The sequence below is a fragment of the Mirounga angustirostris genome, unplaced genomic scaffold, assembly GCF_029215605.1.
Source record: "Mirounga angustirostris isolate CCGP_5_RB_7025 unplaced genomic scaffold, mMirAng1.0.hap1 SCAF_2, whole genome shotgun sequence".
Lineage (NCBI taxonomy): Eukaryota > Metazoa > Chordata > Mammalia > Carnivora > Phocidae > Mirounga > Mirounga angustirostris.
In genome coordinates, this window is record NW_026991710.1 from 76,877,727 (window position 1) to 78,031,159 (window position 1,153,433).

Below are 1,153,433 nucleotides of genomic sequence, written 5' to 3' on the forward strand. Positions count from 1 at the left end.
GGGGGTTTCATTGTCTTGTTCCATTCCAAGCACCTTGAAAGGAAGGATTCCCTAGGATCAAAGTTTCATTACTTTCTTGGGGTATTTGTGGGAGCCATGGAGCCATGACAGGTGGTAGGAGAAGCAGGCAATCATGTGGGGATGGTTAAATGACAATATGTAAAAGCACAGGGATTGAATGAGGTCTTCAGTCCCTGACATTCTAAAATATAATCCGTTAATTCCAACCAAGTAAATTTTACACATAATCCTTTGACTTTATGTGTACATGAGAGAGCCTCAGTCTTACCTATGCTTCTGTTTCCCTCTTTTATTTTTTGTTAGAAATTTAAGAAAGACAAAAGTGCACAAGAATATATTGTTTCACATTTTTACCATCCAGGATTAACAAATCTTCAAAGATACCCTTCTTTCTTTCATTCCGATTTTTCTTCCTTCGTCTTCATCACTCTTTAAAAAAAAAAAAATTCATAATTCATTATAAAGAACTTGAATGATGCAGAAAAGTATAAAAGTGAAAGGGAGAAAATCCAAACCCCACACCCAGAAACACATCATCAATATTAGGTGAACATCAGTTGCGATATATTCCTATGCATGTGGATATGTAGAAGTCCTTTTATAAAATCAGAATCATTCTAAAGATGCTGTTTTTAACATAAAAGCATTGAATTTTACTTGAATGTGAAGAGAAAAAGAAAAGCTGAAATGGAAGGGTATGAACTGTTCAATACACACACCTCAGGAGATCTTATTTTCTAAATTATGCTAAGTCTGAAAAATAACTTGCAAATAACTTTTTAAAAGTTGACATGGTCATGATTTTTTAAAAATCCTTTTTAAATAGTGGGAACGGATCCTTGGTTATGAAAGATGGAACATGAGTGCCCCCACAAGACCTCTTTTTCTCTCCTTCACATCCTGGTATTTGTTATTTATTATTTTTATATTGCCCGGTTTCTAATGTTAACATTGTGTTCTATAGAACAGATGTCTATTCTTTTTTTTAATACCTGACTATTCATATATTCTATGTTTACATTGACCTGGTGCTATCATCTCTGATCACAACTTTCTTATTTCTATATTCTGTATTTTGAATCAATCCTTAAAAAGCTGATTTCATTGTCAAGTAATTTTTTTCAGAAGGGCACATTTGGCTGTATTCTTCAATTCCTGTCTTTATCTTTGAGAATTCTGCCTGCTGCGTTTCTATTTGAATATCTTGACTGGCTATAATAATTATGTCATGTTTTCTTTTCCTCAGAACTTGCCAAACATTGCTTCATTGACTTGTAACATTGAACTTTGTTGTAAATTAGACTGGGTCTAGACTGATTTTCTCAGAAGATCTGTGTGTGTGTGTGTGTGTGTGTTTTTGCGGGGCTGGTATGTAACCTGAAGCTCCATTACTTAACTGGGGTGTGGATCAGGCTGCATATTTCTGTATCAAACTTTCCTGAAATACAGTCTGTATCCTGCAAATACCCTTTCCCCTTCTTTATTCTGGAGAAATTTTCTTGTATTATATTACCATTGAATAGATGTTCTATTCTTTTCCTGGGTCCTGCTTCAGAGACCTCAATCATCCTTATTTTGAAACTGGCTTCATTTTCCCAAGATATTAACTTTGTTTCAGTTCAGCTGCCATGATCATTTTCATCTCACTTTGCTGTATAATTCCATCCTTGAGCTTTTTTATTATTGTTCTGACATTCTTATTAAGATAGACAATGCAAGAGCTTGGGAGGAATCTTTTGGGTTGTGTGTGTGTGTGTGTGTGTGTGTGTTTGAATCTTGTGTATTAAATTTTTTTTTCTGGGGCGCCTGGCAGGCTCAGTAGGAATAGCATGTGACTCTTGATCTCAGGGTCATGAGTTTGAGCCCCAAGTTGGGTCTATGTAGAGATTACTCAAACTTTAAAAAAAGAAAAGAGAAGAAATACTATCTGAATTTTTTTTTTTTTTTTGGCTGAGTGTTTTGTTTCTTTGTTTTGTTTCTTTTTTTTTTTTCCTTTGGGTGGTTTGTTCCTTTCCTTTTCCTTCATTTTGTTGGTGTTTTGGTTTTTTCTTCCATTTTCATGTTGCATGTTGCAGAGTTACTGTGCTGTTTCTTTTTTTATTGTTTGTGCCTCAGTGAGCTCTCCACTCTATTTGCTCTGATAATGCATGAGTAACTTCCTACCTATTTCCACAATATCTGAAGGTGGCTTTTTTTCACATCCCACCTACAGCTTGGGGTTCTATATGTTCTTCCCTTTTCTTCTGTACCCTACAGGGATGGTGGGAGAGAGGAGAAGTATGAGGGCTGTGTTCGATGATCTGAGGTCCTGAGATTTCATTATATCTCCTCATCTCCTGTACAAGAGTTCACTCCAACTCATCAGGACTCAATACCATTCACTCCTGCGCTTTGAATTGTTTTCTGTTTCACCCGTTCCTCCTTTTCTACTGTTCCTCAGTCAGAAAGAAGGAGAGGAATTAGATAATAAAACCAACTCAGTTTCCTTTCTTCCATATTTGGAAGTTTTTGTGGGAATTCTCAGATTTTTGTGAACCTACCATCATGGTTTCTGGAAAGCTGAGGGCTGGATTCTGAGCCAAGCTACGTCTTTTATTATTGCTTCATTCCCAAATCAGCTGTTCCTTATTGCAATAGATTATGCCTCCTCCCTTATTTGGTGGTTTGATGAATTTTTCTTTTTGTTGACTTTTTACATTTGTGTTAAACTACAAAGGCAGATTGAGCAGAATGGATAAAGGCATGAACTCCTGAGCCACACTGCTTGGCTTCAAGTGTCCGCCATCTGTTCGCTCTGAGATTTGGGGTTGGATGTTTGCCTCAGTGATATTGGTTTCCCAGTCTGTCAAGTACCTTTCTAAAAGGGTTGTTATTCAGTTTAATCAGTTAATACATGTCACGCTTGTAGACGAGTCTCTGGCATGTGGCAAACGAGTAATGACTGTCAGGTAATCTTTTTATTTGTATGATGGCTAACTTTATTGAGGACTCAGCAGTGGAAAATTCTTTTCAATCTGCCACCTTCAACCAGAAGTTTCTGATTCTATTCTTTAGGTCAACATTTCCTAATATTTTTGAATCTCTGATACACATGTAGCCTGACTGAACCACTCAGTGAGGTTACTGAGATTGCACCCATTGGTCCAAATTTTTTATTTTACAAACTCAAATCATATAAACATGCCCATTTTTTCTTCATCTTGTCCTTTTCTCAAAAACTTTGTCAAATGTTAAGAGTGAAGAAATCTATGATTTTCGGGAGTTTACTAAGCACTTACAAAATCTGAGGTGTAGTGGGCACCAATCAATGTCTGATGAATAAAGATATCTAAGAATTGCCTCACACTGGGGTGTTTTATGCACCTCTAAGTGTCATTTGAGACTCCTTGCCCTTTTTTCTGCATCATGCATACTGAAAAGAACCAGTTTAACTAGTCATCTAGACATCATCTTTTATTGTTGCATAAGTTAACATGATATATTTTAAAATATTTATTTTGGCTCTATATTTCAAAATACCTGACCTCTGCCAATGGTTCCTAAATAGTAGGCCCTACAAGTGTGCCACCGACCATTTACACACAGGCAGTAATACTGATTCCTCCTAGCATCTGGGCCAAGTCTGGAAAGCTAAAACAACCTGCTCTCTGGCCTTCTCTGCTTAGCACTGCAACAATGATCATTTTCTGTGTATGCCATGATACTGAATAAGTTGGGAAGAATGAATCTATGCAGTCAAAAAGTAAATTATGGTGAAGAGTAGGAACCCCTAAATAAACCAATGCACCCATCAGCCCGGAAGACAAATGATAGTTTCAAAAAATCCACGAAGCCCTTAAAATTATGTGCAAAGTTTGTGAATGTGTATTTGAGGCAAGGCTCTATAACGTCTATAAAAGCCTCAAAAACAGTGTTTTCTAAAGTGCAATTTGAGATTCGGAATCATCCTAAAAAGGTGTTATTAACAGTATAGATTCCCAGGACCCAGCTTACTGAATATTAAATCTTTTAAAATGACCAAAGTAAAATCCTTTCCTGTGTACAAAATATTTGAATTGCTTTTCCGCACACACGCGAATTATTTTTAAGGTGAGCTTAGGGACAGTGCTTGTGGCAAAATTGGGAAGACTTTATGGCTGGTATTTGACAGTAAGCTCTGAATGTATTGATAATGTAAGGAGTTGACCAGAAGTTAATAAGGTCTTATGCTTCACTGATAAGTTTAAATGTAAAATAAGAGATATAAATTTCCTTTCATTCTTCACAAATTATATCACACAGAGGGTGTGTTCCCTCTCAGAAACTTTGAATGGAAGTTATAGAAAAACTAATTTCAGATCATATAAAGAATAATATTCTCTCAAAGCTGCTTAATAATGGAACAGGTCACTTTGGAGAAGGGTAAGTTTGCATCTCGCTAGAGGGGTTGAGCATAAGGGGCAGACTCACTTCTAGGAAGATTGTAGAGGGGATCCAAACATCAGAAGTATTGGTAGTCCACGGTTGTAATCATTTAACTTGCCCCTCCACCCCGATTTTTTAAAATGTCTTTATTTGACAAAAGTAACACAGGCTTATTGCAGAAAACTTGAAAAATATAGACCCGCAGGGGAAAGGAAAGAATAGAACAACTTTAATTCTAGGTACTTGTAGATTATTGCTACTAACATTCTATTTGAGTCTTCCAGGCTTTCTTATAGAGATATAAACATATAGAAATTTTTTTACAAAAGAGAATTATGTTGTGCCTAATAGCCTATAAATGACCTTTTCACCTCATATTAGTAAAAATATCCAATGTTAGTAAGTCTTAAAAAATATAATTTTAATGTCTACCTCTCATTTTGTCTTATGGGTAGGCATATGACAATAGTCTAATCATTCTCTGATAGTAAACGTTTAAATTTTTTCATACTCTGTTATTACAGACAATATTGCACCACACATTCATGTAGTTGAGCTTTGTATATATCTGTATTGTCTATTGCTGCATTAACAAATTACTCCACACTTAATGCCTTTAAACAACAGTAAATACTTATTAACCCTCACATTTTCTATGGGTAAAGATATTAGAGGCACAGCTGGATGGTTTTGGCTGAGGGTCTCACACAGGTTGCAGTCAAGATGTCAGCCGGAGCTGTAGTCATGTGAAGTCTTCTATTATTATTATATAATACAGTATGAACTATAGTCACTACACTGTACATTAGATCTCCAGAACTTATTCATCTTATACCCGGAAGTCTGTACTCTTTGACAAACATCTCCCTGTTTCCCCTATACCTCTAACCCCGGGTAACCCCCCTTTTAGTCTGTTTTTCTGAGTTTGGCTTTTTAAAATTTCACATATAAGTGTGATCATATGGTATTTGTCTTTCTCTGTTTGACTTCACTTAGCATACTGTCCTCAAGGTCCATCCATGTTGTCACAAATGTCAAAATGTCCATCTTTCTCATGGTTAAATAATACTTCATTGTATATGCATATACATTTTCTTTACTCATTCATCCATTGATGGACACTGAAGTTGCTTCTAGCATTTGTGAACAATGCTGCAATAAACATGGAAGGGCAGATATCTCTTTGTGATCCTTTGGATAGTACCCAGAAGTGGGATTGCTGAATCATATGGTAGCTCTATTTTTAAATTTTTGAGGAAACTCTATACTGTCTTCTATAAGGGCTGTACCCTATGGTGAGTTACATTCTCATCAACAGTGCACAAGCATTACCTTTTTTTCCCATTTGTTTTTTTTAAGCTTTCTTTTTTAATTTATTTAAGTAATCTTTACACCCAACATGGGGCTTGAACTCACAACCCCGAGATCAAGAGTCGCAAAGCATTGCCTTTTCTCTACATCCTCACTAACACTCCTTGTCTTTTGATGATAACCATTCTAATAGGTGTGTGGTGATAGCTCTTTATGGTTTTGATTTGCATTTCCCTGATGATTAGTAATGCTGAACACCTTTTTATGTAGCTGTTGGCCATTTGTCTTCTTTAGAAAAATGTCTATTCAGATCCTCTGCCCATTTTTAAATTAGAGTGTTTGGTTTTTGATATTGAGTTTTATGAGTTCTTGCTATATTTTGAAAATTAACCCCTTATCAGATATATCCTGGCAAGTATTTTCTCATACTTGGTAGGTTATTTTCTTGACTATTTACTTTGTGCAGAAGCTTTTTAGTTTAATACGTTCCCACTTGTTTCTTTTCTCTTTTCTTGCCTTTGCTTTGAATGTCAATCCAAAAAATCATCACCAAGACTGATGTCAAGGAGCTACCTCCTATGTTTTCTTCTAGGTTTACGGTTTCAGCTCTTACGTTCAAGTCTTTAACCCATTTTGAATTGACTATTGTGTGTGGTGTCAGATAGTTACTTTTTTTTTTTTTTTTTTTTTTGGCATGTGGCTGTCCAGTTTTCCCAACACTGTTTATTGAAGCATTAGCTGAAGTTTTGTCAGAGGCTGAAGGCTTGACTTCAATGACTGGCAAGTTTTAGTGTTGGAATTTGGCCATAGACCTCAGTTCTTCCTCATGCAGCCCCCTCTGCAGGCTGCTTGAGTGTTCTTACAACATGGCCACTGGCTTCCACCCCAGAACAATAGAGAGAGAAAGCCAGACAGAAGCTGTTCTTCTTAGGGTTTAGCCTGAGAATTCATATAGCAGTTCTTCTGCCACATTGTGTCTGTGAGAAGTGAGTCCTCACTAAATCTGGTTCACGTTCGAGGTGAGGAATTCCATCCTTTGAAGGGAGGAGGGTTAAAAGTTTCTGTGGACACATTTTAAAAACCACCACAATGAACCTTAAAATAAATTCTTAAAGATGGGACTTGAAGGATCAAGGGATATGGAACATGTTCAGGCTTCTACATATTCCTGAATTTCCCTTTAGGCAATTTGCACTAATTTTACTCCTATAGCAGTATATGTGATTTTTATTTTCCTGAGCCTACAAAACACTGAGCATTTTCCTTAAAGCAGGGCTTCAGTTTGTCCAAAGGTTGCCTTCGTCAGAACTAGAAAAAGGTGCCCCTTTTCTGAGCAGGCACAGACTCCTACCAATGTAATATGGTGAGACAAGAGGAGTACCAGCTGGATTTCAGCTCACCCTGGCCTCCAGGGCTAGATGCCCTTGTGCAAGCACACCTGCACAAACACACTCCCCGGCCCTGTTTTGTTGTGTTTTGTTGTATTGTGCTTTGTTTCCTGAACTGAATTACAGATCTTTTTCTACTCACTTAGGCAGATTTGGTTTTCCTTCTCATTCTAATCATTAAAGAATGGCCCTAATCTTCCGTTTAAATTTATTATGTATAGCTGAGAATTAAAAACCTTACTTCCTTAATGTTTCTATACACATTTTGTTAAATTGGGCTGGGCTTCTCATCCCTGCTTGTCCTGTTTCTAGCCACCCTCCTAAATAAGGACAGGCCTGTGTCACCATATTATGACAAACGTCTCTGTGGAAGTGATTTCTCAGTTTGTTTTGATGCAGGCAAGATTGTAAAATGCCAGCCAGGAAAGTTAAGTATGTACTTATAAGCATCAATTGCCCTTGACCATATTGAGTTTCTGCCCCACACCCCCCACCCCATTTTCATTTCCTGTGAGGGGAGATGTGATGAACCACAAAACTGGCTGTGAATCCTACACCTGCTACAATTTGCTATTTGGTTCCTGGTAGTTACCTTTCATAAAATATACAAGAATATTTATGTCAGTTTATATAAAAATACAGTCTATTCACATGTTTTCTATTAAAAATATTCAAGCTCGGGCACCTGGGTGGCTCAGTTGGTTAAGCGACTGTCTTCGGCTCAGGTCATGATCCTGGAGTCCCAGGTTCGAGTCCCACATTGGGCTCCCTGCTCGGCGGGGGGTCTGCTTCTCCCTCTGACCCTCTCCCCTCTCGTGCTCTCTGTCTCTCATTCTCTCTCTCAAATAAATAAATAAAATCTTTTAAAAAAATATTCAAGCTATGTTTTTTATGCTGCTTAAATCAGACCATAACATATCACCCATTGTGATGTAACCTCCTCTGTTCTTACACAACATCAAGCATCAATGTCTCAGTTTTTTGCTGTTACTTTCAATTATTGCTCATTTCAAGTCTTGTTAAGATTGAAAAGTTTGTTCATGAACTGGTTAAAGAAAGATTTTAAAGTTAGTGTTTTGGGAACCTTAATTAATATAAATGTAGATGATATTGTTAAACAGTGGGACTATTTTAAGTGCTCTGACCACAGTTGTTTTTTATATTAAATTGACCATTCAGTTTAATCATAAACAGTAAAACAATTTATGTGGGTAGCATGGTTGAAGCCAGAAATTTGGTTGCTCTTTTTCACCTCCAGTATTTGGGCACAATATTATCATATTCAGTTCTTCACTAAATCTATGTTGGTGGTAGGTGTTAAGAAGCAAGAAGAGTTCAGATATACTTCCATGGGAATCATGGAAAGTGTAATTGAAATATTACTTAAGATGTAATTGCTTTTCCATCAGAAAATTTAAAATTGAGGGTTCACTTTTCCAGGTGTCAAATAAGCATTGAAGTTTTTGAAAAAGGTGGCAGAGTCACAAACATATCAAAATACATTCTTTATGTCAAACATACAAATGACTTCCACTATCTCAAAAGCATGCTAGCTCACTCATAAAAAATGATTACCTCAAATGGTTATGGTTACCACCAACAGATACATGAATTAAGTAGTTTTCATGAAGGTGAATAAGTTCTCAAATGACTAAAACAGAAAGCCTACTAATAGTTAGAATCCATTCTGAAATAGTCCATTTGATCGTTAGATCAAGCAAATCTATTTTAATTTTAGTGGAAATCTCAATTCTCATGATCAGCTTATAGCAAGAAGTATTTTTGCCTCTAAGATGTCTCTGTCCTCTGTTGTAAACCTGGCCTTTGCATCAGTAGAGAGAAGGGTGTGAGCAAAAGCTTTAAGTGGGCCAAGAGTTCTGCTTAAATCAATTTCTGGTAAAGTGCTTTCTCATTTATCACCTCTGAAAGGACATTTAACAAAGGCCCTCTGATGTAACTTTTGTCAGAGTACCAGGTAAACTGCTGCTTAAACATTAGCTTAGTCTAGAGGCTGAGACTTGGTTGGGGAGGGAGGGGCAGTCTTCAAACTTTCATCTGTATGAGGAAATGAATTTATTTTGTTAAGCAGTGAGCTGTTTTTTCTTAAATAAAAATCCGTCACTTAGAGCTTAACAGTTTCATGTCCAGAGTGAGAACTACAATGTGAAGCATGATCCAAGGGATTAAGATATTTAAAGGTTAAAAAAAATCGATGGGTGGATCGCTGGAAATATCCTTTCCAATGCAAGAGTATGAAAGGTTTTATGTGTGCTGTGAACCTGGAATATTTGGATCTTGTCAGGGAAGTTGACTCGGCTGGCAGACTTTCCTGGGGTTTTTTCCTTGTTTTTGTGTTGTGTTGGTTTGTAGCACTGAGACTGGACATCAAAGTCAAGTGGAGATTTTATATATGTGGAGAGTAAATTGTTTCTAGGAGGCCTTTTCCCAGGCTTAGTTATATTCATGCAAGAGAGCAAAGTCCAAGGGCAAAACAAGATCATTTAAGGGGAGATGACACTTTATTAAATGATCTCAATATTTAGGGTGAAGTTATATTGAGGGCAAAATGTATCTGAATTAGTTCCTCCACTCTCAACACCACCTTTCTGGCCGTGACTTTCTGTGGGTAGACCAAATTAGAGGGAGGCAATAAATTGGAACACAAAAGGAAAGATCATGCCTCCACCAAACCTGGCCACACAACCAATGTTTATGGGAACTTTTTCTTTTTTAATACCACTTGGAATTTGGAAGGGAAGAGAGAAAATCTTTTCTGTTTTATCACTTGTGCTGAATGTCGTCAGGAAAAAAGAGAGCACCCCTGAGGATTTTAGTATTTCTGTTTAAATTAAAACATGAATAGAGCAAGAAAAACCTGAATGTATATCTCTGTGTGTGTGAACAGTCTCCTCAACCCTTCAGAAGTGGCTGCATTACAGAATGAGGGAAGCAAGTATGGGATGCTGTATAGAGGGAAATCTATGATTACAAAGTTTCAGGGTGAACCGTATTGACTTTTTGTCTCACCCAGTGATCTCTGGGAGTTTGAAAGGGATGTCTTATTTGAGCTGAAGAGTAAGTCTGTCATGTTCTCTACTCCAGCCCCCTTCTTGATTTCTGCAGATTAGAAACTGCTTGAGGGGCTCAAAATGGCAATGCTAATAGTTTTGCTAAGCTTTAGCCTACTGATCTTCTGAACAGGGCTGCCCATGGGTCCACGTAGGACCATGAAGACGATGCCCAGCACAACCTGAGGGAGCACTATTTCCATACCTCAGTGTGAATGGCACTTGTTGGAATTGTGCTACAAGGTGGCTTTTCTGACACAGCTTTTGGGTGTGAAAAAAATGGTGCTGTATTCCCTGGAGTCCAAGATGTGCCAATGGCGAGTGTGTTAATGCAGAAATGGGGAAAAGGCTCTTTCCCACTGTGCTCTGACTCACTGGGACACCTGACACTGAAGTAAGCACTGCTTGCATCCTGTGCCTTCCCCAAACAGCTTCAACTTCTGCACATGGCCTCTCTATGCACCAGCCCATTCAAGGACAGTGGGACTAAGAGAGCAGAAGGGTAGGTTGCTGACCTCTTTTCCTAATTCTAACTCCATGTGCCCATGAAAAACTTTCACGCAACTCTTAAGGACCCTAACACATCAATTTATTAGGCAAGCTTGTCATGTTCAATTTCTTATTTGGGACCAAGCTCGGACCCTTGCTAGAATTTGAGTAAGTGAAAAAATGAATGAGTGACTGGGTTTTGGTATCTATCTCTTCATGTATATCTCAATTTAGTTATTAAACTTGGTTTGTAATGGAATATAATAAAGCCTATATGTAGTGGTAGTTGCTATAGTGGAGTTTGAACGTCAGATCTCTCATTAATGTCTGTTGGAAAGATAAGTTCATTATTCCTGTGTTTTCTATTTATTTAGTCCTTCTCTATATGATTGAGTGGAAAAAGTTTTGAGTTTGATATAGAATCCTCACAAGTTTCTAACAAACAGGCCATTAAATGGACAATAGGAGACAACCAAACATAGTCTATAGAGGAATTCTAATAATTTCAGTGTTCTGTTTGGTTTGCTTTCAGTGATGGATACCTAAGAGTCTTTAGGGCATCTTTAGCATAAGTAATTCTTTTTTTTCTTTAAAGATTTTATTTGTTTATTTGACAGAGAGAGACGCATCGAGAGAGGAAACACAAGCAGGGGGAGTGGGAGAGGGAAAAGCAGGCCTCCCGCCCAGCAGGGAGCCCGATGCAGGGCTTAATCCCAGGACCCTGGGATCATGACCTGAGCCGAAGGCAGAAGCTTAACGACTGAGCCACCCAGGTGCCCCTAGCATAAGTAATTCACTTCTAATTTTAAAACAAAACTTTGATTACCTTCAAGCCACAGGGCGAATTGTGGGGTTTTTTTTGTTTGTTTTGTTTTGTTTTTTAAGATTTTTTTTTAAAGTAATGTCTATACCCAAGGTGGGACTCGAACTTACAACCCTGAGATCAAGAGTTGCAAGCTCCACTGACTGAGCCAGCCAGGCTTCCCTGTGGTTTTTTATTTCGGGGTGAATTAACAGTTCAAAACACCATTTCCAGGGGCTATAACTCCCTGATGGGAAGTATCAGAGCTTGAAGCCAGAACACAGTGATCTACAAGCACACACGTATTCAGCGTGAGGTCTTGCGTCCAGGAAGCCTATGGATGTAGGTTATGGAGGATATGAAGGTATTTTGCTCTCTAACGTAGTCTCTCTTTTGAGCATAGTGGTTCTAACCAGTCAGCCATTTCTTTAATGTCTCCCAGTTTACTGTGGGATACACTGAGTTGATTGAAAGTTTTTGAAAAGTACTGTTTCTCGGATAAGTCTAACCTCCTTAACCTGTTAACAAGGCCTTTAATAATGTGGTCCCAGCCTACCATTCCCACTGTTTTCGGACCTCTCAGGCTGTGGTGGCCCACGCCCCAGCCAACATTAAACTTCATGTTGTTGCTCACATACATCAAACAGCACACTTCTGTGACATCATGTCTACCATTCCTTCTGTCTAGAACTATCTGCCTTCTCTTCTCCATGTAAGATAATCTCATTCATCCTTAATAATTGACAATCTTTAGGGCTATTTATAGATGATCCTTTCACCTGCTTTCAGGCATTTGGTAGAACTGCTCTTCCTCCATCCCAGTTTAGATGAGGTCATGCGACTTGCTTTTTCCAAGATGTGTGAGCAGATGTGCTATGGATCAGGCAGAAATTCCCTGACAGAGTTATTGAGAGGGATGAGCCTTCCCTTGTTCCCTCTGCTGCTTCATCTATCAAGAAGACATGTATTGAGATGCAGTCTCTCACCTGATCACCAGTTCCCTGCTAACGGAACTAGATGTTGAATGCAAGTAAGATAGAAACGTTTGTGTCGGGTTGCTTGGGTGGCTCAGTCGTTAAGCGTCTGCCTTCAGCTCAGGTCACGATCCCAGGGTCCTGGGATGGAGCCCTGCACCAGGCTCCCTGCTCAGCGGGGAGTCTGCTTCTCCCTCTCCCACTGTCCCTCACCCCTGCTCGTGCTCTCACTCTCTCACTCGCTCTGCTCTGTCTCAAATAAAAAATTAAAACAAAACAAAACAAAACACCTTTGTGTCTGTGTTAAATCAACAGAAATTTTGGGGGAGTTTGTTACCATGGCTTAACCTCACCTACCCTGACTGATAAAGTGACATTTGAACTGGGTTCAGTTATTGTATCTAGAACCTGTTCCACATGCGTCCTCCAAAGGCTCATTAACTACAGCTCTGCAGTGCTTCTGTAATGCTTTGTCCCTAACTTGGTTGTTACACTTGCCACAGCGCAGGTGGTTTTGTTTATGTGACTTTCATATTTTGAACACCCCAAGGGAAAGACCATATCTTCATCCCCATTATTATCTTCTCCGGCCTTCCGCCTTTTCCCATTTTCTGGCATGTTGCTTGGCATATGGTTGATACTTAATGAGTATTTTTAAATGAGAGAAAGGATAGTAAGAAACCCACTTGCCTCTTATGATTAAAAGAGGATTTTTGGTTTTGGTTTTGTTTTTTTAACAGCTCCTTATTCAGAGAAAATAAACTTATCAAGTTAACAGTCCATGCATTTTTTTTGTTCATTTAAAGTCAACAACATATTAAGTTTAAATGTCCATTTTGTCCAAAAATAATTCCAAAGGATAAAAATCATTTTATTAATAATTCTTGAAGATCAGTACCAAAATCTGCATCTGATATAATCAAGTTATTTCTTATTTTACTCTCATTAAGTTAATCATCAATATTATGGTCGCATATGAATATTTCATTCATTCAGCACATATTTATTGACTGTCTAAACACCGGGGAACACAGAGATAAAGAAAACACAATCCCTAACACCAGGGATCTTATAGCTTAATTAAAACACAGTGTAGTTGAGGCCATGATTGAGTTACACACAGGGCATTATTTATAAGCAAAAAAGCATTAGTTCAGCCCGAAGAGTATAAATCAGGAGAATGGCATGTCACAGTCACATCCCAGCTATTTCACTCTGGTTGTAAGATGGCTGTTTCTTTATGATGAGGATGGACCTTGTGCGATGAACATAGAATAGAAAGGAGAAAAAATTGGAGGGTCTTAGTGATGGGACTGATGTAGGAGTAAGGGAAGGGAAGAGTCAGAGATGACCCCCAGATGCTAGTTTGTGTGATTGGATATATGCTAGTTCCACAGACTAAGACCACAGAAATAGCAATACATTTATATGAAAGTTAACAGAATGATTTGGACGTGTGGAGTTTGAGACATAGGGAGGATATTCAGGGGTCTACAGAGATATGGGCGAGATATCCTGTGTCTATATCCTACAGAAGTGTAGTTGAATTGAAATATTTACACAGTGAAATATGTACTAACTTATTAAAAATTACTCATCTCTCATATTAGAATATTTTACTGAATATTTTGAGCACATGTGTTGTGAAGATACATTACCAATTAATTTAACCTCAGGTTCCTAAATGGGGCATCAGTTGATACATGTTATAAGAAGGCACTGGGGCTGAGAGAGTTGACAAGCCATCTCCAAATTTTGAAAAGGCCTAAAAAGCACTATGCTTCTTTCTCATTGGTGGCAGATATGAGATGCAACAATTTGTCCTTTATTTTTTAGCAGATTTCTCTGCATGCTGTAGAAAATGTCCCTAATGTTGCAGACTCCTGAACCTTCATAGGGACCACCTCCCACCTTCTGCAGCATATGTTTCTTGCATGGCAGAGGCTTCTGTGTCATCTTTAAGAAAGGTTAGGAGTGTGGCAGAATCTGGGATTTCAAAGTCCTTGAGTCCACTGACTGAGATGTTTCTACCCCAAGTCTCAGGGCTTTCCCTATCAGGGTGCTAAAATCAAGCTGACTTGTCTAGACCTGAGGATGCAAGCTTCTGGACTTCACTCTCTAGGTCTAAAGCCTGATCCTTAGTTTTTTCTGCCCTCCAGCTTCAGGAACTGAATCTTTTCACATGCTGCCATGGATGGTCTCTAGCTCATACTTTTATTTATTTATTTATTTATTTATTTATTTATTTATTTATTTATTTATAGATTTATTTATTTGAAAGAGGGAAAGAGGGGGTAGGGAGGGGTAGAGGGAGAGGGAACGAGAGTCTTCAGACTTCGAGCTGAATGTGGAGTCCCACAGGGCTTGAGATCATGACCTGAGCCGAAACCAAGAGTCTGATGCTTAACCGACTGAGCCACCCAGGCGCCCCTCTAACTCATACTTTTAAACGGGTGATCGGCCACCACGGTCTTCCTTGTTTTCCTAATGCATTGATAATACCTAGCAGCAGCCATCTAATTCCGTGATCCTTATAATCCCTGCTTCCCCGGTCCTTCGCCAATGCCCGAGATAACAGCACCCTTCGGTGCATTCCCTTCAGCCAGCCCCCTGCACTGTTCACCGCTGCTCAACAATTACACAGCTACACTATGCTGGGGGCTTTCATATTCCTCCTCTGATACCCCTCCCACGCCCATCTGTAGAGTCGCTTCCTAGGACTGCTTCTAGTCCCCAGTCCTAGGTCAGATTTCCTGGAAACAGACTATGAGATGGAGGTTTGGGGGTAGCAGGTGCACTGGAGAGTGCTGCTGGAGTAGGGCCTGTGGGGAAGTGAGGAAGGCGTGGTTGGGGAGACAAGTCAGCTACAGCAGAGGCCTCAGCTGATCTCACAGAGAATTCTGCAAGCGGGATGGCTCTCCAGAGTTGTCCGAAATTGAAGCAAGGAGGCTTCGGGGACTTTAAAACCCCACATTAACTAATGATTAAGTGCGAGCAGTTCCTGAGGCTAAGCCAGGACCTTGGGGGAGGCAGCCTTGGCCAAAAAAAAAAAAAAATTCCAGAGAGGAATGCAGGTGTGACTTATAAGCAGAAAAATTATTAAATTAAGTCCAGAATTGGGGGGGTGGGGAGAGCTAGATGCCTTCATCCTTAAGGGGAGGGATCTGGTGGTACACCGCATTGCTGCAGTTAGGAATCACTATTTTTTTTTTTAAAGATTTTATTTATTTGACAGAGAGAGACACAGCGAGAGAGGGAACACAAGCAGGGGGAGTGGAAGAGGGAGAAGCAGGCTCCCCGCCGAGCAGGAAGCCCCATGTGGGGCTCGATCCCAGGACCCTGGGACCATGACCCGAGCCGAAGGCAGACGCTTAACGACTGAGCCACCCAGGCGCCCCAGGAATCACTATTTTTGAGGTACGGGACAGAAAATGGTACAAGACGATTGCAAGGAAAACGGAAAGATGAATGGATTCATGTCCCTCCTTGCCCTCTTTTTACTGCCTACTTTCTAATTCACCAGATATAGTGGAGAAAGCATGAACTTTGGAGTCAGACCTGCCTTTAAATTATGGTCTGGAACTTGCTAGCTGTGTGCCCCTAGACATGATATTTCAACTTCATTTCAGTATTTTCATCAGTAAAATGAGGCTAAGAATACTTCTCATGGGATTATCATAAAGATTGATTAACAGTTTATTGAGTTTTTACTATGCACTAGGTACTGTTCTCAGTGACTCACATGTACAAACTCATTTACATGAACTAACCCTGTGAGGGAGGGATTATTACTAGACATTTCACAGAGGACAAAACGGAAATGCAACGATGTTCAATACCTTGGCCCAGACTTCAAAGCCAATAAGGGACAGCGTTGGGGATTTGAACCCCACACAGTTGTGGCCACAACATTGGCCTTTAACTGTTACTCTGGATTGCCTTTATTTCTTAAGTAAAATATTTTATTAAAAGAACTCAAGGATGGGGCACTTGGGTGGCTCAGTCGGCTGGGCATTCTGCCTTCAGCTCAGGTCATGATCTCAGGGTCCTGGGATTGAGCCCCACAGCAGGCTCCCTGCTCAGTGGGGAGTCTGCTTCTCCTTTTCCCTCTGTACCTCCCCCACCTCCTGCTGGTGTGCATGCTCTCTCTCCTTCAAATCAATCAATCAATCAATCAATCAACCAATCTTTAAAAAAAATAAAAGAACTCAGGGATGTAGAGTGCCTACCACAAAGTAGGCATTCAATAAGCTGCTAATTTCTTTCCAGTTTCCTCATGGATGGATTTCTGAAATCGTCTTATCTAGATTGGTCCTCTGGTCCCATTCTCAAAGGCTTCATATGATATGTTACCTTGAGTACTTGAGACCAGAGCCCATGTGTTTTATTCATGCACTGTATTCCTCAATTGCACTCATACTGCAACATACATGCTCAAAAACATGTATTAAAAAGTGAAAGAATAAATACAATGGATATTTTTGATAGTTCCTGGAAATATTCTATAACATGATTGTGATAGTGGTCACACTACTATACATATTTGTCAAAAACTTATGGCATTATGTATTTAAATAGGTACATTTTATTGTATGTAAATTCTTCAATAAAGCTGATTTAAAAATAGGTAATTGTGTAAGAGTGATGAATCAGACCTGTACCTCTGAAACAAATAATACATTATATGTTAAAAAAAAGAAGAAGAAGAAGAAGATAGCAGGAAGGGAAAAATGAAGGGGGGGGGAATTGGAGGGGCAGATGAACCATGAGAGACTATGGACTCTGAGAAACAAAAACAAAACAAAACAAAACAAAAATAGCTTCACCTCTTAGAGAAACGAAAAAAAAGCTCCCTATAATACATTTAATCACAATGGGATGCTGAGATGACTTTTCTATCACTAGAAAGGGAATCCCGTAGTACAATTAGGCCCTCCATTGCAGAAAGATTAAGCTTCTGGTTCAACCAAGATAATATAACAACTTGGGTTCAATGTTTCTTTAATTGATTTACTGTTTCCTCCCTGTTGCTTCTGTTATTTTGAGAATACTTTGAGTAAATTTTAATATTAATTTTAAACATGACTTACAAAATTTTCTAGGAATTTGAACTCCAATAGCACTCTCAAATGGTCCGTATCCATAAAGCATAATGGACAGGAAACAGCGTATTGTTTTAGAGTCCCAAATAATCACATATGGTGATCTCAATCAGCCACGTTCGCACAGGAAGAAATTCTGCATTAATGATATGAAGTCTGGGGTGAGAAGACTCCGTCATATGCTATTATTTTTTATTTTCTGAAGATTGGAGGGGGGGTGATTTCAATAAGTAAATTTGTAAGTTTATTTTCTTAAGTCGTCAAATCCTAAATATGAACTTTATGTTATAGCCACAGATAATATCACTTAAAATCATGTCATTTGGGGGGCACCTGGGTGGCTCAGTCGTTACGCGTCTGCCTTCGGCTCAGGTCATGATCCCAGGGTCCTGGCATCGAGCCCTGCATCGGGCTCCCTGCTCTGTGGGAAGCCTGCTTCTCCCTCTCCCACTCCCCCTGCTTGTGTTCCCTCTCTCGCTGTCTCTCTCTGTCAAATAAATACATAAAATCTTTTTTAAAAATTCCACATAGGAGTGAAATCATATGATATTTGTCTTTCTCAGACTTAACGTCACTTAGCATAATACACTCTGGCTCCATCCATGTCCTTGCAAACGGCAAGATTTTTAAGGGTGGGAGCAGGAAGCTTCCTAAGGATGGGTAAATGGCCAAGGGCACTCAGCTCCTTTGGTGTCCTGCCCAGAGGGTGCAAGTCTCAGGTCAGCACCAGGCACCTGTGTGGGGAAGAGGGATGGTGGTCTCTGCCACCAACTGTCCTCTGCCTTCCATCCAGAGACCCTGTGTGTTTGTTCTTTCCCCAGAGCAAATTACCATTTTGGTTTTTAGTTTAGTTTTTTGTTTGTTTGTTTGTTTGTTTTTGCAAGGTGAGGAAAGAACAGTTACCTAAACAGGGGGTGCAGGGGATGGAAACTGGGGAAACTTGTTTGTTTTTGCAAGGTGAGGAAAGAACAGTTACCTAAACAGGGGGTGCAGGGGATGGAAACTCCTGAGCAGACTCCCAGCCAAGGCTTCACTGAGCCTGCGGCCCTTCATGCCCACCACCCCAGATAACGGGGTGTGTGTGAGCCATGGTGGTCACTGCAGGTAAACATTGGCTGTGTCTGGTTTTTTATTACTAGAAAATCAAGTTTCCCAGAGGTACAGGTTTATTTATGGATTCTTGCATTATGTTCCACAGGTTGGTTGGTCTACATTTGTACCAGTACCAGACAATGCTAGTTATCGTGACTCTAGTAATTCTACCTGCTAGACCAACCCCCACGCCCCACTCTTCCACTTACTCTTTTTTGTAGTGACTTGGGGCCTTTTTCACGGTCCATATAAATTTAGAAATGGCATGCCAAGTTCCATATGCCCTATAATAGTTTAAGTTTTGATTAGATTTGTATTTAATCTATAGATCAGCTTGGGAGAAATTAACGTCTTTATGGTACTGAAGCCATCCATGATCATAGTATTATTTTAAAATCTTTTTTGGGGAAACTTTATAGTATACTTTGTAAAGATTTTTTAAAGATTTATTTCTAGGTACTTTATTTTCCTGATGGTATTGTAATTGGCTTCTTTCAACAGTGGCATTTCTATTTGTTGCTGGCATATAGAAATATAATTGACTTTTATATATTTGCTTTCTAGCCACCAGCCTCACTAATCTAAAACTTCTAATATCTGAAGATTCTTTCGCAATTTTTAAATGTGAGTAATCATAGCATCTATGAGTAACTACGTTTTTCTTTCTTTCCAATACTCATCTTTTTAATCTTTTCTCTTGCTTTATTCTGTTGGCTTGGACCTCCTCCAAGTGTGCAAAAATTTTTTTAATTTTAAAAATTAAAAAATTTTACCTTTCACATAAATACCTAAAAGTAAGGGTGTGATTACATGAAATCATTGAACTGTGATTTCTGATTTCTGATATGACTGATTCAGAATTATCTTATAATTTGGAGGTCCCTATCTAAAGAGAACATGGTAAATCAAATCAGACACAACGTGACAAAACCACACAAACTCTTATCTTTTGCAAATTTAGAAAAGTTGACATAATTCAAAGTTCACTTCTAATGAAATTCACTTGAGTAAAATATGTTTTTAATGTATTTTTAAAAATGAATATGTTCCTTGAATTGTCCTGTTCTTCCCTATTCTGTGATTTTTCAATTGCTCTTTCTTCCAAGACGGCTCTTCTCCCTCGCTTCCCAGTATCGCTTCTTATCACCTGTTCATTTAGAACTTTATGTATCCCAGAGGTAGGTATGTGCTTAACCATCGCTTCATATGAGAAACTTTCACTGGTCTCTGGATTGTAGGCAACCATGGAATTCCGTTCTCCAGAGTTAGCTCAAATCCTTATTGAGGAATGACTGTGTGCTGTTCTAGGCACATATGTTTTGGAAGTAAATACCTATTTGTGTAATTCTTTAATTACTGGCTTCTCTAACAAACCTGAAGCTCCTTGAGTGGCCAGGATTTCTGTTCTGTTCATCATTGTCTTCTCCAGAGTTTAGCATATACCTGGCACATAATAAACCTCCAATAAATATTCATTAAATGGATAAAGTAATGTATGCAAGAAGTCATTTTTGAGGTTGATAATTAGACTTTTGGCTTTGTGGCCTACATTAATGCCATAGATTTATTCTACAGGTTTTTTATTTTATTTATTTATTTTTGTTTTTTAAAGATTTTATTTATTTGACAGAGAGAGACACAGCGAGAGAGGGAACACAAGCAGGGGGAGTGGGGGAGGGAGAAGCAGGCCTCCTGCAGAGCAGGGAGCCCGATGCGGGGCTTGATCCCAGGACCCTGGGACCATGACCCGAGCCGAAGGCAGACGCTTAATCAGCTGAGCCACCCAGGCGCCCCAGTTCTACACTGTTTTTATCCGTGCTTCTCAAAATGAAGTCTCTGGGTCAGCAGTATCACCACCATCTTGGAGCTTGTTAGAAATGCAGAATCTCAAGAACTCAGAACTACTGAATTTGCATTTTAACAAGACTCTTCCTCAGCGGATGTATGTGCACATTCGGGTGGCGAGCCTCGCTCTCCATGATGCCTGCAGAGTTAAGGCCTTTTAGGCTGTGCCTGATTGTAAAAGGCCTGAAAATCCTGCTGTGTCCAGTCACTTTGCTGTCTGTAGTACTTGCTGAACGTGCTGGGAGTCAGGTAAAAGCGTTTGTTTTCCTACTCTATGGACAAGGATTTCCTTCTCCTGTCAATCCAGGATGTAGGTGATCTTTTAGAGAGGTCTGAAAACGTTCCCTTCTTTTTTTCACCAAGAAAATGCTGGGAATATTTAGCAGACGTTGTGTTCAAACTCATCATGGTTTGTGTGATACCAATCCTTTGAAGTTAATTCATATTTGCATTAAGTGGTAGAATGTTGGCAATCTTTTCCATGTGCTTGGAAAGAACGTATATACTACATTTGTTGAGTGCGAAGTTCCATATATGCCTATCTGATCATGCTTTCAAGCGGTCACGTATTCCAGGAGCGGTGAGGAGGAAAGGGAAAAAAGGATTTCTCCAAACTGAGCTGCTTTTATGAGGTCTCTCTAGCCTCACACAGCACTTCCCTTTATATCTCAGTAGCCAGGAATGAGTCACATCTTTTTTTCTTTTTTAAAATTTTGTTATTGTTATGTTAATCCCCATACATTACATCATTAGTTTTAGATGTAGTGTTCCATGATTCATTGTTTGTGCATAACACCCAGTGCTCCATGCAGAACGTGCCCTCCTCAATACCCATCATCAGGCTAACCCAACCTCCCACCCTCCTCCCCTCTAGAACCCTCAGTTTGTTTTTCAGAGTCCATTGTCTCTCATGGTTCGTCTACCCCTCTGATTTCCCCCCCTTCATTCTTCCCCTCCTGCTATCTTCTTCTTCTTCTTCTTCTTTTTTAACATATATTGCATTATTTGTTTCAGAGGTACAGATCTGAGATTCAACAGTCTTGCACAATTCACAGCGCTTACCAGAGCACATACCCTCCCCAGTGTCTATCACCCAGTCACCCCATCCCTCCCACCCCACCCCCCACTCCAGCAACCCTCAGTTTGTTTCCTGAGATTAAGAATTCCTCATATCAGTGAGATCATATGATACATGTCTTTCTCTGTTTGACTTATTTCACTCAGCATAATACCCTCCAGTTCCATCCACGTCGTTGCAAATGGCAAGATAGGAATGAGTCACATCTTATGGGAAGATGGAAGATATAGGATTTGTCTGGGTGGCAGTATGCCCAGTTAGGAATTGGGATTTTTGTTTTGGAGGAAGAAAGAGAGATTGGATACTTGTAGGCAACTACTAGCACTTGTTACATGTAGTACAGAAATTCCCTCCTCTCATTAACATAACATTTATGTTTCTAGTACTTGTTAGCTAAAACTTGGCTCTTCGAGGAGACACTGCTTCCCCAACAATCTTCTCACATAAATGCTGCTTTCTCTCCCCAGTACCACCCACTGAGGTAGTGGAGAGGTGTGACCTGAATGGCTCCCATTTCCCAAAACTATTTCAAGACCATTCATTAATTCTCCCTTTTTTCCTAAGACCCCTTGTCCACTTGAGCCATGCCATGCACTATTCAGCTACGTCATACTTCCTCTCTGTCACTGTCACCTGCCAACCTCCTAATCCCCTTTCTCCCCTGAGGACTTGAGTTTCTAGGTCTTCCTCTCCACTCCCATTCTGAGCATCATACCTTCTGACTTAATGTTCACAACAAAGAGTGGTTTTAGCAGTGTGGTCCGGGGTTCCTAAAGTTCTCAGAGACTTAACTTTTCCAGGGCCCATGAAGTCAAAATTACTTCTGTAATAATTCTAAGATGTTATTTTTCCTTTTCACTATCATTCACTCACAAGTATGCAGTAGAGCTTTCCAGAGGCTACATGATGTGTGATATCTCAACAGATTGAATGTAGCAGCAGATGAGACTCCAGCTGTTTCCTATTAAGCCAGACATTAGAGATTCATAAAAAGTAAATGATGGTGCTTTTTTTTTTTAAAGATTTATTTATTTATTTATTTGAGAGAGAGAGAACGAGAAGAGCGGCAGAGGGAAAGAATCTCGAGCAGCCTCCCTGCTGAGCTCGACCCCACGGACCCTGAGATCATGACCTGACCCCGGAAACCGAGAGTTGGACATTTAACAGACTGAGCCACCCAGGCGCCCTAATGATAGTACTTTTATTTCTAATTTTTTTGTTTTAGAAAAGTTATTTTTCATAAGGATATGTTCTTTATGCTAACATGTAATGGTTTATTATTTTGAAATGAATTAGTATATTTTTTAATTTAAAATTTCTGAGTTTAAACTTCTCACCCACTAAATATACATGAACAAAATCTTTTTAGGGACCTCAGAGTTTAAGAGTGTCAAGGTTTCCTGAGACCAAAAGGCTTTAGAAATGCTGAGGGAGGGGTGCCTGGGTGGTTCAGTCGTTAACCGTCTGCCTTCTGCTCAGGTCGTGATCCCAGGGTCCTGGGAGGAAGTCCTGCACTGGGCTCCCTGCTCAGCGGGGAACCTGCTTCTCCCTCTGCCTCTCCCCCTGCTTGTGCTCTCTCTCTCCCCCTGACAAATAAATAAATAAAATCTTAAAAAAAAAAAAAAGAAAGAAATACTGAGGGAGACAAAAACAAAAATCCAATACCTCAGCCTCTAGTTCCTTGCCTTTATGAAAGGCACATTTGCTCTGTAAGTATAGTAGACGAATGGGGGCCACAATTCATGTCTGATCTCCATGTTCAACTGTCCAGCATAAGCAACTTCCTTGTTTTTTTTCTGTACATACATATATATATAAATTTAAAAAATTGAAGTAGAGATGACATACAATGTACATTTGTTTTAGATGTATGACATAGTGCTTGAACAACTCTGTACGTCTTGCTATGCGTGCCACAAGGGTGTTTACAAAGGTACAGCATGGGCAAAACAGTCACTGGTATTGTGATAGCCTTGTATGGTGACAGACGGGAGCAACTTCCTTCTTAATATTTCCGATTAGATGTGTCATGGGCCCTTTAGGTTTATCATGTCAAAGCAAAATCTCATCACTTCCTCATCAAACAAGCTTTTCCTCCACTTTTACTGTTTCACAAAAATGGTATCATGATGCACCCAAGGTCTTAAGCTGGAAGCTTGAAAGTAATCCATCATGCCTTTCTTTCCTCTGTTCCCATTTTAATAATTTAACAAGTTTTGCCATTCGATACATGTTCATGTATCTTGTTTCTTGGTGTTCACCTTTATTCAGTTTGAAATTTTTATTTTAAGTATTTTTGATATGTACTATTGTGTAAGTTTAAGGTATACGGCAGGTTGATTTGACTTATATAATGTGATGTGACTGCCCTTGTAGCATTAGCTAACAACTCCTGTCAGAGAATTAGCATTTCCTTTTTTGTGGTGGGAATAATTAAGATCTAGTCTCTTAGCAAGTTTGATGTTTACAATACAATATTGCTGTCTATAATCACTGTGCTGTATATGAACTCTCTAGGACTTCTCTACTAGTTGCAAGTTTATACCCTAAAGAGCATCTCTCCTGTTCCCCTTCCCCCATCTCAGCCCCTGGTAACCACCATTTTACTGTTTTTTATGGGTTCAGTTTTTTTAGATTCTATGTATAAGTGATGTCATATGGTAGAAATCTTGCCATTTGTGTCGAAGTGAATGGGGCTTGGGGATATTATGCTAGTAAATAAGCCAGAGAAAGACATTTCTAGTTTCTTGGTGGCTCTCGAATCTGTCCACTGATCTCCAATCCCAGTGTCACTACCTTAATTAAGACCAGCCAACGTCTCAAACTCTGACTACTGTACCAGACTTCCAAGTGTCTCTTTGCTCCCCTCAAATCTCTATTACAAATCTCACCCAGATTGAATGTTCTGAAACAAGTCTGGTCATGTCACTTCCTCACCAAAAATCTTTTACTGACTTTCCACTTACCTCAAAGAAAGTATAAACTGCTTAAGGTAACTATCGTTTAGTGAGCATACATTATTTCCTCAAGACAACCCCAGAAAGCAAATAGTATTCTAACCAATATCATCCTTTTTAAAGGTAAACTGAGGTGTGGAGAGGTTATATAACATGTCCAGTGTACTAGGGAAACAGAGCCACTGTGAGTTACGGGGTTTATTATAGTACGAGTATATATATATACACATACATATATATATGTATATATATATGTATATGTATATATATAATATTATGAGATATGGGAAAGGAAGGTCATAAAGGAGAAACTGGAAGGTCAGAGGAATCACGACCTAGTGAATAAGAAAAGCCAAGCACATCCAGCTACCCAGGTGAGACTGTGAGGGCGGCTGGCAGATAAGTCTGTGGGAGGTATTGTCTTTGTGAGTCTGTACTCTAGCCTCCTGGTGCTGGTCCTACAGCTGCTCTTGGTCAGGGGAACCAAAGTTGAGGGGGAGAAGAGCTGGATGTGGACAAAGGGGAGTGAGGACAAGCTGAGTCCCTCCGGGAACCTCTAGGTCTTTCCATCACCTTCTACCAAGGTGTGACTGTCAGAGACTAAAGGCTGCTGCTTTGCTTCCAGCTACTAAATCTTGTCCAATTTCCTTATCTGGCCAATGCTAATAGAACAATCCAGGGAAAGAGAATAGGAAATATGATTCTCAAGTTAATCAAGTTGCTTAATAGAATGATTCAGCACACCCAAAGTCATCAAGACCCGGCTTGTAAGTGCCCAAACCAGGATTTGAACCTGAGCAGGCTGCCTCCGATTCTATAATGGTCGACCTTACTATGCCTTCATGATTTCGTTCCTGGTTACTTTGCTTACCTCTGCTTTCTCAGATCTCTGTGCCGCATCCTCAACCTCAGCCGTCCTGCACTCCCTCTAGTGCTCTGGCCCAGAGCTGACAGCTCGGATGGTTGTGCATGTGTACTAGAACACTCTGCCTTCCCTCGCTCTTAGTCTGGCTGAGTGTTATTTACCTTTTCGGTCTCAGCTAAGCTGTCACTGCCTCCAGAATGACTTCTTTATCCTCGAAAGACAGGGTTAAGTACTCCCCGTGTGATAGGATCTGATGTTTGGTGCTATCTTAGAACTCAACACGCACCCTCTGTCTGTCTTGCTCACTGCTGTATAACTAACACCTAGCACAGTAGCTAATAAATCATAAATAACCACAATGTTCAGTAATTTGTTTTAACTTCTTCTTGGGACTGTAAACTCAACAGAGACAGGGATTTTTGTCTTGCCTAAAGCATCCTCAGTATATAGCATAATGTCTATTTATGTAATATGTGCTGAATTAATGAGGCCAAAAATAATTGGGAAAAGCTTAGCATTTAGATAATCAGCTGAATATGTTCTTTACCTGGTAAATTAGGTAGACAAATGCCTTGTGAGAATTAACTTGGAAATGAATGTTCTTCTGCTTCATTCATTAGTTGCATTAGTAACTCTTCTCTGTTCATCTTTTCAGGCACAGTTACTAAAGTAAATTCGTACCATGAAATTCTAGGTTATTCTTTCTGGTTTTAGCGACACCACAGTAAAACTGCAACTTCTTTAAAAGATTCAGAGGTAAAGCCAATAATAAAGGATATGAATAAATTATCATTATTAGAGAATGAGAAAAACACTCTGACTTCCCTTAAAAATTCTTGCTGATTATCCTATTGGGCTTGATTACCGGGAGAGCTGCTTCTAACAGTTCTGCTTGCTCATGAATTCTGATGAAGTCCAGGGAATGAAGTAATTATGGTGCTTATTCAGAAAGAGGCTGCATTCCAGATGTAGCGCATAGCAAGGTAGAGTTACTAATGTGTTTTCTATGAAAATACACTGGTTTCAATAGGAAAACCAAAGTGAAAGAATATGCCGTACATTAAAGTGAATCCTAAATCTTATAAATCCCTTTGAGAAAAAAAAACAGGGAGGAGGAAATTACATGAACCAGAATATGATCTAGGAAAAGATATGTAATGTATACTAAACAGCTGTATTGGGCACGCCACAGGTGAGGGACATGAACATTTTTTAAATATAAAATCAGTAGTATCAGCCACCTAAGCTAACCATGAAAGATAATACTTTGAGAGATAAAGGAGAAAGTTGTAAATGATCCCCATGTCACGAAGTTTTACTGATTTTAGCAGAAATGTTAGTTAATACATGCAACTAAAAGTGTTAATTAGTGAATTAATGAACCAGGGTTCTGTTTACATTCTTTTATGATGAATAATTATTTGTTAGTACAAGATTTTCTTTCTTCATGAGCATCAACACATTCAAGTGTTGGCTGAGCCCAGATGAAAGACGAGATGTTTATAATATGCACACAACTGTTGGAAGTTCAAATGCAGAACTTTTTGTTTAAACAAATGATTATGGTTAAAGTAGGGGTGTAAACAGGGCCTTAATTCATGACACATCAGTTCTTTCTCCTGATGCAAGTCATTAGTTTTTCACCTTTACAGTAACACCCGTATGACTGCAATGAAATAGCCCGTGACTAACGGATTTGGTTAGCCCTTGCTTTACAGGAAAACAAAAACAGATAAGATGCTATGAAAGGCCTGTGAATTGCTGTTTAATGAGTTCCTATACTTACAGAGCTACATTGCTAGGCTATGGGGATGTCAGCTATCCCAATATTCTTTCAATTCCAGATCTGTTATATTTATATGGATATATTCTAGTTCTACATGACATGATTACTCAGACAAAGGACCTAAATACTATCCTGGGAGTTAACTTTAAAGAAGTGGAAATCTTGGTATCAGGCTGTTCCATCTGCCACTGTATCACGACCTAGATTATACGTACAGAATAGGGTTGAATACAATCCAGCCTGCTCATAGATATAAATGAATGCTGCTTTTTAATAACTGAGCAGAACTTAGGAATCTTCAATTCAGAACTCGATTCACTCATGGGTACACTGAAATAAAGGCTTCAAACTGTTATTCATGAATTGGGAAGTAAAGTGATAATAGAATGGCAAGGAATTCTGAGGTTCATGTCCTTTCAGTGTAGTAGATGGTAAAGCTTGTAGGTACGTGGATTACTAACCTTGTCAGCTCCCCGTGAGCACCACACGTACATTACTCTATCACACTCCCAAGGGGACGTCATCCTGGCAAGTAAAGGTCATTAAAACAACAGCAATAGCCAGAAAAACAGTATCTTGGTTGATACCTTGGACACAGCGATATCAATTTTATGTATATTATACACTTACCTCTTTTCACAAGCACTGTGTTCTAAACACAAAATTGTTAGGTTGCTAAATGTAAAAATACAATTAATCCGTAATTTTGAAATTGAGTAGCAGATACAGTGACAATTCATGTGAAATGTTCTATCGAATGATTTGAAAGTCAATGAAAGCCCTCACAGTCATTAACTTTTTGGTCAGTTGTCTCAGTCGCTCTCCCCTCAAAAGAGTACAGTGACGTGGGCAGCACGAGACAGGAACTTTGTTAATGAGGGTTCAAACGCAAAAGGTGCCTTTCTCTAAGTGGATTTCTTGCTGGCCAGAGAAGATTCTTCATGTTTGATCAGTGTCCTTTGGCTTGTCAGCAGCATTCAAAACACTGCCTCTGGTTTTTGTATCATGTACAAGTAGACTATAGTCACCAAGGTACCAGGCTTCGTGTGGCTTTGAGACCTCTCTCTTCTTAATGGGGCTGATACTTGGAATCTGAAGAATGATCTGCCCCTCTTTCAGGACTCATGTTAAGAGTAGCAACATGGTTTAATTTCATTTATTCCTTAATTCTGACATCCATTTCTAATACATATAGTTCAGAATAACATAATATGAGTCAAAATGGGATGAGAATCACACGATTTATCTATCTATTCATTAAACAGGTATTAATGTCAATTAATATGCTACAGAGTTATGCTAAATGCTGGGGAAACAAAAAATGCAAATATGTAGTTTCAACTTAAAGACGTTTAGCAGCAAGCAGAGGAGAAAGATTAAATAAAAACTTAAAATTCAATATAGTTTCAATGCTTTTTTTGTTTTAAAGATTTTATTTTATTTTTTAAATTTATTTGACAGAGAGAGACACAGTGAGAGAGGAAACACAAGCAGGGGGGCGGGGGGGGGGGTGGGAGAGGGAGAAGCAGGCTTCCCACCGAGCAGGGAGCCCGATGTGGGGCTCCATCCCAGGACCCTGGGATCATGACCTGAGCCGAAGGCAGGCGCAACAGAAGGAGAGGGTGATGCTAAGTTAAAATATTTCCTCACTCCTTGTTAATGTTGGAATTTCAATCAAGCATAAACATTTTATCTTTAACATCAAGTGATATTGAAAGTTGACTGTGGTATCTGAGTGATAGCTTTGTCATTAACATTTCGGTCTGTGGCATTATGTACATAGGTAGAGGCGATGAAGTAACTTGAAGGCAGTGAAGCAAATAGTAAAGTATCTTTAGTCATTAACTGTTTATCTCTTTTTGTTTCACAAAAGAACAACCGTCTAAGGTAAGTCCATGGTTCTAGAAAGATCTAACAAAATGATAAATTCGATTAGAAGTACCTAAGTTAATTCATGCGTTAGCTTACACTTTTAACTATAGATAAACATATGGTAGTATTCAGAAGATCTAGGGGGATGTTCTGGTTAAGAATGTGAGCTAATATCCTGGGCTTAACTACCTACTCCATCATGTACTAGCTCGGTACCTTAGCAAGTTAATTAATTTCTCAAAACCTCGTTTTTTTCATCTGTAAAATGATGGTGTTAATAGTATCCAGGATTAAATTAGATACCAAAGTAAATGCTATGGTATCTGGTACATAGTAAACAATGAACAATTAACAGCCATCATTTCTAGCATTTTATTATTCTTGTTATTTCAGTTCAGCCTAAATTTTATTTAATTTGATCTATAATAGGAGTGTATGTGAGAAGAATCAATCTGTCCTTATTTTGCTTTAAGACGACTTGGTAGGTGAAACAGTAATGCTATAAAATTGGTACACAGGGATGCCTGGTGGCTCAGTTGGTTGAATGTCTGCCTTCGGCTCAGGTCATGATCTGGGATTCTGGGATCGAACCCCATGTTGGGCTCTCTGCTCAGCGGGGAGCTGTTTCTCCCTCTTCCTCCCTGTTCCCCCTGCTTGTGTTCCTGTGCGCCCTCTCTCGCTCTCTCTCTCTGTGTCAAATAAATAAATGAAATCTTTGAAAAAATAAAATAAAATAAAATTGATACACAGAGTCACATTACATTATTCATTCATTCCTCATAGGTTTATCAAATCCTTAGTAAGCGCCAGGTGCCAGATTATTAATTTTGTGTTTGTTCTCAAGAAGCTTTCTTTGCATCAGAAACACATCTTGAAATACTCTGTATTCAGATATAGGATGCCCTGAAAATCTGACTGGTAATCTTAGCAGTATATAATTGAAGATCCTTTTCTACCATTTAGAGATGATAGTTGTCATGGACTGGATGTTTGTGTCTACCCCCTGCACCACCCAGCCCAAATTCAGACATTGAAATCCTAACCCCTCGAGGGATAGTATCAAACAGTTGGGCCTTTGGGAGATAATTAGGTCATGAATGGGATCAGCGCCCTTATAAGGGGACGAAGTAATCAGAGCTTGCTTTTTCTGCCATGTGAGGGTAGAATGAGCTGTCAGTCATCTGCAACCTGGAAGAGGGTCCTCACCAGAACTGGATCATGCGGGCACCCTGATCTCTGACTCCTGGCCTCTAGAAGTAGGAGAAATAAATATATTCTTTAAGCTACCCAGTCTATGGTACTTTTGTTAGAACAGCCTACATGGGCTAAGAGAATAGCCTTTCGAAATTCATGAGCCAGTTACGAAGCCATTTTACCCTTGAGACAGTAATTCCCATGCCTGACTGAACTTCTGTCCTTCTGGACCCTCCCCATCCCATACCCAGCTGAAACTACTACTCAGGTTGGTCTGGCCATTTTGTGCTAGGCTCTTGCTCTCCCTGACCTGATAGTAAATAAACTTGTGTGGATTTTTCCTTCATTTAAAAATTTTTTCTCTTTTTTATTTCTTTGTTTTTATAAATTTTAAACAAAACCCCTTGTCTCCTACTGCCTATACATTGTATTTGCAGGATGTTAATTGTTGTTTCAAGAGACCTTTTTTGAATGGTCAATACAGTTGGGAATTTAGGGATGGTTCTAAAATTAGCCTCATGATTCTAACATAATGGTGAAGTTTTATACTTCTATCCTCCAACAGCAAAGATATATTGAGTACTTATTATGTGCCAGGCACTGTGTTATGTGTTAAGAATATTAAAAATTATAAAATAGAGTGGTAATGCAGAAGTGTGAGAAGGAGTGACTAATATGCCTAGAGAAATGAAATATTTTATGAAAGAAAAGACATTTGACTAGGGTCTAGAAGATGAATGTCAGATGATGAAGGGATATTGGTCAGGGGGCCAGAGGGTATACTAGCCAGGAGAAATTGTCAAGATGTTTGGCAAGCAATCTGTTGGTCTGGAGTGTTTGGCAGATTGGCTGGAAAGGGATGTTGAGGCCAGATTATCATGGGCCCCTAAGGTCCCACTGGGATGCATGGATTTATCTTGTAGGCAAATGAAAGCCTTACAATTTTTTAGGCAGATGAGTTATAATTAGATCTTCAACATTTCGTGTATTCTGACTTACTATATAAACATCCAGCTCAATTTAATGAATAGCGTTACTTAACAAAATCACAAATCTGATCTGTGTGTTAAACAATTCTGCTGGCAGAAGTAAAAAATATATTTTAGAATGTAACTTCCTTAAATTTCCTCCTTGATCTTTTGTTTCCTCATTCCTGCTATTTTTTGTTACTTGGAGGACTTGTTTCTCTTCTGGTTCTTTCCTCCTTAGACTTCAATTCTGTCCTTTCCTTTCCATTAATAGTAATGTGAAATTTGCAGGCTTTGTTGAATATTGCCAAGGAGGACTGTGGCTTTATCCTGTACTATGTCCCAGAGATCATCAATTTGGCTACTTTGTAGTATGGAAATTTATATAGCTTTCAATGTTCTAGTATGAATATTTTCTCAGTATCGTTTCAATACATATGATATTTTTAAATTAGAAATGTCAAGAAGAAATTCCTAAAATGTCTTCTTTTAGTTATAGTCAATATTATTTCTAGCACTAACAGTGTTAATCTTTATAATTTATATAAGGCACAATCTCTGAATTCATGGAACAGAAGTTAAATTCCTTTTCTCCACTAGCTTAAAACAATTCTATAATTTAAGAATATATGATAGAAAGAACTGGCTTTTAGTAAGAGTCAGAACCCATTTTTTTTCCAGGTAGTTTAATTGCGGATTTGTTCTTCATGTGTTTTTGCTCTTTTAACTTTTCTGTTCTTTTTTCTAGTTCAGAGAAAAATAGTTGCTGTATATTTCTTGCTGAGGCACACACTGTAAATATACCGTGAGTCAGGAAAACACAGAAAAGTTCCAAAGTTGGCAAATCATTTTAGAAGGAAAAGTCATCAGGAACACGAGACTCCAAAGAAACAGATGTAAGAATTGCTTTTTATAAGTTGTGTTGCAAAATTTTTTCCTTATTTTGCAGTTTTAGAAAATATGTAGGGGGCACCTGGGTGGCTCAGTCATTAAGCATCTGCCTTTGGCTCAGGTTATAGTCCCAGGGTCCTGGGATCGAGCCCCGCATCGGGCTCCCTGCTCTGCGGGAAGCCTGCTTCTCCCTCTCCCACTCCCCCTGCTTGTGTTCCCTCTCTCGCTGTGTCTCTCTCTGTCAAATAAATAAATAAAATCTTAAAAAAAAAAAAAAAAGAAAATATGTAGGTGTATGGATCAGGATGGTTTGGAAAAAAAGATGCTTGAACTTTAGAAATCTAGAAAAAAATGTTAAATATTGAAGTGAAATGACATTGCCTTCAAATCCAATTTCAAAGGGATTAATTTATGTCAGAACCTGGATAATTTGGCAGTTTTTTAATAGGTAGATATTAATATCTTCTTAATATCTGTTTTTATTAAGAAAAACTAGAATATGGACACCTGGGTGGCTCAGTCGGCTAAGTGTTTGCCTTTGGATCAGGTCATGATCCCAGGGTCCTGGGATCGAATCCCACATTGGGCTCCTTGCTCAACAGGGAGCCTGCTTCTTCCTCTCCCGGTCCCCCTACTTGTGCTCTCTCACTCTGACAAATAAATAAAATAAAATATTGAAAAAAAAAAAAGAAAAACTGGAACAGTGTTGACAGCACAAGAAAGCAAAATCATTTTAGCATTTTTACTTCAGTTTTTTTCATGGCTTGTTTCCATTTCAGTTGAGGAATTCTGTTTTTCTTGAACTTTCATACTGAACAACATTAATTTGTTATTGAACTAGAATCTGTGTTATTTTTTCCTGTTTACAATCACAGTTGTTTTGTATAAAACAGAGAACACCAGAAAATAGAGTAGAAGTTTTAGGCCATGAGTTTGGTGGTAATTTGAAGTGTATTTTAATTGTGAGATTATGACTGACATGTTATGTACCAGAGTGAATTGCTAGAAATATATTAATTTGCATTAGTTTATTAAATGTATTTAATTATATATATTAATATTTATAATTAAATAAATTATATTAATGTTGATATTTGTGTTAATATTTTGAGTTATTCACATTAACGATGTTAAATATAGACTCAGAAAGTAGAAAGGACTCTTAGAGGTTTTTGGTCTGCCCTCTCACCCACTGTAGGAACACCTTCCACAATAGTCAATCTTTACCTCTGCTTGAATACTTGTGATGGGAATCTCACTACTTTATGATGCAATCCACTATACAACATGAAAAAAATCTGATTTTTGAGCTAAACTCACTCATTTCTATCTAATGAAAGTGGTGTGTTTAAAAGAAAAAGTAGTTGGGGGAAGTAGTAAAAGACAGGGAAGGGATTCTCAGGGAGTTCACAACTTGGCAGAGGGCCTAGCCAAGGGCACTCTGTTGACAAGAGAGGGAAATTTTAAAAGCCATGAACCCTATTGCTTCCCATGTTCCTGGCATCACCAGATTTCCCCCAGCTGTTACCTTTCCAAGGAGCTCAGGAAACCACATAACAAAATATAAAGGACTCAAGTATTTTGCCTTTTCATACTTTCTAGGATCAGGCTCATAGGTTCTTTTTTTTTTTTTTAAGATTCATTTACTTATTTTAGAGAGGGGGGTAGGAACAGAGGAAGAGGGAGAGAGAATCCTGATGCAGGGCTCCATCCCAGGACCCTGATATCATGACCTGGGCCGAAATCAAGAGTTAGCTGCTTAACCGACTGAGCCACCCAGGCACCCCTAGATTCAAGGTATTTTTGTCTAGTGTCTGTTCATTGGGTACTTAAAACTGTTCTTACTCCTATAGAGTAGTGTAGTACCGGCTGAGGTGAGTAGCCATACTGCCTAAGTTCATATCCTGCCTCTTCTATTTCATAGCATGGCCTTCAACATGTTACCTAACTTCTCTGTTCTTCAGTTTCCTCATCTGTAAAATGGGAATAAAATGGTACCTATTTTATTATGAGACCTCAGTATGTTAATATGTATGGAGTACTTAGTAGTGTGCCTAGCACATGATGATCGCTCAATATGGCTTTTATTATAGAAGCTACATATTTCACCAATACTTATACATTCTTATATTAACAAGTGAGGATTTAAGTATTCCTGTTGTTGAGAGATTTAATCTCTTTTCTTGAGTATGCAAAGTCAACACATTAGCAGTGGGTCAAACGACAGCCACAGCTGTATCAATTGTGGAGAAAGAAAGATTTCTTGCTTCTGCTGAAATATTTCTTTAATCTGATTCCCAAAAGATCTCAAAAATGAGACAACATTTTATTCCACATTTAGAGAAAGCAATTTAAAAGCACGTGCTCTAGAATGTTACTTAACATAGTATGCATTAATTAATGATAATAAATTAATGGTTGTCAGATCCTTTATAGTTTTCAAAGAGAGGAGATGGAAAAGGGAAACATGTGGGAGTAAGGATACCAATGAAGAGGAAACAGTTGGAGAAGGGAAGCTGAAAACACAGAAGCAAGCTCCCTGCATTACTTTGTTTCTCAGGTCTGTCCTATTTAGCTGCATATAAATTCCCCAAGTAGTCTGAGCCTAGCAGAGCTGAGCAAATGCCTTCCTTTTTTTTTTTTTTTTTTTTTTAAAGATTTTATTTATTTATTTGAGACAGAGAGAATGAGAGAGAGAGAGAGCACATGAGAGGGGGGAGGGTCAGAGGGAGAAGCAGACTCCCTGCCAAGCAGGGAGCCCGATGCGGGACTCGATCCCTGGACTCCAGGATCATGACCTGAGCCGAAGGCTGTTGCTTAACCAACTGAGCCACCCAGGCACCCAGCAAATGCCTTCCTTAATGGGAAATAAGCTTGCGAATTCTTTGAGAGTCCTTACCTTTGCCGTCCTGCTGTTCTCTCCTGAGATACCTGGAACTTTTATATGATTTACTTTTACAATTAGATGAAAAAAGAAATTGTGTTTTTGTTCAAAATTATCATTCCACCAAACTAACCCTCCCTCCTCTTCTTTTCAATAGCTTCTCCTACCCTGTGGTCCCTCTTGCCTTTAAAAGCACCATCATCCCAGGCTGCAACACAGGGGATCAGTTTCTATAACTCTACCTGAACTGTCTTTCAAGTCTGCTTTTGATCTTGGTAGCCATGTCACTGTCTTGGTTCAGATCTTCACTCTTTACATAATAGACTCCTAACTGGATCTGGGCTTCCATTTCTCCCTCTCTAGGTACCTCTAACTTTAGTATATGTGCTGCCGAAGCAAGCACCCTCTCTAGGTACCTCTAAATGATCTTCTGAAAATTCTATTCTAGCACTTAACTCTTTACTTTAAGATCTCTAATGTTTTCCTATCACCTAACAAGGAAGCATCAGTTTTGTTACCATTTCTGACAAGGTCATTCCTGAACCCTCCTTAGCCTGAGATTCATTGGCTGCACCTTTTCCCCACAACTTGGGTAGCAGCACTGAGCTACCAGCTGTTCCCTAAATGCACTGTGCTTTTTTTCATACTGTTCCCTCTGCTTAAAATGCTTATTCTCTTTCCAACTGTGCTTTAGTCTCTACAGATCCTTCAGGACCCTGATAAGATGCGACCACTCTGTGCAGTTTTTCCTGACATTCCCAGGCAGAATAGTTGCTTTTTCTGTGCTCCAGTAGTTGTGTGTTCATGTATTGATTACTGTGCTTCTTACAGAATGTTCTAATTAAAAAAAATATATATATATACATAGAGAGAAAGTATATATAATATATATATGGTCTCTTCTGTGAGTTTCAAGAAGGAATGGGCAGGGTTTGAATCTCAAACACCAGTCTGTGGCATGCCATAGGTACTCAATAAATGTTGATTGTTGAATGGCTTAAACCTCAGATTCCCCATCCCAAGCCTATTTAAATGCTACTTTCTAAGGCCCACTTCAAACACAGTTTCCTTGATGGCGTTCTCTCTGATTCTCTCAGAGTGCTTTTTTTCTTTAATGAAAAACTATAGAAATTTCTTTATTCCTGTTGATTTGGAATTTTTTGGTATCTTATAATTTAAAAACATCCGCTTATTTATAAGTCAACTGAAATGGAATTTGTGTCTTCCCTATCCAGAGATGCTATATTCCCTGGATCACTGTCTTATGTCCAGTAGATGCTTAGGTTATTTGCTGAATAGAGTTAAGCCAAGGAAAGACAATCCTTAGCACAGCTTTCAAAAAGATACATATACCCAAACACTGTCTGCTCCCATAATGTCTGCTATTTCATTGCCATGTGTGAGGACAGAAATTCTAAGAGAAAAGAAATCCCTTTGCCAAATAAAAGTTATCAGTAATTCACCCAATACAGGGGACTGATTAAATGAGATTTCTTTTCTGTTTAAACCTGGTTAATATCAGTGTGGAGATAATAGGAAATAGGACTGAGGACCAGGAGTGAAAGAATTTAGGAGCAGAGAGGACTGGAGGTGAGGGTCAATTGAATGGGCACCAGGGACTAGATACGAAGGTTGAGTAAGGAAGGCAAACTGATGCTAATGACAAAGGCTGCCTGTTGTGAACATTTTTTAGTGTTACATTAGGCAGAACTTTCTCCTTCCAGTCTGGCACCAGGCACCAGAATTCAGTTTAGTCGTGATAATATTATGGTTCAGGTACATTATGGGGCAAATATACTTTCTTGGGGATCCTAATATTTCTTTGGAAGAAATGTGCCCACATTAGACAAGCTCCTCAACAAATGCCTGGAGTGTCACCTGTTCCTCAGTGGGAGCTTTGTAAGAGAAATTTATACACAATTCAATTATTGATGAGTTCAGAGGATTATATTTAATGCCTAACATAAAAAAGGTAATGGGAATAATTTTAGAAAAGGGAGGAGTTGAAAGAAAAAGACTTACCAAGAATTAAATAGAGAATAGAGACAGAGGTGAAGAAAATTGGAAAAAAGCGAGGTCAGAATGCAATTGTATTAAGTTATTCAAATCACACATTTGGTGACTAGGGAGGAGTTATAAGTTTATTTAGAAAATGGAAAAATTTTCAAAGAAAGGAAATTAATTCTGAGAATAGGCAGCTGAAAGGCATCGGGAAAAAAAAATGGAAGTCAGGAAATATCCCCCTGGGAGACAGAGTTGGCAAAACAGCTAATTTTACTTCTCCCCAAATCTCCTGAAAGACTGCAGACTAACTTAATTTATATTTACTCCCTTAGAAAATATTTCAACCCTGAAAGTTTTAGCAAGGAGACCACAAAGTAAAGAGGTTACATACTTTTCCAAAATAACTGTAAAATTTCATCAAATATAAACGGAAGGCGTTTTATTTTATTTTATTTTTTTTACCAGTTTAAAAATATTTGAGGAAAGGAAATATTTCATTTCCCTAGGAGGTCCAACTGTCTGTTTCAGAGTTCCTAAAGCCCCGCCCAGAAGAGCAGACATAATCTGATGTGTATGTGTATTTTTTACGAGGTGCGTCAACATTTTATCGACTTCTCAAAAGTGTCAGTGGCCCCGAGTTTAAAATCCACTGCGCGGGATCATCTTCGGGAGCCCCTTTCAGCTCTCGATGCCCAGTAATTCCACGAATCTTCGTTCTTCAAACCTAGCCTTTTTTTCAGACTCCTTCTTATCCATGACCAAGAAGGCACCTCGCACTGCAAGGCAGTGATGCTCGCGCCGCGGGCGAAGCTGTGGCCGTTCCCCCCCCATCCAGGGCTGTGGAAGGGCGTGAACGGCGCAGCTCCCCGAGTCCGCTCACCACTCCTCGCACAGGCAGCCGAGCTGGGGCAGCTCCAAGGGCGTCGAGAAGTGTAATCCCTCCGCTAAGTACTTGGCTCTCAGTCTCCAATCACTAGTGGGAGCTGGAGAGGGCAAGTGAAAAAAAAAAAAAAAAAAAAAAAAAATCCAGAGGCAGCCGAGGAGCGAGAGGGGAAAAAAAAAAAAAAAAAAAAAAAGTCCCGCGGCGGCGGCAGACCGGCCGCGACGGCCAGAAGTTGACGGTGCGGCCCGGCGCGGGGCGCGGAGTTGGCGTGGGGCCTGCGCGGGGCGCCCGGACAGGTCGCGGGAGCGCGGGGACAGCGGCGCTCAGGACGCCGGGGCCGGGAGCTCAGCGGCGGGTAAGGCGCGGGCGCGCGGGCGGGCGCGCGGGGCTCCGTGCCTGCGAGCGAGCGGGGGGCAGCCGGGCCGGCGTGGGCAGAGGGGCGGCGCGGAGCCGGTGGCGGCGCCCCGAACGGGACCCAGCGCGCAGGGAGAGGAGGAGAACGTGCAGCGCGGCCGTGGGGCGGCGGCGGGGAGCGGGGCAGGGGGTGGCTCCCGGCCTTTGTGCGCGAGCGGCGCCGCCGGGACCCCGAAACCTCGTGCCGGTGCCGGCCGGGAGTTGGGGGAGCGGCGGCTGCGGGCGGGACACGTGCTCCGGGGTTGGGGACGGAGGGACGCGCCGAGGCGGGGAGTCGGGACCTGCGTGCGCCCCGAGGGATGGGGCGGGAGGGCGAGCGAAGGGCAGCCCCCGAATGGGGGAAATGGGAGGGAGCCCGGCGGCCGCGGAGGCAGGACCCGCAGGCACCCAGCTCCGCGGAGCCACCTGCCTCGGAAGCCTCCAGAGACTAAGCTTTGCTGCGGGAGAAAGTGCGCGGCGGGCTGCTCCGGTGTTCCGGACTCGGCGGTGCGTTTCTGCCGCTACTGCCGGTCTCTTTTCCTCTGTCTCTTGCTGTCTGTGTTAATGTTCTCCGGTGTTGCTCTCCTTCCCATTCTCTATTCGTCTCTCCCCCGCTCCCCACCTCCTCTGTTTCTCCCTCGGTCTGTGTGTGTGTCTCCCTCTCCCCACCCCCTTCTCTGTCTCGCGTCCCTCCCTCTCTGTCTCCTCATCTTCTTCCCTCTCTGTCTCCTGCACTCTTTCCGTGACTCTCTTTTGCAGGCTGACTTTCTGGGGCTTGCCTCCGCTGCCTCTCCTTTTCTCGGTCTCTCGCTCTCAGCGCCCATCAGTCTACTCGCGACTGTGTCTGTCGGGGCTCCATGTTTCTGTCTGTCCCTTGCGGTGTTAGGGTTGCAGACAGGAGAGAAGATCCTCCGGAAGTTGTCCAGTGTGGTGTCTTATTCCTTTGAGCTGCACCACTCCAGCTGGATTCTGGGTCCTTCGTATTTGTTCTCCGTAGAATGGGAACTCTGTGGTTTCCTTGAGTTAGTGGGAATTGCTCTTTTCTTAGTCACCTTTCCACCAAGGTGAGGTCAGCGACTGAGCAGCCACAGAGGTGCCAATGAAAGGAAACAGAAGAAGAGAGCTGCTTAATTGCCTCCAACATATAAAGAGAATGTACCAAACATATCTGCAGCGAAGCAGAACCACCTGAGAAAGGTTTCTGAATTGTGGAAAGAAACACGAAAGCCTCCAATAATGAGAGGAGTCAGCTGCAAAGTATTTGCAAATAGTTTGAAGAAGCATTTATGAAAATTTCTTGCTATCCTAAACTGATGCCAACTAATATCTGTGTTTCTTACATATATTTTTTAGGATCCTAGTGACAGCTCTCCTAATTATTGTTTTGAGAAAATTATGAGGAATGTCCTGTGTCAACTGGGACATTTGTTTTTAAGAAAATATTTGGTCTTTGTACTCTTATACCTCTTTACACTCCAGTGATCACGAAGAATTATTTTTAAGTGCAAAGAAAATAGGAAAGGATTTGTCGGTAATTTTAAAACATGAGACGTTCCAGAGATCAATAGTTTCCTTGGAAAACTTTCACTATAAGGACATTTTGAAGGATATTACATCTTAGTGAAATATGCAAGTTATTACACACTTAGATCATTGTGTGATGCAAAAAAAAAGGTTGTGTGCTGTAAGCAAATCATAGTAGTGATGGTTTTTTATGGGAAACATAGCCGGGAAATTAATTGCTCTGATTTTCACTGTTTTCTTTAGTCATGCATAATGTACCTTTGTTTTTAGCAAAATATGGCCTAGGGCTACAAAACTTGATACAGTGTGTTATTTGTCCAATCTCAAATACCATTTAGAAAACCACCTTTTCCTTTTGGTCAGGAGATATAAGTTGATATGATCTCATTACTCATGTGCTAGGGTCTCCTGATGAATTTTAATGGCACTGATTTGGTATTTTAAATCAAAATGTTAGCTTTTGGTGAGTTAAAATCCTGATTTATGTCACCTTAGTGAATCATCACTATTTATAGGGGCTTTGCCACCTTGTCTGCCAGGTGCTGCACGGTATTTAGCCTGGGCAGGGTTTTCTGAATTCCCTGGTAGATTATTGTCCCTGAGTGACGTGCTGCCTCTACTCATGGTGTGTTCATATATGTCCCTCAAAATGTTCCAGTCGTTAAATAATATTTATTAAGAGGAAATTGACTTAATTTTTTCCTCATAAACTTTGAAAACCGTGTGAGATGGCCTGATAAAACATTTTTATTACAGTAAATGCTGATTTTTGTTATTTAAAACTGTAAGGTAACTTAGAATGTGATATCTTTTGGTATATATAGGACACTCCAGTGTTCAACTCAGATTTATCATCCAAATCTAAAGTTTGTTGTCACCCACTCCAACCTGGCAGAGCCTTGCCTCGTTTTCTTTTTTTTTTTTTTAAGATTTTATTTATTTATTTGAGAGCGAGAATGAGAGACAGCACGAGAGGGAAGAGGGTCAGAGGGAGAAGCAGACCCCCCCAACCCCCTCCACCCCCCCCACCGCTCCCCGCTGAGCAGGGAGCCCGATGTGGGACTCGATCAGGGGACTCGATCAGGGGACTCTATCCGGGGACTCGATCCCGGGACTCGATCAGGGGACTCGATCAGGGGACTCTATCCGGGGACTCGATCAGGGGACTCTATCCGGGGACTCGATCCCGGGACTCCAGGATCATGACCTGAGCCGAAGGCAGTCGCTTAACCAACTGAGCCACCCAGGCGCCCCTCCTTGCCTAGTTTTCGTAAGCCTCCTCATGTCTGCTTCTCCGGCTTCTGTGCACACCTCTCTCTCTGTGTTTACCTCTGCTGTCTGGTTACTTGCTTGACTTCCTCACCGGGCTGTCTTTTCATTGAGGTAAAACAGTGTCGCTTTTCTTTCCTTCTCTGAATTTCAGATGCCCAGTGCAATACCTGCCGTATGATAGATGGTCAGAAAATTCTGGAAGGATGATTTGTCTGTAACTTGTGATGCTAATTCTCTGTGGGTGCAGTAGCTCAAGGGAAATACTACAGTCTAGTTGAAAAGAGCACAGACTGAGGGATGGAAGAGGCTTAGAAAGCATCTCCTCACACATATTACTATTAAAGATGAAGAGTATGAGGCCTAAACCATTTGAAAACCTTGTTCAGCAATAGACAATGAAGCCACAGTCCTTTTTCCTGGACTTTCCCTGCTTGCCTTCTTTCACTAGATATGGAGAAATCTATTACCAGGAGCTAACCATTACTGTCTAAACTCTGAAGATTTCTTCTCATGCTTACCAATGAAAGTCACGCATGAAACTTACCATTTTGCAATAACTGGTAATCACTGGTCATACATAGTCATGGAGGTCATCTTTGTGTTTTAGAACACTGATTTCTAAGTGCTCTTACACTGAGCATCGTGTTGGGGCTGTGTCATCTCGGGCAGATTGTTTATTTCTACCTGAAAAGAAGATTCAGAGTCTCTGGATTAAATTTTCTTCTCTATAAATTTCTGTGCATGTGTTGAATGGGGGGTAGGGAAAAAAGAAAGGAAGTTTGGACCAGATTAGGGGAGCTTTTTGAAGTTTTTGTTCAGAGACCACCGGTTAACTCCCAGAACAACTGCATATTCATCTGTTTTACATATCAGACTTCCCTGTGAGCTTTTGTTTGAAAAAAGGCTAACACAGTTTAAAAAAAAGCTTCAAGACCACTTACTCTTCCAGTCTCCCTTACAGTTGTTGAATTTCATAATCAAGATAATTTCTAGCTTTTAAATCCGGGCATCTGGAGGATGGTTGAGAAAGTTCTCAGGATAGAAGGAGAAGCTGATTTTGCCTGAGAGATACTCATTTCAGATTTTCATATGCTAAATGTGAGATGATGGCAGAAATTGAAGTAGAAGTGTTCGAATACATAGTGAGGCACCTAGAATTCAGAGGAAGGAGGGGACATCCGGGCTAGAAATAATGTATTTAAAAGGCATTCACTCTGAATTAATAATTAAAATTGAAGAAAAGTAAAACTTAATTAGAGATAGAGTCTGGAGAGAGAAATAAATGAAGATTTGGGAGTGGGCAAGAGGGACAAAATTTGTCGCTTCTGAGTATTAAGTTCCTCTATACTGTTAAGATTAAAGAAAGGGTATTATATAATGTACATCGGGCAGTAATCTGTTTTCATGATTTTTCGAACATCTACCTTACAGGCCAGTGAACTTAATTACATTCATTTTACTTAAATGTTTGAGAGCCTACTCTTTGCCTGGCATTATTATATACCTCAGGGACACTGTAGCTATAAGAGACACAAGGTTCTCAGTGTCCTAGAACTTGCGTTCTAGAGAGTGAAAACAACCATGAACAAGCACATGAGTAAGATCATTTCTAATGGTGAAGATTGATATTAGGAAAATATGACAGGGTAGTGTGATAGCAAGTGACTGGGGCTATTCTTCTTATGGGGTGGTTGAGGAAGGCCTACCCTGAGGATGTCCCTGAACACCCAGAAGTCCAGCCCAGTGAAAATCCAAGAGAGCTTCCTGGCAGAGGGAACATCAAAGCTGTCTCTAAAGTAGCAGCAAGTTGGACACACACTGGTCAGTGCGATTGGATCTGGGCAAGTAGAGGAAATGGTAAGAATGAGGTCAGAGAGGTAGCCAGGCCCATGTAATGAAGTATGCATTTTATTCAGACTATCTTATTGAACCACCCTGGAGGATTTTATACAGAGAAGTATGACTTAGCACGTCTGTAGTGTGAGCAAGAAAGTCTGAAGTAAGACAGTGAGGGAGACTATGAGAAGGATCTAGCTGATAGTTTGGTGGTTTGGCCAAGGGTGGAACCCAGAGAAACTGATCAGACATTGTTCTTATTACTGAATAAGAGTCACTGAGTTGAATCATTCTCCCTGTATCCCCCCCCCCCCCCCCCCCCCCGCCTCCCTTGACCTACATTGCAGCAATCCCCTGGCTCAGTAGTTGCTTTTACTTTTACATTGTAGACCTTGGCACTTCAGTTCCCTCACCTCCTTAACCTTCCTCCAAATATCTCCTGGGCTACAAGCATTTTGACTTAGGGGTTGCAGAATATCCTGAGAATTGTTGTGGCCAAGTTCTTTAGGGCTCAGGGTGATCTTTGGACTACCCAGGGAGTCTTGACTCTTTCAACTAACACCATTTCATTTTGCATACAATTTGTGTTCTGCTTACAAAGGAAAGGAAGCAAGTCAGAATTCCTCTAATCAGGTTTCAGTGGCATTTTACTCTACCCCTCAGCTTTGAAAACTACACGCTTCTCTAAGAACTTCACTGTAAAGTCTGCATTGTTAGATGTGGATCTCACCCATCCTGTATCCCAGCCCTTTGCAAAGGGCTAGTATATAGAAGGCATTCAGTGAATATTTGTGGAATGTTGTTGGATGCAGTCTACTAGAGGACGTGTAGTTTTGATTCAGCCATCTTTATTTCTCTCGTCTTTCAGCAAATATATGACTGCATGTGCCTTCAGCTTCAGAAGATACTAAGTAGCAAGTTTGGAGATGATTTTTCTGAAGGTTGTATTTTCTTATTGACTAAAGGAAGAAAGATACAATCCAGTATATCTCTTCATAACCTTTCTTGCCTGGCTGTCTTGAGATAAACATTTTCGTCATTTTTGTAGCAGTTACATAGACATGGACTTAAACAAGGACAGACACATCTGTCACTAGTTAATTTGTTGATTTATGAATCTAAAATTATTCCAAGGAAGTCTATAGTGATGGTGCCTTTGTCTAAATTAATATCTTGATAGAAATCAGTGAGTTTTATCTAACTAATGTATTTGACAATCATCTATAAAAGATACTAAATTACCTGTTCTTCTTCTGGGAATAAGCTACTATTCTGTTGTCCAATAAGCATTGAGCCATAATAGTGCACAGAATGAGGGATTATCCCTAAATCCTTCCTCTTATTACTGAATGTACTGCTCTACTCGAATGGGGTTGCAAACAACTTGGTATCACCTTATTTTTTAATGTACTTAGCAGTTCTTTCAATGTTTTAGTCCTTTTCAATTAGTCAGGAGTCCCTTCTGTATCTGAATGGTCTTCTCTTCTTGTCTAACTCCTTTTTGTTAAAAACCTCCTGCATTATGCCCATTGCCTTCTATGTCAGAAGTGTTTTGTTTGCCTCTTCAGATCCACTCTCAACCCTTCTACCTTATGCTCTCTGCCCAAGACAATACCTGGGTGAACTGTTCTCATTTCCAGCCGGCTTAGGTCACTGGGGAGCCGGAGCAGGAGATTAGAGGGAGGGTAGAGAAGAGGGTATTCTCTTGGCTGCTTCTCTGCTACATCAACTGGCTGCCTGTGTCCCTGCACTGAAAGGCACTGCTTCTCATAAAGTAGGCTTCCTTCTATCATTCTGTCCTTCCAGTAATGTCTGGAATAGCCCCTCTGCTTTTACTACCCCACTTTACTGCACTACCCTTCAAGGTTCTTTTACACTCCTGTCTATATCTTATTAAATTGTTTGCTTATAAATAAATCCTCTTCAACTTATCAGAAGTTGTAACAGTTAGGATCTCATTTTCTGTTGATTCGGCTTCTGAAAGCCTTGGCCACTCTTACCTCTATTGGGCATCTGCTTTTCACTCCACCTTTTATGCTTCTATTCATGCAATGGTGACATAGAAAACCTAAAATGTTATATAAATAATTCTGTCAACAAATTTATTGGTTTAAACACTGAAATTAGGAGCGCCTGGATGGCTCAGTCGGTTAAGTGTCTGCCTTCGGGCTCAGTTCATGATCCCAGCGTCCTGGGATGGAGTCCCGCATCTGGCTCCCTGCTCAGTCAGGAGCCTGCTTCTCCCTCTCCCTCTGCCTGTTGCTTCCCCTGCTTGTGTGCTCTCTTTCTCTCTCTCTCTGTCAAATAAATAAATAAAACCTTAAAAAAAAAAAACACACTTAAATTGAGTCATCCATATACCTCCTATATATACGCAATTTGATTGTTTCATTGACTCTTATTCATTCACTAATGCAGTGCATATATGCAGAGTTAGTATTTGGGGCCAGGCATTGTGCAAGGCATCGTGGATACAAAAGGGCAGATGTTTACCCTTATTTGGGATGAGGATTGGAAGGGGCAGGAAATAAAAAACTAAACAGTATTTACAAATCAAGTTTGTGATTAGGGCTGTGAAGGAGATAAACAGGGAATAGTGGGAGAGAGTAATAGGAAGGATTCTCGTTTGCTTGATATCGTAAGCACCTGAATGGGGCGTTTCTAAGTGGCATTTGTTGACCTGTATCTGTTTTCCAGGCTCTTTATGTGTGAATTTTTAATTTATTTTTAAATTTTTATTTATTTTTTAAACATTTTTAAAAAATATTTTTATTTAGGGGCACCTGGGTGGCTCAGTCGTTAAGCATCTGCCTTCGGCTCAGGTCATGATTCCAGGGTCCTGGGATAGAGCCCCACATCGGGCTCCCTGCTCCGCGGGAAGCCTGCTTCTCCCTCTTCCACTCCCCCTGCTTGTGTTCCCTCTCTCGCTGTGTCTGTCTCTGTCAGATGAATAAGTGAAATCTTTAAAAAAAAAAAGATATTTATTTATTTGACAGAGAGAGAGTGCACAAGCAGGGGGTGTAGCATCAGAGAGCCTGATTCAGGGCTCGATCCTAGGACCCTGGGATCACGACCTGAGCCGAAGGCAGATGCCTAACGACTGAGCCACCCAGGTGCCCCTCTTTATCTGTGAATTTTAAAAGCTTTTCATAAATGCCACAACTAATAAATCTTGGTGGGAGAAGTAGAAATTGCAGGTAATTCTACAGTTACCTTAGATCATTACCTTAAAGTAGTATTTTGATATACATGTATATGCCCTTTAAGAGTTTTCTTGTGTGTTTTTATGTATTTTTAAACAAAAGTAAGGTACCATAGATTGTTACTTGCATTTTTCACTTAGCCATACATTGACAACACCATTGTACATCAGTCTATTCGTTTTAAAACATAACATTTAACGTATAACCTGATCCCTAATGATCACTGGTGGTTATATTTATTAGGATTTTTAAAAAAAAATTTTTTTTTTTGAAGATTTTCTTTATTTATTTGAGAGAGAGGATGAGAGGAGAGAGAGAGCACATGAGAGGGGGGAGGGTCAGAGGGAGAAGCAGACTCCCTGCTGAGCAGGGAGCCCGATGCGGGACTCGATCCTGGGACTCCAGGATCATGACCTGAGTTGAAGGCAGTCGCTTAACCAACTGAGCCACCCAGGCGCCCATTTATTAGGATTTTTAAAACTTTTTTTTAAGATTTTATTTATTTATTTATTTGAGAGAGAGAGAATGAGAGACAGAGAACATGAGAGAGAGGAGGGTCAGAGGGAGAAGCAGACTCCCCGCTGAGCAGGGAGCCCGATGCGGGACTCGATCCCGGGACTCCAGGATCATGACCTGAGCCGAAGGCAGTCGCTTAACCAACTGAGCCACCCAGGCGCCCCAGGATTTTTAAAAAGTTAGATAGGCCTGAAGAAAATGGCCAATAATGCTACCACATAAATAACCTCTGGAAATTATGAGTTTCTTGGAACTTGAAAGTATAGAAATGACTTAAGTTCTGTGGATTTTTATTTCATCAAAACTCGTTTGAATTATGTCTGATAAAACTAAATGACAACAGAGAGGAAAAATTTGATCAAACTTCTTTTGTTTAGTAGTTATACTCCAGAAATTTTTAGGCCTAACAGTGGTTTTGTGAATGTCAGGTGTGTAACCCAAGAAGGATCCCATGGGCAGCAGCATTGCCGGCTGGTTAACTGGGGGGACTCTGGGGTCTGACCGGCTTTGAATCTTGGCTCTCTTGCTTGTTAGCTGTTTGACTTTGGGCAAGTGACTGAATCTTGTCTGTCTCTGCATCATCCGTAAAATGGGGATGACAATAACAGTGATTACTTAATACGTTTACTTGAGGCTTAGAAGAGTATTTGTAAAGGGTCTAGAACAATGCCAAGCAGGTAGTAAACACCACAGAAGCATTTGATAAATAAATAAATGCGCAAAGATATCGGGGAATTGCCGACATTTTCAAACTGCAATCCTTCTGTGAGCCTGTGTTATGTTAGTGTGCATTGTGGCAATCCCCCAAGGGGGATTTGATCATGGGACTTGTATTTTTCTCTGCATATATTCCATGCTAGCATTAAACTAGTATTCCTCAGAACATACTTCGGGAAAAGTTGATATAAATAATTGACTAAACATTTCACCAGTTTATTGTCTCCTGAAAGAAAGGGACCATTCTTGTGGCCGGGATTTTTTCCTCTACGTGTCACACCTATCCTGGAGTAGGGATGGAGTTCTTGGGGTTTTTTTCTTTCCCTTTTTCTTTTTAAAAGTAAAATGAATATTTTTCTTACCCAGAGAAAGACTTTTTGCCAGTATAGATGTAAGTATACCTTGGACCTCTGGGGCTTATTGAACCCAAACTTTATAGTGTATGATATTTTCTAAAAAGCTACTTTTATTTTTTTCTAATAGTGAAGAATGTGTATTCATTGACATGAACTTGGGGAATACAGGAAACTGTAACAAAATACAAATCACTCACTCTTCCACTACCCAGAAATAGCCACTATTAACATTTCAGGTCTTTTTTTTTTTTCCTTTACAAAATTGGGAGCATAATATAAGACGGTTTTGTGTCCTGCCTTTCTTTTTTTCACTTGACTTTATTTATATAATATTTTTAATCCAAGAAATGTAGTGATTTCTGGCTTTCAGATGATTAGTAATCTACATTTCAAAAGAGCTTCCTTCCTTACTCCCCAAATTCTGTAGCCAGAGACAATATGAAAATAAAATGGTGTATCTAGAATGAGTTTCTCTCTCATTCGGAAATTGGAACCACCTGGTAAGCAGTTGGCAGTTCTTTTTAAAAGACCTGGAGTAGGTGACCTCAGGTTGCTTCATTTTTATGAGTCATTCCAGTGTTCTAGCCAGCAGCCAGATGGACGCAGAAGAATCCATGACCAGGCTGCTTTGGAGGCATTTCTTACTCATCCTGAGAGACTGTGAGTGAACTTATATAATCTTGAGATTAACTAGGAAATGTTACCCAGGGAAACCTGAATTATCCAAAATAAATTTAACTATTCAATTTTTAAATGATAAATCTGTTTCTTCATTGCATGTTGGAGGTAGGGCTCTAATAATGTACTAATACGGGGGATAAGCAGTGTCTCTAATTATTTTGTCTTATAATTTTGAGTGGGAAATAATATTGTATTTATATGGCAGGATGTAAAAAAATTCTAATTGTAAGTTTTACTCTGTGTACTTCATAAATGATGGATTTATGCTGTAGTGATTAAAATGTATCTGCTCACGAAGTCCTTTTTCGTTCAGAGGTCCTTCAACAATTTTGAATCCTCATCTCACTCAAGATTAAATCAGTCCCTCTTTAAAACACTTATCTTTAATATCTTTAGCAAATGAAAATATTTAAACTCTTTTTTAAAGAGGAAAACCATGCTACACTGTTTAATTGAGTAAATTAGCTTTTTATGGAAATTTACCTAGGAGTTGTTTCTGGAACCAATTTGGAAAATGATCTTTGTATTCTGTGGCATTTATGTCTGATTATGTTTTTCTTAGTAATTCTCAATGGACCTGATTCACTCCTTGCTTCAGTCATCAAACCCTTGTGATTTTTGTAGGTAAATTAGTCATTTCCTACCCCATAATTATGTATATTTATGAATAATGTATACTTCTTCTTTAAATACAGATGGTGTAAGAAGTTGTTAATTCTATAACTTAAACTTAGTTAAATTTTATCATTTTAGTATTCTGTAGATAATGTTGACTAAGATAAGTCGTATATAAATTAACTTCTCCTGAAAAATGTTTTGTAGAATTTAAGTTTTGACTCCTTTACTAATAAAAGCAGGTGCTGTTATTTGTAAAAATGGCAGGTGATCCAAGAGTTCTTAAAAAATATATTGCCTTGAAACCTTCTCCATTTCAGGTACATCAAAGATTTTGTGCACTACATTTTCTGCATTCTCTTACATTGTAATCTGTTGTTTTCCAGAGCTATGAAGAAATTGAAAACTGCTTAGGAAAACTTAGTTTTCAAGTTTTTAGTTGGGAAATTTATACTTTATGATCAACAGCATGGGGACATGTTTTATATGCTTTGGCTCAAGGACTATAACGTAATGCCTTTATTTCTTGTTACTTCATGTTTAGCAGTTTAAAAATATTTAAAACATATTTAGCTTTTAAAAAAAATTTGCTTTATCTGCCACAATCTGGATGTTAGAATTGCAGCTATTTTGTTAATACATGAATGCTCATTTGTATTCTTTTTACTCTCCACACCATTCTACTTTTCCTTCCCTCTCCCCTTCTGTTTTTCTCTCAATTTTGCACTTGATTTGAAAACATCATTTCTTCTGACTATTTTTTCTGAGCCAGAGGGGTTAAAACACGCTCATTTCTAGGATTCTGAACCTGTAGAGTATTCCCAAGGTCCTTACTAGCTTTATATCCTTTGACTGATTGGAGTTTTAACTAAGTTAGCATAATTGAAATGATTTGATAATCTGTAGACATAATCTTAAAATACTTTAATAATGTCATAGACTGGTAATAACAGCAAGATAAATTTCTATTTTGTTATGAAATCACTTATTTAACTATAATTCTCAATATTTTTATGAAATGTCCATGTTTTAAACATTTAAGAAATGCATTCTTATAGCTAAAACTAAAAATGACCTGGAGCACCTGACTGGCTCAGGTCCTGGCTTTGGGTCCTGGGATGGAGCCCCACATTGGGCTCCCTGCTCAGCAGGGAGTCTGCTTATCGTTCTCCCTCTGCCCCTCCCCCCACTTGTGCTCACTCTCTCTCTGTTTCTCAAATAAGTAAATAAAAAAATCTTTAAAAAAATTTCATAAATGGCATGGACATATTATATAAAATATATTGTAGATATTATTTGGATCTAGATAATTTTTATTCCTTTATACAGTCTCTTTGGTATACAAAAATCTGTAGTTGCATTTTATAGGTTGTCTCCAAACACTCTGTAGCCCCTATTTTATTTGAAATCTCATGTCTTTATAATTGTGGTTTGAAAGCTATTATTTTATGTGAAACATTTTTCTTAAAACTCAACGAGTATGCAGCCTGACTTATCATGAGCCTGTAACTTCCTTTTTTGGCTCATCTCTCCTAAACCAGGAAGGTGTAATGCAGTTTAACAATAATATTTTATATCTTTAGTTTGTGAATAATGTCTTTCTTACAAATGGAATTATTAAATATTTATGCAATATGAATGAACTTGATGCTGTACGTGTCAAAAAGAGAACTGAGTCTTGCTCTAAGGGGAAAGATGTTTAAAATTACAGATGCTACACTATCAAAAAATAAATGCAGAGCACAAATAGACTGAGTATGGGGAAGACAAAATGAGAAGTTGATGAGAGTATTATTAAGTGCCAGGTTGATTCAGTCTATTATTCTTTCTTTAGGCAGTGCCATCAGGGAATGTGTTTAGGGAAGGCTGGGATTGGTGTTCCATGCTTTCAGGTTTAAGGTTCGGTCTTCTCTCCTCCAATTACCTTCGTTTTTCTCTATATACACCACCCTCTTTTTGAAACTGATTAGAATTTTTTATGTTTAACTTCTTAGATTTATATTTATATTTCATGTCTCAACCAGATTGTGAATTCTTGTTGAAGTATAGCAGCAGTTCTTTAGTTCTGTATTTGCCTTGTTCATACTTTCTGTCATTGTATGGAGCCCATGAGTCTTGATATCTGTAATGTTTCGTTGTCTTCACCTTCCTAGGCTGACAGAATGCTCATCTTTCTTGTTTTCCTTCAGAAGACTCTCCTGTGGTCAACTTGATCATCTATTTTTATTTGCTTGGATTTTCCTTAGCTTTTTTTTTTTTTTTAAGAGTTATTTATTTGAGAGAGAGAGAGTGCGTGCGCGTGCACAAGCAAGGGGAGGGGCAGAGGAAGAGGAAGAAGCAGTCTCCCCGCTGAGCAGGGAGCCTGATTTGGGGCTTGATCCCAGGACCCTGAGATCATGACCTGAGCTGAAGGCAGATGCTTAACCCACTGAGCCACCCAGGTGCCCTGGATTTTCCTTAGCTTCCAAATATTTTTTTCCTTTTCTCTTTTTTGGTGAAATTAAACTTAAAATTTCTTCATTTGACAACAGATATTTTTGGAGTGCTAGGCTGTGGTAGAACTAGAACTGCATGTAGTATTTCAAGTAAAGATGAACTGTGGGTTTAAATAGGATGAAAACTGTGTTTTTTGTTCTTGAGTAATGTTGGTGCCATTGTTAGCTTTGCTGGCCATGGGAACACGTTAATGCAGTGACTTTTTAAACTCCTTTTTATGATAACTAAGGCCCATTATTCTGAGAAGTATAGACTGTAACTTCCTTCCCTACATGCATAACCCTATAGTTTTCCACTTTGAATCTTATTTGATGTTTTCCTCCTAGTAACTCATAAAGTTTTGGACATCTTGTAGGCTATCCCATTGACTTGGCACTTCATGTACTGGAAAAAGTATCTTTTGCAGACCTGGAAAATTTAATCTACATTTCCTCTTCTACATCATTTATAAAGATGTTAAGTAAGACCACTTCCAGCACCTTCCCTATTTATAGTTTTCCTGCCAAAGCAGTGCCATTTTTGTTTTTTTTCCCCCACTGTCTTTGTTTCTCCAGCAAAAGTTCTTGTAATTCTCTGGTGACACTTTTCATTTGAATAACTTTCGTGGTAGTACCTTGTCAAGGGGCTTTCAAAAAATAGATGTAGTATATTCACTGGTTTTTCCCTTGAGGTTCTACCCATCTTTTAATTTGCCAAGACATGATTACCCCTGAAAAAATTCAAAGCTAGTGCCCCCCACCTCCCCTTATTTGCTAAATTCTTCAGTGACCTTATGCTTTAGCATATGTAAACCTCACAACTTTGCCAAGTTACCAAGAAATGTAACACTAAATTAGAGAAATTTGAAAGACAGTGGATAAAACAGATGAAACTTAGCATCAGTGCGGATGGTTGAAATGCAATTTTATGTAAGCAAGCAAAAAAAAGAGGTTACTGTGTTTGAGTCTTTCTTATGTTGCAGGCAATGTGCTAAATAATTTTGGTAGTAGTGATTGTCATCTCCATTTAACAGATGAAGAAATTTAAGGCACAGTGAACTCAGCAGGTGGTAGGACCTAATCTGAACCCTAATCTGTATCTAACATAGGACCTTCTGATTCTCAATCCTTGCTTAAATGTTGAAGGCCTGTTATGGCCAGATGTTGTGGTAGTTATTGAGAATGTAAAATGACCAGCACTCAGCTTTGGTAGCCTGAGAGCTTGGAAAGATTGCTGAAAGCGGGAAGAAACCTACGCATAACAACTGTATGGAGCAGTAGTGCATGGGGAAGGCTCTGTGAGAGCCCAGAGAAAGGCTGACTGTTAAAGAGTTTTCAAGGTAGAGACTTGGGGGTTATCGATCATGTTTTGAGAGGAGAGATTGATAAAGAGAGAAGATGTTGAAAATCTTTGGAAAAACATTTTGAACCTTAAACGGTATAGTCTCCTTTTTTACCCCATTCAGTTACGGAACATTTCTATACAGAGAGTACTGGCACTGTTCTTTAGAGCAAAGTTACTACCTCTTTAGTAAAATTGATTTGATCCACATGTTTATGTGTGTGTGTGAGAGAGAGAGAGAGAGCGTGGGCGTGAGAGGAGTGGGGGAGAGAGAAAGAGAAATAGATGAAGGGCATTCAACATGGGTTAAAGGTAGTGACATTTTAGTGATTTTGGGAAATCAGATACCTCAGATAATTTGCTAAGGATATAGAGATGCAAATGATGAAAAATCATTTAAAAACGATCAATTTATCTGAAATGATGTGGTTAAATTTAAAACCTTATTTCGAAGGAGGCACCATAATGTATATACCTAATAGTAAACTGGACTGTGGGGTTTGGCAAAAGTTCAGTTGTTGGGAGGGACCAGAAGGTATATACTATAAACACAATAAAAATTTCCAGGTAGAGTTTGATATTGAAATTCATATAAATCATTTTTTAAAATACTGAAATGGACTCTAGATCATCATCTGTAAAGAGATACCACCCATATTTTCTCTCTTCTATTAATTTGTCAGCAGGTTGTGGAGCGAAAGGAAATCCCTGCGGTCGTGCTCCAGGCTAGTTTCCAGCCTGCCCAGGTGGGCATTGTCTACCAGCCGGACACTTTGCTCTGTATCTCCACACACATCTTCTCTAGAAAGAATCCTAAAACCTTCTTTGTTTGAAGCATAATACTGTGTGTTTTGCAGGGCAAAATACAACGTGGTCTCTTGGCTGTGGCCAGGGAGTTTCGATGAGGCAGTTTTTAAAATAAAAAAGAAATCTTTAGTGTTCAGAATAACCAGATGAAACATGTATTTTACTTGAAGCTTAAGTGCTATGAGGAAAGCAAAATCTGAAATCGATTTAGGTCTTATAAGTAAAAGGGTAAATTTAAAAATTTTAATATTACAAATACCAAATATGTGTTAAATGAATACATTTTGCTAGTCCAATAATCACCATTTGATTTTTCAAGGGAGTATGGAGTATAAATATCACAAAGACATACTAGCTATAGTATAATTTGTAACAAATAGAAAGCTTCCTTAGTGACTCCTTATATTCTAAAATACAATTTTCCCATTATGGAAAATTATATTTATGTTGAACATAAATAATCAGATATTTGCTTCACTAATGACCCAGATTATTTTAAAATCATGTTACTGGATTTAACGACGCGACCTCTGTTCTGTGACCTTGTGTATTTCTGGAGGCTTGTTACGCATGTCAAGGGTATTTCCTTTTATTTGTTTTAATTTTACCTGCCATTTAAATCATTGAATGACCCTTCATAATTTTATTATGAAACCATATAATAAGGAAGGACTAGTTGATTATTTTTTACTTTAACTTTCATAATCTCATATAATTCCAGTCTTCTTTGTGTTCTCATTTCTCAGGTCAAATAATTCTTGTTTCGCAATTTCTCATCACGGTAATGGATGAGATAGACTAATATGTTTCAGTACATTTATTGTTCTCATTTTAGCATTTTTACATCTGTTCTCTCTTTCAGGGGAGGAAAGCAAGTAGTATGTTGAAAAGAGCATGCGATTGGGAGGCAGGAAAGGCCATAATTAGTTTTGGAACCTCAGACTGATCACTTAAATAAAAGATTGGTCAAGCTCTGTAAAGTCTTCTGGCTCTGAAATGCTGTGATTCTGTAACCCAAATGGGCAAATCTTATCATAGTTAATAATTGTAGTATGGCATTAGTTTCTTTAGAGCAAGGCACCATAACTGTTGCATTTTGTCTTTTTTTTTTTTCTCCTCAGGTGGTTTTTGGAATTTTAGGGACAAAAGAGAATGTTCACAAATTAAGTCCCTTCCAAACATTATCACCTCTGAGATTTTATAATTCTTTGCATGAGAGACTGTTATTTAAAAATCATATAATTATACTATGCACCATTTTACATGCTTCTATAAATCCTTTCCTTGGGGGTTGCAAAGAATTTTGGTGAGTAGGAGGTAATTCTGCTGCAATCAGTATTATGCTCTTTTTTTAAAAAAATTATTTTCTAGGAGCTTTAAGGCATTTGTTAAAAAGGTTTTGAAGTACGATTCAGTTTCCTGTTGGACTGTGTTGGATTATAATGGCTAATTTTGCTAGAGATAAAATATGCAGCGCATGCCAGCAATATAAGTTAGTTTTTTTGATTTTAACTTTTCACTAATCAGTGAGATGATTTGTGTGCTTTATTGGTTACCTTTGTTTCTGTGACTCCCTGTACTAAGTATTGTCATTTAAAATGATTTGTAATAGAAATGTAGAGACTGAACTAGGTTGAGATGTTGTGCAGTTATGCTGGTTCTTTCCATGAGAAGTTACTCCCATTCTGTTCTTAAAATATCCTTTTTTTCATACTGTTCTAGGATTGATTTAATGTTCAGATTCCTTTAGGACATTCAGGCAACTTACATAGTACTATTTTCAAGTTGATTAGTAATTTCCTTTTAAGAATTATATTTTCATCAGCAATCAACTCTATTACTTTTATATGTTTTAAGGTTTCAGCGGTATTTTCTAGATTATCATAGCAAACTTTTAATCCCTGTAGGCTTCTGTGCAGCCTTTCCCTATCGTATGTCAGTATGTATTGAAAGAATCTATACTATCAAGCTAAGTAAAATAAAATTGAGAAAACAAATAATCAAAGACCCTAAAAATTCATCCTGGAGCGTTTGCTGTTAACATAAAGCAAGAAGCCTCTGCTGGAAACCATAGAGTTGATTGTTTTATATGAATTATTTGTTCTTATGAGAAGGGAAACAAGATAAGGAAAAAAAATTGAAGTTCTTAAGAAATGCTGAAAATGGTCTTGTCCATAGTGAATGAGTTCATGATACTAAAACTTTTGAATCAGAAATGAGAATGAATATGTGACAGAGAAGGCAGATCCCCTTCATATGGACTTTTTTCTTAGAAGTTGGGTTGAAAAAAATCTAATTACCTTTATGCCCAGCATGGATCACTTCATTTATCAATTTCTCATACTGATGGTAGTCTTGTGCTTCTTTTGAAACCTAATTCATAGTTGATTTTCAGGAAATATTCTATTAATCCCATTCAACTGGACTCATTTTCTTTCTTCTCTCTGCTTGTAGCCTCTTTCATTCATATGCACTCAGCATTGTATCTGTTGGTAATTACTAATTCCCTGAATTGTTAGTGTAATTAGCATCCTCACCATTTTTACTGTACTGACTGCTAAGAACTGTGTTCTGTTCCTCTATTTCCTCCATATTTCATAATATGGAATATAACACCCAAAAGTCACATGGTTAGTGTCAATTGACTTTTCTATTTTGTATGGCTCTAGTCTTTACTTCTTCATGATTGTGAAAAATTTCACTTTGAGAATATGTGAGAAGCCTTAGGATTTTTTAAAAAAGTCATCTGTTGTATTTGTTTTAAAAATACATTCTGAGACATGAAATAGGGAAAGATTCTCTGTTTTGACTAAAGCCAATGAGTATTTTCTATGCTGAATTTTGGAGGTAGGTACCTGGGTTTGTATCCTGGCTCTCCCATTCAATGTCCTCATCTCTAAAATGCGGGTAGTAAGAGTACCTACTAAAAAAGGATCTTGTGGGAAGTAAATGAAGTACCTGAAGCTCTGCCTGGCAGTAAGTCTTCATTCTTCTCCTTTATTTTAGAGGTTTTTTTAAGTAGCATTGGTTCTCAGGCTTACTTTATGAGGTATCTATATGAGATTATTCCACTAAAATAGAACGAAGACAATTTACAAAGTTAATTGATCAGTATTTAAGAGAAAGCTTTCTTAAAAAGTGTTTCCAAATGCGAAATTTTTTAGTTCACAGATATTCATATTAAAATGCAAGTATCTAGTTAGAAACAAAAAACTCTTAGAAACAAAGTTATTTCCTTTCCTTTTTATGCAATTTGGGATTCTTCCATTTCTATTTCAAATGTTTGCTTCTAAAAAAAAGTTTATATAATGAAATAAGAGGATAAATTGTATGTTTTTATTAATTTGAATGATATTTTCCCTTGGATGAATTATGAAAAGTCTGGTTAAGTTTAGCTTTAGTGAAGCTTGAAGAGATGTTAATATTAAGCAAGTGTTTAGTTGTATGACATGATCAGCTTACGTTGATCCAGAACTTTAATTAAAGTTTTATTAAACTGTGTAAACCATGATCCAGTTTGGATTTGAAAGGAGATAGACATCTGTTTCAAATATTATTACTACAGTTAGAAATTAATAGCTTTTTTCTCTGAAAGTCTGAATGTTTCCTTTTTGAAACTTTTGTTTCTGTCTTCTCACTATTCTCCCTATACACATATTTTTGAGATGTTAAGGTTATTTTAAAAATGACTTTCATCGTCTTCTTAATATCTGTACTAAAGAAAAGCAGAAAAGTGTTTGGAAGTATTTTATCAAAGAACAATAAAACAAGACTCGTCTTTGTTTTTTGTTAAAAGCAATTTCTATAGTGATGCATTAGGAGCATTTAAGACAGCTTTCTTGATTGAGGACCTTTGTGCTCTTTCCCTCCTCTCTTGCTTTTGTTCTTTATGAAGTGAGAGCTAATTCTAGGTAAATTTTGGTGTCATTTTGCTCACCTAAGTAATAAGCATAAAGTACCCTCATTTTCTTTTTTTCTTTCTTTGCTTCAATGACAGTAGAAAATTCTTCAGCAAATGCATATCTTCAGCTAATTGTATATATGTTTTACTCTTAGTTCTGGAAAGAAATCTTAAAATTGTATTTCACTCAGACAACATTTAACGCTATTTTGAGAAAGAACATCAAAATTTAATTTTCTATTAAGCTGTGCTCACCAAAATGGTAGGAAACAAAGCTTGTGATATCCCAAAGTTCAGAATTCATTCATTTACTATATTGCTATGTCTTGGTTCTGCAAGAACTGATTATTATATGAATGCATGTTTGACAGAAACTTTGTAAAACATAGGAAGAGGTCAAAAAGGAAATTGTACTACTTGGAGTCTATTTTTTTTTTTTTTTTGCCATTTTAACATACTTTCTTTGATCTTTCTCATATATTTTTAGATTGCAAAAAACTGAGAAATTACCATCTTCATTTTGTATTTTGTTTTATTTTTGCTTGAAATTATGCTATGGATGTTTTCTGATGTTATTAAATATGCTTCCAAATATTTTAATGCCTAGAAAATATTCATTTGCTTACTTTTTAATTTTTTATCATAATGCTGCAATGAACATCTTTATGAATAGATATTTGAATATTTATATGAGAGCTTTTATGTATAACACCAAATTGCTTTCCAGTGAAGTCATTCTTATTTATAATCTTACCAGAAGGGTATTTAATTTTACTCATATTTTTAGATAGGTTAATAAATAATATCTCAATTATATCTATGAACTCTCCACAAGGTTCAGAAAAAGTCAAAACAAGATGTGAAAGACCCAAATAGTAAAGTAGTTTTGGATATGTGGGAACATGTTTCATGTTTTTTTTATTAAAAAGAGAAAAAGCACGAGTTTTTCTACATACTAATACCAACCATTACTTCTGATACATAATGTCAAAAAATTTATTAGAGAAATGCAAATTAACTCCAATTATTTTTGTTACTATATTTGAGCGTTAATTTGTAACAATAGCAATGACTTTAAGGAAAAAGCTATTAGTTCATACACAAATACTTGAAGTCAAAGGCAGCAGTTATCTCAGGAAAAAAACCTAGTCCCAATTCTGATTTGATAGGCAAAATAAAATTTAAGATGGTTTTGTGCTTTGTGGAAATGCCTTCATATTATAGCAGAGCTACAGAAACCAAGTTGTCTGAGTCCTGCTGTTTTCTTGCTTTAAAAAAATGTCAGTTTTTAAATGAAACATTATATCCTTACTAAAGGATATAAACATTGATGTACATTTTAAGGAATATGACTAAATGCTTTTACATCTACTAGTCAGCTTTTTTTTTTTTTAAGATTTTATTTATTTGAGAGAGAGAGAGAGAGCCTGAGCAGGGCAGAGAGGGACAAGCAGACTCCCCTCTGAGCAGGAAGCCTGATGTGGGACTTGATCCCAGGACTCTGGGATCATGACCTGAGCCGAAGGCAGATGCTTAACCGACTGAGTCACCCAGGTGCCCTACTAGTCAGCTTTTAAAGGAAAGTAATCCCAGTATCTTTTAAGCCTCCTGTATAGTCCTTAATTACATCTTGTTCTTTTCTTTCCCATCTGAATAAACACTAACTTGAGCTTTGTCTTTATTATTTATTTTTCAAAAGTAATTTTACCATATGCATGTGTATTCTCAAACAGTATATTTTTGAGCTTTATAATAATATTCTGTAATTAGCATCCTATGTTTTTACTTTTCCCTTCTCAAATTTATGTTTCTAAGATACATCTGTGTTGCCCGAAGCTGCATTTCACTTATTTTTATCATGTTGTATTATTCTGTTGGTGAATAGACCACAATTTAGTTCTTACTTGCTTTTTGATGGGTTGTTTCTGGATTTTTGCTATTATAAGGAATGAGTTTCTTGTGTTGTCTCTTGGTGCATAGCTATAAGGTACTTGGTGATTGCTTGGTCACAGAAAAGTCACATTTCAAATTTATGAGATCATGCCATATTGTTTTCCAAAGTAGTTGATGCTCCTACCATCAGCATATGCTGTTTCCTATTGTGCTACCTCCTAACATATGCTTGATGTTGTTAATTTATTAAATATTTACTAATATCCATGTTTAACATGGTATCTTATTGGGATTGTAATTTATATTTTTTAATTGATAATGATGAGCATATTTTCATGCATTTTCTTTGTCTATTTGTTCCCTCCTTCCCACCTGACTGCCAGCAGTGTGACTTGCCTATTGATGGTTTTTGCTGATTATCTGTTAGGTTGCTTGCTGTTTTTTAGTGATTTGCATTGATTTTATTGTTATTGTTTATTGTGAATACTAATCTGTTAATCAGTTAAATGAATTGCAGACATCTTCTGACTGGTAGTTTGTTTTATCTTTTTTTGGTGGCTTTTAAGGACAGAGTTTTCGATTTTAATGTGGTCAACATTTTCAGTTTTTTTCCTGTATGGTTTGTATTTTTAGTCTTTTGTTTAAATCACCCTTGCCCACCTGAAGGTCATAATGATACTCTCTTATACCCTTAATCCATCTGCACTTGAATTTTCTTTATGAGGTGTGAGTTAAGGTCCAATATAATTTTATTTTCATGTGTTTAAACTGTTATTCATTCCAGAGTGGTTATCAATTTATGTCAGTTCTGTTATGTATACACATAGAAGTATATATGTATATATTCATTTCTCAGCTTTAAAATTTTGTTCCATTGGTCTGTTTTTCTATTCTGGTGATAATACTATTCTGCCTTAGTTATGAAAGTTTATTGTGAGTCTTGATACCTCTTTGATCGTGTCCTTTCTTCATTTTCTTCTTCTTTAGGAGAATCTTTGCTGTTCTTGTGCTTTTGCTCTTCTGTATAAATTTTATAATAAGTTCACAAACTTTTAATTGAAATTGCAGGTAATTTAGGTATGAATTTGGGGAGAATTGTCATCTTCATTGATAGTCTTTTTTACTGAGAGATATGGAATATTTCTCTATTTTTTAGGTAGTTTTTTTAATAGCATCTCACTTAGGATATGATATATTCTTCATAGAGATCTGGCACATATTTTGTTAGGTTTGTTCCTAGGTACCTTATTTTTTTTGCTACTGTAAAAAGTATTAATTTTTAATTATATTTTCTAATTTTTGAATAAAAATTTATTTTCTTTCTCTACGGTGATCTTATATCCAGCAACCTTGTGAAACTTATTAATTATAGTATTTTTTTAGATTTTGAGGCGTTTTCTGCACAGAAAATTATATTCCTTATGAATTATTATAGTTTTGTTTCTTGCTTTCCAGTTTTAGATATTTGATTTCTTTTTCTTGTCTTAGTGTACTGGCGAGGAACTCTAACACAATATAGAATAGTAGTGGTAGTGATTGTATTTCTCTTTTTCTTATGAGGCCTAACTCTGTCACCATTAAGAATAATTAATTTAGGTTTTATATGTATATTTACCATGTTAAATTCTCTTAAATTTCTGATACACTAAGTATTTTGTTTCTATATTCATCATAGATCAGTATTAAATTTTATCAGATTATTTTTCTATATCCTTGAGATTGTGATAATTTTCCTCCCTTCCTTTAATCTTTTTATATGATGGACTACATTTATTATATAATGTTAAACTGCTCTTATGTTCTTAGGATAGACTCAGTTTCATCATGATATATAATTATCTTCTTAATAAATTGCTAGATTTGTTTTGCTAATATCCCATTTATGATTTTTGCATAAATTTTCATTAATAAGATTAGTTTTTTTCTCAAATCAGCTTTTTTATTCCCTCTAATACTCTCATTCCCAAGCAGCTACTAATCTAATTTCTGTCTCTCTGGTTTTCCTTTTTAGGCATTCTATATAAATGCAGTTATGCAATATATGATCTTTTGTGACTGGCTTCTTTCACTTGGCATAATATTTTCAAGGTTCATCCATATAGTGGCATTATCAGTACTTAGTTTTGCTAAACTAAGCATTGCTAGATAATATTCCATTGTATGGATATACCAAATATTTATCCATTTAGTAGTTGATGGACATTTGGGTTATTTACTCTTTTAGGCTAATATTCATAATACTGCTATTAACATGCATGTGCAAGGTCTTGTGTGGGCATGTATTTTTATGCTTCTTGAGTATATACATAGGAGCGGAATTGCGGGTCATAGGTAATGCTATGTTTAACATTTTGAGGAACTTCCAGAGTGTTTTTCCAAAATGGACCCAGCATTTTACATTCCCAGTAGAAGTGTATGAGTATTCAAGTTTCTCCACATCTTCATCAACATTTATTATCTTTTTGGTCATAACCATCCTAGTGGGTGTGAAGTGGTATCTCATTTTGGTTTTGTTTGACATCTTCCTGATGGCTAATTATGTCAAGCATCTTTTCATGCACTTATCTGGTATTTGTACATCTTATTTGGAGAAATGTCTGTTCAGATCCTATGCCTATTTTTTAAATTGGGTTATTTATCTTTTTATTATGGAATTGTGTTATTTATATATTCTAAATACGTGTCTCTTCTATGATTTGCAAATATTTTCTCCCAGTCTCTGGGTTGTTTTTTTCACTTTCTTGATGGTGTCCTTGGAAGAAGTGTTTTACATTTTGGTGATATCCAATTTATCTATTTTTTCTTTTGTTTGTGTTTTTTGGTGTCATTTTAAGAGACCACTGCCTAATCCATGATCATAAATGTTTTACACCTCTGTTTTCTTATCAGAGTTTTCACCCTCAATATGTAAGATAGTTTTGATGGTTATGAGATTCATGGTTGACATTTTTTTTAAGAGCACATCACATGGCTATTATCTTTCCAGTGCCTTTTGCCCTCCATTTGTTTCTGATGAGAAGTTAATCTTAGTGCAGTTTTCTTGTGCATGCTAAGTCATTCTTGTTTATCTGCTTTCAGAATAGTCTTTGTCTTTAATTATGATGTGTCTGGGTGTAGACCTCTTTATGTTTATTCTACTTGGAATTTGAGTTTTTTTGATTATTGTTTTTAATTAGTTTAAGTGTTTCTCATCAAATTTGGTAAATTTTCAGTCAGCTTTTTCAAAAAAAATTTCCCCTTTCTCTCTTTTTCCTCTCTTTTTGGTAGTCCAGTTACACATGGACTTAATAGTGGCTTAATAGTGTCCCACATTTCTCTAAAGCTCTACTTATTTTTCTTTTTTTAACCTGTTTTTCCGGTTTTGTAAACCTTGCTGATCTTTTAGTTTGCTTACCCTTTCTTCTGCCAGTTCAAGTCTGTTGAGCCCCTGTATTCAGTTTTCTACAGCAATTACTGTACTACTTATCTCCATAACTTCCATTAGGAAAGTAATTTCACTTTATCAATGCATTTATTCATCCCTGTTTGATAAGACTGTTCTCATACTGTGCTTTACTTCTTTAAGCGTGATTTCCTTTAGTCTTTTGAGCATATTTATAATGACAATTTTGAAAGTTGTATTTGTTACATTATTATTTGTTAAATCCAACACCTGGACCCTCTCACAGATAGTATGGGTGCCTGCTTTTTTTCCCCTATGTTTGGGTCACTTTCTTGTTTCTTTGTATGTCCTGTAATTTTTTGTTAATAACTGGACATTTCAGGTAATATATTGTAGCAACTTTAAAATCTGATTCCCATCTTCCCCTGGCACTTGTTTTTGTCGTTATTTGCTTATTTCTCTAGTGACTTGACTGTTTTAATTATTTCCCCCTGTAATGTGAAGTCTCTGATATCTGTCCTCAGAAGGTGCAAGCTTCTTAGGCATCTGCACTGTCACCCTGGGATTACAGTGGTTTTGGCAGGTCTTTCTTTACTGCCTCTTTCTTAGATTAATTTGTCTGCCTCTGTCATCATACCTAGTTGTTAGGCTCTACTAATTATTGATTGATTGATAATTCTGTTGTTTGTGATAGTGCTCTGGAGCATAAATTCCTTCACAGCTTGGTGTAATAAATTTCAGACTACTTTTTAGGTTTTTTTTTTTTAAGAGATTTTATTTATTTGAGAGAGAGTGAGAGCTAGAGATAAAAGAGAGAGCACACACAGAGGGAGAGGAGAGAGAGAGAGTAGCAGACTCCCCGCTGAGTAGGGAGCCTGATGCGGGGCTCAGTCCCAGGATCCTGGGATCATGACCTGAGCCGAAGGCAGACACTTAACTGACTGAGCCACCCAGGTGCCCCTCAGGATATTTTTTAGTTTTTTAGGCGTAGTTTTTGAGGCCAGTGTTTGAGGTTTGATCTGACTCTAGAAGGGCTCTTAGTTCTTTCCCTGGTTCTCTTTGATAAACTAGCTGGCCAATAGTTTGGCTTATCTCTCTCATGAAGCTACCAGCCTCTTCTTAATAGGTTACCACCAAAATCTCTTATGTTTTAAAGAGTCTTTAGGCTTGAACTTTCCTACACTCTGTGGTTTCATCTAAAGTTCTTCTGTTTGGTAAGAGTTTTGAAGGCCTGTTCTTATGGACTGCTTCTCCCCCTGGGCAGAATCTCTGAGCTGCTGATCTGGAGTGTGGGAGTGGACAGTGGTCCGCTTCTCTTGGTGGGACACCACTATTTTGCAAGCATGATGCTGGGCTGAGGTGGTAACCTCTGTTCTTCTCATCTTGCCTCTCCTGGTATAGAACCTTTGCACTGTGAGTGAGCTGGGGTGAGGGCCTTCAGAGCCCCAACATTCTCTGCCTTCCATGCTCAGTATAGAGCCTTCACCCTATGAGTGGGGCTGGTGGAGTAAGGAAGCACCAAGCTCTTAGCTGCTTTCACCAGGAATTTAGATTGCAACTGAGAGCTGGGAGAATGACAAATGCTCCCTTCCAGTGAGATGGTATCCCTTGACTGGGAGCTGGGGGGACAGAGATCCCTATTTTCTTGGTCACATCCACATGGAGTAGAGCTTCCCTCACATTGAGCTGGGAGTGAAGGAAGAGGGGGCAGATTGTGGCTTTGGTGCCATGGATTCTCAGTGTTCTTACCAAGACTTAGTATGTTTTCTTGAATAAATGTTTCCTGTTTTGCATTATGCCCTTTTGATAATTTCCAGAAACTTTAAATGGTTTTTATAATTTTTAAATTTTTAAGTAATTTTCACTGGTTACAGTTTTTTGACAGGGGATAGGGCTGCAGAGCTGCTTATGCTACTGTTCTGAAAGTGGGTTATTATGAGATTAGTTTTTAATTTTTTTATTTTCTATTGTCCATGAGAGATTTAGGGATCAAAGGTATACTAGCCTAATGTATAGATAATGTAACTTATTTTTCTGTTATTTGGATGAACTTACTGGTATGGACTGAATATATCCCCCTGAAATTCATATGTTGGAACCCCACCCCCTGGTGTGATGGTATTAGTAGGGTAGGGCCTTCGGGAGGTGATTAGGATTACATGAGGTCCTGAGGAAGAGCCCTTGTGAATGGAGTTAAACCTCACAAGAGAGTTTGCTTCCTCTCTCTCTGCAGTGTGAGACTATAGTTTGCAGCCTGAAAGAGGGCTTTTAACCAGAACTCAACAATGCTAGACCTTCCAGCCACCAGCACTGTGAGAGACAAATTTCTGTTGTTTGTAAGACACCTAGTCTATGGTACTTCGTTAAATTAGCCTGAACAAAGACATTTGTATAAGGTAAGAATCTTATGTTTCTTGAAAGTTTTATAGGACTGTATGAATCATCTGAACCTGTGGGATTAATTTTAATCTACTGGTTGTATTTGTGGTAGGAGTTTTCAGGCTTTCTATTTCACTTTGAGTCAGTTTTTCAAACATATATATATAAATTTGCTGTTTTGTCTAAATTTTAATATATATTGGCATAAACTTTGTAGAGTTATTGTAGGTTCTTTTCCAGACCACTGCGTACCTTTGTAGGCATACCTTGGAGTTATTGCAGGTTCTTTTCCAGACCACTGCAATGAAACAAATATAGTAAAGCAAGTCAGATAAAGTTTTTGGTTTCCCAGCACATATAAAGATCTATTTATACAGTAGTCTATTAACAACAGCAGTAAGTCTAAAAAAAAAATCATTGCATATACCTTAATTAAAAATATGTTATTGCTAACCACCATCTGAGCTTTCAGAGTCATAATTATTGATCACAGATCACTGTAACAAATATAATAATAATGAGAAAGCTTGAAATATTGTGAGATTTACCAGAATGTGACACAGACATGAAGTGAGAAAATGTTGGAAAAATGACACTGATACACTTGCTTAATGTAGGGTTGCCACAAACCTTCTATTTGTAAAAAACACAACGGTCTGTGAAGCCCGATAAAGCAAGGTATGCCCGTGTTGGCTTTAGTTTGTGTCTCCCCAGATTCATTGGGTTCTGTGAACACCTCAGGCCTCAGCTGTTTGCCCTACTTTGATTTTAGAGTGATCACAGTAGCAGCTCATGCTGTTCCCATGATTGTGAGCTGCTCCTATGATTGTAAAGCTCTGGACATTTTCATCATAACTTCATCCTTGACGTCATAGGTCATCCTAGCCTCCTCTTCTGTGCTTTGGTGTAGACTCTGTATGATTTTGGAGGTGGGAGCCACAGCAAATGCCAGGCAAGGTCTAGGTGTACAGAGCCTCAGGCTTCCCCAGCAGCTGCTTCGGAGGGGGCAGATAACATAGCCTGGATACACAGGGGAATTATCATGCAGTGTAACAGATGCTGACCAGTGAGCGATGGGAGAGAGGAAGAACATGGGAGATAAAATGCTTTCATTTGGCCTCTGGAGTTGTTTGAAGTGACATTTGGCCGACTGTGATTTCTTACGAAGATTTGGTCAGTTTGTTAATGTATCACCTTAGAGTTATTTTCCCTTGTGTCCTGTCTTATTTCTTCTTTACCCTTACTCTTTCTTTCCTCCAATCACTAAAAAAAAAAAAAAAAAAAAATCATTGGTTTGTAAGCTTAGTCTTAAACTCTGATTTTCAGGGAACAGAAATGGAAGTAGGTGCTTGGAAGGGGGTTTACAGTTTGATCGCCTACCTCTCGGATGGCTGTGAGGACTGCCGCTTGGAAGGCGGCTGAAAAAGACCCCCAGCATGCAGTGGCCTCACAGGGACTACAGTTTTCAACTGTGACTGTTTGGTGTGAGGTGTGTGCGAAAGGAAAACTATGTGGTTGCTGCACTTGACAGATGGCCGTGGATAACTATAGGGATTTTGATGTTTTGGCAGCATTAGAGCCCTTTAAAAGGAAAAGGATAGGCCCAGGGCACCTGAAAGTGAATTTAAGGCATACTGTGAAAGCCAGAGGGCCTCTACAATTGGTTTAAGAGACTCATTTCTACATGCACAGAGAATACTGTGTTGAAAACCAGGCTCAGGATAGAATTATAAGGGTGGCAGGGCTACTAAGTAGACTAAATTTATAATTTTGATAGGCTATCTATGTCAAATTCAGGACTTTGGTAGAGACACAGTAGAGCTCTGTGACAGACCAGGAATGGAGACATTGAGTGGATGTGTCTGACAGTATTGAACCCTCAAATTTCCCTGTATTTCTTAGGGGGAAATATCCCTCCCCTTTGCTAGCATCTGTGCAGTGACCTTACCTGAAGTTAATGCTTTGTAAGTCGATGCTTGTGCTCCTCAAGATCTATCTAGACTACCCCTCCTTACTTCCGGGTTGAATAGTCTGAGTAGGGTCTCAGCCCAACTAGGGGATTAGGATCGCTAATCCAAGAAGAAATATACTGTATGTCAAACTAATTGCAAGATAGTGTGTACTTTCAGGGATTATGTGAACATTTGTGGGAGTAGGTCTTGAGGATGTTAAATGATGATAGGACATGGATTATAAGGCACTATTAGGTGAAATTTCATTATTATATGGGCACTTAACTGTGACTTAGGAATAAATGTTCTGACTAGGATCTGTGGAAATATCAAATTTTCCTTGGCATGTGATTGAAGAAGGGGTCAAAGTCTTAGAGTGCAGGAATATTAGAAAAGATTTGCTTTGTAAGACTTAAAAATCCACCATTTGTATTCTCTGGCACATTCCCTTCACCAAGGCAGCAAGGAATGCATTGTTGAATTTTCTCCTGAATGCCTAACCTGCTGTAAGTAGAGTTAGGCACTGAGCTCTTGAAATGGCACTGTCCAGATAACCATTGGTGGCAGATGGATCATCATGGATAACTTTGAAATTGGAAAAGGTAGCAAATTGTTCTTCACAGAATTTATTTACACACACACACACACACACACACACCAGATAGAGGTTTTTTTTATTTTGCTGCCTGCAGAGACTTGCCAGTATCACCATCTGAGTGTTCAATCCACTGACTGAATGCCTGTTAAATCAGCATGGTATCCCTTGCTACATTTCTTTGGCCTAAGGGACCTATTTTATATGAGCCCATGTTCACAGGATTCATTAGTCTTTACCATGTTCTCCAACACCCAAAAGCTTCTGGATAGAAGGATGGAATGGCCTGTGGAATGGAAGAAAGGTTCAATGAAGACAGCAGCTTGTGGACAGCTCTGGGGTTGGACGTACCTTATATGGTGCTGATTTGATAGTGCGGAGTTGGTAACAAATGAAAATAATCTGCAAGTGAAGGAGTAGAAGTTAGAGTTCCCTTTTACTTTCAGTCACAATGACCTACCTGCAGACTTTGTGTCTTCTGTACCTGCAATTTTAGGCTCTGCTGGGTAATAGGTTCTGATTCCTGGAGGATGGGATGAGGAACACTTTAGCTAGAGGACACAATAAGAATTTCATTGACGGGAAGCTGAGACTACCCTGTTAACTTTGGGCTTATGACGGTGTACCAGTGGGCATAAAAATAATTATCAGCTAGACCAGTCAATTTTGAACACAAGGGGACATTAAGATTACTACTACATAGTGGGTACAGGGAAGGAACCCTGGGCCTAAGGAATACTCTGGGTCATCTTCTGGTGTTTCCATGCCTTGTGGTAACGGTAAGTGGACAATTTAAACAGCCACTGCCTCAGAAGGCAGTGATAGGCTCAGGTCCTTTGGGAATAAATGCATGGGCCACCCAGACTATTCTGAGCACTGGTCAGGGGTGAAGAGAAACTAAAATGGGAAGAGGAGGAGGGATGATAAATATAACCTTACAGAACCAGCTGCAAATAGCATAGACTATAACTTGGTTTATTAAGAACTCTTCTTCCGTGATTGCAAGTCACTTCATGAAGAATTGGACTTGCAGGTCGTAAGAAGAGGTAATGACAACCTTCCTCTCATATGAGATCTGTTGTATCTTAAGAGAGTGCAAGTCCCCTGAGAGGCAGAAGGGGGGTGGGATTGTACTACACCCAATTTATGTGCCTTCCAGGTCTTCTGGGTCCCACCTGCGCATGTGTCATCAGCTTGCTGTTCTTCCTCTGCAGAGCAGCCCCGAGATCTCTCCTGTCATAACTGTGGTGGCCTGCCTCTGCCTTTATCACTTCCGTCAGAGCCACCTCTGAGGAGACAAGGGCCTGGTCATGCCCACCTCCATCACTCCCAAGGGGGCAAGAGTGTCAGTAGCTCCATGCCAAGGTGCCCCCTGAATGCAGAGGCTGTGGCTGCCGAGGAAGCTGCCCAGAGGGGCCAGGAAGCACATCCTGGAAACGTGAAGGAGATCACACCGGGGAGGCAAGCTGCCTAATGAGAGATGGGAGGTGGGAAGGAGACAAACAATTGCTCATCTTTTTTTCCTTAAACACATGGTTCTAAGATGCAGTGGTCCCACCAGCCTTTCTATGTTGTGAAAGATGAATCTGAATTCAACAGGTAACTGAGGAGGGAGGAGAGGTCCCTGCTGTTCCAAATAGAGGATGGCAGTCTCTATGGTGTTGTTAAGAAGACTGGAAAAGGCATCCCATGATTGAAGAACTGAAATTGGGCTTTAATCTGAAGCCAAGAGATTCTGTCATGAGTCAAATACCTAAATCTCATTGTGCTTATCATCTGGTATCTCTGTTAACTGGTTAGTGGTATTGTTTGTTTTTCAGTCTTGACTAGGTTAGAGAGTTGAATTTTCTAATTAAACATGACTTTAGTTGAGATGCTAATGTAAAAATATAACTTTTAGATGGTTCCATAAAAATTTTGAAGCAGAATTGGTTATGGAAGCATATCCAAGGATATACAACTGTCTGCAAGTGGGTTCTGCTTTTACAGTTTAGAAAATTACTGATCATTATTTGATATATCTTCTCTAATTTTACCTCATTTCAGAGATGAGGAAACCAACACTGAGCATTGTGACTTAACTAGGGTCCAGTTGAGTAAGTAGGGGACGTACAGTTTAAACCCAGGCAGTTCATTGCCAGAGTTGGTATTCTTAACCAAAGTCTAGATACATCGTCTGCTTCAGTTCCTTTTTGCTTTGATAAGAGTCCGCAATTCCAAGATTCTCCACTGCAGCATCCCTGTAATAAGAAAGCATTCTGGTAAGAATCAGTCTTGGCTATTGGGAGTTTTGTGAGGGGACTGTTGCCATTCCCAATCAGCTGTGTCCCACAGCTCTCAAGAAATGCTTGTAGTATAGAGACAGATGCAAGTAGCCTGACATGGTGCTAGAGTGTCCCCCAGTCTTAGGTATAAGTCCTCAAATAACAGCTGAGAGTTGCACGTAAAACCACCACACCAGCCCCCAAAAGAATCCAATATCCAGCCTCCCACATCTGCATTTTCTTGAAGCCAGACAGCAGAATCCTTCACATGTGTTTTAAATTACTGACAGATCTTTAGCAGGTTTTGGTGCGTCGGTCCTAAGTGATAACTTCTACAGTGACATCTGCTTGTCACAGCTGCAGAGTGGAGACTTGAATCGGGGTGCTGATAATCTGAGGTGTTGACTGTGGGGGAGGGTGAGAGTTGCGGAGTTTAGGTTACCCTTGGAGTCCTCATGATGATAGCTACTGAAGGTTTCTCTTCTCCCCCTTCCTACCCACTCTTCATGTTTTAAAGCAGCATCATGTAGATAAGCTGGTGGAAGCACTGTGTTGTACACCTGAAACTAATGTAACATTGTGTGTTAACTATACTAAAAAAGGCAGATTGATTCACCTTAGTTATGAGAATCCGTTCACTCCAGATCTCTGGAAGCATCCAGAGAGGAAGAGAGAAGATAGGTGGTATCCTCTGTAAGATACTTGGCTTATGTGAATCACTGCGGTTTTCATCTAAAATTACCCATCAAGTATCCCAGGTGTGTTTTAGTGTAGTTTCTCAGGAGACCCCTATAAAGGTTTTCTCCAATCCAGGTTGAAACAAAAGAAAAACAATGGATAGCACTCGTAATACATCGCTAGGACACAATTTTTCAATGCAGCCTCCCCTTCATTCATACGGGGTGAGAACTTGTTCTTGATTGTTCTCTTGATGACTGAAAAGATCTCTGTGAGATGCCATGTTGAATAGAATTGACAGTGACTACACTGGATAGTAATTCTGACCCAACCTTTTGTCTCCAAGGAGAGAAGACTTTGGAATATTCCTTCAGACCTTTTAGACAAAGGGGAAATTGAAAGCCAAATTAAAAAAAAAAAAATTTCACTTTTATGTGATTTAAAATGAAAGTTTTTAAATTTGTGATTTCTTTCCTCTGTTCTCTTTAGTCCATTTGATTCAATGGGTGTCACCTTTTCTAAGTGGAATTCAATTAGAATAGTATCCTTGAGGAACTTCTAATTTATATGAATAACATTTTGTATAGAACAAACATTTATAGAGTAGTAGACTTTGTGGTAAATGTAGGAATTTGAGCTGAACTTTGAGAGATGGTAGGGTTTAATTAGGTGTGTTGCACAGAGCACATGAGCATAGACCTAGAACTGACACCATATTGATGGTCTTAGTGGAAGTTTTGATAAGCTTAGAGGAAAATGTTCATGGGGTCATAAAATTCACTTCTTTTTTTTTTTAAGGTATATTTATTTTAGAGAGAGAGAGAGAGCAGGGGGAGGGGCAAACGGAGAGGGAGAGGCAGAGAATCTTGAACAGATTTTGCGCCTAGTGTGGAGCCCGATGTGGGGCTCGATCTCATGACCCTGAGATCATGACCTGAGCCAAAATCAAGCGTTGGATGCTTAAGGACTGAGCCACCCAGGTGCTCCCCAAAATTCACTTCTGTTGCAACTTGTTTGTATGGAGAAATTGGTACTTGTAAAATTGATCTGGATTGTCTAGTTTGGCTCATTTACTCATTGCTTAAGAGGGGCAAAAACTCTTAAGCTAATCTAGATTAAAAGTAGTTTGAGTCTATAATTTGAAGTCTCCTTGGGTAATAATACTTCTCTTTAGGAAACATTGCTCATCTCTCAGATCTTTCATCCTTTTTCCTAGCACTTTCCCAAGATGGTCTGGGATCTGTGAGATGTACAGGGTAGCAGGGCAGAGTTTTTGACCTCGTGTCCATTGTTCACTGCTTTTGTCTCTGGGACAACATCTCTGCTTCCTGATTGCTCAATGTCCTACCGACCTCCAGTGCTCATGCTTGTGACTGATGAACTCCATGGTCCATTCGTTTTCATTTTTCTTACTGAGTACTTCCTGGCTAACTCCAGACTTCTGCTTGACTCTTGCTGAACCATGAAACTCTTGGCGGTCTGGTTGTGACATCCATTTGGTCATGTCCCGAGCAGTCCACCCTGCAGACCTTTTTCCAGAGCTACCTCAGTTTATGGCAGTGATCTTCCTCTGAGAAGTTTCTCGGCCAGATTCTTAGCTGGTCTGGGTCTGGTCTACCCCACACGATAATCTAGCGCTTTCAGGAAAGCTAAACCTCTGTGACTCCCGTGCCTGCCTGTGAACTGTAGTTTCCTTGGATATGGCTCCACCTCAGGAGGAGTATCCTAAGACTCTCAAATGGAGCAATGAGCTTGTGATCAGAGTGTGCCTGTGAGAAGTTAAGCAGAATTGACGTGTGTCTACTCTCTGTTTCCTACCTCTTCCCTCTTTCGTTCCCACGGTTCTTCCAATGTCAGAAGTAGGCAGAATTCCTCCTTCCTTTTCCTCTCAGATCTTCCTCCTATAGGATTCTGTGGTTTAGCTCAGCAAAGATGGTGAAGGAAAGATAAAGGGCTTTATGAAATCTTCTCTCAAGATAACAATTTAATTTACAAAACTCCTGTCTTGATACAAAATCTTATTATCTGAATGTTAGAATATTTCTTCTGTCTTGATCCTTGCATTAGCAGTTCTTCTATGATAAATCTTAATCTATCCAAGATGGAAGTTTGATGCAGATACGGGAAAAGATCAAGTCAAAAGGTAAAAAAAAACAACATTAATGTTAAAGCGTATGTTTGCTGGAAGTGGTAAAAAGTGACTCAGAAAGTTGACCTAGGCCCTTTAAATTAGATTTTCCAAACTGAATACTGTTGATTAGTTAATAGCATACTTAAAATGATTCCTTCCAAAAGGGATGCATGGCTAATAGGATAATGGCCTCTTGGAGAGTCATAAGAAATACTAGCTTATTAAAAGGTTCTGAAAAGTCCTGTATAAAAACAAAATATCTTAAGGTGAAGGGGGTTAAGAGTACACTTATCATGATGAGCACTGTGTAATGTGTAGAATTGTTGAATCACCATATTGTACACCTAAAACTAATATAATACTGCATATTAATTATGCTGGAATTAAAATAATAAAAAAAAGAAATAAGTATCTCAAATTTTGACCATGAGGCTTAAAAAATGTGAACTACCTACCAGTTCTTAGTGGAAAACAGTTTTTAGCCACAGCTGACCTAAATACAGGGCAAGATCCATAGTCATGCCAGTTAGATCCTAAAACCAAAGAGAAATCAGAGATTTGAATGGCTGTTCATATAACTTGCTTTATAATGACTTTTTTTTTTTTTTTTTTTTTTGCCAAGGACCATTACTGAGAGAGCTGTTAATGAAGGTATTTTTCAAAGTAGACATATAGTTCAAACCTGTTTACTTAGTGTTTACTTTGAACTGAACTCCAGGTAGAAATCATTTTCTTTGGGGCTTTTTTTTTTTTGTAAAGTAGTTTATATGGTGTGGAAACTATTTTGTAACATCTGATTCATTGTGAGGCTCTGAAATGTTTCACTTGGCTGTAGGCAAACAGATTCACTTGGGACCTCTTCTACGTCAGCTTTCTGCAGACCAAGAGCTTAATATTAATGATATTTATGTTTACGAAGTTCTATAATTCATTATAGACAGAAATAGCCAGGATATACAGTTGTTTGAAGTAATATACCAACTAATAGTACTTTTTTAAGTGTTTCTATAATCTACAAAATGAAGAAATAAACATGTGCCTGTTAAAGGAATAGGTTGACTTAGAAATCTGGAATTAAAGATGCACAGAATTTTGGAGCTGCGAGAAACTAAGCCAGTTTTTCTCTGTACTGTATATCAAGGCACAGAAATGAGGCTCAGAGAAGTTAAACAACAATTTTAAGATTCTGTAGTGAGCACTAAAATATATTACCTTTGTTGGTAAACTGAATGATGATTTAACATCTAGGTAACTTTATTTTCGGAAAAAATATTAAACTTAAGGAATTGGATTCTTTTTAAGATCTTTTTTTTTTTTTTTGAAAAGATTTTATTTATTTGAGAGAGAGAGAGAACGAGCAGAGGGGAGAGAGAGAGAACCAGGTTCCCCACTAAGCAGGGACCCTGATGTGGGTCTCGATCCCAGACCCTGGGATCATGACCTGAGCTGGAGGCAGACGCTTAACTGACTGAGCCACCCAGGGGCCCCTCCTTTTAAGATCTTAAACCAAATGCACATTATGGATGTTAAATCTCCCATTGTCTTTATGTATTTTATTTACTGCAAGGAAGTGTATTTGCAAAAATTTATAAATATGTGAAGAAACAACCTTGAATTTTAATTTATTTTGAAAATGAGACTATTTTGTTGATGGTGAATGAAAGATGCAACTTTGTTGTAGAAGATTTTTGTTCCTCAATTGGAATGGTTTGTATTCATGAGCCACAGTGGAATGAATTTATAGGGTAGTTCTAAATCAGATTTATGCTGTTGTTCCCAACAGTTGAAATGGGTTTTAAACAGAAAAGTCACAGACTAATTATATTGTTCTGATGGGGTTAGGAGAATTACTATGGGGAGTAGTGTGAAAAGTGGGAAAACAGTGAGGAGTAGGTGGAGATTCTGGCAAAAGCTGGCTTTTCACCTAAAATATCCTGGGAATGAATAAATCTGTTATATTTTGTCCTAAACTTTTGTTCTTCATTTTGAAATTTCCCTATTCTAATACATAGTAACAGCTGAAAGTTATACATAGAATGAATAAAAAAAAGAATGAATAAAAATAGAACTAGAAAATTGTAGCCAAAAATAGTGTAATAGAAGATTTTCCATACAATTAAGATACTCCGTTTCCTCACAGTACATTTATCTGATATTTTCATTGTGCAGATGCAGTGGAAAACCATATATATTGGAATCCACTGCAAGTCAACAGATATTTTCCCAAGCAATACATTTTTTTTCACTTTTATAACTTTTAAAAAATATTAAAAAAAAATTTTAGTTCCAGGATAGTTAGCATACAGTGTTACATTAGTTTCAGGTGTGCAATATAGTGATTCAGCAATTCTATATGTTATAGTACTTTTTTAAGTGTTTCTATAATCTACAAAGTGCTCATCACGATAAATGCACTCTTAATAACCTTCACCTATTTCACTCATCCCCCCACCCACCTCCCCTCTGGTAACCCTCATTTCTTCTTTAGAGTTAAGAGTCTCTTTTTTGGTTTGTCTCTTTTTTCCTTTGTTTGTTTTGTTTCTTAAATTCCACATATGAGTGAAATCATATGGTGTTTGTCTTTATCTGACTGACTTATTTCACTTAACATTATACCCCCTAGATCCAAACATGTTGCAAATGGCAAGATTCCATTCTTTTTTTATGGCTGAGTAATTTTCCATTGAATATGTGCATGTATGCAGTGCGCACGCACACACACCCACCCACACCCAAACCCCCCCCACTACATCTTTAGCCATTCATCTGTCAGTGGATACCTGGGTTGCTTCCATAATTTGGCTATTGTAAATAATGCTGCAATAAACATGAAGGTGCATATTATCTTTTTGAATTGGTATTTCTGTATTTTTTGGGTAAATACCCAGTAGTGGAATTACTGGCTCTTATGGTAGTTCTATTTTTAGTTTTTTTGAGGAATCTCCATACTGTTTTCCACAGTGACTGCACCAGTTTGCATTCCCACCAACAGTGTAAGAGGGTTCCTCTTTTTCCACATCCTCGCCAACCTCTGTTGTTTCTTTTTTATTTTAGCCATTCTGATAGGTGTGAAGTGATATCTCTTTGTGGTTTTGATTTGCATTTCCCAGATGATCAGTGATGTTGAGCATCCTTTCATATGTCTGTTGGCCATTTGTATGTCTTCTTTGGAGAAACTTTCTGTTCATGTCTTCTGCCCATTTTTAATTGGATTATATGTTTTTTTGGTGCTGAGTTGTTTAAGTTCTTTATATATTTTGGATACTAGCCCTTTATTAGCTATGTCATTTGCAAATATTTTCTCCCATTCAGGAGGTTGTCTTTTAGTTTTGTTGATTGTTTCTTTTGCTGTGCTGAAACTTTTTATTTTGATGTAGTCCCAGTAGTTTATTTTTGCTTTTGTTTCCCTTGCCTCAGGAGACATGTGCAGAAAAATGGTGCTACATCTGATGTCAGAGAAATTATTGCCTGTGCTCTCTTATAGGATTTTTATGGTTTTAGATCTCACATTTAGGTCTTTAATCTATTTTGAGTTTATCTTTGTGTATGGTGTAAGAAAGTGGTCCAGTTTTATCTTTTTGCATGTAGCTGTTCAATTTTCCCAACACCATTTGTTGAAGAGACTGTCTTTTCCCCATTGCATTTTCTTGCCTCCATTGTCAAAGTTCATAATCATGGGTTGGTATCTGGGCTCTCTGTTCTGTTCAGTTGATCTGTTCGTCTATTTTTGTGCCAGTACCATACTCTTTTGATTACTACAGCTTTGTAATATATCCTGATATCTGGGATTGTGATACTTCCATTTTCATTCTTCTTTTTCAAGATTGTTTTGGCTATTCAGGGTCTTTTGTGGTTCCATACAAAATTTTAGGATTACTTGTTCTAGTTCTGTGAAAAATGCTGTTTGATAGGGATTGAATTAAATCAGTAGATTGCTTTGGGAAGTATGGATGTTTTAACAATATTTGTTCTTCCAGGCCATGAACATGGAATATCTTCCCATTTGTTTGTGTCATCTTCAATTTCTTTCATCATTGTTTTATGGTTTTCAGAGTACAGGCCTTTCACCTCCTTGGTAAAGTTTATTCCTAGGTATTTTATTATTTTGGGTGCAATTGTAAATGAGATTGTTTTCTTAATTTCTCTTTCTGCTCCTTCATTATTAGTGTATAGAAATGCAGTGGATTTCTAGATATTGATTTTGTATCCTACAACCTTACTGAATTCATTTATCAGTTCTAGTAGTTTTTTGGTGGAGTTCTTAGGGTTTTCCCTATATAGTATCATGCTATCTGCAAATAATGAAAATTTTACTTCTTCCTACCAATTTGGATGCCTTTTATTTATTTTTCTTGCCTGATTGCTGTGGCTAGGACCTCTAATACTATGTTGAGTAAAAGTGGTGGTGAGAGTGGACATCCTTGTCTTGTTCCTGATTTTAGGAGAAAAGCTCTCAGTTTTTCGCCACTGAGTATGATGTTAGCTGTGGGTTTTTCATTTATGGCCTTTATTATGTTGAAATATGTTCCCTCTTAACCTACTTTGTTGAGGGTTTTTATTATGAATAGATGTTGTACTCTGTGTCTATTGAAATGATCATGTGTTTTTTATCCTTTTTCTTGTTGATGTGATGTATCATGTTGATTATTTTACAAATATTGAACCACCCTTGCATCTCAGGAATAAATCCACTGGATCATGGTGAATGAATTTTTTAAAAGATATTGTTGGGTTCAGTATGCTAGAATTTTTTGAGGATTTTTGCATCTACGTTCATTAGAAATATTGGCCTGTAGTTCTCTTTTTTTGTAGTGTATTTGGTTTTGGTATCAGGGTAATGCTGGCCTCATACAATGAATTTGTAAGCTTTCCTTCCTCTCCTACTTTTCCAAGCAATACATTTTTTGAGGTTACTTATAAGTGTAATTCAATTTAGCTTTATTCAAGAAAACCAATCTCTTATTATATAAATAAAACATTCTCCTTATTGTGTCAAGTTGATCTTAAGAGAGTCTATGTAAAACTTAAGCTCAGGCTAAGTTATAGCACTTTTAACAATATTCAGTAAATTCAGTCAGTGTTGACAGTGAGTTTGTACAAGTCAGGTCCAGAGTTAACATTCTTCTTCCTCATAACTGGAAGGCTGAACAGAATTAATTAGTTGGCTCATTCATTCACTTTGGCTCTAGTCTCCATTGTTTGTAGCAAACTGTTAGTTGCTGGTCATTAAACTAGTTACTTAAGCTCATAGAGATTCTCCTTTTTTAATAGTAAAATGAGGGTAATACCTGTCTTAACAGGGTTTTGATGATCATCAAAATGGATCATTTGATATGTTACCTGCCTAGCACAGTTCCTGAGGAAGTTATTGGGCCAGTAACTAGTAATGGACCAGTATTGGACCAGTAACTAGTAATTCCTTCTTCACTTATCTTCTTTTCTGTTGTTACTACGTTGTAGGACAAAATGTGAATAACTGAGTTAGTTATGCCTCCAGTGCTTTAATACTCCCTTTATTACTTCCAGGGCTGCCAGATAAGATATAGGACAACCAGTTAAACTTGAATCTCTGATTAAAAAATGAATACGTTTTTAGTATAGGTTTATCCCAAATATTGCATGGGACATATTTACACTAAAAACTATGTGTATTTTCCTGAAATTCAGATTTTTAAAGATTTTTTTAAAAAAAGATTTTATTTATTTGAGAGACAGTGAACATGAATGGGGGGGTGGGCGGGGGGAAGCAGGTTCCCTGTTGAGTGGGGAGCCCAACATGGGGCTCGATGCCAGAACCCTGAGATCATGACCTGAGCTGAAGTCAGACACTTAAACGACTGAGCCACCCAGGTGCCCCTGAAATTCAGATTTAACTGAGTATCTTGTATTTTTATTTGCTGTATCTGGCAACTTGATTACTACATGCTGAATTTTACATTACTAGCAATTGCTGTTCCTTTTCTTTGTTACATTAAAGACATTACTATTGATCCGAAGGGGCACCTGCACCCCAATGTTTATAGCAACAATGTCCACAATAGCCAAACTATGGAAAGAGCCAAACTCTTAGTCTTAGGAAACAAACTGAGGGTTGTTGGGGGTGGGTGGTGGAGGGATGTGGTAACTGGGTGATGGACATTAAGGAGGGCATGTGGTGTAATGAGCACTGAGTATTATATAAGACTGATGAATCACAGACTTGTACCCCTGAAACAAATAATGTATTACATGTTAATTAAAAAAAATAAAGACATTACTGTTAAAAAAAGTTCATAATGAGGGGCGCCTGGATGGCTCAGTTGGTTGGGTGACTGCCTTCTGCTCAGGTCATGATCCTGGAGTCCCTGGAAGGAGTCCTGCATCAGGCTCCCTGCTCGGCGGGGAGTCTGCTTCTCCCTCTGACCCTCCCCCCTCTTATGTGCTCTCTCTCTCTCTCTCATTCTCTCTCTCTCAAATAAATAAAATCTTTAAAAAAAAAAGTTCATAATAAATAGTATTGAGTTGCTAGTTATTTGTGCATTACAGTGTTATATATTATATGCCATATACATTAAAATAATTAGATTTGATATAAAAATTTGGTATGCATTGTATTATAAATTCCTGTGTCTTAATTCTGAATTAAAAAACCACTTAGAGAAAGAGAAAGGTGAGAATCCAATAGAGGGGAAATTGTGAATGTACTTTTGGTCATAAATAAATTAAATAATGAAACAAATCACACTTATGTAATTAAGAATAATTTAATTTAACTTCAAAGAGTGAAATGTAGTAACAGAAAATCCCTTGAACATGTTAGCTATACCTGGGACATTGTGACCAGAGAGAATAACATATGATGTTTTCTAATCTGTGGAGAACAGAAAGTATATTCAATCTATATCTAACATTGTGTTTAATGGAACTTCTTTTATATTACTTCAGCATTTAAATAGTAAATAATAAGGAAAACTTAAATTTTTTCATTGCAATATTGTGATTTTCCATTTTGTGCTTATTTGTAATTGTTGCTTTATAGAATTTCAAAACTTAAGTGAACATCATGTTCTTTCCTAATGCTATTTTAAAGAGTTTTGTATTTTCTTTCCAATACAAGCATTATATACCCAATATAAAAAATTTGGAATTCACAGAAAACTAGATAAAAAAGTTACTGATGGCTCCATTACCCAAAGAAAACTCTTGGTATCCTTTGGTATTTTAGTCTTTACCTTTTTCTCTATACATACATATTTTAGATGGGTCATGGTTATTGTATTATTTTATAATATGGCAACATAAAATAATTATAATTTTAATGGCGACTTAATGTTATATTCTGCTGGGTACAATAATTTACTCAGCCAGTCCAATACTGTTAGACATTTACTTTAGTTGCAACCTTTTCTTGGAAGTAATGTTGAGATGAGCAGTTTTGGCATATGGCTTTTTATATGGTCATGATTTCGCTTTAGCCTAGTTACCAAAGGTGGAATTTTAATAATCCAAAGAAATACAAACATTATAAGGTTCTAGAGAGACACTTCTGAAATTACTCTCTGAAAGCATTGTGCTTATTTTTGTTGACACTGGCACTGGGTGAGAGTTCCTGTTTTATTCCACCATTTAAGATGGACCTTGTATTTTCAGAAGTTTTCGCTGATTTGATAATTTTAAAAACCTAAAATTTTTACATTTCTTTGATTACTACTATGGTTGAAACTTTACAAATGCATTTGACCACTGATTTTTTTAGTTCATTTTACTTTTTTTTTTTTTAAGATTTTATTTATTTATTTGAGACAGAGAGAATGAGAAAGAGCACATGAGAGGGGGAGGGTCAGAGGCAGAAGCAGGCTCCCTGCCGAGCAGGGAGCCCGATGCGGGACTCGATCCCGGGACTCCAGGACCATGACCTGAGCCGAAGGCAGTCGCTTAACCAACTGAGCCACCCAGGTGCCCAAGTTCATTTTACTTTTTATAAATTTTAATCACATTTTAGAGTAGCAATATGCTGTAGGCTCATGAGAAGAGTTTAATAAATGCTTGTTGCTTGAGTGTTTTATGTAGGTAGAACATTATATAAAACTGTCCTTGCTAAACACTTTCTGGTTTCCCCTTCACACCATTAGAATTCTAAGAAATCCCATAAGTTTGCATGTAATGAGGTTACTATTATTCTGTGAAATGTACAGCCCGTCAGTTCTTTCATAATGGATAAGCTTCAAATGGTATCACTATCAAGTCTAAGGATCATGCTAACTGTAAGTCACAGTGCAGGCAGCAAATACCCTACACATCTGTTTTCTTCTCTAGTACTAAATATTCTTGAGGGCTTTCTTCCATTCGTGTATTTCCCCTCCCCTTTGTGTACAGTTCCTCCCTGCCAACTTGTAGAAAAGGGAAACAGTATTTTGCATGAATAATTTTACCCTTCTCTCTCTAAAACAAATTTGTTTTACTCTTCAGAAACCTGGCCACAAATCTGAAGGACTCAAGAATACTAGTGGAAGTGAGCTTTTGCATAAAGCTAAATATCCATCTGGTCTTTGCCAGTATCCAAGATTTGAGGCAAAAGTACAGCTGAACGTTTACCCATAAAGACAGGGAGAGACTCAGGTAGCAGTTGCTTATTTTACACTAGAACATGAATTTTTGAATTATGTGTGTCAATGCCACCTCTCAGTTATTTTGCAATTGTCAAACCACAGAGGGGCAGGTGAATTTATAGATTTTTTGACCCCAAGACAGATTGGCAATGGACTGAGATCCAAATGGCACAGTTTTTTCTGTCTTCTGTGCTTTAAAATAAAACTCTCAAGGAATAAGGTGAGAGAATTACGTAGGCTATTGCTATCTATTGACTCCCACGAAATACAGCTTTTTGAGCCATGTTTCCTTGTCATTCTGCGTGTTGGCATTTATTTGCTTCCAAGCCACTCAAAGTATTTTTACTGTTTTGTATTAAAGAACTGCTACAATTTGTTCAACAGTTGTTGGGCACATACTGTCTTTAATGAGTACCATATTAATTTGATTATACTCAGAATGCTAAGCAGTACATGGAAATTTGAAAAACATGTTAACTTACAATATCATATATACATATATAACCAAATACTGTCAATAGTTGAATAAGTCATTTTGTTCCTCTCTCTTGGAGTAGCATCTAGTTCCAGGATTAGAAAATCAGTGCAAGGGGAGAAGGTATAAATTTGGTATGTGAATGGGAACTGGCAGTAAATTGTGGTGTTTATTGTCTCAAAGTCAGGAATATAGCAAGATTGGGATGTAAACCTACATCAAACACTTCATCATGGAGACATACAATTTGACTTGTATTTTATATGTGATGTACAGCCAAATTAAAAAGCCTGTTCTCAAAATGTATATAATACACTGCATACCTAAATTTCTTCTATAAAGATAAGATCTAAACTGTGTTTCTTGAAGCTGTTGATTACAAGTAAAGCCAGAGAAGAAATATGCCAAGTATGCTGTCCTACTGGGTGCATGTGTCCTTTTCTCCCTTGTGTGTTGAGTGACTACCTCAGTGCCAGGCACATAGTAGGGTAGTTAATTGATGCTAATTGAGTTAGTTTGGCATGATTCTTTAAAGCAGGGATCAAATTATATATATTAATATATAAAATTTTATTTTATAAATTATATATAAGTTATATTTTCCAAACTTTATATATTTTTATATGATTTACCTCTTTATATATAAAGCAGGGATCAAATATCTCATGTATAATACGTAATTTGTATATGTGAAATCCTTTTAGAGTGCAAACATTGTGTTAGGAAGATTGGGTAGATTATGGTTTCAAGGAAAAATCAGATGTTTATATGATTTTCTATGAAATGAGAAAAAGGTAGCATAATAAAATGGTTGAATACTTATTAAAGTTCTCAAACTGTTAATTTTCAGACTCAGTGAGTATATTTAGATACGATAATGCTAACTCTTCCATAACCAGGATATCTCAAAATGTGTAGTACTTAACCTTTAGAAGAGATGTAAGTTTTTCTTACTCACCAAAGTCCAAAACAGGTTTTCTGGCCAATGGCTGCCTCTTTGACTAATGTTTCAAGGACCCAAGCTAATCTCATTTTATGACTCCATCATTTTCCATGTATGGCTTCCATGGTGCTTCCGTGGAAGGGAAGGAGCAGGGAAATTATTGCACATTGGAGGATCTTATAGGTCAGGTCCAGAGGTGCTGCACATCCCATTGGTTAGAACTCATGCATAGGTCCTCACCTAACTGCAGGGGACGAGGAATACTCCAGCTAGATCGTGCTAGACTACAGATAATTACCTGCAGCCTTGTGTTCTTAACTCACTATTTCTTTTCATTTGTGAATAAAATGACTCCAGTATGATTATTTTACTCCATTCCAGGCTGATTATTAAGAGAATTGGTGGCTTTAAAAAAAATCAAGCTTTGGGCGCCTGGGTGGCTCAGCTGGTTAAGCGACTGCCTTCAGCTCAGGTCATGATCCCAGGGTCCTGGGATCGAGTCCCGCATCGGGCTCCCTGCTCTGAGGGGAGCCTGCTTCTCCCTCTCCCACTCCCCCTGCTTGTGTTCCCTCTCTCGCTGTGTCTCTCTCTGTCAAATAAATAAATAAAATCTTTAAAAAAAAAAATCAAGCTTTTACTGAATGTTGAAGTACAAAATTCCTAAATTCAAGATCTGCTAAGCTTCGGTACGTTGGTCATGACAACTTTCTTCAGAGCCAAGGAGGGAACCTTTGAATCCAAATATTTTTTCTGTGTAAAAGGCCCACCCACAATAACATTCATTTGCAGAAGGAAATGATTTATTGCTCCCTGTGAATGAGTGCCAAAAAAAGTTTTCGACTGAAACATGGTGCCAGTGTTTCCATATAAACACAATTTTACCATATTCAGAGATGTGGAAATTTATTTTTTTTCATCAAAATTTATAGGTTTTGAGATGTAAAGAGTCCTCATAAAGTCCTTGTGTAGCTTGAAATCTTGGAAATATTTAATTTTTAAAGTTCAAAAATTTATGTTGTAGAAATGATAGAAACACTATCTAGAGGACATTTAGAGCTTTTTTTCTTCTAGTTTACATGTTCATAATCACAATATTCGCTTGCCTGGGGATATTATATTCTCATTCATTAAACATTGATTGGGCACCAGCTATGTGCTGTGTGAAGTACATAGACTTAGTCCTTAGTCCTTGAGAATTTAAAGTCAATTAGGGGAGAGAAGCTCTTAATCTACAAACTCTAACAGATAATCCAGTCTGTTATAGAGGAAATGGTGCAGGAGGAAGAGACTAATGTTGAGGAGAGTTTGTAAAGTTTTCACAGAGAAGGTATCATCTTGGCTTTGGGTAATCAAATTGGTATTTGCTTGGAAAGAAAGGAGTTAGAGTATTCAAGACAAAGAACAGCATGGGCAAAATGATGGGAGTTTTGAAAATTCATGACATGATTAGGACCCTAGAATTAGTTCTGAAATGTTAGAAATGAGGCAGTTTGGGGAGGGATTCTGGGGTGTATGACTTTCCCAATAGGTTGGACTGGTATTACAGATCGTACTGAGGCTTTTGTTTTTTTCCTGTGGTATTGGGTCAGTATTTTAATTTGGGCAATAATATAATCAGATGTCTGTTTTAGAAAGATAATATAATCAGATCTCTATTATTTTGGGCAATAATATAATCAGATCCCTGTTAGCTCTGCAAATGATGTGTTAACGTTAAAAAGACCAGAGGCAGTCTCATTAAAAAGAGAGAGGATGAGGGCAGTCACTGGGAGTGGAGAGCTCAACATGGTCAGGTAGCTTGTCAACAGTTATTTCTGAAAGTGGTTTTTTGGTTGGTCATGAGAAAATGAAAAGATAATGATAAGTAAAATTGAGTAGCATATTTAACCCAAACTTTAACTTATTTTAAATGCAGTTTATAGACGTTGCATCATATATCACATCCAGGGAAACAAAAGTATACAGGAAGTTGAAGACGACCTTTATTGCTTCTTATCGGGACAATATCTGATAATTTACTCTAAGGCTTCATCTCACATAAGGATTTTAACCATTGTTATAATTTTATTAACTGATTTGTTAATTACATAAATATTTAGGGAGTACCTCCATATGCTCAGAGATGATCTAGGTTGTGAAGATAAATTATAAAACTCTTGCCTTCATGGGGTTTAACATTGTGTTAAGGGAGACAGATAATATATCAAACAAGAAAATCTGTACAATGGCAGGTGATCATTAAGAGCAATTGAGCAAAATAAAGCAGGGGAAGGGACATGGTAAGAGTTGAAGGGTCTCTTATTTACCCAAAGTGGTCAAGGAGGGCCACTCAGAGAAGGTAATGTGAGGAAACAAGTGATCTGAATTCCTAGGGGAAGGATTTCCAAGTCGAGGGAGAAGCCAGTGCCAAGACTGAGCTAAACACCCACCAGGTTTACATGTGGGAAACACCGGGCATGGCAATGTGGCTGCAGGAGTTTGACAAGGGGAAGGAGATGAGGTCTGAGAGGGAAGCGGAGGCCAGATCCCTGGAAACTGTAGGCTCTTGGTGGGATTTTGGCATTTTCTCAGAATTAAACGGGATGGAGACTTTTGAGTAGAGATGTGACATCATCTGCCTCAAGTTTTAAAGGGATAGTGCATTGGCGGTTGTGTTGACAGTAGAGGGCAGTGGGCCAAGGTGGGGAGGCAGTGAGGAGCTCTCTCCACAGTACAGTTAGGAGAGAAAGCAGTGGCTTAGACTAAGGGTGCTGGAGGAGGAGGTGAAATGTCGCTTTCAGAGCATGCACGCTGACAGGTTGCATATGTGCAATGAGAGAGAGGAGTCAAAGGGGACACCAGCATTTTTGGCCTTTACAACTGGAAGAATGGAGCTTGTGATGTCAAGATGAGGAAAGCAGAACGTGGGGTGGGAATATCAGGAGTTCTGTTTGGGAGATCTTTAAGTTGCTGTGTCCATATGTAATACATGCAGGTGGAAATGCCAGGAAGGGGCAGTTGCCAAGCACAGACTACCCCGGGAGTCTGCAGGTCAGGATAGAAGTATGGGTAGAATATGTTGTGATTATATCTGGAGAAAAAAATAGAGTTAATTTAAAACTGTTGCAAATAACTCAAATATCTGTTCATAAATATTTAAAAAGATTACAGCATTCAAAAATGAGTATGTTTTGACATGAAAAAATAGATTGTTTTTATAAAAATGTATTTCTCAGTGACCTTTTTCTATTTTATTCATATTATCTTAAAATTATTTTTTAACAGATTTTCACTTTTATAAATCCAGAATTTGGTAAAAGAGAACTTAAGAGATGGTTTATTTTTAATTTGGGTTCAGAAAGTAAGCTTTCTGAAATCCACAGCATGTTACTGCCATACATAAACATTATGCTTACTAATTGTTTACCTATGTCCTTATTCTGCTTTCCAGTAATAAGAGTTTTTGACAGGATCACATAGTGAGTGCCAAAGAGCAGAATTGCTTAGTTGTTAAAGAGTGTGGGATCTGGAACACATTTTGGCTCTGCAGTTTATTAGCTGGGTGAACTTAGGCAAATTACTTGCTATCCCTCTGCCTTGTTAGTAAACTAGAGAGAATACAAGTAAAGGATTATTGTGAGGATTAAAGATGTGAATACATATAAAGTCCTTAGTGTGGGGCATATAGTAAGTGCATTAATGTTAGCTGTTATTATCTGCTATTAATTAAATGATTACTATATGTCAAAATTTATACTGGGAATTTTCCATATATTGCATTGTATAATTTTAAGCTATATTTTCCGCACGGAGTATATTTACTGAACAAAATAATAATAATAATAATAGGAAACTAAATTTTGAAAAATTCATGTGAACTCTACCACCTCTGATTAATGAGGTGTCTTCATTTCTGTTTTACTTCCTTTCAGATATGTCTACCTTGCCTACTTACCCTATTCTTTTGTCAGTTTTCTGTGTTGTAATATATGGTCATAATGATACATTTTAATGTAACAAAATTATTTGGTTATACTTCTATTGATGGATATTTAGACTATTATAATTATAAATACTGCTTTTAAGTAATTTGAATTTTGCACATTTTCCAGCAAATAATTCTCCTTAATTTGACTTATGTCACTTAATTTTATGTATTTCCTGAAGTTATATTCCTAAAAATCGTATTGCTAGGAAAAGGAATATATGCTTTCTTCTCTAGAAACATGTTGCTAAATTTCTTTCAAAACTGCATCATCTCCTATTAATGATGACTAGTCAATATTGCTAATAGTTTTTATTTTGTTAATTGGTAGTTATTGGTAACATTGGCAAAGCAGCTTTGGCAATATTATTTTTCATTTTGCTAATTTGAGGGGACATTGTGATAAAGAACATGGGTGCTGTAATTGGGCCATCTAGGTTCAAATCCCAGAATCATACCTGACTAGATATGAGAACTTGGCAAGTTACTTATCTGTTCTAAGCATCGATTTACTGGTCTGTAAAGTGTGAATAATGCCTGTTTTAATGTGCTTATTGTAAAGACTAAGTTAGATGATATGTATAAAAAGAGCATTTTATAAGGTTATTAATATTACACTGAATTTTCTTCTTGCAGTGCTTTGGCTACTGGCATGATCAGTTAGGTTAAACAGTTTTAATGTTTGTTTACGTGTGTGTGTGTGTATTGTCTTTTTGGAGACCTTGGCCTATTTTCTCCTAAACCATTAGTATGCTTTTCATAGAATATAGTATATATGTTGACATTTTGTCTTTTCTTTTGGCGTTGTATAATTTCTTCGGGGTATTGGTTTTCTTTTCTTTTACTTATATTTTATTTAAAAAGTAAATGTGTCTTCTCAACTCCTCATATATGTATGTGATAAATAGTTCTAGTTGATGATAGTATTTATATAATTTGAACTGTTGAATATAACTCTTGTTTCTGTTAGGAATTTGGTATAAAATATGAAACACGGATCTAAATTAATATTCCTAAATTTTTGGCCATTATTCTTTGCTTTGCCATTGTTTTTCAGTAGCTCAAGCTATTTTCTTTTTTTTTTTTAAAGATTTTATTTATTTATTTGAGAGAGAGAATGAGATAGAGAGAGAGAGCATGAGAGGGGGGAGGGTCGAGGGCGAAGCAGGCTCCCCGCTGAGCAGGGAGCCCGATGCGGGACTCGATCCCGGGACTCCAGGATCATGACCTGAGCTGAAGACAGTGGCTTAACCAACTGAGCCATGCAGGCGCCCATCTCAAGCTCTTTTCTATGGCAGTAAGAAAAGATGATATGAAATGTCTCTCAATAAAAATCTAGCTCCTTATTTGCAATACAATCTATCTTCTAAACGAATTTTGCGGAAGTTACAGTCACATAACTTAGAAGGCCGTTATCAAGGAAAACAAAGTGGTTCAGGCTCCTTCCATTCTTAAAGTCTTTAGTTGGAAGAGAAAAGTGCAAGTAATTTTCCTCTCCGTGTGTGCATCTCCATAAAGATAGTGATTTCATACCCATAAAGCCTTCTGCGAGTTCCTGACTGATATGGAAGACAATAGTGTAATTCTAAGAATGTACCACAAAATCCCTACAAAATGTGTTTTCAGGTACTGAACTTTTCAAATATCATATGTCACTTTTCTTTCATAGTTTCAGAAATTTCCTCTTTTCTTTTTTTGATTAGCTCAGATTTTGGCTCCACTGCTTTTTCAGTTTGCGACCTTTGAGATATGGAACTTCAAGGCCTCAGTTTCTGTTCCTGGTCTGCAAAATGGGAATACTAATGTCTCCCTTGTAGGCAGGGCTGATAGTTAGCCATAAACTTCTGTTGCATTCAGCTGGTGTTCATTCTGATTTATCAGTGCCTAATTGGTTGCTATTATTTGCAAAATGTCTCCGCTTTCTAGGGTTACTGTGAGGATGAGAGATTGTGTCTGCTGTATGTGCCAGGTTCAGCGGGGAGGGTGATGGGAGATAGATACCCCTCAAGAGAAGCTATCAGAATCATACAGAAGAACTTCTCTGATGGAGCCACCCTTTTCCCTCTTCCAACCCCTTCCATGGGGGAGCCTCTCATACTGATGGAATGTGTTCTATGCCCCAAACGCATTGAGATGGAAAAGACTAGAAGCCATAATTCTAGGTAGGTGGTTTTTAATTCTTCTCAGGATCACCTGAGAAACTTTAAAAATTAAGTCGGAAACTGAAGTGGGCCCCAGGCTTTAGCTTTTTCAACAGCCCCTCTGATGATTCTGTTGCTTCCCTAGGTTTGAGGACAAATATTCTGGATTATTTTTCTGTAATAAAAGCAGTACTGTTCTTTGTATTCTCACTCTTTCTATTTATTAGGACTTTTATATGCATATCCCTGTGGTCAACTCATGATAGTACCTTTGTCTTGTGTTTTTATTTATAGTCTTAATATTTTAGGTTAGCCTTCTAGGTATCCTCATTTACTCAAGTAGTAATATCTAATACTTACATACTGCTAACCTGTGCCAGGCACTACTGTAAATACTTTACATTTTTAACTCATTTAATTCCCTTGACAGCTACATAGGATAGGTCCTGTTATCACCCCCATTTTACTCATGAGGATCTGGAGGCACAAAGGTGCTGAATATTTTCCCCAGTGTCTTACAGCTAGTTAGAGGGAGAGTTGGATTTTACTGATCGAGTCTAAATTTCTAGCTTCGAGGCTATCCTCTGTCTGTAGCTGAATACTTGCTCTGTACCAGAGACATTCTGTGTTCTGGGTGCTGAGATTAAAGCAGTGAACAGAACAGATAGAAATCCTGTTCTTGGTAGAACATATAGCCTAGTGGAAATTTGTAAATGTGTTACTGATTTTAGGCAAGATCTTGTTTTAGTAAATGCTTTACTGCTAAACTGTTGCCCTTATCTTATCTAATTACTGATAACTGTATAGTTGTTGAAATAATTAAAATACATAGTTGGAGTACATAGCATAATTGAAAATGCATAGTATCTTTACTTCAAGAAATGTTTTATTAATCTGGACTGATTTTTTTTTTTTGTGGGGGGGAGATGAATAAGTGGACATTTATTTAAAAAAATCCCACAGCCCTTTCTCTAGACTTTAAGTCTGTTTAATTTTTTCTGGTTTCCTCTTATAGAGTTAGCCTTGGGCTAGAGGGTAAAATTTTATACTTTTGAACTTGCTGAGTTCTCTCAGAGTAGAGGGCCTTCATGTATTTTTGCCTCTTTTTTCCCTCACTAGAAAATCTCGGGAATCCAGACCTTTATCAACACTCATTCACCTTTACAGCTTCTCACTGTGGCATCTCATTCTCTCCAAGCCCTGTGAAATGATCCACGTGGCTGCAGAGTGAAGCTAAGTTGAGCTGAAGTATTACTGACTGCTGATAGCTTCAGGAGCTACCCGTTCCGATACGGGTTGCGTTTTAGCGGGAGTTTCCGAGTGAGCGGCACAGGGGGAGTGGTGTGGGCCTCGCTGACGCAGCCGCTGGAACTATTTTTAGCCCAGGGGCCCTTTCCTCACCCCCTCCAGTCACGCCACTTAAACAGCTGCTTACTCCCTGCGTGTGTAAACAAGTTCTTCTCCCTCCTCCCCAAGGACCTAGGCTTGAGACCCTTATTCGGTCCTTCACAAATATAGCATGAGTTGTGACCTTTTTCTCTAATCTGGATGCTCTTGAGATTTTCAAGTACATGCTGACAGAGATTTTATGGGAATGTGTAAGTATCTGCTTCATGGTGAGAAACAAACCTTCTAACAAGGAGCTCACCCACACCCAGTACCGTTCCTTTGCTCACAGTTGGTGATACCTTAATAGCGCAGCAGAATTCACCCAATGAAATTGTGTCTTTTGAAAGGTTGTTTTGAAAACGTCTTATTCAGTTGTACTTAGAAGAGTGCTTTTCTGCCAAGAGGAACAATTCCTGAAACAGTCTGTCTTCCTGAGCTTTTATTCTCTCCAGCTCATTCTCCTTAGCCCCATCCGGTTTGCCTCGTAACTAGTGAGAGGCTAAACACGTCAAGATTGCCTGCATGTGGTCTTTACTACAAAACTGTAAGATCCTTGAAGCCAGGGAAGACATCCTGTTCAATGTGTTTTCCCAGTACTTCCCACGGTGTGGTCCATCAAGACCCTCGTTGCATACCTGTGGAAAGGTAAGGGAAGCAGGAAGGGATTTTCCTGGGGTGTTAGACCTTGACTGTGGGGAATAGGAATTTTTAACCTAGGTGGTCCGAGTCCAAAGTTTACAGTTCAACTTTATCAAAAAATCAGACTTTTTATAATGATTCAGTAATTCTCTTCATAAGTCAGTGCTCATCATGGTAAGTGTATTGTTAATCCCGGGGTTTCACCTATTTCACCCATCCCCTCTATCTACCCTCCCTCTGGTAACCATCAGGTTGTCTTCTCTAGTTAAGAGTCCATTTTTTGGTTGGTCTCCTTTTTTTCTTTTGTCATTTGTTTTGTTTCTTAAATTGCACCTAGGAATGATACCATGTGACATTTGTTTTTCTTTGACTTATTTCATTTAGCATTATACCTCCTAGATCCATCCATGTTGTTGCAAATGGCAAGATTTCATTCTTTTCTATGGCTGAGTAATATTCCGTTGTGTGTGTGTGTGTGTGTGTGTGTGTACACATATACACATCTTCTTTATCTACCAAAGATCAATTATTAAATGAATTAACAGCCACTGGAGTATATATCACCCACAAAAACCCTTTGTTATCTTGGGGAGCATTGTAGAGCTCATGAGCTATGAGGGATTTACCAGTTGATGCAACCTGATTGCTTTCTTTCCAGTGGGACTATAAGCACCTCAGGGGCAGGGAGAGTGCTTTGTTTATTCATTCTCAGGACTATGGAGAGTACTCCATGAACAAATGTTTTAAATTAATTAATGCCTTATGGTTAAAACATTTTTCTTATAAAGATACGGTAATGATTTGTATCAACAACAGAAGCCTTTTCTCTCAGTACTTGAAATGAGATCCAAAGCTTTGGGAAGGATACCAACTCACTCTTACAGAGCAGTGGTACATACGATTCTTAACTGAGGTTGTAAAATAATAAATAACAGTCACAAATCTAGTAGATGTATTTTCAGTTCTTATAGGTATTGACAAAATCACAGAAATACCTAACCTAAGTTATACTCAGAAACTTTAGGAATTAAAAGAGTTACATTTGAACAGATTAGAAAAAGGAACCTGATTAATTCACTTTTAGCACTAACTTCAATCAAATAACATATGCTGCTAAAATTGGAGTTTTTAAAAAATGCGGTATTCACAATAATTAGAATAATGGATTCTAAGAGAGATCATTAGAGCTCACAATGTGCTTTAACTCTTACCAGCTGTGATAGGGCAAGCCATTGCTGTTCCTCAGATTTTGCCTAGAAGCTTTAAAAGAATCTGTTTATAAACTGGAACCAATACTTAAGTGTTACTGGATTAACACTTCAGAATTTCATGTTTACACATATATTTCACAACTCTCTTTAATATGCTTTAAAGCTGTCTGAGACTTATTTATGTGTTACACAGCTATAGTGGGTTCCATAATCTATAGCTACTTTCTTTTGAAATTAAATTTATTGCCACAGAAAATTGTGGCGAAAATAAAGCTAAAAGGTGTTGCAGCCTACTAATTGAAAACATGTATTCTATAACTAGTAAGCATTAGTAAGCACTTAAGAGGTAAGTCTTATTTAGCTTTTTTGAAGTTTAATACAAAAAAGATTTAAAATATTAATAGTAAAGTTTTCTCAGAATAATTTTAGCTAGAATATCTACATATATATGACATAATTTTTTTGACTTAAAACAATACTAAGCTCTAATCCCAAACAGAATTCATGCAAAAGAGTTAAAATTTGGCTGAAGATAATGTGGGAAGGGGTTCCTCCCCATAAAGATCTTAATCAAAACTAATAAGAATTCAGTAAAATAGCAGTATACATAAGCTGTTGAAGTCAATTATGTAAAACATTTGAGTACTTACTATTTGCGAGGCATTGTGCTGGGGTAGGCATTATGGATATAGGAATGAACAAAATATATGTGCTAAACTGTATGGATTTAATTAGAAGTGTAGTAAGGACAAGGCCCATAAATGTTTTCTTCTTATGGCCTGGGTGGAGCTGTGTATCACCAGCTAGTTAAAAAAACAAACAAACAAAAAACAAACCAACTACATCTGGGGTGTTTTTGGTAGATTCATGTCACATGCATCTGTTCAGGTGGTAGGTAAGTGAATCTTCAACCACCTGCCTCCCTCTCTCCAGTTGATGAGATACTCCTTTCTGCATGCTGGTACAAAGCTCTGTGGTAGCACCCACTTTATTGTGTGGTGATTATTTATCTGTCTGAAGTTTTTACTGGACTGTGAGCTTCTGGAAAGCAGAGACCAATTTTGTGTTTCCAGTCTATAGCTTCCCAGCACATTGGGCATATTTAACTGTGGTTGGATAGATGGGTAAATTAATAAGTTGGAAGGAAAGGGGGAAATGGGAAAAGAGAGAGGAAAGAATAAGAAGGAAAATGGACAGGGTGGAAGGGAATGAGAAGAGGAAATATAAGAGAGAATAGGAGATGGCTGGCCACCTTTCTCCCCTGTCCTCTTCAGACGAAACTAGCTGTGACTTTCTGTCCCTGGGCCTCAGGGGACGGCATGATGGTGGTGGCATTAGAGCTTGGTTTGGGCTGAGGTGAATCTCTGAGACTTATAGGAGCATCACTTATGTAGGTTAGTACCTAGATGACTAGTTTGGGTGCATTTCAGGAATGCACTCCAAGCTAGGCAGCTGGGGGACCTGTTTGCCTTTACTTTTAATCTCCTGGACAACAGCATTACCTCATCAGCTGCTGAGCCAGTGTGAAGGATACTAAGACTTTTTTAGTGTAATGCTCTTCAGACCAGTGTCCTTCCCACAATGCGATGACAACTTCCCTGTCAGCTCAGCTTTGAATGATGATTGCATTTGATTGGATATGTGTGCTTTAGATAAAATTATATTTTTGCCTCCTAGTTAAAAAGCATTTATGTCAAGAAAGAAATGTTTTCAAGATAATGTTTGGTATCAGTGTTTGGCAAATATTTCCATGGGCAGCCACTGTTTACACCATACCACAGGCTTTCCTGTTAACCAGGAACTGTTCGAAATGCTTAGATCAAATATTTTGAAGTCATTTGTTATTGAGGTTGTGGTGCCCTTTCTCACTCAGCTCACATCCTAAATTCACCTCACTGAAGAGCAATATAAGGTCTTAAAGAATTCTGAGACAAAGCTACTTTTCAAAATTTGGTTAGAACTAGAGCGGAGTGGGCAAAGGGAAGGGGTCCTTTGCTGCTGAGGGGCTGGTGGGAGAACTGCCATAATGAAAGATCAGCTTTGGTTCCCCTCACGTCTGAGCTTCTCTCCTGATGGGCTGCTGGGTTCTGGGGTGGGTATGTGTGTGAGCTATAGGGAAAAGCTGGGGCAGAGCTCTTTTTAGATCTGTGCTTTGGGGAGCCAGTGGCTGGAAATTGATTCCTGGAGGCAACTAGTAGAGGAGAAAGAAACAGTGGTCACAGATTATGAAGAAAAAATAAAAAGTGGATAAAGAAGGTGTGGTATATATATATACAATGGAATATTATGCAGCCATCAAAAGGAATGAGATCTTGCCATTTGCAACGACGTGGATGGAACTGGAGGGAATTATGCTGAGCGAAATAAGTCAAACAGAGAAAGACATGTATCATATGACCTCACTGATATGAGGAATTCTTAATCTCAGGAAACAAACTGAGGGTTTCTGGAGTGGGGGGTGGGGAGGGAGGGATGGGGTGACTGGGTGATAGACACTGGGGAGGGTATGTGCTCTGGTAAGCACTGTGAATTGTGCAAGACTGTTGAATCTCAGATCTGTACCTCTGAAACAAATAATGCAATATATGTTAAGAAAAAAAAAAAGAAGATAGCAGGAGGGGAAGAATGAAGGGGGGGAAATCGGAGGGGGAGACGAACCATGAGAGACGATGGACTCTGAAAAACAAACTGAGGGTTCTAGAGGGGAGGGGGGTGGGAGGTTGGGTTAGCCTGGTGATGGGTATTGAGGAGGGCACGTTCTGCATGGAGCACTGGGTGTTATGCACAAACAATGAATCATGGAACACTTCATCTAAAACTAATGATGTAATGTATGGGGATTAACATAACAATAAAAAATTTAAAAAAAATGAGACAATGATAAAAAAAAATAAAAAGGCCTGAGTTTACATACTGAGAGCCCTTGACTGCACACGCAGCCCCACCTTTCTTCATGGCAAAGTACTGGGCCTACATTTATTTCCCACGGCTGGTTTCTGCCTCAGATACAGAATAGAGAAAAGAAGGTTAGATGTGCATATCTGAGCAGGCTACCGAATAGTGTATCTTAGTGTCCTTTCAGTTTTTAAAGTCTCATTTGGTGTTTAAATTTCTTTCAAAATTATAGTGAAGTGAAATCAAATGTATAATTGAGCTATGAATCCAAGGGTTTAACAGTTTAAACCAAAACAAAGATGTTTGGATTTTGATGCATTAATTTAGCACATAATTAGCCTGATCCTTGCCAGCACTTTGCCATGCATCCATTATTCAGGAAGAAGATGAGGAAACCTTTTTCACTATAACTTTTTCCTTCTTCATGAACTCCTCAGTTAGATTACCTCTTCTTTGTAGTAGGGACTAGCACGTACTTTATTATGTGAAATGTTAAAATTCTGTCCAGTTTGTTTTCTACAAAATTTTAGTTATGGAATGTTGTAGATAGGAGTCCTTGAGTCAGTTTAACTAATTTAAATTGGCATTTTATTTCATTGGTTTATCAGTTAGAATAATTTTGCATACAAACAGAAAATTCCAATTCAAACTATCTTAAGAAAGGAGTTTATAATCTCTCTCTCTCTCTCTCTTTTTTTTTTACCAGCAAAAATGAGTTTATTTAGGAATTACAGAGAATTACAATCCAGGATAAGCAGACTTGGCAAAATTCTAGGCAAGTCTCGAGTTTATAATCTCTGAAGTGGATGGATGTCCAGGTAGGGTGGTGTCATAGCTAATTGATTCGGACTAGGGGCTCAGTACTGCCATTGCAAGGTTGTTTTTTTGTTGTTGTTCATCTGTAGTCTGACATTCTGTGTTGGCCTCATTCTCTGACTGTTAGCACCTCACACCACCTTCAGATACGAGAACGTTTCCAGAAGAATAGATACCATCTTTTATTATGTCTCTTTCCTAGTATGAAAGAAACCTTCCCCAGAGGCCCCACAGGAGATTTGCCCTGTCTTCTCATTGGCAAGAATTAGACCACTTGCCTATTCTTAAACCATTATCAACAAGGGAAATGGATGATAATTACTGGTTTAGATTTACTTGTGTTGAAATCAGAGCGGCTCCTATAATAGCGAAGTCTCTACTGCCTATGTACAAATGTTAAAAGTGCTTTGCTGAATATGAGAGCAAAATGGATTTCATTACACGTGAATGAAAATAATTTTATGAGAAAATAAAAACAAATGTCATAAATACACATTACATTTGTAGGGAATTAAAAAAAATACCACAACAAAGGAATTTTTTTCTAGTTTTCTAAACTTTGAAGCCAGGCATGCAATAATATTTCTTATTTATTTCAGGCCTTTGCATTAAGGATATTTTTTTTCCCCATGTCATTAGTTACTGGGACAAGATTTAAAAGTCTATTTTTATTTGTATAAAACAAGTTTTAAAAATAATTACATAAAAAAATGAAATCATATTTTACTTCTTATTTTCTTAAATGAATTGACAGAATGGTACTGAATGTAGAACTTAGGTTTTTGAAGGTACATCGTGAAGCATAAATGAAACATCAGTTAGTTAAATACTTACGGACTAACTAGAAGTCTTACATGAGATTTTTGGCTGCAGTCTACTGATGGTAGAGTTTATGGCTTGGGAGGAATGTTAAGGTTAAATAAGGGCTGAAGGGATAGTGCAGATGTTATTCCTCTGTCAAGTGCAGTCATTTGCACACCTGCAGCACTGGGGTCTTCTTTCAACATGCGTAAAAGCTCACTAGGGGCCAGGCTGCTTCCAGATTTACTTCCTGCTGACTTTGTTCTCTTTCCCACTGTACTTTTCTGCTGTGTCCTTGCTCTCATTTGTTTAAGCCTTTTTTGGAGGGAAAGTTGTTCTTGCAGATTTCAGATTTTCTCGTTATATAAAAATTATGGAATTACTGAGATTCCTATTAAAATGTTTTTTCTTTTTCCATTCAGTTACTGTTACCATTAGCAAGGTGATTATAAAGGGAGCCTAGTAAATGTATTCTTTGGGGAATTACCAACGAAGGAGGAACATCTGGAAAGTTCTGTACAATAATAAAAATGGAAACAGATGCATAATTGCTACCCTGACTTCTGTCAGAAGTCTCTGTTATTAGTAATTCAGGAAAAATTTTATTCTGCCTACCCACAAGGAAAGGTAAATATATGCTCATAATATTGTTGAAACTGAAATGAATAGTTTTATTTAGTCTTAGAGATTTCAGTGAAAAATCTTATATTTCCAAGAGTAATAATTTTGCTAATAAAATAGAATTAAAATATAGTAACTTTGATATGACTTGCCAAACAGATGTAAATTCTTTAACTAAAATAGTTTATGTGATTAATAATGTGGCATATTACTGTTTTGAAAATTATATAATTATAAAAATAAGCCCAAAATATTGAATTCTAAAGAAATCTGTGAGTTTTTAAGGAAGTAATTTTTCTGATATGAAATATGATCTAACTTGGCTCATTAAATGCATACTGTTCCCTCTGATGGCATTCTGCGTAATAGGTGGTCTCTCTACCCCATCCCTGATCCCCTGCTGTGTTTCTCTGATGGAGTTCATGGACACTCGAGTAGCAAAAGCACCTTCTTTTGTAGGGAAAGTTTGAAGTCGTAGATCCTCTGTCCTTGCTGTTAGACATTATGATTATGTTATATAAGGTTTATATTGCCCTTTGGGAATAGAAGTGATCCTTTTAAATTAAAGTTTGTATAAAGGATTAAACTCTTTTAAACATACTATTTGTTTCTGTGCTGTTTTCAAATTACCGCCTCTCAGTCATTGACTCACAAGGTCAGTAAATACATTTGGGGCAACCTACAGGCTGCCAAGCACTGGGTTAGGTACCAGACCTGACAAAAACCTTTTTCCTCATGGAGCTTAAATTCTTTAAATCCTCTTAAAGATTCACTGATACCTTAATTTAGAATTGACTCTTTTCTGCCTTTTTATTTTCCTAATAATTCATTTTTGCAGTTCTTGTGGTAGCCAGCAGTGCTTAGCTTCTAATATAGCAGTATTTGAATGTATCTTTTGGTACTGTAAGGTGAAAGATTTTAAATATGTTTCACATGCAGTTTTTTTTTTTTTAAGATTTTATTTATTTATTTGACAGAGACAGAGATAGCGAGAGCAGGAACACAAGCAGCGGGAGTGGGAGAGGGAGAGCAGGCTTCCCGTGGAGCAGGGAGCCCGATGCGGGGCTCGATCCCAGGACCCTGGGATCATGACCTGAGCGGAAGGCAGAAGCTTAACGACTGAGCCACCCAGGCGGCCCTCACATTTTTGTGCTTAAAAGGAGAAAGAGAAAAGTTGTGGATAAAATGAACAGGATGAGTGTGAAGGTTACAGCAAGGCGGTGCACTGTAATGAGAGATGACTGGAACGTTAGTCAAAAGACATGTCATCACTTAGTTCCATGAATAGGTGACTCACTTTGCTGCTCCTTTTCTCAGTAAGCCAAAGGGGTAATAGAATGAAATGCCTGCCATATCAGCTTCACTCAGGGTGTTTCTAAACACCAGATAAGATCACGTGTAAGAGAATATTTTGACCTGAACAAACTTAGGTTCTTATATTCCATTGTTTTCAGCATTTTATTAGTAAATGTGAACAAATAAGGTGGATTTGTGGCTTTCAGTAATTCAAATGCAAAATGATATTAAATTATGCATGATTACTAATTAATTAATTGGATTAATGGTTGAAGCATTGTGTGATCCTACTTAACACCAAGAGCTACAAAAGCAGCACCGCACGAAATGGGGTACACGATTGGGTGAACTGTGCCTGACCTGAGAATGAGATGCTATTTTATATGGACAGGAATCATACATGGTATGAAGTTGGATCATTTCCAAGGACAGAATTATTTTCTGCTAAAATACATTTTAAGGAAGCAGTTCTAAAGAGTCAAATGTAGATTGTTTTCAAAGTGTATTCTACAGAGCATGGTAAGATGTTAATGATTGCTCTTGGATTAAAAGATTCCAGAGTTAAATAATTTTTTGATAAACAGTGTAAAACTTAATTTACTGTGGAACGTTTCAGAGCTTTTATTTGCTAATGTGTATAGTGAAATCTTAAGAGGCATACAGAATATGTAGCATTTTCTAACGGTATTTGAGAATGGATATTTTCCTCTCACAAAACATCTCTTCACAGCACACTTTGTGTGGTCCCAAGAGCAGCAGCGTCACCATCACCTGGGGCCTACCCCAAACCCTGTGGAATCAGATTCTCTGTATTTTCACAAACCCTCCAGGTGAATCTGAGGCATGTTAGGACCACTGAACTGGGTTGGTTTCCTGGAACGTACTTTGGAAAATAAAGGCTAATGAACTTAAAATACTCATACCTTTAAAAGAAAGTCGCTATTCTGTCCGGGGTAGTGGTATCTACGTCTCCAGTTTTCTCAGGCAGGTGTGTGTGTGTGTGTGTGTGAGAGAGAGAGAAATCATCAAAGAAAAAAAAGCAAATGCATTTTTGCCAAGTAGAATAGGTGTGGTAGAATGTAAAAGGTTGTTGAAAGTTTATGATTCAGGATTTAGTAAAAGTGGAGTTGGATTAGCTTTAGATTATGTATCTGACTTTATATACCACACCCCGAGTATTTCAGATTTATACTTCTGTAAATTGAAGAAGTGCATACTTGCATATCATGGATTAAAAAGTGGAATTGCTCAGGATTTTAATTTTCATAAGGAGCTATGCCTTTATGTTTTTTAAAGTATCCTATTTCTCTCAATTAATTCTAGCAGGTCATTCTAGCAGGTTCTTTAAGATTTCCTTGTGATTCTGCTCTTAGGAAATTTTCAACAATTACATAACTGGTTGCATGGTAGGGGCTTGGTCGGCACTGTGCTAAGTGCTCTACATACTTAGGTAAATACAGTGTTGACCATCACAGAGCTTACAGTGTATGGGAAAGTAGAGGCAAAGAAATGGGTATTGCCTAAGGAGTGATGTGCTCTGGTAAGGAAGTCCAAGATGTCAAGGAAAATGAGGGGCACGTATACTGGACCTTGGGAATTAGGGAAAGTGTTTCCAGAAGAAATGTAGAATAAAACACTGTGATATGGTCCATAGTTTATTATATTGCACGGTGAGTAACTTGGAAAATAGTACAGGGATATTCTATCACAATTCTAAATTTGGGAAGGAAAAACAGTACTCAGTTTGGAAGCATCTCTTTAAGTTGTGGGCAGTTTATCATGTCGCAAAAAATTCAGTGCATCTGTCTTTTGTAGGTTGAATTGTAGAAAAAACAAAACCATAATTATCCTGAATTTAAAAATGATAGGAAATGAAACAGTTAAATTAAGTATGTGATCATGGAGTTATCCAAGCCTGTTCTGATAAGTAATATGTTTAGGCTATTGTGAGAACATATTTCTATTAATAAATATTGCATATTTTTGAGTTACAGTGAATTTCCTTAGAAACAAATAATAAATCATATATTTGGATATCTTTAAAAGGGAAAATTCCAGATTTAGGGAAAATAATATTTATAAATATTTATGACTTAAAACCTTTTTCAGAAATGTTAATGTGTAAAACCATGTGTGACTATGGACTTCTACCCATATATGTGTTTACATTTATATGCTTCAGTGTATTTGGTATTTGTGAATATACTTATGTCTCTTTTGATGAAGAACCTATTCATACTGTGTCAAAAAAGCTAGACTTAATTTTAAAGTTCTAATGTTTAAAATATTTTTGAGTCATTAGTTTTCATTAATTACCTATTAATTGTCAGCATCATAGGTAAGATTTGATTCTGTGTAGTTTATAATTTTAGATTCCTCCTCCCTTTCCTTTTTTTTTTTTGAGAGAGAGAGAGCGAGAGCACAAGCGTGAATGGGGGGAGGGGCTGAGGGGGAGATTGAGAGAGAGAGAGAGAGAGAGAGAGAGAATCTTAAGTAGGTTCCACGCCCAGCGCAGAACCCAACTCGGGGCTTGGTCTCCTGAACCTGATCATGACCCGAGCCAAAATCAATAGTCAGATGCTTAACAGACTGAGCCACTCGGGCACCCCTCCCTTTCCTTTTAAAAACTGTTTCAGGTACTGTTATTTCTGGGGCCTTCTTTTGGAAAATTTACCTCTATATAGATATTGCCATGATGTCTGAAATAGTAGAGGTAGATGTTAATAGTGTTAATTTAAATATGTATTAACTCTTTTTTTTTTTTTTTTTTTGGATTTACTGCTGAAGGCAAATGATTATCTACTCCAGGCACTATTATTATTCCAGTTAACTGGAGTCCCTAAGGGTCAATAGAGGAAGATTAATTTGCACCATGGAGCAGATGATTTATTTATTTGATCGGCTTGGTCTCAAAAATAAAGGAAGTATAAAAGTCATACTGCATGGGTCAGATCCTACTCTGCAGTTACCCTGAGCCTATCATTTAAATTTTCTGAGCATCATAGAGGATCCTCTTCTTTAAATGTAGGTGTAAGTAGTACCTGCTTCATAGAGTTGTTATGAGGATTAAAAAAGTTAATTAATATGAAGTACTTAAAATAGTCCCTGGCACATAGTAGATGATCAGTAAATATTAGTAATTATCATGCTTCATTTGACCTTCAGTAACCTTTCATTAGTCTCAGGCTATAGAAAATATCTTTAACAAGGTTCATAAGACAGCCCTGTTGTCTTGCCACTATCCCTTCTCCACACTTTTTTCCCCTGGACCTTCCAGGCTCCTTACCATCTTCGGGGTATTTTGTACCTGCTGTTATTTTCTCTCCTGAAACGCTCTTTTCTTCATCTTCCCTTGGCCAACTGATTTTTCTCATGCCTCAGATTTGAGCTCAAAAGGCATATCCTTAGCCTGACCGTTGCTGATATTCCCCCCAGCCCTCCACACCCCAAACTACACACTGCCCTCCCCATTACTAGCTGTGTCCCATATAGAATTTTACAGTTTATAATGATACAACCGGGTTATTTGTTGTCTTTTCACTCCATAGCGTATTATGGGCCCAGAACTATTTCTTAGCACATAGGCACAAACAAAATATTTGTAGAGTGTGTGTGTGAGGGAGTGAGTGAATTATGAATGAATACATTGCCCTATATACACTTGTGAACTGTGCATACTTGGGTATTATAAACACACGTGTACTACATAATCCTGATACATGAGATTAGACATTTTTCATTTTCTTGAAAGTTGAGAAGGTAAATACTTCAGTGTGTGCAAGTGAACTACCCATACAGAGTATAATGTTTCGGTTTTGTTGATTAAATGAAAAACATTTTTTTTTTTTTTGATACTTGCGAATTGTGCAAAACACAGAAGTATATACTTGAAATATGCTAATCACAGTTTGAACCTTGCTAATCGTTTTCCATTATCCCGGGGAATTTAAATCTCACGGGCTTGAGCAGCTATCCTGGGCTGCTCTGGGGTTGCAGGAAGCAGAGTTGTGTCCCCCCGTGTGCATCTGCAGGTGATCACCCTGAGGCAGTTGGCTGCACAAAGTCATTGAGAATCAGAACAAGTTGGACACCTAGGCTCCTGCGTGAGTCTTACAAGTACAGATTTGTTTTAGTGGACAGATCAGTTCATGATCTGTGTTGATCTTCCTTTTCTCCTGTCCCTGTTTTTTTCCTTATACTTGTCCTCCTATCTCTCTACCCTTGGTATGTTTGTTCTTTCTTTTCCTTGCCTTCCTGCAACTTTGCACGCTTGAAAACTTTTCTTTTTTCTCACCTTCACCTCCTCTTTGAAAAGCTGAGGGTGGTTTTCTCCCCCCTTTGAAACTCTAAGATTTTTATGTGAATCTCTGAAGACCTCTACAACTTTGAACATTGGCAGTGAAAACCTGATCAAAATTAAACCCATTTAAAGACATTAGACTTCCATTTCACCTGGAGATTAAGGTTTAGTGTATGATATGAAATTCTATAGTGTAGAACCTTATGAACCAGAACCAATAAAATGGCTCAGCAGAATGGGTGTGTTTTATACTCTCCAGATCACTGATTACCCGGCACAGAACCTTCAGCCTCAGCAATGAGCAGCCCTTCTATGTCTTACTCAGAAAGGGAAGTGGCAGTGCCTATTTTAGATATTTTGAGGATAAAAGGAGTATATCCCTCCCCCCAATTGAAACCAACAGTTCTTAAGAATGAGGCTGTCATTAAAATCACAGAGGACCCTGTGCCGTTTGTTAGTTTTTCTTTGATTTGAAAATATCCTTCAAAGATAGGGAATAGCTTCTTCTCACCTTGATGAGGCGTTATCTACTTGACAACCATTCACTTTTGCAGTTTCTGGGCCTGTTTTGGAAGATATGTAGATTTTATTGGTTGTCTGAGTCCGCTTTGATTATGTAGACAGTTGTAAAGGTTTTTTCTGTAGAGCGTTTTAATGTTCTATAGAACAGTAGGGGTTATCTTTACAGCAATTTTTAAAAATGTAAGACATGTTTTGTTGACACTTTTTGGCAGCAGTATGCACATAAGATGTTCAACGACAGAGTTATTCCCTCTGCATGCTAACACTTTGCCTGAAATTATTTTCTAAAAGAAATGACTTTTAAAAGTGGAGTAATCTAGTAATATTAACAAGTTTTCAGAAATGCAATAAATTTTATCAGTTGGCAAAATATTTTCCGTTGTCATAGTGATAATGTCTTTGGTGATAAGCAAATGTGGTCAGAAAGATGCAATAATATTCTTTTAGATGCCAATTTATATTGAAAATATTCAAATATAAGTTTTATAAAACTCTGCTGTTTAAAGATTTTTATCTCCTAATACCTGCTAATTGTTACTAAAAAGCGAGATTACCAACCACTTAAAAGCTATCATGTTTCGTGCTCGCTTCGGCAGCACATATACGAAAAGCTATCATGTTTCCTATTGTTGGTAGTTAATTGGGTAATGATGAGAATAGCTGTAAATGAAGTAATTTTCAGTAATGTTTTTTGGTATACATTCTAACCTTTGTGGAAATCTTCTCTAGTGAGTCACTTAAAGGAGAAGACTGCTGGAAAAAATGAAGGATATTATCACCTACATTCCTACATGTGGTCCTTGAGCATGGATACATGCTTTGTTAGGGGCTTGGTACAGCAGGATAAAAAGTGCTTAGAAACTTTTAAATTCTAATTTACTGGGTGACTAGGTTGTTTGGTACATGGTACAAAACGAAAAGCTGCAAAAGTAAGCTTTCTCCTTGTTCCTGTCTCCCATCCACGCGAATGTCCTTCCTAGAGACAATTGCTGTGACCACATTCTTGTTATTCTTCCAGAGGGTGTGTGCATGTATATATGTATATTATATATGTAAATGCATATATACATATACGTGATACACAATAGTGTATATAGCATACATATTATATACAACACGTATGTCTTTTAAATCCTTTTTTTAATTAAAGATTTTATTTATTTATTTGTCAGAGAGAGCAGAAGCGGGGGCATGGCAGGCAGAGGGAGAAGCAGGCCTGAGAAGAGTGTGTTATGAGCATCCTATGTCACGTACTGATGTGATCACCCAATGATTATCTGGTTATCCCAACTGAATGAGGTTCTCCTTAGCTTCTTCCACCTCTCTCTCTCTCTTTTTTTAAAAGATTTTACTTATTTGAGAGAGAGACAGACCGAGTTGGTGAGAGCAAGCACAAGCAGGGAGTAGAGGGAGAAGCAGGCTCCGCGCTGAGCCGGGAGCCCGATGAGGGCTCGATCCCAGGACCCCGGGATCATGACCTGAGCCGAAGGCAGACGCTTAACCGACTGAGCCACCCAGGCGTCCCCATATATGTCTTTTAAATACAAATTAGAGTAGCCGTATACACTGATCTGTATCTTGCTTTCAATTGACAATAAATGTCAGGCATTTCATATTAATACATATAAAACTGCGTCATTCCTTTAAAGGCTACACACAGTGCTTCTAAATGCACTGTATGGGTATAAAGTGTTGGGTTTTTTAATTTATTTTTACTTAGTCATTTTTTATTTATATATGTGTGTGCATAGATCTGCAAGAACGTTTCCTAGAGCATAGAGGGTTTGAACACCACAGGGCTTGTGCCAGTTTCCATACCCACAACAGTGTGTACGTTGAGTGTCATCCTTAGATGCTACCAGTGACTCTGTATCCAGCTCCTGAACTTTTGCAAAACTGGTAAAGAAAGAATTCTCTCTCTTTGATGTGTTACTTTTCATTTTTCTTATGAAAGTTCGGTATCTTTTCATATACTTAGAAGCTACTTAGGTTTGATTTTTTTGGTAAAATCCTCCATTTGTGTTGATTGACTAGTTTTCATCAGTTGTTGGTCTTTGTTCTTGCTTATTGTTTAGGAGCTTCTTATATTCAAGGAAAAAATAGCTCTTTGTGAGGATTTGGAAATATTTATTCAGTTTGTATTTAACTTGATATATGAGGGGATTTTTTGCAGCATTTTTTTTTTTTTTTTTTTTTACCTAGGAGAAGGTAATTCTTCCTACAAGAAATTTTTACCTAGAAGCATACCTAGAATTTTTTCTTTTTGCCATTTACTCTGTGCCACTCTTTAAAACCTTTTAATTTGTTCTCATAAATTCATTGAATCCTCAAAAAATAAAAACCATGAGGAGTTAAGTGCCTAAAATCTCACAGCTAAGTTGAACTTAGTCTGATCCCAAGGCCTACTCTCTTAGCTACTATACTGCTTAAACCTGTTTTCCTTAAAGAGCGAAAATGTAATATTTCTGATAATTTTTCAAAAAATTCTAGTTCGCAGGATTTTTTTCTTCTTGAAGTGGGACACTGATACTTAGCAGGTATCCATTTTAATTATAATTTTTTTCCAAATAGAAATACTGATTGAATACTCAAAGTAAAATGAGCAATTATTTGTTCTTATGGTTAGAAAAACATTTTATACTCAGATTTATATATTTGATGAAAGAAATATTAGGCATGGAAGAAACAGACATCTGAAAAGGTGATATTTATAAATAGTACATTTTGATTTATCTTTTTCCATCTGAAAAAAATAAGAATACTTATTTACTGTGATCGGGGGTTTTAGGTGAAGTGTGTTAGACTAATAGGAACATTTTTGGCATAGCAGAACCCTAAGGCAGGGTGCAACACATAGATGTGGAGTCATGTTTTATGGGGTTCCCAACTTCAGAAAGATGGGCAAAAGGCCAGAGACTATTTAAATACCTTAGATCTCTATTACTCTTTTCTGGGTAAGCCTATTATTGACCAAGACCTTCTGTGAATAGTTGATTGTTTTCTGTCTTAAATGTAAAAAAATAAACTTTGTTTTAAAAAAACAAAAGATACTGCTTTTTTACATGCATGCTCTTAAAAAAATATGCTGTCTTAAAACCAGTATAATTTGCTCTTAGTCAAGTTTTATGAGTCTACAATAGAAATCGATAAGTTGTATGGTGAGTCACAGGGGCAGGTAGGAAAAGGCTTTGTGGGTGAAATGGTCCCTGTATTAGATCTTGAAAGAAGAGGAAGTGGCATTACAGAAATAGGGATGTCCTCACTGCTTCACATCTTCATGCCATGTTGTCCGGAGTAACAGCCATGGGCTTTCCCTCCAGAAAGTCTAGAGAGAATGCTGAGACTCACTCTGATTGGACTGCAGCTGGAGTACACATTCCATCCCTGGTCCCAGGATTACATGCATCCCCATTGGAAGGTAGGGCTTCTTGGGAAGTAGGAAAATAGACTGATGATACAGTCAGGAGTTCCCGTAGGGCCAGTGGGAAGGGAGAGTGAGCACACACACCAGGGACCTGGTGCAAGTACTGTGAAGCATAACTTCTAATGTCTCCTGTTTTATGTTAAATATTAATTATAATTTTATATTACCTTCCACAGTACACTTAAGTATAAATCAAAAAGTCTCTTAAAATCCTTGAGTAAAAGGAGTGATTCAAAGCTATTGTTTAACCTGTGTTCCAACATCCCTCGGTACCAGTAGGTATTTGTAGACAAGTCTTACATATTCCTAAGCCAACACTCTTGAATGTAAACACACATTTGATGTGTAAAGAGAACACTGAAAGATATTAAAGACTATGTCCTAGATATAGTCTAAGCCATGAAAATACTGTCCATTTTAAGGGTAAGTTTTCCACAATTCATTTTGATGTACAACTGCATATAACCACTGGAATTAACTACTTCTTGGGTATTAATAACCGTAGTAAAAATATCTGAGGATACTTATTTTCAAAACATGCTTTGTATCCTGGGTCATTAAACTTAGTCTGTGAATGTGTTTAGAAGCTGTAATTGTGCTGCAGGACATTTTAAAAACCAGAATTGAACTCTTCACCCCAGTTTTCTCTGAGGTAATTATAGGATGAAAAATAAGGAAAAAAATCTATTTATCTCCATTAATGAAAGTGTCTCACAGTACTGTTCAATACCTTTTAAATTTAATGATATTTTCATTTTACACGTGCACACACAACACACTTAGGCTTATCTGTCTGTTTTTAGGAAATAGAGTTATCCATTTACTCTGATACCCAGATCTCATACGAGACTTGGAGAGTAAAGAGAAACTCTAAATCATTTTCAAGCAGGAATAGGACTTACTATGTGCGAGCCACCGTTTTAATGTTTAAAATATGATCATTTGACCCTTACATCAACCTTGAGAAAGTCAGGTTCTAGTGGGATTAAATAACTTCTCCAGAGTTACCCATGTAGCTAGGGTCCATGATCTTAACTGTACAGTGTAAAATTCCAGTTTTCTATTAAGTAAAAAGGAAACCCTTGCCAGGTAAATCTAGGGAAGTTTATTGTGAAAGCAATTTGTGGTGCTACCATTCAGAGTCTTTTCTAATTTGAAAGTGAGCAGCCAACCCTATGTTTGAGTCCTGGCTTCGGAGCAGGCTGTTTGCTGGAAGCTCACATCTGTGCTGTGCCTTTTGAAGTCATGCTTTGCTGGATCTTTGATGTGTTTCTTCTGTCCAGGTTGCTTTCAGGTGTCTAACTTCAAATGAATGGTAATGGTGCCATTTTTTTTTTTACCAATAAAATAGAACTTGGATTCTTTTATCCTTGTTGTTATGTTGGTTATAATATGCTGGATTGTTAGAGAAGTTTATTTTAACTAATCAGAATATTGAATTATAAGGTTCATTTTTTGGTTGTTATTCTACGTACTTGTTCATTCAGTGATAAATTAGAAACTAAAAAAAATAATTTTGGAAGCACCAGCCGTTCTTCAAAAGAAGTGTGGTGAATGAATTTCATTTTTGTTTTGGTAAGCAACAACTGGGTGGAAAGCCTTAAGAATGATTTGCTCTCTGAGCCTCGCTGAGATGCATGCAGCTTACCTTCACCTTCTTTATTTTGGGTACTCACCTCAGGCTGCTGTCAGTTCCATGATGCTTTCCAGTTTTGTTGGAATAGTGAAGAATGAGCTGGGACTGTAAACCCTAAGACCAGAACCTCTGAAGAAATATTAAATGTAAACACATACTTCTATTTTGAATCATCAATATGATTTGAATAATCATAATTTATTTGAATAATTATTTGCATAATTTTATTTTGGGTTCTTTACTTTCACTCATCTTCCTTTGTGGCTTTTTCTTGTCCTGTCTTGCCACCCCACCCCAGCCACCTGTTACAGGAAAGAGAAGCTGATCATAAGGAAAATAGGTTTATTGGGAGGATTCAGAGTGGCCCAAAGAAAGAACTGAACAACAAAGCTTTATAATTGAAGCCAATTGCCAGTTGACCTGTGTCTAGACATCCTTCAAGTGGATGAGTTCTTTCTGGTCCCATTCTCTGTTCAAGATTATGGTGTCTGGCAGAAAGTTTGGGAGGACCCAGGTTAGGTAGTTCTCCACTTGACCCCATCTCCGGGCCAAAGAGATGGGGTCTATGTACTGTGTTGAGAAGCTTGCTGCAAAAGACTGTGCAGATGGGATGTTGGCCACTCTCTCCCTCTCTGCTGCCCCCTCTGTCTCTCTCCCTCTGGATTACCTGCACACTCCCAGACATAGGCAGGCTAATTTGATACAGGATTTTGCTCTGGGGAAGAAGGATGTGCTGAAAAAAGAAAGAAGTAATGGCTCTGGATTCCAAATCAATTTCATATTGATCGCTGGATAATTCTTGGTGAGACATGTTTTTCACTAATCAGGAGTGCAAATTGATAAGATTAATGTATATGGCTGAGATAGTAGTGGGCCAGAACTTAGAAATAGTGTATTTCCACCTATGCCCCTCTTCAGGGAAAATCAAGAGAGGAAGAAAGAGGAAGAATTAGATTAGTAATTGTACTGTTCTTCTGGTTTAGCTTCTTGCAAGACTTCTCTGCTGTCACCAGTTAGAATATAGCAGAACAGAATTAACACTAAGGGACAAGAGAAAGAAAATCATTGCAGAATATTGATAATTAGAATTTTGTAAAATAATATGTCACAGATGACATATTTTTAGAGGAATTAAAATTAATGTAATTTAAGGAGTAGATGGGTAGAAAGTTATGAGGGAATATTTTTTCTAGGAAATACATACTTTTTTGTTTATTTGTTTCTTCCCTGAGTGGTTACATGGATTAACTGATATAGTTTATGTGTCCTGCCCTACTCAGTGCCCGGCACATGATAGTATGAGACAAATTTTGGTCCCTTTCCTTTCCTTTTAATTCCTGGCTAGATTATAAAATCTTGGAGGACAGAGAATTGCTTCAGGTAACTTTGTATCATGCTCAGTATTTGGAGGTAATGAATACTTACCAAGTACTTGTGTATCGATTTTTATTGAAGTATTATTAACATACAGTGTTATATTAGTTTCAGGTGTACAATATAATGACTCAGTAATTCTATACATTTACTCAGTGCTCATCACGATAACTGTACTCTTAATCCCCTTTGTCTATTTCACCCATCCCCCCCACCCAGCTGCCCTTTGGCAACCACCAGTTTGCTCTCTCTATTTAAAAGTCTGTTTTTCTCTTTGCCTCTTTTTTCCTTTGTTTGCCCATTTGCTTTGTTTCTTAAATCCTGCACATGAGTGAAATTATATGGTATTTGTCTTTCTCTGACTGACTTACTTCACTTAGCATGATATCCTCTAGTTCTAATCCATTTTGTTGCACATGAGAAGATCTGATGTTTTTTTATGGCTCAGTAATATTTCAGGTATATTTACCACATCTCTTTATTCATATCACCACATTCATCTAATTGAGGGACCCTTGAGTAGCATGTTCTTGCATCTTGGCTATTTAATATATTTAAATTTATATTTTTTAATAATTTCAATTTGTTAGAAAGTTGTTGAGTTTTAAGGCAGTTCAAAGTAAATAGTTAGGTTAGAAAAGGTGAGACTGAAAATAACTAGGAAATTCTTATTTTAAGGAAGGCCATTTCAAAACTTAAGGAGACTCCTATTTGTTTCAATCACAGTCTAAAGTTTCTACTTCATATTCTCTATTTAAACTTTATAAAACCAATTTTTATTTAAAATTCTACTTAGGTATAAGCAAAATGTTGGGATCTAGTCCATTTACATGAAATTGCAAGAAGAAATACTAAGCAAGTATTATTATCGGGACTTAATGAAGGATCAGGTGAAGAATTTGGAAGAATGATTTCCCTTTAGGAATCTGTGTTTAATCTTTCCTATTTTAGGAAGCACATTAGAAAGATTCTTGCAAATTCAGGGGAAGTAAGAATAAAAATATCAGCTTAATATAATGAGGTAAAAAAGTACATATTTATATAGTTGAAATATTTGGTAAATAAATGCAGTTCTAGTCTACGTGTCCAAACCTTTGTATTCAGTCAGGAATTCAAAGAAAGGTGAAGCTAAATTTCAGTTAAATTCTTTCATTTTTGAATCTATGAAAGCCGTTTTAAGAGGGGAATTAAAATTAATTGAAGTGCTGTATATAACAGTTCTTCATAATTAATCCCCCAAAGTACTCAATGGGGATATTTTTCAGTAGCAGAAGTATTAAAAAGGGGGAAAATGTTATTTTAAAGAAATAATCACCGTAATGATTTTCATCTATTAAGAGTGAGGTACATTTCATATTGGGGGCAGGCGGCCCTGACAGAGGGAAGAGCAAGTGTGGATAACTCCAGGCAGCGATGTGACCAATGTGCTTGAAGACCAGCGAGGAAGCCAGGGAGCCTGGAGCGCACCGAGCCAAGGGGAGAGTCCTGAGAGGGTGTTTGGAGAGGTAACAGATCATGTTCGGACTTGTAGGCATTCGTGAGGACTTTAGCTTGTATTTTTAGTGATATGGAAAGTCATTGGAATGTTTTAATCAAATAAGAAACATGAGTTGTCATTGGCTTTAAAAAGGTCATTCTCGCTGCTGCCTGGAGAGTAATGTTAGGACAAAGGATGGGGGAAAAGAGAGACTTGGGGAGTCTACGGCCACAGTCCCGGGTGAGCCAGGGTGGCAGCGCTGGAGCTGATGAGAAAAAGTAAATTCAGAATGTATGATAAAGAAGGAAGTAAAAGAATTTGAGCTGTACATGGGAGGTAAATGGAGAGACATCAGGAACAAGTACGGAGATTTCCCCAGGTTAGCGGATCAAGTTCCCATTTATGGGGCTGAGGGAGACTGAGATGTGAAGGTGTGGGTAAAATCAGAAGTTCATTTTTGGGCATGTTGAGATATCAAATAAAATGGGTATGTGAGGTGGGAGTTGAGGGAAGGGCCTGGCTGGAGACAGAAATTTTGAGTTCTGTTGGCATATAGATCATGCCTCAAGCTACTAGACTGAATGATTCATTTAGAGATTGAGTATAGACAGAAAAGAAGCTTGAAGACTGATCCTAGAGCACTCTGTTGTTTGGAAGTTGGGGAGATGAAGAGGAACCAGCAAACGGGGATGGGAACTAGTGAGGGAGGTAGAAGGGCATTCAGGAGATCATGTATATCTAGGCAGCCATGTGATGAAAGTATTTCAAGGAGAAGGAGTTGATAACCTTATTAAATCTTGTTTAAAGTTCAGCATCAAGGGGGTGGTGGTGGTGGTCAACTGATGACCTTGATGAAGCAGACTGGAGTTGATGGAAAACCTGAAGGCTTGGAATTACAGGTAGCAAGTGTAGACAGTTCTCTTGAGGGAAAAATGAGCTGAGAAATGAATGGTATTTGGAGTAGGAAATGAGGCCAAGAGAAGTTTTTGATTTTTTTTTTAAATGAAAGCAATTCAAGCATGGGAATGATCTAGTGGAGAGATACAAAGTGGGGGCCAGGGCGGGGTGGGGTGGGGAACTGCTGTAGTGCTGTTACCGAGTTAGCCAGACAAGATGGGATCTAGTGCAAAGATGGGCCTGTGGGGTGGGGGGAGAGAGGGGTCTTTTTTTTTTTTTTTTTAAGATTATTTATTTATTTATTTGACAGAGAGAGACACAGTGAGAGAGAGAACACAAGCAGGGGGAGTGGGAGAGGGAGAAGCAGGCTTCCCGCAGAGCAGGGAGCCTGATGCGGGGCTCGATCCCAGGACCCTGGGATTATGACCTCTGCCGAAGGCAGCCGCTTAACGACTGAGCCACCCAGGCGCCCTGAGAGGGGTCTTACATAGGTGCACAGACTATTCAGTTAGGAGGAAAGTTGTTTTTTTTTTTTTTTTAAAGATTTTTTTTTTTAATTTATTTATTTGACAGAGATACAGCGAGAGAGGGAACACAAGCAGGGGGAGCGGCAGAGGGAGAAGCAGGCTCTCCACGGAGCAGGGAGCCCGATGCGGGGCTCGATCCCAGGACCCCGGGATCACGACCTGAGCCAAAGGCAGACGCTTAACAACTGAGCCACCCAGGCGCCCCAGGAGGAAAGTTTTTATACTTAAGTGTATGGGCACAGTTGGGCGTGGGCAGTTAGGTGTGGTGGGGCAAGATAAAGTCAGAGGGGATTTTTTTTTGGTGTGTGTTTTTTACTTTTTTTTTTTTTTTAAAGAGTGTTGTGGGATTTTTTTTTTAAGATTTTATTTATTTATTTGAGAGAGAGAATGAGATAGAGAGAGCATGAGAGGGGGGAGGGTCAGAGGGAGAAGCAGACTCCCTGCCGAGCAGGGAGCCCAGTGTGGGACTCGATCCCGGGACTCCAGGATCATGACCTGAGCCGAAGGCGGTCGCTTAACCAACTGAGCCACCCAGGCGCCCCTTTTTTTTTTTTTTTTTTTTTTTTTAGTTATTTCATTTCTCTGGGCTGTCCTAGATAAAGGATTGTAGGGTATGGGAATGAGGAGTAAGGAAGGGCTGGAGAGAGAAAGCAGTCCTAGAGACAAAGTAAAAGGTCTTTGGTCAGTGGATTTTTACAACAGCTATTGTGTTTGTTCTCTTTCTGTTTGTTCCAGCCTTTCAGTCAAAACCTATAGCACAGAGATGATTGTCCCCTGGCTTGCTTCTTTTCCTTCCTCTTAGTGCTTGATCCTGTCCCTTCAGTCTCCCACAGCGCCATGAACACAAGGGCTCTTGTGTGCAGCCCACTTTGATCGAGGAGTTGAGGTGATGGAGGGAGATGACACTGTAATCCTTCCTGCCTTAATTTTTCCTCTCATGCTTCAGAGTGGTAGTTCTTCATTTCTTGTGCCATGGATCCCTTTGGCCGATCAGGGAAGCCTATGGACCATCTCCTCAAGATAATTTTTAAATTAAAAAAAAAACCATAGTATTATAGAGGATAGTTTTCAAAATATAACACACTTGTGATATGATATGTGAATCTTTATTGTGCATTAAATAAGCTCTAGTGACAGGTCGTGTGACTACCTTAATTTCAAAGTAGTTAGAAATGTAAACAGTGTTTTGAGATAGCTGTTAACAGCTGAGATATGATATAAAAATGTGGTGATTTCCACTGGTGACAAGGTTACTGGTATTGGCACTGTGATTTGTTGCCTGCCTTCATACTGAAAGCAAAGGTTCAATTTCCTTTTGCTAAAGGTTTACAGACACAGAGATGAAATCTTTTCCCCATCCATGTTTGATCCTGCATTCTGTGTATGCACCCTTTGCAGGTCGGTGGTCGTCAGGTGAACCACCCCTGCCTCAGAGGAGGTCGTGTTCCTCTTCTGTCCAAGGCTGACCCCGCCGTTAAGGATCTAGCCTTCTACTCCCATTTTCTCTGAGACTTACTCCGAACAGATAGCCCAGATTGCTTTTACGTCCTGATCTCTTTTTCTATTCATGGGTTTTTTCCCTTTTTTTCTTGGAATATTCTTGGCCTTTCCTTTTTCATTTCCCATGTGGGCAATAAATAGCCTTACTTCCCTGGGTGTGGCCAGCCCTGTGACTGGCATCCGCTCTTTAAATGTTAACTGCTTGTAGAAGGTGCTCACTAAATGTTTATTAAATGAATAAATAGATGCTTCTGTTTCTAATAGAAATGCACAGGCTTTTGTATTAGCAAATATTACACCTGTCTTCCTGCTGGTGAAAGGATGATCCTCACAGGACTAACGAACATCATGCAAGCCCCATTGGTAAATGCAGTAGAGTAAGTAACTTCATCAGGCAGTCCATGGAAAAGTTAACATCCTCATAGAGGGATATGCTAGATTTCCATATTTATTTTATTTTATTTTTTAAAAATTTTATTTATTTGATAAAGAGAGAGCAAGAGCAAGGAGGAGAGGCAGAGGGAGAGGGAGAAGCAGACTCCCCACTGAGCGGGGAGCCTGACACGGGGCTCCATCCCAGGACCCTGGGATCATGACCTGAGCTGAAGGCAGACGCTTAACCGACTGAGCCACCCAGGCTCTAGATTTCCATACTTAGATACTTTTGATAAGACAGTTCAGAGTGACTCATTGGTTTCCATGAAAGTCTGATAAGGAAGATAATTTAAAATGATTTATAACTTGCTGGACTTGACGATTTAGAAATATGGTTAACCTAAATTTCTTTAAGTTGCATGTTTAAAAAAATATAGTTCTGGTTTGAATTTTGTTATTACACTAATAGGGACACGAGGTATTTTAGATTAAAAGGAGAGAACTCAGAGACAATAGAATTTAGTTTTGGGGAAGTATTCAATATTAGTATTAGAACATGTTTTTTTTTTAAAGATTTTATTTATTTGACAGAGAGAGACACAGTGAGAGAGGGAACACAAGCAGGGGCAGAGGGAGAGGGAGAACAGGCTTCCCGTGGAGCAGGGAGCCCGATGCGGGACTCGATCCCAGGACCCTGGGATCATGACCTGAGCCGAAGGCAGACGCTTAACGACTGAGCCACCCAGGCGCCCAGAACATGTTTTTTATACTTAATATGAATTTACTTTTTTCCTATCATAATTTTCCTGAATTAATTTATCTTCTTTATACAATAACCCGATATTTGAGCACATACCTCTAATTTATATAGCTATTCATATTTTATCTTATAATATTTATTCTTTTATTTTCTTTTAATTATTAATTGTTACTTGAATTTTTATGTGTGTATTTGTGCGAACATTTGTGAGTCAGTTGAGGTAATAATGTAAGGCTGTCACATTAGTGCTTGGCATATAATCACTATACAATAAAATAAGGAGCCACAAACATACATATACACAAACATTTATTTTTTCTCCAACTAGATTATAAACTTTGTGTTAACTCTGTGAACATGGGATCTTGTCTGTGTTGTACATCTTCTTCTCCCCAGTGCCTCACACCGTGTCTGGCCCATAGTAGGTTATTGATAAATATTTGTTGCATGAATGTAAGCCCATAAAGAGTGGTGGATCATATAGTTTAGGGACAGAGATGGAGAAAGTAGAGATTATTTTGGTAATTTGTGCTAAGAGTGAACACATTTCCCCCTCTTACCCATTTATACTCTGTGAAATTAGCATTCTTACAAATACGAAAGAGTATGGTTATTGCAGGTGGATGAAGTATAGGGACACACCGGCCACACTGGCATGACTGTCTTGGTTCTTTTTGGCCATTTCCATTCTTACTGGATGTATACGGGCCACATCAGTTGGACAGCATTTTGAATGTCATCCGTGGTCTTCAGGGAATATTTGGAAAAAAAATTATTCAATTAAGCTGTTTAGTCAAAAATATTGTATATATACACATACATATATGAACATTACTATGTGTAATTTTAAGCAGTGATAGAAATCTTAGCATATATTCAATATAAACCATTTATATGTTAAAGAACTTACATAAATTAGTTAGCTATGTCTTAATATTACTAAAAATAAAATACCTTAACATTTAAGATGTTGCTTTTTCTAGTTCTACAGGACAGGTATGGTAATGAAAGTACATTATTTGGTTTTATGATATTTATGTACTTGCCAATTTAGTTGGTAATTCAAATATTTTACAGGGTCATGAAAATCAGTAGTATTTTCTTCTTGTAATGATAAGCAGCCACATTGAAATTATCACATTCCATGTACCTTATTTCTCGATCATTGTTGTATTTGTCCTCCTTAAAAAAAAAGGCAGAGCAGCTGCTACACTATATATAGGTAATTTTATACTTGCCAATTGATCTTCCCTTGGGGGCTACCGTAGTTTCTATAAATAGCTCGCTGACTTCGAAGAAACAGTTCTGTTCTTAGGAACTCATCTGGAAAGGGCATTTCTTTGAGGATATGGAGACCATGTGTGGAATTTCAGCTACAAGGAAAATTCTAGGATTGAGACAAAGAAATACTGGGTGGTTTAAAATTGAGAGTCCATTTGTGAAAAATTGGTTTGCTTTTAATAGTCATATTTTGTTTTTAGAACTAAATATATTGCAGACTCATGGTCCCCAGTCTGGAGTTTTCTGACTCCCAGGGACCTGAAAATGCAGATTGGTACCACTGGCCATATTATCCTGGTCAAAAGTACTGATTTAAAGTAGTATATCATTGATTTACTAAAAATGAATAAATGTTGTTTATTACTTAAAAAGGGCAGTTTGTTTAGTTTACTAAATTTTTCATCACGTGGAGTTCGTGGAGTAAAACTAACAAAAAGTTCTCTTAGGAGAGATTCATGCCAATTTGAAGCCTGGCCTATACAATGGTCATAGATGTGAGATTGTTCAATCCAGAGGTTCTTACTGATTGAATTAATAAATTCAGTTGTAAATCTAAGAACTCAGACTGTTTAACTGAATTTTATTTCAGTGAATATCAGAGTTTGGTGAACTACTTTTTACCCCAAATTAAATTTTTTGATGCAAAATGCAAGTGGTTTTATGATATCTCTGTGATGAGAATATTTGTGGGGGGTGGTCTATCTTATATATATTACCATCCTTAATGCAGTGGATGTGTGATACCGAATCCATATTTTTTAAAGTAACTTTTATTTTACTTGGATGAAGAGATACCCAAAATAAGCTTTGCTGTTTTCAATGTCAGTGTTATTTTCTCTTTCTCTCATCCCCCAACCCCCGCCCCACTGGGCAGGGAGGTTGGGGAGGTCATGGTTAGACTTTAGCAGCACATGCCACCATCAAGCTTCAGATGTTCTGAACGGATAGCACACTCCACCCCTAATTTTTTTTAAATCATTGTCAGAGCTCTAAAGCTGTTACTTGAAAACTGAATTTTATATAAACTCCTTATGAAACATTTTAAAACAAGAAATGAATCATGATAGAATAGCCATGGTTTATGGTACAGCCTAATTTTTAAGAAAGCTTTGCTTATCACATTTTTTTTTAAGATTTTTTATTTACTTTTTGACAGAGAGACAGTGAGAGAGGGAACACAGGCAGGGGGAGTGGGAGAGGGAGAAGCAGGCTTCCCGCGGAGCAGGGAGCCCGATGCGGGGCTCGATCCCAGGACCCTGGGATCATGACCTGAGCCGAAGGCAGCCACTTAACCAACTGAGCCACCCAGGCGCCGCTGCTTATCACATTCATAAATGGCTTAAATATGCTGATAAGAAATTCTCATTGTGGTGATTTACAGTCCTTTTCTTCAGGATGGTGTTTAAAATACCTAAGCTAAATCCTTCTTACTTCAAGTTCAAGTTACTCTTTCCTATTCAATGTGTAGTTGAAGGAAAGTAACTCTTTGAGTTACTTGCATTTCCTGTGGGCTGTCTTCCTGTGTTTGAGAACCTCTGTGAAACTCTTCCTCTACCGCTCTCTTCTCTTCCTTCAAAACCCCATGCTGCCTCATTTATAACAGTCCGTTAGTATCCTAATGATAAAAAAAATATTGTTATATTCTACTGTAATCCTTTTGTAATAAAAAGGAGAAATTACATGAAAATATATTTGTTACAAAAGACTTTAACAAGTACAAAAGACTTTAACATTCAAAAATAACATGAATTTCAGTATGGAAATGCTTGGACATGACTGGATCAGGAATAATGAAATAGTTAGATTCTTGTACATATGTGTGGCATCTCTAGGAAGATCACAGCTACAAATCCAACTACCCGTTAAAAAAATTTGTATTAGTGACTCAGAATGAGTGGTTTTGAGATTGTGGGTGTGACTTTTCTTAATATGTTGAATCACTTTTGTCAAAGCTCTGAGTGAAACAAATCACTTGATGTAGTTGTGTTCTTGAAAAATTCAGTGCATATTAAAATTTTTTCCTTAAATACCATGTGTTTATATAAAATGGTGTAAGGTTCTAGACTCAGATAATTATAAACATATTTTTCACCCTCATGAGTCTCTAGTCATTCATTCAGAAGACGTGAGGGACCCAAGGAAATTCTTTGTTTGGGACTCTTCTTTGAGTTGCAGTAAATGTAGCAAGCTTCTCAGCCCATGTAAAGCAGTTAATATTCCCTAGCCATTGTGTAAGCCAAAAATATGATCACTTATTTTCAAAAAAAGTCCAGTCCTAAGTGATTTTCTTGAGAACCTTTGCTCCAGACTAAGCTGCTAAGTTTAGGGCCTATTTTCTGAAGCATCAGTAGTTTTTTTTTTTTTTTTTTTTTTTTTAATTTATTTGACAGAGAGAGAGACAGTGAGAGAGGGAACACAAGCAGGGGGAGTGGGAGAGGGAGAAGTAGGCTCTCCTCTGAGCAGGGAGCCCGATGCAGGGCTAGATCCCAGGACTCTGGGATCATGACCTGAGCCGAAGGCAGCCGCTTAACGACTGAGCTATCCAGGTGCCCTGCATCAGTAGTTTGTTTGTTTTTTTTTGTTGTTGTTTTTGTCCTCAGGTGTCTATCTAATTTTTCTTATACTTTAATGTAATTGATAAGGACAAGCGATTTATATTTGTTTCTCAGAATCTACCTAAGGTGTCTTGAATGGTGCAAACTAAAATCATCTAGGTGTGGAAATCTAGCAAATTACTAGTTGCTAGCAAATCATTGTGGGTGACTACTGAAGACATCCTTTCACCTTCTTTAAGGTGGAATCCCACTTTGTGTAAAGATTGTTTATTTTAGAATATGTGGGGGGCGATCATACCAAACATTTCTAGAGCACTTATCTAACAGTGATATTGCTTGCCTTACCTTTTATTCTTAAGTCTGCTAACCATCTGATGAAGCAGGCATTATTATTATTTTTTTTTTAAAGATTTTATTTATTTGACAGAGAGAGACACAGTGAGAGAGGGAACACAAGCAGAGGGAGTGGGAGAGGGAGAAGCAAGCTTCCCACTGAGCAGGGAGCCCGATGCGGGGCTCGATCCCAGGACCCTGGGATCATGACCTGAGCCGAAGGCAGATGCTTAATGACTGAGCCACCCAGGCACCCCGAAGCAGGCATTATTAATATCTTTATTTTACAAAAGAGAAATCAGAGCCATAGAGAGGTTAATTACCTTGCTCAAGGTCACACAACTATTAAGGAGTAGAGCTCGGATATTATCTCAGGTTTCTTTGACTTTACAGTAATTACTCTTAAGTTTCAGTGGTGTTCACATGAACTTTTCAAAGGTAGATCATCACTGTTAAAATATGTCTAGCACAGACCTTCAGAGAAGCTCTCCCTGTCTCTCTTCTAATAACATATTTATCTGCAATTCCTCTTATTTTCCATTCTTTTGAGTTAGCTAGATGTGTGGGATATAAACGTGAACTATACACAGAAATTCTACTTCTTGGTATTTGTCAACATGGCAGTTAGAAATTGATGCAGCCAAGTACTTCAAACTTGCCAGCATCATGATGGTCATCAGTAATCAGCAAGTGAGCTTAGTTAGCCTGTGTGGTCTAGAGTGATAGAAAATATGAAAACACTGCCATATACTTAACAAAACCGTATGAATAATAAAACCCAGAAAGCAGAGGATCATGTTTATTTTTTTGTTCACCACTCTCAACTTCAACTAGTGGGGAAAGTCTGCTTTTTATTCTTCTGATGCTGTTACCAGTGCAGAAAAGTAGTCTGCATTTCTGCACTGGTGATATTTGTGATTTCTAGATAAACAGTGCCTTCTAGTCTCCTGTGTGTTGTTCTTTTCAGCATTAATAAACTTATTAAAATAAAGTTATATTAGTGGATCAAATGAGTTCTTGTAATTGACAGTGAAATCATCAGATTCTAACATATTTAAAACTTAGAGAGGCTTCCCATTAAAAATAGCATTTGGTTGCGGTTGCTGACAGCCTCTTCCAATTTTCTGCTAAGAGATTAATGAAGACCTAGAAACAGACTCACAGTAATGGGGAAAAAAGAGACTGATACTCGGTTGATAGAAATTTTTATACATTTCTTCCATCTACAAGGAACTGGATTAGGAAAAACAGGAAATCTGATGAAACAATTCAGTGTAAGGTTGGAAATGTAGTTTGCTTCTTTTGTAACATCATCTGCTTGCTCAGACACCCATGATCTTGAAACGTTGAGGAGACGGGGCAGCTCTCCATCTGCTGCAGGGGTGCTGTTTTTTTGGGGAAGCTATAGTATCACCATCACTTATGCCTCCAGTCTCTTAGTTTTTCTGTCTGTCCAGCAGCTTGAAGAACATAGAAAAGAGCAAGGACATTAAAGATGAGGAGTTGGAGCTGCAGACCACTGCATCCTGAAAGGAAGAGGCCTCCCCAGGTAGAGGGCTCGAGGTGGGAATGGAGACCTGAATGGGAGGCATTTTAGACTTCAGGTGATTCTTTTTCAGACCAGCAGTATGTGAGGACAAGGGTCCTTTGGCATCCAGAAGGCAAGCTTTAGGTTAATGCCTGACGGCCACTGAGAATTGGACTTTTAACTCTTTGTATCTACTACATTCCTGCTAGAGCACTGAAAAGGGATTTCTCTAGGCATTTGAGAACACAGTGAGCCAGGCCAAGCTTTCTGTTGGATGGTGGACACCGTCACCATCATGGGCAGAGGCAGTAGCAGACCCGAACAACTTTTGACTTGTTAACTAATACTGTACTTCAGGGAAAGGGACTATCATCCTGAAGATGCAAGAGAAAAGCACATTTTGGAGAGTATTTACAAAAACTAGAAGAACATTTAGAAAGCAGTTTAACATAGCATCAGGTAGAAGGCAGGGTATCTGTGAGCCTGCAGCAGAGAGCTGCAAGGAGAGAACTAACTCATGTTTCTGTAAAGGTAAGGGGTGACTGCAGGAAACGGTAAAACCATGCAAGTGGAATTCAAGACTTAGAGGAAGCAAGAAAGAAGAATTAATGTTTTGAAAAACTAAATCGGTGATGAGAAGAACAAACTTGAGGAACTTTGGTTTCAGAGAAAGATCAAGAAGTAAAAACAGTGAGATAAAAGATAATAAATATGGGGAGAGAGAACTCCAGTCCAATCTAGGAAGGATAAATACAAGTGGCTGATAAACATAGGAAAAAAAAAATCAGCCTTACTATTTTGCAAAGAAATGAAAATAAAAATGAGTTTTCACTTTGGGCTAATCAAATTAATAAATATTAAATGGGCGCCTGGGTGGCTCAGTCGTTAAGCATCTGCCTTCAGGTCAGGTCATGATCCCAGGGTCCTGGGATCGAGCCCTGCGTTGGGCTCCCCGCTTGGCGGGAAGCCTGCTTCTCCCTCCCCCACTCCCCCTGCTTGTGTTCCCTCTCTCGCTGTGTCTCTCTCTCTGTCAAATAAATAAATAAAATCTTTGGAAAAAAAACCCAAATATTAAACAAGTAAAATGCCCTTTTGATACAAGCTCAGTGAAAAAGTGCTGTTTGAAATGTATAGTCATTTAGACATTTTGGTAACATTTTCTTAAAAAGCCTAGCACTTTATCTAAAGGTTGTAATCATGCATATGTAATAAGATTACTATATAAGGATAACAAATTGGAAAAATTCTAGTAAACTATGAGACACTTAAATGTAGTGATAATTTATAGCCCCCAAATCATGGTTTGAAACTATTTAACAATATGGAAATGTCCTTCCAATATGTAGTTTCAGTGTTTCCCAAGCTGGAAGCTAATAGATGAACAAGGAAGATATGTTTAGTGGGGAATAAATTTGGGAATCTGCTTGCTCCTCAAGTTTGTGACGACTTGTTTCCCAAGTCATTTATTATGAATTAAGTCATAATAAATGTTAGTACCTTATAGGCTCTGAGAAAGCTGCAGTGGACATCTCACTTTGCTTAAACCTTTTTATACCATTTTAAATACCATAGACCATTGTTTTTAGTGGAACAGATACTAACCTTATATTAACATCTTCCACAAAAATGTTATTTAAATACCAGTTTGGGAAACAATATGTTAAATGAAAAAAAATTATATGAAATCAAAGTAAATACAGCAAATAATTTAAAATTGTCTCTGAATGGTGAAATTGTTTTGTCCTTATATGTAACTCAATTTTTCTTCCACAGGAATTTCTTCAATAAGAATGCTTTTTTTAAATAATAAGAATAAACAACAACTGTATTTAAAAAGAGAAATTTGAAGAACTCTGGCTATAAAATTAATAGTCATTAGAGGGCATAAAATAGAATCATTCTGATGGAATTCATGTCATGATTATTTGCTGTTACAAAGTTTTAGATTAGGCATTTATTTTTAAGTGTGTAGGGAGATATTTTGACCAAATATTTAATTATACACAGAATTTGTTTCTCCTTAATTGTGAATGAGTTTCAATAGACCAAAAAATTAAGAGTTATCCTGAATCAAAATAGAGTGAAAATAGTTGTTTTTTGTTTCTTTATTTTGTTTTAATCAAAGAACTGAATACAGCCTTTATCTTACTTGTTGGTTGGGGTTAATCCCCAACCTTATGAAAAATGGGACAGGGAGGTTAGTTGCTGTGATGGTTGAGAGTGTGCATGCGCACACATGTATGTGTGTCTGATCTTTTTTCTTCCTCATTTTCTTCATTTTTAATTCATCAAAGTGAAAGACACTGTAATCTTATCACCTCAGAATCTTTCCTCTACCTCTTCCAAATCAACTTAAATTCTTCTAATTATTCACAGATGAGATTAAGTCCAAAAGAATTTTTGTTCATAATATTGTTCTATTTCTCTTATTTGTTTTTCTTATAGAGATGACTGCCTTTCTTTTTGCAGCTATGTTAATAGATAAGCATGTCCATATAGTTTGCTATTGCCATAATCATATTATTTTGTTAACGCAAGAATTTTAGACTCACAGAGGCAAATCTGGAAGTGATTTAGATCATGGCCTTTTTGAAGAATTTGAATTGTGCCCCCATCAGACTGTCTAGAGCAAGTTACATTGGGAGGTGTGAGAAGTAAGCATCAAGAGGCTACACATTTTTGGAATCGGTAGTATTCACTGTAAATTGTGAAGTTGAAAGAAATGCATGTTCTGGTTAATCTTTTTTTTTTTTAACAGCTTTTAATTTTCTCAATTATTCAAGTTCATTTTTTGTGATTTAAACTGAAGACTACAGAACACAACATTAATACCCTTCCCATGAGGGATGCTTTTATACCGAAGAGTCCATAAACCAGTCTTATTTTATGTACTGCAGTGTATATAAGGGCACTCCCACATTAATTTGCTAGGTAAGTCATAACTTCAGAATACCTTGTACACATTTATTTTTAGAACATTCAAAGGTAGAAAGTACTGGAATACTCATATGGTCAACTCCTGCATTCTTGATTTGGTGAACACTTTGATCAGTGTAGTGTGGCAGTTTTGCAGCCAAAGCTCAGACCAGGTGGCATAAAGATGATGAGCCTTAAAACAACTGGGTTCAGTGACAAGTTATTTTTTTAAGAGTTAATATGCAGTAATAACTCAGTACTAATACTTGAGAAACCTGTGAAAATAACAAAACATTTTTCAGTTATTTCGGCTCAGTCTGAGCAAATTAAATTACTTAATTGTATATAAATAACTAAAGGGTGTTGTGGTTAGGATTTCAAAAGTAATTCATTTCCATTTTATCATGAAAAATCCTTCTCTTCCTGGGTCTCCAGGAGCTCAGTTAATGATTTGCATTGTGATCAGGGTGGTTTTGGGAATTTTCATCTGTAACTAATTAGAACTAGGTTTTTTGATTTGAAATTCCACCTCCTTGGTTAAACTTCCTAATTGGAATAAGAGAAGCACATTTTTTCTGCCCCTATTCTCTCTTCACAAATGATTCCCTAATACTTCCTATACTGGGTGGAAGTACTTTTGATGAGGGGAGAAATTGAAGGTTAAAAGAATTTAATTAACAAGGCTGTTATTTTATTTTGTATCCAGATGTTTTTCACAAGGGGAAATCTTTGGTCTCTTTTGGGTAGGGACAAAATAAAATAAGGTCTGAGAATTAGCTGATATATGCTACAAACTTGAAGAGCAATAATTGTGTATTTAGAAACATTTGGAGATCCAGAAATATTAAGATGATGAGCAAATATTATTTCCAAAATAGTTATCAGATGTTATAGAATGAGATATACATAATCTCAGGGCAGCTCATGAAGACAAGGGCCGTTTCTTATTTATTTTTTAATTCCTAGGTCTTAAATAGCAGGTTCACGTAATAGGTTTGCTTTAATATCCATCAAGAAAATTTCAAGATTGAGATACAGGTATTCAGTCGATTAATTGAATTCTTTGTATCTGTCGGTCCCTGTAGCCAGGCATATTCCTTTTTTTTTCTTTAAGAAGTTGTCTGCTACATATAGATATTTTATTTTTTTTCAGTTTTCATAGGAGTTTGCTTTTCTTCCTATTAATCATTGAGGTTATAGTAAGTTCAGTTTTATAATATTTCAAACCAACTTTGGAGTTTGGCAGACCTGGGTTGCTTGGTTCTAGGCATTTCTGCTGCTGATCCATCCTACAAGAAGTTTTTAGACTAAGTCTACCTTAAAGTCCAATTGCATATGTCTGTCTCTTTCACAGATCCCATTCCATTTCATTCCATCTGTTCTTTATTTCTTCACATACGTATATATGTTTTTCACTTCCGGCTTGAGAGTTATAGGTAGTATGGTGCAGTTATTATGGGAAAGAGTGCTGCAAATAAATTGGATTCAAATCCCAGTTCTGCTCCTTACGAACTGGATGTTATTTGATCCCTGTCTGTCTGTTTCCTGATGTATAAAATTGGGATAAGAATATCTTATCTTTCAGAGGTGTTAGAAAATTAAATATGCTAATACATATGAAGCGCTTAGAACAATGTATAGTGCAGAACTAAATTCTTTGTCTATCTTTGAAGGCTGATTTGAACTTGGTATTTCCTGTTTCATCCCAGAGTATTTTCTGACCAGGTTTGGTATTCGTATTTCACTTTAACCAAGATTGAACTTTTCCTTTGGTATGTTCCATCTATGCCCTTTGAAGTCCTGGAACACTCTCCACACAGCTACCCGAATTCTGTTTATCTGGGAGGGTCCATGTCAAGCCTCCTGTCCTACTTTTTTATTACCAAACTAAAGATGAGGTACCAGAACTCACAGAACACATATCCCCAACCTGGACTGCAGACTTTGTGAATGTAGACAAATAGTGATTTTTGATATTTCATAAATATTCTTTATTACAACATTGAACAGAAAAGTTACCCAATAAACCCATGCTGATTATAAAATTGCTGCTAATCTATTTTCTAAAGGAGAAATTTAGAAATGATATGTGTTGATATATGTGAACAGACTCATGCTATTTACAGTTTCATTTGTGCATTAGGAATAATCAGAGGTTGTTTCATATTGTGTATTCTCTTGAATCGACTGTTTGAATAAAATAGGATTATCTTACACTGAATGTCATCCAGGTAGGTAAGTAGTTTGTATTTACTGCGTATTAGACTTTGGTTATGAGGAAACTCTACATAGCGGCATCTGACGATACAGTGTTTACTATGTAGTGCTTATGGACCACATAGTGCCTGCCTACTGATACTTAATCTTGACTGAAGAGCCTTAAAAAAAAAAGATAAGATGACTTAGAAAATTATAAATTTTGGAAACTTTTTTTTTAATGAAAGATTAGAGAGTTTTGTGTTCAGTAGAAATGGTGCTTCTAGATAGTTTACCAGTCTCTACCTGTCTCTAGAGGATATTGTTTGGTGGTGGTCACCCCAAGAAGTCAAGTGGGACAGTGAAGTACACTGTTCTTGGCAATATGGAATGGTGAATAACAGTGTTAGGATTTTCTTTTCCACTAAAATTCTAAGACCTTCAGGCTATTCAAAGTGAAAGGTGAAGAAAATAGTAGTACTCAGTATTTATTTTGCAGTTGCTATTTGGTTTCTAATTTAGGTTGTGTATTTTCCTTTAATGTTTCATTTTGACATAATATATTTTAACATGGACTTTTCTAGTGGATAAACATTTTATGATATAATTTTTCTCAAGTTCTAGGAGACAATGTGGCTGTGTTTTATTTACTTGAATCATTTGTGATGAGAACCAGACTCAAACCTATTTCAGAAATATTGTTAATTATACAACCGAAAGAGGCAGATATCTTTTTGATTCATTTACACATTTCAGAGTTGCTCTATAGTGCATTCCTAAAACCATATCTAAATAATCATACAACATCTTCTAATGTTGGTAGATATTTCATACTTGACCATTGGAAATTATCTTTCATTAAATGACTACACAGTAATGTGTGGTTGTCAGGCAGAGTGAGATTCAGTAAATGGGTAGTTAGCACATGGTAAGGTAACAAAGTTAATGGTAATGGAAGATGGATTAAAAAATACGTGATGAATTGTATATTTAAATTGTTGCTTTAATTATTGTAGATTTTAGTCAATATCCTACTGTTATTTATAAAACAAAGAAAAGTAAAAAAGATGATAGGTCAGATTACGTTTTCAGTTATTAACATTTTTAGTGGGCAGAATTCAAGGAATATGTGTTGCAATAGCAATACTGCAAAGAAAGTTGTCTGTGGCTTGAGTGTCCACCATTGTAATTACTGGCATCCAGTTTTCAGAAGACCTTCTGAGTAGATTTCAACCTCTCCCATTCTGCATCTCTTTTATTTTATTTTATTTTTAATTTTATTTTTAAAGATTTTATTTATTTATTTGACAGAGACAGACACAGCGAGAGAGGGAACACAAGCAGGGGGATTGGGAGAGGGAGAAGCAGGCTTCCCGCTGAGCAGGGAGCCCAATGTGGGGCTTGATCCCAGGACCCCGGGATTATGACGTGAGCCGAAGGCAGACACTTAACCGACTGAGCCACTCAGGCGCCCCCAATTCTGCATCTCTTTATGGCAGGTGGACAGTAAGTAGTGGCAGGTGGGAGGATGTCAGGATAAAAGTCAGAATTAAGAAAAACTCTCAACTTTAAAAAAATCAACATTAAGGTACCATTTAGAAGTTTTGAGGTGTGGGGAGGAATATAAGTAGAGGGAGGATTGGGAAATCATTTTGGGTATTAGGGTGACCTGAATCCCATTGGAAGGAAGTGCTTATTAGCTACTATTTCTAAGCCATGTAGCTTTGTTTTATATTTCTTTTCTTCTCTCTTTTTTTTTTTTTTTTTTTTGAGAGAGAGAGCCAGAGAGAGTGGGGGAAGGGCAGAGGGAGAGAGAGAATCTTAAGCAGGCTTCACACCCAGTGTGGAGTCCGATTAGGGCTCGATCTCATGATCCTGAGCTGAAATCAAGAGTCATATGCTTTACCAACTGAGCCACTTAGGTACCCCTGTTTTGTATCTTTAGAAATGGATCCTTTAATAAGAGTCAAAGACTTACTAAAGGATTTAAATTGCATTTAAGCAGGTAATTTCTTAGAATTTTTTTATTTAAAAATTTTTTTTTTTAATTTTTAAATTTTGGGTGGGGGGAGGGACAGAGGGAGAGGAAGGGGAAGAGAGAGAATATTAAGCAAGCCCCCCACCCGGCGTGGAGCCTGACATGGGACTAAGTCTTACAACCCTGAGATCATGACCTGAGCTGAAATCAAGAGTTGGATGCTTAACTAACTGAGTCACCCAGGTGCCCCTCTTAGAATTTCTTCATGGTAGATTAAGGACTTATATTATCATTTGGGTACAAGCTCAAGGTGCTTTTTTTATGTTTTAGAAATATTAGTACAGAGCTTATTAATAATGTCACAAAAAGTCATACTTGGCCTGATTGCCTTTTTTTTTTTTTTTTTAAAGATTTTATTTTGAGAGAGCACAAGCAGGGGGAGTGGCAGAGGGAGAGGGATGAGCAGGCTCCCCACTGAACAGGGAGCCTGATGTGGGACTCGATCCCAGGACCCTGGGATCATGACCTGAGCTGAAGGAAAACAACCAACAGAGCCACCCAGGCGCCCCCTGATTGCCTTTTAATGAAGTTTATTTGCATGATACTTAACAATTGTAAATAAGGTCAACATTCAAAAAATCAACTTAGTGCCTTTTTCTATTTATATATTTTTACATTATACATAAGAAAATTTTTTTTTTAATAAATCAGCGCTAACAGCTACAGTAGTGGATTTTTTTTTGATTTGAAAATGTTTTTAATAGTTTAGTGGTATATCGAGGTTTGTTTTATAATTTACAAATGGTACACTTCAATACAATATGGAATTTTAAGAATTTTCAGGTTTTATGAGTATATTCTAGATCAGTTCAGAAAAATAAAGATTTTTATTTATTAAAACTAGTATAAACATGTAGCATATAGTTAAAAATACGAAACTGCTCATGCTGTTTCTTAAAATCTTCCAGTGGTTCCCATTGCCTTCAAGATGAAGTCCAGTATCTCTGTCATGGAAGCCTCATCTTCTTCATTCAGTTGCAGAGCTTCTGTTTGTCCCCAGTTGCTTCCGCTCCCATTCCTAAGGATTATGTCACCATTCATCTACTCATGCGCTCCACGTCAGCACATCCTTGTAGCTTTTCAGAGGCTGACCATTTCTTTTCTCTAATTGAGAGACTACATGTCATGAGAGCTCTCCAGCAGCTTTCTGCCTAGTACCAGCATCCACCTCTATTCCCATATATTCATACTGCCTTCCCTCCTTTCTGAGTATAAGCTTCCTTTCCACACTGAAATAATATTCTTGTTCAGTCCTTTTGTCTCCTTTCACTCTCCCCTTCTGTCATTCTCTGTTAACTCCTTTTTCATAAATTCTCTTCTCTTAGCAAAACCCTTCTTTGAACCATTGCTAGCCTCTAACTGCGGCTCTGACTCTCCTGGAAAGAACCTGTGTGTGTTCCTGACCACCCATTCATTGTTTATTTCACTGTCTGAAGCTGGAATTGCTTTTGCCAAATCACTAATGACCACTGATTTGCCAAATTCCCCCAGACACTTGTTTTAGGCCCTGGCATATTCCCTGTATCCAATGAAAATGACACTTTTCGCTAATATTATCTTCTCATCTTATTTATGTGGCTTCCCCTTCGCTAAGTTCTTTTACTGGCTTTTCCATATCCCTTGTAAATACATGTTCTCTGAGGTTCTGAGAAACTGCTTTATCTCTCCAGCATGATTTAGTCTTTGGATAGATGCCCCATTCACAAGCATGACTCAGTAATCTCACCTTAAGTCTTGACCCTCATTAAAAGGCTTCAATCTTTCTGTGTATTCCATAATACCTCAAACTCAATATGCCTAATTTTGAACTCATGATCAGTCTCATAAAATTTAGTCCTTTTACGTTATATATTACCTATGAGTGACATCCCTATACAAGACTCCAGATACACAAACACTGAAACCGGGAATCTAGGAACAAATCTCTAATTCTTCCTGCCTGTAGTATCTTAATCTTGAGTCTTCATCTTCTCTTTATTCCTACATCTTATGATCCTCGTTAAATACCATCTTAGTTTTCACCTAGAATAGTCTTAATTTAGTCTCCTTGCCTGCCTCTCAGGCTTTGGCTATCTATGTTTTGTTATTTTTTTCTTCTCTTTTTAACTTTCTTTTAACTTAAAACTTTTTAGTTTTCTGATGCATGAAATTTTGTTTTGTTTTGGAGCAAATTGAAAATACTTGTATGTGAACCCTTCAGAAAATAGAATTTTTCATAACCTTCAAAAAGTGATCAACACATAGCTCAATACATGTTTATGGCTTAGGTATAATTATTGTATTTTTGAAGATTAGTGTTAGCTGCACATTGAGATCATAATTTAACAGGATCATGATCTAACAGGATCACATTTCCTTTGAAGGGACCAAGAAATATCCTTTGTTTTCAGTGTTGAAGGATCAACATGACTTTAACAGTTATATCTGACAGAAAGGCCATTCTAGGCAGAAGGAATACAAAACCAATGCTTACTGCCCTGAAAAGGGTAAAAATATTCTTGGAACATGAGAGTAATGTTTCAATTTATAAGAATGCATCTGACTTATTATTAATCAAAATTATTGAAAAGAAGATGGGTATTTATGTTCAACTAGTGACTTTATAATTTATTTAGACAAATATTTCATCTTAGGGATTCCCAGTTTGGTAGACTGGACATGATGGATTGAATGTTGCACTTTAATTTATTCTGTAATTTCTAATTTCTTGTTAGCACTGCTTATTTACATAGTAGTAGGAGTCTCCATGGAGTAATTATTTAAAAGTTAAATGTTAGAGCACTTTGAGGACAGACACAGAGACTGTATCTTAAATTTCTCTAAAACCTCTTTTAATTAAGAAAGCTGTGATTTGTCTAAGTTAATTTCTTACCATCTTATACACACACACAAAGTTGGAATGATAATTTGTGAGTTTCATTTTATTTTTTCATAATGTAAAAGATAAAACCTCCATAGCTTTTCTTTTAAAGTCTAGATTCATTATTCACATATTGTATGAAAACAATTTTACACTTTTTTTTCCCCTCAAACCTTTTTCCTTTATATAACTAAGCACCAGAAGAAAGTCAAACTTTTCCTCTGATGCTAAAATTTCTTCCAGATCACATGTTGACATACCCTTTCCTTTTTTCTTTTAGGCCTTTCTTAAATGATCAGATGTAGACTTTTAAGTATATATGGCCAGCTCTTTAATCTGAACTACTTTGTCTAAATTTATGCTATTCAGATAGCATGTATCTTCAGTGTTCAGCTTTGCATCTGGGTTATGCTTTAACCAGGTAGTATCTATTTTTCTTCTTCTTTTAGATTTAACTGAAATTATTCCATCCATATTGTGTGGGTTCAAAAGGCCTGTTTGATTTTGAAAGACTCACTTTTACTCATTATAAAATAAAATATGACTGTGTTTTTAAGTACAAAAACTTTTCCTAACTGATGACATTTTAATTGTCATTTTCCTTGACATCACCTAAGCATTTCTTTTAAAAGTTTAGTTTTTATAAAATGGTACATGTTTTATATATGCTTGGCCTTTATTTTTTCTAAAGATGCAAAGCTGAATGAATGGTTGTAAAGAACAGTGGCACCTCTTTCCTGTTTGAGCTCTGGTCAATATTTGTGTAAAGCATAACTCGTATCTTTCAGATTGAACAAATTTTCAGTAGTGCTTTTAAGTGATATTTAACAAACCTATGGGCAGTAGGGTTGAAAATGTGCATTGTGCGTTTAAAAATTTACGTTACTTATAGAAGCTGCAGAGAAATTTAGATTTTAAGGAAAAGAAATTTATCTTGTTGTCCTTAACAGCCTTTTAAAATTCTATTTTTATCAACTATGACCAGTCTTAACTAAATTTTTCTTTTAAACCTTTGGATAAAAATTCATTACAGTCTTCCTGCCGTGTGAACTTAGTGCCGTATTTGGACTTGTTTTTGTGATTTTCTTCCACTAAACTTGGAATGCAGTCCCGAAGAATAGGTTTTTGGCTCTCAAGGGCCATCATAGTCACATGCTAGTTCTTAATCACTGTGTCTGTGTAGTGTCTTGCTAATGTAGCTCTCAGTGTATTGACTTCCCTTTCTCTCTATTTCCAGCTAAGATTTTTTGAAATGTTTCAACCAAACAAAAAACTCCAGTTTTACCACTTGTGATAGAGAACACCTTTACTTGGTTATGCTGTTTGCTGTATGGTGATTATGGAATTACTATTATAAAAGAAACTGTCAGCTTTCAGTTCCGTGCATATTTGGGATTAATAGCATCCTTAGCTTTTTTTTTTTTTTTTTTCTCTTCTCAGTCTTTTGGCTTGTTTTGTTATACCTCAGAGAATGGAGAATTGGGAAGAAAAAGAAATGATATAATGTTTCTTCATTTAATTAAGCGTTCTTGAGTACGTGAGAGTAAATTTAAAAGTTTCTGTTACCACAATGAGACTTTTGCATTATCTTTGCACTTGATATTCTTCCGGCAAAAATTACCCTCTATTAGCACAGCAAGTTGATAATTGCTCCAACATAACTGAAAGTCTTGCTTTGGATTCTGGCCTTACCCTGGGAGCTTTTTTCTCTAAAACTGAGATGATACAAAGAAGGTTAACTTGACTCGGTTTGGGATTTCCCATGTCAGCATTGGAAGGTATCTTGTGGTAGCCTCTTGACGAGCAGTTATGGAAAATGGAAATAGCCTACACTAGGGGATGAATAAGCACCTTTGTCAAGTAGACTCTGTAGTTTATAAGGACGCTTATCTGTTAACAGTGATGATTGCGTGTGTGTGTGTCTGTGTGTATATGTGATAGAAGGATTATGTCATGTGCTGCATGTGCATTTTCTTCTTTAACTATTACAGTACATGTGAGCTAGGCATTATTATCCCCATTAACAAGTGAGGACACCAAGGCTTGGAGAAGTTAAGCATCTTGCCCAAGATCATACAGCTAGTAATACCAGAGCTGGTATTCATACCCAGGGACTGTTTGATTCCAAGACTTGGCTCGTCACTGCTCTGCATTGTGTTCTATGTTAAGTACTGTGTGCTTGTTGTGAAGATTAAATAAGCTAATGTGTATACCTTTGTAAAGCTATTATTCTTGATATAGTAAAATATGGATGTATTTGGAAGTTGGAACTGTTAATCCTTTCTGCTCTTTTAAGGATTGGCATTTACTTCATAATTTTATATATAAATATTTTAACCTTCAGGATTATTACTACTTTGTCAATGTCCTGTTTGATTTATGAAGTGTGTATACATACATATATATACTTCATATAAGTATTCACATATATATATACACTTCACATAAATATTCATGTATAGGTATATATATACACATACCTACACATATATATACTTCTAAAATGGAAGGGAATCTGTGATGTTTTTCCCTCTGTCCCTCTGTAGTCTGTGGATTAATTTTATTCTGAAAAATATTTTAATAGCTTTACCTCAGAATCTCCTTTTTAGGATTTTCTGGACTTCAGGATTTAATAATGTATTATATATTCACTTATAATTTTATGCTGGAGAAAAAGATCTTTAACACTCCACTGTTTTAATGAATCATACAAGGTAAACACATATAAAAAAGGATTGATTGCTTCAGTAAGGATACTGAATAGTCAACAATTTTTAAACAACTTAGTTTATTACATACACAAGCTATTTTGAATGTTGGGCATTACTAAAATACTTTAAGGCCTTCTTTAGTTTGTATTCATTGCTGAAATACCCTAAGGTTTGATTCTGGAATGCTTGAAAAACTTTAAATTGCAAGAAGAAAACCAATGAGTACTTACTCATGTTGTAACACTTTTCTGTAATTTCCCTCAATTTCTGAGGTTGTCCTCTGGTACATTTTATTCAGGTTAAAGATAGATTTTAAGTACTCTTGATTCCAAGTAATTTGTTTAATTGTCTTAATGCTATCTTTCTAATGATTTTAAGCTGTGGCATTCTGTGAGCAAGTGCCCAGGGGCTGGATAATTGACATTTAGACAGTGAGGTCTGCTTTCCCTTACTGGCCTCTTGGCAGCCTCTGTGACCTCACAAGGGCATTTAAAAAAATCTTTTAACCTCTAGTAGCTGAAGGCAAAACTCTAGATTATGGTTTGGGAATTCAAAAATGATAAGTAAAATGACATGTAAATATTTGTAGACAAAGCCTTCAAGTTTAAACTGTAGTTAAATATCTTCTAAAAGTATAAAATTTTTTTTCAAAATTATTTTTTATAGTATGAAAAGTCCCTATCAATATCACATATTTAGTAATGCTGACAAGTATTTATTTGAAATATACATTTTGAAATTCTGGTTTTTGATTAAGGTAGAAGTATGAAATTATTAACCTTACTTTTCAGGTGGGAAATAATAGAAATTTCTCCTTTGTCTTTCATAGTTAGTATGATTTTATGAATCTACTGCTTTTTGTGATATTTAGGATTTATCTTTTATTCATAGTTTTGAGTGTTTAGCATAGCCATGTAAACATTCAGCAATAAACGATGATCATTTCTTGCCCAATTACTTATATATGTCTCCTGTGAGCATAAAACTGAACTCTGGATGAAGGATATAAGAGATAATTCCTCTTCGTAAAGCATTTGGTGTGAGGAAAGTTTTACCTTGATACAATTCAAAGGTAATGTAAGTCCATACCAGCTTTGAAAGGTTTTCTAGGATATGTCTTCATTTATGGGAAGCTCACCTGATTTGGTTTCCTGTGGAGTCCCATCTCACATGTGCCTACACTGTGTTAGAAATAATCTATCTGAATTTTATTTGCCATAAGCCAGATTTCTCTGGTCAGCACTGAACAATCTTGTAAGTTGTTCCTGATGACATTGCTCTCTCTGCTCTGTCTGGCCAGAGCTTTATTTTTCTGTCACCTCAGAGACTCTCTCTTGAGTACTGACCACCTTACCAAATGATCTTCAATCTACTTTTCTAGTTTCATCTGGGCCACTCTGCTCTTCTTTGCCTTGTCACCTGAATTTTTGCTATTCTCCAAATACCTTTGAATAGGTTGGGTCTTCTACCTGGAATTTCCTCTCTCCTCTTCTGAATCTTGTCCGTACTTCAAGACTTTGAATGCTGACTTCATAAACTCGTGTATGTCACTTACTGCCTATGCCTTGTTGCCTTAAAAAACTGTGATAGGAAACACAGCATAAAATTTACCATTGTAACCACTTCTAAGTGTACAGTTCAGTAGTGTTAGGTATATTTACATTGTTGTGGAGCATTTTGTCACAACTTTGTCATCAAGCACAACTGACACTGTGCTTATTAAACAATTCCCAGCTCCTCCCCACCTAGCAACTGGCAACCACCATTCGAGTTTATGAGTTTGACTACTTTAGATACCTCATGTAAGTGGAATCATACAGGATTTGCTTTTATTTTAAGATTTTATTTATTTGAGAGAGAGAGAGCATGAGCAGGGGAGGGGCAGAGGGAGAGGGAGAAGCAGGCTCCCCACTGAGCAGGGAGCCCGATGCGGGGCTCGATCCCAGGACCCTGGGGTCATGACCTGAGCCAAAGGCAGATGCTTAACTGACTAAGCCACCCAGGTGCCCCAGGATTTATGCTGCTGTGAACATGGATGTGCAGATATTTCTTTGAGATCCTGCTTCAGTTTACTGATACATACCCAAAAGTGGGATTGCTGGATCACATGGTAATTCTATTTTTAATTTTTTGAGGAACTGCCATACTGTTTTCTATAGTGGCTGTACATTTTATATTCCTACCAGTGTTGTACAGGTGTTCAAATGTCTTCACATCCTCTCTAACATTTATTTCCTGTTTTTTTTTAATTGATGTATAACTGATATATTGCATTATATTAGTTTCAGGTGTACAACATGATGATTTGATATTTGTATACACTGTGAAATAATCACAATAAATCTAGTTATCATCCACTACCATACAAAGTTCAAAAATTTTTTTTTCTTGTGATGAGGACTTTTATGATTTATTCTTTTTGCAACTTTCAAAAATACACTATGATATTACTGACTAGCGTCACCATGCTATATATTACACCCCCATGACTTACTTATTTTAGACCTGGAAGTTTGTACCTCTTCACCTCTTTACCCATTTCATCTACCCCCCAACTGTACTTCCTGCTGGCAACTGCCATTCTATTATCAGTATCAGTGAGTTTTGTTTTTTTTTTTTTAGATTCTCCATATAAGTGAAATCATATGGTCTTTGACTTTCTTTGTCTTATTTCTCTTAGCATAATATCCTCAAGGTCCATCCATCTTGCTCTAAATGGCAAGATTTCATTCTTTTTTAAGGCTGAGTAGTATTTCACTGTGTGAATATATATATATGTATATATATGAATATATATATTTCACTGTGTGAATATATATATGTGTGTGTATGTGTGTGTATATATATACACACACATACACACACATATATATACACACATATATACATATATATTTATAATATATAATATGTATATCATTATATAATATATAATATTTATCCATAGATGGACACTTAAGTTGCTTCCGTATCTTGGCTATTATAGATAATGCTGCAGGGAACATAGGGACATATACATCTTTTCTAATTAGTGTTTTTGTTTTCTTTGTGTATATATCCAAGAGTGGAATTTGCTGGATCATATGATAGTTCTATTTTTAATTTTTGAAGAACCCCCATACTGTTTTGTATAAACAAAACAGTTTATGATGTACTCTCTTGGCAAAAAATGGCTGTACCAATTTACATTCCATTTTTTGGTGGAGTCTTTAGGGTTTTCTATATATAAAACCATGCTGTTCACAAATAGTGATAGGTTTACTTCTTCCTTTTTAGTTTCGATGCCTTTTATTTCTTTTTCCTGCCTAATTGCTTTGACTAGGACTTCCAGTACTATGTTGAATAATAGTGGTGAGAGTGGGCATCCTTGTCTTGTTTCTGATCTTAGAGGAAAAACTTTTCACTGATGTTAGCTGTGTCGTTATATGGCTTTTATTATGTTAAGATCTGTGCTCTCTATACCCACTTTGATGAGAGTTTTATCATGAATGGGTACTGGATTTTGTCAATGCTTTTTCTGTATCTATTGACATGATCATGTGATTTTTAAACCTTTGTTAATGTAATGTATCATTTGTATAGTATATATAGTTGATGTAGTGATAGATTTGCAGATTTTGAACCATCCTTGTATCCCTGGAATGAATCCCACTAGATCATTGTGTGTTGCTGAATTGTTTTAATGTATTTTTGCATTTGGTTTGCTGATATTTTGATATTTTGTTAGGAATTCTTTGCATCTTCGTTTATCAGGTATATTGGTTTTTTTTTTTGCAATGTCCTTGTCTTGTTTTGGTACTAGGGTAATCCTAGTCTCATAACATGAGTTTGGAAGCATTCTCTATTCCCCCCTCTTCTTTTTTGGAGAAGAGTTTGAGAAGGATGGGTTTTAAATGTTCTTCGAATGTTTGGTAGAATTCACCAGTGAATTGTCGGGTCCTGGACTTCTGTATTTTGGGAGGTTGGGAGGTTTTTGATTATTGATTCAGCCTCCTTACTAGTCTCTATTCCATTTAGTTATATGCCAGTCTTTGTTATTTCCTTCCTTCTACTAACTTTTGACTTCATTTGGTCTTTTTTGTTTCCTTAGGTGGAAAGGTAGTTGTTTATTTGAGATGTTTGTTTCTTTTTTTTTTTTTTTAAGATTTTATTTATTTGCGAGAGAGAGAATGAGAGACAGCATGAGAGGGAGGAGGGTCAGAGGGAGAAGCAGACTCCCTGCTGAGCAGGGAGCCTGATGTGGGACTCGATCCCGGAACTCCAGGATCATGACCCGAGCCGAAGGCAGTCGCTTAACCAACTGAGCCACCCAGGCGCCCTGAGATGTTTGTTTCTTAATATAGGCTTGTCTTGCTATGAACTTCCCTCTCAGGACTGTTTTTACTCCCTCCTATATGTTTTGGGATATTGTATTTCCATTTTCATCTGTCTCAAGGTATTTTTAAATTTTTCCTTCAATTTCTTTGTTGACTCTTTGGTTGTTCAGTAGTATGTTTAATCTCCACATATTTTCTATTTTTCATTTTTCTTCTCGTAATTTATTTCTGGTTTCACAGCACTATGGTTGGAAAAGATGCTTGATATAATTTGTCTTCTTAAATTTATTAAGACTTGTTTTGTGGCCTAATATAGGATCTGTCTTGGAGAATGTTCCATGTGCACTTGAGAAGAATGTGTATTCTGTTACTTTTGGTTGAAATGTTCTGTAAGTATTAAGTTCATCTGGTCTATTGTGTTGTTTAAGGCCAATGTTCCCTTACTAATTTTCTGTCTGGAGGATTTATTCAGTGATTTAAATGGGTGTTAACACCCTTACTATTGTTGTATGGCTCTCAGTTTCTTCCTTTAGGTCTGTTAATATTTGCTTTATATATTTAGGTACTTATATGTTGGGTGCATAAATATTTACAAATGTTATATTCTCTTGTGGGATATGCCCCTTTATCATTAAGTAAGGCCCTTCTTTGTCTTTCATTACAGTCTTTGTATTAAAGTCTATTTTGTCTGATATAAGTAAGCTACCCCAGCTCTCTTTTGGTTTCCATTTGTATGAAGCATTATTTTTAGTTGCTTCACTTTCAGTCTGTGTATATCCTTACCTCTGAAGTGAGTCTCTTATAGGCAGCATGTAGATGGGTCATTTTTTTTTTTCAATCCATTCAGCCACTGTCTTTTGATTGAAGAATTTAGTCCATTTACATTTAATGTGATTATTGATAGGTATGCATTTATTGCCATTTTGTTAATAGTTTTCTGGTTGTCTTGTAGTTTCTCTTTGTTCCTTTCTCTCTTCCCTTGTGGTTTAGTAACTTTCTTTAGTGTTATGTTTAGATTCCTTTCTCATTATCTTTTGTACTATCTATTTTAAGTTTTTGCTTAGTGGTTACCATGAGGCTCACATATAATAGCTATTTATATAGCAGTCTATTTAAGTTGATAGCAACTTAAGTTTGAATGCATTCTAAAACTGCATCTTTATCCCCCCCACCACATTTTATGTTTTTGATGTCACATTTTACATTTTTTGATTTTGTGTATCCCTTAACAAACCTTTGAAGTTATAGTTATTTTTACCACTTTCATCTTTTAACCTTCATACTGGTTTTTATAAGTGGTTAATCTACCTTTACTATATATTTGTCTTTACTAGTGAGGATTATACTTTCATATGGTTTCTGGTTACTAATTAATGCCCTTTTTTCCAGCTTACAGAAGTCCCTTTAACATTTCTTGTAAGGCTAGTTCAGTGGTGATGAACTCTATCTTCTGCTTATCTGGAAAACTTTTTATCTCTCCTTTAAATCTGAATGATAACCTTATCAGGTAGAGTATTCTTGTTTGGAAGTTTTTTCCTTTCTGTACTTTGAATACACCATGCCACTCTCTTCTGGACTGTAAAATTTCTGCTCAAAAATCTGCCCATAGTCTTACCAGGGTTCCCTTGTATATAACAAGTTATTTTTCTCTTGCTGCTTTTAGGATTCTTTCTGTAACATTTGACAATTATAATATGTCTTGGTGTGGATCTCTTTGGGTTCATCTTTTTTGGAATTTTCTGGGATTTCTGGATCTGGATGTCTCTTCCCTTCCTCAGGATAGGAAAGTTTTCAGCCATTATTTTTTCAAATAAGTTTTCTGTTCTTTTTCCATTCTCATTCTTGGACCCCTATAATGCAAATGTTATTCTGTTTAATGCTGTTCCATAGGTCCACTTTTTTTTTTTTAAGAGGTTTTTCTTTCTTTTTTTTTTTTTTTAAAGATTTTTTATTTATTTATTTGACAGAGAGAGACATAGCGAGAGCAGGAACACAAGCAGGGGGAGTGGGAGAGGGAGAAGCAGGCTTCCCGCTGAGCAGGGAGCCCGATGTGGGACTCGATCCCAGGACCCCGGGATCATGACCTGAGCCGAAGGCAGACACTTAACGACTGAGCCACCCAGGCACCCCTCTTTTTTTTTTTGATGTAGTGTTCCGTGATTCATTGTTTGCGTATGACACCCATTTCTCCATTCAATACGTGCCCTCCTTAATACCCATCACCAGGCTAACCCATCCCCCCCTCCCCTCTATAACCCTCAGTTTGTTTCTCAGAGTCCATTGCCTCTCATGGTTCATCTCCCCCTCCGATTCCCCTCCCCTTCATTTTTCCCTTCCTACTATCTTTTTTTTAACATCTAATGTATTATTTGTTTCAGAGGTACAGGTCTGTGATTCATCAGTCTTACACAATTCACAGCGCTCACCATAGCACATACCCTCCCCAGGGTCTATCACCCAGCCACCCCATCCCTTCCACCCCCCACCACTCCAGCAACCCTGTTTGTTTCCTGAGATTAAGAATTCCTCATATCAGTGAGATCATATGATACATGTCTTTCTCTGATTGACTTATTTCGCTTAGCATAATACCCTCTAGTTCCGTCCACATCATTGTAAGTGGCAAGATTTCATTTTTTGATGGCTGCATAATATTCCATTGCATATATATGTCACATCTTCTTTATCCATTCATCTGTTGATGAATATCTAGGCTCTTTCCATAGTTTGGCTGTGTGGACATTGCTGCTGTAAACATCGAGGTACACATACCCCTTCGGTTCACTACATTTGTATTGTTGGGGTAAATATCCAGCAGTGCAATTGCTGGGTCATAGGGTAGCTCTATTTTCAACTATTTGAGGAACCTCCATACTGTTTTCCAGAGTCGCTGCACCAGCTTGCATTCCCACCAACAGTGTAGGAGGGTTCCGCTTTCTCCTCATCCTCACCAACATCTGTAGTTTCCTGATTTGTTAATTTTAGCCATTCTGACTAGTGTGAGGTGGTATCTCATTGAGGTTTTGATTTGGATTTCCTTGATGCCGAGCAATGCTGAGCACTTTTTCATGTGTCTGTTGGCCATTTGGATGTCTTCTTTGGAAAAAATGTCTGTTCATGTCTTCTGCCCATTTCTTGATTGGATTCTTTGTTCTTTGGGTGTTGAGTTTGAAAAGTTCTTTATAGATTTTGGATACTAGCCCTTTATCTGATATGTCATTTGCAAATATCTTCTCCCATTCTGTCGGCTGTCTTTTGGTTTTGTTGACTGTTTCCTTTGCTGTGCAAAAGCTTTTTATCTTGATGAAGTCCCAATAGTTCATTTTTGCCCTTGCTTCCTTTGCCTTTGGTGATGTTTCTAGGAAGAAATTGCTGCAGCTGAGGTGGAAGAGGTTGCTGCCTGTGTTCTCCTCTAGGATTTTGATGTACTCCTGTCTCACATTTAGGTCTTCCATCCATTTTGAGTCTATTTTTGTGTGGCGTAAGGAAATGGTCCAGTTTCATTCTTCTGCATGTGGCTGTCCCATTTCCCCAACACCATTTGTTGAAGAGACTCTTTTTTCCATTGGACATTCTTTCCTGCTTTGTCGAAGATTAGTTGACCATAGAGTTGAGGGTCCATTTCTGGGCTCTCTCTTCTGTTCCATTGATTTATGTGTCTGTTTTTGTGCCAGTACCATACTGTCTTGATGATTACAGCTGAGAAAAATAGAGATAAACAACTACTGGATCATAAGGGGAGAAATCGAGAGATAAGTGATACCATAAGACGAAACAATATTAGAATAATTGGGATCCCATAAGAAGAAGAAAGAGAGAGAGGGACAGAAGGTATATTGGAGCAAATTATAGCAGAGAACTTCCCTAATTTGGGGAAGGAAACAGGTGTCAAACTCCAGGAGGCACAGAGAACCCCCCTCAAAATCAATAAAAATAGGTCAACACCCCGACATCTAATAGTAAAATTTATGAGTCTCAGAGACAAAGAGAAAATCCTGAAAGCAGCTAAGGACAAGAGATCTGTAACCTACAATGGTAGAAACATTACACTGGCAACAGACCTATCCACAGAGATGTGGCAGGCCAGAAAGGACAGGCATCATATATTCAGAGCACTAAATGAGAAAAATATGCAGCCAAGGATACTATATCCAGCTAGGCTGTCACTGAAAATAGAAGGAGAGATAAAAATCTTCCAGGACAAACAAAAACTAAAAGAATTTGCAAACACGAAACCATCTTCACAAGAAATATTGAAAGGGGTCCTCTAAGCAAGGAGAGAGCCTAAAAGTAACATAGACCAGAAAGGAACAGAGACGATATACAGTAACAGTCACCTTACAGGCAATACAATGGCACTAAATTCATATCTTTCAGTAGTCACCCTGAATGTAAATGGTCTAAATGCCCCAATCAAAAGACACAGGGTATCAGGTTGGATAAAAAAACAAGACACATCGATATGCTGTCTGTAAGAGACTCATTTCAAAAAGAGAGTCATGTCAAAAAGACAACTCCAGATTGAAAGTGAGGGGGTGAAAAACCATTTACCATGCTAATGGACATCAAAAGAAAGCTGGGGTGGCAAACCTTAGACAAATTAGATTTTAAGCCAAAGACTATAATAAGAGATGAGGAAGGGCACTGTATCATACTTAAAGGGTCTATCCAACAAGAAGATCTAACAATTGTAAATATCTATGCCCCTAAAATGGGAGCAGCCAATTATATAAGCCATTGACAACAATACAATAATAGTAGGGGACTTTAACACCCCCCTCACTGAAATGGACAGATCATCTAAGCAAAAGATCAACAAGGAAATAAAGACTTTAAATGACACACTGGACCAAATGGACTTCACAGGTATATTCGGAATATTCCATCCCAAAGCCACAGAATACACATTCTTCTCTAGTGCCCATGGAACATTCTCCAGAATAGGTCACATCCTAGGTCACAAATCAGGTCTCAACCGGTACCAAAAGATTGGGATCATTCCCTGCATATTTTTGGACCACAATGCTTTGAAACTAGAACTCAATCACAAGAGGAAAGTCGTAAAGAACTCAGATACAGAGGCTAAAGAGCATCCTACTAAAGAATGAGTGGGTCAACCAGGAAACTAAAGAAAAATTAAAATATTTATGGAAACAAATGAAAATGAAAATACAACTGTTCAAAATCTTTGGGATGCAGCAAAGGTGGTCCTAAGAGTCAAGTATATAGCAATACAAGCCTTTCTCAAGAAACAGGAAAGGTCTCAAATACACAACCTAACCAAAGGAGATGGAGAAAGAACAGCAAATAAAGCCTAAACCCAGCAGGAGAAGAGAAATAGTAAAGATCAGAGAGAAATCAATGAAATAGAAACCAAAAGAACAGTAGAACAGATCAAGGAAACTAGGTGCTTGTTCTTTGAAAGAATTAATAAGATTGATAAACCCCTGGCCAGACTTCTCAAAAAGAAAAGAGAAAGGACCCAAATAAATAAATTCAGGAATGAAAGAGGAGAGATCACAACCAACACCAAAGAGATACAAACAATTTTAAGAACATATTATGAGCAACTATATGCCAGCAAATTAGATAATCTGGAAGAAATGGATGCATTCCTAGAGATGTATAAATTACCAAAACTGAACCAGGAAGAAATAGAAAACCTAAACAGACCCATAACCACTAAGGAAATTGAAGCAGTAATCAAAAATCTCCCAACAAACAAGAGCCCAGGGCCAGATGGCTTCCCAGTGGAATTCGACCAAACATTTATTTATTTATTTATTAAAAGATTTTATTTATTTATTTATTTGACAGACACAGTGAGAGAGGGAACACAAGGAGGGGGAGTGGGAGAGGGAGAAGCAGGCTTCCCACTGAGCAGGGAGCCCGATGCGGGGCTCGATCCCAGGACCCCAGGATCATGACCTGAGCCGAAGGCAGACGCTTAATGACTGAGCTACCCAGGCGCCCCTATCTACCAAACATTTAAAGAAGAATTAATACCTGCTCTTCTGAAACTGTTCCAAAAAATAGAAATGGAAGGAAAACTTCCAAACTCATTTTATGAGGCCAGCATTACCTTGATCCCCAAATCAGACAAAGACCCCATCAAAAAGGAGAATTACAGACCAATATCCCTGATGAACATGGATGCAAAAATTCTGACCAAAATACTATCCAATAGGATCTAACAGTAAAGAGGATTATTCACCATGACCAAGTGGGATTTATTCCTGGGCTGCAAGGTTGGTTCAACATCCGCAAATCAATGTGATACAATACATTAATAAAGAACAAGAACCATATGATCCTCTCAATAGATGCAGAAAAAGCATTTGATAAAGTACAGCCTCCTTTCTTGATTAAAACTTCAGAGTGTAGGGATAGAGGGTACATACCTCAATATCATAAAGGCCATCTCTGAAAAACCCACAGCAAATATCATTCTCCATGGGGAAAAACTGAGAGGTTTCCGCCTAAGGTCAGGAACACAGCAGGGATGTCCACTATCACCACTGCTATTCAACATAGTACTAGAAGTCCTAGCCATAGCAATCAAACAATAAAAAGAAATAAAAGGCATCTGAACTAGCAAAGAAGTCAAACTCTCACTCTTTGCAGATGATATGATCCTTTATGTGGAAAACCCAAAAGACTCCACCCCAAAACTGCTAGACCTCATACAAGAATTCAATAAAGTGGCAGGATATAAAATCAATGCACAGAAATCAGTTGCATTCCTATATACCAACAACAAGACAGAAAAAAGAGAAATTAAGGAGTTGATCCCATTTATAATTTCACCCAAAACCATAAGATACCTAGGAATAAGTCTAACCAAAGATGCAAAGAATCTGTACTCAGGAAACTATAAAATATTCATGAAAGAAATTGAGGAAGACACAAAGAAATGGAAAAATATTCCATGCTCCTGGATTGGAAGAACAAATACTGTGAAGATGTTAATGCTACCTAGAGCAATCTACACATACAATGCAATCCCTATCAAAATACCATCCACTTTTTTCAAAGAAATGGAACAAATAATCCTAAAATTTGTATGGAACCAGGAAGGACCCCGAATAGCCAGAGGAATGTTGAAAAAGAAAAGCAAAGCTGGTGGCATCACAATTCCGGACTTCAAGGATACCTGAGAAAAAGAAGGATAGCTCTACTTTTTAAGTTCTTTTTCTTTTTGTTGCTCTGTTTGCGTGAGTTCTACTGCCCTGTCTTCTAGATCACTGATCCTTTTCTCTGCTTCATCCACTCTGATGTTGAACCCCTCTAGTGTATGTTTCATTTCAGTTACTGTATTCTTTAGCTCTGTGATTTTGATATGGTACTTCCTTTTATTTTTCTCTCTTTAAATTCTCACTGCATTCATCTGTTCTCCTCCCTCCCCGCCCCCAGTTAGGTGAGCATCTTTTATGGTCTTTAATTAGAACTTTTAATCATATAAATTACTTATGTCTGTTTGTTGAGGTTTTCTTCTGAGGCTTTAACTTGTTCTTTTGTTTGGAAATATTTCTCAGTTTCCTCATTTTGCTTTACCCTCTGTGTTTGCTTTTTGTATTAAGTGAAATACCTACCTCTCCCAGTTTTGAAGGAGTTGCCTTGTGTAGAAGATGAGTGTTATTGTTTGACCTTGCCCTAACTTTAGATAGCATCTTGAATCTTTGTGATTGTCAAAGCAGCTAGATTTATTCTTGATAGGTCCCAGTTGTTGAGGTTGTGCCAAGACCTGTCAGTTTTCCAAAGGGCAGGATCTCAGTCAGCACCTACTTGTCGGCTGATTAGAAGCCGGACTCTAAGGCAGCCACTTTTAAAGTGTGCAAATACACTCACTGTTGTGGGGCCACAATTGTGAACCCCACTATCTTCCAGACCAGGTGGTCTGGAGGTGTCTCCTGAGCAACAACTGAAGAAATCAGGGCTCCAGGTGAGTGTATAAACTCCTTTCTGGGATATACTGACAAGGGATAGTGAGCTAAAGGGAGAATGCAAATTGTGTCCCCCCAGCCTGTTTTCCCTGAGAGCATTGTTATAGTCTCCAAGTGTATGGCAAAAGTGAGGCCTGCCCATCAGGCTGAAGTTCCAGGACAAGTAAATAGTCCTTTTTCACAGATAGACTGGGGAGGTGTTTCAGTCTGCCATCCGTGCACTGCCCTGGGGGTGGTAGCCTGTGAAGAACTGTCTCTGATTGTTACTGTCCCAGGGAACGCAGGAACACAAGCTCCCCTGGCCACTAGAGCCAGGGAATCAAGGAGTGCCCCCTATATGGACTATGTGTGCCTGCTGGCTTTAGCAAGGCAGAGGAAGAGCACTAGGTTGAAATGTACCAGCTGGCTTAACAGGGCAATGGAAGAGTGTAGGAACCACGTGTGCACCCCCCCCCCCAGCACTAACAAGGTAGAGGGAGAGAGAAAAAATGGCACCCACCAGTGCCTCCATCTTTACGGAGAGGCCCAAGAGACCTCTTGCCCTCTGCCAGATGCTTTGAGAATAGCAAGTGAATGTTCTTCAGGTATGTCTAGGTTACTTTCAAACTGCTGCCTCTGTGCAGGGCCCCGGAGCAAGTGAGTCTTTGTGTGAGCCTTTTAAGAGCAGTATCTCAGTTCACTACAGCCTTCTGGACATAAAACTCATTGATTTTCAAAGAGAGACGTTTTGGGAGCTGATATCCCCAGTTCAGTCCCAAGAGTTGGGGTGCCTGAGGTGGAGCACAAACCCCTTGCTCCTCAGGGAGAAGCTCTGGATATGTGAGATCCTTCCCAATTGTGGGTTGCTGTGCTGGCATTGGGGTTTTTGGTCAGACTGCATCTCTGCTTCTCCTACCTTTCTCAGGGTGGCCCTTTTATTGTTTGTTGAAGGAGCTGTTTAGCTAGTTTTCAGGTCTTTTTCAGAGGGAATTTTTCCATATATAGCTGTAGGTTCAGTGTGTCCATGGGAGGAGGTAAGTTTTCAGGATCTTCCTATGCCTCCATCTTGGGGCACCCCCACTTTGTTTTAATAGCAGCCATCCTAATGGGCGTGAGGTGATATATCATTGTGGTTTCAAGTTGCATTTCCCTAATGATTAGTGATGTTGAACATCTTTTCATCTGCTTGCTGGCCTTTTTTATTATCTCGGCAGAAATGTCTATTCAAGTCCTTTGCCCATCTTTTAATTGGGTTGTTTTTTCATTGTTGATATGGAGGAGGTTTTTTTTTTTTTAGTATTCTGGATATTAAATCCTTCCCAGATAAATAATTTGCAAATATTCCTCCCGTTTCATTGTGCCTTTACACTCTGTTGATTGTGTTACATGCTGTGCAAGAGATCTTTAAGTTTGGTGTGGTTCCTTTTGTCTATGTAGGTTTTTGTTGCCTGTGCTTTTCGTGTCATATCGAAAAATTTATTGCCAAATCCAGTGTCATGAAGCTTTACTCCTGTATCTTCTTGGAGCAACTTTAGTTTAAGTCTTACATTTAAGTCTTTAATCCATTTTGAGTTAATTATTGTGTAAAGGTCCCACTTCATTCTTTCACATGCAGATATCCAGTTGCCCCAGCACTATTTGCTGAAGACTGTCCTTTCCTTAATGAGTAGTGTTGGATCCTTTGTCAAAGATCGTTTGATTTCTGAGCTCTTTGTTCTGTTCCATTAGTTGATATCTCTTTTTGCCTATACAACACTTTTTTTTTTTTTTTTTAACTGTAGCTTTGTAATATGTTTTGAAATCAGGAAGTGTGAGACCTATTTTTTTTTTTTTCTTTTTCAGGATTGTTTTGGCTATCTGGGTTATTGTCTTTTAAAAAAAACAATACCATGTGTAGCTTATTTTTTTTTTTAATTTTATTTATTTATTTGCGAGAGAGAACGAGAGACAGAGAGCACGAGAGGGAGGAGGGTCAGAGGGAGAAGGAGACCCCCCGCTGAGCAGGGAGCCCGATGCGGGACTCGATCCCGGGACTCCAGGATCATGACCTGAGCCGAAGGCAGTCGCTTAACCGACTGAGCCACCCAGGCGCCCCCATGTGTAGCTTATTGATGTTTGTGTCTCCTGGACTTAATTACACTGTCTGGTACACAATATTAATTTAGAAAATACTAGTTGAATTATTGCTATAAGCCACTTTTGCACTGAATTTGTTTGAGTTGGATTATTAGGTTAAGTGGCAAGCAAGTACAGTTGACTCTTGAAAAATGTGATGTTTAGGGACACTGATCCCCTGTATGGTTGAAAATCCGTATAATTATTAACTTTCCCAAAAAATCTTAACTTTATAGCCTACTGTTGACCAGGAAGTTTTACTGATAAACAGTTGATTAACACATGTTTTGTGTGTTTTATTTATTATATACTGTATTCTTATGATAAAGTAAGCTAGAGAAAAGAGAATGTTAAGAAAATCCTAGGGAAGAAAAGGTACATTTAAAGTATTGTACTGTATTTATAAAAAAAAATCACATATAAGTGGACCCACATAGTTCAAACCTGTGTTGTTCAAAGATCAATTGTACTCATTATCCCAGAGACTCAGCTGGCTGATATTCTGGGATAGTCGAATTCTGTACAATCTATATTCTATCTGTGTTGGAATTAAAGGAATATAGCTGAATAGTGAAAAGGAATTTTCACTACCAAATAAGCAAGTGAAGAAAACTATTATTCAAGCAAGTCAGAAAACTTGTCATAATAAAAATACATACAATTTTAAAGATTTTTCTCTAAGAGTATAATAATTCCTTGAAGAGAATAAAACATATTCTGGTATGGTATGAGTTAAGATGCCTAATCAGTTTCACACAAGCTTTTCTTTGGTGATTTTTTTTTTTTTTTTAATTAGTGATCTAGATTCTAAGAAGTAAGAACATAGCATATTTTTAAGGGCTTCCTTAATAAAAGATGTGCTTTCAACATTTATGAAAACCTTGCTGAATGAAAGGAAATATGAATATTTTATAGGTTTTTGCTGTCTGTGAATTCAGTTCTTTAACAAGGAGAATGTTTCCTATTTTAAATCATTTCAACATGAATAGGTAAGTTAATGAATGAACAGCTGATGTTCACCTTTCTTCAAATTGCATACCTGTGGTGCTCCTTGTCATTAGTTGTCAAACCCAGATCATCAGTGTTGTAAAATGATTTCAAACTCCTGAAATTAACATTGGTTCCTGTTAGGTATATTCTTATGATGTGGTCATAGATATTTCTACAGAAATTCCCTGGAGACTTGATTTTTGTTCTAGTGTCTGTCACTGGGTCATGTGCATTCTGTCCCTAGAGAGTCAAGGCAGATTACATTTGGGACCAAGGCATGGATTTTCTCTGAAGACAGTGCTGATGGTGAGAGCTGTTACCCCAGCAGATAACCCAAATTAAAAAGATTCCTGGGATCAAGCAAGCAGTCTTAGCCTAACAGTTTTGTTTTATCAGCACTGCTATCCTTTTGATTTACTGTCACAAACCAAACTTTTACCTTCATGCTTTGATGAGTTTGGGTTTATAGGAAAATGACTGGAAGAGAGTGGGGGTCCTGATCAAAGCCATTGTTCTTTTACTCCTCTCAATATCAGGGGAGGTTATTCATTTCTCACAAAGTTCATTTTTTCCTGGATTCTCTTTTTGGAGAGAGGGGGCAAAAAAAAAAAAAAAAAAAAAAGCCATCTTATGAGTTAGATATTTGTGCTTGATTTTAAGGCTTTCGCAAATTAGATATACTATTTGTGTTCTTTGACAGTCACGAGGGACCCACTCTTTAGGAAAAGAGATTATTATGGGAAGATACAAAAGAAAGAAAAAAATAAATATTTTGCTTTTTGAAAGTTGTAATAATGGGTGATCTACTCTAAATCGAAATTCCTGGTAGAGAGTAGGCACTTCATATTTATTTGTTTAATGAACAAGTACATTTTTAATGTAAATTAGACCTTGAGAATTACCTAATCCACTTTATTAATCACACTGAAGCTAGTAATTATCATTGAGCATTAGGCAGTTTTGAAACACCCTAATTTTTACAGGTGAGGGGGTTGAAGCACAGAGGGAAGTTCAGTAACTCATCTAAGGCCAGGTTTTGAGACATATGTATCAATTCATCAATTACCAGTTACTTATCAAATTTACTGTGTACTAAGCATATGTTTCTAGGTGAATTGGTATCATGTAAGCATTTCAGGCAAGACTGCCAATTGTATTTAAATGTTTCAATTTGATGTTCTTTCTAGAGTCAGGGAATTTATGTTGATTGTGCCATTTATTGATGCTTTTTTTCTTCAGATTTTTAAAAAAATGTATTTATTTGTCAGAGATAGAGAGCCCAAGCAGGGGGAACGGCAGGCAGAGGGAGAAGCAGGCTCCCTGCTGAGCAAGGAGCCAGATGCCAGACTTGATCCCAGGACTCTGGGATCGTGACCTGAGCGGAAGGCAGATGCTTAACCAACTGAGCCACTCAGGAGTCCCTTATTAATACTTTTTTGTGTAATTTGAATGCTCTTAAGATTGCAATAACTTTAAAACATCGGGTTAATAAAATCAACTAATTTCATATTTGGCATCACCATCTCATATAATTTTGTTTTCAGACTATTAAAATGTTCTGTTTTATGAATCCAAATCAAGGTGTCTCTTGATTTGGGCCTAAATATAATTATATTGTAATAAAATTCTATGGGACATTTCTATATGAAATGGGTTTTATTTTGCTTTGGGATTATGGAAATCTTATTACACTAATTCTGGCCATCAAATCATTTTGTCAGTTTATATATTAATTTGTTTGCCTACTTAATCTGATAACATTAGAGTGGAAAATATTGTTATTTTTGACCTTATTTGACCATGCAGGCATTTTGTCTCTAGCCATCTTTCTTGTTCTCTCTCTTGTTTATGTGCTTTAGCTGAAAAAGCATATTTCATACCTAATTAAGGTCTAATTGTGGTTTATACAAATTTTACTAGAATAGTATATTGGTGACATAAATACAAAGAGCTATGAAAATCTGACTATTCTTCTTTCTTTTAGAAAATAAATTTGGTTAGGAAAATAATAAAGGTGAAAATCTAGTTTATTATTTACTCTGGAAAAATTTGTGGCTATCCTTTTGTTAAAGTAAAATTTTTGCTTTAAATAATATCCCCAAACTACAAGACTATTTATAGTTAATATTTGTTTCTGTCAGAACAAACTTCATATGCTGTCTGTAATTCTCTTAGATAGAGTACTATATTTTCTCATGTTTATAAGCTAAGAACTCCAAAGTTAGAGTTTTAAGATGCTACAGTACAAATACACTTCCCCTCCACCCCCAATTTTGTTATGTGTTATCATTGGCTCTGCATTTGAATTGGTAAAAGATCACTTACACTTTTCTCACTTTTCTCAAGCCAGTAGATTAAAACAAAGAGCAACTCAGTTTTTTCCCCCTTTGTTAACAGGGTGGACTTCAACTAACTCTTTCTTAGATGTGAAAGGAAGGGAAGGTCATTTCATGCTTTGTTGATAAGAGTAAGGTCATAGTAATTATTAAAGAGTTTGGGATGTTTGTTAGGGATCAGTTTTGCTTTTGAGTTTCTGACTTTGTGGTATGCTGAAGTCAACAGAAAGATAATATATTTTATACAATGAATGGAATGTACAATTGTTCTTTTAATTATCAGTAAAAACATATAAGATAAGGAAACTGGTGTAAATAACATGACAAAGTGGATGTGGATTTGTTATATAGTGAGAAAGTAACTTGTGCCTTTCATTTGAAATGTTGGCTTACACACTTAGTCTTTTCATCAAACATGTACACATTTGCTAATAACCTTTCTCCAAATATTGCTAATATCATCATGATAACATTTTTCAGGTTAATACAAACTAGATTATAAAATTATGCTGTTTTCTAGCAAATCCAATCCATTATACTTTGGGGCTGATAGTTCTAGTTGGCTTCACTCATTTGAGAGGATAAATGTGAAACAGGTGGTGTGAACTTCAGAGGCTCAACCCTGAGTAGATTGCCATAGACCTTGGTGACTGTTCAGTTGGAAACTCTTTTCTAACCAGTTTGTCCCTGTGTGTAGCTACTTCATATGGTGGGTGCTACAGTGTTGAAGCAGTGTTACGAATGCTTCAGATACATTCAGTTTACGCTTTACAATAATTCTTTGAGGACTACTTTGTTAATATTTCCATTTTATAGATGATAAAACTGAGCACCAGAAGGTTAAGAAAGCTATCCAAGATTATATGGCTAGTAAATGGTAGAACTGGGATTAAATAATGACCCCATGGTCTTTATTGATCCACTATACTGAAGACATATGACACTATTTGAACAAATATTCTGTAGCAGACCCTTAGTTATCACACATCAACTTACAGCTCCATCTACAAATCCACATTGGTGGTCAGATCCTGCCTTTATGTAAAATTTTGTATTTCATAAATATCTCACAATTCTTGGCAAACCTTTTCAGTCAAAGGCAAATATATAAAAATTATTTCTATGGGAATATCAACGTAATGACTCTACTCCAATTTAATGTCTACAGTTCTTTTCATGTTTGTAAAGATTTAAATTGTTGTAATGAAAGACAAAGATAATATTCAGTAAGAGAATATAATTTTCACCTTTTGATGAATGATCATATTTCTTTTTTTTCTTTTAAAAAATTGTTCTGGAGGGATGCCTGGGTGGCTCAGTCAGTTAAGCATCTGTCTTTGGCTCAGGTCATGATCCCAGAGTCCTGGGATGAAGTCTCACATCGGACTCCTTGCTCAGTGGGGAGCCTGCTTCTCCCTCTGCCTGCAGCTCTCCCTGCTTGTGCTCACTCTCTCCCCCCGACAAATAAATAAATAAAATCTTTAAAAATAAAATAAAATATTGTTCTGGAAAATATTTGCATCATTACTTCATGTTTCCTAGAATGTTTGCTCAATGTTATAAGATTAATGGCAAATTCTATGAGGGGAAATCACTGCATATTTCTTTGAAAGTGAAATATTTAATATATATTATTAATATTTAATATATAAATATATATTATACATATTATTTAATATATATATTATATAATATTAAATAAAATACTTGTTGGAGTGATAAAGTTCATTTTCACAATATGACTGGTTATAGAGGCAGGAAATGTTGATCCAGACAGTCTTCTGAGTGGGGAATATAGGAGGCCAAAGAGATCTGAAAACCTGCATGTAAGGGCTTTGTCGTTTTCAAGGGTGTTTTATATTATACTCTATTTAAATGCTCAGGGATGCCAGTAATTGTTTATTTGTTATGTTTTTATAGTTTTCTATAAAATTATACTCTACTAAAGTTATGCTCCCTTCTTTCTGCTCTTTCTTTAACCAAAGATAATATCATCCATCTGGTGGCACTAACTGAATGATAGACCCAGGCCAGGGAGGAAAGAAGCCTCTAAAAGCTAGACCTCTCACCAAAGACACCTAAGGTGAAGCAACACCTCTCAGATGTGGGACAAAGAGTTAGATGAAGAAAAAGAACAGTTAAGTGTGAATTAACAACTGAAGGATCAGGATGTCAGAAAATTTACAAGTTAATGTAGAGAAGTGCTTAATTTGTTCTTTGTAGTTAGAGAATAAGTGATATCTTAATGCAGCTTGGAAAGAGGATAAGGATTCTCACCAGGTACCATAGTGACAATGAGCCAGTTTATTTTCCATAGGAAGGAAATAAGGAAAAGTTAGATCAGAAAGAGTTGATTGTTCCGTGTGAACATTGCAGGATAAACTGGTTCACGATAACAATGGAAAGGTGTACTGTATTTTTCTTATATATTTTTTTAATAACAAATGAGTTGATGGAATAAAAGTTACACTTCTTAATGTGTTTGACTTTATCAACATTTTTAATTCCTAAATCATTACTCAATATCTCAGTAAAGTTTTCAGAAAGTTACTTATTTTATATTTATATGATTCCATTGCTTGCTTGAAAATGATCCTTTTAAAAGATATAATTTTAAGTAAGAATGTAGAAATAATGCAGTTGAGAAGTTATCAAATTATCAAAGTTAACAAATTATCACTTGTTTCTTGGGGTATTGATACAACTTAAATTTTTCCCCTGGGTTAAGTGTTTTAAGGTTAAATTTTCAACATGGTAAAGTCTAGAACTATATACATAATTGCCCCTGTACTTCACAACATACATTGACTTGGGTATCTGAGTCATGGGATTTTCCTCATGGAGAGAGATAGTGGGTAAGGAAGTCAGAAACCAGGTCTAGATCTGGTAGCTGTCTCTTTCCAAAGGATAGTATCAGGGGCCTGGGGCAGGGCATCATAAATCTGTAGTCTCAGAGTGAAGCATTTGGAAAAGGTTTCATCCATTTTTTGATTTGTGCCTACAGTTGTTGATGGATTCAGATTTCAATCCCAAAGGAAGAAGGTTCTTTTACCAGGACTTGGGATGAGATCAGAGAACTAGTCAGATGGACCGGCTTCAGGGCTGGAATTTCCTGCTAGTCAATGAACCAGAATAAATTAGAAAAGCAGGCAGAACCTCAGCCTGTGGGACTAGGTCCTCATAATTCTGCTGGCAGAGAGGGTGCCTGTAGGCTTCTTGCCCTAGAAATAAAATACAGGATTAATCTAGATCCTACCCTGCAGTATGGAAGGTTGCTAACTGTGTCTGGCTTTGTAAAGAGTTGCCAGAACAGTGAGAGTGGCTTAGCCTGTAAATTAAAGTTTTCGCTACATTCATGAAACAGACCAAGGAAAGCAGAAACTGAAATGTAGGTATATTTCCAGAGATAGCAACTATCTGATATATTGTATTTCATATATTTTCTAAAAATATAGTGTTTAATAGGATAATTAAAACAATATTTTATTAATGAAAACAATTCATGTTTATTGTAGAGTTAGCAGAAGGTAAAAAGAATTCTACCACCTCAATGTTAGCATCTTTCTTTCCCTCCTGCCTCTTTTTGTATTTCCCTTGGAATCATATTGCCTTTATTCTTGAATGGTCTTTTAAAACACCATTTTAATGGCTGTATGATCTTTCTGTTGTATTGTTTCAGATTATATCTCTAGAAAATTTTTGTGACAGTAAAATAACTACATCAAGAAATGGGAACTTTTTTTAGGGCTCTTGAAACATACTGCAAAATATTTTCCAGGAATGCTATATGATTTATATTTGTTTTAAATGGAATGTATGAGGGGACTGGTTTCACAGAGTATTAGGATTATGAAAATATTTGCCAATTAGATAAAGGGAAATTTGTGTTTCATTGTTTTAATATACTATTCGTTGATCCCTTCTGAGATTCTACTTTTTTTTACTTCCAATATATTTTTTAGACATTTGTATTTCATCTTTTGTGGGTTTTCTATTCACGTTGGCATATTTAAAAATTTTTCAAATTTATTTATTTATTTATTTATTAAGAGGAGGGAGAGAGAATCTTAAGCAGGATCTGTACCCAGAGCAGAGCCCAATGTAGGGCTCGATCTCACAACTCTGAAATTATGACCTGAGCTGATATTAAGAGTTGGACACTTAACCAACTGAGCCACCTAGGTCCCCCCACATGTTTGCACCTTTATATGTTGCAGCTTGATTAATTTGTATGAGATCCTTTTGAAATTAAGATTAATAATGTTTTGGCTATCAAATATTTTTATAGTTATCTATTTTAATGGATTTATTAAAATATAGAGGTTTCCCATTGTATGTTTAGGTCTAAAGGATTATTCCTTATTTCTTCTAGTATCCATATTTAGAAAGCAAAATCTGAGTACTTAGATGGTAATAATAGTTAATAGATGGAACATGTACTTTATTGTGGGGCCTGTTTTGTCATTCACTTCTCATAATAATTGTAGGAAGTAATTGCTTCTAGTACCTTTATCTGTGGATGGTGAAACTAAAGTGCAGAAAGATCGCTACCTCTCGAGTTAAGTCAGCAAGTACATGGTAAACTGGCCTTGGAACTGGTCTTTCGACTACAGACTCCCAAGTTTTTCACGACTCCCGCACATCTGGTGGAACAGAGCAGACTAGTGTCATCCTAAAATGAGTAAGATGGTAATGGAAAGCATCATGGAAGACACTTGATTTAATATTTGAATTTGATTTTAATTTTTCTAATATTAAGTATTTTCTGTTGATCCAGAAGATTTTTTTTTTAAATTTACATTACAGAGTTAGAACAGTATCTTAGGAAAATATTTTGTCTAACCATAGCTTGATGTGTATTTCAGTGTCATAAATCAGTGTGTGTGTGGACAAGACTTAATTAGACAATGAAAAATTCATTTTTTTTTTAAAGATTTTATTTATTTATTTGAGAGAGCGAGAATGAGAGAGAGTACACGAGAGGGGGGAGGGTCAGAGGGAGAAGCAGGCTCCTCGCTGAGCAGGGAGCCCGATGCGGGACTCGATCCCGGGACTCCAGGACCATGACCTGAGCCGAAGGCAGCTGCGTAACCAACTGAGCCACCCAGGCGCCCTGAAAAATTCATTTTTATTTATTTATTTATTTATTTTTATTTATTTATATATTTTTAAAGATTTTATTCATTTATTTGAGAGAGAGAATGAGAGACAGCACGAGAGGGAAGAGGGTCAGAGGGAGAAGCAGACCCCCTGCTGAGCAGGGAGCCCAACGCGGGACTCGATCCTGGGACTCCAGGATCATGACCCGAGCCGAAGGCAGTCGCTTAACCAACTGAGCCACCCAGGTGCCCGAAAAATTCATTTTTAATACAAAGTTTGGTCTATTTTAAAAAACTTTGTATGTTGAAAATGCTGCAGTTATACCAACTATATGCATTATTTATATTTCCTAGATTAAATTAGAATTTAAGTAATTACAGATTTATTTGTGTTTTTCATCCAGTATCTAAGAGAAATGATAATCACACCAACAAAATAATTTTTTATTGAAATTCTTCTTATATAAAATGGCAAGACAATAGCAAAAAAACCCCTCTAACTTTGTTAGTATTTTAAAACTTTTTTTTAAAAAACATGCCAGATGTCGTTGAAGTATGTGTATTTGTCATTTACTCAAAAGTAGAATTTTCCTAGAAGGAAAGTCCTTTAACACAGATGAACTCTGCATATCTATGATGGGTTCTCATTCAATGACTGGCAGAATTTCAGAAACTACTTTTTAAATCATGGTTATTTCTGTATAGGCATACCTTGTTTTACTCTATTTTCTGATATTACATTTTTAGAAATTGAAGGTTTGTGGCAACCCTGAGTGGAGCAAGTCAGTCAGTGGCATTTTTTCAATAGCATTTATTCACTTTGTGTCTGGGTCACAGATTGGTAATTTTTGCAATATTTCCAACTTTTTCACTATTTGTCATGCTCATCTGTGATTGGTGATTTTGTTGTTACTGTTGTAATTGTATTGGGGTGCCACGAGCTACACCCATATAAGATAGTGAACTTAATCTATAAGTGTTGTGTGTGTTCTCTCTGTTCTACCTATCAGCCATTTCCTATCTCTCTCGCTCTCCTTGGACCTTCCTATTCCCTGAGACACAGCAATATACAAATTAGGCGAATTAATAACCCTACAAAGGCTTTTAAGTGTTTAGGTGAAAGGAAGAGTCACAGGTTTCTCACTTTAAATCAAAAGCTAGAAATGATTAAGTTTAGTGAGGAAGGCATGGCGAAAGCCAAGATAGGCTGAAAACTAAGCCTCTTGCATCAAAGTTAGTCAAGTTGTGAATGCAAAGGTAAAGTGCTTGAAGGGAATTAAAAGTGCTACTCCAGTGAACGCACAAATAGAAAGCGCTGAAATGGAGAAAGTTTTAGTGGTTTGGATAGAAGATCAGACTAGCCCCAACATTCCCTTAAAAACTAAGGCCTGATCCATGGCAACATCCTAACTTCCTTCAATTCTCGGTAGCCTGGGAGAGGTAGGGAGCTGCAGAAGAAAAGTTGGAAGCTAGCAGAGGTTGGTCCATGAAGTTTAAGGAAAGAAGCCATCTCCGTAACATCAAAGTGCAAGGTGAAGCAGCAAGTGCTGATGTAGAAGCTGGTGCAAGTTATCCTGAAGATCTAGCTAAGTAATTCATGAAGGTGGCTACACTAAATAATAGATTTTCAGTGTCTACAAAACAGCCTTCTATTTGAAGAAGATACCATCTAGAATTTTCATAGCTAGAGAAAAGTCAGTGCCTGGCTTTAAAGCTTCAAAGAACAGGCTGGCCCTTGTTAGGGGCTAATGCAGCTGGTGACTTCAAGTTGAAGCCAGTGTTCACTTAACATTCTGAAGATTTTAGGGCCCTTAAGAATTATATTAAATCTACTCTACTTATGCTCTGTAAATGGAACAACAAAACCTGGATGACAGCACATCTGTTTACAACATGGTTTACTGAATATTTTAAGGCTACTGAGATCTACTCTTCAGAAAAAAGATTCCGTTCAAAATATTACTACTCATTGATAATGTAACCGGTTGTTCAAGAGCTCTGATGGAGATGTACAATGAGATGGATGTAGTTTTCATGCCTGTTAACGCAACATCCATTCTGTAGCCTGTGGATCAAGGAGTCATTTTGACTTTCAAGTCTTACTACTTAGGAAATACATTTCACATTTCATAAGGCTCTAGTTGTCATAGATAGTGATTCCTTTGATGGATCTGAGCAAAGCCCACAGTTTTATCTGGAAGGGATTCACTCTTCTAGGAGTCATTATGAACATTCATGGTTCATGGGAAGAGGTAAAAATATCAACATTAAGAGGAGTTTGGAAGAAGCTTATTCTAACCCTCATGAATGATTCTGGGGTGGGGGGTGGGAGCGGGTTCAGTACTTGAGTGAAGGAAGTAACTGCCAATGTGGTGGAAATAGCAAGAGAACTAGGATTAGTAGGGGAGCCTAAAGATAACGACTGAATTGCTGCAATCTCATTTTAAGACTTGAACAGATGAGGAGTTGCCTTTCATAGTTGAGCACAGAAAGTAGTTTTTTGAGATGGAACCTACTCCTGGTAAGGATGTCCTGAAGATTGTTGAAAGACAACAAAGGATTTAATATATTACATAAACTTAGTTGATAAAGCAGCAGCAGGGTTTGAGGGGATTGATTATAGTTTTGAAAGAAGTTCTGCTGTAGGTAAAATGCTATCAAATAGCATCACATGCTACAGAGAAGTTGTTCATGAAAGGAAGGGTCATTTTATGCAGCACACTTTTTTTGTCATCTTATCTTTTATTATTATTTATTTGAGAGAGCGAGAGCATGAGCCAGGGTGAGGGGCAGAGGGAGAAGCAGACTCCCTGCTGAGCAGGGAGCCCAGTGTGGGGCTGGATCCCGGGATCCTGAAATCCTGACCTGAACCGAAGGCAGATGCTTAACTGACTGAGCCACTCAGTCGCCCTCTTGTCATCTTAAGAAACTTCCACAGCCACCCCAGCCTTCAGCAACGACCACTCTGATCAGTCAGCATCTATCAACATCGAGGCAAGACCTTCCACCAGCAAAAAGATTACAACTCACTGAAAGCTCAGATGATGGCTCACATTTTTTAACAGTAAAGTAGTTTAAAGGTATGTACATTTTTTAGAAATGTACACTTTTACATTGCACACTTAATAGACTACAGTGTTGTGTAAACATAACTTTTCTATGCACTTTGAAACCAAATTCATTTGACTTGCTTTATTGCAGTGGTCTGGAACTGAATCTGCGATATCTCTGAGATATGCCTATAAATTCAAGGTAGAACAGCTAATTTGCCCTAAGTACAATGAATCAAAATGGTTTGAAGGTAGAAAACCATCCTTTCTTTTTTTCAGAGGCTTATGGGTGAAAAAGATGCAGCACAAGAATTTGGCAATGAAAGGGGTTGGGTTCCAGTTCTAGGCTTGGGCAAATATTTGCATCTCTCTAGGCCTCCTTCTCTTTAGCAATAAAATAAGGCCATTGATTTCACCTCAGCAATGGCTGAGAACCCTTCCAGCTCTAAAAATAATCTTTGTAAAATAGACTGATACACCCTGGAGTGGCTTGTAAGTGCAATGAAAGACTGTGAAGGGGAAGAAAGTGTCTCGACTTGGCTGTGCACCTGACCAAATTTGTGAGGCTTTGAAAAATGCTGTTCCCTTCTCTAAAAGATTATAGTTCAGAACTCTGGATATTCCAGACTCAGGACTGTGTATTTTTAAAAAGTTGTCATGTGAAGCCATTGGATAGTCAGGTTTGGAACTACTGGCAAGAAAAAGGGTCCTATGTTGCTGTCTGTCACTGTTCTTTCTCCATTGGAGGATTGAGGAGGAGGAGGATACCTTCCATGGAGTGTTTCATCTTTTAAAATTTTTTTCATAAAGGAAATTTTCTTAATAGCATGCTGAGGGACGTGTGATAGTCTTTTGTGTCTTTTCTATTCCAGGAAGCAAGAACTATTCCACCATCAGATACATGCTTTCATATGAGCACACATATAGCTCTGCCTCACCTTGGAAATAAGAAACATTATTGTCTTCATCAGAGTTTAGTTTGAGGGTGGAGAATGGGAGTGGAGCTTTGTAAAATTTTGGCTGGAGCTTTGCCGTTTGCCTTTCCCCTTTATTGTTGTTGTTTGTCATAGTTTGCCTTCTACATGTTAGGGTAGTGCACACTTAGCATACATTGTTTCATTTCATCTTGTCAATAACTCTTTAAAGAAGGGGAGATATTTTAATATATTCTTTTTACAGATGGGGAATATCAGAATCAGAGACTATTTACCTGGCCCAGGATCACTTTGCTAGAATCAGAGTGGAGATTTGAATTTAGGTCATTTTGACTCAGAGTACTCTTAAAAGATACCGTGTCTGTGTGTTGTTGTTTTTTTTTTTTTTAAAGATTTTATTTTTTATTTATTTGACAGAGACAGAGAGAGAAGGAACACAAGCAGGGGGAGTGGGAGAGGGAGAAGCAGGCTTCCCGCTGATCAGGGAGCCTATGCAGGGCTCGATCCTAGGACCTTGGGATCATGACCTGAGCCGAAAGCAGACGCTTAACGACTGAGCCACCCGGATGCCCCGTGTCTATGGTTTTCAAATAGGGTTTTTCAGACCTCAAGCATCATGGGTTAGAAGTAAAATGAACTGGTTTTTGTAAAGAGCACTTATCGGAAATCATAATAAATATAGGAATTCATAAGTTTAAAATGTTACCATTTTTGCTCTGATTTGGTTCGCAATGCAGATTGAATGGATAGCTCCTCACCTTCAGATTTGCTTTACAGGTGGAATCAGAACTGGCACCAGGCAAAATTATGAGCCACAGTGGGCTCTTTCCTCTTTTTCTTTGACCTCTTTGGCCTCCTTGTCATCTGTCCTTTCTCCCTCTGTTTCTCCTTTCCTTTTCCCTTCTTTCTCTTCTCACTCCTCTTCTTCCTCCTTTCTCCTTCTCTTAGCCTTCCTGTTCCCTCCTTTCTCTTTCCCGTTCTTCTGGTTTCCTTGGATTTTTAGGCAGCACCCAGTTCTCAGTGCAGGGTTCTGTCTACTGATCTGCCCTTCCTAGAAGTGTCCCACAGAGACTTTGAAAAACTTGGAAAGGGGACTTGGGTCCCCTTAGAGAACCCCCTTAGAAAAGTGAGTTCTAGTTCACCTCCCTTCTTCCACTGAAGAAGAAGATAACTGTATCAGCTGTGTTCCAGTCCAGAGCTCTTTCTTTCATAAGGTAATTGTGAATTTGAGGTAGCTTTGTAGGAGACAGTGTCTATGAATTCTGAAACCATATGCCAAATTTATATGTATGTTTTCTGATCCATAACTTCATCAGAGTCTCCAAGGAGTCTGTGTTCAAAAACAAGACAGAACAAAGTATTTGCATTCCATCACGTTGACATTCTAGGTAGCCTTATCTCATACTTTCTATCTCTGCTACTAATCAAATAATACTGTGACAGCTCATTCCCTAAGGGTTTCTTATTCATACTGATACACATGCTCATTTATTTGTTGACACCCTTCCTCTATTTTCACAAGGTATTTGGGATTGTTCATGTAAAACATCCACATATTAATAACTTAATTTGATTTTTTATCCAAGGGGAATACATTTCCTAATGTAATATACATAATATATTCCTTAATTCACTTCATAAGCATTTCATTCAATATGCTTAAAAATGGTTTCCAGATGTAGGATTCTTCATTCTAGTCAGTATATATAAAATACAGAAAATTTAAGGTACAGAATATAGAATGCCTGTTCACACTGTATTTATTTTATTTATAAATTGTTTTTGCTTCATTGTCACGATTGTGCCAAGTTTTAATTTGTTACTATTTTTCTAATCCAGAGGTTAAAAACTTGAATATCTTGACAGTTGATGGGAGTTGAGTGGGTTGGGGGTAAGACAGTAAGGACTAGGAGGAACTATGACAAAATCGAGAGTAATTGCACTGCTAAAGTATTTACATTCATGTTGTAGGAAAAACACCGATAAACAAATATGGGCAAGGACAGGTATATGCGACCCCTGTGCTCCTGTCTTTGTAGGATTAAATGTGTGTCAATAAATTGGATACATTTGCATTTAAACTATGGCAGGAGAAAGCAAGTGATTTTTCAGTCATACTTTGAGAAGCATGTGCTTTTTGATCCATATCTCTGTTCTTCATTGAACTGAGAGTGCCATGAGTAGATGGACTTTTGAATCCCCAGAATCTATCAGGATATTTGACACATAGCAGGTGTGTTGAAAACACATTTACCAGTATAATCAGTTCCACCCTGTAATTATTCCTCACGTCTGTGCACTGTTGTGTATCTCTACCATTAATACCCAGATCTAGGGCATTATCTTTCCTACACCAGCGCAATAATTTAGAACCTAACAGATTTTTTTCTGATTCTAGTCTTGGCCATGTCCATCTACTGCCCACAATGAAGCCAGAGTGATCCGTCAAGGATTCAAAACTAGTGATCTAACTCCCCCAATTAAAAGCCTTTAATAGATTTCCAGTGCCCTTGAGTAGAGTCTTAACTAGCTGCTTACTATTCTAGCCTCATATAAAAAACTGACCTCAAGCCAGCTAAATAGAGGATCCCCTCAAAACAGGTAAGAGTTGTGGCCACTCCAAGGGGGTGTCAGAAATTTTTCATAACCTTATTCAGGTGTAACAGAATTTTTAGACACTAATAATATCTCATGAAATATCAACCACAAACTTAAGTTTTATATGTACAGATTGGGACTCATGGATGGCAAAAATGGTTCTGATTCTTCCCTTATCCTTGTATATGTGTCCTCTGCAATGTGACTTACAGTTCTTCTTGTTAAGAAGGTAGAGTCTTTCCCCACCTCTTGAACCTGGGCTGGCCTTGTGATTTGCCTTAGCTAATAGATTGTGGCAGAAATATGGGTGTGCCAATTCCCAGACTAAGCCTCAAGAGCCCTTGCTTGCTTTTGTTCTCTTTTGGAACTCTGCCACTGCTGTGAAAGCAGGACCTGGGCTGGTGGAAGATGAGCAGCCATGTGGAACACAGCCAGATTGTTAAATATGAGGCCAGTCATTCTAGACTAGCCACCAGCCAGCTGACCCTGAAGTGTGTAAGAGAGCCCTGATAGGAGCCAAGCAGAGCCACCTACCCAACCTGTCCCTAACGACACGTGCTTGAGTGAGTCCAGTAGAGACCTGAAGAGCCTCCCAGCTGACCTATAGACTCATGAGCAATAATTAATGTTTGGAGTCCCTGAGTTTTAGGGTAGTTTATTTTTGTAGTGATAACTATACACAGATACAGATATTTGAGTGCCTTTTCTATCTAGTCACTGAAAAGACTCAGTAAAAAGAAACAAATTGAAAACATTGCATCTTTTTTAAAGAAAATCACCATTACTGATGTTTAGAAGAATCTGACAAATGCATCTACCTGTTCTTAAGAATTTGTGTAAAATGGTGGAGTTTGAACATTTTTCTATTCTGCTTTTTTTTTTAACCACAAGAAGGGAATACAGAGTATCTTTGTTTTTTAAACTGGAGCTATTGGAGCTAACAAATCTATTACCAGAGAAGAAACTTGTATAGAGAAATTTGCAAAAATGTCTGTTCTATAGTTTTTGAAGGAAATGTTAAATTTATATAAAAAAGGAACACTTCCTTTTTGGACAGAATAAATATTTTGAAAAATCAGGATTCTTAAATATGTAGAAAGCACAAACTAATGTTAAATATGATTTTTAAATGTGTTGCTGAGCTGGCGAGATACAAAAGGAAATCTTCAGAGGCCAAAAATAAGAAAACATGAATCCAGAAAAATAACAGAGCTCTGTATCTGACAGCCCTGGTGACTGGACTCTGGAAGAAGAAATAATACTTGAAGATGAAACAGCATTACTACAGATAAAACAAGGTCACTGCATTTCTGTAAGAGAGTCAAATATCCTGAAAGATACAATAATTCCTAACTTGTGTGTATCTAAATGCATGGCTTAATTTTTTTTAAAGATAAATTAACTGAGCAGCAGGTAGAAGTTGATAAATGCAACTGTTCAGAGAGAGATTTGAATGTAATGCTCTTTGTTATCCATTGACCAAAGCAGGTCCCAAATCAGTGGGCATCTAAGAGAGTGGAGCCACACAAATACTACATTTGAATAGAATGGCTCTTGAGGCGCTTGGGTGGCTCAGTCGGTTAAGCATCGTGCTCTTGATCTCAGCTCAGGTCTTGATCTCAAGGTTGTGAGCTCAAGCCCCACATTGGGCTCCATGCTGGGCATGGAGCTTACTTAAGAAAAAATTTATAATGACTCTATACTATATATAACACAACAAAGTTGTTGAATCCATATTCTTTTCAAAGTCATGGAAGGCATTTTGAAAATGACTGTAGACCTTCCAGGTAGCTGAGCACAAGGGAGGGTAGTGTGGTAAATAACCTCCCCAAATTTCCTCTCCAAATGATTTAAATTCACAATTAAGTCTCAATGCAGAAGTATACCCTCAATATTCCTTGAGGTCAGAGAATGCTGAGACTGTGAAGTAACCCTGCTCCTGGCAGCCCTGCAAGGCGCCATTCCTCCCCTGTCATGCTCTTGCTGCAGGTTTGCAGAGTACAAATGCAGACTGAGTAAAGCGGCAGGGAGCAGGAAACAGGGTGTTGGTTTGGTCCATGAGGAAGAGTTAGAGAGACCATTGCCAGAGAGATTAAACATAGCCCAAATCCAAGAACACTAAAAAAGAAATGGGGCAGAGCAGAGCAAGACTGAAGGAAAAGGATTTTAAAGAATATTATAAAGGACCAGACCAACAATTTGTTGGGACAAGCTTCCAAATGCATAGCTTTGCAGGGAGGAAAAAGTAAAAAGAAAAGAATTCTTTGCGGGGGGCACCTGGTTGGCTCAGTTGGTTAAGCATCTGACTCTTGATTTTGGTTTAGGTCATGATCTCAGGGTCATGAGATTGAGTGCCACGTTGGGCTGCGTGCTGGGTGTGGAGCCTGCTTAAGATTCTCTCTCACCCTCTCCCACTGCCCCTCCCTACTCCCTCTCTAAAGAAAAAAAAAAAAAGAATCTTTGGTAATTAGATGGTGAAGGAGAAAAGAAAGGAAGGGGATAAATTTGGGGCTCTAGAAAGCAAAAGATAAACAGAGTCTTGGAGAATTCAGCACTTTCCCCCATCACCAAATCAAATAAACAAATGACCAAGCAAAACAGCGAAAGAACCTGAACTTTGCCAGACTGACAGAAAAGAGAACCAAAAATATTCCAGTATCAAAAAGTGAACAAAAGGAAAATAATAGATCGTTACAGATCTATTGAAGAAAATCAGGAAATGAATTTTCATATACATGACTAATAAAATCAGGTGGAATACCACCCCTGTTCTGAAAAACAACCAGGAAGCAGAAAAAAACCCTATGTCTACCCTCCAAACAAAATTAAATGTATTTAGCAAGTATTTAAGTATATGAAAGCCCACCTTTAATCAGAAATTTAGGAACTAAAAGCAGAAATGAAAAAAAAGAAAAATAGCATATGTATCAAATTTAGGAAATAAATGGAAGGAAAAGACACAGTTATGTCAAAAATAAAGATAAATTGCAAGGCACCCAAGGGAAAGTGGACTCAAGTGAAAGTTAATAAGAGGCAACAGAGCAATACAGGGGAAAATGCCAAGAGAATACAAATGACACAAAGCAGCAAAGTGGATCAGAGAGGAAGTAGCGGAAGTGGAAGACCGGCAATGAAGGAAAAATATTTGCATTGTCTGCTGAAGAAGAAAAACAAAATAATGTACAGAACCACTATTTAAAACCGTAATCCAAGAAAACCTTCCAGAAATAGAAAATGACTTGCACATTAAAAAGCTTGCATGGGAAAATTAACCCCAAAAAATCTGCTCTGAGGTTTAGCCAGTTTCAGAGATGATACAATTCTTGAGGCCAGTAGGCAAAAAGAACAAGTAATCTACAAAGGCAAAGTAATTAGACTGGCATCAGATTTTTCAAAACCAGCATATGAAGAAAGCAAGGCAGCCATGGAGCAGTTTTTATTGTGATACTAAACTAACTGAAAGTATGAACCAAGAATTTTAGAGCCAAACTATCCTTCAAATAGCAAGGCCTTAGAAAAGCAGTGGGGAATTTGTACCCATCAGCTTTCCTGAGGAATCTGCTGGAGAATGAACTGTGTCCAACCAAATGACTAGGAAAGCTTGAGCAAAAGGACTGATAGTGATTATTTTAAAATAAGTAAGTATACATGTAAGACTGAAAGGTAGAGGTGAGATATCACAGTTAAAAAAAAATTAGAGGAAAGGAAAAGAGGATGCGAGTAAAAGTTCTTTTTCATTTGGATTATATGTGGTATTAAAGGATAGTGAGAAAACTCCACAGATCGTAAAGATTAAACAACAACAACAACAAAAAACAAGACTTAAGGACATTGAAATCGTTTAAGTACAAAGGTAACCAGTATATCAAAAATAGAGTGCTTCATAAATACTACAGTCTTTTAAAATAAAAGAGCAAACAGCACATATAATAAAATACACATAACTACCCAAGATTGTGACACATTTGAGACCAAATATATCAGCGACAATGATAGATGTGAGTGGGGGGTTAACTCACCTAGTAAAAGAAAAAGATTTTTATTTTGACATCTAAAACAAAACCCAACAATATACTATTTTATTAGAGACACACTTAAAACAAGGTGATTTAAAAGGCCAAAAATAAAGAATGGACGAAAGTACATCAAGCATAGGGACACAGGAAGAGAGCAGGCCTCTTGATAACAGATAAAACAGAATTCAAGACCCACCACATTAGGTTTCACAAAGGACACTTTTCAGTGCTAACAGCCACAATCCTCAACAAAGTATTTTCCAAATAACCCAGCAATAGCCTTTATGAAACAAAACCCACAAAAGATGCAGGAAAACAGATAGAATCCATTGCTAATAGGTGACTTCTACGCACTCCACTCAGCATAAGACAGATCAAGTAGACAAAAGATTCATTAGTGGGGCGCCTGGGTGGCTCAGTCGTTAAGCGGCTGCCTCCGGCTCAGGTCATGATCCCAGGGTCCTGGGATGGAGCCCCACATCAGGCTCCCTGCTCAGCGGGAAGCCTGCTTCTCCTTCTCCCACTCCCCCTGCTTGTGTTCCCTCTCTCGTGTCTCTCTCTGTCAAATAAATAAATAAAATCTTTAAAAAAAAAAAGATTCATTAGTAGGAGATAGAAGATCTAAACAGCATAACCAGGGTGGGACTCATGGAGATATATCTTTATATACTATATACCCTGACAATAGAGATGACACATTCTTCTCAAGGGCCTGTCACACATTCATAAAAATTGATCACCTACCAGTCAGAAAGAAAACATGAGTTGCTTTCATAAAATAGAAATATGGCAAATATCATTTCCTGCTCACTATGCATTAAAACTAGAATTTGCTAAAACAAAACCAAGAACACATTAGGAGCTTTGAAGGAAATAGAAATGTTCAGTTTACAGAGAGAAGGCCAAGTGTGTATGCACAAAGTTTGTAGAATGATGGGGGCAGAATCTTCAGGGCTGTTGAGGAGAGAGTGTAGTTGGGTTAAAAAAGAAAAGTATCATATCACATTAGAAGGAATAAAAAATTTAATTTACCAGTCCTAATGCTAAATTCAACTGAATTTCTATTTTTCCTACTATGTGCCAAACGGTGGGTGTTTGGAAGTGAAACTCCTCCTTGCCTTGGAGAAACTCCCAGTGGAGGTGGGTAATTATGACATTATTACAGTGGCAGAATTGATGAAGAAAATGCTTGCCATTTAAATTAATATTTTTACCATTTTTTTTTTTTGCTTGTGAAGGAGCTGGGGCTTCGTAGTAGGACAAAGCCCTCCAGACCCTGTGCTGTTTTTCTTCTATATCTTATGGCTTAGATGATGCAAATCCTGTTTTATAGACTACATAGTAGGCATTCAGCACAGTTAAAACCCAACTAACGATTTTCATTGGTCCTGTTTTTATAGTTTATAAGTACTTCTTTATTATTTTATTATTTATACTTTACAACAATCCTTTAAATAAAGAACAGATTGGAACCTAACCTCATAGAGTTGGGTGAAGACCTTCACCTGAACAGATCTTTTCTAGATGCTTCCTGCATTGGGATCCCTTCTTATATTCATTTTGGGCTAGCAGTGAGGTGGTCAATTAAGCCTTGTTTTTGTTTATCAGTAGTAACTTCCACTTCTTTTAATTACATAAGTTAGACTTGTTTATTTTAGACCACTTTGAAAGTATAAGATAAAAAAGAAGAAAATAAATATTTCCATTAATTCTGTCACCCAGATGAGCCCTTGTCGTACTTTGGTGTATATTCTTCCTGTTCTTTTCTCTTCTTCCCATCTCCCCAGCCCTCCTTAGCTCCTTTCTCACCCTCTCCTCTTTGATTTGCACCCTGTATATGTGTATAGTTAAAAATAGTTTATGTACCTACTTTTCTTTTACAAAATGTGATGGTGGTGCCCAAAGTGATGGTAAATTATGGGTGGGAGGATTAAGGAAGGCCTTCTTGGAGATGTGGCTTCTGAGCTGGGCCTCAGAGGACAGGAGAGGATTTTTGACAGGCAAAAATGGGGAAGAAGATGATGGCAGGAAAACATAGGCTGTGTTTGGCTGATGCAAGTAGTTGTGACTATATGATTGTTCGTCATCATAACAGTGAAAATACCAGTAATGATACTAAGTGCTTTTTATGGACCAGGCACTGTTCTAGGAACCTTGTAAACATTTAACTTTACACATTGCATACGGTAGGTGCCATTTTTAATCATGTTACAGATAAAGAAACTAAAACATAGATTAGTGGTGAGTTGGTCCAAAACTTTAAGAGATAAAGCTGTGATCAAGACTGAGGAGGACTGACTATAAGTTTGTGTCCCTAAGTAAAGTGACAGTGACCTAGCATTTCTAGTCTAGTCCCAATTTCAGATATTTTGTTGTAAGTTTATTTACATGGGATTGAATTGTTCTTATTGGATTTTATTATTAGAAAAGCTATTAATGATAGATGTTTAAGGAAACCACTTACTCCAATGTTTATTACACTGAAAACCCAACATCTTACCAGTATTAAATATCATACACAGTACAATATTGAAATAGGATTAGTTTTAAAAACATAAAATATAGGCTTCAGGAGCCTTTTTTTTTTTTTTTTTTTGTTATTTCAAGCGTATACTGGAGCCTCAGTGAATGAGAAAGAAATTTATAATGAAGTCCTTTTATTATGTCAGGACCAGAAGTACTTGTGAGGGATCCAAGAGAGACCTCCCTCCTAATGAATTTTTATTGTAAATAGTACAATGCTGATGTTCCAAATGTGTTATCCAAAAGGGAACTTAATAGAGCTTTAATAAAGATATTTTATCCCTTGCCTTCTCATATTTTTATCTTAATTTGACTGTGGTTAAAATTTTTAAAATAATATATCATTATATATCTAGAATTTATCAAGTATTTTTTTAAAAGATTTTATTCATTTGCTTATTTGAGAGAGTCGGGGGAGAGAGACAGAATCTCAAACAGACTCCAAGCTGAGCATGGAGCCTGACATGGGGCTCAGTCTCACAATCCTGAGATCACGACCTGAGCCAAAATCAAGAGACTAATGCTTAACCAACTGATTCCCCCAGGCACCCCAAGAACTTATCGAGTATCGTATACATGATAGGTATTTTGTGACCCAAACATGTCTAAGCCTTATGACAACTCTTCATTATCTCCATTTCCCAGATGAAGAAACTGAGACTCAAATTAGTGAAGTGAAACCAAGTTACGACTGAAATTCAGGCTTGTGCAGCTCCGAAGCCCATCATACATGTTCTGCTCTGCAGTGAGAAAGTTCTGGTTCTCTCAGTGCAAGAAGTGGTTATTGAAAAACAAAGGGTTTTTACTCTTTGTCCCAAAAGGAACAGAGGATAGTCGTGAGCCTCCCCCATTTTTTTCACTGATGCCGCTGTCCTGCAGGGAGCTTTCCCATACAGAATAACCGTAATGTACCACAGCTTTCTTGTTCCCAAACGGGAAGCCTGAGTGGGAGCCACAGTCTTCCTGTAAGCAACAGATGGTTACTGTTTAAATGAGGGTAAACTCTGGATCTCATCTGTGGAGTGACTTTAGGTTTTTGTGGGGTGGGTGGGTTTGGAGGGTTAGTCAAGGGAACAAGCTGGTAACAAGATTTAGGAGGAGGAGGACAAAGAAGTGAACAAACCAAATTTGATGTAGCATTTTTCACTCCTATATACCCTTTAACCATAGTCCTATGGCAGGTTGTATTTCTCTGCCCCCTCCTCCACCCCAGACAGAAGGGGAGGAATGAAGGGAGGCCATGGCAGGCTGTTGAAATTTGTAGTGTGTTGGCATCCAGCAAGTGAGTTTTGCTGTGGGTTAAGTCCTGTGGCTTGTTTTCTGCCTTCGTGAATAGAGCCTTTCCATCTTTGCCAAGCCTGCAGTTAATGTGGTCAAGGGATTTATTATGAAATGTACTAAATCTTGGCATGGAGCTAATTGCATATAACAAGAAGCGTGCTAGAGGCTTGGACCTGAGGAGTGACACATGCAAAAAGCATTCTCTTTCTGATGCTGCTGAAAGAGGTTTTGTGTAGGGGAATGTCTGCATGTCTGCGCTTATTGCTAATGAGGTAACCCCTCACCCAAAGCATATTTCTGAGTTACTTGTTAAAATAAATGCAGAGTTCTCTCTCCCTCTCTCTCTTGCTCTCTCTCACTCTCTCTTTCTGTCTGAACAATTAGCAGTTGAAGAATGAATATTTATTAACCCCAACTCCACTTCTGAAACTCTTAGTATATCATAAAAAACACATCTGTGGCATTTTGATTACCTAATTATGACCTAGAATAATTCTTATGTAAAGGTATAAAATAATTCTTATAAAAAGGAATAAAGGTATAAAAACAACCAGAGAAGTTGTATCAGCTCAGTCCACCATAACAAGATACCATAGAGTTGGTGGCTCAAACAACAGAAATTTATTTTTCTCATAGTTCTGGAGACTGGAAGCCTGAGATCAGGGTGTCAGCATGATTAGTCTCATGAGGGCTTTCTTTCTGGCTTGCAAATGGCTGATTTTTTTACTGTATCCTAATTTTGGTGGTTGAGGTGGGCAGCAAGCGGGGAAGATTGAAGGAAAGGGAGTTGGGAGAATTCTTCTGGTGCCCCTTCTTATAAGAGTATTAATCCCATCATAGGGGGCCCCCACTTATGACCTCATCTAAACATAATTACCTCCCCAAAGCTCCATCTCCAAATACTATCACATTGAGGGTTAGGGGTCCAATATAAATTTTGGGGAGGGGGCACATTTCCATCCATAGCAGACATATTTAAAGGAAAAGACAAATATTGTATCTTTTTAAGCCCAGTGTAGGTCTTTAAAACTTTACTTATTTTTACATTTAGTTTAAAAGTAATATTTGAATAATGTAGAAGTACAAATTACATATTTTTTATCCTTTTCTATTTTCATGAAGTTTTGTTATATGAATTTTTTTTGAGATATTTATATTCCATTGAGATATTTATATTCCTCACAGCACCCTAATGTATGCATTATGTATAGTAGGTGCTTCGTACTTGTTTGGCACATTAAACAGTTAAATAATTTTAGCATTTTCCCATAGCACATAACATCTACATCTTAATTTACTGAAATATACAAAGAGAAACCAATGAAAGCTGGTTCAATCCAACCATCACATCCTCTTGAATGTTACGAGAAACATTTTTCTGCAGATAACCCTCTTCCCTTTTGATAACAGAAACTAGTTAACAAGGTACATTTAGAAGATAAATGTAAAGTTTTATTCATATCTTCCTAGAATATAGTAATTTGTGTGCACATGTAAAGCTAAGACCCTGATACTTAAAAAGTAAAAGGAGAGAATGATTGGAAAGGCTTCCAGCACATGGCTAACACTAATCTTTTAGGTCCTAGTGGTTTTTGAAGTGGCAGTAATCCTGAGTTTAAAACAAAACAGTAGTGGCCACAAATTTCAGTCCTGGCGCAGCAAAAAGGAAATGTTGGGGGAAAAAGGTAACATTCAAAAATAGAACAGCAAAGAGATCATTTGTATGATCCCTGTAACACTGCAAATTCATTAATATCCAGGGCTTACCAGATCAGTTTGAATTTTTATCAAGTGCCAGAAGTTGGCATTGATCAGGGTGATAAAAGCCTGATGATTTACAGAGAGGGAATGGTTTGTTTGCTTGTTCATTCATTCATTCAACATTGATTTACTGAGGTTCTCCTGTGTTTGAGGCACCATGCCAAGCACTGTGACAGAGGATAGACAAACCACTGATAGCTTTTACTCTCGAGTACTTAATTTTGTATTTACTTAACTAATATGAAACTGAGTCCCTCCTACATATACAGTACTGTCCTGCCTCTTGGGACTGAAAAAACACACCTCATTAAGAATGGTCCTTTTCAAAAAAGCTGGTGTCTCATCTAGGGAAATACACATAAACACATAATTGCTTTTAGTTATTAAGTTTAATAACTTGAGGTTTGGAGCCAGGTCTAAATAGAGGTTAACGTTCAAGAGGAATAGATGGCTTTCTGAACCATTCACTAAGTCTGGTGTGTGTTGTCCCAGTAGTTTTGGCACTTGCTGTCCATGGGGTGGTCTGAGAAACAGCAGCCATGTCATTACCTGAGAGAGATTCCTAGAAACACGGGATCTCAGGCTCCACTCCACACCTGCTGAATCTTAACTTACATTTTAATAAGCTGTCCACATGACCCATGTACCTCTTGAAGTTTGGGAATCTTTAATGCAAGGTTTGACTCATAGTCATAATTATGTGAGATTTTATCTGGTCTCAAAGCTGAGCACTTATATTTGTGCATTCTTTGAACAATCATTTATTGAATGTAAGGATTTATTGAACATGTACCAGGTACTGCACTGGGAGCTGAGGACAAAAAAAAAAAAGTAATTTTTAACTGCATTTAATAGTTAAATAAATTATATGACCTATTAAAGAAGTAGTTTTATCAGTATGGAGAGCAAGGAAACTTTAGATAAGACATGATGTCTGGGGTGCCTGGGTGGCTCAGTTGGTTAAGTGTCCACCTTCGGCTCAGGTTATGATCCCAGGGTCCTGGGATCAAGTCCCGCTTCAGGATCCCTGCTCCACAGGAAGTCTGCTTCTCCCTCTGTTGCTCCCCACACTCATTCTCTCTCTCTCTGTCAAATAAATAAGTAAGTAAGTAAGTAAGTAAATTAAAAAAAAAAAAAAAAAGACATGATATCCGAACTGGATCTTAAAAGATATGCAAGAATTAGTCCAAGAGGAGAGGTAGATTCTTCTCTCAGATTTCATTTATCTGTTGACTTTGAATAGGTGAATTAGTAGAGATAAGTTGTTGAAAGTCTTTTAAAAATTATTAGGTAAACTTGTAAGTTAAGATTTGTATATTTTGGTGTATTTTGTCAATGTGATGAGTGTACTCTTTCTTAAGAAGATATGATATAATGAGCGTTGGAGTTCAGTGTGAGTAATTTTACATTCTGAGTCTCAGCTTTTCTATCTGCCAAGTGGGAATATCAGTTCTGCAAGGTTTTGATGAAGGTTACAGACATAAAGAAGTTAGCACTATGGGGTCCAATAGATTGTATTAATGATGACAAGAACAGTTTATTTTTTTCTTGATGTATGTTGCTTATTTATGTTGGCAAAGGGAAAATACAGCAATGTGATATGTTTAAAATAAAAATATTCCTCTATAAGAAATAATAATCTTCCTTTATCATCTAAGACATGAAAAGATTAAAAGATTAAGAAATATAAGAGTCATAATGTCAAAAAACTGAAAAAAATTTTCACCTTCTCAAAAAGGACACTTACAAACTTCACATTCTTTGGCTTTAGACTCTGTACTTGGGTGTTTATAATCAATCCCAACATAGGCCCTCTCTGTCTATAGTAGTGGACCATTTCAGTCCTTAATGAAGCTTTACCCTGATGCTTTTTCAGTATTTGAATAGTAAATTTGTGTGAAGTGGACTCTTCACCGTGTTTTGTGTGGGCTTCCCAAGAAGAAATACATGCCTATATTCTTAGAGAAAATATGACTTCTTTTCTTCTTTTTTTTATTTCACAAATTTGGGAAACACATTTAAGTACCAAGCTAATAAAGAGCAGCTGAGACTTTCTCACATAAACAGAAATTGAAATTGGGTTTCTCTAATTGGTAAGAAAGAGGTGTTCTTTATTCAGTGCTCAGGAACTGGGTTCACTTGCTGTTCTCTAGCTGGAGTCTCGCACGACTTCAGGCAAAATTTCTTGGTGCCCTTCCATTCCTGTAAAATGGCCATCTGAGAACCACCAGTAGAAGGCAAAATGTAAATGGAAGGTATTAATCTGAAGAAAGGCGAGAATGGGGGAGAGAACCTACTGCTGTGTGGCATAGTCAGGAATGGATAACAGCAGAAAGTGGGCTGAGGTACAACATTTGAGTCCCTCAGTGAAATGTGCTACTCAAGGTAAACAGTCCATTTTTGTTGTCTTTGGCAGTTCTTGAGAACCTTGTCATGTTAATGTAGTTATTGAAATTGAATTTGGAAATTGTAATGTTACTCTCATATTTCACTTTAAAACAGTGCTGCTAACTCCCACCATGAAAGGGCTCACATATATCTCATAAGCAGGGCACTGCTAATATTTTACTAACCCCACAAGAAGGATAGTGAAATGAAATACTGTAAAAGCACAACCGACCTGCGTTTTCTTTTCCCAACTTGCTTGCAGTGAGATGCATAATATAAAAATAGCCTACTACCCAGTTCTCTTTACAAATGTGCAAATGGTGTTCCTGTGCGTCAGAGATCACCCTGGGTCTTTGTGACCTTGGCAACACTTCAGGGATCACGTTTTCACATGGATCAACTGTTTTTGAATAGTTTCTCCAATGTATTGGCACAGACCAGCTTTTCTTAAACAGCAAGCATTTATACCTCTTTTCCTACCTATTTTCCCCTCACCAGATATAGCCATTATGGCCTTTATAAAAGAGAGAGGAGGAGAGAGAGAAAGAGAGGGAGAGAAACTTTACCACTTATGTAGAAATTTCCACATATAGTCACAGGGCAATGTTGTGATACCTGATTTTGGTTCACATTTGTCCCTTTTTTTATTTTAAAGGGTTGGCTCTTTTAAGATTTCCTCTTGGGAATAGTTTATATTGCTTATTGCCCCCAATAGAACAGTCTAAAAGATATTTATAAAACAGGACGTGTATTTTCCTTGACATATCTTTTTATCATTTTTCTAATAGGGAGGCATTGTTGTTTGACTTTTGGTTATTTGGAAATTATTTGAAGAAAGTAAACTTGTCCTATTTATTCAAACTGGGTAATCTTAGGCACTGAATACTGAGAGAGGCTGCTGGGTCTTGTTCTCTTTTGTACTTAGACATTTTAGCATACTTCTTGAAATGGCTGTGTAAAAAAGTGAGTCTTTTGATCATTACTGGTCTTTAAAAATTATGTTAAATCCATGATGAAACTACTGATTTCCAACTCTTGGCTCTCTAAGGATTAGGCAGAATGGTTATTTTGTAAGTGCCATGATACAGAAGAATAATAATTAAAAATAGTATTGATATCTTATGTCCTTTAATGTGACTTCTCATTGGAGAGATTTGGCAGCATCATGTTCAACTTTGAATGTAAATAAGCATCGCAAAATTCTTTTTTTCTCTTGGTTTTACAGTTGTATAGTCCAAAGTTGAAAATGTGTTTGTTCTTGAAAGAAAAATATCCCTCATAGCTTAGATTAATGGTGCTTCAGGACGTGTTTATTCAAAGATGGCAGCAAAGAGGTGAGTAGGCTAAATGCTCCACATTAGAGATCATTGTGTCGTATACAACAGATGTAGCCAGTGGACTGTTTATGTAGCTGCCTTCAATTTTTCTTTGATTTATAATCTATGAGAAAACTGAAATGTTTGTCTCTATTTTTCTTCTTTTTAACAAAAATAGGTTTTAGACAAACACTGTTAATTTAAAAAATCAATTCGTGAAGGTTTAGCCTGCTCTAGTTCAGCTTTGATGTTAAATTATATATTCATGTTCTTTCAAGAGGTGCTCCATTAGGCAGCTGGATCAAGCAAGGGAAATTATCTTGATTTTGGTATCTTATAGGCAGTTTGTAGGTATATACGTATATATAATCCATTGGTTAAATTTGAACATAGGGCACTTCAAAGTAATCATGAAAAAATAGCTTGGTATTTATGAGGTATATGACTTTTGTCTTTTTGAAGGGTATCAAAAATATCCTGTATATAGCATTTAAGTTTTAAAGAAAGCAGTCAGAATTTTTCCTAAACTTTTGTTTCTTTTGTGTTCAGTTACTGGAAATCATCATATGAACATTCTAAAATAGGTAAAAGTGGGATGCCTGGGTGGCTCAGTTGGTTAAGCGACTGTCTTCGGCTCAGGTCATGATCCTGGAGTCCCTGGATTGAGTCCCGCATCGGGCTCCCTGCTCAGCAGGGGGTCTGCTTCTCCCTCTGACCCTCTTCCCTCTCGGGCTCTCTGTCTCTCATTCTCTCTCTCTCAAATAAATAAAATAGGTAAAAGTGATTGCATTATATGCTTTGTTTAATGCTAAAATGTGATACAGACATACCAATCATAAAAGGAAAGGAAATTAACCTGTCTGTGGTAATCTGTAGGGTTTCTCAAGAGTGCTTCTGGTTGGCATTTGAGTTGAATTCTGTTGGTAACCTAAATGTATTTTTCAGCTTGTGTTTTTGTGACCACTCTCACTAGTATGACTTTTTAGATGTAACTAGCAGTCTTTTAAGAGGGATAGCAGTAAAGACTTTCTACTTCTAGACTAGACTTTTTATTTAATGATGTCCTGGTTAAAAGCTCTTTGGGGATTTGTAAAAAATATATTTTCACTAATATTAAAAGATGAAAATGAATAATACTCCTCTTTAGAGGTTTGAAAAAATGTTTATCCTCTTGTTATGTTGAAGTTGATATAACTTTTCAAATTAGTGACATATATCTGTGCATGTATATATAGCCAATCAGTGCAGTATTCCTGACAGTTAAATCTAGACTTGATAAACAAAACATCTGTTCTAGTAGAGAAAGAGAAAAGTTGGGGAATGGTGTTTTTTTAATTGACATCTGATAGTTGGTTTTATGTAATTGATCTTTTGATGCTCTGAGTTTGCTGTATCTAAATCTGAAAGTTCAAAATTAGCTCTAATTTGAGCATGATCTTTTTTTTTTTTTTACCAATTAATTGTGATTATCATTTCTTTGATTATATTCTACTGTTAGGAATTTATCAAGCTCAAAACTGCTATAAAAAAAAAGCTCTGTAGAGTGTATTTACAAATATAAAATGCCTATGAATTGATTCTGCAATCTAAATGAGAGTGTAAACATATTGAAAAAAACCCCCATAAGTATGTAACTATAATACACTTTCTGGCATACTTTAGGTTATGTTGTCTTCAGAGTTTTGCCAGGGTTATTTTTTCATTTGTCCTAATAAGTGAAATTATAGCTATAAACAAATACTTGGCAAAAAGTGTTGGCTTTTAGAATATTAGAGTATATTATGAAATAGTTTAACACCAAAACTAAGACATTATTTTATGAAGATGCTTGGGCCAGTAAATGGATATCAACTATTTACAGAATCAAAAGTAAGTGAAATGAAGAGATGGCACTGATTTGAAAGATCAGGTATCTCTTGCGTATTTTTGGTTATGCATAGTTGGCAATATTTATAAAAGTGTGATTTATTTATACCTTGGCTTACTCATGAATCTGAAAAGGTTAAGGGAAACCTGAGATGTTTTGTCTGATAGGATTTCCGTACTTAACTATCAGCCAGTCAGAACAGGTTTTGAGGCCTCTGCCTTGTTTTTAAAGCTTTCTGATAAGGAGGGCTGTGCACTCCCCATGGCGAAGCCTGGCTCTGCTGCTGCACCATCATGGAGTGGGGGGAAGGGGGCAACTCAGCCCAGTCTAAAAGGGCATGATGTGGCTTTTGTCCCAGCTCTTCCTTCTTATGTAGGATGACCTTGAGTGGACTCAAAAACTTGTGCTTCCAGTGTAAACAAGTGATAGTAATATCTTTGCCAGCATGACTCACAGAGATTCAAAGTCATTGTAGATGATGCGATACATTTGAAGGCATTTGGGAGTTTTGGCTGGTAAGGTATTATTCTTATGTCTTCTAAACATCCAGAAAACGAACATTTTTGTGCCTGCCAACTACCCCTTTTTCAGCAGCCCCTGCCTTCAGAGTGTCTTGTGTATTTTAGTAAAACTGTTTAACAAAATTGTTCTTTCAATTTTAAATAGAAAAAGGAAAAAAAAAGGAAAAGTCTGCTACAATCCTGTATATTTTGTCTGGTCTTTTTTCTATGCATTTTAGGTAAGAAAAGCAGTAGTGTATAGTAGTGAACTATTTTGTATGTTGCTTTTTACATGTATTACTATACATTTTTTTCCAGATTCTTTCAGATCATTATTTTGGATGGATGTATAAGATATTCAGCCAAGGTGATATACTGTGGTTTACGTAACTCTTCTTCTATATTTGGATATTTAGTTGCTTCTAGTTTTTTACATTATAGATAAATGCTATAAGGAACATCTTAATCTATAAAATTTGATCTGATTTTGGCATGTGTTCTTAATTCTCATTCTTAGTAGTGGAGTTCCTGAATTTAGGGGTAAGAGTACTTTAATGCTCTTCATAATTACTGAGAAGTTATTTTTTGGAAGACTTTAAATATAGATTAAATTTGCCCCTGGGCTAGGCTTCCTCTTGGCTTTTCACACTTGTAACACTCTTCCTTTTTCTAGGCTTAGTTCTTTCAAAACCCTTTCCTAGATTCCCCCCAGGACACTTGAAGAGGGTCTCTCATTTTCCCCAAGTGGTGGGGGACCCCTCATCCCTGTTTTATTAATTTAAATTGAAAATTCAATATATTACTCTGAGATAATAGCAAAAATAGTTGTATAGTTTCCTGAGGTTGCTGTAGTAAATTACCACATCCTGGGAGCTTCAAACAACAGAAAGTTGTTTTCTCCCAGGTCTGGAGACCAGAAATCCAAAATCAGTCTCCCTAAGTTGAAATCAAGGTAGCAGCAGGGCTGCATTTCTCCAGATGTTCCAGGAGAGAATCTTTTCTTTGCTCTTCCAGCTTCCAGTATCTGCCGGCGTTCCTGGACTTGTGGCTGCATCATTCTGATGTCTGCCTCCATGGTCATATTACCTCCTCCTCTTCTGTGTGTGTGAAGTCTCCCTCTCCCTGTCTTATAATGATACTTGTGATGGTATTTAGGGTCTGCCTGGATAATCTGGGATAATCTCCCTATCACAAGATCCTTAATATAATCACATCTGCAAAGATCTTACCATGTAAGGTAACAATCACAGGTTCTGGGTAATAGGACCTGATACCTCCAGTGGGGCTTGGGGGGGGGGGGAGGGCACCGATTAAGCCCCTAGGGTAATTTATTGCTAAGATAGGTAAGGTATTTTGAATAATTACTTAGGCTTTTCTTTAAATCTTATATATTGTTTAGAGCAAAACAGCTGATACTGCTGGGAAATAATATAGTTGGATATGAAGTGTGATTATGAATGTAATGATGCGAAGAGCTCTAGTAGTGTTATCTCTCAGTAGTATTATGTGACCTACTAGCAAAGGTGGTATATTTATATTTATTGAATAAAATAAGGGTTGATATTTTATGACTAGTATTCAGCAAACTTTTTATTTGAAATGTGGGAATTTCCTAATTCAAATTTATAAAAAATTGAGAAAATTTATTATGGTCACTGTCAAAGTTAATAAAGATATTAAAACTTTTCCTTTTGAAATGGGAATATCTGTGTTGGAATTAAATTGGGTATTTTTTTTTTTCTTATCAGTACCTTTGATGTCAACTAAGTTCTTCTGTTTATCTATACGTGGCACAGTTAAAAGTTTCAGCTATATATTTCTGATGATCTGTAGCAGGCACAGAGCTTGCTATTCAAATTGCTACTGTGCAGTTCCAGAAAAGAGCAGGTTGTCACTTGTAGACTCCCAGTATGAGAGAGAAGCTCAGGGAAAGTGGGAGAAAAGGCAAGGCTTAGAAATAACCTGCCAGTCCTAATCTTTAGAACCTTTGCATAAACAAGATTGGAATGAAAACAGTTTTTTTTTTTTTTTTAATTTGGAAACCTGTAACATATCCAATCATAACATTCCATGCTGAGTACATGTACACTTTTAGAAAGCCACCACACTGTAATGCACTAGGTCCCCAAATCTGCTTCAGTACTGGCTTTGTGTGTAACCTAAACTTCAGACGTCAATTGGCTAGATGGTGTATTTTTATATTGCATCCAGTAAAATGGAAAGAAAAGGTAAAATAGCCAGCAAAATATAGTCAGCATAGCAGTAGTAAGTTTTAAGAACATTTTACATGTTAACCAGAATGTTGGGTCCTATATTTATAATATTGAATCATAAAAGCACAATTTAAGTTTTCATATGTATATACAGATATTTAGATATTTTCAGTGCTTAGTATCAGCTAAATATAATGAACATGTGTTAAAAAAATAAGGGCAGAGTTCTGAGAAAAAGAAATTTAACAACACAAAAAGCAATTTAAAATAAGCCCAACATCCTCAACCTGATTATTTTGTTCAAGAATGCAAATGTCTATATTATTGAGGCAGTAGTTAGGATAGCAAAGAAGCTATTTGTATTATTTGAATAGTAAAAGTATTAACTAATAAGTTATTTGATTCTTTCCTAAGGGATAGAAACAATTTTGTTTTATTGTTATGGTAAATCTTGAGATTCAGTTTAAAAAAGTAGAGAATGCTTCTAGGCAATTTAAAACATGCTCCTGGTCCACATCTCTGGAATCTGAAAGATAATTTACAAAGAAACAAACAAAAAAAGCCCAGAATAGTTAAAGTAGCCCTTAAAGATAGGTTCTAAGGCTGTCACCAGCCCCCCCACCCATGATCCTATCCTGTGCACACCCACATGAAAAGAAGCATGGGATCATACAACACCAAGGGGCTGAGCGCCTGGAAATCCTTGGGCTGAAGGCCAGTTAGGTATACTTTGCTATCAGTGTCTGTGTGGAGTGGTTAAGCTCATTATAACTTGAAACTCACAAGAGTATTCTCTTCTTCCTAGGTACATTGGGCATAGAAAAGATCTGATGTTTTTTAAATTGAGGGCTGTGGCCTATTAACATGGTTATGACATCAATTTAATGGGTCTCAAGTAACCAGTTAAGATAGAAAAATATCAGTGCTTCACCTGTAAGGATAAGCAGTGTTTTGTGGATTTTGTGTTTGTATTCTGTAACCTAATACATAGAGCTTCTAATACACTGTTCTTAGATTTCGCTCATTGGTGGGGTTGGAGTGTGTAATATACCACCAGATTTTGTGTTCAGATACTGGGAGGGGTGGAGACTGGATGGCACTTATTGCTGCTCATGGATAAATGGGGTGGGGGCAGATACAGATCAGAAGTGGTACCCTGTATTTAACATGACTAGGAGATTTTTCCTTATATTTTTGACCAGTTTCACTCTCCTGAAATCGTGGGCTTCGTCAGCTCAAAAAGTTGTCCATAATCTAAGAAGTAGAATTTAGAACAGGAATGGAATACCACTTTATACCATCAAATGGACAAAAAATAGTATCTGATATTTCTAACATTGGCCTGAGTATGGCAAGGGAATTATTTTCTATTACTTTGGAAAGCAAGGTGACAAATCTTGGTCAAGTTGAAGATGTGTGTATCCTTTGACCCAGCACTTGCATGACTCTGTGTCTACCCTGGAGGAAGGAACTTTCCTGTCTGTGCATAAGCACACTTGTGCCAGCACATTCATTGTACCATTTGGGTGGATGGATGGATGGATGGACGGACGGACGGATGGACGGACCGATACCGGCAGACTTCGATCTAGATCTAGCTAGGTACATATATATGAATATAATATATATATATATGATCTCTGCTTTATTCTGTTTCATTTTAACAATGGGATGGTTAAGAGGGTAACCTGAAATTCTTTGCTATTTTTTTCTTATTCTCAATCCATTCTCTGCAAACTGGATGTGCATGCATGTGTTGTGTGTAAAGAAAACAACCTGACCACTCCCCTGTTGAGGAACAAATAACAAACTGAGATTTATTTATGTGATATACACTCTATAGCAGTTGGAGTGTTTGAGTTAGATCTTCCTGTACCAATGGGATACACACACCATCCCCCCCAGCAAAAAAAAAAAAAAAAAAAAAAAAAAAGAAAAGAAAACCCAGAGGGAAGATAGGGAAAAAACAAACTGCAAAGAATTTGTATAGTTTAATGCTATTTATGTAAATCTTTGACCCACAAAATACAATAGTATCTATTCTATCCAGGCATCCATACATACTAAAATAAAAAAACCTAAATGGAAATAATACTCTGAAGACTGATTATTTTTGGAGAGAGAGAGAAGGGATGATGGTGGTATGTAGGGGTGTTTTAGCTATTATCTGTAACATTCTATTTCTTGAAAAAAAAAGATTCTGAAGCAAAAAGTGGAAAATGTTAATATTTGGTAAATGTGGCTAGTAAGCAAATGGGTGTTATATATTTTCTCAGATTTTATCTTTGAAATATTAACTTAAAATGTCTATCTTATCTAGAAAAAGTAGGATTCTTTAATCTTTGAGTTGTAGATTAATTTGTTGGAATTCTGTACCTCTTTGAATACATTCACTTGTAATTTAACATATTGAAGAAAATGTAAACTGTTTATATCTCCGTGGTCTCATTCGGTGATCTTTGCTATCCCAGGCTTCATTGCAGTGAAGAAATGGTTAAGAGTACCCTGAAATGCTTTGATTTTTTGTTCTTGCTTACTATTAATGCGTTCTCTGCAAACTGTTTAATTCAACCTTTGCTTTCTCGTTGTATGTTCACTAGAACAGAAGCTCTGTGAGGGCTGGGATTTTGCTATCTGGCTCTTGAGCATCTGGAGTAATTAATGTCTGGCGCACAGTAGGTTTCAGTAATATTTGGTGCACGAATGAATGAAAGGATAAATAGTGAATCTCCAGCTGGGAATGCCTTTCACAGCCTGTTAGTTTATGCATGTAACATGACTAGTGCATATTATGTGCCAAGTGAATTTACTATAAAAGACATTATGAGATGCTTCTATGCTAATTTATTCTTTACTTGTTTCCTAGAACTTGGCAGTTTCTTTCTCAGGGCCAACTTGTCAGCTATCCTTCTGTGAAAGATGAGAACCCAATTACTCCCACTCTTACTCCCTTATTATATCTTTTACCCCTTTTAGATACCTTTGTTATGCCTTTCTGATTAATTCTGAGTTAAACTTAGTATCCGTCTGGACACAGTAGGATGTTTATTTGTACCTGTTTCTCTAAAGTCTCTTATGAATTTCCACTTTCTGTGTTTGCTTTTTTGGTGCTTGCTGTTCTATTACCATCTTTCGTATAGTCTTCACAATGTAAACTGCCTCAAAGTTTTTTTGAAAAAATTCGGGTGACATTTTATTTCCATAGAAAATGATATTCTTTTTTTTTTTTTTTTTTAAGATTTTATTTATTTATTTGAGAGAGAGAGAATGAGAGAGAGAGAACACCTGAGAGGGGATAGGGTCAGAGGACGAAGCAGACTCCCTACTGAGCAGGAAGCCCGATGCGGGACTCCATCCAGGGACTCCAGGATCATGACCTGAGCCGAAGGCAGTTGCTTAACCAACTGAGCCACCCAGGTGCCCGAAAATGATATTCTTGAAAAGTGGTAGATTGGTCACTCTTTTTTTTTTTTTTTTTTAAATGTAGTTATTTAAAATGTACCTGGGATCCAGTGTTTTTAACAGAATTCAGTTGTGAATTTTATGAAGCAAATGGTTATTTAGTGTTATGGGATGAATTGTATCCTCCCAAAATTCATATTTTCAAGCACTCACTCCTAGTATCTCAGAAGGTGGCTCTATTTGGAGATAAGGTCTTTAAAGGGGTGTTTAAGTTAAAATAAAGTCATAAGGGTGAGCCTTAATCCATTATGGCTATCCTTCTAAGAAGAGATTAACATGCAGTACAGAAGGAATACCACAATGTGAAGACACAGGGAGAGGACAGGCACCTGCAAGCCAAGGAGAGCGGCCTCAGAAGAAATCAACTCTGCCAACACCTTGATCTTGGACCCTTGGCATCTAATTGTGAGAGAATAAATTTTTGTTGTGGGAGCCACCCAGTCTGTAGTATTTGTTATGGCAGAAAACTTGAAAACTAATTGTACTTGGTAAAGTACACAAATATATGTACATTTATCTTTTATTTTGTAAACCTAAATTTTAATACACAATAACCTGCCTTATATATCTTATGGAAATATGGAATCTTATAGTAAGGAAGTTAAAGAATGTCATATGTGTATTCTGTACACTAATACTTTGTTTACATAGTTCTTTATACTTTAAATACAGTGTCATACATTATCTCATTAGATAGTAATCTGACATTAGTGACTTTCCTTAAAATACGTTCCAGTGCATGACAGTATTTCAGTATATATGTGGCCATAGGACTGAGTGATATATTCTTCTATTATAATTAGTGTCTATAATGGTGACTTTGAATGACTAGTACTTTTCAAAGGCACTTTGCTTCCTCAGATTTCATGTTAAGTTTATTCTCATATTCTAGGAAGTGGTAAACAATGTATATTAATATGGTAGCAAACAGGAATTCAGAATATGAAATTAGCTCAGATTTCTCATTCCTTGCTTCAGTTAACTGGTAAATAGTATTTACTGCACTGACTCTGTAGTAAGTAGTCATGCTGGTTTCAGTTTAACCACCCCAGGTGATTTGTGAATTGCTAGTAAGAGACATCAACGATTATAAAATTTTGATCAGTGGTGAGCATCTTTTGCCTCTAAAATGGAAGATGTGATAATTAATAGTGTAGTCATTATTTTCTCTGGTAGCAAGCAGGGAGGTCAGTTCTATGACGTTTTAAGATAGATCCTGAAACTTCAGTATGAAAAAGATTGGTTTTGAACCTACTCACTTTTTTAGCATTGGTTTGCTTTTATTTTGCAACATGGCAAATATCAAGAAAAAACAGCTCAGATTATTGCATTCCTCTCTTATTTGTTTTTCTTCATCATCCCTCAAAATTCTGTATCTATTTCAAATGCTACAAGAAAATAAAAGGGAGTAACTTGTATAAAATAGTCTACACTCAGTTTTGGGTATTCTTATTTTTAATAACTCTGGGCTTTAAAAGTCTTGGAATTTTAATCCCTATTTTCAGCAGACACCATAAGAATTATTTTGGATAAATTATTTTAAAACAGACTGTAAACTATAGTTTATAGTTTAAAAACAACTCTCAATAACTACAAATGTTGTTTATACAGATTAATCAGTGAAAATGAAGTATATTTTCTCTTGACTTGGACTTTATGTAAAGCAGGTCTCTTGTAACTAATCAGATCTTATATTTACATAGCCTTCCTTCAGTATTCCCCCTTTAATTACCTCCATTATATATGTACCCAGCAGGTAGTTGGTGTGATGGTGTTGCACGTTCTGCATTCCTTTGCATTCCCGGCAGCTGTGATGCCAAGGGCTACCTGCACGAATGCCTACCCACCTCTGGCTGCTACAGCTTATTACCTAAGGGCCAAATTTATCACAGCCTAGCATGGGCACAGGGCAGGAGGGCAGGGCAGTAATGTCTCTCTGATTTTCTTTGCATTTACTTTCCTGTCACGATGGAAAATTTGGAACTTTTATATTTACTAAGAGAATGATGATACATTTTACAATTTAAGTAGTAGAGTTCATTTAATTCTTTTTTTTCCCCTATCCATCCCTGTTTTTTCACTAATAAATTTATTTCCCTTTGGGAAAGTATTAAGCTACAAAGGAATACTTGATGGATAGTAAAATTAACAAAGTAATTTTGGTGGTTTCAGAGAAGGGTTTCACAGTTAAGATTTGTTTTTGACAAGGATACTTAGTTTCTGCTCGGCCAAGATTTTTCTGTTCTGAATAGTATTTGGATGTAATTCACTTTATCTCCAGTGACCATACTTTTTCCTGGCTGCTAAAGCTGAGTAACCCTTCAGATTGATATTTTCTTTCTGTAGATATTTTGATAAATCAATCAGTTTTGAGTCAAGTCTAGTTGATTTGGGAACCCACGTGGGTAAATGCCTTGAAAATGCCTCTGGGGACCAAATTAAAATTGAGACTTTTTTTGTTTTGTTTTGTTTGGTATTTGTTATTTTTCTTATGTCAAAAAGCCCAGTTCAAATGCCAGTGCATTTCAGACCAGACATTTGTGTTTTATATGGGCAAAAATCACATAAAATACACTTGAGGGGCAACAGCCAAAAGCAAAACATTTCATGACTCACTATTAGTATTCCTGACTGTTCATCCAAGAAAGACACATCCTTTCATTTTACATCTCTCTGGCCTGGATCCATTCATGCTGAATTGAATACTTGAGGACAATCCTATATCTTTTATTTTCAGTTTTTAGAGAATAGTTCACAGTTTGGCTTCTTAATACAGACAGGGTCTTTTGTGTTATAATTTAGTCACTTTTTATGGGTTTTACAGAATGGCTTTTGAATTAAAATCTCTGCCAGGATTATCCCAGCCGTAAGCAAGTAGGTATCTCAGTGTTTCACCTGCTGTCACCTGTGACATAATGTTCACATCATAGCCCTTCGTTTCCAATCAGTATCTCTGGGATGTGTGATAGAATCAATCACACTGGGGAGGTTTTTCGGAATGCACATGCCTGTGTCCTACCCTAGATGTTTTGCTTTAGAATGTTGGAAGTGGTAGCTGGGCATGTGCAACTTGGAAAACCTCTCAGTGTATTGTGATGTACTCCATGGTGAGGAGACTTTGACTAGGCCATGTGACTGTACTCAAAATGCTGAATGTGTGCCTCTGGCAGTACTCCAGGGAAATTTCACCTGTCAACCATGAACCAGAGATAAGATATTTTTAGTAAAAATTGCATTTTTATTGACAGTATTTGGAATTTCCACATTTTGTAAGGGTAAATCTATCATACTCTGTAGTGTGTCTTGAATTTTAAACACTGTATTTGAATTTGGCTTTTTGGTCACTTGTTAATTCATGCAACAGCATCATTTCAATCTTCTTAAAACATTACTATCTTGGGGGTGCGTGGGTGGCTCAGTCGGTTGAGCATCTGCCTCCTGCTCAGGTCATGATCCCACAGTCCCGGGATCGAGTCCCACATCGGGTTCCCCTGCTCAGTGGGGAGGTTGCTTCTCCCTCTGCCCTTCACCCCACTCTCGTGCTCTCTCTCTCACTCTCTCTCTCTCTCTCTCTCTCTCAAATAAGTAAAATCTTAAAAAAAAAATTATTCTCTGGGGTGCCTGGGTGGCTCAGTCGTTAAGTGTCTGCTTTCGGCTTGGGTCATGATCCCAGGATCCTGGGATCGGGTCCCACATTGGGCTCCCTGCTCAGCGGGAAGCCTGCTTCTCCCTCTCCCACTCCCCCTGCTTGTGTTCCTTCTCTTGCTGTGTCTCTGTCAAATAAATAAATAAAATCTTTAAAAAAATTATTATCTTGTGTCCTCTAATGTTCCTCTCTTGTGGTCATCTTTCTGTTCTCAGCTGTTCAGGCTCTCTTGCTTGCTTCTCATCCTGAAACGCCATAAGATTTGTTCAGATCAAAAACTTTTTTTTTTTTTCCCTACACCATTATCTGTAATGATCTCACCCTTCTTCAAGGCTCTCTCTCTATCATCTGTATGTCAATGATCCCCAAATTTTATCCTCAGCTTTAATCTTCTTATTGTAGGTGGTAATTCATTTCAGTGGTTCAGTCATGAGTAAAGGGTAGACTGATGGCTATTGCAGATGAAGATAGGACTTTTCATCATATTCAGTAGTGCCTTATTAATGCATTCATGTCAGCTATCTTCTCTAAAAGAATTAGGAAAAACCCATACTTGCTTTATCAATTTTTCTGTGTTTATAGTTCTTATCTTCTCATAATCTTATTCTGTGTATGTTTTCTAGGACTGCTTATAAGAAATTACCACTAAGTTGGTGGCTTAAACAACAACAACAAAATTTTTTTTAATATAGTTCTGGATGCTGGAAGTCTGAAATCAAGATGTTGTTAGGGCCATTGCTCCCTTTGAAGGTCTAGGAAAAAATCCTTCAGTGCCTTTTCCTAGCTCCTGCTGGCTCCTCATAATCTGTGGCATATTTTTGGATTATAGCTGCAGCACTCCAGTCTCTGCCTCCATCTACATGTGGTCTTTTTCTCTGTGACTCTCTGTGTGTTCTCTCTTCTTTCTTTTTTTTTTTTTTTTAAAGATTTTATTTATTTTTTTGACAGAGAGAGACATAGCGAGAGCAGGAACACAAGCAGGGGGAGTGGGAGAGGGAGAAGCAGGCTTCCTACTGAGCAGGGAGCCCGATGCGGGGCTCGATCCCAGGACCCTGGGACCATGACCTGAGCCGAAGGCAGACGCTTAACGACTGAGCCACCCAAGCGCCCCTCTCTTCTTCTTATAAGGATACACACCATTGAATTCAGGCCCACTGTAATCCACTATGACCTCATCTTAATTATTTCTGCAAAAGACCCTATTTCTAATGTCCTGAGTGGACATGAAGTTTTGGGGAAAAAAAATTTGGACACTAACCCACTCACTACAGGCTTACCCGTACCAAATATCCAACACAAGAGACAGCTGTGACATAGAGCTAGAGGGAAAAATCTAGCCAATGCTTCTTACGTGTGTGTGGCTTTGCTTTGTGCCTCAACTTCCTCATGTATAAAATGAAACACTAGTGCTCACCTCATGAAACTGTTGTAGAGGTTAAAATACTCCGTGTATGTAAGGTGCCTAGAATAATGTCTAGCATGTCTGAGCCGTAACTACTCTCAAGTTTTCTTGTGTAATTGGCCTGTGAAGGTGCTTCCCAGAAAACTTTCTTACAGCTTCATTCCTCCTTCACCCTCTTCCTGATCTTAGCTCATATTTAGTTGTTGCTCCTTCTCACCGTAGTCACTTGCGAGGTGTTGCCAGAGGGATACAATAGAGGAGAGCCTTTGCACACCTTCAGGGTCAGATGTGGATCACCCCAGTCAGAAGCCCCTGCACGGCTGAATGGCTAGAGATTATGGGGCCCATTGTGCCTCCAGATGCCTGTGGTTGCGTGGGATCCCTGGAATGTTAATGAATTTTCATATTTCCCTTTAAGTTACTTCTGTAGCTGGAACAAAGCATTTCTGAGCTGGGTCCCAAAGTGGCATTCTTGTTCACTAACACCCTCATAGGCAACTGTACTTGAGGCTTTCTCGTCAGTTTTAAGAGCCTATAAAAGGCATTCTAGGTTCACAAAGCTAGTTTAAAATCTGCTCCCAGGTCTAGCACTGGAGCTTTGGTGACACAGTTACACTAAAGATTCTGGGGTTACTTAAACTGCATGCCTTACAAGGCTGAGATAGATGTATGGCAACTAAGTAGGGACTCTGAGATAAGGGAAGGTACTCTCATCTTTCCTCTTGAGAACCTTCTGGCCTCAGTAGAAGTGATTTCACTTCAAAGCATGCTTCATTTCATATTACTCTTTGCAGTATTTTTTCTCTTAAAATTAAACATACCAGGTATGTCAGGTGGTCTCAGTGCTCCGAGATTACATTGGAACTGCAGATACATTCACTGAAGGAAATTAGAGTCCTTTGAATTCTTTTCTGCCGTTAGAGACCAGTGGCAAAAAAAGAGACATAATCAAGCCAAGTAATTTATATATGTAAGCTTGGGTATTCAGTATAATTTATAAATTTTTGTTGTTTAGATGTAAGTGCTAATTTCTGTTGAAATTAGAGTATTTAAAATTTCAGATAATTCAGTTAAAAAGTTTGTTGATGAAGACAACTTATTAAACTGACTCATCGAGTACTTTGGCAATCACATAGGCTGTTCCCTTTTTTTTTACCTCATTGACTTGTTTTTGGATATTTGATACATACTAATTTATTCAAAACAGACTAGTTTCTTTGTACAGTGGGATGAGCTGAGAAAAGTGTTCATTCATTCATCAATGTTTATTTAGAGTGTGAATTTCACTGACTTGGTGCCAGCCTCTGAGACTTGAACTTTTGCTTAGTGAATCTAGAAGAGAGAATTGATGTGTAAACCATTAAATTACAATATAGTGTGAAAAGGGCAAGAGATGACAATGATTAACTCTAACTAGGAATGAGGGTGGGGAGAAGTTTGCTAAGAGGAGGTTACACCTGAGCTGTGTTTTGAAACATGAAGCTTGTTGGCTGATATGCACAAAGAAAGTGCCATTCATCGTAAAATCTCATGATGTGTTTAAGAACTATAGGCAATTTGGTTTTGCTAGAGTTTACAGTGCATGGTTCAGTTTCTAGTAACTGTAGTCTTTGATGTACTTTGTAGAAATTCAGAAAATTTTATTGATCTCATGATATTTACCAAAGCATTTGTAGAGATAACGTAATATTGAATTATTTAATACTTGCATAAGTGATTGTAGATTAAGCCCTGATAACTGATATCCCAATATTAAGAGATTTGAAAGGTATTAGGTAATACTATAGTCATACCATTTTCATCTTCCCTTCAGTCCTCCAGTATATCTACATACTACCGCATTCCCATTAATAATGGTGGCTTACCATGTCAATAACTCTTGATCTTGGGCAGTGGTAGGAGGGTATGCCCACATGGAGGGATGTATTTGCCAGAGTTGTCCTGGTTCTTTTAACAAGATCTCCAAAGACAAATGGATTAACACTCTAGGTATTTATTTCTTGCCTAAGTACAGAGTGAGAGTTTTTGACTGGTAACAAGGTATTGGTTGGGAGGTTAGGTGGGAGGGAGTGGGCTTGGCTCAGTATAGTTGCTCAGGGATCTAGGCTGACAGATGCCTTGAATCTTTTCAGCATGTGACTTCCAAATTGATGTTGGATTCTCCAGCCAAGTGCCATGTGGGAGAAGTGAGAATATGGAGAAACTCTATCAGATTTTTATCTACCTAAGCCCTGAAGTGATATACATGTCACATAAGTGACACTCTGTTCATGTTCCCTTGGTGAGAATTAACCATAGGGCCCCACCTGCATGCACAGGAGGATGGGGAATGTGGTCACCTGCTGGACCACTGCTTCTCAACAACTCAGTGTTATTGAAGATAACCACAAATCTTTCGTAGATAACCAATGGTCTCTGCGGCCAGGATGTATTAAAATTTCTAAGGGGTGTAAGAGGGTTTGGGAAGAATATATAGCTTGAGAAAGCCTGGAGATGATTCTGGTAAGTCCTATAAAGGCATTTTTCTCTTCTCACCTTATTCCAGTACCAGCCAAGCAAACATTTTCCTATGCAGATGAGGATCGTGAAATTCAGGGAGGTTAAGTATTAGAGTTGAATGTTAAATTTTGATTTAGTATTTCATGCACGTCATTCTGATTTTGATTATTCTTTTTCTTTGGATTTTTCATTATGTGCATGCTTAATTATTTATTTTATTTTCCAGCCAGTTTTCAAAGTCAATTTTCCTTAAAGTTGTTCAGAAGTTTTACAAGTCTTGGAAAAAAATACTTTTAAATACATTCAAAAGTATATATGGCTTTTGGGAGAGGTGCAAATCCTTGGATTCATGAGGATTTGATTCAATTTTTTTATTTGAACATAATTTTAGTTACAGTTAGTAAAGATTCCATTAGGTTATAATTTCCAAGTGGACAGTATACACGTATTATTTAGCTCATAAGCAGAGTTTGAGTGTGCTTTCTGTCCATTTCAACAACAGATGCTTTACATTATTAAATTATAAGCTTACTTATCTAAGAGGCAGTGATGACTCTTAAGATTAATAACAGCAATAACAAAAAACTCTTGGAATGAGATGCAGAATTTCTGTCACTGCTGATAATTTTTTATTTTGAAAAAGTCACTTCCTTTTCTTAGTCCTTATGAGGACTGGGACTAAAGCAGTAAATGAGATTCATAGTACGACAGGTGTGAACCACAAGCTTCCAGTCCTCTTAGAACCATTTGATTTCAGTATGTAAACTTTGCTTTCTTAGGAAGTTCTGTTGTCTTACATTCATTCTCACTAATTAGTTCACTCCGTGTGTGTGTGTGTGTGTGTGTGTGTGTGTTTATAGCTAACTATGTTTCAGGGTCTGTGACGGGGGTAGATCGTGGGTACAAAGTGCTCTTATGGAGTTTATGTTTTAGTGTAGCACCTTCAATAGGATTTTCTGTGATTTTGGAAGTGTGTATCTATACTGTTCACTAGGCACATGTGGCTCCTGAGTATTTGAAATGCAGCTAGTGTAACTGAGGAACTGAATTCTTAATTTTACTTAATTATAATTAATCTAAGTTTAAATAGCTACATGTGCTGGTTACTGGCTATCTTATCGCACAGTGCAAATTTAGGGGAAGGTATATATTATTCAAATAATCACACCATAAAATGTAAAATTGCAATACTAGTAAGTGTTGTGAAGTAGACACGTATGATGCTTTCAGAGCTGTGGAGGTTTAGTTGACTTATACAGGCAGGTCATTAAAGGCTTAAGTTTGGGTTATAGAGATGGAGAGAAGTGGACCAATTTGAAGGATGAGTAGGGTATAAAATGGGCAGGATCTGGTGGTTGGAAAAATGGTTTCTAGATTTCTTGCTTATACAATGGAAGGTACGGAACTTATTCACTAAGAGAGAGAATGCCGAAAAAGGACCAGGTTTGTGGGTGAAGCAAATGATCTTAGTTGTGTAATATTGGGTTGAATATATAGGCCTGAAACACAGAATAGAGGTTTGGGCTGGATGTATACATTTGATAATTGAAGCTATGAGCTTAGTGGTAGGTAAGCATGTAAGGAAGAAGGATGGATGATGGATTCTGAGAGAACGGAAGAGTTAATGAACTTGAGGTTCCAATGAAGTCTAAGAAGGGTCTTCCTGGATACCGTTGAATAGTAGGCTTAGAGGAAAGAAGCTGATGGTTTCTTTAAGACGTTTGAATAAGTGACTCTTGAGATAAAACATTTGGGGATGTTGATAATATTCAAGATCTGCCAATGGAAATGGATGACCAAACCAAGAGGTGGTAGTCATGAGGATTAAGGGAAAAAGAGACCATACAGATTATTTAAAGTGAAAATATATTTAATACCATTTTGACTAAAAAAGCTGTCTAAAACTCTTATTAGAATTGTAAGGTGTTAACATGTATTTCATAATGTGCATATATTTAAGTGGTAATACATACACTATATGAAACTCATTTGTTATGGTACATAATAGAGCTAATGATCACATAATATCTCTTAGGGAGGTTTTGATCATTTCAATTGGAAGGTTTACTGTTGAAGGTAACTTCAGGATGATTAGAGATAATTTAGTCCATTATTTAAAAAATTTATGTGACCTCCTTAACCTTGGCAGGTACCAATAATGAAATGCCTTGAATTTTACATCTGTAGCTTTGAAGGTATTATTGTAAATTAAGTCACCTGTCCATGCTTTGAAATCTTTAAAACTGAGTATTTGATCATCCGTCTTTCCATTGGCATTTACTGTTTTTAGCTGCCCTTTACTTTTTTCCTTCCATTTTATAATTAATTAAAACCACAACCTGGAAAGAACGTGAGTTATTTGAATCCTGCTTTGAAAAAAACCACTGAAGTTTTAGTACCTTCAGGGAAATTGATAGTTATCAAAACCATTTTGAATCACTCTCTGAACCAATTCTTACCCCTTCTCCCATACTTGAAAAAAGTACACTGAAGTTGACCTTTCTAGCTTGGGCTAAGTTGTAAAATATAACTCTAAGGTTATTTTTAAAATAATTTGAGTATAATTGTCTAGTTTGACAAAAGTTACATCTTCTCTTGACTCTAAATAAATATTTTTGAAATCAAGGCACATTTAATTAACATAATAAACGTATTAGTAGAAAGAAATGATGTAAATGATAGTATAAAGGAAAATACCAACTTTCAGTTATGATTTTATTTGATTATTTCTGTTATTTCATAGTTGCCACTTGTTTGTGTATAGGCACAGTTACACTTTATCATCTTATCAACTCCACAAATAATAACAAAAAGGGGTTTTTTCAATTAAAATTATTCTAGAATGAAAGATACTATTCTTTAATTTTGCTCAGATCTGTGTTGAGACAATTCTATTAAAATTATACAAATATGTATGTATCACAGTGCATTAGTAAGAAAGTATGTTCTTTATTCTTATGTGTAGCCTCATCTTAAATGGTGGTTGTAGCAAGAGGGTAGTTTTATTCAGTATTATTCACAAAGAAATGCAACTTGTATCTTTAATGTATTTAAACTTCTTCATGAGCTTACTCTGCCAGGTACCAGGCTACTAAAAATATATCCTTGCCAGTTAGTAGTATTTTAGCCTCTACTGGATTAGGCCACTTCTGGTTGACTGATTCTGTTTGGTGTAAAATACTCAATATTTTATTTTCTCTTAACCCTTCCCATGTTACTGAGTAAATTGGCATCTGTACCTGTCACAGGGAACTTGCTTCTCCTGTGACAGTGATTCCATTCAGTATTCTCTCTGTCATTGTGAGTTCTTTGCTATTGGGAGCCTGATTTGATTTGAGTCTAGACGTGGGTCTGTTGAGGGGTGACTGGTTCTTTCTGGGCTTCTGGGTTGACATGTAGGTATGTACCCCTGAAGCAACTCAGGAACTAAATTCTTAATTTTTTCTTTGCTATTGACTTTTGGTTTTGAAGACCTCATTTAAAGCAACCCTTTATCCTGATCCTAGGCCTCTGCCAGCCCACCAGCCCTCTCAGCTGGATGGTGTACCTCTCAGTAGGATCTGTGGGAAGTTCTGAATCCCTATAAGCCATGCCCAAACCATGGATACCCAGAAGCACTGTCTCAGGCTTATGTAACTGTCACTACCCTCTTCCAAGCTGCATAAATATTCCCATGTCATGTAGGGTTTGGAGTTGACATGACAGTTGGTCTTCTAGGGCAATTCCTTTCACACTGCTATGCTACTAAGTGTAATGAGAAATGAATTGAAAACTAGTCCAGCATTGGGATGTCTGGGTGGCTCAGTCGGTTAAACGTCTGCCTTCGGCTCAGGTCATGATTTCAGGGTCCTGGGATTGAGCCCCGCATTGGGCTCCCTGCTTGGCAGGGAGTCTGTTTCTCCCTCTCTCCCTGCCTGCCACTCCCTCTGCTTGTGTTCTCTCTCTCTCTGTTAAATAAATAAATAAATAAATAAATAAATAAATAAATAAATAAGATCTTAAAAAAAACAAAAACAAAACAAAACTAGTCCAGCATGATAGCAAACCAGTACTTACCCTTTCTACTTGAGACACAACTTACTCTTTTCTATATTATTCTAATAAATTTTTTAAAATGCTACTTGTGACATGGTTAATGGATTTGTGACCTACTAATAGGTCTTCATCTGATGTTTAATAAACATTTGAGAGGCCTGCAATCTTACCCAGGTACATGAGATGTGAGTCTCCAGGGAAGATTGCCTTATAACTAACTGGATGTTTTAAGAGACACTTCTTTACTTACCCACCACCAGTGTCCCCACCCAGAGGCTTAGGCCAGACAGTCTGATTTTGTGGGGGTCACTTAAATATGATCTTCTTACTCTCCATCTGTCTTTCCTTCCCATACTCTCCTGTGGCCAAAAGGGGCAGCCTCCTTCCTTCTGTATGTTGGGGACTTCTTTTGTATCATAGGCTGAGCCATTTCTGTATTTCAATTAAAATCTATGATCCTGTCATCCCACCCTTCATATGGGAATGGAGATTATTAATAAAAATAGGTTACTTTAATGTGACCCCTAGACCATGATTAAGATCATATTATTATTCTAGGAGATACTTTGAGTCATTTTTTTTTTTCTGCTATGGAAAAAGGTGGTGAATAAATGTGGGTACGGTACTGTTATTTTGCTGTCATATTCTTTATTCTTTGAAACTATCTTTCTTTTTTTTTTTTTTAAAGATTTTATTTATTTACTTGAGACAGAGAGAATGAGAGAGAGCACATGAGAGGGGGGAGGGCCAGAGGGAGAAGCAGACTCCCTGCCGAGCAGGGAGCCTGATGCGGGACTTGATCCCGGGACTCCAGGATCATGACCTGAGCCGAAGGCAGTCGCTTAACCAGCTGAGCCACCCAGGCGCCCGAAACTAATTATCTTTCAATTGTTTATAAATATTAATGATTCTTTAAACTCTGTATTGGATTATTGTGCCACTAGGGGAAAAAGTAGGTTCTTGCAAATTTTCATGTCATTGGGTTCAGAATTTCCAGAAGATTCTTCAAATACAATTTTATATGAGGTTTAAAAACAGATATAGTAGACTTATGTATCTTATAACTGAAAGTTTGTACCTTTTGACTTCCTTTGCCCACTCCCAATTCCCTGCCTCTGGCAATCACCAATATATTTTCTGCATCTATGAGTTTGGATTTTATGTCTGGGATGTAATGTATAGCAGAGTGACTATAGTTAACAATATTATATATTTGAAAGTTGGTAAGAGAGTAGATCTTAAAAGTTCTCATGACAAGAAAAAAATTTGTAACTATCTGGTGGTCCATGTTAACTAAATTGTGATAGTCATTTTGCAATATATACATATATTAGATCATTATGTTGTATATCTAAAACTACTACATTGTATGTCAATTATATCTCCATTAAAAAACGGAATCATAAAACAAAACAAAACCAGATGTGGTAGATACAGTGAAAAAGGAGGAAAAAAAGATGTTAATTGTATTTTCTATGTTAGTTAAAAGGCATTCTGACAAATTCTTCTAAATGTGACAATGAACTCCTCTTTCTAAAGAGCAGTTGTTTCAACTTCTTTTATAAATGTAAAATATGACCCAGAGTTTTAAAATTTTTTATTGCTTTTTGATTATTTTTATTGAAATCCTTCTTGTCTCTTGTTACATAACTACATTAATTATATGGCTAGGGCCTAGATTCTCAACCGTTTCCAGAAGAAGCCCCTAGTTTCCATTAAAGGGTTTTATGGGGGCTCCCCATATGTCAAATTTCACAGAGCTGGCTGCACTGGCTTTTTATAAAAGTTTTGGATGCAATGCCAAGGCCTCCCACTAATTATTTTATGGGCTCAGTGTGAGATTTGCATCCCTAACTGGGGAAGCCCCATGTTAAAGGGCTGTGGGAGTAAGGAGTTGTCAAACATACCCAGAAAGGGCACTAAAAAAAATTCTGGTTAGCTATACTGTTGTTGCCAAGGAGCATAAGCAGAACACAAAACATGCCAAATGCTGACTGATTTTAAACAGTGACCCCTATTTCAGAGAATACTCACTTCATTACATTTTTGGGAGAAAAACAAATCACAAATAGCTCCATAATTAATTCAAGTGCCCATTTCAGTTTGGCACTGGTAAATTATTGTTTTCCAAGTGGTAAAAAAAAATACAACTAATTATTTTTATGTGTTCTTTGAGGGGAGATAACTCATCATGGTTATCTGTGAACATTTAGTTTTGGAATAATGTGTTTAGAGTTGTGTGCTTCATTATCTTTTTTCCCCTAAAAGGGTTAAGGAATTGTGTTTTACCCCTGTTAACCATTAATTTGCATATATCTACACTAAAAAAAAGTAACTTCTAAATTTTAAAGAATTGTAGTGGCAGCATTGAAATTCTTACTTCTTCACCAGGCCCTGACATTGTTTTTTCTCAGTCTCAAGCAATCTGCTTGGCATTCTGAACCTGTCTTTCCTCTAGAGGCTGAAACAAGATATTTTTGAAGTGCAGTATGACCTCAGAGAGTGCTGTTAGCTTATTTAACGTTGACATGTGAACAGAATTATTAGAGCCACACTTCAATAGGCCTAGAGTAGAAATACAGTATTCTGTAGGAAGATAAATATTACCAGTCTCCTTGCAGATTGATAGTGTTAAAACTAAATGATATATTGAGATTTTTGTGAACTTTGAAATATCTTTTGGAAGTTGGTGAAGGAGAAAAATAGAGCTCCTTTTTAGTAACCAAAATATACTCATCTTAAAAAAAAGGATTCCTATATTTCAAATAAATAATCTTAGATTAGAAATTCTTCATGAAAAACATTTATAATTTTCCTTTGATAAACATGTTTCTTCTATGTACCTCTAACATAGGTATTTCTTCTGTGTGTGGAGTGTGTGTGTATGTAATACTTACATCCTATTCTGTCTTCATATAGGAGGAGTGTGTAATATATTCAGCAAACCACAAGGGAAACATGATGTATATTAAGAGCAAAATTAGTTCATTTCTGCAAACTACAAAAAGTAATTTCAGTAGTCTGTTAATAGTCCTTTTTTGTACAACTGTTATTTTTGTTTTTTCAAAGTTGGTGGTAAGATTGAACATCTGAAGCAGAGAGGAACCCTTAATGGTAATTTCCTCATCACTGTGACTCCAAGACATTTTTATCTCAACTTTAATACCTGATTACCTTTCTATGTAAAATAATTTTAGTCAACCCACCATTACTTTGTGAAAAATTATTCCTTAAAACCAGATTTTATCTCTGGATGGCTCCTTGTTATGTTTTTATTTTGAATAAGAATCAACTTAATATTGGGGCGCCTGGGTGGCTCAGTCGTTAAGCGTCTGCCTTCAGCTCGGGTCATGATTCCAGGTCCTGGGATCGAGCCCTGCATCAGGCTCCCTGCTCCGCGGGAAGCCTGCTTCTCCCTCTTGCACTCCCCCTGCTGTGTTCCCTCTCTTGCTGTGTCTCTCTCTCTGTCAAATAAATAAATAAAATCTTTAAAAAAAAAAGAATCAACTTAATATTAATGATCTATAAAACCAACCTTAAACTACTATAAATGTTAAGCTGCCCCTACAACTTCTTCTCATAAGCTCAAAATTGTCATTTGTTAATTAGACACCAAATTATGTAATCTTTTAGTCATTGCCCACATTTTTTCTCTAGGTTGTACTAAAAGTTTCCCTTTATTTTGCATTCTGGAGGGCCAGTTGCATAGAGTACTTGTCACTGCTTCTGTGCTGCCATTGGATTCTTACATTCCAATGGAACTCACATCAGAAGTGCTCTTTGACTCCTTTTCTAATGTGCATCTCAACTGCTTATAACCATGCAAGATAGCCTTGTGTATAAATCCATTTTACACAGCTTTTCTTCATCAGACACATTAGTTATAATTATTCTATCAAATATCCTTCTCTGCATTTATTATGTATGTGGTGGTAAAATTTTAAAATGAAAAAACAAAAAAAAATAATGCCAACTCAGTATTAGAATACGTAATAGTGTTCTGAGTTATTTTTAATTAATATTAGTATTTAGCATATTTTTAATATTTTCTCAGTTCCAAATGCACGTCATATTTTTTATCTGAATCCTTTAGCATTTGTGTTGTTATTCCTATTTGCAGATGAGAATATTAAGTCTTAGGGGAGTTAAGAAACTATCCCATTCTGGGCGCCTGGGTGGCTCAGTTGGTTAAGCGACTGCCTTCGGCTCAGGTCATGATCCTGGAGTCCCTGGATCGAGTCCCGCATCGGGCTCCCTGCTCGGCGGGGGGTCTGCTTCTCCCTCTGCCCTCTTCCCTCTCATGCTCTCTGTCTCTCATTCTCTCTCTCTCAAATAAATAAACAAAATCTTTAAAAAAAAAAAAAAAGAAAGAAACTATCCCATTGTATGAATCATGGAACACTACATCAAAAACTAATGATGTAATGTATGGTGATTAACATAACATAATAATAAAAAAACCTATCCCATTGTATTAGCAATGAAATTGAATTAATAAACAAAAAAACTTCCAACAAACAAAAACCCAGGACAGATGGCTTCACAGGTGAATTCTACCAAACAGTAAAGAAGAGTTAATACATATTCTTTTCAAACTATTCCAAAAAAGAGAAGAGGAAGGAAAGATTCCAAATTCATTCTATAAGGCCAGCATTACCCATATTAAACCCAGATAAAGACACTAGGAAAAAAGAGAACTATGAAGCAATATCTCTGTTGACTATAGATGCAAAAATCCTCAACAAAGTATCAGCAAACTGAATCCAACAATACATTAAAAGATCATTCACCACAACCGAGTGGGATTTTTTTCTAGGGGTGCAAGAGTGGTTCAGTATTTGCAAATCAAATGGTATTATACATCACATTAACAATAAAAAGGATAGAAAACATATGATCATCTCAATAGATGCAGAAAAAGCATTTGACAAAGTACAACATCCATTCATGATAAAAATTCTCAACAGGGGTGCCTCGGTGGCTCAGTCAGTTAAGCGTCTGCCTCTGGCTTAGGTCATGATCCCAGGGTCTGGGGATTGAGCCCCACATTGGGCTTCCTGCTCAGTGGAGAGCCTGCTTTTCCTCTCCTTCTGCTGCTCCCTCTCTCTCTTTCTGTCAAATAAATAAAAAAAAATAAAATCTTAAAAAAAAAAACACCTCTCAACAAAGTAGGCTTAGAGGGGAGCATACCTCAACAAAATAAAGGCTGTATATGGAAAAACCCACAGCTAACAACATAGTGGTGAAAAACTGAGGTCCTCACCACAACAATCAGACAAGAAAAAGAAATAAAAGGCAACCTGATTGTCAAGGAAGAAGTAAAACTTTCACTGTGCAGGTAACATCATTCTCTATATAGAAAACCCTGAAGACTCCACTAAAAAACTATTAGAACTTATAAATGAATTCAGTAAAGTCATAGGATACAAAGTCAATATACAGAAATTTGTGCAATTCTATACGCTAATAAGTAGCAGAAAGAGAAATTAAGAAAATAATGCCATTTACAGTTACACTAAAAATAAAATACCTAGTAATAAACTAACCATGGAGGTGAAAGACCTGTACTCTGAAACTATAAACCACTGATGAAAGAAATTGGAGATGACACAAACAACTGGAATGATATTCCATGCTAATGGATTGGAAGAACCAATATTGTTAAACATGACCATACTTTCTAAGACAATGTATAGACTTACTGCAATCCCTATCAAAATACCAACAACATTTTTCACAGAACTAGAGCAAATAATCCTAAAATTTGTGTGGAACCACAAAAGACCCTGAATAGCTAAAGCAGTCTTGAGATAGAAGAACAAAACTGGAAGTGTCACAATCCCAGATTTCAGGATATACCCCAAAACTGTAATAATCAAAACATTATGGCACTGGTACAAAAATAGTCCCATAGATCAGTGGAACAGAATAGAGAGCCCAGAAATAAACTTCTTCATATATGGTCAATAGATCTATGACAAAAGAGGTAAGAATATACAATGGATAAAGAGTCTCTTCAACAAATTGTCGTGGGAAAACTGGAGAGCTACATGAAAAAGAATGAAACTGGACCACTTTCTTATACCATATACAAAAATAAACCCCAAATGGATTAAGGACCTAAATCTGAGATCTGAAATCATAAAATTCCTAGAAGAAAACATAGGCAGTAATTTTTTTGACATTAGGCATAGAAACATTTTTCTTCCTCAGGCAAGGGAAACAAGCAAAATTAAACTGTTGGGACTAGTTGTTCTTGATATTCTGTCCTTAGTCACATTTATTTTGCAAATATATTCTCCCAGTCTGTGTCTTGCCTTTTATTTTCTTAACTGTGTCTTTCAGAAAAAGAAGTTACTTATCTTGATGAGATCCAATTTAATCATTTTTAAAATTCCATGCTTGGAACTCTTGGTCACCTAAGAAATTTTTTTCTATCCTAAGGTCACACAATTATTTTCCTATATTTTCTCCAAGAAATTCTCCTTGGGGCCAGATAAATAAGTAATTGACTTTCACTAAAAAAACAAAAAACAAAAAAACAAAAACCCTGGTGGGACTACACCAAGAGGGAAAAAAAAAAAACCTTTTGCACAACAAAAGAAACCACCAACAAATCAAAAAGGCAACCTACTAGATGGGAGAAGATATTTTAAAATGATATATCTGACAATATCCAAAATATATAAAGAACCTATACAACTCAACACCAAAAATATCTGATTAAAAAATGGGCGTAGGACCTGAATCGACATTTTTCCAAAGAAGACCTACAGATGACCAACAGACACATGAACGAATGCTCAACATTACTAATCATCAGGGAAATGCAAATCAAAACCACAGTAAGATATCACCTTCTACTTGTGAAAATGGCTAAAATAAAAAAGACAAGAAATAACAAGTGTTGGTGAAGATGTGGAGAAAAAGGAGTCCTCATCCATGAAAAAGGAACCCACCATGCAAATTGGTGCAGCCACTGGGGAGAAACTATGGAGGTTCCTTAGAATATTAAAAATAGAAATACTATAAGATCCAGTAATTCTACTACTGGGTATTTACCCAAAGAAAATGAAAACACTAATTTGAAAAGATATATTCTCCCCTGTTTACTACAGCATTATTTACATAACCAAGATGTGGAAGCAACCCACGTGTTCATCCACAGATGAATGAGTAAAGAAGATCTGGTACTTATATACAATGGACTATTACTCAGCCATCAAAAAGAGTGAGATCCTGCCATTTGCAAAACATGGATGGACCTGGAAGGTATAATGCTAAGTGAAATAAGTCTACTTGAGAAAGAGAGATACCATATTATTTCACTCATATGTGGAATTTAAGAAACAAAACAAAAAAGACATACATAAACTTTTAAATACAGAGAACTGGTGGTTGTCAAAGGGGAGGTGGGTAGAGGGATGGGTGAAGTAGATAAAGGGAATTAAGATTATACTTATCTTGAGTACTGAGTGATGTATAGAATTATTAAATCTTTATATTGCATACCTGAAACTAATATAACACTGTATGTTAATTATACTTCAATAAATAGTTGGCTAGTATTGAAAAATAAAATTATATTAAAGGAACTATTCTGTAGTTACATAGCAAGTAAGCAGAGTTGGGATATGGATGCAATAGGTTTATGTACTCTGAAATTTTATGTTTATGAAGGGAAGTCTTGAAATAGAAGGGATTTGTTTCAGAGGTACAGATTATATGTTAAAAAAAAAGCAGGAGGGGAAGAATGAAGGGGGGGAAATTGGAGGGGGAGATGAACCATGAGAGATGATGGGCTCTGAAAAACAAACAGGGTTCTAGAGGGGAGGCGGGGGAGGATGGATTAGCCTGGTGATGGGTATTAAAGAGGGCACGTTCTGCATGGAGCACTGGGTGTTATACGCAAACAATCATGGAACACTACATCAAAAACTAATGATGTAATGTATGGTGATTAACATAACATAATAAAAAAAAAGAAATAGAAGGGATTGTTTAGATATTCCAATTCACCTTTTGGTAATTGGTATCTGCTTTGCAGATACTACTCTAGGTAACTAATAGTACATGCACAATAATACAATAATTGTTGAATGGATTCGAAAGCCCTCAATTCAAGTTCTGGCATTTCCACTGGATACTGGTAAATGATTGAAACTTCTTGGACTTAAGTTTTTCTCATATAAAAATAATGAATTTTGGGGTGCCTGGGTGGCTCATTTGGTTGGGTGTCCAACTCTTGATTTCAGCTCAGGTCGTGATCTTGGGGTCGTGAGATCTAGCCCTGTGTCGGGATCCATGCTCAGCGGGGAGTCTGCTCGAGATTCTCTCCTCCTCCCTCTGCTCCAACCCCCGCTCACACAAGCTCTCTCAAATAAACAAATCTTTAAAAAAGAAAAGGAATGAATTTAGGTGTTGGAAAAACTGGATATCCACATGTGTAGAAGAATGAAATTGGACCCTTATCTTACACCATACACAATGGATTAAAGACTTATAACCCTGAAACTTTAAAACTCCTAGAAGAAAACATTGGGGAAAATCTTCATGACATTAATCCTGACTGATTTCATGGATATGACACAAAATGCACAGGCAGCCAAAAACAAAAATAAACAAGTGAGACTACATCAAACACAAAGGTTTCTGCACAGCAAAGGAAACATCAGAGGTAAAAGGTAACCTACAGAATGAGAGAAAATATGTGCAAACTATGTAACTGATAAGAGTTAATCTCCAAAGTATATAAAAACTTCTACAGCTCAATATCAAAAAACCCAATAACCCAATCAAAAAATGAGCTAAAGACTTGAAGAGACATATCTCTAAAGAACACATATAAATGGCCCAACAGGTATATGAAAAAATGCTCAATGTCATTAGTCATGAGGGAAATGCAAATCAAGGATGTGGAGAAATTGGAAGCCTTGTGTACTGTTGGTGGGAATGCAAAATGGTGCAGCTGCTGTGGAAAACCGTATGGAAGCTTCTCAAAAATTAAAAATAGAACTACCATATGATCCAGCCATCTGACCTCTCAATTGAAAGGAGGTTCTCAAAGAGATATGAGCACTCTCATGTTCATTGCAGCACTACTCATAATTACCAAGATGTGGGAACAACCTGAATATCCATCAACAGATGAAAAGATAAAGAAAATGTGGTTTATACATATACCAGAATACTTTTCAGCCCTAAAAAGAAAGGCAGTTCTGTAGTATGTGACACCATGGATGAACCTTGAGGACCTTATACTAAGTGAAATAAGCGACTCACAGAAAGACGAATACTGCATTATTCCACTGGCAGGGGATATCTGAAATAGTTAAATTCATAGAATCAAAGATTGGAATGGTGGCTGCCAGAGCTTGAGTAAAGGGAAATGGGGAGTTACCAATCAGCAGGCATGAAGTTTCAGGTAAGCAAGGTGAATAAGCCCTGGAGATCTCCTGTATAACATTGTTCCTGTAGTCAGCAATACTGTAGTATACATTTAAAATATAAGAGGGCAGGTCTCACGTTAAGTGTTTTTACCACAATAACTTACATTAAAAAAGAAAAAGAATATGAACAAAAGAAGAATAACACATTTAGGTTAACTACTCTTTCAGACACAAAGCTGTTTGTTCAAATAAAGTCTTTTTCCAGAAGCTCTTTTTATAGAATAGATAACATCAGACATATTCTTCTTAGAGATGTAACAGTGGGAGGAGGGAGTGGCTATAAAACTTACTTGGCTCTGGGGGCATCTGGGTGCCTCGGTTGGTTGAGTCTCAGATTCTTGATCTCAGCTCAGGTCCTGATCTCAGGGTGGTGAGTTCAAGCCCTGCGTTGGGCTCCACACCGGGCGTGGAGCCTACTTAAAAAAAAAAAAAAAAACACACAAAAACTTCCTTGGCTCTGTTTGCCCCTGCCCCTGGGCAGTTTGAAATGCACTAGATTAGATGATCTTTCAGCTCAAAGATAATTTGGGTTCTAAATCTCTCTTTTTTTTAAATGATTTTAGCAAGTGAGAGAGACCTCGTGCGTGCACGTGTGGGGATGCAGGGAGCAGAGGGAGAGGGACAAGCAGACTCCCTGCTGATGTGGATGTGGATGCAGGTGCCAGGGCTGGATCCCAGGGCCCTGAGATCATGACTTGAACTGAAATCAGACGCTTAACCTACTTGAGCCACCCAGGCGCCTCGGGTTCTAAATCTCTTTGACCATGATCTTCTGAAAAGTCTGGCCCACACTTGGACTGGTCCACACTTGGACTGAAGCTAAAAAACGTGAGGAATAAACTACTCCTGAGGGGGTTGCCATCAGCACTCAGTTGTTTCCAATTATTGTAGGATCCGTTTTAAAGATGTTATGTCTTTTCTAGTGTATGTCATTTGGGGGACTCTTCCATTTTTGGAAGAAATTCCTCTTCTGAGAATGATTTTCCTTTTCTACCCTGCCCTTAGGCTTTTAGAACACTTACTTGGCACATCTGCATTACTCCTATTTGGAATGGTAGTTACTTGTTCCTTCTGGGACAAGGCAGGAAAGTTGGATTTTATTTTATTCCATTTATTTTATTTTATTTTTTAAAGATTTTATTTATTTGACACAGAGAGACATTGAGAGAGGGAACACAAGCAGGGGGAGTGGGAGAGGGAGAAGCAGGCTCCCTGCTGACCAGGGAGCCCGAAGTGGGGCTCCATACCAGGACCTTAGGATTATTACCTGAGCTGAAGGCAGATGCTTAACAACTGAGCCACCCAGGTGCCCCAGAAAGTTGGATTTTAAAATTGCTGAAATCACCCTATCATTTGAACCATGTCAGCTGATAATGTATAATGACTTCTTGTTCTTATAATTCTAGGCAAAACTTCCTGTACTCATAAATTGGAGAAAAATAATAATTTTTTTTTTGCTTTACATTTTGCTTCTCAACATTATGAAATTTGGAGGAGGTGGGGGCAGTATAAGAGCCTGTTGGGGGTCATATGCCTCCACTGCCTTAATTTGGAATAGGTGTACTTTGTGGCATTTTGCTTCTTTTCATGATAAGCATGTTCTTGTTTTCCACACCGTAATCTCTCAGAACAGGGCCTATAAAACAGGGCAGAGGCAAAAGTCTGAGATACAGAATCACAATGTGTCTCAGTCTTGGTTGGTGGGGTGGACTATTTGGCTACCTCCTTGGTATTCATTTGCCACTTCTCCCGACAGCCCATGGTTTCCTTCTGAGTATCTGTGAGTTTCCAGGGAAGCTGACTCCACTTCCTATATGTAGTTACAGTCAAGACAATCCGTGCATTTCATCCTTCTGGCTCTAGTGATGTGTTCAGGTTGGGCATGTGACCTAAGCCAATGTAATTGAAGTGAATCACAGAGCTGTGGTTGAGCATTTTTGAACAACAGTGCTTTCTTTCTTGGTGATCTTGAGCAATGGGAGTATTTAGCCTCAGTAATTGTTGCCCCCTGTTTTGGAATAATGAGCTAAAATGGTAGCATGGAGAAATGGGTGTTTGGTTATTTTATGGAACCATTGGATCAAGCCTGACTTGAAGACTATACTACTTCTTAACTTCTCAGTTATGGGAGCAAGTCTCCTTTATGTGTAGGTTAGTTTGAATAGATCATCACCAGTGCATGAGTTTGCCTGATATAGCAAACCCTTTGGTACTTTTACCTGGACCTTCCTAATTTAGTTTACTTTCTTAGAACTAAAATCTCCTGCCTGCTTAGATCTTAGATTCTTAACCTATTAAGTGAAGAGTTATATTGGACAATACAAAATATCCGTTGGATAACCTTTTCTCTCTGCTTCCAAGAAGTGTAACTCATGTCTGTTATATCAGAAATTTGTTGACCTCTCTCTTCCCTATTTAGCAAGACTTATTCCACTACCATCCAGATGTCAGGAATGTGGATCTTCTTCTTTTTTTTTTTTTTTTTTAAAGATTTTATTTATTTATTTGAGCCAGAGAGAATGAGAGAGAGAGAGAGAGCACATGAGAGGGGGGAGGGTCAGAGGCAGAAGCAGGCTCCCTGCCGAGCAGGGAGCCCGATGTGGGACTCGATCCAGGGACTCCAGGATCATGACCTGAGCCGAAGGCAGTCGCTTAACCAACTGAGCCACCCAGGCGCCCCTAGGAATGTGGATCTTCTAATACCATACACACAACAGCATAAATGGCATACTTTTAGTCAGTTTCAAAGTCTGATTACCTCTCTCCTTTTTCACCCCAGAAACATTTTTTTTTAGAGATGCAAGTTTTTGAGAAAGAGAGGGACATAAGACTAATGAAGAGTGATTATTTTCCTACGAATTTTTCCATTAAAACTGTTAATTAAGAAATAACACATGACTATAGGGAACTGATAATTAATGATGCCAAAGATAAGTAGTCTGTCTCAATATAAACCAGCTAATTTTGTTGTTCTTTTTAAAATAACATGCTGGCTTCCTAACCTTAGTTGTCAGTAGTTAAAATAATTATTTGAAAATAGTTTCACAGATCAGTTCAAATCTTTGACCTAGTGTTAGAAAAACAACTCGGAGCAGATTCCTTAAAGGTATGCTAAGTCCATGTCAAGTTCACATGTTAAAGATAAACACAGAAGTGTTTCAAAACATGGGCATGATAGTGGGGGATTTTTAATGGGAGTTTGGATATTCATAAGGACTTTAACCATCGATTCAAAAAGATAAGCTAAAGAACCATGTGGATTTTTCAAGCTGAATGGGTGCTGATGGTGGTTGGTTGGGGGTATGGTGGTGGTGGTAAATAAATTTTACTGGATTGTGCCAAACGGTGACATGCAGCAATCAGGGCTTTATAAAAATTCAGTGAATGGTAATTTGCAGCAATCCAATTTCATGCAGCAAAGATTACCTGCAAGGCACAAATTTCTTTTTCTTCATTTCTTTGTTTCTTTGTTTGTTTGTTTGTTTCTTTTTCTTTTTTTTAAAATGACAACTTTGATATGTGTGACTCAGTGATGAATGACTTCGTGAAATACTATTTATAAAAAATAAATGTGCTCCCTCAAATTGCACTGTGGGAAATTTAATGCTTTTTTTTTCTGAACAGATGTTTTACAGATTTTGCAAATTTTCTATCAAACTCTGGTCTTCTCTGTAAAGAAAAATTACATGTTATATTTAGGTCTTATTTATATTGCCCTAATTTTTATGTTATACTTGCGAGTGAGACTTGAGCAACAAATTTTCCTGCATTCTGAAGTATTACTTAAATTCAAGATATTTAAATTTTATAATTTTTATTTAAGGCCAACCATAATATTAGCCTAGAGGAGTTTGCCCTGGAGTTCAGATGCATCTGCCATTTTGAATGGATGCTCGGGGGACCTGTCTTATTTTGTTTCTCTCAAGAACACCTTGTTAAATTTGGTGATCATGTCCAAAGTCAGCAATGCATGCTGAGTTTCATGAGTTATTTGGCTATACATTGGGTTGCATTTTTTTTAAAGCTGTCACTATTTTCATTGAATCTTACAGTGTTATATTGATTTATAGTTTGTGTGTGTATATGTGTGTGTGTTGTGGCTACATTTGCTTTTTGCAGTTAAAAAATAGTTTAAAATAGTACCTCTGAATGGTGTTCATAAGGTGAAAATCTAGTAGATAAAATTCAGAAAACAGATGACCTCAAATTAACTTATGTGTTGGCTTTTAAAAAACATGTTTAATTTAAAGCATTTCATTTTATTTTCAAACTTAAAAAGGCAATTTTCCCTGTGGTAGAATAATAGGAGTATTTTTAAAAAGAAATTTCCTGTCTCAAAGTTGACCTAATATTTACTTTCTTTGCTTGAGAGTTATTTGCGTGTAATACATTCATTTAAAGTTCTTTAAGTTTCACTGACAATAACTGGTAAACTTGGATGATCTGCACCCAATCAACCCAAGTCACAGACTTCATGCACAAAAAAAGGACGGTAGGAGTTCTAGTGGACAGACCAGTTTGTTCATTTCTCGTGGGTCACTGATGAATTAATTGGCAATTAATTAAATAATAATTATGTCTTTTTAAGCATTTTTATGTACCAGTGTTCTTTGAAAATGATAACATGCAATTCTTTGATTTTTATAAGCCCCTAGAATTCATTAAAATATCTAATGGGTGATGCAAGGAGATAGTAGAACTCATAATAAATTTTCCCTTTACTGCAGTTAGTATTTAATAATAATCAATTGAACAATGAATTGATGTATCTTTACTAAGTCACACAAAATCTATGGCATAATCTGGTTTGGTATTGTATTTGTATTTTATAAGGTTTATACTTGACGTATTTTCCAAGTATTTAGATAGGGATAAAAATTCTATTTATTCCCTTTAGATTCATTAAAAAACAAAATGACTTACGACATAACTCATTGAATAGTTTTTATAACACATACACTTAAAACCAACCAAAGCCAGTGCTGCTTAATAATTCCTTAGACCGAGGAACATGAAACTTGGCTAAGATAATGGTTTAACAGATTCCGAAATACTTTACTAGAGTGAGTGTCCCAGAGTACTTACCTTACTTCCCATGGAGGTTTCAGTTGTAGTCAAAGCCATCATTAAACATTTAATTAGTATTGCTTTGGTGGTACTGTGGCATATTTTAAAAACTTGGACAGGGTGCCATGCAGTAGAGAAAAGCAAATTAGAAGCAGTTGGAATGTTGAATACATGCCAGGAGCTATGCTAGAACTCTTTTCTCTGTTCTCACATCATGTTTGCTCCTCAGTAACCTCTGTATCACATTGTTATCTCACTGCTGAAACTGTCTTTGCGAAGGTCATGAACCAGCTCTTTTCCACAGATCTGTTGACCTCTTTTTAGTACTTTTGCTGTGTCTCAGGGTCATTTGACATGGCGCTGTTCCCTTTTCAGAACTGTTCTCTGCACTCTCCTAACCCACTGCTTGCCCGCTGTGCTGTTTCTCCTCAGTTTTTTTTTGCAGGTTTCTGTACTTCCTCGGTCTCACCTGTGGATGCACTCAGGAGGTTAGTCCGGGGCGTTCTTCTCTGCCTCTCTTCTGATTCATTGCATCCAGTTTCATGACTTCATTGAGCAGTCCTGAAATACTGATTGTTCTCGTAGCTAGTATCCCCCGAACCAGTCTCTCCTCACCATACCAGACCCTCTTGTGGGATTTCTACACATCTCCACTTGGAATGTAAACAGGAGCTCTGAGTTGACCTGCCCCAGGTCCTAAACCAAACACATCTTCTCTTCCCCTACCAGATTGGCTTCTCTTTCTGTGTTCTCTATATTAGTAAACTTCACCATTATTCTCCCTGTTGCCAAAACTAGAAGCCGAGGAATTGTCCATGATTTATCTCAACTGCTGTCTGTTTTCTCAACTCAGTTTTTTTTTTTTTTTTTTAAGATTTTATTTATTTATTTGAGAGAGACACAGCGAGAGAGGGAACATAAGCAGGGGGGAGTGGGAGAGGGAGAAGCAGGCTTCCCGCTGAGCAGGGAGCTCGATGTGGGGCTCGATCCCAGGATCCTGGGATCATGACCTGAGCCGAAGGCAGAAGCTTAACGACTGAGCCACCCAGGCGCCCCTCAACTCAGTTTTTAAATCCTGCCAGTGCTTTCTCCTTGATACTTCTCAAGTATGTTCACCAGTCTTTTTTTTTTTTTTTTTTTTAAGATTTTATTTATTTTAGAGAGAGAGAGAGGGAGAGCGTGGTTGTGCACATGGTGGAGTGGGAGAGGAGCAGAGAGAGAGGGAGAGAATCCCAAGAAGACTGTGCTCAGTGCAGAGCCGGACGGTGGTGGGGGCGGGGTTCCATCCCAGGACCCTGAGATCATTACCTGAGTAGAAATCAGGAGTCAGGCTCTTAACCACCTGAGCCTCCCAGGATCCCCAAGGATGTTCCCCATTCTTTATTTTGATTACTATAGCCTTAGTTTAGGACCTGAATCACCATATGATCTCTTAACTGGTCTCCCTGCAACCAGTTTTGCTCCTTCCATTCTAGGCTCTGTTTATGGTCAATCAAAGTGACTTTTCCAAAATTCAATTTTTTTAAATGGTTCCTCAGAATAAAGTGCAAAATCCTTAGTATGGTATATGAGACTTTTCAATACATGGTACTGCTTAAATCCTCAGATCTTCTATTTCATTACATGTTTTGTGACTAACGCCCAATGGTCTTTAAAACCTAGCTGAAGCTTCCATAAAGCACAGCTCTACCCTTTTCCCTGCTCTTCTAGGTGAGCTCTGTCACTTCTTTGTGCTCCTGTGGCTCACTGTGTTGAACTCTAAGGCAATGCATTGCAATAATTTGTTTTCTCGTTCTTTGTTATTTTACTTTTAGTATTTATGGATAAGGAGCTATGACATTTTTCCGTATGTACTTTTACTTATAAGCTTACTTATAAGTATTTAGCATATAGCTAGCATACAGTGGGAATGTTGAATTAATTAATGAGTAACCAAACTAAGATCAATAAAACCTCCATTCTACTCTCACGTGGGTCACTATACAGTGAGAAGATTTACAAGTACCAATAATTTTAAAAAGCCATCAACAAACAATAATACTATAGTGTGGTATGAGCTATTAAAATTCATGTTTTCAAGTAGGAAGTGGTTAAATGGTAATATCTCAAGGGACTGTCTCTTGAGGATATGTAATAGAATTACAGAGAAATTTTCATGGCATTTAATTGTGTTTCTTTGACATGAAGTCTTACTGTAACACTTGAGGCACTCAGAGTACTTTAAAAAACATTTTTATTGACTCTTTAAAACTTTACCCTGTCTTTTGTTTTGTCAGTTGTATGAGGACTCAACAAAAGTGAGGCAGGATGTATTAAATTTCTGGACATCCATTTGGCTAGCTAGGAGGTATGAGGATCATTGCATATTTTTTTCCCTTTCTGAAATTACTACAGTTTATATTATCTAATAAGATTGCACATGATTCTGGCCTCTGGCTTTATGCTTTATAATTAATTCACTAATTACAAGGAATGTAATGTTTTTTTCTCTAAAACAATTTAAGAGGACTTAGTACGTTTTTAAGAACTCGGGTCTATTACTTTTATGAACACTCAGATTTTAAAAAGCCACTGTGACATAATTTGCCTCATAATAATGGAGCAAAATGTTGTTGAAAAAAAAATCAGTGACCCCTTCTGACTTTTAAAGTTATAAATGACTGCATGTCAGAGACTTTTATATTGCTTGGAGGAGTCAACACTGTGAAAATTAACTGTGATTGCAAGGACAGGTTCTTTTTTTTTTTTTTTTTTTAAAGATTTTATTTATTTGACAGAGAGAGACACAGCGAGAGAGGGAACACAAGCAGGGGGAGTGGAAGAGGGAGAAGCAGGCTTCCTGCAGAGTAAGGAGCCCGATGCGGGGCTTGATCCTGGGACCCTGAGATCATGACTTGAGCTGAAGGCAGACACTTAATGACTGAGCCACCCAGGCGTCCCACAAGGACAGGTTCTATTTAATTTGTGTTCGAATCATGTTTCTTGGGGTTCTAGAATTCTGAAGGTTGTCTAAAGAGCTGTGTGGAGAAGCTGAGGAGTAGCTGGGGAGGCTGTTGGGGAAGCTCTGCAGCCCTTTCTTGCATCTTCCATACTCCTGTCACATCATCTGCTTTGATCTGTTACCTGTTGGAGTATTTTTAAAAGGATATTACCTAAGGGAGAAAAAAAAAAATATATTTTTTTATTTTAAGATTTTATTTATTTATTTGACAGAGAGATAGTGAGAGCAGGAACACAAGCAGGGGGAGTGGGAAAGGGAGAAGCGAGCTTCCCTCTGAGCAGGGAGCCTGATGTGGGGCTTGATTCCAGGACCCTGGGATCATGTCATGAGCCGAAGGCAGATGCTTGACTGAGCCACCCAGGCACCCCATGGGAGAAAATATTTCTAAAATACTTGAACATTCTTGGTTCACTTGAGGCAGATGTTCAAGGAAGTCACCTTGTTGACAATTGAGAAAACCCAAGAAAATAGAAAATGTATGGCATTTCTTTACTAATGACTCTTTCCATGTGTTACCTGCTCAAAGACATGGGGGGAAGGCTGTACATTTAAAAGCTTGACAAGCAGAGTGTTCTGTGTCATCTGTTTTCCGTCAAAGACTTTCAGTCACCACATGGTATTTCCATTGTGTGGTCATAAGAACCCGTGAACCAGGGCCTGACTCGGTCTGGGGGGAGTGTGAGGTGGAAATTTGGGGGATGTAGGAAACAGAATTGCAGTGCTTCTTAAGAGCAGGGAAAGGGTTGCTGATCTTGCCAGTGTCATGGTGTTCACATCATAATGCTAAGTACTTTCATGCCAGGAAACTGGAGGATCAGGTCAGAGTTTTATAGATTTTGGCCAACGTCTGTTCCAAGAGAAAAGTAAATGTTTAAAGGTGTTGACCATTGACCTAACTTACTCTTTCATTCTTTTGGTCCCTTATTTCTCTCCCCTGCCCCAAAGAGGGTTATCCTAGGTGCGAAATCCAGGTCACTACCATAGTAACCACACAAATAGAGCACAAAGGAGTGCTATTTGCTTTAATTTTGTGGTGGTAGAAGGAAAACTATTCATGGAGGTGCTTATAGGTGGCAGAGACAATGGTACAAAAACATGTCTGTAAGAGATGGGCTGGAATGGACTTTGCCCATAAAACAATCTGTGTCATAAAGGAGCAGAATCTAGGGAGTAACTGCATCTTTTTAAACACTTAAAAAGTTGGCAGTGTTGATTCAAAATGCTATTTAAAAACTTTCAAAATGACATTTTTGGGGGAAACTGTAACTGTCAATTTGAAGGATGAGATTCTTTTCAGCAGAGTTTGTAAAAATATCCATTGCCATATGTGATGGTTAGGGCAGTTTATCATAAATAGGTGAGTTTGTCAAATATATACATACACACCCTCTTTTGGGCCTCAGAGGAGAAATTCCAGGGCCATCAATAAAGAAATATTGTGCATTTTTACAACACATTTTACAGATAAGTAGACATTTTATTAATACCTGTATTAGGAGGAAACAGAGCAGAGATTAATCAGAACTGGGGCAAAAAAAGTTTTGGAGGTTATCATGATTTGCTGGGCTTGTTTAGGGTTGGGGGTCTTAGCAAGTGGTTGATGGGAACATCGCTCATAAGGGTCTGACTCATCCTTTCTTCTGCTGATGATTATACAAGGAGCATTATCTCCAATAGTGAAAACCTCACTTGGCTCAAACTATTATAGTAGCTACAATAGCTTCATTTCTAGTTATAAAAGCAGTATGTGTTCACAATTAGAATTGTGTTTAGTTCTACGACCCAAAGATAAGCTCTTTGGACACTTTGGTGTATCTTTTTATTTTTTTTATATGAGTGTGCATATTATATATAAAAGATGCCTATATGATACATTTTTATATAATGCACACACATATATAAATTGGAATCAAACTATACAAATGGTTTTGTAACTGCATTTTTATTTCATCCATTTAACAATTCTTCATTGTGTGTCTGACGTAATCTAGGGATTTTCTATCCTGTTATATATGCCTTGAAAGCATGACATTTAATGACTTAATATTCCATTATATCATAATTTATTTAACTGTCTCCTTATTGGACATCTTTACTGTTTTCTTTTTTTTTGGCTATTATAAATAATATTATAAATAATATTAAATCATTATCTTTTTACCTCTTTTGTTTCAATATATCTGATTATTTCCTGAAGAAAAAGTCCAAGAAATATAATTGTATTTTAATAATCCTCAATTTAGGGACACCTGGGTGGCTCAGTCGGTTAAGCATCTGCCTTCAGCTCAGGTCATGATCCTAGTGTCCTGGGATGGAGCCCCACATTGGGCTCCATGCTCAGCAGGCAGACTGCTTCTTCCTCTCTCTCTCTCTCTCTCTCCCCCTCCCCCTGCTCATGCTCTCTCTCCCCCTCTCTCTCAAATAAATAAAATCTTTAAAAAAATAAAAAAATCCTCAATTTGGTGGCACTGTATTTGGGGAAAATTTGATGAACTTAAACTTTTATAGAGCCCAACAATAGGATATTCAGGAGAACCTATAAGACAAGTCACTGTGATTGCCTTTTCAGTAATCCAGCATCCTGGATGGATTTTAAATGGCCTAGACTTTAACATCACTTCAGTGTAGGTATATCAAGGTTCAAGGTTCTAACCTGGTGCAGTTGCCAATGTGTAGCAGATGTTTGTTACGACAGATAATGTCGTTGTAAACCAAGTTATTCATTCCTCATTACTGTTCTCAGAGATATCTAAGACAATCTCAATACCCAATACTTATGCATTAAACAGCTTTTAGAGCCTCAAATCTTACACACTTCTGGGTCATTGATGCTGTAAAAACATTCCACTGTGCCCTGATCTTACTGAACAAAAGAAAAGGAAAAATTTCGGAGAAAAGAAAATTCCTACACAGCGCATAGGGATTCTGTTGTTCTGTATGATCAACTGATTTTGCTTTTACGGAATTTAAAACTATGTATGGTATGTAGCCCTTTTAGATACACCTTGCAGTAGCTAATGGTTACAAGGTGAAAAAAAAAACAGATAGTTCTCCTTCTCCTCTCGCCCTTTCCTTCCCCCGCCTCTATGTATGCACATGAACACACATACTCCCATGTTTGTGTTTTCAGATATGGAATTTGGTTCATTTCAATCATTTGTAGCATCCACACGTGTTTAGTCGTGTTTAATCTTCCCATGAAATGCTTCGGAGATTCGTCATATGAAATCACTGGTTTCTCTTTAGTGCTAAGTCATAGCAAATTATCATCTTTGTAGGTTGATTTTGTAGAGTGTTAAACGCTATTTAAGTTTCCCTAGATATGAAGCCATTTATTTTTCTCCTAATCACTTAAAATAGCAAGAACTAATCAACTGGAGTTTTTCTCCTTTTTATGAATACACCAATCTACTCCTGACTCACGTGCATGTTTCTGCCTTTAGGTCAGTAGGAACTTTTCCCAGCATGTTTTCTTTTTCCCTTTCATTCCTAATTTCTCTCAGGAACAAATGGCCGCATAGTTAGGCATTAGAAACTTGTTGCTGAAGGTGCTAACCTAAACATTAGTGCCAGGATACGACGGAGACTTAATAGACTAATTAATTTGTCTCCTGCACCCCTGACCTGTGAATTATATACAATGGGCTATACTTGTGGAACCAAGAGTCTGGGATCCAAAGTAGAGAAAATGCAAGTTTTGTTGCTTTATATGTCAACATGCAATTAGTACAGCATTATTTTAGAAAATAGATTTTGAAAATGGAACTTTATCACATGTTTTGCAAGTAGGATACTGCAAGATTCTGTATGCCTTTTTGTTTCAGTTTTCTTCTTTTACATTTTATAGTAGTACTAAACACAACCCTCACAATTATTTGATCCAAATATGCCACTGACCTTCAGAGGAGCCCAATTATGTATAGAAGACCATAGTTTCTGTATTATCTATTCTAATGTAGTATGTTCTCATAACAACCACAGTGACTTTTAGAAAAAAAATATGAACTTGAAGCTTGAATGACATTTTAAAGGGTGTTTGTATTATGAATTCCTGACTATGGTAGTCATTCTCCTTTCAGATTAGTTTTATTTCTTCTTATATTCCTTTTCTCACTTCTCCTTCATTTTAAAGACAGTTGAAATGTATTTCAAGAGCAGTTAACATTTGACTGTTAGTGAATTCATGGCAGTAGATAGAAGTTGAATTGAATCTGCTCATATTTGCTTGTCAGTTCATGGGTTATGCATCTCCCTGGATCTTGGGAGCTCACAGAGATATCCTGTTAGGATTTTATTTAGAACAGAGTTTTCATATTTTGGTAGTTTGTGGATTTGGAAGCATTCACTAGACCACCAAATGTCAGTTGAGCACATGGCAGGCAGTCTTCTGGGCACTACTGAAGACGTGGTCAACGGGACTCATGGCTCCTGGATCTATGGAGGCTTCTCATCCAGTAGCGGAAGTCACCCCACAAAGTAAACACAAAGGGTAATAATACAACCCAAGGCAAGGCTCCTTGTTATGCACACAGTGGAACAAGGTAAGAGGCTAGAGAGTGAGTGTGGAAGGTGAATGAGACGCTATATTAGCCAGAGTATTTAGGGACTGGCTTTCAGGGAGGCTGTCTTCCAGCTGAGCACTAAATGGTGAGATGGTAGCCTCTGGGTAGATGCTCTTCTCATTCAGTTATTGGCAGTCATTTCCCTGAATGGATATGCAAGATTTCTTAGTCTTCTCAGTATCGGCAAAATGTGTGGGCACAGAAGATCCTCAGAGGATATTACCAGGATGAAGAGAATAAATAGATATTGGCATATGATTTAGGAGGAAAATGCTTTACCCTTCTAAAACTACGTTGCGTCCAGGAGTGGAGTGAAAGATTTAGGTTTTATATACTTTTTTTCTGTTTTTAAAATGTAATGTGCGCCCCACGTTGAATTTTTTTCTTGCAGTTATTTATTATTTCTTTCATTTTGTAAGTATCAAAGTGGTCAAGTGAGTGAATGTATCTGGAATGGAGGTACCTTGTATAAATCATCAGGGGCATTGTAAGCTACAAGTGTCAGCAGCGTATTTATCTGGTTGGTATTCTAAAGCAGGTCAGATTTGCCGTGATGGTATACCTCGTAGAAATTAAATCATTGATATTAAGGGGAAGACCGTAAAATGATTTTGTGTGTCAAGTTACATTGAGGCAATTCACCGTATGTCTAACCAGGTCACATAAAGGTTAATTTGAATGTCTGGAGGGGATGGAGGGGATGGTACCAGTGAAGGCATGGAGTCAAATTGCGTAGAGGCCAAAGAGAAAGAAGTGAATGCAGACTTTATTTAATTCCTTTAAGTGAATTTTATTTGTACCCATTTTCAAAGGAAAACCTGACGAACAGGTATGTTTGCAGCCCCTTCACTTTGACAGGTTGGGGGTGGCAGGGCAGATGGAATTCTGTTATCTCTGAACACATAGTGTTTGAAAGACATTCCAAGATCAGTAGGTAGATAAACATGGTTTCCAGTTTAGGCTTTAAAATATTAATCTTGACCTGTTTCTTCTTGTTTACACATTGAGAACTGCTGTTTTAAAGATAGAGGAAATATTTAATTTATTCCTGAACTAAGAAAGGATTTGACTTTCAGTAGAGTCATGTTAAGTATTGATGTTGCTCAGAGTCCTATCCATGGTCCTCGTCTCCTCTCATTCCCTTTGTTTTCATCTATACCTATGCTTTCAGTTGTCATGATCCCATTCCCTACATCCCTTAGCTCAAATCCTCATCATTTCCCAGTTATGCTCTAAAATAGCTTCCTAACATCTGTGCATTGTTTCTCCTTTCCAGACTGTCCACCATTTCATTAGCAGAAGGGATATCTGATCCTACCATTCTCTCTTCAGTGGCCCCCAGTACCTCCAGGATTATGTCTGGAGCGTACTGGGCCATTCTAGCTTTGTCACTAGTCACTACCCTTTCTCTACCTACACTTAGAGCCTATGAGTTTCCTATAGCTCCCCAGTTCATCTGATTGCTCATTCATTCATGATTCCGTTCCTTTGTATTTGCTGTTCCTTCTTTCTTTTTAAAATTTTTTTTATTGTTATGTTAATCACCATACATTACATCATTAGTTTTTGATATAGTGTTCCATGATTCATTGTTTGTGCATAACACCTAGTGCTCCATGCAGAACGTGCCCTCTTTAATACCCATCACCAGGCTAACCCATCCTCCCACCCCCTCCCCTCTAGAACCCTCAATTTGTTTCTCAGAGTCCATCGTCTCTCATGGTTCCCTCTTTCTTGAATGCCATTCCTACCTCTTCTCTTGTTTAATAGGCAAATTTTTATCTAGCTTTGTGATTCTATTTAAAGGAAATATTTCTTTTTCTGTGCTACTTACCCTGGGAGAGTTACGTATTTCCTTTCTGTCCTTTCTATAAAACCTTGACTACGTCTCTGATTTAATTCTCAGTTTACGCCTTAAAATATTTTTATGGCTCTCTCATAATGCTCTGTAAACCTATCATACACAGATAATGTCTTCTGTTTTCCTTTATCCCCAGCCTTCATCATATTCACTGGTAGGGATTAAATTGTCATGCGGTGAATGAATAAGTAAGTTGATACCTGCTCAGTGTTTTAGCACTATACTATTTATAGTAGAAAACAATTAAAAAATATGATTTAGTTCCTGTGCTCAGTAAGGTCATTGTTACTTTATTTGGTAGACAAAGACTTAATAAATACATTACATAATTAGGGAACACAAGAGAAAGCTTTTGAAAGTTTAATATATATACGTGTGTGTATATATATATATATACACACACATATACACACATACACATATACATATTGTGAGTGGGCGAAGGGCAAGGATGGAGTTTAAGTTATGGGATAGGCTTCTCGGACTAGATAAGAGTTTCATGGGGCAGTGAGCGAGCTGAGGTTGGAAATGACATCATGGTCTGAGGCATGAGCAACATTGTGGCTATTGGATTGGTGAGTCCTTCTGTGCATGTTTTGCCTTGTTTAATTTTAAGAAGTCTTAATTTGTATAGGTTTAGTATAAAGGCAAATGATCATTTTTGTTTGTAAAGTGCCAAATATCAAATAGGAGAAATGAGAACAAGGAATGAAAGCTGAGGTGGATACTGGGTATGTATTGGAAAGAGATAAATCCATATACAGTGAAATCTGGACTGAATAATTAAATCTTAAGTACCGACGCCCGGAAATAAAGTGGGATGATTGATGGTTAGAAGAATCTTACTGTGAGAGTAAGGGAAGACCTCTCTTTGGCTGGGCTTGAAACAGTAGTTGTAAACAGTATTTACTGGGATCAGAGATGTTATGGCTAATACCCTGTTCACCCTCATGAGAGAAATGAAAAGAAAACCAGAAATAAAAACAAAACCAAACAAACCAAGATTCACTAGTTTTCAGAGCAACAGTAAGAAAAGGTTTAAATTGCAGTGGACAGGACCGTTTGGTAGTAGAGAAAGCCAGTGGGAATATGCAGAAGCATGTGACTAGTAAGTCTACAAAGGCTGGATCGATAGCAAAAATAGGCAGCTCTACATTTCTCCCTTGCATATCAGTTCCCTGAGTGCACTGAAGATAGTGCTGACTCCTTCTAGGATAGGTGAGGCAGAAAGAGAACGTAGGGAACTCAAAGTCATGTCACTCCCCTCAGGTCTTGAGATCCCTTGCTGGTCTGCTTCTCTGCAGTTTCCATAGTCATCTTATGTGTGTTCTATAGATGATGTCCAGAGTTTTTACCTGTACTAGCCGGACACATAGGAAGAAGTACTTATATGCTCCATCTTGGTCCACAATCACTTAGATTTTTAAAAGTCCCTCTCAGGTCCTTGGAATTTAGGATTAGAGCATGGGGAGTTGATAGCTTTTCAAATTCAGGGAGATAGTAACTTGAAGATGCTGTGGATTCTGAGACACCAAAGAAAATAATGGTAATAATCACTACATTTTTCAAATACCAAACCCTCTCTAAAAGCATATTGTAGGGGGCGGAGCAAGATGGCGGAGGAGTAGGAGACCTGGATTTTGTCTCCTCTCAGGAATTCAGCTGGATAGGGATCAAACCATTCTGAACACCTACAAACTCAACAGGAGATTGAAAAAAGAAGAGCAACAACTCACTCATCAGAAAAGCGACCACTTTCTGGAAGGTAGGACGAGCGGAGAAGTGAATCCGAGGCGATATTCTGGGGCATAGACGGCGGGGGAGGGGCCTCCGTCGGCCGCTTCTGGCAAGTGATAGAACCAGGGAGCACAAAATCGGAACTTTTAAAAGTCGGCTCCGCCGAGGGACGTCACTCTGGTGGCTCAGCGGGGGGTGGAACCCTCCGGGACAGTGTGGTCTCAGGACCCTCGGGGTCACAGAAGGACCGGGGGTGCCTGAGGGCGGCAGAGCTCCCAGGTATCGGAGCAGGGAAGCCGGTTGCAGAGGCGGAGCCCAGGCGCGGGCTCTCAGCTCGGGGTGGCCATAAACCGTGATCCGCGGCACAGTCGGGCCCCTGCTCCTCCAGCAGGGACCCAACAAGCGGCAGATCCGGGGAGACTCACCTTCCTCCCCCGGGAGGAGCCGCGCGGGAGTGCACAGCAGGGATCTGCTGGGTTTGGAGACTCCAGACCGGGTCGGGTACCGGAGATAGAAACGCGTGGTCACAGGCCGGTTGAGCACGGAGTGCAGCTGCAGACCGGGGAGACGGGAGTGACTGGCGGCTTTTCTCTGGGGGCTCACTGAGGAGCAGGGCCCCGAGTTCTCAGCTCCTCCGGGGCGGAGATTGGGAGGCCGCCATCTTCACTCTCCGCCTCCAAAGCTGTACGGAAAGCTCGCAGGGAACAAAAGCCCCGGAGAGCAAACCTGAGCAGATGACTTAGCCGGGAGGGGGCAAGGACGGGGCAATTCCGCCTCCGGCAGAGACATTTGGAAACCACGGCAACAGGCCCCTCCCCAGAAGACCAGCGAGAACAGCCAGCCAAGACCAAGTTTACCGATCAATGAGAACAGCAGAACTCCAGCGCTAGGGGAATACTGCACATAGAATTCATGGCTTTTTTACCATGATTCCTTAGTCTTTTAAAGTTAATTTTTTTTTTAACTGTCTTTTTGTCTTTTTATTTCTTTTTGAATTTTTCTTTTTCCCTTTTTCAAACAACATCTTATCAATCCCTTTTTTAAAAAAAAAACATTTCTATTTTTCATTTTTAGAGTCATATTCTATCCCTTCATAGTAGTTTCCCGTATTTTTGGCTTATATATATAAGTTGTTCTCTCTTTAAAATTTTGAGATAGTTTCTTCTAACAGATTAAAATATACCCTAAATCTCTAGTATATGGTGTTTTCTATTCCCCTGCCTGATCCATCCTCTCCCTTTTTTTTTCTTTTTCTTTTTTCTTTTTTTAAATCCTCTTCTTTCTTTTTTCAAACAACTTCTTATCAATTCCTTTTATAAAATTTTTTATAATTTCCATTTTTACAGTCATTTTCCATCCCTTCATCATATCAACCCTTATTTTTGTACATATGTAAGTTTTTCTTTCTTTAAAATTTTGGGAGACACTTTCTTCTAAAAGACCAAAATACACCCCAAATCTAGTGTGTGGCACTGATCTATATACCATATAGATCATATTTGATCACATTCTGGTTTTTCTTTTGTTGTTGTTGTTTTGTTTTGTTTGTTTTTGTTTTTATCTTTATCTTTTTCTTTTTTTTTCTTTTTCTTTTTTCTCTCTTTCCCCTTCTTATCCCACTGCTTCAGGTCTTTTCTGATTTGTTTAGAGTATATTTTCTGGGGACGTGGTTACTCTGCTAGCATTTTGTTCTCTCATTAATCTATTCTCCTCTGCACAAAATGACGAGACGGAAAAAATCACCTCAACAAAAAGAACAAGAGGCAGTACCGACTGCCAGGGACCTACTCAATACGGACATTAGTACGATGTCAGATCTAGAGTTCAGAATCATCACTTTAAAGATACTAGCTGGGCTTGAAAAAAATATGGAAGTTATTAGAGAAACTCTTTCTGGAGAAGTAAAAGAGCTAAAATCCAACCAAGTAGAAATCAAAAAGGCTATTAATGAGGTGCAATCAAAAATGGGGGCGCTAACTGCTAGAATAAATGAGGCAGAAGAGAGAATCAGTAATATAGAAGATGAAATGATGGAAAATAAAGAAGCTGAGAAAAAGAGAGATAAACAACTACTGGATCATGAGGGCAGAATTCGAGAGATAAGCGATACCATAAGACGAAACAACATTAGAATAATTGGGATCCCAGAAGAAGAAGAAAGAGAGAAAGGGGCAGAAGGTATAATGGAGCAAATTATAGCAGAGAACTTCCCTAATTTGGGGAAAGAAACAGGCATGAAAATCCAGGAAGCACAGAGAACCCCTCTCAAAATCAATAAAAATAGGTCAACTCCCCGACATCTAATAGTAAAACTTACGAGTCTCATAGACAAAGAGAAAATCCTGAAAGCAGCTCGGGAGAAGAGATATGTAACCTACAATGGTAGAAACATTAGATTGGCAACAGACCTATCCACAGAGACCTGGCAGGCCAGAAAGGACTGGCAGGATATATTCAGAGCACTAAATGAGAAAAATATGCAGCCAAGAATACTCTATCCAGCTAGGCTGTCATTGAAAATTGAAGGAGAGATAAAAAGCTTCCAGGACAAACAAAAACTAAAGGAATTTGCAAACACAAAACCAGCCCTACAGGAAATCTTGAAAGGGGTCCTCTAAGCAAAGAGAGACCCTAAAAGCAACATAGACCAGAAAGGAACAAAGACAATATACGGTAACAGTCACCTTACAGGCAATACAATGGCACTAAATTCCTATCTTTCAATAGTTACCTTGAATGTAAATGGGCTAAATGCCCCAATCAAAAGACACAGGCTAACAGACTGGATTAAAAAACAAGATCCATCGATATGCTGTCTGCAAGAGACTCATTTTAGACCCAAAGACACCCCCAGATTGAAAGTGAGGGGGTGGAAAACCATTTACCATGCTAATGGACACCAAAAGAAAGCTGGGGTGGCAATCCTTATATCAGACAAATTAGATTTTAAACCAAAGACTGTAATAAGAGATGAGGAAGGACACTATATCCTACTTAAAGGATCTATCCAACAAGAAGATCTAACAATTGTAAATATCTATGCCCCTAACATGGGAGCAGCCAATTATATAAGGCAATTAATAACAAAAGCAAAGAAACACATCGACAACAATACAATAATAGTGGGGGACTTTAACATCCCCCTCACTGAAATGGACAGATCATCTAAGCAAAAGATCAACAAGGAAATAAAGACTTTAAATGACACACTGGACCAAATGGACTTCACAGACATATTCAGAACATTCCACCCCAAAGCAACGGAATACACATTCTTCTCTAGTTCCCATGGAACATTCTCCAGAATCGATCACATCCTAGGTCATAAATCAGGTCTCAACCGGTACCAAAAGATTGGGATCATTCCCTGCCTATTTTCAGACCACAATGCTTTGAAACTAGAACTCAATCACAAGAGGAAAGTCGGAAAGAACTCAAATACATGGAGGCTAAAGAGCATCCTACTGAAGAATGAATGGGTCAACCAGAAAATTAAAGAAGAATTAAAAAAATACATGGAAACCAATGAAAATGAAAACACAACTGTTCAAAATCTTTGGGATGCAGCAAAGGCAGTCCTAAGAGGAAAGTATATAGCAATACAAGCCTTTCTCAAGAAACAAGAAAGGTCTCAAGTACACAACCTAACCCTACACCTAAAGGAGCTGGAGAAAGAACAGCAAATAAAGCCTAAACCCAGCAGGAGAAGAGAAATCATAAAGATCAGAGCAGAAATCAATGAAATAGAAACTAAAAGAACAGTAGAACAGATCAACGAAACTAGGAGCTGGTTCTTTGAAAGAATTAACAAGATTGATAAACCCCTGGCCAGACTTATCAAAAAGAGAAGAGAAATGACCCAAATCAACAAAATCATGAATGAAAGAGGAGAGATCACAACCAACACCAAAGAAATACAAACAATTATAAGAACATATTATGAGCAACTCTATGCCAGCAAATTAGATAACCTGGAAGAGATGGATGCATTCCTAGAGATGTATCAACTACCAAAACTGAACCAGGAAGAAATAGAAAACCTGAACAGACCTATAACCACTAAGGAAATGGAAGCAGTCATCAAAAATCTCCCAAAAAACAAAAGCCCAGGGCCAGATGGCTTCCCAGGGGAATTCTACCAAACATTTCAAGAAGAATTAATACCTATTCTTCTGAAACTGTTCCAAAAAATAGAAATGGAAGGAAAACTTCCAAACTCATTTTATGAGGCCAGCATTACCTTGATCCCAAAACCAGACAAAGACCCCATCAAAAAGGAGAATTACAGACCAATATCCCTGATGAACATGGATGCAAAAATTCTCACCAAAATACTAGCCAATAGGATCCAACAGTACATTAAAAGGATTATTCACCATGACCAAGTGGGATTTATCCCTGGGCTGCAAGGTTGGTTCAACATCCGCAAATCAATCAATGTGATACAGTACATTAACAAAGGAAAGAACAAGAATCATATGATCCTCTCAATAGATGCAGAAAAAGCATTTGACAAAGTACAGCATCCTTTCTTGATCAAAACTCTTCAGAGTATAGGGATAGAGGGTACATACCTCAATATCATAAAAGCCATCTATGAAAAACCTACAGCAAATATTATTCTCAATGGGGAAAAACTGAGAGCTTTCCCCCTAAGGTCAGGAACGCGGCAGGGATGTCCACTATCACCACTGCTATTCAACATAGTATTGGAAGTCCTAGCCACAGCAATCAGACAACAAAAAGAAATCAAAGGCATCCAAATTGGAAAAGAAGAAGTCAAACTCTCACTCTTTGCAGATGATATGATACTTTATGTGGAAAACCCAAAAGACTCCACCCCAAAACTGCTAGAACTCATACAGGAATTCAGTCAAGTGGCAGGATATAAAATCAATGCACAGAAGTCAGTGGCATTCCTATACACCAACAACAAGACAGAAGAAAGAGAAATTAAGGAGTCGATCCCATTTACAATTGCACCCAAAACCATAAGATACCTAGGAATAAATCTAACCAAAGAGACAAAGGATCTGTACTCAGAAAACTATAAAATACTCATGAAAGAAATGGAGGAAGACACAAAGAAATGGAAAAACGTTCCATGCTCATGGATTGGAAGAACAAATATTGTGAAGATGTCAATGCTACCTAGAGCAATCTACACATTCAATGCAATCCCCATCAAAATACCATCCACTTTTTTCAAAGAAATGGAACAAATAATCCTAAAATTTGTATGGAACCAGAAAAGACCCCGCATAGCCAGAGGAATATTGAAAAAGAAAAGCAAAGCCGGTGGCATCACAATTCCGGACTTCAAGCTCTATTACAAAGCTGTCATCATCAAGACAGCATGGTACTGGCACAAAAACAGACACATAGATCAATGGAACAGAATAGAGAGCCCAGAAATGGACCCTCAACTCTATGGTCAACTAATCTTCGACAAAGCAGGAAAGAATTTCCAATGGAACAAAGACAGTCTCTTCAACAAATGGTGTTGGGAAAATTGGACAGCCACATGCAGAAGAATGAAACTGGACCACTTCCTTACACCACACACAAAAATAGACTCCAAATGGTTGAAAGACCTCAATGTGAGACAGGAGTCCATCAAAATCCTAAAGGAGAACACAGGCAGCAACCTCTTTGACCTCAGCCGAAGCAACTTCTTCCTAGAAACATCGCCAAAGGCAAGGGAAGCAAGGGCAAAAATGAACTATTGGGACTTCATCAAGATAAAAAGCTTTTGGAAAGCAAAGGAAACAGTTAACAAAACCAAAAGACAACCGACAGAATGGGAGAAGATATTTGCAAATGACATATCAGATAAAGGGCTAGTATCCAAAATCTATAAAGAACTCATCAAACTCAACACCCAAAGAACAAAGAATCCAATCAAGAAATGGGCAGAAGACATGAACAGACATTTTTCCAAAGAAGACATCCAAATGGCCAACAGACACATGAAAAAGTGCTCAATATCGCTCGGCATCAGGGAAATCCAAATCAAAACCTCCATGAGATACCACCTCACACCAGTCAGAATGGCTAAAATGGACAAGTCAGGAAACGACAGATGTTGGCGGGGATGCGGAGAAAGGGGAACCCTCCTACACTGTTGGTGGGAATGCAAACTGGTGCAGCCACTCTGGAAAACTGTATGGAGGTTCCTCAAAAAGTTGAAAATAGAGCTACCATATGATCCAGCAATTGCACTACTGGGTATTTACCCCAAAGATACAAAAGTAGGGATCCGAAGGGGTACGTGCACCCCGATGTTTATAGCAGCAATGTCCACAATAGCCAAACTGTGGAAAGAGCCAAGATGTCCATCGACAGATGAATGGATAAAGAAGATGTGGTATATATACACAATGGAATATTATGCAGCCATCAAAAGGAATGAGATCTTGCCATTTGCAACGACGTGGATGGAACTGGAGGGTATTATGTTGAGTGAAATAAGTCAAACAGAGAAAGACATGTATCATATGATCTCACTGATATGAGGAATTCTTAATCGCAGGAAACAAACTGAGTATTGTTGGAGTGGGGGTTGGGGTGGGAGGGATGGGGGGACTGGGTGATAGACACTGGGGAGGGTATGTGCTCTGTTAAGCGCTGTGAATTGTGCAAGACTGTTGAATCTCAGATCTGTACCTCTGAAACAAATAATGCAATATATGTTAAGGAAAAAAAAAAGAAGAAGAAGAAGGTAGCGGGAGGGGAAGAATGAAGCGGGGGAAATAGGAGGGGTAGACGAACCATGAGAGACGATGGACTCTGAAAAACAAACAGGGTTCTAGAGGGGAGGGGGGTGGGAGGATGGGTTAGCCTGGTGGTGGGTATTGAGGAGGGCACATTCTGCATGGAGCACTGGGTGTTATGCACAAACAATGAATCATGGAACACTTCATCTAAAACTAATGTTGTAATGTATGGGGATTAACATAAGAATAAAAAAATGAAAAAAAAAAAAAAAAAAAAAAAAAAAAAAAAAAAAAAAAAAGCATATTGTAATTTCAGTGATACCCAATTTCTGTGACAACCCTCTGTAGAAGGGAAACTAGGGCAAAGAGAGGCTTGTGAGCTTTGCCCAAGATACCAGACAATCTGATTACATAATCCGAACTTTCAATGACTGTGTCCCTTCTGCTGCTTGACAAATACAATGTTTTTTAGGGCTTTGACACTACACGTTGGGAATCACCAGCTTTCAGCAAAGGATTAAGGAAATTGGTGATGGAACTGAATGTTTGAAGTGATAGATTCTTATGGGAATTCTGTATGTGAGCCAAAAAGAACTACAACTAGAAATTTAAATTTTTCCCACATTGCTGTTTTTACTCTAGAATTAATTTTACAGCTTCTGTAATTATGGAGTAACCCAACACTATGAGTTAACACCAGGGTAATAACTAAACTCTTCAACATAAATCTAATAGTTCTTGACCTTAAAGTGGTCTGTGATGTCATTAGGTTGTCATGAAAACTTAAAAACTACAATTTGAAATTGGGCTTGAGTGCCCATTGTACTTGCATATTTGGAAATTTTCCTAGACGAATGCAGTATGAGTTTGTGCTTGATTTTGTCAAGTTTGTAAAATTCATAAACCTTGTTACTTCAAGTATGGCCCAAAGCAAACCAGTAACTAAAATTTGGTATCTAGTTAGAGTTCTCTTATTTTCTCTTAATTCCTTGATAGAAAGAATTACGTAGAAGTGGCATATCACCAACACAATTTGGTAATATGTAGCAGAAAATCTCATTTGTTATTTTAGAGTTTTTAGGCCAGTGGTTATATTTTCTGATTTTCATAGTTTGATGTAACTTTTTCCAAATATTACCTAGCAAAATGTCTTGTTTCGGTTTGACACATTTTAAAGCCAAAGCCATTTTAGGATATCTTTGCCTTAGTTGAAGGAAGCCAACAATCATGAAGGTACCTGGCGAATTTCAACAGTATTCAAGTCAGTCAATGTGGTCAATGCTTTAACTTGAATTATTTGTTTTGAATCAGATACTATTACAAATTAATCTAATATTACCCTCCCCCCCCTTTTTGGGTCTAGGAACTAGGCCAATAATACTAATACATTTGGGTGTTATTATGATGATGATGTAAAAATCAAACATTTATGAAATAACAGAGCAAGAATTGTTCAAGATACAATAAGACACTTGGTCTGGTTAATTTTTCCAATCTGATTTTTGTAAGTTCAGACTTTTACAATATTACCTGTGGGATTTTTAACTTGTCCTAGTCTCTGGGGATAAAAAAAAAATGCTGTAGTCTTACTAGAGTTTTAACTTCTTAAAGAGTTTATTGTTTTTATCATGATTGTTGAACATGTGAAGAAATAGTATTTACTGAGTAGTACAATACACACAGTCTGTCTTATTGGGCGGCTGGATGGCTAGTTAATTTAGATGATTACTCACTTCATTCAGCCTTTTTTTTTTTTTTTTAAGATTTTATTTTTTTGACAGAGAGACACAGCAAGAGAGGGAACATAAGCAGGGGGAGTGGGAGAGGGAGAAGCAGGCTTCCCGCCGAGTGGGGAGCCCGACGCGGGGCTTGATCCCAGGACCCTGGGACCATGACCTGAGCCGAAGGCAGATGCTTAACGACTGAGTCACTCAGGCGCCCCCATTCAGCCTTTCTTTATCATATTGTCAGCTGTGCACTAAGGCCACTGTCACTGGACTGAATTTGTCCCTCTCTTTTATGCTGAACTGACGATGATAGCAAACACTGTGACTTACTTCATCCTCTGTTGTCGCCACAGTTCACCCCTAAAGTTCATTCTCACTTTTACAGCCCTTTTCAAGGCTTTCATCCTTCAGTGACTAGATTTTGGTATAGACTCTGAACTGATTTCTCTGCTTCAGGTATTTTTCAACCCCCTGCAGGAAATTTGCTCTGAATTTTGAGGTACACGCTAGTAGGTACAGTATAAGGATGTAGTAAATGTTTATTGATCGGTTGAAAATGAATGCTCAGAGGTAGAAAGTCAGATACTGCATTTGAATTTGGGACTTTTAATGATGAAATCCTACTTTTTTTTTTTTTGGTGGAAAATCTTAGGAAATTTAACTAGGTTCCTTCTTCATGCACTTTCTACATTTTAGTTGTAAAACTTGCACTGTGGTTTTCCCACAAGTGATAAAAGAAAGAAAAAGGGCCTGGTTACTTACCTTAAGTGAGTAATACTTGGTAGTTCAAAATAATGAAGCCAAAATTATTGTTTTCTTTATAGATATTTTCCGATTTTAATTACACAATATATTTAGATATTTAGAAAGATAAAATTGTAAAAGTTAGCAAGTGTTGTGGGCAACATAAACAAAAGGAAAAAAAAATAGCATTTCGTAGGACTTTTCACGTTATCTATGAGATTGTTGAATTGGTAACAATTCATTTTGGGGGGGCATATTCCGTGGATTGCTCTGCATTTTCAAGAAGCAAAATAAAATGCTAATCTAGTTTCTAGTCTGTTGCCTTTTCACCAAAGTCTATCAGTAAACTTCACATTGTTGATGTGGAAAAGTGTGCTTAGTGCAAGTTATGTGAACAGCCCCTTGCTTCTCTTGGTGTGTGTTTAAACATCACTCATCCATTTCCAACAGGTGTTCTGCCAGCTGTGTCCAGAACGTTTCAAATGATTTAGAGTCTATTTCCACACTTACCTTGTGGTGTGGCTATTTAGTGTAAAAGGGGTTCTCTGATTACATAGTTCCAGGCTCAAGCAGAAGACCAAAAGACGGAAAGGCAAGTCTAACTAGAGGTCTACCTGCACGTGGTCATTGCTTCAGAAGAAGCAACAAGTGGGAGGACTGGCATATTGTTTTGTGTGTAGCCCTGATGCTGATAAATGGATTTTTCTTTTAGTCTTGTATATTTTGACATGCATTTTTACATTGTGGCAAGAAAATGTAAATGGCGTCAGAATATTTTTATTTTCGCAGCTGTGTGAAGATACAATGAAAGAGCTTGACTTCTCAGAAATTTTAGAGCTATGTGGCCTTATTAAAGGGAGGTAGAAATCTCTAGATTTTGCCTTTTCATTGAAGAAGTAAAAAATACGTAAGGTCTTTTCCAGCTGTAAAATTATCTGGTTAGTGATCATAAATGCCTGGGAACATGTAGGACATTTCATGAGTATACCACAGTTGTATTAAGATACTAAACAAACTTAGATATTAATTAAGATATTAATTAATATATTAATTAAATAATTAAGATATTAAACAAACTTAGAACTGCATATTTATGTGCTTCATGCTGAGATTAAACTATTTTTTTGTTTACTTATTATTAATCAACCATATAAATAGGTCTCAATAGGCAGTAAATTAAACAAAGCCATTTCCCATGCTGATGAGTAGGGTTTGCTTTCAGCTATAAATAGTCGTGTTTGAAATATCTCATTTTCAAATTCTAGTTATATGTAACTGATACTGTTTAAACGTCATAGCTGATATCAGATTTAACTGCCGCTGTCCCTGTGTGGCGTACCATGACTGGACTGAATTCTAGCTTTAGAGCACAACTTCAGATATAAACAGGTGTTACGAAATGTTGCCTTAAAGTTGCAGGCATAGGCTAGACTATATCCATGCAGATAAAATGGTCTTCTTTGTAATGTTAAGAACATATTTGCATTCTGTGGGCAAGATAAAGCAGATCACAAGCTGCAGAAATATCCGATACTTTGTTTGCATCAACATGGTACTATATCGTTGAGGCCCTGCAGTGTCCTCAGTCATCAGACCTTCCACTCCTAAATTCTGACATTTCTCTTTTACAAGAAAATTTAAACAACCAGACCTCTCCATCCTGAGTAGCCCCGTAGATGCAGTCCGGTGTGGTGGTGAGATGTGAATGGATGGGAATTCTTGTTCTTCATTCACTTCCTGTGTGACATTGGCTAAACTACTCGTCCGTTTGTCCATGTCTTCACCTCTAAGTGAGGATAATAAGAGTACCTACTGCACGGGTTTCGTTAAAGGTTAGATGAATGAGTATGTTGACAGCACTTAGGACAGGGCCCTGCACTGAGCAAGGATGGCTTAGCTGTCGTCCTTGGACCTTAGTTCTCTCATTATCAGATGACTGCCGTTGAGAAATGCTGTGGTGGGAAAGTGGAGCTTCCTTGTCTTTTCTGCTGGCCCTATTTTTAAAGTTAAGGAAACTGAAAGTGAGCACTGTTCAGTGACCGGTTCAAGATGAAACAACTGCTGAGTGGCAGATTTGGGACTAAAATTTAGGTCTTTTTCAGGGTTCTGCATCTGCTCTGCTTTCTTCTGCAGAGTATTCAAATAGGGGCGCCTGGGTGGCTCCATTGGTTAAGCATCTGCCTTCCGCTCAGGTCCCTGCCCAGTGGGGGGCCTGCTTCTCCCTCTCCCTCTGTGCACTCCCTCCCCTCCCTCATGCTCTCTCTCTCTCAAATAAATCTTTAAAAAAAATGAGTATTCAGATAATTTTAATAGTTGTAATTTACATATCTGATGTTCACAATTTCTTTCATTTGGAATTTCACTGAGATAGTTAAAATGCTGCAAATGTATGGCTTAGAAACTATTTAATATTCACATATTTCTTTTTTTTCTTAAAGATTTTATTTATTTGAGAGAGAGAGAGAGTTAGCAGAGGGAGAAGGACAAGCAGATTCCACACTGAGTGGGGAGCCGGACTCGGGGCTCAATCCCAGGACCCTGAGATCATGACCTGGGCTGAAATCAAGAGTCAGACGCTTAAACGACTGAGCCCCGCTGGTGCCCTAATATTCATATATTTCTAAAACCCCTTTAAAAACTCTCGCTTGGGAAATGGTTGGTATGTTTTGTTATACAAGAAAACCAGAACAAGGAAACCAGACTCCTCTTGCATATCTGCCCACATGTGAAACACCCTCACGTTCTGTGCCCTAACAAGTGATAGCAGTTTCTTAATATATAGATAAGCTCGGAAAGTTAGTAATGCATTATTGCTTTGCATTTTTCTGGAGACCAAGATTGAATCCATCATGCTTTTTATGCAGATATGTATGATAACTGAAGAGATATTGTGTTGTTTGGAAGCCCTCATATAGTTTCCTTCAAGGGCCTGATGATTTATATTGTAACTTCTGCAAAGCTTTGTGGTTCACAGTGGAGTATTAGACAGTGAGATGGTGATGTCTATACTTTTTGGGTAGTTACAGTGGCAAGTGATGCTTCCTGAAAGCAGAACTAGAAAGAGCCCCTAATTCCCTACCCTCAATGGTTATTTTGTCTTAATGAACTTTTTGCCTTATTGTACTGCTACCATGATGTTTATGGTGCAATGTGTATACCTGCATTGACTGGAGAGATTGAATGGCGTGGCTGTCTGGACATGTAATAGATTCCAGCTTTTTTCCGTGACATCATTATTATAACAGACTTCTTTGAGAATATGAACAGCAGCTGTGCACTTTTGTGAGTTTTATACTATGAACCATAACAACCTTTTCAGCTCTATACAAGTGATAGTGCAGCTCGATGCTTAACAAATGAAGCCGAACTCTGAGCTGTGAAACTGTTAACAGATCTAGTAATGACATGGGCCCCATGTATGGAACATTTCATAACACAACAGGGGAAAACCAGGGTGACCGTCATTTAGCACATTGGCTAAAAGGTTTTTCCTTACCTCTTGTTCAGTATAACTTCACAGAATCTATATGGAATTGCAGTTTGGGTCAGGAGAGGTAGCATATACTCAGTTCAGTTTTATTTTGAAACTTTTTCAGATATACCATCATATGAGTATTCCATCTTCCAGCCTTTACAGAGAAAAATAAGAATTCTTGGTCCTTAAAGATCCAAAATAAAAATGCTTATTTTTACCATAATGAAATGTATGAATCTAATGTAATAGGAGGGGGAAAAAATCTCTTGATTAAACATTTATGGATTGTTTATGTGTAGGAAAATAGATACATCTCTTTCTAATCTGCATAATATTAAAGCAAAAATAAATGATTTTAGCAGAGAAGTTTACTTAAAGCCTACCTGAAAAATTCTTTACATACTATGCCTTGTCAGACTTTTTCTTCTTTAATAATTCATTATTGTGATTTGTAGTGACAGACTATATGCCTTCCATGTGTCTGTTTTCTGTAGTAAAAAATACTAATAACTTTGAAATAATGTATTTTCCTGGGATATTGAAAATTCTGCTGGGTATTTTAAACAAGAGAGATAAAAAGTCCAGAGATGGGAACATTTTTAGGAGAATATGTTTTATAATTCCGTTTCATTATAAATCTAGACTCAGAATAACAGTACCTCACAAATATTCACGTGCAGTCCTTGCTAAACATAGTACTGCCATGGAATATTAGTGAGTATATTTAGTTTTTGCTTAAATTAGAGCAACGAACTAATTTCTCATACTATTGTCATCACTACTTTTTTTTTTTTTTGAGTGGGGATTAGTTGCTTCTTGTTTAGCAGTGTAAGAATATAAAATGTTTATTTTTCCTTTTTAGATTCCTAGTGAAAACAAAGGGAAAATTGTGGCTTGTAAAAATATCAGATCTGGAATTTGTCAGGGAATAGTAATTCTAGTATTTAAGCACAAAACCAGTTTTCTATCAATTTTGCCATTGTTTTCACATATCACTTAGTTTGAAGTGAGGAGCATCTCATACACAGAGGGAAAAAATGGCTGTGTAACAAGCTCTTATAATATAGCTTGTTACAGAAGGCACCAGAGCAAATTTGAAATGAGCTACATGTTATTGATTTTTCAGTGGCAAGAATTGAACTTATGGTATGTATTAATAGCCTAAAATTATGAATTATAGAGATTTATAAATTTACAGTTTTAGGTTCATTCACTAAATTGCCTTAGCCAGCCCAAGCAAAAAAGCCAACATTACATAAATATGCTTTTCCGTTTCAAGGGCTAGAACTCATTTCAAAATTAGAACTCATAGTTTATGTCATGATATTCAAAAAGGCAAATTTAGGGGAAATACCTGACTTTGTGGTAGAAAAGATGTGGGGTCATCATTCTTACGATTATATTGATTACTGTCACTCAGAGATGAGAGATTTAATGATATGTATATTGAATAAGTCTGGAAAGAAATTCCAAACACAGCCATTTTGTGAATTCCCTTAACAATTGATAAACTTTAGTTAAGAAAATTTTAGCTGTAACTACTAGATTGACTTAACACTGTGTACATACCTTGTACCGAAGGTAGCTTTAACAAATTGGGTAAGAAAATGATTTGCTAGTGTAAGGTTGCTTAGAAGTACTGATATGGAATAAGCCCACCTTAAAAAATAGTCATAATTCTTCCCAGATGCCTGCTTCTTTGATCTGATTAGTGACTATCATTCATGTGTATTAATGTTTTTCCTGTTAGATTGTAAGGTCCTTGAGACTAGAGCATTTCTTTACTTGTAGCCCTCTATGATTGGGAGCAGAGTAGGTGTGTTTAATACAAATGTGTTAACTGAAGGAATGCCCTTGCTAGCCAGTCAAGGTTATGGAGTCAGGTTACATACCTTTGTGTGATAGGACCAAGTGGACAGGTAGCCAAGGGTGGTGATAAGACTTAATTTTCTGGCCTGTATTGGCTCCTTTAGAACAAAGTCATCGTCATCGTCCTCCTCCTCCTCCTTCTAAGATTTATTTATTTATTTGAGAGAGAGAGCACGAGAATGAGCATGGGTTGGGGAGGGGCAGAAGGAGTGGGAGAGAGAATCCTCAAGCAGACTCCCTGCTGAGCACGGAGCCTGCCGTGGGGCTCGATCCCAGGGCCCTGAGATCATGACCTGAGTTGAAATCAAGAGTCAGTCGCTCAACTGACTGAGACATCCAGGCACCCCAGCATCAGTCCTTCTTGTAATTTCACCTTTTCTTGGAAAAGATGCCTCCTCCAACCTTGCCCCTCTGGCTATTCATGGCCTTCTCCTGAAACATACTTGCCCTTCACAGGCTTCACTTTATTCTTCTAGTACTTAAAATTCAGATTATACTACTGCAACTATTATGACTGCTTATTACTACCACTAGCTGCAGTTTATCAGCTGCCATTATGTATTAAGTCCTTTACATGTGCAGATTCTTTAAGTCTCACAATCTTATGAGATAAGCATTTTACATGTGGGAACAAGTAACAAGTCCAGTGGTGCACACCAGACAGGGTAGAGCCAGGATGTTCACCCAAGGCTTTCTGACTCCAGACTTCTGCTCTTAGCCTCTTCTTGGTCATAGCTTGTTTCCCCCACCAAACCAGGTACTTGCACTTCTTTCACTGTAGCTGTGTGCCTACAGTTCAAACCCTTCTAAAGTGCCTTTGTGTGCACAAAGTGGTAACTTCCACAGTAACAGCACCAGAATCACTCTGAGAGGTCCTAGAGAACTTGCATGTTGAGAAGCATGAAGGACACCTGAAATGAGGAATATGGAAGAAAGGCCAGAGCAATGCTAGAGAGAAAGCAAAAGGAGGCCATTCACCATTCCCTCAGTCTCTGACCAGTTCTCAGATTTCCAAGTCAAATAGTGTGTTTACGAACAAAACCAGTTTTCCTGCCTGAAACTAAATGAGGAAGTAGGGCTTTTGAGGTATCATGTCCTTCTCACTTAGAAGCTAAAAACAAAAAGGAAAAGAACAAGGAGTGTAAAGAAGAGATGTGGCTTTGCAGTTCCTTTCCTTGAGGAGCTCCCATCCTTTATTTTAAGAGTTCAATGGTCCATATAGCCTGAGTTCATTCTTAGCTAACTCTGTGGCATTGGGCAACTTCTAGAACTTTCTGAGCTTAAATTATATCATTTGTAAATTGGAGATTTACAGAATCCAAGCTGCACAACAGAATCTCCTGAATACCCCCACCCCCTTCTTTTCTTCCTTCTACATGTGTCTAGTTTTCAGCTTAACTTGGCTAACTCACAGCCCCTGTCTAGGCTTGTGTAGAGATAGGTAGATGAGATCGGTGGGGAGGTCATGCAGGAGACCTTGCTAAGGATACAGGCATTGCTTTGTAGCCCGTAGGGATGCAGTGAAAGTTTTCAAGCAGTTTGTTAGTGTTCTCTGACAACAGTGAATGAACATAGGCAAAAGGTATGCCATCAAACAGGTAATTAAACCTGTCTTTTTTCCCTGAATAATCTAAATGTATTTGTAAATAAATTGTATTCTGAAAAGAATGAAAGCTGAAGTCAATTAAGAGACTAGCCTTTCTTTTCAAGGATGGATTTATATTTCTCATTTGTCTGCAAATGAAGATTCATTCGTTCAGGAATATGAATTGTGTGCCAGACACAAATTATATTACTTCCTCAGAGAAAATAATTTAATTTTACTGAGGTGCTGCCTCTGTGTAGAATAATCGAAGTAGGTTATTTTGAATCAGGCAAAAAAGGCTAGCTACCTTAGGACCTTTTAACTGATAGAAAAGAAGTATGTGTTAATTATCTCTGTCTCTCATTTATACATTCCTCATATACTGGCATTTAAAAAGAACTGTAATTCTTCTCAAAATCAAAATTATATTAACATTTTAAAAGAGAAATATTTGAGGGGTGCCTGCGTTGCTCAGTTGGTTGGGCGTCTGCCTTCTGCTCAGGTCAGGATCTTGGGGTCCTGGGGTCAGGCCCTGCATTGGGCTCCCTGTTTGGTGGGGAGTCTGTTTCTCCCTCTCCCTCTGCTCCTCCACACTCCCGACTGTGCTCTCTCTCTCTTCTCTCGGTTAAGTAAAATCTTAAAAAAAAAAAAAAAGAGAGTGAAACATTTGGTTTCATTATCAAGTGCAGAAGAATGTGCCGCAGACTGCTTAATATCACTTTTGCAGTTTTTTGGTCTGGTCTCCCAATTCCTGCTGTGTGTGAATATTTGGAACAGGTTGCATTTCTTTTCCAGAAATCTTATTATGGACAACAAACAAGTCTCATTTAGACTGTGGTTTTAGTATTTGCCATTACATTCCTTTTCTCATTGCTAAAATATTAGTTGGGATTCCCATTATGGAACATATTTTTACAGTAAGGTAGAGGCATCTGAAGCTAGTTTGGCTTTTACTAGCAGGTGATAGAAAAGAGTGTCTGCTGTAGATTTTCAGTTAATTGCCTTTCATAAGAACGAGAGATCAAAAGGGTAAACCTACTCAGATTTATGAAATTTTTACTGAATTGATGGATACCTACAGGTTTGAGACAGGATGGTTTAGTGGAAAGAAAAGCCATTTTTGGATTTGTAATCATGTCTCCAAGAGCCTTACAAATTACCAGACCTTAACCTTAACAGTTTCCTTAAGTAAAATTCTTAACCAAGACACAATTTTCTCATCTACAAAATGGATGTTTTAATTGCTATCTGTTGGAGTTACAGAGGAGAATGTGACTTCTGACAAATAAGTGTCAGACTTAATATTGATTCTTAATAAATGTTACTTTTCCCCCAAGCTTTCCAGCCTATATAGAGGAGCATAAATGAGCAAATATATCACATGTGCATATTTAGTGAAGCCAAAAAGTTCTTGTAGGTTTTATTTATTTTTATTATAACTTTATTTTATTTTATTTTTTTAAGAGTTTATTTATTTATTTGACAGAGAGAGACACAGCAAGAGAGGGAACAGCAGGGGGAGTGGGAGAGGGAGAAGCAGGCTTCCCACGGAGTAGGGAGCCCAATGCGGGGCTCAATCCCAGGACCTTGGGATCATGACCCTGAGCCGAAGGCAGACGCTTAGCGACTGAGCCACCCAGGCGCCCCACGACTTTATTTTTTAAGAGCAGTTTTAGGTTCACAGTGAAATTGAAGGAAAAGTACAGAGATTTCCCTTATATACCTGCTCCTACACATGCATAGCACCCCCATTATCAACACCACCAACAGAGTGGTACATTTGTTACAACTGATGAATCTACATTGACACATTATAATCATCAAAGTCCATAGTTCACATTACAGTTTACTCTAGGTGTTGTACTTCTATGGGTTTGGGACAAATGCATAATGACATGTACCCATCATTATGGTATCATACTGAGTATTTTCACGGCCCTAAAAATCCTCTGTGCTCTGCCTATTTATCCCTCCCTCTCCATTGTCTTTGCTCCCCAGTATCTGAAAATCACTAATCTTTTTTACCGTCTCCATAGTTTTGTCTTTTCTGGTATATCACAGACTTGAAATCATGTAGTCTTAAACCTTTTCAAATTAGTTTCTTTCACTTAATAGGCACTTAAGTTTTCTCCATGTCTTTTCCTGGCTTAAGAGTTCTTTTCCTTTTTTAGCAGTGAGTAATATTCCATTGTCTGGATGTATCACAGTTTATCTATCTACCTACTGAAGGACAACTTGATTCTTTTTTTCCTAGTCATTTAGGAGGGATTTAAATAGCACAAATATAACAGTGATTAATACAGTCAATTGCATTTTATTTCATTTACTTAATTCATTGTTTTCATATTTTTCTAAATGTTATTCAGGGAATTTACAATATTACAAATGCAAAAGTGAAACCACATTGTTTAAAATGGATTCCAAGTGACCTAGAAAACTATACTGCATTCTTATCCCACCCTTTATTCAACATTCTTTGCTTCCCCACAATTATAGGCTGTAACATTTTGCATTTGTAAGAGATTTTCATTTGTAGAATATTTTTATTTTTTTATTTTTTTTTTTAAATTCTACAATTTTTATTATAACTCATGTACTTCATAGAAACAGGAATGTAGCAGACGGGTCAGGTAGTACGAAAAATGTTTTAAAACTGCAGGTGTGTATTTACATCAGGCTCAGGCTCCCCCGCATCAGGCACAGCAACTGCACTTGTCCGATGCGCCTTTGCAGATGCAGCCCTGGGCACACTTGGCACAGCCCGCGGGACAGCGGGAGCAGCAGCTCTTCTTGCAGGAGGTGCATTTGCACTCCTTGCATTTGCAGGAGCCGGCGCACGTGCAGGAGCCACCGGTGGAGCAAGAGCAGTTGGGGTCCATTTCGAGTCGCGTCGAGGACGGAGGTCCAAAGCAGGCGACACGGAGAGACATGGCTGCGGGCTGGAGGCGTGGTCTGTAGAATATTTTTATATCCATTAATGCATTTCGTTCCTTGACAATTCTATTTTAGGCACTTCGGCATGTGGTTTAGACCCCATCCATTCCTGCCACCTCTCTGATGTTGAGCCTTCCATGTTCTCTTTGCTACTTCTTTAATTTTTCTTTCCTGGAGAAGAGGTTCCTTTTTCCTTGTAATATACTGTTGGTAGGCTCAGCTCTTTGAAATAAAGTTTTATATGCTCTGCTTGTCAGGAACATCCAATGGCTTTTTCTCCCCCTCCAGAGCATGGAAATTAGTTGGAAAATGAACTAAGATGAACTAAGTGCCTTCATCCTTTCTCTTATCAAATCAAACTGGTTTACTCCTTGGATTTCAGAACAAATCTTGCTTATTACATATCTTGCCTTTGCTGATTCCATGTCTAAGTGAAAAGAGACTGTATTTCATATTTTGACTATACAGACTGTGTAGTTTGGGCTCAGTTACTACACTTTCTACCTATATAATGCAGCTTATATGGCTGCCAAGTATGACTGCTCAGACTACGCACTGCACAACTGCAGGAACCCTGTTCACATAGGTTACAATATGTGGAATGTGTGTATGTCTTCCTTTGCAGGATTGTTATGAGAATTATATGATCTCATAGAGAGCGTAGTTTAACAGTGATAAAGAGAGCCCAAGTTCCTGGTTATGAGAATTATATGATCTCATAGAGAGCGTAGTTTAACAGTGATAAAGAGAGCCCAAGTTCCTGGAATTATAACGCAGCCCTTCCACTTCTTAGCTGTATGATCTTGAGCAAATCACTTAAATTTTACCAAGCTTCACTTTCCTTATCTTTACAATAGAAACAACAGTGTTGGCCTCCTAGGGATATTCTGAAGATCAAACGTGTCAATATTTATAAAGCACTTAGAATAGTTCCCAGCATATACTGAACACCCAGCATATGTTAACAATTTTTCTTTTTGTCTAAAAGTTATTTACGATGATGTTGATGTTCTTTGGTAGTTTTCAATCATCATGCAAGGCTTATTCTTCACACTTGTGGCCTTTCTCCATTAGGCCTCTCCTAACCTCCTTTATCCTTACTTTTCTTTCTTTAGAATTTCATACAGAAGGAATTATATTAGGTATGTGATTTAGCTTGGAACTCATGCTACTTTATAGTGTGCATATTTCTCTTTCCAGTCTAAGCGGAAGATACCTGAGGACCAAGACCCTGACCTGTACCTTTCAGGTGTTCTCAGTTTTTCTGCCTTGCCTGTGACTGGTGTCAGTGAAGATCTTCCACTGTCTGTCCTCTTCTGGGAAGTTAGTTGCTCTCCTCAGAGCTTGAGGCTTGAGAACCAGACAGCAGAATTGGTGTACTCATGGTCTCGTCTTTGATTATAGAAGATTAACATACACAACAGTAAACGGTTGAAAATGTAATTAAATTCTAGGATGGAAGGTCAGACTAACAGAAGGCAGCAGGAGTTGAGAAGAGAGCCATGTCTGTAAGAGCTAGGTTAGGGAGAAGAGGCCTTCCATGGGGTGCAGCGTCAGCAGAGTTGTCTGGGAGTACATAAAACTGGACTGGGCCCCCAGATAATGCTTGTAATATTAATACTTATGTTAATACTAAGAACTAATACTAACATTAATCCCAAGAGCAAGCACTAACACAGCCCGCTTGCTGGGCATTGCTCTTACCGCTTTACGTGTGTTAACACATTTAATTCTTACAGTAAGTCTGTAAGGCAGGAGATACTATTATCCCCATGTTAAAAGTAAGGAATTTGATGTTGCCAATAGATTTTGTTTAATTGTGATCATGATTACAACTTTTTTACATTATTTCACAATAAATGAAAGCCTTTACATTCCTTGAGATCCAATATTTTGCAATTACGTTCTGTCATATTTTCTTTAATCTTGCCTTATAATCTTTCTTTTTAAATAAAAGTCACTTTTATGTAGCCCCTCCCCATAAAGACATAATTATCAACAACAACACAAACAGATAAAAGGCTTTTATGTTTTGGAATGTGGGGTGGCTTATTTTATAGTTTTATAGCTACTTCTGTAATTTAGTTTGGGACATCAGATTTTAATGGTTTCTTATTTGTCTGATTAAAAACAACTGGTGAAGATCATCATCTCCAGTGAGAAAAAGAGCAGAGTATTGAGTTTGCAAAATATTTATGGAGGTAGAGTTCTGGATTTAATTTCTAGCTACTTGGATGCCAGTAACAGACTAGAATTTGTGTTTTAGCAACTTTGATAGACTTACTGTGGTCTTGTCAAACTTTATAACATAAATAGTAGATCATTGGCAAATCTCATCAGTTGTTTTTTGGCAACCCTTTGATGGAAATAGACTTTAATTTGTGTGCGTGTGTGTGTTGTTTAAAGGAAAAAAATTGTTTAAAAGGAAAAAAATTAATCTATCATTTTTTTCACTCATCAAAGGGACTCTCTTTCAATTTGATTTGTTTGTACCTACTTCTTTTTCTAAGGGATATAGGCCGTATTCCTTGTGACATCACAGAAAATCATTTGGTGTCTAATAGAAATAGAAATTATTTAAGAGGTAGCTAAAGATGAACAGACTTGATTGTGACAAAAAGTCTTACAAATTGTGGATTACTGTGTTGATGCACACAGCATTACATGATTACTCTTGGTTTATTCATTTGCCAAAATAACAGATAAACAATCAGTAGGGCAAGTGTTGTTGAGTCTTCTAATTGGGGTCATATTTCATGTGGGTATTTACCTATCTTTCTTTCTTCTCGTTCGCAGATCTTGCTGTGGATTAGTGTTAACAATCCTGTGTTTGAGCATGGCTGTGAAACTCGATGCCTCACCTAGGAGGCCTGCCTTCCATGGCGGTATATGAGGTGTGATTATAAAGTGTGAGACTGGTTTCCACTTTATGGACACACTGTGCACATGGAGTCTGCCTCCATTGGGTGTTTTTTTTTTTTTTTTCCTTTCCCTTTTGCAGTGTGTGTGTGGGAGAATTCATTTAGGAATTCTTCTGGCTCTTCTTTTTTGTCTTTTTTCTTACAAGACTGTAGGATGTTTGAAATGAGCTCTAGTACCTGCCCTGCTAAGCTTGCTATTTCATTTGCTCTCCCCACCCCCCATTGTCTGCACTGAAACTTGATATGAGAAATGTTTCTCTTTGGCCTACTTTTCCTATATTTTTAGCTCATCCCAGAGATGCTTCATGATGATGATCTTGTGATCATTTTTTACTTAAGTCTAGGAGATACGATATAACTTCAATTGGTGAATTAATGTCATCAACTCTAAGATAAAAGATGTGTTCTAATTTCAGAGATACAAGTGTGAAAACATACCTGTAGTGATGTTAAAGTGTTACTATTGTAAGATGCGTTTTTTTCAAGTATGTTAAAATGTAAAGAAAAAAAAGGCAGGTTTTTGCTTCATTGAATATTGGGTCCTGGCTACTGTGGGTTATCACTCACATTTAATATGAAGTAAGAAGTATATCATGGATGGAGCCAAGATAAACATGTGTGCCAGAATCCATTCTTTGAGCATTTCTGAAAACGACCCTTTTAAATACGCCATTATTAATTATGGAACCTGACTACTACATGTGTTCTTAAAATATGTATGAAAGTAAAGGAAAAAGACAAGAAAAAAAAAGAAGCTTTGACTTCTCAGTCCATCAGTTCATTATCCATCAGCATTCTACTGAAAAAGTAGTAGGGTAGTAATAATGTTATCTTTGGATCATTCACACATGGTCAGTAAAACATGGTGTTTAATATCACGAGCCTTAGAGGAAAGTAGGCCTGGGCTCAAGTTTGTGCTAGGTTCTACTTTGAGACTTTGAGCAAATTACTTCATTTTTTAAAGCTGTGCTGATGATTAAATTATTAATATAAGGAAGATACTTTGCACCCTGTCTGGGCATATGGCAGATACATTAGTTTGCTAGGGCCGCTGTAACAACATAACACGGTATGGCTTAAAAACAGGAATTGATTTTCTCACCGTTTTAGAGCCCCAAATCCAAGATCAAGGTGCTGGCTGGGAGGTGTTTATGTGAGGCCTCACAGACGGCCACCCTCTGCTCCTTCTTCACGTGGTCATCCCTTTGTGGGCAGGCATGCTTGAAGTCTCTGTCTGTGTGCTAACCTCTCCGTGTAAGAACAGTAGTCATTGGATTAGGGACCACCCTGAGAGCCTTCTTTGAACTTGGTTACCTCATTGAAGGCCCTGTCTCCAAATGTAGTTACATTCTGAGGTACTTAGGGCTTTGACCTATTCGTTTGTGGGGGAATGCAATTCATACCGTAACAGCAGGTCCACATATTAATTGTTACTCAGAAATGTTTATTGCTTACGTAAGGATTCTCAGGTGGTGTCTGGTGTCCAACTGAGCAGTATTAGTGTAGTGAAGTAAGAGGACTTGGCTCAGGTTCTCATGGTTAGGATAGGTCACATGAGAACATTAGAGTTTTAACTAGACGGTGAGGATGGTAGTATGATTTTCAGCAAAGGGTCAGATGTTATAAATAACGTTTCAAATATTGAGTTTGGAATGAGCATGGTATGGTTGGAAAAATGTGAGAAAGCTGATTTGGCAGGAAAAGAGCTTCACATTTGGAAGTCATGAGAGGTTAAGTGCTGATAAGATAAGGAGAGAGAGCAGATTTTAGAGTTGCTTGAAAACCAGACTGTGATTTTTTTTTTTTAACTCATACTAAATATTATTGAACTGGAGGTGACATGAAAAAAACCTAGGATGGTCATAAACATTTTTTTTACTGTGCAAACTTCTGTATATTTTTAATGTGAAAAGTAAGCATATATTCACATATTCACATGTACTTAAAATAAATACCTTTACAAAGCATTTGAAATGATCTTGTTAGCAGTCCATGATAGTGGTTAGGCAGTTAGCCTTCTCATAAGGCATGGGGAGCATCCTGAAACAATGTGTTCAAGTGCTCCCCCACCCCCAGCCCCTGTGGGAACATTGTGACATACTAGGACCCTCCTCAGGACAATCACGTTGGACTCATGGTAATTCCTGAGAGAGTCAATAAGCATTTTACAGAAACTCCCAAAAGTTGAATATTGCTTTGGATTATTAAAATATTTCTTACTTCTCACATTTCTTTTAAATATTTTTACCATTATTATTGTCTGAGCCACATTGGCTATCTTTATAAGGATAGCATTCTTTCTTGAAATGTAATATAAAATTTCATTACAAAATACGTAGTTGGGTTCCATTTCATAAAGTTAATTTACTTCATAGAGCTTTGGAAATGCTTTGGCTAGTGAAGTTTTTGATCTTTGATTAAAATGTCAGGTAGTAAAAGTATTATGTGAGTTGAGATATATCTGAAATAAAATTTAGGGTAGAGAGTATGACTTTATTTGCAACTTGGAAAGTTTTATACATTATTTATTGTTTTTGAAATCCCCTTAAGAGTAAAAAATAGGGACGCCTGGGTGGCTCAGTCAGCTAAGCATCCATCTCTTGATTTCGGCTCAGGTCATGATTACAGGGGTCACAAGATGGAGCCCCACATCAGGCTCTGCCCTCCACGTGTGGAGTCTGCTTGAGATTCTCTCCCTCCCTCTGCCCCTCCTTCTGTTCGCTCCTGTGTGCATGCGCGTTCTCTCTCTCTGTAAAAAAAAGAAAGAAGAGTAAAAAATAAAAAGGTCAATATAACAGATAATGTAAAAATTAATTTTCAAATACTTAAGTGTTAACTGAATTTTCTGCATGTTTTCAGTGTTGAAGTAGAAGTTTAGCAGCTTTTGAATTATTGTTTAAATTGAGTGTCATGTTGATTTACTGCGTGATCCTAAGGACCAACCCCTCTGAACTTCTTAGAATTGTCTGGGATGCTGAATTTTTATCTCTTTTTGCTAATATGAAGGGCTAGACACTTAATGAATTTTTTTGTTCTATGATGGCAGTTTGAGTCATAAATCATCTTTTAAGGAAAGTTAAATTATATCTAAATAAAAGGAAATATTATATCTATATTACCAGTTCTAAGTGAAATATCTCCTTGTTATAGGTGTATTATTAAGACTCTTGCTTACCTTAAACATAATTTCTATAGCATAAATCTCCTGTCTATTAGACTCTTTAAGAGATCTTTATCTTTCAACATTGTTTTTCCTACTCTTTATGTCAATGAACTATTTTCAGGGACAAACAGAGTTAAGTGGGGTCAGACTCTTATAGATGCATGTGTTTTGGAATAGGTGAGTAGGTTCTAATGTTAGAACATAACAAGAGAAAACTATTTGACATTCTAAGGCAAATTAGGTCTAAGGGTCTGCTTTAATTTTAAAAACAAAGCTCTACTGTTTCTATCCAGAAAACCAAATATCTTGGAGTTAAACATGGAAAATGTTTATAGTGTTGTATGGTTTTATTACTTCAGACAGAAGGAAAAGAGTTTATTGAGTAACTTTCAGCCAGTAAGAAATTTTATATAGGCCAACAATCAAGAGGTGAACAAAAAATATTTTCTGGTTTAGGGAGAATGAATGAAAAGGACTTAAGATACTTAGCCATTCACTTTGAAACAAGTGTGATCTCTTCTGGCTTTTTTATGATTGTGCAGAGCTAGCCAAGTAGGAAAGGTTTGTGAATTACAGAATTGTCTTGAAAGTGAAGGGGCATGCCCTCCTTTACTCCTCTTCCCTGCTTGCTAGAATGGTCATTTGGTGGCTGGAACTCTAGCAGGTATCTTAAATCAAGAGCTAGCAGTCACATGTGGAGGTTGGTGAAAAAAAAAAGGGTATAGAAGGTGACTGGGTCTTTTACAATTGTGAAGTTGCCATACCAAACCTGTTACTGGAGATCTTGCGTACGTGAGAGAAATAAACTTCTTTTTTAACATTTTTTTTTTTTTTTTAAGATTTTATTTATTTATTTGTCAGAGAGAGAGACACAGAGAGAGAGAGCACAAGCAGGGGGAGCAGCAGAGGGAGAAGCAGATTCCTCGCGGAGCAGGGAGCCCGATGGAGGGCTCGACCCCAGGACTCTGGGATCATGACCTGAGCCGAAGGCAGACGCTTAACCAACTGAGCCACCCAGGTGCCCTGAGAAATAAACTTCTGTCTTGTTTAAGCTACTGTTATTTTAGGTTTTCCGTCACTCCTGGCTGAACATGCTCATGACTGATACACTCTCCCCAGCTGTTTCCCCGGCTCAGTAAACTATGGTCTGTAGGCCAAATTGAGCCCACTACCTGTCACGTAAGTAAAGTTTTGTTGGAACACAGACACACCCATTTACTTACATAGCATTTATGATGGGCCGCGGCTGTTCTCCCGCCTCAGTGACAGAGCTGAGGAGCCCTCTTAGCCACCATGTGGACCACAAAGCCTAAAATAGTCATGATCCAACCCTTTATAGAAAAAAAACTGCCCATCTCTTATCTAGTCTATTAATCAGTTGGCTGCATTTGTTTTCCTTGGGGAGTGTCTCTTTTCTTTTTTCTTTTTTACTGTATCCTTGTGGGTCCTTTACTGGGCTATACATTTTCACCTCGTACCTGAACTACTTTAGCTGTCTTATTGCAAGCTTCCTTAAATCATTTGTAAGGTTATCACCTAACCATTCTATCAGATACACTGTAGCGTGGTAATTAAGCTTTCTTAAACATAGTTCACATTATGTCACTCCTCCGATCAAAAACTTGCAGTGACTTCCTATTTCCTATAACATCAGCTCATAATATTTTTGTGGGTCTTTTATGATTCTTTATATCCTTGCCCTATACTAGCATGCCGTTACTTCCTATTTATTTATTTATTTTTATTTATTTATTTTTTTAAAGATTTTATTTATTTATTTGAGACAGAGAGAATGAGAGAGCACATGAGAGGGGGGAGGGTCAGAGGGAGAAGCAGACTCCCCGCCAAGCAGGGAGCCTGATGTGGGACTCGATCCAGGGACTCCAGGATCATGACCTGAGCCGAAGGCAGTCGCTTAACCAACTGAGCCACCCAGGCGCCCACTTCCTATTTATTTATTAATTCACTTCACATAACTTTTTAGATGCCAACATGTGCCAGGAAACCGAAGACAAATCCACAGTTCTAGCTGTCTTCCGCTTGTAAAATAGCAGCCTTCTGACTGGTCTTTTTGCCACTAGTCCTCACTATTCTGGTATTTCTTCCCCACTGCTTTCTGGGTGAGTTTTCTGGAATGCAGTTCTGATCACGTCACACTCCTGATCACAACGTCCCTTGACTCCACATCCCCTCTGTGGCAGGCTGTGCAGGTTAAATATCAGTTCGTAGCAGGTGAACCAGGGCCTCGTCTGCTTTGGCACCTGCATATACGTGTAACTCCTTTTCTTCTTTGAGACAGCCACCTTTTATGTTATCTTTGAGAGCTTGCCATTTTTGAATTTCTTCCCAGTTTTGGTTCCTTTTGCACAAACAGTGTCTCTGTCTGAAGTGTTCTTCTTTCCTCCCCTTTTCCTGCCATACTGTGTCCTTATTCACGCTTCCTAGATGAAGCATGAACGGCACCTTCATTGTGAGGTGTCCCTGCCCTCTCCCGCTGAGTTCATCACTGCCTCTGCTATGGTACCATCGAGCCTTGGGCATACTTATTTTTTTTAAGATTTTATTTATTTATTTGACAGAGAGAGTGCACACACACACAAGCAGGGGGAGCAGGAGAGGGAGAAGCAGGCTCCCTGCTGAGCAGGGGGCCTGACCAGGGGCTCGATCCCGGGACCCTGGGATCACGACTAGAGCCAAAGGCAGACGCTTACCTGACTCAGCCACCCAGGCGCTACCAGCCGTGGGCATACTTATTATTGACCACTTATATTTGCAGTAGTTCTTGGTTCACACCGTCACCTCTACTAGACAGTGAGTCCCTAGACTGAGGTTTCCTGGTCATACGTTCTCCTTGCATCTTACAACTTTCTCTCATGCCAGTTATCATAGTTGTGTTCTGTAGTCATTTGTGTTATTTGATTAATGTCCTAGTTCACCACCACCTGAGCCCAGGCCAGCCTTGCAGCGTTTTGCTTCCCATAGAATTTCTTCGTGTATAGCTAAGTACCTGGCACACAACATACACTCAGTGCATGATTGTTGAATGAGTAAATTAATGTGTTGAGGGCAAAGGCCTTTTTTTTTCTTTTATGTTTGTGTCTGTGTCATGTAGCACAGAACTCAACAACTAATCGCTAATGAAGCCTTGAAGAGTGATTTTTTTTAACACAGAAAGCCTCTTTTCTTCAAATAAATCTTATCAGAAGTCCAATATATAAAAGAGCTAAAAGCAGAACTGCCATGTTTGAATACCCTTCCTTTCGCTCCCCACTGGGCTCCTGAAGTAACTTCCCAGAATCCCTGGGCGTCTCCTCACCGCTAGACAATGGGTGGGAAACCACTGTCTGAGTGGAAATAGCATGGCGGTCATGGTGGGTGAGCAGTGTTTTTCATCAGGCCCTGGCTATAGCTGTGGGACTGGCAAACCATGTGGAACTACTCTGGGACTTGGTTTTCTTTGAAATGAGAGGTTTTTGTCTAGTGTTCTTCCCGCTATATCAGTATATTTGAAAATTTCAGGCTTATTCTAGCCCTTGGTTCTCACTTAGATACATATTTGCTAATTAGGGTACCCTTGCTTCTGACTTCCCGAATGCTAGATTTCGCTGAAGACCACGCTAACTTCCAGCTCCTCTCAGAAGTTTTCTTCAGCTCCTCCTTTGCTCATTGTACCTTCCACAGTCCCTGTCCACAGCATACGAACTGGAACTAACATACAGAATTTTCCCAGGACAGAGTTTCCAAGCAGGAGCACGTTTTAGCAAGTTGACCGGCCAGACATCCATTTTGCTTATCTTAAACAAGCTAATGTTTTCAAAATAAGGCACATTCTTTCTATATGTAAGCTACTTACCTTCTGACATTCTGTTCATTTCATTGAAACACTGCATAGAGTGTTTCTGTTGATCAGTCACTTCAATTAGCTTTATCTGCTTACTTGCAAAGACTTTATGTTATATTTCTGTGTCCCTCCTATCACTTACTATCTACTTGTTGATTGACTGATGATTGGAAAATGAAACACCTGTTTAGTTATTCAAGTTAGGAGAAATAGAGGAAAATGTGCTTTACATTTATTTGGTGAGACTGTAATTCAAATGAAATTGTATTTACTTACACAAGGGGGAGAATCCATTAAAGTCCTCTCTATCCATTTCTTATTAGATAACAGAGCAAAACAGAAGAATAGACCTGCTTTTGCAAACAGATCTGATTTTGAATCAGAGTTTTGCATACCTTTAGTCACATTAAAGCCTATCTGACTTTAGATTCCTATTTTTAAATGGAGTGATGCCTACTTTCTCAGGGTTGTTGTGAAGACTGGTTGAGTTAACATATGTCAAAAGCCTGTCACATAGTAGGCTCTCCACCAAGGTTAACTGTTTATGGTGTTTCTTATCACTGGAGAAATCTGAGATGAGCTCTGTGTGGCCAAAGAAAAACTCTGGGTGTTCAGGAGAGTCCATGCAAATCCATTTATTTTCTGGCCTGGGTTATGTAAGACATTTCAAATTGAGGTAACAATTTTTTTGTTTTTGTTTTTTTCTTCAGGCTAATTTTCTCCTAGTTTAAAAATGCTGCAAGAAATTGGAGGCAATAGGGAGAATTAGTGACTTTGATTAAACCTGTCCAAATTTGGGGGGACTGATTTTTTTCCTTCTGAATTTATTTGGTGGTACACTGAAGAAATGTTCTTCTTGGTGAATTTGTTTCAAAGAAAATATGGTTTGATTTAGACTGAAAGAGTTTTAATTGTGGGTTTGTGTTCTCACGTTTACATATCTGCAGAGAAGTTTTGATATGATAAACACATCTTTAGGCACTGAGCAGCTCTGAACAGTATTTAGAGCAACAACCTGGTGATCTAACAAAGGAACATTTGTGGAATTGGAAAAGACAAAGAAACATTGGAAAGCAAGTTCACTGGCACACAGGGAAAGCATTAGCCAGCCAAATACTTAGAGAGAATGGACATACGGCCACACAGTTGTAGAAAAAAGATTTTGAATCTCTCAACACAAAGTCTTGGCTTTGGACTCACTCAGTTTAAATATTGACATTTGAAATGGGATGAAAGTTGATATCTGCCATGTTGGAATATCTTTCTCACCACATGTTAAGTGGCAATAACACAACCTCGTTGGATAGCTAGTACAGTGTTGTTTCTCATTTACAGCCATGGTAATTTTTCTTGTTCTAGGAATACATTGCATGGGAACACATGTTGAAACCAAAATTAGCTTCCAACCTACCTAAGTAAAAGTGAATTCTACTCATACAACCAACTAATAAATAAATAAATATTTATTTATTTATTTAAGATTTTATTTATTTATTTGACAGAGAGAGATACAGCGAGAGAGGGAACACAAGCAGGGGGAGTGGGAGAGGGAGAAGCAGGCTTCCCACCGAGCAGGGAGCCCGATGCGGGGCTCGATCCCAGGACTCTGGGATCATGACCTGAGCCGAAGGCAGACGCTTAACGACTGAGCCACCCAGGCGCCCCAACCAACTAATAAATATTTAGATTTTAAAATGGTGTTTAACTATATAGATTTAATGACCTCTCAGAGAAATTATTAAAAAAAATAAAAAAAATACAAGCATAGAAACAAAAATAGCATCAGGAGTAATTACAATGAATGATAGTTCAGTTTTAGAGGAAAATAGAACATGTAAGTGCTCATGAAAGAAGCATAGTGTAAGAGTTTTGCTACAAGAAAAACAGGCATGTGTCTGCTATTCAATGGACAAAGAATATGCTGTGAAGAAAAAATGTAAAGTTTTGAATTGGTCACAATTTTATTTTTTTTCAGTGAGCAATCCATTATACAGTGGATATTCTTTAAGTCATGAACTCTTTTTACTGAGCTATATGGAAAATCTTCCAGTAACTGGGTAATTCCAGAACCTTTACTTGGCTCTGTAAATAAGGCATAAATGTTCTCAGGAGAGTTTGACTTAATTGTCATGCCCTAGAATTTTTTTGCATTTTATTAGCTTTAATTTAAAGTACACATAAAAGTCGAAAACCTCAAGTTTGTTGCCTAAATACATATTATATACAGTCATTGAAAAGTATTTTATATGGTAGGTTTTATATTGGAAAGTTTTCACGAACACAACCAGCTGTATCCTAAGAGAAGGTGTGAGGAAGTGAAGGAGCAGATTCTGGAAGTTCCGTGAAGGGAATGAAGGCCCTTGGAGAAATGTTAGTTAGATAAAAAGTTATTTTATCTTGGGAGGTGACATAGAGAGGCAGAAAAACCAAGTATGCAAGATAATATAATATTGATAAGTAGGAAGGAGATCGGAATCTGTGACAAAATAGCTCCAAAGTTGATATGTATTCAAGCTTTGTAAGTTGCTTGAAAAATACAACCATAGAATTAGGGGATAGTTTCCTCTGATATTTTTGACTAAGACCAAACCTTCTTAGACCTTTCCTCCACTCTTCAACTCTGTTAAGTAGACATATAAACACCTTTAACATCTTTCTTAGGCACAGTGATTAGTGATTAATGGTATTTAAACTGAAAAGGCTGCCTAGGGCTAGAGCCATTCAGAAAGTAGGGGCTGTTATAAATGCAACCTTATTGTTACAGATTATGTATATCAATCACATTTACTGGAAAGTAACTTTCTGTGACTGCATTCCATTTTCTTATTAACTTCCGTTATAGAACAGATAGATAACTTTCATTTGTAAGTATTTTTTTATCTATGTCAAAGAGATTTTCTTTTAACTACTAAAATAGTAAGAACATTCAAAATTCTCCTTGTAGTACTGTTAGAGCTCAAAATAATTGCGATCCAGAAATTCATTACAGAACGTGAGCCATCACACATAATGCAAGTAGAATGACCATATTCTTTATCTTCGGGAAGAGTGTCTCCATCAAGGTAGTGATAATAAAATTTTAGTAGTTTAATTAATTTTCCCATTAGTTAGGCAAGTAGAAACTATGCTTGTAACTTTATATTCAAGGAGATCTTGCTTCTTTTCCTTTTTTTTGTCATATTTGGACTTTCCTGGCATTTCTCCAGACATCACTACTTAGTAATATTTGTGTGGTTTATTATGCTTTATTTGTTTAGAAAGGCAGAGGTAGCTAGAGACCAAAGTGATTACACCTTGCTAGTAATGGTGACTCCGTCTGTCTCCCGTCTCCCTCACTTCCCTTGACAAGATCTCTGCACCTCCAGTGAGGAGGAACATTATAATCTAAGTTCTGGGACATAGTCATTAATTTTTTAAAAGAATAAGAGCAGGTTTTAGAAAGCTTTTTTTTTTTTTTATGAGTTGCACTTGAAAATGAAAAGGCGGAAATGCTATATTGAGTTTGGGGCAAAATACATTTATTTAGAAACTAGATATCCCACTTTATCAGATAGAAGAACGTTACCGAGCAAATTTGCACTGCCTGTTTAGACACTGAAATGCTAGCATGGGGGAGTATTTGAGGAGCGGCAGCCTCAACATAACTTCATATTCTTCTAGTTTTAGCTTTAATGCTAAAGTTTTGTGCTAACACTTGAAGGTGGCTCCTGTTGTTGGGCAGGTGGCAGGTAAGCAGCCTAGCCTATGGGCCTCTGGTGTCTGAGGTGGCTGCAGGATCCATCCTGTGTGAAGTCAGTGGGAGTTGAGCATCTTTCCTGATTAGTGAGTTTTACCTCTGGCACATTCTGTTCTTGTCCCTTTGTTCTGTGTTCCCAAGGAAGTAGGTGTTTGCTGAATTCTTTGGGATCCGTCTCTGCCCTGTACCTTAGTTTCTGCGGCCAGATTTCCCTGATGATCCACATTTTCCCCAGCTTTGCTGTGTTACTAGCTTCGTGGATTTTCCAGCAGTTGTTCTGGGCAATCATGGTTCATCTGTACATCCCAGGTCTCCTTCACTGGTGACCTTCCAGTGGTTCTTGGGACTGATTATGCTCTGATGCTGAGAAGCTTGTTTAGAAGCCTACAGTTCCCAGGCTACTGTTCATTCTGTTCAAAGCCTGAAGGCCTTTGTTTTAACATTGGGTGATATTCTCAGAAAACTTACAGCCCATCATAAAACCTATTTTTTTTTTTCTATTTTGGCCTGACAAAGTCCTGATTATTTTTAAAAACATCCTATTTACATTTGGTAGCCTATGTTATTGCTGGAATAACAGGATCAACAGAGCAGAAATCTTCCTTTTCTGTTTTAGTTTTCTCCTCAGCACTTACTACTAATGTATATTTCACTTATTTTTAAAGATTTTATTTATCTATTTGAGAGAGAGGGAAAGAGTGCACAAGCGCATCAGTGGGGGGAGGGGCAGAGAGAGAAGCAGACTATCTGCTGAACAAGGAGCCTGACTCGGCGCTGGATCCCAGGACCCTGAGATCATGACCTGAGCTGAAGGCAGATGCTTAACCCACTGAGCCACTGGATGCCCTGATATATTTCACTTTTGAATCTTGTTTATTATTTGTTTTCGCCCACCAGAATGTAAGCACCATTTGGGCAGAGAATTTTGTCTGCTTTGTCCTCTCTGTATCTTCAGGTCTTATAACAGTGCTTGGCACCCAGTATATGCTCAATAAATATTCATAGAGTGAAATTCTGACTTCGTCAAATAATTATGTCTTTAAGTTTAGAAGTCTGCCAAGGAGTTCATGGTCACTGTGTTCTGATTGCTTTGTGGTTCCTTATATATAAAAAGAGTGTGATACCTTCATGAGTTTTTAAATATTTATTATACTTCTAAATGTTTCAAAATTTACTTAAGAATCATAATTAAAAAAAGAATTATAATTACAGATTAACTTTTTAGTTGCTTGCAAGTCAGGATTATGTTTTTGTTATATATGTGGTTTTATTTTTTATAGTTCTTTAAATTCAGGTGGGTTTGTTGTTGTTGTTGTCTTTTTGTTGTTGCTGTTGTTTTTGAGCTTGTAAACCCACTGAAATCAACCATACCTTATTAAGTGATCCAAAGACACCCCATCTTAACACATTTTACAATTGCAAATTTGGGATATGTCCTAGAGTCATTGTATGACAATCACAGCATTTTTTTTTCTCAATGCTACATAGCATGATGGTGTTGCACTTCATGTAAATGATGTTTTATATTTGATGAAATACTGTAGTTAGGTTTCGAAGCTTTGGATAGTTTTTGAGAATCATTGAAGTTTAATTGCTAGAATAATTTTTTCCCATTTGAACCACAAAGCTGAAAAACCTTCATAAAAATACTTCTTAGTCTTCCTTCATATGCTTCATACATCCCAGTTACTCCAACAAAATAACATTTTGGAGGGGTTTTGCTATTACTCAATATTGAACTAGAGGGCGTGATTTAATTACCCAACAGTGATTTCAAGGTGGTACTTCTGACATTACATGTCACAGAAATCTGTCCATTTGCAATTCAACAATTGGAACCAATTCAATTGCAGAGATTCAGAATTTTAGAACTCAGCAAGTCAGGTTGCTGAACAAGTTGGTTCTCTAAGAGCTTCTGAATTGTGGGGCCCTGATGTTGAGAGTATGGACAGATTTGAACATCAACCCAGGTGTTCCCTAAGGTGTGACCTGCTCTGTATGGTACGTTTCTCATCTTTAAATAAAACAGAGGTGCCCTCTGGAGGCCTAGTGATGTTTTTGATAGCATATTAGAATCGTATGTTAAATAAGTGTGTGAATCTAGATATATCTCATAGGTAGGGAGGCAAGGGACTTAAAAAAGTTGTCAGAGGAAATATGTCAAGTTGTCAGGTTTTGGAGAAACTATTTGGTGTCTCTGATCCACTGATTAACATTGTGGAAAGTCATCAAACCTCTCTGGGCCTTAGTTTGAGTACTTGTGAAGTGCGAGAACTGGGCCATGGAATACGATAAGTAAAAAGAACTGTTTCCTTCCAGGAATGGGTGTGTTTTATTTAGAAGGGTTATTTGATTTAAGTAAGAAAAGAAATATTTGAGTGTCTAGTTGGTCAGACCAGAGTGATCACATTGGTGTTTTAACTCAACATGTAACTGAATTAATCACTGCTAAAATCTAAATCTTACCAAGGTGGTTTATTATTCTACTTGTCAATTTAGGGAAAAACAATTTAGTCCTCCTCTTTATCACCCAAGTCAGTTAACTGCAGTGTTAAGTTTCACATGACAATTAAAACATGATGGATAAGCAGGTATTATTATAATTTAATTCAGAGACGCCTCAACAGTAGGCAGCAGCTTTATATCTATTTTGTTTTCTGGTCTCTTATTGCTTATTTATCAATAGACTTATTACTTTAAATATTTAATGTTAACAGAATATTTTGGATTGTTTAATCCAACAAAATTCAAGTTTTAAAAGCATCTAATAGTTTTTTATGTAAATTCTAATAATGAGACCAACATAAATTTTATTAGCAATAAAATATCTAATTAAAAGCACTTGCTACCATAAAATTGTAAGCCAGGACACAATCTTTTCTAAAACCCTATAATTTTAAACTAATATAGGTAGGTTTTGTACTTAAGATAGTTCATGTGCTAGACAAAAATTCTATGAAAGAAGTAGAATAGGATCTTATTTAAAAATAATTTTAAAATAAGATTTTAAGATCATTTGATTTTCTTTGACATTATATTTGTATTGATGGTTTGGTGATCATTAATTATAAATTTGTCCTCAGAATTATTTAAGAAATTAGAGGAAGTATTCAAACTCACAGTATCACTGCAAAATGTAATATAGTATGTACAACATTCTATTAACTCTTTAAAATTCTGCTTTTTTCCTCCTGCAATAAGTAATAAAGTAAAGGAAAACCATCATTCAAGTTATGGATAAAGTGAAGTCTTCTCTGAAGAAATTTTATGAGTCATCTTTCCAAGGTATTTTGGGAAGAATTAGGTCTGCTTAAAACATATAATTTCTATTCAGTGCCTTTTCTCCTCTTGCTGTAACTTTAGATAAGTTGTTTCTTTGTTCTTTCTTTAAAAAGGTAACTTTATTATGATTTTTTGAATAGAAAAATACTACCTGCTCATTGTAAAACACTTGGGAAATATAGACAATAAAAAGAAGAAAATGGATCTATTCATTATCCATCACCTCAGTTGGCCTCAAATAACAAATCGGTTGTATTTCCATTACTTATTCTAGGTTTACACATACATGCATATTCATAATAAGTATATTGCATAAATGTTTTTATTAACTTATTTTTTTGGTAATAGTCTAATATATATATATTTTAATGATTTTATTTATTTATTTGAGAGAGAGAATGAGAGAGAGAGAGAGAGCACGAGAGCGGGAGAGGGAGAAGCAGACTCCCCACTGAGCAGGGAGCCCGACTCAGGACTCGATCGTGGGGCTCCAGGATCATGACCTGAGCCGAAGGCAGTCGCTTAACCAACTGAGCCACCCAGGCGCCCTGTAATAGTCTAATATATCTTGAGCATATCTCAAGTTACTGAATTTTATTTGAAAATATACTTTTAATAATGCATGATATTCCATCATTGGTCACTTAGATTTCTTCCATTTCTTTGATATAATAAATAAACATAATTATCTTTGAGTATGAAGACATAGTTGAAAGAGCCAAACCTTAGAGTCAGGCATATGCAGATTTCAATTCTAGTTATAACTGTTTTTGGATTTGTAACTTTACATTATTTAGTTTTACCATTTAGAAGATGGAGATCATGCTGACCTTGAAGTATTTAAATATTAGAAGTAGTATAGTAAAAGCATTTTCACAGAACCCAGGTCATAGGTAGCTGCTAAATAAATATCGGTGCCATAATAATAGCTGATAATCACTACTCTTTGAAGATTATTCAGAATTCACTTACTGGATTCAAAATTCAATCTTTGAATTTACAACTCTTACCTAAGATAGACCTCTAAAACTTCCTAACCAAAAAGCATTTAAGATTGACATTTTAAATTGCAGTCATACATCCAAACTGCTTTCCAGAATGTTTATATTAATTTATATTTACAATCATCAGTATGGAGGTATGCTTTTCTCTTCACACACTTGACAGTATTGAATTTTATCAAAACTGATACTGATTTACTTAGCTGGAAACTCTCATTGTTGTTTTAAACTTTTGTTTTTTCACTAGTGAAATTAAATTATTTTCATGGTATGGTTCTTTTCTAGGAGTTCTGTCTACGTGATTTTGCCTGTTACTATTTTTCTTAACAAGTTATATGCGTTCTAAAATATATTAGGGCTATTAAAACTTCATTATATTTCTAAAAACATACTATTTTTAGCCTAATACTTATTCTTCATTTTATTTACTAAGAAATTTTACCATGCAATTTCTATAGAAGGGTCATTTCAAATATTTTTTTTTTCCATTTTGAATCTTTTTTCAACAGCCTTTACCGACTTTATCTAGCCTTTTAAAGATTATTTTTCAGGGCTTCCCATTTTCTGGTCTTCTGGTCTTCCAACTCTGTCCCCAAATCCCTGATGAAATCGGATAAACCTACGCATTATCTGCCATTGCAGATTTCATTTATGTTCCTATCATGATATCCTTGCTGTGTCTTAGGTTTTGTTGTTGTTGTTGTTGTTATTGCTGTGCATATCTTCTGTGAAGCCTAAGCAAGGTTCTATCTAGTATTATACCACAGTTTAGTGCTTGGGTATATTATTTTATATATATATATTTGCCAATTAGATCAGTCTCCCCACCTGCATTAAAACTTGCTTCGGAATAGGATTCATGGTTTATACTTTTGTATGTCCCCAAATCTCCTAGCATAGGCAGGGAACACACTAAGCACTTAGTGAGCACTTGCTAATTTATATAACTGCAGACAATTGCCTCCTTCCTCCACCTCTTGCTTCCCCAAACACACATTTATTTTTACCTATTGACAGAGCAGCTAAGATAAATGAACTACAAAAGCTTTGGAACAGATGTTTTAAGTTTGATGCATTCTGTTTTCTTAGTTGTGCTCTGATTCAAAAAGACCCCATATAGCATCAAAAAAGAGCTAGACCACTTCACTAACTCTGAAAAGCCAGTAAACTGCACAGGGAGAAAGCTTCCAGATAGTTATTTAAGGTGTCCTAGAGGGTGTTGGGGCAACGGTAAACTCCAAGTTCTCCTCAGGATATGGGCTTTGGCAGACATCCAGGTGAGTTAGAAGTCAAATGTGTCCCTGACCAGCATTGAAAATAGGTCCCAGAATATTGGTTTGCTGTGAAAAAGTGCAAGAGCTGACTCTGTCCAAGAAATATCCTCCAGGGTTCTCCAAGACTCAGGTCCTTGTTGGAGACTTGGGTAGTTTGGTGACTGAATCTGAGTATCTTTTAATCTGCCTTTATTTAATACCTCGAGGTTGTAATTATAATCTGACCTCTTTTTGGTTTTGTTTAATGATTTCACCTAAAGACTGACAATGTCTTTAAAAATTTTTTGTTTTTCTTTGTGAAGTTTGATCAGATTATCTATTCCTATTTTTAGTAATTTTAATGATATTGCCCATATAAAACCGAGTTGAGATGTAACAGTTTGTGCTTTTCATTATTAGTATCTCTAGCTGTATAACCGTTTCCATCCCACTGTGGCTTAAAACTACAACTATTATCTCTCATAGTTTCTGTGGGTCAGGATTTGTATAGGGTGTGGTTCTTCACTGCTGACTCAGGTTCTCTTGTGCATTTGCAGTCAGACAATGACTGGAGTTGGGATGGTGGGCAGCTGAAGCAACGGGGGGCTAGTCCAGCATCTTTTTCTTTCCGTGTAATCTTAGGGCCTGTCCATGAGGTCGGTCCACATGGGCTAATTCAGGCTTCTTCACATCATGGTAGCCTCAAGGCAGTTACTCCACTGTCATGGTAGCTGAATGCTTCAAGAGCCAAGGGGACAAACTGCTCGTTGCCAGAAGGAAGCGAAGGGAAGCAAGGGGGGTGGGCAAACTGGGTGAAGGGGAGCGGGAGGTACAGGCTTCCAACTATGGAATGAGCTAGTCATGGGGATGAAAGGCGTGGCATAGGAAATATAGCCAATGGTGTGGTCACAGCGTTGTATGGTGGTAGATGGTAGTGAACGTAGCATAATGCATAAACTTATAGAATCATTATGTTGTGTACCTGAAACCAATGTGACACTGTGTGTCAATTATACTTCAGTATAAAAATAAATTTTGAAAAAAGAGTGAGTTTCAGAGTGAGCAGTGTGAGAGCTGCATTGCCTTTTATGTCCCAGTCTCTAAGTCATGTAGCTTCCCGTTTTTTTTTTTTTTTTTTAAAGATTTTATTTATTTATTTGAGAGAGAGAGAATGAGAGACAGAGAGCACAAGAGGGAAGAGGGAAGAGGGCAGAGGGAGAAGCAGACCCCCTGCTGAGCAGGGAGCCCGATGCGGGACTCGATCCCGGGACTCCAGGATCATGATCTGAGCCGAAGGCAGTCGCCCAACCAACTGAGCCACCCAGGCGCCCTATTTCCCATTTGCTCTAGTCAGAAATTCAAGGTGAAGGCATGTTGAGTCCCGTGCTTGCTGGTCAGAGTGTCAGAGTTATAAGTAGAACATGGTTGAATGGGAGATATTCTTGTGCTCGTCTTTGGAGAATATAATCTGCCACTCTCTATTCTAGAGCACAACCAGTTTCAGCTCTCAAACATGTAAAATAGGCTTATTCTTGCCCTTAAAGCCCTTGAGTCTCTTTCCCTTACTGTATTAGCTTGAAGTCCAGGTTCTTGTCTTCTCAATCGAGTCCAGGTACAGATGAGCCTCCTTGGGTAAGACTTCTTGAATACTGAAAAGACGTGAATTAGAAGTCCTTCTGAAAAGCTTTGAACTAAAGAGTTAAGTTACCTGTCCTTCACACACCCACCATTCAATGGTGTGACAAGCACAGGAAAATTCTGTAGATCCTTCCTGTTCAGAAAGGGAGAAATGAGAGGCTATTAGATTACAAAGCAAATCTGAAACCTTCATGGTCCTGCTGCCATTTGCTTAATTAGTGCTCAGTCTGTTCCCTGGGAATTGTTCTCTGTGACCCTTGGCTCCTGCCACTGTATTCTTATTTCCACCTTTTGAATCATCATTCTTTTAAAAAAACAAAACAAAACAAAAAACATGTCCTATATTTATAGCTGACAGGTTTTCTCAACCTTCTTCCTGTGTATGGAAGTTTGGGGGCCCAAAGGCCACCTTTTATTTTGAATTGTCTTTGTTTCCTTTTAGCTCTAGATGATATAATTCTTAAAAATCTTTAGGTCTTCTTATGTATCAAATTATAATAGGCGAAGGCCACACCCACAAAATTTTGGAGATAATCCCTCCTTTATTAGGGGTTCTCTATGGAATGCTGTAGGATAAATACCCTTATGATTCTTTGTGTCCTATTGTTCATCAGAGAAAGTTGGCTACATATGTCTGGAAGATCCTTAGAAGGCCTGTTATCTGTCTTAAAGGATCTATAAGACCTGACCTTACTATTCCTAAGGCGTTAATGAAGAGTATTTTTAGTCACACGCTTACCTTTTTTTGTGGACCAGATCTTTCTGACTACACCTGCATTTTGTCTTTCCCCGAGACTTGCTCTTATTTTGGCTCTTTTGCTCTCTGAGGCAATCAGGAATGAAAAATAGTTTTATTTTCAAACCCTGCAAATCCTGTCTCTTTATAGTCCCTCCAAATTTTGCTGAAAACTGAACAATTTCTTTTTTAACTCTCCTTTCTCTGAGTACATTTCATCATAAGTAGCAAAAGGAAAGCAGGTGCTCCTTTCAGTATTCTGCTTGGAAATCTCCTTAGCTAGATCTTTGGAGATCATTAGATACTTTTTCCATTTTGCACATCACTGTGGGCAATAGTATGCTAAAAGTTCTGTAGCTATGTAACAAGAGTCTCCTTTTCTCCGCCTTGCAAAACCCTTATTTCTCTGAGCTGTCACAGTCCAACTCTTTGAGGCCCATCAGCTTTCCACTAACAGTCTCCTTCAGGCTCCCATCTACGGTCTGGTCCAAAGACCAATACCATATGTTTGGGTTTATTTAATTTTTTCTTATTGCACTTCCCTTCTGATATCAAAGTGTGTCCTAGTTACCCATTGCTTTTTAGCAAATACCTGTACAACTCGGTGACTTAAAACAGCAAGAGTAATGCTGTTACCTGGCTTAGCTGGTATCTGTGGGTCAGGATTTGGGGCAGAGCTCACCGAGGAGGTTCTGGCTCAGGGACTCTCGTGCGTTTTTGGTCAGACCGTGTGTGCCGCTGTAACTGCGGGAGGCTGGAGCAGCCAGGAGCTGTCCAGGCGTATCTCTGTTCACGCCGTCTCGAGGCCTCTCCAATTTCACCACATTGGGTAAGTGTGGACTTTCTTACAGCATCATGTCCTCTCCACGGTCAGAGTGCTCAGGTAGCAAGTTAGGACTTCAAGAACACAGGTTCTTCTGAGTAAGCTGGGAGTTGAATCACGTTTTATCACCTGGCCTTGAAGCATATACTGTCACTTTCACCAGAGTCTTAAGCTTATCCAGATTTAAGGAAAAAGAATTCCGACCTCACCTCTCAAGGGGATGTAAAAAGAGCATTTGTACTGGGAGACATTGCTGTAGCCATTGGGGGGGGGGGGAATCTACCACATGTCTTTATATTCAGTCTTTACGGATTAATTCCAAAGTCATAAATATAGATATACGTGTTGTTAGGGATGTAGATAGGACCTTTTATGTTTTAAAAAAAAAGATCACTTGAACTTACAACATCCTTGCTTTCATCTTCCGATTTTACTATTTAAACATTCGGTGAATTTCTAATTATAGCATTTAATGGGATTCTAAATTTGATGCTTTTCTCTTGGCTCAGCCAAAATTATGGTTGTGGGTGGTACATGTTTTAAGTTATATCAAGTTCTCAGACATGCCGAATTTATGAATGGTAATAGTTTTGGCTGGCCAGCTACTGAAACCTCGTGTTTTTGTAAGGAAAGGGGGAAAATGTTCTACAAAAATGAAGAGAAATCCCATCTCTTCCCAAAATCTAGCTCGGCATGAGTACTAACATTTTCCCAGTGATTCTTAAAGTTAATCTTTTAAAATATCAAGAACCATATGGTTGAACTTCTTGACTGGGGGGAGCGAAGCCTTCATTAAAGCAACTCCTGCACATCTGCCAGTATCTCCCATCTTCTTGGCCACAGCAGCTTGGCTTGTCCTCTGTCACTACATAAGTGAGCCCTGGGTGCTTTGGAAACATTTGGACTCTTTCGGGGATGCCGTCGGCATAGGCAGGACCGCATGCGCTGCATCTTATTACTTGGGTTTCTCCTCTGCTCTCCGGCTAGTTTTTGTGGGAGAGCCAGGCGGGCAGCCTGCGGAAGCCAGGGACCAGAACGCTGATTCCTGTGGGAAACGCGACCCTATCTTGGGGCTGTCCAGGACCAGGCTCCATTCAGACCTCTTAAAAGGGTCAAAGGTGACATAAAATGAATGGGAAAATACCCGAATGAATCATCACAGTTCACTGCAATAATTGTACTTAGGAGAGCACATCATTTTTGTAGTAATCAGCCTGGCCCAATGCCGATGAAAATTCAGTCATCACAACGTTGAAGGCGGTGTTCGTTAGTGAATTATTGACTACAGTTTGAATGATCTTTTAAAATATCTGCAAAGTGCGGCCATACTATAATAAGTTCCAACATATTCCATGTCCTAGTCATAATTGTGCCTCCACAGTTGACCCTCAGGGAAATTTCTCTGTGATACAGCATGATTTCCAGCAAGCAGCCTAGTGGAATGGGCGGTAGGTTTGTTCATTTAATTACAACCTGATTTTTAAGACTATTGAAATGTCTTTGAAATGAAGGAAGTTATATCACTAGGCAAGTGGGTAAACCTATAAAAGTAACAAATGACAAAATAATTTCAAAACCATAAACAAAAGTAGCATGAGGTGAGTAGATAATTGGAATGTCAGACTTTGATAAAAATATTGCAGATTATTTCAGTTTACTACATTTAGCATCTTAGTTGTACTATGAAAGGTACTAACCGTTTATTTAGTGTGTTTATTCATGAAAAGTGAACTTGTCATTCACTTTATGTAGGAATTAAAGTGTCCTATTTATTTTTTTATGCCTTTGTTTTGCCTCTTTCTGGAATGGATCCTTTTACCTCTTATCCTAGACTACCTGTTAAGACATAATTCCACTACCACCTTTCCTCCCCAATGACTGAGGTGCTTCCATCTCTGTATCGCTTACGCATAGCTCTTGCATTGCTTGTACTACCATGCATTATAGCTTTTGCCTGTGTGTTACTTGGAGGCAGGAGTTGTGTCTTCTTCACTTTTGTATGTTACAGATGCCTGGTGTATTGTAGATACTCAAAATTGTTTACTGAAGGCACAAGTGATTGAATGGATTTATGGTCCTATTTTATATGTCGTTTGAGTCTGCAGTCTTTAATCATCGAATCCTCTTTCTCATTGATCCACTGTTCTTGTTTGGAACATAACGGCACCTCTCATTTCACGTTTTCATTTATTTTTCACTTCTCTTGATTTTACCGGGGAGGGAGAGAACGGTAGTCAGGGCTTGGAAGTGGTAATGCATATCTGTGGAAGGTCATACCAGCGCCGAGCTGCTTTAATGTCTTATCTTCAACCTTGGGGGGTTGATAAGTCTTCATTATTAATTCGTTAATTAGATGTTTGTTTAATACCACAAAAAAGGTTTTGTGCATATGCAAAAATGCATAAAATACAGCTCCAGATTCCTATTAAGGCATTGTCTACTAGGAAAAAGAAACGTGAACGGTGATACAAGTTGGGATTGCTGGGAGTTTTCATAAAGGTACAGAAAGAATGCAAAGGCTGTTTTGAGATAGATTACCTTGGCTGCTTTATCAGATAGATAGAGCTTTCTGAAGAAAAGTTTGAGTAGAAGTTGTTTTATGTGCTGTGAATTCCGTGACAAAAAGACTGTGCAGAAAATTTGTCTACTGCCCTGAAATTTCTTCAGAGAAAAATTGGGGGTAATATAATATTTGCATATGCAATTTTTTTTACATAAGCAATTTTAATAAAATTTTGTTTTGGATTAGTAAGTCAAAGAATATCCTAGATTTATCTTATATGAAGTGGTTGAATTTTTAAGTAACTCCTTCAGGTAGTTAGCCTATATTAATATGTTAATTGAAGCTAGAGGAAATGCTGAATCTGTTGAAGTCTTAGGACTATAGCACCACATGATAGTTAAATCAGTTTTTAGCTGATTGGTTTGCTTTCCTGGAATGTGACGAGGACTTGATTGCTTTTGCTTTTCTTACAGTTTAATTTAGGTTCTTTAGTTTATGCACAGCTATTAGCTGTTAAAAAATAAGAACTTAAATTGACACTAAGATTTGGGAAATAAAGCATTTTACTACCATTAGGGGTTTTATTTTCTACTAAGTATAGTCCAACAGAAGATACTCTGGTGTGTTTATTTGAACAATAAAATGCCATCTGTACCTGATAAATGTATCTAAATATTTTAATCTGTGACGAGATTTTCAGTTGCAGCACTGCTAGTAAATGAACCCCATTTCTCCTCAAAGATTATTTCCTAGTGCAGCTCTAGTGGGTGAACTCTTACAGAATTGCGTGCCACAAAATGATGCACCATTTACAGCAGACTGGATCAAGTACTCATGCGACCCACACTAGAGGAATCCCATGATTAGTGTTACAGAGAATCAGAAAGAAGGATGTAAGCAAAATTCAGATACTGTCTCAAATGTTTGTGTATTTGTTTTCCTTTCAAGAGATAAAAAGTTCTTCACAAAATATAAGCAAATGTATTCTAGAATTTACAAGGAAGGTACATAAAAGCAATGAATACATTAGGCATTTCCTAAATAACTAATTTTCACCTAAATTTAATTTTTAAAAGGAAGTGTTTCAATAATTGCTTTTATTTTTGTTGTTTTTTCATTTTTTAAAAGATTTTTCATTTACTTATTTGAGAGAGTAAGAAAGAGGGGGAGAGAGAGAGAGGGAGAATGAGCAGGGGGGAGGAACAGAGGGAGAGGGAGAAGCAGACTCCCCAGTGAGCAGGGTATCCAACGTGGGGCTCGATCCCAGGACCCCGGGATCAGGACCTGAGCCAAAGGCAGATGCTTAACGGACTGAGCCACCCAGGCACCCCTATTTCTGTTGTTCTTAAGAAGAATTTGCTTTAGAAATTAACATATATCTAAGGTGTATTGCTCCTTTTAAGCAAATGACCAGATTGATATTAAACAACTTAGGTATGTGACAAATTTCAGATGAAATTTTAGTCTTCCAGTGGCTGTTTACGTAATTGGACTAAAATTTAAATTCCTCATGGCCTAAATTAGTGCTTCCTAACCTGGGCTGCATATCAGAATCACGTGGAGGGTTGTAAAGAATACCCATGTCTGGCTCCCATTCCAGGGATTCCGGTGTAACTGCTCTGGGATGTGGCAGCGTATCTGGATTTTTAGAAGCATCCCAGGTAATTCCAGTGTGCAGCGAAAGTTTAAGAACCACTGGTCTGAAACACCACATCATTCAGTCACTGTCTGATTATTTGATTTTTATGTGTATCTCCTTTCCTTTTTTTTTTTTCTTTTCTTTTTGGTCAGTTGAATACCAAGGATTCTTTTTACTCAAGGATCTTTTCATTAGCAATTCCTTCTGCCTGGAATACTCTTCCTTCAGATCTTTACAGGGCTGTCTCCTCATCATTCAGGCATCAGCTCAAAGGATTCCGCTTCAGGCAAGGCTTTTCTTAAACTTCTTGCCTAAAGCATTCTTTTCCCAGTATTATCACATTATTCCTTTTTACTTTTATTATTGCTTTTTTTTTTGCCATGAGATGATATCCTATTCTTTTCTTAGGTACCCCCCCCTCCCACAATGTAAAGTCTGTGGGGGCGTGTCTGGCATGCTTGCTTCACCATCCTATTCCTAGCACTTAAAACTAAGCCTGTCTTATAGCAGTTGCTCAATAAATATTGTTTGAGTAAATGACTAAAAATGTTGATAGAAAAATTATTGTGGTAATATACAAAATAATATCTTTTTTTTCTCTCTTAAAAAACCCCTCAAAACATTGAATCACATTTAAAAAACTAGAATAGGGGCACCTGGGTGGCTCAGTTGGTTAAGCGTCTTCCTTTGGCTCAGGTCATGATCCCAGGGTTCTGGGATCAAGTCCCGCATTGGGCTCCTTGCTCAGTGGGGAGTCTGCTTCTCCCTCTCACTCTCCCTTTGTGCTCTCTCTCTCTCATATAAATAAGTAAAATTTAAAAAAAAAAAATTAAAACAAAAAACTAGAATAAAGCCACAGGATGGAATGAGTTGAAAATGTCAACAGGCGGAGAAGTAAACCTAGCAGTGTGGCAGCCCCCAGTCCTGAGGGCTTAAAAGTGGTGGTATTAAAGGCAGGAATAGTTACCACCACTTCAGGCCCTCACTCCATGGCCAGACCTTGGGTCCTACCATCATCCCAAAGTGCCATATATTTGAAATCTTCCTATATGTTCTGGGTAACTTATTTTAAGAACTCAGATATCACTTTTTCCTCCAAAGGCCTTCCCTGAGCTCAGTCTCCAGGAAGAGTTAGGTGTTCTGTGCTCAGCTTGTTTGGATCATGGTCATTGCCATTCATTGACAGTCTTCTGTCTCCCTCACCAGCCTCTCGCCTCCCTGGGAATAGGGATTGTGTCTGTGGTGCCAGACCCATAACAGGTACTCAGCAACTGTTCTGTTGAATGAAAGCATAAATAAATATGAAATATTGCACAAGAACCATTAGAACTGCTAATTAAAATTATAAAATGGGTTTTTCAGGAATAAGTAAGTTGAAATAGTCTTTAATAGAATAAAGCAATAAGTAAGGGTATTCTAGGCCAACTGGGGTGGGGGTGTGATGTTATGCACTCTTAGGAAATTAAGAAAACATTGTTGGTGCCAATAAGTCTGAGCACTGGCTTCTAACTGATATGTGGCTTGTCATCTGAACAAGGTTTTCATCACTCACTTGGGACTTTTTATACATTATTTACCCTTTTTGATAAACTTCTTTTCAATAGCTGCTATTCAGATGGATGCATTTTCCAGTAACACCTGATATGCATTTTAAAATGTAGCTTTTAATTGTTATTGATTGCCAGTAAACCCAGTGATAACTTTCATCAGTGTACTTTGAACTTTGTTGTTCTGCCCAAAAGAAAATGCAGCAATCTTGGAGCATATAAATATTTAAAATTCTCTCTGTAGAGGCCCCGGTAGTTCCATGGGTACCACTGTCATCATTTAAGCACTTAAATACTCCTTAGGATTGCTCTTTCAAGTAGTATCCCGCTTCAGATCTCTACAGCACTACTATTTATCGTTTCACTTGAAAGCAGGTCTTTCAAAAGGACAATCATGCAGTTGAAAAGAACGTATTTTCGTTAATGTTGCGGAATTGTTTATTGCCTCATTTTCTGTCACAAATGTGGTAAAACAGGGGAAGAGGAGTGAATACTCAGGACAGAAATGCTGATCAGGTCCCCCCCAGTCATCCTGAAATGCACAGCAGATTACTGCTTTCCTGCTGGCAGCCTGGGAACCGGTATGTGCTTTTCCCTTATGTGCTTAGCACTACCAAGTTGAAACCAAGCAATTTGTCCTATTTCTACAGAGGAGGCAATGGGCAAAGAGAGCAGGGAATCCTAAGACTAGAGTCACAGCATGCAAGGAAGTTTTCCTTTTAATTCGAATCTGCATTCCCCCATAGTCAGATCCAGTTCTGTACCAGCCTAAGTGTTATTCCATATAGATAAAGATTTAGAGAACATGAAAAGACTCAGGAGGTTTGGAGGTGCACCCATAGCATTCCCAGGGAGCATATGGTGTGGTGTGTTGGGAGAGTTAGGATTTGTGTGGTGGGCAAAAGAGAAATGAAACTGAAAGGGTAAGGTCAGGTCAAGATGGCAGAGAGGACTGCATTCCTTGCGGAGAAGTTCAAACCCTCTGTTGTTGGCAAGAGGGGGTGTTGACTTTTTCTTTTTAGTAGCAGCGCAGAAGGTTGGTGGAGAAGAAAGGAGAGTGGTGACAGGAGACTAGCTTTCAGTTATTTAAGGTTATATAAAAGCTAAATCTGAATTTTGGTAGGAACAGAGGGAAGGGAAAAGAAGGGACAAACGAGAGAGATTTCAAAGACAGGTTCTTGAGTTTTAGTGACTCAATTGGAAGTAGGGGAGAGCAGAAGTGGAACACTGAAGCTTTCAGTTTGGATGACTACGTAATGGTACCATCATTACCCAAGTACTGGTTGTGTGTGTGTGTGTGTGTTTACAGTTATCAACAAAAATATATATGCCCCAAACTGGAAGGCTTCGGTCTTTCCTCTAACAATTAATATTTTTTCCACAGAAAAGTAATTTCTATTAAGATATGGCTCCTCTGGTATTATTGAAAAGTATAGTAGTAAGGGCCAAGGATTTAATGTGAAAAGACGTGAATTCAGTTTCGGTCTACACTTCTTTCAAACTTGGACATGTTGGACTCTTTCTTTGCACTTAGCTTCCTCATAGGTAATGTAGGGATACTTTCTTATTGGTTCGTCCTATTGAACGAGTGAGATGACCTATGAAAACACTTGTTAAAAATCTGAAGTGCTGTATAATTATGAATTGTTAGATTTGTACATACCAATAAGAGTTGGACAATAAGAGAGGTTTTACTTCGTCAGCATGGATCCCTTGGTCCTGAGGACATGCTTTTGACTTTCCCGTACTTTCCTTCATGTTCTCTACTGTGTTACTTAAAGCATCAAATGAGTAGTAGTTTGTATATGCTCTTCTAAGCACAAATATTTATGCAAAACAAAACAAAAAATGTAAGCAGGTTGATGACTAAGTTGATGGCCTGTTAATGTTATTTCATCTCTTTATTATGATGAAAAAAAGTATAAGGATATTCTTTATTCTTACCTTTTCTACTTTTACCATCCACCTATCCTCAGCATGGTTCCAGCTCTGTTCTTGGTCAGCATAGGCCAGTTACCCAGAATGAAGCAAATTAGAGGAAGGGGAAAAATCACCTCAAAGTGCACTCCTGAGCAGTTTTCACTGACTCCAAAGTCATCTAATGAAATTAAAGCTGACAAAACTAGAAAGATTGCTTCAGTCCACCTCAAAGTATGATTTAATTCTCTCTTAGAAGTGTATATGACAATATTCGGATCAACCAAAATTCAAAAGTTAAAAGTAAGATTTTTTTCATTTTTAGTCTTTTTTTTTTCCTGCTTTACTCCTTAATTATTTTTGATACCACATTTCAAGGAAATTTCAGGTCCTGTCAAAGCAGGACAGCCAATAGAAATAACCACATTTTATATGTGACTCAAACTAGAGTAGTGGATATCTCATTCATTTCTTGTTTAAAATTAGTTTGCTTTATTGCTTTCTTTCTATTTTCTCTTTTTTTTTTTGAAACATATTTTGGTTAGAAAGAAGTGTGGCCTCCAAATGAATAGTTCTATTCCTTCGTTTCACAATTTATATCCTGCATATGAAAGCAGATTCATTGTAGAGCAATAAAATAAACCAGTGTTGTTTTTCTTTTCTTTTCTTTTATGGATGATCAGACTTAATGTGCATGCCTATTTTCACTGCCTGTTAAATTTAATCATTCAGTGATATCTTTATGGGCTACTGCCATACGATTAATGAATAGTAAAAAAGGGTCAGCTTAATTGTAGGAGACAAGTCATTCCCTCTACCATTGAACTGGCTTTTTCTAAATCCTTCCTGGCTGGGATTTTTCCCTTTCCATCCCATGGGATGCTTGGCATTAGCTTGTTTTAGGGGACACCCCATATTTCCTGCTCTCCTTGCAGCTGACTGAAATCCCTCTGTGTGGGTGATCTCAGGACCATCTTTATGACTCTTCCTTCCTGGGAGAGGACACTCAGTGCTTTCTTGGGTTCATTTCTACTGTCCAACAAAATACACTACTTTTTGTCCCCAGAAATGAGTGTTCCATTACATTAATATCACATTGATGATTATGGGTATCTGTGTGAATGAAAAGGTCCTCAACTAAGTTGTTCTCGAAGAAACCATGAATATCGAGAGATTATATCTTTATGATGAAAGAAGAACAGTTGTTTCAAATGTGGGATCATCATTGGTCATCTGGATATTAGAACAATTCAGAGATTAATGCAATTAAAAATTATCATCATCATGAAAATTCTTATTGACATATAGGCTTAATTTAGTTTCCATTTTGGAGTGATAGTAGAAAAATTTGAACTAGTATGGATTAATTCTTTAAATTTAAGAAATAGATATTAAAGATATGATTTTAAGAACTACACTTTTTAAAAGTAGAAAATGATTGAAATTATAATACAAATATTATGTTAAAAACACTTTTGAGATTGTCCTTAGTATTATTAAAATATATATGTGATTTTAAGAGAAAAACAAATATTGATACATAGCTATGAACTCAGCTATTATTATTATGAAGAAGCGTTAGTATAGTTTTAATATAAGTCTAGTTAGCAACAATGATAGTATAAAAATAAGTTGATATCCCTGATGCTTTTCAACTCTTTATTATTACCTTATTTTATTAAATATAATTGAGCTTTATTATTCTGGTTATATGTGTTCTATGCACTATGCATTTCAAAACAATTTTATTTATAAATGATAAAATGTTTTAGTTTGGCATTAGTTGGTGTTGATATCAGATGAAAGTTAAAAAGGACATGCATTCTTTGCTATGGTTTTCTTGTTTAGTATTCTTCTTTTCAATTTATATACAACATTGTTCTGGTTGAAAAGAACAAATGGCCTATTTATTAATTGTGCAGTCAATACTTCTCAAAACTAATAATGGATAAGTACTTAAAATAAACGGGCAGCAGTAAAGCTTGGTAGACTTGTGTATGACTTTCCTGTAGGGTCCCGGGGGCCTAAAGTATTTATTACTTGGGAACAAAGAACCTTAGAGTTCAAGGTAAGTGACTGTGTGTGATAGGACTCATAGTAGGCCTGTAAAGGAGGAAACAGTCCGTCGTTAGCTACTAACGAGGCACATTGTAGAGTCAATTGCCTTTCTCCTGAGTCATTTACATTGAAAGTCACTATTCCCTCAGGTCTTTTTGAAAAATGACTGCGAGTTTGGATTACTAATATTTTCCTTGCAGCCATTTGCTCCTGAGTAATGTCTCATTCTTTATAGTGTTGGATAATTTGTAGTATTCATATCTGATTGAGTTTGTCAACACAAACTTTTAAGTCATTGGCTACTTTTTTTGCCTTTTTCACCTCTGTCTTCAAAGAAGCATTAAATTAAAGCATTAATATAATTGGATTATAAGCCCAGTTTCCTAACATTGATCTGATGGAGTACTTTATTATTACCAAACTAAAGATATTAATGTAGGTATTTATCATTATACCAGAGGATTAACACATTTTCTTTGTAATTGCATTTTTTTAGAAATTTCTTTTCTTTACTAAAAACTCTGCTGTACGGTATAGGAATTCAAATTAAGTTAGTGTGAAAACTGGAAAGTTATACCAATCAAGTCTTTCTAATTCCTAATCTTTCATTTGTTTATTAGCTTATTCATTTACTTCTTTAACGAGTGAGTTGTTATTGCCTATGCAAGGTACAACTTTGCTGGGCTCTTGAAAATATGTTTTAAGGTTTATTTGGTCCTAGTGTTTTCTGAAATTGTATTTACTGGAAGTGAAGAGTAAATGGCCAAAAGGCCAATAAGCACATGAAAAGATGCTCAGCATTAGTAGTCTTTAGGTAAATACAAATTAAAACCACAACAAGAATCACTTGATATTTGCAAGTATTACTGTAATAAAAAAGACAGATAATTACAGGTGTTCATAAGGATGCAGAATAATTGGAACCTCATACATTGCCAGTGGGGATATAAAATGGTGCAGCCACTTTGGAAAACAGTTCAACAGTTCTTTAAAATGTTAGACGTGAAATTACCATATTACCTAGCAATTTCACGCCTAGGTATTTATCCAAGAGTAATGAAAACATAGGTTCATGCAAAAGCATATGCATGAAAGTTCACAGCCTTATTCGTAATAACTCATAAGTGGAAACAGTACAAATGTTCACCAGATGATGAATGGATAAATAAAATGTGGTTGTCTATACAATGAAAAAGAAAATGAAGTAGTAATATCTAGTAACACAGGTACTGATTTTATTTTGTTATTTTATTATTTCATTTTTTATGTAGGCTCCACACTGAGCACGAAGCCCCACCAGTACTAATTTTAAACGCATTTTATTGATGAGGAAACTCAGGTTGTATAACTTACAGTGTAACTTGAGAAAGAGAAAAACTCAAGTCAGCTTGACTTCAAAACACTTGCTTAACTTTTATGCTGTAATGAGTTGTCGTTTGTTTGTGGTGTTCAGTCATCACCCTCCTCTTTCTTTACCTTTCCTTTATGGCCAGAGTTTTGAAAGAGAGCTTCTATTCCATGTCTCCCTTCACTTGCTGACCTCCCAACTCCAGTGGAAACAGCTCAGCTGCTAGTGTTCTCTGTTTTCTTTTCAATGACTGCTTTGCCGAAATATAATTCATATACCATAAAATTCACCCTTTTAAAATGTACTGTTCAGAGATCTTTAGTATCTGAGCACTTTCTGAATGTTGTGTGTCATGGGCTCTTTTCAGTCCCTTTCATATCTGATCTTCCCATGGCGTTCGACATTGTCAACAACTCCCTCTCTACTACTCCATCCTCATTCACCCTTTTTCTCATTTTCACATTGTTCTGCTGACATTGATCATTGTTTCACAGACTTTGTGGGCCTCTCTTCCTTGATCCATCTTTTAAAAGTTGGTTTGGGGTTACTTATTATTGATTTCAGGAACCACATATGTTGGTACATGGCTCACAGATCTCTGTTTCAGTTATTTATACTTCACAATTATTGTGCATTTATTATGTGTGAGACTCATTTTAGACACATGAAATCTGTGTTGTCATTGAACTTCAATTCTATTGGAAGAGACAAGCAGTAACAAATAAGAAAGAAGGAAGTTTGCAGTTTTAAATAGTATGGTGGTGGTAGGCTTCACTGAGAAGGTGACATTTGGCCAGAGGCTTGAAAGAGGTGAACCACTTAGCCATGAAGCTGTCTGCAAGAAGAACACACCAGGGTGGGAATAACAAATAGGGGGACACCAAGGGCAAACTTGCCAGGCACATTTAAAGAGTAATAGGAGAACTAGTGGGTTGGAGCTGTGAAAATGAAGGGGACTGTAGCCGATGTTGTCAGAGACAGAATGAGGGGCAGATCAGATAAGGCTTTATGGATCATTATAAGAATTGGGCTTCAGGGATGCCTGGGTGGCTCAGTCTGTTAAGCATCTGCCTTTGGCTCAGGTCATGATCCTGGGGTCCTGGGATCGAACCCCATGTTGAGTTTCCTGCTCAGGGAGTCTGCTTCTCCCTCTCCCTCTGACCCTTTCCCGGCTCATTACGCACATGCGTGCTTTTTCTCTCTCAAATAAATAAAATCTTCACAATTTTTTTTTTAAAAAGAACTTGGGCTTTTACTCTCTTTTGAGTAGAAGACAAATATTTTATATATATATATATATGTATGTATGTGTATATATATATATGTATGTATGTGTATATATATATTAAGTAGGCTCCACAGACAGTATAGAGCCCAATATAGGTCTTGAACTTGATCCTGAGATCAAGACCAGAGCTGAGATCGAGTTGGACACAACCAACTGAGCCACTCAGGCACCCCTATTATCTGATATTTTTTAATGACTGCTTTGACTTCTATGTTGAGAATAGGTTAATGCTGAAAAGTTTCAAGCAGGAAAACATGAATAGGAGGTTACTGAATTGATACAATCTTCATCTTTCCTATGTTATAGATCAGTATATCTAGGTGCTTACTGACCATGTTCGCTTGGCTATAACACAGTTCATCATGTTCAAAGATTAAATGCCTCCTCACTTCCCATCTCCCTATTTCAAAGTTGTTCTTTCTTTCTGTAACCTCTATCTTGGTAAAGACCCAGCTACCCAAGGGAGGAGCCACCTTTGACTTTTTCAAGGCTTGACATTTTTAGAGCAGTATAAGGTTCACAGCAAAATGGAAAGAACAGAGATTTTCCATATATTCTCTACCTCCATGCATGAATAACCTTGCCCGTTATCAACATTCCCCACCAGAGTGGTCTTTTGTACAATTGATGAACCTACATTGACACATCATAATTACCAAAGTCCGTAGTTCACAGTTCATTCTTGGTGTTGGATATTTTGTTGGCTTGAACACATGTATAATGACATGTATCCACCGCTATAAAGTCATACAGAGTATTTTTTTCTGCCCTAAAAATCTTTTGTGCTCCACCTTTTCAGACCTCCTCCACCCCTTCCCCCACCCAAATGCTGATCTTTTTACTATCTCCATAGTTTGGCCTTTTCCAGAACGTCATATAAGTAGAAATATATAGTATGTAGCCTTTTCAGATTGACTTCTTTCACTTAGTAATACGCATTTAAGGTTGATAACTCATTTCCTTTTAGCGCTGAATCAATCATGTTCCCTTATCTTGATGTACCACAGTTTATCTACTCATCTTGATTTTTTCCCAAGTTTTGGCAATTATAAATAAAGCTCCAAAAATATCCTGTGAAGATTTTTGTGTGGACATATGTTTTTCAACTCCTGAGGGTAAATACCAAGAAGTGGGATTCCTGGGTCTTGTGGTAAGAGTATATTTCGTTTTGAAAGAAACCACCAAACTGTCTTTCAAAGTAGCTGTACCATTTTGCATTCTCACCAGCAATGAATGAAAGTTTATTTTGTCCTGCATCCTTATTAACATTTGTGTTGTCAGCGTTTCAGATTTTGGGCATTCTAATAGATGTATAGTGGTATCTCATTTGTTGTTTTAATTTGAATTTTCCTGATGACACACGGTGTAGAGCCACCTTTTTTTTTATTATGTTAATCACCATACATTACATCATTAGTTTTTGATGTAGTGTTCCATGATTCATTGTTTGCGTATAACACCCAGTGCTCCATTCAGTACGTGCCCTCTTTAATACCCATCACCAGGCTAACCCATTCCCCCACCCCCTTCCCTCTAGAACCCTCAGTTTGTTTCTCAGAGTCCATTATATGCTTATTTGCACTCTGTGTGTCTTCTTCAGTGAGGTGTCTGTTAAGGTCTTTGGCCCATTTTTAAAATAGGTTTGTTTACTTATTGCTGAATTGTAAGAGTTCTTGTAAATTTTGGTTAACAGTCCTTTATGAGATGTGTCTTTTGCAAATATTTTCTCCTAGCCTATGGCTTATCTTCTCATTCTCTTGACATTGTCTTCTGCAGAGTTTTTAATTTTAATGAAATCCAGCTTATCAGTTATTTTTTTTCATGCATTGTGCCTTCAGTGTTATATCTAAAATTCACTACTATACCCCAGGTAATCTAGGTTTTCTCTTATTTTACCTTCCATGAGTTTTATAATTTTGCATTTATTTACATTTAGGTCTGAGTTAATTTTTGTGATGGTGTGAGGTCTTTGTTTTGATTCTTCTTATTTATTTTTTTTGCATATGGATGTCCAATTGTTCTAGCACCGTTTGTTGAAAAGATTATCTTTGCTACATTATACAGAGTTTGTCCCTCCATCAAAGATCAGTTGACTATATGTATGTGAGTCTATTTCTGGGTTTGCTATTTTCCTCCATTGATCTGTTTGTTTATTCTTTCTCCAACATCACATTGTCTTGATTACTATAGCTTTATAATAAGTCTTGATATCGGGTAGTGTCAGTCCTCCAACTTTGTTCTCCTTCAATGTTGGTGTTGATTATTCTGGGTTTTTTGCCTCTCCATATAAATGTTAGTATCAGATTGTCCATATCCACAAAATAATGTCCTGATTGGGATTGCACTGAATCCTTAGATAAAGTTGGGAAGAACTGACACTTTGTCAACATTGAGTCTTCATACCTTTGTTTCTTCATGTGTTCCTTACCTTTCAGTCAAATTAAAGATACAACCTTTTCAGTTCTTCTTAATAGCACATAACAATTATTTTAATTTTGTCCACTGATTTTCACTGATTGCCCTGTTAATCTCTTCTTTTTGCTATCCTTTAGTACTCAATATTCTAGCAGTTCCTTGATAGAAGTGCAGCATGTGATTCTTTCATTCCTTTCTGACTTTCTGAAGGCACTGCTTAGCTACTTCCTTGCCTGCCCTGGGCAGCCTCTACCCAGTCTTATTTAAGTGACTGATAGGAAGGCAGTATGTGCTATTGTAGTCCAGTCAGACAGGTTTGAGCTGAGTTCCAGATCTATGTATTAGTTAGATGACTTCAGACAACCCACCTAATAACTGGAAGCCTCATTTTATTTATCTAAAAAAAGGTGAAAGCATACTCATCTATTAGGGTTGTTTCTAGTGTTAAAGTTAGTATTTCTAAGGCCCCTATTAGATGGCAATTGCTCAATAAATAATAATACTACTTTCTCTAGAACACATGCTTTCAGGAAGACAAGGGAAGGGATTTAGCTGGTCCATAGTTTTTATTAGGGCTTTGTTTTTGTGTTGTACAGTTTTATGGGTTTTGCCAAATGCATAATGCTATGCATCTACTGTTACATATCATACAGAATAGTTTCACTGCCTTGAAATCTCCTGTGCTTCATCTATTCATCCTCCACCCCACCCCAAACTTCTGGTGACCACTGATCTTTTCATTGTCTCTACATTTTTTGCCTTGCCCAGAATGTCGTATAGTTGGAATCACACAGTATATAGCCTTTTCAGACTGGTTTCTTTCACTTAGCATTTGAATGGATGGTTTTAATGGAATCATTGTCCAGATTTTCAACTTCCACGTAAACTCTTTATTAATATTGATCTGGCTAAGAGCAGTGCTTTATTCATAACAATCTTTCTCTTACTTTACAAAAGAAAGGCATACTTTCATCCATCCCAAATCCTACCATGGTACATTGCCCCACAGTTATAGAAAATTTAACAACTTAAAAATTTCAATTAATGCCTTAGATTTTTGTTGGAGAGAAGTATGATAGCATAAACAATGAAAGACTTAATTATAAAATATTTTGTGTAAAAATTCTATGAGGGAGTGAGATTGCAATAAAGGTCAAGAAAATAAAATAGTAATGTAGAATTTTCAGCTGTTAGAAGAAGAGTTTATTGGGGCACCTGGGTGACTCAGCTGGTTAAGCGTCTGACTCTTGATTTCAGCTCAGGTCATGATCTCATTGTGAGACTGAGCCCCATCTTGGGCTCTGCACTCAGTGGGAGGCTGCTTGAGATTCCCTCTCCCTCTGTGCCTCCCCCCTCCCCCCCTGCTCATGCTCTCACTCTCTCTCCAAAAAAAAGTTTAAAAAAGTTTATTATTTAAATAGATAATAGTTTTATTAAATTATTATGGATTTATAGTCCATTGAGTATTCTTCTAAGTTTTACTTTAAAATGTCAGTACTTCAATAGGGTAGAAATTAAATTCTCTGCAGGTACTTATTTTACCACAGATGAAAAATTGTCAATGTTAACTTGCTAATGTGTGAGTAGTTCCCGTAATTTAAGTCTTTTAACGGTCTGTAAGCAAAAATAGTTGAAGACTGCTAGCATGAGGTATAAAACCCATGTTTTTAAACCTGGTATATAAAACCTTTCATCACTTTTATGCTTCTGGTCCTTTAAGAAAATTAACCATTTCCTGCTCCACATTGTGTGCTACAGCAAGAAAAACTACTTGAAGTTCTATACCATGTTTTTTCCTGCCTTTTACTGTATCATTCTTCCCCATCTTTGCCTCACTGCCTCCCACCCTTGCTATGATGTACAGAAGTCTTGATTGAGGAATTCCCTGTGGATCCCACCCCCCCTTCATACTGGAGTCGACTCGATGCCTGCGCTCCAGTACTCCTTACCACTCTCTGCTAGTCTTCATCATCCCGCAAACATGGTTTTGTCATTAGCTTGTTTTTCTCTGATATTGGACTGTAAGATTTCTAAGAGTAGAAACTATGGTTTATCTTTGCCTCCTCAGCAGTTAGCTGTATACCTCTCCTGGGAATAAGTTAATTTATTGGGCAAATATTAATTATTGAATGCAACAAAGATGGATTTCAGTTGTTAGAAAGTTAATTCTTGTGCATAACTTTTTTTGGGAAGTCAAATTGTAAAAGGCTATTTTTGCTTTATGCTAGTTAATTTTCTGGCTGTAATATTTGCTCTTACTCTGGTAAGGTTTTCAATAAAATTTCACATGAAGATAGGATTTTGAACATAAAACTGAGTTTAATGATCACTCTTGTAATAGAAGGAGCACAGATTGTGAGCAGTAAGGCAGACTCTAGGTTTGGCTCTGCTGCAAACTTGCCATGTAACCATGGATAAGTTAACCAGCCTGGGGGGTCGGTTTTCTTATCTGTAAAATGATAAGTGACCACATTATTTCTAAGGTTTTCTTTACTCTTGATTTACTTTCAAGAGACAGACTTTCAGGGCGCCTGGGTGGCTCAGTTGGTTAAGCGACTGCCTTCGGCTCAGGTCATGATCCTGGAGTCCGGGGATCGAGTCCCGCATCGGGCTCCCTGCTCGGCGAGGAGCCTGCTTCTCCCTCTGACCCTCCCCCCTCTCATGTGCTCTCTCTCATTCTCTCTCAAATAAATAAATAAAATCTTAAAAAAAAAAAAAAGAAATGAGGATAGGGCTTGTGAATGCTAAGAGTTTGGTTATAGAGCCCTTTCCACTGTTTAAGGAAGTTTGTGTTTTTTAATCAGTGGTTTGAGTTTTATTAAAATAGTCATAAAAGGGGCGCCTGGGTGGCTCAGTCATTAAGTGTCTGCCTTCGGCTCAGGTCATGATCCCAGGGTCCTGGGATCGAGCCCCGCATTGGGCTCCCTGCTCAGCAGGGAGCCTGCTTCTCCCTCTCCCGCTCCCCCCTCTTGTGCTCTTTCTCTCTCACTCTCTCTCTCAAATAAGTAAATAAAATCTTTAAAAAAAAACAAAGAGAGACAAACTTTCAGTAAAGCAAACATATAATTATTCTAGGGAAGAAGAATAGAAAATACGGACTTGATTTATTTTCTAATCATTCGTACTATGGACATTATGTGTGGTATATATAGATAATGCTGATCTTGTACATATCACCTGCAAACTATATAGCATCATGGCTTAGATATTATCCGTAAACTAAAAAAATAAACTAAAATAATTCAAATTGTCATGATTGAAAATTTAGAATTAGTTAATATAATATGTTGAGTCATATAATTTTCAGATTATATTTTAGCCTCTTTCAACAAATATATGATTTGATCTGATTAATATACTTTTCAGTGCATTTCTGTCATTCTGGAGATGAACTTACCTGTGTTGCAACGTTTCTTTGCGACCAATTACTCAGTTACTACAGCCTTACTCAAAGAGAAGCAAAATTAAAAAGCAGTTATAAAAATGCTTGCCTCTGTGTTTTGGCCATTCATAATACATAGTAATTCACTTTTACAAAGCTTGATTGAATGATATTTAGGTCTAACCTTTATAAAGGGCTTGAGGTGATGTTGTTTGGCTGAAACAAAGGCAAATATTTCCTTTCTTGTCTTTCACTTCACCCAACCCCCCCACCCCCTTTTCTTCACCTGCTTGAGAAAAGCTATTTCTTCAGACAAACCTCATAATTGCCCTTCTGTGCCTGACTTGGGCCTCAGGAAAAGCCCATAGCATCTGTAAAGCTGGCAGCAAAATGGTATTTCCAGGCAGGCACAGGGTTGCTCGGTAGTGAGCCAATCCACAGCTTTGTCTGAGCAGCTGAGAACTTTGCCGGAGTATTACCACGGTGTTCAGTAACACAGACCTGTGCCATGAGCAGCTAAAGCACTGAGCAAGTGTCAGGGCCAATATTTATAGACCACTACGTAGCTGCCTTGCAGAGAGAGAGAAAACGGGAGAGAAACACGCACACAGAGGGCAAGGAAAGACAGACTACAGTGGGGAGAACAGTGGTTTTCAATATTTTTGCTTAAAAAATTCTTTTTCACTGTCAGGTTCAAACTTCTGCTGAATCATCATCATTCACCGCTGAGCTATGACAAGAGAGGAAACAAAAAGTTAAACGAGCCAGCCTGCCATAAGTGAGAAGGTAAGGAATGAGCCAGTTCAGTCTTGCTTTTCCTCGTAAACTCCCTGTCCCTGTTGGCTGCTTTGCATCAGTGAGCAAAGTTCTGTGTGGCATGTTAAAGCTAGCAAGGAGGGGCTGCTTGATGTTTAAGAATGTTCTTGGTGGCCATGTAGTGCTGAGTACTGCTCTCGAGAATGCTGTGTCCATTCAGGATACACTGAAATACGGGGTTAGGGGGGTGGGGGGGGTGGGAAAGGTGCTCTACCACTGACTTCATGTTGTGTCCCATCAGCAAGTTTCTGTTTCTTCATTCTGTCAAACTTGAAGTCTTCCGATGGGTAAATTCCTGTTTGCTTTCATATCAGGATTAAAGCAGGACCATATTACTGAGTTTACAGTCATGAGTGGTCCAGAATTGGAATAGGAGAAAAGTTCAGATGAGCGTGTGAAGACGTAGTAGGCTTGTCAGTGTAGATGCTGTGAATGTGAGCGACGCGGGTTCTTTTTAAAAGCAAGCCCGCCTGGGTGGCTCAGTTGTTAAGCGTCTGCCTTTGGCTCAGGTCATGATCCCAGGGTCCTGGGTCGAGCCCCGCATCGGGCTCCCTGCTCAGCGGGAATCCTGCTTCTCCGTCTCACTCTGCCTCTCCCATACGCTTGTTCTCTCTCTCAATAAAAAATCTTAAAAAAAATAAAAAAATAAAAGCAAGCCCACGTCCCTTTGACAGTGCATGAAAGTGAATCAAGGACTAGCTTTGGGAACAGAGAGAACAGGGAGTGGTGAGAAGTGAGAACAGTCTTCAGCGTCCAAGATGCAAATCAAGTGTCAGGGAGAGTTGATCTGTCCAAGCGACATGCTAGTTGGTTCTTTACAAAAAGCGATTCCCTACTAAAGTCATTAAATGAACATGTCTTGCTGCACGCTGGTAGTTTGTTTTCCTTTCGTCACATTTAGCACGTTGATACGTTTCTCTGCATGTTCACCATGCTGTGGGATGTTCATTTGTCATTGTTTTGTATATCCCAGGTTAACATCAAAAGCAGTGGTGCTGAAGAGGACAGAAAGAGATTGTTTTCCATTATTTTCTGATTTAGAACACCCACACAATTTATAAACTACTATGGTTTATGTCTACTACACGTGGCATGGAAAGTAAATAACGTTGCTTTGCTGGAAGTACGGCATTAACTAGGTGACATTTACCTACTGACACAGTGAAAGCTTCCCCTGTTGTTAGTTTTTAAATTGTAGCACTATAAGCGTTAGCATGATATGTAACATTTTTAGGTTGGGTTACAGATGCTGATTATAGTTCCAAAGGGTTTTCTGTGTCACATGTTTAAGTTAAAAACAATGATAATACTAAATTTTCTTGCAGAGCTTAAAGAGTAGGACAAAAGAGATACAAGGAAAAGCTAATACTCTGGCACAGATTTTGTGTTAGGGGTAGTATTCAGGCACCATCTCATCTAAAATAGAATAAACCACATCCAAAACAGCAGGTGGAATAGTTCTAAATGTAAAGTAAATATCTTAAGATGAGGCCAATCATTATAGAATATCACTTTTTATTGAATCTCATATAATTTCCCAAATAATGCAAAGTGTTTCAAAATCAGTTCTATTAATTCAGGAATGCTTTAAAGGCAATCTCACATCTAAATTTAAACTGTATTTTAACATTCATTTAATGCTTGTTTTAGCCTCTGAATCAAGCTTTTTCTTTGTCCTTTTCAAGTTCTGCTTACCAGTTTCTTAATGGGTTTGATTTAGATTTTGGACAACAATATGTTTATTTTGAAAATGCAACTGTGATTGATCTAGAATGGGCATTTCTCAATTAAATTTTTCTTTGCTACTGCCTTTGGGTAATTATAATCAAGATTACAATTTCAGTTCTTTACTCAGTGTCTTTTATTTTTCACTTTATATGTTGCATATGTACATGATAATTACTTTCTTACACTTTTTTTTACTGATTTTATTTTTATTCCTTTTGGTATCTTGTTTCTGAAATACCCTGTGGAAACTTTGGGCAGAAAGCAGGCCAAATAAAGTTAGCACAATAAAAAGAAACTAAAGAAAGTTGTCTCTTTAAACAAGAAAGCAAAGAGAAAATTGTGACATTGGTTGACAATGTCTAAAATGGAATGTATTTTGGTTGAAGGCTGGTTGAGCATTTTAAGACTTGAGATACCTTCTCAACATTGTTTTTGGCTTTAATATCAATCCTGATGGTGGTTATTTATCATATTTATAAACAGCTTTTATATATGTGTTTTATATATAGGCATATTATAAAGAAAGAATATAAGACCTTTTGTATCATGTATTAACTGTCTATTGAAGTAAGATGAATGAATTTAGCTTGAAATACTAATATTAACCTTGTATACTATCAGTCCCTTTGCTACATGACCCTTAGAAGGATCAGTCTCCCACCCCACTGAACACTTTGCTTTGCTGCTAAAGCACTCTCATTCCTGGCTCTCTATTGCTCATAGATAAAGGTCAGTCTTCTTGGCACAGTGAGTTTCTTCTTGACTGAGCTGCTACTTTGGTTCTGTATTGGTCTTCTGCTATCCTTCTGGGTTGTTTTCCATACCACTCTTGCTTACCCATGAGAGTATTTCCCCTCACTCTGTTTCTTGCTCCAGCAATATTGAACATCTTGTATTTCTCAAAACAATCTGTACTGTTTTAGTCCTTTCTGGAGTTGTTTATGTTGTTTCTATCTTGAAAATCTTCTTTTTGATCTTTGCCTTTCAGCCTCAGTGAAGGCATCCCTTTCAGGCACCGTGCTGGTCCACTGTCAGCTTCTTTGGTTTGGCCTCCAGTATAGACCTCTGTCCGGGCACTTTGCAAAGTCTTATATAATGTTTTGTGCTTCTTTATCCACATGAAGTTGTAAGCTACTTGTTGCCAGGTTTTAAATTTATTCTTTGATGTTCCTCCAAGACCTAGCAGTCAATAGATACTCAAGAACTTGAACTAGAGAAAAACTTTATTATATTTATTTGAAACTCACTTTTCTTTATAGACTTTTTATTTTAATATATTCCACAACTTTGATTAATTGCATTGAAGGAAAGCCCCTCAAGTAAATGGTAAAGGTGTTTGAAAGACTAGCAATGTTTTAAAAAGTTATTTTGTTTCTCTTACTACCACCAATCACGGTAGTGTGTATGGGTGTTTATCCATGCAAGTAGATATCTATTGAACCCCTAAAGTTATATTTGAATAATAAAGTTCAAAATTATATTGGTTAGCATGTACAAATTCAGGATATATAGCTCAAAAATGTTGTTTGATGAAATCTATCAACAAAATCAGCTAGTTGCTGCTCTCACATGGACTCCTATGACAAATTAAATGATGCCCTAGCAAACTGAAGACAGTGTTACAACTTTCAAAAGGCCCAGAGAGAATATTTGGAGAGACTGGGTCCATCTTCCTGTATCCTAGAAAATTACAGAGTGGAATGGCTCCCAATGTGCCTGATGAAGTTATACTTCCAATGTTATCTTTTGTTATAGAGATAGTTAGTGATTTAAGGAAATAATAGAAAATCATGGCTTAAAAATTTTCAAACCTGAAGGGTGATATTCCATTTCAGTCAGAAGAATTTGCTCCTCAAAACAGAAATGTTGAAAGAAGAGGATGTCAGTGTTTAAAAAAGTAGTTGCGAAATAGTCGTTGTTTCTTTTACTTTTCGTACTTAACAAAAATAAGATTTATTTTGTCTTTGTGTTTTATTTCCCCACCATACATGGCATGCTTACTTTGTATATGAAATATTTTGTATATCAGAAACAAGTATAAAGCTTTATGCACAACTTAGAGTAATTCACAACTTTTCTTATTTTGATTTTTACTTCTTAGTATATGCAACTAGCAGTTTCCACTACTGTGGAAATCTTATAAGCCTCTTTCACACATCGACTATGACTCTTTTGTTTGTTTAACCTTGAATTGTATCTGTCTTAGGAATGAAAATAAGATTGATATTTTCATAAGAACATTTGGAAGACTTTTAATTGTTTGAAATGGACCATAATTCAATCTGGAATTTCTCTTCAGTTATGTTTTGCCCACATACCTATCCTGTAGTTAAACAGTTATGGGAGAAGGTGTCTCAGGGGTTATGATTATGAATTATATGTCTCACTGGTATATCAAATAATATTATAAAACTGAAAGAGAGTGTGTGTGTGTGTGTGTGTGTGTGTGTGTGTTGTTTTTCTGGTCGTGGACACAGAAATGGACTTAGTTCCCATTAACCAGTGATGAGAGAAACCCAAGCTTGCCTCAATATTAAAAGATTATGGCAGGGCGCCTGGGTGGCTCAGTTGGTTAAGCGACTGCCTTCGGCTCAGGTCATGATCCTGGAGTCCCAGGATCAAGTCCCGCATCGGGCTCCCTGCTCAGCAGGGAGTCTGCTTCTCCCTCTGGCCCTCCCCTCTCTCATGCTCTCTCTCTCTCATATAAATAAATAAAATCTTAAAAAAAAAAGATTATGGCAAAACAAGCCAATAGAAGCAAAAAATACCCCACCCCATCAAAGAGATCGAACAAGTTTGTGGTTGGAGTAAGGCATAAAGGATTTTGCCAGTATACTAAAGTCTTATTTTATTATTATTAGCAGCTTACCTTTCCAGTCAGTTTTTCTTTAGCTATGCATGGCATAGAATTCATAGAACAGGAGAGCAGAAGAATAAATTAATCATGGAAGTTGAACCTTAAAGCTCTTCTACTTTACCTATTTCATTTTATAGATATGGGTGAATGTGGTACAATGAGTAACCACATTTGTAACTTGTCAAACATCAGCTTTTAAAGTGGCTAGTTGAGATTTTGATTAAAAAGAGAAAAAAGAAATGTGCAATTATAAGGCCAGTATTTTATCACTGTGGCTCTTCCAGTCTGCTTGTAATTGCTTTTTTTTTATTCTGTGTATTTCATCTAAAGCCGAAGTTGTCATATCTCTGTGTTTTGTATTGTATTAGACTCCTTTGCATTATTGCATAACTCCTGAAAATTAAAGCTAATAATTTTTGGTGGGATATAGTACTTTCCCACTCATAACCATAGCTTATATATATGTGTGTATGTGTGTGTGTGTTTGTGTATTTTATTATTATTATTTTAAAGATCTTTATTTATTTGAGAGAGAGATAGAGCATGAGCGGGGTCGAGGGGCAGAGGGGGAAGGAGGAGCAGACTACCCGCTGAGCAGGGAGCCTGACGCAGGACTCTACCCCAGGACCCTGGGATCATGACCTGAGCCGAAGGCAGGTGCGTAACTGACTGAGCCACCCAGACGCCCTGTATTTTAAATGACATATCTTTTCTAGCTTTCCTGATTTCCCCCATTGTCTTTGGTTGTACTACTAGATTTAAGCCCCATAACTATTCTCCTTTTCAATACAACATGGCAGATAATCCTGAAGCAAAAGACAGAAATTGCAAAAACAAATTTTTATACTTTGACTATATCTAAATGATTCTAATAGGAAATATTAGAAATTTTGTTTTATAATTTGTTTTTAAGTTATTTGTTCTAAATTACAGTTGGAATAATTTTGATTAAAACAAAAGAACGAGGGGTGCCTGAGTGGCTCAATCAGTTAAGTGTTGGACTCTTGATTTAGGCTCAGTTCCTGATCTCAGGGTCAGGAGACCCAGCCCTGCTTAAGATTCTCTTTCTCCCTCTCCCTTTGCCCCGCCCCCCAACAAACACAAACAAAACCAACAAACGAACCCCAAAAGAACCAGACATGATTTCCCACATTACATTTTTAAAAACAGAAACAATTAAAGGGGCAGGGTGGGGCAAACAAGCTGTTTTGTTCACCTCATCTTCCAGTAAGACTTTGCTTCTCTATTCCTGTCCCCTGCACTTCCAAAGAAATTGGGGTCTTTGGGCCATTCCATTCTTATTAATATTAAGGTCTCTGGAAAAAATCACTTATGTACTTAAGGAAGAAAGAGTTCTTGAACAAATGGTTGAAGGTTGTTCCAATCCTCAGCCTATGATTTCTCTTTTCACCTCCTTCATAGCAAAATGAAAGTTACCATCTTTACCCACCTTCCCAATCTGAAAAAAGTCTGATGAACTCTTAGTGAACATTTTCCCATGGATTGATACTTTGTACTTCAAATATATATTATGTATCTTTTCAAACTCTTGCCTGCTAAGAGATTTATAATTTTAAAATCTTTTCTAAAATGAAAAGGTGATATTTTAATTTTGTTTTTAATTATTAGTGAACTTGAATCTGAAGAAATTATGCATTATTAACATTTTATTCTTTATCATTGCTCTATTTGTATACTTATTCTTTTTTTCAGAGGCTGTATTTCTCTTACTGGTTTAGAAGAGTTCTTTTTTTTGAAAAAGAATCAAAAGATCTTTATCCTTTAAAGTTCTATTAGTTCTGTTCTCATAAGCTTTTGTTACTTTTTGATTTTTCTTTTATATGTTTTGAAACATAAGCATGTATTGAAATCTCTTTATTAAATCTAGTCAATATTTTCTCCATCTCCTTTGAAACTTAGAAAACTCTTTTCTATCCAGAAATAGGAAAAATATTTTTCTAGATTTTATGGTTTAATATTTTTAACTATTAATGCTATGATACGCAAGGACTTTATTAAACAAGTACTTCAGTTTTTTTTGTTGAATCATTATTCCCCTTTCCCACTTTTTGTGAAGTCATCTTTATCTTATACTTTTGTGTACAAGTTTAAATCTTCGTATTACCTCTTAATTTATATTACATTTGAAATTTTATCTCTATGGAACAAAAATGTTTTAAAAAAATTTTTTTATTTGAGTATAGTTGATGCACAATGTTACATGAGTTTCCAGTATATATAGTGATTCAGCTTCTCTGTGGTTTTGTTATACTCACCAGAAGTGTAGCTACCATCCGTCACCATACAACGCTATTACAATATCATTGACTATGTTCCTTACGCTGTGCCTTTTATCTTTTATTCCTGTGACATACTCATTCCGTGACTTACTCATTCCGTAACAGGAAGCCTGTATCCTTCACTCCCCTTCACCCATTTTGCCCATCCCTCAACCCCCATTCCCTCTGGCAGCCACTGGTTTGTTCTCTATATTTTATAGGTCTGATTCTTTTTGTTTGCTTACTCATTTGTTTTTTAGATTCCACATATGAGTGAAATCATATGGTTTTGTCTTTCTCAGTGTGAGAAAGTATGCTAATTATTCACTTAGCATAATAAAGGCCCTCTAGGTCTATCCACAGCATCTTGTAAATGGCAAGATCTCATCTTTTTTTATGGCTGCATTATAACCGTGTGTGTATGTGTGTGTGTGTGTGTGTACATACATACCACATCTTCCTTTAACATTTGTCTATCAATGAACACTTAGGTTGCTTCCATATCTTGGCTATTTTATTTATTTTAAATTTTTATTTTTATTTCAGTATGGTTAACATACAGTGTTATCTTAGTTTCAGGTGTAAAATATAGTGATTCAACAATTCTATACATTGCTAATTGCTTATCAAGATAAGTGTACTCTTTTTACTCTCTGTCTCTCTTTTTTTTTTGAGAGAAATAGAGCACAAGTGGGGGTAGTGGGGGGCAGAGGGAGAGAGAGAGAATCTTAAGCAGGCTCGATGTCCAGTGTGAAGCCCAATGCAGGGCTCAGTCTCATGACCCTGAGATCATGACCTGAGCTGAAATCAAGAGTCAGATGCTTAACCGATTGAGCCACCCAGGAGCCCCAAGATAGGTGTACTCTTAATCCCCTTCACCTATTTCACCCATCTCCTAATCAACCTCTTCTCTGGTAATCATCAGTTTGTTCTCTATAGTTAAGTGTCTGGTTTTTTTTGGTTTGTCTCTCTTTTTCTTTTGTTCTTCTGTTTTGTTTCTTAAATTCAATATATGAGTGAAATCATATGGTATTTGTATTTCTCTGGCTTATTTTGCTTAGTGTTATACTCTGTAGATCCATCCGTTTTGTTGCAAATGGTAAGATTTCATTCTTTTTTATGGCTGAGTAATATTCCGTTGTATGTATTTGTGTAATGTGTATGTGTGTGTATGTATACATACATACGTACATACACACACACACACTACCTCCTCTTTATCCATTCATTTATCAATGAACATTGGGCTGCTTTAAAAAATTAGCTATTGTAAATAATACTGCAATAAACATAGGGATGCATATATCTTTTTAAAGTAGTGTTTTTGTCTTCTTTGGATAAATACTCAATAATGAAATTACTGATCATATTGTTTTTAATTTCTGAGGCACCTCCATACAGTTTTCCATGGTGGCTGTACCAGTTTGCATTCCTGTGGGTTCCTTTTTCTCCACATCCTTGCCCACAATGGTTATTTCTTGTCTTTTTTATTTTAGCTATTCTGACAGGTGGAAGGTAATGTCTCATTGTGGTTTTGATATGCATTTCCCTGATGATGAGTGCTATTGAGCATCTCTTCATGTGTTTCTGTTGGTCATCTGTATGTCTTCTTTGGAGAAATATCTCTTCATGTCTTCTGCCCATTTTTAATTGGATTATATGTGGTTTTTTGGTGTTAAGTTCTTTATATATTTTAAATACTAACCCTTTATATTTTGACTACTTTAAATAATGCTGCAGTAAACATACAGAAGCATATATCTTCGCAAATTAGTCTTTCTGTTTTCTTTCAGTAAATATCTAGTATTAGAATTATTGGGGCATATGGTATTTTTATTTTTAATTTTCTGAGGAACCTCCATACTGTTTTCCATAGTGCCTGCACCAATTTACATCCCCACCAATATTGCATGAGGATTCCTTTTGTTAAATGTGATTTAAGCATTGGAACATGTTAGAATGTTGTTGGATTTAAGTTGCACACCTCCTGAAATTATTGTAGACAAGAGGCTTTGAGTATATTACTTATATTAAAGCAGACCTAATAAGAATATGATTCTGTGTGAGAAATTATGCATTAATAATAGTTACCACTTTTTATCAAGGGTTTCTAGATATATTTCTGGCATTCTACCAAGAAATTTAACTAATATAATTTCATTTAATCCTTTTAACATACCTGTGAATGACTTATTCTGATTTCCCTTTTTAGAATAAAGAAACTGAGACCCCAAAATATAAAGTAGCTTGATTAACCTCACCTAGCTAATAAGTGATAGGGTCATGATTTAAAATTAGCTCTGGCCAAAGTCCATCTTTTAAGAAAGCATTGTCAATTAGAGAAATTATGCTTTTTGCCATAAGTGGTAATAGATGTGAGTCTATAAGGGTCAGATACTAGGAACCTTCCCAACTTGCATCCACTTGTGGAAAAATGAGCTCAGGAACAATGATTTTCAAAATATAGAGACAAGTCAATAAAATCAGTGATATGAGGAGCCTTTTATTATTTGGGATTAGCATTGAAGATACCAAAATCGTAGGGTGGACAAAAATAATCCTATATTTTTATTTTTTATTATTTTTTAATTTTTATTATTTTTTATTATTATGTTAATCACCGTACATTACATCATTAGTTTTTTTTTTTTTTTAAGATTTTATTTATTTGACCGAGAGAGACACAGCAAGAGAGGGAACACAAGCAGGGCGAGCGGGAGAGGGAGAAGCAGGCTTCCTGCCCAGAGCAGGGAGCCCTATGTGGGGCTCGATCCCAGGACCCTGGGACCATGACCTGAGCCGAAGGCAGACACTTAATGACTGAGCCACCCAGGCACCCCACATCATTAGTTTTTGATGTAGTTTTCCATGATTCATTGTTTGCGTATAACACATCATCAAGATGAAAAGCTTTTGCACAGCAAAAGAAACAGTCAACAAAACCAAAAGACAACCGACAGAATGGGAGAAGATATTTGCAAATGACATATCAGATAAAGGGCTAGTATCCAAAATCTATAAAGAACTTCTTAAACTCAACACGCAAAGAACAAATGATCCATTCAAGAAATGGGCAGAAGACATGAATCCTATATTTTTAAATCAGTTCAGAAACAGCTAAAAAAGTCTTTTAACGTCTTCAAATTTTAGTGCTTCTATTGTTATCATTTTCTCCCATTGCAAGCCAATTTATACTTCAGCTCTCCCTCCTATGCATAAGACACAGCACCATTCCCTCCCTCACATACCTGCTCATGACCTTAGCAGGAAAACTGACAAGGACCTGCCAGTTCAGCAGGAAGTGACTGTTCCATCTGGGTTCTTGTTTCTTAAACTGTAAGTTTCATTCAGGGGAGAAATGAGCCTACTGAACTGGTATCTTTTGCTATCATCTCTATTTTAAGTTACTCGGTTAGGAGACCCACAGATGTTGCTGTGGTATAAAACTTTTGTATTTAAAACAGGAAAAGAAATTCTAGATATTTTGACATCATTAGAACTTAGTACTTGTACCCTAAATGGTTACCTGAAATGATGTAAAAGAGGATAGCTTAATTTGCTATGGATGGACGTGCCTCATAAATACAGTGTGTGTTTGAATATGTATGTGTGTGTCAATCCAAATATAAAAATTTATACCAAGACATCATTTATTTACAATCTGAATTGTTTGTTACACATTTGGCCGCCATGAAGTAACTTGTTTTGTTTTCCTCTTTAAGTCAAGGCAAACAATTTTGCCTAAAGATAATATAGGATTTTTTTCTTGCCTTGGGTCACTCTGCCCTTTGTTGATACATTGGTATGACTGTGACGGTAAGATTTACACTAAAGTCCACTGGGGTTTTGTTTTATAGCCCTGCCTGGGAACACTTGAAAATAAATTAACCTTTTAGTTAATAAGCAGATTGTTGTTGCATTATTGCTTGGAAAATTATGCATGAGTTAGTATCTGTATTAATGAATAGTCTTAAAAATTCTAAATAGGTCATTCATATTATTCCTCTTTTTTTCAGTCTTTTTTTTTTTTTTTAGTTTTCTGCTTTATTATAAAGATGATCAGAACTACACATGGTATAGCTGGAACATAATTCCATATATAATTTCATACATTAATTCCCCAGGAAAATATGTACTCTTTTTATATGTAAAATTGACTTCACTAAGAGTCACTCTTTTTCATTTCTTTCTATACCAATTTCAACTTCATTGGTAAATTAGTATATCATTATTCACAGTGGTAGTTTAGCTTACTAACGATGAAACTTATTTCTGTGTTTATTGTCAGAGGCTTGTTGGCAAATCGAACTCGACAATAATAGAGAAGGAAAGCATGGTGACCTAGGACATTCTGTTCTACTGAAGTGATCTACAGCTCTTTGAATGTGTCAATTTTTATTTGTTTATTTGTTTAAAATTAGCCAACATACAATGCATATAGTCTTGAGTTACTCATTAATGCTCTACATGTAATCTTTAAAAATTATTATTGGTAGAAATAGACAATTATTTTAGAATGATTTTTTTTCTTGTATTGTTATAGTCTAAAGCAGACTGGTACAGCTCCCAAAGCACAATGTGAGCTTAAAATCTGCTGAAACTATATGTTCTTAAGTAAGGGAGCTGGTTTTGTCATTTTGAAGCTGTTCTTTTAACTGTGTGGTCCCCCAGTAGAAAAGAAATGTGATATTTATACTAACATGATTTCAATTTCTTGAAAGTCCAAAGTGCGTATGATTTGCCCAGAGGTTGAGAATCAATTTTTAAAATTTTGGTTAGATTTTAATGAGATATTTTCTGTGATATATATGTTTCTGTTTATTAACTATGTATCATCAGTGGTATTAATTATTGCTTTTAGAGACATAGAGCATATTTCAGATCAAACATTGGTTTACAAACCTCATAAGGCATGCAGAACACACAGATGGCCAATTGACTTTTGTGCTTTTATCCCATACTTACTGTAAGGTTGCTCATTGCTACATGTAGGCAGTTCAAAAAATAGGCTGACCTGGGAGGACCTGGTGGCCAGCACAGAATCACCATCCAGCCAGGAGTCAAGCAGGCTATCAGTCCTGTCTCTGTTTCCCTTCTTGTCCCTCCACCACAACACTTATTACCATCTTTCTGTTCTCTCTTCTTCTGCCTCCCCTTCCTGCATTTCCCAGTTATTTTTTTAAAAATTTATTTTATTATGTTAGTCACCACACATTACATCATTAGTTTTTGATGTAGTGTTCCATGATTTCCCGGTTATTTTTTTATCTTGTTGACAAATGTCTATTGCATCTTAGCCAGTTATATATCATACCAAGTTGTTACTGATTTGTTTTTAATTTCAACATTTTCTTTATCTGTGATCTTCCATCTATCACTCAATTATATCAGGAAACTCCTTTGTGCAACCTGAAGAAAACCTTTCCAGTTTTAAGAGAAATTTTAATTGCTGGGAAGTAAGAAACTTGTATCATAAAATGTTAAAGTGCAGTTAGTATATTCCGAAATTTCTGTCAGGTCATTTATTCTCTCATACTTAATGGTAACTTGGTCAACATTGTGTGTTAGATATTTGTATATCTAATGAGATTGTATGACAATCTCATTTAACCTTTATAATAACTCTGTGAGATGGTTTTCTTTTTTTTTTTTTTTTAAAGATTTTATTTATTTATTTGAGAGAGAGAATGAGATAGAGCATGAGAGGGGGGAGGGTCAGAGGGAGAAGCAGACTCCCCGCTGAGCAGGGAGCCCGATGCGGGACTCGATCCTGGGACTCCAGGATCATGACCTGAGCTGAAGGCAGTCACTTAACCAACTGAGCCACCCAGGCACCCGAGATGGTTTTCATTATTCATATTTTAAAGAGGAGGAAATGCAAATTCAGGGGATTAAACAATCATGCCTACGATCACACAGCTTGGAAGGTAGATATGTGATTGGAACCCAGCTCTTTCTGAGCCTGAAACCTTTACAGGATAGTGTATGACTTTCTTTTGATATAGATAATTTCAGTTTTCTACTCCTGCAAATTTCTAAAAGTTTGAGAAGTAGTACAGTAGTGAAAGCTGTCCCCAGTGTGACAACAGTCCAGACAGAGCCCCGCAGCTCCATTTCCCGTGAAGAAGACACGGCTCTGTTGATATTTACAAACCAAGAGTAAATCTTAATCTTAGTGTATTATTCTCATTTCATTCGCATTTTTCTTACTTTTGTAACTCGATCAAAGTTTTTTAATGCAAAGACATAACAAAACAAATACATAGGAAAGTATGTTCTTCTAAATAAGTCCATGTGATGCTCTAAAATGTGTTTGCGGCAGCTTAAATCTTCATCTGCAGTCTATACACTCTTTGATTTCAGTTAGACTCTAATAGACTTTGTCATTAGTTATAAATCACACTGGGATGGCATGAAGTTTCAGATTACGCTCTTACAAAAACAGATTTTTTTTCATATTGTTTGGAGATGAGTTACTTGTAGATTAACTTCTTACCTTTGTCTTGTTCTGCCTTTCAGGAACTTTATTAGAAACTGTGTGAGGCAGGAAATGACATTTAAACAAATAAATTTTATTTTTAGTCTAGTTAAGTATCTTGTTTTTTTAAAGAAGATGTGGAAGAAGTGAAAACTGGATAAAATTGACCTCAGGAATTATCTGTTGATTTTTTTTTTTCCATGACTGTGTCCTAGCCCCATATTTGTAAGATATAATTTAAGGTTATTATAAATTTTAACTCCTGTTTGTAAAATGTTTTACATTTTAACATTTCCACACCCAGTATTTCTTTTGATCTTTTGCTCCCCCAAATGCTTTGAAGCAAGTATATGCATTTTATGAATGGAGAGAATATAAGTTAGGGTGGGGTGAAGATCCCAAACCGAAAAGCCAAATATTTTAAACTTAACAAAGTAGTTATTAAATTTGTTTAGTTTATAGTATATGACAACATAAAGAAACAAATACATAGTTATGTGGTAACCCATCCCAGACACTAGCAGAAATAATGAATAGCAGGTGCAAGTCATTTAAGAAAAAAAAATTATGAGTGTTAATATCGAGAAAATGTTATGAATTTAATTTAGTTGTTTCTGAGATTGAGAAAAGAATTTAATATGATTTTAGTGGCAGAACACCTGTAGTGAGCTTGTGGAATTATGTGGGAGTCTAGTGAGAACCACTGAATTATCACAAAAAAAAAAATCTTAATCAGTATATAGTGTAATAGTAAAACTTCCCTAAAGGTTTTCATAAGCTGTGTTGGTATGTCAATAAAGAGTTTATAAGGAACACAGATCACTTTAAATAAACTACTGAATGTTGTCTCACACTGTATGGGGTAAAGTGATGACAGCGTGACTATGGAGAGTTATGTAAACTATGAAAAAGTCATAAAAATGTGAATGGAGTGAATTTATCAAATTGGTTTTCTTTTCCCAGCACTCTCTTTCTTTTATTTCTTCTCTCTCCCATCTCTCATGTACTTATACACTCTAGGCATCAGCTTCTTAATGCATCTGTCCTTGGCAGACACCACCAGCCTATGGATCTTTTCTCCTTTTGAGTCCCAGTGGGCCTTGAATCCACGCTGCCAACATAATTTGTGATAAGCTATCCATATGAAAAATTAAAAACTATCCCTACTCCCCTCATTCTATAAACAATAACAAATTCTGTGTGGAAGAAAGACTCAACTATGAAAAACAATACTTTAAAATATTTAGAAAAGAATATATTTATTATTTTAGGGTAAGAGAAATTTCTTCAACTAGGTATAAACAGAGTAAGTGATAAAGAAGATTAATAAATTCAACAACATTAAAATGAAAAGAAGTTGTCTTACTCAAAGGACGCTCTAAAAGCAAGAAAGGCTGAAAATTGGTTTAGTGTATAGAAAATATTAGAGATCCTATGAATTAAAAAGAGAAGTAAAATCAGCCAGTATAAACATGAGCAGGAATTAAAAAGAAAATCCAAATAGTCAATAAACATGAAAACTTGCTGAGCCTCACTGATAATTAGAGAAATGTAAATTAAAACTAGAGCAATATGCTATTTTATATTCACTGTGTTGTTAAAAATATAAAAGTCTGAAGTATACCCAATGTTGGTGTGGATATGAAGCAACAGGAACTCTCGTAGACTGTTAATAGAATGTAAATTGGTACAGTAAATTTTAACTTGCAGTTAAACCAAGTATATTCTTTAGCTCAGCAGTTCTACCCCTAGAAGTATATTCTATAGAAAGTCTTGCTTGTATGCTTCAGGAAATAGGTACAAGATTTTGTATTGTAGCCTTGTACGTAATAGCAAAACAAACAGAATAGCAAAAACATAAAAAACAAATCTGGAAACAAAGGAACAGGGTGCAGAATGGATAATTTAGGGAATATTTGTATACAGTGGAATTACCATATATTATGAAAGTGAATGCATCTCAGCTACCTGTATGAATCCCTGAATTATGTTGAATGAAAAAAGCAAGTCACAAAAAAAACACAATGAACGTGATTCCAGTCATACAAACTTCAATTAGAGGCAAAACTAATATGTTTTTGTGGAATCATTATTTATGTGATCAAACTATAAGGAAAACCAAGGAGAAAGATTAAAACAAAATTGAGGATACTGATTTTGTCTAGTAGGAGGGAAGGAGTTGGGTTCAGGGAAGAACCCAGAGAGCCTGGGTGATGTATAAGTGAATGATCATTAAAAATATTAAAAGTGGCATTATTAACAACTATGTGTATTATTATTTTTCATTCCATATGCTATACCTTCTGTCCCTGTGACTTATTCATTCTATAAGTGGGACCCCATATCTCTCATTCCCCTTCACCTATTTGCCCATCCCCCTTCTCTCCTTCTGTCTGGCAACTGTCAGTTCTCTGTGTTTATGGGTCTGTTTCTGCTGTTTGTTTTGTTTTTTTAGATTTACACGTATAAGTGAAATCATATGGTATTTGTCTTTCTCTGACTTATCTTACTTAAAATAGTACCTTCTAGGTCCATCCATATTGTTGGGAATGGCAAGTTCTCTTTCTCTTTTATGGCTGAGTAATATTCCATTGTGTGTATATATACATACATATATGTATATATACACACCACATCTTCATTCATCTATCTATAGATACTTGGATTGCTTTCATATCTTGGTTATTGTAAATAATACTGTAATAAGCATAGAAGTGCATGTATCTTTTCAAATTAGTGCTTTCATTTTCTTTGGGTAAATATCCAGTAGTGGAATTACTGGATCGTATGGTAGTTTGGTTTTTAGTTTTTTTTGAGGAATCTCCATACTGTTTTCCACAGTGGCTGCACCAGTTTGTATTCCCACCAACAGTGCACATGGGTTCCCTTTTCTCCACATCTTTGCCAACACTGGTTATTTCTTGTCTTTCTGATTTTAGCCATTCTGACAGGTGGAAGGTAATATCTCATTGTGGTTTTGATTTATATTTCCCTGATGAGTAGTGATATTGAGCATCTTTTCATGTGTCTTTTGGCCATCTGCATGTCCTCTTTGGAAAAATGTCTATTCAGGTCCTCTGTCCAATTTTTAATCAGATTGTTTGGGGTATGTATGTTATATATGTATGTATGTGTGTGTTGAGTTGTACAAGTTCTTTGTATATTTTTGATATTAATGATTAATTATTAATATCTTCCCCCATTCAGTGGGTTGCCTTTTTGTTTTGTTGATGGTTTCCTTCGCTGTGCAGAAGCTTTGTATTTTGGTATAGTCCCCGTGGTTTATTTTTGCTTTTGTCTCCCTTGCCTGAGGAGAGATATCAGTGACAGGACTTTGAATCCCCCTCTCGGGTTTCTTTCTTCCTATAGTATTACTGGAATTCCTCAGAGGCTCCTACATTTGTTTACACACAGAACAGGCTGCCTCTGTGAGTCAACACTCTGGCCTCCTCTGTGGCCGCCTTTTCTCAAGGGAGGCTGCCATTGTCCAGCACACAGCCATCTTCAGGGCCCTCCCACTCCTGACTAATGCAGGCTTCTTCAGCTGGGAGGTGTTGCTGCTTCGAATCATTGCTGTTGATCACTGCGCTCTGGATGTTTTTGCCACCACTGTTGATAAAGGTGATCTGTCCCTGAGCACAGGTATTTCTTCCTCTCCAGCCTGTTGGCTTGTTCTAGACCCACCAGTCCTCTTTAATGCTTGCACCCTGACCCCGTACTATACTTGTCAGCAAATTGAGAAGAGGAGTAGCTGCTTTCCTGCCCTTAGTTGTTAATTGCTTTTGTTCTCAGGACCTATAGCGTATTTGCTTGGGCCCTGAGGTGTCACATGTCTTAAGGAATCATGTTTTCTGGTTTACCTCTATTCCCGTGGTGCACACGGGCCACTCGGGTGGGTAGCTTACTAAGGGTTGCATTCACATGTGTCAAGTTATAACCAGAAGCATTATTCTCCTCTGAATCTTTGGTCTTATTGCCAAGTCTAACTCGCCACCTCATTCTTTCCCTACCAGTAAGTTCTCTTTCAAAGGTCCTGACAATTTGCTTTTAGAAATTCTGCAGTTCTGCTGTAGCTTCAGCCCTGAGATCAACTGATCAATCAGTCTATCATTCTCAGTCTCTTCCTTTCCCCACCCACCTTCTCTTCCTTATACGCAGATATCCTACAACTCTAGATTCATAGACGTTCAGACAGGCTTACATACAACAGGACTCTTACTGTGGACTGGGTTTGCATTATTTCTGAGGTGGTTCCTCAGGCCCCAGATAAATCTGTGGTTTACTATATAGCTGGAGAGAATTGGTGGCCCGAACACATGTGTAGCCATGTGTATCAGCATCCAAATTCCAAATCTGGCCTGGATCGTATTAAACAAGGACAGTAAGTACAGAAAGAAACAGCAAGGCTAAGTACAATGTATACATTATTGCATTTAAATTTCATTAAAATCTATGAGGTAGGTTTTATCTCTACTGTATGGGTGATGAAATGGAGACTCAGATTAAGTAACCAAAATACACGCAGATGGTAAAAGGTGGAGTTCTGCTGCAAAATAGGGCTACCCAGTTTGAAAGCCTGTGCTCTTAATCGCCAAGTTAGATACAGTGTTTCTTAACACAAATTATCTTCACTACCTTCTTTAAAATGTGATTTCAGAAACTCTTAGCTTTTTATTCTGAATATATCACTGAAATAATCATGAATTTTTCTCAAAGAATATAATAATTTGAAAATAATGGCTTTGCGGTGTAATTTATTTTTATTTTTTAAAATTTTTTTTAAAGATTTTTTTTGTTTAAATTTTTATTTATTTGACAGAGAGAGACACAGCGAGAGAGGGAACACAAGCAGGGGGAGTGGGAGAGGGAGAAGCAGGCTTCCCGCTGAGCAGGGAGCCCGACGTGGGGCTCAGTTGGGGCCAGGACCCTGGCATCATGACCTGAGCCAAAGGCAGACATTTAACAACTGGCCACCCAGGTGCCCCGGTGTAATTTATTTTAATGGGAAATGTTTAATTTGATGATATTCTGTTGAACTTGGTGGTACTATATGCTTGAGAATCCATCCTGTAAAAATTGGATATCCTGTCTACTAAACTGGAGTTCTCAGAGGCTATAGTATTTCCCTGACCAGTAAAATCCCTTTAGTTAACATTTGATTACTTTGTCATTAAGAAGAGTGTTAAGCTTTCATGAAATATTGTGATTAAGTGTAATATTTCAATACCCTCTCCCCCTGAATTCTAAGTAGTACATGCTTCTGGATAGTAAGTAGTTTTATTTCTTGAGTGTGGGTTATTTTGTAGAATGATTCAGGGAAGAATGAGAGTGTTCAAAATTCTGTGAGAAGAAACATGAATCTTTATTGTCACATTGTAATAGAAAAAAATGAAATCACCTTAATGTTTATCCACAGTAGAAGAGATAAATAACTATCTACATAAATAACTGAATAGTTATATAGTTAAATGAATGCAATTAAATAAACTTGAGCTGTGTTTACCAGCAAGGATTAATCCTTAAAACATTGAACACAATAAGTAAGTTAGTGATGGACACATGAGTTTATAATATCACTTATAGAAAATGTGTAGGCATGCCTGGGTTAGCTCAGTCAGTTAAGTGTCCAACTCTTGATTTTGGCTCAAGTCATGATTCTCAGGGTCATGAGATCAAGCCCTGCATCAGCTCTGTATTCAATGTGGAGTCTTCTGGAGATTCTCTATCTCCTCCCCCTCCCGATTGCTCTCTCTCTCAAATAAGTAAATAAAATCTTAAAAAAAAAAAAAAAAGAAAATGTGTAACAATTCTACAAAATGGTATAAGTGGTTTATGGGGACACACACACACACATTGAAGTATGTCTGACAGTGATAAACAGCACAGTCAGGGTAGTGATTATCTGTAAAAGCAGGAGGGCATATGAGATTGGGATTGGAATGTGCATGGGAGGTGTATCTGTAATGTTTGCTTCCTTAATCTTAATGATATCTATGTGGTGTTCATTATATGTTCTCTGTCCTTTTGGCGTTATTGAAATATTTAATAATAAAAAACCTGAGCAAACAATTTTTGACTTTGGGATAGCATGGAAAAATCAACATGCTCCTCAAAAAAGTACTGATAGGACACTTAATTTTTTAAAAATAACTTTATTTTCTTATTTTGTAAAAACAAACAAACAAACAACTAAACTGTAATAAAAAGAACCTGAAAGAAGGGAAAAGAAAAAAATGTGGACCACATGCTTTTTTCCTTTCCATTATACTCCATTATGCTGCTGTATACTCCACAGATGGCTTCTTAAATGTTGTGTTTTCTCGGTTCCGTGAAGCCAACTTCAGTGTATTATTAGCTTTTTGGAGAAGGAGAAATTCTACTGTATTAAATAAACATATATGCATTACCATTGTAATGCATTTTAAGATTCCAATATGTGTAATGCATTAATGTTACATATGTGTATGAATATAAATTAAGAAAGAATAAATGATCTTTTCCCAAACTCTTGCTGAAACAATTGCTACCTACCCAATAAAACTTGAATTTGCAACGAACCTTCATACCACAGTGGAACCAAGCTCATTTTGCTAGTCTACATTAAGTTAGATTGGGTTTTTAAAAATTGATTTGTCAGCTACTGTGCTATTTGATTGAAAGCTGTCCAGCTTGCTGTATTACCAAAATTATGTATTTAGTTATGTGTCAGATTTTTCCTGTGACCTAATTACTTGAATACCCCCCAAACAGTCCAGCTTTTGTACAAGAACACATTGTTGTACTTACAGTTTTAGACACAGTTGTTGACAGCTGCATTTTCTTTCATTCTAAGCTGAATATTCTTTCACATATTACTATTTATCTTATAATGAATATACATATGTTTAATGGGGTAGAGTTCCTTCTTCCCAAAGGAAAGTGTATAGTAGATTAAAGTTGCCTTCATGGAATTGAAAAAAATATATTTAAAAAGCATTTATGGAGTGTGCAACAGGTTTGAACATCAGTTTTCAGGATAATCTCATTCTTTGCTTTGATAATTTTTCTGAGGGAGGCTGAGTAGCTCGCTAGGAGTTGAAGAGGATCGATTCTGACATTAGAGAGCCTGAGCTCTGAACCTGTCTTCATCTCCAAGGAACTGTATGAACTTCAACAAATTCGTTAACCTTCTGGTCTTTAATTTCCTCATTTGTAAGATGGGATTTTTCTCTTAGGAGGAGTTCCTCTGTCAGTGTGGAGAACAGGGGAATGGGAGCTGGGGACCGTAGTCCCAGCGCAGGCATCTTACAGCAAGATTGAGACCTAATGAACTTAAGGCAGAGGCGGAGGGCTGGAAGATAAGGGAGACTTTTAAGACTTAAAAAATGTAAATCAAACAGGTGTGAGAGACCGAGAGAAGGAATAGTGATGGATGTTTTCATGTTTTCTGACCTGGCCAATTGGATGGATGCTGGTAGAGTTTATCAAGATGGAAATATAGGGAGGGCCCACTTGAGAGGAGGGACGGCTATTTTACATCTCCATGTGTAAGTACAGTCATGTCAGACTGGGAAAACTCTACTCCTCATCTCTCCTACTTCTCTGATTCTGTAGCTGGCACTCTGTGTCTGTCGCTACTGACCGCGGTTGACATCAGTTCCAGGGGATGGTCATTCATGGGTGTGTTTTCTGCTCCTGCTGGGGGAGGTCCTTGGTTGCCCTGAAGTGGCACACTTTCTGTACCATCCTTAGTATCTACTATATTGGAACCGGTTCTCCCTAACAACTAACTCCATCATCTAGGACCTGAATATGATGATTTTCCCTTTTTTTTTTGGGTCTTGGTGTCCTTTGCTCTCGGAATCATCCCAGTTTATATAAAAAATCCAATAACTTGAATTTCAAAGAGAATAGGTTTGGGAGTTTCAGCTCCACAGAAACTACTTGGTCTGTATAAAGATCTATTTGGCTCCTTTCTCCAGACCAGCTCCAATCTATAGGGATTGGAATAATCTTCATTAAGCAACCAAGAGTTCTATAACCTTTTAATACGGATCAATGGTGTATCTTTACCTTATGTCTTAACAGTAAGAAAACCACTCAAATATTCAGTAATGGCTAATGAAGATTTGTTTCAGGTGAGTTTTGGTGTCCACATAGATCAAAGACATGTTAGGCTTATAACATATTATGTGATAGAAGTGCTAGAATCACCCTCCTCAAGCATCAGGGTGTAGTGTATATGTTTAATTTCTCATATGCTGGATATATGCTTTCTATCTTTTAGGAATTACATTCTGATGCAAATAACAGAAATAATGGTAGAAAATAGATATTTCTTTTTCATATAAAGAAGTTCAGAGGTAGGCAATCCAGGGAGGGTATGGCAGTTCCATAGACATCAGTGATCTAGTCTCTTTCTAATTCTCTGCCCCACCAACCTAGCATATGACTTCATTTTCAAAGACACATTAAGGTTTTTGGTGGCTATTACTGTTCGCGCTGTCATGTCTAATTTCTAGGTGGCAGGAGAAAGGTGAAGGTGAGAGACATCAAATGAACAAACCTCCTAGTCAGGTCCTTCTTGTAAGCAGCAATTCAATATATCTAATCTCTGGTTATATTTCATGGCTAGCTTTTAATCAAATGACCGCATCATGGTCTTTTAGCTGCATATATTGCCTCCCTGAGAAACCAGGCTTGTGTTGCCAAGGAAGAAGGGAAGAATGGGTAATGGGTGAGGACTAGCCTTCTTTGCCTTATGTATTGTACTTAATTTTGATGGAAGTATTTCATAAATAAATAGAAAAATGGACATTGCTCTTTAGTCAAAAATTTTAGGTTGCAGGTGCCCCATTCGGAAATGTCCCTGATAGAAATCTTTAGTTTATTAGCCATTTGAAAATGAAAAAAATTCTGTTTTGTTATTCACAACACATTAAGTTAAAATGCATGGTTCCATGAAGAAATTTGAATTATTATTCCCAGGAAGATGTAGGACAATTGAGGAACGAAGAGGTCAGCTAAAGAAGTCTGTGTCTGGATGTACAAATATATCCAGAAGCTTAGGTCTATCAGAGGAAAGGTATATGGTTTAGGCAAAAGGAGGGACTGAGACAGTAATTTGTCTGAGGTCACAAGTGAATAAGCTATGAATTACTTCAATAATTTACAGTGTCACTCAAAAAAATTGATTCTTGATTTATTTGATTCATTCCTAGTCTTAAGCAAATCTACTTGACACAACCTTCAGGTACTTCGATATGACTATACCTGTGCTGCTTCTAATTAATATTGATTTTGAACTAATATTAGCATGGAACAGTTATTTTGGGTACTTTTCCAGCTGTAAATACCCTTATTGTGTAAACAAACGAAATTTAATCACAGAATTTACTATGCTGGCACTATTTACAACTTCATTGTGGACCCAGTGTCTTAAACATCTGTCCTTCATTTACTGTATCTTTTTTTTTTTTTTAAAGATTTTATTTATTTATTTGAGAGAGAGAGAATGAGAGACAGAGAGCACGAGAGGGAAGAGGGCAGAGGGAGAAGCAGACCCCTTGCTGAGCAGGGAGCCCGATATGGGACTTGATCCCGGGACTCCAGGATCACGACCTGAGCCGAAGGCAGTCGCTTAACCAACTGAGCCACCCAGGCGTCCCATTTACTGTATCTTAAGTACAAACTTTTATAACACAGGCCAAATTATAAGTATTTACACAAAGACACAATATATAATAGTACTTGGAAGAAGGAACAAAATTTCTGAGAAATGAGTTTAAAAATTAACACAGTTTGGGTTAGTCATGGTGTCTCTCTCCCATAAAAACAAATAGGGGCCTCTCAGAAATAAGTTAAGAAAGCATCTTTAAAAGAGCTCCTGGAAGATTAAACTCTATAATAATATGGAAAATGTTGAAATAAGTTTTTTTTAAGGAGGAAAGTTATGTTGTTTTTAAGTGTCTTTGTCTTCTTTATGCAACGTTTTCATTAAATGACTAGTTCTTTCACTGACAGAACATTGTGTGGGCTTTAAGGTGGATTGGGAGGATGTAAAAAATAGAGAAACAGATTTAGTAAATATGACTTTCTAAAGTTATTTTTCCCCACCAAACAGTGACTCTGTAACTGTCCAATTTGATTATGTAAAAGTCGTAGTATTTTATTTTTATAGTTAATTCTTTAGTTTGGGCCCTGCAAGGCTAGTTCCTCATGTATTTCCTCCAACTGATTTAATTTTGGATAAAATTATTTTTATCTGATTTTCCTTTGAGAAACTACAGATATTTGCTTCTTTGGCTGACTTACAGGTACGGGTGAGTACTAAAGGACCCACATGAATAGGCCTCACATGTGAGACAGCCCACCCCATGCAGAGATGCCTCCCGGTCTAGTATTTGTGCTCTGGAAAAGGCTGACTTGCATGGGAAAACAACTATTGAGACTGCTGTGCTTTTCAGGCTTTACATATTTGTTTTTTCCTTTATATATGAGAGCAAACAGTGTTCTGAAAGACAAAGGAAATTAGAAAATATAAACTTTTGGAACAGTATTATCGATACATGAGGATACAAGAAAATAGTAAAGGTAAAGAAATGATGAATTAGAAAGAAAAATATTGTGTGAAGTCATCAACCTACATGGTATCTAGTTGTTTGTTGTACTTTTATTTTATTTTAAAAAATTAGCATTTTATTGTGCTGTTTATGTGTTTGCTTTATGTATATATGTGTTATCTCTCCTGATGAGATGATAGTTTTTCTGTGGAAACTACTATCTTTTACTCTTTTGGGATCTCCTATAGCATCTAACATCATGTTAGATGCTGTAAGCCTAAAAGAAAGATATTTACCTGGATCTGGGTGGCAAGTTTGATTAGTAGTGGTTCCTTTGTGCAGTGTTCTGAGGATTATGAGGCTGTATCTGTGTCAGTAGAAAACAAATATAGTGATAAATTAGCCAGGGACTCTGTTTTATATATATCTGAAGCTTAGAGTGGTACTTGTCAGGTTGTAAATAAATATTTGTTCAATGAATGAGTACATCATTCTGCAGTAGCTGAGAGAGCAAGTAAGAGTGGCAAATATTATATTGGCATCCAAATTCAGAAGCTGGACTATCTTGTAATTGTAGAATCTACCCAAGAAATGTAGAGTCAAGCCTGTTAAGAATAATTAACTTAGTAAACACAGCGGTTCAACTACCATGATTTAAGGAACAATGAAAAAAAAAATCCCCTCGCCTATATTAACTTGATGATTTGATGAATCTGTCTAAAGTTTAATATTATGCTAAACTCCAACTAATAATCAATTAGTTAATTGAGTGGCATTCCTCTTCAATTTATATTTCAGTTTGTATAGAGTGAGAGTTCATTAACCTGGCTGTGGAATAAGGTTTGGGAATGACTGAATTCTGTTTCATGGGAGAGTAAGATCATACTGGACAATTTATCAGATTATCTGGTACTATCATTATGACATCAAAATTCTAAAAGGGACTTTGTGCCTCTTTAATCTTGATCTTTTATACATAAAATGGATTCCTGGAAATTAAGTGATTCGAATTGTAGATTTTTACTACCAGGGTTAATTAATACTCAGATCTCTTGATTTCATATTAATGCCTTTTTGAAATGTAAGTATCTCCCAATGATTTTTTTCCCCCGAAATATTGGTTAAAGAAGATACTCTGCCAAGAACAAAATGGTTCTATACTACATGAAATGTCATCCAGAAGAGCATGGGGTGGGGGGTGAGGTGGGGGTGAGAGGGTTTTCATTTGTCCCAGTGGGCTTCTTGATATGGGAGGAGAAGGGGCAGCCAGAACAGTGGCCCTCAAAGTATAGTCCAAGGACCCCTGGGAGGTCTCTGAGAAACTTTTAGGACATCTTCACATTCAGTACTGTTTTAATAATAATACTGAGCTAAGACATTATTTGTCTTTTTTGCTGTACTGACATTAGCTCCAGTGGTTCAAAAGCAATGATAGGGGAAAATGTGGGTACCTTAGCACCAACCAAGGTAGTGGCAACAGGCATGCTAGTCACCACTGTGTTGTTCATTGTCACATCCTTGAAGAAGAGAAGTGAATATTTGACTTAAAAATGTCCTTGATAAAATAGTAAGAACGATCCATTTATTAAATCTCAACCCTTGAGTACATGCCTTTGCAATATTCTGTGTGAGGAAATGGAAGTCTTCTTCATCCTTCTGCTGCACACTGAAGTGGTTTTAGTCAAGGAATAGATGCTAAACTAGTTCCTTTTCTTTAAAATTTTATTATGTTGTATTAGTCCCCATACATTACATCCTTAGTTTTTGATGTAGTGTTCCATGATTCATTGTTTGCGTATAACACCCAGTGCTCCATGCAGAATGTGCCCTCTTTAATACCCATCACCAGGCTAACCCATCCCCCCACCGTCCTCCCCTCTAGAACCCTCAGTTTGTTTCTCAGAGTCCACAGTCTCTCATGGTTCATCTCCCCCTCCGATTTCCCCCCTTCATTTCTCCAATAAACTAGTTCCTTTTTTAAAGGATCATCATCTTTAATTGAAAGAGTGACCAACAAACTATGACAATTTAGACAAACTATGACAATTTGGTGGGCATATTTTTGAAAATGAAGTGAGCGCATTAAGGAAAATAATTGACAGTATTTGTGCTGCTGAGAAAATATGAGCTTTTAAGTAAAAATTCAAATAAAATCTTACATTTTGGAAAACTTGTAATTGCTACCATGAGCGTGAGAGTATTTATATATTTAAAAGCTTTTTTGATGATATTGTTGTGGATATTAGCAGGTGTGATTTTTTTTTTTTTTGTCATCGTGTAAGGAAATGTGTTAACATTTGCAAGTCCTGTATGAGTCCAAAAGCTGATATTTATGTTTTCCAAATGATTAATGGATGATGTTATACAATTATGTATGGATAAAACATCTATTCAAAGTACAAGGTAATAGAAAATATTTTAATGTAACAGAATACAAATATTTTATTGTTGTGGTTCAGATTCTACTTTGCAACTAAACTTTAAGAAACTACTTTACATGTTGAGTTTTGGTGTAGTACTAAGGAGGGCTAATATCCACATTATCTGAAAAAGCTAGTAAAGTATTTCTCCCTTTTCTATTTATCTGTGGGAGACAGGAATGTCTTCACATACTGCAACCAAAACAACATATCGCAACATATTGAATACAGAGGCAGAGTTGAGAATCTTATTATCTTTTAAGCCAGATACTTCTCACCAACTTGCTTTTATTTGAAGAAACATGATTATTTTTCATGAAAGCTATATTTATGTTTATAGTAACATAATGGATTTATTAATGTTATTTTAAAATGAATTAATATTTTATAAGCCTCAGTTTTAGTTTTTAATAAGGTAAATAAATAAATAAAAAACAAAGCAGACAGAAACAAAATTAAACAAATGTTCTTTTGGGTCCTTAATATTTTTTGAGAATGTAAAGGAATCCTGAGACCAAAATGTTTAATGCCACTCTCTCAACTCTAGATTAGAACAGGTGCCTCTCTGCCTAACTCTAGAGTGGTATCACTTAACATATTAGCAGTGACTCAATACAACTGCTGCCTTTTCATTTTTTCACTTATTGATATATTCAACAAATAATTGTGTCCCTTTTGTCCTATTAGGTCGTGTGAGTTATTTTTTTAAAAATTAAAAATTTATTAGAGAGCATGTGCGCACGAGCAGGGAAGAGGAGCAAAGGGAGAAGCAGAGTCCCTATTGGGCAGGAAACCCAACACGGGCTGGATCCCAGGACCCCGAGATCATGACCTGAGCTGAAGGCAGGCACGCCGTAGCCTACTGAACCACCTAGGCACACCTGTGTGAGTTATTTCAAGAAGAGATTCTGTCACTTGCTTATCTTTAAGCTTTTCTAAAGTCAGGTCCATGAGCTATAGTTCTTTTTATTTCCCTAATTATGGTAAAGTTATTTAATATTGGTTTTCTCTTTCCTCTTTTCAATCTCACGGATATGGAAATGTAGCTTGGTATTTGTTTTCATGTTTTTGCCATTTGTTACTATGACAGAGATTAGCTAATATTTAAGCAGGTACATCATTTTTTCACTTCCCTTTCTTCCTAGTATGTTTAAAATCATGGAAGAGGTAAATGTCTTTTAGCATTTTGTATATATGCAATTTTACACAAATTGTAGGGATAAGAGACAAGAAGGGCATGGGAAAGAGAGGTGGAAGGCTTTTCAAAAAATATATTTATTTATTTTAGCAGGGAGGGGCAGAGGGAGGGAGAGAAACTTAAGCATACTCCCTGCTGAGCACGGAACCCAACATGGGGCTTGATCTCGAGACCCTGAGATCATGACCTGAGCCAAGATCAAGAGTCGGATGCTTCACCAACTGAGCCACCCAAGTGCCCCAATGGAAGGCTTTAACGAGGTATTTGCAAAGGTGTTTTCCACATCTACCCCTAGCTTTCGTGGGGGCAGGGCAAGAGTACAAATGGACAGCTACAGTACATATGTAATCTATTTAAAAGTTATAAATTAAACTAATACACTGTTATCTAATTGCTCTTGGCCATCTTTTGGGCCTAGGACTGTACAGTCTGTTTCTTTGGGAAAAGAGTTCTGGGGTGACAGTCATGCAGCGTGTGATCTGAAAGGAGGGATGGTAAGGTCCGGAGAGGCCCATCCTGTTGTCCTGTTGTCCTGTTGGTACCATGGATTCCTTGTATTCTGAAATGCCATTGGGGAATTTGAGCCTCTAATGCCAAGTTTTGAAGATTTATTCATCAGTATTTGCAAATAGTATTGTTATAGATTAGATATATCTACTTTGAAAAGAAAAATACTATTGTGAAATGGATAAGCAGATATAGAAGGCTTCTATGAGGAGAAATCCCTTCTAAATTTTGAAGAAAATACTATCTTTTCAATAAGATGAATTCACATTAAGTAAAATAAATTTTATCATGCAAGTTAAACTGGAATATTTAACGATGAAATATAAAGTAGTTATTAAAAATGCATGTTAGTTACTTTATGTACATGTAACAGTATAATAATGTTTGCATTTGAGTTTTGTTGATAGTTTGCGTTTTCATTTGCAGTGCTTTTTTAAAAATAATTTTATAAAATAAAATAATATTCACACAAATGAATAATAATACCATCTACAGAAAAGTTATGGGTCAAGATGGGAATTGCATGGGGAAATACCTATATTGTTTTGGAAAGTATTGTTTAAAAAGAGTGAATGGTCAAATTTAAAAGTTACTAATAATAGTTCCATAAAACCAATAATGAAGGCATTTACTCACTTAAAAAAATTGTGGTCTCAGGCCTGTAAAGTGCTATTTAGTAGCAGGGGTGGGGAGGGTGGTGCTAGTTACTGCTAACCATACAGTACTCTAGTTGTTTCCCACAGTTAACATTAACTACCACAGATTTGTAATTTATAATGTGTAAGTATTTTAGTGACTGGGATTACCTGGATTATTGAGTATTTTGCATCTCTGTGAAATACTGAATGGCCACTTGTTCATGGAATCGGATGAACTTTTTGGGCAGCTGTTCTGGGAATTATTTCATAAACCGAAATGTCTTCCTAATGACAGTGTTTTTGCTAAAAAGAAACAGCCTAGGATTCAATTTTGGCTTGCATAGACAAATCAGCATAGTATGGTTAAGAAATGGGGCCCGAACTGGAAGAGTTAATCTTTAAATTCAGCTTGAGCTGTGTTTGCTGATTCTTTTCTGCTTCTTGTTAATTGGCACCTCAGACTCCATACTAATTAATGGGAGAGCAAAGGGCAGGTGGCGCCGTTTTATTTTGATAATCCTTGTCAGCAATGTCTGTGTAATCTTCTTGTTTAATTCTAATGAATGTGCATTTGGGGTGCATGAACTTTTAACAGTTTTTTTCACTGGAAGTTCACTGGTCAAGGACAGTTTTTGCAACCATTTCAGACCCTTTCAGACACTACTGCATACAAACACAGTTGTTTTCGTTAGCAACTTAGTTGTTAATTCACACAAATGGAAGTCACTAATGGAGGTGCTGTGTGCTTCTTTAAAAGTAGACAGGTATAACTCTATCCAGAGAAATTAAAGAAATCTCCATTTCCTTTAATTGTGCCTTTTTTTTTTTCGGAGTGAGGGTAAGAAATTTTGTTTAAATAGGAACATTTAATGTTAGGAGTACTTAATGGATGAAAATATTAGAGTAATGTTTTCTCTGGAAGGAAGAGCCTAGGCAGGAAGTCAAAATAAATGGAACTGATTTACTTAAGAATTTGCAAGTTTTAGCTGTGAAATGACTAGATAAACGATTCTGTTGAAAACTACGTACCTATTAGAAAATGCATATTTTGCTCATTTCCATTTTAAGGAGACTGTTTTTGCTTTCAAGTGTAAAGATGGGTTTAGGTAAAATAAATTCAGAATAGTTTTGAAGTTTGGGGACAAGTCTTAAAATTGTGTTCCAAGCAATGCATTGTTTATTTGGGGGAAGTGGGAGAAAAGGAGAGAGGAAGAAGTAAAAAAACACCTCCTTGGCTGTTAATACCTTGAAACTTAGTGGAAAGGAAATAACACCCAATTTATACGAACTCCAATGTAAACAAACAGGAGCTATGATAGGAAATAGCACTAGGGCCAATTTATAAGACTCAGTCCATGTTCATTTTTCAGATAAAACTTCCTGTACTCACTCCTAGCCATTTTGGGCCAGACCAAAACCAAAATAAATCTTCCTCAAACGGTGTAAGGAAGCATTTTAATTGGGTGATATTTTTGGAAAATCAGAAGTAGTTATTTCCACTATTGGTACCTTGATAAAATTTAACATGTTATTTAAAAATGTAAATTTTTATGAACTTGGATGTTAATTATATACTTATAGTTTAATAATAATAATAATAATGTTTTGGTTATGATATTTTTTGTGCCTAATCAGAGAATCCTGACTTAATTTAAATTTACAATTAAAATGAAAATCCACATCTGTGGTCCTCACCTAAATCTGTGGTTCTCAACCTACAGGCAGGGGACATATGGCAATGTCTGGAGACATGCTGGATCTTTACTGCTGGAAGGAGGTGCTACTGGCATCTAGTGAGAGGCAATGATGGATGCTGGTAAACATCCTACGAAAAGAATTATCTGGCCCCCAATGTTAGTATTCCTGGGATTGAGAAACCTACCCTACCTAAATGATGCCTCCTACTGATGAAATGCAGTAATAATAAATACTGATTTATTTATAATCATTGGATCGTGAAGACACTGGAAATTTCCTGAAGAAATACTACATTTAAAGAAACAATCCTATGTGGGTATATAAGTAATGGGTTATATGGGGTTAACTAATACGTGACACATTCCTAATTTTATTTTTTTCTCTCCCTTTCAATTAGAAATAATTGTCTTGTAGGAATAATAAGTGATTCACTATGAGAGGTGATGATTAGTAAACTAAATGTTTCACAAAAATGTGGTAATAATTTTGCAGTATGTATGTATATCAAAGTGTTATGTTGTACACCTTAACCTAATATGACATTATGTCAATTATGTGTCAGTAAAATGGGACAAAAGGGGCTCATGGGGGAAATAGTCTGAAATATCAGGAGAAATAGCGGTTACTAATTCTTTTCAGGTTTTTCTTTCAGTGTTCACAATATGTGTGCAAAACAGAAGAAAGTGCAGTACTTACATGGCCTGAGAAGAATGCAGTCTGGCCAGCTCAGGTGATATGTGCCATATTGCATGCTGTTGGGCTTATAAAGCCTGTGACTTCCTTGGTGTGGAATAGCTATTTGTTAGAAATTCTCAACAAGATTTTACCTAGCAGCTAAATTTAGGCCTCAGTTTATCTGATTTGAAAAGTTTTTCCTCATCTTTTATTCCTGTGTGATTTTTGTTACCCATGATCAGTGGAGAAAAATTTAAATTAGGCATTTATTTCTTATAAAAACAATAGTTTGATTCCAAATTAAATAGTTTAAATTTTATCTGTTCATTATTTTTATTTTATTACATTAATACAACTAAGTATATGCTGAGTAGTAGATATCCAATGCCCATTTTTGGTGTTCTGCTATTCTTCATCGGTCTACTAAAATTTACTGTCAGTTCTTGTTGACCTCTTTATAGGGCAGATATACTATGTAAAAATTTTAAAGTTATATAATATTTTATACAATATATAAGAGGCATATGTAAATGATGGAGCATAACAATGTTTCTGAACCCACCCCTGTACCTAAGACATTTAGCATTTACATCGTTAGTGCTGTTTGAATAGTGGCTGAAATGGACATGTTGGCATTTTGAGTTGGTCTGTTCTCAGGTATTATTGGCAAAACATGTCATATTGAAAGAGCTCAGCAGAAAATGAATACCCACTGAATATGTGAAAAGTGAGAAAGATTTCAGTTAACATATATATTCCCCCAAAATAGCTTTCTAAATAAATGAAAAGTAACTTGTTTGAAACGCAGTTCAGTAATATATATATTTTTTTGTTCTGTCTTATTCCCTGGGAGGGAAGAAATGGGACAAGCACTTCGACCCGCAGTGCTGTAGGGAACTTTCTCGATGGCAGGAGGCTTTGTCCACAGAAACATGAATGCTCATTCAGCTCCATGACTGCAGTATATTTTATAAGGAAACCTATGTCTAAAAATAGATGCTGAATGAAACTTCTCTTAGAGCCCAGGGCCATATGGTTGTTAAAGGGCCACTTTGTTTTATTGGAAAGAAAATATGAAAACTCCCCATTTGGAAACGAGTCTTAGTAGTGGCTGTTAGAAAATGTCTTTTTGTACCCTGTTAGTAGTAGGTAAGTGTTTCAAAACAGATGTATTTTCTAACCACACTGATTAAAAAACTAACTTAATTGGCATTTCTCAGATTTTATTATGGTGTATTTTTTTTCCTGAATAATAGTAGCAATCATATATCATCATTGAGCAATTTTTTGTTCCTGTGAATTTTGGCAGATGTTTACTATTTGAAACAAAATATGAAATTGAAGAAAATTGTTCTGAAGTTCCAGGTGAACTTTGCTGTTTATTCTTTAAAAAGTCATGATGTGCCCAGTCCAGAGTTTTAATGTTCTATTCTGTCACAAGAAAACATGTTTATTTCTGTGATGTTTATAAGCACATGCACCTACACAGCCCGTTTCTTTTCTTTTCTTTTTTTTTAAGATTTTATTTTATTTGTTTAGAGAGAGAGTGTGTGAGCAGGGAGAGGGAGAAAGAGAATCTCAAGCAGACTCCGGGCTGAGTTTGGAGCCTGACATGTGGCTTGAACTCACTACCCTGAGATGGAAACGCTGGTCATAATCTGAGGTTATAATTGAGGAAAACTCCAAATCTTTCTTTGCTTCCATGAGCACAGTATATCTTTATAGTAAATTGCCACTAACTTTATTCTCCTTAATGTGAGAGTATTTCAGATTTCCAGTGAAAAGCCCATAAGCCTCAAAATAAAGGAAACCTAACATGTTTCCAGTTTAAACACGCACACACACACACCCAAAACTTTCCTCCATACTCTTTCTTCTCTTTCCTCAGAGATCTCTGCCTTCTCCTAGACAGCACACGCCTGCCAGCAAAACTTCTAGTATGGTAAATGTTTTAAATTTGTATGTTCTTTCCAACTCTTATGTAAGAGACCCTTGAACTTACTTCAGATCTAGAAGCAATGATGGCAAGCCTTCGACACTTATTTCTTTTAAAATGTGTTTATATGCGTTTGTGTAATACATTTTCGAGTTCCCTGGCTTTGAAACATATGCCACAAGTGAAACAGACCTCTCACACAAGATGTATTTAAATATATGCATGATTATACACATGAATGAGAAGTATATTTACAACAGGTAATGTAAGGACTTTAATTTTGTGCAGTATCTTACGAGGTTACAAGCTTTCACATATGATACGTCATTTTTTCAGTGTGACGATACTGTGAGGCATAGGGGGATTTCCATTTTATAGCAAGAACTGAGGGTAAGCAGGATTAATTACAATAGAGCTGGGGTCTGTGACCCTTAGTCCAAGGCACTTTCCCTCAGACCATACTAAAAATTCTATTTGAAAACCCAGCAAGAGGACACTGCTTATTAATAGTACTGTTGAATTCAGAATTGCTGAATCTGTCTGTAATTTAGCCCATGAGGCCAATACTCTTAGCTACTTGAATAGTAATGATTCTAGTAGCTAATCTTTTAGAGGCCATATTTGCACACTGCATATTTTTTGTGTAATTAAGGAATAAGTAACAATTTATCTGATCTTGCTTTTGGAAAACATTCTCTCTGATGATGAGAGATGATTGATCTTGGCAACTGAAGACATTTCAGACGTTTCAGATGAAACTTTTGTCTGCCAGGTGAATGTCTCAGCCTTTCGGGGTTTCCCCTCCTTTCTAGGGTCCTACTGACTATCTCCTCCTTCCCAGGTCAGTGTTAGGGAATGCTTAAGAAGCCTAATGGTATTGGGAGAGCGGTGTCCCTGACTGCTTCCTTCCGCTGTAACGCACTGTTTCTGCTGCTATGAGGGTTGCCTGCGTGGTTACTCAGTCTGTGGTCCAAGCCATTCCAGAACACGAGGGTTTATGGTACCTGTGAATAAAATATGAGCACAGATAATCCAACTCACTTCATTTCATTCCATAAATGTCGATGTGCCACATGTGTTCTAGGCATAGTTATAGATGCTTTGGACGTTGCAGTTGAACAGGAGAAAATACCTGCTTTCAAAGTGCTGACATTCAAGAGGAGATAGACAACAAATACGTCAATACACAAACAAAGATTATCAAACCAGATAGAGATAAATGATCTGAAGAAAATAAAATGAGTTAGAAAAGTTGGTCGTTACTTTTCTTAGAATGGTCATGGAATGGAAATCGAAATAATAGGAATAAGAGGAACAAGTATAAGGACCATGAAAGGAAATTAGTGGTGTGTTTGAGGGATAGACAGAAAACCAGCATTCAGGGCACATTTTGGAAAAAGGGGAAAGTTCCAGGAAATAAGGTCAAAGAGCAGAGACCAAATTATGTAGGCCACAGTGGTGAGCATGGTTTTCTTTATAATTGGAGGTTTTAAGCAGGGAAGTAATACGTGATTTATAATCACATGTGTAATATCCACTCAGTGGATGTCACTTTGGTTGCCAATTGGAGAACTCAGTTTGTAGCAGGACATAGGAGAGTCAGTTAATTAAAGAGGAAACTACAAGTTTCTGCAAGATATGTAATAGCAACTTGGTCTAGAGTTTTTGCAGCAGTTGTGGTGAGAGTGGTTCATTTAGTGATACATTTTAGAGATAGTACTACCAGGTCTTGTTATAATGAATTGGATGCGAGACCTGAGAGAAAGAAAGGAATTAAGAAAAGCTTAATGATTTGTGAATAGAAAATATTTTTTTGTAAAGAGTAAAAATGGTTAATGACTTGCCTGACTGGCTGGCTTCCTTTCATTCATCGATTCACTCATTCATTCATTTTTGTGGAAGTGTGAAGTATCTTGATACACTCAGCATTTTGCACATGAATTAGTTCCAGAAGTTGCTTCTGCAGTGAGTTCAAATATACTTAACTTGAGGCAAGGAGGTGAATCGGATGAATTTCAGAGTAGATTTTTAAATTTCAAAGTGATGTTCAGAAACACCATCTTCATTAGGAATAATTTCTTTGCATATCTGTTGTAGAACTGTAATCAAAGTCTCAGCTCACTGGAATGGGTTTTTAATATCTCTCTTCACCATGGCTTATCAAGAGAAAGTAAACGTTGCTCAAATCTGTGCTATGATATGAAAGACTTGATATAGTCTTTCTAACCTATTTTAAGATAGCAGGTACAATTGTTAAACATTTGTTTAGGTTTTATTATAACTAGCATATATTTATGATTGCATTTTTATGTGCCTTGTATAGTCATTATGTACGATACATCTTACCTCATTTTATTTATTTATTTATTTATTTATTTATTTATTTATTTATTTATTTATTTATTTAAAGATTTTATTTATTTATTTGAGGCAGAGAGAGTGAGATACAGAGAGCATGAGAGGGAGGAGGGTCAGAGGGAGAAGCAGACTCCCTGCCGAGCAGGAAGCCCAATGCGGGACTCAATCCCGGGACTCCAGGATCATGACCTGAGCCAAAGGCAGTCGCTTAACCAGCTGAGCCACCCAGGCGCCCTCTTACCTCATTTTATAGAACATAACTTTATGTATTGTATGGAGGGTGGTATATGAACCTCTTAATTCATAACCTTTTTGTTGGATATATAATCTATTTGATTCTGTAATCTTAATCAGGAATTCAGACCTAAATTACAATATTAGGAACAATCCTAATATTATAGAAAGGTATAGACTTCTGAACCCAGTTGTGAAGCTGTACCTTTATAAAGTGACAGGATAACTTTCTGTCTATACTGACTCTGTCCACTTTAAGCAAGATTTCTCATTGTCTCTTACTCCAGGTATTTCATATCTTATGTTCTCAGTATCGTTATTAGCATTTTTCATTTTCCTGACAAAATTTTCCTTTAATGTTCATATAATTTTTAGATAACAGTAGGAATTTTTCCCATAATGTCTATTATTTTAGAGAAAAATGGTAATTATCAGGATTATTCTGAATCTTATTTGTCTAAAATCTGGTAAAGTGTGCTAAAGTTCTCTATATTAAAGTCTGTACTTTTTTTTTTTTAATGGAAGTCAGATTTCTCTTAACTAAATTTTTAAAGTTATCCGTAGTCCAAGTTATTGCTTCTTTCTCTGTGGCCAATTAAAGACAGAGGAGTACTCTTTTAGGGCCAGAAGATTAGCTTGTTTTGTTTTTAAAACATGACAAAAAGAAATACTTGTTTCTTAAGACTAGAAAAACCTGTTTTCCAGTTAACTTATTTTTTTACAGTTTACTTTATTAAAAAATCAAAAATACGTTAGAAGTAGAAATACTAATTGACTCATGGATTAATTTATTGGAGTACAAAATGCTAAACCACTTATTTGAAGTTATCTGATTAAAAACACGGAGGAGGGGCCCCTGGGTGGCTCAGTCAGTTGAGCGTCTGCCTTCAGCTCAGGTCCTGATCCCAGGGTCCTGGGATCAAGTCCTGCATCGGGCTCCCTGCTCTGTGGGGAGCCTGCTTCTCCCTCTCCCACTCCCCCTGCTTGTGTTCCCTCTCTCGCTGTGTCTCTCTCTGTCAAATAAATGAATCTTTAAAAAAAAATAAAAAAATAAAAACACGGAGGAGAAGAAAACAAAATTTCTCCAATTCTCATAACCAAATCCTATCTGCTTTTTCCTCAGTATGTGATTCTGAGGGGAAAACCCAGCTTGCTTTATTATTCATATTTCCTTTTGAAGTGGATGATAAATGCTGAGCCATCATGGCAAGACTATTCTGAAGATGTCCAGAGTAACAATAACCCTTTGTGATGAAAATAGCACAGGGTAGCTATTTGCCAAGTTAAAAATCATGGACTTACTTATTATCTATATTCCAGTGTATGTTGCACATCAGCAGTTATCAGCTTATAATATATTGGGGAAAACAGGAGTTAAAATAATTATCATAAGTAGAATATACATATTTTCACTTTGTCTTATACTTTAATCCCCAGACCATTCAGATAATTAAATTGGTAATGAGATGCCTGCTTTTATGTGCATTTACACATACATTGTCTGACATGTTCTATACTTTTTATTAGGGTTGCTCATAATTAATGAACTTTTATCTGTGTATTACTTTTTACTTGATGGTACTTTTTACTGTGTCAAAGATTGTTCTGCAGAGGTAAACTTTCTATAGTTGGAGGGCCACTAGAGTAAAGGAAAGCACACTGTTATTCAAATGAACTAACTTAATGAAGATCATTTCTTCAGCACAGAGGCAACAGGAAGGCAAGGCCAGAAACATTTACCCCAGGGGGTTATATATAGGATGATTGGAGACATTCCCAAAGACAATGAGACACTAGCATTTGTTCAAGAGAAAGGCTATTTCACTCTGAGGGCTCATGCTGGAATTAACTGGTGTCATTTTGAAGGAGGGTTTTGCTAATTGGCATCTCCCAATTGTATATAATGCCAACACCTTTTCTATTAATTATTTGCCATAAACATAGCTCTGTGAAGCAAAACTTCCTGCAAACTTATAAAGATTTAAGAGGAACTGTTGTAATTTAATTAGTTTCCAAAAGCCCTATGTGAACTGTAACAGTTGGTTGGTATTATTTGTATAATGTTTTGTCGGTTGACGTTGGAAGCATTATGTTCATGTATTGTGGTGATGGCCTGCTGAGTAATTGCAAGGTTCATTATACTACCAAGACTGTCAAGGGACATTTATGGATATTCATGTGCAGTGAACCCTTGAACTTGAACTGGTCATTCTTGTCTCCCATGGCTGGAATTGTGTTTACTCCAAATGGCAGGAGAAACTTTAATTATGAAACCATAAATGAGGCAAAATTACCTAAGTTTTAAAATGTTAAATGGACTATTAAGAAACGTACCTGCAGTTTTTCCCCTCTACTATAAAAATGTTATCTGTACTCTCAAGGAAACTCTAAGCTTTAAAATTTTTTAAAGATGTCCTGTTTGGTGGTAAATCTGTACTTCCAAAATTTTGTGTTTCTATGTAAAAAGATATTAGATATCCATTATCTCTACTTTAGGAAATCCATTTATAGACCAAATATTAATAAAAAATCGAACATATACGAAGTTAAAAATATCCAAGCATTGTGCATTGATTTGAAAACTTTTGAAAATATGAAATTTAAGAAGCAAACTTCAAGAAGTATGCCAACACATATTTATCAACATGTAACTATGAGTCAGTGTTAAAGTATATATCACAATAGTTGTAATGATCTCTTTGTGGGTGTCCTTCCCCTAGACTTTAATGTTCTTGAGAATAGAAGCATTTTGTTATTGTATCCTGTCTCAGAGTGCTCAGTGCCTGGTGCTTGTTCAATGAGATTTTGTTGAACTGAACTGAAGAGAGCTGAGAGAAAAGATGGTTATACTAGAGAGGGTTGCAGTTGAAAATAGAGAGTTATGACTGGAGCGTGGAGTGCATGGAGATTGGTGGCAAGAGATGGAATTAAAAAATTACTCAGGGAAGATGCTTCCATTCCCAGGGGCTTGGATCATTCACAGAGGACATTATGGAGCAGTTACAGGATTTTAAGCAGCTAATCTCACTGACAGCAATGCAGAGGATGGGAATGGGGTAGGAATAAGAAACCAACTCTGATTCACCCACGCTGGGATATGGTATCCTTGAAGCCTGGGTTGCACAAAGATTTTTTGTTTGTTTTAAAGCAAAACAAAATTCTTACATGAAATTTTAATTGTGAGAAAATACACACAGCATAATGTACTATTTTAATCATTTTTATGTGTTATAGTTCAGTAGTTTTAAGTACATTCACATTGTTGGCCAACCAATCTTGAGAACTCCTCATCTTTGCAAAGTTGAAACTCTTAGTCTGCTCAGGCAGCTGTCACAATATAGTAGAGTGAGTGGCTTAAACAATGGCCATCTATTTCTCAGAGTTCAGGAGACCAGAAATCTAAGATCCAGGTGCCAGAAGATTTGGTTTCTGGTGAGGGCCCTCTTCTAACTGGTAGACAGCAGCCTTCTTGTTGTGTCCTTGCATGGCACAGGAGAAAGAGAACATAAGAGTTAGCCCAGGTCTCTCTTCCTCTTCTTATAAGGACACTAATCCCATTATGGACACCACACTTTATGACCACATGACTTCATCTAAACCTAATAATCTTCCAAAGGCCTCACCTCCAAATACCATCACATTGGGGGTTATGACTTCAACAAAATAATATCATAACAATATTTATCTTTTTGTTACTGTCTTATTTCACTTAGGATAATGTCTTTAAGATTCATCCATGTTGTAGTATGTATCAGAATTTCCTTTTTAAGGCTGAATAATATTTCATTGGATGTATATACCACATTTTGTTCATCCATTCATCTGTTGAAGAACATTTGAGTTGCTTTCAGTTTTTGGTTATTGTGAATAATGTTGCTATGCTATATAAATATTTTTTCAAAACCCTGCTTTCAATTCATTTGAACATATACCCAGAAATAGAATTGCTGGATTATATGGTAACTCTGTTTTTAATTTTTTGAGGAGCCTTCTTACTGTTTTCCATAGTAGTTGTACCATTTTACATTCCCACCAATGGTACATAAAAGTTTCAATTTTTCCACAACCTTGTCAATACTTATTATTGTTTTGATAGTAGCCATTCTGTTAGGTGTGAGATGGTATCTTATTGTTGTTTTGATTTGCATTTTCCTAGTGATAAATGATTTTGAGCATCTTTTCATGTGCTTATTGGCCTTTTATATATATATATATCTCCTTTGAAGAAATGTCTGTTCACATCCATTGTCTATTTATTAATTGGGTTGCTTATTTTTGTAGTTGTTGAGTTGAAGCCATTCTTTATATATTCTGGAAAATCCCTTGTTAGATATATGATTTGCATATTTTCTACCATTTCATTGGTTGCCTTTTCATGTTGTTGATTGAATCCTTTGAACAGAAGTTTTAACTTTTGATGTGGTCCAATTTATCTCCTTTTTTTTTTTTAGAATTTTTATTTATTTAAAAGAGAGAGACACAGCAAGAGAGGGAACACAAGCACGGGAAGTGGGAGAGGGAGAAGCAGGCTCCCCGCGGAGCAGGGAGCTTGTTGCAGGGCTCAATCCCAGGACCCCGGGATCATGACCTGAGCTGAAGGCAGACGCTTAACGACTGAGCCACCCAGGCGCCCCTTATCTCCTTTTTTTATTGCCTGTGCTTTTGATGTCATATCCAAGAAACCATTACTAAATGCAATGACATGAAACTTTTCCCTGTTTTGTTCTTTGTTTTTTTGTAAGATTTTTATAGATTTAACTCTTACATTTAGGTTTTTGATCCATTTTGAGTTAATTGTATATGCTGTAAGGTAAGGTTTTTTTCTGTTGTTGTTTTGTTTTTTTTCATGTGGATATCCAGTTTTCCCAACACCATTTGTTGAAAAGACTGTCCTTTCTCTATTGAATGGTCTTGGCAACCTTGTTGGTGCTCTGTACGTACCGCTGGAGCGAAGAAAAAAGGGATGCTTTTTGTGCATAGAAATGAGGGAACAACCTACAAGAATCTTGGGGAATCTTTTTTTTTTTAAGATTTTGTTAATTTATTAGAGAGAAAGAGAGTGGTCATGAGAGAGAGCACAAGTAGGGGGAAGGGGCAGAGGGAGAAGGAGAAGCAGACTCGGGGCTCAATCCCAGGACCACGAGATCATAAACTGAGCGGAAGGCAGACACTTAGCCAACTAAGCCACCCAGGTGCGCCTTGGGGAATCTTCTAAATAAGTGAGTCATGGAGGTATTTCCAGGAAAATAATTGTGGGGCCTTGTCAGATTAAGAGCACAGAAGGAGGAACTTAGGGTAACTCCCTCAGCCAGAAAGAACACACATACAATGTTTTGTTTTTGAAGGATATCTGAAACAGACAAGGGGGCAAGTGTTAAAAGCATGGACAAAGATAAATGACAGGCACTTCATCCTCATGAAATATAACATGTAGTGGGGAAGACAGCATGCATAAATAATTATAATACAAGGTAAAGGAATAAATGTCATAGAAATAATATTGATAAAATGCTGTGGACATTTAGAGGAGAAAACAATTCTTTGGAGAGGACCAGGTGGGTCTTGCTGGATATAGTCATCCAGATTTCTCATTTGAAAGCAACAGAAACGAACCATGATTAATTTACACCAAAAACACACTTACTAAGAGGATATTTGCTAGTTTATAGACTCTCCGGGAGGATATGGGAACCAAAACTGGAAGAGACACAGCCTAGAACAATACTTAAAATTCCACCTCAGAATTTATCCTGTAATAAGGACACCATTGTCACCACACTTCAGCATAGACACTGACTTACATTGTTCCCATCAACCCTAGATCTGGATGTCGCCGCTAGAACTGGCCAAAAGTGAGAATCTGACTTTTTTTAGCTTCTGTTTTGTAGAGTTCTGCCTCAAGTGGAAAATATCAACCTACAGGAAGTGAAAAGGGGTTAAGGTGAGGCAGCTGCAAAATATTGCAATGTCCACACAGCTGAGAGAGGTAAAAATTGCACTGCTGTGGGAGGAATACTAAGATTTAGACAGGCAGTGGCAGGTGGAAATATGGGGAGGAGATTCAGAAAAAGATTTAGCTTGATAGTCAGTGATATTAGCTAAAGCCCTGACATTAGAAGGGAACATGTTTGAAGAAGAGATCATTGGGAAGGAATTGTGATCACCTGTATTTGTGTGAGCACAAGAAGAAGAAACTTGGATGGATAGGCCTCTATCAGGAAAACCAAAGGAAAAGCTTCTAATGAGTGCCTAGAAAATTGTATTTGTTCAGTTTACTTCTAACTGAATGAGCCTGTTAAGAAGGGAAGTGGTTGCAGTGCTGCTCACTGTTGTTTAGGGATGAAATGAATGAAGACTAAGAAAAAATCTTTGAATTTGTTGACCTTTGAAAGAAGAATTTCATTAGGATGCTGAGGGTAGAATCCAGAAGGCAGATAGAGATGAACAAGGAAAATGTAATTGGAATGGAATGACAGTAATTGGGGGCATCAAGGTCAGTTACTTTAGGAAAAGGAAGATAGGACTTGTCAAAGGAACTACTTTCAAAAAAAGATTTATTGAGCACCTACTACATAGTAACTATTTAAAGTACTTGGAGTATGTAAGTGAACAGAATGGACAGAGATCAGTGCCCTTGGGATCTTTATGTCCTGGAGGAGTGTGAGAGGCACCAGATAGTTAACAATAAACCTAGCAAATAAGTAAATTATATAGTGGTTATAAGGTGATAAGTGCTGGGAAAAAAAAAAAAAAGGTAAAGCAGAGTAAGAAAATTGATGGGATTTGTTGATCTTTGCAAGAAGAATCTCTAGAATGGTGGGGAATAGAGGTCCAGTAGGGTCAGCTAGGTATTTGGGTGGTTGTACTGGCAAATAGAGCTGCAAGCTAAGCAGGACGATCAGATAAAAAAATGCCTAAGTAACTAAGGCTTGTATATTAGAGCTGCGATTTGAGAAAGCCTTAAAGAAGTTGATGGAAGAGGCTAAGTAGGTATCTAAGGGAAGAATGTTTAGGCAGAGGAATAGACGCCACAAAGCTCTGAGCAGGAACATGCACGGTGTGTTTGACAAACAGGATGAAGAAGCGAGAGAGAGAATGGTAGGAAAACAACCCAATGAGATCATTGGAAGCCAGTTCTTATAGGACCTTGTAAACTACCATAAGGAATTTGTAAGGACATTATAAAGCGCCTACTCTAGGATTGATAGCTCTTTGATAGCTTCTGTAGATTACCAGTATGAGGTAGTCTACAGCTTATACAATTCAGAAAAAGTTCAAGCTTACTTTGCATAGGCTATTTCTGTTTAAACAACTTCAGAAAGAGATAATGTAGAAATGCAGACAAAGGGATGATGCCATATAACCGATATAAAGTAAGGTGAGATTCTTTATTGAAGGGGCAGAAGGTAAACTATGATGAATAATTTTATAGGGTTCTTTTTTTTTTGCCTGAATTCCTAGAGTGAAGTAAACATTTGTTGTTTGTCCATTTCTGATTATATACATATCATTTCAATAAAAAAATTGAAAATCATTTTTAAACAAGCGTTTCTAAAAGAGTAACTACTTCTTTTGAACTTCCTCTCTTTTTTCTTACACATCTTTTAATAGAGGTGTTAATGAGGTATATTGAGGACCTTGAAGTGCTTCCACTGTAAACTTTTGGGAGACCTCAGGGTAGAAAATTATGGTGACTATTTAAATCAGATTGGTTATCCTAACAGACTTTAAATCATGTAGATAAATGCAAGTTTTGTAATTTTGGTTAAGGTTGAAGTTGAATGTTTCATTTGGCATAATCCTTAAGATAACTCACTGCTTGCTAAATTTTCCACTTTTCGGGTGGGTGTTTGGTAGTAACAGACATAACCACACAGTGGGGTGACTAACCATAATGAGATATGTAGAGCAGGACGATCAGATAAAAAAATGCCTAAGTAACTAAAGCTTGTATATTAGACAGGGACAGTGTTATGCTTTCATATATTCCCATTGGACTAGTAGAGAATTGTTTTTGTGTCTACTTACATCACTGGTTTTATCTGATATGATCACTAAAGCTCATCTCCTTTACTTCCATAATTTAAGAATCTTCTGTCATGCCAGGCACATTTAGTATCTCTGATTTAGCTCATGTAATGCTCTACATAGAGCACAGAAAGAAAGGGTTTCAGTAAGTCTGATTTCACTATACTGTGACATTTCTGATTAAATAAAGTCTATACGTGGGGTTTCATTGTATTTCTTTATTTTTACAAACTAGTTGTGTGAACGCTTAAACCAATCCTTTGTCTTGTGAAAACTCTCCGTGTATGGAGTCTGTTAGAAAAGACTTGGTGAGATTATCAAAAACTGTTGCTTCTCATAAAAAAAATTAAAACATAAGCAGCTGGGCTTTATATCTGGGGACAGGTGAAAGATGATGAGGAAAATACACACACAGATATATATATAAACACAGTAGGTTTCAGGCATCCTTTTGGCATGAACCATCTGTCATTAAGAAAGGATTTCAATATACACAATTGACTTCTGGCTGGTAGAAGAGAGGAAAAGGTTTTAACATGTCATGAATCTGAACTGAAAATCATGGCATTATTTTTTCTTTTATTAAGAACACTTTTATAAGCACATAGAGTTTAAATGTCACTTAAAGAAAAACTTGGCTTTCTGTGATTTTTGTATTCTAGCATCAATTTTTAAAAAACTACTAAGAGCGCAGTCTATTCAGAAATCATCTACTGGCAGCAATATTCTTGAGGCTTTCTATGGAAAAGCTAGTTCTCTGCGAAATAAAAACAAAATTTTCTTTATATGAATGTCTTCTCTTTTACTTTAAAAAAACTTTTCTCCTTTTTTTTTCTCTTTTATTTTTTTTTCTTTCTTTATTCATGAGAGATAGAGAGAGAGGCAGAGGCAGAGGGAGAAGCAGGCTCCCCACGGAGCCCGATGCGGGACTCGATCCCAGGACTCTGGGATCATGACCTGAGCTGAAGGCAGACGCTTAACCGACTGAGCCACCCAGGCGTCCCGTTTTCTCCTTTGATTCCTCCTATATATAGTTAGGTACTTTCCAAAGAGTGGGAAATGGATTTCCTAAGAGCCATCTGCATATGCTGTGTCCACTTAAGCATAGGCTATTCAAGCGTTTAAATAGGAACTATAGTTTAACTCCTTTTGTATTTCTTTTACCTGTATACTAATGTGCACCTTCCTTATTTCTAAAGTATATTCAAAGGGAGTTACAAGGGAACATAGGAGAAAAAATAAAATTTTATTGATATTATCATTTCTGTTTAAAATTTATTTTCCATTTACCTATTATTTAATATCAGTTGAAGTTGGATTTGGATAAATTCAGTGTTACCATTGACTTTAGGACGAAGTAAGAGTTATGGTAATCCTCTTCAAGAAATTGATTTTGATATGAAACTATGTTCAGGTTTCTATAATGGCTGGCACGAAATTCAAATTAGGTACTAGAGATTTTGATTTTCTGCTCAGGGATGCTTTAGCATTAGTTTGATAAAGAAGAAAATATCCTTTAAATACCTTTGAAATAGAGCTTTGGGTAAGTCAGGTTAGTAGCTTCAGTGGTTCATGATTTTCATAGTGTGTAACTTTAATTCTGAGGAGTCCAGGGCCCAATAATAATAATTATGATACTAGGGTGTATCTGTTGTTATTTAAATGAACAACAAAAACCCCTTTCTCAAGTAGTTGCTTACAAGTGGGGCAGAGTAGGTCTTTTGGAACTGTCTTCCCACAGTGTGAAGTTAAAACAGCCTCTTTTGTGAAAACAAACTCAGACTCATCTGAGGACCACATTACATGGTTATGGTGACATCACTTGTCCACTTTTTCTTTCTGAGGCTGCAGAGTGGCCTCCCTATACCTCCTAAGGCACAGGCCTACTCAAGGGAAATAAAACCTCCTTCCTTAACTCCAAGGCACCTCACTCACCTTAGTTGCTTTGCTTGTAAAATATGGTTGATAATATATGCATTGAAGGGCTGCTGGGCAAGTTAAAAAGAATGTCTACAAGAACTGCTTTAAATTAATGATAATATATCTGTTTTACTTGTGCTTACCATATTCTTAACAAATAATGCACATGCTGTAAAGGAGAGGTCCATCTCTCATTTGATCTGAAACCTCTGACCTCTGAGTACATTGTTGTGGCTTCCTGTTAATTATTATTAATTAACAATGTGAGTGTCTGGTGTCCCTCCTCTGAATCGATGTGAACAATGTGAGTGTCTGGTGTCCCTCCTCTGAATCGATAGGTTTGGTCTTCTGCTCCAGCCCTCAGAATTTCTGGCGATCATGTTCCCTGAATGAATCTCACCAGCCCCCAGAATCTCTGAGGCCTCCATCTACTGAGTGGAATATTTCTGCCCTAGTCATTTCTTGCAGAGCAAAAACATATGGGTCCCTAACTAGTTAAGTACTAGTGTCTGATCCTGTTGAGCCTTAACCAGTTCCAGACCTTGTTGACTCAGGCACACACAGTACTTTCATCTGTAAATGTGAACGACATCACCTACCACCCAGGAAGGGAGTGAGGATTAAATGAGGTAACATGTTAGCTATATCACATAGTGCCTAACAAATAGTAAAAGCCACCAAGTGGTATGGATCATCATCATCATCATTCTGTATTCTATCTAGAAATAACTCTCTTTTTCTTCCCTGAGTTCCTTGCTTGCCAACTCCTGCCAAAGGCATTTTCCTCCCATTCAATTTTAGTTTCTGGTCTGAGATAATCGTGCTGATCAGGTGATGCATTACTCTTTTGTGATTAATGTAAAGGATAATCTCACATTTTATAGTCTCACCTGGCTCATTATTACTAGGGTACAGGTTTGATCTTATTAGCCTTTAGCTGAATGATACTGAAACCAGATAATAAACTGGACAGAATTATATGCATACATGGGACTTCAGAATCCTGGGGTGGTCTGGAGGTTTGTTTTATTTTGTTTTTATTTTAACTGTAGAACTTAGCAAATTCACTGAGTTAATTTTCATTGGTAATTTAATCATGCAAGTTGCCCTTAGTTCTCTTCTTATTCTTTGATGTTAATTGCGTTTTGTGTCTGGTCTTCTTATTTTATATGCAGGCTGTGCATAGCCTTGTTATATTCATGGTCTAACATGAGCTTTTAAAAAGAACTCTGCAATCAGTAAGAAAATGATACTGTCATAGATTTAAGATATCATTCTGTTATAAAATTCCATGAAGCATTTTGCTTTGATGGGTTTGGTTGTGCTGATGATCAAATTATACCCTCCGAGTATAGAGTGTTACAGTGTTTTAGGAGAATATAGTTTGGGACTTATTTGTTCTTTTTCAAAAGCCATCTCAAATCCCTTTAATGAGTTGTGGGCAGTAGCGAAGGTGAAAGACCAACACTGAAAGCCTGTATCAGAAGATACTGTCTTGTCTATCACCTAATATTGAGGCTCTCCTCTGTTAATAATAATATTTGTATTAGGTAAAAAATGGTTTGTGTTGTTGATTAGTGCTTAATTTATATGAAGATATGTTCAGAGCATTTCATAACAAATGTGTTTTCTCTACTACTTTTATAAAAGCCTCAAAGAAGGTACCTTTTATGTATGGCTGCTACAAAAAAATTATATTTTTAGTTTTTGAAGTATATCCTTAATGAACAATTATTTCAGGAAAAAAAAATAGCAATCTGCTCAAGCCATCGAGACCTGGTTGGTTTATAGTAAAAGTTTTGAAATTTTAAAGCTGCAGTGAAATCTTGTGGTCTCTTTATATTTGCGTGTGAATTTTTTTGTTGCTAGTGGTAACTATAGAGAATTTTTTTCAAACAGCACCCTTTTAATAACAATGGTCTCCCCAAATATACTGTGGCATAGCTTTAAACTTTATTAAGTCTGTCTTGGACTCCCCTTCCTCTCCCAAGTAAATGGAAGAAAAGTTTGGCAGGCTCCATGCTGTGCACTTGATTGATGTCCAGAACATCTGAAGGACTTTTGTGTCCTGCATGCTCTCCATGAGTGCATAATGTGTGAATACTTAAAGAAGGTCAGCCCTTATCACATGTAATCTAGGCCTGAAAGCAGATCAACAGTGACAGTCATATCCCGTAAGTAAGAACACAAATCATCCTCCACACGCTTTAGACAAGTTGTGGGATATTTTTTCTCTCTTTTTTACCCCTTCCCACTCACGGGGGACCTTGGCAGAGCAATGAAAGCAGAGAGGAGACGTGCTCAGAATAATGTGTCACTTGTCGGAGGGAGGAAGGGATTGTTTATTTGTAATGATGTGCTGGTCTTTCACTGTGCAGCTGAAGGGAGCTTCGGCTTGTTAATGACCAGTGATGTGGAAGGCTGCAAATGAGACCGGGGTGGGGAGGTGGGAGGCAGCCTGAATGCATCTGAAGTTGCGATCTTTATAGACCCCAGAGTCAGGAGAAACGTTTTTGTACACTTGAGTTCTGTTGTTCATGTGTTCCTCCATAATGCAGTAACTATTTATATCATTGTATGAGTGTATGAGCTGAAAATCACAGTTGGGAGATGAATTAGCCTGTGCAATTCTGAGTGCACGTTTCTCGTTTTGGTACAACCATTATGAAAGTTTAAAAAAAAAAATGTATTTTAGGGCAAAACTCAACGGAATGGTAGGGACTGAAAATGCTATAGCTTGCAAAAGGAAGAAGGAAAAAACTGTTGTTATGTGCCTGGGTTTGAGCAGAAGTTTAATTAAAAAGTTAATGTTGCTCCGGACAGTATTTGTAGGGATTTTCAAATAATCAAGAAAATAACACTCACTTTGTTGTTCTCGTCAAGAATTACACGGGTATTGTTACATTTTCTTAGATACAAAGGAATATACTTATTATCGTAGCATTGAAAATTTTACTGGTTTCTTTTGAAATGTAATCAGCTGCGAGAAGTAGTTGTAGTCAGTTCCCATAATGGAAAATAAACTGTGCAAATACCTCCTCTAGAAATGAAGGCATGGCTTCCCACAGAATCCCATTATGAGACATGAGGTCCTTCCCACTTTCTCCCATCTACTTTTCCAGCCCAACGTCTGTCTCTGTTCTCCAGGCATATCCAGGTTCCCACGTTCTCCACAAACACTGCTCTTTTTCTTACTCCTGAGTCTCTGTACTCTCCGTTCCCTTTGCTTAGGATTCCTTTGCCCTCCCCTCACCCAGTGAATTCCTACTTATCTTTGAAGACCTAGTTGGCATGCCTCTCCCCCACAAGTCCAGTCCCCACCCCCAGTCTGAATTCATCTTTGTCCACTGTACTTTCTGTGTTCCTGCTGTACCCCAGGCAGTAGCTGTACTGCTCGGTCATTTGCATTGTATGCTTGTCCTCAACTTACACAGTCAGTCGTGCCCTGAGGGCAGGTCCTGTCTCTTAAGAAACATTCTCCTATCCCATTTACTAGATACAGTTCCCCCAGTTCAGTTTAAAAACTGCGTATATACATAAAATCAGTAGATTTGGGGAGTTTTCTGTGTGAAGATAAGTCACAGATTGAAATTGTTAAAACAGTAGTCACTGGTATGAGGAATTCTTAATCTCAGGAAACAAACTGAGGGTTGCTGGAGTGGCGGGTGTGGGAGGGATGGGGTGGCTGGATGATGGACATTGGGGAGGGTATGTGCTATGGTGAGCGCTGTGAATTGTGTAAGACTGATGAATCACAGACCTGTACCTCTGAAACAAATAATACATTATATGTTTTTTAAATAAAAAGATAGTAGGAAGGGAAAAATGGAAAGGGGGAAGTCAGAGGGGGAGATGAACCACGAGAGACTATGGACTCTGAGAAACAGACTGAGGGTTCTAGAGGGGACGGGGTGGGGGGATGGGTTAGCCCGGTGATGGGTATTAAAGAGGGCATGTACTGAAGGGAGCACTGAGTGTTATACGCAAACAATGAATCATGGAACACTACATCAAAAACTAATGTAATGTATGGTCATTAACATAACATAATAAAATAAAATAAAAAGAAATTGTTAAAACAGTAGTGTCATAGACCTCTGCTTCAAGTATCTGAATATTCAGTGACCTAAGTAAAAGGAGACTGATTAAACATTTCCCTTTGTAGGTGTAATTCGAATTTTTAAAACCTGATTTAACATAAGACACCTTTTTTATCTTTGCTTTAGTGACCACATTGTTTGTGACGGGAACAGTTTGGCAAATGTTACATTAAGGAACGTTATTGTTAACAAAGGATGTTTTTGTCAGGAGGCAGGGGAGTGACTAGTGAGAGTGTTTTGGAAATTGACCATTTTCTGATATCTGCCTATGTTCTGGGCACCGTATTCATTAATTAATACTCATATCCTTGTATAATCTATATAACAATCTTACGTTAGAAAATGACCAACGTGTAGAACAAAGTTTACATGACTTGTCCAAGGTTATATATTTGTCCAAGAGCAGAACTAGGCTCTCTACTTCAGAGCACAGGCTCCATAAATCTAGAATGAGCAGGTCTGTTGAAGAATTTGACAGTTGACAGGTAGCTTTGCACAGCCTACTCATACAGGCAGCCCTAGCTGTAGTCCTCCTTTTCTCTTTCCTTGCCCTTTCTCTCATGTGTATATTTTCAAATGAACACCTTTCCCTTAATATTCTCTCAGAGCTTTCTTTGCAGCCTCCTTGGGTGTGTACTGGAGGGTGAACGGCTTAAGTCATATGCAAATCGGGGTTGTTTTGCTAAGCCAGATTTCTGATCTACATTATAAGAGTTTTATTATATCTTTTGAGCCTCGTTGTCTGGAACCTCATTATGCATTTTAGAGAGTGTCTCTTTCATGGTTGGCACCCAGCATATATTAAACAATAAAAGGCAAAATGGAGGGAATTAATAGGGGTAAATTCATTTTGAATTTCTTAGTATTATAAATGAAAGAAAGAAATCTGTATTACCAAAAAGCTTGACCAAGTAGGAGCCTCTCATGCTTCTGATTTTCACTTCTCCTCACAGAGTTAGAAATTCAGGTTCAGAGACTCATCCTATATGCTGAAATTCTAAACCTTTTTTTTTTTTTTAATTCATTGAGCCAGTCAGTGTTCAAACGCCTTTAGTTATTTATGTAATATATAGTCTAAACTCTGTAATCTACGTTCTGAATCCTGCACAGTCTGGTTCCACTCAGTCTAGGTTTCTCTCCAGCCATTTACTAATAGGAGCTGTCTGCTCCAGTAAGATTTTTCTTCTCATGCTATTACACAAATGAAATATTTAATCCTACCTCTAATCCTTGCTCGTGTAATTTCTTCCTTTCCATCTCCTCTATTGCTGTATAAATTCAATTCTTATTTCAGCGTCCAGCTCTCCCTTCAGTTTTTGGCCCAGTCTAATCCATCTCTTACTCTGATTTTCCATCTTTATTCCATTTGAGGGCACTTCATCTTAAAATGTTACATTTTTCACAGTTCTCTATTATGTATACTGCTTTTGCCGTGGCATCGTAAACTTCTTGAGTACATTTATTTCAGCGAGCACATAGTGCAAAATTAGAAATGATTGCTAATATGAATTGCTTTGAACTGAAATAGGATTCTAGGGAGGGAGCAACGGCTCTCCCTTTACGCTTTGAACCATTTATGGATACTCATATTGGGGAAATGCGAGCAGTGGGAGCTGTCCCACATTTCAGCCATTCACTCGTCTTCCCAGAGCTCAAGGCTGGGTTCCAAATTGGCAGTGGAACCATGTTGTGATGTGGCTCTGAGCCGAATATAGGTTTGAATGAGAGATTCTATTGCTTGATTTTTGTCGTCTTTTCCCACATATTACCCTCTGCTCCTGGTCACCCTTGTTCATTTTAGTATGCCTCAGTCTCCCTTCTTAGCTAAAAGGGATGTGGGTAAATGATACTGAAATGATACCACCCCCGACTTACAGTTTTCTGACAAGTCCGTTGCATGGCTTCTGTGAAATGCAAAATGTATAGTTTCTTAAGTTTAGGATATTCCAAAATCTCATATATTGTTAAAGATACTATATTTCTGTTACATTTTATTTCATGAAAATGTGAATCGAGGGCATTGGATTGATAGTAGTATTTGTAAATTCATAGAAAGCAATTGTTGGTGTTCCTAACTAGAGAGTAGATTTGAATGGTACCCAGTAGGGTAGTGCTGGGAGGTGCTGGGATGTGTGGAGGGGTGTGGGTGCCTGTTAAGAATGAAAAGATGGCAGAGATTTTTTTTTCCAAGAAAAGAATTTTTAAAATATCAAGTAAACACATTCCGATGGTATCTGAGATAGAATCATTGAAATATGTCTCTGGTTTCATTAACATAAATTCTTTATCATGTAAACTGATGGCATTTAATAACTACTTCTGTTTGTATCTATGGTGACATTGTAGTTTCTCCACATACTGTCGATTCATTTATATTTCTTGCTGTTCTTTTAGTATTGACAGTTCCCAGAGTCAAGGACAACGAATAGACTTCAAAAAAGTTCTTTAGTATTAAAAAAAGGTCACTCAGGATGTCATTGAAAATGGAATTTTACAAACTGTTCATAATTTATGTTTAGGCACGATTACAGTAAAAATCTTAAAAATTGAATAACTTATGTTAATAAGATCGGTTAGGTTCACAGTACTTTTTCTACATAGGAAACTTCAGACTCTAGTCATTTAAAATTAGTTGATAGCTTAATGGAATACTTTAACTTGAAATAGTCATTGGAGATACTCTTTACACGGGACCCTTTTTCATGTCTGTGCACTTGATTCAGAGGTATTTGCTCCATTATTTAAATAGTGATGTGAGAAAACTGTCCTAACATGACACTTTCATGTGTTGCACTATTTCTATCATTTCATCAAAGAAAGCATTTTATTTTTCCTTGTCTTTCTACAATTCCCAGTGAACAATTCTCAGCAAGAGAAGAGAAAAAAAACCTTGACAAAAGAAGTAAGCTAATTCATGACAGCAAAGTACAGATGCGTGTGCCTTTGCAGTCCCTTCCTAGCTGCCTGGGAGATTTGGGGGGCTTTGGCGTGGCCAGTGCAGAGCAAATCCCCCCGCATGCACCGGCCCTTGTGTGGGCAGCTGGGTCAGGCTCCTTTCTTAAGAAAACAATCCAGCTCAGGGTCCTCACCGCCCTTTGTTGTCCTCCCCACGAGGTGATCGGTTGAAGTCTCTGTGGTGACAGAACCAGTTTGTAACAGGCTTGTCTTTCGCGGTCCTGTCTCAGGCTTGCTGGCAGGCTTGCCGGAAGCTCTGACAAGAGTGGCAAGAGAGAAGGCTCAGTGAAAGAAGGAAAGGCAAGAAACAGGAGGCTGAAACAGGCGGGTCACATTTACTGCTCTCCTGCGCAATGGGTTGGCTGGAAGAACTAAACTGGCAGCTTCACATTTCCTTGCTCATTCTTCTGTCTATGCACACGAGGGGTAAGAAGATCAGTGCCCCATGGTACAGTGCTGACAGGGGGCTGCGTTAACGTCAGGTTGTGTGGCTTTTATCACAGAAGGGAAAGTTCTGGGCAGAAGTGCAGTGGCTAAACATTTCCAGTCCCCATCCTCCAACTGCTCTGTAATTTTACTACTTTTTTTCTATTTGAGCAAAAGCTTACTAGATAGCGTATGAGGATAATTTTTAAAGGTATTCAAAGTTTGTTTTCTCTAGTAATTAAGAATTCAATCCAGTCCAGTTTGGAACTTTGAATATGAAGTCGGTTGTCAACATACTGAGACAGTTTGTATGCAAAGAATTTACAAAAATAATTCTAATAAACTTTGTTTTGATCATTTAAATTTGAATGCTGTTAGATTTTTATAGGTTAGCTAATTAACTTTGAAGTTCATTACAACTTTTATGTAGATGCCTTGAGTAAATCTCCAGTTTTATAATAGCAATAATTATAAATTGTGAATATATCAGATGTTTGTCCACATTTCAGAACAGGGGCTTGCTTAATGATCATTTTGTCCAGAATGATTCTTGTATAAAGTTGATGGCAATTTGTAAAAGGATGGCAATTTTTAAAAGTTACTTTAAACTTTTAAATAAAAGAGTAATTATAAAAGCAGATAAACTATTTTCAAAATAGAGGAAAGATAACATTATGAAACAACTCTCTGTGATAGTGATTTGCAAAGAGGGAGTCATGAAGTTGGAGATAAAGAGAGAGTGACTATATAAAATTAAGCCAGGTGACAAAAGGAATATGTATGAGATGGAAATGCATTTACAGTTCAACCTCATGTCCTTGCAAATGCACTTTATAGAACCAGTTTGGCAATACAATTTATTTGGGAAGTATGTATTACCGATTGGCATGTACTTTTGATTGGCATTTATAAGATTCCTGTTTTCATAATCTCAAATATTCCATGGCACTACCACAATATTATATGTTGTGTCTTGGCTCTATGAAAGAAAGCTTTTAATTTCTGGCATGGGTAAATGTAACCCAAAGGAGTTTTTTGTATTGCTATGAAGGAACAGTAGGTAGTTCATTTACCTGATGTGCTAATTTATTTTCCAAAAATTGTTATAATAATATGGTGCCTTCTAGAAGACAATAGTAGAGCCTCAGGGAAACTGTTTCTTAAGAATGTTCCAGGAAGCTCAAAGAATTATATGTGTGAGGTGAAATTCTTATTCCTCTATTCATGCTACTACTATTTCTTGATTGCCTGAAGCTAATTTTTCAGTCTTTTAGCATTTTCCTTGAAAAATATGAATATCTGAACTCATTATTGGTTTATATCAATAAAAAGCAGAAGCCATATGCTACACATGGAATTTTTGAATTACAAATGCTAGGCTTAGAATACACCTTAAAATAATACTGGAGAACTGTCTTACTTTCCTGGTGAGGAGGTTGAAGCCCAGGGACATTCCTTGCCTTCCTCTAGTTAACATAGTCTTTTTAAATTCTCTGTCCAGGGCTCTTTCGTGTGTGTGTGTGTGTGTGTGTGTGTGTGTGTGTGTGTGTTGCTATAGGGTTGATTTGATTACTAAATGGGTAAGTACATGGAAAGCACTTAGAACAGTGTCTGTAATACATAGTATTTCCTAAGCTTTTGTTACTATTCATATTATTATTAATAGTTTATGCAGGAATAGGGGACAACCAAGCTGGAAATGTAAATTAAGACATGATTTTAAAAGAATCTGATAACTCACCTTAGTGTGATTAACATGCTAAATCCCGATGTATATTCCCAGCTTTGTCACAAATGAACTTTTAATTTTTTTAAAAGGAGTTTCTCTATCTGTAACCTTTTATAATAGTTTTACAAAAAATAAGCTCCATGGTTTTTATGATTTTGCCCCAATGAAGACAGAATGTGCTATAGATAAGGACTAGTAGTTTCATCAAGACTAAACAACTTTGACTATCAAAGTTATTATTCATTGATAACTTGTAATGTTTTATCATTAATTCTGCATATATTTCAGTGAAAATGATCACAAAACTTACGATAAATAGAAAATACAGAAAAATGAAGTGGTCATGATTCTTCAGTGAATGGCAAAGCTAAGAATATTGTTCTGAGACCTTAAATCCTTCTTAAAAGTAGATGTATTTCAAAATGACAACTTGAGACATTTGGAGAATGTGAGCATCTGGCTAATAAAAGTATTTTGTTAGTTAAACATATGGAAACCTAAAAGTTTTATATGGAAGGAATATGTACAACACTCCAGTTATACCATAAATGGAACAAAGCTCAGTAGAGTCACAGTGAGTGGAAAGGAGAATTCTTCTTACTTGGAACAGAATAGCTAGGGTGGCCTGTGGGTAGGTGACTCATCAGCCTAAATCTTATCATTGCTTAAGTCCTAGAATGTTTCACTTGAGGACACACAGGCTTAAGAAAAAGGGAGACAAAGGTACAACTTGGTAGAAGATTTGAACTTTGTTTTTTTTTTTTTATATTGGCACATTGTGATTGCTTCAGAAATGGATTTTTTTAAAGCTAGAATCATGAAATGTAGAATTGCATTTTTCTAAAAGTGAAAATAGGACCTGGTGTGGTGAAAATCTGCAGTGTTCATTTCTCCTTGTGAAATGTTTTCTTTTGAGGACTGAGCTGCCCCTTCATTTGTAAAACAGTAGAAAATCACAGGCAATCATGGTGAATGTAGTGCAATAGGTAAACAGTATTAAAGTATCACTTTGGCCACTACTATTCTTCTTAAGTTCTGCCAAAGGAATTTAGGGAGGTTATAAATGTGATCAACTGACAGACCTAAAAACTAAAGGACTCTTTCTGTTTATTGTTCTAACACATTGATGGCAACAGTGTGCCTTTCCTGACATGGATGGGCCTCATGTTCTGGCATTTAAAAGGGTGAGATTTTTATTTAGCTTCCTGTTAAATATATATGTGAACATTTCTACAGTCCCCTCCCCCTCCATAAAATCATGGTCGTAGATTATTACAGCAATCAGATTAAAATCAAAATTGGCAGCCAACTTTTTGTCCTTAGGAATAATTCTACATCAAAAATGAGTTACAGGGAAAAATGGTGAGATAGGAAGTAGTAATCAGCTGTTTTTGAATACAGGAAAATCCCCAAGCCTAGTGAACAAAAATAAGTCCCAGTCTTCCTGGCTCCTACAGTTTTATAGAACCCAGATATTACATTCTGCCTCTTCATTGCCAGGTCCTATTCCACTTCCTATTATAATACTTGTGTTTGATCTGGTTGGCACTCATTAAAAAAAAAAAAAAAAAACTATGTTATGAAATGTTTTAACTAAAATTAAGACAAATAGGGAATATAGTGACAGGAGGATAACAGACATGGGCTGAGAATGTGTGGGCGCAAAATGAGAATGGTAATGGTGCTATGGGGCGTCAATTTTGGGTAATATTTTTAAGTGAAAAATGATCCTTGTTACCATATGGCAAAATACAGTGAAAATCTGAACTGTTAGACCAACACAGCTGTTAAGGGCATAAATGTGGTTCTGTGTTTAAAATGTTTTCTACTACAGCTATTAGGTGGCACTTCCAACAATTAATCTCAGGCTATTAATCGGCAGTAACTGCAAGTTGTGGTGAGCATCACAGATGGAAGAAATTTGATCTCTGTGGTAATTTACCTGGGAGGAAAGTGGCTGAACTAGAGTTCTCAACTTAAATTCTTCAGAGTATACTGGATAATAGACATTCACACAACTGTTGAGCACAGACTCCCAATTATTTGGCTTTACTTTTGTTACAGGAAGTTATATTCTTTAATGGTGGCAACCATATATGTAAGCTGTGTGTTTGTGTGTGTATCTATACATAATTTTTAATCTTTAAATTACAAGTACGTGAAGGCTTCTGGAAGAATAATAGTATTAGATCAGAGTAACTCAAATAAGTTTTTTTTTTTTTTTGGCCTCTGTAAGCCAGTTGAATCTGAAATGACATTTTTCTTTCTGAAATAACATTTTACAAATCTTTTATTGACTTAGAACTGCCAGGAACAAATTATGAATATGTTTTTTTGTTCCCTAATTTTTCAAATACATACCTAATTTTAGAATTCATACAGGACATGGGGAAAATCCTTAAATAAGACAAAGTATATTGGCAATTAATTATAGGGAAATTATCTTAATCAGTTAAATGGCCTATCAAGCTTTCTTTTGCGATATTTTGGGTTCAGATGGACTCTTAGGGTCTTGATTATTATACTTTTTTAATCTGTAAAATAGTTACCTTTTCCATTTTAGTGGATTTTTTGGTGGGAATGTTCATATTAAAATCTCTAAAGACGATTTTGTGACTGTGCGCTCAGACTAACCTTAAGCTTGTTTTTAGACCCCACCATTTTTCTTTTAACATTGGTGAGACTGTGGCTTTTGGATTAACTGATCTCTCTGCTTGATATCATCTTTGTCACATTCCTTCAGTAGTTAACTTTTCATATAAAATCACATTATTGTTATTGATAGTTTGGTCATAAAGAATGGAAACTTAAGTAGAGAAAGAAGTTGAGTAGAGATATAGAGAAAAGCTGAGGGGAAACACAGGCCTCATGGGATCCAGAGGCCGCAAAGGTCTGAGCTTCTGCTCATCTGTGTCTCTGAGGGGCCTCATGGACATTCCCTTCTTCTTTCCTCTATGTGACTCTGTCTCTTTCCTTCTTTCTGTTTGGAATTCTTTGATGGAGACCTCTTGCATTTAGGTTGAAAACCAGATCTTTACCTGGCCAGGTAGCCTTGGTATCCAAGGGCCCCTAACTCCCAGCTCATCTCCCTAAACATTGACCATCAGCCCCATCGGTCTTTTCCTGTCCCAAATCCTCCAAACCTTTTATCTCCTTGGGTGTTTCATATATATATTCTGTTTCCAGAGCCTGGACAGTTTTTCGCTTCTCTACTCTGCTTATCCATTTGCTTAAATGTCACTAAGTTTTCCTTAACAATCCAAAGTAAATGGGCTCCCCTTCATATAAGCCCTCATTGTAAGTTTTATTTTTCTTTTATAGTATATATCATGACTTGTCATTATGAATGTCACTCTCCTGCTGGAAGTTCAGCTTCTTAGAGGAAAAAGCTATGCCCATTTTATTTATTGCTGTATCCCCAGGGCATAGCACAATGCTTGGCGTATAGAGAAGACTATCTCTCTAGCCATACTCATCAGTCTCGTTCACTGTTATTCCAGGACCTTTTTTATTTAGCTCTATAGAGTTAACTGATAAATGTTTCACTGTCTCTTATTTCTAATTTTTGTGGAGAGAGAATTTGATTGGCTCCTGGCCCTTAGAGTAATCCTATGTAACGCAGCTGGGATGTATGTAGTCAGTCAATACCAAGATGGCCACCCAACAACAGACACTGTGGGCAGGAGAAGTTTTTTTTTGGAAGAAGTTTTAGATTAGATTGACAATCAGAAACATCTAATACAGCTGCTACTGTCATTTGTAATAGTGACATAAATGTCTCTAGTACTCTTGTTTATAAATGAATTCCTGTTGGCTACTGAGTTATTTACTAGCTGTATGTTTAGAAAAATTATAAAAAACATTTAAATATTTTTATATGAACTTTGGTATCCAGGAAATGTTACTACCAAAAATAATGGTAATATATTTCTCTAGTTTCTACAGAATTATTTTTGCAATAAATGAAATGGTGTGAATTTTTTTTCTCTCTATATAAAAAGATGCTATAGAAAATTCAAGGTATCAAGACGGTGGCAAAAATAATACATAAAACAAGTAGTGTCATCACTTGGAAGACTAGTTCTGTCAGAACGTTGCATATAATTTTCACTCCTTTATTAAAAAGGTAGTTGTAAAGCTTATGTCTCACAAAGAACCTCTTGTAAATTTTGCCTTACGATCCCTAAACAGGCCACAAGTTTTAGGCGAACAGTATACGTTTTTCATTTGTTCGGACTCTGGGAGTTTAGTGTCTGAAAATATGCTTTTGATCCCTTCTGGAGTCTAGAGGAAAATTGATGTACATATCTAATTCATGAGGTTTTTAAAAACTTCACGAGTACATGCAGAAAACTGGCTTTGGTTCATAGTATCCTATAGTACATGATGTCCCATATTCATCTTGGTATCTTCACAATTTTAACGGGAGTGTTAACGTATAAGGAGACAGTGACTTACATCACTTTTGCATCATCTGTGGAACTTCTGTGATGTGGGAACTGCACTGAGGAGATACCAGCGGCATGTGAAGCAATTGAACCTAACAAGAAATCTTACTTTTTTGTGTGTGGCCTGTTTGTTTACCTTCAGATATAAACTATGCCAACGCCAATAGCAGCAGAGCTTCAGGAAACCTGAGGCCAGGTTTGTTTTGGAAACTCTGCGGGAAATTATCCTTCTGTTACTGCGTTTGTAGAAATATTCATGATCAAACTATGTCTTTGCTAAAGCGTTTAGCTTTATTTTGATTTCTGTCTAAAGGAAAACCAAAACAACATTTTTCTCCAATAGGAAAAAATAGTAACTTGCCAATTATAATTGCATATCATTTTAATGATGTACTTTCTTACGGGGCTAAATCCTGACCCAGCTTTTGTCTTGGTTAGAGTTAAGATGCTCAATTGAGTATTGTTTTCATATTCCATTACAACATCTTTTTATGTTTCAATTTTTTTTTTTTAAAGATTTTATTTATTTATTCATGAGAGACAGAGAGAGAGAGAGAGGCAGAGGGAGAAGCAGGCTCCCAAGGAGCAGGGAGTCCGATGCGGGACTCGATCCCAGGACCCTGGGATCATGACCTGAGCCGAAGGCAGACGCTTAACCATCTGAGCCACCCAGGCGCCCTCAATTTTTTTTTTAAAAAAGGTTAATGTTATAGAAGTAATATGCTGTATTTACCCATGAACCATCAGCTCATTTGAGTGAGGGACTGTGCAGCAGCTCATTGGCGGAATACTTGAGTGGCTTTCTGAGTTTAACGTGGTCTCTGAAATCTGCCAAAGCTATTGAGACCTGTGCAGTGGTCTGGAAACAACAACAGAGCATTCGGGGGACATGGTAACAGCAGAAGCGGGGGTGGGGGGGTGGGGGGGAGGCACTTAATTGAGGCTGCTAAACAGATTGCCTTTTTACCTCCACCATATACATAGCCATACACATATGTTTCTTATATGGATGTTTTCACAGGATTATTACAGTTTATTGAAATCAGAGAATATCACTAAATATTTCCTACCTAATTTCCTAGGCCCTGAGTGAAAACGTGTTCAAATTGGGGAGTGGGTCTAAAGGAAAAGGACGCTTATGCTCAATCATGTGATTTCACAGACACATGACGTTCTCTCAGTGGGAATTTCTGGAGATTTGGCGTGGATTTTGTGAACGAATACTAACAGTTTATCCATAACATGCATTTTATTAGCTATTATGAATATTATTAATCTCCCCTACTTAACCTCTTGCATTGAAAAATACAATTTTCTGTCTTCTTTTGTTCTGCAGACTTAATGACAAACATCTTGCAAATTAGATTTTCATATATTTCATCTCTTTCTTATGCTCAATTTACTCTATCAAAGCCACACATTGTAGAAGACATCTGGTATTGAGCTTAAGCAGCTGGGTTTCATTTGTAAAGGTTTTGAGCAAATTTTGGTGCTTGCCAACAATAATATAGCAGTTGGCCAATGTGTTTTCTTTGTGGCAGCTTGGTGCAGTGTGGTAGAAGAGACCTGAATTCAGGATCAGGTGATATTCCGCCTCTTTCTGGCTTGACTGGTCGCAGGTGTTTCGAGGAGCACTGGCTGAAGGCTCGCTCGGTGGCTGTTGAGGATCAACCGGTGAGCAACGTGCAGTCATCCATTTAAGAAACAAGGAGTCTGCAGTTTTCCTCACAGCATGGTTCACCGTAGTGCCTACATCAGAATCACGAAATCATTTTTAAGATGCAGTTCCCTATACCCCATCCCAGAGCTACTAAGTCAAATATTTCAGAACCGAGTCCAGAAAGCTGCAATTGATTAAGCTACCCCAAGGGGTTCTGTACACATGGATTGGAGTTAGTAAATTTCAGTTCATTCTTTACCTACAGACAGAACCTCTAAACTCCCTTTTCTGACCAAAAGAAGAACCTATTTTATTAATGAGTGTTTAAAAGGAATTGTCAGAATTTGTTTCGAAAGTGGCTTAACCGCATATCCAATTTAGATGTTCTTTCAGGAAACATTATATTATTGTGACCTGTTGTGTAATAAAACAGTGGTTCTAGCACTATTAAAATTTTGCTCCTAATGATGAAGAAGGGATAGTAAGTCTTAACTTACTTGGAACAATCCGAATATGAACTGAAGGATTTCTGGGAGAGTGAAACAGAAATGAGAATCCCAAATATCCTCTTTCTTTCTCAGATACATTAATTAATTTCTGTCTCCAAAAAAGTCACTGGACACCTGGTAGGTTCCCGGAAATCTTTTTAGAGTTTGGCTCTGTGAACTATCCTCAGAAAGCACCATATTTGTTGTTCGGTTGCTCCTGAGCCCTGTACCCACCTCCAGTTACACTCAGCATGTTATTCCCAATGAAAATAGTTTGTCTTCCTGGCCATATAGCAATCTGGGGGGCTATTCTGAACATAAACTGCATCATAACTCTCTCCTTTGCTTCTGCTGAAAAAGCCCCATACCAGAATTCTTATGACCATAGTTTAGTATTCTTCTTTTGCTTGTTATTAGTTCAGAATTGAGTTTTCCAGACAAACACTTTTGAGTTCCAGGGCAATATGGAAACAGCCAGGGAATGTGTGGTTGATGTGAGGATTGCCTCTTTGGAAGTTAATAGGTAGTGACGGTCTGTTGTTAAAATGTCATTAACTGGAAATGTACTTTTTACCTTATCTTGCTTTGGAAATTAGCACTCAAGATAGTCACTTTAGAGAGCTCCTGCCTTCTCTCAGGGACTTGATTTAAAATAAACACACACACACCCACACATTCCCACTTAATGTAGGTGAGCAACACCCCAGCGAATATAACATTGAAAGAGGGTAAGAGAAGGGGCAATCTAAATGCTTCACATTGTCTTATTCCATGATCCATGTCATGCATGAGCTACATCTGCAACTTTTTAAAGTTTCTGGAGGAAGCTCAGCAATGCAGCTGTCTCTAATGTACTGTGAACCTTGAAAAGGAATTTCCTTTCAAGTAAGAACGGAAGTAGTTTGTGTGTGGGATGATGGAGCCGAAGGTTTCCTTTAACAGAAAATAAAGTGCCATTATATAAACAAACATCTGCACAACCTAAAGTAAACCCAGCAGAAATATATGATACAGGCACCTACATTTTAAAAAGACCTAGTTAATTTTAATGCTCTCCTTGTGTTTTCTCATTTTCACAAGTGAGGGCAGTGAGGCACACAGTTGTGAGATTACTTATCTAAAGTCTATCACTTCTAGAGCCAGAACCCAGAACTTGGGGTTCCAGGTGTCATTCGTGTTCTTTTGGGAATGACGTTTAAATTTGACTTTAGGATTTCTATTCAGGCTGAATGTTTAGAAAGTAGAAACAAAGCCTTTGGCACATGAACATTTTATTTAAGAAACATTATAAAAACACACACAATCGCCACCATAAATAAATATTTCAGTGTGTGAATAAAACTCAGAACTGATAATCTCCACTTTGGTTTTCCCCCTCGAATACATGCTAATGTAAAAAGTACGCTATGTTCAACCACACTTAGATTGTCCTAATTTAGTGTTATGGAAATGCAAATTATACACAGTTCTGAGTTGCAGTACCTTACCATCTGAGGTGAAAAGAAGACAATGTTAGGAACATATTTGAGTTATTTTTTAGAAAAAAAATTTGCATCCTGCATTGAAGAATGGAGCATCCTTTTCTTTTTCCTCTTCCCAAGATTTCCTGCAAATGTTAAGCTAGAGATTACTTGTAAAATATCCTGAGTAGCTATTAGTGCAAACAAGAAATGTGATCTGCAGTTTTACACCTCAAGAGTGAGGGCTAACACCTCTACAGATTTATCTCTTAATGCTAAAATTGCAAGGTTATTGTTCCTTTCCATTGTAGGATGTCATTTGTACTGGGATCCTTTAGATTTACACATTTGATTTTATGGTTTTGGGCCGTTGTTGTAGAATGTTTTAGAATAATTGATGAACTGTCTTTACCAGGTAAAATTTCTGTAGTGTTTTATCATAATTTTTCTACCTCTCCACTGACTGTTTTTTCAGTAATTGTGAATCCAGACTGGGTTTTTTTTTTTTTTTTTTGCAAATGGAATGAAAATACTTGGTCATTTGTCCTGTGGCTTTGTTTTGATTCTTGTATTTGCTACTTAAGAGGTTTTAAAGATCTGCTGAGGATGTCATATCACATATTTGTACTTTCAAGATACTTGAGCAAAATTACCCTCCAAAAGTTCTATAATGTTTACTTATTAGTCTAGAGTCTTTGTTTCTTATTCCTGTGGTTTTCAATGAATCATTACCTTATTATCTACTAAATCATCAGAAATGTTTAGGGGTAAAGAAGAAAGCAGCATTCTTATAGTTAGTTTAAATACTAATCATCTAATAGTCACTGACATACCTCATTGTGATTTTATAATTCACAAACCCAAGAATACAAATGTCAGCATTCTTATCATTTAATGTGTGAATGTCTGCAAGTTAAAAATAATATGAGCTAGCAGGTTACAGTCAACTGGCAAAATAATTGACGGTCTGAGATTATCAACATTTGGCAAGGATGCAGATAAATGGGAACCCTTATCATTAATACTTGGAACATAGCTTCAATCATATTGAGGAATGAAATATAATTTATTGATCTAGATAGTAGTTATATAGAAATATTCATAAGATTAAGCAATAGTTTAAGATGTGACACCAAAAACATAAGCGACAATAAAAAAATAATAAAACTGATCTCATCAATTAAAAATTGTGCTTCAAAGTACACGATCAAGAAAATGAAAAAAGAGCCCACAGAATGGGAGAATACATTTGCAAATCATGTATCTGATAATGAACTTGAGTCCAGATTATATGAAGAACTTTTACAAATTAATAGGAAAAAGATTGTTTGCCCCACTTAAAAATGGACAAGGATCGGGATAGATTTTTCTCCAAAGAATATATACAAGTGATCAATAATCACATGAAGTAAGCTAAATATCATTAGCTATTGGTGAAATTCAAATCAAAACCATATGAGATGCCACTTCCACTCAGATGGCTGTAACCAAAAAGATAATAACAGGTGGTGTTGAGGATGTGGAGAAATTGGAACCCTCATACGCTACTTCTGGGATATAACATGGTGCAGCCACTTTGGAAAACAGTCTGGCAGTTCCTCCAAATGTTAAACATTTAGTTACCCTGTGACCCAGAAATTTCACTCCTGGGTATATATCCTAAGTAAAATGAGAACCTAGTGTCCACAAAAAACTTGTATGCAGATGTTCTTAACAGCATCAGCTGAAGAATGGATAGAATGTTGTTTATCTGTATAATAGAATATTAGTCAGCAATGAAAAGAAATGAAGAACTGATATATGCTGTAATATGAATAAACTTTGAAAATATTATGCTAAATGAAAGAAGCCAGAAGTAAAGACCGTATATTGTATTGTTCCATTTCTATGAAAAGTCGAGAATAGGTAATGCAATACAGATAGAAAGCAGATTAGTAGCCATAAATTGCCTGGGATGGGGGCTGGGGACAAGAATGGGGAGTGACTGCTAATGGGTATGGTGCTTATTTGGGGGGTAATGAAAATGTTCTAAAATTAGATTGTGATACTGTTGTACAACTTTGTACATATACTAAAAAGCATTGAATTGGACATGTTACAGTGGTGAATTTTTGGCATGTGGATTATATTTCTATAAAGCTCATAAAATATTCATAGGAGTGATAAGTAGCAAAATTAGGAGAGCAGGGGAAAATGGGAGAAGGGGCTCATTTGGCTTTCTTCTATAATATTTTATTCCACGGTGATAAAAAATCTGTTAAGATTTTATAAAAAATTAGTTTTAAGAACCCAGTAGTCTCTAACTTTTTTTTGTATACTTGTGGAATTTTATATCACAAAAGAGATAATTAGAAACAAAATTAAGTACAAATCCACTCTACCCCCTTTTAGCTAGAAAGCATAATGGGTTTTCCTTTTCCCTGTTAAAGACCTTGACTCCAGAAAATACTCTCTACAAATGAAATGTTGTAATAGGGCTTCTATACGGACTGTTGTTTGCTTTTTCTGGTATCAATTATAATAATATATTATCTCCGAAATCTGAATTTTAGTGAGGCGTTTTGTCATTTTATTAGTTGGTTTATGAGAAAAATTCTTTGTGATTAAGAGGTACCATTCGTTCTTGTTAAATTCAGATCATTTTTCCTTTGCTAAAGATGTAGCCAAGTAGCCCACCTGCAACCCTGCTTGCTCAATTAAGGGGAAAAGTTATCTTCTTGGGACAGCTGCTGTTCATAATTCTGAGTCTGGGCCTTGTGGGAATCTATTAGTTTGCTTATGAACTTTTATCATGAACTTTCCCTACACAGATTAAAAGATTGGCTTGGGGGAAAGAGAGCATGCCTATAGTCCAGGAGGGCTCAAGCCTGAATCAGAGGTGCCCATTCCTTTTCTACTTGTTAATGTAGCAGAAATGCCTTTCCTGTCATGGGGTTAGAGTGGTTGGGAAATTGCCCACACTGACAAGCCCTTCTCAGATAGGAGGAGCTCATAGTCATAACAAAAACATTTTCCCAGAATTTTGTTTCATGCTTCTCCCACTCAGGGCCTTGAGGTTTGTACATCAGAGTCTTAATAATAAATGATGCTAAAGCTGACTCAGGGTAAGTTGGACTATAGTTGGGGCAGCATTTAAATACAGTTGAAATACAGTTGCCCTGTAGAGTACAGGTTAAGTAAAAGTTCTTTCTTCTAACTTCAGAGCCCGTAAATGTAAGAGCAATTGGAATAGTTTAAACAAAATCAAAGGATGTGAAGTTTGTGTGGGGGAGTGGAAGTTAGCGCACAAAAACTAGATTGTGACTGGATGGTGGTTTTCACATTGTGGTCCCTGCCTTAGCATTCCATGGGAACCTATTGGAAATGTAAATTTTGGGGTCCTACCCCAGCTTTACTGGATCAAAAAGCTCGGGGGATGGGTCCAGAAATCTGTGTTTCAGTAAGCCCTCCAGGTTATATAGATGTGTGGCTAAAGTTTGAGAACCACTGCACTACATTATGTTGCTGCTGAGTAAACTTGAACTTTATCCCACATGCAGTGGAAATTCATGGATGATTTATGAGCAGAGGTATGGAACGGTAAGTGTTTTAGTTAGATAGTAGGGTCTTCTGCCTTACTTTTCTAGTAAAGGAATTTTAGTTTAGGAAAGTATAAAAATGCCACAGTGTTTGAAGATCTCATTTAATCCACACGTTTCAGAAGGGTATATTAGTCTGTACTTTCTGGTAACTTAATATGAGAGTTGTTTAATGACTTAATAGAACTTTGGAAGTTTCAGACAAGTGATTTTTATTCACTGGAAATTATAGAATGAGGCCTTCTTTTGTATGCCATTTTATTCCCTAAACTTAGAACATTTTGTAGATTTAATAGGACCTAGGTGTACTCTTAAATCCTGAAGATATTATCCAAATAATTTCAGAAAATGGCTGAGGGCATTCTCCGGGTCACTTTGCTGTGTAATTCTTTCCCAAGTATGTTTTGCATTTTAAGTGTTTTCATTTTTCCTCTTAATCTCGTTATGTATCAGTAACACATGATGTGTTGGCATCTTCTGGAATAACACATTTGTTCCAAGTGAGAAGGACTAGGTTTAGAAAATCTAGTCGGCCAAGAAGTTTACCCGATAGAAACCTATATTGAATCTAAAACTAATGTGCTCACATTTTCCATCAGAATTAAAATGGAATGAAGCCAAGAAGGTACAATGAGAAGTTTGCTGGTCTCTGCCTTGTATGAATAGCATTAACTAAATATATCATTTAGTCCTGTAGATAATAGACATGTTGAAAAAGATCTTTTACCTGTAAGTCTGAGATGGGGCCGACTACATAAAATCAGATTATATTATATCTCTCCTTAGAAGTCATTAAGATTTAAGATCTCCAGAACAATTTTCTTTTACTTCCAGATGGTCTTATTTTTATGTTTAAGTGGAAAATTGGTATTAAAATGCAGTAGGCATTTTTGCTCTTTAGCAACCTAATCCTATAATATATCCTAGAACATATTAGACTTAGGTCTTGTCCAGAAGTTGGGGGAAAAAGCAATAACCTTTTCTTTTTCTTTTTTTTTAAATTTTTATTGTTATGTTAATCACCATACATTACATCATTAGTTTTTGATGTAGTGTTCCATGATTCATTGTTTGTGCATAACACCCAGTGCTCCATGCAGAACGTGCCCTCTTTAATACCCATCACCAGGCTAACCCATCCTCCCACCCCCTCCCCTCTAAAACCCTCAGTTTGTTTTTCAGAATCCATTGTCTCTCATGATTCATCTCCCCCTCCGATTTCCCCGCCTTCATTCTTCCCCTCCTGCTATCTTCTTCTTTTTTTTTTTCTTAACATATATTGCATTATTTAGCAATAACCTTTTCTGATAGGAATCAGAAAAATTGAATTTTAATTGTTGACCTACTAAATACTGATATGACTTTGGGCATAACTTTCATTGTCTCAGAGGATGAGGTGGTATATTAAAATATTGAAAGAGTGAATATGGAAAGATGATTTGAGGCATGGATATTGTATCTTTAAAATAAATATATAGTGACTTGGAGAAGCCAGCAATTTGTTCCTTCATTTATCATACTTTTATTGCACACCTAGTATCTTCCAGGGCTGTCATGTGCCTTGTGAGCTCAAGGAAAATATTCCCTGGTCACATTCTGAGGGGAGGCAGACAAATACAAAGAATACTTTGGGAACAAATAGATGAATATCTGACTGAAAGGAAGTGTCAACTGATTTGGCAACTAAACGTTAATAAGGAGTTATCTGGGCAAAGAAAGGAAGTAAACAGATTCCACCCAGAGGGAACCAACATGACCAAAATCCCAAAGAGACCGAAGAGGGCAGGTGTAACCAGAGGATGGCCGAGTTTAGTGTTAACTGCTGATTTGGAGGTGAGGGGTAGTGAGTGGCTAATTCGAGGTTGTAAGCAGGGGACAGAAGATGAGTGTGTGTGTGTGGACCCAGCCCAAGAAGCACATACTTTTTCCAGTGGATTGCATAGGTCCATGACTGGCTTTGAAGGAGGAAGTAACGTAATCATATTTCCCATTGTCTTCCCTTTCAGTTAATGGCAGTGCCATCCTTGTGGTTGATTAGGACAAGACCCTTGGTATTATCCTTAGCTTTTCTTTATCTCTCACATAAAACATACAGTCCATTTGAGAGTTATTTTGGTAATGTCTATATTGTGCACCCCCGTGTACCACTTCAGAATCCTCCTGGAACTACCCCTCATGCTGCCACAGTTGCAACAACCGGTTCCATGAAGGCATTGCCCTGCTCTCTGATGGTGGCTTTGGATATTGTCTTAGCTCTCAGCCTCTTGCCTGCAGCCTTTTTGACGTAGCTTGTGAGACTCTGGCCGGAACCACTCTGCAGCACGTGCAAGGAATAGGGAGATAGCTACCATGGGCAGCCAGAAATGACCGATGGGGGACAGGAGCTGAGAGAGAAGCACTTCTTTGTTCCCCAGGATGGATACACTGAAACTCATGTCATAATACTTTTAGTGGGGGTGAACTAGATAACTCATTCTCAAACCACCATTTTTTTCCTTCCCTGTTTCATAGCCTGGGTCATGTACTCCTGCTTCCTGGGATGACATTCCCAAATAAATTACTTCTGAGAACACAGTTGCCTTAGGCGCTACCTTTCTGGGAAACTAAGGTCACGGCAGTACGTTCAAAATATATCTTCAGTCAGACCACTTCCCATCACCTTCGCTACTACCAGCCATCAAACCACAATCAGTGCTTGTTTCAGTTACCACAGCAGTATTCTAACTGGCTTGATACTTTTATTTTTGCCCTCCATAGTCTGTTCTTGGGACGCCAAGTGGAGTAAGAGTTCTATCCAGCAAGACCCTGTAGGATCTGCCCCGACTTCCCCTCTGACCTCTCTTCCTAGTAGTGTTCCTGGTGTGGGGTAAATTGGCACCTGCTGTTCCCTCAAGGACTCCATGTGCCCTTCCACCTCAGGGCTCTTGCTTGCTTTTTCCTCTCTTTGGAGATCTCTTCCACTTCATAACTCCCTCTCTTCACCTTTCCCTTCTCAAAAATTACTTCCACAATGAGGAAATTCTGACCATTCACTTTAAAATAACAACCACTCCCAGCATATTCTACCCCCTCCCTCGCTTTATTTCTTCCCACAGCACCTAGCATAATTAATATGCTTTCAGGTTTATTTTGCTTACTCTCTCTTTTCCTCTGGTAACTATAAGCTTTGTCGGGGCAGGGAGTTGTGTCTGTTTCTTTCGACTGTTCCATCTTTGGGCAGACCACGGAGCCTTGGTACCCAGTAGGTGTTCAATAAATAACTACTGTGTTAAGCAAGTGAATGAATGCTTATATTAGAAAAAGTAAAGATGGTTGAAGGAAGGTAGGGCTAGAGAACAGAGATTAGGAGCTTATCACAGGCAACCAGGTAAGAAATGATGAAGGCTGCATTTGTCTTCTTTTAAGGGCATCAGTGGGGAATTAAGGAAAGATGACAGAAAAATTAGAAGAGTAAAATGATTGTGTTGTTGATGGATAAGAGAGAGGGAGGCCTCTAGGCAGAGTCTCAGGTTTTGGTTTAGGCAGATGGGAGAATGGTGGTTAGAGTCATCAGAGAGATGCTGAAGGTGGAGCAGACTTATAGAAAAGGAGGTGATAGGGCAGAGAGGCTTCAGGAAGGAGGAAGGAGAAAGGAAGGAGAACTTCATATTTAAATACACTGAGTTTGGTGTATCAGCAAGACCGCTTAGCATGAAATGATAGAGACCCAGGAGTCCGTTGACTGGGTAGGACTGGAGCTCAGAAAAGGGTACTTGGGGATTAACTAGAGCTGGTAAGGGAGTTGTGCCTTGAGGTAGTGCTCTCACAAAAATCAAACAAGGAAAACCCATATATTACTCTGCATTCCTATACGAATAGAGGAGTTCTTAACTGTGGTCACTATTTCTTTCCTTGCCTATTTTAGAAAAAATGAGAAAAAACCTTGAAAAAAAAGAAAAAAATCTCGATTCATTTTTGTTGGAACATTTCGAAAAAATGAAAAAGGCATTTATCTTAGGATGAAGTGTCTGAGTACCTCTGGAGTACAAAGAATTTACCTTGAGCTTGTCCTGGCCAACCTCAAACTCCGTATTTTACTTTCACAGCCATCTTCTTTTATTGAAAACATGTTGAAGTACTTTTTTCCCCCTTTACTCACCGGAAATGAGTAAGTTCTTTAGTAAAACATCCAGAATGCATGTAATAAAAAATGTCTAGATGTTTCAAGTAAGATTTCTGGTATATGTTGTCTGGTTAGTAATATAAATTTTAAGGGTGTGCTCTTCACCAACATTTTTCATGTATTTTGAAGCTTAGATTTTTGCCAATAGCTTTTATACCTCTGGTGATTTTTATTACCTTATTTAGTAGAGAGTTGAGTGTTTTGAACTGGTCTTCAACCTAGAAGTTTATTAAACAATTTGATTTCCCAAGGGGTCAACACTGTTGAAAAAGATTACTATATACAAATCTCTAGGGCAGTAGAGGATAAGAGATGGGAAAGATACTGCCCAAAGAAATTTACAGAAATGAAAACAAAATCACGTCTGATCTGTGATCATCTCATAGTTGGTGAGTACACCTTAGCTTTGGGCGAAATCTTGTTATTTGAATTTAATCCTTGCTATTTCATCTCATGTTGACACTTTGCATTACATTAATAAGATGTTAATGATCTCATAGTCTTAGCTTGCATTGGATACTCCCCAGGGCACAGAGACATTAGGGGCGACACTGCCTGAGTTGCTATCAATAGAGCATAGATTCTGAATACATACATGAGATCTCAGCTGTTTTGCTGACAGTGAAATTACGATTCTTCATTAGCTGGAAGAAATTCGGAGAACCACAATTCGAGGACCTAAGATACTTCATATTTAATTAAAAGAACCTTTTATGTTTACTTAAAAGAAGCCTGGGTATTTAAGGAAACTTTGAAAACAAATAATAACTGTATTAGGATTCTCTATAGAAACAGAACCAACTCCCAAAATGCGTAGTTGGCAAGCTGGAGCCAGTGATATAGTTCCCGTCTGAGAGCTGGGAAAGCTTGGGACTGGAAAGAGCTGATGTTTCACTTTGAGTTTGCATGCAGAGAAAACCTGTCTCAACTTGAAGGCAGGAAGAACTCTCTGTTATTTGGGGGAGAGTCAGCTCTTTTGTCCTATGTAGGTGTTCAACTGATTGGGTGAGGCCCATTCGCATTAGAAAGGGCAATCTGCCTCATGCAGTCTATCAATGTAAATGTTAAGCTCATCCCGAAACATCCTCATGGAAATACCGGAATAATGTTTGACCAGATATCTGGGCACCCCTTGACCCTGTCAAGTTGGCACATAAAATTAACCATCACAATAGTTTATTTTAAATCTATTCAAATTCATTTACTCAATAAGCGTTTTAAGCATAGCTTTGTGGATTCAGCATAAGGTAAGACATTTTCAGTATCTAAAATAGAAGACGGGAGGCAGGTAACCCCTTAATAAGACCAAAATAAAGTATTATAAAACCAAGAAAAAAACCCACAAGTTTTTTCAGTGTTTACATTCTTCACTAAGACATTTTTCATGTATATTGGAGCAAGCTATGTGGGACTAAAATTAAGTTTCTTATTCTGAATTTTAAATTATTATTTTTTTTTATTAACATATAATGTATTATTTGTTTCAGGGGTACAGGTCTGTGATTCAACAGTCTTACACAATTCAGAGCGCTCACCATAGCACATACCCTCCCCAGTGTCCATCACCCAGCCACCCCATCCCTCCCACCTCCCTCCATTCCAGCAACCCTCAGTTTGGTTCCTGAGATTAAGAGTCTTTTATGGTTTGTCTCCCTCTCTGGTTTCATCTTGTTTCATTTTTCCCTCCCTTCCCCTATGATCCTCTGTCTTTTTTCTCAAATTCCTCATATCAGTGAGATCATATGATAATTGTCTTTCTCTGATTGACTTATTTCGCTTAGCATAATACCTTCTAGTTCCATCCACGTCATTGCAAATGGCAAGATTTCTTTCTTTTTTTCTGATGGCTGCATAATATTCCATTGTATATATATATCACATCTTCTTTATCCATTCATCTGTTGATGGACATCTAGGCTCTTTCCATAGTTTGACTATTGTGGACATTGCTGCTATAAACATCGGGGTGCACATGCCCCTTTGGATCACTACATTTGTATGTTTGGGGCAAATACCCAGTAGTGCAATTGCTGGGTCATAGGGTAGCTCTATTTTCAACTTTTTGAGGAACCTCCATACTGTTTTCCAGAGTGGCTGCACCAGCTTGCATTCCCACCAACAGCGTAGGAGGGTTCTCCTTTCTCTGCATCCCTGCCAACATCTCTTGTTTCCTGACTTGTTAATTTTAGCCATTCTGACTGGTGTGAGGTGGTATCTCATTGAGGTTTTGATTTGGATTTCCCTGATGCCGAGCGATATTGAGCACTTTTTTATGTGTCTGTTGGCCATTTGGATGTGTTCTTTTGAAAAATGTCTGTTTATGTCTTCTGCCCATTTGTTGATTGGATCATTTGTTCTTTGGGTGTTGAGTTTGATAAGTTCTTTATAGATTTTTGGATACTAGCCCTTTATCTGATATGTCCTTTGCAAATATCTTCTCCCATGCTGTTGGTTGTCTTTTGGTTTTGTTGACTGTTTTTTTTGCTGTGCAAAAGCTTTTTATCTTGATGAAGTCCCAATAGTTCATTTTTGCCCTTGCTTCCCTTGCCTTTGGCGATGTTTCTAGGAAGAAGTTGCTGCGGCTGAGGTCGAAGAGGTTGCTGCCTGTGTTCTCCTTTAGGATTTTGATGGACTCCTGTCTCACATTTAGGTCTTTCATCCATTTTGAGTCTATTTTTGTGTGTGGTGTAAGGAAATGGTCCAATTTCATTCTTTTGCATGTGGCTGTCCCATTTTCCCAACACCGTTTGTTGAAGAGACTGTCTTTTTTTTTTTTTTTTAAGATTTTATTTATTTATTTGAGAGAGAGAGACTGAGAGAGAGAGCACATGAGAGGGGGGAGGGTTGGGAGGGTCAGAGGGAGAAGCAGACTCCCTGCCGAGCAGGGAGCCCGATGCGGGACTCGATCCAGGGACTCCAGGATCATGACCTGAGCCGAAGGCAGTTGCTTAACCAACTGAGCCACCCAGGCACCCGAAGAGACTATCTTTTTTCCATTGGACATTCTCTCCTGCTTTGTCAAAGATCAGTTGACCATAGAGTTGAGGGTCCATTTCTGGGCTCTCTATTCTGTTCCATTGATCTATGTGTCTGTTTTTGTGCCAGTCCCATACTGTCTTGATTACAGCTTTGTAATAGAGCTTGAAGCCCGGAATTGTGATGCCACAGCTTTGCTTTTCTTTTTCAACATTCCTCTGGCTATTTGGGGTCTTTTCTGGTTCCATACAAATTTTAGGGTTATTTGTTCCATTTCTTTGAAAAAAGTTGATGGTATTTGAATTTTAAATTATTAAACAGACATTAAGAAAAACATATACTTGCTTTTTCTCTTTTATTCCTTTTTTATTTGTTTATATCACAACATATATTCACCATGAAGGTGGTAGTATAATTGTAAAGTAATGAACCAGTATAAACTTAATCTGTTAAAAAATCATCTGGTAGATATCGTAAAAATATTCTTCAGCACTTTTCTTTGCCCCTGAGTTGCATTATTTTATTCTTATATCATAATTGTGAGCTATTTTGTGCTATGTGTTTCTGAATTCAGCCAGTGTAAAATGTTTCTGTTTACTGGACATGGTAGGTTAACAAAGTTTTGATTTTATTTTTTATTTGAAAAAGCAGGAGCGTCCTTATATAAACACAATTATTTAGCCACAGAGTGTAGCTTATTAGATCCGTACAGGTGTGTAATGACTGTCTTTATCCCATCTGGAGCCATTCCCATCCAAATTTCAGGGAGTGAGAAATACAAGGCAATTGGGGAAACCATTTCAAGAATTGGTAAGTGTATTTGGCTTATTTCGACACTTCAGAGTCAAATACAAAACAAAAATGTGATTAATTGTTTTTAAATTAAAAAATTAAGAAAAACCTAAATGATTTAATAATTCTGAATTTAGCTCATATTAGAAATTATAGAACTAGGGACTCCATTAAATAAACATTCCAATTTTCTCAATATCGATGTCTTATTTTCTCCAAATGTGACTGGTGTGTCTCTTATTTATAGTTGCAAGATTAATGACAAGGTAGCTACTTTCATAATTCATAGATTTTATAGACATAGCTTTATAGAAAGCTATGCATTTATCTCTCTTGGTTGAGGACGTAAAAATACTAAGAGAAAAGGGGGAAAATTGTTGCTGTACATCTGGAAATAGCAAACATATTATTTCTTCTTTTATAGGTACTTAATTAGCCTGCTTTAGTGAATCAGATGTGGTGGGTTTTGGGGAGATTTTTTTTCTCTGTGAGTTAATATTTGACTTGCCAGGCCCTTTGTATTTCCCGAGCTGACCTTGGGAACACTGGCCTTGCTGTGATAGCTGGTGGTCATCTCCCCACTTTGGCACCTAGGAAATATTTGAGGTTGTGGCTTCATCAAGAGGAAGCTATCTGTGTGATAATATTACCTAACTGCTGTGTAGGATTGGTGTAAAATACAACACTTTGGCAAATGCTTTCTTTGAAGACTCAAATCCAATGTGAAAAACTTTTTTTTTAATGAAGGTTTGTGGCACTTTCAGGGCAGGCTGGGCCTGCCCTGTTGATTTAGATCAAAGTCATTTCCTCCCATCATCATAATCATTTTACTGTTCAGTGGTGCAGAAGGCAGCGTGAAGAGTTGGTGAAATGTTTTGGATCATTCAGAAGAGGATGAAAGATAAAAATGGAATATCTCCAACAAAGGTGATACTCTGGAGAACTTCTTATAAAAGCAAAAAGAAAAGCATCCAAATATCTCTACACTAAGAAGTTTTTTAAGTTTTCTAATGATGTGAACGATTCAGATTAACATCTAAGACAAAACTGAATGTTTATAAATCTACTTAGTCCTTCTGCATGCTTATTCCATTTTGGAGTCTTAACTGTTTTCTCTTTTAGCTTTTAGGGAAAGGAAACACAACTTCTCTTGATGTTTAATGAATATTTATGAAGTCTTTGACAATTAAGGACTCATTAACATTCACTTTAAAAGAAGAGAGTTAAAAACACTTTTAAGGCCAAAGCCGAAGGTGGTAGCAAGGAGAAAGAAACTCCCATCTCTTTCACTGTTGTGAACTGTCAGGGCAGAATTTCTGCAAATGAACTCAGATTTTTTTAGAAAAACAATTCTAGGTAGTAGTTTGAAAATAATAGACATGTTTGATTTTTACACGGTGACTTTAATTTTGTATTGACTATTGTCTGGGTGAGTGATTTTTGGCTTGTTTTTCTGAAGATACTCAGAAACCTTGCTTTCCTATGTCACATCATGGGTAGATCAGATTCTGGAGTTAGACTTTTTATGTTTAAATTTGAGTTTCAGCTCTTTCTAGCTTTATAACCTCCAGCAAGTTCTCAGTGCCTCAGTTTCTGCTTTGTAATTCGGGGGAAATGGTGCTATATGACTCATTAGCTTGTTAGACAAAGCACCTGTTAATGCACGAAAAACACTTAAAATCATGCCTGGCACACTGGTTTTCTTGGCCTTGAGAAATCTTTCCTTTCAATTTACACTTCTTTGGCCCTTGTTTTAGGACCTTTGGAAAAGTCTTTGTTTCCCCCTGGCTGAGGTGATGCAAAGGAATATTTGGTGAATGAATCCTCGCTTCTGATGGGTAGCATCTTAGGTTCTTTTTTATTTTAGATTTTCTCCATTCTTTGTTCCCAGCACCCCTAAGGCTCTGTGTCTGGCCACTTCCAGCTACCTTGGACTGCAGCTATTCTCGTGGTCCACAAGAATGCCTACATATATATTTACTCACTTTCAAAAGCACAGTCTTTTATGAATGAGAAATTGCTAAAGTCAACAAGCTTTTTGAAGCGAGAGTGGTTACACCATTTTCGCTGTTACTCCATATAAATCATTGTTATTTGGTAGTATGGAAATAAAGAAATATGTGGGCATGAAATCAAATAGGGGCCTAGAAAGTTACATGCCTGTTCATCATTATTTTAAATATGAAATAGAAGTCTGTGTTGGAATGAGCAGAGGAGTCCTAAAGCATCAATCCACGTATTTCTCTTTCTGTGAGGCTTAACACTTGCAGATGTCAGCACTGACCTGGAAGCCAAACCTTGGTAATTCTACTGATAAATATATTCCTCTAAAGAACATCCCACTTATTCTTAAGTAATTTACCATCCTACTTTGCTTACTATAGGTCATAAGATTAAATTTGTCTTTGTGAAGTGCTGAGTTGCTGTTATTTAACTCAGAACTTATCTTTAAGTCAAGCCTCATAAATTTAATAATAATTAGTCATAGTTACCACTGGAATTTTTACTGCTTTCACCATCTGTTCTTCTCAGTATATGCAAGGTATTAGATCTGTTTCACAGTAACTGAGTAAACCTTCACTTCTTATAATTACTTTCTATTGGAGAAGTGATTGATATATTTATGATTTTTGAGAAGATGATGGGGAATCTTCTGTGATTTATTCTTCAGTTTTCTACATGCATCATAAGGAGGCTTTATTTCCCCTGGTTATACGTGCATGATACAGTATTAGTCATGACCCTGATACTAGATTATAATGCTTTTACCATTTAATGACTGTTGTGTAGTTGGGTATTTACTTCTAGTTTTGATGTTGTTAAATTTTATTATTCTTAGCCATCCAATCCTTATTTTGGAGTGCAGACTCTTTAGCTTAGAGAGCACAGCTAATTATTTCTGTATTTTCCAAGGAGGCACTCAGTATGAGTACTGATGAGTCTGTTTCTTGCTGTACGCCATAATGAGGCTTCTGTCTCCCAACTCAGTGTAGGGCATGGGTTGCTTCTCCCATCCAGCTGCTGTCACAACCCCAATGTCCATTTGCTTTCTAGTTGTAGACACCAAGACTTAAGGGGTCAAAGCTGTTAAGCTGCCTAATGCAAAGAGAAAGAAGAGGAGTCACAGATGTTGAACTATGAATGTCCTGTAACTGGAAAACAGGCTTAATTTTTTTGTGTGAATAGCAGAATGTTTGGAAGCATTCAGAAAGGTTTCCTAAACTGTGTGCAGAAATGGAAATGTCCAGTGAATAGGCTTATCTCTTCCCAAGAGTCCTACCTTAATTTATAACCCTCATTTCATTATATATGTAGTAAAATTTCAGGATGAACTGAGGCTCTGGGTGGAGGGATGAGCTTATTTCGTGCTCTGCAGGAATCCATTCTGACTTTATTAGCAGTATACTCTAGAAAGGTATTATAGTTAGCTTGTCTTTTAGCCCAATATTATAATGGTTATGTTTGCTCATATAAATTACTTTGAAAAGTTATAAAGTAAGTACTATAGTTTTTTTAAAAATACAATTTTATACTGAAAAACTAATTGCTTCGAAGATTTGCGAAAGCTGAAATCAGAGTTGAAGAAATGAGCCAGTTAGCATCAAATAATGAAATTCTTGGTCACAAATTTCAGCTAATAGTAATATTGAAATTGTTCACATTTATATGGGGCAAATTCTGCTATTTTACATATATGAATGAACAAATACTGTTATTATCCTCATTTTACAAATGAGGAAATGGAGATTCTTGGAGGTAAATTGAGGTCACACAACTAATCATTCAAATTAATAGTCAATTGACTGACTTATAAGTAAATTATACTACTTACTGGTGACAGTTGATAGGCCGGAATAAATGTGCAACTATTACTCTAGATAGAGTAAAATATACAACATGGTGTATCTCCATGGAAACATCAGAAAAAGATGCATATATCTCTGATTGGGCAATGTGATGTAGATGGTGAAGAAGAGGGACACTGTTAGAGGCTGAAAGAATATTATGAGCAAAGGCATGGGAATCTGAAAAACATGGTGAACATGGTAAGAGTAAAGTGGGGATAGGGAGTAGACCATGAGAGGAGATAAGGCTAGGAAGATAGGTTGGGCCAATTCATGAAGAGCCTTGAATGCCTTCCTAAGAACTTTAGAACCATTAGAGCTTTTGTTTACTTTCAGTTTTGCAAGTTCATGAATGTGTGTTGTTATTTTTAGAAGGCAGCAGTGCAAATAATGGATTATAAAAGTGGGGGAGAGATCAGAGAGTACTATAGTAGTACCGATTAGGGACAGGGATTAAGGGGATAGAAAGGAGGGGCTCCAGCCAGTAGCTCATATTTTGCTACAAGGGGACATGGCAGACTTAGGAAAACCTGTCCTTGCTTTGGGGGAAAATAAATCAAAGCTACACACACCTGCTGGATGGTGGTGATGAGTAATCCTCCTTCTCCTTAATATCATTATTATTTATTATTAATATTACTATTTTTATTGAGTGATTTGGTTAAAGCAGTTATGTGGAGTAGTGAAAGTCTCAGCTCGGCCTTAAGACCTTAATTCCAAGCCTCAGTCATTTAAAAATGGGAATAATTGTACCTGCCTTGCTGGGCTCTGGTAAGAATTGTATGAAAACAGGTAAAGCTCTTGGAACAGTGTTTTCACCTTTGGTAAGTACTCAGTAAATAGTAGTATTTCATTTGTTAATTATTTCTGCCATTATTTACTTGCATGCAGCATACGAAGCACACGGTGGTAGACTTTGTAGACAGTAAAGGTTAATTGACAAGCCATTTTCTACAATTTTTAGATTGTCTTCATACATTTTAAAGTGAGTTTCCATATTACATATATATTCTCTTAACTCTTTTCCTATTAAAAACCAGAAAATTAGAGTCCAGTGAAATTATATAATTGGCTTTACATGATTATATATATCAATAGAAGAGCTGAGGGAAATGATTACATGTAGGCCAGTTTTAAAGCTTCAGTAACACTTTATGTGGATGTTATACAATGCACGTGTGTATAGTTTCTGGATAACACACACACACATGTTCATGTAAGTATCTTGCAAAGTTTAAGATGTTATGAGGATATAAAATATCGTTAGAAAGTGGTAGTTAATATTACCTAGCACTTAGCAATAACATGTAAAGTGAACTAAATATGGCATACAAGGCATGCTATGTTGAAGATACATTTATGGGAAGTGCTTTGAAGGCAAAGTTGATATGACATGCTAAATAGCCCTGAATATGCATAAGTAATGTTGGCATATTTCACATGATGCCTAGTGTTCTGTAATGTTGTTTCCTTGAACAGTACCACATTTATTTATCAGTACTAGCAGGCCATGATAATGAAATTTCCACATGTCTTTTCTTCTAAATAGTGAAATCATTTTATAAAACAAATTAGAAAGTGACTAAAATTGACCAAAAATTGGAAATATGAATTAGTATCAGTAGTTATTACCAGTGATGAATACCAGTAGCTCACTTATCATGCTCTAGCAAATAGATTTGTGTGTGTCTAATTCTTAACTAAAGAGTGTCTTTAAATTGGTGGTGGATTCTGATAGTGGCTTTATACCATATGTAGTTGGAGTGAAAGGTGTATGCTTTTCTGTGTTACAAACCTCAGAGTCTTTACTGTCAAATTTGAAGCCTGGATTTCCGTAAAACAAAGCAAACTAACATTTACTGAGCATTTACTCTGTCTCAGTCACTGGGCCTTTTGTGCTAAGTGCTTTATATAGTATTTCATTTAATCTTAGTAACAGTCACGTGAGAAGTAGACATTGTTACACCTCTTTTCAAGATGTAGAAAGGGAGGTCTAGAGAAACTAATGTATTTGCCCAAAGGCCTACAGCTCATTAGTGGAGCTGGGCTTTGTCTCCAGCCATGCCCTCTCTTCTGTAAATACTGTCCAGGTTACATTGGAATTAGAGACATTGTTCAGAACCTTCCTCTCAAGTCCATGTTCCAGTGTTACACTCCTCATTAACCTAAGATATAATTTAGTTGAATTGGCTCTGTCAGAGTCTGTGTTTGAGATTGAAGATTTTATGGCTAGGGAGCAAAAGGAGTGTCAGAAAAATTCAGCTGAATTTTTGTTTTCAATTTTATTTTGTTTTTTAAAAAGATTTTATTTATTTATTTGAGAGAGAGTGAGCAAGAGAGAGAGCGTGAGCTGGAGGAGGGGCAGAGGGAGAAACAGACTCCCTGCTGAGCTTGATGTGGGGTTCAATCCCAGGACCCCAGGATCATGACCAGAGCCGAAGGCAGATGCTTAACCGGCTGAGCCACCCAGGTACCCCTGTTTTCAATTTTAAAAAGGGGAGATTTTACCAAATGACAGTCACAGTAGAACACACACACATACACGTACACATCTGAGATAACATCATTATCATAAATATATGTGAGATGTGTTTGTATATTTGCTCAGATGAGCCTTGAAACTTCCACAAAAGAGTAGTTGTTCTACACACCCAATCAACAGAATTTATTGCATGCCTGCGAGGAGCTTCACGCTATACTAGATGGTGAGGATGTTGTGGTTAACCAATGAGATATAACTCTTACTCTTATGCAGTTTATATTCTGGATGGAATATTCTAAATATTTCACCTGAGTGTGAAATAAGAGCACATTTAAGACCTCGTATTAGAAAGATACTTTCCGGGTTTCTCCATATAATATTTGTAGGTAGGGGGAAAAGTTCTGCTAAGTGTACCCCTTCTTCAAGACCTTTGTATGGTATAAAATCTCTGACTTTTCTTAATTCAGAATTGGCTGTTTTCTGCAGCATGAAGGAAAAACTAATTGGTGTTTGGAAATCAAGACTTCAACCGAGTTAAAATCAAGACATAAATGTAGTGAAAGTTAGAAAAAAGCTTGTCTCCCTATAGTCAGCCTTTCAGTGTTGACATATGAAAAAGAAAAGAAAACAAAACACTACACAGCAGAAATAGAAAAGACTGCCTGTGATAGCTTACAACCAAAAATTAAAGCAAGCAAACAAAAATCAACCAAGACTAATTAGTGCCACATTTGGAAAACTCTTTTTTTTCTTTTTAATTAAACTTTTCTGAGAATGTGAACTTTCTGTATTTGTTTGTTTTAGAAGAGTTTCTTCTGAAGAGTTTTTCAGCATTTCATAACTGGCAGCATCTAAGTGGTGCTAGGTCAGTTAAGGTTCTATACTTTAATTATGCCATTTAGGGACCAATTAAAAGCATTAAAGCATACATTTACATTAATAATTTCTTTCGCAGGTATTTGGTGTACATAATACTTTTGTGAACAATCTAGTGTTTCCAAGTGAAAATCTCTCTTTAGATCTCAAAAGGGTTCAATGTTTTCTTAAATTTTTTTCTTTTAAAAATCATCTTCTACTCCTTTCTCTTACACCATCCTTAAAATCTCCTAACTTATCTTAAAATATATTTAGTTTTTTATCTCAATTCCGATAACCAGTAGTTGGTCATCCAGTGTGGCAGTTCTCAAAGTACGATTTGCAAGCATAATAAATATGTGTATACATAACAATAATGTATTTGCAATGATAATACAAAAGAAATAGTGGGTAGAACTGCTGGTAGAATCTTTGCACAAATCAACAGAGAGCACCAGACTATATTCTTATATTCTTCACTGCAATGTACTCACAGTAAGAACAAGCCACCAAACCATTCAGCCAACGAAACACCAAACCAGCCAACCAAATAAACAGCCACCCAACCAACCAAACACCAAACAAAGGAAGCTAGCTTCATCTAATAATATCCTGAATGAAGTAGTAAAAATTAATAATTTTATTAAATTCCAACCTCAGAGTCAATGTCTTTATATTCTGGGTGACAAAATGTGAAGCATATGTAATGAAATTCTTCAGCATACTGAAGATCAGTGGTTACTTCAAGACTCTTCATGAAACACAATTTTTACTAGAAACAATGACAAACCATGGTTATTTAGATTTGCAGGCATATTCTCAAAAATGAATGAAGTGAGCCTGTTACTTCAAGGAAAACAAATGACAGTATTTATTCCGAATGATAAAACTCAAACTTTCAAAGACAAATTAGGCTCTTGGAAAGCCTGTATCTACAGAACTGATCTGCCTAGCTGAGTGAATCAATATTTTTTGCTTCAACCTTTGCCCATGTTTCATATTCATGTATGTGTAAAAAAACCCATTCAAACTATGCAACTGACAGTAGATTTTAATTTATCAGAATATGAAAATTTCATCAGTAGGGTTTCAGATTCCACATTGCATCTAACTTTTAGGAGACTCCTACTTGTCCAGTTTTTGTGTAGTATCAAAGAATAACCATTATTACGGAAGGCTATTAAAATATCCCTCCTTTTCCAGCTATGTATTTTTGGCCACTTATACTTCAAATATGTCAGCCCCAACAACACACTGTGATGGATTTAATGCAGAAGCAGATAATCCAATTTCTTCTTTGAAGTTAAACATTAAAGAGATTTGAGAAAATGTAAAACTGCTCCACTTTTCTCACTGTTTAAAAAGTATGTTAAGATGGATTCATTATTAAAAATTTTTTTAATTGAAGTGTAGTGATGTGAATGTTACATTAGTTTCAAGTGTACAACAGAGTGATTCGACAGCCCCATAGGTTATGCCATGTCCTCCGTAAGTGGAGCGCCCACCTGCCACCATACGACACTATTACAGTACCATTGACTATATTCCCTATACTGTACCTTTCATCACCGTGACTTATTCATTCTGTAACTGGAGATCTGTATCTTCCACTCCCCTTCACCCATATTTCCCATCCCCACCCATCCTCTCTCGCAACCATCAGTTTGTTCTCTGTATTTGTGGGTCTATTTCTACTTTTTAAAATTCGTTCATTTGGTTTTTAGATTCCACTTACAAGTGAAAGCATATGGTATTTGTCTTTCTCTGTCTGACTTACATTACTTAGCATAATACTGCCTTGGTCCATCCATGTCACAAATAGGAAGTTCTCATTCTTTTTTATAACTAATATTCCATTATATGTATACACACACACACAGCCCACATCTTTTTTATCCATTCGCCAGTTAATGGACACTTAGGTTGCTTCCATATCTTGACTCTTGTAAAATAAAATGGGTTCATTATTATTTTTAAATGAATTACACATATTTAAAAACTATTCACTTCTGATTTCTAATATGGTAAATGTTGATAACTATAATTGCACAAACAAAAAATTTGGTGTCTTCAATAATTTTTAATAATGAAAAGGGTCCTGAGAACAAGACATCTGAGAACCGCCATCTGGAGGAGTACTTGTTCTTAAACAGAGACCAGAGCTTACCTCTTACATTGGCCTGCTTCTCACTCATTTGTTTTCAGGTGGGTCACCTCTCTCAGCTCTAGGTCTCCCATTTATAAAATGAGCATTTTGAGGAGTATATTATATGAGATTTATAAATACATAATAGGGTATAGATAAATGACTATATCTCATTTAATCCTCTCAAAAACTCCTTGAAGTGTAGATATTATTATTAGGAAGTGTTTGAGACTAAAGGAAATTAAGAATTTGCCTAAGGTCATAACTAATAAATGGCAGAGCAGAAATTCTTGCATTTTTAATTTAATGTTTAATACCCTCTTTTCATGCTATAGATACAAAAAAAGAATGGATACCAGCAAAGTAAAGTTATGTAGGACCATAATGTGTTTGAAGTAGAAGGGAGGTTAGAGAACATATCTTGCTACCATCTTTTTTTTTTAAGATTTTACTTTTAAGTAATCTCTACACCCAGTGTGGGGATTAAACTCACAACCCCAAGATCAAAAGTCACACGTTCCTCTGGCTGAGCCAGCCAGGCCCCCCTCTTGCTACCATCTTATTTTACTGATAAAGTAATTCAGGGTGCACAAGTATATAGTATTGTGATCCCTAAATTGCTTTGAACCTGGCAGTATTTTTATTTATTTATTTCTTTGAGAGAGAGAGTACACAAGCAGGGGGAACTGCAGAGGGAGAGGGAGAGGGAGAGGGAGAAGTAGACCCCGCTGAGCAGGGAGCCTGACATGAGGCTCCAGGCTCAATTCCAGGACCCTGGGATCATGACCTGAGCTAAAGGCAGGCGCTTAACTGACTGAGCTACCCAGGCGCCCCGAACTTGGCAGCATTTTTAACATAATTGTTCTTATTCTTACTTAGCCTCCCTTTATTCCTCTTTGTTTGGCCAGATGAAAAGAACTGCAGTATCTTTGGCAAGAATTACACTTACCTTATCTCACATAGTTGCTAATGAAAACAAAAACAAATGAGAAAGACACAAGGTTATGGTAAAATAGCCATAGCCTTCTACGACTACTGACAGATACTCCTGACTTCTGTTGGTAACAAAATTACCAATAGATTTTATTCGGTCCGTAGGAACTTAGTACATGTTAGAAATTTAGCTGAAGTGATTTAAAACGGGTGAATGAGGGGAGACTAATACCGTGTTAAAGCAGAAGGAACTGGAGGTGTTTGGAACAGGAAAGTGCTTATGATAGTCAAGGTCAGACAACCCATCTCCTCAGAGCAGACTAATAAGATTTCAGGATAACACTCATGTTTTTGGTGATTGCTAGAGAGGAGGGCATAGTACTTACTGTAGAGTGTGTGCTGAGGCTTCCTCTCTTCACCTATAACCCAAAGATACCCTATGGAGGATGGAATTAAGGTTTGGCACCATCACTCTATTTATTCCTTTTGCCTTTCTTCCTAGTTTGTTTGCATTTTATTATTACTAAGTAGAATTTAAAACAAGTGGGGCACCTGGGTGGCTCAGTTGGTTAAGGGTCTGACTTTGGCTCAGGTCATGATCTCAAGGTCCCTGCTCAGCAGGGAGTCTGCTTCTCCCTCTCCCTCTGCCCCTCCCCCTGCTCATGCTCTCTCTGGCTTGCTCTGCTCTCTCTCTCTCTCTCAAATAAATAAAATCGTTAAAAAAAATTAAAACAAGGGGTGCCTGGGTGGCTCAGTCGTTAAGCGTCTGCCTTCAGCTCAGGTCATGATCCCAGGGTCCTGGGATCGAGCCCTGCATCAGGCTCCTTGCTCAGCGGGAAGCCTGCTTCTCCCTCTCCCACTCCCCCTGCTTGTGTTCCCTCTCTCGCTGTGTCTCTCTCTGTCAAATAAATAAATAAAATCTTAAAAAAAAAAAATAAAACAAGCTTAGTCGATTTAGTATACTGTGCCAACATAAAATTCAAACTTTATTTAAATATAGTTTATGTAAATAATAAGCTCAAGGGAAATGAAAGTTATTTCCGGACTACTCTGTTAGTTTAGTTTTGGGAATTCACAACTGCTGTTCATTTTTGGCCATTTGTCCTGTTATTGCTCCCCTTTCTCTAATGTAGCATGGTCTCTTTGCAGTCTACTCCAGTCCCTTTCTCAGTAAACTCAGTAATGCAGCCTCACAAGCATAAATAACATTTATATAATAGTCCCTCAATATGTAGAGGTAAATGTCAGCCTTAAAATCTGCCTGAAATTAGGTGAGTGAAGTCAGGAATGTCCATATTTACATCCATAGCCAATATAGAAAAAATATATGTACTTAGTTGTGAATGGTTTCCTGTGTTTGTTAGTCAGGCAGGCTCGGATTTATTTTTATTCCTCTTGTCCATGACTAGTTATGATCTTAGGCAATGGGACCTTTGCCTGATATGTCCTTTTCCCAAATTCTTTTATTAAGTGAGAATAGAGTTGGAAATAGTTAGACGTGTAACATGTTACAGGGTTTGCAATATTTTGGTTACCAGAGCAACCATGGCATCTTGCTGCACATGATTCTTTTCTCTAGAAACACCTGCAATCACTCTTTGTTGCCCATCCAGGGAATGCAGTCATGGGAAAAGCAGTCACTGTGGGGCACTGCTATATGATGGTGTTGACTCAGGGTCATTTGCTTCACACTAAATTTCTAATCTAGACAGCTGTGTTTGGCTGAGTCTTTTCTAGTGATCTAATTCATTTATCGGTATTCCTTACACAAACATGTCCTGAGAACCTGTGTTTACTGTTTAAGTCTTATTGGTAAATCATCGCTGCGCTGGTTTTTTAAAATAAACCATTATGGATCGTTTGGAGATTTCGAGTTAGTAGCATTGCTAAGGTTAGAAATCATGATTCTTACACCTGTTTGGAGTCTAGTTATCCTGTTACACATGTGACTTGGCCTATTGTAAGAGTTGGTGCTTGGTTACATGTTTTGTATATAAGTTACTACCTTTTGATATAAAGGCACAAGATAAACATGTCAAGTTTTCCTTTCAGTTTTTTTTCCCTTTCTTTCCAGTACACTCATTTTCTCTTTGTCCTAAGACCTTTCTTCAGCTGGGCTGATCTAGGCTGGGAAAACTCTTTGCTCATAACCTGGGAAGCAAAGTATGAAGGCACATCATTCTCTGTGAGAGAGACTGTGGTCCTGGGGGTGCATCTGGGTGTGGGAGAAGAGATGAGGTCCAACAGACAAATGGGAGGAACTCTCCTGAGATGACAAGCAAGGATGAAAGCTCACAAGCAGTGAGGGGGATGTGTTGGGTGGAGGGGGGCAAACAGGGATATTTCACACCTGGTGTTTCCTATCTTCTCAGTGGGAGTGGGAAAGAAGAAGAGACATCTGGGCCTTTAAGAATATTGAAGTTTTTGAGAAGCCATTGGGGGTTGGGAGACAAAAAATGAGAAAGGAAAGCAGAAAAGGATCTCGGATCAAAAAGCATATTCTGCGCATATACTCGAATAGAGAGCGAGCCCTGCTCCTGTTTCCCCGTGTATTGTGGAATCTCATTGGTGAAGGCCTCTGTGTTTGCTGCTACTAAGAAGAAAAGTAAAGCTTAAGGAACTTGGTGGATGTAGATAAGAAATCTATAAGTAAATGTGCCAGCTGCTACCAATACCGCAGCAGAAGTTGAGAGTGCCATGGTGCACCCCACTGAGCATGAGCTCTTGTTCAGGCCATGACTGTTGAGGCACTTGATGATGGACTGAGAAGAAGAAAAAGGGAAAAAAATGTTTTGAATGTTTCTGTTTTTTTCATTGTTAGCTGGAGGGGCAGTTATTCAGTAGTGAGACATTTTTGAGGTTTGGAAAATACTAGAAACCTTTGGCAGGAGGAGACAGGTTTTGTGGCAATGATTTGTTACTTATGGATCCTCACTCTGGATACGTGTGTGTGTGTGAGAGAGAGAGAGAGAGAGAGAGAGAGAGAAGAGGAAGGGTTATATAAATACTAAATCTTTTGAATATGATTGACAGTGAATTATTAAGGTCAAAATTGATGTGATTATTCTGGAGCATTAATAAACATAATCAGAAATCTGTGACTATTGGGTCATTTTACTGGCAGGCAGAACTTTTCCAATCTCGATTGGAACCTAGTCATTCAATGGCAAGAATATTCTGATCACTTCTTTTATTAAAATGAAGAACGTGTCCTGTTTAGGTTGCTGTTTGTGTTGAATAGAGGCTTTTTAGCATAAGCACTGGTAGTTGCAGGTCCGAAATGCTACCGCCATCTTTCTGTTTCAGGCTGGTTACATCCAACGGTCAAAATGTAGAATGGTTCTCCCAAGGCCCAGGGGCCATTCATGTGAGCCAGTTACTCTTAAGCATTCGTCACTGATATCCCAACATTTAAGTTTCTTGCGGGTTGTCATAGTTTTCATGATATGACGGAAACCTGTGTGTTGATGTTGACTATTTAATTGTCGCCGTACCTGTTGTATTGTCAATGAAAGTAGAACAGAAGAAGTGACGTTGGAGAAGAGATTAAAGGTTCGCTGAGAGGTGGTGGAGAGTTTGCTGTTACTAGCAGAGATGCTTTCGAACAATACTGCTAAGGAGTAGATCTAATGAGGTTTGGGATGTTTTTTAAAATTAGTCAGCATTAGTGTGGTGTTCCTTCCGGGAGCGTTTGTAATGCCCACAAGAATGTGTTGGTGGAGGGATCAGATGCCAGGCTGACCTTCAGTTGCTTTCAGAAGTTGACATAACACACACCTGTGTGTTCTCTTCCCTGACCTCAGAATTGTTTTGAAAAGCTTCTGACATCTGGGAGTGTGAAAGAGAGCAGGTTTCGATTTGTTTTCTGACAAGTAGGAAAAATAAGTTCTAAATGCAGCATTTTACCTGCGTATGGTACTTGTAGTTAAGGGCCTTGATTGACCTGCTGTCCTCGTTAACTGTGGAATCCAAGGTTCCATGACAGATTAGGGTCTTTCTTGAAGCATTTTAACATGCTGGGGGTAGAAATATGTATATTTATTTACATAAAAATGGAAATAAAAGTAAAATAGCACTCAGGTTGTGTTTCTTTTCCTCAGGAAGAGTCGTTTAGAAATTATCTCTCCAAATAGTTAAATTGCTTGTGAGTGGGGAGACGGCTGACAAAGAAAACTGACCTAATTCAGCTTTCCCTTTTATACAGTGATAGGTAAAGCGCTCCTTAATAAACATACATTTGTTCAACATAAGTATTACCATAAATGCTGTCACTTAAGGGAAAATATCTATCGAGTATCAGTAAATTTACTTTGAACTGGAACGAAACTGCAATAACTTGGGTAACTGAATCAGTTGGCCTTTTAAAATATGTTATATCTTTTATATTTATAGTATAAAATAAAATGGGATCCTGGATTGATTTTTATTAAATTCACAGGTTTTTCTTCTCAAAATTAAGCCTCACTTCATTTGGCCTCAGCAGCTTATTCGTTGCAGTCTATTTAATTGAGTAGCTTCTGCTGTTTATCCTAAAATGCAGATAAATGGCTTTCAGCACACTGTTTATAGTTTAATAGTTCCTGAAGTGAGTCAACATTATCTGCTAGCGTCTACATGTCATAACTAATGATCTCTCTGCTTAGACTTTCTTGCAAGTGAGGAGACACTGAATTCCACAAAGGCAAGAGCCTGGCACAGTTGGGGCTGGGTGGACTGTTTGGGATGGCACCTACTGGGTAAGGCTTTCTTTCCCCCTTATTGGTATGAAATTGGAAGAGCAATGTTACCTTTACCACAATTTTAGCATGCACAAAGTGCTGTATTCCAAAAGCTGGGGTGAAACTATTTTAGGAAGTTGCTGTTAGAGGGATGTGTTTTATTTCAGATCCTCTATCTAATTAATAATTAGCACAAGTTTAATACTTTTCTGGTCAGGCTATTTGACTTGATGATAGAGAATGGGAGTCACCAGCAAATTTTCACATTACTATCAAGTAGCTACTGTGGTTTTAGTGATGAAAGCAAATATTTTTTGTCCTCCAAGAAAGATGGAAAGAAAAGAAATAACTTTAATTGTTAAGTAATCATTTATTGTAAGTGGGGCCTATTCATTCTGAAAGATCATCATGCTTTTTCCTTAGGGAAAAGACAAAACAAAACAGTGAACTGGTATGAGACTTTGCTCCTAGTGAGGATCAACAGGTCTGATGACCATAATTGTTAGAGTTGATAAGTTTTACCAATCTCCAACTCATTAAATCATAAGAAGTCTTGCCTTCTCTACTGAATTATTTTCTGGGTTTTTAGGTGGAGAATAGGACATTCTGTAGGTAAACATAGAGAACGGTTTCTTAATAGCTGAAATATCAACTCTTACATTTTGGTAAAATATTTTGTTTGATCTCATATGCTCTATGTGAATGTGGACAACTTTCTAACTAAACTAATTAAGAGAGCCACTGTTCTTTGCTCCCATACCAGTATGAATCGTCTTGGGGAGCACTTTGGTAATTTAAATAGAACGTAAGCAGGTATAGATTTCTTACCTTCTTATACTGGTTCTGAACTTTAAAATCATATACCCAGCTTATCAAAATATTTCAGGCAAAAAATATAACACACACAGATACCTTATGTCAATGTGATTTAAAAGACAGAATTATCTGAAGAAAGGGTTTATGAGAGGTAATTATTTTTCTTGTAGCCTCCTTGGATTCAGGTTTTTTGTTCTTTTTTGGCTTTTTGTGTGTCATGAGACCCCATACTGATAACTATTTGAAGGAGGAGGAAGGAAGCATTTTGGCCTTAGAATATAGTGTGTGGGTATGTATATTATTAGCATAAATGAGGAGATACAAATTGGATAAAGAAATACAAAGGAAGCAAATTTAAAGGTGCACTTTTCAAAGTCTGGGCCACTGAGTCTTTATACAATTAAAAATTAAAAATAATAAAATTGCTTTTGGAGAATGTTTTGAAAACTGAAGCCATTTGTTTATCAAAAGAGGGACAGCTTGAGCAGTATCAGGCCAGAATGTTCCAATGTGTGCCATACTCAGATTTAAGATAACACAATCATTATAATAACATAGCCTCAGTTCAGATCTTTCCTCAGTGTTTCTGCCCAAAAGTCAACAAGATTTTCCTTTGGCAACCTTATTCCTATAAATCATACAGAGCAGATGTGGTTCAAAATCTCAGCCTTATTTTAATGGCCAATTAATTCAGAAGAAAAAATTTTTTCATCTTAAAATATCAAAAGTCTGTATGTTGCTAGTCATATACCTACCCAGGACCCAAGTCTACCATCTTGTTTTATTTTGGATGCACAAACTGGATTATGGGAATAGTCAGGAGAAGGTGAATATAACATGTTGTGGCATACCTCCTAGATTTTGGTCCTCCTTCAGCTGGCCTGAGAGTGTTACTTGGAACTCTAAATGCAGTATTATCTCTAACCCCAAAGTCTGAATATAAGTCATACGACTTGTCAAATTCTGATTAGAGAGAATGTTTTTATGGACACAGGAATTTTTTTTTTTACTCTGTTGTTCCTAACATATATCATAGGGAGTTTTTCTAATATTTTTTGTAAACTGCTTGGCTTGGCAGGTAATTAGTATGTAGTCAGTGAAAAAAATAAAACATTAAACATTGTCTTTAATGTATATATTTAAATTTTAATTTTTTTGAAATGGATATATTTTCTTCATCTCTTCTTGTGCCTATAAATGAATTTTCTGTTTTTATTTTTTAACCATCTGCTATTAAGAAAGGGTATCTGTTTTGGGGGGGTAAGGTTTTAGATTATTTATTTAAAATGGCACAGATACTAGCCTGGGGGCCAGATGGTTTTGTGCTTATATAGAGTGTAAAAGGAAATGGAGTGCAGGCGTTGGTGTGAGGAAACGGTCAGCAGCCCTTTTATGACTAAAGAACAAGAACAACAACAGAAAGTAACTTCTGTTCCACTGTCCGCTACTAGATTTTATGGCTCCTGAGCATCGTGGCCATTTTTTCTTCATCTCTGTGAAGCCACAGTGCCATGTAGACAGCCTTGTGAGTGACATGTGTCTCTTAAATCAGTTTGGACTTGCTAGTAATTTAATGCTGGGTAAAATAAATATTTTATGCTGCTTTAACCATACATGGTGAATAGGATAGTTATGTCTTAAATACAGATTTTATATCAAAAATGTTAATACGTCAAATGATATGGTGGATTTAATAAAAAGAAAAAATTCATGGCAGTCATTTGGTTTTCAGGTTTCCCAACATTTTGGAAGGTTCCCAACTATAAGAGGACTTTGACTTCTAGGTTTGGTAAACCTCTTTAAAGAAAGATGTAAAAATGTTTACGTACCTGATCAGTTTGTGAAGTTGTGCTTATTTTAAAATAAACTTAAGAATTGCACATTTAAGTACCATTCAGAATGGCAGAAGGGAAATATCAAAAATAGATTTCTAGATATTTAAATGTCCTATATTTTTCTGCCTTGCTTATAATCAAAGGCAGCTTTTAACCATCTGGAAATGATATGTAATACACTGTGGTCAGTGACTTTTTTTCTTTTCTTTCTTTTTCTTTATTTTTTTTTGATTCTGAGGTTTCCTTTCTCTTTTACCTTTCCACTGTCATATGCCATGTATCCTGAGCATAGCTCAATGCCTGACTGGAATAATCTCTCTTGCCAGCTTATAATCAAAGGGAGGACTGAAAAAACAGCTGAGCTGTATTAGGCAACCACAGTCTGGACTGCATTTCTTAACTGCTGAATAACACATCACAGGTGCAGGATTAGTGCTGCCTGCGGTGCTGGTCTTTTTAGTGGAAACCCCTAGCAATTCTGTGCCGCCTCCTCATGTCTCATCCCGGGGAACCTGGCAACCATCTATCAAGCGTACAGAAATCAAAAGTGAGTAGTGGGAGAAGCTTTATGTCTCAGAGCCTGTTGTTGCCCTCCAAAAATTGTTTGCAAGAGCAGTGAAGCCTATTCCAGCACAAGAAAAGATGACAGAACTTAATCGTTCTTGGCATAGAGGGTGTCTAGAATAGAGCAGTTCAGGGGGTTCAAAAATTTTCTGCACAAAAATCACATGTCAAGAAAAATGCAGTTTAGCTTAGCCCTCCCAGGAGTGTATAATTTAGGTTACTTTTAACTATGAAAAATTTTACATGTGTCTTGTGCTGTATATGTGTTGGAGTGGGGTGTGTGTGTGTTTACCCTTACATGTTTTCCAACACTTGTCATGGTTAGAATCAAGTGTTAGGGTTGTGGAAAGTCCTTGTGGTGTAATTTAATTGTTCGTAGTTTTGACACCGGGAATTCTTCTGTTCTCTCTGACATGTAACTCTGAATTTGTAGGTTATAAAAGTCAAGGTTGCTTTCTTCCAAAGAGGGTTTTTGAAAAAATGCCAAGACTATGTTAAAAGTATTAATTATGCATTTAAATATTAGCACACATGAATGTTTAGAAAGTGTAGTTACTGAGTCACTTACTTTTGATCAGGAATGTTATAAATTCTTTTAGCAAGGTAGACATTCAGAAACAAAGGCAAGGATATTTTAGTAATTCGTGTCAGTTTTGTTATCTATCTCAGAAGACATTGTTATGAAGCATACGCATCAATGTAAACAAAGCTATGTACAAAGCACTGCAGCGTTTGAACGGTGTTGTTTCTTCACAGTTTTACTCTTAAAACTCGGAGGGCTTTCTAGTATTCAGATTTTGTTTTAATACATTTTGTTGCTGGCACCATCATTCCATATTGTGCCACCAGAGATAAACCTTTAAAGTTATTGCTGATGATAGTAGCTGGTAATAGTGCATTCTAAGTTAAGATTTAAAAATATAAATATGTGGAGTCTCTATGTTTTATGCCTCAAATATTTAAACATTTGAGATAGCGATGTATTTGTATTTTTAGGTCAATATGCACCTAATTATTCAATTAGAGGTTACAGAAAGGATTAGAAACAAAGAGATCCTAAATGCTTTCCAGGTTTTCTTCTTTGGGGAGAAAGAATAGCATGAACGTGGTGATTTGGTTTCTTTCTAAAGCCTTCATTGTGACTTTTCTTCTTTACCTATATAAGTCTGTGCAAAGTAGTTTTACACATCAAGCTGTCTTGGGAGTCCTTATGCAGAGTAAGTGTTGGTGTGGTGGCAAGTCAAACATCGACTTTGATTAGCCTCAGAATTCTGTGGAGCAGAGCATTCGTAGGAGTCACTGAATAAAACCATAACTCCTGGTGTGGAAATCTGCCAAGTTCAGGTTGACTCTCTGACATTATTGCCACGGGGACTGTGATTCAGTTTCTTAGCCAACAATATGGATCTAAACAGAGATAAAATACACAGATACTTTTAATTTTTAAACCATACTATCAGCTGTGATTATGCTATTTTATGGATATAGATTGTTTGATGTTAAATTATTTTTAAACATAGTGGTTACTTGCTTGTCATGTTCATCACTTCTTGTATTGATACTTTTATTAAGATACCTTTAACCATGTTATAGCTTTGAGTATATTCAAAGATTTTTAATTTATTTGAACATGTTGTTTGAGTTTCTCTAAATTCAAAAGCCTATTAAGACCTGAGAGAAAGGCCAACTGCCGTTTTACCCTTAAAGAGTATATATGTGATGTCCAAAGAACTAAACTCAATCATAATCACTTATTGTGTTTACTCAGGCTCATAACTCTGCATTAATTACCTACCAAACAAGTAAATATAAATGGATATGTGGTCTGTTCACATTTATATAATATTTAATCCTTTCATGATTAGCTGAAGTCATCATCTAACATCCCATACAATAAAATACTTGAATGATTGAAGCTTTCACTTTTTAATCCAGATGTTTTGGGATCTCTTGGCAGGGCTTTTATGATGTAAAATGTTGAAAACATGATTATCCTACAGAGCCTGAGTGATGTGGTAATGTGGATGTGTGAATGTGGTGAAAAGAGAAACAATTGCCAGTAAATGGAAACATGTAGAAATATTTTATGATAAAAGCCCTAGCTTCTGTAGAGAGCCAGCACATCTCTAACATTTTTAAACTAATGTGTTTTCTTGGGCGCCTGGGTGGCTCAGATGGTTAAGCGTCTGCCTTCGGCTCAGGTCATGATCCTGGGGTCCTGGGATCGAGTCCCGCATCGGGCTCCCTGCTAGGCGGGGAGCCTGCTTCTCCCTCTGCCTCTGCCTCTCTCTCTCTCTCTCTCTGACTCTCATGAATAAATAAATAAAACATTAAAAAATAAACTAATATGTTTTCTTAACCTACTCAACAGTGTCAACAATAAACCACGGAAATGAAAACCTCTCAGTGTCCCTGATTTTAGTGCTTACGTTTTCTGTAAAAGATATTGGTTCATTACTGCCACCCATAGTCATCTTCCCTCCTGTGCACTCCTACCTAGGACTGACTTACATTTGACAGTTACATGTGGCATTATGACATCTATTTGATTGTTTTCATATACTGTTTTTTGGTTTTCCATATGTGGTTGATTTGTCTTACCATGTTCGACGTGTAGTTGATTTGTCTCACCAGCAAGATTGTTATTTTACTGGTGGCACTTCAGGTGCTCTGGGCCATTGTGTTTTGTGAATGGAATGGATTTAGTGATTATTTGCTAAATAAATTAATGTGCAACAAGAAAAAGAAAAATTAATAACAGTGTATTAGTTGGCCTTACACAAATTTTCAATGTTTCTTAAATCCCTAACTATATTTTATAGACTTTTTGCTCACAGTGATGAATCTAGAAAGAGAGAAACTAAAAGTAAGTAAAATGAAGCAAAGGAAAGGGGAATTGAAGAGGCATAGAGAGTCAGAGTGAGAGAAAGAGGATGGGGCGAGAAGGAAAAGAAAAATAGCATAGGAGATGAAGGAGTAGGGGAAAGGAACGAAAAAATTTGAGATAGGGAGAGAAAAATCTGAAGAATGAACACACAAAAATTGAATAGTAAGCTTAAGCAGCACAGCACATGACAGTGATTTACTAATATCACTCCTTCTGCTTGCAAGGAACTATGACAAGTCTTTGCTTGGAACACCTCATCCAGTCCTCACAGCAAACTGGTGAGGCAGCTGCTCCCTGCATCTTGTGTGGGAAGGTGCAGGGATTGGCAAAGGGCCCAGAGCAAGGGAACAGCTGAGCTGGGGCTTGAGCTATTTTGTCTGTTTTATCCTCTGTCTTGGTCAAGTCTGGGCCCACTGCTTTGGTGACCATACCTGATACTGGTTTCTCACCTGACATTTCATTTCCTACACCGTCCCCCCCTCCCCCCACCATAGCATGCCCAGGAACTTACCACAGAATCTTACCTTTGTCCCTCTGTCCTCTGACCTCGGAGACTCTTGAAGCAGAAAGATTCATGTGCAGGTAACATTACAGTTAATAAGAGAAAGTTTACTCTTCCCATAAAATATATGTGATTTTTTTTTTTTTTTTTTAAGATTTTTATTTATTTATTTGACAGAGAGAGAGATAGAGCAGGAACACAAGCAGGGGGAGTGGGAGAGGGAGAAGCAGGCTTCCTGCCGAGCAGGGAGCCCGATGTGGGACTCGATCCCAGGACCCCGGGATCATGACCTGAGCCGAAGGCAGACGCTTAACGACTGAGCCACCCAGGCGCCCAAAATATATGTGATTTTGCTTTGCATTTTTGAATCAGACTTGTATTTGTATTTTGTTACTTTTTAAGAATTTAGGCATGTAGTCCAACTTTTTATTAATGACTGGGTTTCATTTTGTTCATATATATTTTTTTCTAAGTTTTTTTGCAGACAACTTAGACAATTTATCTGTAAATGGCTTCATAGAAGAAAAGATGGTTAGGCAGTGAAAATTGAGGTCAGGCCTTTGAACTCAATAAACTTACTAGACAGTAAATTAAATCACTGAACTGAGTTAAAGGATTCAAGGTTTAAATGATGAAAATAAAAATTAGTTATCTATTTAAACACATTATTTGAGATCACCAGAAGTTATTTTAAAGATTAATATTGTTTTTAAGCTCTGATTCAAGATTTATTCCTATGTATCATAAACTTTTGTTTTAACCAATGTGTTTAAACCAGTTTTGTTTGAGAAAGGCAATGGGCATTGAGTCACATTATTTATTATCATAACAACGTGGATAGGAGTAGGATAGATCATTCCCAAAGCACTGCTCACTAGTTCAGTACTTTCGTTTCTTCATTAATCTTTTTATCCAAGATACTGAAAGTACACACTTGTGTGATAGGAATTTCAATGTCTCTTCTTGCTCCTCCTGTCCTCTGGTGAAGATGGAGTAGAACAGGGATGACACTTAAAATTTTGTTAATTTTTGAGACATTCAGAGAGCTAAAAAAATAAAAGAAAATAAAAAAGAAAATAAGGAGAAAGATTACTAGTAGGTCCTGTGGCACAAAATAATCATATGTCATCTTTCAAGGAGTTTTGAAGAGTCAAATCCAATTCTCATTGTGATGTGTATTACAATTTGTTTCCTTGATTAGATCTCTATTGTTCATAAAGATTGTTTTGTGTTTTAATGTGACAGTGAATTCTGATATTCTCTTCACTATGACATATGTAACAGTCTTTTATATTACAAACTTAAAATGTTTTATTTGTGCTATTTTTGAAATGATAAGAACGTTACTGAGAAAAAAATTTAAACCAAATGTAGTTAAAATATACTTCAGGATACAATGGATGAATATGGAAGTTAAAATTTATCTGTTGGAGAGTTGTACTATTGTAAATTCTTTTTTTTTTTTACATTTACTTTTGTTCTGTGTTTTCTGATTTTTTTGTAAAAATCTTGTTTTGTTTTTCTGTAAAAATCGTAAGAGCATACAGTAATATAAAATAATATAGAAATATTTTAAAAATAATTGAATTACTAAACATATACGTAAAAAAATGAGTTATTGTGAGGTGTTTATACCAAGTTACCAGCTAATAATTGTCCACTGATCCCAAACAAGTCCTTTAAAGAAACTCTTCGTAACACTGCCTTATTTCCTAAATTATGCAAGAAGAGATGCCACAGAAAACTTTTTTTAAAAATTTTTTTCTCAGTAACGTTATCATTTCAAAAATAGCACAAATAAAACATTTTAAGTTTGTAATATAAAAGACTGTTTCATACGTCATAGTGAAGAGAATATCACAGAAAACTTATATATAACTATATACAAATATACAAAATAGCTGAAAACATGTATATAACTAGAACATACATCCAAGTTAAAGATATTCAAGATATTCAAGAAAAATAACTTCCTATTTAAGCTTTGTAATTGAATGGAAGTCACATACTATTGCATGATGATCATTAGGTTATTTCATGAAGTTTGATTAATTTGCCTGAAAATCTATAAATCTGTCTCTTAGGTCTGAAAGTCATAAGGAATATAAATATAATTTAGTTGTGATTCATTAAGAACACACAAACATGCAAACATATGTTTTGAAGTCATCTTGTGGTTCATTTGCTCCCTAAAAATCTCATGATCTTCTGAAAAAAATGAAAACAAATTTTAGATTGGCTTCCACAGTCCTACTATTTATTATCATGGTAATTTCGATAGTTAACTACTTGAGTTAACTATAATGGAACCAGCTATGCCAAGCAGACAGCATTTGAAGTGTCTGGATTCACACTGTTAAGCTCAAGATTGGTATTAGAGAGACAGAGACAGAGGAAAGGGGAGGGTAGGAGGGAGAAAGGAAAGTGAAAAATGGAATGAGCTTCTAAAGAGTGATTTATTCAGTGAAGTGTTCTAAGAAATTTCTCGAAGTCGGACTTTTTCCATTTTTCCCCTTACATTTTTCTGTCAGGTTTATTTATAATTGTTACTAAATATATATATATAAAAAACCCACCATAATTGGCTGGAAAGCTATTGGTAAGAAATGATCACTTTTGTTGAAATTCTATTCAACTTAAGTAGAAGCTGTTAACTATTTAGCTTTCCTTAGTAGAAATTTTTTTTACAGATTTAACCTGTTGATTTAGAAAATACGGTGTATTAAGTTATACTTGATGTTTCTTTAATGGTTATCTTTCAATTGCTTTCAATGATTATCTTATATAAAATTTAGTACAAAATCAAAGTGAGGATCTAATTAATAAAGATCTTACATTATTTGAATGAGCTGACTAATCAAACTTTATTATCTCTTGAAGTCTACCTTTTTCCTATTTCAAATGGAGGGATACTAGAAATATAATAAATATAATGAAATATAAAAAAATACAATTTTATAATTGTCTTAATCAGACATCTAATATTTGGGATAAATCTTCGTGATTGCTATTCTGTTGTTTATCTGGATGTTCACATTTATCATAAATATGTATCTTTGTCTTTTCTTCTAATTCTTATTTCAGCATCATTATTATCTGGCTAAATTCATGTTTTTATAAAATCATTATTCTTTGTGTATTCATGTAATTGTGCTTCTTATGCCTTAGTTGATGTGTTCTGTTTTGTTTTTGTTCCAAAATGCCTGGCTTTTGTTTTTGAGGCTGGCTTGATTTTGCACGAATTTAGTATGGCTTTATATGAAAGTTACTTTTTAAAAAATAAATCCCTTTTCATAATGATAACAGTAGATAAAACAGTCCAGTTTCTTACTGTCTCTTTTTCTCAAATGGGAACTGGCTATGAAGAAGATCTTAATCAGTAATTAAAAAACCCCCAACAAACAGAAGCCCAGGACTAGATAACTTCACTGGTGAATTCTACCAAACAATCAAAGAAGAATTAATACCAATTCTTCTCAAACTCTTCCAAAAAACAGAAGAGGAGGGAACACATTCAAACTCATTTTATGAGACCAGCAGTACCCTGATACCAAAACCAGACAAGGAAACCAGGAGAAAAGAAAATTATGAATAAATATCCTTGATGAACACAGATGCAAAAATCCTCAGCAAAATATTTGCAGACTGAATATAACACATTAAAAGTATCATTCACCATGATGAAGTGGAATTTATTCCAGGGATATAAGGATGGTTCAACATCCACAAATTAATCAATGTGATACACCATATTAACAAAAGGAAGGATAAAAATCATATGATCAACTCAATGGATACAGAAAAAGCACTTGACAAAAATCAACATCCATTTATAATAAAAAACTCTTGACAAAGAAGGTATAGAGGAAATTCACCTCAAAATAATAAAGACCATCTACAAGAAGCCCACAGCTAACATTAGATTCAGTAGTGAAAAGCTGGTAGCTTTTCTTCTAAGATCAGAATAAGACAGGGATGCCCACTCTCACCACTTTTATTCAACATGGTATTGGAAATCCTAGCCAGAACAATTAGATAAGAAAAAGAAATAAAGGAGATCCATACTGGAAAGAAAGAAGTAAAGATACTACAGTTTACAGAGGCTAAGGACTCCACCAAAAAACATTAGAACTGGTAAATTAAATCCAGTAAAGTTGCAGGATATAAAATCAATATATAGAAATCTGTTGCATTTCTATACACTAGTAATGAAATATCAAAAAGAAAAATTAAGAACATAGTCTCATTTACAAGTGTATCAAAAAGAATAAGATACCTAGGAATAAATTTAACCAAGGAGATGAAAGATCTATGCACTAAAAACTATAAGACATTGGATGAAAGAATTGACACAAATAAATGGAAAAATATTTCATGGTCACAAATTGTAAGAATTAATATTGTTAAAATGTTCATACCACCCAAAGCAATCTACAGATTCAGTGCAAACCCCATCAAAATTCCGGTGGCATACAATTCTAAAATTTTTATGGAGCCATGAAAGACACCAAATAGCCAAAGTAGTCTTGAGAAAGAAGAACAAAGCTGGAAGCATCATGCTCCCTGATTTCAAACTATACTTGACCCTTTAACAAGGTGGGGTTTAGGGGTGCTTGTCCCCCATGAAGTCAACAATTCACTTATAACTTTTTACTCCCCCTAAACTAATAACCTACTGTTGACTGGAAGCCTTACTGATAACATAAACAGTTGATTAACACATATTTGTATGTTATATGTATTATATACTGTAATCTTACAATAAAATAAGCTAGAAAAAGAAAATGTTATTTTAAAAAATCATAAGGAAGAGAAAATACATTTACGGTGCTGTACTGTATTTATCGAAAAGAACCTACCTATAAAATCTGCACAGTTCATACCAGTATTGTTCAACTATATATTACAAAACTATAGTAATCGTAACAGTATGGTATTGGCATAAAAACAGACACATAGATTGATAGAACAGAGAGCCTAGAAATAAACCCATGCATACATGGTCAATTAACTTATGACAAAGGAGCCAAGAATATATAAAGTAGGAAAAGGACAGTTTCTTCAGTTAATGGTGTTGGGAAAACTCAGCCACTGTCTTCTACCATACACAAAAATTTACTCAAAATGGATTAAAACCTTGATCTTAAGACTGGTAACTGTAAAACTCCTAGGAGAAAACATAGGCATAGGCTCCTTGATAATTAGTCTTGGTGATGATTTTTTGGATCTGACCCCAAAAACAAAGGCAACTAAAGCAAAAAAATAAACAAGTGGGACTATATCTCAAACTGAAAAGCTTCTGCACCCAAAAGGAAATCATTGATAAAATTAAAAAGACAACCTACTAAGTGGGAGAAAATATTTGCAGATCATACATCTGATAAGGGATATATCTTTATATATCAGAATGTATAAAGAACTCATACAAATCAATAGTAAAAATAAATGATTTGAAAATGGGCAGAGGATCTGAATTGATGCTTTTCCAAAGACATAGAGATGCCAAACAGGTACATGGAAAGATGCCAAACAGGTACATGGAAAGATGCTCAACTTTATTAATCATCAGGGAAATACAACACAAAATGAGATTTTACATCACACCCGTTAGAATGGTTATTATCAAAGAAAGAAACAAACAACGTATAAATGCTGGCAAGGAGGTGGGGAAAGGGGAACCCTTGGGCCCTACTGTTGGGAATCTAAATTGTTGCAACTGCTATGGAAAACAGTATGGAGGTTCCTCAACATTAAAAAACCCTACCATATTATCCAGCAATTTCACTTCTGGATATTTACCCAAAGAAAAATGAAAATACTTAACTTGAAAAGATATATGCACCCCATCTTCATTGCTGCATTATTTATAATAGCCGAGATATGGAAACAACTTAAGCGTCCATCAATGGATGAATGGATAAAAAATGTGGTATATAAATACACACTGAAACAGTATTAGTCATAAAAAGAAGGAAATCTTGCCATTTGTGGCAGCATAGATGGACCTTGAGGCCATTATGTTAACGTGAAATAAGACAGAGAAAGACAAATACCATATGGTCTCACTTATATGTGGAGGCTTACAAAACAATACAAAACAAAGAAGTCAGGCTCATTGATAAAACAGATTGTTGGTTGCTAGAGGCAGGGGAGGGGAGTGGGCGAAATGGCTGAAGAGAGTCAAAAGGTATAAACTTCCACTTATAAAATTAGTCATGGGAATTTAATGTGCAGCATGACACTATGATATCATTATACAGTTAATATGTAATACAGTTAACAATACTATCTTGCATTTTGAAAATTGCTAAGAGAGATCTTAAAAGTTCTCATCATAAGAAAAAAAAACCAATGCATGGTGATGGATGTTAATTAGACTTACTGTGATGATCTGTTGCAATATACACACATGGCGAATCATCATATTGTCCACCTGGAACTTACATAATGTTGAATGTCAGTTATATCTCAATAAGAAAAAGATTTTATAATTTTTCTTTTTAACAGTGTTCTTAGATTTTAAGATGAGTCTAATCAGATCATTCTGCTAATCATTTCATCATTCTGCTGCTGATGCTTCTATTAACTTCCAAATTATCACTCAATTATTTTATCTCACGACGAGAAATATTGTGTGATAATGAATTTCATTTCACGGGGAGTTAAACACATATAGATTAATTGACTCCTAAGTAGCAGTTGCATGCTTTTATATAAATTACTCTCTTGACTTGATTATTTTGGCAAAAGCAAGTGAAGAAGTGTCCCCTTGTCTCATTTGCATTTAACCATTCATTTCTTTAATAATGCTAATTAAAGAAATCATTTTATGATCTCACCACTTTTACGTGTATAGGTTACATTGTATGAATGCAACCTTACATGCTTATTCAGGATCTGATCTGTTAACTCACTTTATAGAAATGGTATCTCTATTATGAGCTAGCAATATTTTTTTTTTCCTTTTTTTTGTTCTTGAGGAATGTTTCTGGTAAAATGACATACATTCTGACTACATGTTAGTATGTTAAGTATTTTAGAAAGATTATGCAGCACTATTTCATCCGTATTTATATAGAAAGTATGGTTTTTAACTGATTTGTCCAGCGTTTGAGAGCCAGGAGTTGACTAAAACTTGCTTGGAGCTAGTAGACTCAGGTATCTTTCCATATTAATAACTGAAATAGTTAACTTAGAATGTTCTACAGAATACCTCAAAATAGATTGTTGATTACTTGCCATATAAACTGAGGCACACACACATACAAACACATAAAATATGGGAAACCATAGTGGATTTAGTGTTACCGCCAAGCCAACGATCATTGGTTCGGTGGTGTATCCCATAATGAAGATTATCTAGGGAAGTTTCTTCTTCCTTGCTGGATTTTCTTTTTTGATTGCCTGAGTTTTCCTTGTTCACTGATGTTCTTTATTCCACATCAGGATATGAGACTAATTACTTCCTGTTTTGAAGTGAGAAGCAATCTGCAAATGCATTTAAATAGCTCCAACTACTATCTATAGCTACGCCATAGATCCATGCTGATGTAAAAACACATATCATGGTTCATTTGAATGCAAGCTATGAAAAATTTTGTGATGCAAAATTAGTAGTTCTTGACAGAGGTAATTAAATTTTCCACAAGAACTAAGATCTTCATACATTTCCTCAATATCCATATAGATGTGAATCTTTCATTTTTATCACACACGCACAGACTACAGAGGATTTATCATATGAGATACCTTATTTCAAAACCTATTTTTTTTTTTTAACATAAAGAGGCTGGCTTATTTTTTCTTAAAGTATCCTTCCAATTTCTCCTGTTTACTAGCAAGTATACCTGTTCCTTTTTACATTCTTTCTTTTTGTATTTTTCTCCGTTTCTCTAAACAGGTAATTGTATGGCTACCTCTTGATTATTCAATTTTAGGCATTACCTTTGACTTTCCACTTTTGAAGCTTTACCACTCTCTCCCCCACTATATACATATCTCCATCCGCTGTGCTATATGTATAGAAGTTAAAACCTTATCTGTTTCCTTAGATTCCTATATTTCCATCACAAATTAATTTCCTAACTCTTAATCAGTTTAAATTTAAAATACCTGAGTGATTTTATTAATTTTAACTTTTTGGACCTCTGTCTCCCAGAATTTTTTGACCTGCCTTCAGTCAGGTCTGGTCGTTCTTTCGGTCCAGTCATAGTTTTCATCTTACTATCCATGTTTACCATTATCTTGAGAGGATGCTTCACTTTTCTCTTGGGTTGGATCTCCCATAGCAGAAACTCATTTCTTCTGTTTTCTTGTTTCATTCGGGCAGAACATCTCCTCCAATAGCTTCCTGAGAAAGGTGTAGGGGAGATAAATTTTTGACACCTTAAAAATCTTCAAAAATTTTTTTCATGTTATATTTGATTTGTAATTTGCCCAGGTATTGATTTCTGGATTTGAAACACTTTCCCTCAGAATTTTGAAGACATTATTTTATTCTAGTTTCCAGTTTTGCTGTAGAAAATTCAGTGCCATACTTACTTTTAAATCTTTTATTTTTATCTTTAAATATATAAAATATATGTTATATAAGATCTCCCTTTGTTTGTAGTGTTATAAAATTTTATAACATACCTTGTTGTAGGTCTACTCGTATACTCTATGAATCCTTTCAAACTAGAAAATCATGATTTTCAGTTATTGGAATTGTACACTATTTATTTGATGATTTCCTCCCCTCTATTTTCTCAAGTCTTTCTTTTTGGAGATGATATTATTATTCACGTTTTGAATTTCCTAGATTGATGCTCTAATTTACTGAACTCTTCCATATCTGTGTTCTGCCCTACATTGTGGGAGATTTCCTGATCTTTATCTCAACTCACCTATTGAGATTTTAATTTATGCAATCATATTTTTAGAGTTCCTTATTTATTACTCCCTTTTTGTAGCAACACGTTCTTGTTTCATTGATGTATTTTTTTAATAAAAATGACAGTATTAATTGTTTTTTAAGGTTTTTTTTCCCATTGTATGTTTCTTCCAAGTGGATTTCTTGTGTTTTGTTCTCAGTATTTGATGTTTGAGGCTTTCTTCATATATCTAGTGACCCTGAATTAGTGGTTTGTACATAAGAGAATGGATCACTGTAAAAGCAGATTGGAAGCTCTGTTCATTGGGTAGATCTTGTCATCAGCGGGCCTTACCATAAGATAATACTGCAGGGCTGTTTCGCTGAGAAACCTCTAATATCTCTGTCTTTAGGTATTTTGTTTGTTCTTGACCTGGTCAAATTCCTGAGTAAAGAAGAGATAAGTCAGGCTGCATCAAGTTCTGGAAGCCATGTAGAGGGAGAGGACAGGAGGAGTCAACCGCCAGTGTAAATGGTCACTGAATGTTTGCAGTAAGGTTGTACCCCCCACCCTCCCCTGTGCTTAGTTTTCTACAGCCCCTCACCTTGATGGTAAAACAGGAACATAAGGAAGGCATCTCAGTGATATGCATATCAGATTTACTCTTCCAGTCTTCTGTGGGGATGCGGGGGTGGGGAGGGTGCAGGTGATGTTACCAGCATTTGGGGATGGGAGAGGGCAGCTGAACTCTACTTCTAAAAGCAACTTGTGGTACCACTTTGGGGTCTTTTTGGAGTTAAGTGGTAAAATTGTTTTGCTTCTTGACTTTTCTCTACCTTTGGCCTAGGAATCAACATCTTTGGCTTAGTTAAATCAGTTAACTGCTTTCCTTCTGCTTACCAGGTTTTTTATTGCTCTCTTTTATATTGTAGGTTCATTTTTTTAAGCCTTTTTTTCCTGTTATTCTAGTGGGATTCATAATTAAAATACTTTTTAATCTACCCTTTCCAACAAAAAATATATTTTAATATTTTTCTTAACAATAAATATATATCCACACCAACATTTTAATGACTATATAGGAATCTCTTTTTAGAGATCTGACTTATCCCCTGTTGTAAATGTGGGTTGTTAGAAGCAGTATTGCAAAGAACCTCCTTCTAGCTAGAATTTATATGTCTTTAAATAAATTTTAAATGTGAGAAAATTATGAATCCTTTCTAAAAATGTTTCTTACTAAATGACATCTTATTTCCGATAGTATGAAGATATGCTTCCTTTTCTAATGGAGACCTTTCAGTGTAAACATTCCATTTAACCACTTTTCCCACCAGATGGGAAATCCTGTGTATGTTCAGTTCATCCTACATAATCAGGCTGTGCCTGGAACAGGAAAGGCACCTGATACATATTTGCTAATGAGATATATGCATAATAAATGAATTTTAATTATTTTGCTTTAAAACTTAAAAGAGAAGCAGTCTGGTATGAAGGAAGCAGGATGTAATAAATTTTAAATAACTTATTTTCATCACTTAGAGTTACTTCGATGTTACTCAGGTCATAAAGTTGGTAAGATTGAGAACCAGATTTAAAAAGAAGGAAGCCAACATGGCAGGGTGATCTATAGGCTTACCGACACGCACTGCACCTGGAGAGCAAGCGGTGCTGAGGTGTTTATGCAGGCAAACTTGTAACAAATGCTTTAAATACAAGAGAGTAACATATAATATGTTTATTTTGGAATTTAAGGATAAGCCTCCTATTGTATAGAGATAATATACATCTATTGCAATGAATTATATGGTTGGATTAAATAAATATTATTTGCTTAATCTAGTCCTGAGTTTCTCAAAGTGGAGTCTGCACATGATCAGTCTCACAATCACATGGGATCTTGAATATTCACTTTCCTTGGCTCGCCTGAGACCTATGGAATCAGAATCACTTTGAGTCGCCCGAGATTCTGCATATAACAAACTCTGCATATGCACATTTACAATCTTCATGTCTTCTCTAGACTAAAATTTAAGAAACTTTGAGAAAGTTAGGTACACATCTTATATAAATTTGAAAAATCTAATGAATTTAGAATTAATGATTGGGGAAATTCTGGTAAATTGATTTAATACATTTTATTGCTTTCCCCATCAGTTATTACTCTCTAAGAATTCACCTAATTAGCTTACCATACAGAAAGTCAGGAAAAAATATATCTTCTTTTTAAACTTCTCATTCTCTGATGTGACCAGTGGCTAGAGGCATTAATTTGTGGTTTAAGAAATGAACACATGCATATTGTATAACACATCTATTGAGTATATTGCATCTCTGGCCTAGAATTTCAATTTTTTAATCCAACGTGTGTTTTCGATCATATTTTTTGTTAAGATTTGTTTTAATTAGAGGCAAGCTCAATGTGTTGTGAGAGAGATCTTAAATCAAACATTGCTCAGGTTGACAGTTTATTCAGTGATGTAGCATGTATGAGAACTCCTGCCCCAATGCCTGGAACATAATAGGTATCAGATAATGCATGTCCACCTGGCAGGCATCATTACTTTCCAAAGGTGGTAGTAAAGAGGGAAAGTATGAAAACCATCTCAGTGATAAGTCACCCTATACGAATGAAATCTTACTATTTATTTATTTATTTTAAAGATTTTATTTATTCATTTGAGAGAGAGAATGAGAGAGAGAGAGAGATCATGAGAGGGGGAGGGTCAGAGGGAGAAGCAGACTCCCTGCCGAGCAGGGAGCCCGAGGCGGGACTCGATCCTTGGACTCCAGGATCATGACCTGAGCAGAAGGCAGTCACTCAACCGAGTCACCCAGACACCCCGAAATCTTACTGTTTAAAAAGTAAAAAAAGATTAGATCTTTCCAATACTATTAGCTAACATCTATCCAGTATTATTATGTAACATATACATTCTAAGCTGTTGACATGAGGTAGGTGCTTATAATTATCTCTATTTATTTATTTGTTTTTTTAAGATTTTATTTATTTATTCATGAGAGACAGAGAGAGAGAGAGGCAGAAGGAGAAGCAGGCTCCCCACTGAGCAGGGAGCCCGATGCGGGACTCGATCCCAGGACCCTGGGATCATGACCTGAGCTGAAGGCAGACGCTTAACCATCTGAGCCACCCAGGCACCCAATTATCTCTACTTTAATGATAAGTGAAGCACAGTGAGATTATTTATAAAGTTACCCAAGGTCAACCAACTGGTAAATAGTAAAATCTAATTATGAACTCAGAAAATCTGTCTCTAGAGATCACATCTGTTGTATCATGTCTTCCATTCAAGTTGTAGAACCATAGCTACTATAATGGGAAGGCACTTTTCTTTTTTTTTTTTATTATTTTTTAAAGATTTTATTTATTTATTTGAGACAGAGAGAATGAGAGACAGCATGAGAGGGAGAAGGGTCAGAGGGAGAAGCAGACTCCCCGCCGAGCAGGGAGCCCAATGCGGGACTCGATCCAGGGACTCCAGGATCACAACCTGAGCCGAAGGCAGTCACTTAACCAACTGAGCCACCCAGGCGCCCGGGAAGGCACTTTTCATGTAAATGCTGTTGGGGAAGATGTATCATTTGATGTATCTTAGTGATAACTAAGTTTGCATCTTCCCACCAATTTTGCGTATTAAATATTTCTAATAATTTCTTTAAAAATATATGATACACCTAAAGTAAAAAGACTAATAGGAAGACAGTTTTAGGGTCCAAACAATCTGGGTTTAAGTGCTGGCTTCATGATTTATTAGCTGTGTGCAGATCACTTAAACTTTGAGTCTTAATTTTCTCATCTGCAAATGGGAATGATATTTACCCATACCATTACCATACAGAGTAGGGATGATCTATATATTAGTGCTCATTGAGCTCGTTGTACTCAATCAAATACAACTATTATAATTTAATGTATAGGATGCTATCCTGAAAGGGTGATGAGAATTTCTGTATTTTATATGAGACATATATTACATAATTATAACAATGCTATAAGTAGAGTTATCCTGAGCATAATTTCTAATATCAAAATCATTAAAACACTGTTTTATATTTAAATCTTTAAGTATCACAAATACTTAATATTTTGTTTAATCTCATTGTTCTTTGGGTAGAAGACATTGGCTGGGCTATCCCACAGATACTTAAACTCTTACTGTTTGTTCTTTTCAGCAAACTTACTTGATAACATGCTTTTGCGAAGTTCAGGAAAAGTAAATGTGGGCACCAAGAAAGAGGATGGTGAGAGTACAGCCCCCACCCCTCGTCCAAAGATCTTGCGTTGCAAATGCCACCACCATTGTCCAGAAGACTCAGTCAACAATATTTGCAGGTTGGTCATATAAATTATTTAAACCTCATTTTAACAAAAAGTCATGCTTTTTTGACTACGGAATTGTAAGCTGATGTTTTCCAAGAACACATTTTGGGGAATAGTGCCTAACTCCATTAACTCTTAGAGCTGTGCCTGTGTTTAGAAAAATATTAAATTGCATTTTGGCCTGAAATGGTGTTCTGATATTCTTCTTCCTTGCTGCAAATATCACACATGTACATAAACACAGAACACAAGTCCCAGGCTTGGGACAAGTGTCAAGGAGCAAAAGTCAAATGTTTTATTTCAAAAAACCTTGTCCCCAAAATAAATTCAATAGTAGGGGGTGTCATATGTGTGAGGATAATTTTTATTTGTTTTAACAATTCATCATGTCAATGGTGGTTAATATTTTGGAAAGAACACCTGAGTTGTTAGGAATGTTCACTGGCTCTGGGAAACAGTAAAGTGATAGAGCTCACGTGATGAGTCTACCAGATGTTAGGAAAGACATTGCCAGAGTATTAGAGAATAAACTCCTTAGTGGATAATCATATCTGTATCAAAACTTTATTTGAAACTGGACTGTTTACCGCTTTCTTTCTTACACATCTTAATGCAGCTACATCCATTTTTCTAGGCACTATAACCTGCCTTTACACCCCCCCCATGGGGACAGCAGTGGGTAAAGAGGTATAGCATCATGAGGCCAATGTGCCCAGGGAGACATGGCAGAATAAACAGACAAGTGCAGATCTCAAGAGTTAAAGTGGCAGAAAAGCAGAATCTCTCTCAAGAAGGGCAATAGAACTAAATGGGAAGACGGGCTGCTAGGTTTGAAGTCAGGCAGAATATCTGAGCAATCATTTGGAACCTCTTTACCCAGGAAGGAGCATGAAGCTGAGGTGAATGCTTTTTTTTTTTTCTTCCTGAGAAAGAAAGCATATCCTGAGATAGATAGCTCAAGAAATATATATTAACTGAATGACTGGGAAGAATGTTAGGTATATTCATAAATACATATCTCCTTTAATCAGCAAAACGACTCAGCATGGTAGGGCATGCTTATTTCTTACCATTCATTAGATGTAAGGAATTCACGGCCCAGAGAAGTCTAGTAACTCGGCTTTTATATGATAGAACAAAGTTGGGATCACTGAGACTTGGGCCATGGTAAAATGATTCCAGAGCTCAGACGTATTTCCTGGGAAACACTACCTGTTTGTAGTAAATGGCAAAAGTATCAGGAAAATGTCAAAGTTTTCTGAAGAAAAAATTATCAGGAGAAAACATATTAGGGAGATATTTTACTGTTTTTCCTGAGTGTGTAGTAATTAAGAATAAATCTAGGTGTGTCATTTGAGCTATTTCCGGTGGTCATATGTGTAGGCCTTCCGAAATTATCCCCACTTTAAATATTTTGTCCTCTTCTCCCTGTAGGCCATTAGAGTGTCCTACGTTAACTCGGAGGAAAGTGATCAGACAGGGCTCACTGCAGTGCAGATGCTCTGTGTGGGAAGGAGAAGGTTGGCATGTTCAAAGAAGGCTGGTTTTCCTAACGTGCAGCGAGCAGGAGGAGGTGTGGCTGCAGTTGAGCCTGGAGCCAGGAAGGGTTACCCATGGCCTGGTAGGCTCTATTAAGAATGTTCGTCTTGGGGCGCCTGGGTGACTCAGTTGTTAAGCATCTGCCTTCGGCTCAGGTCATGACCCCAGGGTCCTGGGATCGAGCCCTGCATCGGGCTCCTGCTCGGCGGGAGGCCTGCTTCTCCCTCTCCCACTCCCCCTGCTTGTGTTCCCTCTCTTGCTGTCTCTCTCTCTGTCAAATAAATAAATAAAATCTTTAAAAAAAAAAAAAAGAATGTTCGTCTTGGGCGCCTGGGTGGCTCAGTCGGTTGAGCGACTGCCTTCAGCTCAGGTCATGATCCTGGAGTCCCTGGATCAAGTCCCGCATCGGGCTCCCTGCTCGGCAGGGGGTCTGCTTCTCCCTCTGACCCTCCGCCCTCTCATGTGCTTGCTCTCTCTCATTCTCTTTCTCTCAAATAAATTAAAAAAAAAAAAATCTTTAAAAAGAATGTTCGTCTTATTCCTGGAAGCATTAGGAGGCCATGGAGGGGGCTTTGTTTAAGCAGGAGTAGCAGTAGTATTACTGTGGATTTCGGAAGGCCATGATCGTGGACTTGGGTGTTGCTGGCACAAGAGGGAGGTGCATGTGTTGGGGAGCTATTTAGAAGGAAAGTTTTATGTTGATGAACTGGATGTGCGAGGGGCCCAGAGGGGCTTCACAGGTTTTTGGAGGTACGTTTAGATGTACAGTGTAGGCTTTTAATGAAAGAGGACAGAGGGGAATATTTAAGTTCCACTCTGGACATGCTGAGCTTAAGGTTTTTGACAGCTGCAAAGGGAGATACCAAAGAGTGGGCCATGGGATGTGGATCTGGAGCTGAGATGAAGGGTTTGCGGGAAGAGTCTAGAGTGAGTAGAACATGAGTCAGTTTTTGCTGTGAAACAAATGACTTACAACTAAAGACATTTATTTTTTCACTCCTGGGTCTACATATCGGCTGCAGCTCTGCTGGATCCTGCTGGATTGGGTGGGCTTGGCATCGGCCTGCTCCACATGTTTGTTCATCCTCCTTGAACCAGAAGATAACCAGGGCATGTTCTTTCTCACTTGACTGGGAGGGAGCAACCTCTTGTACTTGTGGCATGTCCTCTAACATTTCACTTACCAAATCAAGTGATATGGTCAAGCTCAGCTTTGGAGAGAAGCCATGGCTAGGGCGGGGCATGAGTAATAGAACAATCTGGTAGACCAGAGTAGGACTGGGCCTTGATACATTTAATGCCTGGGTCAAAGAGGCTCTTCTCAGAAGATTCAGAATGAACAAAAAGCAGTGAGTATGGTAATCATTGAAGCCAGGTTTACAGAGGGAGGAAGTAAGGTCAGCTGTGTTAGAAGCTGTTAGAGGTCAAGTCGGATAAGAACCAAAACCTGGCGGTCAGATTTATTGACCTTGGTAAGTGCAGTTTAGAACTATGTATTCCAAAGTCCTGAATTCTTGACCGTCAGCCATCCCCTGAACCTAGATATCAAAGGAGTGAATATTCACTCTTGGGTAAAACGCACATCGTTTTTGCTAACAAGATTTTAACTCCATTTGAGTTTCCTGTGAGCTGAGATCAGTCGTGTGAATCACAGGGGCTGCTTTTGTTCCTGGGCCCCAAGACCTTAGAATAAATTCAGGCCTCCATTCTTGTAAGCCCACGATCTACTGTTTTGACTTCCAACAATCAGTACTTCTCATGCTATTTCTGGGGAAAGATACTCCCCCGCCCCATCAGTTGCACTGATACTTTTATAAAGTACAATAAAAATGAATTACTAGAAAATAAATTTTAAAAACTTATAAATTATATGTTCAAGTTTTTCTATTTTTCTATTATTGAGATTCATTAGAGCTAAATTTATTGCTAGGCAAGTTTCCATTTCTGTATTAACTCCTCACAGACCAGTAACAAGCAGTTTGCTGACCTGCAAGGGAACACACTTGGGAGTAATATTGCATTCAGTCTTGCACTCCTAGGTAAACCAGTTCTAAAGCCCAGGGCATGCTTTGTTGAAGCTTAGATGAGGGCTCGTTCAAGCTGTGTGGCCTGAGACCTTGTAGTAGGCAGTTCTTAGCCAATCTGGGTATCCTAGGTAGGTCTCAGGTACATTACCACTCCCATATTTCTGGACAGAATACTCTAAAAAAGTGGCCTGAATCAGGACTATATCCTACTTAAAAGAGATTCTGGAATCCCACCTGATAATTCAGAAAATATGTGTAAAGTTTGGAGGGTTTTTAAACTCTTCATAAGTAGCATCACTCACGTTACCAGCCAGCCAACACCAGGGCCAGACTCATTCTTGGCCTTGATTCCTATCCGGGGCAGGTGTGTCTGCTTCCCAAACCCGTGCTGTTTCCATTGCCTCATGGCATACATGTTAGAGGATGCAGTGCAAGGATGCTGAAGAAAGTATTAGAATCTTTTTTAATATCCATAACTCAAAATAAGGGGTGAAGCCATTGTTTTCTCTCTCTCAAGATAATATCTATCTTCTAAATATCTTTCCAGCTGTTACATTTGTGAATCCTTCCCATTCCTTTTCTAGATTTATTCCTTGGACCTGAGACTATCACTACACACCTTGAATGCTTCAAAGTCTCCTGCAATAACTCTTTACATGACTTTCACCATGCCAGTGTTTTGTCTTATTTTCAAGCCTTGTCTATTTTTTTGTCTCTGTATAATCTGGTCCTGCTTTATATATCCTTCCCTGTTTTACTTGACTTGGCCTGTGATAGTCATTTTTTGTTACTACTCACCACCTCTCTCAAGTTCGCCCAGACCCTCGCACAAGTCTATCCATTTCTAAAAATTATTTTTTACTCTTTTTCAGAGATGATTTTAAATACATTACCATTTATCTTACTGGGTTTGACCAAGAATTCTGCCTGGACAGTTTTCCGGGCTTACAGGTGTAATAAATCACATCGGATGTTTGCACGAAGGATGTGCATATGACACCAGGCTGTCTAAATGAAGAATTAGATAAGTCTCCCGACTGTACCTTGAAGAGTCACAGGGGGAAAAAAGGGAAAGCTTAGGGGCTGTGAGCCTTTTTACAGTGTTTGCATTAACCCAAGACTTTTAAACCTCTTGCTTAATGTGATGATGTGAGTTTTCAGACAGGTGCTCCTGACCTAGGATCTCAGAATGTTTAAAATGCACATTGTTCTCCTCTGTTTATACATCTTCCATTGCATCCATTTTATTCCACTGTTGCTCAGACCATCTGAATATTGAGCTTTATGATCTTTTAAAGAACCATTGAAGATTTTCGAGCAGAGAAGGAAGATGTGAGGTTTCTCAGGAAGTGCTGTACACAGTCATTCCAAGTCCAGTGAGAGGGGGCAGGGAGGGCTGCTAGAAGGCTCTTGGAGCAATCTAAGTGAGAGACAGAGAGCATCTGCACGGGGTGGTGAGATGAGAATATACAAATGCTCAATTCATATAAAAATGAAGACAAATTCAAGAGATCTTGTAGCTCATAGAAAAAAATGAACAAAATGCCAAATCACTTGGAATGGCTGCTAGAGAAGGGTGTAAGATAGTTACACATTCTTGAAGATAAAGTAAAAGGCATCTCTCACGTTGGAACTTTATCAGTATTTTAACTTCACCTTCCTGTAGAGATACGACGTCTCAGAGCAAAAACTAGAGATGGGGCGCAGTAGTAGCCATATATGTTTTGCCCTCTTTCCCTCACTACTATGGGAATCTACCCATCTAAGATGATAAGGAAAAAAACATATACACTTTAGGATTCTATTACTTTGATAACTACCACTTTCAATATTATTCTTTGTTTTTTTCCCAAGTCTGTAGAAAACACCTTGACTAGCTTATGATTTCTATCCTTACTGCTAGAAGTTGAATGACTTGGTTTCTCCTAGGACTGTGGCATTCATAGACTATGAGCTCCCTCAGAGCTAGGGCTGCATCTTCCTCAGCTTGTGTCTGGGCATCTAACTCTGCCAGAATCATGTGCTCAATAAATATTTGTCACATGAACTACTGTTAACAAAGATCTAAGCAGCTTTTACTGTTTTAGTTAATTAAAATTTACATGATTTAAATAACGGCTCTAAAGTTTGTATGTATTTTTGAGTTTATCTGTGACAGAAAACTTCAAAAACTTTCTTTATTCCCTTGAATGTGAAATAGGTATTTTAGAAGACAAAAGGTTCTCAAGGACTGATTTTAAAATCTACTTAAAATCAAACAGTCTTTCCAATCAATTCTGGCTGAAACCTAAAAGAAATTTGAAAGAAATTTAGGAATTCTAGTATTTCTCACATACTGAAATAAAACTGGAATAAATATTGATCAGTCAAGAGAGCTATAATCCTTATGGGCAGAGAGATCCATTTCAGCAGGTATCCATATATATAATTAATTTTTGTCAAGAGCAAATTTTAAACTACTCAGTAATTAATTTATTTGATAATTTAAAAAATATTTTAATAATATTATTTAATAATATTTTAATATTCCTGTCACCCTGATTGAGCAGAACAGATGAACTACTCTTAACCAATGCTTAAAAATTATTTTATAGTTACATTAATCTTTATCAAGATCTAAACTAGAAAAAACTTCTACAATAGTCCCTCCTCAACCGTGGTGGTCATGTATTTGAACAACCCTAGCATCTGCAACAGGGAAACATAACATCTTAGTGGAAGAATAGAGGTAAAGGGACCACATCCTGAGTAAACCTTACAAACACTTGATTCACTAAAACAAAACAATAAAGAGAGCACCTTAGATAAAGATGCTGGCAGTGCAACTTTAGACATTTATGGAATTGGTTTCTGACTATTCTACAAGAACTTATGAAGGAATTGGAGTCCAAGAGGCAGTTTATGAACCCAATTCGACTACAAATGAGAGGAGTGCAGGCTCTGGATGCACATCCATCCAAAACTTTGGGCCTCGTATATCCATTTCTTACTCGCTTGCTTGCTTCTTACTGAAAATCTCTTGAGGAAGTTAATTCCTGAATGATCTCTCTAGATGTTCTAGACACTTCTTTGCTTTTGGAGTTTTGGGCAGATTCAAGGAGCCAGAAACCTGTGGCACCATCCGATGGTTTTAACAAAAGTTCATCATCAGTGCTTTGACTTCACATGACCTATAAATTCTCAAATGCTTTGCTTTTTCATAAATTAACATAATATTGAGAGGCAGTCAGTGATGATGACTGATCCCCTTGGTATGCAACTGTTCTATTTTGTTCATGATTTGTCTTTACCTGTAATATAGGGGCAGCATTTTTGAAATGTTACATCAATTTCCTTTTTTTAAAAATTCATTATCACTACTGTAACCAGATGGCATCCCTGTATATACATCTCACTGCTTTCAGTTTTTTTAAAAATGATTTCTACTTGTGTTTTCTTCATGAGGCTTCATTTCTTCTTGTTACCACTTTCAACACCGTGGGAATACTGGGGTAATAATAATCAATATAAAACTTTTAAAAACTAAGCTTAAACATGGCAGCCAGGCAGCAGAATATTCAAATAAGCCAGTGCCAAGACTTAATTGCCTTTTGTGACAGTCAGCAGCCGTCTCTCAGTGGAGGGAGTTGAACAGCTCTGACTCAGGAGCACAGCTTGGTTTACATTTGTGTTTGCTCAAGAATTGAAAGTTCTCAAGTGATTCTTAAGCTTCTATAATTGCACTGCTCCTTTGCAGTTAGTGTCCCTTGCTAGCTAGTAATTTCAATGAGAAGCTTATAAATTATTTTTGCATTGCTTTGTTTTGCACCTGGGTGGCTCAGTCGGTTAAGCGTCTGCCTTCGGCTCAGGTCATGATCCCAGGGCCCTGAGATCAAGCCCCCCATTGGGTTCCCTGCTCAGCGGGGGAGCCTGCTTCTGCTTCTCACTACTCCCTCTTGCGCTCTCTTTCTCTCTCATGAACAAATAAAGTCTTAAAAAATAGTATTTTTGCTTTGCTGCAGATAGTATGCACTTGAAATGGTTCTCTAACCTTTCGGCTTGTCCTCCAGCTCCATTTTTGGTTTCTGTCCCAGTTGATAACTTAGGGGACACTGACTTTTCTCCAGGACTTCTCTCCTCCTCCACACCCTCTTTGTATTTTTAGCTCCACAAGGGAGTGTATTTTTATTTTTTTTAATTTTTATTTATTTATTTATTTTTTAAAGATTTTATTTATTTAACAGAGAGAGACATAGCAAGAGCAGGAACACAAGCAGGGGGAATGGGAGAGGGAGAAGCAGGCTTCCCGCAGAGCGGGAAGCCCGATGCGGGACTCGATCCCAGGACCCTGGGATCATGACCTGAGCGGAAGGCAGACGCTTAACGACTGAGCCACCCAGGCGCCCAAGGGAGTGTATTTTTAAGGCTTGAATTTACTCTCCCTGATTTCTTTATGTTTCCCGGGACATTATCAGAGTAACTTGCTAACAGCTTAACCAACTTTTTAAATTCTCTTTTTTGATCTTTATGAGTGTCTTTCCATATATTCAGATTTTCAGTAAGGGAAACTCATAAATAAGGAGAAATTAATCTTTTTAGATTTAACGTATTGTATCACTTTTTCTAGCTGTGAAGTCCTAATGTCAGAAAATTGAGGTGACTTTATTTCTGATAATTCCTGAATTTTATTTTTGATGAGAAATAGAAGTTGCACATATGGTCTAAATGGGAAGGAAAGGAATAAAAAAAAAAATCACATGGGTATTATTTGCTCTTATTGTTTAAATTTCTAAGGGACAGCTCTTTTATTTATTGCCTTCAGTGTTTACATGCTTTAGATTTTCACAGCAATTTCAGTAAATTGGCTAAAATGCCCCCAAAGAATTCAGAGCAAGGGCTGTTCAGAGGCAGTCTTTCTTCCCTGACAATATTCATGCATTTGACCTTAGTCTAACAAAGAGATTTATCATTGGCCCTTCTTAGTCATTCGTTAGTATATTTGAACTTTGCAGGTCTAGTTCTTATAAACCGAGGCATTCTGGATCACTTGAGGGTTACAAACTGAGTAAACAATTCTAAGGGTGTTGATGCTAACTGGAGGGCTAATGTATGGCAGAATACTGCTACCACTGATACCGAATAGACAAGCCCACAAATCACGGCTAATGCCGGCCGTGCTCAGAGCTTTCCTCCCTTGACCTTCCAGGGCGACGTTGCCATATCTGTCTTGGATGCTGAGCAAGCATATGTATGAGAAAAAGATGGAGATATAATTTAGTATTTTATTTCTTAGCACACGCAGTAGTGGTTGGTGACTAACATCAGGAGTCTGCTGGCATTCATCACCCTAACTTGTGAAGACAGTAAAGTCTGTTTATAAATAGTTCTGTATGTCAGAGTTCTTGTTTTCCAGATTTGGCCCCAGGAGAGGAGAGTGCAAAATGCGGGGATGAAGGAAGCAAGAGGTCCTTGACTCAAGGCCTCATTCTGTTACCGTTTGTTCTGTGACCTTGTATACATTTATTAGACTCCCTAACTTTAATTTCCTCATCTGTAAAATAGAAATAATACCACTTTCTTTCCATTGTTGTTGAGAGGATTAAATGAGATAGAATAAGTAATTTTTTTGTTTAAATCTAGAAAGCCATACAGAAATTTAGAATTTTGTTTCTTTGCTTTCTGTGGTCTTGTTAAGACCCCTTCTTTCTGTTCTTCATCCTCACCTCCCCCCTCCCCCAGTGCTTACAACAAAGCTTGATGTTTCCATATGACAGATCAGCCCCAAAGTAGAGGGACCAAATGGCAGAATCTTAGCTCGGTGATGCTGTGCTGATCCCAGCTCCTACCTGTCTTTCTTTTGGTGCCTTAGTAAGAGATAAGTTTATTTCATTTGGAGCAAATAGAACCAGCATAAATGTTCACCTGCATGGGGGCAAACTCCTGCTGGGCCTCTTATTTGCTGTAAGGCCCTTGAAAAATTGCTCAAGCTCTCTGAGCCTCATTTGAAGGTGAGAATAATACTGCCTTCCTCACAGGGTCATTTTTCTGGATTTGTGGAGGTGATGCCTATAGAGGGCCAAAGCAGGTGTTTAGTAATTGGTATATGTGATTATTAATGGCGTATGTTACATGGTAAGTTTGGCTCCTTCTTTCTCACAAGTTTCTAGACAGAGAAAATATTACCAAATGTTTTATGGTTATTAAATCAAATTTCATAAAAGGAAGTTTTGGAATTCTCTTAACAGATTGTAACCTGTAATGATCATTGGCTTTGTCCTTATGTGTAATAAAACAAATGATAAACATGTTCCTTTCCCCGTACACACACACACACACACTTACTTTGCCTGTTTGGTCTTTAGCACAGATGGATATTGTTTCACAATGATAGAAGAAGATGACTCTGGGATGCCTGTGGTCACTTCTGGATGTCTAGGACTAGAAGGCTCGGATTTTCAGTGTCGGGTAAGGAAGATAAGTTGATTCTACTTTGTAACCTTTCATTGCTAGCTTTCAAACAGTCAGGTTTCAAGTTAGATAAAACAATTGCTTTTTTTGACTAGCCCGATTTTTTTAGTAAGTTGGAAAATAATTTGAAAATTCTCTCATTGGGCCAATTCTGCCTTCATTTCAAAATCAAATGTTAATTTCTTGCTTAGTGACTCATTGGGTCATCTTGCTCAGATTCCAGTTTAGTTAATTGCATTAATCCAAGCCTTCTTCCTCAGTTTATAACTATGTGCCCTGGTTATTACAAATGTAACAGTAGTTTTGTTGAAATGCAGAAGCTGTGGTAAGATAATACATGGGAATTTAAGAGAAATTTTCTAATAGAAAATAACATTTTCAGGATGTTTGAGAAAAAATTATCAGAATTTTAAGTGAGCTCTCTAAATAGTGTTCTTTAAAAAGTTTTAGATTATGTGACTTTGAAATTTAGGGGAACCCACTAATAGCTTTTGGGTTCAACTTTAGGACACCCCCATTCCTCATCAAAGAAGATCAATTGAGTGCTGCACAGAACGGAATGAATGTAATAAAGATCTACACCCTACATTGCCTCCACTGAAAAATCGAGGTAAGGAGGGGGAAGCTTTGGGGCTGGAAGAGCTTTGGGCACAAAGAAAATAAAAACCAGAATTGCTCTTTCTTTCCTAAATGATGTACCTGTATCATTTTCCACTGCTGGGGCAGGGGACCGAAGCCAGATGCCATAATTCAAGTCGTTCTTGGAAAAGTAGTCATATGTGGCTTCATGCTGGAGAATCTTTTCTTAAACTTCTTCCCACTTCCCTGTAAAACCTTGAGGTCCTGGAGCTTGTAGTATGTTTCAGGAGCATAAAGGAGGAAGACAGTGTTTTATGCTTACCTCTAAGTGTTACTCAGAAGTTGCACTTCTCTCAAAAACTGCCAGTTAGGCTAACATGCATTAAAAAAATAAAGGACTGAATTGGATTATTTGCTGGATATATTTCTTTTTGTCTGTGCTGGAGCAACTACATTTTAGTCAAATCATATGTCAGTGTATTGATAGAATGAGAAAGATGTCTAGAGAATTTAATTTCAAAACTTATACGTTTAAGTGTTGCTCATGGAAAAAAAGACAAATACTGCAACCTGAAAGACTTTTTGTTAAAAACTGCTCCCATGTTTCCTTTCTTTTCCTTGCTCTCACCATAAAATAAATGACTGGAATTGTCACAGAGTCCTAAAGCTTAAGTCTTATGTAAGTGGTTTAAAATGATTTCTCATGATTGATTTTATTTCTTGAGAAAATCTTCCTAACAAAATATAATGACATTTCATGGTTTTGATGATAACATTTTATAACACTTGTTTCTGCTGAAGCCCAGAAAGCTTTAAAGGATTGATTCATAATAATTCACATAAAACATTCACAGACAGCTTTTTTATTTTCAGTCAGCATGGTAGGCATTAGGGATACAGAAATGGATGAAGAAAATTCCTGCTCTCAAGACATGCCCACTGGGATGTGAGAAATATGTAAATATTTAAATTATATTTGGTCAGGAATATCTTAGTAGAGTTAAATTATAAGTGTAGTAAGGACATAAATGGGTCAGTGGTTTACTCTGCCTGGAGTGGGAGGATGTCAAAAGAGCTTCATAGAAGTGACACTTGAACAAGACTTTAAGGATGAACAGGAATTCCCTAAGTGCTAAGACAGGAATAAAAATTTTTAAAAATTATAATGAGTAACATAAGCCAAGTATTATGTTCAGTATCACATTAATTAACTCATTTGAGTCCCACCACAATCCTAAGAGGTACTTAGAATTATTCCTTGTTTAAAGGTGAGGAAATTGCAGCACAGAAAGGTTACCTAATTTTCCCAAAGTTGCACAGCCTCTTGGTAGCAGTGACTCTTAACAGAGGCAGTAGTAAATGCAGAGATTTGGTTTGCAGGACTTGAGAAGCATTTGCAACATACAAGCATAGCAAACAGCATGGCTGGTTGGAGAAAATCTCAATTAAGTTGTCTAAAAGCCTCATTATTTAAAGTAGGTCCGTAGATCTGCTCATTAGTATCACTTGGAACTCATTAGAAATGTGGAATCTCCAGGCGCCTGAATGGCTCAGTTAAGGTGACACTTGATTTTGGCTCAGGTCACGATCTCAGGGTTTGAGATAGAGTGTGGCGTGGAGCTCCGTGCTGGGAGTGGAGCCTGCCTAAGATTCTCCCCGTCCCTCTCCTGCTCTCCCCAGCTCACTTGCGCTCTCTCAAATAAATAATAAATAATAAATAAATAACTAAAAATTAAATAAGTGTGGAATCTCTGGCCCCGCCCCAGACTACTAAACTTATTTTTTAACAGTATTCCTCAAGTGATTTGTAGGCACATTACACTTTGGGTAATACTTCCTGTAGAAAAAGGACCTTTATGTGGGTATAGCTAGCACACTTGGGCCTCACTATGTGAGTTTGATAACACTTTGTTCAAAGAGAAGTCTGCTAATGTCAAATTGCTGTAAACTTCTAAATGTTTACTTTCAGGTTTTGTAAGCATTTTCTTGTGAACCAGTTGCAGAAAGTTGGCTGTTTATAGACACTTTTGAAGAGCACTGATATAGGGGCTTATGTATTGGGGATGGGGGAGGGAGGAGGGTGAGAAATGGTTGGACGTGAAGGTAGAAGTGCTAGATTTTAGGAACTCTTCCCTCAAGGAGAAAAGGTTGCTTACATGCAAGTGAAAGTGCTGTGTCCTAGAAGTTGCTGTAGGGTTTAGGAAAATGCGGACTCTTCCTATTGCTAAAGGGCTGTAGTGCACATATTGTCCTGTAGATGGAGCCATATTCTAGTTAGCACTAGACAGCTGAGGGAATGTTCTCTGAGGAGGTTGAGAATGTAGGGACTTTTAAATATAGTAGAATAAGTCTCTAGGGAATGGAGTGAAAAGGCTTTGACTAAAAAGACAGCAGCATAATCCTTGTTTTAGAGCAGTATGGGAAAGAGGACGTAGGAATGGTTGGTGCAAAATACCAAAATTATACAAGGTGGTAGGCTTGGGTGGAATTTAGTGGCATTAAGGTTTACTGCTTTGAACTTTGGTGCCTAGGTGAGTTCTCTGCAGATTCCACCTCACCCTTCTGGCGCAGTCATTTTGGGGTCCAGTAAAAGTCACTGTAGGCTGCAGTCTGAGAATGCAGGCATTTTTTTAACACAGGTCTACCATAAAACTGCTTTTTAAAATTTTTTTTTTCTCTTTAACCTCCACCATATGCACCGGCCATGGCCAGTGGTTTAAGAGGAGAGTGGGATGGGAGAAGTTCTGGGTGGACACATCCCCTGGGTCCTGCAGACCCACTGCTTAATGGGAAGGGGCATGGTTGGAGGGAGCCAGAGGGGAACCCTCTAAAGCTCAGAGCCCAGGCTGATTTTCTGGCCTGGGGTCTGTGGCAATCATCCTCATAATTGTGATATTTGCTAATGAGAATGGGGTGCTTACTTACTGTGGCTCTTTCCTAAGTACTTTACGTATACTAACTTACTCAATCCTCATCACCTGATGAGGAAGGCATTGTGTTATTATCTCCATTTCACAGACAGGCAGGCTGAGGAACAGCGAGGTTAAGTACCGTGTGAAGATTACCTAGCTAAAGTAGTAGAGATAGAAATGGGCCAATACTGTCATCTCATGGCATCTTCCACAGAGAGCTCTGAATGACATCCCCCCCGCCAAAAAAAAAAATGGTTTTCCTTATGTAAGAGTTAGGAAACTCTCAATAAAATAATGGTTAGCCATGGCACCTAGTTAATCGATAAGCAACATTACCTTAAAGCCTTCTGATTATTATATTTGCTTTGCTTTATTTATTAAATTAGCATTTCTCTCTTATGATATTGGAGGGTTGCTCCCTCACTCCTGTGTGCTGGTACATGCTGGCTCACTCTGCCCCCTCCCTTCCTTCTAAATTAACATTTACTACGTCCCACTTCTGTAGTAGCCAGTGGTTCTCAAACTTTAGGTGCAACAGAATTCACCAGGAGGGCTTGTTAAAACACAGATTACTGGCTCCACCCAGAGTTTGATTCAGTATATCTGAGCGGGCCCCAGTCATTTGCATTTCTCAAGTGTTCCCAGGTGTTGCTGATGCTGTTGGTTCAGAAACCACACTTTGAGAACCCCTGTACTCGGCATTGCCTAGTAGATTATTATGTATTATTATAGTAGATCCATTATAAATCTGTATGTCAGATGACTAGAAAGCAGAGAGTATGTTTTCAGACGACTAGCAGGCTGAAATACCCAGCTCACCATTTTGGTTGTTGTTGTTCTTGTTCCTTATATAATTTCTCTTCCAAAAAAGGTAAATGAATAACCATATCGCAAAACATCTGTATTACTGGATGCTCCATAATAGCTTAGGCGAGGTTTCATTACTAGAGATCAGAGAAGTACTAAGTATATGGGTAAAAACCTGCAAATAATTTGTCCTTATTAAAAACAAACAAGAAAATCTTTTCTACTAATTCGGAATTTTCTGACTTTTTTTTTTTAAACTTAGGTACATTTAGCAGGAAATTAGAGATACACAATCCCATGCAACAAGTATTTATCAACGTTTATTTATGCCTTGAAATTTTATTTGTCATCTTCTGTTTTGAAAAAAAGATGAAGGGCAGCCAGAATACCATTTAAATTCTTTGATGAATACTGGTCTTCCTTTTGCTTTTGCTTATCCCCTTCAGCACCAGAAAAGCAGAACATCCTAGGATAACATTTTTTCTCTCGAAGGAGGAAATATGGAAAGTTATTGGATCAAATGCAGCACCTTCACATAAACAGTAAAATATGATCTGGGAAGCCCAAGTAACATTGCAGCTGGTGCTAAGAGTCGGAAGAGATGTCTGTTTTGATGGAGAGGCTTATAGGGAGAAGTGGTGGTGCCCTGGCGTCTGGCTCCTTGCCTGCAGAGCTGATCAGGGCACCAGAATGCTGGGAGGAATGATGTATGTCTGGACTTTCAGCATCAGATGGTTTGACCAAGATACTGTGAGTAAAATGCTCTCTTGAAATTGTGTGTAAGCAGGAGAAATTGATGAGATTCCCCCCCATGACTTATTTTTGTTTAATTTTTTAAATGAGCGCTTAAAGAAGTGAATGGTGTTGAAATGAACAGAAGCTGTTGCTTTATTAAATGGGATCCTCTAATTTGGCTTTTATAAAATCAAAGAAAGTTTATATGATTTTTTGAAATAGATATATTTATGTGTTAAAATATAGTATTTCCTCATATATGTCAAATGTATACTTCGTAGAAAATGTATCAGAAATAACATTCTGTTTTGAAATATGGTAATCTCAGTGTAGTTTAAGTCAAATTATAGTACAGAACTTGCAAAGTTAAAATTTATCTTATTTTCCTACTCTGTTAAAAAATATATTCAGAGGAATTTACAGATTTGCTTCAAAATGTTATTCTTTAGCTTAGATATTGCCAATTAGAAATCAAAATCTGTAGGGAACAGTTATTTAACCAATGAAACCTCTCCCTTGTTCTCCACAACACAGATAGATTGAATATATAATAGTGTCCAGAATACAAAGATGAGTTTCAGAATTTTCCTTCTGATACATATATTATGCCCTTGGCAGTATGAACCAATGCATGAGTCTAAGCTTAAATTACTTGCCAGAGAGTAGCTCTAGCATTTCTTGGAATGTTTAGCTCCTAACTATTTCTAGGTAACTTTGTATTTGAGACAGATGAGAGTAATTTAGAAATAGTCTTTTTCTTCTCACTGAACACAATAATCTGGATATAAAAATTCTGTCCTCAGAATCATAAATACAGAGAACAAACTGATGGTTGCCAAAGGGGAGTAGATTGGGAGGATGTGCAAAATAGCTGAATGGGATTAAGAGGCACAAACTTCCAGTTATAAAATAAATAAGTCATGGTTATGAAAAACATAGCATGGGAAATTTAGTCACTAATACTGTAATAATATCGTATGGTGCGGATGGTAACTACACTTCTCCTGGTGAGCACAGTTTATTGTCTAGAGCTGTTGAATGACTGAAACTAATATGTCAACTGTATGTAAAAACAAAAATAAGTAAATAATAAAATCCATTAACGAAATCTGTCTTAACCAACTGTGTTACCAAGAAATATAATCCCAGATATTTTTATGCAGGAAAATAACTAGAAAATTATGTCTTTGTTGTTACAGTCCATTTACTTCTAGATGTTACTATAAGAGAGAACCCAATATAAGATGGAAGTAAGTTACTTTTACAGTATTCTTTGCTGACTAAAATCCTCTGATAAAAATATGCTTTTCAGGTGCTTTGTGCTCTATTAGTTGAAAGATATCTCTAATTTATCCATGATTATAATATTGAGAGCACATGCAGAGATGTCTTTGGGCAATCTTATTTCCAAGATTCTTTCTAGCTACACAGTTTTTTTCTTCCATTTCTTATTGCAATTAGGAACCATCTTATGGCCTGATTAAAAACAAAACAAAACAAAACCAAACAGGCCCTGACATTTTACACAGTTAGAAACTGCTTACTGATCAAAGAAGAGACAAGTAGTGACAGAATGCTGTTTTGTTAAGAAACCACCGGTGATTCTTACTTGCTTCTAAGAGTGCCCCAGACTTGCCCGGAGGGTTCTCCGTTCTACTTCCTTGAGCAGCTCGAGCGACAGTGCAGGTAAAGATCTGCTGCCCTAGGACAGAACTGTGCGCGCTGTTCTTTTCCTGATAGGAATCGGGAAGGGTTCGCTTTCTGAGACTCTGGCAGTGACTTGAATGTTTACATTGTTAATGCTCGAAGCACAGGTAATGGCAGATTAAAACACGACCAGCATGACCAACAGAAACAAAGGGTTTATTGATAAGGATCGCCTATTCATGACAGAAGACAAGGAGGCAGTAGATGAGGTTGCAGGGATTAGGGGCAAAGAAAAGGAAAATGGGAGGTAATGCTAGCCTTAAGAAAAAAGAGCTTGAGGGTTGAGGAAAGAATCCCTTAGATCCTTTCTAGTCTCGTTGCTCTCATAAATCAGACATCGAATAAGATGGGTAATAAATACAGTGTTCTAACAATTCAGAGTGTATTCTGCACTTACATGGAAAGAGGCAGTGAGCCTGAGAGGTTTAGTACAATTAATCACTTGAATGAAAAAGTGTTCTGTATGCAAATACTGATCATCCGTTGTGCTTCAGTAGTTAGCTCTTGTAATTTTAATTGAGTATCCAGCATTTTTTTTTTTGCAGACTCAGGCTTTTTGCCTTTGTTATCCTTAAAATTGGAAACCTGTTTTACGCGAAGTTTCCAGGGACAGTGTTTGCATGTATATGCACCATGGCATGTGTGCACCTGCATGTGTATAGACACAGTGAATTGGGCTCTCACCGGCCGAGGGATTGTGCTCACCTGGGCTTTATTGCCTATAGCCTAATGGAGGGAAATTTTGCGAAACAATTCATTATGTAAAAATCTTGGCTTCTTTAAGAGTCTGCGGATTATTTTCCAGATTTCCTAAGTAACACTTTTCAGACACGCATGTGCTACTTTATATGATCTCTATGAGCACTGAAGCCTGAGGGCTTTTTGGACCTGTCCTTTCGTGGGTCAAGTTCCTGAACTCCTTTTTATCTGGGCCATTCGCAGTGTTTCTGAGGTGGTTTATATAAAACTGCTTTTCTTTAATGGTCTCTTATTTAGTCTTTTCGGATGCAGATTACTTCCATTAATATCTTGCAAGTACTGTAGATCATAAATAATGGTTAAACATATGTTTTAATGTAAAATGTATAAATGTGAGTAAATCATCACATTAATCATAACAGGATTTGGACAAGAAATTAGTATAAAGATCTGTGGATTTTAATTTATAACAAAAATGCAAATATTTCAAAGTAAGATTTATTTTCCGTTTATATGTTCATGTTAATTTCCTCATTTTGATAGTTTTATTACCATTTTGTAAAAACAATGTCCTTGTTCTTAGGAAGTGCATTCTGAAGTGTTTATGGGTAGGGACATTATATTTGTAACTTCAAATGATCTACAAATCATACATATAAATAAATATAAATATGAATATGAATACAAATATATATGGACAGACACAAAGACATCCATACTGAGAGAGCAAGAGAATTATAAAGCAAATATGGTAAACATTTAAAAATGGGAAATCTCTGGGAAGGGCACATTAGAGCTCTTTATCCTTACAGGTTTTCTATAAGACTGAAATTATTTCAACATAATTAAAACATATGTTCACACTGATGGTGAAATAGAAACTGTTGTAATCTTTTTTTTTTTTTAAGATTTTATTTATTTATTTGACAGAGAGAGACACAGTGAGAGAGGGAACACAAGCAAGGGGAGTGGGAGAGGGAGAAGCAGGCTCCTGGCTGAGCGGGGAGCCCAGTGTGGGGCTCGATCCCAGGACTCTGGGATCATGACCTGAGCCGAAGGCAGACGCTTAACGACTGAGCCACCCGGGTGCCCCTGTTGTAATCTTTTTAAAAGGATATTTTGACAAAATGTATGAAAAGCCTTAAAATATATATTCTTTGAACTAATAGTTCTACTTCTAAGAATCTAGATTAAGGAAATAATCACTGACATGTGCAGTGATGTACATTTAAGAGTGTTCACAGAATTTTATATATTTCGGCAAGGATGTATCACAGAAAAATCCTTACAATCTTCTAAATATACATTATCAGGGGGCGCCTGGGTGGCTCAGTCGTTAAGCGTCTGCCTTCAGCTCAGGTCATGATCCTAGGGTCCTGGGATCGAGTCCCGCATCGGGCTCCCTGCTCCACAGGAAGCCTGCTTCTCCCTCTCCCACTGCCCCTGCTTGTGTTCCCTCTCTCGCTGTCTCTCTCTCTGTCAAAAAATAAATAAAATCTTTTAAAAATATATATATACATTATCAGAAGACTCACTTTCTAATTAGGACGTGTCTGTGTATATACTATGTGGTCTTTAAAACTCAGGTTGTAGGGAAAAAATTTATTGTTTTGGAAAATATTCACGATATTATCAATGAAAATAATCTAGTTATAGAGCATCGTTTTTTTTTTTTTATTATTGTGGTAAAATACACATACCATAAAATTTACCATCTTAACCACTTTTCAGTGTAAAGTCCAGTGATACAACCATCACCCTCCTCCATCTCCGTAGGTCTGTTCATCTTGCAGGCTGTAACTATACCCATTAAACATTAATTTCCCTCGGCTCCTGGCAACCACCATTCTACTTTTTGTCTTTTGATTTTGACTACTCTAAATATCTCATAGAAGTGGAATCATACACAATATTTGTCTTTTTATTACTGGCTTATTTCACCTGATATAATGTGCTCAGATTCATCGTGTTGTAGCATATGTCAGAATTTTCTTCCTTTTTAAGGTTGAATAATATTCCAGGTATGTATATACATATACCACATTTCGCTTATCCATTCATCTGTCAGTGGATAGTTGGGTTTCCTCCATGTTTTAGCTATTGTGAAATTGTGAATAATGCTGCTATGGACATGGGTGTATATAAGGCCTTCTTGTGAGATATTTTGCTCATAAACTTTTTTTTTTCTGTTCATTGAAATGATACTGCAAAGGCATATGTTAAAATGTTAGTAGTGATTTTCCTAAGTAGCGAGATGGTGGCGATTTTATTTATTTCATTAGTTGGTGCTTTTTAGTTTTTATTCATGGGATATATAATACTTTTGAGTGAAAAAAAAATGTTACACTGAGTAGGATAAGGTTCCCAGCCAAAATGTTTAGGTAGCCATGCAGTTAAAAGTATACAGCACAGTTGGAAAACTTCTTGTTCATAGTAACCAAAGTCATAAATTACAGTAATACCTTTAAAAATTAAATAACAGTAATCATTTTCTTGAGGGTTTATGATGCCCATAAGAAAGAACACTGCTAATTCTGTTACTACATAAGTGCACCTGGTTTTAGGTCGGTTTTCTCAAAATATGTTTCAGAGACTCTTTGCATATAAATCACCTGGGATGATTGTAAAAAATAAAATACTTGGAATAAAAATCTCTGAGGCTGAATTCAGCAAATATGCATTTGTATACAGCTCTCCAAGTTACTCTTATTTATATGAAGTTTGAGAAGTCATGCTGTAAATAAATCTGCTTTGTCAAGAAGTGGAGTTAAAACAACATGAATAATATTTAATAATTTATTTTAAAAAGGATCATACAACAATTCTTTGAGTAGAACATACCCATTGTTTTAAAACATGATGCAATTTATGGAAAAGTTAGCTATGTGGTTTTGAAAGGCATCTTTGTTTGAAATGGTGCACCATCCATATATTCTATATTTGGCAACATTTGAGGAATCCTGTTCCTTTGTATCCATCATAAGATGACTGTGTGTTTTATGTACAAAGAATATAGATCAGGCTTTTATCCAAACTCATGATATGGAACACTTCAGAAACCACATGAGAAAAACCTGTAAACCCATCAACTGGGTCGGAAATAAGATGAACCACCTACTTAAATTTTGGGGGCCTTGATCCATTTACATTTGTTCATACTTTGTACTTTTATTCTTTGTCAAGCCTGTTCCTTCCAGAGGAGAAGAAATGCACACTCTTGAAACAGTGCCTAGGAGAATTATGATTCACACTAGTTGAACTTCTGTAATTTTGAATATATGTGTACATATTTACCGTGCAATATGCCATATTCTTCTCTGTGGGCAGATTAAAAGGACCTGGGACATCTCGCATATGGGGCTTAGCCAACACTTTTGGGAAAGAGTTGCTTCCTAATTTTTAAGTGAAAATATCCTCCATATTATGGCTCCTTTTCTTTTTAATTTCAGATTTTGTTGACGGACCTATACACCACAAGGCCTTACTTATATCTGTAACTGTCTGTAGTTTGCTATTGGTCCTTATTATTTTATTCTGTTACTTCAGGTAAGTTTCCAACGTGTAGATGTAGAATTTTGGGTTTAAAATATCTGCCTCATATGACTATTCTACCTGTTGATGTTTTTCACCACAGCTTTCTTTGACTTAATCAAATCTTAGATTTCCCTGATAATATCAGTGACTATTGATAAATATTTGTCTTAATGAAGCTTGTTAATAGATAGCTATCTCATTTCTGCTTCAGACATCAAAGTCACCCAGGTAAACTTCACCCTTAGGGAATTTAGGGTAATTAGGGAATTCAGGAACTAGTTGTTACTAAGGTTTGATTCTGAGTGGAAAAATGGCCATGTTGAACCCAGAATCACTCTAGTAATCCCTTATTTCTTAAGCTAACAGTTTCCTCTTAATATGGAAAAATCTTCAACATAATTTATAGATTAGTTATTCAAATAAAATAAGCTTGACTGTTGAAGTTGTGACAGTTACAAATTATTTTTGTTCACCTAAGAACTTATTTTCTACTTTGTGAGATATCAAGGACCTTTAAATTTTTATCATTTGCCTTTTGTAGCATTCATTTATGATACTGTCCTGCAAGAAAGAGTTGATTCAAGTGAATTCATTTCTAATTGGAAGCATAATTATTGATAAAATGTTCCTAAGTTAAAATTTATTTCATTTATTTGTATTATAGCTTTATACATTACCTGAGATGAGAGAATTAGCTGCTATGTCTTTTGTAAATCCCACATTTTCATCTTTAATTAGGGACCTTAAGGGGAAAAATTTTAGGGAATGAATATTGAAGTTATATGGAAATATTATTGGAATCCCTGCTGAGAAATAGGCAATTGAACGGAGAAGAATTATAGATGGTTGAGACCAAGTAAAAACATGTAGTTGACTTAAAAATAGGTTAGCAAAATACTTATGATTTGTATTTTAGAAATCATAACTAAGGATAATAAATACTAAAAATTTATCTTCTTTTGTGCTAAAATGAAATCTGCTGTGATTACTGTTTTATCTGCAGTGTTTTACCCCTATTGTTGCCACTCAGTATCTTGAATTATCTTCTTCTATACATCTTTAGGTATAAAAGACAAGAAACCAGACCTCGGTACAGCATTGGGTTAGAACAGGATGAAACATACATTCCTCCTGGAGAATCCCTGAGAGACTTAATTGAGCAGTCTCAAAGCTCAGGAAGTGGATCAGGCCTCCCTCTGCTGGTATGAGAAGAACATATCTCGAATTTAAAGGAAATGCCTTCTGAGAGGAAATGTCAATAAACTACAGGGTTTCATTTTACTGAAAGAGATAGGTTAGCGGACAAAGAGAAGCTCTACACAGTAGGTTAGACATCAGATCTCAGATGCAGGGCTTCCTGATAACATTTTGACATATTGGGGGTAAGGTGACTGTTTTTTAATGTAAGTGTATGGTTACAATCCAGATCCTTAGACATTCTGATAAGAAGCAGATTAGAAAACAGTAAACGTGGGACCATCTTCCCTCTGTTTTCAGTAAGGATAGCATTACCGAACTTGGCCTGGCATTTGAAGACAAAAGTATTACAACCAACTGGGATCTGAGTATTTCTACAGGGGAAGAAGACTGCATTTCAGCTGGAGAGCTTATGTTTCAGGGCGAAGTCCTGGCTTTTCCATTTATGAGAGGTTTAATTTTCTGATGGCCAATGCTGCCAACCATGAAGAAAACATGTAACGCATCCAAGGCACTTGTTTTAATGAAAAAAACACTTGGTTCCTTTATAGACCATGCAAAAAGATTGATGGGATGGAAAATAACAATTTTAGTGAGAAATATTTTCCTTCATAAACGCTTAAGATTGAGTTTCCTAATCTTTATTGTCTGCTTCTGACTTTGGATATCGTGTTTACTTGATTGTTTTGGTGACCTTTTATTTTAGTACCAAAAGTATTTGTTTGTTTGTTTTTTTAAATCTCAAGTCAAGAATTAGAACTTTTTTGAGATAGGAGACCTATATATATTTAATGTATAAAAGTGTATATTTGATGTGTACAACTTGAAGAGTTTGGGGATAAGTATATATCCATGAAACCATACCCACAATTTATGCCATAAGCATATCCCTAATCTCCAAGAGTTTCCTACTGCCCATGTTATTTTTTGTTATTTTTTTATTTTACGTGTAAGAACACATAACATAAGATACGTAAGATCTACTCTTTCAGCAAAATTTTAAGAATATGCTGCTGTTAATTGTAGGCACTGGGCTGTGCAGCAGATCTTTAAGACTTACTCATCTTGCATAACTGAAACATTGTTCTCTTTGATTAATATGTCCTCGCCAGGTGATAGACCAGACAGAAAACAAGTCATTATGAGCAAACTGAAACTACTCAGGATATAGATTTTTTTAAATATAGAAGTTTTTATTATCAGATTGTTTTTTTATTCTTAGAATTCAATATGCAGCAGATATAGTTCTCATATTTAAAAACCTGTATTGTAATATTTTTTTAAAAAAGTAAAGTACAGATATGAAAATCCCTTTTAGTATTAATGAATCGGATGTTTATGCTCTTGGAACAGAAACCTACTTGTTTGCCAGTGTTTTCCTCCTTAGATGTTACGATAAATCTCAAAAAAAAGTACACTTTAAATTTCTGAATCTAATTTAGTGACACTTTTTATCTTTGGATTAATTAAGTTCCTATTCTTTCAAGCATTGCCAGTTCCATTAGTATGTTCATTAAATTACAAGAAGATATATTATTGTTAGAAAAGAAGCGAATGCAAAACTGTTTGTGTTAGGAAATGTTCCGTAGATTTACATAAGCAATGCTTTGTAACATCTGTAAATTAAATATAATATCTCTGTAATAAATGTGGGAAGTTTCCTCTCAAGTCCGTGATTTAACTACTAGGGGATCTGGCTCTCCACTGCTTAGTGCTGTTGAGGCTTCTGTTCCCCCATGTGGAAATGGAAATACACTGAACATTTCCTTGTATGGCATGTTTGACTCCTAAATTGTTCCTTACTTCCTTCAGACTAAGTGGCTTAATTGCATGTCAGCAATGTTTTGATTTTTCAATCCCTCTTTTTAGAAAATAACATTAAAAAAAAAAAAGATTTTATCTTTTCCCAAAAAGCTTTTCAGTCTCATATTGGTGCTGTTAATGGCTCTGGCAATGGTTAGTATGACCTCTTGAATTAATAAAATCATCCATTATGCAAATACAGAACCCACCATCGCTGGTAGACATCTGTGGTAGGCATAATAATGGCCCCCTAAAACGGTCTAATCCCCGGAATTTGCTATTTTACCTGGCAAAAGGGACTTTCGGTTGCCAATCAGCTCGCTCACCTTAAGATGAGATTACTGTGGTTTATCTGGGTGGACTCAGTGTAATCCATGTACATGGTCCTTAAAAGTGTAAAAACAGAAAGAAACACTGCAACTTTACTTGATGCAAATCATATCTCTGCAAAGAGTACATTCCAGTTTTCTGAACCGATCTTATAAGAGTTCTGTGCTAGGTTCTTTATATATACTTCCCAAGTTATGTCAGTTGTCATTGGTAGTAGCCATTTCAGTCATGGAGTTCTTCAGATATTTTGCTGTGAGTGCAGATGGGCTGCAGATCGTATATGAAGAGACATTTAACCTGGAGGCCACTTCCTCTCCTATTTTCTCTCTCTTTGTTCTGCTGCTCTCTCTCTAATTCTTCAGAGAGCTCTTTCAGCTTAATTTCCTCTCCAAATCTAACCTGCTCTTTTCCCTCGACCTGTCCAGTTTACCTTCTTGACTGTGGCAAGTAACCGTTCTACTTCATAGTTTAATTTTCAAGAATTTCTTGCTGCTTCCTTCTTTTCATTTCATCTTCGGTTTCTTTACATATTTCACATAGTGTCCCTTGGCATTCTAGAGCTGAGAATCCCAGTATCTGTATTCTGACAGGGGTCGATCTCCTTGGATTGTTTTTTCTTGACTCTCACTTATGGTGGCTGTCTCCTTTTGGTTTAAGGAATTTATTCCATGGGATCTTCTTTTCCTCTCTCCCTTCCTTCTTTCCCTCCATGTTCTTCCCTCCCTTTCCCTCCCTGCTTTGGGGGAATTTCCTGTATTTCTTTGTGAGGCCAATAATTCATTACAGCTTTTTATTTCTTATATTTTACCATGATTAGTGTGGTGGCAAGAGTTCCTTCAAGGTATCTAGCAGCTGGCCGCAGTGGTGGAATGAAAAATATTCTGCCAGTGATTTTCCCAGGAGAGGATTTGTATTTGTTTTTGCTGGGAGCCATGGTATGCTACCAATCTCGGACAAATTTAGCATCCTTCCGTGGTCCCAGCTTCATGCTAAGCCCAGGTTCAGTTTCTCTACTTTTAAGGAAGTCAGGGTTTCGATTCCGGATCCCAGTGCTGGTGTTCTTCTTCTCCCAGATAGCAGCCTGGCTTTTGTGTGTTTTTAATGCTTACTGTTCCCTGCTCTGGTCTCAGCTCTTCCCTCCCTCCCTCTCCCCACCCTCCTCCTTCCATCCTCCCCTTCCTAACTGGGAGATTCCCTTTATTTCTTTGTGCATCCAACAGTGCATTACAATTTTGTTTCATTGTAGTTTACCCACAATCAAATGTATAGTGGATGAGTCCCTTCAGAATGTCCAGTATCCCACTGCAGAAATGGAAGTGAAAAGTACTCTATTTTGCCAATTACTGTGAACCCACTCAGGGTTTTGTTTTGTTCCCCCCGTCCTACGAAAATGATAGTAGGTAGCAGGAAATATTTAATGTGGAAACAATAATTCAAACATTCAGAACCCACAGCCTCAAATACGTTTAAAAGGGGACAGCATAAATGAATAAATAAATACAAGTAACGTGACTATATAAAGGAAAACTACTGGCTAAATATATTTTGCATGCAGTAATTGTGTCTTCTCTGGAGGAAAAAAAAGAAAGATTAAACAAATCTGTAGTGCTGCGAATACACTAACAGTATGTTTTGGGATTTAACAGGTCCAAAGGACTATAGCTAAGCAGATTCAGATGGTGAAACAGATTGGAAAAGGTCGCTATGGGGAAGTTTGGATGGGAAAGTGGCGTGGCGAAAAGGTAGCTGTGAAAGTGTTCTTCACCACAGAGGAAGCCAGCTGGTTCCGAGAGACAGAAATGTATCAGACGGTGTTGATGAGGCATGAGAACATTCTGGGTGAGTTGGTCCGGCAGTGTTCAGGGTTCCCTGGCTTTCCTCCGGCTTCTGTTCACATCTGCCTATGAACTCATCTGTCTAGACCTGTTATGAAATATAGAGACGTTTGCTCCTTGGCCTGAGCCCAAGAACGTCACAGGCTCCTGATGGGAGACCTCACAGGAGGAATGACTAAGGCGCTTCTGTGAATGGATCGTGGGCTGGAAGTGGAATACTCTCCGAACGGTTTTTCTCTTCAGGGACGGGAAATGCACATGTAGCACCAGCATTTCTTAGGGTTTCTTAGGGATTTGAAGGAACACATGGTTCAATGTTGTGGAAAGTTCTAAAAGTTTTCTCTGCAGGATTGAGTCTTTTTTTTAAAAAAAAAATTCTCTCAAGTTAGCAATGATGTGGCTGAATCATTCAAGTGGAAAAAGTGTATGCCCTGATTCCAGAGCCTGTTTCGTAAACAGTGTTATGTCTAACCACGATGCCGTGAACTATTTACTGTGACCTTAAAAATAACTTAAATATCAACTACAAAGAAAGGGATCATGTTTTCAGGTACAGACTCTCAATGTTTCTCTACCTCTACTGTTTTGATTGCCTCTGATTGGTTTTAATAATCTAATACTGTCATGGGCATAATCATAAAGCTGAATGAAATGCCAAACAAAGACGCCTGTGACAAAGAACGATATTTGGGAATATGAATTATTCTTGATAGTGTTCAGAACACGCTTGGCTTCAAACCTTTTTGTCTTTCTTCCTTTTAGGGTTCATTGCTGCAGATATCAAAGGGACAGGGTCCTGGACCCAGTTGTACCTAATCACAGACTATCATGAAAATGGTTCCCTCTATGATTACCTGAAGTCCACCACCCTAGATACGAAATCGATGCTGAAGTTAGCCTATTCTTCTGTCAGTGGCTTATGTCATTTACATACAGAAATCTTTAGTACCCAAGGCAAACCAGCAATCGCCCACCGAGATCTGAAAAGTAAGAACATCCTGGTGAAGAAAAATGGAACTTGTTGTATAGCTGACCTGGGCCTGGCCGTTAAATTTATTAGGTTAGTATCAAAGTGAACAAATATACTTTGTATGATTCTTTTCTCTCACTTTTTATAGATTGTACGTTCTGGAGTGCAGTGCTACTAGGGTTGTAGAGAAGGAATTTTATTAATTATGATATTTCTTGGGAGGGGAAAAAGAAGAAAAATGTTTATTTGAACAAACATGTGTTTGTGTCCTATGGTGTCTATGCTCATCAGTGACTTGGCTTGCAGAGTTTACATTAGGTTGCAGCTCTCACGGAGCTCTTTAGAAAAGATGTACCTCATGTCTCGGATGATTTGGTGAGCATTCTGCATAGCATTTGTTAAGTAGGAAGAGGTTTTAGTAACGATCTACATGTTATATAGTGATAAAGGCCGTGTTTTGTTTTGTTTTGTTTTTTAAGATTTTATTTATTTATTTGAAGAGAGAGACACAGCGAGAGCAGGAACTCAGCAGGCAGAGTGGGAGAGGGAGAAGCAGGCTCCCCGCTGAACAGAGAGCCCGATGCAGGGCTTGATCCCAGGACCCTGGGATCATGACCTGAGCCAAAGGCAGACGCTCAACCATCTAAGCCACCCAGGCGCCCCAAGGCCATGTTTTTTTTACATGATATAAGAAAGATAACTTGCATAGATATTCTATGCGAAATGCTAGAAACTAACAAACAGCACACTCAGCGTTCAGCACTACGGTACTGTGACTTACACAGTGAATGTAACACCTGGACACATACACCAGCGTATGTCACAAAACAGGGGTTTCAGAGCCCAGGGGCTGCTTGGAGTGACGGCAGTAGTTTCTGCAGAGTGGGGAGGGGAACGCCGGGAACGCCCAGTGAGTGGGGCTCTCTTTTGCCCACCCTCCCTCTAATGAGAAAAGCCCGTTTTATCTTGCAGAGGACTTAATTAGAAAAAGTGATTCCTTTGCTTTGAAGACAAAACAAAATGAGTTTGCAAGCTACTGGCGTAGAGGGATCATCCTATAACTGCCTTTTTAAAAACTCAATCTAGGCTTAGCCTTGATTAAATTGTTGCATCCTCTTGTGGGTTTTTTTCCCCCCACCAAAGAAGACTTGATAGAATACAGAGAGGAAAAGCCATGGGGATGATTAAACGTTTGGAAAATAAAACTCATGATAAAGGACTAAGTGATTGGCATTTTTACCCAGAAGTGAAGACTGAGATGTGCTTTAATAATAGGCCCCAGACACAGGAAGGTCTCCACCATTTAGAGGATGGTAAATTTGACGTTCTCATCTTTAAAATCAAATGACCTGGGTTATAGATTTGGGTTAGAAATAAGAACCACCTGCCAGTAAGATGAATAAATCCTTTCTCTCTTCTGAATTCTTTTTTCTGACCTACAGCCTTTTTCAAGTCTCCTCTACCAAAAAAAAAAAAAAATTTCCCATGATGCTTCTCACACGACCAGCCTCTCTTCTGTCCTCCGTTTAAGTTCTTGAGAGTTCCGAAGAGTAATCAGCTTTCACAATCTTGTGATTTTGTGTCTTTTGCTCCCTTCTCTCCTGAGTTGCTTTTTTGAGGGATACCGTTGGTCTTTGTCACCAGAAGGCTTTCTTTTTGTCATTCCAGGGTCCACAGCACACAAACCTTTCTTCCTGCTGTTTTCTTGATGTACCTTTATTCCAGGTTCACTTTCTTTCTCTGTGGGTTCTGTTCTCTGTGTGCCTCTTACATATTTCCTCACTGCTAGATTTCCTGCTGGGTCTGCTTTTTCTTTCTAGTGCCCAGTTTGGGTCTATCCATTCTAAAATGGTGCCTGACATTTCGTTTGTTCCTTAAGTTTTTGGTTTGCTCAGTTGAATGAATTCTGTCTCTGTGACATTCCCATTGGAACTGGGTTCAGTTTGGGTCCTCTGTCGTTTTTCTAGATTCTGGAGTAAAGCATTTTGTAGTTACTTGCTCTTTGTTTTTCTTATTTTCATTTTTTTCCCCCTCCATGCTGCTGCCAGATTTGTCTTGCTATTTTGGATAGCATAATAATTTCATAGTTTCCTATAGCTTGGGGGTTCAAATGGAGTTTATATTCTAAACACACCTTTAAGTATGTTTAACATGCTTTTAACTTTACCCGAATACCCAGCATCTCCTCTTCTGTTTAGGTAAACTACTACTTATCTTCACAGTTTATTCCTTTGGGATACCTCTTATTGTTCCCTTCCGAGTCTGACTTTTGGTTAGAATTCTGCCCTCCCCTGTGACCCTGTGCATACTGCCATGATGTTTCTCACACTCTTGTCCAGTAATCATTGCCTACGTATCTGTTATTCCCAATGAAGACTAAGCTCCATGAAGGTGGGTACCATGTTTTTTTCTCAAATGTACATCCCTAGTGCCTTTCCTTGGTGCCCATTACTTAAGCATTGCTACAAAAGTATGTATAATGGACAGATGAATGATACCCTGTGAACTACAGAATGAAGGAAAAAAAGCATCTTTTCTTAGCTCCAGAGGTCCTACGCACTCTGGATTAAACCCACCTTCCTAGTTTTATATCCTATAACCCTCCAACTTAGATGCTTTCTTTTGCAAAACTGAAGTTATCTGTGTTTTCTCCATATGTACCCCTTGTATGCTACTGCCTTTCATTTGACTGAACAGTCTCTAGTTTAGAATGCCCTTGCTTCTCCCTGAACCCTAATCCAGTCTCAAAGCTGCCTTTAAGTCCCTTTACCCATCCCCCAGCTAGGAATAAAGACATCATCTTCTCTACTCCTGTAATAATTTCCTGGCCCTAGTCTGCCTGATATTATAAGTATTTAGTGCAAGCCTCCTCTTGCCTACTCGTCATTGGGTATCTTGAGAGCAGGATCCAGGCCAGATTAATTAATGTATTTCGCATTTGACATGACATAGTGAATTATCCATTATAGGTATTTCAACATTGTTTCGAATCGATACATCTTGGCAATATCAAAGTAATTGAGAACTTTCTTCTCTGTAGGCCTTAAAACAAACAAGGAAGTGAGTGTTATATTTCTGAAACTCAGCTCTGCTTAATGTAAAGAGGATGAACTAAATGACCTCTCAAATTTCATGCAAACCCTGATTCTAGGAAGTGGAGGGGAATTTTTTAAAGGATAATTCAGAATCAGTTTGGCATATATTGACTCATTCATCAAGAGAGGAAAGCTTGAGGATACTGTCTCGGATGGGAAACCGTGGCTGTTGGAGGCACAGATCTCATATGGCTAAAGAGTAGCTGTGGGGCCACTTTACTATTCTGGGGCTCAGTTTCCTTCCATCAAATGGAGGTTGCCTTTGATAATTTCAGAGGTCCTTTTCACATTTTATTTTCTGTGTTTCAAAGGAACTTTGCTCTTCTTGATTTTGAGCCTCACTTTTAAACCTTGCTTTTTATGTTTCTTTGGTTTTTGCTTTTTTCCTGATTTTCCTGTTTGGGGGCACTGCACACACAGAGGTAGTTAGAGATCTTATTACAAGTGGGGTCAAAGCTAACCCAGTGTGGAGTTCTCAGGCTTCGTAAGTGAACTTCCTGTGAGAATTGAATATTTACCATGGTCTCTACATGGTAAGTGTTCTCTTAGGCTTTTAAGTAATTTCTGGGAGGTTCCCAGAGAAGTTGAGAGCCACAGAGAGAGCGGACTATACTTTAGAGATTTCCTGCTTTTATAACTTTTTTAACTTTTTTAATCCCTTCGTGGGACTCTCTTGAAAATGATGTAAGTGCTGATATATTTCCTGCCCAACAGAGATTTAATCCAGGTGATGCCGTACCAGACACCACCATAACCCCAAATCTCTCTGGGAAGGAGAAAACAATGACCCGTGAAATCCCTTAAGGGAACTTAGAGATCTTTTCACTTTTTACTTTGGAACATCAAGCAACCCTTCTGGTTCTTCAGTGTCAGAGTCATATATTTTCTTACGGGGAACTCAAGTCCTGGTTTAGGGCTTCTCCATTATTAAATTTTAAATAGAAAAACTATAGCAAAGACTGATCGGCAACAGAGATCTCCCAGATGATGATTGTTGGGTTGTGCAAATGCAGAGGAGGTGGGGAGGCCTAGCACAGAGGGCACTGCATTTCTCCCTTTCTCAGGCCCTGGCTACTAGCCCTGCTTCCCGTTTGTGTACTTAGTGGTGTTTTTAAAAAGTGACATGCCTAAAGGACTCCCCAGAGCCCGAGAACTAAGCGAATCAGTGGCAGGGTCAGCACTTTCAGTCAAGATTTCTGCAGCCATATGCACCTTCTTTTGAAGGGTCTTTAGTTCTAGAGTTCCATTTCTCAGAAATCATTGAAGCATTGAATCCTTTCGAAAGAGCAGCAGAAAACCCTCCTCATTGGTTAGCATCTGACTGGGCAGAATCGAGTGCAGCAGATCAGCTCCACAGCCACTTACTAGGTGCTCCCGGAAACGCCGAGGGGTATACACAGCCCCTTCTCCTGGAGGCTCACGACAGTCTCTCATGGTTACTCCAGTCTGCCTAAGAGAAGGTTCAGTATATTTCACGGGGAGTTAATTTCAGAGATCAGTTTCAGGCCTCCCGCAAACCAGTGGCCGCCTTCACCTGTCTTCTGTCCCCTGCCCTTCTTTCATTGTTCTTTAAAGTTCAGTTCTTATTTTTGAAAAAGCTTTGCAGAGTATTAAAGGTGTATGGTGTTTGTTTCTCTTCTTTCTCTATTACCTTTTTATCTCCCTTCTCCCTCTCTCCCCTTCTCCTCTTTCTGTTTTAGACAACCAGCAACACCCAGCACAAGGCTACCTGCATGTGCTCCCAAGGCTCAACGAGGTAGAGCCACCTCGTTGGAGCTAACACCTTGAATCCCCAGCTGGTTGCTCACGGCCACGGTGGGCTCTGCGTGTGACTTTCGTGAAACTCTCCCTGAAGCTGATGGTACAGTGGGGAAGTGCTCTGTGCTGAGCCGGTGGCTCTTTCCTTTACATAATACATCTTGCAAGAACTCCTGCTATGCATTTATAAGTAGGAGGTTTAATTGACATGAAAGATCGAACTCAAAGCCAATTTAAGACAAAGACTGTATTTTTAAAAATCCACTTTATTATACTCTGCCACCAAAATAAACATCTTTTGCCTGTGCTTCATCTGGTGCATCACGGCTGAGAGTATGAGGCATGCCTTGTGCTCCAGTCTCATGCTTTTGCCCGGGTTCATGCTCCAGGCCTCTCGGGCTTCTGGCTGGAGGCTCTGCTTTCCCCCTTTCTGTATTCATAGGAGCTCTGCTCTGCCCTCTGTTGGTTGCTTTAACACCTGCGAGGCACACGGGCCACTCTGGGCAGCAGGGCCAGCCAGACCCAGGCGGACGCTGCAGGAAGCCCACCTGAGTGTAGGCGGTAGGGAGTTGCACGGTCTATAGACAATAAATTAAAATGACCACCATGTGCCCAAGTTCTAAACCCTGTCCATGATAACATCCATCTCCTAGCAGGTCCCGTTGCTTCTGCCATCCCCTACTCTGTAAGCCCTCCTTGTCTCCTTCAGAGGAGGAAAGTCTTAGCTTTGTATAATTTTCATTTCCTTCTCCTCTTTGGCTCTCTTTGTCTCACACTGTCCAGTCTTCCTCGCTGCCCTCCCCCTGCCTACGGCCATTGCCGTGAGAACTCTCACTCCCTTTGTGTCCCCGTTCGGGGAGAAGAGCCACTGACGTGTGTGCCTTGTGTACACTCGAAGGCCCTTCGTTCATGGCTGTTGACCCCTCATGCCACCATGCTGGCATCTTCTTCATCATGCCACTGTCGTCCGAGTGACTCTGGTCCGAAATGCGGAGTTTGTTTTCATGCCTCTTTAGGTAATCCTAGCTGAGGGCACCTGCATTTTGAGATTCAAATAAAATTACACTTTATCACCCCTAATCCTGCCTAATCCAGGAGGGAACTCAGTGTCATTCACAGCGTATCTGGGGACCCCAAGGGGCTGTGTTCCTCTCTGCCTAACACCTTCGATATGTGTTGTACCTTTTCCACGTGGTGTAGTTGCAAACTTACATTGTGTTCCACAAACACCATCAACTCAGGGTTGAAGAGAGCATTACTCGGGTATGTTTAGTCATAAAATTTATGCTACCAGAACATTTTCCTGATTTTTGTTTCCTACAGGAGCTTAATGTCTTGTCATGATCCTAGGCCAGAAGGGAGAACTCGTTTTCTCCCTAGTTGACTTGCCCCTATTCCCTGATTCTTCCAAATTACTGTTTATTTTTTACTCAGAAAATTATAGGTATTTTTATTTAATCCTTTCCCAGCCCACTGTCCCTAAATTCATAAAGAAAAATACCCATTAATATAAGATTCTAAAATAATTTTTTTTTTCTGGAGAGGAGTTTGCCTGACATCCCTTAGTTTAGTTTATTTTGTTCAAATTATATTTTTATGTTTTTCCAATTCTACTTAAGTCTTTATCACACTGCTACTCACATTAACAGGGACAAAAGCCATATGGGATCTAGTGGAGGTATTAAGTAGGCAAAAGTACCTACCCCCATAGTTCTCTAAACCCAGTTTTTCAGTCATGAGCCCTTTGCACAAATATTTCCAATCCTTCTTCAAGGGACGGAAGGAGAGAGATCATGTTTCCTCTGTGGTGAATATGGCACCCATATTTTTGATGGAATGTTTTCACTTCTCCTTGGTAGAACCCCCATCTTCTCTGTACTTTTCTCCACTTTCTTTAGATGTCTTTTGTTCTTCAAAGTTTAGGCTGCCAACCTATCCCTTAACCTTGAAATGTACATTTTTCTTGTTCCTGATCCTGCTGAGTTCTTCTTTGTAGTATATTTAATTAAAATATATATACATAAAAATGTAACAAATAATAAGGCACTGGTGTAACAATTATAATGGGAACAAAGTTAACAATTTGCTTTATTTTTATCTGGTCTTTTTTTTTGAAGAAATACAATGTTGAAGATAACCCTTTGCATTCTCCTCCTCATTTTATTCCCCTTTATCCCTCCCAGAAGTAGCCAGTATCCTGAAGTTGATACTCATCTTTGCTCTATGGGACTTTATGATTTGACCACAAGCCACTGCAGCTCCAAGGGTCATTGGGTGCATTTTGAGTTCATTTCTCTGACTCTGCCCTCCTTGTGCAATATCCGTCTTTTCTTACGAACCTCGTGTCTCGAGACCCCTCTGGCCCCTTCGTGGAAAAGGAAACAAGGAAAAGCTGAAGGCGCCCTGACCTTTCCTGCTTCCTTCTTCCTCCTTGACCCTTTCCTTCGGTTACTTTCTACCCTCTTCTATGTGCTCTGCACCATCAGACTCTACTTACAGCCTCTTTTTCTTTGTTTATTCTTGGTGCCCCGGTGTTCGATATCTCTGGCTTCTATTTTTGCTCTTGAAGATGAACAAGCTCAGTTTTTCTCTGCCCTAATTTGGGAACAGGTAAGATAATGTTACTGAAAACCTGAGAGAGAAATGCAGTTTAATTACTCTGCAGTATAGAAACCCTCCTGAGAGAAGAAGGGATGGCGCTGTATGTCTTGGAGGATCTGACCCTTAATAACATCAGATATGAATTACTTATAATTAGCATGTTTGTCATTTAAATGTAGTACTGAAGGCATTTGCCATTAGGTTAATAGTAATCTTTTACAAAATTTGCTTAACAAAATTCTATTTATCCTTTTAGATATTGGTAATGTCTCATTTTATGGTCTGTATACAACAGAGATTTTTATATTTCTCTTCCAAGTATTCATAGCAAAGTTTACTGTAAACAAGCCTTTTCTTTCTTTCACTTATTTACCTACGCTGTGCAGAACGCATTATAAATGGAGATGGATTGGGATGATAATATTTAGGGCTGTAACAAATGATTATGGCAGCTATTCAGGACTCAAGGAGTTTACACTTGCAGGTGGGAAGACAGGTGTTTATTCACATACTACTAGGGCAACACCAAGGGTGGGCAGAGGGAGGAAGAGGAGGGACAGTAGTGCCACGCTTCAGGGCCTGGATAAGGAACTGGTTTTGGGGAACTGAAGGACCAACAAAATTCTTGATTGTGTGTTTGTTCAGTGTTTGAGGGCATGAAAGTTTAGAGATGAACTCTATCCAGTCTGGCCATCACAGATCTTATTGTATCGTCAGGTAACAATTACCTTTCAGTTTCCAGTAGATGTTTCCATGTCACACATTCCGTTAGCCCTTCCTGACCTTCCAAATTCAAATAAAGCAAAAGGAGCTAAGAATAAGAGTGGGAAGGAATCACCTAAAATCTTTATCAAGTGTTGTCAGAGTGTATCTTTGGCCTAAATATACTCTTGTGGGGCCCATGCTAAGACTATTCATGGTTTCCTTTCCCAGTCCATGTTCTGGAATATAATTTAGGCCCTCTACCAGTTTCTTTCCATCTGCAAGACACCCCATGTTTGTTTCTTGGCATGGAACCCAGAATTCTCTGCCTAGGCCTACTGCAGTCTTCCTCTAATGATTCAAAGTCATAAATTACAACACATGAATGAAATGCCTACTGTGTGCTTACAGAAGAGATGGCAGGATAATTAAAGGTGGAATTTTTGTGGCATCTTTTAAATCTGATATTTTTCATTTTATCATTAAGCTGCTTCTTGGCTCACTTTCTTCCCTTATCATTTACTGTGTAGGTATGCAAATTACATTTTTCTGTTATATAGTACTGGTAAATACTAGGATTTCACTTTTTTTTTTCCTAGAAAATGAGCCTCTTAGAGCCCAGAACAGTAGGACCTACATTTATAGATTAAGGCTTATTTATTTTCATTTTTAAAAATTTACACTTTAAGTTTTATTTAAAAACAAACCAACCAACAAAAAAAATGGGCTTCTTCAGAGTAGTTGCTCCTGGAAGATCCTGAGGGGCCTAATAAGAAGACTGGTGGCCCGTCTGTTGCAATGGCTTTAGATTGAGGATTTTAGTTGGAAATGAATTTAAGATGGTTCTAAGAATAAAGCTTTCTACGTTTTAGTAAATGTTAACAGTTTGGAGATCTGCAGAGAGACATCTGCCATCCTTTAAATTTTCCCAAGTGACACTACACATTTTATGCTTCAGAAACTAGAAATTGAGGCAAAAAGATCAAACCCAGAGATTCTTTCCAAAAGCCACTAGTGTTTAGGAAAGTTTGGTATTGCCTGTGACACAGCCTGCTAAATGTGATATATGATATATGTAACTTCCTCGTTGAGGAGAAAAAACATGTAAATGCATGAGAGTCAATGAGTGTGATGAAAAGAAAAAAAAATTTCTCAGGAATCAGGAGATGGCAAGGTTTATCCACAATTCCCCACAAACTTTGGTTAATAATGACTTTTTGGTCCCTTTTCTTTTTTTTTAAGATTGTATTTATTTATTTGACAGAGAGAGAGAGATCGCAGAGGGAGAGGGAGAAGCAGGCTCCCCACTGAGCAGGGAGCCCGATGCGGGGCTCGATCCCAGGACCCTGGGATCATGACCTGAGCCGAAGGCTGATGCTTAACGACTGAGCCACCCAGGCACCCCAACCTTTTGTCCCTTTTCTGTTTGATAGTTTCTTCATCAAAACTGGGGTTTCTTGCTCTTCTTAGTGCCGCTGGTTTCTCTTGAGGGTGTCTCAGTATATCTCTGAGACAAGCTTCACAGTGTGCTGGCTGCACGTTCACGCGCCTCATCTTGCTTAATCGTCATCCAGCTGAGCGACGGTAGTTCCCCACTTCAGTCATCTCGTGCCGAACTCTGGCTCCAGCTTCACTGTGCCGAGCAGTGGTTCGCAAGGGCCATCCTGCAGGTCGGGGTGCACCCGACGCCACAGATGTTCTCCCAGGCTATGGGAAATGGTAATCAGTGGGTCACGTTCTGAAACTTTAACGGAGCTGCTGGTATTATATTCAGTTATTCCTTTCCTCCTTTTTTTTTTTTCACAATAGCCGTTTTTTTATTATGTTATGTTAATCACCATACATTACATCATTACTTTTTGATGTAGTGTTCCATGATTCATTGTTTGTGCATAACACCCAGTGCTCCATGCAGAAAATGCCCTCTTTAATACCCGTCACCAGGCTAACCTATCCCCCCAGCCCCCTCCCCTCTAGAACCCTCAATTTGTTTCTCAGAGTCCATAGTCTCTCATGGTTCGTCTCCCCCTCCGATTTCCCCCGCTTCATTCTTCCCCTCCTGCTATCTTCTTCTTCTTTTTTTTTTTTTTTAACATATAATGTATTACTTGTTTCAGAGGTACAGGTCTGTGATTCATCAGTCTTACACAATTCACAGCACTCACCATAGCACATACCCTCCCCAATGTCTATCACCCAGCCACCCCATCCCTCCTACCTCCCACCACTCCAGCAATCCTCAGTTTGTTTCCTGAGATTAAGAATTCCTCATATCAGTGAGATCATATGATACATGTCTTTCTCTGATTGACTTATTCCGCTCAGCATAATACCCTCCAGTTCCATCCACGTCATTGCAAACGGCAAGATTTCATTTTTGATGGCTGCATAATATTCCAGTGTGTGTGTGTGTGTGTGTGTGTGTGTGTGTGTGTGTGTACCACATCTTCTTAATCCATTCATCTGTCGATGGACATCTAGGCTCTTTCCACAGTTTGGCTATTGTGGACATTGCTGCTATAAACATCGGGGTGCACATACCCCTTCGGGTCCCTACATTTGTATCTTTGGGGTAAATACCCAGTAGTGCAATTGCTGGATCATACGGTAGCTCTATTTTCAACTTTTTGAGGAACCTCCATACTGTTTTCCAGAGTAGCTGCACCAGCTTGCATTCCCACCAGCAGTGTAGGAGGGTTCCCCTTTGTCCGCATCCCCACCAACATCTGTCGTTTCCTGACTTGTTAATCTTAGCCATTCTGACTGGTGTGAGGTGATATCTCATTGAGGTTTTGATTTGGATTTCCATGATGCCGAGCAATGTTGAGCACTTTTTCATGTGTCTCTTGGCCATTTGGATGTCTTCTTTGGAAAAAAATGTCTGTTCATGTCTTCTGCCCATTTCTTGATTGGATCATTTGTTTCCTTTCCTCCTTATATTAAAAAAATACGTGTTATCTGGTTGATGAAATCATGATGATCATAGAAAGCTTTGTTAAGGGTCCTCCTTATCAAAGTAAAACATTTTCAGGTCTTTGTTGACCCTCTTCCTTCCCCACTGTTTTCCCTTGTTTGTACATCTAAAAACCTTGCAACACTTGGTTTAAAAAACACTGTCTCAAACAAACCCCCTCGGCAGGTACTCATGCCAATTTTAAGAGCCAACCTATGAAAATAGAAAGGGGAAGAAGATATTTTGTAGACATTTAATAGATACTTAGCAATTATTTCGAGTTTATATTTGATCTAGGGGCGATGCAGCCTTGTATGGTACAGCTTCCCTTTGATTGTCCTCTTCACTGGGTTTTTACCTGTGGATATTTAATAAAACTCTTGACAAGAAATATTTTTCAGGGAAATGTTATTCCTCAAAAAGGTATCCCTTCCCACCTTTGCGTGAAAGCCTGGTTCAGGAATCACTTTGATTTGTCACGTGTTGGTCCTTTTCAGTGCTCATAGCGCTTTGCTTTACTTTTTCCTCAGTGATACGAATGAAGTTGACATCCCACCCAACACCCGAGTTGGCACCAAACGCTACATGCCTCCCGAAGTGTTGGATGAGAGCTTAAATAGAAATCACTTTCAGTCTTACATTATGGCTGACATGTACAGTTTTGGACTCATCCTCTGGGAGGTTGCTAGGAGATGTGTATCGGGAGGTAAGTAACAGTGATAACGTTGGATCTACTACAGATCCTTGCTTTCTGATCAGAAATCAGAGTTATCATATTGTCCCCCAAGTCAGATTTTCTTTTATTTTCCACCTTATTTCTGCTGGTGCAGTCACAATCCTCCCAGGAAATGATATTTAACATCTTAGAATTCTGTTTGACCTCCTCTTTCCAGCTTCTTCTCACCAACCCTCTCCAAGGCCCCGTTCCCTGTGGTTCCCTCTCCACAGATTAAGGTAGAGACAGGGATGTGGGGTGAGACACCCATTCTTTACCCCTCCCCCCACTTGACTTTCTATATAGTTCTTCAAAAAGCAATTTGAAAATATCAAATTTTTTATCAAAAGTTTTTATCAAAAGAAAATTAAAGCATAAGAATGTTGCTACTGGTCATGGTAATTTTTCTGCAAACAAGGATTCCCTAGTAAGATGATGTCAGAAGGCATTTTTAAATATTCAGAGGCATTATTTTTGCTTGTTGTATTTAGTTTACTGCTGCGTCATCTGTCTTTAAATAGATTCCAACGCTTTTTAGGTGAGAAGCTGAATTGTAGGCGCTTCATGAAGTGACAAGTATCATGTTTATGGTTATACTCATGGCCATGCTCGGTTAGAAACCATGCTGCTGCTGCTGATCATGGCCAGTTTGAGCTCACTTTTGTGAGACCTTGAGCTTGCCCAAGGTTCTGAAAGTCCAGTGAACACTTAATGATACTGGGATTCGTTCTTGGACCTGCCATTTATTATCCGTGAACCTCTGACAAGTTACTCAGCTTTGTTCCAGTTCTTTCATCTTAAGAAGGAAGTGAATTAAAGAGAAGTAAAACTGCCTGGTACATAAGTAGCATTCAGTATATCTTAGCTCTTATTTAATATTTTCCTTTTGGTTAGTAGAGGCTTAACTTATATTTAGATTCACACTTAAATACAGAGGAGAGACAGTTAATCAACAGGCATTTATACTTTGGGAGACAGATCGTGATGCAGTGCCACCATGCCTTCTAATCACTCGGGGAGCTCTGAGTCTCTTCTGAGCTTAATTTAAAATAGAACATATTTCCTCTCAAGTGAGAGACCTCCAAAAAGAAAGTCAACATGGGAAATGTTTCCTAACCAGATAGTGAATAAATTCCCCGTCATCTATGAAGAAGGAAAGAGCTAAGCAAAATATAAGTTAACTAATTGTCTATGCCTTGCTTCATGTTTTATAAAGAGTAGATGAGCCTATTTTAGGATAACATACTTACACTCAGGATTGGTTTAGAGAAGTTGAAGGAGTAGTAGAGCACAAGATTACCTTCTAATTATGTTTTCCTGAACATCTAAAGCAAGTGGGGCCACAAGAACCTATATTTAGAAGCCTCTGGGTCAGAATACAGAAGAAACAATCTGCTTAAAAACAAGCTGGTCTTATAAAAAACAGCAGGATGTTAATTGCTTTACTAGGTCTGTCTTTGCCTGCGCATTTTGGAGAGGTACTAAGGTGTTGCCTTATCTCTTTAAGAGATTGGTCTGTGTTTACCAGAGATGTTAGATTCTAGGCTCTGCGCCATATCAACTCTATGGCTTTGGGCAAGTTACTGAATCGCTCAAAACCAAGTTTCTCATCTGGATAATATGGATAATAATGCTCTCTCATAAACGTGTTTCTAAGAATTTAGCAAGATAAATTATACAGCGTACTTGCTGGTATATAGTATACCATACTTGGTGTAGTGTGTACCCTAGTGTATAGCATACTTGCCTGGTATACAGTAGGCTCCTAGCAAGCAAGTTTGTCTTCTCTTTCCAGAAAGGCAAAACACACAAAATTCTATTCTCCAACACTTTCCTTTATGAGGATGTTGGAAGATTTGGGCTTGTCTTTCTAGTCTAGACACTTTTGGGTGAAGTAGAGTCTGGATGTAGATCTTCTAAACTTCGGAAGAAAAAGAGAATTTTTGAGGTTTCAGACACAATTAAATGGCAGCCAGTATGGACATTTTGATAGCTTACTTGCATAAGGAGAAGGAGGTAAGGCCTATAGTTCCAAGATGGACTTTGATTACTTCCTAACTGTATGTGGTTGGCTCTGTGTCTGTTGTCATATATACCCCACCACGGTGCCTCATTCCAGCCAGGTGATAGCACCAGCATTAGACACAGAGGGAAATCTGAGAGGAATCAGACAGACTTGGTCTTTGCCCTCACGGTGTTTCCAGAACCGTTGTCTTGAGAATTAGCAAGGGAGGAAGAACTCAAATGAAGTGAGCAACCCCTTGTGTTAGGGCCTGGGCTTTTAGTATTTCCTATAGAATCGAAACACAATGGAAGGAACTATTCACATAGATACATATAATTACGCTGTGTGGGCTCGGTGAGGGACAGAATAAATGGTGAGTGGGAATAGTCTGAGGAAACTTTTGAACCTTCTGGTCCTTTATATATGGGTTTGAGTTTGCAAGAAAGGGCATAATACAGACTCCAGATTTTGTCCGAGTAAACCCCAGCAAATTTAATGATGCATTGGATAAAATCCACCAACTTGGTAGTATCATCTTGTTCAGATACAAAGCAATGACATTTCTATAATAGATGATTTTAGGAAAGGGAGGAAATGTGCTCCAGATAGATTGCTCACTCCGAGTGGCATCCTTTAAGGACTGAGGCTGCTTATAATTATTGTGAGGAGTTAATCAGATAGGGTTGAAAAGAAGATAGAAGTAGCCTACTTTTCTAAAGGACAAACGGAATAAGGTAGAAAGTAGATACTAGGATATGAGATGGAATTTGTCATGATAAGGGCCATTTTCCGAAGATGACAGACTTATATTTCTTAACCCTTCTTTCAACAGTACCAATTTTTTTCTGATAATGTATTTTTTTATAGAAAGTTTTGTGAAATACAGAAAATTTAAAGAAAAAAACAGTAAAAATCAGACAGTACTTGCACCTAAAAAAAATCATGGTTAATATTTTTAGGTGTGTATAATTTTTAAAAATGTAAATGTGGAAAAATGCACTATTATGATTAAGCAGAAAGAAAATGTAAATCTCACATTTTGTTCAAGTATGATACACTGCCAAATTTGTTATGAGATTCATAATCTCATATTGCAGTAATAGAAACAGTCACATATTATGCGTTATGAGTTTGGGATGTGTCTGCCAAATTTGCATTGAGATTTAATGTAGACTTTTTAAAATTTGGCATACAAGACCCTTTATAAAATTGGAAATAAATTTGAGATGGCTTGTTTTACTTAGCTTTGGGAAATTAGAAAAAAAAGGCTTGAAACCCTATAATAATATGTTTCATTAGGTTTTCTATTTATGTTTTTTAATTCGATTAGGTGTCATTTGGGCACATTTTTTTTTCAAGACTTATTTTGCAGTTTTTTTAGCCTGAACTTGGCTTGAGTACTTGATAGAACTTTGCTTTGAGAACAGTTTGTATGTTAGACTTTTATTTCCACCTCCCATAAGATAGTAATAGTAATAATAATTTAGAAACAACCCATATTTTCAGGTATAGTGGAAGAATACCAGCTTCCGTATCATGATCTGGTGCCCAGTGACCCTTCTTACGAGGACATGCGAGAGATTGTTTGCATCAAAAAGCTCCGTCCCTCATTCCCCAACCGGTGGAGTAGTGATGAGGTAAGGCTTGAAGTAACCATGTGGCTATGACCAGTTTCCAAACAGACTTTACTCTTTTTTGCCCAAATCCTGGAGGATACTCATTACAGGAATCCTCCTTCCTTGTTTTGATGATGGTGGTGGTGGTGCTTTGCGCAGTCATTGATATGGAGCTAAGTGTTGTATGTTAAATTATCTGTTTCTTTTTGCCAATTTGAGTTTGCTACTTCTAGAGTATATTGGGTGGGTTACCACTTAGCCTGTACAATAGGTAACACTATTCCATTTATTTGTGATGTCCTGACATTTGCATAAAGGATGTTATTTCTGTGTGTGTGTCTTTAAAGCACCTTGAATTTTCTCCATGACAGACGAGCGTACACCATTCTCTCATCTTGATGAGAGAAAAGATAGGCATCTGCAGAATCTAGTTTTCTTTACACAGAAGGGATACGAGCCTGTAGTTGAGCTGCCTGACTGCGCCGTGGATCTTTGTTAGTAGGGATGATGTGATGCGCTTTGAAGAAATCCATATTCAGCCTGGCTCTCAGGAGACAGTGATGAAACCTAAACAGGGCCGAAAAAGCGCTGTTCAGAAGGAGGAAATGAGTTGGGTGGGCCTTGCCTTTCCTGTCTCCTGTCGTCCTCCACATCTTGCCCATCCATCCTCCAAGCTGACAAACTCACCAACTCCCGGAGCCCTCTGGCAGGTGGGGACATTCAGAGATGAGTTTGAAGTATCCCCGGGATAAAACACAACCCCCGCAAAACCCACCTCATCAAACATATACCAAAGCCAATGCAAACACATGGAAAGAGCACTGTTGATAAGCTAATTCTTTAATGTTAAATGCATTTAAAAGCAACCTCTGGTTCATTGGTTTTGTGTCTCGTTACTGAAATGCTAAATAATGCCTATGTTTTCCAATGAGCTATGCAGAAAACTTTATGAGGTGCTGGAGTTACATTATTTTGAGGGTGGTTATGGGCATTGGTATTACTCAGAATCCCTTCTCTGAGGAGTTCTAATGAAGTGAAATTGTGCTTTTCCACAGGAAGACCAATAATTGATGTAGCACAGGAGAGCACAGGAGAAAGTTTTAGCGAGGCTGTGCACAGGTTATTAATCTTGTTAAATGGTACAGTGCAATGCTATTATTTTGGCAGACAGCTGTGATTTAGGAATAACCATGTTTGTTTGAATAGTATGGAATTAGATAGAAGATTTAAGCTTATCAAGGATTATAAACAATGTAGGAGTGTGGAGTGGAATATAGACTCCCTGGGTATTTTTGTATTTGGTTAAGACTGACTTCAAAGACACTCTTCTACAATCAGCAAAACCACCTGCTTGCTGCTGTCATGGGGAAGACAAGAAAATGTTTTAGTCGTTTAGAATTTGCATGACCAAAGAATTTTTATGGAGTTTTGTCTACATGGTTTTAGGAGTATCTTTGAAAAATATTATCCGAACTTCAGAAACCGTACACTAAAGGCCACATATCGAATGGCAACCTTGTAGATAATATATTTCTCTAGTGTTACTCCTGTTTTCCTTTCCCTCCCTACAGTGTCTAAGGCAGATGGGAAAACTCATGATGGAATGCTGGGCTCACAATCCTGCGTCAAGACTGACAGCCCTGCGTGTTAAGAAAACACTAGCCAAAATGTCAGAGTCCCAGGACATTAAACTCTGATGTGAGGGGAAGAAATAAGCATCTCTGGAGAAAGCCAGTAGATATTCTTCTGTTTGTGGGCAGAGCAAAAGATGTTCCAGAAGCATCCACAGTACGAGCCTTGAACATCATCCTGCTTCCCAGTGGGTTCAGCCTCACCTCTCAGGGAGCAGCCTGGACAAAGAGAAGTTCCCAGAAACATGTTCTCATCATGTCTGTTTGTAGGAGGGAAAAACCGCTTGGGTAACTCGTTCAAGATATATGATGCATGTTGCTTTCTAAGAAAGCCCTGTATTTTGGGATTGCCTTTTCTTCTTTTTCCAAAAGATGCTTTAATTTTGCCAAAATAGAACAAATAATGTAGATGTTTTAAGGTTTATACTGTTACAGTTTAAATAACAACAATGGAAGTTCTTCCCGGAAATTCTGCTGGAAGGTAAATTTTAAGATATCTTTTTCCATTAGTGAAATTTTGTTGCACTCTGCACACCAAAGGACAGTCTGTGGAGTTGGAGAACATAGAATGGAACTCATCTGAAAGTCTTCCCGCTTCTGCCTCCTCAGACCACTTTGGCCAGCCCTGCCTTTAGGGGCCGCCGCAGCAATGTGAATGCACCTGGGCACAAATACCACCTGTCTGGGGCCAAGTTTTGGGATTCCTGCGGGTGCCCTTTTGTAGCTTCAGACGATATGGAACAAATGAAGTTTTTCTGTGGCTCCGTTAGTAGTAGTTAAGTGTCGATGTCATTCTTCAGAACCACTTTGTGTTTCTGATTCTTTTAAGGCATTTCTGTCATGGTAAAATCCTTTCCTTTTCATTAAACACAAACAAAGGTGGTTTTTTTTTTATGTGCAGAGAATTGACCCACGCCTGGTTTTGATCTCTCAAATGAAGAGATCAATATGAAATAAAATTGCCAGCAGTTGGGTTGAAAACAAGGCTCTTTAAAATAGAGATAATTTGTTCCTGCGTTGTAAGAAAAGTGTGTCAGTCGGATAGAGGATGAGGGTGGGGGTGCAAATGCCCTGTTTCTTACCTATGCAGACAAGCCCGTCCTAGAAGCACAAGGGAAAAGGACGCACACCTTATTGTGTATAGATAAAGACGGTTTCTTTCTGTAATTGTCTCTTTTGTGTCTGAGTGAAGGGAAGGAGAGGAAAGTATGTCAGGTTAATTTAACTGATTGTAACTTAAAATAGAAATATAACCTCCAGATGGAACAGCAGAAAGAACTACAAAATATTGTAGCTGCTGTGACTTATTATTCTAAAAGAGATCTAGATCGAGCATGTACATCTTACATGGTAAGTTCGCATCTTAGAGGAGTGCTGACTCAGTTTATTTTATTCTCGCAATGCTCAGTTCACTTTTTAATTTATTTATGTATTTTTTTCTTCTCTGTGGCACTTCTGCAAAACATCTCCTCACCTACTCAATTCTTTGAGGTTTTAAACCTCCGAGGAACGTTGAGTCAAATCATTGACAGGGCCAATATTCCTTAGCAACAGGAACAAAAAGCTCAGAATTGTGCGCACCCCTCTCAACCGTGTTCATTTAATTTCCTTACTTTTCTTTGGTTTTCTTTTGTTTCCTCGAAAATTCTGCAGTGTTCAGTAGAGAATTGGGAAGTGCTTCTCCTTGGTCTTTTTAAAAACGACGTTCCTTCCAGAATACTCCAGGGGGCGCTGTTTTATAACACATTTTCACCACTTGGTGCCTGAAGGATGGAGGGTTTTTGAAAAATTGACAGCTGCAAGAAAAATGAAAAAATATTCTCCTCACTTCTGAAGGAGGCTTGCAGCTGGTGACTTGTTCATCCTGAAAACCTCTTAGAGCACAGAGTGGTTGTGAGCCCTGCGTAAGTTTGGGAGAACAAGGAGAATTGGTGTTCTCCACTCTAAGCATTCACTTCCCAGTGCTTCATACCTGCATTTTGTTTGTAACAAAGAAAGATTTTCTTAACCCTTGAAAAGGAACAAAATTTCTGTGTTTCAAAAATTACAGTTGTTTCCAAATATAATTGTAATTAGAATGCTGCTTGTAGTGATATTAAAATCACCAAAACAGCAATGTAAACAAATGTTCCTTTCCCTTGTGTCAAATTGTATTCTTTGTTATAGCTTGGAAGGAATATGTACCTAGAACTACGTGTGATAATCATCTGAGCCGTGGAGAGACGCTTCAGTGCCTCTACTTTGATAATCTACAAACAAATGAGTAAACACGGATGCCCGTTAAGTGGGGTCACGTTTGTGTTTCTTGGTTTTCCCTCAATTTAAGCGAGGTTGGGTTTGCTTACCTCTTAGATAAAAATTTGTGTTCTTTTTGGCAAATTTTTATACATAGATAACTTCAAATCAAAATATTTTGTGGGGAGGCGATGATTTGAAAGTAAACTAGATTCTTAGAGAGGCGTTGGTTCCAATGAAGGATGGGAAGAAATTAAAACAGCATACAAATTTCTTCTATATTATTCGTTTAGTTGTTTTGGAAAAATCTAGAGCTTACTTTCTAATTCTCAACCTGATTTACTCACTATGAACATTTAAAAAGTACTCTTGAGATATTTAAAAAGATCCATTTAGTTATTAGAGTCTTTCAATGAGATAGGAATTTATTTATGAGTAGATTTTTCTTTGTGTCTTATTACCAAAATCCGCCTTACTTAGGGAATACTAAATTTAAAGAGACTACCTACTCACTTCCAAATAATCCTTTTTGGTTTTTAAATTTTTAGTAGCTCAGAAGTGAATTTTATTTTATTTTTTATTTTTTTTGTTTTGTCTTTCAATAGAATAAGGGGGAACCTGGAAATTAATATAGTTGATTGCCTCCTTTCAGGACTCTTTCAAAGACTAAGATTTTTCTCCTAATCGCTCCCTCCCCTTCAGGGGAATCTTAAAATATTAGTTGTTAGCTAATATAAGTTTGGTATGCTAAGATGTTCAGGTTTAGAGTTTATGTATGTGTGTATATATTATATAAATATATATGTATATATAAATACTATGCTCAGTTTGGAGTCTGGCACAACTCCATTATGTGGATTACAGAGTAAAATATTATGGATAATAAAGTACTAAATGAAACATAATATTTATTTATGAAAGTGTGTAGTTGGTTAAGTCACAAGGGACAGTGCTATGAACATTGCGTAGGAGGAGACAGGCCTTTGACTGCCGGACAGCACCACTCTCAAGTCACTCGTGATCATTCTTTTTATTCTTTAAACATAAAGCTTCTTAGAAAACATGCCACGATTTTATGTACAGGAAATCCTTTGACACATTTCAGTTGTTGTATAGTCAGGTATAGGAAATACTGAATAATGACAGAATTTCATGTTCCTAAGAGTCATGCATACTCATTAGAAGTTACGGTGGTTTACATTGTTGGTCTGTTCTGGTTCTTCTTTGTGAGCAGAAAGGCACTGAAAGAAGCCGAATTTTTTAAACTTGAATAGTTCTGTAGTTATATCTCCTTAGAAAACCCAGTCACACAGCAGTGGGAATGAAAGACATGGCATCAGAAGTGATTTAATTTAGCAATTATGATTCCTCTTGTAAAACAAAACAAAACACAATGCCATATTTTTGGGAGAAAAGTTGGCAATATATAAGGGGTTTTGTTGTCTGTTTCAAAAGAAGATTCATTTGTGTTCTTTTGGGGAACCAGTGCCTTATTGAATTTGTATATACTGTAATTATTCAGGACTAGGGAACAAACAGTTGTATTTGTTACAAATTGTATATGGCTTTGTTTTAACATTCCCCGAAATAAAATGGTTTCTTTCTCCCCTTGGAAAGAACATGTCTGTTATCTTATAGTTGTGCCTTTTTTCTGTCTCTGAAAATATCACATTTGGAACAGGCAGGAAGGCAGCCATGAAAGAGAGCGATGCAGGTAAGTTGGTATGTTTGGGGCGGGAGAGCAGGAGAAATGGTCTGATGGCTTCTGTTTTCTCTGTAATTAGTCATCTGTTGAGAGTGAGAGGAAAGGTAGGGAAGTCAGTGGTCTGGGAGAAGTGAGACAGGTTAAAATTGCACTGTGGAAAATTATAGCCCAGATGGTTATGGGTGGCCCCGAGGGCCCAGTTCGCTGATGAGACCAACTGTGTGGCTTAGTGGCCCAGAGTATGGCCTGTGGTGTCTCTCATCCCCTCAGTTGTGCGACAGTAGGCCTGTGTTCACTTCTCAAAGACCCCATTTCTGTTCCTTGAAGAGGTGGATAATATTAGCATCTGATGCATGGAGCACTTCTGAAGATGAAATAATCCATGCGTCGCGTGTAAAGTCAGCACTCGGCCGCTACTGAAGATTAGCTCTCAGTACAAAGTCATAGGGCCACCTTTCTGTGTAGTTTCTGTCGGCTCCCAAAATGTAGGCTTGGAGACCACAACAGACGGATTCATTCAGGGTTGAGGGTTTTCGGGCATGTGCAACAATGGATCATGCAGAACGTGGCCTACCGACATCCGGGAGATGGCTGAAGTGGCCGAGTCGGGAAGGGATTAAAGTGGAGGCACTTTAAGCTGGTGGGTTGAGAGAAACTAGGTCTCGGCACAGAGAACACTACTGGGGTTGAGGTGGCCTGCCTATTAGCAGCGACTGAGAAAGGGACTGCAGCCCGCATCTCGCCTCAGGGCGGTGGGCAACAAGGCTAAGGACAGGCGGAAGGGTGTGATCTCGGGAGTGGAGGATTTCATTAGTGGACAAGATTATTGGTAACAAAAGAGGAACCTAAAAGTCAGGCCTTTGGATCAGTCTTGGTGGATCCTGGAGCTCCTAAGGATGGTAGGCAGTCTAAGAAAAGGAACATGGAGAGGCCAAGCTCTCCAGGGCCACAGGAGAATGGAGGGGGGGGGAGCAGTCTGTGAGGGCAGAGAGTAGAGACTGGGGCCAGTTGGGCCTCATGGGCCGAAATGCACAGCAGTGGGTTCCACGCAAGGGCAGTGGTCTGGAAGCAAGAGAACAGCAGGAGAAAGGCCCCAACTTTCCTCCCAACTGTGACGTATGTGGGGTATGGAGGACTGAGGCCATTGCTGTTGCCCTGGGAACAGTGTCCCCTTGGACAAGAGAAAGCCCTCTGCAAAGGGAGAGGGAAAGTATTAGGGGATTTTTTCCTTGAGTGTGAATCTTGGAAGGCAGTGTAGAAAGTTAAGTTTTGAGGAGATCTGTTGGAGCCTGGATCAGGAGAGAGGAAACCCAGACTTGTCTGGGCACGGAGAATATGTAGGAAGGCTTGCATCGGAGTTCCTGGGGACTCAGGAGTTTTCATGTGATTGGCTGTGTTTAGCCAGTTGCGCTTATGCCAAGAGAATTCATCCCAGCACTGGGATTCAGATCAACTTGGCTCACGTTCCATGGTTTGCACTTTCTCACTTCTGTGGAAGTACATAGTCTGAGCACCATTTTCTCCCCTGTAAATGGGATAAAAATACCCATCTCAAAGGGCTCTTCGGAGGAACAAATGAGATGAATATGTGAAGTACGGGAAGGCCCCACTTCAAGCACATAGCAGGTGCTCATCAATATTGCTTTTCCTTACTGATAATTAGCTCCACGGGATATAAAAGCTAGGGACAGTGAAAAGAAGTCACAGCTCGCTGTGGGCACACCTCTTCCACCCCCTCTGGGCCCCCTCTGTATGCTACGGGCATTCATAGGACTTAAAGGCAGATGGATAGTGAATCCCAGCTGAAGAGAACAGAGTCTTCTCTTGGCATTGGTCATTTTCTATTTTTTCTGGTCACAACTGCGACGTACAGATGACCCCACTCTCAGAAGGTCCTGTACCAAGTTGAACATGTCTGTGTGATGGCATTTGTTATAGCTCTGGACTCACCTTTCATTTCCTACCTAGTAGTGCAGTTGTTTGTAAACGTCATTTAAAATCAGATCTCTCAGGGTAGGGCCTCATATTCCTTTTATCCACAAGCTCCCCAGGGCCTTCTGATGCCACTCTTCTAAGACTCTGGGTCTCCCCATTAACTGCCCATCACTATCACCTGGGGGCATTAAACACTCTTATCAACCATGCCACACCCTGGATCTATAAAATCAGGATCTCTGGGGTTGGGAGTCAGGCACTAATAGTTTCTAAAGCTCCTCAGGTGATTCCAGTGTGCACAGAGACTTGAGAGGTACCAATCCTAGAACCTCATCCTGTCCCCAAGGGAGGTTGTGATTACCATCCTTGCAGGATCTAAGAGCTTTTCTGTGCTGCTAAAGAGACACGGTGACTCTTCACACAGAGGGAGTGTTTCGTTATGAAGAAACAAAGGAGGGGGTGCCTGGATTGCTTGGTCGGTTAAGTGTCCGACTTTTTTTTTTTTAAGATTTTGTTTATTTGACAAAGAGCATGCACACCCCCAAGCAGGTGCTCGTCAATATGGATGGAAAGGGAGAAGCAGGCTCCCCACTGAGCAAGAAGCCTGATGCAGGACTCCATCCCAGGACCCCGGGATCAGGACCTGAGCCGAAGGCAGACGTTTACCCAACTGAGGCACCCAGGCGCCCCAGTGTCCGACTCTTGATCTCAGGTCTTGATTTCAGGGTTGTGAGTTCAAGCCCCACATTGGGTTCCACACTGGGCATGGAGCCTACTTAAAAAAAAAAAAAGAAAGGAGGTAGCACTCTCTGTTGCTTATAAATATAATTTATTACCTGTTTAAAAATTCTTTCTTACATTTTGTACATGTTGGCTGACAGAAGAAATGCAGGCAATTTACAAACCAAGGGACTGCAGGAAAAAGTGGGGGGAGGCAGCAGAGAGAGAAGAGCAACACCCAGAGCGGGCATCCCTCACCTCCACCACACAGCGGCATGGCGGATGGGATGCCCAGAGAGCACTCCTCCACCAGGGATTTTCTAGAAAAGGAATTGCATAGAAGATACAGCAAGAGGGAACTCCACAACAACAAAAGAAGTGTTCCATATCTGAAAAGCCAAAGTTGTGTTGTCGTGTTTCCAAAAGAAAAATGACAAAGCACAAAATCTCAATCCGACATTTCTGCAGTTGAACTTGTTCCAAAGGGAACAGCAGGTGGATAACACAGGCTCTTCACCACAGACTGCTGGGGATTTTTTCTCTGACAAACATTGCTTGTCTTCTTTAGAAAGCAAAGAGGAAGGTCACCAACTTGCTACAGCTCCACATTCAACTCAATGAACACATCCAACACTGACATCCCACACACACACAGCGATGACACTCCCTGCAATTGGGCTAAATGCATTCTGTCTGGAGGGCGAGGGCTTCACTACCAATAGCAGGTCTAGGGAAGAGTGAAGAGGAGAATGCAAATCACTCACTCAACTTGTTCTGATTGCTGTCCTCTTTATTCCCCAAGGCCAGGAGGGGTGTGCACTTGAACTCCCACCCCTACGATTACAGGCGTCACATGAGACTTGAAGAATATAGAAAGGCAAAGAAAGGCATTTTCCACTGGCTGTCGATTTCTCGCTCTTTCAAGCTGTTCTAAGACAGGTTTGTTTTAACATGTAGACGATAGCTCAGGTTGTGATTCCTGGATGTTGCCTCATCATAGTGCCAAGGTTCAGAGGTCAAGGGCTCATCTACTCCTAGGCTACCGCTCAGCAACACCTGCCTACGATTCACATTCTGAACTCCAGAAGTGAGGGTTATTCCCCCCTGGGTCAGTGCCATCAGGTTCAACCCCAGCTCTGATGGTGCCAATTCCAACAGGTCTTTGGAATTGAAGGATGACACATAGAACTTGGTAATATTTATAAGGGACCCTGAAGTCTGATGGCCTTCAGCAATTTATCATTTTGCTGAGGCACAAATCTGAAATGGCAAGTGAAGAGGCTGGTAGGCAGCAAACACTTTGGCTGGTGGGCAAGCTGCCTGTATCTTGGGGCAGCTTCCTTGTTTTCTTCTCAACAACGGGTGGGCCCCAACTCTTGTGAGGTTCTGCAGAGATTCCCAACTTGGGATTCCAGAAGAGCTCTTCAATACCAAGAGTCTTAAGTATATAGCCAGCTGGGCAACAGCATCTTAGAGTTGTGTGGTTTTGTGTATGAGTATGTGTGTAGAGTTCCTGTTGGTTTGTCCCGGTGATGCCTCCCGCAACCTTTCTAAAATAGGTCCAGGGGCATATATTACATTTGGTTGAGTTGAGACCATTACTATCCCACCACAAATCAATACAGAGAGGGGACAAGCCTACCAGAAAAGCTGGGAGCCATGAACTCTTTTGAAGACAATTTTTTTTTTTTTTTTTAAGTAGGATTCCTGACAGTGGGGGCAACCCCAGGGCCAGTAAGTCTGATGGATCAGGGAGTAAATTGTCAGACCTGGTTTGTAGGGAAAACCTACCCAGTGACCTACAATGCCATCTCCCTGCCTTTCAAAAATAGCAGGTTTTAGGCATGAATTTTGGAAACTTATGACTCCATTTGGCTAACTTGACCTGTATGGACACAGGTTTAAATTAACATTGGTTGCAATGTCTTTATTCCCCTTATGCCTTATTCCATTAAAAAAAATCATTATGGATACAAGGGAAATCTCTCAAAGTGATTATTACAGCCAGAGATTACACAAATAGATTTCTTAGTGTAGAGAAACAGCACTTCATTGCACAGAGGCAAAGTTCAAAGGATTTTAGTCAACATTAGCTCAGTAAGGTTAAAAAAAACCCCACAAAAACAAAAAAAACCCAAAGTGTAATAGTTGGTCCTATGAGGCACTCGGAAGGTAAAAAAAATGTTTTATTACCTTGAGATAATCAATAATAAAAATATTTTTCCTTATTGGATCTATAAAATCTAATGCTCATTGACCACTATCATCTTTACAAATAATTGGTTTTAAGCAACAACATTCTGATTCACAAAAGCTCCTCTATTCTCAAAGAAGATGGATAAAACCCAGTTTCATGTCAGCTGTTTCCATGGTCATCCTTTCCCTCATTGGCCTTGGATTGGTACTGAGGTCTCCATGTGAAACAGGTAACTTGTCCAGAGCAACTGCTCAGCAAAAGCTAAAGCTCACATTCAACTTGAAGACTGAAAATTCAACATGTAAACTTCTTCTACTTTCTTTGCACTCTTTTGCAGGTCCTCATATAGTTTTTATTTGCTTGGCCCCATGGGGGCAGACCTTCTATTGGCAAAGGCTTGTGAATTTGGGGAAGTTAGTGATCAGCTTCGGACCCCCTTCCTCACACACTGACGACAGAAGTAGACCAAAAGCATAGCCACTGTGGTCCTGACGTGGTGATAGACATGGGGAGACACAAGATGAGAGCCTCATGTGCTCCTCTCCGGAAGCAGAAAGTCTTGATTCCACCGTCTGAATGCTTACTTTGAAGATATCTAACTTGTAGGAGAACTATCTTTTAAAAAAATTACAGGATGTCTAATTTCAGAGTATCCTAAACTCAAGACTCCATGACTTCTTCCTAAAGAATGGCTCTACCGGTTGAGTTGAGAGAGTAAAGTACCTAAAGTAATTGTAGATATGAAAATGGAGAATGGTTTATCCAGTTTCATTTGCTACCTCACCCAAAGTCTTGCCCTGCCTTCCTGGAAGAGCTTGTATTGCTCATGTGAGGATGGGGATTTTTCCTTCTAGCGGAGGTGAGTGTCCACATTGGTGTCCACACAGTTTGTGAAAAGGCTGTTAGCTGTTACATGTCTGTCATCACCATGTGTCCAGTTACCAATTCTGAATCCAATTTCTATTCCTTCCAGATCACTCTAAGGAAAACTGAGTGAAGTGGTGAGAAGATGAAAATACGATGAAACCTCGGCCTTTAGACAGCCAAACTCAGAAGAAAGGAAGCTTCTAGAAGTCCTGCATTAGTAATCACAATTGTTGCTTCCCTAGACACAGTTCTCTCACTTGCATACATAAAACATTTCGAAGTGGATGCTTCTTACATTTCCAAAAATAAATATTAGAGAACTAAAAGGAGATTTAAAACATAAAAAGCCCAATCAAAAATGTAAATGATACGAATGACAACTCTTCAGAAACTGTTTTATACAGATATTTATGTATTTCTATCATTTCTATTACCAAAAACCAACTTGAGACCTATTGTGTGAGAAGGAGTTGATGACATGGCTAGCCTCGATGTAATTTTGGTACGGGTAATTTAAGTAAAAGAGTGTTACAATAAGAAAACTATATATTTGAAGTGAAAATTTACCCACAGCTATCTGTCATAAAGGTCCTGTTGACTTTTTAGCTCTCAATTCCCTTTGCCAAACAACTTTTAGTGAATTTTTGTTAAACTCAGGGTAGACTGTTGTGCACCACTAGATGGCACCATGCACAAATGATAGGTGGGTTCCCCCCTCCCCCCCCCCCCCGCCACCGCCCCATCCAAAGGAAGTAAGCATGTCCTTCCCCATAAGCTATGTAGAAGCCCTAGGAATCAAAGGCAGAACATGTCACATAGAATGATGAAGTGGCTCTCTATGAAATGAGCTGTTGAGTCTGGACCTTCTAAGTTTGAGAGCAATCTAACAGCTATTATTTTACTCCAAAGGAGAAGGAAATCAGAATTCGTAGTGAAAATTATTTGACATAAGTGGTGTGTTGTACGTAAGGGAGTTGCCATTCACTCGATGGGGAACATAACAGGTTCTATGACAGATGAGTACCTCACTTAGATGGAATCAACCACTCTTCCCTTTGTCACGAGGCATGGAAGTTCCTTTGAGCATCCTTCAGATGTCTAATTCTTGATTTCCATAGATGACAGCTCCCAAACCAGGAACGACGAGAAATCTTGAGAAGTTATTTCAAATGGAAGTAATGGACAATAGCTCTCTTTCCTCCTCTTCCTTTTAAAAAAATATCTATTTAAAAATCTTTTTATGTAGAATACAGTGTTACTATCTTTTGGTCAAATATGCATTGGTACAAACATTATCCACTGAACTTGTTTATTACTGCAAACTCTTCCTTTCACATTAGCATAACAGAGACTTATGTATGGTGCAGGGGGGTGGCCTGAGAGAGACAGGTTATAGAATGTATGCCTAAAACAGAAGATAAGAAACAAAAGGGGTGAGAGAAGAGGCTCTGTACCAGAGTATCAATAGTTCCTCAATGAGGAGGATGGAGGAGTCTTGGGAATATCAAGAAGTCACCAAAATAGAAGAGGAAATACATGTCTAAAGAAAGAGGAAAATATATAGAATGATTTCTCATTCAACTCCAGTCAGCAACCTGTATACCTCCAGCCCAAAAGTTAACCACAGCCATGTTTCAAAGGCTCTGATTCATCCACATGGGTGCTTGTTGTTCAGTCGTCGTTTGGCTACTGGCTGCTGACCCTGGATTTCCCACTTGCTGAATGAATTGAGTCCCTGGGTTAAAACAAAGAGCCTGTGACAGTTCTAAGGGAATACCATAGTTTACACAAAGTCGTCTTTGGACTACTTCTCAGTTAACTTTTTTTTTAATTTAAAAAAGTCTAATTAAGACAATAATAGAACATAATTTGCAATCGGTCAGGAAGGCAAGTGGCCCCAAGAGAGGAAAGAAAATGATAATAAAGGTATGCTGTCTCTTGGCGAGCAGCCCAGAGACAAGGCTTGAAAGCGTGACAAATAGGCTACAAGTTAGAATCCTCCTCTTCCAAGCTGGAACTATTTGGAAGGCATACTGTAGCCTGGGCAAGAGACTAGCTGACTCTTTAAAGCCTCCAGCTCAGAGTCCATGGTGGTCCTTGGACTGATGAAGGAGACTGGAGACATCATAGTAGGAGTCCAGCATTTTAGAACCTTGAGAAGACCTACTACTTCTACCCCTTCATTCGACATGTGAGGGAACTGAGGTCCAGTGAGGTTAAATGACTCTCCCAGGGGAACACAGCTAGACAATGACACACCCTGAATGAGAACCGGGTTTCCAGTTGCCAGCTCAAAGGCTGTTCCTCCAGGCACACAGCCTCTCCAGTAGACAGAGTACCCGGGCGGGGGGGGGGGGGGGGCGGTGTCAGGGTTTCGGTGACAGAACCACAATGTTGAGTGAACTTAGTCGAGAATGCTTCTCACAACAAGACTTGGAGGAGAAAGACCTTGCCTGAGCCAGCTGAAAGAAGAGACTGACAAAGCCAGTAAGCATTGACTATGTTTCTGGGGCAGAAGGATGCAAGAAGATAAAAGGTCAAGGAAGCAAAGCCTGTTTAATTAAACTGGTGACCACGCCCACCTTATCCCATCAGAAGGTGAAGCAGGTCTAGTCAATACCTAAATACTAACAGTACTGCTAACAAAAACAGAAGTTAAAAGAAAATCCTTTTACTAGAATACCTGTAAATACTCATCAATAATAGTAATAGTGATAATAATAACGATACCTTTTTTTATAAAAAAAAAAAACACTTCAAATTGCATCTTACAAACACACACGTGGTGAAGAAATGCTTGTTTGTGTGGCTGAACATGAATCACCGTCTTCCCTGCAATGCTACAGCTTTATTCCCAGAGGGTGACCAGACGGGTACCCTCAAGGAATAAGGAATCTTAGTTATTTCTCTTTTATACTTAGATTCTCCACTTCCCTGATACAAACAGTAACACTGGTTCTACAAGTTCTAGAAACAGAACACCGATGGGGAGGATTATCTGAGACACTTGATGCACACAGTTTGTGGCAAAAGTCTGTGATTTCTCTGTAAATTACTAATCTGAAATAGACACAACAAACTGTCCACAGCTTCAACTTCAAATGATTTAAACAAAAATAGAACGAGCCATGGACAGTGTCTGCATCCCTGTCCAATCTGATGTAAACAACGTTTGTAGAAATTGGGTTTGTTAAGAAAGTTTATCCATATACCTGGATAGCAATAAAAAGCGTTTCCTAGGAAACTGTAAGATCCTGTACCACACAGCATACAGCCCAACTAAGAGGAAAATTAGGTCGGTCTCTAAATTCAAGGTACAAATTTACACAATTGTCCTTAGGTCCTGTGATGATGTCCATGCGGTGGGCGTATCTGTCAGCAGCTGCATCTGCTTGCCTTCCCTCTCCCGCCTGCAGTCTTGCCTGTGAAACTCATCGGTCATGGGCTACTCTGGATTTCCTTCTCCACGCGATGTCCTGGACGGCCACAGACCCCCAGTGCCTTCCCGTCCTTCACTTCCAGTCCCGGCGCGGGTCAATACTGCCCTTCTGCTGCTAAAGACACTACCGTTTCATGCCTTCCCATTTCTTCCAGGACAGCCGCCAGCACGCTCAAGTTGCCGTCTGGGAAGTTCTGTGCTTCCCAGAGATCCAGGATTACGCCAGTCGGGCTGGATTTGGTGGCAAAGTAGTTCAAGTACCTGCAATTGGGAATGGGAAAGTGTGCTGAATGGTGAGATATACAGATCTGTTTTCTCTGCAGTTGGTACTCACCCCTTCTGTCTCTCCATTTGTCTTTTAAGTCTCCGGGTCCCACTGGAGAAGCTGCGGTTTACAGTGAGCCGTCCTAAATAACTAGCATACACTTAATTAGATCAGCCCCAGACAGGAGACGCGATGTTTAACTTTGTTAACCTCAACTCTGAGTAAGATAATTTAAGAGACGCGATGTCTATGGGTCATATCCTAAACAGGAAATCAAGACCCTTATGTTTTCTTTCCAGCCCGCGCTCTGATCATCTTTGACAGGTCACGCCATGTTTTGTGCTTGAGAGTGATGGCAGCATTCCACAGAGGAGGCTCTTGAGGTCTCTTTATAACTCAGCATCAAGGCTGTGATTAGCATGTTAATTAAGCATCCAGGGGTAGGTCTTGCTCAACAGGAGATGAGGAAAGACACTTACTTTAAGTGAAGGAACATATTATTTACGGGGATTTAGCCCATCAGCTTTGCAAAGTGGATCACAAAACTCGATACTTAGCTTGTCAGAGAAGCCCCCGAAATATCTTTCGACGATGTGTTTGCAAGACCATGGTGCAAGACACAAAAAAGAAGCTTCATACAGGTTGGCAGAATGAAAAGTAAATGGATGGATAGGAAAACAAAACAAAACAAAACAAAAACAAAACAAAACAAAAAAACCAGAAAAACCAAATGCTGCCCTAAGTCTAACAGTTATCAGCCGCGGAGCTCTAAGTCTAACAGAAACCAGTGGCCTGAAGCCTGGCCACACCCACCTGTCCAGGTTCAGCTTATGGGCCAGCATCCTCCAGTCATGCCCTCTGGTCTGTGGGGCGTCCAGGCTGCTACAGAGCTTCTGCCGGATAGGGGGAGGGATGCTGAAAGCACTGGGGCCCGTCATGGTTGTGATGGTGCTCGCCGGGTCCAGCAGAGGCAGATCGATGCCAGTGGGTTCCTGTAAGTTCAGGCACAGGAACAACACAGCATTATTTCCAAAGACAAAAGCAAGCTCTGTTGAACCAATCGACATAATGCCTTGCTTTGAATGGTAAGAAGAGAATGAGTGCTATTCTTCTTCTTGGTAAGAATGGCTTCTTCCCGGCCGAAAGCTGTGACCTGGCTGAGAAGAAGAAGGACGTTCTGGGCTGACTTTGCACAGCCTTGGATATATAGGTTTCCGCTTCGGACTGGGCTGGGCGAGGTGGGACCTCTGGCGTGATACCGGCTTTTCTCTCATCCTTTTCAGGATGAAAGAGGACAGAGGACTATCCATACTCCTAAAGGGTTAGATTTCAAGAGAGGAGAAATGTTCAAAAGGGCAGTTCTGTGAGAATGAACAGATCTAGGATTAGAAGGCAGAGCTTCTAGAAACTGTGTGACCCTCAGGGGAATGCCCTGGGCAAATGCCCCAGTCAATTCTCTCTCTCTGACCTCTGCAGAAGAAGAGTCGGTTCCGCTTTTGTCGAATGAAATGGAACACAGCCCACCCCCAAATGGTATCAAATTAAGACTAATTTTTTAAAGAAAATGGCGAACACAGTAAATTGCCTTAGGGCAAGCGCTAATGGCATCCTCCAATTGCTGTACACCCTTATTTTTGTTAAATCTAATTTTAGGAGAGAAAACCATAAATTGGCTCTTAAAATAGTTTCAGCTCATAAAACAGCACAAATGCGAAATCTGAATTTCATCTGCAGGAGAAACTCTAATCATTTTCTGATCACTTCTGCTGGTTGGAAAAGCAAAAGCAAATGTTGCCTGAGAACTATTAAAGCAATAAAAGAAAATCTACTTAATCTACTTTAAATGTCATCTCTCTCTTTCTTTCTCTTTTAAAGCAGGTAACTTCTTGGTGTAGGTAATTAGTTGCTGCGGGATAAACTAGCCACGTGCAGTTTGAGTCATCATGAAGTCTCTGGTCCCGTGCAGAGTGCTCAGCTCAGAGGGGCAGTGCCACCCCTGCCCAGAGCCCCCCAAACCTGGCTGCCCCCGTGGGGATCAGCGCTGTGTCCCGGTGTAGACCGACGGCATGCTCTGTATTCTCGGGCTGACCGGCAAGGCTCACTGCTAGGCTTGTGCGATCCCGCCGCACGGGGTCCCATCCAGGGCCTTGGAGGGCACAATAGAGCAAAACAAATTCTTTCCTATAACACACGGGGGCGTTGTTGCTGCCGTCACAGTATTTGGCCTCAAACCCCCCCACACTGGCAAACTGAGCCCCTGAGGATTCCATGCGCTCCTCCGTGTTAACTCCAGCCCATGCCAGCTAAAAGACTGGTACGAATGAAACACATCAGCACTAAATGGGGGTTGGAGTCCCCGGATGGGGACGCGGCCTGCAGCTCATTCCCCGTACCTGGCAGAGCTCCTTCCAAGGGACCCTGAGCAAGGAGGGCTTCTGACCCGCCCCCCCCCCGCACAGGGCTCAAAAAAGGGGGTCAGAAGAGTGACGGGGGGGGGGGCAGGTGGTAGTGTTTATCAACGGATTTGCGTTGGGGATTTCTGAACCAAAGCGCTTCATCACTTGTATTAGGCAAAAAAAAAAAAAAAAAATGATGTGTGCAAAGGGTTGGGGAGGTGGAGGTGAAGAGAAATTACACGGTATTTCCCCAGCTTGGTGCCATCACTCAGGCTGAGATCCTTCCTATGGGGACAGTAACGACAGGGCCTAGAAGGACAGCCCCCATGTCCCCAGATGTGACCGTCCCTTGTCGGCCGTGAAGATTAGGTTGCTCAGGGAGGGTCTGCTTTGTGGAGCTCTGACTTCTGTCCCCAGAGATTCTTCTTGCTGCTGCAAAGAGTATCTAAGAGATACTAAAGAGTAGCTCCTTACTGCTTGCCTGTGGTCTAGCCCAGTCTGTCAGACTCATCTTCCCAAAGCGATGTTTCTCCTTTTCTCTCTCTTATTAAGAAGCCTTAAATGCTCCTTCTACCACACAGAGTCCCCACTTCTAATTACACAGTGCGGGACATTAGCACCACCTGCCTTATCGGCTGGTATGAGGCCCCAGAGCTGATACTTAGAGAGTGCAGAGCCGGGCCTCACATGGAGTAGGGGCCCCGAGCCCCTGTGCTCCCCTCGCTTGACAATCCAACCCGTCCCTTTCTCCTGTTGCCTGGACATGACTCAAACTCGTCTCAGACTGGACCGCTCACTGTTCCTAGCGCCTTTTTTTTTTTTTTTTAAGGCTCTACCTCTCATAGTTCTTCTTTCCCTGAATCTCTGTAAGGCAAACCTCTCAAAGTCTGGACCAAAGACATGTCCCTGGGATTCCCCTGAGCAAACCCACCCAAAGCCACCAACCAGGGACCTCCCGCAGCACTTTTCCCGGTCCACACATTCTGCCTGCCCTACGCATGTTGGCCATATTTATGTGTTTACTTCTTTCGATTCCTCAAATTTCTCGGAGATGAAAGTATTTTTGTCATCCTCAGAACCCCTATGATACTCAGCACAGTGCTCTGCATACAGAAGTTCCTCAAGTCATATTTGTTGAAATGAGAGAAAATATGTTTCCTAGTACAGAAGGAGTATAAAGCTGCCTCCTGATAGAAGCCCACCCCACAGACTCGTGTTGAGCTTCCCTCCAAGTAAATGTGACTAATAATATGGCCCGTCTCATCATTAAATCCTGAAGTAAAGGCCAGGTAAAGGCAGGCCTGCCTCTCGGGAGGGTCTGCCACATATTCATGTTGCCATCCTTTTCTTGGTGAGTAAAAACCTTCACCCCTTCATGTGGGCCTTCGAGGCCCGAGTCACCAGCCCTGACTACTGTGCCTATTTCTTTGTCTGTGGATGCAATAAGCCCATTAGGGCATAATTCCTTGTCTCTCTTATCAGATGGATGACAACGGGCTTGGAGGTAAAAGAAAAATATACATTTACATTTCATCTAAAAATTTCAGTTGCTATTAGTTCTTCCTTTCCTTCCAGGTAAGAGTAGAGTTTATTCTCACAGAATGCTTATTACAATAATCGTTTATGATATTGGTACCATCTGTCTTTGATGCCACGGTTCTCTCAGTTAAGCATATGATTTTTCAACATTAGCCCAGCAGCTGCTGTGGGTGACTGCGCACATTTTCAGTGCTGTGTGGGAGAAACAACTTTCCACTCCCGTGTTCTGACTCTCCTTCCTGAAGTCACCTCAGAAAACTAGATTTTCCTAACAGTTGTTTAAACAGGCTACAGAAAACTGAAGAGTAAGTAGATGGGATAAGTTCAGCAGGCTGATGTTACTTTGTGCATTTTAAGTATTATTCTTCATGTACAAAAAGTGTACAGAAAGTGGTTAGAAGGCCTCGCGAATGTGGGAAACTATAATCGTTACTTTTATCTGGGAATCAGTCAAACAAATGACTAATACTGCCTCCCGAAGTTCCACCTTTTCCAAGGTTCAAAGCTATGATCTAAAGCAAGGTGTGATCAACCAACTTGGGAAGACAAGCCATCTTCTTTACTCTGGGAATGAATATTTATTCATTTACTTATTGAGATTTATTTTTCATTCCTTTATTTTTATAGTGGCTGACTGAGGTTTTATTTTACTATTTTGATAGAAAGGGAATCTAAAGTTTACTTTGATGCCGGATGCCACAGACTGCAGAGGCAGAGTTTACTCAAGAACCCAGTAATCCTAACAGCATCAACGGGACCAGCAATAATGATGAACACTGGCTGAACATGGGCCATGAGCCAAGTTCTGTTCAGTGCACTTACTAACATTCACTCATTCATTGCTCACAAGAGTTCATCCTTTGTTATTGTACCAATTTACACATGACGAACCTGAGGCGAGAGGGGTGAAGTGATTGCCCTTATCCCCGTGGAACTGTCCATTTGGGAATTTCCTACCATAGGTCTCTGTGTATAGCTACCAGTAAATAGAAGGCCTGACGAGACTTTAGATTTCCCTCTCTTCTCTACACTGTTTTTTCTCTTGTTGATGGGTAGCTTCACTGTTATTACTCCCCCATAGCCCTCTTAAAAAAATAAAATAAAATTTTTCATTATTTACATTTGGGCGTGCATTCATGCCCCTGCTTTTCTTCTTTCAGACATTTTCATTCTTAAACTCCATCTCTGTGAGACTAAAGGCTTTGTCTCTTGTTAAGGAATCTCTGGTCAAAGCACCCAGTAAGGAACAATTGGCCGACTCTTGACATCCCCACGGTCTATGTCAAGCACAGCCTGATCTCCCTGGGGGGCAACAGGTCCTTCCTGACTAGAGAGGCCAAGGGCCACGGCTTTATAAATGACTGTGGTGAGTGCGTTGAGTGGTGGGTGGCTGGGGGGAGGGGGCAGCACATTCCTGGCCAGTCAGCTCGTTCTTGGAAGAGCGCACTTTGGAACTGCAACCCCAGCCCACCTGCCAGCTAGCCTTGTGATCCCCGTGCAGGAGAAAGGCACCACAAATGGCGTCTTTTCTATGTTTGGTTACGGTTTGTCAGTCACAGTGTACCCCGACTCGGAGCTTTTGATGAGGATCCGGGGCTCAGGGCTCTCCAGAATCAATTGTTCAGAACTGAGCCTTGTTCCTCAGCATCAGTACTCAGCCCCACACGTCCCCCCTCTGTGGGCCGCATGCACCCACATTCAAATGCTAACCATAGCGGTGGGACGCAGTGACCCAGAAGTAAAAGCAGCAGAGTGCCCCATAATCCCCAAAGTCATATGACTCCAGTCATTTCTGCCCCTCCCTCAGAGAAATGTGCTTGTTTGTCACACGCGGCCAAAGGCCTCTGGCGGGACTGAGGGCTGGCCTCTCTGCCACCAAGTTGCAAAAGAAATCGTCTTTCCTTTACCTTGACACAAGGGTGAAAGTCCTTAAATGGTGATCACACTTTGCAAAACTGTCCTTGCCCAGCAATGGCCCTGATGGGGGGCGGGGGGGGTGCTGGGGGCAGGTGGTGGGGGCCACTGAACAGCTCCCTTTCACGTGCGGCCGCCGCGCCTCATCCAGCATTTCATCACACAGCAAACGTTCACACTGAACTGAAAGCAAGCATCAAAGGAGCAGACGTCCTCGCCCCCCCTCCAAAATTCCGCAGCCTTTGTTGTCACGGGAGCTGGGTGGTTATTGAACTTTGCAGACCTGCTGGGCCTGGAAAGTGAAAACACCCTCCTGGGCCAGCAGGGGTGGTGCTGTGTGCCTGGGAGATAGGGCCTGCGCCTTGGAGGGCCGGATGGTTGCCATGGCGCTCTGACACCGAGATCATTCCTTATGAATGTCACCAGGGTCTGTGACTAAAGTTGTTTATGAGTCAAAAGTCTCATGGAACTACAGCAGGAAACGGTGGCCGTGGCTCTCCGCAGGCTGTGGGAAAGAAGGATGGAGCGTCCTGGAGCCCGACATGCTTTCCCCCTCCTTGGTTTGCCAAGGAAGACAGTCTTTAAATACAACATGGGGCACGAAACACACCACAGAGTGTGACATTTTATTTGTCACTGTGCATGAGACAGCACGGGAGTCTTTTAAATCGACTGTCTCGCTGTAGTTTTAAAATATATGACAGTCCTGCACTTTGTGGTTCAGCCAGGGGCTCGAGCTTGGCTGAGAGGCCCCGGGAAATGCTGCCTTCTGACCATTTGGCTTACTCTTTTTCCTTTGTTCCTCCAGTGTGGAGGGTTTCTACTGTTCAAAAGGAGGATGGGGAGAACACGGTGCACCAAGGGATGCTTCGGGAAAAGTGACTCCATACACACACCACTTAAATTCTACCTTGTACTTGAAATTCGGATCGGTCGTAAAAAGTTAGAACATGATCCTTAAATTCATGACCTAAAATAGAAAAGGCTTATTTTTCAAAAAGGATTTCCTATTGTATTCTTTTCTATATCTTGCTCCCTGTGTTCATTAAAAACATCACTCTATTAATAAATGGGACCTATACCAAGCGTTTCAGGACTTCCCCCATGGCCTATGTTGAGACCTTTATCCTCCACACCCCCCTCTCCTTCACAAGGTCATTGTCTCCCCTGATTTCTGAGGCAGACAAGAACTTCTTACCTCCGACACGGTGCAGTTGAGCTGGAAGATCTGCCCTTCTCCTTCCACCTGTCGCACGCAGAGTTTGCAAACCAGCTCCACTGTGTTCAGGCTAAATCTTTCCAGGGTGAATGTGCAGTGGAGGTTTCTTTGAGACCCATTCCAGATATGATAAAAAGGAATCTCCTAAAGGATATAACCATGTTAACCGCCAATGAGGGACTAACACCGAAAGGGACTCTCAGACACTGCCTGCCAAATACTTTTCTCGGGAGTACACATTACCTTATTTAATCCTCGAGAGAGGCCCATGCATAAGGACATCCCAACCCACTTTTCAGATGAAAAAACCGAGGCCCAGAGATGTTAAATACCATCCCCCTCTCCAATCCCACAGCTAGTAAGTGGCAGAGCTGAGATATGAACCCAGGGAATCAGCCTCCAAAATCTATATACCTAACCAGTCTGCCACTTCCCTGTCATTTACAAAAGAAGCCATCGGAAGTGGGTTTTCAAAAGTTTAGCGAATTCCCAAAATAAAACCTACACACTCCAGTCATTGCTCATTAAAAGGAATCCCTGCCGTGGTGTTCTGGAGAAAAGCAAAGAAAGTCTAAAGGATAAAGCACTGACCCAGTTCCCTTTCATGCCTACGTGCCCCCTCTGCACAGGACAGGGAAAACCAAAACTCACTGCAAGCGGGACACTGGGGGCCCCGATGAGCTGCCGCAGAAAATCCTTGGCCTAAAAAGCACCAAGCCTCTAACAGACATACATTTTCTAAACGTCTGGACCACCTTAAAGAGCCCATTCTAGAATCTTATGTCCATAAAGGAAAGAAAAGGTTAATACACTTAAAAAAAAAAAGAAGTGGGGAGAATATGGTGGTTAAGAACAGAGGCTCTGGAGCCCAATTCAGAATAAATGAGAACACCCTCCCCTTGCTTACTTGGTGTTGTGGGGTAAGTTAACCTTCCCATGCCTCAGTTTCCTTATCTGTGAAAAAGTAAGCAAAAGAGTACCTAATCATAGACCTGCTAGGGTTAAATGAGATAACTCAAAGTGCACGGGTGTCTGGCAGATGGTAGGAATTCAGCCAGGCTTGGCTTGAACTACTATCAGATTATCATTATTACTAAAATAGTATTTTCTGTTCTGATCGCACAAAGGATACTGTTCATAAAAGGGAAATATTTATGGGGTTTTATGGCAGTTGCTAAAGAAAGGAGAGAAGAAAGCAGAGAGAGAGATTCCATGAGAAAGTCAAAAGCCAGATAGATCTCTCTACCGAGGGCTGAGTTATACAGAAAATTCTGGTAGGCACCCCCTACGAAAGCTTCACAGTGTTAGCAAGCTAGGGAGTTTGTTTCCCACAACTTATGTGTACATATTAGACCTACGAGACTAAGAATGAGCTGGAAATCTTCCCTTCACTCTTAGTATGTTCACTGACTTCTATCAGGAAGTCACAGCCTGTGGAACTGCAGTGCTGGGGTGTGGTATAGGATTCTCATGCGTGTAGACACGGACTTGCAGCTTAGCAAAGTGTGTCTGCATCTCCTGAGACTGGGTATGAGGCTAGAGATCCCGTCACACAGCCTTCTGGGAGCTCAGGCTCAAAGACGTTGGGGGAGGGGGTGACAACCCCTGGAGAGGCCTCTGCTTTTCCCATGTGTCCATGCAGTGAGACTTTGGACCAGTATTTTTATGCTGTTATCTAATAAAATCCTGATCAGATTTTATTTGTAGGTGCTATTTCAATTTCCAAATTGGTGTTCCTTCCAAGTTTTCAAGGTAAAGGTATTTTCCTAGCAAGGCTGGGGTCTAATTTGTCACACGGGGGGTAACACTGTTCTTCCGTTTTCCCTCACAAAGGCATTTTTGAGGTTGTTTTTATCAATTCAGTGTTAGCATTTATTCTGAAAGCGAACTGAAATGATGGACTTGGAAGTCCTTTTACTAAAAGTAAAATAATGACAGTGCAATTATTTGAAGGAGAATTAAGAAAAAAAATTCAAATATTCTGGAGTATTTTTCAGAAATCCTAAATAACTTTACACCATTTTAGAGAAACAAGTACTGTTACAGAATTAATTTCAAGGAAAGGAATATCTTATGTCTAAATAATTTTAGACTTCTTTCTTGGAGCTGTCTCCAATCCTTTGGTTCAGCTCGGGAACCTTACCTGATATTTCGCCAGCAATTTACTTTTCCAGAGGGAATGGGTGATATCGTGAATCGACAGGCGCAGGTTGTGGGTGCTGCCTTTAAAATGAAGAGCCTTAGGTTCTTCTAGGAGCTGTCCTCCCATCTGTCTCTCAAGCTGCAATACTTCCTACAATGACATGCCCAAAGTCAAAAGCAAATCACTGAACGTATTACTTCCGCTGGCTGGCTCTCTCATCAAATGAGCAGGTTTCCTCACGGCGCCTCCCCCACACCACAACTAACTCGTGCAGACTCTCAATTCTGCAGCCTGGAGGCCCTCCAACGTAAGCCCCTGCCGGTTTGTGTGTGACTCAATCCTCCTGACCATCAACTCCCTTTCAGCAATCTGCATCGTATGTTGTGAGGCAAATTCAGTACAGTCTGCATTTCCTGATGGACAAGTGGAAGATTTAATCAAATCCTGGAAAATAACAATCAGAACCCCGAATGGGAAGAACTCCAAATGAAAGAAAAAACAGGCAAAAATATAAACAATTAACATAAGTCGATTTTCAATGAACTTTTAGGGAAAAGGGCAAATCACTAGAAAACTAACCCACGTCTTGGACTTGGCAAAACCAGCCAACAAGTAAAGATTTGGATTGCATTTGGGGCATTTAAAAAAAAAAAAATTGTAGTTCCTTTACCTACAGAAATAATAACATTTTTGCTTAAAATTCTCCATTGCACAATTCCCAATTATCAAAAACTAAAAGAAAACGTCCTATGAGAGGAAAATATACTGATACAGATTAGGAAGGTCTGTCAGCACCAAATATTGAACTAAACAGTTATACTCAGATTAAATCTCGAAAAGAATACTTCATTTCTCAAGAACTGTGGCTGATCAAAAAATTTGCTATGTAACTTTACTATAAAGATGTAACATGAAGACAAATTCTAAATATACTTTTATTCCTCAGACAAGCTAATGGGAGTTAACGAAGCATTTCCAAGTACAGCTGTAATTACCCAAACAGCAAAAACCCTAAGTTATCAATGAACAAAATATGCTGAGTCTCCTTTGCTGTCAGAACCATCCCTGTGCACTTTGGTTAGCTCCTGTCCTGCTTTAAATGTTTTAGTGACACTCATGTGTAGGCAATTTGTGACCTTTCTTTCTTTCTTTCTTTTTTAAGGGTTCAGGAAAATAATGGATTTTATAAAAATATAAAAGGAAAACACAATCTTCTTTTTTGGTGACATTTCAGTTGGAAGCATGGGGTTCAATAACTCAGGCGCCCATTCAGGTCATTCCACACACATGTATTGGGCACCTACCAGAGTACCGAACGCAGATGGATCATGGCAGAGAATTGTGAGTATGGGAAGCAGACTGCCTTTTACCCAGAAATACGTCCACTGTGCATTTGTTGAATGAATTCTAACTCACGCACATGTAGCCCAGTAAGTGCAGAGCTTACCAACATTGATTAGGTGTAAATTGCTCATTTCTAGCTGCTTCTTAGTGGTTCTTAGCGTTCATCATCTTTGAGTCAGGCCACTATTCTGAACAATGCAAGCCGCTGAAAGGTCCTACAAGGTGTAGGAAATATTAGGATAATATGGAATATGGTCTCAGACATGGATTCCTCTAATTAGTGTTTAATGGAAGAAATGAGGCAGTAACGCACTGATGGAGAGACGGGCATGGTCCAGCCGCTTTGGAATATTTACACTGAGAGGATTCAACCTTGCTGGCTGACGAGTAGCTATTACTTGTGACAGGAGTCTGAGCAGTCAGCCGACCCCCAGCCAGCCAGTCGGCTACTGGAACACATATGTTGTGCCCTGGCTCTCTGTGCCTACAGCTCAGCAGGCTCTCGAGGGTCCCCAATAAGCCATACAGCTCTACCCAACCCAGAGTTGCACATGTTCCTTGTGGAACACTTCACACTCCATTCCTCGACAAGAATCTGGCCATATGGAAATGAAGATGAACAAGAAAAGTGAGGGTTAATTGCAGTTTCTTCTGCTTCAGCAGCAAGGCATAATGAGCTTATGTTGATCATATTTGGTGTCTAGTTAGCATAATAGAGAAAGCTGATGTTCCCAGTGAACCTGGCACCTGACAAATTCTAAAGCTAAAATGATGTTTGTTTATAAGCCATTAGAAGAAAAGAAACATAATTAGAAATCTTTGAGATTACAGTCATGCCAATCAATCAGTTCTAGCTTCTTTCGAGTACACCCTAATTACCTCATCAAGACGTCTAAAGAGCAATCGATAGTAATTATCTGATTACTATAGATCTTCATTATGTCCAAATTATCTCCCTGGGATGTCTAAAAGAAGATGCATTGTATTCTGGGAGGAAATTGTACCCAACAATGTATAATCCACACCCCATTCCCACAATCAACATAGATTGCCAGAGGATATGGAGAACATTATCAGTTTTCTTGGCAGGGAGGACCATTGAAAAAAACCTAAACTGCCTATTGGTCATGACCTTGAAGTCAAGAAATCTAATACCACATTTGAATGCAAAGTCTGGGTTGGAGTCAGCCCAAGAATAGGCCTCAATCCTTGGTTGCTTCAGCACTGACCTCAAAAGGCATGATTAAGAGTTCTCACTAGTGGGGATAGATGGCATTGGCTTCAGCTTTTTTTGAAAGTACCAGGTAAAATGCCATTTTATTTTATATTATTTTATTTAAAAGATTTAAAGATATATTTATTTATTTTAGAGAAAGAGAGTGGGGGTGGTGAGGGGCAGAGGGAGAGAGAATCCCAAGCAGACTCCCCGCTGAGCATGGAGCCAGATGAGGGGCTCGATCTCATAACCCCAAGACCATGACTTGTGCCAAAATCAAGAGTTGGACGCTTAACTGACTGAGCCATCCAGGTGCCACAGTAAGATGTCATTTTAAAGATAATGGAGATAGAGAACACATCTCCATATTCTTAAGCTCTCTGTTTTTCCACCAACCAGGAATAGCCGAAAGCTGCTGCATAGAGTTGGGAGGAACCTAACTTTTTTGTCCCCTTTGATTTGATATGAACCCTGGTGAAAGATAAACTGCCCATTGGGATGTACCCATTCTTACAGGAGAGGTCCCTCTCCAAACATATCTGATTGCACATGCCTATCAGTCAAAAAACTGAGCATGCATTTTATGCTTCTTTATAAATGATATACCTATATTAACACATCAGTAAGTTACTGTATTACATTATAAAATACACATAAGGTTAAAAGTATGAGCTAAGATGAATAAACACAGAAGTATTATTATCTTTTTGGCCCCCAAATTCATTGGGCCTGGGGTGTGTGAGGGCCATTTTGGAGACCACTGGCTTGGGCAGATGCCCTTTCACTGCTACCTCTGGGAGAAATCAGCCCTAGAATAAATGATTCAGTAAGAAGAATCCTTACCAAACATAATTTTAATGTTCTTCCTGAGAAGTAGCAACTGATATCACACTCAGAATGTTCGACTTTAAGGAAACATAACAAAATAAAGGAGAAGACAATAACCAAAGCACAAATTAAAAATATTAAAGTGAACTAAAGATATTGTAAGCAATAAGTAAAACACCTCCTTGGAAACTACAATCATCTAAAACTACATGAGTCAGAGATGTCTGGACACATACAGCAAATCCACATACAGTTTTGCGCTTCACGTGTTCTCTTACACACCAAGTTTTTCCAACAAGTATGGACATGACTGCAAATGTATTTTTTCTTCCTTATGATTTTCTTAATAACATTTTCTTTTCTCTAGCTTACTTTATGGTAAGAATACAGTGCATAACACATATAACATATGTGTTAATCGGCTATTTATGTCATAAGGCTTATGTCATTAAGGCTTCTGGTCAACAGTAGGCTATTAGTAATTAAGTTTTTGGGAAGTCAAAAGTTATATGCAGATTTTCAACTGCCTGGGGGGGTTGGTGCCCATAACTCCCATATTGTTCAAGGGTCAACTATATGAATTTTACACCAGAAGAGAGAAGAAGCAAGACCACTTGATACACCTAGTCAGGCTTGTGTTCCATATTGTTATGTTTTTAACTGTCATAATTTCAGATATGTTATAACAGATCCCACTTAAAAAATACGCTGTAACTTATATTTCAAAAGGCTTGACTTTCTGAGTCCTTCTGCATAGAACCATTTTATGATACATATGATACACAGAAGGAAGAGGACATAAAAATAACACATGTATGAATCAATAAGGTATAGCTCTACAGTTAAATGCTTTCCTCTCCTTAATCTTCCTGAGAGCCTTCATTCAACATCAGTACAATGCACATGCCCTGCTGGGAACCGGGTCAGGCTCCGGGCCACACAGACGAGTCCCCAACTCTGCCTCCTACCACTCAGGGAGGGGAGAGCACCACGTAAACACGTGATCCCAACCCTGTGTGCTCGGCTCTAAGACAGCTTCCAGACAGCTGCTTTTGGATCACACAGTTAGGATATTGCACACACCTTAGGGCAGAATAAGAACAAAATACATTTAAGGTCAAAACACTTAGTTAGACTTCAGAAAAATTTAGTAACCTTGGAAAGAAATGCCATCATAGGAATCAGGATCATCTAGGGTCTTTGTTCTCAGAAATATAAATGTCACCTTCCTTTGCAAAGGTTGTCCTCCCTCTTGGCAGGTCTCCCCCCTCAGGGCCCTGTTTTGGTTCTGGGTGACTCTACCTGTTGCTTTGATAAACTTGCTCTACTTCTGCAAGAAGGGGTCACTCTCTGACTTCCTTTGTCACGTCTACCTTCACCCCTGCAACTTGACCTTGAAAAGACTCTCTTGGGAGTCAGTTATTGGCAGAGGTGGGAACACATGCAAGACCCCAGTCGTAAAGTCACAGGAGCAGGCCCCGGTGTGTGTGAGTCTGCTGCCAGGATCCGAGCAATCCTGTAGGATGGCTGCTTCCCCCAGCTCAGTGGCTGTCCGGAGCAGGCTCTTTGGTGGCCCTGAGTGAGCGTTCTATCGATTCAGGGGGCCTGTGAGGGATCGCTCGAAAGGCAGGGACAAGAGATTCCACAGGAGAAACAAGCTTTCACAATAACCAATTAAACCAAGACATTATCCATGCCAAGCCATTAGCCTGGGCCACTTAAGAGCCACAATAAATCGTAGCTGTTTTAAAGGCCTGTGCGTACGTACAAAGGGAGCACCTCTGGCCAGTACCCAGAACTCTCCCAGGCTCTTAGCGCAGAGGATCAGCTCTCATGGAGGCGGCATAGGGCAAGGCGAGGGGGAGGAGCCTTACAGCTCCCACACTCTGGTTTTCCCAACCCCAGAATTTTTCATGCTGCATTACTGCTGAGGTTAGACTACATCTGCCTCCAGGCCCCTGGAGTGTCAGTCTCACGGCTAGTGCACGGGAGAGCCCCCAGCCAACAGAGCTGCAGGCGCCGAGATGCTCTGAGCGCAGGTTAAAGATTGCAGGAAGTCTCTGCCCAAGGGGACTTTGTGCCAGGAAGTGTGTGAGGTGCTGGGGCCCTGGCTCTGTTCTCCACACTCTGTGCTCACCCTCTTCTGCTGCAGAACCTGTCTCCTCTCTTCCCGAGGCTCCGAACCATACAGCCTCCTTGGTTGCAGACACTTGCTTTAGCTTCCAGTTCCTCAAGAAGTGATCATCCAATTTGTGGGTTAATAGCCCTTAGCCTTCTCCCCTTCCCCCGACCCCCCTCGTTTTCCTCACTGCCCTCCTAGCAATCCTTTCCTTTCCTTATTAGAAATCTTATCAGCTAGAGAAAGGAGGAAAGAAATGATTAAACTCGAATCTCATATAATGCATTAGAATTTCTTCTGGAAGAGAAGGCTGGAAGGAGGTTAAATCAAGGCTTTGTTTTATGTTGTCTGGCTTTGTTCTCTGCATTGTGTGGATGGGATTTGTCTGTGCACTCTTTATTCTTGATGGAAACAGAAAGCCCTGATTCGGCTGTATTTAGTGCTGCCAAGGAGCCTGGGGCCAGCACTGGGAACTCAAGCTTTGCGATCCAGAGGTTTTCAGCCCGGGGACAGCGGGGCAGAGAGGGACGCGTGCTCCACACTCTGTCCCCGCCGCTGGACAAGGCACTGGCGACTGAGTTGTGAAGTTCACGCCCGAGCCCCACCTTCCCCATGCTTCTATCACATGGACCAGGGGTCTCAAGGCCCCAAACCAGGTGACATTCAGCCTGCCGCGCGTGCCTCAAAAGACCAACCCTCAAGCGTCGTGCTGGCTTGGTTTAAAAGAAATCCCATCTCCATTCTGACTTTATGGAACCTGCCTTGCTCCTGCTCATTCTATAATTCCACGCTGAGACCTGCCCTTGTCACTGGGGATGAGAAACTTCTCTTTTTGCTACCGAGGCTCTCTGTTGCTCTCACAGCTGTGGGCCTGTATGTTCCCCAAACAGAGGCCACACAGAGCGGCTGTCCTTCTCTGCTGGTCCCTGCCAGCTCTTGAGCAAAGCTACTCTCCATTCCCGCAGGCTGACTCCCCTCCTCTGGCCGCAGGGCCTGCCAGGGCCCATCCACCTGTCGGCCACCTCTCCCACCTGCTGGGGTCACCACCACTGGCTCTGCTACCTATTCTTCCTGCACTCACACCGAGGCACTGTGATCTGCCCCCTGAGTGTGTCTGCCGTTCTTCATCCCTCATGATAACAAGGCTGGACTCTGGAGACCATGGGCAAACATTCCCCGTCAAGTCACTTCGTTTCCAGGGCTCTGCCTGCTACTCCCACAGCTGCGGATGCTCGGATGCTCGGTCTGAGCTGCCACATCTGGCCCACCCAGTGAGGGCGCGCTTTGTGACACCTTTAAAGCAAAATGTCAAAGGGGGGCATTCGAGGAAGTGGTGGTGTCACCTGTCCAACCTCTGGGCATACTTTTAAGGAAAAGATGATCCCTTGCATCTATGGAATTAGGAATAGGACTTTTGAGGTTGTTCTAGAACCTCTTAAGTCATCTTGTATTTCTTTTCACCACTGAACTTGCCATTTTTTAAATTTCTATGTTAGTTTTTATTTTTTGCCATAAGAAATTACCATAGGCTTCATGACTTTAAACAACTCAAATTTATTACCTTACAGTTGTGTAGATCAAAAGTCTGACCCTGGTCCCACTGAGCTAAAGTCAAGGTGTTGTTAGGATTGCCTTCCTCTTTGGAGGCTCTATGGTGAGAATCTGCTTCTCTGTCTTTTCCAGCTTCCGGAGGTTGACTACATTCTTGGGCTCAGGGTCCCCTTCTTCCGTCTTCAAAGGCAGCAATGGCACATCTCTCTGGCTCTCCTCCACAGTCATGGCTCCCTGGACTATAGCTGCTAGAAGTTCTCCACTTTCAAGCACCATGTAATTAGATTAGACCCACCCAGAAAATCCAGGATAATCTCTTCATCTCTTAATCATATTTGCCAAGTCCCTTTTGCCATGTAAGGTCACATATATACAGCTTCTGAACATTGTGTACAGATATCTTTAGGGGCCTCTATATTGCCTACCACAACTTTTATTTTTTCCTCTCTTTTCTTTCTCTCTCTCAAAAAATAAATTCAACATGGCAGGTCATTTCCAAAATATATGATAGGGCCAGGGTCAAGTCTCATGAGAACGTAATAAAGATTCAGTAAAATTAGATTCACCAAAAAGATCCCTGTCCCTAAATGGCTGACCAGGTAGCCTGCCTACAAACCTGAAACTCACCTCACAATTAGATCACAATTAGATTTAGGATCTTCATTGAGCCGTTATCTTCAAAATGCCGTTCTACCTAAATGCCCATCGAGGGATTATGAACATCATCAGGTACCTGTTTTGTGCTAGGAAATTTAGTAACTTTAATCTGCTTAAATCATCTAAGGGTCCCTGGTGTAGACCAAATGACTGTTAGTCAAAGAGGTCAAGTTCAATGACCAGAACCACAGACACGAGGAGGGGCAGAACCAATCAAGTCAGCCAGCCTAACTCAAGTTTCCCCTACCACACCACACTTCCTTCCATACACTCAGAGAATGAGAAGAAGAACACATATGCAACCTTTAACACATTGTTTGGTGTTATCTAATACTTGTGTTACATGTACAAATATATTAACTTAATTGCAGAGATGAGCATCTTGAGAGTATAAAACATGGATCCAGCTAGTGTTGAGGTTGTTTGAGAGGACTGAAAGAAAAGATAAGACTAATGGGGCCAATTCAAGAAAAGGCCAGCCTTCATAAGCCCATAAGGGGCAGGCTGGAGATGTTCTGGATTCTGCGGGGTCACAGTTGCAATGGAGGGGGTGTCAGAAGGACAGTGGGAGGCATCAGCGGCAGCATGATAAGAAAAGCTTCTCCAGGCTACCTATGCCCGTCTGCAGCTACAGCCCAGGAGACTGAGTATCGCACAACTCTCCATGAGACCTCCCACTTCCTCTCATTTTCAGCATTTCTTTCATTTTCTCTTATTTTCCACATAATATGATCTTTCACGGATTTTCTATACTCTAGACTGCAGCCTGAATTAGGGTATGTGAAAGCCGAAGAAATCCAAAGAAGACTCTTCACCATGCCAAATGACTACACGAAGAGAGCCAGCTTATGTTAATTTACATATTCAGTTCCTATCATATACACATTTGTCAGGAATTCAGTAAACATCACATGCTGCCCATAATGTATGCAGCTAACTCTTCCTTTAGGTTCTGAATCTCAGGGTTTACCATAAACCTCTTTATTACAAAAGGAAAATCTCAGAAACTGTACCCTCAGGATAGTGGGACAGAAATGCCTTATTTCCACATAGATGTATGTTTCTCCCTGAGTGTTTTTAAAACTTACCCAAATATAATCTTGTTCTCCACTAATTTCTAGTCCTTTCATATTGATTTAAGTCTTTGCAAATAATGAGAGAACACCAATATTATTATTTTAATCACCTGAAGAGGAGGGAAACAGAAAAACTGATTTTTTTTGAAAATTTTATTTATTTATTTGAGAGAGAGAGAGGGAGCGAGAGAGAGAGAGAGAGTGAGCATGAGCAGGGGAGGAGTAGAGGGAGAGGGAGAAGCAGACTCCCTGATGAGCAGGGAGCCCGATGCGGGGCTCGATCCCTGGACCCCAGGATCATGACCCGAGCCGAAGGCAGACGCTTAACTGACTGTGCCACCCAGGCGCCCCCAAAACTGTCATCTTTGACCCAACTCCATCTTTACAATAGATGGGACCTCTCTATGTGAGCCTAGAATGGCCTCTAAACGGTTTGTACAATTCTTAGCATCTTTATCTCTCTATGTGAACTCACCCTCACGTTGCTCCCGCTGCTCCTTGAAGCACTTGCATGGGAGAAAAACCCACCCAAAAGATGGATGAAAGAACGGTCTCCCAGAAGCCTTGACTTTTATTCAGGCACTCACCTCGGGCATCCTAATTCTTGGCAATGCTTCCAAACTATTAAACACAGCTTTTAAGTTTCAGGTGACCATTTTTGCCTGCAGGCTTAACAAAACTCAGGAAAGTGTCGCCAGGGCTGTTGAACTCAAAGAGCTGTGCGGGGAGATGAAAGGATGCACCAGGGTTGCTTGAAACTGACTGATGTGGAGGTTTTTTTTTTTTGCTCCCCGTCCACATGGACAGTAAGCACATATGATAAAAAGTGGGCATTAATATTCTCGGTATGTTCACTTCCAGACATTGGGCCACAGATTTTTCTAGTAGCTCTCCAGACTGTGTAGTTCTGAACCTCTGAGAAAGAGTGCTCCGCTGGGCTCCCCCTTGAGAGTTTCTGCAATGCCAAAGCAGTCCCCAGTACACAGTGGTAACTGGAAGAAAATATCAGGTCTGGGGAGACCCGCTGTGGGTGCCATTTACTGCGCTGGAGATGGGAGGGGGGTAGAGGAGCTGGATTAGAGAAGGGGCTGGATTATGAAGGGGCTGCTGTATAAACAGGGATGTGCGGAGAGCAGGAGAGACCGTGAAGAAGCACCCTGTGAGATATGATGAATCGAGAAGGGTAAGTGGAAGGAGTGCGGAGAAGCAGGGGAGGCATAGGGCAGCTGCCTTGAGAATAGAAGAGACTCAAGCAGACATTTATGATTGTCAGAGCAACTCAACAACCTAGAAGTAGACCTAGAGGGCTTGTTCAGGGGCAGTCATCTTTAGCTGTGGAAATGAGAAAAACCTGCGGTAGCTCCAGCTGGCAAGAGATTTAGAGTGGAAGTGAGTTCCCCGGAGATTTGGAGAAGGGCAGAGGAGGGTATGTGGACCAGGACATCAGAGAAGATGGAGGGAGGTCTTCCTTAAGAACCAAGGGTGGCCTGCGTGCCTTTTGTGCATGAAAGCGATGGAAAGTCAGATGTTGTGGCTTGAAATGGGGAGCTTCACAGGTGGGGATCTCGGCAGGTGGCGATGCTAATGAGGGTGAAATCCAGAGCACGTCTACACTGGCGGATGGATAATGTGGGAATGATGTGAAGGTTACCAGAATAACTTGGGGCAAAGAACTGTGATTCATGGTGAGTTTGAATCTGAGAGGAAGATAGGAATAAAATGAGTAGAAAGAAAGACCCTGAGGCAGGTACTGCTAGGCTGGGGATAGGGACTAGGGGATTTGGGGCTAAGAAACCGAAATCAATAATGAATAACAGAGCAACAGAATAAGAAGAGCAGTAGAAAAAGCCAGCCCTCCAAGTAGAACAATGCCCCAGAAGTGGTGATGAGAAGTACTGGAACTCTTCCTCTCAGCCTTGTGGTTAGTTCGAAGGGGTGGTCTTCACCGCGGGGGCTGTGAGAGAGGCTGTGTCACTTGGAAGATCCAGGCGCAGTTTATGTGAGCAGGTGAAGGGATGGTGGAGAGAATGATTCAAGGATGTAGGAAAGTTTGTCCTTAGTAGGGTTAAAGTTCCAAAAAGATCCGTGCAAGTGTTTAGGAGAACCATTCTTAATCTTAGCTGCACAACACAATAACCCAGGTTTTTCTTTTCTCAAAGAAAAACCCCAATACCCAGAGCAATTAGATCAGAACCTATGGGTTGGGAGCCTGGAGTAAGTCTTTTTTAAAGCTTCCCCAGTTGAGTCCTCTGTGCATGGGCTGGAGAACTACTGATTCAAGAAGGGCATGTGTGGGGAGCAAGTGGGCTTGCAGGAGGAAGAGGTGTTTGGAAAGGGGTTATTTATGGGCAATGGTGGTTAGAGAAGCAGGGAGATGGCAGAGACTGGTGGGCCTTGGCAGGCAGGGTGCCAAGAAGGCAGAATTCAGGTAAGAAAGAGCCTTTCTGAAAATCAGCACCAAGGTTCCAATTCAAGTGTGGGTGTTAGGCAGTGTTGCTGGGACTGAACTAATTGCCTCTTCAGTATGTTGGATAGACCGTTTACCTATAAATAGGATTTTGGTATTTTTACATTATTAAAAGGCCATGAGGTACAAGAAAGCCTTATCCATTATTCATATTTTTTTCGGTCTAAGTGCTGGATCCCCAGATGCTGAGAATTTATAAATGTCTATTTGGACAGCACTGACCGTGATTCAGAATGCTTCTGGGTTGTTTTCACTGCTTAAACCTGTTTGTCAATCTTTCTTGGTGTTGACTATTTGCATTTCTTTTCACTAATTAAAACAATTAAAATTATTTTATTGAATTATTATCTTTTTTTTTTTTGCATGGATTTGTGTGTTTCTGTTGGGAAGAAAGGTCAAGAATGCCTAAGTATAAGACTGTGTGAATGAATATAAAATACATGCATCAAACATTTCAAATATGATGTAGATCTTCTATAGTGCGCTTTTTACAATGATTTTTCTTGGAGTGGTTAAAAGATTTGCCTTTAATCAGATCCCACAGTTCCACTACAAATACAGTTCTCCCTATGCAGAATTTAAGCCTAGGATGATTTCCATCCTGACAGGGCCTTAGAAGCAGCATATCTGCAAGGAACATAAAAGAAATAACCATGAGCCTGACACCACAGCTGCGTGTTCCCATCATTTATTCCACATCAGAAACTCTTACAAGGTCACCCGTCAAAAATAGATCCTGTGTCTCATCCCCTCCGTGGACCCAACCTGCAACACTCTGCTTTCATGACCCAGAACAACTTTCTGGATGGAAATTCCAGAAGGAAATACTTTGATGTGTAGAAAAAAATTCTTCCCTTGGCTTCCTTGACACATTTTTTTTCCCTCCACATCTCGTCCTCTTCTGGGTGCTCATCCCTCTATAGCTCCCTTTGCTGGCTGCCCTTGCACACCCCTGCAACGGCAGGGCCCCCCCTGGTCCCCTATGTTCTGGGGTGTGGCTCTTTCAGCAATTCACACTACGAGCGGAGTCTAGGCTTCAGCCAGCTGCCCAGGCGTGAAGCCTGCTTTCTCCACTCAACTGGTGTGTGAGCAAACTACTTAATTTTTCTTTGCCCTGAACTGAACATCTGAAAAATGGGGTTAATGGTATCTTACAGGGTTGCTGTAAAGATTAAATGCGTTAATAAGCATTTAGAATCATGCCCAGCACATAGGAAGTTCTTGGTACTGCTCATTATTTTTAACATTGTTGTTTGTCTTATCCATCTGCTCTCCCTTGATAGTCTCCCTGATTACAGGGAGGACAAGTATCAATATTATATAATTGGTTCCTGAGTCTCTACTTCAGGATTTGCTCTCAGTCCAGAAAGCCACACCCATATTTCTAACTGTCCCTTGGGCATCTTTGTCCTCATGTCTAAGACATAACTCGAACTTGATATTCCAAAAGCCAAGTCACCATATCCACACCCCAAAGCTCCCTGCCCCTTAAGTGTGCCACTGTCACTTCGAGGCACACTTGATCTTTTGCTCCACCCGTTCAGTGTTGGTCACCTGGTCCCACAGGAGTTACTATGGGACCTCCCACACCTACTTCCCTTCTTCTCACTCCTCCGTCATCAGCCCAGATCTACCACGCTTTTCTTCTTGACTCTAACTTTTCACTGATGCCAGACTAATATTTCTAATGTATATTTCCAATCGTGGAATCAATGAAAGCATTGGTTTAAATCTCTCCACTGGCTCGCCAGTAACTCAAGACACTGAATATCAACTCCTCTCTCTGGCAGTTGAGGTCCATCTCAATAAAACTCCTATGTATCAGTCTGGGCTTACTGGAAATAATAGGCTTGTATGGAGTCTGTATTTACTGTTCCCTCTGTGTTTCTTCCTGCTGTTCTCTTCACCTAGATAGTTTGTACTTGTTCCCATTAAGCTGGTCAAACCTTGCCTTTCATTTGGGCCAATTTCAAATATTAGCTCCTTTTCAGATGTCCTGAAAATAATACTATGCCCCCTCCCCCGCCCCCGAACGCCCTCCCATAGAACTTTGCATTCGTCTCCTCCATTTATCAGACTCTGACTTGTCTCCCAGTCCTTGGCATACTTCTTTTATTCCTCCTTCTAGATCATAACTTCTTCAAAGGCACTTGCTATATCCTTTAAAGCTTCAAATGGGATAAAATGAGTCACAATAATAGCACCAGGAATTAAGCTCATTTATTCTGCAAAGCAGCAGGCTGTTGTCAAATGCTAACCCTCTTCCTCACAGTCCTCATAAAAAGAATGGGAAAGCATATAAATGAAGTGGCACACAAGAGGAACATACAATGTGAGCAATTACGCCAATTCCTTTTATAGGAAGCACACAGCTGAGATAAACATGGAAGCACCTTATTTACCATCCACATCTCGTTGCCAAATTCTTCTACTCCTTCTAAATTTTTCATTAAAGGAAATCAAGGAAGGTAAACAAAAGTAGCCCCTGGGAGGAATCAGCACAATGGAAACCACTCACTTACCAGCATGGCCTCAGAGAAATGTCTAATTTTCTTAAAAACATCTTTTGGGGCCAGACACTTAGGTTCGCGCACTTGGGCACACAAACACACACCCACCTTCTCTGGCTGTGTGTCGCCACGCCACAGCCTGGCTTCGGTGTGACAGTAAAGAAGGAGGTTCGTTTGGAGAGGAGCGACTGACCTTCAGGGCGTCCTGGGTGTCGTCCAGACAGTAGACTCGAACACTGTACTCGAGAGAGGAGCAGCAAAGTGGCCCGAAGATGGCCAGCTTCAGGCGCTTCGCGGCAGCTTTGGTGGTGGACTGCCCGACCAGGGCGTAGGTGCTGAGGTTCTCTGTGAGGAGGTGGCAAGCCTCTGCATCCAGCTGAATGTAGCAAGGGGTGGTGAAGTTCTCCTCCCCAACCACCACCACATCCTGAAGGACAGGAAGGAAGGGGCCATGGTTGAGCCACTGCGGGTCCCCCTGGCTGCCATGATGGGTGGCCAGGCAGACAGAGCAGCACCTCTTCTGCTAAGTGTGATCATCCTTTTCTCTGTATTTTTTTTTCCTTTCTCAGGCTTTGTTATACCCTATTTCCATTCTTAATCATTCTCTCCCTTCCCCTTGCCTTCATACTGCTAATATTTTTTATTTAGGTGTCCCCTATTTAGCATTTTTTCCATCTGCGAGTCTACATTACTAGAATTGACATAAAATTCCAGAAGAAATTCATGAGTTATCCTCTTAATTTCAGTGTACCTGAGTTTATTTCCCATTTCTGAGAATTTAATGTTTTAATCTCTAAGTGTCTGATTAAATCTAAAAAGTACTGTTTTCTTTCTTTCTTTTTTTAAGATTTTATTTATTTATTTGACAGAGAGAGAGTGAGCACAAGTAGGGGGAGGTGCAGAGGGAGAGGAAGAAGCAGGCTCCCCAGGGGGAGCCTGACTCGGGGCTCGACCCCAGGACCCCGGGATCACGACCTGAGCCAAAGGCTGACACTTAATGACTGAGCCACCCAGGCACCCCCCAAAAAGTACTGTTTTATTTCAATGTCATTATAGAGTAGTAAGTTTTTCCCTAAAAATCTAGGGGTTTGAAAAGGTTTAGAGAAATTAAGGAACTATGCAATACCATTCTACTGTGTTTTTCCAAAGTCACCTGTCAATTACTTTTCAAAGCAATACACTGCTTTTTCTCAATAATCTGGGCTGCCAGACCCTAGGGTAAGTACAATATAGCAAACTCGATGCTTTTCTCTGGTTAAACAGCCTATCCTTTTAGCTTTTGAAAATATTTAGCAAGAAATAAAAATAAATGGAAGTGCTGACTATTGTTAAAATAGTTACGAACTCAACTAAGTTTTGATTTATTCAAATGACTCAGGCCACAGAAGAAAATCATCTGAAAGACCAAGTGTAGGACCCATAAACCAAGGGTCAAAATTCCACGTGCGTCCCAAGGCAGCCAGGTAATAGGTATCAGGTAGGGCAGAAGACAATAGGAAGTGGGGGAGACTGGGGTAAAGCAGAGCACAAGCCTGTCTAAAGAGCTCTGTCTCCACTGGGCTCAGCCCATCACAGCTATGCAGACATGCAGGCCCAGTAAGAAAACCACCTTGACTTTTTCAAGAGAAGCTGGAAGTTCACATTTTTATGTGAAAATTTCCAGCTTGTAATTAATTCAAATTTAAAAGAAAACTCCACATGGGAGAAGTAAAGTACATGTGTGGGCCTGATTCCACCTCCACACTAGGCTACTTTCTCTCCACAGAGGTAGGAACTACATCTGCTTTGATTCCTACCGTAGCTCAGTGGGCCTGGCTCATGGGGAGCAAACGGCTATTTGTCAAAAAAAAAAAAAAAAAAAAAAAGAATGAATGTGTCATCATAAATTGAGTCTCTGGGGCTGAACAAAGTGGTTGTTTATTAACTAGGCCTTGCAACATCATCTGACGGGTAGTAGGAGGGGGGTTAAATGCCATCCACGAAATCATTTCTTCAACTGTGCCTGTCCTCAAAGATGAAGCTCAAACTGCACTGGCAAAGAGAGAAAGAAACTCAGTACCTTCAGGTTTATTTTAGCCCCAAAGGACACCTGGAAAGAAGTGCCTTTTTTTTTTTCCTCCAGCAGAGTGAGGGCAAGGCTCAAATATCCCATGAAGCCTGTCACAGAAAGCTTCCAGTAAGACATGGTTGAGAATAAAGATGCACCATGTCCCTGCCATGGGTGGAAGAGCATACTCTTAAGCATTGCCCTCTTCTACTCTTCCCGTCTCTTTATTTCATTTTATTATTTTTGTTACTGTTATTATTACTGAAGTCTAGAAATAGACAGGTATTAGGGTATTAAGCAGAGTCTTACGCAAACAATTTAGAATCACTTGAGATTAAGACTTTGGGATGTTTTCGAGATAAATCATTTCAAACTTAAATGGACTGGAAGTTAGAGCTTGTTAAGTCTGTTCATAACCCAACATAAAGCATACCCTTAGACTTGAGTCCTGGACTTTCAGTCCTCTGGCAAGGAGTGATCCCCTCATGTGGCCAAGAGAACATGTCCTTAGGGAGAAAATTACAGTAATCCCAGGGATGCCTTTCTAATTGTAATACTGCTTTTTTCCCTATAATATTAAAGGTTTGAAACTTCATGTACATTTTTTTCTAAAAATGTCTTTCCTAAAAGAAAAATACCACAAGCAATCACAAAGTATATAATACATAGGTTGGATGCTTTGTAACGATCCAAAAAAATACAAGGGTAGCTTTCAAAACTATTAGACATTTTTTGATAAACATATTCCTGAAATATGTCTTCTTGAGAATATTCTAAAATGTAATGTTTAATTTGGCTATTTCCCGCTTAAACAACAGATACTGTCTTTTCAAGAGATGACGATGCAAACACACAAGATGGTTTTCTAGTTACTAGGTATAAAATCTTCATGGTAAATCTAACAAATTCTTTTGCTCATAACTTCAGGTGCTAATTGAAGAGTTCTGATGTAAAGAACAGGATCTGTTTAAGGCACTGTCCTTAAGAAGTTATGATGGCAACAGCCACAGAGAGCCAAGACACCACAGGTGTTCTTCATCCTAGTGGAGCTTAGGAGATGCACCCTTTCTGTTTTCCCAAGTTCAGCTCAGAAGAACTGTATTCCCTGTATGTGTCTACAATGTCTACCATTTTCTGACCCAGGAGCAATGTTTTTCTAACTACAAATTTAAAAAATATATAGATGTTTCCCAACCCAAGACACAGTATGTATGTTCTGACAGGGACTTGTGTAAGACTCTCAAGTGTACTTTCCCTAGGAGTTAGCTAATGCTTGACCATCATTTTTATTGTGCCTACCCATCAGGAGATAAAGCATTCAGGAACTAGGCTCTCTCCCTCCCTCCGTTCTTCTCATACACTCTCTCCCTCTTTCTCTCTCTCCTTTTGAGTGTAAGCTAAAATTCCATTCATGTTCTGCTTTCAAAATAAAAGCCTTCTTTCCCATAATTACTCCAGTTTGTCTGCATGAATTGCTCTTATGTTCCATCTTTAACCCAATGGAAGCTCACCTCCCACTGTCCCTGTGCTGTCTGGTTCTTGAGTTGTATCTTCCAGTCCTCGGTGTTGGGGTCTGCGCAGTGATGCATAGTGAGGATGACGGGGCGGGTCAGCAGGGCTCCTGGAGGCCCACAGCTCACCACAGGGGTCAAGAGTGTCTGGCTGTCTTCCATGGCTGGCCTAGGAGAAGAGCAGAGACTGGCATCAGTGACATTTCCATAGCATCCACTTACTATGTACTCATTGAGATTTTTAGATCTGAAGTTGTACAAATTGTTTCTTCTTGGGAGTTTTAGTTTTTTAGTTTTTTCGGTTGGGGGAGGAGAGGCAGAATTAAATGGGAAGACACGTCCTTTATACCAAGACTTTATTTAATCTTCAAGACTGGAGATACTTATGATAACAGTGAATCAGCCAGTATCTCTTTGATCCCCTTCCCCCAGACACAGGTCTGCCCTTGGTAATGTCCTCTGAATTCATGTACTGATACTTTTAGGATGGAACAAGAAGGAACAGAGTCCTTAGGAGGTACATAACCATCTTTTCTGATAATACTTGCCATTGCTCTTACAGGGTTTTATATACTTTTATTTTTTTAAGACCTAACTTGAGAAATACTTCAAAAAAAAAAAATCACTTCAGAGTAAGGACACCCTAGAGCTACACTTCCAAATGACTTTCAGGAACAATTCAGGCTAGTAGAGCAGATTCCTTCTTTCAAATATGACCAGACAGAATATAGAACTGTATTCTATAGTTCTAGAATTTAAAATGAAATCTACTTGTATATTTCCTACTCAGAGAATCTGGGTGGAAGAACTTCAAAGATCTAAATCAAAGATCTAAATTCTTTATCTCCACATGTTTTCTTAATTGTCTTAAGACCTTTCCCTAACATGACTGTAATCAACAAACAAATGGAAAAATTAACCCAAGGTATCAGTTGATATGTGAGCAACAGTCCCAAATTATTGAACGGATTGCCCAAAGTCTTAAAACTGACAAGTGCTAGCACTGGGACTAAAGCCAATGCCTTCTCAACAACAATACTCAACACTACTCTGTCAGAACAGTGTGGCTAAGAAATCATGAACTCAGAGTTCCAGAGGAAGCAGGGCCTCTGGGGTCAACAGCACCACCTTCTAACCGAAGTAGGAAACCTTCTACAATATGCTGACATCTGGACAGTGCTTTGGACACATCCAAAATTGTACTCCACTACTATTGAGGGTCACCTCATCTATTATCAATTCAAATTTACAAAACATTCTTAGGATAAACACAATCTGCCTTCCCGACACTTCTCTTCACATATCTTTGGCCTGCTTTCTCTCTACTTTGGCATCAGAGCCTTTCAAATATCCAGAGATTGTTATGATGCCTCTAAAACGTCTTATTTCAGACAAAATATCCTCAATTTTTCAACCTCAACTAGAAAAGCATGGTTTACAGATATCTCCCTATATTTCTATCTTCACTTTTATATAGATGTCTGTTAGTATTCCAATGTCTTCTCTAAAGTGAGGCATCTGGAAATGAATATTCGACTTAAGTAGGCAGCAGAGGGGGACTACTATTTTCCTTGGTTTGGAATATGTAGTTATATCAATGCCTCACCAAATTGTTGCCTTATATTATTCTCAGTCAAGTAATTATTTATAAGTATTATTGCAGGCTTGAGTTACAAAGGAAGATGGAGATAATATGGTTAAGCATCTCCTTTATAAAATGAGGCAATGAAGCTCCAAGAAGGTCAAGTAATTTGTTAAAGCTAACCACTCTGTGTATTCCTAACATGAAAGGCTCTTAGGCTAGCTCTCTATAGTTTTGTGGTTGCAGTGATGGCTTTTGAACCTATGTACAGAAATTTATATTTAGCCATTTAATTTCACCTTAATAGTTTCAGAGCAAATTTCAAGTCACCTATTTCTTAATGCTGTCTTTCCTCCAAATATCGGCCAACTCTTCCAGTCTTTTAGCCTCCATAAATCTTATATGCCTGCCATTTATGTTCTCATTCCTATCATTGATAACACTGTAGTACAAGAATAGGGCAAAGACCTTTACAAAGATACTACTTGAAACCCCTCTCCGGTCTGACACCTATAATCTGAATTTGTTGGTTTAGCCAAATATAAACTAATCAAAATATACACTGTCCAATTCACATCTTTCCATTTCATTCACTTGGATATTATAATGGACATATCAAATTCCTTTATAATTGTGATGGCCACTTGGAAAGGATTTTCCTCTAAGTTTTTTTCTTTATGTATAGTTAATATATTAAATACTAAATAATCTAGAAGTTAGCTTATATCTATAGCTTACTCTAATTTAACACTCAGGGAATGATGGCAGCTGTTTTATTTATGTTTATATATACATTGTTGGAAGATAATTCTCCATGGGTCTTTCATGTTTCTGCATGTCTTTTCAAGACAACTGTATAGCAATCACCTTGGAAGATAAAGATACTGCTTATCTTTGGAGCAAATGGCAAGCATGTCTACTTCCCATTATAAAAAACTCAGGTTCTCCAAGCTCAGAGGTCCTTCCTGGAATGCAACCACTGAGTGTGTAGATATCATCTGATCCTCTCTGCATCTCCCTTTTGGAAATGGGGTTTTGGGAATTGGCACAAAAATGATAAAACTCTTTGATAGTGCTATTGCTGTGAGTAACAAACTGTCCTTTGTCTCTGACCCGGGAGTCTTGTGTCATCTATCAGCATCCACAAAACTGTGGCGGCTATGGTAAGGTCAAATCTTAGAGAGTCATTAGCTCTTGACAATCATTATCCTTTTGACATATTTGACATATTTTCTCCTTAATAAACTTGGGTTATCACTGCTTCTTCTCATTCTAAAATTTCACAAGGATCTCACCAACCTAGGGCTTTTCTTTCTTCTTATTTAGAAAATAAAAATAATTTTTATCTCCTTTTAGTCTTTACCCTCTTTCCATCTTCAATGAATAAGGACACAGTTTTATTAAATCTAAAGTTATCAAAGTACTTGGAAATATACTTTTTGGAATAATAAGATTATTGGCAGCTTGAGGAGTCTTTACCACCCCCTTTATCGCTTAGTTTTGATTTCCTCTTAACCCAGTCTTTCTTCCTTCCTTCCATTCTGAAATTCATTCTCTTAGTACATGGGTGAAGTTCTGGTTTCATTGTGGTGTAGTTGATATTATACTATCTGTCCTAAGCAGTAGCCTTATTCTTGCTAATTCTACTTTTCCTACCATGGCGGAAAAAAAAAAAAAAATAGCAGTGACTACATTTTTGTGAGCACTACTCTTACCTTTTAGCTACAAGTGTACCTTGAGAAGTGAGCATTAAACTTTTAAGGAAGGAGATTTAAGTGGGATCCATTTCAAGTGGTCCTTGCAATATAGTTGGAGATTGGAAACATCTGTCTCTCAGTCTGCTGTTAGCAGCCGGTGCTTGAGGCAGAAAGAGGAGGGGTTCTTCTCATCACTGAGTTGGAACAGAAGGGAGAAGCCTCCCTGCTGGGTTGGGGAGCTGTCAGACCTGTACTCTCCAAGCACACCCCTGGCATGCAATATTGATGGGCACCATTCTTGGAGGAGGGATAGCAAGGGAAGGAAGGGGCAGTAGGTGTCAAAAGAATTTATTAACCCAGTGAGGTGCAAGAATGTAATGAATAGGGAAGTGGTGAAGTGGAATTCATAATGGGAAATGAAAAACAAAGAAGAAATAATGATAAGAATCTTTTTGTTTTCAAGATGAAAGAAGTAGTGTTGAAACTGGAAACATTTCCAAGCATATATGGAAGGAGTGACTTAAGGAAGATTAAGATTTAACTATGTGAAACCAAAGGTCAGAGCGTTTAAATCCACATTTCCTTTCTTTACATGAAGAGAAGATATTAAAATACACAGAACAAAACTAGTGGAAAATAAATATAAATAAGCCTGACTCATGTTTTTGCAGAGAGCTCCACTCCTGTATGTCTTATGTGTTACCTGAGATATTTCAGCTAACATTCTCTAAATATTAACTGCAGATGACATGGAAATGAACACAAAGCAAAAATCAGCTGCAGAAGCAGCTCTTAAGTCAAAAGTCAGTAATGAATTAAAGTTTTCAAGGCCTTTCAAAGTCCAGAGAGGAGAATGTGGTAAATGCTGGATGGATTCTGAAGCCTCTGGGACAAAGCCCCTCAGAGAGGAGTTTGAGTTTCCTGTCAGAGTGCTTTTCTCATCCTTTGCTTGCTGTTATCAGTGAGGAGAACTTCTCCTACACAGAAGGGCATACATTACAAAACTTTCATAAAAGCAACTGCATTCGCTGCTTACGGCACACCTGGAAGGGAATTAGGGTAAGTATTTGTATCACTTCTTTTTCCAGAAGAGGAAACTGAAATCTAGAGATATTAACACACTCGCCTACGGCCTCAAAACTAGTAACAGGCAAAGCTAGATTTCAAGCACAAGTGATCTGGTTTCTTTCATACAGTGGTGTCTGTGGGGTTGCTTATCTGATTTAGGGCCTTGAGACTTTTTTTTTCTTTTTTTGGTGTATTTGCTAGAGCAAGCTCAAAATTACTTCTTGAAGAGAATCTGTCTCCATCCACCTCTTTGTGGAGACAAGATGCCTTCTATTAACGTGCATGTCTTTTGTCAGGTCCCTTAGGATGACAATCCCACCCGAGGCTCCGCTGCCTTTTGAAGCACGTGGCTTCACATATAACTGGCAACTTGAAACATTTGCACTCTGGGTATCTGACAGGGAATATCTAACTCAATTGCTATCAAAAGCTCAATTGAGCAAAAAAAAAAAAAAAAAAAAAAAATTTATGGAAGCCACTCTGAAGGGCATGCCACCATTTCCCTAGACAAGCCAGAATCTATCCCTGGGTGAAGCCAGAACAGCTAAGTATTATGCTCTGCCTGATCCGATGAATTGTTGTGGAACTATTTTGCTGAATTTCTGCCTGGGCCTTATACCGTCTACTTACATGGCGGGACACTAACAGAAGGGAAGGAGCCCTGTGAAGACTCATTGCTATTTTTATTTTAAGGATGTTGTTCATTGTATTAACAAAAAAATGTTTTCTTTATGTGGAACAAAAGGAGAAATAATTGAACTTCTTTTGGGCATATTTGTCCTCATGGACACGTGGATTTTGCAACTTACCACGTTCCCCTCTTGAAAACTTTGGAACAGTAAATTCATGATCTGTTACCAGGAAATACACTGGGAATCACATGAGATGTTTTATACTTTAACTGCTCACCTGACTTTGTTATCTTTTCAAATCTTATTTTTTTTCTCATTTTCTTTTTTTTCATCGACTTATTTATAATTTTTTTCCTCCCATTGTAAAGTCTGTGTTTTCATAAATCACCTTGAACCATTTCTTTATAAGTAGGATTGCGGTATATGAACACTGTGGAGAACAGTGAGAGAATAAGATTTAAATATACTTGGACTCCACTCTCTTCCCCCACACCTGTAGCTTTTATATAGCTGTACGTTGGAATAAGGACTTGAGCCCTAAAAAGGGGAATATCATTGAGTTTCACTGAGAAATAATAATGTCAACTACTATTTTACCAAGTTCCAAAAACATGTTAAATAAATGAAAACTTTCTGCTATACGATTACTTACATAGCAGAATTTTGGCCCGCTATCCTAACATACTATTTTATTATTTATACTCAGTACCTATAGTACTGAGGATAGTTTACATTGTCTCATCACTAACTCACACCTTCTTAACTGGGATTTCATTCTTTGAAAAAATCCCAAAGGCCACCAATGTCCGGCAGTTGACAAATCCAGTGATTGCTTGCATTAGTCTTTCTTTACATTTTAATTTTAATAATACCTGTGCCAACCACTTGACCATCTTGAAACTCTCTTTGCTTTTGATTTTTTCCCCCATTATACTTATAGTCATTCATTCTTTCATTCAAAAATATTCATTGAGGAGCTGCTCGGTATTCAGCACCATGTCAGATGCAAACTCTGTAGTTATCTGCCTGATCCTTAAAGTGTTCTACTTAGCTTGGCTTATTGCACCCAAACCTGAAGTAGGAATGTTTCCCAAAGCTCTCTCCCCTGTTCTCTTCTTAACTCACACCTTCTTAACTGGGATTTCATTCTTCGAAAAAATCCTAAAGGCCACCAATGTCCGGCACACACTGCCCACATCTAAATCAGAATTTGTCCTGCTTCCTGGAACCAGTTGCGCTCACAATTTTCCCAGTGCCCAAAGCTCGGTTCCTACATATTCATATTGTGTTTTGACACTCTTCTGCAACACTTCTAACTGGTGGTGAAATTTTTTTTTTTTTTTTTCTGAAATATATTTCACTTTCCATCCTCCAGACTCAGGCCTGGCTTCTTCCCCTCCCCCCTCACACCTAGTTTATCGCCACAGCTCACCCAGGCAGCCAGCCTCCAAGGAGTCTTCCTGTTCCCTCCACCAACTCGTCCAGCCTACCTTCTTCACCAGTGCAATCTTTAAAATGCACTGCTAGGGCGCCTGGGTGGCTCAGTTGGTTAAGCGACTGCCTTCGGCTCAGGTCATGATCCTGGAGTCCTGGGATCAAGTCCCGCATCGGGCTCCCTGCTCGGCAGGGAGCCTGCTTCTCCCTCTGACCCTCCCCCCTCTCGTGTGCTCTCTGTCTCTCTCATTCTCTCTGTCTCAAATAAATAAATAAAAAAAATCTTAAAAAAAAAATGCACTGCTATTCTCGTATCACTTGGCTGCTCACAGACCTTTCATGGCGCCCCACAGTTTACCAAAAAAGTTCTATTTACCTTTATATTTGGAATGTCTAAGTTGATTTCCTGGCCTTTTGAGAAAACTGCTAAGCGAGGACAGAATACAGAGGAAGGGAAAATTAACATTGGTATTTTGAATTCAGATTATTTTTCAAAAAGAAATTACAAAGAGCAAAATTTCAGTCTGAGTCAGACTCATTCCTTTTTTTTAAAAAAAAACTGCTACTGAAAACAAGGCAAAAAGGTCCACGTTAGTGCCATGAATCATGGAAATTGTATCCACGGGGAGACAGAGGCTTGGCGGCCCCTCCCGAGATCTGTAAAGCGGGAGAGGTAGAAATCATGAGCATGGCCCTGCAGCTTTGCCCCCTTGTCAGAGAAAGCTTGTCCCATCTCTGCAGCTCATTTAGGCTGCTCATTTGCCATTCGGGACTCTCTCTTAGAGCACATTCAGTAATGATAAGGCCCCCTTGTCACATCCACTGTGCCACATGTAATTAAGTTCACGCCTCCCTTTAGACAGTTCACATCAGCAGATGACCAGCTGGATACCAGCCAGCTGGAAAAACACCCAGTTTTGGACGCAATAAAGGGAATCGGAGAGGAAGAAAATGGAGGAAAATGATCAAAATTGTCCTACAAGTGACTTGAAGCAACATTCAATATCTTCTGCTGTCCTCCCAATGTCTTCTCTTAGAAGTTCTGTCTCAGATCATGTGAGGAGAGAAAGGGTGCTCAGTGAGCAGTAGAAAGAAACTGGGTTCAAGAATACACTAGAGTAAGAAGCAGAGGCTCGGTGTGCCGTGGTGCTGTCTACAAAGGAGGGACGGATGGCCTGTGAGACAGCAGAAGAGGTTCGCGGTGAGATCACCTGGCTGTGAATTCTGCCTTCCCTCAGCTGTTAGCTGTGAAAACTCGGCTATGGGACTTGTTTTCCCCACAGCACTAGTTTTTTGATCTTTAAATTGGAACTCATCATAACTCACAGAGTTGCAGTGAGGAATAAATGAAATTAAAAGTAGGGTGAATAAATGGAACTATGCCTTCTGTTACGAAGATATCCTAAAACACATTTTTGTCATTGTGTTTTTACAAGAAAAATGCATCTAGTTCACAACAGAAAATAAGCGAAGGGAGGAATTTCTCATTATTTGCCACAGGTATCTTCTTGTGTGTGTGCCTTGATTTATGGTCTCTTGTGCGTATTTTCTTTTGAGATCTTGGGGGTTTTTCTAGCTTCATTTTTATAAACAGAACTTCTCTGATGTGCACCGAGTTCAATAGAGTAACTCCCTCTGCACCTAACTTCAGGTGGCGGGGATGGTGAGAAGTGATTTATAGTTTCCTTTTCTTTAGAGTCAAAGGCAGAGGAACCTCAAAGCGGAAGTGTCTAGCTTTATCAGTGTTTTGTTTTCTCTTTCTTTCATCTAAAATGCACAAGTATTCCGGCCAGGGTGCTGGCTAGGCCATGGAAAGGAAAACCATACAAGGCGCACGAATGCACACACCCTTCAGCCACAGCATGCCCCTGTGGCAGCCCTTTAAGCCTTGATGGTGGTGGTCAGACGGACAAGAAGAGACACAAATACCTCATTGCTTCTCAGCATAAAGCACAAGCCAATCCTCATTTCTGTTTCAACAAAATGTCTGTGTTGGCAAAGGCCTTGAATGGTGGATGTACTTGGTGCCAACCTTGACTTTTGACAGGAGGAAGAAGACAGAAAGTATATACAGGGATCTGAGAGTTTGCTGCTCTTCATTTCTCCTGCCGCAAGAGAAGGGCACGCTGAGGGCCTGTGAATGTTACTGTGCATTGAGAATGAAAAAAATGAATATTTGATGTGAGTAAATACGAGCCTTTTAGTAATTTTCTGTTGCTCAAATTTAAGGCATGAATAATACTCAAGGAACTTTGTCATTAGAATGGCTAGTGTTTGTCTAGGTGAAAGTACACCACCTGAGGAAAAAAATGTTCTGGGTCCTACAGATTACAAATACCAATATCTCGGGGTGCCTGGGTGGCTCAGTTGGTTAAGCAACTGCCTTCGGCTCAGGTCATGATCCTGGAGTCCCGGGATCGAGTCCCGCATCGGGCTCCCTGCTCGGCAGGGAGTCTGCTTCTCCCTCTGACCCTCCTCCCTCTCATGCTCTCTGTCTCTCATTCTCTCCGTCTCAAATAAATAAATAAAACCTTTAAAAAAAACAAAAAAACAAATACCAATATCTCCTCCTGAGAGCATGATAAAAGAGCTTCTTGGCCTTTGAAGAACAAGACTAAAAATGGATGTTTTTCTGAGGATGAGAGAGGGAAGACAGAAGGTATAATGCATTATAATGATAACCTAGTTCGACATTTGTCACTCAGGCTTTGTATGTGGAGCTCAGGGCTGAAGAGCCAGTGCCTCTCCCCTTGGGAAAAACAATGATAATTACATGTAAGGATCTTCATTTCAACGACGTCTTTCATTTTAAGATCTCAGCGTACTTCAGAAGCATTAATCAGTCAGGCATTTAAAGCACTATTTAATACACGCGTTTTATGTGGGAACTAACCAAGAGAGACCATTTGTGAGATTTGTTAGAGGCCAGACTGAAAATTGAATTTAGGACTTTTAAACTCCTCTTGTTATTTTTACTTAAAATTACCTCATCTTTATGATTACGACACATTCACAACAAAGCCTCATGATCCAATCTGGCTTTAATCAACCCTAGATCAACATTTAGAAAGGCTCGATATGGAATTTGTAAGTGCCGAACTTAAGAAGGAGGTTGATAACACTTAAGCTAGGGGGACTCACAAAAAGGAGAAGCGCAGGTGAGAATAAAGTGCCAGGCTGACATGGAGGTGGCAGGTCAGAGGTTAAGGGGTTGTCTAATCTCTGTGACCTTTGACCCTATAATGGGAAAGGGCTGGATTCCTGAGCCAGGCCACATGAAGCTGATGTCTCTGTGTCTACCCACGTATCTCTCTAGACAATCTATGGATCACATTTCTGGCCATTTTTTTTCCAGCTATAATGGCCACATGTCCACTTGAGAACTCAAGATTTGCAAAAGTGTCTGAAGCTTCAAAGATAAAGAGAAGCTGACCTTTCAGAGGTCTAGGAAAAAAAAGGGTATGCTGGAAGCAGGGCACTCAAGACAAAAATATGTTGGGTGTCTTCTTTCTATTGCACAATTCTCCTCCAGGTCAGACATTGATAAAGTCAAGCGCACCAGAAAAAGCATATTTACCTCATATTTTCTTTCCTGTGTACAGTCACATACATTTCGTAGACTCTCCCTTGGGGAATGGCCCCAGCGGGAATCAGCAAGCTTACTCCTGAATAGCAAAAGAGAAAAGCAGTCACATAAGACCTATGAATCAAAAGGAAACTTCACAGAATGCCTTTGAAGGAAGTGAAAGGGAATGAGGAGATTTTGTGGCCATGTAGCCACAAGCCTGCGTTTTCTCTAAAGACATGTAAATAGTCATAGCTGCCCTGCCTTCCTTCCTTATTGGCCTTATTTGTTAACACAGCTCCCTCTGAACTGTTATGGAATTACTCAAAGGAATGATGTCATTTTTTTAAACTCTTGTTTTATTTAAGGAATAGACAGATGGTTCCCCTGTTGTTTTCCTTGTAAAATGAGGGGAAAACCAACAACCGCTCTTAAAATTTCAAACAGCTGTAAATGATGCATCGTTTCTAATTTAAGAAAAAAAAATCCCCACAAAATTCAAAGTGAGGGAAATGCTAACCTCCATGATATCAAAAAACATTTATTTCTGAAATATCTGGTTAGCATCAGTGTTTTTCCGTAACAGAAAAATAATTGGTGAACAACTTCTTTCATCATGCATAACTCTAGAAAATGAACGAGACAACTGCTAGTTTTGAGTCATGGCAGGCCAAGCAGGTTTTTACGTAGTTGCTAACTGATACCATTTTGTAGGCCTAGGGGATCGAGCTTTGTTCTAAATTAACTGGGCCTACAGCGGTGCTTCTCGGTTTGAGCTTGTATCAGAATCACCTGGAGGGCTTGCTGAAACACACATCGCCGGGTCCCACGTTCAGGGTTTCTGACTCAGGGGGCCCAGAGAATGCGTACGTCCCGTCGGCTGCCAGGTGACACCAATCAATGATGGTGGTCCGTGGACACACTGTAAGCAGCTGCTTGCACCACAGCGGCATCATCACGAAGAATAATTCAGGGTGGGCAGCACCCTGAAGATACTTGTCTCCATGATTTTATTCCAATGAATGGGGCTTCTTTTCAGCTCAATAAAAATTTATGGAGCACCGTGGTGAGTATCATGTCTGGCAGAACCGTGAATGCCAGGAAGTGAAAGACCGTGTTCCTGTCTTCGAGTAACTTATAATTTAATTAGCGAGGACATGGAATATGCCAAATGAGCAGAGGGCAATAAGGAAACTTGCCCGACCGTGTTGGGAAGTCCCAAGAATAAAGACTGGAGAGCGAAGGAGGAACAGTTATTCAAAGGCCTTTGTGTGACTGGTTGAAAATGAGTCTTGGCCTTCTGGAGAAGAAAAGTTAACATCAGAGCTGTGGTGCTGTGGGAAGCAGAATGTTATCCTCGGGCATAGAATAGTTTGCTGAGGCACAGAGTGGACGCAGGAAGACCACTCATGAGCCTACCAACCCTTGGCATTTTTATTTTTTTCTATTGGAAACAATTACATGTACCTTTATGTTATAGGAATGAAATAAAACTATGAATGTAAAGTAATAAGAGTAAGGCCTGACACAGATTAGGTAACTTATTGTAAAATAACGTTTGTAAATCACCACTGCCTAGTACATGGAAAGTATTTACTACATGCTACCTCCCTCCTTTCCACTTAAGAAGCTTTTATAATAATTCATATATGAAAAAATGACAGGTGTAGAAATGGGAAGGAAAGGTAGAATCCAGTGAATATCATGAAAAAAAAAACTGCCTTGAGAGTAATATCATGTTTAAACAATAAAAGAACAATAGAGTATATTTTGATCTATTTATTTGATAGACTTTAAAAAAATATATTTTTAGGTTCATGATTTTAAAGAGCATACAATAGCATGAGAATTAAAGAGAAAAAGGTGAAAAAAGTATATATAATGTATGATCTCAGCTATGTAAAATGTATAGATAAAAGGAAAAATGATATTCCATTAAGGATTTGAATTTATTAAAATGCACTTTTAAAGGGATGGTGTGACAAATTGGCAAGGCACTGAAATGGGGGACTGAATAAGAGAAAGAATCAAAGACAAGTTCATATTCAGATCTGCAGATCCACTTGTTCTGTATAGTACTTGGCTGTATGGCTATTTACACATTATATTATTTTCTTATGCTACATGAGGACTTTAGGTCAATCAAATCGTTTCTTATTGCTGTATCTGCAAAATACTCAGTCTTGTCCAAAAGAGTGAAGATAGATTCACAGAGGAATCCATTAACCCTCTTAGGACCAATAGATGTAAACCCCTTCCTGATTAATGAATATCAAACTTTAATCAAACATTATCAGTCACTCACTTAAATTCACCTTGTAAGACCTTTATGAGACTTATCTTCTAGAAGCAGGTAACTAAATGATAAGCTGAAAATTCAATTATACTACAAATACACACTACACATAATAAGGCTGTGATTCCAGACAGATCTATCAGAAGTGGGAGTGAGTACCTTACAAATACCTTGAGGTTGAAGACTGTGTAATAAAGAGTTAATAAATGAAGATCTGATGTCTACCATGATGTCCTCTGATCTGAAAATTAGTATTCTGAAGTATTGCTTCCTACAGTAAATTGGAAGCTACCCAACTAATATGTTTTCTAATTAATTTGTCCTTTTAAAGTGTGATGACAACAGTGAGCACTTCTGGCTTGCCGTTGCCTTCTGAAGCTCTAGTACAAAGAAGGTCAATGACAGTTCTAAATTATACCTTGGCAGAAGGTTGTGAGTATAATATTTTTAGAGGAAGCATTTTCAGAGTCGGTTGGAGAAAGATGAATGGTTTTGCTGATTTTGTCTGAAGCAATGTTGATTTACATCGAAAGTGGATTTGGGTTAGATTAGTCTACAACTAACTTTTTAGGCCTCATGAAAACAAACAAGTGAAAAAGATTTGGGTACAAAAATATGTTTTCAAGATCTATGTAATTTAAACATCTAGGAATTACCTGAATTGGGAACAATAAGGTGACCCCCCAGAGAGTTGAAGGTGCCAAATGCCGTACAGGATGGGTCAGTCTGCCTTGCTAGACTCTGATTCTTCACATTGAGGGCCTCGTTCTCCAACAAGGATTGGGTCATCTGAGGAGACAGCTTTGATGCAAACTCAGAGAGGTCATCTTGGGGGGTGACTGCACCTGAGGTGTTGTAGACTTTGATTTTCAGGTTGGGCAGTGGATCCAGAATTGGAGAGTTAGTCATTGGGATTTTGTCTGAGACATCATGCAAAGCATAGACGGGTCCTCTGTACATGGCTGCAGCCGATGTGAGGTCTGGGGGTACCACCAGGAGATCTGAGTCAGAAAGAGAAAGGAAGTCCATTTGCATTCTCCATTCAGGCTACTTCTATTTAGTCAGGCTCCCCCCTGACACTTTCTGAGCCAAAAACAAATGAACTCAGTCAATATTAGAGATGTATAGACTCTAAGGTTCTGTTGAAAACAGGGCAATGAGATTACTGTGATCCATTTTATTATTGGCTACAAACAAAGAGACAAGTTAATTCTAAATTTTGCTTTCAAGTCTACTCATTGCCCCTAAGGTATTTATCTATTTCAACAGACTGGATTTCAAGACAGTGATCCCCACTCAGTGACTTAGGTAATAGTTTCCCTTGTCTATACTGGATTTGAGGTCATCCATCTGTACACCACTCCATTCGTATCAACGCAAGCGGTCTTGTCAAGAGGCCAAAAAAAAAAAAAAAAGAAAAAAAAAGAAAAAGGAGATGTAAGAAATCAGTCAACCAATCTGTGTGGTCTTTTAAAGTGAAAGTTTTTAAAAGTATGACAGAGAAACCTGTTAAGAAAAAAAAATGATTTGTGCACCTTGCCTCCTCTGGTTGGTTATATGAATGAAGTCAACAGGATAATGAATAAAACAGACCCAAATCCATGTCTTCATGGAGCTTATGTTCGAGCCGAACAACATGACCTGAACGTCACTGATTCTGACACCACACGGGGAGGCTGCTGACGTGCCTAAACTGCAGGTGTGAAGTGCAATGTTAACTGACCTTGTCTCGCTGCCTTGATGTTCACAGGCTGAAAGCCTCCATTGAGTGCCGAGGAGTCAATGATATCAGACTCAAAGTCGCGATGGTTCTTGCGATACACAAATAGGGCCACCACTACAGAAATGGCCAGGCAAACTATCACGGCTATCACAATGCCGACATACAGAGCAACATCATCTGAGTCAGGAGCAGCTGGGGAGGACAAGGAAACATCAGACCAACTGCTTAGAGAAATTTCCCACAGTACACATCCATATTGCTGTAATTTTTTCAGACATTTATTGCCTTTTTTTATAGGTTAATTTCAAATCTATTTCAAAAGCTGTATAAAACGACTGTGGCCTTTCAGTGGAAAATTATCTCTGATTTCTTTTTCTTTCTCACTCTGCATCTATCCACCCACTAATCTATCTTAAATTGGGCAGCATAACAGACCATTTATTAGAAGGCATAAAAAGAAACTGGAACTGAAACCATCCCAACCCACAGGGAAAAAAACAAAGTTCATTACCAGTTTCAGGTGAAAAAGTTTGGAAGGCTGCTTTGAATTCACTGATATTTCCCCAAAAACATAAACATAAATACTGTTAGAAATATCTGGCATGTCCTGAATCTGTGTATTTATTGAACTAGAATATTTTTCTAAGTATCATTCCAAGTCATAAAATCACTTTCCGTAACAGTCTTCTCACTTTCCCCTAAATCAAGGAAGGGGTGGCTGGGAATGGTGTACGTAACTAAGCAAAACAAATATTAGAAGCAAACATGTTGGGTTTAAAAGGTGTGCTTTCAGAAGACCCAGATCTGGGAAGCAGAGGTCAATGCCGATAACTCCAGGCTTTTGAAATGGATTCGGTATTACATCTGAGAACCGTGAGCTTCTCATGGTCACTGGTCAGAGATTTACATTTGAACTACTCGTTACTGAATCAAATATGTCTAGATGGTGCACTGAGTACCATAAAGGCCTGGTTAAGTGATCAAAAAGGTCAGACTACCCCAGAAGGCAATTAAGCATTTGACCAACACAGTGTGCAGTCAGTTGGGGGTCTGTTTCTGGGTAAAGCCAGAGGAAAATGCCTGTAAATGTTGCATATTGCCTTGGTGGTGTAGAACATGCTTCGATCCAACCCCAAAAGGTGATAGAAGCTGATAAATGAAAAAAAACGAACAAGATGGAACCTTTCCAAGAACTTCCCAGGCACCTTTAAGTCTGTTTTTAGTTTTGTGTGACCCACAAACATTTTCAGCAAAGTTAACCAAAGCTTTTCCAATCACTGTAAAAGAGGAGATTAGACTGGTATTTCAGGGGGTCAAGAACAGCCTTTTTCTGCTCTATTTTATATACACATGCATTTTGGGGGCAGGGAATTTTCAGATATCTAAGTCCCAGGGCCTCCTAAGAGTTGAGGAGCCATGATTCTGTCCTAAGACACACAGCCACATAGTGGGCAAATGACTTGTCATGCAGATTGCCAATGGCTCACCCAAACTCTGGGGTCTTTGACATGTTTCTTTGACACATGGACAGTATAAAGGAATTCCCTGTTGGCTACTGCTCCATCTCTTTTGGCATTTTGTGTCTAAATGCACTGTATGTGAGAGGTTTGGGTTTTTTTTGGGGGAGGGGTTGTTTGTTTTTTTACTATTATCTTTCCCAAAGTTTCCAGAATATGCGCTTTCCCATCCATCATGTCGATATCAACAGATCTTTTCAGAATCCCAATGACAGCTCAAACCTTCCCGATTGCGTGAGCACTGCTTTCTGAGCCTGGACCGCACTGTGCAGCTGGGCAGTATTCGAGCCCCTGCTGCAGCCTTCTCAACTCCAGCCAGAATATTCTATCTAAATCCTTACGGTTTTACTTTACCAGGCTGTAATTACTTCCCCAACCTGAATGTTTCCTAACTCAACAGATCTGCCTTTTCTCACCCCTTTACTATTTAGCATTGGAACCAGGCCTGTTATTAGATCAGCATATTTCATGATATGGTTTGTCAGCTATTGGGATTGAATGGCAGACTGATAGATTGGAAAGCTGGCGGTGGCTTAAAATGACCCTCCTTTCTTCTCTTCGGCAGTGAAAATCTAATTTGTTTTTCATGTTAGAATATATTAGGCGCCTATTTCCTGTGTGCACATCTGTGATCCAAAGAAAGGTAAACTTGAACTGGGGGCAATCACGTTAAATGATTATTCAGCAACATAAAAACCAAACATCAAACTTACAAGAAAATCCATATTCATTCTGGGTTCTCTGTTCAGTTGAAATAGGATAAAGGAAACCTTGAAAGGAACAAAAAATGAAACAAAAATGGGAACAAAATCAAATTAATGAGGGAAACAAAGTAAGAAGCATGAAAAATGGTTTAATTGAAAGAAAAGGAAAAGAAACCTGTGGTCCTTTAAGATTCTGGTTCAGTACAGAATTATGATTTCGCATCTCCTGTCTGCTCTGGAGCCTCACCAAGAATTAATAAGTAGGCAGATTGAATTTCAGAGCAAAACTGGTCTCGAGTCACTAACTTTGGAGTGCTTAAAGTCTTTCTTTTATTGAGCATAAACTCTAATGGATCTAATTTATTTCAGACATCAAGGGTCATTAGCATAAGGAAAATCTTTTTTCCTTATCCCTGCCATATGCTTTAATTCCCAGGACATATTCAGCAAGGCTCTAAGCAGTTTTTTTCTTTTTTATTTAATCATAACAGCTTGCTCTTGGTCTAAAAGAACTAAAGGAGACCTGTCATCATTGGTCAAAGGTTAAATACCCATTTACTGAGCTGAGCGGAGACCACCCTTCTTCCCTCCATCTCAAAATCACTTTTTGGAATTTTGGTTGTTTCTTGTCCCTCCATTTAAAAGGAATCCAATAGGTTCTGCCTAGGGACTGAGCAGTTTGTCAATGCAATGGAAACTGGATGCTTTTTATTTGAAATCATTCAAAAATCAATAGGGCCTAGAGGTTATAAGGTTATTTATTTTAGGGCTTCAGAGGAATAGTATAAATTGAGAGAAATAAAAACCTCATCTCAACAATAAATGCAGAGATAACACTAGCAGTTTTATTTTTCTTTCTTTTTAATATATGGCAAGGTAGGAAAGATGATGATGATGATGATGATGATGATGATGATGATAAAAATAATGTCAAGAAGAAGACTGGGAGAAAACATTTAAAATGTGGAATACAAATTTTTGAAATGAAAAATCTATACAAAATTTAAAAGTGTAACTTATAACTGGCATCCCGAGTTTCCTAATATTTAATATTCTGCAACATACAAATGGATCAAATGATACAGTACCAATGGATTAATCAAATCAAAATGAGTAAGAATCATATGAATTAAACTTTCCTGGTAATACTCAAGGACAAAAAAAATGTAGAGAATCTGCAAGAATCACAATTAATTGGTTCAAAATTCAAGGTCTGTCATGCTCTAATACTAAAGGTAACTCTAAATCGTGCCTCAGGTAGATCCTCTGTAGTTTGCAGAACACTCAGTTCTTACAAGCTATTTACCTATTTTGGGGAACTAATTCTGCGGAAACATGCAGTGCTACCTTAATGAAAGAGAGGTTTGCTGTAGCACAGACAAGTTTGCTCTGAATTAATTTTTAATGCTTTATTTTAGAGCAATGATTGCAGCCTCCTACTCAGTTTTATAAATATTATATTCCTTATTCCAGTTGTCTGAGTCCATGTATTAGGTTTGATTTTCATTTTTAAACACTTCTGTCTGGTAATAACCTTTTTCCATTTGTATTCTGTGAACTCAATAAAAGGACATCTGGGACATATACAGGCACTGGAAGAAAGGTGATTTATTTTCAAACCCAAAGACTTCAGACCATACGAGTTCACTGCCAGCAGAAGAGATAAGGTGACTGGTGTCCCCACTGTGGTAGGGAGGGTGTTAAGTAGAGGGATGTCAAAAGATTCATTTGTTGCAGGTTAGGAGGCCTGGAAGCTAGTGTAAAATAGGACATCTGGGGTTGGTCTGATGTTCACCTTGAAGATTTTGTTAAGAATCAGCGTGGCCTGCTGGAGTGAGCAGGAGAATTGTATCTTACAGAGGGAGAAGGTTACCTCCAGAGAGCTACAACATGGTCGGAAATTTCTCCCTGTGAAGCAGTTCTGGGCATGCCTTGGCTTTTGTCTCCATTTCCCAACAGAATCCCTGTTCTTGACAGGCAGAGCGAGGAATAATAAAAAGGAACGTTATAATTTCGATTTTAATCTCAGCTTCTCCATATTTATGTAGATCTACACAACTCAATAAATATTTTGGTGACTTAGGTATTCATCTGAGACTTCTATTTCATTCTAGGCACAGACCTGGAATTCATTCACTCATTCATTCGTCTAACAAATACTTTTGAGCCCATGCCCACGTATATACACTGGGTTCTATTCTAGGCATGGGGGTGCTCGCTTCGGCAACACATATACTAATATTCTAGGCATGGAGTACCATGACAGACAAGATGGGAGAAGTCCCTGCTTATGCTTTAGTTTAACAGAAACTAAACAAGTAAAAATAATAAATAAGAACAATTCAAATGCTGAAAAAATTTCTTTTGAAAAATAGAACAAAAGAACATAACATGACTGGAGATAAAGGGATGAACAACTTAGGAAATCAGGGAGCAATTTTCTTTTGAAATGGGATTTGAGGGGCGCCTGGGTGGCTCAGTCGGTTAAGTGTCCGAGTCTTGATTTCAGCTCAGGTCATGATTTCAGGGTTGTGAGATGGAGCCCTGGGTGTGGAGCTCAGAGCTCAGCAGGGACTCTGCCCCTCCCCCTGCTCTCTCTCTCTCTCTCTCTCTCTCTCTCAAATAAATAAATAAATCTTCAGAAAAAATGGGATTTGAGCTGAAACTTGAACAATGAGAAAGGATCAGCCAAGCTGAGATCAGGAGGGAACAATGGTCCAGAGAGGGACAGTAAATGCGGGAGTCCTGACATAAAAATGGAGTGGTGGGAGGGACGTGAGTGAGAAGAAGAGGGATGAGGCAGGCTCAGAGGGGTGAGGAACAGCTACACGCAGGCCTGGTGGGCCATGATGCAGCATTTTGATTTTATCCTAAAGGAGACAAAAATCCTGTGATCGAATGTAATTTTGAAAAGAGTGCTTTGGTTTTTCTCTAGATAATGGGAAGCAAAGGGAGCAAAATGACAGGGTTTTATGGGTGGTTTCTGTGACACATGGCTTGGGAGATGTCTATCAATAGGTCTTTCAATACAGTTGATGAAGTGTTTGCATTTGAGGCCGTTCTAAAATAAAATAGAAATTTAAAAATATGAAAGCCTCACTGTTAGTTATTAGTTATTCCTCATAGCCGATGAGGCCCAATCTAGCCAAACTCTTATTTTCCTACATGGGGAAATTTAAAACAGACCAGAGTATTAAGTATACTCACTAATGGCTCAACTCCCCAATTTACTCTGTTATGGGAACACTGATAAAGAGTTTTGGAAGGCAACTCTATAAAACTTTTTCCATCCTTTTCAAAACACTTCTACAACTACAGAGCTAAAACATCACTTAGGAGGTTGGGAATCAGAAAAGAAGGGGATTACTGTTCCATCCCCTAAACGAGGGGAACAGAGAATCACTTTTTAGAGTTTGTTTTTACGCTTCTCCATCTGATCCATCTCTCACGGAACAACAGGGGACATTTTCCTCAGCTAATGAGGTGACCCTGCTGGGAGCAGTCCTAGCAATAATGAAAAATAACATCTCTGGCCGAACCCAGTGCAAAATAATTGTTTTTCGTGTCCCAGTCAACAGCCCGGCTCGTAAGTTAGGGATTTCAGTTAGCTCTCCTACTACTTGAAAGAAAGCCATCAAAAAAGGCACCAGGGCTCTTGGCCAAGGCGGTGAAACTGAGCTTTTCATTTTTCAGTTTGAATCCTAGCTCTGCTGCTTCCTTAACTGTGACAGCCTGGTCAAACTGCTTTGCTTTTCTACGTCTCAGTGTTCTAATCCGTGTAAGGGAACACGAGTCTTCACTCCCACAGAACTGAGGAAAGGATAAATGAGATCTGTGAAGGGCTGGTCCATGGAAGCAATCGATAAATGACAACTCTATCAAAAGCATTATGATGCACATTGTAAGTATACGAAGACTCTAGGTTCTTAAGGGATTTTATTTGTAGAGTCAACTAGGCCCATTATTTAAAGAGTGACCTTAGAAAATTCGTTTGAATTTCAGGTTCCTTAGTTATGACAGAGACAAAGAGCCCAGTTTTTCGGAGAAACCATGAGCAATGCACTCTTTTAAATACTGTATAATCTTTCACACTCTCCTTGAAAGAGGTTTATGGCCTTTGTGGCTTCTGGCAGCCATAGAGTGGCATGCTTCAGAGGCAAATTTCCAGGGCCAGAGTGCAATTTGATGCTAAAACAGTTTCTCAACGAGAGATGGTGCCGCTTCTAAAGGGGCTGTTTGGAATTGGGGCAGGGGAGGTGTTTTTTTGGTTGTCCTAATGATTAGGGAGTTGTTTGTGGTACTTAGTGGGTGAGGGCCAAAGATACGGAATGTCCTGCAATTAGAACGATCTAATGGAAGGACCATAGGGAAGAAAACGCACCTCCATTTGTGACGACTTCCAAAACCATGGCTCTTGGACTGCTAGAAGGAGCAAAGGCATGGGGCTCCGGGAAAGATGTAAGACTTGTCCCCCTGGTTGTGAGGCCCTCCATAAGTGCATCTAGGGGAGGCCAGCCCCAGAGTGGGGCTTCTGCTATGGGAAATGCTCATGCCCCATGACCTCCTTTAGGAATTGTTAAAAATAAATGCAAAGTAATTTTAAAGAATGTTTATTTTTCAATGGAGAGATTGTCCTGATCTGGGAGAAAAGGGACTGGAAGAAGTCTGATTGTGCAGAGCCACTTTAAGTGAAGACCTAAATAGTCTGGAAACTGAAGCAAGAGGAGGATGTAATTAAAGAGTTAGTGAAATGCTCCTTATGCTAGAAAACACCTCACAGTTGCTCAAAACAGCATTTGAAGAGGTTATCTAGTTCAATCGTTTTCAGGTGAGGAAACTGAGTCCCAAAGGTGAGAAATGATATTTTAAAGTAACTGAAAGTGTTGCGATTAAAATTTGGCTTCCACTCTCCCATCAATTAAGATGGCATTGTCCGACTCTGGGTGGCCGCACTCAGAGCTGTGTGGATTGTCCATGTGGATTGTTAGTCTAACAACGTTCCAGCTGATGGTGGTAAAGTGACTGGGGAAAGGAGTGCCTTTTTCTAATTTCACAGGGTCATCCTTGAGACTGGAGGTGGGGTTGCCCATATTTTTCAGCTGATGTTCCACTATTATAAAAGAGGAGAGCCCATGCCCACGTGTCTTAAAAAGGAAAGCAAACTTTCCTTGGTTTTACACTGTAGTAAGTAACATCGAGTTATCCTCAAGTACATGGCTCATAATTGTGCAATAATTGCCTGAACACAGTCTATTTGGTGGGTTTATATTTGGGAACTCTCAGAAACTAAGTCAGGAACTATACATAAATCTTCATTTCTCCAATACACAGCAACAGTTTTGATTTTTCTAGTCTTTTAAAAATTTTTCTTTTCATGTGAAACAGATAATAGACAATAGCCAAAATTATCATGAACGTATGATTAGCTTTTTAAGAAAGAGAATACAGACTGCTTTTATGCCATAAATACTATTTTAGTAGAAAAAATTATCAAGCAAATATGCTGATGTGAGAAATGCCTGAACCTCTGCATATCACTGCAATTCCTTAAAATCAAGTCTATGCCCTTCCTAACTCACAAACTCCCAGGAGTTAAAACAGATCATTGATCAGAATTTTCTATTCTAACCCCTTTCTGTCTGTCTGCAGACTAAGGAGCCAGAGCATAGAGCTGTGAAGGGACTTGCCTAACATCACAAAGCTGGTGAACCAGCAACGCAAGGGTCAGATCCCAGTTCTCTGGCTACAGCCTCGACGGTATATGTAAGTACGGTGTGGGCAGTAATTAGTACATTTAAATGAGGAGCGACAAGGCTATAATAGAAAAGGACTTGATATGTTCATGGCTTAATTTGCAATTTGGTTATTGAAATGAGGTAATGCTAATTATTTCAACTATAAAACACCTCTTCATTGGAAACGTTATCATTGATATTCATGAGAAAGCTAAAAGAAGAGATTTTGCTGCTTGAACGAAACAGCTTCCAAACAGCGTCTTTTGTTTCAAGTGTGGGGCAAGCAAAGAGGGACGCTGAACTTGGGAGTTTCTACTCTGAAGTAACTGCAGAGCCATGCTGGAATGATGTATCATAAATGTATGACAATCGCATTGTATTTGGCACAAAATGTTACAAAAAATAAATATTTAAAAGAGAAACATCATTCCTTTCAAAAAAGATGCCAACAGGAAAAAAGGAATAAACACCAATAATTGCAGGGACACTACACATTGGAAGAAAATCATATTTTAGAGCAATAAAAGCTGACAACCATTTGCTTCCAGCCTCCAAGAGCCCGCAGGAAAAAAGGCTTACTATACCACAAGCCAGATTTGGGTTCTTAGTTGGCTCTCATGTTAACTTGTGGGCTGTTTCAGTTCTATGCCTCAGTTTCTTTCTTTGCAAAATAGGGTTCTTAGTGGAGGATTAGCAAAAGTTCTACTTATAAGGTCATTTTTTGTGTATTTTGAGTTTAATTATATTGAAACAAGTCATTTTGCTTTAGGCTGGCCAGCAGATCACAGCAGATTGGAGTCAGAAGCAACTTATGCCAGGGCTTAAAGTCAGTACGTTAGATGGAAAGTGAACAAAATTAAAAATTAGTTCTGAAATTCCTTTAAGTTAAAACATACATGATAGGGCGCCTGGGTGGCTCAGTTGGTTAAGCGACTGCCTTCGGCTCAGGTCATGATCCTGGAGTCCCGGGATCGAGTCCCGCATCGGGCTCCCTGCTCGGCGGGGAGTCTGCCTCTCCCTCTGACCCTCCCCCCTCTCATGTGCTCTCTCTCATTCTCTCTCTCTCAAATAAATAAATAAAATCTTTTAAAAAAAAACCATACATGATAGAGTAATTTTTTTAATTTAATGAATCAATAATTTTTATGCCCTTCAAAGTTTGAGAACCCCTGAGGCAGATTTAAGGAACACCTATAAGGAAAGTCTAGATGTACTTATCCAAGAATTAAAACTCTTTCTTCACATTTGCTATGGAATCTCTAGTCAAAAGGGAGGTGGGTGGAGTTTTATAAGGTGTTCCTGCTTGCCCTCAAGGTTTACTCAATATATTTCAATACAGAGCTGCTTCTATTACCTTAATACATGTAAATAGATTTTATGATACTGTGAGGATTAAATAGAGGATTAATTTGTATCTTATATGTGGGCTAGTATGTAAGTTATAAATATAACTCAATTATAGTTTATAAGAGCATTAAGTCTGTTCTATAAAAGTGCATGTTTTTAAATAATCAAGTTTCTGGTTAGTTTTAGCATATTTATGCATCTGAAGTTTACCAAACCACTTCATAAGATTTGTCCTTATTTTTATGATCCTAGCATTAGAAAAATCTCTATTCCCCATGCATTTTCCCCCTCTCCTTGACCCGGCTGCTCGATCTTTCTTTTTGCTGGTGACTTTACATACAGCCAAAATATGTGATTTTTCTCACATTTCTTCCGATGCAAATGCTCTTATTAAAAATCTCAAGGGCCATTCAAAATAAACGTGTCCAGATTTTGTTTTCTTCCTTTTAGGTTGGTTCTTATCTAGCAAGCCCATCAGGACCGCACTAATGATGTCAAAGGTCAGGTCTGTCAAAGACACTCATGGTCATTTATTATAATTTACCACTCTTCTGAGGGCTTATTTATTGACAGGGGCTTAAGGAACTCCAAATAAATGAATACATAAATCCTAGGACATGACAACAAAAATTGAAAAGAACATTTGCTTATCACTGATGTCAGTTATCTAAATTGCCATGGTCACCCCCCATCCCCCAGCATCACAGGACAGTGGGCCACACCTCACAAAATTCATCCACAGCCCGTTCCTATGGTAACAGCCGCGCCCTTCTGAACATGAACAGCAGGGAATTAACATCCCAGGATGTAAAGGTCTTCTCTCATGACTCACAGTGGATGAAGAAGGAACGTCTGAAATTTCACCCAACAGTTGAGTCAGATCAAACCTGCAGATCAGCTGCCTAAGTGTTTCTAATGCAGTAGACTCTCTCCTCATCAATGCTCCTGAAGAATAATACACTATCAAATTCAACAGCAATGATACTGTAAGTCATGGTGATGAAGATGCCTGACAGAAAAAGTAAAAGGAGGAAGCGTGCTGAAGCCGAGGCTGGTCTGTAGGATACCATCACCCTAGCGGCTGGGGTTTTAGGCAAAAAGAATACTTAAGCAAAAGCGCTGGTCCGGCAGGGACGTGACCTTGGAGGAGTCTCGGCTTTGCTGTGGTTGTGGAAGTTGGGACCCTTCTTGATTCCCTTGGAGTTTCCTTTCCATCCTAGAAGCTGAAGACCTTGCCCTTGTCCTGTCGCACTGATTTGCTTGGGGCCCCCATAGGTGTTCGGCAGGTTTCTGTGGGCTAAACTTTCTAACCACATCCCTGCTTTCAAAAACAGGAAAATGTTTTAGCAGAAGGGAAAGACGCTAAAGCAAACCGCACTTACTACACCGGAGGTGGCAGAGCACCGTGTTGGGCAGCCAGAATATTTACAGAATATTTATTTGCCAGCTGGGACACCACGCATAGCAAGGATGATACAAACACAGCTATGACATCAGCTTCTTCCAAACTGTAGATAAAAGCACTCACTGTCTGACACTCACAATTACTCTTTCCTATCAAATTGCTGTGCTGACAAGAATCTCACTGGAAACTGACTAGCACCTTCTCAAATGCCTACCAGGCGGTTATAAACACATCATTCTCAAGTCAAGAAGAGACTATTTGTAAAGGTAAATCATTTCCCCACATTAAACAAACGTAGGATTCCAGGGGTCCTGGTATGCAGTGTGTCCACACCACAATTTACACAGAGTTCTGCCGCTTCCTCTGTACGTGAGAATTAATGGAAGCGCTATGTGACATGTAAATTTTTTAATGAGTAGAAAGTGCTAAATTTGCAGACTGCATAACATTTTAATTTCCCAAAGTCAGGAAGTTCACTGATGCAGACACAATTCCAGGCAGTTCTTATTTGTAAATTGTTATTTTTAATTTGTCTACTGTGGCATAAACCCTCTTCAGCAAGAAGGAATTCTAAATTCAGATCTGAACTGTGAACACCCCTATGTGGGACTCTAATCTTTGAATGGGATTAAAAAGTAAAGTCCAGAGGAATGGCTGCAGTCATGTAATAATCCGAGTATATTCATAAATACATACGAAACACCAGGTCTGGACCAAGCTATGTACATAGTTTTGGATTGCTGTTTTCTAAAGGAAGAGGGAAGCATGGATTAAACCATTATATGCCAACCATGACAAAGTAGATCTTACCAGAAGTTCATTATAGAGATTGTAAAAGTTAAGAGTTATTAGGTCTTGGTAGTATCATTTTATTTCAACATAAAATGTAAACATGGTTATTGGCTTAGCATTTTGGGGGATTTTCAAGTGCTTTTTTCTTCTTCTGTATCTCTTTTTCTCTGTGTCCAGTTTCTCTCCATCTCTCTCCTCCCTGCCGCCTTTTCTCTCCCTCTCTCTGTGCTTGGAACCATTTTATGGAAATCCAATTTCAAAACTGTATTGTAGAACCAGGGGCTGCTTTTATATACTTTTAGAAATGATATAAAGAAACCTAAATGGGCAGACAGCATAACGGACTTTCCAATACTGCCTTCTGAATAAGATACACTATTCTGTAGTATTATTAAGTAAAAACAGGGAAATCCATTAAGTTTCTCATATCAGGCATGTGTGTTTAGATATTTTCAATAGTAAAAAATATCCCAAGTTATCTACCCTTTCTTTTTGGATGCAATCCATACCATTTAACATACCTAAGGTGTCCAGTTTTTTTATTCTTTAATTTTTATTTATTTTTTAAAATTAACAATGTGCTTATAAACCAAAAAGGTCCAACTTCATTCTGGGACAATAATTGACTCTGATGTCTTCTTTAATAATGCATTACCGTGAAATAACACAACTTTTTGAGGTTCTTAATTTGAATGTAGGGTCTCCAGTGTGGGAACTACTTTTTCAGGCCAATGAGCGTATATCCAGTGTAACATATACATGATATATTTCATACTTCAGTATCAACTAATGTGTATGGATGGCCTAAAAAATGTAGTGGAGCTTCTGAAATTGCTTAAAGACCATGCCCTTGTTTCACAAATGAAATTACACAGCATCTCGTAATGAATGCAATTCATCACTTTAAGAATAAGTGTGCTTGCAACGACAGAGTGATATGTGTATAATAGGCAACTGGGAAATAATGCAAAACTGTAACTCAGTTCCAAATCCCCATGTCTTTGAAATCCTTTTATATATACCCTTGATCTACTGGTTGTAAGTAACTCTTGCCACCCCAGGGTTTCTATACAACTGGGGGTTATGCAAATCTCTTATGCAAATACTTTTTTGGTAATCAAATTTTAATCAAATCTAATTTGAATCAATGGGACCAATTTTCTAGGACAAGTCATTGATATCGCTATTTCTCAAATCCCAAGATTCCTGCTTCCAAGATCATACAGTTGTTCTAGCCAATCTTCAACATCTCTTTTTTAGAAAGTCATTTACAATATGAACATAATGAAAAGCCAAGTATAAAGAACACAGTGAATAAAAAGCATATTGAGGAAGAAAGAAATTACTTGCAATCTCACTGGTCAAAAATAAATGCATATGTTTCATTCCTCTTTTTCCTAAGCTTACTTTTACATAGTTATGACTAAATGCATTTGTAAGTCCATATTCTGCTTTTCCATGTTAAACCATCAAAAACATTTTAGTGGCTGTATGATATTCCACCTTATGTAAGTGCCATATTATTATTTAACCACTGCTCTAATACTGGATTTTCAGGTTTCACATTTTTTTTTACAATAAATTATAAAGAATGTAAAGCATAATTGGCATTTATCTTCTTAGGTATTTAGATTAATTTCTTACAATTTATTCATTAAAGTAGGATTACTGGACCAAAGGGTATAAACAATTTTGAAGCCCTTAACTAATATTGTCAAATTGCTTCCCCAAATAATTGTAAAAAGTTGCATTCCCATTAGCAAAATACAAGAGACTGCACTTTGCACATTTGCTAACACTTAGCATTATTATACCTTTAAAATATCCAATCATCTTGTAAGAAACCCTCGAAGATTTTGATGAAAAATTTCATTTGACATCGGGGAACCACGTATTTTCTAAAGTGTTTGAAACACAAAACTGCGAGTGTGGTAAAAAATTTAGAAAAGTTTTGATTACTTACTCTGTAGAAAATTAAATATTGTAAAAACTATAGAGTCTAAGAAAAACAAACACCTAAATTAAAACTATGAGCAATACCAATCTCTGGCATGTGTTACTTAGGCATAATGGGAGATGAAGCTGAATTAATAATGGCCTAATTAGACAGTCAAAGCTATTTTAAAATAAAGTTTGCACTATACTGTTAAGTTCCACTTTCTAGGTTTCAGTCTTTCTCTATAATTATGGATTTAAGTATGTCTCTCCTAAACAGTATCAAATGGGATTTTTTTACTACAACTTTCAATTTTGAACCTCTTTTAACAGGTAAATTTAATTCATTTACATGGTTACCCCTGACATATGATGATCCTTTGTCTATACCATCTTTCTTTTTTTTTTTAAATTTTTATTTATTTGACAGAGAGAGAGACAGCGAGAGAGGGAACACAAGCAGGGGGAAAGGGAGAGGGGGAAGCAGGCCTCCCGCAGAGCAGGGAGCCCGACGCAGGGCTCGATCCCAGGACTCCGGGATCATGACCTGAGCCGAAGGCAGATGCTTAATGACTGAGCCACCCAGGCACCCCTGTCTGTCCCGTCTTAACTACTGTTTTCATTTACTATGATTTTTTGTTGTTGTTGTTCCTTTCCTGCCCTTAAAAATCTTATTTTGAATTTATACACCCACCTTTTATGTGTGTAGTTAGGCTTACTATTTTAATTGGTAAACTTGAATCAATGGAATTGAATGCAAATAGTGTTATTTTTTTTTACTGAACACTATATGGAAATTAGAAAAATTTAACTCAGATCACACTTTCCCATATTCCGTGTTAAGGCTGTCAATAATTTACTTCCATCTTTATTTTCTGTCTCTTCATTGGTCTCTCTTTTTTAAAGAATCAATTTTTATTTTATATTTTTAGTAGTTTACTCAGTGAGAGTTTGTGAATTGTAAGCCCTCTCCATTTCAATTGTCTGAAAATCTTTTAAATTTTGCTCTCTTGAGCAAATTTGGATATTCTCATTCTCTTCTACATGTGTTTTAACCTCCCTTTTATATAATCACTTACTTTATCCTTCTTCCCTGTAGTCTAAGAAGTTTCATGGGATCAACATTCCAGTTGACTAATTTTCCCTTCAGCTGTATCCAAAGTTGTCTCTGATTTGATTTTTAACCTCCCACTGAGTTTTAACTTTCAATTGTTTACCTTTCTAGGCATTCATTTGATTTTTCCCCAAATCTGTCTATCCTTTTTAGAATATTCTATTCTTGCATTTGTGCTTATATATCTTTTAAAAATACAGTTTGTCTTTTTACTTTTATTTACTTTATAGTCTCACTCAGATTGCTCTGAGTCCATGTTATGAGAGTGCTAAGTAACTCACTCACTGTGTTGTGCACTCTCTCTTGCAGCAGATTGTTCCCTTGGGTGATGTGAAACTTCGTATTGTAATCTCATTTCCAGGAGCGGGCTATTTTTGTCAGAGACCAATGCACTTGGGTTGTGGAAAGAACTCAAGAGAATGGCTTGTTGTTTGCTTCTGCTGGTACCCTAAAAGTTTCAGCAACTATGTTAATTACATATCTTTTGTTTTTTTATTCCCTTAGTACTGTATTTTAGACTCCATAGCAGATCTGGGTATAGGACTGTGGTTTTATTATAGGTTTTATTTAAGTGAAGATTTCATTTTTATTTTCTCTGTCATGAATTTTCCTGTGGCTTCCCTGGGCTGGTGGGTAAAAATTTTCTATTCAAAGGGCTTTATTCAAAGGGCTCTAGATTTCAACTCTCAGCCTCAGGCTTGTGCAAATTCTGGGCCTCGGCCTCTATGCCAAAACAAAACCTCTAACTCCCAATCCCTAGGATTTACATCCATAGCCAATGCCCCTCTGGATTATTCTGGTATCCACTCATGCAGTTACCTCTCTAGTTTTGAGTTCCTATTTTATTTTGATGATTTGAGGATTTCTCTATCTTTCAAATTTGACTCATTCTTTCTCAGACACACATATACACACACTCCATACATGTGCATATGTATATTTTTTAAGTTTTAATATTTTACCCAATATTTCTGCATATTTTGAGTCAAAGTTATTTGTATTGAGGGAGGTGGTTAAGGAAGGAATGTGCCTGAATATGACTGTTTTGAACACATTACTGAATAAGAATTGACAGTAATATGCTCTACATATTTCACATTGTATTGCTCTTAAGTATCAATTTGGCTTTTAAAATATACTACACTACATTGTCTAGGTTTCTGAATGCTACTTACCTCTATTATAAACTCTGAATTTCTCCTACCTAGCAGCATGTCTACATTTATATCAGAGTCATTTGTATACAATTTCAAGTAGGAATACAATTTCAGACGTATAGCATACTTGGTTCAATGGTAACTAGCTTTATTTTGAGATAAACGTTGCAATGTTGATGAAAGACTATTAATGCCTCAAAGACACTAATTCTCCTAAAGTAAGTAAACATTAAATGATAATTCTTAATTGTCAATTGCAACTTTCTGGCTGTCTTTATTACCTCCAATCTATTTCTTTTTTTTAAGATTTTATTTCTTTGACAGAGAGAGACACAGCGAGAGAGGGAACACAAGCAGGGGGAGTGGGAGAGGGAGAAGCAGGCTCCCCGCTGAGCAGGGAGACCGCCCCGGGGCTCGATCCCAGGACCCTGGAATCATGACCTGAGTGGAAGGTTGACGCTTAATGACTGAGCCACCCAGGCGCCCCGTCCTCCAATCTATTTCTTAATATACACCCCATCCTTCTTGCAAACTGAGTACTTTCACTACTAGAAAGCCTTTGTTTTCCAAAATAAGGACCAAGAGCAGTATTATTTCTTTGCAAGACTTTGGTGCAATGCTATGCCAGAAATACCCAGCTTACTGGTAAGTAGAAAGTATAACTTTCACTGTAAAATACTATCATTACACAGTGCAGCACTATCTCTGTGGTTTTTATCACTGAGGAAATCAATAGCACAATTTTCTGTTGCTCTAGAGTAGATATAGGAGGGCAGATGAAAGAGTTTATTGACTTAGTAGGGCTGTTACTATAGCAAATCAGAATTGTAAAAGGAAATAGCTTTTTAACTGACTGATTTTAATCCAAACACTCAAATGTTTCAGTCTAACAAGAGACTTGATAAAAAATAAACAAACAAAAGAAAACAACAAAACCCTCTCTTGTAGCCTTGTTCCCTTTCCTGATTTATACAACCACTTCATGCCATCATTACTGACAAATGGCCATACATTAAACAAAAAACTCTATTAGCGTCATAAGAAACAAGCTGGATGCTAAGGGGATGCTATGTCATGAAAGTCTTAATTTGCATATGTCATGTTTGTATTTGACAAATGTCATAATTTAGTAGATGTCATTTTGTGTAACCAATTAAAGGCCGAAAGTTCCATCTTGCAGCATTGTATTTCTTATTAAATAGGTTGCTTTGGGAATTTTAAAATATGCACAATAGAAGCAATAGTGTTAAATCACCCAAAGTTGAAATACAGTATTGAGAGAGGGAGAGAGGGAGAGAGATGAGGGACAGGGGGGAGAGAGAGAGAGAGAGAGACTTCAAATATTGTTACTTTTTGATCATATGAATCAATTTGTTCTCCACTAAAAGAAGAATATTAAATTATAAAAATGTTAAAAAAAAGAATAACTTGGTGTGTGCTGTTTTTATTTTAATCCTCAACTCAAACTCATGCTTAGAGGAACAAACCCTGTATCTCTGGATTAATGGTTAGGAAAACAGCTATATTCTTTTCATTCTTGCATTTCTAATAGGAACTTGGTGAGATACACAGTAGCAGTCTGAAACTCATAACCAGAAGCTGTGCTTTACACTCAGTAGCTGCCAATTCTCAAAGAAAGCAACATACTGTGGACAGAAAAATAAGCCTGTAGGATTTTTATTCTGTGTCAGCAACGTCATTACTTATTTGTATTTTAAGTAAGGGTTTCTTTTTCAAGGGCCTTGTGTGTATAGACACTGGAAGGGAAACAGAACTTCATAAATGTGGTGAAAGTGAAATATTTTATTCTTAAATGATAAATATAAATACTTCTACACAAATATATGTGGTTCCTTGTGTTCTGCAAGCAATGTTAATATGTTATAATAAATGTCAACATCTCGTGGCTCTTAGTTAAGATCCAAAGATAGCATCCATTCATCTCTATAGGTGTGATATCAGAACAATTTTTACTACCTTAATTCATGGTCATGTAAGATGGTAAATTTTGTATATCTTAGGGCTCCTAAAAGGGGTAAGAGTTTGCAAGTATGGAAATCAAACTACCATCTCATTAAGAAAAGCTAAGAAACGAAGTCATGAAAAATGGGGAATATTTAGCCTACTCACCCATTATATTCCCGAGCCAATCTTCTATACTCATTTTTAAAATTTTTGTTTTTATTAATATTGCTTCCTTAAACAAATATTAACACAAACCTAGCATTTTCAAGGACTTGTGGAGATGCTCCCACTAAGCATTTGCTGTAAATTGGTAAATCTATCTGCAGGACCGTTTCCTGTGCTTTATATGTATTTCACATTCATGGACATTGGTTCGGTAATGGTCATGAATTAGGAATAAATAGCTTACTTTTTCGAAGTCATGTGATTCTACTCTGAGGAGTTTAGGGTGCCCTTTTATTAATTCAAATAAAACTAAGGAATGGTTCCTCGGTCTGGAAAGAGTGACAGTTTCCCCATGGATATGACTAAATCACTCTTTGCTCATGAGAACACAATATTGTGTATGTCATTTGTTAACTGGACAGTTATTATTCATTCTGGTTCCTGGGGAATTAGCTCTCTCAATTCTGAGACAGAGATAGTATACTGGCATATTACTGCATTTTTTTGTTTTGTTCGGAATTCTTAATTTCTAATATTTCCAAGAAATCCAAATTGTTAAACATCAGGCCTCGCACCTGCCTTTTGTTTGTTCAAATTGACTTACTCTGCATGCAAAGCCCATCAGTGCAGTTCTTGGATTGCAAGACGAGGCCATCACAGTCCTTGCCTCCGTTCTTGGGGGCGGGCGCCGTGCACTCCCTCCTGCGCCAGTGCGTGCACTCGGTCCCACAGGTAGACCACTTGCTCCATGAAGTCCACCTGCCGTCCACTGCCACGCACACACACACAAAACCCAGCAGAAGGTCAGAGGGAGAAGCAGCTACTTGAGGGGGGAAGGGAGTAGAGCTCACGTGTAGATAAAACAAAACAAAACTGAAGAAGATGTGTCCCATCAAGGAGTACTGCACCCATGTCCACTACTGGGAAGTGAGCATGCGTGACATACATCATGAGGGTTCTGTGAACTTTCCTTCCTGGGGGCGTGACTGTGTCCTTACTGACCAAGCCACGGAATCGCTTCAAGGGAGACGCAGAAACCGAAGTTGTCACCAGGAGCTGGTGAGGACCAGGAGGCACATAAAAGTAGATCATGATGGAGCCTTTTTTTTTTTTTTTTTTCTGTTAGAAGGGAAGCTTTTGGATTTTGCTTTGAGAATTAGGGGACCTCTTTTTAGATCCAAGATTTCTTCATGCATAGTGTCATGTGGGCAGTGCAAGTAAACTTGTGTGTTGATATGGAGAAGAGGCTGGTATAATGGAGAAGACGACTATCTGTCCACTCACTGACTCATCCTTCCATGCATCCATCCATCCATACCTATCATCTATCTATCTGTCTATCTATCTATCTATCTATCTATCTATCTATCATCCATGTCTTAAATACTCTTTTCATTTTACTTTTTTATCCGGCAGCTTGATTCTGTTGAGCCCTTCTGCAATGCTTTGTTGAAATGACTATGTTATTTTCCATATATTATTTGATAATTCTATTCCATTATTTGATGACATATATATTTCTATTTTTATTTTACAAATAATATTTACATATATTCCTATTTTTTACTGTGATTCAGTCATTTAGAATTGACTAACTTTCTCCCTAATTTTTGTTGCTGGCTTGTTAGTAATCGCAATGATACTGAGCTGATATATCTCTATCTTAAAACACACAGCTTAAATTCTAAGTTGAAAAAAATACAGTAAATTTCACTAAAGTCACACTTAAAATGCATTCTTTAAAAATTCTTATTTAAATAGGACAAGAATATTAAAAAGCAGTTAAATTAAAAAAATTTCCTGAAGTACATAAATAATTATGATTATCTAGAATTCAATATAAAACAATGTCAAACATCATTTATTGAACATCTACTATACATAACATCTTACACTTATATATTCATAGTAATTATATCCATTTTAATAGTCTACATAGTTTAGGAAATCCATAGATTTCATATTCAAATTATTGTGTAAATATATTATGTATAATGTGTATAGAGATATAAACATGCCCATATAAAAAATGATGAAAGCATTAATATTTCAATCATCCAGAGTTGGCTATTTAAGCAACTCTCAGCTATTTGGAGAAAAGACATTTGCTTTGACCTAGATCATCCTAAGGTACACACACACACACACACACACACACACACACACACACTTTTATTTCAACTCAAAATGCTCAATGCATTTTTAATTGTAGAAGTCAATACCTAGATAAAATATAGGAGAGTATAAGGTAAAATATTGAAATTCTAAACCTAGCTAAGTGTCAAAATTTGTTACACAAACAAAATCTCCCAAAGGGATATTGTTTGGATATTTGAAAATGGACACTTAGGAATACAAAATATAGATTATATTTTTCTCCACAGTTCATTCCTATAACCCATCTCTGATAAACTATCTATTAAAGGATGGATAAGACAAAAAGTAAGCTAAATAAAGAGAAGTAAGGAGACTGTTTCTAAATAACAAAATCACAAAAAAATAAAATACAAATAAATAATGAAATTGATAATGTAATAGCTACCCCAATGGAATGCACTGAATTTATGGATTATTTAAAAAAAATTTTAGCTTAACTTTTTAATATATTATATAATTAAGCATTTTAGTTGGTTTTGAGTTTGGCAAATACCACCTTCAATTTGCCTAGGGTAAGAGCTGGTAACAATATGAGACAGCGAAAAAAATGCTCAGTGGCAGAGGGATGCAATCGCGCTATAGATACCACTGCAAATAACAAAAATAGGTGACCAACGTGTGCAGATAATAAAGAGCTGACTGTATTGTATTTTCAAAATCCATTAGCCCATGTGTCACAAAGCTTTGCCTTCCTTTTAATTCATTCCAAATGTTTTGTTTGCCCTTGTCCAGAAACTGACATCAAATATCAAATATTTCAATCTAAAACATTTTCTAAATTTTAATTCCAATAATGTCCATGGCTGTCTGAAGATCAAGTGTTGTATTCCTAAAATGTGTGGCTTTCAGTGCTGCCTAAATCCCTTGAATTACAGAACCTATAATCTTGGCTCCAGCAGTTTTGTTGAGTAATAGAGAATGATCATGTCCCTAAGTGTTTAATCTCCTGTTTTATTCTATTTTGCATGTTTGGGTAATAAATTTAAGTACTGTTTTGGGGAAAAATACTTGATTTCTCAGCAGTGTAAGCATTGAATGGTATGATAGATATAAATAATGTTTATCACACATTTAGGTCAAGAATAAGGCTTTGTGTACATGCCCTAAAACATATTCCTAGAGTGAGAGGACACGTTTGGAATGAGAACGCTGGTTTATTTACCTGGGCATAAGGTGGTACAGGCTATTTTCTGCACACTCTGCCCTTCACAGAAGGCACCACCATTGAGTGGTGCTGGGTTGGTGCAGGTCCTTGTGCGTTTCTGATACCCTCGTCCACAGCGGCTATTACACACAGACCATTCTGTCCAGGTGGACCAGCCACCATTGACTGGAAGGAGGTAAATACAAAATGTGAATTACATGTGTGTTCATGCACACAAAGATACACAAACTACACACAACACATAAACAAAAACTCATCTGCTAAGTGACCATAAAAAAGATAAAAAATTTCAAAGCTAGAAGAGAACTGGAGCATCATTTCATTCAAAGTATTATCAAAGAGCAGAAGAATCTAAGCATAGAGATAAATAAAATGAATTACCCAAATTTACTCACCTACTCAGAAAAGTAAATAGAACTGTATTCTATTTTCCTTGGCTAGTCTTCTTAAAAATATATATTCCCCTTACCTAGTCAAGCTCCAAAAATTATTTTTGACAGCTTATCACAAATAATAAATGTTTACATCCTTATGCCAAGGCTGCAGGTGGATCTGAAGCATGAGAACTGAATAAAATCATGTAGCTTTTTCTTAATAGCAGATGACTGATCAGTTTTCTTTAGCATATGTAAACTTTACAACCCTTTAAGGACTTGTAGTCAGTTTCAATAACCCAGTGAACCTGGTTAAAAAATAAAGTCTTGATATTGCTAGATTTTAAACGAATCGAGTAGCTATTTGATTGAATTGGCAATTAGTTTATGTAATTGAAATGGACACCCATGCTGTGTGTAAAGGCTCACTATGGTGTTTGATGGAGAGTTCAGGATAGGTATGACTATAAAACCTACATTCTGACGCTATGTTCACTATTCATCTCTGGAGATCTCCTTCTAGAAAATACTCTGATATATTTTAATATTTACATTATGTGAGTTGAGATTCAATTATTGTAATTAAGCATTTGCTTGCTGGTAGTTAAAACTTGACACAACGAGAATGAGTGTCTGCCTCCTGATCATAAAGAGGGCTAGACATTCAGGCAGCACACACCTTCTAGGTGCACATCATATGCCCGACATCTCCTCTTCTAGAAACCTATGCAATGGGAAATCATCATGAATGTGTTATATATACAGACACAGACAAGAATGCTTTTGCATCGCAGTTATTTTCTATATAAAGATAAATACTTGTAAACAACTGTAATGTTCAACAATAGGAAAATGGTAAAGTAGATACCTGTTCATGTGATTGACACGTAGGCAGCCTTTAGAAATGGTGCTAGAGAAGTCTATTTAATAATATATGACTATTTCAGCATTATGTTTAAAGTAAAAATATATTTATACCCCCTTATTTTAAAATCTTATCTATGCATAGAAAATGCCAGTAGTATGCATATCAACCTTTTTGAAAGCTATTTTTGAATGACAAGATGACAGGATTATGGGCATTTTCTTCTTTGACCTTTTCTGTGTTTCCCTAACTTTCTAGAACGGATATGTATTTGCAATCCACAAATGGATACTAACAAAAATAAATATACACAACAGACTTGAAAACGAAATACTCATTAGATGTATATGTTTTGCTGTGGGTTTCTGGTGAGCCTCATCTAGGAGCCTTGGACAACTGACTTTACGGGGCCATGAAAAGGACAAACAGATGGTTGATAGGTTGAGTTTCAGTCAGTGTTCCAAAATGCAACTTAACCTGCTCAGCTTTACAAAACCAGATGTCATGGAATTGTCAGTATAAATTGCTCACTAGCATACCTGCAGGCCAATATTGGGGGTTATACTATACGTGTACTGCTCTGGTAGGATTTTAACGAGAAATGAATAATCATAAACTTCTAGAGAAAAAAAAAAAAGAATGAGAAAGTCCCAGACTTATTCTCTCATTCTACAGAGAAGGAGACACGGGCTCCCAGCATCCTGGTCGAGTGACCCATGAAGGTCAGTTAGTGGGAGAACTAGTCTGAGAGCACAAGCCTCCTGACCCCTAGTCCAATGCTGCTTTCTGAACTCAACATGCTCAAGTTCCTTGTGTTTGAGTCTTTCTAGAAACAATGTTCAGCTTGTATTTATAGATATTGAAAGCATGCTATACATAGGAAAAGAGATTTGCATGTATATTAAACATGTATATAATGCATACGCAGAGAGTCTGTCCTCATTAGTTATCTATGATTACTACGTGCTGTGATGTGCTCCGTTTCTCTTTTGCCCTTGAAATGATGTTAATCAAGCCCTTCAGCCACTTTAGGAAAAGACAAAAAGAGGATCATTTCATTGTGACTGGAGAGAGGCAACTGCTTACAATTTAACGGAGCCATTATCTTGACGAGGAAATTCAGGCTCAGAGTACTCAGAGGATTAAAAAATAGTCTGTATCTGTCTTGTAATGGACACGAGAGGTTTAAAGCGTCCCCATATTCAGCCTTTGGAACTTCACAGTGGCTCTTGTTTCTCATAACTCCTTGCAGCACAAGGACCTCCATCCGAAGGGCACTATCGGCTGTAAGTACCACGAGCCAGATACTTGCCAATAGCGACCCCTGCTTCCCAGTCACCCAGACCCGAAGGCCCCTGGAATGGCCTTTGACACCAACGCAGCCACGAGGAGCTTCCTTAAGTTCCAAGCGGGTTGTGCGACCCAGGCATCTCAGGTAAGAGGGGCATACCCTCAAAATACTTCCCAGGTTGTTAGGTCACCTCTGGTACAAGAAATCATCAAGAATATGAGGGCCTCTGTATGTCCGACATCGTGAGAAATGCACAGACAGACAGAGCGGTCTCTCCGTCTATAACGGAGCTTACCGCACAGCTGGGGAAATGAAACTACCCATAGAATGCCTGGGAGACAACTGAGCGCTAAAACGCGCAGAGAAATAAAAGCATCCCACGCTACAGCAAAATTGGGAGCGGGACTGTTGAGTATTTCTGGAGAAAGGATAGGCCCCGTCGGAGATGAGCTGGACTAGAAAGGACCAGAGACTGGGAGGGAAGCTTCCGGAAGAAATCATCATGTTGAACCTTGCCACGTGGTTAGGATGAGGGCCACGGGGATAGCAGTGCTTGCCTTCACTCTAGGTCTCCCTGAGGGAGAGTGTGAAGCAAATTCCAGGAAGTCAATGTTGCTCTGATGTGTTTGGGGAACAGGTCAGCTCGTTTACCTGACTGAGCCAAGGCCCACAGAAGTATGAGCAAGCTGACTCAAGCATCTCCATCTCCAAACTCACTCTGGCTCTGGGTGGTCTGGGGTATGGAGAGGGGAGGGCTTAGAGAGGCAGGGACATCTGCTGGCTCTGGTGCAGGCACTCAGGAAGACTTCCTTCATCTTCCCCATCAGCTCACTGACAAGGGCTAGGAATTTCCAAGTCTAGTCTTTCTATGAGTATCGGGGAAGCAGGTAAACCTCACTGTCGGAGCCCGAAGCTGGGAGAGAGTGGCGATGAGGACTGCCAAGGGGCCTCTCCGGGATGTTTTAAATTAAAATGAGAAACGGTAGTTTGACATGAACTAGACTGAGACTCGGACAGCTCACTCACCATAGACTATGACAGTTGCAGTCGTGCTTTTCCTCTTGGCAACGATGTTTTTGGCAACACAAGTATAGTTGGCAGTATCTGAGAGGCGGGCCTGCTTTATGATGAGGTTGTGATCAATGGTAATATAAAAATTCCGATCTTCAACAGGATCAATTATGTCTTCATTTTTCAACCATTCCACCTAAAGATGCACAAGAGAAATAGATAAATCCCCAGTATGGATCCTTCCATGGCAGTTTGTCCTGACTTGAGCTTTATCATTTGTATAACATTGCTTCATGCTCTGAGCTTCTGCAAACCGAGAGGAAGTAACTTTCTGAAGTCATGTTAAGTATCACTCACCTGCCAAACAGGCTGATTCTGTCTGTACTCCGTTATTCTCAAATGTCAATGAACCAATTGGGAAATATAGTGTTCAAATTGTTTTCACTTCGCCCTGCGGGCAGGAACAGGGAATGCGCACTGCCAAGTTCAGAACCCAATCAGAAATAAGGGGCTAAGCATTTCAAACTCAACTCAAACCTTTTGCTATTCGATTTGTTTACTCTTGGCAACTTACTCGCTGCTTTTCACAAAAGAACGCAAAGACTATTAAAAAAAAAAGCTCAAAAGGCATCTTAGACCTCATGTAGCTCTAATAAACCCACATTTGGATGATTTACGGGTAACCTTGCTGAAACATATGGATTAAATTTCCCCCCAAATGCACTTACATTAAAATGTAGCAAACACGTATTTGGAGATGCACTTAAGCCAAAATACTTGGAGAAAAAAAGGTTTTGTATCAACTTTCAATATAATACAAATAGCATATACATCATACTCAAAGCTTTCTTTTTGTGGATCACTAGCATCAAACCTTTGCCTCATGGTTTGCTTCTGGGAAGCCTGACCTAATACATGACTGTTCAAAACTACTGAGCTAGTTTTTCCATGTAAATAACATCAATTTTGCAACAGCAATGTTATCCTTCCAGATTGAAAGGTGGGAGATATAGCTACATAAGCTTTCCTTATGGAGGATAAATTATTTCTTGTTCTATAAATTGCTGTTGCTTCTTCTTCTTCTTTTTTTCTATGCACAGGTTTTTCCATAAAGCAAAACAACCTTGGTATTTGCCACACTTAAACTTTTCTTTTATAGCGATGGGATAATGGATACAAGTAATCTTTAGCAGTAGAGTGTCAATAGTGTTGCCATTTTCAAAATCTTAAGGAGTTTGGCACCGCAAGAGGTCTGGAAACTAATCTCTAAATCTGTCAGTGGGTTTGACGTGGTACAGCTCTAAATTACATCCAACATACGGATTCTAAAATAATGCTCCTCTAATCCTTAGAAGAAGGGCCACAATTTAAAGGGAACAACAAAACCCAACAACAACCCTGAAATAAACGTATGAGGATGTAGATAAGAGCAACTATTTGTAGTGATATGAATTTTGAAATGGCAAAACGTTCTTGGTATTTACACTACGGTAGTAAGAAACAGAATGGAATCCATCTAAAACAGTGGAGTTTGAAAACATGCATTTTGTTTCCAACTACAGACAGCACATTCAGTCGGGGCCATGCTTGGATATATCTGATCAGAGAGTCATACTCTCTTGACCTGGATTTTCTCAAAATTTGGCCGTATGTGTATAGTAGTATGATCTCACTAGAAGCGCAAGAGGGAAGGTAGCAAAATTCATACTGCTACAAAGTAGGACAATAATGATCAATTATCATTAATTATCACTGATGATAACTGAAAGCGGACATTAATTTTTTAATCTAATCTTTAGGTAGGCATATCTATGCCATTCTAAAGAAAGCTTTCCACTTATAGAAGGCACTGTTGGGCTCCCCCAAGTTGGTCTTGGATCCACTGTGTGTGTGTGTGAGTGTGCTCTTAGTACTTTCCTTTCAAGGACCCATAATTGCTACTCTTTCCTTGAAAGATGGGTCTCAGGGACGCCTGGGTGGCTCAGTCGGTTAAGTGTCTGCCTTCAGCTCAGGTCATGATCCCAGGGTCCTGGGATCGAGTCCCGCATCAGGCTCCCTGCTCCGCGGGGAGCCTGCTTCTCCCTCTGCCTCTGCCTCTCTCTCTCTATCTCTCATGAATAAATAAATAAAATCTTTAAAAAAAAAAAAAGAAAAAAAAAGAAAAAAAAAAAAAGAAAGATGGGTCTCAGACTGCTGGACCCTGCCTGGAAATGCCTAGGGGGTTCACAGCTCCCCTGCCCCACAACCTACCCCCCCTCAGCCATTGTCTCATGGGTGTGGAAATATGCTTTGTATCCAGTTGGGGTCAGAATCCGAGCTGCTACTCTCCAGACTTCCCCTGTGGGATGAGGCTGAAGCTATCTCCTTGAGGTGTCACCTGCATGTCCAAACTTACTGGGCTTCTCGTTTTCTGTCTAGCATTCTCCACCCACCTGTAAGGTTCTCTCTCCTATGAATGCTTCCATAAAAAAAACCTCTTGCATTCAAATCTTGGCCTCATGGTTTGTTTCTGGAGAATCCGATCTAACCTATGACTGTTGAAAACTATGGTTTCTTCTACTTAAATCACATCAATTAATAACAGTGATATAATCCTGATCATAAGTGACATTAAGAGATCCCAAGGGATATTGCAAACCACTTGTTTATTTGAAAGTTTATTAGATGGAAGAAAAAGAGCGATCTGCACAATTGACAAGATCTAAAAAGACCTCCATGATTATTGGGTAAACCATCTTTACTTTCAAATACATCACTCCACATTTTTCTCAAGTCTCTTGCCAGTGCTGGAGCAGTGACTATGACCTGAGTTTTGAGGGCCCCTGAAGAACCCCAGAAGTACAGAAGTACTGAGGATGCCCTCAGGGTCCTGGGGGGGGGCACTGCCCTCCTCCCCAACTCTGGCTTTAACCAGAGAAGCTTGGCTTTGCTCTGTCTTCCACACCGGGTTCACTTGTAATGCCTTTGGTTAAAGAAACAGAGGGTTTACTACTGCTTAGAAATAGCCATAGGCATGGAGAGGTGAGCCGTGGGCTCCTCCAGCTTCTGGTAGCTCCCCTACCCCTGTTCCCTTCATGCCAGTACTCCCAGCTGCCGCAACGTCCTGCTTTGAGACCACATCTCCACAAGAAGCTCAGGTCATCACTCACCGCCCACACTAGAATCCTCATACTGCTTGGTGCATCCCCATCTCCCGCCCTGCAAAAGTCTCGACAGCCTTCCAAGCTTCTTTGGGAGGCAGCAAAATACTCCAAAATTTCACACTCTTTTTAGATTGTTTTCTTCATTTTTCTTTAACTAAAACCTAGCTCTTCATGATGCTACTGTGTTTTTTTTCTGGGGTTCTCTCACGTGGTGGCTGCTTGATTTCCCAAATCCAAATTACAGTGGGCCTGGGCGTAAGTGTCCTCCTTGTTCTGCCCTGTCTATTCTAGACCATTCTCTCCAACAGCTTTGCTTTGAATCTCATGTCATCAGATTATGTCACCCACTTTCTATATTTTTTGTAGTCATCTACAGACCTCTGTACTCACAGTCATTTTATCCAGCACATTTTCTGTCATAATTTCTAATGATTTTAATAACCTGACAAACATGACACTTTCCAATTTTGGCCTCTCAAGTACACAGCACTCCTTCCTGCCATGATCTTGGTCTCTAAGACACTCACACTTAAAGGCCAAAGACTTTCAATCCTGGCCTCACTGTAGACTAATTTGGATGTTCATAATATATCAATTCTACATCCAATCCAGAGAAATTAAATCTAACCTACAGAAACCCTGACTCACCATCAAGACTGTTCTAGCACCCATATTTTTTAAACTCCTCAAGGGGCTGTCACTTACTGCTAGGGTTGAGGAGTACCACTCTAGTTAATTTTCTCTCAAATGAGATCCCTGACAAGAAGCATCTACGTCACCTGGAAGCCTGACAGAAATGCAGAATCTCAGGTCTGCCCAAGTACACTTACTGAATCAAAATGTGCATCTCAACAAGAAATTCAGGGATTTATATGCACATTAAAGTTGGAGAACCACCAGTCTAGCTCTTGTCCTTACCATTGATTGTAAACCCTCTGAAACCCAAGTTCAGTTATCACCTCTTTCTACTCTTCCCTGTCTTTCTGGTTTACTCCCCCTAGGACCCCTATTTTGACTGCCTTTCACCAGGACCCACAAATCTACTAAACTTCCCAATGTTATCTCTCACCCCTCTCACGTTACCTCTTCTCTCTTCACTACTTTTCAATGGCCATGTCCAAATTCTCAAAATCCCTTGCCTTATATTCTCAGCTCCCCCATCCCTCTCCTTCCTTAAGGCACTCACTTGGCTACTCTTCCCTGACACCACTTTCAGAGACTCGCAGCAGAATGTGGCTGTGCACAGCCATGTCGAGTAGGCTCATCTTAAATTCATGATAACACAATGCGAGTGGGCTCTTAATTCTGCCAAAAAATTGTACTACATTTTCATCATCTGTTCATGGTCCCATCCTCCTAGACAGCTATTTCACACCTTCTCCTCTCCCTTTAAACACTACCTCCCTCTCTATCCTCACTTTCAGCTGATGACCACGATTTCTCCTTCACTGAAAAAAGTGACAATCACAAGACAGTTTCCACAACTCCCACTACCCACCTCCCCACCCCTATTCTGCACCCTCTCTCTGGTTACTGGTCAGCTGTCCATGCTCCCACCCATCACCTCTCATTTGTATTCTGCATCCCACTCCCTTGTGCCTGGTCAAGGGCAAGCCCCAGCAATGTTCCTCTCTGTCTCTTAAATCATTAATATTCCCTCTACACAAAATAATTTCCATCAGCCTACAGACATACAAGTATTTTTCACAACTTAAAACCCTCCCCACTCGTTTCTGCCGGTAGTCACCTCCACATTTCTTTGCTCACCTGACAAAAGGCCTTGGAATACTTGTTGATACTTACTCTCTCCATTTCCTGACCTCTTCATGTCTGCTGAAACTATTCTAATGCACATTCAGCTGCACCCTTTCACCCATACTGCTCTTTCCAAAGCCACCAATCACTTTCACTTTGTTAGGTGTATTGGTGAGGTGCTTGTACTTAACTCATGTGACTAAGCAGCAGGTTGGACCCTGCTGGTTTCTCCCTCCTCCTCCTCACTTGCTTTCTTGGTCAGGGCACTCCATCCCCCACAGCTTCCTGGAGCGGAAATCTGTTCCCCTGTAGAGCCTGTGTCCCTGCACCTCTTCTGTTTTTCTATTTTCTATCTATATTCATTTCCTTGGTGAGCTCATCCAGTCTCATGCAGATACAAATCTTAATCTCCAGTCTAGACCCCGCCCCTGAACTCCAGACTCATATATCCAACTGCCTTCTTTCGGCTCCACTGGGGTGTCTAAGAACAACCTTCTGAACCGCACTTCCAACTCTGCTCCACCCACAGCTTTCCCCATCTTAGTTAATGCCAACTCTATCTGCCCAGTTACTTAGACAAATACCTCAGACTTGGCCTTGACTCCTCTCTACCTCTCTCTTTGCCCGCTGGAAGTCAGAGCAGCATGTTGGGATCTGACCACTTTCTGTCCTTTCACTACCACCTCTCCTGGTTCAAGCCACCATCATTTCCCTCTTGGATTACTGCAGCAACTTCTTGTCTTATCTTTTCCCCTTGGCCATCCACAGTCTATTCTCAACACAGTAGAGTGATCCTCAAACTCTAAGTTGGATCATGCTGCTCCTCATCTCCAGCCCTCCAATGGCTCCCTATCTTGCTTTGTGCCAAAACCAAACCCACCAGGCCCAGCATCACCAGGACCCCTGACCTCTCTGAGATCACCTTGTTTACTTTCTCTCGTCTCTCATCTCCTTAGCATGCTGGCCCCTCCGGTGGTCCTCACACACATCAGTGCTGCCCCTGCCTTGTGGATATTGAGTCTGCTGGTGAACCTGCCTGAAATAATCTCTCCCTTCCCCAGGTATCTGCATAATTTGCTCCTTTCCCTTCTTCAGGTCTTGAGATGTCACTTTCTTCGTGAGCCATTTCCTGATTTACCTTTAAAATTGCAACATCTCTCTCTGCCTCTACCCCCAATCTCTCACCCTCTTTTCTTTATTTTTGGCATGGCACTTCTCACCATCTCAGATAGTCTATATTTTACTTAGTAGTTGTCTCCTCCACCAGAATTAAAGCTCCACAAATTCTGATCTATTTTTGATCAATATTATATTGCTGTGGCCTTAAACTGGCATATAGTAAGGGCTTAGTTAGTATTTGCTGAATGCATGAACAGAAATAAGATACGTAGTGGGATCAAGTCTGTTATATACACTTTTAGATCTCTATAAAGTTGCTGCTTTCACTGGAAAAATTAATATTAAATATATTTAGTGAGTGCCATTTTAAATATCCCTTCTAACTAAGTTCTACTGGAGATTAAGAACACAAATCTCTACTGCTTAAGGTGAAATCCTTCAGAGCTGGCCTGGCCTCCAAATGGACTCAATGGAGAAATCGTAAGATAGAAGAGCACCTCTAGAATTATGCTAGGAGACCCCCAATGTCTCACTATTATTTCTGAGTCTAAAGTGTTGTGTGGCCAGCATGTTTTAACTAAGGCATCTTTGAAAGTGGCATACCCCTCTAACGCACATTATACCTGCATGTCTGCTGGAGAAGCAAAAGAGGGTGTTTGAGTAATTATTGCAGACTTCATTTGGTAAACACAGGATCTAGGTGATCATGGTAAATCTGGGCCTAAAATCCAGTTTCCTAAGAACTTCAATTTTTAATAAAGATCTCAGTAGGCACCTTGTTTTTTTCAATTCCATTCCACAGACACTGAGTACCTACATGTGATGCATGGTGTCAAGTGCTGGGGGAGAAAGGGACAAATCAGATAAGTGCTTGCAATGCATGAGAATAATTCTGTTTATCATGTAAGAGGTTGTCTAAATCAGCAAGGGAAATCAATACAAATCTTTATAAATATATCTTTTTATTAAAAAAAATACATCCTTTTCATGCAGTGTCTCCAGAACCCAACAGCACCAGATAAAGTGACATTCTTCCATTTGAAGTAATTTCATAGTGAATCTCCTTACAAAAACTGTATGTGAAATCCCAAGAAACAGTAAAGAATCTTTTGTTGTGTTAGGATTTTATTGCACTGAATAGTAATTAATTATATTGTTGCAATGCTATTTATTTGGAAGCTAATCTTGGTTAATCAGGAGTCAGTACTTTGGTCTGGCCTCTGAATTCTGTTCCTGTTTTGCTCATTTCAATGCTTCTTGTTGATTTCACCCTGAGCTGTGGCTTCCTCCCACCCCTCCCCATTTAGCAAACCCTCTGATTTATACATGGGAGAAGTCTTTCTGAGTTAGAAGTTATTTTTAGCTATGAATAAAACATTCAAGAAGAGAGAAAAATAGGTTGTAGTTCAGAAAACAATAAAAGGCTTTGCCCATAAACCATAACTTGTTGTCAGTGCTGCAGTAAGACAAAGTAGCGTTTCTGTCCTTGTGACTCAGTAACTGCAGTCTTTTCAATAATTTGGGGCACATTTGAAGTAATTGACTCAAGTGTTTATAAAGAAATGGGAATTTATTAACAGGTAATAAAAATAGTTACAGGGCAATGTTAGGATGTCCTATTTGCATATTCTTTTGTTATGTTTGCTGTTGATTAATCCCACTGTGTGCAATTGAAAATCTTACTCTAAGAAGCAGTTCCTAAAGTACCAGCTGAGAGGGTTGTTCTCAAACCTGACTGCCTGGGTTCAAAATCAAACTCTGTCGCCTCTGTGTCTCTCCTGGGTAGGTTCCTTATCTTCTCCCTGCCTCCGGGTCCTCATTTACAAAATGAGGATAATCCTCAAATGCATTCCATAAGGTTTGTAAAGATCAGATGTAAAGATCGAGTCCCGCATCAGGCTCCCAGCTCCGTGGGGAGTCTGCTTCTCCCTCTGCCTTTGCCCCCCTCTCTCTCGCTGTCTCTCATGAATAAATAAATAAAAATATTTATAAAAATAATAAATAAAAACAAAAAGGAAAGTACCTTGATGTCTGAATTCCGTTCGCTTTCTCTGACATTTTTTATTGAGGTAAAGTCAACTCACCATCAGATTATAACTCTTTAAGATTGTACTAGATACATATAAATGATTAAGTATTAAATTGGCCAATCTACTTTGTATGCTAAACCTAAATACATATTTCCATTTAAACTTTGTGAATCTATAAGTCTAGGGATGTCATTAGCATGTGTGTGCTTTAGAGAAAGTATAACATGGCATTTTAATCAGCCTGCATAAATATTATTTTCTAATTCTTTTAGGTTAGAAGCAAATCCTCACACTAGATTAATTTTTAAAGGTATAAGTAGAATAGATTTTTTTTTTTAAGATTTTATTTATTTATTTGAGAGACAGAGAATGAGACAGAGAGAGCACATGAGAGGGGGGAGGGTCAGAGGGAGAAGCAGACTCCCTGCCGAGCAGGGAGCCCGATGCGGGACTCGATCCCGGGACTCCAGGATCATGACCTGAGCCGAAGGCAGTCGCTTAACCGACTGAGCCACCCAGGCGCCCTTAATATTCTTTTAAAAAAAGATTTTATTTATTTGAGAGAGAGATCGCACAAGTGGGGGTGAGGGGCAGATAGAGAGAGAGAGAGAGAGAGAATCTCAAGCAGATTCTCCACTGAATGCAGAGCCCAATGCAGGGCTCTATCCCACGACACCGAGATCATGACCCAAGTCAAAACCTAGAATGGGATGCTTAAATGACTGAGCCACCCAGGTGCCCCTAAATATTAATCTTCTAAAAAAAGAAAATGGATTCTTAAAGAATCTAAGGAACAAATGATTCTCCAAGCATATTCTTATTTTCCATGAACAACTTGACCCTCACAACATGAAAATAATTTTACATTTGTCTACTTAATGAAATGTGTTTTTTTGGACACACTCATTTCTTTCTCCATACCCTATGATGTCCAATCTATCCTCAATCTCTCCCTCTCCCTCTCTTTTTAGTAATAAGCCATTTCTTGTTTTTACTATCTGGACCTGTATAGCCCCCAAATTTGATTATGCTCTTAGAATTCCAAGCTACCTATTTGTGTGCGTGTGGCGGGGGGGCGGGGAGTGAAGAATAGATAACATAAAATGGTCATCACTTGTTCTTTTAATGACATCAGTCTCTACCCCACCTCCACCCCCAGACAATAGCAAACACATCTTTGGATTTAACACATTTATCTAGGTCCCCAAGAGAGGGAATTTCCTTCTGGTCACCTGCTCTCACTATGACCCCAAGTTCAGGAGTGACTATCCTGAGCTCTCTTCTCTGTTTCTCTTTCTCTTCACACAGAAAAGATTCTGGGGCAGCTGGACCGGTCAAATAGGAAAGGAAAGGTAGATATGATGGCTCATGCTGTGGTTATGGTACAACTGCAAGCTTTAGGGTGGCAGAAGTAGGGGATGTATTCTGGCGGGGGAGAGGGTGCCCTGTGGTCCCTAATGTGAATCATGACCTGGTTTAAGAAAGAGTTCCAAAACAAAACATTTTCCTTGCACTGAAATTGGGAGGGCAGGGAATGAGGTGAGAAGGATGAAATGTGTTGGCGAGGAGTGAAAAAACAGAAAACAATGAGCTGGTATGGAGTATTTCAGGCACCGAGCTAGGTCCTTTAGATACATAATCTGTATTCCTCACAGCTGTTCTGTGAGGGAGGTATGTATAGACCCATTTTTCAGATGAGGAGAATGAAGTTCAGAGAGCGGAACCGGTGCAGGCTTACAAAGCTCGAGAAGGAGCACAGATCTGGATGCTGGACTGCCTGAGCCCTGGGCTCTTGTTTGCCTATTAAAGCAAGAACTGGGAGGAAGCCACCATAGAGCTACAGACATGAGCATCCATGGAGGGGGCTCCAGATCATGTGGTGGTAGCTAGAAGAAGCCGGGACAGCAAGAACATGTTAGTTACGCCAGGACATGGACCCGGGCTAGCCTCTAGCTAGCGCTCTGTAGGGAAACAGTTATTACCACCACCCTGCTCACTCTTATAGGACAAACACAGGTTCACTGTCAGAGCCAACACTACGACTGGGTGGGTGCACTTTGACTTCAGGCGCATCAGGAAAGAATCCTTGTTCTTGAAAGATGCACCTCAATTTTTGGCAGTGACTTGAAATGTCTTTAGGAGGGGCTAGTTTTTAATCCCATCCTTGCAAGGTTCTCTTTATATGCAAATGACCTGAGAAATAACATCTTGATCTAAACCATATAAAATATTACCAAACTTGGCATATAAATGACTAAGGGAAAACTATTTTCAGTTTAAAGAAGAGTTTGAGGGGCGCCTGGGTGGCTCAGTCGTTAAGCAGCTGCCTTTGGCTCAGGTCATGATCCCAGGGTCCTGGGATCAAGCCCCGCATCAGGCTCCCTGCTCAGCCGGAAGCCTGCTTCTCCCTCTCCCACTCCCCCTGCTTGTGTTCCCTCTCTAGCTGTGTCTGTCTGTCAAATAAATAAATAAAATCTTTAAAAATAAATAAATAAATAAATAAATAAATAAGAGTTTGAAGGCACATGGATTTCAAACTGGAAATCAAGTAACCAACAATATGCAAAAATTTTCTAAGGGGTACACAAACAAAAACATATTTAAGGGAATCTGTATTTATATCTTTAACTTCCATATACACTTCATCCTAAAACCGATTGCCCTGAAAACGTGTCCTCTACTTTTCAAAATGAAGGCATCTCCTGCATCCCAATCTTCCCAAGATACATCGTATGAGGGTATAAAAGGCTCTAGGGTGGCACAAGTCAGGTGCAAACTAATTGGGAGGATTCGTGTGGTATTTGAGATAGTAAGGGACTCTAATGACAGGGTGACAAACTCTTTAGCAAATCAGGTCATTACAATTCTTGGCATTCATCAAAATGGAAGGAGGCCCTAATATGCCACTAATGGGTCCCTGAACATGATAGGTGATAATAAAACACTATCTGACTTAGTGCCTTTACTAGGTTCAAAGACTTTTATAAATTAAAATTTAAGTTTAATAAGCGAAAGGAATATCTAGTGCAAAATGAAAGATACTTAAAATGTTTTTAATGTGCACATTTTTTACCTAACAGCATTCCATCAAATTCTATCCCTAGAAAAACCTCCTATGTGCACATATCCATATGCTATGACTCACCTGTGTTAAATCTAACTGAACACTCTGTGGTCTGTTATTTTCTTAAGCAACGTGCTCCATGGCAAGGATGCTGAGCAACGGGAGATAGTTCTGTAAAGGGCAATCTTCATATTGTGAGACCTTGTTCAACATTCAATCAAGAAAAGGCAAACACAAATAAGGTCATCTTCCTCTAGTGAAAAATGTTAGGAAATGGGAAAAGAAGCAAGTTTCTGCAGAAGGCGTTTGCCCCACTTGCGAGACCAATTCCCACCTCCGCCTCATAGAATCTGCACTCAGGAGCTGCACTCACTGCTCACTTTGTCCCCCTCTGACTTCTTGAGGCCCCAGGTCATCAACATATTGCTCAATATTTTTTGTGATCTTCCTTAATCTAAGCAGATGACATAGGTCTTTTTTTTTTTTTTTAAACATATCATATAAGGCCAAAAGATATAAACTCCTCTCAAAGCTCTTCCTTCCTTCCGTGTCAGGTCACCCACAAACACGCACATGTCCCCTGTCCATCCTAAAAACCAACCAATAAGGAAATTACTCTGTGACACGCCTGCTCTTCTCAGCCTCACTTTCATCTCCTCTCTCCCTTGGTGGCTAAACTGTCCTCACTATTCATCTGCCCATTGACCCTTGAATTTAGAGCTGTCTGGATTCACGCTCACCACTCAAACTGCACTTTCAGAGGTGACCAGCGACCTCCCTCGCTGCCTCGTCCAACAAGCCAACAGCATCGTCTTTCCCTATGCCACTCTTGTACCATGTGATTAGCTGTTCTTTCTCAAACCTCTTTCCCTGGTCCCTTTATTTTATCCACCATAGTTCACACTGTCCTCCGCAGGGCTCTCTCTTTCATTTTCTCTCCTTTAAACTTTATAGCGTTGATCACCTAGTGAGGTTTTAAGACCTGCTCCTGCCCAGGCCTCACCTGCAGAGGTTCTGATTGAATTGGGCATATGAAGGGCCCAGGCCTTGTTTTGTTTGTTTGTTTGTTTGTTTTTAAGATTTCATTTATTTATTTGGCAGAGAGAGACATAGCGAGAGAGGGAATACAAGCAGGGGGAGTGGGAGAGGGAGAAGCAGGCTTCCCCTGGAGCAGGGAGCTCGATCCCAGGGGCTCGATCCCAGGGCCTTGGGCTCGATCCCAGGGCCTTGGGATCATGACCTGAGCCGAAGGCAGACGCTTAACGACTGAGCCACCCAGGTGCCCCAGGCCTTGGTGTTTTTAAAAGCTCCTCAGGTAATGCTAATGCGCAGCCAGGTGTGCAAACCACTGGCCTATATGCACTGGTGATCTTCTTCACACTCATGGCTGTTCACTCAAAAATCATTAACTCCAGTCCTAATGTTCATTCAACTCCATTCAGATTTTCAATTACTTTCTCGATAACTCCAACTGAATGCTCAATAAATACGAAATGCAGAACAGGTATTGAATTGATCTCAGTATCTCCTCACGTCATTCCTCTCTCTATAAATGTGGTCCTCCTGATTTTCTCTTTAATTATGGAGTCGTTATCCTGCCAGTCCTAAACTCAGAGCTTACAGGAATCCTTGTGCCTTTCTTCAAAAACTATTCTATTCGGTTATGGATGGTGCCTAGAATGTTTGTTCAAACCTGGCTTCCTTTCTCTACCCCTGCTCTTAAGTACTGTGATACTATTTTAATTCCAGTAATTCTTACTAAAAAATAAATCTTAAAAACAGTAGCTTCAATTAAAATGTTCTTTATCGTGTCATTGTTTCTAGGTTAAAATCCAAACTTCACATGAAATCTTTTACAAGTGTCCTCAATTATTGCTTTAGCTTCACCTTGATCACTTAATACCACTCTCTGGACATACTGAACTTTCTGAAGTTTCCTTAGCGTGTGATCAACACTAACATGGCCACTCATTGCATTTTCCGTCACTCTACCCAGAATGCCTTTCTCCTCCTTTTCTGCTGAGAGAATTCTACCCATTCTTCAATATTCACCTCAAAAGACACCTTCATTCTGAAACACTTTTTGTCTGTTTTCCTTTTATGTGCAGCAGAAGCAATCTTATCAAGCCATTTATCATACTGTACTGTAATGATATGTGTAAAGTTTGTGCCTGGGAGTTCTTGAGAGCATGATTACTTATGTGTATATGATATCTCCAACGTGATACATCTCTGAATATATATGTGGATATCTGAATATATATGTTTAGTTTTGTGTTCACAGTATCTAGCACAGTATCCTAGCAGAGATGTTCAAAATGCTATTTATTGTTTATCCAATTAATATTTGCTGAGTATCTACTAGGTGACCTCACTATTCCTGGTACCCGGGATGCATCAATAAGCCAAAGTCTGCCCTCCAAGTGATTCCCAAAAGAGAAGGCAATATATAAACAATATAAATATACTGGATAATTTCAATGGTCCTTAGGGCTAGAAAAAATAATCAGTGCCATACAGTGTTTTAGATCTGGAGTCAGAAAACATTTTCTGTAAAGGGTAATATACTAAGTATTTAAGGTTTTGTGCACCAAGGTTTCTAAACTGTAGGCACAGACAATATGTAAATGAACGAGCATGGTTGTGTTCCAATAAAACTTTATTTACAAAAACAGGTGGTGGGCTGTATTTGGCCAGCAGGCTATAGTTTGCTGACTCTTGTTTTAGATGACAGGGAAGGTCTCTCTGCAGAGCTGACTAATCACTAGAACATGAATATCTAGAAAGAGCCAATCATACTGAGCCAGAGTGTTCCAGGTACAGGGAAGAGCAATTACAAAAGTCACTATTTGGGAAGCAGAAATAAAGCCTTCATGGCTGAAGTGTGCTGAAAGAATAGATGAATGAATGCATATATGAACAAAGGCATGAATGAGTACCCATATAGAAAATAAAACCACTACTAAAAAGTGGAAAGTGTATGTAAAGAAGCATTCCCTTAATTGAGATATGTAGCCACATTCAGAGAGAAGAAACAAAGACATGAATGCACAGGAAAATATAAGTCAGTAGGATCTACCTAAAATTAGTTTACTCCCTGAGTATCCATTGAATAGCTAATATGCACTGAGGATTATTGCAGGTGCTAGAAATTAGACAAAATATTTAATAATTATGACATCTAAAGTTGCAGACAATCAAAATGTTAGATTCTTAGCAATGCATAAATTTTGATTTCTAGAAGTTGAAATAGGACTTCTAAGTACTGCAAAGTACTGCTTGTCACAGAACTAAGAGCAAATACTGTGATAAACAAGCAAACAAACAAACAAAAAAATGTGACCTGGGAATGAATATATATATATCTCAATCATACCAATTAATTTCATTTTAGCAAAATATTTTGAAAAAAAATTCTTGAACATCACCAAATGAAGTATGTTTAAAAATCATTGAGATATTCTAAGAAAAATGGACCAGAAGTTGAGTTTAATTTTTCTTTCACATTCTAAAATTTCCATTTTCTTAATGAAGTGTGTGTAGATAATAACAACAAATAACACAAATCAACATGTTTATTCTGCTTTTGGAAAACTGATGAGATGATCTAACTCTTTTTAAATAAATGACTTCTCCCCAAAAGACATCTTTGGCTGGATACTATCTGATTAACTCATGAAAATCAATCAAATAAGGCTACACACAATTTGTGTCATTTTAATGAACTGAATTTCCAAAACATACACTCAATAAAACTTTTTTGTTGTTGTTGTTGTTATAGGAAAAATATGGACTTTGGAGTTGCCAGACTTGGCTCTGTAGCCCGGTCCTCCTACTTGCTAAGTTTGCAGCCTTGTGCAGGCTGGAAGCTCCCAGAAGCACGATGCTCACGGGTACAGAGGGAAGGACTATCCCTCCCAGCGTTGTAGGAGGATTTAATGAGATACGGAAGGGAAAGCACCTGGAATTAGGAGGCAGGCAATAAATCTAATTTAATTGCTTCTTCTCCAAGACTGAGTTTATACCCCAAACAGAGTTATATCTGCATAAATGTATTTTAAATGTTGATGATTCAGTGTCCCTTAGTGTCTCTATTAAGAAGTACATATCTTCATATTCATAATGCTAATCAGGAAAAAAAAAAACAAGAACTGGGAGAAATCTTTCAATTTTCCACTGCATAGGGCTATTGGTATTAGTTTATGAGTCTTCATTCATACAACTCTCCCAGTGAGGAAAGTTTCCCCTTGTTTACAGCCTCAATCCCTTCTAGTGTATGTACCAGAAGAGAGGTCATATTTCTAGCCTTCCTATATAAGAACTGGTTCCCAGCTCTTCTAGGAAGATAAAATGTTTAGAAATCCCTCCAACAGTTGGGTCTTTCAGTTCCATTGATGCCTTCAGTCTGGCAGAGAGTTCTCAAAACACCAACATGATTTTATTAATGAAGATGAATGAATCCCAATTTGATTATAAGTTTCAGGACTAGAGCATATTGACCCCATATTGTGTGTTCCCAGAAAAGATGTATAAAACTGCCATCCCTTCCTGTGTGTGGTGTGATTTAAGAATCAACTTTTTTTTTATGGCTCCTAGATGCATGATTTTATAGCTTTACTGTTACTGATATTTTATAAAATTCAGAACTATTGGCTATATAAGTGCTGTCAGGGAAAAAAAAAAAGGTTTTGCGGCAAAACATGGAGATCATTTGTCAAGGGCTTGGGCTTGCACAACCTTTTCTGAACAGCCGTTTCAGCATTCAACAACCTCATGCTTCAACTCTCCTCCCTAAAAACTTTGTTCTTCAGTTTAAATTTAAGTTTTGATTTATATCATCAGCAAAGGCAGAGAAATGTGGATTACCATTCCCAGTGGATTATCCATTCATAGTTTATCATTAAATACGGGATAAATTATAATCTCCAGTTTAATCTTGACTTCCCACACTCATTTTCTCACCTTTATTCACCCCCGTCCCCTCTTTCTAATTAAGCAGCATAAAAGCTAAGCTACCTAAGACAGAGCCCCAAACTTCTAATGTTAAGAGTAAAGTGGGGGGACTCATTTACACAAAATAATTATTTTCCAAACATTATCTATCTTTAGTAATTTGTTTCATGGTTTGCTACTAAAATCGTGTAAAGCCTAACTATGTTCATGTTTTACTATTAAAAAATAAAACACAAATATTTGGACAAAATGATGTAATAAAAATAAATCAACAACCATGAACTTTTTTCCTGGTTGCCTCATCCCTTCCAACTCCCTGGGCAAAAAGAACATATCCCAGGATGATGCATACATCAGGGGCTTTTTAGGAATGCCTGGCACTAACTAGTATTAGCAATCATAACTATTTCCAAATATAGTAAATGTTTGCTCTCAGTCGTTTCTACATTTTGTTTGAGCAAATCAGTGCCACGGTAAGAAGAAATAATTTACAAGCTAAATTCCATTCTGAGCACTGGGTGTCATCCACAACTAAGGAATCATTGAATACACAACAAAAACTGATGATGTACTATATGCTGGCTAATTGAACATAATAAAAACAAATTCCATTCTCATTTTCTGACCGACTGTTTCTAAAAGAACAATGGAGACAATATATCTGAAACCACAGTAATATAGACCATAACAGTGATGGTGTTTTACCGTTAGATGATAAAAGTACATAGTTGAATATTATTAGACATTAGGAACATGATCCATATTTGCTAGAGTGTATATACTTTACACTAAACAAAAAACTTTATGTAAAAGCATCTCAAGAATATGCTTTGACTAGCTTCAGGAAGACTCATGTGTTGGTTTCATATGTCTCTTCTCCATACTGCCGGAATCCACACAAGGGTAGAAGCATTACTTGTATTAGGAAATAATTTGGCTAAACTCCATCTCTGTAAAACCATGTCACGTACGGGCCACAAATGCCAATAAAACAACAGAAGCAAAATAATTTTTCTCATAATCAGAAGGCTCCAAAGTTAAGGTTCATGGAGACACATAGGCAGAAAGTATAACAAATTATAAATCTGATCGTGATTTACATCTTTACAACACCTTCAACATAACCCTATAGGCTGAGGATGTGATCTTTTCTATCAATAAAGCTGAGTTCTTTTTGAGAATTTGTTCTTTTTGAGAATTTTAAATACTTCTTTTTTTTTTTTTAAAGATTTTATTTGACAGAGAGAGCACAAGCAGAGGGACAGAGAGGGAGAAGCAGGCTCCCCGCTGAGCGAGGAGCCCGATGTGGGACTTGATCCCAGGACCCTGGGATCATGACCTGGGCCGAAGGCAGCCGCTTAACAGACTGAGCCACCCAGGCATCCCATGAGAATTTTAAATACTTCTACTTAAGAACTTGTTTCTTTTTGTACTTCAGGGAAAATGACATACCTGCATTTTACTGATAGGACAGTGAAATGAAAAAAAAAAAAAAAGGAAGAAGAGATCAATTAAATTCTTTACAGAGATCTTTTTAGAGATAGTTGGACTTTGGTCATAAAATTGCTAACAATGAGAGGTGCTCAGCTTTCCCCTCAAGTAGCTACTGGCAACCTTTTCCCTTTAGATACATGAACTTGTTAACAATGTGATTGGTTAAGGAATTGTCTAATCATATATGTCAATAATAAAGAACAAAACACCTTGAAGTTTTCTTTCCTATTCTACTCCCCTGTGAAAGACAGATGTGTTGTGTCTAATTATTCACTGATTGATATCTGGAGAAACATTAACATAATTGGCACATTTGTTCTAATTAACAGAGAGAAACGGCCACATACCACCCAACATGAAAAGTGAGTCTAGCAGCCATTAGCTAGAAAAACCCACATCCATCAGAAAAGGCTACTCTGTTGAACTCAAACTGGAGCCCCTTGAGTCAGAACACCGAGACTGAGAATGATACAACAGAATTAGGAAGAGGGTGTACACCTAAGAGAATGGAGATTCAGCCCAGTGTCGTCAGATGCAGGTACATTAATCAAACAAATGGGAGAAGCAATTATGGGGTGATTATCAAAATAAAAAACTGAGCCAAGCCAAGCTTCTAGAAGGAGCATTGGCTGGAAGCTGGGAGTCTGCCAACTTTTCCTGACCGGTTTAGAAGTGACAAGTTTGAAGTTTTTCCTGTATTTGTTTGTTTTAACCCTGCCCTTTAGACCAGTGGTTCTCAAACTTTGTTGCATTTTAGAATCACCGGGGGAGCTATTAAAAATCTTGATAGCCAGGCTGCACATCCTACCAATTCCCAGGTGATCCCAGTGTGCATCCTCGCTGGAAAACCAGTACTGCATGTAGACTGGTTCTAATGTTCTTGCTAAAATGAAGATTTTGATTAAGTAGCCTGGGGTGCGGCTTGAGATTCTGCCTTTCTATGAAGTTCCCAGGTCATGTCAATACAGATAATCTATGCATCACACTTTGAATAGTAAGGTCTTGGCAATTCTAAGAAAAATGTCCATAGCTAATAGCCTTCTGGAGACTTTTACCAGGTAGGGGTTGGCTCCAATTGCTCCAGAGTTTGAAATCCCAGAATTATTTTCTTTTGATTTCTCACAGTGGCAACAGTTTCTCACCATCCCTTGCATGACTAAGAAAGTCTTCATTATAGGACGCAAACAAATGTTCTTTACCCGTAAAAGTTGTGGCTAAAAAGTGCCTTAAAAAACAAGAAGCAAAAGGCCATTAAAAAAAAAAAAAAAGTGTGCACAATGACCCGCACTTTCTCCCTCCACCTCCTACCACCCCCATAGCTATTGTGGAGATATTGTTGCAGATGTTCTCTATTGTCAAGAATAGAGGCTACTTTGTTTATGTATCCATTTGCTTGTCAGATTTGCAATGAAGTAAGAGGCTTATTCACTTTTGTGTTGACTACTGTCCAAAATATTTTGTACGTTTCAATGGGTTTGTGAAAGGAAGTGTGTTTTTATGCTTTAAAAAAAGTGTTGGTCTTCAAGCATGTTGAAATTGTATCTTTAGACAATTGTAAAAAAAAAAAAAGCCAAAGAATTAAAAAAAGCAAGTGGAAAATGTAGTGACATTTTGCTCAGTTGTAACTTCTGCAAAGGGAAGGGATTTGCTAAGAAAGGAATTTGTTTTCCTATTGAGGAAACACTCCCTTAATTGCACATATGTCTGGCTCATTGCTTTTGAGAGCTGAATGTACACAGACCACACTGCGGAGGCAAGCTTGTCTTGAAATCTGAAAACTTCCATTCCTAAAGCCTAAGTTCAACTATGAGAAGATAAAAGCACATTGACCTAATGAACTATTAAATTAACTAATAGTGACAACCACCCAAAATGCCCAAAGTAGAACGACTATATCTAATAATTTCTTCCAAGGGAGCAAAATGGCACTGAAATGTTCTTAAAATGCTAATTTTTCAGGGCAAAGGAACCGTAAATTGACGAGTCCATGGTTAGTTCCTAACCAGTCTTTACTACAAATTTGCCTTTAGGGATAAGGATCTCCCAGCATTTCTTCTTATGTACCAAGTAGAAGTGGGACTCTTACAAAGTCTGGCCACCATTAGAAATTATTGGCTTTCTGCTCTCTAGGATTGCCATTTCTCACCCCCAGTGAGTTTACAGTAAATAGTGCTTCTAGGCATATGGAGAGACTCACTGAAAGAAATTCCAAAGCAAGAGAACCGATTGAAGAAACATATACTTTTCTCAAGAGATAAGGGTCATAGAAATAAAAGACCATCTTGCCCTGTGATTAAAGACACAGTCTAGGTCATTGCCTCGTGCTCAAGCGCCACTGAGAGAGAGATTATCTTCGAAAACAGCTAAGGCCTGTTGATTGCTGATTTTAGGCCATCTAAGAAAAGCTCACTCTAGTGGATCTGCTGCACTTTAGCCTGGAAGATCTCCCTTTCTCCCGAAAGACCAAATTGGTTCTAGGTTTTATTCATTGAATAAAATCAAGTTTTTCTAAAAATCATGTTCAGAATTTTTTATCCCCACAGAAATTAAAGTATCCCCTTTTATTTCTCCATCTCTTTTACTTCTACCTTAAGACAAACAACCATTTTCTCTTGCTTGTGTTAAGGCAAGGTCCCCTAGATGGATCCCTGCTTTCATTCTTACACTGTGAAAATCAATTTTCCACGCAGCAGGGAGAATGATCTTTGAAAAACATATATATCCCAACATGACACTTCCGTACTTAAAATCTCCAATGGCTTTTCCTGCGTTCAGAGATCCATCCAGGCTACTTACCATGTCTGTTAATCCACAAACTTGTCCTCCTGCCTCTGACTGAAGGTCTTCCTGCCCTCCTCACGGCTTCATGACATATGTCTCTGAGCTACTGGCCCTTTTTCAGTCTATAGCCACATCCACTCCTTCTGAGGGTATTTTGCTCCCCCCGCCTGGAACGTCCTGACCCAAATCTTTTCACGACCGGCTCTCTCCTGTCACTCAGACCTCAGGTCGGATCGTGCCTCCACAGATAGATTCTCCTTGACTTGAAAGTGACTTCCCATCCCCAGCAACCATCAACCTCTCAAAATGACCTTGCCTTATTTCCTTTCATTTGCAATTGCAGGACAGTATCTTGACCATTTATTTCTATTCCTGTTTAGTCCTTTTTTCTTTTTTAACCCATTAGGGACTTTGGCTGACTTGCATCTCCTGGATACTAGAAAAGTATCCAGCACACAGTGAGTAGATAACAAATATTTCTTGAATCAAGGGATTAATGACTAAAAAAATAAAGAGTGCATGTTGTACTACAGCTCAAAGGAACCACAATGTATGTGCACCAGTGAAGCCCCAAATGTGTTAGGAGTCCAGAAAGGGTTTATAATTTCTTACTGTTTTTTTTTTAAGAATTGATGTTGGCATCATTTAACTTCATTATTATTTTTAACGTGGTTTACATGGCTATTTGGGCTTCTGGTAATCTCTGTGTATAACTATTAGAGGCAGATATTGGAAGAAAAACACATGGGGTAACCATGATAAAGAAGTGACGCTGACAACTGTTGACTGAACCAATGCAAAGCTTGCAAGCTGACTACTACTCTGGGAATGTAATGCTCTTGCAAAACTGTTTGGAAGGCTGATAATCAGCTCGTAATAAAAACCCCTTCCTGTTGCTACACCCATGCTAGGAAAAACTCCACCAGATCTTCCTGGGCACTGAAAGCAGTATCTCTCCCCAGATTCGTATTCAAACTCTTCTTTCCTCTCTAAAGCTCTTTTGCCTGCAGAGAATATAAAGTACAGCTCGGAAGACAATGCACCTGCATGGAAATGCATCAACGTGAAGTTCCGGTTATGAGGGAACGGCAGTGAAACATGCACGCCTCTCATGAAACGAAATGTTCAGCAGCCATATTAATAATCAATCGGATGGAGTGCCACCTGATGCTGCACATTTGGTGGAGCCTCCGGCTGCCGGCAGCTTTTTGCCCTGGCAGTAGTAGCTTAAAAAAAAAAAAAAATCTGTTCCCTGTTTATCAAGACTAAACTCAGCAAAATAATCTATTCTTTTGCCCTCCAACCCATATTTACCCACTTGCTAATTAGAAATGCAAATGTTGATAAATAAGATGACGGTTTCTAAGCACAACTGGGTCAATAAGTTGAACATTGTGCCCTCTTCCTCCAATTAAACTCCTATGAGAAATAGCTCAATTATAATTAGAGAAGCAATTATCCCCTTGTTAAAGGTGATACAAATCACAGGTTTTAGTGAAAAATTCAGTTTTGCTCCTTCTGCCATGCCAACAAATCTTGTATGCATTGATGTTTTGATCCCAGTACTCTCCAAAAGAGATAATCTGATGAAATAAAGTATCTCTGAGTATGTTTCTGGCTCACCATGTGACAGCAACATTTTCTAGGCATAAACTAAGACGAGCAAAGAGGGATTCATTTCACAGAATGCTGCTATTATACCACTGAAGCAACCCTGCACCCATTCATGAGAGTATGGATTTTCTGGCTTGTTTAGGGAAATGGGGAGGCTTGTCTATTGAAAGGGAGGCAAATGCCTTTCCAGAAATGTAAGAAAAACATTATATTTTCGGCTTGGTCCTAGCAAAAAAGTTATTAAGATAGTGGGCAATACCATTTTAGAGTGTTTCTGGTAGTTGTTTTTCTTTCTCTCGTCTAGTCTGTTCTTAATTTTAATATATGTATTATTAACCTGCCCTATACTCTTTGAACTGAAGTAACTCCCAATGAGCCCCCCCGCCTTTTATTTTATCCTGGTCCTAGTGGGTTGGAACTTTGCTCTCAGGCTTTAGACTACTGGATCCCCTCACCTCACACTGAGTTATCTCAATAGGGTTGCATCTTCAGGGGTGACAAACATCTTTTTTCTGGAAAGTTCCATCTCAATTTCCTGAAATGTACCCATATCCAACAGGGATTCTTTCCTTCATTTAATTAAATATAGTCAGAGACTCTCCTAGGTAGATTCAGTCTGCCGGTATTAGAGATAAAACATGAACAAACCCTCTTTTTGCTCATTTCTTCACAGTTTAGGCAGGCAGAGGAGTCAACAGATACATTTCAACACAAGTAGTAGTTGGGGCTAGATAAAATCATTGTCTATAGGGGCCAGCCACATTGGTTCTTCCATACCCGGTGTTAAATTCTGAGATAATTCTGTATGTGCTGTGATGCAACTGAGTGCTCCTCCTCTCCTTCCCAATACTGGATGGCTCCCTGGGCCACCCTCTGATTCAGCAGCTAAAGGGTTTATACCTGATACGGCACAGAGTCTTCAGACTCTGCCCCTGTGCTAAGGAAGTTGTGCAGTTGTTAAATATTTTAAATAAAAAAAAAATAGAAAAGAAGGACTTGGCAAGGAGACCAGAGGAGGGAGCATCAAGCCTAGAACCCTGAAACCTAGGTGGTTTATCCTGGAGTGCCCGCAGCACAATTTTTTTTTTTTACCCAGTAAGTATTAAGGTGAGTTCTTAGTCAAAAGGGTCACCACCTGTAGAGATGGGAGTACAAGAAATCTGGATTGGCCTCTTCCTCCTCTGAAACTTTGTCATTCTCTTTCCTTTGGCCCTGCAAAGGAGAACTACCACCAGTAGCCTCAGCCCAGATTTCCTCTCTGAAATAAAATATGCAGGCGGCTCCAATGTCCTGGGACCAGGATGACTAAGTGGACAACAGTAACTTTAAAAATCAGAAAAACGACAGGGCGCCTGGGTGGCTCAGTCGGTTAAGCGACTGCCTTCGGCTCAGGCCATGATCCTGGAGTCCCTGGATCGAGTCCCGCGTCGGGCTCTCTGCTCGGCGGGGAGTCTGCTTCTCCCTCTGACCCTCCCCCTCTCATGTGCTCTCTCTTTCTATCTCATTCTCTCTCAAATAAATAAATAAAATCTTTAAAAAAAATAAATAAAAAATAAAAATCAGAAAACGACAGCAGCATGTCATGACTTGTAGATATTTACATTAACAAGTCATTTATAAAGTGGATATTTACATATGGGGCGTCTGGGTGGCTCAGGTGGTTGAGCGACTGACTCTTGGTTTTGGCTCAGGTCATGAACTCAGGGTCCTGGGATCGAGCCCCACGTGGGGCTCTACGCTCAGCGGGGAGTCTGCTTGAGATTCTCTCCCTCTCTCTGCCCCTCCCCCAACTCTGAAATAAACAAGTCTTTTTTTTTAAAGAGATATTTACGTAAATAAGGGCCTTTCCTTATTTAAAGCTTGCAATGCTATCTTCATTTGTAGAATTTATGGACTCTAACCGAAGTCTGGCTAAAGAATAGAGGAGGGCATATTGGTGGTGGTTCTTCATAGGACAGAAGATTCATCTCTGCATACCCCACAGCACTGGCGCAGGTTCAGTGCACTCAGCGACTATTCTGAATTCAAGAGGTTGAATTCCATCTTCTGTGGATCAGTGGGTGATAATATAATAATAGTACGCAAAGTGGCTGATGTTTCTTGAGCTTTCTGCATGTCCTAAGTGATTCACATGTACCATCTCAATTAAACTCCAAAACTACACTCTGGAGAGATACTATTATTATTATTATCTCCATTAATAATTCAGAAAACATACGTACAGAGCACTGAAATACCTTGCCCAAAGTCAAAAAGTTAAAAATGGTGATGCTTGTGTTTACACCTAGAGTTCTGTGGGGAAATGAGATTAACATTCTATGGTGGTGACTAAAGCCAAAATAAGGGGTGATATTAAATATTATTTATGACCTCAGAAATGCCTCTGCCATTATTTGTATCACAGGTGATACCACCGTAATTTAAGATAGTAGAGTTCTTTAGAAATTTATTGACTTGTATGGGAAGGAAGACAATAATTACCGCCTCGTATTCTGCAAATAATGTACCTGACTACTTCTTCAATGGAGCTAGACACATACTTATAAAACAAAGATCAATTGAATTGATCAGCCATGCATTCATTGAGCATTTACCATTGGAGTTTTTCAGAATCGTTTGCCTTGGATGCAAAAGAAGCACAAATCCTTGCCAGTATAGCCTGATATCTTAAGGACTGGTTTTATTTACGAGAAAGGGCAAGAGTCAATCCGTGAGCTCAATATTTCATTCTACGCTATTTTTATGCTTTTAGATTCTTCAAAAAATTTAAATATTAAGTAATGAATGCATTTATCATAAAATTAAAATAATCTTACAATCTTTTAATTCACCAGGTTACATTTCATTCCTTTCTTTATTCATTTATCTACCCCTCTTAAGCAACTGACCATTGTAATGTGTCCCATTAAGGTACTTATTAGCTTTCTGATCTTAGTGATTCTAAGGGTGTTGGAAAGAATCTATGTACAAGTTTGCTAGCCTGCTCTTGAGCATGGCTGTTTGATGTGTCTTTTGACTTCAAAAAAAAAAAAAAAGAAAGAAAAAAAAAGCCACATTAAATATAGTTCTTTGAATGTCAAATGGGCATATGATTTTTGAGCTTGCCAAGTGTTAATTGGTCTCTTTCCCACTGATGATACAAATAAAATTCACAGCCAATCAGTTTCAGTCATGAATCTTTACTCCTTGACAAAGTGAACCACTTTGTTGGAGAGACTAAAAAAATGAAAAAATTACTAGGCTCATATCACTGAAAGTCTTTGCAGGGATCAGCAATCTGTAAGAAATGCTGGGTAAAAATGAGGCTATGGATGCCCATGTTACTCAGAATATATTTTGGTCTTTAAGGCAGTTTAATGGCGGTTTGCATTAGAATTTTTAAAAATACAATGAAGGAGACAGATGCACTATTATAATAAGTGAAATGAAATACTGAATAGAAAAGAGTTGCCTCCTTTCATTACACTAAATCATATTGTATATCGGTGTTGGAAGATAAAGTCTTGATGTGGTTGGATAAAACAGCTATAATCATGCAAAGTCTCCGACGCGCTGCTTGAAAGTACCATGGGATGCCAGTTACAAGGCAAACAATAGTTCTCTTCTTTCAGAGTACAATAAGAAGCTTCATTAAGAGTGCTACTTTGAGGCTTCGCATTGGCACATGGAGAGATATAAATGGCTGTGAGAGAAAAAAATGCAGTTGTTTTCTAAGAGCCTTGCCTAAATTTCTAATTCATTTATTATTAATAATAATTTGGAAAGAGCAATTAGATGTTTAATCTTGTTGTTGTGAGACCAGCTAACGGAGCTGACTCCCACCTTTGCTTCAACCTTCAAAAGACTGAAAAACTATGACAAATCTAATAGTAAGTGTACAGCTACAAAACTTTTTTGAACGATGATGTGTCAATAATTGTTTTTTTGCAATTTCATAGATAGGGAGAATTCAGGGCTTATTTTTACACACACACACAAAAATCCAGCGGGTCCATATGCAGACCCAAATGGCGGCAACTAAAAAATGCCTCTTTCCATACATGCAATAAAGAGTAAAAATATCAAAGGACTGAATATAGTTTAGAGGTTAACAAGGACCAACAAGTTGGCAGCGATGTATGTCACTTTTCAAATTGAAGTGTTTCTGGGCACACAGAACACCGGATTAGCTAGGGCAATAATGTCTGATGCCCTATTAGGATGTCTCCTAAAAATCATAAAAGGTAGCATTTTTGAGAATTTAGAGTTATTTGTTAACAAATGAAAGACACAGTTTTAGACGATTTTCCTAACAAGTGTGCTTTATGATGGTGTATGGCTCAAGGAGGGCATGGTATTCTCTTGTGGTCATGTAGGCCTATCCCCCATAGACAGGCATTTGCAAAGGACAACTGTATGGTTTGGTGCTAATGAAAAACATGGTATGTATCTGATTCGTCATGCTTCATTAACAATCAACAGGCTTTGTTTTAGCAAAAGCAAAAAATGAAAATGAAGAGCTTGATAGAAAGTTCATGGTAGGAAACTAATTGACACTTGTTATTTCTCAAGCATGTTTCTATTCATGGTGTGTAGATATGGCCTTTAGATTACATCATGGAACAGGAAATGTCTATGTGGGGTGCACAGGCTCATACACACACACACACACACACACACACCCTTTTTACATTTGTTGCATATGCTCAAGAACAATAATAAAATTGATAGTACATTATTGTCTTACCACCTCTCTATATGAAAAGTGCCAGATACAATAAAGCAGTGTTTCTGATTTCTTGAAAGAGAATGACAAAATTGAACCAAGCTGCCTGTGGCTTTGTCCAGTGGGGCATTCTAATTGACTCCCAAGTCATTAATCAGTCCCCAATCAATCTGTTTTGCCAGCAGCAGGCAGTTAGGACTCCATTCCCAACCATTCATCATGCCATACCCTAATTCACTGCCCCATTAGCCATGGATTAGGCCTCTGTTAGAATAACTAAGTGCCAATTGCTAAATGCAAAGAATTTTTGTTACTCACCTCAGCCACTGGGATCCCTTCAGGTGGTCGACACTGGAGCAAGACTTCCTGTTCCAAGGATACTTCCTTTCCCAGGGGTTCCTGCTCAAATGTCTTCCGTAGATCTGGAAAGCACAGGTAATAAAATACATGACAAAACTAATAATTAACATTTATTTATTTATGGAAAATGATATAAAAATATCCCAGTTTAGTATTTTATGTATCTTTTTATTTTAATTTTTTATTTTATATTTTTTTAAAGATTTTTTATTTATTTGACAGAGAGAGACACAGCGAGAGAGGGAACACAAGCAGGGGGAGCAGGGGAGGGAGAAGCTGGCTTCCTGCCTAGCAGGGAGCTGGATGTGGGGCTCAATCCCAGGACCCCGAGATCATGACCTGAGCTGAAGGCAGACGCTTAATGACTGAGCCACGTAGGCGCCCCTCTTTTTATTTTTTTTAACCACACTTTGTTAGTACTGTACCATAATCCGGGCTATTATATTCTGTGTGGTGGAAAACATGAAATTCAGAGGCTATTAACTGCTTCTACTTTAATCTTCAATGGAATGCTTTGGAGAACCTCATTTACACAATCAGTGAAAATGATTAATTGCATCTCCTTAGTATTACTTGATCATCAATTATGGTGATCACATTTTTTCATCCAAAGAGCCCCATTATCATGATACTTACACAGAGTCTGTTATATACATAAATATTTTTCTCTTTCTTCATAATAGGTATTATTAAAGTTGTAATAACTCTGACATCTTTTGATCAATAACTCAAGAGGAAGTTTATGTTTCAGAGTGGGAAATAGAATGCTGGAGTCCTGAGAGAATGAATGTAACTTCTTGAGGTGTTTCAAACAGGAAGCAAGAAAAAGAGGAGCCAGGAGGATGAGTCTAGAAATACCTCAATATGTAATTATGTAGCCATTCTTCAATTAGAAGATTAAATGGTCATTTTTGCTCAAATATACCAACTGCCTAATTACATATTTATATAGTTATAGTTGCTAAGATATATGCAGTAGACTTTTAAAAATTGTTATAAGTGGACACAAACATATTAGAAATCAGTTTGTAATTTTAAACACCAAAATTAAAAAATAAATGATCCAACCATAGAGTTCTGAAGCAACATTAACAACAATAACAAAAAACCCCAAACCAAAAACATGCCAAATACTTTATTTCATACATGTACAGTTTCAGCTTCTTCCAATGAAAAGTTATTGGAATTTTATCCATTGATTTTGATTATAAATTAATGCTTCTATCCTTTCATGCCATGGCCCTGATAAAGGCTTAAGAATTGAAAAGTACCATTTTAGCCTACTGAACTATGGGCGGAAACCCAAAGACTCTGGAGGTCATATCCTTAATGCCTTTCAAGGAGCTATCAGAAAGTACCATCTGGAAGAATGGATAGAGAGAAAAATCCACTGTTACATACTTGCCATTTATTGAATTTCTTGGCATAAGAAAACTTTCAAGAGCTTAGGGGCTATGAGAAAATTATAGATCTGTGCGATTTGAGGTAAGACAAGGGGCTCTCCAAATGGTGACGAAATTTCTGGCAGAAGGCCTCTTGTAATTCGATTATCAAGAAATTGAGTATATTGCAGAACGAAACCACTTAAAATCCACAGAATTATTAGAACTTACAAGTTACCAAAACCATGTCCTTATTTTACATATAAGAAACATATCTATCAGATGACTCAAAGCCTTACAGCAAAATAATCCATGCTCTATTAGAACATGCTGAGCCTCGGTTTGTACATATTTTGCTCTTACACACATCCCTTTCACACATCTTTTGGTCCATCTGTGTCCTTCCAACACAAACATTTAAAACTTTTCTCCTCTGTGTCACTTCTAACATGGTAGCTTCTCCTTGTGCTCACTTTGGCAGCACAATGCACTATAGCAGCTTCTCTTTGTTTTGGATCTGCATTAAGATAAAACTTCGGCAAAACGCCAGATACTAATAAAAAGAATAGCGACAATGAACAACTTTTACAGGATAAAATGTTCTTGACAACATATACCTTGTTTGTAAAAAAAAAAAAAAAAAAAAAAAAAAAAAAATCATACTGAAAAACTCCCATCTGACGTAGGGTAGGGTGAAGAAATAATGATTGGAATTAGTTCTCAAATTAAAGAACCCACTGACTCACTCTTGGTTAAATTAATTGGCATATCACAAAATGAGGGCTAAGGATAAGAGTGAGGCACATATGTATCCAAATAGCTAAAACAAATTCTTTTAATATTTATTAATTATATGCTTTGGTTGACACTTGATTAGGTACTTAAGATGATGATGTGTAAGATAAAGACCCAAGACTAGAAAGGTAAGCTGCGGTCTAGTTGTGAAGCGCCTTTCTGCCATGCTGAGGAATGGCAAACCCTCAAAAGCTTTTAAGCAAATGAAGGAGATCAGATGTCACATTGCCCTCATTGTGATAGATGGATTGAGGTTGTGGTAAAGAGACAGAAGGTAGTTAGGGACCCATCTGAGTAGACCAGGAGGGATGACGGGGTCCTGAACTCAGCTAGTCATAGTGAGGAGGGGGAAGCCATAGGAGGAAGAGAAGGCAGATTCTAGAAATAAAAAGATCATACATTCGGGAAGACTCAGGTATTTGGAAAGTGCCAGGAGGCAAGAATAATAGTATATTCTTAGTAATTCTATTGCTGTTGTTAAGATGGTAGCATCGCTAGATGAAATGGTACCGAATTAGGCAGGAAAGTGAAAGGAAAAACAGCAATGCATTTGGTATAGGTTCAGTTTGCTGTGTCTGTTAAGATACTCAGATGGAAAGTGCAATAAATCCAGATCATGATTTCTCAACCACAGTACTACTGATATTTGGGACTGGAGAATTCTCTGTTGTGAGGTTGTCCTGTGCATAGCAAAATACTTAGCAGCATCCTTGGACTCCACCCACTAAAAACCAGAAGCACCCCTCCGAGCCAGGGCAAAATAAATACAACCAGACAATGCCTAATGTCCCCTATAGGCAAAATCCACCCAAAGTTGAGAACCACTGGCCTAGAACTTAAAAAAAAAAAAAAAAAAAAAAAAAAAGTCCTCATAGGAGATTCGTGCTTCGTTGTCTAGGAGATGGCTGAAGCACGGGAAATAGATTAGATTAGATCACCAGGGGAAAGACTGTGTTCAACAAGCAGGGCACCAACATTTGAGGGAAAAGGCTGCCAGCAAAATGACATGGCATGAACCAAGAGGCAAGAGAGGAACCAAACAGACATGTGTCAGAGGAGCTAAGAGAAGAGTAAAGTTTTAAGAAGTTGGGAGGCCAACAGGACAAATCCAGGGAAAGACTCACAGGGGCGAAGAAGGGACTGGTTTGGGACATTTAGGCACGAAGGGCAAGTGGAAGCCCAGCTGTGTTGAGGGGTGCACAGGAATTGGGAATATGACCATCACGGGAACCTACTGCTCTTTTGCCAAATTTTACGGTGACAGAAGTCAGCGGCACCATTAGGGGGCGATGGGTCTGAATGCAGCATGCTATAATTTTTAGAATATAGTGTAGTTTTTGGCATGGGTTTCAAATTCCTGCCATATGAAGGCACATCTTATGAGAATCCTTGTTTCCTAACTGAGAATGGTGACCACACGTCAGAGGCACACACTTGGAGGGACAGGTTGAACTGAACCATCATTGAATGCCTGATAATTATTTCACTTTAGTGGTTTGGCTTTAAACTCCATATAAATTTTATGTAATTTCTAAAATGATCTCATATTTAACCCCCCACGAGGCAATACTTCTTCCTGAAAAATGCTTTCAGTTTCTGTCATAAAACCTCTTTTCTAGCTTTCAGGTTGGGTAATGAGCATAGAATATATTGTGGCTGCCCAGCAAAGCAGCTGCTAATTTCAGTAGGTCTCCACGTTACTCTGCGAGGGAGGGTGGGTAATAACATTTTAAGCATATCCTTTATTATTTGTAGAGATGTGATAGAAGGCAGGCCGGATGCCTTGCAGGCAGAGAGAACACAAGGGTGACGAATGAATAAGCATGAAAAAAGGACACTTGTCAGCTAGGAATTAGACGTAAAACAGAACGGTACAGATTAACGTAGGTATTCCTGTCAGGAAAAGAGATGAATTTCTGCTCTTGGAAGACCTTAAGGATTCTACATTTGTTTTCTTTCCATTAGTTCTAAGGCTGATACTAAAATAAGTATAAAGTCCTTTCATTATAACCTGGATTACTTTTGCAAAGTCAACTTGGCCTACCTCTGACTTAGGTGTTGATTCCAGCGACTAAAGGAAAAATCAGCTTTGTCATATGCATGCATTCTGAGAGATGTTTACTTGAGAACATGAATATTGGCTTACTAAATCCATACAGCAAAATCCAATTAGCAGATGTAGAATCAGACTTGAAACTATATGGATTTCTATTTACCATTTACACAGTAATCAAAGAAAGCCTTTCAGAACACCTCCATGCATAGGCACACATGATGTCTCATTTTTTACTGTAAATTTTGATGCTTTCAATGAATTTTTTTCACAATAATAATACTGTGGTTACAAATTATTTATGATGTGGACTATGCCAATCATGGCATTCTGCAAACATGAACTTCACTTTCTGACGGGGTGGTAAACGGAAAGGAAGGCTAACTGGGAGTCTGAAGACTGTGCCCTTCACCTTCTTCATTGGTAAAATGAAAATAAATGTCTGGATGCTTTCAGAGGTCTCTTTGGCTACATATAAGGGCCAATGACTGAACAGACTAACATTTTAAACATGAGTTTGAGGGGAAAAGAGGTTTTCCTGTGTTGAATAAAATACTTCTTGGTTGTGACGGATCTTTAAGGAGCTATACCAATCAGATCAGTGTCCAAGAGAAATAATAGAAGAAATCATTTTTAAGTAATAGAGGAGTTGATGAATCTTTGAAGAGTACAGCTTATAATTTTCCCCTCGGGACAATTTTCATGGACTTTTTGGACACTTGGGTCTATAGGTACAGGTAAGAGTTAGAAAACAGGGAAAACAGTGGGTCCCAGAAGATTGGGTATTAAAAATATCGGGAACTTCTTTATACAAATCCAAGGAAGCAATCACAAAAGCAGACTAAAATTAAAACTTGGCTGATTGTAAATGCATTCAGATTAACTTTGACAGAACTAATTTTGTCTCCATGGAGAGATGGGGAGAGAAGTGCCTACCCAAAGCAGTGTGTAAGAAAGTCCCATCCTGTCAATGTGCAAATTTATAAAAGGGGCAGAAATTCATGTCTCCATCCCTTTAGCAACTCTGTCTGACACCATCCAAAAGAATGTGTGTGGCCTACGACTGGAAAGTTGAGGCTGCACGGGCCTCGGTTTTGTGTATAATGCCTCACACTACCATCCAAGCCCAGTAAGCCCTATTGATTCTGGATGGAACCCCCCAAAAAAATATCAGCCAAAGATCCCCCTACTGTGTCTGAGCAGGAAGGTTGCTGATATTATTTTCTTCGAAAAAGATAATGAATATATTCTTACTCTGAGTGTTTTAGAATGATTTATGTTTATTAAAAATGTTTATTTCCTCAGCAAGCTACTTCATTGTATGGAAAGATTTATTAGAATACAATATTTTTTAAAAGACCAAATCTTGGCAATGTGACAGGCTGACACCAGGAAGTCAAGAATTCTCCAGTGGGTATACTTCAGTTCAATAGGCTATCCTGGTGGAAATGAAAATCCTTAAACTCCACAGAATAATAAGATAAATGACATATTATATTATTAATGTTGGTTGTTTTTTTGTTGTTGTTTTTGTTGCTTTTAGATCTCATAAGGTTTGGTGAATATTAAAAGAGATGTTGGATCTGAAAAGGTTTTGAAAGATTATAAAGCACAAAACATGTATTAAATTATTATAATGATTTCTATTATTATTATTTTTTAAAAGATTTTATTTATTTGAGAGAGAGAGAATGAGAGACAGAGAGCATGAGAGGGAGGAGGGTCAGAGGGAGAAGCAGACTCCCTGCCGAGCAGGGAGCCCGATGCGGGACTCGATCCAGGGACTCCAGGATCATGACCTGAGCCGAAGGCAGTCGCTTAACCAACTGAGCCACCCAGGCGCCAATGATTTCTCTTATTAATACTCAGAGAGTTCTGGAATGAAAGATGATTGCTCATAGGAGTCAATTTTCAGCATGTCATTCTCTTACAGATTTTGGCCATATGGTCTATAAACTATAGTATCTAATATTCCTTATTGTTCTTTTGGAATTTAAAGTTTATTGCTATGTTTTTCAAATTGTGTGTCATGACCCTTTAGAGGGTTATGAAATCAATTTAGTGGATTAAAAAGCAACATTAAAAAATATGAAATAGAATGAACAGAAAATGCCAAGAGGTATCATACAGGGTATTTTGTGTGTATATATGTGTATGTGTGTATATATATGTGTGTGTATTATATATTATATATACACACTGACACATATGTATATATATACATACATATTTATAATATATATACACACACAAACATATGAACATATCTGTGTGTATTTCTATGCATAAGAAGAAGTGGACTATATTTTTTATTGTAGGTCACTGTGAAAATCTGAAAGTTCTAGGAGGCAAGATAACATTGTAGCTAAGAGCAGGGTCTTTGCATAGAGAAAATTGGGTTCAGGTCTGACTCTACCACTTAACTAGCTGTGTGACCTTGAGCACACTATGTAACTTCTCCTTGCCTTCAGTTTCTTCAGCTGAAAAATGGACATAAAAATAGTAACTAATTTATAAGGTTATATCAGAAGAAGTACCTATGAAATCCTAACATCGTGCCTGGAATATATGTGCCCAAAAGATAGTATCCCCCACCTCACCTTTCCCCACCACATTAGCAATTATCATACTCTACAGATATTAGGTATTATCATTGCCAGTCAAAATAAGCATAAGACAAAACAATTATGAATGTGGGAGGGCTAATTATTGAAGAGCATGTTTCACAAAGAGAAATCTAGGAACTACCATGCTGTGCTTGATAAAAAGGCAGATTTCATACTCAGGTTGGGCCCTGAGAAGCTACACTTGTAAAATGTCCCACAGGTGTGTTTTATGCACAGTGCTTAAATCTGAGAACCACTTAATGATTGATTGATTATTTATGGAATACCCATGCTATACATGGCACTGGACTAGATACTATAGGCAGCAGGAGGGAGGCTTTGAGAAGCCGTGGGAACCAAGCAAGCCTGCTTCTGCAGTGTGGTTCTTACCCCCTGGTTTTTAATGGTCCCTCCACTGGTATTTCCAGAGTGTCAGTAGAGGAAAGTTTTTGTACAGGCTGACAGCTGACATTGTCTAGCATAGCGATCAAAATTTCACGTGTATCTGGGGACCATGCAGGTAACACAAATGATAGAATATTAGGCACCATAATTTTTTTTACTGAAACATGATGCCCACCTGGGCTATTTTTCATTTCTAAATTTTAATAGAGACAAGGATACAAAACCAATCCACGTTTTTTTTTTTTTAACTCTTGTTACTCAGCAATAAGCTGTATGTTGTCATGTAGGAATGCAGACTCAGTGGACTGCAGACCCCGTATTTGATTGCTAACAGAAGCTGGTAATATGAATTATTATATGATTTCTTTTTTCTAATTGCGTAGGTTGTTAATTGCTTAAAACTTTATCAAGAGTTCTTGTGTGGGCCAACGTTTTGAGGGCCAAACCAAGAAGCCTGTGGATTGCCATTTTGAGACATTGATCTAGCAAACTCAGTGCTGAGTGTCAAAGTTATCTTAGTGTTTCTTGTGGCCTCTCTCTCACCTCAGAGATGATCCCCCTGATTTCTCCCCACAGCTCTTCTCTCTTCGGACTCTCAGATGCTTAACTGAGAAAGACAGCTTGGTGGGCCAAGCTGTTTCTGTTAGTAGGATTGCATATATAACATTTTATGAATTCACATTTTATAATTATTAATTTATGTTCTCTTGCCTACTTTCAGAAAGAATGTTAGGCAATAAATGTTAGGATTTCAGAATATTAAAGAAATGGAAATTATTCCATTTTAAATAAGTGGAAACTACTAGCACATGAGTCAGGAGAACCAAAAGTTTTCTTGATGGCTGGAAAGACACTTTGTCATTATTTCTGTAATTTTTGATGATTACATAGGATAAATACGTCCCCACATTCTTTCCCAAACCAATGTCTTCATTGCTATGGTTGCTATGTAAACAAAAGCCTGAAGCTCTTTCAGGTAAGGAGGAACCTGTCCAGAGTGGTTATAATTTCTGCTCAGCTCTTGTTCTTTAGAGTAGGAATAGCAAGTGTTCAGCACCACCGCCTTCCCTCACAGTGTATGTGTCCGAAGAGTAAGTCATGAGATTCTTTTCTGTGGAGTCTGGATTTATTTTTTTATTTTTTTAAAAAAGATTTTATTTATTTATTTGCTAGAGAGAGTGAGAGTATACAAGCATGGGGAGGGGCAGGCAGAGGGAGAAGCAGGCTCCCCGCTGAGCAGGGAGCCCAACATGGGGCTCGATCCCAGGACCCTGGAATCATGACCCAAGCCGAAGGCAGCCGCTTAACTGAATGAGCCACCCAGGCGTCCCTATGGAGTCTGGATTTAGCTTCACTTAGCCTCCCTAGCACAGAACCCTGGGAGGTATAAGTAAGTAGGAGTTAGCATCCAAGATATGATGCATTTGCATCCCCAACCCTAGAGTTCACTGCACAGAACTTTCTGAGATGGGGTGTGTCTGCATAGTTATGGCCAGCTTTCTATTGGATATCATATCACTGTTAAGTTTCACTTTAAAAAGATAAAGTAACTAATCCTAGCCAATTGAATGCTAATTTTTTTCATTTTAAAAATTCTTTAGGGTCAAATATATCTTGGTGCTTGGTGCTTAGTACATAGGAGAACTTTAATAAATGCTGAATTAGAATCAATTTCCAAAATAACCTGCCAAGCCCCATTACCAAAGGTCTGGGAACAATTTCTCTTCTGGTAACTATAAAAATTCTTTGAAATTGTACAGGTCAACCCTCTTTCTTTACAGATAATGCATCTAAAACCCTGAGAGGTTAACTAACTTGTTCAAGTTCATCAACTATTTACAAGCCGGCTACCCCATTATGTGGGTCTACATAGTGGTTGTATTTGTTTCTTATAGAAATTACTATGAAACGCACTGGCTTAAAACACCAGAAATTTATTTTCCCATAGTCTGGAGGTCAACAGTTTCACTGGGCCATACATAATCAAGTGGTCAGTAAGGCTGTACTCCCTCCATAAATTCTCTGGGAGAATCCACAGCTTGTCGCGTCCAGATTCTGGTGGCTGCTAGCATTCCCTGGCTTGTAGCTACCTCCCTCCAACCTCTGCTTCTCCAGTCCCGTGGCCTCCTCCTCTTCTATTTGTGTCAAATCTCCCTCTTTCTTTCTCTTATAGGGACATTTGTGATGTCATTTAGGGGCCACCTGGATAATCCAGGAAAATCTCTCCATCTCAAGATCGTTAAGCAGGTCCAAAAAAGGTCCTTTTTCCACGTAAGGTAAGATTTCTAGGTTCCAGGGATTAGGACCCCGATGCCTTTGGGACCATTATCCCATACAGTGGCTGTGAGTGTGGAGCCTGGATTTACCTGCCTGAGTTTAATCCTGGTCCTGTATTTATGGAAGTTTGAATGCTTTTGTTTCTTCATCCCTAAAATGAAGACAATTACAGTATTTATCGCCTAGGGTTATTGTGAAGATCAAATAAAGGAATATACATAAAAACCCTTAGGAGGGCAGTGCTATTACCTAAAAGCTCTCTGTAAATGTTCTCATTCAGAGACCCACTCCATCGAGCCCCAAATCAGTGTAGCTATTGAACTTTTACAGAGTTCCTGGCTATACGGATATTTAATTAAATAAATAAATTACTTTATTCACTTACTTATTGCTACCAAGAGGCCACACTCCAAGTATCAGAATCAAGTTTCTTGTCTCCCAAACTGATGGTCTTGACAACGTGGCTCTTGATCTAGGGAATTTCTGTACCTCTTTCAGAGAGGGTCACGGTGCAGTTACCCACCATGCTTTCTGACCATCTTCTGCACTTTCTGACATGGGTCTGTCCTTGCATCGAGCAAACACAGTTGCTTTACTATGACTCACATTTTCAGATTTCCAAATTTTCAATTAGTTTTTTACATGTTCAATGAACAGAGAGGCATTGACCATTTTTTAAAACTTAAAAAAAATTGTTTTAATGTAGTTTCAAAGTGCTACTCTAGTGAATGAAATAGTTCTATAGCCACATAGAGTTATAATACTTGTGTTTTTAGAAGGAAAAGAAGTATCTTTCTGGGCGCCTGGGTGGCTCAGTCATTAAGCGTCTGCCTTCGGCTCAGGTCGTGATTCCAGGGTCCTGGGATCGAGCCCTGCGTCCAGTGGGCTCCCTGCTTGGTGGGGAGCCTGCTTCTCCCACTCCCCCCTGCTTGTGTTCCCTCTTGTTCCCTCTCTCGCTGTGTCTCTCTCTGTCAAATAAATAAAATCTTTTTTAAAAAAATATATCTTTCTTCCAACAATGATAAAAGGTGTTTATTATGTTGTCATAGTAGAGTACCACTTATGCTTAAATCACCAACTCTGGCTGTTAATGGGAAATAACTGCTATGAACTGACCAGTAGAGCATATTTCGAAAGTACTAGATTACTATTCTGAGGTTTGGGCACTTATTAAAAGTAAAAAATGCCTACTTAAGGCCACAGGACCCTAAAAAGTTTGCCATGGTTTCCTTTTTCAAGAATAGATTATCTTATCTTGGCTGGAATTTTTTAAAAATCATGATTTTTTTTTTTTTAAATCCAGCAACTCTTTCAGTGATCATTAAATGTAAGGGACACAAGGTTGGATGGGGTTCTCTTTTTTACTTGCTTTTGTGTCAAATATTGTAAATGATAAAACAAAACAAACAAACCCCAACCAACCCAACAGCAAAAATGAACTACATGAAGTTTCCTCTATAATTAGGTTGCAAAGTCAAGAAGTGTCACAAGTGTGTTTACAACTCAGATCTATGTTACCAAGTTCCCTGCTTCTGTTTCAGTTTGCAGAATAAGGATAATAACAGAACCTACCTCATAGGATTGTTGGGGGCTTATATCGGAGTTGTATTTTGTAACCTCTTTCAACATTTTAAAAAAGTAATGTTTTGACCACTCTTAGGGAGTGGTCAAAAAAAAAATGAACACTTCCAATAATATCATAGTTTATATACAGAAATAGAGATTGGAATAATCTTTAAGGAAATCAGCAGGGGCGTCATCTTGACAATGTCTTCAGTTTTACCCAGGGATGGCTATCCCTTACTGCACTGAGGTCATTTAAACAGAGAACTCCTGAGTGAACAAAGTCCCTGCAGAAGGGAAACACATTTAAGCCATTCTTCTTTACTTCTTGGCTTTGGGGCATTTATAGGACAAACATATTTGTATTCAGTTTTGCTAAAGGGTTTTTTAAAAAATAAATATTTTAGAGCTAGAACTGCAAATGACATCCATTACAGAGAAAAGGAAGAAAAAAACCCATACAAGCCACACTTTTATATTCACACTGCATCTTTAGTTTTAGAAAAAAAATGATTATATGCCATCACAATATTTTTTAAGGTATATCTTAGGGATAAATAATAAGAAACATGCCAACTTTATGGATGAGGAACCTGACATATCAAAAAGTTAAGGCTCTTTTCTCAGAGTACAAAGAAATGAATGCGATGATTGCAGACAAGCTTTTTTGCAAATAAGCAGTTTAGCATAACCTTCCCTTTTCATACAGTATAAAACATTACTTTAAGACATATTTTAGCCCAGTGGGTTACCAGCCCTGCCTTTAATACATAGATAGCTGATTTCTCCCAAAATATAACTTATGAGACAGTGTTCTATCAACTGGTTGTCTACCTCTCAGAATAACATGAGCTATAAATGTCGATGGATTTGTGGGAACTCTGCGAATCTTGGGAATTTCTGTACAAATACAATAGAAAATATGTTTGGAAAAATACAGACTGATGCAATCAGGTATGTCTTATGGCTTTTAATCTTGAAATAGGAACCACATGATGAACTATTTAATATAACAGTTGAGATTTATATGAAACAAGAAGAAATTTATGGTTAAAGATTTCTGTTTTACTATCTAAAAAAGCCTCAATCGTGCAGTTAATCTTATCTAATACAAAATCTGGCCTCTGTAAGTTATAATTGGCTTATTAGGGGCTTAAACAGTTGCACATGGGATCAAACCACAGCTCAGAAATGCATGTTAATGAACAGGCCATTTACTCTGGTGTGCTGGTAAACTGGCTGAACTCTACCAGGCTATTTGGTGTTAGGCTACCAGACTCTGTCATGGTATAACCTAAATCTTTCGGAACACCTGGTTAAAGAAATGTATTATTTGGTTAAGTCATCATAATTTAGTATAATTTAACCTTGTTTTCTGCCCTGTAGACATGTAGGGAATGGAAAAGAAACATACAAGGCCACGAGCAATGACCTCTCTATATAATAACTCACAATAATTCACAGGATTACATCTATGTAATTGAGGATACTACTGCCCTACACCAGAAATATTAATTAATTAATTCTTTTAAGAGACTTATTGAGGTCCTACACTATGCAGGCATCACTGTAGACATTTTGAATTCATCAGTGAATAAACCAAACAAAAATCCTTGCCCATGTGGATCTCACTTTCCAAGGGGGTGGCGGAGATAAGACTACAACCCATGAACATAATAAATAAGCAAATACATAGTAGGTGAAAAGTTGGTAAGTGCTATGAAGAAAATAAGTACAAAAATGTACTGGAGGTTTGAAGTGTGTGTGTGGGGGGGGCAGAGAAGCAATCACTTTATGCTACCTGATGTCCTTAAATTATTTGGGTGATACAACATTTTTCCTAAAAGAACGTATCATTAGCATTGAATAACATCATCACTTTGTCCCATCGTATGCTTTCAGTTTAATTCAATTTCATTCTATTTATTTATATCTTCAGTTACTTAGCACCAACCATGTGCAAAGCGCTATTTTTATGCATTGGGGGCATCACAATAAAGAAAATAAAGTGCCTGATCTTGTGAAGCTTATTTTCTGGTGGTGGAGACAGTCAACATAAAAGGAAACAAATAATGATGAAGAGAAATGCTCTCAAGAAAAACTAAAGCAGGTTTGGGATTAAGAGAGTGACAGAGTTGGGGTCAGTGGGCTTTAGCTCAACTGGTCAGGGTTGACCCCTCTGAAGAGGTGACACCTCAGCAGAAATCTGAGTGAAAGAAGAAAGTGAGCCTGAGCCACATTTAAGAATTGGGGAAGAATATTCCAGGTGGGAAGGAACAGGTATTACAAATAGCCTGTATTTGAAATGAGTGTACTGCATTCTGGAAACAAAGAAGCTGGTGAGGTTGGAACAGACCAAGCAATAGGAGAGAGGCAGGAACCCAAGGCCTTCTGATACCTCTGCACAAAATAATAGTGAGTTTATAACATTATGCCTGTGGAAAATAAGATAATTTTGTAAACTACCACCTGACATAAAAGTCACTGTCACCTCCTCTCCTGTCTGTACCCAGAGTATTTGTTAAAAGCATGGACTCTCTTGCTGGTCGGAAGAGCTTCTCTATACACCAGATGTGAACTCAGGCAGGATTTTTAATCTCCCTTTGTTGTCAGGTTTCCCATCTGTAAAAGTGTGATTATTGCACCCATCATATAGAATTGTTGCAAGGATTGAATGAGCTAATCCACATAAGTGTTGGTCAAAGGGTATAAATTTCAGTTACTAAATGAATAAGTTCTGGGGATATTTTTCTGCAGCATGGTGACTACAGTGAATCACACTGTATTATGTACTTGAAATTTGTTAAGAGAGTAGATTTTAAGTGTTTTCACTAAAAGAATAAAAGGTAACTATGTGAGGTGAGAAATAAAGTGATTGAAACAGTGTCACCATTCTAATCATTAATTCTAGAGCCCATCTATCCAGTGCTTTCAAACAACTGAGTTGTGGCTAGTCTTAATGGACAAGTACTGTAAGTGTAAACGCATCAGATCTCAAAGATAATCATGCAAAAAAAGAATATAAAGGATTCATTAACACTTGTTTATATCGGTTACTTTGTTGGAATGATAGTTGAGATATACTGGACTAAAAGATATATTACTAAAATTAATTTTGCCTGTTTCTTTTTACTTTTTTAAGGTTGGCTACTGGAAAAGTCTAAATGACATAGGTGGCTGGAATTACATGTCTCTGGACACTGCTATTCTGGATAATATGCGAGACACTACAGACTCACAAATGTGAACAAGGCTTAGTCCAAACCCACAGGTGGTCACAAGGTGGTTCTGATCCCAGGGAAAAGGACAAATGAGCAATGAGAGACGAGCAGAGAGGGCCACCTTGATCCTCCTTCATTCTTCCCAGGAACTATCATATTCCAAACTGTCACCAGTGGCCTTTGAGATTTATTGGTTTGCACAAGAATAAAGAAAAAGATCCTTAGGAACTATCCTGCCATTCCCAGAAAGATGGATTCTCTGTGCACATAAATTCACTCTGACTCCTGAATCGTAGGAGAAGGGTGACCATATGGAGTGCTCCTTCATCCTCAGGCATGGGGGATAAATTACAGTCTAATTGTAGGTGAATTGGCAGAGAATTTCATCCTCTAGGACTGAGAGCCAAGGCCTGGGACATGAAGTTGTAAAATAAGAAGAGACTTTTTAGTTTTTAATGTTAACTCAGAAAAAAAAATGTTAACTGAGTACAGAGAAGTTTCAAAATGCACAAATATCGGTTGTTATGAACACCTATTATCAGTCACTGAGCATTTGTTTTGTGTCTGGCGCTATGCCATATGCTTTACAAGTTTATCCAATTCAATCTTAAAATAACCCTATCATTTGCATTTCACGGTTGATGAAACTAAGGCTCAGAGGGGTTAAGTCACGTGACCAAGGTCATATTAGTAAGTGATGGGACTAGGATTTGGACATAAGTCAGCCTGGCCCCAAAACCTGTGCTTTAACGATTCCACTATGCTACTGACATTGTATTCCTTCCCACGAACAACTACAACCACATCAACAACAATCAGAACATCAAAATAGCAGCCCTATCAAAACTAAGACATTGCCCAAAGAATGACAGTGTTCGCTAACATTTTGCCTGAATTATATTCTTACCTTAACACTAGGAATTTTCCCATTGGCTTTTGAACAAGGGATACCAGAAGAAAACCCAATGAAACTGGTAGCCATATTGCCATAAAGGCTCTGCTTGGGATAGACTTGAGGTCTCTCAGAAGCAACTCCTTGCTCTGCAGTGGAAGCCATGGCACCCACGGAGGACACTGGCATGGCCCTGTGGTAAATGTGCACCATTCTAGAGGAGGCATGTCATGTTCTCAGCCCGTGCCTGGCTACATTCTAACTTCCATAGTTCCTTTTATTCTCTTCTGCTTTGATTGCATCACAAATCAATTTTTATATTTTACATAGTTTGAATAAACGAAATATTATAAGCAAATAAACAAATAGCCAATATTCATTCCTGCCTTATAAACTTCTGAAAATAGAGCTTTTTGTGAAAGAACGATGAGCTCCTCCATCGTACACGTGAGTATAAGTCTAATTAGGTGAGATGTAATTGCATTTATTTAACCTTAGCATCACAGTTATCTTTGCCTGAGACAAATTTAAACTTTAACTGCAGTTTATGTGATGGCCATCTGTCAAATATTCCTGGGCAAAGCCCCACAGGCTCACTTGAAACAGGGCAAACTAGGAAATCTGCAAGCTTCATGCAATATTGGCAAGAACTTGCTGGGTAGAAATCAGTCTTAATAAAAATAAATGAAATTTAACCTTTTGTTTTTTTAAACATGATATAAATCTATATGACTACATCTTTACATATTGGATGGTCTTCTTTGGCCATACACACATATGAGTTCAGTAAAGTATGGAACTACAGGCAAACTGTTCTTCAGTCTTATCGCATGAAGACAAAAAGGTGCTATGGGCAAATTAATCTCTTACTAAAAGTGTTTTCTTATTATTTGAAAATGTCAAATTACGTTCAGCAAAGTTTATATAATACATTGCAAATAAAGATGGGGTTCTTATATGTATTTAATTTTTATGTGGAGAATAGGGACATATATAGTGTGTATATATATATACACACACCATACATATGTTATGAAATTTTATATATATACATATATATGTGTGTGTGTATATATATATATATATATATATATATATATGGAACTGGCACAATAAGAGATTCCTCATTTGGAACTATGCAGTCCTTAAACTTCAGCTTTTAGGCAAGCCAATTTAGTATGGAATATAAATTTGTGATTTTAAATATTCATTATAATTGATATTAATGAACACATAGCAATGAAAGATAAAAGTTTAGTCTTATATCATTGTACCTCTTTTGATTATAATTAGAAGCTAACTTTGAATTCATTTAAATATTTGACCAAAACAATTAGTTTCTTATTTCTTTTTAAAATGTTTAAAAATATCTTTTAGCGTCATAATTAATAAAATGAAGTCTTCACGAGTTGTTGTAGACGATTATAGTGAATGTAGGGTTTTGCCACTGACCCCACTTTTTGGGAGTTTTGCCTGTGAGACAGCTCTGTGCCTCTCTCGTGGAACTGCCCTCAGTTGAGGAGAGCTGACTTGACCCAGGTCACACAAGCTGGTAGGGGTTGGGAGTAAGGCAAGGGCTGACATCCATTGACTAGTCCATGTGGAGGAACAAAGGCCCACTCACCCCTATATCTCAAGGTGGGGCAACTCTACAGGGCCATTTGAGCTCCAGAGCTCTCTATGTGGTCATCCTTTGTCATACCTGCCCTGAAGCTCAATTTCTCCATCTGCCCAATCCTACGGCCTGCGTTCCTCCACAGGTACCATTCCTAAGAGTACTGTTCACTACGTTTCCTGCATGCATGTCCCCATCTCAGAGTCTATTTCATAGAGAATCCGTATAAGACAAAGAGCAAATCTCTTTAGATATGCTCTGAGAGGAAAGTTTAATATACAGCATTTTAATAAACTTCACCGGGAATTTTTTATAACAGTTCTAATTCAACAAAATTTATTAAACATCTATGATGTTCTAGGCATTGTGCTAAGCACGAAAGATATAAAGTTAAGCAAAACTGAGTTAATCAAAATTGATTTCAAAGAACTTGCTGGCATGAAATACAGACGTTACAACAAGTGAACATAATTCAATTGAGACAAGCCCTATATGAAGAGAATGGACACACTGCTCATGGGGAGACCCATGAGACAGGAATGACTTCACTCAGGACATGTGAAACAAATTCTTCAAAAAGCTCAAGCCTCTTGAATCATTCTTTCTTCTCTCTCTCTCTCACATCTCACAGCCAATCTTTCAACAAAAGCTATTACCTCCGCCCTTAAATATACAATAGTCCCCCCTTGTCTGCTGTTTTGCTTTCGGCGGTTTCAGTCAGCCACAGTCAACTACAGTCCAGGAGCAGATGAGCCTCCTTCCGACTTAGCATCAGAAGGCCACCAGTGGGCTGACGTTATGTCACAATGCCCTTGTCATTCACCTCATCACACAGGCATTTTATCACCTCACATCAGCAGGAGAAGAAGGGCGAGTCCAGCACAGTAAGATCTTTTGAGAGAGAGATCACATGCACTAACATTTATTACAGTATATTGTTATCATTGTTCTATTTTATCATTACCGTTATTAATCTCTTACTGTGCCTAATTTAGAAATTAAACTTTATCATAGGTATCTACAGAAAAAACATTGCATACATAGGGGTTGGTACTATCTGCGGTTTCAGGCATGCACTGGGGGTCTTGGAATGTATCCCCCTGCAGATGAGGGGAACTGCTGTATCCAGGAGCCAGGCTGCACCCCCTTCACTGCTTCTAATCTATGCAGGTCTAACATCTCTCACAGACACAGCCTCATAACTGGGCTTTGTGCTTCTACCTCAACACAAGTCGTGATTCTGCTAACACGGAAGTCAGATCATGAATTGCTCTGCTGAAAACATTCCAGAGTTCTCTTCTCAAACTAAGAACCAAAGCCGTTACACCTACAGTGTCCCGGGCCATCTGCCTACGAAGGCCAGCACATGCCTGCCTAGGAGTCTTGGTATCTGTGGTACTCACTGCTCCCTCTGCCTGAGTCCCCCTGCCCCTCCTTCAGATTTCTCCAACTGTCAACATCTTCCAGAAGAATTCCCTGACCACCCACCCCCAGCACAACATACCCTCTTTTTCTGCTTTACTTCTCTTCATTGCGCTTACCATCTGCTCTGGTCGTGATTATTATTTATTTTATTTCAAGTTTGCCCTTGCCCACCTGAACATAAACTCCATGAAGGCAAGGATCTTGACCTGGTTTGTTTTTGGCTCCATACCCAATTCCTACAAATGCCCCAAGAACAGAGTAAATGCTACTAAATATGGTTAAATAAATGAATGTTTACAAATAACGAAGAGACATAAGAGAAGGGTGAAACCTTTCAGTGTGAACAGTAGCTGGAAAGCACGGACATCAAAGTATTGCTAATCTAGTGTGATGAAAATGGAAACATTCTCTGTGGTTGGAGCTGGAAACACAGGTGAATATGTAAACCATGAAACACGGTTGTCACGGGCTGAACTGTTCACACGTTGAAGTCCTCGCCATCAGGACCTCCGAATGTGACTTTATTTGGAGACAGGGCCTTTAAAGAGGTGGCGAAGTTAAAATGAGGCCTTTAGGGTGGTTTTAATCCAATGTGACTGGTGTGTCTTTACAGGAAGAGAAATTTGGGTCTGCACAGTTACAGAGGGAAGAAAGTGCAAAGGCGTGGAGAAATCAACCATCTACAGGCCCAGGAGAGAGGCTCTCAAAGGCGCCAACACTGTTGGGCCTTGACCTCAGGCTTGCCGTTTCCAGAACTGAGCAAAGAGATTTCTGCTGCTTAAGCCACCCGGTCTGTGGTACTTTGTATGCCAGCTCTAATGGACTCGTATGATGGCATATGGCACCGTAAGGGATCTTTATCTCACAGGCCACTGTAACTTTTTAGCCAGGGCAGGAGGCGATCTGTGCGGAGATCGGAGTTTCAGGAAGACTGCATTTGCGGTGATACGGAAGGCGGACTAAAAGGGAAACAACGGGAGCCCTGGGGACTAACTGGGACATGTTTGTCATGGCTGTGACCTAGATCAAGTAGGAGGGAAGGGAAGAGGCGAGTAGGGAATTGGGAGAGGCCTCAGAGCCCAGACGGTTGGGACCCAGTGACGCGTGATAGGTGGGTGATGTTGACATCCATTACTAACAATTTAATAAAATGCAGGCATACAAAAGAGTTCAAATGACATAATTCACATGGATTTCAGCAGTTTCAGACTTGCGAAAATATCTCAATATGGGACCTTACGGAAGATGAAAGCAGCATTCATGCTGTTCCAGATGTGAATAGCACTCATTGAGAAAAGGGGCCTGCCGAAAGAGCTGCAGGCTACATCTCTATCTTAGGCATAATACGCATTAGCATATTTAAAAATTTGAGAATTTTGCAATGAATAAACCTACTTAACTTTGTCCAAAAAAAAATAATTTCCCACATTTATTTGATTATGGAACCTTTTTTTGTGAGGCACTTCTTAACCTCTCCCTAAACATGAATGCTCCAGAATTTAGTACAGTTTGGAAAACAGAGGTGTATTTTGATGCACTCGAATGGCTCCGAAAAATAGATAAGCTTTGTATGGGTAATTCCTATTTCCAATAGTAAAACTAACCAATGTTGTTCTAACACACTGGAAGAATAAACTCATTAAAGGAATATATAGCTGGTTTTCCTGTAGCCTAATTCTTACCAGATTAAAAAAAAGAAAATTCAGGATCTTTTTAAAAATATCACGAATTCTTTCACATCCCAAAAGAGCAACTGTCCATGTCTTTTTTTTTTTTTTAAGATTTTTATTTATTTATTTGGGAGCGAGAGCGAGAGCGAGAGAATGAGAGAAAGAACACGAGAGGGGTAAGGTCAGAGGGAGAAGCCAAAGGCAGTCGCTTAACCAACTGAGCCACCCAGGCGCCCCATGAGAAACTGTCCATGTCTTGAAACAAAAAACGATATTCTGGTGACTTAAGAGGAGCGTGTAGCTCAAATGCAGAAATCTGGGAGTTCTGACCAGGGTTCTTTGAATCTAGAGCCTGTGACGGCCTACATTTCCCCACATTCCACTAGGTTCTGAAGCCCAGGGTGTCCATGCACAGAGACTCACATGCGATGCGCACGTAGGCCTTCCTGCTCTTTGTGGTGCCCGCTGAGCTCCAGGCCACACACTGGCACCAGTAATCTTCGGGCCCAAAGAGTTCTTCGACTTGCTGGCGCGAAATCTCAATGCTCACTTCCCGGACAATGAGACCTGCCAAGAGAAACGGAGATTGAAGTCAGGAGAAGGCTTGTACTAGCAGACTACGAAACATCATACCATGTATTTCCCCACAGTGATCCATCTTGATGCCATTGATCACCATCCCAGATATTGCCTCTCTCCACCTGTGATCTTCCTCTGGCTCCCATTATTTGTCTCCCAACTTTTTCATTTTCTTATTTGCTATTTCAGATCTTCTGCTTTCATCAGAAGATGAAAGTGGAGTAGATCTATTACGGCACAAAATTACACTTTTTCCCAAAGCGTCCGACAAATATTCACCCTCCGCTGAGTTAGCTTGCTCGGTATATTCAAACATGAACATGAGTTTCACATCTTCTAAGGATCGTACCCCCACTATACAGGTCATGGGTAAGACATCCGTGTGCTACACATAACCTCACAATGATTAAATCTTCCTAACTCCTCACATGAAATGACAGAGAATAACCTAAAACTATAATCACAAGTATATAAATCATAAATATATATTGGTTTATGTATATAAATATATATCAATTTTATTATAGTATCATCTGGTACCATACAGCTATATACAGTTTTACAACACTTTACATAGTTTTACAATAATTGAATCCTCCTAACTCTTCACAAGGAATGAGAATGATCTAAAACTATAATCATGAGTACATAAATCATAAATATATACATGTCATATATCAGGTTTTATTATAATATGACCTAGTACTTTATAAATATGTGGTGATCATCTAAAACTAAGTTATTTTTATAGCTGTTTTTTAGTTATTAAAGCGCACTGCTTTCTTTAAAAAAAAAAATACTAGTCTTAGTTAACAAATCCTTGCTATTCTATCCAAAGAATGTATGACTTTAAAGTTTTCATGCATAATACTTTTTATGCATAATATTTTGAAAGCCCAAATGTTTCTCTATAATGTAACCAAAATCCTGTTAAAGTAGCTTCCAGCTAAAATGCTCAAATATTTGGATTTTATTTTACAGCATTATGTAATCCTGCATAACACAAATTGAACTAAGAATCTGGGATTATCATTTTAAGAGTATTTATCTTGATATATCAAAATCTATTTCAGAGAGTCATTCTGCAAAATGCCTCTTTGCACTGAGCAAGAAGGATCATCTGAACGATGTATGTGGGCAACTGCCAATTTTCCTGCACACTCTATCAGAATGAAGTGCTTATTGAGAGAACTAACAGGGAGACCCTTAGGGTTAAGTATAAGCACAGTAAGAAAGATGAAATATATTGCTTTGTACTTTTTATTCATGTATTCATTCATTCATTCATTGAACAAATATTTATTTCATATCAGTTATGGAAAAGATATTGCCCTAGGGACTTGTGAATCTCTGATGAGTAGGATAGTCATTACCCTCAATGAACTTATATAATTGTGAAGGGGGTACATATTAACTAGAGATTATACAATTTATTTTCTTGATTACAATTGTGTTCAATGCTACAAAGGAGAAGTATAGAGAAAATGAGAGTGAATAACAAGTAAACCCAACTTAGTATGAAGGATTCAACATGAGTTAAGTTGGTTAAATTATATAGGGAGAGGGACAGAACATATGGGAAGAAGCAGGAAAGAGAATGAGGAGATTGGGAACCCGGAAGACAGCTGAGCACCAAACACAGAGATAGTGGCATCAGATGAAGCTAGAGACAAGAAAACAATCAGTCAATACACAGTCCTGTAGACCAGTGGTTCTCAAAGTGTGGCCTCAGAGCAGTTTCATCAGCATCACGTGGGAACTCGCTGGAAGTGAAAACTCTTGAGTCCCACTCCAGACTCAAATTGAATAAGAAACTTTGAGAGTTGGGACCAGCGATTTGTGGTTTAACTCGCACTCAAAGAATTTAGATGCTTGCTATGGTTTGAGAATCTGTTGCACACCATGTTTAGGATTTGGAATTTCTTTCTGAAGGTCATGGATGTCATTAAAGTGTTTTAAGCAAGTAGATGGCATCATCAGATGAGAATTAATATATATGTATATATATGTGTATATATGTATGTATGTGTATATGTGTATATATATGTGTGTGTGTATATACACATATATGTGTGTGATATGTGTAAGATATAGAGCTTAGTTCCTAGAAGGTATGATTTCTTAAACTCTTTGACTATGACTTCTTGGTATAGGTGACATGAAGGTGTCATCTAAAGACACTAAAAAAGAGTATTCCAGAACTTACCCTAAAACCTAGAACATGCTCAAATGGGTAAAAGCCCTCAGGGAAATTAATGAACACCCAATAGAAGTAGATGCTGTCCCACTGGGGAAACAAGCAATATTTTCTTTTTTTTTTTTTTTTTTTTAAGATTTTATTTATTTATTTGACAGAGAGAGACACAGCGAGAGAGGGAACACAAGCAGGGGGAGTGGGAGAGGGAGAAGCAGGCTTCCCGCCGAGCAGGGAGCCCGATGTGGGACTCGATCCCGGGACTCCGGGATCATGACCTGAGCCGAAGGCAGTTGCTCAACCAACTGAGCCACCCAGGCGCCCAACAAGCAATATTTTCTATTGAGAACTGATGGGACTTGAGTCAGAGAAACATAGATCCACTCAAGGGTCCCTGAACTGAAATGAAGCCCAGGAAAGTGGATTTTATAAGCCCAAGGCAGGGCAAGATCCTGATGGGGCCACTCTATGGTCAAAAGTTTATTAAATATATTTAAAGTGATTTTAAAGTCTTGAAAATTAGCAAGGCTTTTATGCTTATACAGTGACCATTTAAAAATAATTTTCAAGGGCTGCCTGGGTGGCTCAGTTGGTTAAGTGTCTGCCTTCAGCTCAGGTCATGATCCTGGATTCCTGGGATCCAGCCCCATGTCGGGCTCCCTGCTTAGCGGGGAGTCTGCTTCTCCCTCTCCCTCTGCCCTTCCCCCGACTCATGCTCTCTCTCTCTCTCTCAAATAAATAAATAAAATCTTTAAAAAAAAATAAAAATAATTTTAAGTCACTGGCGCATCTAAATCCCTCACCCCTCTATGAAAAGATTAGTGTATTATTTTAGTCAACGTCCAAATAATAAGACAATCTCCACAGCAGAAATCCCAACTTATTAACAAAAAACACTACCTCCTTTCCACTTTCCTAATCCCTGCTTTGGTCCTCTGACTTTCCTGTCCTACTGTAATGGTTCTCATTTTCTGATATCTAGACGTTCACAGAAAGATGGAGCACAGTTTTCCCCCTCGACTCCCACCTTTCTTTTTATTCCACTCTCCGGTATTTCATACTTTTGCCTGTTTTACTTGTTTATACCTCCTCTCTTCATGCAGAAATTCAGTTACTGGAAACAAAACTCTTCCTTCAAAAGTTGTTGCAATAAATTTATAGTCACCAAAGGGCTGATAAACCTGCAGTGTGTATTTCCTCAGAACTATAATGGCTTTTTCCAAAATGCAGGGCAGCAACAAATGGGCTCAAGATATTAAAACCACACACAAATATTTTGTGTCCCAAGATGATAACTTCAGGTTCCATTCCTCATCCCCCGCCTGCCCCTCCCCACCTTTTTACTTAAAGCAATTACAGGAAACCTAATTAAATGCTAGGGTAGCTTCACTAGAGCCACTGTATCCTTCAGCCCAAATAGGCTCATGGATGTTTCTACTGACCACAAATCTGAGGCTTTTTCAGAAGCCACAGACAGACCCTCCTGCTACAGGGTTTATTCATAGTATGAATGTTCTGAATTGTGCGGCTCAGGCTCTCTGTGGGTGCAGGAGTCAAGCACACACCGATTTTTGTCTTTAGCTTCATAGATGCCCCATTTAGGAGGAGATGGATTGATTAGTTGGCTTACAGTTGTCGTGCCACAGGCCCTAAGTTTACATTCCAACTTTTGGTCAACAACACTAGAACAAGAAAGAACTGAAGCAGGAAGTCTCTCAACACTTAAAGCTTAGAATGCCCTACAATCAGCTGCGTTAGTCAAGCTCTGAGATACTTTGTTATATACCATCTATTCATTACCCTAGGTAAGTTCATTACCTGTGACACTCTGCTCATCAAACCAGAGGCTAGTGGTTTGGGTAAAAGTAGGTAATATCCTTCCTCTTTGAAAGTAAAATTTTAAATCTGCTTGAAGTCCTGTGATGGAAAAAGCAAGCTGCCTTGAAATTTGTAATGCCATCAGCATTACTTCCAAGGCGGGCTGCTTTGAAGAGCATTTGGGAACTTGAAATTGGTTTCAGGTTACTTAAGGGTGGGGGAAAGTGCTTCGTTCTACAGATTTACTCAAATACAAATGTGTATTTTCCATCACGTCTGATAAGATCAAAGATTTTCCATCAGCATTCTTCCTTTAATAGAGGCATCTCCAGGACGCATGCTGTTTGAAGTTTGCAGTGATCTGCTTTTATAATAGGATTCATTGTGGTTTGGGAGCCAGAGTGCAGGCAAGTAATTAGCATGCTATATCAAGAAGTCTTATAATGAATATGAATATGCACTTGCTAATAGGGAGTTTCAAATGATTTTAGAAATCCAGATGCAAATGCAACCCTCTGATTGGATCTTTGTAAGGCTATACATGCATATGGCAATAATATCTGTTAAAATGACATTTATTCCTTATCTTGAGCAAAATTTTAATTTTATAGTAGTGTTCAGGCACCACAAATAGTGTTTTCCTAGAGGTTATTATAAAACGATCACAAATACATGATGCATACTGTTGAATAATTATTTAAAGCAGTATCTACATTCCCTGAGAAATATAATCTGTAGTACCATCAACAAACATTAAGGGTCCACTAATGTCAAAAATTACGTTAAGTTCCAGAAATGTAAAGATGGACAAAATATCGCCTCCAGCATTGTGATCATTTATCTCGTTTATTAGGTGATCGTGCATCATCTCAGAAGATTTTTTAACATGTGGTCATCAAATCCTCGCCTTCTGATACCCCACGTACGTTTCACTAAACAGCATCCTAAGCCCACATTAGACGTAGGTGTTATGTATGCCTAAGTTGTACTTCTTAACGACTGTATCTTTCATAAGGCAAAGGGAAGGTTTGAGACATCATGTTGTGTAGACCTACCAATTCGGCTCCCTCCAACACTCGCCCTATTGGGAGACGATCTGCAGAGGTCACTCGACCAAATCTCATTATAGTATATTCACAGGACAGAGGTTGGTGGGCAATGTATGAAGCTGCAGGTAGGGATGATCTGGGATATATCACAATACTTTATTGAATTAGCTGGTCTCTTTTTCATGCTTTCTTCCAGAGCTTAATCTTATTAGTTTTCATTAATATGATCTAAAATATGCTACATATCAGTTCTAGATGTCTTAATATAAATTAAATCACGCAAAATAGCAGCATTATTTAAAAGGATGTCATGCCAAAAAAATAAAAAATAAAAAAAACCCTGACAATTATTTCAGCTCCTCACTAAAATAATGGTTTTACGTTACATGAAGTCATCTGACAATCTTTAAACTACATCAGGAAAAGAAGACATTGTAATCACATAATTTACCAACTTCTCTCTGAAATGCTTTCCTTGGATTTTTAATATAATATTTAAAATATAAACAGGCCATCTAATTAAGTAAAATTACTTGTATAACTGAAAATTACAATTTACTGGTATATTAGATTTATTATAATTTTGTTAATTACATTTTTTATCTTTGTGGTCAAGATGAATTTACCTAAAAGTCAAAGAATAACACGGCTGGGACTGACTGGCTCAAGGGAGTTGCTTGGAAACATTTCATACCTGGGTCATTGACCTGATTTCCTTTTTTACATGATAATTTCTAGTTACTTGGTTCCGTTTGGCATTCCGTGTCCAATGAGGATCTGTGTTTTGTTTTGCTATGTTTTTGTTTTGTCTAGAGCTGAGAAGAAAATATTTATTGGATTGTATATCTGGAGTGGGGAGACTTAAGAGTGCTTTTAGAAAGCTATATGATAACCACAGATAAAGGCAGTTTTTCCCCCTTAAAACTTGAAATGTTAATTGCAAAATGATATTAAAATAGTTATGATACTCTGACAACAGTAATACTGCTTTCCCTTTCCTTTGCAGAAGTGTCAGGTTTTAGACGTTACAGGAGAAACCAGTCCTCCTATTTTTGATTTGACTTTCCAACCATCACCAAACTTAGAGCTGCAAGTATTAATGATAATCGGAGTAGAAGGTATGCAAAAGACTCTTTCTTACACAGAGAGTGGTAATGAGTTAGTGGATTAATTCTACCAGTTGTGGCCCATCATTTAATTCCCATTCTAAACTTTGGTGATGAAAAACCTGTTGAATGTCTGTTCCACGAAGTCTTTCTGAGACCAAAATGGGAGCTAAAATCTTTTTGTATTTAACTTCTGTCTTGTGTGTCAATGTTCTTTGGAATATAAAGAAGTGACTTTGTAAAAATGTGATGGTAATGTAATTTGGAAGGTCACAAAGCACATTCCATTGACATAGCAAATACATTTCTCATCTAAATATTTTTCATAAAACATCAAACTTATTACATACATATTTGAAGATATATTCTAACATTTTTCTTTAAAGTATAATTCTTTTTTTATTATGTTATGTTAATCACCATAATTACATCATTAGTTTTTGATGTAGTGATCCATGATTTATTGTTTGTGCATAACACCCAGTGCTCCATGCAGAACGTGCCCTCTTTAATACCCATCACCGGGCTAACCCATCCCTCCACCCCCCTCCCCTCTAGAACCCTCAGTTTGTTTCTCAGAGTCCATAGTCTCTCATGGTTCTTAATTCTTAATATTATCTAAATCATAACTACATGCATTACTTTCTGTTTTTATTTCATGCAATACATTGGTAATTTCAATAGAAGTAATTTTAACAAAATTAAAAAAAAAATCCTGTCCATAAGGGTGGGGGGAATATTCTATTCTTGGAGGTCGACTTAACCATGAACTTGTGAATTACAGACCTTATTATTGCTCTACCCTTATTATTACTCTACCCTTATGATTACCAGTCACTCATCTAAAAGGTATTTAGAGAGACTCAGCCATGTGCCATGTGCCATGTGCCATGCACTGTTCTGTGGGCTGGGTACACAGTGGTAAAGAATTGTCTTTCACAATTCATGGTGGAGATAGTTCTTGAGCACTTATTTCGACACACCCAGATGAGAAAGACATGGCTAGTTCCAAGGTAGCCATGGAGATGGACTGCTTATGGATCCTTCCTTTAGAAGTTTACCATCTAACACTAAACACACTAAACACACTAAACAAATAGGAGTTTACTGAGTAAAGTGACTCTGTCATATGCATTGTGTATGCATCAATACAGTAACTGGCACATGTATTTGTTCAGTTAATGTATGTTAAATGAATGAATGGTTTATACATATAGCTATCATACCAAGTAGTGTACATTTCAGATATAAGTAAATTGAACTGTAACTCAGAAGAGTAAAAGTAACTAGAATTGATTGAGCATCTACTATGTCTCAGTTCATCTGCATAATAATCCTTGGGAATGGGTATTTTTATATCTATAATCTATAATGTAGGTAAACAGCAGAGGTCAGAATTTAAACAATTTTTCATGCAGCCAATGATTAGCGAAATCAGGATTTAGAGCCATATTATCTGAATCCAATGTTCCTGTTCCTTTCACTATACCAGTATTCTTCAAACTGTGTCTCAAAAAACTGTTCTTGGGGCACGTGGGTGGCTCAGTCAGATAAGAGTCTGCCTTCGGCTCAGGTCATGATCCCGGGGTCTAGGGATTGAGCCCCGAGTCTGGCTCCCTGCTCTGTGAGGAGGCTGCTTCTCCCTCTCCTTCTGCTCCTCCCACCCCTCTCATGCTCCATGCTCTCTCTCTCTCTGTCAAATAAATAAATATTTTTTTTAAAAAGGTGTTCTTTGGTCAAGTAAGTTTGGGGATTTCTGTTTAATACACCTTCCTCTTAGAAACTCAGAATGCTAATCAGTGTATTGAAGGCTTTGGTCAGAAGTTCTGCCATAAAAAAGTATGTTTAATTTGGATGGCCACTATTTCCCCCAAATTTATTAACCCATATAACCCTACAGTCAACATAAAGACAGAGCCCCATCTGATTAAGTCTTTCAATGTGATTTTGTTTAGCATTTTCCATCTGTTGGTTTATTGAATAAAAGTAATCTACTGTTTGGAAAATTCTGAAAACCCCATGAAGAAAGCTATCGTGAAACAGCTTCAGTGGAGAGATCAGGGTAAACCTGGGGAAATGGAATATTTGAGTTTGATGCCGAAGCATGGTTTGGGTTTAAAGACTTAGAGCGGAATCAAAGACACTTCAGGAGGATAGAATAGCACAAAGCCAAAGGGCAGAGATGAAAAAGCATGGAGCACTACAGGGGAGAATAGTTTACATGAATGGAGTAGAGAAAAAGACCATGGAATTAGATAGAAGAGAGACTCATAGAGAGCCTCGAATGGCAGCTGGAGAAGTTTGTTCTGTGGAGTGGGGACCCTGTAAAAATGGTAAATTGGTGAAATGATGTTTTTTTCAATGACAGATGCTTTAGGAAAATTAATCTTTCTCAACTAGTAAATAAGACTAATCTGATTTCTTTTAATGGAATTTTAATCATTTTAATTTTAATCATTATTACAAAAGCTGTTCTCAGATCTGTGATCTTACATCAAGTCATTAACCTTAAGAGCAATATTCTTGGTGAACCTCTGAAAACACTGTGGAAACCAGAACATATACCCAAAATAATAATTACTCATCCTGCTGGGCTTTCATCTTGTACCTATCTCATATGATTTAGAAACAAACAAGAGCAATCACCTCTGGAGAGACTGCCACTTCTTTTTTATTTTATTTTATTTTATTTTATTTATTTATTTGACAGAGAAACACAGCGAGAGAGGGAACACAAGCAGGGGGAGGGGGAGAGGGAGAAACAGGCTTCCCGCTGAGCAGGGAGCCCGATGCGGGGCTCGATCCCAGGACCTGGAATCATGACCTGAGCCGAAGGCAGACACTTAACGAGTGAGCCACCCAGGCGCCCCAAGAGACTGCCACTTCTAACAGTTCTTATGCAGTATACTGGGGACAGCTACTTGCTTGTCTTAAAAGCAATATATTTCATATTCTTAAGGAAACTTTTAAACCAAACTAGAAAGGCTCATTTAAAAAAAAATTCAACTTATCCAGGGCAATTATTGTTACAACTGGGAGATTAGACAAATATCCACGTAATACACAACAACCTACTGATTTCCTTAGATAAGAAAATAAATTCTTGTCCTGTATTTACTGACTTTTGGAAAGTCCTAAATTCACCAAGTCTTGGTTTCTCAAGTTACAAAATAAAGATAAGAACTTTTTTGTCTTGTTGGCTTGTGAGGAAAGAAATGGAATAATAGTTCCAAAGGTACTTGAAATCTATTAAATTAAAATATGTATACTGTATAATAATAACAGTTATTTTGAGAATACAACTATACACTATTCACAAAATTACCATTGGAGTTACTAACATAGATTCAGGACAGGGAAGGAGCACCATGATTGGAAATTATATTAGGCACACACCCAGATGAGAAAGACATGGCTAGTTTTGGAACTTTTCAGCAGAGTTGGGGAAAGTCAGGTCTGGGCGGGGACATCAATCATTCAGGGTAATGCAGATCTGGCTATGATACGGAGTTTGAGCAGCAGGAATGAGTTTTAGTGATTGACCTTTAAGTTTCTTGTCCTTCAGCCAATTAACCCAGGATTTTACCAATCCTCTAGGATTCTCATTATACTGAAGTGTAGATAAAGTGAAGTTACCCTGACAAGATGAGTGGAAGAGTCTACTTTTTTTGGCAACCAAAATGCTTGCACAGCTCATCTATTAGGAATTCCTTATATCCATATTCCATTATACAGGTGAGACAGGGACATTAAACAACCGAATGGAAATTTCTAAGTAGGTTAGCTCTAACTAATTTGGGGCTAAATAAGCAAATTTCCACATTTTAATGAAGATTTAAAATTGATGAGCACAATCATGTCTTCTAGGGTCTTTCTTCACTTACCAACTAGAATGTGAGCTCTATCAGGGTAGAGATTTGTGCCTGTTACATGCTGCTGCTGTGGCATTACAATGAATATTTATTGAATTAATGAAAGAATATTTTCCCTAGGACACTCTTAATACTTATTTAAAAGATATGTGGTCATATCCAAATGCATTTTAGAGGAAAGGAGCTTTTAGTCATCATGGAAGCTGTACCTCCTTCCCTAGCCAGAAAGTCACCATCAAACACAACTTTGACAAACTTTGAAACTGCTTGGCATTCACACTAAGAATGGGGTGGGGGGGGTGCTGAGTTATCATAATGTTCTTTAGATTCTTCAAAATTGTTTATAATAGCTGGATAAACACAGCTCAAGTACCAATGAAAGTATTTTTTCTTTGTCTTTTAAAGGAACTCTAATGTGCAAGAATGACCCATTAATTTACAATAAGAAGGAAAATTTAACTTGTGAAATTCCAAGTAGAAGTGAAAAATATTAGCATTTCATATTTTCAAGTCAGGAGTATGTATTTAAACTGCTGCTAAGATACCAATTTTCAATTTTAACTTTATATAGAGACTGAAAAACAACTGTTGTGTTCTGATATTTTCAAAGTATTTCAATATATTCTGAGATCCTTGCTCAAATCATTCTATTATCATTCCAAAGGGAGAGATGATTTAATAAAAACAATGAAACCAAGTATAATGCAGGTAAATTTTTTTCTTTTTTTCATACAGAGTATGTTTCTTTGCTCTTCTGTTGATTCCAAGTTACTATATTCAGTTTTTAATAAACCTAAAACTATAGGTAGAATTCCAGAAGGCAATACTGATACAAATTTGATAATAAAACCTTATTTTTAATGATCCTTGGCAATTAACAGAGGGTATAATCTTTAGGGAAAGATCTGGTTTGAATTCTGTTTTTTTCAGTGAATAGATATATTTACCTTGGTAAAATTCCTTTACCTCACTAAATGTCATTTTCCTCAACAGGACAATGGGAATTAAAATTCCTAATCCAATGGATTCTTTTAAGGATTAAATGAGATGATATATGTAAAGCTCTTTGCAGAGTAAACCCTTACTAGGAGCTAATGAACAAGATTTCAGAAGCTAGAATAGTTTATGCTATGCTGTGTCCTAAATAACTCCCCTTGTTTCAGAGGCTTTACAAAAAATACAAGTCTATTTTTCCATCAAAACAGTCTCCAGGACAGCTGTCCTACATGAACTCTCTTAGTGATCCAGCCTGCATCTGTGTTGAATCTATAGCCCCTCAACCATGGCTATTGAGCCAGGAGAAGGGAGCACAGAGGACCCACACCTGCTCTTAAGCCTTGGCTCAGCTGCGGCAACATAACTTTCACTCACAGCTCATTGGCTAGAAGTAATCACCTGGGCCTGCTGAACCATAAGGACACCAGGACTTGCAGCGCTCCCCTATGCCCAGAAAGGACAGGAGAACTGGAGGAGTATTATAAATGATAGTTGATAAAGCTACTTCAATAGGCAAAACAAGGCATTGAATTTTTAGGAAATCACAATGACACAAATATTAAGAATTACCAAGCCAAATGAAATTTAAATAAATTTGTTTTCTGTGCTATGAAAGTCTTCACTGACAGAGGGAGTGAAATGTAGACAAATTAGACTATGAGAACAAAAGGAAGAAAACCTGATTTTGGGTCCTGGCGTGGCTATTGTCATGAGTAACTTTGGGTAGGGCATTGCATTTCTCATTTTCTTAAACTTTAAATCAGTAAAAATAGATAGCCCTTTTCCAGTGTACTTCACAGGACTGCTGTGAGGTCAAAAGAAATCTTTAAGAGAAAGTACTTTTAGGGACAGACTGAGGCTCAAGGACTGCCAGCTCCTTACCTCTTTTTGGGAAGACAATCCGACCACATTTTCTAGGTTTCTTTGTCTTAGAAGTGGCCACAAATGCAATTCTGGTCAATAGAATGGGAGTGGAAGATGCTTGTACCTTTTCTTGGCCAAGCTGGTGAAGAAGATTGTGGGTCTCCTCCTCGCTGTCTTTCCCACTCTGCTGGCTGGGTGCAGAAGAGGATGAGGCCAGAGAGGATGACAGAACCACAGGATGAAAGGAGTCTGGGTCCATACCTGACCAATGGGAACAGAGCTGCCCTACAACCAAGGGCACCTTCCTGGAACTGGTATGTAAATAGATGTATCATTGTATCACTTCTGGGTTATTCTATCTTTGGTAGGGTCTGTTACTGAGGCTTAGCATAATGCACACTGAAATGATATAGACTATGAATAATATGCTTGGCACATAGTGGGTTTTTCTAAATGACTACTGGATATATGGATGACAAAAATACTTATTAATCCCACAAAGCTTTGTTGTTTTGTTTTTTTAACTATGATTCAGTGCTTAGCTTCAAATTATTAAAAACATTTTTTATTTGGCAACATCTTGTTAGATACACAGAGAATTTCTATTAATTATGAGAGTTTTCAAATATCTGAATGTATGATTTTAATATTATCCTCAAAATGCTCTAACACCTAGAGCAATTTGCTTATTATAAATGCTTAATATAAATTATATATGGTATGCTTGCAATCTTTTTCAAAGTATCACTTCCAACATAAATGTTGAACAAACAAATTGATGTGAAACACTAGGTTATAATGTTTAATTACCAGTATCATTTATTTACAGGCAATCTTATTTTGGTGTTTTCATAAGAGCTAGAAAAACTTAATCTTTAACAACAGAACAGTGGCACCTGACTCTGAATACTGTGTGTAACTTGCAACGTATTCATGTCCATTCCTACTAGCATCACAAAGAAAAAGAAGAAAAAATGATTGTTTCCTACCATAAGCTCCAATTCACTGAGAGAGATATTTATGTAACTATATAATACCACCAACTGAACAAAGAGCTTCAATCATGTTTCTTTTCATATCTCCAGGCAAAGTTTTCTTCTCCTTCCCTTCTTTTACAAATGTGTTTCCTTCAAAGGATACATACTCTACTGGATAAACAATCTCTATGAGAAAACAGGAAAGCTAGCTATTTAATATGTACAGTTCAGTGTCATGAGGTGTGGAATCGCAGTAAATAATATTTTGCGATGATACACTAATAAAGATGATGACATTTTCATGATTAACCATGTTTTTAGTAAAGGGAAATTAATGGGTAGAACTAACCCATCTGAAAGATACATACAACATGCTGACACACAAAACTGGGTTTCCGCATAAAATGTATATGTTATATAGACAGTATACATATGCACCTAAATTCGCTGTTGCGTGTTTATATGCATATCATTCATCTAGTGTTTTCTTTTTACCTACAAGTTGGAATGCATTTACTTCATACTCTATTATAAGCCCATTTAGTCACATTTCTGTCAGATCCCACTTGCATATTCAGTGTTGAATAAATCAGTGGTTAATAAACGTCCTTGAAGTAGCAGGAGGGGAAGAATGAAGCGGGGGAAATCGGAGGGGTAGACGAACCATGAGAGACGATGGACTCTGAAAAACAAACTGAGGGTTCTAGAGGGGAGGGGGGTGGGAGGATGGGTTAGCCTGGTGGTGGGTATTGAGGAGGGCACATTCTGCATGGAGCACTGGGTGTTGTGCACAAACAATGAATCATGGAACACTTCATCTAAAACTAATGATGTAATGTATGGGGATTAACATAAGAATAAAAAAAAATAAACGTCCTTGAAAATGTGTTTGGAGATAAATAATGAACTGCTATATCTGATCATAAATGTACATTTTTACTCTCAGAATCCTGAGCAAAAAGATAGCCTGACCTATTACACAAATATATGGAAAAGGAGAAATGATTATAGGGCAATCATGTCAAAGGAGCCTGGCTTATTCTTACTGAGTGGATACACTACAGACCAAAAAAAAAAAAAAAAAAAAAAATGTTATAACTTCAAAAAATTCCACTGCAAAGGAAATACCAAATGAGGATAGGGAGTCAACCTTTTCATCATAAGTGCTTTTTGTCACATCTCCATGGACTTGGGGCGTGGGCCCAGCCCCACAGCGTGCAGAGCTGCAGGACGCTCACAATGCCAGCCCGACCGTGCCGCCCCCTCGAAGGAACCGCTCCAGCTGACCACGGGCACGCTTTCAATTTACGGGAGGGCGGTCTGACAGGCAGACTGGGAGGACAGCAGAGATGGAAACACAGATCAAGTACAGATAAAAATATGTCCACCTTGAAAAACACAAACAAGACTTTTAGGTAACAATGTATGGGGAAGCATCTATTGAAAAATGAGAAGAATACAGTCACTTCGTTCTCATTTATGATTTTCACAGTCCCCTTTAGATTCCACTCCAAGCTCTCTCCATAATCCAATATCTGTACACATCCTACATCTATACTGACTTAAATAATATAGATTTATGTCCCTTGCCCATATCTTATAAATGTCAACCCATCCCTTCTCAAAGCTTCTTGCTACTCAGCAGGTTTCAAATTTGTTTTTACGTGGGTGATCCTTTAGCAATACTTTGAAGTACCTTCCCTATTCAAAGTGAAGAGGGATCCGGTGTCCTAAGAAGAGAAATAATGGTAGCTTATGGGTATTATTTCACACGTTCCTGACTATGAAATAATTCTCTCTGCTTTTAAAAAAGATAGAACACATATGCAAAAGAAAAAAAATCAAAAATAAAATTTAGAAGGAGAAAGGGACCACATAAAATCTTGCCAAAGGTTCATGTTTTACATAAAGCTGCAGTTGGGACTTTACAAAGGAAATCTCTGCACTTTTTACTTCTGGTTCAGAGGATTTACATGCTCTTTCTAATGATCTGGGCCTTCAGCACTGGGTAATGTCTCCCAGTCCCCAGCTTAGCACTCATGCAAAATTGAAGCACTTTGGAGGCAGTTTAGTAGCTGCAGATGAATCTCAATGTGCAGGAAAAGGCATAATGGCTGTTTAGCACTTGCTAGGAGAAGCTGAGGAAATCAGGGGGAAAAAATCTATTGAACTGAAGCCATCTGGGAAGCCAACTGAGAGCAACTGCATTAACAACGTGTTTACATTCCCATTGTGCTGCTAGGCCAAGCAAAAGTGTTGTGTGTGTGTGTGTGTGCGTGTGTGTGTGCGCACGTGTGCATGCACGCACACGTGCAGATGCACAGAGGGAATTATCAAGTGCAACTCTTTTGATTGTATTGGCTGTTTTCGTTTGGTTTTGGCAAATGTGCGGGGCAAAAATTTTCATGAGCAACGTGGCTATGAGAATGTCCAGGTCTCCGTGAGACAAGGAGACTGTTGGAGGGTAGGGCTTGGAAGGATGCTACCAGCCCGAGGAAAATGAGCGATAAGCAGGAGCCTCGCTGTGCAGGGCTTTTCCTGGATCTGGCCCACAGTACTACACAACAGATTGGGGGAGGCTGCAGAGAGCCAGTAAAGAACAACCAGGGAATGCTTTCGTTGCCTGTTACATTTATAGCTAACTCAGAAATACTGGCCAAATGAAGGAAAACAGCCAGGTAAATGCCGTCAGTTTTGGCTCCCATCACCCTCACTGGCTGTCTCCGTCATCACGACACATTTTTTCTTCATGGTATTTAATCAGCTATTTTTAGAGCACTGTGAGGCTCCCAGCAAAAGTGAGCGGAAGATACAGATTTCCCCTATACATTCTGCTTCCGCACAAGGAGAGCCTCCCTTACTATTAACAACCCCCGCCAGAGTGGTACATTTTGTTTTATAACTGATGAGCCTCCACTGACACATTATTATCACCCTAAATCCATAGTTTACGTTCAGGTTCGCTCTTGATATTGTACATTCAATGGATTTGGACAAATGTAACGACATATCCACCTTTATAGTGTCATGCAGAGTCGTTTCACTAACCTAAAAATTCTCTTTGCTCTACCTATTCACCCCTCTCTCCCTCTTGGCAACCACTGATCTTTTTAACATCTCCATAGTTTTGCCTTCTCCAGGATGTTATATAGCTGGAATCATACAGTAGGTAGCCTTTCAGATTGGCTTCTTTCACTTAGTAATATGCATTTAAGTTTCCTCCTTATCTTTTCATGACGTGAGAGCTCATTTCTTTAAAGCACTGAGTAATATTCCATTGTCTGGATGTATCACAGTTTACTTATCCATTCACCCACTGAAGGACATCTTGGTTGTTTCCAAATGTGGGCAATTATGAATGAAACTGCTGTAAACATCTGTGCTTTTGTGTGAGAATAAGTTTTCAACTTTTCTGGGTAAATATCAAGGAGTGTGATGGCTGTACCATGCGGTAAAAACAAACAAACAAACACACAAACAAAACTAAACATACTCTTATTGCAATTCTTGGTGAGATGTCTGTTAAGGTTTTGTGCTTTTGAACTGTTGTCCCCCCAAAACCTATACCCACATCTGAATCCCTAGCAAAGGGGAATGTTCCCTTACTTGGCTAAGAGTCTTTGCAGATGCAATTAAATTAAGGATCTTGGGATCCCGAATTACCCCAGGAGGGCCCCAATTCCATAGACACACAGAGAAGACAGACACGGAATGGAAGATGATGTGAGGAAGGAGGCAGAAATTGGAGTGATGCAACCACAAGCCCGGGAATGCAGGGCAGCCACCAGAAGTGGGAAGAGACTAGGAACAGACCTTCCTCTGCAGTGCCCAGAGGGGGCGCTGCTCTGCTGCATTTCAGACTTCCAGCCTCCTCGAAACTCTGAGAGAATAAATTTCTGTTGTTTTCAGTCCCAAAGTTTGTGATAATTTATTGTGGCAGCCCTAGGAAACTAATATAGTGACTAAGGGCATTTACTGTCTACATTCAAGGAGTGGACTCAAGAATCTGACAGAGCAAAAAGGTGAGGAAAGGCTGTCTGCCAGGCAGTGTTTTCCTGGTTTCACAAGTGCCCCATGTAATGGGTGTGGGGAGGCAGCCTTTTAGTCACTACCGTCATTTCATACAGAGGGCATCATTGTCTAGGGTCATCAAGACTGTAGTTATAAAAAGAGGCATGTCATTCATTCCCTGCCATTCCTGGAATTGCCTTGCACAGAATATTCCCCTGGGTTTTTCCAGCTAAATTTTAATTCACTCAAGCCCTAGAGTGCCCCCCCTCTTCCCTCAGGAGGCTGCTATCCCTCAGTCTGAGAAGTTTAATAGGCAGAGACAGGCGAAAGGAAATTGCAGAAAGCAGGGGCTCTCTACCGTGTAACTCTATACTACGCGACTATCAAGGGGTTTCATGAATTTATTCTCATGATGAGAGGAGAACCGGAGCAAATGGTAAAGCATACTCTTTATTCTCTCTCTTTTCCCTCATCTCTTTTGCCCCATTCAGACTGTGATCTCTTTAAGTGCATCGGTCTTAGTTGTGTCTCTCCTTACAGCAACGAGAAGTATCTGGGGCATGGTTTTTGAATAGAATGTCTGTCTCTGTCCCCCCTCTCTGCTGTGCTTCCCAGCAGTGTCTCCTCTTGCCCCACTTCAACCTGGTTGTATGTTAGCATTGCTACAGAGCTTAAAATGAGTGAACAGACAGACAAAGAGTAAGCTATGCCCTGCTCCCAATTAAATCATTCTCTCTGGGGTGGGGCCAGGACATAGGTGTTTTCAAAAATCCCCCCTGGAAATTGTCAGATGCAGCCCGGGTTGACAGCTAGCCTCCTCATCGTTCCTTGTTGCTCTTGCCTTCATGGTCTTGGAGATTTCTCCCCAAACAGATTTTTAAAATCAGGTTAAACCCTTGATGCAATTAGGAATGAGTCCAAGACCTTCCTAACATGATGTTTTTCATTACTAGATATTATATTTCCTCCGTGCTGTGCTTGCTTTTTTGCCAGACCCTGATATTTTGCTAATTGTAGCTTTCATGTTATACATGCTGATTTTATATCTCCAAACAGTGCTTTTCAGAGGAACTGAAAAGAGTGGGTATTTCAACAGGCATCCCCAAGATGGCTCTGAGAATGCCTACCTAAGGGATGACTCGAGATAGATGATATTTGGGAGAGAAGACCAAAGTGTTCATGGTGAGGAAAGCCCTCTCCCCTCATGTCTTAGCATTAGCTCCTTCATCAATTGTGGCATTTTTTAACCAAAAAATTTCTGCTGTGTCTTTGAAGATGTAAAAAAAAAAATTGCTAGGGTGAGGAGAGAAAAAAACAGTACCAAAATTTTGAACCAATTATTGTGAGAGTATTGGATAGTGAGATTTAGTGATACAGAGACTCGACTAGAACAGATTACAAGGTGTGACATCCCAGAATAAAAAGGGCAACATCCCGGGTCATTATCTCATAATTATCAACCAGGTTTACTTATATTAGCACAATAAGTACCAACACCAAAAAAGTGTATTTTAATTTTGAGAGAAAGCCATGCTTTTTGTCAGCTAACCTTCTCTTTTAAGCTGAAATTGTTTCTTAAACTTCCTTAAACAGGTTGCTTAATTCATTTCATGCAACAATCCAGAACTCTGTTAAGTATGTTCCTTCCTATAAAGATAAGAAATAAGAGACTGTCCTTAAACCCCTCACATATTATAGCCAAAGGTTAGATTAAAAATACACTTCAGCTTTTAATACTTGCGCTATTCTCACTTTGAAGTGGGCATATTAAAACTCTAGGCCACAGCATATGCATGGTTGCTGGGCACATGGCAAGATTGCTATAGCAACACGATCACTACTTTCATTCCTGAAATGCCCTGTTTGGGTAGCAAGTCATTGAGATGAAGAATGGTCCTTGGACTTGCTTCTTATCGTAGCCTCTGTGTGGGCTTCGAGATGGGTAGCATTTGATTTAGCTCTTTCTAAATTGGGGAAAATATACAAACACACTCACACACATGTGCATATGTATATACTTGTGTATCTATTTGTATATACATATATATATGCACAAATAGATATTCTTGATTAAATTGTATTAATCAATGCTTTCATCTTAGTTGTGGAAAGACAAAGGAGTAATGCATTCCAAGTAACCTTGCCCTAAGTGTTAACTGACGGAAAAGAATTCCTTTGTGTTCATTACAGTAAAAACTCTTGCTGTATGTAATTTTAGAAAATTTCTGTTTTCCTCTAATGAAATGACAGCTCACTAAAACTGTACTGAAAGGTGTAATGTTTTCTTGCCTCTACTTTGCAATCATGTTCTGGGCCATATCTGTTCAACAAACACATGCTATTAAAATTTTCTATACAGTATGTAATTCAAACAGGACAAATGTTCCCCATGGAGCAGAATTAAATTAAAATTACATGGTTCCACAAATACGGCACAGCCAGGGTCTGTGAAGTATGTGCCAGGTCTATAATATTGATATATGCAAATATCGGGATTGCCAAAAATGAACAAACAACGTTAAAAACTTCACAAAAACAGTAGATTAGAAACAAAAGGAACCCAAATGGGTAGCCTAAAAATTTTCCAGTACTCACTTCTGTTTGTAATTTAGGGAAAGAATGGAAACAAAAACCAGGTTTCTACACAGTGAGAGGGCCCAAACCACTCAGCCAGCCGAGACTCATCTTCATGCTAGAATGGAGTGAAAGCAACAACTAAAATCTACATTCTGGAACTCTGACCCAAGCATGTATTTGTCATTGCAGCTGAGATTATGTTGGCCATGTTAACTCAGATGTTTAAAGACTTAAAGTCAATATGAAATAAGGATGAATCAATTGTGAGCACTAACAAATAAAGAATAAGAAAAAGTATTTCAGGATGATTGATATCCTGTTATCTCTCGCCAAGGTATCAGACTGACTTAGTGGAAAAACCTTCATATCCTACATGGATCCTTACCAATTTTCTGTTTTTATTTTGGGGCCAGCCTTATACTGAAAAACAAAAGTTGTTAGTTTCTGGTATTGAAATAAGTACCCCTGGGAAGGAAATCAAATAAATAATTGGTTTATATCCCGGAATCACTTATCTTCATTGGCAGGCAAATATATTACAGATATAAGGCTCTATTCTTACAGAGGCAGTATTCCAACTGACTTAATAAAAAAAAAAATTATCGAATGAAGTTCAAATAGAGCTTCCAAATTTTATGCATCATTTCCTAAAATTTAAACAAAGGCCATGGAATTTATATAATTCCTTTTGAAAATGTTCACTCTGTTAATAAGAACAAAGTTTAAAGTAATTATTTTACATAGAGAAGAATGATTGGTATGTGTGTGTGTAATATGTAAAATAGCTCTTCTTATGGAAGATTGTTATCTTGTCTATTCCTCAGATCACCTATTCATGAACTATCTCAAATAAAAACATTGTCATCATGTTTCACTAAATTTCAGTTACTCAAATTTAGTAGGATGAGTAGCTATAACCCCACAAAACAAACTTTTATTATCTCCTGTGCTTAGAGCCTTGTGTTGTAAAATTCATAACAGACAGAACTTTACAAAAACAGAGGCCATACAATACCATTCCAATCTAGTTGAAGAGACAAATATAAATATACACACACACACATACATAGTTACATATGTATATTATGTACATATGTATTTATATACATATATTACTTATATATGTATATCAAATATATATTTATATATTGTATATCTTATATATATGAATATAACTCCATAAATAACATGACATTATAAGAAATTGCCATTTTTTACCTTGAAAATGGTCAAATATTGATACTCTCTAATGGTTTAACTTACCACACATACACAATTCACACTTACGAATATAATAAAAATGGAAGTATAGATAAGGGAAATGTAGACGTGTTACATATCACTTGAATTTTATAGAAGGATTCATCCCCAATATTGCATTTGAGATACTTCTTTAAGCATGAGTAGGATTTTGACAGAAGTAGGATAAGCAAAGTATGGAGTAAAGGATCATCGATTCATACACACATACTTACTGAACACCTGTTAAGAACAAACACCAAGTCAAGGATGGAACTAGAATAGTGAAAAAGACAGACATAATCCTTGATTTCATGGAGATTACTCTTGAGCTTATAATGTTTAGAAGGAAGAGGAGAGGTAATTTGAGAAAGGAAATATAACTGTCCCTCTCAAGGATCTAACATTAGTAAAGCCAGGAAGTAAGCAGACTTGTTTTCTAAAGTTCCATATGACCTAAGTAGGACCAGTAAGTCCAGATAACAGAAAGTCAATTATACTAGATTTAATGAAGAGCATGCCAGTAATGCATTGAGTTTAAATGCCTGCCACAGTCTCACAACTTAAAAGTTTCTATGATTCCAAGACACCAAAATGTAAAGAAAAGAGTGTTCACATTCATTTAATACAACTTAAACAAATCCCATCTAGGTTCCCTTTGAAAATGTATGAGCAGCATCTCCTAAATCATGTCTTGGTAATGACATTAATGTTTCATGATATTTTAATAGAGGTTCTATGAAAAGGAGTTCAGTTGCCAAATATGATGAGGTTAAAAAAAAGTTTTCCAATGCAGAGCTTTCCTGGGACTTTTGCAGGAAAATCTACTTTATACTTTTCTCCAAAAGGGGAATATAATTATTACAGTGTTTCCTAAAGTATCTGACCACAAAGCTTTTGCTTCTTTTTTTTTGTTTTGTTTTCCCAAATAGCACTTACAAGACCCTGGTGGTTCACTGAACACAGTTTAAGAGGAAAAACCAAATTTGCCCAGTGTCTGGGACATGTGGTGGAAGAGAAACTACCAGAAGAAGGCTAGTAACTACCTGGAGAATGGTTTGCTGTGGAAAAAGGCTGAAACCAAGAAGGTGTTGGAGGCTACCTAAATCATCTAAAAGGCATATGATAAAGGTCTATATATACTAGGGGGGTTATAACAAGAATTAAGGACAGAAGGATGTTTGCAGGACAATTCTGAGAAGAACTGGCAGTAGCTGATAATCACTTTGACTGTTGGAGTAAGGGATGAAGCTGACATTTCTGTTTTTGGTGACAGGATGGAGAGAAGAGGTATCTGAAAAGAATAGAGAAGAAGAAAAGAAAAATTCACTAGTGCCACTCCTGCACCAAACAGAAACCTGAATGAGCACAGCATATTTGCAAAAGCTCCTTTTGGAGTAAGGCAAATTCACTTAAATTTGTGCCCTGTTCTAGCTTCTCTTAATCAGTTTTTTTTTTCTTTCTTTCTTTTTTTTTTTTTCTGTTAAGGCTCACCCTTTTGCTAGTTGGCAAAATATTGAAGACCTTTAAGAATAGAAAGAATCATATCCTAAGCACTAGTTCAAGCTATTCCAGAATGAGAAAGGAGAAAAGAAAAATTTTCTTTTTTCTTGGCAATTGGTTGGTTGGTTGGTTGGCTGGTTTCAGTGGTAGGGAAAGCCTTTTTAATAAAGACAAAATTAAGAAGTCTTATAAGAAAGCATTCTTAAATTTGAATATCCAAAGCCAAAAACCCCAAAAGCCAAGGGACAAATACACCTGGGTGGCTCAGATGGTTAAGAGTCTGTTTGCCTTCGGCCCAGGTCCTGATCTCCAGGTCCTGGGACTGAGCTCCATGTTGGCCTACCAGCTCAGCGGGGAGTGTGCTTCTCCCTCTCCCTCTGCTTCGTCCCTGCTTGTGCTCTCGGTCTCTCTCAAATTAATAAATAAAATCTTTAAAAAAAAAAAAAAGAAAATCTGACACAGAAAGGCAGGCGAAAGCGTGAAAGATAAATATTTAGCTGACATTCTGAACCAGATTTTCTTTTCTCGAGAAAAGGGGAAAATGTTTTCATAGATCTTTTTTTAGACAAACTGTTATGTGTTCAGTAGTTACGGCAGAATTTGGGGAGACACTACTGGGTGCAGGGTCAAGGGCAAAGGAATCAAAGAGCCCCGGGTTCATACCCTTGCTCTGCCACCTCCTAGCTATGTGATTTGGGGCACGTTAGTTTCTTTACCTTGCTGAGCCTCAGTACTCTGATTTACAAAAGGAGAATCCCAGAAATTATCTCCTAAGATTGTCATGGTAACTAAATGATATAATACACGTAAGGTGTTTGATACAAAGCTTGGAACTTTTTATTGTTGTTGAGTTGGCAAAACAGATAATATTTTGCTAATGTGAGAATAATTAAAAAGGAGAAGGGAAAATCTCGGGGATTATTAAAATTTCAAACCAACCGAGGTTTTCTAACCTCCCTGCTTTTTTGTAGAAGAGAAATATTTGCTTTTTGACGGTAAATCTTAGGTACCATGGAAACAAGGGTTGAAAAGACTTCAAGTAAATAGAAAGCAAGCAGCCAAGCCTGAGATTTTCTTAAAAATGTAACCATACAATTTTGAGCAGATCAAGATTTCTATGGAATTCTGAAAGAACATTGATACTTATTACTATATTACCAAATCAAGAGCTTCTGACTATTGAAATTTTCAAAACCATCTAATATGTACTACTTTCCACTTTTTTGTTTCTTATGTTACATAGTTGCAAGAAATGCAAATGTGGTTTAAATGATGGAAGGCAAACATTAACAGTAATAAATGATCTTTAATCAGTACATTTTATCATCAATGGTATAGCTTTGCTCAGGGAGTACAAATCATTGTTTACTTCATATTTCAGAACTGGAGAGTCTATTTAACACCTTCATAATTTAAAAGGAAGAATTTTGTGAGTTGGAGGAGAAATTTTTTTTCCAGTTTTATTGTTTTGCAGTTTTTCAATGTGAAGTTATCTTTGATGAGGGTTTTCGAGAATGTATTTGATTTTTTCAATGTATCTGATTCTACTGAACATGCTTCCAAATATTATAATTCTAAGTCAGAGTTATCTATAAAACCAAACTCATTTGCAGTGACTTCTCTCTCTCCTGCATCATCTGAGAACCATTTGATTTTTTAAATGCCAAGAAATTTCTCTGATTTGTAATATACTTTAAGACTTGATGTATTCTAACGTTTCTTGCTCTTAAGAACCACTACACCCCCAATTAGACTATAGTCAGACTGTATTAAATGAAGAGTTGAGAACCAAATTTGCAGGTGAGTCCAACTTCAGGGAAAAAAAAAAATCCCCAAAACCATGTATTTCAGTTTCAATTCCATTTATAAAAATGCTTCTGACCTCATGGGAAAGCAAAGAGCTCTAATACAAGAAGGCCACAAATTTTCCCCCAATACTTGTTCAGATTGGAGATTTATGACAATAGGCAAAGAGATGCAATAAAATGGTTTGGACTTTTTTTTCAGATTTCATTATTTATTATGAAAATAACACATTCACAGGATTGGAAAAAAAAACAAAATTATAAAAGAAATCTCCTTTCACCCCAGAATTTGAGCGGCCAACTGCTTATATATTTCTCCAAAACATCCCAATGCATAGAAAAATATATGTGCATCCTTTACATAATGAGGATATATTACATGCAGTGATCTGTACTCTGGTTTTCACTTCAAATTTTATGTGAGAGATTTTTCTACAGCCTCACATATAGAGAAACCTCATTATTTTAAAAAGCATCACAATAGTCCATGCAGGGATGAACAGACTCAATCCACCTCTGCAAAAAGGGTGCAAGGAACAACCTTGTATTTCAGTCTTGGTGCTCATTTGGAATTTTAGTTTAGATCCTAAATTCGTAATTACTGAGTGAAAGGGTATATACTTTTAAATATTGGTAGGTATTCTCAAATTGGCCTTCAAAAAGATTGTACCAGTTTGCAATCTCATCAACAAAGGATGAGATATTCCCTATCCCATTCCTTTACCAACACTCTGTTTGGATCCTGACAATATCTTAAATGCTTATTTACCAATTTGCATTTCTTTTCCTGCATCTTCATGTTCAACCTCTGCTCAAGTTTCCGTTGAGTTGCTGATCTTTTTCTTAAATATATATATTTTAAAAACTAGGAATATATTAATTAAGCTAGCCGTTGGATTAATGTATGTCCACAGATATATTCCTGTGTGTGTGTATTTGTCCCTTGGCTTTTGGGGTTTTTGGCTTTGGATATTCAAATTTAAGAATGCTTTCTTATAAGACTTCTTAATTTTGTCTTTATTAAAAAGGCTTTCCCTACCACTGAAACGAGCCAACCAACCAACCAACCAATTGCCAAAATTTTCTAGTGATGTTAGTGATGATTATGATGGTGGTGGTGGTGGTGATGATGATCACATTAAGCCCTAACATCAAGAATTTATTTTATTCTAATAAATGAGATAAAATCCAAGATTTATTTATTTATTCATTCATTTAATTTCCAACTGCCTATCTTGTGGACTGAAAACCCATCTTAACACATTGTAAAATGCCTTAACTGAGTATTTCCTGGTCCCTATTTTAATCCATTAATCTGTATGTCTTATTCTCTGCTCAGATCAAACTCTTCACTTCTTTAGTTTTGCAATATATTTACAAAGAGCTGGGGTTCCCTCATTATACCACTATGTCAGAATTCTTCCGGCTATTTTCACAAATTACTTTTCATACAATGTTGGTGACTTATTGATTCATTTATAAACAGCAAACACTTAAAAATATTGTCTTTCTACATTTTCATATTGTACAAAGACTGCAATCTCTGAAACCGTCCAGAAGAGACTTTTCTTTAAGTTGCAAGATTGTAAAAATAAATATACTGTCTTTCTATCCAAGAACAAGGTAAGTTTTCCACTTGTATAAATCATTGTATTTTTCATACTCTGAGTAGCATTTAAAGTTTTTCTTTCTAAAATTCTGCAAATTTCTTGTTAACTTTATATGTACATATTTTCTTTTACATAGTTATTGCAAATGATATCTTTTATTCCATTATAATTTGAATGGCCATCTGTAAAAGAAAAGTCGATGGGTTATACGAATCTTTTTTTCAGCCACTTTTCTGTATTCTCTTGATGTTTTGTCATTTTTTTAATTTAAAAATGCACTTTTTCCAGATATACAAAATCATACTATTTGTCAAAAATGATCATTTTCTGCCTTTTAAAACAATTTTTATATTTTTCAGTTATTTGTCTTGCCTAATTGCACAGGCTAGTACATTAAGAACATTCCAGATAGTATTGATATCTGAGGGCATCTTTGTTTTTTTCTAACTTGAAAGGTAATACATTTGTCTGGATGCTGGCTTTCTTGTAAAGTTTTGGATGAACATGAAAGACAGCCCAAAGCTACATTGCATTCCACTCCATCCATGAATCTGAGGAGCAAGTGTCGGCGGCTGCCAATTCTGCCCTTAGTCCTCATCTGTCCCATCCTGAAGTTGAAGAGAAACATGCCACATAGTTCCATTTATAAATGCTTTGCAAGGTATTCTTAATGACTGGTGTAGGCAATATTAATTAATTTTATGTGGAAATAATAAAAAATATAATGTTTTAAGAAGGGAAATGTCTTACTAATAGATATATATGTTCACACATGCATACGTGTATGTTACCAACATAGCATGAAGCTGGCAGAGGTGCCCAATATCAGAGCAGTTTAGGTTTTATTCCTAATCTTCCTGTATAGGCATTTTCATTAACTCAGTAAAGAGAAGCCTAAATATATTTGTGACTTTCATCTTAGCTTTTGTGATGTCTTTCTTTTGCTTCTTACCGTTAAAACTTGTGTATTTGAAATCTTTACAAGTAAATGAGCTGAAACAAATAAAACTAATTCACTTGAGATTTTGTAGACATCTGGTGGAGTTATTTTCTGAGTAATTAGAACGAGAGGTGGGACAATTCCCTGAAGTGAAGCTACCGTACAGTTGGATACCCAGTTATTTCTACAGCCATCAGATTGCAGGCAGCGAGCATATTGATTCACAAATTGACAAACAATTATGTAGAGCTGCCACCTGATTGTCTAAGACCCATTTGTGTTATATCACTATATGCTTCACATGCTTTTCTAAATGATGCCTTTTCTCTGTGCTCTCACAGTCTGTTCCATTTCTTTATGTCCCATCACCTCAATATGCCCTTCACATTGTTAGAGATAAGGAACATAGATCTCCCTCAAGAGCTGCTCTCTGCTCAACCTTGGTTAATCTGACATTCGGATACAAAGATGAATTAATTACAATTTGGATTTTGAAAACATGTACCTATTTTAGTAGGGAGAGATATTTATGAAAGAAAATAAAGATATTTAAATGTTTCCTATTTAGCTTGGAAATGTTGTTCAGTGAAATCTTAATATTTAAGATATATGTCTTAATATTATAAAATCATAGATCTGGAATGGATCTGAAAGTTCCCATTGTTATTCTCACTGTTAGGGAGCAAAAGCACTTAAACCACTGTAGAAAGATACACATCTTTCCAGTTTATAATAACTGTAGGAGATTACACAACTATCTTAAGTCACCCATCATAGAGTAAAAAGATGCTATTAAGAAAGTTTCCTTTTTAGCCAATCTAAATCCCAGAGGTTATTAAAATCTACTTTATCCTCTCTCTGCCTTTAGTATTTTACTGTCAGAGATAATATTTACTGAGCAATAAAGTCAGGCATTTTCACCATGCCAGGAACAAAGATAATCTGATCAAGACCCACCCAGATGGTGGCTACACTCACCCATTCGCCTCTTCCTGGATCCCACACTATCACTACTCTCAATCACTCTCAATTTAACTTTAGGTAAGAGATAATTAGGATTTATTTTTAAATGTAAGCAAAGGACACAGGATACTTTGAATCTGCAACGTTTAAAATTGTTTAAAAATATAAGGGGAAATTATGCATGTGAATTGACATTTGATAGTCGTAAATAAAAATTACAAACTTATCCTTAGTTGAACATGTTCCCGAACCCAGGGATATTTAGACCAGACACCAGAATTGACACACAAATGAAATTCATCTTTGACTTGGGCACTTGCCATTCATCCCATCTATTCATTTTCCTCATTTATCTTTTTCAGCATGAACTATGTCCATCAGGAATCAAATCAAGACTTATTCATCCCATTTTACTTTGCAATGCATGGATCGAGACCAACAAATTCTACCCAAACTGAACCAAAACTTTTGCCAAAGGATAATCACTCACAATCAAAAGAACAGTATGACATCATGCCAAAGTAGTGAGTTAGTGAATCCTCAACAGTAGTCCAAATACAGGGAAAACTCACCAGAGGTTTCGTCTACTCTCTCATCTACTATGTGGTCCTTCTGATGAACCCATTCACTATTGCACTTGAAGTAGATCTGGGTGGCGGGGCTGGCTTTACAATACAGGTTCACAGGTTTATTCTTCACAATATAAGCTTCTTCAGGCTCAATAAGAAAATGTGGTAGAGGTTCAGGTGGATCGGATGGAAAGGTTTCTGGGAGTTCATGAAAAAAGTCGTCATCTGGTGAAACAAGAAGAAAGTGGAAAACATTCAAGTCATTGTAGCCATTTGCCATTTACTTGCTATTAATTTAAAAATAATGACTCATAAATGATCTAATTAAGGATGTGTGCACCTGCTATGCACCAGGCAGTATGTTATGTCTCTTGACTGGCTGCTCAATTAATATTTTGATTATTCTCATTTTTACGCATGGCAAAACTCAACATCAGGGAAGGTAAATATCTTGCCCTGAACATGCATGTAGTAAATAGCACAATTGGAATCAGAATCCAGGTTTATCTCACTCAAAAACTGTGATCTTCCCAATATAGTACTACACCTCCCACTACAAAGAGTTCCCCTTGAAAGCTAACAAAAGCAAAAACAGTTTCCTTACAAAAATGTATTTGAAAAATATAAGGCTCATAGGTAAACCTTAAGTCTTTGCAAGAAGCCAAGAAGGAACAATAGGAACATGAAATTAATGATCTTTAAGTTCAGATTCAAACCTATCTTTATTTTCAAAAGATGCCACTGCATGACATATTCATTCATTTATTCATTCATTCAACCAAAACTATTTATTGAGCTCAGGATTATTCTCAGCACTGGAAATACAGGTAATAATATCAAGTCAGTCAATAGTAGATTGATAGTAGAGCCTAGAGCCTAGCAATGCTGTCTGGTCTTAGAGAAACTATACCTCAAATATCAGATGTATGATATGACTAGTCAAACCTATTCTCATTAGACTATTACTGAGTATTATCACGAACAAGAGTCAATAGTCTCATTTTTTATAGCACTGAAAATTATCAAATATATTGCTCCCACCCTGCTGTTTCAACACCACCGAATAAACAAAACTTGTTCAAAACCACTTGAGATATTTGTACACTTGGAGGTATGTTTTTCATAACTTGGGTTCTGTATGGTTCCAAATAAAAATAGATAATACAAAAATGCCCTAAAAACCCTATCATCATGTTTCACAAAAGTCAAGGTAAAAAGTCCTTCCAATACACTGAAACTAAGTTAGACCTGATAATTTTCTTCCTGTGACAGATAGTGGAGAGCAAAACTATTGTTCATTCTTTAAGTTGATAAAGCACCCCAGGCTAATATGTAAGGTTAAAGGTGTGAGGTCCAAATTAAAAGTTTTTAAAAGTTCTTTAAAAGTATACACATTCAGGGCACCTGGGTGGCTCAGTTGGTTAAGTGACTGCCTTCGGCTCAGGTCATGATCCCAGGGTCCTGGGATCGAGTCCCGCATCGGGCTCCCTGCTTGGCAGGGAGTCTGCTTCTCCCTCTGGCCCTCCCCCCTCTCATGCTCTCTCTCTCATTCTCTCTCTCAAATAAATAAATAAAATCTTAAAAAAAAAAGTATACACATTCAGTAGCAAATACATGAGGTAGTATGGGTAAAGACTGGTTGCTCATATGTTACCTTAAAATTCATTTTATTCCTCATTCAGTTGTTGCCCCGTTTGGGGAGATGACCATTTGTAAAATGGCCATTTGTCCGCTAAGAAACCTGGCCTGGCACTTTTTCCATCTAGCTCATGGGATAGCTGTCAAACAGTGACCATGTTTGATCTTTGCCAATATGTTCTGTGGTAAAAACTGGCTTCACTTGCATCACAGACACAACGAGCTTTCAAAGCTCCTCACAATTATAAATTTCTGACACTGGGATGTAAATGATGCTTCCTGTAGCTAGCTTCCTTTCTCACTTTACTTCCTTAATTTGCTATCTTCTGGCAGGGCATCGTTTCTGGTTTTTCCATTGTTGAACATCAAGGATCCAAGCTGTCTGCTAACTAAAGAAAAACCTTGGTTCCAATCATTTCAACTTCTTTGGTCAATATGCAAGATCACTCAAAACTGCTTAAATAAACATAGTTCAGAAAGGCAAAGGAATGGGGAACTGAGGTATTGACAGATCCATCAACATAAAGCTGAGGTCTTGAAGGCCTTATTCACTGCCCCCCCCATGCACTTACTGTTATATGTGATGACAGACAGTTCTGATAATCAATAGAGTGCCACAAAATATCAAACTGAAATTCTGTAAAATGTTAGCTGCTGTTTTTAATTATTATTACTCAAGAAGGCAGAGTGTCAATTCATTTTTTTTTTACTATTGGTGTATATTTATACATACCAAAATGTGTATGTATTTTAATGCATTTATTCAGGTTTCCAAAATATAAAAACTTTCCTTTCAGTCATCGTTTTAGAAAGTGAGATTTGTTCCTTTAGCAGGAATGATGATTGCAAAATATCAGGTGACTGTTTACTACCTTACCTTATTCAATCATGTAGCAAAGTACTTATGTATTCATATCCTACAGAAAGATAGGCATTAAAAATTGATTACCTTTCCTTGCCAAAAGCATGTATTTCTTCCTTCTGATTATTTTATTGTAAACTACTGGGAAGACTAATGGAAGTTGGGAAAGTCACACATATGTTTTCAACTCAAAAGGGGCTCTGTTAAGTGCTGGAAAAAATAGTAATGATTTAATGATGTCTTTAAAAAAATGTATGGACAAATTAATTTTGTATTTCCTTAATTTTGAGTTTTAAGACAAGAGGGTCACTACCAGTAAAGAGAAATAATTCTATGTCTTGCTTTGAAGCTTCATCAAGTGCTGATTTTTCAAGGTGTTCGTTAAATAACACTTAATATGCAACTTATTAAGGAATGATTTCCATCACTTGAAATATTTTCATTATGTGGCAAATACAATGTTTCTTTTACATATCATTCTAGTTTCTGCATAAACCCCATCTCTTCAGTTGGATCTATGGAGATGCCTTAACCAACGACATCATATTAGTTTATTACTATTTCTTATAACACACATACAGTGTTTAAATCTATGCCTAGATAAATTCACATCAGGCAATGTGGCACATTACTTCTAGTGCTCAATTCAGGGGATGGGAATGGCACATCTAAAGATAATTTTCAAGACCTTGACTCAGTAAGATATGTATAAGGGAGTAGATTTGACAAAATAGGAATGGACTGATTATCGTCGGGTTCACATGCTGCTGGGAACTTCTTCCCTTCTTCATTTGCAACAGGTGGCCTGGATACCATGCCCCTCCCCCATGTAAACTGGCGCAGACAACAACTCCCCCATCATCAGGCCAAATATGCTAAGACAATAGTTTCTTTGCTCTAGACAGAAATGGTAAGTCTCAGCATTAATTTCAGAAATTGTCTTTTAATGAAATTTCATCTTAAATTTTTTTCTAGAGTACATTTTGAAAATCAAACAAGCAAGCCAATTCTCTTCAGCCAAAATTATAAAGGAAAACTTCTGAGTATTTAAACATCTAGCGTGGTTACATCTATATGTATTTGACAAGGAAAAAAATTACTATCTCCAAATACCATGTGTATTTAACAAGGAAAAATTAATCATCTCCAAATATCATGCATATTTAATAAGGAAAAAATGACCATCTTCAAATACCATGTGTATTTAACAAGGGAAAAGTGGTCAACTCCAAATACCACGTCTTTAACAAGGGGAAAAAACTGATCATCTGCAAATGAGCATCTACAAATACCTTTTTGTGAACACTTAGCTCCTCTGCACTATGTATGCATCTGCCTTGCACACATATGGTGCGATCTACTTTTCAGTTTTGTCAACCAGTTTTACGCAACTATTACCAATTTTCAAAAACCAGAAACATATAACAAATGCCCAACGCTAGAATGAAAGCTCTTTTGGAGGCAGGAATTATTGTCATTTTTACTTCTATTTTCCATTAAGTCTAGCACTGTGCCAGGCACATTATAGGAGGTCAATAAAAATCTTATAAAAGCATGAATATTCAACAAATGGCAACTGTGATCATTTGGAAAAGGTTCACGAGGTATTTTAGAGTTCATAGTGCCTGAAATGAATTTACAAATACCAGAGGTTGTAACAACAGCAAGATCTACAAACTGGACTGGCTACAAACTTTGTGTGGCCTGATGCAGTGTGAAGATTTGGGGATCCTCGTTGTATGAAGAATTTGGGAATGGTGACAGATGAGCACTAAACCAAGAGTCCTATGTGATAGTGCAGGTCACATACCCATGAAGTCGGTCCTATCTACAAATGTCAGTTAACTGAGCATTCTATCTACTTCATGGAAAAATCTGAGAATTAAAATTATATCTTTATTAATGGATTTTTGTTTTAGAACTTGTTTGCTATTTCCCAGCTTCTTATGATGATTAGATGTTTTCTAGAAGAATCATGGCTTTCCAGAGAGAGAAACTCAGCTTCCAAATAAGTCTCTAAGCAAGTGTGTTTGCAATGGTGTGCAAGGGAAAGTGTGCAATTTTATTTGTTCATGGCTTTCCCTTTGGATGTATTCTAGTGCCCATTCATGTGTCTGATTGAAAACAAGTAATATCCCTGCCACACTGAGGCTAAATCTTTCAGGCCACTAGAAGACTCTTTAATACACGGATATAATATGGTTTGAGATTTTAAAGTTCAATACATGGAGATAACAAGGTTTGAGATTCTACCTTGAGTTGGTAGACTATTTACTGAGATCAGTTGCTAGCATGCAATTCATTTTACTATCTAAATAAACCAGCTTTCTGATACTATTAAGATCATGCTACAAAAAGCTATAAAAGAACAATTTTTTTTTCAGCAGGGAGATCAGTGAATGCATCCTATTATTATTTTATTTCTTAATATAAATATCCAAAGAGTCCTGAAGTCTTCAGGGAGATAATGGGAACTCAATTTGTGAACAGCAACTTCAGATAATGAACTTATTTCTGGCAACATGCCACAGTTATCCCAAATTATTATATGTTGTATAAAGGCACATCCCAGATGCTGATACAGATGGCATTATGCTAATTGGGCCATATGACTTGATTAATAAAATCGCTAAACAAGTTTTCTGCATGTAGTTTGTTCAAATTAACGAAGTAAAATTTCCGAAGTTGGCTTTATTCTGTACATTGAATTCACAATTAGCTTAAAACTATAATTGCCTTTTCAGTTTGGATATAATATTATTATTCATTTTACCCTCCTGTAACATTTGACTTAATTTTCCATTTCTACCATTATTCAATATTGGTATTACCATTTTCATCTTGATATCAGGTAAATCTCAATATTTCTTTTTTGTTATCTCATATAGCCTTTGTTTTTTCATTTATATACAAGAAGAGAAAGCTTTGTGCCATGTATTATTTTTATAGACTTTCATTCCACCTAAATCTTGACAGGAAAATATTATGCTATGAACATCAATCTAGGAAGCTTAGGTTGCTGGTTTTATTGCTATGTATCAAGGCTTAATTTTCATCAACTTAATACATAAGTTTCTATATTTCTGAATCATAAGACTTAAATTATTATTGCTTATATCATAAAATATAGGACTATTATCTCTTTGTCTGAGACCTGAAGCGTATTCTTCTGAAATGGAATTTACTTCCAAATGATTCAAGAGCAATTTAAAATGAATGACTGCAAAGCTAATTTTATCTGCATTTGGCTGCCCATCCATCAGAGAGATAATTCATGATATATTACAACAAAAGGCAGCTGAAATTAACTATTTGAATGAGACTCTAGCTTATTTTTAATATTTTGATTAAAATATCCTTTGGAAGACAAAGACTATGGTCTATATTTCAAGCAACATATTAATGGATTCATCATTTAAATTTAAGTAGCTGAATATGTAATGCCTTAAATGTATTACACAATTTGGAGGTACTGCATGATTCCAACTCCAAAAGAAAAAAACTTTTTTTTTCTTTTCAAGAAATACTTTCGAAATCATGCTTAGATATGATTAATGGTGACACAGAATCAACATGCTATTGGAGATGCACTTACTTGTGAAAGAGAGGCACCTTCTTCTGCCCCATTTTAAGTCTTTATGATCTCTGAGTTTTATTAATATAAAGTCCTCCTAAATGTTTTCCTGCCTACAGTCTTTACCTCTGCCATGTAGTCTATATGGTGCTCTTAGAAAACTGTTTTCAAAAATACGTTTACTCCCTTTCTCAATTAATTTAATAAACACAATGTAAACCAAGAGGGTAAGTTTATTTTTGCTCATCAGATTAGCTAAAATATATTGTATGATTGATGAGGAGTTGAGGAAATGTGACTTTGCATATACTGGCTGTAGTGTAAATTGGCATCACGGTAGAGAAAAATTGACAATAAAAATAAAAATTAAATCTCTGCACACCTCTGAATAGGTTATCCCACTTCTTGGAATACATCTTACAGACATAATGGAATTTCTAGGGGTGTGTGTGTGTGTATGTATGTATGTATATATATATGTGTGTGTGTATGTATATGAGGTTTATATACCTCATGTGTATATGTGTACATATGTATACATATATATGTGTATATGAATGTGTATATACAATATACGTGTATGTGTATATATAATGTACACACATATATAATATACATATGTATATATGTATGTATATATATACACATACACACACACACAAAGATGTTCACTGTAGCACTGTTTATTAAAAAATACATGAGGGGCGCCTGGGCGGCTCAGTCATTTAAGCATCTGCCTTCGGCTCAGGTCATGATCTCAGGGTCCTGGGATTGAGTCCTGTATTGGGCTCCCTGCTCATCTAGGAGCCTGCTTCTCCCTCTCCCTCTGGCTACTCCCCCTACTTGTACTCTCTCTCTCTGTCAAGTAAATAAATAATCTTAAAAAAAGAAAAAAATACATGAAATATTTCAACAAAAGGCAGCTGGAATTAACTATCTGAATGAGAACAACTAATAATCAACTGAGGAATGGTTAGGTAATTATTTATGATATGTCCTTCCAAGAGAATACTGTTTTGCCAATAAAAACAAGGAGCAGATTTGTATGTATTAAATCAGAAGGGTATCCATTAGTCAACTAAGCAAATAAAGCAAGTTTTTGACCAATCTGCATAAATGATGCCACTTTTTGGAAAGAAAGAAAGAAAAAGAAAGAAAGAAAGAAAGAAAGAAAGAAAGAAAGAAAGAAAGAAAGAAAGAAAGAAAGAAAGAAAGAAAGAAAGGAAGGAAGGAAGGAAGGAAGGAAGGAAGGAAGGAAGGAAGGAAGGAAAGAAGGAAAGAAGGAAAGAAAGAAAGAAAGAAAGAAAGAAAGAAAGAAAGAAAGAAAGAAAGAAGGAAGGAAAGAAGGAAAGAAAGAAAGAAAGAAAGAAAGAAGGAAAGAAAGAAAGAAAGAAGGAAGGAAAGAAAGAAAGAAAGAAAGAAAGAAAGAAAGAAAGAAAGAAAGAAAGAAAGAAAGAAGGAAGGAAGGAAGGAAGGAAGGAAGGAAGGAAGGAAGGAAAGAAAGAAAGAAAGAAAGAAAGAAGGAAGGAAGGAAGGAAGGAAAGAAAGAAAGAAAGAAAGAAAGAAAGAAAAGAAAGAAAGAAAGAAAGAAAGAAAAAGGGAGAGAGTGAGGGAGGGAGGGAAGGAAGGAAGGAAAGAGGGGAGAAAGAAAGAAAAAGAAAGAAAGAAAGAAAGAAAGAAAGAAAGAAAGAAAGAAAGAAAGAAAGAAAGAAAGAAAGAAAGAAAGGAGAAAAGAAAAGAGAGGGAGAGGGAGGGAGGGAGAAGTGAGGGAGAGATGGAGGGAAGGAGGGAGAAAGAGCGAGCATGCAACACCTAGATAAGTGTTTGAATTACCAGGGACCGCAGCCCTACCAGGGTCAGATCAAACCGGCCATTACACTACCCACAATATCATCACCCTGTTTCATAACTCTTATTCATTCTTCAGATATCAGACATCCCTTCTTCTGAAGGGCCCCTCACCTCCAAATCCTGGACCTCAGCCCCTGATATCATCTCCCACTGCTCTCTACTCTTCTTGTTCATTATTTCTTCCCCACTAGAAGACAAGTTCAGAGCTTTAGGAATGGTGCTTATCTTAATTCATTTCTGCATAATCGATACCTAGTCCAGTGCCTGGGAAGGACTTCAGGGTTTCCTTTTGTTGTTTTCCTTTCCATTTGGATTATTGTTCCTAAAGAAGTTCCTATATGAGAAGATAGAAGTATGTAGGAATCACTCCATCAACAGAAATAATGAGAAGAAATCCTTACACAAAATATAACAGAAATATATATGGCAGTCCTTCAGCATTTATAAGTACAGATCCCGTCTCCCCATTATAAAATTATATCTATCTCCTATGCAAGTATTATTGTCCTATATCATGAGGTGTACAGCCTTGGACTAAATATATTCCCTCACTAAATAATCAAAGTTGAATCTGAGACATTTTGTGTGTGGAAAATTGTATGATACATCTAAAGACTGTGCCCCCTCAACCTCCTGGCCTCATTTGACGCTTGACTTCATTACACCACTCCCTCCTTTTTGAAACTTTTTCCTCTCTTGGGAACTGTGCATTAGCACTAGACTGCTTCCCATCCTACTTCTTTGACCTTTCTCTTTGTTCTCTGCTGTTCGAGTACAGTCAGATTCTTACCAGGGTTCTCTCTTTTAGTCTCTCCCTTGGGCATCTCATCCACAACACTGGCTTCAATTATCAGATCATGTCACACACACCATCTTCTGCTCCACCCCCTTGCTTCTTCAAATCCTTTGATGCCTTTGCATTGACCAACAATGAAATCGGATTCTTTACCAAGGCCAGTGAGGACCCACTTGATCTGATTGCTGCTGGCCTCTATGTTTCATTTCCTACCCTCATGTCCTCATGTCCTTTTCACCATTCTCAAGACAGACAGACTGGTATTTGTATCTTTGAACACACCCAAATCAGGCCTACCCTAGGGCATTTGTACAAGCTCTTCATTCCTCTAGAAAAGATCTCTCTCGTTCTTGCCATTTAGGTTTCAGCTCAAGATGTCTCCTGCACAAAGAGATTCTCGATCACCCAATCTCAATCTCTTGATGCGTGTCTTCAAGAACACATCATTCTATTGGATTTCTTCGTATCACCTATCACTCTCAAATCAGCTTGTTTACTAAGTTAGTTGCCTCTTTTCTTTTCCCCTTCCACAAAACTCAAAGCATTATGGGATTAGACTACTTTATTTTGTTCAACACTATCCTCAGCATCAACATCAGATGAACATCTTCCCTCTAAAACTAGCTTCTCTTTTGACTCAACTCCTTATTTCTGACTGTAATATCATTCTCACAGTCAGAAGCCTGGAGTCCTGTCTCCCATTCAGGTCCAATTCATCTACGTGTACAATGAAGATCAGCTCCATATTGTCTCTCTTACACTTAATCCTTATTCTCCTTTCTGTTGCCACTGCTCAAAGTGAAGTCCCTGCCACTTGCAAATGGATTATTACAAGAGTTACGCTACTGGCTAGTTTGCTGCAGACTTGCTCCTGATTTTCCTCTCTCAATTTGAGCTATCCCATGTCTAAATGGAAGGTGGAATTATAACAGCTTCTGCTGGAAACTTTGTGTTCAACAGAACACGGCCAAAAATTCACTCAATTTTCAGCTTATTTACTGCTGTTCCACCAAAGCCAAAATTGGTGATACCAAATTCTACACTAAGGTAGCTTTTTCAGTGTTTTCCCACGTGCATGTTAGCTGTGCATGTGATGCCTTAATTCCTATTGACTCTTCACTGCCTATCTCAATGCCACTGAGAAATCTAGTCCTAATCCTCCCAGAGATAACTGTTCCTTACTGTTCAACTGTAAAAATCCTTTAACGCGATTTGAGAGTGCCAGTCATTTCTGTATTCCTTACTGTAGTCCAGCTCCACCAGATATCTAGTAGGTTCTAAAAGTTTTATTCAACTGAAGTGAACACATCTAAAATTGAATAATTGCTCCAAGAACTATGAAAAGTATTAATTATTTCTCCATTGTAATGTATTATGATAATTCAAATTATCTGGATGTAATCTGTCTATATCCATATGCTTTATAAGCATATGTGTAGGGGTGCCTGGGTGGCTCAGTTGTTAAGCGTCTGCCTTCGGCTCAGGTCATGCTCCCAGGGTCCTGGGATCGAGCCCCGCGTTGGGCTCCCTGCTCAGCGGGAAGCCTGCTTCTCCCTCTCCCACTCCCCCTGCTTGTGTTCCCTCTCCTGCTGTGTCTCTCTCTGTCAAATAAATAAATAAAATCTTTAAAAAAATAAAAAATAAAAAAAAATCTGTGTGTTTTGGGGCGCCTGGGTGGCTCAGTCGTTAAGCGTCTGCCTTCGGCTCAGGTCGTGATCCCAGGGTCCTGGGATCGAGCCCCACATTGGGCTCCCTGCTCGTCGGGAAGCCTGCTTCTCCCTCTCCCACTCCCCCTGCTTGTGTTCCCTCTCTCGCTGTGTATCTGTCAAATAAATAAATAAAATCTTTAAAAAAATAAAAAATAAAAAATAATCTGTGTATGTTTTGGGGCGCCTGGGTGGCTCAGTCGTTAAGTGTCTGCCTTCGGCTCAGGTCGTGATCCCAGGGTCCTGGGATCGAGCCCCACATTGGGCTCCCTGCTCGTCGGGAAGCCTGCTTCTCCCTCTCCCACTCCCCCTGCTTGTGTTCCCTCTCTCGCTGTATATCTGTCAAATAAATAAATAAATAAAATCTTTAAAAAAAAATCTGTGTATGTTTTTTAACTTTGATGGAAATTTTCAAGTATATGAAAAATGACAGAACAAAGAATGTAAACACCCATAACCCAGCTTCTGGGAATTTCAACATTCACTTGTAAGGGAAACTGAACATATCAGAGTGCTAGGGTGAGATAGCAAAGGAGACAAATGTCACCAAATTAAGAATAAGAATTAAAATCAAAATATTGGAAACAATGAAAATAAAATCTATGGCAATATGCTTCAGCCATAAAATTAGGACCTAAAAATAATAACGATCAGTGATAAGAACACACAATTTATATTTTTAAAACGTGACCATTAAAAAATTATAATCTCAGATTTCACACACAAATTAGAAACTCTTTTTAGTGACTATGGAATGAAGACATTATCCCTTAAATTTAGTGAAATAATTAATAATATGCCTAAAATATACAGTACCAGATCCATAATGAAGTTCATGACTATAGGAAACTTCAAAGTTATAAACTAAGATTCCCACAAGCCACACAACTAGGAATTGTCTTTGACTTTTTCCTCTTTCTCACTTCCAGCATAAAAACAATCAACAGTCCTACTAATTTTATGGACCACGTGTTTCTTGAATCTGCCTCTTTTTCTCTGTTTCTGATTCCACTGCCATTGTCATTTCTCACCAGACATTTTCAAAGCCTCATAGGTGGTATTCTTTGCCTCCTGACTAAAGGCAAATTCTAAGTCACTTCTCTGTTTAAAATCCTAAACTTCATTTCTTAGAAGATAAATGCAAGCTCATCAACCTGGCGCACAAGTTCCTCCATGATCTAATGTGTGTGTACAATTGCACTTTCCTTTCTCACCACTCCATTCCCTGTCCTTCCAACAACACAGACCATCTACTGTCCACTGGACACAACCTGCAGTTTCTATACTTTCTGCTTTAGTGACCCTCCGCTCCTATTTCACCTGCTCCTTCTCATCCTTGAAGCTCCAGCTTAGTCCATCATTTCCTCCAGGAAGTTTTCTCTGCTTTTCCTACCTCTGCCAGCCTAGAACCTACCTCCCCCCAGCCCTACCGTCAACTTTGTCAGGGGCTTAAAAATATTTCTAGCACTGCATTTTATTTTATTTTATTTTATTTTATTTTATTTTATTTTATTTTATTTTATTTTATTTTATTTTTAAAGATTTTATTTATTTGAGAGAGAGAGTGAGAGAGAGAAAGAGCACAAGAGGGGGGAGCAGGAGAGGGAGAAGCAGACTCCCTGCTGAGCAGGGAGCCCGATGCGGGACTCGATCCCGGGACTCCAGGATCATGACCTGAGCCGAAGGCAGTCACTTAACCAACTGAGCCACCCAGGCGCCCTAGCACTGCATTTTATAATAACTTTGTAGGGAACTAACTGGCTCTTACTCATCTTTGTATACTTCGTGCTTATTATAGTCTTTGGAACTGAATATATACTTTTTGAATAAATGGATGCAGGGCTTTCTGTATCCAGAGGAGAACACAGACTTCAGGTTCTTGTAACTATGAATTGGGTAATTGCTATGAAAATTGACTTTGGGACCCCACGGACTTGGATTTACGTCTCAGCACCACTTTTTACTATGTGTGTGACTTCTGGCATTTCACCTAATCTCAGTTTCCATGACTATAAAATGGGTAGGCAGGGGTGCCTGGGTGGCTCAGGCAATTAAGCATCTGCCTTCAGCTCAGGTCATGATCCCAGAGTCCTGCTCCCTGCTCAGCAGGGAGCCTGCTTCTCCCTCTCCCTCTGATCCTTCCCCTGCTTGTGGTCTCTTTCACTCTCAAATAAATAAGTAAAATCTTTAAAAAATAAAATAAAATGGGCAGACAAAGCAATGTAGTGATAGTGTGTGGGGTACATGAAATAAGGCAATAGGAATGATTCAGCATAGAGCTGAATACAGATAAGATCTTCACATAATTATTTTATTGTCTTCTTGTTGTATTGCTGTTGTGTATACTAACCCTCTCTCATTTTCCTAAACACCCTTGAGCACTAGGAATTCTTTAATCTGTCTTCCTGAAGTATCCTTTCTGACCAGTGCCTAGTAAACTCCTATTCTTCTTTCCAGGTTCATCTTAAATTTTATCCCCTCCAGGAAGTCATTCTAGACTCTTTGAGCATGGGTTTATTGTCTTCTCTCTGCATCAACACTACACATTATGTGTTGCTATGTCATTGCATTTAACACACAGTGATAGGTCACATTGACCTTTTTTGTGCCCCACTACACAGAGAGCTTATTTCAATACAATTATGTGTAATCCATTCATGAATCTGTAACATCCAGCCATATCTCGTACATAGCAGGACCAAAGGACGATATTTGTTGAGTAAACTGATGAAAAGATACATAAATTCCTAAAACTGTTTCTAGATTTTTTCAAATGTAGAGACGTGAATACTCTTTATTTTCCTACTTTGTAAAAAAATTAAACTTTAGATTTTGTATTAGTGTCCTCTCAAGAGTCCTCACTCTTTTTTTTTTTTTTAAAGATTTTATTTATTTATTTGACAGAGAGAGAGAGAGCGAGAGCAGGAACACAGGCAGGGGGAGTGGGAGAGGGAGAAGCAGGCTTCCCGCGGAGCAGGGAGCCCGATGCGGGGCTCGATCCCAGGACCCCGGGATCATGACCTGAGCCGAAGGCAGACGCTTGACGACTGAGCCATCCAGGTGCCCCTCAAGAGTCATTCTTTCCTGGGGGTATAGAAAATAGTTTTGTCCTCCTACAGTTTTCCTCTTTTAAAATTTTGGACATAATTTATAAATAACATGTCAGAATTTGCTTTCTCATTAGTAATCTCCCTATACACAAACACCATTTACCCTATCACTTCTCAAAATAGGTTTACTGTCAGGGACTGATTTGGAGGAGCCAGCAGGAGGTGGTGAGAAGAACACTACTGTAAGCTGGGAACCCGGTGCTGGTCCTCCTCATGCTCCCAATGATCCATTGCTTTTTGTAAGTGTGGTTAGGTAGGTAGGTTGATAAGTAGGTCTGTATGGTACGAACAAAAATCCAAGGTGTGAGTACACCATACACAAAAAGAGCAGAGCTTCTAGAATGTGAGAGCACTCTAGAAGTCCTCTAGTCAAGAAGTCCATACTTCCATCATGACTGTGCTCAGAACTGTGGGAGGGAGGCCAGGGGTCCAAAGGTGGGGGAAAAATGCTCAGAGAATTGTTTTATTTCTTTGTGCCCTATCTCCCTGGCTGGGTACCTGTATGAGAACTGTGGGGTGGGGAAAACATGGGTGAGTATTGCCTGTGGCTGCAGAAAAGTTATTTGTTGTATAGTTAAATATCTACATAGAATTTTGATTCAACGGTCTCATCTTCTCGAAGAGGAAACCGAGGCCCAGAGAGTCGGAGTGACTTGTCTGAGGTTGTGTAGCTATTAAGTGGCAGGAGTAGATGTCCCAGGCCAATCTCAAGGTTTCATGGCTCTGGTATATACTTTCTGATTATGTAAGCTCTGTAGCACCATTTCAATACCCCTGTGAATTCACCTGATAATTTGTTTTATCTTCTTATTTTTGAGCTACCCCACACACTATTGCCTTTTTAATGCTATTACGGTTTTTTTAATTGCATATTTTTTAATTGCATATAATAAATAAATTTTATTTATTCCAGTTGCTAAAATTCTATAATAAAGAAACAAATAGGGCGCCTGGGTGGCTCAGATGGTTAAGCGTCTGCCTTCGGCTCAGGTCATGATCTCAGGGTCCTGGGATCGAGTCCCGCATCGGGCTCCCTGCTCAGTGCAGAGCCTGCTTCTCCCTCTCCCTCTGCCACTCCCTCTGCTTGTGCTCTTCTGTCTATCTCTCTGTCAAATAAATAAATAAAATCTTTAAAAAAAAGAAAGAAAGAAGCAAATAACAAAAATGGAAATTCACCCCTCAAGCTCCCTCCCACGCCTCAGTTCTACCAGCTTTTGACACTTAGTATGTTTTGTTCTGGATCTTTCTCTATGCAGTTATTTATGTACGTGCAAACATGTGTGGATACAGATATAGTAATAAAATATAAAAGGAAACATATATGCGTATGTTTTGTATTGACTCCTGCTTTTCCTGGTAAATTCTCTGTCTCGTTTGATCTGTCACTTGCCAAAGCCGGTGCTATCATATGCCTACTATGTTCCAATCACTGTCCTACAGTGTTTAGGATAAACTAACCACCAATGTTAAAAATAAAAACATCAACAAGTAAAAACCACTGCATATTTATAGTTTCAGTAATGTTTGCATGACACCAAAATTTCTGCACGTGTTTTAAAACAGAAACAAACAAGCATCACAACCTTTATTAATATTGTTGTTATCTTTAGCTCTGGTAATTGAATTCTGAATCCACGTGTGTGTATTCTTTAAAATTATAGTTTCCAAGTGGCAATGTGATATAAATTCACATTTCACGACTTTCCCAGGAAAGAATTAATTCATTGATTCTGGGAGGGTACTTATCATGAGCCAATATCCCCATTTTTTATCCCTTTTGATGGAGCAAATGACATCCTTCCAAAATTTACTGTTCTGAAAGCTGAATACACCCAGTATACTGAAGAAGATAATATGGGTATGAATCACCCCTAGCAAGGTACAGGGTTGGTTAATGTTTCACATTTTCACCTCCCCTGCCACTGGAAATCACAACACTTGACACTGGGTCACAAAATTATTAAACCTTAAAGTAGCAACACTTCCTTCTCCATGTGAGACCTCACTTCTCCTTGATACTTTACTCCTAAAATCCCTCTAGGCTCCTGGCCTTTTCTCTCTGCCTTTAACCCCCGTAACTAATTAAATCTGGACAAGTCTCTGGTGAAAATAGTTTTCCTTCAAAGTTATTCATTCAACGTTCCCCTTAAGGCATTCTTTGTCACTTTAGCCTAGCCTACCATCTTTACATGAAGTTGAAAGAGGTAAACTATTTTTATAGAATAAAAACTCTTTCAAGACCTAAGTCTACCTTCATGTTTCAGAGAAAGACTAGCTGCTGAAATATGACAAATACTTCAACATTGTTAGAAGTTTACAAGTAAACAAAAAGTTCCAAAGACTCTGGTCTCATTTAAAGACAATTAAGCTTTAAAAAAAAATATGCACTATTATATTTAGAAGTACTTTTCTTGGGGTCTATAAATTCTTTGACAAAAATGGAAAAGGATTAACCAACTAGTACAGTTGAACTTATGCCCGATAAATTTGTTTTGGGAACCATATTGGACCTCTGAATTAAGCAGCGCTGTTAATAATGTCATGTATTTAGAAGAAAACAAAAGTGAAGATCAAAGGAAAAAAGGAGATAAGACCGGAAATACAGCACTGCTAAGGGATTTTCTCTGCTAAGATCAAATTAAAACCCGCCACGGTGCCAATTACTTTAAACCTACTTCTACATTTTACAAATAAACAGAAAATATTACTTTTATTTTGTTTAAAAATGTAAAGATCAGACACATATCATTTGTTGTTGATCCAGAGTACTCAGCTCTAGGGCAAAAGACTGAATGAGATTTAATGATGGACTCTACCCATCATTTGCTTAAAGCCAGAGACTATGTCTAAGAAAATGTGAAGGAGGTTTTCTTTATGACATCATTTTTAAAAATTATTTAATGATACTCTATTGCCATCTCATTTTTTAGCTACCCTATGGATGCAACTTTCCTAATAAGCTCCTTATGTTTTTCATAGACAAAAACTTGGGTTTTGAAAGTTTGAGTGTGTTTCCCAAGACCATCCATCCGATGAATGGAAGAGCTGGGAAAGGAATCCAGGTACTCCTGGTTTGGTAAGCCTGAGTGGTGCTGCCTCCCGTAACATGAAAACTTTGATGTATCAAATCACTGTCCATGATTCTCTTGCAGTATTATTGTTAGGGACAACATCAAAACAACTATAAAAATAACAAATACAAAGCACTTATAAAGGCCAGGTACCCCACTAAGTACTTTAGATTTATTCCCTCACGCAGGTCTCACAACACCATGGGTGATACTGTTACTTCCATTACTTTAAAAGGTGAAAAAGCAGGGCAAAAAGAAGCCAAATAGCTTGCCCAAGGTCCACCCAGCTCCTAGTAGCAGTAATGTCCTTTGAAGAACATTCAACACACAGACTTAGAGAATCATCTGATGAAGAATCAGCTCTGTGGAACTTCTCAAGGAGGTACCAACTTCTATTTATTAGTTATAGGTCAAAATGGGAAACATACAAACGCTACATTTTTAATGTAATTTTATACATGCTCTATCTGCTAGTCTCTTATCAGATCACAAGGATATGTTCTTATTGCTCTTTTATTTGGTTTACTTTCTAATTTATTCAACCAACATATTCATAATAACTGCTTTAAATCACCTAGAAAAGCTATTGCCTAAGTTAAAGGACACAGACTTAGCAAATCTTTGTCCACAATATGGAGAGGAATAATAAAACACAATAGGCACAGAATATGTGTAAGCAATTTGAAAATTGTTAACTGCCACACAGAGTGAGGCATTAGCGCTGTTGAAATTATTGTCAAATAAGTAATAACAAGCCAAGACAATCTGTAAAAAAATGTAAGGAAAATACTCGAAGATATATAATGCAACTCTGCTGCAAAATAAAACAATACCTAGTTGTTATTCTTGAGCCAGAAATATCTTCAGTTGCATTTTCTCCACCTCTAAAGTGCTTTTTCAGAATACCTATAATACAAATAATGATTATGAACTAATGTAAACTGAGGCAAAGGAGGGTTATTTGTGGAAAGGTAGGATACAGCTGAGGGGCGCTGAGGATACAGCTTTGGCCTCTTTCGTTACAGGAGGTGGATTTCTTTGAACGGTATCCATTTTCCTTTCTCCAGGGCCTCTGTTTTATCAAACCTCCAAAAAAGAAATAAGAGTTGGCAATCGTTACAAATATAAAGGAGGCAAACGATTTGTGGAAAGGAAGAATAACAAGGTTTCCCCATGTTAAGGAGGTGTTTTATCAGAAATGCACTCATGCCTGGAAAATCTAGGTCTTTGAGCACATGTGGTTATTTTCAGAAAGGCATACCCTCTCTGTCTTCCACTTCAGTAAACTCAGGGAGTGAAAAACCATTCTGTGAAGGCAGCTAGTTCATTGACATTAGCAGCATATCATTTTCCCAAAGTTTGGGAGAGCAATGGATTGATTTCAGGGTTCACAGTGGGGCAGGGCAAGACAGCACGGCTCACATAGCTTTCGGAAACAATATAAATTCATAGAGCTATTTCAAGGTTTCATGAAGATGTGATAAACTACTGGATTGGGTTACACGTTTCCTCCTGCAGGGACTATTTTATCCACTCCTCTTAGATAAGTCAGGCTGATTTGTTGTTTTCATGCTCTGTTTTTCTTTAAATCTACTTAAATAAGCAGGTTGATTTCAAGGCAGAGCCCTAACTCCCTCTTCCTCTGTATGGGTTCAACTCAAGTTCTTGTGAAATCATTATCCTTTTCATACCTTCCAGACTGACTGCTACAAAAAGTCAGTCAAAAAGTAAGTAAAACTAAACTAACATAAATGTGGGCATCAAAGATATGCTGTTTTGTGCAAATGTGGATGCAGAATCATGCAGTATTTGTAAAAATGTCTCCAAGGCAGTGTGGACTGTGGTCAGATCCAATGCCTGTGATTCTCTAGAACCCACGCATGTCCCTCAGGCCAAAGTGCCACTTCACTCTCACCAAAACCAGAACCACATCCAATCAAAGCAAATAAAATCCTTCAAATAGTTAGGGGAACAGATGAACGAGGAAGCTATCTGAACTTGATTGTTTCTATTGCGATCACTGCCAGTACCTCAGGGAAAACTTCCACGTGTATGATCTGTCAGGGAAATCAAACTGCCTTTTTCATAAATTGGGAAATCAAGTTGAATCCCACTGAAACAAAGACTCAAAACAATATTCTCATGCCTCTGACTTTCAGTTTACCCATTCACTGCTTCCAGTTCTTCAGTATTCTCAGAATCCCGTGCTACGGGTCTGAAAAAAAGGCCTTACTTTGATTCCCTACTCACCTGATATGTTACAGGAATGAATGCATAAGTGAGAGATAATGTGCAAAACATACTGGACTCAGTGCCAGGAGACGCACATTGTCAAGACAATATCATCTCTAAGCCCTAGTTTCATCACATGTTAAACGGAGGATAATGTCGTAGAAACACGTTTTTCTTTGCCCATCGTCCACTTCCTCTTGTTTTGTGACAGAAACGTTTCCTACACTCTCAGGCCAAATGGTTCGGTTTCCCATTCACTTCCCCTCCACCCCATCAGAGATTCCAATCCTGGGACCACAATTACTGGTCCCGGGTGAGCACATGACCCGAGGCAGTGCCATCAAAATGGAATCTGGGATTTTGCTCTACGGAAAGGAAAGGACTGCTGAAAGGACTGCCTGCCAGCATGGCACTGCCAGTGGCCATCTCGATGGGGGATGGAAAAAGAAGGCGTGAATGAAGCCCACACGGAGAAAGGCAGAACTGAGAGATGTAGAAAGAATGCCCTGAGGTCGTCTTTCGGGTCAGTGGATCTGGATTGAAGTCAGATGGGTCTGGCTCTAGGATGTCTGTTATGTGAACCACTGAATTCTGTTTTTTCTTTCGATCTTAAGGACGTTTGATTTGGTTCTCTTTCACTTGTCTCCTGAAGATTCTTAACAATTACAGTGTGAAGACTGAGCTGACATACCAATATGAATAACACTTGTAAGAAGTTCGTATGTGTTTAAACACAAAAGCTAAAATTCTTGGCTTTACGAAATATGTTTTCACTTTTATTCGATTAAATGAAGAAGCTTAAAAAAAAAGTTTCTTAAGCCATGGGCACTCTGCCACAGTTTAGCAACATGAAAAATAAGAAAATAAAACCAGTTCTGTAGGAGTTCAGAGGCAAGCAGGGACACAGCATGTTAAGTAATAATAGGCTACTGTAAAAAAAAGTAAAAACTGGGGACTATATAAAATCCAGAGCTAGCACATCACACAACGCTAGGGGGCGCCATTCACACCACACTTATGTAAATGTCATCCCTTAGAGTAATGCACAGAAACCTTAACTCTACACCTCTGTCAGTTGATACAGTGGGCCAGTCAAACATTTGCAGCAATAGATATCTGCAATGTTCATGAGAGTCCTTGGCTGTTGCATTTTTTAATGAACTGATTACTGGCCACTCTATTCAAGTTTTTAAGGGGAGTTTGTGACAGACAGCTGGAACCCCTGGTTTACCATTACACAAACCAGATGCAAATCACACTGGCCTTCCTTGGCTGTGCTATCATTTGTTAGCCATCAGCTGGCAGAGGCCCCACTAAATCAAGCATCTGTGAACACAAAACGTTGCATCTCAGGATGACAAAGGTCTCTGGGCAGTGGGAGAGTCGTTGAACATCAGATTAATTATTTGGCAAAACAAGTGCTGCTTTCATGACTCAAAGGTCGTTTACAACAATATACTTTCACACTGTTGCCTCAGCAATAGCACTTCATTTTAAGTGGCAAAATCAAACCAGAAGTAAATCAGTATCCAAATTAATCCAACAGCTGCATGTTTTGATAGTGATTAATATGCACTGAATAAAAGAGGTTTTGCTTCTCTCTTGTTCTCAGTTACGAGAGAGAGAGAGAAAATAGTTCTTTGAGATAATGCCCCTTCAGAAACACCGCCGAGGTGGTTCATTGTTTAGTTACAACACCACCACCACCACCAACCACAACAAATCTGGGAGACCTTCGGGAGATGCTGCTTTTCTTTTCTGTTCCAGGGAAGTAACAGCCACAGCTCCCCTGGCCACTCTAAGTCAGCTCACCTGATGCTTCAGTCCTGGACTCAAACTCAGAGCAGGCCGCCTCTCCTTCACAGGACAAGACGGCTTCAGCCCCGGGCTTGGGTTGATTACTTTGCTTTACTTAGATATTGAACCTCGCTCTTTTGGAAGAAGCGATTGCAATCTGGCTTTTGAGCGTGCTGGCCAAACTCTTTCCACGAAGTGCTGCGATGCCAAATCCATACACATCCGCATCGGTATTTACCAACATATTAAGATCGGCCACTAACTTGGCCGCATGTTCAAAATTACCCAGCTCCCAGTCCGACCTTCTGCTGCAGTCCTAACCCACGATTTGCAGCTCTCTGAAGTACCCTCTGGCCTGTGTGTCACAAAACACCGAACATCTGGAGGCCGAAAAGTTGAGCTCTCAGCTGAGCTAGGTACAGTTGTGCTTACCTGGCTCTTACTAATTTGCTGATGCTCAGAGGTGTGGGTACTTTCAAGAGGTACATTGCATTACTGACACAGGGGCATAATTTAAGTCTCACTCTGATTCAGTATACGGTGTAGTGAGGCAGTTTCAAGTATGTCTATCAAGTATTCCGTTTTTTAATCCCCCCGGATGACTGATTATTATTTATTTATTTATTTTAACCTATAGACACCCTGCCTGCATTTGCAGCTTTGGTTTAGCTGCTGAAAGGCTTAGAACCAAACCCGTGGGACTCTGTAAAGACTATGTTATTCCACATGCTGGTTTTACAGAGAAGGAAGTGGAGCCCAGCGACCTTGAAGGCCAGGTGCAGGTTTCGAACACGGGTTCTGCCTCTCTAGCACTGTGACTTGGGACGTGTATCTTCGTCTTTTTCTTCATCTGTAAGCTGTTCCAACAGCTAGGTGACTGTGGGGATGAAATGAGTTTCTACATGAAAAGTATTCACAGTAGTGCCTGGCATTGAGTATACCCTGAATAAACATGCCATCATTATCCTAGGTTCATTATCATCATTGCCTTGATAATTTTCCTGGCCTACCAATTTCCTCAGCGATTTATCTTCCTCACTGTAGCTTATGTATTTTTCTAGGCATTGCCAAATTCTTTATCAAGCACAGCACAGTATAAACAAAACAAACAGTATAAATAATTTATCCTTCTAATTTTCTAGCAGAAATAGTAGCCCGCTTTGCTTTTATAAGCACATCCCCATTGAAAATTTTATTTCATAATACTGTTTCGAGATTTTATTCCATAATGCTGCTTCTAATGGCTCAGACTATATTTAAAAGTGTTCTTCTCAACACTCAAATATATGCTGGAATGTCAAGTGATCTTTTCAAACAGATCAATTTCTAACATACATGGAGTTAAAACTACACAAGCCCTAAATATCAATGCATATGAAAAGTTATTGAGAATAAACAACATAAAAGGCAAGTGGGATAATGAGACCTAGGCTGTTTGGGATGACTGGTCATTTCTAGAGATCTGAGGTTTGGCACTCTTCTATAGAGCAGTATCTTCCTTGTTTTCCAGGATTTAGCTTTAATCCAAGTAACTTTTCCCCTGGAATTTCTCCACTCTAAAGAATTGTCTGAGAAGAAAAATGTTTATATCCAAACTATAAGTGATAACATATATATATATAATAAAAAAATATATATATATATTTTTTTAAAGAAATAAAATTTGGTTCTGTGGAATATTGTGGAGCAAAGGTGCTGCCAACCCACTATCTGGTCCTATCACAAAATAGACCTGGAGTTACTTAACTTTTCAGAAGAGAAAATTATGAGTTTGTAATTTTTAAGAAATGAAGTCAAGATAAGCATTGTTTTATATTAAGAAAATATATGTGATGTTGAAAGCACTAATCAACTTTCAAATTACATCTGACCCAAAATTTACTGTAAGAGATGAGTCACTATTTCCATTTATCTTAAGCCTCTTGAGGAATCTAAACTGAGTGTCCAACAATAACAAAGACAACATAATTAAAACCCCAGTTTTTTTTCCCTTGGATTCTTTCAAGGCTTGCAAAATTGCTTCATGGTCTAAAATCTCCCATTTAAATAAAAAATCAAATACTAAACTAGTCATACAATTCATTGTAAAATGTAACAAGAAGCTAATACTGGTATGAACTTTGTTAATATAAAATGCTAGCTGGAAACCTAATTGTAAAATGATGTACAAAGGAATTCCATATTACCCCCCCCCGTGATCATCTGATGAAGTCCAGTCGAACCTGTGTATTTTTTAATTACTAAACTTATCTGTCACATTAAACAGCAGGTTGAGCACTGAGTTTGTCATTTGAAAATGATAGTAATTTCTCTGTGTGAGGCAGTTTATGCCAAAACATTTCTCTTTGTGCACAAGTATAATTTGCAATGATATCAGGTCTATAAGCAGTTGAAGAAAGCAGAGAAACATTACAAGACTTCAAAGGAATTTAGGAAGTTAAGTTCATATTAATGTCTTGCATTTGACTAGTCATTTAAAGTTCAGAAAACTCTTCACAAACCTACCTCATCTATCTTCACTAAGACCTTGTAGATCAGGCAGGGAAGGGTTTATTAACCCCCGTTTTACATACGATAATACTGAGGCTCAGAAAGCCCAAAGACATATCCCCAAACTGTACCTTTGGCCAATGGGAGGTCAGAACTAGAAACCAGGTCTTCTCACTTCTTTTCCTGTCCTTTTTTAACACTGTGCCTTGTGCCACTGTATTTGAATTTAGATGTTAGATTTTTTAAACATTCTACATATTAAATATCTATACTTATGCTCTAAATTTTTATCTCCTCACCTCACAAACCTTATTGGTTCCTCCTGGAATATATTAGGATTAATTATGTTTTCCTGATTATATCCAGATGTTTGAACATTATTATTTATTATACTAATTTATCTTTTTTTGTTCTGATGTTTAAACTTTTCACATAGGTTAATTTGTGTGATTCATGTAGACTTTAGTTGTTTCAGGAAAATGGATTACATGGCCTACCATGCTTAGCCCACAGTAGGTATTTAAGAAATTCTTTTTGAATTGACCAGCTTCTGCTTAAGGAGAACTTTATAGATTGTGTTGGCAATGGAATACAAATAGGATATTCAGAAAATTATTTTACACTATCATCTCTAGAAATGGATGACAAATTCATTCTGATGAAAGACAGATATGGTGCAATGAATAGATGCTTTCACAGAAACATTAAAGCCCATGAAAATAACCCAGACACAGTCTAAATTAGCCTCTGGTGTGCTGACAGCCTGTTCAGCATAGTATATGAATACCCCTTTCATGATTTAAAAACATTTTGACGTCTAAAATAACATTAAATCTAGTTACCTGTGATGTATAAAATTATAATATATTATAACTGAGTAGTTCAATTGAACACTGAGGTATTTGGAAAAGCAAACTCAATAAGATAATAAGTCTATGTTTTTCTCCCTATACCCATGGAATCTAAGTAAAACAACTTGTGTTTTTATAGTATCTTTTTTTTTAAACTGTCAATTTCAAAACTCTTTACAAATCATAGACTAACTACTACATTTCAGGTCACTTTATGGCATTGGTAAGAGTTATGAATGGACTTAAAATACAAATACATGAAATAAAAAAAAACAAAACAGGCAAAAATATTTCATAGAGCAATCCATTGAAAGTAGGCTAGCTCTGATGACTGCTAATGTTTATTTATTATGCACTTCATTAAAACCTTTGACTTTTCCAAGGGCCACCTGTAAACCAGTTATGATTTGTAGGTCTTAGGAATGTGTTCAATCCTCAGTCATTATTCTCCAAACCAGGTGTCTGAGACATTTCCCAACCCCAGATAAGTGTAAGGACCTAAGCCAGAGCTACCCAATACAAATATAATGCAAACCACATAGGAATTTAAAACCTTCTAGTAGCTACATTACAAAAAGTAAAAAGAAACAAATGGGATTAATTTTAATAATATATTTTCTTTAACCCAATATATTAAAAGTATTGTCACTGTAACATATAGTCAACATAAAAATTTATTGATTATTTCACATTCTTTTTTTTTGCACTAAGCCTATGAAATTCAGTGTATATTTTATTTATAATTTAGCAATCTCAACCTGACAGCTAAATTTTCACTGGAATTACTTGATTTGAATTTGGTTTTTATGAAATGTATAGTTCAATAGCTATGGGTAGAGTTAAGCATCCAAAATATTCCAAACATACTTAAATATTTTCTTTTTTTTAAGATTTTATTTTTTATTTGACAGAGAGAGAGACAGCGAGAGAGGGAACACAAGCAGGGAGAGTGGGAGAGGGAGAAACAGGCTTCCCACCGAGCGGGGAGCCTGATGTGGGGCTCAATCCCAGGACCCTGGGATCACGACCTGAGCCAAAGGCAGATGCTTAACAACTGAGCCACCCAGGTGCCCCTAAACATACTTACATATTTTCTAATAACTGACTCCAATATCAGTTCTAAATTTAAATTAATGAAAATTAAATAAAATGAAGAATTCCTCAGTCATACTAGCAATGTTTTTTTAATAAGTTTACTGGATTTTTTTTTTAAGATTTTATTTATATTTTGACAGAGAGAGCGACAGCAAAAGAGGGAACACAAACAGGGGGAGGTGGAGAGGGAGAAGCAGGCTCCCTGCTCAGCAGGGAGCTCAATGTGGGGCTCAATGTGGGGCTCGATCCCAGGACCCTGGGATCATGACCTGAGCCACCCAGATGCTTAACCATCTGAGCCACCCAGGAGCCCTTATACTAGCAATATTTTAAGCCCTTGATCATTCAGTGTAGCTGGAGTTATGTATTAAATAGCACAAATCTAAGCAAATTAAACAACACAAAATCTCAACTGGAGCAGAGGTATAAGAGGAAATGAGGATGGTATTCTAGAGGAAGAAAACAAATAGAATGATAAGTGTGAATAAAGCTGCTTTTTGTAAGCCTAATTAAAAAAATAATTGTTTCCAAGATTATTCTGTCATTTTTTGGTTTCCAGAATAGTCTTGACATTTGTTTATTTGCTGGCCACAAGATGATACAGGACACAGTTTTAAAGTTAGAATGGAGCTCATGGGCATCCATTTCAAATCCTTTCTTTCAGTAAGAAAAGTTTAGTCTAGAGTTCAACTATCCAATGCATTGGCCACTACCCATACATGGCTAGTAGGCATTTAAAACATGGCTAGTCCAAACTAAGACATGGTTTAAGTATAAAATCCACATTGGATTTTAAAGACTTGGCACAAACAAAGGTAAAATGTCTTACTAAAATGTTTTAAGACTGAACACATGTTATGATGATTCTATTTTGGATGTATTAGATTATATAATTATTAAAGTTAATTTTACTTTTTATGTTTTCTTTTTATTGTTTATTTTTAAAAAGAATTTATTATTTATTTATTTATTTGAGAAAGAGAGCATGAGCACATGTGCACAAATAGGGGGAGGGTCAAGGGAGAGGGAGACAAGCAGACTCCCCACTGAGCAGGGAGCCCGATAGGGGCCTCCATCCCAGGACCCTGAGACTATAACCTGAGCTGAAGGCTGACGCTCAACCACTGAGCTACCCAGGCGTTCCTCTTTTTATTTTTTAATAGAGCTACTAGAAATTTAAAATTTCATATGTGGTCACATTATTTTTTTTATTGGACAACACTGTCTAGAAAGAGAGCTTGCATTTTCTTGCACCACAGAGTTGACCACTGAGGCGCCTTGCTTAGTTTTTGGTTTACTCTGAGCATGTGATTTCTGATTTTCAGAGTTCCTCTTTACCAATATGCTGCCAAAAAAAAGCTGCATATTCTTGGCTACAGTGGGGCTTATGACCTGGTTTCCTGTCGCTGGCTTCTGCAAGCAAAGTTAGGGTGGACTCCAGGGCCTCCATGAAAAGGAGGGTTTGTCTGTTCTCATTTTCAGCTAATTGCTGTTTGTTCTGTTAACCTTCTTTTGCTCACTTATGTTTGGCAGCTTGATTTGTGCTTTTCATTCTTCAGGAGTTGCAAAAGTAGCAAACTACACCACCCATTGTGGGCGACTGCATGCAATTACTGCATGCAGTTTTACATTTTTATCACAGTAGGACAAAGGCATTATAAGAAAAGCGCTACATGAATAATTATATGAATAAAATAGTCACCAGGTTGTTCAAGAGTATGTAATTCAAAAGAACGTGCAGTTCAAAGTGGGCATTCATTTTATTCATAGACAGCCAGTCTGTAGAAGGAAAGCTACAGTTTTATTTGTCTCAGTCTTTACATTGCCTCAGTTATCATATATGCAGCAAAGCCCTGAGGTTGTCAAGGAAGTTGAAAAGCTGTTGGACCTCTGCTGCTGCCTGTTCTGTCTACTACAAGAAGGACAGAAGAATAGCCTCCATGGTATTACACCAAGAGATGCTAAGGATTACTTGGATCTGTGTTGCTTTAGGTTGTACACATACTGCAGGGGATCTGGAAACTTCGGTTTGGAGAACCTATAAAGTGGCATTATCACTTCAGCTTCTCAGAACCTTCCTGGCATAAGTAACTCAGCCATATCTGGCCTCAGCACTTAGTCTAAGCACGTGGTGCTGTCACCAATGCCTCAGTGCAAAGGGACACCAAGGGTGCTTGCTCATTTTGCTGAGGTAGTGACACCATGTCTGATGCCCACTGTCCTTCGTGAATTTTCCTGACACGTTTGCTGATAGAGAAAGGCTGCTTCTGCACCACAAACTCCCTGTGTTTGGCCCTTGAAAAACATTTCGCCTGTAGCTCTAGGGCTCTAGTCAGCACACTTTTGCGTGGCTCCTATAAGGAAGAGCAGACTTCTCTACTGCCTCGTAACACTGTAGTAATGTAATGTGCCTCTAAGGATGCCCCAAAGAGAGCCCTCAGAATATGAAGTAGCCAAACCTCATTAAAACACACCATTCAATAACACCATTTACAAGCACAGACTTTCAACGGGAAACATAAAAGGACTTGAGTTATACAGAATGACTGCCTACTAGAGGTCCATCAAGTTCAGCACTTCCTTTTTATTTATTTATTTATTTATTTATTTATTTATTTATTTGAGAGAGAGAATAAGAGAGAGAGAGAGAGAGAGCACATGAGAGGGGGGAGGGTCAGAGGGAGAAGCAGACTCCCCGCTGAGCAGGGAGCCTGATGCGGGACTTGATCCTGGGACTCGAGGATCATGACCTGAGCTGAAGGCAGTCGCTTAACCAACTGAGCCACCCAGGCACCCTCAGCACTTCCTTTTAAAGGGCTAATAAGGTTGCTTATATGACTGGAGACAGAAAAATAGCTAATATAACTCACCTTTTTAAATGTTCATCTTGCTGATAGACTGAGAAGTGGAATGGCAGTTTATATAAACATTGACTTCGCACCCCATGTGTATTTCAAATGCATGTAACAACACATTCTCTAGTTTTAAGAAATAATTCCTTTTCTAATTACTAATTCCAGTGAATTTCTAGAAAAGTCAAGCTAGGATATCAATTACGTAGTATCTGCCTTTTTCTCTCAGAATTACTTACCTGAAATCTCAATTATAAATAGAAAAGGCATACTCTTGGGAACAGAACACCAAAGGCACAGGATTTTGATAGACTTGTTTTTCTAATAAAAATTTAACAAGTGTTGGTAGAGGTGGACGGAAAAAGAAGGAATACACTCAGAAGACTGACTACGCCTAACATATGTCAATTAATTTATGGCTTCAATAATATAGAGTTGACATCATTACATATTTGACATTAATTCTTTGTTGTTATGGCCGGTATCTACTACCTTTCCACTCATTTATTTGTCACTCCTTTCTCCAAAAGAATTTCCAAGACTCTGAATTAAGTAATATTATGTTTGTTGAGAGCCTACTGTGCTCAGGTACCGTACTTGGCACTTAACCAACATGGTCTCCTTAATGCTTACAATAATCAGTTCAAGTATGAGCTTCATGGCTAGATGAGGAAACCAAGAGTAAGTGAGGGCAGGTTCCCTAAGGTCACGTGACTTGTATGTGGCTCTATAGAAAACTGAATACTGTTCTGCCTTGCAACAGAGCCTGAGGCTTTCCATTAAGCTACACCACTACCATGAAAGGAGTTATGCAACAATAAATATGAAATTTTAGAGATAATGTTACTACTCATTACCAATGGACAGAGTATTAATCCAGGAATTCTGCCTGCAGAAGTCCTCACAATGGTTTTCTGATGATAGAAAATAATGTGAAACCTCTCTGGTGATAGACAAAAGTCTGTTTCTCAGTCTTCCCTTCCAGAATTTACGAGATGAAGAATCACAGATATGATTCCAGGACTCATCTAAAGATTTAATGTCCTAACTTATATCACTAAACCTAGCGTTGCTCATTTCTATAATGATAGACTGTCTTTATGATATCTTTAACTCAGGTGAATCTTTTATGAAAAGATTCACCTGAGTTAAAGTTGTGTGACTTACTGACTAGCATGACTGTGGCAATTATCCATGAGTGACTGCTGAGGCTGGATTTTCCAACTTGGTGATATTATGATTTTTTTTTTAATTGCTTGAGATAGCATCTAGATTAAATTTAGGATTGATTTTAGTGAACTGAAATTTTTAGACTGAATAATGTTTACAGTAACTGTTTATCAATAAACAACTAAGTTTAATCTCTGAGTCCTTGGCATTACCCTTTGTTTAAATAATGTTCTAAATATAGACGGATAAGGAAAGAGCCAATAAAGAAACCGCCACATGTTTTCAGTCATATAGAGCACAATAGTTCTATATTTTAGTAACATTTAATAAAGCAACAAAATTTTTATTCATAACTTACTCTCCAACTGTTAACACTCATTTTAAGCAATTCGCAAATAGGTTATCCTAAGTATGCAACAGAACAATCTTTGAATCAATCAGGCAAGAAATGGTATATGGCTGACATTAACTTTGCCATCGCTTCAGTCTTCTGTCTGATAATAAACTGAAACACAATTCAGTGAATAACCTTCTATCTAAATGTTGAATTCTCCAAGTTTATAGCCCTCTAAAGGAAATGCTGTAATTCTTCTAGTAATTCATAATTCTGTATGTATATGTCTCTATGTGTATATGTGTGTACATTATATATTATATATTATATGTGTACCTATATTATATGTATATATATTTCTCTACTACACTCTTCAGGTAACATGAGAGGGCATTACAAGGGAAAAAACAAGTTTTATTTAAGATTATTAAGTTAAAATAAGGGAAAGAGTGAACATTTGTAGTTTATCTCTCTGTCTCAGTTATTGTTTTGAACAGATCATGGATGAGCTGGAAAAGAAGACATTTTTTAAAAAGTTTCATAACAAAAGAATGCTAAATGCTCAGAACTGTGAGATTTCATCTGTGTTTGGCAGCATAGTAAATACTGTATATAACAGGCTGTCAAGGAAAATTATTGAAAAGGTAGGAAAAGTAATGCTATTTCTTCAATCAAATCAAAGACTTGAAATTTGAATTAACATTACAATTCTTGTGATTATTTGACTTCTTTTCCCTTTCTTTCCCTGCATAGTCTTATTCTCTTCTCTGACTTTAGTTCCATAACTCATAAATCTGTCTCTCTAGACCTTTATGGGTCAAGTGCAAGTTGTCATCTTGCTAGACACATTCACATAAATATATGCAAGTTGCATTTCCAAATTCAACATGTCCAAGGTGGGGAGAAGTGAGGGTGTTAAGAAAATTGACATTTTTATGCCCCTACCAGGAGCAAGGTGATTTACATGATACAAATTTTATCTGATGACCACCATTCTGATTGTCCTCCTGTGTTTCTTAGCTCAAAGACAGAAAATTAAGTATAACTTCTCTCTTAAATTAGAAACCTAGGAATCAAGTTTAATTTTTCCCTCTGCCTCCTCACAACTACTTCATTTTCAAGTCATATCAGCTGAACTTCTGCCATGTTTATGAATTCCATTCTATTTTCCTTTCCCACCAGCTTTTAGTAGGATCCTCACCAGCCTTACCCCAAACCACCTGTCTGTTCTTGCCAGGAAAAAACAAAACAAAACAAAACAAAACACCATATTACATTTCCTTGTTTATTTGTTTCTCTAAAATGCAATCTAATCATATTTCCAACTTTCTCCAAAATCTTTTCATGTTTCTCCTTTATCTCTGGCATTAAAGTCAATCATCTTTCATCTGTCTTCAAAGGCCTTTATCATATAGATCTGGTCTACTTTTCTAGCCTCAGCTGACATTTCCCTACCCTACTCTGATCATATAGGACTTCTGTTCTTGGCCTTAATCCTTAATTCTTGGCCTCTCATTCTTATCTTTAGTCTTCATTGAACTTACAAGTGCAACCTTCCCTCTCCATCCACTTCCAATTCCTCTTACACATTTCCCCCCCTACAACATCTCTCCCTTCCAACATTTACTCATTTCTCTGTTTACTGTAAATTTGTATCTCACTGGAATTCAGGCCCCACCAGAACAGGGATTTTTGTCTGTTTCGTCCATCTATGTATTTATCATTGAAAATGACTAAAACAGTTTCTAAACCTAGTGAGTATTCAATAAATATCTGCTGGATGAAAGAATAAATTCCCTGAAAGACATTGTTTCTTATATTTTCTCTTTCCAAGGCACCCATGTCCCTTGCCTAATTATTCATCCTTCAGCTGGCAAAAAATCTCACCTATCTGTAAACTCATAGGTCTAATATGGCCTGCTTTTTGAGGGTTTTCTTGATTCCTTAGGTATATTAATCAGTACTCATTCCATGACTCCATAGCACTTAACCCAGTCTAACTTGGGTTATGATTTGCTATCTCTGTATTACCAAAATGAGAGCAATGTATCTTGTCATCCATCCTGCCTTGCAAATAGTAGGAGCTTAATACATGTTCAGTAAACTGATTGTTTAAACAAAGCTGTAGATGAGACATAAACTGAGAAAATAAAACATGGGTTTGTCAGCTGGAGTTACAGTAAGGCTACTATTTTAGTTGGAAAACATCAAAAGCAAAGGGAGACAAGGTGCAATTTCTTAAACCTGTATTGACTCTTCAGGCAGAAAGAACTAGGAGAGATTGAATGACCAGCATTAAGCCAATAACAGGAACTTTGGAGACTCATTATCATCTAATACCTTTAGGACAGCTGACATTAATTTTGGATAGACCTAAAAGGACAAATGCCATCTATATAAGCAAGACTTCTAGAGCATTAAAACAGTCCTTAGTGTTTTTTTCTAACTCCCTTTGTCTATCACAGCTTAGCTTAAAAGATCTAACAATATCACAGCAGAGGAATTTGCTTCAGGCCACTAGTGAATTCTGTGTGCTTGAAGACACTACATGGTATGTCAAATGTTAATTAGACAATGAAATAAACCAGAGTTGGCATGAGAAAATAGGCAAGTATTGATTTTCTTTTCACTTTTTATTTATTGAAATGCTATAGAGCAAACAGATAAACTTTCTTGGCTTGATATTTATAACCAATTTCCTTGTTTTAACAGGGAAATATGAGTGCCTTCAGAGGTGAATGGAAAGCCTGTCTGTTTTCAGTAATGCTTTGGTTAAGCAGCTTTTTCCCAGGTACAATTGGTTCCTCACAATAATGCCATTTGGTAAGTTTTTTGCATGGGTTATAACTTGACAGACATAATGTCATAAAATAACTAGGAACTGTAAAAAATGAGAAAATCCAGACTACTTTAAAAAATATGCAAACACACTGTGCATAAGACAGACTTGTCATTATGCTGCAACATTTGCTGAGCCTATAGTTAAAAGAAAGAAAAATATTTCTTAAGGTTTGTTATGGTGAAATTGAATGGGATTGGGATTAGACTTGGGGAAAATCAAGTCCTTTCGTTATCCTAAAGAATACGGAAGCTGCAGCATAATCTGTAAATTAAGAGCCACGTGTCTCCATCCACATTGCCTGAGTTCACTATTCAATGCCTGTGTGAATTTGAGCAGATTACTTAACCTCTCTGTTCCTCTCTTTTTTCATTTGAGAACTGGGGATAATTTTATTGCCAACTTCAAAGCATTGTTATGTAGGTTAAGTCAGTTAATATGTATAAAGCACTGGGAACACAGGGACTATATAGTGTTTGTTAAATAAAATAGTTTTTCATAGAAGGAAGCAAGCTCAACATAGAGCATACAGACGTTTGAGAAGCAATAAATCAAATGGGCATTTAATTCAAATTTTCACCCAGCATAACATCTGTTCTCTTCCAAATAAAACATGAAAATGCAATAACCCTTACTAACCTTTGACAATTTATTTATAAACACCATGTTCTGCATTTCTGGGGAAAGGTTTTCAAGGTATGAATCTTTCTGGTTTCTAGATTATAATGCAACCAGCACCAGAGCCTGGACAATTACCCTGTTTTTAATCAATTACCTCTTCAATGCAATGCCTCCTGAAACCATTTCCTAAAACATGTAACAACCATATCACATAATTGTGTAAAACCCAAGATACCCATGCCTGTTGTTTAATGCTAATTTCCTTGAGCTTTCTAAGAAGAATTGCTATTGACTACTTTCATTAGAAAACTATTGACCCTCCTCCAGTGGAGCTTCCTGAGAAGAAATTCACTAAACATGCCTCATATTTCATCTCTTGAATATCAAGGTGCAATAGGCACGCTGAAGGATATGGTTTATTTAATCCAAAATTAAAATTTTATAGGCTACATTACCTAAAGTAAATTGCTTAATACATTTAGAAGAACAGCTGTGTTCTAAGTGTTTGGCATCCTGTACTTGAGGCCTAAATTAGGTGAACTGCTACAGACCCAAGGGCAGACAATGGTCTCCATGATATTTCAGATGTCAAATCCTGTCCTCCCTCCCCAACCACATACACAAAAACAATTTTCAAACAGGAAAGATTTGCTCTATTAGGTACCTTTGATGCCAAAGAGATTTCATAATCTTTCCTCTCCCTTTCTTAGTCTACAAAATTGAGAAACAGTCAAAACTATTTTATGAGATTAAATGGCCTGATTTTCAATTTCTTCAGCCTTGTTTAGGTGCTACTCCATTTTTTATTTAAAGTATTCATGCTGTATTCAAAAACAGATCCAAGGCACCTTACAATAAAAACAGATATAAAACACAGCACTTAAAATAAAGCTGGAACTGGTGTGTGGCTGGAGGTTCGTGAGCACAAGGGAGACGTTCTCACTTGGCTTCTATGCAAAGTATTCAGAAATCATTCTATAGTGCTCAGAGGATGAAAATGTAATAAAAGAGGACAATCTAGATTTCTTACAGTGGAGTGGAAGAGATGGCACCAGACTTTAGGCCCTTAGGAAGCTATACTACCACATGAGAGGACAGGGGGTAAGAAAAAGGTAGCGGGATTCTGCCAGCACTCCTTTAAGCTAGGAGCTGCTAAGAGCTGATTTCTGCAAAACTAGATATACCCCAGTTCAACTATCTCCTGCAGTACCCTCTGCTACCAATAAAGTACAAGCCACCATAATCTTCTGTCCTTTACTACCATATCCTCCTCAAAGCTCTCCCTTACTTTGACTCAAAACTCTTAAAGAGGACCACCCTCCAACGCCAGAGTGCTATCTTAAAAATATAAATGGACACATGCCACCATACTGCTCACAACCTCCTTTTGGCTTTTACTATGGCCTAGAATGCCTTATATTTACACGACCTGACACTAGCTACCCATCCTTCCTACCACACTCTCCCTCCTCACTCTGTTCCAGCTACTCAGGCTTTTTTGGTGTTCCCCTGAACACCTGCCAGCCATCTCTGGCTTCAGGATCATTTGTGGTTCCTGATGGAACCTGATGGGGCATTTCTCCTTCCACTCTGCTCTCTCAACTCATTCAGGACCCCTCTCTACTGTCACTTCTCCCAGAAGCCTGTTGTCTCCATTCTCTGTCTCCTTATTTACTACTCATTCTTCTTTGTGGCCTTTACCTTCACCCAATATTATGGCCTATGTTGATTTGTTAATATGCTTTTTATCGAAGTCCTCCTTCCAACTCTCCTAAGTTGGAAGTCTTCACTTATTTCACTGCTGTATCCACAGCACTAGCACAGTGACAGGTACATAGTAGGTATTCAGCAGATGACTACTGAATAAGTGAATGGACCTCCAGTTTCTAGGAAATAAATGGCCTAGCTGTTAGTCTATGGGAGAGGGAATGAAAGACACTGACTGCTTTTACAAATGTGGCAAAAAGGTGGAATAGTTCCATTAATTCCTTTTTGGCTATTAAACTATGTTGGGCTTCAAAATAAGAAAACAAGAGTAAATACATTATTTCTTCTTGGTTTGTGAAGCAATTCTAAATATAATGAAGCCGTTTTGATGACAATCTCTAATCAAATCACCATAGATAAGGTCTGATCTCTGGTTGGTCCCCAATTGTCATCATCTGGTAAATCTGAAGAATGGATTTGAATTAGCCCTTCAATTATATTGTAAGCAGGTTTACATCCCAACATAAATTTGGGGAGTGTGCATTCTAATGTTAAGAAAAGAGAAAGAAAATGTCAAAGCAGCATCCCTCAAGGACCGCTCTGAGTGAATTAGGAAACTAATCCAAGAAAACAAAGGAAAATAATATGTCAACACAGACCTTCCCCCAACATTTGCAGGACTCAGACAAGAGTGCAAATGGAGGCCCACATACTGTATGTCTAAATATTTCAAGGTTATTAATCAAGCTAACTATTAAATATTTGTCATCCCTAATCTTGATAAATACACCTTCCAGGGATTTACTATATGACTAAATTCTACATTATCATTCTTTATGGGCTCTGAGTTCCATGTTGAGGCCCTTGGGAGCCTGGGAAGAGCAGATGCATTCTCTTTCCACTCCTGGATCCCTTAGTTGCAATGAGCTGCCGTGTAGGCACCCACCCAGATGGTCATCCCCATATACCTGCAGAAGCTCTGTCCACAATCCTTACGAACAGTTGCCCTTGGCCACCCCTTAGACCTAGGAATTTACATACTGGCAGCAAGGTTTGCCTTTGAGAGGACAGACCCAGGGACATGATATATATGCCTTAGAATCAAGCAAGAACCATTTGAACAGAGAATACTGAAGTCCTGGGTACTCACTGCAAACCTAGACTGGGAGGTGCGTGAGGAGGGGCATAGAAGAGCCACAGTGGGAACCCCCTAGAGTGCAAGGGCCAGAACAGTAAGCCTCTAAAGCAGGCTTATGGGTGATATGGTCAGTACCAGTCAGTCTTTCTACAAAATAGGAAAAGAAGGAAGTAGAGAAGTATGGATCAAACACAGTATATGGGTCATATAAAGTAAATACAAAGTTCAGGGGAAAAAAATCACGTTATTAATCCTCAGGTAGTTAAAAATGTCTTGAGAGCTTAATTATAATAATACAATAGATTGAATTATAATAGTAAATATTTAAATTAGCACTTCAAGCATTTAAAAGTAGAAATGACATGGCAAATAACAGATTGGAGTAACATACCCTGAAAATACTTAACAGAGACTGAGAAGTGAACATTTTATCTTATTTGTCTTTCCTTCACCCACCTTGTCTAGTGGCTTGTCGCGTAGTTAACCCTCAATTAACATTTGGGGAAGAAGTGGATGAACAAATAAAAAACTAAATTAAAAAAATATGAGAGAAGCTGACAGACATAGAAAGTAAATAATCAGGGTTCTGAATCAACGTAAAAATAAATTAGAATTAGTCATTAAGGACATAATTGAAGAAAATATTTTAAAACGTAGTTAAAATTAATACGAAGAAACCATTATCAAAGTAGCTTCTCTTAAGGTTATTTAATCTCAGAGAAAAATAAATTTTCTACACTGCCACACAGGGCAACAAAAACAACAGATTATTTTAAATGAAACCATTTTCAAGAAATGTATAGATATTCTTTCTGCAATGAAGAAGAAACAGAACGATACAATAGTAGGAATGCAAAGGTGATTGTTATAAAGAAAATGTGTTAATATAATGGGCTTATCTGAACAACAACCAAAACATCATATAATTAATTCGAGCCAAAAAGATATTTGATAACCTTAAACACTCACTCCTAATAAAACAACCAAAAATAAGATTAGGAGGAAAATTTTCTAATAGTAAAGTACCTATTTTACAATGAAAAGCAATGCTCTCAATGGCAAACTCCTTAAGAGAGTCCCTGCAAATCCAGGAACAAAAGAAGAGTGCTCACTATTTAATATTATTTTATGTTATATATAATTTGTAATAATTAAAATGTTACTTAATATTTCTTATATAAAAATATTTAAAATAAAGGCAATAAACATAAAAGATATTTGATTCATTAAGTCATCTTTATGAATACCCTTGAGATTTAGATAAATCTTTTTTAAAAATTTGCCTTTGAGATATAGATATATGTCATAAATATGGGCACACACACACACTTTTTCAGTGAAAGATGTTCGCTCTGCACCTTGTATTGTTGACCTATAAAGTGATTCGTATTTTCTACTCAATGAAACAGGTTATCTGATATTAGAGAATAAAAGGAAATAGACTGTAAATATTGAAACTGTCCCCATGTTCTATAGGAAAAAGTAGATATGCAGGTGTTCCAATATTTGTGTTGGTTTAAAACAGGGTCAGCTTGAAAACCAGTAATCTATTATATTTTTAGAAGTTTTCTTTTTAAAAAATAAAATAGATTTTCTCTATTTTTTATTATGATAACTAAGTTATGAATGTATCATTCTGAAAGAAATTACAGTCCTTGACATTAGATTAGACTTAACATAAAATAAGGGTAATCTACAACTCTTTGATTTGCTTTTCCAAATTTTTCCTTTTTCCTTAAGTATTTTCAAGTTACTTTTCAAATAAATTAATGCTATTGTGTATAATACACCATACATCCATTATTTCATTGCTAGAAATTCAAGCTTGATCATTTAAGTAAGCATTTTTCTGGAAACTACAGTTGCTTTTTACAAATTAAAGGAAAAGTCAGCATAGCTGGAGGGGATGCGTAGTGCCCCTAGACAACAGTTTTGGTGGCCTGTCTCTTCACTGGTGTTTTAGGCTAAACCCAATGAAGCGCTAATATCATTCCCTACTCAGGCCTCAGCTCTGCAGGATTGTTTAACATTATACAGAATTTGTATAAGCAAATCACAATTCGTAATATTCAGGGAACGTAATCAGTTGCTTGATTATATTTTGGAATGCACCCACGGGAAAAGGTCAATCAAACAGCTATGACAAAAAGTAAGTAAGAAGGCTTTGTTGTGGGGGGAAGGTTGTCTTTAATATTCTTATTTTAAAATCACACTTTTCAATTTTCTGCTTTATAATGAACTACAGCCAATTACTTCCCATCAACACTGATAAAAAGAGCTGTCCAACTGTTCAACATTTGCTCTACTAATTGAATGATCAATTATTCAAATAAATGATTCTCCCTAGCAAGCTCCAAGAAAAGTCTTGGTCGTTGCTCCAGCCCCAGATATAACACAGTGTGGAGCAACAAAGGGACCAAATCCAGATAGAATTCTGAATTGTTAAGAGAAAATCCCTCTAACTGGGCTAAGATTTATGGCACTAGAAACTGCTTTGGCATCTCATGGATTCTGATCTTTTCTGAGACTGCTAATCTCACCTTCTCATAGTCTGTTTTGCTGATTAATTCATTGGCAAGTATCACTATGTTTCTTAAGAACATGCACTTTGTTAGGTAATGGATTTTAATGATTAGTCTAAATGCACTCCTTCCTTGCCAGCAAAGAAAGACTTCTCCCTAAGTTATCTCAGCCCCAAGAGGACTCTGCAGGGAGTGGGGGGGGAGTGGGGGTCGGGGCAGTGGCAGGGGAATTCTCAGCTGACAGATGGCAGATGTGTTCTGCATTCACGCCCTACATTTAGATGGATTAATAGTAGCTGAAGGTCATTCTGTGGATTTGCTCTTTTAAAGACAAAATAACTTTTAAAAGACTCAGACTGCCTGGGTAAGCAGATACTATCCATAGTGTTCAGAGTATTCAGAAGGATTCCTTCTCAGTGACAAACTTTAAAGATAAAGACATGCATCCAAGCAAGGAGCGCTCACACCAATGGGAACAGATCTCCCCCCTTCCATAATTACTTTCACAAATGAGGCACACACTACTTTCACCCATGGCTAAAAGCCACCTCGTTCACAGAAACACAAGATTTGGTAGTTTATAGAGTGAGTGGCCCAACTTCCATTGCAGGTCTCCTTCCTCCCCAAATTAAGAATATGCTGATGGGAATGAAAATTATAGGTTTTTCTCCTTTCAGTTTTATTAAGCTATAACTGACATACAGCACTATATATATTTAAGGTGTACAGCATAATGACTTGAGAGGAAATACAGCTTTTAGAATTCAGATTAGTTGGCAACTGAATCATCTAAAGTGTACAGTAAATGCAAAGTATAACCCACTTTCAGAATAGCGGCTAAGAATCAGATTCTCAGATATAATCTATTTTTTTTTAAAGATTTTATTTATTTATTTGACAGAGAGAGAGACAGCGAGAGAGGGAACACAAGAAGGGGGAGTGGGAGAAGGAGAGGCAGGCTTCCCGCTGAGCAGGGAGCCCGATGCGGGGCTCGATCCCAGGACCCTGGGATCATGACCTGAGCTGAAGGCAGACGCTTAACGACTGAGCCACCCAGGCGCCCCTCAGAGATATAATCTATTAATGAGGGGAACATCTAAACTGGGCTGAATTTTATCTCAAATCAGGCTAAATTAAAGTGCTAATAAAAGTCCATGTAACTAACTATTTTTATGATATCCTAAGGCTACTATGATGATCATTTTAGGAGCTAAAAAGTCAAACTTTTTGCAGGTCCAAACAAACATGGGATATGTAAATTCCAGTTAGTAATAGCTTCCTGCAGAGAGCTTAGGAGGGAACATTGAAATATGAGCAGTGTGGAGTCAGGACTTTGTTCCAGGGCCTGCTAGTGACTAGCACACCCATAGGTCTCCAACAGATATTTATTGAATGACTGAATGAAAGACTCCAGGTAGCTCTTACTACTTCAAACTTCATTTAATTATTCTTCCATAGTAAATTTGAGGGCAAGCATCTGATTTCAAAATCTTACTAAGTTAGATTAAAAACCACAACTTGTAAAATTTTACCTTACTGACTTCCTATAGATACCAAACATGATAATTTTGGGTTATTTAAGGTTACTTAGAAATAGGTGACTCACTGACTTTGTATTGTATTTCTAGAGAAAACACTAAATTTTCTTCATAAAACATAGAATGTTCACCTAATATTTTACTAGTATTTTAAGATGTAACCAGATTGGCCACATGATTGTGTTTGTGGTTTAAGAGCTTTAAAATCATTAGTCGTTTTGAAAGTAGGAATAAATATTCATACTGAGGGTAATTTATTGGTTCTGATACACATAATTTAAAGACTATCAGTAAATAGGGGAAAAAGGATAACTGGGGCAAGGAGTAGAGAGACAATAAAGAAATATAGTCTGATCAATAATAAATAGGATACTAAGAAACACCCCAGAGACTCCATGCCTCCAAGTTCACTTAAGTCTTAACATACTTTACATTTCAAATCATATCTCACAGAACAAGTGATAGGATTACACTGCTAAATCCATAAGCATTGATTTTTGTCTCAGTCACAGATGCATGCTGTGCACTATTGGAAAATTTGCTAAAATAGGTTTGTGCCATATAGTGACTAGCATGTAGCGAGTGCTATTTCTATAAACTTGCTGAAGTCTTTAATAAGCAATCATCTAAGCTTTAGAAACATCAACAACATTAAATTATGCGGAATCCTCTGAACCTGCTCGTGGATCTTTCCCGATTCTGTCATTTTTCATTGTTGTGGAGGCCTTCCTATTCCCCAAGCAGAGTATCCTGCTTTCTAAAAATCACAGCACACATGTGTGAGCTTTCAAAGTGTTTTTAGGAAATATCCCCAGTGGACTCTGGAGAGCTTGCCTTCCGGTCAGAGAAAGAAGAAGCGCTCAAATGGGCTATTATTTTCACTGATAGGTTGACCCTATTCCTTGTGGAATTTTGGATTTAGTTTCACATGATTTAGTTTCACATGGTGGTAGATCAGTGCTCAGCAGCCGTCAGAGTAACAACCACTTGGCTCTTGTGAGGCAGGATAAGGAATCTTGGGAGAAGGCAGGCTTAAGATAAGGAGGTGACAAGATGGCGGTGACGCCTCATGCCCTTGTGGGCTCTGTCAACTACTCCTGGGGAAGGGTTGTTCAAGACTGGGCTAGGAAATGGATAAGAGCCACAAATAGTCCCTGGAAGACTTGTGGCTTGATGACATAAAGACGTGAGGTATTATTATGGCATTTGTTGCTTTTATCACTTCGCTCATTCTCCATTAGAAAGCTTTCCGAAACATCCTCTTTAAAGCATCTGTTTTGAAATTCTTCTTTGTTGTTTACTTTGTTTTCATGCCCTCTACATTGACTTAACTCTCTTTGATGGAAAGCAATCATATTTGGTCCCATTTTCTCATGCTCCAATTTTTATTTTAGATACATTCTCGTATCAAGTTTCTTTCCATGTACTTTAAATGTATCTTTAAAAAATATTTTGATTTTAGTGTTTAAAATAATATAGAACATTTAAATTTATTTAAAAATAAAAATCAAGGTTATCAATTTACATTTTATATCTCATTAACATGGTCAAATTTGGATGGAATGTAAATAACACATTATAAAGAACATTCAACATCACTAGTATAATTGTAAATACAAATTACTGTTTTTCCTGATATCTAAGACTTCTATATTCCTTATGTGACCATCTTCAACATAACTTCTTAAAATTAGTCATTAATTTAAAAAAAATAAAAGCTTGTAAACCAAATCTCCAGATTTGCTGTGATGCTATTTTTCTCATCTTTTTTCCTGTGGTGACGAACAATTCTTTTTTGTGAATATCCTGGAGTAAAACCACACTATTTATTCAGAATTCATTAAACGATCATGTCTAATTTCTATGATTAAGCATTTAGCTTGAGATTTTGCATGTAGCTAATAGCACTGAGCCCACTTTAATTAATTTAACCTCATTAAGGAAAGGTGCTCTCTCCTGGGGACCACGTGACAAGTAAAATGTGAAAGTTCATATTTTGTTCAATTTTACCACACTGATTTAAAGCTTTCATTGTAATGAATATTTGTTAAGTATGCAACGTGTACTAAAGAAGATTTTTATAGAATATACAAGAAAAGGAAACAAGATACTTAGAATCCAAATATTTTTAAATTCTAATCCCTAACATTATTATTGTTCTTATATAAATAGATTCTTAATGAGCTTTTTATTTTAGAGTCATACGTTTTTGAAAAAAAATTACTGGACTATCATCAAACCACAGGAAACAACTTGAATTTCTTACAGGCACAGAATGAGATGTATGCTTTGCTTCTGAGTATGAACACTCATCATTATTGAACATCCATAGTGATTCTAAAAGAGCCACTTTGAAGATCTACATCATGGAGCTGGATGTGTTGATTGTATATTTCTGTGAAATTATTCATGAAGGTGCTTGAAGTTCACAGCAGATTTGCTGTGAAAAGAAAGTTGTGTCTCTGTGTGGGTGCGATGGCACTGAAAGAAAATGGAAATAGAAGGAGTGTAAAAGAACCACCCCTATTCTTCTATCTTCTTATTTAGTTTTTCAAATAAACATGTCTTCTCTGGCTTTCCCCAAAAGGAAAGCACCACCACCATATATGTCTATCTATGAGACAGTAACTTTGAGTAGTATTAACTTTAACAAAAATTATTAAATTTTGAATATGTCTAAAGTTTAGATATTAGAATGCCAAATTAAATTGGACAACTTAATTATTTGATACGTTACTTCTAACGTTTAAGTGTTTTATTAATAATGGGGATTTGGAAATACTGTCTAAAATATTGCATATACATTTACCAATGACCTAAACGACAATCTAGGTGACTAGACATTAAAAAAAAAAAGCCCAAAACCCTGCTAAAATATTAGATGAAAATTATAGATTGCCAAGGCTACTAGGATATTCAGACAATGGGGTCTTCTCATGCTGCATCGTATCAGTTTAACAGTGACCGGCTGCTGACCACAGTGCTGGAATGTAGGTAAGAATGTACCTGTGTGTGAAGGTCAGTTGGTCGGTAGCAGCTGTTACTAGAAGAAAAGAGCAAAGCCCAATGCTAGGGTTACTAAAGCGGCCACCTGCAAGTTCAGGAGCCTGAGATGATACTCAGTGAGAATCTGGTGTCCAGGTTTCCCAGCCACACTGCAAGTGACACTAATGAGTTGGTTCAGGTCACAGCGGCCTGTTTCACAGTCCAGCGTCCGGACCTTACAAACATAAAGTCCTCATTACCAACATCATCTTCCCTGACCTGCATGAATATGTCCAGGTTCTATGGGACCTGAAGCTTAAAGAATTTGGGAGGCCATGTTAAGAAGAATAATCCAAAATCATGTATAAAAACTTAAATGCCAAAATATTTTACTTAAAATGAGAAAAGAAGTCATAAAAAATTAAGAATCTGAAAAAAAGACAAGAATTACAAGCATCACAAAATTCAGAAACATAACATTTTTTTTCTTCTTCGCTGCTTGTCACACTTCCATAATGCTTTTTTTCTTTTCTTTGCATTTGTTCTGCTTCCCACTCTTTATGGCTTTTCCATGTGACAGAAGTCTTGCATTTAGCACGTATTAACGGACTTGTCTCACTTCCCTGGGTGGTAATGAGGTCCCATAATTGCAAGCTTGTAGTCCGTTGCCATGTTGGTCTTTGAAACACTTTTCAATGCTGCTTCCCTTTGCTTTTTACTCCTAAGCACAGGTGCTTGGCTCTGCTTTGGATGGCATGCTGCCCCTGGTCTGGTTAGTACACCTGTTAGAGTGAATCACTCTTCCCCTGGTCACACTACCCAGCAGATACGACAATGGGTTTGGTTTCACGGCCACCACTGGCTTCTCCCTGTCACAGCTTTGCTAGCTCTCTTGGCTCCACTGTCACTGGCATCTCTGGTCTTTCTTTATTGCAAGTTGTGATATGCGGTGGGGATCCGAACCTGAAACCTTTTTCTTAAACAGAAAAGAATAGGTGATAACTGTAGGATATGGGAAATAACTTTGTGTCCTTTGTCTATATTAAAAAAAACAACAACATAGAAAGTTCACATTCAAAGAAGTGCTCTCCTCATTTGGGAATTACAGTCATCTTTATTCCTTTTTAATATTTTAACACTTTATGGCCCACTATACAAGATGAACTTCCATACATAAATGTAATGTACATGTTCTCCAAAGATCTTTTTGCTTTGAAGTCACAAACATCATCTTTCATATTTGATTACTTCTAGTACACTGCATGAGAGAAAATGTTCAACTATCCTATCCTGTGTCATTTCGTATAAACCAATCTTTTGGGAACAGATTATACCTTAGCTTTCAGTCACACTTATTAATATATGAGCAAACTGGCACTCAAAAGGAATTCATAAGGCATAGGTGACCCATCCCCTAATTTGGATAAGTACATAGTATAGTGTCCCCAGGTGGAGGAATCTCCTATCTGCCTGTATCCCCTTTTGGCAATGGGATAAACAGCTTTGCCATCAATTGATTCTAAATTGATTCTCCCACTTAGCCACTGCTTTATCAATGCTTGGCTGAATGTAAAGCTGGAAGTGAGCGACTTCCTCAGGGTGCACCGCTTTTGATGGGTTAGCTGTCAAACGCTCCATTGTCCAAATTACACCGCTACTGTAGATTTCCTGCTAAGAAACAATTTACTGTAGCATAGGGCTATCTGTCTTGTGGGCTGTGTTAGTTTTAGGGGATCAAAATCTGATTAACTTACTGCAGATACACAGCAGTGCCCACTGTTGCTTTCCCCAAATTTCCATTTACTGTATTGTTAGCACGATATGATAATTGAGGCCCTATGCAGAAGCATTGCTAGGATAAACAGTAAGCAATGCTGCCAAAGCTGCGTGCAATATCAAAGCCGAAGATAAGCGTGAAAACAACAAATAAAAAAGAGAAGAGGATGAAGAAAAAGAAGCTAAATCATCAGTATGTTCTCATATTTTTCTTCTTCCAAAAAAAAGAAAATGTAAATTGTCTGAGATATATCTAGCACAATACAATAATTATTGGAAGTATATTAAAATATATTAGAGTACAGGGCGCCTGGGTGGCTCAGTTGGTTAAGCGACTGCCTTCGGCTCAGGTCATGATCCTGGAGTCCCTGGATCGAGTCCCGCATCGGGCTCCCTGCTCGGCGGGGAGCCTGCTTCTCCCTCTGCCCCTCCCCCCTCTCATGTGCTTGCTCTCTCTCATTCTCTCTCTCTCTCTCAAATAAATAAATAAAATCTTTAAAAAAATATATATATATATATTAGAGTACATTAAAAGTAACATATATAATATGCATTATGTGTGTGTGTGTATATATATATATATACACACATATATTACTTTTATATATATATACACACATATATTACTTTTAGCCAGACATCTTTTCCAAACCGATGAACAGCTTTAAAGGGATAAGTACTCCAAACGCTATGTGCATGGATTTTCTTTATTGTTGTTGTTAAATACATAAAAAAAACAGACTGTTACAAACAAATCTCTTTTGGTGACTTAATGTTTTCTCCTTTTAAAAAACTATTCCCATAATAGTCATCCTCAAGATTTCTGTTTGGGAATATTAAGACTCAATTATCGCTTTACTGATTCAATACAACAACTTAATGATGAGTCTGTTTACCTTTTCTACCAGCCTATTTATATAAATACCAAACAACAGCATACCAAGGAGATTTCTGTGATGAGCAAAATGCCAGGCTCTTTACTCCTTATTCAATAGGAGGGAGTTGAATACTAGACTTAATCAGCACATTCAAGACAGGACCAAACATCAGTTCCAGTATTGCATTTGTGATAATATTGACATCCATATTTGCTAACTTAATTGAAGCACGACAACCAGCTTTAATATAAACTTCCCAAGTTTTAATAAGCCGAGACACGGACATTCTCATTACACCGGCAAATAAGGGCACATGTCACCCTTTCATCTTCTCAAAAAGACCCACTCCCACTGCCCCTTCTCATCAGGATACTCAGATTTGTCTCTGTCATCTTTCACTTAAAAAAGACATTATTCTACTTTAATACACCAAACACTTTTATCAATAGCATTCACTAATCTACCTCATAGAGGGTCATTTATTAAATTAGTAGCAGAGTGTGAAAAAATGTTTTACTCTAAAAGAAAGTAACTAGAACAGTCCATTTCAAACCCAAATATTTTATTATACATAAATATAACTAATTATATATATCTCAAATATATATGTAACATACATATGCACATGTGGAAATATTTATAGTTGAAATCTATGTATTTGTCAACAGGCTTTATATGAAACCTTGTCAGTGTAGGGCTAAGAAGAGAACTGATCATTGTCCTAACTTTATTTTTTTATTTATTTTATTTTATTTTATTTTATTTTATTTTTTATTTATTTGACACAGAGAGACACAGCGAGGGAGGGAACACAAGCCGGAGGGAGTGAGAGAGGGAGAAGCAGGCCTCCTGCTGAGCAGGGAGCCCAGGACCCTGGGATCATGACCTGAGCCAAAGGCAGTTGCTTAACCAACTGAGCCACCCAGGCGCCCCGTCCTAACTTTAAGCTCATCTCTGCCTCCTCTTCAACTTCATGTGGGAAATATTTCTTGAATAACTACTACGTACTAGGTTCTATGCTTGGCTTGCAAATCCAATGTGCATATAAATAGTCTCTGTCCTTAAAGAAGTCACTGTATAATAGAGACAAAAATTGAAAAATTACAAATACGGGAATAATAGATAGAGGTATAAAGCAAAGAGAATAAATTGTGCATGCAAGGGAAGAGGTCAGAGGAGAGTATATTTTAGTAGAATCTTGACAGATGACCTGGTTCGGTGGGCAAGTGGGTAAAGGGTAAACTTGCCATGCTACGGAAGCAGGGCCCAAGACAGCAGCTGTGAAGAAGCACAGGAAGTTTGGTAGAGCTGGAACAGAGGTTGCACGTACCTGAGTGTGGATAAAGGCTGGAGAGACGGTAAGGGTCTGGCAGGTAGAAGCAAGAAACTTGAATGAATCCTGGCAAGAAGCCATTAAAGAGTTTTTCAGGAAATAGTAACAGGTTCCAATTTCCATTTAAAAATAATTACTCCATACCCTATGACTGCAATTGCACTACTGGGTATTTACCTCAAAAATACAAATATAGTGATCCAAAGGGGCACCTGCACCCCAATGTTTATAGCAGCAATGTCCACAATAGCCAAACTATGGAAAGAGCCCGGATGTCCATATATATATATGGACATATATATATATGTATATGATGGAATATTATGCAGCCAATAAGAAATGAAATCTTGCCATTTGCAACAACGTGGATAGAACTAGAGGGTATTACGCTAAGTGAAATAAGTCAATCAGAAAAAGAAAATTATCATATGATCTCACTGATATGTGGAATTTAAGAAATAAGGCCGAGGATCATAAGGGAAGAGAGGAAAAAAATAAAACAAGATGAAATCAGAGAGGGAGACAAACCATAAAAGACTCTTAATCATAGGAGAGAAACTGAGGGTTGCTGGAAGGGAGGAGGTAGAGGTATGGGGTAACTGGGTCATGGACATTAAAGGTGGCATGTGATGTAATAAGCACTGGGTATTACATAAGAATGAAACCAATAATACTTTATGTTAATTAACTGAATTTAAAATAAAAAAATGTTTAAATGTTTAAAAAAATAAAACATCTATTGAGCAAAAAATAAAAATAAAAATAATTACTTCAGTAGCTGTGTGGAAAAGGAATTTGAAGAGGTAGAAGACAGAAAAGGGGATTAGTACGTAGGAGAGCATTGCAAATCTGCTGATATTATGGAGCCTGTACCAGAACTGTGGTTTTGGAAAAGATGAGAAAGGAAATGTCAAAGATCCTTCAAGGCTCAACTGAGAAGATGAGGTCTTTGGTTGGATATGGGTAACTGAGGAGAGGGATATGTTAAGAATGAAGTGTCTGACTTGGCCGACTGGTGCGACCAATAAAGGAGTTTAAAAAGGGGGAGAATGGTGATGAGTTTCCTGTCGCTACGTCTGTGCCCTGATGGAAGACTGGAGCCCTTTTGGCATTGTCAGTGGGAGATCTCCCAGAGTGAGGCAAAATGTCTTCAACTGTGGGAACAAGTATGGATTCCCTGTTTATATCATCTATTCCCTTAGTGCTTTGTAATTAAAGAAAAAAGAACTTTCATCCTCATAAGGACCTCATTTTATTTCAAACATGCTTTGGAAATACAACTGCGCTTTTTTATGATTTTTCCCTATTGTACAGATATGTTGAATTGCTCATATTATAAAAAATTGCAGATTACAATTTGTAAAAAGAGAACATTCAACGTCGGACTGCTCAATTTCATTTTATTCTCGTAAAGAACTTATATTTTCATTAAAATTCATTTTTACCATCACCAAACAAGTAAGAAATAAAGCCAAAGGATTTTCAATGATGTTTCATAGAACTATAAAACATAGAAAGATGGTTTTTAATAGCACAGGGTATTATATTCTAGGGTTCTGCAATTAAAAGTGTCAGAAGTTTCCATTGCTATTGATAGCATTGAATTGAGTTGATGGTTCTTACATTATTAAAAGGAGGAAACAAAAATGTCTTTATTAACTTGTAAATCTTCATATTACAACAAAATCATTATTTCTGCTGATGGCTTGCCACACGTTACCTCTGCGGGCCAGTGGCTGAAGGCACGGTCCCATGATGACAACTTCCACTAAGCAACCTTCCTGCATATCCTCCTGGGACCTCAAATTACACGTGTTCAGAAATGCACCTCCTTTTTGAGCTCTGATATGTTCAGAGTTCTTTTATTTGGCTGTATTTTAGTAATGAGCTGAGAAAAATCAGGCGCTAAAAGAATGACGATTGTTGCAAAAGCCAAAGTCTAAAAGTTGTTTAGAGGCTGAACCACATTGATACAAAGTTGAAACATCAAAAAACCTCAGTCCTCGATGCAGGATCTAGTTACAATGTAGCTGTAAAGTGCTGCCTTGTCTTTGCCCCCTGCTCAAAATAAAGCTGTTACCTTTCTAGCCCTGTCCGCCATGGTGCTTAGCAGCCAGGGATGCATGGTCTCAGACATGTTTACCAAGTAAAACACTGACTTGAGGGGCGCCTGGGTGGCTCAGTCATTAAGCGTCTGCCTTCGGCTCAGGTCATGATCCCAGGGTCCTGGGATCGAGCCCCACATCGGGCTCCCTGCTCAGCAGGGAGTCTGCTTCTCCCTCTCCCACTCCCCATGCTTGTATTCCCTCTCTCGCTGTGTCTCTCTCTTGCAAATAAATAAATAAAATCTTTTAAAAAAAAAACCTCAGTCCTCTCTAAACAACATCGAACGTTCTCTCTATATAAAGCTTCTGATTACGGTGTCACTGTTATTGCTGGTACCCACTCTGAAATTTGTCTTGATTCATTTCTAATCATCCATCATAACCTGCAGTGTCTCTTCCTATAATTTCTCTAATGTTTCTCCCATGTATTTCTTCAACCACCTTCCGCGCCCCCCACCCCCACTCTTGTATTATTACAACCAATTTCTAGCTGGTCTCTGACACCACTATTATGCCTTGATACAGTTTCTGCATATACTGTTGGTTAAGCATTCACATGTCCACATTTTTTTCAGTCTTATCTTCTTTCCTACAACACTGATCTTTCAAATACTTCTTTCTTCTGAGCACACAGCACAGCTGCATGATTTGGACATCACTGCCTTTGATTTTTCTGAAGCTCACTGTGCTTCTCTGTCTACTGCCTGCTTATCCTTTGAGATGCAGATGATTTCTCAGTCTCCCTGATGCTGATGTTCTCCCTAACAAACACAGACAAACTTCTGCAGAGCTGTGATTTGCTAGTCTGTCTTGAGGACAAGAATGTTGACAGCCAGAGACACCATGGCCGCATCCTTGCCTTTTTGGGAAGGACGGATGTTGGACCTGTTCTCACTTTCCATCAAAAAGGCCCTTGCCTTGAGCTCCTCTTATGCTTAATTTTTTTAAATTTTATTTATTTATTTATTTATTTATTTATTTTATTATGTTAGGTTAATCACCATACATTACATCATTAGTTTTTGATGTAGTGTTCCATGATTCATTGTTTGCGTATAACACCCAGTGCTCCATGCAGAATGTGCCCTCCTCAATACCCACCACCAGGCTAACCCATCCCCCCACCCTCCTCCCCTCTAGATCCCTCAGTTTGTTTCTCTTATGCTTAATTTAATGTGGTAAAGTACTTTTTTTTTTTTTTCCTCTGTGAGGATCTTCTTGTGGATCTTAATGGATATTCATATGGGTTATAATCCAAGATTAGAAACCTATACAAGATGTCAGCAAAATAAAGGGTATTGGACATGTCCAATGCTTGGACACGTATGACAATGCTTAAATAGAAATTCTGGTCTTCTACATACACTTCTCTTTCCCTCCACAGAAATAAAATGTGAGATTTAAAGAATGTAAATTCAAATCTGGAAGAAAAAATATGTATTCCAGCTCATTAAGAAAGAATATTTTAAAAATACATTCATGTTTTATGTGACCCTGTGTCCTATTTGTTTGACTTCAATATATTTAAAAATAAACAGCCATGCCTCAAATAAAATATCCTGACATTTCTAATTTTGTGCCAATTTCTGACCTAGTTCTACTTTTAAAATGTATAAAAAGTAAGTGCTCTGAAATTCCATCCACAGACAGAGCTAACAACTCAATATTAATGGTTTTAAAAATAATGTCAAATATTTCTAAATCCTGCGTTTCTGTCATGGCTGACCCAACTATGAACCTCTGTAACTAGCTTTGTTAAAGAACAAAGTAAGTTTTGTTTGTTTGTTTGGTTTTTTTTGCCTGTGATAATGCATCTTAAACATCAGTTCAGTACAGGTTTTTACTTAGCTGACAGAGACCCACTTCCTAAAATATTTTTACTTGTAATAACCTGATTATCTCAAGGAGTTTGCTGTTTAGTGGAAACTGCCTAAATGATTGACTGCTTCCCAAAAGTATGCTAAAGATTTCCAAGCCATATTTCCAAGGCAGTTAGGTAGATAAGCAAAGCCCATAAGAACTCTGTTCAAGAGATGGATAGTTCTACACTTGTTCCAGAGAGATGTTTTTCATATTCAGTGAGTAAGCACATTTGCTTTAATACTGAAAATTACCTACCAGAGATGATCTATTTTTATGCAAACACGATAAACATTACACATGCCACATTAATAATAATCATACAGAAAAGGGATCTGAGAAATAGGAGTCCAGGAACATGAAGAATAATGTAAATTAAAAAAAACAACCAACAACAACAATTATAAGACAGCAAAAAAGTACACTAATTTACCAATCTGGCACTACATAAAGTAGCAATGTACTTTATGATGTTTATCTTTGCTATAATTTTCAGAACATAAAACCATACCTTGATTACAAGTCTGATCTATTATTCACAGAATCGTTTTAGAGAATTTGTTTATAAAGTCTAGTTTCAAAACAGATACAAATTAGTTATCTTGGAACAGGTAGGGAAAGCACAATTCTCACACAACTGATCAACAATTGCTTTTGCTTCTTGACAGAAAGACCCTGCACACTAATTAAAACAAAAAGAAACAGGGGCACCTGGCTGGCTCAGTTAGAAGAGCATGCGACTCTTGGACCTTGGGGTCATGAGTCTGAACCCCATGTTGGGTGTAGCACTTACTAAAAAATAAATAAATAAACTTTAAAAAAAGAAACAAATAAACAACAACAACAACAAAAAAGAAACTGGAGAAGAGGCTTCTGACTCTCCACTATTCAGGTTTCTACACTTTGACTTTACTTCACCATAGTCATGTAGGGCATTTGCTTTTTCTCTTTTTAACTTTTGGAGATGGAATTAAAGTGTGGCCTATAGTTCTAACAGTCTTGTATAAGAATATTTCATATTCTGAGCCCTTACTCTGTGCCAGGCATAGGGCTGAGGATATATTCTCATTTAATTCTTTAACATCCCTATTAAGTAGGTCCTATTCCTATCTCCATTCTAGAATGAGGAAACAGATTTGAAAATGTAAAGTAATTTTGCATAAATTCACATAATGTATAAGTGGTGAAATCATGATATAAATACAGCCAGTCTGACTCCTGAACCATGCTTTCAATTTCTTTGCTATACTATCTCTCTATATGACCCAGGACATTTGCTTTTTTTTTTTTTTTTAAATTAATGGTAACAAATAAGCATATATGTTAGCTAAATAAGTATTTCCTAGAATCTGCCAGTTAAGAATCCATCGTGCAACTGAACATTTTTTTCTAAAAATGTTTGGCCAGGTAAAGGAAATGTTGCTAAAAGCTGCCCTAAACATATTCCACAGATCTTCCAGTTGGCAATTTGATAGGCCTGTTATTATTCAAACACACTTGTCCTTAACCATACTAGAGCAGTCAAGTGAAACAAAGCAGGTTACACTGAAAGTACTTATAAAGCTGGGCACATGGTTATACAAACCCACAAAGCATTCAAAGCTGTTGGAAAGGAAATCTGGTCAATTCAAATACTAACAATCACAGTTAAGGCAATTTCCCAACATTTATCTTCCCATCAGTTCTTATAATGGATGTTTTACTATTTGGTTTGAAAAGAAAAATCTAAGTATTTACTACAGAAGGTATATGAGAGACGTTTGCATAATAAAATAAAGCATTAGTCAATGAAATGAGATAAAACAGATTGTTAGATGGATTTTTGCCCCCCTTTTCTCCCACATGCATAAGGATAAGCTAAAACATGAGCACTGCGCGGTCTTCTAGAACTGTGCTATCCTACATAATAGTGGCCACATGTGGCTATTAGGCACTTGAAATCTGGCTAAACAATTGATGAAGTGAATTTCAAATCTGTACTTCTATGAATTGATTTAAATTTAAAATTGATTGAAACTCAATTCAGTTACTGGAAAATTTTAAGTATCTTTAGTGTAACTGAGGTAGATAAATTTACTTTTTCAAATGCAAATTCTATGAAATCAAATACAGATCATGTATTTCCAATGAAAATTTAGCATCTGAGTTGAAATGTGCTGTGAATATAAAATACACACTGGGTGTCAAAAACATTAAAAAAGAGAATGTTAAATATCTCATCAATAGTTTTTAAATATTGATTACATGTTAAAATGATATGTTAGATGTACTGAGTTGAGAATAATGTTAACATTAATTTTACCTGATTCTTTTTATTTTTTTAAAGTGTAGTAAGAAAATTCAAAATTACGTAAGCAGTGCCCATTATAGCTCTATTGGATATTATTCTAGATAGTTCTATTGTTTTAGAATTTGAAAGTTCACTGCTTATCTTGAAAATAGTTTAAAAGTGTACCCCCAAACCTATGAAAATGACAACATTCTTTCTTTTTTGTTTTTTTTAAAGATTTTATTTATTTATTTGAGACAGAGAGAATGAGAGACAGAGAGCATGAGAGGGAGGAGGGTCAGAGGGAGAAGCAGACTCCCTGCCGAGCAGAGAGCCCGATGCGGGACTCGATCCCGGGACTCCAGGATCATGACCTGAGCCGAAGGCAGTCGCTTAACCAACTGAGCCACCCAGGCGCCCGACAACATTATTTCTTAATCAAAATCTCCATTCACACTGTTGGACAGTAAGAAGTATCATTCTGATTCTTTATTAAGTAGACTCAGCAAAAGATAAATCACTCAAATAAAAAGGGACACTGAGAGATCCTTTGGGGTGCCTTACTCCATTTCTCCAGACCCCACTGGTGGGTTAAAACAGGATTTGGTAAATGACTAACTGAAAACTGGCCAGGTGACTTATGCAAGGTACATTTCTAACAGGTTCCAAAACAGGCACATTCCCTAGAACTTCTAAACAGGGGAGTTTGCAACTAAAGAAATCTACAGCATTCTCATTCTTGGCTTCTACATTTTCAAAAGAGATATAGTTACAACCCTATGCTTCTTACTGATCCCAATGGTATTTATCCTTTGGGCTACCCTCTAAAGGTAAATATACCCAAACCAAGCAAATAAACACACAAGTAAACAAGTAAGATGGCTCAGTGTGTCCAGAGATCTGAATTGAGGGTCAAGTCCTATGTGACAGAGAGCAAAGGTCACTACCTCCCCTGGGCCTGTTGCCTTATTTCCCAAATGGAAACAGGGAGATTCATGATATCCAAAGGTTTCTTCTAGCTCTAAAAGTTGGTGATTCTAAATGGATTCGAAGAAGCTAACTCTTACAGAATGTTTTCCATTTTTCCTAGCACCTTCCATATTTAATTCACAACAACCTGGTGACAGGCTTCTTAACCCCCTTTAATCAAGGAGAAACCTGAGATGCAAAGAGGCTAAATGACCTCCAAATTGACACAGTTTTAGAAACTGGGTAGCCTGGGACTACAACTAATATAAATTATTTTCCCATATATTATACTGATTGTCATTTTCTGACAGTTGCAGAAAACATGCTGAACAATTTTCATACATTAAATCATTTATGAAAGATGGGCTAGACAGATAACTGTCATTTCTTTCTAATATATATCTAACACTCTTTCTTTTTCTTTCACTGTCAAACCACTGATTTTAAATGTAAACTCTTAGAATTCAGTGAGAATATCTATTAAAGATGGACAAAATGTATTTACTAGATAGTGTCATAACTATCTTGATGACAAATCTCAACTTTTTTCAACTATAATGTTGTACAAATTATGAAATGAGCGATGTTCTCTTTGTGGGGAAAAAGGTATTTTTGGATCAGTACTCATAATATTTTTTAATGTAGGTTGAAAAATAAATTAAGATTTTTTTAACGGAAATATATCTTTGAGGCTTAAAAGGACTAAATAGCTTAAAAATTTACTCAATTCTCAACCAAGAACCCCCTCCCCCCAAAAGCTGGGTTCATTATTGAGTAATTAGTTATTTCTTCTGTGAGTTAGTAGAAAACAATTATATAACAGATAACATTTTTAGGCCAAGAGAAAGCATTTCAGTTAAAATGATTAGTCGTTAATTAATCCAAAATGTTACAATTTTTTGGCATAATTTAAACAATTGGCAGAGCAATTTTTAAGAGAGTTAATTATATAAACACTTTACTAACAGACGACTATAGAAATCTTATCACTGCAAAATGATTTAAAGCGTCACAAGATGGAAAATAAGAGAATTTTAATTTATCAGATGTTTTATAAACCAATTCAGCTAAACATATATTACTGGTTCAGAAGGACAGGACTGGGGCCATATTGATTTAACTGTGACTATCTAAAAGTAAAAATCTCCCAGGAGACCATAAATAAGATATATACATCATACATTCCCTCAAGGAAATTCCTTCAGATCAGCATGCACAGTATTAGATGTCCACAAATGCACCCTTTAACCTGGAAACAAAAGAGAAAAGAAACAGAAGGGATTTCTACACTTGGGGAAACATAGCAGCCATTGGCTTAGATTTATTGTATTCTGCTCTGCTATGTGTCACTTCATGATACAGTGTAAGGTGGGAGTAGGAGAGATGGAGGAGTTAGATGGTTCAGAGGGAATCTCAAAGTCACATCTGTGGACTGCAACGTTACCTTCCCCACCAGTGTATCAGGAGTTATTATTTTAAAGAGGTCATAGAGTAAAACAAAATGTTGAGTAAATGTAAGTAAGTCAAATTTTCCAAGATGGAACCTTTGTGGCCAGATCATACTAACTGGCTGTAGAGCACTGTTAGAGGAATCAATGGGTAAATATCAAGAAAGGAGGTAAGAGACTCCTCCTGGTAAAATGCTCATAGCACACATGCTATGTGGGCTGGATTGATAATCCACAGGAGACTTACTATATCTTAAGGTTCTCCTGGAGTATTTTCTAAATTAGAATCATTCCAACTGGCTCTCTGGACTTGATTAGGAAGTTCTATTGAGTACCATTAACATTTCCAAATATTTTTTTCTTCTAAATATTGAATGAAGATATTATTTCTGCAGTCTAATTACCAACCTCCCACCTCTGAAATATGGATATGGGTGTAGTTTTACCAAGTTTATCTGGAGAATATTTAGCATGCTGATATTTCCTTCCTGTGATCATTCATTTGAAATTAAAAACCAAAAATGGGCATTTTTCTGATATTTTATTATAGCCAGTGGTTCCATAAATTACAAAGTTGCTTGTTTTAAAAACAGAATTCAAAAAGCAATCTTAAACAACCTGCTTTTTTCAAGATAGCTTACTATATGTCTCTCCTTTAGGCATCGACCCTGGAAGACACTTTTGAATGTAAATAAGATTATAGTTATGAAAATGGTACTTAGTTTTGAAAACCTATTTTCTAATAGTTTTATTAAGAAATAGAAAAAACAAACGAAGATGTCTGGCTGGGTAGCTAAGGACATCTTATCTACAAACCTGCACTGAGTACTGTTAATGCATTGCCCTTAGTGGTGCTTTTGATGTACAGAAGCTTGTACTCTGATACCATAAAATAAATCTACTGTTTTCTACAGTATTGTTACTCCATTTGTGTTATTTTAAGAGTTAGCTAAGCTTGACTTCTGTATGTAGCTGCTTTCTAGCTATCTCAGACTCCTTTCCCTTCCTGAAGCTTCATGAAGAATTTGTGAAGGCAACTTCAATCCTACTAAAGCAATTTTTGAAAGGCAGTAATGAAACCCCACAAACTGGGGGAGTGAACTGTGACATCTGCCCTCCCCCGCCCCTGCAATATGAATAAAATGTCTCTACTTGGAGAACTCCTTGTGGTAGAACAGGGATTGACCTACCCTGACTGCCAAAGGATGGAAACAGTAAGTTAAATTAAAGAAATAAATAATGTAAGTAAACAGAGTTCACTTTAGCAGCAAAAACTATAAAGTAATATATATGTTTTTTCTGTTGACTTCCAGAGACAGGTAAGGAGTTAGGCCTGAAAAGTTCAATGGTGGGACAAGTGCCTCCCCAAAGATTACTTTACATAAATCAGAGGGGATGACAAAGTATACAGTCATAATTTTCAAAAGGTATTTGTTTATATATATATATATATATATTTTTTTTTTTTCATCTGTCATTATCTGGGATTATTTCCATCCTTTGTGAGTGTTATCCCACTGTTTGCCAGAAAGTACGCTCTGGAGCAAGATGCTGGTTTCAAAGCAATTCAGCAGCACAAGCAGCACTAGAAGAATTGATGAAAAAATGGAATAGGAACCGAGAAAAAAACCTTACTCTCTTCTATTACTGACACCTAAAACAACAGGCTGTGAAAATGGTTTCATTAAAAAAATAACAAGCTTATGCTCACCAGGGGATAGATTGGGGCCAACTGGGGAAATCAAAAATTCCTCAATCATTGCTCAAGTAGGTCAACTAGAATTAATTCAAAGGGCAAAGATTCATAGTGAACCCCCTATTTCCCACCAGTCTGCTTCTTTAGCCCTCCTCCCTGGCCAGGAGGTAAATGGTTGGAAGGAGCCCTCCATGATGGGTATGTCTTTTGGCCAGGTCTTTCTTTACATCAGTATAAAAGTGGCCCCTTGACTCTTAACTATAGAGAACAAACAGATGGTTACCAGAGGGGAGGTGGATGGGGGAATGAGTGAATCGGTGAAGGGGATTAAGAATTCACTTATCATCGAAATGAACACTGAGTAATGTATAGAATTGTTGAATCACTATATTGTACACCTGAAACTAATATAACACTGTATGTTAACTATACTGGAATTAAAAAAATAAAAAGTGGCCCCTTGTCCTGTAGACTATTAGTTTGAGCTCTGCAAGTTGTCTACTTTGAAATGCTAACAGACTGCTAATTAGATCCAAAGTTATTTGCCCTTTAGCAATGTACTTCTGTGTTTTGTTGTTGTTGTTGTTTTGTTTTGTTTTTTACCTTACTTTTCCAAAACAGTCATTAATTCAGTTGGATGGTTAAACGCTGGTCTTCATCATGGTGAAGCTATCTTAGTGTCCTCTAAGACCTAAGGGTATAGCTATCCCAAAACAGGCCTTCTCTCTTTCGCTGGCATTGCAAAGCTAAGGAACTCTCTTCCTAAATAAAATGCACATGCTGGTCTAAAGAAAACACAGTTCTCATTGTACTGACTGAGGGTTTTACAGTCCTGAGTTTTGCTATTCAAATCATCTCACTTCCTCCCATGCAAAGCAGATACGAAGTTTCCTGAGGGCCCAAGGATTTACCATAAAGATCCACTGCTCCTATGCGAGACTGACAAGATAATTTGTAAGGCCAAGAGGTCATAAAACGTGGAATTTTCTTGTTCAAAACATACTAAAAATTTCAAGAAAGCAGCAGCCACAGGGGCGCATTAAACTAAGCATGGGGCCTCCTAAGGGCTACAAGGCTTCCTGGTGCCTACCTGGGAACCACCGTCTCAGTCTCCCACTGAACTGGAAGGAGCATGGGGGCAGCTTTCAGAGCAGGAGTTTCTCTGACTTCATCATGAAGTAACTTCTCTATTTTTTTTTATAATCAGCCACTGTGTTATGAGACATGGGAAATAATATGCAGACTATGATAGATAACTGATGACCAGGACAAGGAATTTCAGCTTAGGATAAACCCACATGATATTAATCGTGGGGTCTGTGCCTGTAGGCTCTTGGGAAGCTTCAGAGAAGCTTTCTACTGCATAGAAAACATGTGCTGACCTTACAGTTACCAGAACACTTGGATTCAGGATCTGGTGCTCATTAGCTGGCTATGTGATCTTGTTTGTGTAAGATATTCCAGCTCTCTGGATCTCCTTTTTCTCACTTGTAAAATAAAGGTGTTGGATACATGATCCCGAGGGGCCTGGAATATTTACTAAGCGTCTGAGATGAGAAAAAAAGAGAGATGACCTATATTTTCTTTTCTCAAGGAGGGACACATCTCTACTTTTAATGGGCATTTAAATTTTATAGAAGAATGAGGATGATGATGATGATGATGATGCTACTATATGTTAAGCTCTGTTTAAGTACTTTATATGTTACATTTGACTAACTTAGTTTACATTTAGCTCATCTAATTTTCATAAACACTTCATGAAGTAGGTACTATGACTATTACATAGGTAAGGGAGCTGAGGTCCAAAGGCTTAAACGCACTGATATTTACTAAGCTTCTACCATGTGCTAGGATCTATGGCAGAGCCCATTGGATCAGTGCATTCAGGCTCAGGGAAGCCAGGAGCCTGAGCACCAGAGAATGGGCAAGAGAAAAAAGAAAGGCACAAAGTCCTATGTGTGTTGTCTGGGGACCCCAACGAGGAGTAGAGTACAGAAGGGAAAAGTAGGGGTTTGACAAAGGGAAAGTAAGAAGAATTATCCTGAACATAAAACAGATTCCATTCATGTTTCTGAGAAATACAAGTGCTTTACACAAAGTGAGAAAGTTTAACCAATTCCAAGGTTAATAAAAGGATGCATTTAAACCTTTGCCAATCTGTTATATATTTTCAACTAAGCAAGCATGCATATGAGAACTCACATTTGTTTTTCTTCCACCAAATGATTTTTAAGTAGTAACATTAGAGAAAAGTTAGTAAGAAAACACTTAGGCACCTATAGGAAATTAGTTAATTATGCCCTAGACAAAGAACCTGTTTCTTTATATCCCCAATTTTTTTTATTAGATATTATAATAACAATTAGTTTTCAAATAAATACCAAATATATCCTTCCCCAATGGGAAAAAAAAGAAAAGTACATTGGGCAGGATATACAGTAAATAGAAACTTACGTAGCTTTTTTGATATATTTTGTCTGTGTCATTAGCTGCCCAGGACATAAACGTACCCAGTGGGGCCAGTATCATCCTTAAAACTCAGTTCCTTGGACAAACGTCCATATACAGAAGAAATAATGTATGAGTTTTTACTGACTTTCAAAACTTTAGACACAGACCTCAGGGAATAAAGCACATTTAAATTAGCTGTGCAAAGCAGAATAGAGATCATCTCATTTTACAACATCGAGACAACTATCAAAAACATTTCTTTAAAATTCTCATCTATATTTTAGAGCAGCAGTATTATTAATTGTCTGCATTCTGCTCCATCTTCATAATTCAATGTGTCCACTTCTACATCTGTTTCATAAAATTGGCAACTTTATTGTACCCTTGGGACACAATTTCCCAATAAGAACTAGCCAAGTGTAGCTTTTTTTGCTTTCTATGTAAAATGCTACAGTGGGTAACATACATCCTTGCTCTCAAAGGGCAGGAAGAAAATTTATATCACTAACCATATGCAAATTGAAACAAAGAGTTTCATGGCTATAATCAAAACCATTTACCTGGGTCATCAAAATGACACGGGCAATCAGAAGAAATTATTTCCCCAGAATTTTAATGAAAGGTATCCTGTACTTCTGAGTAATTGGATCTATTCTGCATTTTACTTGTTGCAACCAAGAAACCATCATCCCCAATAGTGACACCAGTCCTGCCCAATTCTGGTGGCCATTCTCTGCAAACAGTCCACCTAATTAGTGGGAATAATAGCTGCAATTCAGAAGTCTAACTTCATTTAATCACTCATTATTCATTCATCCAGCAATTATTTGAGTGTCAGCTAAGCAACAGGCAATCAGTAATGTTTTACCATAGCAGAGAATTCTCCCTATTGAGTGTTTGGATCATTCTAACTATTGTTGACTTGCTAGAACTGTCCAACTGAAAATAAAAGCTTGCATTTTAATTACTAGTTTGGACAAAGCAATAAATACACACCTCCTCTTTCTTGTTTCTGTTGTGTATTATGTATTTCTAGAAGACAATAAGGTATTGATTTTCAACTACAAGTAAACAAGGCATCTGGATTTTGTCTTAATGAGATAAAGTTTAGTCTGTGCTTTCTCAGTGGGATGGTTTTCGCTATTTAATTGGTAGCAAAAAACTTCAGCAGCGTGTCCTTTTTCCGCCAACAGTGAATTCTATGTGGGAATGAGGTTGCTGCAGAAGGCTTTCAGATATAAACGCAGCTTTGGAACTAATTAGATAAAAATCACAGGAAAAATACCGGTTATTACTTGAGCAGAAACTGAAAACATTATTTTTCTCCATGAATTCCCTGAATAACACAGGAAAAAATATAGCGCTTCACTGGAACCTTCCAAAATAAGGTCAATTTACTTATAACATGCTATTTATATCAAAGGTCTTTCTAATATCTTAGACAAAATTAGGATAACAAATATGAAAAGAAGTATGTTACTGCAATGTTATGTTCCTAAAATAAAAATATAATCACTAAAAAATAAGGGAAAAAAAGCAACACAAGACACAGAAATTACCGGGCCAAAAACAATATTCTAAAAATGTTAACTGAGACATGACTAAGTACCAATTACTTTGACTTAAGCAGGGCCTTCCCCAGAGACTACCAAGGAAACCTTGTCAACAACTTCACAAAAAAAGTATTGTACAGCATACAGCAGGCGAGAACCCTTTCATGTCACTGAGGATAAAAAAATGCAAAATATTTTTTCTCCATTAGTCTTTTCAAACCAGATCATGCCACTTCCCTGATGAATACCCCTCAGTGGATTCCCACTGCATTTAGAATAAATGTAAAATCTTCAACATGGCCTGTAGCTCCTTTCTACCTCTCTATCTTCATCTGTCTACACTGCATCTGTTGCAGGTACACTAGACTTCTTCCAATCTCTCAGATAGGCTTAGTCTTTCCTGCCACAGGGCCTTTGAACTTACATTCTCCCTACCTAAAGTTCCCTTTCTTCCTTCCCAGATAGCTACTAGGCATCCTCTAGGTGGTCAAGTGACATTTCTTTAAGGAAACATGCCATATCAAATCTAGAGTACATTTTTGTTGTTATCCTCTCTAACACCCAAGTGGGTTTCCCTCATTAATCTTTTTTCTTAACCCTGCTCCTTTGCAGTACTTATAAGGAACTATAATTATGTATGGGAGTAGGATTTTTGCTTGTCTTTAGTATATTATTCTTCCCTATTAGAGTATATGTTCCTCCACTATAGGGACTGTGTCTCCATTGTTTATCCCTAGCATGACGCCTCCATATATTCACATATATTTCCTAAAATAAAAGTTAACTTTTCAATCATCGGTCTTGGTTCCTAACATTGCTACAGAGCAAAGTAACCAATCTTTTACACATAAATAAACTGTAACAGGCAAAACTGTTGTAGGAAACATATGCTAAATGGATCCCAGTGAGTAATTCCTTGTGTAATCCCCTTTCCTTGAGTACAGAAGAAACCTGTGACTTGCTTCTAACTAATGGCATATGGTCAAGGGGATGGAATGTCACTCCCATGATTAGGTTACATGACTTAAGACTCTGTCTTAGCAAATAGAGACTCCCTACGTTGGCTTTGATGAAGCAGGCTACCATGGTCTGAGAGGCATATGGCAAGTAGCTATAGGGACACTGGAGGAACTTAGGGCAGACCTCACCAACAGCAGCAAGAAAATGTGGCCCTTAGTGCTACAGCCATAAGGAAATGAATTATTCCAGCCACCTGAGGTAGCCAAGAAGCGGATCTTTCCCCCCTCCACCCACCCCCGACACTGACCCCATTGAGCCTCTGATGAAAATACACACCTGCACTGCAGCCTGGTGAGACCCTGAGCAGAAAATCCAGGTAAACAGTGCTTTGACTCCTCACCTGCACAAACCGTGAGGTAATACATGGGTGCTTTTTTAAACTGCTAATTATGTGGTAATTTGTTATACAGCAATAGAAAACTAATCCAACTGCCAAACTGGATCACCTCAAAGCCAGATTGCCATCAAATGCCCTTTTCTTTTTTATTCTGATTTTATCAACTGAGTTTTGGATGGTAGGGTGTTTTCTCCCCCCCCCCTTTTTTTGAGATGATTTCTCACTTAAAAAAAAAAAAAAAAACTTTCTCCGCCCCCGCCCCCCCCGCCCCTGAGATAGAATCTTAGAAGTAGTTTTCTTTTCTTTTCAACATACCTAAAGAATTTTGTTTATAAATTAAGTGCCTACCATGTGCACTGCAGGATATATGTCAGAGTACACTTTTTGGGGGGCATACTGAAGCTATTGGATAAAACATAAAGTCCAATAATATAATACAGACCAAACAATAATACAAAGAACTCAATATACTCATTCAGTGCCTCTTCATGATATTTTTATTCCGGCCTCATCCCTCAGAGGCTGGGGTGGAGCTGCTGCTGGCCTCAGGGACAGAATAAGCAGCAAGAGCCCAAGAAAAGTGAGGTTGATTGGACATGAGCACTTCATGTCTGATACACTCCCCTCCCATATGAGGCCAGGAATGATATTTTGTTCACCTGTGTATTCCCCAGATGCATAGTTGACCTTCAAGAAACACTAATTTTTAATTTAAAGCCCAAAAGATATTGGATAATACGATGGCGCATGTCAAGGACAGCTTCTTGGAAGTGGTCTTATGTTGGTTCTTAAAGATGTAGACAGCCATTATCAGCAGGGAGTGGAGGAAAGCTCTTCACCTGTCTTTCTGCAATTTCAGGTAGGAGTTACCTAGTTTTTTCCTAAAAGCTGTTTCTAAAAATGTATCACTTGTAGTTTTATTCATTTTGTAACATGTACTGCTACTAATGCAACATCTTCATTTAATTTCATTTCTACATACTTGTAATTTTGTTCCAGAATGCTTTCTAATCAATACTATTATGCCACTTAAAGAGATCATCTATGTTTCACTAAGCTGGTTATAATTTTTAAATGACTCCTACCCCTGTATAACATCCGTCAGATGTGCATTTCCGGGTTTCTCTCTTCTGCTAGGCCTGCTGTCCTGGTACCCCGGAGGCCTTGACAAGGAAGAAAGAGCTCTGGGCATGGATAAAGAAGACCTGTGTTTAAGTCTGAGCCCTGTGATCAGGCGCACTTCTCTCAGGGACTTATTTTGTATAATGGGCATAATCATTCTCCATTTGTTTATTTCTTGAAGAGCTGCTTAGCCTTGAGGGGAATAAAAGTGCACGCAAATGGTTCCTCCTGTCTCTGATCACACAAGACCAATAGGGGAGAGGAATAAATACATAATCTCAGAGGGTCTTAAAGGGTTATAGTACCTAAGTGTTCCAGGGTGGTTTTAAAGACAAAGATAATATATACAAAATGATTTGCAAGCTATAAAAACCCTCTACCACCATATAACTATAGTATAACAAATATTTACTATTTCATGACTATACCCTATGTTTTCCTCCTCTCCAGTTCAGTTAGGCTACTTCTCTAGACTATTAACTCCACTTAGCTAAATCTTTCTAAACCTATTTGAAATTCTGGTTTCTTGGCAGCAATGTCTCTAGAATTCCTTAGACTACAGAGATTGCTCCTTTCTTCTAAAGTTAGAAACAAATCTAAAATCTCTTTGAGACAGTTATTCTGTGGTCCTAATACTGATTAAATTTTGGGTTATTTACTTTTTTCATGTTTTATTTTTTTTAATTTAACTTAATTTTATGATGTTATGTTAGTCACCATACAATACATCATTCGTTTTTGATGTAGTGGGGAGAACATAAGCAGTAACCTCTTTGACATCAGACACAGCAACTTCTTTCAAGATACATCTCCAAATGCTAGTGAAACAAAAGCAAAAATAAACTTTTGGGACTTCACCAAGATAAAAAGCTTCTGCACAGCAAAGGAAACAGTCAATGAAACAAAGAGGCAACCCACGAAATGGGAGAAGATATTTGCAAATGACACTACAGATAAAGGGCTGGTATCCAAGATCTATGAAGAACTTCTCAAACTCAACACCCAAAAAACAAATCCTCGAGTCAAAAAATGGGCAGAAGACATGAACAGACACTTCTCCAAAGAAGACATACAAATGGCTAAAAGACACATGAAAAAATGTTCAGCATCATTAGCCACCAGGTAAATCCAAATCAAAACTACATTGAGATACCACCTTATACCAGTTAGAATGGCAAAAATTGACAAGGCAAGAAACAACAAATGTTGGATAGGTTGTGGAGAAAGGGGGAACCCTCTTACACTGTTGGTGGGAATGCAAGTTGGTACAGCCACTTTGGAAAACAGTGTGGAGGTGCCTCAAAAATTTAAAAATAGAGCTACCCTATGACCCAGCAATTGCACTACTGGGGATTTACCCCAAAGACACAGATGTAGTGAAAAGAAGGGCCATATGCACCCCAATGTTCATAGCAGCCATGTCCGCAATAGCCAAACTGTGGAAAGAGCCTGGATGCCCTCCAACAGATGAATGGATAAAGAAGATGTGGTCCATATATACAATGGAATATTACTCTGCCATCAGAAAGGATGAATACCCAACTTTTACATCAACATGGATGGGACTGGAGGAGATTATGCTAAGTGAAATAAGTCAAGCAGAGAAAGTCAATTATCATATGGTTTCACTTATTTGTGGAACATAAGGAATAGCATGGAGGACATTAGGAGAAGGAAGGGAAAAATGAAGGGGGGTGGAAATCAGCGGGAGAGATGAACCATGAGAGACTATGGACTCTGAGAAACAAAATGAGGGTTTTAGAGGGGAGGAGGGGGGGGATGGATTAGCCCATTGATGGATATTAAGGAGGGCACGTACTGCATGGAGCACTGGGTGTTATACTTTTTTCATGTTTTAGATATCAATTCTTTAAAATACACTGTAAAGTGGCTCAGCTGGCTAAGTGGCCATGTTCCCAGGGTCCTGGGATTGAGTCCGGCATAGGTTTCCCTGCTCAGCGGGGAGTCTGCTTCTCCCTCTCCCCTCTGCCCCTCCCCTCCGCTCGTGCTCTCTCTCATGCTCTCTGTCTCTCAAATAAATAAATAAAATCTTTAAAAGAATTAGAAAATTAAAAAAATTAAAATACACTGTAAGGCATTTAATATAACTTTTCAATTTGGTGGTATAAATTCCTTCTATGCACAGGAGGATGTCAAGAACTTCAGTCTTGGAGGAAGAAAGAGGAAGTTGTAGACAACTGTGGCAATAATTACTAAGTGGAACAGGAGTAAGTGCAGGAGGCATTAAAGATGAAAGAAGAGCAAAAGATTGCATCTGGTTGGGAGCGTCATGTAAGGCTTCTCAGAGTAAGGCCTTGAAATAAGCCTGTCGGTATTAATAAAATTTCCCAAGGCAGAGACTAGGAGTCAGCTGGGAAGAAAACACCTAAGGAAAGCACCAGCACAAATGTGTTGATAGAGCAACACTGAATCTGTTCTTGAACACGTCCGCTTAGCGGAAATATAGCCCCCATGTGGGAAGAAGCTCATCCCCGTGTGGAGATGAAGAGAAGGCATTTAATTTGACAGACAGTGGGAAGCCATCCAAAGCTTCTGTGCAGCAAAGTCAACAGCGCTCAATAAGTAGGTACTAAGATTTTTTCTAAATTTCTACTACTTTGCAAAGCCTTGTTTCCCTTCAGGAGCCCTTGTGAATATTTTAGATATAATACTTTTATTGCGGAAACAAAGTAAATATATGTTTTCCATATGCATAGTCTGCTGCAGATAGATCACTATTTCCCAAGTCCCTTTCTTCTGGTCCAAGTCCATCCCCTTCTATTTCCCTCAGTCTCCATGTCACTGTACTGTTCTGTTCTTTGCTGTTCTATGGATCCTGGGTTTCAATGATTTGCTTTAGGTCATAATTAAATGAGGAAACACTGGTATTTTTCCTTGGTAGTGTTTCTTGAGTCATCTTTTAAAGTTTTTTCTTTTAATCAATAGGAGGATATTTCCAAAGAAGCCAGCGTGGCTCACAGATGGATTGCTTTCCAGACATAGAAAGCTACCTTGGGGGAAGGAAACTACTTAGCCTCCTGTGTGGCGAGTACATTAGACATATATAACGTGATAATTAAATTGATGAACAGTCAATAGACTCTAAAGGACTGGGAGGAAAAAACAAACAAGAAAATCCCAGTACATAAACATTCCCCTTCTCCATTTTTAAGAATAGCTCTTATTTTACATCACCAACTAGAAAAACAAATTATTAATGCAACTGTTTACAATTCTGAAGTAGTTTATAATGTCTGCTAATCTCTATGTTTCTCCTGGAAGGGGTCTGATTATACCCCATATTTCATTTAGATCTAACCACTAAAGGGAAAATATATATTTTTGGACAAAACTACCCATGTATGTAGTATGTCCCAGAAAAAATTAGTAGCATTGAGTTATTTTTATTAGCTGCTGGTACTGATGAAGCAAGACACATGATTCTTTAAGTGCGTACTTGGCTAAGCCTTGTTTCATTTCTGTGTTAGATGTAAAAAATTCCAGCATTCAGGCATGACCTTCACTTCTTACAAGCACAAATTTGAGAAAGTCATATCACAAGACCATAATGATATCATATGAAGAGGATCAAAGTGGATCCAAGGTTCCAGTGCATAGTCCAAGGATCCAAGTAGTTATTTGCCCCTAACTACTCAGCTATATAATAATGAGCCTCATAAGTTTTCTGGGACACTTGAGGTTTCTCATTTATTAAATGAGGGTTTAGCAGTGGGTATTTGGCTTTATGTTCACCAAGGGTACTACTAGCTCTAAAATTCTATGAAACAAAGTTAGTCTATTCTTTTTTCTTTTTTTTTTTTTTAAAGATTTTATTTATTTATTTAACACACAGAGAGAGAGAGAGAGAGAGACAGCGAGAGAGGGAGCACAAGCAGGGGGAGTGGGAGAGGGAGAAGCAGACTCCCCACCGAGCAGGGAGCCCGATGCGGGGCTCGATCCCAGGACCCTGGGATCACGACCTGAGCCGAAGGCAGACGCTTAACGACTGAGCCACCCAGGTGCCCCAGTTAGTCTATTCTTTAATAATTCCTCTGTTCCTTAGTGATGGCTATCATTAGCTGCTTCAAAATTTTTCACTACCCCCAATTTATCAAACCAAAAACAACATATATATATATATACATACATACATATATATATATATATATATATGTATGTATGTATATATATATATATGCAGGAAAAAAAATCCTTGAAATCTAAAAATTTAAGAAATATGAGGGGTTCACTATAAGATATCTGGTCGAGATTCTCATTTTAGATGGGGAAGTTAGATGACTTGCCCATGTCATACGTTTCCTGTGGGTAGAAACAATGTGCGCCTTCCATGTTATGGCCCTGTGCCAGAGTTTGCTAAATCTCATTTGCATGGGCTCCATGTTCACAATTTGATATATATTCTCACTATTTATTATCTGTGAATTTTTTACTGAAATCAATTTATGTTTTTACTTAAGTATATTTATTACAAGAGGAATCTGCCTATCATCACAGTAAACGGAAACCAGTATCAACTGCCGTCAATAGAAGGTTACCTTCAGATGTAAAAGGAACACAAAGCAATGCTTCATCACTTAGTTCGATACTTTTACTTGCCATAGGCCTGGGGCCTAAGGCGGCCTCTTTGTTAAAAATGTGGATTAGCGAATGTTAGGATAAGTCAGCCAACCAGCAAAAAACTGACTCTCAGCTTAATTGAATGAGGTCCAAAAAATAAAAACAACTTTACTTTCATGCTAGATCAAGGTAGGATTCCAAGATTACCTGCCTTCCCGATACCTTGACTTCCAATTAAACGCGCACATGAACAATTTGCTAGTACTATTTCCCATTTCTCTGCTTTCTAACACTCTGCTGCCTATCAGTAGGAATACATCATGCATATCAATGTTAAGTTAGTTAGACAAGAACTTGCCTGTCTCTAGTTAAACTACTGCATTGTCTAGCACAAGCTTCTTGGAGACAATGCCATGATCCCCAGAACTGCATCAGGCTTTTCAAAGACCTTGAAATCATCTGAAAAGTTATTGTTTGATTCCATTAGGACCAGTCCAAATTTTCAGAATGTGGCAAAAAAAAAAAAATAGGTTATATAACAAAAAATAGGTCATAACCTCTGACTTCTTTTACTCTTAGTCCTTTCACCCACCCTACTTCATTAACAAAGTTTATTCATTTCCATGTTTAAATTTCTGAGTATAATTTATAGAGCAATTCAAACATTGAGAAATAAAGTGATATGCTCCTAGAGAATGCAAGTAAAAACAAACCTTAATGCTTAAAATTGTTAAAAATGATTTACATATTGTTCAAAAGATGTTTCACTCCAAACTATATTTCAGCTATTTCATTATCTAAAAAATATGTCCATTCCAAAAAGTAAACATTTGCTTTTAAAATCAGAATAATTCAATGATTACAGATGGCAAATCTAACAAAGATGATGTTATATGGGCATATTTTAGGCGTTTCATGAAGGGGGTGCAACTTATTATTTACACATGAATGACTGTAACTTGTTCCTGAAATTCCTAATTGCAGTAAGGAAAGAGAAAAGCTACAAACACGCAAGAACAAAGAGAATGGGAGAGTAGACAATAGAAGATGAAGGTTGTAACAAAAGAAATGAAATATGGAAATAAGATGATGAATTATTAAAAGCTAAGGTTTTAGATAATAAAGTTCTTATCCAGAATTCTATATGCAATGCAATATCAATTGACTATCTGAAGAGAATAGAGATATTTTCAGAGACACACAGGGCACTACAATTGCATCTTTCACACTTTTGTGTTCTTAGGACGATACTAAAGTGTGTGTTTCACCGACACTGCAGGGTAAACCATACAAGAAGATGTGAGGTATTTTCCAGAGGCAGAGTACCCAGCAAAAGTGAGAGGTAGAGGGTTATTTCCAGGGCAACAGGCAGGAAAATCTCAAGTAGACAGCTGTTAAGCAAGCCTGGTGTGGACCAAGAAAGTTGGAGCTGGAGTGGAGGACAGAGAGCTCTGAAACAATTGGGTCCAAGGGACAACGGATAGATTACATAATGCATATGGCTTTGCTGGGAGGAATTTTAGAATTTGGTGGAAGCATTTGAGGATACGTTAATGTTAGCACTTAGAAATTTAAGGAGACAGGAAAAAAGACAGAGAGAGGTGCAGAGAGGCAAACATTAATTTCAATAAAAACAAAATTGTACAAGAAAATAGATTCATATGATGATATTTACAAATTATGAGGCTATCAACAATATTAATTTAACCCCAGTGTTATATTGCTATATTAGAGACCCGAGGGAGGGGAACATTTGAGGTGGAAAAAGGAGTTATAATAGAGCTAAATTGAGATTTGCAATAGTTATAAGTCAGTCATAGATGGCTAAGGTTGTTACGAAATAATGGAATAAACAGTTCAGGAAAAAATATGTAAAAACCGAAATAAACAATTAAAAGAGTCACAAGTGGTTGGCTCAAGGGTTTGAGAGGAATGGATAAAGAATCATTTAACTTTTAAAAATGTCACATTTGACTATTACTATAACAATGTATTACATATTTAATTAACCTGCAAATTAAAATAAATGCCTCTACATTGTTAAATGAATTGTTAAACACATTTATTATTAAACAAACTGTTAATTTCTGTAAATATCTCAAAGTAGATATTTTATACCACTGAATGCAAAACTGTAGCAAGAATATTTCAGTCATAGAATATTCATGTTCTTCTAAATATGCATATTCTTCTAATCTCTGTTTTAAATGGTTAAAGGTGTTTTTGAGACTTCTGAAGAATAAAAATGTTTCCTGTTGTCTGTATAATATTCTGTATACAAGATACAAAGGATTTTCACCTGTAATCTTCCTTCTCTGTTCTTTATCACACAAATGTATTCAGCCTGTTTTCATTAATGCTTTTGCCATTGGAGTGACTCACTCTCAGTTGAAATATTAAAGACCGGGTAAACTGTAAGAACTTCTTTGAATTGCTGATTTTCTGTATGCTAGAATTCTAAAGGACATCTTGCCTCTCTCAATAGCAAACCATTTGTTTCCAAACATAAAAAGAAGCACAGTCAATATTATCTGAAATACACTAATTTAACACTGAGCTGTTTAATAAAAAGGGGGATCAAGCTTGGCTATTTAACACAATGAAACATCAGTGCTTTAGCACATTGAGATATTCCTCATACAGAAAATTATCCGGAAATGTCTCTCCGAGATTCCACGGTATATAAGGGGATGTCTAAAGGAGAGGAAAAAGAAACATTTCTAGCTACTTCAAATATGAGAAAGGGTCAAACTTCGTTCATAATATTTAAGTCGGCTACACTGTACAACCTCCCTAAAGATGGGAGGGTTGAGGGTAATAATCCCTTTCCTTCTTGAGCCCATGACTTGACCCACATTCACATCATTTAGAGAAATGGACACAGGCTAAAGCGGCTGATGCCAACAGAGTTCCTCAAGATATTAATCCTGGAAAAGGCATGTGAAGTGGGTAGTCTGACAAAGCACTTTTCAAAACAACTGAATTGTATTCTAGATTATTAAATTCCTTATTGCTAATACTTGTGTCTTTTCATAGTTCGAAATGCTCTGCAAGAACTTTCCTATCTGTCAGATTAGTTCAACCTCACACAATCATGAAGAGGTTAAATGACAGATGTTATTACCCTCATTCCAACAGTGAGGAAACAGACTCAAAAAAGTTAAGCGGCTTCTTTGCTCTTTGTGGAGAAAATAGGCTTCAGGTCTCCTTTCTTTTCCACTATTGTTTGTTTGTTTGTTTGTTTAATTTCTCACTCCATCTGTGATTCCCAACCTGCCAGTCTCAAGATACCTAAGAGATTCAGAATAATTTTAAAGTGTCTAAATCCTCAGATCCAAAGGCAAACCTGGCATTATCTTCAGAAGAATCAATAACATGTCCTACGTATCTGTATACTTCTACCTTTCAAATGTGCATTGGTGTCACTCTGATAAATAAAACATACATTTGTGTGAAGGCTTTTTACTGAATTCACAATAGCCTTTTATCTTTGTGTATTCTCAAGTCAATGGAAATTAAAAGTACAACGACTTATTCCGTGGAGCGGGTCAAACCTGTATGAATAAAGTTGGAAAGCCCCCTTTCTCTCACAATGCTCTCAAGAGACCCTCCTTGATCAGCCGAATTAAACTAAACGCCCACTCCACCCACTCTTCTCTATCTGAGCCCCCTTTTCCCTTCATTACACTCCTCACACTCTCCAGCATTCCCTTTATCTTTTGACTTGTGCTGGAGTCAGCTCTGATCCACTCCTCACTTGCCACAAGAGGGTGCAGTCCCTGGGGACAGAGCCAGTGTCCCTCTTAGGTACTGTGGTGTGTCCCTAGTGTTGGCCTGGAACAAAAGAGGGGCCCCATCCAGCTCTGGGGACTTATATGGAAGGGATGTTGCTACACTCACCTGACTTGTGGTTCTACCCTCTGAGAGCAGATGATCACAGCGTAAGTTAACAAACAAACAAACGAACAAACAAACCCCCCCTCCAAAACCAAAACACCAAAAAAACAACTCTGCCAGTGAAAAGGGTGACTCCTATTGGTGGGTTTGGGCTATTTAGCACACCACGTCCATTCCTTACGTACGTTTTGTATTTGCTTCCTCATCTGTAAGAAGGGTATTGTCACCCAGTCACCCCATCCCTCCCACCCCACCCCCCACTCCAGCAACCTTCACTGGGGAGGGTATGTACTCTGGTAAGTGCTGTGAATTGTGCAAGACTGTTGAATCTCAGATCTGTACCTCTGAAACAAATAATGCAATATATGTTAAGAAAAAAAAAAAGAAGAAGAAGAAGGTAGCGGGAGGGGAAGAATGAAGCGGGAGAAATCGGAGGGGTAGACGAACCATGAGAGACGATGGACTCTGAAAAACAAACTGAGGGTTCTAGAGGGGAGAGGGGTGGGAGGATGGGTTAGCCTGGTGATGGGTATTGAGGAGGGCACATTCTGCATGGAGCACTGGGTGTTATGCACAAACAATGAATCATGGAACACTACATCTAAAACTAATGATAAAATGTATGGGGATTAACATAAGAATAAAAAAAAAAGAAGGGTATTGTCACCTCTACCTTGCAGACAACACAACTGATTCTCCGAGGAGGCAGGCACCGGACCCTGGGCCACAGCAACAGGTGCTGACGTAGCTCTTAGTGATCTATGCACGTGCCCAACAACTGTCCTAATCCGGTGGGTTGTACTGTCCCTGGTATCACTCCGAAGGCATGACAGCCCATACTCGGTCACAGCCTCATTAATAAAAAACAGAAGACCAACAGATTCCATCGGAGGGGCTACCTGCGCTTTCTTACGTTTGTGCATTCGTTAAAAGCTTGACTCCTTCTTTAGGATTCAACAGATGTTCCGGCATTAACTAAAATCCCCTATTATATTTTCAACTCCTGGAGGAGGGGAAAGAAGAGGGAAGAGAGGCGAGATGTTCACAAAGGGAAGTCTGTGATACTGAATCAGCCTTAGAGCTGAAGCGCAGGCAGGAGGAGGCTGCCACCGACCAGTGCACATGAAAGAGCCACTTTGTTAGTAATGGGGGACAGTGTTAGGGGACGCACCGTTTAGCTAGAAGAAAGTCAAGCCTCAGGCAGAAATCGGGGCAATTATTGCACAAATCTGGGGGCATCACATTCACTCTGAACACTAAAGAGATGATGGCCTTCTGCTCAGAGCCAAATGACAGCATTCAAATGTGTGTCCCACCCAAATTCAGCCCCCACCCCCTTTACCCAGTGTGAAGAATCAAAGGGAGTTCTCAGTTCAGCCAGGCTCTGCCTCGGGGTTGACAAATGTGAGATCAGCCCCTCCTCATCACCACCTGGCTCCCTGTGGACCATCTAATGGTTCAGAGGGCAGAGGAATAATGCAATTTGTCAGGAAAGGGACAAATGCGGCAATAACAATGTCCACGTAAACTGAGCAAATGCTTGGTTTAATTGTCTCTACAAGTCAACCTTGCAGGAGTTCAGCTGGGAAAACTGATGATCCAAAAGAAATTATTTTCTTATCTTTTATTGAAAATTTCAAGGAAAACACATGCCACAGCCCCTCGGGATAAGCCAGAGAATTGCTGGACAGGGAAGATGGATGTCTTCCAATGTCCTGACACATCTAACTTTAAGATATTGAGGATACTATCATAACTTTCTGCCTTAAATGTCTTTATTAGAGAAACAAGATTTATGCTTTTGGTCTAGGGGGCAAAAAAAACTTGGATGTCCATAAAGGGTCCTGTGTCAGTTACTCAGCCTGTCTGCTTAGGGGCACATAGGGCAGAATTTTAAAGAGAAAGTTATCTTCCTTTGGGTGGCCAGGCTTCTCTTCCTCGCAATTTACTTTTATACATTCCCTTGAGCTTTCTGGCACATGACTTTTTTTTGTTTGGTTCTATTAAGAGTTCTTGCAGGAAATGGTAATGCTTCCAGTTTCCTGATTTTCAAAAATTAAGCACACGTGTGTTTAACATCAGGCTCCCTCATATCCACCCATAAATCCGCACACTAGAGGAAAAATACATATATTTTAAATAATTCACGTAACGCACATGAACTCGTATTACACTGAAGGAAATCAGGCAAATGAAAAAGTCACAATTAAATTGGATCTCAATCTCTTCTCTTTATTCATAAGTTTTAAATCCTCCTAGCTGGCTAAGTGATGTCTGTGAGAATAGAGCTGGTTATTAAGTTGGACCTTTTCTGATGGCTTTCAGCAGTGCAATCATGGGTCCTGGACCCAGTCATTATTTTCCCTCCAACTGATCCCCTCCTGCCTATATCCACTGGTCCCGCCTTCATTAAGGGCCTTACCGTTCCTTGCTTAACAACCGCAAGACCCTCTCAACTGGCTTCTCCTGGCCTCTTGTCCCTAATCCCTCCTGCCAGTTCTCCATACTGCTGTGGAACGTTCTTCTCCGAAGCACAATTATAATCATGTCTTAACTGTTTCCTCGTGCCTTTGGGATGCAGATGCCAGTCACACAGACTGGCATAGGGTCCTGCAGGCGCTTCTTCCGTCTCATCTCTTGTGGTTACCCTTCTCTCTCCCAACAGCTCATGGTTAAGTCGCACCAAGTGACTTGCAATTCTTCACATGGACTGTGCTGTTTTAAGCCTCTTTCTATTCACACATTTCCCACTTCTAATGACTGCCCTTCTCAGTCCTCTTCACCAGGTTAACATCACTCCTCTACACGCCATTCAACTCAGCCGTCTCATCAGGGGATTTCATTGGGATCTGCTTTTCTTTCCTCACACTTGATTGTAATCTTAGGTTAGCTTTCCCCCACCCCTTTTTTGGACTGTAAGCTCCTTGAAGGAACTGACCTTTAGCTTGCAGGTGCTTTTCAAGTCCCAAGAGTTGTGCCTGGCATGCCTTAGAAGACGTTTGACGAATGTGTGCTGGATAAATGAATATAATAAGAGTATATTGAGTTGAAAGTCACCATATTTGGTATAATACGAGAAACACTGGAGAGTCAAACATCTCCACAGACACACAAAAAGTACCGATGCCTGAAAATCTACCATTCATGATTTATTCCATAAATGATTGATTGCCTTATTCCTGGGAGACTATTAAAATGTAAATACTCAGGGGCACCTGGGTGGCTCAGTCGTTAAGTGTCTGCCTAAGGCTCAGGTCATGATGCCAGGGTCCTGGGGTCGAGCCCCGCATCAGGCTCCCTGCTCCGAGTGAAGCCTGCTTCTCCCTCTCCCACTCCCCCTGCTTGTGTTCCTTCTCTCGCTGTGTCTCTCTCTGTCAAATAAATAAATAAAATCTTTAAAAAAAATAAAAAATAAAATGTAAATACTCATGTGAGAGTTAGCACAATGAGTCACCAACTCCTGACCTTGAATAGGTCTGTCTAAGTGTCACCAGAACTGAGAGCACAAGACTACAAAACAGAGGTGGTAAGAAAACAGGCAGATGGCAAAAGGGTGAGGTCAGGTTACACAGGGAGCAGAGAGGAGGAACAAAAGTAAATTTATCGGCTTCATAATTTTCCTTGGCACCAACTCTCACCTTCCATCTATGTGGCCAGGATTCTCCCTGTTTCTTTCACTTATGGGAATTGAACACAGCACATGGACAATTTTTCTATCATGAGTACAGCAGATCTTGGTAAAGAATGGAAGAATCCCATGGGACCCTCTACTAAACCCACTTTCCTTTTCCACACACTCAATTCCCCAAATGATATCCCAATGCCCTTTGCCATACTGTGGCCTCCTGGTCTTACACTTCTTTGATTTTTTGGAGTTACTAGTTATTTTAATATACCTGAGGAATCTCCTGTTCGTGTTTTTCTGTTTTGTTTTGTTTTGTTTTGTTTTGGTATGGCCTCTCCTATGCTTCCAATATCTCTCATAACACCACCTTTGTAATCTAAATGGGCTTTTGCTTGTGCCCTTTATTTCCCTGCCTACCTTGTCAGCCCTTCTCTCTCAAGGGCCACCCATGGTGGAGCCTGGCCTCCAACATTTTCCCAGAGAGGGCTCCACTCCTTTCCAGAATTGCTATTTATCAACCTCATCATTCAGATTGGATCTAACATCTAATTATTCTGATTATACCACATTCGTGTGGAGGGTCTTATTACCTTTCCACTTTATTGAAGACAATGAGATCCAGAATCATCACAACTGAATTCATTCTCCCGAGGCGGGGAGATTAAGGTCTTAAAGCTACACAGTTTGGGGAAAATGTCTTCTGGCACTGTCATATACCTCATTTTCACTTTTGTAAAAATGATAATTTCTGCATTAAAAACATGTTTCTTCCGGGGCACCTGGGTGGCTCAGTCGTTAAGCATCTGCCTTCGGCTCAGGTCATGATCCCAGGGTCCTGGGATCGAGCCCCGCATCGGGCTCCCTGCTCCGCGGGAAGCCTGCTTCTCCCTCTCCCACTCCCCCTGCTTGTGTTCCTGCTCTCGCTATTGCTCTCTCTGTCAAATAAATAAATAAAATCTTTTTCTTAAAGATTTTATTTATTTATTTGAGAGAGAGAGAGAGAGCACATGAGAGGGGGGAGGGTCAGAGGGAGAAGCAGACTCCCTGCTGAGCAGGGAGCCCGATGTGGGACTCGATCCCGGGACTCCAGAACCATGACCTGAGCCGAAGGCAGTTGCTCAACCAACTGAGCCACCCAGGCTCCCAAATAAATAAAATCTTAAAAAAAAAAATGTTTCTTCCCAAGAGTTGAAAACCTTTCTTCCTAGCCTACTTGTGAGTCTATGCAACAGCCAAGGAAGTAGAAAATCATAAATTTCCTGTCCCTGAGTTGTTCTACTCCACAGCTCCCCACTGCAAACCCTGCAAATGTACAAGTGTTCGATGAGCCACAGAATGGCTCCCTGGTTGTCCTTTCAATGCAAGAGACACAGCCTGCAAATGGGAAAGATGAGTCCTCGCCCTCAGAAGAAAGCGGGTTTCTAATTTGCACTCAGGCCCAAATGCACTGTCAAATTTCTCTATACCTTATTAAAGAGTGGAGGCACATTAGACAAATGCCAATTTCTTTTTATCAGATCTATGCATCACACGCAAATAGCTCATAGGATTGGTAAGAATTCTGAAATTAAGGAAAGATGCTTCTATCAGCTCTTTAGAATCCCCTGAAATTTCCTGTTTCAGCTTATACCTCTTTCCTCCCCCACCCCCCCACCCCCCAGGATATAGGCCTTTTTGGAGAGAAAAAGTTACCAAAAAAAAAAAAAAAAGAGAGCGAGAGCGAGAGAGTGATAAGATGAAACAATAGAGGGTCATATAAAGAAATCAGGCAAGTATCCAAAGGTCTACCCTACCTGCAAAGTTGACTCTATATCCCCAACCCCTCCATGACTGCTCATGAGTTTCCCAATACACAAACCGACTATGGAACTCAACCAGCTTTGCCATGAGGACTATCAGCAGTAATTTGAATTCTGTGAGGCAAAGGGAGGTCTTATTTGAATTTATTGGCAGATGATGGCAAAAAGCAGAATATAAAGAAACTAAGCAACTAAGGTACTTAGATCCAACTGTTTTTGGATTAAACATGAACGTAGATCTTATTACTGTATAACCATGTGATTACACTTTTGAGATGTCAGTTTTTTCTAATCCTGAGTCCACATTCTATTATAATAAAATATACCATGTAAAAGATAATTTAATAACCCTCTGTATGAGAATATCAATGCCTATGACCTTATCTACATGATGTACATGGGCAGGTAGAAATTCCTGACCTAATATTTTAAGGGAATTTTTTTTCAGGTTCAGTAAAATGCCTTTGAATTTTAACACATTTTCTTCACGGAGGTTATGAAGTGCAGTGAAGGAGAAAAAATGATCTGGATAATTATGCTGAAAATATAAAGAAAAGAATTTTGGAGATTATTGTGACCTTTCTTTTGCAAGTAGGAAATAAAATAAAGCCCAAATCTTCAGTACAATAATATTTACTCATCATATTAAATTCATATAACCTTAAGCCTCTCCCTTGATTATAAATCCATTTGAGTCCTGGCCACCACAGCTAAGAATTTCTCTTTTCTTATCTTTGTTACTTTAGCCTGAGCTGTGACAGGTCCCCTTAACTCTTAAAGGTTGTGCCAGAACAGGAATGTAAAGAAACCAAGTAAAGAATTGTTTTAGGGGTGCCTGGGTGGCTCAGATGCTTAAGCGGTCTGCCTTCAGCTCAGGTCATGATCCCAGGGTCCTGGAATCAACCTCCAGCATCAGGTTCCCTGCTCTGCAGGGAGCCTCCTTCTCCTTTTCCTTCTACTGCTCCCCCTGCTTGTGCTTTCTCACTCTGTCAAATAAATAAATAAAATCTTTAAAAAAAATAATTGTTTTAAAATACTAGGAATGCAGAAGTTTCATTAGCCATTAATATTTGTCTCAGGCTGGTCTACCTGTCCTTACACCCTACCTCATTTTTAAAGTCACAACTTTTTAGTTCAAAGTTCCCAAATACATTTCGACAATGATCCCCAAATTACTTGACAAAAGGAATCACCAAAATTGTCAAACCTGTAGCTTCCAGTCTTAAACTTGACTTTCAGAAGCCAAACCTCAGATGGGGCTGAGAACACAGATGATTTATAACCAACACCCTGAGTTTCTCCCAAAACACAGATTCCTAAGAAAACCAAACATGCAAAAGAAGCAAGTCAATGAAAACCAGAATAAACATGCCAAACTGATTATTCATTGATTGAGTTGATATTTATTGAGGGTCTCTTATGTGCAGGTCACTTTTCTAGTCCCTGGGCATTAATTATACACTATGTGTAAGATCAATTGCCTGGTTTTAATAAGTTCGGTGCCTCATTTTCCTTAAGGCAAAGCAGATTATTTTTAAAATAAGGCTTTTACATGTATCATAACTTATTTCCAAAACAACGTCGATGATGAACAACTTTGACCGGTGTCCATTATAAGTAATCAGGAAGTATGGGATAAAAAGGGCGGGTTTATTGTTTTGAGTTCAGGAAATGCAGGTGCTACAAGGCAACCCTAAGTGTGACACTATCATTCTGAAAAGAGACACTTTGAGCCCAGTTTTCAAGTGCTTCGAAAATCACTTTAAAATTCTTGAATTTTCCTCCGGCAATCACTGAAAGATAATAATATCCCCTCTCCCTCCCGTCCTTAACTTCAACTTCATCAGACTATGTAAAAACATTCCTGGAATGGGCATGTGAAGATTAAAATAGGATAAATCACGTGAGAGAAAGGGGTCGTTAGAATAAATTTATTTGTGAATGTCCAGGGGGCAGAAATAGAGTGGAAGTTAGAAAGATTTAAGTCAATGTAAGGAAGAACTTCTAAGCACTTATTTTATGGAATGGACTGGCTCACCAGCGGACACAAGAGAACCATCTGTCAGTGTTTCTGGGGGCAGCACTCAGACTACGGGTTTTAAAAGATGAGGGCCTAACTCTGAGTTTTTAGAGGGAGGAAGTGCTTGAAGTGGTGGTGTGCACTGTATCTTCCCTAAAGAATTAGAAAGTTTAATTTAAGAAAAGTCTGCTCATCAGTCCATTCCTGAACTGTGTCTGCTTTTAAGAACCAAGTGGAACACCAAATAATTAGAGACTATCCCGGGGACAGTGATTTAAACAAACAAACAAACAAGCAAGCAAAAATGAGTGGAGAAGGGTGCAGCTATGATGCAAATTCTCTGCTGTCATGTATAAGTGCTATCAAATTCCATGGCTCTAAGGGACAGAAAGAAAATGCGCAAAAATTAAAAGGATATAATTCGATTCAGGATAAATGGGATTTTTCTGGCAATAGGAATAATAAGGTCCGGTTTGCTTAAATATGCCTAAGATGCTTAAATATCAGCATTTCAAAAATATACTTTCACTTTCAAAACTTCTATGGCATTAGTATCATAATGTCCACATGCCATATCCAAGTCACAGGGCAACAGAACAAAATATCTGACATAATTGAACAGCTTTTGCTTCTTAAAAAAGTGAGCGTTAGGAGTGCCTGACTACACCTGGCAGAGTACCTGCCACAAGGTAAACACTCAATAAAGTTGTACAGAGCACACTTATGAGAACTACATGAGTGTAAAATTAGCTCAAACTCCTGTTCTGGGAACTTAAAGACTATTTAATCTATTGTTTCATTCATTTCTTAGAAGAGCCCTACAACGTAGATTCTATGACACCTCTCTTACTGGTGACAAACTGAGGCCAAGCAACTTGCCCAAGGTAAGTGCTAGAAACAAAAACCCAAGTCTGTTTAATGCCAGAAACCATGTACTTACCACTGGTAAGTCTGAGCTGAGTGATCTCCATATACTCCTTCTGCTCTAATATATTGTTCTTTTTTTTTTTTTTTAAGATTTTATTTATTTGAGACAGAGAGAGAGGGTGAGTGAACAGGAGCGATGGGGAGGGGCAGAGAGAGAGGTAGAGAAGCAGGCTCCCCACTGAGCGAGGAGGATGCAGGGCTTGGTCCCAGGACCCTGGGATCATGACCTGAGCCCAAGGCAGAGGCTTAACCCACTGAACGACCCAGGTATGCCCCTAGTATATTGTTCTTTATACATTTCAGAATGAGCCCCGTCAGGACCTCTGTAGTATGAAGAAACTATAGCTCTAACAGCACACAGAAAAAGAAATTGTATATGAAAATGACTTGCCAGGTGGAGATTTAATACATCGTTTTACATAAATTAGCACTGTAAGTCCTGAATGTGCATAAAGTTGAATCATTTGTTTTAAATGTGTCTCCCACCACACACAGCTCTTTGACCTATATTCTGCTATTTTCATTATTAATAAACTCCCAATGTTTGACATCATGTACTTGTTGCATAGTGATTTTCACATTTAGTGAGCAGAAAAAAATCATCCTCTTGATGACCATTTTGTAATTCTCCCTCAAAATGCTTCCTCGGGATGTTGTTCAGATTGATTAAAACTAATTTAGAGGAAAAAGGAGGTAAGCATCCTCAGTTCCTAAGCTAATTAGCATCATATGAAGTCTCCGTAATTGACATAACATTTCTTAGTTGTATTTCATCATTCATATGGTGATTATTTACGAAGTAGAGCCAAGGCAGGAAGGAAGTGGGGACAGCATAAAGGGAATGAGTAGGTGAATATGCATGCATAAGACTGAGTGTACGCCTCTGGCATTATGACAAGTCCCCACCACACTAGTTACTTCTTCTCCCCTAACCTGTTAACAAGCACAATTAAAACAACTATATATGGAGGCGCCTGGATGGCTTAGTCAGTTAAGCGTCTGCCTTGGGCTCAGGTCATGATCTCAGGGTCCTGGGATCCAGCCCTGCTTCTCCCTCCCAGCTCGTGCTCTCTGTCGCTATCTCTGTCTCTCTCTCTCAAATAAATGAATAAAATCTTTTAAAAAATAATAAATAAACCAACTATATATGAACACAGGAAATGCAAAGTGAATGAGACAGTCCTTAAAAATCCAAGCATGCTCTATCAATTTTATGTAAAGCACTCTGTGTAATGTGAACATGTTGGAATAAGCCATGCCTGTTTTGTCTTCCATAACACCAACTGCAAAAGATTAGAGATATACATTCAAACATACCCTAAGTAAATACCTATGGTTTATCTATGAAGTTAGCTAAAGGCTTTCCGAGTCTATATATTTAGCTTTATCTCCTCAAGAATTATAATCTTCTACTTAACCTAGTATTTCACTTTATTTGATTTAAATGCATCTCTCTCTCCTCCAAACTTCCTAGAATGTTTCCAAATTCTAGAATTTCACAAAATGCACTTATATTCTTGCGATGGGGTCAATTCTTGGGGAAAGTTAAGGCAATGGAAATTTGTCTTCCTGTGTTTTCTTGCCTGCAACTTCACTCCTTCTAGGCCGTCTCTCCCTCCACATACTAAATAGTCTCTGGTGGCTTCATCTCCCAAAGAAAATAATTTACTGATATTTAATGATCATGCAAAGTGATTGGAAACTTTATTATTACTCCTTCTTTAGTGCAGAGAAGTGGTAACTTAGGAATACGCAAGAAGTCAGCAAGAGAACTGTGTTCTGAATGGGCTGCCTGCCCCAAAATCATGTCATGGTCAATTCCTCCAGTGAGGGGCTGGAGAGGTAAGGACCCAACCCACCTGCCCATGATTGGAGAGGATTGTAAGCTTTAGTCTTGCTGTAGTGAATGATTTACATGCTTCATAAACAACTGTGTCCTCCTTTGAAATATCAGTCTGAGGTTACTGTCCTTTTTCAGAATTCAATTGTAAAACTCTACAAGTGTGACCAGAAATGCCATGACAAGAGGTTTTCACTTTGATTTGTGGACAGTTTTTGAAACAAGGAAGAGGTTTTTCTAATTTTTTTAAGTTTTTATTTATTTATTTGACAGAGAGTGAGAGAGAGAGCACAGCAGAGGGAGCAGGAGAGAGAGAAGCAGGCTCCCTCATGAGGAGGGATCCCGATGTGGGGCTCGATCCCAGGACCCTGGGATCATGACCTTAGCCAAAGGCAGACGCTTAACCCACTGAGCCACCTAAATGAGGAAGAGTTTTATGTGATCTTTTAAGCAATTTTCTGAATAAACCTAGTTGGGGATTTCAAGAAACACAAAATGAAGAAAGAAATGAAAAGAAAATGCATTACAAATAAGCATGCCGTGATCGAAAATGTGTATCTGAATAGGGATAGCAGGCTGCGTAATGGAAAGTACGCCTAGTAACCTGAGGCCTGTCTTCTGCTACAAAAACAAGAATATTCCTCACTGGACAAGCACCAGCTGCCCATGGCTCTGACTCCTGACTATTTAGAACGAGAAAAGGCCAGGATTATGGAGGAAGAGCAGTTCGGTGCTAATAAGAGGAAATCGGACTTTCCATAGAAAGATGAGCAATGATTACAGAACAATCACAGGCCAACCCCAGGTGAATATCTGAGACTGACTCCACTCTTTCCCTGCCCCCTGCCTTCTATGACTTCAGAATGTTTTAGTGCTGCTCACTCTCTGTATCACTGCCCTTAGTTTATTTGAGGAGTGCCCATCTCCTTCGGTGAGACAAAATAATCTCAATGTTTTGGACATCCTTTACTTTTTTTTTTTTTTTCTTATAGAGAGCTATTTGGGATTGAGATAATATAAACAAAAATGCGGACTTCCTTAAAGTCAGTATGCTGACAGCTAAAACATTAAGATATCAAATTTGTGAAAAATGATTGATGGTGATAGAGTAAACTATATCCTGGTGGTTTATTGGTTGGTTTCGAAATATTCCCTCAAGCTCATCCAGTTTTATATGAACGAAATTCAGATGACAAAGTAACCTTACCATTATATAAACACAGAGAGAGAGAAAGTAATTCTTAATTTCTTTACAGTAATGAAAATCACTAAGAGCTCAAATAATTATCTTTTTTAAAAATTTTTTTTAAGATTTTATTTATTTATTTGAGAGAGAATGAGATAGAGAGAGAGTATGAGAAGGGGGAGAGTCAGAGGGAGACGCAGACTCCCTGCTGAGCAGGGAGCCCGATGCGGGACTCGATCCAGGGACTCCAGGATCATGACCTGAGCCGAAGGCAGTCGCTTAACCAACTGAACCACCCAGGCGCCCCGAGAGCTCAAATAATTATCTAAAATCCTCGTATTTTACTCCATTGATCTTTTTGCCCACAGATTCTTTTTTTTTTTTTTTTTTTTTAAGATTGTATTTATTTTTTTGACAGAGAGGGACACAGCGAGAGAGGGAACACAAACAGGGGGAGTGGGAGAGCGAGAAGCAGGCTTCCCGCGGAGCAGAGAGCCCGATGCGGGGCTCGATCCCAGGACCCTGAGATCATGACCTGAGCCTTAGGCAGACGCTTAACGACTGAGCCACCCAGGCACCCCTTGCCCATAGATTCTTTATGATACTATGCATCTCTTTTCTATTAAGCCATTTTATCAGTGATCAGAACGAAATCATAATGGGTCTTACAGCTTGAGTCTCTCCTTTGAGCAAAGGTGGATACTAAAAAGAGGAGGTTGTATTCCCTCCAAGTCCAGGGAGAATATGTTGTGTGGTTCTCTGCAGCCCTAATGCAGCTGGCTGCCAGCAAAGGATTTCTGGGAAATGCTATTTATGCCCACTCAATTAAAGTAAACGGATCTTTATAGAGCGCCACTGCACATAAGACAGAGTATGGCGGTAATGTGTTAATGCAGTCACCACCTCACTACCCTAAAGACCCTCAAACTTTCCTGCGTTCAGAGCTCTGCACCCAGGGAAGTCATTCCTTGAATGGTGCTTTTCTGGCACATGTTGACCATTTATGAAATAGTAACTACGCCTGATGCTATACTGGATATACTGGATGATATAAAAAACCCCAAACAAAGGATTCTTGTCCTCTAGAACTTAATTTCTAAAATAGAAGCTCAGAATAGCCCAATAGTTCTTATAGAAATGGGGAGTATGGATCTTATTGACAAACTATAAATAAAAAGGACTTGATGTGCAGCACAATATTTCCATAATTTCTGATGGTCTTTTTATGAAGAAATAGCATTTTCAACATTTCTGCTTGAGAGGTCCTGAGAATTACCGTAAATAATCAGGTGTAAAAACAAAGCCTTAGTAAGCAGTTAGAATTTGTTCATTTATTCTGCACTTATGGTGTGTCTGAAAAAATATGGATCCATTTAAACGATGAGTCTTATTTGAGATGTATTATAAATCTATACTCTCCAAAATATGATGAAAACTCACTAAACAGGTACCAAGACAGTATCTGTAGGCTCCATTTCCAGTTATTCTTTGTTGTTACATACCTTGGAGGTCTCTGATATAAAATCCAGGCAGACTTAGTCTATTTTGGAAGCAGTTTCATTGAGAATGTCAGATATATTTGTGTCAAAGGAGGCAAATAACAAATCAATATTTTCATAAGTCTAGAGAGTCAACAAATTTAATTTGTTCTAGCTACTAGCACTTGCATACTTTTATCTTTTAAAAGGGGATTGATAAATATTTCCCAATAAAAGTTTATGCAACTATATTTTGCTGATGCATATGGAAAAGTGTAAAAATATTTTTTAGAGTTTCAAATTGCCTTAAACTGATTTACTTGTTCATTTTGTTTTCCTTTCTTTTAAATAAAAGAATCTCTTTTAGATTTTATTACAATGAGCTGCAATACTAAAATATTTTAAGCAAACATTGCCTTCCATACAAAGGTCCTGCAATCTTTCACAAAGGCATCTATATACTGTCATTATGAGCAACATGGCAAAGATACGTACGACCCAAAGAAAGACCAGAAAAGGGAAATTTAGATAATTCAGGTCAGGTTTTTAAAAGAGCTTAAATGAAGAAAATTCTCCACTAGAGAAGAACAAAAGCTACTTAGATGAAATTCTACAAAATTAAATGATTAGCACTTAAATTAGCAAGCCAAATCCCAGGATTTAATTCGAGGTCTACCACCTATTAGATGCTGAGATTTGGGGCCGGTTCTCTGAGAGATTAATTATCCTCCATCTCTATAATGTTCTAGCTCAGTCTTTTCACTCCCTCTAGGTAAATGTAAGCAACACTTTTCCCTCTTTCAGTTATCAGGCATGTATTTCCCGCTCGTTGCTATCTAAACAAATCACGCTAATCCCTAAAACTTCCCTATGATCTTTTTGGAACAGACCTTCCCGACTCCACTTACCCTAAAAGTCTCTTTACTCTCAAATACCATTTTATAACTGTAGTGTGTTCTTCATAAAGATAGAGAAAGACCTAATAAACTACGAAGGATAGTATCTGAATCAACAGCTTTGCAGACAGACAGAATGAAACAATAGTGGAGACCTCAACAAGCCCCCCTTTCTCTGTCACCCATCTCCATCCTCCATTTCTGGAATTTATCTATTTTTCAACAAGGTTAGGGAAGTACAAATAAATTACATTTGACATATTTATTGGACATCTATTTGAATGCTTAGTATCATTTCAAGTACTATGGTAGATCAAAAAAGAAAAAAGACATTCTTTTGGTTTCTCCTCTTATGTAATATACCTATTATTTCATATTTGACCCAACATAAGAATCAGAAAGTTAAAACTGAAATTACTTCATACTCACTTCTACTACACACTCTTTTTCACACACACACATGCAATGTTGTTAACATAATAGTTTTCATCAAAATATAAAATATAATGGTGTTTGGCACACAAATGTTTATGAATAATTTAATGTAACTATTTCAGGCCCCCCAAAGTAACTCTTTTTATTGTGTTTTCTAAAGCTGTCATTAAGCTAATCATGCTGCATGGAAGAGTCCCCATCACATCCCCTAGTATGGATTTTATGGTTCCTTCTACTGAAACCCTTCTTCCCTTCTTTATTGTGTAGGATTTGGCTATCTTTTCCTTTCCTACCAAGACAGGAAATCAGGTTGCTAATGTCGTATGGATCATAACAAGTTCATCTACTTGCACGGGTAGAAGATCTGTGGGAACAGCAAGGACCAACTGAGCACAACATGTCAGATGTGCTGACTGATCCCAAGACAGCAGGCAACATGCGACAAAAAAAGAGAAGTTCAAGACCTCACTGACGACAACAAGCTGCAGTAGCAGCTTCCCAGCTGAGTGACATGAAGCCCATAATGGAAACATTACTCGTTTAGGTAGCACACATGAAAGATTAATTTCCTGGATTGTCTGCATTTGCATAGTAATAATAAGTTCATCTTCTTGGCTTGTTCTGGCCTCAATTAGCAATTCTACTGTCATACCTGAGATTTGGGGAAGGAAGGAAAAGAGAAGGCTGTAGAAAATGTCCCTCTGGAAACAGCAACACTAATGGAGCTTATCACTACCATCATTAATTTAAACAAAAACCTTGAGGCAGAGGGCTAGAGCAATCTGTTAAGAAAACATTTTCTAAAATGAGAGTGCTTCCCATTTCAATTAGGGTCTTGCTCTTTTTTTTTCTCTTTGAGACATGCTTTTTCTCTTTTTTCCCTGACCCCACCCCCATTCCTGCCACTGATTAGATCTGCAACTAGGGGCTGTATTTTTACTAAGGAATGTCTTCTTGCGAATCGACAATTTTACAACATCCCTCTCCCCTAACCTTCTTAACTGACTTCTTTTATTCTGATGACATCTCAATTAGTTCAGACCCACTGTGCCAGAGATAAAGTTCTTGTATCTCAATGAGAGAATACTCTAGAGAAAAAGGAGTTTGCTTTACCATGTGCATGTTAATATGCTATTCTCTTTAATTAGTTTTACAGATAATGGCTGTGGGTGGATAATCTGCTGTATTTGTATGTGTGTTTAACACATATGTATGGTTAGGTGTGTTTCCTTTCCCGGATACAAAACCAACAACAACAACAAAATCTATGAGGGAGTCACTGAGAATGAGATTCCTGAAAATGAAATCCCAAAGATGATTACAGGTATTGTGCATATAATACAGAAATATCAATGTGCAATTTAAGAATTTTAAATTTGTTGATTTTCAAACCTCAGGAACATTATTATTCAATATACATAAAGTGGTAGTGGTCTCAGCTCAATGAATCTTCTCCCTACTACCCTCCAAGGAGTAACCTTTACAAATGCAGACAAATCCTTTGACAAGCCCCATTGGAATGATCAAACTTTCTATATGAAAGAATTATATTTTCTGCTAGAGAGAATTTCCTGAGCCGAAAATCATGCAAATATCTTAACAGAAATATCTCTCTGGGAGTTGGAGGAAACAGAACTGCGTTTCGGACCTCTGTGACACTAAAGACAGACCCCATGGGTACCACCTCTACCTGTGTGCGCTGGCAGCTGATCCCAGTGGGTGTTTTTATATGGCAGAAGGAACCAAGGTGACTGCTCTGGGCTCATCTTTCCCAGTAGAGTTATAAATTTTAAATAGCTATAAGTTACACGGAATTATGAGGGCATGAAATTGCATGGAAGGAATTCCATCTCTGGACCACTACAAGATCTGAAAAAGCTTTCACAATAAAATACATTCAGGAGACATAAAAGACGGCTTTATAGTGTTCTTTTCCATCCAAACAAATACATTTGAGTTTTTTCTGTCTTCATTTCCAATATGCAACATTTTGGGAATTGGGGAAGATAAATGACAAACAAAAGATATTTTGTGAAGAAGATATATTCCAAAAATATTTTAGGGAGACATGCCCTTTAAAATGGAGAGTAGACATCCAAAGCCATAAGTAATCTCCAATTTTTTTCTTTAAAAAGTGAAAACCCCTACCGTGGGTCAGGGACAGGGGCCGGGACAGCTGCTGTGCATCTTCAGGAAACCAGGGAAGGTCCCAGGAGGCTTAGGGAATCGACACCTGTCTCAACCATGCATTCTCTGAATGGTGTAAGCTGTTAGTATGTGTTCAGAGCAGAATGTCCACAGTAATTTAATGTACTGCAAACTTGTAAAGACTTCCACCATCTGTAGAATGTACGTAAATTAAAGTTTTATGTAATGAAAAAAAAAAGGTGAAAACTCTGTGCCTGTTCCTCTAGCCAGGCTCTAGTAATTTTATTTATTTATTTATTTATTTTTATTTTATTTTATTTTTTTCAGGCTCTAGTAATTTTAAACTAAATATTCCCTCACACCTCTATAGTCTTCAAAAGTTGAAGACACCCAGGACAGGTGAAGCAAGCATTTCTGTATAGTCATTGTAGAACGAATAGAATTATGTTCATGGTTTAAGCTAGAAGGTCTTAACACAGTTAACTATATAACAAAATTAGTTTCCACAAACATTAAATACTAAGTAAAACGGCCAGCATTAATTCACATGTAAAAAAACTGTCATCCCTTACGTGAAAGAAAAGATATAAAGGGCTTTCTTTTTTTCTCTCTCTGATTCATGAAATTCTTTCTTTCTTTCTTTCTTTCTTTCTTTCTTTCTTTCTTTCTTTCTTTCTTTCTTTCTTTCTTTCAGAGAGAGAGAATGAGAGAGAGCAAGCACATGAGAGGGGGGAGGGTCAGAGGGAGAAGCAGACTCCCTGCCGAGCAGGGAGCCCGATGCGGGACTCGATCCAGGGACTCCAGGATCATGACCTGAGCCGAAGGCAGTCGCTTAACCAACTGAGCCACCCAGGCGCCCTGATTCATGAAATTCTTAATAAATCACATTGGGGGATGGGAAAGCTGGTGAGTGACTTCTGAAGTAAGATATGAATAAAATAAATAAGTAAATAAACTGGAATAGCCATTAACATACCTCTCCCCCACCCACCCCAAACATACATACATGCCTATCTATAGAAGCCAAAGTTAAAATACCCAAATTGTCATATATAGATATATATATTTTTTTTAATGTGTGAAGAATAGGTAATATTGATTTTCCAAATATATCAGGAATTCTGGTGACCTGCTTTACATTATGTGAACGTGCTCAGTCCTCTCAGCAAGCTCTTCAGTACCCTTTGACTTTTTCGTGTCAGGAGACTGAGGCAAAGAGATTTACAGAAACCACAAGTGACTGGACTGGGATCCAAAGAAACACTTTCAACCAGGAACTATTCTCTACAAGGTGGGGGAGAACTGGAATAAGGTTCAGAAAATTTTAATGAGCTTGTCCAATATAATAACTTGCTGAATCCCATCTTTCCACTTTTTTTCCCATTTTTTCATTTAAAAAAAATGTCTAAATAACCTGAAGTCTTAGATTTCTATGTCACTTTTCAGCTCTAATCTACATAACCCTTCAAACTGTAACCCCTCCCCACCCCCACGGGAAGTTTAATATAGAAAGTGCATTTGAGGTCCCCAAATCCAGGCTCCCTCCCCCCATTAAGGAAATCCATTTTATGATATCTCTGATTTACAGTGATTTTTCTACATAAAGTATTCCTATGAAGAGCATGGCTCATAGGTCATGAGATATTCTTAGAAGTTTAACTGTGAGAAATATCTTCTTTTTGTTAACTTTATCTACCCATATGGTCTAAATATTGACTCACTCCTTTTCTTTCTTGTATCCTTTGCTTTTAATATAACTTCCTATAGACATAAATAAAACAGGTTTAATTTATAAAGTTTTGAAAAACACAGGAATACCACAAAAAATTAAAAAACCTATAATTCACCCACTCCAAAAAATCCACTGAAAAAGATTCCTTAGCAGTTGTTTTACTATATATTTCAACTTTAAAAATTAAACTAAGATCTAGTGATTTTTTTTTTTTTTTAAGTAGGCTCTAGGCCCAGTGTGGGGCTCGAACTGATGACCGTGAGACCAAGAATCACATGCTTTACTGACTGAGCCAGGCAGGACCCCAATCTAGTGATCTTTTACTCAACATTATAACGTGAACATTTATCCTTGCCATTAACTATTCTTGGTGAATACAGTTTTTAAAGTGTCTTCAGTTTCTTTATATTTTTAATTTTTTATTATAACTTTTAAGAAGTTTTGAATAATTTAGATATTCCTTCTTATAACTATCAATATTTCTTTTATGGTTTCTTCATTTGGTATCATCCATTTCAACACCAAAAGAAGTTAAATATTTGCTTCTATTTTTGTAGTAAATTTTATTTTTTTTAATATTTCTGTTATCTCTTTAATCCATCTGTCCTTTATTCTGGCATATATTTTATGGTTTAAGGAACTATCAATTTTGTGAAGCCTCACAAATGATATTCTTCTACATAACAGGCCTTAGATATTTAAAATCTGTGACCATGCCCATCATTTCTCCTCCATCCTAATCACAAGTTTTTTCTGTGTTAAATACAATCAACTTCTTTCTTCAAAAGGGTTTGAGAAGTAGTCTCTTCTGTATGTTCTCAAATTTGCCAATTTTGTTTGGAAGTGTGATGTTCACAACAGGGCCCAGGCTTTTTTTTTTTTTTTCTTATATGTGCAATCACTGTCCATGTATCTTAGGGCAGGAAATTATAATTCCATAAATGCAGCTAAAATTAAATGGGGTTGTTGGCTACCACATCATACCCTTGGCATGTATTCAACTGGTACTTAACAAAAATCTCCCAGATCTTTTTCATGTGAACCACTGCTGTCAAGCCCTATTTTCTGAAAATGCTGGCCATTAATCTACAAGGCTTTCATCTACATAGCGGTATATATGCATTTGATATACATTGTGCTTTCAAATGGTGATTGTGCTTCTGATTTAAATGCAATTACCCAGAAACAGAAGGGGGACTCAATGACTGCCTTTGATAAGACTGATAATGTGGAGTGTAAGATGCTGGGTCCCTATTCAGCAATTCTTCCTCATCAACACACTCGGTAGTCTTGCTTCTGCATAGGGAACCTGATGGCCATATAGTGAGCAATGCCTTCATTGAAAACACATACCTACGGTATGATAATAGGGATTTCAAGGAATCCCTTTAAGGATACCACGAAACAAACTTAAAACTCCCCAGAATAAAAGAGGAGTTTCAGGCACCAAAAGAACTGAGCAGACCACTTTTTTGCAAAGCCCTTTGTGATCTTCTTAAGCCTATCTATTCAGAGTAAAGGTCAAGTGGGCAAACCCAGCAATTCTATTTTCCCACAAAGCTGCTACAGTTTTCTGTCCCCTGACAGCCCCATCACTAGGAGTCTATTATCTTCCATTCTGTTTCCAGCACCACCCAGATCCTTAACTGGAAACCCACTAAACAGCTCCTTTCTTTCAGGGGTTGACTTTCAGCTTCTTGTAATGGTTCATGTTATACATCTAAAAGCTTTCTTCCCTTGCTCTGTTTGTTTAAGGAGGGCAATCTGAGAAAGCAGAGCCCACCCTAAACAAGCCTTTCACTACTCAGTAGACCAAACGCAAGTAAATTTGCTAATGAAGGCCTTCTCTAGTTCATTAGAGGGCACTTTAAAAGTCGCATTTAGATGCCACGTCTGAAAACTGTCTTTAAAGACTATCTTCAGAATTTGATTTCTACTTGAAGGCGCACTTTGCATTTTCCTTTAAATAACAGTTAGTGATTGTTTAAAAGACAAACAAACCAAACCTAACATGACTGGAGTTTACTGTCTTATATGGACTTGAGGTTGTGTCTGCATTCTCTGGAGTACTCAGGGAGTAAAAGATTTTTCTTGCCCCAATACTTGTTTAGATTGGTAGTTGTTTTCTTGTCAAGTTTTAATCCAGATCAAAAAATGAAACACGAGGAAATAAAATCTAGTTGTTCTGTGTTGACAGCTACTTGGCAGATCAAAAAATCAAATCTTCCCATTTTCGAAGTTAAATGGAGAAAAAGGAAAGGGGGAAAAACATGCTTCCTGGCAGGCTCTAAGCTTTCCGTTTAAAGGTGTTTGTACACTGACATGATCAGAGGGGGACCAAAGAAGTCACATTCACCGCAACAGAGTCAACACATCTCGTTAAAGCTCAAGGTAGCTGTTTTCTTACATTTCAGGGCATATTTTCTTGCCATTTCTCGATGGGAAATTCTTGACACTTACATAAGCACACCTTTAAACACACACAATATCCTTAACCAGAAAGATAAAATAAGTATGAGTAACTTAATGAAAAACTAATGGCCAAAAGACAGGAATATGGGATTTCTTTAGTCCGGAGATCAACGTGTATCTTAACATTATTTTATGGAACAGGATGGTGATATTTATTTATTTATTTACATGTCATGATAAAGTGTATTCACAATGAATGATTAAAACAAATGCTTGGCTTAAGGCGCTTGGGTGGCTTGGTTGGTTAGGCATCCGACTCTTGATTTTGGCTCAGGTCATGAGCTCAGGGCTGTGAGATCAAGGCCTGTGTCGGGCTCTGTGCTCAGAACAGAGTCTGCTTGTTCCTCTCCCTCTGTTCCTCCACCTGCTATCTCTCTCTCTCTCCCTCTCCCCCCCAAATAAATAAATAAATAAAATCTTAAAAAAAAAAAAAGCTTGGTCTACCTTCGGTTACCAAGTAGAAAAGAAATGCACCTAAAAATACAGCCCCAGGACCCAAAGAGCAGAAGTTTAGGCCAGTTTTTTCCTTTTATCTTTGTCACATGGCTTTCTTTTACCAGAGTGCAATTGTTCTTGTCCTAGTATTTATGAGACAAAGTCAATGAAGAGAACAGTCTGAATTATCAGGTAGCAGTTATCGTCAAATATAATGGTATTCAAAAAGCCATTCCTCATGCACATTATATTATGTCCTGTTATTTCTGTAGTGTTTCCACCATTGGAAGTTGCAGTGGAAATGGCAATTGCATTGAAAGTAGCTGTCTTATGATGATGATGATAGACCCAAGGTTATATGGAGCCCAAGAACATGAAAGAGCTCAGGAGCGGTGCTAAGGGCAAAGAGTTTACAGGAGGTCTGCTGGTGGCTTCTAAGGTGTTGCCGTAAATCCTTGACCTGGCTACAAGGTCTCTGTACTCTAATCTCAATCCCTTCTCCAACCTCATCTTTCTGTCATGGCTTCTCAACCACTCACACGTCATTCTTATCCAGATAGATCTATTTGTAGACCTCGGAAAGCAGTTTGCCCTCTAGTGCCCTAATGTTTGCACTTTAATTTACTTCTGCCTAAAATGTCTTCATTCTCCCATCCCCATTCATCCCAACTGCCCGACTGGGTAACTCCCACTCACCCTTCAGTACTCAGTTTGAATCCCAGTGCTGCCACGTTGTCAATTTAGGGTCCCTTCCTGCACAGTTTCATAGTACCCCTTGCTCACCTCCATAACACTCTGCAGTGGCGGTAGAGAGCAGAGTTTTTCAAAATATTTCCAAGGTTCACATGCATTACAATCTCCTCTGAGAATTGTTAAAACACAAATTTCTGGGTCCCACCATGGTCCTACTGAATCAAAATCTCTGGTAATGGAGCTGAGAAATCATTAAATATGTTTCCCAGGCAATACTTATCTATTTCTTAGCTTCAGAACCACAAGGAAGGGAAGTACATTATTTGGAAGCGTGAAAATAGAGATTGAGGGTACTTTTGCTTTTTAAAAAGTATCAAGAGAGGGGGCGCCTTGGTGGCTCAGTTTGTTAAGTGTCCAACTCTTGATCTCGGCTCAGGTCTTGATCTCACAGTTGTGAGTTTGAGCCCCACATTGGGTTCCATGCTGGGTGTGGAACCTACTAAAAAAAATATCAAGAGAATAAGGGGTAAAACATAATGATATTTTTAAAATGGAATATAACTTTTGCATGAGGGTAGAACCATCTACATGTCTGAAAGTCACAATTTCTTAGCTGATTTTTTGTTTCCTTTTCTAGTCTAGAAAAATGAAGTCGTGCCCTATACATGTCAATTCTATTCCTTCCTGCAAGACATAGAATAATGACTCCTTTTAAAAAGACAGGAGCAAAAATGTGTGTGTGTGTGTGTATTCAAGAAAAGTACTTTTAAAAGAGACATTTTAATTAACCTCAATTTAGTAGACAATGCTGAAACACAGGGGACTTCAGACACTCCTGACCCATAGCTTTTTAGGGATAATGATGGTGATAAATGAGGCTGCACTCTCCAGTGTAGAAATACTTGCCACGGGCATGATTTCTCAACAACTTGCTTCCCTCACTTCTCACTGCCCCATATCAAGTAATAATGATGTTAAGCACAAGAACAGAAAACTGAGGGAACCAATTGAAAGAGATGTAAAAGGAAATGAATATAAATGAGGTTGTGCAGCTCTGGAGATGTTTTTTAAAACTCAAATTCCAGTGAAGATAGTTTAGAAATTGGAATGACCCTCAAGGTTGGTTCTGCAATGAGTATCCATGTTTCCTGAACAATTTTGGTGTTGTTTCTCAGGTTTTAATTAGCAGTGGTGCCACCCTAAGAGGATTCTCAGCAATTTCTCGTAGACTCCAGGCCATTTACTCTCATTATGAAAGTCTGCTTTCTTCATTTCTGCCTTATCATTGATCTTAGCACAGTTGCTAATGCCAACAATCATCTAATTATTTTCTGTGTAACATGGAGAATAAAAATAAGTTCCTCTGTAGAAGCCTACGACTTATTTTATTTTTTTAATGTCTGCTGGCTTTTCAGAAAAAGGGAAATAACCATACAGTTTTCTAAATGCTAAACTATTTCTTTATGTGAGTCAAAAACATTGATCTTGGCATGTTGCCTACACCAAGAAAATCAGTGCTTTGAAGGCAACGAGTGACTGACTACTTACACAGAGCTTGTTATAATCTCTCACCCCCTACCTTCTTGGAAAAGCAGAATTCACAGTGGTTGGTCAGAACCCTGTTTGGGGCTGGAACAGGCCAAGACCACTCAGAAGTTTCTAGAGCCAATTAAATACCCCTGATTTACTGATTTAATAAAGAAACTCTGTCTTCTGACCTCAGAGGGTCAATAAGAACAAACATCAATAAAAGGGAAATGTTTTCATTGAAAACATAGGGAGATCAAACACAAGGTTTCCAATGTGATTTTGTGATGCACTAATTTATCAGTGAAATGGGTATGGTGGGTAACAACTCATCAAGGAAAAGAGATCTCTGTTCCACAGCCTTCAGACTATGCTACTTAAATTTTTACAGTCAGGTTACAAGCCAAACTACTGAGTAGACCGAGACTCCTGGGCGCATTTAGCTAACTTTCAAAGAAACAATAGTTCTTTCTTTTATGTTATTTAAGTCAATCATGAACCTGAAAAAAAAAATTTAAGTAGCATCTTTTGCTGATAGCTGATCATCACACTAATAGACTTGTGTGTGCTGATCTCCTTTCTGCTACACTGATAGGTCCTGTGGACGGTTAAGGATTGATGAGATCTCATCTAACAGATCTGTCTTTATACTTACTTAAAGAAGAACCTCATCAGAAGATTTGATGGTCTCAGTGACGTGAAAACATGCAAATAATCTGCCATGTTTTTAAAGCTATTGGATATGCCTACTATCATAAAAGCAGGTACCGAATTCCATTAAAATAAAAATTTATAGAAGAAGAATCAAATGGTAAAGTGCTAGAATAATCCTTCCTTTTGGTTGTGGGATTTTGCATGATTATTATATCTTTCCTTATTATCATTTTTGAGCACTTATTTATTTTTTCCAAAGGTTTATTATGAACATTAATACAAACATATGGCAAAGTTGAAGGAATTTTACAGTGACCATCTATGTATCCACCACCTACATTTTATTAGTAACTTTACTTGTTTTATCACATTTCTATGCATCTATCCATTCCTCCATCTACTAATCAATCAATCAATGAATCACTTTTTGGATGTATCTGAAAGTAAATTACAGACCCTAGTATACTTTCCCCCAAATATTTAAGGATGCATGTCAGGAAACAGAGTTTTTTATTTTAATGTAAGATTTATACAAATTAGAATTCGTAAATGTTAACTCCAAATTCACTAAATTTTGACAAATGCATACAACCTCATCCTGACTGAAATGTGCACCCTCTACCAAGCATGATCTAGCTTCAGCCTGTTTCTCTAACTGCTGCCCCAACCCCCCTCATGCCCAGCTCACGCATCTCCAGTTGAAACAGACCTCTTTCTTGCTCTCATACAACTGAGCCCGTTGCCGTCACAGCCCAAGCACAGGTGAATCCTTTTCTTCCGGCCCCTCCTCTTTCTTCAATTGCCACTTTTAAATATCACTTCTGTAAAAATGCCCTTACTTAGCATAATCCTCTCCAGTTCCATCCATGAACACTACAACAAAAACTTACGATGTACTATATGCTGGCTAATTGAACATAATAAAACAATGCCCTTACTGCTTGTCCTTGTGGATTATTGTCTTCCCAGTTATGCTCCATAATCATTCTTATCGAACCTCAAATTATACTTTATGGTTTCTTTAGGTAATGTCTGTGTACTTCCCTAGCCTCTGAGCTCCTGATGGCAGGGACTCTATATTTCTAATCCACTATGCCATCTAACACAGCGCAACATAGTCAGTATGCAGCACATAACTGCTGACTGAATGAATTATTGCCTTTTTGTGTGCTTCTTTCTTCGACACTACTTGTTCATTCTACCAGAACATGCCTTATTATTTCTTAGCCCATTTGTATGTTTATCTTTTTTTTTTTTAAAGATTTTATTTATTTATTTGATAGAGAGACACAGCAAGAGAGGGAACACAAGCAGGGGGTAGTGGGAGAGGGAGAAGCAGGCTTCCCGCCGAGCAGGGAGCCCGATGCGGGGCTCGATCCCAGGACCCTCAGATCACGACCTGAGCCAAAGGCAGACGCTTAACAATTGAGCCACCCAGGCGCCCCTGTATGTTTATCTTTTATCTCTTCCTGTAGACAGTAAGTTTTTGAGTTCTAATTCTTATTCACTCATTCATATATGTTTATTAAGCACCTACTCTACACCTGACATAACTAAACCCTGGGGCACTTAATAGGGAATGAGACAGAAATGTTTCTGTCCTCACGCCACAACAGGACACAGAAAACAGAGAAATACAATGCAGCCTGAAAAGTGCTTTGGCAATGCAAGAAGAGATACCTAACTAGGATCAGAAGGATAGGAAAGACTTACCATTGAAAGTATCCTCCAAGTTGAGACTTAGAGTAGAACTTAGTCTTACTATACTTCTTTTTCACACTAAAATTCAAGACCACCTTCTCTCTTTTGTGTGAACTCCCTTCACTTTTATCAACATGGACTGTGGAGCACTTTTCCCAACTCGGAGAAAGAGCTAGTAATAATAAGGTGTCAGAGTGACTCTCACTTGGTTTCTGGCAAGTAAAATCCAGGACAAGTTCAAAGCTATGACTATATTATCTTTCTCCCCAATGGTCTCCTTCTTGAATATCCCACAGTGACTATGATGTTTCAGCTCAAAGGACTTATTATTTTTCTACTCTGTGCACTGGAGTCTAGCTCCAGAATATGAAAGCACATTTCAAGGGCCACAGAAGCACTGAAGTCTGTCAAAGCCCGTTCTCCTCTCCAATATTTGCTAACTTTTCTCAAAGTACAGGAACACATCACAGGAGATTTTTGTCTTGCAGAAAAACACAACAGGAAATAGGATAGGTCGAGTACATTTTGCATGTTCCACATTTCCACTTACTCCTTTAAATTCATTCATTCATTAAATGAATACAGTATCACATGCATGTTTGTCCTGACTGGTCTGGTAAGCACAAATTCCAGAGATAGAGAACAAGAAAGCAGACAAACGAAAGAGTTTTAAATATTACATGAATACTCAGCGGTCTTCCTGATTGTGATATCCCTTCTAGGTAAGATGTTATTTCTCAATACAGAACAAATTCTAATGAATGGGTCAAGTTGGACAGAGAGGCTGAAGTTCACTTTTGCATAACAGTAGATGGAGAAAATCAAGATGTTGCATATTAATCTTACTACTGTTAGTGACAAAACTGAACAGTCACCTCTTGCTACCATGGCACTCATCATCTTCAATGAGAAAGTTAGTGTGCCCATTTTTCAAATGCATAGTCAGTTCCACTAGAAGTCTTGTTTTGAAAATGCGAATTCCCAACAGGGAATAATTTCCCACTTGATTATACATTATTTTTTATGTGACAAACAAGAGATGAACACAGAAAAGTACGTTAACTGAACCTGCTACATAGGAATACACAAAAATCCATACGCGTGTACATGCGTGCGCACGTGTTCACACACACACACACACACACACACACACCCCTCACACATCTACCAGCTACTTCAGTTTACCACATGTGTTATGATCCACATCTGGTGTTCCAGGTTCCTGTCAGATTTCAGATAACTCTCCTTCTACCCACTCATAATAACTTTCAAGCTGCAACTCTTTCATAAATAAACTTCAGGTCTCTTCTGTAAATAAATCCGTATTTATTGCAGCATTTCTGTATTTCTTAACCATGTACATGTTTAAAACTACGCTATTATTTTTATTAGGTTTCCATCTTTATCTGTGTGCATGTCTAATTCAAACGTTGAGTGTTATGGCCCAACCCCATTTTTCCCATAAGTACTTGTGATTTTTATTTCATGATTTTGCATCGTGGGGTGAGTTTTAGGGTCACATATATTGTGTTATAGCAGAAACTATTGTACAATTATCCATTGCTAAGTGTGTTTTGATGAAGTACCTCTCCATAATTTAAAAGGGCCCTATGACATTAAATGCAAATTTAACTTAAAATAATTTTTATTCTCATAATTTCCTGTGATGATCCATTTCCAGGATTGATAATAACTAGGGATATAAGAAATTATAACTTGTTTGATGAAAAAAAATTTCCAAGGAGAAAACTAACTGGAGCAATCTTTAACTACTAGATTAAAAATAATAACCCATAATCTGTTTCTCCAAAATTGAGAAAATGCCCCTCTATTACATAATAGTGTCTTCAAAAAGTCCATGAGTTATTTTCTTGGAGGTAGACTATTGAACTTTTCTGAAGCTAGAAGAGATTCCTCAGTATAAGAGAGTGGGAAGAAAACCACAGTCATGAAATTAAAGGTGAATTGCAACCACAGTGATTGTTCAACTATTACACTGAATAGTGCAAAGATATACAGCTAACTACAGAGACTACTATGGATGAATGGTCTAGCTCTTGTTCTGGCATTTTTGAGTCAGCCATCTTACTAAAAATGTGAAAACAGCTTACTCATGACAAAAGGTCCTAGGTTGTCTCTGTTAAGTAACTCTAAAAACAACTTAAGAGCTAAAAGAACACTTCCAAGCTACTGGTATAACAGAATATTTTACCAATATATCCTAGAATAGTGCTAGTTGCTCTACAACCAATAGAACTAAAGAAAGAGATAACAAACCAATTAAGGAAGGGTGCGGGGCTACTGTCTCCATGACATTATGCTCAATTTTTCCAGAACACAGTCAATATTATGATTTTGGAAATAATGATCTTTAATGCAATTTCATGGCGTATGTATTTTCTAGTGTCTATTTTCTATCAAAGATGTATCATGGGATTTTTATAATGCTTCAGTGAAAGCAGGAAACATTTTTTTGAAGTGCTCATAAACTCTGAATAAACTGCCTTTAATCAGACTTAGATTTTTGCTTGCCTTTTTCTTTCTTGTAAAAAAAAAAATAGAGACTTAATATAAAACAGCAGGTCTGCAACTTTCTCACTAAGGAAATAAAGGGAAAAAAACCTGACAGAGCAAATCCAAACCAATTAAGCAGAACAGAAACCATTTTAAAGTGAATAAAAGCATAGCTGAACATCAAATATAGGTCTAATATTGATGTGAATAAATTATGCAGCTCTAATTGTGAAATTTACATAAGTGTATCATGTCAATTCTAATACATTCATTATATTTTATTAAAAATATTATTAAAAATTCATATTTAGGTGGCTCTGAATACTGGAACTAGTGGTTTCACATTATCATAGTTCTTTTGGTATAATCTGAAATTCTCAAGGATTCAAAAATGCAAGAGATTTTAAATTATTAGGGTCAATATTTTTATTTATTGAAAATTCACAAATCACAACATTATGTAAGTGAGGAGATCAAAGCCTGTCTTTATGCTGTGGGATATTGTATTAGGAACTTGTAGCACAAGGGAAGAAAAATCTAGAGTTTTATAAGAAGTGTTAAATAATTGACAATAAGGGGTATAAGCTCTTTTCTCCTATATCGATACTGATAAAACAAAAAACTATAAAAATAAACTACTGGAAAATTTTGATTAGCATAGATCACCGTATTTTGTAGTGGGTAGAGTAGATAATAAGGACCAGTCCAAAGCAGAACTACAATTAGTTTTCTTGCAACACTGCAATTTAGCAGAGATGTTACTGGATCACTAGAATGATATAGCATTAATGATAAGGTCTCATGTGATGCCATATAATTCTGTAATAAAAGCAAAAGCCAACGAAGAAAACTTTGCTAAATTGTTTTTGCAGTGTCAAAAGAAATAAAATAGAGTAGCAGCATCCTTATCAGAGCCCAAGACTTTAGTGTGATTAATTTCACAATTCAGCTATAGTTTATTTCGGTGTAGAGATAAAGGCAGAGCTGCCAGTAAACTTTGCACATTCATGCTTCTAAATTCATTATTAATCTGCATGGATTTTCTTTTCTATCACTGTAATAGAATCCATTGTAAAAGAAACTTTGCAGTAAAGGAATTCCATTTACAGACATTGGCACTGTTCTAGTACATCAAAGTTATAGAGAAGCCTATCAACATAACTAAATATCAAATTTGTTCTTCCAGAGATCACTCTATTTTTAATGAGACATTTCTCATAAAGATAGTCCTGGACCTGAACTTGGAGATTCTACAACCACTTCAAAGTAATACAAGTGAAAATCAAAAACTGTATCTCTTCTTCCTCTAAAACAAAGCTCCCAAATAACCACCTATCACCATTTAATTGTGCAGATTAGAAGAATGAATTCCATGGCTTTGGAGTCAAGATGATTGGGAACAGGTAGCCTCTTAATAATTCAACCATGTAAAAGTCTCTTTTTGAAAAATCCGTAAATGAAATCATAAAAAAATATATTAAAAAAGTATTATAGGGAGCAAAAATACACTTCTCAAAACAAAAGGTAATTTGCAGAAAGTACTTTTAACTTTTCCCTCATAAATAATGATAGCAAAAACGCAGTTATCGGGCGCCTGGGTGGCTCAGTTGGTTAGGCGACTGCCTTCGGCTCAGGTCATGATCCTGGAGTCCCTGGATCGAGTCCCGCATCGGGCTCCCTGCTCGGCAGGGAGTCTGCTTCTCCCTCTGACCCTCCCCCCTCTCATGTGCTCTCTCTCTCATTCTCTCTCTCTCAAATAAATAAATAAAATCTTTAAAAAAAACAAAAAAACAAAAAACAAAAAAAAACCGCAGTTATCACTCAAACATCCTTAAAAAGCTAGGTATATTCTTATTATCTGCATCTTGCATCTGAGGAATCTAAGCACACAGTATCTAAGGTGTGCTGGAACAGCAAATGCTTACCCTGTGCAGAGCTTCCTAAACAGCTGGATTTATTTTAAAATTTAAGAGCAGTGGCACTGGTTTCTGAAGATACCTAGTTTTCTAGAAATGAGCTACAAATACCTTCTTTTCATGTTATCCCTACACACTGAAGTCAACCAGCAGTAAACTGGGGGCCTATAGTACTAGGGTCATCCTTAAATGCTGTGTCCTTCCTTCTTCCCATGGGAAGATGACACAAGCTATGTGTCTATGTTTATAATCCCTAAATCCTCAAAAATACAGATTTCAGTCTCCTTCTGCCTTGTCATGTAGCAAGAAAAATTATACCTCTGGTGCACATCCAAGTTCACAGGCCACGATCAGCTTATTTTTCTTTTACAGGCCCTTGCAATAAGCAGTCCATTATAAATAGTCTTCTTCATCAAGGCTAGCCCCAACAAATACAGATAAATAATGAAACATCTTAAGCTTCTAGAATGTAAAAGATTTATAAGCATGGCTGGCAAGAATGATGTGAAAAAGGGTTCAGAGGCCATTAGAACCATAAACTCAAGAGGAAAAATCGGAATCATTTAGCAAAAATAAGAGTGTTAATGTGAGGTTTTGTTTTCTTTTTTCCTCTTCTCCTTTCTATGTTTTAAGACAAAGTTTATTTAACAACACACAAACAGCCCCTTAGTTATCTGATATGGTTAGCGTCATACATATGCTTCTGATAGATGAAAGAGTAATATTTTCAGAAACAAAGTAATTTTTATTTGAACTATTTTTGAAGGAAAACTTGTAAAAAAACTATTATATATTTCCTTGTTAATGTGGTATGCTGAAAATGTAATTAAACCTTGTTTGATTTTTTAAAGCATCATTCCTCAAAATGCATTCTATGGAACACTGGCTTTAGAAGTGGGATGTTAATGGTATTTCAGAAAAAAAGTGTTCTGAAGTCAGATTAAATTTAGGAGATGCTCATGTCAATGTGGATTTTCCTAAAACAATGAACATTCTCATTTTGACTGGCTAATTGGGGGAAACATAAACCCGTATGTCAGAGTGTGTAGTGACCCCAGAAGCACCAAGAAATGGAATGTCAATCTTTTTCTTATATCTCATGGCACTACTCCTTCACCAACTCCTTACTAGAAGTTGAAATGTGAGAAAGGGAGAGAGGACGAGCCAAGAGCATACATTCCCATGATACTGATTGTCTTCTCTTATTCATATTTCTTTCCTGTCTCCCAGCTCTCTGTGGCCACAGTTTAGCCAACTGTTGCTATTGTTTTTGACTGGCAGTTCGACCACTTCTATTCTGTTTGGCAAGGTAGCTAGCTACCCTCAGCTACTTTTGCTGGTATTACTATACAGACATTTTAAAATCACAGATAGGCTTACCACTCTTCTACTTGGGTAGAGATGCCAGAAAGATATGTGATGGGATAAAGGGAGGCACCAAATTATTTTCAGTGGGAGATGACTTATCTGTGTGTTTACTGGCTTTTTAATTTTTTCCCTATGAGTTAGTACTAGAGAAGGGAATGGAAATGAAAAAGAGATAGCCCAGATGAATTTAGTCACACTGAAAAAAGTACTTCGCTCTCTAAATGTGAGAAATTCAAACAAGATCACTTTTTTTTTTTATAACCTTCATTAATAGTTAAGTTAGTAGGGATAACTCCTATCACTTACCATGAACGGAGGATGTAAGATTCTCTCCAATTATTCAGTAGTCTCATAATTATTTCAAATATTGGTATGATTTTAATTGATAAATAAATAATTCATTAAGTGAGTATGAGTAAAAGGCTCTACTTATTTCCTTACAGTAAAAAGACAATAGTGCATCGATAGTAAGATTCACACACAATTTAAGGTATTATATATAGGTTTCAAAATGGTAGTAATGGTGATGGCTAAAAAAAGAAAATTAGAATTCCTAAGACCTGACATTAAAAAGATTAAAAAAGAAGAAGAAGAAGGAGGAGGAGGAGGAGGAGGAGGAGGAGGAGGAGGAGGAGGAGGAGGAGGAGGAGGAGGAGGAGGAGGAGAAGAAGAAGAAAGGGCAGCAGCAAGGGAAAGATTAAAGATTCCTGGAGTGTTTGAATAACATTTCACCATGCCTCAGCGAACTTTTGAAAGGAGTTCAGTGAAATGAAATTTAAAAGTGCTCATCAGCAAACAGGTCTAACATGGTTTTCTTTAATAAACTTACACTTAGTGTTTACATCATGATTTTCATCTTCAGGGAACTTTACAAACATTAAGTAATTTTTTTGGCACTCTAGAATTAACAATGATATTTTGCATTTATAGAGTCACTCATTTGAAGAACTTAAAAGAACGTCACAAATATTAAATTTAAGCCATACTTAATTGATTTTTAAAAAGAGAAGAGGAAGAAAAACACTAAGAAAAACTGGCGAGGCCATTGGAAATAGATCTGATACAACATTAGAATTTAGAACACTTGATACCTAAATTTGGTTTTTGACCACACAAAAGCATTCCTTCATGAAGGCAGTTTAAATTCAAGAGTGTTTGAGAAACTGGTTGAAAAATGGGTACAGAAGGGTTACGTTCAATTTAAACCCACCAGACTTCATTTTCGCATTTCATTTCTATGCACTTCTTGAATGGTCAAATGCGGCCATCTCATCATTATCCAGCTTAATGAAAGGAAGCAATAGCACTGCTAAATCAAGACATGATATAAAAATCATTCATAATGGGCTTTAAATGAATTTATTACTCTCCTTGCAGTAAATTTAACTTTTAAAATTGTATGTTTCAAAGATAATAGGGAAATTGTTTTACATTGAATTAATAGTTGAAGGAGAACTCCTTGGTTAGTGGTAAGAAATCTATCTAAGGTGTTTTTTTCTTAAATCAATATTTAACTAAGAAAGACATTTCTAAATTACTTTGGCTAGGTGTTATTTGCTTAATATGTTACTACTCAGTTTTTGTTTATCCTCAATAACTGCAAACCAATGCTTTAAAAATCTTGTAAAAAATAGGTGTAATTCCCATTTTCATATTTATGTGTATATATACGCATATATAAATTATTTTATTTAATGATCACAGCAAAAAATAAGTAGTGTTATCACAGTTTTATGGATGAAGTAACTGATGCACAGTCATGTAACTTACCTAACTAGGATGATATAACATCCTAGTGATGTAGTGAATGGTATAGTCAGGATTCAACGTCCAGTCTGCTTCAGGAGCATGGGCTCTTAAACACTGTCTCAGAATAAGTCACTTACATGAAGTCAAGTAGTATAGGAAACCACCAAGACCAACAGATGCCAGGCAAGTAGATGAAGGGATAATCCAGCACAGAGGAAAGAAAGGCAGCCTGGGTAAGTCCCTTCAAAAGCCCAGTTTGAAGAATGGCTTATATAGTCTACTAGATATGTGCTTCTGCGTACTATATCACTATTTTGTGTCTCATTTACCTTAACTGTACAACTGCATGACTTTCCCAAAAAGAGAGGGAATTAGAAAGTCTTGAAAGTCCCTACTATTTGTAACAACATATATTTATTTTCTTCTGCCCCTGTTATTCGCAGTTAGAAAAATTTTGGTTAGGAAAAATAATAGCAAGCTTACAAAGAATACTTAGCAATGTATTCTAAATAGTTTGCTAAACAACAGTCAGTGTACTAAATAACAAATATATAGAGAGGTATCCTTTATTTTTCTCTTAGAAGTCCCAGGCATGAGTATATGCACACACACACACACACACACACACACGCACGCACGCACACATTTATACAAAATATCTAGTACGTGTAGCTTCTTCTTGTGCTATTTACTCTGCTGATATGTCTGGCAAGTGTTCCCTAGGTTTAGAGGACATAACGATGAACCAGACAGTTCCTGCCCTCAAAGAGCTTACATTCCAGTGGAGAGAACATGTAAAGAAATATGCTTATTGGAGACAGAGTGAGTAGGAAGCTGATAATATTTCAGTGAGACTGGTCAGGAAAGGACTAGATGATAAGAACAAGGAAACATTTCGCCAGGAGGGGAACAGATAGTGCAGGATTTTTGAGCTGGGAATTAGCTTGGATAGGCCAAGAGACAGCGAGGAGGCCAGTGTGACACAGGCAATAGGAGATTGGTACATGACCAGACTAGAGGGCCCACTGAGAGACTAGGGAGGGACTCAGAGGCCTTTGCCTGTTTCTGTTGTCATTTTTCAAGTTCAATTAGAAGCTACTAGAGGGTAATAAACTACTTATTTTTCGTGCTCACAGTATGAATTAGTGTTTTAAGTACTATTTCCCAAAGACTTCTTAACTCTCAAGAGATTCCTTCGAATGGCCTAATGAGACCAATCTGCTAGCCTAAATACACTTAGATTTTATATGAACAATCAAAGCTATTGGCCAGTCATCTTTCTCCCTCAGGCTTCTGTAAAATCCATAATCTTCAAGAATTTAAAAAATTCCTCCTTTTGGAACTTAGAAAATTGTATATATTGCCCTTTTGTTATCTTATTCTTCAATTTTCAGTTTATACTTTTTTAGAGATACAACATAGCAATTGATGTCTCTAAATAGAATTTTACCAACTTAAAGTGTAGCAAAGTTTATTTGAGCTCTTTATTTGTTGTCTCTATTTAAGATTGTTCCTTATGGGGTTTCTGTGGGATTATTGAATTTTAAGTCTAAGGGATGATAGTATTTGACCTGTTCCTTACTGTATGATACAAATATTCTGTTTTTCTCTAAAGATTAAATCAAGCTAACTTTACAAAATTTTTAATTAAGTCATAAGTGTTTTATTTTATATATAACTGTATGTTAATCCATTAAGCCCGACCACCCTTTTCAAATACTGACAGAATGAATTCCTTAGTCTTCAGTCATGGTGATGGCTATTAAAAATAGTACATCTCCATATACGCTGATAATCTACTAAAGTTTGATGGAACAACACTTTCTCCATACATTATATTGGAAATAGAGAGACAAGCAACCGAATTGGGGTTAACCTTGTTAACATGGAGTTCCACAGTGAAAAGAGCACTGGTTAGATGGAGACCTGCTTCTTATTAACCTCATTTCCCTTATTCACTGTGCGATCTTGGGAAGCCCACTGTGGGCCTCAGCAGTCCCACTGACGCAGTCAGGATACTTGCCTGACAACAGGTAGGCATAATGGACTGCCTTATGAAGTCCTTTAGGAACCAGTACAATTAGCCAAGAGGACATTACATGTACCACAGGCTTAAGGAGAACGGTCCTCAGAACTGGAGCAGTGGACTAATAATTCTCTCCTCCACTGACTTCTGCAGCTCAGAGTCTAGCTCGGCTCTTCATGGGTCTTAGGGGGATTATCATCACTCTGCAAATCCAAGATTGTGCTCCATTAAAAAATTAACTGAAATATTATATTGAAGCAGTCTTCAATTACATTTAGAAACGTACAGAGAAGCATATAAATAGCAACTCTTGGTAGATTTATTCTAATGGAACCTTCACTGCAGGGTTTAATAACGCTGGAGGTAACTAAACTGACAGCTGTGGAGGCACAGCGTTGGGGGCGTCATTCCGGAAGAGAAGGAGAGAGGGAATCCAATTTAAAAAATGACAAAGCTGTCATCTCACTCAACTTATTTTCATTATTAGTTAGTTGCCTTTTGCTTTTCTATTTTTGCAAAGGAGAAGGTTTAGAGACAATTCATATATCATGTATGTCTCAAATTTCAGAGAATGCTTTACAAACTAAGTTACTAAGGTTTATGTTTTCCCTCCCTACTTAGAAGGATGTATCATTTTCATTCTTACTTTCTCTGCTTCATTCCATATGTCCCCCCTCCTTCTTTTCTTAGATACATTAATTATAGGGATGAATCTTTTTTTTTTTTTCTTTTAGGTGAATAACAGTGAAAAAAGAAGGGCAACAGCTGAATGAAGTTTAGGTTTCTGTTCTCCTCCATCTGGAATCAAATAGGGCTTTTTCTGTCATCCTGTGATAGCAACAGTCAGCATGTAGAGTTTTGCTTTGTTTTGTTTGGTTGTTAATCGTACTCTGTGGCAGACTCAGAGCACCAAGTATGCAAATTCGGTAAAATGATACTCCTAGTAATGCTGCCTTATACCATCTAATCAAGCAATCGATCCGTAAATATTTATTGGTGTAGCAATAATGTATCTAATACAAGGGGCAGCACTTTAGGGGAGAATGTATCAAGTTTTTGACAATTTTCTTGCTAAGATAAGCTTAAAAGCATTATAAGACAGACAGCATATAATAAAGCAATAAATGAGTTTTCTGAGCAATCTGAGTTAGAAACAAGGATACATTCTCTTTTTTTAAGATTTATTTATTTTAGAGAGAGAGAGAGTTCATGTGAGTGGGGGTAGAGGCAGAGGGAGAGACTCCTCAGTCCGACTCGTCGCTGAGCACTGAGCCTGACCCAGACTGAATCTCACAATCCATGAGATCATGACCTGAGCCAAAACCAAGAGTTGGACACTTAACCAAATGAACCACCGAGGCACCCCAAGAATACATTCTTCAAGAGGGAGGAAATAAGTCTTAAGTTGGGTAGTGCAGGATGGGGGTGTTTCGCTGCTGGAATGGAGGACAGGGCACATTTGGGATGTGACTCCATCTTACCATTAAGATAATACCAAAGAAATTACTTATCAGGAATGTCAAGTTTCTGGAAGATAACAAAAGAACCTGCAAAAAAGAGACTGGTTTTTAGAAAAGCAGATTTTATAAAGTATCAAGAATGAAGGAAGGATACACTTCTCAGGAGAGTACCTAAAAGAGATGCCCTCATTCAGAGCCCATCTGTTCTTAAGTAACCAACAATTTAACTAACAAGTTATTTACATTAATTTACTTTCATACAATAGATAAAATATAGTAAATAAGAAGAGCAGAGTGCAGGAAGAAGTAGCCAGAGGGCAATCTGGCAAATTGTGAAGATAGAAGAAAAAAAATCTACAAAATAGTAGATGAGAATCCAAAAATCATTGTCTCAATCCATTCAGGGAAAATTAGCAGCCCATATGGTGATACACTCTGAGGGACTACATAGTATAATATTAAAATTCTTACATAGAGTAGTTACTCAATACTCAATAAGCTATGCTCAAAACGATGACTATTTAAGAAAATCTTACACAATGCTTAATATCAGAAGTCAGAGTAAATCTAGAATTACTAAATTAAAAAACCAGTGTGACATGCCTGTCATTCATTATATTTTGTACAATAGTTCAAAACACTTACCATATGACCCAGCAATCCCACTCTTAGATATTACCCAAGAGAATTGAAAATTTATGTTCACACAAAAACCTGTACATAAATGCTTATAGTGATTTTATTCATAATTACCAAAAATTGTAGGCAACCTTCAACTGGTGAGTGGATAAATAAACCATGCTACATCTATAAAATGGAATACTACTCAGGAATGAAAGGAATTAACTATTGACATATACAAAAACATGGCTGAATCTCAAATAATTATGCTAAATGAAAGAAATCAGAGAAAGAAACTACATATTTTATTATTATTTTTATATGACGTTCTGGAAAAGGAAAACCTATAGGGACAGGAAATAGCTAAGTGTTGCTAGAAGCTGGGAGTAAGGAAAGTAACTGACAAAAAGCGGACATGAAGAGTATTTTGGATGTGAGGGAAATGTTCAATGACATGCTGGTTTAGAGTGGCAGATCCAGGTTTAAATTTAGGCCTGCCTAATTCCAAATTCCTTAACTGTGTTGGTACACAACTGGGGTGCTTATATAACTGAATGTATTTGTCAAACCTCATAGAACTGTAAACTAAAAAGGATAGTTTTTTTTTTTTAAAGATTTTATTTATTTATTTGAGAGAGAGAATGAGAGAGAGAGAGCATGAGAGAGGGGAGGGTCAGAGGGAGAAGCAGACTCCTTGCCGAGCAGGGAGCCCGATGCGGGACTTGATCCCAGGACTCCAGGATCATGACCTGAGCCGAAGGCAGTCGCTTAACCAACTGAGCCACCCAGGCGCCCAGGATAGTTTTGATTCTATGTAAATTATACCACAATATTTAAAAAAAATCAGTTCATTTTCTGGTGTATAAATGGTGGCACATTAAATATGTATCTTGCTTGAGTAAGATTTGGGTGCCCTGTTCTATCCATTTTCACTGGATGGTCCTCACAGCACTTCTCTATTATTCCTACTCACACAGTTACGTAGACTGGGAGAAGCTTACCATCATTTGTGCTTATTTGTTTCTCTGTCTGACCCAGTCAAGAATTGACTCCACATAAAAATTATTTTTAAAATATATTCATAGTACCTTGAGCCATGGAAGCAAGATAAAAAAATTAGCTACTCTCTAGCATGTGGAAAATGTTGTATTTTATCTAGAAACGTTTCCTTAGATTACTCTGAATCTAGCTTGTCCAGTAATTGCTGCATAGAGATTAGATTAGATTAGATAGATAGATAACAGATATTCACATAAAATTCAGTATCCAACTACTGTGCCAGATTCTTAAAAAGATGAATATCTGAATTAAACTCTAGTGAGAATCAAAGGCCAATAATAGTTACTATTTATTGAGCATTTACTGTATTGTTATATATTTTGCAATGTTATATATTTTGCAATGTTATATATTTTGTTGTTATATATATATATATATAACAATATATTGTTATATATTTTACAATGTTATATATTTTGCAGAGATACTTACACATTTTAATCTTGAAAACTCCCCTATGAGGTAGGTGACCTATATGTAGACAAGGAAAGCTCTACTAGAAAATTTAACCACTTGCCCAATGACACACAGCTAGTTATAGTGGCAGGACCGAGATTAGAAATCAAGTCTGCCTTGGGGCGCCTGGGTGGCTCAGACGGTTAAGCGTCTGCCTTCAGCTCAGGTCATGATCCCAGCGTCCTGGGATCGAGCCCCACATCGGGCTCCCTGCTCATCTGGAAGCCTGCTTCTCCCTCTCCTACTCCCCCTGCTTGTGTTCCCTCTCTCTCTGTCTCTATGTCAAATAAATAAAATTAAAAAAAAAAAAGAAATCAAGTCTACCTAATTCTAAATTCATTAAGACACAATGATAGACAACAGGAAGTCTACCACAAGGCAGACTGTAAAGAATATTGTAATAGAGGTAAAGAAATCTGCAGGAAAAAGGATCTTCCAGGAAGAAGGGACTTGGAGCTAGCCCTTCTAGGGTAGACACAACTTTGATAAATTAAGGTGGGAGGGACTTTATCAGGAGAGGAAGCAACCACTTTTAGGCTAGCACTCTTCTAGCTAATGTAGAATTGCGAGTGTGATTTCTCCTGTGGTCAGGATTTGCCCTAACTCAAAAAAGAGACCTAAACCTGATTTCTGGACACTGTATTATGACTTCTATGAACTGGGGTTATAGGTCCATATGCAACACTTGAAAATCTTGTCACCAAGGACAAAACATACAACCTTGTTGGGCCTTAGTTCCCTCATCTGTGAAATAAGTACAATAACAACATTATCTGTCCTATCTACCTCTTGAGATTGTCTGAAGAACAAATTAAATTATATATATATATATATATATGAATTAAATTTCAAATTCTAATAATAGTATATAATGGAGCTATTTAAGGAAAGACTGTCAAAAATGTCTCCATATCCTGCTTTCCTGGCCTAGCGTTACCAGATACACAGTGCAGAGAACAGCTCTAACTCAGTGTGGAGCTGACAGAACGTGGTGGCAACAGATGCAGATCTGCTCCAAGTGTTCATAATGTTCAACAGTGTGAGAAAGTGTGAAGCAATGGAATTTCCTACATATTTCCTTTGATAAATTACAACTACCAACAATGCCTGAAGATTTTTAACATGGAAATATGGTATGTAATAACACCTGGGACATACACTTTTACATAGAAAGCTGTTAAGATTAACATTTTATCATTTTATGGTTTATATTATTTAAAAAGAAAATCGACATTTTAAACACTGACACTTTAGACCTGGCAGGGCCCAGAGGGAGAAACTGTATCTGGTAACAAAAGGAAAAAACACTGTGACCTGGCCCATCTCTAAATAGAAAATCAGTTAAGCCCCCAACTTGATGAGGTTTTCATCTCTGGAATTCTATTTATTTACACTGTGGGTCCCCAAAAGCAACGAGAGAAGCATTGTCCTTTTCACCAACACCAGGATGGTTATGAAACCATCCCTTAAATTTTCTATGTAGCTATTTTAATTATCATGTCTAGAATCAAAGTAATTCCTTTTTTCATTCAACAAATATTTACTGAGTTCCTATTAATTTCCAGGAACTGGAATTAGACTGGGGGCTAGCAGTGACTAAGACAAGCATATTTTTCCTCATAAACTTGGAAACCGCCCCCCCCAAACTAATGTAGTATAGAGAACATATGTAAAAGTGCCTAATATTTGGCTTGACACATAATAAATATGTAGTGATGAAACTTAATGGTATTAATATTGATTTCATACAATGTAAAGACTACATTTGACTCAGTCATAAAAGTATGAGAAATTTATAATCCAGTCAGTTAGTTAGGCATCTATGACAGGGTGTTTGTAGCATTTAGACTTTTCCTTAAATCTCAATCTGGAAGTCTTGTTACTTTGATCCTGCCCATAGCAACTGAATCAAATGACACATCTAAATAAATGGATCTACAGAGACCTTATTCAAAATGGCAGGCGTTGCTGATTTAAATGAGGCTTGAAATCCACCATAGCAACTTGAAACTTTCCCTACTTACAGCTGAGTAAAGTGATGTTCATTTCCAGAAAAGAAACACTGACAGAAGCAATGTCTTTTCTTTTTTTTTTTTTTTAAGATTTTATTTATTTACTTGACAGAGAGAGACACAGCAAGAGAGGGAACACAAGCAGGGGGAGTAGGAGAGGGAGAAGCAGTCTTCCCGCCAAGCAGGGAGCCCGATGCGGGGCTCGATCCCAGGACCCTGGGATCATGACCTGAGCCGAAGGCAGACACTTAACGACTGAGCCACCCAGGCGCCCCAGAAGCAATGTCATTTCTGAAAAGCAACTGAAATAAACAAACAAACCATCAAGCTTATCCCTTCATCTCTGAATCCCTCAAAATGTAAAACTGAGACATTAATGATGCGGCAGTAATGGGACACTAATGTCACTAATGGTAAAATAGAAGAATTAAAAATTCTTGATACCATAAATATACATCAAGAAAATACACAAAGGACCTTAACATCTGCTAACTTTCAATAATATTTAGTCTTTTATTATTAAGAAAATATCTTACTACTTTTGTTTGAAATAAGATGGATGACAAGTAATAAAATACTTATAAAAAGGAAAAAGGGCACTGTTTTATTTCTCATCCTAGTCAAGCCAGAAAGTAACTACATTTTTCATGAAAGATTCTTTCAACAAGCATCTCATTAGTGCTATTATTAGCATTGTAATATACTGAGGTAAATGTTAAATATAACTATTTCAGAAGCTGTATTTATTTTCCATCATATATGTCTTAAACACTTAAAAAATTTTGACAAAGAGTCATGTTTTCAAAATTAATGTGACAATGATGGCTCTTGAAACATTATTCAAAGTTGTAAGTCAGAAAAAAATGTGTTGGGGAAAATAAGAAAAAGCAACCCCCAAATTTGGCAATACTATCTTTAGGCAAATAGTTGTGATTCTTCAGACATAGTACATCAGTTAAGACAAAGCAGTAATGTATATGGTACATTATTTTATAACTGTCAGTTCTAAAACTTTGCTTCAGTGCTAGATATACTTTGTTGCAATATTTCAATTTTTCACCTAGAAGTATCTCTTCCCTCTAAACCTGTAATGAGAAGTATTGGTTAACACAAAATGAGTGTGCTGTAATACTTTCTTTGAAATCGTGCAGTCAACTCTTTGCATATAACTTTCTAATAGAAAAAAAAAAAAAAAGAAATCCCACATACTTCATTTTCCCTAAAGAGCAGCATGAGATTTCCAATCCTCTGCTTGAACACATAAAATATTAAGAGCCAATTTTCAGCTGCACCTCTGTCACTTCCATTATCATTCTACACGTCCAGAGGTGATAATGGACTCTGTAAATTGCAGTCTTTCTCCATCCCAGACAACTGAGGGTTTCACCAGGGGACAGTTCCACACAAAGGGTGGCCCAGATGTATGTTAATGGCATTGAACAGCGAGCCGCAGACACCCCCATACAAGATAATGTGATGTGTTACCCAGAGGAAATTCAAAATGAAGAAAACAATTTCCTTAGGAATTCAGTAAAATCAACAATGACCTGTTCTTGCTCATAAATCAAACATGTAGCACTATCTTCACAGAATCTTGGAAACAGAAGATTAAAATACTCTCCTAACATCCCACCTGTAAGAGAATTGTTGGTCTAAACCAACAAGAATGAAGGCTCATGGACACTGACATTTAAAGAATTATGGAAAAGGCTGTTATTTCCCATTGACTTTTTTCAGACATCCCAAACAGACCTGCCAGTATTAGCAGAATTATCTTCCAGCAAGAAGTAAAAAAAAAACGGTGAGATAAAGGAAAATGTTTATCTTATTATTCATTGCTGAAATGATACCCACCATGCTCTATGGTGGGCAATCTGTCTATCAGAAGCAAGCTGTCTTGTAGGAAACTGAATGGGGTTGACACTGAGTTTTTAAAAGATTAGAGTTCCCATTATGTCATGCAAAATAAAAAAAACAAATTTTAGGGAAAATATACAGGAGGAAGTGATTTGGATAGTTTTGCTCCCCTTTCCCTAGGCACTATTCTAATGATATGTCTTACTCTAGTACTAGGTGAGTATTCATTAAACCCATCCACTGAGTACTGATGCTTTGGGCAGGAGGTGGGGCTAGGGGTGGAAGACAGATTGTGCCAAGAGGAAAGAATGCCTAGACAAAGAAAAGAGACAAAATAAAATTAGGTTGCTTTGCCCAGATAATTAAATGTAGCTCTTTTACATATTAGAGAACAATACACACATATATCGACGATATAGACAAGTGTATATAGACAATATAGATAATACACACATACATAGACAACATAGACAATATTCATGACAATGTAGACAATAATGTGTGTATACACACACACACACATAATTACTGCTTATATGCTAATAAAGCTAAATGTTGGATAACTTAAGGTAAGGTCAATTTAATTCTACAAATACACTTCATGGCAAATTCTGTATTTTTCGAAGAAAGTTCAGGAAAGGCATACCTCAAAAACGACACACACACACACACACACACACACAAGCGCATACACAAAGGGGGAAAAAAGAAATGAAGAAAGAAGAAAAAAGAGAAGACGAAGAATCCAGTATGATTATTTCCCTATTTATTAATCTAGGTAAAATATTATCCGTGAGCAGCTCCTCTTCTCTTCTCTCTCTTCCCCATCCCTTCAACAAACAGCAAGCACGCAAATGTTATGAGGGCACTCTGCTAAGCACTAATACTACAGAGATTCCAGCCTTCAAGAGGAGACAGACAGCAAGCAGGTCATACAAGACAGTGTGGAACTTGCTGTGGGAGAGGTAAGAGAGGGATTCTTTGGATGACACTTTGCCATCTTTTTAGTTTTCAGGATTTATTCTTAGGATTTTACATCCTTCCCCTCCATATCTCTTTCCACAAGAAAAATGGGGTATAAAATCAAGGCATAAACAGAATTTTAATTTAAGCACTGAAATCCAGGATAAGCAAAACCACAGACACAGGAAGCATATTAGTGGTTCAGGGGAGTGGGAAGGAAAGAATGGAGAGCCACTTCTTGAAGGGTACAGAGCCTTCTTCCAGGGTGATGAAAAGTTTTGAAACTAGAGACACATCTGTGAAGGCACTAAGAGACACCAAATTGTATAGTTTAAAATGGTTAATTGCATACTATGCGCACTTCACCTCAATTAAAAAAAAATTGAAATATTTCATTTGGAAATTTGTGGTACTGTTTGAAATAGTTATTGTGAAGTATCAAAAAATGTACAGGATCAATCATCAGTCTCTTCTGTTTTTCTCTTTCTTACTCTCTATATACAGAAAAGTGTATGATTCTTTTTGGGAAAAAAATCAGAAAATTTTGATATAATTGGGTAACTATAGCAAAGTTCATGTCTTTGAGATACTTTTTCAAGTTTGTAAGATTGTAATAATACAGTAGCATAACAGGAGGTACTATGATTACATATGTCAGTCTTCTCAAAAACTTTCTTTTCTATGAATTTTTAATGAAGCAAGTAATTTTTCAAGGTCATTAAGAGAGCAAGCAGTTACTCAGACATTACATTTGTTCACAGTTTCTTGGCAGCTTTGTAAGAAAACAAGCAAGTGGGATGTGGAGGAGGAGAAATGACGTACTGAAGAAGAGGTGAATTAGAAGTACCATGTAATTAGCTGTGCATATACTTGACTGACTTTTTAACCTGGTAGAATATACCTAGGTATGCTTGAACATAGAATGGGACTTAGAATTAATCATCTTCTGGTTGCAGTTGTCTTTAATAACATATACTTATATTTTTAAATGTCCACATCTGTAAAATTCATTTTCTTTTTCTTTTAATATTTTATTTATTTATTTGAGAGAGACAGAGATAGTGAGAGAGAGCATGAGCAGGAAGGAGGGGGAGAAGCAGACTCCCTCCCTGCTGAGCAGGGACCTGAATGCAGGGCTAGATTCCAGGACCCCAGGATCATGACCTGAGCTGAAGGCAGATGCTTAACGGGCTGAGCCACTCAGGCGCCCCTGTAAAATTCATTTTCTAATGATTTCAAAGTGTCAGTATCCAAATATCCGCTAGCCATTTATATATAATTTTATGATTAAGTTTATGGGAAGGACATTAAGAAATATACACATCAATATTTGTAGACCAGAATGAGATATTCCTTAAAAACCTGGAAATAACAAGAAATTATATTGCCTTCTTAATGTTAAACTATAAAATGGAAATTCAGTGGAACAAGAATGGGGTAGCAAAACGTATGTATTTTTTTTTTTAAGATTTTATTTATTTATTTGACAGAGAGAGACACAGCGAGAGAGGGAACAAAAGCAGGGGGAGCGGGAGAGGGAGAAGCAGGCTTCCCACTGAGCAGGGAGCCCGATGCGGGGCTCGATCCCAGGACCTTGGGATCATGACCTGAACCGAAGGCAGACGCTTAACGACTGAGCCACCCAGGCGCCCCCGTATGTATGTATTAAAAAGAGTGTCTCCATCCCTAGAGAAGGCAAAGGACCATTAATCATTCAGGAGATTACATGGAAAGGGGAGTCATAGAAGTCAATATTCAAAATATCTCTCAAACATTGTTCAAGGAGAGTATGAACTTTGGGCAATAAACTTCAAGAATTTCTTCCCACTGGCAAAGTCATGTCTAGGCTGGAGATAGATGGAGGGGCTTATATTGTTCCCTTTCCACTAGCAAGACCTTCTCTACTGCATTTGGTGTCCCTCTGTAATGGCCCAAAGCCATATGATTTATCTAATTCTCCTTGCCCTGATTCCAAACAACATGTATTACTTATTTTTCAATGCACATATGCTTACAAAGAGAAAATGCTTTTGTCATACAGACCATGATATTCTTGTCCTTGAGATATTAGTTCTTACTGTACATGAATAACTTGGCATTCCATATGATTTTATTTCCCATGTATCTAGACTACGGGGAGATAACGCACCACCATGGTCCAGGGCAGTATTCCACTCCATGTAATGTTCATGGTTTCCATTTTAAATTGGAATTTTGGTGGGGCGCCTGGGTGGCTCAGTCGGTTAAGCATTTGCCTTCGGCTCAGGTCATGATCCCAGGGTCCTGGGATCGAGCCCCACGTTGGGCTCCCTGCTCACAGGGAGTCTGCTTCTCCCTCTCCCTCTGCCTGCCTCTCTGCCTACTTGTGCTCTCTTTCTCTGTCAAATAAATAAACAAAATCTTAAAAAAAATAAAAAAAATAAATTGGAATTTTGGTTTGATATCTCAGTAAGCCCATGAGAGATGACTGAATCCACTGGTGTCTGAAATCAAAAGTGTGAGGGCCAGGCCCTAGAGGTTAGTTTATTTGCTAAGAGAATAACTGCTGCCCCCTGAGCCTTGTGGGTGACAGTTGTGGGCTTTATCCCAGAGGAACAACATCTAGCCCCCTATACTCCCGAGGGACTGCACAAAGAGGTACACTTTTCCCTCGATTTTAATTGCCGTATGACAGTAATGATGGTAACAAGGCAATTAAACCTTAGTTTAGAGTATAATATTAACAAATGGAGCAGACCACCAGCTATCTAAGAGAGAAAAAAATCACAAAACTAAAGAGAAAATCTACTCAAGATAAAAAAATTACAATGTAAGTTAATTTTACATTTAAATTCTCTAGATATGAAAAAGGTGTACGAGTAGGATAAGAAGATTGCACGAAAGTCAGTTGTAAGGATAGAGAGCTCACTGAGTTGAAGGAACTTAACCATAGCAACGGTAGAAACAGACTAATTTGCTTAGATAAACTCAACTGTCATAAGTCTGTGCATTGTCATGGACTGTGTCATTAGAGTTTTCTTAATTTTTGTATGCAAAAGATTAATTTGGTTCTGAAGTGAAGTAAATGGCTTTTTTAGGTTTGATTTTTAGATAAAAGATACTGCCTGATTAAAAAAAATCTTGGAGCCAAGACATATTAAGGAAATTAAAAATATTCAAAGACTTATCCAAAATTTGGACATTAGAAATTTCAGGTGAATTGAAGAAGGTGAAGTTATGTACCTATGTACAAAGAGGAAGGTTTCTTTTTTAAAAATATAATTACACATTCTGTTACATTTAATGGGCATAACACATTCATTGATAGTTAAGCAAATACTATTAAAAGATTATGTTTCTTACACAAATAGAAGATAGAGATTTATTTGTTTAGAAAATTAAAAGCAAACGAGAGTATTTTCTAAGTCCATAAGTACTTAAAACCAAAAATATTTAACATGAGTAACATAAGCAATAAAATATTATGTTCCCGAAAATACTATGGACTTTATATACATGATACTATTGAATGAATTCCAAATCAGCTGACATAACTTAAAAATGCCTTCACTTACATGTTTATATACACATTCAAAAATAATATAAGTCATGCTTCTTGATAATGTTTTTTGAGTTCATTCAATCTGAATTCAGAAGCATTAGGAATACACTCATTTTTCTGTTATTTCCCTTCTTCAGACCTGTTATGTACATGGGTTGTAAATAAATATTTTTTATAAAAAGAGAAAGGAACCACTTTCCATATAGAGCACGCATTTGTGATATACTCTGAAAAAATGTGTTTCTTAAAATAAACAAGCATGAACAAGAGAACTTTCCTTTATCCTCTTTATCCATCCACTCTCAAAGAACTGTGGTGACCATAGCAAACATTCTGTTGTTGTTTTTTTCCCTAAAGACTTACGTATTCATTTTACAGAGAGAGGGGAGAGGGGCAGAAGGACAGGGGAAGCATATTCCCCACTGAACAGGGAGCCTGATGTGGGGCTGGATCTCAGGACCCTGAGATCATGCCCTGAGCTGAAAGCAAGAACTGGACGCTAACCCGAGCCACCCAGGAACCCAGACCATATCAAACATTCTTAGCACTTCTGTCACTTTTCATTTGTCTGGGAAAGGCACAAGAGAAAATACTCCAAGAAACCAATGGGACGACAGCATACTGCTTAAAGCCTTCTGGTCTGCACTCACATTTCCTATTTGTGCATTTAATGCTGTTGATATTTCAGCACAAGTGGTAACAGGATAAAACTGATACTGTAATTCCGAATCCTTAGTCACAAACTTTGGAGAGAAAGAAAGAAATTGCGATTTACAGTGAGAGAGACAGAGACAGAGATTCACTTTGTAAGAACTGACAGTCGGCAAGAAAATGGGGACTTCAGTCCTACAACTGAAGGAGCTGAATTCTGCCAATAACCAAAGACCTTGGACGTGGGCTTGAGTCCCAGAGGGCATTATAGCATGGACTGACACCTTGATTTCAGCCCGAGGAGACTCTGAACAGAGGAACTTGCTAACCCAATTCCAGAGTTCAGTCCTACAGAACTCAGAAATGTGAACAGCTTTCTTTATGGGGCTGAACTAGGAGAGTTTATCCTTAGAAGTGAGTCCAAAATCTCCAGTCTAAGATCAGTTTGTTTGCTTCATAAGGAATAGGAGGAAAAAAGTGAATAGTATATATGATATAGCATTTGGTGTCTAAGAATATTTACTTATGATAAAGATATCTTTGTGTTTTCATCCACATGTTCTTTGTTTTTTTCTGCTTGAACATATGGGGGGGGGGTGGGTACTTTTTACCGCCTCACTTAAAAATTTTTTATGACATTATTTCAATACAGCTGATAAGAAAATGAGGCTCCAAACTGCCATTAATCTAGGCCAGATTTTTTTTTACAGGTTTAGGAGTTTCAAACTAACAAAAGTGGAACCTAGTATGAACAGGCCTGCCCCATAATACTACATTTGAAAATATTACCATAACATGTCTGCTTCTGTTTTGGCCATGAAATAGAGGCCACTGAAATAAAGATTACATTTCTGCTTCTGTTTTGGCCATGAAATAGAGGCCACTGAAATAAAAAGATGGTTGAGAGGATGTTTACATCACATCTTTCTACCAACAGCATTTTTTGCTGGGTGTGATTTTTCAGTCAGGTAAAAAATAAACATGAAGACAGATATTTCTGCCGTTTCCTTTACGTATCTGTTTCTCTTTTCACAGAAACTAACATACGGTTTCATTCTGCCTTTTCCATTTCTTCCTTTTTCTTTCTAAAATTACAAAATTTGTCTCTCATTGTTTCCCTCTCAATCTCAAGATATACAACCCCTTACCAGAACTAACCGAAGACAGGAAAAACTTCAGTGAGATCGCTTCTAATGCCTTTCAAAGTTAAAACTCTCATTTTTTTTCAGAGTAGGTGGATTATAAAAATATATCTTCTCTGTCACACAGGTAATTTTGATTTAAATGAATAAATGAATGATAATGATCTGATTTGTATTGAGTCCTTCCTATATAGTTTTACACATGTTAACTCCTTGAATCCTCATAATGATTCAGTAAGTGCTAGGATTACTATTATTTAATAGAATACTGAAGTTCATAGTAGCCCCCAAATGTAAATGATATAGTAGGAATTTATATCCATCAATTTAACTTTTATCCCAAGATTTCATCTACTAATATATAAACAAATGAATTCTAAAATTACATTTTCCTTTGGCTTGCGCTAAAAAGATTTCTGAGTTCTCTTGCAATTCCAGAAAAGTTATGTGGACATTCCCAGCACCTTTTGATTTATACTCCAGCCAGCCATGAAGGAATTTTCCTGGGTTGTTTACTCACTACATCTCTTTTAAGAAAAAGATATAAAGTTAAAAAGAAACCTGTGTCCCATTTGAAAGTGTTTCTTCGATTATAGGCAGAAGTACTACATGGGTTTAGTGTTTCTCCTGTTCCTCCCAACTCTTGAATTTCCTTTCAAATCCCTAGTCTTTTCCTATATTTAATATAGAAAAATACACTTGGAATTCAAGTCCTTTCATAGGCATTGTAATTGTTGTTTTCTTTAAGAGCCGACTTTGGTTTGTATATAAAGATGAAAAAAAACCCAAAACATACAATGTCATTTACTCAATTGACACTGTATCATGCCAATATCTGTGTATTAAAAGTCCTTAAAGGCCCATTAAGGCATCAGACTATCCTGGCTCCAAACCTGCCATTGTCTATTTTGGTTCAATAACGATTATGCACATGCCATTGATTGAGAATACATCAGACCCGGAAGTCACAAAGTAAATGGACAAAATACAATAAATGTATACAAATAGACTATAATTACAACCCAGTTCGATGCAATGGATTTGATAAACTTCTTTGTGAATTGTAAATATTCTAACAACCTTGTGAATGACCCTGCCCACAGTTTTATCAACGATCATAGAATTGGAGGCACAATGGTTAATGTGGGCCCCAACTCCATCTGAAGTAAATGGGGGACTTGAATGTGGCATTAACTCATCTCATATTGCAATGATGGTGGATCATGTGATCCCAGGATGGCCTAAAAGAACTCCCCTAAAGGACTCTTAATATCGAAAAGCAATTATTTATTGTGATAGAATGCATTGCAATACAGTGTGGTCAACATTCATTTCTTTAAATAACACTGTTCTCAATTTTGCATGCAATTAGCATTCTTAGAAATATCTAAGTATTTTGCAATAATTTTCTACAGATGCAACATATTTATTCTTATTTATGGATCTGGAATTTGTATGAACTATAATTCATATAACATTAAGCACCTTACCAGTGATTTTAAATAGCAACTGCAGTTATTTTTCATAATAGCAATGAATCAAAAATACTAAAACAGGTACTAGACTCAGATTTCATTATTTCTTGTGAAAGTGAATTTTTCTTTGGTTCAAATATAAGAAATCTGTGTTTTTAAAAAAGGAGGAAGAGTAACAAGTTATCAGGGAGCCCCCTATCAGGACTGTCTTGGGTAACTACACCTTACACGCCTGCTTCTAAAACTGTCTGTATGAGTGGTATCAAAATTTAAACTATTTTTGTAAAGTACAAAGCATGTTTTGTAATATTTCCTTGTGATAAACTTGCTCTTTGAAGAGTTCTGGCTATACATATGGATACATACATATTAAATTTAAAGTAATCATAGCTTTATATTATAATAGTTAAAATTTATATATAGTATATTTATAAACATATTAACATACAACTTATAAACATATTTTTATATATTAACATTTAATAACATTATAATAATACCTTTTCTCTGTGGAATAAGTTAAATAGCAAACGTGATTATTTCTCTTTTGGCCAACTCAGTGTCAACTGTTTATGGATCTTAATTATAGCTACAAAATCCCTTTTGCCAAATAATGTAATGATGATGGCAGTTATATCCCATCATATTAATGGGTCTACTCACACTCAGTGGGAGAGGATTCTTCAGGGTGCTCACACTGGGAGGAAGTATTTCTGTGGGCTGTCTTAGAATTCTCCCTACCTTTCTTGTAGATGAAAGATGCTTGTTATTTACAAAAATTATAAGCACATGATATTTTCTACATAGGCACAATGGATGGTTTTAAATATTTCAGATATTTTCTGATACTCTGGAATATCACATTCTGAAAAGCCACATTTTATTATTACAGAAAATATTCACAATTCTTAACTTTAAATGACTGACAGGAATAACTATTCCACTAAGTTAAATACTCTCTGAGGATATAAACAGGTCCCCTGTTTATTCTTTCAGGAAGACTTGAAGGGAAGACTTCTTAATGCAAAACATCTCTTCCTCCAAGGATAGCATAAGGCATGAATTTATAATAACTCACACACTGTTAGACTCATTCTTCCCGGAAAGTTAAGAGGCAGTACAGTCCTTTTCCAATATAGAGCAGAAGGCAAGAATGAGTTGAGCTGATGTCAAAAGAGGAAAATCAGAGAAAGAAGTCATTACCCTCTTTGTGATTAAAATACTGTATTATAAACACATTATACTCAAATGTAGGTATAAAAATGTTCTCTTAAGTCAAATTAGAAATTGTTGGCTCATTCAAAACACAACTAAAAAGAGAGAATGCAGGATTCCCATTCATCTGAAGATGACTTCAGTTTTACCTTAGAAACATTATCTCAAGGTGATAAACGGGATTCACGGTGGTGTTAAAAAACGATACATTCTCACTATTTTCTGGTCAGTTGAGTTGGTTTCTGTCACATTATCCTTAGTCTATTTCTATAGAAAAGAAATCACTAGCAACAACTCTGGGTCCCTAATGGGGCAGGTCCACCTTCCGCATGCTGTGGCACAGCTCGAACCCGGTGTTTTTCTCCTCCCTTGTGTGACCTCATGCTGCCACCGAAGAGGATGTCAATCGGAGGGGATAGAGTGGACGCAGGCGGAGATTCCTGACCATGCATGTAATGCTGCTGGTGAAATCACAGCGCTTCCCCAGCTGGCTCACCATAGCCTTCCCCACACGCAAACGTGGCCGAAAAAGAGGAAACCCTTCACTTCTTCGGATTTTCTCAGTTTTATCTTGTGGTGAGATGATTGGCAGTTGGAACTATTTATTGACTTTTTACCTGTTTACCGATTCCCACAATCCTTTCCTCAATCAACTCGATAGAACTTTAGTTTTTTTTTAGGTGAGGGAATAGAGGGGAAAAGGATATGCTGTAAGACCATAAAGAAAACCATATTCAAAAATAGCTGCCGGGGCGCCTGGGGGGCTCAGTTGGTTAACCACCTTCCTTCGGCTCAGGGTCATGATCTCAGGGTCCTGGGGTAGAACCCCGGGATGGGATCCCTGCTCAGCGGGGAGTCTACTTCTTCCTCTCCTCCTGCCCCCCGCACAACCCCACTCATGCTGTCTCTCTCTTTCAAATAAATAAATAAAATCTTTTTTTTAAAAAAAAGGCTGTTGCTACTCTTTAACTGTTATTGGATGGTCAAAGTACTTCCCCAATACTCCCTCATTTCTCCCTCCCTCTCTACATAAATTGCTTCTGTCTGACATTATGTATGTGTATACTGATTATACCAAAGTGGACACACAATAAATAATTGTAAATTTAGACAACAAAAGATGGAAACATGGAACATTCAAACCAGCCACAGGATACTGGTACAATGTACACTATGGATTTATTTATAAGTCCAAGAAATATTCACTGAGTGATAAATATGTTCCAGATACTGTATTAGGCATTAGGGATCAAATCATAAGCAAGACGCATTCCCTGCTCATAAAGGCCCTTTTTAGTCTAAAAGCATTGTGGTGGAGAACACAGTCAAGTTAACCTTGAATATAAAAATGAAATCCTCAAGAGTAATTCCTAGTTCAAGGGTGAGTTTCTGTAATATAGAAACACACAGGAAGTAATTCTGTCTTAAGGGAAAGTCAGAGAAAGCTTTCCGGATAAAATGAGAAGAGGTAAGATCTGTAGTATTTTAAACTTTTCCCAGAAAAACTTACAATCATTATTAACATGTATCCTGGGTTTGTGGCAAATTTAAGAACAACTTATACAGGGGATTTTCTTCCAGTGTATTCAAATAATTAATGAACGGCCCTCCTCTTGCTGACAGGTATAGTCAAGAGATTTAAGTGTATATGTGAGCGTACTCTTTGATTTTCCAGATCGCTTGGTTAAGGGAGATAGTCCCATCACATACTGTGAAGTCACCTCACACTCAGGCACTTGAACGTGAAATAACACACGGTTGGTACACAGTTAAGGGTCACGAGGGGGTGAAGGCCCGAGGCTACTCTGCTAGTCTTCAAATCTTGGAGGGTGGCAGTGTCTTTGATCTGTCTGCCTTTTAAACAAGGAAACCCGGAAGTCTCTCAGATGATCATTTGATGTGTTTCTGTCGGGGCAGGTAGTCCTCCAGCTGCCACCTTCCAACATGCTGTGCTCTCCCACAGGCTAACCCCTGGGCTTTCATGTCGGAGAAAAACCAGGCTTCCATTCACATGGAGGAGAAAGAGAGGGCTGATGGAAAAGGTCAGGGATTGGAACAGCAAGCAGGCTGAGGGATCAAACTGCCACCTTTGCATGGGGACATGTGGTCCCAGGGACTGTGGAGCCGCTGAGTGTGCAGAAGCATCGCCAACAAGTGAGAACAAGAGGCTTCTGTTGCCAAGAGGAACGGTGCTCAGGAAGAAGTAGGGCCAGGAGAGGTCTCGGCGTCACAAGACACCAGGCTCTGCTGATTTAAAAGGGGAGGAGCCCAACTGTGGTGAACGTAGAATAAGGCACCAGCAGAGGCTGAAGCTCCGACAACAAACCATGAGGCAGAAGGATGCACACACCCATTCTAAGGGGAAGCAGGAAAGGGAAGCATAGAGCAGAGGACAGGACTGCAAGCCTAAGAAGTCACAGTACTGAACCCACCCCCGCCCCCCAGTAAAAACTGATAACCTGCATCATGCCCAAGACTCAGGGGACAAAGAGGCTTATGACAATGGGGCATATTGTAACCCTCCGAGTAATGCAAATGCAAATCTCTGCTTATGCCTTGTAGCAGCACTGACCCGCATTTAACTAGCCATCCATTTACTGAGCAGACCTATGTTGACTCTATTTTCAAGCCCCAGTGTTGGGTGCTCCACACACGAAGATGAGTAAGAAGCAAGTGCTGCCCACTGGGGACAGTCTAGGGGACGGAAAAAGATATGTGAACAAAATGGAGGTTTCTGTCCTAAGTATTTTTAAGTTCTACAACTGTATTATTAAATCATTAATATGCAGTGAATAATAGATTAAGGAGCCTTTTGATAAAGCGATTGCTAACCCTTACCGTAAACGAGCTTTCTCAGGAAGTGCAAGATTAAATATATTAATATAAATCCTTTTATAGAAGCTGAAAATATGAGCTTACATGGAGGGCAATACAACTTATAATTCCCACGTACCATTTTTATCAAATTGCCAAAGAGTGCTGGATCTGTGGATGACAAGAAATACCTCATTTCAGTGACCTAATCAAATCTAGCTGGAAGGTATTAATACTGAACTACAACATAAGGCTCATCTGAAAAGCTCTGTACTGGTTTACTTTTAAGGAAAAAAATATTTGGTGAAGGCTACGTGGGCCTGCTGGGAGGAAGTGGAAAAAGGGGGCATCAGCAGCAGGCTGCATAATAATGAAGTGGTTCCTACGGAAATGAAATTGTTACTGTTCGTTTTTGTCATTTACAATTGATTCATGTGCTGCATCTGGCATTTTAATCTTAGCATTTGAGAGCCATTCCATCTTTCTTTAAGACATGAGAATTAGTCAAAGACAGGTAAAAAGGACAAGTATTGAGCACAGCACCATTAAGAAGAGTCTGATTAGAGAAGTTTCTTTCCAAGCCTTAGGAATTGGTATTCGACGGTGTTCTGTATGGTATGTGAAAGGCTTTTTTAAGCCAGCAAAGTAAGAGAATCTAAAATAGTGCTATTTTAAATTCTTTAACTTATGAACATAATCACATGTGCTCATGCATTATCCACGAGAAAGTAAAATTAAATACAGGATAACATTTCACTAATAATACTTCCCAATGTCAAAGACACATTTCTTAGTTATAAACAATTCACATCATTTTGCACTTGAAATAATTTATGGGAATTACTGTTTGAATTTCTCTTACACATGACTGTCTTATTTTCTTTCTTTCTTTTTTTTTTTTTTAAGATTTTATTTACTTATTTATTTGACAGAGCACAAGGCGGGGGAGGGGGGGGCAGCAGAAGGAGAGGGAGAAGCAGGCTCTCTGCTGATCAGGGAGTCTGACATGGGACTCGATCCCAGGACCCTGGGACTGTGACCTGGGCCGAAGGCAGACATTTCAACTGAACCACCCAGGTGCCCGACTGTCTTATTCTCTTACCATAAGCATGAAAACAATTCCAAATAGGCTTTGTTTCAACCTGAGTCTATTGAGGCTGTCTTCCTATCTATCTTTTGTATAAGTTATGAAACTTAAAAAAAAAAAGGTAAAAATAAATTAATAAAAGAATCCTTTTCAGAACTTAGAAAATTTACTAGCTTCCTGAATGAGGTTAAGTGCTACATTTCAACCTTGGGCAAAGTAAGTGAACCTGAAGAGTTTTAATGTTCAAATGAAATACCATAATCGGGTGTTAAATAATGAAAAAGAAATTCTTTCAGAGCTTCTCACAGGGAGATAATCCAGGCGGAGAGTAAGTACGTCCCCAGTGATAGTGAGAACCAAGTAACTGCCTGACATCCTACTACAAAAGCACATAGTTCCAAATGAAAACTGTATGGGTCACCAGCAGGCTATGTTAAGTAAACAATAAAAAATTTAAAACGAACAGCCACAAAGACTTAGAAACACTGATGAGTAGAAGTGGGTAAGTTATTTTGAGGAGAGTCCCTGTATCAACCATTCCTGTCAGGGGAGAGCTTTTCATGCCACACTGCCGTCCATAACTTCCATCTCCCCAAAAATGAAGGAATGAAGACATTTAACTGAAAACTGTCATATCGGCACAGTTTAAAGTAGATAATTATCCAAATTCTCTGATTTGGTAACAGGAGATTAGAATACCTGGTCTCTGAAGCACCTCTGAACTCTGAAGGTATATGAATCATTGTGTGGGGTTCACAAAAAAGTTCTAGTTCCTCTGTACATACTGACTTTTCTTCCGTGTAAGAAGGAAGCCAAATAGTCTTTCTCTTACTCCCATCCTTTCTGAGCAGATTTAGTGGTTCTTTAAGGTAGATCTGCACCATCATTTTGGGTAACATGTGGGATGGATAAAAATGAATAGAGAATATTCAGTAGTGTATTTTAGGATCTACAGCAATTTATATCCTAGAAATTAGAAAACCTAATGGTGACAAATTTATATATAAATGGATCCAAAGCACCCAGGATTTAACAAAAAAAAAAAAAAAAAAAAAAAAAAAAAAGCAATAGTTTGGATTTGCACATTTTATTTCCTTTTTAATTTCAGGACCAGAACTACAAATGAGTGATTTCTCCCATGTTTGCAGGGCACGTGCAGATTTCCTCCTCTTTGCACCTCTTCACAAGTTGTCAAGGCTTCTCTCGACCATATTTTGACTGTAAAATTGGACTTCCCCATATCTCACCCTACCTTTTCCTAGGTGCCAAGATGCTAATCAAGTAAACTGGGTTATTCCCATGGGCCTATATCTGGATAGCAGCTGTAAGTGTACATTTCAAAAATAGATTTTTACATATAAACTGAAAACTTTAGCTCAGAGACAAGGAGAGATATTTTGAAGATCTCCAAATAAGTATAACTATGTCTAACTGGAATTTTTGCAAATGACAAGTTAAAGTTTTGACATTCTTAGCTCAGTGAATATTTTTTCCCCTCAGTGAATATTTTAATTCATTTAATAAACGTTCATTGAGTACTTATGCAAGGCTGAATAATACCTTAATGCTGGGGATCCTGCCTTGAACAAAACAGGCAAAAATCTTGGCTTTTATGGAGCTATGAAATCTACTTAAAGGTAGGCAATAAATATGTGATAATAGGTAATCGACATATTCTCCCCATAAACTCCACATAAGTTGGATAGTAATTAGGAGATAAATTGGGGCACTTGTAACTTTCATAACTAATCTCTAAAATTAAAAGAAATAAATTCATTTAATTCTATTTTCCCCTAGGTTAACATTATTGGAAGCAGAGCAAGAAGAATAAAATATTGGCAGTAAAACTTTAAATGTTTAGGAAACATATCCCAGCCTTTGGAGACATTGATTGATTCTACAGTTTTCAGCACCTACTGGTATCTGCCAAAAATCTGTTTGGGTTGAACTATGGATACAAGGGCAAATAAGATTAAAAAAAATCTCAACCCTCAAAGGAAGCTCATACTATTGTACTTGTAAAAACCTTTAATAAATCTCATTGTTGTGTTAATTTCAGTGACTAGAGATATTTTCTGTCTTAATAAACATGGTGGTTTTAAGATACGTCCACAAGTTCTTTGGTGCATTTTAATTGTGGACTGGATCTAGTGACTCTCTTCCAATGAACAGAATAAGGTGGATGGGAAGGTGTGGAACTTTAGAGAGTTGGTTGTATAAAAGGCAGTATGGTTTCCTGCTTGACCTCTTGCTCTCTGTGGGATCACCTGCTCTGTGGAAGCCAGCTGTCATGTGAGGATACTTAAGTCATGATGAGTGAGTACTCAAAACAAAGTAAGGTTATTTCATAATAGGTTTTGAGATGGCCCAGATATTTATCAAATTTTATGCTTAACAAACATTTATTACTACAGTGGGAAAATAAGCAACCTTCTGGTTTGTTAAATATTTTTAAAAGGTGCTGGAGAAAACCTATTTCCAGCAAGTCCAAATTACCCTTACGGTCTATTTGCTTAGCAGGGCAGAAATTACTAATTATTCTGTTTAAATTTCAAAGGCCTGCACTGTTAAAAAAGAAAAAAGAAAAAAAGAAGTATGAAATATTTAATCTCTCAACAAGATAAATAGTGCTGAAAAAGTTCCAGCTATCTACTGTGAATGTCGGGAAACACTACAATTTTTTTTATCCTTATCAAAGAAAAGATACAAAGATAAAAACCATTATCCAAGTAAAATAAATGCAAGTTAGAAAATTTTTAAAAATCCTTCATTCAACTTCTTAAATTTAAATATAGGGAAAATGACTGAAACTTAAAAATGACTGATTATTTCTATGGAGGCCAAGAGTAGGAGAGGGACACACAGTAAGCCAGGAGTGAGGAGGCTGAAATTAAAAGCAGAAAAAAACATTTTCCCTGGAAATGGTGATTTTGGTTTAAAATTGGATGACTAAAAATAATACATATATATTATAACTATAAATAAATAAAGGCCTCAAATGTCTGTTAAATCTAAAAAAAAAAATCTAGTTCTGCCGAAAATAGAAATCACAGAGCATATTTTGCATATTCTCTATTTCCTTAAGAATAGGAATATGTGTCATTATTTACAAACCTATTCAAAATTTTCAAAGCCTTTGGAATTTGAAAACATTCATGTACATCAAAATATCTGCTGAAGGAATATCAAACCAAATTTAATAAATAGACCAAAATAGAAAATATCTTGTAGCTTCCATTTAATGGCTTTGCTGTAACAGTGTGTCATAGATGTGTTATTTAAAGAAAAAGATATTTTCCATGCTAACGTATTTTAATTAATCCACACAAGTGTAAATTAAATTCCTATGATGGAGTGAAAAGCCTTTCATTTCACATTTCTATCATGAGTTCTACTTTTCTAATTAAAGTTTCCAAAATATTCTTATATGAAGTAAGTTCTAAAGTATTTATCTGCCTTTTTTTGCCAAGATCCCTCAGATATGAGGATTGTGAGGGATACATGACTATTCATGTTTCAACTATATTACTTTTATGCCACTGATGCAAAGCAAAGTTGTGTTTTTTAGCTAATAGTTTTGCCTGATTATTCTCCATCTATTTAAATATCATATATCTCTGAGTAAGGACACAAAAACTAAAGAATGGAAATCCAAAAGGAATGGTTCATTTTATCCTTTGGAGCATTTCACTGCAGCTGTCCCCTGTGCGGAGCCCCCTGATACACATATAAATTCACCTTTCAATCATTTGTGTGGGTTAATGACACTGAGTAATAGCACATTAGCAAAGTGCCATTCCAGACACCAGCCAGGCATGCCAAACAGATAATCTGACAATCGTTTCAGATTCATTTTCCACGAACAGAAACACTGTTCAGGCTTATTAACTGGCAAATCTGCATAAGGCAGAGCATAGAGCACAGAGCCTCCATTAAAAGTAGCAATCTATCTCATTAATGTAATTTACAAGGATATTTGGCCCATTCTATTGTTGTAAAATTAAAAAAAAAATACGTTCCTGTTCAACAAAGCTGTCATTTATTTGCAGCAAATTCTTATCATGTCCCTTATGCTGCACTGAAATAAAAAGATCATAAATTGGTTAGTAACAAAACTGTTACTCAAATATCATATATTTTGCTGCCATCAGAACAGAGCATTTGGAATTTAACTCCTAATATGTTCCTGGAAATATCTGATGATAGACTCACCTGATGGTAATTCGTTCCAAAACCTCTATTTTTGTGTTTTGACTTTGTACTCACAAGTTGCCTTAAAAACTTCCCCTCACAAGACCTGTTGTACTGCAAATATCTGCAACCTGATTTTAATAAATATACACTTGCCTGAGATTTCTGCCCTATCTCCATCTGTCGGAACATGGGGTCCTGTTTTACTTTTATACCTGTGAATGGCAAGTTCATCTGTGAATATCGAAGATCTCATTATATAGCAGAGCAAGGTATGCCCTTTTTGTCTCTTGAGAGCTTGCTTCTTCTCTGTGCTTTATGAACAATGTGTTGTATCCTTCTTTCTTCTTACTGGGAAATTTCCCTGCATTTATCTTTAGATTTTGTAAGAAGAACAAATTCCATTTAGAATCCATCTGTCTTTAACAGTGGTTTAATTTTCTTTCATGTTCTCCTGATACTTTGCATTAAATTGAGGTGACCCATTGTTAAGTATTCATTTTCAAAAAAGCTATCAAAAGATGAAGTCTTATTAAGATGGTTACATAGAGACAGATTTTCAAAGGCAGTGACCTATGCTGAAATTACTTAAGAAATACTAAATCTCCACTCCTCTATGGCATATTCCAAGTCTAATATCATTTGCACTGAAAACTTCTACATGGGGAAGACAGTAGCCATAAAAGGATTATAAGAGGGTGAGGTCAGCATAGAGTCTCAGAATGGCAGAATTCTGGAAGGGAAATGTTTGTTCAGGTAATAGTTCCCACCTGAAAATCTGTTTCTTTTCAAGGTCTAACTCCCTTACATAGATCACAGGGTTTTTCAACCCTCGTAGGCTACAATCACACCACACATTTTTCCTCACCTTCAATTTTCTCTGTGTTGAAGACCGTGGTATTTCATATAATCAAATTCCTTGCTTATATCATCTAAACCTTTAGTGATAAATTCTTCCTTCAATGGTTCTGTACTTGATATTTTCCTTTCATTCAGAAACCATTAGTGTTATTATTTTTTCCCCACTTTGTTTATATTGCACAAAAATGTGCTTGCATTCCTCAGAGTTGATTTGCCTTCTGTGACTGGCCTTCTGCCACAAAGGTGAGATGCAATCAAACTGGGCTTCACACACACACACACGCACTCATGCACGTATGCACTATACACACACACATACATTTTGTTCATACACAGAGTTAAAAAAAAAAAGACATGGAACAACTAGAAAGAAACTGAAGCCTAAAGACCAGAAATGTACAAACAGAAATATACGGTAAACAAAAGGATAAAATACAAATAATATATCATAAGAAAATACTGGGTAAATACATGGATTATAATGTAGAGCTCATAAAATTGACAAACTGAACCCATGTGCCCATCCAGCACCAGACCAAGAAAGAGAATTTGACCAGAATCGCAGAAGCCCCCTTGTGCTGCTTTCCAGGCACTACGCACCGCCCCCAAGGGTAACTGCTGTTCTGGCTTCTAACACCACAGATGAGTTTTTCCTGGTTTTGAACATTTTATGTTTGCTTTACAATGCCTTGATATTTAATAAATGTCGGTATATCTATATCGCCGAGCACATTCCTGATGAAGGCGTTTCCGCCACAGCCCGCTTTGCGCTTTCACTCACAGCTCCATCTGGGAGTCATGTTGGGCTTCTACCTCCTGCTCTGAGCACTGGCAGCTTAGGTCAGATGTCTCGCTTTCCCGAAGATGAAGGCATAATCTAATTTTAAGTTAAGAAGTCCTCTGAAAATTGACTTAAAGAGGATGAGAAACCCTATCCAGGGACCCCATGAGGGAGCCACGACTGAAGGGAACGCTTGGGAACATGGACTCTGAATCAGAGATCCATTTGGGGTCTTGCTTTAGTCATTCCCACATCTTGGCTTCAATCTCTCAATCTACAAAGAGGAAGTGTTACTGACACCCAGTTTGAAGCGTTGCTGAGAAAACTTCATGCTGGCATCTAGGAGACATCCTACAACAGGGGCGCTGATGAATCTTTGCTAGGATTTTTCTCTTCACTTCTATTCTGTGACATTCAGCATGCATATATATATCTATATAATCTATATATAAAACACAGCACATCTTGCTCCTAGGAAACCTCCGTGGTCAGTATTAACTTTTTATGTGATGAAGTTATCCTTTTAATTATTTTAATTTTCTCTGTGTCTCGTTTGTTTTGTTTGCCTTTTCATTTTCATTGATAACAAAATGTTTCAAAAAATATAGTCAGAAGGTACCCAGAATAAAAGGCATTTTGCATGATCAAGGCAACTAAGTTCACTGTCCCTTTAAACTCACAGAAGGATTTTAAAAATCAGTTCTCCCATTCTAAAACAAATGGCTACCCACTGGGGAGACCTGAGAACTTACTGTTAGCATCTTGTGTCAGCTTTTCTTAACTTTTAGCAAAACCAAATTTTAAAAAAATTATCTTTCTTGCTTCAAGCTGAAACAAAATTATTATCAGCTTCTTCATTCCCTGTTAGGCAGCAAGATCTCTAATGGCAACAGGAAAGTCCCCAGTACATTTCTCAGAGGAATAAAAAGGGTCTTCAAAGGTTCACATAACTATGCCAGTTACACATTGTTTCCCTGCATTACTATATACCATCAAGTACCGGCCAACATCCTTAGTCAGGTAGGCAAATACTCCTGAATGAAGGCTGTGTGAGGTCCTGTCATAACTTATTAATACTCAGTAACTTGAGTCAGTGTGTCCAATCTTTTACTTCAAATATATCATTCCATCTAACTCCATTTCTTGGCCTTGCCTTTTAAAACACATCCTTTCTAGAATTAGAGAACTTCCCTCTGGGCTCCTTGCAGATTGCTCCAGTAATGAGCCCTATTTTCAGCTGTTAGTCATGCTCTCTTTCTTCAGATCTCTGATACATGGATTAGCTCCTCAGTAAATATTTCTGTTTGAAAACTGCTGGCCTCCACTCTTTGTAAAGTCTTAAAAGGCCTGGCATCTACCAACTCCACAGGGTACTTTGCAGTTGTAAAAGAGGAATGTCACAGTTTGGAGATGACAGACAGTGGGCGACTTTCTTTTCCCCTGAAAATGATGGTAGATTGCAGTAAAACATTACACAAATTACATTAAATCTCACATAACCAAGTGAAATATGACTTTTCAGAACTGGGGATGTCATTAGTTTTGTCAGAGAACATTTCCTTTAACTTTACTACCTTTTCTAAATTGAGAAACAAATTATTTTGATATGGTTTCTAAGATGTTATGATTTCTTCATATGCTGTTAAGAACCGTACATCTCACATTAAGCAAAATACAAAAAAAAAATCATATAGGAAATAAAAATTGCATAGGCTGAAAGTAGCTGATATACTGAGAAGGACCGAGTTTTAGAACCAGGCCCTTCCTTGCTGTGGGAACTCGGGCAACTTTCTCACATCCTCATTCATGAAATAAGAACAGTAAGACTTAAATTGCAATTTGTCATGAAGATTCAGCAACAGCTTATTTACCCTTTGCTTTACATGTATAAATATTGTTACTAAATTGGGAACTTAAGACCCTCTCTCATGACATGTGTGTCATTCTTGATTTCAAATATTCTATCCCATTATCTGTGTACATTCTTTCTGTCATGCATCTCTATTTTTTTTTAAGATTTTATTTATTTATTTGAGAGAGAAAATGAGATAGAGAGAGAGAGCATGAGAAGGGGGAGGGTCAGAGGGAGAAGCAGACTCCCCGCTGAGCAGGGAGTCCGATGTGGGACTCGATCCCGGGACTCCAGGATCATGACCTGAGCCGAAGGCAGTGGCTTAACCAACTGAGCCACCCAGGCACCCCATGCATCTCTATTTTTGGTTAAAAAAAACTGTGATCACTGTTCTTGTGTGGGCTTCTATGATATGGAATTCTAGGCCACTGGATAGATCCTTTAGTGTGTTATTAAAGACCATGCCACAAGCAAGAGATATGTTTTGTATTTACATGTGGGAAAGACACTCAGTTACCCTTAAAATGAATGACTGCTAAGTGCTACAATCAAGGCTTAGGACAAAGAAATTAAGGTGTGCAGAGATACTCCTCGGGCCTGTTTTCCTAATACAATTCCATAAGGTTGAAGCAAACTCCTTTAAACAAACTGCTTTTTGCTTCTTGAAGTTGTCATGCAACACCAGAGTTTTAATCATCTTTCAGCAGGGAACAGAATTACAAGCCCAATCTGAACTCAGCAGTGATAAATGTAGAGGATCCCTGAGTTGTCCAGCCCTATAAGCCTAGGGAGTAATTAGGGAACAGTCAACCACAGAAGGACTTTGTGCAACAGTGGTAGAGGTCAGAAACTCAGAAGTACTTACCAACATACCCCATAGAAGCAGCAGGGAGACCCAGGAATTGGCATTTTTTTGACAAAGCGCAGACATTACAATCTAAGGAGGTAGATGGGACCTCCAGACAATATCAGACAACACAGGACACTTCCTAAGCAGAAGGCAATTCACAGTAAAGGGCTGCTCCATCAACTCTGGTTTATGGAATCAGGGGTTTTCAATCCTGGCTGCCCATTAGGATCACCTGGGGGGCTTTTACCAAACACAGATGCTAGGCTCCACCCCAGTGAATCCAGATTCAATTGTTCTGGATGGCAGCCCTGGGATGAGTATTGAAAGCTCCCTTAGCTGATAGGAATGTGCTGTCAGGATTGAGATCCTGCAGTGTAAACCACAGCGGAGGACAGAGACTGTGTTATTGTTTAAGTGAACGGTATCTCCCCCCTCAGTTACCTAAACGCATATTTAAAACCACAGAGAGGTTCGGAAATTAACTACAATACCCAATGGAAGGCGTGAAATGCCAAATGAACTATCTTTAGCAGACATAAAAGTCCTCTTATCCTTAAGGGTTAATTTAGTTTATAAGGGACCCAAGAAAGTGAAAGTATTTTTCATCCAGGATCCCTCCCCCACTTCAAAAAAAGTAATTTACTTTTCACAGGTGTGATGGTTAATTTTATGTATCAACTTGATTGGGCCAAGGAGTGCCGTTATTTGGTTAAATATTATTCTGGGTTTGTCTTGGAGGGTCTTTCTGGATGAGATTCACATTTGAATGGTAAACTGAGTAAAGCAGATTGCCTTTCTCAATGCCAGTGGTTCCCATCAAATCTTTTGATGGCTTGAATAGAATAAAAAGGCTGAATAAGGGAGAATTCACTGTCTCTGCCTATCTTCCAGCGGTGACATCAGGCTCTTCTCTTGCCTTACACTCAGACTTGGACTCGAACTTTATGCCACTGACCTTTCTGCTTTTCAAACCTTCAGATTCAGCCTGGAATACTATCAGCTCTCCTGGGTCTCCCGCTTGCTGACTGCAGATCAGGGAACTTCTCAGCCTCCATAATCACGTGAGCCAAATCTTTATAATAAACCTCTTTATATATATATTGGTTCTGTTTCTCTGGAGAACTCTGATATACAGTGGGGCTTCAGTTGATTATTTATGAAATACCTATTGCGGTAGGAAACAGTTGCCTAAAAACACTCGTTTCCATGTCCTCACAAATGAGCAAAAAATGCTATCATTTGCATGCACATATGATGCGAATCAGGTTGCGAATTTTCTCAAAGACCACCCCCTGTCATTTTTCTGCCATTGCACACAGCCTGCTTGTTATGTCTCAGATGAAAAAAAAAGGGGGGGGGGTTGGAATGTTAGGATGACCACAATGGAATTCACTGGAATAGCAGCAGGGAGTTCTAGCAGTTCCCACAAACCAGCCCATCGCTACCTTATTTACAAGACCTCCTGCTAATGGTAAATGCCTGGGTTTTGGTTCTGGTATATTAAGACTGTCCACTGGCAAAGAACTCAAGTTCCATTCAGGCATAATCAATCATCAGTCTCACACTAGCAAGTAATTCACCCAGACTCCCTTCTGTCTTCCCTTCTTTAATAGTTCATCTCCTGTCAATTGAACTTTTTAAAGAGGGTATGAATATTCTTCATTTTGCAACTATCAAAGTCAGATCACCACTTTTCACATTATGTTATTAACTCTTTCTCTTTATTTTATAAATACCCACTCTTTAACTCGACCAATATAAACGTGGATATGTATGTGTATTTTTCTCTGCTCATCATGTTGATAAGGCAACTGTCCACAGAAATCTTAAACATAATTATAATGCTAGAATATGATTTTAGTATAAAAAATGGTAGCCCTATAAAAACTTTTCTCACTTGGGGCACCTGGGTGGCTCAGTTGTTAAGCGTCTGCCTTCGGCTCAGGTCATGATCCCAGGGTCATGGGATCGAGCCCCACATCGGGCTCCCTGCTCTATGGGAAACCTGCTTCTCCCTCTCCCACTCCCTCTGCCTGTGTTCCCTCTCTCCCTATGTCTCTCTCTGTCAAATAAATAAATAAAATCTTAAAAAAATATATTAAAAAAAAAAACTTTTCTCACTTTAACAATCAGATACAGTCCTATTCTAAGAATGAATAAATAAAACTAAAAAGCAGACCCATTTATGGTTCTATATTCTGTTTTTTGATTCAATGTGAGCCAAAAGCCACCCTAAACAACCACCCCAAATCGGGCCTCTGCTGACCTACAGGTTCCCTCTCCTTGACACAATCTCTTAATAAAGTAACTGTACCTCAGGTTTGGCTGCAATCTCTCATTTTGACTGTTTTCAACCTGGACCTCATTAAACCTGGGGCAAGTCCTTGTATGACTAATTCTAGTGACACCGTCAGAAACAAGGAAAAAAAAGAAAGGAAAATAAAAAGAACATGGTTCTTGAAGCATAATACATGAGAAACAAGTTAACTATATAGAGGAAATGAGAATCCTAATATAGTTCTTGGGGCATCCTGTTCATTCATTCATCCATGTTCTACCATGTCAGGCACCATTACAGGCATTGAGGTTAAAATGACAGAATAAACAGTCCTTGACCTTTTGTAGTTTACATTCTAGTAAGAGGAGATGATAAATGGACAAAACCAATAACCAAGTATATTTATTAGTATATTAAAGAATGGTGAGTGCTGTGGAGAACAAGAAAACAGGGTGATAAAGAAGGGTCTCCAGTAAAGAGACATACAGGAAGGTACATACAGAGTATGTACGTACATATGTTTGGCTTTGTGATTCAGAGTAAGGACATTGGTTTTTGCTCTGAATGAAACAAGGAGCCATTCATGATTCCCAGAAGAGAAGGAACATGATCAGGCACATGACAACGGTCATTTCTGCTGCTCTGTTGAGACTGTCTTATAGAGAGGAAGGGTGTGAATATTCCAAACTAGTATGAGAAATACCATTAGTGCTCAGCAGTTTCCGGTTCCCCTTTTTCTGCCTGGGCATACAAAGGGGTCTACTTCCCAGCCCCCTCTGCTGTTAGGTGGGGCCACGGGACTGGTGTCGGGCAATGAAAGATGAGCAGTAGTGACATGTGTCATTTCCATGCTGAGGCTTCAAGATTCTTCAGTCTCTGTCCTTCCCCTGTATTCAGCTAGTGACATTGTGAAAGGCACAGATCTCCGAGTGACTATCAGAAGCTCCCTCCAGACCCCTTAACCGTGCCAACAGAAAGTAGACATCTGTGAACAAGACATACCAATTTTTTTGGTGTTAAGCCACTGAGGTTTGAAGAATTGAGAGCTACTGCTCAAAAGCCTAGTCTGTTCTGATGAAATCAACTAGTTAGGAGGCTATTACAGTAACTCAGTCAGCAATGACAGTAGCGTGGACCAAGGTGAAAGGAGTGGAGGTGAGATTCTGGGTAAACTCTGAAGGTAAAACCAAACCATTTGACAAATTCCTGTTCTCTTTACAACAAATTACTTTTAAACTTCAAGACACTTTACAAACTTTTGTCCTTGGTTGTAAATTGTTTAACAAATGACAAATATAACCCATCTAAGCATATATAATCTCTTTGGGCCGATGTACCATGTAACGTATCACTATAAATGGTCTCAAAACGAATGCAGGGTGAGCATCTGACATGTATAGTCTGCCTTCCTGTCTTTAGTATGATCATATATTTTGAGAAAATTTCTATAATAAAACATGGTATGTTATTAATTATATGTTTTGCCAATAATTTCCAATTAAAAGACATATTACATAAAAAAACCTCACTGCACTATCAACTGCATTGGGAATTACTAGGAATTATGCTAAGACAGAATATGGCAATGTCTATTAGAGTGATACTAAATGAGGTGTGCTTAAAATTGTACCTAAGTTAAAGATATACATAAAATTAAATTCCATAAGCTATTTATTAACAAACATATAGTAATAAAACAATGATGTGTGAGAACCTGTCTAGGCACTTGCATTATGATGAAATAAAAAAAAATATTGATTTTCCTAAGACCAATGCCTATGGCCCCAAGTAATCCATTTTGTAGTGTTTTTAAAAACACCATGTATAAGGACACTCATATGGTCCCAAAGTAAATTAATAGAGTCATAATATTATATAATATAGACACCCTCCTCACAAATCAGTGAAGTAGTTCATATTTGCCCTGTGTATTTCACAGCACAAGTACTTGAAAACTGAATGATTATTATACTGATGATTATAATGTGGCCCTAAATAATATAGGCCAGATATGCAATATATCTTGATTTTAGTTAGTCTTAAATGGGAAAGGTAAAAGAGATATGATTTTGATCAACGCTTGTCATTTTCTCCTACAATTTACTGTGACATTAAATCTTGGCTATGATTTTGAAAGGGTCCAGGGTATCAGGTAGAGTTCTGTAATCTATATTTCTGCTATATGCAGATGTTCACTTTTATGAGTAATATTAGTAAGAGAATAACCACAGGTTCAACAATGCATTTAATCATACAATCTTCCAACATCTTTTCCATTATGAATATTATGATATTTAAGAGACTGTTAGATAACATAAGAGCATTTTATAAATTTATGTTGGAAACAAAATAAAAATATTTTTCTAACATCAGGTTATTCAAGGGTCAACATTTTGCTGAAATATTTTTACTGAATTAATCGGCTTTAATTTAAAAAAATTCATCAGGCTTACCTTTTTGGTTTCTGATTTGTTCAAGTTCAATGTCAAAGATGCATAAAAAAATAAAATGTATAATTTCAGGCCTTATAGCCATTACAGAAGTTTTTTTTATTATTTTAACATTAAGATACAAAATGTTCCCGAAAATACTGCATACTCACCACTGACAATACCCCCTTTGTCTAAGTTTTAGACTATATGTAAGTATCATTTTCTGGGCTATCATTTCCTAACCTATAAAATTCAAGTGTTCATCATCCACAGTCCCTTTCCTCTCTAACATTCTTTGACTCCATATCATTGTCATGTCAACACTCTTTGGCATCCCTTCCTCACATTGCTACTGCCACTGCCTTCATTCAGGCTCTCATCATCCTATACTTGAATAACACAGTGGTCTCCCAAGTATGCGGTGTTCTTAGCTCCAGTCTAGATTCATGCCCACCAGCCTCTACACTGCTCTCAGAGTTATCATTCTCAAATGTGATCATCTGAATTACTCCTCGGCTTAAAAAGTCTTTAATGTATTTCCTCTTCCAGATCCTGGAAGAATCCAGATGGTCCTGGATCCCACCATCTGATTTGGATGTTCTTCCACCATGACCCTGGCCCCCCAGAGGATTTCTGTTTTATAGAATTTATTGCAATGTACTATGGTGATTGATTTATTGCCATATTTTCCTCCAGGCTCCTTGAAAGTAAGTAAAGCATTTGATATAGGATCCTTTGTGTTTAGTACATTGCTTTATACCTAATGGTGAGCAGTGTGTGCTTGCTGAATAAACAAAAGAGTGAGTGAATAGACATCTCTAATACCTGAATGCAAGGTTTCATTAAAGTACTGAGGTAGCATATTCTCCAAGACTCTATAAATATTTATTCCCATTCGAAAATATGCCCATAAATTTCTAGCACATATTTTGCCACAAGAGATACAAAAGGGAAATGCTATATAAACATTAAGCTCTGTGGTATACTTTTTAATATTCATACATAAAATCATTCAAAGCAAAACATTACCTTTTGCCTAATTTATTCTACTTAGACAAAGAAACCAGACTGGTTAGATTTATGACATGGTTAAACGTGCTATGTATTGATTTACACAATTACAAATACTTATGTTCCACCAAAGTTTTTCGTTTTAAGAAAGAAACTACAAATGTTAAGTGATATATTAGAGAACTCCCTCCTACCACATCCTAGTTATTTTAAATGGAATCTAAATTTGGGGTCTAAATTAAGAGAATATATATAAGTTCCACACAGCATAATTTAGAACAGGAAGTTTCCCTGGTAACCACATATAAGTTGGCAAGCAGCAAAAGAAACTATAGCCTTAGGTTTCTTGTTTAAAAAAAAAAAAAAGCAAGTATACTTTATGACCTTGAATTCGTTGTTGGTTAACTCCTTCCTCCTGGGCTATGGCATAATTTTAGGTTTGTCTTTTTCATTTAAGTCAACTGTTTACAAGTGGGCTGAAGAGAATTTTAGTAAATCCCATCCCATTTTCTTCAAACTTTTCAGATGTTTTGTATTAGGACTAACAATAGCAATGACCTTTCTTTTTTCTTCGGTTAATACACTGGTCCAATCAATATAGCAATCCTTAGCCTCCTTCAGTCAAACTACAGTGAGCTCAACTGACTTTTCTATTCTGGAAATGTTCTGGAAATAACCATTAATTAGCAGGAATACTGATGCTAAATTTATTTCTTAAATGTAATTCCTATAAACATAAATAAAGAACTTTGAAAACAATGTAGTATTGAATGTAATATACTACCACTATTATTCATTGCATTATTATTCATAGTAACAAACAGAACTATAACATTCTAAAGATAATTTGGCCTTAATTTACTTTACATAAATACAAGAAAAGAAACAGACGGATTACTTTATACACTCCCTAACAGCAATAATCCAGGTCTCCTGCACTTGGTTTTAGCAGGTTTTTAAAGAAGTTTTTCTTAAGATCAAACAGTGTACTAATTTCATAGCTTCTAAAACTTAGTTCTTTGTTAAGAGGCACACCTAACATGTTTTTAAGTACTTTAATGTCAGTTCTTTGGTATCTGTGATTCATAGCAACCGATACTCTAATTATTATATATGATTTAAGGAGAAAAATGCATGTACAGGCACATTCTACCATTTACAACAGGAACTCATAACACAAATTAATGGTAGCACATGCCCCTTAGTGGTTAATATAACATTTACAAAAGCTTTTTGTTAACTGTAGCAATATTCTGAAACTTCAGGGCCATCTGGAAATAATTCTATTCACAGTCTTTGGAGAAGGCAAGAGTTGTTAGCACCGAATATTTCAAATATTTAGATAACTTTAGATAACCATAATGTTAGAGGGAGTAGTGGTTCATTCTCACATGACATGTATGCTCTCCAGCTTTCAAAGGTATACTCTCAGAAAAGGAAGGATCAGTTAGAGAAATGAGAGTTTGACTAAACCATGCAGTTTGGCAGATACTTATTCTCTGCCATGTTAAACTGCATTATGCACAAAGGGAATGATGGTATAACAATGTAATAAAAATGAAAGATTCAGGGAAAAAAGGAAGGGAGGGAGGGACAGGAGAAATAAAGAGAAATCTACTTTTCAAGACCTGAGAAATGATAATAGAGTGATGCAAAAGAGATGCCTGCTAAGAAAGCATAGGTCATTGAATTTCTGGTGACAGGACGTTTCAAACAGAAGAATCAAAAGCTCTATGGTGGAAAGTGCATTGGCATTTTGAAGGGACCGAATGAAGGCAAGCAGAGCTCTGTAAGAGATGAAGTACACGGTGAGAAGATGAGGAATGGGGATGGGATGCAGAAGATGAGTTTTGGGGTGAAGAAAGGAGGAGGGGAAATACGATATCACATCAGCCAAAAGAAACAGTTAGAGAAAATGAAAAGTGTTGCCTTGGTCAAATTCAAATATAGCAAGTTACCAATAATCCTTGCAGAAGTAACTAAAAAGAAAAGGCATTAAAAATGTGACAATGCTAAAATTTTGAACTTTTCAAGATATTTCTGGTAATAAACTTCCTAAAGTTCATAACAAAATAAGCATTCAACCCACATTTTATTGCTTTTCTGAATTGCTGATCCCATTGTGAACTTTTAATTAATATATAAAAGGAGCCCCTACATTAATTTATTCTAATCATTATAAAATAATTAACATTTTGACTATGACTCAGATTCTGCAAGTCTATGTCTATGAAATAAAGCATAATTAACACTGTATTAGATTCATCATCTGCATTTTCGTGAGTGACCTTATTGCTTCAATAAAACCTTACTGAAATGTCAGCATCACCAGATATAAATGGAAAAGAAAATTACCATTCAGTAGTTATCTCTCAATTTTCCTACCAAAGGGAAAATTTCGTTTCTGAATACATTTATCCATTAATCATATTGGTTAAAAGAACATCTAGGATATAATCCATTAAGTCTCTGAAGTTTTTAATTTCTGCTAAAGGATAAATAACAAAATACTTTAAAAGGTAAAATATTCTGTAAATACAAAGTGCTTTAAATTGAACACCTACTGAATTATTATATACCTAGGCTTGTCTCATTTCACTGCATGAGATCAACTATAGAATATAATTTATTTCTTATACTTTTTATATGTTTTCTGTTTCTCCCACTAGATGAAAGGATCCTCATGGCAGGGACTGAGTTTCTTTAATTCCCTAATGCCTAACTCATGGAATAAAGGGGGAACTTAATGCATATCCAGTGAATGAACAAATGAAAGGGTCGGTGGTAGCACAAAATTAGATAGGGGAATACACAAAACCCCTCCTTTCTAAAGTTCTAATATTGGCAAGTAAAACATTTTTCAAAGACTGGCCCAGAAAGCATATATGTATGTATGTAGGTAGGTAGGTAGGTAGGTATATATGTATGTATGTATGTGGAGGATATGTGGGTGTAGGTGGGTGTCTTAATCATTTGCATGAAACATGGAAGGAAATGTGAACATGTAAATTACTTAACTGGAGACTGACAAAATAATCACAGGTACAAATGGCAAATCTCTTCAGTTTAGTACTGTACTGCCATTTTAAAGATAGAAAAGGGACAGAATTTTGTAGAAGTGATCATATTCACTCACTGATAGAAAAAGAATGCAAAATTTAGGAAAAGAAACAGGCAAAGAGGCCAATTATATGCTCTTTTAATGAATATTTTAAAGATCTACATATGGAAAGCTGCCTACCTGTAAATGGACAAGTCGGCGAAAAATATCATTCTATTTCTGGGACAATTCATGCTGTTTACTGTGAAGCTGAGATAGAGAGAGACCACTGGACAGGTACAAAGAATGTATACGCAAATTCTGATTCATTCGCTCATTAGGGAAACTGTTTATCAAGCTGTGGGGTTAGAAATGATAATAATTACCACATAAGATAGCTCCAGAGATCAAATGAGGTCTTTTATTTGAAAGCACTCTAGAAATCATAAATATTAAAATGTGTTAATGTTGTGTTCCAAATAAGATGATTTTATTTCTGCATTTTGTTTTCTTCCATTTTTTTACTAAGACATTCCTGAAACATTTACTGATTTGTTCTACTCTCAAACAGAAATTTCCATTTGAATGTCAATATGTGTCCAAACACTGAAATGGGATTGTCACAGGCATTGTTTAGAGAACATAATGATTAGCCAGAAAATTTTGGCTTATAGCAAAAGTTACCTTTAAGATAAAGAAAATATGCCCAAACCCTTAAAATTAGTACAAATTAGTTATCTTGTTATTATTTATCTTGTAAAACTTTATAGGATTCTGGGCTGTGTCTGTGTGTGTGAAGGAGAGTGTAGTTGTGAGAAAGAGAAAGGAAATGGATGGCAGATATAAATATCTAATGTAAAATGGGATCTATTTCCTATGCTGTTTAAATAGGAATGCATAGGGTTTGTTTTGTTTTGTTTTGTTTTTTGTTTTTTTGGATGAATTATACTTTTATGCTTAGGCATACTAATAAAGTACTTCTTTCTTGCACTATCTGAATAGCCAAGATTATGACAGTTCAAGACACTTTATGTATGTTTGTTTCCACCATGTTTCTACAATTTACTGCTGATTTAAAAAAAAAAAAATAGACTAACATTTTACAGCACTTCGTTGTATAATTTAAAAAGTTGTTTCTACTTCCTGTTAAATTTTTTAAAGATTTACTTACTTATTTTAGGGGTGGAGGGGCAAAGAGAGAGGGAGAGGGAGAGGGACAGAATCTCAAGCAGACTCCCTGCTGAGTGCAGAGCCCTTGGGGCTCCATCCAAGGACCCTGAGATCATGACCTGAGCTGAAATCAAGAGCTGGAGGCTCAACCAACTGTACCACCCAGGCACCCCGCTGTTAAATTTAATATGTAATCAATTTAGCAATTTAGCAGAAACCATGAATAGTTCAATGTTACAAACTTGAATCATCTGCCCTTTATTTTCATGATATTTCTTTCTCGGGATATATACCAGATAGCTTAAAGGTTTTGTCTTCATGTTTCCTTGCACATTAAACACTTTCAACCAGATTTAAGATTCAAAAATACATTTGTAGAAATGTAGAAAAAATCTAAAATTCAATCATTTATCTTTGTTTCACACACACACAATCTCAACTTCACCTTTAATGGAGATGAGGCTACTACTGGAGTGGCTTATGGTGACATCTACTATTGCTCTAACATAAATTCATTACCTAATGAGATCAACAAAGTAAATTCTTATAAAGGCACTGCTTAATTTAACAGGACAAACTTTTCAACTAATTGAGGTAAGATTTTTATGTTTATTTTAACTCATTCTCATATGTATTAAAAGCAGTTGTCTAAGGATTCCTATTTTGTAATACTTGGCTACTGAGTCATATTTTTTTAGTAGTGAATAGCTACATTTGTTTTAAATTAATAAATAACCCTGATTTTGATCAGTTCAGACCACTCTTTTCAACTAGAGAATAGCTCAAAAATCATTATTCAACTTCCATTACATTTGAATATATGTCATAGAGAAATTATAGTGCATCTGACATATTTGGAGGCAGCTTTAAATTAATCAACATTGTTAGAAAGTAATATAAGCTTAATTTCAAATTAGAATAAAGATAATAATTGCAATATAATTTCAGCTAAATATGAAATGACCATGGGCTGGAGCTGTTAAGGATGAGATGTGTCCAGAACTAGAATCTCAGACTATAAGTTAAAAAGGTGTAAGGAATTCCAAACCAAGAGTAAGGGTATATCTTTGAAGGAGACAACCACAAGACCTCTTTAGAAAACTGTGAGTACAACAATCTAGTTGTAACGCCAATATTCATGATTGGAAACATGGTAGAAATATAAGTTAGAAACAGACTGTTAAACCCTGAATTTCAAACTAAGGTGTTATCATGTTCACTATTTTTAAAGAGGGTTTTCTAAATATCTTTACCCAGCAAAGCATTTTTTTTTAGTCAGTAGATGGAAACAATAGATAGTGAAATTTATTAAACTTTAACAATTTTTTTAATCTGTGAAAAAAATCAATAGTACTACAAAAGGTGAAAAACACGCTGCCGGTTTTTCAATAAATCCTTCTTTTAAATTCTTAAATTGTGCTTAGCTATTCATTTGCAACTACAACACAAAAGTTGTCTACGTTTTTAAGGCATCTAGTAACTGGGTCAAGAATTTTTAAAATGTTGATATAAGCTTGCTGCACATTCTTGCTTTTTTCAGATAGCTTTGTGAATCACTGATTTGTTAACCCAAAGTTAAAGATGGCTGGCTGAACAACAATATTCCAACCCAAAGGCCAATCCTAATATTAATAAACAATCTGAAGGTAAATGATAGATAGTAAATCTCCACTACTATTCCCAATTAATATTTTATTTCAATTACAATGCCATTTTTTTAGTTTTAAAAAATTGGATGTGCCAAAAATGTCAAATATATAGTACATTTTATGATTAAACCAAAACCATGACACCAAAATTCAATAAAGAGATATAAAACTATAAGAGTCAGTTAACTCACTCTAGGGTTCTTAAAAATGTTCCCCAGATTAAAAAGGGCAAGAAAGAAAAATCGGTTGTATCATCGGTGAGTTAAAAAAAAAAAAAAAAAAAAAAACCCTGGCTGACTATATAGTTAAATCATTGGCTTAAGGAGTGGTGCTATTTGGTGAATGTAGAAAAACAAATCAAATGATATTTGAACCCATTTACATTTTATAAAAGAGCAAAGCATTTATAATTTAATGACAATGCCAAGGGGGAGTTGTATGTTCAAATATTCAACCAGCATAGTAAGAATTGCATCTTGTGACTGACTCAAAGATTTCATACACTTTAAAAACACTACTCACTGATGAGATTTTTCAGCTGTTAAAAATTAGACTGAAGCAGTCCCATAATTTGCTTAGGGCTTTTGAGATTCTTTCAGATCTTGTTGCCACCTGCCCTTAAGTATAGCTAACAGAATTTATCAAAGAAAATACCCCTCAAAGATGTACCTCTGTTTAGAACACCTTCCCACATTTAATGAATTTCTCAAAATTGGAGATGTAAAATTTAGATGCATAAAAACAAATTTGGTGGAGGAAGGAGAGTGTCTTCTCTTTCTAAGAGGAAATGTTAAAATTAAAACTCACTAAACTAAATCTTAGCTAACATTAAAACTTATTTTAAAATCCAATTTAAATGAAGATGGTCATATAATGTATTTATTCATATCCTCTCAAAGTGTAGAACTGATAAAATTTTTTTAAGTCAGTACCTTTTATGAATGTCTTCATTAATGTTAGCACCTGAAAGTAATTCATTATTACCTTTCTTTAAATTTGATTGGAAAAATTAATTGGGGAAAACTTGACTTCATCATAAATTGGAACATTTTATGTTTATATAGAGATATTTGGAAATTGGATTTATGTAGGATGTTTCTCTAAATGTAATGAAAGTGACCCAGTAATGTACACTTGTGCATATCATTTATGCAGGCATTTCTAATTATTGTTAATGGAAGTCAGCTAGTCATGAAGCTGGAAAGTTTTTCTCTTTTCCCCCAATGTCCCATATCCATTTGCATTTTCCTATTTCAGAGGAGAAATTATTCCTCTCAATTTTTCTCTTTCTGCATAAAGTCTTATTTTCTAAGCCTAAGTGAAAGGAAGACTGTAACACATTTCCCACTCCCGTCTCCCAGGGATGTTCTTAACAGTAGGATATGCCTTTTATCATCTGTAACCTTTGCTAGATTTAAGACAGACAATTTGTACCAGTATAAAGATCAGGTTCTATTGGTCTATAAAGGCTGCCCTGAAATTGACTAAACTGTTGTCTCTCCAGAAGGGAAGAGTTTGTCAAACTCAAGATGAAATTAAGCGCTGATCTTTCTTTGGCACTGATGGAACCTTTGAGGAAAGAGGTGGATATTATGTGGAGTTGAAATCCACATATTTATAATAAAGAGATAATAATTGATATGTACATATCATAAAGAACACATTAGCTTCACATATACTACCACTCTGGACCTGCACATCCATCTCAGCACACAGGTTATAATCCGTATTTTATGGACAGGGAGCTGAGGCTCCCACAGAGTAAAGGGCCATCCAAGGTTAAACAGCTATTACATGACACACCTAGGATTTAAAATCCAGAATTTTGACTCTAAAGCTCTGATGCTTTTAGTGGCCAACTCAGTCAGTTCACTTATAAATTATAAATTTAGTGGAAATCTCTCTGTTGACCACAACATAAAGGGCCAAAAAGGAGGAGAAGCTTTAATTTGAAGATCTACCAAGTTCAAATGCATGACAGAAGATCCAGAGTCCAGGGAACACTCTATTCATATGAGGAAATTAGAAATTATTCAGGGACATAATATTAATAGCAACACTTTTCATTTGTATAAGATGTCACACTTTTCAAGGCATTTAACCTATTTATATTGCACATAAGAACAATTCAATAAATTCTAGTTAAATAATTTTTTAAAATGGGAATGACTACAACTAGAAAAATGAAAATCCACATACTAGGAGATTATACTATTCTGGAGAAATATAATATTGGCCATTCTGCATAAATCCTTACTTATCAATTTAGCAGCAGAGTGGCATTCATACTACTTACATATTTTAACTCTTTCTTGATCTTTCAAACCTCAGAAATAAGGATTTATCCAAAAGTGCCCAATGGCTTTGTTTCTGTTTTCTTTCAAACTAGGTGAATGACTTAAGATTGGCCAAGAAGAGGTATTTTAGTATCTGGTAGGAAATTAAAGGTGTTGACTATATTTTGAATGGTACCACACCTGAATATTATGGTGTGTTAAGTATCTGAGAAATACAGAATGAGAAAAAATTATAGGTTGTTTTTATTTTAATTAGGAAATTATTAACTGTCCATCCTCAATCCATTTGTAAGATTTAAAATATTTTAATGTGTGCTACTAACAAAAGAATCATTTTTAGCCCAATCTGGGTTTGAACAAGAGGTATTACTCCTATCTAGGAGAACCCTAATTTGGTCAAGTGATATAAATATCGGGCACTAAATCACAACAGACACTGAGAGCAGTACAAGAAATAATAATTAAAATGTATTTCAAGATATAAATCCATACTGATACAATCATATAAGGCATTTATGAAAAATTATATTCATTAATCTTATGCTTATTCAACAAACTGTGTTATTAATGGGCTTTAAGAAAGAACCTTATTTATTCAAAAATCATTCACCGGGGGTTTATTTAGTGAACACTATGGGCCAATCATTATGCTGGATCCCCGAGGCCATACTCATGTGGAAGTCACTAATGGTTTCCTAGAGCTGTAAACAAACTGTAAGACTTAATGTAATAAGTATAAACTCATGGCAAAAAAGGCACACATGTAACACGAATAATATTTCCCACACTCATTTATCACTCAACCATTTTATTCATTTATTATTTAAAGATAGTATTTATGAGTAATATAATTTATAATGGTATTGTGGAAAGTTTAGAAAGAACAGCAAAGGAAAAAAAAAAACATAATATAAAAACTATTTTCATCTTCCATGTTTTTCCCCAGTCTTTTAAAATATATGTATTTTATTACATTCTACATTTTTATTTACACCCTCATAAACATTTTCATATAATCTCACATAATTTTATGATAAACTTTTAACTAGGTACATCATATTCTAACCCGTGAGCAGATATATCACAATTATGGCATACATAATGCAAAGACCACAATCTTTCAAATCTCACAGACCTGGGCCAAGATTTAGATAAGTGCTCCACCACCATTTTATTAGTCTGTGTTCTTGTCTGTGACATGGGAATGATAATGTATACCTTTCAGACTTTTCAACCATCAGAGACTTATACCTTATAAAGCACTTCTAACAAACACTAAAACGCAATAGAGAATGAAGAAACAGCAGCTACTGCTTATTACTCCCTGAATGTTGCAGAATTATACTACAAAATTTCGAATAATTACTTCTTTTAGATTGTTTTCTTTGGTTCCACCCACAACTCTGCCTACCACTTATGAAAATCCCTGAATTTCTTATTTTCTAACCTCAAATCAGGAATATATTATAGCAGTTATCTTGGCAAAAGGAAAAAATATTCAGGGAGCCATAAGCAAAAAAGGAAAAGACTAGCTTATTTTTAAGTTCAGGTAGGTGACAAGTATTACATAAGAAGAAAAGCGTTCTATTCTAAAAATATCATATGAGATACTATTTGTCAAAGTGTTCTAAAAATTTAAATATGTACACAATCGTGAGCTAATACTATCATTTAATTACAGGATTTTTTATTCACCGATTGGTTGTAGCTCAAACTTTGAGCCGATCTCTTCCATGCTTAGGGGGAAAAAACAGTGGAAAATCCCTTCTGATGTATCAGATATCCCTTCCAAAATGTTTTCAAATTGGGAAATATATTTTTTGGAGGTCATGTATCATTTTAACTAAGTTCAGATTTTACTTTTAAATGTTTTATTTTGGAGTTGATTTATATGAAATGTTATGTAACACTTCATGAAGTTTCTAAGGTAGGGCAAGACACAAGAGAATTATTTAACTCCTGATACTTTGCTATCTTTTGCTGCAGTAAATCTATTGTCCTAGTCAAGTAAAAATGCACTTCTTTATGCTTAGAGAAGAAAAAAAAATGCAAGTCTACAACATTCTCTATGAGTAGAGTGTTTTGATAATGAAAGCTCTTTCCCATCATGGAAATCAAGAAAAGGACAGTTTTTCAAGGACCAGGTGAAATGCACTCAGGTGAGGAAAATATTTTCAGGCATTCAGCTTTAAAATATACTTATTATTCTAGGTCAGATCCCATTTGCTATGTTATTTCCAACTTGAAAAATAAATGAATTCCAGTGATCCTCAGAGTTCAAGGTGGGAGGAATATTCTGCATACAATAGGCAGAGGCTGAAAAGCCAGATTGACACCCTTGGGCAACTGAGGACCTGGCCACTGTCCGCTTCAGGAATGTTTTGAAGGCCAACAAACCACTCAACTGCTGTCTTCTCTTTATAAATAATTCCCACAGACTATGGCCGAAGGCTGGATGTGGCTTTCAGCTTCATTATGGTTTCTTGAGAGTGTGCTCACGTCCTTACTTCTGCACAAGTGGCCTCTGCCTTTGTGGGAAATCCTAGTGATCTCTGGGAGTGCTTGCAAGAGCAGGCAGCATGAGGGTTTTCTTCCCTGGAAACCTCACTCCTGTGCACTTTTCATGCAATCAATCATGAAGGAAAGGTCAACAGACAGCTTTCAAATAACTGACTCACTTCACTTCTGACAGTGATCTGGGGCAGAGAAGTGAAGCTGTGGGAAGATGAAGGCAGGAGCACCCCACTCAATCACAAGAAGCCTAAACTCCTTTAAGTCTTATAAAGAGACTAAACACATTCCTGTGGGCTCCCTCCCCTCAGCCACAGACATTTGCCAAAGCCATTAAGGTAAGTCTACACTGATGTCTAGTTAGAAGTTGGTGGGACGCGTGTGCACATATGGAAGGTGGAAGCATTGAGGAGGAAAAAACAGGAGTAAAAGGACAGTCGTTCACTGTGATTAACAGGACAAGACAGGGCCATGTTGCAGAAAGGTTAACTGGCTACATCCTAGGCCATTAAGTGCAGACCTGGATTTCAGAAAACAGAAGGCACATGAGGATGAACCCCTCCACCCTTTGGACATTTAATACACATTTAGCGTCTGTCTCATTAGCAGCTGAAGCACTCTTTGGTAGTCTTGTAGAGCCAGTTGACATGGAGACTTAATATAAATGATAAAATCTTTGGAGATTGATTTTGTTTTTGGAGGAGTCAATCCTTGAAAACCTAGCTCATGGAAGTGCTGTAATATTTTCTTTTTAGTAGAAAATAAATTTAATTTCCATTTTGGTTGCATTCCTAGCACCTTGTCATTCTGCGAAGAATATTTGTGAGAGGTTCTCCAGTTGCAAAAGAGGTAGGAGTTGCTACAAGCCCTATCCTATCCATTTCGTTTCCTCCCAGACAATAAATCTCGTGATGACAGGGCCCGTAAGTGCTTCACTTACCATGATGGCCCTACTGATTACAGCACAGTAACTGGCCCATATGAAGTCCTAAATAAAGAAGCTGGTTAATGAATAGATGACTTCCCAAGAAACAGTGCCTATCACAGTCCCATTAAAGTTTCCCCCTCCCCAAACTTTCTATATTTATTTCATTGGTCATGTTTCTATGAGTTACTTTTGATTTGGCATCAAAATAATGTAATAAGCACCCTTGATCCAAGGTTCCTCAGCTGGATAAACAATAACTTGCTCTTATTTTGATTAAAGAGAGCCATTACATGTTTTTCCTCAAGCTATTAGTCTACTAGGAACATGCTGTAATTTATAAGCCCTATCAAAACTTTCCCTTTAATGAAATGAATAGGAAATTAATGCAGTCAGGCAGAAAGCTCTTTTAGCTAATAGTGTTTAGCACTTTCTTCTTTGAAATACTAGAGAGCAATTTTCATTTACTGGTTATTTAAGGAGGGGAGAATTCAGTCCCACGGATATCACCTACATGGAGTTTATGTACAAGTGTGGTATATTCCTTCCCTTGGGCAAGCCATGTTCTATAACATGGAAAAATAAATGTTCCAGCTTTCCAACATTAACAGCTATTATAAATGGTATTACCTGACTGACCCCTAGCAAATAAAGTCTTAGAATAATATTATTTCCAATGTGTTAATAAATATTTGTAGAATTTAGGTACCATACTCATAGGCATTAAAAGAGATGTGATTCTAATTCTGCCTTGACACAGGTACAAATTAATCTATTTATTTTAGTTCTTGGAAAGCGTTTGGTGTTTGAAATATCAAAATAGATGACAGTACAATTAGATTTTAGTTTTTAAAGATAAATATGCAGTTAGTGCTCTGTTTTGTGTGGGCCTCTCTTTAAAAGGACTAGCTGGAGGCATATTTCATTGGCTCAGAACTCTGAGAATCACACCCATTATTTAGAGCTTTTATTGTCAGCGTGAGTACCAATCATTCCATATATACAGTGTTTACATATAATTTTACTATTAAGAAAAGCTGAAAGGAGTCTGCTTCCTAAGAGGGTTAACTGTCCCCATTTGCAATGTATTTTTCATTACTAATTAGCTTAAACCCTTTCTTTCATAGCTGAAAGTCATTTCCAGCCTATCATATGTTAGTATTATTACACACTAAAGAGTGTGGAGAGCTCAATTACTGTTGTGAGATTAATAAGTACCTTGAAACATATATAGCTGAAGTAAAATAATTTGGAGTGAAATAGCTTTCAAAATAACAAGCTATAACCTGTACAAATATTAAAAAGGCAGATCAGAATCCTAAGAACATGCACAGGACCAAGGATCCTTTTGTCTATTATAAGTCCTTTTTCAAGATTCAGCTTTGAGGCAGTTTTGAATTTCACATCTGATTCCACCTTTGAAAATATTCTCACAGTGATGAGTGACCTCTTCCAATGTAAAACAGGTTTTGAAATATATGTATATTTACCAAAGCTTCTTTCCTCTTATGTTGGAAATGTTTCTTTCTTTATTGGAAGCCTGTGGTGATACAGCCACAGATAAATGCTACTGTAAAAAGAGAGGGATTTAGGGGCGCCTGGGTGGCTCAGTCACTGAGCGTCTGCCTTCAGCTCAGGTCATGATCCCAGGGTCCTGGGATAGAGCCCCGCGTCGGGCTCCCTGCTCTGCGGAAAGCCAGCTTCTCCCTCTCCCACTCCCCCCGCTTGTGTTCCTGCTCTCGCTATGTCTCTCTTCGTCAAATAAATAAATAAAATCTTTAAAAAAAAAAAAAAAAGAGAGGGATTTATTTTCCCTCCATCTATAAAAAAATGTCAAGTAAATACTACAAATGAATCCTACTCTTACATGGATAAATCAGGCTTCTAAGAAGTGGCCTTTTATTTTTTAATTCAAAAAATGTGGTTCATTTAGTTTGAAGAATACTTCTTTTTGAAATTCTTACCATGGTCTTATAGTCATACTTCATGGCTAGTTTTGACACAAATTAATGAGCATTTACACTTGATATTTACCAAATACTACTCTTCCTAGTTTGATTGCTTGTTTCATTACATTGGATTTCAGTCAGCCCCCCTCACCTTGTAAAAACTCAGGATTCGAACTGTGTTAGAAATGTAACAAAAATAATTCTCATATAAACATTTTCTAAAACTTATACATAATTACAGTTGCACGGCCTAACTACAAAACAGTTACATGACAGGGCCTAATGTTGAACACAGGCTTGACAACCTGGGAATAGCACTCAGTATATGTTGGTCACCATTTTTATCATTATTCACAATATAAGTGGACATTTATATTGTATGGAATTCTTAATAAATGTGTTCCCTATAACTTCCTTTCAGGGCAAAGCATTTATTTTCGTCAAATTATTTTGAATATTTAGCAATAGACAACATTACCAGAATCCTTAAAATTTCTGCCCTGCCAAGACTTCTACACATCTCCCATCTCAGATTTGCAAATGATGTTACCTGAGATTATGGTAGCTTTACATTCCCTCATTCTTAAAAAAAAAAAACAAAACTTTTGACTTTTATTAATATTCCCAAAATATATGCCATATCTTAACTTCCTATTGAGGAAAAAGGTTTAATTCATATGTCTTCAATTATCTTCAAATTCGTAATTATTGGACAGTGTATCTAATTTTTCCCTTTCTTAACGCTAATGGGTTGACATTCATTTTGATTTTTATTATAATTTACTGCCTATTAGAGTCATTTGACATAATTCTTCTCCTAATGCATTAAATTCAGCTTCTTTTTTCTAATATTGTTTGGCTGCTATTAGGACACAAACCTTCTGAAAGTTATTATTGAAGAATAGAAACCAAATGAAATAAAAATGTCAGCAAATGTATTAAGAATCACTAAAATGATAGCATAGTAGCCATATAAGTTATGTACTTTTTATTTCTGCTCTTTTTACTTGCAGAATATGTAAAAACCATATAACCAGCTTTTTTTAAAAAAAGCATAAAATAGCATCGCCCCCAACCCTCTAAATTCTTTAGTGTTGACAGACATTTAACACTGCTTCTTTCCTCTCCCATTTCATTTTCTTATACCCAGTGGAAACTTTTCACGGGTATCCTCCATGTAACAAAGCAACTTTAGTTTCAGAGACCTGTGGCATTTTCTTCTCTTTCCCCTCAGTCCCTAACCATCACTTTATATCACCCTAAGAGGAACTTCAAATTAATGTCATTAATCAATCACCACTATCTAATATCACTAAAAATCCTGAAAATTTATTTCCTACAGTTTTTACCATGTGTGATTTTATCTTAACTCCGATCGCATTATACAGTGAAACAAGACTTCTGTTCTCGAAGTCCCACTGACGTGTTCAATGAAATAATGAGCATTCAGTGGATGGTAACAGATAATGGCACTTCCTGGTTCTCAGCTCCTGAGAAAGGTTCTCCTTTTTTCTCTGCCTTTATACACTTGGGCTTCATCCCCTTTCTTACTGCAAACAGCATTCCCCTCTGAGCAAATTTACCTACCACTCAGTTCCAAATATAGCACCAAATAAACTGAAAACTTTTAGCATTTCTTTAACCTCCTGTCTTTAAATCCCCAGTTGTCCATTTGGGGCACTCATCATTTCCTCTTGACCCTAAGACTGTGGCAAATATATATAAAGAGTGGATACACTTGTTATGGGAACCACATCTTTGTGAACCTAACTTCTTAGTAGTGCTCTTGAAAAGACCAGCATGACCGTCCTGCACTTCACCAACTTAGGGAAAGGAGAACAGGAACGTTAACTAGGTCTCCTTCTCCACGTGGTGGGAAACTGAAGTGTACTGTGATGTATAGATACTGAGATGTAAATAAAACACCATACCTTAAAAAAAAAAAAAAAAAAAAAAGATTTGGCCAGTAGGAGATCCAGTAAATGTATCAATTGGGAATTTTGAATTTTCCTGATACTGACTCTCTAAGTTGACCAGAACGAAAATATGCACTGTTTTGTACAAAAGCCCCTTTTTGATGTCAATTCCAATAAAGTAATTTGCACTGTTAAAAAAAAAAAAAAGAAAAGACCAGCATGAATTATAATCATGGCCATGACAGTGAATAATTTAGGGAGTATTTCATTACTGATTTTGCCTATTATTTAGAGGTGAATAGAAAAAAAAATTTAATGGGAGAAAAACATACAACACTTCCAGTCTACAAACATAGTAACAAAACTGAGGTGCGATTTCAAAAAAGATGCTGACACGGTAGAATAGGGAGTGAAAAATCAATCCTTCTGCCAAAACCAAATTAACAGCTCTTTAAAAAATGTTTGGTTTTTTGTGTGTGAAGATATTATATGTGCATATGTGTGCAATACCCGCACTTATATGAATCACTGGCTAATGTCTTTGCCTTATGACATCATACATTCCAGTTTAAATTTGGGGGTGGTCTTTGTATGATCTTATGATACTATTTAGTTTTCATTTTTTCAGAATTACTTCCAATAATTTCTGTCTTATTTGAATTATTCAAATTCAACTAGTCTAAAACTCAGAGGTATAGCCTTATTTATTCAAGTATTCTTGATACTCTCTTAAAAAATAAAAATAATGCTAGATATGGCAGGAAATCAAAGAGAAAAATCAACAAATGTTCACTTCTTAATTTCAGAATTTTGCTTCCTGCTTCAGTTGGTCCATTGTCAGAACTTTACTTTAATTGTTCATTAACACAGAACAATTTATTGATTAAGAACAGTAGCAAATGAACAACTTAAGGCCCCCAAAGTGTTACCACCCTGCTACAGGTCAATAGAACTAGGCAAACAAGAGGCCAATTCAAGAGTTCCTGCCCAATTTCCTTCCACAGCCAGGTCTTTATGAGCAAGCAGTCATGGAAAAGATCCTAGAAAAATAAACTGTGGAAACATTTCAGCAACTTAATTGAGATTTTGCAAGGCTCTCAAAGCCGGCATTGTTATAGCCCACTCTCATCAAAGACCATGATTCAGCTTTAGAAATGGTGCTATTCAGACCCTGCTGTATTAGCCATATATCTCAGGAATTTACTTCCTAATTATGCAGTATGCCTTATAAACACTTTTTTTGTTGTTGTTCTGTCATTGGGTGACATAATATTTAAAGCAAGTGAAGCAAATTGGTTTGATCATTATTATGAAAAGTTCTTCCTCAACACACGTTAAATTTAGGTTATGGGAGCATACTGCATTTGTGTTTTAGAAATTTCAGTGATCTCCAAATGAATTTATCACTTACTATGCTACTGGAGGGAAATATGTGTCTGCATAACTTTATATCTAAAAGTGAAACTTCTGGCCTTCAGACTGAAATACAGGAGATGTCGGAAAGGCAATACCATAGTTTCTGCAAAGAGTAAGAGATTATGCCTTCTGAATAGAGGAAGTACGAAGGTCTCAACTTTGATTTGGTCCCTGTCTCTGAGGGAGTCCAAGAAGGGATTTAAAGAACATAAGACTAAATTCATTTCAAGATTAAAGAAAGAGTGAGTCTAAAGTGTCTTTTTCAGGGGAGTGCTACCAGAAGACTAGGGTATGTGCTAATTTGTACATTTGTCCTTTCTCCTAATATCTGGCAAAAAGAAAAAGATGAAGAACATGTTTCACTTACTGACTTCATCTAATTTTTGTCTTCATTGTAAATTCATCCTCATCTTAATAAGTGGCTAAATTTATTTTTGTAAACTTCCCAGAAAATATATTCACCGTAGACAAGATTCTGTTATATGAAAATAATCAAAAATAATTTGGAAGTAAAATCACTAGGTAGTTGCAGGATATTCAACTCTGGGGCAATAGGTTCAAAGCAATGGTGGCTATGAGAGTATTTGTACTTAGGATGCTGTTTTTATCTGTCTCAGATGAGTAATTATCATAAATTACTACATTTGACTGATGCCCAATAGTACAGCACTTTCCAGTCAAAATATGTCACCAAACCACCAACATTGCATGATGGTTTTTGCCCCTAGGTGATGGTGATGTTAACCATAATACTCAGTAGTAATTTATCCTGTCACTCACACATTTTAAAGTTGCTATTTTGAATGGTTTTCGATGTAATAATATATTACGTGTTACTTTACATTTTTTTTTTTTTTTAAATCCAGCATGTTGAGTAAGGCTAATTGCCACAGAGGGAAAGAAGACCTAGCAAAATGACTACGTAGTCAGCCTAGACAGATGGTAAATCTAGGAAAAATTAATCAAAAACCACATCACCAATCTGAGTTTTTAAAATAACTGTACTGTATTAATGAGAAGAATGAAATTGAATAAAATGCTTGCTTATGAATATGGCAATGATAGTATCCAAGATACATCTGATTTTCTTCCATAATTATACTCTTCTAATGCCTTAACTCTTTGAGGGCAAGTATATTATTAAATGTAATACAAACAAGGTATAATATGAGTGACTTAAACAAGAAATGGTAAATGTATACACAAAACACACATATACACTAGATGATTAGAAACTGTGCTCTGAGCGGACTGAAAATCATTGTAATTTTATTTTGAGGTCCAGGGTAGGAACTTAATAAATATTTGATGACATAATAAATGGGATGCATTTTTAAGTTTTTACTCTCATGAATTTGAAATTATCAAACATACCAAAAAATATTAGAGAATAATCATTTTCACTTCTTCTTTAATATAATGTCATACTGAGCAAATTGATTGACAGATACAAAGGAAAGTGATTATCTATTTAAGCTGACTAAAGAAAATGAGCTAATGATACACCAATAGGTAATGAGGATAGATAAAGGACAGCTGGTAACTCTGGAATGAGTGAGATCTTTCTAATGACAGCCAAACAGATCAGCCCAATGAAAGGACTTAACCCTTCCTCCCTCATTCTGGTTATCTCTTTTTATTTATTTATTTATTTATTTATTTATTTATTTATTTATTTAGTCCTCTTTAACAGTGTTGGGGTTCATCAAATGTCTTTTTCTATGTAGCCTCTGTCACATTAGAGTCTCCGTTTTCTACAAAATCTTAATTTCTTTCTCTGATATTTTTCTTTCACAGACCCCTAACACTGAGCATATCCCAAGACCCCTTCCTCTAACCTCATCATTTCTTATCTCATACTTGGCCTTAAAAACTCCAAATCTCAACCCTCACAAGGGTGCTGAGGACTCTAATTCTCTCTGTAGAGCTATTTCTCCCTCCTAATAGGCAATATCACATAATTCTAGGATGCTGACATCATTTCCAACTAAAAATCTTCACAATTCAGGCTCTTCTGTATGAGTTTCTCAGTTTTGTGGGTATCAAAGACTTTCCCATCCTCTGGTTCAAAATGCCACAACACGGCTATAACTGATACAGGGACTCCTTCACTTCCCCGGATTGATGTGAAGCCATCAATTAAGTCAAAAATGTTTAGCATTAATGTTTCCTTCTTAGAACCTCTAAATTTCAACGCTTCCTGTCCATTCTCACTGCCATCACATTAGTTAAAGGCACGCTTGGTTTACTTCAAGAACCTCCGAACCAACAAATTTTTCTTTCGGTCTCCTTCTCCTTCAATACACCCTTCAAATGATTCCAGGTTAATCTCCCTATACAATGCTGCCTTTTACCACAGAACAGAGTTTAAGGGCAAAGGTTCTGGAATCACACTCGCTAATGATACATTCCAGCTCCAACTTTCACCAGGTTACCAGTCTTGTAAAAGTTACTTAACATTTTGTTGCCTTATTTCTTACCGACCACATGGGGCTGTTGAGAGAGATAAATGGGTTAACACAAGTAACACACTTAGAAAAGTCCCTAAGACACGTGATCTAGAAATGATGGCCATTATTACTGGTACTATTATCATCTTCCTCATTAAAAGCTTTTAACAGTTCCCTATACACTGTGTGAAAAAGCCCAAATCTCTTAACCATGGCAATTAGGTTCTGTCCAGTCTGGCCCTTATTAATGGCCCAGGTTAAATGGATAATATTTGCCGATAAGAGTTCTCCGGTCCACTCAGGGTGAACTAATAAAACATACTTTGAAATGATGTTTTCTTTTTTGCTGTGACTGACTCAAGCTGTTCCTCTCTTCCCTTACTGTGTTTTTTTTCCCCTTCACCTTTCCTGTGTTGCTCATTCTTCGATGTTCTCTAAGAGGATGGACCAGATAGAATTTCTTGCAACCCAAAGTTTCTAAAAAAAATGGTTCCTCAGACTTGGACAGAGCGTTGTGTTATAACCCAGCTTGGGGATTACAAATGAACAGTAATATTTAATGGGCTCTGAGGAGTCCTATGATAAACAACTTTTTTTAACCAGTGCTCCAAACTTTACTTGAAGATGACAAATATTTTTTCCTTCTAGAAACTATTAGAAATCTGGACATGAATATTTCAGAGTCAGGAAAAGAACTGAAAATCTTTTTCAGTTTTTAATCTTTTTCTATTTTTAAACTGTGTTGTATCCATAATATCTTACTATTATTCTAAATATCAAAAGTGAGTTCAAGTAAATCCTGGAGAATTGAGAGTGTAGAAAACTTAATTTTCAGTCAAGTGAAAGAATCGACATATGATACCCCTGGAGTAACAATAAAAAATGTTTAATAACATCAGATTAAGTTTACTTTAGACTTAAGGACACTGTATCAGTTAAAAACTTTGTAAGTCCAGAGACAGAATTTTTTAAAAGCTTTTTCTTAGTAATCATAAAAATATCTACCCACATTTTTCAGTGTAATTATAGTGTTGTATCTGATGGCAGTTAGTCAAAAAAGTATAATCCAATGTTGATTAAAGTTTTATTTTAAGCTTCCTTATCCATGGAATGATTTCTTACAGACTCTTAGTCTATAATTCTATGCTCTTTTCCAGACATTTCAGCCTCCAACTCCTAATTTCTAGGCCCTGCCTTGTAGCCAGAAAAATTCCATCTTTTTTTTATTATATAAACTATAAACTGAAGCAAAGAAAGGAAAGAAGACGCTGAAAGATCAGATACAAATAAGAGGAAGAGATTTAATAAAAATTTGAAGATTGGCATCCAGTCTTGTATAATAACTGATACAATCACTGCTGCTTACTAAAAATGTATGTAACTTGTTATAAATTTAATTAAAAAATAATTGCAATCAACTATCGAGTTGTTAAGAAAAAAAAAAAAACCATTCTTCAGAATGTAAGTTTTTATCGATGTTCATTTATTTTTATATTCATTTAGGTTACTAGAATAGCAGGCCATTTTTTCCCCAAATAATTATTTGCATAATAGTAACCAAACATGAATAGAAGTAATAAGATAAAAAAAACAAAGTAAATATTATTCAGCCACACTGGTATCTAAATTGTCCACTGTCTTCTAAGTAGCTGTAATCAGAATATTCCCAGGAAGAATGTGTTTGCATTTAATGTCTATAATTACTATGCTCTGTTAGACAGATTTGGTTTTCCACCTGTGAAATATTCGATTCTTGGAAGACCATTTAAACTCTACCTATATTTTATTTAAGGTACAACAAATTGGAAGTATATCTGCCAAATATATTTTTATAATAATATCAGGTTTAAGATACCACTGTCACACATAAAATATCTGCATCTTTTATTTTTGGTTTCCCAAATTCTCCTGGAATGTTTCACTGCAAAAGTTTTAGCATGGGCAAAAGAAAACTCCATTAGACATATATTTATTAAAAATGAAAATCCCCCTATCATCCATTTATAGTACTTTATATTATCAAGTAAATGTTCATCTTTTAAAAGCTAGGTTGAAGTTTTATTTTCCTATTCCATTGAAATAGGCCACTAGAGGGCAAGCAACACTCTGATCTCAGTTATAAAAAAGTAAATGGATATAGCTCCTTAAAATAACTGGTTATGTCCAATGTTCATTCTTACTCTCCTTCCTTCCTTTACTCTTTCATTCAGCAACTATTTTTTCGAGTGCTTATTGTGTGCCAGCCACAGAATCCAGAATTAAAGCAACCAAATATGGCTCTCTCTCCCTCTACCCTTGGGTCTCTCTTTTTCCATCTACATGTATGCATATATATTTGAAAAATCGTTTATATATATATTTTTTCTTTCCTTCGTAATTTCTTATCTTTAGAATTTTATCATAAATACAGGGTGCTATAGCAAAATCAGATATCCAGACTTTACCAGACAAGTTGTAGGAGAGTACCTTAAACAGCTCCAATACTGAAAATCAGAGAGCAGCTCTGGATATAAAGTATATTAATAAATAGACTCTACGGCTCATAGAATGTTCTACAACTCTGTCCAAAATTTGACTCAGCATTTTCCTAACTCGGTTTCTCCCTTCTTTTATTAGATGGCCCTGCATTGTTATACCAAGAGAAAAGTGGTAGAGCAGTTGTCAGAGACAATTAAAGTCTTCTCCGGGTCCCCATTAGCCAGTGCCCTGAGAAACAAGCTGAATGATTTCATAATTTCTGTTGAATATAAAAGGACACTGATACCCTGGGGATATTGATCCAGAAAGACAGAAAGAATAGCTGGGAAGCTCTTTCAGTGATACAGAAGTTAATGATTTTGTGATTCACCCAAGAGAAAACCCTTACAACCTTTGATAATTGCAAGACAGAGAGTGCCATTGCTGACCTCATCAAATTAGCAGGAGCTACGAGTTCCATGGCAGAAGCCAAACCCAAATGCCACAAAAGAGAGTTTAGCAGTACTCACATATTTTTAATTGCGTTTGTATGCGTCCGTTTTCTCTAACACGATACTGCTTTTAATCGTTGTAATCTCTGGGTCAAAATGTTTCCTAACCTCAACACTTCCATGGCAAGCTAGACATACCTGGCATGCTTTGCCAAATGAGTAAGGAAAACGGAAACTGCTTCTCTTCCATGTACCAAAAATAAGGCACAGAGAACTAATATTACGAGTGTTAAATATTCACCTTAATTAAATTACATAGGAGAAAAAAAAACAAACATGATATAGAAATTGGTAGAGAAATGTTTAGCCAACAGGCAATAATGTATATCTGTTTAACGAGTGGTTTCTTCACTTAATATGTATACTGATTTATTTCTTCAAAAGATATTTACAGAGCTCCTATTCAGGCTCCTTGGATACAGTAGTAAGCTGATCTGCTCTCATGTCCACATTCTAGAGAGAGAAACTGCACTGTGCCCGCCAGATGCAAAGCTATAAGGTTGGGCCAAGGGTCCCTTTCTTTGAAGGGTTTCCTCTCACATGTAGAAGAAAGCCATCAGGATTCAGACACCGTGCAGTAGGAAAACTGATAAAGATAGAAAATAGGTACCAATGACTGTGGAAGTGCAGAGGTGGAAGTTTTCTTCCAAGGAGCTGGGAGTGGGGGAGGGGGGTTTCATCCTAGGCACTGACTGGAAGAAGACGTGAGGGAAGAAGATTGCTTTGTCAAGATCATCTTGTTTTGGAAGAAACTTGAAGGATGAGTGAAGAACAACTGTTCCACAAGTGGAAAGCAGCTTGCCAGGTACTGGGCACCAAGTGGTTGAAAAGGATGGCAACACAGGTAGAATATGGAAATAAAAATGGGGCTGGACAAACTTTCCAGTCAGAGCCAAAAGAATGTCTACTAAGTAGGACTACAGGAATTATAAGACTTTCAGAGCTGAAAGGAACCTTGGAGATCATCTGATGCAACACTGGCACCAGGCATTACCTACAGCCTTTTCAAATACTTGCTAAGTGAACTAATCCCCTCTCTTTGTAAATGGGGAAACAGACTCATGAAGGCATGGATCCTGTCATTTCTGACAGAGCGTTTACTGAATTTGAGAATTGTGACTTCCGATGAGGATGTTACACGCTTTTATTTGGAAGGACTGGGGCTACTGGGGTTTTGCTTGGTGTTCTAAATTTTTTGGTATCTGCTGTGCATTTATTTTCTTTGCAAAAGGCAAATGAATATTTAATGTTAAAAAAAGGGGGGCTGGAAAAGGAGGCAGGACCCCAGTATGAAGGGCCTAGCATGCCCCTTGCTCACAGGGAACTGTGGCATAATATAGTTGGTGATAAGTGACCATTTAAAGATTTTAAGCAGAAAGACAAGCTTGAACTTGACAAGGGAACACATGAAAAATATGAAAAAAATCTAAAAGAATATATGAAAAAAAATCATTACTTTTACACTTCCCATGCACAAGAAAAGTACTGTGATGAAGGTATGAAGGATGGATTGGAGTCAGGCAGTTTTTCGTCCACTTACAGATCAGGATATAAACAGAGAAACTGGATGGGCTATTTTCAAACAAGCATGGATAATTTCTCATTCACAGATAGCAACCCTCTTATCCTCTCCCCCCAAAACTATACAGTAAGGGAAACTGGGCATGGTTCTGAAAAGAGTTCATGTATAAAATAAGGCAATGAAGGAACTTCACCTTACATGCTCAAAATCCGTGGGCATTCAAGTCATCCCTGGGAGAAAACTTTCATAGAAATAACTGAATGATGTAAGTACAATTAAATTGTTACCTGCTTACATATAAAAATAAAATCTAAAACTAACCATTTTTTACACTTCAATAGGGTCCGGATATTCTCTACCTGAGTTATATTTGTTTCGTTAATGACTATGATAAATTAGATTTTCAACTTCTTCATGCTGGGTTTGTGGAAACAAGCTCAGGGATTTGTTACCACTACTTAAAAGTAATTTTTAAAAATTAGGTTAACCGGTAAGAAATCAAAGCAAAAAGCCATTTTTCAGGTAATAAAAATCATTTCTCCGAAGTGTTGACCCAGTAATATAGTCAGTATTTTTAAGGACTTAAAAATCCTTAACAAATTAATTAATTTACCTTACAGATGCTGGGTGTGTATGTTCTTTACCCTCAGCAAAGGTGTCTCTCCAGGAAAAAAAGAAAGAAGAAAGGAAGGAAGGGAGGGAGGGAGGGAGGGAGGGAGGGAGGGAGGGAGGGAGGAAGGAAGGAAGGAAAAGAAAGAAAGAAAGAAAGAAAGAAAGAAAGAAAAGAAAGAAAGAAAGAAAGAAAGAAAGAAAGAAAGAAAGAAAGAAAGAAAGAGAGAAAGAAAGAAAGAGAGAGAGAAAGAAAGAAAGACAAACTATTTTCTTGATAGAGGTTAGCATCATGCCGCCACAAGTGGTTTGACGAACCTAGCTCTTGTCATGGTGCTAAATATGTAAATCATGCTGAATGACCAAGGCTAAAAGCAAAGTGACAGTTGACTGTGACTGCCATTAACCATGGATCACATCCCGGCATGTAATGCAATTATATGGCAGGAAACAACTAATGTGGGCTGCCTCTGGTGGGAGAAGGGCGAAAATATTGAATTTTTCTCTGTAATCTATTTACATCTTGCAATGGGGGCATTAGTCAGATTAAGGTTCAGAATGCCAGGCGCACACAGGTCTGGTGTGCTAAGTGGTGCCTCCATTCATAATGTGCGAAGAAGGCAACGGTCAGTACAACAAATGCATTATGATCCCACTGAGTCGGGGGGGGGCAGTTTTCTCTCATAAACTCCCCTTGCTGGTACACTGTCTCAGGATATAGACATCTTTTAGATATTGAAAGATCTGCCAGCACTAAGTATCAGCACCAGTTTTCCTTTTCCCTCGCGAGTAGACAAATTTAATTTTAATAGTAATTCATGTTAATTTCCTCACAAAGTTCAAACTTAATATAAATTATCGAGACACATGAACCAAAATTATGAAAATGTACATCTCCTAAAATACTTTATTTTTATAGCTGGATATATTAGATCACACCAAATTTAAGACAGGAATGGGCAATGTTGGGTGGGAGGTACTAAGGCAACAGCTTCAGAACAGCTTAGCAAATCCCTTTGGAATATTCTGGGAGTTTGAAAATTCAAGCCTAATATGTTTTTATTGGATGCTCATGTATTGCCGATCATCATGACAAGCCACTTAACTTGTTTCTCCCTGTTTCTCAAAGCAGCTTTCTGAGAGTAACTGGTTTTGGCAGTCTCAATACCTTTTCCCTCATTTTTCCGTGGTCTCTTCCACAAGGTATTATTTATATAATTGTTCAAAAATTATAGATATTATATAGTAACTGAAGATTGAATCTGTTATAGATAAGTTTGATTAGCTAAGAAGTAACTCAGCTAACAAAATATGAATTTATATCTAAAGGGAATTTATATTAAGGGAAGAAGAGAAAAAATCTGTATTCCTAATTAAGTACAAACACAAATTAAATCCAGACACTTAAAAAAATATGTGTGACCTTAGTATGCTTTGACCAATTTCCAAACGTTTTCGTTCTATTGGCCCTTGCAGCGGATGGGAATTCTTTTATGCTAGGTTAATTCTTAGAGAGTCTTCTAGGTGTCAAATAACCTTCTCTAAGAAGCCTTCCTTGAGAATCTCCACAAGTTGTCATACGTTTCTATAATTTACTGTACCCTTCCTTGTTCAAGGCACTCACCACAATTTCAATTAAATAGTTCTCTATATCATTCTTCGTTTATCTCTTACACTAGCCTGTGTGTTCCATGAGGGCAAGAATCACGCATCAGTTTTACTTACACTAAATCTTTAGATAGAAGAAAGGTGCCAGGATGGGGGCGCCTGGCTGGCTCAGTCCCTTAAGCATCTGCCTTTGGCTCAGGTCATGATCCCAGGGTCCTGGGATGGAGCTCCACGTGGGGCTCCCTGTTCAGCCAGGAGTCTGCTTCTCCCTCTCCTTCTGCTGCTCTGCCTGCTCGTGCTCTCTCTCACTCACTCTGTCTCTCTCAAATAAGTAAATAAAATCTTTAAAAAATGTATTTTTTTAAAAAGGTGCCAGGCAAACAGTAAGGATTTAATAAATATTTATGGAATGAATAAATGTATGAATGGTGATTTATTCCTTGATATTTCCCCATGTTAATAATACACTATCTTACATGAATCTAATTTCTTATTTATGAAGCAAGCAATTTATACTTGTAAACTGTATGGTTCTAACAACTTCTTGAGGTATTCCTAAAGACTAAAAGACAATTTATAATATATAGATAACAAGAAAGAAGCCCATTTCTTTACATAAGTTAAATGGAAAACTAACAATTTAAAAATAGCATAAAAATATCTCACTTCTTACTTAATATATATTCTAGTATACATGCAATTAATTTATTAACTGTAATTCAATCCCTAATTATCGTGCATTCACAGAACACGCTGCTTCCACATACATTGTCTCAGTAAATTATCACAAGGGTCTTAGGCTGAGTTGTTATTGTTTCTATTTTACAGTTGCACAAACTGAGGCTCAGAAGGTTAAGGGTCCTGCCCAAATTTAAACATTTGGTAGGTGATATTGACAGAATGGAATCTGCACAGACTTATATTCTGAACAAAATCCCAGTGACAGAATTCTAAGGGTGTTCCATAGTTTGCCTCTTAAAATAAGGTATATGTGCTTAGCATCTTAGGTTTTCCTGGTAAGCCAAAGTTTTTGTTAGCCGAATAAAAGGGATAATTGAAAGCATTTCCTTTATGATAGAGAAATAAATGAATGTTAAGCATGAATAATGCAGTTAAGTAGCTCTAATCATCTACTATGCATAGCCAATAGTCAACAGATGTTCAACATAGATCTAAGGGGGAAAAAAAAAACACCTAACACATCTAATAGGATTTTTAAAAAAAATAATGCACCTTAAAATGAAGGTCAATTTTCACTCAAAAAAATCAATTTCAGCAATTCTTACTTTTAGAGCTCACATTTTCCTAATCTATAGCTATATGGTGACTTCAGCCAAGTAAAACTTGGCTGTCTAAACAGTATATATAGATGTTGCAAAATTTTTATAAACATATACCAAACAATCTGTAAATGATGTGATTTTGTGCCTGTAGTTACTGTGTTCCCCATGGAACATATTAATTCTAGACATACATGTATGTATGCACATGTTACATTTTATATTACAATTTGTAACTGTGTCTCCATAGGACAACGCAAGTAAAAAATGAAGTAAATGTAACTGTACATAAGGTTTTGCTGGCTCTTCCATGCAGAAAAATCTCTTATTTTCTTTCAGTACTTTAGTGGTAAGGTTTACTTATATTTTCAAAACTAATCCTTAAAAGTAATTCATTACAGTCCTTTAATTTAGAATTAAAATAATAATATAATTAAAATGAGACATATTTGATACTTGACTAAAATATGACATCTTGAATTGAGCCCAAAACGTAGCTCCTCACAGAAAATTCTTGAATGTGAATCCTGGACTGGATGTGTGTGAAACAAATGAAAACAAATATTAACAGGATTAGAATATTCTATAGTTTGGAATATCCTTCATTCATTCAACCAAAACATACTGAGCACTGAGTATGTGATAAAGAGAAAAGACACACATGGCCCTCAGTTTTAGTAAGACTGCTGGAACTTGGGCCAATATTTCCGATTATGGAGATCAAATGCCTTTTTTTCCAAGACCACTGGCTGCTGGATAGTCAAAGTTCAGAGACAAATACGTATGAACACCCGGTGGTGGTCAGCTATCCTGTTCAGAATAGGCACGTGGGCCCTTGGAGTGCGGGGACTGATGGATTTGCAGAAATCTCTCCCTGCTCCCCAAACCTTCCCAAGTACTGCGTCTGAGTCCTGTGCCCCTGTAATCAAAGTAACATGCTCATCAGCCTGGATAATCGTTGTTACTTCAGTGTCTGCATCTGGTGTTTATCATCTTGGAGAGCCAAGCAACAGAAGGCTTCATTTCAGCCATGCATTTTAAAAATCTCTTCTTGGAATGACACTCCCTGTGTGCCCTAAAGGACCTACAGTGCATGCCAAGTTACTGTGTTCCCCATGGAACATACACATTGAGAGCGTTCCGAAAAGAGAACTGAAGTGCCCAGGATAGAGGCTTGGAGGCTGCATGAAGTCACCGAAGAGCATAAAAAGGGGACGGATGCATTCACAGCTCAGTCACTCACTGCTCAGCTTTCTCTTCTGCAAATTGAGGGATAAGATCCACTTCTCCTTACTCAAAGACTAATTATGAAGGTTAAATGCAATAACATATAAACGTCTTTATAAACTGGACAGCTGGATACAAACAACTATTAATAATAAAAATATGAAAGTGTTATTCAAATGCAAGGTATTATTTATTGTCTCTACTCAGACAATTCTTGCTTCCTCCAAATATAATGCTTACTTCTTTGAAAGTTGTTGTTCCCTTATGTTTTAACCTATGAATTAGGGGGTTTCTAAGCTCTCTATGACCTTCTGTTAGAGTCACACTTCCTACATATAAATGTTTGTTTACCTGAGGTAGGGTGGCTAGAACACACTGTAAAAAGGACAAAGAAGGTGTTTCAGCCATATCATAAACACACACACACACACACACACACACGTCTAAAACACTGAAACAATGCAGACATGTGGAATAAAACAAAAAAGGAGAGCCATGACAAAGTGCTTCTAAAAATATCCTGATAAAGAGAACAATTTTGAGAATTAAACTATTAACTCAATACCACAAAGATACACTCTTCCAGGTTGGGATTATTCTATTTCTATCCCTGTACTGGAAAAGGAAAATATTTTATGGTCATGAGAAGTTGGAATTGAGGCACAGGAAAAAAAAAAAAGGGATACCATTAAGAAGAGACATCTGGTCATTTTGGCATGATCATATTTCTGTTACAAAGTGCAAATACATTCTTTATGAGAATGTGCCATTGATTACATACTCTGCATTTTAGCACTGTTTCTAAACATACTGTAAATTATGTTAAGTAACTCACTGAGTCTCTGATTTAGCTTTTTTTCCTCAAGCAGAAAGATAATGTTTGCTCCAAAAAAGAATAAACCAGTAGGCAAATCACATTTATAAACTCTGCAAGTGACGTGAGTGACGTTAAAACATCTGGGAGATGTTAGAGGGTGCATTAACTCTAATCATGGATCACATTATGGCAGAATTTTTTTCCCCCTAATGAGGAGAAAAACTGAGATAGTGAATGTGTTACTCAACATAACCCTGAAGTCCTTGTCCCAGAACTGATAAAGTACCAGAGAGAAGGCCTTGGCCCACCAGATTTCCAGAACTAAGGCTACACAATCTCCTTTATGTTTGGCTTATGTGTCACGGGTGACAGTGCCTGAAAAAACAAGGCCCGTTTTCTCACTCCAAATAAATCAGAGGCTATCCAGCCTCCAATATTTACATTGAACAAGAAGATGATCCTTTCCCCTCTCTTCTAGCAACACACCATTTACTTGATAATTGGCCAACCCAAAGAAGAGGTCACCACAGACAAGACTCCATATACAGTGATAAGATTTAAACTCTGAAAACTATAACATTCATTGGGAAAACCCAATGTAGTACTTACGCTACAAAATACAATTAAAATGTTCTTAAATATGCGTATTTATAGAGAAAACTATATGAAGATCCAACATCAGGTATATAAATACGGAGAAAGGCCTAGGAAATGAACTCCAACTGCAGTAGCTCACCTTGGAAGAGCTGTATTTATCATGTTCGATATGCAGCACGATCACTTTACTTTCAAATGTCTTTTCAGCCATTCAGTCTTTAAGAATTATATTTCTATTTCGTTTATAGGAAAGCAGTCAAATATCTGCTTGGTTTACTTGGTAACTGAGTTGAAGAATTATTGAGTATAGTATGATTTTCCCTTTAATAAAGAGGCTGCTTGCCTAAGATAGACGTCCTTATAAGTAAACTGTTGTAATTTTTTAAAGGAGGTATGAATTAGGCACTTGTGAGAAATATAATTTAATATTTAAAAATATATTTGGCAACCAAAAATATTGACTTGGGTGGCTTAGTGCTAGAGAATTAGATTGGTTGATAGTATTATTTTTAAGTTTCTTATCTGAAATTCATTTGGAAGCTGAGAGGGAGAAAGAAAGAATTTGATTAGAGAAACAGTTCCTATTTTCTAGGGATCACACTTTGGGAAACATTGCTTCAATGTTAAATCAACATTTGGGAAATGTTGCTTCAGGACACAGAGGAAAAGGAGTTAAAGATAATTTTATGATGATGCTTGGGTTCATTGTTAAGCTGCAAGCAGCTGGTTAAGAAAAAAAATTCTCAGAGAGTGGTAATTGACACCTGAACCCACTCACAAGTGGAACTGGGCGCTTGGATTTAGAGCAAGGACAGCATGGGTTTGAATCCCCCAGAGAAGTAAGAATCCATTTGGAGCGAGAAATCAGAGATCTCCCTTCAGGCCATCACACCACCCTATTATTCCAGTGTGATTAAATGATTCCCTTCCTTTATAGACCATAGAATAGGCTTAAGATTATTTCATCACTACTTACACCCAATGACCCAAAATATTGCTACATTTACTAATTCAGGAAACTTCAACAGAAAAGCAAACATAAATACTCCCCCTGACAACTTCCTTTTTTTCTTTAAAGCCTTTCCTCCTGTAAGTGTTAACTGAGGCAGTATTTTGACTGGAACCCACAGGAATGAAATACAATCAATTTACCTACCTAACTGCCTCACACCACGTGTTTTCCTATGTCAATACAAGTGATAGATTAGCTGCGGGAGCATTCATTAAATGTTTTAATTGTCCGGAATGCATAGGGAGCAAAAAGGGAATGCATAAGGGAACAGAAAGAGGAGACTTTTTATGAATTCCCATTTATTCCACTGTCTGCCCTACTTACCTTCAAACCTAAATTGCAAACATAGCTGAAGGTATTTTTGTCTTGCATAGCTGTGAATGCCTGCATCTTTAATAGAAATGATTTATAAAGAGGTTTTGGAACATGCTGACTTCATAATGAAGAAACTCTACTCCCAGAGGAGTCATTAACCCAGACATCACTGGTGCCCAAACCACTGGGAATCACACAAAACTATTCTTTGAGCAATGCCAAGAAGATTTTTAGCCTTTCAAATAAGCTGAAGTATACAGAGATCTCTATCAACCCCCAAAAGTGTTGAGATGGATGAAGAGATTGAGGCCCCAGAAAGGGAAAATGACTTTCCCAGACTCACAGAACTTCTCAGGTCTCTGGATAACCCAAACTAGAAAGAGATCTTTAGATCTCTTTTCATATCACACCACAACCACATACAAAATAAGAAACACATTTATAGATGTATCACTGTTTTGTTATGTCACTTCTCTAAGATACTTGCATTAATACAAGACAGAAAGAGTTATGGGAGTTATCTCAAGATTTAAACCTAAATCCAGAGTAAAATTCAAGTCTTACCTTTTTCATTTTTTATGATTGATTGACTCACTGTATTCACGGAGGTTATATTAGTTACTCTAACAAACTCCAAAATCCAGAATGGTGAAAATATGGCAGAAGTTTATACCTGAACTCTGATATAAATATTTTGATCTAAAGAGATATTCATTATCTCTTTGGATAAATGACTAAAAATGGAATAACATGAAACAGATTTCTTGAGTCACCATGGAAGATGCATTTAAAACACTTTTTCAGAAAGATTTTGAAGTATTTGCTCCTTTTTGATAATTTGGGTACCTGGTGCAACTATGTAGCCTTATAAAGAAATGATTCTCCCTTCTGTCTTTGTATCATGAGTAGAAACATCTGGGGGAAAAATGTGAGGAAAGGTACTGAGATCATCATAAATTTTCCAAAATACCTCATAAAAAACATGGACTCCAGAAAGAAATGGTCATATTTTTTTAAAGAGTTTATTTATTTATTTGAGGGAGAGTGAGTGAGAGAAAGAGAGAGAGCACTAGCAGGGGGCAGGAACAGAGGGAGAGGGAGAAGCAGACTCAATGGCTGAGCAGGGAGCCCCACGGGGGGCTCGATCCCAGCACCCTGGGATCATGACCTGAGCTGAAGGCAGATGCTTAACCGACTGAGCCACTCAGGCATCCAGAAATAGTCATATATATATATATTTATTTATTTATTTATTTATTTATTTATTTATTTTATTATGTTATGTTAGTCACCATACCTTACATCATTAGTTTTTGATGTACTGACCCATGATTCATTGTTTTCGTATAACACCCAGTGCTCCATTCAATACATGCCCTCCTTAATACTCATCACCGGGATATTTTTAAAGTTCCTATCCATTTTTATATATCACAGAGTACAAGGGAAAGCAAAATGAGTAAAATTATGAAAAAGCAAACATAATTTTCTATTTAATCATTCAAGTTGGTCTTGGCATGGTGAATGAGAAAACTGGCAGTTACAAATTGTATAATTCAACTTAATGAGTATCAAACTGAAAATAAATGTCAAAAATGTGCATTTTTTTCTCAGGAAAAAAATGACCAAATTCCTTCCAGTAATTTGTTTCTGGATTAATTTAATATTATATACTAAATCATATTCAATTTTCTCAGATCATCTACAAATATGTCATATCCTTAGCTGAACAGTTTCATGTGAAAAAAGTATTTAAGCATTTTATAAAGGTATAGTTTTCATATTTGATTTCTAGATTCTAAGTTCTATGTAAAACAATGTTTGGGAAGTACCTTTTCTATAAAAGAATTAAAACCAAAAAAACCCCCAAAACCCTCAGTTGTTATATATTGGTACCCTACAAATGGCCAGGGGCTTTAAATAATCATTTTTAAAGTGCAATGCTAATATTTCTTACAATAAAAATAGATAAGGCTGGATGAAAGCCATCGGAAAGAAGGTAGGAGAGAGAGAGCAAAAGCATCCTCATATGTGTATGAGGGAGGGAGGAAGGGAGCGTGAAAAAGACCAAATGAGGATAAGGGAGAAGGGAGGGAAAGGGAGGCTCTATTAAAATTCTAACAATTTAATCTTTATGAAGAAGTTATTAACATGAAAAACCACATACTAAAAAAATAATTTTTTTCAGCCCATGGAGAATAGAAAGTGTCCTGCATTTTCAATTAGTTTTTTAAAGTTCAGAGTTGAGAGTCAGCCTCCAAACTCTCAGTAGATCCTGTTATCACCATTAACCTTCAATACAAAGGGCTATTACAATCCCCAGCAGGATTCTTAAAATCACTATGGTGTTTTCATCTTATCCTCTTCTTTCTTTTTCTCTTAATAGTGAATCTGTATCTACATTAGAGACTTCTGGGGAGAGTATCCTCTATTCTTAGCTGTATGTTCTCATCATTGTTCTATTCAAAGACCCCAAAGTCTTCTGTAGTTTCTGGTTTTGAAAACCTCCAGGAACCAGAGCAAACAGTAAGAAATTAAAGGGCCCCTGACTTGTAGGCTAATTTTCTAGCAAATTACAGTGTATTTCAACAACACTGATGGGTACTCCAATGTCTATCTTTGCCTGGATTCCTTCAAAGATGAACTCAACACCCGGATCGGGATCCTATGCAAGTGACAGAAGCAGAATAGGGCAGAGAAAGAGCTAAGCAAAAAAAAAAAAAAAAAAAAAAAAAAAAATGTGTTCTCAGCTGTAGTCAGGCTTCAGCCTCTTAGAAAGTGATGAACTGCCCCACAGTTCTGTTCCTACCTTGAGGAAACCTACCAGGCAAGGCAGCTCCTGGTTCTGCAAAAGGCAATTCTTTGGAAAGAGGGGAAGCTGTGAACCTTTAAGCACCAACATCACAGTAGTTGGGGGATGGCTGTACTGGGCCAGGAAAGGAGATCAAGACAGAGAACCAAGAGCATCTACTGTGGTGCCCCTTCCTTAGAGATCTCCTATCACCTCTCATTTGACATAACTGATCATCTCCACATGTAGCAGAAACAGATGTTAGCACAGACGAACAGTTGTGATTGTAGATGGAATCAAGTATGGCTGTGCAATGGATTGGGGTGTATCTTGTGAAAGAATGCATGGCTACACTGTAGAGAGAGAGGCAGAGAATAATAATAAAAATCTAAGAAATTAATTTTTAAAGATGATCCCACTTAGTTTCACTAAACTGACAAAGAGGCTTCTGTATTCAAATTTGAAGGAAAAAAGAGTAACAAAATAATTAATTTTAATAAGTGCAGTTAAAAGGATGTAGTATAAAAAATCAAATGGAAATGTAGAGTCAATTTGAGTTCCAATTCCAAATACATAACATATCGGATCAAAACAATGCTACCTTTAGGAATAAATGTCAAAAATATCAGTCCCCTAATAAGTTTTTTTTTTTTTTTTTTAAAGCCTTCATATAATCTCTATTGCAGGTATACAAATAATTTATTGATTTTTTTCCAGAAGAAATGTATGTCAACCCAGCTAGGAACCAAATAAATAAGCAGTTAAAAATTCATTATACCACTTGGGGTGCCTGGGTGGCTCAGAGGGTTAAGCAGCTGCCTTCGGCTCAGGTCATGATCCCAGGGTCCTGGGATCAAGTCCCGCATGGGGCTCCCTGCTCAGCAGGAAGCCTGCTTCTCCCTCTCCCACTGCCTGCCACTCCCTCTGCTTGTGCTCTCTCTCTCTCGCTCTCTGAGAAATAAATAAAATCTTTAAAAAAAATTCATTATACTACAGATCTGACTTAAATTCTAGCAATTATCACACTCCATGTTTAAAATAATTATTAGTTTACATACTTGGCTTTATCAAGCTTCACACAATGTTATCCCACATCTTCAGAGTACATCGTGCTTTTTACATAGTGGAATTCAATACACATTTAAAAGCTGAATTGCCATGGACTTTGGCAAACTCTTACTATAAAGATTCACCAGTAGCTTTACTTCAACCAGTGATGGCTGGACCATCCCAGAGGCTGAAGAGAGTGAGGGTAAGATGAAAAGCTACAGGGCGCCTGGGTGGCTCAGTCGGTTAAGCATCTGCCTTCAGCTCAGGTCATGATGCCAGGGTCCAGGGATCGAGCCCCGTGTCGGGCTCCCTGCTCAGTGGGGAGCCTGCTTCTCCCTCTCCCTCTGCCTGCCACTCCCCGTTTGTGCTCTCTCTCTCTCTCTGCCAAACAAGTAAATGAAATCTTAAAAAAAAAAATGAAAAGCTACAGATCAGAAGGGTCTAGGCTTCATTCCTAGCTCCGCATTTAGCTGTTGGACTTCGGCAAATTATTTCAAACAAAAAGAGCCTCAGTTTCCTTATCTTCAGTACTTCTCTGGCTTGTTGAGAGGATGAAAAGAGAGGATGCACAACCCATGCCTTGCATGCTTTAGGCAACAGGACCTATTTTTCCTGCTGCAGTTCAGGAGATGAGAGCGGATGGCAACTGAGGGGAGGTAACACGCTAGCAAAGGTCCTCCTGCATTCAAGTTTTCTTTGGCCTGCCCTGCCTGAGAAATTTCAAAAAAAAAAAAAAAAACAATTGAGAGTTCTGGCTTTTCTTGGCACGCTGGAAGCTCTTACCATATCAAGCCCATCCTCCTGCAGTCAGGACCTGGAGCTTTCCATGTGAGGCAGGACGCATGCTGTTGGTTTGCCATAGTCCCCTCCACTCAACCCATGTACTTACGTAACCTCACTGGTCCCAGTAGGCACTAGGGCTAGTGATTGTTGGGTTTGCCAAGGAAGACTAAGACTCAGAGACACAAAATATAAATCTACATGGGGGCAGCAGAAGACACAGGGTGGCATGGTGGAAAGCAACTGGATCCGGGAGCCAGGGGACATGAGCTGTAGTCCCAGTTCTGCATTAACACTTGAGTGAACTCCGGGCTCTATAGGGGTCTGTTTCCTCATCTGTAAAATATATGTTCTGGGTAGGTCAAGTTTCTGAACACAAGGCAAGGCAGTTCCCCATCTGGGTTTCAGCTTCTCATGTGTTCTTTTTAAAAAAATGATGCCAAATTAGTGGGTCACTGAAGCCTGGCGGAATTAGAGAAAGCCCTCCCACCACATGCCCCTGTCAAAAAGAGAAACATTGCACACAAAGTTGATGGAATACATTTGGAAGCTCAAACGCCAAAAGGAAGTATAATATACATAATAGTAGCAATTTTGAGAATGCCCTCCCCTGTGTTGCTGGCCTTGTGCATTAGTTCTAATTGAGTAAATATAACTAATTGTTTCCCCAAGTTTTTCCTGCTAAAATGCCGATGCAGGTTCAAGTACTATAGTAAATTAGATCTGCTTTATTCTTCTTAGGCGAAATTCCAACCTTATCCTTTTATGACTTTGCAGAACTACATTTTGAAACTCAATGGCTATGCGTATTCAATCATTATTTATTCTTTTTGTGTTTTTTGTCCTAGAAAATTTTAATTAAATGACCTTGTAAATTCCCCAAAATAAAAACTTGTGGAATACATGGAGCTCAAAAGGTCTCACCAAAATTCTCACCCAAAATAAGCACTTTTTAAAACATAACCTTACGTAATGCTCCTATCAGTGAGCTAAGACACACTTATAATAACAAAGACATATGTAGCAAATACATCTTGCCAATGTCCAAAATACTTGTTTGGAAAGATTACTCTTATTCAGTCCACAATTCCATTTCAGTGCTTCCAGCTGAATTTCTGTATGCTCTGAAGTAGAAACCAACTAAGATAAGTAAATCAACTTACAGAAGGTAACTGTCAAGGTGTTCTGCGTTCTGTTATTGAGTAGCTGTCGAGCTGCCCCAAACGAGCAAGTTGATAGAGCCTCTCAAAGGGGATGACCGTTTGGTGACAATTCCCAGTAGGAAAAACGACAAGTAGTAAGAATGGGAGAAAACAGGGCAAGATCAACCCTGGCAAAATATATTCTAGGATTTTAAAAACAATCTTGACTTCTACTTTAAAAAAGAATAAATGTTTTATTGGAAATGAACTGTTTTACTTCCTACAGTACCTTTAATTAAAAGTGCAAACAAGCTTCACGAAAGGAACATGCACAGGTAAAGGACATGTTGTTATTCGACAGGGAACAAAGTAGCTGTTCTGGCTACTCAACTACTCTCTTCAACTTCACCAGAGGGTAATAACTTTTCAAAGACATAAAGTATATTTAACTCTAAAACCACTGTGACTATGAACTAATTTTTTTTTCCTAGTGATTTAAAAGGTATTGCAGGATCTTGCGGTCCTCCTGGTAGGGTGATTATTCATCTCATTTCCTCAGCACAAACACAGTTTATGCTTGTTGTCTAGGCACACTTTTTAATAGCTTTCCCATTCACTCACAAAAATGACCTAATTTAGGCAATAATTATGTGGCCTCCCTATCTCTGGGTCACTATAATGCATCTAATCTTCTATTCCACACACTGCAGATAGATGAACAATGATAAGACTGAATCTAATTAAGAAAATGCTAAAAAAAAAAAAAGAGTTTATAGTACTAAATATAAATAAATATACTTGTACACAAATGTTAATCATGATATACTTTAGGGGCGCCTGGGTGGCTCAGTTGGTTAAGCGACTGCCTTCGGCTCAGGTCATGATCCTGGAGTCCCGGGATCGAGTCCCTCATCGGGCTCCCTGCTCGGCAGGGAGTCTGCTTCTCCCTCTGACCCTCCTCCCTCTCATGCTCTCTGTCTCTCATTCTCTCTCTCTCAAATAAATAAATAAAATCTTTAAAAAAAAAAAGATATACTTTAAATTTGGGTTTGTTAAATAATGAAAAAATTTTAATGAAGAATGGTCAGAAACAGCTAAAAATAACTGAACTAGTAAGTGATACTAGAACCAATGTGTTACAGTATCTATGATGTTTTAAATTTGTGCGTTAAAATCAAAATTAAAGCCCAAACTATGTAAATAATCACCGCTAAAGAAAAAAAAAAATCACCGCTAAAGAACAAAATTCCAAACATAGTATAATGAAGTAATTCAAGTTAAAAGAAAAAAAAAAAAAGTTGACTATGAGCCCAACTGGGCCTCTCATTTTCTAAAGTTGAATATTCTCATAACATATCAATTTTGCACTGTGTTGGATTCTCTGAAACTACCTATATGGATTGGAAAATGATCCTAAGATAGTTATATTACCAACATTACAAACTCACAATAAAACACAGAGAATAATTATTTGCATAAATTCCTTCATGAATAAAAATCACTGAGAGTGCATTTGTAGAGTTTTGAGTTTGTTTTTTTTTAAAGGAAGTGTAGTACTGAGAAAACCAATAATAGGAACCATAACATGTCTTTAATACAGACACAATATCATAGCTTTTTAGGATAAAATTTCAAATCAAATGACATTAAAAAATCAGTTAAAACTCTACAAACTCAAATAAATGAAATCAAGTGGCAAAAATTGAACTCAACTCTAGCAATGCTGAAAAATTTCAATTGCAAATATTTTAATAACTAATGATAAACACGTTCACATTAATATATAAAATACATCGGTATTTTTGAAATTTTACACCACGTAGGACTTTTCATATTTCTTCCTGCCTTTGGCATTGTTATTCCGTTTAATAAATTGTATTTACTGAGAAATAATAAATTGACTTTTAATCATCAAGATAATAATTGCACATAGGGCTTCTGATGAGTGTTACCAAATTGAGTTAATAAATTTAAATCAAAGAAGGACCCTTGATTCTTACTTCTTAAGCTGTGCAACCTTAGGTTTCTTAAATGTTGGAGTAGCTCTCACCCTCCAAATCTTTTTTTCATGGTCTTCAAGTTGGCATTCTACATAGATATCAGTCTCAATATATACTTTTATATATATACACTTAACACAGTAAAACATAGATTATTATAGAAACATTATTTTCATATATTTTAGGAAAAATGAATTGTCTATTTTCACAGACTTAAAATCAGTAGATCAAATGAGAAGAAGAGCATTTGCTAAACATCAAGAAGACTTCATTTGAGAAAATATATAGTGATTTTCCTATCAATCTAAAATTGATGCTTCCTTACATATATTTTAGTCCAACCATTCCAGAAACTTTAATAAGGTCCTATCACATGCATGGCTGTGATATTATACTGCAGAATCACTTTACACTCTTCTCACACATTCTTCCCACCTTTTTGTTTTCACATTTCTAAAACTGGAAAATACCAGAGCTTCAGAAATATTCACTGGCATCACGCATACTGTTGACCCCAGTCATACTCTTCATCTCTCCAAAGGACAGCAGGCAAAAGAAAAAGTTAAAAAGTTCTTTACAAAAGGGAGAACGACAAATTAAGAACACTGCACCTCTAAAAATTATTACACTACCAAATTTTAAATCAATATCTATCGATTATCTAACTATAGTTTCAAACTTATTTGTGAAAGATGTTAATTAAGCAAAGCATTCTGATGTCTAATTTAAAATCTAAGTCTCGTTATTGAATTTAAAGTTACCTGATGAGTTTAAGTTAATTACAGAAGTTTCTACAAGTGTCTTTGAAGTAGTACTACGGTTGCTTCTGCTGAATTCTATCCATTTGCTCACCCAGAGAGACTCATGGGACAGGTACCCCTCCCCTTCACACAGCGCTTACAGAGACGGGGAAAGATCTAACCCAGCAATCCTCTACCTTCAAGCACTGACATCATTTCATAAACATCAGAGCACCAAGGGGACCATTACTCAGTATCCAAACAAGTTTTGAAACATGTAAAACTGTATTGAAAAGGAGACAACGAACCTGCACAACTTGACAAACTCCAACTCTGTTGTTGAGAGATGCGGTCATGTCTGGCCTAAAGTAGCTTAGCTACAAAGTATGTAATAAAACAGCTAAATTTGGATTGGAGAGTCATTTTGCACTGTCAAAATGTAATGCAGCCCGAGAGAGAGCAAAGGCAAAGAGGAACTCAAGAAATCAGAGACCAGGTCTCTGTAACTCCTCACTTCAAGGCCCAAAGACAAGTGCTGTTAATAGGAGAAGCCAGAGGGAAGATCTCTCAAAATTGAAAGGGGAAGAAAATTGGAAGAGGGGAAGAGAGAATAGGATCTTGCACAGCTATAACAGAACATTTTCAGTGGCCTCTAAGTTAAGTGAGAGTGGTACTTTAAAGGGAATGAGAGACACTGCTTTATTCCTTTCTCAAAATTAGCTAAGTTTTATCCAGCAGAAAGTTCTAGCACCAAATCACATTTATCTCCTTTTATCTCTTTCAAAATATTTTTGTTATGTCCGTTTTCCAACTTGCAGTTTTATATATTTTATCTGCAGCATTTTATCTTCTTAACAGGATTCTAAGTTTCTTAAAGACAGGTACCATTATGTTATATTATTCTAATCCATTTATGTCTATGGGATATAGCAATTATTACTTCCTAAATTTATTCTCAGCTGTAGTGCATTTTTTTTCCATAAAAAAATCTAACCTGAACTGATTTGAGAGAATACACTACATGTTAAAATAGAAATATATTCTAACTCCCAACTCTGTCAGTTCTCGTCACATCTTTCTCTCCATGTAAATTTTAAATTTCACTAGTGAGAATGCAGGCAACTATTTGGATGCACCGTTACACCTATGTAAATTGTAGGCCCTATGTCCAGGCCTAGTTTAATTTACTTGACAATCCAAAGAAAACTCCAAATAAGTCAAAATATGCAGATAAATTACAAATCATAAAAATACTGTCCCCTGTTTTTTTTTTTTTAATCCATCTGTTTCTCAGTAATTCTTGAATCTCTCTTCCATATTTGGTGCCCACTTTGAACAAGAACTAAGACCCTCAGAACTCGCATATATATTTTTGGATGGAGTTATCTTAAGCATCATGCATCAAATGTGACTTAAGTTTATTTCGATTTAGCTACAGAGATCTTTTCCTTCACATTTTTTGAGGGCTGGTCTGTCTTGGTAAATTTCCAGAATAAATCTTATGTCTTCCTTTTAAGTAGGGCAGGATCTTGACATACAACTACTGTGGAAAGCTGAAGGCATTTCTGGCAAGGGCAGCGAATGACTGACTTACCCAGTTGTTTTTATAGTGATAAGTATATGGTTACACTGGGCAGGAAAACAAATACTCCCCAAAATACATGCTAAGCACATGTGAGAATGAATGGGGCCATAAGATAGATCATGATTCCTCTCTCCATTAGAAGGTGTTTAGTTCCATGAGTTTCATTCACTCCCACCACAAAAACAACAAAAAAACAGCCAAAGTGTATGCTTACTTGGAAAGAAAGTAAAAGAAAATTCTCTCTTTAAAAATGTAAAGCACTACAATGGCAATTATAATTATATTTTGTTGGGTTTCTTCAGTCTATCTATGCGTCCCATAATAGAATTTCCTGTAAGTTAATATAAGCCATAGTTTAAGATGGAAGAAAATACTGAAATAATAGTGCAGTACCAAACAACTTAGTTACATGCATGTCTTAAGAGGGGGCTGGCAATATAAGTCTACATTTAATGTTTTTTTTAGCTTGATTACAAGTTTTTATTGTATATACTTTATTGCTTGGGTCATTATTCTAAGTCCCACTTAGAAAGGATGAAGATATTCTATTTCTTTTAGAAAAAGGTGTAAATTAAAAAATGTTATCACTGAAAGGTGAAATTCTGTGTATCAGTTAACAAATGTCTAATAAATTAATATATAGTAAACTAGTAAAACTTTAAATGTATTTGAAAGTTTGGGATTCCATTAAGTAGAGTTTCTTTTGTTTTTATTCTTCAACTTAAACATGACAATGGAGAAGATTGTTAACTTACATAATTGAAATAAAAGTTATTTGTCATGTTTTTATGAAATTATGATTTGATGTTCTTTGAAGCTATATAAAATCATTTTAAAAAGAAACTAATTTTTCATTCATTCAATTTGTCATGTGATAAACTGTAATAAATACGTGTTACTTATTAAAATAGAGAACAAGAGCAAAGCTTTTGTTGACAACTTAAACCTTTTAATAACCGAAAAATGTCTACTGTTGTTAAATCATCCCTTTTCTGAAGATGGAGTCAAATCTTGTTTAGATTCATATCTTCATAGTATTTAGGCATATGAAAGAAGAGGATAATTTGCATAAAGGGAATTTATTTCATTTTCTTTTGTTTCCCAAATAATATTCTTTTAATACTGCTTTTGAGCCAGTTTTTAGTTAGATGTTGTTTGGTCTAAATTGACAGTCTTGAAGTCCTTCCTAAAGTCATATTTGCCTCTTTAAACATCTCTGTGGCATTCCATTATGGGCACCTGCTGCTGATAATTACAGGTCTGTCTCCTAACCACTTCCTCTGCTTTATGTCAAGGCAAGGTTCAGGCTGCTTGATTACAAACAACTACCAGTTAAAGACCACTGCACAGCTCTCTGCGGTAATTATTCAGGACAAGTCTGGTCTGTGTTTACCGAAGTCTTAACAAAAAAGAAGCAGTTACTTGTTATAATTTCCTCTTTGCTGGCAATGTAGCATAATCCAGAACATATTTTGGTCACCTTAAACGTGCCTACGAGAATATCTGATTCAATAATGCTTTATATAATGATACATTTCACTACACTATTTTCTAGTCTAAAAACCATAATCAATTACAAGGAAACAACTAGGTTTCCTATGCACTCCAAAACAGATTTAATTTTCTTGAATCTGGGCCACTCGACCCACCCCCAAACTCCTCCCCACCACCTCATACTCACACTATCATACAGCTTTGTCTGAATGTTTGTGTCCCCCATCTCAAACTCACATATTGAAATCCTAACTCCCAAAGATGATGGTATTCAGAGGTAGAACCTTTGAGAGATGCTTAAGTTATGAGAGTAGAGTGTTCATGAATGGGATTAGTGTTCTTTCTTAAAAATATTTTTATTTATTTATTTGAGAGAGAGAGGGAGAGCTCTGGAGCATGCAGGACCGGGGGAAGGGGCAGAGGGAGAAGCGAGGGACAAGCAGACTCCCTGCTGAGCTCAGAGACCTAGGGAGAGGGAGGCGGAAGCAGAGGCTGTTTGATCCCAGGACCTTGAGATCATGACCTGAGCCACAGTTGGATGCTTAACCAACTGAGCCACCCAGGGCGCCCCAGGATTAGTGTTCTTATAAAAGAGATCCCCGAGAGCTCCCTCACCCCTTCCACCATGTGAGGACACAGAGAGAAGATGACCATCTATGAACCAGGAAGGTCGGTCTTTACCCACATGACCATGATGGCGCCTTGATCATGGATTCCCAGCCCCCACAACTGTGAGAAATAAATTTCTTTTTGGTTTAAGTCACCCAGTCTGTGTTATTTTCTTGTGGTAGCCTTAACAGACTAAGATCCATACAAGAGGCTGGTTTACTTTATAGTGGAAAGAAAGAAGAAGAAATACTCTAGAGGGCAGTTTTCCCAACAACAATAATCCTAACATAAAACCATTTCATCACATGATACAAAAATCAATTTATTTAGCAGTATTCCATATGATAGAATTCTATAATTAAATAATCAGAAAGGTTCTCAGGGATTCTGGGGTGCTATTTGACTTGTAAACCTTTTTAACTCCCCATTCTGTGTTTTGGCAACTTGATCAGACCTGTTAGAGTCCAACTGTAATCACATTGCTTACTCATCAATTATCTGAGGTTTATTTCCTTCAACCAAGTTCTTCACTACTTACTAGCCCTGAATTACAGGGCAGACAATATGAGTTAGGAATGAATTTCTGAAGGAAGGGTAAGGAGTTTGACTTTGTAGGTAGCCTCTAAGAGATGGTGAACTTTCACTCCCGAGTCTGTCCTCACTTTCCACCTAACAACTTCATATTCAGCTCACTGTCCAATAGCTTTCGGATGTGGATGATGAAGAGAACCTGGAAAGTTCCCCACTAACTCCACCACCATAAGTCATCACCAAAAGCCCCTCTAAGATATGTAATTTATGCATAAACAAAATATGTATTCATCCAACATCATCCAAAAGATCTGTATCACATGCCAACTGTCTGTGTCGAGCACCATGTCACATGCTGGAAATTCCATGAAGAACATGGTTCCTGTCCTCTGCATGCTGTCATGCTAGCTGGGGGACGAACGGAAGGGAAGATTGCTACAGTTGGATTTGAAAGGTAGCTTCATGAGGGAATAAAGATCTAAACTAAGACAAAAAGATGGAACAGAAGTCAGCCAAGAATGGATGGAACATGAGGCGTGAACACTTGTTCACAGCAAAGAGGATAAGCCACCATGCTCACTCTGCCAGCTTGCTAAAAAATCTCTGAAGGATGTTCCCTCCTAGAGCTGCACTGGAATATCCGGTGCCAGATTTGGGGGAGGTGAACTGTCTGAGGAGACTATAACATAGAGGAGTTTCAGTAGTGAAGTTAGAAGGGTAAGAACAAATATCTCTGTCAGCAGCCTTAAGAGTTTTAGATCTGATTCTAGACACAGTGGAAAACCACCAAAGGGTAGCCCTACTGAAGACATTGGTCAGAATGTGCCTGACATCTGTGTGGAGGACAGATGAGAGTGGGGCAGAACAAGAAGCAGGAAGAACCTCCTTCAGTGATCCAGTTGGGAGACATGGACATACGTGAAGCATATTTAAGTAATATATATCATCTTTTGTAATAAAACATCATTAAAGGTTTGAACGTGTTTGGGGCACCTGGGTGGCTCAATCCATTAAGCCTCGGACTCTTGATTATGGCTCAGGTCATGATCTCAGGGTCCTGGGATCAAACCCCACCTCCGGCTCCGAGCTCAGCAGGGAGTCTGCTTGAGGATTCTCTCTCTCTCTCCCCCTCTCCCTCTGCCCCTCACCCTGCCTGCGCAGGCACGCGCTTGTACACACTTTCTCTCTCTCAAATAAATAAATAAATAAATAAATAAATAAATAAATAAATCTTTTAAATAAAGGCGTTGAACATGTTTAGATGATTGCAAACATAAATATATAAAGTCTCTAAGTATATATGACTCTATGAAATAATTTAATTTTTATTTCTTTGCTATAACAACTTGGTTTTCTGAATTGCTCCCTTCCCCACCACCCCGCAACAAAAGACTAGCAAATAAACACACATTCTGGCACAAAATAGATATTGTTTATATCAATTTCTTTAAACAACCCTCATTAACCACACAACAGAACTTCCTAAGATAGTTTAATGTTCAGAAAATTAGAGTTTTGAGAAGCTTATGTTTACTAAAAAGCAAACAAAAAAAACCAAGGATAGCCTAGAAGAAGGGGTTATAAAAAACAGTCTTGGGGCGCCTGGGTGGCTCAGTTGGTTAAGCGACTGCCTTCGGCTCAGGTCATGATCCTGGAGTCCCAGGATCGGGTCCGCATCAGGCTCCCTGCTCAGCAGGGAGTCTGCTTCTCCCTCTGACCTTCCTCCTTCTCGTGCTCTGTCTCTCATTCTCTCTGTCTCAAATAAATAAATAAAATCTTAAAAAAAAAAAAGTCTCACCTTTTTAGTGGAAATCTTTAAAGGGAACTACTACAAACCAAATGTTACATACAGCAAAACAAAAACAAATAAGCAGCTTAATCAATCATTAAAAACATTCTAGGCTGCTTCTGTAGGGTTCTTTAAATGGAATAAGATCCTATAAATACAAGAGGTTTTTATAATTATGTTGGACTAAACCACACTGTTGATTCCAGAATTATTATTTTTCCCTGTAAGAAGTTGGATGTTTCCTACAGCACAAAACTTGAGAAAGAGAGGAAGGAGGGTTAGTGTTAAAAAATAAAAATGTTAAACTTTGCTTTCCGGTTAAAGAAAATGACGAAGGAATCAGTGTTCTACATGTCTATTTAAAATGTTTCCTGTGTGCATATCATTTTGGCGCAGTGAATGAGTTACCCTATTTGTTTATTTAGTTAATAATGCATGTATTACATTCTATTTGCTAAAGGTGTACAACTGCATTGATTGGGGTTATTAATGTTTGGTTTATGTTCTTCCTATCAAATCTGACACATCTTGATAAAAAAGTTTTTATGTATTGTCTTGTTTTAATTTTACAATGAAGCATTTTAGAGAATATAAAACAAAAGAACAAAAGGGATTATTTAATGTCTGTGAACTAAAAAGTGTAATACTGAATTTGTTTGTAGCTGAAAGCATTTTCTATGTCCATATTTTTTTTCCAAATAGGGTTGTTACTTAAGCAACTTTCATTTTTTTAATACATGCTGGAAAACATTTTTCAAACAGAACTGTTTTGTGAATCCTGTCCCCTTTCCCTCCTTATAAATCATAAATAATACATGTAATACCATTGGGAAACTATAGAATTCAGCTACAGTTGGTTCATGAACTAATCCATTAGAAAAATACTTTATTAAATGCAGCATTTAACATAATTAATAAATGTCAGTCACAACATATATATTTAGGAGTCTGATATCTAATTAATTTCTCTTTTTTGCCTGTATTATAATAAGACCCTTGCACATGTAAAAACTTTGACCTTGCTCAGAAAGTTGTTTAATAAATTTTGCTTCTACCTTAAGATCAGTACATGTTTTGGTGTGTTACAATTTCTGACATAAGTGAAGAAATTTAATTGCTTCTATTCCTCCAGACAGAATTTAAATGTTAGCAAAAAGTTAAGAATTTGCTTTTTTTCCCCCTAGCCTTTTTACCTATATTTGTCTTTACAATAAAGTTAATTATAGTGGAGGAAAATATGAACTGATTTTTTTCATTGAAGTTTATTTAATACTAGCTTTTTGTCTTGAAGATTTTATTTACTTATTTGAGAGAGAGGGCACGCTCAAGGCAGGGTGAAGGGAAAAGCAGAGGGAGAGGGACAAGGAGCCTCCACGCTGAGTGCGAGGAGCCAGAGTCTTAGGCAGGACTCGCTCCCATGACCCTGAGATCATGACCTGGGCTGAAATCAAGAGTCAGATGCCGAACCTACCAAGCCACCCAGGCACCTCTCGATACTAGTTTTAATAGAATATATTCTAAAGTCAGAATTTGGCATAAAAAAATACGTTAACGTGATTGTCCATAAAACTGAAACAAACATGTGCTGACTTTCCAAAAAATGTTACTGCGCCATTAAATTTTCATAACCGAGGATGAAAATGTGATTTTAAAATCTACCAATTTCTTGTAAGAATTTTACCTGTGACAGTTATGTTTTCATTGGTTCATCTGGCATTTTCTCCCCCGATGGTACTCCCAGCTGAGTGCAATCCTCTCTTTCTTGTGATACGTTGAATTATTTTCATAGCATTGCCAAATGACAATCATTGTACAGCACAGACTTATGTAATGAAAACGCGACAGCAACAGCAACAACAATTGCTAACGCACATTAAATGCTTATCTGGTCCCAGGCACTGTTCTGTTACTCACCTTTGATAACTCTGTACACCCTCACAATTCTATGGTGGAAATACTATTATCACTCTGATATTCTACTGAGTTTCGCAGTTTATTTCCCTTCACCACGAGGTTGACATAAAAGCTGCTGATAGTATTTCCCTAGCCCAGTTACCACATGAACACTCTTGGTTGTAGACATCCAAGTTTTTTCAGTGAATCTGGATTAATTTCCTGTGTCAGGAGATTACTGAGTCCACACATATGCATACATCAAATATGTTTTTAAGTCCCTGACAGTCAAAAAAAGGAAATGTAAAACTACAAAACAGAAAAAAAAGAGAAAGCTGAAACCATTCACCATTCTAAACAGTCATGATAATCACACCAAAGAATAGGCATCATCAAAGATTATTTGTTTAAGATTTTATTTATCTATTTGAGAGAGAGAGAGAGAGAGAGAGCATGCATGAGCAGGGGGGAAGGGCAGAGGGAGAAGGAGAAGCAGACTCCCCGCTGAGCATGGAGCCCCATGTGGGGCTCCATCTCAGGTCCCTGGGAGCTTAACTGAATGAGCCACCCAGGCGCCCCAGAGATTATTTAAAAAAAAAAAAAAGTTTTCCAAGCATAAATAAATTCAATTTCACACCAAGCCATACTATTTATTATATACACTCAAAATTTTTTAAATGTAATTCTTCATACCAAAAAAAAGATACATTTGTACAGGTACCCAAGAAAGCAACAGTGTATTAACATTGCGGGGTTGCAGGGTAATTTTTTCTAAATCTATTCCAAATTCTAATATTATAATTGTCCTATTTCAATCAGTCCAGAATCATCTTATTTCCAACATAATTCGATTTCATAATACTGGTTCCTAAATGTTTACACAATTTCATGTGGCCAAATATCACAATATTCTTTATCATCTTGCGATAGAATTAAGTTTTATGATGGAAAAAGAAAAACATACAGAAAATTATCACTTTTAGCAGATGTTGTAGTCTGAAAAAAATAAAGTGGGTTTAGAATTAAAAGCCAAAGCCATTGGTTGAACTGAGGCATATTTCCATCTATTATTAATATTCGAGTTACACACTAAAGATGAAATTAGTCATCAAGTCCCTCATGCAATACGGTAGTAAATGGGATATTGGTTAGGAATTTAATTGCAGAAACTCTGCCCATGTAAGCTTCCAATTCATTCAAAACAAGCCTTTACAATGGGCGGAACCTAGTTAAAACAGTTAAAAACACCAAAAAAAAAATACTTCTTGACTTTATTAAGTAATGCTTGCATGAAAATCTGAATGAAAAGAAGATCTCTGCCACCCCATTAGGATTAAATAATAGTCCTTCTTTTCCTTTTTTGTCTTTTGTTTCTTTTCATTGTCAAGCAATGCAGGTTTATGTGAGGTGTTTTTTTTTTTATCATTTAAGAAAAATTGACTTTTAAAAATAAGTAAGAAAATAAACAAATGATGTGATGCCTCAGATTTGACTAAAATTTATAAATAAATGTCTCAGGGTAGACTTAAGTTTATGAATAAATTCTCAAATTTAGAAATAAATTGATAAATAATTCTGAGTACTAAAAGTGTTATGAGAGTCCAAATGACCATGTGAAAATATACGCAAAGCTTATGCCCAAGTGACTGAGGTTATAAGCTTTAGCAGGGCTCCCCACTGTTGCCTGAACAGTGTTTCACTAATGGTCTGATAATGGGGGGTCGTCATGGAGGTCCTTGTAATACTTTATAGTTGTGTAAGCATGGCAGCACTGATAATTACGGCCCTGTTCTCAACTCAACACACTAGATTACTAAGCAACCCTCACACTTTGTTTCCACAATGGCTTTATAGTTACAGAATGCTGTCTTTGAGAGTTCTTTAAGACGACTTATTAAAGATTCTTGGATTCTAATATAATTTGCAGTAAAACATCTTATCTTTCAGATGATTAAATGGAGATTAGAAAATATCCAAAAGATGGAAAAAAATGGGAGAGGAGGGTATAAAATGGACAATTTAACTTTTGATTTCATTGCAGGAAAGATCATATTGCTTTTAAAAATAGTATCATAGTCATTACCTTAAAATATTAACACTAATTTCATCTTTAGTGTGTAACTCGAATATTAGTAAACCTTAAAATAGTAACACATGTACCTCTGTTTTCACTTTTTCCCTGGTCTCTTTCCTCAATCACCTTGTGTCCCCCCTACTCTCCCACACGTCTCGGTGCCTAAGGAGGGGCCTTCCTGTTGTTTGAAAATGCACTGAAAACCTAAACATTGTGGTTAATAGTAAAAAACAGAAAAAAATCCCATCACTTAAAATGAGTGTCTCAAAGCAGGGCACGTTATTATGTGCTCTAAGGAAACAACTCTTTCTGGATGTCAGCTTAAGCTTCTATGATTTTTCTCAGACTTCCTTTTAAAACCATCACTACCATTTATTATCTTCTTGTTATATAGACTGTTACTTTTGTTTCATCACAAGTCTTTGCCTGTTTATTAGCAGCCCTGCCACTACTATCAGATGGCATTTGTTTTACTTAATGTATGTAGTTTTAGAAAAAAATTATAGAACTGCTCTTACTGCATTATATGAAAAAATTCCAATGTACATTTAGCTGACACTGCATCAGCTGCTATTTAAACTGGGCTTAGCTAATGGACTTTTAATGTCAGAGGGGTCATGTGCAGTTACTGGCTATTAGCAGAAATGGCTCCTTTCTATAAAAATCACTTTTCCTCAAGTGTGTTGTTTGAACATTCCTTTCCCTAATTTAGTGACTGTCACTGAATGCAAAACAAACTCAAGGACTCTGGAATCTGCTGTTATCTTTAAGACCCTCTTTTTAACCTTGCAATTCAGCATTAAACAGGCAACCACCCTCATTAGCATTTAGGCTTGTAATCACAAAACTTTGTGAGGCATTATTATTTATTTTGCCGTTCTTAGCAGAGTCCTACATATTTTGTTATGAGAACCCAATATCATCCAAGAATGTATGACACATATGATAAGAGAACATACAAGACAATATTCTGAACCCTAGCATTTATTTGCACCTTTTAAAATTCTAGTTCAGAAATGCCAAGTGATGTGAAAATGTATGGCAATAATTAATATGTATTCATGTGTTGATGTATCATGTAAGTATTTACATATTAATCTGCATTTAATACAATACTGAATATAAGCAAGGAAGTATATTACTCCTCTATCTGGAGTGAAATTCTGTGTATTCTTTCATTAGTAACAACTTTTCCCCCCCTCAGTTAACTTTATATTTTTGTTCATTTATATAAAGTTTTCAGTGGATGTGATAGAGATACCTGGAAATAAAGCCACCTGCACAGCATCTAAGGGAGTCCAAGAAAACCAAAATTCTGCAGTCTGGAAACATAACTCCACACTTGACTAAGAAGTTGAAACAAATCATCACAGAATTCAAGGAAGAACCACACAACTGACCTCTCTGTCGATCAGCCCACAAGAGAGGTCACCTCAGGCAGGGTGCTTACCAGTGAAATCTCTCTCCTGGAGGGTACCTGGAGAAGGACGCATGCATGTGGATGAAGATTTTACCCGTTCATGCATGGAAGTTATTGTTCTCCCTTGGACAACAAATTATAGTCCACTGGGTAGGAAACAACGGGAATTTCTCCACATGTTGAAATAAGGCAGTGAAAGTGGGTATCCCTTAGTTTCTGTCACTTGGAAAATAGGAGAAAAAAAAGAAAAAGAAAACTCGTTTCTATAGATAAGCCACTGCGACAATGAGACAGAGGTGTCTCTACTGGACACTATGCAAATGACTTAGCACCTGGCGGAGAGTGAGGAACTTTTGCAGAAAAGTAGAATATAATTTTTCAGTTAGAAAGCAGTGGTGGAACTCACTTCCCCATTCGATGACTACCTTTATGAATTTATTCTAAGTAAGTTTTATTTTCATTTTTTGATAGGTTCTCTTTGCTTTCTAAAGATATTGCCAAAGCTGTTCGAAAAAACTCTCCTAAAACAAAAATAGTTACACACACGTGCATGCGTGCGCGCGCACACCACACACACAAATTTGTGCCAGCATATACAGGCTCACAGGGAACTACTGAACTGTATTTGTCTATTCCTTGTAACTCTTCATTTCATTAAGACTCTGCCTGGAAATACCCCGTAGGAAATAATTCTATAGTTATTGAATTCAATAAAAAATGACATGTACCTTTCATGTTATCATCATTTCTAATAAATCCAATAAACTGATTACCACTACCCTACTGGGAAAACAAACATATCTGTTGTTAAAACTTTTCCTAGTCATCCTTTTAATTTTTTCGTTATGTTACAGTAAGTAAACTATAACTCTCTTCACTGTGGTCCTTCTAATTCTACATAAATATATGCATGTGCATGTAAAACGAGACAAAAATAAGTATTTTGATCGATATATAAAGACCAATATATAAAGATCAATATATAAAGACATTGGTGATACTTTCATAAAGATAAAATTCCACTTAAGCAATTTTTCTGTTGAAGAACTGTCCTTAAGAACTCGTACATAAACTGGGTGATGGACGTTAAGGAGGGCACGTGATGTAATGAGCACTGGGTGTTATATAAGACTGATGAATCACTAACCTCTACCTCTGAAACTAATAATACATTATATGTTAATTAATTGAATTTAAATTAAAAAAAACAAAGAACTCCTACATAATTCTAAAAATGCTATTGGATTTCTTTGTACATGAGATTTAAACTACAATGTTTGTATTCTTATTAATGACAATATTTAACAGAGTAGTTCAGGAAATGAGAGTGCATTTTATAATGACCACTGGAGGATTAATTATATATTCTATTACTAGTGAAACAGACTGTCAGACACCATATATCAGTATCCCACTAATTAAGTCTAGATTTCTCAAGCACATCCTGCTCAAACAGGTCCAAATAAAATCCAAACATAATTTTTTTCAAGTATACACCTTTTAAATACTTTCCAAGTTCTTCTGCTGTGTTAACTGAAATCAGTGCAGATCAACACTCTTCTTTAGATAAAAGTTGCAAGTCAGAGGGCTTGTTGAATAATATTATGATGAAATGTTGATCTGAGGTCTCTATTCTGGATAGCAAAAATAATAAATCATTTGAACATGCCTGTTTTTCCTCAGCTTCTGAGAGCAGTTACTGAAATAGGCTTCTGTTTTCCACCAAGCTGCATGCTCTGTTGTTGATGGCTGTGGTAGCCTGGGAGGGAAATGTCTTAGGCTCTTTGCATCCTTGAATTTGATTCCTAATACATTTTAAAGCTTATATTCTTTCATTATCTTATGGAGACCCAGAAGGAAGAAGTAAAGTTGCTAAAGGAAACGACAGTCATAATTACTGTTTTATTTAGGATGACTTCAAGATTGCTGCTTGCTAAACTTGAGCACTTCCACTGGGTGGCTACGATGTGTATATCTGGCAAACTCTTCATTCAGGGGAAGATAAAATATATCATTTTCCCCTTATCAAAAGCTAAATTAAAGTGTCAACATACTTCACACAGACATAATGCTCAAAGTGAAATGACCATTATTTACTCTATCTTCCCAATCATAAAGTTTTTGTTGTGGTAGTAATTTGGTTATTTGCTTGGTTTGGGTCAGATATAATACAGGACTCTGGAAATCACATATAATAAAACAGCAGTGCTTTTGTCACTGACGATGGTTTTTAGTTCCTGCAAAAGTTAGGGAATACCACTTGTTAAAGAGAGTACTCTTTGATCTGGTTGTAGAAAGGACATTTTTTTTTTAAGTTCCGGAAATTCCAGAAAGATAGGAGAATGATTTAAAATATGCAATTTGATTACAAGGAACAAACTTGCAAATTCAGAGATTAGATTTGTCCAAAATTGCTCTCTGTACTTTTAAACATGAATGTAATTCATTATGCTTATAGTTATAAGTGGATATTACCGCACCACACACCCTATCACCTTGCACTAAACTTCCATGGTCTAGGAGAATATACGTTATGAATTAATTTAAAGTGATTACATTTCTATGCAAATGGTATACTTTACTTCTATGCTAGTCTTTTGTATTTTATACACACTAATTTTCTTGAATTTTTAGAAACACCTGCATTTCCATTCATGGACATATTTGCCCTTATAAGTGGGCTGCAGATGTATTTTAATACAGGTATTTTGATATAGGCATTGATATGCCAGCACTAATCTGTTTTTTATTGGAAAGGAATGCTCATATATAAGGTTTTTCTTCCGAACAGGAAAAAAAAAAAAACAACAACAGAAAAGACAAAAAAAAAATATAGTTGAATTCAGGCAGTTCATGATTAAATAATCAATTAAGACACTGACTAAAGGGGCACCTGGGTGGCTCAGTCGTTAAGCATCTGCCTTCAGCCCAAGTCGTGATTCCAAGGTCCTGGGATTGAGCCCTGCATGGCATTGGGCTCCCTGCTGGGCAGGAGGCCTGCTTCTCCCTCTCCTGTTCCCTCTGCTTGTGTTCCCTCTCTCGCTGTCTCTCTCTGTCAAATAAATAAATAAAATCTTAAAAAAAAAAGACACTGACTAAAACTCAGAAATGTTAGCATTCATCAATAAACCTGTTAAATGTGCTGAGGGAGTTTCTGTTGTTTAACCTCCTTGGGTAGAAGAGAAGATAATACATGTTTATCTACATGAGCCATTTTTATGGCTTTCATAATTGCTGTGAAATGAAACTAGCCACAGGGCCCAAATGACAATGATTAATGAAGGTAAACTCCTATCTTCACAACATTTTAAAATAAATAAGACTGGTTACTCTGGAATTAAATTTGATTAGTCACTATCATCAGTTAACATGATTATTTTGAGCCTTCATATTTAGAATGAGTACTCTAACAAGCACACCAATATAAGTCTCACCTAGTTCCCCTCACTCTCACATTCCCCTACCACGCTGCATGGAGATATGGTTTGTTATTTAATTAAAAGAGGGTATTCCCCAAACATTGGAGTTTTCAGGTATTAGACTTCACTTTTGCCACACAAAGCACTTTTGCTCACTGCTAATAAAAAGTATAATGACATTAAGGACAAATATCTGCATATTTGGCACTTTCAAAGCTATAGCTCACTTTCCAAATTATAACTTCAATTTAATAAATGTTACCATAACTCTAACAGTATAAATTCCACGTAGAAGGCTGGATATGTTTTAGGTACCTCTAAAATCTGGAGACATTCTTTGCGTATTTCAAAACCTTATTACATAATCCCAAAGTAGCAACTTTTGTGGGGGCAAGAATGCTCAAGATGAGAAACCACATTACAACTTCAACCCAAACTCTTCTTAAAAACCTGAAATTATAGAACAGTATTTTCTAAGATTTTTTTTATGAAGAATCAAAATATTGTCAACATAATATATGTATTAGGTTTTGATGAAAAGGCAAAAATTCTTCTGAGAGCTCTAATCAGGTAGAAAGAATAAAAAAGTTTACTATCTCTGGTCTTGTTAGCTCATAAAATTATTACCATAAGATGTTTTTATTAAAATCTTCATAAATGTGGAGATGACAAATATTTAAAATAAGAGAAAACTATAAATTATTCAGTTATTGGATTTATTTTTAAGATCTAGAAAAAAGGAGACAGTATTTTAATATTGCTCAAGGCAAACTTACCCCACTTTAAAAAAGTCACATAAAAAACAGCACTGAGTTTCTGTGAGTCTCTGTTCTAGTTGAAATATCCCTGAACTAAGCAATACTGAGACAATACCCAAGGTCTCAGTTTCATGTAGCCCTCCTCCACAAATACATAAGCAATACCAAATCCAAATAAAATATGAAATCAAAGAAGAGTCCATACATAACTTTAAGAAGTTAGGATAACAAAGAAAGCAAGTGAGAAATCTGGGGATCTATAAGTGTAGAATAAGCAATCAAAAATTAAAAGCAAAATGAAAATACTGTAAGAAAAAGACCTGTCTTAACTCTAAGTAACATAAAATTCCCCACAAATCCCTAGTGTTATCATAAAAGTTAGCCAGAAAATAACATTCCCACTAAACATGAACAAATAGAAATAACCATTAAACAACAAGAATTAATTAAATGTGAAAGTTTCAAAATATGTTATCTAGATTATCCATGTTGTTCTAAATTATGACACTGAAACTTTCTATTGCAAATTTAATTCGAGCAATGAAAAGTCTTGGTGAATTTGCTTTGCCTTTGAGTCAACCTATTTTTCTATGTTTCTTTGTGTTGTTTTACATTTTATTTATTTTATTTTATTTTATTATGTTATGTTAATCACCATACATTACAGCATTAGTTTTTGATGTAGTGTTCCATGATTCATTGTTTGCATATAACACCCAGTGCTCCCTTCAGTACATGCCCTCTTTAATACCCATCACCAGGCTAACCCATCCCCCCACCCCCCTCCCCTCTAGAACCATCAGTTTGTTTCTCAGAGTCCATAGTCTCTCATGGTTCGTCTCCACCTCCGATTCCCCCCCTTCATTTTTCCCTTCCTACTGTCTTCTTCTTTTTTTAAACATATAATATATTCTTTGTGTTGTTTTAACATGCATTCAATTATGTTCTTTAGACCATACACTTTTGCCATTTTTTTAAAGGAAAACTATTGACATTTGCATAAAGGGTTGATTTTTCTTAAACCCTTATCTGAAAGCCTGGCATGTTTGGTTTTTTTTTTTCCCCACAGAAGTGTTTATGATCTATGAAAAGTTATCTTTCAATATTCATTGTAAAGATAGAAAGTCAAGGGTAGAGCTTGCAGCCAGGACTAAACAGGCAGTGACTCAAAATGGAATTTTTAGAACTGGCATTAGGTTAATTTTCCCAGAAAAAGCAGAAAGGAAGAAATGGGGTTATGAAGGGAGAGAGCTTCCCCCTGACTGACTGTTCAAGGAACCATGCACATCACTGTCCAGGAGTTTGCAGTGATCTATTTTGGGACATCTCCTCAGACAGCTTCATTTGTTGCTTTTGGCGAAGCAGAGTCTGCAGTAATCCCTAGTCTGAGTTCAAAATTATTGACCTTTAGTTTCTTTACCTTCTAGATTTCTTTGCCAGTGGTTTACAGAGTTAGAAGCCAAAGAATAATGTTTACTTTCTGTGGGCCAGGCATGGCCCTAAACAATTTACATGTATTAACTCATTTAATCATAATAGGACTGGTAGTATATATTATCTTTACTTTACATTGGTGGAAACTGAGGCACAAATGAAGCTAAATAACTCACCCATAGGAACAGAATTAGGAGGTGGTAGAAGCAGGATTAGGGGACACTGATAAACACTAAGCCAATCGGCAGAATGGGCACATACAACTAACAACACTTAGCTTGTGCCTCCTCAAAGCCAGACCAAATATACATTAAATTTAACTAAGATTTAACATAAGTTAGACAGTTCCAATGCTAACACGGCATTAGAACATCCCACTTCAAACCACATTGCCATCCTTAAGTTCTTCTGTGTAGAAATTTTGGAAACCCCACCACTACTCCCAGTAGAACCTTACCCTGACCTATGTTCACTATCTTTGATACTTGAATCCAGAAAGTACTGTACCTATGCTGACTGTTATTTTTCAGAAAGTGCATTATAATTATATGCTTCTAAGTCTGTCTTCCTTGAGGGCTGAAATTGTCTCTTTCGACATTGTGTCCCTGACAAATAGAGCACAGTCTGGGACATAGTAAGTGCACAACAGTTGTTTGTTTAGAATTTTACTTCTAATATCATACACTATCCCAAGGAGCTAACAGGTTTCTAATTTGTGGAGAAATGTAACCAGGTTTGTTTTTAACTGCCACAAATACAAAAGTCAAACTAAAAAAAAAAAAAAAAAAAAGTAGGTTAAAATCACAAGGCAAGGACTCTGGCTAAATCCCCACCCCCACTCTTTTCCCCTGTATATATATGGAGGGGTTGCAGCCTGTAATTTTAATGTTCCTTCTGAGAGTGACTCCCTCTGCTGCTCCAGCAAAGCCATGACCTAAATCAGAAAAGTGCTAAATGCAGTTCAGGCCTAATAGAGCACGCTCTGGCTGTTGGCACCAATTGGAGAAGGGAGCATACATTAGAGCACAGTTATTTTTAAGTCTCAACAGTAATTCCAAATAAGCTAGGAGGGCTTGCCTTGGTGGAGCTCATGCCTCCTTTACGTTTTTTTTTTTTTGGGGGGGGGGGGTTGCTTAAAAAAGATCAGGATGAATTCTGATCAGGACATCCAGCTCGCAGACTAAAATGGGAGATAGTCAAAGAACCTGTCTTGTTGAATGCTGAATCCCCAGTATCCACAGTAAGAAGACTAAGGAATCAGTGAATTTTAACAATCTAATAGTTCTTCCTTCTTTGCAAGGATTTGAAAAGTTTGTCCTCTGAGGCATTTTAAGCATTCCTTGAGCAAGGATACTTTTCCTTACTGCAAATTCCAAATGTGATTTTATGAATTTACTCTGCTCCTAAAATGGAGAAAATACGTGATATAATTGTAATGAAATTCAGTTATCTTTTGTGCCAATTGTCTATTTGTACCACAGCAATATGCATAAATGCATGAAAGTAGTTTCTACTCTTTTGTAGGAAGAAGTATTTGTTTAAAAAACATCATAAATTAACTTCTGGTAATAGCAAATAGTCTCAATATGATTAGAGTCTTCATTAATTTTCTCTTCTGACTTTGGTGATGTTAACACTCATAACACTAGTTGGTGCTAGATAAGCAGAATATCAATGCTGTGATAATCCAGAAACAAATGCATTTCTAAAACAGGAGGGCACTAACTCTGAGGCACACTGATCAAATACACTCTCTGTCTCTGTTTCTCTCTCTCTCTCTCTTTACTTACTAAAATCTTTCATTCTTGGAAGTCAGAAACAACACAATTTTTTTTCCCCCTGGAGCTAGGAATTTCAGGCAATCCTGAATGAAAAAATTAAGGCATAGCCAGAAAGGAGAAAGTTGTTGCCTAAAGCCTGGAGAATCTCCCAAGGACCTAACTAAAATGACTGCTGTCTTCATTTAAACTACCGTTAGAAAATATAGTACACTCACAAATAATACCTATTATGCTTCTTTTTTCATCTTAAACATCTGTTGTTGGTTTTGTGTGTGTGTGTGTGTGTGTGTGTTTGGGGGGGCTACCTCTGAAGACATACTAGTTTCTTAAAACTGCTAATTTTTCTAGTACTTCTCTAACAACAGAATAAATAAATCTCATCCACATTGTCAAGTCCTCAAATTAACTTTCTCATCTTAATTGCATATGTAGTTCCATTCATAAAAATAGATCATTTCCATCTTTAAGTGTTCAACACATGAAAATCATACCTGAGGAAGCAACAGTATCTTCAGTTTCCCTAGTGTGCTAGTCCAAAGAGGGAGGAGAAAAGAGAAGATATTAGAAGGAAAAGGAGGTCTGAACGCCAGCCTGATATAAAAGTGTGATTCTGAGAAGAAAGTGTACTAGCGTCTCAATAGTAAGCAGGCTGGGAAATGGGTTAGAGTGCTAGTGATAGTAGCTGAGTTTGGTGTTTTCTACATTTTTAATATCTAACAGACAACACAGGAAGAGCCGGCGTCCTGAAACATGGAGGCTAACAAAAATAAAAGTGGGAGTATAGTGTCTTTCGAGACCATAAGATCCAAACAGTCGATTCACCAGCAACTGGAATAACTAAACAAACTAAATGGAGAGGAACACTACTGAAATGCATATACCCTACAGAATACATTTTATTTTTCCATTTAAGACCAGAGGAGCAGGTTCAATGCCCCATCTTTGGATTGCCTGGTCTGTAAAAAAGTGCAAGTGGCACAGTTAGCTTGCTCAGTCTGTCTTGAGCGGTTTTTTTTCATTTAATCTCTTCTCCCTTCTTTCAATATTAATCCACTTACAATCTCCTGTTGGATTATCTTTATTGATTTTTTTTTTCCTACCCAGTCCTTTTAATGTTGCTGTAGTAAGCTCTAGGCAAGAATCCTATAGCTTCTGTTTGGCATCTTTGGGGACTTTAACTTGTCCTTTTCCCAAAAGGTTCTCTCACCGCCCAGTCCTCCCCCGACCGACCCCCACCTGAACCCCACCCCATGGCTGGGTCCTTTGTGCGCCCAATAACAGTAGGCGAATCCCACAGGGAGTCACGCGATTGATTTCACGACTATTCATCAGGTTGTTCGCTTAAACTTCCAAACACTCCTCTCTAAACACCCTTGGCTGCTACCCAGAGAACTTCTTACCAATTTCAAGAAATCTACAACACGTTCATACGATTCCTTTGTAAAATGGACAGGCAGATGAGCTCTGGAAGTATGCATAAGAAAATCAGGGCAGAACCTCGAGGATGGGAGGCATCTGGTAAGAAGGGAAGGAAGGATTTATGAGCGTGGCTACTTAGCTAGGCAGCAGGAAAATTTACTCCCGAAGTAGCAATCACTAATTCACAAAGCCTTGCTAATCACTTACCTCCTCATTCGGACCACACTCGCTAACGCTCAGCGCTCCCCTCCACCTCCAACGCCCTCTCCCCCAAGACCCTTCGCAAATCAGAGGGAACGCAGCTGGGAACCTCCACAGTGTCCGAGCAACGCCCCGGGAGTTCGAGGCTATCGCCGCACCTCCTCTGCTCTCCAAATTTGGAAAGAAGTGTAACCGAGATGATGGGATCCCTGAATTTACCTCCGAATGCTGCATAAGCTTCCTTCACCCCCGCCCGAGGAAAAAACAGCTGCCTCCCCTAAGCCAGCGACTTCCACAAAACTGGTCGAAAAGACCGAAGTGGGCGCTGGCTTGGCCACAAGGTTGGGGGCCCAGGTGACGCGAAACAGACCCCAGAGGGGGCAGCGTTGGTTCTTTCCTAACCCTCTCCCTTCCACTCGGCTTCCTGGGCTCGGAAGGCTGGAAGCTGCCGCTACCGCTTCAAACTCGGGGGACAAGAAGACAATCAGCCCCCGCGCTTCCCCTCCCTCCTTATCCACCCTCCACTCCTGACCGCTCTTCTCCCAACCCCTGTTTTGCCCACGGCCCCGGTCACTTATTTTAAAGCTCAGGCGCGTTAAATTAAATTGTCAGAGTTATAAACTGGCCCATTACCCGGGGGAGTTTGCTCTTTGAACAACCAGTCCGTTTTCCCAGAGCTCTGGGGTTTTAAGTTTCTCCGCGGCTTACTGGGAGGAAGACTCGGAAAGGGTAAGAGTGTGGAGGCGTGCACCCCCCGAGGCCTGCCGCTGGCTGGGTGGCGGGTCCGGGTGCGCTGTGCATGTCCACAGCGCCCCAAGCAGCAGCAGAGTGGCACCGGAGCTGGTGGGTCCTCGGCGGTAATGGACACATTTCCTTCGCTGAGCGCCCGTCGGCGTCTAACGTGCTCAGGGACGCCCTGAAGATCCCGCAACCCCAGTTATGCTCAGCGCGGGGAGCCTCTGCGCATCAGGGTGTACCTATGGCATGCCACCCAGCCATCCGCACCGAGAGTCGCTGCAAACCTCTGTGTGACCAATATGCAACAACGTGTGAGTGTGGAGCAGAAAGTGCAAAAGGCGCCCACATGCCCAGAGACAGACAGATGTAGGTCCACACCCCGTGTGCGTCCCTGGTCCATCCGTGCCCATCTCGGAAGATGGATTAAAAAGAATAACCAAAGCTTCTTGACTAGTTGGGAAAGAGGAACGTGAACTGACTTCCAGTTGAAAGCAACGAGGCAAATTAAGGAAGGCAGGAGAACTGGGGAGGAGGAGTGGAAGGAGGAGGGAAGGAAGAAGCGAAGGGAGGTGGCCGCGGAGCTTGGCGGAGTCTCTTACCTTGAGCGGCCGAGCCGGTACCGCTGGCACTGAGCAGGGCCAGGGCAGGTAGCACGAGCATTTGCAGCACGTAACCCAGTCCCAGTCCGCAGCGGGCCGCTGTCGCCCGTAGACCTTTCCTCATCGTCGACAGAGGTGTGCCGGCCAGAACCACACAGGGAGACGCGCCAACTGCGGAAAACCCCACTGGGAAGCAGCTGAATCCGTGCACCACGAAGCAGTCCGAAGAAATAATGATAACCAAGAGCCACACTCCACTTTCTCCAAGGGCAGGAGCCAAAAAGGGGTGGAGAGGAGACGCTGAGGAGGAGTTTGGCGGTCCCTCCTTCCCTGTGCCTTCTAACTGGCGGCTCGGTGAGCTGCGGCTCTGCCCCCACTTGGGAAGTCCGGGGAGGCGCAAGGCGGCCACCTCGCCGCTCCCCCCAGCAGCAGGAACAGCCGCAGCTCCGCCGCGCGCCGAGCCTGGACTGCTCTCCGGGTCCCCTCCTCTGTGCCGAACGCACACAGGCAAGGGGGGTGGCGGGAGGCGGCGGAGGGAGAGGAAGCGAGAAGTGGGAGGAGGTGGGAGCGGAGGGAGGGAGCTGGGCACAGTGGGGCTCTCGGGTCTCCAATCTCAGTGTGCTCACGCCAGCGGAGGGACGTCCAGGCTGCCGCTGCTGGGTGGCCAAGGAGGGTCACCTCCTAGCGTTGGGGCGCACGGGTGCGCGGAGGCGCTCTCCGTGGAGGCGTGGAGGGCGCAGCCCAACTCCGCTGGGGGGTAAGCGGCGGCGGGAGCGCGCCCGCCCGCGTTATGTAAGCAAGGATTGGAGGGAGATGCGCGCCCGGCGCCGGAGGTGGAGACCGGCTGTTGGTTTACCGGCGGAAGCCTGGGCGAGAGAACCCTGAGGGCAGCAGAGGCGGCTGCGGAGAGTGGGAGCGCGCGTGCCTCCCGCGGTGCGCCAGACTCGGACTCCAGGAGCGCAGCGGGCGCGCCCCGAGCCTCTTGGCTGAGTCCACTGGAGCTCAGCCCGCCGCCTGCCAGCTTCTCCACGGCGCCAGCAAAGCCTGCGCCAGACTCCCCGGGACTGGACTCGCTCTACGACTGACTTGGGGTCTTGCGATTGATTAAGCTGGATGCGGGCTCGAGTTGAAGTCCTGCGTGGTGGGGAAGAAGGCAAGAAGCTTTTGCAGTGTGTGTCCCAACCCTGCTGCAATCTTGGGGTCGTCAGCGCCACTCAGACTGCTCAGTGTTCTGGGTGCCCATGACTTCTCCATAGTGGAACAGAAACCAAAAGCTAAAGGAAAACTCATTCTTCAAAAGAGCTTTATTTGCGTGCATCCTGGTGGCTGGCAATGTTGAGTATGTAAAGGGTGGTGAGGTGAGACCTGGCACGGAAACTCCCAAAAACAATGCACAACAAAATAACAAAATTTGTAGACATGCACTTAAAGTGATGGTGGAACCTATGACATGTTTTTCAAATTCCTAACGGTGTAAGGACTCAAACTGCTATGAATTTTTTACCTTTTTAATTAATTGATTAATTAATTAATTAATTTTTTAAGGAAAGGATAGTTAGTCTGGGTAGCTAGGTTATGGATCTCTTGTAATGACGAAGGAGGAATGTAAGAATGGGTGGATAAAATGACAGGGTAGACAAAAGGAAAAGTGGATGGGTTAAAAAGGTCGATACACATTGACAGTCCAACATTCTGGGAAGAGGAAAACCACTTCCTAAGATTAGTACATTTCTAAACAAATAATAAATAATATATCAGGGAAATTTTAAGCTCTTGGTGCCAAGGGGGCAATGTGTAAACACACACACAGACAGGAGGCTTGTGATCTCTGTTATCCCGGACAGGTCAGGTAAACTGCATGTCTCAGTTTCTTCATCTGTGAAATATTTCATTAGATGGCTTTAAAGTTCTTTTCAGTGCTAGCATTCCATGATTCTGCCTGCCAAGCTCCATCTGAACCTCTAGCCAATAAGACCTGTCTTTAATGATTCCGGTAGATCTGAAAAGGTCAGACTTGGCAAAGACACTGACAAATCTGACCATTTCTTTTTCCCACGGAGGCACTGCCTGTCATGCTAAAATCTCTTCTTTACCCTCTTCACCTTCCCTTACCCATACAGGATATCACAATCTTTTGGTAAAAGGGTAGCTTCTGGCTCCAGACTGGGTTCAATTCTCAGCATTTCTTATGACTAGCTGACAGATACTGAAAAATAAAGTTAGGTGCCTCAGTTTCTTAATCTGTAAGATAGGTCTAGTACCAGTAATTATCTTATAGGGCTCTGCGAGAAATGAGTTAAAGATGTGAGAAGTGCCTGACACAAAATTGTTACCTGCTAGTCTTGCCATGGATGAGTTTCATCAGCTGCATGCTATCTAGACTAATGCTGTCCAACAGAACTTTCTGCAATGAGGAACATGTCCATTTATGCTCTCCCAAAGGTAGTCACTAGACACATGTGGCTACTGAGCACTTGCAGTGTGGCTAGTATGAATTGGGGATTTTAATGTAATTAATTAATTTAATTTTAATAGGCACACAGCTAGTGGCCACTATGATGGACAGTGCAGCTAGGCAGCTCATACCCATCATTTATTTTGAGGATTATACCCCCAGAAGGACTTATGATTATATTTCATATTTGTCTTTACAATTTTTCCAGGAAGGACAGCAGCTTAATTACTAAGAAATCCTCACATATACTCACTATCATAGTGATAGTAGCAATATCTAAAAGTTTTTTGTTTATTCATTTACAATTTCATTGCTTATCTTTTCTAGCTAGAATTTCACTCTTTTTAAGGCAGAGAGTTTGCCTTGTTCACCATTTCATCCGCAGCTCTTAAGGACAGAGCCCAATATATAGTCGGTGCTCAATCAATATTGGTTGATTGTCAAAAAGTCTCAGTAGGAAAGAATCCTCAAAGTCTAGTTAGTTAAATAGAATTAAATTGTTACATAATCTTGTTTGGGACATCGAAGTGCTCAAGGACAGATATTGCATGAAATTAGTTCTTTGAAGGAAAGAGGAAGAGACAAGAAGAAAAAAGTAGTTCAATACTGAAATTCAGCCTAAAGAGGGCAGGAGAATGGTTTGAGAAATGGCATGTAGAAATGAGGTGGAAAACAGAGGGGAGAGTGAGAGCACAAGAACAAGGACAGGAAAAGTACCAGCAAATGGATCAGCTTTATTAAGCAGGAGAGTTTCCTACAATCCATGGTTGCAGATGGAACTTGCCTTGTGTACCAACATTCTGCCTGAATTTTTTTTTTCTTTATGAAATAGATAATGAAGTGCTGCATAAGCTTCTGAGCATAGGATTATTAACTGACTTCACTTAAATCTGGCCTCAAGTATCCTTGCTTAGAGAGATCTTCTTTGACCAACAACCTAAAATATCATATACCCCTTAACACTCCATTGCATTCACTTGCTTTGATTTTCCATATAGCACTTCTTTTATATAAACATGTGTATGTACATGTATATACATGTCTACATCTATGTATGTGTATGTGTGTATGTATGCATATGCGTATACATATGTGTGTATGTATATGCCTATGTGTATGTGTTTATGTATATGTATTTATGTATACTCTCCAATAGAATGGAGGCTCCTCAAAGGGAGGAATTTTTTTCCTAGTGCTTTCACCACTCTGTATCCAGAACCTAGAAAACTGCCCGGCACATAATAGGTGGTCAATAAATATCTATTGAATATTGAATGGAAGAATGAGAGCCAATGAATTTTAAAACCTAGCGAAGTCCTTGATTGAAACCTTTTTTTTCTCTGAGACAAAATTTCAAATTATGAACAGGCTTTTCTAGTTATTGCATAAATTCGAGTTTGGGGAAATTTTCACCAAAAATGAATTTAAATATGACTTTTTCAGGGTTGGAATACTGCAGGTGTTTGAGGAACAAACATGGAATTCATCTCATTCTGAAAAATAAAAAGCCTCATTTAAATCCATGTACAAGGGCTTCCTTTTTCTTGGCTGCAATGAGTGGAGAATTAACTCTGGGATAATAAATCCCAGTGACAGGTGCTAATGGGAATTAAACATGCAAATCCCTTGCATATCCCTCCAGAAATCTACACCAAGAAAGTATGCGATTTAGCACGTAGACTGCTTAGTTATAATATTATTTACTCTAAACTAGTATGCAAAAAGTTTCCAGCTTAAGGCCAAGGACCTAAAAAACAATAGAAAATGTTTTAATTATAGAAATATAGAAATATTTCTTTCATTTTCTCTCTCTAGTGTGTGGTTCCCCACTTTTTGTATTTTTATAAAAAACAAATAATCGTACCAGGATATTATTAACCGACAACATAGAAGGAGGAGGATTTTAGTGAATATAAATAAGATGGTATGAGAAAACTTTTCCTAACCAGGAGTTGGAAAAATTACTCAGGTAAAATTACTGATGACATCAACTAAAAGGAGCCAGATGGTCCAGATTCAGTTAATTCAATCCTCCTTCTCTGCCTCAGCCTACAGAAAGGAATTTGGCCTGCCATAAACCCGTATATTCTGGGACTTTATACTTTAGGTTAATTGTATTAGGTAAGACCCTTTTGGTAGCAAGTGATGGAAACCCAACTTAAACCAGTGTAAGCAAAAAGGAGAAGTCATTGCTTTATATAATTCAAAAGCCATGGATAATATTAATACTGACTAACACTTACTGATCACACAGTGTGTCAGATTCAATTCTAAGTTCTTTATATGTGCTATTTCATTTAACCCTCAAGATGAGGGTTAAAGTAATACTGGCAGGGCGCCTGGGTGCTCAGTCGTTAAGCGTCTGCCTTCGGCTCGGGTCATGATCCCAGGATCCTGGGATCGAGTCCCGCGTCGGGCTCCCTGCTCAGCGGGAGGCCTGTTTCTCCCTCTCCCACTCCCCCTGCTTGTGTTCCCTCTCTTGCTGTCTTTCTCTCTCTCTGTTGAAAAATGGAAAATCTTAAAAAATAATAATAATAAAATAAAGTAATACTGGCAGGGATGTCTGGGTGGCACAGTCTGTTGAACGACCGATTCTTGGTTTTGACCGATTCAGGTCATGATCTCGAGGTCCTGATCTCAGGGTTGTGGGATGAGCCCCACATTAAGTTCCAGCTCTGTGTGGGGTCTGTTTGGGATTCTCTCTCTCCTCTCCCTCAGCACCCCCTTCTCTTAAATAAATAAATCATAAATAAAATAAAATAACAAAAAATAAATAAAATAAAACAAATAAAGCAATACAAGCATATCTCGGAGATATTGTGGGTTCAGTTCCAGACCACTGCAATAAAGTAAATATCGAAATAAAATGAAGTGTGGGGCACCTGGGTGGCTCAGTTGGTTAAGCGTCTGCCTTTGGCTCAGGTCATGATCCCAGGGTCCTGGGATCGAGGTCCTGGGATTGGGCCCCTTGTCAGGCTCCCTGCTCAGTGGGAAGTCTGCTTTTCCCTCTCCCTCTGCCCCTCCCTTGCTCATGCTTGCACGTGCTCTCTCTCTCTCTCTCTCTCTCAGATAAATAAATAAAATCTTTAAAAAACAAAAGGAAATAAACTGAGTTGAATAAAGTTTTGGGTTTCCTAGAGGATATAAAAGTTATGTCTATGCTGTACTGTATGTGTGCAATAGTGTTATGTCTAAAAAAACAATGTACATACCTTAATTTTAAAAATACTTTATTGCTAAGAAATGTTAACCATTATCTGAGCCTTAAGTGAGTCATAATCACTGACCATAGATCATCATAACAAGTATAATAATAATGACAAATTTGAAATATTGCAAGAAGCATGCAAATGTGACACAGAGACATGAAATGAGCAAATGCTGTTGGAAAAATGGTGCCAATAGACTTGCTCAATACAGCATTGCCACAAATCTTCAACTTGTAAAAGAAAAAAATGCAATACCTGCAAAGCACAATAAAGCAAAGCACAATAACACGAGGTATATTTGTATTATTACCTCTAATTCATATACCAGGAAACAGAATGGCTATGTAATTTTGCCTAGCAGACTATTTCGCAGTCCACTAGAGTTTATTTACTGAACTTTGAGAAGTGTGTAGCACTGAGATAGCATCTTTTCCTCAAGGAGTTTATAGTTGGGGTATAGAGATAAATTTACAAGAAAGAAATAAAGCCAAAAAAAAAATAAAGAAAAATAACATGAAAGACTGAGAAGCGAGAAAGGAAAGAGAAAGGAGGGAATAAGGATGCAAGGAACAAAAGAAGGAAGGAAGGGAAAAGGAAAAGAAGAGGATCAAAGAAGAAATAAAGGAAGAGAAGGAAAAAAAGTCCAGTGTGATTTCCGCTTTTGTGTAGCATACAGTAATTGCTATAAGGAGAAAACAATGAACGGCTCAATAAACATGATATGGAAAATAATATATGTCATTTAGAAGAAGATTGCTAGGGGTAGATATTATAATTATTGGTGACTAGAGCTTTTCAAATACTTCATTTTATTTTAAATTTATCTGCCAAATTGGACCATGGTGGTTTTTCTTGTGTGGCAGATTGAAGATATAAGATACTTCAAGGAATGGTGGGAAGATTCTGAATCAGGAAAAACGGATTTAAATCTCTATCTAACATATTTACTCCGATAGTCCTGTAACTTCTTTGTATTTTAATTTCTTCGTTATATAAAATGAGAACAACATGAATGAACACATAAAGTTGCCCTGAAGATGAAATGCATGTAAAACTACTTTGTAATGTGTCTGTGGACATTATTGTGATAAGATATGTTCGATATTGTCCATTGTACTTAATTTGCATAATCATCTAAAGAATAGCTTTAGTGATGTGGCTCTCTATACATGTTATACCACCCTTGTGTAAAGTTGGAGTTGTTCTCAGTATCTCGCTCCCTTTTGCCCACATTACCTATTCAATTACAAAATCCATCCAATTTTACTACTTAAAGATCTCCAGTACCTATTCCATTATCTCCCGCCCCACAGACACACAGTATATTGGCATGTTCCCCATGGTCTCTGGTAATTGCTTCCTTAGTAACCAGTCTGCCCTCACATTCCAATCCATGCCCTCCACACACCCCAGAATGACCTTCTAAAATGCAAATATTGTCATTTTACTGTCCTAAAAACCTGTTCATGAATTCCTTACTGTTTTCAGTTCTCTTTCCCAAAGTCCATTATAGGGCAATTCTGTCCTTAAAAAAAGGACTTCTGGAGTGAACATAGTTGCTAGATTGCATTATTTCTCATTCTTTACTCCTTTCCTGTTAATACAATTGACTTTTGCCTTTGCTGTCCTTCTCCCTAAGTGGGATGGATTTACTGGCCTCACCAATGGTGGCTTAGCCATGAGACTGATTTTTGCCAGCAGAAGTGGGCAGAAGTTACAGTGTGCCAGTTCCTTCCATTTCATACTTCTCATTTTCATGTGCTCCTGCCACCAGTCGTGAGAAGAACATTTCCTTGGCAACCATCGGTTCAAGGTGGCTACGAGACACATGGAGAAATGTACAGCTTGGAGCCTGGTGCCTGCTTAATGGAGTGATAGCAGACCCAATGACACATGAGCAAGAAAAAAAAAATGCTTGTTTCTTCAGCTACTGAGATCTGGGGAGATTTTTTATGCAGCATCACCACAGCAAGAAGTGTCTGATATGCATAGCGTAAAAAATCATGTCCTCCAATGAAGTTCCAGATAAATCAGATGATCACCTCCCCTGTAGTGCTAATAAGCTAGTAGAAAATAAGACAGACCAGAGAACTACACAGAGTGAGTCTGAGAAGGGTAGCAGGAGAGTGCGGCTACATGGTTGTTGGAGGTAAGAGGAAAGGGCACTTACTTCAAATTGAAATGATTGGTGGAGTCTTTGATGATATTACATTAGGCCTGGACCTTGAAGGGTAAACAGAATTTGTGTTTGCTGAGTTGGAGATGATGGCATTCCAGGAAGAAACAACTGGAGCAGAAGCAGGAAAGAAAAGTAGAATATGTTATATCAAGTACTGAGTGACTTATTTTGGAGCGCAAATAGCATTATAGCATTATACTTAATGCTATTACTAATTGTAATTTTTATTTTTATTTTTTAAAGATTTTATTTATTTATTTGACAGAGAGAGAGAGAGAGAGAGCTAGAGAGGGAACACAAGCAGGGGTTGTGGGAGAGGGAGAAGCAGGCTCCCGGCCAAGCAGGGAGCCCGATGCGGGGCTCGATCCCAGGACCCTGGGATCATGACCTGAGCCGAAGACAGACACTTAATGACTGAGCCATCCAGATGCCCCACTAATTATAATTTTTAAAAATTCTGTCAACATTTTTGAACACTCACTGGTCAGATTCATTTAATAATAATATACATGAAGTAGGTATTTTTATTAACTCATTTTAAGCACAAGTAAGGAAATCAAGGCTTAGTCGAGTTAAGTAACTTGCTTAGCTAAATTAGTGTCAGATTGGGATCTGAATTCAAATTTATCTAGATGCAGGCAAATACTGTGGGGTAAATTTGGAAAGGAAGATAGGACTAAATTTTGAAAGGCCATGGTTTGCTATGTAAACTATCCTACGTTATGGGTATACCAGAAAGCTACCAAAGGACTTTAGGCAATGAGATGATATCATGACAGTGTCTTGTATGAATGTGTAAAAAGGATTAAAGTAGGAAGAAAAATCACAAAATTCCCTCCAGTAATCAAGATGAGAAGCACTGAAAGCCTGAACATAACTAGTAGTAGACAGCAAATGAAGAGGATATATACACAATGTTCAATTGGGATGATGGTTCCTAATTCCAAAACACAGGATGAAAAATGTGTATCATTAAATATTCATAATATAATTAAGAATAAACTACGTAACACTGAAAATCTACGTGCAGTAGATTTAACTTAATTAAAGGCATTAATGAATTAGAAATAAGATTTAAAGGGTGAGAGGGACACATTAATTTCTTAGGAATACTTTTGTTCATTAGAACTTGAAATGGTTTGTTCAAGCACTATTATAATGTTTCACCAACATTTTGATTATATACCCATATTTATATTTTCCACAGTCCCTAACACTGTGTCTGGCACAGGAAAGGCTGTTAACAAACATTTTCAAAGCAAACAAATAGCGTTTAATAAACCCTTATAATTTATAACCTAAATTAGTTATTACATATTAGAAATCTTTTACTTTCTATTTTTTCCTGAATTTAGCTCTAAGTTCATTGTTAGAAATGTGTAGTGCTTTATTTTATAGAAACATCACAATTATGGTGTAGATTTCAACCTACAAAACCCTGTTAATCATGTATAATTATAAGGAAAAAATGACATTACAGAATATGTATGATTCAATATAAAAAAACAAAGAGTTTATAATTAAATCAAGAAAAACATGTGACATTTGTACTTATGGTATAAGTAAAGGAGAAAAAGGAAGAAAATGTAAAATGTTATTGAGATTTCTATTTTTTTTCTTTTAAGATTTTTTTTTTTAATTTATTTATTTGAGACAGAAAGAATGAGAGGGAGGAGGGTCAGAGGGAGAAACAGACTCCCCGCCGAGCAGGGAGCCCGATGCGGGATTCGATCCAGGGACTCCAGGATCATGACCTGAGCCGAAGGCAGTCGCTTAACCAACTGAGCCACCCAGGCGCCCATATTGAGATTTCTAAATTACTCTCATATTTCCAATAACTTTCAACAATGAAACCATTCCTTCTACTTCATGGCTAATTTCAGTTGGAAACAGGAAGATTTTATTTTCTTTAACATAGATTTGCTCTAGTGCTAACTAGCCTTATCTTGATCATGATTGTTTTTTGTTTGGTTTGTTTTAGTAATGTATTGAACTGAAAGGAACAAAGAAGATAGAAAAGGAAATACATTTTTTTTTCCTGATAAAATTGAGGAAAATAAATGAAAAATGTAGGGAATGAAAGAGGTAAGACAATTTGAGTGAGACTATTCCAGGAGCATTTCAAACAGAACCCTGTGAAACAAAAATTAACAAGAAAGAGACGAAGTTAATAGTGAAGAAGTAACTGGTTAAGATTATCACCCATGTGGTCCACCAGATGGCCCCACGGGCCAGAACAGCCTGGTATTATACAGTACCATCATTAAGATTTATGAGATTATTACAAGTCAGGTACTCTTAAGGATAAAGTCTTTATAATTATTTGCCTGCTTGTTCACATGTGTTTCTTGTCTAGACTCTGAGCTTCCCAGAAGGATTTTACTCTACCGTAGTATTTGAATCATCAGCATTACCTACCCCAATGCCTAACTCTTAGAGGACCCTAAGAATGGTTGCATAATGAAAAAGAGAAACAACAAATGAGTAAATGATATAATAAATTGTATGTGTATTTTAATTTATTCAATGCTGTTTTTTATTGTTTTTTGCTATTTTAATTCTTGTCAAGACCAAGAAAATAACTTGATGATTATTAGTTTCAAGATAAATTTTTCTTTGCATTTCTGACACTAGTAAGGTCAAAGAGGACCTCAACCTTCATCTGATGTTTTTATTTGTTTGCATGCTTCCTGTTTTTGTTCTGTTTTGTTTTGTCTGCTCACATGTTGCTTTTTAAAAATACGAAGACACCATTTACAGGCATTGGTTTACTTTTCATTTTACTGGCCACTCCACCCGAAGACTAAAAACTACACTGGATATAGTATAGGAGAAGTCTATTGAAGAAATTTGTGATTGTAGGAGAGAGGGCCAAATAACTTGAAGAAAATCTACTTGAATACCTGAGAAGGCTGAAATCTCCCAAGAATATTTAAAGTAAGTTATCTGAGGAGGGGTGTTGACATCTAGAGACTAGTGTTGGAACCTCTCCTCTGCCTCCATGCCCTTGGCATAGCCAATTTCTGTTCTTCCAAGAATTCAATCTTTTGCCTGGCCACAGCTTATTACCTGGGAAATTGATTATCTTCAAGTCTCTTTGCCTTGCTCATGATCGTTACTCTACCTGCAATATCCTTTCTAACAAGTAAACTAACCATTCTTTAAAGTCCAGTTCAAATGCTAACCCAGGTATAAAGTTTCCTTGAGCCCTACAGTTGGAAGTGCTCAGCCCTTCTTTGATGCCCACATGTTTTATATAACTTTCTAGTGATATCTCTATAAATGTATAGATTCTTTCTATTAATTTATATGGCATGTATGATTTGAATTTGGGTCTGAGACACTTTGGATTCTTTAACAATAGCTAACCTTTTGGTCCACATATAATAAGTGGATAATATTTTTAAAATGTGTTAATGACTCTTCTCTTTTGCCTTTCAGTGAACAGAATAGACTTCCTAGTCATCTCAAGGCTTTCATCTAATAAGGGAAGAAGGGAAAGATGAGGAAATGGGGCACACCTACAGTTAAGGCAGAAAATAGATAAGAAAAAGAATTCATATTTAGTTTTTGAACTCCAAGATAGAATTTCTATGTGTGAGGCCAAACAATGAGTTTAAAAGGTAGCTTCTGTAGTGTAGAGAGGATGTCACTTCTAATTAAGACAGAGGCCATTAAACTTGATGATTTAGAAGATATAATATGGGGAAATGAAAAACCCAGAAGACCACTTTGTCTCACTTTGTCTATCTCCAGGTACTGTGGCAAGAAACAGAAAGAGAAAGGAAGAGGAAGGAAGTTAGGTATTTTTTTTTCTTTCATTTTCCATGAGGTCTACTTATAAAGGAGAAGAGTATAGAAACCCCATGGGCTGAGAGGAGGAGATAGCACAATCATCTTACATCAACATAATATGCCTCAGTGGGAAAAAAAATTAAAAAGAGAAAATGCATTCTGAAGGCACTTTTGTGTGAGGGTGACATTCAGGCTACCCTTAATGAAAAAGGACACACAGGGTAGCACTGATTTGAAAAATATGGTGAATTCAAAGATACCCACTCTGGGAGGCCGCAGGCAATGGTGGAAATCACTGTGTTCCGCAGGGCTAGCATGACTTAATGTGAGGATGAGCCACCGAGCATCAGTGGACTTTGACAGTCATCAAGCATTTCAGAGCACACGCTCTATTGTGAAAGTGCCTGGGTTTTAATTCCTGCTCTGCCCCTCGCTAACTTTGTGACCCTAGAAACTTGCCTAATAATTTCATCAGCACTCTTACTGGTAAATCAGGATACTAATAGTACCTATCTTATAATGTTGTTGTAAGGGGTGAATAAATTAATTCACATAAAGCACTAGTAACCATGTGTGAGATTGAGTGGACATTAATGTTAGCTACATTAAAAATTATTACTATTATATTTCAGTAAATAAGCATCTCTCTGTCAAAGAAGTTCTGGTGTAGTTATTTCACAGAAATAACCCTTGTATAGCAAATATCTTTCTAACATTTTGAATATTTTAAATCCATAAATACTGTAATGTGTTATGTCCATTCATATGCATATTTTTACTTTCAAAAATGAGACAATGTAATTTATGAATATTTAGTTTAAAAGCTCAACATATTCCATATTCCAGAAATTTGGCAAAAGCATACTAGAATAAAATGTTTCATTTATGTGCTTATAACATAAAAATGTGAGCAGTGTATGTGTTTATGTTTGTACCTTATGTTCATTAAATCAAGATAACGCTTGCAGCAAAGGAGTCCTCAAAGGTCAGCTCTGTGGAGAATAGAACAATATCTACAAATTTTCACAATGTTTTTTAAAAGGAAAAATACACTCCAGGGACTGTGACACAGTTGTCATAGGAATTTAAGGAATGGGAAATGTGTGTATCATAAAAATGGCTTTTAGTGCTCTTTATGATATAAAGTTGTTGTTACTCACCCACCATGCTTTTCCAATAGTAATAGCTGATTTGAGCTGAGTTGGCCACACCTTTTACTTCTACAAATGCATGCATCTATGAAAATCTCACCGAGTGACGCTTAAGTTTACGAAAAACTCCCAGAACGGAGCTTACTGACCTATATGAGTATTTAAAGTAGCAATTTTCATCTCATTAGTACCAGGGACTAACCAAGTGAATATATCACTCAGAAAATATAGACATATCCATTTTTTAACATGTCAGCATTCAGTTGAAAGATTGTCATTGATGTATGTTTCAGCCCCCCGCCTTCTATACATGTTAGAGGCTCATGTGCAGAAACCTGCCCTTTTGGAGATAAAAATGCCTATTTATAAGTGAACAGATGGTGTTGCTCAAGTTCAGAGACACATCTTAGGCAGAATCCAGGGGGAGGAGGGGCTGCGGCGGGAGGAGGACTAGTGTAGTTTCAAAAGGCTTCCTGGGTGATTCTGATAGCCTCCCACCTCGCCCCCACTGTGCAGCACTGATTTAAAGCTTAAAGATACATAAATGTCATGTTAACGCTGATTTGAGCTACACAGTAAAAAATGAACTCTTTTCATTTTCTGGTAGAAACTTGTCTGATTGCATTTCTTTGCGTTTTATGTCATAATTTTCAAAGCCTGAACCTCCCAACCATATCTTAAAATTGACTCATTTTAAAACTTCTGATTAGTGCAAATACTACATTATTTCCATTTGTGTGATGGTGCTAAATAGCAGGTCCCACATGGTCATTCAAAGAGCATTTCTATTTTGGGTAGTTTTCTATATATATAAATATATATATATATATATATATATGTCACAATAAAAACACATCACACATCTGTGGCATTATAATGCAAGCAATGACATTCACAAGTATTATTACTGGAACCATTAAAGTAAAATTTGAGATTCAGAATAATTAAAATAATTACAGCTAAAATTACCTTTGAAAAAGCCTTAAGTCAATCACAAAGAATACTATATGTTTTATGTATACAAATTTGCTCAGTAATTCTTATGCATGCTAAAATTTAAGATTTTCTTGTTAAAATCCTAAGGGAAAAGAGGAAAATGTCTACATGCAGATGTCTCAGCATTTACGCCATTAAGACCTTCAGGTGGTTACTGGATCCAAAGAAATGATGGATGCCACGGAAAGTGCTAGAAATTTGCCTTGATTTCCATCTGGGGGTAAAAACCTTTGCTATACCCAAAAGGAGTTTCCTGAGGCCCCTGGAGACACTAAAATTTCCCATCCTTGGGAGGGTGGAAAGATAACTCCATTTCCTTTGTTTAGATCATGTTGAAATCAGATGAAATTAGAAGACCTCAAGAGGAAAAATTGTCAGAATTGGATGAGTAGCCTACTGAAAAGGTTGTGCTTGAAGTTTTGATTTGATGAGACAATGGGCCCTTCTTGCCCAGTTCTAAGATCACCTGTTCCCTAGATGGGGACTGTATGTGTAAAAAGTGAAAAAGATGAAGCAATTGAGAACCATGCCAGAATCCATGAGGGTCCTGGACCATAGAAAATCTAGCTTATCTCTGAGGGCAGGCTTGCTGAGACGCCAAATGTCACTTGTCTAGCAATGAGCTCTGCATTTTGTGTTTGCTTTCTCAGACTATTTGCCCAGATTTTCAAGGTTACTAGTTGGTGTGTGGTAGTGGTGGTGATGTGTGTGTGTGTGTGTGTGTGTGTGTGTGAGCCAGCTCATTCTTCTGGGATTTAGGTCACATATTTCTCTGTTACTAGTTTTCCAGTAGAGCACATACATGCATGAACGCATGAATACAAACACACACACACACACACACACACACACACACACACACACCCCCTTCCTTCCTCCTTGCAGCCTGGGACTCCCAATTCCCTTCTCACATTTTTAATCTCTTATACTGGGTCCTTCTACTGCCTATTTTTCTTACTAGTTCAGTCTTTTTCTTTCCACATCCTCTCCTTTTTTTTCACCTGTATTTTTAAAGAGCCAAAGCATGACTGAGTTTTCAATAGTGATTAGAATTATCTCAGTTTTTCCCCATTGAGAATGATATTTGCTGTGGGTTTTTCATAGATGGCCTTTATGATATTGAGGTATGTACCCTCTATCCCTATACTCTGAAGGATTTTGATCAAGAAAGGATGCTGTACTTTGTCAAATGCTTTTTCTGCATCTATTGAGAGGACCATATGGTTCTTGTTCTTTCTTTTATTAATGTTGTGTATCACATTGATTGATTTGCAGATGTTAAACCAACCTTGCAGCCCAGGAATAAATCCCACTTGGTCGTGGTGGATAATCCTTTTAATGTACTGTTGGATCCTATTGGCTAGTATTTTGGTGAGAATTTTTGCATCCATGTTCATCAAGGATATTGGACTGTAATTCTCCCTTTTGATGGGGTCTTTGGTTTTGGGAGCAAGGTAATGGTGGCCTCATAAAATGAGTTTGGAAGTTTTCCTTCCATTTCTATTTTTTTGGAACAGTTTCAGAAGAATAGGTATTAATTCTTCTTGAAATGTTTGGTAGAATTCCCCTGGGAAGCCATCTGACCCTGGGCTTTTGTTTATTGGAAGATTTTTGATGACTGCTTCAATTTCCTTAATGGTTATAGGTCTGTTCAAGTTTTCTATTTCTTCCTGGTTCAGTTTTGGTAGTTTATACATCTCTAGGAATGCATCCATTTCTTCCAGATTATCTAATTTGCTGGCATAGAGTTGCTCATAATATGTTCTTATAATTGTTTGTATTTCTTTGGTGTTGGTTGTGATCTCTTCTCTTTCACTCATGATTTTATTTATTTGGGTCATTTCTCTTTTCTTTTTGATAAGTCTGGCCAGGGTTTTATCAATCTTAACTCTTTCAAAGAATCAGCTCCTAGTTTCATTGATCTGTTCTACTGTTCTTTTGGTTTCTATTTCATTGATTTCTGCTCTGAGCTTTTTATTTCTCTTCTCCTGCTGGGTTTAGTATTAGAAGTCCTAGCCACAGCAATCAGACAACAAAAAGAAATAAAAGGTATCCGAATTGGCAAAGAAGAAGTCAAACTCTCACTCTTTGCAGATGATATGATACTTTATGTGGAACCCCAAAAGACTCCATCCTAAAACTGCTAGAACTCATACAGGAATTCAGCAAAGTGGCCGGGTATAAAATCAATGCACAGAAATCATTGGCATTCCTATACACCAACAACAAGGCAGAAGAAAGAGAAATTAAGGAGTCGATCCCATTTACCATTTCACCCAAAACCATAAGATGCCTAGGAATAAATCTAACCAAAGAGGCAAAGAATCTGTACTCAGAAAACTATAAAATACTCATGAAAGAAATTGAGGAAGACACAAAGAAATAGAAAATCGTTCCATGCTCATGGATTGGAAGAACAAATATTGTGAAAATGTCTATGCTACCTAGAGCAATATACACATTCAATGCAATCCCTATCAAAATACCACCCACTTTTTTCAAAGAAATGGAACAAATAATCCTAAAATTTGTATGGAACCAGAAAAGACCCCGAATAGCCAGAGGAATGTTCAAAAAGAAAACCAAAGCTGGTGGCATCACAATTCTGGACTTCAAGCTCTATTACAAAGCTGTAATCATCAAGACAGTATGGATCTGGCACAAAAACAGACATATATATCAATGGAACACAATAGAGAGCCCAGAAATGGACCCTCAACTCTATGGTCAACTAATCTTCGACAAAGCAGGAAAGAATGTCCAATGGAGAAAAGATAGTCTGTTCAACAAATGGTGTTGGGAAAATTGGATAGCCACATGCAGAAGAATGAAACTGGACCATTTCCTTACACCACACACAAAAATAGACTCAAAATGGTTGAAAGACCTAAATGTGAGACAGGAGTCCATCAAAATCCTAAAGGAGAACACAGGGAGCAATCTCTTTGATCTCAGCTGCAGCAACTTCTTCCTAGAAACATCGCCAAAGGCAAGGGAAGCAAGGGCAAAAATGAACTATTGGGACTTCATCAAGATAAAAAGCTTTTGCACAGCAAAAGAAACAGTCAACAAAACCAAAAGACAACTGACAGAATGGGAGAAGATATTTGCAAATGTCTTATCAGATAAAGGGCTAGTATCCAAAATCTATGAAGAACTTATCAAACTCAACACCCAAAGAATAAATGATCCAATCAACAAATGGGCAGAAAACATGAGCAGACATTTTTCCAAAGAACACATCCAAATGACCAACAGACACATGAAAAAGTGCTCAACTCACTCGGCATCAGGGAAATCCAAATCAAAACCTCAATGAGATATCACCTCACACCAGTCAAAATGGTGACAATTAAAAAGTCAGGAAACGACAGATGTTGGCGGGGTTGTGGAGAAAGGGGAACCCTCCTACACTGTTGGTGGGAATGCAAGCTGGTGCAGCCACTCTGGAAAACAGTATGGAGGTTCCTCAAAAATTTTAAAATAGAGCTACCCTATGACCCAACAATTGCACTACTGGGTATTTACCCCAAAGGTACAAATGTTGTGATCCGAAGGGTACGTGCACCCTGATGTTTATAGCAGCAATGTCCACAATAGCCAAACTATGGAAAGAGCCAAGATGTCCATTGACAGATGAATGGATCTCTCTCTCTCTCTCTCTCTCTCTCTCTATATATATACACAATGGAATATTAGTCAGCCATCAAAAGGAATGAAATCTTGCCATTTGCAATGACGTGGATGGAACTGGAGGGTATTATGCTGAGCGAAATAAGTCAATCAGAGAAAGACATGTATCATATGACCTCACTGATATGAGGAATTCTTAATCTCAGGAAACAAACTGAGGATTGCTGGAGTGGTGGGAGGTGGGAGGGATGGGGTGGCTGGGTGATAGACATTGGGGAAGGTATGTGCTAGGTAAGCGCTGTGAATTGTGTAAGACTGTTGAATCACAGGCCTGTACCTCTGAAACAAATAATACATTGTATGTTAAAAAAAAAAAAAAAAGAAGATAGTAGGAAGCGAAGAATGAAGGGGGAGAAATTGGAGGGGGAGATGAACCATGAGAGACGATGGACTCTGAGAATGAAATTGAGAGTTCTAGAGGGGAGGGGGTGGGGGGATGGGTTAGCCTGGTGATGGGTATTAAAAAGGGCATGTACTGAAGGGAACACTGGGTGTTATATGCAAACAATGAATCATGGAACACTACATCAAAAACTAATGATGTAATGTATGGTGATTAGCATAATAAAAAAAAGAAATTAAAAAAAAAAGAACTATACCCTAGGGAACATAATTTTACAAATAAGGAAACGAAGCTCCAGAATGTCAAAATAACCTGTCCAGATCCAGACAGTTTAATAATGGGTTCGATACCAATAACCATGTCCTCTAATTTCTGATCATATTGAAAAAATTCTGGAATAGGAAATATGTGATGAATGTTCCACTTTTGATATTTACTAGCTGTATGATTTGGGGCAAGTTGCCTAACCCAACTAAGTAAACTTTGGTTGACTCATCTTTAAATTTGAATGATAAAACCTGAATAAATAGAGTTGTAATGAAGCATCATTATGTGAATGGATATAAGATGACCTATATGATACATAGAATATGAAGTGCCCAATAAATCTGATTTTCCTACCAAGTTGAATGTTTTTTCTTTTACGTCACATGATCTTACAAAATCCCTTTCAGTTCACTCTTTTCTCTTCTGCAAAAGTACTATGTTTTGGTATTGTTTCACTGATTTTTCTCTCATTCAAGTGTCTATGCTCAGAATTCAGAAGCTGGAGAAAACTTTTCCAAATATGTTAGTGACATGTTGAGTGATAGAGCAGGTTCCTTCCTATCTGCCCTGGTTTGTCTGAAGTTTGGCAGATGGAATGTTATAGACCAGCTGGCCTTGCAGGGTTCTTCTGCCCATCTGAATGCTGAAGTAATCCAGAGCTACAGCATCTCCCCCTCCTGCAACTGTTTGGGGTCTCTGAACCCCCTGCAGGACTTGACCTTTGCCCTAGCACCATCCTTGCAGTTCTGCCATTCTCTGGTCATTGGCAGAAAGCACAGAGCTTAAGAGGTAGTCAGTGAGTATTTATAAAATGTAGAGGGGCATACATGATTGCATGAAGATACAAGTCCTCGCTTCCCTGTCTGAGCAGGGTGGCGAGCAAGGGTTTCTGTGCAGGAATCAGGGTCTTACACCTGGTGATCCACTTCTTGGCCCTTCTGCATAAAACTTTGAAACAGCAGGCTCTCTGAACATCTTAGAACCAGCTCCCTCTCCAGCCCCTCCTCATTCTGTTTACCTCACAGAAAGGCCAAGATACTAAGGCCTGGTCAGTTCTCTATAAGGACTCTTAAATTTAAAATCAGAAGAGAGGGAGACATTTTAGGGACATTTCTGACCACTTACTCCTGAGTCTTCCCCTCGCTGCTCCCAGCCTCCACATAGAGCTTGACACCATTTCATCTTGGAGTTCTTTCCTCAGGCTACCATCTACATCCTCTCCTAGGTTTAACATTTTGACCTAAGTATAGACAGCAGCCTATTTCCCCTGAAAACAGTTGAGACCAGATGACATTTCAAAAGCAGCCTTGTTTACTTTATAAGGAAGTGAAATATAATATAGAGAGCAGATAAATAGTCATGTTTCAAAACTGTAGGTTTCTATCCCTTCTGGAGAGTGCTGCTTTGACTTTGTTTAACTCCATGCCCTCCTGGGTCTCTGATGGATTCATTGGATGTCATCTTTTCTCCTGCCATGCATGAGGACACCCAGACATCTCTTTCCCTTCAAGGTCAAATATAGAATACTGCAACCCAACTGCTTCATACCATCTGACTCCATACAAACCTCCAGTCCCCAAACTATGCCTCCTACAGTTAATGGCCAGACTGTGGAGGGGGAAGCAATGTATGACCTCATCTTCTTCTTCAGATGGCCTGTTTAGCCTAGCCCTGCATGCTTTTCTGATATACTTCTTAAGATACCACTTCACTTCATATAAGCAGAAGTGAACTTGTTAATGTCCATTTGTTATGGGGTTTCCTGTTCAATTATTATTAATCTGCTAAATCAGCTTACTTACTGTCTCTGAAATAATTACCAGCCCCTGGGGGGGGGGGTGAGAGAGACAGAGAGAGAGAGAGAGGGAGTCATTTCCTTCCCTGGGCGTATTATTTATTTACATATCTATGCCCACTTCATTAGTGTGAAGACACTGAGGATAGCTTTCATAATTTTGACACTAACACAGTTCCTGCCAGAGTAGGATCCCCCCAAATACTGTAGTGCTTGATTTATACAATAGCCTACACTTCTACCAATCTTGACATCCAGCCATTTGAGACCCGCACACAATAGTAACAGAAGGATCACATGCTCCAACTCCCCCTATCTCTTTGTGTAGTTTTTTTTTTTTTTTTTTTTTGGACCACCTGAATCTGGTGTTAGCTCTAGCCTTTCAACTGTCATGCACTTTCCTTATAAAACCTGCAGTTCTGGTGTGGGAACCCTTCCTTGACCATGGAGATTTTTCATATCAGACATACTAGTCAATGCTACCTGTATTCTATCAGTTCTGATTTTTGCCAGACTTCCCATTTCTATAATCTTCCCAAATAAATCTTGAGTTATAAGACTGTATTTCTCCATATTACTCAGGGATAAAAAGGAGGTTCTGACTGAAGAAAGAGGAACAGATAACACAGGAGGTCATTGAGAAGAAATGGTTTGCCTCTTCTTTAAAAAGGACAGGGCAGGACAATTTGTAAAAATAGACCAAGTCAGTGAAAAGTATAACAGCCTTGTAGATCAAAGATATTTCAGGCTTGGCAGGTACCTTTCATTTCACCATAACTTTTTGCCCCTAGTCTCAGGTGTGTTCCATAATCCGCTACCTGAAGAGGGCACCCACCACCATCTCCACTATGCGTCCCACTCCTCACCACCAGACTGCTCTCTCTTCTCCAAATGAAAACTTCATGAAGGCAAGGATCTTTATTTTCCTCTCCACTGATTCCATAGTGCCTCTCCCAGTGCCTGACACATAATAGACACCCAGTAACTACTTAAATAACTAAATGAAAAAAGTGTTACTTCTTAAGAATCTGGAAATTAAAATTCCCAATTTGCTCTTCGTCTATCCTGAATTATGAAATATTTAGAATTACTAAATATCAGGATACTGGTAATAATTTGATATTTCCTTTCAATATAAAAATTATTAGCGTCAAAAAGCAGTTTCCCTTGGTGAATACTATTTTTAAAAAGATCTCACTGAAGACTATTTTAGGATGTGACTGAGTTTTGATAAAAGATATCAAACAAGATAAGCAGAAGAAAAAAAACTGACTGTAATTGTTGTGATAAGGACCGTATTAGAGTGAGAACTGCCCTCAGGGAAATTATGTACATGGACAATAGCAGCCCCAGTGGAATACATTTAGCAGGATACATACCAGTGGCTTAAATGCTGATATAAATGGAGTGTTGCACTCCACACATTAATCATCCATGCTTGAGTGTCTGCTTAAGTGGATGCTGCCCAATATTTAAAATGCCATATTCAAATATATTGTTGTTCAAATTAATGAAAATTAAAAAGTTTTAATATTGTAATTAGTATCAGGAGGCAAGACATTCTCACTTATTCAATAAAACTAACATTTTGCTTCCTTGTTTTCTGTAATAAAGATATTTTCAAAGCAGAGAGAATAGAAAAGTATATATTTTAAAAGAAATTAAAATCAAGTCAGATGATAAATCATCTAGATGCCTTACATCAGCACTGCCTATGTGAAGACAAATTAAATCCTAAGGCAGAGAACAATGCACATACACATAGAGATACATAAACTCTCATAATGGTTAGATGACATAAGGCTAGAAGACTTTTACAGTACTTTCCAAAAAAGAAAATGGATAAATTCTACATATTTCGTTTTAGTAAGCTTATATAAACCCATGGAAAAATTCTAGGTCAGATAATTTGTGAGCTATTTCATAAGTTTCACTAGTAGCTAGTATGAGCCTTTAAGAAAACTTTACATTTAATCAACACCTTTTTCTTTTTGGACAGTTGTTTTCTAGGCTAGCTCAAGGGTCTATTTTTCTCTGATATGGGTTTGGACAAGATGTTAAAATGAGACCTGTACAATAACTAAACGGAACAACTATGATCCATGTTATAAGTAAAACAAAATCAATTCAACCAATGCTGTTAATCTAAAGTGATTGCAGAAATGGATCCTTCTGACATGGGATGATAAGGGTCTGTGGTTAAGGATGAGAGGGGTGGAGTCTTGCCTTAAAAATATAGACTACTTTTCCAGAATGTTAGATTCTGGTTAAAATCATTTGAGGCAGAGAGTCCTCAAAATGGTGTGGCACATGTTATCATTGTGCTTAGTTACACTACTCTCCAGAACAGAGGACCTGGAAATTCAGAGCAGCTGGGTGGAAAGTTTGGCTACCAGTGAGTGGCATAAGAATCTCTTTCTCCACACTCCTGCCTCTCAACATGAGAGTATCTTGGACATTAAAACGTTGACTGAATGTCTTAGACATGGAAGACATGAATAGAAATAGATATTAATATTTCTCAAGATCGTTTTAGAATGGAGTATTTTGCTGGTGGAACACTGGGCTATATCAAGGTCTTCAAACTTTCATAAGTACCAAAAATAAAGATTTGCTTGAGTAAACACACGTGTATCTAATCTGGTTTCCTTTGTCACCCCCCACCTTTTTTTTTTTTTTTTTACAAATGTCCTCTTACTTCACAAGAGAAAGTTATACTTCTCTTCCATTCTGCGTTGTAGCCATTGTTGAATCGTCTTAGTATAGAAGCCCGACTCCCAGCACTAAATAAAATGACACTGACAAATTCTGGTGTTTGTACAGAGGAAATAAATGAATCTAATAACAGTACCAAATCCATTTGCAAACCATATGGTTTCTAATTCTTTGCTTTCAACAAAATTGAAAGAGTACCTAATTGATTTGCTATTTGATGATAGATCAAATAGATTAGAATTGATAGTGAACCCTATCTTATTCTAGCAATAAATAATGTTCATCCCAGGATACACAAATTAATTAGGGAATAAAACTGCATTCATCTCATTAAGAGATGCATTTCTAATAGAAACTTGCCCTTCATGGATAATAATTATTACAAAACATGTAATATATTCATGTTGTATTACTCATGTTTGTATTACAAATAATTGTAACTCAATCTAAAATAAAATTTTTAACACTTGAAAGCCTGTAGTCACAGAAAATTTTTTTAAACTTAATTTTAATTTGCATACTATTTTATTGTAGAGAAGTATGATGTGGGATCAATAAAAACCTAAACCTAATAATTTATTACATCTTAATAAAATTTTCTGGGTAAATTGAATGGATATATGAGTTCAAGAGAAAAATTATGATGTTGAATTTCTGACTGTTGAAAAGCTTTTCATATGTTTTTTAACCATGAATAAAAACAAGTATAGAATTGCTATGATTGGATTCCACTTGTTCCATTTTAAAATGACAAAAGACTTCTCTTTAATTTCAGTAATTGTAACATGTTAGAAAATATATAAATTGCAACTATTTAAGCTTTTAGGAAGAAATTAAACATGAAGTAAAAATTGTGTGAAGGAGTATGTAGGCTTTCAGAATTCCTAGTACTTAAGTATTAAAACAAAAGTTTGCTGTTGGACTAAATTCCGGCGTATTTATAGGATGCTTCTTATCCACAATAAAAATAAAATTTATTCAAGTAATAAAAATCACAACCGAGAAATGAAGATTAATATAAATGGTTGGAACCTCGAATGATCATCTGGTCCAGCTTTTAGGTGACTGTGCAGATGGTATGCTTTTTCTTGAATTTTATGAGCTGAGACTTATTTATTGTACAAACTAATAATTGTTCTACCACATGGACTTGTTATGTGGAAAGAACCTGCTGTGCATATGAATCTGAATTTAATTACATTCAGTATTTGTCTACTGAAAAACTAATAACTGTTCAGCCTATAAGAAAATGAATAAAGAATAAGTATAATTATCCAAATGTGTTCCAGTTCAAAAAATATATGCACCTATGAAAACATACATATATTATATATTTATATTTAGCATTTGTATATTATTACATGCTACTATTATAGTACATGTGTATTATTAAACATTACTATTAGTTATTATTAAATCATATAATACATATATACAATAGATATTAAATTTCTTGTTCAGATAATATATTACTTATATATAATAGGTACTCAGTAAAAATTATTGATGTAAAATAAATGTTAGTTTCATGATATGACATATATTTTCCCTATGCAGGTACAGTTTTTTCTGTTTATCCCTATCAGTTCCTTTCAAAAATTGATTCCATCTATTATTAGAAGATCCAACAAGAGAAGATGCAAAGTAATACATTTCAAAATTTAGGGGCGCCTGTGTGGCTCAGTTGGTTAAGCAACTGCCTTTGGCTCAGGTCATGATCCCGGAGTCCCGGGATCGAGTCCCACATCGGGCTCCCTGCTCAGCGGGGAGTCTGCTTCTCCCTCTGACCCTCCTCCCTCTCATGCTCTCTGTCTCTCATTCTCTCTCTCGCAAATAAATAAAATCTTAAAAAAAAAGATTAAAAAAAAAAGTAATACATTTCAAAATTTAAAATTTCTTAACATTTTCTCAAATTATATTTATTATGCCAAAGTTAATATTTGTAACACTAATTATCATTTAATAATAAATATTATAGTTTATAATGGATTCTGATTCAGTTAGATTCTATAATTAACAACCTACTCAATTATCCTATATTAATCAGACTTCAGTACATCAGATATAATGGCTAAAACAAATTATTTATATCAGGATTGAAAAACTACAAGCAGATGAAAATAGAAACTGTCCTTAATAATTGGATATGATTTTGTTTTATGTGTTTTAAATACGTTTTTAGATTTTTACTGAAGTGCTTATTAAATGAGAAAAAATAGCCATACTAATGTGGTTTCTATTATTATCCTCATTAAAATTGACAAGGTTCTCAATTTGAAATTATTTTTCAGAAAACAGATGTGCATTTGTTGGATAGGCCATATTTTCTATAAAGAGGACTTGACTTAAAATTACAACATTATCTATGCTTCTATATGAAAACCAGACTAAAAGTATTTGAATTTAAATTAAGTGCTTTGAGATCCTGCCAGGAAATTAGAAATTTATAATTGCTGGTTTTTATGAATGGAAGTATAATATGGCAAGCTCATTTATTTTTCTTGTCATCATTTTTTTACTGTGAAAATCTTGAGGTTCATTCTGGGTGGGAAACAGTCATGTAGGTAGAAGCATGTGTTGTGAATGAGGAGATCCCAATTTAGACATGTCACTTATCCCAGTCAGTTTTAGTTTTTTAAATTGTTTAAAGATGATGCTTGGATTATGGGAAACAATAAACCCATTGCACACAATTGTGGTCAAATCACAACTGTGACATTGTGTTGACCTTTTGCCTCATACATTTAAAAAAAAATGTATGTTTGTGTATCTATACAATGTGGTGCTCCCCAAATGTAGGCATATATTTTAGGAGCATTAGCAAGCTAGAATGTCTCCAGGAGAAAACATTTAGGATTGTAAAAAGTCTAGAAAGCGTGTCATGTGGAAGGAACTGAGTACTTGAGAGAAGACTCCACAGAGCCATCTTTAAATATTTAAACAACTTTGAAATAATAAAGGGGTTAGATTTTTTTCCTATATTACTCCAGAATTCAGAACCAGGATTCATAGTGGAAATGAAAAGAATATAGATTTTTATCTTATCATAGAATTACTTTTAAAGCCTTCTTTGGCAATGGAATAAATTGCTTCAGATGATAGTGGGTTACTCATGGTGGAGCTTCCTAAGGTAATCATCTCGTCGAAAACATTGTAAACCAGATTAAACTCTAGAATGTCTATGTATTTAGGGTTTGCATAGTATTTTGAAATTTCTTTAAAAAAATTAAAATTCAGTGTTTCACACATGGATTATTTAGCAAATCTCTTTTTACTTTTATATGGTGACAAAACAGTTTTAATTTTGAAGGCAATTTAATTCATTCAGTCAGTCAACAAATGCTTTTGAAACAGTTACTTTGTTCCAGATGTGGTGTTAAGTCCTGGGGCGGGGGGGGGGGAGGGGGAGAGGGGTTGAGCAGAGAGCCAAACTGGACATAGTGTCAGCCTTACCGAGGTCAGAGACTAGTAGAGGCAGACATTACTCAATAGTCAGATGAACCAATGGCAATTACAAACTTTGATAAGTGGTGTGGAGAAAGTGCACAGTACGTTGTGACCTTATATAAAAGCTATAAGCTTCTTTCCATTTCACCATTACCATCTAGTATAGTCCATGTAATTTTTTTACATGGAGTACCACGCAGACTACTAACTGGGTCCTAGGCTACCACTCATGCTGCCCTCTAAACCTTGTTCAGGCCACAAGTATAATTTCCTCAAAATGCAAAAAACAAACACAGAATGGGAGAAGATATTTGCGAATGACATATCAGATAAAGGGCTAGTATCCAAAATCTATAAAGAACTCATCAAACTCAACACCCAAAGAACAAAGAATCCAATCAAGAAATGGGCAGAAGACATGAACAGACATTTTTCCAAAGAAGACATCCAAATGGCCAACAGACACATGAAAACGTGCTCAACATCGCTCGGCATCAGGGAAATCCAAATCAAAACCTCAATGAGATACCACCTCACACCAGTCAGAATGGCTAAAATTAACAAGTCAGGAAACGACAGATGTTGGCGGGGATGCGGAGAAAGGGGAACCCTCCTACACTGTTGGTGGGAATGCAAGCTGGTGCAGCCACTCTGGAAAACAGTATGGAGGTTCCTCAAAAAGTTGAAAATAGAGCTACCATATGATCCAGCAATTGCACTACTGGGTATTTACCCCAAAGATACAAAAGTAGGGATCCGAAGGGGTATGTGCACCCCGATGTTTATAGCAGCAATGTCCACAATAGCCAAACTGTGGAAAGAGCCAAGATGTCCATCGACAGATGAATGGATAAAGAAGATGTGGTATATATACACAATGGAATATTATGCAGCCATCAAAAGGAATGAGATCTTGCCATTTGCAACGACGTGGATGGAACTGGAGGTTATTATGTTGAGCGAAATAAGTCAAACAGAGAAAGAAATGTATCATGATCTCACTGATATGAGGAATTCTTAATTGCAGGAAACAAACTGAGGGTTGCTGGAGTGGGGGGTGGGGTGGGAGGGATGGGGTGACTGGGTGATAGACACTGGGGAGGGTATGTGCTCTGGTAAGCGCTGTGAATTGTGCAAGGCTGTTGAATCTCAGATCTGTACCTCTGAAACAAATAATGCAATATATGTTAAGAAAAAAAAAAAAAGAAGAAGAAGAAGAAGGTAGCGGGAGGGGAAGAATGAAGCGGGGGAAATCGGAGGGGTAGACGAACCATGAGAGACGATGGACTCTGAAAAACAAACTGAGGGTTCTAGAGGGGAGGGGGGTGGGAGGATGGGTTAGCCTGGTGGTGGGTATTGAGGAGGGCACATTCTGCATGGAACACACGGTGTTATGCACAAACAATGAATCATGGAACACTATATCTAAAACTAATGATGTAATGTATGGGGATTAACATAAGAATAAAAAAATAATAATAATAAAAAAAAGCAAAAAACAAACAAAATTTCCTGAAAAGGCAAATCAGATCACGCCTCTACCCTGCCTGAATCCCTGATGCTTCTGATTGTTCTAAAGATAAACACCACCATTCTTAACTTGGCCTGAAAAAAATTTTGTACTATGGCCCTTTTCTATCTCTAAGGCTATATGAAATTATTTTCCCCATTTTTCTATATTCCAGCCACTCAGGATTTTCAGACCATGACTCATTATTTCCTGCCACAGGGTTTTGGTACATGCTGTTCTCTCTCCCTTCTAAGCTCTTCATCTATTCTCCTTCACCTAGATAAATCCATCAAACAGAAACTCACACATTGCTTTCTGGTACACATACTCAACAAATATTTATTAAGACCTTATTATGTACCAAGCATTATTCTAGGTATTTGGATTACACAAGCAAACAAAACAGAGACTTGCCCTCAAGGGAGAATAATCAATGATTCCTGCTAATTTATACTCTACCTAAAAAATTAAGCCATTATTTAAAGGCTTTGATAGAGTCATTATTTCACTGGATATACAACTGTACTCTGACAGATTTTTCAATGTTGTTTCTAATAATTCCTAGAAATTTAAGATTAGATAGATTATATAAAAAATGATCCTTTGACCAAAACATTGTACTACTTTATATTTACAATTTATAGAGGTCTTGGTTCATTTCATGTCCTATGATTTCATAACTTAGTTCATAGTATACTATTTATATTTATACATGTATACTATGTGCATGAAGGTATTATATATGTATAATGCGTATGTATGTTGCATGTGGTAACATCAGTAGATTATACCCTGTCCTCCATGGAAGGATGTAAACTAATATTTTATCTTGAAAGTATTAATGAATTTGTTTAAAATTAGTTTTAATATTTTGGAAATTAAAATTAAGATTTTATAGAAAACGATGGTAAAATTTACTTCTTTCAAAACAGTGGTTATTCATTAACCAATTGGTAATTTCAGAAAGCCTTTATTCATCACATTTTATTCAGTGTCAGGCATGAAAGGAGGTTTTTACAAATTAGGAAACCTCTTCACTGGTCTGAGGATTTCATAGTCCACCTAAAGAGACAACATAGATGAAACAGTATGAGGTAGTATATCCACAAAGTACAACAAAGCATAGTAAAAATTGAACATAAAGAAGAAAACACGAGAACTTTTCCTCAGCCCAATTATTTTCAATATACTTCCTTATTCAGCAAATATAAGCAGTACAGCCATGAATTTATGTTACATCAAATAAAATTCACTAGCTAGACTGTGATTCCTGCTAAGAAATAACTGCTAACTAGTGTTTTGTACTACTCAAAAAAAGTGCAGAAGTAGCAACCTGAAAATCTTTAGCAAACTTCTGGGGGCGTTAGATTGCGATTATGTTCTTATGATCAGGATATCTCAGTTTGAAGGCTCTCCAAGTTATGGATCTTAGGGGGAAAATAACAGCTCGGTGAGAGTTTCTCCTTTGTAGCTCACTGAGATTAGGAAAAAGGGCAAAGGCAGCTGAATGCATTTATAGCTGCTTGGAAAGTCACTGTGTCAGTTGAGGTAACAGCCAGATAGGATCTCGCAGTGGAAATTGTAGCTCTGATTTCTTCCGTCAACCCGATTGTGGTGAGAGCTGAGAATTTAGAGCAATGGATTGAGAAAATACCATGAAATGAAAGGACCATTGGTCTGGATAAAACTACAGTCAGTAAAAATGGAAAATAAACTTCCGTGTATTGGCCTTTAGCAACCTCAGAGACTTCAAATAACATTTTACCAAATTGCTTTTGAGTCCTTCATAGTTTTAATGCTTTTTCTTTGGGTCACTCGATAGTTTAAAATCTGTTATCAGTTGTGAGATAGTATGAAAAGGATATACCATATATATATATGTATTTTTTTTCCCTTAAATACTACTTAATCCAATAACATTTAGGCCAAGGGGACATACTAATTTAAAAAGTTATTGTCAATTTCCACTGCAGATGATGTGGATAATTTCTATACCTTAAGAAGTTTTTTATTTGGTTCAGGATTGGCCAAAACAAACTTGTTTTCCCTGGCCTAGATATTGTTTTCATAGGGCTCAATCCTATTAGTCAAAGAATTTAATATTACTCCAGGTTTCAGGTATTATTTATGCTAGATGGCTTTGTATGTAGGGCACACAGTTTAAAAGGGTGCACTCTGTAATATTAAATGATGTGAAAAATGAATGCTGAGAACAGAATTTAAATTTGAAAAAACTAACATGCTGACAATTGACAAATGGCCCAATTAACATTACAGACATTTTACCAAGTAGAAAAATGAAAAGCAAACAAACAAAAAATTTATTTGGATTAAAAGCAAAGTTTAGAAATTTGTAAAAATCAGGCTTTTTTCTATTTCATGAAGTAACAGGATTATTTTTATAAATTGCTTACTTACGGTTCTTTAAGGAGAGCACAGTGTATGTGATGAACTGCCCAATGATTTAGGTGAGTTATTGAAAAGATTTCATGTAAATTGGATATTTATGTCTTGAATCACTCCATGCCATTGGATCAGTCTCTTAAGTCTCTGGGAGCAGATGTGTCTGGCTCATCGCTAAAGTCTCAGGGGCTGGACAAGTGTGGGCACGCAACAGACAATAGACCCTCAAGACAGTTTGTTGAATGTATCGATAAAGGTCCTAACAAGAAAATGAACACAGAAAAGCAAAATATGACTGTGAATAGGGATAGAACTCAGTGAAATCGAGCTCAGGATGAAAGCAGTTTTGTTAAACTGATCATGCAACATGAATAGAAGATTTTATAATTCTCCCAAATAATTTCTACCATCCTCTCTGTAGGAAAAAAATAATAATAATAAAAAAATTCTTGAAAGATTAACTTAAAATCACTTATGTATCCTCAATGATAGGAATTAGATAAAGGGAAATATATTTAAAATAAAAAGAACACACCACTGCTGTTTGTTATTTTTGCTCATTTTGTTTTGGAAAATTGCTCCTTGATTGGAAAAGTGACCGGGAAAAGACAGAAATCAAAAGGTAGCATAGTTGGAGTTTTAAATTTTTCATCAAAATTTCTCACTAAAGACTAGTTTTCTCCTTCCTTCCTTCCTTCCTTCCTTCCTCCCTTCCTCTTCCATCTCCTTCTTCCTCCTTCCTCCTCCTTTCTTTCCTCTCTTCCTCCTTTCCTTCCTTTCTGTCAAAACTTAGGCAAATGGAAGCTATATAAAAGGACTCAAGCACCTGTTTTGAGATTTGAACATGCTTAAGGGACTTTTTGGGGAGCTACTCACTTTAACAGATGTTAAGGATATAGGCTAGGAAAACATAGGGATTTAGAAATAAAGGAGACCCTGAAACATACCATTCCCCTGTCTCCCTTCACTTGCTCATTCCCTTCAAAGCCTTTTTCTCTTATCACACTATTTCTGAAACATCAACCATGCATGTTAAATACCTTCCTTGATTTCCCACATTTTTTTGGTCTTTCAGCCACCTTCACTGAATAGAGAATCAATGGGTTGTAATTGTTTATCCACATCTCTAAAGGGTATCAGAGTATCACCAAAAATCTCATATTAATCAGACTAATGAAATAGTGCTTCCTGTTTGGCACATGTCTCAGATCCATGTGCCTCAGTAATTCCTTAATTCATGAGTAACACTCTCTTCTAGAAAATAATATCAGACACTATAGAAAACATCAGATTGTGTCTCAGCTTGTTGGCACTGGCTAGCTTTCCTGGAAGTACAGCCCTTGAGAGCCTGATTCCTTGAAATGACCTTAGAGCATGGGAAGATGAGGATCAATTCTCCCTTTGTCGCTCAGTCGGCTAGGGATTATATCTCAGTATGGAGGTGCCAACTCTTTTAAAAAACTAAAAGGTTAACCATAGTTAAGTGTTATTAAGCTTGGGTGCCACATTCTTCAAAGCAGATTCATCTACAAAATCAATATGGACACAAGACATTTGTTGCATTATTTCATTATACCCCCATACCTCAAACATTTAACATGTTGTCAGGAATAATACTTTGAGCTCTTAAATCTTAACCAAATGTAAAAGCAGGGACCCACAGAAAATTAAATCTCCAGTGAACCAATAAGTCAAATTGTATTATTTTTGTTCCTGGTTATTCCAATGACCATGAAAAGAAAAGAAGCCAGTAAAAATATTACTTAAAATGCAAATCGAATTTCAAAAAATGTTTTACCAAATAATACAAGTGCTTTAGGAGAATCACAGACCATACAAAAACTTCAATTAAGTGGGATATCTTGATCGATTTAAATTTAAAAAAAGGGGGGGATGGGCAAAGGGAGAGTAAAAACTTACAGAAGGAGGCTTTAAGAAATATATTGATTTGAAGTAGTTCATTCCTGAGAATTTCTAACCTTTTGTGAAATAGGTCATACATCAATTGTATGGTAATGAGGTGGTATTAATAAAAGAGGTTTGAGGATTAAAGGGGTAGTATGAATTGTTAAGTCTGTCTAGTACTATTGTCTTACAGGGATTACGATAGGTGAGAACTCAAAGAGCATTAATCTGTGAGACAAAACCATAGGCTAGATAAATGCATATTTTTTTTTTTTGCCTTGACCATTAAATTCATGTTTAAATAATCCCAAATGCCTACATAAAGGATAAATATCTATTACCTGAATATTAGGCTTTATAAAATCTCTCTATTCATAACAGACAATTTTCTGGATTACTGATGTTTATCTCATATGGGCATGAACTTGGTTAGCAAGCCATGAAAAAATAAAAGCAACACACACACACACACACACAAATTGCACCATGCTTTATATAAAATTATTCACTAGGCTATATTTAATTAGACTTCATTCCATAGGTTTGTCTAAATATTTGAGTTGCATGAAACTTTTTTTTCAAATACTTTTTACTTAAATAATATTGAAAAATATGGCCTGCCAATCAGGTAGAAATTTTAGGAGCTCTTTAATTACTCAATTTAGCTGTATTATCAAATATTTTTATTATATAAAAACATTATTAATGCCCCTCCCCACATTCTAAAAATTCAAATTCAATTAATTAAAATTACTAAGCCATTCCTGTATGTCAGGTACTGTGCTAACGTATGTATATGACATTTGTCAAATACATGCATAGATGTATATACACATGAATACATTCAATGAAAATAGACTCAGTCGATCAGATTTTTATCTATGTTGATTTTTCAGGAGAAAATCACCGAAAAATAAATAGATACCAGAAAATTAGATATCCGCACCCTTATTTTAAGTTAAAAATAACATTTCTAATAATGATCCAAGGTCAATATATATTCAGCCCCATTTTCTACAACTTTTATTTGTACATATTTATTTTAATTAACTTTGACACCTGTACTAAACTTTTAGAATACTGAAATCTATCAAAATACCTTTTTCCTGAATAGGACAACAAAGAGAGAGAAGTTATATTCCTGTAAGTCTTATCCACATGAAAAAAATATATTGCAATATAATGAATGGAGATAAGAATACTATGTTACAAAACTGAACACAGTTTTTCAGAATAGCAGTGTTGCTACTGTGGGTTGAGAAAAAGAAAAAAAGGAATTTCTCTTTGTGGGCATTAAAGACCATTTTTGTTTGGTGATACAGTATTAATATTTATTTTGATGAGAGCCAGATTTAATATGTAATTTTAGATGACGAACAACTTGTATTGAACATGCTTTTTTGAGCAGCATATTACACCTACCTAAAGTGATTTCTTTTTCTATTTGGAGATGCTCAGGACTCTTGCAAAAGTGAAGATGCACAGAACCAATGACCCAATTCTAGGAGGCCCAACCTTTACATTGTGACAGAGAACTACATAACAATTTTGCTCTTGATTGAAATAAACATGTTAAACGTTATCCGTATCAGCCAGTTTATTGTGACCTTCACTCACACATAAAGGTCTTTTCCTGGCAAACAGGAACAGCGGAAAGTTCACTTGCCTAATAGCGTGGGAAGGCACTGGCGTGATGCCGTCTTTGGATTATCGAATCCTGTCTTCCCTCTCCTGTGTATATTGTATAGAGAAACAATTAAGAAACAGAATGTAAGTCTGGCAGAGAAAGATCATGAGATTACGTGATTGTGAAATTTGTTTGCGAGTATTTTACCACATCAGTGACTCATAGAATGAATTCAGTAGGAAAAAACTTCATTGGAGGATATCCAGAAGTAAGTTTATATTTGCTTAGGGGCTTGAATTTCTTGGCTTCCCCATGAGTTTAAATTTGGTATTTTGGTCTCCCTTCCTTTGTAAGACCCATCGTATTGAAATCAAAGCTCAGTAATATGTACCTCCAGGAAGTGAGAAGACATCTATTGGTCTGAGTTGTAAAGCTGGTTGCCTTCTAGACATAAGAACAACAATCTGTGAATACTGAGAGGAAGAACATATAAATAAGTAAGATAAACCAAACAGAACATTTCTATGACAACTCTACAGGACTAAAATAATATAATGAATCATTAGGCTTCCTTGAGGATATCTAAATCAATGCTAGATTATATTAATGTTTTTTTTTTTTAAATACAGAAGTAAAAATGGACTTTAAAGGTAGAGACTTAATTTTGTTAAATTCTCCCACATCCTCTAGTCATCCCCCACACCCAGCCCTATCTCCTAGACCCTGTTCCTCTGTCCCTCCAAATGCTTATTATTTTTACTGTTCATTTCAAACATCAATTCACCTTTAGGTCTTTCATGGAATTTTTTTTCCCCCACACATGCTTTGAGCCCTCTTTAAGAGCCAAGCACCATGCTATGTCCTTTAGAAAAGTTAATCTATTTACTCCCTCAAAAACACTGGGAGGCTGGTTTATAAATGAGGAAACTGCGACTTAGTGAGATTAGACGACTTGCCCAAGCCCATGCATCAGAAATTGTTGAAGCCAGGCATTAACCTCAAGTCAGGCTTTAAAACTTCTACTGAAGTAGGAAAGCTGAGAGGACTCCATTTTAGAAAGACTCCATCTCTGCTGAGTTTTGGCTAGGCCCCATTTACTCCTGTTCCATATTCTGGCTCTTAGTAAGCCAAACAAGCTATGTTTCCACTTCAAGGGGGAAGCAAGAAATTTAGTCATTCTTTGAGTTTTGTCCTAGGCCCCAAACACCTGATAACACCTAAGAAGAGCCAGATCCCAAATATGTTTCAGGACATTTGGTTCAAACAAACCTCGGCTAACGCTAGCTGCAATGCCCCTACCTTCAGTAATTTATGAAATAACGCCTGTGGTTAACCTGACACTTGCATTTGATTGGACCCTACTGTGGATTCCTAAAGAAACATGTACCCTAGATCTTTTTCCAATATAACCCCCCAGCCGCAAGCAATAAGACTCATTCTTCTTTCCTTTCTGAGTTTCCCAGACACTCCATCTGCTATTCTCTATTGACTCACCGTAGTCAATAGAAAGTTTTAACTTTCTCTGGCCCGCATGAGACCAAGGACCCTCTTGGCTGGTCCTGTGGAGCCCTCCCCTGGGTTCTCGGACTCAGCCTGCCAGTACACACCCTTCCAAATTTAATGCTTCAGACTTCATCCAAGAGAAATTTATGTTACTTCGTGGCAGCATCCAGATTAGTCACTCGTTTAGTCTGGGAGTGCTTTCTAAGTGCCTCGAGTAAACTCTCCATGGGAGATGAAATGATTAAGGGCATGGAAATCTCAGGTTTAAGTCCTGCCTTGTGCAAGTTACTTAAAGTCTCTGTGTTTCAATTTGCTCATCAATATGGGGATAATTATATTCACCTCTTGGGTCATCGTGAAGATTGTGTGGTATCCTGTGTAATAGTAACTGGCACATATAAGGACAAGTTTTTAAAATGGATTAATATGCTATTATTAGGGACAGAGTCCTGCACTACATAAGAAAGAAAAGTGGATAGTTTAAAATCTAATTGAGGAGACACAAAGACCAATATAAAAATGATTTCAGGACAATTGCAATGCATGTTCAAAATTCTGCAAAGAGGTGTATCCATATTCCTAAATGACTAAGAATAACAAAGTGATAAGAGGAAGCCTGGGCATGTGCGGAAAGATTTCAAGTGTGTTGCAATATGTCAAAGTGATAAGTAGTACTTGAGACTAAGAGTATGAGAGGGAAAGGAGAGGCATTGGGGGCACTAAAGAGGAACTGAAGTCTTACCTGAAATATAACATTGAGGTGTTTCTATTTCATCTATCCTCCAAATGAAATAAGGGCTAATACTTGTTTAGTGCTTTCTAGATGCCAGACACTGTTCTAAGAACTTTGTGCTAACTCAGTCCTCACAGCAACTATATGAGGGAGGTGCTGCTCTTGGTTACTTTTCACAGGTGAGGGAACTGAGGCACAGGGACGCTGAATGCCTTGCCCAGGGTTACACACCTAGTGAGCAGCAGATCTGGGATACCAAATCCAGGACTTCCAACCAGGCAGCCTGGTTCCAGAGCCTAAAGAGCTTCTAAAGAGGTACTCAGTGCATCCTGGGGGCATGACAGGGTGTAACCATTGGAAGAGTGTGCTGAGGAACATGGCTGAACATTAAAACAAAGAAACTGGTAGGACTTGTTATGTCAATTGAGGGTCAAGCTCAAATGTTTCCTGTTTAATTCTTAATCAGAGGATCTGAAACCTGCCTTTGAGATGTAAACTGTGTAGGGATTGCCTCAGAATTTTGCTGCAGAAAGGGATAAGCAAATTGGATTAAAAGACTAAATCCCCGCCTCAAAAACAAGCAATCCCATAGAACAGTGCAGAGATAAGGGGATGAACAAGAAATGCAAATCACCTGACAGAAATCCCAACTGACAGGAGCCAGGATAGAGTTTGGCAAGGAATTTAAAAAGGAGCAAGATTTCCCCTAAGATTTAGTAAACAGATACAGATGGAAGTTTGGGCTAAATAGAATGGAAAGGTAGGAGGATACAAAAACAGAAAACCCTAAAGTTTTCAGTTTGAGTAGCCGGTGAAATAGAAGTGCAATCAATATTAAGCAAATAAAAAAGATGGAAAATTAAGGTGAAATGGAGCAGATTTATTTTTCATAACATTGAGCCAGGGCCAAATTTTAACTCATCTATGAAATGCATTTTCCCTCTGGAGAATTTTTTTTTATTGTTTTATTATTTTAAAAGATTTTATTTATTTGAGAGAGAGTGAGAGTGAGAGAGAGAGCAAGAGCAGGATGAAGGGCAGAGGGAGAAGCAGACTCCCTGCTGAGCAGGGAGCCTGATGTGCCTGAACCACCCAGGTGCCCCTCTCTGGAGAATTTTTATATCAGAGTTGCCAGACAAATTTTAATGTTACTTGTTGATAAAGTGAGTCATAAAAATGTTTCAAAGAGTATAAGAGACACTGAGTTTATTTGAAGTAAAAAAAAAAATAAGGCTCAAGAGTGACAATAATTATTATACACAGGTTGTGTATGTATGTGTATGTATATATATTAGGCTATATAAATATGTATACATTATATATAATACGGTGACCAACTTATCGCCTCCAATGAAAGTAGAAGGAGAATATTACAACAAAAGGATTAAAGACAAACTTTGAATGTTTATAAAAAGTTGCTTCTCTATATGTATATCATTGGAAATGGAGTTTATATCTGGCTGGAATATTTTAATACATTTCAGGGGGAGCCATTTGTCATATTCTTTTTGTTAAGTTCTGCCATTCTGGTTTCACTGACTTTCCTTTTATCACCACCTCATATCCACAGCATAGAACAACTGCCCAACAGGGCTTGAGTTTGGAGAACCCAGAGATTTCCTAAATTCATGTAAATGAGTTATCTAAGCTTTTGATCTTTGAGAAGTCTCAGACTCTCCATGTGTACTCCATGTTGGCCTTGCTTGGCAGAAGGTAGATTAAGTGGCAAGGAGATGCTGAAGCTCACAGAATCCAGTGCAGAAATCCTCATGGAATTACTTCTTCGGATTCACATTGGTGATCAGTGCCCGAGTCCTACTTGAGAATCAAAAGGTTGTCATAAAATTAAGGTTTTGTTGTCTCCTCTTTTTATGTCATCCAATCCCCAGATGGTATCCCCAAGTCTCACTCAGGCTTCCAGAGGAATCAAGGCAAGCAGACAGCTAAGTGAGTCGTTTAGGTCCTCTCTCTCTGGTCAGCAATCCAAAATTGATTTGGGTTGAATTTAGTTTTCTAATGTAAGATCTAGTTTGTATTTTGGTTGTAGGATTGGATTTCCTCCTTTGATGATTGTCTTTTCGTACACATAATGTTAAGTGAACTGATTTTAAAGGATGACAGCTGTAGGTACGTTGGTAGTGAACCACCCAGGGCATTGGAGGTGACCTTGTGCATAGAGTCAGCATCAACTTGTACAGTCACTCAGCTCTCTGGTCAGCTCTACCAGGGCTGTTCTCCCTAAGACTCTTAACTTAAGAGACTTAGACATTGCCAGTGATCTGCAAGTTATTACTGTTTGGAACCATGCTGATTTGTATCAGAGGCTGAAGTTAAGTGGTGTCAATATTAAATGATCTTCACGTATCCTACTATTTATGCACCATGTTCTCAACTTAAAATGACTAGACTATATTACATCTATATGAGTTTTAAGGGCAACTTCTTAATTTTATTTCTCTTCTATTTACCAGTCTTATTTTGGAGGATAACTGTTGACCCGTCTGGATGGTAAAATGCACAATGAAATGCTAGCATGATAAGGGCTGGGATATTATGACTGCTTATCTACCATTGCATTGCCAGTAGAACATTGCCTGGCACTTAGCAGAAAAGCAATAAAACTTGTCATATAAAGGAAGACTTTGCTTTGATTAAAATACAAACTTTTGAATAAAAACATTGAAAATAATGTATATACCAGAAAATCCATACATACGTGTGTGTGTGTGTGTGTGAGTGCATGCACATATCTCTTCCGATAGACTCAACATATTCCTAAACACTGCAATCATGATTATGTATCAGATTTCTATTAATTACAGATTTATAATAACTGTATTGTTATTTTAATCCCTAATATATCACTGTCTTGCCAGGGGAGTTATACTAGCCTGGATTCATGGTTTTTATTTATTTTTTCTTCATACGTCTGAGAGCAAGAAGAATGTTCTGCTCTTTTCTTGCTCTTTACCGCCTCCAAATCTGATTTCAAAAACCTTCTTGGAAGACCTGATTAATTGTAATGGAAGATAGTGCAGAGAAGGAAGATCAGGGTAAGGTGAAACAAAATCTGGGCCTAGCTAGACTCTTGAGACACAACATATTGGTGATTGGGTGAGATCACACAGAACGGTTTGGCAGTGTTGGTGGACAGGGAAGAAAAGAAACAGAAATCACTTAATGGGATGAACTTGAGTTGATGTTTCCAAAATTACCTGCACAAAGGTCTGTACTTTCTGTTTTACTATTGCTTCAGTATGATTGATCAATTAAAGCATCACAAATATATAAATTATCCTGCAAAATTTAACATTTTAGTGCTGGAAGCTGCTCCCCACTCCATATGTTTAAATTATAGTGCTGTCCAGAGTTTTAGGTATCACCCACTTATGCCTAAAGGACCATCTCTTTTGTATTAGTCATTCTATTATTGACTTTTTGAGGATTAATATGATTTACAGATCATGACTAGAGCCTTCATGGGAATAATGTGGTGCAAATGCTTTCTGCTTTTTCTTGTTCCTTCTTCTCTTTTTCTTGACCTTCAGTTACACATCTGGAAAGTGGCCCAGAAGGTTTTCATGATCTTTCCTGTCAGCCCTACTGGAGTCAAGTTCCAGCTCTCTGAAAAATGGAAGAAACTCCCAATCTGATCCTTGACTATAAGGACCAAAGACCCCAGACTGACCAAAGAGCCCCCACTTTTTGCACCTATGTTGCTTTAGCCACTGTTACGATTGTCTCTCTCCCTTCTTTTCTTGTGGGTTGTTTAGAGATGTTTATTTCTCTATCTTAAAAACCTTGTATCTTTTAGCATTGCTATGAAACCACTCTCCTCGCATTCTTTTCCCTGGTAAGATCCTTTCAATTTTTCTTATGGCTGTGTCTGTGCCATTTTTTCCCTAAATAGTATAAAGGTGTATAGTTTGCTTATAGAGTCGAAAAAACTAAAAGGTTTCCACTCATGTCTAAAGCATCAAATCTTATTAGGCAAAGTGGAGCCTAAGCAAACTTTGTCTTATACAAAGTTAAGCTAATGTTTCCAAGTGAGTGACCGAAGCATTTGAGCTATTGAGGTTTTCCCAATGACACTTGCATCTGACCTCAGTTGCTTAGAGACATGGAGAGGACAAAATTAAAGGCATATTAGGAATTTCTGGGACAAGAATGTGTCCAGAGTTAGAACATAGAAACATTCATCCAGAAAATTCACATAAAACAACATTGATATAAGCTTTTAAATGTCACCTAGTACCACACACATACACACACACACACACACACAAAATCAAATTGCCAAATTCCTAATTGCATTATACATTTATTTGTACTACAGTATCATAATCCCATTACAAAGAACACCAACTCAGGTTCTTACATACAATTCCTCCCTCCCTCCTTCCCTCTCTCCCTCCCTCCCTCTCATCTTTCCTAGATGTTCAGAGCCAATTGTATGACAGGCATTGGGTATTTCAGTGGGAGCATCCAGCTTTTCTTTTTCATTTAGGGAAAAAGCCACATTACTACTTGGGACTTTGAGTTCAGTATTAGTTATATAGTACACAGTGCTGAATCATTCTCACCTCAGAAAAGTTTACCTCAGGTAGACTCATCAGGTGAGAAACGCTGAACTATGGAGTGATACGTTTCTCAGTTCTTTATTCTATATACCTTTGCAACCATTAAGAATATAATAAATTCTAAAAATTGCTTTATATTTGGCATTCTGTAAAAGAGGAAAATTGACGTTCCTTTTCCCTTTTTTTTTTTCTCTCAGAGTAAGAGATAATGTCTTCAGGGAAAAAATCCAAAGGCAAAAATCTTTCACCTAATAACTCATTGAAGGCACATGGCCTTTTTAATATACTTGTCTTTTTATCTGTGGTTGACATCCACCCCATTGGGTCACCAGGGCCTGCTTTTGATGCTAACAGCCTTCTTCCATGAAACGGAAATGGAAATTATTCCTCGAAAGCAAAAAGAATGTCCCATCCACCCAAAAAATACAAGGAAAAAATTTTTACTGACATGTTAAAAGGTTTATCTTCCCCAATATTCACAAAAGGGAACATATGCATTAATGTAAAAAAAAAAAAAAATCTTCAACCAGACAGAAAATTATACTTTACGTAGGAAAAAAAAACCATGTGAGTTAACTAACTTTGGTTTAAAGATGCAAAGATCAGATATTTCTCCAGCAAATCTGACACCAAGCATTCTCAAGTTGTGTGATTTTTACTAGCATTTGGAAGATTTCATTGTTGAATGTATATCCTTGGTCCTAGCAAAAGGGAGAAATGGAGAATAAACATGGGTGAGCACTCAGAGGGCCAGCCAGACCACAGAATTGTTACAAACCACGCTCATAAGACAAGGGCTTTCACAAATTTAACAGTGTAACTCTCTGTTTCCCAAAGAAAGCTTCTCTTTATATTGTTAACTCTGCAATTTCTGAATACTGACTGATCTCCTTAATACTTTCTCAGGCAAACCACCAAGATTCTAAATGAGAATTTATTTTATCCTGAAGAAACAGCTTTTACAAAAGAGATTAAACATATGAAATTTTATAGAACATGATTTAGGAAAAAATTTAGGAGTGGACGTCGGTGCCTGGATGTGAGATCTAGTACAGAAGTGAAGCCCAGAAGCTGAGGTATCTAATTATCCCTCCAATGTATTCTGGCCTCAGGAGACAAATTCTATGGCCCTGGGGGTCAAAGACTCCCTGATTTCTACTAAGAGCTAAGAGGATGGTGACCCCATTTTGCACTTCTCCATGGAAATGTGACTTTTATGCAGACTAAACTTCATCAAATTAATCCTACCTATAATGATGTAATGTTGCTTCTTTCATTTTTCTTTCTCACACTTCTTAGTAATTTAAAATTTTAATTATCTCCATCAATTACTTACTGGAGAATTCTTCTAGGGACTTAGTCTGAGTGTTTCCCAGCTCCTGGCCTTGGGCCTTTGCTGGGCCAAATGAGTTTGCTTCCTGGTGGGGTTCTGGAAAGGGACTAGCATCAGCCATTTCATGTGTATCTGCTGGCTTCAGTGCTTGTAATAATCTGAAAGCTGTGAGAACACTCCATGCCCTTAAATCAGACTCAATAGCCTGTATGTTTTGTATGTGGTCCAATGGCATTGGTCCACCACCTGTTTCCTGAGCAGTAAAAGAGTGGGGTGAGTGAGATGGAGGAGATCTGAGGTTCTAGCAATTTTGTTGTAACTATTTTCCAATGCTATCTGAGGATTCTTGGGGTCACTTCTGTTGTTCCCTCAGCCTTGGCAAGCATAAATTCAAAATGACAAAATTGATAACAAATTTAGAGCTATTTCAAAAAAAAACTGGGGCACCTGGGTGGCTCAGTAGTTAAGCGTCTGCCTTCGGTTCAGGTCATGATCCCAGGGACCTGGGATTGAGCCCCGCTTCGGGCTCCCTGTTCCGCGGGAAGCCTGCTTCTCCCTGTCCCATTCCTTCTACTTGTGTTCCCTCTCTCGCTGTGTCTCTGTCAAATAAATAAATACAATCTTTAAAAAAAAATAAAATATAAAAAAATTAAAAAATCACTGGAAGTCAGTAAAATCACAAGGACAATTGAATTTTACTTATTACTGTTCATTACTGGGTGGCTGTTGATAGGTTGGTAAAGTCTGAAAAAGCAGTAAGTTCATGTAAAGTTCGTATGTTTTATATATTTATTCCAAAAAAAATTTATGTTCTTGCCTTTATCGTAATAAAATTTAAAGTAAAATGATCAAGTTTAAATTAGTTTTTTGTAAGCTATTGCTATTGGTTTACATTATTAGTAGTTCATACTAAATAACTGCATGTAACTCAAATTAAAAATTTCATTTCTATCAGAAAATGTGATTTGATCTTGACTTGAGATCATCAGTATATTTCCTTTATTCTGCTAATACATATTTTATCTTTCCTCAATTAATTCTAATGGTAGTAATAAAATTTAGTCAGCATTCCCTAATGTGTCTGAGAGTCACTGAGAGATCAAATAACATACATGTTTCATTAAGTTCTTCCACCTTTGGGCAGATCCGGAAAATATATAATCTTGGATTGTTCCAAACATGATTATTGCTATTGGCACAATTAAGACCGTGTTTCCCTGTGACAATTTCAAAGTATAAGCCATGTTTGGCACAGAGACAGTATCCATTCTGGTTTACAGGTCCTTTCTTTTGAATGATTATGCAGTTATCTTTAAAATCAAAGCCATCTCAGGAAACAAACTGAGGGTTGATGGAGTGGAGGGGGTGGGAAGGATGGGGTGGCTGGGTTATGGACACTGGGGAGGGTATGTGCTATGGTGAGTGCTGTGAATTGTGTAGGACTGTTGAATCACAGACCTGTACCCCTGAAACAAATAATACATTATATGTTAATAAAAAATACATTAAAAAATGAAAAATAAAATCAAAGCCTAAAACTGAAAGATACTTTCTCAGTTTATTTTATCCAAAACATATCATCAGTTAGAAAATCAGTGGGCATCTCTTTAACTTTTACTTCTATATTTTTATCTGGTACTGTACTGTCTACTGGTAAATACAAATGGCTTAATTTTTTTTTTTTCCCTTACCAACTCACTGAACTGTGTACTATTCCTTTCTATTTTAGGTATGATACATTCTCTCATGTTCGTGCCCTTTGCATTAATAATAGCATTCTGAATTATTTCTTCTACACAGTAATCGTTTGTTTTAATATTTTCAGCTATCTCCATATTTGGTCATTCTTCCATTATTTCTCAATCATTTCTATAAGAGCTAGCTGTTTTCCAGTGTTTTCTAAAAATACTGTACTGCTGTCACCGCAAAAACAGTTTTGTGCTTAGCTAAATTTTGAAGAAATATTATTAATCTTTTGAGAACAACATTGCCATGTTCTATATCGGCCATTACTGGTTTGTGTTGAATGCTATTGATGTCTTACTGGTTATTCATCCTTTTTCCTCTTGGTTCTGGTAACTTTTTGTATTTGTGTTTCTGGGCAAGTGAGATTTCCTGTTTTATTCTTTTGTCAGTTTAAATGTTTCCAATCATAGATGAATCCCAAAGTTGATCTTCCAAATGGCCATGAAAATGTAATAGTAGAAACAAAATATTTTGCTTTTGAATTTAGAATAGGAAAACCCATTTCTCCAGAAGAAGAGAGGAATAGGGAGCTATTGTTTATTAGGTGCAGAGTTTCAGTTTGGGGTGATGAAAAAGTTTTGGAGATGGATAGTGATGATGGTTGCACAATAAGTGAGTGTTTTTAATGCCACTGAGCTATCCATTTCAAAATACATAAAATGGTAAATATTATGTTACATGTATTTTACCCCAGTTTTTAAAAATCTCATTTCTTCAGTTTCTTTCTTCATTTGGAATAATTTTAGTGTAAAGTTAAGTCTAAGTACTCTGCCAGGATAAGAGAAAAGAAAATTGTGATAATAAATTTGAAAAGGATTATGTTTTGTTGGAAATATTATCATGTTCTCAGAATGAATGTGATTACTATTTTCCAGAATAATCATCCAATAAACATATCAAATGATAAAAAAACTTTTGTTTTTTTCTTGCCTAATTTACCAACTTCATTAATATAATTTTTTTCATATTCTAACAGGCAATCCAGAGTTGCATTTGTAGGTTCTGAATCATAAATTCAGTATGAGTAATTTTCTTTTTCTTTCTCATTGTTTTGATCACTAATTACATCATCCAGTAAATAATATAATATGTCTGATTTCATTTGACCTATTCAAGTTGAAAATTAGATGATAAATAATAATTTTTTATAATTTTATAATGCTTATTTTTATTATTTTGACTAGTAACTAAGCCATCATTAAATATTTAGTAATATTCCATTTGTGGATTTCATACAACATATTTGACGGAAGTATATTCATTTTTATTGTTAGCATTCAAAAAAAATTTAAGCAGTGGGGCGCCTGGGTGGCTCAGTTGGTTGAGTGACTGCCTTCAGCTCAGGTCATGATCCTGGAGTCCCTGGATCGAGTCCCGCATCGGGCTCCCTGCTCGGCAGGGAGCCTGCTTCTTCCTCTGACCCTCCCCCCTCTCATGTGCTCTCTCTCTCATTTTCTCTCTCTCAAATAAATAAATAAATAATCTAAAAAAAAAAAACCCAGAAAATTTAAGCAGACCAACTCTGAAAATTTATTATTTTTCTCTTTTTAACATCTTTATTTGTTGAGCTCCATTTACATATCCTCTATTTCTATCATGATCCTGACTTGTAATCAAATCACAATGATCTAAGGGTTTAAAAAATAAAGCATAATTCCATTTAAAGAGTTCAAAATGCATGTATTTTGTCAAAAATGTATATTAAACATAAAATGTCAATAAAGTAAATTTATATCCCATATATTTGTTGGTTATTCAGTTACATTCTTAATAGTACTTGATTGTAGCAATTGGGAGACAGTACCCCGAAACAATGGAGTTCTATCCTAAAGGGTTCAGTTTATGCTTGAACCAGTGACTAATTTATTATGTTATTTATTCCTCTAGTCAGAATAATGAGTCTTGGAATCAAAGGTACATATGGAAATGACTCTTCTCATTATTAAATCTTACAACCCACTCACAAAATTTCATTACTTTCATTCCCTGTAACTTAGAGCTATATTGGTTTGGAGTTCTTAGTTTCCAAAAGAGGGATGCCTCCACCAAGGGCCATGACAAGAGGTCCATTGAATTGGACTGTTATGTAACCATTCTGGACTTTTCATGGCTTTGAATCAATAGGAAAAGAAAACGTGGGTGGATGTCCCTCTAATGGATGTGGTAATGATCAAGAAGAAATTGTCATTCTCCTTCATAATGAGGGCATGGTGGACTATGCCAGGAACCCTGTGAATTCCCTGAAATATCTTTCATTATTTTCATATTAAATAGTAAAAGCAAGTGAAAAATTACACCAAGAGAAAGAGGAGGTAGAAACATTGAGTATTCAGATTCAAAGAACCCCAACATGCGAAAGTTTTGGCTTGGAGCAAAGGTAATATACAATGGATAGTGAAAGAAGGGTAACTGTGACCTAATTATTGAAATGAGGGACTTAAACTCTAGGCATATTATCCCTCAATTTATATGTGTACATATCATCTTATTGTTTTATATAAAGTTGGTTGGTGTTGTTTAATTTTACAGTTCAGTCTTTAAGTTAGAGAATACTCAGGTAGAAATGTGACTGTTTTTTAAGGAGGTATTAATAATTCCCAGAGATGGATACTGTAATTGTCACAGAGTACACCATAGTATATACACAGGGAAACAATGACTGTTCACATATATGTCTCACCATTTAGAGGAAGGTGATGGTTTTGTTTAAGGAAAAGATGTATTTTGTAGGCCAAAAGAAGGTTGTTATTGTTGCATGGGAGTTCAAATCTATGCAGAAGATAGATTGGAGTAGTCAAGGGGCACAAACTGTGCAGGTTACTAAGTTTTTGGTTCTCTGCTTCAAAAACACCCTGTCTACACTACAATGTTATACTGAGACTAGGACTTGGCAAACTCGATATCTTCTTTCCAGATGGTTCCCTGTTAGTCTCTTCCAACTGGAGGAACTAGAGGAAGACTGGAAAACAAGGAACGGAGAAGGGTTAGACTCCCTTACGGTTTTACTTCCTCTTCCTGTCATGATCTTTCTAGCAATGGTCTTGCATCCTGGCAGTGGCTGTTGATTTCAGTTTCCTCTTTGTCCTTGTTATTGTTGTTTATTTCACATTCCAGGACCAACCTGTAGAACCAAACTAAAATGGATTTGCTTATGCCATTGACAAAATGGAGCTGGTCAATGCAAATAAAAAGGAAATTTAATCTAAACTTACAGGAATGTACAGCTCTTCTAAAAATCCGGCAGAGGACACAAGCCAATCCCCAAATGCCAAGTCTGTTCAAGCCATCTTTGAACACCCTTATTTTCTTGACTTAGCTATCCTGATCCAAATAAGAAAAAAGACCTCTAGGCAACCAATTAGTTAAAAAAAAAAAAAAAAGCCTCAATACCTCCCATATTTATCCCGTAAAAAAATCTGTGAGCAACTCAGAACTCCTTGCTCCCAAAGCCTTGAGTTACTGAGCTTACAGGTGAAAACCTTGCAATAAACTCATCATTCTGCTTTGTTTTATTCAGTATATGGTATTTGCCCAGGACCCAAAGACATTACAGGTCATCTTTAGTGTAACAAGATACTTCAGTGTTTACTAGATATTATTTCTAAGACTTCATAATCTTTTTTTTTTAATCTTTTATTGAGCTTGATTTGATTTTTCCCCTTTATTTGCCAAGCATCATTTCTCTTTCCCAAACTCCTCTTTTCTTTTTGAATTTTACTCTTTCTCTCTCCCAGAGGGTTTTATTTTTTCACATTTCCATGACATAACCACTGCTAGGTGTCTTTTGAGGTCCCCTTCATTCTGGTCTTCCAGTCCTCTTTTGTTGACCCATTTTTTTCAAAGGAGCATATGACTTATTTGCAGTTTTCACAATTACAAAGCTCACTTTGTAATACACTTGGTATATATTTACTGGGATCTATTTCTTCCTCTTTATTTCAATTGGTCAGTTTGCTCCATGGGTCACAGCCTTTGAAAACCTCAAGTACAATTATATTCTTTTTGATACTGACTTGAAGTAGAGCGGATACGAGGAGCCCCCAAGGTCCTTTTCACTGTGCAAAAGAGTTCAAAGTTTACTCCTAAAGTTACGAAAACTTGAGTTTACAGCTGTCATCACATAATAGTTGCTTGCTTCTGCCACCCAATGAATCTGCCTTCCTCAGTTCAAGCTTGCTGTGCCATGTGGCCTCTGAAGATAATGCAAATCAATACAGAAGTCTTCTATTCTCTTTATTCCACATTATGGAGGTCTTTTGAACAAAAAGCAAACAGATTCCCTGATTCTTAAATATCCAATATTTAAAAAGTGGCCAAAGTATACTTCTGGGGTTTTTCTGCATAACTGAGTCTCTTCTCCATTCCTCAGACAAAACGTCCTGGTAGGGAATATGGCCTGATTAGCAAAATCTTGTCATGTTACACTGCTTTCTTTTCTTTTCTTTTTTTTTTTTAAAGCTTTTATTTATTTATTTGTCAGAGAGAGAGAGTGAGAGAGAGAGGCAGGCAGAGGGAGATGCAGGCTCTCTGCTGAACAAGGAGCCTGATGAGGGACTTGACCCCAGGACCCTGGGATCATGACCTGAGCCGAAGGCACGTGCCTAACCGACTGAGCCACCCAGGCATCCCAAGTGCTTTCTGTCTTAGATATTCCCATGTGTTTATTGTGAAGTAGTGTTTCATGCCAGGGCTCCCTGGCCGCTACACTCTTGTAATCCTAGAATTATTTTCCATGAAAATGTTTATCTTACATTAAAATATTTAAAAGAACATAATATAATTTCTATTTTCAAACTTTAACATATTATCCTCTTTCTCATTGTATACTAACTCCAAAATTAATACCTATTCATCATGAATCCTCTGATATGTCTACATTTCATATTCTGGGTTAGTCAAATAGAATTAAGATTCATTAATTAATAAGAAGACCATTCTAGGTTAAATACATTAGGAAACAATAATATAAAGCTGAGCACACACATTAGATTAAAGCAAACACACATACTTTCCAGGCATTTTACCAAAGTCATTGTTTTTTGGTGTTATGCAGACCCTAATGAAATACAATCCAAAGGAAATTTTAGCATCTTTATTTATGCAATAGGCTACTGAAATAGAATATACTGACATTCCCTGCAGAGTTTTTATTTGAAAAAACAATATTTCATGGTGCACCTGGGTGGCTCAGTCAGTCAAGTGACCAACTCTTGGTTTCCAATCTTGATTCATGATCTCAGGGTTGTGAGATGGAGCCCCGAATTGGGCTCCGCACTCAGCATGGAGTCTGCTTGGGATTCTCTCACTGTCCCTCTCCCTTTGCCTCTCCACCCTCCACTATTTGCGCGTTCGTACTCTCTCTCTCTAAAATAAACAAATAAATAAAAATCTTTAAAAAAAACACACAATATTTGAACTTCTGTTTCCCTTGAATTTTTGTGTAGTCATATATTTTCTTTACTATTTGATTAGGGCAAATGTTTAAATAAGCCTGATGATTCTGAAGCCATCTTAAAATCTTCAGAGAATAATTGCAAAGTGTAATTTTTAATATTTTGTTGATAAAAACACCATTCACATGTGTAACAGACTGTAATGTATTACTCTATTCTCAAGGCAGATGCAGCAGTCAAGTTCCTTGTGCAGGAACTTAAGGGACATGGAACATGCATCATTTGAAAATGTAATTTCCCCTTTTCACCAATATCACCCAATACAGTTGAAAATCACTGATGCTGTTATCACTCTATTGGTGCACCTCACATTTTTTTTTTTTTCAAAAGCAATGATTGGGATTGCCATTGAAGTCTCAAATACTCAAATAAAATTTGCCTGAGTTTGGACTTGATATTTGGACATATGACAAAGATAATAGTGCCTCCACCTTAGAAGTAATAGGTAACACATTCTCTCATCGATAGAAGTAAACCCTGAGGAGAAGCTACCTATCCTATCCAAATAACCTATACATCAAAAAGTATGCTTTCATGGCTCAAAATCAAACACATTTTTTTTTTTAAATGTGTTTTCCAAATTCTGTGGCTTAAGCAGAGGCTTGCTTCATGCTGGTGATCTGCACCCAAAGGTTCCAGCTCATCTTGGAGGCCGTCATCTGTCCTTTGTCCACTCCCACATGCTTTAACTCATGACACTTCTTTGAGGACAATAATAAAACTACAACTTAAAAATTAATCAATTTAAGCCCCAAACTGAAGCATTCATTTATTCCAGACATTGGAGGTGACATGACTATGACTGAAGTTTAGGAAGTTTGTCTGTTAAAAAAGATATGTAAAATTCAACATTTAGGAACTGTACTCATTTGTATCAGGAAATGGATATAGGCAGTCTTCCCTTTAGGGACTAAATTATTCACTTAAAGGCAGGCAAACAGAAGACAGTTAAAACTTTCAGATTCTAGAATAACAGTTCCTATATTATTGTTATATACTATCAACTATGTGCTTGTCATGTATTCTTAAAGAAATCACATAAATTTCTGCCCCCTTTTAAGTTGTAGTAGACTTTGGCATTGAATTTTAGCAGATGGTACATTAAAGTGATTAAAAATTTTGTTTTTAATGCAATATAAACCTGGGTTTTAGAATAGCATCTTTATTAATTACTCATTTTATAATCTTGAATAAATAAAAATTTCTCTATTTTTTCATTTCCTCACTTTTAAATTCAGGAACCAATACCAGCATCACAGGGTTGCTTAAGGATTAAATACAATGAGAGCAGAGATCCTGGCGCATAGTAATGACTCAATGAGTGGTAGTTATTATCACTGAAATTATTTTTGCTACCTCTACAGAGTTTTTCTAGATAGGAAAAATTTTTTTTTTTCAGATTTTTTTTAATTCTTATGTTAATCCCCATACATTACATCATTAGTTTTAGATGTAGTGTTCCATGATTCATTGTTTGTGCATAACACCCAGTGCTCCATGCAGAATGTGCCCTCCTCAATACCCACCATCAGGCCAACCCATTCTCCCACCCCCCTCCCCCCCAGAACCCTCAGTTTGTTTTTCAGAGTCCATCATCTCTCATGGTTTGTCTACCCCTCCAATTTCCCCCGTTTCATTCTTGCCCTACTGCTACCTTCTTCTTCTTCTTTTTTCTTAACATATATTGCATTATTTGTTTCAGAGGTACAGATCTGAGATTCAACAGTCTTGCACAATTCACAGCGCTTACCAGAGCACATACCCTCCCCAGTGTCTATCACCCAGTCACCCCATCCCTCCCACCCCACCCCCCACTCCAGCAACCCTCAGTTTGTTTCCTGCGATTAAGAATTCCTCCTATCAGTGAGGTCATATGATACATGTCTTTCTCTTTTTGACTTATTTCGCTCAACATATTACCCTCCAGTTCCATCCACGTCGTTGCAAATGGCAAGATCTCATTCCTTTTGATGGCTGCATAATATTCCATTGTGTATATATACCACATCTTCTTTATCCATTCATCTGTCGATGGACATCTTGGCTCTTTCCACAGTTTGGCTATTGTGGACATTGCTGCTATAAACATCGGGGTGCACGTACCCTTTCGGATCCCTACTTTTGTATCTTTGGGGTAAATACCCAGTAGTGCAATTGCTGGATCATAGGGTAGCTCTATTTTCAACTTTTTGAGGAACCTCCATACTGTTTTCCAGAGTGGCTGCACCAGCTTGCATTCCCACCAACAGTGTAGAAGGGTTCCCCTTTCTCCGCATCCCCGCCAACATCTGTCGTTTCCTGACTTGTTAATTTTAGCCATTCTGACTGGTGTGAGGTGGTATCTCATTGAGGTTTTGATTTGGATTTCCCTGATGCCGAGCGATATTGAACACTTTTTCATGTGTCTGTTGGCCATTTGGATGTCTTCTTTGGAAAAATGTCTGTTCATGTCTTCTGCCCATTTCTTGATTGGATTCTTTGTTCTTTGGGTGTTGAGTTTGATGAGTTCTTTATAGATTTTGGATACTAGCCCTTTATCTGCTATGTCATTTGCAAATATCTTCTCCCATTCTGTCAGCTGTCTTTTGGTTTTGTTGACTGTTTCCTTTGCTTTGCAAAAGCTTTTTATCTTGATGAAGTCCCAATAGTTCATTTTTGCCCTTGCTTCCCTTGCCTTTGGCAATGTTTCTAGGAAGAAGTTGCTTCGGCTGAGGTCAAAGAGGTTGCTGCCTGTGTTCTCCTTTAGGATTTTGATGGACTCCTGTCTCACATTGAGGTCTTTCAACCATTTGGAGTCTATTTTTGTGTGTGGTGTAAGGAAATGGTCCAGTTTCATTCTTCTGCATGTGGCTATCCAATTTTCCCAACACCATTTGTTGAAGAGACTTTTTTCCATTGGACATTCTTTCCTGCTTTGTCGAAGATTAGTTGACCATAGAGTTGAGGGTCCATTTCTGGGCTCTCTATTCTGTTCCATTGATCTATGTATCTGTTTTTGTGCCAGTACCATACTGTCTTGATGATGACAGCTTTGTAATAGAGCTGGAAGTCCGGAATTGTGATGCCGCCAGCTTTGCTTTTCCTTTTCAACATGCCTCTGGCTATTCGCGGTCTTTTCTGGTTCCATACAAATTTTAGGATTATTCCATTTTTTTGAAAAAAGTGGATGGTATTTTGATGGGGATTGCATTGAATGTGTAGATTGCTCTAGGTAGCATTGACATCTTCACAATATTTGTTCTTCCAATCCATGAGCATGGAACGTTTTTCCATTTCTTTGTGTCTTCCTCAATTTCTTTCATAAGTATTTTATAGTTTTCTGAGTACAGATCCTTTGTCTCTTTGGTTAGATTTATTCCTAGGTATCTTATGGTTTTGGGTGCAATTGTAAATGGGATCAACTCCTTAATTTCTCTTTCTTCTGTCTTGTTGTTGGTGTATAGGAATGCCACTGACTTCTGTGCATTGATTTTATATCCTGCCACTTTACTGAATTCCTGTATGAGTTCTAGCAGTTTTGGGGTGGAGTCTTTTGGGTTTTCCACATAAAGTATCATATCATCTGCAAAGAGTGAGAGTTTGACTTCTTCTTTGCCGATTTGGATGTCTTTTATATCTTTTTGTTGTCTGATTGCTGTGGCTAGGACTTCCAATACTATGTTGAATAGCAGTGGTGATAGTGGACATCCCTGCCGCATTCCTGACCTTAGGGGGAAAGCTCTCAGTTTTTCCCCATTGAGAATGATATTCGCTGTAGGTTTTTCATAGATGGCTTTTATGATATTGAGGTATGTACCCTCTATGCCTATACTCTGAAGAGTTTTGATCAAGAAAGGATGCTGTACTTTGTCAAATGCTTTTTCTGCATCTATTGAGAGGATCATATGATTCTTGTTCTTTCTTTTGTTAATGTATTGTATCACATTGATTGATTTGCGGATGTTGAACCACCCTTGCAGCCCAGGAATAAATCCCACTTGGTCGTGGTGAATAATCCTTTTAATGTACTGCTGGATCCTATTGGCTAATATTTTGGTGAGAATTTTTGCATCCATGTTCATCAGGGATATTGGTCTGTAATTCTCCTTTTTGATGGGGTCTTTGTCTGGTTTGGGGATCAAGGTAATGCTGGCCTCATAAAATGAGTTTGGAAGTTTTCCTTCCATTTCTATTTTTTGGAACAGTTTCAGAAGAATAGGTATTAATTCTTCTTGAAATGTTTGGTAGAATTCCCCTGGGAAGCCATCTGGCCCTGGGCTTTTGTTTTTTGGGAGATTTTTGATGACTGCTTCAATTTCCTTAGTGGTTATAGGTCTGTTCAGGTTTTCTATTTCTTCCTGGTTCAGTTTTGGTAGTTGATACATCTCTAGGAATGCATCCATTTCTTCCAGGTTATTTAATTTGCTGGCATAGAGTTGCTCATAATATGTTCTTATAATTGTTTGTATTTCTTTGGTGTTGGTTGTGATCTCTCCTCTTTCATTCATGATTTTGTTGATTTGGGTCATTTCTCTTTTCTTTTTGATAAGTCTGGCCAGGGGTTTATCAATCTTGTTAATTCTTTCAAAGAACCAGCTCCTAGTTTCATTGATCTGTTCTACTGTTCTTTTAGTTTCTATTTCATTGATTTCTGCTCTGATCTTTATTATTTCTCTTCTCCTGCTGGGTTTAGGCTTTATTTGCTGTTCTTTCTCCAGCTCCTTTAGGTGGAGGGTTAGGTTGTGTACTTGAGACCTTTCTTGTTTCTTGAGAAAGGCTTGTATTGCTATATGCTTTCCTCTTAGGACTGCCTTTGCTGCATCCCAAAGATTTTGAACAGTTGTGTTTTCATTTTCATTGGTTTCCATGTATTTTTTTAATTCTTCTTTAATTTCCTGGTTGACCCATTCATTCTTCAGTAGGATGCTCTTTAGCCTCCATGTATTTGAGTTCTTTCCGACTTTCCTCTTGTGATTGAGTTCTAGTTTCAAAGCATTGTGGTCTGAAAATAGGCAGGGAATGATCCCAATCTTTTGGTACTGGTTGAGACCTGATTTATGACCTAGGATGTGATCTATTCTGGAGAATGTTCCATGGGGACTAGAGAAGAATGTGTATTCCATTGCTTTGGGATGGAATGTTCTGAATATGTCTGTGAAGTCCATTTGGTCCAGTGTGTCATTTAAAGTCTTTATTTCCTTGTTGATCTTTTGCTTAGACGATCTGTCCATTTCAGTTAGGGGGGTGTTAAAGTCCCCCACTATTATTGTACTGTTGTCGATGTGTTTCTTTGCTTTTGTTATTAATTGCCTTATATAATTGGCTGCTCCCATGTTAGGGGCATAGATATTTATAATTGTTAGATCTTCTTGTTGGATAGACCCTTTAAGTAGGATATAATGTCCTTCCTCATCTCTTATTACAGTCTTTGGTTTAAAATCTACTTTGTCTGATATAAGGATTGCCACTCCAGCTTTCTTTTGGTGTCCATTAGCATGGTAAATGGTTTTCCACCCCCTCACTTTCAATCTGGGGGTGTCTTTGGTTCTAAAATGAGTCTCTTGCAGACAGCATATCGATGGGTCTTGTTTTTTAATCCAGTCTGATAGCCTGTGTCTTTTGATTGGGGCATTTAGCCCATTTACATTCCGGGTAACTATTGAAAGATAGGAATTTAGTGCCATTGTATTGCCTGTAAGGTGACTGTTACCGTATATTGTCTGTGTTCCTTTCTGGTCTATGTTGCTTTTAGGGTCTCTCTTTGCTTAGAGGACCCCTTTCAAGATTTCTTGTAGGGCTGTTTTTGTGTTTGCAAATTCCTTTAGTTTTTGTTTGTCCTGGAAGCTTTTTATCTCTCCTTCTATTTTCAATGACAGCCTAGCTGGATAGAATATTCTTGGCTGCATATTTTTCCCATTTAGTGCTCTGAATATATCCTGCCAGTCCTTTCTGGCCTGCCAGGTCTCTGTGGATAGGTCTGTTGCCAATCTAATGTTTCTACCCTTGTAGGTTACATATCTCTTCTCCCGAGCTGCTCTCAGGATTTTCTCTTTGTCTCTGAGACTCGTAAGTTTTACTATTAGATGTCGGGGTGTTGACCTATTTTTATTGATTTTGAGGGGGGTTCTCTGTGCTTCCTGGATTTTGATGCCTGTTTCCTTCCCCAAATTAGGGAAGTTCTCTGCTATAATTTGCTCCATTATACCTTCTGCCCTTCTCTCTCTTTCTTCTTCTTCTGGGATCCCAATTATTCTAATGTTGTTTCGTCTTATGGTATCGCTTATCTCTCGAATTCTGCCCTCGTGATCCAGTAGTTGTTTATCTCTCTTTTTCTCAGCTTCTTTATTTTCCATCATTCGGTCTCCTATATTACTGATTCTCTCTTCTGCCTCATTTATCCTAGCAGTTAGCGCCCCCATTTTTGATTGCACCTCATTAATAGCCTTTTTGATTTCTACTTGGTTAGATTTTAGCTCTTTTACTTCTCCAGAAAGGGTTTCTCTAATAACTTCCATATTTTTTTCAAGCCCAGCTCGTATCTTTAAAGTGATGATTCTGAACTCTAGATCTGACATCGTACTAATGTCCATATTGAGTAGGTCCCTGGCAGTCGGTACTACCTCTTGTTCTTTTTGTTGAGGTGATTTTTTCCATCTTGTCATTTTGTGCAGAGGAGAATAGATTAATGAGAGAACAAAATGCTAGCAGAGTAACCACGTCCCCAGAAAATATACTCTAAACAAATCAGAAAAGACCTGAAGCAGTGGAAAAAGAAACGGAAAGAGAGAAAAAAGAAAAAGAAAAAAAAGAAAAAGATAAAGATAAAAACAAACAAAAACAAACAAAGCAAAACAACGACAACAAAAAAAACCAGAATGTGATCAAATATGATCTATATGGCATATAGATCAGTGCCACACACTAGATTTGGGGTGTATTTTGGTCTGTTAGAAGAAAGTGCCTCCCAAAATTTTAAAGAAAGAAAAACTTATATATGTACAAAAATAAGGGTTGATATGATGAAGGGATGGAATATGATTGTTAATATGGAAATTATAAAAAATTTTATAAAAGGAATTGATAAGAAGTTGTTTGAAAAAAGAAAGAAGAGGATTTAAAAAAAGAAAAAAGAAAAAAAAAGGGAGAGAATGTGATTAGGCAGGGGAGTAGAAAAAACCATATACTAGAGATTTAGGGTATATTTTAATCTGTTAGAAGAAACTATCTCAAAATTTTAAAGAGAGAACAACTTATATATATATGCCAAAAATACGGGTAACTACTATGAAGGGATAGAATATGACTCTAAAAATGAAAAATAAAAATGTTTTTTAAAAAAAGGGATTGATAAGATGTTGGTTGAAAAAGGGAAAAAGAAAAACTCAAAAAAAAAACCAGTTAAAAAAATTAACTTTGAAAGACTAAAGAATCATGGTAAAAACGTCATGAATTCTATGTGCAGTATTCCCCTAGCGCTGGAGTTCTGCCGTTCTCATTGATCGGTAAACTTGGTCTTGGCTGGCTGTTCGTGCTGATCTTCTGGGGAGGGGCCTGTTGCCGTGGTTCCCAAATGTCTCTGCCGGAGGCGGAAGTGCCCCGCCCTTGCCCCCTCCCGGCTAAGTAATCTGCTCGGGTTTGCTCTCCCGGGCTTTTGTTCCCTGCGAGCTTTCCGTACAGCTTTGGAGGCGGAGAGTGAAAATGGCGGCCTCCCAATCTCCGCCCCGGAGGAGCCGAGAACTCGGGGCCCCGCTCCTCAGTGAGCCCCCAGAGAAAAGCCATCAGTCACTCCCGTCTCCCTGGTCTCCGGCCGCACTCCGTGCTCACCTGGCCTGTGACCACGTGTTTCTATCTCTGGCACCCGACTCGGTGTGGAGTCTCCAAACCCAGCAGATCCCTGCGGTGCCCTCCCGCGCCGCTCCTCCCGGGGGAGGAAGGTGAGTCTCCCCGGATCTGCCGCTTGTTGGGTCCCTGCTGGAGGAGCAGGGGCCCGACTGTGCCGCGGATCACGGTTTAGGGCCACCCCGAGCTGAGAGCCCGCGCCTGGGCTCCACCTCTGCAGCCGGCTTCCCTGCTCCATTACCTGGGAGCTCTGCCGCACTCAGACATCCCTGGTTTCTGTGTCTCCGAGGGTCCTGAGACCACACTGTCCCGGAGGGTTCCACCCCCCGCTTAGCCACCAGAGTGACGTCCCTCGGCGGAGCAGACTTTTAAAAGTTCCGATTTTGTGCTCCGTGGTTCTATCACTTGCCAGAAGCGGCCGACGGAGGCCCCTCCCCCGCCATCTATCCTCCCGAATATCTCCGCGGATTCACTTCTCCACACGTCCTACCTTCCAGAAAGTGGTTGCTTTTCTGTTCAGAGAGTTGTTGCTCTTCTTTTCTTAGATCTCCTGTTGAGTTTGTAGGTGTTCAGAATGGTTTGATCCCTATCCAGCTGAATTCCTGAGAGGAGACGAAATCCAGGTCTCCTACTCCTCCGCCATCTTGCTCCGCCCCCCCCCATAGGAAAATTAAAGAAAAGCAAACCACACCAGCAGAACAGTTGTACTTGAAAATGTACTGAACTAAAGTCAAAAGACATGAGTGCTAGTTTTGACTCCAACAAGAATTTACAGGTTCATGCAATGACTCTAAAAATCAATCGAAGTGGAATTTTTACTTTGTTTCCTCGTTTGTAAAATGGAATGATATCTGAGTCCTCAGTTCAGTTAGTTGTGAGGAAAGTCAGCTAATGCTTGTGATCAAAGTATCAGCATATATCGTATTTCATCTCAAGTAGAAAAATTACTGGAGATGATATGAAACCAGTTATATTATCAGTGTTTTAAGATTATGAAATAGTGTACACACACAGAAGGATATAATGTAACACATATAAAGTTTTAAGTCATCAAAATAAAATTATGTGAGCACCCAACCTGAAAAATAGAGTGTTACTCCTGCAGGTTCCTGTGTACCCATCTCCACTCTTCAGACTTGTAGCTGGAGAACAGGGGTACCACAATTTTGATTTTATGCTTATCATTATTTTGTGCATGTATCTATTGCCACAAATAATATATTTTTTAAATGTATAGAAATGATATCAACCTATGAGCGATCTTCAGTGACTTTAAAAAAATGACTTTATTATGATATAATTTCCATACTATGAAATTCTTCTATTTAAATTGTACAATTCAATGATTTTTAGTAGAGTCAGAATTGTGCAACCATGAACACAATCTAATTTTACAACATTTTAATCACTCCCCCAAGAAGCCCTGTACCCAAAGGCAGGTACTCCTTGTATCTCCCCAGCCCTATGCAATCACTAGTCTATATTCTGTGTGACTTGCTTTTTACTCATCATTGTGCTTCTGAAATTTATACATTTTGATGCAAATAACATTACTTTGTAGTCATTGCTGATTTTCTTTTTGTCTGCTTAATCTTTCAGCCACAGGGAGAGGTGCATTTAAATCTCTTCTTGTAATGGTTGATTTTTCAATTTTAAAGCCATGTTGTTAAAGACATACATATTTAGAATTCTTATACTCCTAGTGATTTGAAAGTTTTATTTTCATATAGTAATCAATATCTCCTGAAGTACTTTTTACCTTAAACTCTCTTTTATTTGATATTAATAGAGCTCTATCAACTTCTTTACAACTTGTGTTTGCATATAGATCTTTTTCTATACTTTTACTTATGACCTAGGGGTGTCTCTTATGAAGAACATATTGGCTGGTATTTATCAGATTTTGAAAAAGATATTTTTCTCTTTTAAAGAACTTCGGAGTAGAAATTTAATCAATTTATAGGTGTATATATATGGCTGTGTGGGGGGTTACATATATTTATCTTCGGTTTTCTAGTCTGGCCTATGTTAGCTTACATGGTCAATAAGCAACATGATAAAAAGGCTTTATTCTTTTGGGTATTCTTTATTCTTTACTCTTGGGGGTTGATGTAGTAGCCTTTGCTACATAAAAAGTGAAAACTTTTATGTATCAGCAAAGCAGGTGTCTAATCAGGGGAGACCTAATGGTATTAGTTTAGTTAATTCACTTCCCAATTTCATCTCAGAATGGAAGTCCTGAACATAAATGTTTCACAAACTGGAAGCAACACAATTTCTAGTGCTTTCCTGTAAATCCTGGAACAGTATAATGAAACAAATTTAAGCCGTCTAGGCAACTTTTTAGAGGCAAAATGTGTGAGTGCTAGAAGCCAAGTGGATGTATTAATAATACAAACGCTTATGTTTGACTATAAATGCTAATTGAAGCTACTGTTTCCAGACTTCTGAGCAAAATTCAGTTTGTGTAAACAAAAATGGAAGTTTCAGAAAGAGAGCTGGAATATACATTCTTCAATAGACTTAATTGAGAATCATTTTCCAAGGAATTTGAATCCAAATTGTTTCACTGAAGAACAATTACTACAGGTAAAAAAGTGTTCTGACTTGGGGCACCTGGGTGGCTCAGTCGTTAAGCATCTGCCTTCGGCTCAGGTCATGGTCCCAGAGTCCTGGGATCGAGTCCCACATCGGGCTCCCTGCTCCGCGGGAAGTCTGCTTCTCCCTCTACCACTCCCCCCGCTTGTGTTCCTGCTCTCACTGTGTCTCTCTCTGCCCAATAAATAAATAAAATCTTTCAAAAAAAAAAAAAGTGTTCTGACAGATTTGGGCTAGAGCCTGGAGACATCACTTATGGCTTTTTGGGCATTGTTGCCTTCATTTTCACATCTATAAAATGGGAACTATAATGATACTACTTTTGTATTTTTATTTTTTGAAAAAATATTATTTAATTATTACTTTATTAATAAATTTATTGAATACTAACTGTGTACCAAGCACACCACTAAATGCTTGTCTTGAGTTATTGGATTTAATATCACACAAATTTATGGGTATATACCATTATTATCCCTGTGATTCAGATCAGGAAACAGCAGGGACTGGAACCCTAGTCTCTCTAATTTCTTCAGTGTTATGCAATGTTATTTCATAATATGAGGTTATATTCTTGTTTTCTTCCTGCTCCCAGAAACCCTTCAAATAGCTTTTCTTTTACCTGCTAATTATAGGCATTTCCTAAAATCCCTGCCCTTAATCCTTTTACTCCTTGTCTTGTGATCTCATCTACATCTATGTCTTCAGGTACATCTTTATTGATTCTTAAATTTCTATCTCCAGTCTTGAGGGCCCTCCTTGTAATTCGGGTTTAATTTTATTTTCAAATACCTACTGAATAGAATCACCTTAATGTCTTCACACTTCAAACTCATTATGTCAGAACCTAAACTCCTCATCTTTCCTTACAAAACGGCTCCTTCTTCTGGCTAGAATATTGTTATTTTCCAAACAACTTGCATTTGAAGACTAAAAAATGTTTTTTACTTGTTCTTCTTTGAGGCTAATATTCAGCCAGTTGTAAGTCCTCCTTTATAGCCTCCCCTGGTACATTTCCCACTTCTCTTCCACTTTTTAGTCCTGTCTATTTTGGCTCATAGCATCATTACCTGGGCTATCCTTGGTAGCTCTTAACTGATCTCCCTCACCTACCTGCTTCTGTAGAAAACCTCCAGATGGATTTTCCTAAAGCCAATCTCTAATCATTCAGATAAAATTACAAAGCAACAAAAGCAATCCACTAGAACTATGGAGATCTATTACCTGCTAACTTTAGATCAATATTTTAAGAGGCCTCTTCTAAACTGTCAAGATCATTCATAATTTGATGCAGTCTATTCCTTTCCTTCTCAGGCTAGTCTTCCACAGGATCCTTTTTTTTTTTTTTTTTTTTTTTTTTAAAGTAGACTACTCTGCTGGTAAGCTAGACTATCTTTATTTCTTAAACATATCTTGTTCTTTTAAAAATGTCACGATTTCGAATTCTGCTTGCTGTCCCTCCACCTTTCTCCATTTCCTAGTCCCACTCAAGTACAATATCTGACACCATTACCTCCTTTCTAACATGTCCTTTATGAAATATAATACAGTCTGCTTAATTTGTTTTGTGTGGACATGTCTTATCTCACCTATTAAATTGTGATAGAGAAGAGAACACTTAATGAGGACTCCTACGGAACAGGCCTGGTATCTTCTCGAGAGCTATGGGTGGTAGCATTCATTTCATTTACAGATAAGGAGGCCCAGAAAGGTCTAATAACCACTGGTGTTTTGAATTCCACTTTGACAAAATTCTGGTAAATTTTCATCTCAAGGCCAAGTTTCTATGTATTAAAAGCCAAATGATACCTTAGGTCTTGACATGACACACTTGTTTCTTATTTGACTTTTTACCACAGAGACATTTGCAGTGGTGAGATTGAACTGCAACTGAAAATCTACCTATTTGATTTTGTTCTAATTTTTCTCAGTGCTACTAAGGAGTTGACTTCTTGCCCTTGAATATAACAGCTCTAAATTCAATGAGGAAGATATTTACAGTTCTGTAAATATCACTTTGGCATTTTACATTTTGTATGAGAGAGATTTTTACATTGCACAGTTTGAGGTTTCCAAATGCCAGCTAGAGACATTGAAAACACCAAGTTTTAAATTCAACATTGGGAAATGTGCAGAACTTTTAGGGGTGCTGTGAAGAGCGAAGATGGTATTTGATGAAAGAACACAAAACTCTGACGTATTTATGTATTGGTTCACAGGAGAAAGGATGGGATAACATTTGAATAAGAGAAGGAGGGGTGGCTCTGTACTTCCTTTATATTCCACTTACATGATCACCTGAAACAGTAGACAAAGGGTAGGAATCAAAATAGAGACTCCTGGGAAATAACAATTTCTAAATATCTTGGTAAATTGTGAAGAATGGAGGTACCCATTGCAGATGTGAACATGTTGAAGGTTGATCATATCAGTCTATTTCATAATCTAGAATGAACAACAAATTCAGAAAAAATAAGTTTTTGCAACAAACACTTAGTTGCTCAGCATGGCTTAAGATTTTTCTCAAATTATGATCGCAATATAATCAGTCTTATTGACTTATTAGTGATAAATACATTACACAAATGGCTTTTATTTATCACATACAGATCATTTCTATGCTATTTTTGGAATTTAAATGGCAATAGTTATGGCAGCTTTAAGCAGACATGGGCTGCTGATGCTGGCATGGAAATGTTGATAATTAAAGTCTCGTCATAGTAGAAGGCTTATTGTTGCTACCATCACTGAGGAAGATGTTAAGTGATTTACTTTTAACTGTAATGGTTAGTCCAGCTATTCTTTATTTTTTTCCCTAAACAGTGTAATATATGATCCCAAACCACAAAATAACACAAACAAAAACTCTGTTTAACTTACTGTTTCTAACATTTTGCCTTTTCTCAGAAAGCAGCCTTGATTAGAAACAACTGAAAGGCATTTTTGGTGAGCACTCTGACCTAGAATAAATATATCTCAATAAATTAATAATTTTATATTTTATAGTTGGCTCTAAGAGGAAACAGCCAGGATGATATTGTGTTCATTACACACATATGACAAAAATTTTTTTTGAAAAGTTTGCTCTCAAGCTAATAAAAAGTCACTAATCATGTGGAATTTGAATGAGATGATTTATCACTGTGTATTCACATATGTGGTGAATTGGTTTTAAAACAAGAAAATCTCACAGAGAGCCAAAGACATTATTATTTGAGGCAATTAGCAGGTATGTTGACAAGCTTTAGCATGGAAACTTCTATCATGGGTCCTCTTCCCACTCTTTAGTTTTTCCCTGGGTTATTCCGTTCTTAACCATGGCTTCAGCTATCACCTACATACTGATATTCTTAAGATACCCGATCAAGATTTTAAATCCTGCTCTATCTTCAGCTCCAAACTGCTATATCTAATTTCTGTACTGTATTAGTTATCTCTCGCTTGTAACAAATCACCTCCAAACTGAACAGCATAGAACAGCAGACATATTTTACCTCATAGTTTCTGTTGGTGAGGAATCCGGGTCCAGCGTTGCTGGGTCTTATGGTCCTGGGTCTCTCACAGGGTTGCGATCCTGGTGTAAGCCTTGACTGTGTGGTCTCATCTAAAGGCTCAACTGGAGGAGGATTTGTTTGCAAGAGCACTCTCATGATTATTTGTATGGTTCCCTTCCTTGCAAGCTGTTGGCCTGAGGCCTCTCTCAGTTTCTGGCCCAGAAGCCTCTCCACTGGGCAGCTCACAGTTTGGCAGCTGGCTTCTCTCAGAGTGGGGGAGTGAAAGGAGGGCAGGCAAGAAGCCAGACATTCCTAATCTTAGAACTGTCAACCCCTCACTTTTGCCATATTCTCTTCATTAGAAGTGAGTCATTTGGTCCAGTTCCCCTCCGGCGAGGGGGTTGCTGAAGGCCGTGAATACCAGGAAGTGAAGCACGGGGGTCCTCTTAGAGGTAGCTTACCATATGTACCAACCGAAAACTTCCTTCTAGTGTATCCTAGGCACTTGAAACTCAGTCTGTCCAGAACAAACTCCACTGACATTGCACCCAAACCTACTTCTTCTGTGATCTCTATCTTGAATAAGGGTCACAGATTGTCCTTTATACAGTTTCTGGGTGTGTGTGTTTTGAATGCACGTTTATTCAAATTTTTAAAAATTATTGTTACTATTAATATTATATCTGAAGGGCTAGTCTATATAGTCTATAAGCTTATATACTAGTCGTTACTAGTTGAGAGAGCCTGGAGCCAGAGTGCATTGGGAAGGGGACATAGTCTGGGTGTGTAATTCCGGGAGACTTCATGTTTAATGAATTTTTATCTGAAAGATCAAGTATGACTACTCATTTTCTATCTGGCCTGTCCTTTTTTACAAATGTATGGCATGATGATATCTGGCCTCCTTGCTGATGTTTTTATGACCCTCATGTCAGGTGCAAGGCGACTGTCCTCACATTTAATGCCCTGCTGTCCTTCCACTTGGTGAGGCTATATAGAACTTGTCTGTCCAGCACACTGCTGTGGAATTTCAGTGGGGAGAATGAGCCAAGAAGAGTGCATCCAATTTGCATAGGCCTTCTCTCAACTCCAGCTCTTATATTTTCAAATTATAAGAATCAAAATCTCTACTTGCTTCCTTGTGTTCTTCAGCAAAGGAGTCATGACATCTTTTGGACCTAAAAGCACTATATATTATAGTTATTTCTCATTATTTTCTGTTTTGGGGGGTGGGGATATGGGTGATCTTTTCAAGTGCTGAGTCCTATTTTCTACTTTATTGATAGTTTCCATTGTGATCTGAAATATGTTAGAGGTGAGGTGAACTAGAATTCTGGGTTCAATTAGATATTTCACAGAGTATTTTCTTTAAATCTCTTTCTTGCCTTGCCAACAAAATTTGATTCAATTATATAATCTATTCTATTATAAGCTTAATAACATCTTGAAAAATTTTCCTGCCAAAAATGATTATCTTCAAGTTTCTCCTTTTTCAAACGTTTATTTGTCCTTCCCAAAGAACTCTAGTAGATTAGTGAGAACTAATGTCGCCATGATCTCCATAGATTGCATTTCTGATAATAGTACTATGCCTATAACTTCCTTGCTATGGAAATAAAGCTAATTTAATTGCTTGTGATCTGTTGCTTTTTTTGGAAGCTTTCTGAGAGTTGGGGCACATCTTGGCAAGCCCCTGGCTCTCTGAAAGTTGCCTCTTATACAATCAAGTTTATGAATATTAATCCTGTTTTGAACAATATATTCTTATGATTTTTCCAAAATTTTAGGTGGAGATGCAGTTTTTATGCTTTACTTATATGTAGTTCCTCAACTAATGTAAAAGAACCAGTGTCTCTATCTATTCTCCTTTACTTCTTGTCTATTAAAAGATTATTTGAGATTGGAACGCTCAGTAAATTCTTTTCAATAAATACCAAAACAGAGTTTATGGACTCTGCTATTTCCTTGTCATTCTTGATCATAAATTTGGTACCATAAAGATGAAATGGCCCCATTGATCCCAGCTTTATATTTATTTAGAGAATATTTTTCTCATGTACTATATGCCACATGGTAGGTAACAACTACGGGCACCTAAATGTTCACACCCATCTTGCTATTCTTTATTGTTTGTAAATTTTCTTTAGATGGTCAGAATGACTCTTCACTTTTCTCCTAATAAATGCTTAACAGGTTTTTTTTTTTTATTCTCTTTTCTGAAATTGAGTAAACATGTCGTGGATATCAATTACATCAAGATCTTCACTTGCTGCCAACTATCTCAAACATTGATTTTGCTTTTATGCCTCTAGTATATGTCTAGAAGCATTTGTCTATATTTTCTGGTTTGGCGTTTCTGCCACTTCTTATACTTGTCAGGTGTCTGAGCCATTTCGTGGATTACTTTGCTGTCCCCATTTTTCTCAAGTACATCATCAACTTGCAACAGACAACCTTTGCAAGGCTAGTGTCATTCTGAGTGTTTTTGCTGTTCTGCAGCCATTCTTTACCACATTACTATAAAAAATATAAAAATTATTTTTCCCAACATTGTATATTTTGGTGCCAACAGACTGGTTCCTTTTTTATTCATAGTGTCTCTTTTCCTTCAATGAGTGCTTCCATTTATTATAGGAACATTTCTGTGGGTCAGGTTAAATTTCAAACGTATTCTCAGCACTCCCAGGTAATACCCACTGTATTTCTCAGTCAATTCACTCTCACATAGCTGATGACTCTGTTTTTTATTTCACTGATAATATGCAAGCAATGAGAAGAAAATTTATTTATCTTTACACTGTCAAATTGACCAGCTATATACATGTGTATCTGTATACTCTATCTTCTTCCTGCTACAAGGCATCCAATAGTTCTACTCTTTTTGAGGGCACTATACTCATGTGTTTGACCACATTCACTTTCTTCCATTTAAGGACTTTTGCTCCTGTAAAAATATCACCTCTTTCCTGCATCATCAAATTTTTCCTATTAAGGAATTATTCCCATTAACATACAAACATAATATAATATCTCAATCTAAAACAAACAACATACACATGATGATAGAGGGATGATTACTTGCCAGTTTTCAATAGTTCAAGTTTTACTTCAGACATATTAAAATTAAACATATTACCAACACATATGCATTAACAAAGTCACTTGATGTAATCTCATGGCACCAACTTTTTTCTATGCACCAGATACACAAATTGCGAATGGAGGCCTTACTCTGTTATAAGGCAGGTATCAGATTGACCCAAAACATATTTATATTAATTCTTAGATTATCATCAGAAGGAAAATATATTTAAAACTTAAAGAACTCCTCGGTTCCTGAGTCTAAAACTAGAGTTTGTGAAACATTTTTAATATAAAAAGAGGGTGGGAGATTAACTCTGAAGCTTGGTCAGTAATAAATTTTCATTTATCTGCCCTGAGTGTCCTTTGAGCTTCTCTTCCCCATGGATTTAGAGAAAGAGGAATGATCATGGATTTGCATAGCGAGGATCTAGTTAAATGTTTTTTATATATTTCTATTATCAATGTTCAGTATGAAAATGACCTTTTAATACATCTTATGTTGTGACTGTCACTAAAAAGTAGAATATAACCCTTCAAATAGAATCGACTTTACAATCATTCAACTAAGTGCAAGGATTAGTATGGTGTGATAGATAAAGCAGAGAAAACAAAGTAGAGGTACTAGAGTCAGGAGACTGAGTGCATCCAGGCCTGTGTCCTTTGCAGACTTGTTTTCCTCCTCTGAAGATTGACAGTAGTGGATTAAATGATCCATATGGTCACTTTGGCTCTGAAACTCATGGGGATACTTTTGGGGGCCCAAAATAATTAAAACTAACTTTTTTTGAGCTCTTCCCAGTTACATTTCAAGGGACTATTATAAATTCTTCATATAGATTATGTGATTTAATCCTTATAATAGCCCTTTGAATTTTTGTGCCCTTACTGTCACAGATAAAGACACTGACACCAAAGGCTAATTAAAGTGCCCAAAAGCTTTTGATTGGTAATTGGTGGAGCTGAGATTTAAACCCAGGCCATTTGACACAAAGCTGAGGAGCTCTTAACCACCTCACAAGACTACCTCTCTCAAAGAGTGGGCAAATTTGTTTAGTGAGCTATAATATAAGTAGAATGAAATGTTCTGTAATGAAGATTTGTGGTGGAATTAAATTTTGAAATTTTATTAACCTGGTAATTTCTTCACTCTCTACCCCCTCGCTCCTAAGAGGCAAGCATTGCTTCAAGACAACGATTACATAGAATACAAAGAACAATGAGTTACATCTTTGGCTGTTGAATATCTAAATTGACTTTTAAAACTCATAACAAGGTAATTAGACTTTTGAGCTACACATTTGTGATATGTAAGAGGCAAGGTTTTTGAATTTCAAATGGTTAAGCTCCTGCGAGTATAAATAATGAAGTTCATGTTCCTACTGGATTTTAAAGGGCAGATATGGAGAACAAGTCTATCCCTCACTCAGGAATTAGAGTAACCTTGACAGGGAAGAAGAGTCTGATAGAAAGCAAGAAAGTTAGAAAAGGGATCTATGACCTATTCTCCTGGGTCTGAAAATCTTGCAGGAGGGAGCAACTAAGTCCCAGATAATTCTACAGAAATGGGGAATAGTGGAAATGGGGGTTGACTTTTTTTTTTTTTTTTTTTGGCTGGAACTCTAGGCGTTGTCAGCTTCTCGGAAGATCCTCATAGAATGGGAGTATATATGAAATGGGTATCTAGAGTGAATATGGCTCCACAGAAAGCTAGAGGGTCTGAGGCAAATGTAACACATTTTCTGAGCCTGTGTCAATGGGGAAGAACACTGAATTTTTCCGGTGCTGTCACAGAGTCTGTGGAAGTTAGGACTTTAATTCTGGAATAGACTCAAGTTAAGGATAAGGAAAATACAAAATGAAGGGACATCAACCAGAGGGACCAGGAAAAATGGGTAGTGATAACCAGATGTCAGAAGAAATTAAAAAAAATATCAGTCAGTATGGTGGAGGTCACAGAATAACAAGTACATGTAAATATCTTAAGAAATTAAATATTTCCCATTAGAGGAAAAAAAAGAAGAGGTGTAGAATCTTGAACAGACAGAGAACATTTTAGTAATTGAGTTAAATTTATTATGTTTGAGAAACTGCCTGGGAAAAACCAGAGTTGACTAAACTAGTCTCCTGTCATTATGGAGAAGAGGGGCTTGAAATAGAAACAAGTTCAGTTTGGAAAATATAAAACAGTTAAATATCTCTTCATATCCAGATAAGTAGACTAACAGCATCATAATAAGGAAGGAAGACTATATTGAGGAGTTAGGGAAAACTTTTCAGAGGACTTGGGTTCTGAGTTGAACCTTGAAATATGAGTAGCATTAAGCTAAAAATACGGGACAGAGGCAGGGGTAAAAACTGTATGCCTGCTGCAGACAATATGAACAAAGAAGTCACATGGTTGTGAAATCTACTGGTATATTCAGGGGACCAGTGTGACTGGGGCATTGGGGTTTTAGAAAGTATAGCGGGTTATATAACAAGAAAAGCAGATCAGTGGTTAATCATAAAAGAAAAAGAATGCCATTCTTAATGAGTTTGGATGTTTTCATACCTGTAGACAATAAGAGGCTGTTGTAGAGTTTTGAGTAGGGAAGAGATATACATTACTGGCATTTTTATAAATTACTCTTATAAGCCCCATTGCCATTTATTCTCCCTTGGTATGTCTCACAGACAAGTAAAACTAAGCCAGTTTAAGGGTAAATTTTGGACTTACTTTCAAATATTCTCGTCTTCTCTATTCCAGGAAATGGTGCTTTCTGTCCCCTAGGTGCTTTTGCCATGATGCCCTTGTTCTAATTATCCCTTTATATTTCATCTTTTTTTTTTTTTTTTCTGTTTTGCCAATACTTTTAGTGAAACAGATTTGAATTACGCATACTTCTCTCCATCTCGCCTGACATCACTTGTGGTCCAAGTCACCAACAGCCCCTACTCTTCCGATCCCTGCAATCGACTCTAATCTTCTCATCTTCCACACTTGTCTCCTACAATCCACTCTTTCCATTACATTACTAAAACAAAAGGAAGTTCATGTTCCACCTAATTCCTTCAACCACTCCTCACTATCCTTAGAACAAAATCTCAAATTGACATTAACAACAAACTGTTATATGCCCTTTGCATGCTTTTCCAGTGACCCATCTCTTGCCTTTCCTTACTTTTAATCTTCAGCCATACTGACTCTCTTCCAGTTCCTGAAATGAATTATACTCATTCCTGGATGACAGTATTTTCACTTCTCCCCCAACTCTTTCTAGTAATTTTGCACATCCTTTGGTTTCAATGAATATCATTTCTAGAGAATTCTGCTTTGAACCTCAGTCTGAATCAAGACCTTGTTTTAACTCTCATCACATCATTTCCTTTTTTATACCACAATTTTTAATTATGTATTCATTTATTTGATTATATGTTTACTAATTGGCTCCCTTGCTAGACTATAAGCCCTATTATCCTATCTGTTCTGTTCTTTGATCAATCACCAGCTGCTAGCCCAGTGACTGACACACAGTAGATTCTTCTTAAATTTGTTGGATAAGTGAATAGAAGAATGACAGTCAATGATATCAAAGGCAGATATCAAGTTTGAGGAGAGAGAATCTGTTTAAAAACTTAGTAATGAAAAATAATGAAAGCTGGAAATTAATGCAGTTGTAAATGACAGAAAAACAAAAGATAGAAATTCATCACTTTAATATCCTGAGGTAGGTGGCCCTAGACTAGTATAGCAATTCCACACTCATCAGATTCCTAGATGCCATATATTTTAGTGCCCTGCTTTCCTAAGAATGGCACTGTCTGAACTAAGATGACCACACAAATTCTACCAATAGGTCTGCATCCCCAGGCAGTAGAGAAATAGAATGGGAGGCAAAGGGAATGCTCCCTCTCTTCAAAAAGATTTTCCAGGGCGCCTGGGTGGCTCAGTTGGTTAAGCGACTGCCTTCAACTCAGGTCATGATCCTGGAGTTCCTGGATCAAGTCCCGCATCGGGCTCCCTGCTCGGCAGGGAGTCTGCTTCTCCCTCTGACCCTCCCCCCTCTCATGTGCTCTCTCTCATTCTCTCTCTCATATAAATAAATAAAATCTTAAAAAAAAAAAAAGATTTTCCAGAAATCCCGCAAAATAGTTCTTTGTACATCTTGTCAGCCAAACATTAAGTGGTAATAGCTAGTTTCAAAGGGGCTAAGACTATGGTTTCCCAGTGACAGTTGGAGTTCTTTTACCAAGAAAGAAGGATCGAATGAGATTGTGTGTGGGTTTAGACGATTAGCAGTCTCTGCCTTGTGGTGGTTCCATGAAAACAGAAGGAGTGGAACAAATCTGTGCCACCTTTCAGAAGTCCTGAGCATTCAGTTCTGATTAGATGAGCTCTGCTATGTCTCATTTTTCATGAGTGAAAAAAAATGAGGTCAGTGAGAATGACTATCTGTATCTGCCTACTTTTTACTTCCCATCACCCCGATAATATATGGCTCATTCTGGTCAACAAATGGTTTCACTTAACTGACATTTTCAACAAACTTCATTTCAACTGAAACTTTATGAGGAATTCACAAAACATCCTTAAAATGCTTAAGCAGTTTGTGCAGTGTAAATATTTAAGACAAATATATCCAAATATATAAATACCGACTGTCTCATCTTTCTCGTAGATAAATCCAAACATATCAATGGGGGCAGTGAAAAGTCAGCTAACTTTGTTCAGATGTTGTTTAGCATATCCCTAGATGCAGTGGAAAACACTTTGGGGATTTTTTTTTTCCTTTTTGCTAATCCTTTTTACCATTGTATAATGTTTCAAAATCTGGAGATAATAATCCTGCTAATGGAAAATGTGTCCTAGTTAAATGTCATCTATAGAAATGTGTTTTGTTCACAGAACACATTTTTAAAATATTTTTAAAAAAAGAGGAAATACAGATATATCATCTTTGTGTTTCATTATACCATGTTTCAATTAAATAGCATTCTGTACTTACAAAATACCTGTATAATGTGTGGAAGTTCATCTTTTGATCATGTCTCTTGTTTTTTCTTTTGGCCAGATTTGGAACTTTCTGTTTAGTAATAACTTCTCATCTCAGATAGGAGCTTTTGTCAAAATCCTATCACTTTGAAGTACAGCAACAGCTTGATGTGATACCCACTCACAGTCATAACACCATGGTAACAATAACAGTAAACCAAATAGTGATCAATTATGTAATATTTATAGAAGTGCAGGCAGAGAGCTAGGTACTTGACACACATTATCTAATTTAAAATGATTTTAAATGTGATCATTTTCACATTTCATTGATGAAAAAACTAAGTTCAAAGATATTAAATGTCATTTCCAAAAATATAAAGCTCACAGAATCAGGCCAAGTCTGTGTGGCTCAGGTCCTCTGTTACCCTGCTCTAGATTACGTGCATCTCTGCCTCCAGTCCTCTTAATATTGATGGACATTTGTCTTGATGAACATTAAGTTTATTTAAAAACCTGGGAGATATAACTAAAGAGATCTGGCTAATTCGTTTGCTTGTATGGGTGGCGTGGGTGCACTATTACGCTGGTCCTTATCAAAACTTCTTCACTTGGTGGTCCATTGACTCCAGTGAGTTCAAGAATATGCTTCAAAGTGTTTGTGAGCATCCTAAAATTTTATACATTTATTTTGAGGGAGTGTTCATAGCTTTTATCAGATTTTTCCAAGGATCTGTGATTTCTAAATACCTAAAACTCTAGAAAAATCATTAAATATTCATGAATGATAAACATGACAAACTACTAGGAAATGTGTTCATATATATTTCTTTTAAATACAACACTACTCTTTTAAAGAAGACTGAGTGAGTGAGACTTGTCGAAATATATCCACTACTTTAAATTACTATAGGAGAAAAGTCGAGTCAATATTCACTAGAAACCCATTGCTCCCTTGGAAATTACAGGGCATGTTGTAAGAACACAGGAACAGAGATGTGAAGACTGAATTCTATTTGGACTCAGATTTTTCCATCTCTGACTGTGAGGTAAATTCTAATAATAATCCCTTCATGAGTTAAAAAAGAAATTGCAATGATGATATAAACCTCATCTAGCCAATGGGGCAGATGAAATAATACTTAGAGCAAACACAGTAATTTTTAACAGTGAATTGAGCTGTGAACTTCTCTATTTCATTCCAGGTTTTATAATGACAGAGGAGGCAAGTCACTTCAGCCATCTGGGGCTTCAATTCCTCTTAGGAAACTGAAAATACTCTCTTTCTGTCTCCCAGAAGCAATGTTTGGGATAACAATAACAACCAAGTGATACTCAAAGGTTATTTCTTCAGTGAAGCCTGCCTCTCTGAAATAGTGTCAAATTCATTAATTCCCCAAAGATCCAGATGCTTAAACTAGATGACTGAACTGGTACGTGAACTAGATGCTTAAACTGGAAATGGAATTAGAATAGTGAACTAGATGCATGAATTGAGTTATTTAATTCAATAGTTAAATAAATTAAATAATTAATTCAATAGCTGGCATAATTCAACAGTTTCTTCTTCCCCATGATCCGTCCTTCACTATCTGAGGTGATATAACCTAACCATTTGTTTCTTTGTCTGCTGTTTTTCCCTGCTGTACTACAATGGAAAAACTATGGAGCCTTGGACTTTGTTTTGGTATTTGCAGTACCCAGAAGAGTGCCCGGAATACAATAGGTACTAACAAATATTATGGTATGAGTGTTGGATAATTTACATGTACGAAATGCCTTGGTAAGATGGAGGCAAAAGATACTACCATTTACTTGCAAAATGTTACTACAACCCCCTGGCTCTTTTCATTATTCTTTTTTTCCTTGGGATGCTTTTCTTTATTCCCAGTTCTTGATGAGATCCCTCTTCATTTCTTATTACTTCCATCACAGATCTTCTCCATCTCTGTTGGCCACGGTCATGTCACTGCTGCAAACACGACAAAGGAACCAGAACTGCATGGTGACAATGGCTCGAGCTCTGGCTGCCGAGTGAACATCCCTATTCTGTCACTTACCAGCTGTGTGTCCTGGGAAGACCTGATGACCCTTTTTAAGCCTTAGTATTTTCTAATCTGTAAAATATAGTTTTGAATTTTGAATAGAGCAAGAGATAAAAATAAGAAACGGAATCATCAAACGCATCTTGACTGAACAGTTGGGACTAGAAAATCTTTAAAAGAAAAGTGACCATGGCAATAACCTTGATGACAATTAGCAAAAGGAGTGGGTTTTGAAGCAGTGACATGGATTTTGGTGAGATTTAAGATTCAGCAGCAGCTTTTGTAACTGAAAAAAGCTGTTATATCCATCAGTGACTACACTAATTACCCCTTCTGTGGTTGTTCTTACTCTTTGGACTTTAACGGATGCCCTAAATATGTGTGTGTGTTTTGGGGAACATTTGACTACATTCTGAAGCACATCAGGAGCTCCTATGTGGGCAGAGACACAGATTGTTGGGGCCATATGGGCCTGTGGACTTTAAGTAGAGTAGCATACTAAGAAACCTTCTCGGAGTATTTCTACCGTCCAAAAACTCCTACTTGGTGCATGTTCCTCCTTCAAACCACAGTACATAAGTCATTTCATGCTGAGTGCTCTAAACTTTCTCAATAGGAAGGTAAAATATGAGGACATGTGGGATAATTTGGGAGGAAATCAAATTATTACAGATGCTATTCTAGTAAACAACTCTGATGGGGACAGAAAGTCCTGGTCAGTTGTGTGCCAAGGTGGAATTAACGTCTCACTTTTGAATACTAATTAAACGTATTTTATGGACGTCTTTTGGGATAATGGGTCCTAAATCCTGGCTGGGGGCATCTGGAATGGTAGAATTAAAAAGAGTTAGGAAAATGTTACTGCTATTGGATGAGTCTAGGAATGTGATCTTCCTGCATGAGTTGTAATGTGAAACCCATTTTACCATATAGACTCCACAGATTTTAACAGGACTGATGGCAAAAGTGAATGACCTTTCCTTTTTATTTTTAACCTGTTTTGATAGGAACACATCTTGGCATGTAGACATGGATCTTGATTCAGTTTATCTTCATGGAAAACAAATTAAGAGAGCTATAAATTTAAGACGTTCACTTACTAAGGTGAAAAAGAATGCTGCATTTACCTGCGTGCATATTTGTACCTGTGTAAGTAATTTGTCTCAAAATGACAGTAAAATTGCAATTGCTTTGCATTGCTACAATGTAGGTCTAAGCCATTTTTGTTTCAGAGTGGTGGGAAAAGACTGCAAGATCCGTTGACCTGCGGGAGCGTGCCAGTTACTACGAATACCTTGCCATGTTTCCTCAGCGCTCACCAGTTGTATTTTGCTAATGCATTCTGACTCTAAGCACTGGTGACTTTGGTTTGTCAGCTTTTTGTGGGGCTAGATGGAAGTGCCGGGTTGTTAACATTTCCAGGAATATACCTTAAGCAATGATGGACAGGAATTGATGGATCAATACCCCAGTGTCCTTGCCCCTGGGTGGGAGGGCTATGCAACTTACTTTATGGAGTCTTCGAGAAGTCGCCCACAGGACTGAGGCCTCTGTGCATCACCCCGTGATAATCTCCTCATTGACACACTCTGTATAAACCTCCTTTCCTGCCTCACCCCTTCATCTCATTTCTCATGCTTACTGGGATCACTTCCCAAATAAACTATTCCACTCAAATCATTATTTTTTGTTCTTTTCCTGGAGGGAACCTAACCTAAACCAGGGAGTCATGAAAGGATGCAGAAGCATTGTGGTTACTGGATGGTCAGAGGGACCATAATGGATGGTCAGAGAGAGTAAGTTATGGATAAGGGTTGACCGTATTCATTTGTTCACTTATTCATCTGTTCACTTATTCATTCACTCATCATCTACTTGGGGAGAGCCTACAATGTGCCCATAACTAAGGTAGACTTGTAATGATGAGTAATAGTTGGCTTCCATTTGTGGGGAGCTTACAGTTAATGAAAGATCAGGCCTTTTAAAGCCTGAGACTATTTCAAATTTTTTTCTTCCTGTTCTAGGAACCAAACCCTAAATTGACAGGATAGAATAAGGAAGATTTGCTAATTCCTCGTTTATAAGTGAATAAAATTTTAAAAATAAGCCCAGGGCAGAGCTTAAACAGGGCCCTGCCTGGAGGGACTACCGTTTTTGTTTCATATGCAGAGGGAAATCATTGCCAAATGCACTTTCTACACCCAGCTCATAAGGCTGTCATTAGCAAATTCTTTTTCTTTCTTCTAATTCTTTTTTTGTGGATTCCCTGGGTTTAAGATGCTCCATAAGTACAAGGCGTTATGTTCACAACTCTTACTATATTTTTTCTTAAAAATCACAGTTTTTGTTTAAAGTGGTATGTAGGAGGGTTTTAGAAAACACATTTTATTCCCACTCTCTTGTTCTGTTCCCTCAGTACCATCTGGTACAAGGGAGGGCCTCGCTAATTGACACTAATGACTGGGAGATCCATTGCAAATTACTGAATTTTGTAGATTAGCAAACATGATTAGAAAAATCAAGGAGTCTGCATTGAACTAATATACTTTGTTGAGAACTGAGAAAAAAATGAAACACGTTATTAGAGCTTAATCTTTTAATATAAATAGATACTTTATAGGGGTTGACTGTGCCATTAAGGAACACTGGAACATAATGTTCTGGGGAAGAAATTAGTTGTAATTTAAAAAGAAAATATCCTCATACTTGATGCTTTTTCTGAACTCTCCCCATAACCACACTACACATGAACCAGGCCTAGAGGTAGTGTCATCCCAGAAACTTAGAGGTCATCCAGTGTCATTTGTTCTAATGCAGGAAATGCACAGAGATTATTTTGTGTATGTGTGTCTCTTTATGTTGTGTCTTATTGCTTTATAATAACACTGCTTATGTTAATGGAAATTCTGTGGTTTGTAAACATTTTAAATGTCAGCTGGTGAGGCTCTTAATGTTTATTATTCTCAACTCCCATTCCTGTGCTATCCTTGCTCTTTATCAGGCAACAAAATCTTTCCCTTCCTCCTACACACCAGTGTAAATAGTTTAACGCACAAAACCCATATATGCATACAACTTTCTCAGGCCCAGCTGTGTGTGCCTTCTGCATCCTTCAGGAATTCAGTCATCAAGAGGGGTGACTGGAGGAGAGAGGGAGGGAGGGAGGGGGAGAGAGAATGAATGGAGAAGAAATAGTGTCAGCATAGATAGAGATTTATTTTTCTACCCTTAAGTATTGTCCTATATAATACTGTGTATTGTAAGGCCATACTAGTGTATGTCAGCTTCTTTTCAAATAAACAACCCTTTGAGATCAAGTTGAAGTATGGAATTTTGAGGTCCAGAGATTGTTTCTCTAACCTATCTACTTTTCTGGTCACAAGGAAACTGGGATGAAAAAGGTCACAGTGCCATTTCTGTCACTGGGATAGAGTCAAAAGCCAAGAGGAGGTGTATGCCCAGCAGAGGTGGTCAAGAAGAAGCCCCGGGTTCCCTCTCCTGCTGAGAGCTGCATTACAAAGCATCCTGGCTTGCAAGTTAAGGCTTCTGGTACTAGAACCTGGAGGAGCAAAGGATGGACATCTGATTGCCTAGATGATGGACATCTATTGCTTTAAAAAGACCAGGACCTTATTTAAGCTTTAACCTTTTTAAATTTGTCTAGGTTTCCTCTAATACAAGCTCTTAATCCACGCTTCTTTCTCTAAAATAAGTGATCTTTACAAATTAAAATTCAAAAAGTATAAAAGCAGTTATAAAATTTACTTTATTCTGGTATGTTTATGATTCAATTAAAAATCTAGTAAACTTATTACAAGAAGGAAATTAAGAAAGAATGTAAATACATACCACAATTTTCCTTTTCTTACCTTACTGAATCTTTTGTAATCAAGTTCTTTTTTTAATTTTTTATTTCAATTCAATTTAGTTAACATATAGTGTATTATTAGTTTCAGGGGTAGAATTGAGTGATTCATCAGTTGCATGTAACACCCAGGGCTCATTACATCACGTGCCCTCCTTAATACCCATCACTCAATTATCCTATCCCCCCTTAATACCCTATACCCCCTCCTTAATGCCCACCCCCCCTCTAGCAGCCCTCAGTTTGTTTCCTAGTGTTAAGAGTCTCTTATGGTTTGCCTCCCTTCCTGTTTTCATCTTATTTTATTTTTCCTTCCCTTACCCTATGTTTTTCTGTTTTGTTTCTTCAAGTTCTGTTGAACTTTCTCATTTCTTACCGAGCAAGTTGGAAAAGATTAGAAGAGATTATCTTAGTCTTAGATACTAGGTGGATTTAGCTTTTTTCCCCTCTTCATTGTAATTCTTTAGAGTACTCTCTCTAATGTTGTACTCTGTTTTCTGCTGTTTTAAACATTGTCAATACTTTTGTTTGAAGGCAGATTTGCAATGAGAATGTCATGAAACTTGAGACTCCTAAAAAGATTTTAAGTCACGAAATGTAACTGACTTACTCACTGAATGGGTTATACTTGTAATAATGAAAACCTCACATTTCTTTCTAGCAAATATGTATACTTAGATTTATTAAAATTAACCCAGAGAAATATTTGATAAAAAGATGTCATTCATTCATGCTCCTTAAAAACAAATGACATAAAGCAAAATGTAATAATTTTTGAGCACTTAATAGGTACAAAAATCTGCAGTGGTAAGGAAAAAAATCAATCTGCATATGAATAGCTAGAATAATGATTTTTTTTTGGTCTAGTTTTCTAGGACAAAATGTATCCACTTCACAGCATACTTTTTTTTAAGTTTATGTTGGTTCATTTAACTGAAAGAATTGGGAAAAACACATTACAACAGAGGGGTTAATTGCCTACGTTTGCAGCAGAAATGCTTGACAGGCTGTGGCAGCACTGAATTGAACAGAAAACACACTAAGAGTTGGGGGATACAGACTTTAAAAACTATGGTGGATGAGGATGTATATCATATTCTCAGGAAAATAAAAGGAATCACCGGTGTACCAACCAATAAAAGGAAAAAAAAAAAAAGCATGGAGAGAAACTGTGATCTCTTTTACTATGGAAAATATTCTCTATATATGAATAGATAAATTGGTGAAGGAAGAACTGATGCTGAATGCTGTCTGGTGCTCCTGTCTGTCTTTGCTGCCGTTGAAAAGCAGTCATTGCTAGGAACTTGAGAGCTATTTCTCAGCAGTCACCATAATGTTTACCCTCAGGGATTTGGGCCCAACAACTTCAGCAACCAAATTGGCTTAAAGACATTTCATCTCAAAAGGTCTCTGTCATGTTCAAAAAGAGCAAATCATCTTTAATCTACTGTTTAAATTGAAAGTGAAAGACAGTAGACATTAACCTGAGGTCTCCACTCCAGTCTCATTGCACAATTGCATTAAAATTCCTGGTTAGGATGACAGTCTATAACAACACTGCTTCTGCTTTCAAATATTAATCATTCTCTCTATAGACCTGGATGCTGGTATGCAAGTGAAGACACATTAAAACAAATGCAGGTGATAATCAGGATATTCCATTCAAGCCTTGGGAAATGTCCTAAGCAGTGGGGAAAAATATTGGGACCAGAAAAGGACCTTAATATTCGTATAGTCGGACTCCTCCATCCTTACGCAACACACGTCTCCTTTGTCTCAAATTCTCTAATGTGAGTATATATTATTCCCATTTCAAAGATAAAAACACTAAGACCCACATTTCTCTTTGTTATAACTTGATGTATTAATATTCTTAGTAAAATAGAACCAAAATTGAAGAGACGATGAAATAAATCATCAAGGAATACACAGAAGAAATTAACTTCTGAGCCAGGCTTATAACTTTGAGCTCTTTGGTCTCAGGTTTTTGTTTAATCTGTCATATCCTACTGCTTCTTTCTTTTAATTATCCATGCATTCTTCTAAAAGGACTGTGTTCCAGCCAAGATGTTAGCTAGAGCAGCGTTTCTGAAACCGTGTGGACACAAAATTGTTTTTGGTACAATGTGAGGCATATGGTCCCAGGGTATCTAGTGGCGAGGGGCGTGGGCTGTTGGTGGGGTGCTGTGAGGTTCACTGCCATCATGATCTGCTTACCAACTTGTCCCAGCGGCTTCTGGCATTTGTAATATCCGTCACTTAGACTGTAGCTATATGTTCAGCGTCATCCAAGACTATCACATAAATCACTCCTTCGACAATAGTAGGTAAAGAGTCCTAAGGGAAGAAGTACATGCTCAACAACAAGTCATTTTAAACCTTGGGGCTTCTCTGGCTTTGAGTCCTTGGTTCACAATGATCAGTCTCAAAAACTTCTGGTCCCTTGTGGTATGGAAGGGAGAACAGGGGCTGGAGTTTCAGTTAAGCGGTTGTACTTGACAATTTTCTTAATCTCTCTGAGACTTATTTGTTTCTTAGGTACAAACACATTTTATAAAACCCAGTATACAAAGTTGCTTTGAGGACTGAATATGACGATGCTCCTGACACAGCCCCTGATAGAGTGAAGGTCACTAAATGTTTGTTGTCTGTGGCCTTTTCTTTTTATTTGCAATGACTGTACCTGAGTCTGGATGTGTGTGTGATGGTGGCAGAGAGTGTGATTTCTTCCAGGTGGAATCTGCAGCTCCCAGGAAATGCTTAGAACCTGGCAGGAGTGCAGGAGAGGAGATGCCTCCTGTCCTAACAGCCTTTCCTTGTTCCCAGTGCTCCCCACACATGGACCCTTCCCCTTTCCCCTTGCTTCTTTCAAGCTCCTTCCCGCATCATTTTACAAGTGCTCCTTTCTTTGCTAAAATGCTGGGCCCCCAGCTCTTCGTATGGTGGCCTCCTTCTTGTTATTTCGGCACCAGCTTAATGGCTTACCTCTTTGATGAAGCCTTCTCAGTTATATTTATCTATAAATAGCTTCCTTCTAAGTGAGGAGTCTGCTCCAGGGCCAAATCTTCCATGTGATCTTTCAGGCCCAACCACAGACAATTATAAAACATTATCTGTCAGGCTTCATGAAGTAGAGGTGGGGGATGGCCTTCTGCACACCACAGCCAGTGCACTGCAATTTTCTAGAGGGAGTTGCAGTCAAGACTTGGTACCCGTCCCCGCTCCACGGCCAGCCACGCTCATGCTCTCATACACACCTCTGCGTTCCTAGCCTGGGCTCCTCCATTTGGAACCCTCCTTATCGGGGACCTTGGCAGAGGCACATATACCTCGACTCAGTACCTTTCTCCTCCCAGTCCTTCCCCTTCTCCCTCCTCTCGGTCCATGGATCTATAAAGAGAAAGGAGCCTTTTCTACAGGGCACTTTTTTAGTGAGATGATTTCCCCATCTGTGCTTCATCCACCCGACCCTTGCCTTACGCGGTTCAATGGGGGAAAATGCAACAGTGGTGGGCCGTGCTTTTTTTTTTTTTTTTGCCTTTTGCTTACACTGTTACAGTAAGTGAATAAAGACCTGATTGTTACTCTCAGTTTGGCTCCTTGTCCTAATTGATCACCTCCATACTTGATTGTTTGACACGAAGAACTTATCACTATTTGAAATTATCTTGTTTGTTTGGTGGTCTTGTTTACTGCCTCCATGTCTGATTTGAATGCAAGCTACTTCATTCAAGGTACTTGAGATTCAAGCTACATGACCTTGCCTGTTCCATCTACTGCTACACCTGCAGTAGCTAGAAAAGTATCCGGCATATACTAGGTCTTGAATAAAAATATGAACACTGAATAAATGGCAGCTACATCCTGGTAAACTACTTCATCTGGGCTCTTCTCAGCAGGCAAATCTGTGTGCACCATGCTTTTCACAACGATAGAAAGAAGATTCAAGCCTTCAATACCAGTTCTCAGGTCTTCTTCATTTTCCTGATGTAAGATCTATATTTTATCATATCCATATCCTACCTGCCTAGATCTTCATCCACTGCCTCTGGTAGGACCACTTGAAATTATATTCCCTATAGTGCATTATGTTCTACACTTGTAATTTCTATTGCCTTGTCTGCTAATGTTTGCTAGTTGGTTAGGACATTCCTCAGTTGCTTGTTAATTGTGTCGCTTATTAAATACTCTATCTGTATAGGACTTTCCTCCCCCATGTCCTGGGAATCCTATACTTGACTCATTTCACTTGTTAGAAAAGGACATTAAACTCTAAAACAGAGTGAGCAAATTATGGGCAATGGGTCAAATCCAGAATGTGGCCTATTTTGTATACTTCTGGGGCTAAGAATGGGTTTCACTTTATTTATTTATTTATTTATTTATTTATTTATTTATTTATTTATTTAAGAGAGAGGGCATGTGAGCAGGGGGGAGGGGCAGCGGCGGGGGGAGAGAGAGTCTTAAACAAGCTCCATGCCCAGTGCAGAGCCCAACACGGGGCTCCATTCTCAGGACCCTGATATCATGACCTGAGCTGAAATCAGGAGTCGGATGCTTAACCAACTGAGGCACCCAGGCGCCCCTGAAGCAGAATTTTTTTTTTTTTAAGAATAGTTTTTTTTCAAGAATTGTTTTTAAAAACAAGAAAAAAGGACAGAGACAGCATAGCATATGGTCAGCCTAAAATATTTGCTATCTGGCCCTTTGCAGGAAAAGATCACTGAACCATGCTCTAAAATGCATCCAGCCAACTCCAGAGGTGCTGACACCCACCGATCCACTTGCTATCAGCCAAAAGGCTGCACTGATATGGACAGCTAACCTTCAAAGAAGCCTATTTCCCTAATTATAGGAGGAAGTAGCACTACCATCCTGGCTTCTGTATCAGGAATTTAATCTTTTCAAAGTGGCTTCCTTATATAAATCTGGGGACCAAGTTTTACTTGCCACTTTATAAATAGTAAGCAAACCCTACTATGCATTACATCTGTTCTTCTAATCAGAGCAGACAGTTTGAGGTCTTCTTTGGACTTGAAAGTACAGTGCTTGGTCACCAGCTCTCTGCACTTTAGGCCCTGGTGGCAATTATTCACAGCAGATTACTAGGGAGTTTATAAGTGATCATTAATAAAATAGTACTAGGATGAGTTTCTAAATTCATGTCGGCAAATAGGAGAAGAGTGGGCCAAGGTGGGAAGCCAAGAGGATTATAAAACCAAGAAAGTCCAATTTCCCAAGGCATATTCATCAGAAATATAAAACTGTGTAACCTCCACCGAATTTTTAGATGTTTTGATAAAAATTCCTGAAAAAAAGAATTGACTGCCTTTACAAAGTATAGTAGTATCCTTTTGGCTGCAAAGAGTAGTCATCTTCATTAATTTAACAAATATTAATTGAACATCTACTGTTTACCAGGCACTGTTCTAGACAATGGAAATGAAACAGCGAACAAAATAAGTTTTTCATCTTGTCCCATTTTTTTAACATGGGAGACTGGCATGTGTCAGGTAGCAGAAAGTGCTGCGAAGGTTAACAAAATAAGGGAGATAGGAGGAGTCAAAGATGGAGTCTTGCTTTTTTACCTAGAGAGTTTAAGAAAAACCTGGCTGATGAGATGACAGGAGAGCAGAGAGAAGAAGGAAGTGTAAGAGTTGATATTGGGACAAGCATTTCATGCAGAAGAAAATGCAAAAGCCAAGACACTAAAGTGGTAAGGTTGGTCTGTTCAAAGTCAGTGCCACTGAGTAGAGGAAGAAGAGGAGAGTGGAGAAGGCAAGGTCAGAGAGGAGGCAGGGAACCAGATCTGAAGGACCTTATTGCCTTTTATTCTGAATGGGATAGGGAGTGGCTGGGGGCTTTTAGCATGGGAATGAAATGATCTGATTTAGACTTGAAAATGGTGGTTGAGACTTATCTCTATGGAGAATAGATCTGGGGGGCTGGGATTTTAGTTAGAAGGCCATTTCGTGGCAATCCCAGAAATGATGAAGGTCAGGCCCAGCATGGTGGCAGTCAAGACAGTAAGGAATGATTAGGAACAGACTATATTTTGAAGCTATAACTTAAATGTTTTTTGATGGATTGGATGCAAGGTATGAGAGAAAGAAAGGGTCAACAATGACATGAAAGATTTTGTCCATAACAAATGGAATGATGAAATTGACATTTGCTGAGATGGGGAAAAATGTGGAAGAAGCAGGTTGGGTGGGGTAAATAAAAAGTTTGCTTTAGGACTTCTTAATTTTGCGCTACCTATTGGACATGTAAGTGGAGTTGTGAAAGACATCAATGGATGTACAAGGTCCAGGCTAGAGATATCTATTTGGGGGTTGTCATTTTATAGTTTATACTTAATGGCATGGAATGCAATGAGTTCCCCCAGTGACTCAGTATCTTTAGAGACAAGTAGATGTCTGAGAACCAACCTGGGTTGTATACATACAGGATGTAGAGGAAGAAGCAGGAGAGACCGAGAAGGACCAGTCAGTAAAAGGGCCACTAAGAGAGATGTGGGTGAAGAAACTATGTGAAGAGAACACGTATGATCAATTCTGTCAAATTCTGTTAATATGGACTAAAATGAAAATTGGATTTAGCAATGTAGTGGCCAATGGTAACTTTTGGTGGAGTGGGGGGTGATGTAGTGGATTTAACAGAGAGTAAGAGAAGAGAATATGGAGCCAATTATTCTCCTAAGTAAATTACTCATTAAAGGAATTTTATGATAAAGTAACATAAGAGAACACGGATAACAGCTAGAAGGAAAATATCTTCAAGGGAAACATTTTTATTTTTTTATTTATTTTTATTTTTATTTTTTATTTTTATTTTTTTTAAAGATTTTATTTATTTATTTGACAGAGAGAGAGAGCTAGAGAGGGAACACAAGCAGGGGAAGTGGGAGAAGGAGAAGCAGGCTTCCTGCAGAGCAGGGAGCCCGATGCGGGGCTCGATCCCAGGACCCTGGGACCATGACCTGAGCCGAAGGCAGCTTAATGACTGAGCCACCCAGGTGCCCCAAGGGAAACATTTTTAAAGAAAGATATTTTAGTATTTGGATGCTGATGAAATGAGTAGTAAATGAAATATTTTTAAAAAGTGGAAGAGAAAGGGGGAAATGGTGTCTTTCAACGTGTGGTTCCCAGAGACAGGAGGGACTGGCCTTTGAGAGGTGCATGAAGAGTGCCTCCATGATAACAGGAGAAATATAGCTAGACTATGAAATGAGGTAGTAAGAGTGGGTGGAAACTCTTCTGATTGCTTCTGTTTTCTCAGTGAAATAGGAACCAAGTTCATCAACCAAGAAAGAGGATGGGAGAGAAAGTACTGCAAGCTCAAAGAGTGATTATGGAATGAATGTGAGCTAGGTAAAGTCCAGGTTGGGAGCTGGGGCCAGGTCAGGAGAGAGGCCACGGTAGCTGCTTATGGGGCTATAGTTCGACAAACACTGCAAATAGAACAGAAGCCCAAGGGTGTTACACCTGTCAGGGGATCAGGCCACCATTAAGCTTCAGGCGCAGACAATGTTACAGAATGATCTAAGCTGGGCAAGCATGAACACTTAGATGCAATCTCAGTTCTCCATTTAATAGTAGAAAATAATACCTATCCCAATTTTGAAAGGCCTCAGGGTGACATCTCTGGCTCTGGAATGGTTGTTGATTCTCTAACCCTCCCAACACATGGAAGTCACTTAAATTTAGTGTCTCTTCCTTTGTGGGGAATGAACATGAGAGTAAGGCAGCAGTGTGAAGAGCATTGGGAAAAATATGTAAGTGGTGAGCAATTAATTACCTTTCAAGACTTACATTTCCTGTGTTATTTTAATGGAGCAACAAATCCTGTAAAGCAAAAGAATTTGGGGTGAGAGAATAAGATCTTAGCACTTCCATGAATCTTCTTTCTTTAATTGGTTTTAGAGTTAATCTCTCTAGACCATCTCTCTGGGACCCAAGTTAATAATTTGTCCAGGGTTTTGCAAAATTAATTTCCAAATTATATTTCCAAACAATTCCCAAGATTATATTTTGGAAAATATATCAGATGAATCCTTGTTAACATCACCATTTCATTGTTAGTTTGTTTATTTTCTTAAGATATGGATATAGAGGGACATCTGGGTGGCTCAGTCAGTTAAGCGGCTGCCTTCGGCCCAGGTCATGATCCCAGGGTCCTGGGATCAAGTCCCACATCGGGCTCCTTGCGCAGCGGAAAACCTGCTTCTCCCTCTCTCTCCCTCTGCTTGTACTCTCTCTGTCAAATAAATAAAATCTTAAAAAAAAAAAAAGATATGGATATAGAAATTAAATGTGTGCTTATTTTTATCTACAAATATTTTGTAGAGACTTATTTATCATCACTGCAGCTTTATATTTGAAGTGAAGTGACTTAAGAACTGGAAGAGCATGGTGTTACAATCACTCCTTCAAGTAAATTTTATGAACAAGAGGGAATTTTTAAAATGCTAGAGTTTCTACTATATTGTTTTAAATTTGTACTCTTTATGATGTTTTTATTTCATTTATAATCATGTTAAAATTAGTCTTTTTCTCTTGTAACATTTTTAAGTATTAGAAAAGCCTTCATACTCAGTGGGCTCTAAACATCAATCTGTAACATTTAATAGATGTATTGCAAGTACAAAAGGCATATTCTCATCAAACTCTGGATATAGAATTTCCCTGCATTTTATAGCTTATAATTTTATTTTCTCAATACCCGGGGAGAATATTGTTCAAGGTTAGACTTTGTTATTCCATGGTTCTATATTCAACATAATTGATATTTGGAGTAGATAGACGTTGTTGAATGGCTTGTAACATATAAGATTTAATCAGGAGGAATCATTAGTTCACAGCTGATTTTGATGCATACCAAAATTAACCAAAGCTTCCAGTTAAAATTTACAAGTAGGTATTACAGGAGATATATTATAAATCTATTACATTACAGTAGATTACATTAAATTAAAAAATTAAAGTAGATATATTATAATAGTTGTATTATAAAAATTGTAGTAGATATATTATAAATCTATTTGCTGCTGTCTACCATAGAATCGGGTTGTATAGGGAGAATTCTTGGACTGGTGTACCCTGTATATGTTGCTTAACCAACCAGACCCTCAGTTTCTTCCTCTGGACATTAAGGGAATAAATGAGATGACTTTGTAATCTAAGCTTCCCTGACTCTAAGATCCCATGGATTCATCTGAAGTCACATTAAGTCTGCACATTTAAAAGAGAGGTGTATAATATAAAAGGTATCTACTAGGTAAACAAGACTAACCTTTCCTATCCAATTAAATGTTTCTTAGATTAATTATTTATTCTTTTCATTGCCACCACTTTATTTGTGAAACTAAGCATCTGGACTTCTGAATTGGGTTCCAGGTTGGATTTTGTGGTGTCTATTCTGTACTCCAAGAACAGGTTGTTCATTCATTCATTCATTCAACAAATATTTATTAAATATCTAGGATGTTCATTCCAAGCACTATTTTGTCTTAACAGATACAGAAATGAACAAAACAGAGGAAAACACTTTACTTCATAGAGCTTAGATTCTAGTGAAGAAAGACAATAATAAACCAGTAAAATATACACGTGTTGAATAGTCACAAACAGAATGAGGAAAATAATTAGGGTTGAAATTTAGGGAAAACCGGGCAGCGGGTAGAGGTATAATTTCAAATAGGATGATCAGGAGAGTCCCACCGATAAAATGACTTTGTAACTGAGACTGGCCACACGTTTATTGTACCACGTTTCATGAGTGTCAGAAAATGTCACCAGAAGGCATTTGTAAGAGAAGGAAAAATGTAGAAACACAAACTCAAAATTCAAGATTAGAGTCAAGTAGAGGAGATGAACAAATAAAACAGGCAGTAAATAAAAGAGGTGTCTAAGATGTAATGCCAAAAATATGAGTACAGATTCATTGTCTATCACTTTCCGGTTGTGTAGTCTGGGAAAATTACTTAACATTGCTAAACTTGAGTGTGTTCATCTATAAAATTGAGATTATAACCCACACCTGTGTCCTCAAATAAATACAAAGTTTAAATGTGCTTGTACATTTGTTTGTTTGTCTCTCATAGACTTAACGTGGTAGCCAGCATATGATGAGTTGGTACTTAGTATGTGTTCAACGATTACATAAAAGAGCAATAAATAATTTTCTAAGAAGTGGCTTTTGTTTTATAGTCTTACCCATTGTACACAAACAGAATTTTTTCATGGTAAACCTTGGTTAAGCCTTTTAAATTTATGCTTCTTTTTTGAATTATCTGAGCTATAAAATAATCTGAGCACAGTAGCAACTGTGAATTGAAAACAAAACCAATCTTATTAACAACACTGATTAAAATGTAAATCTGCTCTGTAAATATAAGTTTCTATAAATGAAAATAAATGTTAACATTAAATCTGCAGTTATTTTTGTTAACCTCAAAGCTCCCTAGGTGGTGGGAAAGAGTGTTATTTTACAAAACGAATGAGTCTATTTCCTTGTGCTATAGGAAGGTTTTAATTTTGATGACAATGAAAGGCATCCCTGGTACCCAGGTAACAGCTATTTACATATTGGATTGGAGTTTGCAGTTCCAACCATTTTAAATAGAGTAAAATAAGCTGTGCCTCCTTTTATGCTAAAACCGGGTTAATCAAAAGCATCAATCAATTTCATACTGTAAAAGAAGTAGTATGAAAAGAATACAATATAAGTACTCTATATATTTATTTTGCTACTCAGCCATGTAGGACAAATATGTGCTACTATATAGTATCATACAGGCAAATGATGTTACTTTTTATCTCACATTTTCACATCTTGTAGTATATTTAAATTAAATTAAGAGCCAGGTTTAGGATTGCATAAAATGCCACAATTCTTCCATTACGTTTCCATACCTAGTCCATTTCCAAAATGGCAAACTGGATACAAATAAAGTCAGGAAAACTGTTTTTGATGCATCTTAGCTTGCATCAGAAAATATTGAAATAAGCACTTAAGGCAAATAGTTGCCTTTCAAGCTATACTAGCTTTTTTCCTCCTCACAAAATCCATCAGCTTTTGAAGAAGAGTAAGTCATTCATTTGAAAACAAAGGTCATATCAGAAAAAAAGACAGTACACGCATGACTAACAAAATCCTCTCATTCATGAGAAAAGTTTTATTTAAATTTCAAATCAGTAGTGAACCTTAACCAAACACTTTTTGACCAGGAAAGAAAATGAACGCTGTATTTCTATGGAGATAGTTTGTGAAGCATAACGTATGATAGATCTTATCTTTCTTATGACCTTGCTTACCACTTGAAGGTGCCGTAGGTCATGAAAATGTACAGCACAACTCATAATGTTTAATTCACTTTATTAGTACTCATTATTCTGTATTGTGCCAAATAAGTAATCCTTGAAGCCAGTCATGATGATTTCATTACCCTTAAGCAAATCCTTGTATTACATACTGGGATATACTTTTCTGATGGTTAAAAACAAGCTTTAATAGCAGTTGTTAGCAAACAAATGTAAATCATATTGAATCCCAGAAATGAACTATTCTTTGTTTTCAAGCATAGTGCAGAGCTAATGTCACTTAAATGCTTTATATCCAGCATCTTTATTTGCAACATTAGCTAGCCATCTTTGATTTTTTTTTAATATATATTATACAGCCAGCTTGGGAAAATGCTTATAAAAATACATTATACAAAACTAAAGTTAGTAGATCATTTGGGAAATAAAAAGTAACATGTTAGTAGAAGTGGAGGTTATTGAAATTTTCCATCTGAGTGTGACTGAATTAAGCTCTCCAGATAAAATTTGACATTGTAAGAAACACAGAAAAGGTAGTCATTTTAATATTTTCAAGTTCTGGATATTAAGCATTTTATGGATCAGATAATTAATTATATTTTTCACTTGCTGTCAAATGATTGGTATTGTGTGTGGCCTGCTATCCTGGCAAATCTTGTGCTGAGGCCACTAACTATGTGGTTTGGACAACGGGTTTTCATTTGGATTACATCAAATCTACAGAATTACCAAACTTCTAATAAATACAACATATCACTGGAGAATAATAAAATATGACTTGTTGGAGGTGTCTTAGAGGCAGAGAGCCTTACACAGCACACATTTTCCACATACAACTTCTGAACCAGAATTGGGCAGATAGAAACCAAAATACATCATTTACGGATACAGTGAATATAGGAAGACTTGGCTTATATTTGAAGGCAAGAGGACTTCTTACTATTTAACGCAAAGTAGGTGGGATTCTTCCCATAGAGACTTCTTAGAGGAGCAGAGTGGAGTGAAAATATCCTTGGTATGGGTTTGTACCCCTATGAGAAAGAGAAACAGAGGGATGGAATTGAGTACTCAGTTTCACCTTCCATGCTTACAAGTTAGAAAATCATTCCACCTGAGATGGAGTCAGAATATGGATGAGGACTGCAAGAATATTAGCCAATGAAGTCTCCCTCCACATGCAAGGAAATACCAGTAGTGGATAAACAGGCTAGCCCTTGCTTCCCCTATAACCTCTCTTGGATATGGGATAATGGAGCCAAATAAAGAATGGTGCAAAGTAAACAATGACTCGGTGATCAAAATTGCTACTTTAATCAATATTTATCAAGTAGTTGTCATGAGCAAAGGATAATGCTTTATACAGATATTTGCAGAGGTCAAGCTCAATAAATATTTAATAATAAAAGAATGAAATAAAAGTTCCAGCTGAACATAAAAATCAAAGTCAATTGTTAACTGAGTTAATTGGTACTGATTCCAAATCTTTGTTTGGGTCTTGGAAAAAGAAAAAGAAAACAAGCACTATTCAGAGCTCCAATTTGCCCTGTCATGTGTATAGTATTTTTATTTCTTTTGTGGTAGATGGCAAAAAATGGTCTCAGTTCTTCCCTGCTTCATGTATCCAGTATTTGTCATCTAACTTTGCAGTGTTCTGGAGTTGACCATATGGCTTGTTTGGGTCAGTAGGATAGCAAACATGACCAAACAGAAGCTGGAAAACTGTTTGAATGAACAAGCTTGATGTCTCTCTTGCATTGCTGCCATCACAATGCCTAGTCTAGAACATGCTGGAATCCAAGAAATATGTAGTAGGGTCAAATTATTTCAGTTGTCCTATCCGAGGCCTGCCTAAGTCCAATGCCAGTAAAGCGAGTGCAACAAAATTCAGCAGATCCAACTAGAAAGAAAGCAACCCAGGCACTTGGGCATTGAAAGTTTATTGTTATTTGTCACTGAGGAGTTGTGTGTGTGTGTGTGTTTTAAGATTTACTTATTTATTTGAGAGACACAGAGAGAGAGAGAGATAAAGAGAGAGGTGGGGGCAGGGAAGGGCTGAAGGAGAGGAGAGAATCCCAGGTGAACTCCCCACTGAGTGCAGAGCCCAACTCAGGGCTCCATCCCAGGACCTGAAATCATGACCGGAACCTAAATCAAGAGTCTTAAGACTCAGCCAAATGAGCCACCCAGGTGCCCCTTGTGGTTCTTTTTATACAGCACTATAGCAGCAATAGATAAATGCTAAAGCTTCTTTCCATTCTGTCTTCTCCCCTTTCTCTATCCTTCATTCTTTCCTCCTTCCTTCAATGATAAATCAAAATTTATTCATCATATGCTGTGTGCTAAGCATTATGCAGAGAACTGGAGATGCAAGGATAATAAGACATTAACCCAATCACTTTATCTCTATCTCTATAATCCTTGTCAATTTTCTCTCTACAATCTATGCTCTCTTATGACTATCAAAGTCAATAGGCCATAAAATTAAGTGACTATCTGCAGCCAAGTATAATTTTGTTAATTGTTGAATTCAAAGCCCTTTGGGCATCTAAATAATAATAGACAGTGCTTAGTCATTACTTTTATTGTTGGCTCTAGCTTCCTGTCCTAAAGCCTGGGCACAAAGCCATGTGCACATCTGTAAGGTCGTTGGTGTCTGAAATGTTTGGAAAGAAAACAGATAGAGTGGAAGATACTTTAATCATAGGAGTTGACAGAAAGAAAATAAATACGACTGTGGGACTACATGAGATATGATGGTATAACTATCTATACTAAATGTCATACTTTTAATGACCTTATAGAAAAAGACCTAAAGCACATAGATTCGTATTTTAATTAAAATCTTTTATTATAAAGACTGTCTATATAATACAAATATGTTATATATAAATTATAATGATATATTTTATAATATATAAATTACTTTTATATATAAAATATATTTATATACATAAAGAAAAGTATATAATTTAATGCCATATGCCTATTAACCCAGACTCAACAATTATCAATTTAAGGACAATTTTGTTTCATCTATATTCATACTTTTCTTTCTAGATTTCATTTTGAAACAAATTCTGGTCAGTGTATAATCTTATTTATAAATAGTCAGTGCATATACCTAAAACATAAAGTCTTAAAAAAACAGTAATACCATTACCACACTTAAAAATAATACTTCTTAATATTAGCAAACTCCACAGTCCATGTTCAAATATTGCCAATCATCTCATAAATGTTCAAAACGAGAGCCAAAAAGGTTTCACGTATTGTAATTGGTAGACATATTTTTATGTCTCTCAATTTTAAATGATTAATTCTTCTTTTTCCCTTGCAATTTATAGTTTGAATAAACAGTCATTTATTTGAATTCATGACAGCTTGAATTTTGATGTGGAATCATATAACATATTTCTCTGACTCTTGTATTTTCTGAAACTTGGACGTTAGATCTATGGGCATGACCATATTTAGGTTAGATTTTCTTGCAAAATACTTCAGAAGTAGTTTTGTCTATTTCCATCAGGAAGCACTGATGCCTCTCTAAAATGTATTAATTAACTAAATCCACCAATTCATTAAAGACTACAAAATGGTGATATTCTAATTATATCTCTTTCTCTTGTTAACAAGCTAGAACATAATTATAAAGAGAAACTTCTCAAGACATACTTGGTTACCCTGGGATTCAGTTGGTACAGGAAAAGGTGGATAAATTTTTCATTCTGTATTAGCCAGTTTTCGAAATAATGAATTGGTGATTTTGCATCTTCCATAAGTGAACAATGACTTTTCTTTCTCTTTCCCCTTTCTGTTGTTTCTTATTTTTTTTAAAAGAACCTTAATGATCCATGGATTTAATCATATTTGATTTATTTTAATTCTTTGGTCAGTGGGAGATCCTTCAAATTGGCTATCAAGTTCTTTTATTTAAACACCAGTAGTCTTTGATGCTTTCCTTTGCTTTCTGGTTGGCAAAACATGATAGACTCATTTTGTACATCTTCTTCCCTAGAACTGGAATCAGACAGTTCTTCAAGGAGCCCCGGACACTTTTGTATGGAAAATTATATTAGAGATGACAGTCCTAGCACTGGTAGCATCATGCAACTAAATTCATCATAGTTTCTAGGCCTTTTCCATGGGACAGCTAACAAATGCATGCATAATACTTAATGACTTCATTCAGACTCTTTGAATTCAAATCTAGGGCCATTTGAATTAGAATTGTATATACAACCTCATTGATCTCCTATCAACCAGTGCTAGAAATCCATTTTCCCAATGACTCCAATATAATTACTCTTTGGCTTTATTCTACAATACACATATAATACTATCAGTATCAGAAAAACACTGTCAACACTGTCACCAATAATTTGATCACACAAAAAAGTTTGAAATTATTTTTTTCAGTTTGTGTGTGTGTGTGTGTGTGTGTGCGTGTGTTTAGGATATATGCCACTTAGGAATATGCAGCCAAAATCTGTGTTTAGTCATTTGAAATAGTTCCCTCTTTGGTTATGCCAGGAATGGACTAAATAATTAGAATAGATCAATATTTAAAGGTTAGCCTCAGATTTCAAAATATTTCTGTCGTTTGAACTTTCCATCATAATTATTTAAATTAGTTTCATTATTTTAAAGTCAAATTCACAAACAAGATGTAGTAATTAGTCTCCAAAATGGCCCTTAAGCATCTTTGCCTCCTGGTATTCATGCCCTTGTATAGTTCTCTAAGGTTAATCAGTATGACCAATAACATACTTTGAAAGTGATGATGTGGGACTTCTAAGGATAGGTCACAAAAGACATTGTGGCTTCAGCCTTCATCTTTTGAATCACTCATGGGGAGAAACCAGCTACCATGTCTAATGCATTTCTCGATAGTTTGTTAAAGGGTGCATCCTTTGGGCCCCCTCAAAGAATAGAGTGTTTAGTGTGCAGTTGCACATAATATATCTACTTCCACATGTGTCTTCTTAAGCCTTCTGATTCCTCCCTTCACATTATACCAAAGAAAATCAACTTTGTTGCATGTAGGCTACTCTCAAATCCATGTTTTAGTTTAAAGCAGGTTGCTAGAGCTGCTTTTATCGCTGGAGCCACCATATTAAATCCAGTCTGCTATAAGATGTGCATCTGTATCAATCACTTGGTATGATAAAAAATTATATTCTGTCCTCTGTGGTTTAACACTCTTAGAATTCATTAGCACCTGCATATATTTTCCAAAGTTTCTGGTGATTTAAATTAACAAAACACTGCAATCACTATGAAGTATAAACTATCTTCTTCTTAGTTAGACTTCACTCCTGTTTCCTTCAAGCCTACTAAATTTGTCATGAAACATAAATCTAGAGGCAATAATGGGTGGTTTGGGTGGATCTTGCAGTGTACAGCATTTCTTTACATGTTACTGCCTCAGTAAGTTTATTACATGGTCTTCAAGCAAGGAGAGCTAGTTTCCTCAGACATGGGAGGAGGTGAAGCATTCCCTGGTAAAGAAGACTTAGAAAAACTAGCAGGTTCAGAATGTTCAGCATTATTCAAGTTCACCCATGTGTTTCCATTCCAAATCACAGTGTCCCAGTCTTTCCCAATCAGTGCTCTAACTTTCAGTCAGAAATCTGTAACTTCAATTTATACTGTACTTTTTCCTGAGCCAAAGGCAGATGCTCAACCGACTGAGCCACCCAGGCGTCCCCTATACTGTACTTTTTCAATTGAACTTTTTCTTTTTTTTTTCTTTTTTTAAAGATTTTTATTATTATTTATTTATTTGACAGAGAGAGACACAGCAAGAGAAGGAACACAAGCGGGGGTAGTGGGAGAGGGAGAAGCAGTTCCCCCGCAGAGCAGGAAGCCCAATGCGGGCCTCGATCCCAGGACCCTGGGACCATGACCTGAGCCGAAGGCAGACGCCTAATGACTGAGCCACCCAGGCGCCCCTCAACTGAACTTTTTCAATTGAACAATTAAATGTTGGGTCTTATATTCAGCAGGCTTGGCTCCGTGGCTGTAAGGATTGAGTGGTTCCATTAGGTCTGCATATATACTTATATATATTTATTCATATATATATATACACACACACACACACACACACGAGCATATACATGTATGCCTATGGATATAATTATATATCATATTCTATACATATTTACACATGTATAGAATTTATATTTATATATTATATACATTTATATACATATATTCATTCATACAAGAATGTGTTATACATATATATAAATACATTTTATTACTATATGACTACTATCCTTTTAGTGAGACACTGGGCTCTGGGGACCCTGCATTTTTAGAATGTCACAAAAGGAATGAATGAACTCTGAAATATGCATTATTAATAATAATAACAAAAATAAACTTTAAAACTAAAAAATATAGGATAGATACTTCATATACACTATTTCACAGAATTCTCAGTACTGTAATCCCCAAATTAATCTTAGTATTATAATCCCCAAATTAAAGAAAGTGAGGCTCAAAGAGGTGACGATCTTGTCCATTGACACACAGGAAATAAAGGACAGAGCAAAGATTTAAATAATGTTTATAGCATTTTAAAACTTTATTCCTTTTTTCTATATAGCTCAGGTATCTCAATTCAGGATTAGACATGAAGTATTTTAAAGTACATTTATCATCCCATGTGAAGAACTCACATATCTCCCATTTTAATAAGAATAAGTTGAGGAACATTTGAGGTGAGCTGACTGGACTCAGGTCATTCAGTCCGTGTGGAGAAATCTAGGCATCTGTGTGGTGAAAAAGAAAAGGAGTGAATAAAAAATGTAGTAAAGCAGAGAACTGACCTTGCATTTCTGTAGGTTTAAGTGAGTGGTATGCTTATACCCCTTTCTAATTACTAAGATGAGATTCTCTGGGCAAAGGTTGCAGATTATGCCATGCCAAAATGGCTACGGGGCCTTTCAAAGAACAAGTAATTGATGTTGACTTGCAAAGCCTTGCACCAGGCATAAAACTTCCACATGCAATCATGAGCAGAAACACAGAGAACCTAGTGATAAGTGACTTCTCCATTCTTGATATGATTGATTATGGGAGTCACAAGCGATGTGGGAGTGATCACTAAATGGAATAGCCTCAAGGAAAGAAGTCCTTTGTCCAAGAAGATGAGTCTAGGAAAAGGATAGAGCACTGAAAAGATAAATTATGGTTTGGATTAGGAAATGACAAATGAGATCCTTCTGTTGATATTCAGTGGAATCCAGCGGCTATTTGAGATGGTTAGGGAATGTAACTGCTTCAGGAGATAGAGAGCTGTGGCAAGATAGGTTTTTACAGCACTTTTGTTGACATGACCTTTCTGTATCTCCTTAGGAATAGCACATTGACTATACAATTTCCTAAAGTCCTGCTGTCATCTGCATATCACAATTTTGTTCTTTCAATCTGTCCTGAATTCCTCCTCCCAGGATTATATGTTGACTATTTCTGAAGAAGAAAATAAATACTAATATTTCAAAAATTGGCTATGTGAAATTGTGAAAGATTAATTCATACCTGTATTTGTTTGGTTATACTGTAAATGTTGTAAAATTTAACCAAGTCCACTTACAGCAAAGATCGTCCGTGAATGGAATGATAGCTCCTTTTGGTTTCTGCTTATGAAATTTGTTAAGTTATCGTGCCCTCTTCCACACTCCCTGCTGCCCCACTACTGCCTGTGATCCTCAGACCTGGGGCGCAGAGTTGTATTCCTGGTCTGTTGTTTCTGCTTCCCTCTGCTGCAAGGGGTTTGCTTGTCTGTCACGTTTAGCAGACACTGAGGGACTCTGTCCAATTCTGGAAACAAGGCAGCTCCCTTTGCTTCTTCTTGAGATTTAAGCTAAAATTGTTGAAATGACCTTGCCCTCCTTATCCAGAACTCCCTTTTGACTTCTGAGTGCGATGAAAACTGTCAGAAGAGATCTAAGCCTTAAACCATTCCTCCCATCATTGCCTTTCCTTTCCTCTATTTTTCACTTTTCTTCCTGTAGTCCAACTCCATCAACCACACATATGACTCTCCTGAGATTTCCTGCTGAATTTCCTGAGTTTGCTTCAGCTATTAATTGAAACATCAGGACTTTAAAAAACAAACAAATATGTATTTTCTTCTCTTATTTTCATTCTTCTGTAGTGCAAGATGGGATACTCTCATCTTTTTATCTGGGATATACCAAATTAGGATAAAATGAAGATCTAACTGCTAGATGTGGTTGTTGATTTAAGGAAAAGAAAGAAAATCTAACTGCATGCAAATCACTGTGCCATACACAGTTATACATGCTGAAAGCAAACTTAGCTATGTGAGCTGGCTGTCACATCCTTTAGGATCAAGAAGCCCAGATCAGAATCTCTGAATGCTTTAGACTATCTGTTAATTTCTATTTTGGATGGATGGAAGAGAAATTATGGGACAAGATGATGAGAAAATCCATTAAAGGTTTGTTATCTTAAGAAGCTTAAAAATAACTGGAAGGTAGATATGTTCTGAGTAATTTCATAATTCAGTCAGCAAGATGAAACTTTAACAGAGTAAAATTTAGGTCTTTAGAGTAGATAATTTTCACTTCTACCGCTATGTATATTCATACATAGATAGATGATGTTGAAGAAAGGATTCATTTTTTAGTTGTTCTTTTCTTCCTCATGAACTTGGATTTAATAAAAGTAGACATATATATATATATATATATATATATAGAGAGAGAGAGAGAGAGAGAGAGAGAGAAAGTATTCGAGCACATGCGCAAATTGGGGAGGGACAGAGGAAGAGGAAGAGAGAGAATATTAAGCAGGCTTCATGCCCAGAATGGGGGCCAATGCGGGGCTGGATTCCACAACCCTGAGATCATGACCTGAGCCAAAATCAAGAGTCAGATGCTTAACTGACTGAGCCCTCTAGGCACCTCAAGAAGTAGACATAATTTTGGGGTGTGTGTGTGTGTGTATGTGTGTGTGTGTGCATTTGGAATAATTTTTGGTGTGTGTGCGCCTTTGGATTAATGTTTAACTTTTTGTCCTTCAGTTACACCGCATTAAAATGGGATGATAATATCACACCAAGATTAGTTAGTACATAAATTAGTTAATGCCTGTCAACTTTCTATAGTTCTTTAGAGAAAGACATTGTCATTTGGTTCAACTCATTTGTAAATGACCAAAAATGTAAAAATCAAGAATTTATTTATTTAATTTATATTATAAAACTTCAAGTATATTGGCATTTTTTTTGTTTGCACTATACATAGGACTCTAAACTCCACTCAGGTTCAAATCAGATCAAAGCATTTATTTTACAACAGAGGCAAGAGTTCCATGATGAATAAGAAAATTAATGTAAAATTAAATTATTCACAATTTTAATGCTACATGATTAAAAGAATAAAGCATTTGGTAAAAAGTAAAAAAAAGTATATCAGTATTAATCTTTTTACTATAGCCTGCCATTATGTCTCAATAGGCTTGTTTCTTAAATGTTTCACATTCAAAAATTTAAAGCCAATTTAATTGGAAGAAATTTCAACCACAGTTTTCTCAAGAGAGTTATTTTCCTGTAAATTGTAGCTCTTACCCTTTATTGGATCACTGATTCTGTCTGGTATCTATTGAAAATGGTGACAACCTCTGCCTAGGTAAAGCTGAATGTCAGTCAATGGTCTGCACTGAAAGCAATTAAAATCAACTCTGTGTGGCTCACGCAGAAACATGACTTACCAAAGGATTGAAGTAACTCACTGAACCTTTGGGTGGGGGTGAGAGAATTAAGCTTGGGGGCTATGCAATCCAGAACAATGCCCCAAACACACCACACAACGTTGTTTCCCAACCAGAGCTTCTATGTCCAACACTGGAGGCTATTGCAGGAAACTTGACTTTTGCTGCTTTTGGAAACTAGATCCAGTTGATGTTATGAAGTTATGAAATTTTGAGGCCTCAGGGCATAAGCAACATGGGCCAGGAAAGTGTATGGTCAGAGTCAGTTAGGCTGAGCCCATCATTACTGAGATAGCAAGAGAAGCTGAAGAAGCATACTTCTTTGTTCATTGATTTAGCCAATAACATGTAAGATCTGCTATGCCTAGTAGACACTGGGAAATCATAAAGAATAAAACAAAGAAATAGTTCATAGATTTGACAAAGTTTCTGAGAAACCTGAAGATGACTGTGGCTAAGTCAAAGGAATTTTGTAAGAATCTTCTCTAGAAGTGTTTGACATTGTTGGAATAAGCTGTAGGGCTGCTTTGGGAAAATGAACTAAGGTAGAGGCAATAAAAACGCAGTGATACCACCCATAGAGCTAGAACAGAAAATGGGAAATCCTAAGATGACAGTAGGAAAAAGCTCATAAAGTAATACTAAGAAAATCATACTTAAAATGGAATTAAAATGACTTAACCCATAAAGAAAGATTATAAATAAGGCAAAATTTGAGATAGGTGTGTGTGTCTGTGTTTGTGTGTGTGTGTGGTCTCCAGAACCAAGTAATGAGTTGCAACCTGTATTAGTTAGCTTGGGTTGCCATAACAAAATAGCACAGACCAGGTGGCTTAAACAACAGAAATCTATTTCTACTATTTCTGGAGACTAGATGTCCTAGGTTAAGGTTTAGTAGGTCTCAGTTTCTGGTGAGAGTTCTTTTCCTGGCTTGCAGATAGCTGCCTTCTTGCTGGATCTTTGCATGGCCATTCCTCTAAGTGTGCACAAAGAGAGATAGAAAGAGAGAGACACAGACAGAGAGTGCTCTGGAGTCTCTTCTTACCAGGACACTAATACCATTGGATGAGGACCTCTACCCTATGACCTCATTTAATCTTACTTACCTCCTTCTAGGTCCAATTTCCAAATACAGTCACACTGGGAGTTAAGGCTTCAACATTTGAATATTGAGAGGACACAATTCTATCCACAGCAAACATTAAGCATATTTTATGTAATAGTGTTGATATTTTATTATGTCAAGGATTTTGTGGCTAAGTATTTTTAACCCAAACACATGTCATTGTGAAATATGCTAAAGCAATATATATATATATATATATATATATATATATATATATATATATATATTTATTTAATAGACATCATCAGATATGTAGTACGTTTGATTTAAATTCACAGCATTTTTTCAGTATCCATTATTTACAATAGCTATAAGCTAGGTGTTTTTTGGTACTCACTCTCATTTAATGCACATAATAAACTAGTGCCACTCTACATAAGTGGGATTAAAAATTGTCCTTGGGAAACCACTTCCACTCATGGGAACACAATGAGTAAGATGTAATAAAATATGACTTCATTTTATTTTATTTTTATTTTACTTTTTTTTGTTCCAAGGATTTATTGAAAACTCTAAACCAAGGAACTTGCTTGTTTGTTGGGTTGCTATTATATTAGTTCGGGACATACAGAGGACTAGAGTAACACTCTGAATTTCTGGATAACTCAATTTCTTAGAGGCTCTGGAAAGGACTACCTGATTGAGGATTTGTCAACTATCTTTAAATTACAGAACTGCATACCTATTTATACATAGGAGAATCGTAAGAGAGTATTTGTTTTTATTGCCGTGATAAACCCCATTCTGAAGGGGGAGTAGCAGTAGGGAAACTTGCTTGCTAATCCTATAATCTTCAGTACACTGCTCAAAACCCAGTACTTGTTGAACACAGAAGGGACTATAATCGTAATGGCTCTGAGAACTATAACTCTATATAATTGTTTAGTCTGGCCAGGCTGTAGATTTAAAGTGCCTTTGATGTAATGTCTAAAGGTATTTTTAAATTCCAAATCTGCATTAATACAGCAAAGAGGCATAATGCAGTATTAAAAATAAATAAAAAGGCAACCAAACAAATATGCAAACAAAAACCTACGCTACATTCACAGAAATTATAAACAAGAGCATTCATTATAATGATGTCAGTCTTAGTGTACAGATCTTTCTTCCTCTGAGATAGTACTTGTATATTTTAAATTATAATGATCTCATAGCATTTCTTCCCTCCCCCCACCTAGTCTGGAGTGTACAATCTGAAGTAAGTTTCTTTTGTTTGATAATATTTTAGGTATTATATATTATTTAGATATCCCCAAAGGCTGATAGATAATTCTTGTCTGCCTATGGCTAGGACCACAGGGATTTCTTGAGTTGATTGTATGTATTTCTTTCCTGGAGATAACACTTACTTTTCCCTGTTTAGAGCAGAAAGACCCCATTGTACAGTTTGTTTTCACCAAGGGATTTGTTGTTTGTTTCATGAGCATGTTTATTGTGGAACATTCTTTGAACTAGATCTGGTGTTGCCCATGATATATGATGAATATAGTTAAATTGGTGGACAGAGATAGACAGAAAAACCAAGTTTTAAGAGATCATGAATATGTATTCAATAATGTTGACTAAACAAAAATTTTCTACTAGGTCCTGGAAATTATAGATTGATAGTTTTACTAAATGATAAATATCATTAATGGTAACATGAATCAGGATTGACTTTTTTATTGGAGAGGGGTTTTTGGAAGAATAAAGTGAAATTATATATTTTATTACTACTCTTTTTACTGTATTTTATTTTTAACCCTAAAGAATCAAAGTTAATGGTTTATTTGGCTTTTCATTTAGATAGCTAAGTGATAATCTTGTTATATCATGTAACATTTTCAATGAAAAAAGGGAAGATTTTAATAAAACATGAACCTGTGAATATTCCTGATTATCCTGAGCAATAAAGAGAGACTTTTGGTTCTATTACTAAGGTACGCAATCAATTGGAAGATAATAAAATTAAATAAATAGTAGTTGAATTTTAAATGTATTTCATCTCTATTAAAGTTTACATTAACATTGTTTTTTGCTTACAATATTGATTTATTAAAAACTGTGCATTGTAGGAGAATCAACATAGATCTAAAGAAAGTTTAGTTTTGGAGGGTTTCAGTAACTTAAACATTTTCTTAATATTTATCCTAGGGGCGGGCGCCTGGGTGGCTCAGTTGGTTAAGTGACTGCCTTTGGCTCAGGTCATGATCCTGGAGTCCCTGGATTGAGTCCCACATCGGGCTCCCTGCTTGGCAGGGAGTCTGCTTCTCCCTCTGACCCTCCCCCCTCTCATGTGCTCTCTCTCTCTCTCTCAAATAAATAAATTAAAAAAAAAATCTTTAAAAAAAAAATTTATCCTAGGGGCACCTGGGTGGCTCAGTCAGTTAAGCATCTGCCTTCAGCTCAGGTCATGATCCCAGGGTCCTGGGATCAAGCCCCACATCAGGCTCCCTGCACAGTGGGGAGTCTGCCTCTGCCCCTCCCTTGCTTGTGCTCTCTCTCTCTCAAATGAATAAATAAAATCTTAAAAAAAAGTATTTATCTTAGCAGTGTGATTAAGATTTTAGAATAACCCCTAAAATTGAAGTGTTTGTGTTGTCATTCTTTCATTATTGTAATACCTATTTTTTGTTGAGATATTTGATAACCAAAACAATGGTCCCCAGGGATATCCACACCCTAATCTTTGGAATTTTCAAGTATGTTACATTACTTGGCAAAGGAAAATTAAAATAGCAAATGGAATTAAAGTTGCTAATCAACTGACTTTAAGAGAGAAAGCTTTTCCTGGGTTACTTGGCTGTGTTCTGTGTAATCACAAAGATTTTTAAATGTGGAGCAAGAGCTAAAATAGGAAGTCAGAGTGATTCTATGTAAGAAGGACTTGACTCACCCTTTCTGGTTTTGAGGGTGGAGAAAAAGACCAATAGCTAAAGAATTTAGGTGGCCTATAAAAGCTGGGACAATGTAAGAAATTGATTCTCCTCAGAGCCTTGAGAAAGGAACACAGCTGTGCAGACACTGCTTTCAGCCAGGAGTCACTCTCAGGTCCTAGAGCCTGCACTCTCACCTGACAACTTAATTCCTCAAAATCAGCATGAGAATCTTTCCAGTGAGCTATATAAGTGTCTTGTATAACGTAACCAAATAATGGAAGTGATTATCCCCTCATATGCATAAGCCCCGGCCACACTCAGGAAGAACATATACAGGGTAAATACACCATGGGACAGGAATCGTGGGGGCCATTTTGGAATTCTGTCTACTACACTTTAGGTGCCTCTCTCTCCCCACAGACACACAAGCACAAACACACACACACACATAGACACATACACTTGTTTTATATTATCAAAGTGGACATACAAGCTTTTTATAATATTTGATTTTTTCAGTTGTTTTTTTACTAGTTCAGTCATAATATTTATGTTTTAACTACTGGATCCCATCCAATTCATGAAAATACCATGAAGAAAATAAAGAGAATTTCTCTGTGCATCCTTTCTCTTATAACATTCAATTGTATGCTCACCATCACCAAAACCACACCACTAGTGACACTAATATTTCAGATCATTGTTTTTAATATTTACATTAAAATTTTTTTAATCTATGAGAGTTCAGTAGAAATTAATGCATAGCTCTACATTTCTGGTGACAGAAAAAACTATAACTGAAAAATCTTCACACTGATCTAGCACTTTATATTCTCAATGAGTCAAGTGATTAATTAAATCCTAATACTCTTATGAAGGAGATTGGGCATTTTAATAAATTAGAAAAAGTACAGCAAAGGTCTTAAATCAAGTCTTTATCATTGTCCAGGAATGCATGCCTCCCAAATTAAAGATATTTTACAGGGAAAATTGCTAAAAATTTTTCACTAGAAGATAACAAATAATATTATAAAACATTTTTATAGTAAATTTCTAAAAATATGTGATAATTTTATGAGTAAAAAGAAGTTACAGAATATATAAAATATTGTGTCTAAATGTGTATGTGCACAAAATTTTTAAGTGTGGTTAGAAAACATAAATGAGCCCTATGAAGCATTAGTTCCGTGCATATATGATAGACCTCCCACCCCAGTGCCTAACCCTGTTTTCTTACCCAACTATATTAACTACAGATGAAAAAAAAAAAACCTTTTTAATACACTGTTTTTTTTTTGTTAGTGCAACTTAAAATTTATAATATATAAGAACAAAAAATATGTTTAATGTATTATGTTGAGATTTTAAGGAATAAACTGTAGTTTGAATACATATTAGCATTATTGCAGAAGGACTGCAGTAGCTCTTCAGAGAGAAAACATCCCATTTTTTTTAAGATGTTATTTATTTATTTATTTGAGAGAGGGAGAGAGATTGAGAGAGAGAGGGTGCACAGGGGAGAGGCAAAGGGAGAAGGAGAGAGAATATCAAGCAGACTCTGTGCTGAGTGCAGAGCCAAACGCAAGGCTCAATCTCACAACCTGGAGATCATCACTTAAGCCGAAACCAAGAATCTGATGTTTAATCAGCTGAGCCACCCAGGAGTCCCACCATCCCCCCTTTTTGTTGTTGTTGTTGTTGTTAAGATTTTATTTATTTATTTGACAGAGAGAGACAGCGAGAGAGGGAACACAAGCAGAGGGAGCGGGAGAGGGAGAAGCAGGCTTCCCGCGGAGCAGGGAGCCCGACGTGGGGCTCAATCCCAGGACCCTGGGATCACGACCGGAGCCGAAGGCAGACGCTTAACCAACTGAGCCACCCAGGTGCCCCATCCTTTTTTTTTTTTTTTTAAAAAAAACTTATGTAGTAGCTAAATAGCGACATTTCATTATGATCTAGGGGACCAGGCAACCATGCACTACAAATCCTATTTGGTTACAAGATAAGAAACATCTGTTGATTTTATAAAAATCTTCTTATTAAAAGAAAAGTCAGTAGTAATCCCATTGCTATATCCCCAAATATTACTTCTACTAGAGATAGATATCCTTCTAATCTTTTTTCTTTCTTCCCAATGTAACTGCCATGTGGATCAAGTATATCTTGTGGGATATAATCATAAAGTATATTTATTCTTGTAGGGAGTCAGACACTCTTCTATTTGACTAATACTGTTCAGAGCTGAAATGTGCTCATTGGGTACAGAAATGTTTAAAAGTATTCCCTCATCAGAATCTTTCTTGGGTTCTTTGGAGACTGCTTTGCATGACCCTTCTGCGTAATGGGAGTCTTCACATGCAGTTCTCTTGGCCAGGTGATGGCTTCTTGCTTTCTTTTTCTCCCTGGTTTTCAGTGTTTTACTGCTGCATAAGCTCCCCTTCACTGTTGGGATTCCATTGCCCCTCTGGTGGGCAATCCCAGGCAACATCAATGCAAGCCCACCAGGCTATCTCTCACATGATACTGACATCTGGTTCCCCAGATATACTTTGTTAAGACGATCTTGGGGAAAAAAGCAGATCCCAGTGCAAAAGTACTTCTTCTCCCTTAGGAGATGAACCTGTCAGGGAATAACTCATCCTTAAATTTCTCAAGCTCATTCAGACATCTGTCCACCATGTACGTCAACTGCAGGCAACAAATACTAAGTTCCATGACTAGTTTTCTCATGTCCTGTCTTTTTAGTTGAGGTGAAGGGAGAATTTCATTCATTCTCATCCTTGGGGAGGAGAGTGGATGGATGCCATGCACAGCAGCTCACCAAACACTCTAGCCAACTCTTTCAATCTTCTACTTCCCCTCTTGTTGTGAATGAGAGAGTTGAAAACAAGTGGTTTTCCACAGTCTCCTTTTGTAAGTTCCACATGATGGTCTCACACTTCATTTTGGAATGTAAGCATCTCTTTTCTTGATCATTGGCAGAAAATAAATTAAAATATTTATATTTTAATATTGTATTACACTAACTTTAAAAAATGAACACACTTATGTAGATTAATTAAATGTATAGTTTTCTTTTTTTAAGATTTTATTTATTTATTTGAGAGAGAGAGAGCATGCATGTGGAGGGAGGTGCAGAGGAGGAAGCAGAGTCCCTGCTGAAAAGGGAGCCTGAGATCATGACCTGAGCTAAAGGTAGATGTTAAACTGATTAAGCCACTCAGGTGCCCCTAAATGTGTAGTTTTCTAACAGTATTGTCATTCAATTGCATATCATGCTTTTTTCAATTAAGTTCTAAGCACTTTCCATCTTAGTACATGTTATTTGAGAACTTTATTTTAGTGGCTGTCTAATATTTAACAGCACAGATGTACTATCAATTATTCAATAATTTTCCATTGTTAGACATTCATGTAAAATCTGAGTTTTAGTATTATATGTTACATCGTCGTGAGCAGGCTTTTGTAAATTTTCCCTTCTAAAAGGGTATAAAAATTTCAATTCTCACTAATACTGTTTAAGCAAGTTCATTTTTGATAACCTTGACCACATTTTTTTCAATTTAATATGTAAAAATGGTATTTCATTGATTTTTTTATTTGCATTTATTTAAGTGGAACTGAAATGCTTTTACATGATTACTGGTCTTTTCCCTTATATGATATGCTCTGTCTCTTAATAGGTGGGTTCATTTTTCTGTCACTTTTATATTTATATTCACTTTCAACATATCATTCTATAATTTCTGTTTATAATCCTTTTCCTTTCTTTTCTATTGGTCTATTTATCTTTTACTTCTTTTGGTTTGAGAAAGCTCTCTGTATTTCCGCTCCTTTTCTCCTTGACTGTTTTAAGCTATAGAGTGCAATTGTGTTTTTAGAGGTTATCCCAATATAAAATCTTGACCAAAAGTTTTTTAAAACAAGGCCTGTATTTAGTCAGCAACTCTTGCTCTTGTATAAGACACTTAAGATAATTTACATGCCTTGTGCTCACTTCAGCAGCACATATACTAAAATTGGAACAATACAGAAAAGATTATTAGCATGGCCCCTGTGCAAGGATGAGACACGCAAATTTGTGAAGCATTCCATGTTTTTTCAATGGCACTAAATTCGAATCTTTCAATAGTTACTCTGAATATAAATGAGTTAAATGCTCCAATCAAAAGACACAAAGTATCAGACTGGATAAAAAAGCAAGACCCATCGATATGCTGTCTGTAAGAAACTCATTTTAGACCCAAAGACACCTCCAGATTGAAAGGGTCCACTTATCATGCTAATGGACATCAAAAGAAAGTTAGGGTATCAATCCTTACATCAGATAAATTAGAATTTAAACCAAAGACTGTATAAGAGATGAGGAAGGACACTGTATCATAATTAAAGGGTCTATCCAACAAGAAGATCTAGCAATTGTAAATATTTATGTCCCCAATATGGGAGCAGCCAATTATATAAACCAATTATTAACAAAATTAAAGAAACACATTCTTAATAATACAATAATAGTAGGGGACTTTAACACCCCCCTCACAGCAATGGACAGATCGTCTAAGCAGATCAATAAGGAAACAAGGGCTTTGAATGAGACACTGGACCAGATGGACTTTAGAGATATTCAGAGCATTCCATCCTAGAGCAACAGGATGCACATTCTTCTCGAGTGCACATGGAACATTTTCCAGAATAGTTCACATACTGGGTCACAAATCATGTCTCCACCAGTACCAAAAGACTGAGATCATTCCCTGCATATTTTCAGACCACAATGCTTTGGAATTTGAACTCAATCACAAGAGGAAATTTGGAAGGAACTCAAATACATGGAGGTTAGAAAGCATCCTACTAAAGAATGAATGGGTCAACCAGCAAGTTAAAGAGTTAAAAAAATCATGGAAACAAATGAAAATGAAAACACAACTGTTCAAAACCTGTGGGATGCAGCAAAGGTGGCCCTAAGAGGAAAGTGTATAGCAATACAAGTCTTTCTCAAGAAACAAGAAAGGTCTCAAATACACAACCTAACTTTACACCTAAAATAGCTGGGGGAAGAACAGCAATTCAAAACCTAAGTTCAGCAGAAGAAGAGAAATTATAAAGATTATAGCAGAGATCAGTAACATAGAAACCAAAAGAACAGTGGAACAGATCAAAGAAACTAGGAGCTAGTTCTCTGAATGAATTAATAAGATCAATAAACCCCTGGCCTGATTTATCAAAAAGAAAAGGAAAAGGACCCAAGTAAATAAAATCATGAATGAAAGAGGAGAGATCACAACCAACACTGATGAAATATAAACAATTATAAGAACATATTATGAACAATTATATGCCAACAAATTAGGCAATCTGGAAGAAATGGATTCATTCCTAGAAATATATAAACTATCAAAGCTGAAACAGGAATAAATAGAAAACCTGAACAGACCCATCACCAGTAAGGAAATTGAAGCAGTAATCAAAAATCTCCCAATAAACAAGAGTCCGGGGCTGGATCGCTTCCCAGGGGAATTCTACCAAACATTTGAAGAATTAATACCCATTCTTCTGAAGCTGTTTCAAAAAAATAGAAATGGAAGGAAAATTTCCAATCTCTTTCTATGAGGCCAGCATTACCTTGATCCCAAAACCAGACAAAGATCCCATCAAAAGGGAGAATTACAGATCAATATCCCTGATGAACATGGATGCAAAAATTCTCACCAAGATACTAGCCAATAGGATCCAACAGTACATTAAAATGATTTTTCACCACAACCAAGTGGGATTTATTCCTGGGCTGCAAGGGTGGTTCAACATCCACAAATCAATCAATGTGATATACTTTATTAATAAAAGAAAGGACAAGAACCATATGATCCTCTCAATAGATGCAGAAAAAGCATTTGACAAAGTACAACATACTTTCTTGATTAAAACTCTTCAGAATATAGGGATAGAGGGAACATACCTCAATATCATAAAAGCCATCTATGAAATACCCACAGCAAATATCATTCTCAATGGGGAAAAACTGAGAGCTTTTCCTCTAAGGTCAGGAACATGGCAGGGATGTCCACTCTCACTATGTTCAACATAGTACTAGAAGTCCTAGCCCCAGCAATCAGGCAACAAAAAGAAATAAAAGGCATCTGAATTAGCAGAGAAGTCAGACTCTCACTCTTTGCGTATGACATGACACTCTATATGGAAAACCCAAAGAGTCCACCCCAAAACTGCTAGAACTCATACATGAATTCAGCAGGATATAGTGCCAGGGTATAAAATCAATGCATAGAAATCGGTTGCATTTCTATACAGTAACAATGAGACAGAAGAAAGAGAAATAAAGGAGTTGATCCCATTTACAATTGTACCCCAAACCATAAGATACCTAGGGATAAACCTAACCAAAGAGGCAAAGGATCTGTACTTAGAAAACTATAGAACATTCATGAAAGAAATTGAGGAAGACACAAAGAAATGGAAAAATATTCCATGCTTATGGAGTGGAAGAACAAAAATTATTAAAATGTCTGTGCTACCCAAAGCAATCTATGCATTCAATGCAATCCCTATCAAAATACCATCAGCATTTTTCACAGAGCTGGAATAAACCATCCAAAAATTTGTATGGAATCAGAAAAGACCCCAAATAGCCAAAGGAATGTTGAAAAAGAAAACTAAAGCTGGTGGCATCACAAATTCTGGACTTCAGGCTATATTACCAAGTTGTAATCATCAAAACAGTATGGTACTGGCACAAAAACAGACACATAGATCAATGGAACAGAATAGAGAACCCAGAAATGGACCCTCCACTCTATAGTCAACTAATCTTCAACAAAGCAGGAAAGAATGTCCAGTGGAAAAAAGACAGTCTCTTCAACAAATGGTGCTGGGAAAATTGGACAGCCACATGCAGAAGAATGAAACTGGACCATTTCCTTACACCACACACAAAAATAGACTCAAAATGGATGAAAGACCAAAATCTGAGACAGGAATCCATCAAAATCCTGGAGGAGAACACAGGCAGTAACCTCCTGACCCAGGGGCTAGGACTTCTAGTACTATGTTGAACATAGTGAGAGTGGACATCCCTGCCATGTTCCTGACCTTAGAGGAAAAGCTCTCAGTTTTTCCCCATTGAGAATGATATTTGCTGTGGGTATTTCATAGATGGCTTTTATGATATTGAGGTATGTTCCCTCTATCCCTATATTCTGAAGAGTTTTAATCAAGAAAGTATGTTGTACTTTGTCAAATGCTTTTTCTGCATCTATTGAGAGGATCATATGGTTCTTGTCCTTCCTTTTATTAATATAGTATATCACATTGATTGATTTGTGGATGTTGAACCACCCTTGCAGCCCAGGAATAAATCCCACTTGGTTGTGGTGAAAAATCATTTTAATGTACTGTTGGATTCTATTGGCTGCAGCATCTTCTTACTAGATAGGTCTCCAAAGGCAAGGGAAACAAAGGCAAAAATGAACTATTGGGACTTAATCAAGATAAAAAGCTTTTGCACAGCAAAGGAAACAGTCAATGAAACCAAAAGACAACTGACAGAATGGGAGAAGATATTTGCAGATGTCTTATCAGATAAAGGGCTAGTATCCAAAATCTATAAAGAACTTATCAAACTCAACACCCAAAAGACAAATAATTCAGTGAAGAAATGGGCAGAAGACATGAACAGACATGTCTCCAAAGAAGACATATGAATGGCCTACAGAAACATGAAAAAGTGCTCAACATCGTTCAGCATCAGGGAAGTCCAAATCAAAACCTCAATGACATATCACCTCACACGAGTCAGAATGGCTAAAATTAACAAGTCAGGGGAAAAAATGTTGGCGAAGATGTAGAGAAAGAGGAAACCTCTTACACTCTTAGTGGGAATGTAAGCTGATGCAGCCACTCTAGAAAAGAGTATGGAGGTTCCTCAAAAAGTTGAAAATAGAGCTACCCTATGACTCAGCAATTGCACTAATAGGTGTTTACCCCAAAGATACAAATGAGTGATCTGAAGGGACACCCACACCTCAAAGTTTATAGCAGCAATGTCCACAATAGCCAAATTATGGAAAGAGCCCAGATGTCCATCAACAGATGAATGGATAAAGAAGATGTGGTGTATATGTATACAATGGAATACTACTCAGTCATCAAAAAAATGTAATCTTGCCATTTGCAATGATGTGTATGGAAGTAGAGGGTATTATGCTAAGTGAAATAAGTCAATCAGAGAAAGATCATTATCATATGATCTCACTAGTATGTGGAATTTAAGAAACGAAACAGAGAATCATGGGGGAAGGGAGGGAAAAATAAAACAAGATGAAATCAGAGAGGGAGACAAACCATAAGAAACTCTTAATCATAGGAAACAAACTGAGGGTTACTGGAGGGGAGAAGTGTGGGATAATGGGGTAACTGAGTGATGGACATTAAGGAGGGCATGTGACTGTAACCAGCAGTGGGTATTATATAAGACTGATGAATCACTGAACTCTACCTCTGAAACTAATAATACACTATGTGTTAATTAATTGAATTTAAATTAAAAAAGTTAATTTACATGCCTACTGAAGAGTTCTTTAAAACATTCTTCTGAAACTACACTCTCCTAAGATTTTGTACCAGGAGTTATTTAAATATATCAATATGTTTGAACAAAAGATTGTGAATTACTGGATTCTACTAGTTTTAAATTTGTGTCACTGAAGGGCATCTTCTAGTAGTTATTCATGAACGAACGTGAATGTCAAGCCCTTTAGATTAACAATGCCCAATAAAAATACAAACAAACCACAAATGGAAGCCACATATGTAATTTTAAATTTTGTAATAGCCACACTAATAAAAAGGATGAAATTAATTTCAATTTTAATAACCTATTTTACTTAATCCAATATATCCAAAATATTATCCTTTCAACATATAATTAACAAAAACATTAATAGAATATTTTATACTTTTTGTACTAGACCTTTGAAATTTAAGGTATATTTTACACATGTAGCACATCTCCACTCAGAGTAGATTCAAGTGCTTGATAGCCACATATGATCAGTGTGTGTACTGGACAGAGCAGTTCTAAGTCTTCAAAAGAGTTTAATTTTAAATACTCAAAATGAAAATATTCTCTTACATATACCCCTATTTTTACATTCTATTAAACAAAGAACATTCTATAGCCCTATTTCCTTCCCTGATGTTCTAAGTTTCCCTCTGTCACTTCCTTTTTGACCGAGGAACTTCCAAGAGCTATATAGTTAGTCTGGTCTGTTGGCAATAAATTATCTTAGTTATCTTCATCTGAAAATGTCTTTATTTTCCCTTCATTCCTGAGTATATAGAAATTTGTTTGGGGTGATGTTCTTTCCTTTCAGCACTTGAAAAATGTTTTGCCAATTCCTTCTGGCCTTCATGATTTCAGATGAGAAGTCCATTATCATTTGATTTGTTGTTCGTTTGTAGGTAATGTGTCATATTGTACTGTTTTCAAGATTATTTTTCTTTATTTTTAGTTTTCAGAAATCAGATTATGATGTCTGTTGGTGTGGTTTTCTAGTTTTTAAAATTTATTAATATTCTTAAATATGAAAGCTTGTACCTCCTGCCAAATTTGGGAAATTGTTAGTCACTACTTCAAATATTTTTTGATGCTGACATTTTTCTCTTCTTCTGGAACTTTAACAACATAAGTTTTAGATCTTCTTTATTGTCTACATGTCCCTGAAGCTTTGTTCATTTTTTATTTTCAATCTATTTTCTTTCTGTTGCTTAGATTTTTTGACTTTTATTGATTGATCTTCAAATTTATTGATTCTTTCTTCTGTCATCTCTATTCTGCTAGAGAGCATACCCAGTGAAATTTTTATTTTGGTTTTTGTGGGTTTTTTCAACCTCAATCTATAATTTCCATTTGGTTCTTTTTTTTTTTTTAAGATTTTATTTATTTATTTGACAGACAGAGACACAGCGAGAGAGGAAACACAGGCACGGGGAATGGGAGAGGGAGAGCAGGGAGCCCCATGTGGGGCTCAATCCCAGGACCCTGTGATCATGACCTGAGCCGAAGGCAGATGCTTAACTGACTCAGCCACCCAGGTGCCCCCGTTTTTTTTCTTTTTTAACCTTCTACTGTTTTGTTGAAATTTTCTATCCTTTCGCCTTGTTTCAATAGTGTTTGTAATTGATCACTGAAGTATTTTTAGGTGGCTGCATCGAAACTCTTGTCAAGTAATTCTGATAACTGATTTGCCTTGGGGTTGCTATTTGTTAATTATCTTTTCAATATTCCAGCTGTGATTTTCCTGGTTATTGATATGCCAAGTGATTTTCTAATATACCCTGGACATTTTGGTTATTATGGTATTAGACTCTGGGTCATATTTAAATCTTCTGTTTATCAGGCAGCCACCTTGTCTAGGTTCAGCATACAAGTTCTGGTCTACATTTGTGGTTCCAATGGTAATTTAGTTTTCCATCTTTGCAGTGCTACTCTACTCTGCTTTGTGTGGTTCTCAGAGGCTAGTCAGAAAATGCCGGTGCTTTTCCGAACAGTTGTCCAGCTCTCAAATATTTTGTAATGCTAAATCTGGTCAGTTTTTCATATGGGTTACTCAGAGGTCAGCCTAGGACATCACATATAGGTTTAAGGAATCCCTTTCCCTAGCTCTCTCTCTCAGCACTCTGGTTGGGTTGGGAGGGAGTTCCTCCTGCCTGTGCAGGGAGGTGGTCTACCGTTTGGCCTCCACTGACGCAAGCATAACTGAGATAGTGTAATGCCACCTTCTAAGGCTGGGCAGGGTTGCCAACCCCGGCTCTCCACTTTGCCTTTGATGACATTGCAAGGGAAGGGGGAAGGAGAGAAGGGAGAGGTGGTGATGGTGAAGTGGTGAGCGCGCGCGTGCGTGCGTGCGTGTGTGTGTGTGTGTGTGATGTTGGCTGAAGAAAGTTACTGATTCTTTGGCTGGAGAGAGCAGTCTTTTCTTGGGCCGTTTTTTTTTTTTTTGGTCTCTGTCTATTGACATTTCTGGGTTGCCAGCTTCTCTAGCCCCCAGTCTGGAATATAGGAAAAGCAAAAAGATGACCCAGAGAACCCACTGCTGTGTCATTCCTCAAATATCAAGATATGCCTTCTTCTTTTCACCTTTCATTCCTTTCTTATGATATTTGTTGTGTTATGTCCAGAGTTTTACTTGAACTTAGTGGAAGAAATGGGATGAAAGAAGTCTATCCCAACTGGTCTGGAACTGGAACTCTTTTTGTGAAAACCAAATTTACCTCCAATGATGTTATCAGTGCCTCTAATAACTGATTTCAAAACAATTTACAAATATATTAATGTTTACAGACATTGTATTTCCATTCAGTATACATATTTATTTAAAAAGATCCATACTCTAATATCTAATCAAGTTAAAACATCTTAGTTGACATAGAATAATTATCCTTCACAGTAAAACTCTGTTTTATCAATTTGGTAACTGTTCTTCCCAGATAAGGAGTGATTTTCATTTAATTAGTTTTCCTACTCAATAATATTTAAAGTCTTAATACTAAAAATAAGATTCAAAACTTGAAAATAATTCATTACAATATTTAATCTTTCAAATACTTTAACAATTTGAAATAAATGACAAGGATTATTCAGGGCTTATGCTGTTAAGAGGATCTAATGATGTTTAATCATGTTTTACTAGAGTTAATATTACATGTCGAATGAATGGACTTGTTTATAAGAAGAGTTTATGCCTGATCCTGAAAGCATTGTCACACTGTTATGAAGATGCTTAAGATGTTTTGAGCACATGTCCATGAAGCACTTACATGTTTTTATGATTTTTACATATCTTTAAAAATTGCACATACAATTAAAAATGGTGTAATATGTTTTCACGTATTTAAGACATAGACTAATACATTATTCTGTAGACTTTTGAAAGGTATTCGATGCATGTCATTTGCCTTCTGGTAATGTATATAAATATATATTTTTAATTTACAGTATTATATAGTATAGGTACTATTACATTCCTGAAAGAGCTGTTCCAGGTCTTCATGTAAATATAGAATAAATATCAAAATGTATTTAAGCAATTAAATCTTTTATAATCATATTAGGTGTCAGAAGAAATATTTTGGTTACATTTTGTTTGTCTACACAAATTATCCGAAGTAATATTTCAAAGGCATACATTTTTAATTCATGCACTAGTTAAAATGAGTAAAAAAATTATATGTGCCATGCTTTTCAGTACTTGAAATACTCTGAGGTTTTGATAGTTGTGCTGAAAGAGGTGGTGCAGAATTGTGACCAGCAAGCTATGTTCTCAGCTCAGTTCCATGACTGACTTACTGCCAAGTCATTAGACTGTTCCTTAAGATCTCTGGGAGGACACTAGTATGTGACCTCTCACTTTCAAAGACATTACGAGACGTTTTTGCCTCAAAAGCATTATGAATGCCTTACAAATGGGTATTTTAAAATACAGGGAATTATGTTCTTAAGTAATTTGGGATTCCTGGAGGAAAAGGAAATATATACTCTCACACCTAGAATACTCTTCAGTGATTCAGTGATCATGTGTGGAGGCAGGAGAGGTGCAACTCTATGTGCAAAGCAATAACGAGGTGGGACATCGATCAAACCCAGGCCTTAGGAACATCTGCCTCAACTTACAAAACATCAGTACATCAAAAATGATTCCTAAAATCATGTCTCATATAAGAGCTACAGCTGCTCATTGTCTAGTGATACCCAAATGAACATTTAGAGTCTACACCAGATACTAAGTCATTTGTTTGGCAATGCATAAGGTGTCATCCTTTAGAACTATTGAGGAATGCCATTTAATTTTACCTTTGATTCATATTTAGTCACATAGCTAGTGATAATGCATGGGATAGTTCAGTATCTAGATGATATAAAACTCCTTTCTCAATAACAGAATCTTCATTTGTATTTTTTTCTCATGAATCCTGTGTTTGAAGATATTTTCTCTAGCAAATCGCCAAATTAATTGGCAGACATTTATTTATTAAACAAATAATGTTGGTCACTTGCCATAAATCAGGTACTATTCTGGGTCCTGTAGACAGTTCTTTTCCTAGAGCTAAAAGTATTTCCCCATTTCATGGTAATCAAAGAAAGCAAATTTCTGAGTTTCTGATTATTGAATAAAAACCAACCCTAGTATACTGGCTTTATATAACACCAGGCAAAAGCCAAATATGTTGATGATTTGCTTTAATTCTTGAGTTTGCTTATCTTATGTTTCTAAATTTTGAGAATAGTCCAACAGCCTTTCATTAGTCACTCCAGACACCTAATGGAACAGTGTATCCCTTTGAGGCAATTGCCTTGTAGCTTGAAACTCTGCTGATTTTATATATATATATATATATATATATATATATATATATATATATATATATATATATTTTATTTTTATGTTAATCCCCATACATTACATCATTAGTTTTAGATGAAGTGTTCCATGATTCATTGTTTGTGCATAACACCCAGTGCTCCATGCAGAATGTGCCCTCCTCAATACCCACCACCAGGCTAACCCATCCTCCCACCCCCCTCCCCTCTAGAACCCTCAGTTTGTTTTTCAGAGTCCATCGTCTCTCATGGTTCGTCTACCCCTCCGATTTCCCCCGCTTCATTCTTCCCCTCCCGCTACCTTCTTCTTCTTCTTTTTTTTTCTTCTTAACATATATTGCATTATTTGTTTCAGAGGTACAGATCTGAGATTCAACAGTCTTGCACAATTCACAGCTCTTACCAGAGCACATTCCCTCCCCAGTGTCTATCACCCAGTCACCCCATCCCTCCCACCCCACCCCCCACTCCAGCAACCCTCAGTTTGTTTCCTGCAATTAAGAATTCCTCATATCAGTGAGATCATATGATACATGTCTTTCTCTGTTTGACTTATTTCACTCAACATAATACCCTCCAGTTCCATCCACGTCGTTGCAAATGGCAAGATCTCATTCCTTTTGATGGCTGCATAATATTCCATTGTGTATATATACCACACCTTCTTTATCCATTCATCTGTCGATGGACATCTTGGCTCTTTCCACAGTTTGGCTATTGTGGACATTGCTGCTATAAACATCGGGGTGCACGTACCCTTTTGGATCCCTACTTTTGTATCTTTGGGGTAAATACCCAGTAGTGCAATTGCTGGATCATATGGTAGCTCTATTTTCAACTTTTTTAAGATTTTATTTATTTATTTGACATAGAGAGACAGCAAAAGAGGGAACTCAAGCAGGGGGAGTGGGAGAGGGAGAAGCAGGCTTCCTGCGGAGCAGGGAGCCCCATGCGGGGCTCAATCCCAGGATTCTGGGATCATGACCCGAGCCGAAGGCAGCCGCCCAATGACTGAGCCACCCAGGTCCCCCGAAACTCTGCTGATTTTAAATAGTTATGTCATTTGAGAAAAGTTTATCCTGATCTGTTCTCTATTCTGGTTAGTTGTATAGTTGCTGTATTTGGCTGAGGCCTCTTGCGAATGTAACTGGACAAAGGCACCACAACTCTAAAATTGCTCATGTTAATAACTGTCTTATATTTTCCCTTCCTATTTTTCATTGTATTGTGGATTTTTAAATACTGTTCCTATTTCTTACAATTTAAAAAAAATCTAGTCTATGTAGGGATTGTGTGCATGATATTATTGTAGTATGAGATTCTCAAGGAACAGACTATATATGGTGTGTGTGTGTGTGTTAAAAGTATTTGACAAGGGGCGCCTGGGTGGCTCAGTCATTAAGTGTCTGCCTTCGGCTCAGGTCATGATCCTGGGGTCCTGGGATCGAGCCCCGCATTGGGCTCCCTGCTCCGCGGGAGGCCTGTTTCTCCCTCTCCCACTCCCCCTGCTTGTGTTCCCTCTCTCACTGTGTCTCTCTCTGTCAAATAAATAAATAAAATCTTTAAAAAAAAAAAAAAGTATTTGACAAAACTCTATCTTTACTCTGAGCATTTCCTTAAAAAGTATTGTTTGTTTAAGCCTTCTTGACTGAGATTTCTGTCACTCTCATGCAAAATTCATTAATAAAAAAGTGTTATATATAATAAAAAAGTAGTGGCCTGCAAAATCATATGACTCATCCTCTATTTTCAATTTTTTTTTTAAATCTTGTATCTTTATTCCTATTTCATCTATCCTTTTATTGTATCTTTGCAATTCAAAAATATATTTTAATGAACCACTTCCCATATTTTATTTTAGTGGTATGTGGGAGGTTGAAATTTGGGGGCCCCTAGTGACACAAGACCCTTGATAGTTATGTCCTTGTGAGTCCCCTCCCCCCCATAACAACTCCAGGCATGGCCATGTGACTCTCTTTGGCCAAGGCAACACTAACACTAGACATTAACCTGTCCTCTTGGAATATTCTTATTGGATTCCAGATACCAAGATATATGAAGAATGACAAGTAGCCATATGGGATGATCGGCATGGAGAACAGGAGCCCCTGGCTGACAGTCTCAGCTGCCAACTATGCAAATGAAACCCCCAGACCTCTTATTTGGCCCAGGGGCCTACCTGATACCACATTGTAGGAGAGGAAAAATACTCTCCTGAACAAGTGACTGGAGCAGAAAGCTTTTATACTTTTTAGGCAAAGAAACAACACACTTGTGAAGTAATGAAAAGACAAAGGATTTTGGGTTAGGGACAGTAAATTCTGGGGTAATCAGTAGGGAATATATGGTATGGTGGGGGAGTAAAACTCGTGGAAGATCAGAGATATTTTAGCAAGTTTTTTGTACAGACCCATTTCAGTGTCAACTCCAGTGCCTAATGATAAGGATGTTCTTATCTTCCTGGTACAAAAAGGGCACTTTTCAATGGGAAATTTTTTGGCCTGTTTTAGCTAGAAAAGGGGAAGCTCAGGGGCTGTTTATTGAAAGTGCTTTCAGCTCAAAATAATCACTGTGTCAAAATGGCATATTTCAGGGTGGTGTGTCCTGATCTCCTTCAACATGAAGCAGTGGCAATTCATTGTCAACCCACCAACCCATAGAATCATGACTAATAAGCAATTTCTGTTATTTTAACCCACTGAGTTTTAGAGTAGTTTGTTACACATCAATAGATAACCAAAACATGGTATTTCCCAGTTTTTTTCCATAGCTTGATTTTAGTTCCTCAGAGCATCTATGCCATGGCTACCAAGCCCACAGCTATATTTCAAAATGTAATCTGTGTTTTAGAAAAAAAGCAAAAATGAAAAAGAAATGACTTATTCCCTAAAGGTAAACTTAAAATCTAGTAAGAAACCTATGGCATATGTAATTAAATTTGAGGTTGTAAGTGATATTTCCTGAGAGCTTGAGAGGTAAAGTACCATGATGATTGAAAGAAGAATGAAAATGTCCCAGGTTGCCATATGTGATGGTCATGAAAATATACCACTCAGATCTCCTGCTGAGGAGAGAATTGTTGACCCTGAGTTCCAGCAGCTGACCCTCAGGGCCCCTCCCTATGTTGGAGCCAGGCTAGTCTTTCCATTGGCTCTTGCCAGCCAATGACTGAGCTTGATGGGGTACTAATTCCAGCCCATTCTTTTGAGATGTTCAAATCCTCAACAGGAAGACTCTGAATTGAGGATTTCGTGCTGGCTTGGTTGAAACTTTCACTGAACTGTGTTGTAGTAAGATTCTCTTCCTATGTGATTCCTTCTACCTTGCCTTCATGTGTCTCAGACTTGCATGTCTTTGCCTTCTTCTATCTCATCTTTAGCTTTCACAGACTTTCCTGAGGAAAAAAATCTTGCATATCTAATTGCATCTTGCAGTGTGTTTCTCAGAGGGACAGAATTAACACACCAGGTGTATTGGGCCTTAAAAAACAGAATTCGAACACCTTGAAGAGGAATGGCATTCAAAGTAATAGAATGAAAAGAATTGTGAAAGAGGGAAAGCTTGATGACTCACATGCAGAACAAAATTTGACAAGAGCAAAATGAATAGGAAGCGGGATCAAAGGAATAAGACAAGGAAAGTAGGCTGTGGTCTTAAATGCAAAGTGAAACACTTTGGACTTAGGAACAGATAAAGGGCAGGCATGGGAGGATTTTCCATGAACGAGTGACATGACATGAGTTGTACTTGAGGAACAGTAATCTGCAACAGCTGGAACTAGAGAGAGAGCAGATGTAGAGTATGAATTAGATGATTGCAGTCTCATGTTTCTTCCAGTCAAGTAGGAAGTCAAATAAGAAGCCCGATCTTATTAACCAATGGAAAATTTGGCACAGCCTTGGCATAAGGAATAATGACAACAGTGATAACATCCTTATATGTGTACCATGCTCTGGAGTTGATAAAAAGCCTTTTATATAGATTTAATTTTGTTATCATAAATTTAGGGTGTTATTTTTTTTTTTTATCTCTATTTTGTAGAAGAGGAAACTAAAGCTCAGAGACTGGGAAGGATAATGTAATTTAGTTACAGCACGGAGTTTATAGCTAGCAAGGCCATGAATTAACACCAAATTGTCCAATTCCAGGCCTAGGGCTCTTTATGGTCATACCAAGTTTTAAATCCAAGAAAGACATGGAGGGAAAATGAATTAGCTAATAAATAGAGAAATTAGAACTTACGGGAGAAGTTAAGGTGGGAGATGGGTCTTTTGGACCCGTGTCTAAAGAGAAGCTGGGGGAAGCTGTAGGAGTTGATGGGAATATTAAGGAAGAGATATTAGAGAGAGAAGAGTAGCCAGAAAGTTCACATGAACATTCTAGTTCAATGCTTCAGCAACCAGAGGAGGATCTATAATAGGGAAAAAACAACAAATGCTCATTTAACAAATATTTATTGAATACATACCATTTACCAGCCTGGGATAAAGAGTAAGAAAAATAGACAAAATGGTCTCCATCAAGAAGCTTATGTTCCAGAGATGTTAAAGAAACAGGCTGAAGATTTTTAACAGTCATTAATGAGGGGACTGGTTTGACTACCTTGTACTTAGGACTACACATTATATATAGTCGCGGGGAGGGAGATATGCCTTCACTTTACTGTAAAATGAAGTTGCATCTCTTATTTTTGCTATAATGCTGAATTCAATTTACAGGCATAAAAACCACTCTTGTGTTCTTGATTGGAAAATGTGAAAGCAATTTACCTTTGATGAGTTAATGTACAGCCCCTGGTATCTATATTCTTATAAAAGTTCACAGCTTTTTGGGGTTTATAAAAAACCATATCTGTCTATTAGGATATGTGGAATTTGCCTTGGTGTATTTTTGAGGACTTGAAGACCTGAGATCTTAAAACAGATTTTTTTTTTTATTAGAGGATAATGAATGTGGTTGATGTATTTTATAGAATGCTGTTTTTTCTTGGACCTGTGTTTCTATGTTCTAACTGCTTTCCATCTTATCAGACATATTTTCAGATACAAACGAATATGAGCAGAAGTATTTAAACCATCTTCATGTTTAACTATCTTTATTTATGAGAAATGATTTACTTAGATTTAGGTCATCAAGACACTCTATTTTCCCCTCTACAAGTTTTTTGAACAAATACAGTTTTGGATATGCTCTCTAGATTCTTGTGAATCAAATAAGAAAATGTATTCTCTAGGATTACTGAGTTTCTAAATTGTTTATGTTTATGATTTCAAATATAAAAAGCCATATAACTGGGTAACACACATACATATATACACACATACATACATGTGCTGTGCATACAGGCATATTCCTATTCCACAATAAAGCTGAGTTTGCAATCAGTATTTTCTGTTAGTTAAAATAAATCACACACACACACACACACACATACACACACGCCCTATGTACCAATCTGAAATTATGACTTCAAATAGTAAATGCTATAAAAACCTTAATTGGAGGGCATTAATGGGAACTTCTATAATGCTAGGAAGAAAGCCTCTCCAGAGAGACTTGCTGACTACACACCTGCTTCAGTAAGTGAAAGCAGAACTTGTGCTTCATTTCATCCTTTCAATCTGAGAACTGCTTAGAGTCCTCACTCTCCTCATTCTGATATATCTCTCCTATGAATGACAAGTATGTACACGAGATAATAAAATGTGTTAAAATAGTCTGCTTGGCAGTGTTTTTGCTGATGTATTAATTCACTTCCTTTCACGTGCTCTATCACCATCACGTCTAACCAGATTTTACGAGAGGGCTCACTGAAGTGAAAATCAAGCCCATGAATCGTTTCATATGAACTAATGAAAACCAGATATAAAAGGCTTTACCAACTGTTTTGGAGCTTTAATTGTCAAGTGGATGTAAATTCTGAGCACCACGAAGTAAAGGAAAGGACAGTAATGAAGAAATTGGGATCACTTTGCGATAATTGGTTTAATTAAAGAGACATGTAAATAATGATGGCCTGGATGAAGCCACTCAAATAGGAAGGGGGAAATGTTTTCTCTAAGGTAGGAGAAGAGCTTGGAGGGAAAAGAGTACACCAGTTTGTTTACTCATCTTTGCCACAGTTTGAGAGAAAATCATTGTTAGCATGTCATAGCTGTTCATACAAAGTTCACTATGTTCAGAGAAATCCACAAGGAAATTTACAATTTAAAAAAAATTAAAAAAATTAAAAAACCAAAATGTTTCAAAACTTCTGTTGTTTATGGTACTGATGTGATGAATTTGTGGGTCACCATGGGATTAGTTTTGTGATGAGTAAATGGGCACTATAAAAGCTATAATTACGGTGCATAGGTTGTTCCTGGATGTTAAAAAAGTATTTTATTTTACTAAAATAGTCATGCCTATAAAAACTGATTCAGGTAAAGGAGACCAGTGGGTGTTAAAACCATGGGGTGAAAGGTTTTTAGGGAATATGATGCCAAAGTATCATCGAACAGATAATATACTAAATACAAAGGTATAATTGTATGTTGGAGATTATCTATAGATCAGAGTCTCAAATAGTAATTAAATTTAGCATCATACTGATAATGTTTCTTGATATGGTACAATAATGAGTATAAAACATCACTTATGTAATATTTATGCCAAAATACTTAAACTGAATTTAATCATGAAGAAGCAAAAAGACAAATCCAGAATTTAGAGCACTCTACAAACAACTGGCCTGGATGCTAGTACAAAACCCAAAACCAAAAAACAAAACAAAACAAAACAAAGCAAAACAAAAACCTCCACAATGTCATAAAAAACAAAACAGAACAAAAATTCCAAAAACTAAAAGGAGAAGACACTGTTCTCACTTGAAAGAAATAACGACAAAGGCAATGATTGATTCTTCTTGGATAGGGAAAAAAGAAAAGAGAGGATAAAATACTTCTTTTGGGGAAAATGGACAAGTATAGAGTATTTTGTGTAGTGTTGTGTGGATATTGACTTTTCTAGTATAATAATGGTATTGTGGTAATGTAGTTGCTTGTCTTATTCTTAGGATTTATATGCTGAAGTAGGACTTAAATGTCACAATGTCTGCAACTTTCCATCAAATGGTTCATCACCAGAAAAAAAAAAAAAAAAGGAGAGCTAAAGCGAATATGGCAAAATGTGCACAGTTTGATTAATATGTCTGAGGGTATGTAAGTGTTAATTATATTAATATTTCAAATTTTCTGTGGATTTAGTATCTTCAAAATAAAAAAAAACTGGAAATGTTGGCACGACATATGGCTTTTTAAGTTAGAGATAAGCGTATTTGGGGCCTGCTGAATAGGTACACACTAAGAAGAATCCAAATCCCCTTACCCCCCAGTATTATTAAACTCCGCTATTTGAACAGTTGTATACAGATAAATTAGATAAATCAAAGTGGCAATTATTTACTGAGAAGTCACAACCAAATTTCTCATGAAATAAAATAAACTACAATAAAATAAAATGCTGCAATAAAAAGAAACCCTCATTCTTAAAAAGACACTTTCACATGCATTTTCTTATGGAAGAATTTAAACAGACTTAGAAAATGAATAAATGAGTCATTCAATTATTTTGTTCACAGCATTTATTTGACCCATTCTGTTTACTAATTTGATTTCCCTTATTGTTGTAAATAGATACATTTAGATGTTTGTCAAAAGTCATGTGTAAAAATGATGTTAAGAGCATGTAACCCCCTCCTTTTTTGTGGCAAGTCTTTTCAATGTTAACTCCTTAGTACATTTTTAAATTTTTGTGCTTACACACCCAACCTGTGAAACAGTATTCATGAACATAGAATTGCAAGTACCCGTTAAGCTGTTTCTGTAAATAGTGCAGTGCCTAAGTGTGGAAGTGGCTTTTAATATGAGTCTGATTACATAAACTCTGTGCTTTGTTAACTTAGCTCATTATCATGTGTGATCTGGGAGAATCTCAGGAATGTAAGGATGGTGTAATGTCAGGAAATGGATTAAATACCTCCTCCCCTGCTAGTGTCCTGGTCTGGGCACAATCATGTCTCACCTCCCATATTGCTATTACTTCCTAACTGGGTTCCCTGCGTCCCTCCTGCACTTTTCAATCCCTTCCCACCATACTGATTCTGTTAGAATCTGCAAGGCTTCTTATTTTCTCGGCCTGAAACATTCTTCTCCAAGATATCCCCATGGCTCATCCTCTTACTTTCTTTACTGACCATTATTCAAATGTCACTTTTCTTCATGACCTCTCATGCTGCTGCTGTGGGTTGAATGGTGTCCTCTGGAGGGGGGGAGAAATATGTGGACGTCCTAATACCCAGTACCTCAGAAGGCGATCTAATTTGGAAATAGGATCATTATAGATGGAATTAGTTGAGGTGAGGTCATACTGGAGTAGATTGGCCACCTAATCCAATATGACTGGTATCCACATAAGGAGACCATGTGAAAACAGAGACACACTGAGAGAACAGCATATGACCATGAAGGCATGGTTGGAGCTACGCTCGTATAAGTCAAGGAATGCTAAAGATGGCCTCCAACCCGGGGCACCTGGGTGGCTCAGCCGTTGAGCATCTGCCTTCGGCTCAGGTCATGATCCCAGGGTCCTGGGATCGAGCCCCGCATCGGGCTGCCTGCCCGGTGGGAAGCCTGCTTCTCCAGATGGCCTCCAACCCACCAGAAGCTAAGAGGCAAGAAAAGCTTCCCTCACAGGTTTCAGAAGGAACATGACCCTGCTGACACCTTGATTTCAGACCTCTAGTCTCCAGAACTGCGAGACAATCAATTTCTGTTGTTTTAAGCCATCTGGTTTGTGGCGTTTTGTTACAGCAGCCCTAGGAAGCAAATAGAACTGCCCTATCTGAAGTTGCAATTCTTGGAATTCCCTGTCCCCTTAACCTGCTTTATTTTTCACCTTAGCACTTGACATTATCTAAGTTGTATATATATATTTTTGCCTTGCTACCCACAAACCCTACCCCAAATGCCCGCAATCATCAGGCTAGGAGTTTTTCCTGTTTTATTCATTGCTCTCTCCTCAGCACTTGAAAGAGTTCTTGATGTTGTACAGATCCTTCAAAAATATCTCTTGATCGAAGCAATGAAGATATGAATGAATGAGGGAATGAGCCAGGTAATTTGTTTTGTCTTCATGGGGAAGGGGCAGGGGTGTTTCAAAATGACATGAGTGTTTTGGAAAATTGTTCCACTTACTGCATAAAATATTGTAAGTGAAAAGAAGCATTTCCTCTTATAAAATATCACACAGAAATTAAATGTAATTTTTGAAGCATTTAAATGACATGAGAAAATCTTACTGTTCTATGAAAAATGTAGTTTATAAAAAAATTTCTACAATATAATCAGAGCTGTAAAATAAAAGACGTTTTTGAGTAAAGAATAGACTAGAGGAAATATTCTAAATTTCTAAGGATGGTGTTTCTATTTGATGACATCCTGTGATTATTTTGTTTTTATTTTATTATTCCAGAATTACTGGATGTTATGCAATTTAGGTAATTATAATCGACGTTTAAAAATGCTTTTTAAAAAAAGATTTTATTTATTTTGACAGCCAGAGAGAGAGGAGGGGCAGAGGGAGAGAAAGAGGGAGAGAGAGAGAGAGAGAGAGAGAGAGAGAGAGAGAGAGAAGTAGATTCCCAGCTGAGTGTGGAGCCCAGCATGGGACTCCAAATGGGGCTTGATATCAGGACCCTGAGATCATGACTTGAATTGAAATCAAGAGTCGGACACTTAATCAACTGAGCCACCCAGGTACCCTTAAAAAATGCTTTTATTTACCTCAGTTAGCCTCATGGCTGCCCATGACTTTGCATAATATCAGGAAAGAATCCAGGAGAGACGTTCTGATAATTCCAGGACAAACTTTCAAAACCATACCACAGAACTAAGCCACTAAAGTTGCCACTGCTTCAGCCACCTTCACTAAGTTTAAAAACAGAAGCTTCGACTATACATGTCTGCTCAGAGCCTTGCTGCTTTCATTCCTCCATTCCTTCAGCCAGAAGATGCTGAAGTTAGAAGCTCCTTGTTCAGTGAGGGAACCATAATTCTATCATTGTTAATTTCAGTTAAAATCTCCTGTATGTGATCTGACTGGTAGTACCCAAATTATATCCAGCTTCCTAACTGCAAGGGAGACTGGGAAATGTTGTTTTAAACTCTACTGCCTCTGTATATTAGAAGCTAATAGGACTGCATGGTGATTGACCATCAGATGAAAAATAATTTCTCATAATGGGGACAATGTTTATTGTACTCATGTTTCTAACATATATCCAGGGGGAATATGATATCTAACATGTGGAGAATGGAGAAATAGAAAATAAGACATGGTTAGGAATTACTCTTAATTAAAGAAATTTTCTTTAGCTCTTTGGTTCATGATAAGTGGAGGATGTCTTCCCTGTCATCAATATTGCGAAGGAGATACAAATTGCTTTCAGAGAATATACAGGAGTAGAATTTAATGAAATTGAAGAACAAGTTCTTGTTGGCTGCTTTCATTGGTTATGGCCAATTTTTTAGACTTTCAATTTTTCTGAATGCAAAATTTTTCCTTCCCCCTCATGAAGATGAAACTAAGCCAAATGTGTACATTTGGTTGGACAGGGACTTAATTTAATCATTAGAGAGATTTTTTTTTTTTTTTGAAAAGAGCTTTTAGGGTATAATACAAGAGGAGTAAAGCCCTTAGACTAATAGAAATCAGGCTTATGATAAATTGATTTAGGCCTTCATTATAGATGGAGGAAAACCAGAAACGATTGCTGAAGATGGGGTAGATAACCTTACAATATGCTACCCATAGAAATGTAAATTCTACCCATAGAAATGATAAATTACACTTGTAATTTATGAATATAGGAGGAAAACAGAGGTAAACCAAAGTAACTATATTCCCTTCTTCCCCTACTGCCTTACCTCTTTTGTCCTCAATATTGTGTGTCTTGACAATGTAACTAGCTGGCAGACTGGCCAAGAACAGGCCACCTTTACTATGTTCCAAGGAAGTGTAACACTGGAATTTCATTTAATTCATTCCTGTTTTTATAATCTTTATTTGTTCGTTGAATGTTGATTAGGCCTCTGGAGCAGCCTATCAATCAGAAAAATCAGAAAATGTCGGCAACTAATGGCAAATAAATTTGAGTGAGTGGTGGGTTTATGATGTGAAGGACTGCTTTTATTTTAAGAAGCTGCTCCATGAAATAAGGAAAGACTTTGAGGGTTAATAAGAAGTTTGAGCTTAATTGTGCAAGACTGTTGAATCTCAGATCTGTACCTCTGAAACAAATAATGCAATATATGTTAAGAAAAAAAAAAAAGAAGAAGAAGAAGGTAGCAGGAGGGGAAGAATGAAGCGGGGGAAATCGGAGGGGTAGACGAACCATGAGAGACAATGGACTCTGAAAAACAAACTGAGGGTTCTAGAGGGGAGGGGGGTGGGAGGATGGGTTAGCCTGGTGGTGCGTATTGAGGAGGGCACATTCTGCATGGAGCACTGGGTGTTATGCACAAACAATGAATCATGGAACACTACATCTAAAACTAATGATGTAATGTATGGGGATTAACATAAGAATAAAAAAAAAAGAAGTTTGAGCTTACTGATGCAGGGAGTGATAGGATCAGAGCTATAGTTTAGGAGAAAGAGAAAGGTGACTGCAGCCTGAGTAACAAGTTCCTTAGGGCTAGGTTCCCAAAAAGCACAGCCCAGTGTCATGCTGTGAGTTTCCCAAACAATACAGTGGGTGATGTAAAGAATAACAAACAAACTGATATCCTGAACCACTCTGTTTTCTGCTTGATGCTCTCTCTTTATTCTTTCCTGCTTTCACGGTTCTTCACTGCATTCTTCCTCTTACCACTCAGCCATCCCTCTGCCTTACGGACCAGTGTAATGCAACTATAAGGCTCTCTTGGGCTTTTGCTCTGGGTCTTCCTGCAGACTCAAATTTTAACTTTCTCTCTTGACAAGGAGAATTCTGGAGTAACCATGTATTTAGCAACAATTTTCCATTGGTCTTTCACATTTCTGTATGTCTTGTGAACGTTGCACCGATTGCCTTTTGTTTTGGACTCTCTTTTTACATAGGCTGCACAGCAGATCTCCTTGGAAGCTGTAGACTGTGTCTTCCTCCAGAGCAGAGGGCAAAGCAGGCAGGTTTAGTGTCCACTGGAAAAAACTCAGGTTTCCTAGGCTCAGGATTCCACTCACGTAATGCAATTCACATTTGGAGGTGCCCATCCAGGACTTTCTGCGTCGCCTCTTGGAACTCAGGGGCAAAAAGAATCCAGGCAAATATGATGTTGCACATGCTGTTTTCTGCACTGTGAGTACTTTGTCTGACTCAGGAAGCTGGTATCTTTTCCAGCATCCTTGAGACTGTGGCAGTCTAATTTTTTAGCTTGCAAGTAATATGAAATCTCAAACTGTTCATTGTTTTTTTCCCCTGTCTTAGACTTTATTTTAACAGTTTTATTGAGACATAATTCACCATTATAGAGTGTACGATTCAAAATTTTTATTGTATTCATAGAGTTGTACAACCATCAACACAATCTAATTTTAGACCATTTTTATCACCTCAATAGGAAATTCTCTTTTAGCTCTCACCAGGCAATCTTCCTATCCCCTCACTCCAATCTAATTTTTGTCTCCACATGTTTTTCTATTGTGGATGTTTAACATAAATTAACTCATAAATATATATATAATATTATAAATTGAATCATAAATATATAAAATATGAATAGATATGTTTTTTAAGATTCATGCATGTTGTGGTGTTTATCAATACTTTATTCCCTTATATTGCCAAATAATATTCTGTTTTATGGATATTCCAACTTTATTTATCTATTCTTTAGTTGATGGATATTTGAGTTGTTTCATTTTTTGGCTGCTATTAATAATGTTGAACATTTGTGTACAAGGTTTTGCCTGAAAATATGCTTTCCTTTCCCTTGGGGATATACCTAGGCGTGGAATTGCTATGCCATATGGTAAGTCTACACTTAACATTTTGAGGGACTGCTGACAAATTTTCCAAAACAGGTGCACAACTTTGCATTTTCACCAGCAAGATATCAGAGGTCAAATTTCTCCATATTCTCTCCAACACTTTTATTTTCGATTTTAAAAATATACATATTATAGCCCTCCTTGGATGTGAAATGGCATTGTGGTTTTGACTTACTTTTCCCTGATGGCTATATTGAACTCTTTCCATGTTCTTACTGGCCATTATAATATCTTTGGAGAGCTGCCTATTCAAAACCTTTGTCCATTTTTAATTGGGTTTTTGCCTTTTATTATTAAATTATATCTTTATATCTCTAGTTCTGAGTTGTTATAAGCTATATGATTTGCATATATTTTCTTCCATTCTAGGCATTGTCTTTTCACTCTCCTGATGATGTTCTTAGAAGCCCCAAAGTTTTAATTTTAATTAAATCTAGTTTATTTTTTATTTTGTTACTTATTCTTTTGGTATCATATCTAAGAAGACTTTGTCTTGCACAAGGTAACGGGTATTTATACCTATTATTCCAGACTCATTTTTTACCTCTTACATTTAGATCTATGATCTGTGTTTATTTTTATTAACTTTTTTAGCTACTTTGGCTTTCCTATGATTGCTGTTTTCATGGTAGAATTTTCCTATCTTTTATTTCTAGCCCATTTGTAACTTTAAATCTAAAGTGTGTTTCCTATACAGCATATAGTTGGATCTTGATTTTTCCTTTTTTTTATTGTCTGACAATCTTTCTTTTGGTTGGATTATTCACTCGTATTTAGTGTTATCATTGATAAAATTGAATTTATGCTTACCATTTTACTTTTTTCTATGTCTTGTGTACTTTTTGCTCCTCTGTTTCTACTTTACTGCTTTGCTTTGCATTAATCTTTTGTAGTATAGTATTTTAATTCCTTTAATGATTTCTTTTTAACTTGCATTGCTTGGAGTTGTTTTCTTAGTGGTTGCACTAAGGCTTACCATATATATCTTCACTCATCAGAATCTACTTTAGATTTACACTACCTTAATTCCAGTGAGATATAGAAATATTACTCCTATATGGTTTTATTTCCTCCTTTCCCTTTTTGTGTTATGATTGTTATATATATGTAACATATATAATAGCTTAATATCTATATAATAGCTATGTATGTTACAACCCCTTAAATGAATTGATATAATTATTTATGTATAATTGCATGTCTTTCAGAGAAGCTGATAGAAGAACAAGTATATATTTAAAGATTTTTTTGCATTTACTTTATTATTTACCATTTTTGGTTCTCATTTTTCTGTTGATTCAAGTGTCCATCTCGTGTCACTTCTTTACTTCAATAGTATTTCTTTCTACCCCCATTTTTGTCAAGTATTATATTTCTATATTTATAGGTCCCCCAAAATTGCAGGCATATTGTTTAAGAGAAGCAAGGAGAAGATGCATATACACTGTCTTTTATAATTACATAATTACCTTTATTAGCACTTTTAATTTTTCATGCAGATTTGAATTATTATTGGAATTGCTTGCTTTCAGACTGCAGTATACTTTTAGTTTTTCTTTTAAGGAAGGTCTACTAGCAACAGATTCTCTCCATTTTTGTTTATCTGAGAAAGTCTTTATGTTGTCTCCTATTTTGAAAGAGTTTTCTAGGTATAAGGTCTCCAATTCACAGATGCTTCCCTCCCTCCAAGTTTTTGAATATATCATCCTACAGCCTTGTGGTCTCCATTGTTTCTGATAAGTTAGCTATTGATAGTATTGGGTTTCTTTTGGAGGTAATGAACAATTTTTTTCTTGCTGCTTTTCTCTTTGTCTTTGGACTTCAAAACTTTTACCTTGTTATGTCTAGGTGTAGATCAATTCATGTTTATCCTACTTGGAATTCACTGAGCTTCTTTGATGTGTGGACTGTTTTTCATCAAATCTGGGAAATTTTTAGCAATTCTTTAAGTATTTTTCTTCTTTCTCCTTCTCTTCTCCTCCTGGTACTCTCATTATGCATATGTGAGCATGCTTAATGGTGTCTCACATTTTCTGAAGCTCTGTTCACTTTTCTTTAGTTTTTTATTCTCTCTGTTCTTCAAATTGCATAATTTCTATTGATCTATCTTCAAATTAACTGATTCTTTCTTCTGCCAGCTCAAATCTACTTTTGAATCCCTATAATGAATTTTTATTTGTTATTGTAATTTTAAAATTCCAGAATTTCCATTTGTTCCTTTTTAAAATAATTTCTATCTTTTCATTAAGACTATGTGATGAAACATTATCATCAGACTTCCATAACATCTTTAAACATGATTTCCTTTAGTTTTTGAACTTATGTATAATTGCTTTGAAGTCTTTGTCTGTTAAGTCCCCCTACTGGGCCTCTTCAGAGATAGTTTCTATTGCTTGCTATTTCCCCCCTTTGTATGGGTCTTACTTTCTTGTTCTTTGCATATCTTGTAATTGTTTTTGTTGAAAACTGGGCTTTTTAGATACTATATTGTAGTAACTGTGGATAATTATCACCCTCCCCTTTCAGAGACGTGTTTTTACTATTTCTTTTCTTTTCATTTATTTAGTGATTTGATTGGACTGTTTTGGTGAAGTCTATTTTCCCTGTAGTGTGCAGCCTCTGATGTTACTCCTCAGAAGAAACAGTATTGTGCATGTGAGCAATGTCATTGGCACGACAGTGGTTTCTAAGACTCTCTTTCGCTCTCTTTCCCTGACCTCTCTGTTAAGCTATCTGCCTCTGTTGATACCACACCTGGCTGTGAGTTTCCACTAATTGTCTGATGGTGATGACAATGACAATTGCTGACTGCATGCCCATTCTTCTTCTTCTGCATAGACCAGGACTCCCAGTGACTTACGATTGTTTCTGGCACTACGAGCAACAGGGAAGCTTTTATTTATGAGCCTTTCATGGTATATTTATTTATTTTTAAAACTTAGTGACTGTTCTTCTGGAAGTTTAAGATTCAATGAGGGGAGAACTTCCACATAAACTGAGGCAATTTTGCTCTCCAGTACGGAAAGCTTTCAAGTATATATATTAGAAACTCTACTAGCTGTACCTGGTCCTTAGAGGAACATGTTTTAGTCATAGAAGTACAATTTGATAACAGCTAAGGAAACGTCATTTTAGCTCTAAGATACTATAAACACCACTTGGTCTGCTGAGGAAGTACTCTCTGGAGAAGAATTTGCCGTTTTACCTGTACTAACTACTTAATGTTTTTAAAAGGCACATTGTGCATTCATTCAAGATTAATTTAAAGTAATGATTGCAATGCACCCAGTCCCTCTCTCTGTATGACAGAGTTTGAAGTTTGTCTTTTTTTCCCCTCAAGAATGTTTTATTGTCCTACATAACTAGCAGGGTTTTTTTTGCTGAACTTTTTCTGTTACATGTAGAAAATAGTACTTTGGATGTTTTAAGTTCTCCTGCTTAAAGATTATAGATGAATAAACCCTAAGCATATGGCATATTACATGCATTTAGTGTGTTCCTCAGAATACACATAGTTATTTTATTCTGACATATACCCTGTTTATTATTATTATTATTATATTAACAGCCTTGAAAAATACTCTTGTTTTTTGTTGAGCATTAAATGAACTAGTTTGAATGCGCTAGTAGAAGTTCTAGCTAAAAAAAAGAAAAAGTAACCATTTTCTGCAAAACATTTTAATTATCAGAAGAATGTTTACTTTTCAAGGAGGAAAGCATATTTTATTAAAAATTATGAAATGACAAAAAGTTATCAAATTACTGAAATTTGACTTTTAGCTATGTGTAGTAAGTAGTCTGAGGTACACTGGGATATATTCTGGAGAAAGCATACTATGGAACCATGTATGTCAAATTAGCATTGAGAATTTATTTAAAATGTAACAAAAACCTCTGAGGTCTGTTAGTGAGATTTTGCTGTTCTTTACACAAAAGCCTTTTTTCCTGCTTAGGTATGAACAGTCACAACAGTAAAAACATACTAAACTCTTTCCTATTCTAGCAGTAATGAAAATAAACAAGACCGTTATGATAAATTAAATAATAAAGAGAAGAAACCTTTTTATTTTCAGAAAAACTAATGTAGTTGAATAAGAACCATCAAAATAAATTATTTCCTCACAGAGATCTGTTTTTCTTTCTTGTTGTACTAAACGCTTCCACAATCTGTCCATTGCCTATGGTAGGGTTCTAAAAATCATTCTCATTTTTCTCTTACCCCCACGTGTATTTAATTAGTTATTAAAGCTGTCAGTTCTATATTTTTAATACTCTCGAATCTATATCTTCTTTCTCTACTGTCACTGCACTGACTCAGGCATTACTGTCTCTCACCTAGCTTATCATAATGGTCCCTTCCTGGTCTCCTTGCTTCTGGAGTCTCCCCATGATTCATTTGCCAGAGGGACATTTATAAATCATCCTTATTTTCTGGCGTTAGAGCAGTCCGTGGTTCCCTGCTACCTTCATGATTAACACACACTTCCTTAGCATGGCATGCAAGGTCCATCATGACCCAGACTCACCATGTTTTTTCTTTTCTTCTCTTCCCCTTCCTGCTTGCCTTTCCTCCTTCCTCACTCCTCCCCTCTCTGTCTCTCTCCTTTCTTCCTCCCTTGTGAAAGTTGTATCTTCTCTGAAGATAATGGCCTTTGTTCTCAATCTTCATCTGCCTGATTCCTAGATTGACAGTTACCATCCAGCTATCTCACTAGCTTTCACTAAAGTATTTTACTATCCATACCCAAAGTGGTATTTCTGAAGCAGTAATATCACTCTCTAAAGTTATAGGATGCACTTCTAAATTACGGTAGCCTTCTGTGAGTTTACCATTTTTGAAAGTTTTTTTTTTTTTTTTTTGCAAATTAAATTTTTTTATTTCAAATTAAACAAATACTTCTTGAGTACCCACTATAGGCTAGGGCATGAACTAGGTATGTTCATATATATTATCTGTTTTATTTTCATAGCAAATAAATAATTTTTTATTTTATTATGTTATGTTAATCACCATACATCATTAGTTTTTGATGTAGTGTTCCATGATTCATTGTTTGCGTATAACACCCAGTGCTCCATGCAGTTCGTACCCTCTTTAATGCCCATCACCAGGCTAACCCATCCCCCCACCCCCCTCCCCCCTAGAACCCTCAGTTTGTTTCTCAGAGTCCATAGTCTCTCATGGTTCGTCTCCCCCTTCAATTTCCTCCCCCTTCATTTTTCCCTTCCTACTATCTTCTTCTTTTTTTTTTTTAACATAAAATGTATTATTTGTTTCAGAGGTACAGGTCTGTGATTCAACAGTCTTGCACAATTCACAGCGCTCACCATAGCACATACCCTCCCCAATGTCTATCACCCAGCCACCCCATCCCTCCCACACCCACCACTCCAGCAACCCTGTTTGTTTCCTGAGATTAAGAATTCCATTTTTGAAGGCTTAATGACTATTGTTACTGCTCGTCTTGTCTGTTTCAAGCACATGACTCAGAACTTCTTCGGGGCTAGGATTATGTTTTGCAAATGTTATCATCAGTCGTTCTAATTCAATACCTGAAATATTGTTGAGGCACAATATATGTTTAATAAGCATGATAATTTTTTTAAAAAGATTTTATTTATTTATTTGACAGAGAGAGAGTGCACAACCAGGGGGAGCAGCAGAGAAATAGGGAGAAGCAGACTCTCAGGAGCCCAATGTGGGGCTTGATCCCAGGACCGCTGGATCATGACCTGAGCCTAAGGCAGATGCTTAACCACTGAGTCACCCAGGTGCCCCAAGCATGATACTTTTTAATATATTTTACTGTTAGAAAAAAAAAAAAAGAAGAAGTTAACTCTTTCAGAAGTAATCACAAGTTGTTCAAGAAATCACAAAATAAAATATCAATAAATATGAGTATATAAAAATTGATCATCTTGACATAAAGCCCCTATAAATAAAACACATACACACACAAGTGTGGAAACATGACTGAAATCAAAACAACAAATACTTACGGATGTTTGAATGTGCTAGTAGAAGTTCAAGCTAAAATAAAAGTAGCCATTTTCAGCAAAACATTTTAATTATCAGAAGAATGTTTACTTTTCAAGGAGGAAAACATATTTTATTAAAAATTATGAAATGACAAAAAATTATCAAATTACTGAGATTTGACTTTTAGCTATGTGTAGTAAGTAGTCTGTAGATTATGCTTGTAGATGCAGATCTCTGATGGGTCTACTTCAACAACTTTGAAGGTTATAAAAGTTCTCCATTATTTCTGGTGGAATATTAACCATTGGTCTTAGTCTTAAGTATTCATATGAGCTTTTTGTGTTTGTTTTCATTTGTTCTTTCAGTGGAAAGTTTGGAGAGATTCTAGAGAGACAACAACCAAATGCAATTTTTAAATAGCAGGAGTGGGTATTGCTTTCTTCTCTTTGTTTAATTGTCCCTGTGGGTCCATGTGTAATCCAAGAACATGGCATTTACCAGATTATAATATAGTTAGTGCTTTTCTTCTGCACTGAAACCGTGAGCTCATTGAGAGAACATGTTTCATTAATCTCTTTATCTTTTGTGTCTGGCCCAGAGACTGGGGTTTACAAGCTATTCCAAGGTGTTTTGAGTGAATGCATGGAATTTCTAGTTTGCCTGAAATGATGTGATGATTTGTAGTATGCTTACAAACTTTGGTTATGGAAAAAAAAGACCATACACACAGCCATTTGTTCTGTTCTGTCTGTTTTAGACAATTAAGCCCTAAGGAAAAAGGACAGGGATGGGTCAGCATTTTACATATAGCAGGCCACCAGTAACTCCTCCTAAACAGGATTGCCTTTTTTTTTTTAAGATTTATTTATTTATTTATGAGAGCTAGGGACAGAGATAATGAGAGAGAGCATGAGCGGGAGGAGAGGGAGAAGTAGACCTTGGCTGAGCAGGGAGCCCATCATGGGGCTCGATTCTAGGACCCTGAGATAATGACCTGAGCCACAGGCAGACACTTAACCAACTGAGCCATCCCAGTGCCCCCAGGACTGTCCTTTTAAATGATATGTATTCATTTAAAAAAGTGAGCCACAAATCACTTTCAGCATATTAAATTTCCACTAAACAACCAAGTTACTGTATATAATCAAAATTCTATCATAATTTATAGCAAATTAACAATTGTTAGTCCCTACACTCTTCTTCATCAAGTTGATCTATTTGCAAGATTTTGGCTCTTAGATTGACATTTGGGTTGTGTTTAATGAAAATTGTACCATGGAAAGAATTTTATTAGGTTGGTGAACTATTTAGAGATATTTCTACAGGATTTGAATACTTTGAAAGATATAAGACAGTGTTTCTATGGAGTAATCTCCATAGAATCTCCAATGTAATCTATGGAGTTTATCATGTTGAGATACCTGCTACAAAAAGGTGGTTCCATCAGTGTGTCACCTGCTATTTCCTAAGCATCTGAGAAACATAATCCTGTGATTGATTAGTAGCTGTGCTATAGGTTGAATTGTGTTCCCCCATCCCCAAGAGATACTTTGGAGTACTAACATGCAGCACCTCAGCATGTGACCTTATTTGGAATAGGGTCTTACCAGAGGTAACCAAGTCAATATCAGATCATTAGGGTGGGCTCTAGTCCAATATGACTGGTATCCTTTAAAAAGGGCAAATTGGGACAAATATGTGCACAGGAGAATGTCGTGTGAAGATGAAGACAGAGAATGGGGTGATGTATCTGTAAGCCAAGCAATACGAAAGACTGCCAGCAGACGACCAGAAATATGGAGAGAGGCAAGGAACAGATTCTCCTTCACAGCCCTCAGAAGGCATAAACCCTGCCAAAACCCTGATCTTGGGTTTCTAGCTTCCATACTGTGAGACAATAAATTTCTATTGTTTAAGGCACATAGTTGGTGGTACTTAGTTAGAGCAGCTCTTGGAAATGAATAAGAACTAAGTACCAAGTAATGAATGGCACATATCATTTGTTCATAGATGGAGTCTACATTAGTTCAGGACCTCCAAGGAACAGATGTCAAGAAGGGATTAAATGTGCAAGATGTTTAAGTAGGAGAAATGCCTGTATGAAAGAAAAGAGGGAAGGAGCGAGGTAAGCTGGGACAGCTGGGTAAGGCTAGGAGAGCCATCTGATCACCATGTAAGTCTGATACTGAGTGAAGGAAGATGGGAAGATGATGGATGGATGTATCCTAGATTACCTTGCAGTTTGGCAAATCCACTGTGGTGTCTTTGAATCAAAGTCAGCTGTCAGAGGTATGTTGGGTTTTCCAGGAACAGGTTAGCCTTAGTATCCCTATCATATTCTTCTACTAATTGTCAGCAGCTGAGGGAGGCGTGTCCTCAGCTTAAATGAGATGATGGACTTCAAATGCAGTCTGGGGTCCTTGGATAATGCCACTCCTCCAAGGGGGAAGTCTGGGAGGCACAATCTCATGGACCCTAGAGGTGCTGTTTGAGTGACTCAAGAACAGATACAGAAAATCAAATGTAAATATCTGTATAAGACTAGAAAAAATCCAGCCACCTAGAATATAGGTTAGGGCAGACTAGGCTGTGAAGATGAATCAACCTTGCCATGTAAAGGCTCAGCACAAAAGAAGCTTTTATTGCTGACAGCGCAGTTCAGTGATAAGAAACTTGGGAGGATGCGTGAAGAGATCGCTCTCCTCTGCTCCACATAGATAATGAGAGATGCGGTAACAGTAACCTTGCAATCCTAAATATGTGGCTTCCAAATTTTCCCTAAGGTAGGGGTTGAAGTCACCAGCCCAGTTAGCTAGAAGGGGAAAAATATGGAGACATGCATATATGAGAGATTTTTGCCAAAGCCTTGAAATGGCACGTTTGTTCCACTCATTTTCCATTGGCTAAAACTCAGTCACTTGACTCAACCCAATTGCAAAGTAGGCTGGCAAATATACTTGAGCTATGTGCCCAGGAAAAGAGAATGGATCCTGGTGTACATCTAGTCATCTCTACCGTACTTGGAAATGATCAAATTTCCTAGTATGTATACATCCGAGGATGTATTTTGGCATCAAGTACAAAGAATTCTAAAGGATTATCTGCAATTCTCAGCTTTTATCCAGCTGTTTGACATTATGCAAGGACAGAAGATAGTCATTCGCTAATGCTTTTAGGATTAAAGGTACCTACAATATTTGGATACACACTACTATAACGTAAAGTAAATAAGCATACACTAAGGGGATTATTACAATTTCATGTTTCATAATTGAATAATTTTCCCCCAGTTTTTACAAACAAAAAATGCAATTAAGTGTTCTAGAAATAGACTTACAGATGATCCAAATGAAAATGTATGGAGGTGGAAAAGTCCGACATGTTGAATCAGTCCTATAAATAAATTCCTCTTCAGTTTTGTGTTACAGGTTTCTAAGAGCGTATTTTCAGGCTCATCTTTCTTTGGATTCTCTGATTCTGGGTGTGTATGCATTCATAGACTTATAATAAGAAAGTTATGGGAAACTAAAGGAATACAAGTTATATTTTTAGTAGCAAACCGGTAAAACAATAATTAGGAACACATAAGGAATAATCATCAGTGATATTAATCTTTGTAGAAAAACAATATTAACTAAATCTAGATAAGCATCAGAGTTCACAATGTGACTTGCTATCTACTTCTCCCGAGTTCCCAATGTGTACAGTGATTATTCTGCCACCAGTAGACAGCCCCACCTTTGCTCAGAGTGTCCTGAATCCAGACTGAAAGCCTGACAATTATTAGTGTAACCCAGATTGTCAGGAAGACCTAGATTGGAAGGCCAACTGTATTACTAATTAGATGTATGCCCTTGGAAAATTTACATGTTCCTCAAACTCTCTAAACCTCAATTTCTTTATGTGTAAAAGGGTAATGATGATGTCTCCTCATACATTGCTGTAGGGAATAAATGAGATTATTTTTACATAGTGGTTATCACACATCTGATATATGATTACTGTTCCATCATGTTGTAAGTTATCATTATTATTTACATACACACACACACACACACACACACACACACACACACCCTTTACTCCACAAGTTAGTGGTGTCCAGAAAACAGTTCTTAGTTTAGGCTGAAATGTTTGAAAATTCACTTGACCACTTTGTATTTCATCTATATTATCATATGCAGATCCCTAAATAACTATAGGAGTTTGATCCCCCTGTTTGGTTTGGGGGGGTGCTTAGATTTCACCGGGGACTCCTAGGTTTTTGAAATCAGCTTGTTCCCCACCCTCCAGCTTCATTTTTATGAAACTGTTTCTGGAGGTCGGACTGAGTCTGTGCCCATTTCCTCCTGATTTTACCAATGGTTCCAATAATGCACCTTACTCCTTCCTGGTCAGCCAAATTTGCATCTCAGTGAGGGCTGCCAAATGCCAAATTTACTAAAGCCCAACTTTTGAAATTGCTCTTTGGTTTCATTTTATTCCTATTTTTAAAGATCTAATTTATTTATTTGAGAGAGAGAGAGATAGCAACAGAGCACGAGTGGGGAGGAGGGGGAGAAGCAGGCTCCACGCTGAGCAGGGAGCCTGACGTGGGGCTCAATCCCAGGACCCTGGGATCATGACCTGAGCTGAAGGCAGATGCTTAACAGACTGATTCACCCAAGCACCCCTGCTCTTGATTTTAAATCCTCCTCTGGCTTGCTTGCCCCGCCCTTAGTGTGCCCTGTCATCACCTGAGTGTCTTCCACACAAGACTAAGGTCTTCCTTCACTTTTTCATGAGAGACATGGTAGTTTCAGAGTCAATTTTTTATATCTGTTATTCTCATGATCATTATTTTTTCTGAGGTAATTTTTATATATTGTTTTAAAAATCTGTATATCAGATTTAGTAACATCTCATGTGTAAGAGTAAATTCATAGGATAAATGATGACAAATTCATACTTTTTCTTACCCCATGTTTTAATGGTTATAGTAAATAGTGAGATTATATTCTAATTTTGAAATCATTTTTGATGAAAATTTGGGTTGGAAAAACCAAAATTACATGCAATTTTCCATTTAGGGCTTTCCCCCCCAAATGTCATCTAATATATATGACTTTAAAATAAGAACACGTATGGTCTTTTATATAGTAAATTTATTTTAACATCACTTCATTTTGAAACTACTTGCATTTTAATGTGAGGGAAATAATGCTGCCTCATGCAAATATTTTTTTTGCATCACATGAGTATTAATTCTTTCATCTGATCCTTCATTTTCTCATTTCACTACCCTATGCCAAGATACTACATTAAGCTTTAGGCTTTCAAGAAAGAATAACAGAAATTATCCATATTTTTAGAAAGTGTACACTCTTTGCAGCCCAGGAGCTAAAATAATTATCTTTAAGTGGAACATATTTCATTTGTGAGATCATTCATTCCTTCACTGAGTAATTATTGAGCATCTATCTATGCTATATATAGTATTTCGTGGGTTGGTAGAATAGAGTAACCAATAAGAAAATCAATTATTTTTTTGTGTGTCTGTTAGCTATTTGTATGTCTTCTTTGGAGAAGTGTCTGTTCATGTCTTCTGCCCATTTTTTGACTTGATTATTTGTTTTTTGGGTGTTGAGTTTGAGAAGTTCTCTATAATTCATTATCATTAGCCATCAGGGAAATTCAAATCAAAACCACATTGAGATACCACCTTACACCAGTTAGAATGGCAAAAATTGACAAGGCAAGAAACAACAAATATTGGAGACATTGTGGAGAAAGGGGAGCCCTCTTACACTGTTGGGGGGAATGCAAGGTGGTACAGCCACTTTGGAAAACAGTGTGGAGGTGCCTCAAAAAGTTAAAAATAGAGCTACCCTATGACCCAGCAATTGCACTACTAGGTATTTACCCCAAAGATACAGATGTAGTGAAAAGAAGGGCCATATGCACCCCAATGTTTATAGCAACAATGTCCACAATAGCCAAACTGTGGAAAGAGCCAAGATGCCCTTTAACACACGAGCGGATAAAGAAGATGTGGTCCATATGTACAATGGAATATTACTCAGCCATCAGAAAGGATGAATACCCAACTTTTGCATCAACATGGATGGAACTGGAGGAGATTATGCTAAGTGAAATAAGTCAAGAAGAGAAAGTCAATTATCAGATGGTTTCACTTATTTGTGGAACATAAGGAATAGCATGGAGGACATTAGGAGAAGGAAGGGAAAAATGGAGGGGGGGAATCAAAGAGGGAGATGAACCATGAGAGACTATGGACTCAGAAAACAAACTGAGAGTTTTAGAGGGGAGGGGGGTGGGAGGATGGGTTAGCCTGCTGATGGGTATTAAAGAGGGCACATACTGAATGGAGCACTGGGTGTTATACACAAACAATTAATCATGGAACACTACATCAAAAACTAATGAGGTACTGTATGGTGACTAATGTAACATAATAATAATAATAATAATAAAAGAAAATAAATTATTACCATTTTTTAAACCCACTCTAGACAAAATCCAATTGTTCCCCTATATGCAGTGGAATTCACAATATACAACATCACCTCTTACAGAAATAGGGCATTAGGAAGATGGGAACAGTGCGGGTGTTCCCCTGATTTTTCCACTACAGTGTACTCTATGACTTTCCTTCCTCCCTATCATCTCCATTCTCCTATTTCCTGGGATGTAGGATGAAATGGCAAAATCAGGTTCTATTCCAAACTCACTTCCCCTCTAGCCATTTTGGTATAGTGGAGCAATGAACTCAGGGAAGCAAATGCCTGCTTCTTCTTCTCCTGGAAATGCTATCATAGCACAGTAAAAACTTGAATAGAAGTCCTGCCAGTATCTAGAAAAATACCTCATCTCCTGGATTGTCATTATGAACATATGAGGTGACATTAACCTTTTTTTTGAACTACTTTCTAAGTATTAAGAAAATAAAAAAAAGTAAATGTCCCTGATTATTATGCAATCCTAGGTGACTCATTATACTTAAGTAAGTGGGAACACTAATCTCTAAGATCATAACTAATCTCAAAGATTATAACACTAATCTCAATTCTTATAAGAATTGCTTAGGGTGTCAACAAATTAGGACCTAGATGCTCTTAAAAGGGACGTTGTTTTAAAAAGATCAGTGCAGAATCATACAAATGGAGAATCTTGTATTGTTAGAACTTAATAATGATGTCAAGAACTAAGAGACACAGCTCCAACTATTTAAAAACTATTTTTCACAACTGGAAGCAGTTGTCCATATAACTTCAAATCTATGAAAGTTTATATTTTAGCTAACAAATAACTTAGATTCTCAACTTATCACATTAATTTTCTATAAAATTCACAATGGAGAAAAACGCAAAATTCTGACATTTGTTGATTTTTTGGGGGGGCGGGAATCAAATTTCACCCTTAGAAAAATAAGTTATAGTTTAAATAAATTTGACCATTAGTGATATCACATGTTAGATCCTGACATAGGAATGCTATATTATTTTTTAAACTCTGGTCTCACTACAAGTTAAGGATGTGCATTTTTATACCAATAAAAAGATTATTATGTATGTATTTGACTACAAATTGAAGTGCAGCAGATCCAATGACATAAGTGATACAGAATCTCCCTCACACTCTTTCCTCCTTTTCTTTCTTTCTTTTTCTTTCTTTCTTTCTTTCTTTCTTTCTTTCTTTCTTTCTTTCTTTCTTTCTTTCTTTCTTTCTTTCTTTCTTTCTTTCTTTCTTTCTTTCTTTCTTTCTTTCTCTTTTTCCTTTCTTCCTTCCTCCCTCCCTTCCTCCCTCCCTCCCTCCCTCCCTTCCTTCCTTCCTTCCTTCCTTCCTTCCTTCCTTCCTTCCTTCCTTCCTTCCTTCCTTCCTTCCTTTTCCTTCCTTTCCTTTCCTTCCTTCTCTTTCTTTCTTTCTTTCTTGGAAGTGGTAGACAACTGTTCTCACACATTATAATCGTTCTCTTATAATTCATATTTATTAAAAAGATATAAGATTAAATAAGGGTGAACTTTTGGTTCATCCTTTTTAATTTATAAGTTAAAACTCACATTGTTAGATCAAGATGAAATCTGGACCTCATCACTGACAGATTTGAGGAGCGAGTGACATTACATCTCTGTTAAAGATTTATTTTTATTTTTTTTATGATGTTAAGTTAATCACCATACATTACATCATTAGTTTTTGACATAGTGATCCACAATTCATTGTTTTCATATACCACCCAGTGCTCCAAGCAGAACGTGCCCTCTTTAATACCCATCACCAGGTTAACCCGTCCACCCACCACCCTCCCCTCTAGAACCCTCAGTTTGTTTCTCAGAGTCCATAGTCTCTCATGGTTTGTCTCCCCCTCCGATTCCCCCCCTTCATTTCTCTGTTAAAGATTTCATCTCTTATGTTGTGTTTCTATGATAGGAAATAGAGCTTTCAGCTTGAAGTATGTGAAGAAGAGAGGAAAGGAATAATTCAGATTAAGCCCTAAAGAAAGGTTGAGCATAGCACTTAGCAGAAAAATGGTCCCTTTAGCTTCTGCATTGGCTGCTCCCTAGACTACACGTACAGTAGGGTGTTGACTCCTTGTCTCTCTGCATTCTTTTCTTTAACTTAGAATAAAGAGCTACTGCCGCTTTTAAGACTTTTTAAAGAGAAATTACAAAAAGTACCCTTCTTCTTTTTATCACTGCTTAGAGTAACGAATGGAAGGCAACAAAACTCTTTAAGGCAGTGACTTAAATTAACTGCTGGAAAGACCTTAGTGATATCCAGAAAAATAGACAAGGGAAGGGATTACATTTCTCTTTAAATTCAGCTGTAAAAAAAAACTTCAAAACATTCTACATTCATAATATGTTTCTCTGGAAACACTAATCCCAAGAAAAGCACTTCTTCCCTGGGCTATTAATTTTCCAATTATAAAATGAGTTAAGAAAGAGAAAATTATATGCATACATATATATATGCTTAATTATATATATGCCATATAGACATATATAGTAGCCCTCCCCTTATCTGTGAGGGATATGTTCCAAGATCCATACTGAATATCTAAACTACAGATAGTACTGAACCCTATATATACTATGTTTTTTCCTATACATACATACGTACATACATACATACATACCTATGATAAAGTTTCATTCATAAATTAGGCACAGTAAGAGATTAACAATGATAACTAATAATAAAATAGAACAATTATAACAATATACTGTAATAAAAGTTATGTGTTTGCAGTCTCTCTCTCTCTTTTTCTCTCTCAAAATATCTTATTGTACTGTACTCACCCTTCTTCTTGTGCTGATGTGAGGCGATAAAATGCCTCTGTGATGAGAGAAAGTGAGGCGAACAACATGGGCCTTGTGATGTTGTCTTAGGCTACAAGTGACCTTTTCACTGTACGTCAGAAGGAGGATCATCTGTTTCCAGTCTGGGGGCTGACCTTAGGTATCCGAAGCAAGTGAAACGGTAGATAAGGGGTGATTACTATATACATAGATTACACAGTAACGCAAGTACATACTTTCATACATCCTTGGATTTGTCACGATTTTCTGTGTGTTTCACTATGGTGCTACACTGAAATTATAGCAGTAGCAGTAGCCCAGAGATGATCATTAAGTCATCCAATATATTCCCTTACTGAAGAGAAACTGGTCTCCACAGAGTATTTTCCAATTTTTTGCCACCTAATCTTTTGGCCTAAGTCACCACCGCTTCCCCAATTTAACTTGGTATATTTTCAAAGAAAATTATTCCCAGAAAGGAATTCATTGAATTTTATCTTTTCAATATCACTACAACATAAAATAAGTAAAATCTGAGATAAGAGTGAAATTCAGTTTAACAATGCTTTGATACAATATCATGCAAGGCACTGAAAGAAATCAGGTTTAAAGGAGAATGATTCTTGACTGTTATCTGTTAATGAATAAAAAATGACCCCCAAACTTAATGGCTTAAGGAAACTTTTATTATATCTGAGTTTCTGTGGGTAAGGAATCCAAGCATGGGGTAGCTGGGTCCTCCCATTCAGGGATTCTGACAAAACTATGATCAAAGTGTTGGCTAAGTTTGCACTAATTTCAAGGTTCAGCTAAGGCTGGATATGCTTCCAAGCTCACTGGTGCCTCTTGGTGGGATTTAGTTCCTTGTGAGCTATTGGACTGAAGGCCTTAGTCTTCTTGCTGATCATTGGCCAAAGGTTATTCTCTCCTCGATTCATTGCTAAGTGAGCCTTCCCATAGGGCAGCTCACAATATGGCAACTGACTGCATCAAAGTGATCAAGACAAAGACAGAGAGGGCCATTAGGAAGTCATAGCCTTTTATAATCTTGAAAATGACATCCCACAATTTTGCCATATTCTATTCTTTAGAAGCTAGTCCCTAGATCCAGCCCACGCTCTGAAGGAGGATATTACACAAGAGTATGAGTACCAGGATGCAGGAACTATTGTGTGCCATCTTGGGGGACTGTCTACCAGAGGTGAGAAAACAGCAGCCAAAAACCTGATATAAAGTATAAATCATTATTTATTACAGTTAATGAGTTATCTTTAATTCATCATCTCCTTTTTAGTATTTAGTACCCACTGAATATTGAATATTGCTGTTGCAATATAGATGCCTAAGTCACCACCGCTTCCCCATATCAAGGACTAAGGTTCTCATTCTTCCATCTGCTGGGACGGTTGGCTCACACCTCTCAGCTGTCTCCTTTGAAATCGGCTTCAGTTGAAGACAGCTGCATTGCTGCCACTCCCTTCTTGGGGATAACTTACATCTAATGACTAATCAATGTTGCATTATTATTATTATTACTTCCAGAGAGAGAAAGGGGGTGGGGGGAAGCAGAGGGAGAGGGAGAGAGAGAATCTGAAGCAGGCTCCATGCCCAGCGTAGAGCCGATGGCAGAGCTTGATCTCACAGCCCTGAGATCATGACCTGAGCTGAAATCAAGAGTCAGATGCTTAACCAACTGAGCAACCCAGGTACCCCCAATGTTGCATTTTAAAGGCCCATCTCCCTTGCCTCACTATCGGACAGCCCTGAAGGCCCACCCCAGCTTCAGGGCTTCATTTAAAGTCAGCTGAGATCATTGTTGTAACTGTATAGCAGAACAACTCCTCCATCTACCTGGTCTGGCTTATCTCAGTGCCCTACACATGGTGATCCCTATACTACACCCCAGGAAACCTTTTGCATTCAAATCTGTAAATCATGGTCGATTTCCTAAGGAAACACAAGTTGCAACATCTATACTTTTAACTTTCTGTATAAGGGGAAAATAGATAACATACAAATACCGAAATGTTAATGTGGAATCTGTAGAGATTTTATATATTTACACCCCTCTTGAAAGGGATGTCAAAATGCATCTGTAAGAATTTCCAGTCAAGATGTCAGAAATTTGCACTGTGCTCCATAGGGAATTTGAATAGAGTTTAAGATCATGGTTTTGATTTTCACCAACAATTGATGTAATTCACTTACTACAAAAGCTGTTATTATAGATCCAGTTCATATATTCTTTCTGTGCCTTATAAATAAAACTTTGATTGCAAAATCTTCACCCAGGATTAGAAGTGAATAAGTTTATTTTCTTATATATTGACTTGGTTCACACTTCTAATCCAGATTATGGGGCAAATTTGTTGTTTTCTGGAGGAAATCATCAGGAAAAAAGGCGAACCAAAACACAAAACACCAAACCCTTAATACGAAATGTGAAGTTTGTTTGCAAGTACAGTTAAGGCTATCACATTATATATCAATTACAATAAAATTTACAATTTTATCATAAATTTCCCCTGGACTTCTTGCTCTCCGATCCATTTCTCTACCCTTCAGCCACTTTGATCTTATCTCCAAGGAGGAGGGCTGGCCTCTGAATGTTGTGTTTTCCAGTCCCCTATGTCAACTGACTAGTAGGGAGAGATTGGAGGAGGCTGAGAAGAAGGGGGAAAACCTGGTACCTCTTTCCCTCTGTCTCTGCATTGGTGGTGTCCTCGGCAGAAGCTGTGGTGTGGCTCTAGCTTCCACTTCCCTTTCCTCCGGGCTGAGCTCAGGCAGCCCTGCCTCCCTCCAACCTGGCTGTGATACCTGCTCTCTGCTCTTGTTAATACTTGGTTTGCTTCAGCACCCACTTCGGCTTTTTAGCTCTTTTCTACTACCTGGGCAGTAAAGTCGACTTAATTTCCATCTGATTTGAATATATAGAATGATTTATGATTGCCCCTGGATGGCCACAACTACCTGAACTATACGCTTGTTGGTTGCAACAAAAAATCCCAGGCAAATACAAAAAAGGCCTTTTTACCATTAAGGGAAGAATAATTAGTCCTCAGAATAACCCAATGTGATGCTATTATCCACATTTTCCAGAAAAGAAAAGTGGGCTCAGCAAGGGTAGATAATTTGCTTATGATCATATATCAAATGCATAGCTTACATGAGGAGTGAGACTTCTAAAGTCAAACAACCTGATTGAAATCTTGAGTTCTCCTTGTTATCAGCCAGGCGAATTACTTCACCAACCTGTGTTACATTTTCTCATCTATAGGATAGGGATTCTAGTCATGCCTACCTCAAAAAAGTGTTGTGAAGATTAAATAAATGAATAAACGTTGAAATTGCTGCAGCAGTTACTGGCACATAGTACATGCTCAGTAAAAGCTAGCTATTATTAGCCATGTGGCTTCAGTACTGTTTTTAATTACTCTGAAAGCACAAACCAAGTTAACGATGATTGCTCCTAGAATTCATGGCTCAGTGTTTACCTTTTCAAAAGAAACATTTACAAATGCATGACCTGACATCCTATTGAATGATAATTTCTAATTTCGTTAAAAATCTAGTCCTCTACCCCTGATTATCAGAACAGTTTAGAAAAGCAAGATTGATTTCTTTTGTGGAATAGTCAAGAATTCCACAGTGGCCTAAGGCACCGAATGATCACAAACCATCATCTTGCAATTAAAATGGCCAGAGTTGACCTGCTCTTTATTAAACATTAATCTCCGGCTTCTTCTGAATGCACCAGTGAGTTCAAGGTCTGGATATGTATGACTCATGCTAGCTCTGTGCCATTAAGCTGTTTTATAGGAGGAAACTATTCTTCATTGCATTGAGCCTGACACTTGAGATTCTTTCTATAATTTGAAAATTGGCAGTTCAGAGTATATTTAAATGAAAAATGCTAGCTATTGTAACCATCATTTGCTGATAGAAACAATGCTTTCACCATTGAAATAACCGTACAGAACACACTGTGGCCTCAAACTACCATGGACGTATATTCATATTTTATATATAGTATTATGAGCACATTCTTTTTACAATGCTTTTTATACTCAGTATTTGTTCTTGGTAACATTCTCAACAGTATACAAATTATATGAGTAAGTTAAACTGTTTATTTGCAATCATGTGGAAGAAAAAACAAGCAAATGCGTATTTTGCAAACAAGAATTTTCTGCTAATTAGCATTACAATTGTGTATTTTACAATGTTTTTGAAGCATGAGTGTATCTCTAAGCAATACAAAAATAAATGTGGGTGAAATAATTAATCTGAGTAGGTGTATGGATAATTGTACCAAATATTAGTTTTTGTTATTTACTTTAATACTCATATGCTTTTCCCATCTGCAAGAATCTAATTGTTTTCTACAGAAATGTTCACTAATTTCTTCCACTCTATATCTTTTACTTGGCTACAAAGGCTAACCTATGGTAATCTTGGTTATTTTGACTATTGAATAAATATTTAGGAGATTTTGAAATTAACTTGATAACTGGGTGCCACATCACCACTGGGTATTAATTTAAAATTTGTGAGTATATATATATGGCGTTTTGGATTATGATATTTTAGTTTCATGTTAAATTGTTACATATAAATGGATAGATGTAGTTCTTTTCTTTTTATTATTTTTGCAAATGACTAAAATCATACTGAAAACACTTGGACTACAATGGTTGTCCCTTATGTGTGTTTTTGCTCAAGCAGTTATGGGAAAACAGAACTGTTTACCGATGTCATTTAAATCCAGGAAGCTTCTTTATTAGTGATAATCTGTTATAAAAATGTATAATATCCAGGGGCACCTGGGTGGCTCAGTCGTTAAGCGTCTGCCTTCGGCTCAGGTCATGATCCCAGGGTCCTGGGATTGAGCCCCGCATCGGGCTCCCTGCTAGGCGGGAAACCTGTTTCTCCCTCTCCCACTCCCCCTGCTTGTGTTCCCTCTCTCGCTGTCTCTCTCTCTCTCTGTCAAATAAATAAAAATAAAATCTTTAAAAAAAATAAAATAAAAATGTATAATATCCAGCCCTTTTATGATGCCGATAGTCAGAGGGATATCCAAATTTAATGTCAATTTCAAATTAAACCTAGGTTTTTTAAGTTAGCTTCTTTGAAAAGAAATATATTGCTCATCTAATTACAATGTTCATCTAACCTTCACATATCCTGAGCTTTTAAACTAAATGTACAAGCAAACATGATTTATAGTGGAGTAGAAAGATGTAGACTATGTTTACACTAAGGATTTCTAGGGATGAAATTTATGAGGACAGGGAGGGTTGAAGGAAACATTTTAAAAGAACATCATTTTCTTCAAAATTTGAAATTTACAAAGGAAAGCACTACTCTTCAATAATTCAGAATAAAACATAAATATTTTGTGCAAATCTTTTCATTCATCACATACATGGGTTCACATAATGACAGCCTAACTCAAATCAGTGTACCTTTATGACAAACCTTAATACTTTATGTGATATAAACCAACAGATACTCCCCTGCTGCTTTTCTTATACCAATCATTCTATTTGAAGAGGCCACCCATCAATGATGAAACCACTTTTAAACTAACAGGAGAGAAACTTGAGTTGAATTCAACCTCTCTATTGGACAAGTGGGGAAAAAACCCAAAACTGAAGTGAAGAGGGACCAAATGGCTTTCCCAGTAACGTTTGGTATACAGACCAAGAATCTGTGTTTATCAACTGAATATAGACCAATTCAGCATGCAAATCACCCATCATAATGAAATTAATTCTTATAGTTACGTGTAGACTACCGAAACTTCTAATAAGGATTTTTAGATCTAGATCAAAATGGGTTCACTTTCAGGTTCTGCCCATCAAGCTATTAAGTCTTGGGCAAGAGTCTGAAATTCCAGATACTTTGTATACTAAATATATAATTTATCTATAACGAGGATCACTATGCATGTGAGAATTAGAAATTGGGAAGCAAAGTGCCAGCAGTGCCTGATTCATAGTTGTTGCTCAACAATTGATAATCTAGGAAAATCTGCTATTTGAATAAGGATAGAGAAGATCATAAGATACAGAAGTTACATATATTGTATTACTCTCATCTTATATATCTATCTCAGAGATCATGGTGACATTTACATTTCTAATTCTTCCCAAATTTTGGTGGCACCCCCCCATTGCATCTCTATTTTGCCATTATTGATAATACATGCAGAGTGTATGCATGAGCTGGAACTGTGTGTACTCATGATTTAAATTTCTTTGATAATAGCTGCTAAGACCCACATCTATTTATGATCATTGCCCCCATTAGAACCACATACTCTATAATAAGACCAAAACTCTCTTGGTTTTAAAAATGACTACTGTTACGTATTATTATTAATAATAGTAATAATTAGTGAGCATGAAAGAACAAACTTGGGAGCTAACTCATATCCTGGAGTTCTGTATAAATTCTATTTTATTAGTTCTAAATATAAGGTATGGGAAAAGATGCCATAAGGGAAATATGAGGATAATCACACCCTGACAGCTTCCTTGGCGGGCTTGTTTCTAGCTCAAAAAGACTTAATCAGTTTGTCAAATAGAATTCATAGCAGTAGCTCTAGAATCTAATAACATATATAATATATACCATAGACATATGCAACATATTATGCCACAGAATTTGTGGAGAACATCAGTGCTGGCTATTTTATCATCTACTGCCTCTGTGAAGGCATGATAAAGGTGGTACCGCTTTTCCTCAATCCTTCTGTGACTCAGATCTTGAGGCCTAATGGCAGCAGGGTAGACATTCTTGAGCGCCTCGGCAGCAGCTACGGGCTCTACTGTGGCCCTTGCTACAGCGGTGCAACCTGGCCACATGCAGTTTCAACAAAAGTCTAATAACAATGATAATAGCTACTATTTGTTAAATTATTGTGAGGTGAAGACTGTGCTACACTAGGCAAACTGTCTTATATACTTCAATATAAATGCAAGATATAGGCCATATTATTATCCCATCTGACAGAAGAATAGACTATTACTAACTTGACCAAAAAATCTATAGCTAAAATTGGCAAAAACAGGATCATGTTTATTTATTACCACATCCAAGATCTTGGACTGTACTGCTTCCTGCCCTATCTGTCTTAACTTGCTATTTTTTTTTCCAAAGATTTTATTTATTTATTTGACAGAGAGACACAGTGAGAGAGGGAACACAAGCAGGGGGGAGAGGGAGAGGGAGAAGCAGGCTTCCCGTGGAGCAGGGAGCCCGATGCGGGACCCGATCCCAGGACCCTGGAATCATGACCTGAGCCGAAGGCAGATGCTTAACAACTGAACCACCCAGGTACCCCTGTCTTAACTTACTATTATTGTTATTACTGTTATTATTATTTTTGAGTATTTGTCTAAGTCAGGTGGTAGGAAAATGGGAACTGCGCATTACAGTTGATGTTTAGTCTGAGATATCCCTTGTAAAGTTGATTCCTATTTGTTCTGAAGCCTAGCTACAGAAAAGTTGATTTATTTAGAATACTATAAAGACTTATTTCTCAATTTCTGTGTCCGAGGCTTCTGTCTAAAGCATTTTCAGACTTGAAAAATGTTTTAAATTTTCTGAGATTTTGGGATATGATGAAATATGATTTTTTTTTAGTAAGACTACACTATAATTTTCTCCACATGCATGAACTAAAGACATAAAAGATGCAGATAGAATAGAAATCAAAGGAGCATTGGAGTAGAAAAGCTAGTGGCAAGCAAAAATTCAGCTCCAGTAAATGAATGGCTGATCCAACAGTCCTTTCCTTTGAAGTTTTGATCTTAAAGAAAAACAACAAAAAGAAGCTGAGGACGAAAAAAAATAAACTTCTTCCACAAAAGTGAAACTAAATCTAAGTTAGGTAATTTCATCTTTTTTTAAGCATCTCAAAGAAGCCAACTTCAGGATAGAGTACAGTTAAGCAACAGGACTTCTACATTCCTAAATGAGAATGGAGGGAAACCATTTTTAAAATAGGTCAGTATCAAAGAAAGTGTCCCTTGATTCACTCATGACACCAATCTGATCTGATGCTCTGATCATTAATGCAGTCCAGAGAAAACTCATTTGACATTTCCTTCAGAAATACAGAGAGATGTTTAGAATTATTTAAAAACAGCCTCATTTAAAAATCCTGGGGTTGTCTTTGTTGTGTAAAGAATGTTAATCACACTCATTTGGAGAAATGTGCTAATATGATACATATAAATGGAATTAAGTTTACTGAATTATGTGAACACTTGAGAGAGGCAAGAACTTATAAACCATCTGGGGATTTAACAAAATAGTAAAGGAAAAATAGTTATAGCTACTGCATTTATTTAGTAAATATTTACTGACCTCTATGATTAGCAATATGAGCGTGGCTTAAAAGAGGGAGTAAACCCAGAGTTTTGAAGGATAAATAGGAGTTTTCTAGAAATATGAGGATATATCATTGGGGCGTCTGGGTGGCTCAGTCAGTTAAACACCCCACTCTTGATTTTGGCTCAGGTCATGATCTCAGTGTTGTGAGATTGAGCCCCACATTGGGCTCTGCCTTAGTACAGAGTCTCCTTGAGATTCTCTCTCTCTCCTTCTGTCCCTCCCAATGCTTGGGCTCTCTCTCTCTCTAAAATAAATAAATAAAATCTTTAAAAAAAAAGAAAAATAAAGAAATAGGAGGATATATCAGAACTCTAGACAAAGGAAAGAGCAGGGAAAGAGGGTGTAGAAATAATACAGGGTTCAACCATTACATGAGAATCTTGTATAATCACAGTATAATCACTTGGAGGGTTTGTTCAAAATGAAGTTTCTATGCCTTGTCCCATGCCAAGTCAATCACAACCAATGATAGCAGAAAGCAAGAATTTGCATTTTTAATAGGCACACTTAGGCTGTTTTTATAAACATTAAGATTTGAAAATTGTTGCTATAGATAATAGAAATATCTAGCCTCAAGCAACAGAACTGCACAATCTATTTTACACATACAAAGAATATGCTGATGGCCTATGAGTATTAAGAGAGAACTGAAACTGAAGGAAAGAAACCTGTAAAGACTGGTGCACTGATCTTTATCTCTCTTTCCCTTTTCAGTCTACTTCTATCAAGCCTTAGTTCCTAAACTCTCTTGACAAGGTTACTAAGGATCTTTAGCTTTCCAGACTGCTAATGTTCAAACTACATCTACATGTGAGACAAACTACATGTGAAAAAAAATGATCACCCACTCTAAAACATTGAATATTCTTGGCTCTTAAGAAATCATCTATCATTTTATTAATGTGGTATAGCACATTGATTAATTTGTAGATGTTGAGAACCATCTTTGCAAACTAGGATAAATCCCTAGTCATCGTATATAATCCTTTCAATATATTATTGAATTCAGTTTGCTAATATTTTGTTAAAGATTTTGCATCTTTGTTCATCAAGCATATTGGCCTGTAATTTTCTTTTTTTATGGTATGCTATCTGGTTTTGGTATTAGGGTAATGCTGGCCTGGTAAAATGAGCTTGGAAGTGATTCCTCCTATCTATTTTTTGGAAAAGTTTGAGAAGGATTGGTATTAATTTTTCTTTAAATATTTGGTAGAATTCACCAGTGAAGCAGCTGGTCCTGAACTTCTGTTTGTTGGGAGGTTTTTAATTACCAATTCAATCTTACTAGTAATTGGTTTATTCAGATTTTCTAATACTTCATGATTCAGTCTTAAGAGGTTGTATGTTTCTGGTAAATAATCCATTTCTTCAGGTTGTGCAATTTGTTGGCAAATAATTGTTCATAGTAGTCTCTTACGATCCCTTGCATATTTCTGTACTATCACTTGTAATGTCTCGTCTTCCATTTCTGATTTTATTTATTTGAGTACTCTTTTTATTTTCTTTAAATTTTTATACCTCATTAATGTAATGAAGGATAAAAATCATAAAATCATCTCAATACATGCAGAAAAAGCATTTGACAAAATTCAACATCTATTCATGATAAAAACTCTCAACAAGGTGGGGATAGAGAGAATGTACCTCAACATAATAAAAGCCATATATGACAAGCCCACAGCTAACATCATATTCAATGGATAAAAGTGGAAAGCTTTCCCTTTAAGATCAGGAATAAGAGAAAGATGCCTATTCTCACTATCTTTATTCAACATAGTATTAGAAATCCTAGCCAGAACAATTAAGCAAGAAAAATAAATAAAAGGCATTCAAATTAGAAAAAAAAATAAGTAAAACTCACTATTTGCAGATGACAGGGTACTATCCAACCCAGTCTTCAAATTCAATGCAATCCCTATCAAAATTCCAATCACATTTTTCATAGAAATAAAAAAAAAATCTTAGAATTTGTATGGAACCACAAAACACACTGAATAGCCGAAACAATCTTGAGTAAGAAAGAAAAAACCCAGAGACATCACTCATTGTGACTTCAAACTATATCACAAAGCTATAATAATCAAAGCAGCATAGTATTGGCATAAAACCAGGCACATTGATTAATGGAACAGAATAGAGAGCCCAGAAATAAATTTATACATATATTGTCAATTAATTTATGACAGAGGAACCAAGAACACATCATGGGGAAAGGACAGTCTTTTTAATAAATGGTGCTGGGAAAACTGGATAGTTACATGCAAAATAATGAAACTGGACCACTATCTTATACCACACAATCAAATTAACACAAAATAGATTAGGGACTCGAATGTAAGACCTATAGCTATAAAACTCTTAGAGAAAACATGGGCACTAAGCTCCTTGATGTCAGTCTTGGTGACGACTTTTTTGGATATGACACAAGAAGTAAAGGCAACAAAAACAAAAATAAACAAATGGAACTATATCAAACTAAAATTTTTGCACAACAAAGGAAACCATTAACAAAAAGAAAAGGTAATGTATGTATAAAGTGGGAGAAAGTATTTGCAAATTACATACCTAATGAGGAATTAATATCCAAGATATATAAAGAACTCATACAATTAAAAAACAAAACCCCAAGCAACCCAACTAAATACTGAGCAGAGGATATAAATAGATGTTTTTTCAAAGAAGACATACAGATGGCCAATAGATTTATGAAAAGATAATCCACATCACTGATGATCAAGGAATTACAAATCAAAACCATAATGAGATATCACATTATAACTGTCAGATTGGCTATTACCAAAAAGACGAGAACTGGCAAGGATGTGGAGAAAAGGGAATCCTTGTGCACTGTTGGTGGAAATATAAATTGGTGCAGCCACTATGGAAAACATTATGGAGGCTCTTCAAAAAATTGAAAATAGAATTACCATGTGATTGAGTAATTCCACTTTGGGGTATTTACCCCCAAAAAACAAAAACACTAATTTGAAAAGATATTGCCACCTCCATGTTCATTGTAGTATTATTTACAATAGCCAATATATGGAAACAAACTAAGTGTCCATCAACAAATGAATGGATACAAAATATGGTAAATATATACAATGGGATATTATTCAGCAATAAAAAGAATGAAATCTTGCCATTTGTGACAACATGAATGGCTCTTGAGGGCATTGAGTGAAATAAGTGAAATAAGTCAGACAGGGAAAGACAAATACCTTATGATCTCACTTATATGTTGAATCTAAAACAAAAACAGAAACAAGCTCATAGATACAGAGAAAAGATTGGTGGTTGTCAGAAGCATGGGGTTGGGGGTGAGTAAAAGGGGTAAAGGGAGTCAAAAGGTACAAATTTCCAGTTATAAAATAAATAAAATCCTGGGGATGGAATGTACAGCAAGGCGACTATAGTTAATAATACTATAGTGCATATTTGAAAGTTGCCAAGAAAGTAGATCTTAAAAGTTCTTGTCACAAGAAAATAAAATTCTGTAACTATGTATGGTGATGGATGTTAACTAGATTTATTGTGGTAAAATAAAGAAAATAATTTAAAAGATTTATTTATTTATTTGAGAGAAAGAAAACACGAGAGCATTTGTGTGTGTGTGTTGGGGGGGGTGGTAAGCAGAGGGAGAGGGAGAGGGAGAGTCTTAAGCAGACTCCCTGATGAGCCCAGAGCCTGATGAGGGGCTCTATCTCACGACCCTGAGATCACAACCTGAACTGAAACCAAGAATCGCATGCTTAACTGATTGTCCCATCCATGTGTCCCAAAATAAATAAAAATTTTAAAAAAAGATGGAAAAATAAAAACTACCACCAAAATACAATGTTTTTATGAAATTATCTAAGTAAAAGGAAGTGGAAGGCCTCAGATACTTATTTTCCTACTTAGATTAATGGTGTGAATTAAAAAGAAATAGCTATACAAATAAAGTGAATAAGTTAAAAAGTAAGAAATTACCTGGTATTCATTTTTGTTTTGCTTTATAGGTTGCTCTTTCTTCTTTTACTTTATTGAATCCTCCAGAACCTTAACCTTTTCTCTTTTACCTTTTTTTCTCTTTCTATACTTACTCTTTTTAGCTTTAAATCATCATTAATAATATTAGATACATATCTATCTTCAGACCCTTTCTTTTCCTTTTACTTTACACCTGTATGTTTAAGTAGTTACTCACAATCTCTGGTTTGATGTCTAGAGGGAATTTCAAATGTTTATGTTTAGAAAGGGACCCCCATTTCATGGTTGATCCATCAACAAGCCCATCAGAACTTTCCTTAAAATACATTCAGAATCTGACATCTTTTCACCAAGTCCATGGCTATCATTCTAGTTCATGTTGCCAGCATCACCTATTGCCTAAACAGTCACAATAGTCTCCTAACTGATCTCCTTCCTCTACTCTTGCCCCATACGGTAAATTTTCCATTGTGATTCTCAGTGATCTTTAGGAACATAGAGCAGAAAATGCAACTCTGGTGTTCAAAATCCTCCAGTGGCTATCATACTTTGAGCTTTAAAAGACCTTTTGAGATTTATGTATAGAGAAGGAAAGTTAGAGAGAGAGGGAAGGTGAATGTTGCAGCTCTCAGAACCAGAAAAGTAATAGATAGATCCATACTGGAAGAGAATTAGCGAAGGAAATATATGATGTCTAAAGATCAAAAGATAATTTTTGTGAAGCTTTAAAATTTTGTAAAACTTGCTAATGAAGCCTTAAACCTTTGTGAAAATTGCTGATATGGAAAGGTGATGTTAAATGCTACCCAACTGGTTTCAACAATTGAACTTGCTAAATATGAACTTCAAATTTTATTATCTTCATGGTGGTCAACTCATATTTAACAAATGTTTATCACATCAGAAGAGTGTAGACAGTTCAATACCATGGATCTGTAACGTAAAATTTTGATTGTCTAAATTGATCAAATTATTTGGAATATTAGCTTATTTGCACTTTATATTATATAAAAATGAAACTTATGGGCTCATCTCTTCAAGGTGAATTAATTTTTCCAGTTTATCTGTAGTCAAATGGTTCACAATGAATTCTCAGAAAAAGTTAAATGAACTCAAATACAATCCATTGTGGGACTGGACCCTGTAACAGTACTGTAAGTATAAAGTAGCCTTTAAGGGATCTCTGTGTATAATTAGTTTTGATTAATACAATCACAGGATTGAATACTTTCATATTGAACTTTTCTGAGTAATGACATATTTTTAATGATTATACTGGCAGAGCACAGAATTTTTATCAAAGTTTTGTCTATTATTTTTTATTACCTATTTTCTGTGTTTATGTTAGTTTTAAATAACAACTGATCTTATTGGCCTGATGAGTTTGAAATTTACTCTCAGAATTTTAAATATTATAGATGAGCTCACTTGCTCATCATAATGCTCATCATAAAGCATTATGATTTCCTGTGTATTAACTCACCCATATAATATTTTGGACATCTTCAATGTCTATTGCATTGAAAACAATTTAACCAGCATCAGTGGAAAATTATTATTTGGCAGGAATAGATTTATATGATGCTATTAATACCATACAAACTCTGTAAAAGCAGAACATCTTATATCGTTTGAACATTTTTATGTATTAATCATAGCTTAACCAGTATGGGTAGTTCATAGCAAGCTTTTATCAAAAGAGACTGGTAACATTTAGAAGCAAAAAATTCTAGAGGTAAAGAAAACTGAAATTTCAATTCAGTTGTTGGAAGCAATAGCAGACATATTATTTTCATTTAAAAGGTAGTGTGCAGGAAGCAGTTCTCTTCTGAATAAACTGACTGTATTCATGATTTAGCAGAATCAGTTACTTTGCAATTGATTCTGACTACAGCTCATATTTGAACTTTAAGCACTGTGATCTCAGGATTTTACCTAATGGCATATATGAATCACTCAGGGCTGCTGCAAAAACATGCACAGTGTGCACAGTAATGATTCCCTTTGCATTAAGGAAACGTTCTTCAAGGTAGGCTTTATGAAAGGGTCCAACCATGACCTTAAGATATGAAAGCATTTTTCATAAAATACAGGGACTGGGGAAAATTCAACATCTTGTACAGAAGCTCATTAACCAAATGGCTGTTATAAGCACATGACAACAGGACTTACTAGGCATTGGTGAACCAAGATGAAAGTTTGACAGTGGAACATGTTACACATAATTAAATATGGATCCTTCCTAATCAATAGTGAGGGCATAATTACTTTTCTCAAGGTTAGTTAGGCAGGGTTGTTTGAGGGGACAGAAGCCAGAGTGAAGAGACTCAAGAAGACAAACTAGAGAATCATGCGTTTTGAAGCTGAGGGGGCTTTGGGACACTTGAAAACCATACTGCAATGTTATCAGTAGTCTCATTAGGGAACTATTAGACAAGGTCAAGAAGGCCTATGAGAACTGATGGGTACATTTGAGCAATGTCTCCCTGCTTCACCAAGTTTCTCAATAGTAGCTGCCAGATTTTCATGTCTTGAACAAAGCATCTTACATGAGCATCTCCTTAAAATATTGCTCAATTCTGCCCTGTAAAGAATGTCACATTTCTCTGTGGAAACCATCAGTGATGAATTAATGAATGCTTCTAATACTGATGGACCCCAACTGTTCCAACCACTGAGTGTAATGAGGGAAAGAAATATGTACTTAAGTATGTGTAGGTGTTTATAAATATGTCTTCCCCAAACCACATCCATGTGAGGGGGAAAAAATGAAGAGAAAGAGTACAACAGCTTAGCCCCATCAAGTGTGTGGGCTGGTTAGCATTCTTAGAAATGTTGCTAAATATTGTACTGTTCCTTCTTCCCTTCCTTTCCTTCTCCATCCCTAAAGATTTACTGAGTACTCTATGAGCCAAGCATTGAAGAGAGGAGATAAACAATTGACTTGAAATGATAGTCATGGTGATAAGGCCAATAATTAGGGTCTGCCAAGTGTTAAGAGATGTTTAAGAAGGCTCTCTGTATACATCAGAGAAAGAACGGCTGAAGGTCTTAGTCATGTGAGACTCTAAGACTATCTGCATATTTCACTTTAGATAGAACAACTTATGAAAGGATTTCATATTTATTCCAGGAACAAATCATGTGAATTGGTGTTTATAGAAGGATAATACTTTCCCCAATTTTTTTCCTCAAAAAATGTGATAAAGTTCTTATTTCAGAGAGATTTTTTTCCAGGAAACTTAAAACATTCTTAAAATAGTCTAAAATTCGAACAAATATATCCCTTAAAACATTTGCTTTTCTTACTTTTATTTTCAAAACTCTAATTTGTTCCTTTCAGAGGTCTGGAAAAACAAACCATTGCTTTTATATAAATGAATATATCATATTTACTAACTGTTATGAAGTGGTCAAATTTTGATCTTCAGCATATAAACTTACAACCTTTGTTATTAGATAAAGCCTGAGAAAGTCTTTTGGGTATTTTTTACTCACCTTCATTTATTTATATTTTTAATATAAAACACCAATACCAAAATCTTCCTCTCCACCACTAGATTTTTCTAAAGCACATACATTAAACTTTAAAAAATTAGTTTGTTATAGGACTAGAGAGGATATTTAACATTTTTAATAATGAATATCTTTTATAATATGTTTATTGATAGCATCATGTGATAAAGTTGTGATCTGTATATCTTATGGTACTTTTACAAGACACCATTGGCTACTTGCAAAGGCCGTTTCCACTTTCTCCTTTGCTAGCAGAACTTCATTCCATTTTTTTGTCTTCCAGGCATCTATCAGAAATCGCAGGGAAGAAGAGATGAATCCCTTGCCTCACCTAGGGTTGGGAATTCAGTCAATGAGATGCGTATACAGAGAGAAAGACAGAAACAGAGAGACAGACAGAGACAGAGAGATTTAAGGGATGGCTCATGTAATTGTAGGATGGCAAGTTCAAAATCTGTAGGGCAGGCTGGTAGGCTAGAAAGTCAGATAGGAGATGATGCTATAGTCTTAAGGTAGAATTTCCTTTTCTCAGGGAAATGTCGGTTTTTACTCTAACGATCCTCAACTGATTAGATAAAGCCCACCCACATCATCAAAGGTAATCTTCGTTTAAAGGATTGTAAATGATTAACATATTGCAGATATTAGCCACATGTACAAAATACCTTCATTTCAACACCTAGATTAGTATTTGATTAAATAACTGAGTACTATAGCCTAGATAAGTTAACACAAAACTAACCATCACAGTATTGCTTGACATTTTTATAATGGAAAAAATCTAGGTCTGAGTCTGGTGGATAGCATCCCTGACTAGAGTCACTAGTGTAGAAATTTAAGGCCTTTCCGCATAGTCCCAGAATTAAGCCTATTTACAGACACTGAAGCCCTCAACTGGGGAAGGATTGAATCCTGTAATTTTGCCAAGTATATTTTGTAAATCTTTCTCCAGACCTTCACCAGAAAGGCCATTGATTAAGGTAACAGTTTATTGGAGGAAAGAAAACACCCAGACCTTCCAGGATTTAGTAGAAACACAGTTCTGAGGTGATGCTACCATCTGAAGGTCCAAAACTCTACCATAATCTATGGTGGATTATGGTAGTATGGTGACAAATGGAGTCTTGACCCACCTTTGTTGTAAAATGGGTACAGCAGATCTAAAAATATTTAATCATTGTTTTTTTTTTTTCTAGTTCCTTATGTATAATATTCAGAACAGATAATTTAACAACAAGATCTCCACATTGGTTTCCTACATAAGAAGTAGTTATTATGCTGGAAGGAAGAGCCAAGTATAAGTACCTGGAGCTACCTCCTCTCACCAATGCATCAAATTAGTAAACCAGTATAATCCTGTTTCTTAGGGGGAATTTTAGACATTAGTTTCACCATAAAAACTTTGAAGATACAGAGGTGGTGATTCCTACAATATTACCTCTTAATGTATTTGACCTACGAAAAAACTAAATGATGGGGTGCCTGGGTGGCTCAGTCATTAAGCATCTGCCTTCGGCTCAGGTCATGATCCCAGGGTCCTGGGATCGAGCCCCACATCGGGCACCCTGCTGTGCGGGAAGCCTGCTTCTCCCTCTCCCACTCCCCCTGCTTATGTTTCCTCTCTCTTTGTGTCTCTCTCTGTCAAATAAATAAACAAAATCTTAAAAAAAAAAAAAAAGAAAAAGAAAAAAACTGGATGAGTTTTCCAGAAAGACTGAATAATTCCAAACTTAATCAGATGCTGATAACCATTTCAACTGTAAGGTATCCTTTTTTTTTTTTTCAGACAAAATTAACTCAGTTCCTGACACCTGGTATGTAATGACAAGGCACATGCTTTTTCTCAATTCTGTCTTATAAAGACAATAACTAGTGTGCCTTTACCCAGAAGTGGCAGCAATATCCTGAAATCTGTTGCTATAGAGTCTGCAGGAATCTTGATGATCTTGGTAACCTAGAACATCCCACTAGTCCTTACACTAATGACATTATGCTAATTACATCAGATATTATTAAGTATCCTAGATGCCTTAGAAGGATTCATGCATGCCAGGAGGTGAAAAATAAATTCCCATACAATTCAGGGGTGGTGTCAGTCAGGGGTCTCCAGAGCAACAGAACTTGTAGAATACATATACAGAGAGAGAGAGAGAGAGAGAGAGAGAGAGAGAGAGAGATTTATTTTAAGAAATTGGCTCACCTAGATGCCTGGTCATGTTTTGTTGATTCCTTTCAGTCTACAAATATTGCTTCACTTAAGTCTTTTCTAGTTAAATCATCTGAGTGGAAATCTGTTTCCTACAAGACCCTTCCTGATATACTCTCAGGTCCAGAGAGTGTATATTTATATATCTTTGCTTCAGCCAGACCTAATATGAAGTGGGTATTTGTAAGGTAGTCAGTGAGTATTTGTTGACTGATAATTATTGTAACAATAACCATTTATTGAACTTCAACTATCCAGCAGAAATTATGCTGGACATTTTACATGTATTTCACTTTAGTCCTTGTATTGACCCTAAAAGGGTTTATAGCCAAGAAAAGAGAGATTCAAAGAGGTTACTTGGGTGAGATGAAACAGCTAGTAAGCAGTGGCATAGGAATTTGGACCTAGATCTGTCTGTTACACTATGTCACCATGCATAATAAACAAAAACTCATTTTCTTGATATTAATTTTGAGGTGAATATAAATAAACAAAAAATTCCATTGTTTCCTGCATGACATACTCAACAGGTATGCAAGAAACTCTAATTCCATTATTTTTTTAAAATATATAATCCTTCTTTTGCTTCTAACTTGCCACATATCATGCTGTTCACAAGATTTGACATATTGTCCCCACGTTAGCACCACTAATTCACTGATATTGAACAAATAGCATTTGGCATCACTCACTTCTCTAGTATACTTGCCTCACAAAAGGAATTTGTTCTATATTAAAAGAAATATATTCTACCTATTTCTTTAGAGTTCTCTTGGAAGTTTTTAAGATCACGCTAAAAACAGAGAAAGAGCCAACATGATTTTTAAAACCTGGCGATATTTTTGGTACTCCATTTGGCTACAAAGAATTTGATGAAGAATCAGACCTATTTTTCTGGTTTAATGTGGGAAATCTACTATTATGACTCCAAAAACTTTCCAGACCTCTCCTATTGACTGTTATGTTTAATGGTACAGTAATAATTGTTAGGTAGACAGAATCTTAAAAAGCTATTCCATAGCTCTTGTCTTGTCACATGATAAAACAGATGGTCATGAATGGAAATGGAATAAAATCATCAAACCATTATCTCATTTCCTTAAAAGCAACGTGACAGTGTAGGGATCAGGTCCATATCTTGTAGCTTTTTTTTTTTTTTTGGAGACCCTACCAAAGAGGGCCAAACAGGGGAACTGACAGTAAAACACTCATTCTTCCCAGAAAACCCATACTTCTATGGGGGGGTGGGGGTAGGTTAAGTTATATCCTGAATGGCATGAATGACATCTATGTAAGAAGCTACAAAAATAGTCAATTTTGCATTGAGTGCCCCACAATCAGCAAGCTTGTTTGATCAGAGGACCCACTCAATGAGCGAATAGCTATGCTTTGCTTCATTTAAATTTAATCTAAATTCTACCCTTTTTTCATTTTATATAATCTTGCCACTTTATTTTTCAAGAAAAAAGCTCCATTCCCATGTGCAGTTTTTTCCTTGCATGAGCGAAAATTTTAAATGAATCATTTAGCTTGTTTTGTTTTTTTTTTAAGATTTACTACATTGTAATTTCCATTAATACAACAAATAAGAATTTAATTTAACAGAGTAATATCAATGAATGGAGGAGTAAAGGGACTTGTTTGTTAGGGAACATTTCAGAAACAAAAACAAGGAGATTGCAGAAAGGAAAGATTCAGAAAACAAAAGTTTAATGACATTTTGAAGGGATGAGGGAGCTGATGTAAAAGAACTCTTAATGGCCAAGCTGGAATAACTCAAGCAACAAAATAAGAAAACATACTATTGTGTTATACCCCGAAGTAAAGAATAAACATCCATAGGGGTGCCTGGGTGGCTCAGTCATTAAGTGTCTGCCTTCGGCTCAGGTCATGATCCCAGGGTCCTGGGATCGAGCCCCGCATCGGGCTTCCTGCTCGGTGGAGAGCCTGCTTCTCCCTCTCCCACTCCCCCTGCTTGTGTTCCCTTTCTCGCTGTGTCTCTCTCTGTTAAATAAATAAATAAAATCTTTTCTAAAAAAAGAATAAATATCCATAAAAACAATATCTATACAAATCAATGATTAAACAAAGAAATGGAGAAGAGACAGATCTGTACAGAAGAATTCCTCATAATTTAACTAGATTGATTACCCATCCCTTTCCCTTGACATTCCATCCCTCCCTTTCCTGCTCCAGTGTGGACACTGGTTAGTGACTTGCTTCCAAAGAGGACAGTATGAAAACAGTTGGGAAACAGAGAATAATTTTACATGGAGTAAGCTGGCAAACACTGCCTTGCACAGGTGATCAAGGTGAATGTCATGAGTGATAAGTTATGCATCCTTGATAGGATATGATAAGAATGGCACTTTACTTCTGTGGTCTTCCTTTCAAAAATATATAATCCCAGTCTAAAAATAAGAAAAATATCAGACAAACCCCATTTGAGGAATTCTTCAAAGTATCTGACCTGTACTACTCAAAACTGTCAAGGTCATCAAAAGCAAGGAAAATATGACAAACTGTCACACATCAGAAGAAAAACGATGACTAAATGTAATGTGGCACCCTGAATGGGGTCCTGGAATAGAAAAAGGACCAGTCGAAAAAACTAGTGAATTCCAAATAAAGTGTGGAGTTTAGGCAATAATTATTTGCCACGGTTGTCTCTTGCCTCTTAGTTAAAACAAATGTTTCATATTAGTATAAGATGTTAACCACAGAAGTAACTGAGTGAGAAGAACATGAAAACTGTGCTACCTTTGAAACTTTTCTGTAAAAATGAAACTAATCTAAAGTAAATAGTTTATGAGAAAAATCAGAAAAAGTATCAAGGATATTACTAAAGGTCTTTGCAGTCCTAACCAAACTTTTGTTACAATATAAAAGGTTTTTTTTTTTTTCCTTTGAATTGTTACTGCATAAACTCTTTACAAGTTTCCAATTTCCATTGTTCAGCACGTTCTAGAATTAGAAAGGAATGTTATAGCATGGAGTGAGTGAGATAGCACTCAGCACATTGCCTTGTATAAAGTAAGCCCTCAATAAATATTTATCAATTGATTGAATAAGATTGCAAATTGTTTCTCACCTTAACTTAAGGTACTTATTACTTTGTTCTGTTTCTTATGTAATAAGTAGATGGGCATAAATGAGACGCCTTTTAAAATATGGAAATACTAATTTCTGAAAAACCTTACTAGTATGAATCAATAAATAATGTAGTAGGTTAGTCATCCAAGGAAGTAACTCATACTGTGAAATGGTCTCTTAATTTATCCTGGAGGAGATTTGAAAGAGGTCCACTTAATCAGTGGATTTGAAGAGTAGACACAGGAGTACATAACTGCAATGGAATTGATATGAAAGAAAAATAGGTGGATCAATGACATTAACATTCTTGAAGATAGCGTGATTAGCCGAAGCATGAAGAAAAGGGACTCTGAAAAGAATAATTTGTCAGCATTTCCATAGCACTTTCCATGGATGCCTCAGGCTATTATGGCTTGATGTCATTAACTATTAGGTTCATTCAAGTAACTCTCCTTGCTCTGATTAATTTTATTTCCTATTTGTATTTTTTAGTGGAAAGAGCATACTCTAGGGTGCTTTGCTGGTTATAGTTCTCATGGTACATTTGCAGATTTGCACTCTGGTCTACTCACTAGTTTCTTGGGCATTGAATTAACCTAGTTTTCCTTTTTGTCAAATATGTGTGATATTATTACCTGCCTCATACAATAGTCTTGAAATTAAAATAAGTGATATTGTTCAGTGCATAGGTTGTAAATTAGTAAAATGCTTGTATAAGTAATCATTCATTTTAAAGACATGTTGTTGGTATTATTATTGTCATTGCTGTTGTTATTGAATCATTCCCTATCTCCATCCTGAATTTGGGCCATTCTGACAAAATTGAATTCTTTAACCTGAAAATCTGAGAACCAGACATCAAGTGACTACCTTCCAATGGAATGCAACCTTGCTTGGCCTGCCTATCCTTCTGGGGCTTGGCTTTACCTTGCACCTCTGTCTCCGCTCTCCCTTCCAACCAGCACCTGAGGATCAGATACTTCTTATACCCTCATAAAAGCTAGGAACAGGTAGATGGGAGACTTTAGAGGGATCTGTTAATTCATCATTGAAATGAGGCACCTCTGGAGGGGAGCATAAAAGTTATTTAGCCAGCAGGCTTAGCAGCTGTGATAAATGGTGTGTGTGATTTAAATTTGAGTAGAATTGTGTTTAATTGAAAATTTGGCCACTACATGAAACTTTCACTAAAAAGATTAGTACGACATTGAAGGGCTGCCAAGGGTGCCAAGAATGAGGAAGAAAGCCATGTAGGTTAATATTTCATGAAACAGTCAGTGTTTTATAAGGGGGAGTTCTAGAAAATATGTTCCAGCACCATTTTCAACAGAGTCACCCAGGGCATTTGTTAAACTGCAGCCACATGGGCTTCGAAGAAGTTCTAGAGGATCTGAATCTCCCTAGGGGGCATCTAGGAATTTGCAGCTTTTGTAAGGTTCATAGGTAATTCTTATACACCACAGTCTGAGAACCTGATTTTGCTTCATTCACCAAGAAAGAACACTTTGTTACCAATGTGGAGACAGATTTTATGCCCCTTGTTCATGCTTTTCCAGCAAGTCTTAAATTTAAAACTTAGGGGAAAAGGGGGACAATATGATGTTCAAGTATTGTGCCTTGTTAATCCATATTTATAGTCAAATATTTTAGATGTGTTTTGTAAACTAAAAATCATCATTTTAAATAACATGTGTTTCAATTACAAAAGCCTTTAGTTCAGAAAGTTTATTTGGCGAACAAACAACTAAGCAAGGTGTCTGTTTCCAGATGCACAGCAATTCTACCAAGCCTGATTCTCTGCTTATTTTTGTCAGAATCCTTCTGTATTTGAGGTTGTTTTTCTTTGAATAAACATTCTACTGATATGTATCAGATTCAAGCTCTATCAAGCTTAATCTCATTGCTAGTGATCTTAATTTGATTAATTTTCTCAGGTCTGAACTTGACAACAGATTTGCTTTGTTCAGTGTCCAGTATTTGCAATCTGTGTAATATTTCTATGAATCCTGAGATGTGTCCGGGCTTTCAACGTCCAGAAAACATATTCCATTTCCTAAGGAAAAATACACCAGACTGGTTTATTTGCAATTAAAGGTTCATTCTAACACCAATTCAAAGGAACCAATCCCAATAATAAGCCAGCGGAGACAAGCATGAAAATGATTTCCTTCTGGTGACACTGAAGGAATAGAACTTTGAGTTGAAACCTCAGGTTTCGAAACCTCAGCTATTATTACCTGTATGACTTTGATTACACTTTATGAGCTTTCTGAGCCTCAGATTGCATAACTATAAGGTGGGCTGATCAAATAACAATATTTGTAAACTGCTTGGCACATCACATGCTAAAAGAATAGTAGCTAAAAGGAAAAGAAAAAGGAATCCTGAAAATCGTGGAAAATTGATAGGGCAGCAGGATGTACTTCTGGGGCTTTGCTTCATACACACACCACAGAACTCCTCAGTTGAGCACTGGACATCCAGACTCCTAGTGAGTACGGGCACCACTACATTAAAAAAAATAAGAAGAAAGGAAGAAAAGCCTTTGTTTCGTGGCACAGCTAGAACTCTGAGTAATTTTATGATTTTTGAATTGTAAAGTGAATAAGAATGTTATTTACTTCAAGAAACCTTTCCATTGTACCATGGTTGAATGGACTTAGAATTCTTTTTTTTTTTTTTTAAAGATTTTATTTATTTATATGAGAGAGAGCACATGAGAGTGGGGAGGGTTAGAGGGAGAAGCAGACTCCTCGCCGAGCAGGGAGCCCGATGCGGGACTCGATCCAGGGACTCCAGGATCATGACCTGAGCCGAAGGCAGTCGCTTAACCAACTGAGCCACCCAGGCGCCCCTGGACTTAGAATTCTTAATAAAGGCACTTTACTGTGAGAAATATCCCTCGATGCAGCTGACCTTAGATTTCCTGTGTTACTTTTTTATTCTTTGGCTTCACATTTCCTGTCTCTCCCTTTATACATAATGAATAAAAGATGTTCCTACATTTTATATTATTGTGCACATAATTATTTCTTATTAACATTTTATTTTCACAAAAAGAGAACAAAATGCCATTTTCCATGAAGAAAAGGAAGAACTAAGGATTTTTATGCCTTGAAAATCTTTATAGCTATTAGAATCATTACTGTGCTTTCTCAGAAACAGTCCATTTTAAGGGAAAGGTCCTTTTAACCTTTTTCTGATTACATAGTGTTGACAGTTCCCTAATGAAATATGTTAATAAAACTTAACTGATGACTTTGGTTGTTGCCAAATAAGGATAAGTGAAAGGTAATATATTCATGACATTGAACTGGTGCCTTTTACAGTACTTTTTGAAAAATCTGTGTACTCCCTTTACTTTGGATTCAAATAATAAGATATTAGAAAATCCACTCAAAAGAGGTGTGCAGTGTTTGGAAAGAATTTTAATGTTTTAAAAATAGAAAGAAGGCCTTTGATTTGGTAACTAACATACATATAAATTAGAATGTCAGTCATTTTCAGTGTAGGAATGCTTGTTGACCCATACCAAAATATGGGCCCATATGCTAGATAAAATGAGAAGAAAGGGACTGAACCTGTGGGAATCTGAGAAAAAAATAATATTCTGGAACTTAGCCAACATTTTTCTAATGCAACATATAGAATGTATTCTTAGCACCACAGTTCTTGCCAACATAATGTCTGAGAGTACCTGACTATACAATCATTAATATTTAGCATTGCTACCTAAAAGTTATTGCAAATTAGGTAAGCAAAAATTGCCCCCCCTTTTTTTTTGCTATGTTTATTTGATTACTAATAGGATTTCATGTATTTCTTTGTAGTTTGGAGTTCTGTGAATTGTTTATTTATGAGCAATGTTCATTTATAAATTTGAGAATTAGCATTTATTTTTGTGTATCTCTGTAAGTTCTCTTTATATATTTAAAGTTTTAATTTTTGGGGTGCCTGGGTGGCTCAGTCATTAAGTGTCTGCCTTTGGCTCAGGTCATGATCCTAGGGTCCTGGGATCGAGCCCTGCATTGGGCTCCTTGCTCAGCGGGAAGCCTGCTTCTCCCTCTCCCACTCCCCCTGCTTGGGTTCCTTCTCTCGCTATGTCTCTCTCTGTCAAATAAATAAAATTAAAAAAAAAAATAAAATAAAGTTTTAATTTTTATTACTCAAAACTATTGCAAATGTTTTCTCAAGTTTATCATTTGTTTACTTAAAGTAGTTTTGATACTTCAAAATACAAAAGTGAAACTTTAAATATATTTAAATTTTCTCTTTGGTAAATAAGTGAACTATAGGACATAAGTTCTATTAGGGCACAGGTTTATCTTGTATTGTGCCTTATCTTTAACATGTGAGTAGCATGTAGGAAATGCTCAGTAAATATTTTTAAGTGAATGAATATTTAACATGTTTGGTTATTAATAATTCTGACAAAAATGGAATTCTAGGGAAACTTACCTCTGACCTTATCATGACTATTGTCATGAGAGAGCTTATTAGAGTGGATTTCCATACATATTTATAGAGCTGAATTCAGTGAAAAGAAAAAAAATCTATCCAAATAGAAACATAATATCTTCTTCCTCAAATCATTATCTCTAGAAATTTATTTTTTCAATAATTATTGACTATTTTATGCTAATCATGAATATTTCACTGATTTACCAGTGAGGATTATTTGGAGGCAAATTTTGGTCGTCTCAGACAAAAAAAAAAAATTCTAGAACTGCATCAAGATCACACAAAATAAACTTGAAGTTGCAGAACTGGGACTGAAAGATAATTAGTAACCAAGGTTGCTCAAGAAGTTACACGGACACAATGAAATTGTAGTCAGGGTGGTGTTAAAACTCCTGAAGGATATCATTGCTGATGGTATAAAATAGATTCTAACTCTCTCTTTTTCTCTGTGTCACTAAACCAACATTCAAAGATGAGAACACAAACATCTTGTTGACCAAATCTAGGTCACACATTTCACCTTGATATTCAAAGAACAGCAAGAAGGAGAATTTGCCTCAGCCCTGTCCAGTTTCCACAGAGCACCAGGAGTCCCATAAGACTGTGGAGTGGGGCATTCACTGAACTAGAGGTTACTGAAAGACAAAACATGACAATATCCTATAGAAATAGAAATGTTCAACAAATAGACTTACCATTTGGAAGAAGAAAAACTATCATCTGTATAGATACAGTATTAAAACTCTCATAAGTACAATTAAAAAGCATGGTACAATCCAGATCATCTTAGTTCATGACATAAAGGAATTTATCAGTTAAGTTACATAAAAAGTCTGGGTTATGTCTGGCTTCAGATGTGTTTAGATATAGTCTTAAACATGTGTTATGTGTTGGCTCCTCAGTCTCCATTTCTAGGTTCTAATTTCTCTAATGTTGGTTCATTTATAGACAGCCACTTCCCCACAGGGTAGAAAAGCCAATTCTCCAGAAGTCCCAGTGAAACAAAGTCTTTATGCTTTGAAATCTCATAGATCTACAATGCTGTAGATCTTTAATGGAAGATCTAGAAAGAATAAACAACCCAGAGGGACATTCCTAGAGGTGATAATCATAAAGGTCAGTGAGAAAACTGGATGGAAAGTTTTCCCACTGAAGAGACATTGAAAAAAGACCAACTTCCATGTTCAAAGTTTTTATTAAGGCTTGATAGTCGGGGTGGGGACCTGCAGTATGTCTGTGTGGGGAGCGCCACAAAGTTTCTTCCTGAAAAACAATGTTCAAATTTGATAAAGTTTTCAAAAACAAAAACAAAAACACTTCAAGACTCTAAATATTGACCAAATGCATACCAAAAGAAGTGAAGAAGCATTCAAGATAAATAACTGAATCACAATAAGCACAATGAGTCTGTGGCACTTTAGCTTGGGGATACTCACTTCCCAATTTAGATCTGTGGTATTCTGGTTCTAACAGGACAGGAGTGAAGTTCAGTATCCTTAATACTGGAGAGGAATGGTTTGGGAGCAGAACAGAAAAAACCTAACTCTTGTGAATGTTGTCCAAAACAATTTTTTTGAAGATTTTATTTATTTATTTGACACAGAGAGAGAGAGCACACAAGCAGGGGGAGTGGGAGGAACAGAGAGCCCGATGTGGGGCTCAATCCCAGGACCCTGAGATCATGACCTGAGCAGAAGGCAGACGCTTAACTGACTGAGCCACCCAGGTGCCCCTGTCAAAACCAATTTTTATCTTGGTGGCAAAACTCAGGGAAGGCTAATATTGCAGATACTTGAATGCGATACTGGCTGGAGTGTGTAATAGATCAACATGTAATCCAGAAATTTAACAGGGGGATGCATAGAATAGGACAACTGTAGAAGGACTTGATATGCTCTTGTATATCCTTGGTTTTCATGACTACCCACATGCTCAGGAGAGATCAAAATTGGCACACTTGAAGGTAAACCAATTGATGGTATTAAATCTGAGTAATATAAAGAAAAATAAATAAAATCAAATTCTCAAAGATTTTGGAAACCACTAACTGTACCAACATATCTGTAATGAGAATCCCAGAATGAGAAAACAGAAAGAAGTCATGAAAATATCTGAAGACATATTAGCTGAAACTATTCCAAATTTGATGAAAAACATTAATACACACATTCAAGAAACTCAGTGGACCTCTACACAAGATAGCACAAAGAGATCCATATTTAGACACATCATAGTTGCACCGTTGAAAGACAAAGACAAAAATAAATTCTTGAAATCAGCAAGAGAAAAATGCCATTTTACATACAAAGAAATTGCAAAGAGATTATTGCTGACGTTTAATCAGAAATAATAGATGCTAAAAGGAAGTGGGATGATATATTCACACAGCTAAAGAGATAACTATCAACCAAGAATTTTACATTCCACAAAAACTATCCTGCAAAAGCTGAAGGCAAGTTGAAGACATTTCCAGATAAACAGACTGAGAGAATTTGTTGCTAGCAGACCTGCTTTACAGGAAATGCCAAACGAGTTTTTTTAGGTGAAAAGAAAATGGCTTTAAATCATGACTCCAATCCACGCAAAGAAATAAAGAGCACTGCTATAGTTTTGTATATTGGTGAGTACAAAAAGAGTATAATATTTGTTCTTTTTCCTTCTCTTAACTGAATTAAAAGATAGCTGCACAAAACAATGGTTATAAAACTGTATTGCTGGGCTTGTATTATCATATATAAAGATGGAACATATATGACAATGACTGTCCAAAGAAAAGGGGAAGGAAATGGAACTATATTAGACCAAAATTTCTATATTTTACTATAATTTTAAATGTATTTTTAGAAGGCATGAAAAGAAGCACAGAGTAACAAGTGACATAATATATACTGAAATCAAATTGCAAAATGGATGACATATATCCAACCCTATCAATAATTACATTAAAGTAAACAGATTAAACATTTCAACCAAAAGGCAGTGATTGTCATTCTGGATAGGAAAAAGGGATCCCAGTATATGCTGTCTACAAGAAGCATAATTTAAATCGAAAGACACAAATAGGCTAAATGTAAAATGATTGGGAATGATAAGCCATTTAACTTACAATGATAAGAGACCTGGAGTGGCTACGGAAGCATCACACAAAATAGACTCTAAAGAAAAAAACATTTCTAGAGATAAAAAATATCATAAAAAGTATATAACAATTTCAAACACATTCATACCTATCAATAGAGCCCTGATATACTTGAAACAAAAAGGTGAATCATAAATTTACCATATGAACTGACCTGTCAATTCCATTTGGAGGTAGCTACCTGAATGAAAAGAAACGTATAGCTACCAAAGGCCTGTATGCAAAATTTCACGGTAGCATGCTCAATCATAGCCCAAAGCAAAAAGAATCCAATGTCCATCAAAATGTGAATAGATAAAAGTAGCATATCCATGCAAAGGAATACTCTTCAGCAATAAAAAGGAGCTGACTACTGATACCTGCTACCACATGGGTGAATCTCATATACGTGGTGCTAATTAAATGAAGCAAGACCCAAAAGCTCACATATATGAATACATTTATTTATTTATTTATTTATTTATTTATTTATTTATTTAAGATTTTATTTATTTATTTGACAGAGAGAGACACAGCGAGAGAGGAAACACAAGCAGGGGGAGTGGGAGAGGGAGAAGCAGCCTTCCCGCGGAGCAGGGAACCCGATGTAGGGCTTGATCCCAGGACCCTGGGATCATGACCTGAGCCGAAGGCAGATGCTTAACGACTGAGCCACCCAGGCGCCCCTATGAATACATTTATATGAACTGTCTAATAAAGGGCAAATCTATCGATAGAAAAAAATTAATTGTTGCCTGTGACTGGGATTGGGAATGGGGTTAATTCCAAATGGGCATTAGGGATCTTGTTGGATTGATGAAAATGTAGTAAATCTGAATCATGGTCATGATTGCATAGCTCTAAGGTTAAAAAACCCCCATTGTATTGTGTATTTAAAGTGGGAAAATTTTATAGTATGTAAATTATACTTCAATGAAGCTATTAAAAATAAAAGCACAGATATTATATACTAGCTCAGAGTATCAGTATAAAGTCTTGAATTTCTATGTGTATTGTAACATTCAGTCATTTTTTAAAAAAAATATGCTACACGTGGTGGAGAAAGATATTCTCTAATCTGTTTTCTCTTCCTGCTCACAGAAAAGAAAAAAAAAATAACTATCTTTCTCAGTTTCCCATGTGAGCAGTTCTGGCCAATGCAATTTAGATAAAAGATACATGTTCCATTTTCTGGCTTGGACGTAAGCTTTCTGCACTATCTTCTTGACCTCATCATTATGGCTGGAAATAAGTGACTTTGATATGGTAAAGACAGTAAGAGTCACAAACCTGAGATTGCTCAACTTGTATAAATGTATACACAGAAGTAAGAAATTTTAATTTTTATAATGTAAGTCATTGATAGTCAGTTTTTGTTACCATGGTTTAGTCTAGCCTGCCCTAATATATTACATTTGTTATTCTACAGGATATCCAAATCTCTACTCTGACCACTATTCATTATTTATCTTTCTTTCCCAAGATAATTTCCCGTAATCCTCTTTTATTTATTTCCTTTTTCAAAGTATATGAATGGCCAAAAAAAGAAAGTATGTTTGTGATTATTTCATCATTTCATCATTAGGCATTGACACAGGTGTATACTGATACATACTAAAGTAGAGGTTGATGAGATATTGTTATACATTTTCCAATCTTTGGCCATGCCTGAGAAAGTGATTTCTATCAGTTCTGTCTTTCCTTCTCAACAAATATGGACTGTGATACCTATGTGTGGTTTGGAACTATAAGGAAAGTTACTTAAATTTTTTTAAATATAATAAAATCACAACCTGAAGCAGAAGTTTATAGGCAGGAAGACAGGTTAATATGTGTTTGTGTGGGAGTTACCTAGAATGAAGCCAACCAGCCTCAGAAACTAGATAATGAGGTTCAGAGGATAAAGGAGTGATTCCGAGTATATTGAGGTCACATAATTTAATGAGGTTTTGAGAGAGGTAATTGGGAGAAATAGGAAGGAAAATACTAAGGATTACTCCCCATCAGCAAACCTGGCGTAAAGGACCAAAGAGCATAGCAGAAGACAGACATCTGGAACAAAGCCATAACCTGTCTACATTCTGGGTATATGGAAATTGGGTGAATTTGGACAGTGAGGTTTATGAGTCAATTCAATGTTCCAAGTAATTGAATCTTCTTTGTACCATATTAATCTTCATGATTAATATGTTGTCATACTTTGAATTTTTTTTAGCTTTGAAATTTAAAAAACTCCAGTATTTCACAATGATAGAAAACTTCTCTCTTTCTAGTTCTTTTGTTTTGATGTTCCCTGTGCTCCCATGAACTTCCTGAGCCCAAATCTTATCCTTGGCTCACTTCTGCATTTGCCTATTTACGCGGCATAGACTCTAGGATTCATTTCTCACCCTTTAACCTCTTGTAACTTGATCTCTAGCCATGTTCATTCTAAATCAGAGTAGAAATTCTATTTTATTTGACTTTTCATCTCTGGAACCTAGCACCTAGATACAGCCACAGGAAAGATGAATTCTTAGAAGTTTTTGGAATAATTTTTCATCAGAATTTAAAAAGGGAAAGATTCCAGGTTAAGACACCACAACTCTTCTGAATATCTAGAATCTTAGGAACTAGGGACAGGACCTGGGAAAGAGAGGTCCAAAAATTTAAGTTATGCAGTATTTTACAAGTCAAGGGGGATAATTTTCATTACTGTTAAAGGAAGGACACCACTGCTGTATTTGAGTGGCATCCAAAAAGTAGCGTAGTTTAGAAAGTAGGATCACAGTTCTACACTTAAAGGCCTAGGGAATGAGAACTGTCATATTTATGATGTAATGTGTATTACATATTTTTGCAATTTGGTGAAACAAAAGACTATTATTTGATTGATGAGTTGCAGGAAGTACAGCTTGGATGTCCTAAGCCAGGCAAAATAATGACAACATAAAACTTGAGCTTGCTTCAATTTATCTCTTTTTGGACAGGTCTGTCCCTGGTTTTCTGTAAACTGATCAGCTCAGAAGAAGTAAGGAAACAGCCAATATCCCTGAAATATTGTAGATTTCTGGCAGACAAAATACCATTTTATTCTGTGCCTGGTATGATCTGAGAAAAGCGATAAGAGGGTTTGACAAATATGTGTTGATGTCATTTCTTGAGTTTAGTGAGCACAATGCAAGACAAAGTGGGAGATTAGAATTAGCACAGGACACACTCTCTCATCCTAAAAGCTTTTAATCTTGCTAGGAAGACAGGAATTTAGAAGCATTTATTGAGAACCAGAGGAGTCTTAGTTCTATTTAAAACTTTCTAAAATGACCCTAAACTGTGAACATAATGATCTTATGTATGTGTTTTACTGTTGCATGTGGTTGGTTTCTTTTTAAAAGCAATGATAAAATATTTATGACTTTTAATATTTATATATTAGTCCATAGATTGAAAAATGAGACTAGAGGCCACCTGCAAAGACTGATAATTTTCCATTATTAGAATTCTTAGTTCTAATCAATATCTATGCTGTATGTTATCTCACTATTGATTTGTCTTTTTTGTTTGTCTGTTTTTTATTATCAGTATTCTTAAAAGAACTTCCTAGATAGCCCACTCAATTTTTCTATTGTTTGACATCCAAAACAAGGAGAAAATTCATAGTATGTTTTATTTTAGTTTTAAAAATATAAAATATTTTTTTCACAAGATTAAGCATATGGTTAAGGTTTATGATGTTAGAAATATAGCTTATTTTATGAGCAAAATGAAATTAACAATTTAATTTTTGACATAAGTTTCCATATGTTTGTGTGTGTTCTCCGTGTAAGTTTACTCTATTAAAGAAAGCAGAGAATTTATATGTCACTTTTTAAATCATGTGAATATAATTTATATATTTCATACTCCATAAAGGCCACATCTAGCAGTTGAATAGATGAATAGATATTAATCATCTTAAGAGACCATTGGTTAAGGCAAAACTGCAGTCACCAAGCCCAAAAGGAACTTCACCAATTTCTATCTTTCCCCTCACTTCCCTGTGTCAAGTCTGCAGGCTCTCCAGCAATCTCAAGAGAAACAGGACATTTCCAGTGACCTACAAAGCAGACTTCTGTCATTGAATTTCTAATAAAATTGGCCCAACTGTAAGTCTAGGCAATAACCTGGACTTGCGGAAGCCACTCGGGAGCCACGCTGGAGCAGAGGGTAGAAGAGAACAGGGAGAAACAGGGAAAGAGGCCTACTGCCTTGTGGTCACAGAGGAAGGAGAAAGGAAAAGACATTAGTTAGCCTCACTCTTCTCACTGGGTGAAGTGGTTTGTGTAATTTGGCTTTAGATATCTATTTAGCTAACAAAAATGTAGTATCTATTGTGCTCTACGACCACAAAGCACTCTTTGTGGAAAATATAGTAATAAGCTGTCCCATTGTGCTGGAAACAAAGTTCAGAACAATTGACAAGCATTTCTTTCTCTGTAGTCGAAACCACCCAGTAGGGGTTGAGGGTGTCGCTAAGGGAGAATTACTTAATGCCTCAAGAGTCATATTTCAAATCAAAAGAACGTATTTAGACGATGTCAATTTGTTTTACTTAAAAAAGAATTATTAGTGTAGCTACTATGTGCAAAACAAAGCTTTGGCAATGTTTCTTTGAAAACTGACCAGTCATAAAATGGATAAAAATACAAAGAATTAGCCGTTTTCCTCTGATCCGAATTGTTATATGGCTGTTCTCTTCTTTAGCTGGAAAATCAATGAACACATGGTGGTTGAAGGCTATTGTGCAGCATGGCTCTGAGTGACTCCTGAGTGGAAACAAGCAGTTTTCAACATGCTCTGTTGTCCATTCTTACCTGAAAATCTCTACTTTTCTGCTCCTGCAAGCAATCTTTCGACTAAAGCGTTTTATGAAGACCTGATGTTTGCTTGGCCTACACCGAGGAAGTAAATTTAATGTGATATAAACACAAAGAGATTCTAGCAGTTATTTTAAGCAAAGAAAATTCCTCCACCAACAAACTAAATCCTCTTTCTTTAATAAATGAAATCTTCAAACGATATAACTCCTTTCCCAACGTGGAGATTAGCATTTGGTTTTGCCTTTAAAAGTAGGGTATCTTCTGTTTATACGATTTTTGAACATTGATTTAATATTAAATATTTGAGGAGTTGCTACAAAACTTGCTGATGACAGTAAATACTTCAAAGAGAGTCTGTTTTCCTCTACATGAGAAAAGAAATCTTATTTCATGCATTTTATGCCTCCATTTTATTTCACCCCACCCACTCCTCAATGGAGAGGACCGGATACCAAGAAAAACATCTGGTATGTATATTTAGTGGAGATACACAGATCTTCACTTTGTATTTTGCATACAAAATTATTCTATTCGTCCTTCCAAATCCACTCATATGTTTGTAATGGGGCACACTTAGTATATGTCAGCTAAATTCTGAGATTGAGGCGGGGAGTCTGCTATTATATATGACACACGCGGAAATGTGTCTAGCCCAAACTTGAGACTAGTAATCAGGAGTAAAATTTTCATCAGCACAGAATATCCTGCCTTCAAAGGTAACATATATCTCCATGCTAGAAAGGATTTTTGACCTGAGCAGACTCAAAACAAACAAAAGCAAAAGAGGACCCCAATATGTTAAAACAGAATTGCTCTGCTTAAAGGGGTGAGGAGAGTCATGACTACTCGGCTTTTCCTCTTTTACCTGGAATATATAAGGCTAAACCCTTTATAGTCATTTTGGATGCAATCTTCTCAATACATCTCTGAAATAAATCAGATCAGACTAGGATACTTAAGCTTTTAGACTTCCATGACACCTAGTAGCTAATAAAGTACAGAGCTGGGATTAGGGCTCAAATCCAACTGATTGTAAATTGCTGGCAGAGAGTATTGATTGCTTCCCATTATCTAAACCTCCTATTCTATTAATGAAAGCTTCGTATGAGTGGCTATATGACAGTTTGCTTTGCTGCAAGGACAAGACATAGACTTGTTACCACTTAGTGGATGTGGCAGCACAACCTCTGAGCCATAACTGTAAAGAGAAAGTGCTCTCCTCTGGTCTCTTCTTTCTTGCCACCGGTTGAATATGGTTATGGAGGAGAGAGCCTTCGCAGCCCACTTGGCCTCAAGATCAAAGCTGGCAGGTTTAGGATGGAGAGCACTAAGTTGGAAGATCACTGTATCTTCAGCACCATCAAATCGCCAGGGACATGTTAGACCACTCACCTAGACTTATGAACTCTGTATTTTGGGGTCTCTTACTGCAACCCAACATTCATCCAGCATAACACAGAAGACCATGCTCTAAGACTCATTCATAAAGTAAGAAAAGCAGTATGAAACAGAAAGCATTTAGTAATCCCCTTTAGGGGGTCACAGAATGGTTTCAGCATGTTTGGATAATTTTATGCAATGAGAAAATGAAGAAAAGAAACCCGGGCTTGGGGACAGTCACGATTACCAAGAACAGTGGCTTTTGGGGTGGTACTAGCAGTTTTAATTTCAATGGGTGAGGAAAGGTTTAAGAAGTAATATGAAACATCCAAAGCAGTTTTGATCCAAGGAATGAGGGTGAAGTATAGAGAATGAAAAGACTGGGGACAATCTGCCTAGAAAATCAGAACCAATTGGGGATAGTCAGAATGTAGTTTCAGAAATGAGATTAAGTGTGAAATATCAGCACATTTTCTATACAGCACATTTTCTGAGTCTTTACATTGCTTCTGGGTCTATTTCTTTTTAATATGAATATTAACAACTGCCTTGTTTTCAATAGCTTAAAACTATTATATTTTTAATGAAACTCACTCTTCAATATTGAGCATTTTATTGTCTTTAAAATGCAACTATCTTCCATTAAAATTGAATATATTTGAGGGAGATTTATTATTTTGAAATATCAAAAAGAAAATATTAAAACTAAAACAACCATATTTAGTATCATCTATAATCAATGAGAATCATAAACTAAATTTTAATTTTTGAGTTTTCTAGACCTATATCAAATACAACTCAACACCATTAAATTCACTCAAGAATCAAAAACATGACTGGAGTCTAACTGTAAAATACCTTAAAACTGGCTTTTGGAGGAAAGGGAATCATGCAAAGGGAAAAAAAAAAAGATCAAATTGCTATAATAGGCCATAGATCATACTAGAAAGGTATAGGTAGACTGGCCATTCCCTTAGGAGAAAGAATTTACTCATTAATGTACCTCTGAGACAAATAATACATTATATGTTAAAAAAAAAAAAAGATAGTAAGAAGGGAAAAATGAAGGGGGGAAATCGGAGGGGGAGATGAATCATGAGAGACTACGGACTCCGAGAAACAAACTGAGGGTTCTAGAGGGGAGAGGGGTGGGGGGATGGGCTAGCCTGGTGATGGGTATTGAAGAGGGCACATATTGAATGGAGCACTGGGTGTTATAAGCAAACAATGAATCATGGAACACTACATCAAAAACTAATGATGTAGGGGTGGCTGGGTGGCTCAGTCATTAAGCGTCTGCCTTCGGCTCAGGTCATGATCCCAGGGTCCTGAGACTGAGCCATGCATTGGGATCTCTGCTCCGCGGGAAGACTGCTTCTCCTTCTCCCACTCCCCCTGCTTGTGTTCCCTCTCCCGCTGTGTCTCTCTCTGTCAAATAAATAAATAAAAATCTTAAAAAAAAAATAATGATGTAATGTATAGTGATTAACATAACAATAAAATTAAATTAAAAAAAGAAATTCACAGAATAAAATTTTGCTTCTTAAAGATTTCTTTTTTTTTGGTAAAATAAATAAATAAATATAGAAATATTGAATGCTTCTTAAAGATTTCTGCTGTGATTCTCTATGCTGTTTCCTTTATAGCTTAAATAAAACATATATGAAACACAGTAACTCATAGTTATTTGGATCCTGCAATAATTTTGAAGGGATGATGAGACGTTATTGGAAACTATAATAATCTGGAGAGGTAAATATGGTAGAATACATAATTTAATTAAAATTACTACTTTCCACTTGCTTTGTTTCTTTGCTTTCTTTTGCCCTCAAATATAAGGAATGAATTCCAATGAAAATCCTTCAAACTCTTCCTAACTTATTCAATATAATCACTAGTCATTATAAAAGATAGATTCTAGGCACAGTCTAGCTATGGGGGGGAAAGATCCTTCTGGTATAGATAGGATCAATGGACCATATGTTGTGCGGTGGCAAATTCCATTTTCCAAAAATGGCTACATCAATATATAGCCCATCCCACGTCCTATTTTTTTTTCTATGTGGCCTAGATGCTCCTCTACTCAGAGGTAGTCTGTGTTCTCTCTCTTGAAATGAGACAGGCCTGGGCACCTGGGTGGCTCAGATGGTTAAGCGTCTGCCTTCGGCTCAGGTCATGATCCCAGGGTCCTGGGATCGAGTCCCGCATCCCAGGGTCCTGGGATCGAGTCCCTGCTCAGTGCAGAGCCTGCTTCTCCCTCTCCCTCTGCCATTCCCTCTGCTTGTGCTCTTCTGTCTATCTCTCTGTCAAATAAATAAATAAAAATCTTTAGAAATGAGGCAGGCCTTTCTAACTTCCTCAGTGAATAGAATGAAACAGAAATGATGCTACCAACTTCTGAGGCTATATCTTAAAAGGCAACACAGCTCCCACTTGGCTTGGCCTCCTTGAGACACTTGCTACTGTTCAGTGAAACAGCCCAGGCCACATGAACGGTCCACATGTGGGTGTTCTGGCTGATGGTATCAAACTGGCCTCCAGCTGAGAGCTAACAGCAACTCTCAGACGAGTGAATAAAATCACTTAGATGATTCCACTCCCCAGACTTTGAGGCTTTCAGCCCCAGGCATCCTGTTTTCCCTAACTTCCCATCTGATCTAAAGAAATCATGAGAGATACTATTACTATTGTTGTAAACCATCGAAAGTTTAGAGTAATTTGGTAAGTGGCAGTAGGTAATAGGCAATACATGTGGTAACTGGGCAGCCATGACTCCCAGCCATAGCTACCAATAGATTTTTGAGGACACTTTGATTTTATCTGGCTTCAGAATGGCATTGATTACTGTGTTCTGATAGTGCCCAAACAATAGATTTTCTAAAAGATGTAGTTTCTTGAACAAACAGGCAAACAAAGAAACCAAGCAAAGTAATCCTTAGATTGCTTGAAATACATGCAAAAGTTACTACACCTAAAATTATTTTGAGGTTATTATTATTATGAAGTACGGTGAATGTTTTTGGCAAAATGTCAGATTCCATTGTATATTCTGCATAAGATTCTCCTTAAATTCAATAATTTCACTGAACACATCATCAGATCTTTCACTTTGATATGTTTGTATGTATTAGCCTCCAAAAATCTCTTTCAGAAATATGTAATCATATTGAACAAACTTGCTTTTCTCTAATTATTTTTCTAATTGTTTCCATAATGTGAATCTGTGCATCTCATTTTGAAATGAATTAAATCCTGTTGCAGGTACCAGATGGACAGAAGTGGTAGGTACAGTTCTGTTTTTAGGTTGAGAACAGATGTCGCACTGGGGGTGTGAATCACTCTCCTCCACACCGTCCTGTCTCTGAACATCCTGTGCAACTGTTCTGCTCTTGGGGATCCCCCACTGTGGCTTTCCCTTGGGGCTTTCCAGGATAGACATTTATGTTAACGTTTCAGGCCTTCTGATCCCCCAGGTATTAACATTAGGCCCCTGATTCATTTTTACATACATTTATCTGCTCAAGGGCTGAGGAATAAGGGGCTAGTTTCCCTATATGCATTTTCCTTCCCCAATTGCAATGGGGGAATTTGAGTTAAAGAGTCTCTTGTCTCAGCCTTTTGAAGTCCTCCTTTCCTTTACCATGGGGCATGAAACATGTTATATGTTTTCCGATGAGGCATACATTTTATTCCACTGACTATTAAAGATACTTTATGAAACATATTTTAATATAATTATATTAAATTTTATTTTATTATTATATATTAAATTATATTTTAACATAATTATATTAAAAATAAAGAACGTGGTTTTTGGTGGCTTAGAGTAGTAACACCCCTGGTGGGGGTGTGACTAATTAATCTTTCCATTTTATAGATTCAAATTCTGCATTTAACACATTTAATACATATGAATTCCAGCGTTTAATACATTAATACTCTTCTGGCATTTCATAGACTTTTTTCTATGTGTTGATTAGGCCCCATCAGGCCTTTGTGGAAGATGCCTTTAGTGTCTCAGTATCCTGCACCCTTACCACTTGGTCAGGCAACATTGCTTTGCTGAGGGCTCTCTCCTGCATCTATAGCCAATGCTGTTTCTTGTTTGACGTGCTGTGATTGCAGAAGAATGCATGGCCCCAGGAGAGGTGCTCCACTGAGGGCTAGACTCCGGTGACTGACTAGCATTGATACACAATTACCCTTCCTCCCCTGCTTCTTGGAGAGATGAGCTCTGAGCTTTTGTGTTTTACCTTCGCTCCCAAATGCCATTATGAGGCTTAAGCTTCAGTTCCTTGCAGTTCTGGCTGGCTGGATAATAGAGCCATTCAGCGGTTCTTTTCTCTTCCTTGTTTCACCTCCCCATTCTCCTGTGGGTGTTCCCGTTAGACCTCCAATGAACCGCTGGCCCTGAATCCTTGTCTCGGGGTCTACTTTTGGAAAAAATCAAAGTAAAACATCAGTCATTCTACTGGTATGGAGTTAATTTCAATGTCCTTATTTAATTTCTCTACCTAATTTATATTTTAATATAGGTATTATTTTAATAACTTTTTCATTTTTCTAGACAACAAGATCAGTCACATTTATTCTTCCTCTTTTAACGTTACACATTATACCAATTATTTTTCTTTATTGACATTTTAAAATGCATGTTTCTTCAGTGCTCCTTTCTTTGTAGGTTGTTTTTGTTGTTGTTTTGGTTTTTCCTTGGGCAATGTCTTCCTATCCATCTTCATGTATAATCTCCTTTTTAATAAGTATTCTTCTTCAAGTGTATTTTGCTTTGTTAGAATGTCTGAGTTGAATGTCTTTCTATTTTTATTTTTTTATCCAGGCTAAAAGCAGCTTTGAAAAATGCACCCACCCTACAGGTGACACAGAAGATCATGTTGATCACTGAATATCTCTCTTGGCCCACTACCTTCCCTGCTGCCTAGCCTGATGCTCTGTGGGAAGGAAATGCTTCTATCTTTTTCTTTCCCCACACATCTCAGTAGGCTCATGCTGCTCCTGAGTATTTTTCTTGAGGGGCATGGTGGCGTCCTCATATAAATTTAGCTCTGTGTCATCTCTTCTCACCTCAGGATCTGCTCCTTCTTGGAGACCTTTCTGGATACAACCCATAAGAATTATTAACAACTGTCTGAAGGTTGTTCAAGGCAAAAAAAAAAAATAAATAAAGTAATGGAGTACTAGGCAGGACAAGGAAGTTTACCCATAACGTATATGTAAATGTTGGAGAACCTGGGTTAAGAATTCACTGAGGACTAAAGTCACTAGTAAAGATTTTGCCCAGCATTCCTTTTGAGGATCAGGGCTCTCTCTGTGGGTGGCCAGTCTTACAGTTCAGAACTCAGACCTGTATTAAAGAAGTTGGCACGGGCCAGTTGCCAGGGAGACAATCTAAATGATGCTTTTGTACTTGAGTACAAAAGTAAGGTTAACAATAATTCAACTTCTGGTAAGTCAGATGAGTAGAATATATGTTTGTAAGGAATCAGGTGGTTGAGATTTGAGGGAAGTGAGATAACCAAAGAGGATTGTCAACAATAGATGGTGTGTTAGGAAAAAAACCCTTCAGTCTTCCCCTTGTGCCTCTCCTTTACCCTAACACAGCTGCCATACTTTAACACTTCTGATACTTCTCATCACCAAACATGTGTGTGGGTGGTGGGCAGGGTGGGGGGGCATTACGCTACAAAGCAATTTTCTGCAACAGCACTTGGGTGTCTTACAATTTAACTCAATTCTGCCACTATCTACCTGGAGACAGAATCAAATCTCACAGATTAAGAACTCAGTCCCTCAAAACTGCCCTCCCAACTTCAGATGCTAATCAAAAGTCCAGGTTCTCACTTGGACATCCACCCCATTGCAAGGTTCCCATGACCCCTGAATTGGGTTTGATCAATTTGCTAGAGCTCCTCATAGGATTCAAGAAAACAGTTACTTATATTTACTAGGTTTTTAAGGAATATGATAAAGGATACAGATGGAAAGCCAGGTGAAGAGATACACAGGGTGAGACCTGCAAGGGCCCTGAGTGCAGGAACTTCTGCCCCTGCACAGTTTGGGGTATATCACCCTCTCAGTGTGGAAGTGTTCAGCAACCTGGAAACACTCCAAACCCCACATTATTGAGATTATTAACTCCATGTCCAGCCCCTCTCCCTTCTCTGACTAAATGGGGGTTGCGGGAGGTAGAGCTGAAAATTTCAAGCTTCTAATCATGGCTTGGTCTTTCTGGTGACCTGCCCCCACCCAGGAGCGGTCCAGGAACCCAACCAAAGTCACCTCATTAAAACAAAAGATGATCTTAGTGCTCTTATCACTTCGACATTTACAAGGGTCTTAGGAGTTCTGTGGCAGGAACCTGGAACGCACACACACACACATTTCTATTATCTCACAGATGGTGAATTGCCTTCTAAGGTGTATGGGTCCAGTTAACTGCTGATCTTTGCTTGGCTTGGAGGGGACATGTAAATTTGCACCTGAATTGAATTTTTAAGGACAACAGTAGAGAGAGAGAGAACCGCTGCAACGAAAACCTTTTTTCTCACAAAGTACTCAGCCTTGCTTCTTAATAAATGTTTAATAAATATTTAAAGAAAACCACTTTCAAGGCATGTCAAATTATTAGCCTTTCTCAGGTATCCATATCCTTAGTCATCTTCTGTGGACTTCTGACAATATATTTTGCTCTTGTAGATACTACCACTGACCCTACTTCTTTAAGTCACCTTAAATTATTAATAGAAGTAGGTGGGACAGGGTGCCTGGGTGGCTCAGTCAGTTAAGTGTCTACTTTTGGCTCAGGTCATGATCCCAGGGTCCTGGGATTGAGTCCCTCATCGGGCTCCCTGCTCAGTGGCGAGTCTGCTACTCCCTCTGCCCCTCCTTGCACTTGTTCTCTCAAGCTCTCTCTGTCTCTCAAATAAATAAATAAAATCTTAAAAAAAACCCAACAAAGTAGGTGGGACATAAATTATCAATTAATAATATTTTCAGTATTACTTCTTATATTTCTTTTCTTGATAGATTATAGACTATCATTCAAGTAACAACTGCTCTTTCATCAAGACCACCCAAACTCTCTATGTTGTGGTTAAAATTAATAGTTGACATTTATGCTGCCACCAGCAATGTACTAGCAACGTGTGAGAGTTCCCGTTGCTCTACATCACTGACATTTGGTATTGTCAGTCATTTGAATTTTAGTCATTTGCATGGGTATGGAATAGGATCTCACTGCATTTTTTAAAATCAACATTGTTCAGATAAAATTTGCATTAATAAATTGCACTCACTTTAAGATTGGATTGTTCCCTTACCTTTTCTGCTGTGCCTGGAACTTTCCTTAAAATATATTGGTGCTTGTTATGGGTTGAGGCACAAAATGTCCTTGGAGTCTAGAGCAGAATATGCTTGACAGAGTATTTGTTTGCCTTTCAGAGTTAAAGAGATTATGGGTTTGAAATGCAAATAAAATTGTTAACCAGCCCCCTTCTGATACATGTGCTGAGAATTACTAATTATTCAGTCAGATGTCAGAGAGCTTGGTTACCTAATCTATGGTATTCACATCAGGGCCAAAAGGATGGTTGTGATCATTAAGACAGAATCTAATGATAAGAAGCTATTAAATCGAGGCTGTCAAACCACTGGTAAACATCTAATATTACAAGTACTCTGTCAGTATTTCTGGTGAAGTGTCTAAACACAGGATAGTGGTCATAGGTTTCTTTCATTATGTAACTAGTATTCCACTTTCTATTTGCACTTTTGGTGAAATAATTTTGATCTCTTAACTTTTTTTTTTTTTGCCCTGTTTTCTTCTTTGCCTTTGATCTTCTATCTCTTCCATCTAATTTTATTTTATTTTCATTAAAACTGGCTTGCAAAGAGAAGACCATTAAGATACACTCTGTAGCTGTCAATCAGTAGGCCCAGAAAGTTCCTAAATGATGCTAGCTGACTCAGCATATTAGCTTGTTGGACTTATCTGCATGGCAGAAATGTCAGTATATTGTTTCCAAGCCCGGCTTCTACATGCGAGGAGTAACAGAGCATGTCCCTGCTTCTTTTATCTTCCTCGGGAGAGCAACCAAGTGGCATAATCAATTCTTCCAGCCTTTGTATTTCACCTGATGTTTACTTTGTGCATTGCTTTGAGAGTTGCCCTTATTTCCCATCTTTAAAATCTATTTGCCTTTTCTTTTTATCTGATAAGAAAATATGATTATCTTAGTGCAAGGTCACGGTGTGTTTCATTAAACACTCATAATATTTTTTTATTTTTTCAGCATCCACAATGCAGTGAAAAGTTGCCCTAATTACTGAAAGATCGTCAGGCTCTGGATATACAAAGAATAACCTTCTCTGTATCAGGTGCTGAGGGAATTGGGACTGTGCAGATGGCTTTGCCGTGGTAACTTCACTGGTCACTGACATATATTATTGTACCTAGGAGAGATCAAGCACAAGCTTGACATCTTTTGTGCTCTGAATATCAAAATCAAGGAAGTGCAGATTTGGTCTTTAATGGATGAAAATAACTCTATGTTTCTTTAGAGAATTCTAAGGCAAAAACTAATTCTCAGACTTTTACAAATAACCAAGATGGCGTTTTCCTTTGGGTTTGCTGTGTGTGTTTTCAAGTCACTTAATGAACAAGATCAGGATACCATTTCCAGGTGTTAAAGGTCATGTTGGGAAACTCCAGGCCTTTCCTTTATATTGTTATTTTTTAGCAGTCGATACCAGCCACCTGGAGGAATGGCCACTGCTAGACCATGGCTTCTTTTGCAGTGACATTTGCTCGATAAATTTTTTCATGGCAATAATTGAAAAGAGTCAAAATGGTGTGAAGAAGTAAATGTCATATTCCCACAATGCAATATAAATGGAATTCATAAAGGCTCAGTGACTCACAAGACAGGTTAATTAAAGCTTCCATGTGACACATGGAATTTAGCACAAAATTTGTTTGACCACATTATTTTCATGACTGCATAGGAATGAATCCTTTGTTAGAATGCCTAGCAGAGACTGTGATCCAGGATTAAATATAATCAATGTTATTGCTACTTACTTTCTTTGGGATTATTTCAATCCATTTCCCATTGCCAGTCAGTAATGTCATAAAGACTGGTTTTTAAGATAAAAAGTTCTGTGTTGCAAAAAGGCAACACAATCCCACAATTAGAAATTGCTCTAATTGTACCAGGAATGGCTCGTGAGTTCCACAGCATAAATGAAAGAAAAAACAGATGGTACTGAGAAGGAAAAACATATTGTGGACTTGGAAAGACATATTGTCTTTTAAGTATGATGATTGTTAATTTCTCATCCCTATGTGCTCCTATGGGCCGTAACAACAAATTTTAAAGCTTGAAAGTAGATAATTTCCAAGTTATCCATATAGCTACATATAGATATATATAGATACATATGACACAGAATATATGTATATGTGTATATATATAATATATATATGATGCAGTCCCTGACACAGAAGAAAAAAAACTTTGTATATATAAAATTATAAATACATATGTAATTGTATATAACATTTACATATATATAAATATATGTGTGTATATATATGTCTATATTTCTTTGTGCCAGAGATTGCAGGTTTCCCACCCTAGCGCCCTTTCCTTATATATCTTTAGCTTGACACATGGTCATGCAAAACAAAGATGACTTGTCTACATGCACAGGCAGGGCAACAAAATTGTTGCTGCTTCTGGAACTGCAACCAGTGGTCCTGCCATCCAGACAGTCTAGAGCAGAGCACCTTTCAGAGGAGAGACAAAGACATTTCTGTTTAGATTAAGCCATTACTAGTTTGCATTTTTCTGTTACTCCCAACAGGGTTAGTGGTGGGATCATCAGAGACAATTGGAAGGCTGAGTGAAGTACTTTAGATCTAATCAGAAGTTGAGGTCTGATTCTGCCCCTGCCTAGTGCCAAGTATATATCTTTGGCAACTCACTTTTTAGTTGCTCCTTGTGTAAAGAGAGGTGCAGTTCTTACCTGGCTAACTAAGGAATAAATGACATAGTGAAATATCTGGGATCAACAAATCTGTTCCCACAAAATGATCAAATATCAACTAGCGAACAAATCAACAACTGAGACATCTAACTATAAATGTGATAAGGAAAAAAAAAAACTCCTTTGGATTTTATTTGAACATTTCAGATGAACAGATTTCAGAGTGCTTTTTATGAAATAAAATTAGAATATCTTCTACTTTCTTAGACTCTTGCTTTAGGTAGAATCTCAATCTCTCAGGACCTCAATATTAATACGAATTTTTTTGATCATTTAACTTTGCCTTGCACTCAGCTACTCTGATTTAATCTCTTTTTGCTAACATAAAAATCTATAGTTTATTTAAGATTCCAATATAATAAAGGCAAAAAGTTTGTTTTATCACTATAACTCAATAGGAAAATTACTGTAAGGACAGTAATTGTATGTCATACATAGTTAATGACAAATCTGAGGCCACATTTGATAGAAACGTTATTTATTCAATAAATGTATATAAGTAGAGTATATATCTATCTACCTTAAAGTATCTGGAAAATATAGCATTCCCTTAAAATATCTAAAAAAATGAAGTTCCATAATATTAAAATATTAATTAAAATATTTAATATTAATTAACATTAATATCAAATATTTAAATATTTTAATATTAAAATTAAAATAAAAATATACCAAATACTCACCATTTGGTTTACACACAAACTAAGATGCTTATGGCCATACTGACTTTTCCCCAGTGCTTAGCTTCTAGATCTAGATGTTGTATCCCACAACTTGTTAATACCATTTTATAATATATTGTGTCATATATTGTTTTAAATAAAAATTTCAGTAAAGTTTATGTTTAATAACTCTTTGACAACAAAGAGCTTATGGTTTCATTGTTTACTGAACTGGTCATTTATTCCAAAGGAAACATTAGAACTGAAGATTTCAAAAGTACATTGCCCATCCCTCCCAAATTAAAAATAACCATAAAAATCACCTACCACATAGCCAATGTTATACCTTGGGCATGATATGCAACCTGATTTCTGACAACTTTTTGCATTACTATGAGCTTTAAAAATTTATATTGTTCAAGGAATAACATAAGAAAAATATCCTAAATTAAATTATTTCATGGGAGATACAATTAATATTAAAGAGGTAGTGTAAGAATTAACAAGTTAACGTTTCTAAACTACTATAGGTCAGAAAATATAAGTTGCATAAATTACATACCTCTAACTATTATTTCTCACATTTTAAATTTACGTTGCTTAGTATCAGTAACTTCTAAAAAGACTACGAAGTTCTATTTAAATTGTAATCCTTAATTATTACCAACCATTACTTTATGGTTTAAGCATAACAAAGCCTGAGACAGGCTTAGAGAGGACAAAATGTCTGATGCTTTTAGAGCACATTTTTTCCCTAGAAAGGCATTTTTGCTTTGGTTAGATATTCCCAATCTGTTGCCGAAGACCCTGAAAAGAGTTAGGAAAAGATATATTCATTTCAAAATACTGGCATTGTCACTTTCTACAATCTCTGCATGGAAACCTGCCTAGAAATGATCAATCCTGACTGTAAAATAAGATTAAATGACTCTTCTGCCCATTTAACATACTCTCCTTTTTTGCTTCCTTTTGCTTCCCTTTCTGCCATCCTCTTCTAATTTTGTCTGCTTTTAAACCACCGTGTTTTAACTCATTTAATCTTATGTGAGCTGGCTTCTGCCCTAACCATTCTATTAATTTTTTCCTTTGGAAAACATTCACCATTTTTCTAGTGACCAAATCCAATTCTTTTTCTCACTTTCTATTCTCTGAATGTAACGTTATATATGGGATTGGTAACTATCACTTATTTCTTCATTAGGGCATTCATTCACTTGCTCAACATGTACTCTCCAGGGTTTGCTATGAGTTAAGCATGGTGTCCAGAGAGAGCAATGGCATTGGAGCATCAGGCAAGGCACAGGCCTCCCAGTTACTCTGGATTTATGACTGCTTCCATGATCACATTTCCATGTATTTGCTAGATAAGTATTTATGGAGCGCCCATTATGTGCCAAGGGAATCGGTTGCTAGAGGCACAGGAATGGACAGTCAAAATCCACTTGCTGAAGTGGATTCTTGAGTACTCAAGCCATCATTAATTCACTCATTCTTTCAAAAGTATAATTTATAAGACATATACTATGTGTCAGGCACTAATTTAGGCACTGGTGTTATGGTAGTAAGGAAAAACAAGTCCTTGCCTCATAGAATGTATATTCTGCTAAGAAAAACAGACAATAAAATAAGTGAGTGCTATAATATGACAGAGGTTATAAATCTGATGAAAAATATCAAACTAGGATAAGGTTTAGAGGGTGAGAGAAGGATGCATTTTTATCAGGGTGATTGGGGAAGGTCTGTTTCAAAGAGATGTTTTTTGAGAAGAATTTGATGGACGTGGGTTAGTGAAGCACGCGAGTACACGAGGAAGACCATTTCTAGCAGAGGGAATATGAAGTGTGAATTCATGGGGTGGGGATTAGTTTTGTGTGCTTTCCATTCAAGGAATCCAGTGAACTCAGAGGGGACTGAGGGAAGAAATGAGATTAGAGTTAGAGCCAGGCAAACGAGCTCATTTGGAACCTGTAGATCATGGCACGACTTTTATTCTAATTATAGTGGGAAGCCACTGGAGAGTTTTAAAGATTTCTAACTGCTATGCAGAAAATAGACTGTAGTGGAATGAGAAAGGATGCAGATGGACCAGTGGGAATCTGATGTACTAACTGGTCCAAGGAAGATATGAAGGTGGCTTAGGTAGGGCAGTGGCTAAATTTATAAGAAGTCTTATTCAGAATATATTTAAAAGGTAGATATTACATACATGGCTGGTGATTTGGGGGCTAGGATCAGGTATGAAAGAGGGGACACAGTTATGACTTCAGGGATTTTCACCCAAGTGATTGGAGAAGACTGTGGAGGGCCAGATTTGCTGACTATACTTGCGGAAGTGAAAAAGACTGAGAGCAAACAGGCTAAGGCTGGAAAATTGAGAGTTTGGGTCTGTTCACATTAAATTTGTGAGGCCTACTAGACCTTTCAGTGCAGCTATCAAGTGGGTTGTTGGATACGTTGATCTGGAACACCAGAGCGCTAGAAATCTACATTTGAGAGTCATTAGTCACAGGCCTGGCTGAGATCACCAAATGAGTGAATATTCATAAAGGAGAAAAGTCCAAATTGAGTTTTGGGCCTTCTGACATTTAGAGATCAGCAATAGCAGGAAGAGTAAGCAAAATAAAATGAAATAATGAAGCAGGAACAAATTCAGGAATGTATGGTGCCTGGGACCCCCTAGAAAGTAGTTCTAGGAGGAGTGGATCATCAACTCTGTCAAGGCTGTGGAAAAGTTGAGTAATTATGTGTTGAACATCGTCCTTTGGGTTTGGCAATGTGGAGGTCACTGGTAATCTTATTGTAAATGCTTTCAGAGAAGTATGGATAATTGAATGAGTGGGGTAGGTTTAAGAGAGAATTAGAATGAGAAAGCAGATGCAGCTAATATAGATAACTCTATTGAAGTGTTTTCCTTTTTTTTTAAATTTAAATTTTAGTTAACCTACAGTGCAGTATTGGTTTCTGGAGTATAATTCAGTGATTCATCACTTACATACAACACCCAGTGCTCATCACAACAAGTACCCTCTTTAATATTCATCTAACACATCCCCTACCCATGTCCCTCCATCAGCCCTCAGTTTGTTCTCTGTCATTAAGGGTCTCTTATGGTGTGTTTCCCTCTATCCTTTTTTTCTTTTCCTCCTTCCCATATGTTCCTCTGTTTTTATTCTTATGTTCCACATATGAATGAGACCATATGGTATTTGTCTTTCTCTGACTGACTTATTTTACTTAGCATGATACACTCTAGCTCCATCCATGTCATTGCAAATGGCAAGATTTCATTTTTGGGGGTGGTTGAGTAATATTCCATTTTATATCTATATCTGTATCTATCTATATCTATATATCTTTATATATATACTTTTTGAGGAACCTCCATACTGTTCTCCAGAGTGGCCGCACCAGCTTGCATTCCCATCAACAGTGTAAGAGGGTTCCCCTTTCTCCACATCCTCACCAACACCTGTCAAGTGGGTCCTAGAAATGGGTGGCTAGCTGCAGAAGAATACTGGGTAAAAGGAAAAGTAGTTTTTTTTTTTTTTTTTTTTTTTTTTAAGTAGGAAAAGTGGTAGGATAATTGTATGCTATGAGAAATATTCTGGAGAGAAGGAAATATTAGGATGAAAGAGAGCATATGTAAGTACATGATAATGGTGGTATTGGCCATAGGAAAAACACAATACTCTAACATCAAATCCCAGTGTGTTGAGTTCAGAAGTTGATTGGAAGTCAATTTGTGTACCTCCCTCCAAAGACTCCTCTGCCCTAGAGTAAGTTTCAATATTAGTTACCTACTGCTGCATAACGAATTAGTCCCAAACCCAGTGACTTAAAACAACAATGGTTGCTTACTATTTCACAAGGTTGGAATATACAGGCCAGAAATTTACAAGAAGTTGGGTTGGACAGGCCTGGCTCAGGGTCTTCATGACATGTAGTCAAATGTCAACTGGGTCTTTAGTCATCTGAAGCTTGACTGGGTTTGTAGGATCCATTTCTAAGGGGGCTCACTTACATGGCTGGCAAGCTGATGCTGACAACATAAATCATTTCCATGTGGGCCTCTCCATGGGACTTCTTGACTGTCCCTACCACACAGAGGCTGGATTCACCTGGAGCAAGTCATCTAAAATATCAGCCCAAAGCTTCAATGCCTTTATGACTTAGCCTTGAATATTACTGTCACATCTATCATATTTCATTGACTATATAGGTCAGCCTATATTCAGTGTGAGGGGGGATTACATAAGGACATAAATATCAGGTGATGAGGATCATTGGTGGCCATCTTGGAGGTGGACTACCTTTGGGCTTTTAACTTTTCATTATCCTCACCTGTCAAATACAGAGATTTTACCATATGAGCTCAAGTTCCCTTCTAATTCTAAAATTTCATGATTTTATTCTTCAGCTGGACATAATGGCTCTCAAAGTAAGCATCTGAGAGAGAGAAGGGGTAGAGTCAGCTGTTATCTTCTGCTTCCCAGCCTCCTACTAATTTCTATTCCTTTCAATAATTCTCTTTTTTTTTTTTTTGGAAAGTAGAGTATATGATGGCCCTGCATATTCTGAAATGCAATAAGTAGCTTTTTGAATAGTAAAATGCTCATCAGCTGGTTCATAAAGTAGACTGAACCAATGTTTAAAAACAAACCAACCACTCCCCCCGCCAAAAAATTCCCCTGCTATATTTAAGTTGACTTATTGAATCCTTTTCAGGAAACACAGCCTAAAGAATCCTCTAGGAACATTAGAATAGTGAAAAAGAAAGTATGTCCCAGTTAAACAATCATGAGTGGTCTAATGGAGGGACAAAAGGCTTTGGATTAAGAACTGGGTTTGAATCCTGGCTCTGTCCTAACCAAGCAGCTGCTCTTTAGCAACCAGCTAATCTCTCTAAGCCTGTTTCCTCATATGTAAACAGGGATGATAATTACTACTTCACAGAGGAATTAACTTTATTAACAATGTGAAGTGACTATGACCATGACTAAACACATAATAGGTGTTTTCTGTACTTGTATTTTTATATATTATATTTATATATTTTTATATCCTAGCCTATATGTTCTTTCCTCATCTCATTAAGTACTGAAGACGATAACCACTGAAACAAATATATATACAATATATGAAAACAAGGAAAATTTTGCAAAAGGAACTGAGAATATCCACTCTATCAGAGAGGTAAAACCCAAGTCAGTATCAATGAAGTTTTCTTTCCTGATTCATATCTGATCATTTGACATTCATTCTCTCATGTAACCAGTGACTAGATCACTGAATGCCTTCCTTCTTCCCTCCAAGACAGGAGTGGCTAAAGTGGAGTGATAGAGTGTATAATTAGATACTTACAAATATTAAATGTTCTCCCTGCAAGAGAATTATGCTTCTCTACCTGTTAAATTTAAGTGCACCCATGTAACTTCTTTGTAACTCTTTTTTGGGGGGGGGGTCAGATACATGAGACTCGTGAGTGCTGTGCTACTTTCCTAGTTCCCTCTGCCCCTGAAGCTGTCAATGTTCTAGATAATGGTTGAGTTGTCAGCCCACAGAGTGAAGACAATGGCAATGCAGAGTAAAGCCCCAGCCAATGATCATAAAACGAGAGCAAGGTATAAACCTTTGTTTCTTTAAGCCACTGAGATTTGGGGATTATTTTTTTTAACTCTCTCCTAACTGATACACATGCTGACTATGTTTGACAGTATTTATGAATGAGATTTTTTGGCCTAATTTTTGACCAAAGTGCCAATTTAAGATGAAACAAAGCAACTTGTATAGCACTTCAAAGGCATTAGCTAAACCTGCTTCATGCTTTTGAGTCATGTATCCTCTAGGAAAATCAAAAGGATTGTTTTTATGGAAGGATGATTCTGTGATCAGTGAAGGGATTTATTTGGAGACAGTTGCATTCCGTGCTTTCCTACTTGATCTCACACACTTTTGGGGGAGGAGGTAGAGGTGTAGCTACTTTCTAGTGCTAATCCTAATTAGAGAGCTTCAAGATAGGACACTGGAGAACCTTGAAATATATTCCTTGAACTTGGGAGACACAAAAGTTTGAAGCCTGAATCATGTCTGTGACAGCTGGATTGAGATCTGACTTTTGCTCTGGAAATTAAGGGGACAAAAAAACTGTTTGATGTCTAAGTGAAGAGAGTACAATTTTAGTGGGATCAGTTGGTCTGAAATCCTACAGTTTTTCTGGGCAAGAGATGCATTTATATTTCTGGGGCACAAGAGTGAGCCACCAGGAAGAAATAAAAAAGTGTTGAAAGGATATTGCCAAGATTAAAGAAACTTTAGAAGAAAAGGGCTCAACACGAAACCTGTTAAGATCCCTTGAGAGTACCTCATAAAACAGAGTCAGGTTTTAGCCATCAGTGTGGTCAGAGTGCAGAGTTGTCCTGTTAAATAAGAACTGTTTTTACTTTTATTCTTCTCTTTCCTTCACATTTATGATTTTAGGTTAACAGCTGCTAGTTCGTTGAGGGGAGATGAGACAAGGAAGAGAGGGTCTAGCAAAAGAACCATGCCTTACCTTCCTGTGGGACAGGAGCAGGGATGAATTGTAATTATATGATCATACAGGGTGTACCCTCAACATTGATTGTAGTGTATTCTGAATCCACCGAACAGGTGAGATGGGGCTGAAATTCCACCAGTGTTCCATTTGCCTAGCCCTCTGGCCTACGTTCAAAGAAAGGGGCACATATTTCTAATTTTCACAGGAATCATACTGACTAACAGAGAGCCTGGAGAGAAGATTAATGATAAACCAAGGTCAAGTTTTTGATCCATGTCTTGAAACGGACATATTAATTTCAAGATTGAGATACTGTTCTTGACTTATCACTAGGGCATACTCTGTAAGTGCGCAAAAAGGTAATGTGGCATGCTGGAATTGTCATCAGAAGGTAGGGGAAGATTACCACCATTTAATATAAAAGGAGATTGGAAGACAAAATGAAATGTAATTTTATTGGAATCCATGTTTCATGTTAGCTCAATGTATTGCTTACATATACAAACAGAAAAAGAAAGCAATAGAGATAGAGTAATGAGAGAGAGAGAGAAAGACAGAGAGAGCATAAATGAACAAGACTGAATGTTTTGTCCAATTCACTCTTTTTTCCATATCCTCTCCCCTCCATCCACTAAGAGGGCCTTTTAGATCAGAGTATTGATGAGATGTTGTTGGAGGTAGGTGATAAATATGAACTTAGGAGAAACCTTTTGTTGTTTTTGTTGATTTTGGTGGTGCTCTCTTTTGTTGAGTTTTTTTGTTTGTTTGTTTTTTAGGGGGTGGTATATTAGTTTTCTTGTGTTTGCTCCGATCTGAAGAATGTAGGAATCCATTGTGTTATATTAGGTTGGAACCATAATTTACCATTCTAGCCTTGATTCAAGGGACTTCAGGGTGCTGGAATTATGACACAGAGGCCAGGGTAGAGGAGTAGTTAAAGGAAGGGGAATGGAGACCAAGGGAGAAATTGCTTTCAGGCTCCCATTCAAGTTGGCTTCAGTCCAGACTCTAATAACCCATTGGGATCAGTAACTAATTACTTTGTACCATCCTCTGGATTCTTTGTGAGTTTGGCTGGGATCACTGACTGATAGACTGTTACTTCTAATAATGAGCAAAAGCTCCATATTCCTCCAGAAGTTTCTGAAATCTAAATTTATATCTGTATAAGTAGATATATACAGATATACAAATACATATGGATAGATATAAATAGGTATAGAGAGATATATAAATGCAGGTGGAGATATACACATAGATATTTCTAAGGCACTTATCATTGTTTTATTTATATTTTCTCTACCAGATAAAGCAGTGTTCCCTTCAGTGCTGTTCACCATTGCATTTGTAAACATGCTGCCATATGAAATGGAGCATACCTGAATAGAATTTAGTAGCTAGGGTTGAAATCAGCTAAGTTGGCCAATCAGTTTCTATGGACCCATATTTATTTATAAAAAGCAAACCCTCTAAAGAAGATTCTAGGCTTTATCATGTCCAGTGTTTAGGGAGTTGAGTTTTGTGATAGGAGAAAAACAATAGCAATATGTGTACAAGGCATGTGAATGGCTTTAGATTAGTGATGGAAGGAGATTCCGAGGAACCCTCTGGAAGCTATATATATTTATACAATGGATATAAATTTGGAAAGAAAGTTATTATGTTAATGCAACATTGACCAGCTCTGGGGCTGAAATTATGTATATTTCAGTAGTTTCAACTTCTGGCTATTGATGGAGAACCCTTATTCATGTATTCTGTTACACTGCTCTTTTAGCTAGTCACTCATCTTATTAAAAACTTAGGTAGCTGGCAAGGACATAGCCAGTGAATCCTTACCCAGTAGTCTGGTATACTTTCAAGAGAGGACATGCACAAAATTAACTAGGAACACACATGCATCAGTGGTGGAGAGCCTACCTTCCCTATAGTGCTGGCATAGGGGTGAGGGCTTTAGCAATCCAAATAATGGCTGATAAGGCAGAGCAGACCGGGACTCACCCAGACTATGTCATTAACTATGGCATCCAATCTCGGGGGTGGCAAGAGGTGGAGGGTGGAACTTTGTGATGCAGATCCCGAAACAAGAGAGCTCTCAATTAAGCGTCAAGAAGCAGGTACTTTTTTTTTTTTTTTTCATCCCAAGAACTTTATTCCTGTACAAAACACACCTGGAGGCCTTGATTATGGATTCAAGAAATGATCCCTATAGAAAAAGTGGGGCAGTAGTCAGGGTGTGAAAACCAACTAAGCCTAACCTTCATAGGAACGTTCTTGTCCCAGTAGTGGACTTGAAATACAAATCAGTAAATGGGAAAAAACCCACTCCTCTGGACAAGTCCTCATGACCAAGAAGATGGGAGAAGGGAGAGTGGATAAGAAAAAGGCTGATGCTTTCAGGATTTGGAGCAGTTTGGGCTTGTTAGATTAATTCCCCAAACAATCAACTCTCTAATGCCCAAGCATGAATATGATCATCTCTGAAAATTGAGAAGGACAGAAGCTGAAGTTGGAAAAGATTGAGTGAATGAAGTTTTCTAATACCTAGAGTTAAGTAGGTCATGGAAAAGTGGGAAGAGACAGGGTATATCATGGGCAAAAAAAAAAAAAAAGTAGGAGTGTCCCAAGGACATGTTCCCTATATTTCATAATGGAAAGTATGGGAAAGAACCCCAGTCCACACAAATCCCAAACCAAGTTCTCCAACACTGAACTTTGAAATGCCCTGGGGGAAAGAAATCCTTAAAAGCACCATTTTTTTTTTTTTTTCTAATGAAGCACAGCTTCTCAGTTTTGTTTTTGTTTTTGTTTTTTTTTTTATTTGAGCGAGAGAGAATGAGAGACAGAGAGCATGAGAGGGGGGAGGGTCAGAGGGAGAAGCAGACTCCCTGCCGAGCAGGGAGCCCGATGCGGGACTCGATTCAGGGACTCCAGGATCATGACCTGAGCCGAAGGCAGTCGCTTAACCAACTGAGCCACCCAGGCGCCCCACAGCTTCTCAGTTTTAACTCCAATCCAGGAAAGGAGCTTGATGGGAGAGCAAGAATCCTGCTAGCAACATTTAACATTCCCCTCAGACAATTCCGTACCCATCTTGGGAACCCAAAAGCAGACTTTTCTCCCATTAGACTCAGCAACAGACTGATAAATATAGACAAGAGCTTTCTTTTTCCTTTATCCTCCACCAGGCAGCTGAGGGACACTTTATAGGAATGAGTACCAGGCATTTTGAAGTCAGACATGAGTATTCTCTTAGAGGCTACCTATATTCCAGATTCTCGCTTTCTATATCGAAATGTTTAAGCTTATGTTTTCAAAAAGTTTCTTTCAGTGATACAGCTTATTTGCTCCTTGTTAAAATGTTGAGTGAACATACAGCAACAACAACAAATCAAACAGTACAACACCCATTTCAGCCCAATACTCTGAATCTGCCACCCTTGGAAAACTGAATGGACTTTAAACTTGGAAAATATGTTCTCCACTATTTAACCTAAGTGCCACTATAATTATAACTATCTCAAACTTTTTCCTATAATTCTTTCTGAAGATATACAATTAAAATAAAGTGGTGATCTAAACAATGAAAATAAAATGGAACCCTGCAATTACACAAACTTTGCTCAAGTTAGAACAGAATGAAGAAGGGCATTATTTAATGCCACGATCCATGTGGAAAACCAAGCCTACCATAAGGTAGAAGATGGTGCTAAAGACGAAACCACATGTCTAATACTTGACGTTGTGTATAAACATGAATTATACCCCAAAGAAATAATCCTATTCTCCATGGTGGCCATAAGGACTGTATTCCATATGCATCATTTTTAAGACGTAGCATGGGGAAAACAAACGTTGTCTGCAGCTGAAGAGCACCTTCTTTAGCTGGACATAAGCTCCCTGGTACACTGGTCTCATCCAAACAGTAACCACTCACCAGTTTTGCTCTTATAACTAGCCCCTCTGAGCATTTGAGACTACCCTGATTGCAACCCCTGACTTAAAATGTTTTCTAAATCTCCTTCACCCAAATCAAGAGCAGCACTATTGAGGAAAAATAAGTCTAAAATGGAAACAGTCACTTTCAATCCTATTAACAATAAGTTACCGACAGGAATAATCCCTGCAAATTTACGTATTACATAAACATAATGCCAGCACTCAGTTTAAAAATGCTAGTGAAGTCTTAGCTAGACTTATTAGCAGGCAGGCTATTTGATATTATTAAGTTGTTATTATAAGTGAGCTTGATGAGTCATAACTTCCTGATTATCTGCGGGGAAGTGTGACCAAACTTTTGGCAATTTGTAGTAATTAGTGTTTATTTAATTAGTAAATAGAATATATTCCATTTCTAAAATTGCCATATTTTGGAGAATCATAAAAGGAATAATCCATGTATACTCTTGACCTTTGAACAGCACAGGTTTAAACTGAGCGGGTCCACTCACATGTGGATTTTTTTTTTTAATAAATACAATATAGTACTGCACATGTATTTTCTCTTCCTTATGATTCTCTTAATTACATTTTCTTTTCTCTAGCTTACTTTATTGTAAAACTACAGTGTATAATACATATAGTATATGGGCTAATAGACTGTGTTATCAGTAAGACTTCTGGTCAACAGTAGGCTGTTTGTACTTAAATTTTGGGGGAGTCAAAAGTTATATGGGAATTTTTGACCCTGAGCGGGATCAGCACCCCTAGTACCTGCATTGCTCAAGAGTCAACTGTATATGAATATAAGGAGTAAATGTGACCAATCATCCTAAGTATATTAATGAGGATACCTGTGGCTAATAGGAAAGCTTATTATTATTATAGAGATAAGTGTAACTAGCCTGCTCTGTCATATGTTTTTCCATGTTTAACAGTCAGAACAAATGTACATACACATATATTATATAATATTGTATTATAAAACATATACAAATATATAATTTGCAGATTTAAGGGTCAGAAGAAATTAATGTATTTATGCCATATACATCTATATCTATGTAAAATATATATTGTTAAAGTGTTTAAAAAATTTGCCTTGGAAAGACACAGATTGTATTACACTTATCACCATGCTAAGCATTTAAATACATATATAATATAATAGGCATTCTATAGAATAAAAAAAAAGAAAAGAAAAAACTGCAAAAACGAGATTGCTGGCCCCTGAAATGATAACTTTAGTTATAAATACAAGATTCTCCTTTGAAAAAAAATCGACTGTCCTGCTTGTCCCCCCTATAGCGTGTGACTGTGGTCATCCTTGTCCTCCTTAGGGATAGCCTCTTCTTTAGCTTTTAAAGCAAAGCAACATATTCTCCTCCTTCATAGTTTGGTTTTTTGTTTGTTTATCTTCTCTGCAGGATTCCCTTTCCTTTCCTGCCCTTTTAATATTAGTTATCTCAGGTTTCTAGTCTCAACTTTCTTCTCTTTCTTATGGCATACATTTTTAATAAATGATGTCATTTTCCCTATAGCTTCAATGCCCACGCTGTTGAACTCTTGTCTATATTTCCAGCTCGACTCATTGTCATTCCCATGCTATTAAAACTCACATCGATATTTCCAGGTCAAATCTTACTCCTGAGACAGGATGCCCCACTGGACAGTCTAACTGCTTCGCAACATTTCAAACTTAACAGGTCTAAAATCAAGTCCTTAATTTCACTCACCTTGTAGCATTCTCAGGAAGGCAAGCATGGAATTGAATTGAAGCATTCTTTAGATAAAACAATAATTGCTTATATTCTTTGTGGGTCTCATTTGCTGCTGGTATGAAAAATCTAGTTAGCATAAAGCAGTCTTAGGTATTTCCTTTGCAATTTAGAAACCATCTCAAAACAAAAATTTCAAAATACATGTTTTGTAAAGTTTCTATGTGCTATGTAATTACTATGGAGAAAGCAAATGTTAGGAATTAAAATATTTTATGTTAAGTTTAGTCCCTAAATTTACTGCAAAATTATATGTTTGGTTTTCTAGAAACTGATATAATGAATACTGAAGGCTATGTCAGGTATTTATTTGAAAATAGTTTTATATGCTTTGGGAAATTCTTTATTCTATCTAATCACTTGAAAGGATGAATTCTGAAACTCCGAGAGGAATATTACAGACAATTAGAATGAATTTTGTTAAATGGAGGGAAAAAAATTAACCTTGAGCTTGTTGCGGTATACCAGATATACTGAAATTATAGTCCCCCCATTGAACATAATGACTTCATTCTATAAGCAGCATTCACTAGGACTTTTCTATATTCGTTGTATAAATGTGCATATTGTTACTTGGCTAATCACCATCTCTTATCTTAAAAATAAAATGGATTTTCCATCATTAAATGTCTTAAGGAAGGAATGTGCACTATCCAGGATATTTCTTCACATTTTTTTGGAGGAATTATACTTTTTATGATTTTTTCCCCTTTTGTCAGCACTTTGTTCTTTTATAAAAAAGGACCTTTCCTCAGGGTGGGAGGGTGGAAATGCACAATTAAAGTAAGTCTTTATTACTTTACTCTTTGTTAATTAACTGAACACCTTCATCAGCAGATCTGTCAAGCTTTCTTTCCTGAAGTTTTAAAGACTAAGCAATGTGAGAGCAAGGCTCTTGTGCAGTATGTGTGGTATGGAAGAACTGGATTTATTTTCATCTTATATGCAATAACATGGTGTGGAAATCAATGAGGAGTGAAGGCATGGGTAATTAAAAGATGCTTTGTTTTCACTTACATGAAATGCTTTTATTCTATTCGCAACAAAACAAAACAAAACAAAAAAACAAACTCCCAAAACAAACTCATAAGCAAAAATCCATACATATACATAAAAGACAAAAGCCATGGGAATTAGAAAGGTGCTCTGGTCGGTGCAAACAATGAATAGAAGTTGAAAATGAGCTGATTATGAATCAGAGTCTTGCAATAAAACGATTGGCTTTAAAACAGCAATCTCAACATGCTATTTCCTTATTAAACTACTATAATGTTTTGTACTAAGACGACTCGTGTCCCTGCATGTATCAATAGCCTCCTCTGTCAACACTTCCCCCACTTTCTGGACTCCAAACTTGAAGGTGTTCTTTGAGTTCTTTGATACATCATGCTGCTCCTGGCCTCGGGGGCATGCAACATGCTATTTCCTCTGCTTGGAAAACAATTTCTTCCCAGCTCCATGAATCCAACTTTTACTCATATTTCCAAATTCAGAGTGGAGTTTTTCTCCTCTGAGAATTCTTCTGGAACACCTGGAGTGGTAATTAGCAAATGGGGAAGATGCCACCACCTAGAAACTGCTTAAGAACACGTAGGAGCATTTTTTATTATAATGGTGATTGCCGGACTGAGAGGGGCTGCATTTTAGCGCTCAGGGACTAGCATGCTAAAGGATCCACAGTGTGAGTTCAATTTTGCACCTTGAAATGTTGTTCCTCTCAAAATGCATATAGTGTCCCCATTGAGAAATACAGATCGAGAGAGTAGACCAAGTCCTTTATTAAAATTTCTATTAGATTTCTGATATCTACATTTATCGAAATTTTAAATAAATAATTTTATTAATTATTTAATATCAGGCCCAACAAAATTATTGGACAACCATCAGGGATCTTTATACCTGATGTGTTCTTCTAGACCTGTCATTCAGCATTTGGAATGCTCCTTGATTCATTCCACCTCACTGGAGGAGAAGTTTGGAAAATATAATTCAGGGATCCTGTTCAGTTTATTTCCTCCCTTAAGAATGGGCTGCCCACAATTCTGCTTTTTCTTGTGGGGAAATTCACAGTATCGCTTGCGTCTTGGTGGCTAAGTCTGCCTAACTGTAGAGAACAGTCAACAAGCCCATTTACTTTTCTCACTAAACTACATCTTCTACATTTAATATAATAAAAATGACATTCGGCCTCCATCTGGTACCCTTTTCAAATTCTCAATTTGTTAATTCCCCTATGAAAACCCATCACTTCATTTTTAGGCCCGGATTACTTATTAAGAAAGAAATCAGAGGGATCAACATTTTAGGGAGGAAAATATAAACAAATATAAACTAAATAAGGCTCCTGTTGTGGCCACACCTTTGGGGATGAACAAACAGTGTTTTGATTTGGGTTGTTTTCAGTTCTGCCGTTAGATTTCAACTGCTGCGACCTGGACTAGATGCGGTCAGTCAGCCACGTAATCTTGCAAAGGGATGTCAGCCACGTAATCTTGCAAAGGGATCCTTGGGCACTGGCCAACGGGCAGGCATGGACAGCCTGGCAAGTAGAACTCGGGTCACGTGGAGTTCAGCAAAGGCGCAGACCCCCAGCAAGACTTAGAAAACTGGCAAACCATGAGCCTCAGCAGCACAGCTATCTCTTCATAATGTAGGGGACTTGGGCTTCAAGGTGTTACAAGCAGAGCTTTTCTTGAGCACGCGCAAGTGAGGCAAAGGCGCGATTGTTGGGAAGTGAGTCTGTCCAGTCACGGGTCTCTTAGACCCCCAAGGAAAGAGCTATGCTTTCTACCTTCAGTCTCAAAGACAACTGGGCTCTTTGTGTGTTGAAGAGCCCCAGGGGTCTCTAGACTTAAGTTATTAGAGACAGGCCTCGGCAAGTACCGTTAGTTCGGCTGCCGAAAATTGTATTCCTAATTTAGGACCAAGAAAGAAAATCTGGAGGAACAGTGCTTAATTTCAAGTCACTTAATCCATTGCATCAAGAATGGAAATTGTTCAAATAATTTCTGGATGTGGTTCAAGATGATTTGGCAATTATAACTTGGCCTGCAGGCTTTGCCTGTGCTCTAATAGAACATTCCCCCAAAGTTTATGGAGGCCAAAAATGGAGGGATGGCAAAGGCAGCAAGAGTATGAGCCTGCAGAACTGCTCTCCGCAACCCCGGAGGCCCAGAGTGTCAACAGCAGCTTCAGTTCAGAAAGAAAACGAGTGGTGGCAGCAACTGGGCATTGCACTAAATTGCTGATTCACAGGAAATGGTGGCGGCTGTGTCACCTGAGAGACCTCACGATGAATGCCACACGAAATGCTAGGGACTCAACGGTGAAAGGAAATGGACACTAAAGGATTTTGGAAGATACCGACTTAGAAAGAAAAGCAAAAAAGTAAGACTAATGGGCGCCTGGGTGGCTCAGTTGGTTAAGCAACTGCCTTCAGCTCGGGTCGTGATCCTGGAGTCCCAGGATCGAGTCCCACATCGGGCTCCCTGCTCAGTGGGGAGTCTGCTTCTCCCTCTGACCCTCTTCCCTCTCGTGCTCTCTATCTCTCATTCTCTCTGTCTCAAATAAATAAATAAAATCTTAAAAAAAAAAAAAAGTAAGACTAAGGGACTGTGTCTTGTACCACTTTGAAACCTTCTCAAGAACGACTCTCTGAGAAAGGATGTGGTAGATGTGAGAGACTGCAGCACCCCCTCCCCCGAGATGTCACACGTGCCGTCCTGAAGTGCAGCTCTAGCTAGAGGTTGCTCCTAATTTAGTTGAAGTTCACAGGTCTTGAGTCTGTAGAATTTACTAGCTAACATTCTGATGAGGCTAGACCCAAACACTTTTCTCGACTTAGTCTCCCTTTTTTAGATGCTCTTGAAGTACTTCTGTATTTTTGGCCACAATTGAAGAAACGTTTTTTTGCTTTGTCATCATATGTATTTCAGCTTTTATTATCAGAGTTTCTTATTGCTTTCTTTCAATTTCATTGCAAAATCTCTGATAAAGTACATGAGATTAGGTGACTGGACATCCTTTGGGATGAGTGAAACTTTAGCCCTGGTAGCAGGTAGCCTCTAGTGTTTATTTAATTTATTCAGTGACAAACTGATAATTACCTATACCAAAATCCATTCTCTTCTTCTTTAGTAATTGTATCCTCTATTTTATTCATGTGCCTAACAGGAAGACTATATTTTCCAGCTTTCCTAGCATTCATTAAATGTGGCCTTGTCACTAATTAATGGCCAATGAAATATAAGCAGAAAAATGCGTAATTTCAAGGAAAATTTCTTTGAACATGTTTGGCATGTACCCTTCATCTATTTTTGTTTGTTTGTTTGTCTTGTTCTCTCTCCATATTGCTCCCTCAATGATGGTTGGAAATCTAGCAGTCGTCTTGAAGTACAAAAATGAAGCCTAGGGATAGGGAAGCAGAGAACTGGAAGAAGCCTGGGTTCCTTATGTGTCTTCTACTTGAGGAAATGGAAGTTTTTATATACAACAGTATTAGGGTTCTCCAGAGAAATAGAACCGATAGGATTCATAGATATGGATGTAAGTATAGCTATGGGTATAGATATCGATACATAGATATAGATATGGATTCAGGTATAGGGATAGATGTAGACATAGATATAGATATGAAGAGATTTATTATAGGAATAGCTTCCATATTTTATGGAGGCTGAGAAGTCCCACAGTCTGCCATCTGAGAACTGAAGAACCAGGAAAGCTGATATTAATTCAGTCTGAGTTCAAAGGCTTGAGAACCAGGCCTACAACTCTGAAACCCCTGGTTGAGAACCACTGAAGAATGCTGATTAGTAAAGGTGAGGTCTTATGGTAATGTTATGTGTCATTCTTTAGTTTTAGTTTCGTTAGTTATATACTCCTTCCCTTGCCTTAAGTGACACAGATAACTGCTTATGTTAACGCTCCTTGTCATTAAACATTCCATCTCTTAGCAAACAGTAACGACTGGGAGGCAAATGATAGAGTATTCTGCTCAGAATGAAGACTTTGTAGCTCTTCTGGTGTTTCCTAATATAGTTCTCCTCCCCTCCCCTCCCCTTCCCTCATCCCCATCCCTTCCTTTCCTTTCCCTTCCCTTCCCCTCTCCCCTCTTTTTTGTTTCTTTCTTCCCATGAACTGCTTCCCAAGCTAGCTGGAGAGAAAAAGAAATAAACTTCTGAACCCAGAATTTGGTATTCCAGCTCCACCGCCCAGGTAGATTGGCAATGATAGAATTGCCCCCAAATGTGGTGTTTCTTTTTCTTTACTGAAACCCCTGCCCCTCATCCAGGATGCTTAAATTATGATTGAATTGCCCACTGAAAAGCCACAAGGGATCCTCCTGATGGACTGGGAATTGATCCAAAGATGCAAATCTTTTATTCTATTATACAGTAGAACGAACAAAGTTTGAGAGACACATTTTTTTACATGTGATTAAGGGATATTTACTACTAACCTCCTGATTAAGATATTTGTGGTTACTAAAATTTCATATTCATAATCCAAAATCAGCGCATAGCTTACCAAAGGCCCTGATTTAGCATATTGACAATGTCTGAAGGACACCTGATGTCCAACAGTTGATATGCTTCCCTTTTATTTACAAATTACTCTTGTTTTAGCATCATCCTCGTTTCTGCTTATTGTCTGTTGTTGTTTTATTTTATTGTCAATGGCATGAAACCATCTATATTTTCACATTTTGGGCCTCAAATCTTCTATTATGTAGGATTTGAGGTAGTTGTGTGTTGTGGTTCAACCACAAATTAACAATATTGAATTGCTAAAGCAAATGTATACACAATTTCCCTTAAAAATGTATCATGTAGGGGCACCTGGGTGGCTCAGATGGTTAAGCGTCTGCCTTCGGCTCAGGTTGTGATCCCAGGGTCCTGGGATCGAGCCCCGTATCGGGCTCCCTGCTCGGCGGGGGGCCTGCTTCTCCCCCTACTCATGTTCTCTCTCTCTCTCTGTATCTCTGTGTCTGGAATGAATAAATAATAATAAAAAAATCTTAAAAAAAAAAGTATCATGTATGCTTCCTCTTCATTAATAATGGACTGCATGTCAACTTGTTATCTTTTAAAACTTTTAGTAATGGCAGATAAATGTAGTAACCTTTCAGGAACGGATAAGATTTGAGCTTAAAGGGCATTGAGTATGATGCAAAGTACCATTTGGAATCTCACTGTCTTCTTTTAAAAAATAAATAATTGTTTCACTTACATTTCTTCCTAATATTTATTATCTCTGCTTTGTTTTTTTAATTATTTTACAGAAAGTGCAATTTCATGGAGTAAATAAGAGACAAGGGTCTTTCCTTTTGCAGAATTATTTCTTGAACTGTTAAATACCTGACTTTCATTCTTTTGACCCAATTGGAAACATTTGTAACATATTCATTTTTGTTTATCTTTATAATAGATCATTTGTTCTCAACAGATCATCCTTTCAGAGCTTACATAATCATTGACAAAATATTAGAAGCTTTGGAGTTAGAAAAATCTAGATTTGAGCTCAGTTTCTATCACTTTCTGACTTTTGGTTCCTGGAAACACTTTTTTTTTTTTTTTTTAGGTTTTATTTGTTTATTTGAGAGAAAGAGAAAGCATGAGCGGGGGTGGGGAGGCAGAGGGAGAGGGAGAAGCAGACTCCCCGCTGAGCAGGAAGCCCAATGCCTGTGATCCCAGGACCCTGAGATCATGACCTGAGCCGAAGTCAGACACTTAACCAACTGAGCCACCCAGGCACCCCGGAAACATTTACTATTAAAACTTTAGTTTTCCTATCAGTAAAAATAAGAAATGTGATCTTATTTGTCATTGAATTGATATGATAGTTAAGTAAATTATCGCTTGCAATACACTTAGCAAAGTGCCTGGAACATAGCAAGAGGTCAATAAACAATTGTCTATTAAAACCACCATCACCTAAGCTGAGAAACAACTTACAAACAATGGATGGAATTCACAAGGAAAGCTACACGATGTCGGTGTGTCAAATTCAGAATAAGTTGAGAGATGCATGTTTCTGGATGGCAAAACTAAATATTGTAAAGACAGAGTTCTTTCTAATTTATCTTATATGTTTAATGGACTTCTTAATTATAAATTATTTTTAAATTTTATATAATTACTCTGATCTTCATATGCAATAATATGTAGGCTATAAAAACTAGAAGGATTTTGGAAAAGAAATGTAATGAGAAAGGGCTTGGTCTATCAAATGTGTAGTTATGCTCTAAATATTAAACCTGGGAATTGTTAGCATAAGAATCAACTAACAGATAATAAAACTAAAGGGCCTAAAAACAAAATTTTTAGAATGGAGATGTAGATATCTACAGATCTATCTATATAGGTAAATATAAGTAGATAAATATAGATAGCTATAAAGTCAGCATCCCCAAATAATAAAAGTACAGAGTACACAATACATGACAGTGGAAAAACTGAGTGGACAAAATAGAGTTATAATATCACCTCTCTGTAGGATCCAGTAATTTCTGGATATCTCAAAGACTAAATACCAAAGTATAAAACCATTAAAATAAAACAATAAGTAGTTACTCATAGTATAAAAACACATGACTCTGTGCCAAGAATGGATCCATACAGAAGAGATATATATATTGAATATATTGAATATATTAAATTGATATATTGAATATATCAAATTTGTGTTACAAACATTGTAAATTAAATTTTAAAAAGCAGTACTCCCCTTATGCATAGTGCATGGAACATCATATGAATTTGGTAATAACGTAAGTGTTCAGTCTTAGGGAAACATTTTAATTATGGCACATCTATGTAATGGAGGTTTTTTGGCAGCCATTGAAATTATCTTTTAAATAGCTTTTGATTATTTTGATAATAATTATATATGATACCAAGAAAAAGAACTCAAGAGATAAAAATGCATAATCTATCCTAATTATGTTAGAAATAAAACATAAAGGGAAATACATTAAAATTTAACAGCAACTATTTTGGGGTGATTTAAATATTTTGTCTTTGTGCTTTTCTGCATTTGCAGTATAGAATTTTTTAAAATACTTTAAAATCAGAGTATATGTTGAGTTTATAAACCCAGAATGGGTTTCTAATGATAAGAAGAAAATTGGGAAGGGGAGATACTTTTATTCAAAGGGGTAAATGGCAAGAACTCTTTCTTTTTAGACTTTTTCAGGCTTAAATAACTACAGAGCTTTTAAATATACTTTTTTTCCCTGGTAGATTAGAGAGAATGAAGGGAAGTTAATGTTGAAAATATAGTTGGCAGTTCCCTACTGGTGAGAATTAAACCAATAAATCACATGAGACTCTGTGGGTAATCATTTAAGCTGGCAAGAATAGAGCACATAGTACTAAACTTTAGACCCACATTTACTTTTTTGGGTCAAGGTTGACATATCAGGAAATGAAGTTTGGGGTATAAGCAGCATAAGAACATGACTTTTTTTTTTTTTTTTTTTCCTTAAAGTTAAGGTAAGGTAATATCCATGGAGAAACACTTACGTTATGTGGTGGAGAGTTCCAGAGAATGATAATACTGAAGTTGTCATTAAATTTAGCCAAGTCCTTGATGTGAGAAATTTCAGTTCATTGTTGATGACACAGATTGTAGAAGCATATGGAAGCAATTAGAGGAAAGTAAACGGAGACTGTGGAGATGGGCTGCATGTTTGTGGAGCTTGACTAGATAAAAGGAATGCTCTAGGATGAGATCTAAAAGAAGCAATGGCCACTCAGGTATCTTCTTTCAGAGTTGAGGAAATATGAGCATGAAAGAGGGCCAAAGGAGAAGACAGAATTACTGATTCTCTGGTGGGGGGGTGGCAGGGTGGGGAGTACGAGTGAGAGGGGTGTCTCATTATGAGTGAACAGCAGGCTCTGCAGAAAGAGCTGAGGAGTTAGATTTCCGGATAAGATGAGAACTCCTCTTCTGCTGAGATTAGTGCAAGGAAGCTCTGATAGATATAAAACTTCAACAGAAGACAGGCAGCTGGGTTGGGGGGAGCCGTGTAGTATGTGCAGGCAAGGAGCAGTGGATCAGGAGGTGAGACTGGCTCTCCATGAATAAGACGTATGACCTGAGTACATGCCCAGTGTTTACCGGGCTTATTAACCTCCTTGGGTCTGCTTCTCCTCAGGTCAATGGGGATATGATGCATTCCATAAAATTTTCCATATAATATGGAAAATTTCTATAAAATATGGAAAATCCCTTTAAAAGTTGTAATACATTCTTGTAAATAGATGATAATTTTATTGAAAAATGAAGTGGGAAGAAGGCCAAGACAAGGGCAGATAAAGGTCAAGAGTTTTTGGAGAAACTCATCGTAAACTTCAGTATGGGGCTCATGGCCTCAGAGGATGCAAACAGCATAGCCAGCCCGTGGCCTTGAGAGGAGCTTATTAAATTCCTCTACAATCCCACAATAATCTTGCTTTCCGAATATGGTGCTTTTGATGAGTGCCTCACGCGTTTGAGCTTAAAATCTCTTTTTGCACTCTATCTTGGTTTCCCAATATGGATGATGTTTATTGGGCTTCTTATTCAAAAACCTCTCTGAGGCTTCTCCCATGGTGGCCTGTTAGCCTTACAGTGTTGGGTACTATGGAAATATCTTAGAATCTAGATGCACAGTGGGTCCGTGGGAACAGAAAGATTCTCACGCACAGAAAGCTCCATAAAACATCTACAGCATTGTCTTAGGTTGCTTGGAGAAACTGCATTCATATTCATAATGTATTGCATAATTATGAGATCCTGATTTTCATATTTCCCAGTGTGCCTTTTCAGCTCTGCTGTATTACCAAATTAAAGAAGACAACACAACTTCACCAAATTAGAGTGTTCTGTTTTGAATGTTGCAGTTTGACAGTACTCTATTTTTAATTTGTTCATCATTGATCCTAATAAAGACAAACTGTCATTGTAACCATTGCCTGGAATGCAATACATTAGTTTTATTGCCTCTATAACAGCTGCTCATGTGTCGCTTCCTCTGTCATTCATTGATGATGTGTCCTTTTCTACACCCAGTGCCAGAAAATCTTGGAAAGCTCACAGCACAACACTTCCATATGAACCGGATTAAGTACAGGGAAATCTAATTGTATGTCATTATTGTATTTCTACAACTTAGTACACAAAGGGGGCATACAGAAGGAAGGCATTTTATTATATGTGCTGAATAAGTGAAGAATAAATATTACACTTTTTTTTTACTGGCTTTATAATTTTTCCTTTTCACCTAAACTCTCTATGCCTCACTTTCTTCACACAGAAGAGAATGATAGAAGCTGCCTTCCTTACCTGTCTCTGTGAGGATCACATGAGCAAACTTTGTACCTCCAGCAAAGATATGCAAGGCTATCACCTACCTGGGTGATGTTTACAGCAGTGCCTTAAAATCTCAAATTAACGCATATGTTAGCTTAAAATTTCACCTTCGTTTTTAAAAAGTTTTTGCCAAGGAAATTTTGCTTGTTTATCTATACCTATTCACAGGGATCTCGGGAGAGAGAGCCATGGAATCTGTTGGGATCTAAGTTGAGGATGTAATAGGCAGCACTGTGCCCAAGCTTAGATAGGAATCGGGCAAAGAAAACCAGTGATGTGGCCAACAGGAGGTTGTTAAAGTGGGGTGCAGGATTTGCCTTCTTCCTTGGAGTGCTCTTTTTCCCACGATTTGCCTGTGATGGTTAAATGTGCTGCTCAAGCTTCCTTCTAGGGGGCAGCAGAGTCCTGGAATTTTGCCAATATTCCTTTGTCTTTCTAAACCTAGTTCAGCGACTCAGGTCTTGAAGGAAGCAAGGTGCAAAGAAATAAATGTGCTAATTTTGTTATTGCATACTGATATTGGAAAAAAGGTAATAGTGTACCCAACGTTGTTGGGAAGAAGGGTTGTCGGAAGTCATTTATAAAGAAAACATCAAAAATGGTACAGTAAGAGATACTAATATATTATGAAAAACTATACAGAGGAAAGAAGCTCTCATTTTATTATTGAATATACAGTTTATTTTTACTATCACACTTAATATATACTTTAGTGTTATTAAAATTAAGGTTATTAGGGAAAATTTTTGTCTATTTAAAGGTGAAAAATTTGGGACATGAGTTTTTAAATATGTGAGAATTAAAATCTTCTGAACAAAACACTTTCCCAGAAAGTGCAAATAATACTTTTTAGAGGAAATACAGAGAGACCTAACTTTTAGGCTTGCTTGAATTTGTTCTGATTTGTTAGAAATATGTATTGAATTGATGGTTTTTATTCTGAGTGGGGACTATGATTTTATAAAAGAACTCAAAGTACTGAGCAGAAATGAGTTCACAACTTTGGACACATTTACTAATCCTTTACTGGTTAGACATTAAGCCATACTAAATTTTAACACCAGGTTATACATGAATTTTTATTTCTTATCTCATTTGGCCACATTCAATTACAGCTCTAATTATAGGAAGCTTGTTAAAAGTTTGAAACGTTTTCTTTTATAGTTTTGTGTTGTGATCCCTTTTATCATTATCTTCTAGACCCTGGTCCTAAAATTTTAGGATATGGGGTTATGTACTGAGGGCATGACGACTCAGATGATTTTGCTCATCCAGCAGGAGAAAGACGATGGCTTCATCAGCTGTTACTAAAAATTAACACATAATGTCTTTCCTTTTCTAACATCATCATTATCTGGATGGAATGAAGAGCACTCTCACTTTACATCTTGTTTTCAATCAAATGTTCTCTTCATGATAATTTGTCCTGAATTTTTATTTAACAATACTTCAGAATTATCATGGGGGTGAGAAGAAAAAAATATTGGTTGCCCAGGGCTCTGTACTATTCTGAAATAACTTCGCTTATTATAACATTAAATAGGAACTTTGCTTGATCGTCATTATTTTGCAGAATATATGGTACTGACATTTTCCCTTTTCTCCAAGGGAGATAAAGTGATAGACCAAATGGGAAAAATTCTTCTCAGAGTTATATATAACAATTTTTTAACCAAGTTCTTACTCATCACTCTTAATTGCCAAATCTTAGAGCTATGAAAAAAATACATTGCCACTAATTATAATGAAATCTGATATTATTTATCTAGAACATATTCACTTTTTAACAGTTTTCTTCACTTAACATTTGGCAAAAGAGAGCAATTATTGCTGGAGGAATTTAAATATCCTTCAAATATACTGTCCTTTCTTTTTTTACATTTCTTATCATTTATTAAAAATACTCTATATGCTATTGATGTAATGGGGTGACACTTTTAAGATAAATTCAGAAATACCCCTGGAGTATCAACCATTAGACATGAAATGTGAAATACTGTCACACTGATATGAATGACTGCTACTATAATCACTGGCTGCTCTTTTATTAGGTTTTTTATTAATTAAATGTAAAGTCTACCATTGGCCTTATAAAAGTGCTCATCTGTTTTCCTTTAATTTCAAATAGATTAAAAGTAAGATTTGGTCTTAATTAAAACTTAGAATTTATGGGGATTTTAATTGCAAACAGCATTTCAGTGGTGAGCATGTAGATGGCTATTAGTTCTGTTTGGTAATAAACACGGTATTGAACAATGACAGGATGAAAAATAAATTATGTGAAGGAAAGTACACCACCCTCGGCTCAGTTGTCCATGCATAGCTTGACTCCTGTCTAGCTGGGGGCAGATAAGAGTTCGAGAAGCTCAGCAGCTCAGGATCTCCTTGGTGAGGTTTACATTTTTACACTGCTATCTGGAAATTCCAGTTATTTCAAAAATGTGGATGGGTTTAGGAACAACAACAACAAAAAATCATCAGGATTAATCAGTTTAGTGGACTTTGATATCATATTCTGTAAATATGATTGCATCCGTCTGTCTTTAAGTTGAATCTAGGTTAATATAGGTTAACCATATATGATGTCCAAGAGGCCCCTGGAAGTATCGCATTTTATTATTTGTTACCTTAACCTGAGCCTGTTGCTAAATAAATAAATAAGTAAGTAAGTAAGTAAATAAATAAATAAATAAATGGCTATCTTCTGTGGCGACCTGTAGCACAGGTATTTTCCAATTAGCATCTTTGCATGTTCTCTTTTGGCATGAGTTGGGTTTAGCCTTGTCACACTGGGCTTTTAAGGGGAGCTCTATCTTTGCAGCCCAGGCTACATATGACAAGATTAAATTGGCACACTTTACTGTATAGCTCTTGTGTTCCTGGCGGTCCTAGCCAGGCTGATACCTCTGAGAGAAGGCTCAGCTGTCACTCAGTGACCCATTAACACTACCGTTCCATCCTGCGGTGTCATTTTTCTCATTCTCATGGAGATAATGCTCCCTGGAGATGTCCAATACCTGCAGGAATGAAAGAGAACAGCGGAGAGAGGCTAACTATCAAAGAGAAAGCAAATAACACAGCAAGACCATGAAGTCCAACAGCAGAATTTTAAGTTGAGCGAAAAGATGAGGTCCATTATAATGGCTGGGTTGGGAAGGTCGGGGGGGAATCAAGTTTTAAGAGATATTGTAACTTTTTAACAAGCTATTTTCTACTTCCTGCCTGAATGTCAAAAGAAGTGTTCAAAATAACACTTGCAATTAGACAAAGAGAAGTCAGCTGCTTTGAACATGTCAGAGGGAAATTTGGGTAAGGATTTATTTACAAACAGGGATTTTTGTATTTTGTATTTTATTTGCATGTTCATTATAAACAGGCCGTGGATATAAAACAGAGGATGAATTGAGGTAAATAGCTTAATAGTCTAAGTAAAACCAATTCCCTGGATATGGTTGGCTTATTGGGGTACAAAAATCACCTTCCTAGTAAAAGCACAAAAGAGGAAAATGATACGTGATCTTTGTAACCCTAGGCCTTAGACTTCTTTTGTCCTATGATTGAACTGTTACCAGTGACTTAAGCAAACGCTATTGCTCTCTTTCAGGCCAAACTGTATTTTGTTTAGTGGGTCATTTATAAGAAGTAACACTTTCTAATGTTTACTATAAAGAGGTATTATAAGAAAATGCTTCTCAATTTCTTGGAATAAGACTGATTCAATTTAGATTGATATAAAAGCAAAATGCAAAGCCACCTGCATCTTGATGTTTTCTAAAGAAACCTGTTGAAGATATTACAAAAAAAAAAAAAAAAAAAGTCAATTAGTCAGAAAATAGGGATAAAAATGGGAAAGATTCAGGATTATAAGATAAGGAAAGGTGCCATATCAATAACTTGGTCATACCATAATCTGCATCTCAACCCTGCCTCCGATCTTCCTACACCCAGCAAAGTTTATTTTTGGGTTTAGACTGTTATTCTCTGGCTGGGGTTTTTGTATCATCATCTGCCTCTCCCCCTTCCCTCCCCTCAGGTGACACAGGTACTAGAAGCCATAGAATAAATGTGCCATATTTTTTTTGGAATACCAATTTTTCCTTAAAAAGTGTGTGTGTTTTTAAAGTTAAATATGGGGGCGCCTGGGTGGCTCAAGTGGGTTAAGCTTCTGCCTGGGCTCAGGTCATGATCTCAGGGTCGTGGGATTAAGCCCCACCTCAGGCTCAGTGCTGAGCCAGAAGTCTGCTTGTCCCTCTCATTCTGTCCCTCCCCTTCGCTTGTGTGTGTGCTCTCTCTCTCTCAAAATAAATAAAATCTTTAAAAAAGTTAAATATGTAAATTACGAATAATTTGCATCTTTATTTTTACATTAAAATAAAGATGGTATATTATGGAGTAGGATAAAATATTCATACGTACTCTAAAAACTTTTTAAAAGACTTAAAAAAAAGATTGATTTATTTATTTGAGAGAGAGAGAGCAGAGTGAGTGAGAGCGAACACAAGTGGGGGTGGGGAGGGGCAGAGGGAGTGGGAGGAGCAGGCTCTTGGCTGAGCAGGAAGCCGGCTGCTCCCAGGACCCCGGGATCATGATCCCGGCCAAAGGCAGACGCTTAACCAACTGAACCACCCGGGCGCCCTTTTAAAAAGACTTTAAATACTGGTGAGACTATCTTTGGCCTAACGTATCAGAACTTTGTGTGCCTTGGCGACTGCCTTTGCACCTCTGTTCCATTGTTACAAGGTCAGGACCACTGCCATAGCGTTTAGCAGGGTTATTATGTTTTAGCAATGAGTGTGGCCCTATTTAGGATTGGGATGTTGTCCCACCAGCTCTTTCAGGAAACAAAGCAACCTTATTCTTAATTACAGTTGGAAGGCACTGTAGAAATCAGTCCGTCGGGGCTGGCCACCCGGTGACTCGGCCTGGAGTGACGTGGCCTCTGTCACCAGCGCGGTCATTGTGGCGCCGAAGACGTTCTGGCTCGGAAGGAGGCTCCGGAGGGGACGAGCGCAGCCAGACGTCTGGGCAGCTGAGAGTCGCGGCCGCCACCCGGGGCCACACTCCATGAAGAAGATGCTCGCCGCCGCGGTCTCCCGCGTGTTGTCCGGGGTTGCCCAGAAGCCCGCCAGCAGAGTGCTGGTGGCATCCCGTAACCATTGCAATGATGCCACATTTGAAATTAAGAAGTGTGACCTTTATCGATTAGAAGAGGGCCCGCCTGTCACAACAGTGCTCAGCCGGGAGGATGGGCTTAAATACTACAGGATGATGCAGACTATTCGCCGCATGGAACTGAAGGCAGATCAGCTGTATAGACAAAAATTTATTCGTGGGTTCTGTCACTTGTGCGATGGCCAGGAAGCTTGTTGTGTGGGCCTGGAGGCCGGGATAAATCCCACCGATCATGTCATCACATCCTATCGGGCTCACGGCTTGTGCTATACTCGTGGCCTTTCTGTCCGAGCAATTCTTGCAGAACTGACAGGACGAAGGGGAGGCTGTGCTAAAGGAAAAGGAGGATCTATGCACATGTATGCAAAGAACTTCTATGGGGGCAACGGCATTGTCGGCGCCCAGGGGCCCCTGGGGGCTGGTGTCGCCCTGGCCTGTAAATATAAGGGCAGAAAGGAGGTCTGTTTGGCCCTGTACGGGGATGGTGCTGCGAATCAGGGTCAGATATTTGAAGCTTACAATATGGCTGCTCTGTGGAAATTACCTTGTGTTTTCGTCTGTGAGAATAACCTCTACGGAATGGGCACGTCTGCTGAGAGAGCAGCAGCAAGCACTGATTACTACAAGAGAGGACACTTTATCCCCGGACTAAGGGTGGATGGGATGGATGTTCTGTGTGTTCGGGAGGCAACGAGGTTTGCGGCGGACTACTGCAGATCTGAAAAGGGGCCCGTAGTGATGGAGCTGCAGACATACCGTTATCATGGACACAGCATGAGTGACCCTGGAGTTAGTTACCGCTCGCGACAAGAAATTCAGAATGTGAGAAGCAAGAGTGATCCTATTATGCTTCTCCGAGATAGAATGGCAAACAGTAAGCTTGCCACTGTTGAAGAATTCAAGGAAATTGATGTAGAAGTGAGGAAAGCAATTGACGATGCAGCCCACTTTGCTACAACTGATCCTGAACCACCTTTGGAAGAATTAGGTCATCACATCTATTGCGACAATCCACCTTTTGAAGTTCGTGGCGCAAGTCAGTGGATCAAGTTTAAGTCCCTCAGTTAAAGGGAGACTTTATAAATTTATTTTTAGTCCTTCAAAGGAATGTTCGTGGTCCACTTTAAGAAACTGTGCCCAATTTTGTTAAGCAGGAATAAAACCCATTAAATAAGAGTCCTGTAAACTTTTATTAAAATAAATTGAGATCGGGCGCCTCGGTGGCTCAGTTGGTTAAGCGACTGCCTTCGGCCCAGGTCATGATCCTGGAGTCCCGGGATCGAGTCCCACGTCGGGCTCCCTGCTCGGCGGGGAGTCTGCTTCTCCCTCTGACCCTCCTCCCTCTCGTGCTCTCTGTCTCTCATTCTCTCTCTCTCAAATAAATAAAATCTTTAAAATATATATATAAATAAATAAATTGAGATCATTAAGAGATTATTAGAAGAGATTAAAAGAGATCATTGAAAAATGTACATCCAATTACAAGGCATATTTCATTTGATTGTACACTGTTGCATTAAAAGAACTATACAGTTAATCATTCAGTGTTACTAAAAGGTAAACCGAGGTACATTAAAATTCTCAAGAGTTTGAGCATACACGGATTAGAATCAGGCAATGCCAAACCAAAGATGCTTAGGAGTGCTCTGTCAACAAGAGCTAGGGGAGGCATTTTTATAGGGAAACAAAGCAAGGAAATAATTTTACTGGCTGTAACTTAAGCTGTTGCTGAGAAAACCTAACTCCCTGTTTGTGATTGCTTATTCTTACATTTCATTTTCTCAGTTTGAGTACACTGACTCTGGCTTAGGTTTTGGTTTGTTTACGTAGGATAACCAAGGCATTCCAACCACCTTATGCTGATGGCCTCCTTATTTAATTAAACACTGTGAATATCTTAAAGATTATTTTAAATTTACACAAGTCTAAATTAGGAAAACCAGAAAAGACTATTTAACTTTTCATGTTACTTGCTCTAATAGTTCTATTTGACTTAGCTTTGTATTTGTAAATACTCTTCTTTAAAGGAGAAACAGTTCTTTCATTCCTTCTCCACCCTGACAGGAGTTGGTGTGTAAAGTCACTCTGTGAGGTAGAGAGAATTTCAAGCCACACCAAGCTATCAGGCCCCCTACTGCTATGCCATCTACAATGGTTTACTTGAATTAGCCAATAACATGGCCTACTATGATAGCATGACTGTACACACATATGCACGCATATTCAATATTGCTGCTGAAGCCAGCGAACACTGACCATTTTCCAGTGAAACATGATATACAACAGGGCGGCGGGGGGGAGATGGGACAAGAACGTTTTCTTATGTTGTACTTTAGTGCAATATTTTTAATATACCAATGTAAAGGAAAAAAAATCTAATTTTTCAATCCATTTGTACCATCATGTGTTCCATATTTTAAGAAACTAGCTTGGTGAATTTCAGACTGGGAAATGAACAGATATGGTGACTTCAAAAGAGATAAACCAAGGAGGTGTTATGAATAAAAAGTTCAGTGCTTGCTTTGGCAGCACATTTACTCAAATTAATAAAAGGTTGAAAGTAAAAGCTGTCTTGGCTAGAACTAAACATTCACAGATAACCTTTTTCGAAGGAAAATCTAACTTGGATCATACAGGTTGGGTTTTCTCTACAATCCAATACCATGTCAATTAGCAAGACATGACTTTGTGAAAACATTTTTACTTGGTTTTATTTGAGTAATGACCAAAAGTCCTATTGGATGTGACTATATCTTGTTTCTCTGAGATAGGCTTACTGAAATCAGATATCAGACTTTGCCTGTGATCTAAGAAACAGTTTGTAGAAAACATCAAAAGAATCAGTTATTAAAAGTTAAAATCCATCAAAGAAAAAAAATAACTATGTATCATGTGGGTGTTAAGTAGACTTATTGTGGTGATCCTTTCATAATATATACATATATCTGATCATTATGTTGTACACCTGAAACTAATATCATGCTATACATCAATTATATCTCAGTTTGTAAAAAGTTAAAACCTTTTTTTAACTGTACATCTACGTCTACAGTTAAAAAAAAAATAGATACTTTTTAAGAACTCTAAAAGAAAACCAAAAGCTTAGAGACCTTGAGTGTATGAACATATGTACACATATGTGCAGGCTTAATCTCCATGCCTTACCCCAAAAGGTTTAAACAAGTAAGATAACCTCAATATTTTAAATTCAGAAAGCAGAGATGAGTGTTGGTTGTTTATGAATCAAGAATATTACTAGTCAATATATTTTGTGTATGCTGCTTCAGTTCAGAGGTACCTTGATTGGATGCCCTCCAGTGTTTCATAATACTGTTAAAATAATCACATATTTTTTACGACAAATCATTCTTCTACTCTTTATTTATTTCTACATATTTAGGTTTCCATAAACTTACAAGTGGAAGACAAGCTCTTGAAAGCTAATTCTCTGTATACACTATACAGAAATTTTTAAGTTTGCTTATATTATGGATTTAATACCAGTAAAAATTAAGATACAAATAATTGGTTAGAGATGAATCCATCACAAAACCAAGAAACACTGTAATGATGTAAAAAAAAAATCTGAAAAACAAAAACAAAAACCCCTTTTCATTAGGTCAAACAATAAATTAATAATAACAATTACTCATCAAGCTATAAATCAGACAGGTGTACAAATGCAGCAGCTAGATTTCATTTTCTATCTATAATACTATGCAACTCAGTCTATTTTATCCATCCAGAAGACCTAATAAGCCATGATGATCATAACAAAAGTTTCACTGTTGCAGCAATGCTAGAATATCTGAGAGAAGAAAGAATTAATAATATCTTCATCTTTATGATACTCTATAAAGGTAAAGGATTGTGTGCCTCTCTGTGGAATGAAAGGAAGGAGGTTAAGAAAAATATATGAAGGGGTGCCTGGGTGGCTCAGTTGGCTAAGCGTCTGCCCAGGTCATGATCCCAGGGTCCTGAGACTGAGCTTCGTGTCGGGCTCCCTGCTCAGTGGAGAGCCTACTTCTCCCTTTCCCTCTGCCTGCCACTCCCCCTGCTTGTGCTCTCTCTTTCTCTCTGTCAAATAAATAAATAAAAAATCTTAAAAGAAAAAAAGAAAAAAGAAAAATATATGAAGGGAATACTTAAATATATAAGAATTGCATTTATTTAAACATTTGATATTCCTGCCAATCTAGTGTTACAAAAAAATGGAACAGATATTAGTGAAACTTAGCCTGATAATTTATTTGTGAGAAAGAAGTAGTTTTTAAAAATTGAAATATAAATTACACACCATCCATCTTTTAAAAGTGTACAATCCAGTGGTTTTAGTATGTTCACAGATTGTGTAATCATTACCACTACCTGATTCCAGAATATTTTCATCATCTAGAGAAAAAGCCCATACCCATTATCAGTTACTCCCCATTCCCTATCTCTTCATCCATTGGAAAGTACTAATCTACTTTTGGTCTCTGGACTTGGGTATTCTTCACATTTTATATAAGTCATAAAATACATGCTCTCTTGTGTCTGTCTGCTTTCACTGAGCCTAAGGGTTTCCAAATGTTGCTATAGCATACATCACTACTCTTTTTTATGACTGAACAACATTCCATTTTATCGATCTACTCATCAGTTGATGGACATTTGGATTTTTTCCACTTTTTGGTTGTTATGAATAATAAAAGCTCATGTTGATGAGAAAAAATTCAGTCCTTTCCTTATAAAGACAAGTACAATAGAAATTTTAAACGCATGAGGCCAAGACAATGCAACAGAATCCTTATGCTATAATCTCAATTAGATAAAGTAATTTGAGATATATTAAAATATTTTCAGCTTGAATATTTATCAACTTCTATAATCTATTCTAATTGGATTTTGATTTAATAGACTTTAATTTTTAGAACACTTTTAGAGTTACAGAAAAATTAAGAACAATGTACCGATTTCCCATATGCCCTACACCCAGTTTCCCCTATTACTAGCATCTCCTAATACTTTGTGATAAGGAAAGGGTTATCTCAGTAGGCCTAGGTTTCTCAAAACCTGCACATCCCAGAGAAAGGCCTGTCTTCACACTCCTGGAAGATAACTTCTGAACCCCTGGAATATTCTGCCTGATAAGAATGTTTTTGTATGCCTAAGGCCTTGGGCCATGCTGTAATAGTTTGTCCAGATAAGTTTATCTTAATAATGTGTCCCCATGTTATTCCACTAAGAGGAGATAACTGGAAGCTTGTGCCTAGTTTCTTTTAGAATTTACTCCATGTGTCTTTTCCCTTTGCTGATTTAGATTTGTATCTTTTCACTGCAGTAAGCAATAACTAAAAAAATCAAGTTTTTTTAATTATACATAATAAAAACCTATATATAGAAGAGTAGCCCCAGAAATACTAGATTGCTAGTTCAGGATCATATAGCTATTGATCATAGCTACTATTCTTTTTTGCTAGGCTGCTTTGGAGCGCAAGACAATATGCTTAGCATTTTACATATATTATCTCACTTAATGTTTGTAATATCCACATAATATAGGCATTTTGATATTCACTTAGAGAAGAGGAAATTAAAACTCAAGTTAAATAAATTGTTCAAGATTTCACAATTTATAAATGATGGAGACTGGATTCAAATCCAGGCAACAGAGTCCCTATTTTGAAAAGTACATTTTTGACTGCTTTTTAATCATTGCTTCTAATAATACTTAACCAAGCAATAGCTTAAAAAAAAATACATTAACAAATGAATTAATGGAATTAAACTAGAACTAAGGGATTTTATCAATTACTTTAATCTGAATTCAGATTTGTAGGCTTAGTATAGAAACCCAAAAACAAAAATAAGGAGGAAAAAATGATATAGAGAATAGGAAGTAAAGCAGATTAAAGATAGTCACACGGGGCACCTGGGTGGCCCAGTCTGTTAAGTGTTGGACTCTTGGTTTTGGCTCAGTTCATGATCTCAGGGTTACGAGATCAGGCCCTGCATTGGGCTTTGCACTCAGCATGAAGCCTGCTAAAGATTCTCTCTCTCCTTAAAAAAAAAAAAAAGGGGAAAGAGTTCCACTCTCTCCCTCTCTCTCTGCCCCTCCCTCATTGCTTGTGCGTGCACGTGCGCTTTCTATTTCTCTCTCTAAAAAACAAAAAAAGATAGTCACAAATTCTGTGATATTCATCCCATCCCGTTGAGTAATGGATCTGTTCCTTCCCCTTAGATATATCACTGCAGCGGTTCACAATTTAGAAGTAGAAAGAGGGGGAAAGATGAGTCTCCAGTAGAAATAAGAAAGCCTAGGAACAAAATTAAAACTGTTCAACATATATTTTCCCACCATCCGTGGCTGGTTATGAGATGAACTAAAGTAACTGCAATGTTAGGTTTTGAGGATTTTATAGTAAAACGTCAACCATAGGTCAAGAAATACACTGAAGACTATAGTTGCAATTTCACTGCCTGAGGCTTGTCTTGAGTCCAGATGGAAGTTTTTCAGTTGATTGGTGAGTATCAGGCCTTGATGAGTCAAAGCCAGCCCTTGAAATGCCAAGGTAGTATGTGAGCAAGTCCTTGGAAGTTCAAAGCTATTCATGTCTCGTCTATCCAAGTAGTAGAGAGGAATCCAAGCAGCTGGGGGCTCAGGATTACAGAACCTGAGATGCAAACCTGGGATGAAGTCAGGAACTGGGCCAAATCAGTAGATATAGAGACAGAGAGAGAGAGAGAAGACTAAAGGAGAGGCCAGGGGAATGAGGTGGAAATATATAACAAATAAAGACAAGGAAACTAGAAGCCGTAGGTGTGCATAGTTGGTGAACTCTGTATTATCATGGAAATTAACATCTATTGGATGAATTGAATCAGTAGCATCTCATGTACTGATAGGCTCTTTAGAACCTAATGCTTCTTATCCAGTATCACTGAGTCTTAAAGCAGCCCTACCTTTATGTGACATGAAAATAAATTAGAGTCTGGGCATTGGTATCATTTAAGTGTAGGTTCAAATCATGGTCTAGCCGTCGATGAGAAATGGTACCTTGAGAATGTGACTTAACTCTGTACCTTCACTTCCTCTGTAAAATGACTGACCCATGTGACTGTTGTAAAGGTTAAATGAAGAACAGGAAATGAAGTAACATCTAACTTAGTTCCAGGTACACCGAAGATGATCAATAAATAAAAATTTCTGATCCATAGGAAGAGAGAACTGTTCACTGCAGAAAAGGACAAAATGTTGAAGGGACTATCTCATCTGAAAGCAATAAAAAGGGTCTTCAATTTTATGGAGGTAGCTAGGCGTAAAGATTGCAATGCTAGCTGCCTGAGGAATATATTTTCACAAATTCAGCTATCCTTTGTTTTTTCGTAACCTTCTCTTAACTAGTTCTCCTCAGGCAGCATTTGATATAAGAAGTAGTTTTAAAGTGCCACCAAGGTTGGATAGAAAATGATGTTGTAGTAATAAAACTCCCCAGTTTGCAGCCAAATTGTGTTCAGGATTGGGGTCTTTGGATCTACTAACTACACTAAAGCATGTAGATATTGTGCGGATACTACTTTGGTAGACTTAGGGCTGGGTAATACAGACTTTTCCATTCTAGTATATTATAGACGACTATGGATATTCTCAGACTAGCAATTCCTTCAAAATTAGCCCCTTCTTTTTGTTGTAGATTCCTTTAAAGGAATGCTCCAAAATATTAATAATAACAATGATCTGATCAGGCTTGAAACAAAAATCCAGCCCAAACTCTCCATTCAATCAGTATTATAATTTTTTCTCATTGACTTCATTCATGTCTATTTGATCCATGAGGCTGATTTATACAGCAAAGAGCAAAGAAGAGAGGTCTCTGAACTGGAATTTGAGAAAGAGAGATGGAAATTTTCTGCCAAGTTTATGCACAGAAAAGAACACAATCAAATTAGGAAACACTAGAGAGCAACAGAGACAGTTCATACAATACTTTCCTTTTGACAGGCCAATAAATACTCAAGCTGAATAATTTACCAAAAGAAAAAGAGCCCACTCAAACCTCATGACCTTTTGAACAATGAGCAAGAGTTCAATTATCCACAAATGTTCTAGTAGAAGGCAGCTTTCCAGGCTGCAGTGTTATTTCAGCAGTCATACATTAGAATTAGTAGAGGGAGAATATTGCCTTTGTAGTTTCTGTGTCCTGCTATAGTTTCTGTTACCTTCTTTTACAAAACCTACTGCCACATGAAGTAGCACTTTGCCAAAAAAGAAGAAAAAAAGTAGGAGGAAGCAATTATTTTAATAATGTTTCTGGCGGGTCTGAGCTATTAGATTTCACTGGGACACTTTATCTGCACATTTACTAGAGTGATACTGTCACTTTAGAAAGTATATAATTTGCTTCCATTAGAGGCTGAGAGTCACTTGCCGACAGGGCCCAGAGAATTTCTCTACTGCCATCCACGTGGGCTGCCGTCTTGCAAAGTGACCAGCTCATCACTTCTGTGGGACACACTGAGGTTCCAAGAATTGGAGAGCTTCTTCCGTCACTGATAGCTTGTAAAATCCAACAGTTTCCCTTAGACAAAAGGCTGTAGAAGTCATATGGAATATCACACATTTTGCAACTGAAGCACTAGAGCCTACTAGCAGTATGAAAGCAGATTAGGAACTTAGTTCTTCTGGAGGAGACATATTTATTGTGATTGAAATTTAACATCAAAAAGCCTTTGTCAGTTCTCTCACTTTTTTTTTTTTTTTTACAATCTTGTTAACTCTTTATGTGTTTCCTATATCTTTCTGAATTGTTAAGATTAGAACCAAGATCCTACAAAAATAAAACTCTGGCTGGTCTAAAGATCGTAGAAACACAGTTTCAGTATTTTGACAGGGAGTGATTTCTTTTTTATGCACTGATTGTGCTAACAGAGGAAAAAGCTGAATTCTTATTAGAGCAGAATCAACTAAATTCTCAAATATACCTGAGGTCTGAGGCAACTGCGGTTTTTGTTGTTGTTGTTGTTGTTGTTGCTGCTTGTTTGTTTGTTTGTTTGGCCGTGTGGTCTTGGATGAGTTTCCAAATCATTAGTCACTATTCTGTAAGAAGGGGAACATCACTCTTACCTTGTGGTACTGTTGTGAGGATTGGAAATAGCACGCACGAAGTTCTTAGTGCTTGGCACACATTAGGTGCTCCAAACAGCAGTTATGCTTTCTCTTTTCCTTCTCTTCTTCTTCTCCTTCATCTCTGATTTTATATTAAAGCTGGACTTTTCTCACATACCCTTACCGAAAAACACCCTTGTCTCTTTCCTTTCACAAATGTCATTTAGATTTTGAATCTATCATTCTAAAAGCTTAGTCATGATTTTTATTCAGTGATTCCAGAAACTCACCAAGAATGGGTCTTATTGCATTACACAGGTCATCAGCAGACAATTTAAATGTCACCTGGTCTATAAATTGAGTTTACTGCGTAGGTAGCGTAGGCATGAGTTGCTAGGAGTGTGGCTTGCCTACCCTCATTATCCGGACTACCCACTTTGAGCCGTCCTATTTTCTAAAATCCTTATCACATTCTCTTTTGTCAGATTTTAGTGTGAAGCATAGCACTTGTCATAAAGATGTTATTAATATGTAACCTTTCAAATCTCTAAAATACGATGAACCTTACATATGTGAGCTAATTGAGAAAAAAAATTGTCATATGCACAATAAGCTTTACATGTGCGTCAATGTTTCCTTTGAGAATAAATTTGCTCTCTTTATTTCTTAATAAAGAGGGTTTTTTTTAGTGTTAATCAAACATATTAAGAAGCAGGTGGCAGCATTCTGTCAAGTTAAAGGAGCAGCAGTACAAACACTCTCTTTATTAACATTATTCATGAAGTTTCTCATTGGAAACAGCACTAAACTACTTACTGTTCACCATAAGGGTAGAGAAAGCGCACTGGAGTTTCCACATCAATGACATGTTGCCCTCTGCCCAGTGCCATTCTTTGGCAAAGAGAGAAGAAGCCGTTTCTCAAACTCAGCATGCCATTTTTTAATTCACACTTAAATTTCCACTTGAGGAAGCAAGCCAAAACAAACTAGTCCTCCCTGAGATGCACCCTGGGAAGAAGTGCCCTCCCAACTTTAATAATTATGGGAGAAGAGTTTTTCTCCCACTCCCCTTTTCCATCTGAATAGGAGTTGCTTATTAGGACCTCCTTGTTTTCTATTCTTCTATTTGCATAATGCACAGATGTCAATCTGCTGGCTCCATTCTTTCCCACAGAATTACAGTCTTGTTTGCTGAGTAAGTTGTTTTCTCTTTGGAGCTACAATTAGGGATACAATATATAAAAGTCGTAAGATTAAACAACTATCAGCATTTGTTGATTTTTTGAACATCTGTCCGCATTTAGATTGAAAGATATTATATTTTTAGTTAATCAGATCTTGATTTGAGACTGCTTCTTCTTTTGTAAGTTCACCTATGTGCATGCCTGCAAAACGCTATGCATATTTAGGGAAATTTCTATTTAAACATAGGATGGCTTGGGGTACCTGGGTGGCTCAGTCATTAAGCGTCTGCCTTCGGCTCAGGTCATATCCCAGGGTCCTGGGATCGAGCCCCGCATTGGGCTCCCTGCTCTGCGGGAAGCCTGCTTCTCCCTCTCCCACTCCCCCTGCTTGTGTTCCCTCTCTCGCTGTGTCTCTCTCTGTCAAATAAAGAAATAAAATCTTTATAAATAAATAAATAAATAAATAAATAAATAAATAAATAAACAAACATAGGATGGCTTGAGGATATGTAAACAGCTGTTATTATTGCCTGACTCATTACATACATCTTACCCATCTTTTAAAGTACACTACTGTAAATGGAAAAAAATCATTATTTAGTTACCAGAGCTTGGTAACAAAAATTAGAAACTATGGTTTTATATCTACCACAAATAACTTCTCAGTGATTAACATGGATATTTAATTGGATTTTTTTTTTTCTTCTCCATCTGAGTTCTATGCAATTCAACTTAATTCTTCAAATGCCAAATCTATTTTGTATCATTAATTGTTTTGGCATTTTCTTTTCCTAAATTTCCAAGGAAGTATTTTTCAGGAGAGGATGGTACACAAGGCCATAGCACTATAAGTGAAAGAGACACACGTCTGAATCACACGGAGTTCCAAAGAGAACCAAAAATAATTATGCTGCATAGATATAGTAGAATTGGGGGGAAATACTTCTTATCAGGATATTCATCTAACAATAGTATTTTGGGAAGCAAAATATTTTAGAAAGCAAAACATCAATAACATGCAGCGAAATTTGATTCACAAATATTTCACTCAAGTGGGATATTTCTGGAGTCTTACTACATTTAAATTTTTCTCTGCTCTTTCAATTTGGGCTATACTTGGTATAAATTTGTTCACCCAGCGGTTGATGATTAGTTTTTGAACAGTGAAGTGCATGCAAAGATTCACAGCATTTGTTCATCTTTATAACAATTTTGGACAAGGCTTCTTGGAAATTTAAGTAAAAATTTACAGCCATATGTCATAGCATGGTCTTGTAAATTTAGTTAAATAATAGTGAACATAAATTCTCAAGTAAGACCAGTTTTTTGGCCAAGATTTAGAAGCTGTTTAATTCATTTTTAAAAATAAATTGTATTTTAATGTCTAGAAAATATGACTTGAATTGCTACCTAAAAAATAAAAAAGAGGTGCCTGGTGGTAAACACATGCAATCACTTTTACAGCCTCCATTTTTCTTGAAGGTGGCAAATATATACAAGATGCAAACTAATCACAATATTGCATCATTTTTCCACTTTTTATATATGTTACTCTTTTATACAAGCAGATAATATATAGAAGTTTGGGTTGATAAGACTCTATTATGATTGGGGAGTATTAGATTAGTTGTGTCTCACCAAGAAAATTCTCTTGATTTCTATCCTATGACTGACCAATTATGATTTCCATGACCTTCCAAGGTCTTGAACTGAACATTTCTAAGGTCTCCTGGAAGATGTGTAGTATTCAAACCAGGATAGCTAACATATCTGTAGTCACAGGGTTAAAAAAAATGTAGTAGGTTTGACTATACCCAATTTTTGCTTTCCTTAATTTAACTATGAATAAACTAATTATAAGAAATATTACGTGAGAACCAAGAATAACAAACTTATTATCCTCAGCATAGACCACATGAGAGTAAATAAAACAAATATATAGTTTTACAAGAAGAGGGAGGAAACTAGATTTGTAGATTAGAAAAAGAGAAAATGAAAAGTTACTCTTAGGTAAAATCTTCTTTGTCCACCTTACTTTCCCTAAAGAGTTCCATAGAGGAACTGAGAATAGATTTTTTTTTCTTCCTTTATTGGTTAGGGTACATATTGTTTAAAGATGAAAGAGAGAATCAAAGAAAAGAATGCCTAAGACTATTTTATTTTAACCATCATTAGTACGTAGTAGCACCAGACGCAACTTGGCAAGCCACATGCCAGAAAATCATATATGGAAACTCATATTGCCTTTTTTGACATGTTTTTTTTTTTTTAAGGAAGATTTATTTGACAAGTTTCACTTAGTGCAATACACCTAAAAGGAAATCACGATACAATGAAAGGTTTAAATCAAGGCCTCAGAATTTCATACAAACACCAAGACCAAAATCCTAACGTACGGTGTTGCGTCACAAAGTCCCCCATTAACTTAAAAAAAAAAAAAGCTTCAACTTACGTGCCTTAGAGGTTATTAAATGAAACCAGAATTAACAAACATGCCAAATGTGTTCACTTTTAATTGTGGACACAACTCCTATACTGAGTTTTACAAAAAAGCATGTCTTTCAACATGCATCCCTACAGTGTTCAATGTAATGTGGTAGAAGAGCAACATTTAACGTAATTCAACTGCTTTAACCTAAATACACTTGCTGCTTAAGTACATCCTACAATAGAACTAGAGAAAAGCTGAAAATTGTTTAACAGTTATAGTTTACTCCGTTGTTACTTCCTAGATGAATGTTTGTGTTAAAATATACTGAACCTTATGTCTTTAAAACAATCCTGATTTCCACTCAGAGTAAGCATCAATCACAAGCTTGTATTGCAAAACTGTTAAACTTTTTAAAAAAAACGTTGACCAAGAGTCAGTGATCAGGATCAGTTACATTTCCCATCCACCACTCATATTGGACATGCTAGACATCCCTCCCATTCCGTTCACTCCCATAGATGCTCGGCTTCCACTACTGTAGTAGCTGCTGTTCATTGCTCTCTGGCTGCCTATGCAATGTTTGATTGAAAATCACTGGAGTTTTCCTGTGAAACTTGGTCATATCCACTCATGCTGCTCTGGCCGCCATAGCCACCTCCATAACCACCACTCAGCTGTTGACTGGCTGGGCCGCCATAACTGGACTGGTTTGACAAGCCCATGCCTCCCATCATTTGGCTACCATAAGCACCACTGCTCGCTTCTGCTGTAGAATTCAAGAGGAGTTCTAAGTATCTGTGTTGCATATTTGCTTTGTCTTTTGACATAGCTGCCACAGCATCTTCATGAGTTGCAAACTCGACATCTGCGTCACCAGTTACTCTGCCATCGGGACCAATTTCAATATGTACTCTCACAGGATTGAGTGGTGAAAAAAAAATTATAAATGTCATTCTCAGTAGCTCTGTAAGGTAGTCCCCTCATGTATACACAATGCCCTGTTGTTCTCTGGCAAGTAGAGCCACCATCCCCATATCTGTGACCAGACATTCCTGAAAAACAGTAATTGAGGTCTCTTCCAAATCTATCCAACCCAAATCCATAGCCATCATTATAGCCATTATAATCCTCATAGCCCCCGTAACCTCCACCATAAGCACCACGCCTCATCCATTCAAAGCCAGCCCCCCTGCCACTGCTGTTATACCCTCTGCCAGCTCCAGGTCTGTCATACGGACCTGGCCGCTGCATGGCCATAAGCTTTCGTGGTGGATCATAGTGAGTTCTAACTTCAGCTCGACTGCTCTTAAAGATTTTGATATACCCGTGCCCTACTCTTTCCTTGTGTTTCTTTAGAACATTTTCAGCTATTTCCTGTGAAGCAAACTGCATGAAGGCCTCCCCCATACTCCTCCCCTGGAAGTCCACCAGCAATGTTATCCCATTTGGCATGATTTCCAACCCTGAGAAGAACTGAACAATTTCTTCCTTGCTACATCCAAAGGGGATTCCTCTAAGCCGTACAAAGCCATCATTGGCCGTGTCAGGACTATTTGGACCAGTATGCTTCAACACCCAATCCATTTCAACGTTGTTTGACTTGAATACTTCAACATATCTGTGCCCCATAGTTTCTCTGTCTTTTTTCAGGGCCAGTTTGACTTCATCTTCTGATTCAAGTTCAACAAAAGCCTCGCCACTCGGTCTGCCTTCTCTGGTGTAGATGAAACGAATACCTTGAGCCCCATTTTGAATTTTGCAGTCAGAAAAAAAAAAAAAAAAAAAAAAACCACTGCACTTCATCTGCCGAGCAAGACCAGGGCAAGCCCTGGACTTTTGCCACAAATCCCTCTCTGCCTTCAGTGCCCAACATCATCATCTCCTAGTGGGTCCTGGCATTGACACAGACTGGACACATGACTTCAGCGTGGCTGAGAAGAAATCTGACATAAGTATTTTTGAACAATCCTTCCAGTTCAGTACTTATCATTGGTAGTAGGTGTTATTGATTTAAATTAGACTTCTCTCCATACTGATATGAATAAATGATTGAATAAACAAACAAACAAAAAGAATAGAGAAGTCTTACATACAGAGAAAGTGCAAATAATCTTTTGTAGGTATCTACTCTCAAGTAGGCGGACCATAACTCCCAATTTTTTCAATGTAGGTTATGCATAGTAACTTCTTTCAAAAGAGTAAAGGGTGGAAATAAGGAAGTATAGTAACTCAATAATGGAGAAACGTGACAAACACCAACTAATTCAAGTGATTGAGGTCAACATCAGCAATGATAAATCTTGTTGATAGTATGTACCCGTGATACGATGTGATGGAAATGGCACTTTAACTCCATGGTCTTCTTCCCAAAACATGTAACTGCAGTCTAATCATGAGAAAGACATTAAATACCTATTGAGTGATGTTACACAAAAAGTCTGATTAGTACTCCCCAAACCTATCAAAATCATCCAAAACAAGGAATGTCAGAGAACCTGCCAAGAGGAGATTACAGAAACAGAATGGCTAGTAATATGGTATCCTCAATGGGATCCAGGAATAGGAAATTGACATAAAAACTAAGGAAATCTGAATAAAGTAGAAACATGAGTTAATAATGTTTCAGTATGATTCACTGTGAGCATAGTAATGTTAAGATATTAACAATACATATTAATATGTCAGTATTGATTTATTAATTGTGTACCATATCAATGGAAGATATAACCAATAAGGGAACTTGGGTGTGAAGTATATGGAAACTTTCTATACCATCTTTGCATTTTTTTCGGTAAATCTAAGACTGTCTAAACTATGAAGTTTATTAAAAATTACCAAAAGAATTCTAGGATAACTTTAAAAATAAATTGATTTCTACACTTAAAAAGTAAGCTTTCTTATAAAACCTCAAATCAAAAATGTGTTTTAGTATTTATTCATTATTCCAGTATTTAATTAACATGCCCCAATATTTATTTATGACACTATACCTTACATTGTTTTGGATGTTAAGATAGAGGCAACATCATCGATTTCATAGAGACTGTTAAAAGGGTGAAGAGGAAAATGCCAACTAACTAGAGTTTTAGGATATTAAATGGTTTTAAGATATTGAAAGTTAATTAAAGTTTTATATAAATTAATGCTTATTAATGCCTAAATCACTTCCTTATCCCCATCTATTTTAGGAAGGAATTATGTTAATTTGGGATGTAATGATAAGTAATTCTGACCCTTTGTATCAGTAGTTGATTCAAACTAATTATGACTTACCACCTACTCTGATTTCACTTCTGTATTTGATTGCATGCAAGAGTATGAATTTTGAATAAAGAAAAATATTAAACATTCAAAATATTTAAACTTACATTTACTCTGCAAGACAAATGCTCCTGTTTCAGTCTAAGTACCAATACTGTGGGAAGTGCTCTCTTTTCTTAAATGCAAGTTTAATTATCTTAAATACTCTGGCCCAGTTAGCTCCATAATAGTCCGTGCTGCCACATTGATAAATACTTAAAGTGTGTAATTATCATTCCTGTGTGTTCAGATGATGAATTTGCTAAATTGGGTATTTTATTTTTATAAGAATTTTATATTGATAACATGTAGCATGGAATTTCTTAAAGCAAATCAACAGGAGAGATGTTTAAAATAATCTCAGTGAAAACTGAGATGAAACTAACATGTTTTTAAATAAGCTGAATAAATCCTAGTCTAAAAAAGCAAATGGCATTAATATTGACAGCCAATTTACCCATGATCAGATCATGACACAGAAGAATATTGAACATGGGACTATTAGAAAAATTTGAAACAAATAATTTCAGGTAATTAATCAAATATTCTGCAAAAGCATTTATCCTATCTATCCGGAAGGTAAAATTCCAGCTCCAGATCCTGGACCAAAATAGATATCTGTGTTATTTTTTGTATACCTCTCTTGATAAAGAAAAGAATCTGAGTTGCAGTATCTTATTTGCAGTCCTGATCTGGGATGGGAGCAGAGTAGCCTGACATTTACAATACTTCAGTGGCAATTACAGCACAGTTAATAGATCAATTTAATTAAATTTCTATAGTGATTCATGACATAAAATATCAAAATAAGTTAACTTGCACAGAAATAGACAAAAGATCAATGCAGTGGGCAGAGAAACAGTGAATTAAATTAAAGTATAATTGCCATCTACTGAAAAGATTGTGTACCTAAGTAAGATTTTTGCAAAGAAATCTCTTAGATATCATTTAGGGAGGTTAGATAAAATAGATCCCGGAAGGCTCTAAAGATTCCTGAAGTCAGATTTAAAGCAATATCTAAATTATTTTTATCTTATTCTTAAAAGAAAAATCAAAGTACTGTTTGCACCAAATAAAAGAATTCTTATTTATTTTAACAAAGTAAAAGTCTTACATCTTACTAAGTATAGTATGAATTTTGCATTTTAAAGTGTGATTTTCCACTAAGTTCACAGTGTTTTTAGATAAACTTATATTACTGAAACATCTGTATGACATAAAATAAATGCTATGTGTCAAAGGAAGAATCTGTGTGTCAAAGAGAGAAGAGAGAAAGTGACGTGGTTGAGTGAGTTGATCAAGTTCTCCATCTTCTCACTACCAGTCTGAAGCAAGTATGATCACAGAGTTCTACAGCAATCAGCCTTCCTGCTAATAAAAGCAATTAGGGTTTTCAGTAATTAAAGAAAGAAAGAAAGGACATGCTCTTCACTTATAGTATACCAAGCTGATGAAACGGGTCTTACTGGTTATAATGAATGTGCTGGAGAATTAATAATATGTGCTTTTATGTGTCCCTGCTTTATCAGTAATCATCTTAAAGTAAATTTTCCTTGTGGTGCTAAACATCTTTATCTATAAAGAAGAATGAGTTGAATTGGATGTTTACTAAGACATCTTCTAATTCCAACATTTTGTAGTTCAATGATGGAAAGATTTACCTAGCTCATTTCCTGTGCTAGTAATCTTAATTTAGTTAATGATGGAGTAATTATTAATTTATAAACAACAAGTATTTTGGCTCATTGTGTGTGTGTGCGAGTGTGTGTGTGTGTATGTGTGTAAAAATTAGAGTGTGAACTAGCTCTGAAATCTTCCAGTAAGTCAAAAAAGAGTATCAGTAGCTTTGTGTGGACATGTGCTATAGAAATAGGATTACCAAAGATATTTGGTAAGGAAACTTGAGATGCCAACTTCAATAATGATCTGTTATCTTGAAAAACTCCATTGGTAATGCTAAAGGAAAATCATTGACACTAAAAAAAGAGAGTAAGTATGTAGATAAAATAGAGTCCTATATGCCTAGCAGTACTGCTGAGTCACTTCTCAGTTAAAATTAGGTTCATTTATGAGTAACAGAAAATCTCAAATTGTGGTAGCTTTTTCAAGATAGAAATTTTTTCACTCTCACAAAGTTATTGGCAGACTATGACTAATACGATGGCTCTGTTATCCGTAGGGACCAAGCTCCTTCTGTGTTCTCCCATCTGTAACGTGTGACTTCCCTTTGTTTTGTAAAATATCTATTCCAGTTCTAGATATCACATCCACATTCCAGTCTTCACAGGACTTGGGTTACCATCTTGCTTACATTCCACTGGTCACATGTAGCTGAAGAAAAACACTATCAAATACTGTATCTGTGGCAGCTCATTTGCCCAGCTTAAAATTCATAGGGTCTATTACTGTGAAGAAGATGACAATAGATACTGGGCAACAACTGGTGGCTTCTGCCACTAGTCTACCCTTTGGCCCAATGTCCCTGCATGTGTAATATATTCACCTCCCATCTTAAGGTATCTTCTGATTGTAGCTTATCAACCAAAAGAGAAGATATCTTCTCCCAGTATGGAACTATGGAGTTGGATTAGAATAACCTCAATTAAAAATTTCCATTGAGAAAAGGAAAGAATGTGAAATATCTTGAGGTTACTAGTTTATTAATAATTTTGTGTACTTACTCAAGATGATTTTTTATTAGTAGATTTCCAAAGTCAACAGCTCTCAAACTTTCTGGTATAAGGACCCTTTTACATTTTTAGAAGTTATTGATGGAAGCAACAAGTTTTTAAAAATATAGGGTCTATCTATCAGTAGTTGCTGCTCTAAAATTAAAAAATTAAAAATTAGAACTGAGAAATTTTAAAAATTAAAAAAAATACTATTATAACTAACAATATTATGTGAAATAATACCCAATGGATGCATGTTAACATATTTTTATAAAAAATAAATATATTTTTTCAAACCAAAAAAATAGTGAGAAGAGTGGCATCATTTAAATATTTGCAAATCTTTTTAACATCTGACTTAATAGAAGGCAGCTGAGCTCTGCCATCTGCTTCAGCATTTAATGTAATGTTGGTGAGGTGAATAAAGAAAATTTTGCTTCCCACGCATGGGAAGTTGGAAAAGAGAGGAATATTTTAGTAGCCTTTACAGAAAATTGTGGATATTCTTTTTTGATGCTACATCAAAACTTGACAAATGCAAGTTTCTTGAAGGTTAGTTGCAATGTGTAATCTGAAACAAAGGTAATTTTTTATACTGTTACTTTAAAATCTATTTTGTCTTCTGCATTTTGAATGGTCCTTTTACCCATGCATGGATCATTTTGAAAATATTGTTTCCCTAAGTTATTAAGGATTTTCAAGTGTTGACACATTTTGTTATATAATGTGAAAAAGAAATCATGTTTGTTAATATTACCATAAACTCTTTAAGTTTTAGGAAGCTGTCAAATTCAGTGATGCATATAATTTTTCAAAATTCTAATTTTTGCTTGAAAGCTCAAATTTTATCATTGGCAATGAGTAAGTGCCAGGTCAGTTGTTTTCTCTGAAGTGACAGAATCACTTTGTTCATTCTAAAAAATGTATCTCCCAAATATTCAGGTCTGAATAACCATAGTTTGTCTGTCAATCATTTTTTCTAGTGAAGATAATGTTCCATGGAATAAGATGCCAGTTCAACTAATACAAGAGCTTTTCCCTCAAGACAGTCATCGTACTTCAGTAGGCAACAGAGTGCTTAATGTGTATTTCATAGTTGATTATATAAAATATTACAATAATCATAGGCTCGAGTAAAGTTTTAATAAAGTTAATAATCTTTAGTGCTTCATCAGGATATTATGGGTGAAAATATTATGTGTGCATTATGGAGAAAAATAAAGACTACTAATGTAATTTGCTGCCACTGCCTTTATTCTGACAACAGTTTTGCCCATATTTGCTTTTAAACAATCAATACAAAATATTTATACAGTGAAATGTTTATACAGGCCAATGATGTCTTGGTATTATTATGAAAAGCATCTTGGCCCCACAAATCCCCTGAAAAGATCTTGGGGACCTCCAACCACACATTAAGAATCACTGTGTGAATTTGAAGAGTGTGCACATTTAAACTATGGATACCTCCTGGTTGTGCAATTATTATTTCCAGCGAAGTTTTTGGTGTGACTGGTTTTGTCACTCTGACCAATATTGGTATGATTAAAAGTGTAAATCAATGTCTGATAAGCTTAGGAAAAGCTCATTGTTACCTTAATTTCCTTTTACCATTAGCAAGGTTCAGAATATTTCCATACATTTATTGGTCAATCCGATGTTGCTGCAGGCATAGATGGACAGTTCCATGGGACAGAAGAAAGAGTTTATAAAATGACTTAAATTCATTTGGGAATTTAATTTACAATGAAGATTGTGTTCCCTTAATAGGTAATCAGTTGGGAAAGAGGTAGGAAATTGAATAAGTGACATCAGGATTGGGATAACTGGCTAGCTATTTGAGAAAAGTTGATTTATAATTAACTTATATTTTATATAAAAAACTCTGAATGGATAAAAGATCACATGTTTTTAAAAATTCAATTCATAAAGTGGAAGAAAAGACTGGGTAACCTACTTTTATATTTTATTTGGAAACATCTGTTGAAATATAACAGCAGAAAATCAGGCAAGTTAAAGAAAATAAATGATGTAGTGACTCTACAAAATTATTTAAATTTCTAAATGGCAAAAGAACATAAAACAGATAGGAGAAATAATAAAATGGGTAATAAATGTATTTAACACATATTGCAAAGAATAGATTCTACTTTTTAGTATATTAAGTGCTATTATAAATGTGTAAGAAAAAAATAAACAGCCTCTTGGAAAAATAGGCAGAAGATATGAATGTAAGATATCGAAGTAGATCACAGAAACAATTGTATAGCTATTGTATTCTAAGGAGTATTTGAAGTCAAATCTTCCAGCTCTCACATTATAGATGAGAAAACTGAAGTCTAGAGAGGCATAATAAAAGTTAAATTTCTTTATTCTCCGTTAGGTGCTTTAACAACTACAACTCACTTGTTCCCTTGTTTCTACTAAGTAACTAAATTACCCAAATTTGATTTTTTAAATTGCATATAAATTTAAATATATGTCACTCTGCAACTATTCCATGAAAATGCAAATGGCATAGAATGACCTCTAGCTATTGGCAACCAATATATTTTTAAAAATAGATGAACATTTGTCTATTGAAATCAACACCATCTGCTCTTATTATACAGGACTAGATAGTGGTTAAGAACTCAGGCTCTCAAGCCTAACCACTCCTTAGGATCCTGAATTTGTAACATACTGCATAACCTAGACAATTTAATGAAACTCTATATGCCTCAGTTCCTGATTTATATATCATCCTGATTTCTAAGGTTATAATAAGATTAACTCATATTTATAAAGAGCTTATGAAAATGCATGACATACAGTAGATGGCCAATAAATGTTAGCTATTATTATTTTCAGCATCATTTATAGGTGGGGGACACTTTGGGTGACCATTAACAGATTTCTCTTTGGTGTATTGTTACACTGTGAATTAGAAGCATGTTTTATCTTGCTTTGTTATCATCACAAAATGATGTGAATATAGAATTGATTTCTGTAAAATTCTGTAACAGTTATTTTCATAACATATTAGGTATCATGATGAATGAATCCAGGTGTATATTGACATAAGAGGTTGGAAAAAGGATTTAGGGTCATTTAACCTAATGGAAATTGAATGAATTTATTATTTTAATCTTTTGCACGAGGAAGAATTTACAGAACCTAGTTCTAAAGCAGTTTCAAGAGTGAGGAGAGAGAGTAAATGACACAAGCAGGGGATATAAATCAGCTGATTTCAAATTCAAATTATAACTACATGTCCTCCTGTTTGTCCTGCTTATATTTTTCATTGCAAGGCTACTTTCAACTTGACCTTGCTGTTCATTGAAAACTCTTCTGGAAACACTACAAAAGCTGAAGGAATTTATCATAAAGCTAGATATGCAGTATTCTAATATAGCCTGGAAACTAAATTGAACTGGAAATCATCTATGCATACTAAGTCCAGTGCTAGCCCATTCTTAATGGGTCACTGGTGGCTTATCACAATGTCTTAGAGACCTAATACTGAACTTAGATAATGATTCTCAGGAGCTAAAAAGGCTTTCATTTTTCAGATTTTCTTCCCTTTGTCCTTTATGGTCCTGAACTTAGTCAAATTGTCAGAGGGCTACCTTCCATCACAAGGATGATGGAAATGGGAATTTGGGTCTATTTATTTCTGAAAAGAAAGAGCCATGGGTATGAAAGCCTCACCACTTAGCATTTTACCAACATGCAATACACAAAAGCAATCAGAGTTTCCTCACATGAAATTCTTCTGTAAAATGCCAAACACCAAATACCAAATGGACTTTCTTCTTAAGCCAAATTGCTATTGGCATTGTCTCTTTCTTAGTGGCATGTTTTTGGAATTTCTGTATGTTCTCCTTGCAAATACTTTAAGTAACAAAATGTAATGAATTGGACTAATGGGTGACCATATGAGTTTTCATGCTGAAAAATGATTTGTGTTGTGCCACATTATTCATTACTCTTTAATTCAAATTTTAAAAACACATTCAGCATTTTAAAATCACTCCTCTGAGATTTTATATAACATTTTTCTTCTTTTTTGGGGGGATTGGTTGTTTTTTTTTTTAACAACATTATTGAGATATAACTCATCTAACATAAATTAAGTAATTTAAAGTGACTAGTTCACTGATTTTTAGTATATTTACAGATTTGTGCAACCATCAATACAATTTAATTTTAGGAAATTTCCTTCATACCTGCTCCCTCCAATTCCCCATTTATTAGTGTCACTTTTATTCTCAGCCCCTCCTTCAACCCCCAGCTCCAGACAACAAAGTTTCTACTCTCTACCTATAGATTTGACTACTTTGGACATTTTGTAGAAATGTAACCATTATAATATGTGGTCTCTTGTGATTGGATTCTTTCAATTAGGATAATATTTTCAAGGCTTATCCATGTATAGCATTCATTGTAGAAATGTAGAAATGTAACCATTATAATATGTGGTCTCTTGTGATTGGATTCTTTCAATTAGGATAATATTTTCAAGGCTTATCCATGTATAGCATTCATCAGTAATTCATGTCTTTTTACTTGCTGAATAATATTCCATTGTGTGGATATACCACCTACTGCTTATCCATTCCCCAATTGATATTTATGTTTTGTTTTGTTTTGTTTTGTTTTGTTTTGTTTTGTTTTGTTTTCCAATTTGGGGCTATCATGAATAATGCTGTAGGAAAATTCATGTACTAGTTTTTATGTGTATATATGTTTTCATTTTTCCTGGGTATATGTCTAGAAGTGGAATTGCAGGGTTACATTGTATCCTTGGTTAATCTTTTGAGAAACTGCCAGACCATTTTACATTCTGTAGTGTATAAGAGTTCCATTTCTCTAAATTCTCAAGAACACTTGTTCCCTGCCTCTGTGACTGAAGCCATCCTACTGGGTGTGAAATCGTTTCTTATTTGTGATTTTCATTTGGACCTATAACTACTGATATTGGGGATCTTTTCATGGATTTTTGGCTATTTTTTTACCTTTTCTGGAGAAATGTTTATTCAAATGTGTTTCTTATTTTTCAGTTGGACTGTCCTTTATTATTGAGTTGTGAGTTCTTTATATACTCCTTTTTTTTTTTTTTAAGATTTTATTTATTTATTTGACAGAGAGACAGCGAGAGAGAGAACACAAGCAGGGGGAGTGGTAGAGGGAGAAGCAGGCTTCCCGCTGAGCAGGGAGCCTGATGCGGGGCTCGATCCCAGGACCCTGGGATCATGACCTGAGCCGAAGGCAGACGCTTAACGACTGAGCCACCCAGGCACCCCTCTTTATATACTCCTAATACAAGTCCCTTGTCATATATATGATTTACAGATATTTTCTACCACTCTGTGAGTTGTTTTCTCACTTTCTTGATGGTGACCTTTGAAGCTCAACATTTTTAATTTTGATGAAGTTCAATTTATCTTTTTCATTTGCTTTTGATGCCATATCTAAGAATGTTTTACCTAACTCAAGATCATGAAGATTTATTCTCGTGTTTTCTTCCTAGGAGTTCTGTAGCTTTAACACTTACATTTTAGCTCTTACATTCAGCTCTTACATTTAGCTCTTTCATTTTTGGTATATGATGTGAGGTAGGGACCAAATTCATTATATTGCCATGTGGATATCTAATTTTCACAGAATTATTTGTTGAAAAGAACATTCCTTAACAACTAAGTTGTCTTGGTAACCTTGCTGAAAATCAATTAACCAAAAATGTGAGCGTTTACTTTTGAACTCTCAATTCTATTCCATTATCCATATGCCTATCTTCATGGCATTACAATACTGTCTTAATTACCATAGTTTGTAGTAAGTTTAAAAATTGAGAGGTATAAACCTTCCAACTCTATTCTTCTTTTGAAAGATTATTTTGGCTATTCTGGGATTCTAACATTTCCTTATGGATTTTAGGATGAGCCTGTCAATTCCTGAAAAAAATAGCAATTTAGGAGTTCAGTACAAATTGCACTGATTATGTGGATCAATTCAGGGAGTATTGCTATGTAAACAATATTAAGTTTTCTAATTCATGAACATGTGATGTCTTTCCATTTAAATTATTCATTTTTAAAAAATAACATTTTGTTATCAGTATACATACTGCACTTCTTTTATTAAATTTATAATTTTGTTATTTTTTGATGCCTTGTGAATGGAATGGATTTCTTGATTTCATTTTGAATCCTTATTGCTACTGTATAGAAATATAATTGACTCCTACATATTGATCTCATACCCTGCCACATTGCTGAACTTACTTGTCTTCTATTTTTTAGTGGGTTCCTTAGGATTTTCTATATATAAGATCATGACATTTGTAAATAGACATAATTTTTCTTCCTTATTTGGTCTTCATTTTTTATTTTTCTTTCCTGTTACATTTGTTAGAAACTCTAGTACAAGGCTGAATAGAAGTGGCAGGAGTAGACATTTTTGTCTTGTTCCTGATCTTAGGGGAAAACATTCATTTTTCTCCATTAGGAATGATACTACATGTGGGATTTCATGCATTCTCTTTGTCAAGTTGAGGAAGTTCCTTCACAATATTTTTGTAGAGTAGGTCTTCTAGTAACAAATTTTCCCCCTCCTTTTATAAAATATACGGGTATGTCTTAATTTCCCATTCATTGCTGAAGGAGAGTTTAGCTAGATATAGAATTCTTGGTAGACTTTCACCACTTTGGAGATGTCAGCTCACTGTCTTGTGACCTCTATGATTTCTCATGAGAAAGCATTTATTATTCTTATTGAGGATCCCTTCTAAATGATAAAATTGTTTTATTCTTACTGTTTTCAAGATATTTTTTTGTCTTCGATTTTCATCCATTTGACTCTGATCTGCCTATTTGTAGGTCTCTGAGTTTATTCTACTTGAAGTTTGTTGATCTTCTTGGGCATGTAGGTTAATATTTGGTAAAATTTGAAGTTTTCAGCCATTGTTTTTCAAATATTCTTTTTACCCCTCTCCCTCTCTTCTCTCTTTTGGAACTTCCATTATGTTTATATTGGTACACGTGATGGTGTCCCAATATTCTCTGAGGTTCTGTTCACTTTCTTTATCCATTTTCCCATTCTGCTCCTCAAACTGGATTATATCTATTGACCTGTCCTCAAGGTTGTTGATTCTTCTGTCAGCTTAAATCTCTTGTTGAGATACTTATAGTTTTCATTTCATTGATTTTTTTCAAATCCATAATTAACATTTTAATAATTTCTACTTCTTTATTGATATATATATATTTATTTATTTATTTTGTGAGACATCACTCTTTACATTCATTGAGTGCTTTAGACATGCAGTCATTTAGACATGTAGTCGGTATCAAGGCCCCTACTTCCAAGATTTGTTGTTACTGCTTAGATTTTTGAGGTTATTATTGTTTTTCTTGCATCTGCTTGTTTGTTTCATGATCTTCTTGGACTAATTCTATAGTTTCTGTATTTCTGGCAGTGTGTAGCACTGAGCACATTAAAAAAAACAAACAAAAAAAACAAAAACCCCAACAACTTGTTTTTAAGTTTTGCTTCCTAAGGGTCACCTCTAGATCAGTATAATTTAAATGCCAGCAATGATCCACCAGAAAATTTCCTTAAATGAAATTCTATTACATGTTTCACCTTTTTCAAGGGAGCCTCTGTGTGAGAAGTCACATCCAAACATCAAGCAGTGTACAAGACATCCATGGCTTTTATTCCTTGCTTCTACAGAGTTTTAAGGTCAGTCATATGTGAATGACTACTACCTTTGCCTTTCCTGTGTCTTTCCTGGGCTTGGACATAGCCTTTAAGATCCTCATAAATATTTTGGAACATTTTAAAGTTCTTTGTGGTCATCTGGCTCTCCAGGATTTCTTTTTTTAAAAAAGATTTTCTTTATTTATTTGACAGAGAAGACACAGTGAGAGAGGGAACACAAGCAGGGGGAGTGGGAGAGGGAGAAGCAGGCTTCCTGCAGAGCAGGGAGCCCGATGCGGGGCTCCACCCTAGGACCCTGGGATCATGACCTGAGCCGAAGGCAGAGGCTTAATGCCTGAGCCACCCAGGCGCCCCTCTCCAGGATTTCTTTTTATAAATTCCCGCCCCCCAACTGTCAGCTGTGATGTTGCCAGCATATTGTTGTTTTGGTAATGCTGTGGGGCTCTGTCTTTTTCCACTGAACTGAGTTCTGAGACAAATCAAAAGTCTACAACATCCTGGGGATAGAAATTTTTCAGAGACCTGCAATTTCAAACAAAATATTGACTGTGCTCTGGGAATGGTGCTTTTAAGGGAGCTCCAGAAGAGGTCAGACCGCTCCAATATTTACAAAACTGCTGCCTTTTGGACACCACATTATTGATCTGGGGAGGGAAGGGGAATGAGACTAGCCCCAAGTAAAAAATATCACAGACCATGCTGCCTTACAGGAGGTTAGTAGCTTCTCTTGCATAGATGATGTTCAGTTTGTTCTGTGGCTTTGGGTAATTTCTGGAGTTATGAAATGGTTGATTTTAATTATTTTGTCCACATTTTCATTGTTTCAATAAGAAAGCAAGGTCACAGAGGCCCTCATTCCATGATTTCAGAAGCCTATTTACACTATATATTTTTAGAAATTGGCACACTGTGATCTTATTTATTTTCTCATCTCTGTTAGTTTCTCTGTTAGCTCCACTTGTTCATTATCTATCTTCTTAATATCTTCATTTTCAAATAAAATGTATATTTATTATGCTCTTTCTATTAGGAAGTTTATTAGGATTCTTCCTCCTCCTGGTAAAATACCTGTTTGTGAAGGTGTAAGAGATATAAACTTCATTGCATATTTTATTATTTTTATGCTTGACTTTCACATATATTATAAGATTGTATTAGTTATTTAAGTGACTTATATTATTTTTATGTTTAATAAATATTTTTTTTCAATGTTCTTACCTTTCAAATAGTACTTGCTACCATCTTTGGTTTTATGGAAAAAAATTTGGATTCCATGGAATTATTCTCTTGTTAGTCTTTTCAAGTATGAATTCCAGATGGAATAAGAGCTACAGAGATTATAAAAATACATTTATATAAATTCCCTAACATAAGATAGTATAGTTCAATTTTACTATAGTAAATTTACTGCAATAAATTTGCATTACATCTTTTTTTTTTAAGATTTTATTTATTTGAGAGAGAGAATGAGATAGAGAGAGAGAGCACGAGAGGGGGGAGGGCCAGAGGGGGAAGCAGACTCCCCGCTGAGCAGGGAGCCCCATGCGGGACTCGATCCCGGGACTCCAGGATCATGACCTGAGCCGAAGGCAGTCGCTTAACCAACTGAGCCACCCAGGCGCCCTGCATTACATCTTTTATTTACATCATATTCTTTGCACAAAATCAGTGAGTGAATCATGGCTTGAGAACACTTCCTCAATTAATTACGCAGCAATAAAGTCCTCAATATGTATTATCATTTACAATTGTAATTTGCTAGATGATACAGATGAGATGTAGCAATGAGAAACATAATTGCTTTTTTAATGCTGTGGTAGGTACACTATGGTCATTAATTATCAACTTGACTAATTATTATTGGTAGCAATTAATCTTTGCTCTAATAATTATTGCTGATGAATATACATGACTTGGCCTCCTTACCTTTTGCAATGACATGCAGATGATATATATGATTACTAAACTGTAGATGGTCTAAAACAGAGTTAAATAATTCGATATGGTAAATATGTCTCTGACATCAGATAGAATTTGATCAAGCAGTTGGAACTGTAAAATGTATATGATATAGTGATTTTTTCCAGATATTTGTTACCTTATCCCCTCCCCCCCCAACAGATTTGTTTCTTTGTGTTTCATATACCACTGCAAAACTTCTGGCAACCTTAAATAGGGGCGTTATTAAGAAATGTGCTTCTATAAATGAGTGAGTATAATCTTAGCATCAGACAAAAGGAATAAAAAGAAGTCATGAAATGATAACTCTTAAAAACTCCTCAGAACAAAATTACCCAGACTCACATTTACAAATCCCTTCCCATGACCAATATAACATTTAAAACAGAAGGATGCATCTTATATTTCTTACATTTTCAGCATAAGAAAAGTGCATGGCATCCAGTGGATGTTCAATGAGTATTGGTAGAATAGATAATTGAATAGTGAAATGAACTAAATGTTAACAAACAGAAGCTGGTGTGGATAATCAGCTAACTTTCATGGAAGAGATCATTCAGAATGTCTTCACAGAAATAACTTCTACCCTAATATTTACCATTCAAAGACTCTCAGATAACTATGTTGACATCTGCTAAATCAGAACCAAAAAAAAATTGAAACCGATGATGTTGATTTTAAACAAGGTTTGTTGGTTTTTGGAAAAATAGAGACTTACACTTGCAATAAGACCTATCAGAAGGGTTGCGTCCTGAAAACAAACTTCAATGAAGTATTATACATAAGAAGTCTGAACCAGTCCAGCCGATGCAGAAGTATTTTGCCATAGCAATTATATTAAAGGTTGGTTCTAAATGTTTTTAAAAACAGATATTTGTGTGTTAATTTAATCTCATTTATTTTGAAGGGACAATTTAAATATGTTTAATGGTTCAAAATGAATTTCCAGTATTTATTATATAATATTGTGACTATGGGAAACAAGAATTTTACTTGAGGTGGTTTGATTTATAACTATCATTCTAGAAATAACTAAATTATATGTGGTGTGTGTGTGTGTGTGTGTATGTGTTGAATAGTGAGTTCCTACAAACAATATAGGAGATGAGCATTGGTTTGTCTGAATAAAGCAGTGGCTATAGTATAGCCCCTTAGTTTTTCTTATAATCAGTATTTTCCTTGAAAATGTCACTGTTTAAATAATATACAGGATGAAGTGATGGAAAGTACTGTGATTAGGAGCAGAGGTTCTAAGGTCAGGCAAGCCTGGGCTGGAGTCTTACCTCACTGTGTACTGTGAGTCTTACTGCAAATTATTTAATCATTTTTAACCTAGTTTCATTATTTTTGAAACACTGGCTATGAAAATAAAATTGTGTCATGGTATTATTATGGAGATTTCATGTAGGTAAATATCTTATTATGATTATGATAATAGTACTTGCTTCGTAAGGTTATTTAGAGAATTAAATGTAGGAAAATTACTTAGTATACCTAGCAAATAAATAAATATTATCTATTACTTTTATAGTTATTCTTACCAAGTAAATACAATTCAAATATTACAAAAACATTTTAAAATCCCATGTGAAGACTAATATAAATACTAATACAACTTTTAGACAAAACTATTTTCAAAGCCAAGAATAGCAGATTTATTGAATATTTTCTCTCAAATAAACCATTAGTAAGCCTACAGAAGTGCATTTCTCTATTTTCTGAGATATTCTCTGTCCTATTGTGTGAGAAAGTATATGAGCAGAAGAATGGCTCCCAGCCAGCCATTTTATTCCTTTAGGTCATTCTGGAGAGAATCCCAGTGTAGATTTCACATTGCATCATTGGTATGAGTGGTTTATTTGGTCTGACTCGTTCTAATGGGTCATTATCAATAACTTACTCCAACTGTAATATCCTTCAACACTTGATCAAGAATAACTTTCCAGATTGGGCTAACCTCTATAGTGGTGACATTTAAATTTTTACATTCTAGTCCTGCCCCCTAAGACATCATGTTCTTCTTTTAGCCATACTGAATACAACTCATGACTTGGCAAGTATTAAAGATTTATCTATTTATTAACATTTTACTCACAAGGATAAAACTCTTGAAATATTACATCTCATTTTCAAGAATGTCCTTGAGATAGAAAGCAGATATATTCTTTGTCACATTACATTTTTAGACCATGCAGTTCACTGTCATAAAGCAGTCACCAGAAAAGTTAAATGAAACTGCATTATGCAATAGATTTTTTCATATTTTAGATACATATACATTTATATAATACCAGATTGTAAATTTTGATGGTAGGGTTAAGAACTCTGTGGAGTAATTGCCCAATTCTCAATGAGGTAAACAATTTTTGGAATGGACAGAATTGTATTTTTTCCTGATATGTGGCAAAGTTTTCATGTCTACCTTTATGTTCTTTTGTTTATTATGGTTAATGGTTGAATAGAAAATATAGTATAGTTTCTTGCCATTCCATTCTCTGACTCCTCAGCATGCATTATGCATGGGATAGAATTAAGCTGGGGGGAGGTCAGGATATTGGTTAGGGAGTAGTATCAGTTTTTCAATCTGGTTGGCTCCAGAATATTTGCTAGCTGTAATCAGTTGCTATTGTGAAGAGTGTATTGGATGCTGGTGTGGATTATGTCATGGAGGTTAAGACTATAGGACTTGCAATTGACCAAAGTTGGGTTTGTGTTCAAGTTCCACTACTTAATAGCCTTGTGCTTTAGTCTGTTTATCTGTTACTAGGTAGTTGTAAAGGGGGAAAAAAAAAAAGATTATGTTTAGCACAATATCTAAGACAAATGAACACTTATAAAATGAAAACTATTATAATTACTTCCCCTTATGATTGTTAATTTTATGTGTCAGCTTGACTAGGCTAAGATACTTCAATAGTGGTTAAGACATTATTACGAGGTGTCCCTGTGAGGGTGTTTCCAGAAGAGATTAGCATTTGAATCAGTAGATTGAGGAAAGAAGACTCTTCTCACCAACCCAGGTGAGCATCATCCAAACCATTGAGGGTCTGAATGGAATAAAAAGACAGAGAAGAGTGAATTTGCTCTCTGCTTGACCCAGGACATCCATCTCCTCCTGCTGTTGACAATCTGTGATCCTGGCTTCTGGGCCTTTGGATTCAGACTGGAACTTACACCATCAGCTCCCCTGGTTCTCAGACTTTCTGACTTGGAGTGTGTTTTTGCACCACCAGCTTTCCTGGTTCTCTAGCTTACAGACAGCAGATCATGGGATTTCCTGGCCTCCATGATAATATATAATGAATCTTCTCTTATCTCTCTCTCTACACCATATCGGTTTTGCTAATTTACCCCTCAAATTATACCATTTCTTCAACAAATTATTATGGTTCTCTAAGAAACTATTTCTTCTCCTTTTTTAAAATTTATTTTTCAGGTTGGATAACTTCTTATGTAGAAGGGTAGACTGTATAAGCATACTTTGCAAGACTAAATGAATGCTTCTTTTTAATCGTTATATTTTAGATTCTTTTCAGCTTTAGGTGAGTTGCTTTCCTTTGTTGTAAGGATTCATTCAATCAGTCAAGTCACATCGAACACACATTATGTACTAGTTTTAAAGTAGGAGCTGGGACTTAAAAAAAAAGTATAAGATAAATAGGAGCATTCACAGTCGTTAAGCATCTGCCTTTGGCTCAGGTCATGATCCCAGGGTCCTGGGATCGAGCCCCACATCGGGCTCCCTGCTTGGCAGGGAGCCTGCTTCACCCTCTCCCTCGGCCTGCTACTCCCCCTACTTGTGCTCTCTCTCTCTGTCAAATAAATAAATAAAATCTTAAAAAAAATAGGATCCTTCATAAGGGTTACATTTTAGTGGCACAGAGAGAGCTGCAAACAGACATATGGCCTTGCCATATGATAAATACCCTAATGGGAGGAGTACATGTTGTTATGAGAGCCTATGGTTGGTGTTAGAAAAAATAAGGTTTTAAAAAAAAAGCCAAGAAAAACATGAGGGGAATTATTCCACACAGAAGAAATAGAATGTGCAAAAATCTATAATAATTATAATATAATATAATATAATATAATATAATATAATAATAGTGTGTTCAAGAAACTGAATTAGGTCTTTTGTTTTTGATAGGAATGCAGAGTGGAATTTCAAAGATAGCAAGAAATGAGGCTGGAAAAGTAGGCAAAGGAAAGATCATGAGTGGCTTTTTATAAAATTTTGAGTAATTTTAACCTTATCCTAAGGGAAAAGGGAAGCCACTAAAGGAAATCAACTAGGGTAAAGAATGATCATGATTTGTTTAGGAAGTGTAATTTGGGGGCAGAGGGAACTGAGAGAAGGATGTCAAGACTAAGGCATTAGTAAGAGATTATTATAGTAATTCAGATAGAAAAGCATAGACATGTAAACCAAAATAATGGTTAAAGGAATGGGGAAAAGTAGATGGACTTGCTAGATACCTACAAACTGTACTCATCAAATTTTACAAAAGTTTGGATGATATCTGTAATAGTAATAACCATGATAGCTAGCAGTTAGATGGAATTTATATCACTGTACTATGCTAAGTGGTTTTGCTTATATTAAGCCATTTAATACTCACAGAAATATCTGAGTTAAGTACTATTAAAATCTTTATTTCAGGTGATCAAACTGAGCAATGGAAAAATTAAATAATTTGTCCAAATTCACATAACTAATGAGTGGAAAGGCAGGAATTAAACCCAGGCATTCTGGTTCTGGAGTTTCAGCTAGTCAGCATGAGGCTCGTCTGCTGTTCCAAATGACAGGAACTGACACTGATTTTGCATTCATAAAGCAGGTACTGTGCCAAGTGCATTATAGGCATTGTTTCATTTAGATTGTTGCAGTTGGTAAAAGCAAAGATAGGTAAAGGAAGAAAAAAATGGATTTCTTGTCTTGTTACAAAGACAGGGAAACCAGGAGATAAGCACAAGTTGGAAATAATGAATTTAATTTTAATCATGTCTGTTTTGAGCTGTCTCTGAGTCATATAGAGAGTCCAGTAGGTAGTTGAATATCCATGACTAAAGCATGGTGAGTTATTTGGGCTGGAGATGAAGATTTCTATACACATCAGTATATGGATGTTAACAGAGACATATAAGTGTTCAGATAGAAGAATTTTACAGAAAAAAAAAAGCTTAGAGAAGAACACAGAAAAATATTAACTTTAAACTCTGGGCGGAGAGAGGGGTGCCTGAAAAATAGAATAAGGAATGATCAGAGTGGAAAAAAATGGAAAATGTGGAGTCACCTAAGACAAGAGAAGAGTACTTTTCAGAGTAAGAAAGTAGTCAAATTAAGATAATAAAAAATAAGTCTAAGAATGCTAAGGCCTTAAAAATGTCTATTTGATATAATAATATAGAAACCATTGGTGACCTTACTATAGTAAGCTTCAATGGAACAGTGAAGCAGGTTTGGAGAGATAAGAAGTAAGTGGAAAGTGAAGGTATAGTGATAGGAAATACAGATAGGGGACTCAAGGATTTTAGCTGTAATTTGTAAAACAGCTGATACAAGTATGGTGGGTGAGTACATGGGAAAAATATATTTATAGATAAGTGGAATAGTACACTTGTGTAGTCAATTGATTGTAAAAGATGTCAATAAAATTGATGGGAAAAATGGTGTTGAAAAAAAGGGAAATGTGTGAAAAGAAATAAATCTTGATTCCTAACTTAAACCACATGCAAAAATTAATTGAAGAGAACAGATAAACCTAAAAAAAAAAAGTTAAAAACATAAGGTTTCTAGAAGAAATGTAATTGGCGTAGACAAATACTTATTTAATAAGACACTGAAATTAATAATTAGAAAACACAATATACAGGGGCACCTGGGTGACTCAGTCAGTTAAGCATCTGACTCTTGATTTTGGCTCAGGTCGTGATCTCAGGGTCATGAGATCGAGTCCCATGTTGGGATCTATGCTAAGTGTGGTCTGCTTAAGAGTCTCTCTCACTCTCTTTCTCTCTCTCCCTTCCCCCCCCGCTCACATGTTCTCTCTCTCTCTCAAAAAAAAAAAAAAGAGTACACAATATATAAAATATAATTCATTAAAATTAAGAGTTCTTCCCAACAAATACACCATTTATGAAGTGAATGGGCAGCGTAGCAGAAAATACTTGCAAAATATACATCTGATAAAGGACTTGTGTTAAGCATATGTAAGGAATTATAAAACTCAATAATAAAAGGACAAACAACCCAAGACAAATGAGCAAGATTTTGAATGAACACTTTATAGAAGATATAAAAATGGCCAATAAGCACATGAAACAATGATTTAATTATTCATAATCGGAGAACCCAATTTAAAACCAGAATAATATAGTTCAATGCACTCATGAAAATGATTAACACTGAAAAGATTGACAACAACAAAAGTTGGAAAAGATATGGAATAACCAGAACTCTCATAAATTTCTGATGAATATATAAAACATTCTCAAGCACATTGGAAAAAGAAGATTGTATCAGTTTCTTACAAAAGTAAATGTGCACCTAAACTTTAGCCTACTAGTTTCACTCCTATGTATTTACCAATGAAAAATGAGTATTTAAGAATGTTCATAGCAATTTTATCTATAATAGCTCAAATTTGGGGGAAAAAAACACAAATTTTCATCAGTATGTGATAGTTAAAATAAAAGTGGTATATTCATACAGTGGAATAATATTCAGCCAACAAAAGTAAAAAAGCAAAAAAGGGATTATTGATACACACAAAAATGTTCACGAATCTCAGAAATATTATACTGAGCTAAGGAAGCCAGGCATGAAAGAGTACCTACATATGAGTTTACTGATATGAAATTCTATATCAGGTATACTTAATCAATGATTAAAAAAATCAGAAAACAGTTGCCTTTGGGATGAGAATACCTGGAAAAGGAATAAGAAAGTTCTTTGGCTAGTAGAAAAGTTCTATATCTTGAGGAACTGTTAGTTACATAGGTGGATGCATTTGATTAAACTCATGAAATTGTATACTTTTGATTTGTACATTTCACTCTACGTAAGTTTTACTTAAAGCATACTCTTAAAAAATTGAATTCTAATTGGTAGGCTTTCTTTCTGCAGTGATAGGAGTTGGCAATTATAAAACTGATTTCTGTGCATTCTAGGCTTGAACAAATATAGATATAGGTGTTGGCATATGTAAATATATAGATACATAGACATAATATTTATTCATAACTGTGTATGCACATATTCATATTTTCAGAGCTCTGTCTGCTAAGAGGGTCCAGAAACGATAAAGCAGAAGAACTTAACATGCTTAGATGCCTGGATCTCAGTTTCTAAACATCATTTTTCATCAAAAAGAATCAGAACTTCTTAGAGAGAGTTTGCTTCCAAACCTGGATCTCTCTCCTTGACCTTCAGATGGTTGCCTTCTGTCTTTCTCATGTCTTACTCCATTTGAGCTGCTATAACAAAATAACATAGACAAGATAGCTTATAAACAACAAAAATTTATTTCTTACAGTCCTAGAGGCTGGGAAGTCCAAGATCAAGTTTCCAGCATTGTTGTGTTCTGATGAGGGCCCTCTTCCTTGTTCATGGCTGGTGATTTCACCTTCTCACTATGCCTTACATAGTGGTAGGGCAAAGGGAACTCTCTGGGGTCTCTTTTAGAACACTAATATCACTTTAATTTTTTTGGTCGAGATTCTTTTAACTATTCTAAAGCCTGTGACTTTCCATATACATTTTAGAATAAGCTTATATATATCTACCAAAAAACTTACTGCAGTTTTTCCCCACAAGAATTGCATTAAACCTATAGATCAAACTGGGAGAACTGATTTTTTTTTTTTTTAACTGTGAGGAGTCACCCAAACCATGAGCATGCTATGTCTTTCAATTAACTTAGGTATTCTTTGATTTCTTTCATAACCATTTTATAATTTTCAACATCTAGATAATATACATATTTTGATAAGTATATACCTAAGTATTTCATTTTCTTTGGAGCGGTGTTAAATCACATTGCTTTTAAATTTTGCTTGTTGTATCTTTATTGTTAACATATAGTATTATGATGGATTTTTGTAAAACTATTGATCTTGCTGAGTTCACTGATAAGTTTCTAGGACTATATTTTTAGATTTCTGGTGATTTTCTCTGTGTACAGGCAAGTAATCTGTAAATAAAGACAATTTTATATTCCTGTATGACTTTCATTTTTTAATCTTACCTTATTTCAGTGACTAAAATTTCCAGCAATACTTTGTATAGAGTGGTGAGAGCAGACATTCTTATTTTGTACACAATCTTATAGGGGAAACATTCAATCTTTCATCATTGTGTAGGATGTTACCCATAACTTTTTAAAGATGCTCTTTATCAAATTGAAAAAGTGGTCCCCTATTCCTAACTAACTGACAGTATTTTTCAAGTATGGCAGTTGAATTTGTCAAATACTTTTCTGCATCAATTGATATAATTGTTTTTCTTCTTCAATTCATTGATATGATGTATTACACTGATTTTTTGAAAGTTCAATCGGACTTACAGAAATAAAATAAACCCCACTTGGTTATAGTGTATAAGTCTTTTTTGTATTATTGAACTCAAGTTTGCTAATACTTTGTTGGAAATTTTTATATACTTAAGTTTACTTGAGATATTATTGTGTAGGTTACTTCTTTTGTACTATCTGATTTTGTTACTGGGAAAATACTTACCTCATAAAATGATTGGAAAGCATCCTCTACAATTCTATTTTCTTGAAGAGATTCTGTAGAATTGGTGGTATTTTTTTTTTTTAAATGTTTGACAGAATTCTACAGTAAAATCATGTAGGTTTGGATATTTCTTTTCTGGGAAAATTAAATTATGAGATTAATTACTTTAATGGTTGTAGGGCTATTGAGATTACATATTTCATCTTGGTTGAATTTTAATAGTTGGAAGTTTTCAAGGACTACTTCCATTTCTACTAGGTTGTCAAAAAGAAAAAATCATTTGTAGAATTACCTTATTATCACTTTAATGGCCTGCAGGATCTGTGATGGTATCTCCTGTTTCATTCCTGATAATTGGTGATTTGTGTATTCTCTATTTATTTTTATCTATGTTGTTAGAAGTTTATCAATTTTACTGAGAAAAAAAAATCCCCAGATGACTTTTTTTACTGTTTTTCTTTTTTTTCCCTTCCTTCCTTCCTTCCTTCCTTCCTTCCTTCCTTCCTTCCTTCCTTCCTTCCTTCCTTCTTTCCTTCCTTCCTTCCTCTTTCTTTTTCTTCCTTTTCTTCCTTTTCTTTCTTTCTTTCTTTCTTTCTTTCTTTCTTTCTTTCTTTCTTTCTTTCTTTCTTTCTTCTTTCTTCTTTCTTATACGTAACTTCATTGATTTCTTATCTTTTTTGCTTTCTTTCTTCCATTTGCTTTGGGTTTCATTTTCTTTTTCTAGTTTCTTAAAGTAAGAACATAGTTACTGATTTGGGATCTTTAAAATTTTCCCATGTTAAGTATTTTGTGCTATAAAATTTCCTCTTAGCACTACTTTAGCTGCATCTTACATATTTTGATAAATTTATTTTTGTTTTCTTTTAAGATTATTTATTTGTTTACTTGAGAGAGAGAGAGAATAGGGGCAGCAAGAAGGAGCAGAAGGAGAGGGAGAAGCAGACTCCCGACTGAGCAGGGATCCCCATGTAGGGCTTGATCCTGAGATCACGACCTAAGCTGAAGGGAGACACTTAACCGACTGAACCACCCAGGCAACCCAATTTATTTTTGTTTTTACTTGCTTATACATACTTTTAATTTCCCTTGAGTCTTCCTTTTTGACCTGTGTATTAGTTAGAAATGAGTTAATTTCCATGTATCTAGAGATTTTCTTATTTTCTTTCTGCTATTGATTTCTAATTTTATTTCATTATGTTCAAATCAGTATGATGGCAATTTTTAAAAATTTTTTGAGGTTTGTTTCATGGCCTGGTATATGATCTGTCTTGGTGAATGTTCTATGGATGCATAAAAAAGTGTAATGGACTTTAGATGGACTATTCTATAAATGTGAATTAGATTCTGTTGATTATGTTGTTCAGACCTTGGATTTCCTTACTGATTTTCTGTCCAGTAATTTTATCTGTTGCTTCTTGAGAGGTGTGTATTTGTCTGTTTTACCTTTCAGCTCTTTCATCAATTGTCTTCATGTATTTTCAGGTTCTGTTGTTTGATGCATACACATTTTAGATCACTATGTCTTTTCAGCAGATTGATATTTTTCATTATGTAATGTTCATTATCTCTAGTAATTCCCCTTATGCTAAAGTGTATTTTATCAGATATTAATATAGCTACTACTGCCTTTCATTGATTAATGTTTATATCATACATCTTTTTCCATTCTCTTACTTTCTATTTACCTATGTTGAATTTGAAGAGTTCTTATAAGCAGCATATATTTAGTTGTGTTTCTTTATCTACTCTGCCAAATTCTGTGTTTACATTGGTGTACTTTAACCATTTATATTTAAGGTAATTATTGATATTTGGTGCTTAAGGCTGCCATTTTATTATTTGTTTTCTGTTTGTTTCCTTTGGTTCTCATTTATTTTCCTTTGTTTCTCCTTTCTTGTCTTCCCATAAGTTACTTGAACATTTTTAAAGATTCCATCTTGATGTATTATAGTGTTTTTAAGTGTATCTCTTTGTATAGTCTATGTATAGTTTTTATTGTGGTTGCTCTGGGCATCACCAAACACACATACATATACACACACACACACACACACTTTAATCTAGTGTTTTCAGTGTTTAACCAGTTTTAGTGAATGATGGAAGTCTCTTTTCCACTTGTGTTTTTTTTGTCTCAGTTTTAAGTATTAATATCTTGAGTTATCAGATGGTATTATAATTTTTGTTTCAATTATCAAATATTATTTATAAAACTCATCTAGTGTATGTACCCATATTTCTACTTTTTATATTGATCCTCTTCCTTCATTATACTCCAAAATCCTTTCTTTTGTCGTTTTGTTTTTCCTTGAAGAACTTCCTTTGGCTAAGCTTTAGGGAAGGTTTGCTAATGATAAATACTTTTAGTTATCCCTTGTCTGAGAATGTCTTTATTTCTGTTCTGGAGGATAATTTTACCATCTATATAATTTGCAGTTGAGTTTTTTTCTTTCAGGACTTAAAAAAATGTTTTGCCACTTCCTTTTGTCTTCCAGAGTTTCGGATGAGAAATCTCTGAGTCAAATTGGTATTCCTGTATAGTTAATGTTACGTCTTTCTGGTTGCTTTCACGAGTTTGTTTGTTTGTTTGTTTCAAGATTTTATTTTTAAGTAATCTCTACTAAATAATATGGGGCTCAAACTCACAACCTTGAGATCAAGAGTCACATGCTGTACCAACTGAGGCAGACAGGTGCTCCACTTTCAGAAGTTTTATCTGTGTTTTTCAAAAGTTTATTTATAATGTGTCTTGACATGGATTTCTTTGGGGTTATTCTGTTAGAATTTTCTCAGCTTCTTATATCTTAGGTTTGTGTCTTTTACCAGATTTGGGAAGTTTTTAGTCTTTATTTTTTCAAGTACTTTTAGATGCACTGTCTTTCTCTTCTACTTCTGGGACTCTGATGATATGAATGCTAGATCTTTTGTTGTTGTCCCACAGGACAACACAGGTTCCTGAGGCTTTGCTCAACTTTTTCAGTCTATTTGCTCTCTGTTATCCATATCAGGTGAATTCTATGGCCTGTCCTCATTTCATCATTTCTAATCTCTTTCATTTCTACTCTACTATTGAGCCTGTCCAGTGAGGTGTGTGTTTGTTTTAATATTTTTCATTGCTTTAATTTCTATTTGTTCTTTTTTATAAGTTCTTTTTATAAGTTCTCTTTTTTTTTGCTGAGATTTTCTATCTTGTCATTTTCAAGATAATTTACCATTGAATATTTTTTTTGTTTAAATTCAATTACCCAACATAGAGTACATCATTAGTTTTCGATATAATGTTCAATGATTCATTAGTTGCGTATAATACCCAGTGCTCATCACATTATGTGCCCTCCTTAATGCCCATCACCCAGTTACCCCATCTCCCCATCCTCCTCCCCTTCCACAAGCCTCAGTTTATTTCCCATAATCAAGAGTCTCTCATGGTTTGTCTCCCTCTCTGATTTCTTTGCATTCAGTTTTCCCTCTCTTGCCATTGAATATTGAAGCATAGTTAAATTGATGGCTGGCTGAAAATCTTTATCAGATAATTCCAACATTTGATTCACCTTAGTGTTTTCATCAGTGGATTATCCTTTTTCATTTAAGTTGTAATTGTCTTATTTCTTGGTGTAAAAGGTGATTTTTTATTTATCCTGGAAATTTTGCTTATTATGTTAGAAAACTCTGGGTTCTATTTTTTTTTTTTTTAAACAGGCAGTCACCCTATTTAAGTTTTGGCCTACTCTTTTGAGCTGTATTTCCAATGGCAATTTAAATTTCAGAGCCTTTATGGTGGTATTTTGGTCTGCTTGGCTTACTTGGTGATACAGGGATTCTCACTGGTCTCAGCCCAGTTTCTGGGTGCCTCACAGTATAGAAGGATAAAAATGGAATGCCTCTACCGTTGGCCCCTGGGTTTCTAGGTTCTCTCGTAAGATAAGGGGATTCATAGGCCTGCAGTGTAAAAGAGTGTTCCTAGGTCTGGCAGCTGGTTGTTACTTGATCCATCTTGCTTTGCTGATTCTGCCCACCAGCCACAGTGTTTCAGTATAGGGAGAGGTTTCCCCCACCTGGTTTATTACTGTGGATGGGTCCTTTGTCTTATTCAGTTCTGGCTACTATAACAAAATATATATTCAGTGACTTAAGCAATAGTCCTTTAGTTTTTCACAGTTCTAGAGGCTGAAAGTCTTACAATCAGTGCCAGCACAGTTGGATTCTTGGTGAGGACCCTCTTCCTCATTTATAGATGGCTGCTTTCTTTCTGGATCATCTCAGGACACACAGAGAGAGCTCTGCTCCTCTCATCCCCTTATAAAGACACCAATCCCATTATGGGGACCCTGCCCTCATGACCTTATTTAATCAATTACCTCCCAAAAGTCCCATCTCCAAATATTACCCCATAAGGGATTAAGGATTTAACATATGAATTTTGGGTGGGCACAAATGTTTAGTCCATAGCAGTCCTTCCTATCTATTTTTTCCACCTGACTTAATCCGCCCTGGTGGGGAGAAATAATCAGGTAAAAGAGGTTTCCTTGGAAGAATTGCTTGCTATAACTTGGTCCCTCTTGCTGGTTCTTTTGGTTTCTCTGGCCTTCTAGGGGGAAAAAAATGTAATGCCTCAGGATCAAGGAGGCTTCCCAGGCCAGGCTACTTGTGGTGACTGAGACCCTCCTGCTGGTTCCACCTACTCTCCCCAGTGGCTCTTGGAGAGGGAGGGGAATCTCAGTCTGGTGGGAAAGTAAAGCGGTTCCCCTACTTGCTTTCGGTTGGTGGGGTTACTACTGATCCTCCTTTCTGTGATTTCAAGCTTGCCTGATATTCTCAGAGAGACTTCCATTTGATCTCAGAAGAGAAAGGAACCTATCTAGGCTGCCTTATATTGCTGGCAGCCTTATATTGCTGGCAGGGTTGAAATTGGTATATGCTGAGTTTGGGTAGCCTTCTTCTGTTGGGTGGTGGGAGGAACATAAAAACCATGCTGTTGTGTTTATCCTCCAATCTTGGGGTCTGAAATTGGTTTGCTTTCTTATTGCCTTTTATAGTTCTCCTTTAGTTGTCAGTTACATTATTTCCATGATTTACAGCTGTGCTTAACAGTGAAGAGCTAGAAGTAGGTCTATACATTCTGTGAGGACCAGAAATCCCAACTGTTTAGTTTTCATGGAGATTTATGATTTTTTAAAAATATATTAGTTTTATTTACTTGTTTGTTTGTTTTTATTTTTTTTATTTTAATTCCGGAATAGTTAACATACAGTGTTATATTCATTTCAGGTACAATATAGTGATTCAACAATTCTACACATTAGTCAGTGTTCATCATGGTAAGTGTACTCTTAATCCCCATCCCCTATTTCACCCATCCCCTAGCCACCTTCCCTCTGGTAACCATCAGTTTGTTCTCTATAGTTAAGGTGATTTGGTTTTAATAGCTATTCAAGGACTACACTTAATGCCTAACATACATCCCTCAAATATTTGGATTTTTCATCTATCTTTTTCTCTAATACCAAATTTTAAAGCAGTGCTGCAGTCCTCTGGCAATATAATATTATTCCTCTATTAGCAATTTCTAAGATTTATTTTCAAGTTTTAAAATCCCCTGATGATGACTTGATTGTTGATTTGTAGCTTAAGAGTGAAGTTGATAGCTCAACCAACCAAGGCTTTGTAGCACTTATTGTACACTGGGGCCTTCTATTAAAATGAGATTGAGCAGCATTGCATAAAATGAAGAGGTAGGAAAGGATAAAAAGCATAAAAATTGGATTAGTTCTTATATTTAAAGACATATTTTCATAAAAAAGTATTATGTTTGACAAGAACAGTGATGGAAGCCCGAAATTGTTGAAAATATTATGAAATGTCTACTTCAACAATTAGGTATAGGTGAGAGCAAAGAAAATACCGATTTCATTTGGAGAGATACACTTTTAACAAATAATTTTCCAACAAGGTTTTTCTAAGTTCTATGAGGACAAATAGAATTATTGATGAAATGTTTCATGTCATTTATATGAAGCATGATAGTTTGTAGTTTATGGTTACCCATACAATGTAGTTGAATTGTGTATTTTGGGGCTACTATCCAAACTTTAAATTGGGAACCATTGAACAGTATGTGCACATTGAACCTATGCCCATTTTATAGTATTTGGTGCATAATTTCACTCAGTAAATTATTAAGGTTTTTATAAATCTAATGAATTTGGTTTTGTGACATTGCTGGGTAAATATGTGATTTATTTGATGCCAAGACATTGGTTAGGAAAGTAGTACCTGATTATAACTTGTTCATGGGAAATCAATTTCATTTACATGGTGTGGTTTCTGCTAGCAAACTGGAGAAAAGTGGGAACTACTACTAATAAGTATTTATGTGCATAAGCACATTCACTGAATAACTAAAACATAAATTATTAAGTATCAAAATTTGATCAAATTATACTACTCTGGAAAAATCATATATATTACTCACCAATTTTAAATTATCATAACCCTTCTCCCTTTTGATTTACCAACAGTAGGAATTTGATGCAAAATCTCTTCATCTCTGACTAATGTATTTACTCTGTCAAACAGATTTAGTTTGTTTGTTTGTTTTTCCCTTTATGGTATCTAGACCTAAGAGAATTTTAATCCCAACATTTATTCTGAGAAAATCAAATTCACTTTTCCAACTGTTCAGGATTAAGCTATTGGCAGCCATGTAAGCCCTTAAGGAGCCATTCACTCTCTCAGTTTAGTGTGCAGAACAAATTAGTACTTCCCAAAATAATACCAGTTAAACCAACATAAAAAACTTAATATTTATATTGATCTCAACAGACAAGTTCCGATATCTCTCCAAAAGAGTTGCCATTCAAGGACATGATTTTTAGCTTGCATAGTTATGCTTCTATATTATACTCCTATGGTTTGCTTTTACTAGATGTCACGTATTATGACTACTTCCAATAGGATTACTACTTGTTCTATTATTACTACTTCTATTATTATGGTTCCTGCCGCTGCTACTGCTGCTGTGTGCACACAAACATACTCACACATGTATACTCATACGCTACGTACATTTTTCTACAAATTTTGACATTTCATTTTGACAATTGTACTGGGTAGGGGTCCAAAGACCTGTATTCTATTTCTACTTCTTTTATAAGTACCGTGTAAACTTGGCAATTCATTTTGCTACTTTACGACACATTTTCCTCATTTGAAACATGAAAATGTTGGACCAGGTCATAAATTGCCAAATTAAGAGCTTTGGATGAGCCACCTGTTTTGGTAAATAAAGTTTTATGGAAACATACCCACAGGTGTATATTTATGTATGGTCTAAAACTATTCACACTGCATTATTTGAGTGGTTGTGAAAGAGATCACATAGACTGCAAACACAAATATTTACTGTCTGTACCTTTAAGAAAATGTCATCGGTCCTGGACTAGATGATCGCTAAGGTTCTTTCCAGGTATATGGTTTTATCATTCAAGAAGATTTTGATTAAAAAAAAAAATCTTTGTCTGCTTACCAAGTATGATGATAAAAATTTTAAATCATTTCAGTTTCTATTCTGAAATTCTTTCCATGAATCCAAATGACAAGAATCAACCTGGTTCACTTAAATAGTGAAATTGTCTCTAGTTGATAGTCTGTTGAATAAAGGCAGTGTTAAACACAATGGTGGTCATATTTTTAGTAACTTGCCCATTTTCCCAATACTTCAATCTTGTCATCTTAATTACAAAAGAGGTAGACTTATCTTAAATCAATCTACATTTATTGGGAGACTTTTATTCAAAGTCCATTTTGATCCATTTTGGGGAGTTGAAAACACAGCCATACCCCTTGAATAATCGGAAATCAAATGAAAGAAAAACATAAAATGTAAATATAATGACTAAAATTAATAAACTCATAGAAAACAAAGTAAAGATATATATAGGCGTGTGCGTGTGTGTTTACAATAATTGGCAGAGGGCATGAACAGTGGGAAGCTTGAGATTTATTATATATCAGGGAGGAAGGCTGACAGTCATGTTGGATTGATGCTTCAATAATGTGTTTTATTGTTCTGTGACTTTCTAAGCACTAAAATGACAATATGTTAATCAAGTGGCCACTGGGAAGTGATGAACTGTCAATTTTCAAATTTGGGAAAGACCTTAAAATCTATGATCAGGAACTTAAATTTCACAAAGAGGCAAATTGGGATTTACAGCAGCATTGTGAGGAAGAGAAAGAGAGCATCAATTTGTTGAAAACTTTTGGACTGAAAAATAAAAATGCATCAAAGAGCACAACTTAATTCACACAAGAGAAACCTAGGACAGTTGTATAAACTAACTGGATCTCTCTTCTCTTTTATTTCTTATAAAATCTTTATTAGCTGAATTATCATAAGTATTTATTTTAAATTTGTTTACATTTAGTTTATATAAGATATTGTGGCAGATTTTTGGCAAAAAAAAAAAAAAGATCATAACTATTCCATTTCTGATATCCACATCCCTTGTAATGGGGTTTTAGAGGTCCTTCCGTTATGATGTGGACTCTATTACCCCACAATTTATATCTGGATTGGCCTTATGAGCTGGTTTAACCAACCAAATTCAACGAAATGGATTGTATGCCAGTTTTGAACAGATCTCAATGGGCCTTGAATACTTCTTCTCTTTCACTCTCCTGAAGAGGGTCCCAATATTTTAAAAGCCCTAATATAGTTCCTCTCACATTGAGGGCAGCCCCTGTATGCTCAACATACATGCTCAACCTGTATGCTCAACAGAATATAGCAGAAGAGACAGCATCTGACCCTCTAGAGAGAAGGGCATTTCAACTTCTGCTTTGGACTTTTGGAGTACTAATATGGGTAAGCCAGCTGCTGTATGGACACCCAGTCTTGCGGAGAGTTCAATATGGAGGGAAACCCAACTTGCCAGCACCAGCTTAAGAGTCACATGGCTAAATTACCTTGAGAACAGATCCTCAAGACCCAGTTAGTCCTCAGAGGACTGCAGCTGCAGGTGACATCTGACTGCAACCTCATGAGGAACCCCCAAGCCACACCACCCAGCCAAGCTGCTCTTGAATTCCTGCGCCACAGCAACTTGATTGTGATTCTTTTTAAACCATTCATATTTTATGTTTATTATGCAGCAATCTTTAATAACACTGTAACTAAGGAGGGTGCATAGGGCTTCAGCTGCACTAGGAACTATGGTTTGTCCACAGTGGCAGAGGCAGTGGGTGCATGAACAATACATTTAAATCTGTCTTGAGAAAGAATTTATTGTTTATCTACCATGAGTAAATTTTGACTCTGTATTTTCCCGTGGGGGTTAATGTAGAGCATGAAATCAGCCATTATACCTGGCTTGCTAAAATGTAACAGAGAAGCCGCTGGGGGCGAGGGAGGGTTTCGGAGAAGGGCGTAGACCTTTGGAAGGCCTGGTCTGCAGACCACTCTGCCATTGGAATGCCTGGGGGAGTTACCTTCCCTGAAACTCTCTTAACCCAAACAGCCGCCCTGTGATCTAAAATGTGTGTATTGTCCCTTAGGCTATGTTTAGTAGAACACACAGATTAGCATACCTTATCTTTCCCCGTGAATCCTCCCTGTTTCAGTAAGACCCATTGTCACACATCACGTGCTTAAGAAACAGTGATAAGGATTTGTGGTTATCCTGAAGGACCAATAAAAGTGGGAGCAAAGAAGAGCAAAGGGTGTTCATCTTTGAGCGTTGACCCCCTTGCCTTCTCCTCTCTTTCATGGCAAAGTTTGGAGTCATCTTTCATCCATCGGTACAGGGATTGCTGGCCATTCCCGGCAGTTTCACAATTTTTGGCCCCTCTTTCCCTCCCTTGACTTCCCAATTTTATTCGGTTATATATTACTTTTGCTTGTACTTTATTTTAGGTCTTTGTTATGTTTATATTTTAATAATAATTATATGATTTATTATTTGATTTGTCAGATTTAAATATCTTTTGAAATCTGGCTTATAAAAGAGGAATTTGGCATACCTGCACAACTGCAAAAATTCTCGCCACCTTTGAATTCTCAAACTTTCTGAGGTATAGGAGTGCCACATTGCCAATGCTTTTAATCATAGTATTACCATAGTACTTACATTTCTTTTAGTCCTAGAGCTTTACAGCATTTTTGATATGTTTACTATCAATCAATCTCTTACTTGGCTGAACTTTGTTCCTAAATAGCTGTTTTAAGAAGACTCATGGAAACTGAGTTATTGTATGATCAAAACAGTTTTATCTTGGGGTGCCTGGGTGGCTCAGTCGTTAAACGTCTGCCTTCGGCTCAGGTTGTGATCCGAGGGTCCTGGGATCGAGCCCCGCATCGGGCTCCCTGCTCGGCGGGAAGCCTGCTTCTCCCTCTCCCACTCCCCCTGCTTGTGTTCCCTCTCTTGCTGTGTCTCTTTCTGTCAAATAAATAAATAAAATCTTAAAAAAACAAAAACAAAAACAAAACAGTTTTATCTTGTCTTTAGACTTGAATGGCTGGCAAAAAGTCATTGGGTCACAGTTCCTTAAGGATTTTAAAGGCATTGCTCTAATGTGTACTTTGGTATTCACTGCTCCATTAGGAAACTCTGAAGTCAACATGGTTTATTTTATATCAAGAGGGAATTTAATATTTTGGGTGAGCTACCAAAGGTTCTTAATTTAATTTAACTTTTAAAAAATCGAATGCTTACTGAGTGCTGAGTGTTACTGTCATGTAACAGCTATCTGAGATGGTTATAATTCTTATTCCCATTTTGTAAGATAGAAAAACTATTCCCAATGCCACATGGGAAGTAAGTGACTCTATGGTCTCATTTTGAAAGTTAGAAGCAACTGAATGAAGAATAATATGTCAATATATGGGTGAAATAAGAGAGGGATACATGGCAGAAGGTTAAATAAGTGAGTTGAAAGATTGAACTGAGAGCCTTTTCCAAAACATGATCTGAAAGGACAAAGTGATGAAAAGCATGGAGAGATGGAGAATATAGCCCAGAGTTCCAAAGCTTGTCTAAGATTTCCAGCAGTTGCCTAATTAGACAAAACATGGATAATAGAAGGAATAAAATAAAGAATGATAGGAAAAAAAAATCTCTGAGCTGGGAAAACAAACAGGAGTCTTCAGAAGGGAGTCAAGCAAGAACACTGAAAAAAACACATAACTAAAAATAGCCTAATAAAATATATAACTACAAGGAGAAGAAAAAGTCCTAAAAGCATCCAGAATAAAAATGAAACAAAAGAAAAGAAAACAATAGATTTGCGAGCAGTCACTCTAAAGCTTTCCAGTGGTTTCTCCCAGGAAGATTCTGGAAAACTAAAGACACCTTCATTTATTATTTATACTGTAAATGGACATTAATCTAGAGGTAAAAAATGGGTAAACAAAACTTTTAATTGTGGGAATCAAATGCTTATTGACCCTTTACCTTGTTTTATTTTTTCATAGCACTTATTGCCATCTTACATACTTTAAAATTTACATATTTGTTAAATTTAATATTTATTACATATTTCTCTTCATGAGAATATAAACTCCATGAATGTAGAAGTTTTTTGTTTGTTCACTGATTACCCCCAATACTTAGAATGATGACCAAAACCAAGTATATTATCGGTACTACTTAGAGCATAAATTCTTTACAGTGTCAAACTATTGGAAACTGCCTAAATGTTCACCAACAACATAATGGTTAAATGGTGTATAGTATATCCATATGACGTACCAGTTAAAGAGAGTGACATAGTCCTATTATTAAATGCAAAACTACAAACCCATCTATAAGCATGTAGATTGTCTAAAAAAAGAACTAATATGATATATTGTGGAATACTGTCCATAATTATCCAGTAGGACTGAGAGGTGGGTGGCAAACCAATAGTCAAATAGTATTTCATAAGACTTATTTTGTGCCAGGCAGTATCCTAGAATAGGGGTGGAACAGGTTCTTACCACGAAGGTGATTACATTTACATGGGTGGGGGATAATAATGTACAAGCATAAATAAGACCATTTTAATAAGTGGGGAGTGCTGCAAAGAAGTTAAAATGGAGTTGTATACTGGAGACGAACTTGGGAGACATTGGCTGCCTTGTACTTGTTGGTCGAGGACAGTGTCTCTGAAAGGGTAAAATTTAAGTTGAAACCTGGATATGAGAAGGAGGGTGGCACAAAGATCATGAAGATTTAGGAATTACCATTGGAAACAGAACAGAGCTAAAAAAAAAAAAAAAGAAAGAAAGAAAAATTGATCAGCAGAGGTAGGAGACCTGGATTGGGAATGTATATGGTAATGACTGATGGACAATGTGAAAACCAAATTATATGGAACAGAGTAAATGAGGGCGAGATGGCACTGGGTGGGGGTGGGATTGTCCAGTGGAGACAAGGTAAAATGGGTAGGCTAGGGCCTTTATCACTGAAGTATAAGTATAATAGCAGAGCATTAATGGAAGTATAAGTATAATGTATACTGAAGTATAAGTATAAAAGCAGAGCATTAATAGAATATAAGGCAGAGTCATGATCTGATTTATGCTTTACAAAGTAGTGGTAGCATGGGAAGGATGATTAGCAGAGGATCAAGAGTGAGATGCAGGGGTACCTGGGTGACTCAGTCAGCTGGGTGTCTGTCTTCAGCTCAGGTCATGATCCGGGGGTCCTGGGATTGAGCCCAGCATTGGGCTCTCTGCTCAGCGGAGAGTCAGCTTCTTCCTCTCTCTCTGCACCCTTCCCTTGGGTCATGCTCTCTCTTGATCTCTCTCTCTCAAATAAATAAATAACATCTTTTTATTTTTTATTTTTTTATTTTTATTTATTTATTTTTTTTAAGATTTTATTTATTTAGGGTGCCTGGGTGGCTCAGTTGGTTAAGCGACTGCCTTCGGCTCCGATCATGATCCTGGAGTCCCGGGATCGAGTCCCGCATCGGGCTCCCTGCTCGGCGGGGAGTCTGCTTCTCCCTCTGACCCTCCCCCCTCTCATGTGCTCTCTCTCAAATAAATAAATAAAATCTTAAAAAAAAAAAGATTTTATTTATTTATTTGACAGAGAGACACAGCAAGAGAGAGAACACAAGCAGGTGCTGGGCAGGGAGCCTGGTGTGGGGCTCGATCCCAGGACCCCGGGAGCATGACCTGTGCCGAAGGCAGATGCTTAACGACTGAGCCACCCAGGCACCCTAAAAATCTTTTTATTTTTCAAAGGGCGAGGGGCACCTGGGTGGTTCAGTTGGTTGGACATCTGCCTTCAGCTCATGTCATGATCCTAGGGTTCTGGGATCGAGCCCTGCATTGGGCTCTCTGCTCAGCAGGGATCCTGCTTCTCCCTCTCCCTCTGCAGCTTCACCTGCTTGTGCTCGCTCTCTCTCTCTCTCTCTCTCCGTCAAATAGATAAATAAAATCTTAAAAAAAAAAAAAAAGAGTGAGATCCAGATACCAGTTACAAGTTGATGAAGTAGACCGGGTAAAAGATAGTGTCTTTAAACAGTAGGGTCAGCACTAGGACTTCCACCTAACATATATACTTCAGTGGTTTTTTGCTTTCTTTTCCTTCTTTCCTTCCTTCTTCCTCCTTTACTCTTTTCTCTCCCTCTCCCTCTTCTGTAATGGACACATAAATTATGTCATGATGGTTATCCACAAATATCTCAAAAATTCACATAATTCTACATGAAGCCCCAGGGATAATTAGAAAAGTAACACTGATGGGCAACAGTACTGACTATTGCAGGCAGTTGGTTTGAAAATAGAGCTTTATTTCATACTATTTATACTGCTTTAGGGTATATTTGGAGCTTCAAGTGGGAGGTGCCCTCTTTGCAATATACCACTTGCAATCCATCACATGTACCGCACTGGGAAGGGGCATCTGCATTTGTTGTGTGTTCAATGGCTCGTATAAAAACTGACCTAAGAGTCATCCACAATATTTCAAGAAATACTGGTTATGCTCTAAAGTGTTTTCAAATAACAGTTTTCAGGTTCAGGGTAGAATTGGAAATGTACTGAAATGTTTAGAAATCTCTCTGGACTAGAGGGATTTTGCTATTCGTATCTGGTAGGAAAAGCTGTTCAATAGGCACGAATTTGAGAGTAAGTGTTTGAAAGGAAACTCTAAAATCCGGTCTGCCAACATCTAAGGAAGCAGTCCAGGTTATGAAACTAGAAAATTACACTATGGATCTTAAAATACGTTCTTATATCCTATAGGAAACAAGAGAAGGCTGACCCATTCGAAGGAGTATGATTGCAGCCCTAATTGGATTTCTAAGGTAAACACTTTATGAGCACTTGGTATGCACATCACATCTGATCACCTCTGCGAGGGCCAGTGTGCGAGTATGGCCAAAGGCTGAAGCGGTCTGGCACACTTTCATGGAGCTGCTATTTACGACACCACCAACCTGTAGGTTAGTTAGTTTTTTTTTTTTTAATTAATTAATTTATTTATTTTTAAAGATTTTATTTATTTGACAGAGAGAGACACAGTGAGAGAGGGAACACAAGCAGGGGGAGTGGGAGAGGGAGAAGCAGGCTTCCCGCCGAGCAGGGAGCCCGATGTGGGGCTCGATCCCGGGACCCTGGGATCATGACCTGAGCCAAAGGCAGATGCTCAATGACTGAGCCACCCAGGTGCCCCAGTTAGTTTGTTTTTGTTAATCTCTCCCTGAGCTGTATTTCTTTTCTAGAGTAGGAAGGATTGCTCTAAGCATTAATGTATTGGATATTAGAAGTAGCTATGCTTATTAGCATAGTAGTATTCATGCAAAAGACAGTAAGTGAAAATAAATTATATCCAATTGAGAAACTTACCACATGAAAAGTGCCACTTACCCATGGTCCTGAGAATAAAATGTGAATACATTGCTCAGTGGTTATTAGGTAATCGAGAAACGAGTAGGAAACACTTGTGATAGTTGTAACCTTGGATTACTACTTGCTAGGTAGTTTTGAACCAATACTTGACCATTCTAAACTTTGTGTCTTGATTACTAAAATGGCTATGCTAATCATGTTCAGCTATAGGCAGAAAATGTTTATTGCTGATTCAGTGCAGAAAGTTAAGTTCAGTTTATGTGTGCTATAACAACATTCTGTCTGATTTAGCATTTGTCACTCTCAAAGTGTCCCCTTTCTGATGACAAATAACATGGTTGACACAGTTTTCAAACGCTTCTCACTGATTTTGTTCAGGTTCTGTCACCTCCGTAAGCAGCCCACACTACTCAGGGGAAGGTGATTCTCCATCTCCAGAAGTGAGTTCAGCTCTCTCTAACCTACAGTGATTGATTTAAGGGCTCCTGCTACGCTCTCTCTTATTGGCATGTGGCATTCTTCTGGGGACACTTTAAACCCAATGTTGGGCACATAATCCAAGTTGTCTGACTTAAAATAAAAGGAAAGATTTATTTCATGATTGGAGAAGGGAAAAATTTCCTATTTCCTTTGAAAATAAAAAGATATGGATATCGTCTGAATGGCTGATGGCATCTATCTTGCAACCATGAGGGTAGGTAGCTTGAAGATAAAGTTGACTCACAGAAAAGCAAAATAAGAAAATCCCTGGAGCCCTGTTCATAGCACACCTGACCACACTCTACCTTCTTAAGTTCTGCTCCTTCAGATAATAAATGTCTTTATTATTTATGTCAGTTTCAGGTAGTATTTTTTAAAATAAATTGCAGCTAAAATAACCTAATAAATACATGCTCTTATAAAGTTCCTCTAAGGATTAAATAAGATTATTCATATCAAATTATTAGCACAATGTTAGGAATAGTATAATTTATTTGCTTATTTTTAGTATAACTGGGGAGATACTGCCACAGAGAATCTAAGTATAAGCAATCAGATACACAAAATTTTATAGTTTAGATTTGTCACATTTTTTTTTTTTTTGAGAGAGAGAGAGAACAAACAGGGGAGTGTCAGGGGAGAGAGAGAATCCCAAACAGTCTCCATGCCCAGCACGAAGCCTGATGTGGGCTTGATCCCATAAACCCACACTCATGACTTGAGCCCAAATCAAGAGTCAGATGCTAAACTGACTGAGCCACCCAAGCATCCCTATCACATTCTTCTTAAAATTAAATATGGCTCACTGTTTTTAGACAGATAAGATACTCTCTTCGAATCATAGATTAGGCAACCAATATCCAGGCAGAAGCTAATAGGCACTGAAATTTTCTTTATTTTGATCCAACTTCTCTTCAGCATATCACACAGTCTCCAACTTGGTTGAAAAGAAATTGAAGTTAAACATCAATGGGCTCTAATAACTAATTGTGGTAGACATTTGGGTTTGAATGAGCACGTACATGTGTGTCTTGATTCTCCATATGTAGTCATCTCACTTCCAGTAATAACACTCAAAATGTTGTGGGGAGAGAAACTATCCCTCTCCGTTCTCCACCCCTGTGGTCAGGGAGGTCTCCACTCATGGTTCCTCAGGTGGGACATGTGTTCAAAACCCAGCTGGAACTAGGACATAACTTTCTTTCTGGCCAGGAACGAACATGGGACTCAAGCCATGTCGGTAAAGACCAACCTGCATTAGAATCACCAGGCTTCTGCAGAAGTAACTGAAGAGATTGCTCTTGAGTGGGAGAGCATGAGTGGCTAGAGTTGCTATTACCACAAGGAAGGTGGTGCTTCACACCACTGATTTAGCTGTCTCAATCAAGCACTTCTGTAGCTGTCTCCCTCCTCCCTTCTTTGCTGTGTGTCCATTGTCAGGCCTTCTTAACTCCCCAATGTAATTATTTCATGCAGAAAGTGAATGTTGAATGAATCTTATCTACTAGGCTCAGCACTGGGATACACGGCTGCACCAAGACCCTGCCCTTGAGGACTCCTCACCATTTGCAAAGGCATTGGAAATACCATGGCCCCTGAACACCTGTCTTTCAAATTGCTCAGATATTCGTCATTTTATCAACAATCCTTTCTACAATACATTCAAAGAGAGTTGCATGCATATTTTTTTTTTTTACTGTAGAAAAAGTTATGAATTTGGTAATTGAATTATAAAACCATTTGAAAGCTAGTATTAGATTCATCACCTCTCCAACTTTTTCACACAGCACAGCTAGTTCAGAATTAACAAGGATCTTTAGGATTTCTAAGTCAGCAGATAAGGATCAAGCTATCCAGGTGTTATTTGTGCCACTGCAGGAAGAATGTGTCCTCAGCAGGAGTCAGGAGGCTTGAGTGCATTTTCTCAGTGAAAATGCCCATGAACACCAATACCTAGAAGGAAGCTAGTAAACTTTGAACTTATGAAGACTTAATCAATTTATCCAAAGACATAATTGCTGAATGTATGCACCTTTTGAGATTTTGATTAAAATCAACAAGAGCAAAAAACCAAAAACAGCAAAAACAAACAAACAAACAAAACCCCTAAAACCTCCCTGTCCCTCACTTTATTTTCCATTTATTGGGGAAGGAAAATCAGAGAGTCATCAGCAGGAGAGAGTCTGAATCAGTTCTGTGTTATCATAACAGGATGCCTGACAACTCTACAGGGGAAAGATAATAATATGTTAAGAGCTAAGCCAAGAAGCTTTGCCCGCCAAGCTCAAACCTTTAGAAATGTTAATTTTCACAAGAAGAATAGCAGGATTGTTTTATTTCCAGGAGGAGGGTGATGGGTAGTCTATTCTAATTTTAAGTATACAAGGTAGGGTGTCATATGTCCCTGAACTCTCAATGTAAATGAGCTCTGGATTGGGCTGCCCCTGCCTTGCCTACAGTAGGGAAAACTGCTGAAAGATGAGAAAAATGGCAGGAATTAAGGCTGGAGATTTTGCCAGAGGGAAAGCAGAGAGAGAAAAAGATGATCTGATTATGCATTCAGGGATGACAGGTGAACCTCCACAAGTTCAGAGGTTTAGTTCAGATATCCATCTGAACACTTAGCTGCTCGTTTGAAGCTTTGCCAAGCACAAGGGAATATATTCTGTTTCAGAAAGTGTTGACAATCTCTCAGGATCAGTGGTGCTAACCATTAGGCCTCTTGCTTCTTCTTACATTTCTCCTCACTCCATCTCAAGACAAAAAGGGTCACCAAGACTGCATATTGTAGTTAAAGTTCCCTTTTACTGCATAATTTCTTATCACTGCAACTTTCGGGGATTCTAAAATAGAATGCAATTTGATTACATAAGGAACATTATTACTATTTAAATTTCTCAGGACCCAATCAGAGAAATCATGATAAGAAATGGTGGGTAAAAGTTAAAATATCAATGTCCTAATTTTATGGAAGGTTTTACTGGCTTTATTTGTTTTTAAAGAATGTACGATAAATTAGTAAATAGTTAAATCATCTCCTTTTTGTTGTTTGGCTCTTCTGTCTAATTTTATTGTTGAAAAAATAAAATTTTTATTGTTCTTTGACAGTACAAATTAATTTTAACATCACAGGCTACATGATTCTTTTTTTTTTTTTTTTAAGATTTTTTATTCATTTATTTGACAGAGACACAGCGAGAGAGAGGGAACACAAGCAGGGGGAGTGGCAGAGGGAGAAGCAGGCTTCCCGCTGAGCAAGGAGCCTGATGCGAGACTCGATCCCAGGACCCTGGGATCATGACCCGAGCCGAAGGCAGACGCTTAACGACTGAGCCACCCAGGTGCCCCACAGGCTACATGATTCTTACCACTGCCAGCACTCAGCTAAGAATCTTAGAGTCACTATCTCATTTAATTGTCAGTTTGGCAGATTAAAAAACAACAAACAGAACAAAACAAAATTCCCACACAAAACAAATTCCAACAGAAACAAGTCTAATTCTGTCTGCTGCTAAAATGAAGAATTATCTCTATATGCTTGCTATACAAATTGTGATCTACAGATCCATCTTATCAGCATCACTTCGAAGCTTGTTAGAAATACATAATCCCAGGACCCACCTCAAATCTATTTATGAGAGTCTGTATTTTAGCAAGTTCCCGGGTGATTCCCGTGCACATTAAATTTGAGAAGAAATATTCTATACTACATTGTCATTTTTTCTTGATAATGAAATTTGGTTGGCACATCTCAAAGTTTTTAAGAGTAGAAACCTATTTCTTTTTAATTTAAATTAAAATATCATTTTTCTGATTATAAGAGTACTTATGCCAATTAAAAATAAAAATAAAAATAAAAACATCCATGCATTTATAATGAATATATAATATCTCATAATCTTATTCCTTGAAAATGATCTGTTAAGAGTATAAAATAAACAATCAAAAGAATAACTACTTTCACCACCAAACTAAAGCAAAACATAGTTAAATCATTTATTTAAATGGTTATCTTAGGAGAAATCATAACCCATTCATAACACTTAGGATCTTGTTTAATTTTAAACAAATATGTAATATCTGGGCCTTCTCCTAAATGAGATTTCAATAAAGAAGTTTTTTAAAGCTCTAAGGAGGGGGATAATGTCTAATCCTTTGAGTTTCTGTTCTCAAATATTTTATATACACTTTATTCCACAAGCTGCTCTTTGTTTCCCATCTCTTCTAATGTATTCTTCTTGTCTACCTCCCCTTTACCTAAATCTACTGATACTTAGCACAGGCAGAAATCATCAAGTGACAGCTTGTTGGAATTTGCTACATAAAAATTACAATATCAAAGCATAACTAAAGTATCAGATGTCAAAACTATAATGTTTATGAGAAATAAAATAATGCTATTTTATATGGTAATATAAATAAATAAAAAGCATGGGTATTCCAATGGGCAAAATATATTAACATATTTATTTTCAAATACGAATGGTAAGCATAGGCAAATCATATTTCATCTTAAAAGAATCAAACAAATGCAGTACCGTTTTTCATGTATTAGTTGGAGATTTAAAAGAATTAAATAAATGGAAAGAGTATGAGGAAATGTCACTCCCATACTTATAATGAGTGGTAAATTGGTATATTTCTACAGTGTAATTGGGTGATATGTATCAAAACCCTTATAATAGGTACAGATATTTACTGATAAATTCTATTTCCAAAACTTATGCTAAAATAATTACAGTTTGTGAAAAATTTTATAAAGATTTTTATTAAGGCAGCTCTTATAATAACATACAACTAAAAAACAATGTAGATGCCCAACAATTTTGGATTTCTTAAACAAATTATAATAGAGTCATAAAACAGAATGATGAAAAGTCATTGAAATTATACTTAAAAAAATATTATTTTATAATAATACCCATTGGGTGGAGAAAAAAAAATCATGACACATTCCTTGATTGAAAATATAGTATTGTTTTAAACTTCCTTTTATTTTGTAAACTTTGACATTTGGCAATTTTATAACTGGTAAGTTTTTCTAGCCACCCATTCTTTTTCCGATTGAAAAGGGGTGATTTCAGTAGGAATGAGATGTCCACCAAGGGATATATGTTATTCATTTCATATTATGGAGGTTACAGTGTAGTATCTAATACAGTGTTTTAAAAATATTAGAGGGAAGTGGGGAGAGGAGTTCCACTTCATGATGATATTGGCCATTTGTCCATTCATACCCAAATCAGTACCTGAGGTCATGGCCTGGTATCAAGTCAACCATCATCAATTCTTCAAACCCTGAGAAGACTGGATTATCAGTCAAAACCTCACAGTCCACAAAATTTCATGCTATTACAGGGCAGGCTACAATCTCTCCCTGTCCTTTCACTTATTATTAATCCTTTCACTCTATGCACAAATGAGATCACTAACAAAGTATAGAGTAAACAATCTGTCTTCAATTATTTATCTACCTATTTATCTGTCTGTCATCTATCTATCTATCTATCTATCTATCTATCTATCTATCTATCTAATATCTATCTATCTGATGGTTTTAATTTTGGAGGCTATCATTCATTACTTTCTTCATTGTCTCTGACTTAGGCCACAAGCTGAGAAAATGGGGGATAGATTGTGTATATTCTAAAGTGGGTCGTAAACATATCAAGGCAGTATAAGAAGCATTGTCCATCCCTACCTCATACAAGAGGATGTTATGGGCTTATTGGAGAAGAACGTTCTTTAATAGGATTTTGTGAGAGTAGTTTTCCATCACCTCAACTGTCAAGACAATTTGGTGGAGTGGGACGGTCGGGTGTGCAGGGGGTAGGTGGGTGCAAGAGAATCTCTTGGAGGATGGGGAAAGCCATAAAAACAGAAGACAGCATCACTTAGGACTAGGTTAAATGCTTGTTGAGCTGTGGGAAATTTCAGGTCTGAATTATGCTTTAACAGAAAGACATGTTTAAAAAGTTCTTTTTTTTTTTTTTTTTAAAGATTTTACTTATTAGAGAGAGAGAGAGTCAGTGCACAAGCAGGGGGAGCAGCAGGCAGAGGGAGAAGCAGGCTCCCCACTGAGCAAGGAGCCTGATGTGGGACTCGATCCCAGGACCCTGGGATCCCAGGAGCTGAAGGCAGATGCTTAACCAACTGAGACACCCAGGCATCCTGTAAAAAAAGTTCTTGAGAGGACTTGACATATGACAAGGGATGGACTGAAGTGGTCAGTAAGCAAAGCAGGAAGAAAGAGGGAGGTGAATGGAAAGGTTCTATGTATACTTTTATCATTTGGCTGGATGTGGATGAATGAGGGCCAATAAGCTAAAAAACAAACAAACAAACAAAAACCCTGAATAGTTGTAAGTCACATGAAAGACTCCACGTAAGAGGCCTGCTTGCCTGGATGAGGATGACTGAGCAGAAAGAGGCAGTGGCTTTGAGAAAGTCCTGAAGAGCAACCATATAGTGCCCCCAGCTACAGGGAGCTACTGTGCAATGAGCAGCAGCTTCCTTACCTCCTGGTCATAAATAACCTGCTAGAGCACCTTCCATGACAGAGGATGTTTTATAGTCATGGAATACCCACCATCTAAGTAAACAAGCCTGTTAACTTCTTCCCTCTAATCTCTCCTCCCCCTTCTCTGACCCTAAGAAGAAAGAGGGAGAGGTGGAGAATGAAATACAGACCCAAATTACCTTCTACACTGGCCATTGAGCCACTGATCATTTCAAATGTGAAGGGCAGACAAATTTTTAATGTGGTTGTGAGATTAAAATTTTTATTTAGATGAGACTGAACTTCTGAACACCCTGAAAATGAAACTGTTGAAAGACTCTTCCAAGAGGTGAAAATTACTTAGTCTGTGGAATCATCCCAAGTCGTGTCTGCAGCAAGAAAAGGAGATCTAGTAAATCACCTTGAAGACATTTGTAAGAGAGAGAGAAAAAAATACTGTTTCTTGACTGCACCCTAATGAGTTCGGCCAACTCAGCCAAACTGCTTATACACGTGTTAAATATATGGGGCCATTCCCTTGCAAATATGCTTTACACAAATTACTTTGTTTTAAGAGTACGCCAAAACCTTCCAAATACATCTCGTAGAGTAGAATGTAAAATAAGTTATTTCCTGTCAAATATAACTTTCAGGAACTTCAAACCCGTTAATCCATCAACAAATAGGTATTGCACATTCATTCATCTAAATATATATTGAGTACTGCAAATAGGCACTAGAACTATAAATATGGGCCTTGAAAGTGTTACATTTTTGTTTCATAATAAGCCTTAATGCTCTTAATACAAAACAAAAAAAGAAAATATTTGAGAATTTTCCATTTTTAAACACTATGTTTGTTGTTTAGGCAGGTAAAGATGATTAAAGAGCTCTTGCTAACCTCACCATTAGAATAATTAGAATAATTTTTTTATTCTACAGAAACTTTGATCACACATTCTCTCTACCACCGTTCCCTTCAATCCTGTGCATCCCTCTTTCAATAATAGGCTCAAATGTCTTAATAGTGGAAAGGGCAAAGGATCTAAAGCCAGAAGTCTGAGATCTGTGTCTTGGGTCTGCTCCTTACTCATCATACGAGCTACTCATTTAACATCTCTGAGTCCCATTTTACTTTTCACATGGACCTTCTTTAAAAGTTGTTGTGAATATAAAATAAGATTTTAAAAATAATTTATAGGCTATAATGTCCATGTATTAACATTTGAAAACTTTCAGAATTAAATCAGTCACTTCTCTATAACACCTTGCATCTAGGTGTATTTTAGCACTTTTTACTATTATGGTTTTTATATCTTTCTCCCCCACAAGGTAATGAATTCCTAAAAAGGAATACTTGTTCTCATTAATCTTTGTAGGCCAAGCCACAGCATGGCCCACAGTGGATGCAAGATTCACTAAGGAATATTTGAAATTAGGGGGATAAGGCTAAGACTAGTTCCATCATAGCCACATTAATTAGAAGCCTAAAATAAATGTAATATAATGTAAAATAACTTTTTACAATAATTTACAAGTTGTAGTGATGTAGAAGGAGTAAATCAGCTGGTTACAGAGATGTTTCAGATGCTTAGGAAAAATGAGTAAGCATGGAGCCAAAATTGTAGTATATTTGATCTTTTAAATAAATTAGATTAAAGGTCTGTGTGAAAAAAGAAAGATGAATTTCCCTCCTCCTCATATCCCCTCCAAGAGACTGGACTTCTAATAGGGGATTGAATGACCATAGCAGTTTAATTAATTTCTCTCTGATGGTCTCTTCATCTAAAATGGTGGTAAAACCTTCTTTGATCCATTTCATAGGATCTTGAAGATAAAAAGAAGTTATACAGATGAGAAGCTTGGAGTTTTGTTTTTGGGGGGTTTCTTGTTTTTTTTTTTTTTTTTTTTTTTTTTTTTTTTAGAAAGGCCTTCTAATTTCCAATTCTATGCTCTTTCCACATCTGTGACATTTGAGTTATTGTTTTAATTTGTGTTTCCTTGAGGGCACTGGCCCATGGGTGATCCTGACTGAGGAAATTTGTTTTCTGCACGGTTTCTCTTTAGTTTTGGTGAAGCTGCTGAGCTGGGCGCCAGTCCCATACCGCCGAGCATCTGTCTCAGTGCAGGAAGACCCGTGCTTCTCCTGGGGCCAGAGGTTGCCAGCTGTCTTTTCAATGAAAAATGGCTGGCCCTTTGGAAACCCCTCCTCCAGATGCTGTCCTTCCCACTCCCTCACACTGCCATCGTGGCTACCATTGCCAGTGCCGAGGGCGACAGCTACTCCCCGTGGTGCTCCTGGACTAAGGACCCCAGGCAAGACTTACTCCCCTCCCTGTAGCAGGCTCACCCTCCTGCTTCTCCCGGTTGACTGAGGTCTTTGTCCTTACCTTTCTGGTCGTGCCGGTGAAAGAAGAGCAGGAATGCCCTCCAGGAGGTCATTGCTGCGCTGCTGCCAATTGCCTGATTTCTGTGTGTTTCCACTGCTTGTTAACATTGCTTGAGTCCTACCTAATCAATAATCAGGGAATTTCAAAAGGATTTTGGTTTGTCGGTACCCTTGACCTGGGTCTGGCTTATCACGTTCTGTTGATTTCCACCCCCTTGATCCTCCAAACTCAGTGGTGTTCCTGGGGTCTAGAATCATTCCTAGGACCTCCAGTGAGGACTGGTTATCTCACTGTGAAGGTCGGCTTTACAACTCAGCCTGGGTGTCCTTCTACACTTGCCTGGGGGCCAGTGGAGAGCCCACAACATTTCTGGCACGTCGGTGGCTCTTGAAACATATTCAAGTTTCCCTCTACTGTATTGTTTATAGGATTGGTGAGAAGTGCATGGCACAGGATCAAGGGTTTGTCCTCAAGCCTCCCTCTCTTCCCCATAAACAAGTCTTGACATTTAAAAAACAGAAAACTCCTGCTTGAATTTCATTCCTTTTCAGAGTGTTGGGAAAGACTGCCCTTGATAGCATGCACTGCATTTGCACACTAAGTACTTCAGAATCTGTCCAGATGCTCCACATGTCCTGTAATCAGCTAACTGAAACCTCTCTTGTGTTTGCAACACTGAAAACTCACCTGGACCCTTGCCATGCCCACACTTACAATAAACATGATCAACTTCTTTTGTTACAGTTTGTTCTCCTACATACCAGTTTAAATAAGCCCTTCAAAACTGTATCAAATGTTCTTTAATTTACTCAAGACAGCAAGGCTACTTTCTTTCAATTTTTTGTTACTTTAAAGAATACATAAGAAAAGATTTTTTTTTCTTTTAAATGTTACAAATACAAAGCGAGCTTCAAGAACAGGGAAAGAATCTGGCTGCTTAACAAGAGTAGCTGTGGTCACAAATACAGAGATTCTACATAAGGGTGGGGGATTTTTTTTTTTTTTTTCTTTTTTAAGTAGAAACAAGTCTTTTCTAATTTCTCTTGGCCTTCTCCTCTGGCAGTGCTTTTAGAAGAATTAATGAGACATGATTTGGAAATCACTTTGTGCTCTTTAGAGAAATGCTACGCAAATTTAAGGTAACGGTATGAGGAGTCATTATATTAAGAGGCAGGTCATTATTCGAAGGACTGGGAAACTTAACTCTAACTCATAGTGATTGGAATATTTGTGAAAATTTTGGAATGACTGATGTCCAATTCTAAATGAAATCATCATTGTTGTCAATATCCTTGGAAAACATCATCAGACAATAGTCCTTGCTCTGAGGTAAGTGTCTTATAAACCTAATCATAGTCATTTTCCCACAGGAAAAAATATAAAATAGTTTGCTTTAGGCACCAGTGAAACATTTCCATCGAGAGCTTTTAGTTTACTTTACAATTCACAGAGGTGTTTTACTACAATGCCCGGTCCACAACTCGCTTAACTAGCTTTTCAGTGTCATAAACCTAAGGTTATGCTGGGTTAATTTTCCTCTTTGTTCACCTGATCTGCCAGCCTTTTTTTTTTTTCCTTAAAACTGACAGCAAGATGACTGATTACAGCCAACTACAAGGCCCCTTTTCAAATGCATGACCTTTTCTGGAATCAAGTTAAAAATTCAGAGGACATGAAGAAATCACTGTAAATTAATAAAGGAAAATAGTTCAACACCCACTGACCAGCTGAGCAAATCATCATCATTTTCACTTGCTCCTAGACATCATTTTCAATGGATATTCTTTCAATTACAGAGAAAATTAACTACCTCACAAGAACCAAATTAAGAAGTACAGTGCAATGATCTGGGAAGGCCTTTATGAATGGTATGGCAACTTGATGAGTGACAATTTCACATTTAATTACAATGGTCTATAATTTATAAGTCTCTCTCTCTTTCACATTACGCCACCTCAGTAGGGTTTCCAGCTGAGGAAGTTATATGCTGGGAAAAAGCTCTGCCTAAGGCAATTTTATCATATCTCTGTGACAAAAATATAGTCAAAGGCACTAGAACAAGTGGCAGTGACTTTTACATTGCTCCGAGTAGACATGTGTCTTAGAGCAGATTTTTCAACTAGAGCGCCACGCCTGTGGTTTTGATTACATGCCCTTCCTCAGGATAATCTTTAGGTCTGGCAAGTTAGGCACAAAGAACTAAGTGGAAAGTATCTCTTACCTTCTCCTCCACTTATACTGGATGGAATGATATCTTTCTTCAGGGTCAAACACATTATCCCCAGAACAAGTTTGAATTTTGGTGGAGTAGGGGGACCCGAGGACCCTGAGGGAGATTAGTTTTGAAAGGGATGGTTTGCAGGACTAGACAGGATCTGTGGGATTCCCTGGAAGAAAGGTAGTGCACTTGATAGGCACATGGTCTCTATGTTGTGCTCCAGACTATTCAAATCATCATGAGGAATCTTAGGGAATCAAATGTCTCAAATCTTCTAGAGGAGTTTGAGTACTTCTTGGCATGTATTTTTAAAGTGTCCTTTAACAAAGAGCAGTAACACTGGGAAAGGGACACATGCAGATGTTTGTTAAAAGCGGCACAGCCTCTCTGCCTCCATCCCTCACACCATCTCGCTGTTTTTACTGTCCTCAACTCCATCAGAAGATTTTTCATTTTGGAAATAGAAAAGCACATCTCACCATGCAAGAAGTCATGTAGCACAGTAGGAACACCATTTTAAAAATTAAACATGAATTTCTGTTTTAAAATATAATAGCTTTTAATAGGCAAAACTCTAAAGGGATTTGAATTCAATTGAAAACAAAACAAAACAAAACAAAAACCTGGGTTTTAAGATAAAGGGCAGCAGAATATTTAATGAAACACTGGCCACATTAAAAGTCAGGAAAACTATAAAATGCCCAATATCAACATCATTATTTAACGTCCTACAGGAACTACTGGAACTGCAAGACATTGCAACTAGCAAAGGAAAAGAATTAATGTATAACATATAAGAAAAGATAAGGAAAACCTCATTTTTGTACAGGTTACATAATTGCAAGGGTTTTTTTCTTACAACAGAATCATCCTTCAAGAAGTTTAAGCCTTGCATTATCTATTCTGGGGGCTTTCATAGTGTCCACACTAAAAGGGTCAAGTACTATGAATAACACAGGGTCTTGGTACATTGAGGAATTCATTTTAACTCACATACTTAGGCAGATAGGCTGAAAATTCTTCCCTGGAGGGCAGCAAGATGGCTTCCTAGGTATGAAGTCACTGTGCCAGTGTCCATCTAGCTCCCTGGTACTAACCACTCAACATATTTACTCTAATCTATGTCAGGCACTAGGCATTCTACCTCACTCACCTCTCTGGCCACACTCTTCTTTGTTCCCCAAACAGACCTGTCTCTTTGCTGCCTGAAGCCTTTATGTACTCTATCTACTACCTGGTAACCTACAACTCTCCCCCACCCTTCCTTTATTTAGAATTTCTCATCATTAAACTCACAACCTTGATGTTACTTCTTCAGGGAACCCTAAATCCTTGAGCCCAGTAGAGGTGCTTCAGGTAAGATATTCATAGCATTATGTAGTTCTCCTTCATAACAATGATTTGAATTGGAATTATAGTGTAATTAGTTGTCCAGTTTCTGTCTCCCTTCTTCCCTACTTTTCTCCATCTTCATGAGTTCATGATTAGTAGTGGCTGCCATTGAAAACCCAGGCCTTGCCCATCCCCTGTTTTACCACAGGCATATTTGGTGAATGAATGATTTCCATTACTAGAGATCTCTTCTTTTTAGAAATCTATTCTTCCCCCAAAAGAAAACAAACAAAAAATTTGTTCTTCATATTAACTTCTTTCTCTTCAGTCGAAAAGTAACCTTTGACTCGTTCAAAGAACTCGCTTTCCCAAAACAAGCTTCTAAATTTTTGAAGTTTTCATGCCCTCAGTATTTTCTCTTCATACTGAACATCATTCACTTATTAATGAGAAAAGGATTTATTGAACATCTGCTCAGACTCTGTATGCATTCCAGGACTTTTCCTCACTCCTCATATGGCAATATGGTTTCCAGACCCTCATCTCAATTCCAGTGTGGAGAGGTCTTCAGAACACAGTGTTTCTACCCCTTGTCCTCCAGGTTGTGTTCCATTACTCCTGTTTTTTTTTTTTTTTTTTTCCCCTTTCTTTACTCTGCGCTTTATCTAGTTTCTGCAGTTAGAGAAACACACTCTTCAATGCGCTTCTTGATCTATTTCAGTATTCCCCAAATTTGAGTCTGTCTCCCCAGTGGGTATCTGCTGTTTATTAGTGGGAAGATGGTGGTTCAATTGCAAGATTTATGTAGATTATGGATTTGAGGTAGAGCATAAAACAAACATATTAATACTTAGAAATCTTTTCACATAAGTTTTGTTCCCAAAGGAAAGTGAAAACCATTGGAAGCTCTAATATAATACAATATAATACAATATAATATAATATAATATAATATAATATAATATAATATAATATAATATAATATATAATATTCAAGGTGTTTTCTTTCAAAATGAATATTATGAAGAAACTATCCTTTTTACCTAAGGAGAAAAAAGGTAAGAACTAGAATAGGGAAGTCATTCTACATATAACATGGACAAAATAAATAAAAAGCTTGAAAAATCAGTAAGAAATGTGCAGAACCAACATAAAGAAAGCTTTCAATGGACTATAAAAGTAAAAACAAAAACAAACAAAAAAACAACAAACAGCCCAAACATAATGAATGAAATATATGATAACAAAGTAAAAGTTAAAATGATAAACTGGAAAAGGGTTTAAGTTGATTTCAAAATTTAAGAGTTGATTTTGGGCAAAACTGAGGTGAAACCTACTGTTGGTGTATCCATAAGTATAGCAAATAGCCTTTAGGAAAATTTAAAAATTAATATCTAAAACTTTGTGGAATTTGTTCTTCTGCAAATAATGTGCACTTTTTGATTTTTTGGTCTTTGTGACCCTCTGCCCCAAGGGTTTCATCAAAACCATTGTTTTAAAAGTAAATTCTTTACTGGGGACAAGGTAACTTGGAGGATGGTTGCAGACTAGACATCTGCTCAGAATAGCAGGGCTGAAAGAGAAAATTTCTACCCTGCCCCCCCAATCTTCCGTCTTTTTTTTCCTTTCCTTTTTTTTTTTTTTTTTGATCTTGGGACATCTTGGGGAGACTTTTAGGGAACAAAACAACAGCAAGTGCTTGTCTTAGGGGATGCTAAAGAGTTAGGACACAATGCAGTGTGCCACATGATTTATGTCCCTGTTCTGACTTGAAGCGCAGAGCATGCTTAAGTGAGAGGTATTCATCAAGGTCAAATTTTTGAGGATCTCTGCATGAGTAATGAGGAGTAATGCTCTCCAGTATGGGAATGGTGGAGGGGTGGGGGGGATTTGGAAGAAGAAAAAAAGAAAGAAACAGTAAGAAGTCACAATGTCTTTAAGGGCCTACTCTTTTTTTTTTTTCTTTTGATGATCTGAACACAGTAGGATGTAAACTATATTTTTCTGAATTCTCCTTTCAATTTCATTTTAAGTACACTGTTCTTCCCCTGGTCCAGAATGGAATTTTGGATATGTCCCATAGCTTTCTGATCTATTGTACTTGAAGGCCTTTCTCAGTTCAGTAAATAAATTAAAATGTCAGTAATAAATTTTTTCCTCTTCATACTGCAGTCACCATTCTTTCACAGACTGGAAATGAGAAATCACTGCTGATTATATTACCTGTCCCAACTGGGTAATTTACCATTTACTTGTACAATGTGAGTGTCCTTAATTTCTGTTTTATTTATTTATTTGTTTGGTATTCATTTTTTTTCAAAGAGGAGTACAGAGAAATTTATTATTTAAATATTGATTTTATAGCCACTTCGTCCAAAGATGATGTTAACAGGTTCATGGGTTAGGCAAGGTATATGAAGGTGGTCTTCATGGAAAAAATCATGCAAATGATGATTAAGATCAACTCTTGGTTTAAAGATGTTCTCTGCTACCAGCAGTAGGAGTTTTGTGTGGGGGACTGGTGTTTGAGGCAGGACATGGTAAGACCACAGTCAGCCACAGCTCTGATAGAGGACAGAAAGGAGGAGTGAGTGAGCCCCAGTATCATGGGTAGAAACAACAATGTAGAGAGGAGAAGAAGGACAATTTCAGAAGAGCTCAGAGCCGGAGAGTCCCTAAGGCTCACCCTCAGCATCTTCTCTTATCTATCGTCATCTTTGTTTTTATGAGTTGTGCTGTGTTGTGTTTGTTTGCTTTGAACTCATGTTGCAAAATCCCTAACTTTTTGCCTCTCAGCAAGAGATTCCTGCTGGGGAAGGAATGTCAGTACAGGCACCATGTACTCCTTGGACATGGCCCACTTTCTGACCCAGAGGCAGTATCCTATGGGACAACCCAGGTCAGCAAGATATGAGTGTGACCCAGCTAGAATCTACTGAAAACCCCTTACCCGCATACAGTGCTGACCCCTGCTCCAGGAATAGTATCCACCTTACATTCTCTCCAGAAATATATCAAATGTTAAATGAGTGTTTGTCAAACTTGTTTTAGCAGTAGAACCTTTTTTGGTTCTTACTCAGAACCCCCCTGTATGTGATGAGTTGGATGAAAGATTTTTGGGGTAGCTTTGGAGGGCAGTCTCTGCTGTTGGGCTAAACTGCTGAACTCTTGTTTTGCTGAGGGAGAGATATGTTCAGCTGAAGGCAAAGCTGAATCACTCAGAACAATAGACAGGATTTTTATTTTAAGAGGTCTTTGGAATGCAGACAAGGAGCCAAGGGATAAGGCCCTTAGCAGGGGAGAGGAACTTGGGGGGAAGTGAAGTCTTTGGGTCCTCAGTCCAAACTAGGGCAGAACATCATGACAGATCTTCATTTGTAAATATAAACAATTAAGAGAAACTCACTACTTATTCAAGAAATATCAATATTTGGAGCAAATGGTTCTCGCTGAAACAATAAATGTAGAAGGGAATTTTTTAAGGTCTCATTAGCATTTTCAATGAAATTGGAACATTAATAAAAAGGAACCTGTAATAAAAATGTAAAACTGAAGAGGAGATAGTTCCTGAATACTAAAAACTTCACAAAACCCTCAAAATATGATTTTTGAAATGAACAAATCTCAAGAGAGAAACAGAGTTAAAAAAAAAAACGGTTAGAGTTGAACACATGACATTTTAAATTAGATGAAGAAATAGGGAGTTTCTACAAGAAAGCAGGGGAAATTATAAGAGAAGTAAATTACAAATGACATGAATATACATGAGATCTAATAATCTTAAAATAAAAGGTACAGATGGAAAAATGGTAGCAGAGTAGTTTTCAAAAAAATGAGAAATAATAAAACTTTCCCATTCTAAAGAATGACTTGGGTTTCCATACTCCAAAGACTTCTTCCTTTCAAAGATAACTGTATGTGCATGTTTATTTATTCATTAATTCACTTATTCATGTACTAATTAGTTTAACCAACATATACTGAAAAATAATGTTTAAGGTCATTAGGCTTGTAACATTTTAAAACATACAGCTCTTGCCTCAAAGAAACTGATGATATGAGGATATCCCATAGCTATAAGTGTGAAATGTGCAGCTCAGAGGTGAACATCCAGCTCAATAAACATTCATTTCCTTCTATATTTTTTACCATACCACATATCATCTTTTCTTTATATTGAAGATGTGAAAAGTTTATTTTGTCCTTTGTGATTTTTGCGAGCATGTTTTTATGTAATCAATGTTTATCTGCAATGTGCATTAACATCATACCTTATTTCACAGTAAGCAATTTTATACCATTTTCTTTCTTCAACATATGAACATACTTCTATTTGAAATACATTTACATGGAAAATATTTTTTCTTTTTTATTAATTAAGAATTAAATATCTGTCCTCAATGTTCATGATATTTTAGAATAATTTTATTTAAATTATATGGGAGCTAGAATTGCAAGAATAGCAGTTCAGGTGTGTGTGTGTGTGTGTGTGTGTATTACTCCATTACTTCTTCCTAAAATTACCTGATGCATGTACATCCATCTGTTTTCTCATGATACCCTTTTCCTTAGTAAAGTTCCCAGTGCTTAGTAATTAATGTGGGCAGATCTCAACTATTAATGCTGATTGCCTGACTTGATGATATGCCTATGTCTGACCTATGCTAATCAACATTGTGCAGGGGACAATTCATTTAGAGGTACGCGTTTTCATATGTCATTATCAATGCCCTTTAGTAGTGAATTCTTCTCTGAAAATTTTCAGTTAAACTCTTTTTGCCGTTTAGTTAGTATTTCAGAAATTTATACAAGATGTCAAAAATGAAGAGAAAACAAATAACTGAGTCACTGAGACCTAGGCAATACGTCTACCTGCTACAAGTTTGTACTGTAAATTGACATTGTATACATATAAACTTTTTAATATACTTTTGAAAATTGGATATGCATGTATGAATAGCAATTTAAAATATCTTTAGAAGTGCCCCCAAACTGATAAGTATACACCTTAATTGCCAAACATATATTTTATTTATTTATCTTTAAAGATTTTATTTATTTATTTGACAAAGAGAGCTAGTGAGGGAGGGAACACAAGTAGGGGAAGTGGGAGGGGAAGAAGCAGGCCTCCCGCTGAGCAGGGAGCCCGATGCGGGGCTTGATCCCAGGACCCTGGGATCATGACCTGAGCCGAAGGCAGACGCCTAACTGATGGAGCCACCCAGGCATCCTCAAACACATATTTTAATTACCGAAAGTGTTCTCATTCTATTTTATGATTTTCTAAAACCTATGGGTAGAAGTTTTTGCTTATGACAATATAGATTCTCTTAAGGAGGTGACTATCCCAGGTTGGTGCAGAATTATAAGCAATATAATATACACGTGAAGTACTGCATATTTTAAGTAGTGTAACTGAAGGAAAAGTTGGGATTTTCCAGAATATGCTGACAGCTGTCAAATGGAACTAATATTTATTAGTGCTGTCCTTCTGAGAGGAGGACTTGATGATTAAGGCTGAAGGTGGAGGAGGATGTCGATAGGTACAGAAATAGAGCTTCTTAGCTAATCTTGAACACTGAGTGTACAAGGTAGTAAAGTAAATTCTAATAATTTTAACTTATACTGATAAATAGGTTAGCCTTAATTATAATAATTTGGAATGTGTCATATATTAATACTCATTTAGGAAAGAGATTGTAATGAATGGCTGAATTTGTAAGTGGGAGAAACATGACCATACCATTAATCTGTCAAAATAAAATTCTGACAGAACTACTTATCAAAGAAGATAAAATAATGTTGAGGTTAAGTGTATGAATTTCAAGGTAAAATGATTGGGTTTCAAATCCTGACTCCTCCACACAGAATTGCAATCTTTGGAATATTACTTACCTCTCTTTCAACCTCTATTTTCTCACAGGTAAAATTGAAATACTGAAAGGATCTATCCCAAATGACTGTAAGAATTGAAAAATAAGGGCGCCTGGGTGGCTCAGTCGGTTAAGCGACTGCCTTCGGCTCAGGTCATGATCCTGGAGTCCCTGGATCGAGTCCCGCATCGGGCTCCCTGCTCGGCGGGGAGTCTGTTTCTCCCTCTGACCCTCCCCCCTCTCATGTGCTCTCTCTCTCTCATTCTCTCTGTCTCAAATAAATAAATAAAATCTTTAAAAAAAAGAAAAAAAAAGAATTGAAAAGTAAGATTTTGAGGTTTTTGAATGTGTACTTGGCACATATGTCTACATAAAATTTTGTTACAGGAAAAAAAATGTCTCTAAAGAAATAAGGTGGGGACATCCACCAAACTAAACTATCCTAGGAAGAGCATGATAAGACATAAAGTCTAAAATGAACCATAACTCATACTATTAATTTCACAAAGTCAAGATGCTTAGGTAGGCTGTGGAAAATAGTGCTAAGAAGTATTATCTTTGCAACCAGACCAATTTGGGATTAAATTTAACCTCTCATTCTTTAATATTTGTGAAACTATGGGAAAATTACATATTCATTTTAATCTTCCACTTCTTCATCTGCAAAATAAGTATGATATTTTTGTAAGGCTGTTGTATAAACAGATACTTTATGTAACATATTTTAGTGTTTGGTATATTCTCTTTAAGCTTTCAACAATTATTCTTGAGAAATGACCGTCTAGGATGTTTTGAACCCACCTTACCGCATTCAATAATTGAAAAATCTGGACGGAATATATTAATAAAAATCTATTTGATGATATTGTGAAGCTACTAGTGTTAATGAAAAATTATTCTAATACTTGCTAAAAAAGGTAAAGAAGACTTTTTTCAAGACTATAATAATAGGGGTTAAGACCATTGCAATAAGGAAGAGAGATTGAACTCAATTGTGAACACAAGACAAGTGGGGACTTATAGTCAACAGAGCAGACTGGGGGTCAATGGAAAAAAAAAAATTAAGACATTATGGGTACGGAGATTCTTGCCAAACAGGCCCAACAGGATTCTTGCTAAAAGCAGGCTAAGGACTTATACATTGAAGGTAGGGAATGAAGAATTTAATCAGACATCAAATGTGATCAGACATCAAGGGTAGGGGATTGACTTAGAAGGATTCTTTGCTAAGACTGGCTTAGTCAGGCTGAGAAAGGATGGCCTCGTTGAAAAGAAGGTTCAGAGGAGCTTGTTTAAAGTTTGGTAAAGGAGTGTGTCATCAGGCAATGGGAATCTGTTCAGGAAAGATGCAGAAGAGGAAAAAAGCCAAGAGAAATAGGCCTACCATTTAGTGCCATGTCTCTGTGAAGGCATTGCCAATAAAATAAAAGTTGGGGTGACAGGGTGAAATGTTGAACAGAGACTCCAGCAGACTCAGGGGAATGGTTTGACAAGAACTGAAGTTCAAGGTCCTCCAATTTCAATTTCAAGGATGAAGGAACCTTGCAAATATTTCAGATTTTTCTTGGGACCTCTTGGAATGATCTATTTAGGAGTAAGTATAAACTGGAGTAGACCATCCTCTACCAGAATTGATGTTTAGTCTTTAAACACATCAATTTCTTATTGGATTTGGGGATATGTCCCTATTTTTTAAGCAGAAATAAGTCCTTTCTTTGAAAGGTAAAATCAAAGACTTCCAGTTTCATATCGAACATGCAAAGAGCTTATAGGGAAAACTGCCATACTGAAATCTGGAGAGATAGGAGAATACAAAGAATCACAGCCAAGATCTGCTTTGTAAGATCTGGAGGAGAAGTATCAGGATCCATACACTGGTGGGAACACTTAAATGGTAACTTTGATGGATTGCTGGAGTGTAGGGTAGATAAACACAAGAGTGGGAAACTACCAGGGGGAATCTTAGAGTTAGGGGTGTCCAGTATTTTCATAGATTTCACTTCCAGGAACCCCACAAAATTCTCTTGGTGAGGAGCTAAGAAAAAATCTGGAGGCTCTAGCGGGAGGATGGGAAATGTAACCATTTTTACTTAGACTGTTCTCCATAACAGAAGCCTAGGATCTGGGGGAAAAAAACTTTTATCAGGCCTTATCTCAACTAAATGGGAGGGCATTTATCATTTTCTAGCCATCTCTGGTTTTCTTTATCATATAAATGGCCAGGTGGAGCATAAAACACTTGTCAAGGCCCTGGGACACAAGGACACTAAAAGACTGAGATATAATCTTAAGATTAGAAAATGCTTCTCCTCCCCCACACCTTATCACCACATTAACAGGGGATTAAAGGTGAAAGAGCTGCGAAGTGTAGGCTTCATTTAAGGAATAAGGAAATAAAAAGACAAAATAAGGACACTGGGACATATGAAAAATGATAATGTCTTGGGTGCCTTGAGCTAGAGTTGACATAAACGAAGCTCAGCTCACAGTCAGATTAACATAACATCTCACAATAAAGGACTTTTGCCTAAATTCCTATGACCTGATATATCATAGCCAGATTTTAACAGAAAATTACAAGGAATTCTAAGAAATTAGAAAAAAACACCATCTGAAGAGGCAAATAAGCATCAGAACCAAACTCAGAGGGACTCCTGGGTGGCTCAGTTAGTTAAGTGTCTGTCTTCGGCTCAGGTCATGATCCCAGGGTCTTGGGATCAAGTCCCACGTTGGGCTCTTTGCTCATGCAGAGCCTCTTGCTCGTGCTCTCCCTCTCCCTTTCTTTCTCTGTGACAAACAAATAAATAAAATCTTTAAAAAAAAAAAAAAAAAGAAAGAACCAAACTCAGATATGACACAGATGTTGGAATTATCAGACAGGGAATTTAAAATAACATTAATATGTTAAAGACTATGTTAATGTTAATGAATTAACCTTAATAAACATGTTAAGGTTATATATGTTAAGGGAAAAGCAGATGACATGCATGGGGAGATGGATAATGTAAACAGAAAGGTGGAAACTCTAAGAAAGGATCACAGTGAATTCTAGAAATAAAAAAAAAATAGTGTGACAGAAATGAAGGATGCCTGTGATGGGTTCATCAAGCAGCCTGAGCACAGCAGAGGAAAGAATCAATCAGCTTGGAAACCTGTTGGTAGAAACTTCCCAAAATGAGATGCAAAATAAATATATTTTTTTTTTTTTAAAAAGGAGAAGGGGGTTAGGACTTCACCAAATCTTTTCTGGGGGGCACAATTCAACCCATAACACTGGGTTATAAAGTACTTACATGGCACATGAGGTGGTATGGTGACACTTGAAAATAAATCTAGACTACTTGTAAATGTGTATTGCAAATTCTAAGACAACTACCAAAAATATTGTGAAAAGTATAATTGAATAGCTAAAAGAGGAGAGAAACTAATCATATAAAATGCTCATCTAAAACCAGGAAGGGAGAAAGAAGAGAAGAAAACAAGAAAAAAAAAAAAGATTAAGAACAATAAATAGAAAGCAGTTGCAGACATAATAGATACCAAACCAACTATATCAATGATCACATTGTATGTAAATGATCTAAAAACACCAATTAAAAGGTAAATATTGTCAGAATCAGGGAAAAAAATAAAACAGGACCCAACTATATGCTATCTACAAGAAAGTACTTTAAATATGAAAAATCAAATAAATGAAAAGATACACTATGTTAACATTAATCGGAAGAAAGCTGGAGTAGTTATATTAATTACAGACAAAGCAGACTTTGTTTAAAGAAAAATTATCCGTGATAATAGGGACTTTAGGTAATGATAAAATGGTCAATTTCCCAAGAAGACATAAAAATCTTTGATGTGTATGTCCTTAACAATACAGTGACAAAAAATGTGAGGCAAAACCTGATAGAATTACAAGGAGAAAGAGACAAACCATATTATATTTAGAGACTTCAACACTTCTCTATCAGTAATTGCTAGATCAAGCAGGCAGAAAATCAGTAAGGATACAGTTTACCTGAACAGCACTATCAATCAACTTGATCTAATTAACATTTATAGACTGTTCCATCCAACAGAATACACATTCTTCTCAGGATCACATGGGGCATTCAACAAGGTAGACCGCATTCTGGTCCATAAAATCATAGTAAATCAGAAAGTAAGAAATCATACATGTATGGTCTCAGAGCACAGTGGAATTAAATTAGAAATTAATAACAGAAACATAGCTGGAAAATACCCAAATATTTCGAGACTAACACATTTATATATAATACTTTGGTCAAAGAAGTCTTCACAGAAATTAAAAAGTATTTTGGCTAAATGAAAATAATTTATCAAAATTTGTAGAATGTAGTAAATGATGCCTGGAGGGATATTTATAGCATTAAATGAAAATATTAGAAGAGAGGAAAAATCTAAATTCAATAACCTAAACTTCTATCTTTGGAAAACAAAGAACAGGAAGAAATGTAAAGATAAAGCAAGAAGGAGAAAAGAAAAAAAAAAAAAAGAACAGAAATCAATGCAATTGAAATCAGGAAAGCAATAGAGAAAAGGAACAAAACCACAAGCTGTTTCTTTGAAGAGATTGATAAAACTGATAAATTTCTAGGCACTTTAGCAAAGAAAAAAGGAAAGAAGACACACATTACCAACATCAGACATGAAAGAAGGGTCATGTCCTATGGGCATGACAAGGATAATAAAGGCATACTATGAACCACAACTCTATGCCAACATTTGTAGTAACTTAGACGAAAAGGACCAATTCTTTGAAAGACACAAATGCACAGTTCTCACAAGAAGAAATAGCTGATCTGAATAGGCTTGTATGTACTGAAGAAATTCAATCAATAATTCATAATCTTCCAAAAATGAAAGCACTAGGCCCAGGCTTCACTGGTAAATTGTACCACACATTTAAAGACGAAATAACAAGTCCATAAAATGTATTTCAAGCACTAGATGCAGAAAGAACACTTCCTGACTCATTCAATGTGACCAGCATTACCCACCTATCAAAATGTAGACGCGGCTGGCTTTAGGTAAGGAAAAGGGGACCTCAGTTCTTTAATCACAGTGAATTCAATTCTGCCAACAACCTGACTGAGCCTGGGAGTGGATTCTTCCCCCAGAGTCTCCATATAAGAGTCAATTTGTCCAAGACCTTGATTTTGATCTTGTGAGATCCTAAGCAGAGGACCTAGCTGAAGTCCCCGGATTTCTGACCTACATAACTGTGAATTAGTTCTGAGAGACTGAATTTGTCATATTTGTTATGTATCAGTAGAAAACAAATAACATCCAGTCTGATAAACTGTGCTTCCCTCAAAGAAGCAAACATAAACCCTAGAGCATATATCAAAATTAAATGTGAGTTTTGGTTTTGACATTAGGACCCAGGCAAAAATGTCCATTATTACCATTTCTAATTGATATTTTCTGCTGGAGGTCCATGCCAGTTCAGTAAGGCAAGATAAATAGGTAAATGAGTGGAAAAAGAATAAAGTGCCATTTTTCGAAGACAAAATGATTTTGAATGTAGAATCAACCATTAAAATTAATAGACGTACTTAACATACTTGCTGCATTCAAGGTCATTATACAAAAATTAACTGTATTTCTACATGCTTGCACAAACAACCACAAAATGAGTAAAGATACACCATTTATAATAGTTTCTCAGTCATCAAAAATATACTCTATTTCGGTGGAAATCTACTCATATAAACTGTCCGTTCTCTCAAAGACCGACATTTAGGATGTTGCAGAATTTTTTCCAAGGGTACAATTGTACACTCCTGGAACCCTCAGTCACCTAGGTCTTAACTGAGACATCTTTCTCGAATATTTAAAACCTTTAAATTTCCATTTCACATTTGAGCTCTGTGTTTCTGGCATTTTTTAACCTGTGAAGAGTGACTGCCGCCAACACCTCTTGTGGATTGTTTAAGCTTTTGTTTCTCAAGTCTGGCCTTGATATAGCATCACTGGGGGGACTGTGCAAACATACCCTACCCTCTGGCTTTGGGCCCAGGCATGGATATGTTTGAAAAGCTCTCCGTGGGTCTCTAAGGTACCACTAGGGTTGAGAATTGCTTGCCTAAGCCTATAAAACCCTTCTCAACTATCACTGCACATTAGAATCACCTGGAGAGCTTTTCAAACCTACTGATGACTAAGTCCTACCCCAGATTAATTAAATTGCAATCTCCGGGGTGTGTCTGTGATAACACTGATTTTAGAAGCTATCCAGGTGATTCCCTTGTGCTGTCAGGGTACAGATCTATTAATAAACTCTCCCTTTTAGGGAAGTATTTTCACTCATCATCATGTTTGTTTCAGTTGGAGAATCCTCCTTTCCATGTCCTCACCTGAGGCCGTTGATATTCTCAAAAACCAGCAGAGACCCACACCATTTGCTATTTGTTCCTCAAGACACTGGCTTTCCACAAATTTTGAGCATCCTATGTATTGATTACCATTTCTTCTATTTCTTATCCTGAAGTGGCGGGATCTATTTTTCCATTTAACTGTACTATTTCTACATAACTTTCAAAAAGATACATCTTAAACCTTCTAATACAGTTCTCTGAATTTTGCTTTGTATTCTTGTTTAGTGAGAAAAGGGATGTCATGAAGTTTTGAGTCTGATAAAAGCATCTATGATTTAATTAAATCTTGTACTTCTTCTTTTGGAATTGGATAATTCCACACAGGGGATATGCTGCCAGCAGAAACATTTAACCCAGGGCTAGATGGAATCTGTCCTCACCTTCCCTGGCTCCCCTGCTGTCCTATGTCTCACCTTTCCTATACCATGCCTTAAGGTCTTAATTCCAGAGACAATTAAGGTAAAATACATACCTGTATTCTTACTTTACTATGGTTGTATTACTCTGAAACAAAAATAATAATTTGTTGTTGTTTTTCTTCCCCACTGATCTTCCTGGTCTTCCTATTTAAATTCTTTCCAGGGTTTCTGCAACCACTTTGTAGAGACAAATTTGTATGAAGTAGTCCCCCAACTGCTCTTATTCTAAATTCTTTTTGTGTCTGAGGCTACCTATGAATACTTCCTTAGATCCTGGCACACTCTGGAGGATTATTTCTGATTTAGATTCTCTTCTGTTGGATACTTCTTGTTCCCTATCAATTTTACTAATTTAAGAGCAGTGAAACACCCCTCCTCATTTGGATATCTTATTTTAAGAGAAGCTACACTGAATGTATCTTTTCTTTTACAATTTGTCTATCTTGGCCTTCAAGATATAAATTTTCTCTTCATAACTATCTAGTTTTTATCCTAGTTAGTAAACCTTCCTTCTAAGGAAATTTCCCTCCCTACCTTGAGCTGAATAACTCTGTCTTCCTTTATATAGTTTTATCCCTCTACCACTTGGTCTGAAAGCAAAACTGAGCTGGACTTTACTATTAAAAAAATATAGTTTATCTTTTAGACAAGTTCACAGCAACATTGAACATAAGGTACACAGACTTCCTATATGTCCCCTGTTCCCACACATAGATAGCCTCCCACATTATCAACACCTCCACCAGAGTAGGTACATTTGTTACAACTGATGGACCTACATTGACACATGATTACCTCCTACAGTCCATAGTTTACATTAGGATTTGCTCTTGGTCATTTATATTCTATGGATTTGGACAACTTTATAAAGACATGTATCCACAGGGTGCTTGGGTGGCTCAGTCGATTAAGCATCTGCCTTTGGCTCAGGTCGTGATCCCAGGGTGCTGGGATCGAGCCCCACGTTGGGCTCTCTGCTCAGCTGGGAGCCTGCTTCTCCCTCTCCCTCTACCTGCTCCTCCCCCTGCTTGTGCTCTCTCTCTCTCTTTCTCTCTGTCAGATAAATAAATAAAATCTTAAAAAAAAGACATGTATCCACACCATTATAGTATCATACAGAGTAGTTTCATTGCCCTAATAATCCTCTGTGCTCTGCCTATTCATCTAGCCTTCCCTACTAGTCTCTGACAAATATTGATATTTTTCACCATCTCTATAGTTTTACCTTTTCCAAAATGTCTTATAGCTGGAATCATACAGTATGTACCTTTTCAGATTGGTTGCTTTCACTTAGTAATATGCATTTAATTTTCTTCCAGGTCTTCCCATGCTTGATAGCTCCTTTCTTTTTAGTGTTGAATAATATTCCATTGTCTGGATGTAACACAGTTTATCCATTTGCCTACTGAAGGGCATCTTAGTTGCTTCCAGCTTTTGGCAATTGTGAATAAAGCTATAAACATCCATGTGCAGGTTATTTTTTGGACATATGTTTTCAATTATCTTGAGTAAATACTAAGGAATGTGATTGTTGGATCTTATTGTAAGGGCATATAGAGTGGTTTTGTAGGAAACTGCCAAAGTGTCTTCCAAAGTGGCTCTACTATTCTGTATTCCCACCAGCAATACATGAGTGTCCTTGTTGCCCCACATCCTCACCAGAATTTGTTGTTGTCAGCATTCTGGATTTTGGCCATTCTGACAGGTTTGTAGTTATATTTCATTGCACATTTTCAATACTGTCTACTGTTTTTTTATTACATGTGTAAATTCAACTTCTCAGTGTTTCAAGAACAGGTTTTTGAATTGCCTTTTTTGTCTTTGTATCTGCAATAATTTAAATGAGTTGATTTTCTGCCCCAAGAAGAAAAGATAACATTTTTCTATTTCTAATATAGTCTCCTTCTATTTGTGTTGACTTATACAATCTATTGCTATGAGAGAATCAACTAGAATCTGTAGTTAGAGCATATGTAATTTAGTCATCCTGAGCCAAATTTGGAACAGGTAGAGCAGACAATCTTAAAAAGATCATAAAAAGTCATCTTCCTCAGCTTTCTCCTTTGGAACTTAATACAGTTTAGAATGTAGAAAGAAAAATAACATGATTGGGGCCAGTAAATATCAGGCTGAAAGCTCGGGAAAAAACAGAAAATTTGTGTTTGGCCATCTAATTTTTAAGAGGTCTATATAAGAAAGGACCCTTTCCTTAATTCAATTTTTGCCCCTATGTACTCAGTGAATGCTGAGCCAACATAGATCAAGGGGAAGCTACAGAAACTCCTCATTAGAGCCTGCATAGTCTAAAGCTTGAGGTTTTGCTGATTGTGACTGGTCTGCCTTTGTAAGACTAGTGAAGACTGCTATGGTTGAATTTATCTTGTTGATGCCCTTTAGATCTCTTGGAATTTGCTAAGGCCCAGCACACTTGAATGAGGCTAACTGGCTCATTTGAACCATCCACTAGCCAGTAGAACAAGCTAGTTTTATCAGTGAAAAAAGTCCCAGAACACCTAGGACTTAAAGTGATATTTCTAGGACACAGAAATTAGTACTAAACTATGACAGTCGGTGGGCCAAGTCAGGATTTTCCAATTAAAAAAAAAAAAATCATGGGTGAGGTAGTACTTAACAATCTTCCTAGTTAGCAGTTAGTAGCCAACTCAAAAACCATTCATACAGGACAATTTAAACTGATGAAATCTACCTAGTTTCAACTAGAATTTAGGTGTTATTATGTTTCCCAAACTCCACTTTTTTACCGAATCTCAGTTTGAAACTCAATGTAATAGATCCCTTCATTTTCCTGATATAAAATCACCTCCATACTCCTTACTCCCTGCTTCTTGTGGGAACAAACCTTCCCTTTTAGAATATAAGGCACAAAGGAAGAAAGAATGCATGCTGTCTGATGTCTAAGAGGAAGAGGACAAAGTGACTGAGCTAGACATGTCCATGACCTTTCGAAACCAAACTCACTTCTTCTCCAAAGAAGGAGTGAGGAAGGAGAGTGATCTGGCATTTTACCATAATAATGGAACCCCCTTCACGGAGAGGACAGGCAGGAATAGGGAAGGAGCATTCATTTGCTCTCTGTATTATGCTCCCCCTGCCAAAAGAAAACAAAACATGGTAAGACAGAAAGGACACCATAGAAGTTTCCTAAGAGTCTTGCTTCACATGCTTAGTGATTGAATTGGCAGATTGAACAGTTTTCTACTAAGAGGTTTTGACCAAAAAAGAAAACTAAATTGAACATAAGCAAGTAAATAAATCTGAGGCTAGTTCATATCTGGGAGAACCTGTGTCTCTGAAAATTATAAGCTACTTTTTGTGCTAAATTGAAGGATGCTTCTCCCCGGATTAGAAAGCTCAGTTAATACCTGGGAGAACTGGGTGGGCCTAACAAGAAGGAACATGGTTTCCAGGTTAGGATTGTATGAGGGAGAGAAAAATAATAGACAATCTCCAGAAAATTTTATGTAATTCTTTAAGTGTATGACAACCAGAGAACTTTGTTCACAGACAGGGTTTTTTTTTTTTTTTCAGGGACTGTGTGTGTGTTTGTTCTTTTTGCTCAGTTGCCTCCATTTTCTTACTGATTCACCAACATTTGAGAAAACCGTACTGTCTTTCCTGTGTGGGTGCTGCAGAGACCAGTCTTTCCATATTATCTGTTTATATTTATCTCTTGTACCCAGTATGCACCTGAATTTTGTTGAGGTTTTATTGCTTTATAGAGATATAATTTTTTTAAAGATTTTATTTATTTATTTTAGAAAGAGAGAGGGAGAGAAATAGGGAGACTGAGAGAGAGCATGAGCAAGGGGAGGACTTGAGGGACAGGGACAAGAAGACTCTGTGCAGAGTGTGGAGCCCCACATGGGGCTCGAACCTATAACCCTGAGATTATGACCTGACCAGAAATCAAGAGTTGGATGCACAACAAACTGAGCCACCCAGGTGCCCCCTGCTGCTTTATATTTTATTCAGTTTAAACAGGAACGAAAAATGAGGACTTGTCCAAGAGGACTCAATAAGCTGAAAAGAGATGATTAAGTATTAATTGTTTGACTGGGTTTCTACTGAAGTAGAGCAATGGAAAAGAAAGCTTGAATACAAAGGCATGAGAAAAGATATTCATGGCAAATATAAACAAAATGTAAGCAAAATAACACTACAAATATAAGACATAACAGAATTCAAGGACAACATCATTAAACAGGACAGAGCTTTTTATTATATAATGATAAAAGGTGCAAGGTGAGAATAATCTGTAATTAAAAAACTTTATGCACCAATCAACATACCAGACAAGTCTATAAACTCCTAAGAATACAGAAGAGATTGTATAAGACTTTTAATATATAGTGGGTTATAGTAATATAATGTCTCTTTCTGAATTTGACATATCAAATTGATAAAAAGATGTAGGTTAATAATCGATAATTTTGTTTTAATAGATATACATAGATGTTTATATTCTAGAAAGAGGACTTGCTTTTGTTTTGGGGATATTTAATAAAATTGTATCATATTTGCCAGAAACAATCTTATAAACCAAAAGAGATTTTGTGAAATTCTATAGAGTATATTTGGAATAAAATGGATTTTTTTTCATAAAATAAACACAAATTGATACAAGAAAAGGAAGAATCTATGAGTGAATAATAACCATGGAAAGGAAAAAATAAAAAGAAACAGGACTTTAAAGCTAAATTCTATTTAATTCTTAAAAACAATATTCCATATGTTATTTAACTAGTCCAGATTATAGAAAAATATGGAAAACACCCTAATTCATGTTAAAATCCGTAGACAACCTTAATACCAAAGTCTGATAGATACAGTGCAACACTCTTAAGAGAGATAGAGAAAATACCCTTTATAAAATAAGGGCAAAGCAAATTAAGAAATGTATTAAGAAGACTAACACACAATGAACAAGTATGAAATTGCAAGAATGGTTCACCACTATGGAGACTATCAGAATAACTTATAATATCAGTGTGTCAAAGAAGAAAAAATATATGATTGGATCAATAGATGCTCAAGAAGACATTGATGAAATTCAACAACCTTTTCTAACTGAAGCTCTACATAAAGTAGGAAAAAAAGAAGAGTACTTAAAATAAAGATTTTCTAACAAAAATCAAGAACAAATATAGTAAATTGTAAAATGCTAAAACTTCTCTTAAAATTAGGAATGAGAGAGAAATACCCTATGACTAATATTATTTAGCATTATAGGGGAGGTCCTATTTAATAAGATAATATAAACATTAAATAAATTGGATAAATATTGGATTGACATTATTTTGGCTCCAGATTGTATAATTACCCGAAAGAGGCTCTATTAAAATATTTTAGAAGTAGAAAAACTATAATGTGTCCTTTATAAAAATGTGTATACACAAAGATCTGTAGCTCTTTTCCATATTGTTAATCAACTGGGAATGGAAACATAAAAAACATCCATTCACAATAGTTTTTAAAAGTATTTGAATTAAGTTAACTAAAAAACATAGACATTATAAATTCTCATAACAGTAAATAAATAAAATTTCCACAATAGAGCAATATAACGTATCTCTAGAAAAGTGAAGTCTTAAAGCTGTGAAACCTTCATAAAGTGACATATAGTTTATGCAAACCCAGGCAGTACCCTGGAGTGCTGACAATGCTGACTCCATCTTTGGCCCTCCATCTTGTTCATCTTTACCCAGTGACCTTTCTTGGGGCTATGTTCCAGATCCCTTGGAGATTAATGTATGTACCTTAAAATTCCCTGCTAAGACTGGGATCGGGAAAGGCATTTTGACCCCCTATGAATCTGTTAGAGATAACCTAGTTTTTCCCCTTCCTGATAAACAGGTGGTGCCACAAGATCAAATTAAAGGTTAGATCGAATTAAAGGTGGATGCAAGCCCTTTGAGGTGCAGGCACACCTTTTGATCTCACTACAATCCCCTTCTGTGGGTCCCCTCATTCTATAAAACCTGTGAACTAAGGTCCATAAAACTTGTGGACTAAGGTTCAGGTTTTGTGGAGATTAACTAGGCAGCTGCCATGGATAATTCTCTGCCTGATCCCCCTATCACTAAGTTACCCTGAAGAAAACTCTGTAAACTGTATGGAGTGGCCTGCTTCATTTTCTGGTCTCAAAAGTGTCTTCTCAGGTTGAAGAATACTATCTCTCCTCCACCTTCTAACAGTGTATCTAGTCTGCCACAATATCCAAGAATAGTTTGAAAAAGTATACAAAATACTGTAATTTGCCATATAGCTGCTCCGTTACACATAGTATATTATATAGGAACAAGATAGCTTCCATTAGTAGATCCAACACTCCATGGGAACTTAGGAATTCATTTTAATTTGGTGGGAGTGAATGATTTCTGGTTACAACAGTGTCAGATTTTGTGTTTGCGCTGGAGTCAAAGGAAGAATACTTAAGATATAACCAGGGAATATTTACAAGACATGGTTTTGCTCAAAACCTATCTCTATTTATGAGAAATAGAAAAAACAGGGGCACCTGGGCGGCTCAGTCAGTTAAGCGTCTGCCTTCGGCTCAGGTCATGATCCCGGGGTCCTGGGATTGAGCCCCGCATCGGGCTCCCTGCTCAGTGGGAAGCCTGCTTCTCCCGCTCCCACTCCCCCTGCTTGTGTTCCCTCTCTTGCTGTGTCTCTGTCAAATAACTAAATAAAAATCTTAAAAAAAAAGGATTTAATCTTTTTTAATCTTTAAATCTTTATCTAAATATTTTATCTTTAAAAAATCTTTAAAAAAGATAAAATCTTTAAAAAAATTGAAAAAACATAATGGAGTAATAAGGATGAAACTAGATAGGACTCTGGTTCAGGCTCAGAAGTCAGCAAAGCGGCTTGGGGTTCTGTTGTACAGGGCATGAAATCAAAACTCCCCACTGAACATGGGAACTAGAACTGGGCTTACTGCTTGAAACTTACACCTGAAACACAGGCCAAAAAAGTTGGATCTAATGTTGATGTGAATTTGCACGCTATAAATGCTAGAGGACACACACAGTTCCTGGTTTGGAGGTAGAGCATCTCAAGTGAAAATAATGAGTAGATCTGTGGTCTCTCCAATATCAAGACAGGAAAAAACTGATGGATTGGAGGTCCGAGAAGAGTTAGTGGAGGCAAATGGCTAAATTAACTTTGTCAAACAAACTCCCAAAATGCATGAATAAAATAACAATGATTTTGAAATATTTGTTTAGGCAGTGAAAGGCAGAATATCATTTGTAGAGAATGATAAAACATTATGAAAGCGATGGCCAACCAACCAAAAACTCAGAAAGAACTAACTATTGTTAGATATGAAAAGAGAATATTTTAGAATTCCTGAAAGTTAAAAATATAGTTTTTAAAGAATAAAAAAACTCCATTAAATGAGATAGGCTCAAGTTTGGACATAGTTGATAAGAAAATTATTTAATAACTGTCTTGGTGTAAGTGGCTTGTTTGATGAAAGAAAGCAAATATATAGTCACCTTCTTTCTACTACATATCAGCATATATTTCAAATGCATTGGAGTTTTAAAATTTTGGTTAAAACATCTAAGAAATTTTTAAAAAAGTATTTGGAAGAAAAAATTTGAGAATAAATATATCCTGGTATAAAGAAGTGCAAGACTGAAAACACGTAGGCTGGAAGGAAATTTTATATATATCTATAAATACATTAAATAATGTCCTGTATTGAAAACTGCATAAAGTAAAAAATGCAAAGAAACTGTTTCTAACATTTATATACATATAGATTCTACAAACTGATAAGTAAAAAGCAAATAAAATAGAAGAGTGGGCAAAAATATGAACAGAAAAAAGAAAGCCAGATGGGCGAAAAAACTATTTCTTGACTGGCAGGCAGGAAAATGCAAATTATAACTACAATGAGAACATTTTTTTCATATACCAGATTGGTGAGTATAAAAAAAAAATGATATCCAATATTGGAGAGTGCGATGGGTAATATGTGGTCTCAGAGATTGCTGGTAAAAACATGAGTGGTTACAACAGAAATGGAGCAGGGATGTCATCTAGTAATGTCCATAGAATTTGAAATACCTTTTAACCTAATGCAGTTTGGTAATCTATTATAAACATATTAGTTTATAAGGATTTAGCACTATTTGTAGTGAAAACACATTGAAACCCTGATGGAGGAGAATGCTATGCCTCCTGCAGCTAGGCAGACTTTGAGAACATAAGGGAAAAACAATACTTACCAAGATAGTAGGTTTGGCCAGTTACTGCTAAGTCATATTGATATTCTCTGCAAGGATAATGAGAGAATGAAAGTTGTTAATTAGAAGTTACTTGCTAAGTTTGGAAAGGAGAAAGCCCAAGTAGTGGTTTATAAAGAGGCTATAATCACCTGTAGTGGAGGGGTAGACATAATTGAAAGGCAGCCTGAAGATCTACTTTGCGCTCCAAAATAGTTGAACTAAATCAAGGCAGGTCTCTATGCCAAGGTCAGGGTCCTGGTAGGGAAAACCTAAATTCTTGAAAACAGGAATGGAGACATCTGGAAGGATGCACCTGAGGATGTTGATTCTGTGGTCCCTGCAGATCCCCAGGCCTGCAGAGGTAGCCCACATTTCCCTAGTAAGAGCTAGCATACCCACTGTGGTGGGGAGTGCTGCAGAAGCCTCTCCCCCACACAGCAGCAAATGCTCCCACCAAAATCTTCCTACCTCTTCTCCCAGCTCCCATGTTGATAAATAGGATTAAATCCCAGTATAACTCAACTAGTGATATGCTAGCCCTAATAAGGGAGAAAAGAGACTACATATATAACAAATCATAATTACTAGCTGGCGTACACTTGCAGGAGACAGGAAACCATTCTGAAACTGGATGTTGAGTGCTTGATCAAAGGATTCAAATGTTAGATTAGAAAGCAAATTTCATTGACCTAGGGATAATTTTTCTAACGAGATATTTAAGACCCTAGCAAGAACCCCAAGGGATGGGTTAAATTCACTGCTGGGTAGTCCTTAGAAACCTGGAATAAACAATGCCAAGTATCAGTAAAATAGATGCCTAAGTTTCTCTAGTGCAGCATAGAGGAAAGAATATAAAGGGTGAAGGAAATAAGTAGCAATGATTATTTATTAGGTAAAGCCAAATTTATTAGATGAGGTCAAAAAAATCCCCTGGAGGAGTATGAGCCATGAGAGGGCTTATCAGGAATGTGGTGGTGAAAGGGTCACCAACATTACTAAGAAGTTCAGTGATGACTCTTCTGTGCAGGCCAGGTATGAGAGTAGAAGAAGCTTTCATACAGTTGAGCTCATGAACATCTGTGGGGATAAAGGGCCCTGAAGAAGTCATAGAGGCCAAATGGCAGTACTTAATCACTAGAAACTAGGGCCCACAATTACCAAAAGATGGACAAAGAAGGAGAAACCAAAAAGACTTGACTTGTAGGAAATTGTAGAGTTGGGTAATGGAGCATAGTCCTTAGAGCTAAAAACAGATGGGAAACAAACAAATCTTAAATTTCTGCTTTAAATCTATAATACTAAAATAAATTAGAAATGTTCAAGGAGGTGGGTGGCTCAGTTGGTTAAGCGTCTGCCTTTGGCTCAGGTCATTATCCCGGGATCCTGGTATCGAGCTCCACATCTGGATCCCTGCTCAGTGGGGAACCTCCTTCTCCCTCTCCCACTTCCCCTGCTTGTGCTCTCTCTCTCTGTCAAATAAATAAGTAAAATCTTTAAAAAATAAAATAAAATATTCAAGCAAGCAATTGAGAAGGGTAAACCCACGAAAAAGTTGCTGTCACTTGCTGAGTTCCAAGATCTGAGCCAATTTTCAGATTCAGAACCCACTGATTGAAGAGATGGTTGGTTCTCTAGGAAGAGGGACCCTGAAACACCATGGCAAATATATATTGCCATGATTCACGTGCCCTTCCAAAATGACCTATGGCCATACTTGGGCTACTGTACGTTGGGAATGGGGAATAGCCAAACATTTTGAATATTATTGGACACAGGGTCTGAATTGACTTTGATACTTTAAGACCCAAAGCCTCCTCATAGTCCTTTTGATAGAGTGGGAAGTTATAGGGGTTAGGTAATAACAGGGTCCTGGCTAAAATCTGGCTTGCAGTGGGCCCACATATCCAAGATACATTGGATGACCAATTTGCCAGTCACTGAGTGAATAACTGGCAGTTGGAAAAACTCATGCATTGGGTTCTTGGTCTGTAAAATAGCATAGTGGTGAAGAAAATATAGTGGTAAAGGCCAAATGGGAACTTCTGTAACTGCCTTACCTGCAAGATAGTAAATCAAAACCAATACCATATCCTGGAGATGTAGTGGAGATTAGTGCTACCATTGAGGACATAAATGATGTAGGTTGGTGGACTTTTTCATAACTGTTTAATTCTGACCTCTGTAGAACTCAGAGGGATCTGGGAGAATGACTGCAGACCACACTGCAGATATAGCCAGGTAGCAGCCCCATCATCGTTGCTGCGTCAGATATGGGATTATTGCTAGAGTGAATTAATAAGACCTCAGGTACATAGTATGCAGTATTTCTATTTCATCCCAGTTCGAAAGGAGGATTAAAAACAGTTTGCATTCACATGGGAAGACAAAAATATTCTTAAAAATTTTGCATCAGTGTTATGTTAACTTCCCCACCCTCTGCCATTATATAGTACAATGGGATCTGGAGCACCTGGATATCCCATAGAATGACACTCTGGTCTACTACATTGACAACATCCTGCTGACTGAACAGGACAAGTAAGAGGTGGCTGCTATACTGGAATCATTAGTAAGATAACATGTGGTATACATCTCCAGAGTGTTGGAGATAAGTCCTATAAAGATAGAGTGACTGGCCAATTCAGAGAATTTTTTAAGGTCCAGTGATCAGAGGCATACTGGGAGATCCCCTCCAAGGTAGCAAATGGCTGCATTTCCCATCCCCCACTACAAAGAAAGTAACTTTTTTTTTTTTTTTTGAGGCCAACTTGGGCTCCTGAGGCACCAAATTCCATACCTATATACTTATATTGCAAGTGACATGGAGGGCTGCCAGCTCTGAGTTGGGCCTGAGCAGGAAAGGGTAAAGCACTAAATCCAGGCCCTGCTGCTTGGGCCTTATCTTCTATCTTATCTACTAGTCCCAGTGGTGTTGGAATTGTCAGTAGGAGGCCATGATGCAGTAGGGAGCTATGGCAAGCTCCAGTGATGATGCATTCCCTGGGACTCAAAAGCAAGGCCTTCCATCAGCAAGAGAGGATTAACTTCCTTTGAGAAATGTCTTGTTATACAATTCTGGTTGAGATGAAATTCTTGACCACAAGATACCAAGTTATCACGCATCTAGAGCCACCCATCAGTCAGAGAAGCCAAGTCACAATTTGGACGGGCCTATTTCCTTCCACATAAGCATTTTCATAACAAAACGCTTGCTTTTTAATCTTACCTTAGTTAGTATCTGCTTCTCAGAGGACCTGGACTAACACATTTTTTATTCACTTTTTCCCCAAATATTTATTGAGAAATTTTCAGATCCCAGAATGTAGTTCTCCAGAACATAAACTCCATGGAGACAGGGACTTCTATCTGTTTATCTGCTTCTGGAACAATGCCTGGCTTCTATTGGCACCTAGCAGATAGGTGTTCAATGAATGAAGCTGTCCCACAGGGTAATAAAATAAATAGGATGAGAGTTTCAAACTCACATATATTCTCTGACTGAGCAATCAATTATTAGAGTGTGGGACAGTAAGGAGCAGAAGGGGCTGAGTAGAAGTGGAAATACCCTACTTAAAAGCTCTTAAGCTTTAATGTTTTAATAACATTTCACTGACCAACTAAAACAAGGCTAGTGGTTAAATCTAGTTAGTGAACTGCTGGTTCGTAACCTCTGAGGAGTGTAAAGTAAAAAGTGATTCCTCATGGTAATAACCTGTAGGTTGATGAGGTTACCAGAGGGAGAAACAAGGGCAACTGATAACATGCAGGACAAAATTAGCCAGCAGTGACTGATAATCTTATAGCCAGTGTCCAACAAAAAACAGCATGTTTCCATTCAACTCAAGGAGTTTAGATTAAAAAGATAAGACATATGCCTAAGAAATAACATGAGAATAATTGTGATGTTTTACACAGTTAAAGGAAACAACATAGGGTCAAACATATGTACTAGACGTGCCTGATTTATATGGTGATTAGCAAATTGTACCCCTTAAGTTTGGAATACAAAGCTCTGTTCTGTGTGAATCATAAAAGCTGAATCTAGGGGCTGAAGAAGTAAAGTTCCAAGTTATAAAATTTAATTATTTTCTATTATGTTTGGGAGGGCACCAATCCAAAATAGGAATTTTAGAAGCATCTCATGTATTAAAAAAAAAAAAGAAAGAAAGAAAGAAAGAAAGAAAGAAAGAAAGAAAGAAAGAAAGAAAGAAAGAAAGAAAGAAAGAAAGAAAGAAAATTATTTTGGCACTTCTCAGAACCTTTAGTTTCACTGCTAGAAATTAAGTACATGATGTCCAACCACCTCTCTGCAGGGGAAGCCAGCAGTGGTTTGGGAACCATTCTCTGAAGTGTAAACTTTCTTAAAAATGCTTATAAATGTCTTATAAAAGGCTAGCTACACAGAAAGTGAGATTCTGACTTAAATTCTCCCTCAAAGTCAGAGATAACTCATTCTCATTGTTCAGTTGGTAACAATAAGATCTTTGTAAAAACAAAACAGAACAAAACAAAGCAAAAACTTTTAAGATAAGGTGAAGGGGAAAGTAAAATTTAAAAAAAAAATCTACAAAAAAGTTAACCTGATTTAATGATACTTAAGCAATACTGATTTTTCAATAAGATGAGAGTTCTGCCTTTCTTTGCCAGATGACAAACTCAGGCAGAGAAAAAAAGGAATGAAAAGAGGCCTGCAGGTTGTTTCATTCAAATATGAGCGACTCTAACGAAAGTCAGTGACTATCAAGAGAAAAAATAATAGACCTAAAAAGTTCTTATGGATCCAGAACAGCAAAAAATGAAGATGGTTGTTTTCACAGATGCCTCCAAAAGAAGGCATGAAAAATGAAATTTCATTTTGTACTTTAAAATGTATGACAAATGCTGATTAAATTCACCCTGAGAGCATGTCAATTTGAAAAGGGGATTATAAATGTACATGCCACTGGGTGCTCTCTTTTGTGAGGGGGTGGGGGTAGCATGTATCCATTTAAATACTGTGTTAGCACTGGCACATTTAGAACAAGAGCAAAACTGGATGAAAATTGGAATAACGTTGGCCTTCTGGGGGGTTAAGGAGGCTGTCCCTGCAGCAGGTTGGCAATTTGTCACATCAGCTCCTTCATGAACTATCAACCTCATTACCGTGGTTCACTGCACAGTTGGCCCTTGGGAGTCTAATACTAATAGCATGTAGAGGGTGATGAGGCTTGTGGTCTCAACTACTTCATTATCGATTCACTTAAAAACATACCACCTACATATTCGAATAAAATAGGTAATATATTAGAGAGGTAGAAACACCAAAACATCTAAAATCAATTGAAGTAGGGAAAGAAAAAAAAAACAAGAAAGGGATGTAGGCAGTAATAGCACCGTGAAAGCAAGTCGTCTTGGGAACATAGAGGGTGAATAATTTTGCGTGACAGCTACCATTTGTTTATTCTGTTGTGTGAAGCCATGTATCAGCCAGTAACAGCTATAACTGTACATTAAGTAGGACTACTGAATGAAAGAGGTCTTGGGGATATTTTTAAGACACTGCAAAACACACGGAGCTAGGGTGTTTGAAGGACATATATTTAATCAACAGAAAAAACATCCTGAGACTTTTTTCAATGACTTTATCCAGAAAAGAGCAAAATGGTTCATTTCCAAAGCTCCAAGCTGATAGGGAATGCATGGGAATATACTGATACATTAGTAAATATGAAATAATTTCCTTTTGTGTCGATTCCCCAACTCAACCCCTTCACAGAGACCCATCTATGGAAAAACAACTCACGTGTTAGAAATGACTATCCGGTCACTTAAGGTCCTCTCTTTATCCAGCATCAATGGATTTTTACTATATTGATTGCTTTAAACTTTGACAGAACAAATACACACACACATATATATTAGGATGCTAAGTTTCCTTTGTATTTTACAGGTATTGATTTATTGATAATGCAAAAGATATACAAGCAAAAAACTTAATTCTCAAAAAGGTTGATATACACTGAAAACACTTTTCAACTACTTGCAAACTTTATACTGTACTGTCCAATACAGTGGCCACCAGCTTCATGAGGTTCTTGAGCTTTAACTTCAAATTCATTGAAATTAAATAAGATTTAAAATTTACTTTCTCAGCCACACAAGCCATATTTGAAATGGCCAATGCACATGACCTGTGGAACTGTATTGGAGAGCGCAGGTAGAGGACATTTCTATTAAGTACCAAGTTCTACTGGATGGCAATGCTTTGGAGCATAACGCCTATTTCCTTTCAACAAAGCCGCAAATAATATATCTGAAAAGAAATTCAAAGTAGATTAAAATACAACGCACATTTGAATTTTCATAAAGTTACATGTTTTTTTCTGGCGTCAGCCACTCACTGTATTTTCGACACCATCATCTAAAAATATTTTGCATTTAACACATATATTTAAATTACTCTTGGCGAACATTTGTAAAATGACTAAAATATGGTTCTCAGATTTGATCATGCAAATGTTCTTTTTTACAAGGAACTGTGGATTGAGGCAGCTAAATTTTTTTGGTAGAAGGAGGGAACCTTTTCTTGTAATTGCAATTATAAATAGTTTTATTACTAGTCATCACACTTAGATTTTTAAATAAAGCAGGATGGAATTTCTAGTTGGAAAGTGCCAGCTGCTGAAAAATCATTAGATTTTCAATACTTGAAGGTATACACAGGAAGGTCTGCAAGTGCTTTAAAGCCGAGCCATTCTAAATTTAGAAAGTCAATTAGAATGTGGGTTAGCGTGGAGCTTTAAAACATGTCCCTATTTCTAAGGTCATTTCTATGGAAGAACAAACTAATGAGATAAAGTGTGAATGAGGCCCCGCACCAGGATATAAAGCTAATCTCTTCTGATATTCTTAAAGATTTCTGTAACTTTTCTTTTCTACAGGCTTTTTGCCGCATGGAGCGTGTGTGCATGCGTGCCTGCACGTGTGTTTTAAGATAAGGCAAACCCATATTTCAGGAATAAAAGGAATGGAAGTTTTGAAACAGTGTGAAAAGTGGTTTAGCATAGCTGGAGGCTACCTGAAATCTTAGGAGGATTTGGGTAAAAATATTTCTAGCTCAGTTTGACAGGATTCTGAAGATGGAAATTGCATCGGAACTTTTGAACCTGAGGCTTTGTTCCCTCTGACTGTCCCCTTTGGGGCTGCGATAGGCTTAAAGAAAGAGTATTCACCACATCCAAAGTAGCTTGTTTCTGTACGTCGCATATCTTTCTCAAACATAATTATTGCTGCTCGTAATTTCTTGGGGTCTCTTTTCCTTGAATATTCCTTAAGTTGAAATACCTTCATTTCCCTTTTTATCATCACTGTTCAAAGAAATCTAGAAGACCTGCTGTATGGGGTTACTGCTTCATAGTGTTCCATTTCCTTTATTGTTCCCTACTACTTTCAAGCTGAAAAATAAAGTCTTTAGGTGAGCATTCATGGTTTTCCCCAGTCTTTGTTCAAGTTCATGAGTCTCCTTTATTCACCCTCTGCTTCAGTCAGACTAGTCTAATCATTTCTTCTCCCAAGTCCTGACCTTTTCACACCACTATCCCATTAGAGGGACTCTGTCTAGAATAGTCCCCTTCTCAAAATACCACAGCAGCCTTAAAAATTCCATAAAACCGTCATGACCTATTATCATCTAATTGACACTCCTTTCTTAGTTCTCGGAGGAATATATAGCACAATGTTTAGGAAGATTCCAGGTCAGACTGCCCCCACTCTTAACCGAGCTGGGCTAGACTTTAGCTTCATGACTTAAGCAAGTATATCAACATCTTTAGGGCCTCAGATTTATCCATATACATAATTCCAAACTCTTATCTCAAAAAATAATTGGCACAGAGTGAACGAACACTCAATAAATAGTAACTACTATAATTGTTTGGTACTTTTATTACAGACGCCTTTGTGACAGGTCTCATTGCCTAACCAACTATAAGAGAAACTACTTGAAAGCAATGACCTATTTTTTTTGGTATTAGTGGGTTCATTTTTTCCCTTCACAACATCTAGTGCAATACTAAGCACACTTTAGCTACTTATGGCTGAATTGTATTCAGTGAGTGTAGTTCAAAGTATGTTATATACTTCAAAAATTCTTTTAATTGTGGAGCTCTAAAACAATAAATAAGATAAGGAAAATATAATTAACTTCCAAATTTCAAAAGATTATGGCTTGTACCTGTGGTAGCAAATCAGAGCCTGACAAATAATACATCAACTTTAAGAACAATAAAAGTAAAAACATCTAAAAGTTAAGTCCAAGAGTCATTTTTATAGTAAGGAAAGGAATGATGCTTGCTGATGCTCTGTCTAATTAAAATACAATATGAAATAGAAGCAGCAGTATAATTTTGTTAAAAGAGACAGAACTCTGATTATTTATTGACAATATGATTTTTAATTGAAATCCTCAAAGAACTGAGTTAATAGAAGAGTTGAATAAAGTGGCTAGATATAAGATAAATATCTAGTCCATTGGTTTCCCATGTACCACCAGTAATCAATTAGAAAATATAATAGGAGACAAAAAGAGAATAAGGTACGTAGTATGCAGCAGAAGTTGTTTTAATCTGCTGAAATTATGGCTTTCTATTTCTATAAAAATAGAAATTTATGAACTATATCATGAGCATATTTTATTTTATTAATATAAAATAATGGTGGTTTAAAAAAAAGGAAGATAAACATTGATCATTGAGATTGGTAATAATAGCGTAACTTCAGCATCTCCTTCATGGTCCAAAGTATGATTCCCCAACAAGTTCAGAGTGATTCTATATATGATAGGAATAGTCAGTTTTGTTTAAAATAATTAAAAACTCAAGTTTTTATGCAATATTTCTCTGTGCACATTATTAAATACACACATTTTTGAATACCACCACTTCCTTACATGTATTCACATCAATATATCTGTAGCATTAGTAGTAGACTTTTTTCCCCTCACAAAAACAAAACAAGATTTTGAGCTGTTATTTATCTTTTATGTCCAGCCCCACCTTCTACACTCTTCCTGTGATGCTGGAGCTGGGTCATCCCAACGTCTTCTTCCTGGGCTCCCTTTTCAGCTGACTTCCAGTTGGCTGGGGGGGGGGGGGGGAGAAGGAAGGAAGATAGGTTGTAAATTGCAGGTGGAAAGAGGGGAGAAGTTACTTTCTTTGTATTCTAGCTTCTGTCAGTGGCTCTTCTGCAGGAAAGGACAGCTCTGAGTCAAACCTCCGACAGTTTTGGCACTCCTAGCCATGACCACCCAAACATACGAGAACCAGCTAGCTGTATCCAACCTGGTAATTCAAACACCCATTGCACACCATGTAATTTTTTAAACTTATGTCTCAGAAAAATTACAAACTACCTTAGTCCATTGGCTTTTGTGATCACTTGCATAAAACTGTTGAAATGGCAAGCATCTATTGTATCCAATAGAAGTTTGAATTATGAGTGTTGTTCCCTTCCACTTTTGTGACACCAATTTAATATATTAAACTAATATTACTAATAGATGTTCATATTATCAGACAAAAGTAATTCAAATAATAATTTGTAATACATAACTAGAAATATACTCTTAGTATGGTTTTAAAATGTGTCTTTGAATTCCATGCAAAAAATAAGAAACAGCAAATAATCACATATGTACAATTATTTACATATTTATAAGTAAAGAATAGACTTGTGAGGGGTACCTGGGTAACTCAGTCAGTTAAGCGTCTGTCTTTGGCTCAGGTCATGATCTTGGGGGTCCTGGGATCCAGCCCTGCATCAGACTCCCTGTTCAGCGGGAAGTCTGCTTCTCCCTCTCCCTCTGCTCTTCACCCCCACTCATGCTCTCTTTCTCTCTCTTCTCTCAAATAAATAAATAAAATCTTTAAAAAAAGAAAAGAATAGACTTGTGAATCTCCACAGAATTTCAGCTCTATGTCAACTTTGCTTTTTGAGACCTGAATTTATCTCTATTTTGTATTTTGCCTAAGACTAGAGAGCTCACCAATCTTTTCACATTCATCTTATTCTTTCCTAATTTACCTCAAACCCTTGTATCCTCCCAATGTATCCTTTCTCTCTTTATGGGATTTTGATAATGATACATGATTCAAAATAACTTAAAGGATTTTATACATTGTACTTCCCTTGTTTATATACAAAAGATGGAATTGTTAGTCCACCTATGAAAATACTTTCATTAAAATAAAAACATTTTATGATGTTTGTGCCTTTGATTAAGGTAGGTAATAGGAATTTACATAATTCAAAATAACAGATAATACTTCAAAACCTGTACATTTTTGTCTGCAGGTAAATTTTCTATTTGTATTAATATACAAATATGTTTGTTGTTCTGCTAATACATTTTTTTCAAAAATAAAAAGAATAAAGATAACATTGTGAAAAACCAATTTAGAAGCAACTGGAAAGTTATTTTGCTTAATTCATTTTTATCTTCCATTTCACAATGCAGATGGAGAAATTATGTTGTATTTTTAACCTGAAGACTCACATTAGCATTTGCATTTTTCCTGCATTTCCTTGAGGAGTAGAGAATTTACTGGGGATGAAGGCAAAAATGGGAGCAAAAAAATAGAGTATCTTCAATTTCCTCCTTTTTGTGTCTTCTAGGATGGGGACCCTCACTTAGAATAAGACTAATATGAATCTTTAAGGAAAAACAAAAAAAATTTTTGTCTTTGTGAGTTTAAGACTTTGCTTGGAATTCTGCATTAAAAATGGATTACCTATTTATGTATAATTTAAAAATAGCTGCAATTTCAATCTTGTTTCACTTCAGATTGATCAAAGCCAAATGGGGTAAATGTATAATATAACTGAGAACAGTTTTGATAGTGATAAATAGGATTGTCTTCACCACGTTGAAATGTTGAAGCATAATATGATTTTTGGAGGTCTGTAATATTAGTTTTTATCTGTGTTTCAAGCTTATGGATGTTCCCAAATGAATAGCCTATTATTAGCTACACAAAGGGGATGATTCCATTTGACCCCTGAGGTGATCAGTCAGAGCCTCAAGTGGGAGAGTTCATTACCTGGAGGTTGACATGAATAATGATGAATGCCATTAGTCATCATAAAAATTTTCAACAGCTTTCAAAATTTTAGCCACAGCATTTGATTCAGTGACCTCCTATGACAATTAACCCCACAGGCTAACTGTGTACCCTGTAATGAAAGATTTTTTTTCATTTATTTTATATTAATATACCATTAATTTCATATGCACTAGAAGACAATATATACATAACACAAACTGTTAAGAGTATTCAAATATTTTCTGGATCTAAAACCTTGAAGGAATATAAAACAATATCATTGCCTCCTCAAACATCTTTTAATAGGAAGATTATTTTATTACCTATGGGCTAGGACCAGGTTTCCTTAGCTTTCAAAACAGATCTTACATTGACACATTATTTACATTACTCTAAGATTCCATTTCATGATTTACAGCCTGACAAAGTTAGAAGAGTTTATCATTTTCACAATGTATGTGCAAAATTTTTGCAAACAAGACATGATAGTGTGGACTATATTTGGTAAATTTTCAGTCCCTTCTTCTCTCAGCATAAAGTGTACTTCTCTGATCCATTGATGTTGGACTTCATCATGTGACTTGATTTCTAAAGAAAATGTAACTAGGAACTGGGCATTTTCAGTTTTAGCTGCTTACCTCAGGATAAATTTCAATCATTTTTTTCTGGAAACAATGAGTTAGAAAATGATATCATGGATGCATGGATTGTACTTTAAAATACTTGACAGTTATGAGAGAGGAAATGAAATAAGTAGGAACAGCAAAATAAAGTATATCTACCTTCTGTTAGATATTTTTGGTAGTTTAGATATTTTTCCAAGTTAATCCTCTGTTGATTTTTTTTTTAATTGGTTCTCTGGTTAGAGTAATTTGTTATCTTCCAAATTCCTTGCGCTTAACAACAACAACAAAAACAACTGCACTGACTTTTCCTCCCCTTCAAATGACTGGCTCCTTTTCATCCTTCAGACCTCAGCTTAAACACTAGATTATTAGAAGGGGTCTTCCGCAAGCACTCCTTCTAAAGTAGGAACCGCACACTAATATTTCTTCTCTCTTTTCTTTTTCCTTAAGAGGATTCACCAATACTTTAATTTATATATTTATCTATTAATTTTCTTGTTTAAGTCCTATCTCTTCCTCTAGATCATGTACTCTTTAAGTACTGGGTATTAGCAAGTCAGCACTTAGGGCGTAGAGTAGTTCCTGGCTTCTCTTAGGTACTAATTAAATATTCCCGACTATTAAACAGAGAAAATCAATTATCATATGGTTTCACTTATTTGTGGAACATAAGGAATAGCGTGGAGGATATTAGGAGAATGAAGGGAAAAATGAAGGGGAGGAAATCGGAGCGGGAGACGAACCATGAGAGACTATGGGTTCCGGGAAATGAACTGAGGGTTCTAGAGGGGAGGGGGGTGGGGGGATGGGTTAGCCTGGTGGTGGGCATTAAAGAGGGTACGAACTGCATGGAGCACTGGGTGTTATACGCAAACAGTGAATCATGGAACACTACATCAAAAACTCATGATGTACTGTGTGGTGACTAACATAACATAATAAAAAAAATTAAATTAAAAATATTCTGAATAATAGTTAAGTATTTCTGAATCCATGTACGAGGTGTGAGTTTGTGCTGTGGGCAGGAAGAGGGGCTGGTGGGATCTGGAGGAACTCTCATCAGGAGTGATAACACTACAGTCGCTCCTACAAAGAGGCCCAATCTTTTTTTTTTTTTTTAATTTTATTCTTATGTTAATCCCCATACATTACATCATTAGTTTTAGATGCAGTGTTCCATGATTCATTGTTTGTGCATAACACCCAGGGCTCCATGCAGAATGTGCCCTCCTCAATACCCACCACCAGGCTAACCCATCCTGCCACCCCCCTCCCTTCTAGAACCCTCAGTTTGTTTTTCAGAGTCCATCGTCTCTCATGGTTCGTCTACCCCTCCGATTTCCCCCCTTCATTCTTCCCCTCCCGCTACCTTCTTCTTCTTTTTTTTTTTTCTTAACATATATTGCATTATTTGTTTCAGAGGTACAGAGGCCCAATCTTGTTCTCTAATCATCCACACAGGCCACGGCTCTTCTCCTGTACGCTTGGTAACCAGCCTCTGAAAGCCCCAAATCCGCTTTTCCATAGCAGATCAGGAGACAGACACTCTTCATATTTTGCAGACTTCCTTTCAGAGGACTGTGGCTTTCTCCCAGCTTGGGGCCCGTTTTTAAACAGAGGTAGTCTAACAGAGTGGCTGGGGAACAGAAGGGACGAGGGCAGCCGCTGCGCGGCGGTTCGCGGTCGGAAGCCTTGGTCCACGGAAGACGCTCCTTCACGTTGAATGGCAGGAGGTGCGGTCTGAGCGCTTTCTGTCTCCGTCAAATTCACCATCACTTTATTGCTAGTAATATTATACCACAGTGTATTACAGCAGCTTGTTTCTCAAAATCTTTGATCTAATCTAAAAGTATAATTTACTTCTTTTGTCTAGAGACCACTCCACCAGGCCTTAGAAGTACACTATAAATTCTGTTCCAGTCTACTGAAGCTATTTTCATTTTTAAATGAGAAAATGACACTTGTCTACCCTATACAGTTCATTCTCAGATATGACCAATAAAATGACTGCAAGTTACTTTTCCAGGGTTAACACAGATGGGAAATAGGGATGATAACAACAATGATTTCCCTAGAGACCAACCAGTTTTATCACACAGGAGCTTAAAGAAACTCTAATTTTATTCTTACTCTCCACTAGAACAACAAAAAAGGGCCTACATTAATTAAAAATATATGAAATATAATTATTAAGTACCCAACTAAAGCGGGAGGAACAGAGCTTAGTAGATTTCACGTTGGCATCATCAGGTTTAAGTCCTTTAGATACAGATAGAAATTCCTTTTTGTCAATATCTTACAACTCACAGCAAAGTAGTCTTGGTTCATTTTTTTTTTTTTTTTAAGTCTCACTGTTGCTCTTTCCAGAAATATTTAATGGAATGATTCTATATCTTGCTTTTGAAGACATTGCCACGGGTGGAGTTAATTATACTAACCCTCATATTACTATCTGGTTTCTCTTTAGATGGGGCTTTAAATGATGTAGGAAAAAGAGGGACTTGCTACTTTTACTAATCAGAGCTTCCCAGGGAGAAGAAGGTGGGGATATAATAATGGCTACTTCTGCCTTCCATAGACACCTCTTTCATTCTATCTGACTTTCATGACCTTTCACTTACACAGCTAGTTTGAAATGACCATTCTCTTAGTAATCCATTCCTCTGATCTTGTATGAAATGGCATTATTCTCAAGGAGCGTCTTGTGAGCCTCCACCCCATGACATTCTCTCCTTCCACTGGATGTCCTGGGACAACCCTTAGTTTATTTCACCACTTTGCATTAGACTGATAAAGCATTTGTTTTATGTTCCCAAATGAGACTGTCAGATCCTTTATCATGTAACATGGTGCTTTGTATATAATACATACTCAATAAATGTTTTTAAATCAAATTGAATGTTGTCCACTGCTTCACATTTGTCACAAAATTGAAGACTTTATAATGGTGATTATGACTCACTCAACCTTTATGATAAGAAAGAATTTGAAAGATTAAGACACGATCTCTTATTGACCTTCTTTCTGTTTCATTCCTATTGGCAAAAAGTTTCCTTTGCCTCTACCATTTTTTTCCCATTGTGACTTGTTAATGTAGGTACAAAACTCTACAGTATACATATACAAATTGATGTTTAAGTGAAATTAAAAAGTTCTTTTTATTTTGTTATTTTTATTTTTATTTTTTTTTAAAGATTTTATTTATTTTTTTAGAGAGCCAGCGAGAGAGAAACAGCATGAGAGGAGAGGGTCAGAGGGAGAAGCAGGCTCCCCGCTGAGCAGGGAGCCCGATATGGGACTCGATCCCAGGACCCTGGGATCATGACCTGAGCCGAAGGCAGACGCTTAACCATCTGAGCCACCCAGGCGCCCTAAAAAGTTCTTTTTAAAGAAACAACTCTCGAGAGGTTAAAGTATAGTCGGGTTGGGCAGCAGCATTGCTTTTTTTTTTTTTTTTTGTAGCAGCTTTAAGAAGATGTTGGTAGTAAGTGAGAGTTATTTATAATTCATAATGGGCTAAAATTAGCCTTTATTTTCCATCTTTCATCTGTGTCAAAAGAGAGTCACACAGACTTTTGAAATCCTTCTTCAGAAAATCGATTTTGATAAAAGATTATTCTAATGTGCTATTTTTACAGCATATTTGCCCTACATTTTTATGAAATAGGGGTGAGAGGGGTGATCCATCAGTGACCACAAACTTTGTGCTACCCTAAAAGCTAATTCTGCTCTTTAAAGTAAAGGTCTGTTCAGTAACTGGAAGATGCAATTCTAAACGACAGGGCAACACTTCCTAGCTTTGTAATCAGGCTACAAAACTTCCCCAACCCCTACCCCCAAATGTGGGACCACTTTGGAGTGTTTAATCTGTCTGTTCATAGTTGTTCTAGGTCAGGTTACCTAAGAAACAGACTCTGAAAGGGAGATCAGCAAGCAGAAGGTTACTGAGGAGTTTTCTCAGGATTAGCACCTGTCAGGGGAGTGGAGGAAGCTGATTTGGGCAGAGGGAGATACTGAACTGGGTGTAGTCACAACAAAGACCTAAGAGTGCCAAGCCAAGGGGAGCTCTGGAGCTGGGATGTCTCTGCAGAGGTAACACAAGTTGGTACAAGGAGGTCAGGCCCTCATACCCCTGTGTTGATTAGTCACTGGTCTTTGGCTGTCCTTGGAAAGGGGGCACAGACCTGGACAAAATGGTTCTCTTTGGACCACGGCTGAGAGCTGTTAGCTATTAATACTCCCAGTAGTTGGGGGAATGAGTGCTTCAGTCCTCAAGGTGGAGAGATGTGTAGTACACTGCAGACCTAGGACAATTGTCTACAAAGGGAAAAAATGATAAAATAAGAATATATTAATAATATATTAATATAATAAATAATACATTTGTGTAATTACATATGTAAATATTTTCTTCCAATTATTAGAAAATTTTGTTTTTAGAAACTCTAAAAGTCAGAAGTGATAAATTACCCTTATTATTAAACCAAAAGTATCCAAATAGAGAATCATAGTCATTGGTTTCTCCAAATGTATGAATTTAAACTGAAATAACACATTAATAACAACATGTGATCTATTTTATATTTTCATCAGTGTTCTAAATGTTCACAGTATTGTTGATCTTGGATTTAGAACTAATCATTTCTTCCAATTATGGAGTGAGACTATTTAGGAAAACTTGCCAGGTAAATTCACTGAATCCAAGATAATTTATATCCTCATAACTATTATTTTAAAAAATGAAAATATTAACAATTTTTTAAAAGGTCAAATATAGATGGATGTCTGTTGCCTAAAAACTACTGGGAGGATAGATGAGTGGGGTGGGATGTGAAGAGCTATTAAATTGAACAAAAATGTGTAAATACACATACCTGTATATAAGCAGATATATCTATGTTTATATGTATATGCGTGTGTGTAAAAGTGGAGGGGATTTTGCTAAAATGTTCATTATAATAACAAAAAATCTCTGGCTAAAGACACCTTGATAATTCTTATTTTCTGTATTTCTTTTCTATAGGTTATATACACATGTATACACTCTATCAATTACCTATCTACCTATCATCTATCGATCTATCATCTATCTATCTATCTATCATCTATCTATCTATCTGTCATCTATCTCTACATCAAATAGACAAAATCAAATGTGTTCCTTGGTTCACATTACATAGGAAAGCAAACAGAGAATCAAATTCGTTTTCTTTTCTCTTAGCTTATATACACTAGCGCATGAAGTAGAAGGAACTCTAAATAGTTCTGTCAACTGGAGCCAAAGGAAAAAAAATAAATTATTTACAAAAGGTAATAAAGATCACAATGTCTTCTTTGTAATAGCCTTCACATTTTTCTTGTAGAAGATGCTTAAATGACAAAGGTGAGTGACTGAATGAGGTATTAAAATAACTTTCTCTCCTCTCTAACCCCAATGAATTATCATTTGATTTCAGGATTTTGCTGGTATTGGCCTTACAATGAATGTTTTTAGGTTTTAATTTTTCCATGTGAAACAATATTATTCCTTATTTACATTCTTTGAACCTCAGTTCACATGTCTGTTTTTATTTACTCAGTTACATTTTGAATTATGATTTTTTTATTTGATTTTGCCTTTACTTATATAATCATCAAAACATTTATCCTAAGAGATGTGTTTAAGAACAGAATCTCCAAATAGTTCAGAAGTAGCTAAACTTTCCATTTTCACTTTTCATGTAGTTTGTTACTTGTCACCTAAGGAGTTACTAAAGAGTGCTGTTGAATCTCTTGTTTTCCTCTCACTCAGCACTCTTTTACTTCTTTCCCTGATAACACTTTACAGATTGGCTTTTTAGATAGTGGGATATAGTCAACACTGATGCTCTTTCTGATCGATCAAACCAGCTTCCTTTGTTACTCACTGGCGACAGGGTTAGTGATTTTGCTAACATCACTGTCAGACACAATATTATTGAAGTTTTTAAAAATGTATTTTCAACTATTTTTTAGACCAATTTAGAGACTGAGGGAAAGCTATAAATATGCGATCATTTTGCAAAACATCCTGTCCTAAATGATTAGACATTGAGGTGACCTTTTTCTTCCATTGCTTCAGGAAGTTACTTGACAATTCTGATGAATTCCTTGCAACAAAGTTTGGTGGTTGTAAAGCAGAAGGATGGATGTCTCTTAGTAAATAAAAAGCTCATTCTGTGCTGAGACTTGAAATTTACCACCATCTGCGCGCTAGTTCTTAGTTTTCAGGCCTAAGAACTCACCTTGTCTGTTCCCTAAATTTTTTTTTTTTTAAGATTTTATTTATTTATTATTTTATTTTTTATTTTATTTTTATTTTTTTTTAAAGATTTTATTTATTTATTTGAGAGAGAGAATGAGAGACAGAGAGCACGAGAGGGAAGCGGGTCAGAGGGAGAAGCAGACCCCCCCGCTGAGCAGGGAGCCCGATGTGGGACTCGATCCCGGGACTCCAGGATCATGACCTGAGCCGAAGGCAGTCACTTAACCAACTGAGCCACCCAGGCACCCCTGTTCCCTAAATTTGATTAGAGGCTGGGATCCTTAGATTTACTGTATCTATTGTAAATGTATGGGTCTTAATTTACAGTGAGAATTTTATCAAGTGGAAAAACGATTCATATCAGTTCAACATGAGGACTTTCTCCCTGCAGCATGCCAAATGTCAGTGGATTATTGGGTGATCGTAGAATCAGGACTCTGTAGGATACAAACTTAGAATTTTCAACGGTATCAGGTTAAGATAGCTTATAAGTTTATTTCTCAAAAGGCATATCCTTACCAATATAATTCTAACTTCAGTGTTCCTGGTAAACATTTCCTCTCTCTTGAGTAACTCTTGAAAGAATACTATGCCTTTCTTCTATTACTCTCCATTTTCTATTCTTCCATTAACCATCAGTTTTTTTTTTGTTTTTTTTTGTTTTTTTTTCTAGTAGATAGGTACATGTCTTTGGTAGAGATATTAAAGGTTTCATTAAAATACAATCACCTTTTGGCCCCAATACATTATGTGTTCATTTGTAGTTTAACTTTTAGAGGATAAGATTCTGTTTCAAATCCCAAGCATCACCTTATTTTGTTTCCCCATGACCTGCTTAATAATACCAATCATTTTTAACTTCCTAGCTTTAGTGTGGTTTGTCAACCCTGCATACACAAAGGAATCACTTAGGGAAATTTTTAGAAGATAGATACCTGGGACTCATGCCATTCCAACTAAATTTGAATCTCAAAGTGAAATGGGAAAGCACATTAAAAACATCTTCACAAGTTATTGTGATGAGCCAACATGGTTTAAAACCACTAGCAGGGGCGCCTGGGTGGCTCAGTTGGTTAAGCGACTGCCTTCGGCTCAGGTCATGATCCTGGAGTCCCTGGATCGAGTCCCGCATTGGGCTCCCTGCTCAGCAGGGAGTCTGCTTCTCCCTCTGACCCTCCTCCCTCTCGTGCTCTATGTCTCTCATCCTCTCTCTCTCAAATAAATAAATAAAATCTTTAAAAAAAAATCTATAAAAAAATAAAAATAAAAATAAAAAATAAAACCACTAGCATATACACTTGATTCAACCACCAAGGTGTGTGACTTTCTACAAGGATGAGAGGAAATCTGCTACAGTTTCCAACCACCTGCTGCATTTGATAGATTCCACTCCTGACCTCAACTATTTCTACTTCTGTGAGTCCAGAGTAAAGTCCCATCACTGTGTTCCTTCTCTATCATACACTGAAACATTCCACCAACTGTGATGAATGGTGCTGACTGTGGAGATGGTTTGAAATGCTAACAAGAGCTAACTTTTATCATGAGCTGACCATGTACCAGTTACCTGGTCGTTCACCACCACAAACTTCTCCATTCATTCTGTTTGTTTCATTTGGCAGTTGTGTTTTAAGTAATTGGTGCGTAGCTTTACTTCATGAATTAAACACCTTACAAATAAATAATATAATTGATTCAGAATTGAAAAAAAAAATATATATATTTTAAAGATTTTATTTATTTATTTGAGAGAGAGCACATGAGAGGGGGGAGGGTCAGAGGGAGAAGCAGACTCCCCGCCCAGCAGGGAGCCCGATGCGGGACTCGATCCCGGGACTCCAGGATCATGACCTGAGCCGAAGGCAGTCGCTTAACCAACTGAGCCACCCAGGCGCCCTGAAAAATATATTTTTAAAAAAGATTTTATTTATTTATTTGTCAGAGAGAGAGAGCGCGCGAGAGAGCACAAGCAGGGGGAGCGGCAGGCAAAGGGAGAAGCAGGCTCTCTGCTGAGCAAGGAGCCCGATGCGGGGCTCGATCCCAGGACCCTGGGATCATGACCTGAGCCGAAGGCAGACGCTTAACGACTGAGCCACCCAGGCGCCCCCTCCTTATTCCTTTTAAATAATTTTTTTTTCCATTCTCTCAGGACACCTGGGTGGCAGTCAGTTAAGCGTCTGCCTTCGGCCCAGGTCATGATCCCGGGGTCCTGGGATCGAGCCCCGCATCGGGCTCCCTGCTCGGCGGGAAGCCTGCTTCTCCCTCTCCCGCTCCCCCTGCTTGTGTTCCCTCTCTCGCTGTGTCTCTCTCTGTCAAATAAATAAGATCTTAAAAAAAAAAAAAAAAAAAAAGGAGTAAGGAGAAGAAAAACTTCAAAACTAGAGTGTGCTGCCTAAGAATATACATTTAAAGTATTCATCCCTCTTTACAACCCTAAGTGGCAAGCATTATTTTCATCCCTATTTTATAGTAAAACACGTGGAAACACAGAGAGCTCAAATAAATCTCCAAAATGCTGGAGCTTGTAAATGATGAGAAGATTCAAATCCTTAGTCGAACCCTACAAGCTTCCTTAAAAAAAAAAGAAAGAAAGAAAATATTTTATTCTTTCATTCTTCCAAACAGGGGACAATACAACTCAACCACCATGTGCATTACTAGAAAAATACAACTGCAGTTATAATTCAAATATTAAGGAAAATGATTTATAGAATTTATAATCACACTTATTCTAGAAATCAAAATTAATTTACTACAGAAAATAAACTAAATATTAAATACTAACCTTTTCAGTTCAAACATATACAGAAGTTAGACTAACAAGATTTAAAAAGAGTATTGGGTTTGTTGTAATAACGATAATGAAAATTTGAACATTTTAATAAGCCATTACACTTGGAGGAGGGTTATTTTTCAGTACTGTGTATCTGTGGTATGTGTGCATGACTAGATTTTCCAGAAAGTGGTAAAATCCGTGGCTAGAAAGAACTAGGTCTTATGTTAGAACATTAATCCTTGTTCTTTATCGCCTCCATTAACTCAAGATGCATTCAAGTTAAAACACAACACAACAAAAATAAACATGAAACAAAACAAAAAACTTGGTTCCTTCTCTCCAGGAACATACGATCGATAGATGACAAGCCAATATATAAGGAAATTCATGATTCTACTAGAGATTTATGTACACATTTATAGGTAAGTACTGAGAAAGTGAGGTGGCAAAGATTCAAGGAAGAGAGTAATCCTGAGGAGCAATGACAGGAATAGAGATCTGGATTAGAGAAATAGAGCATTTCACTGTAGGAAAGTATGCACAGTGATAGGTGGGCAGCCATACGCAAATGACAAATGATTGACAAAAGGAAGGGGCTAAGCCAGGTGGGTTTCTCTGGGACTGGCTTAGCTGCTTCCTTTTGTCAATCATTTGGGGCTGGGTGGGGGATACAAGATGGATTATTTCCTTCTTGGGACTGAGTTTATACAGGGACTGAGGAGACATTTATTTAGGCTAGTTAGGGAGGGCTCTCTTTTGGCATCCTAATGCTAATGAGAATGCCCATCACAGGAGGGCCCCAGGAAGGTGACTTGGAACGGGACAGTAGTGTACAGGTTTATTGGGAGGGCCCTCACGATCAGTGCCTGGAAACAGCCTGCTCAGCGAGACTTGAGTTGTAAAGCAGATTCACTGCAGGCCTTAGCCCATCCCATGGGAGGTCTGAAGCTGACATAACCCTTCACAGATGTCCCCAGGTAGGACGACGGGCTGGGCTTTGGTCCTCATGATGCAGCAAACTCTTGGGTGAAAAAGTCTCCTTCAGTTTAGGCAATTCCTTCAGGGGGCAGTTTATGCCTTTTTGCCAGCAGCATTGAGAGCAGATGGGGGGAAATAGATCCTTAATTTCTGAAGGGGGCCTGGGTGGTGCTCCACTGTGTTTAGAGATCACTCCCTAATAAAACAGTGGTCCTAAGCATCAAAATGAACTCTGTTAAAAAACAACCGTAAGTCCACTAAATCGGAATCTCTCAAGCTGAAGCCCATATGAGTGAATTAAATAAAAATCTCCACAAGTAATTCTGTTGATTATCCAGGTTCAGGAATTACTGATCCAAAAGGCATAAATTACTCTCCGAGAGTTTTGGAAATAACTGTGCTTTTCTTCCTTGGCTATTCAACAGTCTCACACAGTATACACAACTCTTTAATGCAGAACAGAAAGATGAATGCAGAAATCACTTTATGAATAGCTCTGGATTCAATGAAAGGGCATGCAGGCATTTTAAGTGTATTCCACATTACATAAGAACAAAAGGACTAAGAACAACAGGAAGTCCATTAAATTGCGATTGCATTTAGAAGAAATTAAAGGTTACATTTAGTCTGTTATGGAGTAGACATAAAACTGTGTTAATCTATAAAATCTTCAGAGAGATATACAATGAGCTACCTGGGCAAATAGGTAATACAAATAAAATCAATTCATGATTTTGCAGTACAGGAGCTCCTTTACTATGGATATAGCATGCTATCTGTAGAATTTTAGTTCTAATACTTGGGGACAGACATTTAGCAGAAATTTACACATTAAAAACATGTGTAACAGGATATTTTGTCTGGATTTGTGGCGTACTGCTCAGAATCTATTACTAGGAGGGCTTGTTGTTACTCCCTGCCTTAAATATTTGTCAGTATTTGATATTTCCTGCTGTATGTTTTGGGCATGTACCTGTCATCTCCAAATACTTATTTGCCTCCAGAAATTTGTGTCTTCTCTCTCCTCATCCTTGAACCCTTACCCATTGAGTTTCAGTGATATGATGAATTTGATGGACTGGGGTAGATCTGGTTCAGACATGATTGCTGGGTGGAACAGGGCTCCCCTCTTTCAGAAACAATATGTTGCTTGTGGGTGGGTAGACTTAATTGAAACCTGATTTGCTCGATAGGACACAAGTGCCCTATTTTTTTAGACACAGCATGCAACTGGTAGGCATTCATCTTTGCCCTGAAACCAGTGAGGCGTGCAAATGGAGGTAATGTGTGAACGTTTATCAATTTAGAAAAGCTGGACAATTCCACAGCCAAAGCATTTGGGCCCTGCCTGTTTTTCTGTGGAACACCCATGACCAAGCATTATAAGAGAAGGAGGTAATATTTCTTCCTCAACTTTGTGGAACATTTCTTATCTGGACCAGGAAGGAATTGGAGAGACTCCAGTAGCTGTAACAAAATTGACACTGGGTTTCCGGCTCCTTTGGGTGGTAGGGATTTAGCCCGACTCCTCCAGTGACGGTTTAGTGCCGTATTTTGATACAGCTGAAATGAGTAGGAGGTTTTGTGGTAAACAGGATTAGATCAAATCAAGGGAACTAGTGAGTTCTGAGCTTAACCATGAGAGGCACCTCTGAGTTCCCATGAGAGAAACTACAGGCCATGAAAAGGACAGATTCTTTGAGGAAATCTCACTAGGGAGCTTTGGTGCCATCAAGAGAAGACAACCTTTTGAAAAGACAGAATTTCTGTTTGTTAATTAACCACTGCTGTGTAGGATATTGATAAAAGTGACCTCATTTCTAGGAGCAGAGTGATAAAGTCTGCCCATCGTGTTTATATGAAGAATCGTTATGCTTAGGAAAGATGCCAAAATGCTCTTTAGAAAAGGCAAATGATGCAGGGATTGCATTATGGAATAAAGGATATGCAAATATTCTCCTTCAGTTTGAAAACTCTCCTAAGAAATCATTTTGCCACGTTCCTAAGTGTCATAGTTTAGTGCTAAACATAATTAAGCAAACTCTTTCAATGGCTAGGAACTTTTACTTAAATTGGTGACTTTAGGTCAGGAGCAAGAAATATAAATATACAGTTATTCTCCATTGAATAACTACAGCAATTGTGTTCTTTCATTGAAAGCAGTATTTTAAGTAGGAAAATACAGCAATTGTTTTGGACCTCACTGTCTGTAGCAGGGCATGGATGGGGTTTTCTAACGTCTTAAATGTATGACTTGCCAACTGAACTCTGTGGATTCACCTGACACTTCAAAGAACAGAGTTCACACAGGAAATTCTTCCCCTGAGACTTCTAGGAAGATCAGAGCCTGAGGATAGACAGCCATTCATGCACAGAAACATAAACTTCTCCTTTCTAGGAGAGGCACCTACCTACTGTCAGTTTTGAAGAGAATGCTGTACTCTCTGGGAGAATATGGTCCACTGGGTCCAATTCCCAGATGGCAGCAGCTGCAGTTCTCTCCCACCTTGCAGTAACCAAAGAGTCAGGCTTTTTGCCAAAATAATATGCAGTTTTATTCCCAGTCTCTTCTTCTTTCTTGGATAATATGAACACTATATTCACTGGGATTCTTAAGGTACTATTGCAGACCAAAGGTATGCATCTTCCCGCAGAAGTGAGGTGATTCAGCTGTTCTCACTGTGTGTATGTGTATATGTGTGTGAAAAAGAGAGAGAGAGAGAGAGAGAGAGAGAGAGAGAGAGAATGTGTGCATGCTTTGAAAGTCCTCAGAATATTTTTATCTGAGCAAAATCATTTGAATATGACCATTTTAGATGTGATACACAGTAAAGGGCATCTGATCACTCTTCCTGTCTTTGTACCCTGTGTGGCCTGTACTCTTTGAGACCAGATAAGCTCAGGTGACTTCCTTTGTCTCCCACTGAGCAAAAAGTTTCACCTAAAATGCTCAGGGCAAGAGTTTTGTGAGTTTTGTTTTGTTTTGTTTTTGGGTTTTTTTTGTTGTTGTTGTTTTTACAGTGTAAGGCCCCGCATCTAGATGCTAGATAATTTTCTGAAAAAATTTTGGCTCTCATGATAATGAGATTCTGTCCTGGCATCTCCATCATCCTGGGGTGGGTTGCTATGATTTCTTTCACTGAACTCTTATTCATTAGCATTTATGAAGCCAAACAAAATGTGAACTGATATTGAAGTTGTATGAGTTCAAAGGGCACGGTGAGGCTTGTCCTACTGAAGAACAGTATTGCCTTAGTCATATGTGCTGTGTTTCCTTTTGATTTAATGTGATGTTCCTGACTGAGTCAGTCCCTTGGAGTAGACAACAACTTCTAGGTTTTTGTGTTTGGAATATCATCATTACAATCAAAATCTATTAACTGAGGATGAAGGGAGATCCTGAAGTTTTATTTCAGTTTTCCAACAGGTGGTAGTACTTACATGTACTTTCTTAGCTGGTTGCCATTTTACAAGTCACAGGATGGCTGAGGTACAGGACTGCTAAATCCCAGTGAGTAAATGTAAGTAGTGCAAAAAATCGTGTTAATCATTTACTGTAGCAGTCACTTGGTTTATGTAACGCATAAATATAGGAGCGGCTGGTTGTCCAGTGTTTAAACACTGAATGAGAAGAGATGAGAGATAGCCAAGAGACAAAAGTAGTAATTGCTTGAGTTTATGATGAATTTCTGGTTCCTGGTTCTGGGTCCCTCCTACAGCCTGGTAGCTCTTACTGCCCTTGGGCACTCTGTGACAATGCTCTATCCTAGCAATTAATCTTTGTATTAGTTTGGAGCTAGTCTGAATTATTTCCTGTTACTTCAAGCTAAAAAAAGTCTAGATAAGGCAGCAAGAGGTATTAACTGGTAGATATCTGCAATTGTCAGGAGTGTATTGTATCTAGTACAATGCCTCGTCTATAGGATATGCTGAATAAATACAGAAAGACGATCTGGCTAGGTGGTGGCAATGAGATTGGAAAAGACAGAATGGAAACTAGAGATTGGTGATACAAGAAAACCCAAAGGATCTGGCAAGTGATAACATATAAAAGAGAGGATTGATGCCTGTGGTGAAGATTCAGGCTAGGGAGAGCTGACTCTAGAGGTAGATGGCCTGTCACGTGTTCCTCAAGATAATCCTCTTCCAAAGGTGTTTTTTTTTTTTTTTTTTTAAAGCACAATAACTAATGAAAAAACATGGACCAAAATAAACAATATTACAATATGTAAAGTATTTGTAATTTTAAAATATTTGTCTCTTTCTATGCATTTGATGCGAAAAGTGATACCCTCCCCCCGCTTTTATCCTTTGCTTTGTGAATACCGCATAATGTTTTTAGGCATTAGAATGGAAGCTAAACAGTGCTTTCTTTGGAAGATAATTTTTTTTACTTTTTAATGCACATCAATTTAGCCATATACAATGCAGTTCAAAATGGGGTGTTTCTACTTCAGTGAAGGTGTTGGGAAGACAGTAAGTATAAGGGACTTAGCTGTAAATAGCCTCAGACACAGAAAGTCATAGCTGAAGGACAGTGTGTATGCATTTGTGTAGGATGGAAAGGACCATTAGTCACACATCCACCTTTTCAGTCACCGAGTGAACAATCCCCATTAGTAACATCATGTTTGAATAATAAGAAAAATGTATGTATGTCCTTGGAAATTCAATAAATAGTGAACCTTACCCCTGAGAAATTTGCAGGCACCTGGGAAAGTTAATTAACTCTTTTATACCCCACAATTTTATAGAACATTTTCTACATTGCTAGAGGAGTATATTAAGATATATCTTGGTGATCACGTAAGTACAGCCCCACAAGAAAAAGCTGAGAGAAAATATGTGAACATTACTTAACACAGAGTCTGCACAAATAAGTTGCTGATGATAAATTAATAAAGGAAGAAATGTTTTCCCAACCCATTTCTGAGTTGATGTACATAGTGTAAGGTGCACCAGAGCCCTGCATCATAGTAGTTAGGCCCACCTCTGGTTTGGATCACTGCTGTGGACCCATGCTTGCTGAAGCTTAGACTCACCAAGGGCTGACCGTGGTGCAACTCAGGTTCATGCTGCTCATTTTTCTTTTTTGCACCCAGGAACTCCTCCAGTGCTGTCCCCATTGAACCTGGGTTCAACCTCAGCTGAGAAATGTGGAAGAATTTACGTCCCTAATGGCAACTCTTAAATGGGAGAAGGAGCCAGTGGAAAAGCACTCCTGTCCCTCAGGTGAACAATGAACACAGGTGTTCCGCAAGCTTCCCCAGGTGGTCCTGACAGCATTCAACCCAGCTAATGCCTCCTTGCTCTGGCTTCTCCTTCCTTATCTCACCTTCCTTGTTTCTTCATTTCAAGTAAAATAACTGTACCCAAGTCCTTGTCACTCACTCTGTTTTCATGGGTTCCTAAATTAAGGCCATAGGTCATTGTAAATTAGAAAGCTAAAAAAATAATTCTTGAATATGACAATGCAATACTTTATTTCTATACCTATGGAAATGGGTATAAATCATTTTATACTCTGTGTTTATGAAAAGTTATACCTGAATTAAGTTTTACGGGACAAATCAGTCATTAGGAATTTTCTCAATTTCTGAAAATTAGTTTATTCTATCATTTTAAATTTATCTTTTTCCTAAGTAGTTAATAATTTATATAAATCAATGCATCCTTTATTAAATACACTAAATGGGAGAAACTTGATTTGTAAGTGAATAAATTGTTTTAAAACAGGAATAATTCCCTTCTCAATTGGTAAGTGCTAATTTTGATATAATAAATTACCTAATGTGGGAAGCCACACTTATTCTGCAAATATTGTACACAGTGAAGACTTGAATTTTCATCTTGAAATAAATCCTCTTTAATTTCTTAAGGAATATGTGAACTTTAAAAGGACAAGATGGGATTGCTCTTCATGAATTAATTTCACTACTATTAAGATTCTGTTATTATAGAGCTTATAAAACTGCCTAGCATACATTTTCTGAGTTTCAATTGGTAGCATAAAATAAAGTTTTTTGAAGGGAAAAATCTACTTAAATCAGACTTTGAAAACACGGCAATATTGGGAAAATACAAAAGGCATTTTAAAATGTTATCTAATTGTTGAAAATAACTTTCTAAAACGAATAAGAAAAATTCATTCAAAATGAAGGAGAACGCTAGTGTAACAGTTTATAAATATTTCAATTATTTACTCTTTAAAAATATTCTGTTTGAATAGCATCTCTGGAAAACAACCACATTGGACATGAAAACTTTCTCTATGTGTACAAATTTTTTTTTTTTAAAAGATTTTATTTATTTATTCATGAGAGACAGAGAGAGAGAGAGAAAGAGGCAGAGGGAGAAGCAGGCTCCCAAGGAGCAGGGAGCCCGATGCGGGACTCGATCCCAGAACCCTGGGATCATGACCTGAGCCGAAGGCAGACGCTTAACCATCTGAGCCACCCAGGCGCCCTATGTGTACAAATTTAGTTTTAGAGAGAAACTTGAGTTATTAAGAGACACAGGAATCTATTAATTTGGAAATTTCTCTTATTTAGTTTTGAACGTTTTTTTAATAGAGTTCTGAAATTTTTACTTAGAATCTTTATTATCAACAAATATATTTATAATGTGTCAATAAAGAACAGAAAATTGCAATTGCATGTTTATTTAGAAACAATGTATATTTATTATTATTAGCTAAAAATAAAATGGTTGTAAATGTCAGGTAGAAGTAAGCAATTACTGATGTGGGACTCCCAACTTAGGAGATATTAATATTTTTAAGGTAACATGTATTCATTACTCCGATTTTTAATTTATTCCAACTTTAAATCTTAGGTTTTATTCTTAGTCTTTGTCGGTCTATGATGGGGTTAAAAAATGCACACTCCCTTTTGATTAACAATTCATAAACAGATAATTTAATTATTTCTGCTATTTGGTCAGTTGTTCAACCACATGTGACTCCTGGTAACATGGTATAGTTTTTTGTATTTCTATACTGACACGTTCACCTTTTTGTATTTCTGTCTAGACACATTCACCTAAATTAAGTATAAGGATCTTTCATCAAAAGTGATTGTAAAAAATAAAAACCCATCTATGTGATGTACATAGGAAAAATTAATCATACACAAATTCTTTTGGTAGCATAAAATAAAGTATTTTGAAGGGAAAAATCTACTTAAATCAGACTTCGAAAACATGGCAATATTGGGAAAATGTAAAAGAAATGATAACGTATTTACTATCTACTCTATAATTTGCAATAGAAGATGTGTGGTATATTTATCTTAATTTTTATTTTCCTTTCTTACATATGATATAACATCTTGAAATTATTATTCAGAGGATGTTGTATTAGTATACATGGAGAGTGGATGTCAGCTAAATTCTTTCTTTACGGGGATATGAGAGGGAAGATATTATATTCACTATGTAATAAAAATCTCCAGAATTTCAGAAAGCAATGTTACTTCTAGAATCAAATGAGACCAAATTCAGGGTAGGAAGGTAGGAGAGCGCCACCTCTGGTTCATGCAGTAAAAGGATGCATTATTTAGTAGGGAATTCAAATGAAGTTCTAAAACCTCATTAAACAAGCCTGCATTTTCTTTATACAATGTGCCAGTGTTTTTAAATAATTTAAGAGACACAATACATTTGTCCTTTCCTGAAAGTCTTTTGTATTTCTCAGTTCAAAATGATTTCAGAACTATTTTGATTATCTCTGTCCCCCTATCTCAAATTATGTACTTAAAATTAGCCAAATTAGTACAGTGTTTATTCCCCATGGGAAAAGGAAGTGGTGGGGCTTAAAAGCTGTCAGTAGTCCTGTCAAAACTAGAGTGAGACTATTACAATTATTTGCCTACATGTACTTCTTTATGTATTCATTATGTGAATTCAAGAGAATTTTCAATCATCCAAGGACACAAGGGCAAAATTAAGTTTTATGATATAAGATCCATGATTAAGAAAGTTTATGGATTCTATTTATTAAAATTTCTATTAGATATATCTATGTGCCAATAAAACAATAAACATTTGCACAAACAATAGTCATGAAATCAGGTAAATTAGACAATAAATATGATAGAACCATATTTTTAAGTTGTGACAATATAAAGTTTTATTATTAGCTGAAGTATTATTATGAAACATCCACAGAAACAGAAAGTTTGCTAATCATAAATCCTTAGTAAAACACATGCTAAAACATTTCCTTTAGCAACAAGGAAGTTGAAATCAAAAGGAAAGAAGGAAAAGTAAGCATGCTGGAAAGTCTAAATAAGTACTAAATATAAAATCAATTGATTTCTGGAAGCAGAATATAGTGGACACATTGAACATTGAACAATAACATTGAAGATGGGAGGTCGAAAGGCAGGGTTACATATAATAAAAAAAAGGCAGAGTTACAATATTCTAAGGCTTTGGATTATTATGAAATAGGTTAGTATTAAGTATCCTTACACATTTTTAAAGATATATAGGTTAAACTATGTAACAGTTACCAGAACAAGCAGAGGAATTAGATGTTTAAATTCCAAATGAGTAGAAGTCAAAACAAATGTGAGTATTTATAAAATTAATGAATATAGTAGTATCCTAAATAAAGGAAAATACATAAAAGAGATATTGAAGACAAATATATTAATAACAATAATAAATAGAAGTGAAATAGACGTCTATTTAAAAGACAGGGATTATCATATTAGATAAAACAACCACCACCACTGGACAAATCAGATTCTATATTATTTGAAGACATGAAGCAAAAAACATAAGATAGTTTGAAAACAAAACGTAGACAAAAAATACCAAGACCATACATACCCAAAGAAAGCTGGCTTAGATATATTATTATTAAATTCAATTTAAAGCAAAATCATTAATACAGATAAAAGTCACTACAAAATGACAATGAAAAAACACACTGAGAAGAGCAGAGAAAACTTCAGGTAATGACATTAATACATAGGAATATACAAAGCAGCAACTGAGAAAGTTGAAAGGAAAACTTGAAAAATTAATAATCATTTATGTTAATAATTCTAACACATTTTTTCAGAAGCTGATTTATTTTTATTTTTGTTATTTGGTTTTTTTTCAAAAGCTGATTTTTAAAAAGGATGCATATTATCTCTTTGTTGGGTACACATTATATTACAAATGAACCATTACCAGATATTGGCTGACACGGGCCACCGGCAAAATGAATCACAAAATCACCTCACATTGTTATGTACAATAGTTTCTCTGGCCATAATGCCATTAAAGAATAACTATAGTTCTACATATTATTAGGAAAAACACTTTTAAAGAACTTAGGAGTTAAAGAGCAAGTTAAGGGATATTTAAGATGATTTTGAATAAACTTCTAATTTAAATTTTTGTATAAATGTATGTGGTATGCAGATAAATTATTACTTAGAGGAATGCTTATGGCTTTAGAAGATTCACTAATCAACAAGAAAAACAATAAATTGTGAAAACAATGAGGTAATTATTCAACTCATGAAGCTGGATGAAACAAATAGTGAGGAATATTTCACCCACATTCAGTCATCCTCCAGAGGTATTATACTGGAGATTTGGAAATTGTGGAGTATATAAGAACTGTTTATTGTAATATGCTATCGGCATTTAGTGCCAATCGGCCAGGGATAAAAATGTCCTGCGGTGTACTGGACAGTTCCATGTAATAAAGGATTGTCCAGCCCGAACTGACAAGAGCCTTTCCATTAAGAAACATTACAGACGAACCATGAGAGAAACAAACTGAGGGTTCTAGAGGGGAGGGGGGTGGGGGGGTTGGGTTAGCCTGGTGATGGGTATTAAAGAGGGCATGTACTGAATGGAGCACTGGGTGTTATATGCAAACAATGAATCATGGAACACTACATCAAAAACTAATGATGTAATGTATGGTGACTAACATAACATAATAAAATTTTAAAAAAAAAAACATTATATAATTATGTTACTTGGCTTTTCCTTAAGGAAACAAACATGACAAAACTTTTGTTAATCTTGTCTGATGCTTACATCATTGTATGTTATTCTCTGTACCTTGATCTATTTTTTGAAACATAATTTTTCATTAACAACCTCAAGTTCATTGAAGTATAGTGTTTAAATTTGCATGGATAATAAAGTAAATAATAGAACCCACACTGAAATAAGCTCTTAATTATAGATCTCTATGTATTATACTATATGGTTTCTTTCTTTCTTTTTCCACTAATTCCTAAGTTTTTTTCTCTTGCACTGAAATTTTGGACATTGTTAGTTCACATATTTGAAAACTTTCTTAGTTTAACTTTTTTTTTTTTTAAAGATTTTATTTATTTATTTGACAGAGAAAGACACAGCGAGAGAGGGAACACAAACGGGGAGTGGGAGAGGGAGAAGCAGACTCCCTGCCGAGCAGGGAGCCCGATGCGGGACTCGATCCTGGGACTCCAGCATCATGACCTGAGCCGAAGGCAGTCGCTTAACCAACTGAGCCACCCAGGCGCCCAACTTTTTCTTTTTTTTTTAAAGATTTTATTTATTTATTTGAGAGAGAGAGAGAGCCCAAGAGGGGGTAGGGTCAGAGGGAGAAGCGGACTCCCTGCTGAGCAGGGAACCCGACGTGGGGCTCTATCCCCGGACTCCGGGATCATGACCTGAGCCGAAGGTAGTCGTTTAGCCAACTGAGCCACCCAGGCGCCCTAGGTTAATTTTTTCACCTGCGGGTTAAATTAACCAGATCTTTTACTCTTAAATACCAAGGCTTTCTCCCCACTAGATGTTGATTGTTTTTCTTCTCCTCTTTACCTTCTTAAAGTTCTAAATTTTGTAAAATCATATTATAAGGTATATTGATTATCTAGTTTTCCCTATGTCCTACCATGTGGCCCAGATCTAAAAATGCATTTTATGTGCAAGGCAGTTTGCCAAGGTTTTTTTTGGGGGGGGGAGGTGGGGGGTACATAGAGATACAGATCTTGTTTCCTAGGAACTTATGGTTTAATAGAATGGGAAGTTTGAAGGGGAGGTAAAGTTTATGTATTTAACTTTATCGTAGAGTATTAAAATAGTATTAAAATCTCATAAATAAATTGTTTTAGGTAGAGTATGGGAATGGGGAATCTTGAAGTGAGGGAGATTTAAGTCAGGGGAATATAGTCTATTGGAAGAAATAGTATTTTTTTAAAAAGTAGGAAAGAGCAAGATACCTAGTTTCAATGTTTTGTCGAGAATATTGTTGGGAAAGTGACCCTTTAACCACATTGTGGATGGCTCTGGTTACCTTGGAAATGAGTACTTACTTAGTTCTGTAGGTAAGAGGAACAGATGAAAAGCTTTAACCCGGGTATGTGGGTGGGAAGTGCAGATGAGCATTCGAACCTGTGATGTGGGGAGATTAATTTAAGAGTCTATGTAAAAGCGCGTCCCGGTCTTCTCTGATTCCTTGTGACTTCTCTGACAGCACTACCAGCACATCACACGCTGTTTCTGTTTATCTCTTTACGCCATAGATACTCAAAAGATGTTGAATGAAGGGACAAAGGCAGCCATCTATTTATCAGACATTTACTGGCTACCTACATGCAGCAGAGGATTCCCTGAGTTTTAGAAATCTAGTCAAGTGGAGGCACCCATCCATTTTACTGACTCCCCTCTCTCTGCTGTCAGTCTTGCTTGATGACAGATGTGTCCCCATGGACTTCCACTTGGTGTTAACTGGAAGACCCTTCTAAAGCCAAACCATTTCTGTGACTGTCTTTTTACCTGTTGTCTTATCACCTGTTGCTTGGTGGTCCTCCTTCAGCCTCTAACTAAAGAGCCTTGAGATCATCCTTCTTTGCTCAGGCTCAGCTTGTCATCAAATGAGCCCTACTTCTTCCCTAGGGAAGTACATCTCCTTCCCCAACTCCATCAGTGGTGTGATAGGAACTCACTTATGTTTATAAAGTAAGCATAAACATAAACATCATTTATAATATTATCAAGTGCTTAAGATTTAGAAACTTCCTAAGGAAATCTCTTTTTTTTAAATCAAGATGTTTTACATATATATTTGTATGTATATGTATACACATATACTATATATAATATACATAATATACAATATATTTTATTTATTATAAATATATACACAAAAAATAGTGAGCATGGAATATTTATCAAGCTTATCTAGGAACACTGAACAGAAAACCCATTTGTCTGACATCTGTTCACTTAGTAGTTCTGATGTTGGTGACTTCAAAATTGTGAACTGCTAACTGATTTTTAGTGGAATGGTTTCTTTATAGAAAATAAAAGGTACAGATCCAAAGCATTACCTTTCTTCTCATACTTTAGAAACTTCCAGCATTATTAGGTGGAAAGGTGACTTTGCTATCGCTTTTTGATTACTAGTGTGTATTCTTCCCTATAGAAGCTACTCGACAAATTTAACAAAGGACTAGAAACCAAGTTGTCCCTAGAGATATAAACCCAAGAGGAGCCCTGTGACATTTTCAAAATAAGTGCAATGTGAATTTAAAAAAAAGAAAAAGAAAAATATAAAAAAAAATTAAAGCATTCTTCCCTGTCTTGGCCCATTCCTCTGCTTGATTGGTCAGGAATGATGATGTGATTCATCATCTTCACTTGAGCTATTGGGATTAAAACTTCCAGAAATGCTGGCAGGATAGGGAGAACTCTTCCCCTTTGTCTTCTCTTAAACTCTGTCACGGCTAATTTAGCTGTGGTGGAAGGAGTGAGCATGAAATTCTAAAGCCACATTCCTTTATACAAATTGTACTGGTCTTTTTTCTTCCAGATGCCAAAACTGATAAAGTAAACCATCATCAATTTACAGTGATAAAATTATGAAAAAGCATTATACATGTAACAAAATCATGCTTGCTCCAAAATAGCTGACTCCCTCAGGAAGACTGCTTTTGATTACAACAAAGAAAACACACTGGGATTTTGTCATATAGAAAAAACCATCATGTTTTCTTCCTTCCTCTTCTTCCCTTTAAAAAAAAAAAAAAAAGAGGAGATGATTATATCATGTATGCAATGCTGTTATGATCTAAAATATTAAATCTCCAACTTTTCTTTTAGTTTACTATCCCCTGAGCTTTGAATTTATGTCTTTGATCAGTATGAAAACGCCTGCTGTTATTCTGAGCAACATCAGCTTTAGCCTGGAGGCTCTTGTATCAACTTTTCAAGGACATTTGAATTTCAAGTTCTCACTATCCAAAATGGGTGGAATATAGAGTAACCTACAGGTAAGAGATGTAGCATATAAAGTATTACATGACTTTTCTGAGACATGTAAAAAGACTGAAATGATGAAGAGGGTAGTATGGTTCTTGGGTAGGAAGGTAGAATATTATAAAGAAATTTGTTTTTCTAAAATGAAGTATAGAGTGAAATAAATTTTCTTTTATAATTTGACAAAACTACTCTTAAGTTCTTCTTACTGAATAAGAAAAAATTAAGAAAAAAATGGAGAAAAACTTAAAAATAGAATAACAGCAATCCAGGGCAATATCTACTAGTCATTAAAATGTGATTGAATTCAGTCCCAAGCCTGAGCAGAACAAATAGTATGAAATAAGACAAAAACATAAAACAAACTTAATTTGAGAATTATAAAACAATAAAAAATAAATTCATTGATCGATAGATTTTTAAGAAAAATCATTAGACTAATTGGTTTAATATTTTAAACACATAAATTAAGATCACATACCAAATTAATTTTAGCTGGTTTGAAGTACTTAATGAATGCTATTAACTTTAAAAACTTAGAAAAAATGTATATGCCCTTTCTGTCAGAGGGAAGGTTATTCTTTGTCTAAAATTAGTGGTAGAAGACATAAAAGAAATACAGATATGTTAGAGTAAATGATCCTGTAAGAAACTTTATTATAGCAAACTAAATAAAAAAGGTTAATTATAAATTAGGAAACATTATTAATAATAACTCAAAATTACCAGGTACATAGTTAATATTTTTATCATAAGAAACTTATACTAATGTATCAATAATATATAAATGAAAAAGGAAATAAAATAATTTAAAACTAGTAAAATACAAAAAATTAGAGAAGTTAGCAAATTCTATATTTTTATACTAGAAATTACACATGAAAGTTTAAATGACAGTCTTTTTTTTTTTTTTTTTGAGTAAAGCAGCCATTTAGAAAAGATAATATAAAATACTGAAGAGGGGGTGCCTGGTGGTGCAATTGGTTAATCATCAGACTCTTTGTTTCGGCTCAGGTTGTGATCCCAGGGTCATGGGATCAAGCCCAAAGTCAGACTCCTGCTTAGCACAGTGTTTGTTTAAGATTCTCTCTCCCTCTTCCCCTGCCCCGCCCCCCCAAATAAATAAACAAATCTTTAAAAAATAGTAAGATATTGAAGAGGTTGTGGTAAAAAAGATGTTTTCTTACATTGTTGTTGGGATATAACTTGAGACAAATTTTCAGAAAGAAATTTGACTATATCAAGCATCATAAAAGTAATAACGCTTGAGTAATACAGTCTAGAAATCTTCTCTAAGAAAATCTAAATTATAAAAGATATTTATGTATAAAAGTGTTATAACAAGTTACCTATAATAGTTAAATTTGAGAAAACACCAATTTATGTTGAAGTAAGATTTTTAGTAAGTAAAACTAGATTTATACACAATTTAATAATAAATATCTATGTCATATGAAAATAAAACATTCAAATAGCACATATAGTATGTCTCAGCTATATAAAACATGCATCAAATACATACAAAAGAGACATAAACTAATATTTAATAACTTTTTTCTTACATGTGTATATCAGTCTTCTCTAAATTTTCAATAACAAGCATATAATTCTTTCACAATGAGAAAATAAGATAATCTAAATGAGTAGCAGAGGAATGCAAATGGCTTATTTAATTGAAGTAAAAATACCCTAAATATATGTTTTTACAGATAAAAATTTTGAATAAATTCAAATGTTCAATTCTTCATTAATTCATGTTTTATTGATACAATAAAAAAAAATGTGTTTTTATATTGACTAAATTCAAGCTTTCAATTCTTTGCTATGTTTTACTGATTATAATTTAAAATCATTTTTTTATTGCCACCTGCCCATATAATTCTAAATGTCACTTATATGACTATACAGATGAGAATAGGAATATTTTTCAACACTTTAGATGCAGAATTCTATGGAATATTAAAACATAATTACAAAACCACAGCTATTTAAAATTTCCAGAAGCAGTAAAAGAGAAGGAAGATTGATAGAATCCAGAACGAGTACATATTTTTTTTTTTTTTAAGATTTTATTTATTTGACAGAGAGAGACACAGCGAGAGAGGGAACACAAGCAGGAGGAGTGGGAGAGGGAGAAGTAGGCTTCCCACTGAGCAGGGAACCCGAAGTGGGGCTCGATCCCAGGACCCGGGGATCATGACCCGAGCCGAAGGCAGAGCCTAATGAATGAGCCACCCAGGCACCCCAAGTACATACTTTGAATATTGTTTTTTATATACAACTATCTTCGCCTGGGTTCCCAACAACTTGAAATGAAGTTTGGGGTTAACCCTTAGGAGGCACAGCATGAGGGTAATAAGAGCAAGGGACAGGGGAACTAAGTCGGGGAAGGAAGGGAAATCATGAAAGATGATGCATTAATGTGCTGGCCACTACATTCACTATTATTCTTTAAGACAAAACAGTTGATCACTTGGTAGTTCTGTCTGTTGGGCCTCACCTCACTGGACATCTGTACACAGAAATCTACCTTGTTGGAGCACCTGGGTGGCTCAGTCGTTGGGCGTCTGCCTTCGGCTCAGGTCCTGATCCCAGGGTCCTGGGATCAAGCCCCACATCGGGCTCCCTGCTCGGCGGAAAGCCTGCTTCTCCCTCTCCCACTCCCCCTGCTTGTGTTCCCTCTCTTGCTGTGTCTCTCTCTGTCAAATAAATAAATAAAATCTTTGGAAAAAAAAAAAAAAAGAAATCTACCTTGTTGCTGTCCAGGACGAAGAGCGAGGAAGGAGGCTCCTGTTTCCCACTCATCAAATTTTTGCCCATAGGAGGTGACATCTACATCCCTCCTGAAACACACACACACAAACACTTCCAGGTTGTATTATTGGGCCCCTTTGGTGGTTGCTTGGGGAACTGAATCTGTTCCCCTATAGTGTGGTGCATTATTCAAATTCAGAAGGAAGGAACCAGAAACTGAGGGCAACGACTGGCTACCCTGTGCCCTGGTGGTCAGAGTTCCAGCGAGGCTTCATGGCCCTAAGTGGAATGGGTCAGCCACAGCAGTCCCCGAGGAGGAGCCAGCAGGTGCGGGAAATAGTGGTGTTAAGGAAATCTGAAGAAGTGTGTATAACCCATGTAATGGCCATCCTGCATGCGCTCAAATGTGCTGTTAAAAAACAAAAACTAAAGCTCCGGGGCGCCTGGGTGGCTCAGTCGTTAAGCGTCTGCCTTCAGCTCAGATCATGATTCCAGGGTCCCGGGATCGAGCCCTGCATCGGGCTCCCTGCTCAGCGGGAAGCCTGCTTCTCCCTCTCCCACTCCCCCTGCTTGTGTTCCCTCTCTCGCTGTGTCTCTCTCTGTCAAATAAATAAAATCTAAAAAAAACCAAACAAACAAAAAACAAAACAAAACAACAAAACAACAAAAAAACAAAACAAAACAAAAAACTAAAGCTCAGACAGTAAAAATTTAGTGATCCCTCCTTCTTCATACCTACCATCCTTGTCTCTCATTTACAGTCAACATTCTCAAAAGAATTATCCATAATCACCATGGCACTTATCTCAATTTCCTTCCAGCTGTTACTTGGGGTTCTTATTATATCAGTTTTTACAAATTTCCTTGGGAATTCTGATGGTGGTTCCACCAGTCTTTCACTATCACCTCCCAACTCCGCCACCCCGGTTCTTGCATTTCTCTTTTTCTGCTGGGATCCCATCTTTAAAAACTTTCTGGAATCCCTCTCTGTTCTTATCTCACAAGCGTTTCACAAAAGTAATCACTCTCTCATTTTTCTTCATTATCTTCATTTTCTGGGCTTCATTGGTAATTTCCCCTGTTTTATCTCTAGCTTCACTAGCTATTTTATCTCTTCTTTTTGGGTTCCTCTCCTCTGCTCCATTTCTAAATGCCGGCATGCTGCAGGGCTTTGTCCTAATGCACACGGTGAGGGGTGAGTACTATTTCTCTACATTAATCAACTCTGTCTCCCCCCTGTCTCAACTTAGCTTGTGGCCAGGTTGTTCACCCTAGCCACAAACTTATTTTGATTTCTCAGAAATGCCAAGATATGGTCATTCTCAGGGATTGTGCTCTAGCTGGTCCTTTCTGGCTGGAAATCTTTCCCCCAGGCCTTTAAACGATAACTTTTCCTATACTTTAGATCTAGAGTTAAAGTATCATCAGGGAAGTCTTCTTCAACCACAAATCTCTATGATTCCTCAATTTCAACCACATTTTCCTGTTTATTTTTCAACTTGGCATTTGGAAGAATCTTATTTCCTTCTTATTGCTTCATTAGAGTGGGATCTTTCTCTCCCTACTGTAAGAGGATCTGTTGGGAACAGGGGCCTTACCCATCTTGCTCACCACAGTGCATGAAGGAGCCGTAATAATGTTTAACTCACAGTAGGCATGCAATGAATAGCTTTCAATGAGTAACACTAACACAACATCACTTGTACTGAACAAGCAACCTAACATTAAAAAAAAGTAAGTATCAGGGCTGGTATAAAGGTTAAGTGTTGTATAATAGTCACTCTTATACTTTGAAGTCCCCCAGTCACTACTGACTTGTTTTAAAAAGTATTTTGGTAAAACACAACAAACACTTCTATATATGCTCTTAAATTATAAATAATAGCCAATTAACTAATTGCTGATTGATTCTTAACAACTTAGGAATTTGTCCCCATAACAGTAATATTTTATCTATGGGTAAAAATTACACATATAGTGTGCAATTATCTTGAGCTTGCTTTGTAATATCTTCACTTATGTTTCAGTGATAGTTAGGGATTTTTTTATATTTCCAATTTATTGAGGTATAATTGACAAACAAAAATTGTATAAGGTTTTTATACACATATATATTGTGAAATAATTACCACAATCAAACTATTAACCTATCACATCTAGTTATCATTTTCTTTCTGTATATGTGTGTGTGTGTGTGTGTGTGGTGAGAACACTTAAGATTTACCCTCTCAGCAAATTTCAAGAATGCAGTGTTGCGAACTAAAGTCACATTGTTGTATATTAGATGTGCAGAACTTAGTCATCTTGCATAACTGAAGCTTTGTACCCCTTGACCAATATCTCCTCTTTCTCTCATCCACCAGCCCCTGACAACCACCATTCCACTCTCTGCTTCTATGTTTCACTATTTAGATTCTACGTATAAGTGAAATCATGCAGTATTTGACTTTCTGTGTTTGGCTTATTTCATTTAACACAATGCTCTGCAGCTTCATGCATATTGTTACAAATGGTAGAATTTCCTTCTTTTTTAAAGCTGATTAATATTTGGTGTGTTTGTGTGTGTGTGTGTGTATCACATTTTCTTTATCCATTCGTCTGTCAAAGGATATTTAGGTTGTTTCCTTATCTTGGCTATTGTGAATACTGCCCCATGAATGGGGGAATGCACATACCTCTTCAAGATCCTGATTTCATCTCCTTTGGATATGTACTCAGAGAGGGATGTTTAGATAATACGTTAGTTCTATTTTTTAAATTTTTTGAAGAACTTTCATACTGTTTCCCAAATGGCTGTACCAATTTAAATCCCTACCAGCACTGTGTAAGAGTTTCCTTTACTTTTTTTTTTTAAAGATTTTATTTATTTATTTGAGAGGGAGAATGAGATAGAGAGCATGAGAGAGGGGAGGGTCGGAGAGAGAGGCAGACTCCCTGCTGAGCAGGGAGCCCGACGTGGGACTCGATCCCGGGACTCCAGGATCATGACCTGAGCCAAAGGCAGTCGCTTAACCAACTGAGCCACCCAGGTGCCCGAGTTTCCTTTACTTTTGAAAAATGTCATTCAGGCCCATTCCCTATTTTAAAAATCAGGTTATTTTTTTTAATGTATTTATTTATTTTTGCTATTACAGCTGTAACAAGCATTTTAGCTTGGCATGTAAACAAAAAATATATAATTTGCTGGTATAGATTAGGAGGATATTACAGATCACTACATAAGTAGTATGTTTACAAATATCTGAATCCATCAGTCTGGTTAGGAAAGCACATTATGTAAACTGAAACGTTAATATGTTAGTTCCTTTTGTCTTTTTCCCAGTGTGTGGTGTGTATCTGTCTAAAATAGTCCATTTTCAGTTTATCTTTCAACATCCCTACTTAATAGGATATAGTAAATATTACACACACACCACAACTAAATGAATAGAATAAGTTGAGATTTAAATGGAAATGCAAAAGGAAAATTTCCTTTGTAAACAATAAATTTTCACTAACCTACTGATAGAATAAATCATATAAGACTGCCATGAATATACATTATTCATGGAAAAAATGGGCCTCAGATTCTTGTACAATTTAAGGGACAAGTACTGTGTGCACCAACACAGAAATGCTGTGATGTTCTGGATAAGTTACATTATATCCCTGGTGTATATACAGGTAATGCTAGCACTTAATAAGCCTGAACAAAAGTATAAGAGGCTCAATTTGCTTTTAAATATAATCTACCAAGATATATTATAGCTTCTGCTGCTTCTTAAACAATTCCTGTATAGATGTAGATTTATAATTAGCTGCAACATTTGTATATCTATTTATAACAATTGTACATATATGGAAGTCATTTTCATGTAAATTAAACTGTTTATATTTAAATTAACCTTGTATTTTTTAACAATTAGAAATACAAATTCAGCTCATAGTAATAATATCAGAACCTGACTGCTGTGCTCTTCATTAGTTCATCCATTAATGTGTTGAGGTCTTATATGATTTATGCATACCGAGTTTGTATCAAAAATGGATTTTAATTTTTGTTAAAATATGCTTTACCCACATCTTTTTTTTTTTAATTTTTTTAATTTTTTTTTTAAAGATTTTATTTATTTATTTGAGAGAGAGAGAGAATGAGAGAGAGCAAGCACATGAGGGGAGAGGGTCAGAGGGAGAAGCAGACTCCCTGCCGAGCAGGGAGCCCGACGCGGGACTCGATCCCGGGACTCCAGGATCATGACCTGAGCCGAAGGCAGAAGGCAGTCACTTAACCAACTGAGCCACCCAGGCGCCCTACCCACATCTTTTTAAATGCTCATAATTTTTCTCTTGAATTTTTTAATGTGGTGAAATATAATTCTATTTTTTAAAATTAGTCTCACTCTGTTATTTTTCCTTTTTCTTTCTTTTTTCCTTTTGACCTCCTTCACCCATTTCTCCCACCCGGAAAAAAATGCTGGTTTTTATGATGAATATTGATGTATTCTGTGGATAAACCCTATTTTATCACACTATTTTTTAAATCATATACTACTACATTCAGCTTGCTAATATTTTATGTACTATATTAGCATTTACATTCACAGCCAAAATTGATGTATACATTTACTCTCATGGGCAGTTTCTGGTTAGTTATTGCAATGGACTGAATATAACGCCCCCAAATTTATATTGTGAAAAATAATCCCTGGTTCAATGGTATTTGGATGTGGGACCTTTGTGAAGTGATAGGTCATGAATGGGATTAGTGCCATTGGGGAGGGTATGTGCTATGATGAGCGCTGTGAGTTGTGTAAGACTGTTGAATCACAGACCTGTACCTCTGAAACAAATAATATATTATATGTTAAAAAAAAAGAAGAAGATAGTAGGAAGGGAAAAATGAAGGGGGGGAAATCGGAGGGGGAGACGAACCATGAGAGACTATGGACTCTGAGAAACAAACTGAGGGTTCTAGAGGGGAGGGAGGTGGGGGGATGGGTTAGCCTGGTGATGGGTATTAAAGAGGGTACATTCTGCATGGAGCACTGGGTGTTATATGCAAACAATGAATCATGGAACACTACATCAAAAACTAATGATGTAATGTATGGTGATTAACATAACATAATAAAATAAAATTAAAACAAAAAAAAAATAAAGGGGGCCCCAAAGAAATACCTCAACCCTTTAATCATGTGCAGCCACAATGAAAAGAAAGTAGTCAATGAGGACATGTGCCCTCACCAGTCACTGCATCTGCTGGCCATCTTGACCTTGGACTTTCTAGACTACACAGAAGTGAAAAATAAATTTCTGTTCTTTATAAACCATTCACCTATTGTATCTTATTATAGCAACCTGAATGGACTAAGAGAGTTATAATATTAAGGTTATAGTTATAAGGTTATAGTCTGTATATTCTATGTATTTTCTTATTTTTTCCCTAGAAGAATTTGTTAAAGATTGAATCACCTCTTCCCTGACTGTTTGTTCTATTTTGTCTTGAAAACTGTCTGGGCCAAGATTGTTATCTTTGTAGACGGATTTTAAGCTAATTTAATCAGTGCAGTACCATTTACTGTTCTAGTTTTTTCTTGAACCAGTTTTATTCTATTTTATTTTCTATAAGTTTGTCTACTTCATTTAAATTTTAAACAATATTGGTATAAAATTATTCATAATATTCTCTTAGTTTTAAAATATGCTACATTTGTAGTCACATCCCATATTTTAAATTCAATACTTTCTCACTTTCTTTTTATTTCTTTTTAAAACATTTATTTTATTAGAATTTATGCATTCTCCCTCAATTGTTTTGGAAGATAAATATTTATTTTACTAGAATTTATGCATTCTCCCTCAATCGTTTTGGAAGATATACATAATTTCTAGTTTTTATGTTCTTTATTCATTTTGATTTTTTTCACATCTTAAATGAGATGCTTAACATATTAGTTTGTAGGTTGCTTCTTTTCTAATATCAAATAAGTCTAAGAATTTTTCAGTTGCATGTCACATATTTTGGTATGTGATATTTATTATGATTCTGTTTCAAGTTTTTTTTTTCTAATTTCTGCTATGTTGACTACATTAATACACAAGGTATAAGGTATATAGGGTTTTATAGTGTTTGTGGGTTTTTAAATTATCAATGTCTCTTTTTATTGCATTTAATCAATGTAGCCTGTATAGAACCAATACTTTGAAATATACTTATGTTCTTTCTATGACCAGTTGCATGGTCATTTAACTTAAATGTTCTTTGTGAGCTTGGTATAGACTGCCAGGTGCAAGTTCTATGTAAGCCCATTTCATTAACTCTATAATTTGTGTTGCTCAAATATTCTATATCTTAACATCCTTACAGTCATTTGTGTTTGTTTGGGTATATCAATTAGAGAAAGAGCTACATTTGACATCTTCTACCATGAGCATGGATATATCAACTTCTCCTTTTATTCTGTCAGTATTTCCAAGGTACTTGTCAATTGTATACAGCCTTCAGGGATGGCTTGTCTCTCTATCTGGTAGGTGAATATCTGATGGTTTTTATAGCTTTGTATCCATGAATCACCCTATTGTTAGACTCACCTAGATTTTAGCCCTGGTCCTCTACCAAAACTGCTATTTCTGGACCTTTGCAAGTGTATGTTTTAACAATGATTCCATGTCCCTTTCTCTGCTCTTGTCACAGTACCCTCCTGAAATTGCTCTAGCTTCTTTTAGTTACTTGTACTACAGTAGTTCTAAACCCTGCTTGATTGCATGTCCCACAATATTGGCAAAATTCCTAGAATACCTATGGCCAATTGTTTTCTCTAAGCAGAAGCTGTGAAGAAATATGAGAAGATCTGATTATCTCTTTCTCCATCCAAAAAGACTCTAGACAATAACCTAGGCAAAACTACCTTTCCAATTTGCAAATATACATTGAATATTTAATGCCATATAAATCAGTTCTCTCAGTGTACACTATACTCTAAAATTGCACTTCTCATTTTAGTACTGGTACCAATATATTTCTTAAAGCTTTTGCTAAATACTAAGAAAACAAAGTCTCATGTCTGAGAAATGTATGTGCTAAATACCATGAGTGTAATAGTTAGGAAGTCATGATGAATACATACCCCTAATTTAGTACTGAGCTAATTATTTTAATCTAAAGTGCATTTCTAATTTGTACCTTTGGTGTAACTCAAATTTGGATGTCTCTCAAGTGTGACTATAAAAAAAAATCATGGGTCCCCTTATGGCTCATTCTCTGCTCAGTATCACGTTCAAAGAGACTACTGTTCAACTCCAGAAACCTATAGTATTTATTTTAAAGTGTGCTTCACATAAAAAAAAAATCTTTCTTAAAGGCTTTAGTTTCTCTGGGAAAGTACTTTTGGTAAAGAACATCTCTGAAGTGTGTAAAATTGATTCTATGGGGAATAAGTTTTGAGTGTCAAACAATGACTGATTAATACATTTTTGGATGAGAGATTTTTTCCTAATTTTGGAACTACGTGTATCTGCTTTTTAAGTAAAATAAGACATGATGCCTTTTCAAGGAGATTAAAACCTAGTGGAGGAAAGAAAACAAAAACTAACAATAGTAGTACTGATAAGTATATTGCATTTATTTTGCACAGTGGTTTTTGAGAAATCAGGAAATAAATTTCTAAATGGGCTTGGGGATGTGGAATTTTTCCTGGAAAAAAAAAAGATGTTTAAGCTAAGATTTAAAAAATAATAAAGAATAATCTGATGGGAAACAGAAGAATAGTCTTTCCAGGGAGATAGAACAGCCTGTGTATAAACACAGTAGTTTGAAGCAAAATGGTACTCTGAAAATTGCAAATAGTGTAGTATGGCTAGAAGGAAGAGTGTTTGCAAGGGAGTGTTTGCAAGGGAGTGACAAGAGTGAGGTAGAATGATGAACAGAGGGCATATTTCCAAGAACTTCTATTTAACTAAGAAACTTAAACTTTACTCTTGACTAAGTTAATCAATTTAAATTAAGAGAAGGATGTAATATTTGCATTTTAAAACAAAATCATTTCATCAGCATTATGAGCCCTGGATGCTGGGTATCAGAATGAGAACTTTTGGGGCCAGGATGTCACTTGTGAGATGTGCTATAATGAGAATTTGCATCATCATATTGGAGATAGGTAAGGGGGAGCTGATCCTCAGGAAAAAGGCAGAGCTCAGAATGATTCTAAAGCTTCTGTGCAAATATAATTAAGACCTACTATCAACAGCTGGGCAAGTATGCATTCAAGTTTGAGGGATACCTAAGATCATCACAGAAAATCTTTCAAGCAATGTTTTTCATCTCAATAACTGAGATATTTTGCAATAATTCAGCTCCCAGAACACAGAGCTAACTTCATTGCAGAATGAGACAGCAGTCTCCTTCTCTAGCAGTATCCTATCACTCACTGGATTAAAATCTCTATAGGATCACTGGCATACTGCATCCTGCATTAAGCTCTGGAGAAGCTGGTGGTTTCTGGACCTGAATACATCTTGTACTCCACTCACGTAACTCTTTAGTGATTGGCTCTCCCATCACCATGGGTCTAGGCTGGAAAGCACATGCTGTAACTTATCTGGGTTTGATTCATATCAAATTATTTTTGCCACTTGGGTAGGAAAAACTTGAATGGTATTTGAAAATATTACCTTAAAGAAAAATCAATTTTTGCTGTATTTTATAAAAACATTATTCTATTATGGTATATTCAAAGTTATAACAATCATTTTTATAAATGGAAGTAGGCTGTTTGAGAAATAGTTCAGCTTATGAATAATACACTAAGGATATTCTACATGCCGACTCTCCTGAACTTCAGAAATAGAGAGGCGAATTTCACCTAGCTCTAGCAGAGACTGATTAGCTGGTCACCATTTTTTTAATCTCCCTGATATATACTCAGACTATATTTCCCCCCTCCTTTATAATTATATATGGTCATAACACTGAGTGTTGACTTATAGAAGGTAAGTCAAAGTGATTTTCAGCACTTCTAGGTCTGGTCCCATAGTAATTTCCCTTGAGGACTCAACACCCTTGACTTTCATATCAACTAAATGCAGAGGACTACAGTGCCCCAGAACATGCTGGGGACGTTAGATGAAATAAGTCTAGATCATGGAATGACTACTTAGTCTCTCACAGATTAGGGGCATTCATTTAAGAATTAAATTTTCAAGAAATAAATTACAATTGTATAAAATTTACTGAGATTTTGGAGTTTATGCATTTCAGCATAACAAACAGAACTGTTGCTCAAACCCAGTTAATGTAAATTACTTACTGCCCTGAGAGTTCCCTAAACAAGGAGCACTATCAAGATATGGATAACCCTAAACAAAAGCTGTCTTTATTCTCTAGAAGTTTCTGTAATGTGCAATAATTTGTCAAAAATTGTGAAGGGTTTGAGATTTTTGCCTTAATTGCAAGCTAACAAAATAGTCTGTCATAACTTCATAGATACCGGCAGAAGACACATGACTCCTATTTCAGAAGAAAGGACATTTTTTTACTCAATGTAGAGCAGATAGCATCACCTTGGATCCTCTTGTCCTCATGTCCCATAGAAATGATGCAGGTATAGGCCAAGATGAATCCTGCACACATAGTGAGTTTGTGCCAAAGCTGAGGAACCTTGAGCGTAGGTCTCTATGTCTCCCAACTGGGGTTGCTAGCAAACTGCCCAACTTTGCCCCAGAGGGAGTCATCATCCTTATGACTGCGTTCAGAAATAAAATCCACCCTTTTCCCCAGAGGGTGACACTATCAATCTTCCAAGGCTGTTTGCTATACAAACACCCTTAATAAAGATAGTTTAGGACAAAAGCTGATACCAGATGTGCAAAAATATCATGGAGAATACTCTGTCAATATGTTTTAGGTTCCAGGTTTGGTAACTGAAGAGCAAATCATAGAAAAATGTAGTGAGAGAGCAATTAGGAGATTTTGGAAGCCATTCCCTTTTAGGATGAGGGAGGAGATAGAAATTCAGAAGATAACTGACTTGGCCAAAGCTACAGAGAAATCAGTGAGAACCTGACTCTATTCTTTCTATCTTGTTCCCAAAAGAATCATATCCAGATTACAGATGCATATATATTACTGATGTTAATTCATGTACACACCAGGCTTACATTTTGAGGTTTAAAAGCAGTACTCTGGAAGCAGTGCTTACAACTGTGTATTGAGAACCAGAAGATCTTTGCTCTCATCACAGTCCCGACAATAAGGGTTTAATGAAGCCATTTTGATCGGACCAGCTTCAGGGAAAATTAACTACTCTCTCTCTTCTTTCAGAGTACATTGTTCATATCTCTGTTATGTTAAATTGATGTATTCGATTATGAATTTTTTAAAGGCAAGACTGTTTCTAAAGAACTACCTGAATAAGTTGAAAAGTACATGTGAAAAAAAATTAAAATGAGGATCGTTGCGGTGTGACTGCTGCATCCCAGCTGTTATATTCTCTTGTTTTCTAATATCTGGGCTGTGATTTATGCCATCTTTCAGTAATCATGTTTAGTTGCCTAGCCAAAAAACCGAATAAGATATCTTTTCCATTTGTGTTCTGTTACTTTGAATTGTAAACTGAAGCTCCCAGAGATAATAACTAGTTGCTAGAAAATATACCTTGTCTCTTCCCTACCACATTAATGAAACAATTGGTATAACTAACCACAGCATGGCCATTATATTCCTGCAGTTGGTTTATGCTCCTTTGAGGAATGAGATTGCTAAATTAGAAAAATGGGAAGAAAACGTATTTTTCATAAATCCTGTGAAAATTATCGGCCTGTGCAATATGGCTAAATAGTAAAGTTCATATTAGATTTTGCCGTTTTGGCAGGTCTAACAGAGCATTCCACACCTCATCTCATATACATCCACGCTCACCTAAAAATGAAGGTAGATGGGGGCAGACAAAGGCAGGAGTTTAAAGTTGGGGATGTGGTTGCAGTAAGTAACAAACTCTGCTTTCTCCAGAGAATTACATTTTTAAAGACATCCACCTCCACTCCCCCACACAACACTTTAGTTTGTTCCCATGTTTGCTTGTTTTCTAGTCGTCCCCTAATCACACCAGGAATAATTTCATCAGTCCATCATTTACTGATTATACATTACTGAGAATGAGATTTTAATGTAATATGAACATATATTTTGAATACAAAGTATATTCTCAAAATTATTAAAAGTTGCTACCTAATGGCAAGTCAGTGTTCGACTCAGTTATTTCTGTTTACACAATTTTTCACTACGAACTCAATTTATTTGTATAATCAGAATAATAATAAATGATATTTAGAAAATAATCTAGGACACAAGGGTGGTATATGAAACACTTCATCATCGTCCAAGAACATACATGCTCTAGTTTCTTAGAAGCTATTAGTCATATCAAGCAGTATGATCTCTGTAAATTCCCTTCTTGAACAAACTCCAGTCAGGCTCCTCTAAGTCCTCTTATTTACTAGATCCTGACTTTTGGACTTCTGTGTCCATTTGCAAGGCCCACTTTTAGCAAGAATCCTAAGTTGACATCTACTGGAGTTTCTCATCCTCCATCATTCCCCCAGGGAACATCCCATCATGCTGGCCTATTTTCATCGAGACACCAGTTAGGTGGTTTAGGCAGAAATCTGTCCTTATCCCCTGGTGTTTCTTCTTAGTCATTTTCCATCCACTAATCCCCATCCTGTTCTTTGGCTATAAATTCCTACTTTTCTTTGTTGTATTCAGAGTTGAGCCCTATCTCTTTTCCCTAGTACAAAAATCCCATCGTAGTAGCCCCCTTGAATAAAATATTTCTTACTTTCTTTAACAAGTGTCACGAGAATAGTTTCCTTATCAGTAGGCAGATTGATGTCTCTTCATTTATTTATTTTTTGTCCCTTTTGAAAAATGCCCAAATTCTAATTCTTGGAACCTTATGGATATGCTAGTTTATATGGCAAAAGGGAATTATGTTTGCAGATGGTATGAAGGATACACAGGAACTGACATTACAATAAAGACATTATCTTGGGATATCCAGGTAAGAGATCAGTGTTATTACAAGGGCCTTTAAGAGGGAAAGAAGGAGGCAGATCAGATAAGAGCCAGAGAGATGACAGCAAGAAAACAATTCAGCTTGAATTTGCTGGCTTTAAAGATGGAGGAAGGTCCCGAATCAAGGAATGCAGACAGCCTGTAGACACTGGAAAAAGTGAGGAAACTGTCTTGGAGCTTCCAGAAGGAACACAGCTCTACCTTCACCTTAATTTTAGTCCAGCGAGACTGTCAGACTTCTATCCTACAGAACTGTAACATGATCAGCTTGTGCTGCTAACAGGCCTTCGGTTTGTCATAATTTTTCACAGCAGCAATAGGAAGTGAACACCATCTTCATGCAGTTTGGCTAGAAACCAGAGGCCAGTTCAGGACCGTTTAAAGGTCTCTGAAGAGGAGATAGAAGAACACATAAATTCTTGTTGGTTCCTAGAAAGATTGTAGGCACTTTTTCATTTCTTCCTCTATTTAGTTCAGTTCCATCCCCTAAAAGAAACGGGGTATATTTTATCAACCCTCAGCTTTGGAATTGACCAAGTGACTTGCTTTAGCTACTACAATGAAGCAGAAATGAGAAGCTACTCCTTCAGACCAGGCTTAAGAAGCCTTGGAGGGTTCCCTTGCACTCTTGTACTCTGATATCTCTATGAGGAAGGCACACCCCAGCTGGTCTGCTGGTCCCTGGAGGAGGACAGATGTCACATGGATGAGAAGCAGACAGCCTGAGTCAAGCTCAGCCAACATCAGCCAATCCCCACTGACCTTCAAATATCTGAGAAAAGCGTACATGACTGCTCTTCTAAGCCACTGAATTTTGGAGTATTTTGCTACGCAGCAGTAGTAAACACACATAACTCCAGTCTAATACTTGCTGCTTGGCTTTGTTTTGTTTTTGAGTTATAAAGGAGCATAGCAACTTTCATGCCATAATGGCCAGCTTTTTACTTGGAGGCCTAAATCTGGAAACTGCTAACGCTCAGTTCTCCCCACCAGGAATCTTCCCTCCGAACTGACAGTCCACAAGGCCTTCTCATTTTCCTACTTTAGAAAGGTCAGGTTTTTATTAAACGTAACTGCCCTCCAACCTCCCCTGGGGATCTTAGATCTATATTTTCTGGGTTTTGGCAGAAAGTATGCTATTTTAGTCAGTATTTAAATGTCATATTTGTACCATAATCCTTTCTACTGATATCCTGGATGTCTGCCGATGTTCTATGTATATTCCTTCTGATAAGATTTCTGAAATGCAGTGGTGCCGGCCAAGGAGCAAATGTTCTTGTTATCACTGAGGGAAGCACTGGGGATTGAAGAATATTTTAAGTAATGGCAAAGTTTCTTTTTAGCAGTGGAGGAAAGAAAAACCCCTTACCATCAGCTTTTGTTCTCTCCCATGTTTTGTTCAGCTCTCATTCCATTATACCCAAGCTCTATGTTTTACATAGACACCACTTTGCCCCCAAGTTTTGTAGTGTCTCCATAATGTTGATGTTCTGCTCTTTCACTCGAGAGGAATAAAGAGAATGAAGAGTGAACAAGTAGGTTGGAGAAAACTGAATCAAAGTTGCTACATTTTCCTACTGTGCTCACATAGTCAATAGTTTTAAAGATTTAACATGCGGGTGCCTGGGTGGCTCAGTCGATTAAGCGTCTACCTTCGGCTCAAGTCACGATCCCAGAGTCCTGGGATCGAGCCCCGCATTGGGCTCCCTGCTTAGCAGAGAGCCTGCTTCTTCCTCTCTCTCTGCCTGCCGCTCTGCCTGCTTGTGCTCTCTTTCTCTGTCAAATAAATAAATAAAATCTAAAAAAAAAAAAATAGATTTAACATGCTCCCAAACTGGGCTTCTTAAATCCTAAACATATATACAGCAAAAGGGGGGGGGGAAGGGATATAATAAAAGATGTGGCCAGTTCAGATTAACTGTGAGACTATGAACTTTTGGGTCTCTCTTCTGCTAGATCAGAAACTTCAGGAACACAGGATCTGATCCATGTTGGTTGGTTGTTTCGTCCACAGTGACTAACACAAGGCTTGAACCGTGTATCGATGATCAGTAAGTACTTGATGAATGAGAATCAATAAGTGACTGAGTTGCCTTTTGGTACGTTAAGTCATTTATGTGTAGCACAGGACTATTTCCATTTAAAAATGGAAGTTACTACTAACTATATTTTGGGTAGAGTTCCCTCTTTTCACTTGAAAGAAAAATAATGTGGCTATACAAATAAATCAACAGAAGAGCATATAAGAGAGGGGTTTGGAATCAGATATGAACCCTGGGAGGTATATAACCTACTTTCAACTTTTACCCAAATTGTCCCTTTAAGGAGCCATTTCACATTGAAAGTCACAGCTGCAAAGAGAGAGTTAGATATGCCATTGCAAATGGGCATGATTTTATAATGAATGCTGAGCAGGGGTTTGCTATTCATGAATTCAATGATAACGATTTTATAGGATGTTTTAAAAATGCCTGATTCTTTTTTTATGTAAAACTTGTGACAAGTGCTCTGTATCACTTTAAACTCTTAAGGTATAGTTTGTAGAGTAACAAGAACAGAAAAATTGGTATTTTTAAAAATATTTTCCCTTCTAGCACATAAAGAGGATCTCTCCATGGGTAGGGCCCAAGGAGAAAATTAAGGTTTTCTCATTGTCTATAGAGGAAAGATGACATATCCTGAAAGACAGAGCCAGGATGTTGGCATTGCACTGGCTGACTGTGCATTAGATCAGACAGCAAATTAGATATTGATAGAACTATTTTGAGCAGTCTATAAGCTTTTTGATGATTGATATCTTTATGCTTCTTGATAATATCAATGCCGACATTTAGGAACTAGAGAGAGAAACTGTAACATGATATTCTCTTTGTGGGATCCTTAAGTGTAACCCAAGCTCACAAGTCTCATTACTTAGATAGCAGGGTTTACAGAACTGACTTTCACAGGGACAAGGGAAAGAAAATTAAAACATCACCCTTCCCTTTGTGTACAAAACTGTCCTTCCAGCCACCCTTCAATTTGAATCAGAGGATGAAGCAGTCAAGTTCTTTAAAGTTCTTCTGGTATGAGAAAAAGAAAAGTGGTTCGCAGAATCAGTCAGAAAAAAGGGTATTTTAGAGAACAAAAATAAACGAATGTGGAGCAAATGGTTCATTTCATTATGTGACTGTTTCTGGTAGGACATTCAGTTTAAAACTAAGTGCCCAGGAAACCACAAAATATATCACTGTCCACTTCTAAATAATATTTTCTGAAATGTAATCAGGAAAGTGGAAGATGATGTAAAAGAAAAAAAAAGGCACTGTGATTTATATAACAACCTCAGTTTTACTTGTTCCTATCTCCTCTCCCCCATCATTTTATCTTTCAGGAAGAACTTTTCTCCAAGATTAATTAATTAATCACTTACATAAAAACTTGTTTATTCATTCTTCCATTTATTCATTCAGCTCATATTTGGAAAATGCCAATTTTGTACTGGCATTGTTATAAGAAAACAGCAGTGGGCAAAGCAGATATAAATATTTACCCTCACAAAACTTACCTTCTGAGGGAGAAGACAGATTACTAGTCAATGGATAAAGTACATAGAAGGCCTATTGGTGATTAGTGCTAAGTAGGTAAGTAAAGTGAGTAAAGAAGTTAGAAAATGTCATGAGGTGAAGTTTGCTATTAGGAATGCCAGATAAAATATAGGATGTTTAGGTAATCTGGATTTCAATTTTTAAGGAACTAAAATAATTATTTTAGCATAAGTATATTTCAAATATTACTAGGTGAACAAATGGGAAAGTGATTGAAGATGAGACCATAATGGATTTGGCGAGCAAATGATGTTATGGTCTTGAATAGATGTTGAAAAATTAGAGAAAATATTGAACAAGTTGTGACATAAGTCACAAGTTGCAAAAAATGCAAGTTTAATTTTTAGATGTGAAAATTAAAATGTCTGGGATGAAAAATATGCTAGGTGTAGCTAATTGCAGATAAGACTATCCTAAAGAAAAGATGAATGAACCTGAAGTCACAACAATAGAAAATAACCCACATAAAACACAAACCGTAAAAAAAGAAAAAGTAGAGCATCAGTGAGTTGCAGGAGAAATTCAAGTGATCTAACATAAATATAATTGGAGTCCTCTAAGCAAAGGAGAACAATGAAAAAAAAGGAGAAGAAACCATGGATGAACTCTTTCCAAATTTGATAAAAACTCTTAATCCACAGATACAAAGAAACTCAACAAAACCCAAACACTAGAATCATGAGGAAAATTACACCAAGGGACATTATAATCAAAGTGCTTAAAACCAGTGATAAAATATTTTAAAAGCAACCAGGGAAGCATGGAAGATTATACATTTAGGGACAAAGATAAGAATTACAGCAGATTTCTAATTAGAAATAATGTATGCAAAAAAACACAAGGCATTGCATTGTTTTTGATTGGAAACCCACTGTGCTAAGAGAAAGTAAAAACAAAATAAAACAAACTCTGACAATCTGTAAATCTATACCCAGGGGAAATACTTTCAAAATATAAATGAGAAATGCATTTTCAGACATACAAAAGCTTAAAGAATTCATTGACAGCGGACCAGCACTACCAAAAATACTGAGTAAAGCCCTTCATTCAATGAAGGAGAAGGAAAATGACACCAGAAGGAAACATGGATATACATAAGGAATGAAGAGTACTGGAAATGGTAGCTATGGACATAAATATAAGACTAATTTTTAATTTAAACTTCTTGAAAAGATAAGTTATTGTTTAACATGAAAATAACCATGTAGATACAATATCTACTATATAATCTATGTAGAAATAAAGTGTATGGCAAAGATAACAAAGGCCAAGGGGGCAAGACATAAAAATATTCTATTGGGAGATTCTTTTTTTTTTTTTTTAAAGATTTTATTTATTTATTTGACAGAGCAAGAGAGGGAATACAAGCAGGGGGAATGGGAGAGGGAGAAGCAGGCTTCCCGGAGAGCAGGGAGCCCAATGTGGGGCTCGATCACAGGACCCTGAGATCATGATCTGAGCCAAAGGCAGATGCTTAATCGACTGAGCCACCCAGGCGCCCTATTGGGAGATTCTTATGTTATACCTGAAGTGGTATAGCATCACTTCAATTTTGACTGTGGTAACCAGACAGCTTCCATAACAGCTCCAAAATAATCTCATATTTTTAGTAGCCACAGGGCAGATATTGCTGAAAATCAAACACAGTTTTTAATCATGGGAGTTGTTGTATTACAACAACAGTTGAATTCAGTCTCTCTTAGTTTCTAATATGACAAGGCATTAACCAATGAAGAGTTAAATTTTGAAACTAGAAGTGGGGACATCTCATCGGAGCCAGATGAAACTGACAATCTTGAATCCCCCGGTTATTCTGAGACTCCCTTAGAAGTAGAAGACATTTTCCACCACTAAACCCATAACTACAGTTGAATCTCAGCATACTCCAGTAGGACAGGCATTTCTTTCCTCCACACTCCAGGAGGAAAAGGAAATAGCTTAGCCATTGAAAGATTGTCAAGATCTTGCTAATATATACATCAGCAGAAATCTGAGAAAATGTGCAAATAGATGTTAAGAGCATTTGGCCAAAGAGGGCAGAATATAACACAACATTGGACTGACTTCATTGAAATGGGTACACTTAATAGAGATTCCAGACATAACACATTAAAGTTTGTGTAGCTCGATGTGGCTCTAACCACTTCCTTGTTTATTTGAGTGGCTATGAACTCAATCATAGCATCCATTTAATGAAACAGATTCCAGAGCTTCCCTGATATAAAGTGAGAAGAGAATCCAAAGTCTCAGGGGGATGGAAATGTTGGACTAGAGCTATTATGTATAAATTGCACAGCCATCCCAGAATTAGGATCCACAAGAAGACCTAGAAAAACTCTCATCACTAAGGCACTGATAAATATATTAGGGACAGGAGCATCTCTGAAAGATTCTGTGGTCATTCTCCATTTTAGGCCAGGTGTGACTGTAGAGGCTGCCACCATTCAGGTGGGATCCCTGATTTCAAAAAAGAATGATAGAATCACAGAATAGCAGATGTCAAGCAGCAGCACTTAGGCATCCAAGGCAAGGTGGTAACATCAACCGTAAAGGGAAACAGGGATGTGTCAGTAATTAAAATGCCTTGGCCTGTAGAGATCTTTAGTGGTGGCTAATTGATCACAGTGTCTCTAGGAATGATATAAATGGACAGCCTACTAGGGTATTGTTTGATTTACATAACAGGAAAAACTCTAAGTCTACTAACAAGGATCCTGACTTGGATTGCCAAAATGGAGAAATATGGCTTCTTACCCAGTTTCCAGACCTAACTTCATTCACAGACTCAGAGCCCCTTGATGGCAAGAGTCCTGGTAGCTTTGGGGGAAGAGACAGTACTATATTGTGCACACACAAGCTGTAAATCTTCCTCTAAGCCTTTCCCAGAGATATCCTCACCTAGGTACTAAAGTGACTTTGCGTTGGGGAAAAGAAACACCCAGATCTTGCAGGGATTATTTGACACTGGCTCTGAACTGAGGCTTGTCCCTGGTGCCTTGAAATGCCACTGTGGCCCACCAGTCAAAATAGGGGCTAATGTTGGTTGGGCAGAGTCTTAAGTGTGAATCCGAGGTCCCGATAGATTTGCAGACACAGTGTGGTTATCTCCCTAGCTCCTGAATATATAATTATATGGGTATGTAATTGTATGGATTTGTATATTTGGCCTCCCTTTTCATAATGCTTCTGCAAGCACCTTTACCCATATATCACAGAATGACTTATTTAACATCATGACGTTCCATATGGCATTGTGTCAAATCGAAGTCATTTCAAGTGAAGGAAATGCTGTAATAAGCTCATGTCCATGAATCAATCAGCTTATTTTATATCTCATCACTCAAATGTGGCTGCTCTTATGGAATGGTAGAATGACTTATTAAAGTCACACTTATGGCTATATTTGAGAAAAAATATCCTGAAGGTATGGAGTTCTATCTTATAGCATATATTTTATGCTTTGAATCAAAGATCATTTTATGGTGTTACTTCTCCCATGGCGGGAATACATGGGTCCAGGAATCAAGCTTTGGAAGTGGGAGTGGCTACTCTATTACAACTAATTACTCATGCAGACTTTTACTTTTTACTCTGTCATCTCTGAGCTCTGCTGGCTTGATGATCTTAGCGTTCAAGAGGAAAATGCTTCCAATGGGGCAAATAACAGTTTCACTAAATCAAAAGTTGAAACCTTCATCTGGCCGTTTTATTATATTTTATTTTTCCAAAGACTTATTTATTTATTTTAGAAAAAGAGAGAGTGAGTGGGGGAAGGGGCAGAGAGAGAGGAAGAGGGAGAGAAGCAGACTCCCCATTGAGCCTGGGAGCCCCATGCGGGGCTGGATCTCATGACCTTGAGATCATGACCTGAGCCAGAATCAAGAGTAGGTCGCTTAACTGACTGAGCCACCCAGGCACCCCTCATCTGGCCATTTTAGACTCTTATGTCATTGAGCAAAAACAAGGCAAAAAAAAAAAAAAGAGAGAGAGAGATAATCTACTAGTTGGAATGATTGATCCTAATAACCAAGAGGAAATCAAGGTTGCTGCTACACATGAAGGTAAAGAAGACTATGTATGGGAAACCAAGGGGATTCTCTGGAGGGTTCCTCAGCATGACAATAGTAAAAATTGATTGAAAACTATAATAACCAGAAAAGGTAGGGCGACTCAGGATTCCAACCATTAGGGAAATGAATATGCATTTGGGAGGGAATAATTGCTAAGGGAAGCAGAGGAGCTGAGGTTCTGGCTGAAAGCAAGGGAATTATTGAATGAGTAGTTGAAGAAGAAAGCTGTATAAATCAATTATGATCTTTGGGCAAAATAGGGAAATGGGGACTGTAGTTTCTTTATGTATTTTCCTTATGCTTGTTATGTGCATGTGTTTATTTGTG

At 37.4% G+C, this 1,153,433-nt stretch overlaps 5 protein-coding genes and 2 non-coding genes across 11 annotated transcripts; 4 read left to right on the forward strand and 3 right to left on the reverse strand.

Annotated features, from left to right (window-relative positions):
- The first annotated feature begins 37,540 nt into the window (after positions 1-37,540).
- On the forward strand, positions 37,541-439,176 carry BMPR1B (bone morphogenetic protein receptor type 1B). Of its 4 annotated transcripts, XM_064584821.1 has the most exons (12): positions 37,541-38,233; positions 281,958-282,052; positions 390,978-391,137; positions 401,033-401,135; positions 401,646-401,748; positions 412,027-412,123; positions 413,175-413,313; positions 417,088-417,280; positions 418,039-418,336; positions 429,886-430,061; positions 433,582-433,712; positions 435,263-439,176. In XM_064584821.1, the coding sequence occupies exons 3-12, from the start codon at positions 390,995-390,997 to the stop codon at positions 435,386-435,388; spliced, it is 1,509 nt and encodes a 502-aa protein (XP_064440891.1). In that variant the 5' UTR covers positions 37,541-38,233; positions 281,958-282,052; positions 390,978-390,994; the 3' UTR covers positions 435,389-439,176. The 4 variants fall into 4 exon arrangements, with proteins under 4 accessions (XP_064440891.1, XP_064440892.1, XP_045736688.1 ...); XM_064584822.1 differs by lacking the exon at positions 37,541-38,233 and having other exon boundaries at positions 281,750-282,052; positions 401,038-401,135; XM_045880732.3 differs by lacking the exon at positions 37,541-38,233 and having other exon boundaries at positions 281,751-282,052.
- LOC123847583 (metallothionein-1-like) lies at positions 240,506-240,787 on the reverse strand. The gene has a single exon (XM_045879412.3). It carries the CDS (start codon positions 240,769-240,771, stop codon positions 240,535-240,537), a length of 237 nt encoding a protein of 78 aa, XP_045735368.1. The 5' UTR covers positions 240,772-240,787; the 3' UTR covers positions 240,506-240,534.
- Positions 439,177-445,712: 6,536 nt separating the features above from the next.
- On the reverse strand, positions 445,713-793,210 carry UNC5C (unc-5 netrin receptor C). Its single transcript, XM_045880727.2, has 17 exons — positions 792,863-793,210; positions 589,516-589,737; positions 561,264-561,407; positions 540,895-540,998; positions 513,934-514,114; positions 510,375-510,542; positions 507,660-507,824; positions 491,450-491,506; positions 489,220-489,411; positions 488,153-488,497; positions 485,213-485,300; positions 475,223-475,391; positions 471,858-472,091; positions 457,897-458,046; positions 455,733-455,897; positions 449,499-449,677; positions 445,713-448,681 (listed from the first exon to the last, which is right to left on the reverse strand). The coding sequence occupies exons 1-17, from the start codon at positions 792,984-792,986 to the stop codon at positions 448,516-448,518; spliced, it is 2,853 nt and encodes a 950-aa protein (XP_045736683.1). The 5' UTR covers positions 792,987-793,210; the 3' UTR covers positions 445,713-448,515.
- Positions 638,285-638,415, forward strand: LOC135363716 (small nucleolar RNA SNORA63). Its single transcript, XR_010409783.1, has one exon. It is a non-coding gene; the product is annotated as a small nucleolar RNA SNORA63 (small nucleolar RNA).
- Positions 793,211-898,620: 105,410 nt separating the features above from the next.
- On the forward strand, positions 898,621-898,732 carry LOC123849085 (U6 spliceosomal RNA). Its single transcript, XR_006791928.1, has one exon. It is a non-coding gene; the product is annotated as a U6 spliceosomal RNA (small nuclear RNA).
- A 111,028-nt stretch (positions 898,733-1,009,760) lies between these two features.
- Positions 1,009,761-1,010,936, forward strand: PDHA2 (pyruvate dehydrogenase E1 subunit alpha 2). 2 transcript variants are annotated; one of them, XM_045879411.1, is made up of 2 exons: positions 1,009,761-1,010,291; positions 1,010,367-1,010,936. In XM_045879411.1, the coding sequence occupies exons 1-2, from the start codon at positions 1,009,761-1,009,763 to the stop codon at positions 1,010,934-1,010,936; spliced, it is 1,101 nt and encodes a 366-aa protein (XP_045735367.1). The 2 variants fall into 2 exon arrangements, with proteins under 2 accessions (XP_045735367.1, XP_045735365.1); XM_045879409.1 differs by having other exon boundaries at positions 1,009,761-1,010,936.
- Positions 1,010,937-1,022,409: 11,473 nt separating this feature from the next.
- On the reverse strand, positions 1,022,410-1,024,354 carry LOC123847581 (heterogeneous nuclear ribonucleoprotein H-like). Its single transcript, XM_045879408.3, is given in 2 exon segments — positions 1,022,410-1,023,509; positions 1,023,511-1,024,354. Coding segments are annotated over 2 exon segments (1,059 nt in total). The 5' UTR covers positions 1,024,201-1,024,354; the 3' UTR covers positions 1,022,410-1,023,140.
- Between the last annotated feature and the right edge of the window lie 129,079 nt (positions 1,024,355-1,153,433).

Excerpts from the sequence above, each read along its gene's own strand:
- LOC123847583 (XM_045879412.3), bottom strand. The coding sequence starts at position 240,771 with ATGTCTCTCCGTGTCGCCTGCTTTGGACCTCCGTCCTCGACGCGACTC.
- BMPR1B (XM_064584821.1), top strand. The coding sequence starts at position 390,995 with ATGCTTTTGCGAAGTTCAGGAAAAGTAAATGTGGGCACCAAGAAAGAG. Across the intron at positions 391,138-401,032 it reads TCAGTCAACAATATTTGCAG|CACAGATGGATATTGTTTCA; the intron begins GTTGGTCATATA and ends TTTGGTCTTTAG. Across the intron at positions 417,281-418,038 it reads GAGGCATGAGAACATTCTGG|GGTTCATTGCTGCAGATATC; the intron begins GTGAGTTGGTCC and ends TCTTCCTTTTAG.
- UNC5C (XM_045880727.2), bottom strand. The coding sequence starts at position 792,986 with ATGAGGAAAGGTCTACGGGCGACAGCGGCCCGCTGCGGACTGGGACTG. Across the intron at positions 488,498-489,219 it reads CATCAAGGCAGCGAGACAAG|ATCTCCTGGTGGTACCCCCA; the intron begins GTCAGTTAACAT and ends TTTCTGACTCAG. Across the intron at positions 449,678-455,732 it reads TCAACTGCACCGTGTCGGAG|GAACCCACTGGCATCGATCT; the intron begins GTAAGAAGTTCT and ends CTGAACTTACAG.
- PDHA2 (XM_045879409.1), top strand. The coding sequence starts at position 1,009,761 with ATGAAGAAGATGCTCGCCGCCGCGGTCTCCCGCGTGTTGTCCGGGGTT.